Consider the following 1,153,433-nt stretch of genomic DNA (forward strand, 5'->3'; position numbering starts at 1 on the left):
GCTCTCTTCTATCCAAGCATCCCTGGCTGAGCCAACAGCATTCTGAGTTTCCTACCCTGGCCCATTATGTCCAAGTGTTTTCTCCACCTACCTCGTCTTCCATGAAGTGTGAATTTCTTCAATGGCTCATCTCAGTCTGTGTAGGGCCCTGGTGTCCAATGGGTATTGGTGTAGTGACCCTCTGGCCAACTCTTACATGGTCCCCTGGGAACCAGAGCAAGAAAAGGAGCAAAGCAAGGGAGCATCTTGGTGCTGTCATCTGATTTAGGATTTTTAGATTGTGAAACATCTTCTCTCATGAAAGGTGCCTTACCACAAGTTGTCTGGTTTAGGAAATGATGAGCCATAACTCTTCCCTTAAAGTACAAATTATTTTATAGTACCCTCAACTTTCTATCTCATTTCTTTAGGCTCTCATGGATCGAGACACCAAGTTGTCAGCAGAAACATAGATACTTTACTATGTGCTAGATACTTTACTCACCAATTTTTGGAGACTTATTTTTTTTTTTTCTTTTGGGGGGATGTGGCCGAGCATCAGGGGCACCTCAGAGAGTCAAGTAGGTAGTAACTTCTCTAAAAAGGATGGACCGTCTGATTATGGTCAGCAATGACAACGAGGAAGGGCAGTGATATGTGTGAGAAGGCTTTCATCTGCTTTCGTGACCCTAAAGTGAATCCTTTTTTTTTAGAAATGGAGGTGCTCTTGGTGTGCTGGAATTTTACTATGAAATTTGAGTACCGTTAGTAACTTTGGTATAGAGAACCAAAATGATCAATACTGTGGCAATTTATGGTTTACATTAGCATGACTTTACTATTCAGATGCTTCATTAATGTGACTTTATTCTTCCGTTTCAACTGTCTTCATCAACTTGACTTAACTATTTCAAAAAGTTCTTGCCCAGGAAGATATTTTATTGCTCATTTCAGAATATTCCTGAAAAGTCATTTAAATCTGTATTAGCTACTTAGAGTAGCATCAAACAACTGTTTACTCTTCAAGAACTGGTTTGAAATCCTTTCTTCAAAATTTTCTTCTCTTTGTGACTACCAACCCTAAACTATGAAATCAAAAATTTGCCCAATCACAAAAAAGCCCCCTTCTCACACCAAAAGATCCATCTTATTCTTACACGTATTCTATCTTTGACTTTACCTTTCTAAGTCACCTACTAGATTCTTGACATGGTGGTGACCTCTCTTACTGTAGGAAGCAATCAACTCTAGTTTGCTTTATCAACAGGCTATTTGGATGATATTTCTTATTTCACCTATTAATTAATGCTTTTTGCATAAGTGGTGACAAGTAGTTTGTAAGCAAATGTCTAAATTAACAGCCCAAGAATATCTCAGATAATTTACATACCTTTTTTCATTCTTTTAACCTGGCAATGACATTTACAACCAGAGAGACCTCAACTAATGCTATTTATACTTCAGTCAATTATCCTTTCTTAAAGGATAATTGGAAATGTATTATGGTTTTATGAAAAAGTAAATCAACTATGTGTCTCAGCCAATCAACCGACATCAACAAAGAAAGACTTCTGAAAAAAAAATGCTATATAGATTTTATGTAAATTTGGTATTTATGAGCACCAAACTTTTAGCACTGACATCTGCCTGAAAAGAAACTTCATTTACAGCAGTGGCAGAAATGAAGTTCACTGTGAAGTAGTTTTGGATACCATATGCTTTAACATGCTGAGGAGAGGGGAAGAGAGGAATTTTAAAAACAGATTTTTCTTGCTCTAACTGTGGATGATGTTGCATGACAACTTGTGACATCATAACTTACGCTATTTTATTTGCTGTTGCACTAGTATAGCATCAAGATGTGTTACAGCACCTTGAATGTATATAGTGCCTCCCTTCCATGGAGCTTAAGGCATTTCACAGGCATTTTCTTTCTAAACCTCACAACATCTCTCTAAGGTATTGCCAAACTGGAGACAAATTTCACAGTTTAATCATGTGGAACACATTGGTAAATATAGATGTGCCTTTTAGAAAGTTGCTTCAAAGTGTATTTTGCAGCTCACACAGCGTTCCTCAGGGTGTAAACCAGTGGTGTAATGTAAAGCTTTTGGCCCTCCCTCATGTGAGCAGGGAGGAATAGATGTGTTTGGCAGCACACAGTGGTGCAGGAGAAAAGGAGGGCTGTGCAGAAAAGGCAGGCTGACTATTTTGTTACATGTCCTCCCCTTTTCATCTATCTCCACACAGGGGTGCCTCCTTTTCCCCCATCTCAGTCTTTTCTTTTCAGCATCAAAAAAGAAAATTGAGTTGAGTTATGAAATTTAACTTGTAATTAAGAGTCTGGTTAGATTTTCAGGGCAGAACACAAAAGTCCATTTAACTCGCAAGACCTTTGATTATAATCCTGACAATCTAACCGGTACTTATAATGTACTTTTAATGGAAAATGAGTTCCTCCTATGAAATGGGAATGCGGGAACACTGCAGTCATGCCCTTTTCTTGCTTTAATCTCACCAAATTCTCTATGAAAGGAAATGGGCTCGTAGAATGTTTCTGCTTCACAAATTTCACCTCTTTTCTTCCTAGACCCCCTAGGACTCCCAATTTCTAGGAAAAGATCATCTGATATGGAGCAGAGACTTGAATTGGAGCCCCAGTTGTGTCCATCAAACCCTCCTGTGTTCACTTCCTCCTTTATAATGTATAGGTACCACCTCACTTACAGGGTTGTTGTGAAGATTAAATAAGATAATGTATATAGAAGAGCTTTGAAACTTCTCCAGTTCTACCCGATGCAATACTTTATTATGAGTGTGAAGAGATGTTCAGCAAAGAATAAGGCCAATTAAAAACATTTGGACTGTCCAGTTTTCTGGGGTGGGGGTGAAGGATTTGTTTCACTCTTTGCAAACCAGTGCATTTTTGAGAGTGAAAGTCCGAGCTCTAGGACAACAACAAACAGAAACTGGGACTGTTCCGATAGAATGGGTTGTATAATCAACCTATATACCAGGAACTTTCAGGTGGTAAGTGCTTATACCTAATTGTACGATATTGTAGATAGGGATGCCTACATTTTGAATAAGAACATCACTTATTGCCCACATACATATTGAATATGTACTAATTACCTCTTATTTTTGCAACTCTTCAAATAGCTTGTATTCCCAAAATGTGGTACATGGACAAAAGGTTATATATGAGACAATTTAAAACTGCATCGAGCAAATATTAATTTTTAAAAATTATGTCAAGTCTACAATATTGAAAGTAAAATTTTTTAAAAGATTTATTTTAAAAAACACTGGGTACAGTCAGAAGCGCGGGAGGGTGAGAGAATTCACCAGAGCCAGAGCAGAGAACAGAACAGAGAGACTGACGAAATACACTGCTGAGGGGAGCAGCGGGCGAGACAGGAGAGGTCTGTTGCGCCATGTGGGACCCTCGCCAGCAGCCAGGGATCAAACCGGCGCTGCAGAGGCTGCGCGCAGCTTTGCAGCCCAGCGCTCAATCGCTATGCCACCAGGGGAGGCCCTAAAATGTTTTATTTTGAAATAAATTTTTAATCAATTTAAAAAAACACAAGTAAATCATATAGGATAACAGGAAGGTAGCCCTGTAATGACTGTTAAATGGGACACCCTGTTTGATAGGACGCAATCATTAGGGTGAAAGAATTGGCTAATCAGTATTTGAATAAACAGCATTATAATATATCATCTTTTATTTCAGGAAGAGTGCTCTGCAAGGGATGGAGATTAGTACCTAAATGTGACCAAGGTGAGAAGACTAAAAATGGAGTGATTACAGCTGAAGATTAGTCTTGGATAAGTTTTCTGGTAAGTCCTGGTTTTCATCATCATTTTTGTGCATTATAAAGGTAAACTATGCATTAAGAATTGACAAAACGTGGCAAAATTTAATGCAGACACTGGTTTAAACTTCATGAGAATGTTTGACTGACGCTATTTTTTGGGAGATGTGATTTAGGATGGAGAATTAGTAGCTCTTGCCTTGAAATGTTGAGGAATAAAGGCTCCTCAAACTCTTTGGGTAGTTCATTTAATTCCTTGGTAATAAAAAAGGTCTTCTTGACATCTGATTTCAGTCCCTTCCAATGTAAGTGCAGTCTCTAAAGAGACAGAAAAATCCAGAAAGTATTGCCATTCTGTCTCTCTGTGGTTGACTATAGACACTGACACCACAGTGGACTCCCTAATCTTTACCTTACTTTGTTTACACTGAGTATTCTTTTTGTTTGCAATTTCTGTCAATGGAAAACATGAATGCTTCTTATTGTTTTTATTTGTTTGCTTAAATAGAGACAATTTAGATAGTGTCTCAAGACACTTGGGTATGCATGATTAACAGTCAGACATTACCAATTTTACTATTCCTTAAAACACATCAAAATATTTGAGAGATGGTCATTCACAGATATCTGTGTGCACTCAAGCTCAGGGTTTATAAAGGTTTACAAGTGTTTATGTATGATTTTATGTGTATTTTCAGAGTTTTCTTTTCTTGTGGAACTTTGAAAAATGAAGAGAATTAAGTTGTTTCTAAAAAGCCAAAGCAGCCTGCCATCTCTTTTTCTTTTCTGGGCTACGGTCCAATTTGCACAGCAGTTGCAAAGAAAAAGCAAACGCATCACTAGATTCAGCGAGAAATATTGTAACAGTATGTAATCTCTGTCAAGATAAAATTGCTTTGTGATTTACATTACAATAAATCCTGACCTTTAAGTGCTGCAGACTAAGCTAATCTGTGAAGTACTTTATTCCAACATTGAATCAGCGAGTGAAGCTCAACCAAATTGACTGTATTAGTCCCACCGTGGTGTGGTTAAAGAGCCTATATATATCGAAGCAGATTACAGAGCATTGTTCTATGTGTACTATAATAAGTAGAATAATTGAAATATTCAATCTGTTTCATCACTGTGAAATAATGGAATTATTTTAACCTCCCTTCTGTTTGCCTATTATGGGAATTACAAGTAGCTTCATTTAAATATCATTAGGGCCTGATTTAGATAGATGAGAACAAGGAAATTCAGAATTAAGGCTAAAATACCATGTGACACATCAACCTTAATTCACTTCTTATAGCTATTATTTATTTTCTTTTTCTTTATTTTTTGTAAAAGGGTTAAGATGTTATACTGAATTTCACAGTAACAGCTTTTAATTTTTGGCTCTTTGATCTGCCCAAGTCAAGGGCCCAAGTCAATCACTGGAGAGTGGAATTTTCTTAGAAATATTATGAATTTAAAAATGACTGGAATTTTCCAAGTTTGGGAGGCTTTTAGCCATTATACCTTCAAATATTTTCCTCTCCTCCCCTTTCTTGGTTCTGGATATTGATTACACATTCTAGACAAATTTCTATTATCCCAGAGGTCACTGATACTCCCTCCCACCTCAGTATTTTCCTTTCTCTCTATACCTCATTTTGGATATTGTCTATTGCATGTCTTCATATCCTCCCTTCCCCCCGTCTCTCCTGCAATGCCTAAATCTGCTGTTAATTACACCTATAATACATATTATTTTGGGTGCAAAATTTTTCATTTATAAAGTATCAATTAAAAGCATCTTTATTTCTCTCTTCATCATGTTTGCAAAACTCATGTTTGCCCCTCCTATCTTCTCTGTCATGTATGCCTCTTTTTTTTTCTGGTGATTATTGTATTTTTGTTTGGGCATTGTTGAGACTCAGGGCAGTTAATCCCATGATGTGCCAAAATGGCATATTGATTATTTGGAATGAAAAAAGACAGTTAATCAATGAATGATAGTCTACACCTCCCTTTCTCCTCAAAGCAGGAAATAAATTTTTTTTAAAGATTTATTTCTTTTTTATTTATACAAGCACTGGGTACAGTCAGAAGCGCGGAAGGGTGAGAGAATTCACCAGAGCCAGAGCGGGGAGCAGAGCAGGCAGAAGGTCTGAAGTACATTGCTGAGGGGAGCAGCGGGCGTCAGGAGAGGTCTGCGCGCCATGTGGGACCCTCCTCCGGCAGCTGGGGATGGAACCGGCGCTGCAGAAGCTGTGGGCAGCTTGGCAGCCCAGCGCTCAACCGCTGCGCCACCGGGGAGGCGCCCAATTTAATTATTAAGGCAGGCAAAAGAAACGAAGAGGTTAGGGGAAAAATTCTCCCTTCCTTGATAGGGTACTGAACTTTTTGATATTCCTTTAAATAGTACTGGATTTTGTCTTAGCATGCAGTTGAGTTCTTAGATATCAGATTATTTTGAGGTTGAGTTCTAAATTTTGTTAGGCATAACCAGAAAAACCGTTAGTGTAGGGCTAATTTGGCCCTGTAGTTGAAATGATACCCTCTGAAGACAATCCTTCATGCTTGGTGTATCAACAGGCTTTCCCACTCTGGTAGCATCATGCAGTATGTCTGCTCTTGTAAGAGCCGTGGGAAGCCATTGGCTATTCTTTCTGTTGCTTCTTTAATTGGTTAGAGGTACTGTCTTCTTTTGCGTGTATAGATCAGTATTCAGGCAAAGATCTCTGGGAAATCCTCCAGAGAGCTCTGAAAATCTGTGTACCTTCCTCTTCTTTAACACTTTCCCCCAGAAATATACTTTGATGCTGAGCAGCTTAGGCAAGCGCCTATCGCTCTATCAGTGCAGAGCTGTTTCTCCATCCCTTGCTTTCTCCACCACCCTGAGGTCTCTAGGGAAGGTCTAAGCAGTGGTTCTTACCCAGGGTTCATAGGACATATCCCCAGAGCATCTGACTCAAGTTTGAGATGGGGTCCAGGAATATATTCTGTCAATAGGTGGTGAAAATTTCAGGTGTGTCTGCGGCAGGTGGTCGCAGGTCACATCTACAGAAATACTATCGTGGAGATTACTTCTTGGCTACAGAGAGGGACACACTTGAATCTGAGCAATCCTTTGCCAGAGGTCAATTTGATTGGCTGAGTCCATCTTCTCTTTTTGAAAACCCAAAACAAACAAATATTTAACCGTTTGTTCAGCCATTCTTGCCTGCATTCATTTCTGAGAAGACAAAGTGTTAAAATGGTTTTTAGGAAAAATACTGGACACAATAAACTGTAACAGTTGTTAATGCTAATTCTCCAACTATGATACAATGTAATATCTGCAAAGCATGTGGACACCATACTCCTTCAGAAGTTCACAATCAGAAACTTTTTTTTTTTTTTTAAAAGATTTATTTATTTATTTATACAAGCACTGGGTACAGTCAGAAGCGCAGGAGGGTGAGAGAATTCACCAGAGCCAGAGCGGGGAGCAGAGCAGGCAGAAGGACCGAAGCACACTGCTGAGGGGAGCAGCGGGCGGCAGGAGAGGTCTGCGCGCCATGTGGGACCCTCCTCCGGTGGCCGGGGAGCAGCCGGGGATCGAACCGGCGCGGCAGAGGCTGCGGGCAGCTTCGCAACCCAGCGCTCAACCGCTGCGCCACCGGGGAGGCCCCCAGAAACTTTTTTTATTTCTTTCAGAGTTATGTACTAGAAAGTGTTTGGTAGAGTCCTAGAGGCTTCTCCCATTTTTTCTTCTGGTAACTGTTGCTCTGCTCTATTTTAAAGTTACACAGAGTTGAGGAAATCATTTTCATGTTATTAAGGCAAACTTTTTGTTATTATGTTTTTTTATTTTAGATTTTTATGATAAATTTATAGGGTGCCTGGAGGGCAGCCCTATTTGCATCATAGGGGCCACCTAAGAAACTCACCTGGGACAGACCACTATGTTCTGCCTTGGAGCACTGTTGCCTAGAACCAGAATTGTTCATGAGATACCCCACATTATAAATAGAGACATCCTCAGGGCACCATATCAATGTATACTGGAGGGTCTTCTCATGCATTTTGAGGGGGAAATAGCAGTTTTGATATCCTAAAGATGAGAGTAGATATTCCTGATGCTAAAAGGATACCTAAGTACTTAGCTGAGACTTCAGTACTTTTTAGGTCAATTTCATAATTCTGAACAATTTTAAAATTAATGTACAGTGATAGTCAACAATCATTTGCTTTAGTGCCAAAAAAGTGAACAAAACTAATAGTTTGATGGAAAGATTACACAAAAATATTGCTAGATTGACATAGATACAAACAAAAAGTCTTTTTAGGTTGACAATTTTTTTTAACAATTTTTATTTTTTATTTATTTTTTATTTAAATAATTGTCTACCAATTTTTAAAAACTGTCATCCAACAGATTATTATCTGGTGGCTTAACAATATTCTAATTTTCTGTGACAAATCGTCTGTACACTGGAGCATAGGAATAGTTCACCAATCTTTTTTTGATATTAATTCAACATAGCCTCCAAAACAGTGATTTTATCTTTATTAGCAATAAATCTTAAATCTTTGCCTATAAAACTTTACAGTGACTTGGGGATTTTGCTGTTCTGAGGTCTGTCAGCCGCCTACCCTCCAACTCCCTACATGGTGCTGTGAGTTGAGTAGCTGTTGCTATCTTCCCCTCATCTGTTTGACTTGGTGATTCGATGGAATATCTTGTCACTGATTTTATTTGAAATGTTCTTGTGAGTTTTGGTTTTGCTGTCATTAGCTAGTTCTTGATTTGTCAGTTAGAAGGTTATGTTTCAGCTCTCATATCCATTCAACATAGAAGTACTCTTTCTCACCTTTCTAATAAAATTAATCATTTTTATATAAGTCTTATTTGTTTATATTACTATGATTATATAAATATTTTTATGTAACATCAACATGACATTCCTTTGTGACTATAAGAGCTTCTATTCTAGTTGGGAGAGGCAGAACACTGTTGCTCTCTCCCATTTTTGTTGTCCTTCTGGCTTTATACTTAAAAGTTTTTTCTTGTTCTTTTTTTAAACTAGAGAGTTGGAGGATGGACCAGAAAACAGGTGTGTTTAATCCACCATACTTAACAGGAAGTTTTAGATGCTTTATATACACCACAACAAATTTCCACAGCAGATATATATATAATATAAAAATATATATAATATACAATATATAAATATATATAATATATGTAAAGAAATATATATATATAAAGAAAATGCTGAAGAAACATAGTAAGTGACAAAACTAGAATTGAAACAGCCTTTCACCAGAGCCCTCATTTTGGAAATGATTTTTTCTCCTTACTTTGAATTTTAGATTTCATTCCCAAGTAAGAAGAAATCCAGTCCTTCTCAAAATCAAGTAATTTATGAGAATTTTTGCAACATGCCATCACCTCTATTTATCAGTAAATTTTTTAAAAATATTGCATTTTATATAATTCTTACATCATTTTTCATTTTTGCACAATGTATGCATTTTCATTTTGGTTATATTCCCCATACAATTGCACCCCCCCCTTATTTTGACCCTAATCCTTCCTCCCCCCCCCCCCCCGTAGTGTGTGTCTCTGGTTTATAGTTGCTTGTTGATTTTGATTTTTACTTTGTATTAAATAATCTTTTTCCTGGTCCCTTATTTAGGTTTTCTAAATTCCTGCTATAAGTGAGACCATCCAGCATTTTTCTTTTTCTTTCTGGCTTATTTCGCTGAAGGGATCATGCTTAGCAGTAAATTTTTATATAACACTAAAATGAATTATAAATTTCCAAAATTCAATGTAATTTTACTTATATATTTCTCATTATATTTTATTTTGCACCTGAAATTACTAAAACTAAGCTTTGGAGAAATGTTCTCTACTTGAGACTTTTCTCAGTTCAAGATTAATCTTCTCAATAGATAATATTTATTTTCCTTCACAGAGAATAAAGCTTTTTGTTTAACTCTGTCACTTTGCTTAAAACCTGAAAAAGTCTTGGGTAGTCTCCTGTTCTGTTTCCTTTTGGACTATTCCAGAATTCCTTTTTGCTTCCTGTCAGTATATCTTTGATCCGGAGACCTGTGAGAAAAATTTCCCCACATATACACAGCGCAATTAGTGGTTTACTCTTTGGAAACAACTAAGACCTATGTGAAATAAGCAACACCTGATACAAAAGACAATTTATACATTTTGCCATGAATGGAACATGTAATGCTTTAGAAAGTTTTTTTTTTTTTTAAAGATTTTATTTATTTATACAAGCACTGGGTACAGTCAGAAGCGTGGGAGGCTGAGAGAATTCACCAGAGCCAGAGCGGGGAACAGAACAGGCAGACTGACGAAACACACTGCTAAGGGGAACAGAGGGTGTGGCAGGAGAGGTCCGTCGTGCCAAGTGGGACCCTCGCTGTGAGCTGGGGATTGAACTGGCGCTGCAGAGGCTGCGGGACAGCTTTACAGCCCAGGGCTCAACCGCTGCGCCAGTAGGGGAGGCCCGCTTTAGAAATTTTTGATGAGGAATCTCCACCTAAAATTTGTGTTATCTTACACTTTAACAATGCTATTAAAGCAGAAAAAGGGCCCAGCCAATAGGACAATTTCACATGGGGAAATGGTATGATGATGGACTATTGTCACTTCTGAAGGCTTTCCTTCTATGAGAGTTATAAATGATAATATTTTCTTTTTGAAGATGTCAATTACTTTCAACAAAACCTTTATCTCCATTTCCTTCCCTATCTTCAAGAGGTAGTGTCGTTGCATCTGCTCAATATTTGCAGGAAAAATATTCAGATAATCAGAGAACTGAAACCAGTGTGGAAACATCTGATGTTGTGTGTAATGTTTCAATGGAGAATAAATTGACTCTTAAACTACTTTCTTCTCCAAATCTCTTGTCACTCTGCAACTTCCACATCATTATGTGAATCAAAATTACTTTCTTTTTGATAATATCAATTGATGCTGAGAAAGCTTTCGACAAAGTGCAACACCCATTCATGATAAAAGCCCTTGAAATTCTTGGGATACAAGGAACATACCTCAACATCATAAAGGCCATCTATGACAAACCAACAGCCAGTATCATTCTCAGTGGTGAAAAGTTGAAAGCATTTCCATTAAGATCTGGAACAAGACAAGGATGTCCACTTTCACCACTGCTTTTCAATATAATACTAGAAGTCCTAGCCAGAGCAATAAGACAAGAGAAAGACATACAAGGAATCCAAATAGGAAAAGAAGAAGTCAAATTATCACTATTTGCAGATGATATGATAATATACATAGAGAACCCCAAAAACTCCACAGAAAAACTAATTCAACTCATCAATCAGTTCAGTAAAGTGGCAGGATACAAAATCAACACGCAAAAGTCAGTAGCCTTCCTATACACAAACAATAAATCTGAAGAAGAAGAAATCAAAAAAGCCATTCCTTTTATTATCGAAACAAAAAAAATCAAATATTTGGGAATAAATCTAACAAAAGAGGTAAAGGACCTATACAAAGAAAACTATAAAACACTGTTAAAAGAAATAGAAGACACAAAGAAATGGAGAGACATCCCCTGCTCATGGATTGGAAGAATAAACATTATTAAAATGGCCAACCTACCAAAAGCAATATACAGAGTCAATGCTATTCCAATAAAAATTTCAATGTCATTCTTCAAAGAAATAGAACAATTATTGTTGAAATTCATATGGAATCACCAAAACCCTCGAATAGCCAAAGCTTTCCTGAAAAAAAAAAGAAGGGAATGGAGGCATCACACTCCCAGACTTCAAACTATACTACAAAGCCATAATCATCAAAACTGCATGCTATTGGAACCAGAACAGACACACAGACCAATGGAATCGAATTGAAAATCCAGAAATAAACCCACAGATTTATGGTCAACTAATTTTTGACAAACGAGCAAAGACTATGCATTGGAGCAAAGAAATTTTGTTCAATAAATGGCTGGGAAAACTGGGTTGCTACATGCAAAAGAATGAAGCTTGACCACTACCTCACACCATACACAAAAATCAACTCAAAATGGATTAAAGAACTAGACATAAGACCTGAAACCATAAAATACATAGAAGGAAATATAGGCGAAACACTACATGATATGCACATCAAAAACATCTTTACAGACACATCACCCAAAGCAGTGATAGTGAAGGCAAAGATAAACAGCTGGGACTACATCAAATTAAACAGCTTCTGCACAGCAAAAGAGACAATAACAAAAACAAAGAGAAACCTCACCAACTGGGAGAACATTTTTGCACACAACACTAATGATAAAGGACTGATCACAAAAATCTACAAAGAGCTGATGAGACTCAGTACAAACAAAGAAAATAATCCAGTCAAAAAATGGGCAGAATAGCTAAAAAGAAACTTCTCCAAAGAGGAAATGCAAATGGCCAACAGGCATATGAAAAAATGTTCAACATCACTTGTAATCAGGGAAATGCAAATCAAAACTACCATGAGATACTATCTTACACCAGTGAGGATGGCACATATTAAAAAAACTAGCAACAACAAATGTTGGCGAGGATGTGGAGAAAAAGGAACTCTCCTGCACTGTTGGTGGGAGTGCATACTGGTCCAACCACTGTGGAGAGCTGTGTGGAGATTTCTTGACTTACTAAACATAGAACTTCCATATGATCCAGCCATTCCACTTGTAGGTATTTACCCAAAGGATACAGAAACATCAGTTCCAAAGAGCACCTGCACCCCTATGTTTATAGCAGCACTATTTACAATAGCTAAGCTTTGGAAACAACCCAAATGCCCAAAAATAGATGACTGGATCAAGAAGATGTGGTACATATATACCATGGAATATTACTCAGCATTCAAAAAAGATAAACACATGCAATTTGCAGCAACATGGATGGAGCTGGAAGGGATCATGCTCAGTGAAATAAGCCAGAAAGAAAAAGAAAAATACCGGATGTTCTCACTCATAGCAGGAATCTAGAAAACTTAAATAAGGGACCAGGAAAAAGAATAACTATAAGAAAGAAAATATCAAAATCAACAAACAACTATGAACAAGAGACACTCTATAGAGGGTGGGGGGTGGGGAGGGGAGGGATTGGGGTCAAAATAAGGGGATTGAAATTGTATGGGGAATATAAAAATAAAATTTATTAAAAAAATAATGTTGAGAAATAGAAAGCCCTCAAGGATATATTTTTTTAAAGGCCTTTAAAAAAAATTACTTTCTTTTGTTAGGTTGTTAATGGAGTTGTCCCTTTAAAATTTTCTCCTCTCTAGGAATTGAAATCTCTTAGAGTTCAATTCAAAAACACTGACTTGCTCTTTACTTCCTCTGAATGAATTATACATTCACTTTACCTGTTTTTCCTTCAAATTTGCACATCAATTTTGTGGGGATCCCAGTACCAATCCATCCATAGTGTTCTGCTTCTCCCAACTAGAATAGAAGCTCTTATAGTCACAAAGGAATGCCGTGTTGACATTACATAAAAATTTACTCAGTAAAATAAATAAATAAACAAACAAACAAATATATAAATAAAATTTGCTTAGTATGTGCTGTTTCCTTAGATGCAAAACAATGTACATATATTTTAATTCTGCCGTTTGTGTTTTTTTTTTCTGAGTATATTTATTTATTTATTAAAGATTTATTTATTTATTTATTTATACAAGCATTGGGTACAGTCAGAAGCGCCGGAGGGTGAGAGAATTCACCAGAGCCAGAGCAGGGAGGTGAGCAGACAGAAGGACTGAAGTACACTGCTGAGGGGAGCAGCGGGCTGCAGGAGAGGTCTGCGCGCCATGTGGGACCCTCCTGCCCTGGCAGGGGAGCAACTGGGGATGGAACCGGCGCCACGGAGGTTGCGGGCAGCTTTGCAACCCAGTGCTCAACCGCTGTGCCTCCGGGGATGCACCGTTTGTGTTCTTTAGTGAAGGGATTGATAAAAGATCTCCATTTCTACATGGGTCCACCATGAGCAAAGAGACAATAGATGGTTGGATATGGAAGGTTTTTAAAACTAGGATTATGATATTTAGGATATTCTTCTTAAATGACTTATTGGCATACCAGTAGAAGATAAAAGCTAAATAAAAGCTTCAAAATAATCGTATTCTAGCCAAGTAAGTGATCAATTGTTAGAGTAATACTGGAAAATTCTCTAAAACAAGTAAGCAAAGGGAGTTATAGAAACCTCAAAAGTTATAGAAACCTCAAAAAAAGGAGTTATAGAAACCTTTATTATAAATCATAATGACCTATGTAGCTAAAGCAGTTTCCAAATGCAACTCTGGGTAAGAATTTAAAAATGGGTGTTAAAATCAAGTTGAGAATAATAAAAATATAAGCAAGAATACTTTCAAAGTGTCTTCATTTCAAAGTCTTTTAATGGTTATAAAATAGTAACAAAAGGGATAAATATTGTAAGGAAGAAAAGCACAGGTGAGGATTAAAATTACACGTGCTAGGGGCCTCCCCGGTGGCGCAGCGGTTGAGCGCTGGGTTGCGAAGCTGCCCGCAGCCTCTGCAGCGCCGGCTCGATCCCCGGCTGCTCCCCGGCCACCGGAGGAGGGTCCCACATGGCGCGCAGACCTCTCCTGCCGCCCGCTGCTCCCCTCAGCAGTGTATTTCGGTCCTTCTGCCTGCTCTGCTCCCCGCTCTGGCTCTGGTGAATTCTCTCACCCTCCCGCTCTTCTGACTGTACCCAGGGCTTGTATAGATAAATAAATAAATCTTAAAAAAAAAAAAAAAAGCACTAAGATTTAAAAAAAAAAAATTACACGTGCTAGAAAAGCAGACTAAGAGATATAAATCATGTTGACATGTCGTCTCTCTCTGATGTAGAAATTACTTCTCTTTCAATACATATGTTTTGCAAAAACATACCTTCTTGGTTCAAACTTGAAACCTCCCTACTTTGTCTCATGTTTTTATTACTTATATCCTTTAAGTTTAGCCCATTGGAAAGAAAGTTTATATGGCTCTTGCTAACATGAATATGAAAATTTGTTGATAGTTTGGCCTAGACTGGTGAGTGAGGCATCAATAGCTATAGGAGGCATAGAAAAATTGAGGAATGGAAGCTAATTATTAAGATGATTAGAATAAGAGATAGATGAATCAGTTGATGGTGATCAGTACTTCCTATGTAGCAGGTTCCATTAAATATTTGACATAAGATGGCACAAAATGAGTTTACCACTTCTAATCCATCCTGCACACATAGCTGTAACACACAGTATTATTTACATGCTAATTTCTCTGAAATAGGGATACATCTTCTATAGATTTTGTATTTACAATTTAATTAGCAACATTTTAAAATAAGTCATGTGAAATGAAGGTACATTTTATAGTTCAGGGTATCTTAGAGTTTATGAAATATGATAATAGGAAAAATCATTATTCTGGATATGTTACTACCTTGCTTAGAAACGTCAATGATTTCCTACCGATCTTCGGATAAAATTCAATATTCTTCACATACCTGTGAGGCCTTGGAATTTTCACCTGAGTTCTCTGACTGAAGGAACTAATCTCCTAGTTATCTACTTTTCAGCCACATTCATCAAACAAATATTTATTGGTTGGTTACAATGTGCTAAGCAATTTATCAATGAACCAAAGAAATTAAATATGGCTGCCGCTCTAATGATGTTGACTGTGCATTCAAAGTCTCCTGGCCTATATTGAATTCACCATGTTATCTCTTGCCTCAGAAACCTTAAAATGCTAGGTTCTCACTCAGGAAGGGCCCTTTTGCAGTCTCGCATCTGCTTTGCTCTTCTACCTAGTTAAGTCCTACCTCCTACTTATCCGTTAGAATTAATTTTAAATGGAGCTCCCCGAAGCACGCTGCTCAATATTCTCATGTCTCCTGCACTTGTTTTCAGGGCACTTACTGTGCTTGCTTTCTTGGGATTTGTCTTCCCCTCTGGACTATCAGGTCTGTGAAAGCAGGGACTGCATTTATCCAACTCACAGCTTTCTCCCTAGCATTATGTCTAATTTCTGAGTCATATGAGGGTCTCTATTTTTTATTGAATGAATAGTAATGGAATTTGAAACATGAATTTAATTTTGAATTATCCCAAGATATTCTGAAATTGCTACCACTTGGATATATTCTTAAAACAATACAAAACAAATATCAGGATAGGACCATCAACATATTTGGCTGCATGAGAAGTTTTAGGTAGATAAGCAAGAAGACAAGAAAAATATCAATTTCTAACTGTGATGCACAAAATTAATATTAAATACCATAAATATTCCTTCCTTAATATAAGAGCAATAATACTCTAACATGATCACTTTCATTACAAATCAATCTGTGAATCAACATTTATACATATTTTTTGTGTGTTGACAAATCAGATTATGTTCCTCCGTTGCTTTTAAAAGTGTCCTCGTGATCTACCCTTTCTTTAAAAGATGAACTGCCTTTGTGCAATAATGGATTAGTAAGTGGTGACAGAGCCTAGTAGTCCAAGCATAGTCTGCTCCTCTGCAAATGTAGGTCCAGTTATATTCCCAAGGAAATAATTTAAATAAGAAGCTCACTAGTATAATCTTATTTTTAAATATAGCATGATTTCATTAGCATTCAAAGCAATCTTTAAATGCTTATCTTTTTTTTCTTTAAGTATAAATTTTTCTTCATTTGTATATAACCTAGTTCATTATGCAATTGTATGTTTCTTATAATTGCTACTATGTTTATATTAGCATAATCTTCCTCTGTGTTAGGAAAGAAAAAAATTCGAAAAATAGCCAAAGAATCTTACCTTTAAAATCCTCCACAATAAGTAGAGAAAGAAACACAACTTTAGGTTTTCTAGTTGTTGAATTTTAGCTTTCTTATTTTTAGTAACATCTTCCAAAAATTCTTGGATTAAAGGGCTATAAAATGTGAAGTAATATTACTACTACCTATAGAAACAAACTACCTCAACATAGGTATAATCGAAATAAAAATTCTTATAACTACATTTATATTCAAAGGTCTTGTGACATAAGCAAACCCCTGTGGGGGTATTATTTTCAAACATAACAGGTTGACATTATATAATTAGACACTGCTGGATATTGAAATATCAAAAAAAGAAAAACTGCTTATAGTAGTACTCACAGCATACTATTATGAGTATTCACATTTATCCACACATCTTTAGAGAATTATTTCTAGTTACATATTACAGACGTTAGCAAAGATTTAGTGATTTATTTAATATCAACATTAGGTTTTGACATTAATGTCTTAGCAAGCATAAGAAGGTACAGACCTAAGACTTACTTCCACTCAATCAAGAGCTCCTAAGTTGATCCTTTTCTCCATTGTTCTGTGTTCAGTTTGTTAAATAGATATTTCACATATGTATGTGTATGTAAGTATTCCTAATTGCATTTAATGTTTCTTATAATTTGTACTGCCAGTCTATTTGCTGCATTGTTTTTTTCTACTTTTGATGATGACAATGCTCTTTTCTAATATAAAATCCTTTTTTAAGGACTTACTTTATCAATCAGTTCTGCTTTATGGACATTTGTGTAAGTGATGGTGACTTTTCAAAATTTATGGTTTCTCAGATTTTTTTCGCTGTCCCTCCCCTTTAATTTCTGGATTCTTACAACTTCCGTCCTTCTAAATGTTAGCTTTCTATTCCTTTCATTTTCAGTCCTTTTGTAACAGGGTGGTCCACAGGTAAAGGGAGGTTCCAGGTTCCCTGCCCCACCCAAAGGAGGGGGGAGCTGAGCAGGCAGGAGAAGCAGGAGGGGAGACTGGGGAAGGAAGGGAGCAGGATGAAGAGCAAGAAGGAGAGCTGGAGGGGCCTTCCTGGTGGCACAAGGAGTTAAGTCTCAGCACTATGAAGCTATTGCCAGCCACTGCCGCAGGAATTAGATACAAGGCTGGGGAGCTAACCCATATGGCTCAGCAGAACTCTCCTGTCTTGCCTGCTGCTCCCCTCAACAGTGTATTTCAATAGATCTGCCTGTTCTGCTCCCCACTCTGTCTCTGGCGAATCCTCTCACCCCCCCCACTCCCTGCACCTCTGATCTATACCCCAGCTCTTGTATGCATAAATAAATAAAATAAATCCTAAAAAAATAAAAGGGAGACCTGAAGGAGCCATGTAGAGCAGAACGACATGTGAAGAAACTGTTTGCTTCTTGATCTTGGACTGGTTGGAACAGATGTGGGTGAGACACCTGTGGGGAGGTTAACAATGGCAACTTTTACCTTGATTTTTATTTTGTTCTTTTCTTTCCAGACTTGTCTTTTTATTTTGTTCTTTTCTTTCCAGACTTGTGTGACATTTTTCTATGGGTCCCAGAAAGTGCTTTAGACTTGTGGCAGGCTTTCGGACCTTGCTGTGGGCCAATCCCGTTTGGACTTTTATCCACTAGGAGATGGTAACTTTGGGTGCTTGATTTGGAAACTATATTCTTTGTCTTTTCTGTATTGCACACTAATTGTATTAAAGTCCTTTCCATTAAAGGTCTATATGTTTTGTCTTGTGGTGGTGGATGGCAAAACGTATTTAGAGCAGGCAAGATTGGGGGGGCTTGGGGTGACCCTCTCCCTGCCCTGTAACACCTTCATTTACCATGAGCTTTTTGGTCTGTTTGGTACACTATATATATAAATGTAATCACACTATAAATGGAATTTCCTAGATACTTAGGGCCTCAATACTGTCATTCTTGGATCCTTACTTCTCAATTTTGTCAATTTGATAATGTTAAATCTCTTATTCCTACTCTTATATAGATAAAAGCTATTGAGTGCTTTTGGATTTCTCTCCAAGTCTCTCAAGACTTTTTTTTTTTTTTTAAGATTTATTTTTTTATTTATTTATGCAAGCACTGGGTACAGTCAGAAGCGCGGGAGGGTGAGAGAATTCACCAGAGCCAGAGCGGGGAGCAGAGCAGACAGAAGGACCGAAGTACACTGCTGAGGGGAGCAGTGGGCAGCAGGAGAGGTCTGCGCGTCTTGTGGGACCCTCCTCCGGTGGCCGGGGAGCAGCCAGGGATTGAACAGGCCCTGCAGAGGCTGCGGGCAGCTTCGCAACCCAGCGCTCAACTGCTGCGCCCCCGGGGAGGCCCTCTCAAGACTTCTTTTCTAAAATAGGATGCAAATGTAATATCATATTTATTAATATTGGTAAGTTTTTTAAAAAGTAATTTACTTATGGAGGAGTGAGACTGGAGGAGAGGAAAGGGATAGGGAACTAGAGCATGAGACTAAGAGACAATGTAGTATATTTTGGGGTGAGCAAAATACAAGAGCAGTCATTTTTTAAAAGACAATACTAGTAAAGCAATAAACTGGTAGTACTGTAATAGTCTATTGAATAGGGGAACTACCCCTCTCCCCACAAACAAAAAAATCAACCAGTCAACCAAGCAAACAATCATCCAACAACAGAATAGCCTGACCCAACAAAGGCAGCTTGGGTTTAAGCAGGCACATGCTCAGAAAAAATGAAATAAGACACTTCAATGAAGTTATGAGAGGCTCAGTGAAGTTCTTGGTGTTTATTAAGCTAGCTTTGGTCACCCCAATCCTGTCATCTGTCCTTCTAGAGCTCTTGTTCTTTCTGCTGGCACAAGCAAGGACCCTCATGCTAGGATGCAATAAGAAAGTCTTTCACTACCACTTCCTCATCCCCTACCCTTAATCCATAACAGGGGTTAAGTAACAACACCATAGTTGTTTTTTTTTTTTAATATTATTTATTTATTTATTATTTAAATTTTATTTTTTTATTCCCCATACAATTGCAACCCCCTTATTTTGACCCCAATCCCTCCTTGCCTCACCCTCCACCCCCCATAGAGTGTCTCTGGTTCATAGTTGTTTGTTGAAACCATAAAATACATAGAAGGAAATATAGCCAAAGCACCACAGGTTTATTTATTTATTTATTTATTTATTTATTTTAATTTAAATTTTATTTTTTATATTCCCCATCCAATTACAACCCCCTTATTTTGACCCCAAGCCCTCCTTTCCCTGCCCCCGAACCTCCATAGAGTGTCTCTGGTTCATAGTTGTTTGTTGATTTTGATTTTTTCTTTCTTATAGTTATTCTTTTTCCTGGTCCCTTATTTAAGTTTTCTAGATTCCTGCTATGAGTGAGACCATCTGGTATTTTTCTTTTTCTTTCTGGCTTATTTCGCTGAGCATGATCCCTTCCAGCGCCATCCATGTTGCTGCAAATTGCATGTGTTTATCTTTTTTGAATGCTGAGTAATATTCCATGGTGTATATGTACCACATCTTCTTGATCCAGTCATCTATTTTTGGGCATTTGGGTTGTTTCCAAAACTTAGCTATTGTAAATAGTGCTGCTATAAACATAGGGGTGCAGGTGCTCTTTGGAATTGATGTTTCTGTGACCTTTGGGTAAATACCTACGAGTGGAATTGCTGGATCATATGGAAGCTCTATGTTTAGTAGGTCAAGAAATCTCCACACAGCTCTCCACAGTGGTTGGACCAGTTTGCACTCCCACCAACAGTGCAGAAGAGTTCCTTTTTCTCCACACCCTCGCCAACATTTGTTGTTGCTAGTTTTTTTAATATGTGCCATTCTCACTGGTGTAAGATAGTATCTCATGGTAGTTTTGATTTGCATTTCCCTGATTACAAGTGATGTTGAACATTTTTTCATATGCCTGTTGGCCATTTGCATTTCCTCTTTGGAGAAGTTTCTTTTTAGCTCTTCTGCCCATTTTTTGACTGGATTATTTTCTTTGTTTGTACTGAGTCTCATCAGCTCTTTGTAGATTTTTGTGATCAGTCCTTTATCATTAGTGTTGTGAAAACACCATAGGTTTTTAATAGACATTTATGGCTAAGAATGGTAGTTTGCAAAAGAAATTCAATTAACCTAATTTTCCTGTTTGCTTGATTTTAATAAATTATACCTGAAGAATTATCATTAGGGTCACCTTCACTAGCTTAAAAAACTTCTGTGAAATCTTGAGGTATGCAACTAAAATCATTATCTTTCAACAGAAATAAAATTAGAAAATCCCATTATCACCAGAAAACTAGAAATAAGTGAAAACAGGCATCGAATAAAAAACAAATGCAAATACCCTGGAGATTCAGTGTAATTATTTTGCTTTATCTCTCATAAAATCTGCTCTTCACACCCTTTATGGCCTCTTTGGGGTGTTGGTTTTCATGAATAAAAATATTTCTCTAAAAAACAAAACAAAGTTTCTTTGCTCTAATTAGGCAAAATGAAAGCCTTCTGTTATGATTTATATTATTAAAACTTTGACATTTTCTAATGGCATAAGACAAGTTCTATTTTTAATGAACTTCTATATTAGAAAAGTGCTTTGAGGAGATTTCCAAGTTCTAGTGAATCTTGAGTTTTTGTAATTATTATTTGATACCAAAAGTTATGATATAAAATAATTTTGGTAGTCCTTGGTTCCATTTTAAATAATCATTGACATCTGGAATGATAGATACCCAAAATAATATGGGTAGTGATTAAAATTTAAAGCTAATAATTATTGAAAACCACATACATAAAAGAAACTGTCAAAGCTGGGCAGTTAGTGTAAGATAGTCAAACAGTGTTTGCCTATTTAAAACTGGAGGGATTCATAACCTGGAGTATTGTGAACAATGCTGAGAATAGCCTTACACTTAGCAACAACAAACAATAAAGGTCATAGGATGAGGGCTTCTTTACATCCTCAGTTGTTGCTCATTAAAGAACTGGTGATAACTTTTAGATAATATAGCTAAGGCCACTGTCGCAGCTATAAGTTCAGATTTTTTTCACTCACAGTTTACATACTTAAAAAAATTTCTCTCTCTCTCTATATATATATATCATCTATCTAATATATCATCTATCCATCTTATAGTGTCTTTACTGGCATATTTATTTCTTGGATTGGAGTCTTTTTTTTTGTTTTTTAGATTTATCTTTATTTATTTATACAAGCACTGGGTACAGTTAGAAGCGTGGGAGGACGAGAGAATTCACCAGAGCCAGAGCAGGGAGCAGAGCAGGCAGAAGGACTGAAACATTGCTGAGGGGAGCAGTGGGCAGCAGGAGAGGTCTGAGCGCCATGTGGGACCCTCTTCTGGTGGCCGGGGAGCAGCCAGGGATTGAACCGGCGCTGCAGAGGCTGCGGGCAGCTTCGCAACCCAGCGCTCAACCGCTGCGCCACCAGAGCACTTACAAATGCTCAAAATTCACCTCAAAGAAAGTCTTTTTTGGGAATTTTGCCTTCTCCAAAATAATTCGTATTTAATTTTCTACAGGGGATAATTTTGCCTTCTCCAAAATAATTCCTATTTAATTTTCTACAGGGGATAATAATATTTAATGCTGCAACTCTGCCTTGTCCTGTTTAAAGCATTTGTGCCTGTGTTCATTCTGCAAGTAGTTATTGACTGCCCATGATGAACAGGGTAGAGTGTACTAGATACGATGGAGGCAACAGTGAATTAGATACAGTCTTAGTCACAAGGGAACTTAAATGCTAGTGGGGAATACAAGCAACAAAAGCATTAATTGCCATATAGTATAGTAAAATACCGGGCTGGAATAAATTGAGAATGCTATGGGAACATATCAGAAGGGAATCTAGTCTAGACTTCCCTGTTAAAAAGAGCCCCCCAGGAGAAGAAACAGTGAAATTGAGTGCTGAAGGGTGACTAGGACTGAACTATATCAGGTGGAGAGGAAGTGTGAAAAAAATTCTTCCAGGAGGGTGAAATAGCATGCAAACTCTTAAACTAAGTGGGTTTTCTATTAATCTTCTTTTGTACACTGCAGTGATGGCAATGCTGTTTTAAACTACTCCCAGCACGGGAGAGTCATTACTTGTTTTGTGTAAAGCCAAAACTGATATTTTCCTACATAGACTTACGAAACTCTCACACTGTTTACTGTCCTTTTAGTAACAGCAACTTGCTGGGCTGATCACTTGTACACAGTACAGTGAAGGCAAAACTACATGTATGAGTTTGCTTATACCTACCAAATAGGTCTACTCATTAATAAGCTGCACAAAAATAAAAGAACATTTAGAAGGAATATGGATATTGACAGTTATAATGCATTCGGCTGCAAGTAATAACAAAAATACCAACCTAAATTGGTTACACTATTATGAAATTTATTTCATACAATTAGTTAAGTCATAAGTAAGACAGATTTCTGGTCATATAATTGCCTGTGTGAAGTGACTGAGGTTCCAGGTTCTTTATGCCACTATGCCTTACCCCATTCCTGTTTCTCCTTTGTGGTTAACATTAGGGTCCACAGAGCTATGGGATTTGTTGTCACATTCAATAGGAAAAGGTAATATCATCTACCTCAAATATGGAATCAAGTCAGTCCCTTCAGTCATATTGTGCAAATCCTATCCTGGATCAAAAAAAGCTGTTGTGAGAGTTACACAATATTCTGTAACAGCAAAGTGATAGATTTCAAGAGGGTAAGTCAGGGTATCCTCCCCTGAGTCATAGAGGCAGTATGGAAACTGAGGAAGATTATCTTCTATTAGAAGGAGGAAGGATGCATGGATAAGGGATGGACACATAGCAGTTAATCCAAACAACATGTTCTCTGTTACTTCATATTTGTATAATTCAAATTCAGTCTTCTGACAGAGAAAAAATAATACATATCACTAAGGGAAAAAAAGCATAATTCTAATGAACTCAACTCTTTGAACTATGTGTGGATTGTTAACTGGAGAGAGATAAAAGTTTATGTTGAATTGTAGAGGCCACTGTTTTATCTTTCCTTCACTTCCTGAATTGTATCTCTGAATTTTTACATTGGTTTCTGTGGCCCACATTTACCATAGAGTGGAAAGAAATTTCAGGCATTTATTTTGCTGTAGAAGTATTTTTAGATGTTTTGTGGGTTGTATATTAATTACTATATAACATAGAGCTAGGAAGGAATGTGCAAAATATATTTAGCAACCTTTGATAATATTTTAAGAGCATTTGACTCTGACACATGCTATATAATTTATAGATGCAGGTTACATCATTATAAGGTTACATATTGGGAAATCTATAAAAAAAGAATTCTTAAAAATATCTTCTTGAAACACAGACTGAGAAATGTTCTTTCAAAGGGAAAATATGTGATGACTGCTTAGGCTTTTCTTCTTTTCCGTTTTTTATTGCACTTCCTATGCAAGTGTAGATTTTTTTTTTTAAGATTTATTTATTTATGCATACAAGAACCCGGGTACAGGTCAGAAGTGTGTGTGTGTGTGGGGGGGGGGGTGAAAGCTTTCATCAGAGACAGAGAGGGGAACAGAACAGGCAGATCAACCGAAATACACTGCTGAGGGGAGCAGCGGGCGGCAGGAGAGGTCTGAGCGCCATGTGGGACCCTCGTCCGGCGGCCAGGCATGGAACCGGTGCTGCAGAGGCTGCGGGCAGCTCCGCAGTCCAGGGCTCAACCGCTGCGCCACCAGGGAGTCCCTGCAAGTGTAGTTTTATGGTTTCTTCTCATAAAAAGAAGATGAGTAAACCTGAAGAGGTTTATATCAATTGAATGAATGACCCTTATTTTTTATTTGGAGCTATTCTTTCCCTCTGGCTACACAGGATGGAGTGAACACTTGGCCAGAGGCTGGAGAGAGATAAACAGTCTCCCATGGAGGTGGCAGAGTACACTACATAGGCAAATACAAAAGCTTTCTTTTTGCAAGTTGATTGGGGACCCTTTTGATAGACATCAGGAAGAATAAAATTAATAGTTTAAATATAAGAAATATAATGATTTCTACCTAATATTTGCACAGTTACATAATTTTCAGAGTATTTTGTGTACATTATTTTACACGATGTACATTATTTTCCCTATCCTGTGATAGGAAAAGAATGGTACTGTTACAGTCAATTTGCAGATTAAGAAATGAACAATGTAAAGGTTAACTGAATTGTCTATAATCTCAAGTGGAAGAACAAAGGTTCAAGAATTGAAACTTTTGTTTCTTTTTCTGTGTGTAAGGGGAGGGTATGTTTACTAATAAAATATTTTATCCTCCCTATTTTTTCCAAAGAAGGGAGAAGAAAATAAAATACCAAGAAAACAAACAACAAAAAAAAGAGTTGAACAAAAAACCCCTGCTATGTTAAACACGCATAATGCTCAAATTCTAAAGAATACACATTTACTGGATTATGAACTCTTGCAAGGTAACAATTGTGAATTTGTAGAAATTGAATAACTTAAAATAGTTTTAAAAATGCCCTTTGAAATTCAGTATTTTCATTTTTGCTGTTCATTTTCCTATCAGGCAGGAGTCTCAAATAGCCAGTTCAGTCTCCTTCACGTGCATTTTTTTATTCTTATGCTTTTTATCCACTTACTCCTCCTTCCTCAAAACAAAACTTGCTCTTTTCATGAGTGTGTTGGGGCCTCAAATTACTTATGAAAAACTCATTTAAGGATGGAGCCCACTAGTGGGCTGTCACCTAATTTAGAAAGCATCTGTTAGAAAAATACATGAATGAAAATGGCCATTGCTGGAAGTCTTTGGGACTTATACAGGTCCCATAGCAGTTACCCATTTAGATACAAACCTAGAATTTGATGATTGACACTTAGTTGACCCTTAATAAACAGCTTTGGGTAGTTGTTGGGTTTGCCCTTAGAGTGAATTTGTTGTGTGATTTCCTGCTTTTGCAACACAAAATAGATCTTTGAGTAAGGTATGCTTTTTTTGACAGCTGCTGTTAACATCTGAGAGACAATTTAATTTGTCTGCAACTAGAGCAGCAGAAAATTAAAAAAAAAAAAAGCAAACAGACTACATCACTACTTCTGCTCATTTGATGAATATCAATAAATATGGATGAAACACCTGAAGGAGCACACAAATGCCTAGTTAGCAAATTTGCCAAGTATGCAGACAATGGGTGTACTGCATGATTATGTTTGTTGAAAATATAAAAGAGAGACACATAAATAAGGCTAGTGAGAATGAAGATTCAGTGACAGCACTGCATAATACTCATAAAGTATCTTTCATCTTGGATGCTGAAAGCATTTTAAAAGTGTCCTCATGACACCCTTCTGGTGCTAGTAGTTGGTAACAAAATATCAACTCCATTTACATTAAAAAGGATGCTGAAATGGAAGTTGAAAAGTTAAGCGGACTGTTTAGTATCTTGGTCTCAAAGATGAAGGCTGTGTCTACCTGTGGCAAGTGTATTTTGTCATTTGCCCCCAAGCAATCTTTTTCTAACTCTGTATAAATTCTCTACCTGGCAAAAAGGAGACTGAAGCTGGAGCAAAAATATACTTCTGTGGGTGTAATTGTATTCGTGGCCAAATAGGATTTGGACTTCTTCCATTAACAGGAATGCCTGGTGGTAGTACTAACTTTAAAACCCTAAGTTGTCAACAAACAGAAGGAATTTAGTTGAACAAGATTAAAGGGGAAGAAATGGAGAGATGATGGGATAAATACACAGACATGTCCAGAGATTTCACCTGAGACTTTCTGGGGGAAAAGAATTTGTGGGACGGAGCCTTTCCTTGCCACTGGCTCATTTCCTTATCTATCCTCCCCCAACTACAACTTTTGTCCCCCTCTGTTCCCCACAAGTACAGGAAGACAGAACTGGAAACTGCCAGTCAGTAGAACTTGTAATTTGAAGGAATAGCTGCTCTTCTTTCTGAGCACAGCATGCCTTTCCCTGATGCATCTTGCTTGGTTATACTTTCTTTTTCCTTTGGTTTTCTTTTTTATTTTTATTGAGGTAGTATTGGTATACAGTTTCTTTATGTTTCAGAGGTATAGGATCACGCCTCTTCAGATGTATGTCACCACACCACACCCACCACCAGGCACCTGTACTCTTCAATCATAACCAAGCATTGCTTTCTCAAAAAGCTTAAACATAGAGATATGAACATTAACATTGATTGACTCTCACAATAATTGAACATCTTTGTGTTGACCCTTAAAATGTTCACATTATATGATAGAACCAACATGAGAAATATTTTAAGATGTTATTTTAGGATATGTTTATTCTTTTTTTGAGATTGTGTGCTCCGTATTACCTCACCACTTTTTTTTGATATTTGTTTCAGAAGTTGTGTTTTCTTATTTTAAAAGATGAAAATTTATCTTTTGTATCTATTTCCACACTGAACTTTACTCTCCAATCCTCCCATTTATAGTATTGTCACTATTTTTATCAAGTAATATTATGTGATTATATAATGATATAAATATTATCATTGATTTAATAGATAGGACACTAATACAATCCATTTCTTGAGACATTTTTGATTGAACAAAATTGCTTCATTTCATTTTTTCTTCATTTGACAACAGAATTCAAAATTTGCACCATACTCTCATTTATCTTCTAAATCCAGTCTACATCTGTTCCCCAGGAAGATTCCTTTTCTATAATCTGGTAATTCCTTTAAAATGAACTTTAACAAAGTGTGAACTTTATAGAAAAATAATGCAAAGACATAAATGTACATCTTGATGAATGATTACATATTGAAAAATCTTTCAGTACCAGATCAACCAACAGTACTTTCTGAACCCTTGGAAGTCTCCTCTTGTGCTTTGTATCAGTAACTTTCTCCCAGTATAAAAATCTGTCCTTGCTTTTAACACAATAGATTGGTTGTATATTTCTTATACTTTTCATACTTGAAAGAAGTTGGAGTCCATACATTTCATTATCTGATTCCATTCTTTAATTTTTTTTTTTGGTGTGGGATTATCTCTATCCTGTGGAATTATGACATGTACTCAGTACTGTAGAGTAGTGCACTAATTCCATGTATCATGTGGTACTGATCTGTTCCACTGCTGGACTTTGGGTAGCTTCCAAGTTTTGTTTCATTTTATGTATGTGGTCCTGATTAGATATTTTGTGTTAATGTTCTATTCTCTTTTATATTTTGGCATTGCTATTGAGAATTTATTGTCATCTGTATGTTCGGAAAATTCCAGTGATGTGGTTAGATGTGTATGTGTGTGCTTTATTTGTTGTATGCAGTACATAGGAAGTTATTTCAATCTCACCATTGATACCTTCAGTACTTAAAAATAATATGGTTCAATTTATTTCATAGTTTACAGTCATTCAATTTCTTCTTTCTCTTTCTATTTGTGAATTTGTTTGGATACTGAACTACTTGGAAGATTTCTCTAAATTGCTTATTCCTTTGCTGATATTTCATTGCTCTTTTATTTTCTTCAACTTCTTAGATTGCTTGGTTATACTTTCATCTCATTTTTTACTTCTCTCACATCTTGCTCACAGTAGCATCAACTGCATTGGTTCTTGCTCTCCCTCAAATCAGCCAGGCTGTTCCTCTTTGTACTTCCTCAGTCCTCTGCCAGGAATGTTCTTTTTACTCAAATTGTATCTTCATAGCTTATGCCTTCACTGCCCTTCAGTCTAGGTTTAGAGAGACCAGGTATCCAAGTATTCTGTTTTGCCCAAAACTGAGAAGTCATAGAACATGAAATTTCTAGTTTTAAAACTTGATCAGTTCTGGGCAAACTTGGCCACTGTATTTAAATTGCTTCTTTTTATGTGACTTTCACATTTACTGTTTTTCTCATTATTTTAGCACCATCTAGTATCATCTAATATACTATGCATTTTACCAACTTATTATGTGTAACTTTACTTCCTTCCCAACACCTATCTCAATGAGGGTGAAGATTGCTTTAAAAATTACTTGTTTTATTTACTGCTTTAGCCTCAGTGCCCATTGTGGCCAGCACTTTTACTCAATAGCTGTCTTTGAATGAATAAGTGAGTGAATGAATGAGAATTTTAGAAAGTGTTAATCAGCTATGAAGAAACTATGATGGGAATCTATTTCCTAGAAAGAGTTATCATGTTCATAAAGTCTTGGTCAAATTTAATTTGACCCTTAAAATAAATGTCTTATTTCCTAATGAGTGATAACTTTCTTAAAATTTAAATAATGTTTTATTTATTATTTAACATCAAAGTGCTATTTAATTCATTTTACAAAAGTTTTTATAAAACAGATTTATTATAATGTGCTATTACATTTTAGATATCATATTGGTGATCATCTGTGTAGATTTAGGTCAACTGATTTTAATCTATTGGAATGTACTTGTAAATGGAAATTCAGTTTGTTTTAACTCATGTAAGTCTCTTATTTGCTTCCATGAAAACTCAGGCATATGTATAACAACTATAACACTTCTTTTAACATTTAGTTGTTATTAGGTAGACAAATAGATAGATGACTTAAAAATGCAAATATTCAGAATTCCAAATGAATTATAATGTCTGTACTGGACAAAAAGTCAGAAGTCTTGAGCTGCATATACTTAGGGTGGCATTCTTGGATATCTAAATTTTACTGATCTTAGACCTAACCTGAAATGCTTAGATCTAACCACTTGTCACATTGCTCTATCATTTGCAAGAACATGGGTTGTCTATCACATGTCCATGTTTGTGAGGTGCTAGTATCAGAACACTGAATCTGGGGGCAGAAGCCCTGGGTACTCAACCCTTCTCCCATTAATTTTTCATGTGACCTCAATGATCTCTTAATCTTTCAGAACTTGCATCTCATAATCTGTGAAATGAGAATGATAAAGCCATTACCAGGTTGCTCAAAATAGGGCAAAGGTCTTTGGAATGATTTGGTGCTACAAAACTGTCAGGTGAGGTAAGATGAGGAGCACTGAGGTGTTACCCTGATGCCTGTGTTTCAGGCGATTTAGCTGCCAGTTGGTTATGAGCTTGTTCTTGCTTCTTACTATTCTTCATTTCACCAACGAAGGAAGAATTTTCTCTCTCTTTCACCAATGTTGTCCAGAGAGAAACAAGAGTGTAATCTGTGCTTTCCCCTTCAAAACCAGAGAGTCATTTTTAGTTCCCAAAGTTTGTAATAAGGGAGCTATTCTTTGAGTGACTTCTCACCAATTTTAATCATCACCTTTATAGAAATAGGTCACCCGCTGGGAGAAGACTTCATATTCTCCTTAAAACAGACATCAATTGCCCATTTTAAAACTATATTTCTTTTTTGGTAACTTGGTGAATAGTTTCAAAAATGCCAAATAATATAGTAGTTTAAACAGACTCTCCAACTAGCCTTCATGTGATTAGATCCCATCTGCAATTTACCAGGTATTAGGCTTTGAACAAGAGAATTATTCCATATGTATCTTAATCTCCCCTGCCTCATAGTGTGTATGAGAATTAAAAATGTTGCACTACCTCCATGGTGGTGCAAGGGGTTAAACACTGCACTATGAAGCAATCCGCAGCCTCTGCAGCACAAGTTTGATCCCCGGCCGGCCAGGGAGCAACCCACATGGCACAGTAGACCTCTCACAGTCTTGCCCACTGCTCCCCTCAGCAGTGTATTTCAGTCAGTCTGCCTGTTGTGTTCCCCACTGTTTCTGGCTAATCTTACTCCCCACACCTCTGGCCTGTACCCCAGCTCTTGTATGCAAAAATAAATAAATCTTTTTTTAAAAAAGAGTATTAAAAATGTTAATAGTACAAAGTGCTTAGAACAGCTCCTGAGGTGTAAGAGGTGCCATATAATAGTTACATTGCTATTATATTAGTCTAAGAAAACACTCACTCAAATGAGCTACCGTAGGTCCTACTGCAGGCCTCATTTCTGGTATTCTTTTTATAAGGACACACCAAGAGCACAATGATTGTCTTTCATTTCATTTCCTGAACTATATGCACTTAATGCAAAATAAGTATCTTTTCCAGTGAGTGGTACTCTCTCATTAGTCTCCCTCGACTCTCCCCCAAAACACCATAGACTTCAGTTGTATTTTTGGTTAATTAAGATCAACAACATACAGGACAAATCAATCACAGTTCTTACTAGTTATTGTAAGAACATATCTTGCTATGATGGCATGACCCACCTCATCTTTATGTCAAGCTGGTTTATCCGAGGAAGGAGAGTTGGCTAATTGCAGATAGTGTATAAGATGTGCAGTAAATGGCTTATCAGGTGACTTTGCATGAAACTTCTGTCATATGTGGATGAGCTGATTATTTAGGGCAATTCAAATACCCTATTTGGGATCAATTCACTGAAGATATTTAGGGAAAGCAAGAGTTATGTTATTAGCAACAGTAGGGCTGAGTGAACTGAAGTGTCGATGAGTAAGCAGTCATCACTTAGAGATTAAGTTGTGAGCAAGCAGAAATCATGCATAAGCAGCAAGCAGAAGACGTACAACACAGTTAACTATTTGGTAGTTGCTAGAGTAAGAAGCAGATGGGTAGATAACAGAGGCAAGTTGGCAGAGTCCTGCCAACTGTTGATGAAGTAACTGACCAGCACTTGTACATGCTTGAAGACTTTCAAATTTTTGGCCTGTTCCAAATTCTATAGACCCACCCTGTGGCTGTTTCTGGATTTTCTTTAGATTATGTCATTGTGCATGATTTCAATAATATATGTTTATTATTTGAGGTAATTTGAGTGAGGCTCTGTTCCTTACCTGACAAAGAATTTAAGGATCCCTCCAAATGATATAATCATTCCTTTTTTTTATAGAAGGGAAAAACAATGAACTTTAAGTATCTTGGTGGCAGGAAATATATTGCATTTATCATTGCAACATTAAATTTTTAAGTGAAATTATGTGGCAAATCTAAATATGTATTAACTACATATTATAATTGGATCTTTAGAGAAGATTTCTGTAGGACATGCAAGAGACTATTAATAGAATTATTTCTGAAAAATAATTTAAAAATAAACACTGGGAAGACAACATTTTCATTATTGCTATTATAAAAGAAATAAAAATGATTGAAATTTTTCTCAGAGAAAAAATAGATCAAATTTGTAATTATATTAACTTTACTCAAGAGACTTTTTAAATACATAAATACACAAGGACGATTGCTAACTTTACCCTTTTTCTTTAATGAAGTTCTCACCCAATAAAATGCACAGGTTTTAAGTGTTCAGATTGATAGTTTGATAATTGGTTCTCATGTATAAGTACTATTACAAACAAGATAAAAATCATTTCCCCAAAAGTTTCCTATATTCCTTTCTAGTCATTTTCCCTACTTTCAAGAAGTGATCACTTTCTGTTATCTGTCACCACAGACCACATATTCTTGTACTTTAAATAAGAGGAATTATACTATAGACACTTTATGTGTCCTCTTTCACTTATTCAACATAATGTTTTTGAGATTCACCCACATTATGTGTTTTGGGAGTCATTATTCATTATTGCTGAATAATATTCCTTTGTATGAAGACAATTTAATTTGTTTATTCTTTCTCTTGTCGCATATTTGGATTGTTTCCCAGTTTTTGGCTATAAATATTCTTGTATAATTTTTTTTAAAGTTTTATTTATTTTATTTATACCAGCACTGGGTACAGTCAGAAGCGCGGGAGGGTGAGAGAATTCACCAGAGCCAGAGCAGGGGACAGAACAGGCAGACAGACAGAGGACACTGCTGAGGGGAGCAGTGGGCATGGCAGGAGAGGTCTGCATGCCATGTGGGACCCTCATGGGTGCCCGGGGATAGAACCAGTGCTGCAGAGGCTGCAGACAGCTTCGCAGCCCAGCACTCAACCGCTGCGCCACCGGGGAGACCCTCTTGTATAATTCTTTTTGCAGACATATTTTAATTTCTCTTAAGTAAATATGTGGGAGTAAAATCATTGAATAGCTGTGTAGATCTGTCCTTACCTTCCTAAGAAACTGTCAACCCATTTCCAAGGTGGTTCTGGCTTTTGTACCCCTAGGGCCAAACTATGAAGGTTCCAGTTGCTCTACGTACTTGCCAACATTTGTTATTGTCATTTTTCCAAATTTCAATCACTTCAGTGTGTTTGAATGATATCTTATTATAGCTTTCATTTGCACTTCCCTCAAAATTAATCCTCATGAGCACTTTCAAAGAAATTTCTTTGTTGTATATTTCCAAATCTTCATGAGTTATTTATTTTTCATCCATATTTTATTAGGTTACTTGCTTTTTATTGTCTATAAGAGCTTTTATATATCCTGAGGTTTTTTGTTTTTTTTTTAAAAGATTTGTTTATTTATACAAGCGCTGAGTACAGTCGGAAGCCTGGTAGGGTGAGAGAATTCACCAGAGCCAGAGCGGGGAACAGAACAGGCAGACGACGAAATACACTGCTGAGGGGAGCAGTGGGCACGGCAGGAGAGGTCTGCGCGCCATGTGGGACCCTCATGGGCTGGCAGCGGATTGAACCAGCACTGCAGAGGCTGTGGGCAGCTTCGCAGCCCAGCGCTCAACCGGTGTGCCACTGGGGAGGCCCTATCCTGAGTTCTTTTTCAGATATGTTTATTGTAAGAATTTTCACTACAATTAACTTACTTATTCATTTAAAATTTATTTTTGATGAGAAGCTTTATATTTTGTGACTGTAATCTTCACAAAGTTTTTAGGATATTTTATTGCATGTGCTAGAATAACCATATTTTGGCATCACTGAGTTAATATTTCAGTATATCAAAAGAAATCAGCTTTCCTGAAAATACCTCATTTTCCCCCCCAGAAAGATAGAGCAGTAGTTTGGGAAGAATATGAATTATCTAAGCAGTGTCTATTTTCTCCAATGATTATGACTAATAAGTCAGTGGTTGTTGTTAAAAAGTTCTCCTATTTTAGCCATGGGACCATTTTTTTTTTTTATAAATTTTATTGTTATATTCCCCATACAATTGCAGCCCCCCATTCTGACCCCAATCCCTCCCCTCCCGCCCCCGCCCCCCTAAAAGTGTCTCTGTTTCATAGTTTTTTGTTGATTTTGATTTTCACTTTCTTATAGTTATTCATTTTCCTGGTCCCTTATTTAAGTTTTCTAGATTCCTGCTATGAGTGAGACCATCCGGTATTTTTCTTTTTCTTTTTGGCTTATTTCGCTGAGCATGATCCCTTCCAGCGCCATCCATGTTGCAGCAAACTGCATGTGTTTATCTTTTTTGAATGCTGAGTAATATTCCATGGTATATATGTACCACATCTTCTTGATCCAGTCATCTATTTTTGGGCATTTGGGTTGTTTCCAAAGCTTAGCTATTGTAAACAGTGCTGCTATAAACATAGGGGTGCAGGTGTTCTTTGGAATTGATGTTTCTGTGTCCTTTGGGTAAATACCTAGGAGTGGAATTGCTGGATCATATGGAAGCTCTATGTTTAGTAGGTCCAGAAATCTCCACACAGCTTTCCACAGTGGTGGGACCAGTTTGCACTCCCACCAACAGTGCAGAAGAGTTCCTTTTTCTCCACACCCTCGCCAACATTTGTTGTTGCTAGTTTTTTGAATATGTGCCATTCTCACTGGTGTAAGATGGTATGTCATGGTAGTTTTGATTTGCATTTCCCTGATGACAAGTGATGTTGAACATTTTTTCATATGCCTGTTGGCCATTTGCATTTCCTCTTCAGAGAAGTTTCTTTTTAGCTCTTCTGCCCATTTTTTGACTGGATTATTTTCTTTGTTGTTGTTGAGTCTCATCAGCTCTTTGCAGATTTTTGTGATCAGTCCTTTATCATTAGTGTTGGGTGCAAAAATGTTCTCCCAGTTGGTGGGGTTTCTCTTTGTTTTTGTTATTGTCTCTTTTGCTGTGCAAAAGCTCTTTAATTTGATGTAGTCCTAGCTGTTTATCTTTGCCTTCACTATCACTGCTTTGGGTGATGTGTCTGTAAAGATGTCTTTGATGTGCAAATCACGTAGTGTTTCGCCTATATTTCCTTCTATATATTTTATGGTTTCAGGTCTTATGTCTAGTTCTTTAATCCATTTTGAGTTGATTTTTGTGTATGGTGTGAGGTGGTGGTCAAGCTTCATTCTTTTGCATGTAGCGACCCAGTTTTCCCAGCACCATTTATTGAACAAACTTTCTTTGCTCCAATGCATATTCTTTGCTCCTTTGTCAAAGATTAGTTGACCATAAATCTGTGGGTTTATTTCTGGATTTTCTATTCGATTCCATTGGTCTGTATGTCTGTTCTTGTTCCAATAGCCATGGGACCATTTTTTAAAAAAGATTTATTTATTTACACATACAAGAGCTGGGGTACAGGCCAGAGGTGTGTGTGTGGGGGGGTGAGAGTATTCAACAGAGACAGAGTGGGGAGCAGAACAGGTAGATCGACTGAAATACACTGCTGAGGGGAGCAGCGAGCAAGCCAGGAGAGGCTGCTGCGCCATGTGGGCAGCTCCCTGGCCGGGGATTGAACTCGTGCTGCGGTGGCTGCGGATAGTTTCATAGGTTGTGTCTTAACCCCTTGTGCCACCAGGGAGGCCCCCTTAGGACCATTTTTTAAGGAAGCAAGATTTTATACTTTACATAGAACACAAATGAAAGTCATCACATTAGCAAACAGAGCAGGTATGGCTTTTAGCTTATAGAGATTTAATTTTTTTATATTAATTTGAATTTAAGATGAAGGAAAATTAATTGGGTATCCTATTTAAAGTGTGAGGCACATTAAATTATTGTGATCTTGAAATAAACCACTTTCTTACTTAAATGACTATCTTCCAGATTTTAATTTTTAGTCATTATGTTATAAAGTAGCAGAGAAGTCTTTATTCTTAACATATACGTGCAAAGCAAAATTCCCATGGCCAATTAATTAGCTGCGGCCAACATATATTAATTTAACTCTGCTGTTTGGTTATGATGGTTTTGGCTGTGTGGGCTGAGAAACTGAAGGAAGTAGAGTTCTTCTAATTTAGACACTTTAAAAGTCAGCTTTTCTGTGGATGCCTCATCAGTATATCTCATAGTGTTGTGAGAAAGAAAAGTATTGATCTTTGTAAAGCACTTAAGATGAGTGGCACATAGGAAGCATGTGCCAAATGTCATTACTACTACTACTAATATTATTACTGCTCTTCTCCACAAGTACTTATGGGGGTGCCTGAGGGTGTCTAATAGTTTCATAAATAACACATTGTTTTCAGTCATTTCTACACAGCAAATATATTCTGACTTTAGCTGGCTGACCGTCCTTAGGCTGCTCAGTGTTCTGCACCTTCTCTTTGATCCCATACCCAAGTACGGATGCTATATCTAGTTTTAAATTTCTATTATTAATTCTATTAAAATTAACTAATGGTTTCTGGACAACACTAGCTAAGGAAAAGAGATAATAACAAGTTTTATACTAGAGGAATTCTAGTTTACAGTAGAAACAACAAAAGGTAAGAACAAAAAGTACAACTCTCCCCACCCTACTCCTTTAGTAACACTAGAAGAGCAAGAAAAAAATCCACACTCTAAATAAAATGTAAGTTGGGGGAAGAACATATGAAATGTGAAGACTAGCATGATAGGTCAAATGGTATTGCAGGGTGATAGTTACTGTGGGGAAGAACTGGGAGATTTTCTAGGAGATACTGAATACACGAAAACGTGGCAAACATTCACCTGCCAAAGAAGAAGGCTTTGCCTGAATGAGAACTGCAGTGGATAGGACTGACAACAGTGGGCCAGGGCATGAGGGCTTAGGGAAGAAAGCAGCATGAACAACGGTGGAAAGTAGCAGCAGGAGATATTAAAGAAAATACCAGTCACCGTAGCAACACAGGCAGATTCCTTGAACTAAGAAACTAGGAAAGCAACCCTTACACTTTTCTACCTCCACCAGGTTCTCTTGATAATAGTATGCTGGGAAAAAGAAATTTGTTTTTAATCGTAAATAAAAAAGTAAAAATGCTGTATCTATATGCAAATGTTTGAAGAAAAGACAGAAAAATCTGTACTTGGCCATGAAAGAAAGCACCAGCACAATCAAAAGAAAAGTGTAAATTATGTTCCTATAAGGAACATACATATAGAAGAAATAAACAAACTGGCCTGTGCTAGCTCTTAAAATGTCATAATGGCCAGATGTTTTTTTATTCTATCTAAACTGTTTCAGTTTAATCAAGAAAACAGGAAAATGTCCAAAATCATTTATGAAGTGAGTGTAACCCTGATAAATTAAAGTTGCACAAGACAAAAACACCCAACAGATACCTAGGAGTGGAATTGTTGGGTCATATGGCAGATAATTTTTTTTTTTTTTTTTTTTTTTTTTAGTCTTTCAAGATATTGCCACACTTCTTTGCATAGGGGCTGGACCATTCTACAGTCCCACCAACAGTGTAAGAACATTCCTTTTTCTCCACATCTTCAGCAACACTTGTTTCTGTTTTTTAAAATAGGGGCCATTCTCATAGGTGTGAGGTGGTATCTCATAGTAGTTTTGATTTACATTTCCCTGGTGATAAGTGGATGGTAGACATTTTTTCATTTGCTTAGTGGCCAACTGCATGTCTTCTGTAGAGAAGTACGTATTTGGCTCTTTGATTCTTTTTTTTTTAATTTATTTATTTATGCATTTAAGAACTGGGGTACAGGCCAAAGGTGCGGGGAATGTGAGGATTCACCAGAGACAGAGTGGGGAACAGAACAGGCAGATCTACTGAAATACACTGCTGAGGGGAGCAGCGGGCGAAACAGGAGAGGTCTGCTGCACTGTGTGGGTAGCTCCCTGGCTGGAGATCGAACTTGTGCTGCAGAGGCTGCGGATAGCTTCATAGTGCTGTGCTTAACCCCTTGTGCCACCAGGGAGGCCCTCTTCTGCTCATTTTTTTGATTGGATTGTTTGTTTTCTTTTTGCCGAGTTATACGAGCTCTTTGTAGATCTTTAATATCAATCCCCCGTGGGATGTATGATGTGCAAATATTTTTTCCCATTCAGTAGGGAGTCTCTTCATTGGTTACTGTCTCTTGTTGCACAGAAGCTTTTTAGTTTGATGCAGTCCTTGTTGTTCATATTCTTTATTTCCTTCCTCCTAGTGATGAATCTGCAAAGGTGTTTCTGAAGTTTGTCATGGAGTGTTCGCTGATGTTTTCGTCTATGTATTTGTATGGTTCCAGGTCTTACATCCATGTCTTTTATCTGTTTTGAGTTGATTTTTGTGTATGGTATGAGATAGTGATCTAGTTTTGTTCTTCTACTTGTGGCAGTCCAGTTTTCCCCACACTATTTATTGAAGAGGCTTTCTTTGTTCCACTGTGTATACTTCACTCTTTTGTTGTAGATTAGTTTTCCACAAATGTGTTGTTTTTTTTTTTCCTGGACTCTCAACTCTATTGTTCTATGTATCTATTTTTGTTCTAGTACCATGTTGTCATTGTTATTATGACTTTATAGTATAAAGTCTGGAACTGGAAGAATGATTCCTCCATTCCCCCCCCTTTTTAGTCCATATGGTTGCATATGAATTTCAGTAATATTTGTTCTATTTCTTCAAAGAATACCACTGGGGTTTTTATTGGGATTACACTGAATCTGTAAATTGCTTTATGTAGCATGGCCGTTTTGACTATTAAACTGATTCTTCTTATCCATGAACAAGGCATATCTTTCCATTTCTTTGTGTCTTGCTCTATCTTGTTTCTTTTAACAGTGTGTTATAGTTTTACAGGCATAGGTCCTTTACCTCCTTTGTTAAAATACTTTATTGCCAAGTATTTCATTTGTTTTTCGGTGAGAATGTAAATGGGACCGCTTCCTTTATTTCTCCTAGCTTGTTGTTTGCGCATAATTAGGCTGCTGACGTTTATGTGTTGATTTTGTATCTTACTACTTTGCTGAACTGGTTTGTTTTAGTTTTTCTGTGGAGTCTTTGGGGTTCTCTATATTATCATGTCATCTGCAAATAATGATAGCTTTAATTCTTTTCCAATTTATATTCCTTTTAAAGCTGTCTCTTGCCTGATTGTTTTAGCTAGGAATTCTAATACTATGTTGAATAGTAGTGATGACAGTGGACATCCTTGTCTTACACCAAATCTTAGAGGAAAAGTGTTCAATTTTTCTTTTAACCATCGAAAATGGTACTAGCTGTGCATTTGTCATAGTAGATGTAGGTTTTATAATATGAAGATATGTCCCGTTTATCCCCAATTTTTGAAGAGTTTTCAATCATAAATGGATGCTGGATTTTATCAAATGTTTCCTCAGCATCAATTGATATGATCATATGGTTTTTACTTTCTTTTTCTGATGATGTGGTGAATTTTCAGGTTTTAGAACCATCCTTGTGTTTGTGGTATAAATCCCCCTTGGTCACAGTTACAATCTTTTTAATGCATTATTGGGTTATATTGCTAAGATTTATTTAGGATTTCTGCATGTGTTTTCATTAGGGAGATTGGTCTGTAGTTTTCTTTGTGTTGTCTTTGTTTGATTTTGGTATTAGCATGATAACCTCATAAAATTCTTTTGGAAGTATTTCTTGATTTTTTGAAAGAGTCTTAGCAGGATGGGTACTAGTTTATCTTTGAAAGTTTGGTAGAAGTTGTTTGTGAAGCCATCTGGTCCTGGACTTTTGTTTTTTGGGAGAATTTTGATTACTGTTTCAATTTCCTTGCTTGTGATTGGTTTGCTCAGGTTTTCTATTTCTTCCTTATTCGGTCTTGGATGATTGTATAATTCTAAGAATCTGTCCCTCTCATTGAATTTGTTTGCATATAAATGTTTATAGTAATCTCTTATTATGCTCTGAGTTTCTGTTGTAACTTCTCTTTCATTTTTGATCCTATTATTTGAGTTTTCCTCCTCTGTTTTTCTTAGTGAGCCTAGCTAGAAGTTTGTCTACATTGTTTATTTTTTCAAATAACGACCTTTTGGTTTATTTGATCTTTTGGACTGTATTTTTGATATCTACTTTTTCTCTAATTTTTATTATCCTTCCTGCTACTGACTTTTGTATTTTTTATACTTCTTTTTCTAGTTCCTTGAGGTGAGAGACAAGGTTGTTTATTTGGGCTCTTTCTAGTTTATCGATGCGGTCTTGTATTGCTATGGACATCTCTTAGTACTGCTTTCCCTGTGTCCCATTCATTCTGAAACGTTGTGTCCTCATTATCATTTGTTTCAGGTATTTGATTTCTTCTTTGATTTCCTTATTAATTAGTGGACATGCATTTCAATCTCCATGTATTAGAGTATTTCCTTATTTCTTTTTGTAATTTATTTCTAGTTTAGTGCTTTTATGTAAAGAGAAGATATTTGGTATTATTTCAGTCTTCATGAATTTGTTGATGCTTGTCTTGTGACCCAATATGTGGTGAATTCTGGAGAATGGCTCATGTGCATTTGAGAAAAATATGTGTATTTGACTTTTTTCTTTTGCAGTGCATTGTCCTATAAATATATGTTAAACCCATGTGGTCTAGTTCTTTGTTTAAGGTGATTGTGTATTTATTTTCTGTCTCATTGATCTGTCTATTGGTGAGAGAGGGGTGTTGAAGTCCCCAACCACATATGTATTTTATCCAATGTCATTTTCATATTTGATTGTAATTGTGTGATGTATTTTGGTGCTTCTTTGTTTGGTGAGATATGTTGATGTATATATGTCTTCTGTTGTATTGTTCCCTTAACCATTATATAGTTGTCATACCTGTCTCTACCTTTTTAAACTGAAAGTCTATTTTGTAGAATCGTTTTACATCCCTTTACTTTCAGTCTAGGCTTGTCCTTGTTACTTAAATATGTTTCCTGGAGACAGCAGAATGTTGGATTATGTTTCCTAACCCAACTAGGCTAGGTTCTCTGTCTTTTTATTGATGAGTTCATTCATTCCATTGACACTTAGAGCGATTATTGATATATGAAGGTCTGCCACTACCATTCCTCTCCCCCCTTGTTTTGTGGTTCTATTTAATTATTTGTTTAGATCTTTGTGTTTATCCCCATCTTTGATTTAAATACTAAAATTCTCTTTGTTATTTCTCATGGGTGGATTTATTGGTTGCAAACTCTATAAGATTCGGCTTTTCTGAGAAGACCTTTATTTCTTTATCCTATCTGAAGGAAAGTTTATAGGATAGAGTATTCTTTGCTGGAAGTTTTATTCTTGGAGTATTTTGAATATGTTGCTCCATTCTCTTCTTGCCTGCAGTGTTTCTTTAGAGAAATCTGATGTTAAATTAATTCAAACTCCTTTATATTTTATATGTTGAAAAACAGAGGAATTTTTCCTTATGAGTCTGCAGAAGTATAACACAATCTTTTCCATGATCTCAATGAACAGCTTAGCTCTTTGGAGTCACAACTTCCCAAATAGTGCTACTTTATGTTTATTTAATGTAAGGGCTTACAGTATTTTTCCAGGACAAAGGAAAAAGTGGTAAATAATTTTCACATCTTGGAGGACATAAAGTTACTCATAGTTTTGAAATAGCAGTTTTTCTAGCCTTGAGATTAGAACCAGTGTGGATGTAGATCTCCAAACACTTTTCCTTCTTCAAGCCTTCGTTGGATAAAGAAAATGTCATAACAAGGTAATATCTGAGAAAGAGATAGCCAAACAAACAAACAAATGCACACCTTTTTTTGGTTACACAATGAGCATCTTAAAATTTTTCCCAAAATTGTACAAAACATAAATAGGACCCAATTTTCAGAATGCTCGTAATCTTTAGTCAGAAGAAGTTGTAGTAATATATTGCCATTCAAATTTTTGGTTGGCTAAACAATGCAACTTAAAAAAAAAAAAGACTGTCTTAAATGTAAAAGGAAAAGATCCAAGAAAAAGACACACATTAATGAGAAATTTTATAGAATAAATTACTCAAAAAACGAGAATTTTCTTTCAAATATTTGGACTGCCCTATAACTTGAAATAGTAGAAATTTTAACAATGATCAGAGATATTTTGTGAAATCAAGTTTGTCTACATATCTGTCATGGTAAGCATTTTAGATCATTTACTCTGTCTCTAGTCTACATTTGCCACAATTAATATTTTCAGGTAGAATTCTATCAATTATTTTTTCAAGCTGTTTATTAATATCAAGTCTCTTTTGATCCTATAGAAAAATTGTTTTGAATTAAAAGCATCTTTTATTAAAATAATATTCTTGAAATAATTGAGGAAATAATTCATATAATTATTCATTTTTAACTAGGTTTTCTAACTGCTGCGTATAAATAGATCACCGTTTCTTAGCTAGCATGATATGTTTCTTTTTTGGTTCATGGACTGGATTTCAAGGGGATTATCTTTGCTGATTAAAAATTAAAAATTCTTTTGGAATAAGTTAGTCAATCTATACTAGAACTTGTGAGAAAGATTTGGTGGAGTAATTTGGGCCTCAAGTCATTAATGCTCCTGTTTCCTACTTCCTCTCTCCTTTGTTAATTTCCTTCTCCTCGATGATTCACTCAAGGAAGGTATTTCTATCCTAATAAAGAGATCCTAATAAATTTGTTAATAGACAAAATTTTTATCTTCCTCCCTGTTCTTCCCTCCATCTGCCTCTATTTATTAATTCATTCACTTGTTCACCAAAGATACTATCATAACTATGGAAGAATGCTTTGTTGCTAGACTCTTTCTCTATTTGCCAGGAAGGTAACAAATATTGATAGAAAGAGTATTTAAAAACAAATACACCTGCAACTTTGGGTAATATTAATAAGATACATGTTTAATAGAAGACTATCGTCTCCAGAATATTTTGTATCATCACTCCAACAGATAAAAAACTCATATAAGAAGATACTTAGATTCCACTGAAAATGAGCCAACATACTTCTCTCTTTGCACACTCTTAGTAATTTCAATAGTGTTTAAGCTTTTAAATTATTTCACTTATATAACAGTTGAATTCCAAATTCTAAGGTCCTATGTGTGGAGAAGTCTTTTTTTTTTTTTTGGTGAAGAAATAAATTGGTACATGATACACAGAAATGTGAAATATAATCTCTGGGTGGCAGCATGCATTTACCAGCAAAAAGTGCTTCTTAAGTAATGTGATTTTTATTTCTTCAATGGCTAGTTGAATTGGTGATCAGCAACACATCATGGTATAGAGTGGCTCGGTCACCCCTTTTCTGCTGGCCACATGGTGCAGCAAACCTCTTCTATCTCGCCCACTGCTCCCCTCAGCAGTGTATTTCAATCACTCCACCTGTTCTGCTCCCCACTCTGTCTCTGGTGACTCCTCTCACTGCCTCTCTGGCTTGTACCCCAGCTCTTGTATGCATAAATAAATAAATCTTTAAAAACAAATGTGATGTGGCTGTTAAGGCATACAATTACAGACTGCATTTGATGAAAAATGGTGTTATCCCCATCAAGAGACACATTTTTCCTGTGAGTATCTCCTGGTTAGACCAGACTTATGTTCCTTTCTAGATGTCATGCTCTAAGAGGGACATTGTCATATGAGAGTACAGAGAGAAACAGAAATGGAAGGTGGAGAGTCTGGAAAGTATGTTATAAGAAAACACTTGACTGATGTGGGGTTGTTTGGTTTGGAACTAAAAAGAACCTGAGTACATGGCAGCAGTGTGTGAATATTTGAAAGGCTGCCATGTTGAGAAAAGAGATTTCTTTTTTGTTTGCTTTGGAATAATTAGTCGAAAGTGTGGGGTCTAGGTGCTGGAACAAGGAAAACCTTTCTAGTAAGGTTTCGAACCATACAACAAGCAACTATTGGTTGTTAATTTCCCATCACTGAGAATACTCACCCAGTTATCCAGGGTGAGTAAGTGTCTGTCAGGATTGTTGCAGAAGAAATTCCCTACATTCCTAAAAACCTCCAAGAACTTTCCAGCTCTTAAGAATTTTTTACTTCTACGTTCAGATACTTAAGCATCTACAAATTATCAAGATGAGTGATTGCACTTTTACTTTTCCATTTATATATTTTTTTTTATTTTTTAGTCGCAGTGTATCATACCTAAATTGTTAAATAGAGTCTTTTGTGATTTTTTAGGTTTTAACAACTAATAGCTACTTGGGTATAAAATTTAATGATGTTAGACAGATGAAATAATGTCACCTATGATATCCTATGGTCTAGGAAGGATCACTGGTTTAAAAAAAATACTAAAAATCACATATAGAAATAAAACATCTTATAATGATGATTTGTTAAGACATATCTTCCCTTGTTTTTTTACCATAGTTTTTCATATACCTGATACCTTACAAGCACCAAGTTGAAATGACATGCAGATTATTAATTTATGTTTATGTCTTTGTGGGTTATTTGGAGAGGCTCCAAACTTCCCAAGTATATTTTCTCTGATTTTGAAAAGTGACTTCATTTTCAAATGAAATATTTTTATAGGAATCTTGATGTGGAATTATTTATTACTTTAAGAAAACATTATGCTTACATTATGTTGATTTACATTTATAATTAATAGCTATAAATTAAATAGCAAATATAATGTTAGCTGGGTTGTCATTTATGTTCACTGTGTTTTTTACCATAATATTGGCTTATTTCACATTTAATCCACATTAAAAGTAGTGGCCACTTTCTTTTATTACTTATAATAAAAAAAGAGTAAAATAAAGGCAACAATAGTACTTGAATTTTAACCTCTCTTGTCTTGACAGACAACCTAATGCAGCTTTTATTTCCCATACCCTAGGTACTTATTTTCATAATGATTGCAAAATAACATAAAATAAAGATAAGCAAAGATTTTTAGGAATTAGGTTAAAATTTTTAACAGAAGGCTTTAGGCATTCATTCTTTTACTGCAAGCTATCCTCAACAATTTATTTTCACCAGGAGCAATAGGAAGAGTTGCCCTTTATCCCACACTTTTACTTTCTATGGTAATAGGGCCTGTGGATGAGCCCATCTGTATATTCCATAAATATAACTGTTATTGACATAAATGGAGTAGAGTATATAAACTAGTATCCATTGTTGAAGATCTTATAATGTTTGTCATTCACCTAGACTTCTTGTTTACAGTCTCTGTGGACACAATTGAGGTTTTAGCATTGGTCTGACTATATGTATTTTTTTCCCTCTAAATTGTAGTTATTCCCTTGTGAATTCAGTTCTACCCCTGAGGTTACATCTTTCATTTTACATTAGCAACTCACCATTTCAAATATTTATATATTCAGGTTATCAGCTGTCTAGAGAAAAATAGTATATTGTACACTTACATCCTTTTTACCTCCTCCATTTATTTATTTATTTTTGAGGCAATCATGGCAGGCAGCATAGCCTTCTTTCTGCAACACTTAGAAAAATGTATTTAAAAAAATCATGCTAAAGATGGAATTTTGGCTTACTTAGTTGATTTTAAGTTTTAATAAAGGTTTATAATAAAGGACCCAATTGAAATATTTTTTAATAGTCACTAGATTCAAATTGAGAAACCGAAAAAATGCATAATGAAAATCAGTCCTCCAATTCTTATCTCACATGCTCAATTTCCCATTCCTCCTCAATAGGTAAGGTGAAGTTTTCAAATGTGTCATTATGAAGTTCCCTTGTACCTATATAATTGCTACATAGCTTTTCTTTTTATAAATCTGGGGTTATATACACTTTCTTTTCAAACTCAACAATCTATCACTCAGATCTTTCCATAACTATGTGGAATGTTTTCTCATACATTTTTTGTATCTATATAGTATTCCGTTGTATTGGTGTGCTATGAATGAATCAGCTGGTCCCCTGTTGATGGATATTGTTTTGTTCCCAATATTTTGCTACTGCAATGCAAAATGATGCTATTTTAATACCATTTCACACTTATGCAATGGTACATATATATGGTAAATTCTAAACAGGATTTAAATACATTTTGATTTTCTTTTTAAGAAACGTGTTACTATTACTTTTTAAATATTCTACAAGATTGACACCAATCCCTTCCCCCTTTTTAAACTTAGTCATGTGGAATAAAAAAACCGTTTCTTTCTCTTTTATAAAAGCCTGGCCTAATCTTGCGCTTTTCTTTCATATCCGTAGTAGATATGGTAGGCTCCCCAAGCAAACCCCTGGCTTCTACATTCTGAAACTATCTTTCTTGTTCAGAGAAATACTTTTATAAACTAGCTCTCTGCTGTTACATGTCTCCTTGAATTTTCATTTCATTGTTTAAAATCAGGTCTCTTCTAAGCATAAGAGGAAGAGTTCTTTATTCTTTTACTAAATTGGTCAGCCAAAGAACAGCTTTTGGTGAATAAAAGATATTCTCATTTTAGCAAATGAAGGGGAAGTTCTATTCCCTCCAGTCCAATGCAAAATGTTTTTATTCCTTAAAAATGTTCTAAGTGCTCAAAGTGCTGGAAACTGTTCAGAACATACCACAGAACCCAGTTCCTCCCTACATTCAAAATGTTTACATTCTAAAAATGACAAGAGAGGGAAGGTTGGGAAGGTAGCTAGATCCGGAACAGATGGGCACATATGCCCTCTCTCCTTACCAAATGCAGTCCTGTGGATGGCTCAACAGTTAATGTAGATTTCTCTCTACTAAGTTTTATAAGTAACTCTGCTGTGCACAGCCAAATGACTTGAAATGTGAAGATGTAATGCCTCTTTGCTGTGCCCTGCTGTTCAAATGTTCTCAGCTTTGACAATTTATCTTGCTGGAAAATGTCTTCAGAATGTCAGTCACTTCAGTTTCCATGCTTGCCATTTGCATGTTACACACCTGCTGGTATCTTTGGTTGTGATCTATTGTTATTTTTCTATGGGGGTGGGGAAGGTATAATATTGCATTTGCAGACTTGGAGTTCAGTTTGTGTGCTGTTTGGAAATTATTCTTGTAAGCCAAGTTATTTTTATTAATATCAATACCACCTATAAACAAGTGTTTACTAAGCTTGGTGAAATTTCTTTGTTACATTAGTTACTTGGAGAGGTAATTATAGGTTAATGAAAAGACAAATCTTTGTTTCCGAAGGATTAGGGCCTGCATGAATATATACAAAGACACATAGGCACAGAGACTCCCAAAGGAGTACTCACAAACGTTATCATCTGGGCAAACATAGGTGTAGATACTCTAATATATTTAAATAAAAATGTGTTAGTAGTGGTTGTCTCTGATAAGGAGATGGGAGGGACATGAAGGGGGAAAATAACCGCTCTATGTTCTTCTCTGTTGTTTTCTTTTTGTTCCCCCTCCCCAAACACATAATTGCTTGTTTAATTAAAAATAAGTAATTTAGAAAAAAAGCAATATCAGTTTCATAAAACACTGTGTCAAGTAGGATAATGTTGGCTGCAGGTAATAGAAAACCTATGTTAAAATAACTGAAATAATAAAGCGTTTGTTGCCTGACATAGTAAAATCAGTGAGTAAAACAGCTTCAGGAGTGGTTCATCTAGTGGCTTGCTGATGTCATCAACAAGTGAATTTATCTCTCCCTTTTCCCATCTCTGACATAAGAAGAGTAACTCGCCCCACATGATTGTAGTAATGTTCAGAGGTTGAAAGTGGGGGGGCCTCCCCAGTGGCACAGGGGTTAAAATCTCAGTGCTATCAAGCTATCACCAGCCACTGCAGCACAAATTCAATCTAGGCCAGCCAGGGAGCTACCCACATGGCGCAGCAGACCTCTCCTGTCTAGCTCACTGCTCCCCTCAGCAGTATACTTCAGTCAATCTGCCTGTTCTGCTCCCCACTCTGTCTCTGGTGAATCCTCTCACCCCCCTCACCTCTGGCCTGTACCCCAGTTCTTGTATGCACAAATAAATAAATCTTTAAAAAAAGTTGAAAGTGGGGTGAGGAGACATCCTTTTCTATGTCATATTTATTCCATATTTTTCCTTAAATATTTCAGTTTTGGAAAATTTCACGCATACATCCTTTACATAACTTCAATAATATCAACATTTTGCCAATCTGTTCATTTATTCCTTTCTTCCACTATTGTTGCTTGAATACATTTAAGCAAACAACAGATATATTGCTTACAAATATTTCAGCATGCATTGTTATAAATATGGATTTTTTTTTACTTACCACAACAACTTTACCACATATAAAATAATAATTCCTTAAAATCATTTACACACTAATATATATTCAATTTCCCCCAGCTATACAAAGAAAAAATAAGTGGCAGTCAATAGGCTACATTAGATTACATTTCTCTTAGTTTTTAAAATCTATGACAGTCTTTCTCCATTTATTTCATTAAAAAAAACTGTGTTATGTCCTGTAGACTATCCATATTCTGGATTTGGATTGATTGCTTCTTTATGAGACACTTAGCTGTAGATTTAATTACAGAAGCTTGAATAAATTCACATTCACTTTTGTTGTGCAAAAATATTTCCTGATACTGTGCACTTCTTAAATGCTCAAATAAGAGGGCAGATAATGTCTGATTGTTCTATTTTTAGGGATATTAAGATCCATCAGTGGATTTAGAATTCAGAAATTGTCAATAAGATCCATTCTTTATAAAGTTCCACACCATATGTGTATACTATTTTAGTAGCTATTGATGTTTTTTGCTTAGATTCATTATTTTCTTTTTTTTTTAAAGATTTATTTATGCATGCATGCAAGAACTGGTGTACAGGCCAGAAGTGCAGGTGGTGAGAGGATTTACCAGAGACAGAGTGGGGAACAGAATAGATGTTTTGACTGAAATACACTGCTGAGGGGAGCAGTGGGAGGGACAGGAGAGGTCTGCTGGGCCATGTGAGTAGCTCCCTGGCTGGGGATTGAATTGGTGCTGCAGTAGCTGTGAGTAGGTTCATAGTGCTGAGATTTAACCTTTGCAGCACCAGAAAGGCCCCAGATTCATTATTTTCTTAAGTGTTGCAGTTATTAGTTGGAATTTTTTAATAAAAAGCCAATTTTTCCTATATCTGGTGTCTAAAAATGTAGGAAAGAGAATAAATGCTTATACATCCCTTAATTTTTAATTCTCTCTTGGCCTTTTTGAAGAGTGACAAAACTTACCCCTTCTTTCATGTGGAGATGTTTCCCCTAAGTTCTTATTGGTCAGGTTTGTTACTCATGTCTGTCCCTAAATCAAACACTTTAAGTGAGATAAAATTATCATGACTGTCTTCAACCAAATAAACTTAATTTCTTGGGGTTGAGTAAAGCCATTTTTTGGAAAGAACATGGTCAACTTATGTTTGAATAAATTTGGATGCTCTTAGTAATGACAAGACAGAAATTTTAGTGGATTGGTAACTACAATGCAAAATAGTACATTATTTTTTTATGCTTGTGATTGTCACCTCCTTACTTTTGACCATTAACTAGTTAACAGAATGTACTAGAATAAATCTTATCCATTTATTTATAGTCTAAGTACTCTTTAGTTTCTTTTAAGTTTTTATTTATTTATTGAGATAACATTGGCTTATAAAACTGTACATGATTTGGAGTTATAGGATCACATCCTTCAGGTATCTGTTACATACTACACCCACCACAGAGGCACCCATATTCCTCCACCATAATTGATTGGGCACACTCCAATTTTTATCTGCTCCCTCCTTACTCCTTTGCTAGGCTCAATTCTACAGTCAGATTTTTAGGGTTTGTTGTTGCCTTGACTTTATCTGACCTATTTTTTAGTCTTTCTATATCCCTAATATAAGTAAAACCGTCCAGTATTTGTCCTTCTCTTTCTGACTTATTTTGCTTAGCATTATCCCTTCCATTTCCATCCATTGTTGTTGTAAATGTGAAGAGTTCATCTTTTTTTCTTAAATAGCTATGTAGCATTCGATTGAATAGATTCTTAATCTATTCATATGTCTTTACGTATTTCAGTTGGTTCCATAACTTGGCTGTTGTAAATAGTGCTTTAATGAACATAGGAGTGCACATGTCCCTTCAAATTAGGGATTTTGCTTTCTTCCAGTAGATACCTAGGAATAGAATTTCTGGATTGAATGGTAGAACTAATTTTAATATTTTGAGAAACATCCATACTGTTTCCCATAGGGGCTAAATCTGTTTGGTTTCTTTGAATCATTATTTTTACATCTTAGTCAAATCAATTGCAATTCTTAGTGGCAAAATTGCCTCAATGTGTTAGTTTTCTCTGCTTCATTGCTTTATGATTGTATGACCTGACACCTTACCTGGGGACCATTCTGAGTACCACTGAATATTTGTTGCCCAAGGCAACTTGTTCATATATGAGGACTCCAAGTGAGGTTTAAGCATTGAAGGATAAATGAAAGATAATTTTAGTATAGTATAGAATATACTACAGAATATAGGGTTTTATCCTGAGTTAGTTATATTCTAGCCACAAGGACTGGTGGTTTCACTATTAAATTGATATCCTTCTAATTATTGTGATATTCTTTCTATACAGCATGAGAGTGATATCTTGAATGCCTAGGGTCAGATTGGTTTGCTCACATATTTATTTATTTATTAACGATTTATTTATTTATTTATTTATTTATTTATTTATATGAGCACTGGGTACAGTCAGAAGCGCGGGAGGGTGGGAGAATTCACCAGAGCCAGAGTGGGGAACAGCACAGGCAGACTGACGAAATACACTGCTGAGGGGAGCAGTCGGCATGGCAGGAGAGGTCTGTCGCACATGTGGGACCCTCGCCTGTGGCTAGGGATTGAACCAGCACTGCAGAGGCTGTGGGCAGCTTCGCAGCCCAGCGCTCAACCACTGCGCCACCAGGGGAGGCCCTGCTCACATATTTAAAGTCATAGACATCAGACTGAGAATGACCATGGGACCAATATGTGGGCAGGGAGAAAATTAGTTTCCACTAAGAGTAGTGTCCTATGTTGGTTTTCTGAGAGATGAGGCAAAAATTATAGTTTGGAGAAAAACCAAGACCATAGTCCAAGCTGAAAGAGTTAGGTATAACAATAATGGTAGAATTAATAGTGGTTTTGCCTAGATAGTTGGGAGAGTAATAGCTAGATACTTTTTATTCTGCATTTTTCTATCCCAAATTATGTTCTAGGCACTCTATACTTATAACTTACACAGCAACTCAACTTGGTAAGGCGAAAATATTATTCCCATTTTGTTCAGATGACTTTTAGGTCAAATATTTTATAGTTCCAACTATATTACAGTCTAAGAAAGGCAAACTCTGGGGACAGTAAGAATATCAGTGGTTTCTAGGGATTAGGAAATAGATGAATGAATAGGCAGAGCACAAATTTTAGGGCAATGATATGTAGCTGCATGATATTACAATGACAAATCCAAGTCATTAAACATCTGTACATAGAATGTACACCAAGAGTGAACCCTGAATAAGCTTTGGACTCTGGGTAATAATGATGTGTCAGTGTAGGTTCATCAGTTATAACCAATGCACCACTTTGGTGGGGGGATACTTATGATGTGGAAGACTATGCATATGCAGGAGCAGGGGGACAGGGAACATTTCTGTACCTTTTGCTCAATTTTTCATGAACTTAAAACTACCTTAACACTAAAACTAAATTAAAGCCTCTAAATTTAATAAATGGAGTTTTGATATTGAGATCTTCCTAAGGATTCTAAACATTAATTCCAGCTCTTACGATGACCACACCTAAGGGAAGGAAGCTACATAATGAAAAAATGAACAAAGGATGTAAAATAATGGTGTGCCATTAAAACAAAATGTCTATATTAAAAAAAAAATATAATTCCAGCTCTTGCGATCTCATGGTTGGCCACATTTTATTTTCCCAATATCTAATTTTTCAGATTTTTAAAAATTTTATGAACTATCCCCTCTCTTTCATTAAAATACTTTTTATGCTGGGCCTCTCTGGTGGTGCAGGCAGTTGAGCACAGCACTGTGAAGCTGTCCACAGCCTCTGCAATGCAGGTTCGATCCCGGCTGGCCGGGGAGAGACCCACATGGCACGGCAGACCTCTCCTTTCTCGGCTACTGCTCCCCTCAGCACTGTATTTCAATCAGTCTGCCTGTTCTGTTCCCTGCTCTGTATCTGGTGAATCCTCTCACCCTCCTGTACATCTGGCCTGTACCCCGGTTCTTGTATAAATAAATAAATCTGGAAAAAAAAAAGATTAAAAAAATACTTTTTGTGCTTAGATATCAACATAGGTTTCTATTGCTTGCAACCAAAGAACTAACTGTGTATCCACACTCTCTCATTCATGTTTATGGCTCATTTTTGGAAAAAGCTTTTGGCTTACAAATTGCAGTCATATCTTGGCTAAGTGCAAGGAAGCTGTAGGTTATTCAAAACCAAATTGAAATTTCAACATGATTTCAGTGTTACTAAAGGGAATTTACCTTAACTTCTCATAAATTCCAAACAATAAAGCATTAGAAGCTATTTATAATATTTGTAGGTAGGCAAACTGTTATAAACATGCTCTGCATTTTGTGCATATGAATTTTATCTGCAAAATGACAATTTCACATGGTTCAGTTTGTTACATACATGAGAGAGGGTCAATAAATTTTATTTTCATCTGTCCATTCAATATATGTAGACAACAGAATGAATGAAAGTGAACTCATGAAAATATAGAACAAGAGGGAAGGGATAAGATAGGACTTGGAAGATTTCAAGAATACTGGAAGAAATAATCAAAAATGGGGGGAATGTATGAAATGCAAAAAGTAGAGAGAGGAAATATAGAAAGTCCAGTCTGTGCCAGGATCACTTGGCTTCTCTTTGTGCTACCAGCATGCTGTATTAGTCTCTGGCATAGATATCTCTGCTGATAGCATCCAGTTTTTAATGCTTGCCTATTAATTTCTAAGAAGAAACATTTTCAAATGGGAATAAGTTTCACTTCCTTCAAAATAATTAACAAAAATTTGAAGTCTGTTATTGACAATAATATGATTATATTTACTCTATTTGCTGAGAGTAAATGCTAGACTAAGAACTCAGTTAATCTTGGGCCTCCCCTGGTGGCGCAGTGGTTGAGCGCTTGGGCTGCGAAGCTTCCCGCAGCCTCTGCAGCGCCAGTTCCATCCCGGCCGCTGGCGAGGGTCCCACATGGTGCACAGACCTCTCCTGCCGCCCGCTGCTCCCCTCAGCAGTGTACTGCGGTCCCTCAGCCTGCTCTGCTCCCCGCTCTGGCTCTGGCGAATTCTCTCACCTTCCCGTGCTTTTGACTGTACCCAGTGCTTGTATAAATGAATAAATAAAATCTTTAAAAAAAAAAAGAACTCAGTTAATCTTTCTAATAACCCAATATCCTGGGTTCTGCTTCTTTGTTCCACAGCCTAGTGATCTATTGAGTAGATCTCAGATCTTCTGAGTAAATCTTAACTTAGCTGGGTTCTGCTTCTTTGTTCCACAGCCTAGATCTTTTGAATAGATCTCAGATCTTCTGAGTAAATCTTAACTTAGCAGTACAAGGGTGGGGGTGAGGGGGATGCCCAGGAAGCAATACTAGAATTTTTGGAGTAAGGTAAAGAGGCTGTTTAACCCTATTATGTTTGTGGATTGTCTTGTGTTTCTATTCTTTACTGTTTGAAGCTAATGTCTTAATCAAACATTTATCATTTATTATTTATATCTCAGTGTCTGTTTTCTGTATATTTTGATGACTTTTCATTTTCCACTTTAAAGAATTGAATAAATACATATTTCCATTCTGCATTTTACAACTTTTTAATAATCTCATGCAACCTTTTGGTAATTGGCCATTCTAGAACAAATCAAATTGTCAAGTATTTATTAAGTGAAAATAACCAAAAGCAAGGGATGTACAAGATGCTAAATTTTCATTTCTATAATAAGTGTTGTGAGGAAGTAAAAGTTATAGAATAATTGTTTCCTAATCTCAGGAAGCTTGCAAACTAGCTAGGATTATAACATTAACCAAGGAGAGACAATAGCAAGCCATATAGGACAATATTTGCTAAAGTGTGAGGTAAAAATGAGGAAAACAGTAAAAGTTTACAAAAGTGGGATATTAATGGTGTTTGGAGTTGCCAGCGCAAGTAGGATTTTAGTTGGGTCTTTAAAGAGAGTATCTCTTAAATGGATGAAGAGGAGACAAAACATTACAGACCAGAGGAACATGAGTAAAGGCAAAGAAACTGTGAATAAATGTGTAAAGGCAAAGAATACATAATCCCAGGGAGTAAGATTGGACTGATAGATGGAACCTTTTTGCTTCCATTCTTGTTGGTTTAATATTTGCTATGTGCCAACAATAGTCATTTTATGCCAAGCACGTTTGGGTATCTGTCAGCCACAGTTCTGTTGCTTTTCAATGCGATCTTTTAAAATTTGTAACTTGTTTTGATGCTGCATGGTAATGAAACAAGAATGCATTTTTTTTTGTTTCATAAATTGTTTCATGTTTATATCCCAGCATTTAGCACAATACCAGGTATATGATTGGTGCCCAGTTAATATTATTAGTGGGATGATTGATTGTATGTTATATGAGGATTAGCCAGGTTTTTAAAAAATTAATTCTTCTCTGAAGTCAACTCTTTTATTTATTTTTATTTATTTTTAAAGTTTATTTATTTATTTTTTAAAGATTTATTTATTTTTATTTATTTATTTATACAAGCACTGGGTACTGTCAGAAGCGCAGGAGGGTGAGAGAATTCACCAGAGCCAGAGCGGGGAGCAGAGCAGGCAGAAGGACCGAAGTACACTGCTGAGGGGAGCAGCGGGCAGCAGCAGAGGTCTGCGCGCCATGTGGGACCCTCCTCCGGAGGCTGGGGGATCCAACCGGCTCTGCAGGGGCTGCGGGCAGCTTCGCAACCCAGCGCTCAACCGCTGCGCCCCAGGGAGGCCCAAGTCAACTCTTTTATATAATCATAGTGATATGAGTACAGACAGGCTCAGGTATATGTCACCATTTCAGCAATTTGTAAGAGTGCGTTGAAATGTTTTTGTTTCTCCTGTGTCTGTGAAGAGAGGGTAAGTACGGGCAAGAAAACATTCTGTGACTTTAGAGAAAACACTGGTAAGGCTCTGAGGGTGAGAAGCTTTTCAAATGATAGGAGGGGGCATGACTTTGCTTCCCATTTGCTAACACTGTGGTGCTGTGACAAGATCCTAGATAGTAAGACAGACCTGCGAGTGACCTCACTTGCAAGCAACTGGGAGAGGTGCTGTCCTTGTACCAAGCTATGATATCAAATTTTGCTTGGAAATTTCTGGTTTATATGTCTTTTTGAAAGTAAACCTGTTGCAGATATTTATTTCTAGCACAACAGCTTCAGTGGCCATAATAAATTCTTTACACTGAAACCAACTTTACTAAGCACTGGCATGGGTAGGAAGTGCTCCTGGAGTGAAGACATTTCAAAGACATTTTAATACAGTGGCACCATGTGGAGGGCATTAATCTTTTTTGTGATTTCCTTATTGCAACAATGGAAAAGGCTTCTAATGTGCAAACCTCGTTAAATCAATCATCTTGGGAATTTAGATGCACAGTATGATAAAGGCAACAACTTTCTCTACCTTAAGGCAATTTCCATATGTTTTGGAAGTTGGGATTTAGGGAAAATAAGCCCTTTGATGGATTTATGATTCAGCTTTAAATGTAATATTTGAATTATTCACTTTATTAGCTAAAAAAATGGAAATTTCTAAATAACTAATAAAGTATGCTTCATTTTCAGATAATATTTATTGCTTACTTGACTGCTTTGGACATTCCCTTTATATCTTTTAAGCTGTAACTATACTGATGGAATATAATAAGAAATGTATTAATTTGGAGCAAAGAGCTATTTTTGCCATTTTCTTTCTTTATTTATAATTCTCTACTTTTGTTTAAGAATTTAACCTCTATTATTTGACAAAGCAGTTTTATGAGCATTAGAAAGTGTGAGGAAAATGCTTAAGACAAAATGTCCTGAGAGATACAGATTTTGTATAGACGTGACTTCTTCCTGTTTGTGTATAGAAAAGTACATTGGAAAGGAACACTAACTTCCAGAATATTTTAAATTTGGACCTAAATGCACATGGGTTATGCCTACACAACTACAACATTAGTAGTGGCAGGTGGGAGTGACAAAATTGTAGGAGGCACTGTTTTAATGCTAGAATGAGATCGGCCAGAGGAAATGCAGAATTAAAACATTTGCTTTAAATCTCTGGCACTATATTAGGGAAAGAAATTGATTCAGAATGTTATCTTTGATTTGCTTTTATTCAATGCCATTTGTTATTTATCTGACTGCTGGAGTATATCTGGACATTTCACAGCAAGATGGACATTGTGGGAAAGGCTGGTGTCTAATTTTGTACTGGTGACATTGTTTGTGGACCTGTATCTAAATCATTTTGGAATTAGTTTGGTTAAAGGTTATACTGCTAGATCTCTGGTGAATTCTGTCTGAACTATGGATATTGGTTCTAAGAGTGCCTAGATTGGATCTGTAGACTAAGTGGGGGAACTCTTGCTCTAACTCAAGAATTCCACAAATCAATATCATATTGAACCAGTTTTTTCACTGCTTTCCTATGTTCTCTGGTTTAGTATTTTTGGGAAGTTATATTAACTCTTTCAGTGACTTTAATATTATATCCCTATGAGACCAGTGCTTTCTAATTACATCATACTGCCTGATCTAGCTCTATTTCTGTTTAAATTTCACTTACGTGGCACTGAGTTGTTTAGAACAGAAACAAGAATTTACTGAAGAATAATTATTAAATTAATGAAAGAACTATGTTATATTAAAATTAATCCATACTTAGTATTTAAAATTATTAAGCATTAATATTTCAAAAGAGATATAGTGTATGTTTATGTATATACTATAAACACTTTGCAGAACTGAGATGATATTCTCTAGTCTCAGAAACAGGATTGTAAAATAATTTTAAAAATCATAATTGCATTACTTCCCATTGTGAAGTGCGCTGACACTGTAAGCTTTAACACTTGGTTAAAACTGGTTTTCCTTAGAAACCCAGGTTTGATTAAGTGCTATGGCCTTGAAAGAGGAGAACACTAAGTATTTCTACATGACTAAAAGCTTACATGGTGTTTAGGTAAACTTACACTATCTATTAGTTTACAACTTATATCACCGTGTTTAGGTAAACTTACACTATCTATTAGTTTACAACTTAGATCACCATGTCGCAGAGGAAAGTGACAGCTGTGGGAATGAAATAAGCCATCGAGGTATGTGGTTATCTAGGGATAACTAGGCAGTGGTCAGTTTCTAAACACACTTGTTTTGTAAAGGTGATTTACGTAATGGTGGTATCACATCATTTTCAAAGAAGTAATACTTTTTCTTTTTCCTTCCGTTCCTCTTTTGCCCCTTTCTGTACGTCACCATTTTTTTTTTTCCGTATACTCGTCTGTCTTTCACTGAATTTGAACCTGACAGTACCTCTGCAAGCTAGTTTTTTTGACTTTTTCATCAACCTTAATCAAAATTTCCTTCCTTTGTGATCTATTACCTAGGAACATAATTGAAGTTGCTTAAAATGCAACCTGCTTTTTGTTGTTAAAGCCCTCTGGGGAAGATAGAATGGGCAGGCCCCTTTCCTCTGTTTAATTGATTTTTGCATAGTTTTTGATAGCTGAAAATGTGAACTGAAGTTTACCTGGCCACATTCAGGAAACACTGCAATAGTACCTTGGTTGTATTAGAAAAGCTCTGGGAGAAGGTGAAATATGTGAGCAGGATGTTGTCATTGAACACTGATCCTCAGGTAATGATAGGGTGAGAGAAGCAAAAATCAGCAATACTATCAGTGGCAATAGGACTGTTTTTTTTATGCAATAGTGAAAAGAACAACCACAAAGGGAGACCTTTACTGGGTGGAAGGGAAAATACTTTTAATGATCCAATCAGAGACAGGAGGACTATAACTTAGGACCTAAGTTGTGAAAATTTGGAGACAAATATCATAATATAGTACTGAGTGTTATATTATACCATATATTATACAGTCCTCATTATTATAGTATTTATAGTATTTATAGTATTATAGTATTATAGTAATTATAAATCACTACATGTATACTATTCATTATCATACAACATGATAAAATATTTATCATTATTATTATTGTTATTATTATTATATGTACCATATGCCTTCCCCTGACTTATCACTGTGCCCAGGAAACTTTCATATATAATATGCAACATGCTTGATCCATGCATATAATTCCAATTTAAAATAAGATGAGAATGAGTTGTCTAAGAGCATTTGCCAATCTATAACAAAGGAATTCTAGTTTTATTTTAAAAGAGGAGTACTGATTGTTAATAATGTGTTTATATTTCCCTTCTTCCTCTCTGCTGTGGGAGAAGAGGCCTTGGTGTTCAGTTCCAGTCCCATCCATTCTACCCTTGTCATCCTACTGTGTAGCTGTTGTCCAGTTCTGAGCTCTATCTAAGAAGAGGTATGCCTTTGCTCCTACTATGCTCTATCAACCTGGACACCCTAGTACACAGGTTCTGCTCACTGCTGCTTATCTACTCTTATTAGCATTCAGACTGAGGGGTATCCTGAGACCCCTGAACTTGTATTCTCTATATGGGTTCTGCCATCCACCACATAGAGACAAAGCATACTCTTAAGTGTGAAAGAACTTTAATGGGATAGTGTGCATAGAGAAGAGAAGAAAGGATAATAGTTTCCCAATGAAACATCCAAAGTTACCCATCCCCTCATGGGTAAATGCCCAATCAAACAGGGTTGGCCCAAAACAGGGCTGCTGATGTCGAAAATCTTGCCACACGTTTAAGGCACCTTATGGCAGGAAACCATAGAAAAGGGGCAGAATGGACCAGGCAAGTACTGGATGAAAAGAGCAAAATGAAAATATAAATCAAGCTGACAGCTTCCATTGTCAGCCTCCCACGGGTCTCTCACCCATGTCTCTTCCAAGTGTCTCTACATGTCCTGACTCTGTGTGTCTCCTTCCATGTCCCCCAAATCCCTGGTACAAATCCAAAGCTAAGAAACAAGCAGGACTTCTTCACATGTCTCTCTGCTCTATGTGCCTCCTCCAAGTCTCCTCTTCCAAGTCACCCCTCTGTGTCTCCTTGCCTCTCAGCTTCATCCTTCCTGGGGCTGGAAACATGGAGCGTCCCCTTTTTATGGAGATTACACCCTAACACTCTGATGCTTTCCAAGGCTGGCTTTCACACTTTCTTTGATGAGCATTTAGAAATGTTTTCCAGAAGCCTCTTAAGCTCACTTTGATAGCAGTAACCTTTTATCTTCCTTTGTGTCTTTGATATTTCATACCACTTTCTTTATTAAGTTTTTCCACATAGCTTTATGATAAAACTAATGTAACTAGCAGATTTCCAGACGGGAGGCTTAGCTTTGCAGATCACCTAGTTTCTGCCGTATTTGCAAGGATCCTGAGTGGCCTCAAGAGTTATAAAACTACCGTTGAGTGTGAGTTTTGGCATTTTCAAACTCAGGTCTTGAGAAAGTGGTAGTTGGCCCTGGGATGTTCAAAAGAGTATTAATATTATTGAATGTCTTTGGACTAATGATAAAGTAGTCTGACAACTGCAAATGAGGGGGATGGAAGTGTTGATGCCTTTTTGGAGACTGCTAGGTGGTGGGAAGAACACAAAAGGAAACAAAATTAAATCAGGAATTGAAAATAAGATTATCAAACAGTGTGGAGATATGAGGAAGGTTGAAAAATGTTGAAAGCTGATCCCCATTTGGAAAGAACCAAGAAGGAGCACCTGGTGAGGCAGGAACTTTCGGTAGATGATAAAAGACAAAGTAAGTTTCCCTGGTTGCTATTGTATTTTTGTGTGTGGGAATGAAAGTGACTAAGACCTATCCTCAAGGAGTAAACAGAGTTTCATTTTGCACTGTGTGTCATCAAAAAACAAAACTGTGTACAAATAACTACAGTTCAATATACAGTTCATATCTAAGTGACCAGGCAAGAGAAGGAATCGCTAAGGTTATTACAAACAGAAATCATCACAATGAAGGCCGGGGGAGAGGTTATAAGCAGATGGGGTTGGAATGACTGCCAAGTGAACAAATGGGCACTGCTGTTGTTTATTCACTGATGGCAAACTTGGAAGTTAAAAACAATTGGGCAAAAGGCACATGGTAGGAGCTTGTAGAAGCCAGTCAATGTGTTACCTCACATCTTTTAGAAATGCTCTACAGTTTCAAGGCAGAAGAAATGGAGGAGAATAGTTAAGAATTTTAGGTTTTGGCACTGTCCTGGCAGATAATTGGAACTGTGTGAGATAGGGTGGTTAAAGTGATTAGTGAACTAGAAAGACCATGGTTAATAAAAAAATAAAGGCTTCCTAGGAGTGACCTATTGGTAGGAAATAATTGTTGTGAGGAGGGTAAATGATGCAAGCTGTCATAGTACAGATTCTTAAATAAGTTCTGACAAGATACTACCTTCTCATTTGGATTCAAACTCCCCAAAATCACTTTCAAAATAATTTGACCCTTCTCTCCTTTTTTTATTATTTCAAAATTTCCATAACACTATAACTGAAGTTTGCCCCATTAACATTTTATTTACCTTTGTAATTTAATATGGCTCTTGAGGGATTTAAAGATTTGGTATGTGTGAGAAATGTGCCGTCTACATTATTCATGTAATGATTATGTGCTAGAAGAAATCTTACATTCTTGATTCAAGAGCTGTATGACTACAGAAAGAGTGGTCATTTCAATTTGATGCCAGCTCAGAGACATCCCCAGGGAGTGCATGAATCAGAATCTGGAGCCCAAAATTTAACACCATTGTGGTATTAAAGTGATACATGGCAAATCATATTTTATGGTTTCATGTTCAATTAAGCCACACCATATGAACATGGATTATTTTAAATATAAATAAAGAAAATACATAAAAAATTCTAGTGTGTGTGCTTATTATTGCTAGCCCATCTCTATAATTCAGAAATGAGATTTTGAGTTGAACTAGCTAACCATTGGCATGTATCAACCGAGTAATTTCCTGATCCTTTCTCCACTTAGTCCCTATAGTTTGAACCACCAGTCTATACAAGTAGCATAATTATGTTTGGACCAGAAAACATGGTACTTTTCACTACAAACTTATGCAGTGAATTTTGGAGTAATGAAATTGTCTGTCTTGTTGCTCTCCAAACCAGTGTGAACCACAGACAAATAGACAAGTTGTGTATCCAATAAAGCTGTTATATAAATATGTTTTGAAATTTACTATTTGCAGCCTATATCTGAAAGACAAATATTGCTTGTGAAAATAATTATTGATTTTTAGAGGCCATTTTCAGTCTCTGTACATAGTAGGTAGAATTATGTTCCTTAGGTTACAAAGTGGTAAAGTTATCAACAGTTGAAGCTAGTCTGAAGTGGCGAAGGGCAAATTTGCCCTCTTCTCTGTTTTGTGACTATTAGAAAACCCTTAGGTTTTGTTCATAACCTACACAGGCACACGATAGAACTGCCGACGGAGAACCGGTCCTCTTGTGTAACCAGCTAAATTCCTCTGGCTCCCCGGCCTATATTTTCTGCCCGATGCAGATATCTGGTAATTCCTTCCCAGGTGCCTGTTCTTTGTGTTTTCTACAGACTTTTCATCCTCAGTGGCCACCTGGTTTGTATTCCTTTTGTTTGATTCTAGCTCCCATCTCCCTCAATTCTGAATAGTTTTGCAGAGATCAGCATATTCTATTTCTTGCTGAATGCCTCCCTTTCTCTGAGTTACATTTTGTTGTTTTTGTACTCTCATTTAATCTTTTTCTTGCCTGTATTCTAATTAACTCCATAGTTGCCTTCTTCATTATGCTTATAATGAGGTCACGGAGGTGTTCGGAAATTTCTTCTTTTCCCATCTGCTTCAGGGTTCCAATTAGTTTTCTTTGGAATTTTAAAGTTTTTCTGCTTAGTAGAAGCTTTCAATAAGGCTAACTCTAGGATGACCTCTTTTCCTTCATCAGTTAAAATGAAAACTTTCTAGTTTCTACAGGCTCTCAATGGCGTAAAAGGCATCATTTTCTCTAGCATAGAAATGGAGTTAGAGACAACAGTTGAGCTACACAGAAAATTTAAATATCTTTTGAAAGAGTGTGAAGTCTGTTCTTCCAGATTGCAAGTAGATGCAGGTGAGAAATTTCAGAAAGACACTTTTATCCACACTTGGACGTGAAGGGTATGTAGCTAACACAACAAAATGAATTTTAAAGGAAATTTGCAAATAATATATTTTAAGGAAAAAGTTTCTCAACTTTAGTGTCTTGTTCCTGGAGCTTTATTTTCATATAGAATTTTTCAATGGACTATTTTTTAGCTGTTGCCATGCACTGAATTGTGTACCTCCACCCCCAAATTCATATGTTGAAGATTTAACTCCCAAAGTGACTTTATTTGGAGGCAGAGTGTATAAAGAGGTAATAAAAGTTGAATGAGATCATAAGACTAGGGTTCTGATTTGATAGGTGTAGAAGATTTTTAAAAGAGGGGGAAAGAGACCATTTTTCTTTTTTTCTTTTTTGCACTTACTCTAAGGAAAGTCCATGTGAGAAGAGAGTAAAAAAACGTGGCCATTCACAAGGCAGGAAGAAACTGAATCCTGCCAGAACCTTGATCCCAGACTTTTCTGCTTCCAGAACTGTGATAAAATACATTTCTGTCATTCAAGTCATCCAATCCAATATTTTGCTATGATAGTCCAAGTGGACTAAACAGACATTAAAAGTAATTCTTTTAGAGAGAGAAATATGCATGGAGTTTGTAAAGTAGGGCATGAAACTAGGTTTACTAGGGTCTTGATTTAAAACATACAGAAGAAATGGAACCTTCATGTGTTGCTGTAGAGAATTTAAAATGGTACAGTGACTAAACACAGTTCAGCAATTACTCACAATGTTAAACATAGTGTTCTACTCCAAGAGAAATGAAAACAAAAACCCACACAAAACTTATACATAAATGTTCATAGCAGACTATTCTTAAGACATTGCCAAAAAGTGGAAACAGCACAAATGTCCATCAAATGATCAATAAAATATAGTGTACCCACACAATGAAATATTATTTGACTATAAAAAGAAATGAAATACAGACACATGGTACATCAATGGACTTTGAAAACATTATGCTGAGTAAGAAGCATGTCACAAAAACTACATGTCATGTAATTCCATTTATAAAAGATGCCCATAATAGGCAAATCAATAAAAACAGAATATAGATTAGTGGTTGCCTGGGGCTTGCAATTGAAGGAAATAGGGAGGAATGGCTAATTTAACTATACGGGGTTTCTTTGGGGAAGGAGAAACATGTCTAAGCTGAGATTGTGATGATGGTTACACTACCCTGTGAAAATACTAAAATAACATGAATTATATTCTTTAGCTGGGTGAATTGTATCATGTGTGAATTACAATTCAATAAAGCCATTAATAAAGTGAACATATTCATACATAGACACATATACCAAAACAGACTGTAAGAAATATCAGAATATTAATAAAGCTTTCATGTGTGGTTACAGCTGATTTCTACTTGCTTTTTAGTATTTTTTTTCCAAATTTTCTGTACTGAATATACTTTTCAATAACTAGAAAATAAGTATTATAAGCAAAGCAAATGGTCTCAACTGTCATGCTTTGGACAAGGTTGTTCTAGAAGTTTTCCAGTCAATTGTTCCCAGTTAATAAGAATGATTGCGCTTCACCTGGTTTTCTCTCCACCCATTTATTGAGTGTTCACCATGTGCTAATTATCAGCCATGTGTTGGAAAGAACTGCTAAATAAAGTATCTAAGCTTCTTGAGGAAAGGTGAAGAAAGCCTTCTACTATAAAAAAAGACTTCAATCTGGTGAATGACTAAATAAAGTATCATCACAACTAACCAGAGACAGAAATACTTTCATGTGGAAAGGGGGTGACTCAGTGTGGAGAATGGATTTGAAGGAGGCTACTGCAGTGAGGAACAATAACAGCCAAATCTCACCTGGTGTAGTAACAGGGTATAGGAAAATAATTAAAGCATGGGCAGTAAGCATAGTAATGCCAAAGGATGGTAATAGTAGCGGAGAACACTCACAAGTGCTCTTATATTGTGCAAGACACTGTACTATGAGCTTTCCTAGGATTTTCTCATTTAATTTCTTTAATCCTCACAATGGACCAGGTGATTTATAATTCCATTGATTCAGATACCCCTGACCTTGACTTGCTGTGTATTCCAGCTTACTTCTGAGCATTTTTGGTCATCATTATGGTAGCGTAAATGGAAAATGCCAGGGTCGGGCAGCTTGTTGCTGCCATAAGCCAATTGAACAGAGACAGGAATTTAATCTACAATGTATACTTTATTGTCAAAAAGACAACGATCTGAGAGAATGGGAATATTTTACCCCCAAACCCATTCTGACATTTCATCTCAAGCTGGCCTTTTTCTTGTGAACTAAAGAAAGACAGTTAATCATAAGCAAACCTCCCACAACAGCCAATCATGGTTGGTGCCTTGGTCTTCATCAGGTCCCCAGAGTTTATTGTTGCTTCCTTTGTCATCTTGACCCAGGTACATCCTATTTTTCTGGGTCATTGAAAACATTCTGTTTTTCTGATGAACTCAATGTCTAGCACTTTCTGATGGTGTCAAAGCCTGAAACTTTTTTTTTAAAGATTTATTTATTTTATTTATACAAGCGCTGGGTACAGTCAGAAGCGCGGGAGGGTGAGAGAATTCACCAGAGCCAGAGCGGGGAACAGGGCAGGCAGAAGGACCGAAGTACACTGCTGAGGGGAGCAGCGGGCGGCAGGAGAGGTCTGCGCGCCATGTGGGACCCTCCTCTGGTGGCCGGGGAGCAGCCGGGGATCGAACCGGTGCTGCAGAGGCTGCGGGTAGCTTCGCAACCCAGAGCTCAACTGCTGTGTCACCGGGGAGGCCCAAAGCCTGAAACTTCTTTAGGGGACGGACTCTCAGTTCAAAACAAGAGTTTTAGTTAAAAAAACCCCACATATTTGGCCTCCCTGGTGGCGCAGCGGTTGAGCACTGGGTTGCAAGGCTGCCCGCAGCCTCTGCAGCGCCGGTTTGATTCCCAGGCTGCTTCCCGGCCACCGGAGGAGGGTCCCACATGGCGCGCAGACCTCTCCTGCCGCCTGCTGCTTCCCTCAGCAGTGTACTTCGGTCCTTCTGCCTGCTCTGCTCCCCGCTCTGGCTCTGGTGAATTCTCTCACTCTCCCACGCTTCTGACTGTACCCAGTGCTTGTATAAATAAATAAATAAAAATAAATTAAAAAAAAAACCAAAAAAAAAAACCCCACATATTTAGTCACATAGTTTTTAATCACACAGTGTTTGCATGTAGCATATGCTGTGTGTAAGTGCAGATTTCTAAACTAGGTATGGTGCCCTTCGCTTTCTCACTAGCCCCTATCATCAGTTCACTGTCCATTCTGTCAATATACCTTGTTCCTCCTGTCACAGGATCTTTGAATATGCTATTGTGTTTGGAACATTCTGCACTTCCATTTCTTCCTACCCTGCAACTCAAAAGGAATTATCTAGTTAGCATTTACCTTTAGATCTGAGTTTATATGCACCATTTTCATAGAGCTCTTCCTTGATCCCAAGTCAGTTGACATCCAGTCATTTCATGATCTTGTAACATTATGAGCCTTAATTTTCAATAATAATCTTAGTTGTAAATTTGCTTGTGTTTGTGTGTTTATTTGGCTTATTGTTATTTCCTATACCACTTAGAAAATTATGGGGATATGAATCATGCCTAGGTTTCAATTTTATGTATTTATTTATTTTTGATCATTATATCTCCAGCATATGGTCTATAGCATGACAAATAATAGTGCTAACTAAAAAATAAAGTGTCGGAAGGGGCGGAGCAACATGGCGGCGAGGAGACGCTGCGAGTAAGATCTCCCATTAAAAAAAGTTAATAGGGAGGAAAAGCGGCAGGTCCCAGTGAGAACTGGGACACGGAAGATAAACGGACGACTCCAGCAAACTGCCCGAAGAAGAAAGTGGCCATAAAAGAGGACCAGAAGGGAGGGAAGCGCAGAACCCTGCTCCCCTCCCCCGCCCACAGAGGCGGCACTCTCCGACCGGCAGAGACCAGGGAAACAACAAACCAAAACGCCCAACAAGAAAAACGGATGCAGCAAGCGGGACTGTGAGTGGAAAGGAACTATTTCAGCCACCACACCCCGTGAACGGGAGCTGAGGCGAACCCTGCAGGATCCGCCGCGGAGGTGAGCTCCACGCGCCATTAAAAAGAGAGCCCCGCCCACCAGGAGGAGACCAGCACCAGCACACAGCCCCGGCCGCCCGGTAAGCTTGCGCGAAAGCGGCGCTCGGATTGCAGCTGCCCAGGCCCCTGTGCCTGCGACCTAGGCTTGCGGGGAGACGGCGGAGGCCCTCCCTGAGTGAGCAGGAACAAGGCGCCCAGGCAGGGGAGCGGGATTCAAAAGGCGCCATTCCCGCGCCACTGATCTGGGCTACAGCCCGCGTCCTGGAACTGAGGGCTTTGGAACTGAGACCCGGGCGGAGGCCCTCCCTGAGTGAGCAGGAACAAGGCGCCCAGGCAGGGGAGCGGGATTCAAAAGGCGCCATTCCCGCGCCACTGATCTGGGCTACAGCCCGCGTCCTGGAACTGAGGGCTTTGGAACTGAGACCCGGGGCACGAAATTAGGGGCGTGGGTTCCCCACGACGGTGGGGCACAAGGCAGACACAGCACCCCAAAGCTGTTGAGGTGTACCCTACCATCCCCGCTCTGCTCCCTGTCCCACGGGGTGGAAAATCAGCTCCCCAAGGGCTCTAGGAGAGATCTCTGGTGCCACCTAGCGACTTGACCCCAGCACAGGCTACTGAAGGAGCTAGTGGCCAGCTGGGGAGTTAGCCCACACCGGGCCCCTTCTGAACAAGTAGTCTGAGCCCACAGGGAGAGCGAGCACCCACAGCCGGGGCAGACCAGGCGCGCAGAAGAGTGTGCCTGAGACCAGAAGCGCAGGGAGTGTGTCCCACATCACCATTTTAGAACAGGGACATTTCTTCAGTAAAGACTACCTGCAGAAGGCTTCCTCAGGAGCCAGAGGTGAGCGGGGGAAGTTCGCCCACACCAGACCCCCTCTGGCCTGCAGTCCAAGCCCAGAGGGAAGCAGGAACCCACCGCCGGGGCAGACCAGGCGCACAGGGGAGTGTGTCCCCACATCGGCATTTTAGAACAGGGACCTTTCTCCAGTAAAGGCTGCTTGAAACTGACAGATGACTCCTGGAAGAACCAGAGGGGAACAGAGAAGCCCACCCAAGATGCCGGCAAGTCCCAACAACACAGTGTCCCAACGCATACGGCAAATTAGAAAACAGACAGTAGGGAGGAGAAGAACCACACGCAACCTAGCAACTCTCCAGAGAAAAAGCACACCACAAAAAGAAAGCCAGCCCCCAGATTGCAACGACAATAACTTGGAAGAATTTCTGAGCCTTCCAGAAAGAGAATTTAAAATTGCCGTGATTAAAAAACTGACAGAAGTCATAAAGGAAAACAATGATAAGGGAAAAATAATCAACGATCAGAAGAATGCAATTGAGTCCCTAGAGAGGGAAAACAATGGTCAGAAGAAAAAAATTGAGTCCCTAAAGAGGGAAGTAAAAGAAATGCAGGAGATCAAAGAATTAATGGAAGAACTAAAGAATTCTGGGAAAAGCAATGAAAGCAGAATAGATGAAATGGAAGAACGAATAAGTAATCTTGAAGACACAGAAATAAAAAGAACCAAAACAGAAAAGGAAAGAGAAGTACGAAGGAAAAAGAACGAAGAAAGACTTCGGGAACTATCTGACTCCATGAGGAAAGGAAATATAAGAGTTATAGGAATACCAGAAGGAGAGGAGAGAGATGTAGGAACAGAGAAAATATTCAAAGAGATAATTGAAGAGAACTTCCCAAATGTGAAGAAGGAGCTGAAAATTGATATACAAGAAGCAAGAAGAACACCAAACTTCCACGACGAAAGGAAAAATACAGCAAGACACATAATAGTAAAGCTCCCAAGAATCCAGGACAAGGAAAAAATAATGAAGCTGGCAAGAGGGAAGAAACAGATAACATTCAAAGGAAAACCAATCAGGCTGACATCAGACTTCTCCGAAGAAACACTACGGGCAAGGAGAGAGTGGAGGGACATAGTCAACAGACTCCAAGAAAACAGATGCCAACCAAGAATACTCTATCCCGCAAAGCTCTCCTTCCTCTTTGAAGAAAGAATATGGACCTTCCCAGACAAACAGAAACTCCGGAATTTCATTGCAACTAAACCCCCACTCCAAAAAATACTACAAGGAGTCCTAAAGCCAGAACCTCAGAGCGACGAATAACAATGAAAGAAGGCCAAAAAAAAAAAAAAGTTATTAAAAGAATAAATAAATAAAATCAAAGGAAAGACAAACACAATGGCAAATACAGATGTTAACATATCAATATTAACTCTAAATGTAAATGGACTAAACTCTTCAATAAAAACACACAGAGTTGCAGCCTGGATTAAGAAACAAAACCCAACCTTTTGCTGTCTCCAGGAAACACATTTAGCTACAAAAGATAAAAATAGGCTCAAAGTTAAAGGATGGAAAACAATCCTACAAGCAAATGGACCAAAAAAGAAAGCAGGAACAGCTATACTTATATCAGATAAAACAGATTTCAAACTCAAAAAGATAAAAAGAGACCCCAATGGTCACTACATTATGATCAAGGGGACAATACTTCAAGAAGAAATAACACTCATTAACATATACTCACCAAACGAAGGAGCACCAAAATATATCAGACAACTGTTGTCCTCTCTGAAAACAGACATCAGAGAAAACACATACGTAGTGGGAGACTTCAACACACCACTATCAACAATGGATAGATCAACAAGACAAAAAATAAGTAAAGAAACCAAAGCTCTAAATAAAGACCTAGAGCAATTGGGCTTAACAGACATCTATAGAACACTAAACCCCCAAAAAATGGAGTACACATTTTTCTCAAGCGCACACGGATCATTCTCCAGGATCGATCACATACTGGGGCACAAGACAAACATCAACAGATACACCAAGATTGAAATCATATCAACCATCTTTTCTGACCATGAAGGCATCAAACTAGAAATAAACCATAAAAAGAAGGCAAGGAACTTTCCTACCTCATGGAGATTAAAAACCACACTACTGGAAGACCATTGGACTAATGAGGAGATCAAAGAAGAAATTAAAAAATTTTTTGAATTGAACGACAAGGAGGACACCAATATCCTAAATGTATGGGATGCAGCAAAAGCAGTAATAAGAGGAAAATATATAGCAATAGAAGCTCACATCAAGAAACAAGAAAGAACGCAAAGAAACAACCTAATCTCGAAGCTCAAAGATCTAGAAAAAGAACAACAAAAAAACCCCAAAACCAGTAGAAGAAAAGAAATAATAAAAACCAAAGCAGAAATAAATGAAATTGAAACTAAAAAAACAATCCAAAAGATCAATGAAACCAAGAGCTGGTTCTTTGAAAAAATCAATAAAATAGACAAACCCCTAGCCAGGCTCACAAAGGAAAAAAGGGAGAAAGCACAAATAAACAGGATCATCAATGAAAGAGGAGAAATCACAACGGACACAGCAGAAATCAAAAGAATAATCAGTAACTACTATGAACAGTTATATGGAAACAAGTTTAACAATCTAGAGGAGATGGACAAATTCCTACAACTCTACAATCACCCAAAGCTAGATAAAGAAGAAATAGAACACCTAAACAGACCAATTACAATTAGCGAAATTGAAATGGTAATCAAAAACCTCCCCAAAAACAAAAGCCCAGGACCTGATGGATTTACAAATGAATTCTACCAAACATTCAGAGAAGAATTAGTGCCTATCCTTCACAAACTCTTCCAAAAAATTGAGAAGGAAGGGACAATACCAAACACGTTCTATGAAGCCAACATTACACTAATACCAAAACCGAACAAGGACAACACAAAAAAGGAAAACTACAGGCCAATCTCCCTAATGAACACTGATGCAAAAATCCTCAATAAAATTTTAGCTATCAGAATCCAACAATGTATCCATAAGATAATTCACCACGACCAAGTTGGATTCATTCCAGGGGCACAAGGATGGTTTAACATCCGAAAATCAATCAACGTTATCCAACACATCAACAAAAAGAAATATAAAAACCATATGATAATATCAATAGATGCTGAGAAAGCTTTCGACAACGTGCAACACCCATTCATGATAAAAGCCCTTGAAGTTCTTGGGATACAAGGAACATACCTCAACATCATAAAGGCCATCTATGACAAGCCAACAGCCAGTATCATTCTCAATGGTGAAAAGCTGAAAGCTATTCCATTAAGATCTGGAACAAGACAAGGATGTCCACTCTCACCATTGCTTTTCAATATAATACTGGAAGTCCTAGCCAGGGCAATAAGACAAGAGAAAGACATCCAAGGAATCCAAATAGGAAAAGAAGAAGTCAAACTATCACTATTTGCAGACGATATGATATTATACATAGAGAACCCCAAAAACTCCACAGAAAAGCTAATTCAACTCATCAATCAGTTCAGTAAAGTGGCAGGATACAAAATCAACACGCAAAAGTCAGTAGCCTTCCTATACACAAACAATAAATCTGAAGAAGAAGAAATCAAAAAGACCATCCCTTTTGTTATTGAAACAAAAAAAATCAAATATTTGGGAATAAATCTAACAAAAGAGGTAAAGGACCTATACAAAGAAAACTATAAAACACTGTTAAAAGAAATAGAAGAAGACACAAAGAAATGGAGAGACATCCCCTGCTCATGGATTGGAAGAATAAACATTATTAAAATGGCCATCCTTCCAAAAGCAATATACAGATTCAATGCTATTCCAATCAAAATTTCAATGTCATTCTTCAAAGAAATAGAACAATTATTGATGAAATTCATATGGAATCACAAAAAACCCCGAATAGCCAAAGCTCTCCTGAAAAAAAAAGAAGGGAATGGAGGCATCAGACTCCCAGACTTCAAACTATACTACAAAGCCATAATCATCAAAACCGCATGGTATTGGAACAAGAACAGACATACAGACCAATGGAATCGAATAGAAAATCCAGAAATAAACCCACAGGTTTATGGTCAACTAATCTTTGACAAAGGAGCAAAGACTATGCATTGGAGCAAAGAAAGTTTGTTCAATAAATGGTGCTGGGAAAACTGGGTCGCTACATGCAAAAGAATGAAGCTTGACCACCACCTCACACCATACACAAAAATCAACTCAAAATGGATTAAAGAACTAGACATAAGACCTGAAACCATAAAATATATAGAAGGAAATATAGGCGAAACACTACGTGATTTGCACATCAAAGACATCTTTACAGACACATCACCCAAAGCTGTGATAGTGAAGGCAAAGATAAACAGCTGGGACTATATCAAATTAAAGAGCTTTTGCACAGCAAAAGAGACAATAACAAAAACAAAGAGAAACCCCACCAACTGGGAGAACATTTTTGCACCCAACACTAATGATAAAGGACTGATCACAAAAATCTGCAAAGAGCTGATGAGACTCAACAACAACAAAGAAAATAATCCAGTCAAAAAATGGGCAGAAGAGCTTAAAAGAAACTTCTCTGAAGAGGAAATGCAAATGGCCAACAGGCATATGAAAAAATGTTCAACATCACTTGTCATCAGGGAAATGCAAATCAAAACTACCATGAGATACCATCTTACACCAGTGAGAATGGCACATATTAAAAAAACTAGCAACAACAAATGTTGGCGAGGGTGTGGAGAAAAAGGAACTCTTCTGCACTGTTGGTGGGAGTGCAAACTGGTCCAACCACTGTGGAAAGCTGTGTGGAGATTTCTGGACCTACTAAACATAGAGCTTCCATATGACCCAGCAATTCCACTCCTAGGTATTTACCCAAAGGACACAGAAACATCAATTCCAAAGAACACCTGCACCCCTATGTTTATAGCAGCACTGTTTACAATAGCTAAGCTTTGGAAACAACCCAAATGCCCAAAAATAGATGACTGGATCAAGAAGATGTGGTACATATATACCATGGAATATTACTCAGCATTCAAAAAAGATAAACACATGCAATTTGCTGCAACATGGATGGCGCTGGAAGGGATCATGCTCAGCGAAATAAGCCAAAAAGAAAAAGAAAAATACCGGATGGTCTCACTCATAGCAGGAATCTAGAAAACTTAAATAAGGGACCAGGAAAATGAATAACTATAAGAAAGTGAAAATCAAAATCAACAAAAAACTATGAACCAGAGACACTTTTAGGGGGGCGGGGGCGGGAGGGGAGGGATTGGGGTCAGAATGGGGGGCTGCAATTGTATGGGGAATATAACAATAAAATTTATAAAAAAAAAAAAATAAAAAATAAAAAATAAAGTGTCAACAATAGTTAAACAAAGAATATATTAGGTAATTAAGATGAGGATTTGAACTCAGAAAGCAGCACAACAGGTTTTACTGTGAGAACTGATCTGATAAACCTAAGTTCCAAATTAGTTTAGATAGCCAGAAACAGTGAGACATGAGACACCAAGAATGTAACTGTTGCTGGTAAGAGGGACTTCTAGCTCTCAATTGTCCTGATTTCAAAGCTATGCTTATGCTATCCAATAGCAATGCAGTCTCCAGTCTCCTCCCCTTGGAAGAAAAATGTCCTGCAGAGATGCAAAGGTTGAGCACCCATTGGTTGTTTGTTTGTTTGTTTATTTATTTATCTGAAAAGACGACTCACACTTCCAAGCAGTGAATTTTTACATACAAAGATTGAGGCTCTGGAGATGTTTTATTAGTTTGCCTTCCATACTGATGGAGGGGGACCCCCAGAATATTATTTTTTTTCTTTACAGTGAGCATTTAATTAATATTGCTTGGATAAATTGTGAACTGGGAGACTTTGACTTTTCCCTCTTTACCCTTGAGAATGCATCAGTTTACAATGTTATCATCATTCAACCTTGTGATCCCTTCATAGTACTTAGAATGACTATGAGCACCACAACTTATGGCACTTGAGGATTTTCCTGAGCAATAATAGTCATAATGCTCCTGTGACTTCCAACTTCTATCTGCCTCTAGGATTCACTTCTCTCTCTGCTACTAGAATTGCTCCAATGAGAACAAAGACTTTTTATTTTGTAGACTCAAGATCAAACAGAGATGTGTGCCTTTGAGTTGACCACTATTCAAGTCAAAACCAGGAGCAGTTATTTTGAGACAAAAGGATGGGAAATGATCAAAGGCGGGAATTTTTAGTGCAAATAAGGGTTGGTTCATGCATTTTAAAAGCATAGCATTCATAATATCAGAGTGCAAGATGAAATTGCTAATGTAGAGATTGCAGTTCAAGAAGGTAGTAAAACTTTCTACTTCAAAGGCAGAGAGACCAGCAACTTGATCTCATCTCTCTGAGGGAATTTAAAAGGGAGACAGGAAAGAAGATATCTCTGAATTGGTTTTCAAAAAGTCAAGAAATTATAAAATTGAGTCTACTTTAAGATTTTCATTATGTAAAAATATTCTATGTATATAAAATGAAAATGACAAGATGAAATTGTTTTTTGAGGTAACAAGATTATAGGTGAATTTTTTTCTTTATTTCATTTGGATTTATGTTTATATTGTCATATACAATATATAACATTTTTCAAGAACTTCAATTCTTTTGTAAAGTTTCAAGTTATAATTACTGTTTATTTACTTTATGTTGTATTCCTTATCACATCACTTTAATTAATCCTAATGAAAACATTGAGAGGAAGATGTTGAAGAGGCTAAAAAAAGGAAAAAGAAATTTGCTTTGTATTGTGCTTTGTCAGTGATAGAGCTGGGGTTTGGATGCTTCTCATAGTCCAACTATAGTTTTGATTCATTGTTCTACTCTCCTTTTTAAAAAGATTTATTTTTATTTATTTATGCATACAAATTCTGGGGTGTAGGGCCTCCCCCGTGGCGCAGCGGTTGAGTGCTGGGTTGCAAAGCTGCCTGCAGCCTCTGCAGGAACGGTTCGATTCCCAGCCACCAGGTGAGGGTCCCACATGATGCGCAGACCTCTCCTGCCACCCGCTGCTCCCCTCAGCAGTGTGTTTCGTCAGTCTGCCTGTTCTGCTCTCCGCTCTGGCTCTGGTGAATTCTCTCACCCTCCCGCACTTCTGACTTTACCCCAGTGCTTGTATAAATAAATAAATCTTATAAAAAAGAAACAAGTTCTGGGGTGTAGGCCAGAGGTGGGTGGGGTAAGAATATTCATCAGACACAGAGAGGGGAGTAGAACAGGCAGATTGACTGAAATACACTGCTGAGCGGAACAGTGGGCAAGACAGGAGATTTCTGCTGCACCACATGGGTTAGCTCTCTGGCCGGGGATGAAACTCATGCCTTAGTGGCTGGTGATAGCATCATAGAGCTGAGATTTACCCCCTTGTGCCACCAGGGATGCCCCTGTCCTACTCTCCTTTTATAGTCACTTGACAATCTTCCCCCAAACTTTCCAAATTCTCTGTTACTGTTGTGTTTCTTCCTCTGCTGCTTTGTTCTAATTAGTTAATTTAACAAATATTTATTAAACATTTTCTATATGCCAGTAATTGTTTTGGTTTCTGGATGAATACAATGGCTGGTGTCCTTATCCTCAGCCTATTCTGGTCGAGGAGAGATGCTAAGCTCTCAAATGAGCAAATAAGAAATCTAAGAGAACACAGTAAATGATAAGTAGAGAACGAATTTGTTATCCCTGTAAGCTGCTTATTAAATAAAACAATGGAAATATTTCTCCAGAGGAGGAAATATGGAAGCTTGGACCAAAATGACAAGAATGATTCTAGTAGAGGAGCTAACTTTGTATTACAAAGGGTCTATAGTAGAAACTAGCATGGTATGTTCTAGTAATGGAAAGAGAAGACCAGTGTGGTTAGAACATGAAAGATGTGGTTGGAGAAGTGGGATGTAGTCAGATTATGTAGGGATTTGTAAGCTAGTGTAAGAAAAATGAATTTTATTTTAAAGAACATAGGATGTCATTGGAGGATCTCAATTAAGAAAAATGTCATTGATGTAGCTAAGTGAAAAATCGATCATAGGAGAGCAAATGTAGAAACAGGGAGATGAGTCAGAAGCCTGTGATGATACTCTCATACACTGAGTCTAAGTGGTGAGACAGAGGTCTTGATGGAAGCAGTAGTCCTCAGACTGAAGTGTTCAACAGAATCACCCAGTGGAGCAGGGGAAGGGAAGGGGAAGGGTTGGTTAAGGGTTGGGATAGTCCTTTGTCTTTTCTCTTACATCCTGTGTCAGAGTTAGTACATCTCAGATAGGACCTGAGAACTGTCCAAAATTTCCTGTGTGAGGCTGATGCTGACTAGCCAATGGACAAAAGTGATAATAATGTAGACAAATGGGAAAATATTCAGAATGTATTTTAAAATTGAAGTGATAGAGTTTGCTAATGGATAGAATTTAAGGAGTTCAAAAAGAGGACTCAACATCTAGAATTTTGAGGTTTGGAGGTGGTTTTTCACCGAGATGTGTTCTCAGGAAGGGCCAGGTTTTGTTTGAGAGGAGTAAAAGAAGAATCAAGGCTTAATTAAACTAAGGAAAAATTATGAAGACTTTATATTTCATACATTTTTAATGGATTAAATTAAATTAATTTTTAAAAAGATTTATTTATTTATTTTTTTAAAAGATTTATTTATTTATGCATACAAGAGCTGGGGTACAGGCCAGATATATGGGGGATGAGAGAATTCACCAGAGACAGAGTAGGGAACAGAACAGGCAGATTGACCGAAGTACATTGCTGAGGGGAGCAGAAGGTGAGTCAGGAGAGATCTGCTGCACCATGTGGGTTGCTCCCTGGCCCATCAGGGATCGAACGTGTGCTGCAGAGACTGCGGATTGCTTCATAGGTTGCATCTTAACCCTTGTGCCATCAGGGAGGCCCCCAGATTTATTTATTTATGCATATAAGAACTAGGGCAGACCAGTGGTGCAGGGGGAGTGAGAAGATTCACCAGAGACCGATTGAGAAGCAGAACAGGCAAATCTACTGAAATACACTGCTGAGGAGAGCGAGAGCAGCAGACGAGACAAGAGAGTTCTAATGCACCATGTGGGTTGCTCTTTGGCTAACCGGGGATCAAACTTGTGCTGCAGTGGCTGGTGACAGCTTGATAGTGCTGTCTTTAATCCCTGCACTGCCTGGGAGGCCCTAAATTTAATGTTAGATGATTGATGAAGGTGATCCAAATCCATTCACTGAGATGGTGGCACTGATGTGTTTGTGTTGGGGCACAGCTAGTAAGAAAAGATCAAAACTAATAGTTAGGGCCAGACCTAAAGAGGGCACTTTGAGGCTATTAGGAGTAGAGATATGATTGAAATCAGATGGGGAAGTGACTGAATCAAAACAACCACAGAAATAAATATGGAGGATTCTATCAATACATGGTGGAACTGACTGGTGTTTTGACTAGGGCACTTGGGGTATGTAGTACCAGCATGCACAGGGCAGGTTTCCTATCAATTCGGGCAGAAGGATAAAGGTGAGTCCAGGATCCCTCAATGGATTATCTCAGGCTTTGATGCCCTTTCAGAGAACCAGGGGCACAGGCACACCAGGCAGGGAGGCTGGCATAAAAGGAGGCTGGCATGGGCTGGACAGGGGGTGCTGGGAGAGAGTCAGGTAGGCAAACCGAGCTTCCCCCCAACCCGCTACAAATCTTTGCTCTTTCTCTGGGCTCTCTCTGGTGTCTCTCATGGTCTCGCCTCTTCTGTAGGCATGCAGCTTGTCCTCTGACAACCATCTTCCTGTAGCCCTCCTCTGTCTCAGTTGACACCACCCTTATATCACTGACCTTTAGGCTCAGGTGTGCACACTTACACATGCCCACATCCATACTCCAGGTGTCCACAATCAGGCACGCACACCCCATGCCCCCACTCCCAAGTACTTCTGCATTAACACAGTCAAAGCTACAGGTGGTAGCCACAGAGGACAGTCACATAAAAAGCATGATTAAATCACTTCCTCTACAGGCTGCAAAGTATTTTTATCGCCCAGACCAACTTAAAGATTTGTGGCAACACAGGAACCTGTTTATTAATAAATACAAATGACAAGAATAATAATTAACCTTCTTGAAGTCCATAGTGTTTGATAAGCATTGTTGAGTGTTTTAAGATAGATTATCTAATTTAAATCTCATAATCCCCTGTGAATGTGAAACTCCACTACTCCTAAAATACTTTTGACACCAAATTTAGGTGGGTTTTTCCATACCAAAAGTTCTCCACTTCTTGGTGGCCACTGATTGGGTATCATAATTTCACCAATTTAGGTACTACATGGAGTTAGTGGAGACCTCACAGATTAGGGACTCGGTCCTAACAAGACTTCTTCCACTTCAGACTTTCAGAAACAGGTCCCAGATAGTCACTTGTAATTGACTGTTCCCATGTCTACCTCTTCAAGTTTGATAATTTGCTAGAATTACCTACAGAACTCAGGAAAGCATTATACTTACCATTAATGATTTATTGTAAATAAATGACACAACTCAGGAGGGGGTGCCTGTTCTGGCTCTGGTCGGGCCACCCTCCTAGCACCTCCATGAATTTGTCAACCTCTCTAAATGCCATGGTCAGGACTTTTATTAAGGGTTCATTACATAAGCACAACTGATGAAATCATTGGCCATTAATGAGTAACTCAACATCCATTCCTTCTCCTTCGTATGTTACAACTGGGGCAGAAAGTTCCAACCTTCTAATCACTGATCCTGTAGTGGTTGGCCTAGCAACCAATCCCTCCCCTCCCCCATCCTTAAGGCCTTTTCAGAAGTTACCTCATTAGCCTACACTCAGGTGTGGTTGAAAGTGGCTTGTTAATGAATAACAAAAGATGCTCCTTTCACATTTATCACTTCATAGCTGGTATTTCAGGGGCTATGCACAAAGATAAAATATAACACCTTTACAAAGGTTTTAGAAGCACTGGCCAGAAACCAGGGATGAAGACCAGTGCATATATGCATCTTATTATATCTCAATTCCATGCCCTATGAGAAAGGAAACATCCCAATTTTATAGATGAGGGAACTGAGTTTGAGAGAATAACTTACCTGAAATAACATAGTGTAGGGTAAAGAAAAAATGTCAGGCTTTTCTGCCCTCCCGCCATCAGGATAGATGATGGATCCTTGCGGTCCTGAATGCATGCCTGATGGCGGGCACCTGGAATAGAGTGTGGGCATAGGTAGATGGGATTCACCTGGGCTAAGACTGGGCTTTTAAGGGCGGCGTCACGGGGACACCAGTAGAAGCCAAGAAGCCAAGAAAGAAGTAGCAGAAGCCGAGAGAGAAGCAGAGAAGGCCGGAGAGGCCAGATAGAGTGAAGACTTGGGAGGCCTGCCAGCCTCCCGGCCCCCCAGCTCCCCTGCCAGCCATGTACCTGGTAATCCCAATAAAAGACCTGCAAAAAGCCACTGAGGACTCTGACTCCTCCTTTACCCGTTCTGCATGGGATCAGAAAACCTGCACTGTGGTCTTCCTGACCCTACACATAGCTAGAAAATGATAGAGATGATATTCAAACCTGGGTGCTATAGAAATTCAATATATTTTAGAAGGTGTTAATCTGTAAAAGTTTAAAACCAATATTTACTGTTGCTGCCTTGACTATAAAATGTTTAATATCAGTTTTTAGTCAGGGGCATACCTCCCCCAATCCTTTATGACATTTCTTCCATTGAAAAATCTAGATCCAGATATAGCATTTCAGTGATGCCTCCTCTTCCAGGAATGTCATTCATTATGGACTTGAGTTCTGTTTTCAAGGTCTCTGCCTGAAAACAGTATCTTCTGTGCAGAGTTAGCTAATGTTTAATTTACTGTTAATGATGTATGAAAGTAATACATTTCTTTGAGGAGTCATTTTATTTTCCTTCTCAGAAAAAGGGAAATCCCCCCATTCTGAGAGGCTGGGCTGTTTATCTATTCCTTTCCCTTCCCTTGTCAGATATCTTTCATCTGTCTCCTGTTTCTCACACCCTCACCTTCCAAGATGATGTTTCCTGGGAACACAGGAAGAGACTAAAAGATAGCCAAAACATGCAACTCTTTAAAGATAGGTGTGCCTTTATCTTCTGTATTGGCTCCTGGTGCCTCCCTCTCTTTTTCACACATCTCTGTTCTGAACCTTGGCTGCTGGCTAAGTCCCTGATTGCCCCAGACAGACAAGTAGGAGAATTCAAAAGGTTTACTTGGGGGACCAGAGAGATAAGAAAGATATTTTCTTGATGCTTTAAATTTCATGGGATTTTTTTCTGCCCAGAGAAGCGATTCAGGATTGTACATTTGCCATTTTCCCCAAGTTTTTGAAGGACTTATTCATTTGAAAACTTGAAAAACTGAGGAAGGATGGGGGTACTGAACAACTGTCAACTGAATATAGGTTCTTTGAGGGCAGGCCGATAACATTTATTAAAGAAACAGGTTATTTTGCAGAATTACATTATACTCAGCCATGACTTAGTAAACATTATCCATTTAAAAAAAAAAAAACCTCATAGAAACCTCTTTGGAGACTATACAGCAAAGACCATGCATATACAATATGCTTTACCCCATGCTGACTGGTCTTTATTTCTGTAACGGTAGACTTTCAAATTGCACCTTATGTTTCTAACTAAGAAAATAAATACTTTTAAACATCGACTTTTATTGCATGAATTTTGTGCTTTGAAACTGTTTTGAGAATATAAACATAACACATATTGTTTTGATTTGGTGTTCATTTGAATTAATAGAAAATAAAAAAAAATCCTGAGCTGGTCAAATAACTTGACAGAAATATGATCTGATGATTTGCTAGGGAGGTGTGTGGCAGAGGGTCTTGTTTCTAAATATTTCTCTAACAGTACATGTAAGTTTCCAATATGTTGCCATTAGCTGTGTGGAATAGATAATTTTCCCACACACTACCCAGGAGTAGATAATTTTAATGTAATTTCCTGGGAGCAACAATAAGTTGTTACTAACAATTGATGTTGGAAATGTCTGGTATCTAATTAATTTTGGATCCCACAAATGATTAGATTAATGGGAATGGGCGGTCCTGGATAGGTGGGAGCAGGAATGGCGTTAAAGCATTTTTAAGGAGTGAGATTTTCATGATGAATTGAAAGGAGTGAGTGGAAAATACAAGAGAAAAACTGCCTCAGCTGGACATACAGATGTGCTTCTTCTAAGGGAGTTCCCCTTGATTAAAACCCTTGCAGAAATTTGCAGCAACATGGATGGCGCTGGAAGGGATCATGCTCAGCGAAATAAGCCAGAAAGAAAAAGAAAAATACCGGATGGTCTCACTCATAGCAGGAATCTAGAAAACTTAAATAAGGGATCAGGAAAAAGAATAACTATAAGAAAGTGAAAATCAAAATCAACAAAAAAACTATGAACCAGAGACACTTTTTGGGGGGTGGGGGCCGGGAGGGGAGGGATTGGGGTCAGAATGGGGCATGTGCAGTTGTATGGGGGAATATAAAAATAAAATTTATTATTTAATAAAAAAAAATAAATAAAACCCTTGCAGAGAGAGAGAAAGAAAGGGGGTGGGGAGAGAAAGGTGGTGGGGATTTTTAACTGTACTAAAACACTTGGCCTTTTTTTCCCCCCTCTGACCAAAACAGTTTATCTTATTTGGGGGGATAGAAAGAGGGTGGTAAATCTGAAATGGGCAGCAACTCCACAAAGAAGTCAATGACCTTTGGCATGTCCTAAATCAACAAGATGAGTTGGTTCAATTAGATTTGGTTCCTTTATCATTATTTGAATTAAATTGGTGGAAAGAATAGGAGCTGGAGCTGAAAGGATGTCATGATGCAAAGTTGGTAAAATGGCGGGCCATAAGAAAGCCAAAGTTTCAGGATGCTCACACTTTGATTAAGCAAAAGAAGATAGTAATGAAGACTACCTAATCCAGGGAGAGACTGACACAGAGTTCCTGGATTTTTTAAGTCTGTGAATAATCACCCAATAAATTTCTCTTCTCTTATTACAGCCTAAGTGAGTCTCTGCTATAGTCAAATTATAATACTAAATGCTGCCTGAATAATATTTGTTTAGGATGACCTTGATGTCAAATATGGTGATATGTGACCATATGTCACTAAATTTCAGAGGTAAGAAATATAAGTTCTAGAAGTAATTTCTAGATGTAAGAAGCAGACACTGCTATTTAAGAGGAATATATTACATTTGATATGCTCAATGGCAATTTACTTTGAAAACCTCTCAACCATTTCAGTCTTCTCAGCTTGCTTACTTCTTTGATCTAATCTTACATGAAGATAGGTCTGAGACTATGCATAAGTCTTAAAGTAAAAGGGTAATTACTTAATTACTTATCTTTAGTGATGTTAGTACGAATAGGGAAATAACTATGAAATTACCCAGAGTTCTTGATCCCAGCAAATAGATGTTAACAAAATTTCATCCAGATTTAGCTCACCACCACCATTCAATAACACCAGGGTCTATACAAGTTGAGTTTGATAAGACATTTTTTCTGTGATTAGTCTTGGATTAATCCTTTTTTAAAAGTATATCCTATAGAAAAGTGTGCTGTGACATCATCTGACATGCCATCATTCCTAACATTTTGGATCCCACAAATGATTAGCTCTACTTTAAGAGAAGAAGAATAAATAAGAGCAAAAGATTATAAAATGAGACCTTGTGCCCAAACATGCCATGTATGCCTTGGCAAACAGAATACATATATTAAGACTAATCACATCTAACTTGCCAGAAATGGATCAAAGCTGGCACAAGAAAGTCTCCTGTTGGATAGATCAGCAGGGAACTTAACAGTGGTCTCCTTGAAGTGGGGAGACCATATAATTTATTATCCAGACTGGGACACTTTTGAGAGTGGCAGGAACACTAATAATAATTACACTAGGTCAATAAATGTAAACTAGAAATCTTCCAGGAAATTGAATGTATGGTTACCCTGTAAAGAAGCCAATTCACTATTTCCTCTGTAAAATTTCTTTTATCTGAAGGCCAAAATGCTAAAAGGTGGAAAGTCCTGCACTTGGAAAGAAGAATGTTCTAGAATTCAGGTTACTTGAAAATGCATACTGTTAAAATGACTAATAAAAGTCAGCATATTAGGCTTTTTATCTTTAGGGCTGTAACTGCCACTTTTTAAGAGAGTTAACTTAAACATCAAGGTACTGCTGAGGGAACTTTGCCCAATTTAAAAAAAAAGTATGCCTCTAGTACTGCTGCAAGCAATCTCAGCTGCTAGGTCCCACCTTGCTTTCACCATGTACACCAACGCTGAAGCCTGCCTGGGCCAGGTCACATATACTGCAATTAGTTTCTTTCTTTTCTTTTTCAATGAAGGTAAAATTAATATAACAAAAAAATGTTCATTTAGCCATTTAAAAGTATACAATTTAATGGCTATTAGTAAAAGCTATGCTGCAATTTTTGTACTATTAATACACAAATATGTTACAAATAGTGACCCATATCTAATTAGAGAACCTATTTAATACCCTAAAAGGAAAACTCATACCACTGAAGAATCAGCCTGCATTCCTCACTCTCCAATCTTCTTTCTATCTCTATTTTCTATCTTTACGAATTTGCCTATTCTGAATATTTCATATAAAAGAGATCAAACAATATATGGCTTCTATGTCTGACTTCCTTTACTTAGTATCCTGTTGCTTTATATATCAATACTTCTTTGCTTTCCCTGGGTTAATAAGATCACATTGTAGGCTAGACCCTATTTGGTTTATCCATCCATCTGTTGATGTACATTTGGGTTGTTTCCATCTTTTTGGTTATTTTGAATAGTGCAGTTATAAACATTCAGATACAAATTTTTGTTTGAATGCCTGTTGTCAATTTTGAGGGGTATATTACTAACAGTGAAAATTATGGGAATTCTAAGTTCAACTTTTTGAAGAAATGTGGAATTAGATTAATAGGTTGTGTTAGGGGGCAAGGATGTCCTGAGCAAACTCCATACAGGCTTCGTGAATGCCACCCCCACTCCAAGACACTGGGAATTACAAATCCATGATCCCCAAAGGGAAGTTGTGAGGACCTAAGGATGGAGTTAAGCAGCCATTTTCTCTGTTTATAAATAAAACCAGCCATGTTAGTGGGGTCTCGGGCACTTGGCTAGTGCTCTTGGCCAGGCAGGTTTGGTCTTGGTGGGTCATTTGGGATTCCAGGTCAGCGGAACAGGTAGGATGCATTTCAGAATTTATCTCCCTCTTTTCTCCCTGAGTTGTACATTTCCTCAATTCCCTTTCCCTTGTAAATAAACCTTTGTTAACCTTTAGCGTGTGCCTGCAGTTTAAGTCCCCTTTCAGCGCACGGGTAAGGACCCACAGTGTGGCAACCCATTTTATATCGGGGTTGGCGGGCCTCCCTGGTGGCGCAGCGGTTTAGCGCTGGGTTGCGAAGCTGCCCGCAGCCTCTGAAGCTCCGGTTCGCTCCCCCGCCGGGCGAGGGTCCCACATGGCGCGCAGACCTCTCCTGCCTCCCGCTGCTCCCCTCAGCAGTGTACTTCGGTCCTTCTGCCTGCTCTGCTCCCCGCTCTGGCTCTGGTGAATTCTCTCACCCTCCCGCGCTTCAGACTGTACCCAGTGCTTGTATATCGGGGTTGCCCTGTAACAGCTGGACAACTGTAGGTATTTTCTGCAAGAGGTTACTTGGGAGAGGGAGTTGGGGGCAGCCATCTCTTAGAGAACATTTCCTTAAAAGATTGAGACCCCAAAATGTTTATCATAGTCTAACACTTTTTAGTTATACCTAAACTAGGCAAACTCAATAAGGAAGGCTTTACCTTCAACCCTTTACACACCAGTGGATTTATTTATTCAACAAGTCTAATTAGAAAATTTGGAAGGAAGTTTTGGCTAAGAATTTTCTCTGAGACCTACAGTTCTTTTGGTGCCATTTAGTCCCTCATTTCTGAAATTTATCTTGAATTTACCAAACTTCAAAATTTACAAAAGGTGACATTACTGTATTTTTTGGTTGTTTGTTTGTCAAATAGCTATTTTTTGGTGCTCTTTTAATATCTTAAAACAGTTTATTTACTTGCTTTTGATAAAAAGTTGCTACCATTAAATAAATTATTTTAAAACATATAACAGAAGCTTTAGGAAGAATTATTCATTTTTTTATAAAGTTATTTTTATTTCCCCCCCCAAAACAGTTTATTTACTATAAATAAATTCCAATTTTGCATAGGAACGGAAGAATTATGGTATTCGGAAAGTTAATGCTTAGGTGTCTGTGATTCTTACTGCTTTGACAGTACTATTTCAGAAAATTAATCAAAGGGCTGACTAGCTTACAAAATAAAATTGGAAATGCCATAATTTTCTTTGGTTCCTTTTGGATGGAGGGACCAAAAACAAGTTTCATCCTGGGTTTCTTGTTTTTAACTAATGAAAAGACATGGTATACTTAGAGGAGTTACCCATGTAATCACTACCTGTTTTGATGGCAGTTTTAAATTGTTTCCTAACTTTACAAAAGGTCTAACTCACTGCATTGCAGAATGTTCACTCAACAGATTTAGTACATATTAACAGAAAATATATCACACAGATGTGAATACTTTTGAACTTGCTTGTGGTAATTTCTTCGCTTTTAAATAGCTTGTTTGGAGATGGATATATACAAAATATTGGAGCACATTAAAAAACACAAGTTTTTTTTCTGCTTTACTCTGTCTACTGTTTTATTTTTTAATCACTTTTTTACTTTTTATATTATTAAAAAATTTTTTTACATCATTGTTCATTTTTAAACAATATTTGCTTCCCCCTACCCCCTCAGGTGTAGTCCCCATAGAGTTTCCTTCACCAGTGCACCCATACACCATCACCTCAAGTCTCCTGTGCTCCTCCCTCCCCCCCTCTGATCCCTCTCCCTCCTCCTCCTCTGTAATATGTCTCTGATTTACTAGACCACTACCTTTCGCCATGCACAAAAATCAACTCAAAATGGATAAAAGAACTGGACATAAGACCTGAAACCATAAAATATATAGAAGAAAATATAGGTAAAACACTTTAAGACATACACTGCAGTAACATCTTTAAAGACTCATCACCCAAAGCAAAGAAAATCAAGGAAAAGATAAACTCCTAGGATTACATCAAACTGAAAGCTTCTGCACAGCAAAAGAGACATTATCCAAAACAGAGAGACACCCCACTAATTGGGAAAAAATCTTTGCACCCAGTCAAATGATAAGGGACTGATCACAAAGATATACAAAGAACTAACAACGCAACAAAACCAAAATAACAATCCAGTCAAGAAATGGGCAGAAGAAATTAAAAGTCATTTCTCCAAAGAAGAAATGCAAATGGCCAACAGGCATATGAAAAAATGTTCAACATCCCTTATCAGGGTAATGCAAATTAAAACCACATTGAGATACCACCGTCCACCAGTAAGAATGGCACATATCAAAAAAACAAGCAACAACAAACTTTGGTGAGGATGTGGTGAAAAGGAACTCTCCTACACTGCTGGTGGGAGTGCAAATTGATGCAACCATTATGGACAGCTGTCTGGAGGTTCCTCAGTCTACTGAAAATGGTGCTACCATACGACCCAGCAATTCCACTACTAGGGATCTACCCAAAGGACACAAAAACAGTGATTCAAAAGAACACCTGTACACCTATATTTATTGCAGCACTGTTTACAATAGGTGAAAACCTGGAAAATACCCAAATGCCCAAGAATAGATGACTGGGTCAAGAAGATGTGGCATACATACACAATGGAATATTATTCAGCAATCAAAAAAGATAATCTCATGCCATTCGCAGCAATGTGGATGGAACTAGAAGGAATTATGCTCAGTGAAATAAGCCAGAAGGAAAAAGAAAAATATCGGATGGTTTTACTTATAGCAGGAATATAGGGGAACCCAATAAGACATCCGTGTAAAAAAATAATAGCAGTACAAAACACAACAAAGCAAAAATGGACAAAATACCCCACAAGTTTTAATTGTGATTATACCTAGGGGTCAACAGGTTATAATTCCATTTTGTCTTTCCAATTGTTGTGCCATTTATTTTGCAGAAAAATGTCCTATTTATGCTTCCATGTAAAACATCTTTATTGATTAAATAAGACAATTGCAAGTTTATATTAAATTTCAAATGTTTCCTGTGTTATAAAACTAGCAGTCGATAAATAGCAATAAAAATTCAAGATCATAATTAATTAAATGATCAGAGGCAATGACAACGAGAATGAACTAATGAGCAAGACTAGTACAGAAAATGTTTCATGTAGAGAGAAAATGTCTATCACCCAATGAAAGCCTTGCAGAGATGTTGGAGGTCAACACTTTTGTCTTATAATTTAATTTTTATTATTTCAGAGGTCCAGGCTGGTCCTATTGTGTGTGTGTGTGTATTTTTAATTATATAGGATCAGCAATGGAATGCATATTATAATTTGACTTTTTCCAATTTTGTTCAAGTAATGTTATTGTAAAACTTGAGGTCTGAACATAATACTTCAATGTTTAATGTAGGAAAGAGGACGGTTAACAAAGGAGCATCACCCTGAAAGTAGCAGACTCTTGACTGAAAAGAAATAAAAATAACTGAGAAGACAGAACACCAGCAGAGGGACAGCATCTGTTTCACTTTTTTAGGAACCACATCCTATGGACCTGTTCATTAAAATTTCAATGTGCCTATGCTTGATTTCTGTGAAGTTGTAATTTTTTAAAGATTTATTTATTTATACATACAAGAACTGGGGTATAGGCCAGAGTTGTGGGGTGACAGGGTGAGAGGATTCACCAGAGACAAGAGTAGGGAACAGAACAGGTGGATCTACTGAAATACACTCCCGAGGGGAGCAGCGGGTGAAGCAGGAGAGGTCTGCTGTGCCATGTGGGTAGCTCCCTGGCTGGGGATTGAACTTGTGCTGCAGTGGCTGTGGATAGCCTCATAGGTTTTGTCTTAACCACCAGGGAGGCCCCTGTGAAGTTGTATTTTAACTCTTTTGTATTTGGACCTAGAAAAAGACAGAGTAAAGGAAAAGGGAGAGTGAGAGGGTGAGATTGAGGGAGAGTGTCCCCATTATGTGCTTTGGATCTACTACATTGGATAATATCTACTATAGGGATTGTAAACTTTTAGACACAGTGATGTATTTTTGAACATCTGAGATACTACACACTGAAAACACCATGAAATAAAAATAATCTCTTCACACTTCCCAACTGGCTGTTTGTCAACTTTTTCCTTTCCCACATTTATGCATGAAGTGTCCCTTCGCAGCCAGAAACCCTGTGGTGTTTTTGGCTCTGATTTGGACAGTAACTTGCTTATTTTCAGAGTTAACAGGAGAAAGCAAAGAAAAATGTAGTCCATTAGTGTATTACATTATGTAAAGAAAACAAGATTGCTAATTACTGCCATCCAGTATAGTTTTCAAGCATTTATTTAAAACTTTTCATTTCAAGCAAAATAGCCCCCAAATAATAGTTGAAAAAAGTAAAATTGTTGTATGTCTTAGAGCATTTGACCCACTTAATGAAATTTCCTGTAAACCCATCCTGTATCAATAACCTCCAAGGGGAAACATATACATACCTATATTGCATATTGACTTTCCTATTTTTCTCCACCTCCCCTCCCCCAAGGGAAGAACTTTGTAGAAGTTAATTCCCTCCTTAGCTCTGTGTGCTTATGTATGGTTTGCACATTTAACAAGAAATGACAATAAAGATGAGTAAAGTGGGTTGCCGGACCATATGTGTGTGTGAAACTTGCTTTGATGATCTTCAGGTAAAGATTTTAATGTGGATACTGAGTGTGAATGCTATTGCTAGTTTATGGATGCACCTGAAGCTAAAAGTGCTGTCAGTGGATTCAAAGAACAAGATAGGGCTAATAAAGCAGATTTTTCTTCTGCAGGCAGGAGATGTTCCTGCTAATATTTTTATTTCAGAAGCAGCAAAATCTCAATGCTAGCTGTGAATATCTAATAGTTATTAGCTGAAAGAATAGAAAATAAGCTAATAGTTCCAAGGAAATATTTTATTTTGTACACAACAATTAATCAAATTATGCAATCCTATAATTAAAAGATGTAATTTCTGTGTTCATGTAATATCAACCAAATAATATATTCCAAGGTACTAATTATATGTGTGTATGTGCATATATATATATATATATACCTACAAAGGCAATTATGCACACACTCTATATATCTTTATAAATAGTTAGGAAATAGTTTAGAAGAATGCACTTGTAACTGGTAATAGTACTTACCACTTAGACCTGATTTGAAATGGAATGATGATCAAGTGGTACTTAGAGTTCTTTGTAAAGTTTGCAGTTTAATGCAAATGCATAAATATGTCATTTCAGAAATTAGAAATTAAAATAATTTTAAAAGTTATCTTTTTCTTCTTAAAGTTGCTTCATAAGTGCTTTTACCCATAAACAGACTATTTAAGGTATTTAAACAGTCTGTTTTGTTCCACTCAAAAATTTTTATTAGTGGAAAGCTTCATTCCCAGTCCTTCCAGTGTTTTTAGAGCCCCAGGACTGAATTTTTTTCTTTATCTGTAAGCAAAAATAAGAGCATACATTTCCCTAAGCATATCCTTTATTTTAGTTGTAAAAAGTGAATGTAATTGAAGAATTCTGAGCAACATAATATGAAAAAACAGAGCATTGCTGAAAATTTTTAAGAAGTAATGGCAGCATTCAGGACAATTTGACCATCAATATCCCTAATAACATGGATTTATTTATGGAAAAAAGTATAAGAAAAAAGTATTAGATTTCGTGTATGAAACCTTAAATATCACATCCAAAAGACTAAGTGTGCAGGTGAAAAACAAATACAACATAGATCCAGAGTTTTGCAGTAGGTTTTTCACTTTCCTCTGTAATTGTAAGCAGTTACCTTCAGGAGTGGTGTTTTTAAAATAAGAGAGCAGAACAATGCAGTACTTATGTAACTGGGATAAACCAATCCTAGGCTTTTCTTATAAAGATAGTCATATAGCTTTCCCCCTGCTAGGTTAAATTAGGACTTTCTTCATATGCCAGAATGACCCTGCATACTTGCTGGGGGAGGGTGGAGTGGGTGGTAGGGGGCCAATCAATTTCTTGGATTGTCTAAGAATTTTAGGGATCATGCAAGTTAAAGGAAACCCTTCCCCAACAGCATTCCCTCAATAAATAAGTGCCCTTCACTGCCATAAGTTCTGTTGCTGGTGAGCTCTGGTCTTCCTCCATCTGCTAGTCCACACAGCAGCAAACGTTGCCAGGTCTCACCCTCAAGGAAGAGGACCCGGTTCCCTGCATAAATTGCTTTAATATAGCAATACCACAAATTTGTCCCTAATTCACAAATTCAGCTTCCAAATCTTATTCTCTCATATCTTTCCACCATAAATAATGGGAAATACTAATAAGCTGAATTAAAAAGAAATTAATCACTCAAAACCAAAATGTCAGTTGATTTATTTGGGCACAGGGCTCTCCCCTACAATAGAAATGAAAATGACAATACTAATTAGTAAGTTAAAAAAAAAGAAAAGAAACAGGTCTAGCCGTGAGTGTTCCTCAGAGGGTTCTCAGTGCCTCTACACACAACTCTTCTCCATTGAGGCCCAATTGTTGGACCCAACATTGTTTGTATCTGCACTTTAAAAATTCCACAATTACCTATCCACCTTTCCCTGCTATTAGATTAGGGTATTAACTTCTAATCCAGGAATTTACTATCTGGATTAGGCTGTGCTTCAGTAATTGTTAGGGTTCTTCTGTTTATTAGGCTATATGTGCTTCTCTTTGGGGACCATCTCTCATCTTTACTGACAATTCTAATTGCACTCCTAATTTCTGTTTATTTGCTTGCTGGTTTTGTTTACTGTCCAAGCTAAGCTCTGCAGGCCCACAAAGGTCCTTCTGCAATATTAACAAACACTTTTACAAGATCAAGGCAGACATCTTGAATCTCTAGTAATTGAGAATTCCAGGGGTTGTGTCATTGAAGCAATAATCACAAAGAATGACATGTGTTATTTCACTTGCATAGCAAAATTTATGAAGAGCTGATACATTTGGAAAGAACATATATAAACGCAAAATTTACTATCTTGAACTTTTTTTTTTGGCTTTAAATTTCTGATCATATTAGTAGGAAAAAAGTTGCAGCTTTGATTATACCACAAATATCATATGAGCAGATTGCCATTTTCTTTTTAGAAAAAATATATTTAAAAAGTATATTTTCTTCTTTAGAAAAAAAGTGTACTTAAAACTATGTAGGCAAACCATAGGTCATATTTTTGGTTTACATTTTATGGTAATAAATTGTAAATAAATTTGTTTATTTATTTAAAAGATTTATTTATTTATGCATACAAGAACAGGGGTACAGGCCAGAGGTGTGGGGGGTGAGAGGATTCACCAGAGACAGAGAAGGGAACATAACAGGCAGATCAACTGAAATACACTGCTGAGGGGAGCAACGGGCAAATCAGGAGAGGTCTGCTGCTCCATGTGGGTAGTTCCCTGGCTGGGGATTGAACTTGTGCTGCAGAGGCTGTGGATAGCTTCATAGGTTGCGTCTTAACCCCTTGCACCACCAGAGAGGCCTTTTATGGCAATTTTAATATTGAAATGTTCATATCATCTTAAAACCTCTAATATGATACCCTCACAATAATTTAACTTATTAAACAACTTTTATATATTTTATAAATGACTTCTTCTAAGATATACCAATATAGTCCTATTGAAAAGACATTAGCAGTAACTCAGACTTGACAAATTGCTTATTGTTTGCCTTTAACTCTGTTTAGCTGGCTGAGGTTTGCCTGGATAGCAATTAAGTCTCTTAGTTCAGAAAGCCTGATAAGATTGTCACCATCCTTACTAGCTATATTGTTTGAGCCATTGTTTTACCTCTTGTGAGGCTTAAAGATTAATCTAGTCTTCCTTTCATGTAGTTTCTAGTACATCTTTACTTGAATCTACATCCTTATATTTCTATTAATATTACAATACCCTGTGACCCACATCTCTCTTGGAAAAGCTGCTGCAACCAAGAAATAAAGGGAAATGGCAAATGTTAGTTGACCATGGCACATATTTTTTTCTTTTCAGATCTTTGAGTTAGGCTTTTTAAAGCAAATCTATGATAATTCAGGGCAGTGAGGCTTGCACAGCTGAGGTTTAACCTCAAGTACATTGTCAAATTTTGGTTTTTTTAATAAAATATATTTCACTTCTGACATTTAGAAGATTGCAGTTTTGAAGAATTCACATGGACATTCTGCAGGCATTTTATTTGCTAATGAACTACAATTGATCTCTGTAATTGAAAGATAATGATACTATTTGACTGTAATGACTAAATACTAAGTGAAATTCTGCAGGAGTGAAATTCTGTGCAATCCTGGATATACTATGACTGCTTTATCTTAATTGTGAAATCATATTGTATAGCTTCTTAATGTTGTTTAATTATTAAAGGAAAATAAATCAGACAAAAGATGCAATGAAAAGGAGGCTGAACTGGATATCTGTTGTCTTCAGTTTTAAGCTAGACTCTTTGCAAAACCTTGGGCAAATCACTTAATTTCCTTGGGACCTCAGTTTTTCATCTACAGACCTGATAGAATAAGGTTATTTAAGGTCTCTTCCAGCTCTTCCATCTCTAGAATCTGAATCCCACCAAATTGATTTTTCATAGTCACTGAAAAATCTGAACAAAGCTGAACTGTGAAATATTTGACAAGCATTAACAGGATTGAACATGTTTTAGACATTCGGTGTTGTGTAGGAGACAAGAACAGTTAAGAACTACCCCCACCTCTACCCACCCCCCACATAACTTGTGTTTCTTTAAATTTGAAACTGTGCGACTGCTTGTTACTTTAAACTGGCTTTATACTTCTCGTGGTAAATCTAAGAGAGAATGCTGCAACCTATAATTTCAGAGGGCATATTCTGCTTTAGAGACTCAGTAATGAACAGTGGGTGGGGCTGGAAATTTGGATCATCTGAGGTAGTGGATAGTCCAGACTATGCTAGATTTTTATCCTTGATAAACAGACTCATGAATATTATTGAGATTTTTTCCCCCCTTGGGGGTAGGAAAAAAGGAGAGAGACAGGAAAGCAAAACTGCCTGCAATAACAGAGCACCTGCTTTATTAAATCTTCCCCAGGGAGATTCATTATTAAGCGCTGAAATATAAGATCTTACTATAAATGGCAGATAGGAACCTGTACTCTCTTCATTTGTAATATGCATATTTTGCTGATTTCTTATTAAAATCAAATTAACTATTGACTTACACACAAAAATGTACTTTGTAGAAATTTATGGGTGGATACAGAATATTAAATTGTACAGAGAATGTTCACATATTCATTAGTAAAGATTCCTCCATGAGACAAAACGTAATCATTTTTATTGCCTTTTCATTCCTACAGTCTGTGTAAGATAGCTATCTTAAAAATATCACAGAGAAAATTTTAGAAACAGGTAAAACAGACTTACTTAATCCACCAGAAAATATCTAGCTTTATTTTTACTGAGGGATAAAAATAGCATATGCGCATATATTTTGAAACGAAAAGTATAAATAAAAATGCAGTTAAAGAGCAGATAATCTGAATTAATAGATATTATTTATCAGCCATAGTATTCACATGAGGTTAGCTTTTAGCTATTTAATTAGTGAACTTTTTGCCAAATAACCTCTGGGTTATAACACTTGATCTCATTTACTGCATGTTTTCAGGGATACATTTTTTTGAGGGCGAATAAATATTCTATTATCTTGTAAAGAAGAATAACATTCTCATACTTTCATTCTGAATAAAAAATTCCAAATTTGCCACTCATATTTTTTTATAATGATGTTTGAAACACTAAATAATTTGGTTTAAGCTGAACAGAGGAAAATACAACTTTTGTTACAGTTCAGAAATTTCAAAGCATTCAAGAATTGTAGTAGACGGAAGGTCTATTTTATCTAAACCTGAAGAAGAAATGAGAAAATATATGCCTAGGGTGGGAAAGGCTTTAGGATTAGGAGTTTACTAATGGGAGGACTTGGTAAAATGATGATGAATGTACAGTTTTGGTTTCAGCATGTAGAAAGCCTAGCAATACCCTGGATGTACCTGTTATCATGACAAAACCTATGTATTTTCTTTCTTTTTTTTTTTTTTTTTTTTTGGTTACTGGTTGATATACCTGAAAAAATGGGGACAATGGTAGAATAGTAAATATAAGGGAAAACAATGAAATCTGTTTGGAAGTCATTTATATTCTTTGAAATGAAAAGGTTATTATCTGTATAAAATTAAGTAATATATTAAAGTGGATTTTAATCTAGTAACTTATAAAGAAAATAAAAATGGAGATTTATTTTGGGGGAAGGATTCTTAATCTTCAGAAAACTTTATTTTTTTATTTATAGTGTGAATTTGGATCAAATTTATTCCATGAAATAATTTTTTTCTAGAAAACTGATAAAAGGCAGTTAATTTAAAAATTGTTTGAAGAAGAGGTAATTATACACCAATAAAAATGGGAGAGAAAACACAAAACAACAAGGTTTAAAAAAATTAAAATATTTTTATACTGTCAATCACTTTCATTTTCTAAACAAAAACTATTTTGAAAACAATTAAAAAATATATTTTTGTTTGTTGGTGCTAATCTTCATCACAGTCATTCTCTAAACCAGGAAAAAGGGAATGAATTACACTGTGAGATCATAGAGCTGAACAGTTTTGTAAAATTCTGTGCTGCAGGTTAAGGAACGAGCAAAAAAGGGATTGGGTGAAATATGAATATGTTCCTGTTTTTCTGAGCCCGATTTTCAAGCACAGGCGATTTCCACTTTACTTTTACAGGGCTCTTTTTTCCTCATTCTGATGACTTAAATTTGTTAATACTATAACAGGCAATGATGAGTTGCACTTTGATTCATTAGGTCTGTGAATACTGTTTTATTTTAGAGTCTGAAAAGAAAGTGAAATTTTTCATTAGTCTAAATATTGATAGGGAACAGAGAATAAGGCCATCTTTCCTATATTTGGTTTCTAAGTAGATTCTGTTATGATTTAAGAAAATTGCAGTTCAGAGCTATTTTACAGTCACAAGTTCACAAGTAAGATATAATGACAAAAAAAAAAAAAAAGCAGCTTGGAAATAACAGAAGTAGACCTGCCTTTATTAGGTCTTAATATTAACTGGGGAATGTTTAGGTGCTCAGGGTGTAAGTGATATGGACACTTTAATGAATGAGAGAGAGAGAGAGAGAGAGAGAGAGAGAGAGAGAGAGAGAGAGAGAGAGAGAGAGAGGTGCTTTATTTGACTCTTTGATACTGGATATGGTTTAAGGTTGTGTTTGACCCTGAGATTTAGATGGGTTTGGTTGGGATAGAAATTCACCTCAGCAGTCATAATCTTTTCAGTGTTTAGTGCACTTTAATGCCCTAATCTGATATTGAATAACTTGCTTTTTTGTTTGTTTGTTTCTGTAACTTCCCAGATTTTTCAGTCTGTAGGTATTACTTCAGCCCTCTACTAGAGAGAGGACAACAAAGTAATGTGGTGTTGGCTTAGTTTGTTTTGCTCGTCATGATTAGGAAAGTTATTAGAAATAAGATAACAGCAGTTTACAAAAACTGATCCAGAGACCTGTAGTTTTCAAAGTGTGGTCCCTGGACCACCAAAAGCAGAACATTGGGAACTAGCTAGAAATGCTTATCACTCCGCCCCCCTGCAACAAACAAACAACCCCCTCCCCCCAAAACACACACCAAAAAAAACTGAATCAGAAGCTCTGGAAGTGGGCTCAGCAATCTGTTTTAAGAAGCCAGCTTATGTGCTCAAGTATGAGGAATGTGTAGAGTTTTGCAACTTTCTAGCCCTCGGATCTTAGTAAATTTGCTGAACTTTTCTGAGCTCCTGGCTCTTGTGTTTGCAAAATGAAAAATAATTAACAGTGACTGTTCTAGCTCTAACATTCTGTGAGTTTGGAATTCTAATTCCTTGGTGTGAGAACATGTATTAGGGGAAAGCAATGCCTAGACATTTAGCTACAATGATGACTCTGGTATTACTCAGGTACATGCTCTTTCCACATGTCCAGTATAGCAATATATCTTTCCTGTAACTGCTAAATAACAAAACCAATTCAACTGCATGTAGAATATATTACAGTGATTTTACTTTTTGTTGTTGAAGATGGCACAAAGCATCAATGATATTATCAATTTAAAATGTACACAGCTTTAAGGGGAATGGCTTTCCCTCAATTCTCCATAAACCAAGTGCTCAAGGATTGCATAATTTAAGTTTAGAATCACTGATAGGGTGATATAACTACCCTTTTTATATTATTTAATTTACTCAAAGTTTAGAAAGTAAAAACATAATTTTTCGTAAGAATCTGCTTAAGCATACCTCTGGAAGCCTGATAGAGATTAGTTAATTCAAATGATCAAAGGGCAAAATTTTACTTGTGTAATTTCTATTCTCTAAAAGCAACTCCTAAACGTGGTAACTTGATTTTTAATTTATTCAGAAGCATGTTACATGGTTTGGAAAGCTATAGCTTATACTAAAAAATGCCAAATGTACGTCTTTATAAATATTAGATGTATATGTGAGCGTCTCTATCATATAAATGGGATAAGGGTGTGCTCCAAGAATGATAAACTCTGGGTTCTGAATAGTGTAGGTGTTGACATTTTGTGTATGTCAATACCGCAAACAAAGTTAACCTCCTTCATCCCATTGTTGTATTAATCTGAGTTGTTATTTATATATGTATATACATATATATATATATATGTGACATGCCAATTTTTAAAAGGCACACCTGTAATATATCTGCTTTGACTAATGAAATAATTGGACAGAAAATTCCTTATGTTAAAAAGAAACATTAACCTATTAAACACATGCGGTACAGATTTGATCTGACTTTCCTTGTCTGTGTCTTTTCATAATCTCATTCAACCGAAGTGAATATAGTATATACTTGGTTGCTTTGTTTAAAAGATCATCTATGTATATGCCAGCTTTTTACTTTATACAATTGAATAGTAGTCATTCTAAGCTTGTTTATGATATCATGGAAGAAAAATGTATATGATAATATCCTAGAACTGTTTTTGTTTATATTCTTATATATATATAAATTAGGCAATACTTTTTAAAAAGATACTTGTAACTGAAGTCTTACAGTAGCTTCACATAAAATTATACAAGAACACCTTTGATTAGGGTGACTTCTGCTTCTTTACATAAAGTTACCATATATTCTCATTTATAATAAATGATAGAAAATTAATTTCTTTTCACTTTAGGTAGACACTGAAATTTTTTGCATCAAAACCTGTTGTTAAAATATGAAAAAGAAGACAATAAATGGTGTTTTCTTTTAGAGTGGCAATGTCATTTGTCCAGAAGGGGGAGCTCTCAGCCCGCATGCAGCAGAGCAAAGCAGACAGTCTAGTATCTTATCTGCTGCTTGGAAATTGTCTGACAGGAAAATATCAACACAAACCATGCGATTTGCCGCTGGAGCACGCTGGACCTCATCTGCTTAAAAAGATGCACGAATATAGTCATCACAGTTCATAATTTAATAAACTGTTAAAAAAAACCACACATTTTCATTTTAGCGACTTTGGTCTCACAACTAAATTCACATTGCTACAGAGACATTTGAATTTTGCACTAATATGTCATGAGCACTGCACCCATTGCAAATTAATGAGTCTCTGAATAGCACTGTGCATTTGTCATTTGAATTTATGCTAATGCAATGAGGTCTCCTGGTGATGCTGATAGTCCATAGCAGCTGCTCGAACCACAGAATATACCGGCACTAACCTTCTACTTTTTATTGCTACCTCTTTCCTTGGCGTTTTTGGCCTGTCATTTAGGCTGCAGTCCTGTAGCTGGTTATTGAGAGGGCTGCTAATTACCTTTGACTTTACGCTATTGTCCTGACCCCAAACACTGAACAGAAGTAATGGATCAGTGTTGAGAGAATTATGTACATCACACAGGAACTGCCTGAGACTAGGAGGTCAGGGGGAGTTCATTGAGAACCAATGGTATTTACAAAGGATGTTGGTATGGAAATTGATAATATTTTCCAGTGATAGTCTGTAATTTATATCAATAGATCAATCTAAGAAAGTGACTGCAATTTTTATAACCATAATGAACAGTATTTGTTTGTGTGCGCAAAAAGAGACAGGGGTCCGTTCAGATATTTCTTTTTCTATTCAATTCTACTCCATTGCAATTTTAGTAAATGGTCACGGCAATACTTCTGGGCTATTATGGCATGAGTTTTTATTACACTTGTGTCAACTGCCTGTTGGTCAAAACGACATGTTGATACCATTGGATTAGTGGGGGGCTTGTTGACATGGATCATGTATGTGGGAGGGAGATGCGCAAATGACCTTTTTCATGGGGCACTAGGCAATGGCAAAAGGCTCCAGTGTCTGTTATTTTCTTTCCCCAAGTCTTAAGTAGGAAATTACAATTTTTTTCTTAGATTAGTGTTTCCATTTGACCTGCTTCTAGAATGAAAATGTAGAGCTGATTTTAATAGATTCAGGAAATTAGCTTTGGTGTTTAGAAGTGATGTGGAAAAATGAAACAGAAAATACAAAGCTAAAAACAAAAGTATTATTAAAAAAAAAGAAAACTTACATCTAGATTATGTACCTTTTAAAAATTGCCACTGAATTTAAGTAATGTTCTCCTTTTCCTTGGGCAAAGGAAAGCCAGCATACTTTTTATTTCAAACCAAAAAACATTTGTTTTCAAGGGACAAATACCCTGGTGAAAATGTAGCATTATTTTCATTCATTTCCTAGATTGTCAAAGAAGCAGAGACAAATAAGAATCAATTCCTGAATTATCTCTGGGGGGGGGGGGGAGAGCATTCCAAGGCAGATATGTATAATTATTTGTTAAGTGATGTCAGAAGTGTGGAGTATAGAAGTAATTGTAATTGTGATCTATTCATCTCAAATAGTGCCCAAGAACAAGGAGGTTCTTTTCATATGAAGCTCATAAAAGGAAGATAATTTTCATGCTGACTCCTCAGCCTCTTAGGCTGCTCAGAACATAAGCCTGGGGAGATGTTAACATTTCTCTTTCTCTCTACCTGTTGGCACCAGCCTTAGGGTTAAAGGGCCCCTCTAGAGAAAGAGACCTGAGATAGTAGCACAGAGATTACTAAACGCCGCCCTCTTCCATCAAGGCCGGGAGACGTTTTTCACTCTTCTTGGAAAAACTTTGAAATGTAAACTGTTTCGATTGATGGCTCCTTCTGGCCCTGGCAACTCTTTTTGGTAGCTGGTGCTCTTTCTGTAATACTTGTTAAAAACGTCTCCGTAGCAAAGATGTTGTTTTTTATGTGACTCTTTTTTTTTTTTTTTAGTCGGCGCATGTGTGAGTACAGACAGGCTCTCATCTTGCTCGGCGGAGACTGGCAGGTGAACACCTACTCCTGTTGCCCTTATTCATTTGCAATACTTTATAAGATTAGTCTCTTTGAAAGCTGTTTTCAGTCTAAACTGTCAATCCTCATCGAATGTGGTCCCTCTCACTAGGAGTGACTTCTTAGAACTCCTGAGAATCCTGTGGCCTGAAAGTCCTTTTCTTAACCCACAGAGGTTTTCGTGTGTCTGATAATCTGCTCCTAACATTCTACAACAAAGCTGTCTAGGGACAGCTTTAAACAACCAGATACACACCTAAGGTATTGTAGTTTAAGAGCAGTCTTTCAACTTCTACCACCATCCCCATAATTGTAATAGCTTTCATTTGTGTTGGAAATTCCATTTTTAGTTAATCATATATGAACTATGAGTTAATCAATTGTTTATGAAAAAATCACATGTGTGAATATGTTGTTTTACATACTTGTAACATTTCAAACCTTATCCTTATGGAAATAATTTAGGTGTCGAAATTGCTCAGTCTCTAAACTGATTGGTTTAGATAGTGAAATTGGTCGAACTGCATAAACCAGTGTGAAAAATACTCATATTAATCAAAATGTCGACTGATTACATTGATCTGACGAACTTATAGTAGCTAAATAAATTCTTTAACCTGTACTATATTGAGTTAAGTTCATGAATTACATATTCTTATGTGTTGGGACTTATTTTATTTCTCCAATTATATTGAATACATTATACTATTCTTCACTGTTTTGATGGCATGACTTTCCTGAAAGATTGTATTCCCTTGCACCACAAGAGGAAAACCCCGTGACTTGTTTCCAAGTGGAGCCACTCTCTTCCCAGTATTTGCACTCTGAGATCTCCCATTTGCCAGGGAGGCTGGGGAATAATAGCACATTTTGAGGAATCGAGGCTGCAAATCAATGGAGTTTTAACTTGTCAAGTGTTAAGGCAGCACTGATAAAGTGTATGATATAAAGACAGGAAGTCCTCTTCAGCCAAGTGGCTGGTCAGGTGCTCAGAAATGCTTCTATTTTTTTTTAAGTTTTATGATTTATTTTATTTTTCTAACTATAATGTTTTCATTACATCATTGTTCATTTTTAAACAATATTTGCTTCCCCCCACTCCCTCAGTTGTAGTCCCCATAGAGTTCCCTTCACCAATGCACCCGTGCACCATCACCTCAGTCCCCTGTGCTCCTCCCTCCCTCCCTCCCTCTGATCCCTTTCCCTTCTCCTCCCCTGCAGTATGTCCTCAGAAATGCTTCTTTCCTTCCTCTCTCTCTCATGGACACACACACACACACATACACACACACACACATACACACACACACACTCCCTCATATATATACACACATGCACATGTATACACACATATAATTGTATACACACATTATAACCTCACATACATATGGACACATTTAAACTGTAAGCATCATATTGTTTAATATTAATTTTTAAAAATTAAAGGTAAATAAAAAACACTTGTGTCTGCAGCAAGGGTTCAATTCCCAGCAGGCCAGGGAGATTCCCACATGGCGAGGCAGACCTCTCCTGTCTCGCACGCTGCTCCCCTCAGCAGTGCTTTCGGTCTGTCTGCCTGTTCTGCTCCTTACTCTGTCTCTGAGGAATGCTCTCACCCTTCTGCACCTCTGGCCTATACCCCAACTATTGTATAAATAAAAAAATAAATCTAAAAAAAATTCTCAAACATGTTTTTTAATTATTTACTGAACTATTAAATATAGGCATATTTAATCCCTCCTGAGAAGTGTGGAATATTTAGTTTCTTGCTTATGGCATTAAAATTTTAAGTAATGATTAATTCTGTTTCATCTCTGTATTAATTTACATGTGTATTTTGTGCACTATGATTCTTCAGCAGTATGTAAAAGTCCTGTGTCAAGGCCTCTGCCTTCAAGATACTTATAATTGAGTATGAAGACAAGATCAGAAACAATATAAATAATATAGATGTAAATAAAAAATATATAAAATCATTCTTTTACATTATAGTGAAAACTGCTGAGAACTCTTTACTTTTCAGAATAAGTTCTTGTATTTCTTACGTATAATTTTCATATTCTTTGTTTTCCAGAACATGTGAAAAATTGCAATTCAGAAACTAAATGATAGAATGGTTTATAAGGTCAACGATAGGCTTCTCTTTCCCAGCCCTCTCAATTTTCTTTCTCTTGGACCTATTAGGAACCTCACAGCTTTACTGGGACCATATCCTATTATCACAGCTAATATTTGAGCAAGGTAGAAACCAAATGATGAGGCTTCTGTGTGGAGCCAAGTGGAATTCCTGAGATCACTGCTCTTTTTGCAAAAAAGGATTCAGTTTTCAATAACTACCTTGTCTTACAAAACTTCCCTTCTTTTTTACAATAGGCTTAAATTTACTGGGGAGAATTAGAGCAATTCACTCCCAGGGGAGCCTTAATAGTCTCATTTGTTTATGAAGATAAACTCATAAAAATATGTAAACAATTAGACAATATCTAAGGAAGTTTCTAAGCAAAAAATTTATTTTTTATGTTTCCAAATGATAGTGTACAGAGTTCCAGCTGTGATTACTTTGATGTCCAGGAGACTGATGTATAATAATAAAAAAAAATCCACCAAAGTATTTAAATTGAAATATGCTTTGACTTTGATTAACAAACAGTGGAAAGAGAATATAAATTTAAACTGGTAAGATGCTTAAGATTTGAAGGTACACATAAGAATAATGAGAGCAAGAATTAATTATAAAATGTTATTATTGTGCTAAGAAAACTTAACAGGAGGTTACCCATTTAGCACATTTTTAAGTGTACAATACAGTATTACAAACTATAGACACAGTGTTGAATAGCAGATCTCTAGAACTTCTTTATCTTGCATAACTGAAAATGCACATCAGTTGCACAACACCTTCCCATTTCCCCCATCCCCAGCCTCTGGCAGCCACTATACTGTCTGCTTTTAACACCCCTAAAAAAGAAGGGACTTCTGCCACATGCTGCAATATGGATGAACCTGGAGTATGTTACATAAGTGAAATATGCCAGTCACAATACAAGTACTACATGATTCTACCTACATAAGGTATCTAAAGTAGTCAATTTCATAGAAGCAGAGAGTGAGTAATGTTTTAAGAAGTGAAGAAGAGTGGAAGTGGAAACAACAGTTGTGTATGTAAATCAATTCTCTTAAGTACCTCGATGAATCTCTGATATCTTCCAATTTTTTTAGCTAGGTATTTTTATACTGAATATTCCCATCTTTGTGTCTCTTTTTGCTGCAGACACAGGATGTAAAAATAAAAAGATTCTTGAACTCCAAAGGTAAAAAATTAATTGGTATAATCTCACTTATATATCCTATATAGGGACGGGGTAAAGGCATTTTGCAACTTACAGATTCACTGACGAGAGAAATGACTGAAGTGAGGAAAGCTGACACTATCATCTAGCATTTATTTTAACTTTGCTTGAAAGAACTTCTAAAGTCATAAATGAGAAAGGAAAGTTAAAATGCTGCATAATGTAATGATAGGATATTTGTGGGGCCTGGTCTAATTTATGTGTGGACTTAGAGTCACTTTTGACACTGAAAAAAAAAAAAAAAAACACCCCAGGAACAGTGTTATGTGTGAACCAAGGCCCTCTAAGGGGATGAAACTGAAAATACGATTATTGCCTTTAATTTTTGGTTAGGTCACTAGAACACTTGAAATTCACAAGCCAACAAAGCCTATGTCACATCCCTTGGCCTCTTTGTATTCCCTGGAGGGCCCAATTTAAGGGTCTGGTCTTCACAGGGCAGGCAGTAGAAAGTGTTTGGCAAGTGATTTATTTTGCTAAAATATGATAATCAGCTTAGCAGGACTTGGTAGCTTAAAAAATCATAAACGGTATTGAAAAGATGTCTACATTTCTGCATCTTTCAAGAAAAAAAGAGCCTTAAGAAATTTTATCTGGCACTATGAAAATAGACTCCACAGAAGATTCTTCCCCTTCCTCCTCCCACTCCCCAATTTAAATCAACTAATTAAGAAAGACTGTAACTAGAAGGGAATGATTAACTCATTAACTTAATCATTGTCATACTTGTGAATATGGACTTGTACCAGAGTTAAGAGGTTAATGAATTCAAATGTATTGTCAAAACTGCCTATGGTTTTCAAAGAGGAGGATTTTATATTCTATAGTTTATATGCTTAGAAGGCAGTACTCAACTGTGATAAAGTTTGACATCAAAATAAGCTATTGAAATTGTGCAGAAAATGGTGAGTAGGAAAAAATAAGAATTTCTCCTATTATTTTTGCTAGCAGCACTGCTACTGTTTACTGCTGTACCACCAGTATTATTATCATCTTCAATGGGCTTTTCTTTTCATTGCGAAAAACTGGGAATTGATTGCTTGGGTATAAGGTTGTCCACACATAGGGATATTTGTGGTCCCTAGAATTCAGTATTTTCTTCTTACTGTGAATGTTCTATAGCAATTTTATGTCTATTCTATGCTTAAAACTTCTAAAAATATATCTCTAATCCAGTTCTTTCTGAGTCCATTATCTACCCTGTAATCCATCAGGTATAGCAGATACTAAGCTAGATACAGAGTATTCAGTGGTCAACAGAACAGAAACGGTTCCATTCTAGCAGCATTTGCAACCTGGCAGATACAGGTTATGATTATGAGTTATGACTAGTATCAGTAAAGCACAGGGATGTGAGAGATTATCACCTCTCATGATGGGACTAGAATTAGATGAGGAAGTGTCTCCTTTAAGGAAGTAGTGCTTATGTTGGACCCCAAAGCATAAGCAAGAGTAACCCAGTGAAATATTGGAGGGAGAGAATTCCAGGCAAAGGTTATAAGGCAAGCAAATGTCCTGAGGCAGGAGAGAAGTTGGTACTCTGAAGAAATGGAAAAAAAGTCATGTGTGCCTGTGGGATAATGAGAGAAACTGGATGATAGGAGACCAGAGAGGAAGAGAGAAGATCATGCAGACTCTTTGCTAGCCATGGAATTTGAAGTTTCATTTTAAGCGAAATACAATACTTTTGATTAGTTTAAGGAAATATTGACATGATCAGAGTTTTGTTTAAACAAGATGACAATGGTTATTTGTGGAAAAAGTACTGGTGGAGGGAACATAGTAGAAATATGAGAACAGGGCCTCCCCTGGTGGTGCAGCAGTTGAGTACTGGTTTGATCCCCCACTGCTGGCGAGGGTCCCACATGGTGCGCAGACCTCTCCTGCCGTGCCTGCTGCCCCCCTCAGCAGTGTATTTCGTCGGTCTGTCTGTTCTGTTCCCCTCTCTGGCTCTGGTGGATTCTCTCACCCTCCTGTGCTTCTGACTGTACCCAGGGCTTGTATAAATAAATAAAAATAAATCTTTAAAAAAATTTCTAAAAAAAAAAAAGAAATATGAGAACAGTGGTCTGGCTTAGAGAAGGTATCTCAGAAAAGGCAGTAAAAGAAGGTAGAAATGGGGAGAAAGATGTGGATTCAAGATATATAGTTGAATTGATTATAGGTGCTGAATTGATAGGTAGAATTTATATATCAGCTGTCTGTGGAACAACATGTAGTAGGGAAGGGTTTGGGAGAAAGTCTCATTTGTCAAAGACTTTCCACCCCACTAACTACCCACAATATTATATGATAGTCCTATCCTTGAAGGAGAAATACTGAGTACTGTGCATGTGCAACAATATACCGGGCACTGTAACAACCTTTTCATGTACTTGATGTCCCTGGAATTTGGGATTGCAATGGCCCTGAGGTGGTAGAATATTAAATGTGCTGTGTAGCCTGCAAAGATTATTAAATAGGATGTTATTTGCATTGAGAGCCCCTGGTGTATTTATTCTAGCCTGAGAGTCTGGCTGGTGACTCTAAAATGTACCCTGACATGTAATTGTGGCAGTTCCTAGGGGGGGACCACCTTTTGCTAGTTGGTTTATCCGAAGCAGTGGGACATGAAGTATTCACTTTTCAAGGGGTTGCCATTATAGGAAATAAGTCAATATACAGAGAATAGACTAGAGTATTTGTCCCACTCCATCCTTTCCCCAATTCTCCAAGTCTACAGGGAATGCAAGTTTAGACACCCAAAGGCTGTTGTTTCAACTCTTAATTTCTGAGTTTGATTAGCCTCTGAGTTAAAAAGCTGAGGAAATCTTGATTAGATCTTTGAAATTCAAGGTAATTAAAATCTTCAACTTTAGGTTCCAACAATCCAAAGTGGAACCGAACCTTTATTTCACTTGATAGTTGCTTTAAGAACTCTCTTAATTATTTCAGCAAAGACACCACCATCAGCACACGTGACTAAGCCAAAACCTGGACATTTTCAGTTTCTCTCTCCTCCTTCCCACTGTCATCAAGTCCCAAAGACCTATCTTGAATCTATCTTCTTTTCTCTGTATTCACTACCCAATTAAAGTAGGTAGATTTTTTTTTCAAATGCATACTTGATCATTTTCTTCCCTTTCTTAAAATTCTTTAGTGACTTTCAATCTTCAAATAAAATTCACATTAATTGGCAATTCAGACATATTCTTTAATAGCAACTACAACTAAACTAATGCCTTGAAACTACCTGTTTGCTTATTTCCCCCCTCATTTTCATTTCAACTAGAATGAAGTGTAGATTTTCATGGATGCCTTTCTGTTTCCTAACTCTGACTTTTCAAATTCTCTTCCTGCTTTGTGATTCTCCTTTTCATCTTCAGTTTTCTAAATAACTCCAAATGATAGAGACAGGAACCAACTGTTACCTTTGATAAGCACTCAAACAACCCCTCTCCTTCACTCAGTCATTTCCTTCACTGAGGGAGGTGGGGGCTTTTTCTTTCTTTCAGTGCTTGCTTCTACAGTGTGATTTTACTATATTGTCTCTGTTGACTCACTTTTTGTTTGTTTAGCTCAAGTATACTACAGTGGCTAGGAAGTGTGGACTTTGGAGTTATGCAAACTTACTAACCAGATGTGTGACCAGGACAAACTTTTGTTTTTATATCTTTTGTAATGGATTATGAATTAAAAAGGATAATGAAAGTATGATGCATAAATTTGTTGAAGGTATACTACTGGTATAATAAATGTGTGTTGCTGTTATTATAGGTATCAATAGGAGTAGTAATTTTATTCTTCGTTTCTAATATGGTATCTGTCACTTAGTAGATACTCAGTGAATGTTGGTTGACTAAGCAAAAAAGCACATATTAAAAAAGTTGGGTTATAAAATCTTGATGATTACTTGAATTTCTTATAAGAAAACAATCTGAAATTCAAAGCAGTTTGGAAATCCAACTTTTTTTCACATTGTATTATGAAGGACCTGGGCATGGAATACTCCAGATTTTTTTAAAAGATTTATTTATTTATTTATTTACACAAGCACTGGGTACAGTCAGAAGCAAGGGTGGGTGAGAGAATTCACCAGAGCCAGAGCAGGGAACAGAGCAGGCAGACCGATGAAATACACTGCTGAGGGGAGCAACGGGTGAGACAGGAGAGGTCTGCCGCGCCATGTGGGACCCTCGCTGGCGCCTGGGGATCGAACCAGCGCTGCAGAGGCTGTGGGAAGCTTCACAGCCCAGTGCTCAACCGCTGCGCCACTAGGGGAGGCCCTGGAATACTCCAGATTTTATAACTGCCACTTCATTTGCAGGTCAGAAAACAAACACTAAGTGTTTATTTAATTTAAATTGTTAATATCATCTGGAAAAATTTTAATACACTATATACTTGTGAGTCATGTAAAGATGCCTGGTCTAAAACCACATTATGGTCTAAACATGTTTCCACTAGATTAGAAAGTTGGTACTGTAAATTCTCAAATACACAATTTCTATACAGAGCTTACTTTCCTATGTTAATTGGTTGATATGTGGATGGATATTTGAAGGCTATCTTTCTTTTTCTTTATATGTGTAGCCAATCATCATTAGCATATATAATATAACATTTTTAGATTATATTAGATTTTCTTGTTTATAGATATACATAACATACCTACATTTTGGTTATATACACCACTGAATCAGAAGTACGAGCAGTCCTTTAAGTGTTTCTATTATTGAAATTTATAAATGCTTAGATATTATCATTTGAATATTACATATAAATATTTGGACACAGAAGAGAGTTTGAATCAAACAATAAAGACACACAATTGCCGTTCTTTTAGGTAGGAATGCATATGCCATATTTGTCACTGAGATTAGGCAACTAGACTTCTGGAAACTTAAAAATTGTTGAGCTCCAGTTCCCACATAATGGATTATTTTCTCCAATCCCTTCCTCATGAGTCATTATCTGGTATCTTTTTTTCACATTTCCAGTTTTGAACACCTAAAGCTCATGGGACTTATAGCTCTAGTGAGTGGTTTAACAGTTCTTATGTCTATTCATTTACTTAATTGTTCTCTGTGATGTATTCTGAATATTGATTTTGCTTGATGAAAAGTCAAATAAAACAAAGATGGTTATTTTATAAAGTAGAATACTAGATATTCTGGAATTTCTAAGATAGAAGTCAAGACTTCTGTGAAAAATTAGGTCACTTTAAAAACTTTAATTGGGAGATTTTTTTTTTTCTTAGCAAAGCACATAACTGGACCATTTGAGTGTGAAAAGATAGGCCCCAGGATGTGGTCTGGAAGATGAGGACTCTCTGGCTCTACACTCTTCATTCAGTGCTTGCTTCTGCAATATGATTTTACTCTGTTGTCTCTTTTTTTTAAGGGCTTCCAAAGTAAGTAATGGGGAAATGATAGGCAAGAAACCAGTAGGGTAGAGGGTGACATGAGATGATCAGAGTCCAGGGCCCTAAAAGAAAATAAGGCCTGAGGGAAAAAATCAGTATGGGTTGGAAAAAGCACTTTAGGCATAGGGATGTCTGGAATACATTTTTAATTTTTTGGTTTACATAATGCTTTCATGCATTGTCTTTTGTCTTCAGACACATTACACTTAACCTTTAGTTAAAGTCTCCTTTATACATTGCCATTTGTTTCCTAGTACTCTTTATTGTTAGAAGAGAATCGAAGGCCTAAAGGAGTCATGTTTTTCAGTTGAGCCAGTTGGGTAAACAGGAGACTAATAATTGCTACAGAGATCCTTGAGACTATTTGAGGGTTAGGGTTGATAGTGGATTTTCTACTCATCACTCTGTGGCATGAGACTAATTAAAAAAACTATTAAGTATAAAGGAAATTGACTCAAGAAGGTTGAAAGCGTTGCGTACACCCAGGCTATTAGCATAGGACTTCATTTAAAAAACCTGAGATCAATGGTTACAATGAACTTCTCTGAATATGCCTGGTTATGTTGGATTATGTGACATTATTTTGCTAATGTTTTATGTTTTAAAGAACTGCTCCTATTCTGTCAATATACTCTGGAAAATTGGTCTCTAGAGCTAAACACAACACCCTGGGTTTATTTTAACAAAGACCAAGTGTAGATAATTTTCTCCCCTATTTTGGACTTCCAAAATTTAAGATCTAAATATTATACTTTTTCTTTATTTGCGACTTCATCTTTTGCATAGTTGCAAATCATTTGCCCAAGCTATGATCCGCCCTTGCTTGCTGTTCTGATTAAAAATATCCTGAGGTATAGTGGAGCCAGTCATAACTATATAAATGCTTACAACATCATACATTCTGAATCTGAATTTCCTTATCTATGAAATTTGAATTAAAAAATACTTTTCTATCTCCTTTACAGAATTTTGATTGTGAATTGCATGACATGAAAACCTCTTGTAAACCCAAATATCCCATACAAATATGAAATAAGATCATTTAAAAATGTTTTTAAAGAAATGGTGTGAGGTACAGAGGAGGGATGGGATAATAAAAGCACACTTGAGATGTTTTAGAAAACACTTAAAAAAATGACTACTTGGGGCTTCCCTAGTGGTGCAGGGGTTAGAGACACAGTGCTATCAAGCTATCGCCAGCCACTGGGACATGAGTTCTATCCCTGGCCAGGGAGCCCACCCACATGACACAGCAAACCTCTCTGGACATGTCGGCCTCTCCCCTCAGCAGTGTATTTCAGTACATCAGCCTGCTCTGCTCCCTACTCTGTTCAGTCCTCTCACCTCCCCTTCACCTCTGGCCTGTACCCAGTTCTTATATGCATAAATAAATAAATAAATCTTTAAAAAAATGACTACTTGGCAAAAAATGGAGATAATATCTTTGACTTGTCAATGAAATGATTTTTTGCCTCTCTAACTTGTAGCTCTCTCTGGTTGAGTGAACCAGCCAAATGATGAATTTTCTGTATGTTTGTTCACATCTTCAATCAACTAACTTATTCAGATAAATTGCATGTCCTTCTAAATACTTAATAACTACGCTATACAATTTACTACTTTAGCAAAGTAGCTACTCAAAATGGTGGGAATTTTATTCCATGAAAGGCCAAAAATCACAAGCCAAAAAAAAAAATCCAACCACCAAACTCAGCAGTTTAATCTATTTTCTAGTGAGAGACATGAACATAAATTTCACAAATCATATAATTTCATATCTATATAAAAATACAATTTTATATCAGGACAGTTAAGAAATAAGAGATACTTAGGGGAAAGAGAAAAAGTAAGAGTGCATGGACAGAATCTTTCATTCATTATATTCTTATATTTATTTGTCCTATTGCCAAACCCATACTTCTTTTCCAAAGGTATTCTATTCAGCAGCTATTGAAACTCATAATTGTTGTCTGTCTTATCTCTTTCTTAATCACTCTCTTATTGCTATGACCTTGCGTTTGACTCTCCCCCAGTCTACCTTTATCTGAAGACCAGGGTGGTAATATGGGATCCAGCACCTCCTTAAAGAATCTCTCTCATGGTGCTGTAAGTCCTGTTCTTTTTCTGTGTTCATGTTTGTTTCTCACATGCAGTCTTAGCTGCTGAAACCAACTGTATGGGGCATAATTGATCCTTTTCTGAGAATCTTAGAATGAAGTGTTACACATGATGTAGGGATCTCAATCATACAGTTAGAATTTTGTTTTGGATATTTGCATAACTGGATGAGCTTATCAGTAAAGAAAGAGATGTAGGATAGGATAATAAGGAAGCTTGCCAAGGGCCTAGTGTGATGAATTTCATCACTGCTTTCAGTTTATTGTCTGGTTCCCCCTTACTAGTCTAATGAAAGCACATAGTTGAGAACTAGGAGGGACAACTAGCTGGTAAGACCTTAAATGGATTCCTTACCTTCTCTGGTATTTGAAGTCCACAGTAATTTGGAATGCACAAAACAATTACCTAAATAGTGAACCATTTTTCCATGAGACTGAAGTTTAGAGAAATCCTAGTGACTTTTCATATCCTGTAATCTGGAGTAAACTTAAGATGGAGGGTTCACCCTGCCTTAACAGAGCCACAACTCCAATGAATGCCAAGGGCCAGCAGAGTAGTCACTTAGTGACTATTGTTGACTGCCTCACCCAGGCTGCTGGCATTGAAGATTTCATTTGGAAATAGGCCATGTTTTCTGTGTTTCCTGGGGGACGCAAGAATTTTATGATGTATGTTTATATTTGTATGAACAACACATTTTATAATGAAGTGGGAATTAATATGTTTTTATTAGATATAGTTAATATGATTACCTTTAAACACCAAGCTAGGCTGTAAAATATAAGTTTTAAAATTGTGTGTTAATAATAATTAAATAGTGCATGCTCTATGTAAGCACATACTGCTTAACCTATATTAGTTCATTTAATCTTCACAATTGAGATAAATTTTGTCTTATTTACCTCAATTTACCTATCAGGATACTAAGGCAAAAAAAGGTTAAGTAATTCTGCTTAAATTATGGGGAAAAAAACTCAAGGTTATACAAAACCTCCCACCTATTTTTTTTTCCTGCTAGAGGTTTCTGGCATGAAAAAAATGTAACAGAAATCTGTGTGGGTTGGCTTTTACAGATATTTGTACAGCAAGAGGTAAACATATCAAGAGCTTGTTTTAGAGACTCCTTGAGTTGAAATTTAGTGACCAGTAGAGAATATTGGAAGACTCCAATGACAGTGTAGAGTGTGGTAAAAGTGTGTAGTAAAATTCAAGATACAGGATATATTGTTATTGTTATATATTGATCTCTTGGAATTTTATGGAGATAATCAATAAATGAAGCAGTGAGCAAATACAGAAAATGAGATAAGGAAAAACAGGGAGGTAAGTTCAGGGAACATCTGTGGACAGAGTGTAGTCCACTGATTCATGCTTTCACTCTTAAGAGAAGATAGTTTTTGACAGAAGAATCGATTGAAACCCCAATTAATAATATTGGGCTACACTCGTGAGCAAAGAGGTCCTTTACAGGAGATTCCACCATGGTTTGGGGTGGGGAGGTTGTGTAGGAACAAACTGCCGAGGAATTTATTCAAGTTTTTGGACAGATGTACAGCAGTCCTTATAAAGGTATGCATTAAGACTGCATATGTTTTGGGCCTCCCCGGTGGCGCAGCGGTTGAGCGCTGGGTTGCGAAGATGCCCGCAGCCTCTGCAGCGCCGGTTCGATTCCCGGCTGCTCCCCGGCCACCCGAGGAGGGTCCCACATGGCGCGCAGACCTCTCCTGCCGCCCGCTGCTCCCCTCAGCAGTGTACTTCAGTCCTTCTGCCTGCTCTGCTCCCCGCTCTGGCTCTGGTGAATTCTCTCACCCTCCCGCGCTTCTGACTGTACCCAGTGCATGTATAAACAAAAACAAACGAACAAATAAATAAAAAAAAAAAAGACTGCATATGTTTTAATTTGTATCTCAGTCCAAAGGAATTGTCTAAGAATGAGGAAGTGATCAGTTGGATGTAAAGATAATGTATTTATTGAAGTAACATTTGTTTACAACATTGTATATGATGCAGAGGTATAGTATCACACCTCTTCAAATGTATGTTATCACACCACACCCTCACCCATAATCCTCTACCATAGCACATAAGCCCCTCCCTCTGCATCCTGCTGTTTACCCCTCCCCACCCTTGGTAGACTCGGTACTGCAGACATCTAGGATCTGCTGTTGGTTTGGTTCTATCCGACCTTTTGTTTTGTTTCTCTATATTCCACATATAAGTGAAACCATGATTTCAGTCCTCATGAGTTTTTTTGACACTTTTTGTGACTCAACATCTAGTTTATCCTGGACAATTTTCCAAGTGCACTTGTGAAGAATGTGTACTCAGCTTTTTTTTGTGTGTACAGTGCCCCATAACTATCTGTTAAGCCCAGGAGGTTTAATTACTCATTTAAAGCTATGGTTTCCTTTTTGAATTTCTGTCTGGTTGATATGCCTTTGATGTTGACATCCCTGACTACTGTTGTGTTGGTAGTCGTTTTTAGATTTGCTAATAGTTATTTTGTATATTATGATGTTCCTTTGTTTTTATGCATATGTATTGATGAGTGTTGTATCTTCCTGATGTATTGATCCTTTAATCATTATATAATGCCCATCCTTGTTTCTTGTTACATTTTTTTATCTGTAAGTCTGCTTTATTTGATGTAAGTATGGATGTCCTTGCTCTTTTGGGGTCCCATTTTCTTGTAGGTTTGTTTTCCCACTATTTACTTCGGGCTTATGTTTACTGTTGGAGCTCAAATGAGTTTCATGGAAACAGCAGAAAGTTGGGTTCACTCTGTGAATTTTTTTTGGTGAGTTCAGTCCATTTATATTTAGGGTGATCATTAATACATAAGTATTTGCTATTGCCATTTTGTCTTTAATTTTTTTTTTCTATCTATTCCTGGTTCGGTGTGTGTGTGTGTGAATTTTCTTTCCTTCAAATTAGATAGGAAAGCTCCTTCCACCATTTCTTGCCGGAGAGGTCCAGTGTTGCTAATCTCCTTCATTTTCTGTTTGGGAACACCTTGCTATCTCCTCTTGTATGAGAGAGATTCTTGCAGGATATAATGTTCTCGACTGTCAATTTTTATCTTTAAGTATTTTGATTATGCCATTGCATTTGTCCTTATCCATAGAATTTCTTCAGAGAAGTGTGATAAAAGTCTAATGGTAGTATTTTTGGAGGTTTCCTGCTTTTTTCCCCCTAAACACTTACATTCTCTAAACACTTATATTCCCCTAAACAAAATGTTCTCTTTGTCTTGAACTCTTAGAAGTTTCACACTATGTTTCTTTGTGTAGATCTTATTACATTTGGATAACCAGTTGTTCTTTTACCATCATGAACTTGTAGAAGTAGTTTCTTCTCCAATTAGAAAAGTTTGTGCCCATTATTTCTTTGAATAAGTTCTCTGTTCCCTCTTATCTATCTTCCCTTCCTGGCATACCCACTATCCTTATGGTGCCTTTTCTAATGGAGTCTGTAGTTCACAGTGTTTCCTTATTTTCTTTCTTTGTATTTCTTTTCTTCCACCTTAATACCTTGTGCATTTTCATCTTCAAGTTTGCTGATTGGAACCTCAGTTAAGTCTATCTGCTTCCATAACTTTCAGCAGATTTTTTTTTTATCTCATCTGTTGGTCTTTTTACTTCTTATAACTCCTTAATTTTCTTATTTAAATACTTAACTTCTATTTTCTGTTCATTAATTGTATTTCTCATCATTTTCTTTATGAATTTTGTTGTATTTCTTTGATAATCTTTCCAGAGTTCTACTGCATCACTTTTACTTGTTTTTCTGCATTTTCTTTTGTTTCTTTGGATTTATTTATCATGGTGTTTTTGAACTCTCTAGCTATAGGAAGATAAAATTTTCCATATCTTCATGGTTGGATTTTGGAGAATTATTCTCTCCTTGTGGTATCATATTCCCTTGAGGTCTAAAGGTGCCTTTTTTTTTTTTTTCCTGTCAGTCCATCTTGCAGTTTAGAATTTTACAGCAATTTTAAAATTACTTTTATTTTTCCATCAGGTAGGGCTGTTTTTTTTTTAAAAGATGATTTTGGATATTTGTCCTTCCTGAGCTTCTGTAGGTCTAAGACCTAATCATGAAGCTTCTGAATCAGGAGTTGGGAGAGGAGCTTGGAGAGTCATGCAGGTGGTGTGAATGTTCTATGGTTGGATGAGTAGAAGGGGGACAAGTTTGTTTGTTTTTGCACCATTGATGGTTCTCTCTGCTGTTCTGGACTCAAGACTATTGATTCAGCATGTTCTCAGTGAGCCTCACAAGGTCAGTATCAGACCTGAGGGGGTGCAAGAAGATAGCGCAGAATGGTGAAGTGTCTTTGTTCCATTTGCTGGGACATTTCACTCTTTTTAAAATATATATTTGATATTGCCACTCCCCTTTCATGTAATAAACTCTACAGTATTATATAATCAATAATACCGCAATTTTTGCATACAGGAAAAATAAATGAAAAATTAATATTAAAATAGTACTTATTTCCATATGCAAATGTTCTGGGAAAAAAGTGCTAAAACACATACATAATGAGGTTGTCAAATGTTTGCCTCTATTTGAAGAGTTTTATGGATTTGGGGGTACAAATGCAAGCCGATACAGTGTGTTGTATTAGCAGCCCCAAATATGTTAGGTTCATGACTAACATACTTTCATTCAACATTGTTTCATTATGGTGTTGATGAGGAAAAAAGGAATTCCAACTTACTTTGAAAAAACCTATTTTATGCATGGACCTGGTTTTGTTATATGTTATTTTACTTAAAGCCACAATTTCCAAGAATATATGAGACTGTTGAGTGTACCATGAGTGGTATTGGTGCCAGTGATGTGTTTTTCTAGAATGATGAGCAACTACAGGTATACTTTGAAGCAAAATAAAATATAATATTCTTTCACATTCTGTAGTAGTTACAGCCCTGAATTATTATGGATATCAAAAGATGTAGATATTATAAAGCCTGCTCTGTGTTTTTATGTAAAAGGAACTTAAGTTGCAGTCTCAGGCTTTTCTTCTAATTGAATATCTGTCAAAATATTCTCAAGTCAAAAGAAATACTGAATAATTTCTTGGTGCAAGTTGTCTAGCATTCTGGGTCCCATCTACTTAGTGCTAAAAGCACGTTCCATCATTGTGGCAACCAAACAATTAAATATCTCATCTAGTCTTGGGTACTAATAGTTTTTAGTGTGAAAAAAGCTTAAAAAATCAGGTTCTGATATCAGAGTGTCTCAGGATGATCAGAAAATCATTTTCAGCTCATCAGTATCTTACATAGACCATGCGAAAATTAGCCAATAAAACACTCCCAAGTGGATGGGTTAAAATAAAATGATATGTTATTTCTCATGATTAGGTTGGTTGGTTGGGTAATTAATTTCTGTGAATGCCAGTCAAACTCCTGCAGTCATGGTGACAATCAAAAATATCCCCAAGCATGTTCAAATTTCTACCTATAAACTTTCACTTAATCTTCAAATACCAATTTAGATATTATCTGTCAAAGATATGTTTGTTGATCCCACTGACCAGATTGAATTCCCTTTGTGGTAGATTCCTATAGCATTCACTAAATAACACTTAGCACATTTTTAATGCTTGGGTATGTTTTCATGGATATATTGTTATTTCTACAAGAGTTGGTCCTAAAACTTTTGTTCATCAAAGTATCCTGGTTTCTTTGTCCCAGATAGTTAACATGAATTGTTTTGCATTCAATTGCACTGAGTCTATTTGGAATTCATTTTGTGGCTCAATTGACAAAAAAAAGTGGCCTGATAGGCCCTTGAAATTCTCGGGATACAAGGAACATACCTCAGCATCATAAAGGCCATATATGACAAGCCCACAGCCAATATCATTCTCAATGGTGAAAAGCTGAAAGCATTCCCATTAAGATCTGGAACAAGACAAAGATGTCCACTCTCACCACTGCTTTTCAACATAATACTGAAAGTCCTAACCAGACCAATAAGACAAGAGAAAGACGTACAAGGAATCCAAATAGGCAAGGAAGAAGTAAAACTATCACTATTTGTGGATGATATGATAATATACATAGAGAACCCCAAAAACTCCACAGAAAAACTAATCAAACTAATCAATCAGTTTAGTAAAGTGGCAGGACACAAAATCAGCACACAAAAATCAGTAGCCTTCCTATACACAAACAATAAATCTGAAGAAGAAGAAATCAAGAAAACCATTCATTTTATTACTGAAACAAAAAAAAAATCAAATGCTTGGGAATAAACCTAACAAAAGAAATAAAGAACCTATACAAAGAAAACTATAAAACACTGTTAAAAGAAATAGAAGTAGACACAAAGAAATGGAAAGACATCCCCTGCTCATGGATTGGAATAATTAACTATCAAAATGGCCATCCTACCAAAATCAATCTACAGATTCAATGCTATTCCAAGTAAAATTTCAATGTCATTCTTCAAAGAAATAGAAAAAATATTGATGATATTCATATGGAGTCACCAAAAACCCTGAATAGCCAAAACCCTCCTGAAAAAAAAAAAAAAAAGGAAGGGAATGGAGGCATCACTCTCCCAGATTTCAAAATATTCTACAAAGCCGTAATAATCAAAAATGCATGGTATTGGAACAAGAATAGGCACATGGACCAATGGAACTGAATAGAAAATCCAGAAATAAACCCACAGATTTATGGTCAACTAATCTTTGACAAAGGAGCAAAGAATATGCACTGGAACAAAGAAAGTTTGTTCAATAAATGGTGCTGGGAAAACTGGGTTGCTACATGCAGAAGAATGAAACTTGACTACTACCTCACACCATGCACAAAAACCAACTCAAAATGGATTAAAGAACTAGACATAAGACCTGAAACCATAAAATGTATAGAAGGAAATATAGACGAAACACTACATGACATGCACCTCAAAGACATTTTTACAGACACATCACCCAAAGCAGTGACAGTGAAGGCAAAGATGAACAGCTGGGACTACATCAAATTAAAGAGCTTCTGCACAGCAAGAGAGACAATAACAAAAACAAAGAGAAACCCCACCAACTGGGAAAAAAATTTTTGCACTCAGCACATAATAAAGGATTGATCACAAAAATCTACAAAGAGCTGATGAGACTCAACACAAACAAAGAAAATAATCCAGTCAAAAAATGGGCAGAAGAGCTAAAAAGAAACTTCTCCAAAGAGGAAATGAAAATGGCCAATAGGCATATGAAAAAATGTTCAACATCACTTGTAATCAGGGAGATGCAAATCAAAACTACAATGAGATACCATCTTACACCAGTGAGAATGGCACATATTCAAAAAACTAGCAACAACAAATGTTGGCGAGGATATGGAGAAAAAAGGAACTCTCCTGCACTGCTGGTGGGAGTGCAAACTGGTCCAACCACTATGGAGAGCTGTGTGGAGATTCCTCAACCTACTAAAGATAGAGCTTCCATATAATCCAGCAATTCCACTCCTAGGTATTTACCCAAAGGACACAGAAACATTAATTCCAAAGAGCACCTGCACCCCTATGTGTATAGCAGCACTATTTACAATAGTTAAGCTTTGGAAACAACTCAAATGCCCAAAAATAGATGACTGGATCAAGAAGATGTGGTCCATATACATAATGGAATATTACTCAGCAATCAAAAAAGATAAACTCATGCAATTTCAGCAACATGGATGGAGCTGGAAGGGATCATGCTCAGCAAAATAAGCCAGAAAAAAAAAGAAAAATACCGGATGGTCTCACTCATAGCAGGAATCTAGAAAACCTAAATTAAGAGACCAAGAAAAAGAATAACTATAAGAAAGAAAAACATCAAAATCAACAAACAACTATGAACCAGAGACACACTGTGGGGTGGTGGGGAAAGGAGGAATTGGGGTCAAAATAAAGGGAGTGCAATTGTATGGGGAATATAAAAATAAAAAAAGAATTAAAAGTGGCCTTGTAGATTTAGAAATGTCATTGTATCAATTTAATTTAAAATTTTACCTAAATAAAATGAAATTTTTTGACTGTTCTAAATTGTTTACTAGGTAGGAAAGAATTTTACATATATTACTTATTTATGGTAACAGTGGAGCTGGAGTGTACTCTGCCTTCTCCAGGCTGCATGGCGAGAACTACCTATAGTGGTGGAACTTGTGGCCCTATTCCAAGACCATGGCTCATGCAGCCAGCAGATTTCAGTTCTTCCTGTCTTATTGATTGGTTTAGTGATCTATTGGCTGTCAGGATTCCTTCTACTAGATTTATGAAATGGCTTGATGAGGATAAACTAAAAAATTTTGTGTATGGAATCTACACGAACCCAGTAAGAATTCAGGACTGTCAGAGTCCCACAGTGGCATCCAGCTCTTTCTTTAGCAACAGATTGAAGACTTCTAGAAACTTGATTCACAGCTAATTCACACCATAATGGACAGGCTTGCCATAGGTTGTATCTTTTGGAATTTGGATGTTTGTGGCTACCATGGCACACAAGAATCTGATACATGACATACCCTTGCTTGACCTTATATCCCAGTCTGTGTGCTTTATCTGGCTGGGTGGGTGGGGTGGACTATTGAGGGTGGACAGCTTGTGCTGTCCAGAAGAAAATGCATCACAGCAGACTGTTTTTTCTTCCATAGCTCCTGGATGTGCTTGTAAGGACCCATTTTTCCTTATCTGATGACTGCTACCAGATGGAAAGGAAAGATGAAATTTTTGATCAACTGAAAAAATCCATACATTCATCCTTCAATGAAGCATACATCATTTGTAGTCTGCAATATTATGTTTGTTGATGTTTACAATCTTCTTTGGACATGCAAGCCCATCCTTCTGGATTTCTAATCACTGTCTATATTTCTTGGGTATATGCTGAATCTTTGATTTTGGTTTGAGTCTTTAAGCTATTTGTATTAAACCCCTAAATCTAGTTTCCTCTTAAGAATTGAATCTGCCTTAAATCACCTGTCAGTCTCATTACCTTATACTCTTCTTTAGAGGTTGATCCTTGGCTCTACTCGACTTGTCATTCAAAGTCTATACCTGGACTGCATCTATAATTTGTGAGTCTCAGTCTTCATTTGTGAATATCTCTGGGTTTTGTTTTGAGTGCTGGAAGAACTTGTCTTACTCACAAAATTGGTTAAAGGAATGAATTGAGAACATGACACTTTCTATTTTTACTTTTGAGTATAGGCTCTCCAGGCAAATGAGCTTGGCTTAGTCACGTAAATAATCCTTTAAAATATCTTCCGATCACCAATTGCTGAACCTTCTCTTGGTTCTGGAATTGCAGCTATAGAAAATTCTTACCTTAGTTAAATAAAGTCCACTTATGCTCAGTCTCCTAAGAAATCCCATGGAGATTTTATTGTAAAATGAAGTTAGCTTAAACTGAGTTAGATCTCTTCTGAGAAGCAGGGGCTAGATTAGATAATTTCTAGAGGCCTTTGTGAATACAATATAAAAAATTATGAAACTCTTCTCACATTATCTTTTTGTGTGTATGTACCCTATGAAAATTACTGGCTTTGCTCTTTCCCTACTTGGTACATTATCAATACTTTAATTAATTAATTAATTAGTCTATCTATCTATCTATCTATCTATCTATCTATCTATCTATTTATTTATACAAGCACTGGGTACAGTCAGAAGCACGGGAGGGTGAGAGAATTCACCAGAGTCAGAGCAGGCAGAAGGACCAAAGAACACTGCTGATGGGAGCAGCGGGCGGCAGGAGAGGTCTGTGCTCCATGTGGGACCCTCACCCATCGGCCGGGGATCGAACCCTGGTACATTATCAATTCTTAGATAAGAAACTGAAACCTGACAGAATAAGGTTGAATGTCAGTAGGTAATTTTTTTATTTGCATGCTTGCCTTACACATATGCTTAATCAGCCTTGTAGTTTGAATAAGTAGTAGAAGCAATGCTATGTATTTGAGCTATTTTGAGACATTGAAAACATTGTGTCTCTTTCAAAATTGGCCACATCTTTTTTGATTTTCTTCCCACTCTGAACATAAAACAGGTGCACCAGCAATAATTGGCACAAAGTGAAAAAGTTTTTGCATTGAAGACTGATCATTTCACTTTATCTTAGTCATCAGTGTTGATTTAGAGATATTAAGTATGGTAATAACTTGAAGCCAAATTAGTCGAGATTTGGCCAGCGCTAACCAGGGTTTGCTTTAACTGTGGGAGAAACTTGCAAAAGGCAATATTGATTATGTCTGGGATATGCCAATTATAATTTGACATTCGGATTTCTGCTTTTTGTTTAACTTAGAAGCAGATTCTGCTTTGCTCTGTTTGTGAAAGACAACTGGATGAGTGACTATTACTACTTGCAATGAGACGAGCAATTTATCTGAAATTAGAGGCAGAGAGAAAACAGTATCTACTTTTTGCTTATTCTGACTCAAAATGGACAAAGATGAGGCATATTACTGAATAACATTATTCAGATTAAAATATAAACATGAAAAATAGGAAAATCAGAAGTGATATTTCAGATAAAATTAAAATTTATAACTAAATACTTGAAGATTTTAAAATATGATTTCTCTGTTCTCTCTCTCTCTCTCTCTCTCTCTATATATATATATATATATATATATATATATACACACACGCATGAAGAAATTATCTCACTTTAAAAATAATTGGAGGGCCTCCCCGGTGGCGCAGTGGTTGAGCACTGGGTTGTGAAGCTGCCCGCAGCCTCTGCAGCACTGGTTTGATCCCCAGCCGAGGGTCCCACATGGCGCGCAGACCTCGCCTGCTGCCCGCTGCTCCCCTCAGCATTGTACTTCGTCGGTCTGCCTGTTCTGTTCCTCGCTCTGGCTCTGGTGAATTCTCTCACCTTCCTGCACTTCTGACTGTACCCAGTGCTTGTACAAATAAATAAATCTTAAAAAAAATTGGAAATTAAAAAGATTCATAGAGTTTTTACATATAAAATGGATATTTTCAATAAGTTGCTACATTGTGATTAATACAATCAGTCTACACCTGAGATGATATTCTCTCTTAAGTCATTGTACTTTAATAAATGTAACAGGATGATAAAAAAAAGGGCTCTTCCACTCTAAGTTTTGCTTGCGGCATCAAGATGTTGGGGGCTACCTTCAAGAATGAATTACCAGAGTGATCCATATCTGAAAACAGGAGGAATTATTCTGAAACCCATATTGAGGACCAAGAAAGTGGGGAGAGAGCAGGATTTTATAAGGAAAATTTTTGGAGAGGAATAGGAGCGCTGTGGTTATCACTGTTGCTTACCATAGTACTGACAGGAGTCTTGTGAAGAGGTTCAGCTCAGAGAACTTGATGTGTGTTCCTTACCATTGGGAGCAGATTTGACCATGGCTGATTCACACTTGGGTAGTAAAAACAGTCTTTAAGGGAAGAGAACCCCATCTGGAAAGTTTCTGTTTAACTGTTTGTTGGGGGCAAAGGTACATGAATTGTAACCATGGAGGAAATTCAGTAGGAATATTAACCTGGAGTCGTTCAAACCTGTGACTCTGCAAAAGAAAATGTTATCTCAGAGGGAAAAGGACTGTAGAGAAAGAGGTGAAGGGGTTATATCACAGAGGTTGGAAGCCACTGGAGGGTAGGACAGGCATTCATAGGTGACACATTTCTTTGATCAAGGCAATGGCATTTATAGGTGACCAGTGTGAAAGTTTCCATAGAATCTGCAAAAACAATCAGAGAATGAGTCTGCTAGACATGAAGAACATGGCAGTGTAGTCAAGTAAGAAATTTCCTATCTTGGGGCTTCCCTGGTGGTACAAGGGATTAAACACCGCACTATGCAGCAATCCTCAGCCTCTGCAGCATGAGTTTTATCCCCAGCCAGCCGGCGAGAATCCCACATGGCCCGGCAGACCTCTCCTGTCCCGCCCGCTGCTCCCCTCAGCAGTGTATTTCAGTCAGTCTACCTGTTCTGATCCCTGCTCTGTCTCTGGTGAATCCTCTCAACCCCCAACCCCCACAACTCTGGGCTGTACCCCAGGTCTTGTATGCATAAATAAATAAATCTTTTAAAAAGGAAAAAGAAATTTCCTATCTCTTTTACTTCTCTTTCCTTCCACCACAAAGTTGACCCAGGAAGGTGAAAAAAAGCAGTTGAGTAAGGGAGACACATTTAGAAAGTGAGTGAAAGAGAAGAAAAAGACCACATCCCATTCCTGAAAGCAGATGGCCCATTGTTGCCAGTCTTAGCTGGAGCGTAATAGGGAGAGTCTTACTTCTGAATGAAGTTTGGAGGGTTAATTAATATACTGGCTAAATATTATAATTTCTGGTGAAGAGTTAAAATGACTATAGGAATTTCTCTTACCACCAAGAGACTAGAAGATCAAAGGACCTGCCTGATTTTTAATCAAATGACAAGGGAACAACTTTCTGCTGTGATGAGGCTTAAAAGGACAGAGGGAGATAGAAATCATAAAGATAACTTTTGATGATGGACATGAATAACTTTTCAAAGTACTGTTTCTGAAGGAAAAAAAGCATAGGGCCTTTCTTGAAGGATATATATCTTTGAACTATAAGATCATGATCTTTGGAATTTTTGTTTTAATATCTCTACCTGCCATTTCTTAGCTATAACCGACAATACTGTACTCAACTCCTATGAATCTCATCTGTAAAATGGAACTAGTAACACTTAAAAAAAGAGATTTGTGTATTTATGCATACAAGAGCTGGGGTACAGCCCAGAGCTGTGGGGGGTGAGAGGACGCACTAGAGACAGAGTGGGGAACAGAACAGGCAGATCGACCGAAGTACACTATGAGGGGAGCAGCAGGTGAGACAGGGGAGGTCTGCTGCACCATGAGGGTAGCTCCCTGGCCAGTAATCAAACTCGTGCTGCACTGGCTGTGGCTAGCCTCATGGGTTGTGTCTCAAGCCACTGCACCACCAGGGAGGCCCGGAACTAGTAACACTTAACCTTGAAGGCTGTGAAGATCCAGAGTTATGCTCAAGAAAGAGGTTTTTTTTCCCACCTTTCCACTCCCTTTTCTATTTTAAAAATAAAATCTTATGTAAAATATGTTTGATAGATAAAATACAGTTTACAAAAAGATTCCCACAAGTCGTAGCTATTTTTTAGGTATATATAACTTGCCTAGAAAACAGTTAATTCCTTGAATGTGAGGAGCAGTTATTATGATGAACATCATAAAATATGATAGTAATGGGGACCATCAGTTATAGAAGAGGCGTGCATCACTGATATGAATTAGTAACAGTTGGGAGGCGATTCAGTTGAGCAGTATTAATTCCTTAAGACCACACATACATATTTTTATAAAATGTCAGAGAAAGATATCTATAATATAGATAAATGGTAAGAATTTCTATGCTTGAATTCTGAGATGATTCTTATAATCATTTAAGGAAGCACTAAATTGTTGGCTCTTTGATCCAAGTCTTAAATTGTTGATAAGGAACCACAATACCGGTTGCAACTTTTCCCAAACATCAGTAACCACCTTGCTCTGGTACCCAAGTTTCTGGAATCCAGTCAGTTACTGAACTCCACATTGAAAGTTAATATTTACAGACTTCCATTTCTCAAAATCAGCCAATCCCTGAACTCTGTGTTTTTCCAAATCCCAATGCAAGATTACAATTTTACTTTGCTGTAAAGTCTAGGTTTTATATTGTCTTATCCTGTAATAAATTTACCATTGTTTCAGTTGTAGTTGAGTGGTGGTCTCTTCTCTCACTCTTTCCTTTTTAACTAGGTGAGTGATGCCATCTTACTAATTTTGACTAAATGTGATTGGTAGGGACAGATGACCAAGAAATTATCCAAAAACCTGATGAGACATCTTTCTCTTCTTGTCTCCAAGTTCTCGTACCCTGATGAAGAGACACAAATGAGTATGTCAAAAGATGAATAGGGTAACTAATTACAACTAAGCTAATTGCAGGAATTCATTGTAGATTTGGTATATTAATATATGGTTTGCAAGTATTTCCTACCATTTTATGAAAGTTTCTTTACTCTGTTCATTGTTTCTTTTGCTCTATAGGTTTTTTTTGTTTTGTTTGATGCTGTCCTCAAAATTTAAAATAGAGCTACCATAAAATTCAGCAATCCCAATTCTGGGTATATATCCAAAAGAATTAAAATTAGCAATTCAAAAAGATATATGCTGTCCCATACTCATTGACCATCATTCATAATACTATGGAAAGAAACCATCAAGTGATGAGTAGATATATGGCATATACATACAATGGAATATTATTTATCCTTAAAAAGAAAGGAAATCCTACCATTGGTGACAGTATGGATAAGTCTGGGAGACACTAGGCTAAGTGAAATAAGTCAGTCACAGATGGACAAATATGTTATGATTCCATTTATATAAGGAACTTAAAATAGTAAAAGTTATAAAATCAGAGAGTAGAGGTATGGTTGCCAGGAGAAGAGGAAGTGGAGAATTTTTGTTTAATGGATGTAAAGTTAGTTATACAAGATGAGCAAGTCTAGGGAATGCTGTTAAACATAGTGCCTTTTCTTAAAAATATGATATAGTGCACCCCACAAAAATACTGAAAGGGACACAAGGAAACTTATGTGTGATAGAGAGGTTTATGAATTTGGTTGTGGTGATAGTATCACAGGTATATTTATATGGTCAAATTCATCAAATTGTATTCATTGTGTATTTACAGGGTTTTTGTATATAAAATATACTTAAATAATGCTATGAAAAAGAAAAAAAGAAATGAAATTTTAAAGACTACATTAACTTATTAACTCATTCTTTCCTGCTTGTCCTAGAATCTTATCATCACTAAAATGGGAAATTCTGTTCTTCAGCAAAAAAAGGATTCCATTACTTCAATTATGCAGAAAACAACACATTTTCAACAGCCCAAGTCTCTTCTTTTTGTAGGTTTATTTCCTAGGACGGGATCTAGAGCTGTCCCAGCATCATTGTTAAGTACGCAGGTAATTGTCTCCTTTGAGTCCTGTGCAATCTCTGACAATTTTGGAACCAGATCCAGTTCCATTACAGTGGAAATGAATGAAGAAAAAAGTTCCTTAGCTCTCTGTGTAAGGGGCTTTATAAGATTGTGATGGTGCTGAGGACGTGGGGAAGGGAAGGAATCAGCACACTTTGAAAGATTCACCTCAACAGAAATATGGTTATGTTGCTGATAAAGATTAAACAGTTAAATGAGCGTCAGATGACCAGGGTTAAATTTTGAAGGTCAGTTCCTTAACTTTTTGTTTTATTGCTGTATTCTGAGAAATTATCTGAATTAGATCTCATTTACCACTTTAGTTTTCCTGTTAATGTAGTACATTGATTCCTACCTCTGACTGCATATTAGCATTACCTATAGAACTTTAAAGACATGGACAACCATTGTTCTGGAAATACAAACTTTTATTGGGATCATGAAAACAAAAGGTGGCTTTAATTTTATATTGTTTCATTATTTAAGAGGTGAACTAATAATATCTCTTTTCCCCCTTAGATATCACTTTTACATATAGTTTTCTTAACTTTCTTTTTGTGTGTTATGAAATATTTTTGGTCAGATGACACCTCCTGGGTAAGCCTCTGTTTTGTCCAGGACATCAGTTTTGCAAGCTGTAAATCTGATAAGCAGTTGTATGTGCTTTGTTTTCCTTGATAGAAAAAAGTACCTACGGAAACTTCAGCACATGTGGGAGAAAACATGCTTTTAATATTTAGGTTGTTATTACTCAATTTGAAGAAAAAGCTATCAAACTTGACATGTATCTTTAAAAAAAAGAAATAAACCCATGTGGGTAATAATGAATTTGATTTTGAGAAAAAAGTCAACTAGATAGGAGACCTGAAGGAGTTTTCCTCATTGCCACTTTTATCCTCAGAAAGGACCTTTGAGGAAATTAAAATTTGACTATTGTCATTAACCTCATAAGAGATACAGCTCTTATTAAACAAAGTTGCTTTATTTTGAATTTGATTTTGCTGGTTTATGCAGCAATTTGTTGATAAAAAAAATCCTCAAGACATGAGGTAAAATGAATGCCATGTTCTGGTGACCGGTGTATACCAAACTAGAGGCAAATTCACATGAGAAAAGTGCTCAACAAAAATATTTCATCTAAGATATTTTCCAGCTGAGTTGCCTTCACATTCTGTTCCCACCACATTCTCTGAATTGCATGGTGGAAAAGCTGAGACATTTAACTTATGCTCTGAAAAGTACTGGGAACTTGGGCACAGAAACCAGTTCATTTTTTTTTTTTTTCATTGCTGTCTTTCTGCAAAAGTTTAAATTCTTTTTTATGTTGCTTATGTAAAGGGAATACTAATTTAGCAGGAATTTACTTTCTTTGCTATCTGTTAGTTACCCCAGTTATATAGTCCCATGTTCTATAACAATGTACATCACTATCACTGACAAATTAGAGCAAATGATAATAGCTTGGAGGCCCTAATTTGGGTTTATGAGTGTTGCAAATTTAACAATATAGGAAGTCTAATATTGTGTATAAGAAATGTTTATTAATAACATACGTGCCGGGGCCTCCCCGGTGGCACAGCGGTTGAGCGCTGGGTTGCGAAGCTGTCCATGGCCTCTGTGGCGCAGGTTGGATCCCCGGCTGCTCCCCGGCCAACGGAGGAGGGTCACATGGCGCGCAGACCTCTCCTGCCGCCCGCTGCTCCCCTCAGCAGTGTACTTCGGTCCTTCTGCCTGCTCTGCTCCCCGCTCTGGCTCTGGTGAATTCTCTCACCCTCCCGTGCTTCTGACTGTACCCAGTGCATGTATAAACAAACAAACAAACAAATAAATAAATAAAACATGCCTCTATAAAAAATAATTAAAAAAAAAGTTTAAATAACATACGTGCCAATCCAACATGAGGCCAATATATTTTATTGAAAACACATCGTCTAAATTTTGGTTGTTATCAAAATTGATTATTTCATGTGAACAATTTATGCAGTTCTGTACAGTAAATATAAGGTTTCTCCTTTAAGGGTTTAGTGTTAAAATTATTTTCAGTAAGTCTGTGCAGGCATGAAGTAGGCATCTTACGAGGTTTTTCTGTATTTATATGCTGTCTTCATTTAAAATTTAGATCATGGGGGCCTCCCTGGTGGCACAGAGGGTTAAGCATCAGCACTATGAAGCAATCCGCAGCTACTGCCGCATGGGTTTGAACCCTGGCTAGGGAGGTGACCCACATGGCACAGCAGACCTCTCTTGTCTGCCCCGCTGCTTCCCTCAGCAGTATATTTCAGTCAGTCTGCCTGTTCTGGCCCCCAACTCTGTCTCTGGTGAATCCTCTCACTCCCCCGCACCTCTGGCCTATACCCCAGCTCTTGTATGCATAAATAAATAAATCTTTAAAAAATTTTAAAAAATAAATAAAATTTAGATCGTGAACCATTTGGAAAGAACCATTTTTAATCCTGCCAGCACTTACAGAACAGTAAGTGAAATAGACCCCTGACATTTGATTGAAGAATTCCACTAGAAAAGAGAACAATTTTACCAAAGACTATGTGATTTGAAGAAATCTGGGGCATTTTGGAAAATGAAAAACCTGGAGGAAGTTATTCATTCATGAAATATTTATTGATCACCAGTTTTATGAAAGGCATATATATATATATATATATATAGCAGAAGTAATGAAATGAAGTAATGAAGTAATGAAATGAAATACAGAAGTAATGAAATGAATACAGAAGTAATGAAGTAATGAAATGAATACAAATAAATATAAGGCAAGATAGACTGTGAAAAATATTAGGCTAAGATTTACACTTACTCCTGGTTCTATTATTAACTAGTTATGGGATAGGAAGCAGATTTTTTAACCTTTCTGGGATTTAGTTTACACATCTGTAAAGTGAGAGTATAAACTATTTTTGTCTCCCAGATCACTTTTAGGCCTGAAGCAAACATTATTAAAAAGAATGCACATGAATTTGATGTAGATTTCAATGCACCGAGAAAATAGTAATTCTTTAGTAAGAAGTTAGTATAAAAAAGTGCATTAAAATTGAGTGCTGCAGTATGACCTAGAAAAGGCAAGCACATGACTCAGAAGATGTGGGTGATCCATGGAAAATCTCTACCATGGTTCTCCCTCATCTCCAAAGTCTTTGCAAACAGGTCACCTCTTCTGCGAAGCCTTCCCTTTCTAACCTCTTCACAAAAGTCTTCCCCTCTTCCCACAAGTCTTCCCCTCTTCCCACATTTCTCTATCCCACACCTTGCTTATTTTTTTTTTCATAGTTCTTGGTACTATATACGATTGTGGTACATATTGGTTTATGTAGTTATTAATTATTTGCTCTCACTAGGATATAAGCTCTAGTATACAGAAGTTTCTATTAATGTGGTTCATTGCTTTTTCACCAACACCTAAAACAGTGTCTGGCATGTTGAAAGCACTTTAAAAATATTTTTGACAAAGAAATGACTTCCTTATAATGACTCCAATTTTTGACACTAGCCTTTCCTCATTTTCCATAATGCCTACTTATTTTCAGTATTGCACTAAGCTTACTAATATAATAGCCTTTGCAAATAAGATTTTAGCATCATTTCTTTCCTTTTTTCCCTTTCCTTCACCTCTGCCTCTGTCCCTTCCTCCTTTCCTCCCTTTCTTTTGACAAGTGGGAAGGAATTTCAAGTTAAGTAGTAAAGAATGTGGAACCTTTACTTACTTTTCCTTAAATATCAAACCAGAAACCTTATGATACTGGATTTTCCTCATGAGATTCTTGTTATTTTCAAGCTTTACCAACACAGATATAAAAAACAATTTTTGAGGATTGTTTTCCATCTTATTTTTAGGACAAACTGAATGTACATGAAGACTAAATATGCATATCTCTGTTTATTTTTAATATTAAAATTAGTTTTTGAACTTCATAAATTATTTGTGTCTGTTTAGGTCAGAACAACAGATTGTACTTTTATTTTTGATTAATTCAAAATAAAGTGTCAGTACAGTGAAAAGCTGAACTGTAGCTAAATTTGGTTCCCATCATGAGTCATAAGAATACTTAGACAGTCACATTGTCACTGGCTACAAAGTCAATGGGAGAGTTGCATAGGAGGCATTAATTTTATAAGGAGAATCTCCATGGAATTCAGGAGTGAAAAATTTTTTGTTTTGTTATCCTGGGAAAAATGGAATAAAATTGCCTCCATAAAATTCCTCTTCCCTGTAAACAAAGATAATAGAAGTCCAAACAAAATAAAAGAAGTTGGTTGGTTGCTTATACTAATCTAAGTTGTAAATACATAGTCAAATCTTAAATTACTTGAATGAAGTAAGAACAAAAAGAAATCATCACATTCATTTCATAAAGCCTGTGTTTCCAGTGTAACTGACAATGACTTATAGTTTTTATTTTCGTTATCATTCATATTTATGAAGTCTTGTTTTTTATTAATCATGGATAGTATACTAAATTTAATTTCAACTACATAGATATAGTTATAGAAATAAAATTGGGCATTTGCATTTTGATTTCATGAATTAAATATAATTATGACAGAAAATACCTTAAATGGATTGGAATATCAGTTTTCACCTTTTGATAAAGATTTTTTCCTAAACTCTGATGTCTTACATATGTATTGCTGTATATGTATTGCTGGTCTTTGCTTAAAAAAGAAGTCATGGACAAAAGCCTTTCTGTATATTTCCTGCTTGATCCACTATTGTTAATGTGGCTCCTAGTAATGGACAGCTTTGATGGACTGTGTTCATATCGCAATTGTCTGCTATTTACATGAAAGAAATTAAAACATCCCAGTTTCAAATTAATATGGGCTCTTTAATTTCTAAAAGCCAGAAAAGTCGATCAAAGTATATTTGTTCACTATCAGTACTAAACTTGGATTTCTGTCCATTCCAAAGCTGAGCAAATTGAATTTAACTCTAGGTAGTTAGGTTTTTACAACCAAAGCAATTGTGTTTGTGCTGGGCAGTGATTGCATTTGTAGCTCCATTTAAAACCGATTCATGGCTGAATTATGAATGCGACATTGGCTAGAATTTATGAAAAGGAAATTTGGACCAGTGCATCCAAGGCAGAATTTATCAGTTTTTGGTAAGTTCAGTAGGATAAGAATTTTAAATAAACCCTTCATTTTACTAGGGTTTATTTTACTAGATAATGACATTGCGGATTTGTACTTAATGTGACTTAGGCCAGTATGGCTAGACTTTGCTGGGTATAGGCTAAGCATAGATTTTCATCTGACATGGCTATGGATTTCTCTGTTCCCATCCAGGTTTGATTCATAAATATCTCTTTTCAAGACACCCTGGCAACCTGTGCTATACACATCTTGAATTCTGTTTTTTTTTTTTTTTAAGATTTATTTATTTATACAAGACCCGGGGTACAGGTCAGATGTGCTGGAGGGTGGGTGAGAGGATTCACCAGAGACAGAGCAGTGAACCCAACAGGCAGACTGACGAAATACACTGCTGAGGGGAGCAGCAGGCGAGACAGGAGAGGTCTGCTGTGCCATGTGGGCATCTCCGCGGCCGGTGGGGATTGAACTGGCACTGCAGAGGCTGCGGACAGCTTCACAGTGCTGCACTCAACCACCTGCGCCACCAGGGAGGCCCATATCTTGAATTCTAAAACATCATACTTTTCAAAAATAAATACACAGTAATAGTTTGATATAAATCCAAATTATGAAAATGCATGCTTGGGGTCTGTGAATATATACCTGGTTTATTAAGGGTTTTTGACCAAGTGGATTATTAACATCTTAAAATCTGCCTGCAAGTATACTATTAAGAATCTTTCTCTCTGGGTTGGAGAAGCCTTAGAAACATCCTAAGCAAATTCCATAAGTCTGTGGGTCCATTCAGTCTAGTTCAGTTAAAATCTTCCATTCTTTGTTTTGTATTGTATTGCCTTCCAGTACAGGGTTGACCAGGAACTGAGTTCATTCTCACCCTCGGAAGGGAGCATTAGAAGGGAAGTTCTCACAATCTTGAATGTCTGGTCTTCCTTCACCTGTTGAGTCTAGCTCCTCTGGCATTGTGGGAGTCAGAGATAAGGACTAAGGAGAAAGGGAAGTGTCCTTTAACTGGTTCTCACTTAGCTATCACTGTTTCTCTGGCTTACACTTAAGTGACCCCAGCACGGCAGTTGTCTGAAGGTTAACTCCTCTCAAGGAACAGGTACAACTTCTTCAAAGAACTCTGGGGAGGGGGTTGCCCCACTTCTTCTTCCCTGTTGTGTGGGTTCAGGCTTGAACAGTGGTCTCCTTTTTGTGCAGAATTCAGGTTACATAGGTTAGGTGCATCTACTGTGTTCAGTGTTCACTTGAACACTGGTGTAAACTTGGCAGCTGTTTCCACCGCACTATTCATCTCCGTATTTCTCTCTTGCTCTTCTGAAACAGGCAATGAGGCAGATGAGCAACTCTGCTGACTCAGAAACTGTCATTCCAAGGAGTGACAGGCCTGTTTTCTCCTCCAATAGCCTCCTTTGAACTTTACAAGGGATGCTTTTGATTCCTCCTCATTGCCTGTTAGTAGACCAAGCTTTGAAAATGATTTTCTTTTCTTTTTTTTAAAGAATTATTCATTTACTATAAGATTTTTTTTTTTGTGTGTATAAGAACTGGGGTGTAGGCCAGAGGTGTGTGGGGTAAGAGGATTCACCAAAGACAGAATGGGGAGCAGAACAGGCGGCTCTACTGAAATGCATTGCTGAGGGTAGCAGTAGGAGACACGGGAGAGGTCTGCTGCATCATGTGGGTCAGCTCCCCGGCTAGGAATTGAACTCAGGCCATTGCAGTGGGCCTTCGCAGCAGTAACATTGAGACTTAATCTCTAGGCTACCAGGGAGACCCAAAAATGATTTTCTTTGTTTCCATCTAGAGGTGACACTTCAGCTTTCAATAGTACTACTCTCATTCTTGGTAATTTGTGAGTTATATGAGTGTTAAATTAGGCAAACTTTTCATTCATTCTTTATATAAAATATGGCTAATGAATATTTCTCAGGCATCATAAAAACTAGGGTACAATAGAGCAAGTTCCCAACAATATTTTCTACAGCTAGATTCTAATGAAGTGAGTATTGTAAATAGAGTAGCTCACAATTCGTATGACCCAAATGATTTTCTGACTCTAAATTAAAAATTAATGTTGTTACTGGTATGAATGACAGTTATTGTCTACATGCTTATTTGGATATTAATTTAGAACAGAATTTATTAGTTATACTTGTTTGTGTTTTAGTGTTTGTCCATGTCATTTTAGGGTTCTAATAAAAACAGAGAAGTAGTTTGACAAAGAAAATTAGTTATTTCTAAATAAGATTTACATGGGCAAAACACTATGGAGATTATTTTTCAACTCATGAATAGAATATTTAAAGAAAGTGGTAAAATACTGGTAAGTAAGGAGTCTAGGAAACTGGTTTTAGAGGGAAAAAGGTGAATCAGTAATATATTAGCTTGTGATAGGAGGAAGAAGGTAGGAAACAGAAAATGTAAGAACGTATAATTTGGGTGTGGGGAGAGGAGGGTAATAAAAAAGTGGTCACATGAATTGTGAGCATGTCAGGGAATATAGGTGTTGTTAAGAACTGAAGAACTGAGAACGACTTCATTGATAAGAATAACCATCACATACTGTGGTAAATCTAGTGCATCATCATTGTGTGTGTGTGTGTGTGTGTGTGTGTTACACACGTATAAATGCATACATATATATGCATTATACATCTATGTTTCTATATTTTATATTATTGTTCATATTATTATATAACAAGAATGGTATGATATGTGTGGTGTAGTCTCTTGTTTTGTCAGTGTGAAAATGTGGCTGCCTGTCTTAATCTCTGTATGAGAGAGAAGGAGGTCGGAGCATCACTAATTACCTGTTAATCAGATCTTTACTTATTTCTGTCTCCAAAAGCATTTTAGCTCCAAAAACATTCTACCTGAGCTTTCTTTGATGATAAAATTGAGTTGATTTGGAGGTCAGTAGCATTTCAACTGCCAGCCACTTCACCTTGATTCTTTCCTCACTTATGAAAAATCTGTTCTGGTTATAATTTCAGTTTCTGTCCATCTCACATCTATTCTGAACCTCAGAGATTCCTAGAGACTTTTGTTCTGTTCTATGTCCCTAAGGTTCATATCTGACATTTGTACCACTTGAACCTCTGAGACTATCCCAGAGGCATAGGGGATCTCTGGGGGTGGGGTGGTGTGGGGAGGGGTGTGTGAGGGACTGGGGCTCCAGTAGCCTAGCACCTGGCTGTAGTAAGGTGTGCAGGAGTCTGGTCATTGTCCAAGGGGCCATGCCTACTGGGCCTGATTTAGGTTGGTATCAATATTTCAAAGTAGGCACAATAATCTTTGTTACCTAGTGGGGTGTTGCTTCCAAAAAGATTTGACCAGGTTAAAGCAGGAGATTGTTCAGTACTCAGGAAAGAGACTGCTGAGGGAGACCATGCAGTGAGGGTAATAATCCAGTAGGGCTGAAACATGCCCAGGAAACCAAGTATCACCCTAGGCATGAGGAAAGGAAGAGGACATATGATCAGCACCGAGTGTCTATAGTTCAACGGAAACATGAGCATTTGGGACCTGTTCCAAGAACCCCACACCAAATTTGGGTCAGGAAAGCTAGTGTTTCTAGACTGATCTCATGGCTGAGGAAGTTACTTTAGTGTCATACCCTGAACGCTGCCACGCTTTTCTCTGAGAGTCATAGGACCTGTGAGTGTCGAAGGTCATCAGTATTTTGCCAGGCAAGGCTAGGGAAGGCAGACGTCAACTCTGCCTGTTGTCTGTGTTCATGTTCAAGCTGGAGACATACTTCGAGGATGCAGTCTTGTTGTGTTTGTTTATGTTCTCATTCTTAGCGTTAACTGCCTAGCAAAAATTTAAGGTTTCACATGGCTTTCTTTTTTTTCTTTTTTGATTTATTTATACAAGCACTGGGTACAGCCAGAAGAATGGGTGGGTGAGAGGATTCATCAGAGCCAGAGCAGGGAGCAGAACAGGCAGACCGATGAAATACACTGCTGAGGGGAGCAGTGGGCAGCAGAAGAGGTCTGCGCGCCCTGTGGGACCCTCGCCAGGCGGCCGGGGATCGAACTGGTGCTGCAGAGGCTGCAGGCAGCTTCGCAACCCAGCGCTCAACTGCTGCGCCACCGGAGAGGCCCTAACAACACATACAGCTTTCCAATAGGGATGTTGGGATCTGTGGGGAAGATCAATAGCACAGAATTTAGCAAAGAGATTTAACTCCATTAATATCGGGACTTTGTGTCTTTAACAAAAAGTGGGAGTAGATTCAGAGACATCCATTTGTGGTTTCTTTTTTCTTTTTTTTTAAGGATAGATTATTCCTGTTGGGGAAATTTTAAAAAATCTTCTAAAGGCTGGTATTTGTATTTTATTTATAAGCAATCTCTACACTTGTACTCTGAAATGCTCTGGCTCAGAATTTGAAAGGGAGAGGAATTGTAATAAAAATGTACAAAAATGAAAGCTATAAAGAAAACTCAAGACAAAGGCACAGACATTTGCATTTCATGTTTTAAATGACTTGCAAACCCTTTATGGTATTTCCCAAATGCAACTAAAGTCAAAGGCTTCAAATCAGGTCTATCCTTAACTGAATTCTCCAAAATTTCATAATTAATTTTTGGTTTTCTCTAAAACAGAGATGGGAGTATCTATTTGGATCAATTGTAACAGGCGGGAAAATTAGTTAATTCTCTCTATAGTGTGTGGAAATTGGAGGTTGCTATAAGGACAAATGCACAGGAGTGGCATGCCAGGACTGCTTGCAGAGAATCTCATATGCTTGGGTTCAGTGTTTGGCCTCAGGCCAAAGGCTGCAACTAACAGGAAAGTGTCAGCATCTCAATATAATTGCATGTCCCGGAGCCTATTATTGCACTAATAAAAATGCTTTTCAATAAATCTGAGAAAGGAAGAGGGGGGAAAAAAACACCAGGAAGAAAGGAATTGCCTGAAATATTTTATTATATTTAATAAAATTCTCATTAATGGAAAGAGTAGCTTTTTGCTAAATAGATGTGCTTTAATTTTATTTTCTGATTAATTTGATTTTGGGGAGAATACAAGTAATACTTTTTTTTTTCAGTGTACTTTCTTAAGAGAAGGGTAAAAGGCAAGTAGACATCATTTAGATGAATATTTTCTCAAGGAGAAGGAAGAGGGAGGAAGACCAGGGCATTGGAAGCTTAGGATTTAGCTAGTAATTATGTCACTGATATATTGAGTGACCTTGAACCAATGATTTAACCTCTCCATCCCGATATGTAAAATGTTAACATTTCATGCCTACAAAAATCTTTGAAATAATAAGAATGTCAAAGGTATTTGAAATGTGTACTGCTATTTATAACAGGCACAATAAAGAGCATACATGCCCTCTAACAATGATCTTAATCACACATAGTGGCATATCTGAGATATTTTTCTCTTTTGCCAATTTCTTATCAATAATAAATATTTGAAATACCCCTATGAAAAAAGCCACTGGAGTATATTTATAGGAACAAGCCTTAATAATGCTAATGTAGGGTTGTGATCTATAAAGATTTTTCTCCTGTGCTTCTTATAAAAAGAAGAAATACAAGTAAGAGGAATAATGATAGCTGAATTGTTTTGCTCATTTACTGTGGACAATCACATAAGGAAAACAAAGGAAAAGTTCTTTTATAATAAACTTCTACCTTGAGTCAGACATTTATATAGATCACCTTTTCTCTCGCTGTTAAGCAAAAATTCAAACACATAGGAGATGCTCAACAAATTATTTTTTAATGAACAATGGTTGATGTATCCTTTTTTAAATTCTCAAAATAATATTGTAAAACAAGCCTTATCTTTATTTTACAAAAGAGAGTAAGGTTATACATGTCTAAATATTTGATTAAGAGCACATCATTAGCAATGGTGGGGTGAAAATTTGAATACCAGTTTGACTCCAAAACTAATGCTATTTTTTTCTTATAACTTTTCAATTTTTTTTTTTATTTTTTAACATCGTTGTTCGTTTTTAAACCGTATTTGCTTCCTCCCACCCCCTCAGGTGTAGCCCCATAGAGTTTCCTTCACCAATGCACCTGTGCACCATCACTTCAGTCCCCTGTGCTCCTCCCTCCCTCCTTCTGATCCCTCTTCCTCCTCCTCCCCTGCAGGATGTCTCTGATTTATAATTGTCCATTTTTGCTTTGTTGTCAAAACTAATGCTTTTAATAACAGGTGTTGGTAGTATTTTTGTTAACAGAGGTGACACTCCAAAGTGTATCTCCTATTTTGATGTCTTTATTGAGTGAAAATGAAGTTGACATGATGAGATAGTTTATTCTGGACTCAAAGGATTTTGTTAACACCTTACCTACAAGAGCTATTTCTGAATGAAAATGTGAGAGATAGGAGGTGAGGAATGCCTCTCCCTGGTGGGAAAACTCATTGGCTCCATGACCTGTATGAGATTTTGTAGGCCAAAACTGAATCCCAAGAGCATTTCTCACACACAGTTATGGCTCAGCATAACTGAGGAGTGGGAGATGTCAGTTATGAAAGCAAATAAGGTTCAGGTACTATCCTGAGCTAGAAGACCATGAAGGATAAAAAGAAAGAATAGGAAATGAGTAGAACATGATTTGGAAAGATATTAAAGGAGGCCTCTGGCCATGGTTGAGCTTTTCTTCCCTGACCACTACTTGCTGTGGTAAATGGCCAGGGGGAGAGAATTCATTTTATGCATTATTGGTAAAATGCTCTCGTATCTGTGTGTGCTAGTTAGCACTTTTGGCCTCTAAGCTCCCAAACCACCCTTCTTTGACCTGCTTTCTGCTCCTGGAGCTGGAAATCGTGAGTATGTTTCTTTAGCCAGCTGGCATAATGCTAAACTTTGTTGATAGAAGGAATGGAAAGAACACCAAAGGAGGAAAGAGTTTCTCTGCATTTTTTTCCATGTGTTTGTTTCTTCTTGCCCCCAGTGGTGCTCACTAACCTGCTGGTATAGTTAATATTTCAGGGGGTGGTTTTCCAGAGTTTTACCAACACTCCAAACAGTGACTTCTGCCCTGTTTTGCCATTATCAGTGGTAGTTTCCTGGAGGGTCTCATGGTAATCTGATGCAGTTACAAATGACTGGTCTCTCAGATAAGCATTAACAAGTGTGTCTTCCTCCTATTGTAACAGGGTGGTCCCCAGGAAAGGGGGAGGTTCCCTGCCCCACCCAAGGGAGGGTGGAGCTGAGCAGGAAGAGGAGAAGCTGCAGAAGAGACTGAGGAAGGGAGCAGGATGGAGCGAGAAGGAGACCTGGAGGAGGCACATGGATCCTAGAGACACGTGAAGAAACTGCGCTTGTCTTTTGGTCGTGGACTGGGTGACACAGATGTGGGTGAGACCCATGGGGCGGTGACAATGGCAGCTTTTATCTTGATGTTGATTTTGCTCTTTTCCTTCCGGGCTTGTCTGATTGTTTGTGACCCTTTGCTGTGGGTCCCCACTGGAAGGTGCTTTAGACTCATGGCAGGCTTTGGGGCCTTGCTCTGGGCCAATCCCATTTGGATGGACTTTTACCCACGAGGGGACGGGTAACTTTGGGTGCTTCACTTAGAAACTAGACTCTTTGCCTTACCTGTATTGTTTCCTAGTTTTATTAAAGTTCCTTCCCATTAAAGTCTCTTATGTTTTGTGTTGATGCGGCGGATGGCAGAACCCATTTAGAATAGGCAGGTTTGCTGGGTTTGGGCTGCCCCTCTCCCTGTCCTATAACACTATCTCTTGCAATTTCCCCCCCTTGGTTAACAGGTTTGTTTTCTTGCATTCCAAAGAAAGGGGAATTAAACAGCAGTTGTTGAAAAAGTATGCATAAATAAATAAAAATCTTAAAAAAAAAGAAAAAGCAAGCTGGTGCCCACCATCTCCATGCTGACCCCTTCCCCCCTCTCCTTTGCAGACCCTTGCCCATCTGCCCATTTTTTTCCCCTTTGTTTATGTAATCCTGCATCCTGCCAAAGAGCAGGATGGTGGTCTTTCAGACACGAGTCTGCTGCCCTTCTCATTTATTGACAAATTAAACCACTTTCCTTTTCCTCAAGCTCTGTTTCCTTTTATTGGCTGAGGGAAACTGAGGCCAGAGTTTGGTATCAAATATATGGGGAGTTTCTCAAAGAGTCTTCCTTATACCCGGAACGATGACTTTCTCTTAGGTACTCTCGCCTGGCCAATGCCCAACTACTCCTCAGCTAGACAAGAGCTGCAGCCATGCACTCTGTCTTGGATACTTCCAAATCTATTCGGATACTTTTTCTTAGCCCTAGAAGTAGTGGCTGCTTCCATTATCTGGGTTTCTCATGTTCTTTATAATTTTTTGCCTCTGTAGTTACAAGTTAATAATTCTTTATATTACTTATTCCCTGTTTAAATTACTGGCCTTGTTCCTGTTTCCCAAAGGAACTGGATTCTGATCAACACACCAGCTTACCCTCAAAAACAAAGCCTGAGGCAGAGCCATTGTGAGTTGTTTATTTAGTGATGCAAATTCAGGGAGCTGAAGACAAAGACTGGAGAATAAAGCAGGAAGAATGAAGGGCCAATACAATGTGTTACTGTAACAGTGTGATAGCTATAGAAATGGCTCCAGGTGCCCTGCCCCACCCGGGGAAGGGTGGAGCGGACAGCACTGGAAGCTAGAAAAAACTGGGAGAAGAATGGATTTAGGAAAGAAGACAAAGGAGACTAAAGAAGGCAGGTGGAACAGAGTGAAGAAGAAGCTGTGTTTTCTTCTCTGCCTTGGACATGTGCCAGGGATTTGGGGGACTTGGAAGAGACCATTGAGGAGGCTGATAATGGCAGCCTTTGCATTGACTTGTATTTTGATTTTGCTTTTTCCAGCCAGACTTGCCCCTTCTGTCTCTTTCCTATGGTTTCCCACCAGAAGGTGCCTAAGACCTGTGTTAAGCTTTCAGGCCTCAGTGGCTCCACTTTGGGTGAACCCTGTTTGCCTGGGCATTTACCCACAGGGGAAAAAGTAACTTTGCATATTTCATGTGGAAACTATTTTTTTTCTTCTCTTAACTCTATTGCATGCTAATTGTATTGCAGTTCTTCTCTACTGAAGGTCTTATGAACTGAGAGTATGTTTTGTTTTGATGCAGTGGATGCACAACCCATTTAGAGTAGGCAGGTTTGGGGGGTTCTCTGGATGCCCCTCCTTCTGCAGCTAGCAGAACCAAGTTTCTCACACTAACGGGCAACTGGTTTTTCAATCCCACGAGAACTTTTGAGAAACCATATAAAGTGTAACTTAGAATCTATAGCGGGGATGAAGGAAGGAGAATTTATCTATCAACTTCCCTTTCCCATTGTTTAGAGTGAGAACCTGTCAGATTGCATCAGCTTGGAATTATTTGAAACTTGTGCTGACCTGGTTACAATAGCCATGGTTGGAATAAAAGGTGAAACCAGGGCCTCCCCGGTGGCTCAGCGATTGAGCGCTGGGTTGCGAAGCTGCCCACGGCCTCGGCGGCGCCGGTTCGATCCCCGGCTGCTCCCCGGCCACTGGAGGAGGATCCCACATGGTGCGCAGACCTCTCCTGCCACCCGCTGCTCCCCTCAGCAGTGTACTTCAGTCCTTCTGCCTGCTCTGCTCCCCACTCTGGCCTTCAGTCCTTCTGCCTGCTCTGCTCCCCACTCTGGCTCTGGTGAATTCTCTCACCCTCCCGCGCTTCTGACTGTACCCAGTGCATGTATAAACAAAACAAACAAACAAATATAATAAATAAAAACATGCCTCTATAAAAAAAATAAAGTAAAATAAAATAAAAGGTGAAACCAAGAGAATGTACAGGGCATAAGAGATGTTTGGTGCAATTACCAAAATTAGAAATAAATGTTTAAAAATCTTTTCTTGAAAGTCTTGTTATATCTAAAATTTTAGGGTCAGAAAGTAAAGTTAGTAGTTAAAAAATATATGAGATACAACTTGTTTCTTTCATGTAAGATGTCTAGACTGGGGGTGAATGTGAGTGTGGTATCAACTCTGTGTAAAATAGCCATTGAACAGATTAGTAGGAAATAGATGGCAAATTATGGATTATAGGAACTTACTGGAAAGAGATTGTATTTTACATGATGGAGAGACCCACTAGTTCAAGAATGGCATTATGGGTGCTGAAGTGAAGAAGTCATAGCTAACTATGTGAAGGAAGAGAAGGCTTTGTTAGAAACTCAGGAAATATCAAAAGTTAGGTCAAGGTGCTAACAATTTATGGAACAACTTAAGGCAAAGGCTGGACACTGAGTGTCCCAGAGTTTTGTTATATTCTAGGTCTAGGGGTTGGGTATGATTAGAGAGAGAAAACTGGGACTGTAAGGGAATTCTGATACTGAATGGGGAAAGTTATGGAGGAATATTGATGCCCTATATTCTATGGCCCTTTCCTATGGACACCTCCATCTCTCTGTCTCCTTCCACACACTTTCTACCTTCCATGTCAACTCATTGGGAGCGGCGGGGAAAGTCAGTGTCCTTACATTCCCTTCAGACCACTTCTTGACCTCATGCCTGCAATTTTCTCTCATCCTCATCATCTGAGGCCTATGGTATTTTTCTCTCTGACTGTTTTTAAATTAGTTTCATATTCTAATTTCTGAGCAAAAAATTACAAGATGATAGTACTTTAAAAAATATTTATGCTGTCTGATACAGAAATTTTCACAAATCTTTTTTAAAATTTTATTTTAGAGAAACATGTAAAAAATCAAACATTTTTGAATTCCAGGAAGTCAGAAATTAACAGAAATCCTGGAGAAAGGATATACAATTTTCTGCAAAATGGTTAATTTTTACAAATAATATAAAGAAAGAAAAGAAATTGGAAAACAATTTTTGTAGCAAACTTGATTGAGAGGTCAGGCTTTGTGCAAATGCCCTTTTATTTTCTCTGCATGTAAATGCTTTGAGAAAGGCATTATCTTAGATTTGAAACTGGAAAAACAGAGTGCAGCGGGCCATGAGTAATATGCTCTAGGTAATACAGATCAGCCTTTCTCAGATTCTACATTTGCTAACATTTCTTCATTGTCTGAAATTGCATAGTATATTTCTTCTATTATTTTTTAAAAAAATTAAAATTATTTTTTAATTTTTTACATCATTGTTCATTTTTAAACAATATTTGCTTTCCCCCACCCCCTCAGATGTAATCCCTATAGTTTCCTACACCAATGCACCCCTGTACCATCACCTCAGTTCCTTGTGCTCCTCCCTCCCTCCCTCTGATCCCTCTCCCACCTCCTCCCCTGCAGTATGTCTCTGATTTATAATTGTGAAATTGCATAGTTTATTTCATGTGTAGTATTCTTTTGGCCTTTCTGACATTCAGACCTACTCTGTCAAAATGATCTTAAGCTCAACCTCTTCAGTAAGATTAAAGACAGAATATTTTGTTACCATCACTGTTGTCTAGTTATATTTGAGTATGATGAGTTCTGTGTGATAGGGAGAAGAGGATAGATTTGGCAGACTGATGCCAATTCTGTCACTTACCAGCTGGTGACCATAGGGAAGTCATTTAAACTTTCTATTTCTCAGATTCATTATTTTGTAAGACAGACATAATACAATCTACCTGACAGGCTAATTAAACTAGATGCAGGATTATTAAATCAGATGCTGTAACTCAGTAGTTCCCATAGTATGATCCCAAAAGGTATTTCTCTACAAGAAAACTCATTTCTTAAATTATATTCTGACGTATAGTTTACTGAATGAACGTTTTTAATGAGTCACAATGCAAATTAGCACATTCAGAAATCTGGAAAGTTCAACATGCAAGAAGCTGTTTGCCTCTGTTAACCAAGTGTTCTCACCAACCATTCTGTCTGACCAACTCTTCTTTTACTTAACATATTGGATAGGCAGAAGATGCACTGACAGACATAAATAACACTTTATGCTCATAATATTTAAATTTTAGCAATTTGATCATTAGATTGAAAAGTTTGTATGGTCATTAGAATTAGATAGGAATTTTTCCAAATATTCCATTAAGTTAAAAAAGCAAAGTATAGAAAATGTTATTTATTTTAAAAACTAGATATATTGCATCGTATTGAAATTTTTGAAGGATGCAATAAACTATTAGTAATAGTTTTCTGTGATGATATATATGGTGGAAAGTCGTCATAATTATATACATAAATATGTGTGTGCATATATATACATATATCTACACACACACATACACACACAGTTTCAATTTTTTTTCAATAAGTGAGTGTTGCTTGACCAAAAATTTTGTTAGCGTAATAAAGATGATAAACTAAAAGTAAACTTTAATTTTTGATGATTTTCATCAAAATAGATTAAAAAATTAAGAAAACTTTCAATGTATTAATTAATTTTAAATTATTCTTTCCATAAAAAGGAAATTTGTGATCAGCAGATCAGTTTTTACATTTGTTATGTATGTTAGCCATTTTGGTAATGCTTGTATATCAAGTTTCTTACCTCATTATTTACAAGTTTCAACAAAGATGCTAATCTCCCAATTTATAAACCCACTTCCAGATCTCTTACACTACAGAAACCGCTACTAGAGATTTTTAGTAATATTAATCTGTAGAATTAATTCTGCAGTTCTTTAATCCAGAATCAAAATTTACTCTATAATGATATCTTTCAGAGCTCAAAACAAGTTGTGAAAAATCTACAGTTATATGAGATTTGGTATTTCCTGGCTTAAAAATTGAAACTACGTTTAGGCTAATAGATTTGTTCAGAAAAAAATCAGTGTGATTATCTTATGGTTTCAAATTCAAAGATCCAGAATGTTATGAAGTACATCCTATACATCAATTTCTTACAAGGCAGAAGAGTTGGATTTGAATATGCGATGATCGATAATATAAACAGGAAAGAAGAAAAAAGCTTCTGTTCCTACTCACAACATAAGGAAGGTAATTTGCAGTGTATTTCCAGTACATGAGGTACTTAAAGCACATTTGGCAACACTTAGCACTAAGTGGCAAATCATTGTTATGTCTCTAGGTACCCCACACACCCTCATCCTTCCGGTGTTGGGGCATCAGACCAGTTCTGTGGCTATAACTGCTTTGTAGGTTTTGCCAGTATTTTGATTTGAATTTTGCCTTAAATCAACTGGTCTATTTTTTGAAAGTTGTGCCTTAGGCATAAACAAAGTCTACAGGTTTCATCCCAAGTAAGGGGAAAAAAGAATGGAGAGGGCCTCTTTTTAAAAACAACAATGTTTTAAAAACTAGTATCCATCCATATTTCTTCTGCCAAGCCTCCTGGTCCATTCTCCATTACTGTTTTCCCAATGGGTTCCACCCTCCAATGTCTAGCTAGAAAATTCACCATTTCTTAGTGGAGTGGAATTTCCTGTCTGATATCCATCTAAAAATAAAGTCAGAGGGAAAGAAAGGAGAGGAAGTTAAGAAAGGTCAAAAGGAATGCCCTGGGGGATTTTTCTTATTCTCAGAAGTGGCAGATTAGCATTTAAACCAATAAAGGAGAAAGAATAGCAATTTCTCCAGGTACTTTCCTTTGATCCTTCTTGTTCTTTTCTCAATGCCAACAATTTGAGAACTTATAGGTAACTAAGAGTGTTTTTACCAACCCCAAACCATCACTACCCAAGAGATGCGTAAGAATATTAATCCGGTAGAGAATGCTTATAGTGCTGGAAGGAATCTGCTTTTTATTCATTACAGTTGTGAACATTTAGTCTTTACAGTGGAACAATTACACATCTCTACAATATTTGGATGAATTTTGATTAGTATTTAAACATTTTGAAAAATTATGAAGCAGAGATGTGATAAAGATAACTTTATTTTACCCTGTGTGAGGTACTGTTTGAAGTTCTCTACATATAATAACTTATTTAAATATCATGTCAAACCAGTAAGGTAGGTCCTATTGTAACAGGGTGGTCCCCAGGAAAAGGGGATGTTCCAGGTTCCCTGCCCCACCCAAGGGAGGAGGGGCTGAGCAGGGAGGAGTAGACACTGGAAAGGTCACTGGGGTAGGAAGGAAGAAGGATGGAGAGCAAGAAGGAGACCTGGAGGAGGCACATGGAGCAGAGATACACGTAAAGAAACTGCACTTGGTTCTCGGTCCTGAACTGGGTGAAACAAATGTGGGGGAGAGACCCCTGGGGAGGTTAACAATGGCAGCTTTTATCTTGATTTTGATTTTGCTCTTTTCCTCCCTGACTTGTCTATTTCTGACCCTTCTCTAGGGGTCCCCGCTGGAAAGTGCTTTAAACTTGTGTCAGGCTTTTGGGCCTTGCTTTGGGCCAACCCTGTTTGGCTGGTCATTAACCCACAAGGGGATGGGTAACTTTGGGTGCTTGATTTGGAAACTATATTCTTTGTCTTGTCTGTATTGTTCACTAATTGTATAAAAGTTCCTCTCCATTAAAGGTCTTATATATTTTGTCTTGATGTGGCAGATGGCAGAGCCTATTTATTTTATTTTATTGTTATTATTTTTTAAAGATTTATTTATTTATGTATACAAGAGCTAGGGTACAGGCCAGAGTTGTGGGGGATGAGAGGATTCACCAGAGACAGAGTAAGGAACAGAACAGGCAGACTTGTTACAGGGCAGGGAGAGGGGAACCCCAGATCCCGCAAACCTGCTTGTTCTAAATAGGTTCTGCCATCCGCCCACCACATCAACACAAAACATATGAGACTTTAATGAAAAGGAACTTTAAACTTTAATACTTTGGGGCCCAGAGCAAGGCCCTAAAACCTGCCACAGGTCTAAAGCATCTTCCAGTGGGGACCCACAGAAAAGGATCAAAAACAACCAGACAAGTCTGGGAAGAAAAGAGCAAAGTCAAAGTCAAGACAAAAACCTCCATTGTCACCTCCCCACGAGTCTCACCCACTTCTGTTTCAATCCATGATCAAAAGGCAAGCGCAGCTTCTTCATGTGTCTCTCGGCTCCATGTGCCTCCTCCAGGTCTCCTTCTGACTTTCCATCCTGCTTCCTCCCTTCCTCAGTCTCCTTTGCAGCTTCTCTCCCTACTCAGCTCCACCCTCCTTTTGGGTGGGGTAGGGAACCTGGAACCTCTCCCTTTCCTGGGGACTACCCTGTTACAGACTGACTGAAATACACTGCCGAGGGGAGCAGCGGGCAAGTCAGGAGTGGTCTGCTGTGCCATGTGGGTTGCTCCCTGGCCAGCCGGGGATCAAACTCATGCTGCAGAGGCTGTGGAGTGCTCCATAGTGCTGCAGAGGCTGCGGAGTACTCCATAGTGCGGTGCTTAATCCCTTGTGCCACCAGGGAGGCCCCAACAGAACCTATTTAGAGCAGACAGGTTGAGGGTTCTGGGGTGCCCCCTCTCTGTCCTGTAACACTATGATTATTATTTGCATCTTGGATAAGGAAAATTAGGCATAGAAATGTTAAATAACTTGCCCACACGCTCAGAACTAGCAAGGTATCAGGATTGGATCAAAGGCAGTCTATTTCTGGGACTAGTTCTCATAACCATTATATAATATAGCATGACCTCTTGATGGGTATAAAGAATAATAGAAGAAAGGAAATATGATTTAAAATGATACTTAGATATCTCATTTTCTATTTCTATGTATTGTATCCCCAAATCTTAGAGAAGGAAGAATTTAGTAGAGGAGTGGTGATGAGAAGTAATAATTGAATACCAGCTAAATGCCAGACCATTTACATGCATGGAAAAGTGAAGAATAATTTACTCTCCACATTCCTTTGGATGCTTTGGTTACCTTAGGAATTGACAAACTTTCTGCAATAAGGGCTAGATAGTATATATGTCAAGTTTTGTGGACCACGTAAGTCCCTTTTTCTTGTTCCTTGTTGCATTCTTTCTTCCTCTTATTCTTTTCCCTCCTTTACTTCACCTCCTACTCATGATGTTTTAAAATTTAAAGATCACCCTTAGTTTGGAGCATTAAAACCACATCTGTTGGTTAGATCATGAGTTTGCCCACTTAGCCTCAAAAAATGAACTGAATTTTCTTGTTTATGTGTTGGAAAGGTAGGATGAGCTTCAGAGGGGGCGCCAAACTGTTGTAGAGCAACCCCGATACAAAACGGGGTGCCTGACTGTGGGTCCTCACCCGCGCGCTTAAAAGGACTTATCAATGCTCTACTGCAGGCACACGCGAAAGGTTAATAAAGGGTTTATTTACAAGGGAAAGGGAAATGAGGAAATGTACAGCTCAGGGAGAAAAGTGGGAGACAAAGTTTTAAATGCGTCCTACCTGATCCACCGATCTGGAATCCCAAATGGCACTCTGAGAGCTGGCCGCGAGCCAGGAGCCCTGAAGCCAGGAGGCGAGCGACAGCCAGCCACCCCAAGGCCCACGTGTTTGGTTTTTATATCCAACTTGGCTGCCCAACTCCACCCTCAGGTCCCAGCCATCCTCCCTTTGGTGGTGATGGGATTTGTCTTTCCCAATGTCCTGATGGCTTTAGTCTGGAGTGGGGGTGGAGTCCACAAAGCCTGTATGGGATTAGCTCAGGATATTCTTTCCCCCTAACAAGTTCACCAACATTTTGGTTCCACATCACCAAGGCTCATTGAGACCCTATTTATATTTCATTTGTCCTTAGGATTCTCTATTCATTATTATAAGAATAACTAGGATTCCATGCTTCCTTATTCATATGTGAGGGAGGGTATGGTTAGGGAGAGACAGGGCATCTGTTGATAAACACAAAGCATAAATCTTGAGCATCACAGATTGGACAAATAGTATTGTCCACATCAAAACTGATTTCTGAGACCAGGAATTTATGACACTGATTGACTTAGGCTTGATTTGCATGATGTCTCAAGGGTTATTTGATAAGAAAGATAGTTTTATCTCTCATTCTACCTCATTAGTCTGGAATGGTCCCTAAGAGTTTGGATTTTTAACAAGTCCCTAGATGATGAAGATCATTTCTAATTTGTGGACAACATGTTGGGTCAGATTTATCTACACCTAAATAGCTTCACTACTAAATATGAGGGATCAATTGAGGAGATAATCCCAATACCTAGAATTTTCAAGAATTATATTTTCTCTAACTGTTGAAAAATAAATGTAGGGACAATGTGTGATCTGGGAGGTGCTCTCCCTAACATCAATATACAAATGATAGTTATTGCCAAGCTTTTACATTGAGAAAAGTTGTTTGTCATAATAGAGAGAGAGAAACGTAGAGTTCATAAGCCAAAAATGATGGGGAGCAAAGAAAGGTAGAGAAATGTATCGAAGAGTAAACAGTTAATGAGAAAAACATGAACCATCATATATGATCACACTGTTACTTGTGAAAAATAAAACAAGGAACTGATTTTCATGTAGCATGATGCAGAGGTCAAATTTGAGGATGCCAGAGATTCAAAGGCAAAGACCACCAAAGTATGAAATCACCTCAGTGGTTCTTGGAAATCTTGGAGGTACCATCTCAAAGTACTGGCAAGTTCTCATAGCTCAGAGCTCTCGCAATTTTTAATATCTCAGTTATATAATATTTCATTAATTATCCCAGCAACTTTGTGAGTTGGGTATTATTACCCTTGATTTTAAAATGAAATAGTAAAGAATATGCTCAGGGTCTCACAGAAAGTAGATCAGGAATTTTATTCCCATCTGGTCAAACCATGCAAACCATGTTCAATTGATAATGCTAGTAATTAAAAAAAATAGCAATTCCTTAAAAAAAAAAAAACTTTTAAATAATGAGATGGTAAGTGAGTTTTGTGGTAGCTTGAAAATTGCTGTCTGGTGCAGATTTGGGGCAACAACCCTTTGCAGGTATACTGTGGATCCAGGCTGGTTTGCTGTCTTCACTTAGGCTGCATATTTATTTGAGATGGGTTTTTTTTTTGGAGGCAGCTAAGTTCCGTCCAAACCACTTTTTCATGGTATCCCTGTGAGTTTCTTTCTTGCTCTCTGAAATATCTCTAAGAAAACTTTAAGTGAAAACTAGTAAAATATATGCTTCCCAAAATTCTAATTTTATAAATGAGAAAACTAAAATCCAGAGATTTAAAGGAATCATCCAGGATAACACAGCAAGTTAGAAGCAGAATGACTTTAAGGATTTTTAAACCCAAGTGCTTAGAGATCAATTTCTTTAATTTGTGTTTAGGGTATGAATAATAGTAATAATAATAATAATAATAAAAAACAGTTGCCTAAAATGTTGAAGTATTTTAAAGTTTGTAGAAAGTAGAATAATTTGGATTTAGAATTTACTTTCTCCATAGAAGCAGTATCAAGTAAGGCACAAACAGGTGTACTTTCAGAGATTATCTTACTTGGTTTTATTATTTATTTTGACTTCGTGTTATTTTTGTTTGTCATATCATAATTTTGAAGGCTTTGTTGATATTCAGAAGTTACTTTTCTTTTGAATATTTGACTTTATACAAATAACCAAATTTCTTAGTTATAATGAACACAACATACAGAAGTCAATTTTTTACCAGCAGAGTATATATCTAAATTTAGCTTAAAATCAATAACTGGTTAAAAGAAATGTACTTTACATAAGAATGTATTTTCTTCAAATGCATTACTTTAATTAAATGGCATGTGTATCTATGTTATTTTGATTTTATAGTCATCAAAGATACTGTTGTTAATTGCCAGTAGAGTCTTGTTACAAAAGTGTCATTTAAAAAATATTAAAGAATAAATTAATCTGAATTAAGCATTGACTTTGCCTTCTACTAGGCTTTAAGCCAAAATATGACTCAATAGGGTGAATAAAGTTGCTGGAGCAATATAATAGCTTCACCCTTGGAAATCCTTTGGAGTAAAATGGTAACTACAAGGGCAAAGGGGCATGCATTGACAACAGTGCCTTTCATTGGTGCAGACGGTCAACTAAAGGACAACACATAATGTTACACGCTAGATCTATAATTCAACTATTTGAACTATTTGGCAGGAAGCATATATATATATATATATATATATATATATATATATATATATAAGCATCATGTGTAAATAAAGACTAAAATAAAAAATATTCCTGTTACCTCAAGAGTTTAGTTCCCATATAGAAAAAAAAATTAGGACTGATTTCAGTGAGTGATAGGAAAATAGAGAAGATGAGAAGTGAGAAGAGGAGAAGAGGTTGGAAGTTGTACTGATTGGGCTTCTTTTGCTCAAAGTGACCTATCTTCCTCACATTTTAATTTGCATGCTTGAGATCTGTTGTTCCTCACTTCTTTCCTACACACGTCACAGGAGTAAGTATAGTACTAATTTTACTGGCATGAAGGAAAAATCATAATTCTTCTCCAATATTTCCTCTGAAAAGTATCACACTTTTTTTTTCTTTCTTGAATTAAGGATTCTTGTTTTTCCTTATTAGGAAAAAAAATGCTCATTCATTTGTTTTTCAGGCATATTAGAAACTGGAAGGCCACCTGGCCAGTAATAGGGCATTCATTTATAGAGCATAAGCATTTTTTATTTGAAGATTTCAGTTCCAAATATTCAGTTGAATAACTTCCCACTGAGGAAGATAAATATAGTAAGTTGGCCAGATATGCTATGGGTAGACAATTTAGTGATTATTTCTGATTTTTAATCTTTTGATTTACAGCTTCAACTCTTTTTTTTTGTAGAATCAAATATGACTCACATAATCATAGTCACACAAAGTGAAATAGTCATCACTTTAAAAGACCTTTTCCCTAGATCCAATGCTAGATCTTTTCATCTCCTGAATTCCTAATTCACATGACTTTTCTCCTCATTCCATTTTATGTTGAAAGGGATCAGAATATGCTACCCCCAAATATGTCAGCTTGGCAGTAGAATTATTTTGAATTAAAGGAAATTAAGAAATAGCAGACATAGGAGGAGCTACAATCTCCCTATTTCTATTTAAAAGCAGGGCATAAATTTCCCTTTGTTGAGGTATTCTCTTTTCCTCTATCCTATATCAGGATGAAGAGAACATCATTTATCACAGGAAACAGAAATTTGGCACCAATATGTATACACAAATCTTACTAGCATAACCATTATCTTCCAATAATTTCCCCTCTTATACTTAAGTTCCCACAATTTACTACCCCTAAAAGCCAAAATTATTTCTCTTTTGTCTTGTATCTTGCCCACAATTTATTTCTCTTTGTTAAGATGGTATGTAAGCCCTAATCTCTAACCATATAAAAAAATTATTGTGTTCACCAGCATGTATGCACATTGCACATGTAAAAAAAGAAGTTTTTTTGTTTGTTCAATAAATGGTGCTGGGAAAACTGGGTCGCTACATGCAAAAGAATGAAGCTTGACCACCACCTCACACCATACACAAAAATCAACTCAAAATGGATTAAAGAACTAGACATAAGACCTGAAACCATAAAATACATAGAAGGAAATATAGGCGAAACACTACGTGATTTGCACATCAAAGACATCTTTACAGACACATCACCCAAAGCAGTGATAGTGAAGGCAAAGATCAACAGCTGGGACTACATCAAATTAAAGAGCTTCTGCACAGCAAAAGAGACAATAACAAAAACAAAGAGAAACCCCACCAACTGGGAGAACATTTTTGCACCCAACACTAATGATAAAGGACTGATCACAAAAATCTGCAAAGAGCTGATGAGACTCAACAACAACAAAGAAAATAATCCAGTCAAAAAATGGGCAGAAGAGCTTAAAAGAAACTTCTCTGAAGAGGAAATGCAAATGGCCAACAGGCATATGAAAAAATGTTCAACATCACTTGTCATCAGGGAAATGCAAATCAAAACTACCATGAGATACCATCTTACACCAGTGAGAATGGCACATATTAAAAAAACTAGCAACAACAAATGTTGGCGAGGGTGTGGAGAAAAAGGAACTCTTCTGCACTGTTGGTGGGAGTGCAAACTGGTCCAACCACTGTGGAAAGCTGTGTGGAGATTTCTGGACCTACTAAACATAGAGCTTCCATATGATCCAGCAATTCCACTCCTAGGTATTTACCCAAAGGACACAGAAACATCAATTCCAAAGAACACCTGCACCCCTATGTTTATAGCAGCACTGTTTACAATAGCTAAGCTTTGGAAACAACCCAAATGCCCAAAAATAGATGACTGGATCAAGAAGATGTGGTACATATATACCATGGAATATTACTCAGCATTCAAAAAAGATAAACACATGCAATTTGCAGCAACATGGATGGCGCTGGAAGGGATCATGCTCAGCGAAATAAGCCAAAAAGAAAAAGAAAAATACCGGATGGTCTCACTCATAGCAGGAATCTAGAAAACCTAAATAAGGGACCAGGAAAATGAATAACTATAAGAAAGTGAAAATCAAAATCAACAAAAAACTATGAACCAGAGACACTTTTAGGGGGGCGGGGGTGGGAGGGGAGGGATTGGGGTCAGAATGGGGGGGCTGCAATTGTATGGGGAATATAACAATAAAATTTATAATAAATAAATAAATAAATAAATAAATAAATAAATAAATAAAAAATAAAAGCCTAGAATTTCAACATATATTTTTAATCTGTAGGAAGTAATAATTTTTAGCTCACTGGGTTTTATAACAGTGTTGTGATTAAAATATGTAATAAATGTAAACCCTTAGTTCAGTGTCTACCACATATGTTAATAAGGGTTTATGCACTTAAAAATTATTTGTGGAAATAAACACAGATGTGATGGTTAAAAAAAAAAAAAAAAAAAAAAGAAGTTTTTTTTTTCTACTGTTAATGTTTTACTTGCAGGCTCTGACACTGAACCCAAAAAGGTAGAGGAAAAGTTTTTTTCCCTGTCCTACAGTGCCTATTTGGAAAACTCAAATTTCTTTTACATTTCTATTATAAAAGAAAGTTTGTTACTTATTTGTACTCTTTATAACCAACTTGATAAATATAAAAACTCAATTTATAATAAATTGGTCACTATAGAACTTTTAATTAAAAACTAAAAAGTGGGCCTCTCTGGTGGTTCAAGGGGTTAAGATGCAACCTATGAAGCTGTCTGCAGTCTTTGCAGCATGAGTTTGATCCCTAGCTGGCCAGGGAGCTACCCACATGGCACAGCAGATCTCTCCTGTCTCACCTGCTGCTCCCGTCAGCAGTGTAGTTCAGTCAGTGTGCCTGTTCTGTTCCCCGCTCTGTCTCTGGTGAATCCTCTCACCCCCACCACATCTGGCCTGTACCCTAGTTCTTGTATGCGTAAATAAATAAATCTTTAAAAAAAAAAGCAACTAAAAAGTACAGGTAATATATTTGGTTAATTCAAAGACCAAACATAGGAAAATAAAACTCTTTTGCTATGTTAAACTCTGCATGTCCCCACTCCTACCCAGTTTAGGATTTGTGATTTTATTATTTTCAATAATATAAATGAGGGTATTTTCTGAAAAGATAGTGGTCAGTGAATCTAATACAAAGAATAACATGTAGATTAGTAGTTTGGAGATCTGGGTTCTCTGATTTCTGATGGATCATGGAACTAACTGAGCTGTATATGCATCAGGAAGTTAGGGATAGGATTCATATTTAAGGGTAGGATGGAAATGAGGTTGAAGTTCAAGAGGGGAGAAGTAGCCCACAATTCAGGACATCCATGCAAGAAAGTGAGATAGGTAGGGGAAGAGGGATTGGTTTGAGAAGCCAAATGTACTGAGAATGCAGAATAATGGAGTGGATGAGTGGGATACAGGTTGAAAATGACAGAGACAAAACATGGCCTCTGACTTAGACCAGTCTGCTCAGGTAATATAATGGGTTATAAGTAGGGAAGACACTTGTTTATCCTCATTGTAGGGTCTGAGTGATTTTGGCCACATTTGTCTTTTTTATGAACATATACTACTTTAATTCAGTTTTCATCTCTGTAAAAATCAGATTACTAAGTATCTTTATAACTTTATTCAGTGATCCAAGTTGATTTTTTATAGAACTTTTTTCTTTGTAGATGCAACTTGAGATACATTGGGAGGATAATGAAAACTTTGAGCAGACAAAAATATAACTCAAGAACACCGCATCTAATATTGCTTAAAGGAACACTCATGTCACTTTTTTTAGATTTATTTTTATTTATTTATGCATACAAGATCTGGGGTGTAGGTCAGAGGTGTGGGGGGTGAGCTAAGGTTGTTAAATTTTCTGAGTCTTCATTGGTTTGTAAAATGAACTGACTTAGTTTACATCTGGTTATTTTTCTATGTGTAGTACATGATTAAATAGACTACTACCTATATATACTTTTTCAGTTTTATTTTTTATTGAAGGAACATTGCATTATAATGTGTTTCAGGTTTGCATCATTGAGAATCAATATATTCGTATAATAAATTAATTTCACCACTATAAGTCCACTTCTATATTCTCTCCTTCATCATGCCATTGTACCTTTTCTCAGATTTACACACCCCCTTCTCCCTTCCTTTCTGGTAACACTAATTGGTCTCATAGGCCAAAAGTTTATTTTTTTTAATTTAGTTTTTTTGTTTGTTTTATCTACATACCACCTATAGTCATTTGTAGTTTGTCTTTCTATGTCTAACTTATTTCACTAAGAATAAATCCCTCTAAATAGTGCTATAATAAACACAAGTGTGACTATATGTCTTTGAATTAATGTTTTGTACTTTTTTTCAGTAAATACCCAAACATGAGATAACTGGATGGTATTGAATGTCTTTTTTTAATTTTTGAGAAATTTCCATAATGATTTTCATAATAGTTTTGGCAATTTTTAGTCCCTCCAATAGTGTATAGTGTTTGCTCCTCTCTGTATCTTCTCCAAAACATATTATTTTTTTTCTTTTAGATTATAGTCATTTTCATAGGTGTGTTTAAGTTGCATTTCTCTAATAATAAAGGTCTGCAGTGAGTTTTTTATGAGCATATTTTTGATATTAACCTCTTTTTGGATGTATGATGTCCATTTGGATGTCTCTGTCCATTCAGTAGGATGTCTTTTTTTTTTAATGTGTAGGAGCCTTTTAATTTAATGTAGTCATTTTTTAAAAATCTTTGCTTTTGTTTCCCTTGCCACTGGGATTGAGAACCGAAACACACCTTTAGGACTGGTATCAAGTCTTTCCCATCTTGAAGCTTAACAGAACGATTAATTCATGTTAATTTAATATGGGAATCTAGAGAGGATAAAGAATTTTCCAAATGATTTTTGTCTTCCCTTTTCCCAGATGATTATTTAGGTGAGAAAGCATTTGGAATATGATTCCAAATGTTCAGTGGCAAATTACCTTGACTTCTAATGAGTCTTCCTCGATTGCTCTTGGAGGAGAGATTATTCCATTTTGACTAGACATGGGTCGAATTTCAAAAACTTGCAACCAGAAAGCTCTTGAGAATTCCATGGTCCTCATATCTTTACCTCTTGGCATTCATTTATTTTCTTTAATTTTAGTTCAGTCACAGAACACACTGGAAATTAGTACTTTACTTCAATGATAGATTTCTTTTTCCATCCTACTTCACAAAAAGAGTCTTTGGATTTTTTTTTTTCTGATGGATTGAATGGTTTTGTAACCCAATGAGAGGCTGACACTAAAGCAGAAATGAAAAGTGAATAACTTTTCCTTAAGATTGGCGCTACTAATTTACTAACAAATTGTCTCTGCTTTGGTATTTCCTTAAGAAGAGTCAAGCCATTGTGAATCCCAAGTAAAATTTGTTTTGTGAAGTAACACTGTTAAGAAGCTCTTGAAAGGTTTTTTGTTTCTTTGCCCCCAGAACAATGAAGTAACACCTACTGACTGAATACAATTTTAGTATTTAAAATATAATAAAATAGATCCTATTTTATGTCAAATTTAATGGAGGTATGTATCTCATTTATTGGTAAAATAAATCTACAAATTATAAATGTGTTTATTGACATGTCCAAGGAAACATAATGACATACTACTTGAAAAAATTACATTTATTAGTGGGGAAGAAAGGGAATCTTCCCCCATTTCCTCATTCCTTTGAAAAAATAAAAAATGCCTTTAAAACTCTCTAACAGCTTTCCTTTTCTTAGTAGCTGAAAGAAATCTCAAGGAGAGGTGGATACTTTAAAAATAAAAGGAACAATATGAAAAGATGCTCATCTTTCTGAAACCTCTATTGTTCTGGAAAGCCTAATGTTAGACATTAAAGGTTTGCATGTTCATCATCATATTTTATTGAAGTTGGTAATAATTTACTTATTATCTGCAATGGGTTTCTGAAAAATATTTCTCTTTCCATTAAGGATTTCATTTTCAGCATTTGCTTGTCAGTTAAATCCTCACATCATTAATGTAACTTCTCATCATAGGCAAAATTGAATATTCATGCCTAGCTCAAATCACTGTTATTTTGGCCTCTTACTTTTTTTTTCACTGTGAAAGTGTAGATTGTTAACCCATCACTTTACAGCTAAGATTGTTAAATTTTCTGAGTCTGCATTGGTTTATCAAGTTAACAGTGTTAGTTTACATCTGGTCATTTTTCTATGGGTAGTAATTTCTGCTTTTAGCCTTGACCAGGTCTAGGTATGTCATTTAGCCTTTTGCTCTTTGTTAGCTATTTTATTAACTCTTTGGTAATATTCCAAGTCCCAGTGCCATGCTGTTTCAACACTCCATACATAGCGTTGCCTGATTTTGTTCATGGCAAATAAACCCCTTTAATGATGATAATCTTTTCAAATGCCTGATCTTTACCCAAGGAATTAATTCCTTGACTAATTGACACTTAAATGTATGTTTATGCTAAAACATACATTTGATGGTCAAATTTGTACTAAATGATTCTCAAACCTCTTCCTTAAGAGTCTAGGTTTCTCATTTTAGGTGAATTGACATTAATGGAACTGATCATCAAATATATTTTTTTGAGGTCAAGGGTCACATTTTCTTTAATCTGTAGGGAGGACAGTTTTTGTCCTCCTCTGCCCTTTCCATACTGATTCCCTGCACACCCATCTGCTTTCTGAAGCCAGGTTCAGTTTGAGTAAGGGTAAGAGTCATAGGTCTTTGTTAATGCACCACAACAGAAAAGAGACAAAAACTCTTTTTGCATAATTCACAGGAATTATGGTTTTCTGAGAACTAATAATCATTGGCATCCTAAAAATCTGTCTTGTAACTGCTTAATCACTGAATCATGATCAGTGAAAGTAGCTTTCTTTCATTTCCTTCAAAAGAAAATTACCCAATCCTAAGGGACAAACAAATAAGCAAAACTTTCTTAAATTGGATGAAACATTGGCAATTAGTTCAAAGTTAAATAGGAGATGTGAAAATAGACTGAGGGGTAGGGTGAGTGTTTGTAGGAAGCAAATGGAAGTTAGGGAAGGAAATGGATCTAGGGACATAAGAAGATTGAGAACATGTAATTAAGAAGACAGAACATGCCTGCTGTACCTGTTTAGGGAGGGTGTGACTACGATGAGATGAAAATGATTTAGAAGCATCTGAAGTCAACACTGGGTAGGTTGTAGTGTATGACTTGAGTCTGAAAATGTTTAGGGATTTTATATTTCTTATTGGTTAGTTCACAATAAGATACTGTTTTGATAATGGACTATAGAGTTTTGGCTTTCTCTAAGGGCATAATAAGGAAGTTACATGGTTAATATGCAACTCATATTCAAATAGGAAGTGTATATGCTAAAACATACATGGCGTTGATGATGAATGTCAAACTTCAGAATATAAGCTCCTAGAAAGTAATCATAGAGCATGCTCTATAGGTTGTTTATGAAACTCAACTAATCCAGTTCTCCCTTTCCATAACTCCCTGGTGGCACAAATATTGTTCCAGCTCATACTTTGTCATTTAAGGGTTGACTTACTACCAGAGAGTTATTTGGGGAAGCCACAGGGCAAGAGAGAGCCTAATTAATATTAAACATCAACAATAATTTGACTTTGTTTTCCTAAGTTGCCTGGTAAAGGAACATGCCAGCCCTGAGTTATCAGTATGAATTAATAGTGGCTTTCTGTGCTTCTGGCCAGAATCATTATACACTCCTTAGTATACAAATTATTATGAGTAATATTTTTGATATAGTAGAATTTGATTCATTTTACTAATCTGCAGATCCAATAATACTCAAACCAACCTTTGCTGTGTTTCATTGCTTTCAGCAAAGTTTATTAATAGTAGAGAGCTATCATGAAATTTCATATTACAATGAGTTCATTGCTTCTGCAAAAGATGCTAGGGTATATTTGTCGGTATGTTACCAAATAATTTATACATTTTTAAATAATATGACATCATAACAGCTTATTCTGTCTATATATTTAGAAAGTACTCACAGTGGCTAGTTGTTTTGTTCTTTAATTATGTTTTTCATTAGCATGATAGTAAGACATTAGGAGAATAGAAGAATTCTGTTATATTAATAGAAACATTCTGCATAAGTAAGAAGAATGGTAAGTTTTTCAGTGGGTGGAACAAACATAAGATTATTACTTACAAGTCTAATTTTTGTGTCCCCCCCAAAAAATCTAATATATTTCTTACCAATTTTATATTTCCTTAAAAAGACAGATTAAAAGAGGGTCTATAAATGGAAAACTATAGTAAATTTTCCACACAAATGATGGGTAAAATATCTGGGGGAAAAAAAGCAATAGGCCAGAATAACAGTGATTTGAGTTAGACATGAATATTCAATTTTGCCTATGATGAGAAGTAACATTAGTGATGTGCGGATTTTACTGACAAGTAAATGCTAAAAATGAAATCTTAATGGGAAAAGAAATATTTTTTCAGAAATCCATTGCAAATAATAAGTAAATTATCGCCAATTTCAATAATGCAAGATTACTCCATGCTTGGTAATTCATTATATGCTACACAAGCTTTGCTTTAGCAATAGTTTTTCTGTGTAATTGAAATAAGCTGTTCATAATTTAAGTCCCTACTATGTGTATTTTGTGTATGAATATCTTAGCTGAGATTGAGAAAGAATCCAATTCCTATTTAAGAGCCCTGTAGTTTGTCTTAATCAAATGAAGGAAGTGCTATATAAATTCAGTAATAACACATTTATTCAGCAAATATTTATGAAGCACCTGCTGAATTTGCCCTCATTGTAATTGTGTAACAAGATGTTAAATGGGAAATTTTGACTCAGATACCAAGAAATAATAATATCATAAGCCAGAAAGAAGTAGCGCATTATTATGCATATTTTCGATGAAATTAATAGAGAACTGGTTTTAAGATTTACCAGCTACTCCCTTATTTTGAGCATATAAAAAGGTGGAGGGTTGAATATTAGCTTTAGAAAAAAACTGAGTTATGATCCCTTCTCTCTCTTCTTTGCCACCACTTGCACCCCCACTGCTTATAGAAGTATAGAATAACTTTATAAATATCTCCTAAAATTGAAGAGGTGTGTGTGTGTGTGTGCGCGCGTGTGTGTGTGTGTGTGAGAGAGAGAGAGCAAGAGAGAGTGTGTGTGTTCTCTTCTGAACTTTAGAGGTCTCAGCTGTGAAAATGAAAAATTAATGTTAATTTAATTGATACATAAAATTGATTGTGACTTGGAGGACTTCTTTTTCCTTGATAGAGTAAATATTTATTCATAGTCTTCTTATTATGTTAAGCTAGCATTCCTAGACATTATAAATAAATCAAACATAACAGCACTGAAAAGTGGAGAGAAGGCAGACCAGCCAAGGAACTCAGGACTTAAGAAGCATACATGGGATGAATTACCTGGATTCTCTTATTAACTTGTAGATTTCAGATTGTTAGACAAATCACTCCAGAAGTACCAATAAGTACACTGAAAAAAAAAAAAAAAGCTGCAGTGATAACATACACAGAACAAATTCCTTCTCTTTCTCACCAAATGACCAGGCTAATAAGGCAGACAATTTTAATGCAATAACTTATTTACCTACCCAAATATGACAACAAACATGACAGAAAAAAATAAAGTGTCTCCACCACCTGCCTAATTAAACCAAGTAGAAAATCTTAAGGAATCTACCAAAAACTCCTGGAAGTTAAGAATGTATTTAGTAAGATCACAGGATGTAAAACAATCACAAAATCAACATATAAAAAATTATATTTCCACATGAAAACAGAAATTAATAATGCAATATAAACTAAAATCATTTTAACAAAAGTAAAATACTTGGTTATAAATTTATCAAAACATGTTCAAGACTTTTATGTTATAAACTGCAGCACACCTTTAAAACAAAGCCAAGAAAATCTGGACAAATCATGGGTATGCTGTGTTCATGGACTGAAAAATTAAACACACTAAAGATGTTAATTCTCCCCAAAATTATATATATATATATATATATATATAGAGAGAGAGAGAGAGAGAGAGAGAGAGATTTAAATTACAATTCTTATCAAAATCCCAGCAGGATTTTTTAAAATATAGAAAAAATTTATCTAAAATTTCTATGAAAATACAAAGTTAGTACTATAGCTAAAATAATTTTTAAAACATACTGTGAAAGAAAAAAATTTCCCCAATATCTAGTATTATTATATAGCTACAATATTCAAGACTATATGGCATTGGAGGAGGAACAGACTTTGGGATCAGTAGAACAGAATAGGAAACAAAATAACCCCACAAAAGTCCTAAGGTCAAGAGATATTTGACAATGATACAAAAACAATTCAATGGAGGAAGAATATTCAATTGACTAACTATGGCTTTTAAAAAAATGAACCTTTACTTAAATCTCACACCAGAGATGAACTCAGAATAGATTATTAAAAAATATAAACTATAGGTGATACAGATTTTAGATGATAAGCTAGAAGAAAATATTTAGGACCTGGGAATTGATATAAAGTTCCTAGTTTTTGTTTTCTGAAAAGCTCTGTTAAGAGAAGGAAAAGATAAAGTAGAAAGTAGTTAAATTATTTGTAAACCATCTATCTGACAAAGGGTTCACATCTGAAATATGTAAAGAACGCCTAAAATGCAACAGTAAAAAAAAAAAAATCAAATAATCCAATTAAACTATGAGCAAAAGACGTGAACAGACATTTCACTGAAGAGGATAAATAGATTACAAATAACTACATAAAAGGATATTGAGCATAACTAAGCATTAGGGAAATGCAAATTAAGACCATGATAAGGTATCATCACATACCTATTAGAACAATGTAAAGAAATCATAGTGACAGCACCAAGAAGTGCCTTAAGATTATGAGAAACTTGATTTTTCATACACTTCTGGTGGGATTATGAAATGGTACAGCCATTTGGAAAAATAGTTTGGTAGTTTCTAAAATAATAGACATACATTTTCTCTAAGACCCAGGAATTCCAGAGAAATGAAAACTTATGTCCCTGCAAAAGCTTCTGTTGGTAGATCATCATTAATAGAGGTTTTATTTGTGGTAGTCAGATACTAGAAACAACTGAAATATCTTTCAATAGGTGAATCATTCAAACATGTACATTCATACTGTGGAATATTATTCAGCAATATTTAGGCATAAACTATTGATGCACATAACTGCTTAAATGGGTCTCCAAGGACTATATGCCCAGTGAAATTTCTGGGGTGCAGGCCAGAGATGCGGGAGGTGAGAGGATTCAGCAGAGACAGAGTGGGGAACAAAACAGGGAGACTAACTGAAATACACTGCTGAGGGGAGCAGCATGCAAGACAGAAGAGGTCTGCTTCACCAGGTATCTTTCTGGCTGGCCGGGGATGGAACCCTCATGCATAGGCTGCAGATTGCCTCACAGTGCGGTGCTTAACCCCTTGCACCACCAGGGAGGCCCTATTTTTTTTTTTATTGATTTATTTGTTTTGTTTTGTTTTTTAAGATTTATTATTTATTTATTTATTTATTTATTTATTTATTTATTTATTTATACAAGCACTGGATACAGTCAGAAGCGCGGGAGGGTGAGAGAATTCACCAGAGCCAGAGCAGGGAGCAGAGCAGGCAGAAGGACTGAAGTACACTGCTGAGGGGAGCAGCGGGCGGCAGGAGAGGTCTGGGCGCCATGTGGGACCCTCCTCCGGTGGCCGGGGAGCAGCCGGGGATCGAACCGGCGCCGCAGAGGCCGCCGGCAGCTTCGCAAGCCAGCGCTCAACCGCTGTGCCACCAGGGAGGCCCCCCAGGGAGGCCCTATTATACATATTCTTGAATTTACAAAATGATGGAGATGGAAAGTAGATTAGTGGTTGCCAGGAGTAAAGGGTTATAGTTGGAGGTAAGGTGTAAGGGTGTAAGGTGTTGCAATAGCATAATAGGTGATTTCATTTATATATAGAATATAAAGAAACAAAACAAAGGAATAGGCAAGAGTTTAAACCAAACCAAACCCTAGAAATTTGACTATAAAATTGAGATTACCAGTGAGGAAGAATGGGGGATGGGTAGCATATTTGGGAGGGGGCCCAGAGCACTGTGGTAGAAAATTATAGGTGTTTTGGTGTTGAGTGTGGTGTGATCACACATATCTGAAGATGTGTGATTTTATACCTCTAAATCATACACTGTGTTGCAAATCAAAGTTACCTCAATAAAAAATAAGTAAAAATAGCAAAAAAGTCTTAAGAATTCTGAGTTTTTAACCCAATGGGGAAGAATTACTATGTTTCTGAATGAATTCAATGGGATAATCAGAGATGGAGATCAAGTGGCTTGTAGGGTTGCCTTCTACAGTGAGTGCTTGCTCAGTGTATTTATGACATATAGTACTCTCTTTTTTTAAAACCTTTATTCCCTTGGTTTTGATGACATGGCACTCCTCATTTTACCAGTTTCTTTTCATAAAACCTTCTGTTTTTAGTAATTTCACTCTCATTTGGTGGAGCCATTAACCAGCTAGTTACCCAAGTCATAAACCTTTGATTCATTAATCTTTATGTCTTTTTTTAAATACTCATTTATTAGTGCATACAAGAACAGGGGTACAGGCCAGAGGTGCAGGGGGTGAGAGGATTCACCAGAGACAGAGTGGGGAACAGAACAGGCAGATTGACTGAAATGTACTGCTGAGGGGCAAGTCAGGAGAGGTCTGCTGCACCATGTGGGCAGCTCCCTGGCTGGGTATTGAACTTGTGCTGCAGGGGCTGCAGTTAGCTTTATAGGTTGTGTCTCAGTCCCTTGCGCCACCAGGGAGGCCCAATCTTTATGTCTTTCCATCTTCACCACTCCAATTTCCCCTCTCTTCCAAATAACCACTCACCAACTTCTATTGACTTTAACTCTTTCCCTGCTGCCATTTTCCTTAATTTTACCTTCATTTTCCCTCACCTGAATCTTGTAGAATACTCAACATTTATTTATGTACCTGAAGGTCTGCTTTCTTTAAAGCTATGCTTGGACATCCAGCCACAGTGATCTTTTTAGAAGACATTTGATCCTGTCATCTCTAGGTTAAAGACCTTCAATGGTTACCCACTGCTTATGGGAAAATTTGAAGCCCCTTAACAGGCCCACCAAGGTTCCTGGAGGTGTGATCCCTACCAAACTCTGCAGACTAACTCTTCACTCACATTTGTTATACAGATTCACATCTCCATGCTCTGTCCTCTAACTTGTAAGTTATATCTGCTTGTAGTGTTCATGCTGACATGTGCATACTCTCTTAGAGTTTGAAAACTCAGTACAGGACTCAAGGCTTCCAGGATACCTTTTCTTATCCTTTTAGGCTCACTCAGATTTCCATCTCTTGCCCCCCAAATTGCTCTACAACTTAGACCATGCCTATTGTGTAAGTGCTCTTACTTTATAAATAAATAACTGAATTAAGTTAAGTTCTTTCAAGGTTTGTGTTTTATAAATCCATAAAGCACTTTGTGTCATCTGGCATCTTCATTCATCATTCATTCAAATTCAATAAACTTCAGTTAGTAGCTTCTATAGAGGAGTTGGGAGATGTAAATAAAAGTGTGCCATGGCTGTTGCCCTTACTTACCTCAAAGTATACAACATGCATTTGTGGTCAGATGGGGAAACTAAGGCAAGACTCTCCTGAGTAAATTAACAACCTGGTCATCCAGATGAGCTCATGCTGTGAGAGGTCTCACACTGTTGTAGAGCTTTCTTGTGCTCAATACATCCACACTACTTGTGTATTCTGTATATATGGAATCACAGACTCTGAGTAAGTTTGTGCCAGCTAGTTTATCTGAACGTATCACCAATAAGATCAGTTATGACATAAGGCATTTGCAGATTTCTCAATGCACTGTCCACAGCATAACAAAAGTGGTCTGCAGAGTGAGAAGGATTTATGATAGTAGTCACCTGGTAAAATCAGAATTAAGAATTTTTTTCTATCATTAGAGAATCATACTGCTAACTTCTTATTATTTCCCCTTCTCCCATTTTGATTTTGAACACTATTTTGTTTTTATTGTTATTTTGGTTGTAAAGGATTAAGAAATGTTATGGTAAAATGTTGTAGGGACTACAGAAAGCTGAAAGCGCTTAGTATAATGTCTAGTCCTTTGTAATATTAAACAATCAGTGTATAGAAGAAAAGGGAGTCTTTGCAATTTTGCAAGATATCAAAAGAACCCTTAGAAGACAAATTGGAGAAGCAATGCTGCCTTTCTTTTTATAAAATGACAAAGAGCTAATTCAGCTTCTTTAAAAGAAACTCAAATAAGCCCAGCCCTTTCAAAAAACCTTTATATTCAATGTAAAGGAAAATGTGTCTTCAAATCCTAAGAGTTCAGCTTCCACTAGTTCAATGGGAACTGTACATTTAGAGCCAAGGGCTAATTTTGGTCTATGTGTTTCCCCAATAAGTTCTCTTGGGTGATCATTTTAGCTTCAGCAAAGTGTTTCCTCTAGCTATAAGAGCCAGTGTTTAAAAGTTTAAAGCAATGCGAATAGGCCAAAATCTAAATCAATATTCTGTAGAACAAATAAAGAGAAAAGAGATTTGGGCGGCAGGCCCATGGTATGTGCTCCAATTCCCTGGTAAGCAGATCAAGGAGATTTCAACAATAACTTAAAAATAAAAGAGCCTAAAAAACAGATGTTAACAAAACTATTCTCTCCCTCTCGGTGAGAGATGACTGGTTAGGTTTTCAGATCAAGGCACTGGGGTCACAAAGGGAAATGCCATTGTGTAGTGTCAAGTGAGCACTGAAGGGCAAAAAGGACTCAGATCAATAGATGGCAGCTTATTTATCTTCTTCAATGCCAATTATTTTAACAGAGCTTGCGCTGACTTTGTTTAGCTTTTAGTTATGTTACTTTGCTTCATATAGTAGTTTATGTGGAAACCACATGGTATAGATGCTGTGTTTTCTCCTCACCTATGCCTCCCCTTCCTTCTTTCAACTCCCCCTTAGAAGTTCCCTCAAAAATAACATTGTGGGGAGGATGGCTGTCCTGTTCTCTCAGGTCATGAAAATTATTCATCTTTTGCCTTGTCAGACCCCTGAGTGATCCTGGCTTCAAACTGAGGACTGGGGAAGGAAATACTGTATCAAAAGAATATCCAAAAGCAAGTTCATCACAGGCCCAGTTTATCGTAACAATTTACTTCACTACAACAGCAATTTGAGATGTCATGGCAGGAAAAAGAAACCACAGACATGCATAGAATCTTCAGTAATCTTTAAAAGAGGATTTGGTTTATGATGGTTTAATTGCTGAGATGCTAAATACATTTTTATTATGAGGAAGATTTAAGAATAACGGTAGCAATCAATAGTAGTAAAAAAGAATCAATGGGATTTGAAGAGTGGCTTAAGTTTCAGAATATATTTTTTTACATCTATGATCCTAGCAGTTTATAAAAGGATTCCCCAGTTTTTTCCCCCCAAAATATAGTGCTAATAGATAAGTACAAAGGCCCAAAGAAATACTTTTAAAAATGCAGCAATTTGACTTAAAGTTACAGCTAACATATATGGCAATTTCTCAGGAGATGGCTCCTCCTTGAATAAACAGGGATTATCAAATCATTGAAAAGGTATATATGCACCCCACATTCTAATTTCTCTGCCCTTTCTGTTTTTTCTCCTGTGGAAGCTGAGAGTTTCCTGAATTTCTCAGCTCTATTTTGATATAATAATACTTAATGAGAAAATGCATGTGAAAGTACTTAAAAATGTGTGTTATTTTTCATTCTAGATGATATTTTGTCCCAATTTTGGAGGGTAATTCTAGTAATTCTAGAAACTTTTACCTTATTTCATTTTTTCACTTCTCAGATTTGTGTACTATCTTTGGAATTATGGAAGCTATACAAAAGTATAAAGTTCCATCTCTATGCTAGATGGGTGTATTGCCACATGAGGGAGAATCGGAACATACACACATTAATAGTGAAATTATAAGATAGCATATGTCTGGAAAAGTAAAAACTCTGTGAGGAAATTGGAGAAATTCTTCATGTGCGGCTGGGATGACTGTTGAAGTCTATATAGAGGTTTTGAGAAGATTTTGAGAGAGGATACGGAGAAAGCACTGATGCAGGGATGGAATGAGGGTGTTCAAGTGATAATAGAAAAAAAGGAAGAGGCAAACACCACCACTGAAGACATGAAAGAAATATTAGTGGATGTATGAGAGGCAGAGATTTGTTAACCTGACCGGTTAGCTTGACAGGAGAGGAAAACTTGTATTAAGAGGGCAGAGAAAACCATGGTTGAAAAGAAAGTTGGGGTCCTTCTCTGGAAAATAGCAGTATGTTATGGAGATTGAAAATTCATTCACAAGATGAGTAACTGAAGTTTATGAGAAGAGATGTGACTCACTGATTGTATTTTAGACAAGTAAAGCTGGTAAGAAATGGGGTAATGAGATTGGTATCAGAGGGAACAATTAAGAGACCACCTAGGAATCTAAAAATCAGGTAATCAAGGCCTACCTTATTCTAGCACTGTATAAAACCCAAATATTTCTGTGTTTTGGGAATATAAAATTCCGAAATGCTCCATGAGAGTATGTCAATTCAGTACTTTTAAAGCCAATGGGACACTTAAAAATTAACCATAGGTTGTGGAGATAGCCACATCAATAGCTAAAGAAAGAGGACTGTTATGGAGTTCAATTTAACTAAAAGGTGGAATTGCATAGAGTAGGAATAGCAGACAGTTTACATAAGCCTTGAAGAAAAGAAAAATATACAACCTCATACATCTAGGAAGGAGGGGATTTTTACTTCAGAGTTTTGGAGACTGACCAGACATGTCTCTGTGAGATCATCTTTACTTTTCCTCAGGCCTGGATTTCACAGATTAGTCCAGAGCTCATACTATCACCAGAATTCCTGCAGTGAACTCTTTTGTCAGTGAATGAAGACCTTAAGCCGCCTTTCTTGAGAAAGCAGAGGGGCAGCCAGTGAGAGTTCAAGCTTATGACTTGACTTGGTTAACTGGCAGCATGGGGCTTTTTATTTACTTTTCTGGAACTAGTTTTTTTTCAAGGAATTTTTACAGAGTTGAGGGGTTTAGCTATTAGGAACTGTGGCTTTTCTACATATTATCAAGGTCAGATTCTACTGAATTTCCAGATTCGTACCACTCTGGGTATGTTTTCCTTTTGATACTCTCTGCATCTCTATATTTGGAGTTACTTATTGTTCCTGAGTATTTCTTTAAGTTAGAATGTTGTTTAGGAGTTGGTAGAGTTGGCAGACTATGACATTACATGCTGTATTATTCATTGTTTGGTGACTAGACTTCATATTTGTGGTAAAAATAAACACGATGCATCTCAGTTTACATCAATCCATTCAGTACTCTCATGAATGACTTCCTGTAACTGTGTAATTCCCTTTAAAGAATGTATGAAGAAGAAAAAGAGAAGAGGAGGGAGAGGAGGAGCAGGAGAGAAGGAGCAATCAGTCTCAATCACAAACTACAAAGACAGTTTTTAAAAGCAGGCTGAATGGCAATTTCAGTTTACAGTGAAGTATGACAATAGCTTTTGTGTCACTCAAAAATAGTTATTTTTCTTCTACAACTATAATTTTCCTTCCCATTCTTTCCTTTGGGAGCAGTAATTTTTATATGTGGACATCACAGGTTAAAAAGTAGGCTGCAATTCTTCTTAATGAAGATGGAGGAACCAATTTCTGGCCATGTTGGTGTCAACTTCATAAAGGCACCAGTAGGTGTTGCTATATTAGCACTAATGTAGACTCCACAAAAAACTAACTGGTCACTTTGTGGTGAGTGGGTCCCTAAAGCAATTCTAATTTGTGTATTTCTTCTCCAAGTTCAAAGTACTGTTACCAAATATTGAAGTTCTAATGGGACTATTTGGGCTTGCAAAAAAAGTTTTTAAATGAAGATCTTGTGTCAGTTCACAAGACTAGGAAATAATTTCATTGACTTCTTCATAGTTAAGGTATTTTGGCCTTTAGGGAAGTAATCACTAGTCAATTTGTATAACTAGAAAAAGATCATTTTCCTACTTCATGCTTCCTCATTTCTGCACTTCATTTGCAATACATATTATTATCACCCTCATGGACCAAATCCATATTAAAAAAAAAAAAAGTAAAAGGGCGTCTCTCTGCCTGATAAAAGCTTTCAGGTAGAGATAAATTTTGAAACTTTCCCTTGTTTGTCAGACAAACACTTACACAAGACCCACAGTTTAATTCTTCACCATGTACCTCATCAGCTCAAGTGTATTTATATTGAAATGTGTTTTCTTCTTGCTACCTGTAGGCAGAAATGATTTCTTTATGTCTACTTATAACCCCTTATAGCCACCTGTGCTAATTACCAGGAAGAAACAACAGACTCTACTACTGCTGTTTTCAACTTAAATTTGCTGACCACAACCTCAAGGCAGAAGAGAGAAATATTTGGAATTCCTTTGCTCAAAGATGAAATTCTTAAAATTAAAAAAACAATTCTGATTAATTCATAGGCAATAATCAAACTACTTCAATGTGTGCTATGAAGAAAAAAAATACAGTTTGTGTACATAATCTTGCTTTTGCATTTGAAGTTTCCTCAATTGCATTGAGTATGTGAAATTAAGCAGTGAAAATCTGAGCCTAAGGGAGCTACTTTTTTTTTTTGTTTTTAAATACTAAACACAGCCAGAGACTAATCTATTTCAGATGAAAATTTGCGTTATCATCTGAAAATACTGTTTAAAGAATTTGTATACATATTCTGGTACACAGTGAGGGAAAGATACTAGGTGAAGGAAAGAGGAAAGAATAACACTTTAGAGAAGGGAAAATAGATGGCTGGGATAAATACAAAGAATGAATGGGAATGTGAAACTTATATATTTGTTTTCATAGTTGTAACTATTTAATAATATAAAGTAATAACAATTTATTGAGCCTTGAACAGGTTGGGTTGAATCACATGGGCCAAAGATTACATGGATTTTTCTATAAATTGCTCAGTGCTTACTTTAAAGTAATCTTTAATAAAACAGAGAAGTACTTCTGTTGTTGAAATCTCTTAGCTCCCTCTAAATAGCAAAACAATAAAGCATTTTGAAGAGTAGGGTTCAAAGCAAAGTATAAATCTAAACTTTTTCTGTGTTATTTTGTAATGAATTTTTATTGATTTTTTTAGTCATCTCATTTGTGATCTGTGATTTTTTTCCCCCCACTTACCTCCTTCTCTCTCACTTTGCTTTCATTCTCTCTCTTTGCCATCTTTCTCAATGGTGTCAATTGAGGGTAACTTCAATATACGTTGGATGGCTGAATGAGATTGCACAAGGTGAAGGAAAAACACTCAGTTTTTCTCCCTGTAGAGTTTCATTATTGAAATGCTCTGAAGTCATGGGTGGTGAATGTGAAAATGCAGAGATGTAGATTGGTTGGTAATCAACTCAACGTTTGTAGTAACTGGAGATGTAGCATTCTAATCATTCTCTGTACCATCCCATGGAAGCTGGGTTTAATTCAGCTAAATGGCCCATGATATGGACTTCACTCCCCCTCAGTTTGGTTTCTCCCCTCTAGTGCATTCTTAATCAGAATTTTCTACTATTTAGTAACTAAATTAAAATCTGTAAATTGTAAGCAACTTCATATAATGCAGTGATATCCACAATATATGAAATTACTTAAACAATTCCATGTAATGAACATTCTCTCATAATAACAGTTAAGCTTTGGCATGGAAAATAATCTAGTTATAAAGAATAATAAAGCATAAAGAAAGCCTCACCTTTTTATTTGTGAGGAAATGATTTAAAATGTAGATGCTCTTTTTCTCAAGAGAGTGCTGCTCTAAAAAGAGTCAGGTATGAGATTTTCTCTCAAATAATAACTAATTGTATTTATCACTTGGTTGCTTACTATAGTTCTGGATGTTTTGCTAAGCATGTTTCGTGTCTTATTTCATTTAATCTTGACAATTTAATGCAGTAGGTACTGCTATTACTTCTTCGTAAAAAGTGGAATCACCCGGAGGCCCCAGCAGTCAGTATGATAGGATGGGGTCTAAGATTTTGCTTTCTAACAACTTTCCAGGTAACATTAATGCTGCTACTCTGGGGACCACATTTTAAGATCTATCCCAGAATCTGCTTTGTGACGATGCCCGGAAATCATGCAGTTTTTTAAAAATGCGTCCCCACGTGATATTAATGAGACTGGTAGTGAGAACCACTGAACTTGAGGAACTCTGAATGTTAATTTGACTTTATATGGTACCAGTTTACAAGGGGGAAGAGTGCAATGATGATGGTGAAGTTTTATGATTTATGTATTATGATTGTGACAGTAAATTTAATGACAGACATACTGGACCAGAAGTGGTAGATTTGGGGAGATAATGAAAGTTGATCATGTCCTATTCTGGCACCTTGTACACTGCAGCAAATCATGTCTTCCTAAAACATTGCTGCTTTCCAGTGTTATTCAGGTATCACAAAAGCTCCCATCGCAATGCTGGCTTCAGTAAACTGGTCCTACCTATTCCTTTATTTTTTTTTTAATTGAAGATTTTTTTTAATTAATACAAGAATGGGGGTACAGGCCAGAGGCGTGGGAGGGTGAGAGGATTCACCAGAGACAGAGTGGGGAGTAGAACTGGCAGATGGACCGAAGACACTGCTGAGAGTAGCAGTGGGCAAGGTAGGAGATGTATGCCTCACCATGTAGGTATCTCCCTGGCCGGCTGGGAATTGAACCCGTGCTGCAGAGCCTGTGGACAGCTTCAAAGCACTATGCTCAACCCGCTGCACCACCGGGGAGGCCCCTCCCACTATTCCTTTAAAGCTGCATTTTAGGGTAACTAAAACTCTTATTAGCCAGGTTTTCCACCATTCCCAAGCCTGATATTGTGTTTTAACTTCAGTTCTCCTTGATTGTTTTCGGTGTGTAATCTTAAGTCCTCAGTTTTGCAAAATCCTACTTACCTTCCTAAAACTGCAATTAAAAAAACAAAAAACATAAAATGTGAAATTAATGCCCACATGGTAAAAAAAAAAAAAAAAAGAAATACTAAAAAAAAAAAGGAAACAACAAGGAAAGAATGTTCCCTAGATTCCCCGTATACGATTCCCCATCTACTCTCCAGAGGAAAGAATTTTTAAAGCTTGTAGTATCTAACTCTGTGCTATTTTGTGATGAGCACTTTTAGAAATGATTTACTTTCTGTCCTGGATATAGGGATATAGACTTTTTTTTTTAAAGATTTATTTATTTATGCATACAAGAGCTGGGGTACAGGTAGACATGCGGGGGTGAAAGGATTCAGAAGAGACAGAGTGGGGAACAGAATAGGCAGACTGACTGAAATACACTGCTGAGGGGAGCAGCAGGAGAGACAGGAGAAGTCTCTCGAGCCCTGTGGGTAGCTCCTTGGCCGCATGGAGATCAAACTCCTGCTGCAGAGGCTGCAGATAGCTTCATGGTGCTGTGCTTAACCCCTTGCGCCACCAGGGAGGCACAATAACCGAAATTCTTATTTTAAATTCTTCTATGGATTGTTGTTCTTTCTGAAGATTCAAATGCCTTCCTTTTTCCTACTTACCTAGTTTCTGTCTGAAAAGTCAACTTGTTTTCAAATCCTTTACATATCAGTCTTTTGAGTGTTAAATGATTTTCCTGGTGTTTTCATTTCTCAGTCTCCATCTTTTTTGTTCCTACTTGAGGTGGTTATTGCCAACTTGCTACAGGTTAGTAATTTTAGAACTTCCCTTAATATCTTCTTGGTTTGAGTCTGCTGTTTCTTTTGGAGGTTGCTTCCTTTAGGCAGTTTGCCTTACTCCTTCCTTTTGGTGGAGCACATTCCCAAATGACTTCCCAAGAAAGAGTGTGTTTTTGAAAAATTGTATGCCTTTAGCATGTCTGATAATGTCTTTGACATTTTATTTATAATTTCTTTAAATTACTAAATTCTACAGTAATTGATATTGAACATTAATTTCCTCAGCGATGTAAAGGTGTTGCTTCGTTTTCCCTCCCTTATGTTCAATGTAGTTGAGAAGTGACATTGTGAATTAAAAGTTCCTATAAGAGAACAGGATTATAGAGAGTTTAAAAAACAATCCTCTTTTTCACAGTTCTGAAATATCAACAGGTCATCTCTGATATGATAATTTTTATTTATTTATTAATGCTCATGTTCTTTTGGTGGTATTTGAAGTGGTAAATGGAGCTCATAAGCTTTGGAAATTTTATTTTTTACTTTGATAATTTTTTTAATAATTTTAATTTTTTATTATTCTTTGATAATTCCGTTCTCCATTAGTTTTACTGTCTCTATTATCAGAAGTTGAACCTCCTATGTCAAAGCTTCATATTTTATAGTTTCATTCAGACTTTCCATCTTTTTTCATTTTTGCTTAATCTTTTGAGAGATTTATATGTTTTGTCTTCCAGCTATCATTTATGTTTCTTTCATATTTATAATTTGCAAGAGCTCTTTATTGCTTTTTTCATAATACCTTGTTTATGTGTTATTGATACAGTATACTGATTGTATAATGGTACAGTGTTTTCAATATTTGTTTTCTCTGGGATCATATTTATGGGCTGACTTTTTACTTCTCTTGTACCTTGAATGATTTTCTCATGTGTGATAATGTCCACATTTAAAAGAAAAAACTAAAAATCTGAATAGGAAATCTATGTTTTTTGATATGGCTCATGGACTAGATGGGATTAATTTACTTATTATTTGGGAAGCTGATGTTAGTGGTAGGGAAGTGCTGTGAGTGAAGTTGTGGTGATCTTTCTCTAAAGCTCATTCAATTTTTCCAGAGGAAAACATTTATTCTTCCTCCAAGGGAATAGAGACATAGTTGCTCTCCGTCCAGAGTGGCCCATGAATCCAGAGTTTGTGGTGGACAACTGACTTCTTTGTTAACTCTATCCATCTGTGTAAGTTTTCAAATTGGCTGCTTTGTCCACATCAGTTATCCATCTTTTATCTGCTTAATGTTGTCTCTTATTTTGCTGCAATTTCTTATTGCCAGTGGATCTTCCTCAAATTCTATGCTGGATGGCCTGGAAAATGTAGGTGGATTTGCTGTGCATTCCCTCAATGTGTTTTGGATCTTGTTCCTTAGTGAGTGGTACTTGATATCGGTCCATAAATATCTGTTTCTTTGTTATTATTTCAGTGAGTCTTTGGAAGAGCACAAGTAAATTGCTTTATACAGTCCCCAAGTTCAGCTCAAACTTAAGGTCCAACTGAATACCAAATTCTTCTTTTGAACCTTCCTTTCTTGTCTTAATCCATGCACCTCAAAATTCATATGATAATAAAATCCCTTTTTTCACTATACTATTTGTAATTCTTTAATTTCTCCCTATACATTCATTCCACACTTTTTGCCTAATCATGGCTTCTACTCCTTTTGAATACCCATGCACCAATGCTTATGTTGTATAAGTAGTTGATGACATAAGATAATTGTTGATTGATTAGATCCAGGAAATGAAAAAGCAAAGGAAACACACATGACTGGAAGTGTGTGTTATTTGCTTATTTGATAGAATAACAGCAATATTGCAAAGATAGAGAAGATAGGGAGGAAGGCCAGTGAGTGAATGTAGTTAACATTTGTCAGACCTTTGTATTTTTTTTTTTTAAAGATTTATTTATTTATTTGTACAAGCAGTAGGTACAGTCAGAAGTGCGGGAGGGTAAGAGAATTCACCAGAAACAGAGTGGGGAACAGAATAGGCAGATTGATGAAACACACTGCTAAGGGGAGCAGCAGGCGCGGCAGGAGAGGTCTGTCGCATCATGTGGGACCCTTGCCGGAAGCCAGGATTGAACCGGCACTGCAGAGGCTGTGGGCAGCTTCGCAGCCCAGCGCTCAACCACTGCGTCACCAGGGGAGACCCAGACCTTTGAGTTGCATAGAATCATTCAACCCCTTTCTAGCTTAAGGATGATAACTTACCTAATTAGTTTCTCTCCAAAGCTGAGGGCAGTAATTCACTTTCCCAAGTTACCTTGCAGATATGTTATAATCATGTAACTGATGTAGTTCAGAAGTGAGCAATGGGAAAAAGAAACACAATGAGTAACTCATTTCAGGTGAGAGTGCTGGCAGTCATTGGTCTTTTAGGGCAACGGTAGAAGAATTTCTATTTCCTGTGTCTCTGGTCAGTATAGGTAGGGTCTTGGCTGAGCAGTCCCTGAGCTTGTTTTGAGTATTATTCCTGACTAAGTAATCAAGCCTGAACCTCAGGTGATCTTAGACTCTCTCCATAGATTCTTTAAGAGTGCTTGCATGTGAAATGAGATATGAAATGAGACAAAAGTATCTCTTACAGTTTTTTTCAAAACATTTAAACTACTTAAGTAGTAAATTAAGAGAAGCAGGTGTCTACCAAAAAGTGGATCCAAAAATATGAAGACAGTAGACACGATAGTTTAACATCAACTAAGTTCAAAGAAAGACATAGCTTCCCATTTTATGAGGCTATGAAAGAAGAAGGAACCAGGAGTACTTTTGTAATTTAGTTAGGGAGTTAAATGTTACTATAACTTTAGTTATCTAATGCCTAAATATTTGAAAACTCTTTGGGAATTGAGCCTATTTCTTGTCTCTTTAATTCTTATTATTGGTAGTAAATTATGAAACTGCTTGTTGATATTCCTTCTTTTTCCCAACTACTTGACACTATATGGAAGACCCCAAACTCTGAGAGAAGACAAATGCATTTTCTGCCATGAGTGAATGGACCTGATTTAAATCAGCCAAGGAAATATGTTGCTTTGATAGAAACTTCTGTCTACTATTGTCTGGGAAGGCTTGTCTGACCTAAAAAGAGAGAGAAAGATGAGGAAGTTAATGTACATGTGTGGAGGGGAATATATTAGGTAGAATATGGGGGTGGGGGTGTGTATAGGGAGAATAAATTTAGTTTAGCTTTGGACATGTTGGGATTTCAAGATAGTGTGATATAATTGGGAATATGAAACTGCAACTTGGGTGGAAATTTATTCCTAGACAGATGAGAATTGTTCACAAGAGATGATGATTGAAGCCAGGAGAGTTTATGCTGTTTCCAAAGGGAGAGAGTACAGAGCCAAAATGAAGGACCTTGTACAGAGCATGAGTGAAAGCCTCTATTGAGGAGTATTGGACGAGAAGGCACAGTCAAAAAAGAGAGTGGAGTAATCAGAGCAGTAGAATGAAAAGCAGAATAGTACGTTTACATGGAAATCGGGGCAAGTTCAAAGAGATTCTTTAAAACAGCTCAATCTTACAAAATGATGATATCTTCAATCCATTGTGCTATCTTAATCCCTTTATTGACACATGGTTCAACAACTGTTTTCTGGATGTATAAATAAATGATCCAGGAATCATTGGCAAAATAGAGTAGTCATCTTTTGAAAATTTATTATATTGGGAGGCGGGATATGCAGGTAGTGGGAATTTAGGAAAACAATGAGGATGTAGGTATAGACACTTGACCTAGACCATATATTGAGAAATTTGGGCAGAGAAAGTGATATCTAAAACAAGACACTTCTCAGAGGGGCAGCAGAATCCAGTGAAGGGATTTTATAAATTGAACTTAACATTTCTGTGACTGAGGGTTCAGGGAAGAAGTCAGTAAAGGAGAGAAATTAAACCTATTGCAAAGCTCTGTCATCCAATGTCGTTCTAGTTCTCACATTTCACACCCAGCAACAGGAGCACAAAGAGAATTCAAGACAGACTAGACAAGGGTCTCTCAGAAGTTGCATGCATACATTCCATTCACATCCAGTAGGCCTAAATTTAGTCATTTAGTCATATGACTACACTTACCTACGAGATACTGGGAAATACAGTGAGTAAGCTGGGCATCCACTGCTACTACTGCATTTAAAATTCTTCAGAGTCTCGGATAAACATTTCCTCATAGCTTTAGTTAGGTGCTTCGGATGGGAGAACTGAGGCAATGAAACAGACAAGTGAAATGAATACTTAATGAAACATCACAACATATTGAATAAATATGAGAGAGATTAAATACAAATTTACAGAGGCATCTATTTAAAACGACAATTCTATTTGGGTGCCTGTTTGAGTTTCTACCATGTGGCATTTTCAGCCAGTGTGTCTGTTGTCTCTGGGCAATTAAAATTATTCAACATCAAAATCTTAGCTCTGGGACCAGAAAAAAGAATCTAAGAAGCATTCACTGATAGTCTGATTCAGAACAACTGCTTTTCCCTTCGGTCTATTCATGCATATTTCAATTGGCATTAATGTAAAGTACCTCATGGGCTCTCTTCTACATGAAATCCTTGTTCTCAACTTGGCAGCAATCCTGGCACTAGGTTCTAAATAGTCATTCTGGGATGGTAAATCAGCAATCCTCAGCTGATGGGTCTAACAATGAGGAGATTGCGGGAGGCAGGTGGTGTTGTGGGGCCTAATTCTGTTGGCATTAAGTGACAATTCATATTTGCTACAGGAGCAGTAAATTGCACTGTTTTAAAACAGGAAGTCTGAGTTAAAAGCTGTGTAAAACCATTATACTGTAGCCAGCACTCCAGGCTTTTCTAATTAGGTCATTTGGAAAAAGATGACCTTTTAGTTTCTGTGCCTCTTTGCTGGGGACACATGTTTCTAATTATCATTTGTATTTTACTTCGCCAAAGCTGTTGACAAGCTGAGCTTTTCTTGTGTGCATGAATGAGTGTGTGTGTGCATGTGTGTGTGTGCGTATGCACACTCCGAATAACATTTTTGTCTTCTAGCATTGGGTCAAAGGAAGAAGATGGAAACAATGTGTCCAGTAATTTTAATATCAGAACAAACAAAAATCATATGGATTTCAGTGAAGACCACTTGGCTATAACGCTGGGGTCACTGTATTTCTTCTGACTTGGGGTGGGAAGAGTAAACACACTGTGCAAGATATAAAGGGAGAAATGAACTTTTGTCCACACTGTTACTGGAAACATAACTGCTAGTCATGCTTGAAATTCTGTCCAGGGCCAATATCAAAATACTCATAATGATCTTTTAAGTCTCACTTGTCCTTCTGCTCTCTGTTTTTGTAATTTTTACACATGCAAACAAAATATTGTCTTCTAATGACCTCTTCTTCCAAAAGAAGTTCCTAAATAAAGGGACAGGATTATCTATGGTTCAAAAATATATTCTGTATTTTAGGAGATAGCCCAAGAAGTAAGGCGTTCCCTAAGGCTGGCTTTTCCACTGACTTCCTTTCCTGCTGTGGTGAAAATCTCTCATGTGCTATCAGGTTCTTCATCTGAAATCATCAAATCATGTTCCTGGCAGGTCTTTGAGAAGTCTTCTACAATAGCTCACAGTCTGCCTTGAGGCCTTTCTGAACTTAAACTTTCCTGGAATATAATGGGCTGCTCTTTTACTTAACAATCTCTCATAAAGATGAATTGACAAGGAAGGATGGTACTATCTAAATGTTTAATACATAAATTACTCTGGCAGTTTGAGGAAAATGTATGGAAGATGATTTGAAGTTTATTATGAAATTGCTAATAATTTATTTAGCTCAATTTTCTCTCAGAAGTTCTATAGTGGGTAATGATGGGTCTTTAATGGAGCACTTTCAAGTCTGGAAAGGGAGCTGGCAGTCATTGTATCACAGAGTTGGCAACATATTAAATGCCCAGAGCTGGAGTTCTGGGCAGCATAACCTGTGTTGGTCCCAGGAGAAACTATCAGTTGATGAAGGGATTCATGATTTGGGTACTCTCTGAAGTCTGCTAGTTTTCTCCTACAGCTCTAGCAACCCTAGGGAATTTAGTCTTTCCTTATTCTTACTCTTAGGTAGTTGGCCACTATTTACCATTGGGATGTTTATTAATAATTAAAGCATAAATTGCAAGAGAATGAAAGGAGGGCCAGTGGTTGAGAGCTGAGAGAGGGTGGAGAGCTGGTGTCCAGGAGACATAATTCTTACCAAATAGCCAATTATGGTCATATTCATGAGATGGCTATGAGAATTACCTCGCCGTCTCCCAGTACAGTGACAGTAATTGACCAAAGTTCTCCAGATTTTGCATGCTGAGATCTATTCTATATTTGCACCAAGGTCACCCTTCCTAGCCAATAACTGAGCCAGGCAGTCTTAACAAGGCAAACTCATTCTTGAGAGATACAGGACTCTTCTGGCAGCCAACTTTGGCTCCTGGACTTCCTCACCTCTTTGCAGAACCTTCTCTTAGGCTGTTGAATGGCTAGGAAGCTTCCACCCAACCTTCTTCCCTCTTTCCTTCACTCAGAATAGTCTGTGTGTGGATCTCCACATTCTCTGTATCTGCACTTGCTCCCTCCCCATTTTCCCTTGTACTTGCCCTAATGAAATCCTTGACTGGGTGATTTTTATGATCTAAAGACAACAACAGGCTATGTTGCTTTACAAAACTTCCTTTTTTTTTTTTTTAAAGATTTATTTATTTATTTATACAAGCCCTGGGTACAGTCAGAAGCGCGGGAGGGTGAGAGAATTCACCAGAACCAGAGTGGAGAGCAGAGCAGGCAGACTGACGAAGTACACTGCTAAGGGGAGCAGCGGGCTCCAGGAGAGGTCTGCGCTCCATGTGGGACCCTCACCTGGCAGCGGGAATCGAACTGGCGCTGCAGAGGCTGCGGGCAGCTTCGCAACCCAGCGCTCAACCGCTGCGCCACTGGGGAGGGCCTACAAAACTTCTTTTGAGGGCTGAGTCATATCATAAGAGAATGACAATATTGAAAAGTAAAACTTACAACTGGCTTAAATCTAACAAATTCAGAATACCATGCTCATCACAGGGAGACTTTATTGACTGTCTCTGCTTAACCGCTTGCCTGCTGTATGTAACATTGCTAGGGTCATTTTATCTCTCTGAGCAGGGATCCTCTCCAGCACAACCTGGACATCTGGGGCATTTGTCTTTGCCTCCATCTTCATTTCTTAACCTATCCAGTGAATTTCAAAGAAAGTACCATGTTAGTTTCCACTAAGACACTATTTATAAAGCCATCATTAGACCTTGGCATCTAAAATTCCCTATTTCGGGCCTCCCCGGTGGCGCAGTGGTTGAGCACTGGGTTGCGAAGCTGCCCGCAGCCTCTGCAGCGCCGGTTCGATCCCCGGCTGCTCCCCGGCCACCGGAAGAGGATCCCACATGGCGCGCAGACCTCTCCTGCCGCCCGCTGCTCCCCTCAGCAGTGTACTTCGGTCCTTCTGCCTGCTCTGCTCCCCGCTCTGGCTCTGGTGAATTCTCTCACCCTCCCGCGCTTCTGACTGTACCCAGTGCATGTATAAACAAAACAAACAAACAAACAAACAAATAAATAAAACATGCTTCTATAAAAAAAAGAATAAAAAAAATAAAATTCCCTATTTCAAAACAAGAATTTGGCTTTTGTTTTGCATAAAGCAAAAGATCGTTAAAGCAATTTCCCCCAAACCTGAAGCTACTTTTTCTAAAATTATCTATTTCTTTTATCTCTAGAAGAGGGTTTCTCAAACTTGATATTTTGGATCCAATAATTTTGCACTGTGGGAAATTATCCTATGCATTGTAGGATGTTTAGCAGCACACTACTAGCACCACTACCTCAATCATGACAATCTAAAAATGTCTCCAGATATTGCCATTGTCTCTTGGGAGCAGAATGGCTCCTGGTTTGAGAACCACTACAATTGTAACAGGTACAAACTGAAGGCAACTTTTGAAATGACAATTTTGCCTCTGTATGGATGACCACCTGCAGTGCATGTTAACTATAATGTTAACAAAGTGAAGTGTGTGTGTGTGTGTGTGCGCCTGTGCGCACGTGTGCATGTGCACATAATAATCTACCTCTTTATGATGGGAAAAGTGAAAATATTTATCTGAAAAATATTATTAACTAATGCAAAACAAAACTTAAAAATACCACACTTGACTAAACCCACACAGTAAAATACTGAAATGTGCATGGAACTATATTGTCTTCCAAAGGTAATAGAAATATACCTCCATCTTTACTCTGATTTACAATGAGAAGTTTGCTTATATGACATTAATGTATGCCTTTTCAAGATCATATGTGCTAATAAGTCAAGGATACCTGTGTTCTGTGGCCATCTTCTTGATGCAGGCTATTTCTGGAGGTAGAACCTAGAGGGAATGGAGCAGGGCCTATAGCCAAGAGCAGGTAGGCCTTTATTTCCTTTTGTTAGGCATGACACATTACTACTGCCTGCTGCTTTTTAAAATTCTTACCACCTGGCCTTTGCTAATATTTCATGTTGCTGGCTATCGTAGGGGTTCCCTGGGGTTATCTGTGTGTTGACCTTCATTTTACTATTGCTCCAAAGGGTAGACAATTTGGGGGGTGATTATTATGGTGGTTGGATAAAGATAAAATTCTGTCTACCTCCTTGGGTCATTGAAGGTTAGATTTGAAAGTAAACAATCTAAGGATTGGGCAAGATAGGAAGATCTTATTTGCTATGTATGCCATGATATATTTCATTCTTTAGTTTACACATATTTCTTCTTCTCTATGATCTGTTGGTAAAATGAAAATCCAAGATGTACATAATGAAACAGTATAATGATACAAAGCAAAATAAGACTAAGTATCAGAAAGAATGATACACAGCAGATAATGTCAGGTTTCACATAATTGAGTTATTCTTGAGGGTAGATTTAATATGGAAAGTCTGTTCCAGGAGGCTTTGGAGATTGGATTAGGCCTTGAAGGATGGGCAGGATTTAGATGGACGGAGAGAGGAGGTTGAGCAACACACACATAGGGTAGGTGCATGTGTTAAGATAGTATGAGTGAAGTCTTGGAAATAGAGTCAGTGTATAATGCTGCTGGGGAAGTGGCCCTGATAGAGAAGATTTTGATTAGGACAAATAGAAGACATATTTGGACAGATAGGATGGAAACCATCCTGTGACATTTACTTTGGGAAATACAGAAATTTCTTACAAATTTTCCTCCTGCATCTTCAATGATAATATCACTGACATCTGAGTTGGGGTGATATGCTTCTAGAAGCATATCTGTTTACTAACAGGAGAAGAGAGGAACAAAATTTATTTCTGAGGAATTTATGTCCTAAAAATGAGCAGTGACTTGTGCAAAAGTAAAATAAAATCCTGTTTTGTGAGTGATATGCATAAAAAATGAGTGAGTACAAGCTCAACTCTATGACCATGGATATTGCATGGAATAGACTTTACCTGGCTCAGAGAATCTTATACTATCAAGCATCCAATAACATTATTAGTAGAAATTAGCCTCAATGACCAGAGGTAGAACTTGAATATTGACTATTATAAGTAATTGATTTTAAATTGTATTAGGTTGATTTTATAGATAAAAAGATTGTTGACTAGTCACTTCTAGTATTTCAAATCAATTTCTCTTAAATATGTATTAGATCCGAAATACTGGGAGTGAAAAGGGGTTGAGGCTTTTAATAACTTTATTTGCTCAAAATAGTTCTGGTGGAGAGTCTCTACCCACAGTACAACAGAACAGGGAGGCTTTAATAAACCTCTTCCCTTAGTACAACTAAGGAACAACTAAATTTTACTCACAGGAAATTTTACCAGTTTATCACCAGCAGCAAGGGACTGGCACATAGGCATTTTGCACTGAGGTTGGTGGTTCATTTCTTGGGGTAGAATAAGAAGAGGCAAGGGAAACAGTAATTCCAAAGGGCACCTGCACACCTATGTTTATAGCAGCACTATTTACAATAGCTAAGCTATGGAAACAACCCAAATGCCCAAAAATAGATGACTGGATCAAGAAGATGTGGTACATATACACAAGGGAATATTACTCAGCAATCAAAAAAGATTAACTCATGCAATTTGCAGCAACATGGATGGAGCTGGAAGGGATCATGCTCAGAGAAATAAGTCAGAAAGAAAAAGAAAAATACCGGATGGTCTCACTCATAGCAGGAATCTAGAAAACCTAAATAAGAGACCGGGAAAAAGACTAATCAATACAAAGTAATAATTAAAATCAACAAGCAACTATAAACCAGAGACACACTACGGGGTTGGGGGGTGAAATTAAGGAGGGGCGGGGAGAGGAAGAAACTAGAGTCAAAATTAGGGGGGGATGCAATTGTAAAGGGAATATAACCAAAATGAAAATGCATACATTGTACAAAGATGAAAAATGATGTAAGAATTATATAAAATAAAATATTAAAAAAAAAAGAAGAGGCAAGGGGAGTCGCAGCCAGATTGTGGTCATTCCAGTTTGTCAAACAAACTGGGGACAGGACACAGTTGTGTACAGTGTTTGATATATTGTATATTTCAGTCACGCCACATAACTACTAATTCTTTTTTGTGATGAGAGTAAGATCTACTATCTTAGCAACTTTCAAGTATAAAAATAACATTTAAAATTAAGGAGTGGGCTTCCCCTGGTGGCGCAGAGATTGAGCGCTGGGCTGTGAGGCTGCCTGCAGCCTCTGCAATGCCGGTTCGTTCCCCGGCCACCGGAGAGGGTCCCACAAAAAAAAAAAGAAAAGAAAAATGAAGGAGTTCAGTGGAAGCTTTGGTAATATTGGACTTTCTTAACCTGTGCCTTCACAATCCCTAGATAAAGCAGTGTAACCTAAGTATATTTCAGTTTGGGAGCCGGGGGATTAAACATTGTGTTTGCTCTTACCAATCAGGATAGAATAAATTACATTGTGTTAAGAAATGATCCCAAGATTTCAGGGGCTTAAAATAATAAAGGTTTGTTTCTTCCTTGTGGCAAATAGCCCCCACTGGCTAGCTGGGGAGCTTTGTTCTTACTCAGGGTCCTGACAGAGGAATGCTTCATCTCTGTGCTTCTATGATTCACGTTGAGCAAGGAAGGACAATGGCAATGTGGTGAATTTCTCACTGACTCTTATGTCACTCATATGTCTTTGGCTCAAACAAGTTATAAGGTCATTCCTAACTGCAAAGAAGAATGAGGGCATGCAATCCTATTAAGTTCCAGAAGACAGAACATCAGAAATATTTGGTGAACAGGACTAATGATTATTACATTTACTAAAATCAAGAATGGGTCAGAAAGAGGTGCTTTGGGGGTGACAGTTTGGGATTTATTATCAGATTATCAACTACCTTGGAGTCTTTTCACAAAATGAGCTCATAGCAATTTGTGTTTCCCTATTCTATTCCCACACTTTTCTTCACAACATGGTTCTCTAAAGGCTATGTGGGATTTTGAAGACCCTGATCACATTCTAATCATGCCTCCCTGAGATTACTTCCCATGGCTACTTGATTCGAGTTCTGAATCCTTTGGGCATGCATGGCATAGGTAATTTTCTGCATGGCTTTCTCTTACAACTGTTTGAACATAACCATTGTGTCTATATTTTACTAGCTTAAGTTTCGAAGGACTGCCTCATCTCCAAGGTTTTAGAGTATAGCTCATTATCAAAAAAAGAAAGTGTCTGACTTCTTTTACTACTAGTTTGCTCCCCACAGAGCTAGGGAGGACCCTGAAGACATGATCACTTTGGTGGTGGGCTCTAATCAGCTTAGCTAAGGTCCTTTTCAGGTGCTCCAGATATCTGACTTCTGGTTGGGTCTTGGCAAATACTGAGAAAGTTTTGCGCTCTTCCTTCCACCTACAAAAAGTCTATTGATAGAAACGTTTTTGGAGCAATAACCTCTGTAATAACCTCTGTGGTGCACCAGGCACCACAGAAAATCTGAGGTAAACTGAGTCACTTCTCTTTGTTTTTGAGGCTCTTTGGATTTTAAAACACTTAGTATTGCCAAAAGTGGATCATAGAAACTGAGGGATTGAGTTGTTAGGAAAGATGCTTCTTTGCCATTATGTCTATGAAAGTGCAGATATAATCTCACTTGGAGATGTCAAAATCTAAATTTGTGTTGTGTTTTGAAGATGTGGCTTATGCCAAATTGTTCTCTTGGATCCCCCTATTCCAGGACTGTGGTAAGTCCTGGAACTAAGTTTAAGACATTCTGTCTGCCCTTGAGATACTCAAAATCAATTTAGGGAGCCTATATTAAAAATATAACAGAGGCTAATACAGGTGGGTATGTGATAAAGTGCTTGGTTGGCAGCAGATATTACATGTGTTTTTAAGAGTTCAGAGAATGGAGGAATCATTGTAGGCTAGCGTGGCCAGGAGTGGTTTCATGGAACAGCTAGGCTTAAAGAATAAAGGGATTTTAAGAACAACAAACCAAAGATAATTGACTTCTTCCTATAAATTTTCATTCAAATAAAACTGGTTCTACTTTATCAGTTTCAACTGTTGGTCAATCCTCAGCCAAAATTTCCCTGGATCCTTGTTATGAAATCCTGTATAATTTAAGCTCTGTGTTGCTGTCCCTTTGAAGTAGGCTAATATGTGAGTCAGGAGCCATCAGGGATGCATATTTGAGAGCAACAATGGACCCTGTTCACTCTTCCCTTGAGTCCAGGAGGGAGCTAATAAGTTTCCTTTCTGGGCATGCAAAACCTAGCAGGGGATGAACAATATGGATGGTAGAATTGATGCAGGCCCTCCTTCTGGAGGGGCTTCTAAAGCTCTCCTGTCTTTGAAGTGAGTCAGGATACCTCATGTGGAGCTATCCCAAGCACTGTGAGATCCACCAAACATTCTCACTATAGCAGCGCTGTGAGCATCCCCTGCAGCCTCCCTTTTTGGATGACAGGCACCCAGGGAGCACACCCCGTGGAGTCATCAAGTCTGCAAGGGCTGGGGAGAGTTACCACCCATTGAATTTTACTCCCTGCTGTGGTGCTGACTGGCCCAGGGGGATGGGGGGAGCTGATGAGACTAAACTTTCTTCCTTTCTAAATTTTTTTTTCCATCTCTCTTAAAATCAAAGTTAAAATTTCTGTTTGAAAATGAATTCCTAGACTCTGGTTTTAGTTAGAAATTTCCATAGGGAACAATGGAAGCATAGTCTTTTTCTAATATAAAACTTTGCATTGTTGATGAAGTCTTGAAAATAACAAGACTAGGCAACTCAAACATCTGTTACTTTCAATATTTCCCCCCTCAACTTGTAGCAAGCTTGTGGCACTAGTCTTGGAATGTGGGCACTGTCTCTGATCAGTATTTTGGGGGTTTTGGAATGCACAAGAAAATATAGATAAGATTCTCTGCTCAGAATTTATAATGCATTGCAGATTGCACTGTGGGTTTCTGAAACAACGAAAAATCATGGTGGGTTTTACAGCAGTTTGGAGGAACAGTTGGCCCTTTGATGTAGGGTTATTTAAATTAATGTTAGTCACAACATAAAACTCAAGTTCAAAATTTGTGTCTCCCTCTGATTACCACACATCAAACTCCTTGAAATAGAGACAAAATTGCATTTCTCTGGGGGGAAAGGCAATGCTATTTTGATGATTAAATGTACTGGGAACAAAGGTTCTTGGTAGCCATGTTAGGTGTGGTGCCAGGACGTTTGAGCCAACTTGGCTGTGGACCAGTTGTAGTGGCTGAATAGGGTGGTTGTTACTATCAGCAGCCTTTGGTTGGGAAGCTGGGGTCTGGACCTCATGGAGGCGAGCTACCAAACTACCAGAACTCCTTGAACAGAGGCAAGGAATGTATTAGTTGCCCTGGTTATAATTCTCAGACACTGGGAACTGACAGCTTACTCTGCAGAGGCCCGGGAGGGCTGCAGAGATACAGCTTACCTTTGGTGTTGGTAAAGAATTCACTTCCTGAAACAAATCTCTATATGCCACAGCTGTTGTTATTTTCTTGCAGAGAATTTTTAAAATGAATGTGACATTGAGATGCAATATTTCCTTCTGAGAAGTCATCATTCTGCTCAAACAGTCAAGGCCATTTTTCTGCTCTTTTAAAATTTCCTTCTTATGTTCCTGAGTTGGTTGGGCAGCCTGCAGCCTGGTGGGGATGGGGTGGTGGTGGGAGGAGACTGTGTGTAGGGAAGGAAGGGTTTTCCTTCTACCCCATAGATGTGATGCTGAGCTGCAAAATAATGGGCAATAGGCAGATTGATAAGAGAAAATATATAAATTTACTATTTTAAAATATTATATGGAAGGGGGAGTCACAGGAAAAAAAGGACACCCCCAAATGGTGAGGTTTGAGAGCTTGCATGACATCTTAACAGGGAAAAGTGAGGAGGAATGTAGACTACTTAAGGGAGAGTAAATGACTTTTAGGAAAGATGATTGCACTCTTAGAAGAATCCAGGGGAGGTTTGATAGTTTGTGACACAGTTAATCTGGGTATGGTGTGGACTTTAAGTCTTCCCTGGTTGATGAAACTTCTTGGGAGGAGGTTTATGACAATTTCCTTTTGAAGACTCTGAATTTAGGTTGATAAGAGGAGTTCAGATAAAACTTCTCCATGCATTTGCTTTTTTTCAGGTGCTTTCTACCCCCAATAACCCATGTTTTGGGGTGGCGATTTCTGAACTCCTTCAACACCCAGAAAGTTGTCTTATCTGACCATCTGCCATGGGGTCTGTTCTGATCTACGTGGGAATGAAGAATGGCCAGGTGAGCAAGCTTGGTCTGGAACTCTCTCTCAAAGACAGGATGCAGAGATCTGAGTGTTTGAAGTCAGATGCTTCTGGAGTTAAGAGTGATAAGCAACTGCTTCCAAGCCAGTGTGTTCCTGCTGGGTGTTATTCTAGCCTGACCAAGTTTTCTTCTTTTCAGGACTCAATCCTTTGGGGCCACCTTTGGCTCCTATGTGGTTAGGTTGGCTTGGCTTCTTCAGCTTCTCAGCGAACCCTGTTTTTTCACAGTGGTCTATTTCATCCTGTTAGTGAGAGTTGGTCTCCCTAGAAGCACCAATGGAGGAAATGTTCCTGACTTTTTTTTCCTGCATTCTATAAGCTGCCTTTCTTGCTACTTTAAGTAATGAATATTTCTTCTTGATTCTTAAGACCCAGAGTTTTTTTCCTGATGAGATAATTTTTCTGATGAAATAATAAGCTTCTGCTATGTGAGCATTATGGTTAAGCCAGAGTTAAAAACTGGGTCTCTATTAGTTTGGAAATCTAGGGTCTGAGTTTGATAATGACTCATTGTTGTCCATTTCTGCAGAAAATATTGCTAGTATTTTATCATGTCCCATTTCCTCAATTATATTTTTATGACTCTATCCACTTGCTAACTCAAACAAACTCGATGGCTTGCAAGATAGATTATTGCTGTTTTAATATAACAAGACCATTCCTTACCTCGTGTCTATGAGACTTCTGTCCCATACAATCAGCTTCTTATATCAAGTACACTAATTAAAATACCCATTTCATGATATAAAAGTTATTTGAAATATAGGTTTGCCAGAGATTAAGAGAAAGAATGGCTGGTCAGTTCCTACTTTCCCTGTGAGATAGTGGTTTGGTTGAATTGCTAATTGTAACCAAAACAACCACAGATATTTTTATTTTTTCATTTTTAGAAAACTTTAATCAAGTAGCTTTGTTTCACATCCTTGTTAATATTTTGACAGTATAGGATTTCCCTCTCCTGGTGTGGTTACTGCAGCTTTCCCACCATCAAAACACCCTCATCCCTCTCCCATAGTCTATCGTGTGCTCCCCCTTTCACCATTACCACCCCTCTTCCCTTTCCCGCCTTCTCTCCTCATTGGTGCCTCAGATCTATGGTCAGCTTTTCAAGGTTGAATCGGAAGTTTGTCTTTGACCCTCTGTTCTGTTTCTCTGTATTATACATTTAAGTGAGATCATCTGCTATTTTTCTTTCCCCTTTTGGCTAACTTCATTTAGTATAAGCCCTCCCAGCTCCATCCATGTTGTTGCCAATGACATCTTTTCGATTGCTGAGTAGTATTCCATTGTGTATATATACTGCATTTTCTTGATCCACTCGTATATTTTGGGGCACTTAGGTTGTCTTCATATCTTGGCTACTGTAAATAGTGCTGATATAAACATGGGAGTATAGGTTTCCTGGCTTCCTGTTGAATAGATGTTTTTGTATTTTGGGGGTAGATAGCTAGGAGTGGGATTGCTGGGTTGTATGACAGATCCATTTTTGGTCATTTGAGAAACCTCCATGCTTCTTTACATAGGGATTGGACTAGTCTACATTTCCAATAAAAGGGTTCCTTTTACTTCACACCCTCACCAGCATTTGTTGTTTTTGATAGGCCATTCTGAATGGTGTGAGATGAACAACTGCAAATATGCATAGTAGCTTTACATTCAACTTCGGAATTATTTTGATTTTTCTAAAGATTTATTTATTTTATATAAGAACTGGGGTACAGGCCAGAGGCGCAGGAGGGTGAGAGGATTCACCAGAGACAGAGCGGGGAGCAAAACAGGCAGACGGATGGAAACTACTGCTGAGGGGAGCAGCGGACGAGATAGGAGAGGTCTGCTGCGCTATGTGGGTATCTACCTGGCTGGCCAGGAATTGAACCCGCGCTGCAGAAACTGCAGACAGCTTTACAGCACTGCGCTCAACCTGCTGCGCCAATTAGTATCACTTTAACATGTTAAATTGAGAGGGTTAGAGAAGAACTCCCAATTTTAGTGATTACCCTCAATCAGTAAGTTAGCATAGCTTGTCTTTTCTTTCATTCCCTTCATGTAGTTTTCCCAAGACCATGTGTCTCTCCATCTTTGCCTACCAATGGCAAACATTTCCTATTTTTTAGATTAAAATTCTGTTCTCACTTCCATTCTCACTATAATCTTGAGCATCAACATTTTCAGTATCTATTTATGCATGACCAGCTCCAGAGGATCACTTGGGTGGTTGGACATCCTTGGTGGCTGGATGTCATCTGAACTACATCTATCCTCTTTGTCCTTCAACATTCCTCCTAGCTTAGCTCTCACGGACATAATCACGCAGGCAAGGTTATAGACACATAACATATAAACCGTCATACACGCACATCATACACAAAGAAATGTACGTGGTGTGCAATAAAATTTTGTTGAATTATAAACATATGAGTATGCATGAGAGAGGAACAGGAAGGAAAAGGAGAAAGGAGCAGGAGAAAGAAAGGGGGAGAGGGAGGAGAAGAGAAAAAGAGAGAAAGAGAGCGAGGGGGGAATGTTTTGTTTTGCCTGTGCTTTATAGGTGCAGGCTCTGAAAAGAATTTTCTTCTGTGCCTGAAGTTTTCATTGTGTAGCTTCAGAGATTTTTCCTTTCTGGATAATTCCTTTTAAAAAACTTAGAAGAAAATTTGCACAGCAATTTTGACTTACCTGTAGGTGGAACAAAGGATAATTTTTATACTTTACAGCAATTTCAGATTTCTCACATGTGGATAATCCTATGAGTTCTCAAATGAAATACTTCAAAATTTCCTATTTTTAAGATTGAAATGGTTGAAAGTAATATGATAATGTTTGTATTTGCTTTTTATAATTGTAACTATACATACACATTTATATATTTATGTAATCAACATTACTATGAATTTCTAATTGATTAGTTGCTTACTTTGTTAGTGCATTTTTTTTTTAAATTTATTTTTATTTTTTTTATAGAGGCATGTTTTATTTATTTATTTGTTTGTTTGTTTCTTTGTTTTGTTTATACATGCACTGGGCACAGTCAGAAGCACGGGAGGGTGAGAGAATCCACCAGAGCCAGAGCGGGGAGCAGAGCAGGCAGAAGGACCGAAGTACACTGCTGAGGGAAGCAGCGGGCGGCAGGAGAGGTCTGCGCGCCATGTGGGATCCTCTTCCGGTGGCCGGGGAGCAGCCGGGGATCGAACCGGCGCCGCAGAGGCCGTGGGCAGCTTCGCAACCCGGCGCTCAACCGCTGCGCCACCGGGGAGGCCCTGTTAGCGCATTTTTTAATCTTTCTGAAATCTATATATATCTTAGGCACAAATGAAATATTATTTTTCTTTCTGAATCTCTGGAAATTCCCCTTACTTGCTTTTAGCACTGGAAAATTTTTATTTTTTGTTCAACTAGGCAAAAATGCACACTTTCTTCCTCAAAGTCTACCTTTATATCACCTTCAACAATGTGTAATAGTTGAAGTGTATATGTAATGGGGGCTGGGTCACTGTCATCCTCACCCACTGCACTTTACTCCAGGGGGGTTGGCATTTAGGCAGCACTGGTCCTTTATGTCACTGACAACATGTCCAGGAAATTTATGATAGTGTGAAGTTGTATGGAAGGGATTAGAAATTCTCTGCCTTTGAAAGTGGAATGTCCTCTATCCGGGTAAGAATAAGCCTTTTTTTTTTTTTTTTTTTTTCTTTTCCTTTTTGCATGTGGGAACGTCAGGAGGGATTCTGAAAATTAGGAAGACAAAATATCACATAGTCTGAGAATTCAGTGTCTAGGGACATTCTGTAACAGATTGAAAAAAAAAAAAAATCCCTGTTATAGGATTCTAAGCCTGGCATCTACTTCATCTACTTTAGAAGGGCTATTGAAATCTAGAATGGCCTTCTTTTATTTCTTAGATAAATAAATCAACTGTAAAAATGTAAGCCTTTGAAGCTGTAATAATAAAGACTGAATTGTAACTTATGAGGTCTTTCAGTAATACTACCCAACTCTAATTCAATATCGTTCCCAAACTGGGTATTAGGTATATTATATTAGAGTATAGGGAACAAAACATATAGTACTCAGGTGAAACATTGTTATTACATGAACCCCTGTATGACATTTCCATTTCTCAGTGTAGAATTTGTGACTACAATCTTACTACCTGCAGCAACTTTACATACCTGCACATGTGTGTCCCCAAATTATGTGAGATAGGGTTGGCAAAGTAGGACTATTGACCAACTCTGGCCCTGTTTTAAGTCACACTTGTTTTTGGAACTTAAGTCTTACTGGACAGCCACATCCACTTTTTTTAAACCTTATCGATGACTGCTCTCATGTTAAACAGCAGAGTTGATAGTCGTGACATCAACTATATGGTTGGCAAAGTGAAAAATATTCTGGTACTTAGAAAAAAAGTTTGTTGACCCCATTCTCATTTTTGTCTCTTTTGCTGATGGTATCGTGTCATTGATGGCATCACAAGAATCTTTGAATAATATACATATTTATTTACCTTTCTGTGACTAAATCACTCTTTTTGAAAGCAGAACTAAAAGCAAAACCAAAAATAACAAAATGCCTACAAAAAACCACCAATAACAAAAAATAAAAATGTCTTTACAAAATTTATGAAGTACTGATGTAAATGAAGCTCTAGAATTACAAAATAGGATCATTATACTATATACTGGTCTTAATTTAAAAAATTCTAAATAAATCCTTGAAATCTCACTGAGAATTGAAGCTGTAAGAAGGAGGGAGAATGGCAAAGAAAGGAGGGTGGGTGCCTGGTGGACTGTGTGGAGGACTGTTGGTGCTTTAGCTGTGGGGTGTTGTGAATACATGTGAATAGGTGTGAACTTATATCCCGAAGTCATATACAGTGTTGTAAACAATGTTAATAAAAGAATGATAAAATTAAAAACAATTTTCATCTCAGGCAGCATGATGAGGAAGAATAATGGTATATGACTCAGAAGACATGTTTTCATTTCAATTTTGTGATTCTTAAACTCAGGATTTGGCAAGTGTTTTTGTTAAAGTGCATGATAATAAATTTCTCAGGTTGATGGCCACATATATTTAAATTTATACAGAACAGGTGGTTCACTGAATTTGGTCTATGACCCCATCATTTGACCACCCTGTTTTAAACATACTGCTTCTGATAAAACACAACCTCTGTGGACTGTATTTCCTGGAGACTGAAATCAGCATCTTCTAGATTTAATATTTTCCTATCTTGTTCTGTGAATCAAAGTCAATGCTTACATTTGACTATAGCTTATATGGATCTTTTTATTACTTTCCATTGGAAAATGGAATGAGAACAAAACAGCTGAAATGACATGTAGTCAGAAATTCAATTTTCACATTTCTTAATATGTAAATTTCTATTGCTTTGTAAATTTTAAGCTTAGATGTATACTTAATCTAACTCCCAATTTTGTGGGTCAGAAGTTCAGGAAGGGCTGGGCTGGATAATTTTCGCATATTTTTTTTATTTCTCAAAAGGTAATATTAGATGTCAGTCAGGCCTATGACCATCAGAAGGCTCCACTGGGCTGGGCAACCACATAGTTCTCATCTGGGAACTTAACTAGGGCTGTTGACATGGCTTCATGATGAAGGTCTCAGAACTGAGTTTTTACATGGTGCTTCATATATCCCAGAGTGAGCATCTGCCAAGAGTGAAGTTAAAGCTAGATGAGATAATCAGATCGAGTTTGGAAAATTTGAACTCTATTAATTAAAGCAGCCACAAGCTTAGCCAGATTTAAGTAGAGGAGAGGGTGATTCTACCTCCCCATTTAAGGAATGTCAAAGAATTTGGGACCATATCTAGCTTTGGTGATTTTAAGTTTGTAACTCCAACACTGAATTTATAAAATGTTTGTACCAGCAATTATATATTTTATTACAGCTATTAAGGGCAAGATATCATAGCTAAGATCTCAGCTCTATAGTATAATTGATTATATATATGAGATTATATATATAACTAATATACATAATATATAAAACTGATATACACATTAATATATAACTGATTTTATTCCTATAAATACATTACTATATTTATATTTTATTTATATGTGTGTGTAAAATCTGAATGGACAAAGTACGGTTTTCTTTATTCATTCATTTGGGTTCTACACACACACGGGAATACTATATAGCCTTGATAATGAGGAAATCCTGTCATATGTGACAATATGGATAAACCTGTAGAACATTAAGTGAAATAAGTCAAACAGAAGGATAGATATTGCATGATTTCATTTAGATATGGAACCTATGAATGGCATGAGTTTATCTTTTTTGATTGCTAAATAATATTCCATTGTGTATATATGCCACATCTTCTTGATCTAGTCATCTATTTTTGGGCATTTGTGTTGTTTCCAGGCTTTACAAACTATTGTAAATAGTGGTGCAATAAACATAGATGTAGAGGTGTTCTTTTGAATCAATGTTTTTGTGTTCTTTGGGTAGATCCCTAGTGTTGGAATACTGGGTCATATGGTAGCTCCATTTTTAGCAGACTGCGGAACCTCCAGACAGCTTTCCATGGTGGTTGGACCAGTTTGCACTCTCACCAGCAATGTAAGAGAATTCCTTTTTCACCACATCCTCTCCAACATTTGTTGTCGCTTATTTTTTTGATATGTGCCATTCTTACTGGTGTAAGTTGGTATCTCAATGTCGTTTTAATTTGCATTTCCCTGATTATAAGGGATGTTGAACATTTTTTCATATGCCTGTTGGCCATTTGCATTTCCTCTTTGGAGAAACGTTTTTTTTTTTTTTTTTCCCTAAAGATTTATTTATTTATTTATACAAGCACTGGGTACAGTCAGAAGCGCAGGTGGGTGAGAGAATTCTCCAGAGCGGGGGCAGAACAGGCAGACCGAAAAAACACACTGCTGAGAAGAGCAGCAGGTGCGGCAGGAGAGGTCTGTCGTGCCATGTGGGACCCTCGCTGGTGGGCAGGGATCAAACCGGCGCTGCAGAGGCTGTAGGCAGCTTTGCAGCCCAGCGCTCAAGCGCTGAGCCACCAGGGGAGGCCCTGGAGAAATGTCTTCTAAGTTCTTCTGCCATTTCTTGACTGGACTGTTTACTTTGAAACTAGAAGGAATTATGCTCAGTGTAATAAACCAGAAGGAAAAAGAAAAATATCGGATGGTTTCACTTAGAGCAGGAATACAGGGGAACCAAATAGACATCAGTGTAAAAAAAAAAGTAACCGTATTAAATACAACAAAGCAAAAATGGACAATTATAAATCAGAGACATACTGCAGGGAAGGAAGAGGGAGAGGGATCAGAAGGAGAGAGGGAGGAACACAGGGGACTGAGGTGATGGTGCATGGGTACATTGGTGAAGGAAACTCTATGGGGACTACACCTGAGGGGGTGGGGGGAAGCAAATATTGTTTAAAAATGAACAAGGATGGGGGCCTCCCTGGTGGCGCAGGCTGTTGAGCGCTGCACCCTGAAGCTGTCCGCAGCCTCCGTAGTGATGGTTCGGTACCCGCTGGCCTCGGAGCAACCCACTTGGTGAGCAGACCTCTGCTGACTTGCCCGCTGCTCCCTTCAGCAGTGTATTTCATCGGTCTGCCTGTTCTGTTTCCCACTCTGTCTCTGGTGAATCCTCTCACCCTCCCGCACATCTGGCCTGTACCCTGGATCTTGTATAAATAAATAAATCTTAAAAAAAATGTAAAAAAAATAATATATTAAATAAATAAAAAATAAATAGATGTGGTACCTAAAGAAAAAGTGAAACAGGGTAAATTGGTGGTTATTAGGCTCTGGGAGTAGAGACAATTGGGAGATGTTGGTCAAAGGGTACAAACTTTCATGTTTAAGATGAGTAAGATCTGGAAACTTAATGAACAACATAGCGACTATAGTTAATAATATGTATACTCAAAATTTGCTGAAAGAGTAGTTCTTATGTGTTTCCATCACATGCACAAAAGATGAAAAAAGAACTTTATAAGGTGATAGATATTTTAAGCAGCTTCATTGTAGTAATCACTTCAAAATGTATACATATGTATAAACATCACATTGCATATCTTAAATATGTATAATTTTATTTGTCAAACATATCTCATTGAGGCTGGAATAAAGAAAGGAGGGTGAGGTTAGATAAAAAGTGGTGTTGGTGAGAAGCTTACATAGGCATTGTCGGCCTTGGGAAGGAGTTTGGATTTTTCTGAGTTGAGTGGGAAGTTATTGCAGAGTTTCAAGCAAAGGAGTGATATTTTCTGATTTAGGTTTTTCAAATTACTATGATCCCTGTGTAAATAATAGACTATATTTTCAGGGTGGGTGAACAAGAGTGAAGGAAAGGGGTTATCTTAGGAGGTTTTATATTACTTTATGCTTGAGCTGTTTGTGGATTGGAATCGTTTTAATAGCATATGTGATTCGAAAAAATGAAAGTAGATAAAAGACCATACTCCCACTTTATAGATGGGTAAACTGAGGCTTGGTAAAAATCACCATTTTTTCCTAAACTTTTCTAGAAGTTGTAAACTAATAATCAATTCCATATCTGATTTTACATTTCATCTTCAGCCTAAGGTTATGTAGATCTGTCACATTTAAAGTTAATGAAATGTTATTGTAGTTTATGTGGATTTGACTAAATTAAGAGGAGTTCACCATGACTTTTCCTTCCGACATTTTCTATAATTGTGCCTTTCCATTGTCTCCATGTAGAAAACATTTAAAGTATAATAATTTGGATGAAACATTGCCATTTTATATGAATTCTATGGAAAATGAGAAATGCTGCAGGTATAAACCCATAACTTCACCACATATTCTTCATAATCTTCATGAGCAGTGCCTAGAAGGCAAAATAAAATTGCTATTATTAGCTTGGGAATAAATGACCAAAGATCAATGATATATCAGAAGTTCTTTTTTTTTTTTTTTTCCTTCAGGTAAGTAAGGATGAAGAGTGTACTGATAGCTTTGTTAGGAGTAATTTGGAAGGAAATCTAAGGAGTACGTATTTTTTCATTGAAAGGTTGATGCTGCAACTATTCATTGTAATACCTCAATGAGCCTGGAGTCTCCCTTGATTAGATTTTTCTTCCTTTGGGCAAGGGGTGGGAGACTCTTCTGTTCCATTCTTGCTGCCGTCCTTAAGAACATATTTATTGAAGAAGAAATGAGGTTGTTTATCATCAAGTCCATGGAATCTTCTTTTGTATTTTCTCCGCAACGTTTAACTCCTCTGTTATCTCTCCGAGTTCCCAGCAAAGTGATTTACTTGTGGCTCTAAAATCTCTCTGTTCTTCAATTTATAGGTTACATCATGCTTTTTCTCTTCCACATGATAGAGATCTTCAAAGTAAGCATCTTTCAAAGGCGCGACAAGCAAAATACAGCTGCAGGATCAGTAACTCCCTGTAAGGCAGCTTTGCCTGCTGTCACTGTTGACTGCCGGAGGTGGTGATCCATGTCAGTCACAAAACGACACCTTGGCAAGTCTGCAGTCTGCTCCTGGGGCTTTTGTGCATGGGAACATTTTTAGATAATGAGATTTGCATATATTCCCAGCACCTCACACAGTGCCTGGAACATAGTAGGTACCCAGTAAATATTTATTATTATTAATTATAAGACCATATTTTTAAAGCCTTACTGACACAGGATAGGTAGTTTAGTTATAGAAATGAGCAATGCAAGAATTTCCTCATCAGTCTTGGAAAATGTTTATTAATAATAGAATAAATAACTCTTCAAGCAAGTAGTGACTTTTAGGAAGGCGCGATAGATTGATATAAACTTATATTTTTAAGCCATCAAACTAAGAAGAGGTTAAGACTAACGTTTACTTATTAAGATAATTTCCTAATCATTCTTATAAGAACTTAATGAGTGACAAACTGACGCTGGATATAAATTTATGATTTCCCAAAATAACATTTGATTGGTTTGAGTGATGTCTTACATCAAGTAATCATAGTTAATTTTTGCTTCTGGAGAGATTTGACTTTACCAGTCTATCATGTCATCAGATGTATTTCAAGAATGATTTCTTTGTCTGTTGATACAGAGTTAAAGAATTCCTATGGAGATTCTTAAATCTATAACTTGTATTTTTATCAGGGCAGATGGGACAAGTTCAAAATTGTGGCAAAAAGATTACATCTTCATCTAAAATATACTGCAAACATATGAAAAATGATTTCACATTGAAAAATATTTTTAGTCATGAAAATCAAGGACAAAGTTAGAATTTTCTCATCAGTTATGATACAAAAACTAATGGGTCACTAAATTTAAGTTTAAATACATTTAAGGTCAATAAATGCTATGACTGCAATTGTTTTGTAATTTGAACAGTTGCAATAATGAGGGAAAATTTATAAATTAAATCTACTGTTCAAACAAATATGAAAATTATATTTCATGTTATATTTCTTTTTTCTTTTTTTTATTTATTTTTTCTTATTTAACATTCAACATCTGTAATTAGGACTGCTGTTTGAATTTATCTTACAAAATAATCCAGGTCTAAAAGAAAATTCAAAGAGTAAATAAAAAGGATCTATATGATAGCAGGGATTACAGGTTTTCATTTCCAGATTATTTTCTGAGGAATTAAATTTGAATGACATACTTTTTTTTGGTCATAAACCAATAACTCTAACAAAACCCCAAAACTCTATCAATATTAACAACATAATTATTGAAGGCACAATGAAAATTAGGACTTGGGGTAATCAATACTGGGCAGATACAGCTCAGACAGTATATAGGAAAAAAGTTTAACCCTGTTGACGTAAAGAACATTTCTTCTATTACCTTAGCACTTGCTACCAGGACTGACATAAAGAGTCTGGATTTGGCTGCTCTTGAGTCAGAGCCCAGTTTTTCCACTGGGTTAGAGGCAACACAGTTCTTCACTGGTCTTGCCTCTACTCCACAACAGCCTTAAGTACTTAACTAAATGCTGCTGTGGTTCTCTAACATAGCCTGATCCTTTGTATGTGGCTGTTAGCCCAACACACTGGTTCTCAGACCCTGGCTGTCCATTGAATGCACCTGTGAGCTTTTACAAACCACCCATATCCTGGTCTCTTCCCCAGAGTTCTGATTTAATTGGCCTGGGTGAGGCTCAGACTTTGTGATTTCTGGAAACTTCCCCAGGTATTTGAAAGTTGCATCTAGAAGTGTGAACCACTCGTCTCATATAGCTTGGATAAAGGAAGAAAACAATCTGTGAGGTTCTGATTTTGTTCTCATCCTTAACATTGTTTCTTTGCAGGTCCCTGATCTCAGAAAATCTGAGAAAATCTCAGAAAACCCAGCGAAGCCAATCTCAGGTGAATCCAGTGATTGTGAGTCATGGTTCCTAGCTCTTTTCTAAATTATTGTCTAGATGCCTTTTGCCCACAATCTTTCCGAGGTGGGAAATGCAAAAGAGAACAAAAAAAAAAAAAAAAAAGAGATGTGATAATAGTTGGGATTGCATTGTGACACATGGTGAAATGGATTCTTTTGAAAATGTTCAGTAAGTGAACTGAGCAGAATTGGAGGATCATAACAATATATATATACAGCAAAATTTTTCAAAGCAAACATTCTCTTTTAATCAGCAATAAACAAGTATTCATATAGGAATAGAAAGGTCTTTGTAGGGTAAGTATCAGGCTTTTCTGCCTTCCCACCATTTGAATTGATGATGGATCTGCGGTCCTGAATGCATGCCTGATAGCGGGACCTGGAATAGGGTGTGGGCATATGTAAGTGGATACACCTGGGCTGAGAGCCTGGGATTATAAAGGCAGCATTACAAGGACGCCAGCAGAGCGAAAGAGGAGTAGAGACCGCAAGAGAACGCTGGAGAGCCCAGAAAGAATGAAGACTTGCTGGGTGCCGGGAGGCCTACCAGCCTCCTGGCCCCTCCGGCACCACTGCCTGCTGGGTACCTGGTAAATACAATAAAACCCTGAAAAAGCCACCGAGGGCTCCTAGAACTCTCCCCTTCACCCGTCTGCTCGAATCATAGAGCTCCTGCCCTGAGCCATTCTGCCGCTACAGTCTTAGATTCAAGTGCTAATTTCACTGTTATCAGGTATGTGATTTGTGCACGTTACCTGCCTCTATGAGTTTTAGATTCTTTCTAAGATAGAATCAGTATTGACTGTACTGTCCTTACAAGGTGATTGGGGGGATCAAATCAATTATAAAAGAGAAATAACATTTTATTTTATTCAGTGATATCCAAATGTTATTACTATGATTTGAGTGCTACTTTGGTATGTATTTTTGTGAAGACATTTTGTGGTTCACTTTTTCAATAAGGGAACAAGTCTGAGGAACAATAGTTATATAACTGCAATTAAATCAACATATCAGTCTTCAACTAATCTGCTTGGGTAGCAAGTTTATATAAAATGAAAAATGTGTTTTTTGTAAACCTCATGTTACAATTTTGTATAGGATGTACTTGTTTATTAGTTTTGAGAAACAGCATTCCATATCACTTTCTGATTATTTTTTTTTAATCCTGATAGCTATCGAGCCCATACTAGCCATTAAAAGGAAAACAACAACATCAACAACAACAAAAAACATCCTATAGGACTAGAAACATTTGTGATTCTGTTAGGTTGTGGATGGCGTCTTAATTTTGTCTAAAACTATGGTGTTTCAGCCACTTTGGACTGCTATAAGAAATTATCATAGATTGGGTGTTTTAAGAAACAAACATTAATTTCTTATAGCTCTGGATACTGGGATGTTGGAGATCAAGGTGTCTGAATGAGTTGGGTTCTACTGAAAGAATCTTTCAGGTTGTAGATTGTTAACTTGTGTCCTCACCTGGTAGAAAGAGGGCAAACTAGCTTTCTGGACTCTTATACTATCACTCATCCCATTCATCAGCACTCCATTCTCATATCCTAATTATTTCCCTAATATTAGGAGCCTCAAATCCTAACCCCATGACATTTGGGTATTAGATTGAAAAATTGTAATTTGGAGAGCACAAAAACATTTAGTTCGTAAGTCATGGCTACCAGGAGTGGAGTAATTAATAGCTATTGCCCATACCTACCATTCACAAAGGCAATGCTAAGTGGTAGGTGCGATGCTAAATGTTTCAGAATCTTCACTTATTTAGACCCTCCACATTTCTGTGAGAATTAATTTCTATTATTGTATGCTGAAAAACAAAACAGAATGAAGCTGAGTCACAGAGGGGCTATCACTCCCCCCTGAAACCTTAGCGATATGATTCAAACCCCTTGCTTTTAACCACCATTCAGTGTTGTCTTCTAGTAATCACTTCCATCAGGATTTATTGGCATGTTGATATGGGAGATATTGAAAGGAGCTTGGACAGGGATGGGGATGAAGGTAACCTTGAGTTTCTTTGAGAAATAGTGACTGTGGCTCAGTGCATGGATCTTTATTTGAATTGCAAGGGGACTGGGCTACACATACTAGCCGAAAACATTGTTCTCACAAGAAATTCTGGATATCTGATACTCAATTGCTGTGCTCCTGGTAATGGAGTGTGACATCACTGGGGCTTTGAAGAGCACCAGAAAACATATTCCATACTCAGATAGGAGCATTCCTTCCAGCAGCAGTGTAGGGTAAATAAGTATCGGGCTTTTCTGCCCTCCCACCATTTGGATTGATGATGGATCCCTGAGGTCCTGAATGCATGCCTGATGGCGGGCACATGGAGCAGGGTGTGGGCATACGTAGGTGGGTACACCTGGGCTGAGAGACTGGACTTATAAGAGCGGTGTCACGAAGCAGCATAGCAAAAGGAGCAGAGAAGCAAAGGACATAGGAGAATGCCGGAGATCCCAGAGAGAGTGAAGACTGGCCAGGGGCTGGGTGGCCTGCCAGCCTCCCGGCACCCCTGCCTGCCATGTACCTGGTAAATCCCAATAAAAAACCCTGAAAAAGCCACCGAGGGCTCCTAGAACTCTCTCCTTCATCTGTCTGCTAGAGTCATAGAGATCCTGCACTGGCCCTTCCTGCCACTACATGCAGTGACAGTGGTCTCCTGAAGTAATGGAACTTTGCATAACTCAGGACACCAATTAGGGGAATGTAGGGTGAACCATCTCAGACCAGGCAGGTTCATGGTTGATTTGGGCAGATGGAAGAGTACTGCAGCACTTGATAGATCTGACAAGCCTTTAAGTCCGAAGCAGTGGACTGGACACTGGTAGACTGTCAGGCAGGCAGGGTGGGAGTCTGGGGGGCTTCCAGCAGCTGAGCTTCCCAGCTCCCACAATCTCCACCATCTCTATTATCTCTCTCCTAATGATCTCTCCCCAACCTCTGTACTTACAGGTACACACCCCATGCTTGCTGGCTTTTCGGCCCAGGTGTCCATAATCATGGGCACTCATGCCCCATGCTCCCACTCCCAAGGGCTTTTTGCAATAAAATGTTACCGTGTATGGTCAACAAATCCTAGAAAGAAAACAAGGCCACAGGGGATGGCTGTAGAGACTGGCGATGGGAGGCAAAAGAGAGCCTGAGTTACTTCATTTTTCTCACAGAGAACATGACAAATACTACACTACAACAGACTACACTTGATGTTCAGGGTAAGCAACTTCCTTGGGACTTTCTAGAGGCAACCTGTGAGGACACTTTATATAGTTAAGGAGAGACACAGTCCAGTAAGACACAGATTATTCCCATGGTTGTGACCTCACAGTACCTGTAGGCTGGAGTGGTCTGAATAACAATAGCAGCAAGAACGCTAACAACTTAACCATGTGCTCTTCTAAATGCTTTACTTAAAATTATCTCCATCTCTAAAGCATTTTAATCAACTAGAGAGCTAGATACTATTAATTCTCCCAGAGATAAATAACTTGCACAAGTTTACACAAATTAATCAATGCAAAGTAAGATTAAATCAGATCTTTCTGACTCCAGAGCTCATACTGTGTATTACACTCTGCTTTCCTACAAAAAGCTATATGAAAAAGATGCTGAACACTTTTTTTTAATAGTGCAAAAATATTCCACTTTTTAATTTTGTTCCTTTTTCTCAAGTTGTATTTACTGAGGTAAGGTTTACATCTTTGTATCTGCTTTGGGGGTTGGTTATAGGTTCAAACCTCCACAAATGTATATTTTTACACCCTGCCCACTACTGGTGCCCTGATAATCCTCTGCCATGTTCTATTAGTACCCCTCCTTCCCCGACTCCCTCATCCCCCCACTCTGGTTGCCTGTGTCTTGCAGTCAGATGTTAAGAGTGTGTTATTGATTCAATTTTGACTGACTCTTTATGTTTCTCTATATTCCACATAGAAGTGAAACCATCCTGTATATATGTCTTTGTCTAAACTTATTTTGCTTAACATTATCCTTTCTGGCTCCACCCATATTGTTGCAAATGGCAGAAGTTCATTTTTTTTTATAACTTAGTAGTGTTTCTATCATCTTCACCTCCTCGACGTTGACATTCACTGTCATGAAGGGGTTGCTAGACTTTGAAGTGTTTCTTAAACCTCTGATTTCATTAGAATCATCTAGCAAATATTTAAAATTGAAGATTCTGGATTCCCCCAAGATTCTGATTCAATCAAACCAGGGTGAGGTCTAGAAATATGTACACTTTCAGTTCCCCCAGTGGGACTCTGCAGGTGGTTGGAGGGCCATATCTAGGTAGGGAAATGCTGCTCTGTTATCTGTTGCTACATCAGTGCTGGTCAGTATTAGACTTCTAGTAATGGATCACTTCCCCAAGGTGTTATCACTTTATTCTAGTCCAGTGGTCCTTTGGGTCTATGCTTAGATCTTTTGTCTCTCAAGACTGCCACATGCCTTTTTTTATCTACAATTTTGCAACCTGGCTTTATCCCTGCCTAGTACATATCTCACCATTTAGATTTCTCTCTCTACTTCTCTATAGCCCTCCTAGACTATGAACTCAGGAAGAGTTCACCTCTGAATTCTCACTGTCTAGTGTAATAGCAGACACAGAGGAGGACACAAATGGACTGGTCTAAATTGTTCTTTTTTTAAAAAGGTTTATTTATACAAGAATTGGGGTATAGGCCAGATGCGTGGGAGAGTGAGAGGATTCACCAGGGACAGAGCGGGGAACAGAACAGGCAGACTGATGAAACGTACTGCTGAGGGCAGCAGCGGGTGAGACAGGAGAGGTCTGCTGCACCATGTGGGACCCTCACCGGCCTGCTGGGATTGAACCAGCACTGCAGAGGCTGCAGACAACTTCACAGCGCTGTGGTCAACAACTTGCACCACCAGGGGAGGCCCCTAAATTGTTCTTGATGGTGGGTGGTCCTAGTTTCCTTTCCATGAGTTTACTGGACTACTTGAAGATGTGGATTTGAATTGCTGTAGAGATGTTGGTCTCTGGCTGGTAAGAGAACTGAGCTTAAGACACAATCTGTTGATTTTTTTTTTTTTTGGAGATTTATTTATGCATACAAGAGTTGGGGTACAGGTCAGAAGTGTGGAGGGTGAGAGGATTCACCAGAGACAGAGTGGGGAACAGAACAGGCAGATTGACTGAAGTACACTGCTGAGGGGAGCAGCGGGCGAGACAGGAGAGGTCTGCTGCGCCATGTGGGTCACATGGCTGGGGATCAAACCCATTTGCAGAGGCTGCGGACTGCTTCATAGGTAGCGTCTTAACCCCTTGCGCCACCAGAGAGGCCCACAATCTGTTGATTTGTAGACAATAGCTAGGCTTCCAAAACTGGTTCTCACATGAGAACTTACCTCCTAAGAAAACAAGCTCATGTGATTTCATAAAATGTAAATTCTGATTGTCAATGTGAGATTACACGTTTAGGAAACATAGAGAATTTAAACATGAGAAAAAGCTGAGAAGCACCCATTTTGATTCTGGGTTGGATCTAGTGTTTTGAGATAGTTAATGACAAATTTCAAAAAGCATCTGACTTCTCATTTTTTTCCACTTTTAAATTTACTTAGTCTTTGACCCCATGCTAGTGAAAGCTTCAGTCTTAGAATCACTGTATCCTCATCCTGGAAAGGACTTTTGAGGTGATCATTTTTACAGTTGAGGAAAATTGTGGCAAATATTTATTCAGTATCTACAGTGAACAAGAAAACAAAACAAAAACTCAGACTGGAGGCTACTACATGCTCGGGCTTATATGGCTGCTTTGTTTTGTATTTCAGTTAGAACCCTGATCTCCATGACAATCCTTGCACTGCCCAGAAATTTCCATGCTAAAGTGAAATCATGGAGATCACAGAACAGACTTATCTGATAAAGTCCTACCCTGCAGCCAGCTTGTTTCACTCTCCATTGGGTTTTCATGATTTTTTATAACGCATTATTTTTTTCTCAAGGTCTTGCATTATTTTAATAGTGGCCTGTTGAGTGTGTATACTTCAGGGCTAATTATCTTATTACTTATTTAAGACACGTATCTAGAATTGGCAGTAAGGGAACATTTAAGTGGCGCTTAAGAAGGAAATGGAGGGCAGTTGAGAATGGCCATACTTAGGCAGTTAGATGTTTTTTGGCTCATGTTTTATGAGCATAGATTTTATGTTTTTGTATATCTCCTAAAATATAATTAAGCTATTGCCAACTGCTGATGATTTTCTCTAATGGAAGACAGCTGAAGTTTGGGTAACATTAAATGGAGAATAGTTCAAAAATTAATATTTGACGTTCTAGTGTTCTACTCATTTTTCTCCCAGCAGAACTTTGCTAGGTGTCTTTGTATCAGGCACTGTTCTGGTACTAGTTCATTTGTATTCATCTGAATATAAACATGGAGGCCCTTTTTAGATAAAATCTTAGAGGTATCATTTTAAGCTGTATAGTAGTTATCAATAGTTTATTTTCACCCTGCCCAGAAGTCTACTTTTATTTTTTGGGCGGGGGTGGGGGGGGCTTGATTTTTTTTTATTCCCGAGGTAAATGTAAGATTTGCTTTCTCTCAAACTGTCCTTGGGAGGATCTTCCTGGATTAGCCAGTTTCTTTGTATATAAACTGGAATGTCAACAGAGCTGCCATTATGTAGATTAAATGTTGCCTGCTAGCATAATTTCTGAGATATAAGTAAGAATGTAAATAAAACAAGTATTGTCAGTACACAAGGAGGAAAGTTCTACTTTTGAGAAATCATATTGTCTGGTCAGGTGATTAAAAATTAAATTGTAACATTAAAGAGGAATCTTAACAAGTATGAAAGATTCATGTGCAATTAGTGCTCTTTTAGAATTAAAAGAAAGTGTACACAAACCAGTATAAGGTATTGGATAACTCTTTCACCTTTCAAAGTTAGGATTTTTCTAATAGTTTTAAATGATTATAATAAGGATTGAGTAATGTTTCTGATGTCTTTAATCATTCCAGAGTTGCTTTGGATTAGTCAGTTTTCTTAAAGATGTAAGCACAGTGCATCATATATCCTTCCACTAAATAATAAATCAGAATTTTAAAGTGCAGACTAATAGATAAAAACTAAAAGTAGAGAAAAATTAAGAGGACCTTTATATTGATGAATGTTAGACTGCAGAAGTAGAAACCTAGATAGTATATCTTAAACTAACAGGACACACACATATAAACCTATGTGTATGTATGCATAGATACATGTAGATAGTTATATAACAGATGATAAAGAAGGCTGAGAAGTAGTTAAGTTTCATTCCAATGTGCTCAGTTTACCTTCTTTACTGGAGAGACCCAATGACTAGGTAAAACCTATAGTGGTCTAATGTCATTTAAGGAATACTCACTAGATTCTCCTGCTTAAAGTTCTGTCTTTTCATCAGGTCTTTTTGGGGACATCATCCTTATAAGGTCTCTGTCAAAATACAAACAACAGGGTTCCAGTAGGACATGCTAACTTGATAACGCAGAGTTGTTTCTCCACTTACCTCAGTTTTGTTCAGCATACAGGCAAAGAAAGGAGATTTTAGAAAGATGAGCAAGTTTGGGTGGGGTTAAGGGCCAAGAGATCATGGAAAACTCTTACATATGGAATGCAGTCCTAAAGAGATAAATAAAGGTCTTGGGGGAGATGGGAACAGACAGCAGTCCTCAGGCAGGTGAATTTCATCAGGAAGCGCCTCCTCTTCCCTGTGTGGTGGCCTGTCCTATTGGGAGCTGGGTTGGGAGTGCTGTCACTGTGTGCTCTCCCACTCATTTCAAGGTGAGGGGGTTTTAAAATTGCAGGGCAAATATTCTGCCTGCCTTAGTAGCTGCTTTGAAGATTAATGAGGTAATGGTTAAAAAGTGCTGTAGATGAAAGGTTCAATAGAAATGTTTGTGTACTCTGCCAAGAAAGCTCTCTCTCAGAACTTGTGTTTTTTAAATAAATGTAAACACCTAGTGTTCCTGGTGCCTTCATCCTATTATTAGGGAGCTACCACTTTGGCAGCTGGACAAAGCATTGGTATTTGATCCTCTCTGATGTTTTTCTCACAGTTTCCCTGGAACCTCTCCACAGGGATAAGCCATGTCAGCTAGGGTCAGTCATTTCATGCACAAGTAAAGTTGTGATAACACCCAATCTAGGCAGGACTAGATTATACATCAACGTTTGAGATCCCACTGCTTAAGATCCAGCAAAGCAAACACAGGTGCATACATACATACATTAGTGGATCTAGCACAACCTAATTTTGTTTTTGCATGCATATGAATTTGATGTAATTTTGAAAACTATAAAACAATCATTCATAGTTTGACATTTGTTTCTAATTATGTGTTGTGTTTGGGAGCAAGGGACCTCTAGAGAGCTTAGGGCATCTAAGGGTCATAATCCTGCCCTTACCAGGAAAAACAGCAGCAGAGAGCCATGGAGTGAAGACTCTTGTGGCTGCAGGAAGAGGTCAGTGATTCTAGGAGAAGATTTTCTGAGTGTAATCTGTAATTTTGTTCCTGCCAATTTTCCTCCATGTCAGAGCCTATGCTTGATCTAAAAATGGTACCTAAAATGTGAAACCTTGAAGGAATACCCAACTTGCATCTTATTATGCCACTCAGCCTTATGGAGCAGCCATGGTATAATTGAGGGGTTGCAAAGCGAGTAGCAATTTACCAGGGAGAAAGTAACGGATGGGAAAGACCTGGGCTGTCCTTTTATTTTATTGGGCTATGTTGAGCAGAGAAGAGGAGATAAAGGAAAATTAGGGTGGGGAGTGATTATTTCTCCAAAACTGGAAACTAAAGGTGTAAAAATTATTTGACAAAGTAAACAGGATTCTAGTCCAAATGGCCAAAAGTTAGCCTATCTGTTTCTTTTCTCGTTAGGGTGGGATCTGTTTATCCCTTGCATTTTCCCTCCCAAATATTTGACTTTGGATTTTGGATACCTGTAAATAATATACCAGAAAATCCTCCATAAAGAAGTTCTTATGCCTGGCTTGCCAGTGCAGGATTCTAGATATAAATGCTTTAGTATGTTACTGATGATTGCAAGAATTTCAAGCACTTGGGTGGGTTTAAGAATGGAATAAGGAATTTTGTAGGGATGGCAGAAGTTAGAGGGAAAAGTTAAGAACAGGAAAGCTTTCTGTTATGGTATTCTTTGGAGGAGGGAAAGTGGTTTGGTCTTCCTGGAAACAAAACCAGGATGCCAGAACCACCTTTCCTTTTGTTCTTGCCAGTCTGCAAAAACCTCTGCTTGCCCACAGAAAGAAACTTGACAACACTTTGGCCTATAAACACCAGCATACCAACTGTACTAAATCTCTGCCCTGCTATTTTGGGTAAGCTAGAGGAAAAATAGCAGACTGCATAGGAGGGAGATTGGGGGCTTGCCAAGGCCATGACGTACAGGTTTCCAAGCAAAGCTATGGCTGAATCAGAAAAAGCATGTCTGAGTCAGGCTCGGCTACCAGGCCTCCTTTTTTGCAAATTTCTCTATGTAATTCACAGGAAGAAGAGGAAGGGATTCACAGTAAGTCTCCATCCTGGAGGTCATGCAACAGGTCATCAATCCATATTTTTGGAAGTTACTTGAAACCTAGAAGGGGATGCTTGTGGAGGTGGTTGCTGTATCATTTTCTTTTTATATTCCCATTTGGCCATCAAATAACTAACATGCCCTTTTCAATGAAGCTAAAGATTCCCAATGGAGAAATAATTAAAACCACTGATATTTTCCTAAAGCTGTTTGATGTTTCAACCGCCCCAGTGTGTAGCTGCACAGCAGTAGTTTTCACACTGCTGTTAGCATGGAAAATAAAGAAACTTTAACAAGGAGCATTTTTCTTGTATTAGGTTGTTCCTAGTTTCTGAACCTGATAGCCGGGTGAGTGGTTTATTTCTCTTTCATATGACGTGGATGGAATTGGTAGTGGGGGTCATCTACTGGATATTGAATAAAACAACTCAGGGGAAAAATGTTGCCAAATATCAGATCCACATGTAAATAAATCTATGGACATCTCTCTCCTGTCTTTCTGTTTTCATAGGAAGGATCCAGGTCACATCTGTCAAAATCTCTTAGCTTTTCAAAAATGGTTTTTATCCTTAATGACCAAGTAAATCTTGGACCTGACTAAAATGATGGATGTTTTAAAATATAAGCAGTTAAGGAACATGTTTTTTTCCTTTATCCAGGAAACAACCAGGGACAATCAGTTCAAAACTTTCAATAATATTGTATATGCCAAACTTGAAATCCTATTTGCTACATCTTATGGTTTGAAAATTTCACAGTCATATTTTTAAGACCAATGGCATTAGTGTGGTTGGACTATCATGACTGATACTATAGGCTAGGTAATGTAAACAGTGGAAATGTATTGCTCATTGTTCTGGAGATTGAGAAGTCCAAGGTCAAGGTGCCAACTGCCTCAGTTCCTGATGACAACTCTCATTCTGACTAGCAGATGGCTGCCTTCTCTGTGTGTCCTCACAGAGACAGATCTCTGGTTGCTCCTCCTTTTGTATAGGAACATCGGTTCGAGTGGATAAAGGCTCAATCTTTATGACCTCATGTAACCTTCATTACCTTTGAGAGGCCCTTTCTCCAATGCAGTCACATAGGTGTTACTTTTTTCAACATACAAATTTTGGGAAGAACACAATTAGTCCACAGCACTAACTATGGGTAATATGAAACCTTTTGACTTAGCAGTAAGGCTTGATTCAAGAAACAGACTATTTGGGGCTACATAGACATGAAAAGGAACTTAGTTTTAATAGTGTCTTTTGTGAAGGAAGATAAATAAATATATAAAAGAGGACCTCCTTCCATACTGCCAAGGTACTTTAAATAAGAACAGGGGATGTAAAATGGTAACCCCATTTTATTAAGTTATTTGAAAATTATTTCAAATTCATATTTAGTTTGAGGAGGGACAAATGTAGAGGGAGATGGACAATAAAGAGAAATGCTGAAAAAGAAGGGGAAATACTTGAAGACAAGTATTTCAGAGACAAAAATAGTTTCAGAGAAAAAGTCATTGAGGAGATAGAATTGGAAAACCACAAAGTAGATAATTTTCAGCTTCCTGGAAGCCTCAGTAAGTGAGGGGTGAGGTTGGTGGGCAAGGTTGGTGCAGGGGTTAGCACTGGTTAATAAACACTTGGCATCAAGTCCCTGGGTTGAAAACCTGCCTGTTCTCACCATTTCATTCCCTGTGTGACCATGGGCAAATTATTGCATCTCTCTGGGCTCAGTTTCCTGGCCTTAATATTTATCTCATAGTACTGGGGTAAGAATTAAATGAGATAGGGCCTCCCCTGGTGGCGCAGACGGCTGAGTGTAGCACTGTGAAGCTGTCGGCAGCCTCTGCAGTACTGGTTCGATCCCGGCCTTCCGGCGAGGGTCCCATATGGTGCAGCAGACCTCACCTGTCTTGCCCACTGCTCCTCTCAGCAGTGTATTTCAGTCAGTCGGCCTGTTCTGTTCCCCACTCTGTCTCTGGTGAATCCTCTCACCCTCCCGTGCCTCTGGCCTATACCCCGGTTCTTGTATAAATAAATCCTTAAAAAAAATTAAATGAGATATTATATAGTATCTGACAAATAGTAAGTTTTCAATAAATGTTAGCTATTATGTTACTACCACCTGTCCCTTTTTGACACATCTTCTCTAGCTATTGATGTTCTCTCCTTACCCAGTCATCTCAGTTTATTTCACTCTGTTGGGTGGAATCTGGATTATCTTGAATATGATATTTATAACAAGTTTAATATGCATCCTCACTTCCACAAACTCTCTTCCCCCATCCCAACCTAGGTTGTAGCTATTGAAGCTTGTATCATGATACTGAGAATGATAGTTGAAACTTAATAAAGATTTCTGAATGAATAAATACCATATTTTAGAGAGTGATTTGGCTATTGGACTTGAAAAACTTTGAATCTACTTGTGTTCAACATGATTTGGGCAAATCATAAATTTTCTTGATCTTAATTTTCCTCCTAAAAGATACTCAAGATGTTTAGGAAATCTGATTTACCGGATTTCCTTTAAAGAGGAAGCTCTAAATGTGTTCTTGTTTATTTCCCTTTCTTGCCCCTTTAAATCCTAGATTTGTGTGTTTTCAAGAAAGGCCTTTTCTTTTGGGACTTCATCTTGTGACCGGAAACAGAGTACACTGACCTGTTTTTGAGAAATTTGCAGTTCAGATGAGGCTGCTGGGAAGAGGGTCAGCTAGGAGATTTGAGAGTTGCCTGTTAATCAGCCTGTTGTTCCCATGTCTGCAGTCTTGACTAATGTGGCCTGAAGGTGTGTAGGGGACTGGAGGTGTGACAAGAAAACCCCAGTTCTTTTATTTCCTTTCATCCCCTCTTACTTCCTGCTCTCACTCCCCACCCTCCATTTCTCATTTCACCTCACCTTCTCTTTTTCACTTACTAACATGTTTCAAAGAACATGGCCAGTTTGGATTGCAACAGTCATTCTTCAGAATAGACTTGTAATGCAGGCAGTGGAAAGAGGGTATGCAGGAGAACAGAGCGATATAAAGAAGACAATTTGTCCATGAAACTGAAACTACGCCTCTGGTGCCTCTTTGTTTCTGTTGAGGATCTTTTGGCAGATATTCTGTGGTTTTATTTTGCAAAATGAGTTCCCTCTTTCTGTTTGACTTTTATTTATATTTTTTTCTCCCATCTCTGCTATTGGCTATAATAAAGACTGCTTTCTTATATACTTTCACCATGTCTGTATGGATAAATGTACACTAAACCTCTGTCATCTGATATATTATCTGGGAGTGGAGGTAGAGGACTTGAGGGATACACTTTGCAAAAGTGATGGGAGGGCAGGGAGGAAAGTTTGGATTGCAGAACATTATAGTTCCCTGGAGAACTATTTATCCCCATTATGACTCCTTGCATTCCGTGCAAAGCTTCCGTTTCTCTCTTTCTGCCTTTTTCATTTTCTCAGTCACTCTGCTCCTGGGGTTGGCCTGGCTGCAGATTTCTGGATTATAGTTCTGTGCCCATGTGCTTCTTGCATGGAGCGCCTCCCTAGACCAACTTGGCGGCTCTGCATTTAGGGATGTGGCTGGCACACTTTCTCTCCTATTAGTATCCTGTTCAATTAGTGTTGCATGACAGGCCGAGGGAATGTCTACAGCCTCACTGGGGAGTGACAGCAGAAACCTGCTTTTTGTCTGGTGACCCTACAGGGACTTCTCCATCAGGATTTGAATCTCTGGTGCACAACTCACTGCATCTCATTCCCTGCTAATTTGCATCTTAAGCGAAGCATCTTACTTTCGAGTCATCCATATTTATGATCTATCACAGTACATGGGTGACTCCTTTCAGTGTAATTTTCCAATGCCATTAGTTTCCTTCTTCCAAATTAGGGCCACCTTGATAAATAGGCAAATAGCTTAGCAGATTTCAAACAGGGATTAGATAAACAGGGGTAAATAAGAATACCATAAAATAACCCTTGTAACTAAGCCAACTTAAGGGGAAAAATGCATATTATATGTCAATATCTGATTACCTTCAATTATATATTAATAGTAGTAATAAAAAGTAGCTTAATATTTGTGTAGTATTTAAAATATACCATGTACTTTCACGTGCATTTTTTTTTCATGTGTTACCCTTAAAAGAAATCTGAAGTTGGCAAAATGGGAATACAAATGAGAGAACTATCAGAGATGACTTATCAAAAAGTTCGAGAGTAGATCTGAATCCCAAGCTTGTGTGTCATAGTTTTGTGCTCTTGCCACTGTGATATGTTGTGTGATACATAAATGTTTAGAAAATTGTGTTTATTTCAACAACCAATAATTGGAACTCCATGTTAGGTGTTATGTTACATTTCAGTTACCCAAAGATGAATAAGAAATGAACGTTTACATTTCTCTTGCTTACTAATTTTTACCACCAATTAGTCATGTTCAGAGTTTAGTCTATGGTTATGTCATCTGGATACATAATTTAACATCACTTCTTTTCAACAGTATTCCAAGACAGAGCTAGCTGTTTTGCTAGAATTGGAGTTTATATTCTCTGCTAAACCAAGAAGTATCTGCAGCCTAGTGCCCACTTTTTATTCTAGATAAAGAGGGACAGCCTTTTCCATATGTTCGTGAAGCTAACTCTTAACAAGGTCTGAATGGTAATTTGACCTTCTTGATTTCAGTGCAGATATGTCAATTATACACTTAACCTGGTAAAATTTGGCCTCCACCAGAAAAGCGTGGCTCTGGTAAAGGAAGAGTATGTGAGAGAGAGAGAGAGAGAGAGAGAGAGAGAGAGAGAGAGAGAGAGAGAGATAGGATGGAATAAGGGAGGTGAAGAATTGAAGAAATATATGATTTTAGATAGGTCTAAAAGATAATGTATGATTCTTTATCATGTCTTTTTGAAAGGCTTTTTGCTATTTGAAAAATGTATTTCTCTTGTTATCTATACTTCTACCTCCATTTTTAATCCTTGTTCCCTTCTTTTTAGCATAAAATACAGTTTTTCTCCTCTTTTTTTTTTTTTAAAGATTTATTTATTTATACAAGCACTGGGTACAGTCAGAAGCATGGGAGGGTGAGAGAATTCGTCAGAGTGGAGAGCAGAACAGGCAGACTGACAAGGTACACTGCTGAGGGGAGCAGCGGGCATGGCAGGAGAGGTCTGCGCGCCATGTGGGACCCTTGCCCAGTGGCCAAGGATCGAACCAGCGCTGCAGAGGCTGCGGGCAGCTTCACAACAAAGCGCTCAAATGCTACGCCACCGGGGAGGCCCTCTTTCCTCTTTTCTTATCTGCTCCAAGGAACAAATGACCTAACTGCTCAAACAAATGATTGTATAATTTCTGTTTTCCTCTTCTTTGGCATAAATAAAGTAACAGAAGTTAATAATTCTTTTTTCTTGAAACACTCTTTTTCTTTGAATTCACAAGTTTCCTATCCCACAATTCTTCTTTTTTCTTATTCCTGCTGTATACTCCTAAATGGCAACACCACTAAATTCAATTCTCTATACTGTCGGTACTCATAATGAGTATTTCATTCATAACTACTGATTGAATTAATGAAAATGGTTTACATATAAGTAAAGTCTACTAAGTCACTTTAGATAGATGGTCAGGGCAATTTCCTCCAAAATACCACATTTTAAAAGTTCCCTATATCCTTATATTAAAAAATAAAACCAAAACAGCTAAGTAAAAAAAAAAAGTTTTCTTTTTTTGACATAAACTTTTTCTTATTCCTTCTTTGTCAGTGTCGTCATCATCATCTAGAATGGAGTCAATACTGACTCCTGGGCCTCCCTGGTGGCGCAGCGGTTGAGCGCTGGGTTGCGAAGCTGCCCGCGGCCTCTGTGGCTCCGGTTTGATCCCCGGCTGCTCCCCGGCCACCGGAGGAGGGTCCCACATGGAGCGCAGGCCTCTCCTGCCGCCCGCTGCTCCCTCAGCAGTGTACTTCGGTCCTTCTGCCTGCTCTGCTCTCCGGTCTGGCTCTGGTGAATTCTCTCACCCTCCCGTGCTTCTGACTGTACCCAGTGCATGTATAAACAAAACAAACAAACAAACAAATAAATAAAGCATGCCTCTATTAAAAAAAAATTTAAAAAAAAAATTATAAAAAAAAAAATACTGACTCTCTTACTCCAAATGCAGTTATTACTAAGACTAATCTCATTTTCAGGTATCTCTCAAAGCATGTCATCATCCCCAGTTTACTATCTTACTCTAGACTTTCATTACTCTTTCCTTATTACTATTAACCTTCAATTGACTTATAATTTTTCCTATGGGTATGACTGCCCCCAAGTAGATAGAACTTTTGTAAAAAATCATATATTTCTTAAAATAGTTGGCATAATTCCTTCCTATACGTAGTGGGGACTTGTTAAATATTTGTAAATTATTTTAAAAATCACATTTGGGTTATTTCTGAGTTAAGAATGACCTGGGGACAAATTGGGTCTTTCTAGGAAGAATTCTGATTGAATTCTCCACTGTCTTTATACTGAAGAAACTTCTAGCAAACAAGACAACCCAAAATGATCTATTCAAGCTGCTTCGGTGGAATGGAATAAGATTTGTTTACTGGGCATTTCCAACAGCTGGCACTAACTTTTTGGACTGTGCTATAATATGAGGCAAATATTAAATTGTGGATAGGCTGTACTTTTATGTGACTTTTACTTTGAGATTTAAATATTTACATTTTTCAGGGTTAATGTTAACCCTTGGTTGTTAATCAAATTATGAGTATGCAATGCATTATGGGTAGGAGATGCTTGCATGTGAGATATCAATGTGCAAATATAATCTACTTTGCCCTGAGGTAAAATGTTTCTTGGCAGTACTGAGAGAACTAGTGTGACCATGTGATAATTGGTTGCTGCAGTGAATTTAAGTACAGTGGTAACTTCTTTTATATATATGTCAGTTGTTTTTTTTTTTTTAAGATTTATTTATTTATTATTTATACAAGCACTGGGTACAGTCAGCAGCGTGGGAGGGTGAGAGAATTCACCAGAGCCAGAGCGGGGAGCAGAACAGGCAGAAGGACCGAGGTACACTGCTGAGGGGAGCAGCGGGCGGCAGGAGAGGTCTGTGCGCCATGTGGGACCCTCCTCCAGTGGCCAGGGAGCAGCCGGGGATCGAACCGGTGCTGCAGAGGCTGCGGGTAGCTTCGCAACCCAGCACTCAACCCCGCTGTGCCAACAGGGAGGCCCATATGTCAGGTTCTTAAATGAACAAGTAGGGCAGAAGTTTATGGAGTCCCAATGACACAGAAATTCCTCTAGGAAGTTATTAGCTGGGAAATGGACATAAAATTGTCTTGTGGGTCCAAAATATCAATATTTTCCTCTCAGCATTAAAAAAATTGCCCTTTGCACTGTTTGAGAGACAGATAACTAATTCATTTTGTTTATAGGACACACAGAACTGAAAATGTGTACTGTTAAATCCCAGAATCATACTCAACATGATGGGATGCCCATATTATGAGAGCTGTACTTAAATTGTGATGACTGAGGGGACATGGAAACACATCTCCCATTTCTAGCATCCTATTATACCTTGTGTATTTAGTAGGTGGAAAATCATCCATGCTCTTTATTTTTTAAATTGAATGGAATAATTAATTTTGTGAAGGGTAAATGAGTTTAGAATACAATTTTACTGAACATCCCATCATCCATGCAATAGATGCTGGACATTTCCTGATAATTTTTAGATGATATAATTAAATGCTATCCAGTGCTACAGTTTTTGTTCAGAGCACTCAAACACCCCAAAACAACTTTTAACATTTCATCTTTAGCAATGAGTCTTAAAGATGAGGCATACAATTTAGATTGTCCCAGAAATTAGAGCTCTCGTGGTTATATATTATTAAACAAAGAACAAGGTGTTATACCAACTTGTCATAATGTTGCTTTACTCAAGTATTTTAACCTCATCAACTTTAGAAGTATAAAACTATTGAACATATTTTCATTGTGCTGTCCAATTTCTTCTGGATTCTTATAATTTACTATAAAATAATGGATACATTTTGCCTCAAACTTTCTGAATGTTTTTATCAGTTTGTGGGATTCCTAAGAATGCAAGAGATCAATACTAAGGAATTACTAGTGCAATATTAGTTATAGTTATCTTAGTAACTTTTTAACCTGGTCAAATTTTCTTAAAATAAGTATGTTTTAGGTTCGCTAGGATCAAAGGTAATTAATGTTTTCTAGCAGTAAGTGTGATAAATACTAGCTTGTTAAGTAAATTACATCAAGACAAAACTTGAATGTGAAGTAAGGGAGTACTATATAAGTAAATTGCAAATAACACTCATGTGGCAGATCTACTAATTTACCACTTGTTATTCCAGCAAGATTTGAAAAATTAGATCGCTGAAGTTGCTATAAGGAACACAGTTTCTACAGAGAAGTCCCAAGAGTAAACTTCAGACCTCAGCTGTCTGTTGATTTTTGCCAAGTAGTCACCTGGGGTCTGTTTTAAAATAATCTGTGATCATTCACACCAAAAAAAAAAAAAAAAAAAAAAAAAAAAAAAAAAAAAAAACCTAAAGAAATAGAAATGATTAAACCTACCGCTTCCTGGTAATATAATGCTATTTTCTTAAGGTTTGCAAGTACTTGCTGCAGAGTATCAGTGGTATTGGCCTAAAATACGAGTATAATAGGAAAATCTGAGGGAAGCAATGACAGCATTCCCCACTGAACTGAAATTTAATGAGGATGGTTGAGAGATGTAATTTTGTGTTCTACCTGACTTAACTTTTAATTTAACTGAATTTGTAATATGTGTTCTCTAGTTACTGGTACTTAGTAAAATAAGTTACAATTCTTACTTTTTCCCAAATGCTTGGGGTTTAGAAAGAACCGAAGTTGAAAAAAAATTGCTGCTTGGTTCATACTTCTACATTCCCATTGCCAAGATTTTTTCTAATGAGGAATCAATTTCTTTAAAAGTTAGTTATATTTGAGTTAATAATACCTAAATATAAATATTCAGATATTTATTATTTTATTGATTGTGGGTCGTCTCAACATTGTAATATACTATTGTTTAGCATTCGGATGCCATGGTTTTCCCAACTACTGGTGTTTTCAAACTTTGACATTTATTGATGAAAAAACTGAAAATGTCCATGGAAGATGAGAAAGTATCTCATGATTATAAATAGCTGAGTTTTAAGTTTGATCTCCTGTCTCATTACTATATATTGTACATGTCTATACACACATGCGTATATATGTACACATAACCATTTCTTTACATCTTATTTGTTTGCTTTTGTTGACTGGACTTAATCTTTGAAAGCTAACATAACTTCCTTTTTTGACTGGGATTATTTAGAGTAGATTCTGTGAAATACTGTCATAGAATCTCAGCATGAGTAGAAGCATTTTAAACAGTGAGCTTTCCAGGAAAATATTTTTAAAAGGGACTTAATATTAATGATAAAAACTGAAGAAGAATGGGTCTGTCTCTCTGTAATGAGAGAATACATGGAAAGTTATAGCTTCTCAGTTAAAAACAGTTTTTGCAAACCCCTTTTCTCTTTTGTTTTGGCCTGCTTCTCTCAAGCCCTTTCTTCAAAGTTCCCAATGTCACATTGGGTAAGAACCCAAACTAGTGCTAGGTTCTGGACCCGACAGTCCTCTACTAGTCAAGAGATTCTTAACAATATGTTCCACCTCTGCAGCACAAATACTTTAAAAAAATTCAGGTGATAACCATAGCACAGGGTTGCGGTGGGATTATAAGAGCTGATGTTTGTGAAATACTTAGCACAATGTTTGGTGCACACAATAATAGAATACTCATAATTCCTTCTAGGATCAAGATTGAGTGTCCTGTTTGTCCAGTGTCATCAGTTACAATCTTTGTCTGTATTCCAGTTAAGATTCAATTCCACTTTTTACCATTTGCTAAAAGTAGGCAAAGATAAATAAGCTATTCTACTTAAAATGTCCTTTCACCTCCCTCCTTGGTTTGTATTCTTTTTTTTTTAAATAATAAATTTTATTTTTATATTCCCCATACAACTGCACATGCCCCATTCTGACCCCAATCTCTCCCCTCCCGGCCCCCACCCCCCAAAAAGTGTCTCTGGTTCATAGTTTTTTGTTGATTTTGATTTTCACTTTCTTATAGTTATTCATTTTCCTGATCCCTTATTTAAGTTTTCTAGATTCCTGCTATGAGTGAGACCATCCGGTATTTTTCTTTTTCTTTTTGGCTTATTTCGCTGAGCATGATCCCTTCCAGTGCCATCCATGTCTCTCCTCATATCATATCTTTTACCTGGGTCCCATTTTGTCTTGCCAAATTGTTAGTGATGTTAACTTCAATGATTCTGATGTGATGTTGAGCAGAGCAACTCCATGTTGAGATATGTGTCAGGAACTATGTTAAGCATTTTACCTGCATGATACTTAATTCTCAAATATTCTTGGTCTATTCTATTTTGCTATACTTATTTTATAAATGAATTATATACTTAAAGAAGTGAATGAATAGTCTTCTAATTTTTATGAATAAACTAACAATATCAGATACTATATAACAATGAGTGGGTGTCTTTTTTTAATGTGCATTTTATTCAGTATAGATCCACAATAAGTACTACTATCATTCTCATTTTGCCTGGGGAAAAAACCTTAAGTATAAGTACCTTGCCAAAAGTTATGAAGCTGGTGTTGGAGGAAGCCAGAATGACCCTAACTAATCTCCCTAGCCTTACTAACATGCTGCCTTGACCAATAATACATGTATACATGTATGTGTGATGATGTGGATATAAAATGGATTGCATATGGGTTATATATATTATCCTAGCACTAAGCAAAATTTCAGCTACTCTCAGAAAATTTTTATTCCGTCCCTTCCCTTTGAGCTTTTGCAATTTACTTCTATGATCAGTATAATTCCATACTCATCTCTGCCAGACCACACCTCTCTCATTCTTCCCTGTGCAATTTGAATCTCGACTCCAAATAGTCTTTCTGGACAGACCAAAAAAATTGATACTACCTGAAACTAAAATTGTATGACCCATATCTCATTATCAATCACTCTTTGGCTAAATTCTTGAACTTAAGCTGGTGTGAAATTTTTGTATATTTTCTGTTTAATGTTGAGTGCATAGTTAGTTCTTTGCATGATGGTACAAGTTTTGTAAATTCTGAATTCAACAAGGGGTAGGGAACAGTATATTGTATTTTGTATGCAACAGAAGCTCAATAAATAGTTTTTGATGATTTTATAAGCCTAAGAGGCACATAAACAGAAATGGAAGTTGCCTTAATTGTTTAAAGCTGCATGAACCATCTGCATATTGTCTATGTACAATTCCGCATACTAAGTGTTAATTTTGAGATTCTCTCTTACTCTGGAGGCATAGTAGAAATGATTAGGTTGAGAATCACAACCCTGATAATTAGCTTAGAGATTCTGAATCAGGATGTGTGCTGCAAAAAAAGTGATTTTTTTGGAGCATTTGGTCCTGAGGGGTTGGATAACCAGCTGTCTCAGATTTTATACCTGCCAACATCTGGTTCGGTCAATAGGTACTAGGAAATGTAACAGAACAGAAGGGAGTACCTTTCCTAACTCTGTCTTGACCTCTGGAGAGTAGGACAAGGCCTTGATTCTCTTTTGGGAACAGTTGGAAAAATAGAGAATTATTTATATTGTATAACATTTGCAAAGTGCGTGGCAAGCATTTTTTAAAAGCTCTTGCTCTCAATCATATTTGAATTGAATTCGTATAATATCCCTATTAGTAAGGGACAGACAGATATAATCTCTTTGCTTTAGTACTCGAGTGAATTGAGAACATACCAGAACAAATACTTAGTAGTCCTTTCAAGGACTACTGTGTTGTTTTAGTTTCTCTGTTATCTAATTTCAAAGGCAGATAACCAAGATGGGGGGAAATGGGGGAGGGATAGGAAAATAAAAATATAGAAATAGGAAGAAAGATTAAAAAAAGGAGATTATTTATGTACTTCTTTAGCTTTGAATCTCAATTATGCATTGGTTCTGTAGTGGTTGAAAATTTTATTCAAAAAAGTTATTCCTACTCTATAAGTTTCCAAAGAAAACAACAGTTCTTTATTCTACAACTGGTATGACCTTGAACACTAATATGTTTCCCATCTGATCTCAACTATGCATAGAGTTTCTGATACTTTAGACTGGTCTTTTGATCACAGACCACTTTCTTTTTCACTCTTAGTTCCTAAGATTCTATTGGGTTCAGGAAAAATATTGATGATATCAGGTCATGAAATACAAAAAGGGGGAAACCTTGATCTTGTGTTGATCTTGACTGCAGGGTAATTGTGTTGCCCTTGAGTGAGGACACTGATCTCTGCTGAGGAGTGATTGGTTGGTTGTGTAACTGTCCTGGTTTTCTGCTGTTGTAGTTCACAACTTGTAAACCTCCTCATTTATTTTCATGGCCTGGCTTTCATGCTAATGAGGAATACTCAACCCTCTTTCTCCTGGGTCCCTTTTCAGCTCCAAATGACTAAGCAGAATGACTAAGGTCACCTTGGGATGACTCCCATTTACTGTCTGCTTTTCCCATGCTATCAATGTGTTCCCCAATGAACTCTCAGATACCTTCTATTTCTGCCTGAAGGCATAAGGAAGCTCCCAACTTCCTTCCACCCCACTTAGACAGAAAGACAGCTTGAGAGTATGATCTTAGGTTCTTCTCTGTCTGTTACTATTCTGCTTTAGTAACTCCTAAGTTAATGGTGGTAAAATTGCTGCAATTCATTCTTTCCTAGGGCCTTCAATGAGAATTAGGGCAAAGTCTTTTGCTTTTAGCTTTTTCTCCAAAATATCTAAATAATCTTCCTCCTCCTAGACTTGCACCTAGAGTCTCATTCTGTTCTTCACACAATTTAACACCTAACAGGGTCAGACTTTCTTCATTCTTCACCTAAAAGAATTGCCACCATACATATTATCCTTTCCTTTCTACCCCAGCCACAATAATTAATTGGCAAAGAGAAACTTAAATCTTGATGTATTATAAGAGCACATATTTACCATTGACACAAGGAAATAATAGCAAGAGAAAGGTATTTCATGATACATTCTTAAGGACTATGATTTGAAAATAAAGAGTAAGGAATAGGTCTGATTTTTCCAGCCCACTTGCAATTAATGTTGTATTTGAGAGGCTAACATATTGAGAAATCTTCCCATTGTTGGAAGTATTAATTCTTAGTGTATCTATGGAATAATATGGATTTACTCATGTGCAAAGTACACAGGAAATAAATCACTCTTTGATTCACTGGCCCTGGAAGGGCAAAATGAGAATTTGTGAACAAGAAGATTGAAAATAAACACTTCCTACCTCAAGAGAAGCCACTGACCAAGACTGGCAGACAGACAATAGCTACCTTATGTTAAAAATAATCCTGATCTGCTTGCAGAGATTCAGAAAACTCTAAGCACGAATTGTATTTTACTTTACATATCATATCATCACAAGTCTATTTTCAATCACCAATTTTCATTTATTGCTTTTTTTATTTCACTTGGTATTTTATTCTTCTTTGAATACATCAACTTTTTCTCAGTCTTTTATGAATTTTTTTTGCAAGAATACTTGTGAGCTTGCTCCAGAAAGTGAAAAATCTTAAACATCATTGCATGTATAAATTTGACAGATTGAATTAGAGAAATGTAAAGAGTTGCATGACTTGCTGTTAACAATGAAGAATGTACAGTCTTGTACATGGATCCTAGCTTTGATTCTGTAACTTTAAACAATTTCCATAACCAAATATAATCTTATTTTCTTCATCTCAAAAACAGAATAATTGCTCTTTGTATGTTGCATGGTGGTTGTGAAAATTAAAATACACAATATATCTGAAAATACTCTGGGAGAAAACAGCTTAGTGTGGGTGATGCATACACTAATGAGCACTTGGGTGAGCTCAAGGAGTAGAATTTAAGGTTTTTATCATTGTGATATTATGATTTATAATACAAAATATACACTTGGTCCCTTTTCTTTTTCTGGCACAGAGCTCCTAAAAAATCCTTGAATTTTTCTAGGTGATGAGAATCAGAAAGGAATCTTTTATAATGTGTGACTTTAAGGTCACACCAAAGAATGGGACTTGATTGTCATGAGAATCAATAGAGTCATTAGAAGGCTAGAGCTTTCTGTTTCACCTCTGGCACCTCTAGGCAGGGAGAAGGGCTAGAGGATGAATCAGTCACCATAGCCAATGATACAATCATCCTTGCCTATGTAGGGAAGCCTCCATAGAACTATCCAGAAGCATCGGTTTCAGAGAGTTTTGAGTTGGTGAACATATGGCAACTCTGAGAGAGCAAGGAATCTCTGTACCCTTTACCCATATCTCCGCTATGCATTTCTCCCATCTGGCTATTCCTGAATTACATTCTTTTATAATAATCTAGTAAATGAAATGTTTGAGTTCTGTGAGCCATTTTTACAAATAAATGGAACCCAAGAAGGGGTCATTGGAACCTCTAGTTTATAGCTGGTTGGTCAGAAGCACAGACATCTTAGAGGATTGAGCTCTTAACATGTGGGATCTGACACTGATAGCATCAGAAGTGAGTTGACTTGTCAAATACCTGACTGGTATTGCTTGGTATAGAAAAAAAAATGTACACATGGAATTGGTGTAACAATTATAGTTTGTATTATAAAGAATTTCTTGGTATGGGGAAACCCTATAGGTTTCAAGTGAAATAAGAATTTTGAGGATTAATGACAGGATTCTCTTTCTGTGAATTCATTTGAATTTATTCAAGGTTGTTTCTTCATGATTTTGTCATTTATTTGCATCTATAATTAATTTGTATTTCTGAATAGAAAGGTTACATATTTTAAATTTGTAATAAAAAATTTTATCCTATATATTCCCTAATGGACTTCAAAGATATTACAGAATGTTAGAACACACAATTTGATAATTATAACAGTTGTCAGTGTCATAAATGACTTAATGGGAAATATGCTATAAAAACTTTGATAGGTTTTAATGTGTGCATTATGAATGGAATATATAGCCATTAATTATATTTGTTTTTATTTAAAAATATTTTAACTATATATGTATACATGTATATAATTCATATATATTTTACCTTAATTCATATTTTATTCTTTAACTATATATGTATACATGTATATAATTCATATATATTTTACCTTAATTCATATTTTATTCATTATATAGAAAATATGCATATGATATAATATAGGAATATATTATATATACAACATATATTTTATACTATATATTATAATACTATATAATATAATGAAATATATACTATATAAAATACATAGAGCAAAGAAACACACATGCATATGTATATATAATTTAGAAAATCTGGTACAATATGAAAATCCAAACTCATAATTCCCTTAAATTGTGGGTCTTCATTCCTAAATAAATGAAGTAGATAAGCTATATACGTATATGTGTATATATATGTATACACACATTACATATATATATAAAATATATCTTTGGTATTTTCATTTTTTTTCTATGTTATTGAGGGTCTTCTCCATACTTATTCTAAGTCAGTTCTGATTTGGAGGTTTGCCAAAATGAAGTACCACTGGCCACAAAGAGACATTGTACTTAGCTGATCTCTGTAATACTAGCTTTTGGAGACTCTTAATTCCCAAACCAAAAGATTTTGTCTGACCTTATGCAGATATAATCACTTAGTTTGTGTAATGGAGGAAGGGAAATCAAAGAGAAATACTGTTAGAGCTAGATTACTATAATGCCCTATATGATGTGATGCAGAGCATTTTTCTTTTTAATGTTAATATCTGTTTCCACAAATCCCTGAAGATTATACCTTGGTCAAAAGTAATACTCTAGGAGAAATAATTTATTTAAATATTTGTTTTAAATACACAGTGTGCTTCTGAGTGGGCTTTTTTTTTTCAGTGAATAAAAATGGTATTAAAAATAAAAATTCCCTACAACATTTATGTACTCATTGATATGTATTTTAAAATGAAGCTTTTAATCTGCAATCATTTTAGAACTGTATCTAATAATATTGTGAGAAGTTAAGAAAAAGCAATAACAAAACAAGATGTTTTGCAAATAGTATATTGTATACATACACACATATATACACACATCTATCGATCTAATGTTGTAAAAAGAAAGAGAATTACAATCATAAACATTTAACTGAGAATTCTTGACATAGATCCTTTTGAATTTGTAGCAATTTGACATTATATTGTAAAGTGGGTTTGAAATGTCCTGAAGATCTCTTTATACCTGTCTTCCAAAGGTGGATATTTCTGAGCAGGAAAAGAGTTTCACTTCATTTTGTAAGCATCCTGGCAAACACAAAGATGACGCTATATCCAAAATAAATGGCCAGTTTTCAGATTTTCTTTTCGATATTGAATTCAAATGGATGTTACGTATTAGTTGCACGATTTTTACCTGGAAGACCCCTTTAAGATTTATTGCTTCCTTGAATGAGGATAATTGAAGACCTACTGAGATTAATAGTAAGCATAAATATTTACTGAGTGTCAGCAATGAGGGAAATGTTGAAATCTAGTATGTCTTAATATTTAGTTAAAAAGGGAATTCTTTTTCATCATAACTTAGACCTATTTTCTGTTACTGCGTGAGAAATATAGCATCCTCATGCTATATGGAAAAAATACCAGTTAAACACATATGTTCAACTACCTTTGGGCATCTTTACACATTTTACAATCCTTCCTGGTTTCTTTTGGGCAATCAACTTTCTCCATGATATTTGTTAATTGAAACTATATGGTTTTCTTATGCCTTTTATTCTCAAACTTTGGTCTAATTTCAAAGCTATGTGAGTCACTTAGCTTTATAACAGGATATTTCCTTTGGAAAAAATTGTTTTCTTTTGGGCCTCCCCGGTGGCGCAGCGGTTGAGCGCTGGGTTGTGAAGCTGCCCGCAGCCTCTGTAGCGCCAGTTCGATTCCCGGCCACCGGGCAAGGGTCCCGCATGGTGCGCAGACCTCTCCTGCCTCCCGCTGCTCCCCTCAGCAGTGTACTTCATTTGCCTGCCTGCTCTGTTCCCCACTCTGGCTCTGGTGAATTCTCCCACCCTCCTGCTCTTCTGACTGTACCCAGTGCTTGTATAAATAAATAAATAAATCTTTAAAAAATAAAATTGTTTTGTTTTCCTTTCTTCCTCCCTTTCTTCTTGCTTTTCTCTCCTTATTTATTGCTCCTTTTTCCCCAGCTAGAATGTCCTCATATTAAACCATATTAAAAGTAATACAATCTATTTTATTATTTAAACATTTATGAGTTTTGCAATTCAAAATTTGTCAAAAACACTTGAAAACCTTTTTTTCTATTAATAGATGGAAAATCAAATACCAAAAACACTGTTTTCCTATAAAAAGTGAAATACATTAAAAATAACTCCGTATATTTTTGAATACTTTTCAAATCATGCCCAAATACTGTTCTGTTCTGGGGCAGAAGTAGCTATTTCATTCAGAGCCTGGGATTTGTCAACTCAGAGCAGTTAGGTCAAATTGACACACTAGTTTATTTATAACAAAAATCTAAGTCTTTTACCTTAATGATTTCTGAAAGTAATATTTAGAAAAATATTGAGAATAAATTTGATTCAGTGTATTTTTAAAAGAAAATTTTATGGGTCAGTGGGCTCCCTGGTGGCGCAGGCGGTTGAGTGCTGCACTGTGAAGCTGTCCACAGCCTCTGCAGCATGGGTTCGATCCTGGCTGACTGGCGAGAATCCCACATGGTCAGCAGACCTTTCCTGTTTCTCCCGCTGCTCCCCTCAGCAGTGTGTTTCATCAGTCTGTCTGTTCTGTACCCTACTCTGTCTCTGGTGAATCCTCTCACCCTCCCACACATCTGGCCTGTACCCAGCACTTGTATAAATAAAATAAATCTTTAAAAAATTTTTTATAGGTTAGGTTGTATAAATAATTTCTATACTGAGGATCCCTGTCATCCTTCCCTGCTGTTCCCCACACCCACCCTGCCCTTTCATCTTTCATTTTAATATTATAGATAACTACATTGGATAATTGTTAACCTTGGAAAATCATGAAGTCAGTAAAGATTCTTTTCTTCCACCTTCTATCAAACTTTTCATGAAATGTTGATTTTCAAGGAAATACGACTTTTAAAGCAAAAGGTCTCAAGTTTGTCAAAATAAAATGGAATATATTATAGCAGGCATTTTGGAACTAGTTCCTAGTGTGCTTTAAAGAAGTGTAGGTTATGAGTGAGGGAGAGGAAATTACAGTGCCTGCAAGCAACATTTTCATAAATGCATTTTGTGCCACATGAAGGTGTTTGGACTGTCTTCTGAAAGCTATGGAGACAAAGTGGAGGATTTTATTTGGGGAGGGGCTAGGAGTTGTGATATAATTGGATTTGCATTTTAAGAAAGTACTTCTGGCTACAATTATGATTGTGGTAGGGAGATTTCTTTGCCATGGTAATAATCTAGATTGGAGGCAGTGATGACCCGATCCAAGGATTGGCTATAAGGAAGAAAAATGGGGAAGTTACAGTGAAACACATGCAGTGCTTGGACTTAGGGTCTAATACTCGGGAATTGAGAATCAAGTTAGTTTTGCTAATAGTTAAATTGTGGTTTTATTCTCCAGTCTGACACTGGATTTCTAACTTGTTTAAACTACTAAAAATGAAACTTCCATATGATCCAGCAATTCTACTCCAGGGACACAAACACATTAATTAAAAAGGACATCTGCACTCCTATGTTTATTGTAGCGCTATTTACAATAGGTAAGCTATGAAAACAACCCAAATGCCCAAAAATAGATGACTGGATCAAGAAGATGTCGTATATATTACTCAGTGATCAAAGGAATATTACTCAGCAATCAAAAAGGATAAACTCATGCCATTCATAGCAACATGGATGGAGCTGGAAGGGACTATGCTCAGTGAAATAAGCCAGAAAGGAAAACAAAAATATCAGATGGTTTCATTTATAGGAGGAATATAGAGGAACCAAATAAGGGTTTAGGGAAAAAAGTAACTATAATAAAATAAAAATAAAAATCAACAGGCAACCATAGACCACAGACATTCTGTAGGGGAGGAAGAGGGAGAAGGATCAGGACCGAGTGGGAAGAGCTCAAGAGATTATGGTGATGGCGCATGGGGGAGTTGGGAATTTCAGAGGGAAATCATACATTGTACAAAAATGAGAGATGATGTAATAAATACATATACATACATATATATAAAATGAAAAAAAAGATTTGCTCTTTTCAAGAATAAGTTAGTTTTAAGCAGACAGTAAGAGTATTACAGTCAAAGACTAGCTTTCTAGTTCTTAGAGGGCTTGTCACAAAAGCTAGCTTTGGGCTATACAGCATACTGGGCTGAGTGCTCAGTACAAACATATCAATGTCAAAAAAATAAATTTTCCTACATTATCAGTGATTATTGAGAAGTCAGCACCAATATTCTTTGCAAAACATAACTTTGACATTTTCTGTATTTATAACTTGAAAAAAATCTTGTTGCAGAGTTCTTCTCCAAAACAGATTTCTATGATTGAATTTGATTGGAAAGGGGCAGATTATTAAGGTACCTTATACTCCTTAGACTTGGCCTTAGTTTTTGAGTTATTTAGTAGCCTAAACCTATGCTAGGCATAAGGAAGTTGTGAGGCTCTTTGCTAGGATCCGCTGTGGGAAACATTGCTTTTTGCCTAGTATTGAAAAGGATCTGCAGAAGAACTGTGCTGAGCTGTGTTAGGAGTGACTTTCTTCCTCTAATTAAACAAACAGCAATCCTAGGACAGGACTTCATCTTACTCAGGTTTTTTTCTCTCAGATTTCTTCTGATAATGCCATAGAACTTACAGCAGTTTTCTAATATGAAAAGAAAAATTTCAAATCTTTTTTTGCCTGGCTCTTAGAGATAAGTAGTAAAAGCAAAAGTTACCAAAATGTTATCAGAATTGATTGATCAAGATAACTGCGGTAGCATTGGTGCTGTTTGGGATAGGGAACATTGACCAAAGTTGTATCAGGAAGTGGAATTCGTGAAGGTGACTGTGTCTGCAGAAACAAAAATAAATTTGGAGGAGCTTGAGTTCCCTGAGGTCGTGACAGCTTGTCTGTGGTGTTTGCTATAGAATGCATGTTTGTGTCCTCCAAGAATTCAGATGTTGAAACTAGCCCCTAAGGTGACAGTACTTTGAGGTAGAGCCTTTGGGAAGAGACAGCGTGAGGGTAGAGCCCTCATAAATAGGATCAATTCCCTGAACTCAGAATTCTCTTGCTCTACCTACCATGTGGGGGCACAGAGAAAAGACCACAGTCAATAACCAGGAAATGGGCCCTCAGCAGACACTGAATTTGCTGGCATCTTGATCTTGGACTTCTCAGTCTCTAAAACTGTGATAAATACATTTCTGTTATTTATAAGGCACTCAGTCAGTGATATTTTGTTCTAATAGCCTGAAGTAAGACAATGTGTAAGCAGCAGCTGAAATTGTGAGCCAACAAAAGAGTGTGGTAGGTGACTGGAAATATCTTCAAGTGGTACATTAAGATCTTGTCTTTCTTGAGCAATTGCAGGTAGTTGAACATCAAAAGGACCATGAGAGCAGGAAAGGGAGGTAACCACATGAATTAGTATATGAGCTCTAATTGCTCCAAGATTTTTTTTTACTACCATAATTTGTGAAACAGCTTTAAATCTAAATGCAAACATTGGGGCAGTGTTCATTGTCACAATTTTGTTAGATTTATGAAATATCCATAAAGTACTTAGGTCTGAGCTGGCTTTACATTATGTGTGTTGCATAGTAGGTAGAGTAGTTTTAAGCAAATCACTGGAAATTGCAGAAAATATTGTAATATGTCAAAGTGATTTAAGTTGTCAAGAAGGATCAGAGAGTAGTTGAGTTATTGAATTTCATGCTTAGTTTTCTATTTTTTTGTTAATACTGGAAAACAGAGGTTATCTTTTACTCTTTCACATTTCCCTACTAGATTGAAAATGACATTTTTATGTGGACCACAAAGTATATAAAATATTGCCAAATTTATTTTTCTGAAAAAATGGTAATGTCAAATAAACTTCTGACCATATACCTGTCTCCATTCTTTTACATTCTGATGCTGGCAATGAAGGTTCTGGTCTAATTTCTTCCTTCCTTCCTCCGTCCCCCCCTCCCTCCCCCTCCCTCCCCCCTCCCTCCCGAATTTATTTATTTATTTGTACAAGAACTGGGGTACAGGCCAGATGGACGGGAGGGTGAAAGAATTCACCAGAGACAGAGCGGGGAACAGAACAGGCAGACTGAGGAAGTACACTGCTGAGGGGAGCAGCGGGTGAGACAGGAGAGGTCTGGTGCACCCTGTGGGACCCTCGCTGGCCAGCCAGGAACGAACCAGCACCGCGGAGGCTGTGGACAGCTCACAGTGTGGCGCTCAACCACCTGCGCCACCAGGGGAGGCCCTGGTCTAATTTCTTATAGAAGATAGTTTTAGTAATGCTTCTTTATGCTGCTGGAATATATTCATTTAATAATTATCTTTGAGAGATCTACTACATGCCAGACACTGTCTTGGTGGTTGGGATGTATTACTGAATAAAAAAGACATGGATCTCTGCCCTAGGGTTTTCAGTGGGGGAAGGAAGACATTAAGTAGTCAAATAATAAATGAACTATAGTATATTGGGAAGTAATATAGGTTTTATGTGTTAAAGTAATATAGTCCTATTTAAAGTAATATAGTATTATAGTTCTATATTATAGAAGTATTTTGTTCTAATAGCCTGAACTAAGACAGTGTGAAAGTAGCAGCTGAAATTGTGAGCCAGCTAAAGAGTGTGGTAGGTAACTGGAATATCTTCAAGTAGTACGTTAAGAACTTGTCTTCCTTGAGCAATTGCAGGTAGTTGAACATCAAAAGGACTATATTGTAGAAGTTATATAGTTCTATGAATTAAAAAAAAGTAGAGCAAGGTCAATAGGATGGGGTTATAATTTTAAGTTCAGTCTGGTCCTCATTGTACTGACACTGGAACAAAAACTTGAAGACAAGACTCATGAAGATACTAGGATAAGAATGTCCCCAAAGATATAGGAGCCCATGCGAGTGTATATAAAAGGACTAGCAGGGGTCCTAGTATTTCCCGGTGTCCAGCATGCCTTGGCAGCCATTTGACTAGCAGACGTTAGGGCTCCTTCCTTATTCAATACACAGTAAATGTCTCCTCAATAGTGAGCCGTCAGGTAGGCTTTTGAGGAGAATCACATGTATCCTGACCGCTCAGATTTTATGTACAATCTGTTAGGGAAAGCATACTTTAAACACATAAAACCTTAATTATGTCTGTGAAAAAATTTCCAAAGTATAAGAATGCCTCTGAGGGATATAATAAAAAAGAATTTAACTTTACTTGGAACTCAGCATTGATTTTCCATAGGAAATAATGTTTTGGTAAGACATGAAGAATGAAGAGAGCGCAGGGCCAAGGAGTGAGTATCACTTTCTAGATAGAAGAATTAGCATGTGCTGAAAGGACTGGAGCAGGAAGGAGACTAGCAAGTTTATGGAATTAGAAAAAGGCCAGTATAATATCTGCACACAGTAGGAAAAATGGTTTCAGTTGAGGCTGTGGCTGAAATGATCCAGATCCTTAAACCATATTAGATTTTGGATTATATCCACAGGGACAAAGAAAGCAGGGACCAAATTGTATGGGAGTGCTGGCAATATACAAGGTGTGGCTAACTGGGAATCAGCAAACCTGGGATCTAGTACTGACTATAATACTAACTTCCTGTATGATTTGGGAAAATGAAAAAAAAAAAACAAAACTCTGGACCTTAATTATTTTACATATACATACCTATATATCTATATTTTCTATGCTCTTACCTGTATTCACAAGATTACTAGGTTATTGTAATAGGTTGAATTGTATCCCCCTGAAAGATATGTTGAAGTCATAACTCCTTATAGCTCAGAATGTGACTTTATGTAGAAATAAGATAATTGCAGATGCAATTAGTTAAATTAAGAATAGGTCATACTTTAATAGGTTGGATCCTTAGTCCAATATGATTGATGTTCTTATAAGGAGGAGATTTGGCGGCACACATAGAAAAGACAGCCCTGTGAAGATAGGGGCAAAGATTTGAGTGATGCAGCTACAGGCCAAAGTCAGAGATTGGCAATTCAACTAATTACACCTGCCAAGACCGTATTTTCAAATAATGAATATTCATATGTACCAGGACTGGGACTTGAATATATCTTTTTAGAAGACACCTGAATGATTGTCTATCCTCACTATTTTGGATTTCTTACTGTCCTAATTAATCCCAGATAATCCAGTTTCTATTTCCTTCACTATAAACTAGGTGCCCTGATAAAAATCACCAATGATTCCCTAATTGCCAAATCCTTTAGATAATTTTTAATAGTCACACTTGACCTCTAAGGGACATTGGAATCATTTGGGACATTTGAATCAGTTGGCCACATTTTTCCTTCTTAAAACTTTTTTCTTTCGGGGGGCCTCCCTTGTGGCGCAAGTGGTTAAGCACACTGCTGTGAAGCTGTCCGCAGCCTCTGCAGTGCCAATTTGATCCCACCGGCCTCGGAGAAATCCGCATAGCGAGCAGACCTCTCCTGTCTCACCCACTGCTCTCCTCAGTGGTGTATTTCATCAGTCTACCTGTTCTGTTCCCCGCTCTGTCTCTGGTGAATCCTCTCTCCCTCCCATGCATCTGACCTGTACCCTGGTTCTTGTATAAATAAAATAAATCTTAAAAAAAAATACAAAATGGTGAAGGGTGCAGTGGGCGAGACAGGAGAGGTCTACTGCACCATGTGGGATTCTCGCTGGCCGGCTGGGATTGAACTGGCACAGCAGAGGCTGCGGACAGCTTCATAGTGCTGCGCTCAACTGCCTGCGCCACCAGGGGAGGCCCTTAAAACTTTCACATCCTGTAGTTTTAACCCACATTTCTAATTTTCTTGTACTTCTCTAAATTTTAAAAATTTCTTCAGTTATTTTCTTCCTCTGCCTGCCCTTTGAGCACACATTTCCTGAAAGTCCTATTTACCACTTCTGGTTCATTCATCCATCCTTGTATCACCACTTCCTGAGTGTAAGTTAGTGATTCACAAATTCATATCTTCAGTCAACTCAATTTGAGCCCCAGATTACAATATTAAAATTCCTATCAGATATTGCTGCATAACACATCCAAAACTAATCTTGTCATATGTATCACATAACCTATTTTGTCTACTGTTTTTTATCTAGTAAGTTGCAATCATCTGAACCTGCAAGTATAATTAGATGCTTTTGCTGCTATCATTCCTCACAATCATTTAGTCTGCAGTTCTTACTCTTTTTTATCTCTGCTGCTGTGGCATTGGTTCATGGAACAGTGTGGTACTTCCATTCTCAGATTTGCATGTTCTCAGTGTGCTCTCCTTTTCACCATCAAAGCAACCTTCCTTAATAAGAACCTTAAGTTGTTAATTTGCCCAATTGCTTGAATTATCTTTTTTTTAAAGATTTATTTTATATTATTTATTTGTTTGTTTGTTTGTTTATTTATTTATACAAGCACTGGGTATAGTCAGAAGTGCGGGAGGGTGAGAGAATCCGCCAGAGCGAGGAGCAGAGCAGGCAGAAGGACCAAAGCACACTGCTGAGGGGAGCAGCGGGCGGCAGGAGAGGTCTGTGCACCATGTGGGACCCTCCTCCGGTGGCCAAGGAGCAGCCGGGGATCGAACAGGCGCCGCAGAGGCTGTGGGCAGCTTTGCAACCCAGAGCTCAACTGCTGCGCCACCGGGGCAGCCCTACTTGAATTATCTTTTACTGCTTAAAGAAAAAAATTCAGCTCCTAGCCATAAATCCATGATCCGTCTCCTATAGCCTCGCCTGATTTTGACCTCCTAGACCCTAGATGATTTTTCTTTTATGCTCAGATGCTGCAGCTCTCCAGTCATGCCAGGAGGTTTTCACATCACTCTGCTTTTACTCTTGTTCTCTATTAATAAAGCCCTTCTTCCCATCTGTCTTGATGAACATCCTTCTTCTTCCTTCAAACCTAACCTCTAGTTCTATATATTCTTGTTCTTTCTTTGATTGTCTCCATTCTCCACTCAATTAAGTTTTGCTCTCTTCTTTGGTATAGTCTATCATATAAACTAGGTGCTCTCTTCTTTGGTATAGTCTAACAAATCACTTTCTGGATTTGTTGTTTCTGTTCCCCATCTGCAATGCAAACACCTTGAGGCAGGAACTATCTATTGATGTTTTTTTTACTCACATTATCTTCTTACAACTTCCTATAACAACTGCTTAATGAAGCCTTTTTGAAGGCGTAGCATATACAGTTTTCAAATATTTCACTTTCAAAAGGAGCATGGTGGTTTTCAAATTTTGAGTTCTCTATAAAAGTATTTCTCTGAGCTATCTTGAAGAACATTTAGGGAAAAAGTCAACTAGGAAATCACTTCGTAGAGTAAAGGTAATAAAATACTATATATTCATTGAAATTATGCCAGGGTCTACAATTCAATATGTTTTGTAATTAAATCACTTTTGCTTTAAAAGTTCTAAATGAATGAAAATGTCATTACTCAACTCTCAGTAGATACCTCAGAGGAAGAGTATTTAAGTCTACAGTGGCTGGTGAATTAGTTCTGTTGTTGGAAAGAAATGAGTTAGCCAACTTTTCCATGTTATTGTCCTGGAGGGCAAAGGAGGGGGGCTAACTGTAAACGGTAAGTTCTGCTTAAAGAGGACATGTCAAGAAAGGGTTCCCCACAGTGAGGAAGCTGCTCCCAGCTCATTTTGAATGCTTAGTGCTTTATTATCTTGTTTCTGGATGGCTTTCCCCCTTTTTCTTCTTACTCCTTGGGCCCCTCCTCTAAGGTTCAGTAACACGGTAGAGATGCTTTTTGACAGACAAGAGATAATCTTACACTTGACTTCCAATATCAAGGCATTTTAACTGGCACACTTTATATTGAATAATTCATGGCTATTCAAGCTTTGCTTCACTCCACAAAGAAAGTGCTTTCTCTTAGCAGCCACAGTAGATATGAGCAGCTAATTCATTATTTAAAGAGATTAAGTATTAGCAACTGGTACTGGCTCTTCAGAGCCTTCTTTATTCCCTTTGCTCATGTTATCCCCAGCCTCTTAGCTGCCTAGAACAGTTTTAGATTGATTTTACCATATTTAAGTCTTTTTAAAAACAGATCTACCCCAAAACCTCACTATTTTCAGACTGCTTTGTCCTATTTTAAAATCGTAAAGCAATGTCTGTTAGAACTCTGTGAATCTCTGTGGGCTCAGGGGAATACATACAATTGCAACACTTTTTGCTTTCAGTTAGGAAATGTGGCAGGTAGGAGGAATGCAAGAAATCCGAGTTTGCTCAAATTTACAGACCACTTGCTGCAAGAGGCCAAGGAAGACTTGGGCATTTTAAACAGGTGGTGAAAGAGGATGAATCCTCAACTTTCAAGTATTGTTACTGTGAAAGGAAAAGTCCCCATGGAGAACTGTCCTCTTTATATTTTCAGAAAAAAGAGTGGAGGAAGGGTTTTGAAATCTCTATTTCTCTTTTGTAGACAGATCCTTGGGCTGGATCTCATTCAGTACAAATTTTCAATCTTTCATTTCCAGTTAAGAGAGAGAAAAAATTGTCAAAAGGTTATGTTATGAGGTTTCCCTTTTCCATAGACTTTGCCAGAGGGTAATAGAACAACGTAATCAGGTCTGAATGGTAAAACACTGAGAGAGAAAATTATATATTAACAGTGACTGATGCTAAGGAGAACTTGTATAGCTTTCTTTTCCCATTTAAATAATTAAAGGATATGGATTGTGAATTAACTCCTTATAATGCAGAATGCTTTTGAATTTTGGGTATCTTTTCTATGCTACATAGGGAATATATTATGTGTATAACTTCATCCATTCAAAAATTTCTTGAATGACAAACTCAGAAAAGCATATAGTAGATGATCAATAAAAATGTATTTCTTGAGTTATGCAACTGTAAATAAACTCAGATCTGGGCCATATTATGAAAACCTTTGCTTTGGAAGGTAGAAAATGAGTTTGTATCAATGATCAAATGACATTTTATGATATAAAAGTCTAGGTCCTGTGTGTTTATAAGTAGCAATGTGAAGCAAGACATTATCCTTACCCCACACAACTTAGTATCCACATTATTCTTAGTGCCCCATATAACTTAGTACCTATATTATAAGTAGAGCTGTCAGAAATAGAGAGGAAAATTGTGGAAGACTAGGGGAATATAATCAAGTTGCTTCTAAATCTGAGATTCTGTAAGTTCTTTCTTGCCTCACAAGCAGCAAGGAGTCCAAATTGAACATTTTATTGTGCAGGAGAGTAGATAATGGTTACTCTTCTGTCATTTGGGTTTTGAAGTTAAAATGAGATATGTCTAGGTGCCTCCCTGGTGGCAGAGGGATTAAATCTCAGCACTATCATACCATTGCTGCTGTGGTCTGAGTTTGATCCCCCACCAGGGTTAGATAACCCACATGGCTCAGCAGACCTCTCCTGTCTCTCCTGCTGCTCCCCTCAGCAGTGTATTTCAGTACATCCACCTGTTCTGCTCCCCACTCTGTCTCTAGCACACCCCCCTCACTGTTGGCCTGTACCCCAGTTCTTGTATGCATAAATAAATAAAATAAATCTTAAAAAAAATAAAATGACCTATGTCTAAAACTTTTACCATATAATAGCTGTGTAAAATGAGGTTTTTAATGGTATCTACTCATAAGTGTGAGAATGAATAATACCTGAAGATGGCATAACATAATGATGAGCACATAAGAAAATATTCATAAACTTTTCAGAAAGTGTGTTTGGAAAACTAACCTGGCACTGACCTAGATATTTAATTTGCAGTTGAGATTGTAGAAGTTTAGGATATTGCCACATTGTACAAAATTGGGAGCTTCATGAAATGCTTCTATGTTTTGTGCTAATTTAAATAGGCATTCCAGATTAGTCATGCCAAAAAAGGAGGGAAAACATTTTCAGACTACTCTTAGACATAATTATCTATAGCTATCGAAAGAGATATGCTCAATATGATCTACTACCTACTGCTTCTATTGGTGGTACTTACATATATCTTTATTAATATGCTTTAAAAAGGAAAAAAGTGGCTTTACTCATTTTCCAAAGTTCTGTAAACAATTTTAAGTTTCTTAAGTTTCATACAATGTATGATGTATTGGTTATTTTAGGCATTTAATTAAGATAGAAGTGGTATTTGAAAATTTTGATTATTAAATGGAAAAATAATCAGAGAATGAGGGTCCATCTATTATCATTACCCAATTTTAAAAACTTATTTAGGAATCTGAGTTGTGAGAAGTTCATACAGTCTGGTTGGTTACAGAATCTATTCCCCAATAATCATAATTTAAATGGCAAATCACAAGTTTTAAGATTTACCTATCATGTAGTCATCAAAAATATTCAATATTTTTCTGTTTTCTGGATTTCTTCCAGACTTTTTGAGGCAATGTTGCTTCTTTTTAACACATAAACATATATATGCACACATATTTAAAACCACAAAACTATCAAGTGTAGGCAGCCAACACCACTTCACTCTGCTTTGATGAAATCTCAATAAAGAGGAGACAAATGAGGAAGACTAAAATATATATTTATAAAAAATTTATAAATCATTCTGAAACTTTATAAAAGTAAGCTATCTTTTTCCTTTGTAAGCATGCTTACTTTAATATGGATTAAAAGTGCTGACAGCCAGTCTGGAGAAACAAATTGTATTTGGCAGTTCTTATTTGCAATTAGTGAAGGAAGACTATGCCTTGATGATAGGGTCATCGCACAGATGCTGACTTGAGTTCCCCCCACAATAACTGAATAATGACAAAGTGCCCCCTTTGTGTTATATGCTGGTGACCATGTAAGTCAGAACCAATGCTAGAAACTTGGGGAGCTAATAGTCCCATGAAGATGTTCTTCATTTTGGGTAAATACCAGTATATTTGTATTACTTTCAAATGTGTAGCCAGCATTCTTGCTAAAACAGTAAAAGATCTAAAGTTTGGGAAGGACATTTTTCATCTATGAGCATTTAATGGTATGTCTATGATGATGTCCCTTGCACTTATAGATATTCTGATATATGTATATATTAGAGAAAAGTGAGGAAAATTACAAGCAGGCCAGGGACTGCACAAATATAGCAACTCTAGTGTGCAGCCACTGATGCTCTAAAGCTACCAAGTGTTTCGTAAAACTTGTGAATTTTGATATTACAGTGATATTCATTCTTTAATTTTACCCACAAATACATTATTTTTTAATTTCAGTAACATTAGTTTATAATACTGCATAAATTTCAAATATACAACTTCACACCTTGACATCTGTATTTTCCACACCATGCCTGCCACCAAAGGTCAAGTTTCCATCTACTACCATCCCATTAACCCCTTTTACTCTCCCCTCATCCTCCTTCCCTTCTGGTAACATTCAGTCTGTTGTCAGAATATAAGGGTTTCTTTTTGTTTTGTTTTGTTTGTTTTCTTTGATCCTTTATCTTCAAATATGTGTGAAATTATACAATATTTGTATTTTCCCATCTGATTTATTCCACTAAGTGTAATCCCCTCACAGTCCATCTATGCTGTTGCATGGTAGAATTTTATCTGTTTTTATAGTTAAGTACATTGTAATTAAAAGGTGAAACTAGGTATTAAAAGGGTGCTAGCATTTTACACATTCCTTATTGAGAATGATGTTATTTATATAAAATTATGTTATACTACATAAGTATACAAATTAATTATATTTATGAATAGCCTTTAGTACTATATAGTTGCTTTGCTTATTAATATTTGTTGAGTAGAATTCTGGAAAGTTCAAAATTTATAAGAAATTCAGTTTAATATTAAAATATTACTAATATTTATTTTTCTTTATGAAAACCATTTTATGAGATCTTTACATGTATGATTTAATCATTTTGCTTTAAAATATTTTTTGAATGCTATGCTAATATGACATCACTACTAAATTGGTTTATTTTTCATGCTTTCTCTTTTTTTCTTTTATATTTTTCTTAACAAATCCAAATTTGCAGTACACATAGATCTTATAAACTTCATTTGACACCTGGAACACTATGGGAAAAAGACATAGTGACCTAGTGGATTTCACTTATAGCTTTTCTCTAAACGTGTGATTGTCCTACAAACATTATTGCAACCATGCTTAAGATTCATTCAACTTCCAATACTTAGTTGCACATCTTGCATTCAATCCTGTCAACCGGTCCATCTTTTAAACCTCGAATTTTCTGATTTCTGTCATATTTCTTTTTGGGTTTAGATTGTCCACTAAAACACTAACATTCAGGTTATCAACCAGTCTGTTTAAAGACAGCGTGAATGAGGACCCTTTGCAAACACTCTCTGGGATGAAAAGAGGTATTTTTTTTTTTTTTTTTTTTTAATAGAGGCATGCTTTATTTATTTGTTTGCTGGTTTGTTTGTTTGTCTTGTCCACACATGCACTGGATACAGTCAGAAGCGCGGGAGGGTGAGAGAATTCACCAGAGCCAGAGCGGGGAGCAGAGCAGGCAGAATGACTGAAGTACACTGCTGAGGGGAGCAGCGGGCGGCAGGAGCGGTCTGCACGCCATGTGGGACCCTCCTCCGTGGCCGGGGAGCAGCCGGGGATCGAACCGGCGCCGCAGAGGCCGCGGGCAGCTTCGCAACCCAGCGCTCAACCGCTGCGCCACCGGGGAGGCCCGAAAAGAGGTATTTTTAACAGCCTAAATTTTGATTTATTAATCTTATTTTGGTTGACTACCTTTTTACCTAAATTCCACATTTTAAGAAACTGAATTAACATAAACAAGGTGATGCAAAAGTAGTAAAATACTTCAAAAATTCTACCAAGAACAGCTGTGTTTTGAAATAATTTGAACCTAACAGGACTGAGGAAATGGAATGTATTTAGTAATAAAAAGATTCACAAAAATATATATCACTGGTTAACTTTGGTACCAAGATTGTTAGTTTTAAAAGTGCAAAGACAGATATGATAACATTATGTCAACCAAAAGAGAAGTGAGAGAAATAAATGAATCACATTCTTGAGATATTTTTAAAATATTAGACTAATTCCTTTTCTATAGATAAAAAATTAATGAGTAAATTCAAATAACAATTGATTTTAGGATATAGTGTCTTTAGGGTGACTCATCTTTATAATTATCTTCTAGCTTTGGCTGATTAATATTTAGAAGATCTGAGCTTGAAAAGTATCTATTTCCCTTTAACAACTTACAAATATTTGTCACCTCAAAACTGTAAACAATTTTTAGGATAAAAGGAAACCATTTTTGTTTATTATCATTTTTGCTCACATTGGCATCATCTTTTAATTAGAAGTTCAAACATGGATTCTAGAATACTTGGGTCAAAACAGGGCAGAGGATGATATAGTCTCCAAAGGTTATGCTAATGCCTGTTATTTCAAGTCGACTATATTTTACTTTTGCATTACAATATAAGGTTTATTTTTATTTTAAAAGTTTTATTTATTTTTGGGCTTCCCTGGTGTGACACAAGGGGTTAGGATGCAACCTATGAAGCTGTCTGCAGCCTCTGCAGCATATGAGCAATCCCCGAGCCGGCCAGGGAGCTACCCACATGGCGCAGCAGACCCCTCCTGACTTGCCCTCTGCTCCGCTCAGCAGTGTATTTCAGTCAGTCTGCCTGTTCCCCATTCTGTCTCTGGTGAATCCTCTCACCTGCCTACACCTCTGCCCTGTGCCCCAGCTCTTGTATGCATAAATAAATAAAGCTTAAAAATTATTTTGTCTAATTTGAGCTATGATTTATGTTCTAGTTCTTTTTTATTGAGGTAACTGTTCACAACACTCTGTTTTTGGAGTACAAGGTCACCCCTCTTCATATGTATTCACCACAACATGCCCAATATCAAAATTCCAATAACCTTACACCTAATCTATTTCACCCCCTTAACTCTTTCCTCCCACCCCCATCCCTATAGTAACCTCAGTTCTGGATTTAGAATCCAAGGATTTATTTCAGTTGGTTTTATCTGTTCCTTGTTTTCTCTTCATATTCCACATCTGAATGAAATGATCTTGTATTTTCCTTTCCCTTTATTGATTTTGCTTAGCAAAATCCCTTCAGTTCCATACATGTTGCAAATAGCAAGATTTCATATTGCTATTTTTTTTTAATATACCTGGGTAGTTTTCTCTTGTGTATATTTAATATTCTCATCATCCACTCATCCATTATTGGCAACTTATGTTTCCATTTTAGTTACTGTATGTAGTGCTGCAATGAACATAGGAGTGCAAATATCTTTTTCTTTCTTTTTTTTAAGGATTTATTTATGCATACAAGAACTGAGGTACAGGCCATAAGTGTGGGGATGAGAGAATTCACCAGAGACAGAGTGGTGAACAGAACAGGTAGATTGACTGAAATACACTGCTGAGGGGAGTGGTGGGTGAGCAGTAGAGGTCTGCTGTGCTATGTAGGTAGCTCCCTGGCTAGCTGGGGATTGAACTTGTGGCTGAAGTGGCTGTAGACGGCTTCAAAGGTTGCATCTTAACCCCTTGCGCCACCAGCGAGGCCCCTCTTTTTCAATATTTTTTATGTTTTTCAGTTAGGTGCTTAGAAGTGGAAGGGCTGGATCATAAAAGGTAGTTCTGTTTTTACTATTTTGGGGAACCTCCATACTGTTTAAATAGAGATTGGAGCAGTCACGTTACCACCAATGCTGAATGAGTGTTCCTTTTTTCTCAACATCCCAGTAACACTGTTGTTTTTGGTCATTTTGATACATCTCATTATGGTTTTGATTTGCATTTCACTCATAAGAAGTGATGAGCATTTTTTCATATACCTGTTGGCCATTTCTACATGTCTTTCTTAGAGAAGATTCTATTTAAAATCTTTTGCCTAGTTTTTGATTGGGTTATTTTTAAAAAGTTAAATGAACTCTGACTTGCCCTCTTGTGAGTACAAATAAAAGGTAATAAGAGGACATGTATGTGAATATAGTTATATAGAATATATTTTGTAAAACAAGAGGAAGATTTCTGTTTTTGATTATCTTGTCTGGCTATCACCTCTCATTGGTCTATAAATTTTCATTTGCATATGATTACCAGGTAAAAAGCAATAACAGACCAAAATTAAAGTCCGATTCTGTACAATCAGTGCTATAAATCATTTTATACATGAGAAATCCAAAGTGAATTCTAGTGTGAGTTTGAGATAAAACATGGAAGGGAGAATTTTGTCAGACTTTAGTCAGTCATACCACTAGAATCCCAGGACTCAACTTATAATAGAGGAAACACTGTGCCTTTCAGAAACACTTAAAATAGGGAATATGACAAATGAAGGCAGATGTAATGTATTATACAATTATAACACGTATAAGTGATTTCTATCTATATCTATAGATATATAAATGTGAAACATACATATATGTATGTTTCAGGTGTGAATCAATAAGAATGAATGTTTTTGTACTACCTTAAATTCAAAGATAAGATTTTAATACCCAAATTAATCTTTTTAGTTTATTCCAGTTCTTGAAAATAAATAAGTCTTAAAATTTGCCTACTTTCAAAAACCTATCTGTATCTTTTATTATCTACCATCCATCTCTATATATACACCAAAGAAGTTTTAAATGTATAAATACACATTCATTGGCATTGTCAGTACATAAATACAGAGTATTTCATATAAATAAATAAATGGTTTTCCACATAACTTAATCATAACCCTAAGAGAATTACACTTTAAAAAAAATCAACAATTTGAAAAAGCATGTCTTCAAAGTAGCAAATGCTTCTGTATCTTCCTAAGAAGAGTTACTTTTTTTTTTTTTTAAAGATTTATTTATGCACACAAGAGCTGGGGTACAGGCCAGAGGTGTGGAGGGTGAGAGGACTCACCAGAGACAGAGTGGGGAACAGAATAGGCAGATTGACTGAAATACACTGCTGAGGGGAGCAGCGGGTGAGTCAGGAGAGGTCTGCTGTGCCATGTGGGTTGCTCCTTGGCAGGCCAGGGATCGAAACTGTAGTGGCTGCGGACAGCTTCATAGGTTGTGTCTTAACCCCTTGCGCCACCAGGGAGGCCCAGAAGAGTTACTTTTCCTAAGAGTAATTATTTTCTGCTAACTCAGGTTTAGAAAATATTTGGGCTCCTAATCCATCAAAGCTTGTAAGAGTCTCAGGAGAGTTTGGCCTCCTCCCTCAGCAGTTTATAGGTCTATCCTTTGGGACACTGGTATTTCTACTTTTATGCTTTATTCTGTTCCAACCACCCTCTCCTATTTATGAACCTGCCTATCAAATGACTCTTCTATTGATGTCCTGTCAACTCCCTATGATAATTTATATATTATATACTACCTTGGGCTGAAAGCTCTATTTTGATAGACTTATCTTTAAATATTCCATGTTCCATGGAAACTCGTGAGTAAATATGACATGACCATCATACAGAGAATTGTATAGAAAGAATTGTTGGAGCAATATTAGTCTTTCCATTTCTTCCTTGTTTTTATCCTCTGGGAAGAACAATAATATAATTGATTAAAGCACAGGTTTTTTATTGGGTCACATTTACAAATGGGATTTTTATCATATCTCAAATTCTATGACCCATTCATTTGCATGTATGTCTCTAGCTCTTTTGACTTTCTTGTGCTAAACAGATCTAATAGGGTCTACTTCCAAGGGACAGACCAGGATTACATGTGCTAACTCGTGCACTTACTCTTTCTGTTTCAGCCCTTTTGCATGTATGACTGGGTCAACTATATTTGGTCTGTTTTCAGGGCCAGCTTACTTTTTTTGGAGAAGAGAGCAGGGATCCTCATTTAGATCTCTTATCTGAGCTTCACTTTTTTTTTTTTCATTTTTGTACAATGTATGCTTTATCATCTTGGGTATAGTCCCTGTGGAATTCCCACCACCAATTCTCCCTTGTGCTCTTCCCAACCCTGTTGGATCCAACTCCTTCCTCCCCTCCTCCCGGTAGAATGTCTCTGGTTTATAGTTGCCTGTTGATTTTGATTTTTACTTTATTATAATTACTTTTTTCCCCTGATCCCTTATTTGGATCCTCTACATTCTTCCTGTAAGTGAAACTATCCAGTATTTTTCTTTTTCTTTTTGGTTTATTTCACTGAGCATGATCCCGTCCAGCTCCAACCATGTTGCTGTGAATGGCGTTTTTCTTTTTTGATCTGAACTTCACTTTTAATGAAAGAATTTGTGTAAGGAGTGGACTGGGTTGGTGAAGAGAGAATAGAGGGGCCCTTTCCAAACTAATAAAATAATCATTTTCAATTCACTTATTGCTCCTTTCTTGCATGATTTCTTATCTAGAAAAACAAGAGGGGAAGAATGCAGACACCTCCCTCACCCTTTATCAATTAATTATGCATTTTGTTTGTATATTTTATGACAATTATCTTGGCTACTAGGAGACTTCTGACAACTTGTTTATATTCTTGATAGAGGAAGCTTCTTTGTAGCTAAGTACTGGACATATTCTAATTATTTTAAGGGAATAAATGATTTAAAATCTAGTGACTGGAGCTTTATGAAATTTGAGTCTGTGAAGGGAATGAGTGTTAAGCAGAATTAACTTTGTTACAGACCTAAGATTTTGAGTTAGAGAATCAGTTTCAGACTTTCCAGGAAAGTTTAAACCAAATAAATTTCAATAAAATTGCAGGCAAATAGCTATTAGTTCTTACATCTATAAAAAGGAAAAATACCTGAGGTCAAAGCTAAAACCTAATTCAGATCACTTGTATTAAATTCCATTTAAGAGTCTCATAATTTTTTCATTAAAGGAAAAGACTATTTTTTTCCATTTTATTCTACAAAATACTGTCTTTGTTATAGGGATTTTGGTCTTTGGTCTAATTTGTATAGTTAGTGCCAAATTGAATTGCAATTTTTGAGCCAAACTTGTCATTAACTGAATATGACCATTATTACTGGAAACAGCAAAGAATGTTTTGCTCAAGTCCTTGAAGTGTTGAAGACATAATGTCTGCAGGCCAAAAAAAAATCAAATTATTTTTATGTGTACTGATATGACTGGACACTTATTAAAACTAAACACAAATATAAATAAACACATGTAAGTGAAATTTGAGCCCTTCTATGATGAAATTGGCAAATAGATTATACTTTGCTTCGTTACTATTGCTGAGAAGACACTGCTAGGACTCTGGCCAGTAGGACAGGATTTAAACTGCTAAAACTATACAGATCTTCCACTTAGCCTAGCACACAGTCATGAGAAGCACAGAGGTTCTGTTTTGAATTACTAAACTATTACTTTTGAATTTTGTATAGTCAGGTATCCTAGGGTTTCCATTTAGCATTTACTAAACCACTTATAGGGTTTCTTTCTGGAACCAGCAGAACTTAGTTCTGGCAGGGACCTGATAAAGTTCTAGCCCTGGATGACAGTAAGAAATTAACTCTTAGAAATTCTGTCTTCCAGTGTGGATAGATAAACAAATGCCATTAAAAAAAAGTATGCCTATTGTATTACTCTCTTTCAAAGTTTGTTTTTCCCCACTATGATGCATTTTGAGGATCTAGTACTAGCTACTCAAAATATATCCTGTACTAAAAATATAAGACATTTTTTTAAAAAGTTTTATATAGCAGCAAAAGTTAATTTAAAATTGTGATCACATAAGTATCTAAAGAACTCTTGAATAATTGGATTGCCCTATTTCCATTAGACAGTACTCAACGTGTAAGAAGGCTATGTTTAGTTATTTCTATAAAATGACTTTGGCTTCAGATTATTACTCTATAGGCCCAATTTAAGTATCTAGTTGTAGAACTCAAGGTGCTAAAACATCTCTCCTGCTGGGATTTCACAAAATACACTCATTCATAATGTATTTAGAGCTAACCTCATATATAAGAGGTTCCAATTACACATTTAGTTCATTTTTAATAAATATGTAAGAATTTACAGAATTCTGATTTCTAAGAATTTTGAAATTCACCTGAAAATTTCTCTCTCCTATTTTAATTAAGTTATTTCAATCATTTGGGAAAATTGTCTGCATTTTTCTTAAATTCTCCTGAGAAATAGACTTTACGTAGTCTCCAGCCAACACAAGAAGTTCTAGTAGTTTCTATACATGAAATGGCTTGTAGTCATTACTCTTCCATAACTTGTCAGCAGAGGTTGGGAGTATGTTTGGGAGAATTGGGGATGCATTTAGGAGGGGATGCATTTCAGTCTTTTTTTTTTTTTTTTTTTGGTAATACCTTCCCTAGTCCAACTGATAAATCTTTAGAAATGAGAAATATTCCTTTCTTTAAAAAACAGAAAAATTGGGAGGACCCCTGCTCTATGTTAACCACTGGACAATTTCACTTTCTTACAATTTTTAGACTCTGAGATCCATTTTAAATTCTCTGTTCTCCAACTGAGCCCTTCTGGTCCTTAGAAGAAGCAGGAAAAGCTGATCAAGATTATAGATAGCGCAGTTCTCCATGCACTTGAGATTTTTGGCTCTTGGTTGATCTGCTGTGACAGGAGCAATGTGTGACTCATCAGGGGCTGCCCTAGCGTCAGTGGGTGATAAGACAACTGGCTGTATCTCTGAAAGACTCCTCCAGTCTGATGCTCACACTTACTGGCTTAAGAGCACAAAAATGAGCAACAAAGGATGCTCACAGGAAAGGACTTTTTTCCTCTGACTCTTCACATTATTTTCAATTTGACACCCAGACCTCAGGTTTCTAAAAATTTAACCCACTTGCTTCCTTGATATCTAAGGGTGACTTCTAAGTGGCACTTCATTTACTTAGGCAATGCTACATAATAAGCTACATGAGGGATGCTAAGAAGGTCCTTGCATCAATATAGAGTTCTCAGAAGAAGAAATTTGTTGGGAAGAAGCAGAATTAGTGAAGAGAGTTTTAGAAAGAGACAGCTTTGGACTTCTGCTTTTCTACTTGGTGTCTAGTGGGGAAGCAGAAGGAAATGATTAGAGATAAAAAGCTGAGGTGCTTAGAACTGAGTAAAGGAAGGTGGCAACATGCACCAGCCAGGAAAGCCTTGGGTATATATGTGTGCATGTTGGGGAAAATTGGATGGCAAGCAATCATAGAAAAGGAGAGGTAAGATAGCACCAAAGACAAAAACTGAATCCTTTCATAATGGTAACATAAAAAGGAAGATTTATTCATTGTATTTGTTATCTTTAATGTATACTGTTGCTGTTTTAGCCAGTGGGAATTTTGAGACAAATAAGTCATGGTCTTAGTACGTTAAGTTTACATACCCTTTTGTACCTTTCAGGATTTTTTTTTTAAAGATTTATACAAGAACTAGGGTACAGGTCAGAAGTATGGGAGGGTGAGAGAATTCACCAGAGCCAGAGCCGGGGAGCAGAACAGGAAGGTAGAGCGAAGACACCGCTGAGGGGAGCAGCGGGCGAGGCAGGAGAGGTCTGCTGCACCATGTGGAGTTCTCCCTGGCTGGCAGGGAATCGAACCAGCGCTGCAGAAGCTGCGGACAGCTTCACAGCGCGGTGCTCAACCGCTGCACCACCGGGGAGGCCCCTTTCAGGATATATTTTTGTATGAATTATCTCATTCTGAATCCTTCCCAAGTTCTGAGAAAGAAATATTTTGTCTTGCTAGGTAAGAATCTGCTGGGAATGTTCTAAGGGGTTGTATCCTATATCCTGGTCTGATACCTTTCCATGTGACTTTGGGAAGAGAGTACAACTATAAAGTCTAGAGAAATCATAAATACTACGGGTGAGGATAAGTAGATACTTGAAGGTATAACTCTCATAATCTTATGAGTGTTGGAGAAGTAAATGCTACCCTGCCTTTTCTGAAGTGCCCTGTGCCCTGAAAAAAGAATCTTACTTCCTTGAAGAAGTGTTAGAATACCTGTAAGTCCATTTGTGGCATCACATTAGCTGTGTAGGTCCCCAGCTGAGAATTGTATAGAGAAATCTTCAGAACAATTACATGAAAATAACCTGTCCAGATCCTAATTTGTCTTCCGGGTAGATCTTTTAAAGCATTTATATGGAATGACTATAATACAGGAGTTAGGGCCTTCCTGGTGGTGCAAGGGGTTAAAGCACAAAGCACAGCACTGTGAAGCTATCCACAACCTTTGCAGCAGGAGTTCAATCCCCAGCTGCTCAGGGAGCTACCCACATGGCGCAGCAGAACTCTCCTGCCTCGCCTTCTGTTCCCCTCAGCAGTGCATTTCAGTCAGTCTGCCTCTTCTGTTCCCCGCTCTGTCTCTGGCCTGTACCCCAGTTCCTATATGTATAAATAAATCTTTAAAAAAAAAGATAGGAGTTAAAGGGTGAACGCAAATTTGCATTCTTGAAACCAGTTATGTAGACAGACACTTAGAAGGCATTTTTCCAAATGAAGGGGAAATAGAGAAACAAATTTTTAAAAAATGTCATCAGAGATATTATCCATTATCATTAAATATAGATACACAATATAGAATGCAATTAATGTTATTTTTGATTCCTGGCAGAACTTGAGACGGTGGTTTGTCTGCCTGCTATAGGACATCAGTGAGTGCGACTGGGCCTCATTAGAGAGGTGAAAGGAAGAACAAAAACTGCCAACACAACAAATGGAGCCCTTTGCTGCAGACAGTTAATGCACTTTGTCATATTACAGTGGGAACTGTAGATCTCCGTGGTCATGAAAAAGATAGAAGAAAAACAGGGCTCCCAGCAAGGATGTTTAAGGTCCTAAGTGGTTGTGAGTTTTATGAGAATTCATTAAGGAGTGATCTTTGGAAGACAGCCATTAAAATTAAATTTAATGTTAGCCTTAACAGGTTCAAACAATAAAGGCTGGTGAAAACTTTATTTCAAATGCATTATGGAAAGTTTCAGAGCAAATCAAATTTGTCAGCTCTATTTATGTAATTTAATTTAGGAACTAAGAAAAACATATCACATGTAACTAAGCCATATAAATTCTCTCTGTGAACCCCATCAATGGATTCTCAATGGTCTTAGGAAAAAGCCTCACTCTTTATTATAACCTCTTTGCTACATTTTGACCATCCTGATCTTTCACTCCTTAACAGAGCATCCTCCTTCCCTGCTTCAGAAGACCATTGTTCACAATATCTCTCTTCAATATATAAGCTTCATCAATTTTCAAATTTTAGATTAAGTGTTAACCTCTTCCAGGAAGCTTTTCTTGACTAAATCAGATCCCACTTCATCTCTTCTGCCCTTTCTGTTGTTATTTCAATCCCACATATTTCCTCCTGTACTTTTTATAAAATTCCTTATTTTTGTTAATTTTGGGGCCTGTCTTCCATAGCAGAATATAAGACTCATGAAAGATTATGTGTTTGCTTTTCTTTCTACTGTATTTTTGGTGTCTGGTGTAGTAACAAATAAGAGGATCAATGAATCCACATTTCATAAGGAAAAGAATAATGCCTGTTATTCCCATTCAATATTGTATGCAGTATACCCAAGTTCTGAGATTTCTTTCATTAGATCTATTGAAAGTAAACATTGGTTTTGATTAGGCAGACTATTCCAAAAATAATGCTCCAGGTACATATTAGTGTGATGCTGGTGTGCTTGTTCAAATGTCTATTAAAGCTGTCATCACAAGAGGTTTGTGAGTTACTTTAGGGTTGTAGGATCTAGAACAGTAAATTATTTCAAATCCGTGAAGGAACTGTGTTTACATGCTTTGTTGTCATATTGCCGGTTTACTGGAACAGTGAGAAAATGAGAAGAGTAATGGTATACAGAAAATAACCTGTCCAGATCCTAATTTTGTCCTACTCAGTTTTCACTCCAAATGACTACACATTGGCAATACAGGGTTGGATAGAAACAGGAGTATAGGTCTCTTAGTGTTGTAGGTCTCACCTTTCATTAGGATTTCCTTTCATACCTGAATCATTTGCCCATGGACCTCTCCCTGTGACAAAATTTTCCATGAAAGCCAGTAGTCATTTCCTAGTGTCTTTAAATATATTTAAAACATGTCTAATCTGCTTTCCTTCCAGATTTTTCTTCAATATTTACCTTTGTCATCTTCTTCTAATCTTAATGTAAATCAGCATTTGGGAAACAAAACAAATTCTCGTTACCACATTTTTTTTTTTTTCAGTTGAAGAACTAGAATAACTAGTGTGATATTATATTCTGGGGGGAAAAGGATTCTACTACCATTTTCTTACATGAGTACAAAGCACTCAACATTGATGTAAAACACCCAAATTTTAAGCCACAGCAAAATAAAACAAGTCATTTTTTTTTGCATTCTAAAATGGAGTATATATCCTCTAAATTAAATCTGTTGACAATATAACATAGAAATAACTTTATTTTCAAACATATTCAAAGCACATTATAAGTATCAATTATTATGTTTTTAAATCCTTAATAGTTGCTAGGAATTTTGAGGGATAAAGGACTTTTTTTTTTAACTCTCCAACATTTTTTTGGAGAGTCTTTTGTGCCTGACATAGATAAACTCATGGGCTTTCTAACACCAATTTTGTTTCCCCAGAGATCTTCCATTTATACCCCTTTTCTGGTTAAGCTGTATTCTAGTTTTACCAGGAGCTAGACAGTTGAGTTCATTAGATAGACAAGTTCTATACAAGAGACACATAACCATGTTTTAGCTCTGTACTTCTCTTGGTTTGATTTTGTCTCCTACTTATTTGAATTCACTATTAACTCTCATACCTTTATATCTCTTGTGAATTATTCCAAATAATGTCAGAAAAAGTGGTTCATGAAACCAGGAATACATTCTGCAGAACAGTTCTCTAGACTAAGTAAATCACCCTTTCTTTGCATTGTTGAATGCATGAATAAAGAAAATAGTAAAAGAAATCAATCCCAGAACTATTCCAATAATGTGAATAAACTTAATACTACTTAACTAGGTACACAAAAATACTAAGCTGGTAAATTTTATCTTATGTGTGTTTTATTATGATTATTTTTTTAAGGGAAAGAAAATAGAGTAAAATAGAGAAAGAAGTAAATAAAATCACTTGAAAGTTGCAATGTTCTAATTCTAGGAAACAGCCAAAAAAGAACAAAAAAAAAAAAAACCACCCCAGCAAAAAAAAAACAAAAAACACCCAGCACATTCCAGAAATATGTCAGTATTGCCCAGGAAAGGAAAAAAATAAAGAAAAACAGAACTAATTATAAAAGTATCATGCAAGCAAGACAACTCTAATTATTTAATTACAGAATTTAGAATAATGCTTTAACTTATTATTCTGAGTAGTTATCAAGACAGTAGCAATTATTTAACCACAGTGTCCAGAATCACTTTATTATTTTATTCTAATTATGTTGTAATTCATAAGATCCTATTCAGTATATAAAATGTTAAAAAATAAACTATTCCTCATAAAATTTTGATGGTTGAATAATATAATTCAAATTTAAAAGGAAAGAAGAAAGACATTGGAAGATTTCATTGTATAAAAATTCTTGATTCTTCCTGCTGCTAATAGAGGCATTAATACTACAATAAGGAAAGTCTATAAAAAAATAAAATAACAATTGCATGTAGTACAAAGAAAATTATTTCTGAAAAGAATTGAAGTAACCAAAATAAAGTTTTGCCTGTAATACATTAACCCCCCCATTTTTTAATATTAGTTGTAAATTTTACAAAACTTAAAAAAAACCTGGCAAACATGGTACATATTTAGTCTTTTTCCTATTCCTTCATTTAATTTCTCTCTTTTCCACATATTCCATTTTTAGTCTTTTGAGGAACCTCCAAACTGCTTTACATAGGGGCTAAATCAGTCTACTTCCCACCAACAGTGTAGGGAACCCTAATAAATTAACCATCCATTTAAGTGTGGCTTGGTTTATTTCTGGGCACTGAAGTCTTTTCATTGATTTATGTGTCTGTTTTTATTCCAATACCATACTCTTTTGATTACTAAAACTTTGTAGTATAATTTGAAGTCTGGAATTGTGATACCTACATACTTCTTAATTGTCAGAATTGTTTAGGCTATTTGAGTTCTTTGATAGTTCCATATAAATTGCAGTAATGTTTGCTATATTTCTTTGAAAAATGACATTGAAACCTTAATAGGAATTGCGTGGAATCTGAATATTGCTTTGGGTGAAATGGCAATTTTCACAGTAGTCATTCTTCCAATCTATGAGCATTTCTTGCATCTTCTAAATCTTTTAATGTTGTTTTATAGTTTTTACTGTACAAATTTATCACCTCCTTTGTTAGGTTTATTCATGGGAACTTATTTTTTTTTTAAAGATTTATTTATTTATTTATGCAAGCACTGGGTACAGTCAGAAGCACAGGAGGTTGAGAGAATTCACCAGAGTCAGAGCGGAGAGCAGAGCAAGCAGACTGAGGAAGTACACTGCTGAGGGGAGCAGTGGGTGGCAGGAGAGGTCTGCACACCATGTGGGACCCTCACCCAGTGTCCGGGGATTGAACTGGCGCTGCAGATGCTGCGGGCAGCTTCGCAACCCAGCGCTCAACCGCTGAGCCACCAGGGAGGCCCAGGTACTTAATTCATTTTGGTGATTATAAATGGGACTGTTTCTTAATTTTTACCTCTTTTGGTTTATGTTTGATATGTAGAAAACAACAGATAATTGTATTTTGATTTTATAGTCTATCACTTCATTGTACTAATTTATGATTTCTCATAGTTCTTTTATAGAACTTTTATGTTTTTCTATGTATGTGATCAAGTTGTCTGGAAATAGTGATATTTATAGTTCTATTTCTTTTTTATAATTTAAATTCCTCTTGCATAAATGCTTTAGCTAAGACTTCTAACATGTTCTAACTCTTGCATAAATGCTTTAGCTAAGACTTCTAACATGTTTAGCTAAGACTTCTAACATGTTCAGTAGTAATGGTGAAGGTGGACATTCTTCTCTCTTACGTGTTCTTGGGAAAAAAAAGATTTCCAGTTTTCACCACTGTATGATGTTAGTGGTTGGTTTGGCCATGTGACCTTTGTTATATGTTCCTTCTATTCCCTTTTGATTGAGAATTTTTATTATAAAAGATACGGACTCATCAAATGCCTCTCTCTCTCTTGAGTTTTGTTGATGTAATGAATACATAGATTGATATGTGGATGTTGAAATATCCTTTCCTCCCTGGAATAAATTCCACTTGTCATGATCAGTGATCCTTTTAATGTATTATTGAATTCAATTTGCTAAAATTTTGTTGAGGAAATTTACATATGTTCATCAGGGATATTGGTCTTTGTTTTGGGGGGGAATGTCCTTGTCTGCTTTTGGATTCGTGGTAATTTTGGCCTTATAAAATGTGTTTGGAAGTATTCCTCAATTTTGGAAAAGTTTGAGAAGGATCAATGTTAGTTCATCCTTGAAATGTTAGTTCATCCTTGAAATGTTGTTATTTAGTGAAATAACCTGGTCCTGGGCTTTTGTTTTCTGAGAGACTTTTGATTAATGTTACAATTTCCTTGTGTGTAATTGGTCTGTTCAAGTTTCTAATTTTTCATGATTCAGTCTCAGAAGGTTGTTTGTTTCTAAGAATTTGTATTTCTTGTAGGTTATCCAATAAAGATGTTCAAACTAGCCTGTTATGAATTTTTGGATTCCTGAGATATCTGTTATAACTTCCTTTTCATTTCTGATTTCCCCCTTTTTTCCCTAATAAAATCCATTCTTTTTTTTTTCTTTTTTTTTTAAGATTTTGTACAACAACCAGGGTGCAGGCCAGATGCACAGGTGGGTGGAAGGATTCACCTGAGACAATGGGGAACAGAACAGGCAGACTGACGAAATACACTGCCGAGGGGAACAGCGGGCAAGACAGGAGAGGCCTGCCCGGCCATGTGGGACCCTTGTCTGCCCGCTGGGACAGAACGAGAGCTGCAGAGGCTGCGGACAGCTTCACTGCACGGCGCTCAACTGTCTGCGCCACCAGGGGAGGCCCAACCCTTTTTTTTTTCTTAATGAGTCTAGTTAGAGGTTTGTCTATTTTTTCAATGAACCAGCTTTAGGCTTCATTGACCTATGGAAATGTCGGTTGTATTTCCATTTTATTTCTGCTTTGTATTACTTCCTTAAAATGAATTTTGGTTTTGCTTGGTCTTTTTATGGTTCCTTAATGTGTCAGATTAGATAATTTGAGTACTTTATTATTATTATTATTTTTTAAAGATTTATTTTTATTTATTTATACAAGCACTGGGTACAGTCAGAAGCGCGGGAGGTTGAGAGAATTCACCAGAGCCAGAGCTGGGAGCAGAACAGGCAGAAGGACCCAAGTACACTGCTGAGGGGAGCAGCGGGCGGCAGGAGAGTCTGCGTGCCATGTGGGACCTTCCTCCTGTGGCTGGGGAGCAGCCGGGGATCAAACTGGCGCTGCAGAGGCTGTGAGAAGCTTTGCAACCCAGTGCTCAACCGCTGCGCCACCGGGGAGGCCCTACTTTATTATTTTTTGATATAGGCCTATATTGCCATATACTTATCTCTTAGTACTGTTTTTCCTGCTTCACACAGGTTCTGATATCATGTGTCTTCATTTTCCTATGTCTCTAGGTGGTTTTTTTTTTTTTTTTTTTAAGATTGTATTTATTCATTTGAGAGCTGGGGCACAGGCCAGAGATGCGGGGAGTGAGAGGATTCACCGGAGACAGAGTGGGGAGCAGAACAGGCAGACTGACTGAAATACACTGCTGAGGGGAGCAGTGGGCGAGTCAGGAGAGGTCTGCTTCACCATGTGGGTTGTTCCCTGGCTGGTCGAGGATAGAACTGATGCTGCAGAGGCTACGGATTGCTTCATAGTGTGGTGCTTAACCCCTTGCACCACCCAGGAGGCCCCTCCAGGTATTTCTTAATTTCTCTTTTGATTTCTTCATTAACTCAGTCATTTGTTAGTATGTTGCTCAGTCTCCATATCATAGAGGTTTTTCCCATTTATGTTTTGTCCTTCCTTTCAATCTTGCATATGCCAGAAGATCAAAAAATGCTGTAACATTTCAACAGGTAAGAAAGTTAGGAAAATGACTTGCAGAATTGAAATTAAAAATTCTGTTGAAATTTCTTCATACTTTTAATTGTAATGCACCCTCCCATTGCATGCATGAGATTCTCAAAAATCTTTTCAAAGATATACCTGTATTATATTGTGGTAGAGAGAACAAAGGCTCCCAATGACGTCCATTTTATAATTCTTGCAACACATGAAAATGCAACATTATGTATAAAGGGGAATTAACATTGCAGATGGAATTAAGGGCCCAATGTAATTGTAAGCATCCTTGAAAGTGCAAGAGTTATGCACAAGAGGAAGACAGAATGATATAATTTGAGGACTTAACATGCATTGCTAGTTTTGAAGATGGAGAAAGGGGCCGTGATCATGGAATACATATTGTTTTTAGCTCAGTGAGACCCATATCAGATGTCTGACCTCTATATATTGTTTTTTTTTTTTAGATTTATTTATTTTATTTATTTATACATGCACTGGGTACAGTCAGAAGTGTGGGAGGGTGAGAGGATTCACCAGAGCCAGAGCGGGGAGCGGAGCAGGCAGAAGGGCCAAAGCACACTGCTGAGGGGAGCAGCGGGTGGCAGGAGAGGTTGTGGGACCCTCCTCTTGTGGCCAGGGAGCAGCCGGGGTTGGAACCGGAGCTGCAGAGGCTGCGGGCAGCTTCACAACCCAGCGCTCAACTGCTGCGCCACCGGGTAGGCCCGATATTGTGTTGTTTTAACTCACTATCTGCAGAAATTTGCTACAGCAATAGTAGCAGTGAATATGTTGGCAAATGCCTTTTTATGTGATTTAGTAAGGGTCTGGAATACTAAAACCTTCCTTTATTCATAAAAATTTCCTTATTATCATTCAAATCTTCAATACTTTTTGCCAAAACACTAATTGTTGTATTTACTACAATTAGATTTTTTTTCTCAGCTGACCTTAATAATATAAAACAGATGTTTACTTATTAATATAACTTTACATTTTTCAAGCACATTATGATTTTTTATTTTTTGTACTAATCAAAATTCATTGCCTTTATTACTTCAGTTGCTATTTGTGAGATTGGCTTGCAGTTCCAGTGTAATTCCTATTATCTTTTACTGGGTAGAATTGAAAAGCAGTATTAAAAAATGTAGAAGTCATACTTCTCCAGTAATCTCTAAATTAATATTTCTTCTCAAATATATGTGATATTTAGACCTCTTCAGGGTCTCAATTTTTTGAAAACTGTTAGTGCATGTGCACTATGGTAGTGGACTATTGGTGACTCAGTGGTGAATGCACTATGGTGGTAATACCTGATGAGGGTATCCAAATATTACGTCAATGAGACATAAATTAATTTTTAAAATACTCTGTTAGTGGATTCATTTATCTAATAAGCATTTATTGAGTGCAATAATATTCCAAGTTTTTGTAAAATGTTGATACTGAAACAAGCAATCAGTTTCTCCTCTTAAAGAGGTTACACTTTTAGGTAATAGACAAATGCATGATAGCAGGATAATGGCAGGCTAGACTTATGGTCAGCTTGCAAAAGGAGTGCATAGGTAGATCTTATTCTTTCCTCTGAATTGATGTGAAATTTCAACTGGTCTCCTAGCTTTTCCACTGGTCTCACTATAGCTCATTCTTGACACAGAAACCAGAAAAATTCATTTAACTGTTAGATGATTTACAAACAAATGTAGTGTGACATAATCATTGCCTTAAAAAATATTTATCATTTAGCCAGAGGAGTAAAATAAATAACATCTTTCCCATTATCAAAGCCAGCATTTATTGAGGGCATACCACATCCAAGCACAATGATAAATAATTTTCATAGAGTAATTATTTAGTATTCATAGTAACCTAATGGTCTATTACTATTATGTTTATTTTACAGATGAGGAAAGTGATGCTTGGAGAGACTAACTAGCCCAAAGTTGCAAAATTAGAAAGGAGTAGAACCCTTACTTGAACCCAGATTTGCTGAATCCCAAATGCATACTAATACCACTTTTACCTGAAAACATAAAATTACATGTTAGAAGAAATGTATAAATAGCTTCATTGGGAATACAATTGTTCCTCTTTATTGCTGGATTCCATATCCTCTGTTTCAAACAACTGTGAATGGAAAATATGTACTACGTAGAGGCCTGTCCTGAACATGTACAGACTTTTTTTCTCATTATTTCCTAAAAAATATAGTATAGCAACTATTTATATAGCCTTTACCTTGTATTAGGTATTGCAAGTAATCTAAAGAGATGTGCAGAGCTTATTATAAATACTAAGTCATTTTATAGACTTATCATGAATTTTGTTATCCTTGGCAGTGCCTAGAACATCCACACAGATACTAAAGGATGACTGTATTATATATAAAATAATACAACATAATATTAAAAACATGTTAGTCTTTGCTCTACTGCACTTGGCTAAATCAATCACCAAATGCAAAAATTACCAGCATTCCTCTGTATTTAATTATATTTGCACCCATGGGAGTGGGTGCAATGTTTTAATGGTTCATCAGATATTTTTCCTGAGAAGTTCAAAATCTAGACTTTTTTCCCAAAGTATATTTACTTTTGTTATTTTTATACTGTTAAGTAATATATGTTATTAAGTACTCTAATGTCTATAGTACTCTTGGTTGACATCTATCTTTTTAAGTAAGCCACTTTGTAAAAATTTGGCATTTAGAGAGGTGCATTAACTTTTTCAGGCCCCCATTTAGTGCTCTGCTGGAATAGTAATTCATTGGTCTGTTGTACATCCTAGAGTACTTTACTGGCAAAATGAAGAATGTTCATCTGTTAAAGCTCCAGAGAATATGCTGGCTTCTGTAGAAGCATAATGATTTATTTAAACACACACACACACACACACACACACAATTCCAGAGATTCTGCTGAAGTTTTTGCAACTAATCCTCAATGCCTCTATAAAAGTTTCAATGTTTCCCAAATTCCTAAAATTTAGTAAAATCTCATTAACATGACATTGATATTTTAAAACCAACTGCAATTTAAAAAGTAACCCCCACATCAACTAAGTTACATTGTCTATACAAACACAAAAGTTGGAAATTAGATTCTTGAACAGTGCCCCCCTTGGCACAGTTAACATGAAGCAACTGTTTTTAAAATCCTGGAGAGTCAACTCACAATTTTTGTTTTTATGTTTAATATATTTTACATAATTCTTACATCATTTTTCATTTTCAACTCACAATTTGTAAAGCACGGAGCAAAAGGCAGAGAAGAGGATTAAAACACTGTTTACTTCTTTTCTTGTTGACTTTTTTTTTCTAATCCTTTGTCAAATAATAATTTGTGTAAGTAACAAGTGGTTTGCCTGAAGGAACAATCTCTATGTGCTTGCTGGGCTCACTTAAATAATGTTGAATGTCTGTATCTTTAAAGGTGTTTTTCCTTGATCTATTATTTTAGATCATTAGAACTTTATGTAGAATGTCCTTATTTTCCTAAGGTAGAAATTGCAGAAATGTTTTTATAGTGATAGAAACAAACTGCAGTTTTATGTCATAAAATTAATTAAAAAAAAAAAAAACATGTCTCCTTGAGGATACCACTTTTTCTTGATGATCCCTGAATGAGCCAAGGAACTCAGACTCAAAGTACTTCAGCTTTTGCCTCTTATCCTTGCTTTCTATTTCCATCTAATGAGTGGCCAAAATTAACTCTTATTTAAAAATATTTTTTAATGAATTTCCACATTGTAAACCCATTGCTGAAACCAAGTTCATACCCTTACTGTCCAATACTTGGAAATATTATAATGATGTTCCTGTTCACAAGCTCTATTTCAGTTTCTTTTGTACATCCCAATTCAGGACACTGATTAATTTAACCTCTTGTCAAAAGCCAATGGTGTTTCTCATTTAAAAAATCATATTTGAGTTTTTGGACTCAATCAAGTATCTTTTGAAACTGACCGTAAACCTACCTTTCTAAAATTATTTTTATTTCTTCAACTATAATATATATGTTCTAGGAAAACTCCCAATAATGTTCTTGTATGATCTGATTTTTCCAATCTGGTTATCTTAGTTTATGATATCTTATAAATGGTTCTTAGTACTTTCCTATACATCAGCTATATAACTTACCCCATATAAGTTTATATGAATCTGGATACAAGCCTATGAGTAGAGTTCTTGCTATTAAACACTATATTATGATCCATATTTATTTAATACTCAATGAGTAAATCTTGCCATATTTTCTGAATATTTCTCAGCACTGTAGCATCCTAGGAATAAATATTTTGGGTGAAATACATTTGAGAAAAAAGCTATCATATGCCTAATAAACCTTAGAGATAGTATATAGAGAGAATTTGAATATTAACTCTGGCCCCAGACCATTCAAATCCTGAATGCTATTTGGTAGCTCTATATCCTGAAGCATGTTATTGAGCCTCTCTTTTAACTTTTTCCTCTTTTATAAACCATATCTATCTCATAATTATAACAAGGATTAAATGACTTGCTACATGTAAAGCAATCAGAATAGTAACTAGAACTGCAAAGTAATAAAAAAAGCTATTAAAAAGGTATGCAGCAAATATTTTAGAATATCAAAATTGAGAAATCTAAAGTGCCGAGTTCTCTCTTGCTTTGTATCCACATTTATTTACTGGATACATTTCCTTTAATGAATCCTAATGCTTGGATATCATCAAATGAAAAGACTCTCTCTAAAACCAAAAGAAGAAAGAACTGTAGATACATGTGACTTGGGATAGACTGACCAGAGCTAAAATTGCTTTTGCTGATCTTAACATTCTTTTCACAATGCTGCCATGGTCTTAGAATATGCTGAAAATCAGAAGGACAGAGAAACCTTGAAAATAATTATAATTGCTAATTAAAATAGTAAAGATCATTGGTTAATACTGTCTGTCAGTCACTGTTCTAAATATTAATCATTTTATCTCATTTAAATCTTATAAGAAACTAATGAGGTAGACATCATTATAATAATTGTTTTTTTTTTAATGAGAAAACTGAGGTATGGAGAGAGCAAATAACTTGCTTATGATCATGCAATCAGAAAACAGTGGAACCAAACTTGTAGTGAGAATTCAAAAGCAGTCCATCTGATTCCATACCACACCCTAACCCATACATTTGCCTCTTCTATTACTTTGCTTGGACTGCCTAAAATACCACAGACTAGGTGACTAGAACTTCAGAAACATGTTCTTTATACAGCTCTCGAGACTAGAATTCCAAGATCAAGGTGCCTGCAGATTTGGTTTCTCCTGCAGCATCTCTCTTTGATTTGCAAATGGCCACCTTATCACTGTCATCATGTGGTGGCCTTTTCTCTGCTCATGAAATTCTGGTATGTTCTATGTGTTCAAATAGGGCCCACACTAAGGATCTGATTTTGACTTAATCACCTCTTGTGAGGCCCTATCGTCAATACAGTCACATTCTGAGGTACTGGAAGTTATGACTTAAATGTGTCAATTTTGATGAAAGGACACAATTTAACCCATGACACCTCTGTAATTTGTGCCTTCACAAGTCCATTCCTGGAATGTTCTGCAATTTTTTTGACTTTATGGAAGCAATTCCCATCCTCCCTACCTCCCTTCCTTCCCTTCCCTACCTATTTATTTAATAAAGATTTATTTATTTATACAAGCACTGGGTACAGTCAGAAGCATGGGAAGGTGAGAGAATTCACCAGAGCAGGAAACAGAACAAGCAGACTAACGAAATACACTGCTGAGGGGAGCAGTGGGCACAGCAGGAGAGGTCTGTCGCGCCATGTGGGAACCTCGCTGGGTGGCTGGAAATCGAACAGGCGCTGCAGAGGCTGCAGGCAGCTCCGCAGCCCAGCGCTCATCCGCTGCGCCACCAGGGGAGGCCCACCTACCTATTTATTTTAACTGAGGTAATAGTTGGGTTAAAAAATACTCCAGGGGGGCCTCCCAGGTGGCGCAGCGGTTGAGCGCTGGGTTGCGAAGCTGCCCGCAGCCTCTGCAGCGCCGGTTCGATCTCCGGCTGCTCCCCGGCCACCGGAGGAGGGTCCCGCATGGCGCGCAGACCTCTCCTGCCGCCCGCTGCTCCCCTCAGCAGTGTACTTCAGTCCTTCTGCCTGCTCTGCTCCCCGCTCTGGCTCTGGTGAATTCTCTCACCCTCCCGCGCTTCTGACTGTACCCAGTGCATGTATAAACAAAAAACAAACAAATAAATAAATAATAAAACATGCCTCTATTAAAAAAAAAAATACTCCAGGGAAAAAATTTCAATCTTTGTTCATATTTCTCTCAATAACTGTAAACCTAATAATTTTGTCAACACTAACACTTATCTTTTGTCCTTTTCTGTCTTCTAATTTCCCAATTCCTAGGGCTCTTTCACTCTCTTATCCCATTATGTCCTGGCCTCATCTGTCCACCTGTCTTTGCTATTTTACTCACTTTTCTCTCAGAGTGGAGGCTCATAGGAGAGAAGTTCTTTGCTAGATTTCTTGGTTTTCTTTTGAGAATTTGCATGTATTATTATTATTTTCTTTTGAGAATTTGCATGTATTATTGCATGTATTATTTTTCCATGTAGTTACTCACATGACTGGTGAAGAAAGACGTGGACTTTGGTACTGTTCATCGCCTGTGTCCTGCTGCATTCGCTTTTATTGAACACATTCTGAATCAAGCACCATGCAAAAATCTTTTGCATCTCTCCTAGTTGTTTCACTTGCATCATAGCTTTAAGCATTAGTTAAAATTATTTCTGTTAAGATAATAGAAGTGGAATGTGAAAAAATCATATTATTTTCTAAGTTTTACGGAGACAATAACCTCCAGAGCTGACATTTGTATTTCAAAGCTTGGGTTATAAATCCTGGTAATGCACAGTGGTCTGATTTTGATTATTGATAAATTTCTACCATGTATATAACATTGTGGAGCAATTTCTCTCCATTTATAGTGAAGAATTTGTAGAAACTCACACTAATGGGGTTTCACAATTATTAAGTGTAACATTTTGAGCCTTATGCTTGCTACATATTAAAGGGTATGAGATTACCCATACAAAATTATAAAATATCTCTATTGTTAAGAAATTTATATCTTCTTAGAGCCCCTGGATGCATGCAGGTGCTAAACATAAATAGAACCCAGATAGAATCTGAGAAAAGTTATCCCATGTTCTAAGTATAAGTAGGGAAGCCAAATATTGCACTGATTCTGGCTCTGGGAAAAGTACATACTGTTATTTTCCGGCACATCAGAATTTTCCAGGGATGTGCCTGGTGTCTTAGAGTAAAGCCAATGTGAATTTTCTGCCATCTAAGTCTTGCTTCTTTATAGGTCTCTTTGCCATGTTCGTTATGTAAATCATAGCTTCCTGTTCCTGAATTGTGAGGTTTTTTTTTCCTTTCTCTGTACAAATGGAAACACCCTCAGTATTTTCCAGAATCTTGCCGAGATAATCATCATTTGATCTTTATAGCTAGTTTTGACTTTATATAAATGTATTAAAGTCAGAATGGATACATCAAAATCAGTCAGCAGTTACTAGTACTTTTACTTTTGTTCTGATATTAATCTTCATATGCTAACCCTACTTTATTTTTGCCAGAGAGAGGAAGATATTTCTTTTCTGTTGTTCTGCTTGTGCTTGCAAACTTAGACCCAGGCTTTTTAAAGAACTATGATATTATGATATTTAATTTTAAATAAATTTTGCAGGTCCTTAATCTTGGTTTGGTCTGACAAACCCTTTTAGGATCTTTGGAGAGATATTGTAATTTTTCAATCATATAGAAAAATCAACAAACCTAACATCAACAACTCAGAAAAAATAGAAATTGATACCATTTAGAATCACTGAACACTACATACTCTATAATTTTGCAAATATCATTTAATTAGAATAAATTATCAGTACCAACTTATTTTCAGTGAGATTTGAGGATCAGGTTATAGTGTGAATGATTCTTTTAATTGTATCTAAGTAATGTATTAATGTCTAACATTTATGAATGAGAAGAGCAAATGGATTATCTAAGTTTCAAGAAGCATGTGTCCAGTTGAAAGAAAGCCATTCAGAAAAATCCCAATATTGTCTAAAGAGCACGATATGATGACTTATTATTAACTTTAAAGGGCGAGAATTTTTTTAAAAGTCAATGACAAGGTACAATATTAAAAATTATAATAAGAAATATTTTGGTGAGATTTATATCTTGGCCCCCAAATTAGCTCAAATCCCATTATTCTCTATTACCTTATTTGTAATTATGGCATCATTTTCTGAAGACACAAGTTTATTTCCATTGTTTTTAGTGAAAGACCATCCCTCAAACCAGCAAGTTAAGAATCCAGCTAAACCACAAAATGTGAAATATGGCAGAGATGGAAATATGGCCACAGCAGCAAACTTGGAAAGCTTTCAGAGAAGCCTGAGAAGTGACCGGGTAGGTCTCCAAATCCTGATTAGGAATCCCAGTGTAGATTAATGGGGATCTAACTGAAGTCAATGAATTTACTTCTTTGAAAAACTGGCATTAGGATTTTTGTCAGGAGTCCCAAGACCACCCTCAGACTTGAGGACTGAATGACTGTTAGGACTCAGAAAACTTCTCATATTCATGGTTATGGCTTATTCCTGTTATAGAATACAGGATTAATATCAGCAAAGTGAAAAATGCTTAAAGAGAAAAATCCTAGCAAAACTACTGGCAAACTTCCAAGTGTTCCTCTCCAGTGGAGTTAGTTGCATGAAGATTTGCAAAATTGCCCTGAAATGATAGATGACAGAATATGGGAAGTGGTGTCAACCAACACCCTGGGTTTGGTCAGCAGGTTTTCCATTAAGTGCAGATCATGCAAGCATCCCTATGACTGGCCTCAGTAACTCAGACTCTAGCTCCCTTCTCCTTTTGCTCTCCACCTCAAACTGATTGATACAGAATGGCCCAAGGCCTCAGGCATACGAGATATTCTTATTAGGCATGATATGCCCAAAGCTCAGAGATCACCTGCCAGGAACATACTTTACAGGTTCTGTTCTACAAAAATGGCTTGATTATTTAAATCTTAGCGATGGAGCTAACACCCTCCATTATTAATTCAGAAAACTATATATGTTATTTACTTATAGATATATACATACATATATATGCTAAATTGTTTATGTTTAATTCAAAAAACAGCTTGAGTAGACACAAAAGGATACAGTGGTTCTCACAATATTATAACAAGAAAGGTAAATGTGATAGGAATTTTGACAATGAGAAGAGCAGTAGCCTGTAAGGATATTACTAGATTCTATTTCATTATAGTATATAATGATGGGTAAGGGATTTCCACAATGCTCAGATTTCTCCAATAAAACTTTTATAAGATCAAAACTTGAGTCCAAGATGTCCTAAGGACAGAACTAGAGATTCAAGAATAAGACTTAAATGTTAGTTTCAGGGGAATAAATAAATCCAGGCATTAGAAGTGTCTTTCAGAACATTTTTAAGCATTCCATTTTCAAAACGCCATTTTAGTAACTGCCCTCATGGTTTTATTAGTATTCTTCTTTTGGCAGTTGTTTTTCTTATCAAACTTGACAATTCTAGATAGATGAATGACAACTTGATAGTCAGCTTGACATTGCTAGATAAACCAATTCATTTTTGGAATGAATTCAATGTCCAGTGGCACAAAGGGCTGCATGTTGAATATATCAGAAATTTGTTTTTATTTGCAATAAATGTTTCTATTTCTTTCATTAACAACAATCTTGAGAGCTAGAATTATTGAAAATGTTATAACTACTTGAGACTCTTTCCTAGAATTGGGTGTTTTTAAAATCCAGAAACCATGAAATCTCTCTGCCTTTGGAATGATTTTCACTGGAAGATTTCAAATTTGTCTTTTAAGGAATACAGGATTTCAAAAGTATAAATAGATCATGGACTGTAAACCTTTTGTGTGATCACCAAAATATGTCTATTTCCATTTAATTTTATTATTTACTTTTTATTGAGGTACCAATGGTTTGCAATACTGTATGTGATTTACGGGTATAGGTTCACATGTCTTTGAATATATGATACCAAACCATGCCAACTACCAAAGCACCCATAATCCTCGACCATAGTCCGATGGGCCTCCTCCTTCTTTTGTCCTCACCCCTGCTCTTGTCCTCTAGTAGCCTCAATTCTCCAGTCATATTTCTAGGGTTTGTTTTGTTTGCATTTTGTCTTCCTTTGTTTTGTTTCTTTATATTTCACATATGAGTGAAATCATCCCATATTTGTTTTTCTCTTCTTGACTTACTTCACTTAACATAATCTTTTCAAGTTCCATCCATGCTGTTAGAAGTAACTGAATAATACTCTTTTGTGTGTATACCCCACATATTTATCAATTCATTTGTCATTGAGTATGTAGGTTGTGTCCATAACATGGCTATTATAAATAGTGCTGCAATGTACAAAGGAATATATACATGTATATATACACATACACACACACACACATATATATATATATATACAATTTTATATGCATACATTTTAAGGGACAATTTTAAGGGATATACATAGATAGCCCTTAAAATTAGTATTTTTGATGCTTTTGTTAGATATCTAGGAGTGGAATTGCTGGCTCATATGAGAGAATATGAGAAACTCTTTTTAATATTTTGAGAAACTCCAGACTATTTTCTATAGGGACTGGACCAGTCTACATACATACATACCAGTCTGCACACCAAAAGTTTAAGTTTAGGGATCCCTTTTCTCCACACCTTCATCAGTGCTTTTTTTTTTTCTCTCTGATCTTTTTGCAATGGGCCATATTCATGGGTTAAAGATGGTATCTCATTTTAGTTTTGATTTACATGTCTCTAATGATAAGTAATGGCGAACATTTTTTTCATAGTTCTATGGACCATAGTTCTATTGTCTTCTTTGGTGAATTACCTATTTAGCTCTTCTGCCCATTTTTTGATTAGGTTATTTGTTTTCTCTTTATTGAGTTGGATGAGTTCCTTGTAGCACTTGTCCATCAGTACCTTGTCAGATATATAATCTACCAATTTTTTCTTTCACTGTGCAGAAACATTATCGTTTGATGTAGCTCCATTTATTTATTTTTGTTCAATAAACATATCTTGGATTTAAATTTTTATTTGTTTAAAAGATACACTTATTAGGTTTTAGCTAGGTGGAAAACATGTACTATTTTATTCTTTGAGAAATGTCAGAAAGACTAAAATAGGTGTTTTAATATAAAGGAGTTAATGATTTTATTATAGTAGATAAATATGACTATTGTTATAAGTAGAGGCAAGGATGTGTTCAAGATTTTTTCAGTCAGAAGAGAAAACTAGTATGAACTAAAAAAGTCCATAAAGGAGGTCGTAATGAATGAAGGATACATTTTTTTATATAGAGGGAAGGATGCAGGGAAATTTTTTTAGAAATTTATAAACAAAATGAAGAAATTATAATTAGTCAAGACTATAGAGATGTTTGTCAGTTTGGTCAATAGGGAACTCCCTAAAGCACAGTGTTTTTTTGTTTGTTTGCTTTTTCAGATGAAAAAACTTTTTTCTATTTTTTATATATATATATATACATATATATTACATAAATATTTTTCTCTCTATATATTTTACATCATTGTTCATTTTTGTGAACAATGTTTGATTTCTCCTCAGAAGTGTAGTCCCCATAAAATTCCCACCACCAATTCGCCTGTGAACCATCACCATAGTCTCTTGTGCTCTTCCCACCCTGTTTTGATCCCTCTCCCTCCCCTTCCACTGCAGAATGTCTTTGATTTATAGTTGCCTACTAGTTTTGTTTATTTATTATTATTATTTTCCTGATATTCCTGCTATAAGTGAAATCAGCCAATATTTTTCTTTTTCCTTCTGACTTATTTCACTGGGCATAATTCCTTCCAGCTCTATCTATGTTGCTGCAAATGGCATGAGTTTATCTTTTTTCATTGCTGAATAGTTCTCCATCAAAAGCACAGTGTTTTTATGCTTCTGATTTCCAAAGAAATTTTGAAGTTTGTGTTTATATTTCTCCTTTAGTTAGGCTTTCTAATCTCTCCTATTCAATGTACTTTCACCCTAAATATTTGACTACCTAGTGATAATTCTTGTCAGCAGAATGAATTAGGGAAGCCAAACTAGAAGGACATTAAAAAGAATTTCAAATACCTATTTTTGATGTAAACATCCTAGCATTTCTAGGAATGTTGCAAACATGAAAAGCATTGCAAGAAATTAAAAAGATTGTCTATTTAAGTTCCTTTCCCACTCCATTTCTGGAGACTTTCAGATGATTCAGTCTTTCTTTCCTGATGCCCCAACACAGCCATTTCTCAGTTCTTCTGCACTAATTTACTTTGCATCCTTGTAGCATTTGCAATGTCAAATCATATGGTTTTGGAGAATTCCCAAATGTTTCAAATAAATTGCATAGTATCCCTGCTTGGAAGTCATTTCCAGAATAGTATTAACGGATTTGAGATCACAGTCTGGAAGCACATTACAGTGTAGGGGAGAGTGCTTTAAATAAATGACTTGTTTCTTTTGCTGTTTGTCCAACTCTAAAACTTTGGTGACTACAGAAAGATGTGATGGATGGAAGTGGAAAAATAGATTGTTCTAGAATTCATTAAACTGAGATGGGAAAACAAAGGCGGGGAGAAGGAAATAAATCAAACCATAGGTTGGATGTGGTAAATTAAGTCACAGACAGTACTCCCAAGTCATTCTGGTAGTTGTCAAACTGCCACTTGAACTATTGAAACTGCATACAGTACAGTGGATAAAAGTCTCTGGGAAAAAAAAAAGTGTATGTCACATTTTGCTGTTACCATAATATAGCTTTAAGGCAACTTATATTAATCTCTTTATCTGTAAAGCTGGAAAAACTCTAGTAGCTAAATCAGAGGTAAGTAGATTGACAAATGTTGGGGGGAAATATGCTAAGGTCCCCCTCATAATCTGTAATTTAGATGACCTCTCTACCTTGTCGAAGAGTACTTTGTGGTTTCATAATTTTTAAAAGGAAACAACTCCACACCTAACACACTAAAATGTAGTGAACTAAATTACGTTAAAAAGCAAAATATAACCAAGGCCAGGAATTACAAAATACTTGTTGTTTAGTAAAGAAATTTTAGCTACTGGTACAAACTGAATGGTATAAGCTGTTGGTGTGGAATGAAATGTTGAACGAGAGAAGCAGAAAGTGTTTTGTTGACATCACCAAAATGTCTTCTCAAAATAGTCCATGTGTCTTCTGCCCAGTTGATGCTTAGTTACTTAGTTACTTCTATATTGTCATATGCTCTCTCCAGGAGATAAGCATATATTAACCAAGTAGATTTAGACTTCCTATTATGGTCAGTAACTATGGTGTAACAGATTTAATTTTTCAAATACAGTTGCACCAGTATATATTCCAGACCTCATGTTTTTCTTACAATATAACACTGATTCTCATCCATTGAGAGATGGATTCTTTTGTCCCTCCCATTTGACCAAACTATGTAACAACTGCCTTGATCAAGAGAGTATAGAAAAAGTAATGCAATGTCACAAAAGGCCATGTGCCTTCTCTCTATTTCCTTCTCTTGGGATACTTGATGAAGGAAGCCAGAGTTGCCTTGTGAGAAGTATAGCTGCCTTGAAGCTACCGTAGAGACAAAGAATCTCCCTCCATTTGTTCTAACCTCAGCTCTTCAAGTCTTGGGCGCCAGGTAATTCCAAGAGTTTGAGTCACACTGGTGACTAAGCAAAGGTATGACTACAGATTCATGATGAAAATAAATGTTAGCATAGTTTTATTTTATTCTATTTTTTAAAGATTTATTTATTTATGCATACAAGAGCTGGGGTACAGGTCAGAGATGTGCGGAGTGAGAGGATCTACCAGAGACAGAGTGGGGAACAGAACAGGCAGACTGAAATACACTGCTGAGGGGAGCAGCAAGTGAGACAGGAGAGGTCTGCTGCGCCATGTGGGTTTCTTCCTGGCTGGCCAGGGATCGAACTCGTGCTACAGAGGCTGTGGATTGCTTCATAGTGCTGTGCTTAACCCCTTGAGCCACCAGGGAGGCCCAGCGTAGTTTTAAAACAAGTTTTCTAAATTATTTTTATTGAGACATTTGACTGTATTAATTGTACTATTTTATATAATTCAAATTTCATAAATGTTACCATACAAACCACCATTTGGTGGTTTTTAGTATAGTCACAAACTTGTGTAATCATTACTGTAAAACATTTTTGTTATCAGAAAAATAAGTCCCAAATCCATTAACTATCATTCTCAATTATCCTTTTCCTGTCCTCTAACAATTGCTGACCTACTTTCTATCTCTATGGATTTGTCTCTTTGGAACATTAATATCAATGAAATCATATAATATGTAACCTTTCATGGTTGACTTCTTTTATTTACCATGGTGTTTGCAAGGTTTATCTGTTTGGGGTCAGCTATTGATATGTCATCTCATTTTTCTAGCTAAATAATACTCCATGCTATGGATATACCACATTTCATTTATTCATTTTATCAGTTGATAGACACTTGGATTATTTTCACTTTTTAGCTATTAAGTTTTGATTGTTGAGTAATACAAGTATTGTATACTCAATATTTTGAGAAGCTACCACACTGTTCTCCAAATAGTTTTACATTCCCATCAGCAATATATGAGAATTTCAGTGTATCTGCATTTCTGCCAATATTTGTTATTGTATGTTTTTGTGATAATAGTCATCTGAGCTTTAGGGTTGCTCCTTATATAGCTTACTAATTGAAGCATATGATTTGATGGACAAAACTGATTTGGTAATCAGAATGCATGAATTCAAGTATTATCATAATTTGTATTTTGACCTTTGACAAATCATTTGCTCTCTAGGTTTCACTTTCTCATTTATATGATGAAACTACTTGTTGCTTTTCTCATTATGATTTAGTACATTTTTTTCTTCTATGTACCATTGAAGTCAACTTATCTAAGTGTTCATTGAAATTTAAGTAACTTTATGATGACCTTTATTAATATCTTCAAGTTAACCATGCATTATTATTTTTTAAAATAGTTAATAGATATTGGTTCAATAATCAATGACTAGTTACATGTGTTTTTGATAGTAAAGAAGATTGATACCATGGTAAACCTGTCATATTGAAAACCAAGTTGAGTAAGAGTCCTTGGACTTATTGGTGCTGAGTGACTTAAGCATTATATGGTGATATAACATATAAGGTTGACTTATGGAAGGTAAACTCAGCTAGCTTACAATATCATTTTTCAATCCTCTCTCCCATAGAAAGGAGTTTATTTTTTTGAAAGGAAAGAACTCTATGGAATCATTTTATGCTCAGTGGCAAATATATTGATAGGACTGATTGGATGAAGGTAGGTTTCCTTTGAACCTTTTAAATGATGTCAAGAATTTGAGGTTGTAACACTGAATCATTTAGTGTTTTTCAATAACACTTTTATTGTGTAAAAGATATTCTTAAATGTATATCTAATATACATTTAAAAAATATATATTAGAAAGACTATCCATTTCATTCCAGTAAAGTCAACTCAGTTCAAATCCTTAAGCACCATTCTCTAGAATAATTTCCTTTTGATTTTTCATGATTTGAGACTTTAAATGATAACTTGGAATTTTTATCCAATTCAGTTAATGTGCTTTAGACACTGACTTTGCCTAAATAATCGTTCGACTGGAATGAATATACTTTAAAGAAAAACATGTCAGAAAGCACTATATTTTTTCTACATGATATTGAAATTTACTTTTCCTAATTTTTATGCATTAAATATGTATCATTTGTAACCTAAGTCACTAGGCAAGAACACATGAAAAGAGGTAAACTGTACAGGAAATATTCTTGAATTTTTATTTACTCCTTGTATAAGGAAGATGAATTTTTTTTGGATTTCTCCATAGTGCTTAAATGGTACTCTACATTGAATCATTACTTTGTAAATATTTTGTAATTAATAAATATTTAACTTAAAATATAAAAGATTTCCCTGCACTACCTGGGTTGTGATATAAAACATTTAATTATACATATAGGGTTTTGTCAACTTAAGGCAGTAAGTATACATTTGTTATTAATTATTGTTCAGACAACTATATATATTGTTGGAATGGTTAAAATAGGCATGGTAAACCTATAAATGTGACTTATGACAATGGAGTAGTTGTCAAAGTCAAACTTCTGCTTTCTGCTGGCAAGTTTCTTATTAGGTATCAATTCAGTGTCCTGGGACAGGTCAATTTGAATGAAATTCTAAATATAGACTCATAGTTAGTTTATGTGCATATAGAATGAATAAAATTAAACATGACAAAAGAACACAAGTAAATACCAGGGTTATTCCAGTAAGTTCCCTGTGACTCTTACAGCAGACTGTGTGTGGCTCTATTCATTTTTAGATTAGCTGAGTTACATGTACTCAGGGTGTTGGGTTTATTTTATTTTACTTTGGTCCAGGGTAGCTCAGGTAACATGGTGTGTTATATTGTACTTCAAAGTATAAAAGGAGACTTAAAAACTAACCATTGAGAATTTATCCTCTTTCAACTTTGGAGAGATCCAAAATAGAATACACCTGCAGGGGAATGTACTGAATTCCATTAAGCAATCACCTGCCAATATTTGAATTTTGAGAGATGATATTAAATGTCTTGTTAATTTGACTGTGCTTATAATGCCAAGTTTTGAGATTCTGTCAAAGTAATGTTAAAGTAAATATGAAATAACTAAAACTAGCAACAGAGACACTCTGGGACATAAATGAAAAACAGCACACAAATCTATGTAGCCTGTTTATATTGCCTCAGAGATTTAGATAAAGAAAAACAAACATAACCTTTTCGGCTGTTTCTCACAAGGGAAAAAGAAATGAAACATTTGATTATAATTGTTTTAACGAGCTATGATTCAAAATGATGAAGTTGTATTGGTTTGGTAAAAAATATTTTGTTAATGAGCTTTTATTTTCTTCAAAACTCAGAAGATAGAAAATTCTAACCTATAAAGTTTGGTGGCAAAGCAGTGTTTAGTTTCTGAAAATTAAAATCCCTAATATTTATCTACTTTATTTTCAACAGACATACTTACTAATTTTGCTGTTAGTATAGAAAGAGATGTGTTCAAATAATGAAAACAATGTTGTACAGTAGATATAGGAGATGCTTATATTACTAGTTTTCACATTAAACTTTAGCTATAAAGAATATTACTTTACCTGATTTTGGGGAGTTACTTTCCCCTCCTAATTTATGTCTTCTGTTTTTTTGGGTTTTTTTTAAAGATTTATTTATTTATACAAGCACTGGGTACAGTCAGAAGCGTGGGAGGGTGAGAGAATTCACGAGACCCAGAGCAGGGAGCAGAGCAGGCAGAAGGACCGAAGTACACTGCTGAGGGGAGCAGCGGGCAGCAGGAGAGGTCTGCGTGCCATGTGGGACCCACCTCCGGTGGCCGGGGAGCAGCCGGGGATTGAACCGGCGCTGCACAGGCTGCGGCCAGCTTCGCAACCCAGCGCTAAACCGCTGCGCCACCGGGAGGCCCTATGTCTTGTTTTAATTATGGGCACAAACAGAAGAGTTAAAAACAAAACAAAACATTTATTCCACATGAAACAGTAAAACCACCATGTCAATTTAAAATAGAACATTATAAACTATTGTTTGCTTTGGATTCTACTATCATTTCCTCACTAACAATGTTTCCAGATTGAACTCTCTACCTAGGGGAAAGTTGTATGTATAATGGATAGATGTCTACTCTTTTTTTTTTTTTAAAAGATTTATTTATTTATACAAGCACTGGGTACAGTCAGAAACGCAGGAGGGTGAGAGAATTCACCAGAGCCAGAGCAGGGAACAGAACAGGCAGAAGGACCGAAGTACACTGCTGAGGGGAGCAGCGGGCGGCAGGAGAGGTCTGCATGCCATGTGGGACCCTCGCCTGGTGGCCAGGGAGCCAACCAGCACTGCAGAGGCTGCGGGCAGCTTCGCAGCCCAGTGCACAACCGCTGCGCCACCAGGGGAGGCCCCAGATGTCTACTCTTGATTACAATCTTTTTTTTTAAAGCTTTATTTATTTATGCATACAAGTGCTGGAGTACAGGACAGAGATGTTGGGGTGAGAGGATTCACCAGAGACAGAGTGGGGAACAGATCAGGTCGATTAAAGTACACTGCTGCGGGAAGCAGCAGGCCAGTCAGGAAAGGTCGTCTGTGCCATGTGGGTTGCTCAGGGGATCAAACTCATGCTGCAGAGGCTGTGGACAGCTTCATAGGTTGTGTCTTAACCCCTTGCATCACCAGGGAGGCCCAATTGATTGTAATCTTTTAACATAATGTAAGACAATACAAAATGATGAAGGAATTAGCATTCAATCTTATTGTTACAAATTAAAAAAATCAAATTTAACCCATTTAATTTACGTGCATATTGCAATTTAAGTAATTATCAAGGAACAGAAAAGAGAAATTTAATTGTGAAGGGTTAGTAAGAGAGATACTATTTAGGTGATCAGAAGTTTGATAAAACTGTCATTGGAGGTCATTGACTTGTTGGGATATTTCAAGCTAAGGTTCATTCTTATCACGAGAGAAAATAGTTTTGCATTTTCAACTTCTTTACATAATCAATTCAATTTAACCTCAAAGTTTCAGCTGGCTAATTGGTAATATTCTACTTGGTATCACACACATTCTCTCATCTTATTTTAATCTGACTTCACAGTATGAAATAGAACAATTTGAGAAACTATAGAAGAAAGGAAGTCAATTCATCAGACCTTCTTTCCTTAACCCAGTTAGTACTTTTTCCTTTTGTATTTCAGCTTCACATACTATTGGACTCTTTTGTGATTTTAAGTGTTTAAATATCGAAACAGCTTATTTATATATCTAGCATATTGCCAAGAAGCTGGCAAATATGGGGAAATTTTGTTTGTTAATTCCTATGGGTATATACATCATGCTTCATTTGCAAAAAAAAATTAGAAATTACAACTGTATTTTTTAAAGGATGGATAAGAACTGCTACTACTACTATTACTACTGCTACTACTAATCATAGCAGCTAGTGATTATTGATTGCTTAATTTATGCTACTGTTGGTTCTGAACTTTGTATATATTATCTGATTTTATCTTCACAAGAATAATATGAATCAAATAATAATATGAATCAAATAATAATATGAATCAAATACTTGTTAATCCTCATCTCACTAGTAAGGAGACTGTGGCACTAGAGAAATAATGTCAATTGCAAATGTCAAGTGAGAATGTCTTAATAGAGGGAAAAATTAATTTTGGGGTTACAAGACAAGATAATCTCATAGTTACTTTATTGAACTGAAAATGAGTCAATAAAGTGTTTCCAGTATGTGTTTATACATAAATGAATCCATAGTTATTATATAGTGTGTATTATACATCCAAACTTTACAAAGTAATAATCATTCAGTATTCATTTAACAAACAGAATCATTAATATTGCCTACCAGGATGTTCTAAGTACTGTGAATCAGAGAGTCAATTTCCTGCCCTAATTGCGTTTATATTCTAGCATCATTATATCATTCAGCATCACAGTTCTCAAAATCATATTTTTAGAATTAATCAAAGTACACATGAATTAACTTTTTATGTTTTCAGTTTGTATACCACTATATGAATGTATCATAAGTAATTACCTCGTTTATATGTTTGAACATTTTTGTCTGGTGTATATATTTATTTATGTTCTAGTTTGGGTAAGATATTTGTGCTGCTAAAACAAGTTACCTCCAAATTTTTGTGACTTAAAAGATGATTCTTTCTAGTACACATAACAATAACATATCTTACAGATCCAGGTGCATCTCCAGAGTAGCACTCCTCAGGGTGTTTGGCTCAGTATTCCTCAGGCTGCCTGGATTTTATGTTTCCTACACATTAGCAATTCCAAGATAATCTTGGCAAGACAAGTGGGAACTTGAGGGTCTTATAGTCTCTTCCTAGCAACACATAATATTGGTCATATTTGTTTCCAAACCATTGGCCGGAAGTAGCCCCACCCAAAGACAAGGGGATTAGGGAGTATAACAATCCTTCTATATGACCAGAACCAGAAAAGAATAGCTTATTTTTAACAATCCAGCTATGGAATTGCCCTGTCATGGGTTAAACACATTCTACGTTTATAAGATTTTGGAAAGTTGCTCCTCACACTGATAATTTTATGTTTACAATCCTATCAAATGTATGAGAGGATCACTGTTTTTCCACAGTTAACCATGGCTTGATATTGTCACTTCATAACTTCTGGCCAATCTGTAAATTATTATAAAGTGTTTTTTTTAACTGTACTCCCATGGTTATTAGAGAGGTCAAATAGTTACTAAAGATTTCTGAAGTAGAAAATCCATCTGTAGGGTTTTCCTTTAGGGAGAGAAGAAGTAAGAAGGGAGTGGAGTATGAATATAGAGGACTTACAAGTCTATTTGTACAGCTTTATTTCTAGAAAATATAATTTGAAAATAATGCAAACACATGGGTAATTATTAAATTGTTAATAGAAGCCTTACCCATTTTTTGTTCCTATATTAACACAAATTTGACATTTTTTATTTTTTAACACTGACTCTCATCTCCATAGATAGTGTTAATGTTTTACTGCAACCCTGGTGACAGCACATGCCCAGATCCCCAATAAATGCCCTTGAGATTTGGTACCTCTGTCCACTTTCAGTTTGTTCAGTCTCTTGGGATTTGGCCATCAGAGGAAAGAACATATTTGCCTTAATTTCAGTGAAGGTGAAATTATACTTGAGACCTCCTAAGGCTATAGTGGGTCTTTCATAGGTCATGGCTGCAGAAGGAACAGGTAGGGAGAAAACAGGTTACTCTATTTGCCATCTTAAGTGGCAAATAAAAATACTTACAAAAGGATTTGAAATTGGGATAGTTTGTGTAAGTAATTATTTTAAATGTCCTTTAGATTTACACGTGTAGTTTTAGAAGGAAAATGTATCCTCTTCAATTTCGACATTACAGGTTAATTTAACTGATTGGGCTACCTCCTAGGTTAATATAGTTAGTTTTAATCCTTTCATCATTGAATTTGAAACCCAAATATATCTGCTTATTTTCCCCAGAAATTTTTGCTTTAGTAATAGATTTTTGTATATATGAAAAATACAGTCTGCATGATTTTGAGTGTCTTTTTCTTATTTTTCAGAAAACAATATGTTCTGAGTTGTGACTAAAGTTTATTTTTGTTCTCCTCTGGCTTTCTTTCTAGTGTTGCAATGTGGGTTGTCCACATAGGACCTGAAGAACAAATTTGGCCCCACATGTCAGAGTTTGAAATAATTAAATCCACTGTGTTTTGAAATTTAATTCTTTTTTTTCTTATCTGTGTACATTCCCAAAATTTAATTCTTGGCCATTTCTTTCTTTTTTTGTATGCTTTCCTTGGATCAACTGTGACTCATGGTTTTGACTTTCACTTCCATGTTGAGCGCCCTCCTCTTTACAGAACTTCTATTTATAATTTGGTTAAGTTCCAAAAGGTTGGTTTAAGTCTGTTTGCAAAGTGACACTTAAAATGAGTAACTGCTAACACCCTCTGATGGTACTAGGCAGAGTTGACTTTATCCCCCTCTTCTGGCTCATAGCTTTGTTGAGTCATGAACAAAACTTTTGTTTCATTTACCCTAGTTTCAGAACTGTGCATCTCAGCTGCTTAGGAAATTTGTTACCTCGGTGAACTATCTACTCACAAACATTTTAAAATTTGAGATCATTTTCTTTCCAAATAAACTGTGCCTTCCCCTTAAAAAAATGACACCATTGAAGTCTTTGGAACTCAACATCTATAAAATCTCTATACTTGGCTATCACTTTCATCACCCATGTTAATTTTCATCAAACACTGTTGCTTATTTTCTAAACTTTCTTACTTTGCTGTAATGGATAACTAGTTCCAAAATCATCATCATGCTCTTTGAAGACTGCAGTGGATTGCTCCCTGTTCACAGTCTTCCAGAGCTCCAGCTGCATATTGTCCCCACTCCCACTTACCCTCCTAGAAGGCCAGTCTTTAGTGCAATAGACTATATTGACCCATGGTTTATTACTACATAAAATTCTGACTCCTCCATGTGACATCAAATTGCACAGTAATTTGCTTTTTATCAGGACACTTCCTCCCAGATGCAGCCTGCATACTTCAAGCTTTTATTCCTGCTGTGGGCCCTGGTTTGCCTTTTCCTCATTCTTTATTTAAATCTCATTGATATTTCAAGTTTCAAGTTAAATCTCAATGTCTCTTGAAATCCTTCCTTATCATCTTAAGTTTTCAATGATCCCTGATTAAAAAAAAAATCATTGTATTAGAAACATGATATAAACTTAAAAACTGAAAGGCCAGGAAAGATTTTAAAAGTTGGAAAAAATAAGACACATTCTCATATACTCTTGTTTTGTGCATGTTGATGTTCATCATTATCTGTCTGATGGTTCGGTATCTGACCTTGCACACGGAAACTATCCAACCTAGATGGCTATAATCTCAAACGGCTATGACAAGATTTGCATATTTTCTTTGTCATTGTTAGGTGAAATTAACAGAATTTTTCATCACTGTATATATTTACAGCATATAAATTTACCTCATAATCCACTATATAATTTAAAATATTTGCTTCTATTATTGCAAATGATACCGAAATGTTTATTTTTAGATACAAATTGTCCAATTTCAGATCACATTTTTAGGTTTCATCTCCTAGAAATGGAAATAAATGAATAAATGATATGAAAGTTTTGCAGTTAAAAATATTCATATTGTCAAATTGCTTTCAAGGGAGGTTTTACTATTTTATAATCTCAAATCAAGATTATATAAGTGCCTGTATTTACTCTGACTAGTAACTAGTCTTTCTTTAATTGAGATTTTAAATGATTGCAAGTATATAAATTTCATGAAGTTATTTAATCCTTTAGTCACCAGAATCCTCTGTAAAATGAAGAAAATAATATCCTACTCATAGTTTTATCATGAGAATTTAATGTACATAATTTTTTATATACAGCCCAACACAAAATACAGAATCAACAATGGCAGTAATTAGGATTATAATTGCCTATATATTGCATAAATTATATACTATACCATTTATATTTTTAATTACATTTTCCCCCAGTTATATTTACTGAGGTAATTTTGGTTTATAACATTATTTGTTTTAGGGTTTCTGTTCAAACTCCTCCAAATATGTTTTCACCCCATTCATTCCTACCATCAAAGCCCTAATAATCCTTGACCATACTACATGGCCTCTTGCCTCTTGTCACCTCACCATTCTCCCTTTCTGGTAGCTTCAGTTTTGCTGTCAGATGTGAAAGGAATATTCTAGCCTATTAAAAAAGATGAACTCTTGCCATTTGTAACAACCTGGATAGACCTGGAGAAATTAATGCTGAACAAAATAAATCAGAAGGAGAAAGACAAATTATCAGAAGATTTCACTTATTTGTGGACTATAGAGAAATAAATCAAAGGTTCAGACAAAACATAACCAATACCATTTATATTCTTTTACTTTCAACTTCATACTTTTGCTTGGAAAAGAGTATTTCTCAAATGATTCTTCTAACATAATGCTGAGGAATTCCACATATTAAACGAATTTTAAATATAGATGGCTCGAGTAGTATCAGACACCCCTTTAAATCATTATATGCTTCACTACTATATTTCCCAGGCCACAATTCTTTCCCTTGAAAAGTCCCAAAACCTTCAGCAGCACTATTCATCGATTTCTCACTGATTTTTGCAATAGTAGTAGCACTGAATTGCAATAGCACCCCACAGGAAAATGCACAAGTCTCAAGACGCTTCCATGGAAACTTCGGGAGACACATCGAGTTTTGTTGAACCTAAAGTGTATACTATTTTAGAATAAATTTTAAAAGAAAATAAAATTTTGAATTAAAAAATTGTTAGCAACCTGTGGGTCCTTTCACGGAGTCATTTAAGGGAAGAAAGCTAAATTTACATTTGCTTCTTAGTGAATCAACTACTGCTTCTCTGTGTGCCCCACCCCACTTTCCAAAGTACCTTTCACACAGTAGATACTTAATACACATTTGTTGACTTGAATAGGAACTGATACTTGAATAGGAATTGGAGAGTTATCACAAATGCTTCAGTACATACATAAAAGTGTTTGCTGCATTCACAGTGATCCCCACATAACAGTGATAGAGAAGCAGCAATCTGCTGACTGCATGCTAAATATAAAGGGGGAAAAAATCTACCTTTGCTTTTTCTTACACTTCTAGTAGCCTCTTGATGTAGAGACTACAAAGATAACAGTTCCTTCAATCCTGCTAGTCTCACACCTTGAGATATTCACTCACCAGTTTCTCTTTTTATTCTCACTCCTTCAAATTCTTTTAGTAGCTGCCAGTTTCATTGATAGAATTAAAACTTCATTGCTTCCATAAGGGACCACTTTTCAAACTCCTTACCAGTTTGGGACAACTGATGATTAAGTGTCTATGAGATCATTCCCAGGCAGTTTAAGTCCTGTCACAGAAATGAAAAAAATGTTCCAATGTAATATGAAATCTAGAGAGTTTAAGTTTTGATTACTGAGAACAATAGCAACAAAAAATGTGAGGTGAAACATTACTTACTGGATTATGCTCAGTATGACTATTGTAAAGATCAAACTCCTTTAAATTTTGGAGAGTCTGTTTCTCTGCCTAGCTGGTGCTGCTCTCTGACCTTAAAAGGCTCTTGCTTTAGAAACTAAGGTTTCAGCAAGTTACACTGCCATAGTCATCATGCCTTTAATTATTGCCCCTTTATAAAGTCCACTTCTTGTTTATTTCTTAACAGAAAGACCTTTGAAGTATATGTCTATGTCTTTCACAGCTACTGAACCTCTTTTACACCTGAACACCTTGTTGAGAACTATTTAGGAGTCTGGCTTCATATTTCCTTTACAATAAAGAACAAAATGTTCCCGGTACGATAATTCTACTTAGGCATGGATAGATTCTCACATACTTAAATTCTGAAAGGTACAGGAGATGGTCTGCTCTAAACTACAGGTTGCTATGGTTACATTCTTCTGTGGCTCAGATGGGGATAGGGGCCAATTATCAAGTTTTGTTTGGTTGATTTTAAGTAGTTTGTTACCTGGATACTCAACAAATAAGAAAACTAGAGGGGAAAAAAAGACTTGTTTTCTTCTTCCCTAGAAAGGAAACAGTCATCGTGGAAAAATAAAATCCCTGCAAATTCCAAGCAAAGTGGTAAATTAAATAAATAATTTTTAAGCTGTTCATTTTATTTAGAGACCAGCACAAGGCCTGTGAACCAAGATAGCTTTAATACTGCGAATTGGAATTTTTGTCAACTCTGTTGATCCAATAATACCAGCTTTAAAAAATTCTCCACCTCCTTTTCAATTTGGTGCTTTTCAGATTTGTGTGTGTATATTTTAATAGTTACTCCTTTGTCAGTTTTGCTGCTTGGCCTTCTTCCTCACTCCTGTGGTAGAAGTGGATTGTTAATTAATGATATTCCAGAGGCAATTTCTGGAGTGACTATTGGAAAACCCTCCTTAATTAACAAAATGATAAATTCCCCACTGCAGCAGTGCTGCAGCGAAGTTCATCTCTGTCATTCAAAATCCATGATTCTAAAACATCTTCCAACATTTTTGTGAGGATGTTGGACACTTAAAATCTGAATCTTTTATCAAAGTTTCCAGGAGAAGGAGAAAAGAAGAGTGAAATGGAGAAAGAAGAACTGGACAAAATTAAAATGCTATTCTGTCATTGTAATAGTTCATATGGGCACTGACAGGAGAGCATTTTAATTTTGTCAAGTGTGTCTGCTACTCATTTATTCCATCTCCTGCTTGTTATCGAAATTTCAGATTAAATATAAAGATACGAATGTATTGCCATAATAAATTTATAAGTGGATATTTAAAGAGCAAAGATTTGAATGACACAAATGAACCTTGGTGTAGCAGTGAAGTGGATAGGATTTGCAGAAAGATGCCACAGAAGTCAAAAATGACTGCTGGAATCGCCTTAATTAAAAAAAAAAAGAAAGAAAAACTTGAGCTGCATTAGCCACTGCAGAAGGTATCTGATATGAAATTAGGCTTACTTTACATTATTTATGCCAGCTTAAAATAATCTAATAAAAGCTTTAGAAAATCTGATTAAACTGTATTATTCAAATGTAAGGCAAATACTTAGACAATGAAATACTGTTGAACTGTTAAGTTTTGGGGCAGAAGGTAAGATTTCAGACAAAGTTAAATGGCATGTTAAAAAATCTATAAAATACAATTCATTTTTGAAATTATACTTTGTTAAGTGACTAGTAATCCCAATGTAATAAGCTGTAGAAATTACATTTTTTAAAGATGCCTTATTTTATTCCTCACAGGAAGCTCAGTATTTGTTTAGACGTTACAACGAAACTACATAACCTGAGACACCCTTGATGTCTGCATAACATTGGTATTCATAATAAAAGAGCATGTGATGCAAAGGGGACACCAAGCTACCAGTACAAGATAAATGGGGAGGACCTAGTGTGCGGGACTGAGAAGCAGCAGTGGGGAGTTAGAGGACACAGGGCTAAATTATTTGACATGATCTTGAGCAGACCTGACTTTTGTAATGACACTCAAACAGCAGATAACCCTGAAGGCAATCTGAAAAAGAATAAGGTGGTCACACTAGCAGATATGAAAGGAGATGAGTCAGCTTTTCTGAAATGTCTGAAGCGCTGTTGAAAAGCATGTCTTTCGATTGTGACCACCACTTTTTACTTCCCATGCCTCTGCCTTCCGGCTAATAGACGGATTCACTTTTGCTTATCTGCTTCAACACAGAAGAAGCCCAGTGAGGATAAAGTTTCAAGCATTGTGAGGTAGAGAAAGAAAAACATACAAAAATAGCAATCAAAGTTTCATATAGCATGAGAAGGGCCTTGTTTAGGCTGGTTTTCTGATTTTATCTAAATAAATATTACTTCCAAAATAATATCTGACATGAGCTTACATGGAGAGGGAGGAGGCTTCACTTAGTGTCAGATCTGGTAGGCTTTTTTTTTTCTCAGTTGAATATAGACTGTAAATTTTAGGAGCACTTTACTTGGTTTGTTCAATACTTTAAAATTGACTCAGGAAAAATAAAGCTCATGTTTTTAGTAGACTCATTCAGTAAGTTGGGGTGAAGGAAGAATATTGGGCAATTTAGCAAATCATCAATGGCAGCAGATTTTTCTTAATAAGTAGGTAATATATAGTAGATGCTCTGTCAAGCTTTTAAGCAATTAAATTTGATTTTATTATAAAGTCAACTAATAATAACTGCCTTTTGAAGTAGACTTTATTGGTTGAATAACTGCTTATACAAAATAGTAAAACACATTTTAATGTATGGCACAGACCTCAGATAAATGATATATGAAACTGGATTTCCAAAAATGTGGGTATATAGCAGAGTCACAATTTATAAATTGCAACTGAAGTGTGCACTCTATAAATAACCACTCTTGCTTATAACATCCCTCATCACTGAGTATGCACGAGGATGACTGGTGGAAAGAAAACTTGATCCACAGTCTCCCAGCCTCTTCATGTTTAAGACAGTTTCTTTCACAAAATTGCTACTCCTTTGTGTTTCTTCTTCCACCCCAGAAAGCGTCTGGGTACACGCATGACAATAAGAGAGCAGGAACAGACCTATCTTGTCTCTGCTTGTCATGAAGGCAACTGCCACAAAAGTCCACTATCCCAGCTAATTGCAGGTGACAAACTAAAAGCCCTCTGAAACTTCTTGATCTTGATCCCAGGCCTCTCCCTTTACACCAGTCCCCTTAGTAACTCGATAACTCCTCGCTGACACATGCAGAAACTGCTGGGCCCCTCCACAAGTGGGCAACTAGGAGCACCAAATAACTAGGGAGCCACAGGTAACTAGGAGCACTGTCTTAGGCTCATATCTCTAACTACCTCTTTGTACCAGTGCTGCTGCACTCTCCTTCCCCTCACACAACACTGTTCATGGATGCTTGCAATTTCTCGTTGGCTTAGATGAAAGAGGTTCCTCACTACAGTGTTCCAAAATTTCCTCATAGAGGGCCTCCCTGGTGGTGCAGGCGATTAAGCACCACGTGGTTCAATCCCCGCTGGCCAGAGAGAAACCCACATGGCACAGCAGACCTCTCTCCTGTCTCACCTGCTGCTCCCCTCAGCAGTGTATTTCCCCCTCAGCAGTGTATTTCGTCAATCTGCCTGTTCTGCTCCCCACTCTGTCTCTGGTGAATCCTCTCACCCTCCTGTACATCTAGCTTGTACCCTGGTTCTTGCATAAATAAGTAAATCTTTTTTAAAAAAAAATCCTCATAGATCTTAAAGAGTTTCTATAACCCCTTCCTCAAGTTTGGCTCCATTTTGCTCTTCCTAGGGCTCTCATTTTGATCCTCACTTCACCCTCCCCACACCAGGGGAGGGTCTTCTGCTCCCCCTAGGTGGAAAGATCTCATGTAAGTCATTTTATTATGTAAGGTTTTTTTTTTTAAAAACATTGATTTATTTATGCATACAAGAACTGGGGTGTAGATCAGAGGAGTGGGGGGTGGTGAGAGGATTCACTAGCAACACAATGGGGAGCCGAACAGGCAGATCTACTGAACTATACTACTGAGGGGAGCAGCGGGAGAATATTGGGAGAGGTCTGCTGCACCATATGGATTATCTCCCTGCATGGGGATAGCTTGATAGCACTGTATCTTTAACCTCTGTGCCACCAGGGAGGCCCTTACTAGGTGAGGTTCTCTGTAGAAACAACATCAGTAGTATCTCTAACTTTATCTTCACTTCTGTTACCGTCTCTATATCTCTCTCTTTGTCTCATCATCACTCCCTCTATCCAATTATATATTTAAAGATATTCATTGCAAGAATTGGCTAACATGCTTGTGGAGGTTGAGAAGTCCCACACTCTTTCTTCCACAATATAGAGACCCATGGAAGTTGGTGATATAGTTCTAGTTTCAGTCTAAAGTTCTGAGAAATTGGTGAAATCATTGTTTAAGTTCTTCTCCAAGTTCAAAGATATGAGAGCCGGAGTCTGATGCTCTATAAGTCCTAGCTGAACTCAGGAGAAGACTGATTTTCCAGCTCTCTAGACAGAGTGAATTTAAAAATATCTTCCTATGCTTATTTGTTCTATTCCAGCTCTCAATGGATTGGATGCTGCCCATCCACATCTGGGGAGGATGATCTGCTTTAAAGTCTAACAGATTCAAATATTAATTTCTTTCAGAAATACTTTCCACCTAGAAATAATGTTTAACCAAATAGCTAAGCAACTTGTGATCCAGTCAAGTGGATACATAAATTTCACCATCATAGTTAGTATTCCTTCTCAATTTCACCAGTTTCTATTTTATTCAAAAATGGTACCCCCATCCCCCCAATCTGTACAATTCTCATCAATTTCCATGTAAACTCAGTACACTGATCTCATCGGCTACTGACTTTCCTCTTCCCTGTCCTGTTTCAGGCACATGGACTTCCATTCGTTCCTTGAAAATGTGAAGGGACTGCAACTTCAGCACCTTTTACTTGATTTTTTGTCATGAAAATTCAGATATACTGGACATCAACATTACTTGCACCATCATTTTTATTTAGGTCTCTGCTCAAATAGCATCTTGTCATAGACTCGTTTCCTTTCCACTTTGGGAAAAATTGGAAACCCTTCCTCCAAAATACCCAGCTCTTTTCTTTATACATCTTTGTTATTCCTATATAGTCCCATCCATTTGAATATTATGTTACTTGTATACATATTCCTATTATCAGTCTCTACCTAGTAGAATGTAAATGCTATGAAAGCAAAGATTTTATTTTATTAAATGTTATTTGCCTAATAGAGCAGTATTAGTTCTAATAGAACAGTATAAGTGCTAACAGTGTTAGCACTTAATTTCTGGGAACATTGATGATATTCAGGAAGACAAACTGCTTTATGTTTCTAAAATGTTTCTAGAAAGCAAATGTTTCTAAGAATACCATTTCCAATGCAGAAGTTACCTATATTTCATATGATTTTAGATTTTTTTACTCTGAAAGTTTTCTCAAAGCTTTTACATTATTTTAAAATTATTTGGATATTTAGTTCATGTATCAATCAATGCAGTAGGGACATCACCAGAAACATTCATTGTGTGTATAGATATAACTAACTCCTAGCTAGTTCAATAACTTTAAAATTTTGCTTCAAAATTAAAAAAAGAAGAAAAATTTCTAGGGTCATATGTTTATATATATATATATATATAAAAACATATATATATATAAAAATAACTAGGTTCATATCGGAAGTGTAATGTTCTAAGCAAAGAGCAGGAGTTAATTTGCCTTAATTGCTGGTAGCAATTATATTATATTGCAATGTCTTAGACTCTTGCAATACAAAATTAATATTGTAATCAATGGAGAATGATTTGTAAAAATAGTAGCTTTTATTGATTTTGTATATCACAGGACATTTTTATGTATGTTCCTGCTTTTCTTCTCACAGCTATATCTGTTGTTACCACTACTTTACAGAGATTTTAGAGGTTAAGAATCTTATTCAAGGCTTCGCAACTAGAAATAATGGAAGCAGAATTTAATTTAGGTTTTTTATGTGTCAAATGTAGGACACTTCCATCTTCCTTATGATTCACATTTTTAGGCAACTTCATGAACTAAAATTATGATTTATATGCATCATTTAATTTAACACCAAAAAAAAATCCCTGTAGCCACAATATGCAGACAAGTAAATTATACTTTTTTAAAAATCCCACAGACAAAGCGAAAGTGATATAACCCATTCATGGTAGAGATTGCATTGAATTCATGATTTTCAATTCAAAAATCAATGTTCATTTTTACATTGCCATTTGACATAAAAGATTGGAAGTATGACTGCTTTTGTGGAGTGTTTGCCTATGTTTTCTTCTGTGTGTTTTATGGTTTCAGGTATTGCATTCAAGTCTTTATTCTATTTTGAATTAATTTTTTGTGTATGGCATGAGGTAGTCTAGTTTCACTTTTATTTGTTTATAATGTGGCAACATTGGTTTACAATGCTGTGTATAATTAAGATCAAACTCGTGCTGCAGTGGCTGTGGATATCTTCACATGTTGCGTCTTAACCCCTTGCACCACCAGGAGGCCCGGTAATGTCCATTCTATAATCAGATTTCTAGAGTTTGTTGGTTTGGTTTTATCTGACTCTTTGTTTTGTTTCTGTATGTCTCATATGTAACTAAAACCATCCCGTATTTGTCTTTGTCATTTTGACTTATTTTCATCAGCTTAAACTCCAATTTCATCCATATTGTCACAAATGGCAAGAGTATTTTTTTTTAATAGCTGAAAAATTTTCCATTTTGTGTAGATACCTCATCTTCCTAATCATTGCTCTCTCATTCAGCACGTAATTGTTTCAATAGCTTGGCTATTGTAAATAGTGCTGCAATGAACAGAGGAGCCCATACATCAGTTCAAGTTAGTGATTTTATATCCCTTGTGTAGATAATGAGTGGAATGGCTGGGTCATATGGCAGATCTATTTTTAATATTTTGAGAAATATCCATACTGTTTTTCATGGAGTCTGGACCAACCTACATCCCCACCAACAGTGTATAAGTGTTCCCTTTTTTCTAAATTGATAATTCTTGTTTCTAGTTTTATATGTTTGTATGGGCCATTCTCATAGAGTGAGGTGGTATCTCGTTTTGATTTGCATTTCCCTGGGGATGAGTGATGCTGCACATTTTTTCATATATTCTGGATACTTTCTCTGGATTTCTTAAGCAGAATGCAGTTATCTTTTCCAGGCATGTGTTCTTAAAATTATATGAACATGTTTTTTAGTTAGGTTTATGGAATTTGTTTACAGAGCATAGTTTTAAACTTTAATAAAGTCAATTCATTCTTTTCCCCTTATTATGTTTGGTATTTACAACATATTCTTTTTTACTGTTGTCATAAAATAGTCTCAAAACTTTTCTTCTATTTGTATGCATGCCTTGAACCTAAAGGCAATAGCATTATGGCCAATGCCAGTTGATACATGTTAGACTCACCTAGATGTTGGACTGATAGCCATAAATGATAACTGAGGCGAGGAACAGGTAAGACTTTCTCATGGAAGTAAATTGTTCTGATTTAGGAGTGAACACAATATAATGATATAATGTGATGAACGATTTCACCATCTGTAGTATTTGATATAGAGAAGCATATCTAGAAGGAAAGGAAGACTATTATGGTTTGCTCCTTTGAAAAATTTGTTTGTGCATTTACATTTAAATTTTCAAAATAGAAATATTTATGGCTGGTGAATAAAAATCTTAAAAGCATAGAAAAATAAAAATAAAATAATTTCCTAGAAGTTTTCAAGTTTTATCCTTATAGAATAACTTCTTAAGCTATGTGGAAATGATTTTTGCATATGGTGTGTGGAGGAATCCAATATTTTATTCTATTTGACTTTCCTGTCCATAAAGAAAGGAGAAATTATTTTTCATAGAGATAGCAAAGTGACCTACCACTTTGCACTGAGTGACCTATTCTTTTCTTACCAAAGTGTAATTATTTAGCTGTATATAAAGCTGCCTTTACATGTAGATATATTTGTAGACGCTATGGTCCATTGTCCAGTAAGCCTTCTCAGTCCCTTGATTGTTCAAAAGTTATTTTTTGACTCTTTACTTGTAGATGCAAACTTTATTATTTTATTATATTTGATTAATTTATTTTTAGCTGAGATAATATTGGGGTGTCCCTATCAGGTATTACCACCATAGTGCATCCACCACCATAGAGCATTATGTCTCCTTCCCTCCCACCCCTCCCCACTTTGGCACACAGTTCTGTAGTCAGCTATTAAGGGTTACTTTCTCAGCTTGTCTTTATTTGACTTTAATTTAGTTACTTTATATTCCACGTGTTAGTGGTACCATCCAGTGTCTTTCTCCTTCTGACTTATTTCACTTAGCACTATCCTTTCAAGCTCCATCCATGTTGCTGCAAATGGCATGAGTTTATCTATGTTGATGACCAAGCCATATTCCATTGTGTATATATACACCAGATTTTCTTGATCCACTCGTCTGTTCTTGGGCATTTGGATTGTTTGCATAGTTTAGCTATAGTAAATAATGCTGCAATAAACACGGGAGAACATGTTTCCTTTCGCATTACTGTTTTTGAATTTTGGGGATAGTTACCTAGGAGTGGAATTACTGCATTGAATGACAATTCCGTGTTTATCATTTGTTTTTTTAAAAGATTTATTAATTTATGCATACAAGAGCTGGGGTACAGGCCAGAGGTGTGGGGGGTGAAAAGATTCACCAGAGACAGAGTGGGGAACAGAACAGGCAGATTGACCAAAGTACACTACTGAGGGGAGCAGCGGGCAAGTCAGGAGAGTTCTGCTGCGCCATGTGGGTTGCTCCTTGGTGTCCAGGAATCGAACTCGTGCTGCAGTGGCTGCAGATAGCTTCACAGGTTGCATCTTAACCCTTGTGCCACTAGGGAGGCCCCATGTTTATTGTTTTGAGACACCTCCATACTGCTTTCAGAATGGTTGTTTCAGTTCTGACAGCAGTATAGCAGGCTTCCCTTTTCTCCACACCCTTGCCAGCACTTGTTTTTTCTGGTCTTTTCAAAATGGGTCATTCTCACAGGTGTGAGTTGGTATTAGATACAAATTTTAAACCTATTTAAGTTTCATGAATAGCCTATTTAAGTTTCCTCTTGTCTGGGAATCATGGTTTTGCATGAGTTGTGTATCTTTTCTTGAATAGATTTCATCAGCTACTAATTATCTGTTCATTGAAGGGTCTTGTTGAATCATTTCTAAAATTGTCTCTGGACATGCTTTTTGGGGCAGAACTGATTTCAAATTTATGATTTGTATTTTGAATATTAATGACCCTTTTAGTTTTCAACTTATATTTTAGTAAGTTTTGATGTGCATTTTTTTTAGAAAGTAAATCTTCAAAAATTTTAAAATACTGACTTTTTTTTTGTTGAAAGCATTATGATTTTAAACATTTCTACTCCTTTAGTGGTTATATACATCCTTTTAACTTTTAAAACTTTTAATACACTTTCTCTTTTCTCTGTCTTACTTGAGTGGTGTTCCATTTTTCTACTAGTTTTTGTAATGTACCAACTTTATGTTTGCTATTTAGGGTACATTCTTCTATTGACAACTCTCATTGGTAATATCTTTTTTTGTATTTCATTAACTTTTACTCTCTTGATTATATCTTGCCTATTTCTTTGCTTGATTTTTAACTCTGGTCTTTTGCTAGTTTCTTGAGTTCTGTCATGATTATTTTGAATCATAGGTTTTTTTTAATATTTTTAAAAATATTTATTTATGCAAACAAGAGCTGGGGTACAGGCCAGAGATGCAGGGGGTGAGAGGACTCACCAGAGACAGAGTGGGGAGCAGAATAGGCAGATCCAGGGAAATACACTGCTGAGAGGAGCAGCGGGCGAGACAGGAGAGGTCTGCTGCGCCATGTGGGTATTGCACTCGCTGGCTGGGGATCGAACTTGTGCTGCAGAGGCTGCAGACAGCTTCATAGTGCAGGGCTTAACCCCTTGAGCCACCAGGGAGGCCCCCATAGGTGTTTTTTAATAAAGTCATTTCTGGTTAAAAATGTAACTCATAATTTTGTATCAAATGCAATCCATGAGTCTTCTTTCAAAAAAAAAATACAATTCTTTCATTGCTATACTATTTTAAATATAATATGCCCTTTAATCTTTAACCAATGTATTATTTAATTACTCTTCAGTCTATGCTTTCTTTAGTCATTTATTTTTAAACTTTATTTAGACATTTATTTTTAAGAGCTAGTTAGAAATGCATTTTCAGTTTCCAAACATACACTGTTCTGTATTTTATTATTCATTTGTTCTGTAACTGTGGTCAGAGAACATGGTCTGTGTGATAGTGATATTTTGTTATATTTGTGAAGATATCTTTGTAACTTAACACTAGATCAATGCATGTAAATGTTTCTGTGCTTAAAAAGAAAGTATGTTCTATATTTTGAGGAATGCAGTTTTCTAAATATATTATAAAAAGAGTCATTTAAATGTGTTCAAATTTTGTCAGTTTCAGAAGGAATAGTAATATATGCCATTTTTATAAACTGCAAATATTTTCTGCAAGGTTTTTCTTTTATCCACTCAACATTACCATTTTAGGATTATATAAGGTAAATTATAATATCCTATTGGTGGATTGTTTTAATATTATGTAGGTTCTCTTTCCGTCTTATTAATGCTATTCATACTTAATTTTATTCTTTCTATTATTGAACTTACTCTATAAGCTTGGTTTTATTTAATATTTACTGTGGATTAAAGTACATGTTCTCTCTGAGGTACTGGCACATTCTTAAATTTATATGGCCACTGTCTGGGGTCTTAATCCAAGCTAGCCGACTGCTTAGTATCATGACATTTCCAAGCACACAATTTCAAATATTGCCTCTTTCTGAGAATGTGAATGTGGATTTTCTTATTCAGAGTCAAATTCTATGTTTAGATCTGTTCCTTGATTTGTCACAGATTCTTTCCTGTTTCACTGTGGTGGCTCCTGGATGGCTTCTAGTTGAAGGATAAGATAAGATAGGATAAGATATGATAAGATAGGATAAGATACAAGATGTTTAAATATCCTGTAACTGATACCTACTATCTCAAAGTTTCAAATATACACTGTATTTTATTTTATTATTCATTATTCATTTAACTGTGATCAGTGAATCTGGTCTATGTGGTAGTGATTTTTTTTTTCTTCAATTTTTGTAGAGAAAGCTTTGTGGCCTAACACTACATCAATGTATATCAATGTTTCTGTCTGTGCTTAAAATTCATGTAGCTTACTAAGGAACTGAAGAATAATGTATAAGAAAATCTGCAGATTTATTGCATGTAGTTTAAGGTGAAGCCTCTTTCAAGAGCTTGGGAAAAAAATGTTTTTTTAAAAAAATGCTATCCTAAAAGTTACACTGTGAAAAGTTTTACATAACTATATTAATACTGGGAAATGTCAAGTTGCTGAAAAGATACATTATAGCAAACTACATCCTGAATAAAGGTATTAATGAAGGATTTGTCAAACAATAAGGGGTAAAGTCGGGTGGATAAGATAAAGGTACACAATATAATCTTTGTCCATGAGTAGAGAAGAAGGAAAGTCATAGAGATAAACTTCCAATATGTCCATGCATCTTTCCAAAGGAGGAGACTGACTTAACTAAAGGGTATTGACTGTGTGGTATGTTTTGCTAACCCATTACTTCTTGAGAAAAGCACTACAGTGGATTCTAGTCAACAACCTTGAAGTATTCTAGGCTTGATAAAAAGATTATATTTATTGTCTGAAAATGGATACACAAGATTCTCTTATCCTGATGACATGAAACATTGATGTAGTTAATTAAACTATCTTATTCGAATTCTGTAGTCATTGAGCAAGTTGTTGATTATTATTTGGTTTCTCATATTGGTCTGTTTTAAGAAGAAAATTGACTTGTTACCTAGAGTGTTTTGGTTGCTGAAGTAAATGTATTTCTCACTGTAAATTATAAGTTAGTATTCTCATTATGATTTACCTACCTGTGTGTCCTTTCTTTAAAAAAAAATATATGTAGTAAAAAAAAGAAAAAGAAACTGATTCAGAACACATAGAGTCATTTCTTAATGGTTATAGAATTTTCAATTTTATAATACTTTAACAAGCAAGCCACCGACTTAGATCTTTTTCTATACAAATAGTGTTATACTTATCTCTTTTATCTACTTTATGATCACATACAGATGTCAGTACAATAAATTTGAAAAGGAATTTTCACAACTTTTCTATTTCAAGAAAGAATGTTCCTATCATGTTCCAGTTAGTATTCTGGAACATGTGAAGATGTATTGCATTCTAGTTCATATCATACTGTGTCTATATATATTTATATTGTGTACCTTTATCTTATCTATACCCATATTCATATGTATGTGTTATATTGCATTAGAACTGCAGACTGATTTGGTGGGGGGATTAACATGTATCTACTTTAAAGAGTTTTTTTAGACCCTGAAAAATATAAGTACTTGTGTGTACAAGTCTAAGGAATAGGTTCTTGATTAAAGAAAATTCTCAGTGACAATGTATATGACCTTAAGCCTTCCTATGAGAATTTTCCCAGGTGACATTCTGCCATCACTATATACTATAAAATGTAAATGATTCCTTCCATTCTTTATTTAAGCAGCTGACAGGAAAATCTGTAAAATTGCCTTATCTTTCCTGTATTGTTTAACTCCTAGTGCTCTGATTAGAGTACAGCTTTCTCTTCAATCCAGAGGTTAGGAATTGGTCACACAGCTCCCTCATCACTTACCATGATTGCCCCCTGGCTGTCCTCACTCACATAATCTTTGAATCCTTCCTGGTATACAAGGACTGCAGTTGAATTAATTTCCTATTCCTTTTCTGAGGACTACAGTTAGCCTTCAATCTGCATAATAACAGCAGGGGCAACCATTTCCCTATAAGGTGCTACTGTTCATCTTGCCACAGTTCATGGGTCCAAAGTTAGATATCTTACCAAGGTCAGACAATCAGTGTGTTTACCTAAGAATATGTACTTGTATATAATACATTATAGCTTCACTCAGCTATTTTGTAAAATCAAGAATGTGAAGAACTTTTTAATTTCAAATGACTTAGGAGACAGAGAGAATTGGTCTAGACAGGGTTCTTGACATGAAAGAGCACTGGATAAAAAGACATGTAGGGAAAGAGAGATTAGGACCATAGATTTCCCAAATTGTCTGTGGTTTGAGCATATTTCTTCCTTTAACTTAATTGCATCTCTGTTCATGAGTTTCGTTATCCTCATTTTACATTTCTCCTTCTTTTCATCAAACTAGCTAAAAAGGTTTTCTGTTAGGTCTAGATGAGGAATCATGTGTTCCATTCCATTCTTTTTTATTATTTTGTCTTGAATACAAAGCTATAGCCCTGAGTCAAAATTTTCTTCCAAGCCATAGACCAAAACATCAAATTGAAGGTGGTTTATCAGATGTGCTATTGTGAAGCTACTTATTTCATGAACTAAAAGCTTAATCACTTTCCCTCGAAATTTGTTTTTCTGTAAAATATTTAGATGTGTTTTATACTCGTGGATTTTAAAAGTAAAAATTACACAATTGTTAGCTAACTTGGAATGTTACATATTTATCTACATTATAATATAAATGCATGTGTATACACACACATGCACATTTTCTTCTTCGAGGCTAGACTTTCAACCAATTTTGTGTGAATTATAATGTTCATAGCAAAAACTAAAACCTTTTTCCACTTAAGGAGTTACATTCTTACCTTTTAAATTTTCCCAATAGAGTTTCACAGAATAAAATGATTCTTTTATAGAAGAAAAAAGTCTCTTCTCCTTTCATTTTTATCTGTACTATAAACGTCTATTTAGTTCCCATGGAAATGCAAACTCAAGTTTAAAATATCTGTGTGCATGTGTTTGTATATGCGTATGAGGAAAAGTGTGCTATGCTTAAAACCTGCAGTCATGTGACTTAATAATCTGTTTCTGACAATGAGATTGAGTGAGTTTGGCAAGAAAACCCTTTCATTCTCTGTGGAATAAGCTCCAAGGCCATCGAGCTAAAGTGGGGTAACAGAAAGTTCTCTGGCAAACATTTGAATTATTCTAATGCATTATCTGAACTTTTCAATCTATGAAAAATTATATCTAATTTCCTTTACTGGAAGCTTCAATATAATGACATAAGGTAGAAAACAGGTAGAACCAAGCTGATATCTAGGTTTCGTTTCTAAACAGACTCAAGCCAAATATGGACACCACTTGGGCACCAGACCTGTCACATGAGGATGGTGTCCCAGCCTTTAGAGACTTACTGTGATTGTTCTATAATCCTTCAAAGTCACAGGGATTCCACACTTATCGAATCTGGATTTCCTCCCAGAACTCTGAGAGCTGAAGAGTCTTCCCAGAAAAAAGCTCTATTATTTCTTTAACTTCCTTCAGGGACAGGAAGCACAGCTAAATTCAGACATCAAACTCCAGTCAGGGTCAAAGAGCAATTTATGTCATCAAGTAAAAACACACCCTGTGTGTGTTGACAAGCATGTCTTCAATATAGATAAGGGTGTCACTTAGTATCTTGTTTTTGGCCCTTTACTACTACTATTCATTAAAATTCATTGGCATTAAGTTGGTAAAAAGTTTCAAGCATGAATGCATGTCAATTCTATGCCAATACTTGTACTTGCTCTTGATACTTTCTGTTTTATATTTAGGAGACTTACAGATATTGCTGACTTGAAAATTTTTGAAACTAAAAAGAAAATTTCTATAGTAATTCTTTTTATTTAAAACCATTGTATGTTTATGTATTCATAAAAATCTTAGAGATGGCAGATATACACTCCAAATAATCTTTCCAAAGTGGAGATATTTATCAACTTCCCTCATTAATATCCATTAAATTTGACTTTCTTCCAATATTAGGATATCAGAGAATTTAGCAAGATAGAAAGCAGTGTCTTCCATAGATGGCAAACTGTATCATAGTTTCTTCCGTACAGTGAGCTATTCTTATTTTCTGCATAATCAAGTGTGTTACTTTCATTTGACTATTATCACAAATTGTTAGCAACAACATTGATGAACCTAATCATCTCAGGTACTTAAAATCATGTAGATACTGTATTTTCAAGCAGAGTGATGAAGAAAAATCAGCTTCTTGCTCTTGGTTATAATCCTTCTAAGTTTATACTTTGAGCACCAATGCACCCAAGTAAAGAACAATGATAGGTAAAAATTGATTAGATAAAGTTGAGAAGATACTACCTTCCTCGGTGATTAACATCTTAAGAAGCAATGTAAGAAACTGCTGCTGAAACTATGAACTTATTCTCCATACAGATGGAAACAAACAAGCAAACAACATAAGATTAACTGTGATCAGGTGTAAAACAGGAACAGGAATCAAGCTCATCGGATAAAATTAGAGGCCGAAACTGATTCTCTCTTTACCCATCCTGCCCTAGCACATGGAAGACAAATAAGAAAAAAAACAAAACTCTCTAATCTCTAAAATCCATAAAAACTTAATCCTATCCCTTTTTATATATCTTTACTGTCTTTAGAGAACTTCTCACTCTCATGTCATGTCCTACTATACCCAGTAGAAACCCCAAGGCTGGCATGGATAAAGGATTGCCTCTACTGGCCGGCAGCTGGTATAGCAACCTCAACCAGGCTATAAGAGCTCCTTGATGGCAGACATCATGTCTTAATACAATCTAGAAAGACCAGAATCTATTTTAACTCACCGTGAAGTTTCTAGTTTCATATTATTGGAGGCAGGAAGGAAAGAAGGGCAAACTTTCTCTCATTCCTCTTTATGAACAGCAACTTTCTCCCAGACAGTAATTCACCTTGTTTGACTTGAATCCGCAGGTCTTTGTATCCCTCTATTGTTAAAATCTTGTCTCTCACAGTCCAAGCCATGAGAGAGTGAAATGTGAATTAGATTCAGCAATTAGATGGGGGCTGGAAGTAAGGAGATATGCTTCATTATGGCTTGTTTTATGACTCTGCTTTATTGTTCACAGTGGTAAGCAAGTGAAAAAAAATGATACAACACCATAGTATATAACCATTGCCCTAAAGCCACTTGAGTTGCTAGTTCTGTGAGTACACTGTCACTGATCTAATTTTTGTTAAATGTTAAGCAGGTTTCTGTGCTAAAAATATATTGAACTGAAACAGTGGTTTAAGAAAGAAAGATGTTGTTCTAAATCCCATCTTATGATTTTCATTTAATGGGTCTAAATTCCTTGAAGTCTCAGACTTTAAAATTGACTTGCTGATATCTTAAGTTATGAATCCCTTTGGAGGAGGTGCTTATGAATATTAACTGTACCTTAGGATGCACTGTGTTGGTACAAGACTCATTTGAGCATAGAATTAGTGAGAGGTGAATGACGAATAATGGGCTCAGTGTGTGCAGTTTAAATATTCGAAAGAACAGACTCTGTATGGTATTGTAAAATGTCTTGTAGCTTCATTTCTGATTTTGAAATGTTACAGTTCTTGCTTATTGTCACAGCGTGATCTTCAGCACAGTTGGGTAGTGCTTTTTTAAAGTAATGCAAATGCATGAATGTCAGAAATACCTTCAAATATTGGGGACTGCATCTTTAAGGAGTGCATTTGGCATTAAACAGCCTTTTGCAGCTAATGAATTTCTCAAGTTACAAGAATAATGGCCTTTTTAATCTTAGCAAGAGTAATTAAACAGACATTTGTTATTAATGATGTTGTTAATGGCAGAAGATATTGAATTCTCACTTTAGATATTATATTGCTTGAGAGTGATTATTTTGAATATCAGACATATGAGTGTATGATGGTTTTTAAAAGTAAAACATCTCCTTAAAAGCACTGTAAAGTACTAGTTATTTAAAATAGAGAAAACTGTCTTAACTTTTATTAATACCAAAAACCCCTAAATATTTCCAAACTGAGGCAGAACTCTTAGGGACAAAGAACATTTGTTTGATTTGTTCTACTCATCAGTTGAAAGGGTGTTTTTCTTCTGTTGAAATAGATTTGTGGCAGCCCACAGCTTGAGAAAGAATTACCTACTCAAAGTCTGCTTCAGAAAAGAAAGGCAAATGATATTGGTTGGCTACTCTATGTCCAATTTCCTTTCTAATAGTTCCTCAATTCTGTTCAGAAATATTTTCTATCCACAGTTTTGGAAGGGCACCCTAATTACGCCATTCATTCATTCATTCAGCAAATATTTACTGAGTGCCAATTATGACCAGACACTGTTCTCTTTCCTGGGAATAATTCATAAAGCTTTAAAAATAGAATAAAACAAATATATAAAAGATAAACAAAATCAAATATATAAAGAGGCAAGAATCCCTATCTACTATGAATGGGATTAATGAATTAATCAAGGTAGAGTCACTCAGGTCTCAACATACTCTCAGTGATTCTCATGGTCCAGTGCCAGTGACTGGCATGTGGGCCAAATGGATTCAATCAGACAGAGAATAGGGCTTTTTATCTCTGCTTGGGGGAAAGAATTTTTTTGTTCTCTCTCCCACTAGACATAAACAAAGCAACAGCCAGACCCAATTGCCACTGGCAGCCATTTTATGACCGCGAGGGAATCCAGATTTAGGATGAATCAGACCCTAAGGACAACTGCGTGGATTATTACTCAGAAGGATTTGAGCAGAGAGAAGCTTTTTTTTTCCCTTAATTAAAATTAAATAATTTCATGGCATAAATGAATGTGTCCTTTATTACTAAGCATACATGTGATAGCTTGATCTTATGCCATTGATGGCAAATAAAAAGTGCTTTGGGCATTTGAGAAAGATAAAGGACATATTTACAACATTCATTTGAGAAACCTGCAGGGATGAGCTAGTGTGTACTGGCAGAAGTCATGGGATTGGGTTTTGAGGGTGTTTGGTCAAGGGAACCCGGGCATAAAACTTAAGGATATTGTATTTTCACATGGGATTTAACACCTTGTCTAGGATCCCAGAAGAAGGGCTAGCCCATTGCTAGGGTAGCACTTTGAAGCTTGTGAAAAGTGATGGCCCACGCTGAGTAAAGTGAAATCCCAGAACTGCTGTGGCAGATGGTGGAGAAAGGGATTAAAGGCTCACAGAAGTGAGTTTGCTGGAAAGCATTTATTATTATGTGAGGTTAAAAGGGCTGCCAGAGGATTCCCTCGAAGGAAGACCCCAGGAGACACCACATTTGCCAGGACCATCAGAAAATGACTGGAAAAAGGTGTTTTAGTGACTCTGATCCTTGGTGGTAGCTGTTCTCTGAAGTCTAGAACTGAAGGCAGGAGTGGCAATCATTGAGGTGGAATCTTCATGAGCTCATGAGGATAATGGGGCCCTGAAGAAATGAAGCTGAGGTGGCAGTGCTTAGCCACTAAAGGACAGGGGAGACCATTATTTTAAGTTGACAAGTCAGAGGTATAGGCTAGGAGGCTCTCCTCAGGGAAGGGTGGAGGTTAAAAGAACATGTCATACCTATGTCAAAATGTGAGCTACTTAATATATACAACAAAAAGAAGACAAGAATGGATGAGCAGGTATCTAAGAGTCATTGCCCCAAAAGGAAACTACATTTTCTTGCCCAGTTTTGGGACTTGAGTCAGTTTTCAGTCACAGAATACAGTACCTGATGAGATGGCTGGATCACTTAGAACCCCTGTCTATAAAGTATCATGTAAATACTTGTATTGATTCCCTGGATCTTTCTCCAAGAGGGTCTCTGGATATTTACTTGTGTCCATGCACAAGGGAAAAGAGAATGCCAGATATTTCCAGCAAAGGACTGTTTAGCACAGGATCTGAATTGACATTGTACCTGGGACCTAAAGTATTGTCTTATGCCTGTTAGAATGTTGGGGGTGGGGGAACATATCCCCAATAATCAATGGAGCCCTTGCCAAAGTTCAGCTTAAAGCAGGACTACTAGTTGTTGTTGTTGTTTTGTCTTACTAGTTATCATTTACCCAATTCTTAAAATATAAAATTTAGAATCATGGTACTCAGCAGTTGAAACAGCACCAATTAAATCCTTGGCCTGTGATGTGAAAACTATTAGCACAGAGAATACCAAATTGAAATCTTTGGGATTGTCTTCTTCAACCAAGATAATGAATCAAAGCAGTTTTGCTTTTTGGGAGGGTAACAGGTTACAATCACCCTCTGGAGCTTAAGGAAGAAAGAAGTGGAGGTCTTTATCATATCTCTATGTAACTTATAAGTAAACTATTATGGGCTCAACCATGTACTAGCACCAGTGGCAGCTTCTGTGTTGGGTGGAATATCTTTGCTAGAGTAAATTAATAAATTCTTATGTGGCATGAATTTGAAGTGGAAAGCTCATTAATTTTTATTGGGATGAGAAAATAGTATCTGAAACAATTTGCTTTTTCATGGAAAGGACAATAATTTACATTTAAGTTTTGTTTCAGGCATAAGTTAACTCTCCCATCTTCTATAGTAATATAGCCAGAAGATATCTGGGACATCTAGACATCTCATGGAGCATCAGATTGGTCTATTACATTGCTAATATTAAGCTGATGAGGAAGAATGGGAAAAAGGAAATTAGTATCCTGGAGATCTCAATAAGTCATATGTACCAAAGGGACAGGAGATAAATCCATGAAGATTTAAAGACCTCATGCTTCTCTAGTTTAGAATTTCATCAGTCAAGCATATGCCAAGATATATCATATGACATAAAATAAATTGCCATTTGTACTCTCCACCACAAAGAAGGCATAACATTTGGTCAATTTCTTTGTTCTGGAGGTTACACATTCCAAACTTAGAAATATTGTTCCAGTGGATACACTCAATGATACAAAAGGCTATTAGCTTTGTACACAGCCTGGAGCAAGACAGAACTTTGTGGCAAATTCAGGCTATAATGCAAATAAATGTTTTCTTGGAGTATACTATCTAGTAGATTCTGTGAGACAGCAGGTGTCCGTGATAGAAAAAATGCAATATGGAATTATGACAAGCATTTTGGGAGAATCATATTGAAGGCCCCAGGGCTCCAGAATAAGACCATGCCATCTAAAATGGAGAACCATATTCCTGTTGAGAAGCAGCTCCTGACATGTTACTGGACCCTGCTAGAGACTCATACTAGCTGAGTCCTTTTGGATATTCCAAGACATTAATTTGGGTGGAGACTGAGTAGGCCAAAAAACATGAGAAAATTGCCTGAGGTTATACCTCCCCTACTTATGTCAACCACCAATGTTTACACCAGCACCCTTCCTTAGTTTATGTCCCTGGCCATGTGGGGATGTCTTTTATGATACTGAATAAGGAGGAAAATGTCCAAACATGGTTTATGGATGGGTTGGCTCATTATGTGGATCAAACTAAAAATGGATGTGGTTGCATTGTTGGCTGTACTCAGACATTGGCAACTAACAACTTTTCCATTGTCAGAGTTTCTAGTGGTGCTGCTAGTTACCTACTTTGTGTGAAAGAAGTAACCTGAGGTAGACTGTGTTTAGAATCATAAGCAACTCAAGTAGTCTGGATGACTTCTCAAGAGTTTGGAAGAATGAAGACAAGAAAATATGAGGAAAAAGCCTGTGGGTGGGCACAAGGGAGTGGCACAAAGTGGCAATACTGGTGTGGTTTGTGAATACCTTCCAGAAAGCGTCATTGTGGAATATTTGTGGAGCTATTGATATAAATTAGGTAAGAATGACTTAGTAGGTAGACAATAGTCTGCCATAGTTATCAGTGTAATGGGCATATGACTAGAGAAGATCCAACAGAAGATCCAACAGAATACAGGCTTCACCTGTATCTAACAGTATGACTTTATTTGCCAAAGCTAGTCTAGCTATCTCCAAGGCTGGATATATCTCTGTTCCTTGAAGAGACCAACCAGCTACTGTTAGCAAATAGACCACATTGGGTCTTTTCTATTCTGGAAGTTCTAATGGTTTGTTCTCACAGAGATATACTGTTATGAATATGATTCTTTGTGTCTTGCCTTCCACGATACCACCATCACTGCTTTATCTAAAGGCATATCCAAAAACATCACTGTGTTTTATCCAAAATGGATTCCTTCCAGTAAACCCACTTCATAGTTAAAGAGGCTCAGGAACAAGACCATGACCATGAGATCTGGGGGTTCTATAAAATACTACAACATCCAGAAATGACCACATGGAAATACTGTGTTAGAATGGCCAGTGAATGCATAGCTGAATTACCTGCACAGATGAAATACTCTAGGAGGATGTGGTGCTATGCTCCAGAATGGACCAGAGGCATCTAAATGGCATTTTATCTGATAGAGAAATTCATGGTTGTGGGAACCAAAGTTTGGAAGCAGGAGTACTTTCCATTATTCCTAATAATCTACTGGGGAACTTTATATTTCCTGTTTTTGCAGCCCTGGGCTTTCAGGGACACAAGATTCCAATTGAATTCCAATCTTGTGTGGGTGCTTGAAAAATGTGGACTCTTTGTTCAGGAAGCAATAAATATGAACAGCAGCCACCACCCTGTAGAAGTGATGGACTTGGGTAGCAGGAGCGGGTAGGGCTATTGGTACTTGATGAGAGCAGGCAGGAATACACTCAGTTGATCCATCTGAACACCTCTAGGTACACTCCTTTGCCTAATGTGGCTCTAAATGCAAAAGTAGAACAGCCCCAGCCAAAATAGGATGTGGTCAAAAGGGACTCAGATCTTTCATGATTAAGAGTTTGGGTAACAGCACCAGTTAATATACCAAGTCCAGATGCACAGATAAATGATGACAAGGGAGATTTGGAATGGACAGTGGAGAAAGGAGCCAATGAGTGCCACGTGTGACTCTAAGACAACTTTAGCAATGGGGAATATAGTTGCTTTCACTAACCTCAACTCTTTATTCTCTCAAAGGGGATCTACCAGAATCCTGGTATTAGCCTATAAGAATGAAGAAATGGATCCAGGGGGCACAAAGGGTGGACAATAGCAGTCATGGAGTGCTCAGATCATCCTTCAAAATGGAATTGTCAATCAGTTGCAAGGACAATACTTGAAGCTCTTTGAGAATTCCCTCAGTATCTGAGCCAAGGTCAGTCTTTAGCCAACGAACAGGCATGGTGGGGACATTAGGGCCTGCACATTTCTGCCCAAACTAGGATTTTTCTATAAATAATACTTGTACTAAGGGTCCCCTAGGCCTGGCTGAAGCTTTGTCAGAGCTGTACCATATCTTAGGCTGTTTGTATATAGCAGCCCTTCTGTCTTCTTTCTCCTTCCCTGGATACTAGAATGTGTCCTGGCTTGAAGGCTCTCCCTGCCTCCTCTTTTCACATCCCTTGCTTGTTCATAGATACTACTCCCAAGGAATCTCTCTTGGGAGCTCTTTCCTGGAGGGTTAACCAACACAGAAATGGAGGTAAAAAGTGGTGGGTCCTTTCTAACCATAAATGGAAAAGCCATCTATACTGTCATTTTTTTTTTTCCCCATTTGTGTGTCTAATTATATACAAAACCTCAAAACCTGCTTGGCCAATCATTTAGTCTTACAGAACTTCTCTCTCTGCTTGTGATACCCCGACTTCTCTTCCATGTGTTGATTTTCTGCACAAGTAGTAATGGGATTACAGTTAGATGTAAGGAATAGGGGGGCCAGTGTTGACTTAATTTTCCTTCTTTGCGCCATGTCATATCCCTGGACTGTCTTTGTGGCTGAGGGAAGGTGAAAGTCAGGAAGCCAATGGATCAGTACCTCTGTTAGTGTGTAGCAGTGGCCCAGTTCTGTGAGCAGAAGACTTGCTATTTATACTTTTGTAACTGAGAGAACAGTGCTAGGTATATAGAAGGGAGCACACATATACATGTTGTATTGACTGAACTAAGCTGGTGTTGGTAGGAAATGGAGATTGCCTTCAATGTCTCAATAAAAGACTCTGAACTGTTGTTTAGTCATTCTTATTACAAACATGAATTAAATCACAGAGTGATTTGGCATTCTTAATGAGAATATTTCTTTCAAGCCAGAGATTCAATGGGAAATTATTTTTCAGTGGGAAGGAAGCACTTTCCTCGTCAACTTTGGGGGCAGCTCCCGTAGTGACATGTGTTTCCTTTAACTTTTAAATCTTTATTTCTCCTGAGGGGGGAAAAAAAAAGAGTAAAGCTTTTAAAAAAAAAATCACCATTCTCTGGAGAAGAGAATTTACTGAATGCTGGATTATGAGACTTTTGAATCCATGAACTGTCCTGCCTCTGAGGCTTCTTCCAGCTGACACTTCCAAGAAGCACTGGTCTGCCCTGCGTTTTCACATCTGGAAATACAGCCATCTTAGTTTCGGGGTCATTTGAATCACATGTTTAACCTGATTCCTTTTTATTTTCCAAAATATCACAAATAGCGTTGTTTTTTTGTTTTTTTTAAGAAGGGCAAAAAAATTCTGGCTTCAGTTGTTAATTTCCTCTGTTCTGTCAAGATTAGGCTAGTAGTTCTGAGTAATTCTGGCTCATTTTCTCAAGGGACTAGGCTTGAAATAATCCAGTGTTTATTTTTATACAAATTCTCACAGTACTACAACATTTCAGTGACTTCCTGGGATGTTTCTAGTTTTTCACAGGCCATGAGGCCATTCTCAGAGGTAGCTCCTTCATGTAAACCTAAAAATGGCACTTTCCCACATTATAGTTTATCAGGAAGTTTAAAGTTCAATAGTCCTCCTCTCTTTTCTTTCTCGTCCCAGAGAAAGGAAAAAATAAGGGGCAGTTCCAACATTTAGCTCAGTCCTACATGGTCATTCCATTTCAGTATTTTGAAACCTGGGAAAAAGGCAGGAGATTGTAGTGTATCTTGGCTGAGAGATGGCTGGACTGGGAAACAGGACTCTCTGTCATTCCCTGTGTCACTCTCTGTGTGACCCTGACCTCTTCCCAGCATTCCTGACCCCACCTCTAAGTTGGGGAAATTGATGCTCCTCATGTAACCCTCCAAGCATTCCCCCAAAGCCATGAGACACTGTGCTGAAGAAATGAAAATAATATTTGGAAGGCTGACTCTATGTTTTGCACAATTGGGTTCTCAACATAACTTTCTGGATTTTCATTCCAGTACTAACTCTCAAGATTACCTTGCTTAACCTAAAAGGTGAACTGGCTCTCTTGTGTATGTAATGTATAATTCTCTACCTCTACAACTTTACTCAATGTTTGCTCCTAATTTGTCTATTTAAACTGAACTTAAACCCAACTCTTTGGTGGTAGGTGTGATGTGGAAACATACATCTGAAAAGATGTGAGTTCATACCCCTAAATCATAGCATTGTTAACCCATGTTACTGCAATAAAAAAAAAAATCCAGTTGATCAGTTCAACCCATTTTCCTTTTTCTCTAACTATATGACTCTTTTCACTTGATATTTCACTGGCATATAAATTTCTGGCTGTTGTATTTGTAGAATATTTTATAACATTTTGTTTTGTTTTCTTTATCTCTTCTAATACTAGGTGAATATCTGGACATATTCAAATAGCTGATTGATTGATTAAGCAGTCTGTACATCATCTACTTAGCTGCTCATGTTGGGTTTTAATAACATTATGAGCTTTCATAGCCCCACACATATTGTTGAAGTTGCACACCAAAATGTGATTATGGTATGTGCGCATTCAGGTGTACAAAATGGACAGTAGAAAAATCCATTTGAAATATTTAGCCTAGAGAGTTAAATTTGATCCTAGAAGGCATAATCACTTAGCTGTGTCAGGTCCAGAGCTATATTTAAGTTTATTGTTTCATAACAAGTCTGGTCTATTTCAGTGTATTGTTCTCTGTACAAGGTCTCCCTGTAACTGTGCATTATAATAGACTGTTGCCAGCATTCTCAAAGTTTCAGAGATGGATTCTTGATTACTTGCTTCCTGCCCCAGGGATTCTTGCTGTTAGGATTGTCATTAAACAAAGCAGCCTCCCTGGCATTGTATTCTGACAAACAATTTGCACCTTTGTAAACTGATTAATGGAATGAGTTTGTTTTGATAATTGATCCTTGACTTGTATTTTGTATAAAGGACAGCAAAATTCTAGAGGACTTCTATATTTGTTACAAATACTTTTCCTGGAATTTTAAAAATAATTGAGGTGCCCCATTTAAAAAAAGAACATCAAGAAACAAATTAAGACTGGAGACTATTATTTTAATTATTACGGATGTGAATTAACGTAGTAGTGACCAACCCAGTCCAGACTCTTCTCAGTCATTCCCTTACCCCCAAATCAAGTGTGAAATGGGATCTTTGGCACAGAGCAATGGCATCACAGCACACAGAGCAATTTTATCATATGAAGTATTACTGTGAACTAGTCTGTATGAAGACAAACATATGAATCTGTGTTGATTAACTGGGTTTAAAAATGCTCCATATTGACAACTGTTTTTCATTTCATGCTCCAAGTCAATAATTCTGTCAGTCATGCAGCCCTTGGCAAGTGAGAGGGAAAGTTTCTCCCAATAAATCTATTGTAATCATGGGATAATTTGACAGTCATTCCCCTGTTTTCTGGTATTTAATTACATTTTGTTTGTTAGTTTTTTTTTTAAGAGCTTAGGGGAAATTCATACAAATATCAACACATGTCAAAGAGTTCCAAGTAAAAAGAGAAGCTAAAAGTAAGAATAAAGATTAGGGATAGTCATAGATAATTAGCCCAGGTAGAGTATTTGAATAACTGGTCATTTGGTGGTCTAGCAAAATTGAGTGTATAGTTTTTAATTGGTAAATAATATTTTAAATATGTGTGTATATATATATACACACATACATATATTTGTATGTGTGTGTATATATTATATATAAACTCGTGTGTTTGCGTGTGTGTGTGTTTGTGTGTACTATAAAAATCAGGGAAATTTTTAAAGCCACAGAGAATTAAGAATGTGACAATATCCCTTATATGAAAAAAGACTACTGTTTTTGCTCTAAAATGTCTTTAGGATTGGAATCTTATTTAACAAGCAGTGGGAGTGAAACCATGACTAAACAAACATAGTTGTCAATAGATTTAAAATGACAAACATTGTACCACAGGAAAAATTTCATTTTTCGTATTTCTTGAGGTAAAAAAAGAAGAAAACAGATTTTTATTCTGCACAGTATAACAGTTTTATAAAGACTGAAATACATGATTCTGACATCTTGAACTCTTACAAATTCCCCTAGGAAATGGCCAGAGATAGATCTTGATAGAAACAAATTCCTATTTTAAACTCTTTGTAAGCATTTTTCTTATTATTCAGGTAGCAGCCCTTTGGGCATTACTAGAGGAAGCAGAGTGAAACAGTGTATGTTCTTAACTAGTTAATGAAAAATTGAGATAAACAAAAGAGTTGCTTAAATATAGATTTTTCTTCTCACGTAATTTGTCTCATTAAAATGCTTTTAATATTCTGTATTCTGATTTTCCTTGAAGGAAATATTGTTCTACAAAATTCCAATGAGACTTGCTAAAAATAATGTCTGTGACAGAAATGTTAATTTCCTATCTAAATAATTAAATTTAAAACTATTGCATTTTATATTTCAAAAAAAAAGGATTGTTAGATCTTGTCCCTTAAGGGAAAACTCAAGCCCGGAGAGCATAAAAAAACTTGCTCAAAGTCATAGAGCTGTGGATAGCCAAGGTTGTGTTGAACCCGTTACTAATCTTTACTCTAGCTCTTTTTCTGATATGCTGAGCCAGCACTGCTGATTTGAGAGTCAGCCTTCCTTCCCTCCATTGCAAGAGGGAAATCATGTTGAAATCAGCATACAGGATGCAAAGATACCATGTATATATAAATTATCTGGATGAATCCAGTAGGCCAAAGTGGAGATTTCGTTTTGGGGTTGATTATGAGTTTTATTTAGTAGAATTTTATTCTACATAGGTTATAATATTGTACATGGATTAGAAAATAAATCATTAGAATATTTTTTTTTTGTTATTGCTCTAGAGAATCTCAAAACATGACTGGCTTTTTGTCAAATTATGTTCTAAATAAAAGTTTTCTTTTGAACCTTCAATTTTTCCACTTAGTGTCATTCCTTTCAATAGCTCTATAATATCTTTCATTTGTGATTTACTACCTGTTATTTCCATTTGATCATGTCACTTCAAAACTTGGATAATATCAATCATTTTTAATATCGATTTGAATAAATATGCTACCACTCCTTAGAGTATTTGTGTTCTGACATTTTCATTATAGAATAAAGGCCATGTCTCCAATTATAAAAAAAATAAATTCAGACACTAATTATGTTGTGATTTTTTTTTTTTAAATTTGTAGATGGAAACTTATTCTGCTCCTTTGAAGATATATCACTAATGTAGCTGTTTATTTTCTCCTGAACTTAAGCCTTCTTTTTTGGCATTTGTTTCCTAGGACAATAACCATTTTCCCTCTCCTTGTATCAGAATTTATAAAAAAAGTCATTAATATGATTTTGTATTTGATTTAGTTAAATCAAGTGTAGCATACTCTGTGCAGGTACTGTGCTTAACATTGTGAGGAAGAGAAAGATCTGGAATATTCCACAGTGTATTCTTGATTACAATGTGACTTTTCTCATTTTCTAGTTTCATATCTCCAAAACATGAGTTACAGGTTTTTATCAATTCTATGCAGCCATTACCAACTAATATAAGTTTGTATTCCATTAGAAACCCATTAACTTCAATTGTGCAGTATAATGCAGTGGTTCTCAACCTTTCTCTCAACCTTTTTGGATTCGGACATTTTTGTTTTTATGATATTAATATATATATCATAGTAGAAATTTAAACTGAGCAAGTTTACAGTTATTCTAAAAGAATATTAAAGTCATCGCTTTATATAAATACAAAGTAATAGCATATTTCTAATGAAAAATACTTATATTTCTAACACACACATTTAATGAGAAGAATGGCATTATTTTTACATATTTGTAAATATCTTTAATGTCTAGTTTAATGGAAAACAGATGGATGCTGATACCTGTTTCTACATTCAATCTGTTGCTATATGTTGTTTTGGTTCAATAATATAAAAAAAAATCTAGGTTTTTTTTACACAAACATATTTAGAAAAGAGAAGATATTTTAATAGTATTTTCAGATAATTATGAGTATTCTTTGATACTACACCAAAACTTAACAAGTTGTACTAATTTCTTAAAGGTGATTTCTCATTTGAAACTGTGTTACCATGCATTATTTCATAACATCATTATTGATGATTTGGAAGATATTAGTTTAATATGTTGTGATTACCTACCAAAGGTTGACATTTCTCTCTACCATATCAATAATGCACTTTCATTATTGTCATCAGCAGTTCATCAGAAGTGTCTGTAAGTTTTGAGGAGCTGTCATGATAACAGGTACAAATTTTCCAAAACCTTAGATAGTGCTTGAAAGCTTAAATTTTTTTAAATGTTTTTTTTTTTTAATAGAGGCATGTTTTATTTATTTGTTTGTTTGTTTGTTTTGTTTATACATGCACTGGGTACAGTCAGAAGCGCGGGAGGGTGAGAGAATTCGCCAGAGCCAGAGCAGGGAGCAGAGCAGGCAGAAGGACCGAAGTACACTGCTGAGGGGAGCAGCGGGCGGCAGGAGAGGTCTGCGCGCCATGTGGGACCCTCCTCTGGTGGCCGGGGAGCAGCCGAGGATCGAACCGGCTCCGCAGAGGCTGCAGGCAGCTTCGCAACCCAGCACTCAACTGCTGCGCCACTGGGGAGGCCCAGAAAGCTTAAATTTTTACCTTCGGCAAAAATGACTATCCAGATAGTGTTCCTCAAAAATGACATAAACATTTTTTTTTCCTTTTCAGGAGACTATATGACAAATATGCAAATCTGAATAAACAAAGTTCATGTTTTTAAGTAAAACATATGTTGCATGAAGACAAGTGGCTAGTACAGTGGGAACTTGACAGTCATATAGCACTTTTCTTGGGGATGACCATAAATTTTGCTCCAATATGAGGGATAGTTGGTGTGTTTCCCATTTTGTTACACAGAATATTGGAAAGAAATGTACTGAACACTAGCAATTTAATGAAACTGGCTTTAAATTTTATTTATCTTACAAAGTGAGTGTGGAAGTGATAAATACAAAGACTACTGTGTAATTTGGTGTATTTTTTTTTTTTTGATTCACTTAAAGGTTCCAGTGGATTTACCCACATTTCTTTTATACCATTAGAGCAAATGTCAATAGGGTTAATTTTTAAAAATCTCAAGTTTGCTAGGAAATTAGCTGTGAAGTCTGGACCCTGAAAGAGAATTGAAGATACTCAGAGTTCCATAGTTTACATTTGGCAACTGTTGCTAATGTAGACAGAAGACTATATTAGATTAAGTCTAGTCTGATATTTATTAGTTTCGAATGATAACTGAAAAAAAAGAAAAGTTTGCCTTTCTGGGTCTGAGTTATATACAAAATGAGGGGAAATGGAAATATCTAGCTCTTTAATTCTATTCTTTCCTGTTCCTCTTTTGTTTGTATCTATATTGCCACCACATGGCTGGGCAAAGCAATTCTAAGTCCTGAAAATAGTCATTTGCCCTGCTAATCAAGCTGCAATTTGTGTCAAGAAAGGAACAAAGAAAGTTAAATTTGCATATTCTTTTACTGGTGTGCCATTCGGGGATAGAAATGTCACTTCTTTATGACATTCCATATTTCTCTTTTAAATTTGAAATAATGCTCAGACTTTTACTTTTGAATGATTATAATTTTGATACTTTGATATTTTTGTATTATTTAGATTTTTGTCAAAAATCTCAGGCCAGGAAACTAACAATAATCATAGCTACTATTTATTGAACAATGTGTTAGGCACTATATTAGCTGCTTTATGGTCCTTATTTTAAAATTCTGAACCAATAATGGAATTGAGTTACAAATAATTGGAAGAAATGTGATTTTTTTTGAAACTGTAAAACAAACATTTCATATGTATAATTCTAACATGCTGTAGGTGATATTATGTTCCAAGACTATTTTTCGTGTCTCTCTCATCTCTTGGATGTTTAGAAATATTTGCAATATATATAAATACATACATAACATATAAAAACACACTAATGTGCTTTATCACAGCAAAATATCAAGATTTTGCAAGGGGGCCTCCCCGGTGGCGCAGCGGTTGAGCGCTAGGTTGCGAAGCTGCCCGCGGCCTCTGCGGTGACGGTTCGATCCCCGGCTGGATCCCCGGCTGCTCCCCGGCCACCGGAGGAGGGTCCCACATGGCGCGCAGACCTCTTCTGCCGCCCAAAGCTCCCCTCAGCAGTGTACTTCGGTCCTTCTGCCTGCTCTGCTCCCCGCTCTGGCTCTGGTGAATTCTCTCACCCTCCCGCGCTTCTGACTGTACCCAGTGCATGTGTAAACAAAACAAACAAATAAACAAATAAATAAAATATGCCTCTATTTAAAAAAAAAAAGATTTTGCAAGGAAATCTACAGTGAGCAGAGAGTTCAGGTAGACAGAATCCAAGACACTGTTCGCAAAAGCATTGTTATGAACAAATTTGTATGTAATTTAAAAACCAAAAGTCTTTACTTCCAATGTATGCAGTTGTATTTATTACAGGGCATGATCTTTTGCTTAGTCCCTGAGGAAACTGACATCTGTATTCCATTTAATGAACTTCTGTTTGTTCATAAACCATGCAAAAGAAAAGATCCTAGTACATCTATGAGCATACCCAGCTTTTCAACTTTGGTTCCCAGAACTCAAAGCAGGCACTCTGGGAAAGAACTCATAAGTTTCTACATGTTTTGACAGACTGAGTCACTTAACGTTTGCTCCCTTTTAAAGCTCCATTTATCTTTAGATTAATGAAAATAAATTTTATTGTATTTTATTATTATTTTAAGCAAAGATCAAAAATCTTAGCATGATGTTGCATTAAATTATGTCATTCAAGCCTGCTAAGTCCTGCTTTCCTGTTTTTTGGGCTGAATTCTGAATAATGATTTAGAAAGAGCATAATAACTACAGTGGTGTGTCAGGGAATCAAATAAGGTGTGATTAGATCAAAATCAATCTCATGCAAATACCTGCTATTGAGTTTTCCCCTTCTACGTGTAAGGGATAGCTAATGCACTGTTAAAAAGCTCTTTAGTAGGTACATTTGAAAATGTAGTTTTTTTGCTGATGCTAAACTTTAATAATAACTAAGCCTTCTTTCCATGTTTTTTAAAAGCCTGACAATAATGGCTCAGTAATTACTGAACTAATGTTATCAATTCCAACAGATATCACATTTATTAAACAGAAAATGCTATGTTGCTGTTCATCAGTTAGAAATGTGTGTAATTGAAATATGAAAATGAAGTCTGTTGGAGTATGTGATTCATCATGAATTCTGCAAGCCCTACACTAACTCTCCTTTTCCTAATTAAACTGTCAAATTGAAATCTTATAATTAATGCAACCACATGCCTTACACTAGGCTTTCCACCCGCATGTAAAGCTCAATTCAGCAGAAAGTTTGCAAGAGACTTCTCTAGGAAGAATGCAATTCTGTGCTCTTTTAATCTCTTGAACAGAAATCCTGTCCTCCTCACTACTCTCCATCATCTTCCCCCCATACACATATATACCACAAAATCCTGTGTTTTGTGAGATTTCTGTTCTCTGCATGATTAGTAGTGGAGTGGGCTCATGGGTATTCAGGAGAGCTGGTAATCCAGGCTTTGAGATTTTCCCAGTGAGTCTAGTGGAGAGAAAGTTGAGCTCTGCAATGAGGTCTTCGTATTCCTTCTGATCTGTTTATTTCTACATCATGACTCGACTTTGTCTTTTGTTGTTGCTAAAATTTAAAGATTCAGGTGAATCGTTCCTGGTTAGAGCTTTGAGGATATGTAGATTCTCACCTCTCTCTTATAACAATTAAAGGCAGAGTATTATTTATTACTCAACATACCAACTGTATATGTATATAATAACCCTTACCCTGGCTGCTGTATATACACAGAATTCTGCTTTGGCAAGAAGCAATCTTGGAGATATCTTACTTTGAGCTTAGTTTTGCATATCTCTCCAATCACTTGGGTAGTTAAAAAAAAATTATCTCTTGTGTTAACTCAGATTGATTAGTCTGTACTGTTATTTTAAGGATTGCATATTTATGTCTGGCAAAATAGTGCTGGAATAAATTAGTAATGTCTGATATGATGAGGCAATGGCTAAGGGCAGCAAAATGACTTAACTTCTTCCTTAGAATTGTGAGGTCCTTATAGATGGTATGAAATATGCCTTAAATCATCTGTGATATCTCTAATGTCTTGGATTTTTATCAGGTTCTACCGCTGGTCAAACTGGAGCTTGTCTTAAGTTTTCCTAAGAAACAGCTCCTATACTTAATTTTCAAATTTATTAATCACATGCATCTGATCATCTGAGCTCTTCTTTTTTCAGTTTCTACAGAACAATCTTTTACTCACTGATCTGAACTTCTGCACAGATGTTATTCTCATTCTCTTGTTGGATTGGATCCATAAATCTAAACATAATTCAAAAATATGTATGTCTTAAATTTGTTCAACTAGCATGCACAATTATATTCACTTTAGTTATGTAAATGTAGATAATTAGTATGCCACTTTTTGGCATATCCAGAGCAGATAGAATTTGGGGCAGTTTCTGGAGAATCATAAAGCATCCACCTTAATAACAATAGTTCTGGTCTGTCTCTCTGTGTATCATGTGAATGTCTAGAACCCTGCAAAGTGCTACTGAATGGGACTGACTAGGGAAGAACCAATGAAAGTGGCTTTGATTTTTTTTTTTTTTAGTCTATGCATTTTTTATACCAGCACAATGATTGCTGTAAACATTATACCTTTACATTTATACACACATGTAACCTGCAGGCAGCAAGGACATATCTAGCCTTTCTGACCTAAACAAAGTATTCTACAACACCTGTCTCCAAGATTTCTGAGGATTAGTGATAGGCTAATATGTTCATGATTCTGTCTGCCCTATTTCTTTTGATTTTCTCCATTTCTTTATATTTTCTAGCTGTTTCTTCATTTCTGCCCTGGTGCCAAATCAAGTATGGAAGTTAAACCTTTCCATTCATTTCTTCATGCATGCACAGAGATTTATGTAGAGAAGACATTTCTGAAAATTGAGATCAAGTATCTGATACCACAGCAGCATGAGAAATTTCTGATGAAATTACTCATTATAGTTTGTGGGAGTCCCCTGACTATTTTACCAAGTTGCTCTGCATGTCTATTTTTTTTTCTCCCAACATGGAAAAGAATCCATTATTTTATTGTATAAAACAGTTTTATTTTCTCCAGTTCCTTCTCTCAAAAGAATTGAGTTTTTGCATGTGAAAAGATAAGTAATGTGCTTTGTTCTTCAGTTCTCTGCTCATAAATGGGTTTACTACTCTGGTTTTCATTCAGTCTTTTCCTCAGACAGTGTTAAGAGAGCGTGTTTACCTAGACCTAGATTTGTGGGAAATGGTGGTGATGATTGGTGTCTGGTGTGAAAGAATTCTTTAGAGACAGAGTAAAGGGCAGGATAAGGTGATTTCTTGAATACACTGCTGAGGGAAGAGATGGGCAAGATGGAAGATTTTGTTTGCATGGAGAAAGGGTTGTACACTGTTTTCTAGGGCTTTCTTACTCCCGGTGCCCCTTTGTGCCAGTTGTTATCTACTGGGATATCTAGTCTCCGGAGCTGGCCTTTGACATAGAATGTGTCCTGGCTCTGCTTCTGCATTCCTGAATTCGGGCTTATTTTTCTGGTCATGGTGGTTGGTCTTATGTCTCTGGTTCCCATGGTAACTTTTTTTGTTTCCCCTTATCTCTTTAAGCCTCTCAGCATTGCAGGCTAAACAGGGAGTAGGGCTAAGTTTTAAATCTGTTTCATGATACCTGGGCATTACATTTTGGTTCAGGGTTTTATATTTCTACTTATTAATGTCCATACATATATTTGTAAAACATACAAACACACATAGATCTGGATTTTTTTACTTGCTCAAAGGTGTATTTTCTTCAGCCATTTCAGTGGAGATAAACAGGTAGTTTTGTTGAGGGATGACAAGAATTGAGGTTCCTTAATATTTTATGAGAAAAAAAATTCAAGAAATACCAAAAAGAGAACAAGTAACAGAATATAGTAGAGCAAGATAACAAGATGCCATTCTGGGCAGGGAACATACTCAGAAGACAGGGAACCTGCCCTGATGCTCTAGAGCTGCCAGACTTTTATGTGTCCTTTATGTCCTGGTTGGGAGAGTCACTTAATTATGGGTACCTTGCTCCTATCATTCCTCCAGATTCCCAGAAGTTCACTTCCTCTTCCCTTCCTCTTTTTGAGTAGCTGGGGGAAGCTGCCATGATGGAGGTGGAGACAGCTGAATGTCCAATGTAGAAATCAAGAAATTTATTAATATCATACAGCTTTAGGTAAAGATTGTGAAAACTGTGATTATGCCAGACCATAATAGCCTAGACCTCCTGGATGGATAAGATCGCATAAGGCCCTTGAAACAAAGTGTTGGCCCCAGTTGAATCTTGGAATGCAGGAACATGGCTTTACTTGGGCGGGTTTTGGGCGGGTTTTGGGCGGGGGTGGGATGGGGAAGTTTGTTAAGGGGCTCTCTTTCTATCCCTGACTGTTTCATTAGTGGCACCGTGATATTTTTATTGTTTATTAACTGTGAGGTTTTCTAGGAGATAACTGTCTAGAAATGCAGTTAAAAAAAATTTTTTTTTAAAGATTTATTTATTTATTTATACAAGCACTGGGTACAGTCAGAAGTGCGGGAGGGTGAGAGAATTCACCAGAGCCAGAGCGGGGAACAGAACAGGCAGAGTGATGAAATACACTGCTGAGGGGAGCAGCGTGCGCAGCAGGAGAGATCTGCCTGCCATGTTGGACCCTCATTGGTGGCCAGGATTGAACCGGCGCTGCAGAGGCTGCGGGAAGCTTTGCAGCCCAGTGCTCAACCACTGCACCACCAGGGGAGGCCAAAATTTTAATAGACAATATTATTCTGATCTTCAAAACATGTTTCATATTATAATCCAGTGTACAAACATCTCCATTTCACCACAGCATTGCCCACCACCAATATTTTCAAATTAGAACAAGTTTTGTTAATCTACAGGAAAAATGGTGTATTGTTATTGTTTAATTTGCACTCACTCAGTTACTAGTGATGTTGGACTTTGTTTTCCATTCATGTATCGGCTGTTTTGTGTTACCTCTTGGAGTGTCTATTCCTAACCCTTGACCATGTTTCTGTGGATCCTTTCTATTTTTTCCACTGTTTGGTGGAAGCTTGATTATTCGCTAAGAATGTTGATGACTTTCATGCATTAACCATTTAAACATTTTCTCCAAACATGCCATATATATTGTTTAAAGTGTAATTTACATTCCTGAAATTTTTTATTATATTTTATCTTTCACTCTATCACTAATTTTCTTGGATAGGCACATATGACTTCAAAAGCCTCTTCTGCTTTCCACTGCTTTATTCTAATTCTTTTTTAAGTATTTTCATCCATGGGTTTTTCATCTTTACCAAATTTTACTTTTGTGGATTCCTACTTTAGAGGTAGGAATATAACTTCTTCCCCCCACCCCCATGAATAGTCAATTATCTAAATGCCATCTATTAAAGAGTCCAAAATTTAAAGCTAATTTAAAAAGCTGCTGTTTTCATATACTGTGTAACCACATATGCAATAATTAATTTCAGTATTCTGTAGTTTTTTAAAGTATTTTGATATTCCGCATGACTGGTGCCTCTTATTCTATTCCATTTTCAATTAATTTCTAGCTGTTTTCCAAGTTACTAACATATATTCAGTGATTTTTTTACTGGCCCCGTTGGCTGTCTTTCCTGTCCATTCTCTGCCACACAAGTATCTCTCACACTCTGGCCATGTCTACAAATATTAAATGTCTCATTTTCTTCCTGAGTTCTCTAAACTAATGAAACTTAAGGTTTTTTATTATTACTTTAAATGCATGGTGAATTTTCCTTTCTTCTTTTGAAGAAATGTCAAGTCCCTAGTTATATTTTCACTAAAATCATTTGAAATAAATCATAAGGTCATTAGCAAATAGGAAATTATACTCTTGTGCAAGGGCATTATGGTAGCCTGTTATATATTTTTTTTCAATTTTCTTACAACGAAACGAATGTGTCATTTTTAGAAAGCACATATATACAAAGAAAATTTATATACAATCCTTCATGTAGTGATAACTATTTTTAACTTTTTAAAATAACTTTTTTATACACATCTTATTATTTTGAAAAAATGAGTCCATTAGTTGCATACTTTTTTTTTTTTAAGATTATTTATTTATACAAGCACTGGGTACAGTCAGAAGCGCGGGAGGGTGAGAAGATTCACCAGACCCAGAGCAGGGAACAGGACAGGCAGAAGGACCGAAGTACACTGCTGAGGGGAGCAGCGGGCGGCAGGAGAGGTCTGCGTACCATGTGGGACCCTCCTTCAGTGGCCGGGGAGCAGCCGGGGATCGAACCGGCGTCGCAGAGGCCACGGGCAGCTTTGCAACCCGGCGCTCAACCGCTGCACCACCGGAGAGGCCCTAGTTGCATACTTTATTTACTGTTTTTACTTAATTTGTTGTAAACATTTTTTAATGACATGAACAATTTTTTCCCCAAATATCACATTTATTCCCTTGTGCCATGATTGATTTAACCAATCCATTTTGTAGGGATTTTTAATTTGTTTTCATTTATTTTGAATACTACAAAAATGTTGCAATGAACAACCTTTTAAGTAAACTTTGTGTGAATGTATGATTATGTCCTCTGTGAATTTACTAGCAAAATTGTTAGAGAAACCTTATGTATATTATAAAATTGTTTTTATATCTGCCATCTTACTTGTAAGAAATCGCAGCTAAGGTGACATTGATGTCTGCACAAAATAACAATGTTCTTAAGTCTTTGTGCATGTATGGGGTGAGACTTCATTTGACTGTAATCACAATTGGGCATCTCAGAGAGTACAGTGAGGGGATGATGAAAGCGGTGCTGGAGACTGTGGGCATTTCTCCAGTTCACACTCTTGGAACTGTTCTATCTCTGCATGGTAGTCTGTCCAATATTTAAATGGATTGACTTAAAAATACTTGCTGGCTGGTGGCCAGTTTTGGATAATGTTAGATGGGAAGTGATTCTCAAAGGAGAGATTAAGGGAGGAAAAAAGGAATAATCATTTTCTCATGGGACTCAGGATGATGCCAATGCTCACTGATAAATGAAAATGCTACTTGTGTGTAATGAATTATTGTTTGTTTCTCGTCTATTCCCACTTATTCTGGTGAGTAGTTCAGAATATAGCCAGTATAGTCAGAAAGGAAGGGTTCTAGCTTGGACTGACTCTGTATGTCAATTTGAACAAATGATTTCTACTTGTCTGAGTATCAGAATCCTCAACTGGTTATCAGATTTAAGTGAGGTAATTCATGTAAGCCTTTTGGAAAGTTCTTGACAAATAATAAATGTTTAATAACTGTTAATATTGTTAGCTAATGATGAAGTAGAATAACAGTTTTCCCGGTGTCATAAGGTAGATAGGAACAGGATCCCTTCTACCACTGGTAGTTTGAAGTTTGGCTAGACATTTATCTTCTATTTTTCCTTTGGAATCTGCTGAGTAAACCATGAGGAGAGGCGGGAAAAGGAGAAATCACTTATAACAATATTAGTATGTACTTGGTTTCTATTTAGAAGGTAAGTTGTCTATTTGAAAAGAGAGATAGGGATTATTAGCTGGATGCAGAGAATTAGAAAAGAGTGAAACTTTCATTTATGTACACTTGTATTACCTTGAACTATTTTATATGCACATTTATCAATTTGTAGTAACCTTATATTGCTCAACACATTTCTTAGCCAATGCAGCCCTCTGGGAATGTCAATGATGCCTCCCTCCCCCACTCTCCATATAAGCTATTGTGCATGAATTCAAAATAGATGTTTTCAGCTCTCTCCCACAAGAATTTTGGTCCCACTTTCCAAAGTCACATTTATTAACCTGCTTATTGTGGCCAAGAGTGTCTTAGTTTCACCTTAATTGTCTCCAGCTTTAATTTAAATCGGTTTCCTTTTCTTTCTCCTTCATAGACAGATAAAAGCTTGACATTTTCATGATAAAAATGTCTTCATATATGTGAAGACAATAATTAACTAATCTTTTAGGTTTCTATTTGGTAAGCTAAAAAACTCAATCCCTTTAACCTTTTCTTTCAGTTAATTTGTGAAAGAATTGCCTTAAAGTGCTTTTAGACTTGTAGTTTCCTCTTTACTTGAACTTTTACCTCTTAAACTTGGCATTTCAATAAAAAAAAAAGTGTGACTTTTTTTTCTCTGGGCCACAACATGATTTAATTATAATAATGTTTGACAATAATGTAATGATTGCAGACATCCACCAAGACCAAGGATATCTCCTTAACTCCAGTAGCTGTCTGTTCACTTAATATACATTTATTGTTTGCTGTGTGCCAATGCAGGTGCTAGGAAAGAAATATTAACTAAGACATACATAGTCTCTACCTTCATAAAGTTTACATACCAATGCTGGGGTGGGTGCAGGGAGGAAAGACAGTAAGCAGACAAGTAAAATAAATAATATGACTTCAGATAGTGATAAGTGACCTCAAAAAACAACAGATTATGGTGATAGTAGAGTAAGGAAGATCAGCGGCAAGCAGATAAGAAATAGTATTTTATAGAGAACAGAATTATGCTAAGGAAATGACATTGCAAAGATTTGGGGAAGAAAACTTCAGGCAGAAAAAAAGGGTGAAGTGATGTAAGATGTGGAAGAGGTTGGCATGTTGTAGCCCAATGATGTGGCTAAAGAGGCTGGGATGAGGGAGCCTGGTATCGGTGGAGTTCAGAGGTATAGTGGGGGCCAGTCATATAGCATCACAGACAGGGGATTTTACTAAGTTTGGATTTTATTTCAGGTGTGATTGTAAGTCATGATATATAAGCGCTGACTGAAGCTGTGATACAATGTTTTACAATATCTCTATGGCTTGGATGTGTAAATGGATAATTTGAGGAAATAGTATAAGCAGGGAAACTTAATTTACAACATAATTTCTCTCATATTTCAGGTATCTTTTATTTTTTCATTTATTATTATTATTAATTTTCATAGAAGACCTGGGTTGTAGGCCAGTGGTATGGGGTTGAGAGGATTCACCAGAGACAGAGTGGGGAGCAGAACAGGCAGATTTACTGAAATACACTGCTGAGGAGAGTAGCAGGTGAGACAGGAGAGGTCTGCTGTGTCATGTGGGTTAGCTCCCTGACAAAATAGAACTCAGGCTGTGGTGATAATTACACGGAGACTTAACCCCTAGGCCACCAGGGAGGCACATCTTTTAAATCCAGTATACTTTTTACTCCCCACTGCAGAACTTAAAGAGTCAGAAAGAGGTCACCTTGGGTGTGCTATGTTGTTGCAGGTATTTAACAAAAGTGATAAAAAGTATCTCAATGTAGAGCAGTCTCATTGGTCAGATGTAAGATTCCATGCATACTCTTGACAAGTTTAGCCTCAGGCATAAGCTTCAAGGTGGTCATAAAATTCAGTTATTTTGTCTGAGAGATAATTTCACTTATGTCAAAAAAGAGTTGAAAATTAAGTTAAGTATGGAGATCAGAATAAAGTAGTTGGAAGATACCATCTAACCTTGGTGAAAGATGAAAACACATGCAAAATAAGTACCTGTATTAATGATATAATTTGCAGGTGTGAGTTTATTACTTTTGTTCTTTGCCATATCAAGATCTAACCCTTAAATATAAGTCTCTTCTTACATAGAGGCAGATTTTTGGACTTATACCCCAATCTGTTGTTCTTTAATAGTTTTAATTTTCAACTTTCCACATTGAAAGAAAGTCAAAGCAACAGCTTAATTTTTTTAAGTTGGTGTTAGTATTTTAAGAATATTGGATTCAATAATTTTCATCACAGATATAAATGCTTACTTATTTTATACACCCCCCCCCACACACACATTTCAAAGTGAAATTAAGTACTACTGCATATTCTAAAAATCTAACCCACACTTAGGATATTTTCCCCTGATGGTAAGATGCATTCTGAATTCAAATACTGATTTGCAAATTTGCTTTTGGATTTCAAGTTATTTGCTAAGATGGGGATTGACTGTGTTGTGTGTGCTGCTTAGAAGAAACTTGAAGTACAGATAAAGAACTGAGTAGGGTGGATTGAGAGTAGTGAAGTCAGTCATGTGTGCTTTTAGTAAGAAATGGTTAATGTTTTCTCTGCTTTCACTTGAACCTGACTCATCTGCTGCTTGATATTTACTGGGACTAAGGGAACTTTTTTTTTTTTTTTAACCTTTTGAGCAAGTTGACTCTGTGTGCAATTATGCCCTAAAATGGGAACCCTTAAGCTGTGTTTTGAGGGGTAAAAATAATCACAGTAGAACAAAAGTGATTCACCTCTCACTTTGCCAGAGAAAAACAGAAGAGAGCAAGAGAGTGAAAACATATTTTGACCACTAAGAGACAGACTTGTTGGAAGCAACATTATTCAGTCTGAAGATTTTTTTTTTATGCCCCTTTCCTTCTTCATGAAAGCATCAATCTCCTTTGCATGTACCAGGGAATCCGCCTCACTATTTTCCCATGATGATTTACTTAACTTGTCATCTCTTAAGAAAAAGGAAGCACACATTTTTCTAAGTTCCAGCCACTGAGTGAGTTCACCTTCCTCAGCATCAGAAGCTTAGTAATCCACGGCACTGCTGTACCGGATTCCACAAGACTTTACCTCTCTAGACAGAGGAGGGTGTTGCTGACTAGGCCTTACTGGACATATTACTACAATTACACTGGATTAAATGGCAGTGTAATCGTGTAATAAGTTTACTAGGCTGAGGAGAAAAATGCAACTTGGAGAGAACTGTGATTTCCCAAAGGGCTAACAAAGCAGAGGAAGCGTTTGAGTGGTAAAAACAGAGATGAGGACTGTTCTATTCTGTAGTTCCTGTGAAAGTTATAGCTTGTCAATAAATAAGAGCATTTTGATTTATCCTCTTCATCAAGATGCTGCTACCCATTTTGAAGTTTGATTTAGGTTATTCTTTCATTTGTTAGTACATGGAAATCAACCAATTTCTTCTTCTTGTGGCTTTAAAAATTAGACATCCACTCACAGAACTCCCTCAGATTGTTTTCTCTTTCTTACATCGATCAAAATGCAGACACATTTTGAATAATTTTCAAAAAATAATGTTAGTGATTCCCTAAAGATAACAACTATCATTATATTCCCTTTGGGGTTATTATTTCGGAAGCCAGTTGTGCAGACACGCTCTATCTCTCATCCCTGTAGTGTGGGCAATAAGCAATGTGTTTAGTGCATGCAGCTCTCTGTTGCCAATTAGTAACACCAAAAGTACACACCCCAAAATTGAGGGCTACAGTGTGCCATCAGAACATGCCAAATATTTTTATCCAATGTGTACTTTGACTAAGTGGATAATTTCTCCCCAAAGAATTATCAGGAATAATATTTTAGAGGACAAGTCTTTTTATTTTTATGGTGTGTTGCCAAATCCAGGAACTACAGTGAGGAAGCTCTAAAGAAAGCCAGATGAGGTTTTATACATTGATTTCTGGCAATAGTTAACCCTGGACAAATGTTTCCACTTTAAATGGTCTTACCACTCTACTCTCTTTTCCTTGATTTAGGAAAATACAGATCTTATTTATTTAATATTAACTGCATTAATTCTGATTATCATCTGAAATCAATGTCTTTTGCTAAAATGAAAATTGCTCTTTCATAGGGAAATGTTTCTGCATTAGAATTATATTAACTTTAAATATGATCCCATAGAAACTTGAAAACTCTACTTACTATGGCAGGTTTTTTTCTGACAGCTATAGTTTGGTAAATTGTGTGCAAATATCCATTTTATCAGGAAGAAAGATTCTAAGGAAAGGGGCTGATACTTTCTCTTCAAAAGTTGTACAAGGTAATCAAAGAACTTTTACTTTCTTTGAAAATCTATGCTTTTACACAATTAACAGTTCAGAATTAATCTTTGTTTTTCCTTTTCAGTAAGTCAAAACACCATACGAGGTGTGCTTTTGCAGGAAAAGAGAATGAGAGGAAGGAAACAAAAAGACAATAATTTCCTCCTTCAGCACATTCTCCTTTTACTTAAACATTTGTGGAAGTGAGAATGTGTCTGTGTTTGGAGCATCAGACTTCAGTCATGATGGTTTTGTGCTGTAAGAACCTGCTCCAAAACCTGCTCTCTGTGTAGCAGCTCAGATGGAAAGACTGAAAGTGTGTAACTGCTGGCTTGGCTGCAGGACAACAGCGCTCAGCCACCCCAGACTGTGGAAGACTTCAAACTAGAGTTCTAATGCCAACCAGGGACCACCAGAGCTCCAAAGACCAATTGCTTTGATTCCATGCTAGGAATTTAAATATTTTGGATGTGTCACAAAATGTCTTTCCTCTATCTCCTTGTATTTTTTTTTCATTCTCTCAAACACGCACACTTCACATTTTGAATTATCATCCTTTGTAAAAAGGAAAATATTCAGTATACATCTAACAGTCTATGAACAGCACCTCTGATTTATATTAAAGGGTACTCAGAAATAATTCTAGTTTGCAAATACCCCACCCAATTCTAAATATTTGCAAAGCCTTGTTTATCCCCAAACATGAAATATACTGACTGTACTTTCTTTTCTCCTTCTTGGTTTCATTTTTTTCCCATTTTATATTTTATTAGCACATTTATTTGAGGAAAACATAACAAGTGCAAAGCTTAGTATAAGACCGTGTATGGTTAATTACTGATTGTTTTATAAATGTAAGATGGAGGGGATTAAAAGTAATGTCTAGGGTGAGTGTTTGGAGACACCAGATTTAATGATTTCATAACTGAGAGCTGACTGTGTGTAGTGCCATTTCAAAGGAAATTGCTGAAGAATTTTGTCTTTACATCTGATGTTGATTTGTTCCATCCTACCTAGTTATCCTGGATGCCGTTTCCAGAATTTCCTTCCTAATACACACTCAGTAATTTCCTCTGGATGCTTAAGTATTCAGATTGATTTGTTCTCTACTCAAATCTCCCATGTCTCATACCTTACTTACTGTTTCTGTAATTTATGGGTCAGGTCTAGACAATGGACCTTTAAAGATGTCTCTGGCTCTGTGCTTATAGAGGAATTTCAAGCAGCTAGGGTTCTCTTTCCTTGACATATAACAGGCAAAATTTTCCCCCAGGAAACATATTTGACACTAATTTAGGGAATTTCATGTAAGAGGGGCTTGCTGCCATTGTATCAGGTCAATCCAGGGCATTTTTGGCTAAATTAAGAATGACTTGTCAGGTATTGGTACAATGATAGCCTTAAGATTTACGTGAGTTGAGCCCTGAGTATATCCACATGTGTGTCTAGTGGTTCTCATATCTCTCCAAAAGGGAGCTCGTGATCCCCACTCCCATATCTCAATTAAACAGATATCTTCATTCCTCTCCATCTCAGCAAATGGTACCACCATATGACATCTTGATTCATTTTCACATGCATATACAATGCATCCATGGGTACCTTTGATTCTGCTTACTACAGGTCTTTCATCTTATTTCTTTATTCCCAGGTATTTAATTTTTTTTTGGTACAATTATAAATGGTATTTTTAAAAACATTTCTTCTTCAGGTTTATTATTTGCATATAAGAAGGCTGCTGATTTTTGTGTGTTGATTTTGTATTTTGCTACTATGCTAAAATGGTATATTTAGTTTTTCTGTAGAGTGGTGAAAAGCTGAAAACCTTTGATTTTTTTTTAAATATTTTATTTATGCACACAAGAAGGTGGGTACAGGCCAGAGGTGTGGAGGGTGAAAGGATTCACCCGAGACAAAGTGGGGAACAGAACAGGCAGACTGTCTGAAATACACTGCTGAGGGGAGCAGCGGGTGACAGGAGAGGTCTGCTGCGCCATGTGAGTAGCTCTCTCAATGGCTAGGGATAGCTCCCCTTGCGCCACCAGGGAAGCCCTGAAAACCTTTGATTCTAAAAGGGCATTTAAATATAATTGCCTCTTTCAATTTCCATTACTATCACCATGGTCCAAGCCTCTATTGTCTCTTACCTGGACCAGAAGAAGCTTCCTAACAAGTATCCCTGTTGTTGTTGTTGTTGTTATCATTATTATTTGCAGCATTCTTACGTTCTTCAAATACAAATCAGATCACTTCCCGTTCAATGGCCTCTTATTATAACTAAGACAAATCAGATCACTTCTCGTTCAATGGCCTCTTATTATTCCAAGTCCTGAATCATGCAGCTCTTTCCTACCCATATTCCTCAAACACACTGAGGTCATTTCCATATTGACAGCTGTTGCTTTCTCATCCAGGAATGCTCTTTCGTAATTCCTCATGCGTTTGGCTCCTTTCTCATTTGTGAGTCCTTTAAATTTTGCTCTTTAGAGATCATTTCATGTCCATCCAGCCAAAGGACTCCCCTCAAACCTTTTCTCGTATCAATCACTTTGTTCTATTTTCTTTCCTCTATAACCCTTATAGAAGCAGTTGTTGCAAATTATTTATTGTCTACCTTCTACAATGATATAAGCTTCATTATAAGAAGGATTCTTTCTTTTCAACATTGAATATCTAGTGCCTTGAACAGTTCCTGACATAAAGTAAATATTTAATAAATATCTATTGAACTAATATTTCTATAATGAGTAAACTTTCAGATTTTGGTATATAGCAATGAAATCCATGGAGACATTTGTGTTCTTATATTTTTGAAAAAAATCCCTCTGCACTGAAAATAAAAATAATAATAAAAACAAACAATAATTTCTATGTAAATATAGTAATACTTGCCTCTAAGTGCAAAGAAGATAGAATAATTCATTATACTTAGTCACTCATTTAATTATGGAATTTAAGAATGAAAAATTACAAGCTTATTAAGTTTCAAACACTCAAGAATTAAATCAATTATTAAAAACCTCAACAAAGACCAAACACTACATGTGATCCCAAAGTTCATTAATCATATTAGTGAGAGCAAATTCTCATTGACACTTGCTGTGTCAAATGTTTAACATCTATCATTTCGTTTGATTTTCACAACATTGCTATGCATTGTTTTTTAGTCCATTTAGTAGATGAGAAAGCTGAAACCCGGGTGTAATTGCTCTTAAGTAGTAGAAACTTGAAAACATTCAAACCCAACATTCTTGTAAAAGAGATTTAGCTCTTCATCATGCGTTCCTTTGATGTATGATTGTTTTTTGGTTTTTGGGGGGCACATCTTTTTGGTGTGAAAAACTTGATAAAACGATACCTCAAAATAAATTTTTAATAACAGTTTTAAAGTGTGCTTAACTTTAAACTTAAGATATGGGGAACAAAGTTAGCTACATATCAGAATGCAAACCTACCTCATAACTGAGCTAGACTTGTTCCATCTTTGAGGCTGGAAGTTTGATCATACTGGATGATAGGAAAAATATATACTCTTCAATAATTGGTCAGAATAATAAATGTCCAGAGCTGGCATAGGACTCTGGAGGAAACACCATAAATTTCATGCCAAATCAGCTTAAGAAGGCAAGCTGAGGCCAAAGAATCACAGCTGTCATTTGGCTGTGGGAAAGAGTTCAGAGGTCTCTTCTACTGTTCATTCCCATGAACTTGAGGTTCTCAGAGGGGCACTCCGGGAGGTGACGCTCCATTTTCTGTAGTAATGTGACCCAGAACATGACAGATTGCTAGTAGTTAATCAACAGGTTATGATAAAAGTCATTTATTTCTTTTGCCCAAGATTGGCTGTATTTTCACAGACATACAAACAAAAACATGCAGCTTAACGGATCTAACAGAAGCCAGTTCAAACTATCCTATTAACATTTAGTCTCCAGAAAATTCATAGAAACTATAAAACATAATTAAATATTTCGAGTTTCAAAACAGAAGTGACCTCAACCCACAAACGTAATTTTTATTTATGTGATATAAAATTTATAGTACAATTTGAAGTAGTAATTCAATTTAGGAAAAATTTCTTTGGTCATGGTAGAGTATGACTTAGTCCAAATGTGGGATAGTAAAGATGATCCTAGGAATGGAACTCTACCAGATGCAGGAATCTGGTACAACTGTCAAGATTCTTTTGGGCTCCATGGTCTTGAAAATTTTACTAGTTTAGAAATCTCATGATTGGCAGTTTGTGCTACAAACTTTATGTAGTGAAATTTGGGTGATGATGAAAGTAACAATGATAATATTTAAATAAAGCTAATAATTTTGAGTCATATTGTGTGCCAGGTAATAGTCTGAATGTTTACTTGTTAATTAAAAAAAAATTATTTTAACAACCTATAGCATAAGAACTATTATCTCCATTGCATACATGAGCATATTGAGGCACAGAAAGATTAAGTAATTTGCCGATGGTCAAACAACTAATATATTGCAGAGTCAGAATACAAACCCAACCAACCAGCTTCCTAATCCATAAAATATTCTTCTTATGTGCGTACATGTAGTTCATGCACGTATATGTAATTTACACAAATATGTGTATGTAATTCTAATATTGTCCTGTGCTTTAAAAATAGAAGCCAATAGGGCCTTCCTGGTGGTGCAGCGGGTTGAGTGCTGTGCTGTGAAGCTGTCCACGGCCTCTGCCATGCGGGTTTGATCCCAGCCAGCGAGAATCCCACATGGCACTGCAGACCTCTTCTGTCCCACCAGCTGCTCCCCTCAGCAGTGTATTTCTGTCGTCTGCCTGTTCTGCTCCCTGCTCTGTCTCTGTTGAATCCTCTCACCCTCCCGCGCCTCTGGCCTGTACCCCAGCTCTTGTATAAAAATAAATAAATCTTAAAAAAAACCTTCAACATAACATTAAAAAAAATAAATAAAAGTAGAAGCCAATAGTACTTGTATGATTAATTCAAATAAGATCATGGTGAACTAGTACTGAAATGCTGTTTTCAGAAATGTAGACAGGAAACTTATATGGTCACAAAAGTTATTTGGTGATAATTGTGATAAAATAAATAGGTTTTGCTATTCCTCCATGAGGAAGAGGGGTTGTAGAAAGGCACAGTTAACAAAGAAAATTAGGAATTCTAGGTTTGCTGCTAGACTTGCTGAATAGTTGATATCCTTTAAACCAGAAGATATAAGTTCCCACATAGTAAAAAAGTAATAAACACTTCTTCATTTTTTTATTTTTATATTCCCCATACAATTGCAACCCCCTGATTTTGACCCCAATCCATCTTTCCTCCCCCCAAAGTGTGTCTCTGGTTCATAGTTGTTTGTTGATTTTGATTTTTTCTTTCTTATAGTTATTTTTCCTGGTCCCTTATTTAGTTTTTCTAGATTCCTGTTATGAGTGAGGCCATCTGGTATTTTTCTTCTTCTTTCTGGCTTATTTTGCTGAGCATGATCCCTTCCAGCTCCATCCATGTTGCTGCAAATTGCATGTGTTTATCTTTTTGAATGCTGAGTAATATTCCATTGTGTATATGTACCACATCTTCTTGATCCAGTCATCTATTTTTGGGCATTTGGGTTGTTTCCAAAGCTTAGCTACTGTAAATTGTGCTGCTATAAACATAGGGGCGCAGGTGCTCTTTGGAATTAATGTTTCTGTGTCCTTTGGGTAAATACTGAGTAATAAAATTGCTGGATCATATGGAATTTCTATGGGGGAAAATTTTTGCACCCAATACTAATGATAAAGGACTGATCACAAAAATATACAAAGAGGTGATGAGACTCAACAAAAACAAAGAAAATAATCCAGTCAAAAAATGGGCAGAACAGCTAAAAAGAAACTTCTCCAAAGAGGAAATACAAATGGCCATCAGGCATATGAAAAAATGTTTAACGTCACTTGCAATCAGGAAAATGCAAATCAAAACTACAATGAGATACCATCTCACACCAGTGAGAATGGTACATATTAAAAAAAAAAAAACTAGCAACAACAAATGTTGGCAAGGATGTGGAGAGAAAGGAACTCTCCTGCACTGTTGGTGGGAGTGCAAACTGGTCCAACCACTATGGAAAGCTGTATGGAGATTCCTCAACCCATTTCTTCATATTTTCATTGTACTTCTGTTGAATTCTTTTGGTCTTGATATAACAGGTGATTTAAATATAACCTTAATTTGCATTTTGTTTTGTGGCCTTCTTTGGCATTTCCCTTACCAATTTAAAAATCCAGAGGTCTGGTAGAATCAAGAGCTTGTTGATTAGGGCCTCCCCTGGTGGCACAGTGGTTGAACGCTGGGCTGGAAAGCTGCCTGCGGCCTCTGCAGCACTGGTTTGATTCTCGGCTGCCATGAGGGCCGCCCGCATGGCACGACAGACCTCTCCTACCGCCCCACTGCTCCCCTTAGCAGTGTATTTCATCGTTCTCCCTGTTCTGTTCCCCGCTCTGGCTCAGGTGAATTCTCTCACCCTCCCACGCTTCTGACTGTACACAATGCTTGTATAAATCAATAAATAAATCTTTATAAAAAAAAAGAGCTTGTTGATTGGGAGGTGTGGGGGCGGGGGACAAAAATGAACAGCCAAGTTCTTCATGTCATTGGTTGAATTATTTTGACTGTTTTCTTCCTATCAGTATAGTTTTTAAAAATCATCTCAGAATTGGAGCTCCTGGAAAAGGTTGATTTTTAAATGCTACTCAAATAGAAGAACATGTAACAGCAGAAATTAGAGTGCATTTTTTAACAAATGGTTTGAAAATCTAATACAGTGTCAAATGAAAACAAACTTCTTGATCTTTAAATTAGAACAATAGTGAGAGAATCAGAAACAGCTATGGCACTTCAGGAACAAGAAAAATACTCAGCTGTAATGTGGAGAGTTGATACTTAACTGTAAAAAATTGTCATTGGGTTTTATTACATGCTAACTAATTAATGATAATGAATCTTATTTTTTCTTCGAACATATTTCAAGATAAACAGGCACAATACTTTGTGTGCATATCTATGCTAACCTTGGCATCTGAAATTGCTCTTTTTTTTTTTTTGTAAAACCCATGATAGGAGTATCTTTTCTCCTTAAGCCAGTAATAACTGGGTTGATTCTTAGATGGCTTTTATCATTATAATTTAATTCCTCTATCATACAAAACTTTCATTTTCCCTCATAATCATCAATAATGCCTGTGTTACTCTCAGTTTTGTGAAACCAAAATATTAAAGAAACTTCTCTACCTCGTGCCTAGATAATTATTTTAGAATTTAAATAAATGTTGGCTACATTGTTCAAACCACACATGGTGAACATGATTTCTCTCCATCTCTCCAAAGCTAAGAAACTACTTTCTGTGATTTATTTGTATGTTTATTTGTATTTTTATATTTATTTCTCTCAACAAACAGGTCTTAGAACAGCAGCCACTTGGTATTTTGTGTTCATTGAAATGTCATGGGGCTGTTTTCCCTCTATTTCCTTACCCTCGTTTTGTAGATTTGGGAATACATGTGGCTTACTAATGCCAAAAACCACTCATGTCGGGGTGGGTACCATGGTCAGAATTTGGGGGTTTAGGTGAGCAGACAGACACCCAAAAGTCAGTAATTCTGCAGTTTTCTCCAGGGAAGGGCGGTACACAAGTTTATGGTAGAGATGACATGACTGTATTTATTAAGACACAAAAAGCTTGTATTTTTCTGTTTCTACAACAAAGCCACAATGATACCTTAGAAGGAGACTCAGAAGCAGGCCCCTTGCCCTCACCTCAGCTGCTCTTTCATTCACCTCAGCCCTAGGGACGCTCTTGATTCCTTTTGCTCATTATGAAAAAGGTATAATTGTTCTTGTTTACTTATCTTTTGAAAAACATTAAAGAGCTTTTCTAAAATATCAAGCTCACAAACTCATCTGTAAAACACCTCAAAAACATTGCGGATCCTCTTGGTAAAATATTAAACCAGGACTTTATTTGGTCCTTAGACTGATACCACAACATAGAAAAAGAGACATTTTAGTAGTTTGAGGATGGTGTATAATTCAGGGTTAAAGGAGAGAAAGAAAGAGTTCCCAAAGTTAGGCAGAGATCAGAAAAAAGTGGCCTGGGCAGTAATTGTCAGGTAGTTCCTTCTTTTCTTTAAACTTGGGCCTTTAAAACTTCAAATGGGCCAAAAGCACTTTCATATTAGTCTGCCCCTTGGTTTCTAAAGTTGAACACTTCTAAATCTTTACAAGTCACAACTGCATTCAACTTTGTCGATTGGTCTCTGAAATATATATATGTTTGTGTGTGTGTATATATATATCACACATATATATATTTCACATATAATATTTGTTTATTAATGCTAATTTTTTACCCATGAAGATAAATCTCTACGAAACTTATAATTGGTAAAGATTTTTAAACAGAGAAAAACCATCATCAATTATTGACAAATACAGCACATGAAAGGGAATGACATATATATGTGTAGGCTAGAAATAATTTCAATGATATAATTAGAACTAAAAGAATAAATTTGAAAATAAAGGATATTTCCAAGAAAAGTAAATAGTGTAAAATGTAGCAGTAAAATTTATGTGATGGTGGTTTCAGAAATAGGCAATGATTAAAATCTACTAATTAGTTCCTGGAATTCATGATCAGTTGGGTGGGGACTAGTTGATCTCTATGTAAACTTAGCCAGAGGTAGTGTAAGCTAATAGTATTTACAAATTTGGGAGGTGGATATAATGTTCATATTGACTGAAATAAAGTGTTTTCAAGCATACTTATGTATTTAGTAGCATCTTTTAACATAAAAAGCATTTTGATGATGTTAATTATAACTTAGTCCTATCCATTTGTTAAGAAAAAATCTGCTAAGGAAGCTGAGTAGATATTTGTTAAAATGAGAAATGTGCATTCAGATTTAGATTTTATTTCACAGAGTAATCATTTAGTTGCTAGGGAAAGATTAGATGTTCATTAAAAAATACTTTTGATAATTCTGTAGAAAAGGTACTTATTAATAATCCAAATGCTGTGAATTTTAGATGAAAAGCCAACTGAAGAGCAAGTATTATAATAAATGCACAGACCAATACTTATAATGTTATCATCTTTTACAATGCTTATCTTAATATTTCATATTTAATTAACTCCTTTATTGCTTACATTGTAAAATTTCCCTCTGATTTAAAAGAATAATCTTCATTTTAGAGAAACTGAAAAATAAAGCAGAGAAAATAATTTTAAAATCACCTATTATCGTCATAGAAATATTTACCTTGTGAAAAATTTTGTGTTTTACCCTCTTTTATGTGTATATATATATGCCAATACATATATTTAAAAGTGTGTATGTATGTATTTTTACATAGACCAATTTTCATGAAATCACTTCTCTGGATATTCAAAAGCAATTCAAAAGCATATTCTCTGATGTTTCTTATATTTTAAGATAAAATATAGTAAGGAGAGCAGTTAAAAAATTATCTTTTTGCAAATAGAAGTCCATCCATTGCTTTTAGATAACCCAATCACATAGATAAGGAGGCAGTGAGGCTGAAAAGTCTTATCAGATTATTTTTGAAACCAACCAGTCCTCCAATTTATTGTGTTGGATCCTTTTGTCATCCTTGGACACCATTAACAGGGTGTTTCTTCTCTCTTTTCCTCCCTGTCATGTGGTGCTATTTACAAATTTGACTCTGATCATAGGAAACTCTGGATTATCAGAAGAGTAGGTTGCAGTGGCGCTAAGAACAAACAAGTGTAAAATTGATTCGACAAAGTACAAAGTTCCTGCTAACAGGTGTAGCCAGAACAGTAATTACAACTCGTTGTGACCCATTTACTATATTCTATCTTTGTCATGCTGTCATTGTAAACCATTACCTATGAAAATGCAGCTTCCTATCATCCCATATTAGTGCTACTTCATAACTTACAATGAAAAATGTGCTCAGAGTTTCTCAGTACTCTATTTATATAGGGATCTAAAAGAAAGTCAGGAATATATCCACTACATGGAACAAGAAGGCTATCCTGACATAATAAATACACTCTGAAAATGAAGTTAAGAAATCCAAGACTCAGTAAAAGGATTAGTTCTCATTCCAACAAAATCTGATGCAGTTCAAAGGACACTTATGTTCTGTACCTGGGGCCCAGGATGCTTCTGTCTGTGGCTTTGTCATCGTAACCCGTGACCTCGAAGGTTATTACTGAAAAAGAAGAGACAGAGGAGGCACATCAGCTTTTATTTTAGTTGTTTCAGCCTGCGGGTGACATACATCCATTCTCACCTCTTAGTATATTTGCCAAACTTGTCACATGGCTTCAAACTATCTGCAAGAGATTAAGAAATTTTGCAGGATACACCAGGATTCAATTAGAGGAGCAGAACCAGTAAAAGATATACATATTGTGACATTTATTATGAGGAATTGGTTTTCTCACTTGTTGCAGTTGGGCAGATAAATCTGAAATCCACAGAGGGGCCCACCAGCAAGGGGAGGTCACTAGCAGGGTGGAGCTGCCATCCACAGAAGTTTCTTTTCTGTTTCAGGAAGCTTCAGTTCTGCTTTTAAGGCTTTTCAACTGATTGAATTAAGTTTACCCATATTATCCAAGATAATCTTACTTAAATCAACTGTGGCTTTTTAATCACATCTGCAAGCTCCCTTCATAGCAACGCCTAGCTTAGTGTTGACTGAATTACTGTAGCTAGTCCAGTTGACACATTAAAAACAAAACAAAACAAAACATTGCAAGGGAACATGTAGAATAATAGGTGAGCTCTAACAGTTTCTACTAGGTTATGAGATCATCATACTAGGTCTCATGAGACCTTACTCATTAACGACTACAACAATGAAAAAGAAATGTGTTAGAAATGATCAGATCAGTGGCCCTGAGAATTGATAGGTGAGAAGGAAGAGAGAACCATTATTGAATTATATGTGTATTTCATCATTGAGACTGAATTTATAAATTATTGGAGACAGTAAATGTAGAATAATTTTATCTAATTCTTAGAAAGCTGCCAAGAACCAGCAAACACCTAATCATACTAATCTATCCTACCAGTTGTTGATATTTTGTGTAGCTGTGACATTAATTGTATTTTAATGTACATTGTTCTTGATTTTCCATCCCATCTATTTTGCTATGTTTTGCTATTATTGTTATTACCTAAGCACCCCATGCATATTTGTTAAATTGTTGTTAGTCAGTCTAGAATCGTCTGTGGCTGTAATGTTAATGCTCCAGAATTTAGATTTTACTTGAAGTTTAAATGCTGTCTTTTAATTATCTTTCCTCCTTTTCTTATGCCTCTTGGCATTGCGTTTATATTCCTCTTTTGCTTCTCATTAGCAGCCCACTGAGCTGCATCATCTTCTCACAGTGGCAGCTAGCAAGATAGCTTTCGCTGAGCAATTTCATATTACTACCCGTCAGTTGGTTTTCTCCATTGCCCAAGTCACAGCTTCTGTCACCGTTGTTGGTGTCACCTGATAATGGCTGATGGTGTTTCCTATGTCTCCCTGTGCTCTGAAATCATATTTGCCAAGAGTTGGCCAGACACCTAAAGTGGACTAAGTCAAGCAAGTGTTCCATATGCTACCTGCATTTGCTGTATGTATACACCCTGCCTATTACCTGAGCAGAAAAAAGAGACCTGCTTCCACCCCATCAAGTGAGGAGCCAAAATCAAGCCCTTTCTGGCCAAGTTGTGCTAAGGCTTTCTCTGTTGGAAGTTGTTCTTTGCCAATCAGACAATAAGTCAGAACTAAAAGCAGCAGGAGACAGACAAAGTGATGCAGAATTAATGAACTTCTTTGTGCCAGATACAAAAATAATATTTAGGCAGTAAACATTTTCGTTTTAAGGTCAAAGTTATTCCACCATGAGACCTCTATTAGATTAGCAAGTGATTTATCAGTCACAGACAGAGCTGCTTTAGGTTGTTTTAAAGTGGAGTGACTTGCACTCACTTGGCCAAAGTATATACTTTTATTATCTACTGGATGAGATCTCACTATATTGTAACATACCTGTGTAGGGATTATCATTGCAGAATATCATTAGTGCATGGTCTATTGAGTAAGCAATATGCATTTTAAAATTTGTCTAAACACTTCCTTACATGCCAACTCTGGTGATAATTACCAAATGTCTATATCCAGAAAAACAGGCAATTCAGAAATATCAATTTTTGCTATTATTTATGATACACATGTGCTAGTTTTTCCTAAATATAGACCTTTGGTAATTATCACTGGTACTATTTGTTACAACTCCAAAGTAGATACCAATGGAATAGAAATATAATTTATTTGGTAAAAATGTAAATGCTGAAAAATTCTCATTATCTTTTTGCAGAGTACAGTTAGTAGTTTCCTATTCATATTTCATGTAATAATTTTGGATTAGCCATCTGGTTTGTTGAGGGTTGAAAATCTGTTTAACACCAACGCAGAATTTTGTTAAAAAATAAAACAAGTCATACAGAAACCACAAATGTTTTTCAGGTATTTCACAAAGCTAATAATGAATAACTTTTAGGAGATGGCATGTAAATTAGCACTGATATCTTTAGTCCCTTCCTTTTTTTTTATTTGTGCAATTTAAATTCACCTGTAGCAGGATTTTGAAACCTATTTTTCAGGGATGTGTCAATCTGAATGAAGTATAACAATTCTTATGAAAAATTTATGTTGGCCCACCCACATTATTCTAGTACCACTCTTTCCTTTGTCCAAATGGTTAGCTCAGTGGCTTAAATAGACCTCAATTTCTCAGTGACACCTAGTCTACATCCCTGAGACTGAATTATCTCCTCGCTGCTTCCTGTCTGCAAATAGACTCCAACCCTCTGCTACTCATCCTAGTTACTGGTCCACATGGGGAGAGTGGGAAGCAGAGTGTGGATTTCTCAGAGCAGATCCATTGTTTCATGTGTGTAAAAGTCTTGAAGTGTGTGCTGCAGAAAAAAGTGAGTCTGCAATGTTGTTCTTATATTTGGTAGGCAAATGTTCTCACTACTGAGTTCCTTTCCTTCTGTAGCAGGAAACAGGTTGCTACCTATGGATGTGGGCATCTGTGACTGTATACAAAATCAATGACCCACATCCAGCAAAAAATGTGTGCTGCTATATCTTGTTGAATTATTAGTGTAGTTTGCATTGTGGCCAAGGCGTTAGAACATCTGGATGAAGCACTCCACCCATCCAGGTCTCAAGCAGGGTGGATGTGGGTTGACACATGGCTGGTATTAGGCTGGTATATGGCTGGTATATGGCTCCCACAGTTCATATGATTATGTTGTTAGGAAATATTCTTTGGAGGAGAAGACTATTTAGGTCCATTTAACACAGATGTGGAGTCTTAAGTATTCTTTCAAATACCACCTGTACAAAATGCAGCTTTAAGAGACACACATAATGGAATCAGAAAAGGATTTTCTGTTCCTGTTGGGACTGGGCTAATTCTGAGTAAGATAACCATAATAAACATGCTTCTAGAAATTGAGAGAAACAGTTGGAAGGAAGCTATAGATTGGATTTTCAGAAGATTTTGAAATAATGCTAATTTTTAAAAAAGATTTATTCATACATGCAAGAACCGGGGTACAGGCAAGATGCGGGAGAGGGAGAGAGGATTCACCAGAGACAGAGTGGCAAACAGAACAGGCAGACTGACTGAAATACACTGCTGAGGGGAGCAGCAGGAACAACAGGAGAGGTCTGCCGCGCCATGTGGGATTCTCGCCAGCGCAGGGATCGAACCTGCGCTTCAGAGGCTGCGGACAGCTTCACAGTACTATCCTCAACCTCCTGGCCACCAGGGGAGGCCCCTAATTTTTTTTTTTTGACAGGAAAAGGAATGATCATTTTTGCTACATGATGGTATTGGGCTTAATGGGTATCCCATTTAACCATTTAATCTCTGATGAGAAGGTCAGGGAGTTCTTTCTTCCATGATAATAATAGTAATACTGTAGGTTGTAAGGATGTAAGTTTTGAGAAGATGTATATGTAGGTACTCATTACATTGAAAAAGAGATTTAGAATACAGATCTAGGTACCTGTCTTCTGAAACTTTTTTTTTTTTTTGGTTCTCCTTAAAATTTTTTATCTGGAAAAGATTTAAAAAATAATTCCTGTATAACTTATAGGACAACACTTAACAGTCTTTTTAGTTATGATTTATTTTTATTGTTGTTGATGTTAAATTGACTAAGGTAGCAAATAAGAAAAGAATATAAATGAGTTAAACAACTAAGAAATGGAGATAACTATGTGAAGACTAAGTTTTCCAACCCAAATCTACACACAGGCAATAAGGTGTGTAGACAGCACTGCCTGATGACAATGCAACAACTGACACTTTTATCAGTGTAATTCCTTCCTATCACTGACTAGGGTTATGAAGATAAGAGTAATAATTAATAATTTGAACAGGACTTATAAGATTTTAGGTAGTGCTTAAAGACATCTAGCAATGGATTCGAAAAGGTTTTTCCCTTCATTCTTTATTTTTTCAAGGGATTTGGTGCCAGTAACATAAGTTTCTATATTTGCTTCTGGAAGATGATGGCATTCTCTTATCTAAATGATGGAAGGATGACAGTAGAAGACGATGGAAATGGCTGGGTAGGAAGCAGAGAGTGTGCATACTCTCAGACAAGATAATTGCAGTTTGGAGCAGTATAATATAACTTTCATGGGCCCAATAATTTATGAAAGTTGATTTCCAGTCTACATTCAAAGACCAGGCTTAAAGGAAGTGATTTTTTGATCATGTCTTCTGGATGTTCTCTTGCTTTTTATGTTTGTTTCCTACCCTCTCCTTTGGTAGACTGAAAATAAAAGGGTAGTGTTTTGCTCACAGTAGGTATTCTGTGTATACTGGTTGATATTGATGCATGAGGCAATTAAGAGTATTGTATTCAGATTTTAAGTTTAAATAACTTCGTGAGCAAGTCTAAAGTGCTTCATTGTACTTATTTCTTCCAGGCTGACTCTAATATTTGTCATTTTTTTTTTCTGGCTTATAATATCTACATTGTACTGGTTCTTTGGGGGCAGTAGACCCTCAGCAAGTAGCCATCCCTCCAGGTTCTCAAGGTGAAGTACAGGCTGTCAACAACTGAGAGTCTAGCAGGATAAAATCCTTAGAAGTATCTGTATGCCAAAATATATTTTAAAAACTGATTCTGTTTATAATCTATAATCCTTCATCTCAAGGCTGTTAGACACTGCCCTTCTTTGAAAGTTATTCTTTTGAGTTCTGATATTGGAACCAAAGTCTCCAAGCATCACAGAAACCAATCTTTTCCCTAACTGCAAGCTTTAGGGTTAGTTTTAATAACATGCCAATTGCAAAGTGCACTAGCTACTGCAGGCTATATAGCTAATTCAAAACACTAAATAGGATTAGGAATCCCATTTGATGTGATTCTATCATTAAGCCACAATTGTCTACTTTCATAAACTCCTGCACTTAGTATGGGTGTTGACAATAATAAAAATCATACTTTTCTTAAAACAGTAAATGCAAAGCTCTTTAAAATGTTCTCATTACTGCATCCTTGTGAAACATTCCTAGGAAATACCTTCATTTGGCTTTTCCCAGTTGAAGATACTTATCTTCAATGAATCAAACAAGAAACAAGTTCCCAGAAGTCAGAGATTTTTAAACTCTGGGGTAAGAGCTCACTGCACTTACAGTAACTGAAGGAAAACTAGATAAAAACACGAGTGTGTAGTTCTATTATTCTAATATTGTAAGAATTTTTATGTTGTTGGCAGCTTCCCTAAATCTATTTCAGTGTTAAAACTATTATGTATGCAATATTCTTGAAGCAATAGCAAAACCTAATTTAACCTTGGATAGTTCCGACGTATTGTTTTAATGCGATATAAATGCTCTTTAGCTTTATGCTACTCATCTCATCACAGAGATACAGTTCTACCTATTTATGATTGAAATGGCCAGTTCTCAGTGATGCTCAAGCAAGTTATAATATAAAAAGAAGACTCCTTTGAGGAGTGGCCATGTTCGGATGAAATGATCAGAATGTTCTTTATCCTCAATTGCATCTTTAAATTGAGTGCCATTATTGCCTGGAATTAGGAGCTTCAAGAGGCAGCCTGCACTAGACAGGGATTCTACTCCTTAGGTACCGCATGATTATGTTGTGAGATATTTGCAGAGAGGTTTATTTTGGGCTGGGTGAAATTAGCATCTTTGTTTACAAGAATACCATCTCACTGATCAAGTTAAAATACATGCCTAATAATCAGCATTTCTTAGGCTTTTATGCTGCCCTTAATTAGACTCTTCAAAGTTAATTAGGGGAACAAATGGTACTTTTTGTTCTTTTAAGTCCCCTTTAACAGCTTTCTCAACCTTAAAATGTTCCCACATTTTATAGGTAACTTAGCTTCTGTTTTAAACCTCCTGGTTAGTTGCTCATTGGTTAGCTCCTCCTTCATTCACAGAGTACAATCCACTCTACTTTTTGGGTGTCTTTGATCTTTTTTCCCCAATTTTCAACCATTAATATAGTTTATTTTTAGATACCAAATTATTCATTAATTTTTTTCGTTCCTGTTTGGGAACAGACTTTTGCTTCATTGCTTAAAAACTGGCAAAACTATGTTTGTGGAACACTGGCACATGCAGAGAGACTAGGGCAGCTTTTGCCTTAAAAAACTGCACAGAAAAAATTGAATTTCCACACCCCCACCACTGGGTGTGGGGTGATGGTGTTGGTGTAGGATATAGCACTGTTTTCCATCTGCATTAAAATAAAAATGATTGACCTCATTTGATATTTATTATGCATTTTAATATTTTCTTAATAAAAATATTTGTCTTTATTTTTCCTTTTAATAGAGGCCTTATTGCATACAGAAATTTGGCACTCAATATAATAAGCTAATCCCTAAGATGTGAGATTTTTCAGCCATGATGTCTGTCTGCTTTGTGCCACTAATGGTAATATAAGACTATTAGAAGTGAACCGAGTAGATGAGAAATAGTCTTTGCATTAGAGCAGGAGTCTGTCACTCTTCTGGCAACCCTGCCGAGAGCTACACATCAAAGCCACCACACTGTGCTAATAGTGTCACTTATCCCACAGCCTTTACACTGTCCCATATGCAGTTACTATGCAGGGGGTGAGCACATGAGGGTGAGAGGGGAGTTGACAATGTGCTAGAAGAAACCGTAGGAGATAAACTGAATGTGATTTATCACCTCTAATCCTTGCAATGGAAAACATTTAGGAAGAGCAAATAATTGAGGTCTTTCAGAAATATGTTTTTATTGGAATAAAAAAAAATCCTTGAATTAATTAGCAGCCTAAAAATGGAGAAATAAAAATAAATTTTTACAAAAGTCATGAGAAAACCCTTAATATGTATATATAATTGGAAGAAAGAAATTATGCTTTAAAAACAATCCCCTTAAAATTATTTAGTTTTGATTATACGCCTGAAAGAACGTTTTTAAAAAAGCCTTCATTATTGTTTTTGTATATGGCAATCACAATCACAGATATCTACATAACTCAAGTTGCTGAAACAAAAATATTTCTCTTAAACTGAAAGCAATCAGTGATAACATATCTATATTCCACTTATTGTCCTTACCAGGTTAATACTGTTTCTGTTGTATTTGATGTTTTGTCATCAGTGACTTGTATATTTAGTAGTCACTGATTGTAATAGATTAATAGGTTGGGAGAGAGAGAGGGACCAGCCAGCCCACGTTGGGTCAGAGAAGCCTCTGCCACAGCCCTGTCTCATGCCCACAAGGTGGACTCTGTGAGCATAACTGGTACCCGCTCCTGCTCCCTCCCAGGTCTCCAGGAAATATGCTCACCTTCTTTTCTAGGTCGTTCCATTCAATCATTCTCTGAGGAACTGAGCTCATTGTAAATATTTCTTCTGAAGTCTTAAAACTATCCAGTGGGCTTGGGAGGAATGGGAAGGAGAAATATAAATGGTCGAGTGGAGGTTTGCTTTAGGATTGCAAACATGCAAAGTTGATATCAAAGATCTTTCAACCACATTTTCATCGTCTAAGAGGTAAAAAAAAGACACATTTCAGGGGAGAAAAAGGCCAATAGAAGGTTTAAACAAAAATAAAACATCACATTGCATTCAAATATCTCTATTTTTTTTTTTTTTTTTTTTTTAGTTTTGCACAGTCATATCTCTTATTTGAGGTCAAATATGACACTTTTAGTTCATTGGGATAGATCCTTTAAGAGGTCAAGGAAAAAATCAGCAGGAATGTCCCAAAGTTCCTCACTTCAATCTAAATGAGACCCTGAATTCATCTTTCGGTCTTTGTTTAATCTTATAGTGGTGACATATAGGATGATTTGGTTTACTGTCCATTTAGGGGATTTGACTAAAGATGCAACTGGAAATCTCTGAACAAGGACAAAGACAGAGAAGTTTCACAACATTGCAAAATTTTGGAGGCCTGTGGGAGTCGGGGACCCTGTGGTCTGAGTGTGCTTCCATGCAAGACAGTAGTACAGAAATGAAGTGAATTTTGTCACTTCCCGAAAGATGTTCCTTTCCTCTCAGTTTCATCTCCCTTATCAGCATCACAGTTGACTGAAACTAGAAATTGTCAGGCCTGCCTTTGCCATTACCTTCCCTTCCTCACCTAGTTAAGCAAATCCTACTGGGTCTCCCTAAGTAGCTCTTCGTTTGTATCTTTGTCCTCTTTGCCGCTGCTCCCTTTCTGGAGTGACTATATATTTCAGGCCCTATTCTCCCTTCTTTGTATTCCTATCCAGTCCCATGAATTAGAAGAAAGAAATAATATTCATGTGTCTCTCACTCTTGATGTTGGGGACCTTGTGTTTCTGGGGCTGCCTATCGCTTGTTCTCCCCAGTTGTCATCTGTCCATGCTGTCAGATGTCCTGTCTGAAATCACAAGAATTGTACTGGAATGTGCTGTGCTATCATTGCATAACCTCCAGTGTCTTCTGGGGAGCAACATTCATAATGATCAAAGCCTTCCCAATCTCTCTCAACAAACCCCGCCACCTTCTTCTCTTCTCATCTCCCACACGCCCCCTACGCTTCAACTGCAAGGAACTTCTCACCATTCTCTGAATATGCCACTCCTTCAAACTCTGTGTTTTCCCATATGCTGTTTCTTTTCCTGGAATGCCCTTCCCTCCTTTCTCTGCATGGTAAACTCCCACTCATGCTGTAAGACCCAGCTCAAATGCCATCTTGTCTCGGAAAACTCCCCACTCCTGCAAGTAAGAACTGTGCTCTGCCATTCAAGAATCCACTGGCCTTTTATGGGCACCTTTTAAAAAGATAATTGTAGATAGTGTCACCCCCAAGTCAGGGTAAGAGGGGCCCCTGCTGGGAAGAGATTGATGTGGTTAAAGGTCTATACTAGCCAGATAGCTAGTCTTTTCCTTTCAAAATTATGCTCTGGATATCTGGTACCATAGAACTCTCTACCCAAAAGGACCCAGTCCCAGTCTAGAAACTGCCTAGGGTTCGTTCCCTCATTCTTTGCATCTAAGAGTAGTCTGTATAAAAATTTGGCAGAAGTCCCACTATGTCTGAGGGAGTTGAAGGTGAGGGGAACACTTTTGGAGTTTGGACTTGTTGTCTAGCAAGTCCACACCCAAGACCCCAAGACCCATCAGGGTAAAAGTCAGAACAGAGAATGAGGTAATGCAGAAGGAGAGTAAGGTCCAGAGCTTGGAGGACAGCTTCTTTGATGATATTGTTTTCCAGCCTAGAACTCAATGTAATCCAGGATTTCTAAAATTGAACTTGCTATTACATGTCTAGAAGGTATAGTTGTCAAGGTAGAAAATAAGGCATATTTTCTTCTTAATAATTTGTAGCCTAATTTAAAACTTAAATATTTAGACACCTGGTATGTGGCCCTTCATTTGTACTCATGTTCAGATCCAGCAAATGTTAGGAACAGACCTGTGGTAGTGTGATTATTTTTTGACATCCATCTCTCCCTAACTGGACTGTGAGTTGGGGGAAAGCTATTTTTATTTCAATAGTTCAGTATTTGTATTTACTGATTTAAGGAATTATAATACTTGGTTGATGAAGGCAGGAATGTGAATAACATATTACAAAGACTAGTGCCTAAATTGGATAAAGGGGAAAAAAATCAGACTATGGCTGAGAAACAGACTTAAGGGCCTTGGGTAACCATCTACCCTGAGCAGAATTATAAGATGGTGACATAAAAGGCTCCTGAGCATTCCTTCTTCCACAGACACACCAGATGTACAGCTCTACATGAGTAATTCCTCTTGAGAGAAATTGAAAAACTGGGTCAGTGACTCCTACTTATTGGACAAATGAGAAAACACCCACATTGAAATGGGTAGGAAAGGCTTAGATACAATCTGCTCATATACTACACTACCTGCCCTGTGCCATACTATCCAGGGGGGACCCCTAGCTCTCAGCTTCTACCTAGGGAGAGAAGGGTTTACACTACATTAGTGCCCCAACTTTTAAGGTTCCTATGTTAGTGAGGGGCCTCCCAAACACCTTTTTTACTGAAAGTCAATAGAGCTTTCCTCCATGAGAGTCACAGGCTATAAAATGCAAAGAAGCAGTTCTTAACTGGGGACGAGCATGCACCCTGAGGATCTGCCTGGGCTCTGGATAGGGGGAGCAGGAAACAATCCCCCTTATCTTTCCCTGGGAGGAAACCTGGTGCATACTTTATAAACTGCTGCCTGAGGGTTTGGCTTCCAATTTGCATCCTGGGGGAGCTGGTGGGTAGTTCCACCACCTTCTCCCACCACTGTGATTCAATGATAAAACAGGTTCCCGGCATCTCTCTGGAAGAAGGTTGTACACATGCCTGGAACCCCCACTCCTGTGGTTGCCAACAATAGGGCTTGCATTCACAAGTCCCACATGATGTAGCAAGCTATGAAGCAGTTCTTAATGTGTATATGTGTAAGTGTAATAGAAAATAAGTACCCCGCATCATACTTCTCTCTCACCCCTGCTCCAGAGCTCAGCACAGGAGCTGGCAAAAATACCTGTCTTAGTCTTTCTCTGCTAGGGATTTGATTGCATACTTTACAAGGTAGGGCTCAAAGGGCTGGCTTCTAATTTAGCATGATCCTCCCCAGAGATCAGAGAAGCCAATGGACGATGCCCCTGTTTTCTCCTTCTAGTCTACTCTACTAATAAAACCAGTACAAGCTTGTACTTACATTTAGTGCCCCCACTTTCATGGCCACTATACAAGGGATAGGTCTCCAAGTCACCTAACTCTGATAACTAAGGGAACTTTAATTCATGAGTTCCATGGTCTTGGTGGGCAGATTGAGGGGTTCACCAAGATCCCCAAACTTGCATGCTCTAAAGGAATCTATGAGCAAAGACAAAGCATACTTAGTGTGAAAGAATAGCATTAGTGTGCATAGAGAGAGAATGGAGAAGAGGACAATAGTTTCCCCCAAATCACCCAAAGTTATCCATCCCCTCATGGGTAAATGCCCAACCAAACAGGGTTGGCCTGAAGTAGGGTTTCTGAGACCTAAAAGGTTGTGACAGGCCTAAGACAACATCTGGCAGGGAAACAGGCAGGGAGTTTAAGGGGCCAGACAATTCTGGTATGAAAGAAGCAAAATCAAAGTACAAATCAAGATAAGAGCTGCCCATTGTAAGCCTCCCCATGCGTCTCTCACCTCATCTCTTCCAAGTGTCTCTACATGTCTCTACTCGTTTGTTCCCCCAAATCCCTGGTGCAAGCCCAAAGAAGAGAAACAAGTGTACTCTTCTCGATGTGTCTCTCTCAGAGCCCGTGTTATATAATTTCACCTGGCCACTTAGTTCCCATAGTTAAGTGGTATCTCCCCCTTTTGTGGAGATGTTTCTGTTAAATAGACTATATATATATATGTATACATAACACACATACATACATACACATATACATGTATACATGCACACGGATACACATACACATAAACATATATATATGTATATTTATGAAGCAGTCTTAAAATGGAAACCAAAGAACTTTCCCACCCTCCTGCAGCTATATTCCTGGGCTCAGCACAGAGGCAGCAGGCAAAATTTCCCATCTCCCAGTTTCTCCTTGGCAGAGGCTTAACTACAGATGCTGCCTGAGGGCTCAGCTTCTAATCAGCCTGCATCTATGTGCTGACTGAGATCCTCCCCTTTGGGACACTGATGGGACTTGGCACCAGTCTCAACTACTCATCAGCTTACAATTGATTGTTATAAATGTAAGATGTTTCATGTAAGCCTCCTGGTAGCCACAAGGCAAATACCTATGGTAGTGACACAGAAGGTGGTAGGATGGTATCTAAGCATATTACAAAGGAGAAAACAAAAGTGAAAAGGAACTACAGTAAAAAAAGACAGACAAAATAAAAAATAAAATGGCAATAATAAGTCTATACTTAATAAATAAGTATTAAAAGTACAAATGGACTAAATTTCCTAATCTGAAGACATAGAATGACTGAGTGGATAAAAATATTTAAGATGCAACCATATGCTTTCTTACAAGAGACTCACTTCAGCCTTAATGGGACACACAGAAATGAAAGTGAAGGAATAGTAAAAGCTATTTCATGTGAACAAAAACCAAAGAAACAGGGATAGCTATTATATTAGACAAAATAGACTTCAAGTCAAAGAACATTCACAAGAAACAAAGGAGGACATTATATAATGATAAAGTCGATAAAGTGGTCAATAAATCAAGGGGATATAATAGTTAAGAATGTGTGTGCACTCAACTTTAGAGCACTAAAAAAAATCACTTAGCAAACCTAAAGTAAGAAACAGATTAGAAAGATAATAGAAAAATTATCGAAGAAATCTCAAACTTCTTTTTTTAATGATCAAAAATTTGACAAGCTTTAAATAGATTTATCAAGACAAGTGTGTAAGGGGCATGAGTTAACAGAAACAGTAGTGTGAGAAATGAGAGATATCTGACCATTTATTCAATTTTTCAAAAATCTTGACCAAAGTGACAATTTTTATTGCGTGTGTGATTGGAAAATAAATCTAGCGTATATATGCCATTGGTCATGAGGGGGAAGGAGTATTTTCTGGATAGAGAATGTTTCAAGTGAGCCTCATGGTGGTTTAGGAGAGTTTCTTTGCTAAGCCCAATGCTTCTTACCTAATTTCTATCCATCCTTCACCAATACGATAGAAATTCTTTCTGTGCTCTTTTGGGTCCAAAGGGCATGTGTTGACTGGAAATGATATACAGTGGAGGAGCCTGTGATGTCTTCTCAACTTCTTATTGCCTTCTTCCTTATTTTCTTTAACATGAATTTTGTAAAGAATCTCCGTCTTCTCTCTCCTCCCCTCTCTCTCTTTCTCTCTCACACACACACTCACACACACGCGCGCGTGCACACACACATGCGTACGCACACACATACAAATCTCTAGGTTTAAATTCATATAATACATCACCTTTCTGATCGCATAGTTAATTGAACAATGTAACAATATGGCTTTCACAGTGGGTGTGTCCTAGTCAGCCCTTATCTGCTGTAACACAATACTGTAGACTGTGGCATAAATGGACATTTGTCATTTATTAAAGTTCTGGAGGCTGAGATGTTCAGGATAAAGTGGTCAGCAGTTCTTGGCTAGGTCTTTCTTCTTCACATGCAAAGAGCTGTCTTCTAGTATCCTCACATGATAGAGAGAAGGAACTCTGGTGTCTATTTTTCTGATAAGGGCACTAATTCTATTATGGGGGCTCCACCCTCATAACCTCATCTGATCCTAATTTCCTCCTAAAGGCTTCATTTCCTAATACCATCACACTGGGACTTAGGGACTTAGCATATTAATTTTTGAAGACCATAATAATTTAAACCATACTAGAGCAAAAATCCTGAATCCTTTTGACCATGGAATTAGTAATTTCCTGAGAAATGTGACTCACTTCACATTTTTCTGCTATTAATTATAGCATCTCTTTGTTTCCCAAGTATTGAACTACCTGAAGTTCTTTTCTTGTTTGACTCTCAGCATTGAAAAGGTAGTTTAGGTAACTTCAGAATTGTGCTACAGATTTTCTTTTAACTTCCTTTTTCTAGCTTTATTCTTTTCAAAATCTTTCCTCCTTTTGCTTTTCTTTTTCCATTTATTCTTACATTAAATCTGTTTCCCTGATGGAACAATTATCAGTTTTAACCAATATCCTGTGTAATACACTGTTATCAAAGATTTGCAAGATATAGGTATGCATTTATTACCTAAGAATCTATTTCAAATCTTTGAATTTACTAAAAGTTTTATGATAGATTTTAAAAGCTTATATAGTTCTTAAAAATCATCAATACAATATACTCACCTTGTATAAATGAGTATGCCTTGACTCAGAGACATAAAATAACTTTCCAATCATTATGTATCTCTACTAGTACTTAATTGTCTTGGTTATGGGAGAAAGTCTTTGCTCAGTCATTATTGCAGTATTTTGTGTTGAGAAAACTTTTTTCAATCCAGAATTGGCTCCCATTCCTATTAGGAAACATTGAATTAAGTCTGAGGTTTAGGTGTAATTCTGCCTGGGTAGATCACGTTGGACTACATTAGTGATGAAAATTAGCACTTGCATGTGCCTTGAGCTTAAAATAAGTCAAGGATAATGGAAATCATCTAATGGACCTAAAATCACTTTAGCATTCTTTTCTGTGTTTGCTTTGGTTTTAAAAAGAATCTGTGGGCCTCTCTGGTGGTGCAGGGGTTAAAGACAGCGCTGTCAGGCTGTCACCAGCCACTGCAACATAAGTTCAATTCCCTCGCAGGCCAGGGAGGTGACCAGGTGACCCTGTTTCGCCTTCTGCTCCCCTCAGCAGTGTATTTCAGTAGATCTGCCTATTCTGCTCCCCACTCTCTCTGGTGAATCCTCTCACCAATCCCTTGAACCTCTGGCCTACACCCCAGCTCTTAAATAAACAAACAAACAAACAAATAAATAAATAAATAAATCTTTTAAAAAAAGAATCTGTATATATGGGGAGTTCTGAAAGGACCTAAAACACACCGGTACTTATGTTTTTTTAAGGCACATTTTAAAAATCAAACATAAACGCATTTAGGCAATGGGGTAGGAGTGCAGAACACACACACCCAACTACACACATTTCTATTTATGTCTGTGTAGAGCAATATAATATCTTGTATGCATATATCTATAGTATATAATATATAAATATAATGATATGTAGATAGATAACATAGAAAGATAGATAGAAAGATAGATGATAGATAGATAGATAGATAGATAGATAGATAGATAGATAGACAGACAGATAGTCAGTCCTGGGCCATATTTGAATCAAGTTGATGTTAACCCTAAGGGACAAAACAGAAATAAGAGGTGGAGTAGATATGTGGCTTATGCAAATTCATTTAGTTTAGTTAAATAATTTTGGGTGCATGGTTATCAGTACTTAAGAACTAACAATCTAGATGTAGTTTTCAGTTATAACCACCTTATTATCCTTCATCCAGATTAGCCCTCATGTTTGAACGATGGCTCTGCAATAGAGTAGTGGTTTTAATTTTGTGATGTGAGAAGTGGTGAATTTGCAGCAGGAATCTAGAAAAGCATATTTCAGAATAAAATACTTAGGGAATTTCTGTACAGCAATTATTTAGAACCTGATAGATTTGGTAAATGTTATAGAATGCTTATACATATAGATAAATTTCCAATGGTAAGAGATAGATGTGAAAGTTGTTCAATTTTTTTTTCTTTTGTTGATTTTTTACCTCATTTTCTTGCTAACTGCCCTTTAAATATATCGGCTTCTTACTGCTGCATGTTCCCTTGCCTAGGATACTGCTTCCCCACAAGATTATATAGTTATAATTTCACTTTCTTTAGGTGTCTGCCCAAGAACCACTATCTCAGGGAAGCCTTTGTTGACCAGCTGCCTAAAGCAGCAACCCAATACTAGTAATTCTCTAGGCTTTCTGTTTTTTCATAGCAATTTTTCACTAGCAAGTTTTAATCCATTGGGTTGTTCATTTGTTTTAATCTGTCTTTCCAGCAAACTATAAATTCCACAAGAATGGGGGATTTGTTTTGTTCTCTGCTTGTCTCGAAGGCTCAGAATAGTATCTATACTAAGTCCTCCAAAAGATGTTTGTAAAGAGATGAGTGATTTCATACATTCATATTATCCATCTCACCTTCATAGAGCACCTGTCACGTGCAGGGAACGTGCCTTTGAGAGAGAGCTGATTATAAGTTGTGATGTCTTTTCTTTTTCCAAAACTTCTTTCTCTTTCAAAGAAGTTGAATCTGAAAAATTTTGTAACTTTGGATTCAGTTTTTTACTATCAAATTAAAGCTAAAAATGCTGCCAGGAAGGAGGGAAAGCCAGATTGGAGGGGGAGGAGGCGAGAGGTAGAAGAAGGGGAAGCAGAGAGTTGGGGGAGGAGAAGGCTGAAAGATCCAGGAAACCTGAGGAGAGGCAACAAAAACCAATTAAAGTTAATGAACTACAGCTAAGCTTTTTATTTTAGTTGTTTTTCTTTTTTTTCCCTTCACAGTATACCAGCCTCAACTTGGAACTATATTTCTTGGAGAGACACTTTGAAAAAAACGTAGATTATTTCCTCCCTACCCCCATGCTTCAGAAAAAAAAATAATACAACACTTTTAATCAACTAACGCATGAGGGTATGTTTTGTGCAGCTATTTAGTGGATTTGTCACTTGGCCTTCAGCCTTGGTCCTACCACCCACTAAATCCTGGCAAAATCCCAGAATGTCACAAATCTTGTTCTCTTCTATCTTCACATAAGCTGAGAGAAAGTCGACCCTACTGAGTAGTTATCTGGAGACAGGAGGCGGAGGTCCAATTGTAGTATCTAATATTAGAAATAGAGACGCCTCCAATGGTTTTTGGCAGACTGAGCCTAGAAAGAGTGGCGCTGGTTCTCCCACTCAAACGTCTTAAATAGTTTATATATCTGTTTGATTAATTTGGCTAGAAACATGATTGTAGTTAATGCCTTAGGTATGAAAGTTTAGAGGACGATTTTTGTTTCAATTATACCCATTCTCTAGAATAAGCGATTCTATCATGCTAGCTGTGTTTACATGATGAATAATAACAATGAGATAATATGTCATTTATTGAGGATTCATTATTATCTATAGCCCCCCCAAAATTTGAATATGAATGAAATGTGCGTCACTAACATTTTCTGTTTATTCGATGTTTTGGCCAAATATCAGTGAAATTTATAATTTCATTCTAAAATGTAAAAAAATGGCATAAACTGATCAAAATTACTTCAAAGACATTTAAAATCTGAACACTTGACAGTTCTGTTGCCCATATGAAGCATCATTTCAAATACTCTGCTTTATACAGTAATTCTATCCTCAACCTTTTGCCATCACTTCCTGCTTGAAATCAGATGCTTTGTCTATTTCTCAACTTTCATTTCATTCCATTCATTCTTTTTGAATTCCTCAGTGTTGTGTATTTTTTGTCTTAAGAATCATAAGAATGGCCTTACTGAATATCTGGCTGGATTCTAACTCATCTGTCACTCCTAATCCTCATCTGTCACTCCTGATTGAAAATCCTGGGATGCTCACTGTTACTTGCAGCAGCTCAACTTTTGTTGGAAAACTAATGATTAGAAAGGATAACATTTCCTTATGTTAACTAAAACCCTATTGGAACCTATATTCATTGATCTTGGCTCATTTGGTTACTCATTCATCCATTCATTCACTCATTTATACATGCCCTCTTAATTACTTAATTGTTCAGATTCTACCATGTGCAGAGGCAGTACTAACTTAAGGCCCAGGAACACCACAAATTTTGTCTGTTTGCTATATATCATCTCTTTTCTTTATAGTTGGGGAAAAAATTGCATTGTAAATGTACTCATGTCTGCTTTTTCTCATATGTATAATTTTAAATTCTTTTTGGTTAATGGTCACTCTCCTGAAAAGGATTTGTATGTCAATATCCTTAAAATCTACACTTAAACATCAGTTTAATTTTCCTATATCTCATTGGAGGCCATAATTTACTCACATTACCTGAACAGTTTAGATTTTGTATCAATGAAGGACAATCATGTGAGGAATTCATTGTGTGTGTGTGTGTGTATGTGCAGGTGTCAAAGGGAGGGAAGATAATAATTCAAGTTTCTTTTTTACATTTTTCCATATTAAAGTGTATCTTGTCTAGCACTTATTCTCCCAATCTGTAGAAAGAGTATTTGCAAGTAATGTAAACAGCATGATGATTCTGTTTACCAATAGAAAAAATACATAACAGACAATTCACAAAATTGAATTTTCTATGAAATAAACATAGAAAAAATTCAACCTTTATTCATAATAAAAACATAAATTGAAACTTCAAGAAAATTTGTTTTTAACACATCAAATTGCTAAATGTCGATTGGGTGGTTTTCAAATTTAACGTACTACTAATGGTATGGAAGATACATGCATTCACTTATTACTTGTTTGGTTATAAATACTTACAATCTTTGGAACTGATACTTACAATCTTTGGAATTGATACTTCCAAATACTTTGGAATTTGATAATTCCAAGTGATACTTCAATTGGAAGACATGGAGGAGCATTAATAACCTTTCCTGGATCATAGGATAAGGAAATAAATAAGAAGTGGGATTCATGATTTATGCACAGAACTATTCACTGTTACTTATGACAACAAATTTTAAACTTAGTTGGAAATCTAACAATAAGGAAATGGTTATGTGAATCATAACACAACCAATGAAATATTTCAGCTACTTACCACCATCTTCAAAAAATATTTAATGATTTAATGAATCTGTTTATGATAATTTAAAGTGAAGTAAATAAAGGAATGAATCATATCTATATAAACTTTCCTTAATTCAAGAAACTTTTCTGTTTTATTTACAGATGACTATCCCCAGTCCCTAGAATGGTTCCAGGCTCTAGCAGGCAGGCTGTATTATCTATTTGCTACATGAAGTAATGATGAATATGTAGTATATTTTCACTTAAAATACACATATTCACAATTAAAAAGGGATACTCTCATAATACTAGCAATGTCAATTTCCATGTATTCATCATGATAACACACTTTTTATTTTCTGTAGTCACCAAGTTTTCCATATTTCTCAATCAGACAAAATTTACTGAACTATTAGCCTTGTTATCTTCAACCTATAATTCCAACTTGAGGATATGTTCTTTTCTGCTTCTTTGGTATGGTTCTAAAGCCCAATAGGTTTTTCTTTCTACAAATTTCCACAATAGTATCTGAAAAGGATGAAATATTTTACATTATGATATCGTTACCTTCAATTTGAACATACTTTGAAATAATGACCTTTGAAATTATGATTTTTAACCTACCTTCTGTCATCTGTGTTAGAATGTGAAATAAGTCCATGCCCTTCTATTTTTATTAATGATGATTTGTCATAGAATGTGGCCAGTGGCTTCTTGGTAGTAAAATTAGATGTGTATAAATTCATCCAGACCGTCAAGTCTACTGAGCATCTCACCGAAAGAAAGGAAGTTAGAGTGGCTCTTGTGATCCTTGCAGTATTGTCTCTTTTTCTTAATTTCTCATGACCCAAATGTTTGAAAATCATCCAGTAATTTGTTTGTATAGTGTCAAACTTTCTCTACACTCCTGGATATACTTTTCTGCTTGTATTCTGTGTAGCACCCAAGTTCCTTTCCCTGATACTGTGATCTTTCTCAGTTCACCATGCATAGTTTGACTTGCACATCTGCACTTATTAAGTTAATGACTTAGAGATCCCTTTTAGTTTACAAAGATACTGTTTTCTTTAGACTTAGATGGTGAACTACACTAAAATGAAAAAATGTGATTTTTTCTTTTCTAATTCAATGCTTAGTTTGCAGTTCCCAGTAGAAGATCAAGATCCTTGACAGAGAGGGTTAAGGCACCTTTGTTCTTGTTTCCTTGTGGAAAGTAACAGTAACAGTAACACCATTGTCTCCTGAGATTATTCTTTAACTTTCCAACAAAATTTTCGGTACCATTTTCTAAATTTCTACCCCCTTGGAAGGGTGTGTGTTTTTAACTTTCTATTTTAAAATAATTTTTAAAAAAGTTGCAGGAAGCGCCGCGTTGTGAAGCTGTCTGCAACCTCTGCAGCATGGGTTCCATCCCATCCAACTGGCGAGAATCCCACATGGCGAGGCAGACCTCTCCTGTCTCGCCTGCTGCTCCCCTCAGCAGTGTATTTTGTCAGTCTGCCTGTTCTGTTCCCCGCTCTGTCTCTGGTGAATCCTCTCACCCCCACACCTCTGGCCTGTACCCTGGTATTTGTATAAATAAATAAATCTTAAAATAAAGTTGCAGGAGTATTAAAAAGATAGTACAAGTAATTAACCTTTATGGAGATTCCTGATGGGTCATTTTCCCTTATCCCTTTTTTAAAATAATTTTAAATTCAGGTTTGTTGCCCCTTTACATTCAAATGCTTCTCTGCATGTTTCAAAGAAAAGAAACCAAAACGAGAATACACTCTTATAAAACCAGAGCATGGTTATATATATTGGGAAATTGACATTGATATGGATGGCTTCAGGATACATGACTCCAAAATATGGTACCTTGATATATTGACTATCGTAAGCTGATGATTTTGAGAAAATGGGAGACCAAACAGTGCTGACCTAGACCTCTACAACCCCTTTTCTCCCCAACTACCACTTTTACTGTCTTCTCTAGAATCAGCAGATACATCTCTGATATCCCCCATGTGCAAAGTACTTTTATTGCACTAGGAGAAAGGAAAATAAGTATTCTTATAACCAAAGATAGGGAATTTGAAGTCAAGCAAATCTTGTTAAACTAACCCATATCCTCCTAGTTACTTCTTCCCAATTTACTACTCCTAGCTTAAACCCATTTGTTATGTTAATTTCTGACTTTATTGTTTCTCTGTCTCAAATGTATATAATTTTGCTACACTTATTCATGTCTTCATTCTCTTGTGAAGGTGCTCATGTAAACACAAATATTTGATAAAATTTGAATGTTTTTCTTCTGGTAATCTATCTTTGTCAATTGAATTTTCAGGGCCATCCAGAGTCCCCAAGAAAGTTAAGGCAAACTGATTTCTTCCCCTACAATGCAGTACTATATTATTGTGGTAAAAATATGTACAAGTAATAATAAAGAACTTACTCAAGTGTTGCCAGTTATTCTATTAATGTCCTTTATACTATTTTTTTTTTCTGAGCTGGAAACATGCTGGAGCTACCTGTAGGGGTGTTGTCAGAGGTGGGACTGTGAATCTGAGGTGCTGGGGGTGACTACCTCCAGGTCTGGCTTTCAGTACCACAATGTCTTTTCAGCCTACTGAATTCTTCTGTCAGCCAGGAAAGAACTCAATTTCGAGACCACAGTTATTTAGAAAAGCAAGACATTTATTGACAGATAAAGAAAAGAACAGGGAAGCTTTTGAGCAGAGAGGGGTCCAAATAGGTTGCCAATGAGGGGGCAAGAACCAGGTGTTTATGTGGGTATAATGGGCAATGATTGGGGATTTGGGTGTTTGGGGTCTGAGTGTTGTGCCTCCTGCTGATTGGGTTCTTGGAGTCTCCTAGGTTACTGAGGCCCACTGAGTTTCAACTTGCCTGGCCTGCTTTCTCTAAATCAGCTTTGGACATTACTGTAGCATTGTGTTATTGTTCTGAACATTCAATTTTACTGGTTGGGTGCACCCTGACTCCAATTGTTCATTATTCAGATTGATAAATGGGCTTGTGGCACTTGGGCTTGCCTCCCCCCACCCCCATTTTAACTACCTACCTATATCCATTTCCTGACTTCCTCACTCACTAACAGCTCAGAGAACTAGGAACAGCAGTTCACCTGGGTGGAATCCTTGTGCCTGATAAGCCTCTTTCTTACCAAGATCCCATTCTTTAGAGACACAATCTTGAACTCCTTTTTCTGTGAACACTGGTGGAAGAACCCGATATCCAGTCAGCAGGCAGGATTGAGGACCAGGCTGTCCAGATCCAGAAGGACATGAACAGAGAATTAGTGAACACTAACTGCCATCATAAGGATCCCAGAGCTGGATTTTGAAATTCCTGCCATCAATAGAAGGGAGTTCTGACCACTAACAAAGGATGGATCAACTCTGCTAGGGCAGGCTCAGGCACACATGTAGAGCAAACTGAGAAGCCACAGCTGAAAGGATTGATGAGTTCCTTGGCAAACTGAAAGACTTAAAGCTAGTGGCCTCCCCATTCTTTCTGATCATTGATGATTCCTCGGGGAACAGCTTTATGGAATACCCACCTGTTCCCTGGAAAGTTGATGACCTGGTTATCTATAACGGACCCTACTGCAGAAGACATGTTGGTGCTTGACAGAGACAGCAGAAGGGAAGCCAGAGAGGAAGATCTCAGAAATGAGTACAGGTCAGCATACACTATGTGGGGTACTTTGCTCCCCACATCCTTCCCGCCCCTCAAATCACTGTTTTCCTATCAAGTGTTTACCTTATCTCCACTTAACACTCTCTTTAGGTTTGGATCTCCGAAATTGGAGTAGAATACAGATTCCCTGATATTTGGGAGTTGGTTTTGAACAACAAAAAAATACTAATTTTCAATAGCAAAATAGTCTTTTGAGAGGAGGGAGTCCAGTACATGTGAAGATGTTGATGGCTTCCAGCAATTATTTTTTTTTTTCTGCTCTGGAATCCTAAATTGCATTTGATTGCTATGTCTCCTTAGTTCCAGCTCCTTTGTTATGGAACAGTTTCCAACTTTTACTTGCCTTTCATGACCTTGACATTTTTGAAGTGTACAGACTAGTTATTTTGTAGCTTGTCTCTCAATTTTGGTTAGTCTGATATTCATGATTAGGTTCAGGTTATGCATTTTTAGCAGGGATACCACAGAAGCGATGTTGTGTCTTTCTCAGGAGGCACATGATGTCCATTTGTCCCATTACTGGTGAATTAAGTTTGATCATTTGGTTAAGGTGGTGTCTGCCAGTTTTCTCCCATAAAGTTACTATTTCCCCTTCATAATTGATAAGTATCTTGTGGAGAGATACTTTAAGACTTTGTATATATCCTGTCTCATCAAATATTCACCCTCTAGTTTTAGTATCCACTGATGATTTGTGTCTGAATCAAATATTACAATGATTATTTCTACTGAGTAAATTTCTAGTCCATATTTATTTCTACATTCATCAGTTGGCATTTTTCTGTAAATGTGAGCTTTTCATTTCCCCCGTCATTATTTATTTACTTATTTATATTAGAATGGCTTCCTAGATCTTTATATTCATTTGATCCAATGAGTCACTACTATCATTATTTATTTGGATGCAGTTTTTCCTAACTTGCCCAGTGGAAGCCCATGTCCTCATTTTGGGAGTTGGGACAATCAGTTTCTTTCTGGATTACAGCATATTTCAAGAGTGTTTTATATTTTTCCATCCCCAAATCTGGCCGAATTTCCATAAACTCTCTTTCCTTTTAGTATGAAATGGTGTTTAAAATTTATGGAGGCTTGGTGTGGTCATTACTCCTGGAATATCATTGCTTTTAGGTTGTGTCAGTAAACATATACCACACAGACACAAATTTATTTGATTATCTACATACCTACCTACCTACCTACCTGACATCTATTGCCTTTCTTCATACCTACAAATTCATACTGATACTTAGAGTTGAAATTCCACATCAGAGTTCCTTTGTTTCTATAGCTGTGTGTCTTCTCAGACACTGAGAAATCTTTTTTTTTTCAAAAGATTTATTTATTTTTATGCAAGAGCTGGGGTACAGGCCAGAGGTGCGGGAGGATGAGAGGATTCACCAGAGACAGAGTGGGGACCAGAACAGGCAGACTGCCAAAATACACTGCTGAGGGGAGCAGCAGGCACTACAGGAGAGGTCTGCTGCTCCATGTGGGACTCTCCCTGGCCGGCCGGGAACCGAACCCGTGCTGCAGAGGCTGTGGACAGCTTCACAGCGCTGCGCTCAACCCGCTGCACCACTGGAGAGGCCCAGAGAAATCTTACTATCTATATTTTGATATCATAGAAGGACTACTTTTCTACTTACAAATGCTCCTGGGTTTTATGTCAGAATTAGGTTATGGAGGATAAGGCAATGTATAGAAATATGAGTAACTTGTAGAAAATACTGTATTCCTTGCATATTTTCTGACTTTCCTTTAATATATTACTCTCCTCCCTGCCATATTTCTTCACCTATAGGCTTTTTAGACATTAGCACACTAAAACTATCTCAAAGATTATCTTCAGATTGCAGATTTACTTTACAACTAAGATTCTTAGCCTATCTGGTGAATTTTCTCACCCTCCAGAGCTTCTGGCTGTACCCAGTACTTGTATAAATAAATAAATAAACCTTTAAAAAAAAAGAGAAAGATTCTTAGCCTGTTAAATAGCTGATTTTGAGTCTTTGCATTGCTTATATTGTGACGTTAGCAGCAATGTTCCCACATGCAGGTCAGTGGGAGCAGACTGGCCCAGGAACAGGTAGGTAATTAGAAGAGATTTGGACTGTAAAGAATTTTAAAATAATAATAAAACCAAAGAAAACAGGCTGATTTATATTATAACCATGCCTGGATAAACTTAAACACTTTTAGTGACAATGTACACTTTCCTGACAGCCTGCGGTGCTCCTATCTCAGTCCACTTGTGTATCACCCAGGGTTAGTCAAAAATGGTTCAGCCAATGCTGCATGAAAATATAGCCAGACTGTGCATTGTCACTATGTTCAGCTACATGCTTTCAAAAAAATATTTCCTATTCATTCAAACATCATGATGGAGAAGTTTTTTTTCTTTTTTCCAGATTGATGAGATTTTAGGCATTGGTTAAATTCCTGCAACTGTTTCTCAAATGTGAATGCAGAACAGACCCTTTAACACAAAATGAGATTATTATGATTTCATTGGACATATATCCTTGAACCCTAGTTTCAGAAGTAATGACATAAGAATCACAGATTCAATCTCTGAAAATAGTTTAATACAATTGTGAATGATCACTTCAAACCTTTTTATAACTGCTAAGGTTTCTGTATAAATTTGCCATTAAAATTTCAAATAACAGGGCCTCCCTGGTGGCACAAGAGGTTAAGACGCAGCCTATGAAGCTGGCTGCAATCACTGCAGCATGAGTTCTATCCCCGGCTGGCCAGGGAGATATCTACATGGTGCAGCAGACCTCTCCTAACTCACCTGCTGCTCCCCTCAGCAGTGTATTTCAGTCGATCTGCCTGTTCTGCTCTACACTCTGTCTCTGGTGAATCCTCTCACTTCCCATAACTCTGGCCTGTACCCCAGCTCTTGTATGCATAAATAATAAATCTTTAAAAAATTACAAATAATATAAAGGCAAACTCATTCTGTGGGCCTTCTAATCCTCCAGGATATATACTTAGATCCCTGTTTGAGAAAATCTGGGATAAATTTTTAAATTGTCCTTCTACGTCATTCAAAGAAACAGCTCACACATATTTTTTTTCTAGAGATGTTATTGGATCTGAAAACATCTGCAATAGTCTGAGACATGTTTTCCCAGTATTTTGTTTTTTTTTTTAATTTTTTTTTTTAATATAGGCATGCTTTATTTATTTATTTGTTCGTTCGTTTTTGTTTATACATGCACTGGGTACAGTCAGAAGCACGGGAGGGCGAGAGAATTCACCAGAGCCAGAGCGGGGAGCAGAGCAGGCAGAAGGACCAAAGTACACTGCTGAGGGGAGCAGCGGGTGGCAGGAGAGGTCTGCACGCCATGTGGGACCCTCCTCTGGTGGCCTGGTTGCAGCCGGGGATCGAACCGGCGCTGCAGAGGCTGCGGGCAGCTTCGCAACCCAGCGCTCAACCGCTGCGCCACCGGGGAGGCCCCTCCCAGTATTTTGTTTTAATATTTCTATAGATATCAGACATTCTCACAGATTCTGGGATATCTTAGTTTTACTGAACAAACACCATTTATGCCTATGTCTTGAGTAATGTCAATCTGAATTGAAAATGTGTCAACTTTGTTGACATCCTTTCAAAATTATAAAGAGTCCATAAAATGAGTTTGGGTCATGATAGAAACCATTTTAGAATACGTAATTGTGATCATCAAAATTTTGGAAGAGATTTCTCAGCTAATGCTAAGATGTGGTTCCCAGTTGTGTTTTCAATTTACTTTAGAATCTGAAGAATACCTAGAATCTGTCTTCCAGATAGGAAATAGGTAGAAGAATTTTTGCTTCCAATTATCATAAACTGGACAATTAATATTCAAAAGTGTTTGAATTAGCACAAACTTAAGTCTTTTTTCTCCTTATGAATTTATGAAAATAGAATTCTCTGAAGCCATCTGGGACCCTAGCTGTTTTTTGTGCAAGAAAAAAAATAAATAATTATTCCATTTATTAGTAAAAGCTTACTCACTGGGATTTTGTTAGTTTTAGAATTTATTTAACTTGATCTTGGTCAGAGGTAGAGCTTAATTTGAATATCTATTTAAAAGGAATGTGTACCATATAAACACTTCCTATGATTTTTAGCATTTTCAAATGCTACTTAAATAAACATTTTAAAAGTGCTTACAACATTGTTCGGATGCCAATGGGTATTGCTAAATAGAAAGTCTTTTCTAATTCTGGTCAAGGCTTTCTTAGTAGCAACATACATGTTTTATTGCCTGAAAATTTAGTTCTAATCTAATTCTCCTATTAACTAGCTTTTTGAATTTGAGGAGTTTACTTATTCTATCTCAAACACAGTTTAATCTGGTAAAATAAAAATGCTAGTGTTTCCTCAATTCATCTCACTATAATATTGAAAGATCAAGTGAGACTAAAGCATTTGAACGTGCTTTGTAATTTAAATAGCACAGTACAAATTTAAGTATTATTTTTATGATAGTATTTGCCAAGTATTTTGTGGTGCTGAATTATTGAATTCACTACAGCCTTTAAATGATTATCTAGAAAAATGTTTCTTGAACTTGAGTGTATATCAGAAATACCTGGAAGATTTGTTAAATAGTTTACTGGACCTACCCCAAAGTTTGATTCTATAGATCTGTGACTGTGTATATGAATTTACATTTCCAAAGTTTCCCAGAAGATGTTACAATTGCTGATCCAAGAACTACACTTCAAGAACTGCTGATCTAGAATTCAGAACTGTGTTTCCCCATATATGACAAATACCAAGCAAATAGTACCATTAGAAAAGCTGAATATAGGGCCTCCCCAGTGGCGCAGCGGTTAAGCGTTGGCTTGCGAAGCTGCCCGCAGCCTCTGTAGTTGCCGGTTCGATCCCTGGCTGCTCCCCGGCCACCACTGGAGGAGGGTCCCACATGGCACGCAGACCTCTCCTGCAACCCACTGCTCCCCTCAGCAGTGTACTTTGGTCCTTCTGCCTGCTCTGCCCCCCGCTCTGGCTTTGATGAATTCTCTCACCCTCCCACGCTTCTGACTGTACCCAGTGCTTGTATAAATAAATAAATAAATCTTAAAAAAAAAAAAAGAAAAGCTGAAAATAAATTTTCCCCCATAAGTAAGTTCCTTATGCTATTCTCCTCAAGTTTTATCTTCATTTCCAGTAAAATAATAGCCCACTGAATCAGACTCAGAAGCATTAATAATTTATGATAATCTGAATCTTATTTTATGCTGTTACTTCTTCAGATTCTGTGACCATTCTCAATGAGCTGATTCCATGACTGAGAATATTTGTCCCAATAGTTACTGCCAACAGATAGAGTAGTGAGTTTGTAAATATGTACTTTACTTCCCTTGGGTGGATGTGGATTTTTAAATTAAAAAGAAAATCATAAACATTCTGTGTTTTACTAAAATTTAAATGCTCTCTAAATGAGGTGATTTAAATCATAGTAGAGAATAGCAGATATTTGCTATTCAAAGTCAATTTCCTACCCATGTACAAGGGAAACATATGGTGTCTATTATACTATTTTCAGAATAGCTTGTCTTTTTACACTAGGGAGGCCATATACATCTTAATAAGTCTCTGGAAAACTTATAGTAGATCTCTGAAAAATAGACTTACCACTGGAGTAGAAATGATTAAGTACAAACAATTTTGATGACAAAATAAAATGATAAATACTTGAGGCTATGCAAAGTGTAATGAGTGAGTAAAGGGGTTTACTTAGAATGTATTTCATTGACTTTAATGTTGTTTATTGTATGTGTTTCCCATAAAGTCAGACTAAGTATATTGAAAGCAAAATGAGTTGGATAGTAACTTTCGTTTAAGTTTTCTATTTAAAAATCAGATTCTGAGATCAAGGCTTTAGGGAAGTTGGCTAAACTGGATGATTTCTTTTTTTCTTTTTTGTATGTATTGTTTTACCAGGGACAGATTCCTTCTTAAATTAGCTACTTCTTTTCATACAGTGTCTTCAGGAAGTATAGTTGGACCAAATGGTAAGAAATATCTGCCAGAGACTTTCTGCATGTTGAGAGGTATGGCTAAAAAAATAATTTTGGTTATTTTTATGGATCTGAAGGAAAATATCCTTTCCGGTGCCCAGCCCTTAACATGAATCATCAAAGGGAGCTAAAAAAAGTTGTGATTGGAAATATTACAACTGTTCACAGAGTATGTGATTGTCTCTTGAAGGTTATGTCAAGGCTGTCTGGCACTTTCAGAGTACATGACCACTCACGCAGACATTAAGTAAAACACCTGGAACATTAAAATAGTACATTTTTAAAAAGTAAAAATTGGAGGAATCTGAAGTGATTTTTTAACTTTACTTCAGCAATTGTATTTTTTAGACAAGAGACTTGCTTAGGTTGTTATAATATGGGCACAACAGGGGCCCTGCCTTGTTTTCAGAAAGATCTCACTACAATATTAAGATGTGGTATTTAACCTTTTTAAACCATTTTTTGAAATGATATCGACAAAATACGGTGACTATGCTACTTTGAGGTGAGGAGCGTTTGCTATATGTGACAGTACATTACGATTTGAATTGCAAAATGATAAAATTCATTCAACAATTTTCCCCCACCCATTTATGAAATAGAAGCTTAGTTATTATAGCACTAAACCCATAATATCCCTAGATTTCTCCTGCTGCTAAAACTACCCCCTTATTGTCAGGCCCTCACTTTAGTAAAGGGTCTGCAGGTGAAAGTCAAGAAATAAAGGTGTTGAAACCCAAAAGAATGAACCATATTTAGAATGCCAAGTAGAATTACAACAAAAGGTACAAACCACAGCATCCCTGCAGAGTTACAGAGGAGGAGAATCTGGCCTGTGGCTCAGGTTAGAAAGCAAAAAAATCAAACAGAAAAACAAATATCATCTGCTGGGTGATAATGAAGAAAGAAGTTATATAATGGCAGCTGAAGACTGTTTTTATTGTTCTCACTTAGACATTGGCTCCAAGATTCCCAATCTGTTCTTGAATATTTTGCAAAATCAGGTAATTGCTAGAATTTGTGACCCCTACTAACAAAGTGGCAGGATCTAACAGACATCAATCTTTCTTGGTGGATTCTTGTTTGAATAGTAAAATCAGACTTTCAGTTGAGTTTATATTCTATCACTTAATTTCTTTACATGACTTCATAAAACATTTGTGGTGTCTCTAGCACTAATCTGGTGCTTAAATATCTTTGGCTTTTCTTTTCCACAAAGAAATGGTTCCCTTTTATATGTGTGATTAGATATTATATCTTATGACATATCATTTGAAATCTCACAGTTTGAGCATATGTCTGCTATTCCTCTTCTTGGAGTCTCTTTCTTTTCCAAGTAATTTCTTTTTTAGTTTGGTTTAAATATACTATAGCCTGGTTGACAAACCAAATGACTTAGAAAGGCATCTTCTTTGATTACTACATAAAGATCAATAAGAGTGAATGATTCATGCATCTTGGATGTTACTTTTGATGACAAAGGTCAAAGGCCAAATTTTTGCTCTCTTCTCTTTGCACAAATGCCTGTATTTGGATTAACCTTCAAAGCTATTCATTTGAGGAATCAGAGCTACCCACTGAGGCTTTATTGATTATAACATAACCAAATCAGCTTAAGACCTTAAGTTCATTGACTTGATTGATAAAATTTTGGTTAAACTCCATCATTACCTGTATTTGTAATTTAAGAGATGCTTGTGAAAAACAAAGGAAGTTAAAAAGTTGGCAGTTACATACTCCAACTGTCAGTAGCCTCTCATTTTGCTGCATGGGTCATTAATATTCTAAACATCTATTACATCAAGTGTAAATGGGCTTCATTATGTCTTTTTTGAATTTGACTTTCATTTCCATTTCTGTCTATTTTTCTGTCTGCACTAAATTGGGTTGATATGTACACCTCTGTTCTCCCTCACATTTAAATGAAATCCCCTAATTGCAAAATTTAAAATTAGGCCTGTCCAATTTTTTATTTTAAATGTCAGATTCTAGGGAAGACACTGGTCTGATGGACCGTTAGTAATCACTCATTCACTCAATCAATACCAGCTCCCCCTTGTCTTTATTGTGTCTGTTAGTTCAGAGTATTACAACTTGTTCCCTTCTTTGGAGTTCAGAGCTCTTGCTGCATTGATCTGTGCTTTGGGCATCTTATTCTTGTAGCAGTTGAGAGGGACCACCAAGTCACCATTAGATCACGATCCCTCAGTCATAGTAAAATGGATTAAGTGTTTGCCAATTACTGTTCTGATGATAATTCTCAGAGGTTGGGGCTCATTTTGTGAGGTTTTCTCAGATCCTGCCAATCATTGTCAGGAGCTTTTAAATAGAAACACTTTTCAACGCTTCAGAAGCTCCTGAAAAAGACATATACATTTTTCTTTTGTTGTCTCTTTAGGGTTCTCACTGCTAATGACTACTGCCAAGATGTATAAATGGAGTGGCTCAGCTAAGAGAAGAATCTATCTGAGGATTGAAAAGTCTCCTGCCACATGACAGTTTTTCTCTCATTTTGCAATTGAGTTGGGACAGAAAATATAAGATAGGGAAAAAGAAGTTCTTTTTCAGCTAATGCAGTTGAACCACCAGAGAGCAGTTGATTCCTTAACACAGCTTCCCTGGCTGTCTTTCTGTTAGATACCCCAAAACGCCAACACTTTGGAAAAGAGGATTTAGGCCTGCTGAGGTTAAAAATGAATGTCTGGGATTCTTTTGAATATCGTATCTAGCTTCCATAATTTATGGAAATGAAAACCAAAATGAATGCTGGAATAAGTACCTACATTTTGGAATTTGCAAAGAACTGACATTATCATATTAATAACTGTGAAATGTACGGGAGCGAACTAGTTTGGAGTTTGGAGTGGCTATCCTGGTTTACAACTGAATGACCTCTATCTTGGAAGGCCCCTCAATCCATGGCAAACCAGAACTGTTAGCCAAGAAAGGGATATAAGAATAGCAGAGCCACTTTCATTTTCTTTTTTACATTAGATTCTGTTGGATTAAGCATTCAGATATGTGCATTAACATTTTCATTACTGTGTGAGTAGAGTATACACATGCATGTTCTATTCACTTTTTATTTAATCAATTTTAAAAGATGATTTGGTAGATAGATACACCCCTGGGGAGGAGAAAGGGGTACAGAATACTCAATAACCACCTTCATGTGTGAAAATGGAACATAGATTTTTATCTATAGTCATAGATTTTTTGAGTGTAGTTCAAACAAAGGGTCACTGAGGTTATAGATTTAAGTATAACCCCACCTAATGTTGAGACACATAGTCACTTCCTTAATATCGTGCTATAATCTGTCCTGGTAGCAAGCAAAGGCAGGTGTGAATTTGTCTGGAGAAATCCAGAAAAACGATCCACCTTGAGAGTTCATTTGATATCTCTATCAACATTGGATGATATGCAGCTATGTTTATAAAAGTTGGTACATATGCAGAAACCAAGATGGGAATTTTGAATCTCTCTGGACTTTTGCTGAGATCAATTTCATAAAATATTCATAAAGATACATTTTCTGTGCAGATCCTGATTGGGCTGAACTGAGTTGATGCAGTATTCTGTTATAATATCAGAGGAACTGAGCAATCAATAGTGGGGAAGTACTGGGACACTGATATTCAGAGTTCAAGTAGCTAGTAATCAGGGGTGAAAGTTGCCCAAGATGGTATCTTATGTGATGCTGTCAGGATAATAATGGTGAGGTGGTAGGCCTCAAAGTTCATGTGGATTGTGCTATTACAGAAAGGAGAAGTTTCAGATACCTCTGGTAAAGGTGAACTAGAAAGTAATGGAAAGAGTTGAAGCAAAAAGGATCCTTTGGTACAGAAAACTGATGAAGCTATTTTTATACACCAACACATTTCCTCTACCTAATTTTTATTCTGTTCTTGTTTTTCATATGAAACAACTTATTACAACTCATTAATTACTTTTTGCTATTAATTACTATTATTAAATTATGATTAATTTTAATAGTAACTAAAATAATGTAAAGGCACAGCAACAAAAAAGATTTTAACTGGCACCAGAGCAAAAAATATGAAAATTTGTTTAGTGTGATGAAAGGTGCTCTAATACCAGTTGATGGGATTAGGAGAGATTTTGTTGAAAATGTAACTGATGAGTTGGCTCTTGAAGGTTAGTTAGGTGGACTCTTAGAAGATGGAGAATGATGTGAACAAAAGCTCTGCTTTGGAAGAACACATGGAAGGATGAACAATCCAATTTTCTGAAATGCAGGAAAAAGGTAGAAGACAAATGTGACACAAAATTAGAAAGATAGAGTAGTTTATAGGAAGATTTTAAGATTTGTGTTTATGGTAAGAAGAGTTGTCACAGCTGGCAATAGGAGAAATCTGATAGATTTAGTCAGAAAATTGCAAGATTGGTGTTTTGATTTAAAAAAATTTGGGCAGTAGCCTCTCTGCCCACCTGTGCCTATGCTGATGCTCCCCTTTGCCATCCTTCTCAGCAGCTCTCCTGCCCACCTGTGACTATACAGTTGCTTCACTTCACGACCTTCTCCCTTTGCAAAGGGGCAGAGGCAGCTCTCCTCCCAGGGCTGCCCACTGTGACCATGCAGACCTCTCTTTTAACAAACCTGTCCCCTTTGGGGCATCTCTTTCTGCCCGCTTGTGTCTATGCAAGTCCTTTATTCTTCTCTCCCTTTTTAATAATAAGCCTGCCCTTTAGGATATTAAAAAAAATAATTTGGCAGAGGTATGAAGCACTGAAATAAGAAAAGACTGTAGGCAGAGAAATTAATTCATCTGCTCTAATGAGTACCTAAACAGCCATTGATGGAGGGGCTGCTAGAGCATGAAGGCAAGCAAATGGGGAAAAAAGATGAGGTCAGAGGGTTACCAGTTGGCTAGGTGACGGAGCATTTGGTACTTGTGGCTCATAGGGTGGAGGGAGAAGAGCTGTAAGATGATTCTGAATTTTTCACTTGGGTGAATGGGAGGAGGAATGCTGGTTCAGATAAGCAGAACTATCAGGAGAAAGATTCTTAGAGGGAAGTAAATGTTAAACATGTTGAAATTGAAACATTGGGCAACCATAAATAGCTATTTTAAAGGCAACTGGGAAGTGTTCTGTGCAATTTTTTTTTCTGAACAAAGACTAATTCATGAAAATAATAAAATGATTTTTATGCAGAAATTTATGTGTGCATTTACGTATATAAAAATATATTTTCAACTGAAGGATACTTAAATATTTTTATTCTGCTATTACTGGTGTGTTTTGTTTGTTTTTCACTATTTTTAAAAATTATTTAAATTAGTCCATATATTTTGTAGGTGATGAGAATAAGTATTGTAAGGAAAATGATTTGAAAAATTTAGAAGTGCTAAGGTTAATTTGGCATGAAAGGTTAGCCAAAATAACAGATCCATTGGAAGAGATGAAGTGCTGGTTAAAGAAAAGGCATTGCTGCCAGGGAAGAGGAGGGTTTGGTTCATTTCAGAAAATGGGACAGCACGGTTAGAGGTGGGAGGAGTTTGTAGATTCAAAATACTATGTAAAACTGAATTAACTTTTCAGCTGCTAATGATTATGTTATCAAGAGGAAGCATACTTACTGTATATTGCTTTTCAAAGACTTGAAAAAGTGTGTGGGGTTCTTGAAAGTGAGTCCATGGTCTGTTTCACTCTCATTTCTTTGCAGCATACTCTGTAATGATTTCTAAATGAACTTATGTATCAACTAACAGTCAGCTCTGTTTATAGCTAAGTAAATAGAGTGCCATATTTGTAGCTATAATGATGGTGGCGTGCTTTGTTTGAGAATTAGGACTGTATTAGGAAAGATAGGGTAGTCCAGGCTGCAGTAACAAATATACCCTGTAATTTCAGTGACTTAACACAGCAAAGCAGGGGGAGGGTGGCAGGGGTTTTGCCCAAGCAGTGACTCAGAGATCCAGGTTAACTGCACTCTGTGCTTCTAGCATCTCAAGACATGGCTTTCAAGGGGGCTGCCAAGGGGAAATTTATAGAAGGTACTGTATTCTAAACTGCCTCAACCTGGAAGTGATTCCTGTCACTTCTGCTTGTTACCCTCTGGAGATGGAATCTGCTAGTATAGTCTATTTAACTATAAAGAGAGACTGGGAAATATAGAAAACCAACGTTTCAGTCACAAAATATGCACTTGCTTCTGTCATCTTACTCATAGAACAAACTTCAAACCATCAAGGGAGACCATCTAAAATTTATTCAGACACTGAATTCAACTCGAAGCTCAGGAATATGGACTCATAACAACCTCTGAATTAGGTTCAATAGTGTGGTCATTTTTTCCAGAGTCCCCTGAACTTGAAAAAAATATAATCTATCCTTCTCCCCCAAAACATCAATAGAATATATTAATTAGGAAAAGGGATGGATTAGAAATAGTCCATTGTCCTCGGTTCATAGCAAATACAAGGGGGTGGAGGAGAGATGGGGAATGGGTGGTAGTCTCCTTAGGTCATGATTTTCTCTGTCTCTTTCTTGTTCTCCACAGTCTCATGTGAGGTGGATACTGAGGAATGTGCCCTCTTGCACTTATTATCAGGTTTCAAATCTATTTATTTACTGTGAGTTTCATGTCCCAGAAACCCACCCCAAATTCTTCTTTTAGATAGTGTCTTTTAATATTCTTTATGTCTTTGCTTCTATTACTTTATTTTTCTCAGTTTTATAATGTCTGCATCAGGACTATAAGGTTTGAATCAAAAGACTGTCTCCTAAATTTGATCTTTGCAATGAATCACTTCACTAAAACCTTAGCCATATCATTGAGACTGTACACATGTCCTGATACAGGCTTTAGATGAGGCATTTGGTTGGAATCAACTACAACGATAGTCCCAATGTCTTCCAGGGAAGAATGTCAATACCAGGACTCATTTTTGATTTCTGTGGGCCTCAGGGTGATGAGTGGTGCTAATGCTATTAGCATCTAGTGGGCAGAGCCAGGGGTGCTGTGGAACATTACAATGCACACAGCCACCCCACATAAAGGATTGTCTGACCCAAAATGGCAAGTGTGTCAGGTTGAGAACTCCACACACAAAACACACTCAAACCTATTCCAGAAATAATCTTCAAGAGTTTTTAGATAAATTGACAAAGTTATTCATTTCCTTCAACTTTTTTTTTGGTAATATACAGGATTTCTATTCTGGGAAACAAAGTCAGTACGCAGTGATAGTTTGCCATCTTGGAGGAAACCAGCCCCACTAAACTTATTTGATATATCAATATTTTGATATAGAGATATGCTGTGTGTAACACAATTCTAAAACTGATAAGCAGTTACCTAATAGTATTTTACAATAAATAATTATCATTATTACCTGCCATAAAGGGTGCATTTTTTAACATGTTAATAGTTAGTTTATTCTTTAGAATAATCAAGAAGTCTAAAAATTTGGTTACATATAATCTTCCTCAAGGATGAAATTCCTAATGGTAAAATCCTAGTTTTCGTAAGAGTGATATTAAAACTGAAAGTTAGTGACATTTTGACATATTTTTTTTTATCTCTATTCTGTAATGATTTAGAGCAACCAATAATTAGCATTTTCTGTAAGATCTAAAATTTTTGTGGAAGGTTAACTTCAATTTGGAGTATACTACTTAATGACAAAGACCACAAAAAGGCTACAAATGAACATTTTTCTGTCAATAAGTTATTGCTAAAAGTACCAGTCTAATTTGCAAAAACAAAACAAAATGCTTTTTGGTTTTTGTTTGTTTTTTTTTTTATATAGAGGCATGTTTTCTTTCTTTCTTTATTTGTTTGTTTTTGTTTATACATGCACTAGGTACAGTCAGAAGCGCGGGAGGGTGAGAGAATTCACCAGAGCCAGACCGGAGAGCAGAGCAGGCAGAAGGACCGAAGTACACCGCTGAGGGGAGCAGCGGGCGGCAGGAGAGGTCTGCGCGCCATGTGGGACCCTCCTCCAGTGGCCGGGGAGCAGCCGGGGATCGAACTAGCGCCGCAGAGGCCGCGGGCAGCTTCGCAACCCCAGCGCTCAACCGCTGCGCCACCAGGGAGGCCCAACAAAATGCTTTTTGAATTAGAGGACTTATATCATCTTGATCTTGTCATCCATTATAAATATTTTTTCCTTGTTTGTTGTTATGTGTGTTTCCTTCTAGTGTTCATCTTACCCAGGAAACGAATGCTTCAAGGAAATACCCTTGGAGAAATTTCTCTACTCCCCAAAGCAAATGTGTTCATAATAATTACAAATTTATGTCACTGGATAAATAAAAGAGAAATTTATTACAATCAGTTGTTTTTCTTACACTCACTATACCTTGTTTCCACTTTACCTGTTTTGACAGTTTTAGATTCGAGACACATGAATTATCACTTGCTTTAAATAACATGCTCACTTTTGCAGAGAAAGAAAAGCAGCCAAAAATTAGAGATACTGTCCAATTTCTTGTGAATATGAATATCACAAGTAGAATGCCAATTTGTTCACCTTGTCCTTTGCACTAACATCAAACTATTCTATTCTTTTTTGTAGTTATGACTAATACCCTAAATATTTTACAGCACAGTGATGAGTCACAAAGTAGAAGAACTATAAATACTTCTGTTCTTGAGAAACAATGAAGCTATCTATTTTTTTTTAGCATTCACCCATCTCATATGCTGTTTCATTTAAGGTTAAGCTTTTAAAAACAACCTTTTGCTGCTTTAAACATTTAATTTCCAGGGCAAGTTATGTTTTCTAGTAAACTGTTGCATCTTATCTGATGTTTCATAAATATATCTAAATCTAGCTCATCATCTACTATAGCTGCATCTAATCACACACACAGGTCTGAATTACTCCACTCCTATTTAAAGTAAAAGAATAAAAAGTAAGAATGGCAGATGTGTTCATAATTAATATCCTACTGGTTTAATCAGCAGATCTCTGGGAATGCTTTGAGACTTGATGTATTCAGAAACTGACTGATCTATAGACCTCTCTTTAAACACATACATAAAACTGTTAAGAGTTTTTTGGAGATGTGATTCTAGCAAATATGGCAGTAAATAACATTAAGTCACAAACTTGTCTTTTGAAGAACCTAATTCCATGCTTAACTTTGAATGTTTCTGTGAGGCATTTATGTCTAAAATTTATAGCCAATATTATATACAAGTGTTGTGATTTACTAACATTGCATTCAAAAATTTCTTGTTGGTGTTTCAAATAATTTAATATAGCTCCTCTAAAACTGAATATGAACACGATAGAGTTTTTTTTGGGGGGGGAAATGGATATTCTATAATTGTTGAGTACTTGTGTATGCAAGAGTATAAAAGGCAGAGTAATTTATTGAAGAAGTAGGGAAAAACTCAGCCTTTATAGTGAGATTATCCAGAGTTCAGAGCTCAGTCTCCCTGTGTGCAACTCTCCAATTTATCCAGGAACTCTGCTCTTATGTTACCGCATCTACAGATGCAAAATTATCATGCCTATCTTTGTTCTTGTAATATTAAATAAGAGGGGGTACTGCTTGAGACATTAAAGAAAAACAAAATTAAAAGTTCAGCTTTGGGGGAATATGGAATCCTCCTTCTATAATACTATACTGTATAAAAAGCTAAGATTCAATTATATTATGGTTTGCATTGCAGTTTGGGGTTAATGTATTTTGGTATGTGCCTAGCACAAAGTCGGCACTTAATAAATTTTAAATGAGAAAAGTCTGGCTCAAACAGAAATCTCAGAATTTAACTAGAAATTTAGTAAAAAGAGAAAAAAAAAAACAGAATGGGAGGGAGGTTCATCAGCTTTAGCTCGACTATATTTAAATCCAGGCTAAGTATTTCTTGTAAGCAGAACGATGAACTACTGATCATTTTAGGTTTATTATACCATGATAATGATGTTTCAAGTACTCTCATTTCGTGTTTGACTAGTCAAGGCATTCCCTTCTACACAACCTAGTTTTTCCTTTGAAAATGAGAATTTAACAGTTTTTCTGAATCAGAGAATTTACATCACCTCAGTGTCTGAGGCGGGTCATGGGTGTGGGGAGGAGATGGTGAGATGGGTTGGGACTCTGGGTATTCCCACATGCTTGCCTAACCAGTATCCCCATGCAGAGGGAGTGAGATTTAAATAGCAAGAAACAAGCAAACCCAATAAAATGAAACCATACAATTACCATGAACAATTAAGGAGAAAGGCAAAATGGTTTATATTTTGGTACTTTTAAACTGAGTTTTCCCATATTTTCACTTTGCATTGGGCCTTACAAACCATGGGATTGGTGCTGAGAGATGTGTTTAAATCTTCAGAGGCTTAGTGATTCCCTGAACTGCCTGAGCCTCATTCTTGGGCTCCAGCTGGTAGAACTCATCTTCCTTAGGGCCTCACAGACTTTCTCTGTTCCTTGAGCATCTTTCTGCTTCTTAGCTCTGGCGTCTTTTACTTGCTGATGTCTCCTCCCATCTGCCCTGACACTGATCCTTCATTTCTCAGTCCAAATCTCACTCTTTAGACAGTCCACTCTTCAGTCTTCCTAAAGGATCCCTGCTCCCACACCAATCAATTTCTTTTACTTTCTCTGCCTCTTTTATTTCCCTTATGAAATTTAACCTGCTTATTTATTGATCATTTTGCTCAATCACATGTAAAATTTCATGTCAAGACATCATGTTTGTATCATCGAAAGTGATGCACATACACCAGTGGGTAGAAAAGGCTCCAGTGCATAGTCAGTGCACAATAATCTACTGATAAATAAATTTATGTTGTTATATCACCTAAGAAATTACGCAAATTCTGTTCTCAACAAAAACACTAAGATTTCAATAGATATTAATATGGATTTTCTATAAGTCTTATATCTAGTGGAGAAGATGGAAACATATACTATTAGAAGTAGGGCAAAATAATGTTAATGGTAAAATTCATGTTACAAAATACCATATTACTTTTTGTTTGACAACAGAATAGAGTGATTTGGAATGGTTTAAGATACAAGATACAGGAAAATCAGCTTTTTATGGTTGTATTCAAGCACGGAGATCACATACTCAGAGAATAGCCTGTGAGAGCCTTTGATGAGGGTGTGAAGTGGGGAGACATACTAATCAGAAGTTTAAAGGGTCATGATAACAGAATGGTTAGGAAGGGCTTGGTTTTCAAAAATGTACTGTGGGAGTTAGAAGAATTAAATGGATCTCTAAGAAAGTGGGTAGGGTTTCAACCTTCGGGAATGTGAGAAATAGCTCAGGTGTAGAAGTCCACTAATCACCCCAGGACCAAGGATGTGCATGTTGTGTATCATTGCTTCCTGAAACGGCACCAAACTCTGTCTTGAATTCATCCTCCAGACCCATTGACTCATCTATTGATCCAATTGTAAATCCTTTCTTTGGAATTTATTTCTGCCTCTTGCAGTTAACGTATTTAAACTATCTTTCTGGTCACAAGCCTGCTTCTCATCAAAGATGCTCCATTCATTTACCCACAGATCCACAGCACCCATAGGTTTGATGCCCCAAATCTCCACCCTAGCAAGAGAAGCCAGTTTTGTTGTCATCAAGGAGAGAAGTGAGTGTAGCTAGAAGCTTGGCCAAGACATGTAGTGTGGACAGGCAGTTATTTTAAAATTATCAGACTAGAGTTCAACATTCATTTTAAATTCTGTATGTATATATTGACAGATTTTAGGAGGAAATTCCACAATCTAGAAGTTAGGAGTGATATAACCAACAAATTGGATTATGGCTACTAATTTCAGTTAAAAAGAAGTCACATTCTCTTTGTTTTGGTTTAAAACATTTTCTTAGATTACCTTTTCTAGAAACAGAGTCTAAACTAAGACAGTGTCTAAAATGCAAACAGAATACATGTTCAGAAGAAATCTCTACATTAGTGAGAGGAGAACAGAAAAAGGGGAAAAAACAAAGCAAGGAATTAGTTAGGTTCTCAACTTTAGTCTGATCTCACAGAGAAGCACGAGAACAAAACCTATACTAGAGGTTATGTCCCACTTTGGGGAATAAGCTTTATATGCTGCATTATGTAATGACTGGCTCAGGGTCACCTAAGATGTGCTCTTTCTCTCATGTACCTCCAGTCAGGTAAGTGTAACACCTTGTGGGGTTGAAGAAGTTCAAGATATGAGCTGTTAGCAGCAGCATTTGTACAGCAGGTTCAAGGGATCCTTTTTTTATCCAAGAGAGCCCAACAATGTCAGCAACAGGCAGCCAACTCGTCGAAGTAAATAGAGACAAGTAAATGATGAAACTAGAGAGCAGAGACTTCACAACCTCTGGTAATTTCAAGAGCCAAGAACAGGACAGAAATAGAGCAGGGACCATGTGCCTCTTCAATGTTTTGGAGACTTCAAGGAAAACAAGCTAATGCCTTTAGAGGTAGATATTGAAAACCTTAAAATCCAAAATGTATTACATCTATAGGCATTAATTGGAAAGGCTTTAGGAAAGAAAGGTTTTGAGAAATCAAAGCAAGGGAATAAGATATCCACAAGAATAGCCCCCAATTATCCAATCATGTATTTTCAACACAAATTTATAAAGTACAAATATAGTTTTGCTATGATCCCATGATATCACATGCCATATTACTATGAGCAATGTAGAAATTTAGATTTTATTTTGATTTTCCTCTTTCATGTATATTATGAACTTTCAATATTCCTTTAAATAGAAGAATTTGAGAAGACAAGCTCAGAGAAAATTTGCTCCTGAAAACAAGATCCAGAAAATGTTGACTCTGAATGAACTGTGTAAAACATGTACAAAAAAAAAAAAACAACACTCATTGGGTGGAGGAATCAGATGTTTCTTTGTGGCAGTTATTAAAACCAACAACTTGAGAATGGCTGCAATACACATTTCTGATAAAGAAGGTTAAATCATAAAGAGAGGGACAGATTTAAAGGATGGACTTATCATATATCTGCTGATCATTTGATAATAGCCGTGCCAGTATTTGTAACATGGACCACACTGAAGGCATAGTGCTTTACAAGGAGAGTATCAAAGGACACAGAAACATTAATTCAAAAGAGCACCTGCACCCCTATGTTTATTGCAGCAATACTTACAGTAGGTAAGCTACTGTACAACCCAAATGCCCCAAAATAGATGATCAAGAAGATGTGGTACATATACACAATGGAATATTACTCAGCAATCAAAAAAAGATAAACTCATGCAATTTGCAGCACCATGGGATGGAGCTGGAAGGAATCATGCTCAGTGAAATAAGCCAGAAAGAAAAAGAAAAATACCAGATGGTCTCACTCATAGCAGGAATTTAGAAAACCTAAATAAGGGACCAGGAAAAAGACTAATTATAATAAAGTAAAAATCAAAATCAACCAGCCACTATAAACCAGAGACACACTACCGGGTTGGGGAGGTGTGGAGAGAAGGGAGTAGGATCAAAACAAGGGTGGGGGGCCTCCCTGGTGGCACAGCAGGTTGAGCACTGCAGGTTGAGTGCAGCGCTGTGAAGCTGTTCGCAGCCTCTGCAGTGCGAGTTCGATTCCTGGCTGGCCAGGGAGATAGCCCACATGGCGAGGCAGACCTCTCCTGTCTCACCTGCTGCTTCCCTCAGCAGTGTACTTCGGTCCTTCTGCCTGTTCTGCTCCCCACTCTGTCTCTGGTGAATTCTGTCACCCTCCCGTGCCTCTGGCCTGTACCCCAGTGCTTGTATAAATAAATAAATCTTTAAAAAAAAAACAAGGCGGGTAAGAATTTATGGGCTCTATAACCAAGATGAAAATGCATACACTGCAAAAATGAAAAATGATGTGAAAATATATAAAATAAAAAAATAAATAAAAGGAGGGTATACTTTGGACTGAGACTCAGTTTAACATAGTTCAACTACTTGTGTATTTGTGTGACTGCTGGTGAGTTATATACTGTCTGAGTTCATCTTCCTCCTCTGTTGAATGGCCTTTGACAAATCTGCATTTAGACAAATAAAGTGATATGTACATAGTGCATAACATATAGCTGAAAATAGTTAGAACTCTTTCTCTTACCCTCCAATACTTGAGATATTGTTTCTTCATCCTACAAGGCACACTCTATTTTTGTTCTAGATTGGTCACCTGACCTCTGTTGGTGGCAAAATATGTACTGAAGTTCCACCTCAGAATCAATGGCTGTCAAGTGGAGGATCAGCAAGGCTAGATTCCTATCACCCTAGGATATGTGAGTGAGTGAGCAAATGAGGGAACAAGTGGATCAAAAATACCCAAAGGTTAAGAATATAGTAAAAATTACTATGATTTCCAATGAAAGAGCTCACCAATTATCCATTGATTCATATATAGTACATTTCCTTAAACACAGAATAGTCACAATATTAAAGTAAAAAATAATAGACTTACATGTTATAGTTTTCTTTTCCCCTTAAGATCTAAACTATATGAATAATCTCTAATTATACCTTGCCATTTACACACAGTCTTCAGCAATTTATTTCCAACATTTTCCAGGGTCTTTAATCTTAAATTTTTCCTTCATAATTGAACCACAGTTGACTGGGCTTATATCTAATAAGCACCTGATTGGGGTTAAAAATGTGCCATAATAGGAATGTTAATGATTTCATCTTTGTTTCAGCTGTATGAGACCTATGATTTTTATCATTATTATCAGCATTTTCAATGTTCATTTTCCACTCATTTTGGCAAAATAATAAGGGCAAAGAGCAAAAAATATTCAAATAATTACATAAAGCCTGTTCTTACAGACAAAGATGGCATGACTGCCCAAACAGAACTCTTGGCTGTCAGGCGGTGCCACCACACATTAGTGCAAAATGTTCGTTGATCTGCTGATGTACGAAAATCTGGATTTGGCATACAAAAGGCACTTTGGAGTGTCTATGTATAATGCATGAAAGTGTTGGCTGTTCAGCAACTGAAAATACGAAAGTCAGGGACAGCCTGTTTGTATATGAACCAAGAAAAGGAGACGGATATAGTAAGCAATGCTGACTTTGTCCTGCAGGTATTAAGATGACTCTTGAGTAGACATGGCTTTAAATGCCATCCTTAGAGGTGAGTGAACTTGAATCAGGGATTGGCCCACGATCTAAACATGCACACATCTTGGAACTCTGAAGAACATGGCATGTTCAGGAAGGATGAGTGCAGAGCAGGGAGTGTGAGAAAGACACGGGGAAGTTAGATCAGGAACAGAGTTTGAACAGCCCTACACACGATGCCAAGGAGTTTGTATTTTATTTTGCAGGCCAGTGGGTCTTTCTATAGTTCCAAAAATTAATTGAAAAGGTAGGTGATCTCAATTGAAAAATTAGATGTCATGCTTTTCTTAGGAAAGAACAATATTATCCCCCGTTCCTATGAGCAAAACTTGGCTGGATCAGATGAGCTGCTGTCTTTACATAGGGTTTTTCTCTGCATCTTTTTTCCTCCCATTGAAGACTACACTTCCCCAAATGACATTCCTGACCCTGAAAGCCATTCAAATTTAAGAGCCCTGAATGTGACAGGAACCATCAGCCGCTTGCAAGGAAATAATTTTGTTTAAATTGTTGGTAACGTTTACTATGTTAGGGCCTCCCTGGTGGTGCAGGGGTTAAAGTCTCAGTGCTATTAAGCTCTTGCTAGCCACTGTGGCATGGGTTTGATCCTCAGTCAGGGAGGTGACCCACATGGTGCAGCAGACCTCTCTTGTCTTGCCCACTGCTCCCCTCAGCAGTGTATTTTCAGTAGATCTCCCTTTTTGCTCCCCACTCTGTCTCTGGTGAATCTTATCACCCCCACCTACACCCCAGTTCTTGAATGCCTAAATAAATAATCAATCTTTTAAGTAAATATTTGCTGTGGTACAAAATGTTGTATCACTGATTCTTCTCTAGTTTTTTTTTTTTTTTAAAGATTTATTTATATAAGAACCATGGTACAGGCCAGATACGTGGGAGGGTGAGAGGATTCACAAAAGAGAGCAGGGAACAGAACAGGCAGACTGACAAAATACATTGCTGAGGGAGCAGCAGGTGAGGCAGGAGAGATCTGCTCACCTTGTGAGTTGCTCCGAGGCCAGTGGGGATTGAACCAGCACTGCAGAGGCTTGCGGACAGCTTCACAGCGCTGCACTCAACCGCCTGCGCCACCAGGGAGGCCCCAACTTCTTCAGTTTTTTAATTCTATGCTGACTTTGTATAACGTTGCATTCAAAGTTAATTTTATTGAATACATAAAGGTTACTTAGACTATTCACTTTATAGTAATACTGTGAATTGTTTTATAAACTATTCAGTAGATTTCAAAAGTTATAAACTGTAGGTAAGGTACAAATGATCATGATTCAAAGAACACTAATGTATGGATCACCAAATAAAAAATAGAATATTATCTTTATTTTGAAACATCCTGTGCTCTTATATCTGAATTCAATTCATTCCCATATAACTCAGAAAATCACTACTATAAATTTGTGGTTATAATTTCCTTGTTTTTCTTTATATTTTAAAACATATTCTAATATTAAATATTGCTTACTTTTGCATATTATCTTTAACTTTCTACAACTAGAATGATACTCTATTCAGTGATTTGATTTTTTCACTCATTATTAGATTTCCAAGGTGCAGCTATATTGATGAATGTAAATATAATTAATTGACTCTCATTTCTAACCCTAAACCTAAATTGTCTAGACATGGTGTTTTCAGGATAGGAGCTTTCAGTTACAGAACTTTTTTTTTTTCTTTTCTTTTTGCATTTTTATTTTATTGAGGTAACATTGAATTATAACACTGTATGCAATTTAGGGGTATTAGATTCACATCTCTTTAGATATATGTTACCACAACCTATCTACCACCAAAGTACCCATAATCCACCACCATTTCCTTTATTTTCCCCTTTTTCCTTTATCTTCCTCTGTAAGGTAATTGGTTTTCAGGCTTTTCTGCCCGGGGCAATTAGGATTGCCCTGCCTGATGGGGCACCTGCATTTTGTTACACTGTTATAAGTTTCATTTTTTTACTTCTGTGGGCCATGGCAGCAGTGTTGAGATATTTGCCAAGGAAGAGAGGCAGGAGAGAGGCAGAAAAGAGAAGGGGAGAACAAAGACCAGAGAAGCCCAGAGAAGCCCAGAGTGAAGATTTGCTGGGGGCTTGGAGGCCAGAGAAGCCCAGAGTGAAGACTTGCTGGGGGCTTGGAGGCCTCTCAGCCTCCTGGCCCCCCAGAACCCCTGCCTGCTATGTAGCTGGTTGCTGTACTACATGCAAAATCTCAATAAAAGGCTGAGAAAGCCACCAAGGGCCCCAGAACTCTCCTTTACCCATCCAGTCTGCTCCAATCATAGAAAACCTGCTCTGTGCCTTCCTGACCCTACATCCTCCCTCTGGTAGCCTCAATTTTGCTGTCATATTTCTAGAGATTTTTTTGTTTAGTTTGACTGTTTCTTTTCTTTTGTTCTTTGTATTCCACAAATGAATATCTCAGTTACAGAATTCTTAAGTATTCCATTTCATCTTTAAACAGTTCTATCAAGTCATATTTTGCAGGCATTTTCTCATTTACTTTTGGTTTTAAGATTTATTCATAAATAAAATTTATTCAAATAAAAACCATTTAAATTTTTGTAATGTTATAGTAGGGCAGTTTTCCTTCCTTTTCCTTCCTATTTTGTGGTATCTTAACTTTTTTGTTTATTTTTACCAGATGATTAACAGTTTTGTTTTGAAAAGTGAAACATTTTCTTTATTGATTCATTTTATTGTGTGTGTATTTAACAGAATTCTGTGTCTTTATAATGTTCATATGCTAAAATAATTTGATCAAAATATGGACATATTTTAATATTCTTTTAAAATAATGTTTAATTAAATTCCACAATGAATTGGAATATAGCTGCAAGGAATTAAAAAGCAAAAGTAAACAAATAGGGCTACATCAAACTTAAAAGCTTTTGTACAAAGAAACCATTGTTAAAAAAAAAAAGACAACCTAATCAGGAGAAGATATTTGTGCATCATACATCTGAAAAGATTAATGTTCAAAATATGTAAAGAACTCTTATAACTCAACCAGAAGAAAATAGAAACCTAATTAAATAATGAGAAGAATAATTTTCCAAGCAAGATATGCAGATGACCAATAGTCTTATTGAAAATACTCAGCCTTACCTATTAATAAGGAAATTGAAATCCATACCACAGTGGTATATCGCCACACACCTGTGAGAATGACCTCTGTTAAAAAAGACTGGAAATAATAAATGCTGGGAATAGTGTGGAGAAAAAGGAAGTCATGCATAATTCCTTTTGGTGCAGCCTTTGCTTAAAATGGTACTGGGATTCTGGGAAAAAAAAAAAAAAAACTGAAGACAGAAATGCCATATGATCCCACAATACCACTGTTAGTTATTTATCTAAAGAATATAAAAACACTAATTCAAAAAGATGTACACTATGTTTACAGTAACGTGATTAACAATACCCCAGACATGGAAACAACCTAACTGCCCTTCAGTGGATGACTGCAAAAGAAGTTATGGTAGATGTACTCAATGGAATACCAGTCAATTATTTTACAAGATGAAATCTTGGTGGTTGTTTTTTTTGTTTTTTTGACAACATGGGTGATACTTGAGGTGATTATGCTAAGTGAAATAAATCAAAAAGTGAAAGACAATTACCAGATGGTTTCTCTCAAATGTGGAATGTAAATAACCAAACAAATGAACTAACAAATCACGACAGAAAAACCTCAGATTCTGTGAAAAATATGGTAGTTATGGCTGGGGAGTGGAAGATGGGTGAAGGAAAGGCTAGAAGACAGAAACCTGATAATGAGAATGGCACTTGAACTTTGGTGGTGAGTGAGGTGAGGCTTGAAGCTGTATTCCTTAAAATTATAGTATTGTAAATCAATAAAATATTATTAGAAATATAAACAATGATACATGCAAATCAAAAACAAAGAGAAAAATAAGATGGTAAACTTCGTTAAGTGTATTTTACCACAATATAATTTTTTTAAAAAAGTGTAAAGGTATGAAAAAATTTAATTGTAACCCACAATAATGACCCATACCATTGATTTTCATTTGTACTTAGATATTTTTGTCTTTGTGTTTCCTTTTTCAAATCATGATCATTTAGAAGTGTGTTTTTTATTTTTTTAAAGATTTATTTTTATTTATACAAGAACCAGGGTACAGGCTGAGAAGATTCACCAGAGACAGAGTGGGGAAGAGAACAGGTAGAATGACTGAAATACACTACTGAGCGGGGCAGGGGACGAAATGATCCACATAATGACCAAAATACACTGCTGAGCAGGAGAGGTCTGCCGCGCCATGTGGGTTGCTCCAAAGCCAGCAGGGATCCAACCGGCACTGCAGAGGCTGCAGACAGCATCACAGTGTGTGCTCAACTGCCTGCGCCACCAGGGAGGCCCTAGAAGTGGGCTTTTTAAAAATTTAAATGAGGTTATTTTAATTGCCTGCTGTTAATAACTTCTAATTTAATTTTATTGTGATCAGAAATGTGGTCTATATACTTTAATTCACTGAATTTTTTAGTGAATACCCTAAATATTTTATCATAAATATTTAACATATAGTCATATAATATCATAAATATCTTTATGGTCTTTGAATAATTTGAGAAATTGGTACTCTTTAACTACAATATTTTTTATCCCAAGGCACATGATTTTAGGATTATGTTTTTGAGGTCTGTATTTTCTAATAAATTACTATTAAAATAATTATTAATTTAAATTAAATTAGAAATTATTGTAATAAACTATAGCATAAATTGTTACTATTATTTTTATAAAAATTGTAACATCAAGCACATAAAATGCATTGTTCACAATTGTTTTCCCCATCCTATTGAATATATATAATTCCTTTGAATTCTGGCTTTGATTAAGTTAACCATCAGCCTACCTTTTACTCCTTGGGAAATAATTTGACTTTTTAATTCTCGTAAGATTTTTCTCTGTGTCTTTGGTGTTCTGTTTCACTGTGGTGAGTCTAGGTGAGGATTTCTTTTCACTCATCTAACCAGTGAAATTTGTTTTTTTTTTACATGTGATTGGTACTTTTCATTTGTATCAGTTAACCCTCAGAAATTTTTTTTTACAAATATTGCCTATACCTTAATTTATCCTTTTTTCTTCTGTATGTTTCCGTAAACTCAAAAGTCAGCTTGAGTCTTTCAGAGCACATGAGTGTGAATTAAAGCTATAACTCACATGAATAGGACTTTTGTTATTCTATATTTTAGACTTGCCTTTAAGATATTTGGTGTTCATAAATCTCTCAGACATTTCTCTTAGGCTTTTCATCAGCTTATTAATGTATTCCTGATGTATTATTTTAATGTGTTCTTGATCCATATTAAATCTATTTTCTGAATTTTAAATTTAAGTTTTTATTTTCATTAATTCTCTTTGCTTCTTTTTCATACCGTCTTGGGCACTTCCTTTAATAATCTATTGACTTTTCTACTCATATTTTCATATTTTATTTTTAAAACATTAATTTATTTAACATTTTATATTGATAAATCTATTCCTGTTATTTTTTATGCCTATTTTCTCTGATGTATTTGGAGGAGCGAATAGGAGGTATTGGAATTGACTTGTGGAGACACTTGGAGGAGACGTGGTGAGAAGCTCCAAGTCTTCTTTTCCCAAGTCTCCTATAACTTTTCCTTCCTGTTCAGCTCAAATGACAAATCATTTTCCAAATAGACAACAGGTTAGTCCTTTCATGACCCCTTGTAGTTGAGACAGAATCTGAACTGGTGTTAGAAAACAGCAGTTCCCATTATACCAGTTGTATCAAGGGAAGTTTTCAACTCATTGAATTTTCACATGAACTGTATCTAGTTCTAAATGTGGGAATAGTAAAGCCACAGGGAAAGAATGACAGAGACAAGCTAAAATACTTTCCATATATGCTCACCTCTCTTTATTCCCTAAACTCCAGCCATCCAGATTACACTTACAAAAACAGATGGAAAGCCTTGCTGAAGAGGAGTAACTCTGGAGCTAGATGTTCTGTATTTTGTTGGACGTTAAAAATGTCCCCTTCCTCCTTTGGAAAACCTGTTCTTATTTTTTTTCCATGAGATGAGTATGTCATTCAAATTCTTAGGTGTTTAGAATGTTCAGGATGGTACAGTAGCATTACAAAAGTGTGAGTTCTGTATCACCTTATCATCCTGGAGCTTTTTTTAGCCGTAAGTGAATGCTTGTGAATTTTAAACTACCTATGGTAGTTCAGTATTGGTCACTGTTTCCCATTATTCTGAAATTATGCTTCATTTATTTTTCTTAGAATTGCCATGAAAATAAACAAAAATCAGGATATATATAAAAAGCAACAATTAAAAAAAATTTACTCTTTCCTCCTAATTCATCAAATGTCATTGCTTTTGCATGTGAATGGTTATATCTCATTAATGGTTTCTGTGGTATAACTCTGTAATTAATATTTATATATTAGCTACAGTATCTGTTCTTATGGAGAAAAGAATTATATGGTATAAAATTGAATGTTTTAAAGCATTCAAGTAAACCAAAAATATTTCCTCAAAAATGTGTTGAAAGGATGTAACAATCCAGCATGTGATTTTAATTAATGTCCAAGTAACTAAAAATGTATTTAGTTCATAAAGAAAACATATTGACATCTAATTATGGATCATAGAATTTGGTGCAGCGAAACTGTAGTGCATCTGTTCAGTGAAAACATAATCATGGAGAATACTAAATGGCACAATATATAATGAAAAATTGAAATAATGTACAAATAAGACCATTAAAAAATCACAGTGTGGAACCAAATAGAGTTGGAATTTAGCAAGAGAGTTCTGGATTTCTTGATAACAGAGATTGTCAAATTCATACAAAATTTACTATGCTGATTTTAATGTTAATGCAGAATAGTCTCTATTTTCTCCTTTAATGGAACTTAAATTTTAAAGTAGAAGGGGAAATTTAATGCCATTAGTCCGCTTTCATATTTTTGGACATAGCATAACATGTATAGATTGAATGAAGAGTTGTCTTTTTGATAAATCATTTTCTTCAATTAATGATGGCAAAGACTAACAGATATCAAGAATGTTGACTCTATTTTTTACAATACCATTGGCTCAGTCCCTTTTCTTTACTCCCGCTGATTTAGTTCAAGCCTTCATTGCCTCTCACCTGGGCTTTCAATAGCTTCCTTACTAGCTTACTAACTGGTCACTTAATTCTTGGTGAACCCCAGACATCCTGATCTCTTTCTCCTCCAATCTATTACATAATGCACAACAGAGTTTCTCAGATTGGAGCTTGCATTTGAATCGCCTCCCCAGGTGATTTGGGATTTGGGAATTTGCATTTCTCATGATTTTCAAGCGGTGCTGACCATATTTTGAGAACCACTGCTTTGTAGTCTTGCTAATGGCCTTCAAGACAGTCTCACCCCAGTACTTACACTTTCATAACCCTTTGTTATTTTTTTTTTTTCTGATCGTTCGAATTCAGCTTAAAAATGACAAGGTACTTAGGGATTTCTACCTGTGGGGTCCCTGCTCTTCCCATTCCATACTCATCTCTGATTTGTTTCTCTCTCGGTATTTGATGTTTAAGCACACAGGAAAGCTCAATTGTGGAGTAGCACACACGAATACTTTTCTACCTTCATACTTTTGTTATATTACTCCACTGTCATTTGAAAACTCGCTTCATCTCCACATTCAAGTCTCAGCATAAATGCATCCTCTGCCATGAAGCATCTCTGATTATTTCTCGTTTATGTAGCTTGTAAATAATGTCACATTTTCCGACCTCTTCCCACATTTCATTTCTCTTACATTAATTTCTGCTTTCTCTACTTTCATTTATTTTTGCTTGAATTCTATTAGCTTTTAACTCTTTTCAGGATAGAACTGAGTTTTGTCCTACTCTCTAGTAAAATGTCATAAAATAGAAGATACTAATAAATATTTGTGGATTATATCTATAAATTATGAAAATAGTGAAGATAAAGAAGATGATTTTAGAAAGATAAGACTGGTTAATATCCACCATACTCTTATTATGTGGCAGGAGTTTAACTTCACACATATTATTTAACCTCTTCATTATCCCTATGAGATATTTCTATTTCTATTTATAGAAATATTTCTATTTCTATTTCTGTTTCTATTTCTATTTGTAGTGAAGAAACTGAGGTACCAAGAAGTCAAGCAACCTGTCTATAGTCATACAGCTGTTAAGTGGGGTAGCTGGAACATTATCTCTGATAGTAAATCGCAAGAGCTCAGTCTCCTAACTCTACCTTCTTGTATGCTTCTTGTAGCATAAAAATGTGCACACTTAAAACTTGGGCAGAAAATGGTCATATAGTTCTATATAACTTATCATTTAATTGAAAAAATGATATATATAGGATATATATAAAATCAGGATATATATAAAAAGCAACAATTAAAAAAATTTATTCTTTCCTCCTAATTCATCAAATGTCATTGCTTTTGCATGTGAATGGTTATATCTCATTAATGGTTTCTGTGGTATAACTCTGTAATTAATATTTATATATTAGTAGATTATATATTAGATTATATATTATATATCATATATTAGTAGATTATATATTACATATTAGTCATCATTTAATATAATGACAACTAACTCAAATTCAGTAGCAGAGTTACCCTCAATATATTTCCAATTGCCACTCTCTACCTACTCCACCTACATAGTCTTTATTGTATATCACAATTGCCAGGAACCCCACATACCCAGTCTTGTTTCTACAACATGATAAATTTCTACAACTTTCTCTAAGAGTGGACCTGGGGCTCCCTGTATCAGTAATACTTTGGGTATTGGGAAAAAAATTTGGTCTCAAAATTAACCGAGATCAGGGACCTCCCCGTTGGTGCAGCGGGTTGAGCACCGCACTGTGAAGATGTCCGCGGCCTCTGAGTGTGGGTTCGATTCCCTGCCAGCTGAGGAGAGTCCCACATGGCTCAGCAGACCTCTCCTGTCTCACCTGCTGCTCCCCTCAGCAGTGTACTTGGGTCCTTCTGCCTGTTCTGCTCCCTGCTCTGTCTCTGGTGAATTCTCTTGCCCTCCCATGCCTCTGACCTGTACCCCAGTACTTGTATATATAAATAAATAAATCTTAAAAAATTCCAATTAAAAAAATAACCCAAATCAACTAAATCACAAACTCAGGGAAAAGTGCCTGAGACTCTGCATTCTCTCCAAGCACTCTGGTGGTTCTTATGTACTCTAAAGTTTCTGAAGCAAAAGTCTCATAAGATCAATGAATGTGATTTACTAGCAGCATTCTTTTACTGTGTATGAAACTCTGTGGGGGTGAGGGGCGGTGCAGGAAGTAGATTCAAGCTGCTGACAACTTCAACTTCACATAGGAGCTTGCAGAGACACAAAACATCAGAGAAGGTTTGTCTGAATGACCAGGCTTCCATAAAAGTAATGGTAACTATTTGGAGAATTAATGCAGTTTATTTTAATCAAGAAATCAAATCACTTCCCTTTGACATGTATAGGCTTCTGTTCAAGTGTTTCTTAATCTAAGATAATTTACCATCATGTTTTAAAAGGGAAAAAGCAGAGCAAAACAAAAAACACCTCTTTCACCTCTAATGTAGTTTAAAATCATATTCAAAATAAGGTTTGTTAAAGATTGTACACACGAAGTATTCATTTTCTATAACTATAAAATTAAACATAAGTATAAATTTCGTCCAAAAATAATTAAAAGATAAAATTCAATTTGCAGACATTAAAAAGGATAAAGAATTTTTATTGGGACAGTATTCCTTATATTTAAAAGTATCATGTGTACTTTTTGTTTACTATGTCACTTATTGTCAATGTAATTTTTATGCTTTTGAGCTCAAGAGACCATAATTTGATTCATCATCATTATAATTATGTCTCCTTTTAATATGGCTTTTGTTTTGTTTAAGATTTATTTATTTATTTATACAAGCACTGGGTACAATCAGAAGCGCGGGACGGTGAGAGAATTTACCAGAGCCAGAGCGGGGAGCAGAGCAGGCAGAAGGACCGAAGTACACTGCTGAGGGGAGCAGCGGGCGGCAGGAGAGGTCTGTGCGCCATGTGGGACCCTCCTCCGGTGGCCGGGGAGCAGCCGGGGATCGAACCGGTGCTGCAGAGGCTGTGGGCAGCTTCGCAACCCAGCACTCAACTGCTGCGCCACCGGGGATGCCCTAGGGCTTTTACTTTTAACCACTTCTCTGTTGTTTTCATGGTCCAATCAATTTAAGAATATGCATAAAATGTAAAATATAATAATGAAAATGATAATTAAATGAAAAAACTTACAGAGCACATTTATTATTATGTGCACTCATCATGAACTGTTGCAAGTTGCTTGGATGTCAGGCCTGTGTTGCCTGTGGGGAATGTGTTATTCTGGTCAGATGTTTCCACAACTACAAGCTTTTTGCTAACTCCACTACTGTGTAAGCTTCTTGCAAAAATCGCACTGGACTTCATTTGTTCTTTGGTCACTTAGAAATGTGAACACATGTAAACTAAGTACCTCATCACAAGAAGGCCCTATAAATTGAATGGACTATATCAGTGTTCTAAATATTTTTAGAAGAAAACATAACACTAGCAACAACAATGATAACATTTTCAGAACTTCAAAATGAGCAAATCCCCTTTCTTGCGGTCCTTGAGAACCTAGACCCTTCCTTTGGATTGGGAATATAGAGTATGAAGGGAAATTAGAACAAAATTTGCATCATGGGCCCCTCAGCAAATCGGAGCTTTGTAAGATAATGCCAATAATACATGATTTGATGAAAGGAAGACTGTTGTCTAGGTAAAACTTGAAATAAATAGTAGGATAAATCACTGGTACTTTTCTCTCTTACTTTGTGTCCTCTCCTGGTACTTTCTCTACAGACAACTGAAGCCAGTTTATATTATACAACAAGTGACATTTGATACAAATAAGTTGAATAAAAATGTACTCAGGGGCCTCCCTGGTGGCACAGAGGTTAAAGACAGCTCTGTGAAGCTATTGGGCAGCCACTGCAGCACAAGTTCAGTTCCCTGGCTCCCCCTCCACAGGGTATTTCAGTAGATCTGCCTGTTCTTCTCCCCTCTATGTCTCTGGTGAATCATCTCCCCACCACCTACCTACCCCCACACCTCTGGCCTACACCCCAGCTTTTGTATGCATAAATAAATTTTAAAAAATTTACTCAAGTTTTTTTAATCTCCATTCTGCTATAGCACACAGTGCTGTCTGTCATGCAGACTCCACCCTGGATTTGTAATTGTTCAAGATCTTTCCAATATCTTTATTTGCTCTATCAAATCAGGATTGCTCACAAGAGAAAAGAAATGGAGTCTTACTTTTCTGACTTTGGGAAAAATTCCTGAACTAGTTCTAGAGTTCCGTATTAAGAGAATTCTGAACTATTTTCCTTCAGAAATTATTCACTTTTCAGTGTAGGCATCCTTCCACAATCTAGTCTAAATCCTAAGCATTGCTTTCTATTCTTTTTCCCTTTGTCTGTCTTTAACTTTCTGAACAGATGGCTATCGTCTGAGAATACTTGAAGGCAGTGTTCAAGAAACCTTAAGTCTCCATCAAACTTCACTTATCAGGCAAAGTTCCTACTCAGGGAAGAAACAGGGATAATCTTTGAAGTCATCAGATATGACTTGAAGACTTATTACCCTCTTGCCTCATTTTCTGCCATTTAAAAGTTTCTGTTTTTTTTTTTCCCCCTTTCTTTACTCTTGGCATCCTTTATCTTAAGATACATAACTGTTAAGCTCATTCACATTGAGGTGTAAATGATTGTTGCAGTTTCCAATGTAAGGAAACATTTCCCCCCTTAAACTGAGGTTTAAATTGCAAGGTTACTGGGCCTCCCTGAGCACCACTCTGTGAATCTGCCCACAGCCTCTGCAGCGCCGGTTCAATCCCAGCCGGCTGGCGAGAATCCCACATGGTGCAGCAGACCTCTCCCGTCTCACTGCTGCTCCCCTCAGCAGTATATTTCAGTCAATCTGCCTGTTCTGTTCCCCACTCTGTCTCTGGTGAATCCTCTCACCCTCCTGTGCATCTGGCCTGTACCCTGGATCTTGTATAAATGAATAAATCTTTAAAAAAAATAAATTGCAAGGTTACTATATATGTAAGTATCTCACAAATAAAGGAGAGTGGGAGGGAGAGAGGTGGAGAATCACTGTCAACATCATTGAAATTATTCCATGCAGGGGATCAGTTAAAATACCCACATGTGAACAGTAGCATCTTACTCATGATTCATTCAACAGATATTCACTGAACACTTAGGCTTCTGGATCCCTGAGAATCCAGCAGTGTTTAGACAATGTCTTATGGAACGCTGATTTTTTTAGGGAGTAGAAAAAATTAACCAATATTAACAAGAAAACATGAGAGAAATGTTTTGAGAAATGTTAGGCTAAGAATTAGAACAGGGCAAGGTGAACAGGGAGAGATAGGATACTTCTGATTTGGGCATTTGGACTTCGGGAAAGGCATTTCCTGGGGGAGGAGATACCTAAATTGCCATTTTAAAAACTATAAGACAGGGCTAGCCCTAGGCAATGATGGAGAATAGTACTTCAGGAATAGGTAAGAGCAAGTCAAGGACTCTACAGACGGGGACAAACATAGCATGTTAATGTCTGACTCTCAAGCAAAAGAGTGAGGTTGGGGAGAGAGGGAAGGACCAGGTAATGAGGGCTTCGATATGCCCTAGAATAGACTTTATTCTAAGCAGAGTGGGAAGATATTGGAGCCAAATCTGATTTACATTTTTAAAAATATTACCAAGTCAGCTGTGTGTTATAGCAGGAATGGAGCAGGAAGACCAGTTAGGATATTGAGTATCTGGGTAAGGGAATAGAGTGACTCAGGACAGGGTGGTGACAGTGGGAACACAAAGACTTCTTTAAGAGAGTGTGCTTGCCAGCAGGTTCAACGTGGAGTATGTTAAAGAGTGGAGCCAAAAATAATGTCTTGCCTCAAAGCTTGACTAATTTAAGACTAATGGGTCCTTTATTAATAGGAGAAATATTGAGAAGAAACATGTTTAATGGTAACACCAAGATTTCGTAGTGTAATGTACTATAGTAGTTAGAGTTAGACACTTGGAGGTTAGTCCTACTTGAATCTAAATTCTGGTTTAGCTAATTTCCTGCTTTGTAATCTTGAGTATTATTGGAGATCGGTACAAGCATAGGACTGAGAAAAAGAATAGACAATTCACTGGGATCACTTAGGTACATAAATATTATTAAATTTGGATTTAGAAATTGAAATCTATATTTTCTGTTCAAATTATAATATGTTGAATAGTGACACCAATAGCACTCTATACGTTTAAAAGTTAACCATTATTATTGCCTAACCAACTCTTTAAATCCAAAGTTTCCATTTTTGTAAGCATACCACAGTGTTGTTTCTTTTTTTAAATTTTTTCTTTTTTTGTAAAAAAAGATTATTTATACAAGAACTGGGGTACAGGCCAGACGCACAGGATGGTGAGAGGATTCACCAGAGACAGAGCGGGGAACAGAACAGGCAGACTGATGAAACACACTGCTGAGGGAAGCAGCAGGTGAGACAAGAGAGGTCTGCTTTGCCATGTGGGACCCTCGCCAGCCAGCCGGGATAGAACCGATGCTGCAGAGGCTGCGGACAGCTTCACAGCGCTGGGCTCAACCACCTGCACCACCAGGGGAGGCCCCACAGTGTTGTTTCAACCATAGTGATATGTTACTTCCTAGTGGTGAGTTTGTCTAAGGCACATAGATATGCCATTGTCCAGTACAGACATTGGTCATTTTCATATTTTGCTTTATTCTATGTGGTTTTCTCTATAGCACTAGGAACTAGCAAGTATGTACTTTATTCATACACTTTCAACCTTTTATTTTTTTTAAAGCTGTACTATTCTTATAGCTTTCAACAAATGACTGTTTTGTATTTGGTGTCTTTATTCAATATAATTCATGAACATATCTTACATTTTTTCCAGGTTCTGATTAAAATGGATGTCTAAATTCTGGACTTACTATCAATGTCAATTTGTTTGAGGGGAAAATAGTAGAAAGGACTAGAAAGTGTAATTTTTTCCCAGTTATGAGGAGCTTACTATATTTCTCCGTTATTAGGTCTTTTCTTATGAGAAGTGGCATATCTAACAGTTGGGAGAAATGGCATGTAGAATAGCAGTTAGTTCATAATTACATAGTCACTTTTATAAAATCATTGCATAGAAGAAATCTATTTAGGTTTTCAACACTTAGATTGGCATAGGCTTTTGACTGGTCAATATGCTGTCGTCCAATATCAGCTCCCTTGACCTTTCTATACAGAAAAAGAAAAGTAGATTATTGCCATTGATGAGAAAGATGCAAGCCTTGGAGGACAAAGAGAAGATGGTTTGGTACTTTGTGTAAGTTTTTATTTTTAAGATTGTTAATAAAAATGCAATGAGAAAATAATCAAGACAGGAAAATAAATTGCATATACCTCTTCTCAAATAATTGTGCTTTTATACTTGGACCATTAATTTCTAGCCTAGTAGTAGTATTGATGATGTAATTGTCCTGAGAGAGTAGACTTTGCATTCAATGCATTTATTCATATACATTTATTCATTCACATTTAATTTATTCAATAAATTCAGTTTATCAATATGAATGAGAAAAACAAAGCTTATCATAAAAATATGCATACTTTGACACCTTGTGCCTCCTCATTAAAGTAGAAAATTATTTGGGTGGACTAACTCTAGAAATTCTAAGTGAAGATGCAAAATGAAAATTCCCTAAATAGCAAGAAGTACTGTTGGTTGAAAGCATTATTGGGTCCAAAATTCTGAGGAAAGACATAATTTTATATTTGCTTCAGAGAGACACTATTTATCTCTGTTGGCCAACATGCTTTGAAACAACTATTTGGTTTTAATGGATATATATCTTGCCACTCTGCCATCAGTAATTTGAGCAGCTTGAAATACTGTATGTCATCTTACATTGCTTTCTCTTTGAAGCAAACACAATCACTGGATTGTTTTTCATTGATTTAAAAACATTGACTTGCTGAAGTATGAGCCTGCATGCAGTCATAATTCTTGTCTTTCCTTCCTCGGCAGAGCCTGTGATAATTCTTTGAGTTTCAAGCAGGTGTCATGCATCAGATCCAAGTGCTTAATAAATGCACCAGAAGTATATTTTCCTTAAGGCCTTGTGTTTATCCCATTTCCATTTATCTTGTGAAATATCTTCAAATGCTTTTCTAAAATCCCAGGGAAGAGCAGGTTAGCATTTCCACTTGGCAAGCAGAGCTTGTAAGAGTAAGGCTCCCTTGTCTATTTTGACCTTAACCAACATTGGTGATTCCCAGTCTGTGTGCAAAGGACCTGTGAGGAATGACTGAGTTATTGGATGGGGCCCACCAATCCATATGCGCACTGAGAAATTTTTTTTTTAATCTGAATAAATATCTCTAACATGAAAAGTGTACTTTATAAAATGCATGTAAATGACGTGATCAATGAAATACATATAGTTACAAGCGATTCTGAATTCATGGTGTCTTTTTGTAATTTCATATTTTTATTTCCTTGGCTAATTGTTAGTATAACCAGGTTACTTGTATTTTTTTTACATTGTAGCTGACAATACATTAAATTTAAGAAAAAATGATATTATTGACCACAGGTACCACACTGACATGAAACTGAAGTGACATTTTGTATCATATCCATAGCATGAGCTGGTTATTAACAATTTCACATTCTTTGGACTCAACAGCATATATTAATAGTAATATAGTTAATAGCATAATTGCTATTATATTGGGTATAAGGAGTCATTTCACTTTAACAAAAATACTTGTGAAGTAATTATTATTACCATCTCCGTTTTGTTAAGAGAAAACTAAGACAAAGGGAATCCGAGGTATTACCTTAAGAGTGAGCAAACTAGTAAGGAATGCAGGCCCTAAATCCTAGTGTGGCGTCTCACTCCAAACTCCTTGCTCTTTTGATTCCATCACATTGTAGAGTACACTACTTGTGAGACACACATAGCAAAGTTGCATTTGATTCTAGAAGGCATAGATTCATGGAAGCAATGTGACTGGACCTGCCTTAAGTTATGTTGAATCTAATCAATTATGATTTTTTAAGAATATTTAATCTAGAAAGATTTTTTTGTAAAATCATAAAATCATGTATTCACTACTCAAACCTGGCAATTATAGCAACTTTACTACTATATCAACCACCTACTGGATATGCCTAACTTGCCCTACAATTTCAATTATCAAGAGAAATTAATGGGGGGGGGATAAGCAATTATGTGATTTTTTTTTATAAGAAAGAAAAGGAGGAAACAGTTACCTGTAGCTTATGGACTTTAAAAGATCTGGGGCATTATCAGTAGATTCCTGCAATTTCCAGCTCATTTTTTATTTCTCAATACCTTTGGTAAACTATGTATTAGCTTCACCTACCCCATTTCTCTTCCATCCTTCATCTCATTATTCTCTTTTCCACTGTGGAAAATCCTACTGTTTGTTTACAATCCAGAGTTTTAAGAGGCTGAACTAAAATTGGCTGCTTCTGGGACATCCCTGCCAATGGGTGGGATCCAAATTGGCTCTGCCATGAAGAGGCAGCTATGCCCACATAAGGATATTTTGGCTTCGTGCTTCTATCATCTTGTTGCCAGGAAGATAATCATCCAGGAGTGGGAAAATACAGCCAGGGCAAATGTTTATAGCTAGAGTGGTCAGCCAGTTGGAGCAGTAGTCTGAGGGAAAGGCTATCTGGATGTCACGTCGGACTCCTTCTGGGAAGCACTTAATAATGTTGGATAAGTCACTTAGCTTCTTAGTCCCCGATTTGGTGGCTAGAACCACAGTACCTTCTACCTGCCCAGATTATTTTTTGAAAGTATTTATTTCCTGCAATCTTGACTATGCATGGGATAACAACCTTCTTTTTAAACATGAAAACAAGGAAATAACTCTTTCCCTGTAACTTTCCTAGCATTCTTGTCAAAGTTTAGGAGAAAGAACAATTCTCCCCACCCCAGAAGAAAGGCTTCCCTGTAAGTATTTCTTATTGGCTAACATATTACCTGAAGATGGGAAGACAGGATTGTGTACAAAAATCGCATGTAGAAAGCATATGTGTAAAGCATGGATGTATATACTGTATTTATATAAAGATGTCCTTATCTCCACATTTCAGGATAGCTCCTAGTTAAGCCACGACTTTTATAAGGAGAAAGCAAATCAGATTTGATTGCATTGGTTGTTTAACTGAAGGAGCCACACAGATGGGAAAGAAGCACAGACAAATTGCTTTTGGCTCTGCTTTCTTCTATAACAACACCAGATATTTTTAGTTTTCTTTTTTGCGTTGTGCATGTATCTGCCTCATATAGAAAGTCATTGCATATTGTCTTCATCAGTTTTGCCATCCTCTACTAATAAGCCCACTTAGCACTTCATTCACATTTTAAAATTTCTGAAATCTGAAGTTCCCATGGAAAAGTCCATTTTTGAGGTATAGTGGACAGGCAGGTAGAAAAAAATTAATGCTATTGAAACAGCCCTTGTGAATAGAAAAGAGAATCTTAATTTTTGACCTCATGGTAAAAGCATATTTCTGGTTAGTGCAAAGTACATTTTCAAACTGAATGGGCCTATGTAATTCAAGAATTAGAACAATTTTGTTTTTTATGACAGATCCCACAGTATTGTGATGAACTGGTTCGTTAAAGATAATTAATCAGATAATGAACCTTTTACAAGTTGGCCACTTTGTTCTCAGTCTCTTGAACTTTCCCATCTGTAAGTGGTAATAGATGCTATTTTCATAATCATGTTCCTAGTGAGGTTACATTGGCAGGTTGGAATGAGATGAGTATGTTACAAATTCCATCAAGTATTCCAGTAAGATTTTCTCCGGAACTGGTCTATGAGCTAAGAATTAAAAACTTATCACTCAAACATCATGGTAATTTCTTTAAAAGTTAATCAGAGAATTAACATTTAGATAAGGAATTTCACTCCTGGGTATCTATCTCAAACTTGTGTTCATGTAAAGATTTTTTTAACAATGTGTATAGCCACATTATGTGTAACAATCCCAAACTGAAGGCAATTCAAATGGCCATAACCAGGTAAATGAACAGAGAAAATGTGATATAGCCATACATTAGAATATAATTCAGAATTAAAAAGTCACAAATTACTAATGATACACAAAATAACAGAGGAACCTCAAATATATTATGCTAAGTGAAAGAAACCCCATGAAAAGATTATATTCTATATAACTAAATTTGTATGAGATTTCTAGAAAAAGAATACAAAGAATGAAGACCACTAATTACCTGAAGCTGGGAATAGGAGTGGAGATTAACTGCAAAGGATACAACTTTTAGGAATGACAAAAAACTTGTAAACTGGTTGGCGGTAATGGTACAATTGCTTACATTGATGGGAAGTCATTGAACTGATCCTTATAATAGGTATTATTTATGGCATACACACTGCTTTAACAGGGCTGATTTTGAGTGCTTCTCAGTTTCTATAGCTCTATTTTGACTTCATTCCAATTTAACATCCAGTGTGTTTCAGGGAAATTCGTGTGTGTATATGTGACAGGGACTCCCCTCCTGAAATATGCTAGCCATGATAGAATTCTAACTTTTTCTTGAATATGCCAAATTCTACTCCACTGTAGAAAATTCCTCTGCACATCATCTACCTGCCATGTTCTTCCCCCCACTCTGTTCAAGGTTGGCTTTTCTTCTTTTGGGTTGTTGCTGATGATAATCCTCAGTGAAGACTTCCCTGGCTTTGTAAAGGAAATTCCCAATTTGTAAAGGAAATTCATATTTTTGGCCTCTTGTGAATTTCTTTCATAGTACTAAGCCCAATTTTCCATTAGTTTCATTTATGTTGTTTGTATGTATGTTTAGATGTAGTTATCTAATCTCTCCCCTAATATAAGACCTGTCTGTAAGTGTAAATACATCCCAGTACCTCTACAGTGTGGTTACTTATTATTTTGTGAGAAATTAATAGATTAATGAATAAGAGTATCCCCTGTACTATACCATGAAAATTAGGGGAAAAAATCCTAAATTTTTTAGGTGAGTCTGCATGCAGTTTCCTTCAAAGATTTCCATAGACATGAATGGACTTGCTTCATCTAGCAAAATCTGGTATTTCCTGGAATGTTCTGGAACTAACCTGAACAGTTAGTTGGATGCTTGTGTCCAACAAAATATGAGGGAGCATGGATATAAGTATTGATTAAGTGAAGGATTTCTGGCATCTGTGAGAGACCCTTTACTTCCCAGGTCTGTCTCTGAAAATCTCACATGATCCTGGAAGGCAGAGGAAGATTTATTAAGTGCTCTGACATTACCAGTTGCTAAATATTGTTTTTTGACATCACATCAAGCTTTTTTAAAAGCCTATTTTTACAATTGAATCAGACCTCCCAGTGCGTCAACCATCATGCAAAACTAATGTACATTTAACTGTGACCTAAATAATGAGGCTTCCCCAAAACCTAATCTTCCTCCAAGGAAGTAGCTTATATTCTAGAAAAATCTCACTTGTTAAATAATCTGACAAAATAATATAATAGAGTTTTAATAGCAACAGTTAACACATTAAACATGGTTTCTTCAATAAGCATTAATTTTTGCATTTCTCACTACTAATTACAGCATTAAATCGCTCACTTCTTATTTTAGTCTATCATAGGTTTTTATTTATTCCATACTGAATTGTTATAGAGTGGAGACTTTTGCACTTTACCCATGAGCTTAACATCATTGATATAAAGTTACTGTGTTTTGTAACGGTTTATTATTGTATTACTTTTGGTGACAATTTTTCTGTGAAGATCATCTTAATTTAGCCATTCCAGATGTACAACAGTTTCAAAGAATATTTTAAGAACTTATTATGACTGCTGATGTTTCCAGTTTTGTATGATTTTAATATTCTTCTGGTAATTGCTAGCTGTAATTGCCAACCCCCAGGGATACCACTTTATTACAGGATAACTTCACTACAACAGTGCTGGGCAGTCTCACCTGGCAGTGGACTTGAGAAGAGTCTGGAATGCTAGGAAATGCTTTTTGTACTGAAATGAGTAACTACTTGTTACTTTAATGTGTGTTTCTAAGTATTAGGTGTCTGTTTCTGTGTAAAGCCAGGGAGACTTTGTGAAAAGTGTGGGAGTAGATGTGCAGTAATCACACATTCGGAGGCTTTTGATAGACTGGTATTAGGGTGAGGTGAATGCACACTTGTGTCCAACAAAATATGAGGGAGTTTAAAAATTCAGTAATCAAGTTAAATCATATTTGAAAGCAATATTAAAAGGTCAGATTGGCTAATTGGTCTGTGAGCCAGTGCCTGATTTTATCAATAAAGTTTTACTGAAAGTAGTGCTGGGATTAGGGTGAGGGGAGTGCAGCAGGACCAAGCAAGTGGACGGGGCTAGCTTGTATCTTGTTCTTATTTAAAATTATACTTGGACCTCCCCGGTTGTGCAGCGATTGAGTGCTGGAGTGCGAGGCTGCCCGCATCCTCAGCAGCTCTGATTCTAACCCTGACAGCCAGGAGAGGGTCCCACATAGTGCACAGACCTGTCCTGCCACCCGCTGCTCCCCTCAGCAGTGTGTTTTGTCAGTCTGTCTGTTCTGTTCCCCACTCTGGCTCTGGTGAATTCTCTCACCCTCCTGTGCTTCTGACTGTGCCCAGTGCTTGTATAAATAAATAAAATAAATCTTTAAAACAAAATAAAATTATGATACTTTGTTCATAATGGATTTTTTGCTTTAACTTTGACTTTTAAACATTGTGATTCATAATTTCTTGGTTTCCTATGTTCTTCCCAAGAAATATTATTTTTGGAATGCTTATTAACCCACATTAATTTTGGGAGATATGTGTAGTTAATGCAATTTGGGGTTTATTTGGATCTCTGAAATCCCAATTTTATTTAAAATGCTTGTGTTAGAGGGATTGTTTGTAAAGACCAATGCAGTAACTGCATGTTCTTCTTCACTTAGAGGAACAAAGGCTTATAATATTGTAAAATATTTTTATTTTTGAACTCAGGTCACATTTGCACTGATAACAGTTATATTTCAGAGCAATCATATCTCGCAAATGAATGCCCTGTTCTTTAAATCTTGTCAAATATCTACGTTTTCTTTGAATGTGTGTAGATTTTTGCATTCAAAAACAAGCTATTCAAAGAATCTATGTGTACAAATATATTCCTATGGGTATTCCCTAACTAGAGAAAATAAAATCTTGAAATTTTTCTTGAGTTGTTGTTAAATCAATGTTAAAATTGGAAAGAATCAAGGAATTATAAAACTATATTTAAAAGCAAATAGCAACTCATATTTACTCCACCGTGACACTTGATTTTTAGATAGGTATTTAGATGACCACTCTGATTGGTTTTCTGAAGCTGCTATATTACCACATTATTTGCCTCGATGGTGGGTGTGGTGTGGATCCCATTATTACACGAGTTGATATTTTGTTTCCTCCAGAATCTCCCAAGGATGTGTAATGTAGAAGTGGAAGATAATGCAGAGTATTTTCCTACAATGTGGCATAATTGAGGGACTAGTTTAAGGGCTAAAAAGAAAATCTTTGAGTCTTAGGAAGCTACATGTTTCAGAAGTATACTGCATTCTATCAAATGGCAGCTTTTTTTATGCCACACCTATTGTCCTATAAAGTTTCCGGGTAAGGTAGTATCTTCCTGTTCTTTAGTCCTTACTTCTCCTTAAACTTTCCCTGCCTTTGAGGTTTCTGCTGTTACACTGTCTACATTTTGTACCTTTTTGCAGACATTACAGATCACTCACTCTCATTCCTAAGTATTGTAACTTCTGCTTCATTGTCATTCTTGCCAACATTACTCTGTCATACTTCTTAGTGATTTCAGTATCCCTCCAGATGTACTCATGGACTTTCACGTCCATGACCTCTTGCTCATTAAACTACTCCTCTACCTTACGTTAGGGATCTACTTCCTAGGTCATATATTCCTGCATTTCTACTGTAATTTCAGTTTTAAGCATTCTCCTTTCTCATCATCTTTTATCTTTCCAAGCAATAACCTGCCTCTAAAATAAACATTGAAACCTGATCTGATCACATTTTCCCATCTTCCCTTATCCCAGTTCATATTCTCACTTTCCTCTTTACCCAGCTTGGATTCCATGGCTTGTAATTATAAACATTATTTTGCATATGCCCTCATTTCCCTGTCCTTCTCCCTTTTACTAACACGGGAGTCAGGATTTAAACTCAATCAGACTAATTCCAGTGTTTGAGCTCTTAATCACTACAGTATACATATATTATCTCATTTGAGTCTTACAACACACCTGTAAAAATAAATCAGAAAATAGAAGCTTGGAGAAGTTAAGCAAGTCTTTTAGGATCATACAACTTATAAGTGGTGAAATGGTATTTAAACTTTGTCTATTTCATAACTATGTCCAACCAGCTGAAGTTATCTGGGAACAAAATTTGTACTGACTTTTCACTTTAAATTCATAACCCTTTCAATAGAACTTTTAGTGCTGTCATACAAACCTATGCTTCCTAAGTCTGTCTTATTTTTCCTGATACTTCTCCCTCTTTTTAAACCTCACTCTTGTCTTTTTAAATTCTTCTTAAAATCATGACTGTATTACACTGAGATCATAGGAGATTGTTCCCAGTGCCCTAATAACCCCTTGGTCATCTGACCTCCAGCGAGAACTATTTATTTGATAGTCGTTCTCCTCATTGTGGACCAACTGACTGTGCGTCTGTGCTACTCTGATAATTGCTAGATTCAAGTTCCTCAGCTAAGCAATTGACTGTTCTCTGTTATAGCACTAAGTTTTCCTTCTCCACTGGGTCATCTCTAGTGCTATAATGTCTCCTAGATAGAAAAAAATAAATGATGAGCTATAGTCCAATAGATAAATAAGACAGTGAGACAGAGCAGAAAACGTAAAATAGACCCACATAGACAAAGGAACAAAAGTAGTGCCATGGAGAAAAAATATTGTCAACAAATATTGGAAGACTGGCCATCCACATGCCTAAACCATCCACATGCTGCCTTACCTCTTTACAAAACATTAAGTCTAATTAGATCACAGACTTACATGTGAAACAAACTTATCAAGCTCCTAACAGAGGAGGAAAAAATACAGATAATTTTGAGTTTGGTGGTGACTGTTTAGATGAAACATTAAAGGTGCAAACCATAAAAGTAAGAAGTGGTCACCTGGACCTCACCAAATTTAAAACTTCTGCGCTGAGAAAGAGAGTTTTTAGAGAATGAAAAGCAAAGCCAAAGACTAGGGGAAATCTTTGTAAAAGACACATCTAATAAAGGACTGTTCTCCAAAATATACAAAAACTCTTAAAACCCAACAATAAGAGGCCAAAAATAAACCCGGCCCGGGGATCGAACTCATGCTGCAGAGGGTGCAGATAGCTTCACAGTGCTGTGCTTAACCCCTTGTGCCACCATGGAGGCCCATGGCTTTAAACAACTGTTATATTCATTAGATTCACTGACTTTCAGAAGATGTAAGGCTCTTTTATGACTTTAAAATTCATGTTAGTCTTTTTAGAAGTAGTATGATATATTGACAAGAACATAACATTTAGACTCAAAGGACATCAGTCTGGTTCTATGTTCCAAGATGTATCAATTACACAATATTGAACAACCCACTTAAGAATACTGAACCTCAGTTTAATTATGTGTGCTATGGGATTGTGCAAACCGCAAAAATACTCAACAGTTTTGAGTTATTATTATTTTGAGTTATTATTATTATACTATATTATAGTATACATGTTTACTGCTTGCCTTTTTCTATTTTTTCCTTATCTCATTCATTTTCTTTGCCAAATAGAGGTAACTTCACAGTACTTTCACGATTTGTTTTTTTCTGGTTCTTCATGAGCCTCTCTGGTGAATTGGTAATTTTACAGTTGGGTAGTTAGGACATAGTATGTCACCAGGAGACTGTTGAATTGCCTAGGGAATTTCACAAGATTGAGTTATTCATTATTTCAAGGGAATTTTCTATTTTTAAATTTTTTTTAAGATTTTATTTATACAAGAACCGGGGTACAGGCGAGATGTGTGGGAGGGTGAGAGGATTCACCAGAGACAGAGTGGGGAACAGAACAGGCAGACTGATGAAATACACTGCTGAGGGGAGCAGCCAGCGAGAAAGGAGAGATCTGCCGCGCCATGTGGGATTCTTGCTGGCTGGGATCGAACCCATGCTGCAGAGGCTGCAGACAGCTTCACAGTTCGGCACTCAACTGCCTGCGCCACCAGGGAGGCCCTGTTTTTTAAATCTTATGGGTGTTGTAAATGAGAAAGAAGGATCAGACTGATTATGATTTCCACAGAGGAATGGAGAAGGTGGGGAAGAAGGAGAAGATAACAGGGAAAAATAAAACATCTTCACACAGTGCAAAGAAAGTGTTTTCTGGGGAGAACTGAAATGATTGCCTATGTTGGTGATTCGATGACTTCACTTCCAGTGGCAACTGGAGCCACCTGCAAGACTGGCTCTCACACAGGACTGTCTCCAATCTAGGAGAGCTACTCCCAAAAAAAAAGGCTTGAAGAATTTGAGCTTCAGGTGGAGACTGGTAGTCATATGAGATGACTGTCCCTTCATTTCATAAATATTATTTAGCATCACATGTGACAGGAATAACAGTAGACAAAATGCACAAGTCCTGTCTTCAGGGAACTTATATTGCAAAGAAATAAAAGCCCTTGTTGGGAATAGAAATCTGAACAGTTGACTGGATTTTTACTTCCCACCTCTAGGTTGTTTGAATTATCAGTATAATATAATCCTAAGCATTTTCATTGCATTTCTAAGGATATAGGTTGCCATGTTGGAGGCACCTTGGTGTAATGATAATCAAACTAGATAGATACTGTTCCATCTGCCACTAGGTAGGCTCAGAGTCCACAGAGATGGGTTCTTTGATCCTTTATAGCCCCTCTCTTGTTCTTAGTCTATGTGATTTATGTTCGATCAGGCAAAGGGCAAGGGTGCTCTCCCAAATTAACTTCAGCATAAGATCCTACCTCCTTTTGTAGCTTTCTCTCATTCCATAGCATCCAGGTTCCCACGGCACCCTGAGTCTAGGACCTAATATGCGCTATCTGAGAATAGTCTGTCAGAAAATGGAACCGAGGCCTTTTTCAATGTCTCTCAAAATGGACTTCTCCACCATGTTTGGGATCATATGTTTTGACTAGAAGAAAAAAAGTATCTTCTGTTTCTTACAGTAACAGCAAGACTCACTTTGGTTCCAATACTAAAAAGTTTGAAATCTATCAGAAGCTTGTAGTGTCTCCAATATCTGTATCATCTGTTTCTTTAGAAATAGAACCTCCATATTATAATTAGGTACAGGGCTATGCAAAATCAAGGTGACATTTTTCAATCTCTCTTGTACTTTGGAGTGACTATGTGATCAAGTTTTGGCCAAAGGGAAGTAATGTGAATAATTTCTAAATAGTTCCTCTCAGGAAAGTTCATGCCTTTCTCATGCTAGAAACAACTTTCTTATCCTAGAACAAGAACACAGAGGACATGGCACTAGCAAGCGATGCTGCCATGGGTGCTGAAGAAGGAGTTGGGGTCTCTAAGTCCATGGGGCTGTCATGCTAGCTTTGAACTACCAACTTGGAGCTTGATTGTCTTTTTTCTTAAGCCATTGAAATTTATGGCCTCCTTGTTTCAATGGCCTAACCTATATCCCATTTAACACAAAATCAATGATTCAGGTAATAAATAGACACAATAACTCTACATTATTGAGAGTTTTTTTTTGACCTGTTTTTAAAAAAGTAACTAAACTAAGCTGGTGTTATAATTTCCTATGTGAATATATATATATATAGAGAGAGAGAGAGAGAATAGCATATTCTATTTTAATAGATGTATACACATAGATATGGGATTTATAGATACAGATATCTATTTACCAAGAGAATCAAGAACATCAAAGATGCCCAATGAGAGTGTATTTTTACAATTTTTATTCTTTTTGTTGCTTTTCTTTGGAGTGAAAGTTCTAAAAATGATAAAAAAAATGGTAGAACATTAAATTGATATGATTTATAGATTATAATTGTGGATTCTGTCATCAATAATTTAATAATTTTGTTGTAATCTGTGATCACTGAATGTAAGACTAAAATGCATAAGGTCTGAAAGTGCCTATAAAAGGTGAAATTATTGTGTTGTGGCCACACAAATATTAAATTTCCTATTTTTAGATATTCATTTTCTCAGAAACAATAATACTTGTGTTTGGTTGCCAAATTTGTTTGTAAAATGGTTGTTTATGAACAAACAAGAATAATTACACTCCTCAATATTAACTAAATAATATCTTGAAGATTTTAAAACAGTTTGGCTAGCATTTTTTCTGCTTAGAAGTGATGTCGCTGTGAAATGTGAGGATAACACTTCATGTGTTACTATTTGTTGTGAAGTGATTTAATAAATGTTTAAACAAGTCATTACCACGTTGACAGCATTTCTTATCATGGAGTTGCAATTTTGATATTGATTGTCATTCTAGGCTTCCCACCCCTTTCCTCTGCCCTGAAAATGTGAGGGCTCATAAGCATGACCCTCAGAGAGTGCTAACAGACTGCATTAGCTAGCTATGAATGTCTGTTCTTGAGTTTTCCACTCATCTGTGTCAAAGAAGAAAAGTCAATCAGCCTTCTTTCCACACTGCTTGGTAGCATACATGGAACAGACAAATCATGTTTAGTACACAGTGATCAGCTGGAAGAGTACCAGACTAGCATCCTTAAAGGATAACAGAATTGTTCACATACAAGTAACACAAAAGCAGCAGCAACCAAGGAGAAGCCCTTTTTAACTAGTGTAATAATTTTTAAACTTTAAGGAATAAGTATAGTTTGGTATCCTAAATCCCGTAAGTGAAAGCCACTATCTGCTACTAGTTTATCTTCATGAATAAGTTGAGGCCTCCCTGGTGGTGCAAGTAGTTAAGACACAGCCTATGAAGTGAGCCGTAGCCACTGCAGCATGAGTTTGATCCCTGGCCAAAAAGCTACCCACATGGCACAGCAGACCTCTTCTGACTCGCCTGCTGCTCCCCTCAGCACTGTATTTTAGTTGATCTGCCTGTTCTGTTCCCCACTCTGTCTCTGGTGAATACTTTCACCACCCCTCCCCAGAACTCTGGCCTGTGCCCCAGTTCTTGTATGTATGAATAAATAAATCTTAAAAAAAATTAGATCTGTGCTATTCATTCCTTCAGCAGTCATCACTAATCATAACTATGTGTCAGATTAATAATGGTTCTATTGCTGTCTTCTTGAAGCTTATAGTCCACTGGTAAATCTGTGTCCTTGATTTCAACTTCCTATGCTGCATGCTTTGCTGGGAACATTTCCATTCTTTTATGATCTTCAGGCTGTTCTATAAAGAACTCTTTTATCAATGAGAAGAGAGGTATGACTTGAATGTGGGAATGCACCCTCAATTACACAATTACACGGTTGTACAGTCTTAGTCAGGGAAGCTCCCTTAGTTGATTTGCTGCATAGTTTTCTTAAAGAAAGAGGTCCAGGTGGATGGTCATTTATTTTCTAACTCCAAAACATTTTAAGAGAGTATTGCAATAGATTTTATCAATTTTTTTGCACACAAATTCAGTTTTTCCAACATTTATACTATAATTAATCATAAAAGGAAATAAAGTCAGTATGTCATAATTTGTTCTTAATGAAGCCATGCATAATCCTAGCAATCACCTATTTCCTAATTTCTGACAACTTAAGGAAATATTTCGAAATATTTTTCAGGGACATGATTTTCAGGCACATATTTTTGGTATCCGCTATTGGATTTTTCCCTACTGGAATTAGTACACATCTCAAGTTTTCTGTCCTCTTTCCCATTCTTCCTGTAAGTATCAATCTGCACTTTAATTACTTTTTTCTATGTTGCAGATGTTGTACTTCCTATTAGAGTTGTCTATTATATCTTTACTTTTCTTCTCTATTCTCTTTGACTAGCAGACATTGGCAACTACTTGGCTTTTTCTTGCACAGCTCAAGCTCAAGAAAACTGTTTTACTGTAAAATAATCGTTTTGGGTTTTTTTTTAAAGATTTATTTATTTATTTATACAAGAACCAGGGTGCAGGCCAGATGCACGGGAGGGTGAGAGCATTTACCAGAGACAGAGCAGTGAACAGAACAGGCAGACTGATGAAATACACTGCTGGGGGGAGCAGTGGGCGCCACAGGAGAGGTCCGCTGCACCATGTGGGACCCTCGCCGGCCGGCCAGGATTAAACCAGCACTGCAGAGGCTGCGGACAGCCTCACAGGTGGTGTTCAACCGCCTGCGCCACCAGGGGAGGCCCTAAAATAATCATTCTTATTAACCAGGAATGATTTTTCTCCCCAGAAGTCAGATGGCATTGTCTAGAGAGATTCTGGGTGGAGAGAGAGGGTATGAATAGAGGCCAGAGATAGTTGCAATATTGTATCCTACAATGCACAGGGTATCACCCTACAGCAAATATTTATTTAACCCAAGATGTCAATAATGTTGAACTTGGAATAATTTCAAAGCAGTTCAAATATTTATTTTATTAAGATATTTTCCTAAGAATCTTTTTTTAATCCACCCTTTTAAATCCATTTATAGAACCCAATGTTTCTTGAAATGTTTTAGTGTATTTTCTTTCCTCGTTGCTCTATTTTTCCTTAATTGGAATATTTGCCTGTACTAGGCACTTTAGGTGGTACAAAGTTAAGTACTCCTTTGTCTCTCACCTTATAATAAGACACCAGTATTTGTGAATTGAAATAATTATAGTTAAAGATAAAACTGGTTAATCATGTCAGAGCAGATAGAAAATACCAGAGGAAGTTGGATTAATTATTTTTTTAAAGATTTATTTATGCATACAAGAACTGAGGTACAGCCCAGAGGTGTGGGGGTGAAAGGATTCACCAGAGAAGAGAGTAGTAAACAGAACAGGAAGATCTATAGAGATACACTGCTGAGGGGAGCAGCAGGTGAGACAGGAGAGGTCTTCTGCGCCATGTGGGTAGCTCCCTGGCTGGGGATGGGAGTCATACTACAGCCACTGCAAACAGCTTTATAGGCTTCGTCTTAACCCCTCGCACCACCAGGGAGGCCTGGATTAACTATTTCTGATTGGAGGGATGTAGAAGATGGAATGGAATAGGCAGCATTGATGCTGGGTCTCAAAGGATACTATGATTTGAGCATGTTAAGGTCAGGGAAGTGGGGTAGGGAGCAGGAAGAAAGTAAGTGGAGCCAGGGCAGACTCAAGTGACTGTCCTTGGTGGCCAAGCTCAGCTTGAGGCAGAAGGCATGGAGAGATGCAGTTGGGAAAGTTCTTCATTTCCTTATGCAGATGTTAATGGGACAGGCCAAATTACTGTTGTTTTGAAAATATGCACATCAGAGTCATTATAGTTCCTTTTAAACATTTCTTAGCAAAAATTACGTCAAATTTTCCTATTGTTTTTGAACAAACCAAAAATTTTCACTGCAATTTATGCTCGTTTGACATTGTCCTGAATTTCCATGAGTCTTTTTACTGCTTTTCCATCAGCTGATGTTCTTCACAATCAGCAGGCAGGAACTTTTTTAATGTATTTTTGAAAATGAAATGTCACCTTGAAAATGCAGTTTCCAGGGTCATGATACTCTGACAATGTGTAATTGAGAAGAGGGTTCAGTGAATACTCCTACAGTTTAGAGTGAAATTAAGTCCTATTCTGAGATAATGAAATCTGATCTAGAACACCTTTAGAAATATGTGTTAAAAAGCTGCATGACAATGTAGAGCACCCATAACTTTCTCCCAGTGGCCCAGGAGGGTGATTGAAATCTTCTGAGAGAATTAATTTAGACTGCTGATAATTTCAACTGCAGGGCCCTTCTCTATATTCCCTTTCTTACATCATAGTGACAAAGGACACAGAAGGAAATTTTCTTTTTTCTTGTTTCCTTCTTACAAGTGTCTTAGACGATTTGTGAAACTGAAGTTTAAAAGTTACTGTTCTATTAAGATGGAAGAATAGAAAACTCAGGCTATCTGTGGTTAAACATGCTATGGAATGTGATACTCAGAAGCATAAATAATAATGAACAGGAGTCCAGATATATTCTGTCTTTACATGAATGAGTGAGAGTGTAATTAAGAGTGAAAATTTAGGAGAACAGACCGAATTATGTGGAGATGGAAGAAACTATAGAGGGTAAAAGGAAAATATTTGTTAGTCTGTGTTCGCATTATTGAGAGATGAATCACTGTGTTTTTTTTTAAATGTACTTATTCTGCTATAAAAGTAAAGAATTGCATGAATAATTATTAATTACCAAATCAGTTTTTGGGATGCACCTGCATATCATGATAAAAATACATTGTTGTTTTAAGTTTCTCAGAACAATCAAATTTGGGAACATAAATGCCTCTCTATTCTCTTTTGTTGAGCTAATAAAAATATTGAGAAATCGTATTAGTTTTCATAGACATTCACCTACCTCTGTGTTCTTTTTTTTTTTTTTAAAGATTTATTTATTTATTTATACAAGCACTGGGTACAGTCAGAAGCACAGGAGGGTGAGAGAATTCACCAGAGCCAGAGGGGAGAGTAGAAGAGGCAGAGTGAGGAAGTACACTCCTGAGGGGAGCAGCGGGCGGCAAGAGAGGTCTGCGCCCCATGTGGCACCCTCGCCCGGTGGCTGGGGAGCTAACCGGTGTTGCAGAGGCTGCGGGCAGCTTCACAACCCAGCACTCAACCCCGCTGCGCGACCGGGAAGGCCCTACCTCTGTGTTCTAATGATACAGACTTTAAGGTGATGATAATTTGAATGAACTTTTTCTATTCTTATTCTTTATGCATAAAATTCACAAATGCTTAACTTGTTCTTTAAAGTGCAAATATTATCCTGTTGGCTCAGGTATTGTAGGGTCCAATTCACCTGCAATCTGGGATGGCACGGCCTTTAGCATTACCTTATCGCTCCTTGACATGGTTATTTGCTGCTTCTTTAAAATCAGGCTGCTGATGCTATCCCACCTGTGTTGAAACGATTCTGTGGAATTATTATTTAAAGCACGTTCTCTAGGTGATGCCCAAGAACTATCATCCTCCTTTCTTCCCTTTCCCATGTAATAAATTGATTGACACAATCACTGACCTCCCTCTACTTTGTATGAATTAAGAGTGGAGATTACTTTGACTTAATGTGGAAGATGGGAACACCCCGCTGTATTCAGTGCTCCTCCCTGTGGCACCTTCTCTCAAAGAGGCTTACACAGCCCTATACTTTTCAACTTTGGCACAGCTATATATTGATATGTGAGTGGTAGTGAAACCTAGCAGAGGTTTCAGAGTCAATGCATGACTCACAGAGTTTTGGTTTTTTTTCCCTCCCTTTGTACAAGAACAGGTAGTGCTTTCTATGGAGGCTACTCCATCAGCCTGAATACAGAAAAATGCTCTTAAACCTGGAGCAGAGATACAATTGACCCACAGGGAACCAAATCATGAAGAAGAAAATAAATTGTTGTTGTTGGAAACCACGGAGATTTTGTGGACACATGAATAACCTCCTCCAGAAGGGATTTTGTAGGAATAGATAATAAAGATACTTGATCAGGATGATTTGCAGTCACTTTGAACTTTCCCCAGCTATGTGAGAAGGTCACAGAAAATCTTTTGTCTCTAAAGCCTTGGCACCCTCTCATAACCAGCTCTAAGACATCAATTACTTGAGGGAATATGTACCCCTTTGTGAGCTGTTCAGAGAGGATATGCACCGAACAGCTTCTGTAAATAAAACTGTAGAATGATGAATAAATGTGTTTAACATTCAAATGCAAACCAAACTATAGTGGGTCAGTATGTCTTTGTAAAATAGACACTGTAGGGCATTAATTTGAACAGGAAATGAGGAAGTTGCACCTAATTTAAAGAGGCCTAAAAGTTTGGGGGGCGGGTGGAATGTTGTTCCCAGTTCCAAAAGTCATTCTGTTTGACTGTGATGCTATCAACAATGCCAGGTCTGGATTCTCTTTTACAGGAAAACTATTTTTATAGTTTTAATACTTTCTGAATTGTTTCTTTAGAGTCACAGTTCTTAAACTAAGTCATTTGGGCAACAGGGACAGAATTCTTCTGAGAATTTAAAGGAAATTCTAATGGATTTTAAGCCCACATCCTTATAAATAAGTTACCACCCACCCACCCTCCCCCACATTCTAACTACAAATATCAGTTTGATACAAAGAAGGTCACTAAAAATTATTTATTAGTCTCTTAAGCTGAGTTGCCTCTGTTATTTCTAGAACAAGTATAATAAAAATATTCAATATTCATAGAATTTCACTAGCCACTCAGCACAAGGAATGAGAGTGCTTCTGATCTTTTTTTTTTTTTCTTTTCCCCTTGAACAGTGGTTTCCTCTAGGCATCAATGCCTCTTAAATAGTTCTCTATATCATTAAGTCTAGAAGAACTGAAGGGCACTCAGAATTTTTTGTTAGATTTTTGTGAGCTAGTAGCCAGCTAGATGAATTTATATTATCTCATTTCACAGAAACTGATGGCTATTATGATAACTGGATATATTCTTGAAAATTTGTCTTATACTATTTACTTGTTCAGAAATATGGTTTGGATTCTGACTCTATGTCAAAAATGCCATGTACATTGAGTGTTACCATAGTGAAAGAATACCTCCTTTGGGGCATATATACACAAATTTTGTTTGTGATGAAATCTCTTGAACATTTTTTCAACTTGAAAAGCTTATTTTAATGTAGCAGCCTAGCAAAATAGCTATGAAAAATAAACCAAAACAAAAGCCATGTCTTTAACATTAAGCCATGTATTTAACATTTTCTGGCAGACCAGAAAATTTTGGTTCCATAAAGGTTCTAGTTATCTAATTTATTAAACTGATGTAAACTACATCAGTCAATGGCTATTGAAACCCCAAGTAAAGGCTAAAGTTGCAGCAATGTAAACAGAAGAAACTAGAATAAAATTTTTGATATGCTCTTATATTCTCAAATAGCAGAGTTATGAGCTATTTCGTCTGCATGAAGCTCTCCCTTTGATTTGTTGTAATTGGCATTTTATGATATCGTGAATACTATCCTATAACAATCTAATATAAGAATAACTATTTTATCCAGTAAGTCTTATTTCTCCTATAGATAGGATTTCAAACTAATTCATCTGACAAAAATTGTTAAAGACTTTCTGTATCTCATAGTGGTGGGAAAACTTCTGAGATCATGTTTGTTTTTTTAAAGATTTATTTATTTATACAAGCACTGGGGTACAGGCAGAGGCACGGGAGGGTAAGAGAATTCACAGAGAGAGTGGGGAGCAGAATAGGCAGAAGGACCGAAAACACTGCTAAGGGGAGCAGCAGGTGAGACAGGAGAGGTCTGCTATGCCATGTGGGTATCTCCCTGGCTGTCCGGGAATTGAACAGGCACTGCAGAGGCTGCAGACAGTTTCATAGCATGGCGCTCAAACCACAGTGCCACTGGGGAGGCCCTGAGATCATGTTTAGACCCATCAGGAAAAGTCCTGATAAATTCTTGGGAGTGGGGGAGAAGAGGATTGTTGTGACATACTGAAAGGGGTAAGTATCCCAAGTACCAAGTGCTTGTCATCTTAATCATAGAACATTTATAAATGGATAATCATTACATAGAATTTTTTATTTTCTCATATTCTCTAGGAAAGATTACCAGATGATTTCTTCTTTTATTCATTACTACAGTCATATTTAATGTTGCTAAAATCTCATTTAGTTTCAAAGATACTGGAATACCTCCATCTTGAGAGGATTTCAAGTGTTGGTTTACTGAGGAGGCATGTAAGACTATATGAAGACCCAAGGAAAGAAAGAAATCCTGAAAAACAAATACTAAAACCCATTTCTTTCTATTTCTTAATAATGTTGCTTAGTTCTCATTATGGATGTGGGTTGGGATAGTAATGGGAGTTGGAGGAGATTTGAAACAAGAGATTTTCAGTGATCTTAAAAGTTGAAATTCATTCCTGAGAAAATTATCTATGTATTATATTCCTACCCCAACAATGCCAGCATTATTGATGAGATCAGTAAGGGCTAACAAAATTCATAAGCAGATCTATATTACTTTATTCTGGTGACTCCAGGATTCAGCTTTTGGTGGAAAGATCTTAGGTATTACTAATTCTGCTGATATTTCGTTCTCAATGCATTTTTTTCTTCTCTCTCTCTCTCTCTCTCTCTCTCTCTCTCTCTCTTTTGCTGCTTTATAATTTCCCACTTTCACTGAAGGGAGCCTGAATTATGCTAGACATAATTTATCTTACTTTCCAGTTTTATGATAATTCATTTACATCTCATATGCATATTTTCATTTAACAAACATTTTATTGAAGTGTAACTGAGAGCAAAGTACAGAAATCAAAAGTATACAAATTGATGAATTTTCACTAAATGAACACATCATTGGAACCACTACACAGACCAGGGATAAAATATTGTCAGAATCTCATAAGTCCTTCCTAATCAGCAGTCCTCTCTTCTCTCCGAAGTAATTATCTATCTGGCTTCAAATATCAAAGATCTCTGTTTTGAATTTATGTGTCTAGTAAATTTTTAAAATGAGTTTAATGATTTTAGTTTTATTTATTTAAATTATTTTTGTTATCATTTGTATTAAGGTAATGTTGGTTTTAACACTTTATACATTTCAAAAATATGGAATCTCACCTCTTCAGGTATATGCTACCTCACCATACCCACCACCAAGGCATCCATAGTCCTCCATCATTGTCTACAGCTCCTCCTCCCCCGTTTAATCTCCACCCTGGTAGCCTTTTGAACAGTGATATGTTTTTGAAATTCATTCACACCATAGGATATAGTATCTGCTTATTCTTTTCATTGGTCTATAAATTTCCATATATGAATATTCTAATTTATTTATCCATGTTACTATTGATGAACAGTTGGGTTGTTTTTGCACTGGATTATTGTTAAAAGCTACTATAAACATACCCTCCAGTGCAGCAAGGTCTTCCTTCATTTAGAATATACATAAGAATGGCATTGATATGTTATAGAGTCTGCGTATGTTTAGTTTAAAGAAGAAAGTGCTAAACAGTTCTTCAAAATAAATCAAACTGACTTACACTTCCAGGAAGATACGTAAGAGTTCCAGTTATTACACATCCTTATGAACACTAGCTATTGCCAGTAATTTAAACTTCAGCTTTCTGGTAGTGCATGGTAGCATATCTTTGTGACTTCACTTTGCATTTACCCAAAGGTGGAGTGAGCAGCCTTTCCTATTTCCGTATCCTCTTCTGTGAAGTATATATTTCCCATTTTTAATGGAGTTGTTTGCTTTTTTATACTAATTTGTAAAAGATTTTATAAATTTTATATTCAAGTTCTTTGTCACTTATATTGTATTACAAATGTTTTCACTTGTTTTGTGCATTGCTTTTTCTCACTTCATGATACATTTTGATAAAAAAGAAGTTTGTAACTTTAATGTAGTTCAACTTCTTCTATGTGTCCTTTTTATGGCTTTGAATTTTTGAGTTCTTTTCAATAAATCTTTTTCCTATTCAAAGTGATGAAGATATTCTGTGATATTTTCTAGATTATTTATAGTTCATTGCCTTTTACATTTAGATCCATGAACTAGAAGTGATTTCTGTTCATAGAATAAGGTAGAAATCAAGAATTACTTTATTCTCCTAGAGCTACTCAATTAGATCTGTACTATTTATTGAAAATACTACAGACATATCTTGTTTGGTAGGTCACTTTATTATGCTTCACAATCATAATATTTTATATAAATTGAAAGTTTGCAGCAACCTTGCATCTAGCAAGCCTAATGGTGCCACTTTTTTTAAAAGATATGTATGCATACAAAAACAGGGGTACAGGCCAGAGTTGCAGGAGGTGAGTGGATTCATCAGAGACAGTGAGGAGCAGAACTGGCAAATCTACTGAAGTACACTGCTTGGGCCTCCCTGGTGGTGCAGGCAGTTGAGCGCAGCGCTGTGAAGGTGTCTGCAGCCTCTGCAGCGCGGGTTCGATCCCAGCCGGCCGGCGAGAATCCCACATGGTGTGAAAGACCTCTCCTGTATCACCCACTGTTCCCCTCAGCAGTGTATTTCTTCAGTCTGCCTGTTTTGTTTCCCACTCTGTCTCTGGTGAATCCTCTCACTCTCCCATGCATCTGGCCTATACCCCACTTCTTATATAAAAATAAATAAATCTTAAAAAGAAAATACACTGCTGAAGGGAGCAGCAGGAGAGACAGGGGAGATCTGCTGTGCTGGGCAGGGATGGACCTCTGGCTGCAGTGGCTGTTGATAGCTTGATAGAGCTGAGAATTAACCCCTTGGGCCACCAGGGAAGCCCATGATAGTGCCATTTTTTCTACAACGTGCTTACTTTATGTCTCCATGTCACATTTTGGTAATTCCCTCATAATATTTCAAACCTTTTCCCTATTGTTATATCTAATATGATGATCTGTGATCAGTGATCATTTATGTTACTATTGTAATTGCTTTGGTATGCCATGAACTGTACCCATACAAGGTTGCAAACTTAATAATTAATGTTACATGTTTTCTGACTGCCCCTCTGACCAATTGCTCCCCAGCTCTCTTTCTATCCATGGGTATCCCTATTCTCTAAGAGACAACAATATTGAAGTTAGAATAATTAATAACTTTAATTGATAATCAAATGCAAAAGAATGAAACTAGACCTCTACCTCACACCATAAACCAAAATCAGCTCAAAATGGATTAAAGAATTGGATGTAACACCCAAAATCATAAAATATATAGAAGAAAATATATACAAAACATTCTTCTACATTGGGTTCATTGATGTTTTTGAAGACTCAACTCTAACAGCAAGGAAAACAAAAGAAAAAGTAAACAAATAGGACTACCTCAAACTATAAAGAGTCTGCATGGTGGAAGAAATTATCATTAAAATGAAAAGACACCCTACTGTAGGGAAGAAAATATTGGCACAGTATACTTCTGAGAATGGGCTAATATCCAAGATCAACAAAGAAGTCATAGGATACAATAAAAAGAAAAATAACCCAGTCAAAAATGGGCAAAATAGCTAAATATGAAGTTCCCAAAGACATGTAGATGGCTATCAGATACATGAAAAAATACTCATCATCATTTATTGTTAGGGAAATGCAAATCAAAACCATGAGATGCTACCCCATACCTGTGATAAAGGCCCATATCAAAAATAACAAAAACAAGTGTTGGTCATGACGCAGAGAGAAAAGAACACTCATACACTGTTGGTAGGAATGTGGATTGGTCCAGCCCCAATGGAAAGCAATGGAAAGTATATTATATAGTATGCCACATCTTCTTCATCCACTTACGTGTTTTCGGGTACTTATTTCCATTATTTGGCTATTGAAAACAGTACTGCAATGAACATAAGAGCTCAATACAGACCCTTGAATTAGTGTTATTGCATTCTCAGGTAGACACCTAGAGGCTGAATTTCTGGATCAGATGGTGATCTATATTTAATATTTTGAGAAAACTCTATACTTCTTTCCATGGAGAGAAAAAGGGGGAGAGGTTCCAATGAACATTTGTAGAGGATTATGGGTGCTATGTGTATGACAAGTGTGGTATGGCAATATATATCTGAAGAGTTGTGTCCTATACCTCTATATCATACGGTTTTATAAACCTATGTTACCTCAATAAAACTTGGTTCAAATAAAAAAAGCAGCATCACATGCTACAAAGAATTTTTCATGAAAGGAAGATAAAACTGATATAAAAAAATGCCATTATTGTCCTATTTTTAGAAATCGCTACTTCTGCCCACTCTTCAGTACCTGCTGCCCTGTTCGGTCAGTAGCCATCAACATGGAGCAAAAGACTTTCACCACCAAAAAAAGCCTTTACCTCTAGCTAAAGGCTCAGATGGTGGTTAGCATATTTTAACAATCAAATATTTTTAAATGTTAATGTATATTATTTTTTCAGGCATAATGCTATTATTGTACTTTTAATACACTACCGTGTAGTGTAAAAATACTTTTATATACACTGGTAAACAAAAAGTTTGTGTGACTCATTTTAATGCAATATTCATTTAATTGGGGTGATCTGCAGTGGAATTCATATCATCTCCAACGTATGCTTATATTCTGTCCCCCTTCATCTATAGTGCCCTCTTTGTCTTGAGTTCAGTGTTTATGTTTGCGAGTAAGTCTGTTACAGACACTTTAATCTGTTCCAGTGGTCTGATTTTCTATCCTTACATAACATCACACTATCTTAATTAGTGTATTTTAATAAGTCTGGAGATCTGCTTGTAAGTCACGCTGGTATATTTTATACTCAAATAATTTCAGAATTTCTAGTGAAATTCTATAAAGTCAGAACTATATAACACTATGCTCATCTTTAAATTTCTCTGACATAATTTTTCTTACCTGCACATCAGAAAATGTCCGAGTTATAGTCATTTTATTAGGTTATTATGAGAAATATTCATTTTTATAAATACTTTTGCTATTCCTACTACTAGTAGTACAAATAATATCTGAAACAGGGCTTTGTGAACACTTTTAAAGTAAAATAATGCAAGAACTTCAGCCAAGTCCCTAAATGTGTCAATATATTTTTCATTCAAATAAGAACTAAAAATATCTACTGCATACTAGCCCATTTGAATATTTTCACTCCCACTTAATGTATATTCTATGAAAGTATGGTAAATCCATAAATGGTATGCAGGATTTATTTGTCAGCTTAATAGGTATATTACAACAGCATCTCAAGTTTGTGACCAAAATCTCAACTAGCTATTTTTGTTTAATCAAAATGTTGCAGAGAAAAAAATAGTTCATTATGTTCTTACTAGCTGTTAGAGAAAGTTCAGCCTTCCTTGTGCATGGTTTCTCTGTATAACACTTGGTGGAATTGTAATGCTTTTACTGTCACCTCTAAATATCATTACACCTTAGAGAATCTGCAGAGTTATATAACACTGTGATTAAACAGAATCACACCCCTTTCCTAGCACAGACTCTGAGTTTTGCTGATATAGAATATGCAGAATCCCAAGCTCTCCAGCTGTCTTACCTAAACTTTGCAGGAAGGAAGAAAGATGAACCAACAGTTGAAAAGAAATCAAGAAAACCCCCCTTACAGTACAAATAAAAGAGAATGGTCAAAAATAAATCAGGCTCCCCTAGCCTCACTTAGAATCCTTTCTAACCAATAATATTTTCTTTCATTCTTGACCTACTGCCACGAGGAATTCAGAAATTAAAACGCAAATTGGTTATTAAAAAGATACTCTGTTTGGAAATGATCAGGGTCATTAGGAAAGAACAAGAATATTTATAATTCCTGAGTTTCTCAGAGAAGTGAACTAACCCAGATTTGTAGCTCATATGGTTGTAGATCATATGGTGCCGCAATGAAAAATACACAGCAGAAAAATTATTCTTTGTTTCAAGGATAAAAATGTTATGTTTTTCATAGTTGACATTTCTGTCACACACGAGTTACTGAAGCAAACATCTATTTCTTCACTAACAATGAAAGGAGTTAGCATCAGAGTTCAGCTACTTAAGCAATGCAGCAGACACCATTACACAGGTCAATTACATTTTTAATAATTAAAAACAAGAAGGAAAAATGTTCATAGTCTCACATGACACTGTCTAATTTGGGGATTTTCACACATTTTAAAACTGAGACTTGAGGTTGAGCGCAGAGTGTGCAGTCCTGGCTGACACATCCAGAGTTCCTGTGAATACTGCTGGAGAAGTCACCAACCCTCATCCCGGAGTTGACACCCCACTTCTGGAGAGCAAACCTTACTGCTACCTGCGTTTCAGAAAACTTGCCTGTCATGACTATGTCTGTGTTCTTCAATGCCTGGTCTTATTTCATTTTGGAGAATGAAAAAGTATTTGATGAATAATTATTTGCCTGCTATTTTCTAAATTCCATTTTCTAACTTGCATTTTCAAGTTCTTATTTTTACTTCGTAAGCGGGGATTTACTTCCACAGTCCTCTGCTAATTATGTAGGTCATCAGATGCTCTAACAAGGCAGGCAGTGACAGGTCTGCTCCTAGTTTAGGTGAACTTTTCAAAAATATCCCTTAAGTACATGGAATAGCAGCAACTCAGTATTTAAGATTATGGACTCATAGGGAAATGTCATCAACTATTTCTATTTAAAATTGACCTACATTATTTTATTTTATTTATTCATCTGTGAATGTGTATGCATGTGTACACACATGCATTTTATGGCTCATAAAGTGATCTATTAGTTGATACATGTCCTGTAACCAGCACAACAGCGAGAGAGTAAAGGTGATTATTTCTGGATGTGCCCAAGTCCTACTATTTTATTTGAATACTTTATCAAATCTTGACTGAGAAATCACCTTGTGTTTTTGCTTTTTCATTTTCAAGAGATATTCTTGCCTTTTTCCTTCACCCAGACCCTACTTCTTTGAGAAGGTCACTTTAACTTCTCATGTACAATAATGCTGCTTTATTTTATTTTTTTTGGTACCTTCCTTCACTAGAAATCTAGAATGGCTATTCACTATCAGAAGTATAAGTATACACTTCACCAATGGGAATCATTTTTCTAGGATATAATTCCTTCCTATCCTGTGGGGAACATCTTACAAATTCCCTTAACTTTAATTTTTACTCCTATAATGGGAAAAGTGTTAATTCCTTATACTTGTAAGAAAAACCACAAATAAATATTTAGGTGACTACTGAATACTAGGTCCTTTTGTAACAGGGTGTTCCCCAAGAAAAGGGGGAGGTTCCAGATTTCCTGCCCCACCCAAGTGAAGATAGAGCTGAGCAGGGAAAAGAAGAAGCTGCAGAAGAGACTGAGGAAGGAAGGAAGCAGGATGGAGAGCCAGGAGACCTGTAGAAGGCACATGGAGCAGAGAGACATGTGAAGAAACTGTGCTTGCCCTTTGGTCGTGGACTGGGTGACACAGATGTGGATGAGAGACCCATGGGGAGATAACAATGGCAACTCTCATCTTGATTTTGATTTTGCTCTTTTCCTCCCAGACTGGTCTGGTTGTTTCTGATGCTTTTCTGTGGGTCCCCACTGGAAGATGCTTTATACTTGTGGCAGGCTTTGGGGCCTTTCTCTGGGCCAATCCTGCTTGGGTGGACTTTTACCCACGAGGGTATGGATAACTTTGGGTGCTTGATTTAGAAACTATATTCTTTGCTTTTCCTGTATTGTTTACTAATTGTATTAAAGTTCCTTTTCATTAAAGTCTCATGTTTTATTAATTCCAAAGGGCACCTGCACCCCTATGTTTATAGCAGCATGATTTACAATAGCTAACCTATGGAAACAACTCAAATGCCTCAAAATAGATGACTGGATCAAGAAGATGTGGTACATATACACCATGGAATATTACTCAGCAATCAAAAAAGATAAACACATGTAGTTTCCAGCAACATGGATGGAGCTAGAAAGGATCATGCTCAGCAAAATAAATCAGAAATAAAAAAAAAAATACCACATGGTCTCACTCATAGCAGGAATTTAGAAAACCTAAATAAGGGACCAGGAAAAAGACTAATTAATGCAAAGTAAAAATCAAAATCAACAAGCAACTATAAACCAGAGACCTACTACGGGGGGTGGGGAAGGGGTGGAGAGGAGTGGGGAGAGGAAGGACTAGGGTCAAAATAAGGGGGGGTACAATTGTATGGGGAATATAATCAAAATGAAAATGCATACATTGTGCAAAAATGAAAAATGATGTAAGAATTATATAAAATAAAATATTAAAAAAAAGTCTCATGTATTTTGTGTTGATGCCACAGATGGCCGAACCTATTTAGAGCAGGCAGGTTTGCGGGGTCTGGGGTGCCCCTCTCCCTACCCTGTAACACTTTCACATATGATATCTAGTGAACATCACCAAATTAAGTGCTTTTACATATTTTAATGCATTAGCTGTATCATTGAATAGCTTAGAAAACTGAAATTCAGAAAGGGAAAATTTTTTGTCCAAAGTCATACAATGAGTACTTGTTGATTACAGAATTATGACACCGCAGTCAGCATCCTTACCATTCCTTTTTCCCCATGGCAGAAAACTGACACAGGAGTGCTTACTATATTAAGCCCTGTCTTAAAAGCTTTACCTACATTATTTCATTCAGTCCTCAAAACAGTGTGAGAGTGTATGGTAATATATATACTAAAAAAACCAAACAAACAAAAAAAACGCCCAAATTCCTAACAACTTCATGTATCAAGAGCAGAAGAGACTTAGGCAAATGTGCTAGTAAGAGACATTGGGACATCAAACGTGGGCCACCCAGAGGCTGAAGCCAAAGTCTTTAGAACTGTGCTTGAGGATACTGCAATAGTCAACAGGACGTGAACCTAGGCTATGATTCTCAGCCTAGAATTCTTAGCCTTAAGAGTCACCTTGAGGGCCTCTGTAGGGACAGGAATGACACTGAGCAGATTTTCTGATCCCATGCAGACCGTGTAAAGGAGGAGTCAGAGTCCTCAGCGGTTTTTACAGGTCTTTTATTGGGGTTCACCAGGCATATGGCAGGCAGGGGTGCTGGGGGGCCGGGACGCTGGCAGGCCTCCCAGCCCCCAGCAAGTCTTCACTCTATCTGGGCTCTCCGGCATTCACTGCTTCTCTTCTCGGCTTCTGCTACTTCTTTCTTGGCTTCTCTTTCGGCTTCTACTGGCATCCCTGTGACGCCGCCCTAAAAAGCACAGTCTTAGCCCAGGTGTACCCACTTCAGGTGCCCGCCATCAGGCATACATTCAGGACCACAGGGTTCCCTCATCTATCCTGATGGCGGGAGGGCAGAAAAGTCTGACATTTTTCCTTACCCTACAGCCTCCCTGGTGGTGCAGGCGGTTGAGCTGTGTAGCTGTCCACAGCCTCTGCAGTGCGGGTTCGATCCCGGCCAGCCGGGCGAGAATCCCACATGGCGTGGCAGACCTCTCCTGTCTCGCCTGCTGCTCCCCTCAGCAGTGTATTTCGGTCATTCTGCCTGTTCTGTTCCCCACTCTGTCTCTGGTGAATCCTCTTACTCTCCCGCACCTCTGGCCTGTACCCCGGTTCTTGCATAAAAATAAATCTTTAAAAAAAAGTCATCTTGAGATGTGGGCACCACACTCATCAATTAAATTAGAATCTCATAGGAGAGGGCCTGGGGGTATTTTTAAAAGGTCAGCAGGTAAATGTGATAATTTGCAACCCAGCTGAGAACCATTGTTGTTGTAGGTAGGTCTTTCCTCATTTCCCTCCTCTTTTGTCATCAATTGGTGAATTTCATCTGCACACTCAGGTCTGTTCCATTTCTTCTTTCAGTCATAATACAAGCAAGAAACTCAACCTCAGTGAGGTGGCTTAGGTACATTTACAGATAAATTATGAGATAAGAAACCTGGCCCTCACTGACTTAAGCAAAATATCATTTATTGACTTTTGAAAGCTTTCTGGTATCAAATGTATCTTAAGTCAGGGTTTCATACCAAGTCACACAAACTCATCTCTGAGCTTCACATCCCCTACAGTGGCATATTCTTAGGATTAGAATCAATGCTTTCAGCCACTAAAACAGGTGCTCTGAGTACTTGATATCCAGGTCTTAGAATTGCTTGGCCAGACTAGAGTTCTGTGCCCATATCTGTAGCATCCACTGTAGGTTACTGGCTTTATCTTTGCAACTTATGGGATGAGTCAGCTTTAACCGGAGCAGATAGCTGGGGATAGGGAGGAGGATGGAATCTCCCAAGTCCAAATTAGCATACAATTGTTTTAAGAAAAGAAAAGAATCTCCTCAACCTGAACTTCAGTGTGTACATTATATTCACAGGACTTTTAAGATATGCCCAACTCCCTACCCCTTCCCTGCCCCTCCCTGCCCCAGAAGCTAGGTGTCCACTCACCCTTGAATGACACCAAGTTCTTTTTATGTTATCTTTTCTGGCCTGACCCCAAATAAAATTCAGCCTGCTTGTCTCAAAACTTAATTCATTGCTTAGATGCTGTTAGCTCTTTCTTATGAGAAAAAACAAACAAAACTAAAAAAATATTGCACTGAATTATCTTTTGAAGATAATTTGCCACAAGCAGAACTACCAAACCAAGTCACACTGGCCGGTGCATGTGCCAGGTTTAGACATTGATTTCTCCTTAAGAAATTCAGTTAGGGCCTCCCTGGTGGTGCAAGGGGTTACATCTCAGCACTATGAAGCTACAGCTACCAGCAGCCACTGCAGCACAAGTTTGATCCCTGGCCACAGCAGACCTCTCCTGTCTCGCCCCCTGCTCCTCTCAGCAGTGTATTTCAGTAGATCTGCCTATTCTGCTCCCCACTCGGTCTCTGGTGAATCCTCTTGAGACACAGGGCAAGCTAGGGTTATTAGGCAGTTTCAGGGACAGTGCAGGAGGGGACCTCTGAAGAATTTAGGGAGGCTTCAGAGATAAGGACAACCACGGGAATGTAACCAATTCCACTAGGAAAAACAGACATCTCAGGACCAAGGACAACATTGTTAATGCTGGTCCTGGTTTCCTTCAGGTGGTAAAGGGAGGCAGAGATTGGCTAAATGGAGAGTGGTTTAATTTATGGACAACTTAGAAGGGCAGCTGTTTAACTTCAATGCAGGGATGCCCATCCAGAGGACTGGGCCATGAAGATAAAGATGCAACAAATGGGGAAAGAGAAAGCTATTAGATAAGGAATGTGAAGATCCCCCACTCAGTAGCAAATTAGGTGAGACAGCCGAGAACTAACCAATCACAAAGAGACTGGTGGAGCTTTAGAATAATCAGGGAAAGAAGGTGTATATTCCCTGGGACACGACTCCACTTTGGCTTCCTTGCCTCTCCCAGGCCTGGTTTCCTGGCCTGAGAGTCCCACTTTATTTCTGTTCTTTTTCTCCTCAATAAACTTTTTCTTTCTCTAAACAAACCTGCCTCTTCTTGCTTGCTTACCTGAGCGTCTGCAAAGCTCCTGCTCCGGCTTCGTGAGACACCAACCCGTGGGGTCTAGTGGCTGGGGCTCAGCGCTGCCCTGCAGCCTGGGATCCGTTCCTGGCTGAGAGACTAGGCCTGACAATTCCGGTATCACTCTCACCTCCCGCACCTCTAGCCTGTACCCCAGCTTTTGTATGCATAATAAATAAAATAAATCTTAGGAAAAAAAAAGAATTTTATTTGAATCTTTTTCAACTTTCTGGGTCTCCAATTTCCTTCTTGTTAAATTATTAGCAGGTAGAATGAAGGCCAACCTGGAACCCCCAAACATGCATGCTGTAAATAGTAGATTCTGCCATTCATCACATAAAGACAAAACATACTCTTAGTGTGGAAAATGGCCAGTAGAAAGAACTTTAGTAGAATTAGTGTAAATGATCAGCCAAACAGGGTTGACCCAAAGCAGGGCCACTGAGGCCTGAAAGCTTGCCACAAGTCTAACACACCTTCTGGCAGTGACCCATAGGAAAGGAGCAGAAAGGGCCTGGAAGGAAAAGAGCAAAATCAAAATACAAGTCACAATAAAGGTTGACAATGTCAGCCTCTGCGTGGGTTGCTCACCCATGTTTCTTTCTGTTGGGGGAACAGAGTGAGAGCAATATAGAGAGATTAACTGGTCGATACATCCTACCCGTAATGCTTCCTGAAATGCCTCCTTGTATATCCCATAAGTCCTTGGTACAAGTCCCAGGCAGCTTCTTCTTCACATGTCCCCGTTCCATGTGCCTCACCCTTCAGCCTTCTCTCCCAAATCCTTTTTAGCTTCTCACTGCTTAGCTCTACCCTTCCTTGGGGCAGGGAACCTGGAACCTCCCCTTTCTATGAAGATTGCATTGTTAGAAAATGAAACTATATGTGCTAAATGCCTTTCAGCTATAGACTTCTAAAAATTTGATCATTTGTTTTTGAATAACTAAAATAGATAGTTAATGAGATTTAAATGTCAAGGATGATAATTATATATCCAGTTTTCCTGGGTCTATTTCTACCTTTGTCCCCATGAAATTATTAATTATGTCATGTTATTATTTTCAGAAGTTTACTGGTTTGGATGGTAAATGATATGGTCACTATAGGCATCATGCTATATGAAAAGATGCAGCATATTTCTTGACTACTAATAATTAATATTTATTCATCAGTAGCTGTGTGCCACACCTTATTATGATGCTTCAAATATTTTAATTCACTTAATCCTCATAACCCTGTAAGTCAGACACTATTATTAACCCCATTTTATAGATCAGAAGAATGAGTTTCAGAGACATTAAAACCTTGCCAAAGATCACAGAGCAAATAAATAATAGAACACCATCTTCTCCTACTTCTCATATTCAATATTTGTAAGTGGAATTAATTGATTATAATTAAGAAAAACAACAGGAATGGGTGATCAAAAACTATTTATCAAAGTATAGGAACTCAGATAATACATATGAGTACCAATTATAGCAATTCATTTTTCTTTATTTCTTGCTTATAGGGATAGGTATGAGTTTTCAATTGCCATAAAATTATGTTGTTATTTTTTGTTGTTGTTCTTTAAATTTATATATTTGTTTTCTCTTAGTTCTCATGTTAAAGTGCTAAAGAGTATTAGAATTATATACAAATAAAAGTCTTAGAAAACTATTTTCTCAATATGACAAACTTGTCTGATTCTAATTTTTGCCTGGGAAGCCCCATCCAAATCTACTGCTTTTACTTTGTAAGGTAGAGACCTAGTAATTGCTTAACAAGTACTAAGGAGAAATCTTATGATCAAGATCTTAAGAGCCAAGATATTGGAAAAGCATTGTTTAGACTTGGAACTGTTTTGTTGTATTGAATAAAAAAAATCTGAAAGAAAACTTATTTGTAAGGATATTATATAAATTTTAAATTATATATTTCAAAGTCAATCAAAAATATTATAAAACAAACTTATATACTGGTAAATATTTACCTTTGCACTCTGTCAGATTTATATTTGCCGGGACTGAGTTTACTAAAAAATGAACTTCAATGTCAGGTACATAGTAAATGCATTGAATTTCCCACAACACATTAGTTCTTTTTTTGATAGCCTGGATCTAGTGGCATTAATCCTCATGGTAAGAAATCATGCCAGATATATATGCTTTGCTGTAATGATTTACATGAGAATTACTAAAACTGTATTTACCTACTTTTCCAGTTTTTCTAATATTAAATATGAAAATATACATTCATCTTCATTAAACTTGTTAGAAAACAATTTGGAGCATCTTTGTATATTTTAACAACACAAATTATTTTGTTATTGATGTGATTCTCTCAAACTGTAAATTTTGTCGCTTTTGCCACAAAGTCACAAGTCTGTCACATTTCCTTGTGATTGACAGAGAGCCCTTGATTTAGGCCAGCTGTTGGAGTGCTGTGCACTTACTGCAAAAGCTTTCTGGAGGCCTTGGCTATCACATTTTCATCGAATGTGAATTCCTTTTTGTACGTGTACATATTGTACAGAGAACAGAAGAGCTCACAGCAGCCCCTAAACGGCATCTGTTCTTTATAGTGAGATGAAGAAGCTGCAGAAGGTTTGTGGAAACTTGCTGAAGCTTGTTGTCACTTAGCAGGAAGTGTTTAGAAGTTTGCGAAGAACAGAATTACAATTTGTCAAATGTTGCAAACTTCGCAGTGAGCACACAATGTTTGATTTCACCGGTGCTCTAAATAGGGTTGCATTTTAGATACTTTCAAAATGACCAACTTTCTTTTTTGGTAAAATACTAAAAATTCCAGCACAGGAATTCACAGTCACCAGGTGAGACTCATTCTTTTACTTTGTTTTTGGCCTGGGGGTTCAAGGTGGGGATGGAGGCTCCTGGCGCTGGAGGCTTTGGGGACAGCATATTCAAGTCACTGTCACAGCAGGCCAGGCCCCTGTCGACTGCTTGGGGAGAAGAAAGTTTTCTTTTTTCATTATACTTTCAGTCTTATTAAAAAAAAAAAATCCTTAAAGTAGCCAGTGAAGTCCTGGAGTAGATGCTTTAGCATGTGAATCCGCACATTAAGAGTCCTTTGTTTAAAACGCTCCACCCCTACTTAGAATTCATGCTTTGATTGTTACATAAGCCAAACTAACTCAAGTCAGTCAAGAATACATTGCATTCTGAAAGTTTTAAATATTTTTATTTTGGCAGCACTTCTTTTCCTTATCCATGTGTGAATTCTAAGTTCCTTATCTTCTTTTAATCTACCCTCCCTGCATTTTTTTTTTTTTTTAATTTTTGAAGGGGAAAGAAGTGCTCTTCCTTCTTTTCTGTGATTAATTTTGTTAGAGAAAGACTGTGATTTCTGTTAAAGAATTTGATACATACTTGGTGTGGATTAGAAATAAGTTATTACTATAATAACTTTAGAAAATATTATTTTATTTAATAATAATTGCCTCTCACCAGTGAATTAGGATTGTGCAGTATAAGAAAATTGGGTGATCAGCACTTTTTTCCAGGATTACAAAACTATTTGCATTTTCTGCATCCAAAGTTTATATTAAACAGAAACATATAATATTAAGATTAAAAACTATGATTATTTAAATAAATGCAGATGTCATAATGAACTGTTTAAGCCCTGAGTCTCTCTGCATTTCCAGGGTTAAGAGTATGTGCACATGGAATTTAGCAGCAACATTTGGAAAGTCATCTGCTGACGAAATAGACCTCTAAGTTTGGAAGGGGGTTCTATTCCTTTTTTCCTGTTGGTTCAGACTGATTCCTTCAAGAGAACCTGGATGATCTAATAAATTCTGGCTCTTTCTTAAAGTTTATGATTTCCTTTTTAAAACAACCAACGCTTTCTCCTGAGGTGGAAAAACAGTATTTTCTATTGTCTTCAGCTCTTCTCTGAACTATTGTTTCCTGATCTAGATGTTCTTACTTGTATTAACACAAGTGTAAGTCCCCAGAAGTTCATGCTTTCAAGTCTGAAGAGAGATCTGCTTGTCTTTCAGGAATGGAGTTTGAGCAAACTGGATGGAATGTGCTGGAGCTGGTCCTGCCTGCAACCTCCTGCCACCTTGGGCCTCCTTCCATACTGCAGGCCCTCTGAAATGGCACTGGCTCTTGTGAGATTTCAGGAACTAATTAAAGACTGTCAGACTGTTTGGGGAAAGGATGTTCTGAAACTACTCCACAAACAGGTTTTATGAACCCCACCCCCACCCCAGACCAAAGAGATCTACAACACCAAGAACTACAAATCCCATAATGTCATCACCACTGAAGGGAGGATTGCTGGGAACTGAGGGCGGAGTTAAGCAGCCAGGATTGGTAAATCACCAGACATGTGGGCCTTGGCGGTCCTTTGTTTTTTGCCAGCCATCAGCGTGCTATTGGGGGTGTCAGTTCAGCTTCGAATCTGGTAGGACACATTCACCAATTTATCTCTCTCTTTCTCCCTCAGCTATTCCTTTCTTCTTTACTTTTTTTTTTAAAGATTTATTTATGCATACAAGAACTGGGATACAGACCAGAAATGTGGGGGGAGGGTGAGAGGATTCACCAGAGACAGAGTGGGGTACAGTGACTCAAATACACTGCTGAGGAGAGCAGCGGGCGAGTCAGGAGAGGTCTGCTGTACCGTGTGTGTAGCTCCCTGGCCAGGGATTGAACTCGTAATGCAGTGGCTGTGGACAGCTTCATAGGTTGTGTCTTAACCCCTTGCGCTACCAGAGAGGCCCACTTCATTACCCTTTTTGTAAATAAACCTTTTATTGACCAGTTTGTGTATACCTGCAGCTGAGTCTCATTATAAGTTCCTTTTAAATGAGGATGAGGACTCACAGTCAGGCCAACCCATTTCACATTGGGGTAATTCTGTAACAATTCATTGAATATACTTACCATATTGAGAGAAGTTCTTCCTGGCAGGGTTTCTAACATGCAATGTTAAAACATATTTTTATATCCTTTCTTTAAAAGGGACCTTATCTGATTACTCTTAAGAAGAATTTTAAATCTGAAACTTGTTTGAAAAGCTCAATACTTTCAGGGTTAAACTAGGCCCACTTGGTTGTTTTACCCAGGGTAAATGGGGAGGGGATCATTTTGGCAGGTCTCTGGCATGCTTGTTCTAGAGTGAATACAAATGACCATTTGATGAGTTGTTTTGAGGGACCTTTATAAGCACCCCAAGAACTGATGAAGAAACTCATTAATTCTTCAGGAACATTACCTCCCTTAATGGAAAGAAAACAGCCTATTGGCTCTTTAATAGTAATCAAGTGAAATGCAGATGCTTCTAGGCTTTTATTTTCAATCACCATTTATAGGGGGCCTCACTTTTTACCATTAAGTTTAACCAGAAACTATAATAAAGCAGTTTAATTATAACATGGGTTCTCTTTTCCTATAAAGATTTCATATTAGCATGGGATTACCTAATCAAATAATTCTGAAATTTTACCAACAGTCTAAAATAAGAATAAACTTCCAAGCTACTAAATTGATGTCACTGGAAGAAGAATTGGGTAGAACACATAATTGTGTTATTTGTACATGCAAAGACAAAAGATGTAAATAACCTGAAGTGCATAGAAAATGGAAAAATGTAAAATAATTAGAAAGTAATTCATTTTGAGCACTTATTACTTTTGTTTATTGTTCAATTAATTACGTTTATATAATTTAATTGTTAACAAAAGCTGTTTCAACAACTTAGTTGCAAAATTTCTGAAAATTGAACAATTGCTTTCATGAGCCTATATAAACCAGTTCTAGCACACCAAGCCTGATGTTTCAAGCTACCGCTCACAATTTCAAGCACTTCCTTTATGATGAGATCCTTAACCTATGAATGGCCTTGTTCAGTATATAAATTCCTATTGTCTTCTGCATATCCCATTTGAAATTACAAATTCTCAGGGAATATGCTATATTTCTGTTACAAATAGTCTGTCAAATACTAGAACAGATTTATTTCTTCCTTTCCACATCTGCCTGCCCACCCTAATACTAGTTCTTTTTTTTCATTCTTCCCTGCATGTTAAAGGGCTTCACCTTTCTTCCCAGTCCAAAGTTCTTAGCTTTGCAAAATATAATTATATTAAAGTTGCAGCTTGCTTATTTTATCCAAAGGCCAAAAACCTGATAATCACTCTAAGAATCTTAAGGAATTATATATAGCTTTAATATAAATGTCCTTTTTAAAAATTTTGTGTAGAAGAACTGGGGGGTAGGCCAGAGGTGCAGGGGGTGAGAGGATTCACCAGAGACACTTTGGTGAGCAGAATAGGCAGATTTACTGAAACACACTGCTAAGGGGAACAGTGGGGAAGACAGGAGAGGTCTGCTATGCTGTATGTGGGTTAGCTCCCTTGGCAGGCATGGAACTCATGCCCGTGGTGATAGCTCTGAGAATTAACCTCTAACCACCAGGGAGGCCCTATTATAAGTGTTCTTAACCTGAAAAATAAGAGGAAAATATGTGTCCAATTGACCCTTTTTATGTATTTTTATGTCATTTTACCAAAAAAAAAATTACTAATAAATAGTAGAGAAAAAAATGACTTCATTAAAGATTTCAATAAGAATTCAAATAAAACCTCATTACGACACATAGATGTTGGCCTTCAAACAGCAGAATTGATGAAAGTATACAGACATATATCTTATCAGCTAAAGCCAATGATACAGATTTTTGTTGGGTTAACCGATGAAGTTCTTTCTATTGAATGACTAATTGGATGTGAATATCATATTTCCTCCTTGTCTTTAGAAATATATTTTTCACTGAGGAGATCGTCCTTTAAAGACCTCTATGCTGAGATCTCATTCTACCTTTGTTCTTTGGAAGGATAACTGACAGTCATGTATTTTTCTTTTAAAGATTTATTTATTTTTGCATACAAGTACTGGGAAACAGGCCAGAGGTACAAGGGTGGGGGTGTGCTAGAGGATTCACAGGAGACTGAGTGGGGAACAGAACAGGAAGACTGACTGAAATACACTGCTGAGGGGAGCAGCTGTTGAAACATGAGAGGTCTCCTTCAGCAAATGGGTCACCTCCTTGGCCCCAGGGGGTTGAACTCAAGCTGCAGTGGCTATGGATATCTTCACAGTGCTGCAACCTAACTGCTTGTGCTACCAGGGAGGCTCCAGTCATGTGTTTTTGATCATTTTAAACAAACTAGAAAACTAACTTGGTCTAATGGACTTCATGGTATGAGAAAGGATGAGCTTTTGTTAAAGTATAACAGAACAGAAACTTCACAGAGTTTTCCTGAAACTGCAACAGTGTGATATCCATAGAAAAGGGAGGTTTCAAATTCCCTGCCCCACCCAAGGAAGGGTGGAGCTCAGCAATGAGAAGCTAGAAAAGACTGGAAGAAGGACTTAGAAAAGGAGAAAAAAGAATACCTGGAGGAGGCACATGGAATAGGGAGACATGTGAAAAAGCCACACTTGCTTCTCAGTCTTGGACTTATACCAGGGAGTTGGGGGACATGGAAGGAGACATTTGAAAGAGAAATAGAATGAGAAAAGATGTGGGTGAGACAACTTTGGGGAGGCTGATAATGGCAGCCATTACCTTAATTTGTATTTTGATTTTGCTCTTTTCTTTCCAGTCTCGCCTGGCCCCTTCTGCCCCTTTCCTATGGGTCACTGCTAGAATGTGCCTTAGACTTGGGGCAAGCTTTTGGGCCTCAGCTACCTTGCTTTGGGCCACCCTGTTTGCCTGGGCATTTACCCACAAGGGGATGGGTAACTCTGGATATTTAATCGGAAACTATTTTAGCTATTTTTTTCCCTTCTCTCTATTGCACAATAATTGTATTAAAGGTCTTTCCTATTGCATAGCTTATGCACTTAGAGTATGTTTGTCTTTATGTGGCAGACAGCAGAACCCATTTAGAACAGGCAGGTTTGGGGGTCCTGAGGTGCCCCTCATTATGTCTGCTAATTAAACCTCATTTGGACAATTACCTCCCTATTATCTCATTCATGGCAACATTTAAAATCTTTGTCTCTTTTCATTTCTTTGAGTGCCCTGCTCAGTTCTTTCCTTGAATCTTTTTTTTTTTTTTTTGATTTATCTATTTATTCATACAAGAACCAGGGTACAAGCCAGATGTGCAGGAGGGTGAGAGGACTCACCAGAGACAGAGTGGGGAACAGAACAGGCAGACTGATGAAATACACTGCTGAGGGGAGCAGCAGGCGCGACAGGAGATGTCTGCCATGCCATGCCATGTGAGACCCTCGCCAGCAGGCCAGGATCAAACTGGCACTGCAAAGGCTGCAGACAGCCTCAGAGCGCTAGAACCAACCGCCTGCGGCACCAGGGGAGGCCCTCCTTGAATCTGTTTTTCTCCATGCTCCATCCAAAGTAATGTCAGTGAACCCTGAACGATCAATGATTATCACTGTTTTTCTTTGAAAAATTGTAACTCAACTTGTCCTACCTCCTCAATACACACAGCCACACACATATAATCCTACTTAGCCAAACTACTTCTCTCAAAATGTCTGTTTTATCAACCTAAATATTGAACCCAATCTCCATTTCTCCGAATTCACCCCGCCATTCCCATTCTCACAGTTCCCTTCTACGAGCTCTCAGATCTTTCTCTTGAGATTTCTGTAACTGTCCCTGGTGTAATTATTTGCTCTGTTCCAGTCTTCTTTGCCCAACCTTCCCCAGATTTATCATCCTGACTCCATTGTGGATTTATTTCATCAAGACATCACTTCTATCAAGTTACTGTACCCCTTGAACACGTGCAGAGGTTTTTTTGTGTTTTTTTTAAAGATTTATTTTTTTTATACAAGCGCCAGGATACAGGCTAGATGCGTGGGAGGATGAGAGGATTCACCAGAGATAGAGTGGGAAACAGAACAGGCAGACTGACGAAATACACTGCTGAGGGGAGCAGTGGGTGAGACAGGAGAGGTCTGCTCGCCATGTGGGTTGCTCCGAGGCTGGCGGGGATCGAACTGGCACTGCAGAAGCTGCGGACAGCTTCACAGCACTGGCCTCAACCTCCTGCGCCACCAGGGAGGCCCTGCAGAGGTTTTAATATGCACCACAGGCTTAGCATCTGGGGCAGGTTCACAGATGTGTGGTCACCGTGCTTATTTTAATGCATTGCTGTCACTACTGTGAAATTCTTAGAATTTTATAGTAAATGGCCTCATTGTTATTTTGTGAGTGTTCACCCCCAAACTGTGTGTCCCATCCTGGTTGGCACTGGAGTCTTCCTGGGTCCATGAATCTGAAGTAAGTTTCTTGCTAGATCACTTTTCCTCTTTCTTACAATAAAAGTTTATTCACATTATTCTTCCTCATTCACACATAATAAATGTCTGGCATTTGTATTTGTGAGGGGAATAAAATATCATTTGGATAACTTTTTTTTAAGAAAGCTGATTTTTTTTTAGATTTTTATTTATTTATTTATACAAGAACTGGGGTACAGGTTAAAAGTGCGGGAGGGTGAGAGAATTCACCAGAGCCAGACGGAGAGCAGAACAGGCAGACAGACCGAAGACACTGCTGAGGGGAGCAGCGGGCGAGACAGGAGAGGTCTGTTGCGCCATGTGGGGTTCTCCCTGTCCTGCGGGGAATCGAACCAGTGCTGCAGAGGTGGCAGACAGCTTCGCAGCGTGGCGCTCAACCAGTGCTCAACCATTGCGCCACCGGGGAGGCCCTCATTAGGATAATTTTGTATATATATTTTTAAAGGTCTATGGTAAGAATTTTTTTCTTCCACAATCTTCTGTGAAAAACTGCATTCCTATATCTTTCTCTTACTGGAATCGCCATACATATTCCTTATCTGTTGTCCTACCCATTTATATTAGTGGGTACATGAAATAACTACAAAATTGGGGTTTTGTCACTTAGACATCAAAGGTCTGTTCAGCTACTAGACCTGAATTTCCTTGCCAATTAATAAGGAGCATCCAGTGATAGCATTCTTTCTGTTATCATAGAAAACTTATCATATTTCTCTAGTGATTATATAGGCAGGATAGAATCTGAAGTTCATCTGAACATCTCAGAAGTAACCAAGAATCCAAGGTTAATTTAAATAGATATAGATCTATAGTATCTGTAGGCATGTTAACACAAAATGGCAAGAGTTCATGAAAAGAAAATATAAGTTACTCCCAGAATAAAGGCAATTGAATGTGGTAGCAAGCTGAGTTACCCTGCCTCTCCTCACTTCCCATACTCTTTGCTCATGAAGTGTGGGCATTACAAAGGCCTACACTGGTGAGTAGGTGGGGGCAGGGAGGGGAATGAGATCTGGAGAGGGATTTTTATTACAGTTTGAAGGAAAGAATTTTTTGGAAACATATTGCTTCAAAAAGAAAACTATTATTTTCACTGTGTCACCTTTTGTAGAAAGATAATGTTCCTTAATTTACTACCTACTTCATTGGCTTTTACTTTCTTTTTTAAATTTTTTTTTAAGATTTATTTATTTATTTATACAAGCACTAGGTTTAGTCAGAAGCGCGGGAGGGTGAGAGGATTCACCAGAGACCGAGTGGGGAACAGAACAGGCAGACTGACTGAAATACACTGCTGAGGGGAGCAGTGGGCGAGACAGGAGAGGTCTGCATGCCAGGTGGGACCCTCGCCGGCAGCGGCCGGGGATCGAACTGGTGCTGCAGAGGCTGCGGGCAGCTTCGCAGCCCAGTTCTCAACTGCTGCGCCACCAGAGGAGGCACTTGGCTTTTACTTTCTTATTGTGTTTCCTTTCTTATAGTATCATAATTGTACAGATTGATGCACAAATTAAGATGGAATTTTCAGAAAGTACTGAATGATGATTTTTCACAAATTAGACTATCTTTATAATCCAAATCCTGACTAGTATTGACTAGACTAGACTCCCCCTGATATGCTTCCTGGAATCACAGTTGCCTAGAGTTAGTGTTCTGATCGCTAACACAATAAGTTGTTTTTGCCCAACTTTGAACTGAAAGGCCATTACAAATAGACCTAATGTGAATATACTTGTACATGTCTTTGGTGAGCAGATGGACATATTTCTTTAGGGTAGACAACAAGGATAGAATTTGCTGGATCATAGAGGAGAATTACTGGGTCATTGGTTATAAATATGTTCTATTTTAGAAAATATGACCAGTCTGTGCTTTTACTCACTAGCAATGTCTGAACATAGACTTTTTATCTTCCCACAAGTTATTGCAAGATTTTAGAGAGCTATAGCTACTAAAGTGAAATTCTGGCACCAGAAACAATTGTCTATTGCCTCTACTTTGTCCCTTAATATTTTTATTTTTGTCTGCCTTGTCTTTCCAATTATATTTTGAGATATTTTAGGAAATCAAAATAATGTTGTCTTCTCTAATATATTACAAAGTGGTAGGCATTTATTAAGTTTGACTGATTCCAAAGTTGGCAATTTATTGGAATTTTGAGGTAACCTCAAATATTTAAACTCAAAAAATGTGTAAGCAAAAAGAAACACATTTCTCCCCATGAAAGTAGTAACTTTAAAAACATTTCACATTTGTCAATATATAATAATTATATTGAGTTTTACTACTCTGTTTTTGTTTTCATGGTTGTCTAAACCTTACTCTTCTAAATTTATCTTTGATCTGAATGACAAGGACATATTTATTTAAAAATCATAATTACCAATTATTCTACCACCTATAGGTATTGTTGACTTATGTTAAAATGCAGTCCACATATAGGAATTGCTTTGGTGTTCTCGGGTCATCTATCTGTGAATAAAATGACTTCATGTCAATCTGGGACTATATAATTCATTTTTGAAGCTGGTATGTTAGATTAGAGAAAGTTCCAAATAGTTGTCAGAAATATTTCTGACACTCAGGCAGCACTATGCCATAAGTTTTAAAAAATACACTGAAAAGGAAATGAGGAGACATGGTCCCTGGGTTTGAGCTAATCAACATAAAGTTGTCTTTAAGGTGGTTGTTTTGTAAGCTATACTCGGACACAAGCAATCTTATTTGCAGCCAATGCAAACCATTGTAAGTGATGAGAAACTTTGCTCAGTCATGAATGAAACTAGTGCATGGCATTTATATCAGGAAAGCAGAGTATTAATAAGGAATTGAGAGCCAAGTGGCAGGACTGCATTCTGGGACATTCTATAACTCATGACTTTTTTTCCTCCTTCTTATGCATGTTAACATTTCTTTAAAACTTCTGAGAACTTACTCATGCTTTTCCATGCAAGGTACAAGGTGCAGACAAAGAGTCTTATGATTTGTACAGCACAAGATGCACACAGTGTTTTGAAAATCCCAAGATAGCTTATGCACTTTTTTTTTTTCTTCACAGTTGGAGTAGAACTGGAAGTTCTGAATCAGGAGTGTAAATGCATTGCAGCGTAACAAAAATTTGAGAAATAGTAAAGGAAATACAGATGAATTACCTAGGATTCTATTATCACATCCCACTCAAGTTACCACTAACCATAGCACTGCAGGTAGATTATTTAGTCTAGATACCTGTTTATTTAGAAAACAGAAAGAGTAGAAACCATCTCATAATGTTATGTGGGACAGTATATCGAAGTACTATTTTTATGGAACTATTCCCAAAATTGAAATATATATATATATATATATATTTATTAATTCTCCTATATAGAGAGTAATTCTCATATATATATACACACACACACACACACACACACAAATGTAGTAGTATAATCCTCATCATTTTACAATGCTGGGAATAGAGGTCATTCATTTATTTAACAAACAAGTAATAAGTGTTTGCTCTTAAAACTCGATTCTGTAATAACAACATAGCACTTGCCTGGTGATCCTATCAAAGAGGAGACAATAAGTGTTGGACTTAGTGTCAGAATGAAATGTTTCAATGATCTTGGGGCAATAGCTTTTGTCACCAAAATCCTTCTTATATTCTATTCCTGCTCCACCATGTAGCCTATATTTTTGGATTAGAACATGTAAGTTGTAACCTATGGTTATTTGGTGTTCTTTATCAGAATAAAACAAGTTCATTAAGGGACGGTAGTTTAACCATAGTGTGCATCAATGAATTGGACTACTGTTCATTGAAGAATGTTTTGATATTCTCTTTTTCGATACAACTGAGTAAACAATGCTCTATTGGCATCATGTGATATCTACTGTAAGACATTCATAGGAAGCAAAAGGAGACCATGTCTATTCTTCTGTTATTTGAAATGTGTAAAGTTAAGGTCGATGAAATGCATTTTATTTTTTTTTTGAAAAGCATTTTAACTTACAAAATTAAAACACTAGTCTTTATATTTTTATTTATAGATTCTGCTTTATTTAAATCATCAAACAAAATCGCTTCAGCATATTTTTCCATTGACAGGGTGCTCCTAAAATGAAGTGTAAACATCATCAGTTTCAGACTTGGGCAAGTTGGTCATAGCCCTGTATTTCAGAAAGCCACACAGATAGCAGACACAGACATCTACATAATTTGTTAAGGAACAAGGGCACACCAGCTACTTGGGTTGGGTGCTCATTGCTGGCACAGATGTTTGTATGTTCCTGTCTGCTCTTATGATGAGTGTAGCTCAGGCACCAAACAAATGAATTTCCACAGGTTTTGTTCTTCTTTTTCAAAATAAATGATGTCAAATGATAGGAAAAGTCTTGAGAGCATCACTGCCCAAGAATGTGTAAGAATGTGAAAGGATTTGGGCCTCCCCGGTGGCGCAGCGGTTGAGTGCTGGGTTGCGAAGCTGCCTGCAGCCTCTGCAGCGCTGGTTCGATCCCCGGCTGCTACCCGGCCACCAGAGGAGGGTCCCACATGGCGTGCAGACCTCTCCTGCCGCCCGCTGCTCCCCTCAGCAGTGTACTTCGGTCCTTCTGCCTGCTCTGCTCCCCGCTCTGGCTCTGGTGAATTCTCTCACCCTCCCGCGCTTCTGACTGTACCCAGTGCATGTATAAATGAAACAAACGAACAAACAAACAAATAAATAAAACATGCCTCTATAAAAAAAGGAAAAAAAAATTAAAAAAAAAAAAAAAGAATGTGAAAGGATTTGAGTAGGATTGACCTCAGGAAAGAAAACAAATCTTATATAACAAAGTGTAGTTTCCCAGTTGGTTCAAACATCCATTTTCTTGCTGCTCTTTATGTTTCAATTTGTGATTTTGAATGGTTCAAGACTTAGCAAATATGGAAAACTTTGCAATATTGTATAAAAATTGAAAAGCTAGGGGACTAGATATACTACATTCAAGAGGCTTTTGTGGGTTCTGTGTGGGTCACCAATAGTCCACTAACCCTACCACTAATCCCTACTTGGTTTTTGGGTTTTTTTTGCTAATTGTAGGATAATTTCAAAAGTTAATTTAATTTTTTCACAATAAATATATTTTTTGAATTGAGGTAACGGTAAGGTCCCTCACAACAGGTATCACCATAGCGCACCCATCACCAAATCACCCCTGGTGCCACACCACAGTCCATTGTGCTTCCTTCCCTCTTTGTTTTTACCTCCCCACCCGTTGCTTCAGTTCTATAGTTAACTTTCAAGAGTTATTTTTTTAAAGATTTATTTATTTATGCATACAAGAACTGGGTACAGGCCAGAGATGCAGAGGGCGAGAGGATTCACCAGAGACAGAATGGGGAGCAGAACAGGCAGATCTACTGAAATACACGCTGAGGGGAGCAGTGGGCAAGTCAGGAGAGGTCTGCTGCACCATGTGGGTCACCTCCCTGGCCGGCCAGGGAATCAAACTCATGCTGCAGAGGCTGCACACAGCTTCATAGGTTGCGTCTTAACTCCTTGCGCCACCAGGGAGGTCCCTCAAGAATTACTTTTAAGTTTGTCTTATTTGACCCTTAGTTTGGTTCCTCTGTGTTCTACATCTTATGGATACCAACCAGTATTTATCTCTCTCTCCTGACTTACTTCACTTATACTTTACCAATGTGAGAAAGGTTGAATTCTCTCTTCCTCTTTAAAATTTTGCTACATAGAAGGTTATTAAGTGCTATGAGAAGTCTGCCATAAGCAAAACTGTTTTAATCAAGAGTTACATGAGCTAATGGGCATAGGAAATATTTTGTCATGTGTCATTGCGGGAGGGGTATTTTGAGAATCATAGAATTTTATGATTTATTTCTTGTTTTCCCAACAAATCATGCACTTCTTGCCTTTATGAATTAATTTCAGTTAGCCCCCCTCATCTGGAATACAATGTTCTTAGTAGAAGAAATGCTGTAGGAAGCTCTTCTATCTCACTTATAATATGTATCACAGATCGTAGGTTTCTTCATTTTTTTTGTTATCTATGTATGTATCAGTCCTTGTTTTTCTGCTTCCCCATATCACCCACAAATGTAAGATGGTAGTCTTCTGTATACAGTGTTTAGAGCTATGTAAGGAACAATTAGAGATAACTATTTAATAGTTAAATATTAAATAGGATTAAATATTGCATAAAGTTTTATACTGATTTTTTTACCCAAATTTTCATCTGGATATCTGGAAAAGGAAAATTTGAAGTTAATATTTTTACTCAGTATTTCCCAGGTCAAGAGGAAATATAATCAAACAGTGAATATCTTTAGAGGGTTATGTGCTTAACCAAGGTTGTAGTCTACTTCTGAAAAAGTTATAAACAGTGAACACAGGAAAATGGTACCAAGGAGTTCAGTATATAGGAAGGTTTGTCAGCAGCTTGGAGCACCCAAGTACATGTTGAGGTAAGAGTGACTTAAATAAATATTAGCCTTAAGATATAACTCTCCATTTAAATAAAAATCTAAAATGCTGTTATTTTCTTATTTTTTAAAGATTTATTTTATTTATGCATACAAGAATTGGGGGTATAGGCCAGAGGTGGAGGTGGGTGACAGGAGTCACCAGAGAGAGTGGGGAGCACAATATGCAGATGTATTGAAATATATTGCTGAGGGGAGCAGCGGGCAAGACAGGAGAGGTCTTCTGCCCCATATGGATTGCTCCCTGGCTGGCTGGGGATCGAACTCATGCTGCAGAGGCTGTGGATTGCTTCATAGCGCAGTGCTTAACCCCTTTGCCAACCAGGCAGGCCCAATGCTATTATTTTCAACAGAAAAAAAATCACATACAATTTGATGATCAAAGTTCATAAAAGGCAAAGATATTACAGGGTATACTGAAAACAGAGCATATAAAAATAAAATGTTCAGGAAAATTTGAACCATATTGCTAAAGAGGAATATTCTGCCTTCTAATCTTATTTTTAGTTAATTGATGTGAACTTCAGTAGTATCTGATGTTTTTTCTAAAGACTATGTGTGCCATAATCTGTAATTATTTGAGAAATGGGATGAGGAGTTAGAGGTGGTCTGAAGAGACATGCTTGCAAGACAGTACTGACTTGAAGGCTGTGGTGAGAACCCCGCTACCCCTCAGCCCAACCTCTGTAAGTGTTGATATACTTCACTTCTCTCTCTCTGAGGACCTCATCTACTCCTATGCCTTCACTATTACCTAGGCTCATGACCTCTGGATTTAAATTGCCAATCCTGAACTTACTCATGGGGACAAAACCAGTATGAATTTACAATTGTCACAAAGCTTTATGCTTTAGCTCTATCAAATTCAAGTTACTTAAACCAAGCACATTAACTTTTTGGATGCTGTTTTTACATGAACTTGGGTTTTTTTTTTTGTCATCTAAAGTTTCCCATGTTATAACTTATATCCTCTACTTCACACTCTTCATACTACTTAAACAGATGCTGCATATGTACTCCCTCTACCTGGTAAAACCACACTTACTTTTTAGGATTCAGATTAAAAATTTATTTTTCATATGAACACTTTCGAGACAATTCCATTATCATGGATCCCAAAACATTTTGTTTATACTTTAAATAGCACTTGATTCATATTAAAATGGGTTGCATACCCATCTTGATCTTATTCATCTTTCTATTATTAAAGTTTAGTAGATGCTCAAGAAAATTTCATTGAATTAAATTATTCAACTTAAATCAGGAAGATCTGATTAACTAGAATATACTTGCAGAGTTTTCTGAGTTTTAAAAATAGATGCGAGTGAAGTTTATATTTAGGCTAAGGAGTAACTCAGGTGATATCTAGTATTTATCCAGAGCCATGGAGTTTATTTGTTTGTTCCTATTGATGTCAAGTGAAATTCACACCTTAAATTCATCTCAGTTAATTTCAACAAGCATCCATTTGGTGGTTACAATTAACTCTGATTCTGGGATTCCCTGGTGGTATAGGTAGTTGAGCGCAGTGCTGTGAAGCTGTCTGCAGCCTCTGCAGCACGGGTTCGATCCCAGCTGGCTGGGGAGATGCCCACCTAGCGCAGCAGACCTCTCTTATCTCACTCGCTGCTCCCTTTAGCAGTGTGTTTCTGTCTGTCTGCCTTTTCTGTTCCCTGCTGTAGGGTAAAGAAAATGTCAGGCTTTTCTGCCCTCCCGCCATCAGGATAGATGATGGATCCTTGTCCTGAATGCATGCCTGATGGCGGGCACCTGGAATAGGGTGTGGGCATAGGTAGATGGGATTCACCTGGGCTAAGACTGGGCTTTTAAGGGCGGCGTCATGGGGACGCCAGCAGCAGCAGCAGAAGCCGAAGCAGAAGCCGAAAGAGAAGCCGAGAAGCAGCAGAACGAACGCTAGAGAGCCCAAATAGAGTAAAGACTTGCTGGGGGCTGGGAGGCTGGCAGGCCCCCAGCCAACACCCCTGCCTGCCATATGCCTGGTGAACCCCAATAAAAGAGCTGCAAAAAACCACTGAGAACTCTGACTCCTCCTTTACCCGGTCTGCATGGGATAAGAAAACCTGCACTTTGGTCTTCCTGCCCTCTACACCTGCTCTGTCTCTGGTTTACCCTTCTGCACATCTGGCCTGTACCCCGTTCTTATATGAATAAATAAAATCTTTAAAAACAAACAATTAACTCTGATTCTACCATCCATAAAATAAAAGTAAAACATCTGATCCAAAAAGAAAAATACCGGATGGTCTCACTCATAGGAATCTAGAAAACCTAAATAAGGGACCAGGAAAAAGAATAACTATAAGAAAGAAAAAAATCAAAATCAACAAACAACTATGACCCAGAGACACACTTTGGGGGGGGCGGGAAAAGGAGAGATTGGGGTCAAAATCAGGGGGTTGCAATTGCAATTGTATGGGGAACATAAAAATAAAAAAAACAAACAAACATCTGATCGACCATACGCCCTGACATTTGGTAGTGTCCTTGTTAGAAATTTGATTTCTGCAGGAAAAAAAAAAGTTTCCATGCTTTGTTAATATAGCGATCATCTAGAATGTCTTATATTTTTAAGCATAATTTGCAAATTCAGGGGGAAAAAAACTCAAGAAACTACCTAACCAAACAAAGACATTAACAGCCACGCCAGTAAAAATAATGCCTCTCTCATATACTGCTCTTACTTAAATCACACAACTATCAGAAGAAAAACAACTCAGTTTTCCCCTAATATTACAGCAACAGTCACATCCATCTACTTCACTCTGAAGTGTGAGTACTGGATCTTTAGGTGAAATAGTAGGGTCAAGCCTTTCACTACATTCACAAAACTGACACCATTCTTTTAGACAGGTTTTGACCCCAATGTAAAATCTCCCTATGATGTGACAATTGGCACTTTTCAACACAGAAGAAGTCAATTCCATCTGCCATGTGACTGCTCTGAGGAAAATGAGAATGCCTCGGACATGTGGGTTGCAAAGAAATGACTTTATCCCAAATAAAATAAATCTAAATAATACAAATGCAGTGGGAGTGTTGCTAAATATTTCTGGAAACTCTTGAGGTGCTTTGGGAGAAAATGAATCATGTTAGTAATCATTTTGGCTCCTCTTTCTCCTATGTTTGCCAATTTAAAAATATCATACAGGTGGGACCTATGTTTTAAACTCTACCTGTACTTCCAGGAGGGTGTCTGCAGGGCTTTGCCTGCAGGGAGGTCACCGGGAGTCAATGTAAATCAGGCCAGTTCCCTCACTGACAGCAGGTTACCTCCAGGACCCTCAAGGCACAGGCAGATTTTAGAACAGCAGAAACACTACCCATGTGTTGAAACCAAACAAAATAAGGTTGTTTATTATCTTGTTTAAAGAAGGGCAAGATTTTGCTCTAAGTCTTTAACCCTCTGCTCTTACGCAATAAATGTGATCGCAGACCTGGCAGGCTGTATCTATTCAGAGTTCCTGGCAGAAGACTGTAGGAGGTTGAGTTAAAGACAGGACAGAGTCTTTACTCTGAAGTTCTGCCTTCTGTCAGACCTTTTAATGTAATCTTAATATCCATTCTGTTTAATAATCTTTTGTCCAATAGACATAAATAAAGCATAAATATGTGTCTGACTGCAATGAATTAGTTTCCTAACAGAAGGAATCCTTGCCAAGATTCTGTAGTGATCTGGTCAATGTGAATATGTGGTGCATTAGAGCCAAAGCCAGCAGTTCGTTGTTCTATGAATAGATATAGATTTAGCATTTATGGGAGGCTTTGAATAGGACAAAACAAAGCAATGATTAGCTGACAGTCCTTCCTGGGTTTGATTGTACTTAGGAATTTCGTAAGATGTCAGTGAATCTTGTTACTATTAAGAAAATGTGTTCTCAAATATCAGAAGTAATACATATATTTTTGCAAGTGCACTTTCCTTTGAGGCATTACTAATCTTGTAATAAATAACTTAAAAATAATTGAAAACCCTATTTTCCCCTATGCCATAATTTTATGAATTCTTTTCTTTTTTGGTTACAGGAAAATGTTATTTTCCCTAGGAGAGAAAAACACTTAAGGTTATTGAAAAGGCATCAATATTGAGCCTAGGAGGCTTGGGTTCTGGTCTTAGCATGGTTATGAGCTTCCCATTTGACTTTGGACAAATGACTCTCAAGTTCACAGTTTCACCCTCTGTATTTGAAGATGTAGGATCCCATGATTACCAAAGTTCCTTTCAGGTCTAGAATTTTACAGAAAAACAGTAAATTATCCTGTATTTCACCTCTCCAGTTACTTATGGAAGGAATTCACACCTGCTTAAATAATCTTGTAGCTTACTTTTATTAATGATTTTTATAGTACTTGATTTTAATCAAGTTTTCAAAATTAGTTTGATTAAGGCTTATTTGTGTTTTCTTGTTGGAATTCAATAGCTGATTTAAATTATCCTTGTCTCCTAAATCATTGTTCACTTTTCTCTTTTATCTAGGTTTCTTTTCAAGGTCAAAACTTGAGTATCAGCAGTACAATTATCTCTACTAGCTCCTAAATTAGGGGCAGTCTCCACAGCTACCTGAACTACTTACTTTTTCCTTCTGCCCACTTTCTTTTTTCTTTACTGTTTCTTCATCCTCCCCATTCTCTTCTGTGTACCCCAAAGTCCAAAGTTTTTCCAATTCCAAGAAACTTTTACAAAACAATACTCAACAACAGAGCCAATGTGCAGGAGTAGGAATGTGCTATTGCCAGTTACCATGTGGAAAGTTCTGGAATGAACGCTCAGTCCAGTAGGCTCATGGAGTTGACAGTCAATAAATGGTGATTCTCTTTCCCCCACAGGAAGATAGTCTTGTTCTGTTGTTTTAAATTAAAAAAAAAAAAATGATATCGGCTTGCCCCTAGATTTACAACATGATTGTTGAGTCAGACCAAAAATGAGTGAAGTAAGTGGTTACACAGAGACACTCGAAATCTGTATTCCTTATCTATCTCCATTGTTTTGGCCACTTGTTTTTATGCCAGGCATGGCCGAGGGATCTGTTCTGCTCTGGGATCTGTTCTGACAGACTGTAAGCACCACAACTTGACCACTTCCTGTTATGATCAGCTTGAAGATTTCTCCTCCTGCCCTGGGACTTCCTTGTTGATACTGAGATATGTTTCTTATGGAGCTGCTTGCACTTATGCTAGTATAATCTGGAAGTACAAATGGGAGGAGGGAGGAACAGAAGTCTAGGAGATGAAAATTTCCATTCTGTAGAACAGTATTTGATCAATGGACCAGGCAATTATAAATCTGAGACATACAGCAGGACAGAGGGAGGCAGAGGGATTAAAACAGGGATGGAAAGAGATCAAGAGATTATGGCATGGTTCCTGGGTGACTTGGTGGTGGGAATTTTATGGGGATTACACCTGAGAGGAGAAATCAAACATTGTACAAAAACGAACAATGATGTAATATATTTATATATAATACATCTATTATATATAATATATAAAAACACAACTTCTTTCATTGACCTTTTCACTTCAAAAATTATCGATGTGGGATTCCCCAGACTCAGCAGCTAATTGTACTTGATACCAACTCCATAAAATGCCCAGTTATTAGCTCATTTATTCTTACCTGTCTCATTCTTCTCTTTCTCACTCGTGTTCCCACGATTTTCATTCTGTAATAAAGTAATAGGACATGAACTTTTGTTCCAGTCTCTGCTTTCTGGCAAAATCACACTAAGAAAGTTGTCAGTTTAGATAATACTTATGGACACATAGGACCATTCACAATTTGAGAATTGTGACAGACTGATAGGTTAGTGGAAGATTATGCAGCTCACATGCAGTGGCTAGATACCTATACCTCTTGTAAGTCCTCCATGACTTTCTGAAATTTAATGCTCTATGGTAATAGTGAGGGATAGTTTCCTACATGTAGGATGGGGAATATTGAAAATAACCTAAGTTAAAAATGCTGACTGAAAGCTGGAGCTCATTGCCACTGCCCAACATCAGGAGAGTGTATTTTAGTACAATTTCTGCAGAACTCATTTTGAGTTCACACCATCATTAAGTTGAAAAATCATAAGTTGGACCATCATAAGTGAGGGAATGTCTGTATTTCCCTATGCACTGTAAATAGAACTAGCATTACTATCAGCTACTGGCACTGTACACAGAGCAAGGAGAGATTTGATATCAATGGAATGCTAATCAAAGAAATAGCATTGCTTTCAGAAAACTAAAAAGAGCAGCAATATTACAGAATACATCAGCAGTGAGCATTTTTAACATTGCTACTAAGTTTAATCTGAAATTGTGGAGAAAGGACTGGAAAGAAAGTGTGTCAAGTGTGGACTTTCACAGCGCAGGTCTTGTGTATTTAAGTGATATTAAAGCATGTTCAATGATGGTTGGTAGGCTAAGCAATGTAGTCTGGTCACAAGCCCAAGAATACCTAGGCATAGTCCCAAGAGAAGTTTGTAATCAAATGCAGCTTGCAGAGTGAGTTTTAAATCTTACATGATTTTCATAATGAATGTTTTGGATTATCACAGTATGTTTTTCTATGCTCATTTTCATCTAGATGGAGGGGGGAATTCAAGATTCATGCCTTATACTTTTTATTTCAGTTCCTTAAGGTACCCAGAGTTTTCTCGCCAGAAGGATTCATGTAAAAATTAGAATCCATCTTGAAATTCAACTAAAGATTGCATCCCTAAGTTGTTTCAAAAAAAATGAGAGCTGAGCATATTGTAATCCTCAGAGCTGTCCCTAGACAGACAATATTGCAGGAGATTTTGCCCATGTGTCTTTGTTTTGCAAATGAATATGCAACATTACATTAGAGCAACAAAAAATTAATCTTGGAATCAAAGAATCTAACAAATGTTAAATTGAAAAACAAGTTAGTTAACCTTAGAAAAAGAGAAAAGAAATATCTAGTAAATTTCTTAATGCCTCAAATTTTATGGTGATTTTTCCATTGATAGTCAAAGGATAGGGAAAGGAAATAGAAACTATAGAAAATATGAACTGCTGTTTCAAATGAATATCTATTGTTCCTGTAAATACCATGTAATAAAGCTAAATTATTCAAATATTACTCAGAAATGTATTCCTATAAACGACACAAGGCACATAGCCAAAATTACTGCAAAATGAAGAAGAACCAAAAAATAAACTCACCATTTATGGAACTATGGCTTAGAACACTTTTCATGACTAGGATTGTTAGAATTGTGGTACAAAAACTTGAAGAATTATTTTTTGCATTCTCATGCAGATATCACAGTGAAAAATACCTTCTTAATTAACATAGAATTATGGATAATCTGTGGAAACATCTTTTATATCCTTCAGTGCATATATTTTTGGTTCTTTCAAGTTGTATTTTTAATAGTTTCTTGTCTTCCTGATCAATTAAAATACACTATGCACCATGATAAAGCCATGACTTTAAGTTTTCTATAAAGTTGAAGACAAACAATATCTGAAAAGAGACTTGAAAAATAAAAGCAAAAGCATATTTTTACTTCACAATTCAGTTTGAAATGTTCCAACCCAATGGTTCTCATTAAGGGACATTATTCCATACAGTTCGCAAAAGAGATCTTTTAATAAATAATTTACATCTAGGTAGATATCTAAATGGAAGATGATTAATTGATAGCTTCACCTTCATAATTTCAGAAAGAAAACCATTATCTTTTGCCTAGTTGTGTCAGGTAGCTGATGATAGCAGTGGTTGAACTGAGCAGAAATCTCTATTCTTTTACTCTCCCTATTAATTATGAGATCAGTTAGGTGTGAAATATGTCTCCTGTCTCTCCTCTTTATTTCTCCCTTGTCAACTGAAATTTTGTTTGCCCTATATTTTTTAGTATTACTACTACTGGTAATGATATTTTGGATAATGAAGTGTGCTATTGAAATTTATTCTTATTTATCAGAGGTTTCTTCTAGAAACCTCTTTTCTTGAAAGTTGGTTCTAGAAACCAACTTTTCAATGTGATTAAACTATATACCATTACCCATTACAGATGAGAAAACTGGCACACAGATAGGTTTCATGTTTTAGTTCCAGCATTAATGATCAAGATACAACCAGAATTCAGTTATCTCACCTTTTCACATGCTATTTTTCTGAGGTGGGGCCTAGACCTCAATTAAACAAAATAAATATGCTTTGTTGAAAACATATTTCCTGTCAGGGAAGGACCTTGAATTCAGCTCTATCTGCTGTCCAGCAAGGCCACTCATTTCACATCATTCTTAGCACTCTCTGAGGCAAAATAGCATTAACTGTTGACTGAGTTTGAGGCAGTTTTCCTAGGCCTACACAAAACCTCCCTGTCACTGGTCTAGACTTGCTGCGATCTTTTGCCCCTTTATCAATGACCTTTTTCTGAGTCAGCAAGTACAGAGATAAAGTTGACTGAGAATTCTAAAGAAGAGAAAATTGGCAGAAAATATTTAAAATATAATACACATTCTGATATATGCATAGCTGTGATTAAGAATTGTGTATCTCAGAATCATGTATACTGCTATTGCTTGGAATAGCATATAATGCAAATGAGGTTAGCAAAACTTTTTTGTATTCAAATTAGAAGCATTACATAAATTTTATTTCATTTGCATTTCATCAATTTTATTTGGAAATACATCTAAGTTGAGCTGAATGAATTCAAGATATATTTAATTCTTATTATTACTTCAAAGTTTAAAAATTCTTCAGCTAATACCTGTGAAGTCCTTGGGATTTACTGAGGTGTATTTGTCAGTGATTTCATATCTACTCTGCTTTTGACTCAACAAATAATCAAATAAAGAACAAGCTGCAAGAATGAGTTGGTATTAGCGGGCAAGAAGAACCATTCTCTGATTCTTCTGCAGATTTACTGGCTGTTTTTCTGTATTGTTTGGTGTTGTACTTTGAGTTTTGATTACTCAGCTTATTCAGTTTTTAAATTGTGTGTTATGAGTCTTTGTATCCTTAAGAATGATTTTTTAAGCTTTGTAGAGCTCAAATCAAAGTTTTTTTTTTAAACATTTATTTATTTATGCACACAAGAGCTGGGGTACAGGCCAAAGATGCAGGGGGTGAGAGGATTCACCAGAGACAGAGTGGGGTACAGAACAGGCAGACTGACTGAAATATACTGCTGAGGGGAGCAGCAGGTGAGACAGGAGAGGTCTGCTGCGCCATGTGGGTTGCTCCCTGGGGGGCCAGGGATTGAACTGGTGCTGCAGAGGCTATGGATTGCATTGTTGTGTGGTGCTTAACCCCTTGCACCATGAGGGAGGCCCCCTCAAATCAAAGTTTTAAAAATAGTTTTACCTAATTTTTCTTAAATAGATATTTCCACTAACTTATGCAAAAATTAAAAAAAAAATCATGAAAGTAGCAACTGATTTTTAGGAGTTAAACTTTGTTATGCTTGAGAACTTACTCTACCTGAAGGTCATTTGAAAATAATGATTTATAATATTTATATGACTAATTATTAGTTTTTTCCTTATTTTTCTTCTTAACTAATATTCTAGAGACTGTTGGTGAATTGCTTTTAGGAATAAAATCATGGATCTCTCTGTCTGTATAGCTACCTACTTACCTACCTACCTATCTCATAAAGAATTTGCAAATGTTAGTTATTAATTGACTCTAAATGTTAGTCATGAATGGTGCTTTCATCTTTCTAACATTAAATTCTTACAGAAAATGTGGAGAAATGTACATTTTTGGTCTAAAAACATTCAATGAGCCAAAATTTTCTTTTTGTAATAATTTTCCTTTAATTATCAAGAGGTTTATTTTTATCAACTTCTCTTTTTCTTCAGCTGAACTCTCAAATTTATCAGCATAAAAGTTATTTATAATACACATTTGCTATTTTTCTATTCCTTTTAATATTTAAATGGATTTAAATATCAGAAGACTTATGCTTCCTCTTTTTTAAAGATTTATTTATTTATGCAGACAAGAACTGGGGTACAGGCCAGAAGTGTGTGCGGAGGGAGAAGATTCACCAGAGACAGAGTGGGGAAATCTAGGAAAGCTTCCTCTTGAAGCTTCCTCTTGAAATTGATAGAATACCTGAACACTGGTGAACCTCTACAGAGCAGTTAGTAACTGAAGAGTTTAATTGATAATGAGTATAAAGACATCCAAGCAAATAAATAAAGAAATATGCATTAATTAAGAAAAACTATAGAAAGAGAAAACTGATCATAGACTCTTACAAGTCTATTACATGTCTCAATTTAGAGTAAAAATGTATTGTCATATATACTCTGGATATTAATCTAAACAAGTTACAATACAACTATTTGAGATGATGTGGGGCATGGTGGAATGGTTCTGGTTTTGGAAGATACAATTGGGAGGAATGAGCGCTAAATGCTCATCTTGTATAGTCTTAAGTAAATAAATGATACCTAAAACTCAAATAGTAGCAAAAATATCATGTTATATGGAGATATGATCAGTTATGCCAAAATAATCAGTTAAATAGTACAAATAAAAGCATATTGTTTAGCGATGTGGCGGTATATGCCAAAATAACTGGCTAAAAGAGATTAAAATTGTTGCCATGGGGAAGGGGAATGTGGAGTAAGGGTGGGGACTTACTACTTTCATAGGAAACTTTGGGCCTCCCTGGTGGTGCAAGGGGTTAAGATGCAACCTATGAAGCTGTCTGCAGCCTCTCCAACATGAGTTCGTGTCCCCTGCTGGTCAGGGAGAAGTTGTCCACATGGTGCAGCAGACCTCTCCTGACTTGCCTGCTGCTCCCCTCAGCAGTGTGCTTCAGTCAGTCTGCCTGTTCTGTTCCCCCCTCTGTCTCTGGTGAATCCTCTCACCCCCCACACCGCTATCTTAAACCCCAGCTCTTGTATGCATAAATAAATAATCTTCAAAAAAATAGGAAACTTTGTAGAATTATTTTACTCTTTGGGATTATAAATTTTACAAAAATATAAGCAAGAGAAAAATAAGAATATTCAAACAAAACAAAAAACTACTAAACAACATGTATTGGAAGATGTTTGTAAAGCTCACAACTGAAGTAAATAAGGGATATAAGATATATATGGTGCTCTCAATCCCTTGAAAAATTTAGCATGGTGCTTATTTGCTTAATGAAGAGCTTCATTTTGATGTCACCTTGGAAACATTTGAATTTTGGTAGCAGTTTTACTCTAATTTTTTTCTTCTTTACATTTCGTATGTATGGTAAGTTTAACATATATTCTTGTAAGCCCCCGGAAAATTTTCTGGGGACAAAGGAGAACATAAATAAATTATACGGACAGGTAAATTAAGGACTGGAAAATAACACATGTTTAAAAAAGGGGGGAATGAAATACCAGTACCAACAACTAAAATAAGGGTTTGGGAAGTATAAAAAATGACCAGACTCAGTAGAATATATCTAACATTATTTAACTAATGGTTTGAATGACCATATTGTGGTAACCTTAGTGTTTTGAGTTGTGTCAGGCACAAAACATGCACTTCTTTATTAAAATAATTGATTTTGTGCATGAGAGAATTTACTCCATTTAATAACCACAAAATAACACAAGGCAGAAACCAGATGATGAGTAGGGAAATATGGGTGAAATTCATCAAACTGAAATTGAAGGCACATACTGACTGATCATGGAAAATAAAATGGTGTAGGTAGGAAAAATGATGTAGGTGGGTCCAGATTATTGAAGATTGTAGATTTTAATATAGCATTACCAGGTACTATTATAGTTTCTGGAAATGGATGATGAAAGAGATTTTGGGGAAGATAAGCTTGACATACCAAGATTACCTTGGTATATGAAAAATTAGAGGGGAAGATTTTGGTGACAATAAGATCAGTTGGAAATTATATGTATGAGTTGATTAAATACTTCATTAATGTAGAATTGGAGAGATAGGTGTAATGAAAGATATTTGAGAATTTGTGATATTATTTATATTTTATATTTATGAAATACAGCCAGAGGGAAAAGATGGTTATCATTAATTAAAATGGTAATTTCAGATGGAGATACTAGTGAAAAGCACTTGAACACAAATTATAACCCTGTAGTCAGTTAATATGGACATATTTGTAGGATTCCTTCTCATGCTTTATATTTCTGGCATGCTATTCTTCTGACGAATTACTTTTTTTGAACATGTTTAGTTGGAATAGCTTTACAGACAGAGGCTGGGAAGTTACATGAAACTTCCAGTGTTAAGATAAAGAACTACAAAGTAGGGAACAGCTGTAACTATCCAAAATATATATATATATATATATATATATATATTTACTCACAAGCAAATGAAATCTCTAGTAGTTACAGCATTTCTTAAACTCTACTTGTACAGATAATGACTTTATTTTGTATGTCTGTGTAGTTCACATAGGCATGGCTAAATTTGCTGTTGGTGGGTGTTTGCAAACTACCTTTTGTTTAATGTCTGTGGATTTGCCATTGCAACGATACCTATACAAATAAATCCATTAACGTTCCTTTTATGCATATAATTACTTTGATTACCTTTATTTTTGTTGTTTAAAAATGTTAAAACTATGAATTCTTTATGACACAGAGGTTAATTAAGCAGGCAGTGACATTATCTCCATAACTGCAATTGTAGTGGCAGACATGGCAAAAATTCTGTTTAAGTTTTTAAATATTTATATGAAACCAATGAGGCTAAATAGTGTCTGTATTGAGCTACCTGTGTAGGAAAAAGGAGTTAGCAGATTGAAGAATGATGTGGAGTGTGGGAAGGTGTAGAATAGGGGGAGGAAAGTCACCTCTCTGCCAGGCATCTAACTATTATGTAAACTGCACCGAGTATAAGTGTTTTGAATATTTGGCTGGAAGGTAGAGACTTTTAACTTACAACATTGTGTTTCCTTTTATTTGGACAGTTTGTCTAAATTTGGTTTATTCAGTATAGCCCTAAAGTTTTAACTAGATGAAATAATTATAGCTTTATTTCCCCCCTGAACAATAACAAATCAAGCAGACCTGAAAGACTTGTGTTTTTCTATTTTTTCTTTTGTGCATTTCTGAGAAGTATGAAACCAACTGCTGCTCTCCTCTGGTGGTAGCAAATATTTGTAATTTTGTCAAAAGTGTTACTGAAGTTTGACTTATTTTACATCCCACAGTCCAGAGAAAGAGGACGTTTCCTCAGACCAATGATCAGGGTTGCTGTCTGTGGGGACTATGGGAAATTGCAGTAGTGCTCCTGGTGGCATATGATGGAATGGAGCTTACCTCATTTCATACATGTGCAGCATATACCCTAGTAAAGCACTACTCAGCTGCAAAATTTAAGAACTTCTACTTTGACATGCTTGTTAGTACCAGGTCTGGGTCAACTAATACCTCACTCCCTTTCTCTCCTCTCTCCCTCTGTCTAGCCTTCTTTCCTCTCTTCTTGTGCCCTGATGCTTGTAGGTGGATTTCTTTTTTTTTTTTTTAAGATTTATTTATTTATGCAAGCAAGAACTTGGGCACAGGCCAGAGATGTGGGGGGTGAGAGCATTCACCAGAAACAGAGTGGGGAACAGAACAGGCAGATTGACTGAAATACACTGCTGAGGGGAGCAGCAGGAGAGTCAGGAGAGATCTGCTGCTCCATGTGGATTGCTCCCGGGCTGGCTGAGGACAGCTTCATAGGTTGCGTCTTAACCCCTTGCACCATCAGAGAGGCCCACTTGGGGTGGATTTCTTGATGACACTGTGTCTCTGCCTTTTCTACCTGTTCTGATGTGGCACTTTGCCCCTCTTGTCCCTTGTGTGTGCATCTCAGATTTTTTTTTTCAGGGAAAATTATTCCATGTATAACTATATTTTGGTGTGTTTGTCAGAGAAGGTGAGCCCAGGGGCTTTTAATGCCATCTTAAATGGCTTCCTAAACACATACTCCAAGCCAGAGGGTCAGAGGGAGTACAATGGCATAGGAATGAAGAAACCAATATTTTTTCATAGCTGTAAACCTCGCTCCCGAGGAGTCAGAATAAGAGAAGAGATTATGCAGGTTATGACTGGCACAAGACGGCAGCAGGAGAACTAGTGACAAAATCTGTGGTGCCAGTTTGAGCTCCCATAAGTAAAAGGATAGTTTTTAGGAGAAAGTATTCTGAGGCCATGGAATTATGCACTTGCACAGTTTGCTCAATCATTCATAGCCAATGACAATTATTGAGCAATTATTGACAAATATTTTTAGATGTTCTATTTTGCCACTATAATCCCAGGTATTAAAGCTGAAAACTAGTATTTTACGACACCCAGCCTTTTGTGGTTAGAATATTTAGTTATACTAGTTTTCCATTAAGACACAATATTCCCCAAATTTCCCTACTATTATGTATTATTTCTCAAGTATTTTCTCTCTCTTATACATCTCTTGTATGTATTATCTCTGACAGGTTGAGCTTTCTGAAATATGCAGTAATAAACCTTTATAGCATATACCACTCTATTAAATTAATAAAAATTTGTATCCTGGCATTAACAACCTCACCATATGCTACCAACCTTGTCTCTCTAATGACAAAATATTCTTTTTTTCCCCAGGCACTTGGCCTATACTCATTCTTTAAATATTTAAAATTTTATATTCTAGTGATTGCTTGTACTGTCTCCATTTCCTTGCATAAACTCTAATTGAATCACCTAAAATTTTAGATTTTTCCAAATGGAAATTGTACCTCCTCTATAAAATCTCTTCTCTATAGTCAGCTATAAATGACTTCTAATCATTTGAACTCATGCCACATATTATCTCCAGAGCCAATATACATTGTGTTATCTACATTTGTGTGTTAGGAGAGATTTACCTATTGTTGACTTCCAATAATGTTAATTTCCTCCTACCTAAACACCTAATGTTGTCAATATCTAATATCTCTTTATTTCCTGTAGTACTCTAGGTAAGTAATCAGTAAGTATTTGTCAAATAAACAACTGGATGAGATTACTGTTTGGAACCTATTTAATTGGGTGCAAATAGTGGTCTATTCTAAGAACTAACATTTTCCCTTGGAATATGTACAATATTTCTTTATTAATCTCTGAAAGCCCCCCATACTCACAACGCATCAACCTCTTGCCTAGAGATGTTATTTTGGGCAAGAAGTCTGGTGATTTCATGAGATCCAAGAGGGCTTTCTGAGAGCTGTCTTTGAAGCCCCTGCAAAAGTTATCTTAACAAAATTTCCCACACCAATTAAATATGGCAAAGCTGGCTTAAATGGAGATTAACCTCAGGGCTTAAGGGTAAGTTGACATCCTCCTTTTATTTAAAATAAGTTACTTCTCAGTGGATTGGAAAGCCAAATAAGGTCAAAAAATTGAATTCACTGGAGGTTCTGTGTAAAGAAAGGTATGCAGCAGCAGCATCTATTCTCCAAAGACTTAAATTTAATCCAATGATAGACAGTCACTGAAAAAAAAAAAAAAAGCAAAATGAGTATTTACAAGAGAAATAAAGGGCAGGAATAAATTCTCAAGCACGGAGAATAAATCATGATGATTTTATGACAGATGTTTATCTTATTTAATATTTACATTTCATTAGTGGTTATATTAAAATGTTCTTGTTTTAAAAATATTTTTTATCCAGCAGGTACTCAGTGCTGAGGGAAGGAAGGTGTTTTCCAGTAATTACTTTGTTAGCTATCAATCAGTTGGAAGCATTTTATTATTTCTATGCATGGTGAAAATGATTTATCTTGTAAAATCTGATTTTGCAGACACAGTTCAGAAAAGCAAATGGTTCTTGTTAGACCATTTATTTATGTCTAAGACCAAAATCTGAGGTCTGAGTCCTGCTTAGAATTCATGAGAACCTGTATGTGCTATTCCAGTGTTTCATCAACAGCCCCATCAACACAGAGATTCAGGGAGAGGTGCCAACAAAGGGCCCCCAGCTTAAGTCCTGTTCCAGCTTCCATGGTTCTCTTGACAACAATCTTATTTATTATGCAGTAGAATCTGGCAGTTACAATAAAAATCTCCTTTTTTTTCTTTTAATTTTAATTTTATCTACCCTGGATATTTGATCTTTACATTCTCTGTCTTAAATCTTTTTTTTTTTAAGATTTATTTATTTATGCACATAAGAGCTGGGGTACAGGCCAGAGGTGGGGGGGGGTGAGAGGATTTACTAGAAACAGAGTAGGATACAGAAGAGGCCGATTAACTAAAATACACTACTGAGGGGAGCAGCGGGTGAGACAGGAGAGGTCTGTTGCGCCAGCCAGGATAGCTGTGCTGCAGTGGCTGGGGATGGCTCCATAGTGCTGCGACTTAACCCCTTGTGCCACCAGAGAGGCTCTCTATGTCTTAAATCTTAATGACCACTGCTCCTTCATGTATTCCTTTCTTCCCGTACTCATGAAATCTCTTACCTTGATGCCTCTCCATTGGAAAATCTCACACAAAATTCCCCCATATGTGCCCTGACCTTTGAGCTCTTCTCTAAGGAGCCACACAAATTAGTAAGGGGTAAAAGTGGGACTTGAATTCAGGCATATAAACCCTAATGCCAAAGCTCTTAATCATTTTATTCAAGACTAATATTGTAGCTTATACATCATTGCTGATATTTATTGGGTGCCTACTTTGTACCAGGTGCTGGGCTTAGATCTTTTATATCTGCTATTGTGTTCAACTTCAAGAGTGATTCTATTTCACAGTTGAAATTTTGTGGAAATGGTTAAAAAAGAATATAAGGACTAGTCACTCACATTTTGACATATGGGGTGTCATGATTTACTTTAATTAAACAGTGTCTCAAAGGTAGACTTAGTTCTGCAGCGTGTTAACATGCTGTTGTCTTCTTATAAGTTCCTTTAAAGCAGAACACACAAACCCAATGCCTATGCTAGCAGAACAGGTAACTTAAATGAGTAAATAAGACTTGAGATGCTACAAACTACTGAGGATTATGAAAAATTGAGCTTATGCCTCATGTGAAATCATGGGGGGTTTCATTTTAATGACACTGCAGAAAATGTGAGCATGCACCCACGTGTCATGAGCTAACAGTCCCTTAAACTATCATTTGCTTTCTTTCTTACGCAAACATTGTAAGGTAGAATAGGTAAATCAAAAAGTATCTATTTTCATTTGGTGATGAATGTGAAGTAATAGGCTTGCATGTATTCATATTTTTGCCCTTGAGACCCATCTGCAATGTGCATGATGATCATTTTCAAAGTCATGGCTTTGATTGAGTTGCATCTCATAGGTAGTAATAATTCATGGATACCTTAGTACTTTCTCACAGAAAAAAAATACACCTGAATCTCTTCCTTATTTTAGAGAATATCATGGTTGCCTTGACATCAGAGACTGCCCAAGGGTGGAGGCCACACCCTTGCTACAGAGATGGACAGCAGGCTGGGCAAAGTGCTCTCACCCTCACTGTAGAAAGTCCTAGGTGAATAACTTGCCACTTGGTCTTTCAGCGCTGGCAGATGGGACTTCATTGTTTGAAAGTTTCAGTTTGTAAAATGCAGACATTAAGGGTTAATCTACATTTTAAAATAGTTGTCTTTGGAGCAAATTGTGCTATATATGAGAAACCTGTGTGGAGTTCTGGGTTTTCTCTTTATGTTAGCTTTGGCAGGACCAGCAGCCTGTTTTGATGATAAAGCCAGCATTTGAAACCTGTATTTTATATCACAGAAAAACTAAGCAAATTTAAAACACTCCACATTTGCCTTTTGACACCCCATAACCAAGAGATGAACTTTAATTTCTGGGAGGCCTCCCAGTGATTAATGCCTTTCCATTTAGTACGTGAGAAGAATGAGCCGTATGTTACAGTTGGTCTTCTGTCCGTTTCCGAGAGAGCTGTGCCAGGACGTGATGTGCACTCGCGTTCTGGCACCAGGCTTCACACTTCTCACCCAGCACAGAGCCAGCTCACAGATCCTGTTCCGCACAGAGACTCCAGACACGCAGCCTGAATTTGAAGGTGGCCTCCTAAAATGTGGCAGGCACAGTCTTCCTCTTCTGAATTGGAGCCTGTGGTGTGGGGCTAGGACCTCTCTCAGCTGCTGGCAAAACAGTCTTGGGAGAGCTGTATTTGTTAGCTACTCTTATAAGCAATCTCTAAGAAGGTAAGGCTTAGTTAGCACCACGGGGCTGTTTCCCAAATGTTTTCTATTTCCTATAAGTACTGTTAAGAGGAAACTGTTATGTTTCTCTTTTCACATTTTCATTAAAGATCACATACTCTTAGAGGGGACAGTATTGAAACTAAAGACCTTTGAAGACTTACTTGTTTCCTGCATTGTCCATGGGAGAGAAGTGCCATTCACTGAGTTGTGACCACCCCTTTAAGGTACAAGGTAGGGTTGCAATTACTGCTCCCTGTGGCCATGCAACTTGTCCTGGTCAATAAAAATTGAGCAGAAGTGACGTGTTAAGAGTCAGTACATCACTTACCATTTTCTTCCTTTTGCACCTCCAAAGACTGAAGAAGGTCCAGAGAAGGATTTCTAAAACCTGGTAAATAGGAAAGCTCTGCTCATCAGTGTTAGACTGGTAGTATAAGTAAGAAAGGCATGTTGATGTGTTAACCATTGAGATTTGAGGATTGTTTGTTACCCTTTCATAATCTAGCCTATGCTGATTGGTGGCCCTTGTTAACTAGGGAGTAGAACCAAACAGTACAGAGACAGGTTCATCTCTTTCTTGTCTCACTTTCTTTTAGTTATTAAAACCAGGTTTTAATGCACGTTTTCTCTATGTGCATAAGAGACAGAGTCTGCTTTAGAAGGTCTACCATACGCCAACTTTTCTCCTTGTAAAAGACTTGAGGTATTAAAGCCTAAATTAAGAAGTGAGATGGGAGACTAACTAGTTTCACTATTCATCAGTGTTGTTTATTTTCTTTTCTCACATTGATTGGGAAGCCATAAGAGGGAGAAGTGAAGATGACACTTTCCCACTCCCAACATGTACAGTGCTTAGATGCTTCTATAGCACACCATGTAGTTATATGTGTAGATAACAAATGTGCACATTCTATTTTGTTGTTTCTTAGAAGTTCTGAAATGGTAGCAACCTAATGCTTTCTAGATGTGATAAGCAAGACATTAACATGGGCTCTAAGTTACTAAGCTCCGAGGGGTCTGCCTGCCCTAATTCCTTTCCCTTTGAAAGAAAATATCATGAGTATATGAATGAAATCTCACTCCCATGGTTAGGTTACATAATATATTGGCAAAAGTGAAGTGACTTTCCCAATGCAAATAACTTTTCTTCATTTATGTCAGTGGATGGATTTGTTATACTCTATGCAAAACTGTTTTAATAAAACGAGTTTGAAGCAGCCAAAAGGTGATCGATGTTTAGTAAAGAGAATTAGGTCTGTTGTAAAGAAAGATGAAAGACATCAAGAAATTCAATTTGTTATTCAGGAGAAACTTTGTAAATTTGATTTTCCTGAAGGAGAGAGTTTTGTGGACCACAGAAGTTATGAATAGCTCCGAAACTGGAAGTGATCTTTTCTCATAGGGTCAAGGCAGACTCCTGGTGACACTGGGCTTCCATGTTCCTTTCCCCTCTCTGTGAGTAGTACAAACCAGTGATGATGAAGGAACTTGACCTCTGTGACAGTGAGAGAATTTTTGAAAGATTGTTGAGTTTCAATGGTGGCCAAATCATACTTTGTTGGAAAATCTGAATTCTAGCATTAGTAGTATGGTAGGAACAAATATAATGGATCTCTTAGGCCAGAATAGAAAAAGCATTGGCTATCTTAAAATTTATCACTGAGTGATGTCTAGGAAAGAAGGTGCTTTTTTCTTCAGATAGATAAATTGTGAATTCAGTCAATCAACTATATACTATTTTGTTTATTAGTTATTACTTACAAATAACTAATAAATAGAATGCACTTGTAGAGTCTTTTAATGAAAGCTTTTTTCATTTATGCTTATTCACTTACTCACTTTAATATAGTCTTTTTGATAGTCTTTTAACAGTTGTGTTTTGGGAATTTCTATTCTTGCCCTTATCTGCATTTTTGCTTTGGGGAAGAGAATTAAGATTGCTCATCTCACCTTGATTGCACCCTCCTGCAGTGTTTGTGTTAAGGCTGAGTCTCAAAGAGCCTGGGTCATAAAGTGGAGTCATGGGCACAATGATTCTTTGTGTCTGATGCTATGTCCTACAGGCAGGAAAAATGTATTCATCTGGGAATGTCAATCAATTCATGATGAATTCAGAAGGTTCTACCCTTGACTTTTCTGCATTATCCAGGGAAGTCTTAGACTGCCTAATGGTGATGGTGGTAAAGAGGTGAACAGGGTTACCAATGTCCTCTGAGTGCTCAGAAGATAATATTTATTGTGAAAAAGGGAAAATGTGGCTAATGTTATTTTAATTACTCTCAAAAGCAATTCTTTTTCTTTAAAAAGAAAACCAACTTCCCATGAATTGTTGAGAAACTTGTGTTCTTTTATATTTAAATCAGTTGATGATACCTACATCTGCAGTGGTAAATTATTACCGATTATATACCACTGCAAATGACTGTGATATTCTAAACTAAGTCCATGTGGTTTTTTTTTTTTTTTTTTTTTTTGGTGGGACCCTCACTGGTGGCTGGAGAACAAACAGGCGCTGCAGAGGCTACAGGCAACCTCGCAGCCCAGTGTTCAACTGCTGTGCCAGCAAGGGAGGCCCGAAGTCCATGCGGTTTTAAGCAGATTTAATATGTGATCATGGAACAACTACAGTAGTTCCAAGTTTAACTTTTATAATTTACTAAAGGATTTTGTGCATCTTCATTTCTCATTTTTATAGAGGGATACAACAAAAAAGTTCCATAAAAATAAATTTAGGAATAGGAGGCTCCCTGGTGGTGCAAGGGGTTAAATCTCAGCACTATGAAGCTATCCACAGCCACTGCAGCAAGGAGCTAAACCACATGGCTCAGCAGACCTTGCCTGTCTCTCCTGCTGCTCCCCTCAGCTGTGTATTTCAGTCAATCCTCGTTCTGCTCCCCACTGTGTCTCTACTAAATCCTCTCACCTCCTGCACCTTTGGCCTGTACCCCAGTTCTTGTATGCATAAATAAATAAATGTTTAAAAAAAATAACAAATGTAGGAACAATACCTAGGAACAACTCATATGAAAATGGACCGGAAATAGTTCATTATATTATACTATCACAACAAACTTCTAACCCTACCACGTTTAATAGTTTCCTACATAAGGAAATGAAGGTTTTCATTTTGCATTGTTCTTTCTTAGTAACAACCTTTCATATCTGGATGATCATTAATACCAATTCTTTGCACATCTCTTCCCTCTCTCATTTTCTACGGATATTCAAAGTTAGGTTCTCGTAGGTTCTCGTAACCCCGTATGTGCCCTGTTGTATTGAACTTTGGATTTTCAATTGCTTTAGCACTGGACTTCACTTTCCATTAAGTCTTTCTCTGTAGCAGACACTGGAGTTCCTAGTCCTGGCATCCTACTGCAGCATCCTTATCCTAGGTAGTTGTTAATATGCAATATGTCATGGGAATTCTTCTAAACCTTGATGCTCAGCAGTCCCTTTTGGGTCCTTATTTCATAATCATATCAGGATTTGTGTCTTGACTGTGTGGGCATAGATAATTATAAGAAATAATAAATAAGAAAGGTGCAAATAACTTACATTATTTCTGACTGCCACCTGAGATAGTATCTGAACAGTATATTTGAATTTATTTCTTCACACTCCTTTCTGAAGATGGGGTTTGCAAATTCTACCTAAGTTTTCAGAATCTACCTTATTAAAAGGCAATATAAGGTTAGCTTTACATCCCAACTTTCTGGAAAAGTTTAGACAAAATTATAGGTATCTCTGGAAATAATGCTGAGAATTTATGTCTCTAAGAACATCTAAAATGGTTGAGGTTCAAATGCCTTTGTAATAGTCCCAAGTAAATCCTCTCAGAATTTTCTGTCTTAGTTTTCATCTTATCTTCCACTCTTCCTCTAAATCAGTGGATTTCAATCTGTTCTCTTTACAGATGAGAGCGTTGCAGAACCCCCACAGCTCTATAGCAGTAGAGGAGAAAGTGAAATGGTACAAAAGTAGGTGTAAATGTTTTAGAGTTGTCCCATTTACTCTTTCACAAAGTAGCATTGTTTTTGCTCATTTCATTTATTTTTTCTGTTTTGCATATTGGATTTGAATAGAGGGATGTGATTCTTGATTTCCTCAATCAATCATCCCAAATCTTTCCTTCCTTCTGCATCAAAATTTCTTGAAAAATATATTTATAATACTCTACTAAAATTGTCACTTTGTCATCTCAATTTTCTAATTATGTTGTCTTTATCTTTTACAATTAACTTTGACACCAATTACAAGTCTCCCCATCATTTAGACTCTGTCTCACACAATATCTGAATATAGCCCTATATTTCTAAAAGTTTTTTTTCCTGGATTTTATTCTCCCACTTATGTCAAGTATGAGTTGGAAGTTGTTTTTTTTTTTTTTTTTAAGATTTATTTGTTTATTTATACAAGAACTGAGTATAGTCAGAAGTGCGGGAGGGTGAAGAATTCACCAGAGCCAGAGCGGGGAACCCAGAACAGGCAGACTGATGAAATACAATGCTGAAGGGAGCAGCGGGCACAGCAGGAGAGGTCTGCGTGCCACGTGGGACCCTCGCTGGTGGCCCGGGATTGAACTGGTGCTACAGAGGCTGTGGGCAGCTTGGTAGCCCAGCGCTCAACCGCTGCGCCACCAGGGGAGGCCCATGAGTTGGAAGTTATTGATCAAGTGATTTATTAGAAAAGGAATAGAAGAGGAGGGAGACAAAGGATAAGGCAGGAGAGAAAAACAACTAAGCAATAATATGGCTTCTGTTGGAGAGCAACTTCAGTTGATCCTATAGAATGATATGGAATTCAAAATGCAACACAATTTTCTTTCTGAGGCAAAGACCTGGACTTTGTATCCATACTTTCAGTCAACAATTGGCAGTAGGGAGAAGGATGTTCCAGCTAGTTAAGAGAATCAGGATACCTTCTCATTGGCATCTACTATAACTTCTTTAGCTATGTTCTTTTCCCATTTGTCATGTTTCCCTTAAGGTGTTGTACTATACTATTACATTCTGTGTGTACACAACTGTCTGCCACATGCATATCAGTAGCATCTGATCCCAACTTCAGATCAGCAATTCATCATTTATTATACACTGCTATCCCTCAAGCTTCACAGTTCCAAAACTAAAATTGTTACTCATTTCCCCAAACTAACTTTACTGTGTTTGTAAATGGTGTCATTATTCTCCATTATTGGGGTCAAATGACTTTAAAATGTTAGACTTTCTTCCTCTGTCATCAAATGATCTGTTATGCTTTCTTCTTTATCGCCCATTATCAATTCCTTGCCAAGTACCAGTGATCTTTCTATCTTCACGTTTTTATTCTTCATTTGTAACATTTTCTTCATCTTTAATGCTTTTCTACTCATGTGTGCATTCAGACATGGAAGAATTGATGAAATGAGGGATTTGATGTTGCTGGGCTTCCTTTCTCAGGTCTGTTGTTATCAGCTATACATTCCTTTCATTAAATTTTGAACAAGTCAATGCTATGTTGACTTTTCCAAGTGAAACTTCTTTAACGTCTTGCCCCAGGCCAGTACTTTGTACCTTTCTAACTAAATAATCTGTGTAAATATACATATTAGAGAGGGACAAAAGTTACATTAATATTTTGAAGACAAAGCTTTTATGCCTTTTCCGCCTAACCTGTTGCCATAGTTAAGAAAATATGACCTATGGTATATCAGTAAAGAAAATATTTTGGGGGGAATTTTGTGGAATGTTTAAATTCATCAAAAGTTCTAACAAAGCCAGTTCTCATGTATACTTTATTAGTATCACTGCTGGATTGCTGCATTTTTGCCTGGTTAAAAATAGCCAGAGATTATAAAGATAGCAGTGATCATAAGGCAATATCCTCTTAAAATGAAGACAGCTCTACATTCTTAGTTGAATCTAATATTAAGTATTTACTTATAACTAAATAATATTTTTATATTTTGATTCCAATGATATTTTGTTATTTTCCTACTTCCTAAGGCTCTTGCCCATAGGCCAGTTCTGCCTTGTGTAGGAAAGAGATTTGGTTAATTCAGTGGAATAATTACACATTTTAGAACTGAGATAGAGAGTTAGGAATTAGAAATGAATGTTTGATTAATTCCAAATTGACAAAGCACAACTTCAGAGGGAAATTGCAGTGGACATTTTAGCAATTACTTTCAAATGATCAACAGGTATATGTAAAGGTGCTCAAGATCACTAACCATCAGAGAAATGCAAATCAAAGCCACAATGAGTTATCAACTCATACCTGTTAGAATGGCTATCATCAAGAAGACAAAAGATAACTAATTTTGTGGAAAAAAGATAAACTTTGTGCTCTGTTGGTGGGAATGTAATTTATTTAGTCACAACAGAAAACAGTATGGAGGTTTCTCAAAATACTAAAAATAGAACTACAATATGAACCAACATCACAATATACTGATATATCCAGAGAAAATAAAAACAGGATGTTGAAAAGATATCTGTACTCCTACATTTATTGCAGCATTATTCACAATAGCTAAGATATGGAAATTTCTTAAATTTATGCAATGTTTGATGTTAGTTAAGTCTCAATAAAATGATTCTCTATATAAATTAAACATTATTTTTATGCTATGTATTATCAGTCATGTAGTGACCCAGACATCAATGAAACTCTTTCCTTTTAAACTTTAACCAATTTGTTCAATTTTTCTGAAATAGGTGACTGGTTTGGAGCAGCTAGTCTGTTACTACTGCAAGTGAAATTCTCCAGTTGATATTATTTTTATATTGATCGGAGTGATCAATTTCATATGAATATTTTAACTAAGCTAATATCCCTTAATAAAATGCAAAAAGCCTATAAATAATGAGGAACAAATAAGTAAACTGTGGTTCACTCAAACAATGGACTATTATTCAGCACTAAAATTAAATGAGTTATCAAGCCAGGAATAAATATGAAGGCATTTTCAGTGCATTTTACTAAGTGAAAATATTGCATGATTTTCACTAGATGACATTCTGGAAATGGCATAACCATGGAGACAGTAAAAAAAAAAACAAAACTGTGATTGCCAGATGTTGGAAGAGGGGAGGGAAGGAATGAATAGGCAGAGCAGGAGGATTTTTAGGAAAGTGAAACTACCATGTGATGCTATAATGATGGACACATGTCTTTATACATTTATCTAAATCCATAGACTGTGCAAAACCACTCATGAACCCTAATATAATATAGGGTCTTTGGATAATTTTGCCGTCACTGTAGGCTCATCAATTGTGCCAAATATACCACTCAGGCAGGGGATGAAGGTAACAAAGGACGTGATGCATGTATGAAGTTAGAGGGTGCATCGGAAATCTCTGAACCTCCCCTGGCTTTGCTGTTTGAAATTTGAGGTCTTAATTTTATTTATTTATTTATTTGTTTGTTTATTTTTAAAGATTTATTTATTTATTTATACATACAAGCACTGGGTACCGTCAGAAGTACGGAAGAGTGAGAGAATTCACCAGAGCCAGAGCGGGGAGCAGAGCAGGCAGAAGGACCGAAGTACACTGCTGAGGGGAGCAGCGGGCGGCAGGAGAGGTCTGCGCTCCATGTGGGTCCCTCCTCCGGAGGCCGGGGAGCAGCCGGGGATCAAACCGGCGCTGCCGAGGCTGCGGGCAGCTTCGCAACCCAGTGCTCAACCACTGCGCCACCGGGGAGGCCCTGAGGTCTTAATTTTAAAAGTGACATAAGGGGCCTCCCTGGTGGCGCAGGGGTTAAAGCAGCATGAGTTGGATCCTGCCAGGGAGCTAACCCACATGGTGCAGCAGACCTCTCTTGTCTTGACTGCTGCTCCCCTCATCAGTATTTCAGTAGATCTACCTGTTCTGCTCCCCACTCTGTCTAGGGTGAATCCTCTGCCCTCCCCCCCATCCACCCCCAGCACAGCTCTAGCCTAAACCCCAGTTCTTGTATGCATAAATAAAAATAAATCTTAAATAAAAAAATAAAAAGTGACATAGGAAATTTAAAAAGTAAATAAAAATTATACAATGAAGACTATGGTACAATAATGAAGAAAACAGTTTGTAGATTTAAGAGAAAATTAGACATGGAAGAAATGAGTTACCTGAAAACAGATCTGAGGAAATGATTCAGAAAGAAACATAGAAGAACACATGAAGGATCAGAAATTTAGAAGATTCAGAGTAGAAATTTAATATCCAGATCCTTTAAATCTCAGAAGAGGAGAAAAAAGAGCCTGGGGTAGATGAAATATTCTACAAAGAAATAGCTGCAAATACTTCAATGAAAGATACACACCTTGATATTTTAAAAGCCCAACTGAATCATAAATGGGGACATTTTTAAAAATCTTTCTTAGGTACACAATAATAGCTCAGAAAAAACAAAGAGACAACTATAAAAGCAATTTAAGTATATTACCATTAAAGAAATAATGGTTACACAAGAGCTTTCTCCTTAAATGCAACAATGAAAACCCTAAGCTGAAAGGAATGATGTTTAAGATGTTTTAGGAAAAAAAAAAGAATTTCAAAACTGAAATTTGGTAGCCAATCATATAAACATCCTTCAAAAATGAACATAAAATATAAGTATTTTTATTGACCAACAACACAATAAAAAATATGATCACTGGTCCTCCCCAGTGGCGCAGCGGTTGAGTGCCAGGTTTCAAAGATGCCCGCAGCTTCTGCAGCGCAGGTTCGATCCCCAGCTGCTCCCCAGCCACCAGAGGAGGGTCCCACATGGCGTGCAGACCTCTCCTGCCGCCCGCTGCTCCCCTCAGCAGTGTATTTAGTTCTTCTGCCTGCTCTACTCCCGGCTCTGGCTCTGGTGAATTCTCTCACCCTTCCGTGCTTCTGATTGTACCCAGTGCTTGTAGAAATAAATAAATAAATCTTTAAAAAAATATATGATCACTATTAGGTTACACTACGGAAAATTCTACAGGATATGTTTTAGGAAGAAGGAATAAAATCCTAGAGAAAGACAAGAGATATGGGGTGGGTGTGGGTGGGGGAGATGCTGACTATAAATGTAACCCTAATGAGTATCAATTGATTAAAACATTAAAAATATTCTTTTATGGTGTTTAGTAAATTTTTGGTTTAATATCATTAAAATACCTGACAGCAGTAATTTATGAATTAGGTGCTGTTAAATGGATTTCAGATGCTCCGAAGTCTTTACATTTTTCTGCAGAAGTACTGAAATTATATTGAAAAAATGATTGGAAAGAACTGAAAAAAGTTAATTCTTAAGTTAAGTGTGAACGTTTAAACTTTGAGCATGAGCAATGCCACAGGTGCTATGTTTGTCCAAGGCCATAATCTCTACATATGGAGTAAATTACTGATGAGTGTGCATGCTGCCAGCTTAATATCACAAGTGCCTACATCTCTATTTCTCCCTTTCTGAAGGAATTCCATGACAGTGAAACTTACTCCACCACAATAGGCACGGTATACTTTATGCAAAGAAGCTAGCCACTACACTGGTATCTTGCAAGCAGTGAGGATAGAACTTGGTGGAAAATGTACTAGCCACTCAGAGCTCTAGCAAAATGACCCTGTGGTATGTTTGACAGAGTCCCAGAAGATTCACAATAGGATCAACCCAAAGTTTTCCTCTGCAATGCTGGCTCATCCATGCACACCCATAATGGCTTCTCTTCCTTCTGCGTTTTATAACTCATACATCCCCAGCTCTTCCAGGAATTTCTCCTATGTAAGCTTCTGGCACTTAACTCCTTATTGTAGGGTCTGGTTTTAAGGAAGCCCCAAAACAACTGCACCACACTTGGCTCTAAAAAACCCTGATTTTTAGGATCTGGTTCTGGTATCAGATTTCTTGGCCATCAGATGACAAAAACCCACTTTTTTATTGAAGTAATATTGCATTGCATCATTGCATAAATTTCTGTTGAATCATTGAAAAGCAACATGTATATATGGCGCATTAAGTTCACCTCTAAAAGTTCAATCCTTCATACCAATTGTTGATGGTAAAATGTGCTGTGAAAAATCTTTTGTGTATGAACTATCACAATGCCTTAGACTAGCACTGTGACAGAAAGGGATAAAATATTGGTTGGCAGAGGAAAGTACTGCTTTTGAATTAGCGCTAGCATCTAAGCATTAATGCTTGCAATTATAAGCAATGTAGAGCTAGATGGCTTTTATTTACTGATTTAGAGGCCTTGAAGAATGATACAGATAAGCTTACCTCAGCAAAGAAATCTGGAAGGCTGACATGGAAATACTGAAAGAAATCCTAATCTGCTTCCAAATGTCTGAACATGCCATAAATCAGACCCCCGAATTTTTATAAAGATGTTCCCTTTCCAGCAGGGATATTTAACATCAGTATCCTGATTGGGAAGTGAAACCAGGGCCCCACAATGTGTTCTACTGGGCGAGAATGGCTCTTGCCCACCCCTGGCTAAGCGGCGAGCACTGTTGGAAAAGTGCGCTTGCGCCACAAGTTACAGCCTGCAGGCAGCCCCTCCCCTGGGTGCCAGCAAGGCCAGAGCTCAAAGCCCATCCAGAGTATCTTGCTGGCGGCTAAAAGTGCTGCGTGGGCTACTGGAGGAACAGGGGTGGCAGGGCTTGATGGTGGCCCTGTGCTAGCCTTTTTATATTTGGCTCCTTGAACGTAGAATGGACTGATGAGAAGCAAGCAAGTTCATCAGCTCACTAATTATTCAGGTCTTTTTTTTTAAGATTTATTTATTTATTTATACATACAAGCACTGGGTACAGTCAGAAGCGCGGGAGGGTGAGAGAATTCACCAGAGCCAGAGCAGGGAGCAGAACAGGCAGAAGGACCGAAGTACACTGCTGAGGGGAGCAGCGGGCGGCAGGAGAGGTCTGTGTGCCATGTGGGACACTCGCCTGGAGGCCGGGGATCGAACCGGTGTTGCAGAGGCTGCGGGCAGCTTTGCAAGCCAGCGTTCAACTGCTGCGCCACCGGGGAGGCCCTTATTCAGGTCATTTTTGAGAGCTGTTAGCAGGTGTATCTGATGCCAGGAACTGCGTTTAAGTGCTGCTTCTTCTATTGCTGTCTGGTCCAGCATCTGGTGCTGTCCATCCCGACCTTCAGACTGTGGGTATGGGCTGCTGCAGCGTCACCTCAGCAGTCCTGAGTGTGAGCACCTCCAGCAGCAGTGAGTTGGATCCCTGCGGCTCCTTGCCGGCTGCCTGCGCTCCAGGCCCTACTGGTGGGACGTCGCCATTTTGAACCAGTGACCTTTTGTTTGGAGCTTCTGGTCAGTGGGCAGTCTCTACGGTGAGTTACCCAGACACTTGTGGTCCTAGAAACTTTTTGTTTTCCCTGTTTGTTAAATAAACCCCATTATTGTTCCTGAACCTTAGTGGTCTTGCACTTGTGCATGGGTGACCTATCTTCTACAGCGCACTGTCTTTGACCTGCTATAGCCCCCACATAGTCCTGTTTCAGAAGGCGCAGAACTTAGTATGTGGCAGGGGAGAATGTAGATTTTTGAAAACTTCCCAGGTGTTCCTAAATCCGCCAGGCCAGCAGATTCAGTCCTCTCGTTTACTAAAGGAGAGCAGTCTCCAGTGCACTCAACTATCAGAGGCTAGATGGCTGTAATTACCCTACTGAGCAGTGAGGCTAGAATGACTTAGTTTCTCAGAGATCCATGTCTAATAGACCATGAAGGTCCTAGAAGCTAGATAGAGAGGCAGCCAACAAAGGTATTTCCTAACTAATAAAACTGATCACGAGCAGGTGAGTAAAAGGCTAAAGCTAAGCTCCACAATTGAAGTCTTCTTAACAAATGCATTAAGTCTACTTTGCCATTTTCAATTTTCCTTAACTAGTTCTATAAGTTTCTTTCACATTCAGCACTTTTAATGCTGTAGATTTCCCTATCTATCATGTTTCTTTAAAATTATGTACTTAGCCCACTAGAATGTAAATTTCACAAGGCTATTGGAGGAGGCATCTATTTTATGTAGTGATGTATCCCAAAGACCAGAACAGTGACTGTCACATAGGAGGGACTCGAACTTTGGTTCATAAAGTAAGTCTTCTCACTGCCATAGAAATATTTTTTTCTGAATGCATAATGCTGTACAATGTAGTACAATTGGTCAGTTGCAAGGGATTATTGAGAATAAAGGTCCATGAATCTCGTGGCACTGTAGAGACACTGTCCATTCCTTTAATGTAGTGTGAGTATTGTCAGGAGGTATTCCTGGTAGGCTGGGTGTGCAAAGAATAGTTAAACTTTATTCCTAGGTAATTTGTGTACAATTGGTTTATGGACCCAGGCCTTGATTTGTGTTGTCTTGAAGAATTTCATTTTCTCTTTATTTTCATCCTCTTGGAGGTGATTGATTTTACCCTGTTTTATTTTAAATATCATTGTAATATTCAAAAATTCTTTAAGGAAAAAATGGGATGCACTTATAAGTATTAAATAATATCTTGCAAAATGAATCATTGGTAATGGACCTAGCATTGGAAGGGGTTAATGCACTATCCAAACAGGCTAACATACTATGAGAGAAAGATGTACTCCGAAGACCTGAGTAATCCCGCTGTTAACCTTTCCTAGCAAAGCTGTGTAAGGTACTTCACCATTGGTTCAAGTGACTCTTTTTCTTTTCATTGAAACTAGCTGGAATTTTTATTAAGTGTCATTAATCAAAGGTGAAAAATTCTATGAGCAGGAAAATTGTCAGTGAAACTGGCTGCTGTATGTGGGAAAAAATAAATAAAAGGGTTTGATAATTATATATTAACTCAAGCAGTAATAGTCTTTTCAAATCATCATAGGTTGAAGCTCCTCTTTGATTTTAGGGGTCTAATTTTGGGGAAGACCTATTAATCTTTTTTCCATTTCTTTGCCTTTCTTATTCAGTAATTGAACTGTTCAGGTGTTATTGATTAATGTAGCTTTCTTAAATGACAGGTTGGTATGGCAGCCACAGCTCTTCTCTATGCTGTTCTTACATCTGAAATGACTCATGAGATTTCTGGAATGTAGAGAAAGAATAAAGATTTTAAGTTTTCTTATATAAATGGGTAGACTTGGGCACCATTAAAAGGGGGAAATCTTGCTTTCGTGGGATCGCTGGCATTGTGGTATTGGGACTAATTGGAATGAACTTTGCATTGTATCAAGAGAAACAGCTAGTTTCTTATAAACAGCAGATTTGAGGAGAAAATGGACCTTAGGAAGGTTTTGATTAGTATGTTCCCATAAGCCTTTAACTGAAATCACTATGGGAAATAATTCTATTCCAGATGTAGCATATTGAGGCTTATGTTAACTGCAACAAGTAAGTAGGTAAAGATCTTCATATTTTTAATAGGTTCACATCATAGAGGAAAAAAGAGAACACAATCTTGAGAACTGGGGAAAACGATCAGTAGAAAGTAGGTATTTAGAAAGATAGACCCTATAGGATTATATCATAGCCCCAAACTGCCAATATCATTTATTTTGTGGAATAAACATCTGTGCTTTGCAATATAATTGGGGGATACAAGTACAATGTGAGTTCTGTTTAGTTTGCAACTCTGGTTGTTTCTTCCCCCACACTGTTTGTGTTAATTGCCCCTTGTGGATGGGCTCAGAGTCTCTAATCCTCATAGTGTGCAAGAGAATTTGTACTGTGCTTCTCTCAAACACACCTGCAAGAAATTTTAATAGCTTTAAAAACTGGAGATGTTTCCCTAACTCCCTGTTGCATAACAGTCTTGACTACCTGAGGTATCATCACAAAAGATAATTTAATAATAGCTATGATGATGTAGACACCTGAAATTCCATCTGGCAATATACACTGTTTATACACACACACACACACACACACACACAGAGATTTTTATATACTTGGCTATGTATACATTATACATGCTGCATGCTCTTGCTTGGACATCTAAAAGAATATTTCAGTAATAGTTATAACAGTGAATCCATTACAAGTTGGTGAATGCTTTGACAAATTATGTCCTATTTCATACCACCCCCTGAATTTTTCTTTAATGTTTAAATTTAGGTCAGAATAAAATTGTACAAATATAGAATGGGAAAAATTATCTGCTTCATAGCTATAGTCTTTTTGGAGCTATGGGTTCACAAAGGGAAAAAATGTTATTTTATTAAAATGTGCAACAGGGTTTAAAGATTTCCCAAGCTTTCGAAGTTATTTACTATATCTTAATATCTGGATGACCAGTGTTTAGGAAAGATAATAATTCTAAACAGAGTTAATTTTTTTTTGTACAGTCATCAGTAATTCTGTTGCATGAATAGAATAGCAATTTTATATGTATTGATAAATGAGTGAACTAAATGAATGTGTAAATTTATTAAAACTAAAATTACATTCAATTTATTTATATAGACTTTAAATTTGATCTAGCCTGGATGTAGATCAAATTTTCTTAGTGGGAAATATTTCTTGGTTCTTGGACCGCAATATGTAACTGTACCTCTTACTTCTCACCAAGCAGAGGTGCGAAATGTGGGTTCATGAAAAAGAAAGCAAAGTACATGCTATAGTTTCAAACTACCTGTTTCTATCTGCTCTCTCACCATATTACTCTTTCACTGCTACTGAATATATAATAGAGGACAATTTGGATTTTCCCTGTCATCGGTAATTACTTCTAGATTTAACTGGATCTGCTTATGTCTGGTAAGATTTCTTTACGTGTAGGAAAAGGATGACAGAAACAGAGGTGAAGTGTTGACTAGAGGAGAACCTGTTAGAGAATTATCTGTAGTTTGTACTTAGTTTTCTGTTTTGGATGCTCTCAGCTTACTGTTAGCTGATTAGCTTTCTCTCATGTTTGAAATGTATTATAATTACAGTGCATTCACCTGCAAGGAACAGAAAGCACTACTGACAGTGGTCTAAGCCAATGAAATTTAGTCATTGTACTTAAATAGAAGTGTGGTGGTAGGAACAAAGAAGCTTGTGCAGTGTCCTACCATGTCAAAATAAACTTCTGCTTCTTCTATAATTTCACTCTACCTTGTTTGTCACTGTATCAGGAAATGAGCTGGGAAGCTCCAATTGCAGTTAGACAGGATGAGGGATAGTGCTAGCAGAGTTTGTGACTTATTTTAGGAGAGCAAAGTTTTTCTAGATATACCCCATGAGACTTTTAATTAGATCTCATTTAATTAGATTTCTAGCATATGGCTACCTCTAGCTGCAAGGGAAGCTGGAATTCCACGCATTTAGCTTTTGCAAGACAACAGAAAGCAAGTATTTCCATTTTCAAGCTTTATGGTAGATGTCAGCAAGAGAATAAAGGGTGGTGAATTATGTCAGCAATGTTTATCATGATTTCTAAGCTTTATTTTATGTCCAATGGAATTCTTGCAATTTGAATATAAGTCAGATTGTGAGACAATAAAGGAGGAGACACATTGTTTGAACATTTATTGCAGAGATCTTACTGAGACATAAATGCCATTATCTAGTAAGGCTAATTTCTATTGAAATTTCACACACAAATAAACTATGCCACTGACTATTGGAGAAAAATGAACTTCAGTTTGATTATGTCTACCTCAAAAATTAGAATGAAAAGTCAGGTTTTTTTCTTTAATAAGCCATTTAATAAATCCCTTTTGAGTAAATTGGCAGATTGGTGTGATATTGATTAGATTTTTTATTTTTGGTGAGGATTTAGTTAAATGAGCACTAGTATCACTACTCAAATGAGTATTCATAACCACTCCTTGTTTTATTCTAGAGCAGCAACAAAATGGCAGAGACGACAGCTGCCACATCATATACATACACACACTCCTTCCTACACAAACTATGCTTTGTACATCAGATGCAGCATAAATACCATGGCATGTGGCAGTTGCTATGGTGACAAGTTTTTTCTTTTAATCAAGAGCAGATGGAATAGGCATGTAAAACTTGCATAAGTTGTTAGTAATCTGTGAGTTACTGCAGACTAGTTGCTGAAGGAAACTTTAAAATTCTAGCTTTTCTAATTCTTTCATATAATATATTCAACAACCACTTTTTTCTTTCTTCAGTCCATTTTAGAAGTGGAAAATTTGAATTGTTTATCCTGTATCATAGGGAAAATACATATATTTTTGTCATTGTTTTGATTAATTTCTGTTATAGAACTTTTAGCTCTCTTTTGATGAATATATATATATTCTTCCAATAACCCTATATTAAGTCCATTTCATTTATGTACAATTCATAACATATGCATTCTAATTTAGGGAGTGGTTGCAAGTATGAAATGGATACAACCAATGAAAAATAAACTTGCCATATAGTAAAAAGTGTTATGTAATTTAAAATTGTGTAGGGCATATAATTATTATTTTGGATTTGTTTTTGTTCTGTTTATTTAATCATCCAATTCAGCATAGTTCTAAAGTGTTGTAATCATCTCTATTTTCTAGTGACAACATAGAAATGGGAGGGGAAAAGAAAACCTTAAGAATGATTTGTATTCTGGGCCTCCCTGGTGGCACAATGGGTTGAAACAAAACTACATTCAATCTGCTTTAATTATTCCTTGGACTCTTTCTTAAGAATGTCTTCAAAGATGAGTCAAGTTTATTGCTAGTGTGTATATGTTCTGTTTTGTTTGAGGATAAAGAAGAGGAGAGCTATTCGTGATCGGCAGTTCTTTTATAAACATAGTTGGAGAAGATATCCCTTTGGAATACCCCACTAGTTGCCATTTTAGATGCTATGATAGTTGATAGCTTATTCTTTTATTTCAACCATTAGCAAGCTTCATGATATGATATCACTGTTCCAGGCAAATCCTGAATGTGTATTTAATAAGTGCTAGAGCCTTGCCCTTGTTGCCTGGGTACTCAAAGACATGCCTCATGGTAGAAACCGATCAGTAGAATTTCAGGGGAGCTGATCCTTATCTTCCTAGAGTACCCATTCGAGGCTCCGCTGTTGTTACTCCAGTAGACTGATCACAGATTGCAAATCCATATTCATTAATTCATTAGCTTATCCATTTAGCATCTCCTTATTAAAATGTTCTATACGGGCCTCCCCGGTGGCGCAGCGGTAGAGCGCTGGGTTGCGAAGCTGCCCGCGGCCTCTGCGGCCGCCGGTTCAATCCCCGGCTGCTCCCCGGCCACCGGAGGAGGGTCCCACATGGTGCGCAGACCTCTCCTGCCGCCCGCTGCTCCCCTCAGCAGTGTCCTTCGGTCCTTCTGCCTGCTCTGCTCCCCGCTCTGGCTCTGGTGAATTCTCTCACCCTCCCGCCCCTCTGACTGTACCCAGTGCATGTATAAACAAAACAAAAACAAGCAAACAAATAAAGAAAAACATGCCTCTATTAAAAAAAAAAAAAAAAAAAAATAAAAAAAAAATAAAATGTTCTATACACTAAACCCATAAGGGACACTGGAAATACTGAGGTTAATGTGACAGACTTCAGGTGCTAGAAAGGACATTAGGTAATGTACAAATGCATTTTTTTTAAAATAATGATTACAAATTTTATCTGCTATAAAGAGATAGTATGGGTTGATGTGACTGGGAAGGACAATTTATGTAGCATGGCCAAAAGCAGCTTCTCTATAAGAAACATTTGATATGAGAGCATACATATTCCTAAATTGAACTTCGAATTAAAATCATAGGAGTTTCCATTTTTGGCCCGAATTTCTGTGTTTTGTTTGTCCTACAGCACTTTCTATGTAGTCAGTAAGAAAAATCCAAGATTAAAAAATCATGTTTTTTGTTGTGTTATCAAGAGAGCTCCTATTGTGTTACCAAGCTTGGAAATAGATTAAGTACTCCATGTGCTGAAATAAGCACAGTAATCATAGCACTTTAAAAAAAAAATTGTGATTTCATTTTATTGTTAAATGTGTTTTAGTAAGTCTGAAATAATTATATAATTACAGAGAGGGAAAAATTCCTTTCTCAGGATTGATACTATGATTCCAAAATGCATTTATTGTGTTTTAGTGATAAATTCAGAGTACTTAATTTAATTTCTCAAAAAGTCCATTAGTTAAAGGTAAGTATATCCACAGTATTTTAGCACATACGAGATAAAGATATGCTTTCTAGTGTCCTAAGAGAATCACATAAAAATACTATCTATGCTGGATTTAAGACTCAAGAAAGTCTCATTTATCAAGAACCAATGCACAATATTTGCTGTAATCACACTGCATTCCTTAATAAATTAACCCTTCACTCAATAGGAAACTAAGGAGAATTATGCATGCTTTGACTTCCAGAGAGTTACATGTATTTTTATATTTCCAATTCATTACGAAAATAATTGTGGACTCTAATTTTGTTTAACTAGTGTGCTGCTTATAATTGCAAAATAGCTGTTAAACAATTGCTAAAAAGCCTTGACTATTTAAGACATTAATGATTGTTCAACCTCTAGTAAGACACTTAATGTGGAAGGACGTGAGAGATTTATAATTAAAACAATCTTCTCAATGAACTGTTTGCTCAGAAAACAAACAGCTCTCCTTTACATTGGCATTAGTAATTGACAATTAATTGACAACATTGTTGACAGTGCATTTAACTATGCTTTACCACTTATTAGAAATAGAATTTACTTTTGTAATATTATCATAGTACAGTACTTGTGATATTAACGATAACTCACTAGCAAAATATATTATTGAACACTCCATTCTTATCAGTGCTATTAGAGTGTGTTAATCAGCGCAGTGAAGAAGCTTGTATTGTTTCTAGTTGTGATTATTCTCTCTCTGTATTTCTACAAATGGTGTCAGTCGAACAGCCATGGAAAAATGGAATTCACATTTGAAAAAGGAAATTTAACTGTTAAAATAATAACAAAACTCTGGTAATTTTTTCCTAAGACAATTCTTAGCTAATGAAAGATTAATCTTCACAAATAAAAGTGGCCTAATGTGTTTATTATTTTATATGCAAATATGGATTCCAAAGCATCAGAAAATGCTTTTTCTCTTTATAGGCACAGCAGAATTTTTATTTAGGCACATAAATGTTTTTGGTATACTTGTTTTGTAGGCTGGCAATAACTGGGACTGATCCTTTGAGAACTAGAAGTAGGTGAGCTGTATGTTTGCTGTCTTTTTAACACTATTTCTGCATCTTCCTTCCCTGTCTGCCTTCCCCTGTATATCTGTCCTGCTTCAAAAACAAGCTCTATTGTTGTGGAGAAGATATGAGATTAAGATTGCATATTTTTACTCAGTGCTATGGCCAATGGAACTTAGGTATTACTCTTGGAACCTCAGTTCTCTTATCTGTAAAATTGGAAAACTAATATCTCCTCTGACTACTTCTATAGGATTCTCTTTACATGAGGACTTTTGCAGAGATGCTATACATATGTTAGTGGTGGGTTTCCAAAACCAATTTTTAATTCACATTAATGTAAACAGTAAGTAAATTTTTCCATTAGTATTTGTATTTTAATTTTGAAGGTTTAAAGAAATATCGTTATAGGCAATTTGGTACAGTGGAAAGATCAATGATTTGGAGTTTAAAAGATGGGTTTTGATTCTTGATTCTATTTATAACAACCTGTGTGCCTTCTTTCAGTAAATTAATAAATCCTCTAAAAACCACAGCTTTCTAACCTGAAAAAAAATGGGATTAAAAGGTGCATTGAGAGATAATGGGAAGATTCAATAAAATAATACACATATGCTTATTGGCACCTTGTAGATACTCAATATGCTAGTAATTACTAATGGCTACATTCAAGGACTCATAGATCTTTGGTGTATTCTTTTTTTTTCTGAAATCATACCCATTAGTCTATTAACTTCTATATCTCTTGTAGTACCATTTTGATGAAAAATAGGTAATAGACATTTCATTGTTTTCTTGCATAAAAACATCTTTTTAAAGTAAATTTTGTATTTCATGGTTTTGTTGTACATTGTTTCCCCAAATTACCATTAAGTAATAACAACAAATATGTCGTCTATTCTGTATCTGTGTGATGTGGCCTTAGCTACTGTGCTAGTTTTCTCTTGCTGCCATGACAAATTACTTAGCAGCTTAAACACATGTTAGTGTGTTCTATCAATTTTGTAAGTCAGAAGTCTGAGCATGGTGCAGTTGGCTTCTTTGCTCACGAGACTGAAGTCCCGGTAATGGTAAGAGCTGCAAGTATATTTCCGACTTAATGATCTTCATCCAAGCTCACTGTTACTGGAATAATTTACTTTCTTGGGGCTGTAGAATTGAAGTCACTCATTTCTTGCTAGCTGTAAGCTGGAGGTGTGGATGACTTAGCTTCTAGAGGTTACTTGACAATCCTTAGCATGAAGCCCTGTCCATAGCATAGCAGCTTGCATGCTCATTGATGGTGAGAGAATTCCACTCTTCAATTGACTGAGAGAGATAGTCATATAACCCATAAAGTCATAGAATTGATAATTACATTGCCTTAATCTAACTAAGAGAGTAACTACTCAGTCAAATTCATAGTCAAGTAGGGAGTATTATATAAGGCATGACACCAGAGGTGAGAACCTTGAGGGTCATGTAGAATTCTGTCCACCATAGCTACCAAAAATTGAGACATATATGAAAATCCTCCAGTCTTCTTAATTGGCAGCAACATTGCTCATCATTTTGCTATTTTTCAGAGCACCTTCCTCAACCTCCATTCAGGGCCACTGTTTTCAGCTGTTGGCTTGTGCAGAGAAGAACTGTAGGTGGCACCACTGTTGGCAGGAATGAAAGGCATTTTGTTGGCATTTTGGATTTTCATATTTGTATATTTACTGAAACACATTTTTGGTTGGATAGAAGAAAAGTCTTGAGGAAAGAGTGTCTTTTTCTATTTGGCAAAAAAATGCCTATGGCAGGTTCTGCCAATGTTGGCCTACACTCATGATTTTTTTCGATAAGGGTACACAACTGGATTCCATTTTCCTGGCTCTAAATAGGTAGATATTGTCATATGACTAAGCTCTGATCAAAGGAATACGTGTAAAATTGATGCTAACACCATATTAGTACTGGACCCCAGAAATAATGAGATTCATTCATTGTCTGTCTGTCTATCTGTCTGTCTCTCTCTCGCTCAGAGGTAAAAGAGACAGAAGTCTCTGAGTGACTGTGACTGTCTATTCTCTACTGTCATGCATTGAAGAAATATGCTTGCATTGTCTTCAGTCAATGAGCTTTCTAGGTATATCTCTCTAGCAACAACTATTATTTAGTTTACCTAATAAAAATAAGTACTTTGGCATGCTAATATAAAAATAACTTATGTGGCACTGACTTAATAGTAGATTGTCATTCTGTGAGAAGCCAGATTTTCTGAGATTGTAAGGTAGGAGCTTCTGTTTTCTTGTTGCAAAAATTTGGTAAAATTGTTACCCAAAATAACTTGAAAGATTAAACTCATACCTTCTAAGCCTATAAATTCAAAGGTCATGGCTGGAATCTGTCAGAGTGAAAATATTTATTTGATATTAGTGTCTTTTTAAGGAAGCTCAAACAATATTGTAAGCTCAAACAATAATTCTCGTATTAACTAGAAGGACTGAAAGGGAATAAAAAGGACCCAAAACTTTGGGACCATGAATTGTTGGAAAGCTGCAGAAAATACTGTCATATATTTATGGGAAACCTATGCAGAAAAGTATAACCCCCCAAATCCACGTTAGATGTAAGATAATGGAAAAAGGAAAGCAGGGTTAGAAGTGACAGAGAACAACACAGTTCATCCCAGAAAAGATATTAAATTTCAATCAAGAAACTTTTTTATAAAAAAAAAAGGAAACTTCTTTATTTTTAGGGTAAGCGACACAAAGTTTTGCTAAGGCAACACCAAATTCCATTGAGATGGACAAAATTACATTAATAGGCAACCTTAGCTATCATAACACAACTTCATAAATCATATTACTTTCAATTATTATTTTGCAATATAACTATCTGTTGTCATTAAATTCATTGTAGCAAATACCACCACCATATGTTTATGACTACTCTTGCAAACATAACACACATATGATACTCAATATTTATGTATTTCAATCTTTAACTTGTAGACAACAAAAACAACAAAACAAGAATCATGAGGTTAAAAATAAATTTAAAGTAATGAAAATGGTATCACCAGTGGTTCTTTTGCATTCTAACTCCCTCAACTAGATAAAACTCTTATGGGGGCACAGAATCAAATTTTTGTCATAAAATGTTATTGAGGAGAGCTTTCTGGACACAATATGAATCTGATGCAAGAGTGTCCTGTTGAGCTGCTCTACAGTAATAAATATGGTCTGGAATATTGTCGGGGCCTTTCTTTGGGGTTCCAGCTGAGTGCATTGAGAAGGCCTCACTGGCTATCTGAGAACCTGAGGGCCTAACAGCAATCTGATAGAATACAGAGTTTTGGACAGCAACATGTTAAGAAGCAAGGGATGTGGTGAACTGAGGGAGTGGATCCTGTTGTTGCCATGAAGAAAAAGAATAGATTATCTGAAACGTAGGAGAGGTCGTTGATAGCAAATATTAGACTGACTTCTGTTTTTTTTTTTTTTTTTAAACCAAGACAGTGTTTAACACAGTATAAGGATGAGAGATACACTATCAAACCCTTCAGGTGTGTCACAACACCACACCACCAACACACTTGTATTAAAGTATTAGAGCGCTAAAGCATTTAATTGAAATTAAAAATGGTCATATCTGTACTTTGAGTTGTTGAAGTAGATTTTATCATTTTCAAAGTGATTCACTTTAGTCATTAGGAAATATTACATGGGTATCAATTAAAATAATTTTTATTCCAACTTATGTTCTGTAACTGAATTTCCATTTTGCACTAAATAAATACTGCTGTTCTGCTCTAACCTACCAGTGATTTTTGTTCATTTTTATTTGTTACCTCTTCTGTTTTTATTTATCTTATTCATTTCTCCAGAAAGCAGAATTCTAACCCAAACTTATAGTACTATTTTTATGCCTAAGTTTAAAATTTTTGTGATTATCTTAATTGTTGCTGTTTGACCTTACAGCTGTTATTTTTATTTTGCTTTCCATTTTTCATGTTTGCCTGTTTTCCTTTTTTCTTAGATAATACTTTTTTTTGGCTTTTTCTAAAAGAATAATTTGAAATAAAAGAATCATTCTATCTCTCAAATTCTCATTTAACTAAAACAGAATCTTTAAAACTTTCCTCTGTTGGACACAGATTTACTATAATTTTACTTTTCCCAATTTACTACAACTCCAACCTCTACCTCTCATACTTGCTAATAGTTATCTGTATCTTCAACCAGTATTTTTGTTCTTAAATTGTTCAATTGCTTTTGTATAGGACATTTTCTTCTTCATGTTTTTAATGTTTCCATTCTATTGTTAACTACTTAAATATTTATATAAATTAAAGTTTACATATTTCAATTCTAAATGAGATATGTTATTATATTATTTCTCAGATTTTAATTATTTTTATTTTTTCTCATATTGACTGCATTATAACCTAGTCTACATTAGTTTTAACAGTGAACTATTTTAAGACAGTTTTAAATTTACAAAAAAAATTAGAACAGGGGCCTCCCTGGTGGTGCAGGGGTTAAGTCTCAGCACTATCAAGCTATCATCAGTGACTGAGGTATGAGTTGGATCCCCCGCTAGGGAGCTAACGCACATGGCACAGCAGACCTCTCCTATCTGGGCTGCTGCTTCCCTCAGCAGTATATTTCAGTAGATCTGCCCTTTCTGCTCCCCATTGTCTCTGGTGAATCCTCTTACCTCTTGTACCTCTGGCCTACACCCCTGTTCTTATATGCATGAATAAATAAATAAATCTTAAAAAAATATTAGAACATAATCACCGATAAAAATCCCATATATCTCATAACCACATTTCTCTATTTTTTTATGATTTATTTATGCATGCAAGAGCTGGGGTACAGGCCAGAGGTGTGAGGGTGAGAGAATTCACCAGAGACAGAGTGGGGGACAGAACAGGCAGATTGACCGAAGTACACTGCTGAGGGGAGTAGCAGGTGAGTCAGGAGAGGTCTGCTGCGCCATGTGGGTTGTTCTCTGGCTGGCTGGGTGATCAAACTCGGGCAGAGGCTGCGTACATCTTCACAGGTTGCCTCTTAACCCCTTGTGCCACCAGGGAGGCCGTAGTTCTCTGATTTGAACGTATTATGTTAGTAAGATACATTTGTTACAGTTAATGAGCCAATACTGATAGATCATTGTTAATTAAAACCTATACTTTATTCAGAGTTCCTTAGTTGAAACTACTGCTTTTCTTTGTTCCAAAATCCTATCCCGAATACCACATACACATAACATTTACTTATCATGTCCCCTTTGACACCTCCTGACTATGACAGTTTCTCAGACTTGACTTAATTTTATTTATTTATTTATTTTTTAATTTTTAGGATTTTTTTTTAAATAATAAATTTTATTTTTATATCCCCCCATACAATTGCAAACGCCCCATTCTGACCCCAATCCTTCCCCTCCCGCCACCCACCCCCCAAAAAGTGTCTATGGTTCATAGTTTTTTGTTGATTTTGATTTTCACTTTCTTATATTCATTTTCCTGGTCCCTTATTTAAGTTTTCTAGATTCCTGCTATGAGTGAGACCATCCGGTATTTTTCTTTTTCTTTTTGGCTTATTTCGCTGAGCATGATCCCTTCCAGCGCCATCCATGTTGCTGCAAATTGCATGTGTTTATCTTTTTTGAATGCTGAGTAATATTCCATGGTATATATGTACCACATCTTCTTGATCCAGTCATCTATTTTTGGGCATTTGGGTTGTTTCCAAAGCTTAGCTATTGTAAACAGTGCTGCTATAAACATAGGGGTGCAGGTGTTCTTTGGAATTGATGTTTCTGTGTCCTTTGGGTAAATACCTAGGAGTGGAATTGCTGGATCATATGGAAGCTCTATGTTTAGTAGGTCCAGAAATCTCCACACAGCTCTCCACAGTGGTTGGACCAGTTTGCACTCCCACCAACAGTGCAGAAGAGTTCCCTTTTCTCCACACCCTCGCCAACATTTATTGTTGCTAGTTTTTTTAATATGTGCCATTCTCACTGGTGTGAGATGGTATCTCATGGTAGTTTTGATTTGCATTTCCCTGATTACACGTGATGTTGAACATTTTTTCATATGTCTGTTGGCCATTTGCATTTCCTCTTCAGAGAAGTTTCTTTTTAGCTGTTCTGCCCATTTTTTGACTGGATAATTTTCTTTGTTGTTGTTGAGTCTCATCAGCTCTTTGCAGATTTTTGTGATCAGTCCTTTATCATTAGTGTTGGGTGCAAAAATGTTCTCCCAGTTGGTGGGGTTTCTCCTTGTTTTTGTTATTGTCTCTTTTGCTGTGCAGAAGCTCTTTAATTTGATGTAGTCCCAGCTGTTTATCTTTGTCTTCACTATCACTGCTTTGGGTGATGTGTCTCTAAAGATGTCTTTGATGTGCAAATACCGTAGTGTTTCGCCTATATTTCCTTCTATGTATTTTATGGTTTCAGGTCTTATGTCTAGTTCTTTAATCCATTTTGAGTTGATTTTTGTGTATGGTGTGAGGTAGTGGTCAAGCTTCATTCTTTTGCATGTAGCGACCCAGTTTTCCCAGCACCATTTATTGAACAAACTTCTTTGCTCCAATGCATAGTCTTTGCTCCTTTGTCAAAGATTAGTTGACCATAAATCTGTGCGTTTATTTCTGGATTTTCTATTCGATTCCATTGGTCTGTATGTCTGTTCTTGTTCCAAATACCATGCAGTTTTGATGATTATGGCTTTGTAGTATAGTTTGAAGTCTGGGAGTGTGATGCCTCCATTTCCTTCTTTTTTTTTCAGTAGATCTTTGGCTATTTGGGGTTTTGGTGATTCCATATGAATTTCATCAATTATTGTTCTATTTCTTTGAAGAATGCCATTGAGATTTTGATTGGAATAGCATTGAATCTGTATATTGCTTTTGGTAGGATGGCCATTTTAATAATGTTTATTCTTCCAATCCATGAGCAGGGGATGTCTTTCCATTTCTTTGTGTCTTCTTCTATTTCTTTTAACAGTGTTTTATAGTTTTCTTTGTATAGGTCCTTTACCTCTTTTGTTAGATTTATTCCCAAATATTTGATTTTTTTTGTTTCGATAATAAAAGGGATGGTTTTTTTGATTTCTTCTTCTTCAGATTTATTGTTTGTGTATAGGAAGGCTACTGACTTTTGCGTGTTGATTTTGTATCCTGCCACTTTACTGAATTGATTGATGAGTTGAATTAGTTTTTCTGTGGAGATTTTGGGGTTCTCTATGTATATTATCATATCATCTGCAAATAGTGATAGTTTGACTTCTTCTTTTTCTATTTGGATTTCTTGGATGTCTTTCTCTTGTCTTATTGCTCTGGCTAGGACTTCCAGTATTATATTGAAAAGCAGTGGTGAGAGTAGACATCCTTGTCTTGTTCCAGATCTTAATGGAATTGCTTTCAGCTTTTCACCATTGAGAATGATACTGGCTGTTGGCTTGTCATAGATGGCCTTTATGATGTTGAGGTATGTTCCTTGTATCCCAAGAATTTCAAGGGCTTTTATCATGAATGGGTGTTGCACTTTGTTCGAAAGCTTTCTCAGCATCTATTGATATTATCATATGGTTTTTATATTTCTTTTTGTTGATGTGTTGGATAACGTTGATTGATTTTCGGATGTTAAACCATCCTTGTGCCCCTGGAATGAATCCAACTTGGTCGTGGTGAATTATCTTATGGATACATTGTTGGATTCTGATAGCTAAAATTTTATTGAGGATTTTTGCATCAGTGTTCATTAGGGAGATTGGCCTATAGTTTTCCTTTTTTGTGTTGTCCTTGTTCGGTTTTGGTATTAGTGTAATATTGGCTTCATAGAACGTGTTTGGTATTGTCCCTTCCTTCTCAATTTTTTGGAAGAGTTTGTGAAGGATAGGCACTAATTCGTCTCTGAATGTTTGGTAGAATTCATTTGTAAATCCATCAGGTCCTGGGCTTTTGTTTTTGGGGAGGTTTTTGATTACCATTTCAATTTCGCTGCTTGTAATTGGTCTGTTTAGGTGTTCTATTTCTTCTTTATCTAGCTTTGGGTGATTGTAGAGTTGTAGGAATTTGTCCATCTCCTCTAGATTGTTCAACTTGTTTCCATATAACTGTTCATAGTAGTTACTGATTATTCTTTTGATTTCTGCTGTGTCCGTTGTGATTTCTCCTCTTTCATTTATGATCCTGTGTATTTGTGCTTTCTCCATTTTTTCCTTTGTGAGCCTGGCTAGGGGTTTGTCTATTTTGTTTATTTTTTCAAAGAACCAGCTCTTGGTTTCATTGATCTTTTGGATTGTTTTTTTAGTTTCAATTTCATTTATTTCTGCTTTGGTTTTTATTATTTCTTTTCTTCTACTGGTTTTGGGGTTTTTTTGTTGTTCTTTTTCTAGATCTTTGAGCTTCGAGATTAGGTTGTTTCTTTGAGTTCTTTCTTGTTTTTTGATGTGAGCTTCTATTGCTATATATTTTCCTCTTATTACTGCTTTTGCTGCATCCCATACATTTAGGATATTGGTGTCCTCCTTGTCATTCAATTCAAAGAATTTTTTAATTTCTTCTTTGATCTCCTCGTTAGTCCAGTGGTCTTCCAGTAGTGTGGCTTTTAATCTCCATGAGGTAGGATAGTTCCTTGCCTTCTTTTTATGATTTATTTCTAGTTTGATGCCTTCGTGGTCAGAAAAGATGGTTGGTATGATTTCAATCTTGGTGTATCTGTTGATGTTTGTCTTGTGCCCCAGTATGTGATCGATCCTGGAGAATGATCCGTGTGCGCTTGAGAAAAATGTGTACTCTGTTTTTTTTGGGCTTAGTGTTCTATAGATGTCTGTTAAGCCCAAATGCTCTAGGTCCTTATTTAGAGCTTTAGTTTCTTTACTTATTTTTTGTCTTGTTGATCTATCCATTGTTGATAGTGGTGTGTTGAAGTCTCCCACTACGTATGCGTTTTCTCTGATGTCTGTTTTCAGAGAGGACAACAGTTGTCTGATATATTTTGGTGCTCTTTCGTTTGGTGAGTATATGTTAATGAGTGTTATTTCTTCTTGAAGTATTGTCCCCTTGATCATAATGTAGTGACCATTGGGGTCTCTTTTTATCTTTTTGAGTTTGAAATCTGTTTTATCTGATACAAGTATAGCTGTTCCTGCTTTCTTTTTTGGTCCATTTGCTTGTCGGATTGTTTTCCATCCTTTAACTTTGAGCCTATTTTTATCTTTTGTAGCTAAATGTGTTTCCTAGAGACAGCAAAAGGTTGGGTTTTGTTTCTTAATCCAGGCTGCAACTCTGTGTCTTTTTATTGAAGAGTTTAGTCCATTTACATTTAGAGTTAATATTGATATGTTAGCATCTGTATTTGCCATTATGTTTGTCTTTCCTTTGATTTTATTTATTTATTCTTTTAATAACTTTTTTTTTTTTTTTGGTCTTCTTTCGTTGTTATTCGTCCCTCTGAGGTTCTGGCTTTAGGATTCCTTGTAGTATTTTTTGGAGTGGGGGTTTAGTCGTAATGAAATTCTGGAGTTTCTCTTTGTCTGGGAAGGTCCATATTCTTTCTTCATGGAGGAAAGAGAGCTTTGTGGGATAGAGTATTCTTGGTTGGCATCTGTTTTCTTGGAGTCTGTTGACTATGTCCCTCCACTCTCTCCTTGCCCGTAGTGTTTCTTCTGAGAAGTCTGATGTCAGCCTGATTGGTTTTCCTTTGAATGTTATCTGTTTCTTCCCTCTTGTTAGCTTCATTATTTTTTCTTTGTCCTGGATTCTTGGGAGCTTTACTATTATGTGTCTTGCTGTGTTTTTCCTTTCGTCGTGGAAGTTTGGTGTTCTTCTTGCTTCTTGTATATCAATTTTCAGCTCCTTCTTCGCATTTGGGAAGTTCTCTTCAATTATATCCATGAATATTTTCTCTGTTCCTACATCTCTCTCCTCTCCTTCTGGAATTCCTGTAACTCTTACATTTCCTTTCCTCATGGAGTCAGATAGTTCCCGAAGTCTTTCTTCATTCTTTTTCCTTTGTACTTCTCTTTCCTTTTCTGTTTTGGTTCTTTTTATTTCTGTGTCTTTGAGAGTACTTATTCGCTCTTCCATTTCACCTATTCTGCTTTCATTGCTTTTCCCAGAGTTCTTTAGTTCCTCCATTAATTCTTTGATCTCCTGCATTTCTTTTACTTCCCTCTTTAGGGACTCAATTTCCTTCTTCTGATCTATCACTTTTTTAATCATGGCAATTTTAAATTCTCTTTCTGGAAGGCTCAGAAGTTTTTCCAAGTTGCTGTCGTTGCAATCTGGGGAGTGGTTTTCTTTTTGTGGTGTGCTTCTTTCCTGAGGAGTTGTGAGGTTGCGTGTGGTTCTTCTATTCCCTACTGTCTGTTTTCTAATTTGTCGTATGCATTGGGACACTGTGTTGCTCAGACTGACTGGCATCTTGGGTGAACTTCTCCGCTCCCCTCTGGCTCTTCCAAGAGCCATCTCTGTTTTCTGGGGGAGCTTTCTGCTGGTTTTAGGCAGTTTTTACTGAAGAAATGTCCCTGTTCTAAAATGGCGAAGCGGGATGCAGTCCCTGCGCCTCCGGTTTCAGGCACACTCTTCTGCGCACCCGGTCTGCCCCGGACGTGGGTGCCTGCTCCCTATGTGGGCTCAGACTGCTGGTCGGAAGGGGCCTGGCGTGGGCTAACTTCCCGGCTGGCCACTGGGTCCTCCAGAAGCCTTCTGCCCTTTTCAAGCAGTCTTAAGAAATTTCCTGTTCTATGGGGTGTTAGTGACTTTTTTTTCCTGGTCGCTAGGTGGCGCCAGAGATCTCTCCTATTGTCCTTGGGGGGCTGTTTTTCGCCTCCCCCCACCCCGTGGGACAGGGAACAGAGCGGGAATGGTAGGGTACACCTCAACAGCTTTGGGGTGCTGTGTCTGCCTTGTGCCCCACTGTCGTGGAGAATCCACGCCCCGAATTTTCGTGCCCCGGGTCTCAGTTCAAAGTCCTCAGTTCCAGGACAAGGGCTGTAGCCCAGTTCAGTGGCGGGGGAATGGCGCCTTTTGCACAGCTCCCGTGCCTGGGCGCCTGGTTCCTGCTTACTCAGGGAGGGACCTTCACCTCAGTGAGGACCTCTGCGCGTCTCCCCGCGAGCCTAGGTCGCAGGCGCGGGTACCTGGGCAGCTGCGATCCAGGTCTGCATTTGCTTTTCAAGTGCGCCAAGCGCACCGCTTTTCCGCGCAAGCTTACCGGCAGCCTGGGCTGTGTGTGCTCTCCCGGGGTCTTTGTTCTTCTCTAATGGCGCCCGAAGCCGTTCGCTCACCGCCGCGGCGAATCCTGCAGGGTTCGCCTCAGCTCCCGTTCACGGGGTGTGGTGGCTGCAATAGTTCCTTTCCACTCACAGTCCCGCTTGCTGCGTCGTTTGTTCTTGTTGGGCGTTTTGGTTTGTTGTTTCCCTCGTCTCTGCGGGTCGGAGAGTCCGCCTCTGTGGGCGGGGAAGGGGAGCAGGGTTCTGCGCTTCCCTCCCTTCTAGTCCTCTTTTATGGCCACTTTCTTCTTCGGGTAGTTTGCTGGAGTCACCCGTTTATCTTCCGTGTCCCAGTTCTCACTGGGACCTGCCGCTTTTCCTCCCTATTAACTTTTTTTAATGGGAGATCTTACTCGCAGCGTCTCCTCGCCGCCATGTTGTTCCGCTTGACTTAATTTTAATGGCCTTGACAATTTTAAGGAGTTTTGGCCAAGTAATTTGTAGGATGTCCTTCTATTGGAATTTATTTTGTGTCTTTGTAATGATTCAAATGTATTCATGAGTTGTTGAGAGAAAAACCACAGGGATAAAGTGCCAATTTCATCATATTGTATTGAGGGTACTTAATCAGTAAGAGTTCTGCAGAGAAACAGAACCAACAGCATCTGCATAAAGAGTAACATTTTAAGAAATTCCTCACATAATTGTGAAATGCAAGAGTCAGTGCTGCAATACTGTGGCAGAATTTCTTCTTCTAGGAATAACCTCATGTTTTGCTCTTTAGGTCTTCAAATGATTGAATGAGATCCATGCATATTATGGAAGGTAGTCTCCTTTACTTAAAGCCAATAGATTGTAGGTGTTAACCTCATCTACAAAATACCCTCACAGCAATGATTAAATTAATATTTGATTAATAGAGGATTTATAGCCTAACAAATTTAACACATGAAACTAACCATCACAGGCACATATTGTCAACATGATTTATCGCTATTTAGGTTAATTTTGACCACCTGGCTGAAGTAGTATTTGTCAGGTTAATAATATTTTAAATTGTTTATTTTTTTATTATGTGTAGCACACAGTGAGGGGGGCAGTGCTTTGTGCTTTCCTCCTTTTCAATAAAATATCTACAAAAAATATTTGGAGTTTTACAAGCAAGATTCATCTTACCTCCTTCACATTTGTCTATTAAATTATATATTTATATAGAATGGACTCATGAATAGTTATTCCATTCTTGCAATTATGATCCAATGTTGCTTTATGTTGTTCTGTTGCTCAAATCCCAGATTTTGCCATTGAGAACATGATTCCTTTTATTGAAGAGTGGTTTTAGAAACCAAGATATTGTGTGCTCATTGTTCCTGGAGTGTGAGCTCTAGGTCCTCTCAGTTAACAAAGAAGGAGACTATGGGTAGATATAAATCTGTGCATATATACATATTTATAAACATTTTTATATGTAATCATATGTATGTACATTTAACTAATCATGAATTCATAGTGATGTTCTCAACTTCAATCCATCACCACATGGATCATTCTAGTTTTTTCCCTTTGCTTACTGTAAAGTTCTAATCCAACACTGATAAATCTGACTTCCACTAACAAATAGACATTTGCTTAATTGCTTAATTGCAATATATATCTATAGCACTATCAGAATGGTCAGCCAAGTCCAGTAGGGGGAAAAAGAAATACTAACGGGAGTGCTTATGCACAGTTCCTTTTTTTTTTTTTAAATGTATGTGCTTTGCTCATTTTCAATTACTTAAATCAAGACCTTTTACACTCACCCTCTTCATTGAGGTTGTTTCATTATTTGTAATATAGTTAGGTTTTCTCATTATAGTCTTCATTCCTTCCAGGGATCTCTCTAGCTCCTCAATTGTTGTATTTGTCTTGCAACATTATATGAGTTTTGACAAAAGCTTAACACATGTATCTACCACTACAATTATTATATAGACCAGTTGCATTGCCTTATACCATACACTATATTTTATTTAATCTTACCTATTCCACTCCCTTGATGACCATAGATCTTTGTACTACTTCTGTAACTTCGCCTTTTCCAAAGCTCTTGTAATTGGAATTCTACTGTATACAGCTGTTTCAGACTGGCTTCTTTCAGTTAATAATATGCATTTTAGGGGCCTCTCTGGTGGCGCAAGGGGTTAAGCACCACACTTTGAAGCACTCCATAGCCTCTGCAGCACGAGTTCTATCCCCAGCCAGCCAGGGAGTAACCCACATGGCGAGGCAGACCTCTCCTGTCTCGCCCGCTGCTCCTCAGCAGTGCCTTTCAGTCAGTCTGCCTGTTCTGTTCCCCACTCTGTCACTGGTGAGTCCTCTCACCCCCCAGATCTCTGGCCTGTACCCCAGCTCTTGTATGCATAAATAAATCTTTTAAAAAATAATATGCATTTTAGGTTCCTCATATCTTTACATGTGAATTGAATTCTTTCAGTGTTACATTGTACAATTGTACCACATTCTGTTTATCATAGATTAAAATATTTTAAGTAATCTATTTTATAAAAATATGTAGTTTGCATTTTGAGAATTTGCTCATCTGAGCATATTTTTTTGACGTTTTTCAAAAAATAAAAATTTGAATGGTATACGATTATTTAGAAACACGAATTTTTATCCTCAGTGATTTTAATAATACAAATTGATAGTATTTACTGAGTATGTTTCATCAATTCTACTAAATGTACTAAAATGTACATTTTTCACATTTTAATATTTCTGACATTGTGGTGAAACATAATTAAAAACCTCATGCAATCACTTTGGAGTGGCACTGGGGGGTGGCAATGACAGCTTTGTTAGGCATGCAAAAATTTGGTCACAATTCTTTATTTGTCATCACTTCAATTAAGTATATTCATTGATGTTACCATACATATTGAGTTTAAATGCCGTGTCAAATGTCTTCAAAAGAATTATACAATAATTCAGCAGTTAAATATAAAGTTATTGAATGTAAAGAAAGTCATAGATCACAGAAAAAGGGTATACATTTGATGTTAATACAGAAATATTTATTGTTGAAGAATAGTAATTATATTTTTGCGGACTAAGCAAAAATTATTTTCAAAGACAAAACCTTAAAGTAGAAAACTGAACTGTATTAATTACTTATTTATTACAGATTTTTGTGCACAAATATTGTCTATCACACTCAAAGAAATGCAAATGAAAGCATGAGAAACTGCCAAAAACCTTGGTGTAGCTGAAATTAATTTCAAAGCAAATGAGAGACTGGTATGATGGATTGTCACTTAGGATTATCATTAAGGCATTATGTCACAGTTTAATTGACAGTCTTTTGCTCCCATACTTAATAGTACATAAAATAATAGTGTGTCTTTCAATCCTTGAAATCTTATATTTAATAACATATGGTATTCATAATGTACTGTGCTATGTGGTTTATGTACTCAGTATCATTTAAGCTTTGCTATCTCACTATCAGTCTGGTATTATTGTTCTAATTTATAGATAATGCCACTTAGAATATGTGGCTCGCCTGAGGTCATAAAGCCAATCATTGGTAGAATCCGGACCTGAGTCTTTGCTAGTAGCCATGCTATCTTGCTTCAGTCTTTTCTTGCATTCAGTATTATTGAGAAATTTGAAGTCAGATGGTGTTTTGTTTTGTGAAGTCAAATATTTTAAACCAACTTTTGGATTACTTCTTAATCCTGTCTGCCTCCTCTTTTCATCCTTTTTTCTCATTATTGTGTTCACTGAAATAATGACTATAGTTTCAAATAGTGGAAGTGGGGGATAATGAAAAATATCATAAAAAATTTAGGGCAATAAAATAGAATTTGAGAGTTTTTTTTTTTTTAAAGGAAATATATGGGAGAGAGGACCTATCAGAGGTATCCCTCGGAGCTGATTCAAAATTTATTCCTGAAGTAGATAATAAAATGTAATGTACTCCATTATCACTGACAAAAGCAATATTTTAAAGCTGCAAAATTCTAGATTTGTATGGTAGGCTGCAGGAGCATTCTCTCAGGATAGAAAAACAGCCTGAGGACTTTGCAGAAATCACAACAATAATACAGGGAATATTTAGAAATGCTTTCACAATATGAAGATGAAAGGGATAACATTTTAGAAATAATAAAAGGACAAAGAGAGACATGGAAGACAGAAAACATTGTGTTCAGTGTTTTTTCCAATATATTTTTCAAGAAATTGTGTCCAATATACTTTTCAAGTAAAGGAAACATTTATTTTTCATGGGGAATAAATCATTGTTATGGAGAATATTTTGACCTATTGCATACTAATTACTTTTTTTTTCTTTATTGAGGTAGTGTTGGTTTACAACACTGTACATGATATAACTTCTCAGATGTATTTTACCACATCATTCCTAATAGCAAAACACCCAGAATTCTTTACCTTGGGCCAATGGGTTCCTTCCCTTTTTGTTCCTAACTATAGCCTCCTCTCCCTCTCCCAGCCATAATTGTGCAGACATATTTCTATGACCAGGGCCTAGAAATTAGAGATTGACATTACATTGCATTTAAAATCAGTAAGGATACTGGGCCTCTGGTGCAAGGGGTTAAGATGCAACCTATGAAGCTTGTGCAGCACGAGTTCAATTCCTAGCCGGCCAGGATGCTAACCACATGGCGCAGCAGATCTCTCCTGACTCGCCTGCTGCTCCCCTCAGCAGTGTATTTCAGTCAGTCTGCCTGTTCTGTTTCCCACTCTGTCTCTGGTGAGTCCTCTCACCCCCCCACACCTCTGGCCTATACCCCAGTTCTTATATGCATAAATAAATACATCTTTAAAAAAAGTAAAAAGAATAAAATAAAATCAGTAAGGATATAATTCAGTTAATGGTGATGGGACATTTATTTTAATAATAAGATGAACTCTTTTTATAATTATCAGAGTTCCAGATTGAAATGTTTAATGTCATAATGGAAATAATACAATAACTACAAATACTGTTGATGTTCATTAGATCTCTGAGAGAAGGAATGTCTTATATATAGGGATTAAGCCAAAGCAAACCCAAAACAGTTTATTTTCTAATTTCTATTTATACTACGCAGTAAGTAATATTTTGATTGTGAGTTCTTTCTTTGGTTTAATAACTGAGGCAAACAGTGGGCGAGGATGCTGGAGTGTGAGTGGGGGCAGGGTGTGAAAATATACATTTGGAAAGGTTTGACCCTGTAACCCCAGGAACAGATACAAAGATGTAAACCTACTTTACCTCAACAAACATAATTTGGAAAAAAGAGAGATAACTGTATAAATGCTGTAACCACATTTATATATGTTTATATATAAATATATGATATGAATATTTGCTTCTAAAAATATTCAAAGTCCAGTATAAAATATGTAAAACAATTTAAAAATTACCATGAAAACAAAAATTTTCAGTAAACTGAGAGCTATATTTCCAGTACATATAATAGATGACTGGTTACAACTATGAAAAAGATAAATCTCCTCTCATCTTCCCTTAAACTTCCATACACCATGCAAAAGAAACAGACTATGAGTAAATAATCTGTATTCCTCCAAAGAAAATAAAATGCCCTATTAAAATATTAAAATTTTCAACCTGTCCAAACAATTCTTATCCATGGAACTCACTCTTAGGAAATATCAGAATTTTATATGAGAGATGTGCAAGTAATTTTTACCATGGGTTCAGTTCTAACTTCTTTTCACTCACTACAGATGAGGTTAACATTAATTTGTGTATATTTAAAAAACAAAACAAAACAGGAAATAACAAATGTTGGTGAGGATGTTGACTTTCTCAGGAGAAACATCTTTTAGTAGAGGAATGGAAACCTAATTTTCAGGTTATAGTTCTTGTAGACTTCACAGTTAAGAACCAGGATGTGTGGGGCTTGGGGGGAGAAGGGTTTTCTACCCTTACGCAGCTTTCCTTTATCTTTAGCAACTAAGCCTACACAGTACACTGATGTTAATAAACTCTCTTTCCACCGTGGTTTTTTTTTTTTTGTTGTTGTTGTTAAAAAGATTTATGTATTTATATAAGAATTGGGGTATAGCCAGAGGCGCGGGAGGATGAGAGAATTCACCAGAGAAGGAGCGGAGAGCAGAAGAGGCAGAACGACCGAAGGCACTGCTTAGGGGAGCAGCGGGCGAGGCAGGAGAGGTCTGCCATGCCATGTGGGTATCTCCCTGGCTGGCCGGGAATTGAACCGGGTCTGCAGAGGCTGCGGACAGCTTCACAGTGCGGTGCTCAATCCCCTGTGCCATGGGGGAGGCCCTTCACCTGTTTTTAATGGAAATTCCTTCAAGAATTTTCTAATAGTTTGACTACAGGACTTCTTGTTGTGATTACCACTGTTTTAAAAGAAAAGCATATATTTTCATAGGTATTTTTTAATAATTTTGAGAGTTTGGAGAAGGTGAATCTAGAGGCGTTAAACCATTTTAAACCTTTAATACTAAGGTCATGAGTTTAAATAAGCTTTTAGCTCGTAAAAAGTCACAAAATAAGGGAATCAGAGGGAGCATTTTCTTTGAAATATAGGAACACTTATATTTCTTTCCTCTTTCCTTTGCCAATTAAGATATCACTTCCAACTTAGGTTTATTTTCTTCTTGAATTTTTGATGTTTGATATTTCTGTATTTATAACCATATAACCCCCCCCCCTTCCCTTTTATGTCATCTGATGATCCTTCTAGAAATCCGGTTGGACTTTTCTTGCTAATTTGTCACACAAATACTGATAGTTTCATTAAGGTCAGTAATAGTAGAAATCATCTGTTCTCAACAAATTTTGACAAAGTTTTAAACTGTTTTTCTCTACTCTTAGCCTCCTTTGAATCTTCTTCCCACCCTTCACTGTCCCCTATATCATTCTTTCCTGATCTGTGTGATAGCTTGTGTATCTAAGACTGCCATTTTAGAGTCAAAGGGTTTTTATCTATGTCATTTTAAAGAGACCTTTCCTAGTCATTGCATCTTTTGTTTGAAAAATGTCAGATATCTATCAATTGCAGGTTGGACCAAACATAAATGGGATAAGAACATTCTGAATATCCAGTAATCCCTTCTTCCCTTCATATACATGCACAACAACACTAATGAATTGAGACAAAGGAGACTCTGAGTGCTCACTCAAACTAGGAACAACTTTAATTATTCTGTTTATTTTCTGCTTTCATATCTTCTAGCCTTTAACTGCCTTAAGGAATTTTATCAGTCATCACTTGCTCACCTGACAGAGTATACCAACAGGACCAGTTCCAATTGCCATAATTTCCTATCACAGGTAAAATAAGTGCAGATAAGAGGGGTTATATTCATGAAGCACAGCAATTTCTAAGCACTTGATGAGTCAATAGACAGGCAAATCAAAGAAACATGACCAACATTTGCTTCCCTTAATATCTATCCTGTCATCCTTCCCTAAGTACTTGGGGGGAGGGGAAATTAATTGATACAGGGATCAATACAGGATTTACCTACCAGAGGATCATAGATCTTAGAAAACGTCAACAATATCAAACTCCCAGAGAATTATAACTGTGCAATTAAGAATTTCTCCATTTCTAACAGTTCAGCAATAATGTAACAAAAGAGGAGATGCCTATTTAATTTATTCTTATAATTTATTTTATATTCTGAAAGGAACTGCAGTTTTAAGCTCAGAGCTATGGAGAATTAATTAACTTGATACCTATAAATTTCATGTTTATGTTACAAATCTGGGAAGTGGAGTCACATTCATTCAATTGTATTTGTTGAGTGACAAAAAAGAGATCATATTCTATCCAAACTGTGGAACTCTTAGATCCATCAAGAACAACAATCATAGAAAATTAACTCTTTGAAACTCTTTGAAATAATGCTGTCCCTTATTTGGAGCCCATTTTCTCCTGAGTTTCCACATCTAAATATATTGATTCAAATCAGTTGACAACACAGCAAAATGCTGTGTGTATATTTTATATGAAATTGTGATTCAGAAATCATACTGTGTCTACACATTAACACAGATGCAGATGCATGCAAATACACAGACACACATGTGCAAACACATGCACATCCACACACTTAAATGTCCATTCACAGAAGGCCTAAAGTTCATGTAATCCAGCACTACCAAAAGTCAATTTCATTCCTGTTGAAATAACCTTAAGAATAAAATCAGTTCATTTCTTTAGTAAGGTCTAACAATCACATTTAAGCAATGCTTCTTGAACCTTATTTAATTCCTAGATAAATCTTTTTTTTTTTTTATAGAGGCATGTTTATTTATTTATTTCTTTGTTTGTTTTGTTTACACATGCACTGGGTACAGTCAAAAGCGCCGGAGGATGAGAGAATTCACCAGAGCCAGAGTGGGGAGCAGAGCAGGCAGAAGGACCGAAGCACACTGCTGAGGGGAGCAGCGGGCGACAGGAGAGGTCTGCGCGCCATGTGGGACCCTCCTCCGGTGGCCGGGGAGCAGCCGGATCGAACCGGTGCCGTAGAGGCCGCGGGCAGGTTCGCAACTCAGTGCTCAACCGCTGCGCCACCGGGGAGGCCCCTAGATAAATCTTTTAGATGTAGAGTCTAGGAAAAGGAATCAAACTGTCTTTGATTCCGTATACCTTTTCACTTTATGTCCTAGAATTTGAGGGATGCTGAAGGTATTGAAGTAAGAGTGATAATATAGTCCTTATTTTTCCTGATGGTTAGAAGAGAATTTTGAATCTTAAATGAATAGTATTTTTTTAACTGTTGAAAATTTATTTTAAGACAGTACTAATAGTTGATATGTGAGGGGAAACCTGTTCACCTTATCATTTTATTGTCCTAAATTTTATCCTGGAATCTTTGTACACTCCTCCTACATTGAGGGGAAAAATTTTTTTTTTTTTTTAATTTTCAGAACTCGAAAATTGATGTTGATAGATTTCCCTTCTTATATAGATCTTTTCTAGTCTATGTTTTTTGTTTCTTTTAGAAAGTGAAGAACCTTTTGGTGTTTTGCTCACTCTTTGGAAAGGGAAATTAGCAGCTGTAGAGTATTATTCAGATTCAGTCTGATTGTATATCTAGAAATGAGGTCCCACCTTAACTGTTTAATTAAAGATTGGAAGAAAATATTTAAGCAGGTGTTAATCAAGTCTTTAAAAAATATATTGCCTGTCCCAGTCTTCCCAGGTGCAGGCAAAGTTTTCTTCCCACCTACAAAATAAAGCAGTTACTAGATAGAAGGAAAAAGTCTATTCTGAGGCCTGGCAATTTCTTCCTGTTTTCTTTATCTTTTGATTTTATGTAGGTGGTCTTAGCATATAATGCTGAATAGATAACATGTTTATGTTTCCTCACCACATTCAGCACCAAAATCCATTCACTATCCATCCCCAGTGAAAGTACCCCTTCTGCCCATTCCCTCTCTCTTTCGAGAAGTTATTTCTTAAGGTGGAAGATCCTTATGATTAATATCCACATATAGTATTGGTTCTGTTTAAGAAAATAATACCTTTTAAATTTCTTTTCACAGTGTATAATTGATATTCTATTTATAATTAATATGTACATTAGCTGCATATACATAGAACTCATAACTTGATTAGCTTTGACATATATATATCCATGAAACCATCATTGCAATCAAGATAATAGTCTTTTTTAATGTAAATAAATATCAGAAGGTAAACATAAAAATTGTACAACTCAATGGTTTATCACAAAGTTAGCACTCAATGGTTTATCACAGCCACCGCTCCTGTCAAGAAATAGAACATTGCCAGAACAAAAGAACTTCTACATTTCACCAATAACAAACTATCTTACTCACAGCCTAACCTATTTTATTGCTAATTTCTTGCCTTCTTTACAGTTTTATTCATTTATAAACATTCTCTTATAATTTCACCTGGTTTTAATATTATATAAGTATAATATATAGTAAGTTCTCTTTAATTTTGCTCAATATTATGTTTATGAGAATTAAATTTTATCAGGTGAATTTTGTAGATATATGCCAATGATAATATGGTTTTTCTCAAATATTTGGTTAAATTGGTAAGTGACATAGATTTATATTTGAAAATCAAGCCAATCTTGGATTCTGGGAATAAACTTTACTAGATCAGGAAATGACAGATAGATAGGAAGATAGATAGATAGGCCATTTGTTAATATTTTGCGTAAATTTTTTTCTATGAATCAATATGATTTATAGCCTTCAGAAAATAAGAAAACAGAATATTCAGATTATTGGCCAAGTGGGGGAGGCTTACCGTCTGAAGGTATTTGAACACAATACCTACATAGTTATTGGCCAACTTCTAAGATATGAGGATCTATTTTTATTTTTTAAATTTTATATATTTATTTTTAAGCATCCTTGTTCATTTTTTCATAATATAGGATTCTTCCCCTCAGGTGAAGATCACTTTAGTTTTCCCAGTACCGAAGTGCCCACAGTTCTCTACCAGACTCCACCATGTTCTCCTCTCTGCCTCCCTCCTTTTTTACATTCTCCCTCCCTCTTACCCTTCCTCCCTCCCTCAGTATCTCAGATCTATGTTCTGCTTTTTTAAGGGATCAGTCTTACAGTTTGTCTTTGTCTGCTGCATTGTTTGGTTTCTCTAGATTCAATGTATAAATGTAACCATCCAGTATTTATCTTTCTCTTTCTGGCTCATGTCACTTAGAATAATCCCTTCAAGCTCCATCCATGTTGACACAGATGACATTTATCTTTTTTGATCACTGAGTAGAATTCCATTGTCTTTAGAAACCACATCTTCTTGATCCACTCCTCTGTTCTGGGGCATTTAGGTTGTTTCCATATCTTGGCTATTGTAAAGAGTGCTGCAGTAAATATAGGAGTGCAGGTTTCCTTTCAAATTAGTGTTTATGTGTTCCCTGGATTTATAATTGCAAGTGGAATTTCTGGGTCATATGGTACTTCATTTTCAGTTTTTTAAGGAATCTCCACACTTCTTTCCATAGTCTATTTTCCCACCAACAGGATAATAGGGACCCATTTCTCCACACCATCATCAGCAGTTGTTGTTTGTGTTTTTTCTTGATATGGACCATTCTCACAGATGTGAGGTAGTATCTCTTTGTGGTATATAATGGTAAGCAATGATGAGCATTTTTTCTTAAGTTGGTTGGTCATCTGCATGTCTTCTCTAGAGAAGTGCCTATTTAGCTCTTCTGCCTATTTTTTGATTGGGTTGTTTGTTTTCTTTTCTTTCTTTTTTTGTTTTTAAATGTTATCCCACATTTTTTTTTCCCAAGATTTATTTGTTTATTTATTTATACAAGCACTGGGCACAGTCAGAAGTGCGGGAGGGTGAGAGAATTCACCAGAGCCAGAGTGGGGAGCAGAACAGGCAGAAGGACCGAAGTACACTGCTGAGGGGAGCAGCGGGCGGCACGAGAGGTCTGTGCGCCATGCGGGACCCTCCTCCTGTGGCCGGGGAGCAGCCGGGGATCGAACCGGCACCACAGAGGCTGCGGGCAGCTTCTCAACCCAGCGCTCAACCGCTGCGCCACCGGGAGGCCCTGAGTTGTTTGTTTTCTTTTTATTTACAAGCACTTTATAGATCTTCAATATCAATCATTTATCAGATGTATGGTGTGCAATATTTCCTTCTGTTTAGTAGGCTCTCTCTGTGTTTTGGCCATTGCCTCTTTTGCTGTAGAGAAGCTTTTTACTTTGATACAGTTCCAATTGTTTCTTTTCTCCTTTGTTTTCCCTGCTGCTGAAGATGACTCCACAATGATATTTCCGAGGTTTATGTCAAGACTGTTTTGCCTATTTTTTTTCTATGCATTTTATGACTTCTGGTCTTACAGCCAATCCTTTATCTATTTTGAGTTGATTTTTGTTCATGGTGTGACATAATGGTGTAGTGTCATTTTTTTGCATGTGACCGTCCAATTTTCCCAGCACCATTAATTGAAGAGGCTTTCCTATTTCCAGTGTATATACTTTACTCCTTTGTCATATATTAGTTGTCCCTAATGTGTGGTTTTATTTCTCAGCTATCAATTCTATTTCATTGCTTTGTGTGTCTGTTTTTGTTCCCAGAAACATGCTATGTTTGTATGATATTATAATGTAGTTTGAAGTCCAGAATTGTGATACCTCCATTTTTCTCCTTTTTTAGTCAGTAATGCTTTAGCTTTTTTTTTTTCCTATTTTTTTCTATTTTTTTCCTATTTTTTTTTCTTTCTTTTTTTTTTTTAAGATTTATTTATTTTATTTATACAAGCACTGGGTACAGTCAGAAGCGTGGGAGGGTGAGAGAATTCACCAGAGCCAGAGCGGGTGAGCAGAGCAGGCAGAAGGACCCAAGTACACTGCTGAGGGGATCAGCGGGCGGCAGGAGAGGTCTGCGGGCCATGTGGGACCCTCCTCCGGTGTCCGGGAGCAGCCGGGGATCGAACTGGCGTTGCAGAGGCTGTGGGCAGCTTCGCAAACCCAGTGCTCAACCGCTGCGCCACCGGGGAGGCCCAGCTTTTTTTTTTTTTCCCCAATGGCTTCATATGAATTCTGGTGATCTTTGTTCTATTTCTTTGAAGAATGCCACTGAGATTTTAATTGGGATTGCACTGAATCTCTAAATTGCTTTGGGTAGCATGATCATTTTGATAATGTTGATCTTGTGAGCCATCTGCAGGGATTATCTTTCCATTTCTTTGGTCTTCTATTTCTTCTAACAATGTTTTAAAATTTTCCTTGTAATGGTCCTTCACCTGCTTGGTCAGGCTTATTCCCAGGTATATAATTTTTTTGGTGAGATTGTAAATGGGATCACTTTTTTAGTTTCTTCTTCTAGTTCATTGTTTGTGTATAGGAAGGCACTGAGTTTTTATGTGTTGATACTGTGTTCTGATACTCCACTGTACTGGTTTATTGCTTCAATTAGTTTTTGCATGGAGCTTTTGGGTTTCTCTATGTAAATTATCATATTATCTGCAAATAATAGCTTTACCTCTTCTTTCCCAGTTCCTTTTACTGCCCTCTTGCCTAATTGCTCTAGCTAGGACTTCTAATACCATGTTGAATAGTAGTGGTGAGGGTGGCCATCCTGTATTGGATGAGATCTTAGTGGAAAGGCTCTCAGTATTTCACTACTGTAATGCTACTAGCTGTGGGTTTGTCACATATGGCTTTGATTATGTTAAGATACATTCGCTTTACCCTCAGTGTTTCAAGAGTTTTTATCATAGATTATGAAACTTATAAAATGATTTCTCAGCATCTATTGATAGATATATGTAGTTTTTCCTTTTCTTTTTATTGATGTAATTTTCAGATGTTTATCCATACTTATGTTTCTAGTATAAGTCATGTTTGGTCATGGTGTATAATTTTTTTTTAAGATTTATTTATTTATGCATTCAAGAGCTGGGGTACAGGTCAGAGATGCGGGGGGTGAGAGGATTCACCAGAGACAGAGTGGGGAACAGAACAGGCAGACTGACTTAAATACACTGCTGAGGGGAGCAGCGGGCCAGACAGAAGAGGTCTGCTTTGCCATGTGGGTTTCTCTCTGGCTGGCCATGCTTTGCCATGTGGGTTTCTTTCTGGCTGGCCAGGGATCAAACTCGTGCTGCAGAGGTTGGGGATTGCTTCATAGCGCAGTGCTTAACCCCTTGTGCCACCAGGGAGGCCCAGTGTATAATATTTTTAATGCACTGTTGGATTGGGTTTGCTGAGTACTAATTGGGATGCACTTCCTGAGTATTGCTAAAAGTCTGAGGGGACAAGCTAGGCTCTGTCAGGCTCAGACTGGAACATGGGTCTGCTCCTGAGGTGCCAGTGCCTGAATACTGTGATATTAAGAGATGTTAACGTATAAATGACCCCTAAGACACTGAGATAAAAAAAAAATAAAAGCAATGATTTACAAAATCCTGAAGAATTCTCAGTGGTGCCATAACATGGCAGAGTAAAGCTTCCCAAAATTGCTCAGACAAGTCACTAAATAACAAAACACACACAAAACCCAAAAACATTAGCTTTCTAGAATGGGAATCAGAAACTAAGGTTTCTACAAAATATTATCTGAAATATGCAGTTTCAAAATATGTAATTGGCATTAAAAAAGGAGATTAAATTCCATACACCAGGAAAAAAAAGTCAATAGAAATGGCCTCTGGAAGATCAAATTGCTGAGGATTTAAAGAAATAAGAACTCTCATACACTGCCCATGAGATTGGAAACTGATGCGGTCACTCTGGAAAGCAGTTGGGATTAAAACATTAAACATAAATTTATGACATGACCCAGCAATTCTCTGTTACATAAAAACTTGAAAAATATGTTTATACAAAAAAATGTAAATGATTGTGCATCGCAGTATTTTTCATAATAGTCAAATAATTGAAATAGCTCAAATGTCTATCAATGGATGAATGGAAAAATAAATGTGGTGTATCTATCTTTATAATAATGGAATATTATTCAGCTCTAAAAATGAATAACCACTAGTGACATGTTATAGCATAGGTATGGATCTCAAAGAGATTATAAGGAAAGAAGCCAGATGCAAGAGATAGTATATTGTATGATATTCAGAAAGCACATAAGATTTTAATGGTTAACTGGGAAAGGTGAGATTATAGATTAACTGTAAATTAACAAGGAAGGGGGGGTGATGGAAATATAGTTGTGATTGCATAACTATATAAATTTACTAAATATGGTGGTATTCAATGGGTGAATTTTTAGGTGAATTTCTAGTATGTTATACCCTAGTAAATTTGTTAAAAAATCAAGCACTATAAAAATAATTCCTAACTAAATTCCAATATGCTTCATCTCAATAATTTCAAATTATTTATTTTTCCCCCAAAACTGAAATGGGTCACTGTGTCTAAATGAGAAATTATATGAAGTTATTGACTGGTGCTTGAATGATAGGCATTTTCAAACACTGAAACACATGAAATCAATACAGTGTGAAGCTTAAAGTAGCCAGGAATTATGAATTTGCCTCTCCCATATCATGCTTAATTCTGGTTAAATGCTCTCGGAAGGAATAACAAGTGAAGTCCCACAACTTAGCAAGCCAATATTTCTCTTCCTTTTCCCTTTCTTCCTTCTTTCTCTCATTCCTTTATTCCTTCTTTATCCCTTAACCTGTCACTCCTCTATTTTTTTTAAATAATAAATTTTATTTTTATATTCCCCATACAATTGCAACCCCCCCATTCTGACCCCAATCCCTCCCCTCCCGCCCCCCACCCCCCAAAAAGTGCCTCTGGTTCATAGTTTTTTGTTGATTTTGATTTTCACTCTCTTATAGTTTTTCATTTTCCTGGTCCCTTATTTACGTTTTCTAGATTCCTGCTATGAGTGAGACCAACCAGTATTTTTCTTTTTCTTTCTGGCTTATTTCGCTGAGCATGATCCCTTCCAGTGCCATCCATGTTGCTGCAAATTGCATGTGTTTATCTTTTTTGAATGCTGAGTAATATTCCATGGTGTATATGTACCACATCTTCTTGATCCAGTCATCCTATTTTTGGGCATTTGGGCTGTTTCCAAAGCTTAGCTATTGTAAACAGTGCTGCTATAAACATAGGGGTGCAGGTGTTCTTTGGAATTGATGTTTCTGTGTCCTTTGGGTAAATACCTAGGTCACTCCTCTATTTTTGATCTCTCTCTCTCTCTCTTTCTCTCTCTCTCTCCCTCCCTCCCTCCTTCGTCCCCTCCCCTAAGCACTTATAGAGGTACTCCTGTATGTTAAGACAATATGATGTAACTTCATGCTATTTATATTTTTGTCTGAATGACATATATTTGGTGTGAACACCAAATAGTTTTCATATTTATGTGTTAATGATTAGCTTTACCTAGATGGTGAGTAGTGGTATTGTCTTATGTTTCATCCTTTGAATGCCTCTTTGATTTTTAAAATTTTCTGCACCAAATATGCAGTCATTCCTTTAAACTTATTGATGGGTAGAACAATAAATGTCATTTATTAAATAATATACATAAGGTAGTTAAATTCAGGTATAACTATTCTTTGCTAGCTAAAATAAAATATATTTGGCTAATTGAAAAATGTAGCAGTTCAAATGCAGGAGAAGTACTGAGTTTAAAAAACTAATGTTTGCTAAATTTTGAGATTATTCTTGAGATATAAAAGAATTAAAATTATCATTTATTCAGTTTTGGTTATACCAACTATCAACTATATTTTAAAATATTGAACTACACTGATTCAATAATTTTCAAACATTTTGATGAGCTCAAACCAAATTTTATTATGCCAAGAACATTTTGCTTTAATTTTTAATATCATGTGTCAGTCAATGAAAGCTAATCCATATGTTTGTACATTGTTTAATTAAATTATCAAAATATTGATTTTAAGAGCCACTTGATGTCTATAGAGAATTTTTAGAATGTTAAAACAGGTTATTTTTTGTACTAATGGTAAGAAAATAAAAATTTTATGGAAGATTCAGCATTATTTTTAATGAACAAATCTTTTCTAGGTTATTAGAAAATATTTGCTCTAACTTAAGAAAATAAAGGTTTATGTCCGGCTGAATAAAGTTAGAATCTAATGATAATAATAAATAAATATGAATCAAAATTTTATCATATTTCTGTTATTAATTTTTGCAACTCTACAATATTTTTGTGAGAAAGAGTCTTTTCAGAACATTTTATGTAATGTTTTTCCAGTTTTGTACCTATCACATGACAAAACTCAATAACTCTAATTAATTTCCTGATGAATTTTGAAAATAAATCTTCAAATATTATTATCTAAATTCATTTTACTCATTTGTTTTTAATGATCTTAATGGTTTTAATTCTTCCCATTTCTTTCCTTTTAACTTATTGTGGGGATAAAGCTATAATAATTTACCCTGCCCCCACATAATTTGATTCTGAATATGAAAGTTGCACTATTTCTAACACATAAGCTTGTGTCTACAAACACTTTCATGTGCCTCATGAGTTTGAAAACATGCAAATCACATGGGGAAATATTTGTCACAACACTTTAAATCAATATATACCTATTCACATCTGGAAAAACTAAAGCCTATAGAGCCTGATTCTATTTCTGTGCAAATGAAGAAGTGTAACTTCATCAAAACTATGTGGACAAATCTTTGTAAAACTACATTTATTTTGAAAATGCCAACAACTTTTGTTTCGTTTCCCACTAGCCCATATCATGGCTTAGCACTGCAATATATGTCAATATGTGTCAAGTGATGTATTTTATATTTTCAATATAATCATTTAGACAAATGATGTATACAATTATATATTCTAGTATTTTATATTATTAATGTTTATATTTAACAATAATATTTGAATGTGATATAATTTAGTCTTTAAAATATATCAGATGTAGTGCTAAGAACTTATGTATTTCAATTAGCCTCATAGCAATGAAGAGATGCTTAATTATCTTTGTCTCTCCTCTATTTTCCATGTCCCAAAAAGTCACCCTCCCACAAATTAATTTCCTCCATAAGGATACCCCTATAAATCTTAGATTTCTTTATTCAGTAAATGAAGGCTAAAATTTGCAAACACATATAGACACACATAACACATATATATGTCATATGTACATATCTTTACAGCTATTATAGATGGCATCATATGAATTTCTTTGCATAGTTTTAGGATTATCAACAATGGAGTTCAGCAGTCTTGGGCAACTTTTTTTTTTAATTTTTTTTAAAGATTTATTTATTTATACAAGAACTGGGGTATAGGCCAGATGCACGGGAGGGTGAGAGGATTCACCAGAGACAGAGCAGGGAACAGAACAGGCAGAATGACTGAAATACACTGCTGAGGGGAGCAGCAGGCGAGACAGGAGAGGTCTGCCTCACCATGTGGGTTGCTTGGCAGATGGTGGGGATCGAACCGGCACTGCAGAGGCTGCGGACCGCTTCACAGTGCTCTGCTCAACTGCCTGTGCCACCAGGGAAGCCCTTGGGTAACTTTTTTAACTTCATCAAATCTCAGATGTATCAACTTGTGCAAAACTCCTTCAGCATTGTTTTCTTCATGAAAATAACATATGTTTGGGAGGGTTATTTCAAAGGTTAGAGATGTGCATTTTTTCTGGGGTCATATAGATAACTTTGATGACAATGAGTTCCTATTATACCACTTGTGTATTTTAATTTGCTTTTTTTTAAGATTTATTTATTTATAAAAGAACTGGGGTACAGGCCAGAGGTGCAGGAAGTTGAAAAGATACACCAGAGACAGAGTGGGGAGCAGAACAGGAAGATGACAGAAAACACTGCTGAGGGCAGCAGCTGGCGAGCCAGGAGAGGTCTGCTGTGCCATGTGGGTATCTCCCTGGGTGGCTGGGAATCGAATCTGAGCTGCAGTGGCTACGGACAGCTTCACAGTGCTGTGCTTAACCCGCTGCGCCACTGGGGAGGCCCTGTATTTTAATTTGGAGGTTTTCGTAAGTTGGACAGGTAGATAATATGTTAATTTCCCAGGGGGACATATCATCATCCTAGTGACTTATATAAACTATCTCTTCTCCCTTTCCTACCTACTTCTCCTTATGCAGCTGTAGATTAATTCTCTGAAAGGCAGTTTTCCAAATGTCAATTTGATAAAAATCTAACCATCCACATTTGCTTTTTCTTTTAACTATTTTGAAACAATTAAGCAAGTTTTATTGCATGAGAATTTTGCTAACTATTGGAGTTTCCTGCAAGTTTTGTTTGACAATTTTCCTTTTGTAACACCCCTCCATGTTAATTTGCCTCTCCATGATTTCTTGTTGCTATAACTGGAGGGAACTGAGATAATATGTAGAGTTTGTCCAGTGGGAGCTAGGAGTGCCATCATAGGACACATTTCATTATGACAATGACACAGACTGAGGACTTAAGGAGGAGAAGGATCATGTAAGATATATCCAAATTAGAATTCATTTGAAAGCAGACACTAAAATATTTTACAGATATAATCTTATCTACCATAAGTGAAAAACTAGGCTAGGACACCTTATTTAGGGAGAGACTGGTGGATTTAGAGGAGTTTTACAGAGGGGAAGATTGATTTATATTTAAAAAGGAGACAGAAAAAATGATATGCAACAAAGGAAGCAGAGCAGAGAGGGAAAATCTAAGGTATTTGAGTCTAAAGAAAATTATCAAACATAATTATTATTAGGAAATGAAATTCGTAGGAATAAAATTGGGGTTGCTTTAAATTTTTGGTCATTATGCATGATGGGAAAGGGAATATATTTGTATATGAAATGCTTGCATATCTCTTTTTCCATTGGCACTCCAATGGGAATCCTGTTGGGCAGAAGATAAGCAAAAATGTAGTCAAGAGGGTGGGTAGGAAGAAAATGTGAAATATGTGGGTGGAAGAAGTTAAAATTAGATTGGAATTCTCAATAAAGGCATAATAATCAGGTCCTTAACATAAGATTAGAGTTGTATTTTGTGTTTTGAATTGAAACAGTTAAAATATTCCTGGGGATGGAAATATTTTCATAACATAAAACACCGATGCAGGTATTGTGCAGTCAAGAAAAAATGCTGATGAACATCACAACTTCCTTCCAATGGCCTGATCTGGAGCCTGACTTTCAACCTGCCTCAATGACTTAAGCTTCTTATCACATTCAAGTAGAGATGGCCTCTTCTAATATGGTGACAAGACAATCTCAAAGTAACATGAAGAATCTTGGTTCAAAGACAGTGAGTGCTAAAATAATCTTCAAGGGGGGTAACTATGTTGGTGCAATAACAAGACATTTTTAAATGTCTAGTGTTCTCTGTACTCTGGACAGTAATGTTTTACATTCTATTCATCTCACTTCGTCTCCTTGGACTGCATTCTCCCTTTCAAGTTAAGAGGCAGCTGGCAGAGTGTATTCTCTGGCAGAGAGGGGGAAAGAAATTGTTTCTTTCCATGTTTTCAAAATTCAAAACTCTTGTGTTTATCCTAGATCATGATGATAAAAACTAGAAATGGCAAATTACTCAAGGTTTGTGATAAGTTCACTTTTGTGAAGAGGTTAGGATCCTTTTGACGATATTGCCTTAATAAATGCATATAAATGCATTTTTTACTTTCTTATATTCTCTCAGATACAAATGCATGATCTCTGAAAAAGGGCACCATTTTCTCCTGCTCATTGTGTAGTCAACATGGTAGCATCTGTACATGCCTTCTCATTTTCAAAGAAGAGAAATGAAATTATCTCTTATTCTGATCCATTTTACTTTTCCTTCCTAACTCCTGAATCTGCATTCATTCTTCTCCATTAGAATGCATGTTCCTAAGGATGGAATGATCATAAGAATCATCACCAGCATTCCTCTCATCAATGAGAACATATCCTATTGTCTAGGACATCTGCATTCAGGCTGACTTATTGATCTCTTCTGCCAATTCTAGCATTTTTGTTTTTGTTACTGACAGTGAGTGGAAAATTATTTTTAGATTTGCATTGCTTTGTCTTCTCACGCCACTTGGTTTCAGGCTCATTTTGAACAGTTTTCTCCTTTGGGGATATCATATGATTTATCCTGAGGTTGTGGCTTCCCAATATTTGAATGCAGAGGTAGGGGGAAAAGTTCAGAGAGCTAAGCAAATCAAATAAGACAGAAGTATATTTGCTTCTTTCAAAATGCATGTAATTCTGATTTGACTAAATGTATATGATAAAAACTAAAACATTGATTCTTAAAGAACGATGATTTGACAATGAAAATGAGAAATTTCAACTAAACTTTCTTTTGGGGGGTGATACTGATTTACCTTTAATAGCTATGAGGCTTTATATTAACTTTGTTTCACAATTACAATGGACTCAACAAGATCCCACCTGTCTAATCACATGACTGTTTATTAGTAAAAATCAAAGCTTTTAAAACCCTGCATAAATTTAAAGAATAGCTGTGTATTTTGTTCTCAAGAGAAAAATCAGTGTCTTCATATACAAATCAGTTTCCTAAAATACCAATCTGCCATGACATGTTTGTAAAAGTTAGAATTCTTTCAGAAACTATTTAATCAAGCTAGTTCTCCATGGAGTGCTATTATTCAAAAAGAACAAGCAAAGTATGCAGGGTGCACAATAAAAGGGAAAAAGATAGTAGATGGTAACAGTGGCTGGGTCAGGCTGGATCACCTCAGCAAATTAAAGCTTGCAGGGTTAAAGCTGAAAAAAACTAGTTAATCTTATGGGGACTTAAACTCCAGCATAATCTGTGGTAGAGGTCCTCAGGAAACCCTTTTTGTTGTTGGGGTGGGGGGGAGAACACAAACAATTATTCTGAACATGTGGCAAAGCAAAGAAATTAGAATTTGGCAGGCTCGATTGCATTAATTTTGCTCTGGGTGTAAAATATGTTAATTTACCACTGTCTGGAAGATATCATGATGAGTCATTCCCAAAACTACTTAGAATCTACTTCTAACATTTCTTAGTATTTTTTGCTTTCACCATTGCTTTTACTTTCTACAAATCTACTTTTTAATAGTTTGTAAAATTATGAAAAATCCTTTTTATTTTATTCCACTTGAAGCCAATCTCTAGTAGAAATTGTTGAGTTGAATAAACAGCTGGTCATATTTAATTTCCATTCTGAAATTATTTTGTATTTTCTGTTTGAAGAGGAAATAAGGGGTAAGAGCATCTTTTATTCTTTCTGATAACACAAATCATTTCTATCAGAATTATACTGTATCCATAAAATGAGCTCTTCCAATGTGGAAAGATTTTTTACCTCCACTTTTCAAGGATTCAGAATAATCTTGTGTAATCAGCTGTGTGAAGAGCAGTAGAGGATTTTATCAAAAGCAAAAAATACAAATCCAGTGGGTTGAAAAAAGAATTTTGTTTTATGATCTCAAAATATCTCCACACTTTGAAACATAACACCCTGACTACACAAATAACCCAACTTCGGCAGATGTCTCAAACCTTGTAACAAGAAGTTCCTTTGCTTTGTCTTCAGAATTACAGCATCCGACTTCCTTTTTTCCCAACCTTTTATCACATAATGAACAATAATCCTAAATTAAACAATTTGAAAATAAAATATAAAAATCTACCAGGATTTATACTCAGTTGTTAACAATTGCCAATGTGCCATTGATCTAAACAGAGCCAATGCTCTGTTTTATGAAGTACAAAATAACAGAATAAAATCAGTATTTGGAGAAATTGTTTAGTTTTCTCTATTTTGGGTAGAAAACATAGGTTCCCAAACTGCTGCTACCTTCCTACCTGTTTTCAACTAGCAATGAACATGGAATTTAAAAATTTACACATATACCACTTATCTCTTAAAATAGCACTAGACGTATGTGAAATCTCCAAATTAAAACTTCACCCTCCCCATAAACCCCAACTGCAGGACATGGTAACCACAAATGCCTTGAGATATTGCCTGAATCATCCCCCTTTCCAAAATTGTCCATCTGTCTTTGAGAGTAGTTGTGATCTGCAGGTTCAAGTTGACTTACTCACTGAGCTGCTTGCCAGCTTAGATGCACTTTGTAGGTGGAAAATTGTTGGTCTTTGTCCCTCCCAGCTTGCAAGTAAAGTGAAGCTGCCAAGAGATAAACACATTCTAAGTTTATCATGCTATTCTTGGCCTCAAACTACAAGCCATAAGGCAACTATTGCTCAAGGTACCGTGTTTACAAGTGTTCAGTCCTCCGCTGTTTCAGAGACCCAACAAGATGGAATTTCTTCCTGCCAGCCTATATTTTTTTTTTCTTAAGCTTTCACATTTCTCAATTTTTTTCTCAACAATTTTTTAAAAGTAAGGAAAGGGAGCAGTTTTTTGACAGCATCTTGAAGGTTTGAAATCTCGTGAAAATTTTGATTATTGTGTTTAGGGGTTTTCTCCCACCAAGGCATCCTACTTCCAAAAAGGACTAGAAGCTCCTTTCTATTATTAGCAGCATTATTGTACTGATAATTATTATTCTACCTAAAAGTGAACAAGATGTATGCTAATGCATCTTGATAGAGACCTTTTCAATTTTTGCTATCTACTCTCCCCCCCCCTTGTTTCTTAACTGCTTGACTTTTCGTTTACCACATTTATTGTTATGAAATCACTATTTCTTTTTAATTGATACAATTTTTCCTCTTGGTGGCTACATTAAAAATAGTTTAATCAGTTTGGGTATATTCTCAAAACCCAAAGAAAGTGATATTTTTGAGAAAGAGAAAGAGTACTGAGCTAACTTTCTTCACAAATGTCTTCCTGGCTGCATTGGGTAACAGGATGTATTGAGTTCATACATCTTAAATATAAAAGAGGAGTATAGCTATATCACATCCTATATTGGCACAGTATATTGACATGTATTATGTATGATGTTACACTGTTTAAATTATTAGAAATCACATTAAAAGAAATTATAATAAGATAGGGCTTTATACCAAATCTAGAATATTTGGCAAAGATATGATAATCAAGTTCAATCCTTGATTTACAAATAAGACTTTGAGCTCTCAGAATTTTATAAGTATATTCTATATCATGATTTCCTTGCATTTCATTAAAAGTAACTTTTTCTTCAGAGTTCAGCATAGCACAAAATTTACCTATAGAATCAAAGCTTAATTCTTTTCTTGGACATGGTAGATATTAATTCAAGCCCTGAAAAAAGTTTTGGACAAACTCCCATTAATATCTTCTCCTTCAATTATTTGCTGTTGCAAATTAAATTTGTTGATTACATGATGAATGGAAAGAAAATAGGAGAAATTTTACTTACTCTGTTTTAAGTTCTAAGTGTAAAGAAGAAATATTTGCAACAACCTACTCTGGAGGATTGCAAGGAAAATATATTGCTAATATGAATCATTGCTTATGGTTACTTTATAAAGATCAAAATAATTATGACATCTCTATGGGTAGAGAGAATTTTAATGACTGTTATGTCTGAGGATAGAGAAGAAATGTTTGTAATAATCTACTCTGCAAGATTGCAAGGAAAAATATATTGTCAATATGAATCATTACTTATGATTACTCACAGGGTCAAGATAATTTTGACCTCTCTATGGGTAGGAAGAATTTTAAGGACTGATGACTAAAGATTAGAATGGACTTTTCAACCACTCAGTAACCTCTGAAGATACACAGATCAGATAACAGGGAGTAATGGTTCAGTATTCTCTTTGAAAAATAATCTACTTGCTCAAATTGTTAGAATTTGCCTTTTTATTCCACTAGCAACAACAAAAAAAGAGTTACATTTTCATGAATGTCTGCAAAAATATTAACTATTTTTCACCCAAATAACGCAAAGTATGTGGCAAGACATCTATTCTGATGATCATCTATCTGAAAATATTTAAAGTCTTTGCTTTACAGATATCTTGCTCTTAATTTATTATTTCAATTGTGTTTTTTTCTTATCTAACACAGAGTGGCTAAATGCTATATAAAATTTGCTATAACACTTCAAAACTCATATTGTCAAAACTTACAAAAGGCTTCTACTTTGAATTCTAAGAAATGGCCTAGATTCTGAGGGAATTTAAAATGGACTGATCATTAGCGCTGAGCAGGGCTAGCATTCACAGTTGGTGAAGGGGACTCTGATAAAGCCTGTCAAAGGCACGAGATAGGTCACGAGTTGTATCTAGTATGTTAGGAGTCATAGTGCAGGGATACTTCCTGAGTTTTTATAATCTTTTGCACTTTGCACATTTATTTAATTTTTTTAGGTGTGATTATTCATCATAAGCTAAACCTAAGTAGGTCTCAGCATTAGAGGTGTGAGGTACGTAAATTTCTGCATTCAGTGTCACTAGAAAGAAACTTAAAAATTAAATAGCTTTCAGTACCAGGAACTCACAATGATAAAGCAATTAAAACACACTACCATCATTTGCAAGATTAAGAAAATTTTTATGTAGAAAATTTTCCCATTTCTGAAATACATTTGCATTATTTATTAAACCAAGATGTTCTTTTATTTGTCATTTAATCTTGCACTGGAATTTTTGTTGTTGATACAATTTCTTTCCATTTGTTTGATGGAGTCCTTGAGAGGGTGCGTATGAGGTAACATAATATGTATCTGTAGTTCAGAAAATGCTGTGATAAAAACAGCCCCTAAATCTTATATCTCAGTCATTTAAACAAATTAAGTTTATTTCTCACTTGTTCAATGGGATGAAGCAGCAGTTTTCAGGTTGGAAACTATTTATGAATTTCTTCAAGATATAACTGATGAAGGTTTTATCCTTCCACATACATTGGTGACTATTGAGGCAGGATAAGGCAAGGTGAATTACTATTACTGTGTGACCCTTAAAGCTTCTATCTAATGCATGTACAACTTCCTTTCACATTTCTTTAGTCAAAGCAAGCTGCATGATATTGCCTAGCCCTAAAACACAGTAGAGAAATGCTTTTATCTTGTGTCTTTAAGGAGGAGAATGGAAAATTCCTGAACAGAACTTTATGATTTGATTACATGGGGTAATGCTTATAATTGTAAACAAAAGTTACTTTTTCATAAGCTACCAAGAGTAGAAGGCATTTGATAGAGATTTGAATATCCCTGACTAACGGAAATTTAATACTTACATACTATTCTAGCAGATTTTTTTTTTTTTTTTGGCGTAGAAGAACTGGGGTGTAGGCCAGAGAAGATTCACCAGAGACAGAACGAGGATCAGAACATGTGGATTTACTGAAATACACTGCTGAGGGGAGCAGAGGGCAGACGGCAGAGGTCTGCTGTGCCATGTGGGTTAGCTCCCTGGCTGGAGATGGAACTCAGGCCGCAGAAGTGATAGTGCTGAGACTTAACCCCTAAGTTACTAGAGTCTCCTATTCTAACAGATTTTGAGATACCTCTCATTTACTTACATCTAATCTTCCTTTTTTGTCCCTGTCAAAATTATGCTGTGACAACCATTGTTGGTTGTGTGTCTCTGCCTGTGAACTGTAGTGTCTATCAGCAGCTGCTGAAACCTGGTTGGAAACAGTTGTGTTCTGTGAACATGAGGTAGAATGTGGGTAGAACAAGAGCTATAACAACTGGATAACATATAAATTAATGTACAGTTATGCAGCAAACATGACACATTTTATGAGGCATGCAGTTTCAGTGCATGTGGATCAAATCAAAGCGGACAATATGCCCATTTGTGTGGAATATGTAACATTACAGAGATTTGGATCTTGCATATTTAACAGTATGTTGGAAACATTAAGTATTAGCAATAATTTCATTTAAATGGATCAATGTATATTACACATAAATATACAGTTTCAATCAATAAAACATCCCGTTAAAGACTTTAAGGAAATCTTGATGCAGCTTACATATTATGGTGCCTTATTTTGGTCTATCACTTCCCTAAGATATAGTGATATGATGGTTGTCCCTGATAGTGCATTTTACATTTTTTTAAGTTAATATAGACACTAGATACCCAGGAAATGACCTAAAAAAATCTCCTTATAGACCAAGCAGATTTACATGTGTGGTTGTTGCCACCTATTCTTGTATAGTATTTTCTAATATATATTTCCTTTATATCCTTCACCAACCTAAAGCATATGGGTTTGAAAGAAGCCCTGGGTCATTGTTCTTAGAAAAACTCATGGAACAGTGTTATAATAAAATAAATAGCAAAGGACAAGAGGCTTTCAGTAAGCAGAGCAGGGAGAATAAAAGAGAATTCCTAAATAGACAATCTAAGAAGCCACAAGAATGAGAATATATGGAAAATCAGAGGAAGAGAGAGATGGAATATTATGAGCTGTCCTTTAAAGTTTTCTTGATTCCAACTTCCTTTTTCTCAAGGTGGTCAAAGTCAGTTTCTTTTCCTCATAATCAAAAGATTTTTCTGTAACAGTAGAGGTCTCTTAAATCTAGGTAGCAGTATCTAAGCAGAATCTTGCTATAAGAAAATCTGAAATTATAATTATTTTGACCAGTTTGAGGTAGTCATGTTCAGTAGGTCCATCAATATTCTATTTGTGAGTTTCTAGGCAGTTGCCTAAATCCTTATACAAAATATGAGGACTAGTTTTTATCCGAGAAGCTATTAAGCTATTCCAGAAATCAGAGAACTTACGCTTTCTATGTAACTGTTGAAAATATGCATGTTACTTGTTATTGACCTATTGTCTTTGGTGATTGAAAGTTTAAAAGATCCCTGAAATGTCCCCAGAGTGAGAATTATAATGGGCTGGTCATATAATTTAAAATTTTCAAATTAGAAATTTCAAAAAGCAACCATAGGTTGCTTTTCCTGAAGAATATGCCACATTACAATGGGGGCAGTGAGTGCCCAGTTTTCTTCTTTATTAATCCACATCAGATAAAAATGTATACCTTTGGGAATAAAGGAAAAACTTTTTTAAAAAAACATTATAGCATATGGGTGCTATTTGTTAAATGGTTTATGTGTTTGGAAATTTTAGACAACATCTCATAAAGCTTAAGGGGTCAATTCCCTTTGATACCAGTTAAAAATGATAGTGTTACTCTTATATCCCAGTTGTCATTAACGACTATAAGTCATTTGAAAAAAATATGTGATTTTCTATTTTTTTTTAAGATTTATTTATTTATTTATACAAGAACCAGGGTACAGGCCAGAGGCGCGGGAGAGTGAGAGGATTCACCAGAGACAGAGCGGGGAACAGAATAGGCAGACTGATGAAACACACTGCTGAGGGAAGCAGTGGGCGAGACAGGAGAGGTCTGCTGCATCATGTGGGACCCTCGCCGGCCGGCAGGGATCGAACCTGCACTGCAGAGGCTGTGGACAGCTTTACAGCGCTGCCCTCAATTACCTGCGCCACAAGGGGAGGCCTGTGATTCTCTTTTTAATTAACGTAGAATTTTGATGCTTTTTGTAAAAACTTAAGCAAAAAGAAATTACATTTATCTTCAAAATATTTATTTAATTGAGACAACATATCACTTTGGTTAAACTTTATAAGTTGGAATTCACAGTAGACATAGTGTAATTATCAAAGATGTATGAGGTCAAGATGAATATTATAAGAAATTGCTAATTCATATTGTCACTTTTTTTATTTCATGAAGTCAATTAGGTAGCAGTAGTTAATCTTTGTATCTATTGAACATAGTATTTGAAGGGTAGACATTGGAAGGCTTCAACATTTGTTCTTGGGGATTATCATAAATACAATACTCGGCGTAACAAATATAACAAGTAGAAAGAGCTTTGGATCTGGACTCAGAATGCCAGTTGCAGCAACATGAATGGCATAATGTTCAATGAAATAAGTCAGAAGGAGAAAGATATATACAAGATGGTGTCACTTATATGTGGAATATAAAGAAACCAAACTAAGGATCAGATAAAGACAAGCTTAAAAATTGAACACTGAAAACTAACTATAAAAATAAGCATAAAGAGGAGGAAGTGTAGGAGAAAAATGAGAGGGAAGAGGAAAGGAGCACAACAGACTATGATGGTGGATTATCCGTGATTTGGGGATGGGTGTACCATGGTGGCCATACATGAGGTAGGAATCCTGTACTTTCAAGATACCAACAATAATGTAAACCAAGGTTACCTCAGTAAACAAAACAGAGAGAGAGAGAGAGAGAGAGAGAGAGAGAGAGAGAGAGAGAAGAAAAGAAAAAAAAATAGTGGAGGTTTCTCAAAAGATTAAAAATAGATCTTCCATATAATCCAGCAATTTCACTCCTAGGTATCTACCTGAGAACCAGAAGAATGCAGAATCACTGATTTGAAGGGATATATACACTCCTATGTTGGTTGTACCAATATGCAATTGCTAAGTTATTGAAACAACCTATGTGCCCAAAGACAGAGGGTGAATTGGGAAAATGTGGTATGTATACACATGGAACACTACTCAGCTATCAAAGTAGATCAACTTTTGCCATTTGTGAAAACAAGAGTGGAACTAGAAAGGATAATGCTCAGCAAAATAAGTCAGGAGAAAGGCAAATACCAAATGGTTTCGCTTAATATGTGGTATATATAGAAACAAAACAAACACTCAGATAATCCAGACCAATAACAAAACCTAGAAAACAGGTTTTGGGTCTATAAGGGGTTCATGGGGGGATAACACAGTGGGGAGAGGATGCCATAGATTATACGGGAGGACTATGGGTATCTTGGTGGTGTGTTGTTAGAACAAGCAGCTGAGGAGGTGTGATCCTATGCTTCTGAATTGCATACAACATTGTATAGTTATGTTACCTCAATTAAAACAAAATCAAGGTTAACATCTATACTAAAGTTATGAAGACTAGAGGTATTTTCATTTGCATGTAATAAGTAATAGCAGATCTTACATAGATCAAAATTGATCATTTACATTTTTTAAAAATGAATTGACGTGGTGGGCCTCCCTGGTGGCACAGTGGTTCAGCTCTGGGTTGCGAAGCTGCCCGCAGCCTCTGCAGCGCTGGTTCGATCCCCAGCCGCTGGGAGAGGGTCCCACATGGCACGCAAACCTCTCCTGCTGTGCCCGCTGCCCCCCTCAGCAGTGTGCTTTGGTCCTTCTGCCTGTTCTGCTCCCTGCTCTGGCTCTGGTGAATTCTCTCATCCTCCCATGCTTCTGACTGTACCCAGTGCTTTCATAAATAAATAAATCTTAAAAAAAATGAATTGACATAGACTTTAACCATGAGACCTTTTAGTTCATTTCCTACTCGGGTGTAAAACTAAAGATATTCCTAAGAAATACATGGATTTGTAGTGGTACTTAAATTCCTTATAGACTATTCAAATAATCAATTTTTCTTTAATAATCAATTCTTAAAGACAAGAGAAATGCACAAATCAATGATGTGCATGGACTTGCCCTCCTTGACCTATTGTGGTCTTGATAACATTATTAGAATAAAAATGTCATCATCTAATAAGATCTTACAACCTACCACAAATTGTAGCCACCCCTGCTTATTTTCTATTCTAAAGATCTTTGTGACTTCACTTAAAGAAAGTGAAGTCTATTGTTTCTCCCTGAGGTTGTCATACCAACAACAATTATTTAGCTGTAATTGGTCTGTAGGAGGTCAGAATCAGTAGCCTAAAAATGTGCTTTCAGGATTTAAGATTTCAGCTCAGTAGTTAAATTATAGCAGTCTCTCTCTTTACAGTAACATTCTGAAAATTCCTATTTTAGGCTTGTTTGCTCCCCCTTTTCTTATCTGAAAGTTCAGTCCATTAACAAAGGTGCTCATGGCTTCAAAATGTGATTGTTTTGATTATTCTTAAATTTATCAGGTTCTAATTCTCTGCAGCTGAATGTGAAACAATGATTCTGTATTTTCAAAAGTATGTCATCTAGCTGTAGCATATTTGACTGCATCTGAAAAATGAAAATACTGAGAAAATTAGTCTACCTAAATCTGATTAATATTTTATAGCTATAAACTATAAACTCCTATATTCCTTCCTGCTTTCTTCCCCTTTTTTACACAAAGGTTATATTTTATTTACTCTGTATCTGCCTCATTATGCTCATATGCAATATATATGTCATAGCTAAGGGCCATGGTCACATGGTTAACAAGGACAATAAATTAGAAATGCACAAAATATGATTTGATGATACTCAGATCATCAGTGCTGGTCATTTGTTGATTTGGAATAAGGACTTCCTTGGCTTTTATGTAGCTTTGATGGTCATAAATATTTAGCAAATCTAGCATTTTGTAGAAAATATTGAGAAGACTTTTTTTTTAACATTTTGACACCTATAACATGGCATAGACTCTTCAAAAAGCTAGTCAGTATTTCCCTTGCAAAAGAATTATAAACAGATCATTCACTTATGACTATGCAAATGTTCCACATTCCAAAGGTGTGGAATAACTGTCCATCTTTAAATCACATATACAGTCATGTGACATAGCACCACTTTGTCAGTGAGTAAATACATATATGATGGTGGTCTCAATAGACACTAGCATATAGCTTGGAGGTAGTAGTGTAAACTATACCAAGGAGGTTTTTGTAACTACCCTCTATCCCATTCACACAACAATGAAATCACCTAACAGTACTTTCTCAGACTGTATTCCTGTTGTTAAGTAATGCATGATTGCATTTACATGTGTTTTATATGTGTGTGTATCCATGTCATCGAAGTATTGGCTTAGTGTACTTTCCTTAATTCTCCTCTGTTCCTCAACCATGACAACTTACTATTTGGGTAATTTTCTGTCCCTAATTATAATGTAATAGCATCATCTGTTTCTTCTAGCATATTTAACTCAAATAACTAGCAGTCTAGATATATTTATTCCTTTAAAGATAGCCCCTAATTATCCTAAAATCTTGGCAGAAAATATTAAATGATAACAAATCAAATAAAAATGTGAAACATTTACTCAACTTTTGAAACATTTGAATCCATTATTACTCCGATCTAGAAGTAATTAATTTTACTGAGTTCTGGGGAAGGTAGCTTTACACAGGCATAACAAACAAACTCAGAATAATTTCAGTAAAAAAAAAATGATGGGACTCAGCTTATCATTGCTAATAACTGTATAATGTTGTTAAGACTTATTGATATTTATGGGGATTAAGTACCAATTGACTTTGTTGCTTCTTAGCAACAAAAGAATAATTATTCAAAAAATAGAATTCATGTCATTTATTTATTTATTTTAAAAACTGATCTGTCAGTTTTTTATATAACTATATAATTTGGGTCTTACATTTTACACCTCCATATGTTCACATGCTTTATTCACTCTCTTCAAACTCCTATGCCAATACTTTATCCCCTGCCCTCCCTTATTCCTTCCTAAGTCTCCTCTTTTCCTCTGGTAGCCAGTACATTTTTTTTCCTAGAGGCTAAAACTTGTTTTTGCTATTGTTTGTGTATTTTCTAGTTATATATATTTCATAGATTAATGAAGCCATTCAGTATCTGACTTTCCCTTTCTGACTTATTTCACTTAGCACAATGACTTCAAGGTCCATTCATTTTGCCTCTAAAGTCACTAATTCATCCTTTCTAATAGCTGAGTAGTATTTCACTGAGTATATCTTTCACAATTTTTTTATCCAATCATCTGTTACTGGCCACTTAGGTTGGTTACAATTGTAGATAGTGCTGTCCTAAATTTAGGAGGCCATAAATCTTTTGGTATTACTATTTACATATTTTTTAGTTAAATATCTAGCAGTGGCATTGCTGGATCCTATGGAATTTTCATTTTTATTTATTTATTTATTTTTATTTATCTATTTATTTTAAAGATTTATTTATTTATTTATGCATACAAGAGCTGGGGTACAGGCCAGAGATCTGGGGGGTGAGAGGACTCACCAGAGACAGAGTAGGGAACAGAACAGGCAGACTGACTGAAATACACTGCTGATGGTAGCAGTGGGTGATACAGGAGAGGTCTGCCTTGCCATGTGGGTTTCTCCCTGGCTGGCCAGGGATCGAACTCTTGCTGCAGAGGCTGTGGATTGCTTCATAGTGTGGTGTTTAACCCTTTGCACCACCAGGGAAGCCCCGTTTTTATTTTTTAAGATATCTCCATTCTGATGTCCACAGACACTGTGCCAAGTTGTATCCCCACCAACAATGAGTGAGTGTGTTCCTTTTTCTCTGCATCCTCACCAGTGTTTGTTGTTTCCATTCTTTGGATGTAGGACACTTTCTAAATATCTTGGTGAATGTTCCAGGTGAGTTAGAGAAAAATGTGTATTCTGTGATTTCTGAATGAAGCAATTTATAGATGTCTGTTATATCCAGATAATGGATGGTGTTGTTGATGTCAACAATTTCTGTACTGATTTTCTGCCTACTGCATCTGTCCATTTCTGATAAAGAGCTGCTGAAGCCTCTGATTGTAATAATGGATTCATTTATTTCTCATTGCAGTTATATCAGTTTGTTCATCATGTCTTTTCATGCTCTGTCATTAGACTCAAACACATTAAAACTGTTGCTTCATTTTTTGGAGGCTTGACCTCTAATTTTATGTAATGTCCCTCTTTATCCCTGATCACTTTCATTGCTTGAAGTTAGCTCTGTATGAAATTAATATAACTATTCCCACTTCTTTTGATTGTTGTTAGCAAGATATACATTTTTCCATCATTCACTTTTAATCTGTATGTGTTTAGTTATTTAAAGTGAATTTCTTATGAGAAATATAAGGTTAGGTGTTGTGTGGTATCTGCTGTATTTTCTAAATGTTGCCTTTAGACCAATGAGGTTTAAAGTGATTGTTAATATAATGTGATTAGTGTTTACCATGTTTGGTTCTCTTTTCTATCTGATGCCCCTGTGCTTTGCTTCAGTTTTTATCTTCATTTTCTCTTTTGTGGTTATAAGTGAGCATTTGATATTAGTCATTTTCTTTCCTTTCTAGTGTATGTTATACTTTTTCTTTACATTTCCTTGTGGTTAGACAATAGTTTGCAGTATAAATGCACAGTATATCCAAGTCTACTCTCAAATAATAGCATACCTCTTCATCCATAGTACAAATACCTTAAAGCAAAATGACGCTTAATCCTTCAGTAGTCCCTTGTGTCACTGCTATCACTTATTTCACTTTTTCATAAGCATACATAATTAATATGTTATTGATATTATTTTGGAAAAACAATGTCTGTTAGACCAATTATGCATATGAAAAATAAAGGCTTTTATTTTAACTTTACTTATTTTTTGAACATCTTTTCTTTGCATAGATCTGACCTATATAATTACCCATCTCTGTAAAGAAACTTTTAACATTTACTGTAATTCAGGTCTACTGGCAACAAATTCCCAGAGTTTTAGTTTACCTTCAGTTTTTATTATTTTAAAAATATTTTATTTATTATGTGTACAAGAGCTGGGGTGTAGGCCGGGGTGCAGGGGGTGAGAGGAGTCACCAGAGACAGAGTGGGGAACAGAACAGGTGGATCTACTGAAATACACTGCTGAGGGGAGCAGCAGATGAGACAGGAGAGGTCTGCTGGGTCATGTGGATTAGCTCCCTGGCTGGTGGGGATTGAACTCATGCTGCCGTGGCTGCAGATAGCTTCATAGTGCTGAGACTTAACCCCTTACCCCACCAGGGAGGCCCCAGAAGTTTTTATTTCTTCTTGACTTTTGTGTGGTTCAGAATACCTGGATTAGTGGGTTTTTTTCTCTTAGTACTTTAAACATTTCACACTACTCTCCTGCTTGCATGATTTTCGAGAGGAGTAAGTTTTTCCTTCGTGTGTTTATACCGTTTAGTGTTCTCTCAGCTTTCTGGGTTTGTGATTGGGTATCCATCATTAATTTTGGGAAATTCTCAGTCATTATTACTTTAAATATTTGTTTTTTTTCTTTCTTCTTGTGCTGTTCCTATTAAGCCTGTATTATACCCTTTAGAGTTGCCACACATTTCTTGGATTGTCCGTTGTGTTTATTTTTTTTTTAATTCTCAGTTGTTTTTGTTTCAAATATTTCTTGTTTCTTTAATTCTTCTCCTTCCTTGTTGTATTCCCATTAAGAATACATTACAACATTTAGAGTTGCTACACATTTCCTGTTTAATCTGTTGTGGTTTTGCCTATCTTTATTCTCTTTTCTTTAGAGTTTCAGAAATTTTATTGAGATATAATTAAGGTTAGATATTCCTTCCTCATCTATGTCCAGCCTACTAATAAATTCATCAAAGACATTCTTCAATTCTGTAACTGTTTGTTAATCTAGTATTTATTTTTGGTTCTTTCTTTGAATTTCTATCTTTTTGCTTTCATTGTCCATCTGTTTCTACATGTTGTCTAGTTTATTCTTTAGCACATTATTCATAGTTGTTTTAGATTCCCAGTTTGCCATATCTGAGTCTGAGTCTGATGTTATGTCTTTTCAAACTTTTTTTTTTTTTTACTTTTAGTGTGTCTTTTGTATTTTCTTAATAGCTGAACATCTTGTGCTGGATAAAAGGAACTGTTGTAAATAAGCCTTTAGCAATGTGATGCTGAGGCATGGGGCGAGGGGATGCATCCTATAGTCATATGATTGTCTTAGTGAGTCTGTGCCTCTGATCTGTTAATTTCACAATTGTTTCTCATGTTTTTTTCTCCTTTTATAGGCAGGACAGAATGACTCCAGGGTGTTGGAATTGGATGTTTTCCTTTTCTTATATGGAAGACTGGAAGGGAAAATAACTGTTTCTTTTCTTCATGTGGAAAGCTATAGCTGCCTGAAATTATTTCCTTTCTCACAGTTTGGTTAGTCTCTGATAAAAGTCAGCGGGTTAGATTTTGGTTAAATAGTTTTTCCTGATGGAAGAATTTATTAAGAAGCATAGAATACATTGTCATATTTAAAAAACATTCTTTTTTCCCTCCACCTGCTGGAAGTATAGTGGTTTTTTTTTTCCCCTAATATTCACTGGGAAAACCAGGTTGAGATCCTGGAGGTAAGACTCAAAAAAGTATAACTGAGTCCCCCTGGGTTTTTTAACTCTCAGAATTGTTCACATTGAGCCTTCAGAAATGTGTCAATTACAGTTCAGTTTCCCTCCACTGTCCCACTTCCTTGCTTCTCCCCTCCCTCATGTTTCCTGTGGATATTTCTGCTCATGGGTTTCTACTCCCAGAATTTATGAATCTCTGTTTTTTGCTCATGTGTCTCTCCCAATTTTCAGGGTAGTGGTTTATCTTGTGACTGCACTTCTTTAATGACTCTAAAAAGAGTTGTTGACATTTTAGTTTGTTGAGTATTTTTCTTGCTAGGACAGTGTGTCAACTTCTAAGCATCTAGCATGCCAGATTGGAAACCAGAAGCCCTAAATCAATTTTTGATAAGTACTGAGATTATTTTATTACAGATATCTAAAATTAATTCAAAAATATGACTTTCATATTTAGTCCTCAAAACATTTTATCATTTTATCTTTATAATTAATGCACCATTTAAACAAATCTTTCTGTCAATGACTTGTTTTTCTTTCATTAAAGAATATTGAAAGTGTTGATAAGGTGACAAAATAAATCATATTCTTAAAGTTTACATTTATATTTTATGAATATACATTTTATTTTCCTAAGCAAAACACATTTTATAGATAAATATTCTAACATGTCATCAGATATTGTGTTGTGTGTGTGGTTTTTATGTTTGGGTGCACACATTCTCTCAGTCTTCACTTTTTTGTATGTATTTGTGTCTATCTTGAAGTTGGTTCAATTTCATAAAGGCATTTAACTTGATTAAGCACAAGATAATGTGAAAAAATGCAATCAGGGCCTTGGCAAAAAAAAAAAACAAACAATAAAAGATATGACTGCTGTATTATAGCTGAAGAGGAGAATACAATTTTTCAGGACTGTCCTCATAAACACCTAATATGGTCTGTGTTGCCATCACTGAAGTATATGTTTGAGGAAAAATGTTAACGTGAATTACGTAACCTTAAAATCATTTGGGGTGTGAAATATACAAAGAGTATTGGTGGTTGGAGCTCATACACTGGAAAATGGAAACAAGCCAAAACACTGGCACTAACACTCCGCTCTTGTTAAGAAAATGCCAAGGGATCTTTTCACAAGAGTAACTTGCAGAATTCAACACAGTTACCTTAGCTGGCTCCTGATGTGCAGTATCACACCACATTTAAATTTCCATCTGTGGTGTCTGAAGCTATTGTTCTCACTATAAACTTTTTTTCCCAAACTAAATCCAAGGATTTGAAAGTCCACAGGACATACTTCCTTTAGTGGGACAACCAACTAGATTTTAAAAATAATAAAATGAAGTTTATAATCTTTCTAGCAAGCTAGGCATAATTTCTTGTTTCAAAATAAGCAAATTGGCACAGAAATTACACATAAGAAATGCTGAATTTTGATATATCTGAAATCATTTCTTTTTCTTGGAATGTCGTCAGTGCTTTATTGTTATATTGTGCTTCTATAAGCAGGAAATGGGATGCTATATTCCTTGTCCTTTCTCTGAAAAACTTAGTCATCAATACCTTTAGCGTGAAATTCAAGTAATTAATGGTTATAAAAGAACTAAATTGCTAAATATAACTATTTAGCAAATTGATTTCAATGCAATTTTGACTATCAGTATTTCCTGTGCCCTAGTAGAGTGCGATGCTAAAATTTCACATACATACTTGCATACAAAACACCCAATTTGTAAGTGTAATAACTTAAAGGGAACATTAAACTAAAATTCATTAGCAAGTAATATGACTAATCTTTCAAATTTAAGAAGAGGCAATTACTATATGATTTTTATGCTTTCCCTTTTTACATTTTTTATTCCAGGGAAAGCATGCTTGTACTATAATTTAACTCTCCTAGAACTTGGAAAAGAAAGGTGAATTTAAGTGTTTTAAGATCTTTGAATGAAAAGTTTATGTAAAATTTCATGTTTTTAAGTAAAGAGGTACACATTGTCTATTATTCTTTGTAATTTGGATAAGTTTAATAACTATAAGTATATTTATTAATAATATTAATATATACTATATATTTCTTCTGAGTATATACAATCTATGCACAATAATTTCCATCCCTTGTCCATTGTCTACTTACAAATTACCAGATACAAACACTGAAAACATCTAACATAATCATATATCAATAAATAGTAATCACATCATGTTATTATAATTATAATGTTGGTATTGGAATGGCTTTCTATTCAGTATTTGAATAGCAAGATCATTTTTGATTTATGTCAGTATTTATGGAGAATTGCTGGTGTTAGAGATTGCATGATCTGCAAGAACCTTGAAATGATCAGCCCAAGAAAGAACTTAAAGCAAATTCTACCTCTTTGCTCAGCAGTCCTGTTGCTAAGTAACTAAGTTTGTTTATTCTCTCTGTTTTGGTCAGGACTGTGGTAATAAGCTGATGTTGCATGTCAAAGAAAAGAGTTAGTGGCTGACTGTGAACTTTAAACATCTTGGCTTTGTGATGTTTTCCCACTTGGTGACCTCCTGAGTAATTCTGAGCATAGTAGTCCACTTCTTTAGGGTCATTTCTTTATATCATTAATAATTTAATTATTATATATAGCATTGCCTAGCAAAGTGCCTGCATGCTGATATGTAGTCCAAATAACATTACAAAGCAATTGGAAATCAAAATAAATATTTGAACCTTTTAAACAGAAAGAAAAGAAATTTGTCCTTTGCCAAAGTGAAACTTTTTTTTTTTGCTGATTTGTTTTCTAGTTCCTTCAAGAAATAAATGACAGAAGTGATTGACAAGGCACTATATACATTTCCAAATCCAATTCTTATGACATAATATTATGCTACAAATAAAAGTGTCTATAAAGATGCATAAGTTATTTTTGTAGGAATAGAAGGGATGAGTTACATGCCATTCCATTTTGATGAACTTGAATCCAGTTTCTAATCAACAAGATTGCCCTATACAATAAACTACTGATTGTGACTGCTGGCGTTAACAGTAATAGGACAAGAAGATGTGGGGCACAATTTTCTCCATTCAGCTATTCATTTTCCTACTGCTTCGAAGAAGTCTTTATATCCTTGTGATCCTTCTCAAAGTTAGCCTGATCAATTGTGCTAAATCTGCCCAGTAGAGTCGATGAATGCAAGGACAACTCTGGTTGATTGCTAAGTAGCTTCAGTTTGGACTCCGTTCCTTATTTCTGTCAGAGTTCTCAAAATATGCATTTAGTTTCAGGATGTTTCTGTACACTTTTAAGTTAATGTTCTCTACTTGAAGTCCACTTAGTTTCAGGCAAACTATTAAATATGAGTTAGTTATACAGAAGCAGATATCCTCAGGCTATATCATCTCTGTTTAGTCTTTCGTAACTCTGCAAATTCATTTTTCTTTGCCAGTGCTGACTAGGGACCATATGATGTGTTGTATTCAGTTGGGACAAACGCCTTTTTAAGAATAGTAATAGGATAGAAAACAACAACAAAACCTCTACTCCTTTCAGTCTTTATAATTTCTAGCACTGACATTTGGACTTGAAGTTTGGAGAGATTCTATGAAGTCACAGTGAGAATTATTTATCAACTCCAAGATGCTTTCATTTGGAGGAATCCAAGTTCCCATTTTTATCGCAAGTTTATAACTCAACATAAATGTCAAGGTTTAAAGAACAGCAGGGATATTTATTTGAAAAAAATCACTTGATAAATTTCAGAACACACTGTTTTGTTTATTTTTAAAGAACCTGTCAAACTATATTGTTGGATTAACTAACTAAATAATACAGTTTCTCTGTGTTGATTGCTATGTTCACCACGGTTACACTGTGCCTTTCTTACCACTTTCATTTGGTATGTGTGGTAGCAGATGTTTGTGTGGCTGCTATTTGCTCAAAATTATTCTTACTGACGTGCTGTTGAGAATACAGTAAGAAAGGAAGCTCTTATAACGAATGCCCTCATACCTAATTTATTACACATTATCCATTTTTGTCAGCTTAGCTATGTCTCAATGCAACTGCACCATGATCCAAACTAGAGGGATTTGGTCAGATGCTACCTGCACTTCTTATTACTGATGACACCAATTGGAGAGGCATAATTAAAGGTTATTAAACATTTGCTATTGATTTAAATAAACATTTTCCCTTAAAAATTCTGTTAAAATTAAGAATTGGAGTAGATTTTTTTCTCCCTCACACTTTTTTCTACTTTTTGTTAGATTGGCAATATTTATAATACAAAATGCGGTATTCTTGGTCTAAACTCTGCTAAGAGCTTTATAGGTTTCATTTTATTTCATTCTCAAAACATCCCTACAATATAGGAAAGATGTTGTTTTATGCCCACATGACTATTAAGAAGCCTGCGGCATAGAGAAGCTAAGCAACTCAGTCATTCAGCTAGTGATTAGAGAACTAAGTTTCCAATCCAGGCAGTTATCATGCTGACTGCTGTACTAGACAGCAGTAGAACCACAGAAAAGGCATTATTACTAAAGGAAGTGATTGTTTTAAAGGGTTTTCTTTTTAGTTGTTTTACATTATTTGATGTTGCTTATAGCTAATATTATGTTAATATTTAAGAAAAATGGTTTTACATTAGGTTTTTAATATTGATTAGCCAAACTCTTAAACTTTACATGTCATAGACCCTTATGACTTGGAGGGGCTTTGCAGCCACTCAGTTCTACCCACTCATTATATGAATTGGGAATCTGAATTCTGTGAGGAAAAACTGTTTTCTTAGCTCATATACCTGGTTAAGTCAAAGCCTGGGTCAGGACTTTGAAATCCTGTCACAAGGTGTGTCAATTATTTATGTTTCTTTCTTAGTTATAAAGAATGCATTTCTAGAACAAATTCACTACCTTTTGCTTTCGGGGGCATATATCCTACCTGAGTACAATGGATTTAGCTGGTGTTCAGTACATACATACATACATACAAACATACATCTCTTATACCAGAGAATTGCAGCATATTTTTAATTACCTTTTTATTCACATGCAATCAGACTATATAGTCTAAAAAAACTTTTATAAATAAATTTTCTCCTCTCATAGTAAGTGAATTTGCATTTTATTTGTCAATTATTTTGAGAATGACTAAGAAATATTCTCGTGTTTCTATTACTACATTTTTAGGTTTTTTTTTTTGGTTGTTGTTTGGTATATGTATATATTTATACACACACACACACACATATATATATATATACACATGCATATATAAACGTGGGCAATATATGCTTACATATAAAGGTCTTCAATTTCATTCCAACTACTTCTAAAAATGTTTTGAAGTAGTTAGATCACAGTTGTGGGTATATGAGTAAAAATTTGCTGATAGCAAAAATCTAAAAGTCTTGCTGATCACTGAAAGATGATATTGATGAGCAATGAGCTTCTTATTAGATGGAGAGACTAGATGTTCCCTATCTCCATTGGAAAATACCAATGAAAATTTTTAAAAGGTGTTTTGAAGCTAGTATCTGGGAAATTGTATATGAATTTGATACAATTCATGTCTTGTGAAAAGAAATTTTTACACTCTCAAATGTTTCACACTTTTATCATCAGGTCAAATCCACTTTCAACAGTTTAGGCCAGATATATTAAGTAAAAAAAGTTTTCTGAGATATTCACCAGTGTACAAAGGAGCTACAGATATTTTCAACAAAGCGTTCAATTTCTTTGAGCTTTATATACAAGAAAAGAGAGCGATGTCAAATATCTTCACAGGATTCTCCAACAATCTCTTATACCAGAGAATTGTATCATATTTTTAATTGCCTTTTATTCACATGGAATCAGACTATATAGTCTCAAAAAAACTTTTATAAATAATTTTTTCTCCTCTTATAGTAAAATAATTTGCATTTTATTTGTCAATTATTTTAAGAATGTCTAAGAAATATTCTCATGTTTCTATTAGTACATTTTTAGGGGTTTTTTTTTTTTGGTTGTTGTTTGGTAATTGAGAACCATCCTGAGCCCATAAATTGTTATTTTCTCAAAGGGCAGGCACCATGGCTTTTCTCAGTGTTTACCTATTGGAATATTTCTCTTTCCATTTTGTAGTTTAAGTTATTTTTATTGCCCTTGTTATGTCAGATAATAATGTCTAGCCCATAGCAAATATTCACTATATACTGTGAACCTAGTGAGCTTTGTTGAATTCTTTTCATCTATCCAACTACTTACTTTATTCTTAGTGAAAATCAAGTACTTTGACTATATCAATACATTATATCTCTCCAGTTGTACATGTATTACCCTATACATTGTATTAGGAAATGGCCTTCATTATAATGCTTGTTTTAATATTCTCAACTATTATCATCAGACAAGTCACAACAACATTATTTAGAGATGTACACTAGAGGGTGTTGTTTTACCTGGACACTAGACCTAGCAATGCATTGGCTTTGAGGAAGAATGAAAATTTTTTCCAGGAAATGTTCTCCATGTTTAATGTTACATAATTCTCAGCACATATGCCCCATTAACAAAGTTGATAAACCCCAGGGAATAGAAGTAGAGACTGAGTCACTTGGTGGCCTCGCTATCCCATTTCTTCAACACATTCCTGTAGGTGTTTGGTTTTCCTGAGCTTCCCATGCAGGGTGTCACTTGAAAACCAACACTGATCACTAGGTGAGAATATATTTGACTCTTTCTAACTACAGGGAATAGGAAAGCAAGTGAGGCGAATGGCAAATATGGGTAAAGCTATTAGACTCAATACGTCATTCTTTAAATCATCTGAATTGTATATGGGTACTTCTATGACTAACTTGAGAACAGAAACAATCAACAGTGGCTGGAATATTTATTTCTGGAAGATCTCGTATTTCACTCTGTACCTTATCCCCTTTCTCTTTTACTTGCTTCAAAAAAAAAAAAAAGTCTCCACTATACTGCAGTTCAACTTCTATAATGTCTTGCATGGGAAGATCAAAATGTTATTATATATTTTTTGCTTCCCAATAAACATTTTAATGCTAATAACAGGTTACTGCTTCTAGCTATGGCTTTTGCTTTTGTTTTCCTGAATTGACTCTTCTGATATCAGTGCAATCTTTGTTGAAATCATAAATTCTATTGTGGATTCTCATGACACATATCCAGATGTTCATTGACTTTTACCTGAATGTGTGAATAAATACATGAAAGAAAAAGCCTTCAAAATTATTGCTGTCAAATTTCCCTCCTAGAGGAAATTATTATCCCCTCTGTTCAGTGGAAATTTCTCATAATGCAAGTAAGTCTTCCCCTGATGTTTCAAGTTTTCAGACTTATGTTTTTTTTATATATATATTATCTTTACCACTCTCTGATTCAAAAAGACTGTTAGAATCAAGAGCTCCTGGAATAAATTTAAAAAGTACAATTTCAAATGATCGAATTAAAGTTGAATCGACTGGTTCTTGTTAATGCTAAACCCTGTCCAACACATTCAGACTTTCTATTGAAGCTAGGTACATGCTTTCCTTCTAGCGTTCCTTAGCATTTGGCTCTGCTGATCCTATGTTCCCCTTTCTTCAGTGATAACGTTGCAATAATACTTCAATGCTGACACAACAGAAATGCTTGCCAGTTTGGCTTTCAACCTTGGCAAGCTTTTTGTTATAGTTGCAACCCAGCTTACTCCTTGAGTTGCACAAAACTTCCAGAGCTCCCCCACAGCATGTCTTATAAAGGGGAATAAAAGGAAAAGTAAGAGAGATACTAATTTTAGATAGAGAATAGTAAATAGGACAATAAATAAAAGCTCTGTTTTGGCACATTGGAACTTACTTTTTTCCCTTTTAAATGTGTGATTCCTTTTCCCAAATGTTGCACTAGATTTATTTTTAAAGGTGTCATCTATTTTCATTCCAGTGCTATGTCATCTATAATTTAAATTTATGAGATGAATCTTGAGGTTCACCAGTGGAGCAGCTGGAGAATTCTAGCCACTTTGCCATTGAAAATGCAGATTTGCTGCAGGTTTTTGTGTCTGACAAGGCCCACTGAAAGCTCCTCACTCTCTTTCCTGACAAGCATCCATCAACATGTAATATTTATTCTTCTGTTTTAGTTTCACTGCAAATAATTGGCGGTTCCTCAGTAAGAACACAGTTTCCTGCTGAGACAGCACCACCTGTATAGGTTCACTGAGCTGAGAACAAATGCTTTTGGAAAATAAAGTTTTCCTAGAACTGATGGATAAAATGAATGAGGGATATTTACTAAAAGGAGGGAAATTTGAATTTACTTCTTCACTTGCATCATAATTGTTAATTTTCCAGTCTTCTTTATGTCACCATTAGAAGAGCAATGGAATGTTCATACATTTACAAGTAAGAAGAAAAATATTCTTCTCCTTGATTGAGTGATTGATTGATAGGTTGATAGATAGACAGATAGATATATCTATAGAGCTGAACCTTTGTCTTCACAACAATTTGTAGTGATTTGTTTTTAACAACAGCCAACATAAAAATTTACACTCATCTGTAACTGTTTTAAGCATTAAATTGGCTACTGGCCTTCAATGGTTGTCATGACTTCCAGATTTCTTGTAACCCCCAGACCTAGAGTCCCCTTGTTAGGAAAGGAGTTGGTCTTACAAAATTATATTTCTGTAAGATAGACACAGTTTGCCTCTGAGGGAAAGAGAAAAATAGGACAGGTACAGGTAAACAAGTTGACATGCTAATTAACTTTAAATAAAGGACAAACTAGATGGACAATTAAGATTTATCTTAGTTTGTAATGCAGGCATTTTCAAACTCTGACCATCAAAATTAGCATACTATTGGCTGCTCATTGTACTTCATTAATGTAATTAAGCTGTAGTTATTTTCTTCCAGTTCCCAGAAAAATAATCAAATTGCTATCTTCTGCTTACCCTATTTTTAATGTTTACTGCATGATAATTTTTCAGTATTTTGTGTCTAACTTTACATATCTAGTGAGCAAAATGAACTAATAGAATAATGGTCAAAACATATAAACACACATATAAACATAACATATAAAAGCCTGTCATAAATACCGGCTTTTGATGATTGGACATCAGAACTCTTGTTGTTACATTGCACTCTAAACATTTAATTTAAACTGAATGCTAACAAGCAAAGCAAAATCTCAAATACTATAAACTAATATCTATCTTGAATTGCTGTGACTGAGATAGAACTGATTAATATTTGCTGGACTTTTATCAAGGACACCATAATTTCTGAGGATTGTATCATCAAAGGAAACTGAAAGCACACTGCCCTTCAGTGTGCTTCATTCCTACTTTTTATAATTTTTAAACCTAAGGAGAATAACTTAATTAAGTGAAGTAGATTTATAGAAAATCCAAGAAGCTGTTTTTTACAGCTTTACAGATTTATAGAAAATCCAAGAAGCTGTTTCATTATTTTATTGGCAATTACTTTTTGTTTTGCATTCAGATAATGTATTTACAATAAATATTTACTGTTTATCTTAGTGGTCATGTGACAAATGAGTAGTCAAACTAAGATTCAATCCTACGTGGTATGAGTTCTTAAAATGCAAGTGCTCTAACAAGGCAATAGGGACAAGTTAATACCCAGTATAAGACTTCCCTCAAGGAAATTTTAATCTATGTAAAAAAATATATCACCTGTAAATAATTTACATATCAAGTTAGATATAATGAAGCTCCTAGAACTCAGGGAGGAAAAAAAGACAAGAGGGATTATGTTAGAGAGAGCTGCTGAATCAGCATGTTTGTCTCATGAATGAATTCTTCTTGGACTAGTCTTGGAATCAGGAGTATTGAGTTTCCTGTTTGTTCATTCATGTTCTAGCAGGTATCCCCTGCTTGATTTGCTAATGTTTTCTGAGCCTTAACTCCTCCTTTCATCAAAGGTAGTTAGTAGTAACTGTCTCTAAGAATTTTATAAGGGTTAAATGGTCCATTGATTGCCTGGCAAACTAAGCTGTAAATTCTTATAAACATTTAAAATATCTTTATGGTTACTTCTTTGTTCTAGGAAGAGTAGGGAAAAATTTCATTGACCATCTAAGGGTGATAAAGATAAAATAGTTATACTGGTATTTGTAGATTGTTTATGTGCCAATTCTCAGTTCAAAACATATTAGCTCATTTAATTCTTATAATATCACTCATTCATAGGTCTAAAAGATAACAAAGCAAATATGTGTGTGTGTGTGTGTATGTGTGTGAATTCTAGCTGTCGGTTTACGTATCAATCATCTATGTATACCATATGTCATGCATCAATTTCATTAGAGGTTCCAAAAATGAAACTTGTGAATCCTGCGTAAAAAGAACTGTGGATATCAGGAAAGACTTCATGAGAGACCTTGAATATAATCTGAATTTTTAAAGATGAGCTGAACTTTGATCGCTGAGATGAAGGAAGAAAGCATATTAATTTAAGGGAATAGAAAGAAATACATGGTATGCAAGTATAGTGTGCAGAGATGGAAATGTCTCTCCAGACCCACGAAATATATCTGTGCCCTGGAGGTCATGTGTGTTAAAAGTGACTTTTAATTTGTGTTCTACAGGCAAGTCATACAGTTGCTAGTATGCTCTAGGCATCATCATTAACTCTCATTATTTAGCAACTTCACATTTTAGTACTATCTTCCTTTAAAGACATTTGAGTATGAGACCCTTTGCATCAAATAAGAGCAGGTATAAGATGGATACAACAGATAACCCTCCAATTTTACAGTCAAAGATTGGTGGCTTCAGATACAAAGGGTGCCGTGACTGATATTGTAATAGAAAACAAAAGTACTTTAAAATATAAATCCATGAGGCCATGAAGATGCATTGATCTTTTGGCAAATGAATAAGTAAATTTCAGGTCTTTAAGTTACTTGTGGTTAGTGGAATTCACCCCCATTTTATAGAAGAACAAATTGAGTTTAGAAGGCTGTGACTTGCCCAAAGTCATCCCGTTAATGAGAGGTGATTTGAGGATTAAAATGCTGCTTGTTTGTTTATAATGTGTCAGGCGCTAAGAAACATTTCCTATATATTTTCCCCTTAAATCTTCATAAGTATAGAGATAGCAATACTCCCACGGGCAAAAGATTTCTTATTACATATTTCAAACTGAGGCTGGGGATTCTTAATAGCCGGGTACACTCTAATCTCAAATATCAGACCCTGAGGAGACACTTTGCTCCTCTATATCAACAGCATCACAACCATAGAATCGAAGCGATTCAAGGTCACAAGAAACATACTAGCCCTTCGTCCTGATGTGGGTTTTTAACACCCCGCCAAAGCCAAGAGCATTCTCAACCCACTTTTAGCAGAAAAACCTCAGGTACAGCAGATACTAAGAAAAAAAATCTTCAGACTTCTCTGAACTCTTAATTATGTTGAATAATTTAAAGAATATCCTTGAAAGATATGTGGAGTCAAATTGCCTGTTTTACATAGGAGAAGTAGGCAGAGACTGTAATTCCATACCTGCTTCTGGCCAGTCGTGGCCTCTCAGGCGTTAGAAAAATGACTCAACTTTTCTCAGGTCTATTTTGGATCTGAGCAGCAGAAACCTTCTGAATGGAATATGTCTTGCGGTTGATATCCTACTTCAAATCTACTTGGTGCCTCAAACAGCAGGGTGTCTAGAAATACTAGTCTCTGCTACTAGAGCAGAAATCTTAAAGAGCCATGCAAATTGGATCCACCCGGTCTTTAACTTGGGCCAATTCTCCCACAGTATGTGCAGACACATTCTTCCTTGACTTGACTGCATAATAGAGATAATTATAAGCACTTACTTATCTCACAGGGGTCTACTGAAGATTAATTAGTTAATGTTGGCAGACCAAAGGTGCAATATATGTGCTAAGTATTATTATTATTACTGTGCCACTTATCTTTAAAGAATGTTGTTTCTGAAGTCATAGTGCCTGTGTGCCATCTGCTCACAGCAGCCTTTACCATCTCTCTACTCAGAGACTGAATCCGGTATCTGAATAAATAGATGTGCTCAAAAAAAAATCTATCACACCTCCATCTGTGCTTATGGAATTTGAATTCAGACATAGGCAGAAATGCAAATCAATCACAAGTGGAGAGGCTTCTCCAGTGCCCAAAGTCACATTTTGAGATGTTGCTCTAATATTCCTGCTTTTCATTTTAGAATCCGCTAACTCACGATGCAATGCTTCTGTGAAATTCTCTCTCTTCTGCATCTGAAATAGGGTGTCACATTAGAGCCCTGAACTGCCTTCTCTTTTGTTCCCAGAAAGTTGAAAGAGAAAACTTCCCCAGAACACGTTCGCTGCTGATTTTTTTGAAGAAATTAGCTCCATGATTTTAATGCTTTAGATATTAGTATAATTATCAGAAGCTAATGAGTTTTTAAAGGTTCCTATATGAAATGATGATTTTGAAACTTCCCTCCTGCCAGAATTATAACTAGGTTACAGACAACATGACATGATCTATGACCCATTTTTACTAATGACTAAAGAATAAAGCTACAGCTTGTGAATAAGCACTCCTTCCCGAACATGACAGGGCACTGCAACTACGAAAGCTCTGGAAATCAGAAAGATTAAAACCTTGAACTAAAATTAGCCCAATGTTTCATGGATGCCACTATAGTAATATAAATACCATTCCTTGCATTTGAAATAGTTATTGGTATCACAATTATCATAGATATTTAATATTCTTCCACAGTAGGTGGCTCAATGGAATTACTGTTGATCATCCTACGAGCTCTTCCTTGAGTCAGCTGTGGAAAGTAAATTTATCTTTTATCCAAAACTCACCTCACTTGAACCATACGCTCGTGATAATTCCACAAATCACTCTGTTTAGTTTTCCTTGTATCTAATTTGTTTGTAAATTTCCCACCTAATGCAAAGGTGTGCTAAGACTTCTTTTATGGTAGTCTTAAAATTAACCACATTGGAAATAAATTCTGGTTCATGAAAGCTTCTGTGACCTATTATATACATAATCTGATCTCATGGAAGATGCAAGTAATATGTGAATTCAATTCCTCTCATCTAAATTATGCATCTACCTTCTGAATTGATTAGTTTTAAGCATAGGGAGAGGAATAAAATACCATACCTGGCCTCAAATCAAGAAGATAAATCTATAACCAACTATATTAAAATGATAAGTTCCAGATGAGGCAATTTGAGGAAGTCTTGAGAGAGCTTAGAAGAGGGAATGATTCATTCTGTTAAGAGTAGGAAAGAGAGCTTCAGAACACTTCAGATGGATGATATTTGAGTTACGCTGTGAAGGATGGAAACAGCACCAGTAGGTGGAAAAGAGAGAGAAGGCACACTTAGCTGTCCTGACTCTACAATTTCAAATGACCGATGCTTTCTTGAACTACAATGCCCTATCTAGTTAAAAATGAACCTTGAACACCCTTCAAATTTTTGAAAATTTTCTTCTTAGGCTGTTGCATTTTTACTCTTCTCTCACACCCCTGCCCTCTTGACCTTGCTTTGTATTTTCTGGTCCTACGTTTGAAAATAGATGTGACTTTCCTAATGTCAACTTCCACTTGAATATAGCTTTCATCCTATTTACCAAAGCACCATGTCCCAGATATCACCCACCTGATGTTCCTGCAAGTTTGCATTATTCACCTAGAGGAAGTTTGGATATTTTTAGGCAGAAGAAACTACAGGAAAAAGACATAGGGAGCAAAGATCAAGACACATGCATGGCAAAAGGCAAGCTGTCTGGTAGGCCAAAGCTCTGTTCCCTCGAACATCAGGACATTTCACAGAATGATGTAGCCAGTCCCACAATAGCACTGACACTGTGAAATAGCAAAGTTATCCTAGCCCAGCAATGATTTAGCCCATCTTTCAGAAAATGCTAATTATAGACAAGGGGAAGCTCACAAATAGGCTTAACTCCCTAAACAACCATGACATCATTTCTTCTTAGCGAAGTTGGTCTAATCTGTCATCCTTGAACCTAGATTCTGCATGTTTAGAGGTCCACATTTCTTAAAATCATCTGGGAAAATTAAATAATTAATAACCTTCCTGATTACCCATTTATAATCATAGAGTGAGCACAAAGGTATTCAGTAGTTTGAATCTAAGGTATTTTAGAGCATGGTTGCCTTTGCCAACCTATTCTTTTAGTGATTTGATAATGTCCTATAAGATGGGGATTTAAGGTTTCGGCTAGATTTGCTGACCTTTAATGGTACTTACATTATTGGATAGACTAAGAGTCTGAAACCTTTGTGCCCCCTCAGGAATAAGGATGTGATGGAGTGGGGCTTGCTCGGAAGGTTTGCAGCATGGCAACTTATGCAATGCCTTCTCCATAGACTAAAAAATGGAGTCTGGACTCATGGCTGTAAATTTGGCACTGTCCAGGAGTTCTAAATTGACTTTAAAATGAATGAGGTAATGGAATACTCAGACAGAAGGCTCATCCATTATAAAAATACACCTCAAATTGGTTCTTCTTTTGGTAAAGGCTAAAGAGTACTTCTTGTTAAAACTTGGCAAGTTATTTTCTTATTACCAGGTCTTTCTGGGATTTGAATTAGCTGTCACAGAGATAAAATTTTTCCTAGAAATTAAATTTAAAAATCAACACAAACAAATGTTACAGAAAGCCTCAAAATTTTCAGAATTAACTGTTGCTCTAGTTAACACATCTAGTTGTGTTGGTATAGTCCATTTAAAACAGCTTTCTATAAGGAGATAAAGAGTGAAATTGAAGCAAATCACACATATGGCATGGGTCTATCTATTTATGTAATGGTATTTATGTAATGGAAGAAGAGGCATAAAACAGACAGAGGAAAGTGGAAGAAAAGAGATGGTACTAAAGAACAAATAAAATGCTCCTTTAGTACACCCTAAAAATTGTCAATCAGGTCATTAAAACAAACAACAAATTCTAGAGCATTTAAAAAGCATTCAAATGCATTCAGCTGAATATAACCCACATATTTTGCGAGGATTCCCACATTGGCCAGGAGTTGTTTAGTGAATTTTGAGACTCTATTAAATTGCATGTGCTTTCCATTCTCTTGTTTTTATAGGTTTTTGGAATTTACTTTGGATCTGTTGGATCTCTAACCATGTTCAAGACTGAAGATGCTTTTATGGACAATACCACAGAGATGAAATGTTTTGTATAGCCATCCCAAAAGTCCTGGACTCCTTATTCAATGTTAATGTGTCATAATTTAAACCTCACACTTCACTCACATGTTTTCCCTATCTATTTTGTCATTCAATTAATTGAGGCTTTTAAAGATTGAATGACTTGCCTGAGTAAATGGTACAGCCCACTTCAAACCCAGATTATCTGAATACAATCCCTGTACTCTATCCTCTAAATCAAAAACTTGCTATTAAATTCCTATGACTTCATTAATATGAATGAATTTTTTTGCAGATACATTATTAGGATTTTAAAATATCACATTAGTGATTGAATAACTCTTTGTCCTCCTCTGATCCTCAGGATTAGTATTGCCTTGAGGGGACAAATTATGAGAAATTATGACAGAAATAACTTTGTAATCAAACTTTTACTACCATTGTGAAATTTACTGGTCATTGTCAAATCGCGAAGATACATAGTTTATAAAGAAGCTTGTTAATGCAAAGATTAACTCCCAGGTTTATAATTTTTTTTTCATTTCATTAATTTTAAAAGTGATACGTGTATGTGAAAGAGTTTAAAAGAGTAAGGAAGTTATAATATGAAAAGCACCTCTTTGTCTTATCTTTGCTCACCTTTTCCAGTTTTCAGGTAAAAGTCTTTTGTTTGTATTTCCATTTTTTTAAAAATATAAACAAGCATATAAAAAATACTCCTCTGTCATTTTAACATTATATTCTGATGATATTTTCATTAACAGTTCTATAACTTCCCTTTTCACTGTTGTAGAATATTTTATTGTGGCTAGACTGGTATTGATTTAACCCATTATTACTGTTGGCCATTTAGTGATTTTGCAGACTTTTGTTCTAAATCTGCTATAGTGACCATCCTTGTGATAAAGGCTTGATAGCTCTATCATAGTAAAATATCATAATTATTTTTGTTTATTTTCTTGACTTTTTCTTCCATCCAAATGATCAATCTGCTAATTAAGAACCAGCACCAAGCAATTGAATTAGCATTAAAATATTCTATCTTACGGAGGTAGTATTCTCCTATACTACTTTTTATTTTTTCAGAAACTTGCTGCCAATTTTCCATGTTTATTTTTACATAAGAAATTTAGAATCAGCTAGCTCAATTTCCAAAAATAAGGTTGTTGGTATTTTATTTGGATCATGTGAAATCTGTAGATTAATTTAGTTTGAATTTAATTTTTACAATACTGAGGCTATGCAAGAATAAGTTTTGTATGTTTTTCTCTTGAGGGTCTTTAAAAAACATAGCCTTCAGTGGAATTTATTTTTTTTCTCATAAGTATCTTTCACTTTGATGATTAATTTTTACTTAGATCATTTTTCACATTTTAAAGATGAGATACCTATTTCTGTATACCTTATAGCTGGATATATTTGTGTCCAATAAAAAATTAACTTTATTATTTATTGATTTGTATTTGGTACAAATATTTCTTGGCAAATATTTCTATTGCTTTTAAACTTAATTATTTTGAATGTTTCAAATTATCTGAAAAAAGTGTTGTTTATCTCTTTTAGTATTTCATATCTTATTTTAAAAATTAAAATGTTTTTAAATATATAATTTGGTTCTGCTAGAACTATATAAAATATTCAAGTTACTGATAATAGTTAAGCCTCCTGTTTTATTGCTACTGAATTTATGAGGATTTTTGTAACATTTTACTAGTAATATAGATTTTGCTTTCAGATGTATCTGTCATGCAGATTATAAAGTTGTGTGAAATACCAATTATCATTTATTTAGAATTATAAAATTCAAGATTATATATTTTTCCCAAGTAACTTTTTGCTATGTATGAAGATAATCATATGCTTTTTGTTTTGCTTTCTAATATTTTAAAAGATATTGATAGTTTCTATATAAAGTTGGTTGTATTTATATTCCTGGGACAAGCTTATTTAATTGTCTTCCATCTTTTTAATATTCTGAGGATTTCCATCTTTTGTTTTGTTTTGTATACAAAAGTAGTATGGGTCTATGTTTTTCCTCCATTTTCCAAATCTGGACAGATAATTTTCCAGATTTAGAACATTAATTTTCTGTTGGCTTCGTAAAAGATGAGTTTGGATGCTATACATTTCTATGCTTTTAGAATATTTCAATTAGCTTTGTAATTATCTATTCCCTAGGCACTGATTAGAATTCATAACTTAAACTCTTTGGTTTAGAAAGGGTTTGGCTTATTTAGGAATAGGAATAAATATTTTTTCTTACTCCTCCCCAAAGAAAATTAGAAGATTTGCTTTCATTTAATTTAACATCTGTTGTCCTTTACTAACCAATTTTGTTATTTCTGTATCTGTTTAATTCAGACTTTCATATTTATCTTCAGCATGTGTTAATTTTTTTCTCATAATCAGTTTCATTTCCCTGCATCTGTATTTAATAACAAATTTTAATTTTTCCTATCTTATTTATGTGTAACACTTTATCTTATTTTTGTAACATCACTTTATATATTAGACACCTATATTTAATTATATATGATATATAATAAATGAATGTAATGCATAGTACACATATAGCTATTAGCACACTACATTATATGTACTTTCTCCCCAATATTATTTTTTGATTTTACTTACATATATATTTGTATTTATTATGTGCATATACATAATATATTCAGTTATATATGGTATATATTTATGTGCACACACATCAACCAATTAACGAATTACTCTTACTATTTTCCAGTTCATTATTTTTATTTTTTTCATTAACAATTCCTTCCTTTTACATACCTCAGTTTTATGTTTTGGGTTATTTTTCTAAATTCTTGATACAGTATTTGATTAATTAATTTCATTCTTTCTTGTTTAGAGAGGTAATTACTAAAACTATAAATTTTATTGTCATTGCAATCTAAGTCAGTGTTTAGATTCTAACCTATAATAAGAAATATTCTGGATATTTAACACGTTGTCTTTTACTTTTTTTTTAACCCATGAGTTTCTGAACAAAGAACATTTAAGTCTTTGAATATTTGATATTTTGGTTTTTCCATTTCTTTGTTATTTTAAAGCCACTTTAAGTGTTCGTTTTTATTCACTAGGAACTTTCTGGCTGTTTAAAATAAGAGAGTAATTTATTCTTTTTTTTTTTGTTAAAGATTTTATTTATTTTGGGGTAGAAGAGCTGGGATGTAGGCCATAGGTGTGGTGAGTGAGAGAATTCACCAGAGACAGAGTGGGGAGCAGAACAGGCAGATTGACTGAAATACACGGCTAAGGGGAGCAGCAGGCTAGACACGGGTGGTCTTCTGAGCCATATATGGGTTAGCTACCTGGCCAGTCATGGAAATCAGGCTGTCCTGGTGATAGCCTTGAGACTTGACTGCTAGGCCACAAATGAAGCCCGAGAATGGTTTATTCTTAATAAGTTATTTACCCTGTTTTTTTTTATTGATGTGAAAATATTACTGATCTTAATACTATGATCTTATTTGTATTTCATGTTTCCTGTCTTTAGTCTTTTCCTGAAGTCTGTATACTTCATTGTGTTTTCATTTTTTAGAGTGCTTCCTTTTTTTTCCTTCTTATGATTACTTGATATTGACTGTTAAATTTTTCTTGTAAAAGTTTAACTTTATTAAAAGCTGTTACTTAATTTATTAACTTTAGAAAATTCATTGACTCTTGACACCCAAAATAAGTTAGTTTACTTACACTATTTTTACTGTTACCTCCCAGTATATATAGTACATGACTTTTTGCTCTATTTTATAATTACTTTTCATTTTTATCCCTAAAATTGGACAGAATTAGATGGTATCTAATTGGACAAAATTAGATGGTATAAAAATCATTTTATCAAACTTCCTCTTCTCTCATGCCCTCTCCCAATTTTGTCGACTATTTCCACAGATAGCAGCCACGTTTCTTTATCATTAGTTCTTTTATATAAATGAAATCATGCTCACATCATTGTAATCTGTTTTAAGTTTCCATTCGTGGACTTTATTTTGATATATCTCTGTCATACTGGATTTTTTGAACAAGTAATTCTCAAAAGTGCCCATAGGGATTGTATTGCCTAGGTTTTATGCAATGTCTGTCTGTTGCCTTAATTATTAAAAGATAACTTGATGGGGAATAAAATATTTAGGTCATCGTTCCTTTTCCTCAGCATTCTACTCTGTGTTGTGTTTTCTAATTGGTTATTTTTTATTTTGTTGTCGAGGATTTTTTCTTTATATTTAAAGTCCAGTAATTCTTCCAGAATATCCCCTAGTACTAGTGATCCATTTCATTTTTCCCATAAGGTAGAATATACAATTTTAATATACAAATTCAGATCTTTATTATTTTAGTGTTTAAAATAATCAACCTTACGTTCTTCAAAAGTAAAGTGTGTGTGTGTGTGTGTGTGTGTGTGTATACATCTCACATATGGAGAATTTATCTTCCTTATTTCTTATTTGGTATCTAGATATGTTTGTTCTCATTTGTTCAAACTGGTCCTCCATGTGCCCAGTTGTACTTTCTATAGAATCTTTACTACTTTTTTCCTTTTAATATATCTTTTTATGTAAAATGGTTTATCTTCCGCTTATACATCTATTTTTACAATGCTGACTCACTTTTAATTTTTCTGTCATCTTTTACTTTCCTCCTGATTGCCTTCCTTGAACCCTTAAAAAAAAGAAAAAGAAAAACAGTTGTCTTTAAGCCATGGTGAAGTACTTATTCAAGACTCTCGACTCTTTTCAATACACTTGCATTATATGTGTAACCTTCTTGTGCCTAATCCTATACTGTATTTTTTTATTATTATTATTCCCTGTAAAATGGGTTTAGCACTCTATGGTTAGCTTATTAGTTATGAAGGAGGCATGGTGAACCCGAACATATACTGCTTCATTTTGGACATTTTATTATAAGTTATGTTGTGATATCTACCTTATTAAAATAACTACAGAGGGAGCCATTGTTTTCTGTTTTGTGTTTTGCAAAATATCTGCATGGGTCCTAATGATGCATTGTGTATAGCACTTGTGCAGTAACGTACCTTGTTCCTATATGAAAGGCAATGTTCCTGGGGCTGGAGATGGGGATACAAGTAGTAGTGGTTATAGACAAGGCTTTGGAACCAGATTATCTCTTGGGTGAAATATTAATATCACCGCCTACTACCTACATGCTATTGAAGTAGTGGTTTTCCTTTCTGAGATGCTTATCTGTATCAACATCATAGACTTAATTGTAAATATCAATGACATACTGTATTTAGAGCTCTCAGTACCTAATGGATAATCAGTCAGATTTTACTAACACTATTATTTGTTAGTAAAAGTAGTAAGGTTAACACCATAACCTTACCTCAGTGACAAGGACCATAGGTTCTGGAAAACCCAATCTTTCTAGGTTCAAATGCTAGTTTAGATACTTATTGTGTGACACTGTATAATTTACCTAACTTTCTGGCCCTCTGCTTCCTCATATTCAAGAATTCACCTTTTTCTCAGTGTTTTAGGGAGAATTTATAGTATCTGGGATACGGTAGGGTCTCAATGGATTTATTGTTAATCACAACACTTCAATTTACAGGATAGCTTGATCTGGCATAGACTCAAAGTATATTCAAATCTTGATCCATTCGTGAGCATTAAATAATGTCTGAATATATGTGTCTCAAGGTGTTTGTGGCTTGTGAACATTTACTCCTGTATTCAGTATAGTAATAACTTAGTAAGTGCTGATAGAGTGGCTATTGATAGGAGTGATATGATATTGGCTATAGTCTCCTCCCTATTTTTATTGTGGAAAGAATATTGAATTCAATTTTTCAAAGTTTTTTTTTTATTTGATGATTTGACCCATTTATCCTAGTTATATCTTCAGTGTCTTTATTTTTCTTTCTATTTTAACAGTTCCAAGTATCAACAGGAATATAGCATGGGTTGTCAGAAACTTGAAGATCTTTGAATTCCCCAATGGAGAGGTTATTATTATACCCTGAATCAGACCTCTAATTCAACTTTAATACTGCTCAGAATTGCATTAATTATAGTCCATTTTGATGGCCTAAATGGTTCACAATATTTATTTAAAATGTTAGGTTGATATGAAGAACTTTCTGCTTCATATTTTCCACCTAATTTATCTGATTCATCTTTATTTGTTTGCAGCCACTGGTGTATCCTTGGTTTAATAGAAAAGTGACTTCCCACTTCCAAACAGTAGTCATGCTTCACTTCCCCAGCTGCAATAGAATGGCCAGTCTCTGTGCGTAATTCTTGTTTAACCAGTTTACTGCTGTTATTATCTTTATTATTGTTGTCATTACTGTTCACTGAGTGCAGAAAACCTATTCAACACCTTTAAATACATATATCAAATGCAGTTTCTGCCCTGGCCTATCCTGGATGCTATAACTGATGCTGCAGTAAAAGATAAAATATATACTATGAGAACACAATAAATTTAGGTCAACCAGGTTAACTAATTTCTTTTCATTCCTGATTAATAAATTAATGTTATTTCTGAGTACTTCTCATGCTGCTTAAGTTCTTTGAGGAATGTAAAAAAAGTAAAGTGGAAAATTGTTGATTTAATTTGGAAGATCAAACATATGAATATAATATGAATAGACAAAAATTTACATACCCTATGTTAGTCAATAAATATGAGCCTCTACTGAATGCCAGGTATGAAGAGGTGGACTCAGGATACAATTATTAAGACATGATCTCTTTGACTTTAAAAAGTTTAAAGTTTTATGAGGGATAAAATATCACTTGCTAATACTATTACAATACTGTAGGATGAGGATTGTTGCAAAGTTGTTATATGTAATTGCTCTTTTATGTGCATTTCAGAGATTATCTCACATAATTCCTACAGTAACTCTAAAGTGTATGTATAATTGTCTTTCCCATTTTACAGATGGGAAAACTAAGATGTAATATTGAAACAACTTGTTTGAAATCATGAAGCTGGTAAGACAAACAGTACACACAGACTATTGAACTCAGAGTGTAGGTGAGACATAATGATATAAAAATTAGGGAAAAGTTTCTCAAAACAACTAATTTTGGATAAAATCTCAATGGAATAAGGTAACAACTTTCGGGGGGAGAAAAGTCAGAAGACAATATATAGTGATGAAATATTGACATCGAGAGGAAGAAAACAGCTGAGGTGTAAAGGGAGACAAGATTTATTCTGGTCAAGATAGAGGACTCATGAATGAATACCTCTGGAAGGTCAGAAAGAACTGTGGCATAAAATCAACGGACTAAGATAACTTCTTCTACCCACCATCAGTTTTCTTTGCTTGTTCTAAGGAAACTTGGACTAAATGCCCAGGTAGCATTTGAGAATTGATATGACAGAACTAAAAGCCCTATTGTTTCGCTAGTGTCTGATAGTGTGACAGAGTCAGTACTCAGAACTTGGATGTTCTTTTCACACCATCACTCTTAATATTTCAGATACCACAAGAAAGAGTACAGAACCCAGCTGTTATCTCCATTAACACTTAGTGCCCATTAACTCATTTGTGAGTTTATTGGTGTCACTTAAGTTATTAGATCAGTGATAGAATGCAAAGTAGAACAAGAGGGTTTAATGGAAGCGAGAACAAATTGAAGGATTGCTAAATCACAGGATATTGGCTAGTTGTTGGGAAGAGCGAAGTGAAGGAAAGCAAGGGAAATTGAAAGGAAAAGAAAATGTCTCTGAGGGATAGGAGACTTTATGCCTAGAGCTGGTCCTGAAAAAGTTCTAAGGGCAGATCTTTCAGTCATGCAAATAATTAATAGGAGAAAAAGTGAAAGGGGTACAATATTCTCAAAGTAGGATCTCATAACATGCAGGAGCTAAATGATAACAGTTTAAGAGAATCAATTGTTAATGTTTCAAAAAATGTAGGAGCCAGCTCATGAATTGTTGCTGGACTGATGTTTAACTTGATGGGAATCCTTGTTCCTTGGAAATTAGCAAATGTTATAAATTAGGACTCCCAACCACCCATCTTACCCGTCCTAACTCACTCACCCCCCACTCACCCCCCACCTCACTCCAACACATACATCTCCCTCATGGTGGAGTGAAAGCTAGTGAAAGGAAGTTTCAAGATATAAGATCTAACCAGTACTCTATAGGCTCTGAGGAACAACTCCTTTAATCTGTGGAAAGAGAAATTAGAGCTCGTATATGAAGGTGAAGGAAGCATGTACTCCTACTTCATCATTTCTTAGACTCATACAAGGAAACACAAACAGCTTGACTTGATATTTTTAGTGTTCTACTTTTCTGTGACCACAAAATATCATGGAGCATGTGATCACTTTGGTACCTCCACAAGAATGAAAAATTGTAGTGTCAAGGAAGGAGCAAGATTGATTGGTGGTACTTTGGGAGGCAGCAGGGAGGAATTTGGCAATTTAAAACATTGAGAAATGTAACCGATTCAAGGGTTTGTAAAACTACAGTGACTGAAGCAATCTAGACTATATTTCCATACAAAATGGTTGCTTCTGTATGCTCTACTTTAACCTCCATTCTTCTGGTTCCTTCTCTTTGTGAGTTTAGTTTTTTTTTTTTTGGATTTGTTTTTAGGGGAAAAGGAAAGGTTTATAAATAGCCCCTGAGAAGAACAAAAGCAGGCTGTTGGAGAGCAAGGTGACAGGGAAGAGGGGCACCAGCAACTTCTAGCATACTATTACTAAAGAGCCTTGATATTTTCACTGGAGAGGGATAAAGCCACTTAAGCAGATGGGGGAAAATAAAAGTTAGATGAAACTATAAAATATTCCAGTTACTAAACTGAGGAAACCATTAGTGGAGCTCCTCCTTTCATCTAAACAGCATGAATAAGACTCATTTAATAATAAATTCTCATCCTGCAAGCTGTTTGCAGAGTCAAGGAACCTATCTCATGCAGGTGTTCCATGTGTGAAATGCCAAAACAGATAATAGAAGCCCCAGACATACCATATTGTGGTTAGAGGGAACTCTAAACCCAAAGACACAATAAGAAGAATAAGGTGTTTTCAAAACAAAAATATGTTTGTGCTTAAATGCTATTTTAAAGTGATTCAGTTTGTTTTAATCACATACATTTTTGCCATAAATTCCATATGTATACTAATTATACCAGGAAAATTGGAGTTTCATATTGCAAGGGAGAGATTGTGAGTGCTATGAGAAGATATATAAGATATATTTTTTTCCTGAAGGATAGAAACACAACTTCAGGTCATTACAAATGAAATGTACTATAGAAATTATTTGCAGAATAGCTTACAGGCTTGATTTGGCATGCTCATGCATGCAGAGCTCCTGGAAAAGTTATGGAAACTTATACCTCTATAAATGCCAGCTGTTGAAGGCAAGCTGCTTGTGATCTGAGGAAGGAGGAAAGGACATGGAGATATGAAAGAGGAAAATAAATTGGAGCAAAGAGAAGCATCAGGATAAATACTTGGTTTACACAAAAGATAATGGCAAAAATAGGTTGGATAGTGCTTCTTTAGGGACAAAGGAATTAAAAGTGCAATTAAAATGACACAATTAAATTATACCATTGCTGCTGAAATAGGCTTGGAGGCCCAGGGTTTCATATGTATATCCATCAAGTCAACTGTACTCATTGGTACTTTGTAGCCACTGCTATGTATTTATTGCAGGCTATGTATGTATTACAGGCTAACTCCAGACATGTCACTCATGTCACTGCCTTAGAGCAGTTTCTTTTTATCTTCTTCTATGTGCTCTCATAGCACCTGAAAATTTACTTGCTTCAGTTCATTTTATTGTTCTAATTGAGTTTACTTATGTATCTTTACTACTGCATTTTGGGGCTCTTGGAAGGATATTTGTTATGTACCAGACATTTTGTCTTCATTTCAACAATATGGGACAAAATGTCTGGTACATAACAAATATCCAATGTAAAACAAATGCTGTGTTAATGACCAAATTTGAGACTAAATTGTTGTAAATCTTTGAGAGATTACATTTGGGTAAGGAAAATGAAACTTTCTTTCCCTCTCCAACAAAACCCCAGTGAACTAAACTCGTGAAAGAAATTAAAAGAGTTGGTGTGATCTGATGACAATGATCAGACCTTGGCTCTTCAGTCTTTGCTCCTCAATGATTAGGTTTTCAGGCTAGAAATCATTTCATGATCCAGGATAGTTATTGGTTTTCTGGCCTTCGTGCCTGAATTCTTTCCAAAAAAGAAGGCGGGAAGTAGATTCGGGGCAAACCATAGCAATGCCCAGCTGAGCCCAACCCCTTTAAAGAACTTCTCCCTGGTGGTGTAAGGGGTTAAAATGCAGCCTGTGAATCTATCCACAGCCACTGCAGCATGAGTTCCATCCCCGGCCAGGGAGCTACCCACATGGCGCAGCAGACCTCTCCTTGTCTTGTCTGCTGCTCCCCTCTGCAGTGTACTTCAGTCAGTCAGTCTGTTCTGTTCCCCACTCTGTCTCTGGTGAATCCTCTCACCTCCCACATCTCTGGCCTGTACCCCAGTACTTGTATGCATAAATAAATCTTTTAAAAAAAAGTTCTTCCCTGAAAGTCTCACTGTTGTCATTATATATCTGGGTGGCAGGTTAAGTAATGTAATTCTTCTGGGTCTGTTCCCTTTTGGAATAAAATTAGTATTTATTAGATTAGAAAGAATAGTTGATATTAAGTAGGCAAATTTTAATATTAACATGATTGTGAATATTAATTGTACCAATGTCCGATTCTGTGGGAGCTCTAAAAATAATCTGTTAGTTGCAGAAAAGAATAATGCCAAGATCTGTAAATGAACTCTGAGAGATGGGTAAGATTGCATAAGACTTAAGCATGACATAACATTTCAGAGCAGGAAAAAGTTATACAAAAAGCTTAGAATTAGATCAGAGATGGTACCTTTGGGAAATTGTTTGCTATTGTTTTTTTTTGTTTGTTTGTTTGTTTTTTTTTAATTTTTTTTTTATAGAGGCATGTTTATTTATTTATTTGTTTGCTTGTTTGTTTGTTTGTTTATACATGCACTGGGTACAGTCAGAAGCGTGGGAGGGTGAGAGAATTCACCAGAGCCAGAGCGGGAAGCAGAGCAGGCAGAAGGACCGAAGTACACTGCTGAGGGGAGCAGCGGGCGGCAGGAGAGGTCTGCGCGCCACGTGGGACCCTCCTCCAGTGGCCGGGGAGCAGCCAGGGATCGAACCGGCGCCACAGAGGCTGCGGGCAGCTTCGCAACCCAGCGCTCAACCGCTGCGCCACCGGGGAGGCCCTGTTTGCTATTGTTTTTTACCAGACACTGAATTCCTTGATGTAGAGACTGTATCCCTGTCATTGTATTTCTTCAGTGTATGTCACCTGACATCTAGGAGATATGCAAATTAATCCTATTCCAGAACTGATATGGATAGATGAGAAAACACATGTAGAAAAAATTTTTGAACATAAAATCAGCAAGTTAGACTTAATTCTATGACTAGAGGCATTAGAGAATTTTGAGAGGAATGATATGATGAAATGATACTTCCAAAGGACCAGTTTCAAGAAAAGTGTACTGAAGAGAATCTTGGGGAATATTTCAGAAGTTAAATTTCAGGAAGTGGGGAATTGAAGTGGAAGAAAAACACTAAATAAGCAAAAACATGAATGGAAAGGGATGCTCTGATAGCAAATGTTACCCTTATCTCCTGATACTACCTTTTCCCTTTGCCTGATTAATTTTTCTCTATCTCAATTATCACCTTCTAATCCAGTATATAATTTACTTAACTTTTTAAATAGTATGTTTGTAGGAACAATAGGGAGTACTGTAAATTGCTTGGTTGGATTTACAGTGTTGGTGCATCCATTAGATGTGGGATTGAGAAATAAATTCAGAGCTGGAGATACAGAAATAAGAATTGTTCCTGTGGATGGACCTCCCTGGTGGTGCAAGGGGTTAAGTCTCAGCACTGTCTAGCTATCACCAGCCATTGCAGCATGAGCTCTATTCCCAGTCAGGTTGCTAACCCACATGGCGCTGCAGACCTCTCCTGTCTTGCCTGCTGCTCCCCTTACCAGTGTGTTTCAGCAGATCCACCTGTTCTCCCCACTGTCTCTGGTGAATCCTCTTACCCCCAACTCCACACCTCTGGCCTACACCATAGTTCTTGTATGCATAAATAAATAAATCTTTAAAAAAAATGAATTGTTCCTGTCGAGTTGTTTGCAAAAACTTTGATGCAGAAGCAATTCTATAAGAAGGATAATGTAAGAGATGAAAACGAAGGTAAAAGAATAGGTAATAAAGTCATGATTTCAAGATGTTTGCAGCCAGAAGACATTCTATTTATGAAGAACTGTATCCTGAATAAAGCCTTATATTAGGCCTTCTTTTCTCTCCTTTCTTCTTTAACTGGGAAAAGCAGGTTTGGTTTAGCCAGGATAGACTTGAGGTCAGAGGTGGGAATTGGATGAGACTTTTATTTTTATTTTCATGGATTCAAATTGTTTTTATATTGTGTATGTATACTGCTTGTGTTAAAATGAATTAAATAGAAAAATAAAAAGAGGTTATTCTGAATACTTCCATTAGTTCTTCAGATGCCCGAAGCAATGGAATTATGAGCTATTGCTTTGCAGTAACCAGACTTCTAAGGGTGATCCCGTTTGAGTAAGAGATTATAGCTCTATAGAATCAGTTACTCTTGATTTTCTTATTCCCCTATTTGTTTTGGAAACTTTTTTTTTCTAACTTTTCCTATCAAGTGTATCCTAGTAAAGTGGGTGGTAGTGAAGGGGAGTTTCCAAGGTGATTCTAACTCAAGTGGAAGCATATAGATATATCACTTTAGGTTAGTTTTCTCTCAGATCCAGTGGACCAAAACATAACATAATGGCTTCACACACTTAGCTTTTCAACTGGTAAAATTCTATATGGTATGTATGTATGTATGTATGTATGTATGTATGTTTGTATGTATTTGTGTGTGTCTGTATGTTAGTATCACCTACTTTCTATCATCTACCCATGAATCATATTCTCAACAATGAAACTATCATTTTTTTAATTCGGAGGAGTTGCTTCAGGGACATTATTTACTAATTACTAGAAGGGCTATTTTGAACCTTCTGAAAATAAAATTTCTTATGAAGTTCTGGTATGCATGAGGAAAATTAAAGACAATGTTCTCATAAGACAGATTCAGAGCAAATGAGAGTCAAATGATCCTCATTGTGACTACATAAGTGATTATTCTATGATATGAAGGTGATCTGTGTTTTTTTTTCCTTATACCTGATAAAGACAAATTGAGGAAAGGGATATTGTTAAAATGTCTGATTGAGAATCACATTTAATAGTTATAGAGCTGAGAAGACTAGGGGAAAATACAGTAGGAAAGGAAAAAGGATATATATAAATATATAACAAATTCATCAACATTTAGTGAGAATTTGCTTTGTTCTAGCCTTGGTGAGCCAGACTGACATGTCTTCAAGATAAACTTGCACAATATAATCTTATATACAAAGTCTTTAAGACTATTTTGCTAAGGATTTTTGGTGTCTTCAGATAGAATTTGTTCTTGAAAGAGAATCCAAGGGACAGGTTTGGTGGTGGCATTAACTTGTGGGTTGTTATTTTACAATAAATGCCTTGCTAGTCTCACAGACTTTTTTCATAAATCCTGTTATAGTAATTCTTATATTCTCCCCAAATTTTATCCTATCATTTCTCAAATAAGGAGGAAAATGCAAGCTAAAAATTAAGCCATTAGTGGATGTCCCCCTGGCAGTGTGCCTATTAACTTTATTGATTTTACTTAGTAGATCAGGTAACTTGTCATTCATAAATTATTTATTCCTGATTACAGTAAATGTGTGAATCTTTTTTAATTAGAATTGAGTCATGTCAAAAATTACCTTAAACAAGGATCCCTTAAGTTGGATTTAGGAAATTTAATTCTACTCTAAAGTTTTCATAAGAAGAACATTTGAAATTCTGCATATCAGATTCTTATTTGTAATATTTACTAAGTAGTAGGTTTCTGAAAGTTAGCAAGTATAAAATCTACCCCAGACCCCTCTCTATATTTCCTTTCTAGCATTAGTACAGTTTATAAGTAATAAACCTATATTATTTAACAAAATGTAATTCTCTTATCATCCGGCAAAATAACCTGGCAGAGATTCTAGAAGTAAGTTTCAGAAAGAGCTTTATTTACTTTGCACCTTTGTTTACATTCTGACTCTAATTTATTTGCAAAAATTATTTGTAAAGCTCTTTTTTCTTCTTGCTTATGAAGCAACTCTTAGGTCTGTAAGTCATGGAGTAGTGTTCTCATCATGCATATATTTAGCACCCTAATCTCTGCAACCAGTTTTAGCTGCTTGTTATACTTTTCTTGACATTTTCTTGTATGCTTTTTGACATCTGCTTGCAAACTCCTGCAGCCTTTTCAATCCTGATATTCACTTGTTTCATCTGATGTTGTTATCATTCTCCTTAGATATGCAGATATGTTGCTTTCCTTTAAGTTCTGTCCCTTCACTTTTGCTAGAAAGACTATTCTGGAGCCCCACCCCCATTACTTGCTAAGTTGTTTGTTTCTTTGCTTATTTATTGTTAATCTGTTTTTCCTCTCACACCTCTAGAATCATACTCTTCCTTTGAGAAAGGAATGCCTACAGTTGACATTCTAACGCAAAACACTTGACACACACACATACAGACTGTGCAATGGCTAGTATTTCAAAGAAGGTGATGCTTAATATCAGCTTTTCAATGGCTCAGATAATAGTCATTCAAAACTCTATTTCTTGAGAGCATGAAAAGCCTCATAAGATGAACACTTGTCAGATGTGATTTTATAAATTTAAATAATTAGCAACCTAAGGTGCCGTCTCATCATATGGCATCTTTTTGTGTCAACAATCATCCTTTCTGATCATCAAAGCTGAATTAATCGGTTTTTTGCCTCCAATATCACATAGATCTATGACATTATCTGTGTTTGGTAATGAACCCTGAATATAGCTCTGTGCTTTCTTCAGATCTCTGAATATTTAAAAAAGCAGAATCTTTTGTCTCTCTGGAAATGTGCCATCGTTGTACTGCAATTTCTGTTTTTAGAATAGATGCTTTCAGGGATACAAGCACACAGCACCCAAAATTTCAGATTAGCCAAAACAGGTCTTGAGACCCTAAAATCATTCCTTGTAGTGGCCCATCAAATCCTGGGAGTTTAGATCCAATACTGTATTTCAATTTCTGAAACAAAGCTCTCTTTCTTCTATGTTCCAATTATCAGAAGACATTTGGGTAGTAGTTAATTGCTAAAAATCTGTCAGTGCTGAAGGTGAAGCAGTAAGGAGCTCAGTTTTCATCAATGCTGAATGGTGCGATGTCTCACACATAATATTTAAGTCAGTAGCTTAACCTCCCTTGTATATTTAATGCAAGATAAATTACCAACACAGCATTTTGAAGTACTTAGGTAACTATATTTAAATTGAGTTTGAATGAACAGCAACATATTTCTTCTAGTACTATTTATTTTTAAAAATTAACTTTACATGGCGCTGACCCTATTCAAGTCACAAACAAAAATTGGTACGTGGGATATTTGAGTTTTATGTTTGATATCAGATATTGGATATAGAGATGGTCAGAATTTATGAGATGTTCAAAAAATTATAAACAATCCATCTATTAAAAATATTTTTTTGTAACTGATAAAATCTTTAAGGGATGTTGCAGAATATTTCTCTTATTTGTCATCTTTTGGACATTTTTCTTTAGAAGAAATAAAGCAAAATAATGGCATAGTTTTCTGGAAAAAAATTGATGCTTCCTTGGCTCTTTAAACATTGAGCTAAGTACATGAGTTATTGAGGTGAAATAAGTTGCTTTCAACAGTTGTTAATATATCATTAATAATCATACATGCAATAAATAACAACACATGAGTTATTTCCTAAGAGATATATGACTGCAAATTGCAGTAACAAATCACAGCGTGTGTAAAGAATGCTCATTACTCTAGTGTGTACAGAAGCTGTTTTAACAACTGTATTCTTTATGGTGAAGCTCACCCTAATTAGCCTTGCAGATTCCTTAGGGAATGTGTGCAGAATGTTTGACATTGTGATGCTCCAGTAAAGTGGGGGAGGAAGATATGATTTCTGCACCAAGAAAGCACCAGGCCACAAGCCTGGCTTTCTATTCAGTCACTTGTTTTAATGTATGCATCGTAGTGAAAGTAAATAGCCTTTTCAAACAAGTAGATAATAAGGGTGTTTGGAATTAAATGACTAATTAAATCAATATTAAACATGTAAGCTAGACGGCAATGTGAACTAACATTTTTTTCTCAATGGTGCTCCTTCCAATATAAAAGGTGCATAAACAAACCGTGTGTCTGTATGTGCTTGAACACTAAGATTTGTAGCCACAAACAGAAGAGGAACACACTTCCTAGTTTCTATTGTATCTGAAAGCTAAGTGGACTATATATATATTTTACATTAAAAAAGAGAGAGGAAAAAAACAAGGTTGAAGCACACAAAAAAGCAGCATGTTTTTTCCCCTTTCAATGAAACGTTATATGCGAATTCTGCTGCTCTGTTAGCTTATAGCTTGTTACTAAATCAGACCTTTCCTGCAGTGAAAAAAATTGCATCTTTTCGTTGTAATCCTTGACAGCTTAAAGTTTAATGGAGGCAGTTTTTTTTTTAAAGGTATATAATGGGTTGACACCGTGGAAGGCTGCTGAGAGCTCACAAACTCAGAAATAGCATGAAATGCAATAAGAACAAGCTCTTGCTGATTTTTTTTAAATAATAATTTCCTATTCTTGATAAAGCAAGTGAAGGAAACAGCTTTTTGTTTTCTTAAAGTAGTTGTTTGTCTCATCCCAATCAAATGATTCTTGTATACCCTGGAAGAGTTGCAAGTGGGGATTTATTCAAAAGGTAAGAGAAAGTAAGTCTGGGCAGACATTAGTAGAGAACAGATAGCTGTCTAAGAGTTAGCAGAATAGGAAATGGCAAGATAAGACCTCAATGAATGGGACAGATTTCATGTCTTTTGAGAGAAGCAGGTAAAACTAAACCATCACTGGCTGACAGTATCATCTGTTGACACCCAAAGGTCATGTTTGGTTACATTTCAATTTACTGATTCCAGAATACTATCTCCAGATAGCAAGGAGTGTGGCTGAGGAGTGTTCAGAGATTATATGTATGGCAGGCTGGGAGGCAACGTTGACAGTTGGTACCAAGATTCCTGTTGGGGAAAGATACTATTTAGTTTTATCTTGGTTTGATTCTTCTTGTTCTAGGATGATTCTTTGATAAATGGTTAGATGATAGGGTGAGCTGGGATGATAAGTCAAACTTTGAGAGAAAGCATTGGTACAGATAAGAAAACAAAACAATAGGTAACCCTTTTATATGATATTGCATAGGATCAGGAAGAACTGATAAAAATTAGAAAGCAGAGGAAGGAGAGGTAAAAGGATATTTCAAAAATGCAACATGACACAAAGTTTTGTTTTTTTATATACCTTAGCAATTCTGTGTAATATTTAATTTTTATTTCTTTGGATAATTACTATATATAGCCAACTTCTCTACAATGTTCAGTAAAAACTGTCACATACACATGAACCACCTTACATGGTTAGACTTTGATTACCCACAATTTAAATTTTCAAATTTAAAACATATTTTTATTATCTCCTTCCAAAAAAAAAAATCTATGTAAATTTTGCTAATGTTAAAGTTTGGGTAAATTTTCCAATTTATTTTTTAAAATTGTACTAGTAGATGTAAATCAAATCCTAAATTAAATTTTGACTGAGAATTTATGCTTATCTATATCTCTTTTGAATATTGAAGTTTCATGGTTTTTTTGTTATTGCTGTGTTCTTTTTTGTTGTTTTAATTGCATTGCTTTTTATTGAGGTGAGCACTGTATTTGTCTGAAGGATACAAGTTCACATCTCTTCCACCCACCAACAAAGCACCCATTGACCTTTCCATACATCATTGATTCCCTCATGCCTTTGCTCCCCCCTCACCACCCTCCCATTTATGTGCTTTTAATTCTGGATTTCTCAGGCTTATTTTAGTTTAGTTTTGTATGTTCCTTTGTTTTGTTTCTTTATATTCTACATAGTAGTGAAGTCGTCTGGTATACTTTCATCTTTCTGAATAATATTCAGCATTTTAAAGTATAGTTTTTTAATCCCTGAAATCATCATAATAAAGTTTTTATCTCTTAAAATGGTCATAATACTAAAAGAAATTTTGAGTGCAAATTATGATATGCAAATGTAAAGTGATAGTATACAAAAATGTATACTAGAACTGAGTGCAGTGTTCAAAATACTAGTGTTGGGGATGATAGAATGTTGAAAAATATGTGAACTTTGAACTTTAACAATTTAAAGTTGGGCTGTAGAAAGCACTCATTAAGTGGATTGTATTGTAAGGTAGGAAGTAAGAAGTACTTCAGGTGAGTTAAGAGTATAGTGCTTTAGGCAAGGAAGATTATTTGATATTCTTGTGATGGTTTCCCAAAATTGTGATAGACACTAACTGATACTATGTGGATTTGGAGAGATATGATAAAAAGGAATTTAAAGGTGTCCAGAACACATGTAGAAAGAAATGCAAGTAGAATCATATGCATCTACAAGGAAAAGCAGACACCAAGTTTATAAAGATGTTGAATCCTTGATAGGAACTGATGGGCAAAAACATTAAGAAAATAGATCAAGATGTTCAGCTGATGAATTTGGTCTGTATTTGGTAGGAAATGGAGAGTCCTTGCAAATTCATGAGTAGAATAATCAATGTTAAAGCTACTCTTTAGAAAGATTAATTTGGCAGTAATGTTTAGGAAATTGCAATGAGGTGGTTTATTTATTTATGAAGAATTTTTAGTGGCACAGCCAGTGCAGAGATTACTCTCACTTTTGGTGTGCTTCTACAGTTAAGAATTAACCAAATATTCAACTGAATTTTTACTAGTTTTAAAAGTTCCATCATTTTGGGATGATGTTGTCTCCTACTGGTATAAGTGATAAGTCATCAGAAAGCAAACTCTTCTTTTAAAATTTGTTAATACTATTGAAAGCATAGTTAGTAAAGGATAAATAGGCATGATGTCTAAGTGTCTAAGTGTCAGTGTTGTGATAAACACATTGTATGAATTATCAAATTTAATTTTCAAAAATTACCAGATGAACAAATATTTTGTTTGGATTTAGAATTCGAAGACTTTGAAGAAAAGTAAGAGACCAGTTTACATCTATCATATCTATCTCAAAATAACATATTAGTAGAAGTCCACAGGTATACATTGAATAGAGACCACAAAAATAACTAGTTCAGGAAAAATTCTACAAATGTAAGTTACAGGTAATAATAACACCCATGATTTTTTAAGCACAAGATCTGCCAGTGCTCCAGATGGGTTACAAACTCTGGCTTGCTTAGTTAGTTACTAATTCATGGTCATTGCAGATGTGACAATGGAATTCAAGTCTAACTTCACATCTGCAATGGCCATGAATTAGTAATATTCATACTGAGATAGGGTTGCTTTTCAAGGGAAAAATGGACAAATGGGACCTACAATATTGTGATGTGCAAGCTCTAAATTGGAAACCTTTCATTTGGTATCATTTTAGTCAAATCTAGTTTGTCCTATTTTGAGAGCAAGAAAATAAGCAGAATATGGTGAAACCAGAGAGTTTAGAGAGGCGGAATCAATTGATTTAGATGGTAAATAGTGTTTCTTTTTTTTTTTAAAGGATTTATTTATTTATGCATACAGGAACTGGGGTACAGGCCAGAGGTGTGGGGGGTGAGAAGATTGACCATAGACAGAGTGGGGAACACAACAGGCAGATTGAATGAAATACACTGCTGAGGGGAGCAGCCCGTGAGACAGGAGAGGTCTGGTGCACCATGTGGGTAGCTCCCTGGCTGGGGATCGAACTTGTGATGCAGTGGCTGTTGACAGCTTCATAGGTTGTGTCTTAACCCCTTGCACCACCAGGGAGGCACTAAATACTGTTTCATATGAGAAGTAGCAGTGTTGTGAATCAGTATTAACATGTTTTAGTCTTTCTTTTATTACTTATTGGTCATGTGACTTTGGAGAACATTATTTGTCTTTTTGAAACCCAGTTACACATCTGTGAAATGAAGGCACCATTAAAGGGACCTTAGATTAAAAGTAAAAGTTAATGAAAAAGGTATTTCTGCAGGTATAATTGCAGAGGAAGGGGACTTTTTTGGTGCAGGGAAATAAAGAGATCAGAGGGAAGGACACCTATGAAATTCTCAGGGAGCCACAAGTACAAAATTCATTACCACTGGAGTGAGTGGTGAAAGTTGGCGAGTGTTGATCAGTGATGACAAAGGGTTAGCACTTATGAAACTTAGGCTATATGGAATTGTGGTTAAGAGCATGGACTCAGAAACCAGATTATCGGGATATAAATTCTCCTTCACTGTTTATTTGTTGAATGATGTTAGACAGGTTCCTGAAAGTCTCCTGAAATCCATTGCTGTGTTTGTGAAATGTGTACAATAATCTGACCTCTAGAATTACTGTGATTAAATAAGTGAGTCTCCTTTTTAAGATTTTTTATTTATTTATACAAGCACTGTGTACAGTCAGAAGCACAGGAGGGTGAGAGAGAATTCACCAGAGCCAGGACGGGGAGCAGATGAAGTACACTGCTGAGGAGAGCAACGGGTGTGGCAGGAGAGGTCTGTGTGCCATGTGGGACCCTCTCTGGTGGCCCGGGATTGTACCAGCACTGCAGAGGCTGCAGGCAGCTTCACAGCCCAGAGCTCAACCACTGCGCCACTGGGGAGGCCCATAAGTGAGTCTTCTTAAAAGAAGAGGACAAAACTCAATATCTAGAACAAAAAGCTAAATGTATTGCTTGATAAGCAAACAAAAATGGCTCTCATAAAACTTAGTCTCTGAGCAGATGATTTGGAATATGAGGAAGTACAGAGCTCTGGCAAACTTTCAGAATCTGGAATTTTTAATCAGGTTAATCCCAGAGAAATGGTACAGTGTTTTCTTACCTCATGGCTGACTCTTAGAAGCATGGTGGTTGGGATGAGGCCAGTAGAGGGCTGTCATTGATCAGCTGGCTTTCAGAAATTTCTGCTACTGATAGTTCATTATGTAATCTAAATTCTTGATAAATTAGGATAAATTTATAATTGGCTCTAGTTATTATTTACTACTATGACAAAAGAACTGTTAGTGTTTCCTTACTTGATTATTGAATGCAGGATCACTTTATTACCTACTCATTTTAAGTCCTTTAGTTGTGTAGCCACATGTTATTTATTAGTATTTCTATTTATTTATTATTTGACTGGATTCAGAACTTATTTTATTCACATAGTCATAAAGAGAATGTTTTTTATTGTTATTGTTTCCCTGAAAGTAATAGATAATGTCTACTAAAAGATTTCTAATGGTGAAATAGCACACTAAATTAATCTTTAAGAAACAAAAACATCTCTAGCAGTATGGAGGTTGATGAGAAAAATATACACATAAATTGTAGTTTATTTCTCTGGGTTTATATGTATCAGGAGTGTTGATTGCAGATATATTTTCTATTGAGTCATCATGGTAAAAAATGAGGAGAAGGAAAAGAATTAAAAGTTACTTTATATAGCCTTGTGGCAAAAACACCTCCCTCACCAATTTTTACCAATAAAAATAACTTACTTTGGAAGTTCCAAGGGATTTCACATTCATGGGGGTAAAAGGGAAATCAACTAATGCTCCAGTCTAAATTAAATGAAAATTCATTATACAAATTATTGTTCAATTTGAAACAGGTGTTCCTTTCCTACTTAGGAAGGTAAGATATGAAAAAATAACTGCTACAGGTTTATTATTGATTTACAGTGTTCTTAAAGTGAAGAAAAAAGTTAATTCTCAGTGTTATACTTTTAAGTTTTTTGTTGAGGAAGTACTTTTTAAGAAACAGAATTTACAGAACATCAGAAAAAAACAAAACAAAACAAGAAACACATCCTTTATATTCTTTGTATCTTCCAGTATGGTTAAGCCAAATAATCAGGGAATTATAATGCCATTGGTTCCAAAAGAAAATCTTGATTTATTAGTTGGCACCACCCAAAGAATGGTGCCTCTAGTGTCTGTGAAATTTTGGAAATGCCCAGTTTCACCCCTAAAAGGAATACAGTAATGAGAAATCCAGGACAGCTGCAGGGAGCCTTCTAAGAGGGCTTTAATTCTACTGCCTAAAAAAGGGAACACAAAAAGAAAAATATTACACATGAATCTGTTAGTAGGAATCTGTCTTCACAAAACTCAGTTATTTTCGTGCAACTGTAAGAGAACACTTGCGATTTGAATAGAAACAGACATTTCTCTTTTTCACTGGCCTCACTTAGAAGATATTCAAGGGATCGATGTATTCTTATAAATCTCAAGCTTACCACTTAAAATAACACAGTTTAAGATATTATTCTCTACAAAAAGATCACTTGCATGTACCTTTATTCCCTTGAAGTATTCTATTCCTATAAGCATGCTGTTAGATGATATTCCCCATGCTTTCATGATAGGATGAGGAAAGACTAGTCTGATAAAAGCATTGTATATGAACATAATTAATGTCCAAATCTGGCCGCAATAAATAGTCCTGGATCCAACAATACATTTTCAAGATCAAGTGACGTCTGTAGTTGTGTAGTTGCTACACAATTTTATCTCCCACTCATAAATCAAGCTTATTTAAATTCATGCAACCATTCTAAACTTACCATCTGTATTTCCCAACAGAAGGTAACCAGGCCGTAGCTACCTGCCAGGGAAAATGAAATTAAATAGAATAAAAGGAGCATTGATGGTTTGGTAAAATTTACATGGAAACATAACAAACTTTAGGCAGTACTGTGTCTTTGAACTAACGTATCCAATAGTCCCCTATGGGTGTATGCTGTAAGAACACACAACACTGAAATGAAAGAAAAACTGGGTGTGTCTCACTTTGAATCTGCCATAATCAATATCTTTTGGTATGGTCTAAGATAAAGGAGTCATCATATCTAATATTCCAATTGAGAGAATGGTTAATTTTAATATCAAATTATTGCTAAATGCACCATTCAACATACAGTGAATATTTATTTATTTATTTATTTTTAAAGATTTATTCATTTATACAAGCACTGGGTGCAGTCAGAAGCGCGGGAGAGTGAGAGAATTCACCAGAGCCAGAGCAGGGAGCAGAGCAGGCAGAAGGCCCCAAGTACACTGCTGAGGGGAGCAGCGGGCGGCAGGAGAGGTCTGCGCGCCATGTGGGACCCTCCTCCGGTGGCCGGGGAACAGCATCGAACTGGTGCAGCAGAGGCTGCAGATAACTTCGCAACCCAGCGCTCAACTGCTGCGCCACCGGGGAGGCCCCATACATTGAATATTTAACAAATGTCATGGAAGAATTCCTTAGTGTATGCAAGTAGACATCAAGGCAGAGAATAAAGTTCAAAGTTCTTAATATAGCTCCAGGACTGAGCCTTTTCTTCCCAACATCATGTATCACTAACATCCCACATTCAGACTTGAAATTCCGGCCATTCCCTGGCAGCATCTCTTTGGAATATTAGCCACTCCCTTCCATGGCATTGTCTTCTAACCATTCTCTTTTTAGTTACCTGGTGTAGTCACCCCTAATCCACCCTTACATGCCGATCCTGGAGTTAGATGCCTCTCCTGCAGATTATAACTATTCTGTATTTTATGATAAAGTTTATCCCACATTTAGCAATTTCTATGCTATAACCACTTTCCCATAAGTCTATAACTCTCTGAAGAAGAGGAACATTTACTTTCTTGTCCAGCATTGCATTAAAGATTTGGGTCCTATACCTGACAGGTGGTGCAGATCCTAAGCACTTAATTGAACTTAGGCCTTTCTTTTGAGTCATGTATAAGATGATCAGGACTTTATTAATAGAGATCATAAATAAATATTGTGTCATCCACTATCTCTATGTTTTGGTCTGGTTCTTACTGTAATGGTTCAAGAAGACCAAGAGTGGGGAGGCTCTATTTTTCTTCTGAACATTTCAATTAGATTATTTCAGAGACTCTTGAGGCAGTCACTCATCCTGTTCACTTTAAATGTTAGATTTCCAGGAGCAGTCAAATTTCATTACAATATGATTCATCATTACAAATACAAGATACAACAATATCTGTGGTCAAGACATGTCCACTGAAAACTATTATCACAAGCAAATAATGAGACAATTTTACAAGCCATATTAAAATATAAGCCTTGTTATGTCACAGTCATTGTAACACATGTAACACAGTCATTGTAACAGATATTTCCATCCTGAGCCTTTTACAGAGATAACATTTAATGAAGTTCCAAAATGTCCTATAGAAACTAGTAAAGCAAGTTTGGTTTTCTAATGATGTACAGCCAATTAAATTTGTTGACTCACTTTATGAATCCTATGTCATTCAGTAATCTCTCTGTATCTTAATGAAGTTTGAAAACCATAGTTTTAGACAAAAGCTTCCACTTTATTTTGATTTGAGGAAATATGACCTTGTCTGGAAATACATAATTTTGAAGAGTACAAATATGGAAATGCTTTATTCTTATTTTCTGGAAGGAATAATGATTTTTTTAAAGCATGTCCTTTTTTTTTTAAGTAGATGATAATGAATGTAAATCATTCTACTAAACAATGTGAGTTTATTTTCACATTTGTTTGGGATTAAACTGCATCCATAAACTGCTTCCACATGTATGCTAATTAGCTCTGCAGCCAAACCAACTATCCTACTTTGAGAATTATAGACAAAAGCTTATGAAATCCTACCTTTTCAGTTCTACATATATAGCCGTATTTCTGGTCACCAGGGCTTAGTTATAAGTAAGTCTATTTAGGGGTCTCTTGGCACAAGGAATTGGTAATAGCATATGGAATCTTTCCCTTGTAGATAGAAAGATTTGAAAACAAATAAGACTGATGTAAACCCATAGATATTATTATTTGTTAGCTGACAGAACTAAATGTAAAATGAATTAATAGTTTTCTAGTAAGTAATCTTAAGGAAAAAAAAAGTCACCCTTGTTTGGATATTAAGTGGCATCGTTGCTAGGGAGTTCAAGGGACCAGAGATTGAGTGGGCATGGACAGTTCTAGGATTGAAAATTTTAGGTTGCATATTAGCATTGTTATTTTAAAGGCTTTATGAGGCTGTAATATACATAAGCCCTTTTGGGAAGGACTTGATTATATTTTATTATTTGTTAGTTGTAGAAGAGTAAAATGAAAACAAATGAAAGTGTTATTTGTGAGTCTGTGTTTGTTGTGTGTTTGAGAGTGAGGGAGATCACTTTTTAAATATAGACCTTATTTATTTTTAATAATTGGCAGAAAAGTAGATTATAATATTTATAGGAAAAAATTGCCTTCATTTTCTCATTGTGTTAGTGCTTATTTTATTCTGTTTTGGAGTGTGTATGTAAATAAAAATTGACATAATTTGAGGAGTATTCAGTAGTTCTGCTTTGACTAAAATATAGGTTAGATCCATCAGACAGAATTTTTTTCATAGTTTCCATCATCTTTGATAATTTTTGTAATGACTGGGGTAATAACTATGAACAAATAATGCCAAATGATAACACTAACCGATAGCTTGCACATTTCTCAGACTGAAACTCATCCCAGAATTCTCACCATTGTTTCATCTTCTCATTAATATATGCATTCTCCCATCATTGTTTCATCTTGTCATTCATACATGCATTTAGCAAGAGATTCCTGAACAGCCAGTATGCACCAGATGCCATGCTAGGTACTGCTTTACATGGGCATGCATTATAAAGGTGATGTGCTCCTTTGTTTGACTGAGTTTTAATCATAATATATGTTTGTTTGTGAGTGTGTCTCTATAACTAAATATTGTGAGAATTGTAAAAGAAATTAAGAGAATGTATGAGACAATTAAGAGGAATTTAACTTGAGGAGCTGCCAATGCCTCTGAAGATTTGTCCCATTGAACTTGATTGCCTCACTATGTTAATGATATGTACTTGGATTAAATAATATTTGATCAATAATAGGGGAAAATATTTGTCCTCGACTGTGCACACTCAGAGTGGCTTTGGAATATATCTTTATGTAGTATAATGGCCACTGACTCAAAGTAACTCAGTCAGAAAATATTAAAATAGTGGAAGAAATGAAAGATGAATTGGCTAGAGTAGCTAACTCTTCATGATGTGTTCACTCCCTCAAACATTTCCTATATACTGCAATCACACCCTGATTTGCTTTCTCATATTTTTAGAGATAGGAGATATTGTTGTATAATCCTTAAGTGAACTTTCTTGGAACAGGGAAAAGTTTTTAAATGGAACTTATGATTCCATTGTATTCTGGCTTGTTTTTTTCATTTGTTTGCTTTGCCAAATGATATTATTTAATTATTGGGTTACTATTGACTCAGTTAATGTGTTGATCTAGCACATGCTTCCTTCTATCATTATTTTCCTTTACCTACAGAAATACTGCTTATCATGAAAATATTGTAGCATGTCAATTACATTGGTGGTAAAAAATAAACTGAAGGTTTGAATATTTATAAATTGAAATAACCTAAAAGAAAGTGAATTTTTCTTATTTTTATCATGAATATTTTTCACTTTAAGCAAATTTTCTTTTCTTGAGTGAAAAAATTTTCAGAGTTATCAGTCTATATACTACGCAAGATTGTGAGATAAATAAATATCTCTATCGTATTGTGTTTTATGAATACTTTGGATTGAGGTAGAGGACTCTTAGACCAAGTTTCAGTCCTTATGCATTTCTTTACTTCACAAAATTATATACACCTATGGAACTGATAAGATGAAGGGAAAAAGAATAGCTGGGCCATAATTGCTATCATTCACACCAGAAATAATAGACATTTATCTTATCGGACCATAAGGATCCACTGAAATAGGTCTGAAAGGGTCTGAAGCTGCTGACAAAACCACAAGACTGGTCCCAATTAACAATACCCATTTTTAATTAACAGTTGCTGACTCTTTGCCATTGAAATATTCACGCTCTAGGTGTGAAATGGCAACCCCCATTTGTCATATCTGTCAAAATTAATTTTGAAATCCCATGGTCTTCCTTCCATAGGATAAAAGTGAATAACTAGAGCACACATCTTACCTGCCAAAGTTTAGTTCCAGAACAAAGACTAGGAAAATAGAACCTAGAAAACTGGTTGGGTCAGCTTTAACAGTACTATTCACATAAATTATTTTCATGGCATTTCTAGTGCTACAAACTATGCCAATACTTATTCCATATTTGGAAGAGCACATGAATGGTCTTTCAAACTTCTTATTATTAAATTTTAATTGATTTTTCCCCAAAATGTGTTAAGCAGATAATACATGCTAGATACTAACTTAAGCATATGTTTTAAACCTGAGGCCACAAATATATTGAATAAGGTACAGTGTTATAGAGGACATTATGATCTAATTAAAAAGGAATACACTGCCAAACAACTGTAAATGCAAATATTAAGAATGAGAATATGACCTCACCATAAAGATATAAAAAGTTTAACACCACGGATGGTGGCATGGTTGGAAAAGCAGTTAAAATGAGGATGAAAAGCAAACAAGCTGCCCAAACCTTAACTGAGATTTTTTTTTTTTTGCAAATGGAATCTTTAATACATAAAATGCTGATTTTTAGCTATAAAGTTAAAATTGTAATTATTTGTGTGTACTGAATATTTAAGAAGATAATGTTTTGGGAACAAATAACTCAGCATGTTCTAAATTTTGATCCTCCAAAAACTCTTCTGAAGTAGATAGTGTTTTCATCAATAAAAATGAAAAACTTTAAATTCATCATAAGAATGAAAAACATAAAGAGACCTACTTTACCACCCTAAAGTTACAGAGCAGCAAGTGGCAGAGCCAACACTAGAATGATTGACACATTAATTCATGAATTCATTATTGAGTGATCTTTATATGTTCTGAGGTATTGGGGATTGAAAATATAAAGAGTAAATGTCCTGACCTCAAAGAATTTACTTCTGGCAGGGTAGGTATACAGAAAACTATGACAAAGAGAAAAAAAATACAATATACACTCTGACCCTGTACCAAGGTAATATAGATAAATGTGAATTTTAAATTCTTCTTGTGGAAGTAGGAAAACATACCAAAGAAAATTTTATTTTCTGATCCATTTTATGATTTTTTTTCCCTAAGTGTCTGCCTTTTTTTGCCTATTCTGTGTTAAACACAGTTATTAGAAGAGAAAAAAGATCTAAAAACATTGCATTGTTCCAGTGCTCAAGAAGCTTATATTCTAATTAAAGAACAAAATACCACCCTTGAAGCAACAGAAGAGCAGTGGAGTTTTAAAGGTTGTAATCATTGCCTAGGTCTCCAACTAAACAAAAGGGAGAATGAACAAGGGAACATGGAGAAGCTGCCTCAATCCTCTCTCGGGGGAATTTACTACTACTAAAAGAGAAATTAAACTGAAAGTATCAAGGGTAAAAGCAAATTGAAGAATGTTAAATTCAGCAAAAGGTACCAGGAAATATGCTGGTTTGTTTAAAGAACTGCACTACGTTTCAGGTGGACAAGAAGATATGAATAAGATAAACTTCCTCCAAGATTTAAATAAGATTAGATCTATTATTATACAGACTCTGACATGGAAGAACAAATGCACAGAAACACTACTTAGGATTTCAATGAAGAAGGCATATATTAATATATAATTTAACAATAACGTTACCCCCTCATTTTATATATTAATTGTTCTTTGTTGATAAATACAGGTAGTCAAGGGAGAAAAAAATTCGTATGCATGTTTCTTTGACTGCTAATGGGATGAACATGTGTACACATTTTAGTGAGATTGTGCTGTTCAATTTAACATGTGTTTTTCATGTTTTCGGCCACTAATATCAAGTTCTAATGACCACATTTTAAGTGGTTTACTGATATTTTTAATGTTGTAATAGCTGCTGATTATACATTTTAATGTTTTAATGGCTACTTTTTTTAATGGCTACTAATTATACATTAGATCTGTGTACCATACATTGTATAATCATGAGTTATTTTAAGTACCTCCAATAATTCCCAATTATGAATGAAAAATATTCTCATGGTGAAATCTTTCCTACTTTTATGATTTTTCCTTATGATAGATTTCTAGAGTTATAATTGTATATCAAATGGTTAGAAGTATTTTAATATATTTGAAATATGATCAATTCTCTCTTTGAAAAGGTACCAATTTGGGCCTCCCTGGTGGCACAGGGGTTAAAATTTCAGCATTATCAAGCTGTCACCAGCCAGTGTGTCATGAGTTTGATCCCCAACCAGTGAACTGACACACATGTCCCAGCAGACCTCTCCCATTTCCCTCGCTGCTCCGTTCAGCAGTGTATTTCAGTAGATCCGTCTGTTTCGCTCTTCACTTGATCTGGTGAATCCTCTCAACCCCAGCACCTCTAGTCTACACCCCAGTTCTTGTATGCAGAAATAAATTTAAAAAATAAAAGGTAACATTTTATACCCCCTTTCATATTATGAAAATGTTTTTTCCCTAATTCTGAACCTCATAAAATGTCATTTCCAGCTTGAAAGGCAGACAAATTGTATCTCATTTTTAAAAATTGTTACTGGTGATGTGTAATGATTTTTCTTTGTATTACCTCTTTTGCTAATACTTGGTTTTACTCTTTTGCCCAGGTTCTTACTAGTAATTTTTTTTTTGATTTGTGAAGATACTTACATATTAATTATGTAGATCCATTACTCTAAAATGTGCAAATTATGGTGGGCTTTTTACTTTGCATTTTTATATAGGGGATTCCAACAACCAACAATTTTCTTCTTGATTTTTTTCTATTTCGGTGGTGTCATATATAAAAGTTTTCAATTCCAACTTACATAGTAGACATCTATGTTCTAGTGTTTTTACATAGATCTCAAATTTATCTACAGTTTGATGTATGGTGTGACATGAGAAATCCAATTTTATTTTTTCCTAATGTTTAGTAATTTTCCTAATGCTACTGAATACATCTCCATTGATTTGGCATATAATATTTATTATATTCTCAAGTATGAGAATGCATACATTTTACCTGTGTTTATCTGTTTCTTGTCCTTATCATTTGATAAGTCTCTGCTATATCTTTGAATTTGTTTATCTTTACTTTGTATATTTTTTTAAGATTTATTTATTTATGCGTACAAGAACTGGGGTACAAGCCAGAGGTATGGAGGGGTGAGAGATTTACCAGAGACAGAGTGGGAAACAGAACAGGCAAATTGACTGAAATACACTGCTAAGGGGAACAGTGGGTGAGTGAGGAGAGGTCTGCTGTGCTATGTTGGTAGCTCCTTGGCCTGGAATCGAACTCATGCTGCAGTAGCTGTAGAAAGCTTCATAGATTGAGTCTTGAGAGGCCCTTTAATTTTTATGTGTTGAATGTCACTTCTCAAATCTTTAAAATATCTAGTGTCTCATATATAGACTCCAGAAAATACTTTTAACAGTTTGTCAGATATGAAAAATCAAACTTCTTGATGTTTTCTTTAAGACTGTGTCAAAATCATAGATTAATTTGTGGAGAATTTGACATCTTCACATGATTTAATCCTTTCATCTAGGTACATAGTTTCTCTTACCATTCATTCAAGATTTGCATTTTATATATTTGGACAAAAATGAACCACTGTTGGTCCCAGAAGAACTTCTATTAGAGAAATCCTAGAATGCTGATATGAAAGATTGCAAAAATTGCTATAATAGTGGATGAATTGGATGAATTGCAGACTAATTTAATCTTTAAAATGTTTACATATTTTCTTGCAAGAGAAAAAATTGTTAATATAGTCACAATTTAAACACTATCTAGACATAACATTCATTGTAACCAAATGATTTTTACCACTTGTGGTTTTGCTCAAACATCTTATTTTTTCTTTAAATAAATAAAATTTGAGGAAAATTTGCTGTGAAACAGTTTAATCATTAAACAAACAAACAAAAAAAACCAGAAAAAATGCTGGAAATTTAAGTAACATTTGATATAAAGAAATACAAAATGTCTTATAATATATAAATGATGAAGTGAGACATCTGAACTGGATGTATTTGTGTATGGATGAGCCATGCTCTATGGTCATTCTAACAGGCCAGAATTAGTGCCAAGGAAGAGAACCAAATTAGGTGTTTACCCCATAGTATAAAACTCAAGATCAAAAATATTTGGAACAATACATAAGGATTAAAAAAGGATGCATGGGTCCCAGAAAGAAGAACTGGTTATAAATATTAGTGTCTCTAGGAACATCCCAAATACTGATATTTCCATACTTGTCCATGCTACACAGAAAAAAACAAAATTAAAAGGAAAGAATTTTACAATTTTTTTCAGGTAAATTCCTAGGAGCAGTATTTATTTTGTGGTATTTGAAAGTACTATATGAAGAAATAACTACAGCATTTTGAGTTTTTTCTCTTTAATAAATGAAATTTTCTAAGCATATCAATTTGGTACTGTGTACATATGGCCAAAGGTGTGCATTAGCAATGTGAAGGAGTGAAATAAAAAGTTATGTGAAAGATGTAAAGAGGTAGGAAACACAAGTCATAGAAAGATCAACAAAAGTAGACAGTAGAATGAATTTTAAGATAGCCCACATGTTGGATTTAGCAGACTTAAAAGCAAATAGTAAAAAAAAAAAAAATAAAAATAACAGAAAGGAAATTATGTCCAAAAATAAAAATGTAGTGACAATGTCTCATGATGTAAAAAATACCAATTGAAAAACAAATTATTTTTTAAAAAATGCAAGTCTGGATTTGAAATGTACAACTCAAATTGAAATGAAATTACTGAAGAGAGCCAGCAGTTGAATTGATCAGGAACAAGAAGGAATCAAAAATTTAAAGATAGATCTATTTGGATTATGTACTATGAAGATGGAGATAAAATAGAAATGAGTATTCTCAGAAAATACTGTACACCAGTTAACATAACATTATAATGAGAAAACTGGAGGAGAGCAGGAAGAGAAAGGAGCAGAAAAAAACATTTAATGAAATAATAGCTAAAATTTTTCCAAATATGATAAGAAACATTAATTTGAGTAACTAAGTAGCTTCATGAACTACATTTAGTATGAACATATAGAGAGATCAATATGCAATTACATAATCCAGATGTTGATAGACAAGGAAAGAGAGAAACCCTTGAAAAAAAGAGAAATTATTCATCATATGTAAGGGAATCCCAATATTAAAAACTGATTAATTTTTAGAAATAATGGAGGAAAAAAGATGATTACAGGACATATTAAAAGTGATAAAGAGGAAAAAAAAACACAAACCAAAAATTTATATGCAGAAAAATTCTTTCAAAAAAGAGGCAAAATTAAGACATTTACAGATTTGAAACACACACACACACACACACCATTTAGCGGTTAGCAGACCCACCCTATAAGAAATACTGAAATGATTTCTTTTTTTTTTTAACAGTTTTTTTTTTAATAGAGGCATGTTTATTTATTTATTTGTTTGTTTGTTTGTTTGGTTTTTGTTTATACATGCACTGGGCACAGTCAGAAGCGCAGGAGGGTGAGAGAATTCACCAGAGCCAGAGCTGGGAGCAGAGCAGGCAGAAGGACCGAAGTACACTGCTGAGGGGAGCAGCGGGCGGCAGGAGAGGTCTGCGTGCCATGTGGGACCCTCCTCCGGTGGCCGGGGAGCAGCCGGGCATCGAACCGGTGCCGCAGAGGCTGCGGGCAGCTTCGCAACCCAGCGCTCAACCGCTGCGCCACCGGGGAGGCCCTGAAATGATTTCTTTAGGTTGAATGCAAGTGACACCTGATAGTAATTTAAAGCCACATGAACAATGACCTTCAGTTAAAGTAACTATGTAAGCAATTATAAAAGTCAGTATAATTGCATATATCTTTACTTTATCTTTTTGCATCTCTTAATTGATTTAATAATCTGTTGCTCAAAATTATATGCATGTATTTTCATTTTTGATCCTATAGTATATAGAAATATATTTAACAAGAGTTCTAATGAAATGAGTGGCAACAAATTTGTATTGGAGTAAGGAGAGGACACTATATGGTAACTTGAATCCATAGGTACAAAGGAAGAAATTGAAGATAAATTAAGAGAAACAGAAATGGCAAAAATGTTTAATAAGCTATGTTAATATATACTTGTTCTCTTCCATAGCCTCTTTAAGCACAATTATATGAAGTATTAATTTTAATAATACATTCTTGGATTGCATCTTAAATAGATACAATATACATAAATTAATGGAATACATATTGTATATCAATGGAATAACATCATTATCTAGTTTAAAGTTCTAGATCTCCTGAGCCTATACACCAGATTTTATTTTACTCATTAGTCTGCTGAGAATTACTTCTTGTCCTTATTTACAGAACAAACATTTACTGTTTCTTTAGAATTCAATTCAGCTATCACCTCTTCTGAAACTTACCACTCAGTTAGAATTAAGCACCCCTTATCAATTTTCTCCTTGAACCACATATATAAATCTCTTTGAACCATAACATTTGACCTATTGTATATAATGTATTGATATATATGTATCTCACCCATTAGTCCATAAGAACTTTGAGAATAGAAACTGAGGTTTGCCCATAGCTTTTTAAACAATACTTAATTATGCTTGATATATAATAGTTACTATATATTTATCAAAATAATTTTAATCATTTCTGTTCCAAAAATTGATCTTCAATAGAAATTTCAAAGCTTGGAAGTCTGTGGTATATCAGATTTAACCTGTTCCAAAAGTTAAAACTTAATGGGTCTCAAAATAAATGTTGTCAGACATTTTGGAAGATCACCTTGATTAAAGTTAAAATAGCAAGAAACATGGTTATTTAAAACTATAAAGTTATTCACTTTAATTTTTATCTCCCTTAATAGCTAAAAACAAAATTCCACTCTTTTTATTTCAAATTAAACTACTATTCACTCTTAACTAATAATACCTTTATGTGCCTGACACTTCAGGTGGAATGATTAAATTATGCACCTGTAGCAAGATCTCAGAATGCAATGACACATATTAAAAACCTACTATGTTCCTGGGTACTTAAACATCTGCATTTTAAATATAAGACATTGATTTAATTTTTTATTTCTCTTGTGTATGACACTCTTCTTTTTAATTCATGTATGAGGTACAAATTTTTCATGTCCTTAACTTTGCTTTGCTTTTCATGGAGCATTGTAGAGTTCAGCTTTGTTTGGTAGTCAAAAACGTTTGACACAAGAGAGTAGAAGTATAGAACCATTTTTCTTGCATATATGTGAGAGACTTCAAAAGACACTTTATTTTAAAAGATAAAACTAATGGTGGGCTATGCACAGAGATATTTAATCAGATAACAGTCTTTAAGGACAGCTTTTCCATTATGGATATCGATTATGTCATGCTATATTGAATGGGTTATGCTTTGCCCCACTGATATTTAGTGAAAGTATCAGAACAGAAATTTGGGTGAAGCAACCCAAATACCTTCTCATTTAGCTCTTGCAAACACTTTTATGCTTGCAGCACACTTGGATTCTTTTTATACCCTACTGTGGAATGTGTATAGCATCTAACTATAAAAACTGCTGAGTGTTGGTACTAAGAAGGAAGAAATAGTTAGTTTTGACCTTTTGAGGTTTATAATTTGTGGTTCAGTGAATGACCTCTATACCATTCTTTGAAATTACTTTCTACTCTCTCTTTCTAATTTAGGTGTGCTGCTTTTTATAGATGTCTAACTAGAAAGAACGTAACCTAAAACATGAATATTGTTTTCCTAAAACTGCTAGATATGCTTTTTTATATATATAAGAACACATAAAGCCTCTGGAACATAGATCTGACAAGCATGTCCTTGGATGAAGTTGTCCAGGTTTGGGGTGGTAGTAGAGATTTTTCATTTGTCTTTGCAATACTGACATACCTGTTCACAAAAGAGGTTTAAGTTCTTAATCCAATTTAATTCAGTTCCTAAATGGAATTGCTGCCTCAATGAAATCAGTTTTGTGACAGGAAAATATTGTATAGTGATGCATTTTCTGTTTTAGTCAGTATTTCCTTTTTTCCAAGGGCAGCAATAATAGCCATTGCAGTGACTTGCTTTCATACTTGAATCTGGAAATCATCTTCCATTTAAAATCATATGTAGGGCCTCCCTGGTGGCACAGCGGTTGAGTGCTGGGTTGCAAAGCTGCCCGCAGCCTCTGCAGCGCCGGTTCGATCCCCGGCCGCTGGGTGAGGGTCGCACATGGCGCGCAGACCTCTCCTGCTGGCGCTGCTCCCCTCAGCAGTGTATTTCGTCACTCTTCCTGTTCTGCTCTCTGTTCTGGCTCTGGTGAATTCTCTCACCCTCCTGCGCTTCTGACGGTACCCAGTGTTTGTATAAATAAATCTAAATAAATAAATAAAATCATATGTAAACTCACCACTTCATGATTAATTCTTACTTTGAGACTTTATAGCTAGAATATGAGCTATTTTGTGTTCTATTTGGTAACTGTCCATAACTACCTATACTACTTAGTAAGCTTTGGTTCTCACTAAGTGAATGATGATGATGATATATGATAATAGAGAAGGTAGGGGATAATTTCTACTCCCTTCCCCAGAACTTAAACTTCTTCTACATATCTGAAAATTATATATAAAGGAGAATAATATTATACCAATATATATGGGAATATATTTATATACATATACCCCAATGCTTATAGGTTCATAAATTTATACATTCATTTAATAATAAAATAGTTGTTCATTTTTATTTAGTGATAAAATCTGAAAATAATCTAGTTTTAAATATTTTAAGCTATATATAGTTAGGCAGGTCAATTAACATTTATGAGATTTAAGTTTTCAAGTGAAAAATTGGGCTGCTAAAAATCCTATAGGGTTGCAATTTGAAATAACTAATATATAAAATATCCAGCATTATTCCTAGCACATTGTAGGAATCCAAAAAGTGGTGGTTATTGTTATATTTACCTGACACTCCTATTACTAAGGGACTGGTTATTTATTGATACAGAATCAAAGAAAACAACCTCTCAAAGAGTTTAACTGTTTACTGAGCAAGACTGAAGCAAGATTCAGTAACCAAAATATGAATAAGTACTATTAAAATATTATATTGTTAGGTATACCTTCAAGTAAAGTGGAGCAAAATTAGGACTTGGTGGGCAGTTGTTGCAATCTGTTTCTTTATTGACTTAACTAAAGTTGGTTACCAAGATTATTTTGTCTTGCTATTATTTTTATTTTTAAACTGGGTTTTTAGTGTTTAATTTACTTTTTGTTTTTACTTAGAATTTATGTATTTTTATAAAGCTATGCATAGCGAATTGCTCTACCTTTGTATTTGAATATCAAATAATAGTGGACACCAGAGAACCCAGAAATATTGTTTTGCTCTGAATTTATTAGGAAAGCTTATACCAACAAAGGATCTCCTAGAAAATAGTAGCATGTGTTTCAACACAGATGTGAGTGGACATTTTGTACAGTAAATGTCAATTGGCTTTGTTGCTATGACTTTCAGATGATTAGCAATCATGATTTTCCTGTCATTACTCATATTGGGCAACTTTCTCAATTTCAGAGTTTTACTATATAATGGTTTAATATTAAATAAGATGCAGTATCTTTCCATTTCTTTGTGTCATCTTCTATTTCTTTTAATAATGTCCAATAGTTCTCATTGTACACATCCTTCACTTCCTTTGTTAAACTCATGGGTTGGTATTTAATACTTTTATATGTGATTGTAAAGTTGATGCAAAGAGAAATCTGATATTGTTCTTTTTCACCATTGAATGAAAGTGGGAATAACTGGACATGAATAGGAAATGATGTATTTAGAGATGAGCATAAAATAACAAGAAATCAAAGACAAATACAAATAATTCAAGCGAAAATAATAAGAATATTTAGGAATCACAAGTTAAGAGATGGAAGAAAGCAAAATTGAATTTATGAATTTGAGAAAAATTGACATTCAATACAACATTTTTAAAGAAACAAAACAGACTCTCATCTGGAATAATTTTATAAAGCTCCCTTCCTTGTTTTTTACTCTTAGTTTATAGAGCAGAAGAAAACACCGCAACTTTGCTCCTTATTTGCTTGCTGTTTTCTATAGCCGGAGCACCTGGGGGAGACAGGGATACAAATAGCCCAGGGTGAGACATGCAGCAGGGGTTAAGTCAGGATTCTGACCCAGATGTACCTGAGTCTGTCACACCACCTGTCTTCTCAGATTTTTAATTGTGTCTTCTTACAAATCTTAGGAAAATCTAGCAAATCATATGTACAGATTTCAAATGTTTCCTATCTCCAGTCTTTGTAAAGTGCAACCTCCTCTGTGGTCTGTCTTGTGCTAAATATGCATCTCACTTTGTTGGTTTCCTATGATGCTGAAGTTCACTTAAGGTTCAATTTTAGGAAGTTGGGTTTTTAATATGATTCCTTTAAATGGTTTCCATATTTAGCCAATCTTGCAATTTTCAAGAGTACATGGATGAGCAAATAAGGAGATTAAGAAAAATATTAGCTTCTCTAACTTCTAGATGAAACTGAAATTTGGAAGTAGTATTGGCCATCTAAATTTATCAATAGCCTAATGCAGTCCTCTTAAAAAAAGGCATCTTTATTCTCATGCTTTTTTATGTTTCCAAGAGTGGTCCTTTCCCTCTAAGTGTTTTCAGCTTGACAGATAGTTGTCTGAATTACATTAATTTGGGTCCCATGCCACTACCGCATATTTATATATTCATATATAGGAAGAAAGATGTCAAATATGGAAGAATTCATTTCTAATCCTATTTTAAAAAGACAAACAAATTTGGGTTTAGTTTTTAAAGCTATGCAAGTCTTGGCCACTTTACATCTAGAATGTTTTTCTCTAAAAAACATTTAAACAAAATTAAGGATTCATTGTTCTTTAGATTATTATTTAGCTTCTGTGAGATAGTCACCACTGAGTCCTGCAATTTCTGATGGCGTGGAGAGGAAGATGAACAGGAGGTAGAAGAAAACATTTTATGATATATGTCATTTGAATGAAAAATGTTCTCTTAACTTAGAGCACAATGCGACTGTTATTATCATTTTGTGGACCTGAGGCATGGGCCACACACATGATCTGCCTAAAATAATTCTACAGACTGTATGGGTATCATTATGGTGCTTGTTTCATAACAACTGCCTACTGAATCTCTATTAAAATTCAATTGGGTTGAGACTTTGCCCAACTGGGCCCATATACACTAGCCATACAATCAGTCCTTGGGAACGCTTTGAAAGATCACCATTGGGGGTTTCAAAGACCGGGCATATTATGATGTATCTCAGACCCAGAGACTCTGAATGGGAGAGGATGAGACCATTTGAAATCTCTTTCTCCCAAACATGGTATGTGGTATTAATTCATTCACAGAACCAGAGGGAATAGAGCTACTGAACTACACAACCTTGCTGGCAGCCCTCCCACCACACACCTTGCTGAGTGACTAGGGGCTGAAGTACTGAGCGCTCATATTATAGATATTTCCACAAGCACAAAGCTAATAGCACGGGACCTTAAATAGCTGTATTGCAAAATGATAGGGTTTAGATGGTGGTATAGCAATCATTATGCATGCATTCAGTCTTTTATAGACTGAAATACTACCTATGTTTAGGAAACAAAATCTCCAAAAAAATCTAGGGGATAACAAATGTAAAGATCACAGATTTCATTTCTAAATTAAACACCTATTATTATTCACAAGCATTTTTTTTCTAAATTAAAATAGTCCTTTAAAAAATTGAGGCATTATCCAGCTAATATATGCATGTTTAGAGATAATGTAGAGATACAGATAAGAGGCTTATTACTAGAAGGTTGCAGGGTTAGGTAAGAAGGGCCACCCACAGATGCTGGTCTCCTGGAAATCAGCTTATGCAGCAACTTACCTGGAGATCACACCTGGCCTAAACTTTATTCATTCTCTATTTCTCTTCTATTCATGGTCCAGCTGTGTGAAGCTAAAAGTACTTTAATGATAAGTCAGTAACTTTGCTTTCATAGTAGAATGTTAAAATTAAAAAAAAAGATAGACCTAATATATGTGTGTGGGTAAAGCAGTTTGAATCTTGTTTCAAAATCCTTGCTTACATTTTATTTAGTTTACCTGATGTGTAGAAAATGCTTTTATCTCACATAGAGGTTGGTAGCAAAAACAGCCATTTAAGTAAACAGTAGTATGTATTGAAAACAAAATACCCAATCTGCCCCAAGATGTCAATTTATTGGGAAGAAATGCTACATTTTTAAAAAAATGAAAATAAATGGAAAGTCACTTTTTTTTCCAATAAGGAATAAAGCCATAGAGAAAGTGAGTTCTCTCTTTTTTTCCTCTTCAATGTTGCATTCAAAGGAAACTAAGTGATAGAGGAATATTATGATTTCAATGACACCTTAGAGGAAAAAACACTTAAAATATGATGTTATACCAAATTAATGTGATAGATTAGACATTTATATAAAACACATGTTATAATAGCAACAAAACATGTGCTAGCATATAAATCAAAGTTGCAGAATATGCCCTTGCTTTTGGAATATCCACAAGAATTTTGAAAAAAGGGACTCTGAGCCAGGGGAACAGCACAACTCTAAGGGAAAATGATCTGCATTTTCTTTTTTCTTTTCTTCCATTTTTTATATATATATAAATAACATCTCCTTATTTGGTTGAGACCACTTTTCTCAATCTGACTATATAATAGCATTACCTAGGGGATTTAAAAAAAAATAATAACAATGCTCAGGCTCTCTTCCAGATCAATTAAATTAGAGTTGAACGTAATTTGAGAGGATGAGCAGTGATGCCATCATAGCAGTCACGATGGTATATTTTCGGAGTGTTCCCATATCCCAATGTAAATCAGTATATAAATAGCAGCATTGTAAAAACACATGGACAATATTTACTGTACAACTATCATACACTCAATCCATGAACCTCAAAAGACAAGTGGGTGGGAGAAATTTGCCAACAGCCTTACAATCTTCAGGTTATCAGTGTTAGTTCCCAAGGAAGCAGAGGGGAAGAAGCAGAGTAACATAATTCTTGATGGACTTGAAAATACAAACTGTGTATTTTTAGCAGAAATCTAAAATATACTCTCACGTATTCATTGCAGAGTAGGGAAGGGAGCTAATATGAGAGTAGGGTTAAGTTTTTCTAACATCAATAGTGGTCTAGTACAAAAGGCCCAGAACAATGTCTAAAATAGAGCAATCAAAAATCTTTAAAAACTTTGAATTGACCTACTAAGATCTTTCTTCTAGGACAGCATTTCAAATTGAAAAGAAACTTCGTGAGAGAAATTAAAAAATGAAGAGAATAAGAACAATTAATATTAATAAAAGAAAAAAATTCAAATGAAATGTAGAAAAAAATAAAGCAATCTGAGAAAGCAAGGTGACAGTTTTTCAATACTGTAAGAAAACCAGGAGGCAAAAATCTTGGTGAAGTTGGAAAAGTTATAACATTGTCTTCTGAAAAAATCCAGAATACAAATTTCAAATATATGTAACAAAAAGTTATTGCTGAAAAATTTTACTCAATGTTAGTATGAGAAAAAAGAATAATAGAAACATTACAGATAATAAAAGCATGTCAGCTTCCCAGGCCTAGATTCTGATAGGGGATAAGCTGTGGTCAGTCTTTACCCCTCTGTTCCCAATGGTGTTCTGTGCAATGGCCCAGTGCTAGCACTTTATATTTTATATTTTATTCTTGCTCTTGCTATTGCTGCTTTTGATCCCACCCGCTTGCTCCTGGAGCCCCTCATTCAATAAAAATCAATGAAGACCACAAAAAAAAATAAATAAAAGCATGCCAAAAAGATAATCATAAAACAGATCAAAACTATAACATATCATTTTAAAGTGAATGAGATACATGAAGAAAATGATACAAAAAATGAAAGAATGATATAACCCAAAGTTTAGAAAAGTGGATATTGGATTACAGAGCCTAGGAAATTATTGAAAATGAGAGAAAACATAATTTCTGATAAAAGACTGTAGTAGAAGTAACATAAAAGCAAATAAGCTCAAAACTCTATATCTTAAGATAGTTGGAAGTTTAATATGAAGAATGTTTAAAATGGAAATTGAATTGATGGACAGAGAGAAAACATATTTGAGAGAAAGTAAGATCAATGATTTAACAGTAGGCTATATAAGTTTCTGAAGAGGAAAATCTAAGTAAAGCAGTCACAAAAGCTTAAATATAATAATTCAAGGATACCTTACATAAATTTTTAAAAAAGGATTTTTTGAAAGAATGCTTTATAGCAGGAAAAAACTGGAGTAACACATTTAAGTAACTCTAAAGAAAAGATGAGGCAAAAATTTTATATGCAGCAAAATGGAAAATGTTGTCAACATGGAAGGAGTCAGGGAAAAATGTCTCTATGATTCTGTCCTGAAGAATCAATAGAGAATGCCCTTGATAACTAAAATGATGTTGAAGACATAACTTTGAACTAGTTGTAAGCAGGAAATACACAGCTGTATGATTAAGGTTACACAGAGGTTAAAATGACATATTTGGAATTTAATGGCTATATACTTTGTTGATAAAAATATAGAATATTAAAATTGTGGGAGAATTTAGATAACCTATGAACAAATAACTTTGCTGTAATTGTACTGGACTGCTATTATTTCACTGAGACTCTTGGCCTTATATGGTAAGATAACACAAATGAGTAATTAGGAAAATTCTACTTTTATCATAGATTGTATAAGGAAGAAAATATAATGATAATATAGAGGAAATAAGATTAAATCACTTATATTTGAATTAAAAGATCAATATGAATCACTATATTTTAAAATAGTATACATATATCTACTTATGAATGTCTTGCTACTACTATTAAAAATATAGAAGTTATAACAAATACAGGGCCTCCCCTGGTGGCGCAGCGGTTGAGCGCTGGGCTGTGAGGCTGCCTGCAGCCTCTGCAGCACTGGTTCATTCCCCGGCCACCAGCAAGGGTCCCACAAAAAAAAAAAAAAAAAAAAGAAAGAAAGAAAAAGACGTTATAACAAATACAATAACATCTTTCATTCCCAGATTTTGATCTCGTAATATAATTTCCTACTATGAGAAATCAAGATGACTTCAAGAAATAAATGATCCCGTATCTCTTACAGAAAATGCAATATCAGAAAAAGAAATCATGGCTAAAGCAATTGAATGGGAGAAAATACATCTGCCAAGGGATTGATATAAAAAATATGCAAAGAACTCATACAAGTCTACAAAAATGAAACAAATAACCAAATCAAAAAGTGGGCAGAGGAACTTAACAGACACTTCTTCAAAGAAGACTTACAGAGTGCAAACAGGCATGTGAAAAAATGTTCACCATCACTTATCATTAGGGAATTGAAAATCAAGACCATAGTAAGATATCATCTCACACTTGTGAGAATGACCCATATTGAAAAGACATGAAAGAACAAGAGCTGGTTAGGATGTGGAGAAAAGGGACCTCTCCTGCACTGCTAGGGAGACTGCAGACTAGTCCACTCCTGATGAAAGCAGTATGGAGGTACCTGAAAACATTAAAAATGGATCTAGTCAGTAACCCCAATCCTAGGCATCTACCTAAAAACTTCAAAAACACAAATTCAAAAGGAAACTTGCATGCTTGTATTTATTGCAGTTTTATTTACTATAGCTAAGTTAAAAAGACAACCTAATTGCCCCAAAAGAGTTGATGAATCAAGATGTAGTATATATACATGGTAGAATATTACTCAGTAATCATAAAAGATAAACTCATGCCATTTGTGCCAATATTGATGGAGCAGGAGGGGATAATGCTAAGTGAAAAAAGTCAGAAGGGCACAAAAAAAAAAAAAAAAAAACCCATGGTGTCACTAGTAAGTGGAATATAGAGCACTAAACTAAGAATGAGATAAAGACAAGCTTAAAAACTAACCTTTGTAAGCTGACTATGGAATTGTAGCATGGAGTAGGGGGAAAAGGTCAGAACAATAGAGGGAAGAAAGCACAATGGATTTGGGTGAACTATGGGAGATTTGGTGGTGGATGCACTGTGGTGACAATCTGATGGGGATATCCTCATATTACCTCAAATGAAAGTACATAAATAGACACAAAAAGTGAAAATGTGCATATGACTCTGCATCATCTTTTATCCTAGAAAGTATGAAAGCCACCAAAAAGTATTAGTTTTATCAAAGTAACACAGGAGCTAACATGAAGGGGTTTCCAGTTACCAAAGAGAGGACAATTTAACTCTATAGGAATGTTAAGTGCCACAGATTGAGACACAGCACATTTCTTTGAATACATAACTCAACAATATTTTACGTGAATAATTGTTTACTTCATGAAGAAACGTTTATCTTGAAAACAAGTAAATCAAACATCTGCTCTTCCAGGTATAGATAAGGACAAGTAACTCTTTATAAAACGTGTTCCAATGAATCAAAAATAAACAATAAAGTTATAATATTGCCAATTTGTTAGACTCAATAAATTAATAGTTCTATGCATTGAGTACTAGTGAATGAAACATCACAGAAAGGGATACAAATTTTAGACAAGATTGCATAACTCTTTAGATACTTGCCAGGGAGACCAAACTTGACTCCAACCAAGCTTCTGCAGTCAGCTTCAGATTTACAAAGTGAAATGAGAGCCATGCTTCACTCTACCATGAGCAAACAATTAACAAGATTCAAACTGTGCTAAACTCAGTAATTCAGATGATCTGAGTCTTGAATGAATCAATTAAAGGAGGTAATAGTTCAGAGGGGAAAATCTTAAAAAAGAAATTTTAAAATCACATCAAACATTGTAAAGTAGGAAGATTTTAAAAAAATCAGTATTTCTGGGGAACTAATATTTTAAAAATTCATTTGGTAATTCTATTACTGGTTGAAATTGGCAACTATGGGATTAGAGACCAGTGACCAGTTGGACATCAGGTCAGTTGACTGCATTGTGCTAAGAAAGTACTTTGACATCAGGGAACCAAAGACATGGAAGATCTTTTGTGTTTGGCTATACTTAATTAGTATGTTTTCCAAGTTCATCCATGTTGTAGTATGTATATAATTCATTTCTTTTACTGCCAAGTAATATTACACTATATATCTATATCATGTTGAATAACTGCTGGACTTTTGGGGAAGAAAAGGTGAAGTGTGTGACGGAACATTTCAGTAGTAGGACAGAAGCAGATGTTGATAAGCCATCAGACTGTAATAGAAGTGGGAAATTTCACAATGACCCCGGAGATAGCTAAAGAGATGATTAAGACCCTGCCTGGCTAAACACCCAGAGTTGCTTTGCTGCAAAACCATTTGAAATTTGATGATAAACTGGCTGGAAGGACACCAGTATAAGTAATTGCAGGATGGCATTGCATATTTTAAAGTTAATTTGTGGAAAAGTTACCAAATTTTAATTTAACATTTGCTTCTAAAATTGCTTTATTAGGTAAAAAGATAAGTGGTATAGTGTGGTATAAGAAGTTGTGTGACAGATTGATCTGGGTTCAAATCGTGACATCATTATTAATTTTAATTTTGCAGAACTCAGCTGTCCCAGCTTCAATTTCATTGCATCCAAAAAAGCAGTACCTTAGTGAATTAGGAAGAATAAATATACTTATGAAAGCAACTACCTGCATTTTTTGTTGTTTCAAATGTAATATTTCATTTCAGCATGAAACCTTTAAAACTTCAAAAATAACCTTAAAATATTGTAAAGAAATCTTAACATGTACGAAGGAAAGTATCACAGGTAAATCAAAAGTGTCAGCATCACTTTCTACTTCTTTTAATGAAGGTATGACTACAAAGTTATTACCCTGATATATTTTGAAATAATTTTATTAGTATATGACTCCCACATCATATGATATACCCATTTAATTGCTCAATTCAATGTTTTATAGTCTACTGTATAACCATCACCACAATCTAATTTTAAAATTTGTGTGACTTTCCCCAAAGGAACCTGTATCAATTTGTGGCACTGCCCAATACCATCAGCCTTAGACAATCAATAATCTATTTTCTGTATTCATAGATTTGCCTATATTGATCATTCATATCAATGAAATCATACATTATAAGATCTTTTGTGTTTGGCTATACTTAATTAGTATGTTTTCCAAGTTCATCCATGTTGTAGTATGTATATAATTCATTTCTTTTACTGCCAAGTAATATTACACTATATATCTATATCATGTTGAATAACTGCTGGACTTTTGGGTAATTTTTACTTTTTTGGCTACTTATGAATGCTGTTATGAACATATGTGTGAATATTTTATTGGACATATGTTTTTATTATTCTTGTATATATTCTAGGAGTAGAATTGTGGCATCATATGATAAATTTGTTTAATATTTTGAGTAATTGCCTGTTTTCCAAGGTGGCTGTGCCATTTTCATTCCCACCAACAATATATGACAATTCCAGTTTCTCCACATCCTATTGAATGTGAAATCAACTTCATGTTTTTAATTTGCCTTTCCCTGGTGACTAGTGATATTAAGCAACCTTTTATTGTTTGTTTTCAATTTGTGTATGTTCTTTGGATATGTGTCCATTGAAATCCATTATTCATTTTATATTGAATTTTTGTTGTTGTGTTATAAGTGTTCTTATGTATTCTGGATATGAATCACTCATCAAATCTTTGATTTGCAAAAATTTCTCACATTCTGATTCATATGCACTAAGGATTTTTATTACACACATATTTATATATTTACCATAAAGTATTTTCTATGTGTCTTTATATATGTATGCAAGACATTTGCACTCTATCATTTGATACTATGCTTGCCTTCATTGAAGATTATGTGTATTAACATATCTTAATTGATAATCTGGAGTAGTTCTTTCTTTAGTCAATTTATTGAAATCACTCTAATTCTACTATATGGATAAACCATAGATCAGCCATTTTATTTTGTTTCTCTATATTGCATCCAGTTGAATGTTTTTTAAGGCAAGATTAGATTTCTTGAACACACTGATGTTCCTATTATTCTTAATCATTAGGTTCCTTGTTAATTATGGTCAGGTAAAAACACCTCCCAAAATTTATGTCTTTATAATGTATAGACACTACTTCTTGATACACATTAGAATCTTGCCTTTAGTACTCATAATTTGTAAAGTAATGCCTCACCCTTGTGGACAATAAGGTATTTATTTTCATTCCACATAGTGATACAGAGTCGTAGGCTTAATAATAACATTTTTTTTCTGAAATTATAAAAGTAGGAATCAGAAAGATGTCTGGAAATTAAAAACTGAGGGTAATTCATAAAGACAAGCCACAAGAAGAGAGTTCAGAGTCAACTGCTCCCAAAAATTTCTCTGTAAAGTGAACCTTGGAAAATCAAGGTTTTGAGGACATTGAGGTATGATGCTGAATATCACAAGGTGTCAAAGACCTTAACAGTTCTCTCTGCTAAACACTGATTCAAAAGGGGGCAGATGCAGCTCCATCAGATATTCTGTGTCAGAAAGTCACTGTTCATGCTTCAAAGGGCAGCAGACATTCTATTCAGAATCAGAGGCTTTCCTTTTGCCTTTTGCCCAGAAAAGTCGAGGAATAGAAGCAGAGCTCTAAGAGATTTTCAGATATTATTGTTTTTAACTATCATGTTTTTACTTTCTACATTTCTCCTTTATGCAGCTTTGTCAGTTTGGCAATAATAAAGTTCTCTTCTCCACAGGAAAATTTATTCACTAATCACTTAGTACATAACCACACCATTATATGCTTACCCCATATTTCAGCTCTGGCTATTTGTTTATTCTGAGATAATTATTTATATTTCTATTACTGTTTTTTATTCCAATTTTCATTGATTAATACTATAAAGTTGCATTGCCCAATGAGATAGCCAATAGCTACATGAGGTAGTTTAAATGTACATTAATCAGAAATAAGCAATAAAAATTAGGTTTTTCAGTCCCACTAGAATATAGTATCTATAATCTTAGAATTCATATGAGTATGTATATACATTTATTCTCAATTTTGTTACCTGATATTATCGAGAAACTAAAAGTTGCTCCTAATAGCAAAAAGGAATGCCTTCCTCATTAATGAGTTAAAATTTGTAGTTTAGTTTATATAATTCTTTTCTTTACATTAAGATATTTATAGGGCCTCCCTGGTGGCTCAAGGAGTTAGGACACAGCCTATGAAGCAGTCTGCAGCCACTGCAGCGTGAGTTCGATATCCGACCAGGGAGCTACCCACATGGCGCAGCAGACCTCTCCTGACTTGCCTGCTGCTCCCCTCAGCAGTGTGTTTTGGTCAGTCTGCCTCTTCTGTTCCCAACTCTGTCTCTGGTGAATGCCCTTGTCCCCAATACCTCTGGCCTGTACCCCATTTCTTGTATGCATAAATATTTTTTTTTTAAAAAAAGATATTTGTAGAGTGAAATTCCTTCATTTAAAATTTTAGGAATTAATATTTCAACAATATTTGAACATTTCTAATGCCTAAAACATTTTTTTAAATATTTATTTATCTATACAAGAACCAGAGTACAGACCAGAAGTGTGGGAGGGTGAGAGGATTCACCAGAGACAGAGCGGGGACCAGAACAGGCAGACTGATGAAATACACTGTTGAGGGGAATAGCAGGCATGACAGGAGAGGTCTGCCGTGACATGTGGGACACTTGCCGGCTGGCTGAGATCAAACCGGCGCTGCAGAGGCTGCGGACAGCTTCACAGCACTGCCCTCAACCGCCTGAGCCACCGGAGGAGACCCTAAAACATGTTTTAAAAGCTAATTCTTGGGCCTCCCTGGTGGCGCAGCGGTTGAGCCCTGGGCTGCGAAGCTGCCCGCAGCCTCTGCAGCGCCGGTTCGATCCCCAGCCACCGGCGAGGGTCCCACATGGTGCGCAGACCTCTCCTGCTGCCCACTGCTCCCCTCAGCAGTGTACTTCATCCATCTGCCTGTTCTGCTCCCCGCTCTGGCTCTGGTGAATTCTCTCACCCTCCCGCGCTTCTGACTGTACCCAGTGCTTGTACAAATAAATAAATAAATCTTTAAAAAAAAAAAAAAGACTTTATCTCCAAAAAAAAAAAAAGCTAATTCTTAAATTGTTTACTTTTTCATAGTTATTTCTACAAAAGTCTGATGATCCTTTGCTTTATGAAGTAGACTAATTGAGTAACATATATTTTTATTTTTTAAAAATATTTATTTATTTATGCATACAATAGCTGGGGTACAGGCCAGAGGTGTTGGGGGGGGGGTAAGAGGATTCACCAGAGACAGAGTGGGGAGAATTACAGACAGATTGACTGAAATACACTGTTGAGGGGAGCAGTGGGCTCGTCAGGAGAGGTCTACTGTGCCTGTGGGTCACCTCCCTGGCTGGGGATCCAACTCGTGCTGCAGTAGCTGTGGATAGCTTCATAGTGCTGCATCTATAACCTCTTGAGCCACCAGGGAGGCCCTCTATGTGAGTAACATTTCTTCACTAGCTGAGCTCATGATTATGTCTATTAGCTTTAATACCATCTTTAGTCCATTGATTCTGCAAAGGCTGCTATGGTAGTTTTGCTTCTAAAGTGAGTGACTAAAGGTAAATTGTGATTCTGTTACTCAGAGATGGGAGGGAGGGTAAGAGAATTCACCAGAGACCGAGTGAGGAGAAGAGGCGGATCTAACAGTAGTTTTATTAACAGTAGTTTTATTAAGGTGATTATTATTAGAGAATAAGGTGATCTTTCTTAAAAGCAAAAATAAGAGTGAAGTATTCATCTCTAAGAACTTGATTTCTTATTACTTAGTACAGTATATTCATATGTTGACCTCAAGAAAGCACACCCAGAACATACTATAATGGACTGTCTCTTCAAGTAAAATGTTTTTTAAAATGCATTAAATCTAATATTTTACTCATCAGTTCAATGATTCTTATTTTGTTCCAACAAAGGTTTAGCTGAATGTTCTGTGATAGTCATATAATTTTTCAAATTCTGTACTTGCCTAGTAAAATATAAGGGTAAATTTAAGTTCTGGTCAATTTTGTGGGATGCAATAAATTTTTATCTTTAATACGTCTTAGATTTGTATTTTGAAATTAAGTCCCTTTGTATATTTTTGAAAAATAAAAGTAAACAATTTGCTTTTACGGATAGCTTTCTAAGTAAATATGAGTGAGCCAGAACTATAAACGAACTACAGAATTATGACAACTTCAAGGGGGGGAAATCCCATTGAGAGGAAATCATGTTTTTTCTTTAAAAATGGGTTTTAATTCTCAGCAAGGAGTCACAATCTCAATTAAAAATGGTTCTGAGCAGGGACTTAAGAGCTACTAGCTTATTTCACTTCTGTTTTAGCCATTAGGAGCATGTAAAGCAAATTGAAATTAAATTAATGGAAAATTAGTTTGAATTTTACTTAGTAATATTAAATAAGTGAAAAATTGTTTCTCAAATGCAGTGTTACATTTTTAACTTTGCATATAATATTTGAATCTCTTATTATAAGTTAAATAATCAAAAAATCAAAGACCCAAACTGTCTTTGAGACTGTATACCTGATGATCACGTGATGGCCATTTACTTACACACACACACACACATACACACACATGCACACACACAGGGAAAGATGATTTTAGGGTTTTTCTGCCCTCCTGCCCTTAGCATCTATGACCAACACCTGTGGTCTTACACGCGTGCCTGGTGGAGTCACCTGGAGTGTGGTGTGGGCATGTGTAAGTGGGCACACCTGAGCTGAGAGATGGCGCACATAAGGGCAACATCACAGAGGACAGGCAGCAGAGGACCATGCAGTGGAGTGCAGTACAGACCAGCAAAGACACCATGAAACAATGCCAGAGAGCCCAGAAAGAGTGAAGATTCACCAAGAGTCAGGAGGCCTGCCAGCCTCCTGGCCCCTCTGGTTCCCTGCCATGCCAGCCTGTGGGCTTACCCTACAATTGATGTAGAAAGATCATTAAAGCCTGAAAAAGCCACTGAGGGCTCCAGGACTCCTTTACCCATCTGCCTGAATCAATAGGAAACCTGCATTGTGTCTTGCTCGTGTTACAATGGTAAATAAAATTCTGGGAATGGAAATGGTATGAATATTTTCAGGAGAGGCTGGTTTTTAATAGGTGAGGAGAGTAAAGATTTCGGTTTTCATTTTTCTAATATAACTCAGTGTCTGAAATAGATCAACACACCCAAATTGGAGTAAACAGCATTTCAGGAGTCTTTCTTTATGAATGTGCACTATTTCAAGGAGATGCCTTTGTGCTCATGTTTGTAGTTCTCAATTATATTAAAACATAATCATCAGGCCTCTAAAAATATCAATTGCTACTTACATAGATCTGCTGTGCCTGCATACACCGGGCAGGTTCACTATTGATTCAGGCAGACAGATAAAGGAGAATCCTGGAACCCTCAGTGACTTTTTCAGGCTTTAATCTTTCTTCGCCAATTGTTGTGGATTAAGCCCGCAGGCTGGCATGGCAGATAGGCCAGAGGGGCAGGGGCCTGGGGGTTGGCAGGCCTCCCAGCCCAGCGAATCTTCACTCTTTCTCTTTGGGTTCTCTCTGGCGTTCTCTCGTCATCTCTTCCTCTCATAGCTCTTCCTTTCTCTGAGTGACGCCGCCCTTTTGCCTCAGCCATCAGGCCCAAGTGTGCCCACTCATGCATGCCCACACCACACTCCAGGTGTCCACCATCAGGCACACATCCCCTGCACCCACACTCCCAAGCACCTTCTGCCTACAAGACTGCAAGTAATAGCCACAGAGGCCAGCGGTGTAGAAGCCTGACCAATTCACATACTCTACAAGATCCTAGAAACTATGCTGTATTTTTAAGGAGAATCTATTTGCATACTTTTCATGTTGGTAATTTGGGTCACATGCCAGATAATCTTTTTATTCAATAATAGCTAAACCATGGAAGTTACCTTTAGTCCATCAACAGATGAATGGATTGGCAAACTGTGGTCCATCTGTCTCCAATGGAGCATTTTTTTTTTTTAAGATTTATTTTTTATTTATACAATAGCTGGGTGTAGGGTAAGGAAAAATGTCAGGCTTTTCTGCCCTTCCATCATCAGGACAGATGATGGATCCTTGAGATCCTGAATGCATGCCTGATGGCGGGCACCTAGAGTAGGGTGTGGGCATAGGTAGATGGGATTCACCTGGGCTAAGATTGGGCTTTTAAGGGTGGCATCATGAGGACGCCAGTAGAAGCTGAGAGAAGGCTGGAGAGAGAGAGTGAAGACTTGCTGGGGGCAGGGAGGCCTGCCAGCCTCCCGGCCCCCCAGCACCTCTGCCTGCCGTGTACCTGGTAATCCCAATAAAAGACCTGCAAAACCACTGAGGACTCTGACTCCTCCTTTACCTGGTCTGCTGGATCATAGAAAACCTGTTCTGTGTCCATTCCTTCCCTTTCAATTGGCATAAATTGGCAAGATGATCCATGCAGATGGGTATGGAGCCCTCTGAAGACCTGGAGGGACTAAGGAGTAACAGACAGTTTGCCTGTGACGACGCTGGAGGCACCATGGTGGCACAGGAGATGGACAAGGTCTGGGAGCTGCAGGACGAGACCTCACGTGGAGGAGACGCCCAAGAGGACCAGCCAACGACCCCTGAGGCAGCAGAATCGTCAGGGAGGAGAGGACCACGATTCGGAGCTCACCAGTGCTGATGCAGGGAGAGGCCAACGGACTTGTACTAATGGACTTGGACTGACAATCCTGCCAGAAGGCGGAGGACCTTGGCAGGTTATGTTTTTTTCTTTTAATCTGGGGATGGCCAGTGGGCCTTGATGGCCAAAAGCAGCCTATGTATGCCCAGCAGCTAGGTGGCGGAGAAAAGCCAACTGAGAAGGCAAAAAGCTGGTACTGATGCTAAGTTTGGGAGGCCCTGAGTGGCTGTTAAGCAGCCTGAGTATGCTGAAGGCCAGTGAGTCTCGTAAAATCACCTGTGGGTGATGCCCTGCTCATTCTTGAGTGAGGGTGAGGAGCTGAGGAACCCATCCTTGGGGGACGGGTGGGGAACGTGGCTTGGGGTGGAGCCCAAGCCAAAGAGGGGACCCGAGAGAGGCCACATGTAGAGTTTGGATCCCCAACCCATGTGCTTGTGCAGTGGGTTGGCCTGAGTGCAGGGGTCTGCGAGTCGCATGAGTGGCTATGAAAGCCGAATGTTGGAGCAACTGCAGACAGAAACCCTGAGGGTTGGCGATTACCCCCAACAGAATAGAATTGCCAATCCCAGAGCTAGTGCATCCTGGGGGTAGATGCTGTGTGTGGCTTGTAGCCGAGACTACAGCCAGAGAAGGACAGGAAGCCTGACAGCTCCTGGTGTGTTACAGTTGATGCCATGAGTGGTTCCCCTCCCTCGTATGAGCAGTGCCTTCAGCAGCAGATTTAGTGGCTCATCTGCTGGTACCAATAATTGTCTTTTGCCACTAGGTTGGGGCCCTGCCTGGACTTATTTGTGTTCTGTTTTATTTTGTTCTATTGTGATGTATTTGCTTTTGTGGGCCATGGCTGCATTGTTTATTTGCTAAGAAAAATGTATATATATAGACTGTATGGCAGAAAACCCTGAGGGGGTGGACTGTAAGATAAGGAAAAATGTCAGGCTTTTCTGCCCTCCCGCCATCAGGATAGATGATGGATCCTCGCGGTCCTGAATGCATGCCTGATGGCGGGCACCTGGAGTAGGGTGTGGGCATAGATAGATGGGATTCACCTGGGCTAAGACTGGGCTTTTAAGGACGGCATCATGAGGACGCCAGTAGAAGCTGAGAGAAGGCCGAAGAGATAGAGTGAAGTCTTGCTGGGGGCTGGGAGGCACCCCTGCCTGCCGTGTACCTGGTAATCCCAATAAAAGACCTGCAAAACCACTGAGGACTCTGACTCCTCCTTTACCCGTTCTGCATGGGATCCTAGAAAACCTGCCCTGTGTCCATTCCTGCCCTTACACTGGGGTACAGGCCAGAGGTGCGGGAGAATAAGAGGATTCACCAGAGACAGTGGAGAGCAGGACAGGCAGACTGGCCGAAAGCACTGCTGAAGGGAGCAGCAGGCGCCACAGGTGAGGTCTGCTGCATCTTGTGGGAATCTCCATGGCCAGCCAGGAATCGAACCCGTGCTGCAGAGGCTGCGGACAGCTTCACAGCGCTGTGTTCAACCCACTGCACCACGAGGGAGGCCCTGGAGCACTTTTTTTCGAGGTAACATTGGTTTACACCCTTGTTTATATATTAGAAGTACAGGATCTTCCTCTCAAGTGTTGTTACCACACTAGACCCAGCATGAAGACACCCATAGTCCCGACCATGGTTCCCGCCCCAGCTTGCTCTCTTCCCTTGCACACTTCCCCTTCCCATAGTCACAATTCTATTCTCAGCTTTCTAGGGTTAGTTTTTAGTTTGACTTTATCTGACCCTTTGGTTGGTGTAGGGTAAATAGAAATTGTCAGGTTTTTCCGCCCTCCCACCATTGGCATCAAAGAACCACACCTCTGTTCTTGCACGTGCCTGATGGCGGGCACCTGAAGTAGGGTGTGGACATGCATAAGTGGGCACCCCTGAGCTGAAAGGCTGGGCATAAAAGGGCAGCATCACGGGGATACCAGAAGTAGGAGAACCATAACAGCAAAGAATAGGGCATGGTAGAAGAAGCAGAGATAGCAGGGACACCACAAGAGAATGCCAGAGAGCCCAGAAAGAGTGAAGATTTGTGGAGGGTTGGGAGATCTGCTAGCCTCCTGGCGCCCCCTGGGTCCCCTACCTGCTGTTTACCTAGTTGCTGCACTACAAATGATGTAAAAAGCTCAATAAAAGCCTGAAAATGCCACCTAGGGCTCCAGGACTCTACCCTTCTGCCCCAGTCATAGAGAACCTGCTCTGTGCATTGCTGGCACTACAGTTGGCATTTCTTTTCCACATATAAGTGATACCACTGGGCATTTGTTTCTCCTTATGACTTAAAGATAATTATGGACCCAAATTTTGGAGTCTTGAAGTTAACATCTCTTTTGTCCAGACTCACCAAAACTACAGTGCACAACAGTGTCATTTTTATCTTGCAGAAAGCTAGGGTGTGCCTCTAACATTGTGTCCATCTGAATGGCGTCCCCCTATTGCGGTTTAATGCCAAACTACACAACCAAACATGTCAACCCTAAAGAGTATTAGCATTAAAATGAGCTGTAAACCAATGTTACCTCAAAATAAAAAAAAATATTGTTCATAAAATTTGTGAAACCACCTAGCTATTTAAAAATGTATTCCTTATTACTCAGCATTCAAAAAAGATAAACACATACAATTTGCAGCAACATGGATGGCGCTGGAAGGGATCATGCTCAGCGAAATAAGCCAAAAAGAAAAAGAAAAATACCGGATGGTCTCACTCATAGCAGGAATCTAGAAAACTTAAATAAGGGACCAGGAAAATGAATAACTATAAGAAAGTGAAAATCAAAATCAACAAAAACTATGAACCAGAGACACTTTTTGGGGGGTGGGGGGCGGGAGGAGAGGGATTGGGGTCAGAATGGGGGGATTGCAATTGTAAAAAAAAAAAAGAAAAGAAAGAAAATATTTGAAAAGAGAAAAAAAAAATCTTAAAAAAAATAAAAATGTATTCCTATATTTTGAAAATAAGTTAATTCATTCAGGTTTCAAGAGCTAAGAAAATGAAATCAAACTCAATGACACAAGGCTAGGTATTTTGTAGTATAAGGCATCTTATATTAGCCTGTCTCATTAAGATTTGCAAAGGTCATTAGCTGCAGTTTTTATAATGAAGACAATAAAATTCACCACAGTGAAGTGTACTTTTCTGAAAAGTGAGGATGAAGGAAGGTGGTACATCGTGGAGCATAAAAGGCCAATGAAAAGGTGAGGCGTAAATGAGAATTATCACGTTTTTTCCTCCCTCCTGCCATTAGCTTTAGTGAGGGACATCTGTGGTCTTACACGCATGCCTGATGGCGGCACCTGGAGTGTGGTGTGGGCATGCGTGAGTGGGCGCACCTGAGCCAGAGACTGAGCCTATAAGGGCGCCATCACAGAGGATCGGGCTGCACAGCGTGGCAGAAGACTATAGGGCAGAGTGCAATAGAAAGGGCTGGGGAGCATCAGAGAATGGCTAAGCGAGGAAAGAGCATGTAGGGATTCGCAGGGGCCCTAAGTTGCTGTCTCCCTGCTGGCTTGTTTTCCCCTAACCTGTGGGGATGATGCCAAGGGCTCCAAGGTTCTCTTTCAAGCTGCCTAAACGGATGATGAAGCTACCCAGCCTGGGATGGTTGCAGAACAAATGGTTACTATAATAGTTTGTCTGCAAGTCAGTGAGGACCGGGACAAAGTGGAAACCTAAGGGGAAAGATATTGGTAAGTGGGTTTAAAGAGAAGCAAATGAAATGAAAGCCTCTACGTTCATCTTCAAAACCATTGTTTATTATTAGGGGATACATATGAGGATAAGAAAAAGATTGCCACTGCTTGTCTATTTACAAACTCAAGTTTATATCTTGTTTCCTGAGGAATGAACTCTAACACATGAGATATAGACAGTAAGGTAAAGTCAGTTTCCTCACATTATTCTACTTCCTTTAAAAAATAATCAGTGATTATGTCTAATGCATTCTCGTTTGCATTTTTGAGTTGGTACTTCTTCAGTCAAGAGGCCACAAATTTCATTTTGCATAGGGTTTCAAAATTAGCTTACATAGAGAATAAAATAGTGACTCAACAAAACTACAATAAATTACTAGTGACTCAAATGATCTTTACTTGACAAACATATTGCTACTAACATCACAGATAAAATATAAGTTCGAGAGGAAAGTCTTGTTCTGTGTCCCTACAAAGTGGGCCCCAGCATCATTATCTGATAAACTTTTTCAAGGAAAGAGCTCATATATTTTGTACTAAGTAAAAATAAGTTATGTTTAGTTTTTTTGATTTATCATATTTAGCTCTTACACTTTTATGTTTATGTGATACCTGAGGAAATGTGACTTTTCATCACTCCAGAATATGTTCTGGACTTAAAATTCATTAAGATTTTCTTAAAATTTCCAAATAGGGGATTGGAAATAAATTTATGTATTGAAATATGTTTTTATGTATTATAGCTTCATTTTGAGAAGTAGGGTTAGTAATAATACCTTAAAAGGCTTAGTTTACAAAAAGCTTGGTAGAGTAATGGTAAAGAAAAAAAAATAGTAACAATAATGTTCTTGGTTTTCAGATCTGCTGAAAGGAGGCCAGAATACTCCTAAACATCAATTAATGGAAAGCTCTTTTAAATTCAATGAGGATGTCAGAATTCCATTAGTCTTTTGTTTACAAATGAACAGTGGAGTGTTTTCACCATTTCCTAGATTCACATCATCTATTATTGCAAATTGTCATGGAGAAATGATGGCAGTAATACCAAATGTGAAACTAGAGATATGTGTAGTATCTTGTACAAGTGTCTTGTACAAAGTATTTTTTGACATATATACTCTGATTTTGATCCGATCATCAGTTTTTCCCTTTCTGTTATTTCTTCTGAAAGATCGTGTGTATATGTGAGTCTGTGTATATGCTCACACACGATGGATAATATTTGAAAATGTTGGGTTCTTACTGCATTTTTGAGGTATAGTTTATGGGGGAATCCCTTTAAGAATAGATATAATTTATTGACCCTCTTTTCAGGGGAAGTCTAATGATATTAACACTGAATAGTTTCTCTCCAAATGAGGCCCAGCAGGGTGAATGGTACCACAAAATATACAAATGCTTATGCAATATATTATAAAGGACTAGGGTATGTTTGTACTTTAGGGGCTCAACTAGGAATCACAGGCTAGTTTTGAATATTTCTGTGAGCCTTTTCATCTCACCTTGGCTGACTCCATTCCGTAGCTGGGGAGGTATGGGGCAGATATTTGAACTAGAGTGCCCTTGGAGAGTATTCACCATTAAAATAGTCTCTATTGACTTAACCTATGAAACTCATACATTCCAGAAGCAAAGAGGCAAAAAAGGAAAGCATAAACTTTTTTTTTTCTGATATTGTTTATAACGGGGTTTATTGTTAGTAAGAGGGGTTTATAAAAATTTTTTTTTCTTTGAAGTAGAATAGAATAAATAGAATTTTATTGTACCTAGGGACGAATGTTCTGTGAATGCATTTCAAATGTGTTTTGCATACACCCAAGCCTAACGTGTTAGCTTTCCTTTGGCAGAAGACTATTCTGCTATACTCTTTCTTGCCCAGTCGACCTAGTAATTAGCTATTATTTCAATATACCAATCAATCACAATATACTGAAAATCTTCTGTGGACCAGGTTTACAGTGCAGCATGATGCCATCCAAGGGTAAGAATTACCTTGCATGGTGCCAGTTTTCTATCCCCTAAGATAGCAATAAAAAAAATAGAGAAAAAGTGTTTTCAAATATTGCATCCTTCCCTTAGTGCAGCAGTGACAGAATGGCAAAAAATCTACTCTGGTCCCCTTGTGTGTTTCACATTCAAAATATTTGCTTGGTCCCAAATTTATGGACAGATATGTTTCATGTGATTAAAAATGTTCAAAAGTGTCTCCTTTTAGCCTTGCATTTATTTGTCTGATCTATACTCTTTTCTGTGCAATAAGCTGATAAATATTCTAGCCAGGTTTTTTATTAATTCTTTTTGCTTTTCTTTTGTAGTTTTTGACTGACATCTATTCACTTCAAGGGTGATTTTCCTGTTGGCAAGAGGCAGAAGAGACACACCAAGCATCACCTTCAGGAACAAGCAATTTAAGTACTATAATGAGATGGGTCTTTTCAGAGTCTATAATTGGTGACAAGGTATGGCAGCTTCATATCAGACAAAGATGTACAACACAGAGCTTATTAATGAGGATGGGGCGTCATACTCAAGAAAGCTTCCTGTGACTATGAGACAGGAGAATATAACAGATAGTGTAGGTTGTTACTAAGTCCAATATCTCCAATTTGCATCATAAAACCTTTATGTAAGCCAATTCAAGCTAATCCAGTATGGGATATTTTTCCCCTTTAGAATTCACTAGGGTAGCCAGCAATCCATCACTTTGGATCCCAGCCCTCACAGACAACAGCAATAATCATCTAAACTTGCAGATACGCTCAATTTAATTGGGTTAGTTTAGTAACCTTCCTTGTATTAGAGCCAACTTGCAAAGAGATGTAATATTTTCACAGTTATGAAGACATAGCAGCTGGCCATAGTAAGATTTGATTGTGGATCAAGAAATCAGATTTTCATCAAGTTAAGAACTCTTCATGGAAATATATATGGAATAAATAATAAAGTAAAATGATTAACAAGGAGACCTACACAGATATTGGCAAGACATAAGAAAACTGCCTTACTGACAATGCTGAAATGTGTTTCTCAGCTTATTCTGATGTCTTTTTCTAATATTTTTTGGGAAAAACAGTATTTTTAAACAAAACTAAAAATTTAAAATGTTAAAATATTATTTTAATATTTAGAACCTAGAACTTCAAAAAGTTCAAATTATTTTGCAAATATTAATTCATTAAGCTCTATGCCACTTTCTATCAGAGATACCAGTGTCTTCTTTCTAACATTCTTATTATTTGAAATGTAAGTAACTTTTACTTAGTCAAATACAATTTCAAGGGAAGTCAAAGAGAGAAACCAGGTCTTGGGTTCCTGATGATTTGTTCTGAGAAATTATATTTTTTCTTTTATTGACAATAGGAAAGTAGTTAGAAAAAAAAATGCCCTGTCCTAAATATAGCCTAGGACCTATTTTAATGAAATAAGTGACCAAGACACAGAGAATAAAATACCCTGCAATCCCCTCACCATCTGCAGCATATTAACAAATCTCTTTGATGAACTATTTGTAGTGTATTTACAAAGAAAAATCAGGTTAAAACAGAACAGAACAAAAAGTAAAGGATTGTCTAGCATAAAATATCCCTTCCCTGCTTATCAAGCATTTATTTTCATAAAAAGTTGACTTCATTTCAGTATGCACTGCCTTGAAGGGGGTCTTTCTGTTTATAATTATGAAACCTTTATTCTATTAGGTTGTAGGATTCTCCCTCAGATTGTCACTCTATACTAATGTTTCTAGGGAGTGCATGAAGTTTCCAAGTCATTGAAATATTTATTGAAGTCCAAATTTGACTTTCTTTGATTATAAACTGAATTCATAGCTCAATAAAACTTTTAGAAACATTTAAAATTATAATTGTATATTGATGAAAATATCCAGAACCACATTTGAAACTTGCGGTGATTGCATGGATATTATCACTAATGGATCACATATGACACATTAAGAAAAACAATGCCTTCTGGGCATGAGGACCAAGGAGGAAGAGTCTCAGGGGTCAGAGATTGACTCTCCAGTTTGAGTAGGGGCAGGTCAAAGCTAGTAAATTAGACTTACAAATTCTAGAACAATGGAAAGGCCTGTCTGTTTCATTCCCTCCGAACTCTGTTTTTGCCCTCAATGCTGTGTATTTTGGTTCTAACCAAGACACTGATCAAAAAATTCCCTGCCTGGTTTATCATTTACAAAGTGAGGATATAAAAGGGATGGAAGGGATTTCTTGATTCATTAAGACCTTCTGGTATCTTAAGTGATGCATTAAAAATAAGTGCTATCACAAACTCTAATATGACATAGAAATTTCTAATTCAGTGAGTCATTTTATGTATTTAATTTATATTTCAATTGTCTATTGTACTTATTTCCCACTTTTCTCAGTAGTTGAGTAAATATTTTCAAGACTAAAGTTTTAATCCTTGGATTCCCTCCTTTTTTATCTACTCTCCCCAGAAACAACTTTGTAAGCAGCCAAAGATGCAACAGCACAGAATATGGGTCGAGTGTGGGCTTTGATATGAAACATTCCCGAGATCAAGTACAAGGTAAGCCTCACAGTTCAGTTATTTCTTAGGGTGAGAATCAGAGACAACCCTTTGCCTGTTTGCAATTCACTTTTTTCATTAGAGGCAAAATAATGATTTAATTTGTAGAATTGTTTTATGCTTACCATATATAAGAAGTATCTACCTTAGGAACTAACATTTAACAGATACACAGTGGGTATTTTTGCTATTACTTTCCACTGTTACTATATGGGAGAGAAGGTTGCTGGGGAAAGGATATTTGTCTGAGTGAGGGTTGGTTTGGGATCATATAATGGATGCCTCTTCTTTTTCAAATATCTTACACTGTGACAAGCTATGTTCGTGCCTTTCCTCCAAGTGATTCATTCGCATCTTGCCAGGCCACCTGCTTGTAACCTTGCCACTCTTTCACTTTCACTAAGTGTTCAGTAATAAAAATAAGATGACAGTTTGCCACATCCAAGTGTGGTGACTCAGCCTTCAGTGTTGTTTGTGAATCACTTACCTTTCCTGCATTTTTACAAATTAGCTCATCGGGAGTGGGGATATATATGATATGAACTGCTTATTGTTTTAGCCTGGAACTTAAATTTTTGAATATTGCTTTTCTATGTATCTTACCTTTTCTATGAATAATGCTTTGTTTACAGAAGTGAAAGGAGTTGTACAAATATCTGTCAATTATTTTAGTATCAAAATTCAAATATATTTTCTTTGTAATAAACAAATATCTTAATTTGTGACTGCTGATGATGCAGGCCTTATAACAGGTAAATCATAGTAAAAATATTTTTGTAATGAATCTTCATAGAAATGTAAAAAATTTGAACATATGAAGATATTTTTAAAATAGTCTAGAATTCAGAGAAAGAATAGATTAAGAAACTAACCAAGAAAGCCAAAAATGATTGTTTTCGGTTAGATAAAATCTCTTGTAAAATATGTCCTTTAAAATGAATGAAGACATATTTTATCCTGTTATTTTTTTTGACAGGTGTCATTTTTCCAGGGCAAATGTTTGAATATCTTAGTTACTTTTAGAAAGTAACAGCTGCCAATAATTTCTGAAGTTTGAAACTTTTGACCACAGTCCATCAGGTGTTGAGTTGAGCAGAAACTTCTTTCATAATTTTTGGTGATTTTTATTCTTTCTGTCCCTCTAAATGATTATTTTTGCAGAGATCCAAATAATGCTATCACAGACTGAAAACAATTTGAAATCAGCATTGCTGAAACCTACTTATCTATGAAGATATCCTACTTGCTTAACTTTCAAGAGAGAAAAGAAACTTTTAAATCTGTTTCAAACATTTAAATCTGCAGGCTTTATACTTTCCTCTTTCATGCAACTTATTTTCTCTGAGTAATTCTCCAAGTTATACATCTGCACTCATAAAAACATGTTTTAGCTCCTAAATCTACTATGTTGTACAACTTTTTTTTTTTTTTTAGGAACTCCTGGTCTTTTGTTTCCGTAAATCTGAAACATACTCCTTTTTTATCTGAGATGATAAAAAAAAAAGATAGTAAGTTCCTCACTTTACTTCTTAGTACATTCCTTCTATGAATTAATATTGTCTTCTTCCTGGGCATTTTCTCTTGTTAGTGAGAAGTAACATAGAAATGATGTTGTATTCTGCATCTTGTTTTCTAAAAGGGTTTAAACATGGCCAGGGTCATGAAGGAGGTGGCAGGTATACACCCAGAGAAAGAGTAGCTGACAGCTCTTTAGTGGCAATAGCAAGCAAATGTGTTGTCTTGATTTGTAAAGGGGTTTAATGTCATCAATAGTAATTCAGCAAAGAGAGGGTTGTAAAATGCAGCTCAAAATGTAGCAAATTGCATCATTGTTAGTGCTTTAGAATTTTAAAATATCTGCAGCAGATGGTAGAGTGCTAGGAGCAATGTCTTGCTTTAGTGTCTAGGAAAAGTTTATGTCATCATAAACCGTACCATGATTGTGGCTTTACTGGCCTGCTCAAAAAGTTATTTATTTTTCCTTCAAATAATAATTTGCTTTTAAAAATATTTAACAGGGTATCAAGTGGTCAGGTTTTCTCAGAGAAATGTTTCACTTTCCAAAGATAAAACAGAATATTACATGATATCCGTAGAAATGGGAAAATGTTTTGAAGCCACTTAACACCTTCTCAACAAAGGTGTTTGTTACATATTGTCCAGTTTGTTTTTATATGACTTGAGTAAGGAAGCTGTTTCTGCTAAAAAAAAAAAATCTAGTAATGTTCAAGTCCCCAAATTTTAATTCTGGAAATATCTTTAAATATTTGCTATTCTTTTCCATTATGGGCAATACACCTCTCAAGAGTTACCTGTGAATGTCCTTCTCAAATTAGGCTACCAGGATCTCTTCTCCTTTAACTTTGAATTTCATTACACCTTTTTTTTATAATACTCTAAGCTATAAAAATTAATAAATTTTATTTGAGAGAAATATAAGCCTTCTTAAATTGAAATTGATGATTGTTCAGAAATTCTAGCTACCAATCTACTGGAACCTTGAAGAAACTGAGCAATGGTTACCTTATTTTTGAGAGTGATACAAATATTAAAGTGTAAAATAGTATAGAATGACATTCTATTTTTTTAGAAGGAGTAAATATGACCCAAAAAGGAAAAAAAAAAAAAACATTTCAAAATAGAAAATTGCTTACTGGAAAATTTCATATACAAATAGATTTGGCTTATAAATAATAGGGGCTAATGGGCTAAGGTATGAAACCAGTGTACCTGGGTTAGTATCTCAGTTCTGCCACTTAATGCTACATGATTTAAGCATGTTATTTCAACTATGTCATGATTTCTCATTTGTAAAATGTAACTACCAATTTGAGATGATTGTTGCAAGGATTAAATGGATTAATGATGTAAAACACTTTAGATGGTCATTGGCAAATAGCAAGTTTATAACAAATCAGCAGTTCTTATTATTACACATTAATCTTCAAGCATTAGAGTAAATTTTTTTCAGGAAAACAGTGTGGCAGTGGCTGAGACTAGTTGAAATGCACAGGTTATTATAAAGAAAATAGCTAGTGTCAAAGAATTGGGAGAAAAACAGATTCCAAAGCAGTTTACTAGAGAGGTGCTCCAAAAATCATTGTGTACCTTATCTGTCCTGCTTTAGTATTCCCAAGGGACAGAATTAACTGTTCCTAGTTTCCCTGTCAACCTGTGTTTCAGTTCCCTTCATCCTTTTGTTTCTCAGTGTCATTATCTTTTTCTGGACATCTAAAACTATACATCTATATCTATAACTTTTTACTGAAACTAAGTTTGCTGGGGAAGCCTTAATTCCAACTGAGGGAACAAAGAAAAGATGCTCTGATAAGAATGATAACCATTCAACCTGATAACCATTCAACCTACTGCTATTTTGCTTTATTTTAAAGTTTTTTTTTATTTATGCATAGAAGAAATGGGGTGTAGGCCAGAGGTGCAGGGGGTGAGAGGATTCACTAGAGACAAGTGGGGAGAACAAGCAGATCTACTGAAATATACTGCTGAGGGGAGCAGCAGGTGAGACAGGAGAGGTCTGTTGTGCCTTGGGAATCAGCTCCCTGGCCTGGGATGGAACTCATGTCACAGTGGCTGACGATAGCTTGATAGTGCTGAAACTCTAACCCCTATGCCACCAGGGAGGCCCCTACTGTTATTTTTTTAATCTTATGCTCAGCCTCCTCAATACTACACAAGGGAAAAAAATAATCTTGTAGGACACAAAAGTATTTTTATTCTGCCCCATAGTATGGCCAAGGTAAAGTTGACTTTGGTTGTTTCTCATGGTTCAGCCTGTCTCCTGATACCAGGGTACCAGGTCAGCATTTTCACTGACTGGTAATTACATCCCACCACCATTTCCTGTCAGTCTCTTTTTTAAGGCCACATACTCCATATGCTCTTCTGTTCTTTGAAAGGTAAGGGAGAAAACAAACAATGAAGAGTCAAAACAAAGGCAGAACATGTTGCTAAGCATGCTAAGGGAATATTTCCAGAGATCTTTTATTCTGAGATTCAATGCTTGTTGCCTTAGTCACCAGTCTGTAGAGATTCTTTTCTTTTGATATAACATTTGACCTTTATTTTACACTCTCTTTAGTGTTATGTAAAGTTAGTTGTCCGGTTTCGGCATTCCTTAGTCTTTACCCTATGCTTGCTACTTTATGATCAAGGACAAAGGTATTGATGCCACTGGCTGATGTTCCTGCCCTGTATCTGTCACTCCTGACTTTCACCTTTCTGAAAAGGTGTTTTGCACCCTTGAAAAATAATGTATAATTTTCTAGGGTCAAATCCTTTCACAGATTCAGTCCTTAATGTATATTTTAAAAAGTCAATCTTTTCCACTACCTTCATCTATCAATTCAACATAATTCTCTAACCATAAGATAAAAAGAAATCTGTTAAAATTTTCTCCATGGGTTCACAAAGCTGCATATCAAATTAGAAAAAAGAAACAAAGCCAAACCAAAAAAACCCCAAAGTACAACAAAAAATGGAAAGTCACCCAAATAAGAGACATGTAGAGAACAGTTCCTCTATAAACAAGTATAAATTTTTGTCATTCTGTATTATTATACATGCCATTTCCTATGGCAAAGAAAAGTAGCAAGGTTAGAGATGGGTATTTGTGCTGGTGTAGAAGGGTTTCCACATAAAGCTCTCACTCCTAAGGCTCATCCATGGATTTCCTCCTCTGCAGTTTGACTGTAAGGGTATCTGAGAAAGAAGTATATTACAGGAGTCCTGGTTTGTAATCTCAGTGGGGACACTAAAAAGCAGCATGATCCAGAAGATAACGAATGATCACGACGTCTTCTTTCAGCTCTGAAACTTAATAATTCCATTTCATATTATCATACATTGGAAGATAAAAGGAATGAGACTAACCCTACTTAACTCCCCAAGCTATTTTTCAGAGGAAAGAATGATGAGTGCTGGTATTGTGTGTGGAGTATGCCTGAAAGCAGATTGTTGTTGGGTGAAAAACAAGAAAATGCTGAGACTCCTCACTACCGTGTTGTTATTTAAAGAAACTTTTTGCTTACTTTAAAACACAAAACAGATTTTTTACCTTCAACAGCCAACTTTGAAATACTGTACATATTTCTTATATAAGCTAAATATTGTTGTTATGACTCATTTAAAAAGAGAATACTAATGAAGTCAGCGTTGTCTTATATACTTATTTTCTTACTTCCCTCTTTCCTGAAGCTCTTTTTTTTTTTTTTTTTTTTAGTGGTGTGTTGTAGCTTATTAGTTGTAGCTTTTTAGTGGTGTGTTGTAGCTTATTATCAAGTGCCTGGGCTTCAGAAATTCATAAAGTAAATTAATATTTTAGGAGAAAGACATTGCTCATCTCCCCAAGACATTCAAATAAATTTGAGAAGTCCATTTTTGAAAAAGAGAATAGTGTAAATAGGGTTATAAATTCAGAAACACATTTTATTAAGGAAATCAAAATCACATATCTGACTCTGTGGATGGTAGGTATATTTCCATACATGACATCATTGAATCTTCGTGACATTGCAATGAACGTGATAGTATTATTTTTATTTAACAGAGAAAATACCTAATATTTAGAGAATTAAGTAGCAATTTCTAATTCAAATTCTAGTGCATGCTGTTCTTTTTACATTAGAAAGACTTCTCACTGAAGGCATATGGAAACAAGAAAAAAATGGACTATTGAAAGAAAAAAGGAAAAAGAGAGGAAGAAAAAACTGCTATAGAGGTCCAGTGAAAGGCTTGAGACACAGTCCTGTAGGCTGAATCTTTTTCCTCAAAAAAAGATTTTGAAGTTATAACCCCTAATATTTCAGAATGTCATCTTATTTAGAAAGTCACTGCAGATGTAATTAATTAAGGTCAAATTGGAGTAGGGCAGACCCCTAATCCAATATAAATGATGACTTTTAAATGTGAACATGGACACAAAGAAAGAAAACCAAGTAACAATGAAGGCAGAGATTGGAGTTCTGCAGCTCCAAGCCATGGAGCACTAAAGATTGTCAACAAACCACAGAAGCTATTCAAAGGTTTCAGAGAGTATGGTCCTGCTGACATATTGATTGCAAACTTATAACCTCCAAAACTATGAGATAATACATTTCTGTTATTTAAAATCATCCTATTCATGGTACTTTGTCATAGACAGGAACTGAGAGGAAGACATATAAACTACACTAAAAAAATGAACATTTATGCATGGGAAGTCAATAACTGCCAAAGGGGAATCAAACAGTATTCCAAAGTTTTGAACTCAGGAGAGCAGAGAGTGTAAATTTTGGAAATGAGAAATTTTTTGAATTGAGTGACAAATAGAAATAATGCAAAGAAAGGGAAAGAGTGTGGACAATCGCAATAGAACACATTATAGAAATAGAATAACTAATAAAACACTGTTATGCAGACTGAGAAGTGATCATAGAAGTTTGGAACTTCAGTTAAAAAGTTTTATGGTCAGATTGAGAAAAACTAGTAAATTGAATGCTTTCAGATTCGAAGAGCTTTATGAATAATATTACTAATGCTTGCAGTAATGCTGTAAAATGTGTTGACCATGAATAATTCTACCTTATCCATCCCCACTTCCAAAGAAGCTATAAAGTGGGTGATTATCAGGGACATTTCTTAGCCCTTCTTACAAGTAGAAAATACCTTTTGTGGTATTGACCTATTATTACTGGGAGAATGTGAGCAGAAAAATATGCACAATTTATAGGTTGAGCATTGAAAAAGCAGGGATAAATTCTCCTAAATGTCCCTCCTGATTTCTGTCTAAATGCAGATGGACTTCAAGCTCTAGGGTTGGGTTTAACAAATTGCCCCAAACACCAAATGTGCCCTATTGCCTATTTTGTAAAGAATCCTATTAAAATGCAGCCATATCCATTTATTTACTTATTGACTGTTGCTGATTTGAGCAGAGTTGAGTTGCAGCACTATCTCATCTTTATTAAGCCATTCATTTACATATTTAAAAAATTTACATGAGAAAGTTAGATAATTTAGCCCAAGATTACATTAGCAAGAGAAAAGGGCAGGGTTGGAATGCACTTCTGTGTGGTTCTAAAATCTTCCCTATTTCTCTAAGTTCAGAGTGATCTTGAGTTCATGGTAGCTTTTATCCTTTTTTGGGCATTTTTATGTATTTGTCTAATAGATCTATTAAAATACAATTTATAGATCAGCAGATTTATCCTTTTAAACTGTAAGATTCTATACTTTTGGGTGTATTTACAGAGTTGTACAATCATCGCCACTGATGAAATTAAGGGCAATTTCAGCAGTTCAAAACATGTCTATGAACAGTGGCTCCCTATTCCTTACTCTTCCTATCATCTTGAAACTATTAAGTTCTCAAGTCTATTCATAGTGAAGCAATGATAAATTCATCCTTCTAGACACTATAGAAGTGGAATAAGTCAACATTGTGGAGTTTTGTGACTCATTTATTTAACTTGACAAAATGTTTTCAAGGTTCTTCCATGGTATAACATATATCAATACCTCATGCCTTTTTATTGACAATAAATTTCTACCTATAGATAAGATTCTATTTCTCCATTAATCATTTCAGTTGTTTCTAGTTTTTACTTAAGAATAATGTTATGAACACTTGTGTAAACAGGTTTGAGTTCTTTTGGCTATCACCTAGGATTGGAATTCTTTGATCACATGGTAATTCTATGTTTAACATTGAAACAATGACTAAGCTGTTTTCCAAAATGACTGCAACATTTTATAATCCCAATAGCAATGTTGTAAAGATTGTACTTTCTCCACAACTTTTACAGCACTTGCTTTTGTCTGTCTTTTTTTTTTTTTATTTTGGCCATTATTATGTATGTGTAGTTGTATTTCATTTTGGCCTTGATTTGCCTTTTCCCAATTAAAGCTGATGTTGAATATGTTTTGTTTTGTAAATTATGTGTGTGTGTGTGTGTGAATGTTTTTATTATTGAGATGACATTTGTTTATTATACTGTGTATGATTTAGAGGAACAGGTGCACATCTCTTCAGATGTATGTCTTACCTATCAAAGTACCTTTTTAACTTTACCATAATTCATTGGGTTGCTTCATTCTTTACTTCCCACTCTCCCTACTTCTAGTTTTCTAGTAGCCTCACTTCTTCAGTCATGTCTCTAGAAGTTGTTTTGTTTTAGTTTCAGCAATTCCTTCATTTTGTTTCCTAATATTCTATATATGAATGAAATTGTTATAGAGCAGGGAGAGGTGCACCCCAGATCCCACCAAAACCTGCTGCTCTAAATGGGTTCTGCCATCTGCCACATCAACACAAAACATATGAGACTTTAATGGGAAGGAACTTTAATACAATTAGGAAACAATACAGGAAAGGCAAAGAATATAGTTTCTAAATCAAGCACCCAAAATTACCCGTCCCCTCGTGGGTAAAACTCCATCCAAATGGGATTGGCCCAGAGCAAGGCCCCGAAGCCTGCCACAAGTCCAAAGCATCTTCCAGTGGGGACCCACAGAAAAGGGTCAGAAATAACCAGACAAGCCCGGAAGGAAAAGAGCAAACTCAATATCAAGATAAAAGCTGCCATTGTCACCTCCCCACAGGTCTTACCCATATCTGTGTCACCCAGTTCACGACCAAAAGGCAAGCTCAGTTTCTTCACATGTCTCTTGGCCCCATGTGCCTCCTCCAGGTCTCCTTCTGGATCTCCATCCTGCTTCCTTCCTTCCTCAGTCTCCTCTGCAGCTTCTTCTCTCTTTGCTCAGCTCCACCCTCCATTTGGGTGGGGCAGGGAACCTGGAACCTCCCCCTTTCCTGGGGACCACCCTGTTACAAAATCATCGCATGTACCTTTCTCCTCCTGACTTATTTCACTGAGCATAATCCTTTCCAGTTCTATCCATGTTGTCATGAATGACAAGATTTTATCCTTTCGTGTAGCTAAGTAGTACCACATTATCCATATGTACCACATCATTGTAATCCACTCATTGTTATTGGGCACTTAGGTTGTTTCCATAAACCGGCTATCATAAATAGTGCTACAATGATTATAGGAGTGCATATGACCCTTTTTAATTAGTGTTTATCCACTTTTAGGATCAAGGAGTTGAATTGCTATATCAAATATTGAAAGAATATCTATCTTTAATGTTTTGAACAACCTCCATGTTATTTTCCATAGTGGCTATTTTCATTTGTTTAATGGCCATTTGCATATCTTTTTTTGCAAATGTATCTATTCAAATTCCTTGCCCATTTAAATTCATTGATTATAAATGTTCTTTATATAGTCTATATGCAAATCCCTTATTAGATATACAATTTGAAAATATTTTCTTGGCTACTGTGGGTTTTTCACTTTTTTCAATGTGCCCTTTGAATCACAAAGTTTTTAATTTTGGACAGATTCAATTTCTCAACTTTTTTCTTTTATCATTTTTGCTTTGGGCATCTTCCAAGGAACCATTATCTAATCCAAGTTCATGAAAATTCACATCTTGCTTTCTTCTAAAAAATTTATAGCTATAAACCTTATATTTAAGTCCATTATCAATTTTTATGTAATCTCTGTATATGGGAGGGGTGCAATTTCATTCTTTTGCATCTGGATGTTAAGTAGTCCCTGCAATATTTTGTTGAAGAAATTTCATATAGTTTTCAACTTTAATTAACATTTATTGACTTTATGATTGAAAATATTAAATGTCACTAAAATTGTACAAACTTTTAAGTTACATTTTAACATACGTAGGAGGATAATGGAGTGTTACAGAAATTGAAGGCAAGAAACTGATTCAAAATAAATTGGGAAGGTGAAGATGTCATATGCAAAATACAAGTCAAAGAACTTAGAAAGAAAAAAAGTTACAAACCTTTGGGAGAATATTTTCTAAGACTGGATTTTTTCTTTTAAAAAATTAGTGCATGAATGGCCAACAGGCATATGAAAAAAAAATGTTCAACATCTCTTGTAATCAGGGAAATGCAAATCAAAACTACCATGAGATACCATCTTACACCAGTGAGAATGGCACATATTAAAAAAACTAGCAACAACAAATGTTGGCGAGGATGTGGAGAAAAAGGAACTCTCCTGCACTGTTGGTGGGAGTGCAAACTGGTCTAACCACTATGGAGAGCTGTGTGGAGATTTCTGGACCTACTAAACATAGAGCTTCCATATGATCCAGCAATTCCACTCCTAGGTATTTACCCAAAGGACACAGAAACATCAATTCCAAAGCGCACCTGCACCCTATGTTTATAGCAGCACTGTTTACGATAGCTCAGCTTTGGAAACAACCCAAATGCCCAAAAATAGATGACTGGATCAAGAAGATGTGGTACACACACACCATGGAATATTACTCAGTATTCAAAAAAGATAAACACATGCAATTTGCAGCAACATGGATGGCGCTGGAAGGGATCATGCTCAGCGAAATAAGCCAGAAAGAAAAAGAAAAATACCGGATGTTCTCACTCATAGCAGGAATCTAGAGAACTTAAATAAGGGACCAGGAAAATGAATAACTATAAGAAAGTGAAAATCAAAATCAACAAATAACTATGAACCAGAGACACTCTATGGGAGGTGGGGCGTGGGGAGGGGAGGGATTGGGGTCAAAATAAGGGAGTTGCAATTGTATGGGGAATATAAAAATAAAATTTATTTAAAAAAATTAGTGCATGAGAAATATGGAGATAAAAGAAGTAAACATAAATTGTGCAATTAAGAAATTTGGTGATGAGAGAGAATTAGAGTTCAAAGGAAAATGAAAGATGGAAAAATATCTGGTAATGTAGAGAAACATGATTTTTTTTTTGAAAAATAGGAATTATTAGTTAGGCAAAGATGAAAGATTCAGGAAAAGAGGGAATTGATGAGAAAAAATATATGACAACCAAGACCCTAATAGAGCACAAGATATGGAGTAGAGCTATAGTCAGTATTTGTTTAATATATGAAAACAAAAGGAGGAAGATTGGTGATAGGCTGAGAAAATGAAAAAGGGAAGAAGGAAAGGTATGGGAAGAAACTGGGAGGGAAGGATCTAGGAAGGGAGGGAGTGAAAGATGGAGAAGGGATGAGTCAAGGGCAAAAGATAATGTGCTCTTTAATAGATAGAGAATTTTTTTTTCCCTGATATGGCATTCTGGTAGGATCATTTAATCCAAGTTTATAAATGTAATGGTCCTTGATTGATATGTACCTCTACACTCTGAGAGTAAAACAATGCTAACAGAAAAATATGACTTCTTTGAAAATTAAGGTATCTAGCAAACCTGAGCCTGCATTGAAGAACAGTGGCAGTCAGTGAGGTTTTCAGGTTAGTTGTCCCATTTAGAGAAAGAACCCACTTCATAGTTGGCCTCAGTCGTTACCACTCCCATATATTTGTTGAATAATAATCAGTGATTAAAAAATGAATAAGTGTGGAATTATAAACTGAGATTGTATATATGCAGAATTGTTTCTCTGCTTATTTATTAACTACTTTGTTTCACAAAGTTGAGGAGGAGGAGTGATATGTATCCTTTGTGAGATCCATAACACAAAATGCAGACTGAAAGGGGCATTGCTAATAAACAACCTAATAGGACTCTATTGTGCTTAGGCATTAAAGGACATTTTACCCAAGAATATAAACTGAATGGAAGTTGAAGGGGACCAACATATATACAATGTTAGAACAGGTGTACTTCTTTCTACCTCTTCTCTATGATAATGAACAAAGAATAAAATGCATTACATTCAAGATCCTCCAGTTACCAGCAGGCTAACAGGTACAAATGATTATTACCGTTTCACATTTCTGAGAAACCGACAATATAAGTACAATTTCAAATAATATTGCTTTTGAGTGTTTGTTTCAAAGCAAGCCTGTTAGAAGGTGACAGATTTTATCTTTTTAAACAATGCAGGTATAAATGATCCTGATATGAATAAATTTATAACTGTCTTTATAAAACTTTTGAACAATTGTCTACAACTGTTCCTCTATGAACCTGAATAAATCATGAGGCTCTCTCACTCTGGTTCAGAATGCTCACGGGTGAAGTACTGGGGTCGTCTCTCCCACCCTATCCCATTGCCAACATTCTAACCACTAGCAAGAATGGATTGGGATGTTCCTGTTTTTATTTATATAATGCTTATGAAATTATAAAAAAAGAGTGTTTGATACATTCGCACATTTAAATCTGCTCAGGCACAATGACTGCTGCCTACATAAGTTTTCTTTAGAAAAGTGCACATGCATGAGAAATGTGTCAGCTCCTGCTGCACCCCTGCCATAGAACTAGTTTCATAAACAGGATGGAAAATTGAGGAAGGGGAAATCAGAATACTGCCAGATTTCTCTCTCTGCTTCAGTATCACATTCTAACTTTTCTGTTTTGCGGTCTAGTTCTACTCTTTCACTCCACTCTACAACTCCCCACAAGATGTCTAGTTTTGTCTTTTGATCTCAACTATGTCTCCTTTTTATAATCTTCCACTTGATCATTTGGGGGGAAATGGAGAAGAAAAGCATTGGCTATCAGTCAGCAATCCTCATTTTCTGAGTATATTTTATTTACATTCTATGTAACATTGTTCACGGCAACAGGTATGTCTATATTTTTACAAGGCTTTTTAGCCACTTATCCCCATAAGAACAGATAGACTTAGATTTCCAACAAAGCCCTCCGAACATACGTAAATTGCAAGCTGTGCTTTCGCATGAATCTTTATAAAGCAGTATCAATAACAACAAGGAAAGAATAAAACCACTTCTATAATAAAGATAATTCTTACAATTTTTACTCTATATGATGTTAAAGATACATGTTAGAATGCAATTTAAATACATACATACACACATGCAAGCAAGCATAAATTTGGGTAGTGCCTTCTCCACCCATTATACCATATAATAGGGAGGGAGAAAAAAGATGATAAAACTACAGATTTGATAATATTTAGTGCTTGCTGCAGCTATTACTGTGAAACTGTCATCATTTCTGTTAATACTTTCTGTTGTTATGATGTTTATTTTTATGTTCACCCCAGAATATAATTGGATACTTGAACATATTCATGTTGTTACTGAGATTGTTTTGGGGGATGAGTGATATTATGTCACATAATTGTTTGATTTTAAAAATAGGGTTAGAGTTGTCCATCAAATTCATATCAGTAGATATCAATAAGATTCCAATCAGCTAGTGCTGATGTTTATGATAAATAAGGAGGAATGGTTAGAAATTTCTAAGAGACCATGTATAAAATTATAGCAAAATTTCATTTCTGAGAATATTGAAAATATTAAGCCTTAGAGTTTGGGAACTGGAGAGGGTAATATTAAACAGAATAAGGCAATAGGAGCAACATAAATACTACATGGTTTCACTTACATGGGGGAAATTGAGACAAAACAAAGATTCAGACAAAACCTAACCAATCATAAACCCTTTACATCTGACTACAAATCTGAGGCAATTTGAAAGGGAGGGTGGCAAGGTGGGAGCAGCGGGTGGTGGGAGGTCAGTGCCTTGTGTTGCCATTTGGTGGAGGTCAGGGTGTGAAAATATACATTTGTAGAGGTGTGAACCTGTAAGCCCTAAAACAAATACATTGTTGTAAACCAACATTACTTCCATAAACATAACTGTAAAATGAAAAAAATAAATATATACAATTAAAAAAATAACAATAGAAAAAAAGAATATAAGATTTAGTTCTAAAATAGTTTATTTCTTTACTACCCTCTTCCTCTTTCTTATGAACACGGATTAGTATCCATCTATCTTAGGCTAATAGAATCATTATTTAATAGAGTCTTACAAAATTAATGTAGAGTCCTCACCAATAATTTTTTAAATAACAGTTCAGATTTTTCTGGGATTTTAAAAGAAATCAAAAGATTATGAAACACTCCTCTTCTTATTTTTAGAGAGAAATAAAATCTGAAATCTGGACACATTTGTCACCTTCCAAATGATGTAATGAATTTTTTTTTTTTGGATTTTCAGTAGAAATACACCTTAATGTAGGGACTGCTTTTGCATGACTACATTCTATTGTCAGGTATTTCAACCACTGATCTTGACTTGGAATCTACTATATTAATAAAAGACATTAAATATTATTTAAATTATTAGAATTAGTTCCTGCTAAAGTGATCAGCATGATTTACTTCTAGTCACACAGCACGACAGAAAGGTACTATATTTTTGGTTCCCTTAGGCAGCAAGAAGACAATCAAAGGCATAATCCTAAACTGACTTTTACAGTGCAAGAAATTTACTGATCTAAAAATTTACTAAGAGGGAGACCAGCACATCTGCCCCTATAGGAAATGATTTTTGCATAGTAAGTGTTGATCTGCATAACCATATGATCATCGCAAGTGCTGATTACCAAATCTGAATCATCATTACTTAGCAAACTTCTATAAATACACATGGCACCATGTAATATATTCAGCTGTGCTAAATTAATGACAAAGTCCTTACCCCAAGGAGCTTGGGGGGGGTGTCTAAAAACAAAGAATGACACAAAAGACAAACATGTATAAAACACACTAAGTTGGGGGAAATTTTCAGTGAAATAAATTCAGTGAAGGATTTTATGGTTAGTGGCAAAGGAGGAATTAAGGATTCATATAGTTAGTTTGTCTTTCATTTTGGTCTTACAAGTTAAGAACTGACCTGTGAAATAACTCCAACATTTTAATCTCTACTCTCAGGAATTTCAGGTATTTGTCTCTAACTCTACTTTGAAAGGTTATCTTTTAGTTGCGATAAAATCAGAGTTTCCAAAACTGAACTCATTATCTCTTCTTTACTATTTTCTTATTCTTTAAATCAGCTCCTGCTTTGGTTAAGGACATTGTCTTCTCCCAATGATTACTGGAGAAATTTTTGTGGCTATTTTTCACCATTCTTCTCTATCTGCAACCAAATCTTAGAGTTTGCAGAATTGATGCTATATACTCAATTTACATATTTTTTGGTCCTAATTTAGGTCTTTGGTTTTATTTTAGATGATTATTAAGATCGCCAACCAGCTTCCTCCTTAACCTGTACCTTAAAATAACTCACCCAGCCACGTGGAAGTGGCTGAAATCTTCGCCACCCCTGGTCTAAATGTTGATGACTTTCACAGAACGCAACCCTGTCCCTTTACAACCCAAACCACACCATTCTCTCCATTCTTACTTCTTACTAAGCCCCCAATCACCACACCCTAAATGTATGGCCTCATTTAGGCTTCTTTGTACATAACTGTATCTCTTTCTCACTCCACCAACATTTCCAATAAGTTCTGATAGAAGCTTCTAAAGTAACCAGTAGGAATATGTGTCATCTCCTTCATGTATGTATGTATATAATATGATAGAATTAATTATTATCCAGTAGATACTGGTTGCCTAGATCCCTAACAATAAATCCTCCCTAACACTTTCATAGAGAACCTAGATTTTTCTTTTTCATTTGGCTGGTGCTGTCATGCCTGATCTTGGATTATGTGTGTTTTCTGCCATGTGGGCATAAAGTCTGTAGTTAAAGGCAGTCTTGAGTGAGGAGAGATGAAAGTTTCATTTTAGTGATACACTTTGAGTTCTTCTACCTCCCAAATTGGAGTCATCCACAGTCTATTCTTCTTTGCCAGCTAATTTCTTTGCCTTTTGTTTATGCCAGTCAAAGATGAATTTTTTGATTTATGCTTCCTGAGAGTCCTACTTCCATCAATTTGGATATTTTAATAAGTATTTTCTTACAAATGTTTTTTTTTCCAGTATAAATTATAAATTCTATGAGGACAGGAAAAGGTTTCTATTTCCTCTGTCTCTTAACCTACCCATCCTGGCGTAATGTGTCTTCAGCAAGGTAAACAGAATTCTATAACTATCTGTCAAGAATGTTGCCATAAGAAATACTTCAGGAATGGGAGATTAGACTACATGACCTGAAATGCCCCTTCTAGCCTTTTGTATCTTATTGACTATTAAAACTCCAAGAGTGCACCATTGCCTTCAAGTTTGTTATGATGCAAATACATTAAGAAAATAATGAGATTTGTTTCTTAGAGCAGTTGTTAATAAATTGCCACAAAACTTTGAGTTGAAATAACAAGAATGTTTTATCTTACAATTCTGGAGGAAAGCGTCTGCTGTCAATATGTCAGCAGGACCGTGTTCCCTCTGAAGTTTTTGACCCTGAGCCTTTGCTTAACCTTTGGTATTTGGAGGCCGATCTTCAGTATGACCCTTCAGGTCTTCAATCTTCTTGGCCTGAAGCTACAGTCTCCACATAGCTTCCCTCAGAACCTCCCCACCCCTATGTTTTCACATGCCTGTCTTCTTATAAGGACATCAGCTATGTTGGATTAGGAACCCATCTGATTCAGTATGGCCTCATTTCAACTTAATTACTCATACTGACAACAAACTGATTTTCCAAATAAATTTAAGGACATATTTTGTAGTAGTGGAAGTTAGGACTTTAGCATACCTTTTTTCAGGGGATACAGTTCAACTCATAAAAAAATAACAACAGCCAGTGCCTTCTAGAAGGAAGCTTTATTTGGAATCCTTGTTCTCTGACAAGAATAGGACAATTACAACACTGAAAGAAATCTAAATGATTGAGGAGAAACAAAGAAAATATGGGTATTACCCCCAAATAGAATTGACACCTGGTGACCAATGACCATTTTTTTTAGCAGATTATTTTTCCTCCATGATTGGCACTTGCATATGAAAGAAAACATAATCCTGAGAGACTCTATGCAGCTTTGTCAAGCAAAAAGCGATTCATATTAGCAATACGACCTTCCTGGGTGCTTTTATTCATTTTTGCTCATGAATAAATTAGCTCTTTAAAAAATTCATAGGAGAAAAACACCGTGTGAAGTTGTTTTCACTTTTATGGAGGTTATCTGTTTATGGAGATGAGGGCATTATGTAATTTTAATGAATTAAATGTAACAATATATTCTTTGGTTTCATAACAAGATTAAAATTGATTCTGAACATAATACAGATCTTCCCTGTGGAAAGGCAAACTCCAAAGCTTTTTCATCTACATCGAGGAATTGTCACAGAAGGAATCCACTTGTAACACATACATAGAGTATGGCATATTGTGGATCAAATCTCACCTTTGTCTATACAAATTGTCACATGCCTTGAGTAAGTTTGTTAACTTCTCCAAACCTCAGTTTCGTAAGCTATGATCTCAAAGGTTGTTGTGATGATTAAATTAAGTAAATGCTTATAGGGTACTTATTGTCTGGCATGTAGCACTAATAAAATTTGGTCATCCACCATCATCATTATTGTAATAGACCAGAAGACTTTCTATGTAGAAATGTCTCAGGCAGAAACAAAAGAGAGAGGAAAAATATATATTTATAATATATTAGAGGAAGATCAACTTTATAGAATTATTTTTGCAATTATTTGCATATTATGTAATTATAGGTAGAATTAGAATTCAGTTTCCTTCTGAAAAAAATTATTTAGCTTTCTAAGGCCATGAGAGGAAGAAATCATTTCTCTTTTCCTCTTTATCTCTGTTTCACTGTTTCTCTAATTCCTAATATTAACCTAATGTTAAATATGGATAGACTCTAGACATTTTATAGAGAAACAATATGCTTTTGCACCATAGTAACCGGGATTTACTGGAGAACCAAGCCCCCAGGAAATGACTAACATGCTGTGTGTCCAACATTCTCTTCTCTTCTTCCTCCTTCATTCCTAGCCACTTCACAGTATAGATGATCTATATTCTCCAATGGTGTCAAATATCACCTATCTATTGATGACCTCCAAACCTCTCTAGTGAATCACTTGCATCATAGGTCTTTCTACCTATTTATATAAATCAATAGAATGTGAACAACAACATTTATCTATATTGTTTCCCACTATAACTAGTGTTTACCACAATATCAAGCAAAGAGCAGGATTCAGCAGACTGTTTGAATAAATAATATTAAAATATATTTCCCATGTACCATTGGTCATTTTTTTTTCTCCAACCTGCTTCCTGCTCTTAGTTAATGGCATGATGATTCACAAGTTGCCTAATCCAAAACCCTGGGGATCATAATTAGTTCTTTGCAACATTTACTTTCATATCCAATCAGCAATTCTGTCAATATTATCACTTCAAAACATGTCATAGTTGTCTACTTTATATTTTCATCCTGGTACCATAATCTTAGGCTTACATTTCAACTGTCAGCCTTTATCTGGTCTTTCTGCTATATCTGTTTTTGCACAGTACAATCTGAGTAAATTGAAGTGAAGTCCAAACTTCATAGCATGCACACCCCCTTAAGAACTTTTCACCTTCATGCCTTAATTGCTTCCCACCTTTTTTTCCAGTCATGCAAAATGGCTTCCCATATTGGGCTTACTTTGACCTTCAGTAACTGAACATTCTTAGCCCTTGTCTCAGAAGGTTTTCCCTGCCAAATTCTTGTCTAACACTTTCTTGGCCCTTGATCTGTGTTTAGACGTCACCTTCTTTGTGAAACTTTGTGAAATTTACCCTGAGTTCCCTCAGCCAAGACAAGCATATTTTCTATCCACTTCTCCAGAATCTAAACATTCGGTGCTTGTCCCTTAGCAGTTAACACCCTGCATTACCTTGTTTCTTTCCACAGGAGATGCTATAGGCATACCGCATTCTGGGACTGTTTAATTCATTGATATATTCCCAGCACCTAAGACAGTATTTGGCAAATAATCAACACTTAATAAATATTTGTTGAATGAGTGTTATGTAGACATAGTGCAAAGTAGCCTTTGGCCAAAGCAATGATTACAGTATTAGCAAATCTGTGCTATTTTTTTTTTCTTCAGAACAGTTCACTTTGATTTATCTTGAACTGTTATGCAAGCTGTAACTAAAAACGACTGTGCTTGACACTGACTATAAAAATACCACTGTACAGACTGTGTTTTTAAAAACCAATATTGAAGCCCAAATCATTTATAGTGGTGTCCATATTAAATGCTCTCTACCTACGTTCACTAAGTGTTGAAAGATTTTTTTATGTCTTTCCTACAGATTTCTCCTCCAGCTGCTACCACAATAGCTTCCTTTACTTGAATCACACTGAAGCTAAATGCAAACAAATCAGTGTCATAGAATTACCTGATTCCCCCAGTAAGTAGTCCTATGACATCATCCATTGACTCATTCAGCAGGAGCAGCTATTAATTTCACTGGCATTTGTAGACACATGTGGAGGTTGGTTTGACCCATAGAATGCTGCCTACACTTTCCACACTTTAGAAACTTTCAAATTTGGAGACATTAGGGTATGCTAATATGTACCCCATCAAATACTCTTATTGTACTTGTTTGGAATGTTTTCTAAATTCCTGATATTTCTACATACTTGAAGTGAATTATGTCAGCTGAATCAGACTTTCCTCTCAGCTCACTGTTGTGCTCTCAATCTCAGATCTTGTTATGATATTACAGTGGACCAATTCCCAAGTGTCTATGTGTATGTGATTGAATTAAAAAAAAAAATCTTAATCAAACATTTGCTATTTATCTTTATAAATGTATCCATCATCACATTTTACAGATTTCTCTTGAGCTAAAATGGCAACAAAATTGTAATTTAGAGTACTCCTTTGTTGTTGGACTTCCAGACATCAGAACGAGGTGAAAATACATTTCTGGTGTTTAAGTCTCTCCAGCCAACATTTTGTTATAGTGGTCTTAGTAGGCCTAACACATCTAGGTTTTAGTCTTGGGTTTAACACTTACAGCCTTATGCTGATGGTGTAAACCTCTAATTCCTGAATTTTACTTATCTGTGAAAAAAGGGGTGGCTAAAAAAGCCACCTTTATGACATCTGTGAAGTAGTCACAATTTCTGCAATGGTGCTTTGTTTTTAAGTGTTACATAATTATCTTTATCAGATTGTTATTCACTATGATAGGATTTTCTGTTTATTTTTTTCTTTAAATTCAATGATTTTTATATTAATAACAATGTTTTATTTTATTTTGGGAGACTAGTTAGAAAAATGATGCCATGTATTGGAATATCACAAGACAAATCCTTGCTTAACTAGCTGCTACCCTTGTGTCTTATAGCGAATTTCTTCTCTGAATCTCATCTTTTTTCTCTGTGAAATGGGTCTGAAAGCAATTATGCTACGTGGGTTGTAGGACTAAATGAGAACATTTAGTCCCTGGCCAATGGCTACATCTCATAAAATCTATGTTGATAGAATGAGTGTGCTTCCCATAATACCGAGGTCCCTTTGTTCAGTATGTAGGAAACTAAATCCAAATATTCTTGAGCCACCTCCTTTATTTCTTAGAGAACAGGGTAACAACAGCAACACAACTGCTTTAGAATCACTGCAAACTCACCATGTATCAGGCTTCACCATGTATAGACGCTTCACCTGCATTATATTCTTGAATCTTTACTATGTCTCCATTATTATACTCATTGTACACTTAATACTGAGGCCTGGAGGACTGTTGCCAATTTTAAGGTGTCCAACTATGACATGGATATACTTGTACTAAAATATCCATTGTTAATTTGAAATTTACATTTAATTGTACATCATGTATTTTGTCTGAAATGGCAGCTCAGAGAGATTAATTAACATGCCTAAATTTACACAGGAGGCATGCTTCAAACCTTTGTTGTGGCTCACAAAGTCCCAAATCTTATCCTTTTCACTTCACTGATTACATGTGATTTTAAATAGAGACCAGTGGGTAGGAGAGAAGAAATTAAGCTGGGAATTATCCTAACTGGTAACTGAAATATTTTCATAGGTAGAGTTGATTGTAAACAAGGTCAAGGCAAAGGCTTCCGGAAAACTTAGGGCTCTAAACTGAGAACTTAGGGTCCTAATTAGTTGGGCAATCTGCTTTGACATCAGGAGCAGAACAAAGTTTAAAAGCAAGGTTTCTTTTTGCAGAGATGTTAAAAATATCTCTTTTTTTTTTCCTCTTGCATTGGAAAACATTTCCTGAATTGGAAATAATGCTGCAGCTGAAATAGCTGCAAGCAAGTTAGAAAATGGCTATTAAGTGTGCATCTTTGTAGGAGATGGTATTTTATGAGCCCTTTGCCAGTGAGTTGTAGTGAATTGAAGCCAGGGCTCTGCCCATGTGTGGACAGGTCATTAAGTGTCAAATGGGTTCCTTCAGTCCTTACAGTGAAACAGGAGACCTTTTGCTACAGAATAACCTAGAGATCTGTTAATTACACAAATTATTAGGTGTGCATATCATTTACATCTCTCTGCTCCCCTCCCAATCAGCAAAGAATGTAGCCAAAAAGTAGGCAGAAAATCTGGAAAAGGACATTTTGTAGGAGGAAAATATTGGATTTAATTAATTTATACAAATTTTTCCATCACATAAAAGCTCTTTATTTATTTATTTTTAGAAGACTAGGGGGAGGCTTGACAAATATAACCACCTGCCTGCTAAGCATACTGATATTTAAATAAATGGAAAGAGAACAAGGGAAGAACAAAATAAAACTTAAAGTAAAACATAAATAAAAACAATATGTGATTGAGATGTCCAAGCCAAAACTGGGATTGAAAACCTTTAATAACTGATTCTTTGGATTATAGAAAATTATAGGTCTAAAAATCCAAAAAAACACTTAAACTTCTCACATTTAACTACACAGATGAAAATATTGATATCAAGTGACTTAGTCTTAAAAAATGTTTAGAACTGCCAAGATGATCCCTGACTTTGTGAATTGTTTCTCTAAAGTTCTTTTTTTAATTTACATTTCAGAATGTATTTTACTAGAGAAACAATATCAGAAATTATGGTGGCTTCGCAAAGGTTATGTTACAAAAGCCTCCTTGATTCTTAATATGCCTGAACTGATGTTTTAATAAATCAAAACAGTATTTTCTGCATTCTGACTGGAATTTCAATAGGGCTATTCACACCCACCCTTGTCTTCTTTATATATGTGTTATTGAAAAGCAGCAAGTGCGATATAACTGTTGCTTTAGAATAAAATGCAAACTGCTTAACTGATGTAAGAAGCCACCAAGATCTGGCTCTTTCCTACTCTCTAGACTCATCTCATCTCTTTCAGGCTTCTGTTCTTCCTAGACTCATCAGTCTCTTTTCAGTTCATCATTAACATCAGGTTTTACCCTCCTCACTCTTTTGTTCTGTTTTTATTTCCTACTGTTTACATAGCTGGTCCCTTCTTCTGAGGTTTTTGCTCATTGCTCTTTTTTAAGAGACATCCCCATTATCCTTCATAGTACAGATGATACTTATCAATATACTTATTACTTGCCTATTTATCATCTCCTCCTATTAGACTGAAAGCTTTTGCAAGCAGGTCCTAACTGCATTATCTCTGGGTTCCCAAGGCCTCTGTCTTCTGCATTGCGTAGTAGGTGCAAAGCAGATATTTGTTGACTGAATGAATGAATTTGTGTGTGCTTCTTGCTAAACTAACCTCTAACAGCTGAAGCAGAACTCTGAATTTACCATGAGCCCAAGCATTGAAGACCTTTCGGCTTTCTTCAAGAGTAGGGGACAGCACTTCTGAATGGGTCTTCACACATGCCATGTGACAGAGAATTAATGAAATGATCCATTAAAATGAATATAGCTGAGACAATTTTCTATCCGAGTAATAAAAATGTGTTGGAAGAAGTGTTCATATTTGGAGACTACTATAGAGACCTGGCCAGGGATGGTAGCATTTTGACTAGGTAGGTGGCAGTAGAGATTGAGAGAAGTTAACAAATTCCAGAGTTGTTTAAAGGTTAAATCAATAGTTCTCAAATTTTAACATGATTTACAGATTGCTGGACCATAAAGTAAGTTTCTGATCAAGAAGATCTAGAGAGAGCCCTAGGAACTTTCATTTCTAACAAGTTTCCAGGTGAAGCTTATGCTGTAAGTCCAGGGTCTATACTTTAAGAACACTATTTTAAAATCACAGGATATTTAACAAATTTTATTTTGGGAATGATGGAATGAATAGTAAAAAGAATGATGTGTAGATTTCTGGCTTGAACCATATTGGTGTCATCTATGGGCAGAGAAGGAACAGAAATTTTAGAGCAGGCAGGTATGAGTCCTTGAATTATCTGATGAATTTGAGGTTTGTTTCAGACCTACAAGAGAAAATGTTGGTCAGGTGGAGGATATATATGTATGTGGATTCTGAAGAGTGTTCTGAAATAGAGATTAATTTTGGAGGTCTCTGTATATTGATGATAATTAACATTGTGAATGGGGATACTTGCTGAGTTAGGAGCAAGGGGATTTAGAACCTAGTCTGAGAGTCTCCAACACTAAGTGAATGTGTAAAAGAGAATTAATTCACAAAGAAAACTGGACAAGTATTAGAAAACCAAGAACGGTGATGGGTTTCGGAATCCCAGGGTGCACAGCAATGACAACACCTACTGTTACTTGAGCATGCACATGATGTTTAATTTCTAAGTGTTATCTGCAGTGTTACATGAAAGAGCAGTTTTCAGTTAACTACTATTTGGGGTTTTATTTCACTTTACTTCCATTTTCTGTTTCCTAAATTCCTTCTTTCCTGTGCACACACACACACACTCACACACACAGTCTTGTTCCAAATCATCTCTGCAAACACCCTGAACACCTCAAGATAAGCTTAATTCAAATGACTATTCCCTTTTTATAAGTGTTGGGAGCATCTCATCCTGAGATCTTACATGCAAAACATGTAAGATCTTTTTTTTCCCCAGACCATTTCTGGTTTATCTTTGGCTCCAAGAAAAATTGAATCTAGAACATCAAATACCATGGGCTTATCCCCTGTCTCTGTTTCACAATGGATATATCTCTGTTTCTCTCTGTCCTTGTCTCTTTCCAAGTTCAATGAAAAAAAAAAAATTAAGACCCCTGAGAGCTCTGAACTAACATCTTATCATGACCCAAGAGAGATAAGAAAGGTAAATTCCCTTCTCCACTATTAGTAAAGCAGAAGGCTGGTAATTGGATACTCTTGATTTGTGGAGCTAGTCCTGTGCCAATCACTGTGACTGGGAACTGGGCCTGTCCCAGTTAACCTAACTGATGTCATGTTCCCAATTCTGTCGGTAGGGAGGTCTTAAAAACCTTTCCAGAAATCCAGATTCAGAATGAGGAGACAGTACTCCCCAAAGAAAGAGGATCATGATTGCCAGAAGGCAGAAATGAATTTGGGAAAAATAAAGCAGATGTCCATCTTAACCGTGTTAGCTCTTATTTCTCATAGCACCCTGTGGTAAGTAATAGCAGTCATTACAGTTTACAGTTTTACAAGTGTTTTGGGGTTGATTAAATATGTGAAATCTACACCAGGTTTTGACAGAATAGGAATTAGATCTTAGTTCTCATTTGTGACCTCAGGGCTTGCAGAGTTAGTAACACATAGTAGGCCCTTGATTCATATATATTTAATGAATTAATTGCTAAAATACTTAGTACTTTCCCTTTCGATGAATGCTCTGTGGTATCTTTTCCTCTCAGTCAGGTATTGTGAGACCTTTTATTTACCCATATTTACTCAGTTTATGTTTGAGGATTAGCAAAGAGTTTTAAAGTCCATTTCACAACACTTCAGTGAATCTTAGGGGAGGAGTCAACAAATTTTTTCTGCAGGGACCAGAAATATTTTAGGCTTTGCAGCCACAGGTCGTGGGCAGAATGGCTTCACAATTTTGTAACATGAAAACAATCATAGACAATATGTAAATAAATGTGCACTGCTGTCTTCCAATAATATTTATTAAAGCAGCTTGGGTTTGGCCTGGTGTCTATTATTTGCAGCCCCCTGACCATCAGCCAATTTGTCTGCAAGTTGCTCCCTGGAGCAACTGAGTTCACCACTGCATACAGACTAGACATCTAATGTCATGAACTTTTTTTAGTGATATTATTTTCTTCTTCTCATAATCCTTAACAGATAGGTTTCTGATCTTTTCATTAAGTTTAGTAAAATGGGAAGTGCTCCTATGTAAGAATGTTATACCTGGAGTGAAAAAGAACTAAACATATTTCAATGTTTTTAAATAACCAGAGATTGAAGGAGGAAGAGTGTCTTTAATCTGGTGTTACATTTTCACTAAATAACCACATTAATAATAAATCAGAGTTGATTATCACAACTTCTAGAGAGCACATCAGATTGAGACATAAAGTTCACTATTACTCATTTTAGTTTGCGATGATTTAAAATTTTTGCCATTCTAGCTCTGTTAGAACTGCTTCCAAGAATGTCTTAGGTGCTTTGAGCTATGAATAGTTTGAATTTGATAGAGAAGCAAAGCATAGGGATAAGATAATAAGGAGGAAAAGGGATGAGATATACCCATCTTTCTGGCCTGTCTGTTAGTATGTTATTAGAAGCTCAAAGGCCAGGGATACCATCAATGAGAGCTTCCTAAGGACCACAAGCTACAAGGCTGATGATCCATTTTTATTATGGAAATTTGAATCATAAGGTGGTATGGAAAGTTTCACAGCTTGAGCTTGTTTTTCTCAAGCTAATGGGGAAAAACAGATGCCTGTGGTACTCGATCATGGTTGTGGAGAGCTTCTAATCACAGCCACGGTCATAGATTGATGTATGAGGAAATACCTGGAACCATCAAAGTATCTCATTACCAATGTCAGTGGGAACTGATGAGTAAGGAAGAAACAGCAGTATTACAAATAGTCCTGAGAGAAAGAAAATCCTCAAGTTATTCTCTGGTATTTTTTTTTCTTTTTTATTTTAATAGCTTATTTAGCCTTGAGAGTCATTGATCCAAAATTGAGGAAAACAAACTGACAGCTTAACCTTTAATGTTTCTGTGTGGTGAATCTTCTAAAGTCTTTAGATTTATAAATTTTAAAAGGTAAAAGGGTTACTATAGGCCACTCCCTTTTACTCCCTTCTAAGACAGGGATCTCTCAGCATTCTTAACATATGGTGTTTGCCTTCACTTGAAAATGTCAGGCAAGAAATTCATTCAGTAACAAAGCCCATTTTGGACTTTTCTCACTGTTAGAAATTTCCTTTTACTTGTAACCTAAATCTCCTTTTCTATAGGTTCCACTTGTTGGTTTTGTCACCCTCACTGCCAAGTTATATTCAATGTCTTATCTCTCTGCTCCACGAGAACCATAAATGAGCTGACAAGAGACATATACACTTTTTTTCATTTTATTTTTATATTCCTCATACAATTACAACCCCCTTATTTTGACCACAATCCCTCCTTTCTTTGCCCCCCACCACCCATAGAGTGTATCTGGTTCATAGTTGTTTGTTGATTTTGATATTTTCTTTCTTATAGTTATTCATTTTCCTGGTCCCTTATTTAAGTTTTCTAGATTCCTGCTATGAGTGAGACCATCCGGTATTTTTCTTTTTCTTTCTGGCTTATTTCGCTGAGCATGATCCCTTCTAGCTCCATCCATGTTGCTGCAAATTGCATGTGTTTATCTTTTTTGAATGCTGAGTAATATTCCATGGTGTATATGTACCACATCTTCTTGATCCAGTCATCTATTTTTGGGCATTTGGGTTGTTTCCAAAGCTTAGCTATTGTAAACAGTGCTGCTATAAACATAGGGGTGCAGGTGCGCTTTGGAATTGATGTTTCTGTGTCCTTTGGGTAAATACCTAGGAGTGGAATTGCTGGATCATATGGAAGCTCTATGTTTAGTAGGTCCAGAAATCTCCACACAGCTCTCCATAGTGGTTGGACCAGTTTGCACTCCCTCCAACAGTTCAGGAGAGTTCCTTTTTCTCCACAACCTCGCCAACGTTTTGTTGTTGCTAGTTTTTTTAATATGTGCCATTCTCACTGGTGTCAGATGGTATCTCATGGTAGTTTTGATTTGCATTTCCCTGATTACAAGTGAGACACATACACTTTTTATGCTTCCAAGTAAAATGATTCCATTTTACCTCCCTGTTCTCCATTTTAGGCGGTCTGTAGTCCTCTAACCTATCAAACTTTTAATCCATTCACCAAAGTTCTGCTTTCAGTGGGAATCTCGTATCTAGACTAAATATTTCCATTGAAGTCTGAGCTGTGAGAAACATCAGTACTTTTCTCTGACCAGACATCCTTTATAGGAAAAACTATCTGGTTCACAAAAATGCCATGTATTCATGGGGAGGAAGTTCTGTAATGATGCCATGATCATTTTAAAAATTTAAAAACTATAATTTTTAAAGTTACTTATATATAAAACAGCAGCATAGAATGACATATATCACATCTTCCAGTTCATAATACCTTTTCATCACTAGTCCATGCCGGTATGTAATCACTTTGTTGTATGCATGTTTGATGTGATATTGGACATGTGGTTTTTCCCCCTCCTTCTCTTGTTTTACCCAATACTTTTTTTTTAACCTCTAGGTGGTAGAGAGATATTTAGTCTGTTGCTCCTAACTATCAAATAGAAATTTGGGGTGTGCATTTGTCTGCTGCTTTCCAATGATGGACTTGCTGATTGTTTCCAGCCCTCTGACATAGCAACTAATAGTGTGATGAATTTCCTTAGCCCTCCATGAATATTTGGAATTGCTGGACCAGGGAGAGTAAATAAAGTAAATTTGCCTATTATTGCCAGATTGCCCCTCAGAATGACCATCACAGTTTATGTTTGCCTGCATGAGGGTCTCCATAGCCCCATATCCTCACCAACATTGATGTTTTCTACATTTATTTTTTTTTGACATTTTAAAGAGATAGCTTATTAAAATCTATTGTTTAATTTTCATTTTGTGATTACTAATGAATCTCTGCATCTTCCTATGTTTGCTGGTGTTTCTTTTTTTTTTAATGTCTTCTTCTATAAACTGTTCATTCATTTCTTTTGTACTTAGTTTTCCATCGGAGGTCCTATCGTTTTCTTTTTGGCTTAAGGGATTTCTTGAAATATTTTGAGCACTTACTATTGTCGAACATTACAAATACCTACCTCAATCTATCATGTGCCTTTTATTTTTTGTCCATCTATAATTATTTTGGTTATAGTTTGTATTTTTGAATTTTTGTTTAAATGTTTTTACCCATCTTTTTCAGAGTGATATTTTCCTACACTTTTTTTCCCTATTACTCAATAAATTTTAATCCACTCAGACCCAGGCTTTATAAGTATTGTTGTGGGTCAGTTTTGTTTTGGTCTACAAAGTGAACCACTATCCTCTACTTCACTTCTAAAAAAGCCATCCCTCACATTTTAGGTTAAATCATATCTTTACTTCTTAGGGGTGCATTTGTTTTGAACCATTAGTCCAATTAATTGTTCTTGTGCTGATACATAACTTTTATTGCTTTAAACTTAGTTTATCTTCATATCTAATCAGAAAAGTTTCCCCTCAATTTTTTTTCATAATTGTCTAGGAGATATTTGTTTGTTTCACTGTATATGTAAAATTTAAGTACATTTATTAAACATCTAGTTGAAATTAAGGGTGGATTTAAATTAAATTTATAGATTAATTAGGGAGAATTGACATTCTAATAAAATTAAATTACCCTATTCTTATCCCCTTTATTTAGACCATGTTTATATCCTAGGTTTAAAAGTTTTCTTCATATAATTACTACATACAAGTTTTAATCTAATTTCTAAATGTATGTATTCAAAGTTACAATTTTTAATCTATGCTCTCTTTAGGCTTCATTTCACAAATTTTGACTTGTACTCTTTATTATCATTTATAAATATTTATTTCCTTTATCATTTCTGTTGCACCCAAATAGCAATGTGAAACCATTACTAAATGCATAATCATATATTTCCAAGTATATACTATTTTAAAACTCAATTTATTACTTTATTGCATAAAGGTTGAAAATCATAACTGGCAAGATAATTAATGGCTGCAATTTATTTAGATAGTCTTTACAGTCTAAGGCATTTTTTTAAAATTATGTCTGTAATGGCTGGTACCTATATATGTGCAGTGTGTTTTTGTATCTATATATGCGCTGGTACCTATATATATGCATACATACAGTCTCTTTCTCTCTCTCTCTCTTTCTTTTTCTCTCTCTCACACACACAAACACACCTTGATATTCCCAGTGGTTATGTTGTATAAAGTCACCATTAACAGTGAATTAGTGAATACTGAAACACTGTTCCTTGGAGAAATAAATTGAGGTGACTGTTCGTCTTTACTCACAACATTTTCATCAGCCAATCAATACTTAACCTTGTTTTATGATTTTCATTTTATAGACATCTTGTTTAGCATATATTGCTAATTCGTTAACACTAAACTCAGAGCCAATAACTCAGGTGACTCATCCCTGAATAAAACTTTTTTAGAAGGTGCATCACAGCTTTTCTGCATTTAGGAACACTGGGTAGCACTTTGGAACTGTTCTTGGGGAACTTATTAAACTACAAGTTATCAACAAAAACCATAAAATTAAGAAAACCGTGGCACTAAGTGGACCAACAAAGGAGAATTGTGTGCAGTATAAGATTAAAACAAGACAGAGTGTCACCTTATCTGATCTCCATGCATCAGGTAACTCAAATTTTTCACACCTCTACACATGGTCACAAATGACTGTGACTGTGCTAATAATCAGTTGCTGAGTATCAATTTGGGGAATAAAAATGAAATTTGAGTAGGGAAAATTGCAAACACAGAATTTACATGGCATCAGGAGAAACTGTATATAAATTTTGGTTGTACAAAGTCAGCAAGACAGATTGCCCTGTTTTGCTGGGGAGGTGTTTAGGTGTGTGATAAGAGGGTGGCAGTGGTGGTTGAGGCAAGTAAGAATAAGAACAATAGGCTTAAAACTAGCCACTAGGTTACTGACATACAGCACAAGATTAGCCGTCAAATGGTGGAAACAATAATGACAGGAAGGAAGAAGAGAAAACTAGACAGCTAGGGATAGTCTACCAAAAGAAATTGGTATCATAGAGGGGGAGGAATTATAAACTCCTGTCATCACAACATCAACTCAGGAGATGTGGATGGAGAGACTGCATTTTGTCAGAGCTTACTTCTAGACCCTCAAAATTTATGTCTATGGCTTTCTTAATCATTTTTACTTATTGAATACCTCGCCGTGGTTATTGTTATTATTATCTATGAATTGGTTTTACGTAGTGGTGATTCTTCCTCTAGTCCAATTTAATTCTCTCCAGACCACAAAGTCAGCATTATTAGATTCTCTTAAGACTGAGACCTGTGTCAGAGAATCCTAGTGCCTGAGCTAGGAAGGGATAATCTCTACAAGGTGCTCCTCTCCTTTACCAGAATGCCTGTACCTACTGAATTGTCAATATACTTTCCCTTTCATTAAAAACAAATATGAATGTATCCACATGTAATGCTACTGTTTAATGTATTTCCCCCCCTCAGGTATCTAATGTCAAATTTAATAATTTTTGATAACTAGATCAAACATAGACTTGTATAAGTTAGTTTAATACCCACCATGCATATCACAACATTTTTCTTCAGTTAGCTTTTTCTCTTAAACTGTTGGCTTTCATGTAGCATAATTAAAATGTGCGTGGAACAAGAACTTCTGTTTTCAGTAATTTTTTGATTAGAGTTGCCTCCCCCCAATATTGCCAGTCAAAATATTACTACTGAGTTCTCTGCTACACTGAAAATACATACATATCATATATCACCATCCTTTATACAATTTAGTGGAACATAATCCCGGTCAGGGTGCAGTGGTGAAACTATGCCGTGTCATCTTTCCAATCCATCTTCAACTAACAAATGGAAGGACATTGTGATAATGACCATTGTCTTTAAAATTATGTAAACTTGTTGTACTCACAAAATTAGGTGACAATGGAATGATGAAAGGAAACTGCATACAGCAGTTTTTTCTGTGAAATATTTTTCATAGAGTCATTTTAATAAAGGCCATTTGTTGCTTAAGGCTTGGGTACATAAAGTTTGTATGAATTCCTGCAAGTTTTGTTTCTCTAGTATATTGCTTGCTCCATTTTCTGAGCCATTTTAAATGTCTGTGTGAAAAAAAGTTAACTTTATTTTTGCAGCCAAAAAACCCTGCTTTTTATCTCTGCAGCAAGTTGAGCTTTTGTATTTATTTTTCAGTGCAAGAAATCATGATAATTTGAATTCTGAATTCACAGAATTGGATTTAGAAAACAATTGAGTTTTGGAGTTTCTAGCAGTAGAATCAACTGGGAGGACCCAATTTCATCCAATTTGTAGCTTGATTTCATCCAGCAAGACATACTTAAGCATAAAGACCTAAAAGTGGTAGGTGTTGTATTGAAATAGCATCACACTTAGGATGCAATGAGGCATAAAGTAATGCTGAATGCTTTACATTCACTAACACGACATTATTCCAGCATGACACACAATCCAAAGCTTTTGCAATTACAGCTGTGACCCCAAATTAGATTTTAAAACATGTATATATGTATATGCATTTTAAATTTTTCCCTTCATTTTATCTCCTAATAGTTTAGAAATGCAAATGCTGGTGACTTCTTAAAATAACTCTGTTCACCCAGAATATCATCCTTCCCCTCAACTGACTTTTCCTTTGGACAAGATCTGGTCTTCTCAGGGTCAGATATAACTGAAGCTTGGGCTTTAAGGAATGAGTTAGGGGCTGAGGACACACTGCTTCTGTTACAGTGAAGTTCCACTATTTATCTGAAATGATTAGATTGTCTTCTCGTTGAGTTGCAAGAGTTTTTTCCCACATAAATTAAAAGCAAGACTCAAATAGGATTTTTAAAGCCTCAATGACAGTACCAGCTGGGCTGATTAAAAAAAGTCCCCCTTCCCCTCCTGTGTCAGGATTAAGTCACAGGGGTTCTTCATTGCCTCCAGGCTGTAATTCTGAACAACATGAGCTCAGAGTGGCATCTTAACATTTTCTGTGGGCTCGTGGAAACATTTTTTTCCCCCTCAGAAGGTGTTTCACATCACTGGGGTCCTTAGATGGGGGAGGAGCTCTCCACCTCCATTTGCTGCATCTCCACAGTTCTGGGCCACAAAAGGCTTGGGTTGACATGCATATTGTCTAAATATGCCCGATGTGTGAGCATTTCATTTGTGCCTTATGTCCCACAGCTTCCTGCCTCCCTTAGAAGATTATATAATCACTTATCTTTTCTATTTTTAAAGCAGATTAATTTGATTTAGTAGAAAGGAGACAAGGGAGAAAAGAAAGGAGTAATGGGAGAAAGCCAATATTATTTCTTTCAAAGCAGTTTGGTTTAGAGTCATTTTAATAGGTCTGGAAAATTAGAATTGGAAAAAGAAAATCAATTGTGATGCTATATTCTAGTTTGGAAGGAAACATAAATCCACACTGGCACTGACTTCCTAGTGCTAGATAATTAGTACTGCTTTGTTCTCAAGTGGGAGAGGCAGGGGATTCATCGTTTTCTTAAATATCTTATTATTATTAACAATGTCGTGAATACCAAGAATTCTCTTACAGATACAAGATGTTTACTGAACACATCTGTCACAGGAGAAAAGGCTAAGCAGCAGGTTTATCTCCTGTGTAGGAAAGGCAGCTGTCCTAGCCATGGACATCTCTCTCCCACTTGTTGAACATCAAATTAACTCCCTGTGTCTCCTTTTGCCATTAATATTTCTGAAAATTTTATCCTCAGAAATTATTCTGAAATAGTAAAATCAATGTAATTTATAACTTGATATGTAGTACAATGAAAAGCTTTAGAAAATTTTTGATTTCAAACAGCTTCTTTTTTGTTCCTTTTGTCTATTTTACTTTGATGATTTGAGAACAAAAAAAATTGGATCATGTACCTGTTGATATGAAAAATATATTTATGGAGCATGAGGAAATTTAATTGGTGGCCATGGGAAGAAAATTCTAGTAGGAAAAAAGTAGGAGAAACCATGACAAAGAGGACACTGGGCAATACTGCATTCAATGAACTTGGCCAAAGTGATTTTTTAAAAAATGAGAGAAAGAGGACTGGGGGTCACATATATAAACCCAATCCCCTCTTAAAATAGAGAAAAGCAGAAATTATGAGAAACAGATATATGTGTATATATATATATATATATATGTAATTTTTAGAGACATATAACTGTCAATGAGGCAAATTCTTAGTTATAAAAATAATGAGGAAAAGAGATTGTATAAAGTTGGGAAGCTGAAGATAAGTTTGAAAGTTTCAAAGGGAAATGATCCTATGCAGGGTTAAAAAGGAAGAAAACTTTATTCAAGACTATTGCAACAAGAGTCAAGACTATTGCAGTAGGGGAGAAAGATAAGACAACCTCTCTAAAACAAAAGATGGGAGAGTTTTTAAATGCTGCAATGAGCTAGTGGACAAAGTACATAGGATATTAGGAAGAAATTGCTAACTAGATTAGGCCTGTGTTTGTTAATTGTTGCTTATGAAGGTAAGCTCCTACCCTCTCACAGAGACTTGGGGATAGGAACTTTCTTTTTCAATGGTTTCATTTCAAAGGGATGGTTCCCAGGTTCTTGAGAAAAACTTACTTGTGTTGTAAAACTGACGAGGGGCTTTGGAGATTTATATGGGGCTAGAGAGAGTGACAGAGAAAGAACTTATAATTGCAAGTTTTCTAAGAAAATGGAGATCACTGGCCTAGAGTCAGGAAAATGAGGGTTTAGCTAGCTGAAGGGAACTTTAAGGCTACTTACTAAATTGGTGAGAAAATACCAAAATCTTGAATGTAAGGAGCTCTTCAAACTTAAAATATATTAATCTACTCACTGGATTATATGAAATAAAGAAATTTATAGGTATAAAACACTTAGAAAACTGCCTGGGCTGTTTAAGAACAAGATAGAAATAAAGGGTCAATGAAAGCTTTATTAGGGTGGCTTCAGTCATTCATTTGCAGGTAGATTGCATTACAGACAGAGCAATGTTCTGGGGCTGAAGTCTCTTTTCCAACGCCCATTTGTCAATTAATGAATATCTATTGTGTGCATAAAGATGAAACAGTCTAAAAAACAAGTCTCAGTTCTTGTTTTCAAGAAGGCCAAAGGAAAATAACATATAGAGAATAGTTACAAGCCAACGTTTTAAAGCAGTGATAGAAATACACACATACTATTATTCTAGTAGTCAGGAGGAAATGAATTATCCTGTAATTTTCGTAGGTGATGGACTCTACTCTATTTGGTAGTGCAGTTATACTGTGATGATCATATGCTCCTCAAGTAATCTGCAGAAGCTTGGAGGCTGGAATCATTCTGGGATCCCCTGGGTCCGACCTGGAATGCTATTTTGTATACCAACATTTGGTTAATGGCCTCTTTCCATCCCCACAGGGAACATGGTCAAGTTCTACCAGGGGAATTATCAGGACAGAAATAGTAAGTCCTCTAGTTCAGTGCAATGTTCCTCAATATTCCAATGAAATGGAAAAAAAGAAGAGATCTTTATTATCACATTGGGGCCAGACCCACAGGCAGCCACAGCACAAACCCTCTGAACATAAAAATGGTGGAAAGTCTAAAGGAATGAGAGAGAATAGGGCAGGGAATCAGAAGTGGATATTCCTTGTCTCAGTGGTGACACTAATAAATATTCCCTCTGACCTAACCAGTTTCCTAGGACTTGCACTGAACACATTTCCTGGATAAGAGCCACTTTTTTTTTTTTTAATTTCATGTTAGAACAAGGAAAGCCACTGACTGTTGACCATATTGGTATATTTTAGTTAGAAATATACCAGTGGGCCTCCCTGGTGGTGCAGTGGTTTGAGTGCTGCACTATGAAGCTGTCTGCAGCCTCTACAGCATGGGTTCGATTCCCGGCCGGCCAGGGAGAAACCCACAAGGTGTGGCAGACATTTCCTACCTTGCCTGCTGCTCCCCTCAGCAATATCTTTGGTCTGTCTGCCTTTTCTGCTCCCCGCTCTCTCTGGTGAATTCTCTCACCATCCCACGCCTCTGACCTGTACCCCAGTTCTTGTATAAATAAATCAATCTTTAAAAAAAAGAAAAGAAAAATACCAGTGCACACATCCTCTCAACTACATCTGGAATAGACTCATAGACTCTGGGCAACTTCTTGGCGTGAGCTACAGAAAGAATTGTGCTCATTCAGGAAAGGCATGTGCATGGCCAGGCATCTGATACAACTCAGTAGATAAAAGGCATATGGACCTCCCTGCCTGCATTGCCCTTGAATCTTTGCATCTCAGACACATAAAGAGAAAGGGGAGACTACCACATAATCCATAAGTGACATAAAATGTCTATACTTACCAGAGATTGTACATAGGAAGCAAATGGGCCATGCCCTATATTCCTGATTCCTCTGAATCTGAGCAAGCTTAGTGCCATCTAAGTTCAAATAGTTCAGGCTATCTAACAACAGTGGCCTTGCTGACTTCTTCATTTACCAGTTCCAGATTCCACCCTGATTGCCTCCATCACATTGACTGATAAGCAATCTATCAGTAAAACTAATCTATCAGTAACTCTATTAACAATCTATTAGCAAATATGACCAAAGGAATCTAGTAATCACACTAGATTAATAATCTAGTTAATAATCTTCTTATTGCAGTTGTTTGGATTAAGTCTTCTTTAACCAAGGAACTTTACCTGGGATTGCTATTATTTGCTGGAAATAGTTTAGACTCCCAAATCAGAGAACTTCTCAGACTAAATATCAAAATACTTTCATTTACTGATCCTTTGTGTGATTTTGGCATTGTCTACCTATCAAAGGCATCCAAAGGGGTGGGGGCAGGGGCTTGGAGAGTGGAAAGGAAAAGAACTAGTTGAAGGATCTATTTTCCTAAAATCTGCAGGTCTCTGAAGTCTATGCTTCAGCTTAACTTTTGGCTAATAAATACTCTCTCCACATCCAAGCTAGTACTGCCAAATCATTAATTGTAAAATATTGAACAAACCTGCAGCCATAAAAGGAGACTAAAGAATATCTTTGAAGAGAAAGTATAGGGGAGGGTTGACCTTATTCTTGCCAGAATACTCAACCCTTGCATTTTCCTTACATCAAAAGCCAAACCTGAAAGCTTACCCTAATGCACCAATATTTGATGCAGTGTGAATGGGTACTTATGTGTGGAAAATTCCAATTTCAAGGACCTAGGTCTCATTAGTTTCACAAACCCATAAGCTTGGATGCTATACACACAAGGAATAAAGTTTTCTTCCCTCACTTGTCCTTTCTTTAGCTTGTGCTGGTGTATATGATTGTGTATACACACACAGAAGACTAACATAGCCTCTGGAATGCTTGAAAGGCCAATCGGGACAGTATCCCAATTTTTCAAAGGTATCGTCTTGATTATTTTTTGCTTTTCATTAAAGTTGTCATGACAAATCTCCCAAATTCATCATAGTATTTAAACAGGATAGGCCCCGAAAAACAAATGAAATAAGTGTGGGGTTTGAAGCAGACATTCTGTGTTGAGCCTGGGGAATGTTACTCCCTGGTGTATTGGGGGTAATCAAGCTGATTAATTATGTATGCTTGAAGTTCTGCTTCATTCAAATAGGTTCTAGTTATCTTTTTTTTCTCTTTCCTTGAACATAGGCATTTGACGCTTACTCTTATCAGTGTTCAGAATATTTCCCAGGAAAGTATTGCAGGTTATCTTTAAATCAGCATATATAGATGGCATGATATTATTCTTCCCTGTTGAAAACAAGTAAGAACATCTATAATTAATTGCATAGCTCTTAAGGTAGTATTGTGTTAGTATATGAAGGAAATTATATCAGAAGTATTTGTTTAAAAGGGAAAGTAACTTTATGCAATAAGATGATCAGTTTGGATTAGTTGCTGTTATCTTTAGTATTAGCAGGACATCATTTAGTGAATGAATTTAGTTGTCCATCTTCATACTTAGTCTATAATTCAAATAATGTTAACATGATCATTATTGTAAGCTATTAGTACTTTTTTTTTTAACTGGAGGTAGTGAATTTAACCTTCTATTTTAACATGGTAAGAGATGAGAACAAAATAAAAGACTTCAAATTATAGGAGGTTGTAAATAAGAATTTATCACTATAGGCTACATAAAAATTTCATGGGACAAAGCCTACTCCAGAAGCAAAGATTAAGCAAAACAACTCATAATATTAGCCCCAAAGTTCTTCCTCTAGAGCAATAGTTTCCCACCTTTTAAAAGTTAGAGATACAGTCAGTCTATTTGTGTGCTTGTTTGTAAGTACGGCCTCTAATTACTATCTAACATGAAAGGTTGAGCCACCTCCTGCTGGATTGTACAGTGAGTCATAACAACCTCAGCAACTCTGTCTAAAGTAACAAGCTATGGTAGCAAATGTCCACAAGATTAATTAGGAATAGTAATACTAATAATGCAAGCAATAGATATATTAAGCCTCCTTTATGAGAGAAAAGGCGTCAAAATGAAATACACAGCTATTTTGACAAGTTCCCACAAAAAGTCATTAATAGTCATAGGAAAAGGCTAACATTGATGATAAGATTGCCTGTATCATGTTGTCTTTCAACACTTTCACTTGTGTAGGATGCTAAAGCATGAACAATTCCAGTATAAAAGAGGTCGTGAAATGGTGATGACGCAAATAGAATGATTTAGACTATTGTAAACCACCTAACTGCTACTTTTCAAGTTAGTGGATGTAACAAATGTGAGATTTGCTGGCATTGATACTACCTACATTTCCATCTGCCTTGCAAACAGTAGCAAAACAGCTTTTTTCTCCCAATAACTTCTCATCTTCCTATATGAATAATCCGTGAAAACAAGCTTTGGAACAAGGAACATACTTATTAACAACAGAAAAAGAGCAACTATATCCATTGAATATATTGTTTATCTGTGCTGTATCTTCATAATGACATTATTATTGTGGTAGCAGGTGTTGCTTTAACTCATGGGATGATTGTCAGTGTGAATGAATTTATCACAAGCATTTATGAAAGGTCAATCCAAAATCTCAGTTGTTTGCTTTGGATTAAATGGTGTCTTATGACAAGGATACATATTCAGAATCATTCGAGAACACTGACATTTTTGGGTGGAGTTTGATGAAAGAATACATAAAATACCATTATCACCTGACTATTAGACTAATAGGCCAATTGATTGATTGGTTATAGTGAAATAAAATAACTAGATCATTCTAAATTTAAAATATATTTATTTTGGATGTGATTTCAGATGGAAAGGATTTGATGATAATGGCTGTATTAGTTTTCTAGGGCTACCATTACAAAATGCCAAAAAATGGAGTTGTTTAAAGAGCAGATTTTTTTTAAAGATTTATTTATTTATGCATACAAGAATTGGGGTATAGGTCAGAGGTGCAGGAGGTGAGAGGATTCACCAGAGACAGAGTGGGGAACAAAACATGCAGATTGACTGAAGTACACTGCTGAGGGGAGCAGCGGGCAAGTCAGGAGAGGTCTGCTGTGCCATGTGCGTAGCAACCTGGTCGGGAATCAAACTTGTGCTGCAGTGGCTGCGGACAACTTCATAGGTTGTGTCTTATACCCCTTGCGCCACCAGGGAGGCCCATAAAGTAGAAATTTAATTATCACATCTGGAAGCTAGAATTCCAAGATCAAGGTGTTAGCAAGTTTATTTCTTCTGAGGATTCTCTCCTTAACTTACCACCTTTTCTATGTGTCTTCTTAGTGTGTTTTGTGTGTGTATGTGTTGCCTTATCTCTTCTTACAAGGACGCCTTAGGCTTAGGTCCACTTTTTCACTTAATTACATCTTGAATGACCACATTGAAATACAATGATATTCTGAGATACTAGGGTTTGAGGCTTAAACATATGGACTTTAGGAGGGAAACAATTCAGCCCACAACAGTGGTTTATGATTTTATTTTTTTAAATGTAATTCTTGAGTTTATTCAATTGTTGGTAGTTTGGACTTCATTATATATGCATTTGTCCATACACACACACACACACACACGTAAATATGCATACATGTACACACATGTATATGTACATATGTATTCACTTATATTAATTTTTTATAAATACAAAGCAGTTGGAATATGTATGAGAACATTTATCTAATACCTGGGGAAATTAGACTTTGAAATATTTACCTAGTCTCTTGGAGTTGGCATTACCAGCTAGCTAATTGCTTAATTCATTGTAAAAATATTTATTATAAAATTGAATTGCCTTAAATTGATTTTATTTTTTTTTAAGATTTCCTTCTATATTTCATCACTGTATTTGAGGTGATTAAAGGGCCTCTGGGGAATTTAAGGAAAATGTTTGGAAATGACTTTTTGATACATTAAGTAATGATCTGAATGAAGTCAATTTTTTTCTTCCTTTTTGAAATAAAAATGTATTATTAGCTGTATCATTAGTGGAATAATGTACCTGGAAAGTTCCAGATCATACATATACCAATCCATGCTCTTTGTGAAACTTGTAAAACACAACCAGTGGTTGTCTTTTTGAAATTGTTATATGTTTATTATTATAATTCTTCTGATACTTAACAGTTGCCAAACTCTTCTCCAGCTTCCCTAGCTTTCATCCATTACTAAAACACATCAAGCTGAGGGTAAAATCTAGTATCTATTTAATCCCATCTAAAGATGTAGAACAAATTAGTTAGGAAGTGAAAGTGATAGAAGTACAAGCACATTCATTATTCTATCTCAAATTGTATCTAGTTCATAGAGTAGCTTAAGTAGCTTAATGAAATAATGCTCAACTTAGACTGCTTGTTATTAAAAGAGAGGACAAGCTGTGGTTTCAGGCAAAACAATGAAGCCAGCAAAAGTATAGAGATCAACCACTGCAGTAACTACTCTGTAATTTTTGAGAAAGACTTTTTATGTCTTTATAGTCTTCATGAAGTAGAATCTTATTTCACTTTTGTCCTCCTAGTGAAGAGGGAGAAATGCCATTCATCAATTAAAGTCTTCTACAGTCCTTTTTGGAAATTGTTCATTTTTCAATCCTCCAAAACACATATTTAGTAGGATTATAGTATTATGGGTAGGGAGAGGGTTGGAGGTGAGGACTAATGGCTTTATGGCTTTGAGATCAGAGTCTAGCTTTAATCAAGATTGGGTTTTTTGAGGCTCATTGAAAATGTATATGTTTGCCTTAGTTTTGTTTTATCTTAGGCAAAATCTTTGATGTTTAGATATTCAAAGTTAAGAAGATATGAAACAGATGAAAGTCTGAGTAGATTATAGGAGAAAGTGGAGTTCTCTGGAACCAAAAGTATACGGACACACTTTCTGCAGGATGAAAGAGAAGAGGCATCTCTTACCTCTCTCAACTCTTATTCTACATGCTTCCATGGGAGGGTTTCAGCAGAAGGGTTTTATCTCTCAGGAGAAAACACACTTGAATGCATAATGAATTTCTCTCCTGATATGTTATCTTTCCTTCCTTTTTCTCTCTCTCTCTCTTTTTAAAGATTTATTCTTTTATGCATACAAGAACTGGGGTACAGGCCAGAGTTGTGGGTGGTGAGAGGATTCACCAGAGTGGGGAACAGAATAGGCAGACTGACTGAAATACACTGCTAAGGGGAGCAGCGTGTGAGTCAGGAGAGGTCTGCTGCACCATGGGGGTAGCTCCCTCACTGTGGATTGAACTCGTGCTGCAATGGCTGCAGACAGCCTCATAGGCCATGTCCCAAACTCCTCTTCTTGGCCAATCTCAACACAGGAACCCTAAGAGGAAAATAATTGAATTATCAGAATTAACTTCATAAAACTACAAATCAGGATTGAATGCTTGATTTGCTTGAAAATTGGTTATTTAGTGATTGCTTTTAATTGCCACCAAACTTTCTACATCACAAGAATAACAATAAATACTTTTATTTAAAATTTTGTTTTAGATAAAATATATCATGGTCATCAAATTGCTAATTTCAGTGTATAAAAGATACCCAAATATAGTCATTTTAACCAATTATCAGATACTATTCTATCAATGTGGATCATATTATTTAAGTGACTAAGTGTAATTGGTGTTCAGAAAATTGTGGAATTGAAAAAAGAATAGTTCACAACAGTGTCACTTTTCCTTTTGCATCAATTCCGTATACCTTAAGTTTAAATTTTATACATATCTGACAAAATATATTTTTTCAATTTTTGTGTAAAGACACATCTGACATTTTTAAGGTAATGTGTTACTATTATACAGGAATTGAGGGCTTCCCTGTGGTGCAGGGGTTAAAGTCTCTGTGCTATCAAGCTATCAGCAGCCACAGCAGCAGGAGTTTGATCCCCAGCTACACACATGGCACAGCAAACTTCTCCTGACTCGCCTGCTCTTTCCCTCAGCAGTGTATTTCAGTCATTCTGCCTGTTCTGCTCCCCTTTATCTCTGGTGAATCTCCTTACCCCTCCACACTTCTGGCCTATACCCCAGTTCTTGTATGCATAAATATATAAATAAATCTTTAAATAGGAATTCAGAAATGATAGAAAAATATGGTTTTGTTATTATAATGAGTGATTTGAAACTCAGCTTATCAGTTACCAGTTCAGTAATACTTTGGTGTTTCAGATTTTCCACAGACATATAATACAAACAATAACAGTGTTTAAAAATATGCATTAAAGACACTAATGGATGCAAAGCCATTAAAACATTGCCTGCCACATTGAAGATGTTAAATCTTATAAGCACTAGAGTAACTGGAAGGTAAACCTTCCTCTTGTATTTGTAATTCTCACTCTTACTTTCAACTATATGGTTTCTTGACTGCCTCTGTGAAAACTTTAGAGCTTTAACTGAAAAAGAAACAAGAACAAACATGATATTCATTTAAGTAATCTAAGGGCAAATTAATCTTACATACTGCTGAGATATACCTAATGATTGGTCCCTGGACTGATCCATCATCAGTAGATTTTAGCTAGTTTCTTTCTTACCCTAGAGTAAAACTGAAGGAGCTTATTTCTTTAACAAACTAGATATTAATTAAGGTAAACAGGGGATTTGAATGTATAATTGTAACATCTAAAGAATGTTACAAAGGGTTGTGAGTTTACTAATAAAAAATACAATTCATCCTATAAGATAAATATAACGTCTCTTTTTAAAGAAATACTTGTAATTGTAGTAAAAAAAATAGTGAAGTTCTATTATCCTTTTCAGATTATTTGATGCATAAGAACAGAGGAGACTTTGGGACAACCTTGGTCCTAGTCTCACAAATTGGACAGGATACCAGTCAGAGCTACCAAAACCGATAGCTTGATTTCTCTCCAAATTATATAGCGTTCCCATTGTATCTTCATGTTTTTTCCAAAGGCATCCAGAAATATTGCCCTCTTTTTAATTTTCCTGTTTTTTCAAGATCAGCTCATTTGCCTGTGCTCAAATTCTTGATCTCTTCTTTAATTCTGTATCCAATTGAGTGATGAGTCATCTCACTTTGCTGCTATAATAACTCTAAATGAGCTATTTCTGTACATATCCATTCACTATGGTATTATAGTTAAAAGTCTATCCTCTAATATTAAGTTATTTGCATCTAAACTCTTATTCTTTCATGTGATCTTAGGTCACTTCCTCATTTGTAAAATGAGGATGAAAACATGGATCTCAGTGAGATGTTACAAATATGAATACTATAGTCCCTGTCGGGACTTGACACAGTACCCCAGAGTCAAGGCCTGGATACTGAATGGCTGTTATTACTTTTCTTGTTAGTGTTGTTTCCTTGCTCACCACTCTAGTCAGGTCTGTACTGCTCATTTTCTGGGTCACAGCAAGAGCATTCCACCTTCAGTCTCTCTTATCACCAGTTATCATCTACAATGTTTTCAGATTAATCTTATGTCTCCAACTGCTTGTCAGATTACTCTCTGGCCCCAAATGAACAAATTGTCTTGGCATAAGACATGCTGCTTCACCCTCCCTAACCTGTTCTTCCTTTACTCCTCTGCACTTCTCTGATATTCTAGCGGGAGTCTCCATCATTCCTGAACATACTACATATCTTCCTGGTTTTGAATTTCCCTTAAACTCTACTGTTTGCTTGAGGCCTTTTAATCATTGACAACTGGTAATATTAATAATTGTTTAAATGCTACATCAAACAGCAGGGGAGAGAAGAGCACAAGGGGCTTTGGTGATGGTCCACAGGTGAATTGGTGGTGGGAAATTTATGGGGAATACATAATGATATAAAATATATAAATTAAAAATAATAATAAAAAATGCTACATCAAACAGCACATATTTGGGTCCAAGTCAGAAATGATCCTTGTACTCCCTTCAATTTATCTTCCATCACATATTCTATACTTCTCTCTAGTTGCTTACCTTGTTTCAGAGAAACATCACATATAGTAGTTGTGGTTGTACTGGTAATGTCCCCATGACTCCAGTGTAAACTTCAAAGGGGTTGGTCCTTTTCCTAAACATCTTTTGATTACCCAGATCTGTGATCCCCAGAGTCACATTCCTAAAAAGAAGTTACCACTGGGTGACATGAAAAATGGCTTTTGGTAGTGCATAATTAAATTTTAAATAGCATTGAATCACATAGGAAGAAATATATTACTCTTAAAGATGCTTACAATTACCTCAAGATATGTCTCCTGTTCAGTCTCTAAAACCTCATAACTACTAAAATTAAAAAAAATAAAATTGCATAGATTCAGACTGAGAACCTTCAGAAATCAACTATCTTCCCTAATGAGCTTAACAGTTTTATTTTCATGGCATATATGTGTCTAATTAAGAAACCATAGTTACTATGTAATAGTACCACTGGAATGGGGACTTGGCAAAAGTAAATGATACTCTAGCTATGCCCAAACCCTGTTTCTACCCACTCTGCTCATGGTAGAAACTGAGGAGTGCTGGGCAATTCTCCTATTCCATGTGCTTCAGAACATATTTGTAAAAGGGAGTCATTAATTCTTGTATTTAATTACCAGTGGAAATAGTACTTAGTTCCTATTAGTATATTTTTAATCAGTAAACATTTCCAGACCAGATTGTTTCCCTTTAGTTTCTTCTGTATAAAGTACCATGGGACCACATCTTAGGTAGGAAAATCTTCATTATTAAAAAAATGAACAATGATGTAAAATAAAAGTAGTTCAATAAAAAAAATAGTGTCCCCCCCAAAAAAAAGATAATGGGAGGAAAAATGACATCAGCAACATAGTTGAATAAGCCATCTCTGCATGTACTTCTCACCAACAATAATAATTTATCATCCATCGTCAGACAAACGTGCCTTCATGGGACTTCAAGGTCCAAATAAGATTGTGACATTATATATAGAACATCCTAAAGATTCCACTAAAAAAAAAAACTTAGAATTAATAAATGAACCCAATAAAGTTGTAGAAATCAAAATCAACATACATTATCAGTTGCATTTCTACATACTAATGCAAAATATCTGAAAATAAACAATTCCATTTAACAATAGCATAAAAATAAAAAATACCTAGGATAAACTTAGCCAAGATACTGAGAACTGGAAGACATTAATGACAGACACTGAAAACACAAGTAAATGGAAAGCTATCTCCTATGGGAGGATCAGATTAATATTGTTAAAAGATGAATAAGTTCTGGTGATCTAATAGTCAGTGTGGTTGCTATATTTAATATATTGTTTAATATATTGAAAGTTGCTAAGAGAGTAGACCTTAAATGTTCAGACCACAAAACAAAATTGAAACTGTGTGAGGTGATGGATGCATTAACTGACTTTGTTGTGGTATCCATTTCACAATACATCTGTGTATCAAATCATCGTGTTTGCACCTTAAACTTACAAAATTATTATGTTAATTATAGCTTAATAAAGGTGGAAAAATAGGGAAATGCTTTTTTGAGGTGTAGATTGTGTTCAAGAACTGTGGGTTTAGTCGTGCTTACGACACTGAACACTCTACTTTATTTCAGTTTTGCTCTCTCCCTGCTAAGAAATTTATTGATGTCTTCCCCTAACATTTTGAGGTCATATGATGTGATACAACAGATTAAAAGAAGAAAACCAAATTGAATTGTGTTTTTTTTTCTTTTTTATGAAGATTAAGGAGAATGGATTCATACCAAAAAAGCAGGCCACAACTGATAAACTCAGACTCCAAAAATCAATGAATAGAAAATAATGTTGATATTCAACAAATTAAAGATGTATTTCTAACTCAAAAAAGGAATTTCAGAGTAACTTGATTGTATGACTATATCAGATGAAAATAAGCTAATCTTTGTAGTTTCACAGACTTTTGGAAATATTTCTTTGATAAGCAATGCAGCCATGTTAATCTAAGTGAATACACTGTTTAATGGCAAATATCTCTCATAAGACCATAAATACAGTCTAAAATGACGTAGCAGGCGAGTCCAAGAGCAATAGAACATAGAATTGGGATTATTTACATATTATGCCTACGAACAACATTTTAAGATTTGGCAATTGATTTGTCAAGCCAACGTCGTTTTTTGTTTTTTTTTCTTTTTTTTACTCATTGGTAGATTTTTTTTTTTAAATAATAAATTTTATTTTTATATTCCCCATACAATTGCAGCCCCCCCCCATTCTGACCCCAATCCCTCCCCTCCAGCCCCCGCCCCCCTAAAAGTGTCTCTGGTTCATAGTTTTTTGTTGATTTTGATTTTCACTTTCTTATAGTTATTCATTTTCCTGGTCCCTTATTTAAGTTTTCTAGATTCCTGCTATGAGTGAGACCATCCGGTATTTTTCTTTTTCTTTCTGGCTTATTTCGCTGAGCATGATCCCTTCCAGCGCCATCCATGTTGCTGCAAATTGCATGTGTTTATCTTTTTTGAATGCTGAGTAATATTCCATGGTATACATGTACCACAACTTCTTGATCCAGTCATCTATTTTTGGGCATTTGGGTTGTTTCCAAAGCTTAGCTATTGTAAACAGTGCTGCTATAAACATAGGGGTGCAGGTGTTCTTTGGAATTGATGTTTCTGTGTCCTTTGGGTAAATACCTAGGAGTGGAATTGCTGGATCATATGGAAGCTCTATGTTTAGTAGGTCCAGAAATCTCCACACAGCTCTCCACAGTGGTTGGACCAGTTTGCACTCCCACCAACAGTGCAGAAGAGTTCCTTTTTCTCCACACCCTCGCCAACATTTGTTGTTGCTAGTTTTTTTAATATGTGCCATTCTCACTGGTGTAAGATGGTATCTCATGGTAGTTTTGATTTGCATTTCCCTGATGACAAGTGATGTTGAACATTTTTTCATATGCCTGTTGGCCATTTGCATTTCCTCTTCAGAGAAGTTTCTTTTTAGCTCTTCTGCCGATTTTTTGACTGGATAATTTTCTTTGTTGTTGTTGAGTCTCATCAGCTCTTTGCAGATTTTTGTGATCAGTCCTTTATCATTAGTGTTGGGTGTACAAATGTTCTCCCAGTTGGTGGGGTTTCTCTTTGTTTTGGTTATTGTCTCTTTTGCTGTGCAGAAGCTCTTTAATTTGATGTAGTCCCAGCTGTTTATCTTTGCCTTCACTATCACTGCTTTGGGTGATGTGTCTGTAAAGATGTCTTTGATGTGCAAATCACGTAGTGTTTCGCCTATATTTCCTTCTATATATTTTATGGTTTCAGGTCTTATGTCTAGTTCTTTAATCCATTTTGAGTTGATTATTGTGTATGGTGTGAAGTAGTGGTCAAGCTTCATTCTTTTGCATGTAGCAATCCAGTTTTCCCAGCACCATTTATTGAACAAACTTTCTTTGCTCCAATGCATAGTCTTTGCTCCTTTGTCAAAGATTAGTTGACCATAAATCTGTGGGTTTATTTCTGGATTTTCTATTCGATTCCATTGGTCTGTATGTCTGTTCTTGTTCCAATACCATGCAGTTTTGATGATTATGGCTTTGTAGTAGAGTTTGAAGTCTGGGAGTGTGATGCCTCCATTCCCTTCTCTTTTTTTCAGGAGAGCTTTGGCTATTCGGGGTTTTTTGTGATTCCATATGAATTTCATCAATAATTGTTCTATTTCTTTGAAGAATGACATTGAAATTTTGATTGGAATAGCATTGAATCTGTATATTGCTTTTGGAAGGATGGCCATTTTAATAATGTTTATTCTTCCAATCCATGAGCAGGTGATGTCTCTCCATTTCTTTGTGTCTTCTTCTATTTCTTTTAACAGTGTTTTATAGTTTTCTTTGTATAGGTCCTTTACCTCTTTTGTTAGATTTATTCCCAAATATTTGATTTTTTTTGTTTCGATAATAAAAGGGATGGTTTTTTTGATTTCTTCTTCTTCAGATTTATTGTTTGTGTATAGGAAGGCTACTGACTTTTGCGTGTTGATTTTGTATCCTGCTACTTTACTGAACTGATTGATGAGTTGAATTAGTTTTTCTGTGGAGTTTTTGGGGTTCTCTATATATATTATCATATCATCTGCAAATAGTGATAGCTTGACTTCTTCTTTTCCTATTTGGATTCCTTGGATGTCTTTCTCTTGTCTTATTGCTCTGGCTAGGACTTCCAGTATTATATTGAAAAGCAGTGGTGAGAGTGGACATCCTTGTCTTGTTCCAGATCTTAATGGAATTGCTTTCAGCTTTTCACCATTGAGAATGATACTGGCTGTTGGCTTGTCATAGATGGCCTTTATGATGTTGAGGTATGTTCTTTGTATCCCAAGAATTTCAAGGGCTTTTATCATGAATGGGTGTTGCACTCTGTCGAAAGCTTTCTCAGCATCTATTGATATTATCATATGGTTTTTATATTTCTTTTTGCTGATGTGTTGGATAACGTTGATTGATTTTCGGATGTTAAACCACCCTTGTGTCCCTGGAATGAATCCTACTTGGTCGTGGTGAATTATCTTATGGATACATTGTTGGATTCTGATAGCTAAAATTTTATTGAGGATTTTTGCATCAGTGTTCATTAGGGAGATTGGCCTGTAGTTTTCCTTTTTTGTGTTGTCCTTGTTCGGTTTTGGTATTAGTGTAATGTTGGCTTCATAGAACGTGTTTGGTATTGTCCCTTCCTTCTCAATTTTTTGGAAGAGTTTGTGAAGGATAGGCACTAATTCGTCTCTGAATGTTTGGTAGAATTCATTTGTAAATCCATCAGGTCCTGGGCTTTTGTTTTTGGGGAGGTTTTTGATTACCATTTCAATTTCGCTGCTTGTAATTGGTCTGTTTAGGTGTTCTATTTCTTCTTTATCTAGCTTTGGGTGATTGTAGAGTTGTAGGAATTTGTCCATCTCCTCTAGATTGTTGAACTTGTTTCCATATAACTGTTCATAGTAGTTACTAATTATTCTTTTGATTTCTGCTGTGTCCGTTGTGATTTCTCCTCTTTCATTGATGATCCTGTTTATTTGTGCTTTCTCCCTTTTTTCCTTTGTGAGCCTGGCTAGGGGTTTGTCTATTTTATTGATTTTTTCAAAGAATCAGCTCTTGGTTTCATTGATCTTTTGGATTGTTTTTTTAGTTTCAATTTCATTTATTTCTGCTTTGGTTTTTTTTATTATTATTATTTATTATTTACTTATTTATACAAGCACTGGGTAAGTCAGAAGCGCGGGAGGGTGAGAGAATTCACCAGGGCCAGAGCGGGGAGCAGAGCAGGCAGAAGGACCGAAGTACACTGCTGAGGGGAGCAGCGGGCGGCAGGAGAGGCCTGCGCGCCATGTGGGACCCTCCTCAGGTGGCCGGGGAGCAGCCGGGGATCGAACTGGCACTGCAGAGGTTGCTGGCAGCTTCGCAACCCAGCACTCAACCGCTGTGCCACAGGGGAGGCCCTCTGCTTTGGTTTTTATTATTTCTTTTCTTCTACTGGTTTTAGGGTTTTTTTGTTGTTCTTTTTCTAGATCTTTGAGCTTTGAGATTAGGTTGTTTCTTTGAGTTCTTTCTTGTTTCTTGATGTGAGCTTCTATTGCTATATATTTTCCTCTTATTACTGCTTTTGCTGCATCCCATACATTTAGGATATTGGTGTCCTCCTTGTCGTTCAATTCAAAGAATTTTTTAATTTCTTCTTTGATCTCCTCATTAGTCCAGTGGTCTTCCAGTAGTGTGGTTTTTAATCTCCATGAGTTAGGAAAGTTCCTTGCCTTCTTTTTATGGTTTATTTCTAGTTTGATGCCTTCATGGTCAGAAAAGATGGTTGATATGATTTCAATCTTGGTGTATCTGTTGATGTTTGTCTTGTGCCCCAGTATGTGATCGATCCTGGAGAATGATCCGTGTGCGCTTGAGAAAAATGTGTACTCCGTTTTTTTGGGGTTTAGTGTTCTATAGATGTCTGTTAAGCCCAATTGCTCTAGGTCCTTATTTAGAGCTTTGGTTTCTTTACTTATTTTTTGTCTTGTTGATCTATCCATTGTTGATAGTGGTGTGTTGAAGTCTCCCACTACGTATGTGTTTTCTCTGATGTCTGAGGAACAGAGAGGACAACAGTTGTCTGATATATTTTGGTGCTCCTTCGTTTGGTGAGTATATGTTAATGAGTGTTATTTCTTCTTGAAGTATTGTCCCCTTGATCATAATGTAATGACCATTGGGGTCTCTTTTTATCTTTTTGAGTTTGAAATCTGTTTTATCTGATATAAGTATAGCTGTTCCTGCTTTCTTTTTTGGTCCATTTGCTTGTAGGATTGTTTTCCATCCTTTAACTTTGAGCCTATTTTTATCTTTTGTAGCTAAATGTGTTTCCTGGAGACAGCAAAAGGTTGGGTTTTGTTTCTTAATCCAGGCTGCAACTCTGTGTCTTTTTATTAAAGAGTTTAGTCCATTTACATTTAGAGTTAATATTGATATGTTACCATCTGTATTTGCCATTGTGATTGTCTTTCCTTTGATTTTATTCATTTATTCTTTTAATAACTTTTTTTTTTTTTGGCCTTCTTTCATTGTTATTCGTCCCTCTGAGGTTATGGCTTTAGGACTCCTTGTAGTATTTTTTGGAGTGGGGGTTTAGTTGTAATGAAATTCTGGTGTTTCTGTTTGTCTGGGAAGGTCCATATTCTTTCTTCAAAGAGGAAGGAGAGCTTTGCGGGATAGAGTATTCTTGGTTGGCATCTGTTTTCTTGGAGTCTGTTGACTATGTCCCTCCACTCTCTCCTTGCCCGTAGTGTTTCTTTGGAGAAGTCTGATGTCAGCCTGATTGGCTTTCCTTTGAATGTTATCTGTTTCTTCCCTCTTGCCAGCTTCATTATTTTTTCCTTGTCCTGGATTCTTGGGAGCTTTACTATAATGTGTCTTGCTGTATTTTTCCTTTCGTCGTGGAAGTTTGGTGTTCTTCTTGCTTCTTGTATATCAATTTTCAGCTCCTTCTTCACATTTGGGAAGTTCTCTTCAATTATCTCTTTGAATATTTTCTCTGTTCCTACATCTCTCTCCTCTCCTTCTGGCATTCCTATAACTCTTATATTTCCTTTCCTCATGGAGTCAGATAGTTACTGAAGTCTTTCTTCGTTCTTTTTTCCTTTGTACTTCTCTTTCCTTTTCTGTTTTGGTTCTTTTTATTTCTGTGTCTTCAAGAGTATTTATTCGTTCTTCCATTTCATCTATTCTGCTTTCATTGCTTTTCCCAGAATTCTTTAGTTCTTCCATTAATTCTTTGATCTCCTGCATTTCTTTTACTTCCCTCTTTAGGGACTCAATTTCATTCTTCTGATTGTTGATTATTTTTCCCTTATCATTGTTTTCCGTTATGACTTCTGTCAGTTTTTTAATCACAGCAATTTTAAATTCTCTTTCTGGAAGGTTCAGAAGTTCTTCCAAGTTACTGTCATTGCAATCTGGGGGCTGGTTTTCTTTTTGTGGTGTGCTTTTTCCCTGGGGAGTTGCTAGGTTGCGTGTCGTTCTTCTACTCCCTACTGTCTGTTTTCTAATTTGCCGTATGCGTTGGGACACTTTGTTGTTGGGACTGGCCGGCATCTTGGGTGAGCTTCTCTGCTCCCCTCTGGTTCCTCCAGGAGCCATATGTTAGTTTCAAGCAGTCTTTACTGGAGAAAGGTCCCTGTTCTAAAATGCTGATGTGGGGACACACTCCCCTGTGCGCCTGGTCTGTCCCGGCGGTGGGTTCCTGCTCCCCCTCTGGGCTTGGACTGCAGGCCAGAGGGGGTCTGGCGTGGGCGAACTTCCCCCACTCACCTCTGGCTCCTGAGGAAGCCTTCTGTAGGTAGTCTTTACTGAAGAAATGTCCCTGTTCTAAAATGGTGATGTGGGACACATTCCCTGCGCATCCGGTCTCAGGCACACTCTTCTGCGCGCCTGGTCTGCCCTGGCTATGGGTGCTCGCTCCCCCTGTGGGCTCAGACTACTGGTCAGAAGGGGCCCGGCGTGGGCTAACTCCCCAGCTGGCCACTGGCTCCTCCAGGAGCCTCTGCTGGCTTCAAGTCGCTAGGTGGCGCCAGAGATCTCTCCTATAGCCCTTGGGGAGCTGATTTTCCACCCCGTGGGACAGGGAACAGAGCGGGAATGGTAGGGTAAACCTCAACGGCTTTGGGGTGCTGTGTCTGCCTTGTGCCCCACCGTCGTGGGGAACCCACGCCCCTAATTTCGTGCCCCGGGTCTCAGTTCCAAAGCCCTCAGCTCCAGGATGCGGGCTGTAGCCCAGTTCAGTGGCGCGGAAATGGCGCCTTTTGAATCCCGCTCCCGTGCCTGGGCTCCTGGTTCCTGCTCACTCAGTGAGGGCCTCCGCACGTCTCCTAGGTTGCAGGCGCGGGGACCTGGGCAGCTGCGATCCGGATCCGCGTTTGCTTTTCAACCGCACTGCTTTTCCGCGCGATCCAGATTCCAATCCACGCCGCTTTTCCGCGCAATCCCGTTCCCGATCCGCATCTGCTTTTCCAGCGCGCCGCTTTTCCATGCAAGCTTACAGGGCGGCCCGGGTCTGTGTGCTGGTCCTGGCCTCCTCCTGGGGGGCAGGGTCTCTCTTTAATGGCGCCTGGAGCTCACCTCCGCGGCGAATCCTGCAGGGTTCTCCACAGCTCCAGTTCACGGGGTGTGGTGGCTGAAATAGTTCCTTTCCACTCACAGTCCCGCTTGCTGCGTAGTTTGTTCTTGTTGGTCGTTTTAGTTTTTTTTTTTTTTTTTTTTCCTCCTCTCTGCTGGTCGGAGAGTGCCAACTTTGTGGGCGGGGGAGGGGAGCAGGTTTCTGCGCTTTCCTCCCTTCTGGTCCTCTTTTATGGCAACTTTCTTCTTTGGGCAGTTTGCTGGAGTCACCCGTTTATCTTCCGTGTCCCAGTTCTCACTGGGACCTGCCACTTTTCCTCCCTATTAACTTTTTTTTAATGGGAGATCTTACTCGCAGCGTCTCCTTGCCGCCATGTTGCTCCGCCCCCTTGTGCTCTTATTTGTAGATTTTGAACATTGAAATTATTGGTTTACTTTACTCCACATATTGATTTGGCTTAGAGTTTAGGGAGATAAATCTATTTCATTCTATTTTTACAATGCTTAATGTGTCACAAATAACAACAAAATATTGCATGTATTTTTGAGAGATATTCTACCAAAGTCAGTATTCAGCCAAAGCAGAAGTGATAGAAGCATATCACTACAGAAAATTCCCCAAGAGGCTAAATTATTAGGAGTCTATATCTAAAAGTACATTAGTGTTCTCAAACTACTGGAAACTTGCTAATAGTTACATTCATTAATTTTATCTTTTTTGGTTCATTAATTTTATGTTGTTGACTTCAAAAATGACAATGTGCTTCCAGCCTGAAGATTATCCTTAGCAATATTTTTCATTATCACAACTGGTCCAAATTAGATTAAACTACATTCATGTCATTATGAATAAAACTGAGTAAATAAAGTTTGTCTTTTATGAATGAACCAAAGGATTAGCAATTAAAAAGAACAAGGCACTGAAAATTCTTCTATGGGAAATACCCTCTTCTTAATGAGGCTAAGACCAGGGGCAACAAAACTTATATTTATAGCCCTCTTATTCAGATCAAATAAGCTTATGCAAACATGAAACAATAATAATTTGCTCATATTTTATGCACCAAGAATAGGGTTAGGGCAAGTTAGACAAATCATTAGTCAAGAGCGTATTTTGTGAAAGACAGATCTTTTGCGCACATAGTATCATTTTCTTCATGTCCTTTTCAAGTATGTATCTGTCTATGAAGGAAAAATGGATATCTCCCCCTTAAGACAATGACAGAAATAGGCTGTGGATATGTGTCTATGTCCAATCAGCAACAATATGCATAGTAATGTGTGGCACAGCTTGTGTAATGAAGTTCCCAGCATGCAGTCTGGAAAGGTATTCCCAGGGTGTAGGGTGATTTATTTCCTCTGTCAAGAGGCAGGACAGCCAGGCCTTGTCCTTCCCTACTATACCTGTGAAAATACTCTGTCATCTTGGGAAGTAGTAATGGGTTCTGCAACTGCTGTACAGGGGCATTGTTTTGAACCTTTCATTTAGCTGGGCTGTTTCCCACCCTGGCTCATTCTGTGACTGGAACATTAAGAGAAATTTCTTTGAAAACAAAGCAATCTCTACAGAAAGGATTATCATATCCACTCTTACCTTGAAAACAGTATTTAAATGATGAATGCTAACATTTACTGTAGTAAAATTATGTAGAAAACGAGAAGAAACTTTCATATATAGTTTAACCAGTTTTTTCTTGTTGGGGTAAATGAAAAATATGATTTGTGTTTGCTGTGTAAAATCATTAAAGTCTATACATTTGCAGTGGCCATTTCTAATGTTAAAATGTTGCAATTAACCATATTATAACTTAGCCATTTATTTTTTGACCTTTAATTATAACTTCCTTCTTATTTTTTTTAAATTTATGTTAAGTTTGTCAGCAATAGTTTCTCCAAACTCTAATTTTATTCATTTTTATATATTTTTAATTTTATTTAATGAAGAAATAAAACCAAGCTGAAGTTAAGAATTTAAAATCAAACAACTCATCCTATTTACCACCTATAATAGTCATTTAATTTTATAAAATAATGAAATCTTTTTAAAAGATTAGAAAAGAGAATAAAATTGAACTGTAACTCTGATAATAACAATGTAAATTACTTTCGTTACCAAGATTTTTGCCATTGTGCTTTTATAAATGCTTTATATTAGGTGTTTTCTCACAGAATTTATTATATAGAAAGTCATCATTATTTGTTTTTAGAAAATAAACCTACATTCTGTATCTCTAGCATATGAAAGTCTGCATTTTAACGTGTTAGTAAGAATCCTATTTGTCAGAATTGCAAGTGGAATAAAGTCTGATTTGTCTACTGATGAAAAACCTATCAGTACTGCAATACTAATGCAATAGACAAACCTCTAGCTAGACTCACTAATGAAAAAAGAGAGAAAACTATAATAAGTCGAATTAAAAGCCAAAGAGAATTTACAACAGACATTTCAGAAAAACAGATGATCATAAGTCATTAATATGACATCTGTTTGCCAATAAGTTGAATAGCATCAACGAAATGGACAAATGTTTAGAAATCAGTAACTTTCTAAGACTGAAACCAGGAAGAAATAGAAAGCAAGAACAAACCAATTGTAGGCAAGGAAATTGAAAGAATAATTGAATTTCCCATAAAATAAAGCACCGGCCTAAGCAGTTTCACTAGTGAGTTTTACCAAATCTTCAGAGATGAACTAATTTAACCTATCATTCTCAGATTCTTCAAAAAAATTGAGAGAGGGAATGCTGCCAAACATATTCTGTGAGGCCAATATCCTCTGATATCAAAATTTAACGAAGACCTCACAAAAAGAAAATCACAGACCAATATGCCTGGTGAACATAGATTGCAAAAAGCCTCAATAAAATATTAGTAAATCAAATTCAGTAACACATCAAAGGATCATACATCATGACCATGAAAAAGATACAAAAGTTATCTAAATCAGAAAAGAAAAAGTAAAACTTTTTGCTGATGTGGGCCCCCCTGGTAGTGCAAGGGGTTAAGATGCAACCTATGAAGCTGTCTGCAGTCACTGCAGCCAGGTTTCCATCCCTGGCCAGGGAGCTACCCACATGAGGCAGCAGCAGACCTCTCCTGTCTCTCCCACTGCTCCCACTGCTCCTCTCTGCAGGTACAAAAACACACAGACCAATGGAATAGAATTGAGAGTCCAGAAATAAATCCATAGTTATATGGTTATTCTATAACCATCTGAATGGTTATAGAGAATGGTTATAGAGAAGGTTATTCTACAACAAAGGAACACATTATTTGTTGTTATTCTACAACAAAGAGTGCACATTGGAGAAAGGAAGGACTCTTCAAGAAATGGTATTAGAAAAACTGGATAGTCACATGCAAAAGAATGTAACTAGAACATTATGTCACACCTTACATAGGAATGAACACACATCCATTAAAGACGTGGATATAATACTGGAAACCATAAAATACATTGCAGAAACCATCAAAACATTGATCTCAATGATGTCTTTTGAATTATCTCCAATAGCAACAAAGAAATGAATATAAAAAAATGAAACTAGATCAAACTAAAAAGTTTCTACATAGTGAGAACAACTATCACAAAAAAAAGACACCATACTGAATGGAAGAAAATATTTGCAAATTATGCATCTGATATCCAGATATGTAGATAATTCAACAATAACAGAAAAAAATACAATAAATGAACAGTTTTGTCATCTGCCCAGCTGTGCCCTGGGGATGATAGAGCATGGTTGTCTCTATCATATCTCATTCCATTTGCTAATCAATCAAAAAAGCTATGCAGAACCAAGGAACTATGATAATTGACTGTTATATATTTCAAATTTTATAGTCATTGTCATATATTATTTCTTCTTCTTTTCCTCATTTGTAATATTGACCAAAGACAAAAATGTAACAAACATGAGGATATAACCCTATGAATTTTTCTAAAGATGGCCTTCAGTTGCAGTTATATAATCATAATTATAAATAACCAATCAAGTTGTTTCTAATACTGCCAAATCCATTGCTAAAATAAAAAAATATATATGTAGTGATGAATTATCTGATTTTCTTTCTTTTTTTAAATATTTATTTTTATTTATTTAAGCAAACAAGAACTGGGACATAGGCCAGAGGTGCAGGGGGTGAAAGGATTCACAGAGACATAATGGGGAGCAGGACAGGCAGATCTACTGAGATACATTGCTGAGGAGAGCAACTGGCAAGATAGGAGAGGTCTGCTGGGCCATGTGGTTTAGCTCCCTGGCCAGGGATTGAACTCATGCTGCAGTGCTGGTAATAACTTGGTAGAGCTGAGACTTTAACCCTTCCCACCAGGAAGGCCCTCTGATTTTATTTTCACTACCTAGAGGAAAACTCTGTATCATATGTTTTCTGTTGCATGTATTTGCAAAATTCTAAATGCATTCAAAATCATCATTTAGAAGAAAAAGAACACAAATATTACATTCATAAATTTTTTAATGCTAAATATAATTAAAAATACTCAGTTAAGAATTTTTGTCCAGGGGCCTCCCTGGTGGCGCAGGGGGTTAATCACCACACTATGAAACAATCCGCAGCCTCTGCAGCACGAGTTCGATCCCCGGCCAGTCAGGGAGCAACCCACAATCGCGGCTGCTGCTGTCTTGCCCACTGCTTCTGTCTCGCCCGCTGCTCCCCTCAGCAGTGTGTTTCAGTCAGTCTGCCTGTTCTGTTCCCCACTCTGTCTCTGGTGAATCCTCTCACCACCACCCCTGCATCTCTGGTCTGTACCCCAGCTCATGTATGCATGGATAGATCTTTTAAAAAAAAAATTTTGCCCACTTTCATTTTTAAAGTTTTATTTTGACCTACTTGCTAATAGACTTTCAGTCTCCTAATTCTATTTGGGTTTGTTCAAAATTTTACAGCACATTAAAGTAAGTTAATTATCATGCAGCCTTATTAAGTGAAACCGATTGAGATTTGTCTTTACATACTATAAAATTTATCAGTATATGGAAATCTCTTTTACAATACAATCATCTAACATTATCAACATACTAAACAAATGTTTTTGTTACATTCCCTATATATAAAGAGTAAGGAAGACTATTAAAGTATAAGAAGGCTTCTCAAAATTACGTACTTCTGTGAAATTCCTGAGCTAAAGTTCAGAAAACACCTATGTAAATGAATACAAAATTTGAGGGTACATTAAGACCACAGTATGTTTGTGATCTGCTAACTATAGACACTTTCAATTAGATTATAAGAGAAGTCTTAATCACATCTTTATTGAAAATTTGAATAATACACAATGATGCCATATAGCATGACAGATGTAGTAAAGTGTGCTGGTGATTCTCTTAGGGGACTGCTTTAAGAAGGTTAGGACCGGGCCTCCCCTGGTGGTGCAGGTGGTTGAGCGCAGTGCTGTGAAGCTGTCCACAGCCTCTGCAGCGCCCGTTAGATCCCAGCCGGCCCGTGAGGGTCCCACATGGCGTGGCAGACCTCTCCTGTAGCACCCACTGCTCCCCTCAACAGCGTATTTCGTCAGTCTGCCTGTCCTGTTCCCTGCTCTGTCTCTGGTGAATCCTTTCACCTTCCTGCTCATCTGGCCTGTACCCTGGATCTTGTGTAAATAAATAAATAAAAATCTTTAAAGAAAAAAAAAAGAGAGAGAGAAGATTAGGACCCTCAGTGGGATCTCCATATCTATCTATCTATCTATCTATCTATCTATCTATCTATCTATCTATCTATCTATCTATCGACCTACATTTCTATCAATCATCTATCTATCCACATTTATACCTATACATTCAAATAAGTAGCCAAACTGGGCATTTGCATCTGTTCATCACATCTAAACTGCTTATATTTTTGGTAAACTTTAAAGGGAGGAATGTAATAATGTAGTTAATTACTATGAAATATTTATACCAAGTCACTGAAGGACACTGTGTTGTATCTTTCAATGTTACTTTAGTTTTGATTTCTGAGTATTCAAATAATAAAGAGAAAATTAGAAAATACCTATTCATTTTCTCTTTCCACCATATATCCCATGTATTGTCTAACTCTGGCCCAGTGTCCTACTAGCTCAGACTTTTCCTGAAAACACACACCCCTTGGGACTTGTGTCTTGTTAGACTTAATCCCTGTTAAATCCTATATTATTTCTTTATCCCTGCTATCTCCATCATTTATTAGAAAAGAGTGTTTTCACTTCTACCTGAAGGAAATCATAGTTTCTGCTTACCCAAGGAGGCTTGCTTATTCTGTTGCCAAACCAGGAAACAGCAGAAGTATAACTTTAGGCAGAAATGGAGTTTTTGGGGCACTTACGCAAGATGCTAATACATTGTTCAATTGGTTGAATATGATAATGAAGCCGAGAATAAATACTGGCTACATTACTTTCAAAATCTGCTTTGACCTTCTATTTTTCTCCTTTACTTTTTACCAAAGTATTTTTGGTAGAAGATTCCATATATTTCAAGTATATTTCATATATTTTCAATCAGGGACCCAAGTGGCTATATTATATTTATAAACATATTTATTCTAACCCATGATTAATAAGTGCAGTCCTTGTAGAAACTAAGTCAACCCAATTCATGACTGTATTAGGCTTACTTGGTGTTTCAGAAGATTTTCTAAAATCCACATGACTGTTGAGCAGACACAAAATTAAACAAACAAAAATTTGGCTGAATTTCAATCTAAATTATGTCTGATTTAAATCATTGCTTGGATGGTTCTTACTTTTCAATATTAGGTCTCTTATGCAGAAATGACACACCAACCCTTTCACTAACAGCGTGTGTTTCAATGGGAGAATTTCTATTTTCTTACAGCATGAATTCAATGCAGTCTGATCACCAAAGCAAGGTAATACTAGCCCAGCATGCATGTGATTTAAATACACAAGACTTGCATTTAAAGAACATTTAATATCCTCTTACTTGCCCTTAGGTAAAAGAAAGTTCCTAAATCCATTCTTTTGTGCTTCTGCAGGAAGAGAAAAATAGAAAATAAAGATGATTCCTCTGACTATGGACTTCAATCCTAGAGAGTTAGATGAGGAATGCAATATATTGACCCCTTTCTCTTTTTGTGCTCCTGTACAAAAAAGAGCTGAAAAGTGAAATGTGTGGAAAATAGCTAAGTGTTCATCCGTTAGCATTTTACCACTCAGGTACTACTAATACAAATTCAAAAAATGCTAATAAAGTCTGAAATTTCCCAGTAGGGGAGTAATGGAACACTTTTAAAAAAGGCACTTTCAGTTAATGACTAAGGCATTTTTTGCTAACAGCAATTTTGGCTTCTTATCCCAGGTGGAGAAAAATGCATTAAACAGGAGATTAAAATGTCCTTTCAACTGCTTGGTAATGCCAGCTGCTGCTGCAGGCTAAGGCATCCATGAAGTGGCATTTAGTTGATGGTGGGACTGTTCCAGGGATGGAGCAAGTATGAAAATCCCACTGGATGGGGGTCTCTTTAAATATGCTGTATATGCACAAATAGCAAGTGTAGGAGCTGGGCTAGGATGGTAAACTGTACAATCTGTTCATTGCATTTTGGTTGCTAATTAAGAGGTGACATACAGTATGAATGCACAGAACCTGTTGAAATTCTGTCAGGCTCTTTCTTTGCTTTCACATGTTTGAATGCTATTTAATAAGGCAGCTTAATTGAAAGCAGAGAAATATATAAAAGTGGAGGACAAATATGTTGGATTAGGATTCTGCAACGTGTGTGTGCGTGTGCGTGTGTGTGTGTTCATGATTTCTAACCCCTCAGTGCTTTGCTCTAAGACAGCTACTCTACTTCATAAGCACAATAGCAAATTCCATGATTTTCTTCTTGCTGTGGGGGATAGAACTGGAGTGGAAAGTTGGAAACAAAACTTGCAAACACAAATGTGAACTTAACAGTGTCTCTGACATAAAGGAAAAATGGTTTTTCTTGCCAAGAAATACCATTTTTATGAGGAGTGTTTAAGCAAAGAAGATGGAAAATAAGGGAGGGCACCCTAACAATGTATTGTGTGTGTATATATTTTTATAGTTAATGCATATTTTCTCTCAGCCTTCCCTTAGTGTGTGAAGCCAGATTAATACCAAACTTTATTTTCTGCAAATTGGCCCCATAGATTAAACATAACGAAAAATGAAAAAAGATACAGCAAGAGCCAAGACCATTGGTCTTTGTGAAGCTGGTAATGCTAGGTACAGAAACACATTGAAGGTGAACATGAGAGTCCCATGAATTTAGAGTTCTAGCTCTCTACTTTCCCCATTCGTATATAAGAGTTAATGGGTTAAGAGATATGAGGCACTATGAATTTGCTTGGCACTTAGCAAGTGCTCAAAAGCATTTGCTTCATCTGCTGTGGTTTTTATAACTCAGTCCTTGGAGGTGTCAACAGACTTTGGAAATCTGATCATAATAGATTTTCTCTTTGGAACTCCCATTGGCTATCCTTCTGTCTGGGTCTAACATTACTTGAATTGGTTTTACTTATTTTTTAAAAAGATTTATTTATTTATGCATACAAGAATGGGGCATAGGCCAGGGGTGTGGGGGGTAAGGAGATTTACCAGAGACAGAGTCGGGGAATAGAACAGGCAGATTGACTGAAATACACTGCTGAGGGGAGCAGCGGGAGAGTCAGGAGAGGTTTACTGAGCCACGTGGGTAGCTCCATGGCCAGCCAGGGATGCAACCCATGCTGCAGTGGTTGTGGACAGCTTCATAGGTTGTATCCTAACCCCCTGCGCCACCAGGAAGTCCCTGGTTTTACTCATTTTAATTATATACTCTTCTTATCTAACCCTCTAAATGACAGGTAAAAATGGGTAATATTTAAACAACTATATTATATACCCACTTTAACAGTCATTTAGTGATAACTTAAAAATATATGTCTTGAGTTTGAAGATTCTTTTCATTTCCCATTTCTGCTGCTCTTATCTTCCCAGTCTCCTGGTTTATCTTATTTGTGGAGTTTTGGATAGGAATTTTTGACTTTTAATTTGATGCTCATTCTATTGACACTTCTCAAATTTCCTCAATATCCTAGCCAGAAAGACATACAAACTACTACGCCCAAGCAGGGAATTAATCTGGAGCATTTGTCTTCATTTGAGATGCATAAACCATCTGTATTGTAGACATACTATAGTCTGAATTCATAGTCCACTGAAACTCTGAGCTAACAATAGGACTTTGGAAACAGACATCCTTTATTACATAAATAACTATGGGATCATTTGAATAAACAGCTTCAGCAAATGTGTTATACAAAATGTTTTTTGTTAATTGTCATATCCACAGTATTGGTATTAAATTGTACCTTCTTCTACATGACAAATTCAGAATTTAGATAGTAGGAAAAGTAAGTAATGGTATGCAATTACTTTGGTGAATCTAGAGAATGTGAGGGAAGGAGAGAAGTAGGATAGGGTTCTCTGATTTGATCCAGTCTTCAGAGACAGAATTCAGATATCTTTTTTTTTTAATTTTTAAAAGATTTATTTATTTATTTACATGCTTGTGTAAATACATTGGATACAGTCAGAAGTGTGGGAGAGTGAGAGAATTCACCAGAGCCAGAGCTGTTAACAGAACAGGCAGACTGACGAAATACACTGCTGAGGGGAGCAGCGGGCGCCGCAGGAGAGGTCTGTAGTGCCATGTGGGACCCTCACCAGTGGCCAGGGATTGAACCGGTGCTGCAGAGGCTGCGGGCAGCTTAGCAGCCCAGCACTCAACTGCTGCACCACCAGGGGAGGCCCAGAATTCAGATATCTTTATGTAAAGGTACAATGTTAAAAAACTATATATGTATTAAATTTTGAAATAATCATCAATACTGTTGCAGTGAGTCTCCATAGCTTTATCACTCTTTTGTCAATACCAGACAAAGAACTCTCAGGAAATACTGCTTCTGTGGCATTTAAGGTATAAAGTATTGCTCTTTGGGCAAAAATCTGGATGAGTTGAGGAGATCTCCCAGCTTGAAATGCCCTTGTTTCCCTACAACAGAGCAGAGTAGTTGTGCAAAAAGGTTGAGATGATCTGAAATTCTTCCACGTATTATAAGAATATAAATATGGGGCCTCTCCTGGTGGCGCAGCGGTTGAGCGCTGGGTTGCGAGGCTGCCTGCAGCCTCTGCAGCGCCAGTTCGATCCCCAGCCACCAGTGAGGGTCCCACACACACACAAAAAAAAAGAATATAAATATTATTAGACATTTCAGATTGCTGATCGCTAAGAAAATAAAAGCCATACTAATGTTCTCAATGACAAGTCACTTCACAATATTATTTACTGTATTTAGTTTTCCTTGGTAAACCCCAGGTAAAAACATAGCAATTACATGTTATTATGGATTACTTGGTGACTCTATTTCTAAAGTTTGTATGACTTGCCCTCTGATTTTATAACTAAAATAATCTGTCTACCCTATAATTACTTGCTATGCAAATACCCGTCAATAGATGATTGATTCCGGCCATTTCCATTTAATTAAATGGTCAACGCCGACACATAAATACTTTTTTATTTAACGATAATATTTGTGCCTATAACCACACAAGTTGCTTAGTTTCCAAGACAAATTTATTTTTACCATGCAAACAGAGATACACAACATGAATTTGATGTCACAGTCAAGTAAAATCAAACTCCTTGTTTGTAGAAAATAATAATAATAACAACAACTATCCACATAGAGATGTTTCATTAAAAACTATTAATCACATGGATATATTGAATCATTGCCTAGCTTAGGCAATAATAAGGAGTACAATGAAATAATTCCACAATTTTCTATTCAGTTACCAAAATGTCTATAACTTTGTTATTAAAATTCACTTTCTGTGGGCACAGCAGAGATAACAGCAAGCAGAGAATGATAGAACTTATAAAATTTATTTCTCTGTTATGAAGAGAGTCTATGAGGCTAGAGGGTGGAACGGAACAGAAAGACAGAGGAGAGCCAAAGGCTTATGTGCAAAAAGAGCAAGCAAATAGAATTTTCAAATGCTATGAAATTGGGAGTTGTTTGGAACAGAGGAGAAGGCAATGTGAGTGTTAGTAGATGAGTTACTTAAGTTTGAATAATTTGACATTCTAGTACCTTGAACATTTACACGTTGTATACTTTGGCTCCACTTTGCTAGTTTCCATAAGATTTATTAGTTGTCCTCAAAAATAGCCAATAACTATTCCATTGTCCATTCAACAAATATGTACCCTGATTATTCCAGTTCTCTTTTACTTCAAGGAAGGATACAGAGATTAAAATAATTATAATCATTTTTATAGTTTACCTGGCTTACTGACACACTTGCCCTAGAATTTAGGACACATAGCAATTGAGTAATTTGGAAGTTTCCTATCCCTTAATCTGATTTTTTTACAAAAATCAGTTCAAAATTTAATCTGAAGAATACACAGGACTAATTTTTCAGAGCAAAAACACCCTTTATATGGACTCTTCAAAAGAAATGGAAAAATAGCACTTTTGTTGAGTTGGTAGATAGAAACTATGCCATCCCTGTGACCATCACGTAGGATGGAGAAATAAATTTTATACCACAAAGGCGTTGGCTGGCCTTCAACATATATAAAATGTCTCATCTTGATTTAATTGAATATGGCTTCACTTTTGAGTGATGCAAGGTGCCTCACTGTCATACCTAGAAGGAGAAACCCCTTCCCTGAAATAGGTGGTGAATGAAAAGTGGCAAGAACATAGTCCTTCTCTGTCACCCTTGTTAACCTTCTCTTACTTCACCTCTTTTCCACACAGCTCTAGTAATACTCAGGAAAAAAAGAGCCCTAGGAATGAATATAGACCTCATAATATGATATGGAGAAATGTAGGTCATGAAAATTTCAAGCCTGATAGAAATAGATAATGCTCATTTATGCAATGACCTATGTTGTTTAATTTATTTATAACTTCTAAATGTTATAACATTCTTTTAAAACTTATCTCCTGTCAGTTTTCTTACAGTGCCCTGGGGAAAATTTTAAACTTGAAAGTTCCAACATTTTGGATTTATCAAAGTGAAAGAATTTTTCAGATTCTCTTTTCACTGGGTTTCATGGATTTTTACATTAGAGAGTTAATATAGCTAAAAAAATCTTTCCATAAAAAAATCACCTCTAGGCTGAGACCATATTTGGAGAGCTTCTGCTCCAAAGCAATTTTGAGGCTATTTACATAAGAGGAAGAAACTGGAATTTATAACTAAAATTATTTAAATGACAAAATTTGCTAAACTTAATGCTATGATAATGTCTGATGAATATACACATTTTCTAGAGAAAATCAGATAAAATCTCATCTGGTTAAAACTCTAGTTTATAGTGAAAAAGACTTAGTTTAAGGTGTTATTTTTAAAGGATTTTCAGAAAAATCTCAACTGTTTTTTAAAAGAAAGATGTTTATTCTTAATAACAGCATCTGACAAAAATGGTTAAGAGAAGTTATTTTATGGTTGACATGCCACTATCGTAACATTCAGAGCCAAGAGAAAATATTGGGGAGGGATCCTGTCCCAGTACTTAGAAAAACACTCTATATACTGAACCACCAGGATGTCTGTAGGCATAATGTGTGCCTTTGATAAATCTATACATAATTTAGAACTATAAATTCTTTCAAGTTCCACAGCAGGTCTAACTAAATATCTTATAACCTGGAAGTTATTGATGATATACATTCAGCGTTTAGCAAATAATTCTGTCATAATTTCTCATACACTTATACATGGGGGGGGTAATCTAAATTACCACTCACTGATTACTATATAATAAGAAAAGTTAAGTACAGGTAAATGGCTCCTGTAAGGATCTCACCTTAAAAGTTGTGGACATATTCAGTGTCTGACATTCAGTTAAACTACTCACAATGATTAGGTAGCTGTAGCATCTCTTTTAAAAACAAAGCGATACTTGGGGGGAGTAATTCTGTTTGTTATACATCTCTTTCTCTGTGTAATTGTGTGATTTAGTTATTTTGAGACAATACTTTGGTGTGAAAATTACACTATGAGGCAATTTTAGCCCACCTACTTTTTATTGTTCTTGTTTGGGTTTTTATTTTTTTCACATTGTTCATACTTGTATTTAAGGTATTTAATCCCACAAATAACTTGAAGTAGAGATTAGCTCAATAAAATTCTGTTCCCTGCCTTTCCTTTATCCCCTGCTCCTACTCACCTCCTTTGTGCTTCTGTCTTACACATAGGAGTTGCCCTTGCACTCTGTCCTCGTTCAAACAGGGTTCCAGCTCTGGGCCTACACTTTGAGACCTCAGCTATTCCTCTTCTCTAAAAGTGCCCTTCCAGTGCAAAGAATGTGCATTTGAGCTAATTCTGGGATAGCTCCAGTGGGAGCTCAGAAATCCCCAATTCAATGACATCTCAGGTACTTAGGACTCAACTTTTTCTGCCCATATATGCCTGAGATCACTCCCAGGACTTGTGTTGAAAGACCTTCCAGATCTCTTCTCCAAATATCAGTATGCTTGTTCAGAGAGGAAGAAAGATGTAGTTTGTATCAGCTAAGCATGGAGACCGGGCAGCGGGATGGGGAAAAAAGCGGCTCGTAACTGCTTCAGGGACCGTGGAGAACTTATGTCTGCTTACCAAATGTGTGGACCAGATGTTCTTTACTCAGAAAAGTCTTTCCTAATCTCTTTTAGATGGTCAAGTGCCTCAATGAAATTTACAGATGCTTATATCATTCATTATGTGGCAATTTTGTTTGTATGATTATTTGACATCCACCTTACTATATAACTCTGTGGCCTCAGTTAAGTGAAAAAAAAAAAAAAAAGGATTTGATTATGCTCACTACTGTGTCCTCCTGATAAATATATTGGCAGGCTCATAGCAGTGACTAATCAATATTTTGTAATGACTGAATTAGAGCTCTCTCACTTAGTTATAAAGTGAAAGACCAATGACCTTACGCTGCATGAGTACGTGAGCTGTGATGTATGGTTGGCAGACACAGGAAAAATGTGTTAGCTGAAGTTTGTTGTGATTATTTAATAATCAGTTTTAGACAACATTACCTGATTGGCAACATTACCTCATGTCATTTATTAGTTGTAACTATTTTATTTTACAAAGACTTTTTTCACCCTGACTTACTGATACATCAGTACAGTTAAAAGTTCAGGGAATTTTAAACTCATGTGGATCTCGATGTCCAAATGATAACATCAGTAAACTTTCTCTTTCTACCACAGGACACTGTGTTTCCTTTGTACTCTGGCAGGCTCTCTCTCCAACAATGGTGCTAAAAATTTTATGTCTGACTCTCATAAGCCATGTCTGGGCCATAAGTGCAACCCTGAACCATACAGACTAGTCCATCACAACATACAGATTGAAAAATGAAGTCTGTTCCCCAAAAGAAAATTAATGTGTTTTTAGTATACTAGATACTGAGTAGATAGCCATCCATGATAGTGTTCAACAGACTCTACAAATACAGATTCTTGATTCAAGGTAACTTGATTTAATGGCTTGCAATTAATAGCTACAGTTACCAATTTATCACACACAGAAAGAGAAGAGCAGTCTGCAAACTTGCCTACTCAGCCTGCTGTCTGAAGGAGTCTGCTCAAGCATCCTCAGACTCTGCTCTCAGAGGGGCCCCTCAGCACTTCCTCTAGGCATATTAGCAAGGATGGGGATTACGTGTCCCAAGATCTAGACTGTCATACTCTAGGGATTTTCTTTGACTGTTGGGCAAACACCCAAGTTAAGTTAAAAAAACATAGCCAAGGTGAGAAGAGGAGAAGTTAAAAAAGGGAATGAGTCCAGCATCTACAGATTATTGTGCTTATGAGAACCACAAACCACTTCTGCTAATGATTCCTATAGACCAACTCATTTAATGTTATGAGACAATGTAGAATCATTTGAATAAATGTTACCTCTCTAGGGGACTACTCTAAAAAGTATAATTAATTTTTGGTGTTTGTTTAGAATAGTGATTAAAAGCACATGCTTTGGAGTCTTGTTCTCTGAGTTCAAATTTGGATTGCCAGGAATTGACCTCATGACCTTGGGCAAGTTACTTAATCTCTTTGTCCTTCAGAGTCTATATCTATTAAATGGGAATATTAATAAAGTCTACATATTAGGCTTATTATAAGGAGTTAATGAGTTTATGCAAATAAACTACAGAATGACATATAGTAATCATTTAAGAGTTGGTTTAGATATTATCCTGTATTTGTAAAAAGAATATTTTGTAAAAGGAATATTAAGTGCTACGTTATTAAAATTGTTCTCGATATTTTTAGGCCTATGTTATAAACAATTCATAAAGCCTTTTAACATGACTAATAAAAGTAAGGGGAAGAATAAAAATTATTACTGACAGTGCTCTACATAGTGGGACCTTCTATGCTAATGATGAAACATTTCCTGCAAAAGGGAGTTAGTTCAATTTGTAACTTTAGGAGTTAGGCCAGCTCTGTGTATGTGATGATTCAACCACCATTCAGTATTAGTTTCAAAACTCTTGGACACTGAAATAACTAAGTGGTGTGGAATCAAAGGATAAAAATGCCAGTGCCAATAAAGATTGCTTCTTGGATTTTAAAGAGTTGTTATGATTGTGTAACAATTATAGAGCAGGAAACAGCCACAAATACTGACAAGATGGCAGCTGAAGAAGGCAGTTGTGTTCCAGTTGGACATCAGCAAAATGATCAAGGACATATACTCATTCTAAGTTTTACTAATATGCACTCATTCATTCATTCATTCATTCATTTAATACAAAGTTATTGAATACTTAAAATAATATACCAGTGTTGGGATAAAGAGGTTCCTAATCTCAAAGAGTTTCCAGACTCTTAGTATAGTCTATGATTGTATATATACACATACATGTATGCAATAGAACACTTTTGAATATATATTTTTCAACTTGATAGATAGAGGTTTTAAAAAAGATTTCACAGAGGTCATCACCAGGCAAAAAGCGGCATTGTAATTGGCCTGAAAGATAACACAGAACTATAAAATATCTCCCAGCATTTTGGGTGAGCAAGTTCCTTAATATGACTGGAGCCCAGAGTGTGAATCACAATTAGATGGTCAAGTGGAGAAACAGTCAATCACACCAAAAATCTAATTTACACTTACTTTATTACATATGTGTTAAAGAAGTTTTTAACCTGAAGGATGATTACACACTTTAGAAAGGTGACTTGCAGCAATATAGAACAGGTATAGCATTAGAGACTAGGAGTAGAGTGACTATTTCCAGGCAAGCTGGGCTCTAGTAAGGAAAATTATCTTTCATTGTGCCTGTGATTCCAATGTCAAGGCACATCTCCATGCTTCAGTGCAATTTAGTCCTTCTCTGGCATGTATTTGTAGAAAATCCAAAGAGTTTCCAGGGAATTTTTTGAATTCCTGGGGTATTTATTTTATCTGACTTGAAGCTTCTGCTGTATCATTTTAGGTTATGGACCATCTCATTATCTTTCCACACTGGTGTTATCTGTGGTTGTTTATTTCCACACCCAAAAATCATCTTTATGCATATTGTGGTCTGCTAAAGGTTTTGAGAGATGTGAGAAGTTTCATAAGGTTTCATCTTTTAATACTAGGAGTATCTATTTCTAGATGACGTTCTGAAATCTCAGGTTCAGAAAATGAATTTCCTGGTTGAAAGTCGCTAAGACAAAAAAGATTCTTAGGTCCCCTTCTCAAGGGAGAAGACAAATAAAAATAGTTGCTGAGGGGCTTAGGGATTTTGTCTTAGTGCTCGTACTGCTAATGCCTGAGTTCAATCCCCAGCCAGGAGCTAACCCACATATGGTGCATAGAACTCTCCTGTCTCATCACTGCTCCCCTTAGCAGTGTACCTCAGCAGTTCCGCCTGTTCTGCTCTCCACTCTGCCTCTGGTGAATTCTCTTACACCCCCCCCCCCCATAGCTCTGGCCTATACCCCAGTTCTTCTACGCAAAAAAAAAAAAAAAAAAAATTGGTTGCTGAGTGAGCAAGTCAACTGATAAGTTCCCCTAGGCACAGATATCACTACATCTTCACAGGAATTACATGTAACTATTATCCCTAATTTTACAAATGGAAAAATTGACACTTGTCTAGACTAACTGAAGCTAAAAGCAAGGAGGCAAAGTCCATTACTAAACCATACTTATTTCTTATTTTAAGTTTCATGAGTTGGCAGTAAGTCATATGTATGTCCTGATACCAGTCAGAGAAAGGCAGCAGATATTACACTGGGTTTGTGCTTCTTTCTCCTCAGCTGTTCCCTGAATCCACTCACACATTCTTGCTCATTCAGCATGTCTATCTTTTCTTTTTTATTTTAGACTTGCATCCTTTAAATTCCCATGGCATCTACAAAATTTTCCTGACATCCCAATTCTGGTAACTTCTCTCAAGTTTAAATATCCATAGCTTTTAAGTTGTAATAATTTATTTGATACTTGTTTCAAGTGATTCGAGTTGAATTGTTGGTTATAGTTCCCATTATTTATCAACTTTCTACTTAAATGTAAACTTTTTGAGAACAGAGAGGAACACTGTTAAGAATTATAGCCATCCTGCTCCTTATTCCTTCTGTCCTTTGTCCAAATTCTAACAACTGTATGTCATTTAAAAGATCAGTCTGTCTTACTCATGGTGATGTGCAAGTGGATTTGTAAATTTAAGCCATTTCTCCTAAGCACTGTCAGTGTAATAAATAAATGTTATGAAACTAAAAAGCATTGCCATTTTATGTTTGCTGTACTGTGGCACTAATCACTTAATCTTTTATAGGCAAAGCCTTATTAGACAAGATTAAAACTTTAAAATCCTTTGTTCTTAATGTATTATTTATTAAGCACCTAAAATATTCTTATATTTTGCTAATAATGAGATTGTAGGGGTGAATGTTATCACAATCCCTGTTCCTTTGTAGCTTATAGGTTAGTGGAAGATATAGAAAAGTAAACAGCCAATTAAATTACAGAGCAGTGTCTATCCCCAGTTTCCCCAGAACCTGATAATTGTCTCCATTTCAGCATTATTTTCTTGGGAGTTGAATTTATTCTTCCTCCCCTCCTTTATTCCATTTTAAACTTGTTTCCTGGATTGCAGCAGACTGAATTTTATTTATACGTTTTACCAGACAACTTCTAAATCATGGCTTCATCCTGTTCCCCAGTTTTCCTAGGCTGTGCATGGTAAAACTTGTACTTTATGGTAGGCTGCTTCTAACATGGCTTCCAATGATCACCACCTCTGGATAGTCATGCCCTTGTATACTCCCCTTTTCTGGTCATGGGCTGAAATTAGTGGCTTGTTTATAACAAATGGAATACAACAAAAATAATTATCTACACTGGGTTACAAAGGACTGGCTTTTACCTTACATAATTGCTCTCTGGCTTGCCTCATGCCATGGTGAAGGAAACTACCATGCTGACAGCCATTCCATGGAGTCATCCATGTGATCAGAACTGAAGGTAAATTTTACCAGCTGTCAGTATGGAGGCTCTCTGTCCAATGGCACAGGACAAAATATGACCAACAATCACATTCTTGACTCAGGGACTTTGAGAGAATAAATGCTATTTTGAGCCACTATCTTTTGGGGTAATTTGTGAAATAGCAATAGGCCACTTATATAGCCTCCAGGCTAGATGTATTATCCTAACACATGGACTTCAATTGTAATCTCCTGACTTCATTTTCCCCAGAGATCTTGTCATTAACATCTCTTTCACTTTAGCTTTGCCTCCCTTCACTTCCTACTTTCTAAATTGCCAACACTGCTTGGTGAAGATTACTAATTCCTTATCAGAAGCTAGATTTTGACCACCATGGTAATAAAATTAAGAGTAAGCTACAAATAAGACTAATGGGTGCTTCCTTCTCTATAAGATCATTCTTTTAATCTTGAACAATGTTCTTTAGGGCTTCCCTGGTGGTGCAGGCAGTTGAGCGCAGCACTGTGAAGCGGTCTACAGGCTCTGCAGTGCCGATTCCATCCCCACCGTCCTCGGAGCAACCCACATGGTGAGCAGACCTCTCCTGTCTCACCCACTGCTCCCCTCAGCAGTGTATTTTGGTCGGTCTGCCTGTTCTGCAACCCACTCTGTCTCTGGTGAATCCTCTCACCCTCCCGCACATCTGGCCTGTACCCTGGCTCTTGTATAAATAAAATAAATCTTTAAAAAAAAAATGTTCTTTAGTGCTTAAAGTGGGGGCACAAAGCTAGCTACCAGTCTCTCTTAGATGACATATGTGGTAGCTTCTTCGCTGACCTTCCTTACAACAAAGAGTGTTCTTTCTACTGCAGTCAGAAAAAAATCTTTCTGAAATGCAAGTGTTCCCATTGCAGTGATTCACCTCACCTCCCAACATACCATGGTTAACACTTCGAGATGTTCTCACTGATCTTAGGTAAATGAGAGAAGACCTCTTTAGAACACACCAGGACTTGTCAGTTCACACTTCTCCAGCCTGGTGCTTCTTAACCTTCTCACCCTTTCTGTCTGGTGACTTCAGTTCCTCGTCTGTGCTCCTTTTTGGCCACAGCACCTTTCCACATCCTGTTTCCTCTTCTGGGTGTATCCAATGACTAAGAAACATCTCTCAGATCACAGCTCATCACTCAGAACCTACTTCTTCACTGCATTTCCATGTGCTTTTCTTCTGTGTTTATTTTAAAAGTCTGCTTCATAGCTTGCATCCCAGTCACACTAGTTAGCTCCTTGGTGAGATAAGCATTCATATATCCAGCACTGCATTATTCTTTTTTCTCATCCATGTATCATAAGGCCCAACAATATGCATGATAAATATTTGTGAATAAATGAATGACCTAGATAGCACTCAATTATTAGCAAATTATACTGCTGATAAATAAAATTTCAGTAGAGTATTAATTATGTGTTTCATCAAATATGGCCACAGCTCAGAAAAAGATAAGACCCAAAGGGAGAGAGTAACTTTTGAAAGATTGTCATAAATGTATATTAATGTTTTTCTGAAACTATAAAGCAGATAGTAGTATCAATTTTATGTTGCATGGTATTTTCTATATGCAGAAGAAGATGTTAGTATTAATCTATAACTTTCTGAATTTCTGGGCTCTTTTGGCCAAATTTGATGAAGTATTGAATTAATCCATCCACATAGCAAATTAGTCACTTGGTTAATAATTGATTAGTAACTAATCTACTTTTTAAAACCAGATTTATCATGCAGTATAAAGTTTAAGAAGCCCCAACAACCCTAGGAACACAAAAGCCCACTCAGAAATCGAGAGTGCTTGGTTCTCTGTTCTGCATGGCCACATTCTTCCTCAACACTATTACTTTTCAGTGAAATTAGGTTTATAGTTTTCTTTAATCTTTGTTCCACTAATTAGAGTCTCCTCATAACTCATTTTTAAAATAATGCTCAAAGCTTTTGAAATATTGAGTTCTTCAAATTTAATTTTCTTCATTTTGTTTCTTATTTATACTCTGTAAATAAATATATATATTTCAAATTGAGACAGACCTTGAAACATAACGTGTCTTTATATAGCTGTGATCCACCCACTCAGAAGAAAACAATTCATGAACATGGAGTTTAAAATATATCATAAAATTCACGCTTCATGCTGTGCCAATTTAACACAAACATGCCACATCCCTTGCATTAATAACCATAGATGATGACTGATAGAAGTTCACAAGATTGCAACTTAAAATCAGTTTACAGATCAGAAAATAATTTGAGTAATGAAATATACATATACATAAGAATCCTATCTGCATGAATACAAAAAATAACCAGACTCTACAATGCAATCAATATATGATACTTTACATTTATACAACAATTAATACAGCAATTAGGCTATTATGCTATTTCAATTTTCCCTATCCTTCAAAGTGGGTGAGAATATCCCTTTTAAATATTTTTTTTTCTTCTAGATGTTCATTAAAGCAATAGTTGAGTGATATTCATGAGATGATAAAATCATTTTTTTTTTTTTAAATTCTGACTCCCTACAAAAGGTCTTTCATCTCCTACCAGTAATTTGTGGGATTGGTCAAGCTAATTTTATTTTTAAAAAATGACTTTAAAAAATTCATATGAATTATACAATTTAAAACATAATCACTTTGTAGATTATTAAATCTGGTAATGCTACTCATTGACCATGTTTAAAAAAGGAATCTGTGTATCGAAAAATAGATAACAGCATTTTGTGTGGGTGCTACAGATCTATCATCCATCCACCAAGATATGAAGAGAAACCAAATTACATTTATTTTTTTTATTTTCAACTTCTCTGAACACACACTAGTCTAAGTCACTAAATATGAAGAGACTCCCAATTTTCAACTATTTCTCAAAATTGAATCAAAAAACAAAATTTTCATTATCTTAACCCTGAGCTTAATTCAGGAAAGCATAAATATTTTTTGGAGAGGAAAAGTATAAGAAAACTAATACTGGACACATAGATCAAACCTCGTTTTAAAGTAATCTATATGAAATAAAAGTGATTTGTAAAGCTTTTCTTCAAGATGATCTTGGTTCCAGTGTACACTTCTCTATTTTGAATGTAAAGAGGTAAGGTGACATATTGGAAAAAATATTTGAATTGCAGCTCAGGAGAGAGGTAGAAGATTGCAAGAATTCTGAATAATGAAATCAGAGGAGAACACTTCATGTGTTTTGTTGATACATATTTAAAGTGACACATTATCCAAGCAGAAATATTCCACAAGAATTTATTATACAAAAATTAACAACTGCTCTTGTTATTGATTTACCTTGTCCTCTTTATTATTTTTGCTCTTTGATTATTAGAGCATTATATGTAGGATACAATTTATGCTTTGAATTTATCATAGGCTAATAAATAGACTGGTTTTCTTTTGACAAAATATTTTCCTTGTATTTTCTATACAAAACAGTGTTCTGATTTTACTATCTCCCTTTAATTAGCTGTAATTTTGGATTCAGTGCCAAACAAATGTGTTACATGCCACTTTCAGATCTGGCCCTCTGGTTCATGCCAACCCATGCTCTTGCTTTTGCCAATGTGAGGTAGACCAGCCTTTCTTTTTGCCAATGTGGGTCCATATATTGAAGAAAAGATAGGTATGAGACGGAAGGAGCTTGGTTCTCTTAATCACACTTGCAGGAAAACTGTCCACAGATTATACCCATCTATTTTCAACTTTTCTGAGAAAAAATAATATATTAAGACCCTGGGATTTTTATTCAACAATATTTTAATTTTCAAATCAATATTTTAATTGAAATATAAGTTATATACAGAAAACTTAACCCTTTTTGTGTGCAGTTTATATGTAGTCACCACTGCACAATCAAAATAATAGAACTCTCTACCACCCCCAAAATCACACATGTCCCTATATAATCAATATTTCTCATTATGAAATTCTTAACACCTCTGATTTGCTTCATTTCTCACTAAATTTGCCTTTTCTGAAATGTAAAATTAAAGACATCATACAATATGTAGACGTTTGAGTCATCTAGCATAAACATTTGATAATCTCATTGCATGTGTCAAGAGTTCATTCCTTTATATTGACAAGCAGTATTCCACTGTATGAATATATTACAGTTTAATTTGCCAATTGGAAGACATTTGAGTTGTTTTCAGTTTTTGGCATTTATGAATAAAGCCAGTGTAAGCATTCATCTACCTACACGTTTTTTGTATGAACATACATTTTCAAATCTCTTGAATAAGTACTCAGGCATGGGATTACTGAGTAATATGGTGAACATATGTGTAGCTTTATAAGAAACTAACAAATTGTTCTGTGACTTTTCATTCTCAACTGTAATGTATAAATTTCAATTACTCTGCATCATCACAAACAACTGCTAGTTCAGCATTCTTAAATTTGTTTGACCATGTTCATAAATATGTAGTGATATTTTATACTGACTTTCATTTCTAATGATCTGATTTTTTTAAGATTTATTTATTTATGCATACAAGAGCTGGGGTGCAGGCCAGAGATGCAGGGGGTGAGAGGATTCACCAGAGTTAGAGCGGGGAACAGAACAACCGGAATGACTGAAATACACTGCTGAGGGGAGCAGTGGGCAAGACAGGAGAGGTCTGCTGCGCCAGGTAGGTTAGCTCCCTGGCGGGGGATGGAACTCATGCTGCAGTCGTTGAGGATGGCTTCATGGTGTGGCGTCTTAACCCGTGCTGCGTCTTCACCCCTTGTGGCACTAGGGAGGCCGCTTGACTTTCCTTTCTACAAAACAAATTGCCACAATCTTGGCACCTTAAAGCAACACAATGTATCAAAGTCCCAGTAGGTCAGAGGCTAGGTGTGGAATATCTGGGTTCTATACTCGGGGTCTAGCCAGATTAAAATCAAGGTGTTAGTAGGATTCCAACTTCATCTGCGGCTCAGGGTTCCCTTCTAAGCTCATTCAGATCACTGGTAAATTCTGTCTTTTGCTCTGTGAGTCAAAGATTCTTGTTTTCTTGCTGACTGTTGGCCTAATGTCACACTCAGCTCCTGCTGGTCTCCCATTCTCAGGTCCTCTCACAACTTTGAAGTCCTCAGTAGCACGTTGGTTTGGCTTTCTCTGACCATTAAACTCTAAGAGTTCATCTGTAAAGATGTTACTGAGATGTGCGTTATGTATTGTTTTGCTTATTATATTTTCTTTTATATACTTTATGGTTTCGGTCTTATGTCCAATTCTTTTATCCATTTTGAGTTGGTTTTTGTGCATGGTTTGGGGTAGAAGTCTGGCTTCATTCCTTTGCATGTAGCTATATATATATAAATCATCATTCTATATAGATATAAAGCTCTCTCTATCTCCCTGTCTCTCTCTCTTTCTTTCTCTCTCTCTCTCTCTATATATATATATATATAAATAGTACATTAATATACTACTTACCTTTGCTATATAAAATAACATAATTAAAGGAATGATATCCTACCATTGTTCCAAGACCCACCCATATTCTTGGTGAGAAGGTATAATCAGGGCATGATCTCTGAGGTTGTAGTGTTATCTTAGAGTTCATTTAGTTTTTCCTTTGCATTTCCTAATGCAACATCTATTAATGTACTTGTTTGAACTTTATTTCTTCTTCAATGGTGTATCTGTAGAAATTTTGCCCATTTTTATTGTTTTGTTTTCTTATCATTGAGTTTTAAGAGTTCTTTATGCATTCTGGACATAAATCCTTAACAAGTAAGTGTTTTGCAAATATATTCTCTCATTCATGCTTTTTTAAAGATTGTCTTAACATTATCTTTTAAAGAGCAAAGTTTTTAGCACTAATAAAGTCCATTTTTATGGTTTATTTATGTAGTATTATATTTAAGAAATGTTCGCTTAACTCAAGTTCACAAGGATTTTCCCCTATGTTTTAGCTAGAATTTTTCTGGTCTTAGGTTTTATGTTAAGGTTAATTCCTTTTATTGTGTGCAAGTTATAATGAAGCTAATTATTCTGGTCATGGATTCAATAGTTCCAGCATTACTTGTTGAAATGCCCATTCATTCTCTATAGTCTTTGCAACTTTGCCAAATGTCAGTTCACCATATATGTGTGAGTCTGTTTCTTGACTCTATTCTTCATAATTGATTTATGTTCTCATCTTTTCAATAAAATAATTCTTGATAACTGTAGCTTTAAAGCAACTCTAAAGTCAGACATGATTCTTTTTCAGACTTAATGATCTTTGAATTAATGATATTTCAGTATTTAGTATGATGTCAACTGTGTTTAATTTTTAGGGGACATTTAATACATAATTATGTTCCTTTCTTCTTTATTATTTATTTTAATTTATTTATGCTTACAAGAGCCAGGGTGCAGGCCAGAGTTGTGTGTGGTGAGGGTGAGAGAATTCACCAGAGACAGAGTGAGAAGCAGAACAGGCTGATCGACTGAAATACACTGCTGAGGGGAGCAGCAGGCGAAACGGGAGAAGTCTGCTGCCCATGTGGGTTAGCTCCCTCACTGGGAATTGAACTCATGCCTCAGTGGTTGCCTATAGCTTCATAGTGCTGACACTTAAGCCCTTGCACCACCAGGGAGGCCCTCATCTTTCTTTTCTCTTGCTTAGTCTGACTTGGGATTTAACATTTCATTTACCCAATTTTTATTTTTTTATGCAGTTTTTTTCAAAGAAACAACTTGTAATTTTAATGATTTTCACTATTGCTTTTTCCACCACATCATAGTTTTATGCCTTTTCTTTTATTATTCCCTGTCTTCTGTTTACTTTTGTTGTTCTTTACTCTTCCTAATTATTAACGTGGAAACTTTGCTTTTAAATTTTTTATTTTCTACAGCAAGTATTTAAGATTTATTATAGATTTTCCTCAAAGTATCAAGTTAACTACATTCCAAGAATTTTGATTTGTTACATTTTCATTTCCATTCAATTAAGATTTAGAATATTTTCTAAATTGCTGACACTTTCTCTTTAGACCATGAGTTATGTATGCTATTTAATTTACAAATATTTGAACATTTTACATACTTTTTCTATTAATTTTAAAATTTTAATCTAAATTTTATGATGAAAAATATTTTTGTATAAATATTAACTATCATTTATGCCTTAATATAGGCCTGTGCTTTCTTCTTCTTGGCCATAGCTTGAGAATGGGAGTCAGTCTGGTCAGGATAGCTGGATTTGTCTTTTATCATTTCTTTTACCACCCTCAATACACTACTGACTTAACATTTTTTCTAGAACAACCTTGTTTTTCTGGTGGGACTGGTTTTCTCAAAATTTTCCAACAGTATTGGGCATTTCCTCTGTGCCTATATCTCTGAGACAATCTCTCTTTATGGTCTTGCCCTCCCTCAGGGGTGCACTGCTGTTTCTTACTCTGCACTTGCTAGTATAGTGTGGAAGACAATGGAGATTCTTTCTTTTCTTTACACAGGATCAACCTCTTAGTCCCTGGCATGGGACTCTACCTGTCCCTCAGTGTTAGAAGACCTCTAATGATCTTATTATCAGGCAGGGTGAGGGCTATCCTCCGACCCCCAAATCTGCCTTCCCTAAATAGGTTCTGTCATCTGCTTCATAAAAACAAAATATTCTCTAGTACATAAGAACTTTAATAGAAAACAACTTTAATATAATTTGTGTGCAATAAAGGAAGAGAAAGAATATCATTTCCAAATCATGCATCCAAAGTTATCCAACCCCTTCTCTGTAAATGCCCTACCAAACAGGGCTGGCCCAAAGCAGGGCCACTGAGGTTAGAAAGCTTGTCACAAGTCTAAGGCACCTTCTGGTGGGGACCCATAGGAAAGAGGCAGAAGGGGCTAGGCGAGACTGGAAGGAAAGAGCAAAATCCAAATCCAAGTGAAGATAAAAGTTGCCATTGTCAGTTTCCCCATGGGTCTCTCACCCATATCTCTGTCTCTTTCAACTGTCTCCTTCCATGTCCTTCAAATCCTGGTACAAGTCCAAGGTCAAGAAGCAAGTGCAGATCCTTCTTCACATGTCTTTCTGCTCCATGTGCCTCCTCCAAGTCTTCTTCTTGATCCCCATCTTTCTCTGCTTCTCCTGTGCCTTTCTATCAATAGCTTCTCCTCACTACTCATCTCCACCCTTCCCTGGGTGTTGTAGGAAACTTGGAATCTCCCCTTTCCTTAGATCACATTGGCCCTCTATAGTTTCCTGGCAGACCCTCAGTCACAGAGAGGCTCTATCTCCTCCTATCCCAGGAACAATGGAGTACCTTGTGGCCCTGAAATGACAGGGGGTGTTGTCTTTCTTACAAGGATAGGCTCTAGATGCAGTGTTTCTGGCTGTTCCTATAGTCACAGCCCTCTCCTTTTATCTGTACCATGCAGGAGGCTTTCTTTGTCTCTCTCCCTGTTTCCAATATTTTCCACGGGACCTGTGGAAATTCACTGAGAAGAACCCTTGAGTAGATGTAGAGTCGCCTGTGTAGATTCTGCACTGAGTTTTCTGTGTAGAGGAGCAGATGTAGAACCCTTGTGTTCTGGGCTCCCATGGTTCTATGTCATTTATCAATGCATTAAACATTTTAGCTGAATTGTCCTCATCTGCTCCATCGTCCTTCCTTACCCTGCTCCAGGTGATTCAATACTTGGGACCCATCTTTCCTTGCATGCATTTGTCTTTCTTTGGATTTCAGGCTGATGACCCATCCTACAAATATTTGGCTGCAATAAATTTATCCTCTAAGGGTATTTTTTTTAATGTTAAAAATCACATAGGTCTCATTAATAAATGTAATCTTTTCACATGCCCCTTCATGGAAAGTAATACTCTAAATCAGGACAGATGTTATTAAAGTTAGTATTTGTCAAATAGATCCCAGGTACTATTTTAATTGATCTCACTGGGATTTTTTCCATCTTATTAATAAGCTCAGAAAAAGATAATTATCCGTGTACCAAAAAATGAGAAAACTGAGGCAAAGAGAAGTTAAATTCTTAAGTTCACATAGTTCATTAAGTGGTAAATCCAGAATTTGGACCTACTTTAAGGTCCTCATTTGAATCTCTAATCTCCATGTGATCCAACATTATGAAGGCTCTTTATTTATAAATAAAAGGAAAAGAGACTTTTACTGAATGTGAATTTTATGCAACAGTAGATTCCTTACAAATGGAGATATATTTATTAAATTACATATTTTAGATTTATTTTTCTTTTACTGATATTTGTTTGTAAGCTTATAAATGGATATTCTCACCAATACTAATATCTAATATGTTAAATTGCCATGTTGCTGAAATATTATTTGTAAATAAGATTTTCATTGAATAAAGATCAAATATTATATACTATGTTACTCTCTAGTGGAAGGCCTCCACATTTACTTATCAATAAGAAAAATGTCTTAATTATAACTTAACAACTAGTATGCTTATGCATCGGTGAAATGTTGGCAGTGTCAACAGGTTTTTGGAGTTACGTGCTTTCATAATTCCAACAGCTCTCCAAGGTTAATCTCTCATGAAGCCAAAGAATATATTAAAGTCTTTGGGGTTAGTTTGATTTGCGGGCTCTCTGGCTCTTTGCAAGTTTTATAACCAGTAGCTAATCTCCTAGCTCCTTCATAGGGCCAAACTCCATCCTGGCAAATCCACCACTATTCCATCATTTCTATGGGAAAGTGTATTCTAATATTCAGTTAATTCATTTAAAAACAAATGTTGGTAATACAGCCATGAATATAGAAATTATGTGCATTATTTTGCATTACTTACTATTAAGTCTTAAGATATCTAATTGAGGTATGTTGCATAGAATATTGTGCCTCCTCTTTGAAATTAAGATCTGAAATTGGTCATTGTCTACCCTCTCTTCTTCTGCTGCCGTCTCTTCAACCAGGAATCTACTTTAGGCCAAGCACTTTGTTATACAAGATTTTACATACCCCAGCTATGATTCACATAGAAAATTTACATTTTTTTGATTTTCCAAGCTGAGGTTATTTTTTATGTTATACTGGTAACATAATAACCAAAGACATTTATAAATCTCATGAAGAAACAAATAAGTGACCATAGTATTTGAGATGTCATATTCATGAAGTAAAAAAAAAAACAAAAAACTTTTATTACATATTTAGTAAATTTAATTAATATCAACTGTAAACACAATATTTAGTCAATGAGTAATATCCCTATATCTGTTTACATTATTTATATATTTATTTTTAATTTGCTTTTAACCAAAGTGCACTCATAATTTTGCATACTGATTACTCTCATTACTTTGTAAGCATTTGCTATGTTGTATTCACTGCTATTATTGGTGGAGAATATTGAAAGCTCTATCTAGTAAATGTACCATAATTTATTTTCTTATTGTTAGGCATTTACTTATCTATTTTTGCATAGCAAACTAGGCTCCAAAATAGTATTTTAAAATGCAATTATTTTATTTTTCATCTCCTATAGATCAGGAATTCAGATAAGGTTTAGTTGAAATATCATCACCCTGCCCCATAATGTCTGGGGCCTCTGTTGGAATTGCTCGAATGGCTGCAGTTTGGCTGAGACCTTTGACTGGCCTGGGATAATGTGTCCAGTTGCTTGATTCTCCTCCTTGTGGATTATCCATCTAGCTACTTTGGGCCTTCTCACAACATAGTGGTCATAGGAACCAAATTTCTTACAACATGACTTTTTTCCAGAGAGATAGAAGGAGCTGCCATATATTTCTTAAGGCTTAAAACTGAAACTGGCACAATGTTATTTCCCCCACAGCCTATTGGTCAAAACAAGTCACTAGGCCGGTTCAGACTCAAAAAGAGGAGAAATAGAGTCCACTGCTGCATGGTTAAATAGCAGTTACATATTGAATTGATGACACCCATTTTTGGAGATAATCCGCCACATTGTATAATTCACATTCCACTTGTCTTACTTTTCTGCCTTAGGCAGTTGTGTTTTGAAACTTCCCTAGCCTATTTTAAAATTGAATTATTTCTATACTTCCCCCAAATCTGAACACTTTGTAGTTTGACTAAAGGTTTGTGTTGACATAAAGAAGTGACCAAGAACACAAGCTTTTATTTAAGCCATTCTTATTTTCTCTTCAGAATTTTGCCCTATGAAAGAATTTTTGTACCAACTGCTGAGATGATGACTTTCTCCCACATCATTTTATATGAACCTATCAGCTTCACTGCATGCTCTCTACAACTTAGAAGTGGGAGATTTTTTGTAAATGTTTTATTATGAAATGTTAGAACCACATATGAAGGTAAAGGGAGTGGTATAAGACATACTGTTTTAGCTATCATTAAATTCCAAGGATTATCAATTTATGACCAACATTGTTTCTTTCATACTTTGCCTACCTGCCAACTATCTTCTCCCACCTCTCTAAATATTTTTTTTAAGATTTTTTTTTATTATTTATACAAGATCCGGGGTACAGGCCAGATTCGCAGGAGCGTGAGAGGATTCACAAAGTGGGGAACAGAACAAGCAGACTGACGAAATACACTGCTGAGGGGAGCAGTGGGCACGACAGGAGAGGTCTGCCATGCCATGTGGGACCCTCCCTGGCCTGCCAGGATTGAACCGGGGCTACAGAAGCTGCAGACAGCTTCACAGTGTGGTGGCGCTCAACCACCTGCACCACCTGGGGAGGCCCTCTCTAAATATTTTAAAGCCAACTGAAGATACATAATTTTATCTGTAAATTATTCAGTATGTTGGTGCTAGACCCAAGAAAACAGTACTTCCCCAAAGTAGACAGTCATTACAAATTTCACCCTATTCAGGATGTCTCCAATTAATAGTGGTAAAAAAAAGAAATCCTCACCAGCCTGGAACTGACAGCAGAAACTATATTTTGTACACAGAGATAAGTGGGCTTAAATATAGACATACTCCCATTTAGTGGAAACTGTTTTGGGTAGAGGCCTAAAAGGAACAAAATTGAAAGAGCAGGTCTAATGAAGTCTGAGGGAGAGGTGTATGAATCAATCTGTGGAGCTGGGCCTATGAGGCACATCTTGTGCTTCGTGTTGGGGATTACGTGAGAGCATCCACTGCAGAGTGGCTCTCAAGGGACTAGAGGACATTTTAAGGCCAGTGCAATGAGCCCATGAAGAGTATCCCATGATGGCAGGGACAGAGGTCTGTGCATGGGTCCAACAGTATTATTATTTCATGTATTATTTCATGAATATGACATCTCAAATAATATGGACCTTCTCAGCAGGCCTCATCATGTTACTGGCACTGCTGATAGCTTAACTTGTCATCACCAGAAATGAATCCTGAACATTCAGTATGCCAACATTTCTTGAGCCAGCAACTCTGGAAGTTTTTTTGTTTCTGTTTTTTAACGTCAATCCTATTCATCCTACATGATCAATGATAAATCCATACTGGTAATTTCTTTCCTTAGACCAGTTATTGAAATGTCTCCATTCCTGAAATGCTGCTATCACCCCCCACCTCAGCATTTACCAGAATGTGTCATTTGTTAACATGGCACCCATATCATCTTGCTTAAGACCAAATAATCTATTTTTATGATGAAGGTGTTACAACAGGCCCTAGAACATGATATTATTCACTAGTCCTAAGAAACTCCTCACCCATAAGCAGCTGACTGAAAAGAACATTGGAAAAAGTTACCAAAGCCATCAGCTCTAGGATTTAAGCTTTGCAATCTATTGCTGGTGGGAATGCATATTTTTACAGAGATTACATCAGAGAGGAGAAGGCAAACATTGTACAAAAATGAACAATAATGTAAAATATATATTAATTATTTAAAAAAATAAACTTTGCAGTCTATGAGTTGGTTTACATACTGAATGAATGGTTATCAATAGGCGCTGCATCCTGGTGTTAGAAAAATGGGTATTGGAAAAGGGACTTGAAATATTAGTTCCTGTCATCATTTGAGCTTATGGCTCAATTATGAAATTAAAAAAAATTATATCTCTATACTCTTATCTCCTGCTAAATTCAAGATGCTATTTTCTATGAACGGGGAAAGGGACATTTTGCCAGGGCGCACATTTCACGGCACACTTAACTTGAAGTTGAAGTTTTGAGTACCATCTGGTTAGTTTGAGGTCTAAAAAGGCAAAAAGGATTTTCTATGCTGTCACAAGATAACTGACCCCGATGGATGTAGGGTTGCTGACGTGCACTAGAGGTAGACAAAAATTGTTTTAAGGACCTCGCCTGGTGGCGCAGCAGTTGAATGCTGGGCTGCAAAGCTGCCCGCAGCCTCTGCAGTGCCGGTTCAATCCCCGGCCCCCCACAAGGGTCCCACATGGCACGCAGACCTCTCCTGCAGTGCCCGCTGCTCCCCTCAACAGTGTATTTCGTCAGTCTGCCTGTTGTGTTCCCTGCTCTGGCTCTGGTGAATCCTCTCACCCTCCTGTGCTTCTGACTGTACCCAGTGCTTGTATAAATGAATAAACAAACAAACAAACAAACAAATAAATAAATCTTAAAAAAAAAAAAGAATTGTTTCAAACCTAATGGGCTCCTCAGGGTATCTCCTGATGCTTCTGTGTCCTATGCCTTGCAATCAGTCACTTCTCCACATGGGGAAATGGTATTTACTGGGGCTATAATACAGTAAATGCTCACTTAACATGGCAGATAAGTTCTTGGAAACTGCAACATTAAGCAAAACAACATACAATGAAAGCAAATCCTCCTCAAATAGTCATTTTATTCTGGAACTGCAGGGATTGCTTTTTTTTCTCATCAACATTATCAAGAAATAATGTTGAATTAAATGACATCACTCAAAGACCTGTGTGTGTGAGGGACGCTCACTACTGTGTACTGACTTATGTTTGCAGGTTTTTTTGATTAAAAAAAATCATGAGTTTATCTTGATACTTCCAATTCAAATTCACAATTACTTAGTTATTTTTATTAAGGTTTATTTTTGCATAGAAGAACTGGAGTGTAGGCCAGAGGTATGGGGCAAAGACAGAGTGGGGAGCAGAAAAGGCAGACTTACTGAAATACACTGATAAAGGGATGCACTGGGCTTAAGCAGGAAAGGTCTGCTGTGCCATGTGGGTTAGCTCCCTGGTTGAAAATCAAACTCAGGCTGTAGTAGAGGTGTTAGTACTGTGACTTAGCCCTTGGGGCAGAGGAGTCACTACTTTGGGAAGTAATGCTAATGATAGCTCCATGGGTATATTCTTACCTATGAACATTGCAGTTGATCACATTAAATATGTACAGCTTTTATCAATAAAGTAGTTTAAAAATACATGTTTAGTGAAAACTGTTTTATGTTTTTTTGTCCTCCTGAATACATCTTTTGTCTTCCGGATATATACTACCAAGGTTGTTTTGTCAAAATGACTATATAAAGTCACTTAAAACAATTTCTTCCTATAAGGTCATGTCACCACAGCAATATGCCATTTTCTTCATTTTCTTCATTTTGCTGTTGATTTTTAGATATTAGTTGTATTTATTTCAATTTAACATTGTTTTATAAATTCTGTTAAAAAACTCATATGAATTCAAAGTCCAATATTTAATATTAGGTATATTTTGAATAAGCCTTTCTTCTATCTCTATCCTTACTCGGCTGCTGCTCTCTCTTATAAGAAACAAGGCAAATAATGTGTGTGTGGGGGGGGGGGTGTCTAGGAATGGAAAATCATAGAAAAAATTTTGAAATTCTGAGATGTAATCATGTCCCCCCCATCTCTACCTAACTGCTTAGAAAAGAAAACTATTTTAAAATTTTAAATTAGGTGAAATGGATTCAATATAGAGGGAAGTGTAAAAAGTTCATAATCTCACTAACAAAGCTGTGATATCTAAATCACAATCCTGCTTTTCTTCACTGAATAAAATGTATCTTTTTTTCTTTAAGATAGATTATGAAACCAAGATAAAGTATAGTCTTGGGTATGATTTAACTAATAATGATGTTTCATTAAAATTGTTAAATCAGGCAGTTCTACACCACAAAGATAACTAGGAACAACATGCTGTAGATTTTCTTTCTGTACGTTAGTGTAATAGTCTACCTGTACACTGAGATTATATAGAATATAATTTATTTGTTCTATTTTTTATGGTTAACATAATTTGCAATGTTATGAAGTATTACTTAAAGTAAGAATCGGAGTAGTTTCATACTATTCCATATGCCTTTTTCATTTGCTTTTATTTTGTACCATTGCAGATAATGCTGATAATAATTAAATTATATGCAAATTTTTCATTTGATATCTCATACTTCAGGAAATTGCTAACAGTGGAATTACTAGGACAAATTTACAAGCAGTTTCTTTCCTCCCGTCTTCTCCCTTCCTCATTCCTATCTTTGTCCTTTTTAAGAGAAAAGATTTGTTGGAAGAATATTGTGTAGGTCACAAAGAAAAAAGTAAGAACATAGTTTTCTGGCTTTGATAGTCAGAGAAATCTCTACGATTCAGTATAGAGGGAAGTGTAATTCTCTTCACTGTAAATAAATGAATTTTTTCTATGTATTGGCTACTGACTCAGTGCCAACTGTTTTCAATTCCTGTTTGTTTCTGTTTAAAATTCATATTCCAAGAAAAAAGGATTATATTTTACTTTGCTGGGGTCACGCTGCCTCCAAAAGTTTACAGAACCTTTACCATAGATTAATGGACAGTTCTCAAAATAAATGATGCTGGCCAGACAAAAACAAAACAAAACAAAAACAAAATAGCACTGTCAATAAAAGTCAACAAGTAATATACTACAACCAAATTCTTGGCTGCCCCGAAGGGAATAACTTCTTTCTTTTGCCAGCATACAATTGAATTACCATAATTAACTATTTCATACTTTACCCCTCTCCCAATGGACAATAATCCAAAATCACTTTTACTAATATATCTATATACCATGGGGTTAATTTTCTCTGATTCTATCATCCATAATATTCATTTTTTCCTCTAATTTTGTTGCAATATCTGGTAGATTCTCTTCCATTAATTGGAAAGGAAGTCCTTAGAAAAGACAGTAACCACTGTAAATGAAAAGAGAGTGCTTTTATTTTGGATTCCTCCACTTCACATGACACTATCAAAGCTACACAAAATGACAACTAGTCTTCCAGAAAAATGGATCTGTTTTACAATTCAATAAGAAATAAGCAAGAGAGCATGTCGCACTATATCCTTTAAAACAATGAACATTAAAAAATTCTTGGCAGACAAAAATATTGTTGATTTAACCTAAAACAGTTAATATTAATATGATTTGGCAATTTTTATATGTTTAATGAACATTTCAAAATGTCCTTTCATGAGTAAATGTAATGCCATTTGACCAATCTTTCTATTGGGAGATTCTAAGGACACCTTCAATATAATGCAAATACTAACTTAGAGTACTCTGATTATCACTCAGAGAATGAAATACATATCACACATGTGTGGACACACACACACACACAATCACAGATGGTTAGTCGTTCCTGAAATATTACATAACTTATCTATATTTCATCTTTCATAAACAGTAGCTAATTGTTATGAAAGATTATTATATAATGTTATAATTATCTGACTGAAAGTATGGGGAATAGAAAATATACATACTATCTTATTAAAAGTAAAAGTAAGGTTGAAATGAACTATACAGCATATCAGTAAATTCAAAGGCACATAACATAAAATCAGAATACCCTAGTCTATGAACTATACCTTAGAGGTACCTTAGGTACATGAAGAATTTGAATCAAGGGTACCATGTATTATTTAATAAGTCTTGCTTGTGGATGGCCTAATAATACCTGAGTCCCCAAGTGACGTGAGAGCAGCAGCTTCCAAAAAGTGGAAGTTACAACTTCCATGTAGTTGTGGAAAAGTTACATCAGTAAATTTTAAATGATTTGCCATAGGCAGTTGGGCTCAGAGCAAATATTGTAAAGATGATCCAAGTCCCACTGCCTGGGAGCACAGCCTGAATTAAGCAATAATCAACAAATCTCAGAAGCTGATCTTCCTTTCAATGTTCCTGCAGGTTACCAGTCCTTAAAACCTGGAGCTGACAAATATTTAACTGAAATGACAAATATTTAACTTCCTTCCCTTCTTTGTATTCAGTGAAGAGAGTGTTAATGAGACTTGGAAACTAGGATAAATAATAATTGCTAGAACGTTAGTTAGCACTTTTGCAATTTCCAACAGAGGGTAGTGAAGTTACTGAAGAGCAAGATTTCACATGTGATCATATGTTAACTGAAAAGTCCTTTTTGGCTTTTTAAAATAACCAAAGGTAAATTAAAAGAGAGCTTAAATGAGGCAAATTTGAGAAATGTAATGGGTGCTAAAATTATTTAGACTTAAAATAACATTTAAAAAATATTTCCCCTTCCCTCTAACTCCAAAAACATGGTGTTTGTACCAGTGTTGTGGTATTTCCTTTACATTGCCATATACATTATTATTATCATCACTTGCCTATCTTGTCGTAAGAGCAGAGTCTCATGCCCATGAGATTCTTACCTTTATGGTCTACACATCATTTCAGATATATTTGGGCCAGGACTGAGTAAATGAATCCCATGTTAATTAATGCTTATGACATAAAAGACGTTTTGTTTCTTATCAATTTAACAACTTAGATGGACTTGTATAAAATGCTTATTTAAAAATAACAATAAGGGCCTCCCCGGTGGCGCGGCGGTTGAGTGCTGGGTTTTGGGGCTGCCCACGGCCTCTGTGGCGCCGGTTCGATCCCCGGCTGCTCCCCGACTTCTCCTGCTACCCGCTGCTCCCCTCAGCAGTGTACTTTGGTCCTTCTGCCTGCTCTGCTCCCCGCTCTGGCTCTGGTGAATTCTCTCGCCCTCCTGCGCTTCTGACTGTACCCAGTGCATGTATAAACAAACAAACAAATAAATAAATAAATAAAACATGCCTCTATTAAAAAAAAATAAAAATAACAATAAAATTGATTTTATATATTTAGCTTTTATTTAAATATTTAACAAAATGTTTTTTTTTGGTGGAGAAAACAAATGCTTTTACTCTCAAAAATCCTTGGGTTAACAAATGAATTAATATCACTCTTGACAGATTAACAAAATGTGTTTTAAATATTTTAAGATTAAAATAAAATTTAAAAAGCTGTAATTGCTTTGGAAATCATTGATCTTATCTTTAGACTTGAGGAATTTGTAAACTCATAAGAATCTGAATATAAGATGAACTTGGTATTTTTTTTGTTGTGAAAATTGTAAGAATGCCATCAAAAATATATTTTAATAAATAATGTTATCTTCACTTTTTATCAGAAATGTTTTACAATAAAATATAAATTTTAAGGGAATCTGAAAGTATTGTTTTGAAGACATTGTTTGATATTAACAAAGAATTGAATTGCAATCTTTACTGAGTGATAAAGTAAGACAGAATTTGGAGTGTGGGTTATGGATTAGGCGATAAAGTCTTCATAACACTAATTATAGGGTAGATTGCTTTGTGATCTTAATTTCAAAGCATGTGTTGCTTTTTTAATGCCTATGGCTTGGTAATATTTTCAAGGGGGTCAATAGACTAAATAGTGCAAAAATGCAGTCCTAGTTGTTTTACCAATGTATCAGCACTCAAGTTTTTCCTTTTTCCTTTTTTTTTAAGTTATCACCCTGTCAAAATTAAATGTGCAATTCACAGGAAAATTAAAAGCTAGTTAATGTATTTCAATATATTTAGCATTTCTTTGAATTTCTGGATATATTATTTCTTAGTAAACATAAAGTGCAAACATTAATTTAACATCTTTGTATTTTGCACTATTTGCTTATCTTGGATCCACCATTCTAAAACAGCATTTGCTACATTTTGGCCATTTTGTTAAATAAGAGCTTTTATTCATTTAAAATTTTTTAACATGGGATTTTTTTTTTCTGATTCAACAGAATGTCTGAATGCTTTGCCTATGATTTTTATCTTTTTTGGTCTGCCTGTGTTGGTGTTTGAAAGTAAAGGTCTATCCACATTACCTACGTTTAAATAGTCCAATGTAAGCGAAATAGGACTTTTTAACTTCAAAGAACAGTATAGGGAAGGATACAGAGAGGGGTAACAAAAATTCTAAAGGAAACAGATTGTTCTCCCTGAGGGAACAGTGAAAAAAAATTGCAAGGGAACTGGTCTCTTTTTTTAATTTCTGGGATGAAAATGGTAACCATAGAAATATCAACAAAACTTAGGCTTACTTGTCAAAGAACCTCTCATGGTGAATGACAATCCTCACACTATTTTTATGTCTTTGACCTGATTGCCCTTCCCAATATTTTATAATTTCTAGAAAGAATATACCTGTGCCATTCATGGAATAGCAATGTGGTCTGAAAATTGAAGCAAAACTGAAAATCTGTACTTCTCATAGAGACAGAATATAACATACAAAGCACAATAGCTTCTATAGAGTAAGGGAGAAGAAAAAAGAAAAGGTTGCAACTCATTCTTCACTCATACCTTTAACAGTTACATGGTTTTAGTTCTTAACACAAAAAAAAATTCTCAGTCTAGCTTGAAAGAATCTCAGTGTAAGTACAAAAAAAAAAATGTTTATGAAGCTTAAGCAAATGACTAAGTAACCTGGACTTATAACAAAAAGTCTAAACTACAACAGCGGGACTTCATGGATATTCTTTCTAGAGTGACATTCTTACTAAGAATTTTCTCCCATGACTCTTAGCCTTGGGGGTTTTAATCAATTTCAAGCTTCCTGAAAGAATCTATTTTGATCAAATTAAATCCCAGTGACCACTTCTGGATCATCCTAGATCGTCATCTATGACCAATGATAAATTCAGGAAAGATGAATATAACCAGTGAGAGGCGCTTACCTCCTCAGTCTGAGAGATGGTTTCCAGAGAAGGGGTGAGTGGTGCCATCATTTAAAAAGGTAGTGACCAAATATCCATATGATTAACCAATATTCAAAATGACTATATTCAGGTCATAAATTACTAAGCAGACTCGAGTATCACAAAACCAGTGATCCCACTGTTGAAAGGACTCATTTGTTTATCAACACATTAATGTTTATTACATGTTAATTGAGCATTTATTATGAAACATACTATGCTACATAATTAGGATGCAAAGATGAAAAAGGTTTTGAGTTTATGGTTTGCCAAAAGGGACAAAACATGCATGTATTAAAAATAATTAACCATAAATTCTTCAGTGGTAACAGCAATTAAAGATACTTTCATATTCTTCTAAATTCAGTGCTAACAGGATTCTCATAGGATCCATATTAAAGCAAGCACAGTAGCCCCTGTTTTTACATATGTGCCTGTGTTCATACACTTTGCGTTTCTTACCTCTTTCTAGTTCACTCATTTCCTTTTTCTTTTTTTTTTTAGAAACTTTTTTTTTTAAAGATTTATTTATTTATTTATACAAGCACTGGGTACAGTCAGAAGCGCGGGAGGGTGAGAGAATCCACCAGAGCCAGAGCGGGGAGCAGAACAGGCAGACTGATGAAATACACTGTGAGGGGAGCAGCGGACGCAGCAGGAGAGGTCTGCACAACATGTGGGACCCTCGCTGGTGGCCGGGGATCCAACTGGCGCTGCAGAGACTGCGGGCAGCATCGCAGCCCAGAGCTCAACTACTGTGCCACTAGGGGAGGCCCTCACTCATTTCTTTTTTGTATTTTAATGTAAGATTTTGGTTTTCATATTTGATTTCAACATTTCAATGTCCTGTGGAAGAATAGCATGGTAGCATTGGTAGCATGCTCGCTACCAATGTACAGGTCGTTTTAACTGTTGTTCCCAAAAAGAGAATAGAACGATCTAGTCTAGATCACAAAGGCAACCTTCACATTTTTTCCAGTCTTTTGCAAGGCTTTATTTTACATGGTTAAAAAAAAAAAAGTAAAATGCAAAAAAGTTTTTATGTTTCCTTTATTATGTCCAGGATGATATGAGGTCTATCAAGCGTTAATAGAAGTGCACCCTGAATGAAATTTTTCACAAATATTATGTTTTGATTAAAAAAATTATTAGACCTGTTTCCAGCTTCTGCAATTAGAGGTATGACTATAACAGTTTTGCATTTATGTGCAATCATTTAATTCTATTTAAAGAGGAGTGTTCTATATATTTGAAACCATGCAGTAAAGTACTTTCATATCCACACGCAAGCATATGTCCTTTATTCAGTAATAAGTTCATGACTACAAGACAACGTCTCTGTTTCTTATTAAAATATATAATTTTGTTTTAAAATTTGGGGGTTATATAAAATTATCTTATGTCAAAATACTTACCTATCTTGAATTGAAATGAATAAATAGCTCCAGACAAACCATATATAATTGATGAGTACACATAAGGGTTTTAATAAAAGAAATTGAAGGCATGACAGTTTTAACTTTCAAATCAAATTTGAGGTGAGGTTCAGATGAAGATTGGGAGCAGTCAACATTTAATATAGCATTTCCATCAGTGAGGTAAATAAGTTATTTAAATAATTTTCAGATCATCTTTATTTTTTACTTTATTCTTTTTCAATTGAGAGGTAATTTGACATATAATGTTATATTAGTTTCAGATTAGAGTATAATGATTTGATATTTCTATATACTGTAAAATGATCATCATAAGTTTCAAAACATCCATCACTACATATAATAGCAGAATTATTTTTCTTGTGACTAGAACATTTAAGATCTGCTCTCTCAGCAACTTTCAAATATATAGTGTCATTAACTTTAGTCACCACACTGCACATTTCTGGGATTGATTTTACTTATTTATTTACTTATCAGAAGTTTGTACTTTTTGACACCTTCACCCATTTTTCTAACTTTAATTTTAATACTAGTCATCAATTTTTACTTTGATGTTAATAATCATCTTTAATTTGGGGGATCACCTATGAATAAATATAATGAGTGATATGTGGAGGAAGACTTAAAAATACTGAACAAAGTAAGGATGTAGGTATTGGGGTCCTGATGTCAGGCTGCAGAGGATTGCTCAGCCTCTCAGTGTCTCCATTCCCTTATCCATAAACAAAAATAATAGTAGCTCCTCTTTCTATCCTTCTTGTGGACATTACATGGAGTAATACATATATACTGCTCACAATAGTACTTGGCATATAACGAAGGTGATGAATAAAAATTGTGACTATTATATTCTAGGAGGCAATCTGAATAATTTTTAGAAAGTTTATTTTTTTCATCAACCATACCACAAAGCCTTAGCTGTGACAATTTTAAATTCTTTCCTATAGATTCATTTATTAATTTAGCAAATATTAACCTAGTCTATACCTTATGATCAGTATCTTATTAGATCCTGGGAATAGAGGATAGTTGTTACATTCAAGGAACTTAAAGGTTTATTTCAGGAGGCAGTTTGTAACAAACAATTCAGCCCAACAATTCAGTATAGGAATAACAAAAGTATGTGTGAATGGCACGGGGTACTTGGAACCTGATAACACCTCAGTCTCCTTCGTATCATAGAGTAGCTGTGATTAGCTGATTCTTTAAATCATGCAGTTTGCTCAATCAGAAAAAAAATGGGAGAATGGCTAAAATCTAAGTGGGAGAAGCAGCATAGACAGGAGATATAAAACATTGTCATAAATTTTGGAAACTGTAAATAATTTCTTAGAAATGAAACCTAGCGCTCCAAAAGATGGGAAGGAATTAAGCTTTCTATTTCAGCAGAGTCAGGGCATGTACAATCTTAAATACTATGCTAAGAAATTTGAGCTTAGAGTTAAAACGTAGGTACCTGATACTGTGAGATTTATTTTAGAAAGTTAAATCCAGTGAAATAACAGATGATTGATAAAAATGATATGACTAGATAGCATTTATCATCTCTTAATACTAATGCAATTATGTATTTATTATATTTATTTTTATTTGCTGTCGCCTCCCAGTAGAATGTGAACTCAAAAAAGACAAGAATTTTCATCTGTATTCCCAGCATCAAGAGCAGTACCTGACACATGATTGATATGCAATAAAATTTTTTGAATAAATAATTTCAATAAATTGAAATTTCAGTGGTGTAGATAAAAGAAAATGGAGTCTGGATGAAAATAACATTATTAACACTGAAGAAATATATTTTAAGGAGTACAACTATTGGAAATTATGACTGATAAGAAAATAGTGAAGAGAATTTTAACAAGTACCCATTATATAAATTAAATGTTATATCAGTTCTTGGGAAGGTGATGTGTGTAAGAAGAGGAAGTGGAAGGTGGTCAGGGCATATGGAATTTAGTTTTTTTGCACATTGGTTTCAAGGGGACACTAATCGATATCCAAAAAGTAACTTACATATATAATCTTAGTTTCAGAGATATGGAAATGAACTTAAATGGATATATTTGGGAGTATTCAACATGTTAATATGGTTATATTTAATTAATTTGTGAATATATTAAATCCAACTTTTGAATATTGCTGGATGTCCAATATGTGTATTTTTTCCTATTTCCTCTATTCCTCTATCCACTTCCCTGATCTCACTTCATTCATTCTACTTATGTCTTTTAAAATTATCTATCTATCCACCTATCAATCTACTTTAATATATATGAATTTGTCTCCTAATAGCACGTTGTAACAGTATCTACATATGTAAGTAGAGGGCCTTTCTGGTGGTGCAGGGGTTAAAGGCAGTGGTATCAAGCTATTGCCAGCACAAGTTCAATCCCTGGCCCAGGTGGCCAGGGAGCTAACCCACATGGCACAGCAGACCTCTCCTGTCTTGCCCACTACTCCCCTCTGCAGTATATTTCAGTAGATCCTCCTGTTCTGCTCCAAACTCTGTCTCTGGTGAATCTTCTCACCCCCGACCCTGCACCTTTGGCTTACACCCCAGTTCTTGTATGCATAAATAAATAAATCTTAAAAAAAATATGTAGGTAGAATATACATTTGAGAGAATGAAGTGCCATGGTGCCTGGTGCCAAGTCTAAGAGAACAAATATCAATATCTAAAAAGAACAGAATTCAAATCCACTAGGATATCATATTGGAAGAAAAGTTATTTAATCTCTTATCTGCAAAACATGAATCCCCAATCCCCATAGGTTATTTTTGCACCGTATTTAGTATAGTGCTTGGATACAACTTGCTAATTAATTAATTAACTCTAGATATAACTTCAGTTGTTGTTAAAGCATTAAGACTGAATTGCATTTACTAGTAAATCAAAGATGAGAATATTAAAGGTTTTTAAAGAATTGGCTATTTTTAACTTGTTCTGATACAAATTTTAAAGCATTTTGGTAAAAGATTCTGTTAATAAAAATAGACCTTAGTTGAAAGTTTTTTTTATACAAAAATACAGGATTATCCATTCAGAATGATTATATTTGATTTTGCTCTAATAGATTCTAAAACATCCATTTCATGGATTATAGATGAACCATCTCCTTCTGGATCTAGATGTTTCTGCCATAATATACATTATACTCTGCAAAGAATAGTTTATGTTAGGACAGGAATTTTGATTGCATGATGCCTTTGTCACCCTATGAGACTGGACGGTCAGTGATTATATCGTCTGTGCTGTCAATGAAGAATGTAGGTTCAGACTGGTGGTAGGAGATTCCCTGATCAAATGACTGAAAAATAGATGTCAAAGCCATCATCATGTGGCTATCCAGTTCTCCCAATACCATTTATTGAAGAGGCTTTCCTTGCTTTAGTATCCAGTCTTGGCTGCTTTGTCTAAGATTAACTGTCCACTTAGATGTGGATTTAATTCTAGAATCTCAGTTCTGTTCCATTGGCCTGTGTGTCTGTTTTGTTCTAGCACAATGCTGTTTTAATCATTATAGCTTTATATCATATTCTGAAGTGTTGTGCCACCATATGTTTTCTTTTTTGTCAGGATTGCTTTGTCTATTGTGGGTCTTTTGTGACTCCATACAAACTTCATTAATGTTTGTTCTATTTTTTTTTTTTAAGAATGACGTTGAAATTTTGATAGGGTTTGTATTGAATCTATATATTGCTTACAAACAATGATGCAAACCAACATTATCTCAATTAAAAAAAAAAGTCAAGGTCAGTTGAATACTAGTTTACTAACTTTCCTTGACCTGCAACACAGAAAATGACTAGGCAGAATTTAATCACTAAGCAAAATGCCAGAACTCCTACACTTATACGATGTTATATTAACATTCCTCTATATTACAAAATGACTTGCTCACATTTTATACAAGAGTTATACCGAAACATTTCTAGTTTAGTAAAGTCTCCATCCCATCATCAGCCTAACTTCAAAACTCAGATGGAAGTCAAAGTCTACCACCATCAGCTTATTTGTACCCATATGTCCTTCACTTCTTTCCAATATCTCGCAGAAATATTCTCTCTTCCATCCAGTGCTAATGACATCCTGTATTCCCTGGATTCCATCAACTGACACCTATTCAGATACCCCATTATTTAAATGGCATTCTCTTCAGTTTATCCAATATTGAAACAAAGAACTGAGTAAACAAATAAATCATGGATAAAATTAAAATGCTTCTCTATAAATCTTTTATGCTTTATTTGCTTCTTAACTTCTTTCATGTTCTAGCCATGTCTATTAAAAGAAGTCTGTCCTTTACTTCTAACCTCTCTATTTTTTAGGCCGCTGACTGCACTATTCTGTTTTAGTGTGGTTGACCAATAACCACCTAATTGCTAAATCTGATACACTTTTATTTTCAATATATTTTTTTGCTCTCCTCAGCTTACCTAATTTTAATGTCACCTTTGACAGTGACTACATTCTCTTTAAAGTTCACTTTTCTCAGTACTTCCATAGGAGTTCCTATTTCTTACACTTTTGATAATTGTTATTCATATTATTTCTCTTTTGCTAATTGTTCTTTAATTGATGTTACACTTCATTGTACAATACTTAGCTCTCTTCTCATATCTGTCCCAACATGTAGTCTATCCGTGAGAATGCTGTATGTACACTACAGAGGAATGTGTACTTTTTTGATGGGGAAGCATATCCTATGAATATTCATCAAGTTTGTCCTATATTTTCTATCTTTTTCCATGGCTCCACCATCCATTCAGTCTTCTAAACCATACTCCAAGAATCACTGTTAGCTCTACCAATTCTTTTTTTCTATCTCTAAACCTGTAAGTCATGAAAGTCTTTCCAGTTTTTCTTAAATATCTGTCGGATGAATTTGTTTCTCCAGATCCAAATATACTTCCTTATCTTAGATCTGCATTGCCTCCCAAGTGGATTATTTTGGTGAGTCTTCAAACAGATTCTCCATGCTACAGACCCTTTCTTTCTTTCTTTTTTAAAGATTTATTTATTTATTTATACAAGAACCGGGGTACAGGCCAGATGTGCGGGAGGATGAGAGGACTCACCAGAGACAGAGTGGGGAACAGAACAGGCAGACTGATGAAATACACTGCTAAGGGGAGCAGCGGGTGAGAGGGAGAGGTCTGCCGCACCATGTGGGACCCTCGCTGGCCGGCCAGGATTGAACCTGCGCTGCGGAGGCTGCGGACAGCTTCACAGCGTGGTGCTGAACTGCCTATGCCACCGGCGTGGCCCTGCTACAGACCCTTTCTGAACTCACTCCTTTTATGTCATGCTCCTATAAACAACCTCCAGTCATTAAGATCAAAGTCCATTTTCTGAAAACTGAGCTTGTATGACTTTCAAAAACTTAATTCCCAACATGTTTTTTCAGTCATTTTTTTCAAGATTTATTTTATTTGTTTATGCATACAAGAGCTGGGGTGTAGGCCAGAGGTAGAGGGGTGTGGTGAGGGGGTGAGAGGATTCACCAGAGACAGAGTGGGGAGAAGAAAAGGCAAAATGACTGAAATACAGTGCAAAGGGGAGCAGTGGGTGAGACAGGAGAAGTCTGCGGCACCGTGTGGGTTAGCTCCCTGGCCAGAGATCGAACTTGTGCTCCAGTGGCTGCAGATAGCTTCATAGTACTGACACTTTTAACCCCTTGTGCCACCAGGAAGGCCCCTTCAGTCATTTTTCTCTTCTTCATTTGAACAATGTTTGTGTATCACTAAAATATTAGCTGAACATCACTCATTATGAGTAGTTGACCCTGATTCCTCGATGTTAGGCTAGATTTCTCTCCTATGTACCCCCACATCTTTCCATGTTCATACCTGTTAAGATGCCTCTATCATATACGATAACCATTTCTCTATTTACCTCCCTTAATAGGATTGTTAACTCTTATTACAAAAAGCTTGTACTCTGCTCCATGACTCTAATCTGGTATGATATTTAGAATATACTATGTACATATTAAACTTTTGTGAAATGCCTAAATGTAACAAATGTGGGAGGTCATGCTGCATGAAAGCACTGCCCTAGGCATTGTGTATACATCTATGAAAATTATAGATATGTAGCTACCTTCAGAGAGTTTATATTCCAAGGAGGCGGATAAATAAATTTGCATTCAAATATGGTTTAAAAAGTAGAGCTGTTTAAAAATCTTTAACCAGTTATTTTTTTGTAACAATCAGAAAGACAACTCTTCTTCAAAATGCAGATTTTATTCATACTGCCAAAATTTCTGGATAAATCATAAAAATTATACAAACTATAGAAGTTATACTAATTATAGAAATTTTATCTATAAACCTCATATCAAACTCCAGAATGTCTCCAAATGTGTATGATTGAATGTAAGTATGATGATCATCTGATAAAAGTCATAGAAAATACTGTAAACAATTCCAATTACATTGACTTAAAACATTTTAAATCAAACTTTGCATATAAGATTTATTTCAGAAATTTCAAGCCATAAACTATGCAAAGAAAATGGGCTATGAATGGATGAGAGTCTAAAAAAGTGTCTAATTTCTAATTCCAGCTGCAAGGAAAAGAATGTCAACTATGTTAGACTGTGGCTGTGTCTGCATCCACAAACTGATTTTAAAAATGATTGAATTCATTTAAATGGCCAGTTATTTTGACAAAACCAACAACCAAACGTGGCCAAATCTAGTCAATACCTGGTTGTTTCCATTCAGCTTACTTACCTCCTCAAATTGGTGTTTATGTGTAGATAGTCTGTGTATCAAAAATTCAGGGTGGGCCACTAATAATTATTTTGAGAAAACAACATGTTACCAAGTAAGAGTGTTTTCTGGCCATTTGCTCTTGGCCACCCACATGTCAAGAATGCAGTATGCTGTCTCAGTACCTTAGGACTTCACTTTTTCCCTCATCTTCTGAAGGTGTGGGAAAAATAGTGTGATTGGAATACAGTCAACCTGGTGGTTATGGAGACCATAGAGGCTTATTATCAATCCAAGGATCAACCAGCAGGGGCTGCTACCTAGGAGCCCAGCAATTCTTACTTTCCTTTAATTAACCTGACTGCTCCAGTGGATAGAAATGTTTTTTCTAGAACATCGACTTGCATAACATTTTTTAAGTGAATTGACTTTGCTTTTGAATTGCATTTGTTTCTATAACAATTCCCCAGCTTCAGTTTCTGTCAAATAAAAGACCAACTAGTATTTTTCTAAATACAAACACCAACAAATATGCTTGCTGCAATTACTATAGCTGCCTTTTTACTATTGTTAAAAGATATTGAAAGGCTTAATTGCTTGTATTTCTTGTAATACTGATTAAAAATAAGGAGAATGCACACATAAAATTCAATGAGGACTGTGAGAAAAACAATGTACAATTGAAACTACAGTGTCATGTTTCTGTTCATCATTTCCCAGGGCTATTACTGCATTAGGATACAAAGTTCAAAATTAATATTAAAGGTATGTATTTATATATGTGTGTGTAACATATGTATATAGCCATATATTTGTGTTTGTGTGTATATGTGTGCAACCATTTTACTTTCTTTTTAAAAATTCCTGTTCTTTACACCAGATCTGTATATCTGATTGCTCTTGTATGTCCAAAAGTATAAATCTATGCTGGAGTATACTTTTGATCCTATGCTGCCAATCTTTTTGGAAAAAAAAAAGAGATGGGTATTGTTAGGATTTATGTTGACTGATTATTCATTCCTTGTGGTTTTGAGATAGAAATAGTGAAGTGTAGTAAAACTGGACAAGGGAGTACTAATTCACTCACTTGCACTTAGACATTTACATTGAGAAGAAATGACTAGAAAAACAGGCAATGAATACTCTTTGACACCTGAGTCAGCAAAATCACCTGCATATGGTTGAGAGAGGGGTTCCTCGTAGTGTAGATTGTGTTTAATTTTAAAGAGAACTCAAAAGCCAGAATACAGTAGCTGTGGAAGGCATTTATATTTAGTAAGAGTGCAATATACTTGTTTGAAGTTGGGAGATGAGTATTTATTGAAACAGCTGGCAAATCAGCAGGAAAATGCTGATTTTGAAAAAACTATTCTTCTTCTGTGGAATCAGACCTACTGTATTTAGCAACACTATTATAATTGAACACAAAAACTGCATTAAAATACCATTAAGAAGGAGACAGAAACCCAGAAAAATAAGAGAATTCTAAGTTAAAAGCTGTCACAGCATTCCTGAGTCAGCTCTTTTAAGCACAAATGCACAAATGATCTCTCAAGTTTGACATGAGATGAACCGACTGGACTCTATTTCCCCTTCTCTTATGGCCTCTGCCTAATGAAAGTAGGATATTTTCCCAGGCTGACCTATCATAGCTCATCTATCTATAGAATAAGAAGCATAAATTCAACCCTCTCAAGGAAATAAAACAGCAGGAAATTAGGTGACATTTTTATTTCATCATGACACAGAAATAAGTTACTCTTCCCCTGAAAAATCATCTATGCATTAGTAAAAGATGTGTTAGAACCTTACCAGCCCTGTCTCACCACTTAGAAATACAGAACCACACTTTTGCACAGGCAAAAGGAAACAAAATTATCACCAGGTAATTTTTTTTTCAAATGAAAATACTTAGGGCAGTTTAATTCATTTGACTTAGTAAAGGTTGTAAACTGCTTTGTTGCTAAAACCAAATTTTAAAACTTCAATGAAGGGTCCATCATACACCTTCCCCTCCCTGATTTGTCAGTAATAGTTGTTACGTATATAAAATAAAAATGTATTTTGGCCAAACCTGACTGTTACAGGCAACCAGGAAAGCAGAAATGGATATAAACAGCAGAGCATTTTGTGAAGCACTTAACTGTTACAATTTTATTCTCCTGCATTTTATAATGGCAGCAGTCAAGTAGGGTTTGTCCACCTCCCATATAGGCCAGGGGAGTCCTGTGGCAGGCTGCTGTGCGGGTTTCCAGGGCAACAGGCCATTTGTGTATCTTCTGGTGCCCTGGAAAAATCAGAGAAATATAGGCCACGTTGAAAGGCAAGGTGCAGATATTTGAGAGCAATCCTGATGTAGCCCAGCTCTGGATTCGGGTCCGTCTTAAAGTCAAGGGTCATATGATCATTACTCAGAAACCTACTAATGTTTTTTCAGATGAAACTCACTGAATCAACTTGAGCATCACTTTTATTCACATAATCTAAAATAATCCATTAGCTCTTGGCCTGGTGTTGTCCAAAGTATACCTAGATCTAACTTTTAACTTTCTGCAGAATCTCAACTTTTTAGAGAAGAGTTGGCTTCCCAGCATGTACCCCTGGAAGTCCCCATGACTTGGGAGTCTGTCTGAACTTAATATCAGTCAAAACTCAGAAGAGAAGTCATGTGGTACATGTAAGGTTCTAGAGGAGACTACATTTTGTCCCTAGTCCTGCCCCTCAGAAGTGTAATCCTGCCCCCTCATTTCCCCTTAGACTAGAGATAGCTTATCTAGAGTATAGCTTCCAGCCCTCACCAAATCCAATCTTTTTTCACCTTTAGATCACCTTAAGTTTATTGGTTAAGATTCATTTCATGACTCTGGGAAGTTTGGCAGGCTAGGAAACTGTTCTGAATTGAGAGTCCAGTGAATGTTCTTGCGGTTGAAATTTTAAATTTAATTTAAGCTTTTGAATATTCAACTTCATACCTTCTTGGCAAAGCATGACCTTGCTTTTTTCACAGGGAAAAATTCTAAAAACTTCAAAAGTTACTTTTAATATCATTTTAATTGCAAATGAATTAGGAACATAAGGATGAAGCATCTCTGAAACTGCACATAGTTACTAATACTGAAAGGAAAAAAGATTAAAACAATTTGTTTTAAACTTCATAAAACCATCAATATACAAAATATTGTTTTGGAAAGTTTGGGGTGGAGACATACATGTTGAATGGTGTCTTATTTTTTAATAGAATTGAAGTGACATTTATCACGGATATTTGTAGTGACAACCTAAAATCTGATATTCTATTCCTGAGGGGTATTTTGCTTTGTTTTTTTTATTTTGCTTTATGCTAAAATAATTTTGTCTTCTAAATATATGTATTATCAAAAGAACCATTAATAAATCTTAGAGAACATGGCTTTGGGGATGCAGAATTCTGGGGATAAATCTGTGATGTTTAACATGGTTTGCCTATAAACTTTGTTGGATCAAGTTTGGTTAGAATTCTAAACAATCATGATCCAGTTCTGTATTACTTTTAATAGTCCCATATCAATTGTATTGGACATTTCCACACTTTGATATCAGGCAAATTGATTTACATGACAGACTTGGTATGACTTCTAATCTATCTTTTAGTAAATTTTGCCTACCTTTATTAGCTTGCATTTATTTTATTATTTCATTCTTCTCCTAGCAGTTCCTTTATGGGTTTTTCCCCCCAAAAATGAGCATTTTAGGACACTCTTGGTGATAGGTGTAATGTTGTTTTTATTAATTTTGTTGAGAAGCAATCAACATGCAAACATGTAAAATCCTTATAGTTGTTAAGCATTTGCATGGAAGAGATTTTTCACATGAAATTCTAAATTCAGTAATAACTCCTGTCCAAAGGCAAATGTACTATCCATTTTGTTATCCTCTTCCATTTCTTTAATCCCCATCCCACCACCCTGCCACACTTCACAAATTTCCTGCAACTGTTTTGATACATTGCAGCTAAAAGAAACATTGGACGTCAGGGAGAGATGTTTCTATGAGAAGCAATGCTTTCGTCACCTGCATATAAGTTCAAAAATGGTTACAGATAAGGACACCCAGGACATCTTTATTGATCCATTTGCCAGCTTACTCTGCTCCTCTTGTGTCTGAGAGTTTCATGAGACCAATTCTTTTAACTGTCTCCACGATCAATATCTGAATGATACAAGACTTGAAGGTTAAAGAACAATCTACATTTACTGTATATTCTTGCATACGTTGATTTACTAGACTTTGGGATAGATGTGAGAGAGTTTGAGTTTCTGATTCTTTGGGCTAAAATAAATATGAGAAATAGGTTGAGCATGGATGTGTTGATGCTAAAACGTCATTGTGACTCTGAGTTAGTTTCAGTATTCACTAGTTTTCAAGAAGTCTTGATTGCCTGATGGTCAGACATAAACCATGAATAGGGCAATGAGAAAACACACAATCTAACAAAATAAATATATTTTGGATAAAAAAATGATATTGAAAAAAGTAGCAGTGAACTTGTACCAGAAATATAATCCACTGCACAGGGTTTATCTATTCCTGTCTGGATGGTGAGGGACTTTTTACTAGAACATAACTTCTAGAATCATCTGTGTTAAAGTCCTTCAAAAAACACTGGATGGTGAGCTTGAATAAGTCTGTGAAGGTGGAAGGGGTCAGAACAGAAAAGGTAAAGATCTGCATTCCAAGGCCTCCCCTGGTGGCGCATCGGTTGAGCGCTGGGCTGCGAAGCTGCCCGCAGCCTCTGCAGTGCCGGTTCTATTCCCGGCCACTAGCGAGGGTCCCACATGGCACACAGACATCTTCTGCCGTGCCCGCTGCTCCCCTCAGCAGTGTATTTCATCAATCTGTCTGCTCTGTTCTCCACTCTGGCTCTGGTGAATTCTCTTACCCTCCCGCACTTCCGACTGTACCCAGTGCTTGTATAAATAAATAAATAAATCTAGAAAGAAAGAAAGAAAGAAAGAAAGAAAGAAAGAAAGAAAGAAAGAAAGAAAGAAAGAAAGAAAGAAAGAAAGAAAGAAAGAAAGAAAGAAAGAAAGAAAGAAAGAAAGAAAGAAAGAAAGAAAGAAAGAAAGAAAGAAAGAAAGAAAGAAAGAAAATATATGCATTCTGGCATAGCGCATGCCTGAAAATTTTTGAAAAGAAAATTGGATAGGAAACACTTCAGATTCATTATATTTCTAAGAAATTCTCAGGCTAATGAGAAGTTTATCAGCGAAGGTTGCTCAGTAGAGTTTGACACTGGGCATGAATGACCTGGTGTAGCACCCTATATGCTGAATCATACTTTGGAGGAAGGCACCATGGATCTATAAGGTTTCCATCCAGAAGCTGTCAATTCATTGTACCCAGAGTAGATTCTGCTGAAAAGAGCCCTTAGTGACAACCTTCCATGACAGCATGTCCTGGAATATGCTAAAATATGCATCCCTTTGTTGGGATTTGAGTTCAAGGAAGCCTCTTAAATTGAGTCTTTACTTGGAACACTTGTTGCTTACATGGTTAACTTAAACTCCATCTACCTTCTCTATGCAAATACCTTTGCCTTTAGGCCTCTCATGCCTACCTTGCTCTTTAACTTTCTTCTCTCTTGTAAAAGTTTATTTTGTTTTAGTTTCAAATCCTTCTCCAAGTCTTTTAAGAAAATAAAATAATGGTAAGTTTTAAGATAAGTTCCTTTGTAACACCTACCCTTAATAATGCTAGTCCGGGATCTTGATTCTTTATGCTGTTTATCTAGACAGATAGATAGCATATCTTTCAGGATTTCAACTCTTTATTATATATGTCTTTTGGAATAATCATATCTCTAAGTCCCATATCATATTGCTTTTTCTCTTCTGTTGGCATGGCAATTAAGAGCTATATAGCTGTTATTTTGGGAGAAGACTATGATCTCTGAAAAAACTGGAGTTAATTACAAATGTTAGAATAATTTAGGGGAGAGATATTTAACTCCCTTCTTGTTCTCCATGTGTGAGTAGTTAAGGTAATTAATGCTAGCTGCCACAACAAACTCCGAAGTCTTTTTTTTTTAAGATTTATTTATTTTTTTATACAAGAGCTGAGGTACAGGCCAGAGGCGTGGGAGGGTGAGATAATTCACCAGAGACAGAGCAGGGAGCAGAACAGGCAGACGACAGAAATACACTGCTGAGGGGAGCAGTGGACAAGGCAGGAGAGGTCTGCCCCACCATGTGGGATTCTCCCTGGCCGGCCAGGATCGAACCCTTACTGCAGAGGCTGTGGACAACTTCACAGTGCAGTGCTCAACCCGCTGCGCCACCAGGGAGGCCCAAACTCCGAAATCTTTTTAACATATAAAGCTAAAAGTCATCCAACATAGTTTAATGGAAGGTTCTTTTCCATTTGACAACTAAAATATCCAGGTTTCTTCCTTTTTGTCATGTTCACTTATTATCACATGACTTCAAAATTGGCTGTAACACAGGGAGAGAGTCAAAGGCACAGCAGCTCTTAAATGTTCTGAACAAGAAATGACACATACTTCCATTTATATCCTTATATGCCAGTACTCAGTCAGATGTCACCATCCCAACTGCAAAGGAGGCTGGGAAATGTGAATAAGATCAATAACCATGCTTAACATTGCTAGTTTTTGCATGCAGTACCAAGTTTGTTCTATCCTCACCGCAGGCTGGGTGACCAACCTTCCACTCTGTATTTTCCTTATTTATGTTTCATAGTATCTCTACAAGTATCTCTATTTAGATGTATTTTCTCCCTTGCTAGGAAAGAAAAAACGACTATTTGTAGAAAGGAGATATTTATAGAGATACCTTTAGCTTTAAATATCTAAATTTCATATGTTTCTTGGTGCTAGCATTATTCTTTATCTTTTCTAAATTTTTATTACTTCTCTTCTGTCAAGTGCCTTACTCAAAAGACTTGAATGAAGAGGAATAGTATAATATAGTAAAAAGTATATATACTTGTCTTGAAAACATTATACAACACTTCAAGTCACACAAACAAATAAGTAGATTATCTAAAAATAAATTATTGTCTTCTTTCTACTATAAAAGTTGAACAGAAGTCTAAAATTCTGGTCTGGTCATTAGAACAAAATTTTTTAATTTGTTTATAGCAGATGAAAAATCCATTTTGCTGGCTATATTTATTTCCTATTGTTACTTTAATAAACTACCACAAGTTTAGTGGCTTAAAGCAATACAAATTTATTTTCTTACATTTCTGGAAGAATTCTAAAATGAATCAAAAGGAGCTAGGATCAAGATATTGGTAGGACTGGCTCCTTTTAGAAGTTCCTGGAAAAAATCCATTTCTTTCCTTCCCAATTTCTAAATGCCTCCAGAATTGTTTGACTCATGGTTTAATCACATCAATCTGTGCTGCTTTCTTTATGTCACCTTCCCTGTTTCTGACCCTCAAACCTCCTTTTATGTAAACACCCTTGTGAACACATTATATTCAACCAGTCAGTTCTGGATTGTTCTCTATCCTTCTCCCCCCATTCTCAATATCCTTCATTTAATCATATCTGCAAAGTCCCTTTTGTCATGTAAGATCACATATTCGTAGTTTTCAGGGATCAGAATATGTACATCTTTGGAGGACCATTAGTCAGCTTACATTACAGAGCCATCTACCATGTTCCTTACATACTTTATATTGGTATTAAGAGCCCATACTTACCAATCAACTGGATAAACATAGGGTTATAATCTGTATTCATAATACAATAAATTTATCTTCATGAAACTAAATGATTGGTACAATAGCATAATCTTCAAATTAGCCAAATATGAATTAGTTAATGACTACCCTACATGATAAGTGGTATTGATCACATGGAAAGAGTTGAGTAAATTTGTAGAAAGTTCAAAGATCCTTGGGTACAAAGAGATCAAGATCGCTATCACTTCCCTACTGAGGTTCACTATTCAATCTTCTTTAATAGATTGTGGCAGCTAAACAACAGAGGTCCACAGGTAGAATTAATTCCCCAGAGGTACCATATTTTAGGTGGCAACATATTAGAGAGGATAAAAATAAATAAAGATTGAAGTTTTCATTTAAATCATAAATACCCACAGCCATGATGACAGATTAAATAATCCATAGGCAAAGAAGTTTTCATAAAATTATATAAACTCAATAAGGTAACACTTTTGTAATAGGCCTGATTCTTTCCTGGACATTAATATAATATTTCAAAACCTAACCCTGGTTTTTCCTTTTAAGTGTCATACACACTGATATTTTTTTATGAGCTAATTGTTACTATTGTAGTGGTGTTGCTGTAAAACTACTCTGAAATCCTTTAACCAATGTAATGGAATTATAATGGCATTATAATGGGCTCCCCATATTTTCTTCTTACTATTGTAACGCTGTCATAATAGCATTGTAAGGGGTTCTCCATAAACATATACTGAAATCATTTTGCCACCATCATGACAGTGAAATGAGTCCCCATAGAGTTTATTTGAAATTGTTTTGCTCTTATAATGGCATTATTAATGCAGTCCTCATAGACTTACAGGGAAATTGTTTGACCATCATAATGTGGTCTTCATAGACGTACAATAAAATCGCTTACCAGTATAATGCGGTTTCCATTAACTTGCACTAAAATCATTTTCCTAACATAATGGCACTATAATAGGGTGTCCATGAACTTGGACTACCAAAATTTGGTTTTCTTGATGGCCTGATAGCAGCATTACTACAAATATAGTTAAAGTAATGTTGATGCTCTGTTGTGTCATAAGCAAAGACTATAAGTAATGCACATCTACTTTTCACACTTAAGTATCATGTGGTTTTTCCTTTAAAAGAATGTTCTGACCACAATATACTTTATAAACCAGCAGCAATCACTTCTCAAATAACTAAATGAAAGAACTTTAGATTCTTTTTTATTATTTTATATAATTCTTACATCATTTTTCTTTTTTTTATAAATTTTATTTTTATATTCCCCATACAATTGCAACCCCCTTGTTTTGACCCCAATCCCTCTCCTCCCTGCCCTCCCCCATAGTTCATAGTTTTTTGTTCATGGTTCATAGTTTTTTGTTGATTTTGATTTTCACCTTCTTGTAGTTATTCTTTTTCCTGGTCCCTTATTTAAGTTTTCTAGATTCCTGCTATGAATGAGACCATCCGGTATTTTTCTTTTTCTTTCTGGATTATTTCGCTGAGCATGATCCCTTCCAGTGCCATCCATGTTGCTGCAAATTGCATGTGTTTATCTTTTTTGAATACCAAGTAATATTCCATGGCGTATGTGTACCACATCTTTTTGATCCAGTCATCTATTTTTGGGCATTTGGGTTGTTTCCAAAGCTGAGCTATTGTAAACAGTGCTGCTATAAACATAGGGGTGCAGGTGCTCTTTGGAATTGATGTTTCTGTGTCCTTTGGGTAGATACCTAGGAATGGAATTGCTGGATCATATGGAAGCTCTATGTTTAGTAGGTCAAGAAATCTCCACACAGCTCTCTATAGTGGTTGGACCAGCTTGCACTCCCACCAACAGTGCAGGAGAGTTCCTTTTGGCCCGGAAGTTTAGATTCTTGGGACAGAAAATCTTATCCCATGTATCTTCTATATACATTCTAAATGTTGTAGTAATTTAAATATTTTGTCTTCTCTCTTTTTTTTTATTTTTTTTTTATAGAGGCATGTTTTATTTATTTATTTTATTTGTTTGTTTGTTTTGTTTTTACATGCTCTGGGTACAGTCAGAAGCGCGGGAGGGTGAGAGAATTCACCAGAGCCAGAGTGGGGAGCAGAGCAGGCAGAAGGACCGAAGTACACTGCTGAGGGGAGCAGCGGGCGGCAGGAGAGGTCTGCGCGCCATGTGGGACCCTCCTCTGGTGGCCGGGGAGCAGCCGGGGATCGAACCGGCGCCGCAGAGGCCGCGGGCAGCTTCGCAACCCAGCGCTCAACCGCTGTGCCACCGGGGAGGCCCCTCTCTTTTTTTTTAAATAGTATGATACATCCTACTTTGATCCCTCAAAAAAAAAAACCCCAGAAATTCTATGATCATTAAACTTCTTTTATACTATAATTTATATTTTTTTTTATGATATTGGTATGGAGTATAGTCATTGTTCTCTGTCCCTGATATGAGCATGCTGAAGTGCATATTTATATAGTTTTTTTTAATACCTTTGACTCCTTTAATTAAAAAAAGGAAAATAAACAGAGAACTCACTGGCAGTGAATGGGCATAGTATAAAGTAGAATAAATGCACGTAACAAATAGTATGGATTACATATTTACTGGATGCAGAGAACCAGTTGTTAGTTACATTATTAGGATATTTACTGGAATAAAAGGTGTGATGTTCAGGAGGTTTTATGTTTGCATAGGGTGCAATTAGTTTACGAGTAATGCAGCTTTGCAAGTAGCTTTTGGGGACCTATCTACTACACACCTATTACCTGCCTAGATCATTTCAATCAATCCTTCTCTGAATTAGCAATAGAATAGTGGAGATATAAATATAAATATAAATAAATATATATAATTTCAGGAAGCATAACATGTTATGCTTGTATTATTATGGAATCTATTTCTATTGTTATTAAAATCCTACTGTGCTCTTGGTCTCCTTTCATTTTGGAATGCCCCTGAGTTTTCATATATATAAGGAAACACACCTATGTTATTATGTATGCAAAAGATGGGGACCATGGCATGTGTTTTAGTTAGAACTTAAATTACTAAAAAAAAATATATATATAAAGCAAGAGGTTGTTTTATAAAAGTCATCAGCCACATCTTTTTCTTGACTTAAAGAGAAAATTGCCTTAGAGGAGTTCCCTTTTTGTCTCTAGACTGTCTCTCTGAGGCCAACTCTTCAATTATAATTTAAAGGCAACTATGTATATTTCCCTTAAAAATATATAGCAAGATGTCCTTTTTAGGTAAGAATTGTCCCTCAGTATACCTATTTAATACCTAGTGTTGATCACTGAATAGGAGGTAGAAAATACCTATAAGGTTCACAAACCTTTTGAAAACAAAGGGATCAAGACCACCACCTTTCCCATTTGACGGTCAATTCTAGTACCTCTTATGGATTGAGGTGGTGAGACAACATGGGTCCACAGGTAAAAAAGATTTCCCAGAGACCTCTCAGTGTGTATATATATCACCTGAAGTGCTGAATGAGGTGACTGAGTTTGGTGTCAAGATCTATGTGGTTATGGGTTGGTGGACAAAGGCAGTGGGAGTTTTAAGTTAGTAGCTTATCTCAGTGTTGTGTGTGCTTTCAGACAATGATTATTTATTATTAAAGTGTACTAAAATAAAAATATCATTGTATCAGGGATTTTTCTGTGTGCCTTACGTAGACCATCTCCAAACAAGTTGAACAAAGACACACAGCTATAAGGTGTGAGCTATGGATTGCCTCAGACAGCTTGACTTTGGTGTGTACCTATTTTTGCACTACAGCATTCTGAGATAGCATGCTTAGTGCATCCTCTTTTACATGTTGGCACCGTGGTATCATACTGCCAGGGCTGAGATCCAAGATGGTAGGAAAGATTTGAAAACTGCAAATTATGATTACAGTGACATAAGGAAAGATTTGAGAAAAAATAAGAAATCTCCTGCCTTTTGGACCCTAAGAAAGTATTGTCAGGTCAGTGGTGACATCATCAGAGCAGCAGATGGGTCGAGCATCCTGTGAGTCCACAAGTGCTCTGCAATGACCAGTGTAACAGAAAAAAACTGATGGCAGCCGAAATTTGGAAACTTTTTTCCATTGTGTTGACTGGAATTTATAATACTTCCCCAAAGTATGAACCAGAACTGGTCCCCTTGGAGTGAGACTGTCTCCAGAGTTATTGAAATATTCAGGGATTTAGAAAAGTCCCAAGAGAGATACTTGAGTTCCTGCTAATGGGTATATGAAGGCTCTAGAGATTAATTTGAATACTAAAAATAGAAATAATCTCATTTATATGACAAGTTCACGAAACAGGTCATTTTGCATATTCTACAAAGACCTCTGGATTAACATAATATACCAGGCAGATTTCATAAAATAAAAATGCAACCAATGATTATCTCAGAATTACTTAATGAAAGCCACTGACTTACTGTTTCAGTTGGGTTACAGACTTATGAATAAAATAGAAAAATAAATCACAATGGCTAGAGCATGATAGCAAAAAGAAAAATCAGAATAAAGTTAAAAAATAACTGCCTAAATTATAATATGGGATCATATAATTGACATTTAAAATGGCAAGAACAAACATTTGTGATTCTTAGTATTCTATCATTCTGTGTCTGGAAAAAGATTGACATCAACATTAAAAGTATCATTTTTCAGGACTAACGAGAGGTTTTATAGGTCAGTAGAAAAAACAATCAATTAGTGATCAGACAGAGATATAATAGACTATACTTCATAGGTTTGTGGTGAGAATTAAATAACTTACCTGCAGCATTTAGCATAGCGTTTAACACAAGGTAAATAAACAACCGATGTACTAACTCACTTTTTATTGTTGTGTTATTCTTGATATTAGCCAATAAACTACTTTCTTTCAGACAAGTCACTTAATTTTTCTGGCTCTTAAGTGACTTATTTTCAAGAGAAAAGAGTCAAATTAGAAAATTTCTAAGGACTTGTTATATTCAAGTTGTTTGAATGAAAATATATGCTGGATGAAATGTGACAGCATTATTTTTTTTTAATTTCTCTAAAATAGCTCAAAATTATTTAAGCACAGACAGAACTGTTGTGAAATTTTTATGGACAGTTAGCTTTGAGTTATTTAGGTCAGTTGCAAAAGGGCACTTAGAGTGACCTGCAAGATGGCAGTCAGAGTTAAAGACTTAGTGATTAAAAGATTATTGTGAACCATAAGGCGAAGAAAAAGAAAACAAAATACAACCACTGGTATCTCAATAGCACTAATTACTGCCAAATACTGGTTGATCATGGAACAGGTTACTCAGTAACCTCTCTAAGAACCCAGAATAGCAATAATGTCAGCAGAATCCCCTTCAGATAAAGATGTATTTATGGCTTGTAGTGCCAGTTATATGAGGAGTTGTGGGACATCAGAACTCTTTATGAGGAAGTCTTTTGAGATATTTTGAAAACAAGAGGAAATAGTTTGTCAGCCAACAAGATTTACTGAGATTATTTGACAAAAGAGCTGTCGGAGTTGTATGAAAGAGCAAAAGCTAAACTTGGTAAAAATCAAATATCCAGACAGACAGTACGTAAGTTGAGTTCAATGGAAATTGAAAACTGGAACTATTTCTATGCCTATAGCAGACAGAACTAGAGACACAGTTAGTTATAGCACAGTTTTTGACTCTTTTGACTCTGACAACAACCAACGTTTTTCTGATTCATACAGTATTTTCCTAATTTAGTATAACCTCTGTGGGGGAGGGGAGGTTCCCCCCTTTTCCTCTGAGTTCTTCTAGAATCCCAAATAATCAAATTAACATTAGACATATAAAAAGGAGGGGGAAAAAACAAACAAATGTTTAGTAACATGTATACCTCCTATCTGCATGGCAGTCTGAGACTCAATAAAACCTGTGTAACTTGCTGTAATTGTTTCAGCTACCTCCTGGGATAACTTCTTCAGTTAAAGACAAAGGATGTAGATGGGGAAAGAAAAGTCAGCTATGGGAGGTATACAGGAAAGGCACAATAAACTAAGGTATAATAATTATGCAAATTTAAGTTGTTGTTTCTCAGTGTGGCCAGTTAGCTAACTTAGTTACAGCTCTCTGCTAGTAATAAGTTGCTCCCTTCTCCAGTGATAAGAATTAAAAAAAGATTGGGTCCCGTCCAGCCAGGGAAACCTCCCTACAGATGCAGGCTACCTTTAATACATGCAAATGTCCCTTAGCAAAGGACAACTCCATTGAATTTTCAGAGCCCATTCTATGAAATAGTTATTATGCCAAAGAAATATATATTGGGGTGCAACTTTTGTTCAGAAAGCCTTTGACAAAAGTGAAATGAGAAAACAATGTATTGGCTTTTTTGCAAAATTGAAAGGTTTGGCTTTGGTTATCAACTCTAAAAGATGACTCTAGACCTCTGGACATGTTCTTCTTCCTTTAGAGGTGCCTAAGAAAACTACGTGATAGGAAAAGAGGAGGGGAAAACAATAGTGAGGAAAAGTCTTTATCTCAACTCTTAAAATCCCTAGAGTTGCTCTTGTTAGATGAACAGTAAGAAGACACTGAATGACTTCCTGAAAGAATGTCACACCCGGATGTCTTTACGGCCTCCACCCCCATCTCCATGCTGACAAGATCTCATGGACAAAGGACTACAACTCCCACCATGTCATATGTCATAAACCTGATTTTCTGAACAGAGGGCTGCTGGGAACTAGGGGCAGAATTAAATACTTGGCTTAAAAACTAAACATGTGTGTTCTTTTGCTCTCTTGCTTTTCCTGCTTTGACTTGCACCCTGGTGTTGTTATTACAAATATAACTTTGTAAAGAGGTGGTGCCATTTTCCCAGGCCCCAACTGCATGTAACCACCTTGGATTACATGTCCCAGTGTGCCATCAACTGGACTTCCTGACTGGGGAGCTGCTGCGAACCAGGAATAGAGCTGAGTGGCCAGGTGAAGCTGGGATCTTGTTGTCTTGCTTCACAGTTTTGCAATGTGCCCAAGGACTTGCCAGAACTTGAAAGACACACATGGGTGAGAGAGATGACAAGGCTGTGCTCCTCTAACTTTGACAGAAATAATGACAGCCATTGTCCTGACTTCATGTTGTACTATGTGGTACGTTTTGAATTCTGAAGTTCTCCTTTTGTTCCAGCTTTCTAACACCTTCCTGACGCCTTTCTTGTAGTTCTCTGCTAGAAGGTGAAAACTTTCAGGCCTCAGGAGCCTGAAACTTCCAGGTCTTAGCACTGGTAGCAAACTTTCAGGCCTCAGGAGCCCTGCTTAGGGACATCCCTATAGGGCAAAGCATTTACCCATGAGGGCCTGGGTAACCTTGGGTATTTTATTGGGAAGGTTTTATTAGAAATATCCTTTCTTCTCCCCCTCTCCCTGTACTCATTGATTATGTTAGATACCTATTACACTAAGAGTCTGCTTCCTTTGCCTTTGTGTGGTGGATGGAAGAATCCCTTTTAGAGTGTGCACCCCTTAATAGTTTGGGGTCTGTGAGTATCTCTTAGTTTCAGCTTAGACAGCATTGCCAATAGGAAGTACCAAACAATCAGTCTTTGCTATCTCTCTCTCTCTCTGTTCCTTCTTTTCTCATTCCCCTTGTTAATAAACCCTTGTTAATTTACCTCTTTGTATCTGCTTTTGGGTCTTATCCCTAATTCACAACCTGGTCACCTCCATGTTACCCTGAGGTTGTCCTATAATATTATCCTACAGTTTTGGTTTTTTTTTTTTTCTTTACTATTGTTACAAGACAACCCAAAGGGGAAATGGAATGAAAAGAGTGTAAGTTCTTACCCATGCGCTTTAGAACTCAGGACATGATCAAGAGCAGGCACACAGAGAGAAGCTAGTGAAAGATTTATTTACAAGGGGAATGAGAAGAGAGAGAGAAATTAATTGTTCAATACTGATAGTGGTGTCCGAGCTGAGAACCCAGACCATGCTCAAAGCAGGAAATGCCAAGAGAATGCAAGCCCACATGTGTTAGGTTTTATGCCAAGCATGACTACTTAAGTCCACTCTTAGTTCCCAGCAACCTCCATTCAAGAAGTCAAGAGTCATGGCATGATAGGAGTTGTAGTCTACTTTGCCTAAGAACTCTTGGTGTGGGGGTGGAGGTGGAGTCCATAAAACATCAGTGGGTAGAGTTCATTCAGGACATACTGTTCCTCCAGCACTATTATTCATTGAGCCATCTCGGTTTCCTCTCTCCCTGCTAAAGCTGTGACTCAAAACAAAAATATACTAACAATGTATCACCCGCCCATATTGTCTTTTCTCTTACTCTTTGAGTGATCTCATCTCTTCCTTAATCACTTGCCTTATTCTTTTTAAATATTATTACTGATCTCAAGATTTAAGTTGTCTGAACAGAAGGAGCAATGATGAAAGATTATGGAATGTTTTAAGGAATGACTTTATAACCTTTCAATGGGTTTTGCAACCCAGTTTCATAGTATGAGCATTTTTTGCTTCTGTGGCATTAAAAAATAGTTATCTATTTAATATCTAATAAGTAACACTAATCAGTTAAGCTCTACTCTTTGATTAAAAAGATAATTTTACCCTTAAGAGAATGAGCAATTCATACTTTTAAATGTTTTTCAGAATAAATTCTGTTAACAAATAAAAACAGGGTCAAAATGGAATCCTTCATGCTGGACCCCACAAATATTTAATACCTAATCTGGTTGGAGTTTCAGCCTCTCCCCAAAATGCAATTTTATTTATTTATTTTTTTTTTCTTAATTTTCTAGAGGCATGTCTTATTTATTTATTTATTTATTATTTGTTTGTTTGTTTGGTTTATACATGCACTGGGTACAGTCAGAAGCGCGGGAGGGTGAGAGAATTCACCAGAGCCAGAGTGGGGAGCAGAGCAGGCAGAAGGACCGAAGTACACTGCTGAGGGGAGCAGCGGGCGGCAGGAGAGGTCTGCGCGCCATGTGGGACCCTCCTCCGGTGGCCGGGGAGCAGCCGGGGATCGAACCGGCGCTGCAGAGGCCGCGGGCAGCTTCGCAACCCAGCGCTCAACCGCTGCGCCACCGGGGAGGCCCCCAAAATGCAATTTTAAACCAATCAATTTGGAGTTTCCTGGTCAGCACTACTGAGATAATTAGCATAATAGATCCCCCTGCCTTTCCCTAAGGGAAGGTGACTTTGGCTAAAATAATCTTTCTTTTCTTTTGCTAATAACACCATCCCACATTCTTTCTCACTATAAAAACCTTCCATTTTGTTTAACTCCTTGTAGTACTACATGGGATGCTTCTGAGATTATGAATCATTTTAATAAAGAAAATTAGATCTCAATTTAATTGAATAAATTTTATTTTTAAATAATTTCACAGACAAAATATTAATGAGGTATAAATATATACAGTAACGGGGGTGTATATAGCTCAATTGATACCCATATTGTGTGTGTGTGTGTGTATCATAGTTATATGGAAACACATACCATGATACTGTGATTTAAAAGAAATATATGGGCCAATAGGCATATGAAAAAAATGTTCAACATCACTTGTAATCAGGGAACTTCAAATCAAAACTACAATGAGATACCATCTTCTACCAGTGAAAAATGGCATATATTAAAAAAACTAGCAACAACAAATGTTGGCGAGGATGTGGAGGAAAAGGAATTCTCCTGCACTGCTGGTGGGAATGCAAACTGGTCCAATCACTATGGAGAGCTGTGTGGAGATTCCTCAATCTGCTAAGATGGAGCTTCCATATGATCCAGCAATTCTTCTCCTGGGTATTTACCCAAAGGAGACAGAAACATTAATTCAAAAGGGCACCTGCGCCACTATGTTTATAGCAGCACTATTTACAATAGATAATCTATGGAAACAACCCAAATGCCCAAAAATAGATGACTGTTAACAAGAAGATGTGGCACATATGCACAATGGAATATTACTCAGCAATCAAAAAAAGATAAACTCATGTAATTTGCAGCAACATGGATGGGATCATGCTGGAAGGTATCATGCTCAGCAAAATAAGCCAGAAAGAAAAAGAAAAATACCAGATGGTCTCACTCATAGCAGGAATTTAGAAAACCTAAATAAGTGACCAGGAAAAAGACTAATTATAATAAAGTGAAAATCCAAATCAACAGGCAACAATAAACCAGAGACACACTATGGGAGTAGGGAGAAGGGAGTAGGATCAAAACAAGGGTGGTGGGAATTGTATGGGGACTATAACCAAAATGAAAATGCATGCATTGTGCAAAAATGAAAAATGATATGAAAAATATATAAAATATTAAAAAATTAAAACTTAATAAAGAAAAGAAAATATATGTATTTTGTCATTCAAGTGATCAAAATATGTTTTCAATAAATATTATCCATAGTTCCTGGCTCACAGCTACCAAAACTCTTGGAATTTCCTGAATGATAAGACAAATGGGAACATCTTTTGTCATAATATTTGCTCTTTTCTCCTCAGTTCCTGAAAATAGTGAAGAGCTATAAAGGTGAAATAGTTATCTTACTATTGATTCCAGTTGAATTTCCAAGACACATGATGCTAAATTAAAAAACTAATAATTAAATTTTGTGCTCACAGAGAATATGTTGCTATCTTCCTTGGGAAATAGGTTACTATCTTCCTTGGGAAATATGGTATAATCATTCACGAAACAGTACCAGCATTTTACCACATTGAATTAATTGGGAGTTAAGAAGTAGATTTTAATTCTTACTCTGCTAGCAACTAATAAGGTGATCTTTGACAATTCATTTTTCTTATCTGACTCTTGGGTGACTCACTAATAAATTAAGGGTTCAATTGTTTTGCTACAAGGTTGCTTCTAGTTCTAACATATATAGTATGATAAATATTTTATCCTCTGTCCTAGTCTGAGTGTCTAGTCAGGGAAGAATCTGAACTCTGTGGGGAGATGTAAAAAGACATTCATATCTCAAAAGTGCTGAGCCCACCTGGAGTGGGCGGTTTCACTTATGTTCAAATCAATAAAACAATATAACTCAAAGCATATAATCACAATATGATTTTATTGGGTGGGGGAGACCCGCATTACAACAATATAAGCATACAATTCACTTGGCAATAAAAGTGGGAAGTATGTGAACCACTTGACAAAGTTCAAGGCATCATCACAGTGAAGCAATAGCTGTTAGGGTCTAGAGCATCCCTGGTGTCATTAACTTGGGGAAAGGAATAATGCTATTTCCTCTGAGCAAAGCCTTTGGCTGCTTCCACCAAGATCTACAGAAGAAACGTCTGCAGATTCAAAGTGTTTCGGTGTGGCTTAATTTGGCTCAAATACTTATATTGTGTTTCAGAAGTATACTGTGAGAAACATCTGTTGATTTTAATTTGACCTTGGCCTCTGAACACAGGTTTTAATCTATCCTGGCCTCTCCTGCAACTGTTTATCAGAGTCTCAGTAAACAAGTGTTTTTTTTTTAATTGATAATTTAAATCACCCCATCTCAATTGTTCCCACATCTGTATCAGTGAGGGTTATTGCAATATCAATACATATAACAGGAGAAAGACATTTACACAAATAAGCATTGTATTCAAGCTCATTCAGATTTATGATTTCTTTGAATTCATTTAGATATTTTCCTTAGCAGAAGCTGAGAGTCTCATGATCTGAGTTACTATTTATCCTGGGCAGGATTTGTTTCCTATATGAATCCCAAAGAAGTTCTTTCTTAGTTCTCTTGGCAAAAAGGACTTTGCTCCAGGGCCACCAGCTTTCTCTCATTTGCGCTGACACAACTCTCCTGTCACATCTAAATCTTAAAAAAGGTTATGCTCTCACCAAAGTAAATGGCTTCCCATCTGCTTCAGGGAAATTCCATAGCTCAGAAGTGTTGGAGCATATCGTGTGGGCACAATAACAAAAATAATTTCTTACTACATGTAGGTAGGGCAATTGTGATGAAAATTAGTGCAAAGGTCTTCACTTACCTCTATATTTGACTGGAGCTACACAGAGAAATACTCTTTTTCCTTTTAGTCTAAACCCAAACCTTGCCAATTGATGGACTAAACCATGTATTTTGTTTTTCTGTTAAGATTTCCTCAATTATATAAAAATGATACCTTTGAAGACTACACATTATAGTGACAAAATTGCTCCAAGTGTAAAGTCAGACTCATATAAACTCTTAACTCTTCAAAACCACTAGATTTATAGTTAATATGATAATCAATATTTTCATGAAAATGAACCTAATGCATCATTGATCAGTGAACATTGCAAACAGCAAACACCTAGGCTAGGCAACTTGGATATTCCTGAGAATACAATAGTAAAAAGATCTTTCATTACTTTCATGGAGCTTAGAATATTTATGTGTTGTTGAATCACAAAGGAAATCACTGCAAACCTTTCTGGGTTCTTCTAGACTGGCAAACAATCAAAAACTACGACAAATTGATAAATAGAGGAAAAAAACATTAAAAAGTTTAACAATAACATGGATACCTACTCTATACATGGGAGAGACCAGGTGGATTTAGAGGTCATCTTAAATAGCTTAGTTAAGATAAGGGTGATTGAGGGAAATAAGAGGGAGTGCATTAGAATACTTATCTTGGAAAACAAAAATATGCAGACTTAAAGTCTGTGTTCTCCAAAGAAAATATATGAGATTAGGTTCTTCCAGGGCCTGGTAGAAGGGATTTTATATACTGAATATCAATAACCACTTCCCCCCAAACTTCAGAACACCTTTCATGAAATAAACCTCTTACCATAAAGACATATTTGGGGTGACAACTTTTTTCTCAGTGTAATTGTGTTAAGTTCTGAAATTTCAGGTTTTATACATTCAAGAACCTGAAGTAGGTGGCTTAATGGAGAAATCAAAGTTTCAAAAATAGCTAGACATTCATATGAGCCCTTGACTTACAGGTGGAAAAATCAGTTCCGAGCATCCATTTCATACATATATATGTATATACATATGTATGTGCTTGAAACTAATTACACACACTCACAGACACACACTCACAGACACACACACAAACACACAACTTCATTTGATTTCACTGGCACTTTTCTAGAGCCCTAGAAGTCAGAAATAAATAAGACAGACGTGTGTGTTTTCCTCTAGAGTTCTGATCCACTATTATCTTAGACTTTTAGAAAATTCTGTGCTTGAGAGCTAAAAGCCTAGGTCATCACAATTTTAATCTTCATTTAAATTCTCTTGCTCAGATGTATCCTCTTCCCAGTTTCTGCATTCCCTTTTAACTATAAATACTGTGTATGTCTATACTTGACAATTTTTGTTTTTTTAAGAGTGTATACACCTATAAAACTTTCATATTAGTTACAATCTACTCCTCCATATTCCATGCCAACGTATATGTGTTATGTTTAGACTACTGAATTTATAGTCAGAAAACTGTAGTTTGGCTTGTGGCTATGCCTCTTGATATCTAAGTGACCTTGGTCAATTTATTTCTAATCTCAAAGCTTGAAAAAATCTCATCTGTAAACTGGATAATAATTCCCTTCATCTGTGTAATCAAAATTTTTAAAAGGAAATAGAATTGCACAGAAAATACAGGACAATTATTTTAATTATGTAGATTGAGCCGCTTTCTACTGGATAAAAGGTGTTAGTACTACAGATACTGTTCATTATGGTGGCAATCGACAAAAGCAAGAATAACAATGAAAGAGGGCTGCCTGCTCACAACCCCTTGGATACCATAACCTACTTCAGTCTCTGCAAGTCATCATTTGTTCAAAACACTACTTGCCAGGCATCAAATCAAGTTTTGAATGTAAGCATAATATCTCGAAAGCTGGGCATATATGCATGCAGTAATACAGCTTCTTTCATAGAGGGAAAGCTTTCACAAAGCTCCCTTACCCATGCTTACCCATGCTTCACTCCAACATTACATATTCCCTTTCCCTGTGGGTCAGTTACCCCATTTCACATAGCCATTTAGCCTGGAGGAGCTAAATGATATCACTCAGGCACACATGACAATTAGATGACAGAACTGGAATTAAAACCCATTAAATGTCTTTACTTGCAGGTCTGTTCTCATGTCATTGAACAAGGTTCATATTCCATTTCAGCTCAGATTTCTTATTTACAGTTTTCTTGTTGTCTGAAATTTCACAGGTTAGAATTATGACCTCTTAAAACAAATTTAAATAATTGTAGTACTCTTATCTCAGTGCACTTTTATTTTTGCTTAATCAATTCATCAAGACCTTTGACTGCTAGCAGAAGAAAGGCAGAGACCAAGAACTTTCACAACAGCTCCAGACACTTGATTATTCATTGGAAGTGGTAGTGTTTCATGGAAGCAAAATAGAAAACCAGAATGATCATAATTTAATAAGTGGGCTTCTCTAGATCTGGTATATATATATATATATATATATATATTTCTTTAATATAGATACATGATACATATTTATATATAAAATAATCTGTTTTATACACACACATTCCTGGGCTACAAAAATACAAATGCAGAATCTATTTCATAAATCTGTATTTTTCCTATAAAAAATTTTCTCCATGCAGTAATCTCACTATATCATTCTATGTTAATTAGGACAAAATTAGTTTGCATACAGTAGCAAATTCAAAAATAGTTACAATCAAACACAACACAATATTCATTTTTTCAATAGGTAGGTGTTCCAGCTGTGATAACTGGCACCATGGAATCAAAAGATAATCTTTCTTTTTCTCTTCCTGTTCCATTATCCTTAATTTGTGACTTTCATCCTTTATGTTACCTCATGATCCAAAGTGGCTACTAAAGCTGAAGTCCTCATGCTGTTATTCCTGGAAACAGGAAAAAGTAAGATGGAAAGGGGTGTACACACACTGCCTGTCTTCTTTTTAAAGGAATTCTGAAAACTCCACACTATCTTTTGCATGTGTTGCTTTGGCTAGATTTTATTCTCAGGACCACCATTAGTTCTATGGAGATAACTCTTATTTGATTTGCTTTAGTTTCATTCTGTCCTGTTTTACAAAGTTTCATATAGAAAGCAAGGGGGAGAATAGTTACTGGATTGAACATTAATTGTGTCTGTTACCTTTTTTAAGCCATGTATAGTATAAGTATCAATTTAAGTATATTGTTTAAGCACTAAATGTGAATACATTTCCAAATAATTCACATAAAAGATTAGTTCACATGAATTAAAAATTTTAAATAAGAACTGTAAGGGTATGTTTAAATACATTTCTATATTATTATGTTTTTTGTTTTTAAACCAAGAGGGTTTTTTTAAAAAGATTTATTTATGCATGCATACAAGAATTGGAGTACAGGCCAGATGTGCGGGAGGATGAGAGGATTCACCAGACAGAGTGGGGAGCAGAACAGGAAGATCTAACAAAATACATTGCTGAGGAGAGCAGTGAGCAAGACAGGAGAGGTCTGCCTTGCCATGTGAGATTCCTGCCCGCCGGCAGGTATCGAACCCACGCTGCAGAGGCTGCGGACAGCTTCACAGCACTGCGCTCAACCACCTGCACCACCAGGGGAGGCCCCACATTTCTATATTATTATGTTAACAACAAAAGCTAGAAATATGAAGAAAAAGGTTAATAATCTTTGTCTCTTCCCACCTCTCAGAAACTCAAAACCAGAAGTTATGTGTATTTTTCTAACCTTGATCCAGGACTATAAAAATATATACATGTTGTTATTAGTAATCAAATTGGTTTATTCTATATCAATGATATTCTAACGTGACTTCACATTTAATCTGAGGTCTATATACATATATATATAGAGAGAGAGAGAGAGAAAGAGATGTCCTTATTCTTTTTAATAGTGACTTAAAAATTGGCCTCCATGGTGGCACAGCAGGTTGAGCGCAGCACTGTGGAGCTGTCTGCAGCCTTTGCAGCACCAGTTCGATTCCCAGCCGGCCAGGGAGATTCCCACATGTTGTGGCAGACCCCTCCTGTTGCGCCCACTGCTCCCCTCAGCAGTGTATTCTGGTCATCTGCCTGCTCTGCTCCCCACTCTGTCCCTAGTGAATCCTCTCACCCTCCCGCGCCTCTGGCCTGTAGCCCAGCTCTTGTATAAAAATAAATAAATCTTAAAAAAAAAAATAGAGACTTAAAAATCAAGACTATTGACATGCCATAGCTATTTAAAAAAAAAAAAACTTTACTGATTAACATATTCAAAAGGGCAGCAAAACCATCTTGATTAAGTACTGACAGCTACAAAACAACTAAGAGAGACTGAACGGCTGAGATAAAGTTAGAGGTTTTAGGGTCGTGCACATAAAGGGAGTTACTGTGGCTAACTAAGGACACAGAGCATGCTCAGAGTGTGACTGCAGCATTTTCAGGACAGAGGGGCACTTATTAGCATAGCGTCTTATCCCACAAAATCCCTAAAGATGCCATTTATGCCATCTGGCTTTGTTGTTCCTCTCAATCAGCAGCTTTAGACATTTCTACTATTCATTTTTTTTTTTCCCTTTTCAAAACATCTCTCCAATCAAATCACCATCTAATTTCTAAATTCTGGGGGAAAAAGTTTTAGAAAATTAAAAACTTTGCCCTTAAACCAGTGTTTCTGGTTATTAGTCCACCTGTTAATAGCAATTCTTTGTCTTGAGTTTGAGAATATTTTATTCTTTTCATCATTCACATTATTTAGTTTTTTTTCTGCCCTCTTGTCCCTTTCCCTCTTTTCCATAATCCCCATATCTCTGATGCTTTTTAGAAATTTATTTACTGAACTACATACATACCACCATATATGCCCCCATCTTGCATGGACAGACATATTTAAAACTTAAAATAGAAGGCAGTTGTGTTAGGCTTGGAAACTCTAGCTTTTCTATTCCTCCCAAAATTTGAGCTTCATGTCACAAATTACTCTCCTTCCCAACTTTGCCCACGTTGAGGCCTGAGTATCCATCCTGAACATGAACATAAAGAAAGTAAAAGGCAACTCTTTGAAGAGGCCAAAGGAACATTTGTTACAGAAAGACGAATATGATCCAAAAAGAACCACTATGTACTCAGGTTCTTTCAGCTAATACACAATGGAGGGAGTTTCTCTACCTTTTGTATTTTGTGGAGTGTGGGACTCGGTAAACAGGGAAGTGGTGAAGATATTCATTGAGGAGATTTATTTCCTTAATCTTTCTACTTCTGGATATCCTCATTTTACAACGAGGTTAATTAGGGACATTTGGAAATCAGAACTTGTTCTGAGAACATCTGACAGATATTAACTACAGGGTTTCCTTGGTCTTTTACATCATGTTTATTAAGAAACATGATCTATAGTTATACAACAGTCACAATGGTAATTAAACTGTAGATCTCAGAGAATTTCATATATGGGAAATTATGTGCAAGTGTTGTGCCAGCAAGGCATAGAGCAGGTTCTCTATGATCCAAGCAGATGGGTAAAGGAACATCCTGGAGCCCTCAGTGGCATTTCACTCTTTTATTGAGCTTTTTACACCATATATAGTGCGGCACCCAGGTATACAGCAAGCAGGGGTTTGGGGGGCTAGGAGGCTGGCAGGCCTCCCAGGCCCTGGTGAATCTTCAGTCTTTCTGGGCTCTCTAGCGTTCTCTCGTGGGCTCTTCTCTGCTGCTGCTTCTGCTGCCATTGCTATTCTACTCTCGTTCTGCAGCTCTGCTGGTGTCCCCGTGATGCCACCCTTATAAGCTCAGTCTCTCAGCCCAGGTGTGCCCTCCTATGCATGCCCACACCCTACACACCAACATGCATACATATAAGAGCGCAGGGATCTATCATTAATGCTAATGGTGGGAGGGTGGAAAATCCTGATAATTTTCACTTACCCTACAGCAAGGCAACCATGGAGATAAAATTTTTGCCCAAAGTTATGTTATTTTTGGCAAAGTCAGAGCCAAGTTCCCTGCCCACTGTGCAAGCTCCCTTCATTCTGCTTTTGGTAGCAGGCTGTTTGACATGTTGAACTGATAGAGTTAAACCCTCCATTTCCAAGAAAAAAATATTACCTAACATTTTATGGGCTACTGATCACCAACCAAACACCATGGTGCAAAATGTTATCATGCTTTCTTCTACTCCATGAACATTTGTCCAGGGACATTTTGACATTATGTCAGTCTCCTTGGTGGCACTGTGGACAAGTCAAAGAGGGTCTCTGTTCTCAGGGAACTTTATTTTTCGCATCTGTTGTGTGTGTATAAGGGCAGGAAGGCACAGAGCAGTATCTCTGTGATCCAGGCAGATGGTTAAAGGAGAGTCCTGGAGCCCTTGGTGTTTTTTCAGGCTTTTATTGAGCTTTTACTACGTACACAGCAGGCAGGGGTGCCAGGGGGCCGGGAGGCTGGCGAATCTTCATTCTTTCTGGACTCACTGGCGTTCTCTCGTGGTCTCATTCTCTTGGTCTTTCTCTCATTCTCTGCTTTCCACCACTGATACTCTTTCTTGCTCTTATCGTTCTCTTCTCTGCTGGCGTCCCTGGGATGCCACCCTTATAAGCCCCGTCTCAGCCCAGGTGCGCCCACCTATGCATGCCCACACCCCTCTCCATGTATCTGCCATCAGGCACTCATGGATCCATCATTAATGCTAATGGTGGGAGGGCAGAAAAACCTGATTAATTTTTCACTTACCCTACAGTATGTGTGTTTTGGCAGAGGGAAAAGATGGGGGAAAAATAAGTAAACATATATATATATATATATAAGATTGCATCCGATAATATTATAATATGTTGTCTAGCCCTAACATCAAATCTAAAAAAAAAAAAAAAAAACAAGCATTAATATTATCCCTAGTCCACAGTTAAAGAAATCAAGGTTCAGAGGAATATTTCCTCAAGTTCACACATCTTGGGTGAGTAGGAGCTGCCACAAAGGCAGATCTGCCTTATTCCAGAGTTATGCCCTGCTCAGTATGTTCACTATGTCCACTATGCCTCTAAATGAGAATAGCATGGAAAAAATCTTGATGGGGTGGAGGACTAGGGGTGCTTTGGTGTTGGGTGTGGTAATAGTCATCTGAAGAAGTGTGAACTTATACCTCTAAATTACATACAGTGTTGTAAATCAGTGTTACTCAATAAAAAATAATAAAAAAAATTTGCTTGATTTTGCATTCAAAGCATGGGTCATTAAATGAGAAAATACAATGGATAAGTACCGATAATTAAGGATCTGAACTGTTGAGCTGAGTTGTTTAATGAGGTTAAGGTTCATGGCATCAGAACTTGAGTTATTTCATCTTAAGTTTGGCGGAAAAGAGACCAAATAAAAATCCATTATTGGATTCATCTGGTTCCTATTTTCAAGGATCAAAGAATCAGCTAATAGGTACACAGTTCTTGAAGCCATACTGTTTAAAGCAAGGTCAGCAGCTAATAAAGACATCTACTATTTAATCATGGATCAGACCACTTGACTTTGCTTGTATCACTGATACCAGCCATTATTGGCTGAGAACCAGCAGAGTACTCAGTACAGCATGAAATAAGAGAGGTTTGGGGATCTGTTAATTGCATCTTGTCTCAGCTGTAGGAGGTATAGTACTCCAAAATCAGTCCCTTCCAATTATTTCAGGTTGCAGCTGGTATGGTGAACTCTGGGTTGTTTTCACCCAATGAAAGAGTCTAATTTTATCACAGAATCACAGGACTGGCAAGACCTTGAGAGGTCAGCGGAGGCTTTCAGGCAAGACTGCACTGAGTGAATATATCTAATCCTATTTTAAGCTGTCTCCAGAGGGGAGATTCCATGATTTCTCTTGAAAACCAATACCAGTATTAAGCAACCTTTTCTGTAGCCAGTCTAATATCCTTAGTGATTTATTTTAAGTTCATCTTTCACAAGGTTCATGATGCTAGTTTATACTATCTCTATTTTCCCTCCTCCTTTAAAAAAAAAAAGTATTGTTGAAATTCCTATGTTTGGATAGAGCATTAATGATTTATTATTGTGGTTTAATGAGATATTGTTGTTTAACGGGATAGTGGGATTATTAGTTTAATATGCCTGAATTGGACACCTTGTCTATGTCAGCTTTAAGAATTCCAAAGAAATAAATGCCTTTGAAGGACTTGCTACTCACTTGCCCCCTGGCACCCTTTTGCTCCAGGCACTCTGCCATTTTATAGCTCTTGAACAAATTTACCCAGCATGTTCCTTACTCACAGGTTTCTCATTTGCTGTTTGACCCTGTGCCTGTCAGGTCTGCTCTGTATTTTCTAGTATAGGGCTCCTCCTCCTCCTGACCAGAGCCTTATCTCATCCATCTGTTTAAAGTTTCCTCTGAGCATGTACTGGTCTCTCAAATTATCTTATTATTCTCTAATTGGTACATTTTTGCTTCCCTCCTTCCATAGTCCAATGTAAAAACTATGTGATTGCACATCTCATCTAGTATTTCCTTTCACCATGCAATCCCACTGTCTAAAATAGGCACATGGTAGGCATTGCATGAATACTTGCAAAACTACCCATGAAGACCTATCTGAGTAGCAATAGAACAGTGTAAAATATGTAATAAGTCTCTGTGTCCTCCTAGAATCTTCCAGGGTGTTATGTCCTGTGAAGGTATATGGTGTGCTTACATGAACTTGATGTCAAACTGTGGGACTTCAAATCCATGTTCATCATTTACCAACTGTGAAACTTTTGGAGAGTGATTTAAAATTTCTGAGTTTTAGTCCTGTAATGTGTGAGGTGATAACAACAGTAGTTATTAAGATGAATGGGTTATTTTGCAAAAATACATTATTTACATACAAAATATTTATTGTACATGTAGCACATAATGAACTTTTTTTTAAATATGCATCAAGCATCTACTAGGTGTCAGTCACTGATCTAGTTGCTGAACAAGCATACAGAAGTGATCAATTCATAAAAATGTCTCTGCCCTCAAACTTTGTACCTTAAAGCACATAAGTACATGTTTCATAATTATTCTAAAAAAATGTCCTTCTGAATTCAACCTACACGGGAATTAAATTTGAATTCCAGTGTGCTTGTATAGGCTGTCCAGTTAATAATCAATATATATCTAACAAGTGTCTATTATGTGTCCAAGCATAATTCTCCAGTTAATAATGCTGTATTAGGAATGTCATGGAGGCATCTATTTATAAGAGGAGATGACCAATCTCAACTACTATTGGATTGCTTAAATTTGAAACCGAGGTGCATAAAGAGATCTAAAAAGAGGTACAAAAGATCTGTGTGCTTAATATTGATGGTATATACCTCTGAAAAAATATCTACAAAAGTATTTCTTTGAACACTTGATGAAAAAAAAATTTTTCTCAAGAAATGAGTTTTGTTGTTTTAACTTTAATCAGTGAATCATGTGCATTAGTGAAAGGCTAAAGGTAGAGCCTCAATTTTTTTTTGAAAAAGTTATTTTTTTACTAGTAATCCGTTCTCATTAAAATGTCTTCAAAAATGAGATAAGCGGGCCTCCCTGGTGGCACAAGGAGTTAAGACGCAACCCGTGAAGCTGTCCACAGCCACTATAGCATGAGTTTGATCCCCGGCCAGGGAACTACGCAGATGGCGCAGCAGACCTCTCCTGACTCGCCCGCTGCTCCCCTTAGCAGTGTATTTCTGTCAATCCACCTGTTCTGTTCCCCACTCTGTCTCCGGTGAATTCTCTCACCCCGCACACCTCTGGCCTGTACCTCAGTTCTTGTATGCATAAATAATTAAATCTTTTAAAAAAATGAGACAAGCATTCAAAAGAAACCTTTATTAATAGTATTAATTATTATTAATAATTATTTAGAATTTATTAGTTATTTTAGGACAACATGTTTTCATGTATGTTTCTTGAACATAGATGACTTTATATTTTCTTAAGTATACCTTTTATTTACCAATATGCAATGGCTACCTTCTATGTCAACAGATAAACAAATTCTTTATCATTTTTAATAACTGCATACAATCTGTGTATGAATATATCATAATATATTTGTTCAATCTTCAGTTGTTGAACTTTCCAGTTGCTTCCTGTTACATTGCTATTCTAAACAATATTGACATAAACATAACTGACAAAACATCTTTGTGTGGCTGTTTGATTTCCTTAGGATATATTTAGAAAGGATTACTATACCTTCAAGAAGTTACAGGTCAGTGGATCTGATTATAAGAAACCTAATTTTTAACATGTAACAATGAACCAAGTGAAATACAAAATGTGGAGTTTCAGAAATATTTTGAAGACAAACATGGTGCAAAAGTGTGATTGCTCAAGTCAGTCTGTCAAAGTTCCACATTCTTCCTTAGCAGTTGTAAAAGCTAGGGGAAGTTAGTCTCTCTGTTTGCTCTGATTTCCTCATCTATAAAAACAGAGATAATAATAATACCCCTCTCTAAGGATAATTGTGAGAAGAAAATATAAAGTGGCCTCTGTGTATGACACTGAGACATGGTTATATAAAAGATTGTTAATAAACATGTCAGCATGGTTAACTTCCTTCATGTTCCAAAAGTTTAGGGGTTTCTGAGATTAACAACTAATAAATAAACTGAAGAATGTAACAGAGCAGTCACACAAGAAGTAATACAAAGAGTTAATTTAAAAATGTTTGATACATTTTAAATTCAACAACCTGGAAATTAAATTTACAAAACACATTTTGAGCTAATTAATAAATACTACATAATATGAGACTAACCGATACTAAGCTTCCCTGAACTCAGATAGCATTGTAAATTTGATTAGCACTTTTAAAAAATAATTTGGACAAATATAGTAAGAACTACAAAGTGGGTTCACCCTTGGTCTTTGTAGTTATATTTCTGAGAGTATATTTAAGAATATAATACAACATGTGCGCAAAAAGCCTGTATCACAGAAATATTAATCAGAATGGCACCAATAATATGCAGCCCATATAGGAGAGTGGTTAGCAGGTGAGGCTGGGGGTCCGATAAAACCTATCTTCAAGTCCTGCCTCCACATGACCTAGCAGTTAGTTTGAGACAAATGTTTAATCCCTTTTAATTAAACTCTTTCACCTGACATTCAAGATAATACCCAGCATGATGGATTTGTTCTATCGTACAGAGCCTGACACAGAGCAAACTCTCCATAAATGATTGCGATCACTACAATTAATAAGATCCCCAAATTTAAGGTAACCTAAATAATTGTAGAAACATAAATTATCATATATATCTTTCAGATATTTTAAATACATATAAATAATGCATCATCATTTACTGAAACAATAGTTTAAAATGTGATTCAAAAATGAATCTGTTCTATAACCTTAACTATGAAAAACTACACGTTAGAAGGAAAATAATGTCAAGGGGTCATTATATCTATATGGTAGAATTTGAATTTTATTGTTTTATTCTTCATCTCTATATGTACATATTTGTATATATGCATCATTTAAATTTCTGTAATTTCTAAGTTTCTATAGTAAGTATATGATACTCTTACATACAGAAAATAGTATTTGCATTAATAAAATAAGCTAATTCCCAGGTATTTTTTTTTTACAGTTAATATACAAATAAGAATGTAAGCATAATTTCTTTGGCTTAGAATCAGGTATAATTTCTTATTCTAACATTTTACGATCATCAAATATTTATTATATGTTCCAGGCACTTAGCAGTTGCTAGAGGCAAGCCTGAATAAGTCCCTGTCCATAAGGTACCAGCACGCAGGAGATCATCTCACCAGTAACATACTCATAGGTACAAGAAATGTACACATGTTCATAGTGACTTTAGAATAAATTCAGAATGACAGTAAATATTTCAGAGTTGATTTTTATGCCCATTGGTATATGTAGATGTAATTCATTAAAAGTTGGACATTTGAAAGTGTTAACATAGAGGCTAACATTTGCTCCAGAAAAACAAAAACTCAAACTTTTAAGTTACTAAAAAGTTTTAGTTGTGGAGTTCAGAAATGTACAAATTGTTTATAGGAGTTGTCAGTATGTAAACAATTAGCAGCCAATATTTTCCATGAAATGGAAAGAATTCGTTATTTTCACCTAAAGTATCAAAAAGCCTCCCTTCTTCACTTGACTCTATGTGTGTAGTATTGGACTGTGTGTGTGAAGTAAAGTTGAAAACAGTTGATCCTTCAATTCTTACTAGCTATTGACAAAATCTTTCCAGACAACCATTAGAGGAGGAGGTTTAACATGAAATTTTACCACCCTGAAGCAAAAAAGCTACTACTAATAAAAAGTCTGTTCTCTACCCCCAACCCCCAATCATACTGCTCCTGTTCAACATTCACATAGTGGGTTTTACTTCAGAAAATATGAATAGCAAAAAATGAGACTTATGATGAGGCCCTAATATATAAGTTAGTAATATTAGTTCTACCAACTTCCCAATGAAAATATTAGTGACTATGAAAGTTTATAGAAATGTGAGTGCCCTGACATTCCTTGCCACATTTGATAAAAATGATTCTGAAATTTTCATTTAGTCCTCATCACTGTAAGTATAGGATGGCTGGAGAGCTATAATCTCCTATAGTGAAAGACAAAAGTCACTCTTTGGAAGTAAGTGGATGAGGCATAGTTGTTTGTCATAGTGGTAGATATTTATGAAAGTAGGTTTCAATATGTAAAATTTTCAAATTAACATTTCAAACACATAACTAAGACATGCTAACTATAGAAAAATTGGAAAATATGGAAATCAGAAAAAAGAGAAATTCATTTCTAGCACCCATCAACAGCTACATGGACAATTTGGTGAATTCCCTCTCCAGGTTTCAGCATCCATTCCCCATATGCACACAATTAAACACAGCTCTAGCGGCTCTTTACAGTAAGTAGATCTAAGAAAACACCTATCTCTGTACTTCAGCTTCTTTGTTTCGGTTTCTTGCTTCATCTTCAGAGAATTTTGAAACATTTTATCCTTCTAATTCTTCTCCCCACCTCTCCTGAGATACACAAACTATACATCTCATTTGATTAGCATGTGAAAATTGTATTGAATGCCCCAAATGGACGTGATCATAGTGGACAAAATTTTTTCCCTGGTTTTGCCCCATTATCTTTTTTTTTAAGTCTTATTTTTTTTTAAAGATTTATTTATTTATACAAGCACTGGGTACAGACAGAAGCACGGGAAGGTGAGAGAATTCACCAGAGCCTAAGCAGGGAGCAGAACAGGCAGAAGGACCGAAGTACACTGCTGAGGGGAGCAGTGTGCGCAGCAGGAGAGGTCTGCGCGCCATGTGGGATTTTCGCCCGGTGGCTGGGGATCGAACCAGTGCCGCAGAGGCTGCAGGCAGCTTCACAACCCAGCGCTCAACCACTGCGCCACCCTGCAATGTTGTGTTATGAGAAGTAAATTGATAGATACGAAGGAATTACAATAATGGCAAATACATAATATAAGTTCAACAAGTACTAGTTATTATTGTTGTTGTTGCTGCTGCTCCTGCTGTTATCTTTCACAAGATCCCTGTGGTTTCGGGCCTCCCTGGTGGCACAGGGGGTTAAGACAACCTATGAAGCTATCCACAGCCACTTCAGCATGAGTTTGCTCCCCAGCCAGGGAGATACCCACATGGTGCAGCAGACCTCTCCTGACTCTCCTGCTGCTCCCTCAGCAGTGTATTTCAGTAGGTCTGCCTGTTCTGTTCCCCATTCTGTCTCTGGTGAATCCTCTCACCCCTGCATCTCTGGCCTGTACCCCAGTTGTTGCATCCATAAATAAATAAATCTTAAAAAAAAAAAAGATCCCTGTGGTTTCATAGAAAGGAAAAGAACACAGAGAGGAAGGAAAATGGGGGCCCCATGAATGCTGACTTAAGCAAAGATAACAAGGCAAAAGAGCTGTGATTTTTCCACTGTTATCATAATGTAAAGGAAAAATTATTTGCAAATAAGCATCAAGGAACAACCCTGTTTGTGAGTATGCATGGAAAGATTTGGGCTCCAAGATTAGAAAATATTTTAAAGTATTATGTAAATGCATTATAGCAAATTATGGTAATAAATATTGTGAGGCCTCTCAAGATAATTATTTCTCATGATCATTGTGAAACCAAAGCTAATATTTGTTATTCAACAGAAGAGTAAAATAAATAACTTCAAGGAATTTACAGTATCTTAATTAATCTAATTTCATCCATAAAATAAATGACTCAACTTGGCTAAGATCAAATGCAATTTTTTTAATCAATTTAAAATTTGAAAATCCAGTTTGGCTGTTTTTAAATTGCATAAAAGTAAAAAAGAAACAAAAAAAGAATTATTGCTTTCAAAGGCATCCTTTCTGCTTTCCTACTCAAAAATGGCTCTGATTAAAATTTTTAGCTTTGACAAGCAGTTATCCAAAAATATGATCAAATGATAAATGGATGAGAGATTCATGACTAAAACCCAGCTTTGTGCTGTACTTTCTAATATTTTCAACCAAATCTAAGTAATTATTTTTACAGTGCAGAGTGATGTTACTAATATTTGAGAGTCTATTAAAAACAAATTAGTAGGAAATTCTCATATTATAATATCTAATAGACAGAGAGAAATTCACCATTAAATTTCCTAACATCTCTTCTGTTTATCATGCTGTCACAGGTTGGGCTTCTCAGGAAAAAGACTGAGACAGAGGTACAGGATGTTTGTTGAGACAGGCTCTTGGGAACAACACATGTGAAAGGAGAAGGAAGGAAGCAGAGGAAGAAGTTGAATTATATCACAGGCCTCATGTAAGCCTTAGTTGTCTCTACTGGGAGCTCTGGAGCTACAATAAAATGGCCCTTCAGTCTTTCTTTATGTTGAGTCCAAAATGGCCTTTGACGAAGATGTGGGTATGACATTGAATAATGCAGTTCTGTCCAGGTGAGTCTATTTCTTGAAGGTCTGACAGCTTTAGATTATATGCCATGTGTGTGCCCACTTTCTGTACAAGTCTTTCTTTGAAGAATGAATTGGGCAAAACCGCATGATCTAAGCAACATGTCCACTGTATATTCTATCATGTTTATTTAGAGAAGTAGTATAAGTTTAAAGTAAACTTGCAAGGAAAGTGTTATGCACATTTTCCCCCATTCTTCTCTCCCACTTGATTAATTCATAGTTGTCCTCGAGAGACCAAATTTCTGCATCATCACCTTCAGGAATCCTTTGCCCCTCAAGCAGATGTGTACCCATTAATACTACTAAATTTTGTTTCAAAATTCAGAATTCTCAGTTTCCCTCAGGATAGAAGAGGTCCTTTATAGCATGGACTGTGTCTTTCAGCATCTTTCTATCTTAACTGTCTACAACAGAATCTACATTATAATAGTCACTCAATTATTTATTGAATGAATGAATTGTTCTTGTGTTTGTTTGCTCCATCATCTTTGATCCCACCTAATCCTTCCCATATATCAGGGTTAAACAAGTCATTCTTTTTTACCGCATTTTGTAAGCTCTGTTTTAAAAATAAAGAGACTGTCTTTATTACTAGTATATCATCAGGTTCAGGCTTAAAAGAGTTTACTATAGTCACTGAATGAATGGATATTAGTTTAATATCACTGGAGGTGAAAGTGATGTATGTAAGGAACTACATGGCTTGAAGATTTATGATACTGGTGGAGGTTTCAATAAAGCTCAGGAAAATTGGCACCAAAATTGCAATATTAAGTATTAAAAGGAATCACTTATTACTTTAAAACTTTTGTCAAAAATTTACCATACTTCTGTTGATATTTATGTGGAAATGTCTGTATTGCTATTTTTAAAGTCACATATAATACCTATATCCATATAGACAGCAAGTATTTTTGACAGCTTGAGGCTTGTATGGCTTAATCATAATAGATCATTTAATCCTAGTAATTGTATATAATACGTGTTATTTCCATCCCCACTGGGGATATTAAAAAAAAAATTGAGGCACAAGAGATTTCAGAAAATTACCTCATTCCCACACCTAATGAGTAGCAAAACTAAGATGCGAAATGGTTGATGAGACTTCAAAAGACTATACCTTAATGCCACAATCAATCAACCAACAGTACTTCAGAAACCTGCAAATTTTTATTTTTTATTATATTTATATGTGCATACTTTTTTAGCTTCAGAATTTGTGCATAGTGAAGCATGGCTTAACAACTACATGTTAGAAAAAACATGTTACTCGTTGCATTTCCCAAGATGACCACATCTGTAGTCTCCCATCTCACTTGTCCTTCTGTTGTGTGACCTTGTCACCCCTTCACATTGTGGACTTTCTTCCCTCCTTTTGAATCTGAGTTGGCCTTATGGACTCTTGAAACCAATAAATTATGGCAGGAAGGACAGCTGACTTCTGTGGTTGGGTCAGAGACGCTTTGATCTCCTGAATGTCTCAACCTCTGGCTATTCCAAATGCTCCTTTGGATCCTATATACTTTTTGACTGGTCACAGAAGGCATGCTCTTAATAGTCACAGCTGAGCTCAGACATGGAGTTATCCCATCCAGGAAACGTATTAGCTTGAAACAACCTCCAAATTATCACACCCATACCAATACTAGTCACCTATAGATATTTGAGTTTCCCAGTTGAGGATCCAGATATAATTGAGACTACATAAGCCATCTCCACTGTCCTTTTGTGAATATAATAAAATAATTGCCTTTTACTACTAATATTGAAATAGCATAAGACAGAGAGAACTCTAACACAAGAGTTTTCATATAAGAATTCCCGTTTTTGTTAAAGAGCAGGTATCAGATGTCTTAACAGTAGGGATTTCATTGTCTATTATTCATGTTTTATTTAGCTACCTGCTACTACTTGTCAAAGATCACCTGGTAAAAGTAACAGTTGTGAAATATTCCATCAATGTTATTCCCTAATGTGTACTTACTATGACATAAATCTAATTCTTGAATACAAAAATTCCAGGGTTATTTTAATTAATAATGGGAAAGATGACTCAATGATTAAATAACTTAAGTTATTTTATCTTATATTGGCAGTATTGAAAAATTCCTCTATTTCCCACCCCAACTCCACAAAATGGGAATGCTAACAACTTTAGAAATGAAATGCTTTATTTTTCTTTTCTAGTAACCTCATAACTGGCTAGTGATTGTTAATGATTTATAGATATGCTAAGACACAAAATGTATATATTTAAATCAGATTTATGATAATGTGAATAGTAATGCTTGCCATAAGTACTGCTGTTTAAATGCCAAGACACCAAATAATTCATTCTGAACTCAAAGAGATTTCTAACTAATTAACTATTGGGATGTATGATAGTTAAGGGGTAAGTGATAGTTAACTTTGTGTGTCCATTTGACTGGGCTAAGAGATCTCTAGATAGCCAGTAAGGCATTTCTGGTCATCTGTGGGAGTATCTGGAAGACATTGTCATTTGAATCCATGGAATAAGTAAAGTAAGTTGCCTTCACCAATGTTGTAGGCACCATCCAATCTACTGAGGTTACTGATAAAACAGAAAGTTGGACACAAGGACAGTTTTTTCCTTTGTCTTAAATAAGACATCCATCTTCTCCTGCCCTGGGTCATCAGTGCTTCTGGTCCTTGGATTCTTAGATGCAGAATAGGATTTACATGGCCTTTGGACTTGAACTTAAACCATCCACTTGTGTGGAACTCAGACCTTTCCACCTGGCCTGAATTACACACTGGCATTTCTGATTTCCCAGCTTCCAGACAGAAGATAAAGGGATTTCTCAGCATCCATAATCAATAAGCCAGTTACAGTAATATATGTATATACACACATATGCAAACACACACACACATATATATATATATGCCTTACTTGTTCTGCTTCTTTCTTTTTTTTTTTTAAAGATTTATTTATTTATTTATTTATGCAAGCACTGGGTACAGTCAGAAGCGCAGGAGAGTGAGAGAATTCACCAGAGCCAGAGCAGGGAGCAGAACAAGCAGATGGATGAAGTACACTGCTGAGGGGAGCAGCGGGTGTGGCAGGAGAGGTCTACGCACCATGTGGGACCCTCTCTCGGCAGCCGCGGATAGAACCGGCGCTGTAGAGGCTGCGGGCAGCTTCGCAACCCAGCGCCCAACCCCTATGCCACCGGGGAGGCCCCCACTGGTTCTGTTTCTCTGGAGAACTCTGAGTAGTACAGTTTTTATATAAGGCTTTTTTTAAAAGTTTTCCCTTACTTTGTTTAATATTTTAAATGGCCCCTAAACAAATCTAGTCATAAACAATATACATTCTAATATATCTAATAATATATAATAATAAAATATATCTATTGTATATAATACATATTTATAATATTTAAAACTATATATTATATAGCAAATGTATATTCCACATATTCTACTAATTCAGAAAATATGTTACGTATTTTGTGTATATATAGAATATGTATGTGTTCTCTATACATAAAGGTTGGTAAAGTGGGAAGTAGCTAAAAATCATAAAAGTAGCTTTTGATAATCCAACTCACCCTGATAATGTGTTTGGTCATAATTATTTTCATCAGTGTTATCAACATTTGTGAATTTATTGATTGCTAGATTTAGTTAGTCCTTGAATTCCATCTGTCTTTCCACATCTGGAACATGTTATATGCTTATTTACCTGGCATATGTGTGTCTGTGTGTGGTACATGTGTACATGAAAATATGTGTGTATGTTTATGCAAGTCATATAGTACTATAGGAATTTATCTTTATCTCTATCTCTTCAATGTGACAAAACACATCAAAATAAGTATTAAAAACTAGAAATAGTCAATGTAAATCCATTAAGATTCAGTTTCATTTTTATTTTTTTTGTAAAGGGAATTGAACATCTGTACTAACATTTTCTTTGTTATTATTTCATTGCCTAGTGCAAAGCAAAATAACTTTAAATATATATTTCTTCACATGGTAAAATCAATCATTAATTAAATGCCATTCATCTTTCTTTTATATGGCTTCTTGGTTCTGAAAGCATGCTAAAATGAAATTCTTAATGCATCTATTCCTATTTTTCTTTTACCACAAAGAAGTCAGGTTGATAAGAGCCTTAAGCTGATGGGAAGTAAGTCAAGCCCTGAATATAGTTAACATTCAAATTAAAAGAACAATTTGGCAATTGATCTGCCATTAGAAAGTAAAAAAACAGACAGGCAAAAACCCAGAGCGTGGAAACAAATTTGTCTTTCTTAAATGCTCACTTTCAAGTGTGTCTGGTTTCTAGCCCAGTTTGTATCAAAAGGGATCAATTCTTCCCCCCTTTTCCTTGTTCTACTTTTGCACTGGTATTGTCTGAATCCCAGAGTGAGCAGCAATACATCATCTTGCTTCAACATCTGCTAGAGCCCCCTCTCCTCCTAATCTGCCCATATCCCCAAAGCCTTTTCCACCTGCTATAGCGCCAAATGCTCATTATAGCATACAGCTACGCCCTTCGCTGTCCTTCCTCCCAGATCCTCAAGGTTAACGTGGAACAATGACTATTATTAAGTGGGGGCTTTAGGAATATAAAAGCAGACTGGGCAAGGAGAAAGGGGGAGGGGCAGTGGAAGCACTGGGTAGAATGCCAGGAGAGTTGGCAGAAAAGAGCTGCTAGAAAGCTGTGGCCAATTTTCCAGTCGAAACATTAGTCACTGAACAGAGATGCCCTAGAAATAAATAGCACCCCTGTTCATTGCCCATTACTAGCAGAGACCACACCCTCCAGTGGTTGTGTGTCAGGCCACTTTTGGGTAGGGCTTTGAGCAACTAGTGGAGAAAATGATATAAAAACGGCCAGTTTGAGAAGACTGGAAAGTCTAGAAGTTAGGTTTACTGCTTGGTCAACTGTAAATTGTAAACAATTAGAAGTTATTCTGCCTCCTCTTCTCTTTTCTTCAAACCACCAACCTGTTCCTTGGGCTTGCATCATGAGACCAACTACCAATGGAAAATTTGAGGCAAGTTGAATAAGACTACCCAGGAAACAGAACAATTCAGAAATTCCCATGACACTGCATGTATTTGAGATTGTCATGGGACGTGCAAAAATAAAAATTTCAAAGGAATCTAATGGAATGGGGGGGCAATCAGATTTAATTTAAATTTTATATATCTAACAGTTGTTACCTTGCTCCCAAATGCCAAACTTGGTGCCATTTCCTTTTAGTTTTGTAGGAGGTATTTTAAGAAAGTTAAATGCTGTTTCCTCAGTGATATTCATAGGGACGATCTTGATAAACCACATGAATGCCATGTCCTCTGGCAGAGTTGGCTTTGCCCTGGACTCACTCTCCTGTTAACCAACCAATGGGTAAGTTCTTAGGCAGGATTAAGTACCTCTTTGTTGCTCTTAAACTCCTGGAAGAAACCACAGATTCCCCCAAAAGGTCACCGAGTAAAATTTTACTTGCCTCCACCACCTTCAGTCCCAAAAAATGTGTCCCTGTCTTATACCCATACAACATGCTGGTCTAAATAAGGCACAGTTCACCTCACTCAGTCACTGCTCAAGCCGAAGACTAGAGGGGTAGAGTGAGCTCTCTTTAATAAAACAGCTAAGTGTAAAACTGCCTGGACTAGATAAAATAGGAGACTGCTACTTGCTTGATGAAATGACAGCATTCTTAAACTGTCTGACTTACATCTAGAAGGTTGTTCTGTTACTCTTTTCTTTTTGAAAAACCCAACTTAGAAAGTTACAACAATTTTGGATACACATATGTTTTAAAACTTGCCATTAAGAAATAAAAAGAGAAGCTTTGAGGGTTAAAAATTTTTCATTTTCACTTGGAATGATAATCATCCGGGGTCTTTGCTGTGGGTTTGTATAGAATAGAAAAGTAACTAGAGTTCAATTAAAGGATGCATAGTTTAGACATGATTTTTAAGAGCTTTATTGAGATATCATTGACATAAAATTGCATATATTTACAGTATATACTTTGTGATATGATCACCATACTCAAGTAATTAACATATCCATCACCTTTTGTGTGTATGGGAAATGTAAGTGTGGGTATAGTGAGATTATTCAATTAAAGATTTAGCTTCTTAGCAAATTTCAAGTATACAATAAAGCATTAATAACTACCACCACCATGCTATGCGTTAGATCCAGAAGTTTTTCATCTTATATATCTGAAACTTTGTACCCTTTGACTGCCCTCACCCTATTTGGACTCACACCCCTTTCCTTGACAATTACCATTTTCACTCTCTGCTTAGATGAGTTTGACTGTTTCAGATTCCACACTTAAGTGGAATCATGCGGTATTTGTCCTTCTATGACTAGCTTATTTCATTTATATCCTCTAGATTCATCCATGTTGTGACAAAAGCAAGATTTCTGTTTTTAAGACTAAAGAATATTCTGGTGTGTGTGTGTGAGTGTGTGTGTATGTATGTATGTATAAATATGCATGTAATTCACATTTTCTTTCCATTCATCCATCCAAGGACATTTAGACTGCAGAAATTTCATAAATCTACTAGCTGCTACCTAACTGCTTTACTATTTCTATTTTGAGATTAAAAAATAGTAAGGAATGTTAACATGGAGTATCTTATGTTCATATAGCTTTATATCTAAGTAAAAAAAATTAGGTAATACTAGTTTTATAAGCAGCAACTCTTATAAAACATACATCTGCTATGGAAAACATGATTCTAGCTCTTTCATTGACTTGAAGGGTAACATTGGGCAAGTTACTACCTCCTTGGACTTTACTTTCACCATGTGAAAAGAGAGTACTAATAACAATTTTTCTCCTTCTTCAGGTTATTGTGAGGATTAAATGAGATAGTTTGGGAACATGCCAGAAACAGGGTAAAAGAAAAAATACCTTCAGTTGTACTATTTTTAGTCTATTCTACTTGAAGTCATTCATAAGACTTTTTTTTTTTTTCCCAGTGACTCTCTTTGCTGCCTTCCCTTCTCTCACTTTTCTTGCTTTTTCATTACTCTATTTCTTTTCAGACCTTATAGGTAGAATTCTTTTTTATAAAACTTCATAGTCTTAAATAGGATATAATAATATACTATAAATTCTCCAAATCAGGGGGGATATAATCAGTGACTATGTCTTCTATAGTGCAAGCTGCCATAAAAAAAATACTATAGATTGAGTGGTTTTAGCAACAAAAATTTATTTTCCCTCATTTTTGGATGCTGGAAGTCTGAGATCAGTTTATCAATGTGGTCGAGTTCTGGCAAAGGCACTATTACTGGCTTGCAGATGGCCACCTTCTCATGGTGGCCTTCCCTGGCAGGATCAAAGTCAGAAAAATTCTGGTGGCTCTTCTTACAAGGACAGTGAAACCATTAAAAGAACTGCATCTCAATGACTCATCTATATCCAACTTTCTCTGAAAGGCCCCTTCTCCAAGTACTGTGACGTGAGTATTGGAGCTTTAAGGCATGAATATGGGGGGCGGGGGAGCAGGGGTGAACACAATTCAATCCATAGCATTATTTTTTCATCCTGATGGCAGGGTTTTCAGTAGAACCAATAAACTTTCATCATCAAGATGCCACACGGTAAGACATTTTGACATTATAACTGCGACTTTTACATTATTTTAACCCATTTCCTATTTAACCCTAAGAAATCCCTCCAGACTACTTCTTCATTTGAGTGTTATGCTCACTTACTGGTCTGACACAAATTCTGACCTTTTCTCGCCACTGTTTTATTTGATCTGTCGTCAGCCAGTTTTATCCTATCCACTCATCTCCTCACTACTGCTCACCTTTTCCTACTCAACTTCAGTCAATATTGTATCTGATTCTCCCTTTAGTCACTTGGAAAATCTTGCCTTTGATTTAAAACCTTTTGTTACAATATCTTTTCTCTGGTTGCTTTTTCTCAGAACTCTGTTTTAATCTCACCAAAGCATTTGGGATTTCTTGATTATTTCTCCTTTCTGCTTTCCAGGTATTTCTCTTCATACCACTGTCTCCCCTGATTTTCCTCCAATGTCCCTCATCAAGCCTTTTCTAATCTTTCTTGCTCCATCAGCAAACCTAAATCTAGGCATTTTCCTAAAATCTCTGCTTTCTTTTCCCTATTTCTTCTGCTTTTAGTGATACTACTACTTCCAGATGCTTTCTTTCACCTGTATGAAGATGACATCTGAATCTGTGTCTTTATTCTAACTTTACAACTCTAGACCATAAGACCCCGGTCATCATCAGGAAGGGATCAGGCCCGGGAAAGGGAGACACAGAATAGGGAGATACAGGGCAGGGAGGAGAGAGACAACTTTTACCTTTAAGTAATAAAGACAATTCTCTTCGACAATCTTTGCTGATTCATGATCTGGCCACTTCGTTTAATTTAATACTTTTAACTTATTCCATGAGAAGCTCAGGGCCCCCTATCCCCCCGGACCTCAGTGGCACCCCTGCAGTGAACTCATTTTTGCCATTAGGTGTCTCCAAAAGAGTATATATGTAGAATTTACTTTACCATGGTTGTCTTATTTTCTAACCACGTATATGTAGTAGTTATTGTTAGCAGTTTTATCTCTGTCAGTAACCAAAGCTCAACTCTCTTTATTGTCCATATTTTCTACATATTCATATACATATATATTTAATAGCCCTAGTGAGCTTTGATTCCCCTAGAATTTCTTTTGCATGGAATACCTCCATTTCATTTCTATGGTTTTCATTCTATTCAGACATTGATTTTACTTTCCCTACATTATTGAGTTTTCCTCTATAAATGATGCCTTTATTTCTGATCATCCCATCTAACCTGCCCATACTTGTCTGCAAGTTCATCATTATAAGTCACTTCTCCTACATCTTTATCTACTTGAGTGAATTCAACTAATCTCACATGGGTGCTACTGCGGCCTTCACATGGTCAAGAGGCTTCTGCATGTTACTCATTTGTTAAAATGTTTTTTTTCCTTCAAAGGGCAACACGGGTGTCAACCTCAGTTAAAGTCTTCCCTGTTTCTCCCTAAAAGCTTTCATAGTTAAAAACATGCACACACACACATACACACACAAACACACCCTACATGTTTTTAAATATATTCCTCACCACATTCTACCTTGCACTATAATTATTTTTATCCCTCCTTGTCTCCTCTAACTTTGTGTCTAGAACCAAATACTATTTATATCTTTCCCTCCTCATCAGCAAGCAAATTGTCTCCCATAAATATATGTTCAGATAATGTAAAATATTGATAAATATAGATTAAATAAATGAGCCAAATTACTACTAAGAAAAATTAGTAGAAAAAATTTGGAGTTTTAATACTAGATGTAATTTTTTAGGTGATTGACTATTTGAACTAATTCTGATACTGTTATTAGTTAGAGGAAGCAGACTTTAGTCGTCTAAATGCATTTTGTTGATGAGTGACATGACATGGACGGCTGCATCCTTCTGTTTTCTAAAAACCTCCATGTTTGCATGTAAAACGGGTAACTGTAATTTTGTTTGCATGACTATATATATCTACGCTAGGAGGAAATAAATTTTGAATAATAGCCTTTTTAAAAATAAGAAAGTATGGTTAAAAATTGCTTCTCTTTAATAAGTAATAGAATCCTAGTTTAGTTATTGAATGTTACAATATATCTGTGATGTATTGCTCTATTCTATGAGAACAATTCATTTCATGAAAACAATACAAATTAAAGAGCCTATGCTGAATAATTATTTTGGTAAGATGTAAGATTTCTTTAGAAGAGCAACAACTTGTAAGAGATTTCTGCTACTTATTTATAATTTAATAAGCTCTATGTAAGGCAAAGTTTTGTTTTCTATTTAGAGATAAGACATTAAATTACCATCAAAACTAATGTCCTTAATAGAGATTACAAAGTCTGTCTTTTCTCTCAATTCCACCAAAGTCCAGAAAGTATTAATTGATATGTAGAAAGTTTTGTAGTAAAACACGCATGAATATCTTGTAAGAAAAAGCCACTTACTTGAAGATATATGGAGATATCAGCAAACTACTCATCATAAAAATCTATATTTAGTAAGTTTTTTAAAAGAGAAAAGAGGAGCTTTGTGACATGATGGCAGCTGTGGGTGGCCATGCTTGGGGGATCCCAAGCAAGGCCCTAGTCTGTGGCAGGAGGTTTCAGTATGGTGACAGGATATTTCCATGTGTGCTTCCTTTCAGTTGCTAACTTCTGGTAATGCTTCCTGTGTGCTGCATGAGCACACACCTCCACCACCCACAGCTCAGCTTCTTGATTTGAATTAGGTTTCATGGAGTGTAGTTCGTAGGAGTTTGATTCAATACCCAAATATTCAAGAAGGTAGTGAGACCATGATTACTAAGTGCAAAGATTCTCAACACTGCCCCAAAATAATTTAACGAAAGGTGAATAAAATCCCTAAAACATAAATACATGACTTTTGGCCCTTCAACTGGAAGGGACAGTTATTTTAACTTTGTGATTTGGCATAAGAGGAAAGACTGAAAAAAAAATAATAATTTGCCCAAGGTAGAATCACAAGGTGATTAGAGTTCACCTTGTTCCTGACTTCAAGTCATTCAACATCATAGGCTGACTTCTCTAAAGAAAACTATTCCTTAATTTTAGGACCTGAATGTCACATTTAATATAGCTAGTGAAAATGATTTTTCCCCCTCAGATGCTTTTCCAAAGAGCAGGTTGAAAGAGCAAGAAAATGTTTATCATATTGAGATGGACCATAATTTTATCACATGTCACTTAGTTCTTAGAGCTCTGAAAGGAACTTGATAGAGAGATGATAGATAGATGGGTAGATAGATAGATCACATACTATACATATGTAGAATGAGATGACATTTATTTGAATTGCCATTGAATTTTACTGGGATAAACCTCATACAACCCATACAACCCATAAAAAGCCTTCTAAATAGTTGCAACTTGTTTTTCCTTATATTTATTTTCCCTAATGAATTCATGCAGGGTGAAAAAGTTAGTGGAAATTGTCTTTATCATACACTGGAAAAGACAGAAAGGCAAATCAGAAAAAGGATAGATTTTGATTATTATCTTTAAATCTGTCTCCTATGTGACTTTGCTTAAACATCCTCGGGCCAGCTGAACTCTACCTCAAAATAAATTCCTATCTTAATACAAGGAAGCAAATGATTTGAAACTTTAGTGCTACCTTAATTTGTGCATCAATATCCTTGAGTCAAAAGAAATTTTGAAAGACCAGTAAAATCTGTAATTGAAATGTATTCTAATAAGTAACTAAAAACACAATTGAACTTATTTTAGCTGTCTTATCAGTCATCAGCAATCGTGAAGAAATTGATAACCTTTTGAGTTATGACCATATTTGGTCACCATAAAAATTTGGGATCTAAGTCTCTGTACTATATGTAGATAGATATATAGACAGACAGACAGATTCATAACTATATCTATAATATAGGTTAAGGAAAATAATCCAGAGTTTCAAACATAAGCACAAGACATTTATGTAATGCTGCAATCAAATATCTTACTAGCCAAATTGCTGGCGTGGAAATTTCTGGAAGAGATATCCATTATGACTAAGTGGGCAAAAATTAGAAGGAGGAAACTATTATCATGATATGACATAAAAGCTTACGGATTGAGCCAGTGAAAAAAAAGGAGCAATATATCAATATGAGAGAGTGAAAAGTATGGAACAGTATGAGAAAAGAGCAATAAAAAACTTAGCAAGAGTAGGCCTGGAAACTAATAAAGGCAAAAAAGTGTTTATAATAAAACAGCTGGAAATGGTTATTCTATAGCATAGTTCTTACAGAATATTAAGGGATTATGTTTTGTTCTAAATATCATAGTATAAATGAAAAAAGAAGTTCCAGGAAAGGTTCAGAGATGTTCAGAATAAAAGTTTACAAGTTCTTATTCAACTAATTCATAAAACTCAGTCATCCTCACATACTTTCAGCTATATTCCCTCATCCCTGTTGCTTCACACCCACACACACACCTGGTGCCACTAATTTCCTCACAGGCATCCACAAGGGTAAATTAAATAACCAGAGCTTTTTGACATCTCAAGATGCTCTGTCAGACATGTGAAATGATACCTACATTGTAAAGCATCACAGTGTGGTTGGGAGGGAATACTTAACTGGGCCCCAAATTGAGCTAACTACATCAAATCAAATATATTTCAGTAATTTGAGGATGGATAGATAAAATATGACAACAGATACATAATAGATACATAAACTAGATACATGATTGATAGAAGACAGAAAGAGAGAGAGAATATTTCTTCAAATTTTCGCTTAGCCAATACTTATCTCTTACCAAGTAAAGTCCTGTATCTGGAGCAAGGCAAAATTTTTGCCCTAACTTCCTTTCAACCTAAGCAGTAGATCGGCCCATCAAAAATACTTTTCTGAAGAAAAACAATTCTCTAAATATAGTGTAATTGTAAAATTCATTGTGCTTTGGGATGACATTTGTTAAATTCAGAAGAAGAGGGGCGCTTGGCACTTGTGCCTTATTGGAAATTCCCCAAATACAGACAACAAAAGCTCAGTCAGTTTAATCAAATTATCAGCTTTTCCTCAGTCTGTGTTTAGTCTGTGTTTGTCTAATGTCCGGGTGCATATTTTCTACTTAAGAAAATCAATAAATCTGCTGCTTTAAAAAAAGGCACATTTCAAATGCAGTATACAGCGTATTGCACTATCTGATCCAGCAATCTGTCTGCCTCTGCCCTACAGAAGGAATGAACAAGAAATATGTCTGATGAGTTAAAGAGATGGTTTAGAAAATGATCCTTGAAGGGAAAAAAAAATGGTGCATTGAGCTATACACACCATTCACTTCTGATGTGGAAGTATGGCAGAATCTGCTAAGACTTCACTCTATAATTTGGAATGGTTTTAAGTATTACGGGCAGAACTAATGGAATCTTAACAATGAAGATACCAAATTAGGTTTCTCAGGTGGAATATCCTTGTAATGTTCTTTCATTGGCATAGTTATTACTTTTCTTTTTATATTGAGGTCTGACAGCATGTTTTCCTTTCGTATTTATTTTTGTTTTGTGAATTTATGAACTTTCCATTTACTGTATAATATTCAGTTTTTCCCCCTGTGAGAAATGATCATTTTGTGCCACGACTATTTCCTTATGTCCAAGTTGTTCTCAGATTCTCTGTTGTTGTCACTTTATTTGCAGTAATTCTTCATACACAAAGCACGGATGAGATGTTTATATAAATCATCATAAGTATTAATACTTGTAATGAATAAGTAGTTTATATGTGTTCTATAAAGATTATCTCACTAAAAATAACAAGCCCAAGTCTGATTTTTCCTTAGACCCAGACAGAATTCAGAATTTTGATGGTAAGAATATGGTTTATTTATTTCCATGGGTTATTCCCGACTGTATTATAAGCAGTGTATGTTTTCACTCAGAAGAGTTGAACTGTAATTAAATTAAATTAAATTGGAAAGGTTATAAAGAACACAGAAATTGGAGAATAAGGTAGATTTTCTCCTCTTGATTGATATATATATATATATATATAAACTTATCAGAAAATAGTGTCTACTTTTCATAATAACAATCAATAAATGGCAGACTGCTAGACATAGGTCATTATATTAGCACATTTTGACCTAAACGTTTATTCATTAATCCTTAGAAATGGGCCCTTCGTGACAAAAGTCTTTATCTCATCACTAGCACTGATGTCTCTAAATCAGTTGGTTTGAGCAATGACATTACACTGGGTTTGATTGCTAGAAAAAAAAAAATGTTATTTACTTCCTCCTTCTGTGCTTTTTTGGCAATGAGAAGATAGGAGGAAATAGTGAAATTCACATTCCCATGAATTTGTCAAATATTAAAAATCACTCAAGTAATTGAAGATACTTTCATTGATGTATGTGTTTATGCTCATAGGGGATAAGTGAGCAAGTCAGGGGAAGGAAGAGAATGATCACTTAGCACAACATCCTGCATTAGTTCTCAGTAAAGAGAAATTTTGATGAGCTAACTCTCTTTGCCCTACATCATATGAGAGCAAATGTTGGCTTTGTTCATTATAAAGATGCAAAAGTCACCATCATCAATTAGCTTCCTTACTTATTTCTTATGATTCTGGAGGGATATTTTCATTTTTGGTGCACACTCTCCCTAGATTTGGTTTTCTGTTTCCCCCCACTGTTGTTTATGTGAAGAATTTCTAGTCAGGGTAAAAAAAGGTGTTGCTTGTGCAGAGAATCCGTTTAGTGGAGCAGGCTAATAAGCTGACCAGTCATTAACTAAAACACAGCTGGGAAGAGGCTATAATCCCCCAATTTCCTTCACAAATGCAGTAAATAAATATTCAAATGAAGCAGTGCACACATTTGCATATGTGTTAAACAAAAGCCCAGCTGAAGATTTGCTTTAAAAGCTCTGCTAATGTTTCTCCCTTTGCTACCTATAATTCCTCTACCTGAAGAGTTTATATTTCACAAATGTCCCCATACTTCTCCCAAAATAGAAGTCTCTTTCGCTTCAAGAATTATAGGAGAAATCTTCTCTTTTGCTGACCCCCACCAGCTCCTTCATTAAACTCCATTTTTAATAGGCATAAAAGCCACCTATCAAATTAATTTCCCCTTCTTCAGTGTTTTGGATTTGAGTATCTTTAATGTTTAAGGTGCCATTGGCATTCTTTGTGTTCTGCTGGCTCATGAAGAGAACTCTATTTTTTGGACCCTGGAGCAGGAAATACTTAGGAAATAAAACTCTGAGGCTTAACTATTGATACAAGTAATTTGTTCACCCCATGGCTTTAGGAAGCAGATTCAGATCAGCTTCCTGAATTCCTTAGTCTGTCCTTTGAGATTTTAAGGAAGTGATATAACATAGGATGCGGTTCAGTTAATTATTCCTCAGAACGAGCCTTAATATCTTTACAAATTCCCCATTCTGCCTCTCCCTTCCCTCTCCTGCTCTTATTCCACGATTGTAATTTCTAGAGTTAGATTCTAGGGCACACCTGACCTTAGGCTCTTCTGGGTTGCTTATCCTGAAGCGGTGTGGGTCCCTCCCAAGGTGAAGAAATATAATTAGAAGAAAAAGAGATCATTCAGTGAGGAGCCTAAGGTAGGACGCAAGGGGTTACTTTCTAGGGGAGAAAATAGATTGCAAAAAAAAAAAATTAAGTGATTCTAAAAAGAAAAAGAAAAAAGAGAGTTCTGCAGTTAGAGAAAGAAGCATGTCAAAAATTAGCAAGGTAAATTGACTTTCACTTGTTTTCAACACTGCTTGTGATTCTAGTGGGTTTGCCCTACCCCTTCCTCTCCACCCCCACCCCCCGTGGAGAAAGAAAAATAGTGAGGCGTCAAAGACACAGGGAGCTTCTAGGTCCACTGAATTTGTGCACTTTTTTTTCTAATTGTAAGAAAGAAATGGGCTATGTTTATAACATATACAGATATACATTCAATGAGCTCTATATAAAATGTATTTATACATATAAATGTGTATACTCTGTAAACAGACGTTTGCATTCATTTAGAAAATGTTAATGACTCTCAGCAAAGTGAGGTGCATAGATTTGAAATCTGTGAATCTTATTAGGAAGTAGGTTAGTTATAGAAACACTAAATCAAAATTTGGGCCTTTATCATTGTATCTTTAAATAAGCAATAGAGGAATTATTTTTGCCAACCTGTACTTAAATGCATATGAGGAATCCCTATTAGTGCCTTGTTAGTTCTTTGCACTGCAACTTCCTGACGTGTTTTAATTCTGCTACACTTAGGAACAACTGTAGCTTAAACAATAAAGCTTTCAAGAGCTGAGATAATAAAGGACTTTTTTCCCTTCTCATTCAATCACATTTACAAAGCACACTTGTAGGGAGAAAGTCACTATCATATAAACGATACTGCTTTATATTTTAACAAAACCATGTCAGTATATTTCGTTACCCTTTTTTCACAAGTAAATTTTTTTCCTGAAGAAAATAAAAGCATTAATACTAGGAGGTTAGTTCAAACATATGCTCTAGCTGATATTATCAAAGTAAAAAAAAGTACTTTTAAGAATCAAGTTGTGTGAATTGTGTATAGCTATGCTCATTATTTTGAAGAGGCTTCAAAGCTTTCAAGATGCATAAAAATATGTCAAAATATCAATAGGTGTCTCTCTGGTTTTTATCTAAGTTTTATTTTTTGCTATTTCCTTAATGGGCTGTTAAAATATTTTCTTCTTGTCAAGCCACCACTGGACCAAGACACTGAGTTACTTTATTTGATCACACAAAAGCTTGACAAGATGAACACCTGTGCCCAGAGGAACACCTGTTGAATTTAACACAGATCTTTTTTGTTTATTTGCCTGTACTTCCACTTAAACTTTTCATGAAAAGTAGCACCTCCCCATTTTCCTCAAATAGTCTCAATGCTCCTGAAAGTTTCCCTAAAATGGCCTCAGGAAATCCAGTAGAAAATCTTTATCCACATAAAAAATCTATATCCACATATAACCACTATAGGGTAGTCCCTCCAAAAATTAATATTGGGAGTGCTCCCTGAAAAAAGAATCATAGTAGTATAAATTTCCATTAATATGGGAGGTAAACTACCTTTTTTGAATAACTGCAGCAAATTATGTTCTGATTTTCATACATTACTTTTTTGTTGTTGTTATTGGAGTCATTTGCTTTAAGCACAAGAAGTTATTTTATAGTTACCTTTTCCTTTCTTTATTGTAAAGGCTCCAGCACATGAAATAGTAGTGTTGTGTTTTAGGTTTGAGTTTCCTAATCAACTATATGTCAAACATCCTGAAATTCAATTCATACAAGTAATCATAAGCTATGAGGCGACTGAGCACTAGCAGCATGAAAAGGAGCACTTCTGTCATCGCTGTGGCAAAATTTTTATCAGCCATTCTGTCTGAGCAAAAGCAGCACGTCCAGCAGTCCAGCTTGAGGTCACCACTGACCCAGAATTTGAGTGGTTGGGGATATTTTGGGATGCTTTCATTAGAAGGTACAGAATACACTTAAGAAACAGGCTCGGGCGCCAGCGTATGATTATGGCAAGACAGGCAGACCACCAGGAAATTGCTGAGCCAACAGGCCAGGGAGTTGGGCTGACCTCCCCTGGGGCCAAGTCCACAGAGAGCCACCACCCAACACACCTTCAGAGGGGTAATCTGAATCACTCAGTGTTCCACATAGTCTTTGAGCAACAGACATTTCGTAAGACAAAAGTATTATACATTTTCAAAGGTTCTGCTTATGGATCTTCTTGCCTTTTTATTTTTAAAGGTGTTTGTATCCAAAAAAATATCCCTTCTATTTACTTTAACATGATCCAGTGTCCTTGCTGTCTCATTGGTAGTGGTGGCTGAGGGAGTGTGTGTGTTCGTGGTAGGGGGGTAGTGGGGAGGAGATCAGGAGAGTTCTAACCACAATGCTAGAGTCACACACTTAAAAGGCTGCATGTAACCCTGAGTCTGCTCAGAGACCCATTTTAAAATGCAGGTATTTCTTAGACTTCTTATGTTTAATGACATTTAATGCTTCTGCATAAATCTTTCCAATTTCAATTTGTGGTTAACAAAATATTTCTTTCTTTCTTGTGTTTCTTGTTTCTTATAGCACCCAAACTTGGTGTTTTTTCCCCTTGATTTTCAAGCAGCCTGTTTATACAAAGCATGGAAAAAGAGTTAAATTGAGACAGAATTTAGAGGAGGTGTCATTTGATAACCATGACAACTCAAGACGTAAGACGTAAGTAAGAAGAAATTTGGAATCTAATATTTGTCTTATGGATGATAGAAAACCTGGCAATTAAAGCAACACTCCTCTGTTACCTACCATAGACAGAGCATAGTTGAAACAGAATAAATCTGAAGAAAATAGGAAAATGTTAATTTAATAATTTGGGAAAAACACATAATAAAAAAAAACCCACAAATGTCACTTTTTATATCTCACATCTCAGTTTTTCTGTCTGAAAACACATGTTTAGCCACTGCAGACCCCTACCCACCCATTCTTCACATTCACCTTCTTGGTCATCCTGATATTCATGGAACGTTCCTTCACGAGGTTTCCATTGGCAATAGTGTGTATGTTTTCTTAAAATAACAGAGAAAACATGAAATGAAAGGTTCAGCATGATTAATTATGATAGACTCAAAAACAGTGTTACAGCATTGATTTTTAGGGTGTCAAGGATTTCAGATTAATTCAATTTGACTTAAGTAAGTCCCTGGTTCTCTTAGGAATCAAAGTTCATGTTTCAACTTTAGATGTCATAACACTCAAAAGGTAGATTCAGTATCAACCAGAGCAGACTAAGTTCAGAACAAAAGCATCTATATTGCCAGGTTTCTGCTAGGAAATAAACCGACAATAATGAAAATTAAAGTTTCTACAGAAAAAAAACAAATTTATAAAAAAATCAGGTCCTTGTCACCACGTTATAGTTTGTCTTCATTTGTGCATGTGTGTGTATGTGTGTGTGTGTGTCTGTGTATTTCTGTGTGCACGTACATTTGCTGGCCACACATTTGCCTCTTCTATAATTTATTTCCTCCCTTATTGTTTCTTTCCCTTCCCTCTTTTAAATATATCTTAAGGTCTTCTTCAGCAATTCCAGGCCATCTGTCCTCACCGTACTAAATAAGCATTCATGGACACATGGCCGCCTCCTCCAGACTGACAAAGGCTCTTTAGTATAGCTAAGAGAAATGACCCAACAGCAGTGGTGAAGAGGCCTAAAAATATTTAAAGTACAAAAAAATAGCAAGGCCCACTAACTTTCTCTTTACTCGACTCCCCCTTTTTTCTTAAGTTTATTTCATATTTTACCATTGGAATCTGCCCTTACAGAATGTATTTGCATAATTGCCTGCCAAATTGGATATAAATTTATTTTTAAAGGTGAAGAATCCTTATATCAGAAAAAAGAAATAGAAAAAATACAACCTTTAACTTTTTAAAGACATGCTCACATATATTCCTAGGTAGTATAATTGGTAAACATTTAAAAGACAAAGGTGGTTATGTGTATGAAAATCTCCTGAAATCTCACTTCTATAGGAGAGAGGTGTTTGATAGATATATACATATTTTTAGCAGTTTAATAAGAATGCACCCAATGAACAGATATGCTTTCAAATAACTTACATAAATTGTAAGGCATTAAGAACACACAATTTAAAAGGAAAGTAGTCAATGAATTAAGGTTTTACATAAAAGACTTTAACTCATTTCTTTCACAGTTAGCCAATGTCTGATTTTTTTTTTGCAAGCTGTATAAAAAAATAACTTTGTTTCATTCCCAGTGAATACTATATTCTTATATATAAGTTTGTTAGTTTATTAAGGCATTTAATCTAATGAAAAATATTTTAATTGGATGTAAATTATCACATTATTTTTTCACAACAGATGCTGTGTGAATTACATGAACTTATATGAATTTCTGAGCTACTCATAAGTATTCAGAAAACTGCTAAAACCTGTTAACTGAATAGAAGATAAGATATTCCTATCCTCTTTATGGACTAAAACTTGCTTATATAAAAAACGTTAGGCATTTTTCTCCCTGAAACTTAAGAAATTATGTATAAGCAAGCATTTCTTTATTCTTACATCTATACGTATATATTTACTCCTATACTAAGTTATAGCCAAAAGTGATGTCTTCCAGAACTTAAGTTAGACAATGGCTGAGCACTGCCTGTCCCACACTGTATGCTGAAAGAAAAAGCTTCCCTTAATATTGCTGTTATCTACAAACCATGATAAACCTCCCCTTGGCCGTGGTTTACTTTAACTCCAATGATTACTAGTTAATTTGATTAAAAAACAATGTTTCCTTCAAAAATCTACTTTTAAAAATGGTAGCAATTTGTATTTTTGTATTCGTGGAGGGAAAGAATAATTTTCAAACAGTCCTTAAATCCTGATGGCAGAAACAGAACAAGACATCTAGTTGATGCAACAAAAATGAAAGTCAGACATCAGAGAAATTATCATCTCATCTCTGAATCACAACCTAAGAGTTCCAGTTTTACAAACCCACGTTTTAAAATATGGATTATAGTGTATATGGTATTAAAACTGGTCTCATGAAGGTTTGTGCGTGTGGGGTAGAAGCGATGTGGTGGGAAAGAAGGAACTGAATTTAAGTGGTGATGAATTTCATCAAGCAGGAGGTGTTCATCAGTGTGTGTCTTACAGTGTTCAGTGTTTTTTATAGAATGTTTTCCCCCTTCAAAAAAAAAATCTAGTGGGTGTTCAGTGGGTTCTTTTGTTGTTCAATCTGTTAATTAGAATTTTGCAACAAATCTTAAAAGAGGAAAAAGTATGGTAGAAAGGTCTTACTTTAAAATTTAGAAAATGTGAATGCCAAAATCAAACTCAAAATTATAAACACAAGTGGAAAAATACTGAAAGATTTCAAACAAGTTTGAAAAGAAAAAGCACAGCACCCTCTGGGAAATAGCTAGAACTAGAGACACATTTGGGATCTGATTTGGGAAGAAGCAGGATCAAAGCAGCCGAACTCTGTGTAAATAGTAGATAAAATGCCTATGTATTTACCGCTCCATTTCGGCTGACAAGGAGAGAACAAATTATAGTTGTAACTCAGAATTTTCCAAATCCTGAATAAATGGGTAGGACTCAAGGAAGTGTTTCATCTCTAATAAACCAAACCAGTTTTCTAAAAAAAAATGGAAGAAGAGTGGTTGGGGAAAGAAACGGGGTGGAAACATGTGGCTCTCAGCATTAGTCCAGCCCTTTCTAAATGACACATGAGCTACAATCCACATGTGTAGGCATTTTCTCATACATTTTTTGTTCCCATTAATGGAGTTTTTTTTCAGTAATTCCTTTCAGTTTACTGTGTCAAGTTGTTGATGAATATCAATGGATGAGGATTTAAATCATACATCATCTGTATATTTTAATTTAATTTCATGGGAGAAAAGTAATTGGCCAACTGCTTATAGACAAACCATTTGAAAATAAACCCTAAATTAATGAAGCAGCAATTGCAATCTCTTGAAAGCAACATCACATGATGAAGTAATGTGGATATTAAAATCAAAAGACCTAATCATAAATTTTTACTCCATTTCTTACCAGGTAGATGGTCCTTGTCAAATTATCTACCTCCCTGAGCTTCAGCCTCCTCCTCCATAATCAGGGGATAATAATTGCTTCATCAGGTACTGATTATGAATACTAAACATGATAACATATAGAAACTGTACAAAAAAGGGTTAGGTCCATAGTGGGTACCAGCAAATGTGACATCCCATATCTCAGCCTCCCTTGCTTAGAATATTTAATGATACCAGATCAGTTGGATCACCAGAAAAATGATTGTTCAGGAATTTTCAGAACTATCAGAAATTACTTGGGATATTTTTAGTTATTAAAGTCAACAATTTTCTTAATAAAAACTATGATCAGTGCAAAGTGGATTTTCATACTTAAAGGATGTATGTGGGTAAATCTGGTAAGGGAGTTTTCTCTTAAAAATCCCCTGTTGAGAACCATAGCTATCATGAGTTCTACTAGGAAGGTATCAAAATTATTATTTCATCAATAATTTATGTATGCAGAATCCCAATCCATGAATTCACAGAGAGGACAGTATGGAAATGGAATATGATTCATGCACATGATACTTAAAGGTATGATATTGTCACTGTCAAAAATAAATTTTATAAATATACAGATATGGGTAAAGGGGGATTTTGCTATTTTATAAAATAAAATGATCACTGGCCTTTCTCCATATTTGACAATGTAAAATGAATTTTAATTATTTTAAATTGGGATATTTTGTTTTCCATTGTAATCAATAAATAGTAGACCATCTAGATAAAGCAATTTTGAAATTAAAACATGTTTTTGATTAGGGAAATATTAGCTATTTCTAGGTAACTATTTTAATCCTGTGAAATAAAACACACTACCTTCAAAATTTCTTATAGAAATTTTATAGCAGTATATATAGTACAGATGGAGCTGATAACTAGCAAATCTTGTGCAAAAACACTATATTACAGAAAAAAATGATATTCTACAAAGTCATTTTTAAAAAAAATACCAAACTATAATTCTTTATAAAATTTTTAAATTTCTTTTCAATCACTTGAGAAAATAAGTTTTGGTCAATAATATAAAAAAACACACTATGTCTATTTAGATTTTTTTCTGGAAATCTTTATGGCCTTCTGCCAAGTAAGTCTGTAAGTATGGAGTTTTCATGTGGTAGTTCTGGAGAAAGAAAATGAGCAAATAAAAACAAAGGCTGTGAACAAATAGTGATATTATTTGTCATAATTTAAAAATTGATTGTCAATTTTTTAGTGTCTCTATTTTATTACCTTCACGTGAGCATGCATGCACACATGTACACACTGTGCTTTTTTACATTTAACACAAACATGCTCACAGAAACATCACTCAAACTATTGTACTGAAATAATCTCAGAAATAAACAGAAAAACAGACTAGAGCTGCTTTAAAGTGACATGTGTCCTATTTTACCCCTATTACAAATGGCCAAAATATTTTTCAGACCTAGAAGTGCCTGCTGGAACTTAGCAAAGATTCCATAAGGCCAACATATATGTCTGCTTTCCATTTACAGCTGAAATGGTTTATTATTATTATTTTGCATGTCATGCATCCCAATATGTTCCAATTATTTTATATAATTTTAAAAAGTATCATTATTATTATCATTATTATTATTATTATCTTACAGCACTATTAATTTCGGGGTAGTATTTGATTTCTCCCCTCCACTGTAGTCCCCATAATGTCACAACCATAGTCACTTGTGCTCTTCCCTCCCATGTTTTGACCCCTCCCTCTCCCTCTCTTCTCCTGTATGCCTCAGATCTATGATCAGTTTGCAAGTTGAAATGGCCTAAACTGTTGTGTACAGAAGCATAAATACTTTGCCAAAATCTGTTGCAAAAAGTAGAAATAACCACTTTTTCTTGGTGTCAGTCAGGGAAATACCACATAAGTAGAGATAAAATGGCTGTAGGGAAAAAAAGGTAAGACTTGAATTACAGGAAAGAAACAAGTTGACCAAAAAAGAGAGGCAAGAGGTCTCACAAAGAATGTTATTTCCTTAAACTTTGGTTTGATTGACAAGTCAACAGATAAAGAAATGTGTCTCTATTAGTTTAAGCAGTAAAGCAACTGCACTTTAGTTTTGGTCTGAAAGACACAGTTTGACCATAAACTCATGATCCTGAAATTTATCTCTAGTCTGGACAAAACCAGCCTATATTAATTCTGGTGAAAAGGCTTGATGCATGATCTTCAATAGCCTCTTCTGATATTCTTTTCTTTTACATGTGTATGTGTGTATGTATGTGTGTATGTATGTTTTAATTGAAAATTAAATTTACAACATGTTATATGTCAAGTATATGACAATAAATATGGTATGCTTTAAATTTCTACAAACCACACTGTCATCAAGATAAGATAGGTTATACTGAGATTACAGCTCCAAAATTGCAGTAGATTTGTAAAATAAAAGTTCACCTTGCTCATGTTCCATATTCATCACAGGACTACTGGACACTCTTCGAGATCTTCCCACTCCAGACTGATGATTCTTCCATCATCTGGAATGTTACTGGTTCCCTTGGTAGTAGAAGGGAACAGAGTGAATTTAATTTTTCCTTGAATTATCCCATTTGAAGTGATACCTGTCACTTCTCACATTTCATTAACCAAGTCATGGGGACATAAAATGTTTCATGTCATTGGGACAGGGGAATGTAGTTTTACCATATAGCCAAAAGAAGAGGTATGAGCAGTCAGTCATAATAAACAAACCAGCCAGAACCAGGACTGTGCAATCAATTTTGTCTGTTTGCTTTGTTGTTTATAATCCTTTTCATCTTAATGATAATGTGGAAACCCACATTGATTAATGTGGTTAAAATTAATGAATAGCTTATCCTTCACAGTTTCCTTTTAAACAACAAAAAAAAAAGTCCCTGACTTGCATAGCTCTATTTCCCTGAAGTGTTTTTTCTACAAAATAAGTCACTAGAAAACTGTTAGACTGTCTATACAGAACTATTTTTTTTTAAGATTTATTTTTATTTATTTATTTATTTATTTATACAAGCACTGGGTACAGTCAGAAGTACGGGAGGGTGAGAGAATTCACCAGAGCCAGAGCGGGGAGCAGAGCAGGCAGAAGGACCGAAGTACACTGCTGAGAGGAGCAGCGGGCGGCAGGAGAGGTCTGCGCGCCATGTGGGACCCTCCTCCGGTGGCCGGGGAACAGCGGGGGATTGAACCAGCGCTGCAGAGGTTGAGGGCAGCTTCACAACCCAGCACTCAACCGCTGCGCCACCGGGGAGGCCCTATACAGAACTATTAACAATACATATCTTATGCCTCAATAGATGAGTTTTAATATACTCAGTATATACTCAGCTGCATTATGGACACTATCTTCTTGGTTTATTTTATATGTTCTCATCATTTCTTAATATGTTGAAAGTCATGGTTCCTGCCTCATCCAAAAATGTCCCTGGATTGACATCACCATTATAGCTCCAGTTGTTATTGTTGTACTGTTGCCAAGGCAGCCAAAATAGAGACCTAGGTTCAAAGTGGTAACTGGGTGTGTAAGAGGGTAGTCACTTCCACTCTCATGAATACAGCTGCTCTGAATGTGACAAATACCATTATCATCATGGGTCTTATTACCTTAAACCACAAGGTGCTATCTGAACAAATGTTAGGTTTTAACTGTCAAATTCTTGAATGTGTCACATTTTTTCCTTGTATCTTTGGGTTATTGTAACAGCTGTTTGTAAACATTGTAAAGCCCACATTAGGTTCAGAACGGGTAAGAATATATTGACCCAAATGTCTGCCCTCTGAACCATCACAAGGAATGCAGCATGTCTGCTGACACTTAAAGCAGTCGACTTAAATAGCAACCAGGATCAACTTCCCGCTGAATAAGTCAATAGGCATTTTCAGTTTCTGACTCCATTTAAGTCTTTCATCTGCTGCTCTGAGAATGTGCAAGAGTTTTTGGACCTAAAATGATAGAAGGGTAAATATTTCCAATAAGAGTTTGTCTGGGCAATATTTTCAGAGTGTGATCTATCCTCTTCAGTAGTTAAAGTTGCTAGTGCTTATTGAATAGCATTTATTTTCTTTAAAAACAGGGACACGAGCCGCTTTAGAATTTGTCATGCTCTGATCTCTTTCATTCTGAAAATACTCTATGCTATTTTATGTAGTGGTAATGAGTTAGATATTTCTAGTGCTTGCCTGGGTAAGCAGTCATGAGGGCTGTTGTAATAAATAAATAGTAAGGGTACATTGCTCTGATAATAGCAACTTTCATTGAAGGATGTGAATGTGCCTTGCAAAAGAGTGATACAGTATCCTTAGAGAGGCTTTTATTAGCAGAAATGTAATACAACTTTTTTTTTTTTTTAAATGAAACAGTAAAGCAGAGTGGAAAAGAATCTCTGACATTGTGTGTCTGGTATAAGCTGTAATCTTGGATACCCAGACTCTCAACCCAAGTAGTTTAAAAAAAAAAAAACAAACTATGAAAAATTCCCATAACAAAATACACTTACATCACATTGAATATCATGAGAAAACTTATCCCCTGGATGGCTACATTTTATAGACACCACATATTTGCCAACATATTGCATTAGACAATTACCTTTCATTCCCAAATATTTTATATCCAGGTGAATTTTTACTTAGGATTAAAAATAAGGTTCTTACATAGTCTTTTGTCTGCCCTTCATATAAAAATTGGGTATATTGGAGCTGTGACACCAAAAGTTAAGAAAGCTTTCCATCAAGCTTGCTTAAATACAGTAAATTATCATACGTATATATGTGTGTGTATACACCTATATATAAATGCACACACATATAAACTATTATATATATGCCTTCCAAGGTAAGGGAACTTAGGAGCATAGTGGATGATAGGACAAAGTCAGAGTGAGATTTAAATTAACTATGAATAATTGAGAATTGACTGAATACCCAATGTATAATTTTCATTTTGATAAATATAGATGAGATGTAGATATAGATGAGTCCTGTTAGTGTTTTCCATTCATGTCACATTCAGAAAAATTTAAGTTTGTTCTAGCTCCAACACACACACACAAACACAGACACACACTCACTCACTCTAAAGGAGAATCACAAATTGATGTAGGAAAAGTTGTGTTACCTTTTTTTATACCGTGATCATATTTGTGAGATTATTTTACTTCACATATTGCCTTGAAATAAAGATGTGGCACTTTCATTTGGGATCCTGACATCTTTTGTGAAAGTGAAATAGGAAACTAAGGCTAAAACTAGTACCTGAAATCTCTATCTTTTTTTTATCATAAAAGTTATTCCTTGTCAAGGCTGGCCCTGTAGAGTAGGAGAGAGGGAGTGTGTTTTTGCTCCATTGCTTTCTGCATCTCTTTGTATATATTCTAGTACATTCTTCCTAGATTTTCCTCCAACAAATCATGCAGGAACCCACAATTTAGAACCCCTGAGAATTTAGGATTTTTAGGAAGTGTCCGATCTATACATTTCATGCATCTCATCTATTGTGTGACATTTTCTATATTAGAGGTCTGAGTGTTGTAGACTACAATGCCATGAAGATATTGGTGTTTTACATGACCTATAGAACATACAAACAAACACTCATCCTACCAAGAGATTTTGTTTAGAGAATTTTCTGCAGAAATAATGTTACAAATGACTACTATGTTTCTAAGTTCAAAGAAAACAATTAAAAACATATCTTGATTTTGTATTTTACATTTAGTGTCCCTTCTCTCCTGGCTGCCCATTCTCCTAGTCAGAGTGTCACTCTCTTATAACAGCCCACCCTAACTTTTTTAATAGAAAACAATCTGAGAGTACTAATTCCCATTCACTCATGAAAGTGCAAATGACTTTTAATCCCTTTAATGCCCAGAGGTTGAGAGTGGTTAGAATAGTTGTTCTTCAAATAAATCAAGAATCTGAAGACCTTTAAGACAAACATAATCAACTAGAAAATGTTTAGTAACATGTAAGGATATCTTTTGTATCCAACATTTAGGCAAATCACACCAATCTGGATCATTTTATCTATAATGCTCATGATTTGGGCATCACTTTCATTTTTCACTTTGTGCATCATAGAATCTCTAAAAAGTCCCGTTCATCTTCATTGCAGTTCCCATTTCAGCAGCTGCAAGGCACTGGTGTGTGGGAAAAGTGTGGCAGGAAAGACGGTATAGTGTACATTGACGGGGTAAGTCAGAAACCGTGGGTATTTGCATTCAGTAGGGACTTTCTGGGGATAGTGCCTTAACTGGAACTGTGAGATGTTCAGACTCTGTGGAAGACTGTAGAAAAATTTTGAAGTCCCTCAAATCACACAATTTGTGAGGCCTTTTCTGCCTTTCTTGGTAACTTAAACATTCCTTTTGTTCATTTCTAAGTGAAACATTTGAAGTTTGTAAGTCATGAGCCTGATTTCCCAGCTGGAATTATGTCTCTAACCTATGTTCTTGAGAAAATCACTTCATTTCTTAGGGTTTTGGTTTTCTCATGAATCAAATAAGATTGTGATTCAAGCCATTTGTCTTGAAGTGGTGCTGGCAAAGCTTAAATTTTTAGATGTTAATGTGCTTAGGCAAATTTAGCCTGTTTTAGTTATCACATACTATTTGATACATACAAATCCAGTCTTAAGGTATTTTCTTTAGTTCTATGTTAGAATGAATTTATTATAGAAATTGAGTTAAGATTTAAAGAAGACAGAATGTCAGTCACTGCTTTCTTGAAACTGAAATTAAAATACATTTTCAGATTTTATAAAGTAATTGTTGGGATACCTAATACATTTGGCTGCTATCTGTCTGTTAGAAAGTCAGGAAACTCAATATACTTCTCAGGATCCTTTAATGCCTGAGACAAAGTCAATTTTTCTCCCTTTTATGGTCAGTGTCTTTTTTATTTTATACTTGGGGCACTAGTTATATTCATAGGTAATGATTCAAAGATAATTGAACATATGTATTAAATTAAACTAAAACTGAACTAAAATGAAAAATAGGTTTTAATTTTGTATCATTATCACACAAAAGATAACATTTATTAGAGTGAATGCTTTCATTTTGGAGCTAAGACGGTCTTTGGTCACTGTTTTGTAAGTAGTTGAGGAAATATTTTAGAGGAAATATTTTAGAGGAAATATTTTAGAGGAAATATTTTGTATCCAATAAATTGAATTGGATACAAGAAAGAGTGAAGCTTTCTATAGTATTGTGATTTATACCCACAGTTCATGAAACATTAGAAAATACAAACCACAATGTAATCTATTCAGTCAGACATTTTCCCTTCACCAAAAATATGTAGTATCTAAAACCAAACACTGCAATTTCTATAGATTGCTGTTGCACAGACTGAGTTTATGGCAAGTGTCTCATGATATGCCTGGGAAAAAAACTCCCTTTGATAAACAGATAAATTAATTACAACAAAATATTACAAACAAAATATTACAAACAAAATATTTTCACAATGGGTCTTATTCCTTCTAAAATGTAAAACATCATGTATTTGCACCAATTAGGAACAGATTATAAATATATAAATATAAGTAAATCATAAATATCTATATAATATATATCCATTGTATGTCATACATTGACATACGGATATAGATATAATAGTTTATGTATATATAACTAATAACTATTAAACCTGCTCAATATTATTCTAACACAAAATCAGTTTTTTTCTGTACATGTGTTCATATTGTGCTTTGAAATTATTTTTATCCTCTTTATCTATGAAGGGGTATGTTAGCACCACAAAATAGCCAAACACTTAATACAAACTGATCTACTAGACATAGTTACCTGACTGCCAAATCAGGATACTTGGAAATATAACAGACCAAGAATACCTGTAAATGTGTTTGCATTTTTCCTTTGTTCAGCAGACCGCAAATTGGACTAGGTAGGCTCTGTCATATTCCTTGCTAAATAGCTTGACCCAGAAAGTCAGAGAAGAATCCTCTAATCTCCAAATTGAAAATATCAATGGTGAAATATAAATCAAAATCTTGGTGTCACCTAATCCCTCACGCTTCTATTCATGAATTTCTTTAGCATACCAGTCACCAATCTCTTCTGGCTCACCAAAGCAGTTTCTTAAATAGTTTCTCAGGGGCTAACTCCTTGAAATTAATTTTCCATATTTTAGTAAATGTAATTATCCAAAATCCAAATAGCATATCTCTCCCTACTGAAGTCATATATATATATATATATATATATACACACACACACACACACACACACATATGTATGCATATATATGTATGTGTGTATAAATATATATATATATCTGTATATATATATAAAACATCGTTGTTCATTTTTGTGTAATGCACACTTGTATGCTTTTTCCTTTCAGGTATTGTTCCCATAAAATTCCCACCACCCATTCACCTGTGAACTATCATCATAGTTCTTTGTGCTCTTCTCTCCCTCATTTTGATTCCTCTACCTCCCCCTGCCCCTTGCAGAATGTCTCTGATTTATAGTCTCTGCTAATTTTTTTATTATTTTTGATATTATTTTTTTCCTAGCCCATTATTTGCTTCCCCTATATTCTTCCTATAAGTGAATATTCTTTTATACTACTTTCTTTAGCCCTAAGGACAAGTGGATCAGTTGGTTTTATTTGTTAATGTTACCCCTTGTCTTTTTTTAAGATTTATTTTATTTATACAAGAGCTGAGGTACAGGCCAGATGTGTGGAAGGGTGAGAGTATTTATCAGAGACAGAGCAGGGAGCAGAACAGGCAGACAGACGGAAAGCACTGCTGAGGGGAGCAGTGGGCGAGACACGAGAGGTCTGCTGCACCATGTGGGTATCTCCCTGTCTGGCTGGGAATCAAACTCGCTCTGCAGAGGCTGCGGACAGCTTCACAGCACTGCACTCAACCTGCTGTGCTGCTAGGGAGACCCACCCCTTGTCTTTTATATGATTGGTTTCCCTCAACTTTCTTGAGTCTTGGCTGTTTAGTCACACTAAGAAATACTATTAGAATAGTAAAGGGAGCAGGCATGTAGTTTGCTTTTGTTCAGGACTGTTTCCCATGAGGTCTCTCACTGAGTAAGAAGGCAGAATGAAGTTTCTGCATAGATGGGGAAGTCAAGATAATGTTTTGACAGCCAGTCTCTTTGAAGTACCCTTGGGAAAAAGCAGGTTATAGAGCAAGAACTTCCTACATACCTAGAATGTTCCTCTGCCAAAAGGAAGTGGTTTTCTGCCTTTTATGTTATTCATATTTTTTTTCTCTGCCCATGTGGTAGTCTTGACTTATATTAAGGTCTGTTTGACCTTATCATAACTTGACCTCTGAGATCTAGCATCTTCACAAGATAACTTTCTGAAGAACATTACCCACACTGCCCACTTGATTTTGAGAATAGTTCTTGTGATTTAACCATAGAGCAAAAACCTTTGCTGCCAAACAATAGTTCTATTTGCACCTGTGAGTTCAACTTTTCCAACTTTTGAAAATCAAGTTCCTAAATGTCTACCTGATTGCTTCCCTATCTTAGCCTATCCCTGGTTTCTATAATTATTGATGCACCTTAATTATCTATGGTGACTTTTGTTAAAGTCCATCTTCCATTTTCCTACCAATCATATTTCATTTGTTTGTTATCTTTCCAGAATATTTATAAAATTTTGATTCACTGATGATAAGTTTTTCTTATCTTCTAGAGTGCCATGACATTCATTTTAGTTTATTATTTCAGTTAATTCAAGAATACTTTGCATAAAGAAAATACACATAAAGTTGTGTTTTGTAGACCATTAAACTCTCAAATTAACTTTAGATAATTTTAAACTAAGATTATATTGTTTTGGAAAAAATATTTTGAGTAATTGAACAATTAGTCAGAGACAGTTTTAATGCCAATGTATACTCACTATTTTGAATATACTTTTTAAGGAATTTCAATATGTTAATAATAAAATATCAATAATCAGTTACATGGAGATCAGTCAAATTGATGAAAAGTGAATATGCCATTGCAGTTTTAAAATGTAATGAATGGTTTTTATGCTATTTGAAATTATTTAAACAAAATGTTATTTACTATGCTGATCCTCAGCCAATCTCTTTATTAATTCTTTTCATCACAGTATAATTTTCAATCATCACATTTTCTTAAAGTCAATTGAAGTTATAATAATTACTGGAGATTAACTAAATTATATACCTTTTTGAACCATCCTAACAACTAAGAGATTAATGATAAATGATTCAGTGAAGATTTGAGAACCATTACAATACACCCAGATAAACTACTTATTTTAAGAATTCATGGTCATGAGAAAAAAATGGAAAAAGAAAAGAATCAAATATATAAGGTGTTTTTCTCAAAATGGCTACACATATACACACACACTGACAGACATCACACATTTGATCCTTACTGAAATCTTGCCTTAGAAATTAGTCTACCGAGCGTACATACATTTCACACAGAAATTCCATTAAATCTGTCTGAATAGGTAGCCCATGGGACCAACAAAAAATGGCTCCATGGTAGAAAATGACTTTTAAGTAAAGGTTAAGTAAAACTGTACTGCCATTATTTTAAACTGATTGCACAAGACAGTGATTCCTTTGAAATGAACCCTTGTTCAATTGTTCTCTACTTCTTTCTGTTTTTGTTCTATCTTCAGGCCCCCTTTATTTTCCTGATGGTCATATTTTCACTTCTGTTTGCCTGTTTCTTCCACTCTCTTCAAACTTATATCCCCTCTATTCAGGACTTATCAGTGACTGTCCCACCCTTCCAGATATCTAAATATGTAAGAAATCCCCTTATTATACTCCCATCATGATTATACTCCCATCATCATATCACAATTTATTATTATGAGAGGCAATTACACACTTGGTTGGATGTTTCATTCATGGATCTTAGTACACTAAAATTCTGAATGGCAGATTACAAAAGTATGATTACACTTTAAATACTTCAACACTAAATTTTCTGTAATTATTTCTATTATTGATCGATTCAAAATATCTTACAAATTATACATATTATATAGGATCTGTATCTTTTATTTAAAGATTTTTTTCTCAAAGCATTATAAAACATGGCACATAATACAGCTATTTAAACATTTTATAGCCAATATATCTGTGCAAACATGTATTGTAAACAGACCATACACCTGATTATGCCTTTGTATTAATTATAATTTAAATACACACTGAACATTCAGTCATGAATATATTGATATTTAACTTTTCTTCATACTGGTATTAGTAATAACTGTTCTTATATATTTTTCAATTCCTGTAAGTTAAACTTATTTCCCAATTTGCAGTTATAGTGTGTTTTGGAATATCACTTCAGAACTTAAGTACTTAAAATGAGTACTTCAAACAAGGTAAAATGAATCTCTACAATATGCATACAAGTGTGTTTACATAAAAAGAAGAAAATCCACAAAATTAAACAAGGAAGGAAGGCCTCCCTGGTGGCACAAATGGTTAAGTTCAGCACTATGAAGTATATTTTGTACACTATGTATGTATTTATATATATCTCTGTCATACTTTGGGTTGGGTTGCAATCTAATAATCATTGTACCAGGTTGAATACTGTCCCCCAAAGATTCATGTCCACCAAGTTCTAAGAATGTGCCTTTATGTAGAAATAATCAAATTTAAATGAAGTCATGCTAGATTAAGATGGGTCCTCCATCTACTATCACTGGTGCCCTTTTGTGACAAACAGAAATTAGCACACTCATAAGGATGAACACCATGTCAGCAGCTGAGATTGGAATGATGTGTCTTACTAATCAACATACCAAAGAGTGCTGGCACCACCAGAAGTTAAGGAGAAGCAAAGAAAGATCCACCCTACAGTTTTCAGAGATAGCATTGTTCTACTAAAAACTTGATTTTTAATTGCTAGACTCCAGAACTTGTAGGGAAAGTGTTTCTGCTGTTTTAAGTCAACCAGTTTGTGGCAACTTGTTATATTAGCCTTAGGAAACTCATTATAATCATATTATTTATTTTGAAGCTCAAAATTTTGGATACTGGAATTTTATACTCACTTGCATTTCTTTTCCGCTGGACTTCTGCCTTTTAGGTATGTTTGTTTCCCTCCAGATACTATCTTTTTTTCTTTTTCATGCAACTAAAGAGCGAATTTTCCTCCATGTCTTTCCATTGTTTTTTTCTAGCTTTAACCAAGAGATTTCTCACATGGCCAAGTAAGTAAACTCCCCTATTAGAAAAAAAAATTAGAGGGGAGAGTGAGAAGATGCTATAGTTATATGACTTCCAGTGTAATATATCTATATAAAACACTTCCAGTTTGTATATAAACACTTCCAGGGATATATATATATATCTTTATGTAATCAATAAAAGCTGCATTTAACTGGTTAGCTTCCTGATTACTAAATATTTAATCCACATTACTGACTTTGTTCTTCAGTGCTTGATCACAAATTGAGTCTTGTTACTCCTTGGCATAGCACCATAAATATGATGAACCAGGGCAAGATTTGGAGTCCTACAGCTTAAAATGATTATATATCCTAAAGACAAAAAGTGAAAACCATGTTGCAAAATTACTATTAGAAATAAGGAGACATCAAATAAAATTGAATTTTTCACATGGCTGTTATCTCAGTCAAGAATTCCAATCAATGATTTATTATGAAATTTTATTAGCATAAATATTCTGTAGCAAAAAGGATATATGAAATATTTACTTCTTTATGTATTGTTGTCTAATTAACATCACAATAGATAGATTTAATTCACTCTGCAGGAAATAAGCACATTAAGCTCCAGGGGGATAATCCTCAAACTAGATAATAACAAAAATTGACTAAGAAGCTCACCATCTGAGATTCTTCTTGATAAATGGAAGTATAAAAAATTCTTTAAAATTCACCTCTCCAATACAGTAATTAAATATTATAATAGTTCATTTTATATTTCATGTATATGTCATCACTATTTTATAACTTCTAAGAAAATCAGCATAATAACGATAGGAAACTAAGAAAAAGGGGGAAAAATCTTATGAGAACCAAATTACAAATTAGAATAAGGGAAAAGTTTCATTTTTAATCATTCAGTGAAAGCCCTATATTCAGAAATTATCCTTCATATTTTTTGCTCAAATGGGTTCACAGCAGAATCTTATTCTAATCCAATCTGAGTTATATCATGTGTACAACAATACTGTCAGAAGCTTAGTAGTCCATTGTTTTGCTTAATTTCTTATATGTGAATGGCAAAACATGAAAGTGAATGCCAAATATTCATCAGTTTTCCATGAAACTTTATTGAGTTCTTCAGAATCATTAGCAGTTTTTCTAAGTATAATTGGCAATCCACTCTGAATCTCAAAGTATTATTTTTTATTTTGTGACTATGTATATGTATAATACCATTGCCTCAAATATGTGTATACTATTATTAAGGATAACTTAATATCTGAATAATGTTTATGTGGATCATATATATATATATATATATATATATATATGGCATTTATTTAACCTGGAAGCAAATGGAATTTTCCCAAATTTATATATACATCTAATATGTAGTGTGTTATATCTACCCAGTTACCCACTGGCGATTTTGCATACAGAGAACAAGGAATAGCTGGTGATATTTGAAGACACTTAAAAACTAGAAAATTGAGAAACATGTACCAAAACAGTTGCCAGAATGGAACACAAAAATAAAGTCTTATAAGTGGAATATAAATATCTAAAAAGATTAGTTTGGACTCCAGTGATCTAAATAAAGATAAAATAAATACACAAAAATAATTATTAAAAGTAACAACATATTACTTAAAAAGTATAATTCATTCTCTTATAGCTGATTACCTTATGTCATATATAATAAGCTCATAAGATACCAGATATTCAAATTACCACAAAACAAGGCTGACTATACATAATAACTTACTAACATGATGAATTCCAAGTGAGGATTAGGGAAGAATCATCACGGCATATTTGAAATCTATGGCATATTTTATTATTGTTTTCAGCTATATACTCCCTCTGCTGCAGGAGTATAATCCACGCCCATTCTTACTAGGTCTCTCTGAGGTAGATACTTTCCTACCCCATTGTCAGTATTGGCCAATGGATGTGATATATACCCTCTGGGGCAGAAGTTTTTAAATGCACTTGCATGATTTAGTGGGATTCTTAATTCTGTCCGTTTCCGGAAGAATGGTATATTACATGCAGAGGCCATTCCTTTAATCTGGATTCTGGAAGAAGACACGTGGAGTAAAGTAGAATAACTCATAAACCTACAAGCAAGAAATTAATATTTATCATTGCAAGTTACTAAGATTTTGGAGTTACTTGTTAAAAACAATACAGGTCTAACAATGCAAATGAAAGATAATTTCATACTTACTATTGTTCTCCTAGACATCTAAGACTTTCCATCAATTTACTATCCTTCTAAGTAAATATGAATTAATGAAGGTGGTTGATTACAAACTTAAGATGATAACATCCTTGATTTGCACCTGTGGATTTGCCTAGTAGCCTCTAATACCAAGTTACTATGTCTGAACCACTTAAGACTTTACATTGCCATTACATCCTCCCTCGGATTTGGAGACAGGTGAGGTTTCTAGGCTATTTGCTTGAGTTTTGAACTTCCTATTTTTCATCTGTCTTTATTTATAGGCCTTTCTGGAGGAACAATACCAGAGCTGACATTTAAATGTATTAAATCTCTATTCCTGCCAGATGTAAAGCCAGAATTCTACTTCATCCTGTGCTTTTCTTTAATAAAAAGTCCAATAGGGTAACTAAGGTGGTACACTATCTACCTAATCAAAGTGTGAGGCAGATTCAAAGACATTATATACATCAAACTATGGCAGTCTGATATACAGATGGAATTTAGTAAAAGTTTCTAAGGAAGGGGACAATATAATCACTTTTGTTTTTTATTTCTTTATTTTAAATTTGCTTACTTGTTTTTTAATTGAAGTAACATTGACTTACATTATTACTAGTATTTTGGAAGTATAGAATCTTTCCTTCCTTGGGTATCACCACTGTAGGGCACCCCCACCAAATCACCCACAGTCCCCCACCGTAACCCATTGTGCTTCCTTCCCTTTTTGTTCTCACCTCACCTCCCCTCCACCCACCCTCAGATGCTTCAGTTCTGTTGTCAGCTCTCAATGATTGGTTTTTACACTTGTTTTTGGCTGTCCCTGAGTTTGGTTTTGCTATATTCCATATATTAGGGACACCATCTGGTATTTATCTTTCTCCTTCTCACTTATTCTACTTCACTTTTGTTTTTTATATGGATAACTCTAGTAGCAAGATGGTGGAGGAAAGTGGTATACAAAGAAAATAGTGACAGGAAATTAGGTAGCTTCTGCAAATTCTGTAGTTCCGGCAAGCAAACGTTTCCAAAGGAATAGAGTAAGACATCTCCAGTGGAGACAGAAAAAAATAAACACAAATTTTGGAAATTTGTAAATGTAATCTCAACAAATGGAATTAATTCAATGTGTAGTGATCAGTGATCGTATTTTTTAATTAAATATTTTGCTCATTTGACAATGTAACAAATTACAAGGTTATTCAAAAGATACATGGTGGATGAGATGGAGTTATCAAACATTTGATATTGTGCAGGAAGTTTATCTCTATAAATTTCAATGTGATACTTTGACTAAATAAAATTGCTATTATCAATGTTTCATGACTGAGTGGTTAAACATTAACAAGTCAACCCAGCAATTCAACCAGCAGAGGTTAGTAGCATTTGGAAAGAATCTTTTTATTTCCCTCTGGAGACCCACAGGTCTGGAAGAAACTGGTATTTTAGGTTTGGGTCAAATCCTTTGGAGTCAACATTTGTGACATGAACCCTAGTAAACATCCATGTCTTAAGGATGTAAAAATAGAAGTCAGAATGTAGAGGTTTTCAGACTAATAATCACAGTCAGCAAAGTTTAACCCTGATTCTCTGCTTAAGGGAGATGATGACTCATTAATTATACAGAACAACTCAGAGTACAGTTTTCACACATTTCTTTATTCTAACTCATTTCCCTCTAAGTGAGAAATGAACACAAAATGTAGAGTTTTCACTTCTTTCTTACAAAAAGAGAGGAGGAAGGAAGAAAGGAGGGAAGGAAAGAAATAATTACATTGCAAATATACTAGTCCCAGTGTTAAATAATTTTATTCTGAAGGTGGCCTTTGGAACACATTTTTAGTTGAATTCTTTCCCCTCAAAATCAAAATGACAATATCAAGTTTAACTGGATAGGAAATGATAGAACTATGTTTTATACAAAATAAGAATGATATTCAAAATTATATTTCAAGTACTTTTTTAATTAACTCTTTGTTGATACTTCTGATGTAGGCCTTAAAGAAAAAAGGTAAAATTTACCACAGAAAGAGTTGTTTTGACTTTATAAAACCCATGTTGTTCTCGGAGGGGTTCTTACAGTAGCAACCTGCCTTGGTGCAGGAAAAGTTATTTTTTTGTATAATTGACTCAAAAAAGGTTCACATTTACCAAATTAAACTGGGGAAATCAAAAAGTGATAGTCTGTATTTTTCATGTAAAATTAAAATAGTGATAATAAGTCTGTATTTATAAATATGTTTAGAGTACAATTTCATTTTTAAAGAACCCTAGATATTAATTTATTTATTATCCTATAAATTCATTTATCTTTTTTATTTTTTTCATTATCTTTTTTTAAGTAACATAAGGTAACTATGTATGATTTGAAAGAATAGATTCATACCTAGGTTTATACGTCTTTATATGTTACCACACTACACCCACAACCCAACACCAGTAGTGCTCCACCTTAGTCCATTGGGCCACCTCCCCCTCTGCTCCCTACCCTCCTCCCTCCCCCTTTCACAGCCTCGATTTTAGTCATATATTTAGAGTTTGTTTTGGTTTATTTTTGTCTGTTCCTTTGTTTTATTTCGTTATATTCCATGTGTAAGTGAATCATTCAGTCTTTATCTTTCTCCTTCTGACTTATTTCTTTTTTTAATAAATAAATACTATAATATTATTGGAAGATACAAATACAATCTCATTTTTTAAATTGCTCCCTCACATATGCATAACAAAGTCCTAAGAGAAAAATAATCATTATTTTTTTTTTTTTTATAGAGGCATGCTTTATTTATTTGTTTGCTGGTTTGTTTGTTTGTTTTTGTTTATACATGCACTGGGTACAGTCAGAAGCGCGGGAGGGTGAGAGAATTCACCAGAGCCAGAGCGGGGAGCAGAGCAGGCAGAAGGACTGAAGTACACTGCTGAGGGGAGCAGCGGGCGGCAGGAGAGGTCTGCACGCCATGTGGGACCCTCCTCCGGTGGCCGGGGAGCAGCCGGCGATCGAACCGGCGCCGCAGAGGCCGTGCGCAGCTTCGCAACCCAGCGCTCAACCGCTGCGCCACCGGGGAGGCCCTAATCATTATATTTAAAAGAATGACAGGAGATAATCAAATTCCCAACTCTTACAAGAATTTCTACAAACTCTCAACTAGTGAGTTCAGACTTAAGAATGGCATCTTCTGTCAATCAGATCCTTAGTCTTCCTGGAGATGCATGCTTCTAGAAATCAGGATATGCCAAGAAGGGTGAAATGAACTGCAATTACTGCAGTTACAACTCGGTGTCACAGAATTTGGTCCAGTAAAATCAGTGTACTCTGTGCAGTATAGGAAATATCACATTGAGAATGGCCCCAGCAGCCCAGTTCCTACCATGACCAACAATGTCAGGGGTAAAAGAAGAAAAGATGCATAAAAGAGCCTGAATGCTTATAGATGACAATACAGTATTGTTAAAGGGTAAATCTTAGTTAAAACTTCTTACCACAAAAACAAAAGTGAAAAAACAAATGACACAAATTTTTGGAGGCAATGGATTTGTTTATTACCTTTACTATAGTGGCAGTATTACAGGTCTAGGTTCATATACTAACTCATTAAATTATGTATATGAAAAATGTGTAGTTTTTTGCATATAAATTATACCCACATAAAGGTGAAAAAAATTAACTGAAGTCTAAACCCAATTCTGAGGTTCTAGTAAAGAGCTGAGACATAATGTGCTCATCTCCACTTAACACACTTCTCATTTTCAGATACTGAAGATGCACTTTGCTATTAAGTAGAGTCTCCCTTTATTGTGCAAAATTTGAGAAGGAAAATGAAAACCTATCTTCAACAGAATGTGCTCCCCATCTCAAATCCATATGTTATACTAAACTGTTAATTCTGCTTTGAATATAAAGCCCACACATAAAAACAAAAGTTTCAACGTTAAAGACATTATTTTCATCATTGAAAATAATTAAGTAGACTGTTTATAAAACAGAAAAAAGAATTGAGAAATATGTGAAAGTGGAAGAGATCATTAATTTTCTGAGATTACAAAAATGATAGTGGAAAACTATCACCATTTTTAAAATGTATAATATCTGGACAATGATTCTCAGTGCCAATTTATGTCACAGATATCCAGAAACTGTACTAATCTACAACAATAGCTGTGGATAATTCTTGCCAAAAACTCAAACATGAATCTGATTGATTGAGACTCAAAAACTAATTTCCAACATTCAAAGTAAAGAGGAACATATGTCACAAGGATACAGTAAGAAAAATTTGGTTGCAGGAAATTCTATCAGAGTCATCTTTTGTAGATAAATTATAGAAAAGTAATCAATGTAAAGAGTAGATTAGAAAATACAGGAAATATAACAAGCAAATCTAAATCTAAATCTGGTATAAAATCAGTATCAGAATATAATGGAAGGCTAGCTTCAGAATGCTTAATGTAGAACAGTCATCAAAATATCATGCAAAACTTATTTGTCATTTTATTTTTTTAAAGATTTATTTATGTATATAAGATCTGGGGTGCAGGCCTGAGATGCGGGGGGCAAGTGAGAGGATTCACCAGAGACAGAGTGGGGAGCGGAACAGGCAGATTCACTAAAACACACTGCTGAGAGGAGCAGTGGGCAGGTCAGGAGAGGTCTGCTGCGCCATGTGGGTCACCTCCCTGGCCAGGGATTGAAAATGTGCTGCACTGTCTGCGGATAGCTTCATAGTGCTGCATCTTAATCCTTTGTGCCACCAGGGAGGCCCCTTAATTGTCATTTATATACAGCTGCAGTGAAGAGGGCAGCTGGGCAGTAGATAAATATTTTTTCTCTTCTGTAGGTCTGTATTCTATTAACTTAAAACTCCTAGCCTCTTTCTATTTTCAAGATCACAAAAAAGCAGGAACAACTAAAGCAAAGATTTAATTGGGGGGAGGGATTCAGGGTCACAGAGGATGAGCTGAATGAATATGAGAATAGGGTAAGAACAATATCATTCCTTTTAAATTGACAACAACTGAGCTTCATGGACTAGTGAGATTCTAATCTAAATTGTGATGTCCATCCCTAGACAGACAGTTCTAGATCAACCAATTCAAATCCATGCTATGTTCAGTACTAGGAAAGCAAAAGTGAAAAGAGTAATCTAAAATTAATGTCACTTTTCCATAAGACTCGAATTATTTTATATTATGAGATTACACAGTCATTTTGGATTGTTCATTATAGATGCAAAGGAAAACTTCCTTTATAGATGTATCTCCTATAGGCAATTCCATAAGAGGCAGACAAAATAGTTGCAGTGTCAGGGACCTGCTCAAAAAGAGAGTGTGGTCTGTGACTAGAAAGTCATCCAGTTCAGTTCTGCAATGCAAAAATACAGGACCAAAGGGAAAATGGAAAACCAAGTGTTCTGATTTTACTATGCAGGAAAGAAAGAAGTTTGTAAAAGACCTCACAATGTGGCTGCTACCAGGTCAAATTTATAAACATATGGAAGAGTCTAATGATGGCTCAAATGGAACTCTTCGAAAAAGGAAAAAATATGCAGAGGTGGATTCAGAATTCTGCCATATGCTAAATGCATAAATCTAAAATTAAACTTTTGTTGGGAGAGTTCTCCCAACTGAGATTCTTTAATTTCTCTGAACTTTAACTCATAAGGGCAATGCAATTTAATTAACTTTGTTTCTTGTTTCAGAATTGCTGGGTGGTTGACTAAGCCTACTACTGAGTTTCAGCATTAGGAATATTAGAATACAAACACAACCAAATTCTTCCATTAAGACTTCATATTAAGATGATATTTTGTCATCTATCTTCCTGCTTGTACTATTTTTCAATTGGTTTTAGAACGCAGCAGGTAATGCGCAGATGCTAATTATTGGTCTCCTCAAATACTAACCCATGTGAAGGCAAAAGATTTCCTCATTTAAGTACACTTTTAGATAATTGACAGCACTAAAATGAACTGTTCCTACAAGACTATTAAAAGCATTATTCATAATTTATTCTACAAAGGTAGTCTTAAAAGATAATTCTGTTCTAGAAAAAAAAAAACCCAGTAATTAATAATGAAAAAAAAAATCTCAGGTAAATAATAAAAAAGAATTAGGTGATATTTAGTTTATAGTAAAGTCTTATTGATTGAACAAATATTTACTGATAATATGTCATGCTAGGTAAAGACATGCAATGTTGAATATGGGTAACTACTCCAATAGTTTTAAATTCTAGCTAAACAGAAACACTAAAATAAAACAAAATAATCCAGAGAGAAGGATGTTATATTCTTCTATATACCTGAACTGAGAAACAGAAAAACTGTTAAATTATCTGCAACAAAAAAAGGGTAATGTGTTGAAAAATAGGGGAAAGATATTGTTCTTTGTCTTACTGAGGCTCCAGAGTATTTCAGCTCTGCAACTTTCTGCAGAGCAACTATAATTGTTTTCACTTTTCTGTCTCTACACCACTCCTATCTTGGTATGCATATAGTACATAATGATTGCCTCAGCTTTAATTCTTAGCTCCAGCGCCCAATGCCCAACATAGATTAGATTAGTTAGCTGTTCTCTTTGAAACAAATCCCAGTTGGCACACAAGCAAATCTGTTTGATCCAAAGTTGGGGCCCACAACACAAGCAACCAGCAGTGGTTGGGAGTGAGTAGGAGGGGAGCAGAATCACATGATACCAACCTGAGAGTCAGGTCCCCTGGGAGACCCTTATACTTGTCTACTCAATATCTGTTCTCTATTTTCATGATTATAATAGAATTCTCACTTTGCATGAGGCATGTTATTACCAGATAAAATACAACATGACATACGTAGCCTCACTCATGGATACAAATAGCCTTTTTTTTTTTTTTATTTACGCTTTTGGCACAATAAATTGTAATTAGAATTATCCAAGTGAGATTTTTTTTTAAAGATTTATTTATTTATTTATACAAGCACTGGGTACAGTCAGAAGCGCAGGAGGGTGAGAGAATTCACCAAAGCCAGAGCGGGGAACAGAACAGGCAGACTGACGAAGTACACTGCTGAGGGGAGCAGCGGGTGGCAGGAGAGGTCTGCGCTCCATGTGGGACCCTCACTGGCGGCCGGGGATCGAACCGGTGCTATAGAGGCTGCAGGCAGCTTCGCAGCCCAGCGCTCAACCACTGCGCCAGCAGGGGAGGCCCTATCCAAGTGAGATTTTGCAGAAAAAATTTTAAAGAGGGGAGTTTAGAAGGCACACGCCTTTTGTCTTTAACTTTAATGTTCTGCTTCCTTAGAACCCAGATACAATGCTGGTGGTGTCTAGCCACCTTAGAAGTGTGGGATGGATGATGAATTCATTGGCAAAGAATCATGTTAAACTCATCTAAGTGAAAAGCAGAAGGAAAATAAAATTTTAATACCATGGAAAAGCAACCATATGAGCCTCAGCCATCTCACCTTCAAAATATTATGTGGCAAAAATGAACTTTTTGTTTCGTTAAATCACTGTGAGTTGAAATTTCAGCCACACACAGTCAAATAATTTAATTTATGACTTAAATCACACACAGTCACATACACCCCTTCATGATCAGTTTTTGCTGCCTAGCTCTATCAGGGAAGTGGATTTTAACTGGCTAAAAAATCCAATCAGACTTATTTTCAACAACTAGTAGGGACAGCAACAGTAATTAAAATACATAAAGAAAATATTATCAATATACAGATAAAATCAATAAAAATTTATGAGAAGGGGGAATAGGTTATGCAAAAGCACAGTATTTGTAAAGTTTAGACCAATGTAATTGTGGAATAGAATGTTTGTGCAAAGACTTAGATGAGTCAACATAATGTAAACATCAAAACTACAGTAGAAAAGGATCAAGTATAAGTAATAAATTTGTGAAATAGATGATAAAAAGCAAACCTTATTTAAAGATGAATAGAAATAAGGAACAATAGCTAAAATAAAAGTGCCAGATTGAATTGAAAAAAAATGCTAGTTATATTTTAGATATGGACCCAGGGCTAAAAAAATCCAGAAAGTTAAAAAATAAAACAATGACAATTAATAAAAAGAAACTTTGTATAAATGCATCATAGGAGTGTTAATATTACCTAACAAGTTATAAGTTAATGCAAAAAACACAAAAAAATCTATAAGAACTAAAGTAGTATATCATTCATTATTTAAGTTTGAAAAATGATTAATACCAAACATTCACAAATATCCATGTACCAAGTAATATAGCACCCAAAAGTATGAGTCACTTTTAGAAATAAAATATTCTTCAAAAAATTCAGAAATCTTAAAAATTCCTATTTTTGAAATTAAAAAAGAAAAAGAATAGGAAAAAGAAATAGGAGGAATAGGAGCAGGACAGAAGGAAGGACAATGGGCAGAAGGGGAAAGTTGGGGAAGGATGAATAAAAGAGAGAGAGACATCTAATCCAGGTACTGTGTTATGGCTCTTATGTTCATTATCTCATTAAATCCTAAAATAAACATGTCCCACTTAATAGAAGAATGAATGCACTTCCATAGATAAGAATTTTCCCAAAATCCCAAAATATCTCCCAGAGATAAGTGTGTTTCCCAAAGATGAAGGTTTGTTTATTATGTTTTTATATTCTGATAATTGATGTTTTTTTTTTTTAGGCTACTTGATTAAAAAAATCAACAGAAGCAATTTTATATTTCAAAGAAAAAAATTATTGAATAAAGTGTCAAAATGTTACATTTTTGTTTAAAACTTACTGATATATATTAACAATTAATTTATGTTTTAATAGACATATTCTTGAATGTATTTGAGAAAAATTATTTTTAAGATTATTTATTCCTGTTTTACAACCTCAGAAGCATGAAATACTGAGGGAGAAATACCTTGAAATACAGCAAATTGGTTCAGTTTACATGAAAATTGTATGATCTAGGCTAAAATATATTTGAGATAAGAATCTTTTCACTTTCACAAAAGTAACTATTTCAAATCTTTTAAACCTTAATTCTCTTCAAACATTTTCAACAAAAAATTTGCCTTTTGATAGGAACTATGTGTTTTATTATAAAGATGGAACATGATGTTCTGGCTTACATATTCTCTGCAGAAGGAGGTCCTTTTTTGTACTGAATTTTTAGCATATAGTAAAGATCCAGATTGTAAAAAATTAATTTCAGGCATGACAGACTGGAAGTATATATTGAACAGATCTGGGAACAGAAATGATGCAAATGCCTTTCTTCCAGCTTCTGAAAATTATGTAATGGACCAGAATTTCAGGATAGATAGGCTTCAGTTTGAGTAAATTATGGACTCTTAATCAAAGGAGGGGACCAAAAGGAGGGTAGCAATGTGACTTGCAAAGCAACAGTAGAAGGCAGTTTTCCACAAATGGTAGTTCCATGGACACTGACTCTGGAGATTAACATCAAGATACAAATATTTTAATTATTAGTGATGGTAAAAGAACTAGGATAGAAAACATTTCTCTTGAACGAGCAAGAGCAATAAACAAAATTGATTCATGAAAGGAAGAAGACCGGTGATGCATTAAGAGCTGGAAATAAAAATCAATGAAATTGTTTTTAACTCTTCACTCTGTTGCTATTACATTTAAATGTGTTACACACCTTGTTGGGTCATGATGACGGTAGCATCTACATTGCTGTACATTTATTTATGTATCATTTAGTGCTTTTGCCCTAAAATGTAAAAAGATTACTGCTAAGTTGAGTGATAAAAAGTTCTTAAAAGATTTGTGACTTCTTACTATCACACTATTTAAAATATTATGGTTGCATAGAATGCAACTGAAATAGTGTTAGTTAACTGTTATTGACAGTTGTACATAATTTTAATGAATGGCATATCTGTACTCAGACAAAAATAATAAAAAAATTAGTAATTCTAGTATATGAAAGAATGAGTTTATTTCCATCTATGTCCATATAAGTAGAATTAGGAAGATAATACACAAATGCATGCTAAAGAGCAAATAGATGGGCTTTTTAAAATGTTCTGTTAAACCAATCAGCTTGCAAGTTTTTGGAAAATTCAATTTAATACACAGGTTTATCAAAAACCTATCATGTGCTAGTTTTTCCCTCAAAGAATTTTTAAGAGAAGGAAGTAATTACCTTCCTCAGTGTCCACCCCTCCCCCCCAAAAAAATAAAAGATACAAAGATCACATCAGTCGAGAAGTACAAAAAAATTGGAGAATTTCCAGTGATCTAAAATGTCATTGTATTCATGTTTGTTATAAAGAGTGTGAACTCAAAACAGAGCGCTAGTGGGGAGAGGGGTGGGGCTAATTCAAGGATGAAAGGCAGTATAAGTCTACATATAAAACTGCCTATACTAAAACTCAATAAAGTCATTAGCTCACTTTGGCTCAATAAGTAGTAGGCAAATGATCTATAAGGAAGAGGAAGTGATATTCAGTTACCCAAATACTGAGGAGAAACTAAGTAGCCAAGCTTATGGATGAGCAGCTCTTCTCAATGGATTTTCATTTCTATCTCTACCTCTAATCTATTATCTATTATATCCATCAATTTTTATTGAAACTATTTCTATATAAACTATTTCAGACACCATTCTCAGTTAGTATATATGTACAAAATATTTCCTACCTAATTTTGTGTATCATTGAGTATAGATAGCTACAGATAACTGTATGTTTGTGTGTGATGCAGAAGTCTGTTCTCAAAATGCCACTCCCAGATGTCATGTCCAAAGCATTTATAATCCTTCAGAGCTCATTCTGTGAATTAGCTCCATAGAAATTTTCCAGAGTGACCCTGCATGAACTCATGTCTTTAAGATATTGTATCAGTGAAATTCTATGTCACAGAACTCCCAATTTAAATATAAATTCTTATCTCTCTTAAATAAATCACCCCCAAAATAAGATTTATGTTATAGAAAAAACAAACTATTCAAAAGAAGAATAAATAAATGTGAGATATTAGTAGAGAGAGAATAATTAGCTAGCTAAATAGTGCCTACGATCTGCTTAAAACCAATATATTTGCAATATTCTTAATCACAGAAATGCATTTTTAAATTTGAAATTTATGATAATGCTTAAATTCCTATTGCTTTCTCATCAACAGTAGGCTTTCCTTAGTAGATGATGTGTTCCTTACTAATTATAATTTAATTTCTCTAGTATATTTCAAGTAGATCTAAGCCAACCTATTTATTTCACTGTAAATACTGAATTTTTTGGGAAAAAATCTTTTTGATTTTATAATTTTCTTTCATACCAGGTAGAATAATAAACTTCCATATACTATTTGGTGGTAAAAGGAGTTCATACCTGTTCCTGAATGACTTTCTCTTTCTCTACTTACAAAATGCTATTGATATAGTACTTTCTTTTTCTAATAGTATTATTTCTTTATATGCGCATCTTTCAGTTTCTTCTTATCTACTGCTTACTACATGAAATCTCCCAAAACAAAACAAAATAATAATTATAATAGCTATATTGGCAGGCATTAAGTTAAATAGTCTGCATCTACTATCATTTTTAATTTTTTATACATGTCAAATACCTTCAAGGGAAATAGTCTCAATGCATTTTGAAAATGAAGAAATTGAGGTGCAACATGGCTCAACTAACATCCAGGGATGTCAAATTTCAAAACAGCAGCATACTCTTTTTGATTTTTATCTCACCCTTTCACTTGTGTGTATGTGCAAATATGCATGGGTGGGAAAATACATACATATGCATGTATGAGTGTGTGTATATGTGTGCAAATATGTATGTACATCCATATATAAATGCATATGTATATATTCCAACTGAATTTTGAGGCAGATTAAAACTAGGCTTTTTATATCTGTCCACAGATTGGATCATGAATTAGATAAGAGTGAAAGAGTCTTATTCATAGTCTATGCAGAGTTCTCATTGAGTCTTTGCATTTCCTTCATTAACACAGTCCCTGGTACATAGTAGTTACTCGATAAAGTATTATAGATTGAATGAATAAAACCACTTCGTTTATCTGGAGAAGTATACTGAATACAGCTACAAACACCTTATAGTCTTACAACATTTTCATTCTCTAATGCCTTCATAACTGCTTTTCACTAGGAATATTTTCTATTCATTTCATTTTATTCCTCCATGTTTTAAAGTTTGTTTTAAGGGAAGTTGCCTGCTGCTAAAAATAATATATTCTGAAAGTGTCAAATTTGATTTTGAGTGGAAAAATGATTATAGATTAACAATTTTATCATAAATCACCTTTCCTATTAGGGAAAGTAAAGAAGAAATATCGTTAGGGATCTTCTTTTCCAGTTAATACTAATTAGATTTCTTTAAACCAAGTTTAAAGCGCACACTGTTCTGGCTTGATAGTGCCAAGTGATAATCCAATGTGACATACATTTCCTATAGCAATAACATTTTGGCAGATAAACTCCCCAATGAAAAACAACCATTTCTATGCTTAGATGAATTTTGTGATGGAACGAAAATGAAAAAAAAAAGTAACAGAATTAAAAAAATATATTACTCCGTAGTGTAATGAATCCCCTTTCCATTTTTACTTGAATGTGTCTAAGTCCATAGATGATAAAAACATTGAGTACATAATAAACAACACATCATAGATTCCTCATTGTCCCCGGAAGGTTGATAGAGTAACTGATAATTATTTACACTGAAATTCATTCCTAGAAATCTTGTATTCTTTCCCTTCATTATGCAATGCTGTCTTGGACCTGGGAATCTAGAAATGTGGAAATTATAACACTTTGACATACCATGTAAATGAGGTATCGCTGTAACATGCTATTTAAATAAAGTTTGGAACAAACATTGAGTGGGGAAGTTTGGAAAACTTATAACGAGATTACCTCCTAACTTTTTTTTTTATAAGAGTATTCTTGTATTCCCCCCCAGCCATCTTTTAATTCCAACAAGAAGGTACAGTGTGCCAATTTAGCTGTCTAGCAGCAAAGCCCACATTGTATTATTGTGGCAATTAGTTAGGAGCTGAGCTTGGCGTTTGAGCTTCTCCTTTTCTTTATGTAGATAATATTTGACTTGGAGGATATTTGTCTTTCTGATGAAAATTCGTGAATTGGATATTATCAGTCTCAATCAACAAGATATTTCCCATCATCAGTTCTGAAGCTGAGGCTAGAATAGCATAAGTAGCAAAAGTTTCCACTTTATTCTATGCACTTTATTCGTTATCTACATGTTATTTTGATGATTAATTTCCAGGCCTGGAAAAGAGGGTATCTATGGAAAGCTTGAGGAGAGACCCAATTTAAAAATTTCGTTTTAATGCAATGTTGCTTCAATAAAATTATAAAAATATAATTAATTCACTTTTAAAAATGTAAGCTTATTTATAAAAGATGATTATGGCAGTACAAATGACTGAATACAGCTCGGATGCTGCCTGTGGACCTCAAAAAAAAATAGGCAGGACAAAATAAAAATACTTCATCCTTGGAAATGAAGTCAAAATCTTTGGAGAATTTATTTGCTAATAAATTAGAAACAAAAACACTTTATAAATAAAAAAGATGTAGATTGTAAGTGCCACTAAAAATTCAGACTGCCTTATTTTAGATCTCACCCAAAATATTTATTCATTAAAATGTGTCTTCTTTCTATAATTCAAGGCTTCTAGCAAAAGCTGTCTGAGGAACTTTCTTTAGTGTCCATCTCAGTGCTGTGGGACCCTCAAGTACAGCTCCTATACTTTTCACACTTTCGTGTGTCAATCATATCTCCCATCCCTTCTCTTGTTTTGTGCTTTTACTTCTTTTTCTGAACTTTATTCCATAGATGTGTATTTAATGTGAAATCCTGATCTTTTAAAAAATTAGTTAAATTTAATCCACTAGGCTAAAGACCAGAGAGAGCAAAGAACTATCCACAGAAAAATCTGGAAGGGAGGTCCAGACAGTGCCTCCCTCAAGAAAAGCCAGTGCATCTCCTCATAAACTATTTCGGTCACCATGTGTTACCAAAATAGCCTTCTGAAGAATTTCCCAAGGAGATATCTTCCCAGGGAACTTGGGAAAGGTTCCTTCCATTAGGGTGGGCTTTTGGGAAGTAGTGGATGGAAGAGATCATTAGGTCAGGTTACTAAAGATAGCCTGCCATATACTTTAATACTGACAGGAAAAAAAAAAAAAGGCAATGAATCAGTGGAAAGCTTTCTGAATAATAGTAGGAAGTTTTCATTCACGTCAGGTTATCCCAATGTCAACCCATATTTACATCGGATTATAGAAAGTTAGAACTTAGAAATAGTCCACCTCCTAAGGATTTTATTCCTGAAACCATATCTCCAAATAGTGTCCTTTCTTTTTTGAAATTTGTGATCTTTCTTATTTGCATGAATATGAGTAAAAGGACAAATTATGATTTTCATAGCTTTTAGGTATCTTCAATATAGAAAGTCATTTTTCAGTTTTATTTGTCCAAGTATTTTAAATTGATGACTCACTTTTTAAGGAAAGCAATAAAACTGAAGTTTAGTGTCCATTTCTACTTTGTGTTAGTTTCTATGAGATTAGCTGAGAGAAAGCTGAAGGGCACTGATTTAAATCAAAGAGGATAGCTTAAGCATTTGCACTTTCTTAACAAAGAGTTTACCAAAAGCACATTCGAATTTCGTATATTTGTCACTTACTTAACAAGCTTAGACTTAACTGTGCCTGAGAGATTGCTTTGTTGAAAAGTATTGAAAATTTATCAGATATATTTCAATAAATATTCCGTATGGTAGTATCAACTAGTTTCTAACCTTTTTATATTTTGCTTTTATTATGCCTCTGGTCAAAGAGATAACATTAGATCCAGCAGTTTATATTTTCTTGTTTTGTGTGATGTCTTCAAATTTTTTGAATAATTTTGTTTAGATAAATTGTTCTTTTCAAAGGTAGCAATACATCCCTTATAGCTCTGTCTGCTGACTTCTGAGCATACATGAACATAGTTACTTCCCACTGAATACACTTTCTAATGAGAAATTTTAAAACTGTGACTTATTCTCTTAGGTCAACAAATGGTCACATTTTTGTATGCCTCTTGACAGCAGAGGGAAATCCTATTTCCACAAATATCCACAACAAATTATTGGTTTCTTTTCGCCTCTCTTTTGTGGTAGTTTGCGTCTAAGGAATACTCAAAAGAAGGTTGTTCCTCGATTTTTACACATTGATTAGATGTTATGCATTTAGTGGAAGTACTGACAAATTATGTAAATTTTTAAAAATTTACATAAAATTAAAAATAAAGGGTTTTTTTTAGTTTATTTTTAAGTCACAAGTGCTGAATACATTTCCTTTCTATACTCTCTTGCCTGTGAATACTAGGAAGCCATTTTACTAGAGCTTACATCCATTTGATTAAATTCATTTTTATTTTTCATGAAAATATCTTACCTTTAAACAATGTTGAATGAATTCTGAAACCTTTCCCTTAAAATCTGGCAAAACCATCATTGGAAGGCAAGTGGTTTATTTGTTTCCTCTTAATAACCTGGAAAAATGTGTTCTGTCAATATTACTTAAAATTTATGAATTTTGAATTATCTCTGGAATTTTTCTGTTGATAATTTTAATTAATGAAACTACTATGATTGCATCCTCTACTTTAAGTGACTATTGTAATAGGGGAAAATTAATAAAGAAGTAGGACCTTTACAGAGTTTAAGTTTTACAAATTTCACCTTAGATAATATCATGTTAACATAGATTTTAATAGCTGTTATCAATCTATATGAATGGTAGTTCATTCTAAAAAAACAGAGATTATAAATCAGAAAGTGCTAATAATTACTACCATGATGCTTTGCTAATAAACCAGACATATGAAGCAAAATCATGTAACTTTAATACTAATTCTATACAATACAAAAATAAGTTGAAATAGCTGATTTTCAAATAACTGTAATAAGTTAAAATTCAATTTAAAAACAAATATAATTAAAATGACTAACTGAAAAATCATGTAGAACAAATATACCAAGCAATAATTTAAAATTGTATTGCATGAATAAATCATTGATTACTATCAAAAATGTTAACACTCTAGAAAAACAAATAGATAACTTGATTTTAAAAAAAGTTACAAATACTAAATGTGTGTGCACGTGTATGGTATGCCACATAAAAATACAGAAGCTTAAACAAGAATTATGCACAGACCAGAAATACTCTTTTTTTAAAAAAAAAGATTTATTTATTTACTTATACAAGCACTGGGTACAGTCAGAAGCGTGGGAGGGTGAGAGAATTCACCAGAGCCAGAGTGGGGAGCAGAACAGGCAGACTGACGAAATACACTGCTGAGGGGAGCAGCAGGTGCAGCAAAAGAGATCTGCATGCCATGTGGGATCCTCACCGGTGGCCAGGGGGTTGAACTTGTGCTGCAGAGGCTGCGGGCAGCTTCACAGCCCAGCGCTCAACCTCTGCGCCACCGGGGAGGCCCCAGAAATACTCTTAAGGGGGGAAGGGAGAGAGAAAAAATAACTGAAGCCATTTCAAATATCACTATAGCCTTCTGATTTAAAAATAAATAAATCAATTAATAAAGCTAATATTGTAAAATTGTTAACCCTTGTCAAATTTTGCTGGTGATCACTGGAGGACTTACTATTTTCTGTATCTTTCTTACTATTTTCTGTACCTTTCTAATTTTTTGTTCCTTATGTTTAAAATAATTTGTAATTTGAAAATAGCCATCAGATAATTTACAAATAAAGATAAAATGGACAATAAAATAACTGTTAATGAGGGTTTCAACATTGTAAATAAACAAAAATGCTCTTAGGAAATGATAAAAATATGGCAAAAAAAATCAGGGATTTTTAAATGGAGGATACTTAATGTTAGCATGGGTAGGATGACAAAGTCACATTTATACAATTCTGTGGGAGTGTAAATTGGTGTAACCTTTCTGAAAATCCATTTGGCAGCAGGTATAAAGAGCATGAAAATGTTCAACTCATTTTGATCCAATAATTCCATTTCTGGGAATCTAGCCTAAAGATAAAAGACAAATGTGAAAAAAAATATATAGGCCGAATATATTGTTTATTTATCTATTTAATGAATATATCTAGGTTCCCTACTTTGTATGTGACATTGTATTTGCCACTGAGTCTGCAAGAGACATCAAGGCAGACTGGATTCCCAGAGTTTGTTTATTGAAACATTGTTTCCAGTAACCAGAAATTGAATACAATTTAGCTGTCCAATAATAAGGAAGATGTTATACATAGATAGGTAGATAGATAAATAGATATTGACATATATATGAATAAAATAATTATAACATCACCACAAATTATCACATTTATTGTGCAGTTACTATATGCTAAAACCTACTTTAATCAAAATTGCATCTATAATTTCATTTAATCCTCACAATAATGCCATGAGGTTGTATATCAATTTCCTATTTTGCTGTAACATAATTTTAGTGGCTTAAAACAGCACAAGTTTTTTTTCTCTTATATTTCTGGACTTTCAAAGTCAGGAAGGTCAGAGTAAGTCTTCCTCATACTACCATATTTCTGTACTCCCTTTTCTGCCTCTGCTATTTATAAGAATTCTTCTGGCTACCGTGGGTTCTCCTGAATAATTCAGGGTAATCTCGCCATCTCAAAGTCAGCTGACTAGCAAACTTAATTCCATCTTAATCTTTAGTTCCCTTTTATCATGAAATCTAATGTATCCACAAATTCTGATGATTAGGACTTGGACATTGTTAGAAAGTCATATCCTACTTATCACTGGCAGATACTATTTTTAATCCTCATTTTATAGATCATCAATAGCCATGATTTATGAAAAATCTTTTTGTATATTTTTACCACTGCCTTCCTTTGTGACTCCAGTTCGGCAGGTAGATGTTCATAGCTTCCAAATTTCATGGACGAACCAACTCATTGCCCTGTGTCAAATGCTAGCTAGTTACTTTCCTCTGGCATTACAATTCCTTTTTATTTTTATTTTATTTTTTAAAAATTTATTTATTTATTTATTTATTTATTTATACAAGCCCTGGGTACAGTCAGAAGCTTGGGAGGGTGAGAGAATTCACCAGAGCTAGAGAAGAGAACAGAACAGGCAGACTGACGAAGTACACTGCTGAGGGGAGCAGTGGGCAGCAGGAGACGTCTGTGCACCATGTGGGACCCTCCTCCGGTGCCCGGGGATCGAACTGGTGCTGCAGAGGCTGTGGGCAGCTTCGCAACCCAGCGCTCAATGGCTGTGCCACCGGGGAGGCCCTCCTTTTTATTTTGAAGGTTGGTGGGGAGTTTGGATTTTTATATTCCTAGCTTCTCTCACAACTTTGGAAGTTCTAATTCTTAGAGTAAATTTCTTTTTGCTAATGCACATAGTGCTTATGCCTCCCAATTGAATTGGATTCAGAGTTATTGAAAACAGAATTGCTTGTCTCTGACATTAAAAACAAACAAACAACAAGAACTAACAAAAATAACTAAAACGTGGCATTCAGTTTGAGAATGATATTGGAAAAAAAGCTGTCAGAATATTAAGGAGTCTATTAGTGAAGACTTGAAGGACTGTATAGAAATTATTATTGGAAACTGAAAGGCATAAGTTTCAAGTTATGTATTGGCAGAAACATATCAGCCTCACTCACGGTCACCTCACTCATGGCTACCTAAAGAACACATTGATCTGACAAAGAAGGTTAAAAGTGCTAACTAGGGCCTCCTTGGTGGTGCAGGAGGCTAAGTCTCAGCACTATGAAGCTATCACCAGCCATTGCAGCACAAGTTCGGTCCCCGGCCAGGAAGCTAACCCACATGGCACAGTAGACCTCTCCTGTCTTAATCGCTGCTCCCCTCAGCAGTGTATTTCAGTAGATCTGCCTGTTCTGCTCACTCTGTCTCTGGTGAAGCCTATCACCCCCCATACCTCTGGCCCGCACCCTGGCTCTTGTATGGATAAATAAATAAATCTTTTTTTTTTAAGTGCTAACTAGCTTCTTCTAACTACACATGAGAAAAGAGAAATAACCTTATTAAGGAAGCGTTTCATATTTTAGTAAAATTTCAAGGAACTCTAAAGAATGAAAGAGCATTGATCATCTAGAAAAAAAAAAGGCCTCAGAACAATGATAAAATCCAGGGACCTACTAGAAAAATATCATCTCTCAATTTAAAGATGGAGTAAGAATGAGCTTTAACCCGTTGTTGACATAACAGATTGATTTAATGGCAATTCTCACAGACTTTCTGTGAGGGGGAAAAAAAAAAACTATAAATTTTCCTCCTATACTGAAAGGTTCTATAGATTGTTACAGGCATTGTACCATCGCCCTTGACTCTTAGTCCAAGATAAAGAGTGACCTTGTCTCAAAGAAATGTGTGGGTGTGCCTTTCTCTAATTGGAATCATCTTCAGATATTCCTGAGAAAACCACAATGTTTTTATAATAATTATATTGATGGGAACACTGACAAATTGTATTCAATGGAAGAGGGTAAAGTCAATATAAAAATATTGCAGATTTCTTGAATATTGTATGGGAAAAGAATAGACTGAAAAAATTAAATAGCTGCAAACACAGGGATTTTCCTACCAAAGTAAAGGAGGATGAAACAATTTCCAGAAAGCATGTCTGGGCCCTAGAGAACTGATGTTGTTGCCTTGGCTATATTTCAGAAGAACTATTATTAAGGTTTTTCTGATACTACATATATCCTAAGACCTTCTTGTGTTGAGGATTTCTAAGCCAATTATGGGGAATGGCTGAGAGGAAAGAGAGCTGGTGAGCCCCAATCATGCCCTACCATGTCCAACCTAGTCCAGGTACTAGTGCTGCAAGAACAGTGTAGAGAAAAAGCACTGAATCCAATTGACAGGCAGCACCAAGGCGCCTGGCAAAATACCCAGCCACCTCCCGCTATTGAGGCAACACATTTGAGGTCCAGATACCAGGCAGAAAAGATAAGTCATTTTTGCTCTGCCTTGCCTAAATTGATGACCCACCAAATCACAAACAAAATAAAATTGGTGTTGTTCTATTCCCCTATGTTTCTAGATGGAATAAACATAACTGAAAATAATATGTACTACATAACTGAAACAAATATGTACTGATTTTATAATCTTATAAATATAGATTGTGAATATCTTTTCCCATTGGTTAATTTGGCAATTTAAATTTTAAAATTTAGATGACTAAATATGTTTATAGGACTAAATAAATATTATGAATCAAAGGATGTCATATACTTTATAAGCATTTTTATATGTGCTAAAGATGAAAATTGCATTCACCTCTTTTTTTCTAAATATCTTAACTATCTGCCCATGTATCAGGCATTCACTATAAACTACTTTGTGGTATGGGTAAAAAGGGATTTCATATATTACAAAAGCTAAAATAGTGAACATTTCAGAAGATACAAAGATATATAAGGGGTTGTTCCTGCCCTCAAAAAACCTAAAGTCTTAAAAATTATGCAAATGACATTCTATAAGTAAATAATATATATTATACAAAATTGAAAAATCTTTGTTTCAAAGGAATTCAAAGTATTAAAAGGCTTTTAAAGAGAGTGCCCATTTGCTAATAGATATATAGTGTATATGTAGGAGATAAAACTGAGATGAAACTGAGACTGTTGAGATTTTGATCAAAAGTAAACTCTAAACTCAGTAATACCATGATCTTCATCTGTGAATTCTTCATGCACCTATCAACGAGTTTTGAAAATCACAGATTCGTGATAATCATTTGTAGGTTTTGTGTATTCCCTATAGGAATGAAGCAGTTGAATATCTTGTGTTCTACAATAATAATTTGAAAGCATTGTTTTTTTACTGTGAGAGGCAAAGAAACTTGCACATTGTGACAGTTTTAGATAAAGTCACTCTAAAAGCATAGATTATTACTGGATTAAAAATAGGGCAAAATTCCCTAAAATTTCTTATGCAACAATGATTTTGTGATGAAGCTAGAGTAATATGGGCAAGTGGCTTCAACATGAAACTCCATGCAGTTTGTTCAAGTTATTTTTACTGGTTCTGCATTTTTATGATGTTATAAATTGTAATGTTTATAACCATCAGCATATGACCTGATTGAAGTAAATAGGGACAGAGGAGAGAGAAAGAAAGAAAATCTAATTCAGAACAGAGCTGTAAAAACAAAAGATTAGAATAAGGTCCTTTATGTCACTGAGATAAATTGTTACACCCTTTTATGTTCTACATCATGGACTTCTAACACATTCACAACTTGTATGTGTCATGTGGGCATGAGCTATTTCTCATCCTCCCACTCATACTTCCTTCCTAATAGCAAGTTGTTCCAAAATATCTTGTCAGCAAGCCTTTGCTGCTGCTTGAAGACAAACTTGATTCTGAAACCCTTTGCTCTTTGTGAAAGAAAAATAATCTTGTTTTATTTTCAGTCTTACAATATAAATCAGTATCATAGATAATTTCAGCATTTTATGAGGGTTTAAATTGAATGTATATAAAACAAAATACTGATTCTCGATAAGATTTAAACTGTGAAATGTATCCTACATGGAAACATTCCTCAAATTCTTGGTTTTTAAAATCCCTTTTCTTACAATCTATTTGTGTATTCCTACTCAAACAAAACCGTTAAAATTACGATTTCTTCCACACATTTTAGAGAAAAATCTCAATTAAGCTAGTTAATATAAGTAGATTATTTAAATCACAGATTGCTTTAAAAAATCACCAGTCCCAGCTCCAGCTCCCTTGAAAACTGCAAAAGGCTTGTGATAATACTTCGGCCCAGAAACAGAACATGGCTTATTATGACCAATGCTTAGGCCTCAGAGAAATCCACAATCCCACCCTAAAACTTCTGGAGTAGAGAGTAATTCTTGCCAAGTAGGCCTTCACTGCTTACATGTTAGTGTTCAAGCCCAGGGTCAAGCTTCTCTTAGGTGACCACAGAGTAAAGGGTGAGGCAATGAACCACCACCGTACTGCCAACCTCTGCCCACATTGTACTGCTGCAGTACAGGAGCTGAAAAGTCCAATGCAAGGTGATCAGCTGGAAATCAGATACATCTTTGTGGAGTCCAAAAAAAATCTCTGGCCTCCAAAGAAATGGTAGTCAAGGGCTAGCAAAGTCATTCATTCATTCATTCATTCATTCATTCACAAATTCATGCTTCTTAATACCTTTATTTATTTATTTTTATGTTGGTGGATCAAAAAAAAAGTCAATGGAAATATTGTGACTGAAGATGCAGACGAATCAAACAAAGTGTAGAAATTGATGGGGGGAACAGTGGTGATAGTGGACAAGTAAAGGTCCACTGAGAATATCATTTATCGTAGGCATGATGGAAGTTGATAAGGATGAATTAAAAAGATAGACTGACGACGTGGAGAGAATGAAAATCAAAAGCACTCACACAAGTTAACTCTGATCTCAATGAGGTCGTGATTCTGATTGGCTAGAACAAAGGGGAGACTTGGGGGCTGGAGGGTGTCAGATAACAAACCTCAGAGAAACCATGCAATGACAGTGTGAACAAGAGGATTTATACAAAGTCATATCAGAGGTTTTGCAAGCTCTGAAAAATAGGTTAAGGTATATATATCTATATATGTATTATAGGCATAGTTAATTTTAGATTCACTACTTTCTCTAGCAATGCTCAGGAACTTAAAAAGAAAGTTAGGGAAAACAGAATTTCATTCAAGACTAGTGATAAAAATGCTGGCATGGTAGAAGATATTGGGTAGTTGCTTAGAATAGAAAGGATTGAGGAGACCATTTTGAGATTATGGGCATTTCATGTTCAGAAAAAATAAATAAAATAAATGTTGATAGCTTTTGCATTAGTAACAAGTTCAAATTTTCTTTCAGGTGTTTACCCATCACTGAGCCTCAGCTCCTCCCTGATATTAACTCCATCTTTGAAATTGAATTCCAGCACTATTAGATAGCTGCACCACTGTCTAAATATGAGTCTCGGGGGCCTCCCTGGTGGGGAAGGGGCTTAAGACACAGCACTATGAAGCTATCTGCAGCCACTGCAACATGAGTTCAATCCTGGGCAGGCCAGGGAGCTACCACATGGCACAGTAGACCTCTCCTGTCTTGCCTGCTGCTCCCCTCAACAGTGTATTTCAGTCAGTCTGCTTGTTCTGCTCCCCATTCTGTCTCTGGTGAATCCTCTCACCTCCCCCACATCTCTGGCCTGTACCCCAGTTCTTTTTTAAAGATTTATTTATTTATTTATACAAGAATCAGGGTACAAGCCAGATGTGCGGGAGGGTGAGAGGATTCACCAGAAACAGAGCGGGGAACAGAACAGGCAGACTGACAAAATACACTGCTGAGGGGAGCAGCGGGTGAGACAGGAGAGTTCTGTCGCCATGTGAGACCCTCGCTGGCTGGCCGGAATCGAACCTGTGCCGCAGAGGCTGCGGACAGCTTCCCAGCACTGCACTCAACTGCCTGCGCCACCAGGGGAGGCCCTGTACCCCAGTTCTTGTATGCATAATAAATCTTTTTTTTTTAAAGTTAAAAAAAAATCTGAGTCTCACTCCAAGGAGAAGGTAACCATTAGAGACAAAGTGAACTGCAGGGTTAGAGGTTAGAGATGAATGCCAGCAATGAGATGTAGTGAGACAACAGACTGCATAACATGAGAGATATGATTACCTGTTGCATGTATAAAAGTTTATAAAAATTGTAAAAAAATCATAAAAATTATAGTTCATACTATAAATTTATTTCAGAAAGTGGAACACAGCCATTAAAGCATTTACATGATAAAATGGCTCAGTATATATTTCATGAATCTATGGGAATTTAACATGGTATTTGTAGTGTTCTACATGATTAGTTATTGGGTCTTGGATACAAAAGGAAGCAAGTGAAACCATACAGTGAATGATAAAAATAAGAGCCTCCCAGAAATGGTTTGTGGAAAAAGTACAGAATTGTCAATGAAAACAAAGGTGCACACTTGCTCCTTTCTTGCCCCTGTGAGGGGAGAATCATGAAGAACGTGATAAAGGCAGAATAAGGGGGAAGTTTCTATAAGGCAGAATAAGGGGGAAATGTTTGATGCTATAAAAAATTAATTCGTGAGATCTGGGGGAAAGATGAAAATATAAGCGCAATTAAGGTCAAAGTATGTCTAAAGAATGAGGGGGTGAGTTGGAAAGGAACCTTCATATCAGAGGTAAAGCAGAGATTATGTGACTTTCACCATCAGCATGGACTGGAGTAAGATGTTGGAAATGGGGAGTAAACTAAAAGGCATAGTAAAACAGAAAACAGGATATGTTGTCTTTGCTGCTGGCAGAATTTGTAACTATTTGAAACCACAAAGGCCTGACTAGGTACTGGGATGTTGGGGTGATCATGCAAACTTGCTTCCTCTTAGCGTGGTTCTGCTGCTAATAACAACTGCTTGTAGGAAGAGGGGTTACCAGCAGGCTGCCTCTTAGTACATTGCCTTCTCAACATGCTGAGCTCAGCAATGAAAGCAGAGGATGGTGCCTCCCATGCTAGACCTCCTTGTTCCAGGACTTACACTGAAATGACTTAAGTTACATCAAATTAAATAAATTGGCAGTTTATTGATAAAGTGAAGATTTGCAAACTGTAGCATTATATCAAGTGGTAGATATCAGGGCCTGAAATAGGACAATATTGCACAATTGCTGACTTAGGAAGGTCTCAACTATTTCCTTCCACTAAATAGAAAAAAAGCTTCTAGTTTTCATTCTTACACCAAAACATGCATTGTAGGAGTGCCTTCCATAATGAACATTATGACATAACTTAGATTCCTTATAGGACAGTAAGAGTCTTTATCCTCTCAATTTAATAAATCTCATCTTTCCTGGTTGCAATGACATTAGTAATGGGATGATCCCTACAACTCTTTGAGGATCAACATGATCAGATCTGCATTTCGGATGATTTTGACACCAGGATGGAGGATAACTTGGAAGGGGCTAAGGGAAGAACAAATTGGAAATAATTCAAGAAACTATTGTGAAAATCTAGTGAGAACAGATGGCATATAAAGAAATATGTTTATGGGTATTAAAGTTTGATGACTAATATGAGGGATGGCATGAACTGGAGAAAAGATAACTAGGAATAAAGCAGAATCTCTGGTTTGGGTGCACGTGCCCTTTCTGAGTTAAGGAGCATAAGAAGATGAGAGTGTATGAGTGAAAAGATGCCAACTTCACTTTTGAACAAGTTGATTTTGGAATTCATTTTAGATACATTGGAGGCAGAAGGTAATATGGATGACGATAATACAGTTCTAAGGCATGCACATAGTTGGTGAGATTGTGGATCACCCAGAGAGAAGATAGAGAAGCAGCTCAGGCAACATATTTTAATTTTGGCTTATTTGAAAAGTTAAACTATTGTTGCAGAAAAAGCAGGTCAAGGACTAGCTTTACAAAACACTTCATTTGAAAAAGAAATTATTGTACCCGAACAATTGGGACTTAATTGATTTATTTCCTCACAGTCATTTGTGCATTTAAATATTTACTTACCAGAGAAAGCAGAGCAATGTGTCCCCGTCTGTATGTGTATGTGCTTGTGTGTGCATGTGTCCATGTAAGAGTGTGTAACAAAAAATCCCATGATTATATGTATGTATATATCAAATTCTTGTGAATAAATACATAGTAGGAAATACTAAAAGCTTGTTAATCTGGGCTAAGAGGAATGCTTGTTTGAGGAGGATGAAGAAGGAAATGTTTGTTATGTGAGTATGATTACTTCATCTATAGTTCTGCTTCTAGTGGGGTATAAAGTTAAATTTTCAGCTACCCAAAGAGTCCCTATTAAATATTATAGAAGTTAGAAAGCATGCTTCTTCAGGGAAAAACCTCCTCAAGATCAAATTCTTAAATTATTGAAATGTAAATTCTACTTCACATTATGTATATCTGTGTATACACACATACATAAATACACAACTTACATACACACACATGCAATGTAACAGTGATAGAAAAAACTGCTTTCAAATATGTGGTAATACTGGTGAAACACTTTAAGAACCATACCAAAAACTGAAATAAATAAATTATAGTGAAGTAATCAATTAAAAACCTGGTTGTTTCATTGTAACAATTGACTTTTCAAAAATTTGATTATTTTTGCATAAGCTTAATGTGTCAATTCTTGATAAATTGCTAGGAAAATGATATTCAAATATCTATCATTCTTGTCCTCTATATCTGTGGCTCTTACATGTTCTTCATATTTGCATTAAACTCATGTATTTATAGAAGCACAGTTCTTTCTATCATCTTTTCCCTAAACCCAGGTCCATTTATTGAATTTGTGCTTGATTTTTCCTAAAATCTATTCAGAATTCTTATATAAAGAAAATGACTCTCTTAAGCACAACAAATTGATTATTTAAACAATGTGAGAGTTTTGGTGGTCTAATATGTAACATCCATATTTGTTCCTTCCTTCTGAGTGTTTAATTGGAAAATTGGAATTCAAAATATTTATTTCACTATTGATAAAGTTTTTTGGAGAGAATGACTTTGGATCTGTGTCCAAGTGAGCTAGTTAAATTAATTAATCAAATTTGAATGGATAAGAATATATGCCCCCACAAGAATGCAGGTTGGTCTTAGATGCTTAACTACAGTGTGGAGAGTATAAAAGAATTGATTGTATCCAAGAGATTGGCTCTGAAGGAGGCCACCGGGATCAACTTTTTCTCTCAAACCTCCCTCTCAAGTCAATCCACTTTCTTTTAGAGGGGAGAAGGAAAAGAAGGAAAGAAGTCAAAATTCTCCCTCATACTCATCCTTTCTGAGGAAGTAGAGCAGAAATTTTATTTCCTCTATGAAAAAGGGCTGTGTAAAATGTGTGCCTACATCACAGACAGTAAATAAGAACAATTACATTGCTTTCAGTGCATTCAGAGTTCCTTGTATTAACCAGATGATATAAATCAATGGGATGTTATGGAGAATCAGGTGAATATATAGTTATAAAGATGTTCAATTTCAGTTTCATTTTCTTTTCATTGATCTAGTTGATATAAGGAAATGAGTGATTCTCATCTTGTCTAAGAAAATCAGAAGTACCTATTTGTAGTTCTTATTTAAACTATATAATACTAATAAGTATTTTATGAACATATTTAGTTATCCAAATTCATTTTAAATGCATGTATAATATTTAATGAACTTTTATAATGTTCTGCTTTTAATCTTTTCTTTTTTTATTCTGTTTATTCTACTTAGAAAATCACTACAACCTTAAATTATTTAGATATAATTGGCATATAACATTTTAAAATTTTATATGTACAACTTAATGATTATATATGCAGTAAAATGATTGCTGCAATAAGGTTACATAACATCCATCACCATAAATATTTATTTTTTCTCACATGATAAGAACTTTTACTCTTTTAGCACCATTATTAAGTATGCATAGCCATTACATTCCTATCCTCTTATTTATCTTATGACTGGACGTTTGTGCCTTTTGATCATCTTCACCAATTTCTCTCACTGCTCGGTATCTCCTTGCTCCATTCTGACAACCACCAATCTATTCTCAGCATTTATGAGGTCCTTTTTTCAGATTCCACTATTAAGGGTGATAATACAGTCTGTGTCTTTTTCTGACTTACTTTACCCAGCATAATGCTCTTAAGGTTCATCCAGGTTGTTACAAATGGCAGCATTTCCTTTTTCATGGCTAAATAATATTCCATCACATATATAGTTGTGTGTAGATATAGCTATAGATACACATATACATATACAGATATAAATATCTTTATTTCTAGCTCTTTCACACCTTTTCTTACGCATTCATACATCCATAGAGACTTAGATTGCTTCCATGTCTTGAATACTGTAAATAATGCTGCAATAAAAAAAACATGGGATGCAGATATCTTTTCAAGATAGTGATTTTGTTTTCTTTGTTTAAATATCCAAGTTGAATTGATGGGTCATATTGAAGTTCTATTTTCAATTTTGTAAGGAATATCCATTCTGTTTTCCATAGTGATTACACCAATTTGCATTCCTACCAAAGTGCTTGAGGGTTCCTTTTACTCTACATTTTTGCCAATTCATATTTATTGACTTTTTGATGTTATTCCAACACATGTCAGGTGATACCTCACTGTGGTTTTGATTTGCATTTCCCCGATGGTGAGCATTTTTCATGTACCTGATGGCCATTTGTGTGTGTGTGTATATATATATATATATATATATATATATATATTAGTAAAATGACTATTCAGATCCTCTGCCCATTTTTAAATCAGATTATTTGGTATTTTGGACTTGTATAAATTCCATGCATTTTTTTTGTATGTGAAACACCTTTTCGATAAAAGATTTGCAAATATTCTCTCCCATTCCATATTCCCTTTTTACTTTTTTTTTTAATGGTTTCTTTTGTTGTATAGAAGCTTTTAGTTTTAGCCCCATTTGTTTATTTTTGCTTTTTTCTGCTTTTGATAGCAAATCCAAAATATCTTCACCAAGACTGATACCATGGAGCTTACTATGTTTGATTCTAGTAATATTATGGTTTCCGGTCTTAAGGTCAAGGTTTTAACCTATTTTGAATAGATTTTTGTATATGGTTTTATTTTTTTGCATGTGCCAGCTCAGTTTTCCCATAACCACTTATTAAAGAGACTATCTTTCCCCAGTGTATAGTCTCAGCTCCTTCATCAAATGAATTTTTATGAAGTCTTTTTTTTTTTTTTGAAGATTTATTTTATTTATGCTTTCAAGAGCTGGGGTACAGACCAGAGGTGGAGGGGTGGTGGTGTGTGTGAGAGGATTCACCAGAGACATAGTGGGGTGCAGAACAGGCACACTGACTGAAACACAGTGCTGAGGCGAGCAGCAGGTGAGCCAGGAGAGGTCCACTGCGCCATGTGGGTTGCTCCTTGGCCAGCCTCGGATTGAGCTCCTGCTGCAGAGGCTGCGGGTTGCTGCATAACGCGGTGCTTAACCCCTTGCGCTACCAGGGAGGACCCTTATAAAGTCTTTATAAATAGAGTTGACACTGATTTACAGTCACCAGATATATACATCGTTTTTGATTGTAGGAGTGAAAGATAGAGGTGCCTTAAAGTTACTATTTGAAAAGAAGGTATTTGTAAGGAGATAACATTGAAGTAGCTGGTTAAAAACTTTCTTGTAAACATACTAAATACTTAAAGATACCTAAAAATAAGCAATATTATATTTACCTTAGTTTGTAAAGGTTTAATTACAATTAGTAAGTTAAAGGTAGAAGTTTTACTATACAAGATGTCTAACAGTCATTCTTCCTGTAAAAGTTATTGGATTGAGTATTATTTTTAGCGGGGGTCTGCAGTGTGGACTGCAGGGCGGAACTAGTGTTTTCCCACTGACACCTAAGCAGCAGCAGCTGCTCGAATGCGTGGGTCTTCTCTGCTGCGCCAAAAGTTGCTGCTTGTGGGCAGCCCCTCCCTCAGGCGCCAATCAGGTTAAATGGTCCAATCAGGAGTTATAGAATAGGGCTGGTGACTCCGAAAGGGACTATAGGAGAGCAGAAGCGGCATCTTGGAATTCCCCAGATGCCACGACTCCTTGCGCTGTGTACCTGGCCTCCAAAAGAAGGAAAAAAGAAAGAACAAAGAAACTTTCAGCAGCCCGACCTGCTGCAAAAAAAAAAAAAAAAAAAAAGGCTGTAGAATTTTGCGTGACTCGGATGCAGAACCTGCCTCCATCCTGCTGCTGCCGTAACTTGAAAACAGCATCGAAGGCCCTAGGCCTGGTGTCACAAAGAGCCCTATCTGCTAGTGTGGCACCACCTCGGTGTTGCTGCCTTTGTTGTTGTTTGGTCCAGGGCCCAAAGCTGTTCATCCCAACCTTCAGACTATTGTTGTGGGCTGCTGCGACCACATCTCGGTGGCCCCCGCCTGTGAGCGCCTCCAGCAGCCATTATGAGTTGAATCCTGGCTGCTGCTTGCTGGCTGTTGTAAATTCCAGGCCCTAGAAGGTGGAATGGCACCATCTTGCATGAGCAGCCTTGTTTTGAGGACGTCTGAACACTCTGGACACTCCCTAGGGTAAGATAGTCCGCCACATGTGGCTTTAGTAACTCTTTGTTTCCCCCATTTGTTTAATAAATCCCTATTTTGTTCTCTGAACCGGGGTGGGCTTGCATTGTGTGCGTGGGTGAAAACCCGCAGTGACTTGCCTTCTATTGGCACTGCCCTTGGATGGCTATAGCGCCCCACCTCCTATCCCCTTAGCACTGTTTCATTGTTACTGTAATGTAGAATTTGAACCTCCACCCCAGAGAAAAGGAAAATACCATGAAAAACTTAATTTTGTCAGTGAATCAATATGACCTATAAATTTATGATGCTTTTTGACAGTATTATGGATCTACATTGTCTTATTAACATTTATTTAAATTAAATATGTGATAAGATTTCTTTGGCTTTTACATCACTACTATTGATGTTGAAACTTAAAAGAAACTGCTGATGATCACATGTTTTCAGATTTCATGAAAGTGGAGAGAACATCTCATCAGTTTTGTTCATCAGTGTGTTTTTTATGATGACCACAGTAAAAGTGCCATAAAAATTTTTGAATACATGAATAGATTTAGAAACTAGTGACAGGTAAAAATATAAAAAATATCAGCCTCAATCGGGGCATTGTTAATTTGTAATGGTGATGAAAATTATTGATCTTTTCAAGAAAAAGAGAAACATGCAGTTCTTTTTTATAGCTGTATTATGTGAAAGATGCCTGATTTTTAAGACGCATTTTGAAATCTTTTTTTTTCCTAAATAGAATAAATTTGGCTTTAATATATGAAATATCATCTTAGAAAGTTCTCTTTTAGACTATTCCTGGAGGATATTTTAAATAGATTAAAGAGTATAATGATAACCCTATTAAGCATTGGAATAAATGGACTGTTGACCTCCTTTTATGGGGAACAGAGAAATTTTCATCTGTACTTTAATTTGTCTACATTGGCAATGAGCAATAAGAGAAAAAGAACAAGAAAAGCAATACTGACTTCTCCAGGCCCTGAATTTAGGAACAGATAAAATGATTATTTAACATAAATTGGTGGATTTCTTACCTTTTAAAATAGAAAAGATGTTGGAAGTCTAATCATAATGACCCTAGAGTAATTTGCAATTTAAAGCAATTCAGAAAATGGTACAAATTATGTAGCAGAATAGTGAGAAATGAGATTCAAATCTCAGTTTATTTGCTTTTCAGCCATGCGGTTTTAAGAAGTGACTCAATTGCTATCTTAGTTACATCATTTATAAAATGAGAATGAAACTAGTCCTGTTTTACAAGGGTTATGGGCATTAAGTAAGATCATTTAAATAAGGAATAGTACTATGCTGGGCATATGATAGGTGCTCAATAAATACCAGCGCTCTTTGGTAGCCTCAGGAATGTGCAATAATTATAAGGGAAACCAACCTAAACCCTCTTACTAGAAAAAAAAACACCTAATAGAATATGAAACTAAATCTTTAGTATATTTTATCAAGATGCAAATGCAATCTTAGGAAAGTATTTGACCTAAGTAGAAATGTTAAGGCCAATGCACTGATCTATTACAATCTTGGCTTTTTAGTATCTGTTGAATTATGTTTGGGAAAAGTAAGAGATACAGAATTTCCTACAGACCTAGTTATTTCTAAGCCTCACACTATGGGGTTTAACTGTTATGGGGTGGATGCAGGGAAAAAAACCGAAAATCTCTGTTAAGGGACTATCTAAGTATAGGGACCATGACTTTGTCTTAACTAGTTCTAGTGGGTTATTATTATATACACTAAGGCTTGAGATGTGCTGGTCTCCAGAATAATTTTCCTGAGACTTGAAGCAATCATTCTTATTTTTGTGAAGAACAGAGAGAACTACTTGGTGGGTGGATCTTCATCATTAGAAAAGCAGCAGATAGATGTTTTATTGTCATTGCTGTTTTCCAATCAGAGCACAACATACCATAATTATAGATACAACTGGAGAGAAATTTTTTTTCCAGTGTTTGAACTATTGAAAGTCCCACACTATCTTTTTTTCTCCATTTCCTAAAGTGGCCCCGTGTGCAGGTTTGAAGGAAGAATTCCAACTTTAGACACACAAATGAGGCTCAGTTAAAATCAAAGTGAACTTGAGTTGAAGAGAGAGATGTTGAGTCAATGTAGGCTGATACTTAGTCCTTACTTCTAGTCAGATGTTACCTTTCTTGTATAATTAATCGGTGGCTAGATTTCATGACTGCACATTTACTTCTATTTTTTAACTGTTGTGGTCTACCTGTTACTATTTTACCAATTTCCAGATCCATTCTCATGCCTTTAGTAATGCCAGTTAGCAGCTGTGTTAAAACTGACCCTGTCGGGCTGCCCTAGTGGCACGAGGGGTTAAATCTTAGCACTATCAAGCTATCATCAGTTTGATCGCCAACCAAGGAGCTAACCCACAGGGCGCAGCAGACCTCTCCTGTTTTATCCGCTGCTCCCCTCAGCAGTGTATTTCAGTAGATCTACCTGTTCTGTTCCCCACTCTATCTCTGGTGAACCCGCTCATCCCCCACACCTCTGGTCTACACCCCAATTCTTATGTGCATAAATAAATAAAAATAAATCTTAAAAAGAAAAACGGAAGCTGTCTCCCAGCTTTACTGACCTTTGGAGTTCAAGGGGTGTCTTCTACTTTCTAAGTTTACTCTTTTTCCCCACCTGTTACATTCTTACGGCAGTTCCAACATCATTTGTTAATATAACCCTTCTCATTTATTTCTCTGTTCTTTCTGCTACTTTTCCAATGAATATTTCCATTCTTTTTTCTTTCTATAATTCATCTAACTTAACCTCTTTGATTAAAATTTCTTTCCTGGACAACATCACACACTTCCAACTATTATATGACTCTCATCTAATGATTCAACCCTTTAGCTGTTCCTGCCTTGTAAAGATCATCCCTGGAGGGCTCCTCTTAAATAACATCAACTCCTTCTCCAGCTGTTCCACTGTATTTCAGACTATGAATAAATTCCCCATTGTCAGTACTTTAAGATTTCCAAAGTTTTTTTTTTTTTTTTTTTTTTTTTTGGTCCTTCTTAGGGAAGAAATTAAGTAAGAAAAGAGCCAGGAACAAGAACACAGGAGAACAAACAAGTTCCTTTAATGTTGTGTCAAATATAGCAACCATGTAATGATCTTGTTATCATAAGTTTGATATCAATTGGAATATTTTGATGTTCTAAAAAGATGCGTCTAAGATCATACTTACTATGGAGATTTCAAAAAGAAGGGTGACCCTCAGTGAGTTCTCTATAGCATCAATGAAAAGCACATGAAAAAGAAAAGTATTTAAGAGGCCCAATTCAGATAATTTCTTTTCACTATAAATTTCTTTTCACTATAAAAAATTTCCAACATTATCAGATATTTTTGTTTGCTCATGTACTCCCTTAAGCATTATGGAGTTTTATTATTCATAATAATTTGCTTTTAATTTATTATTATTGTATGTCTCTAATATTATTTATTGTGAAAGTGATAAATTATAGCAGAGGTACAGAAAAAGTGAGCTAATTTTTCTAATTGAACTATATTTGGACTTTATTGCTTCTAATAATGGCGAGAATATCAATCATAGTAAGTTGAGCTTCACCCAGGAGTGCACTGCTATTGGTTGTTGGCTCTTACAAACTATGAATGCTTATCTTAGAAGAGAGATGCATAAGTTAGAGGTAAAAACATAAAAAAGATCAAAAAGAAACCTCAGAAGGAATAGATTGTTCCTTATGAGGGAATTGTATTATCCAAAAGTAGAATTTTATCATTCTTTACCCTTCCAGAAACATACGTTTCTGACTCAGTCATTTGACCCAAATAGAGATTTTCAACGTATATATATGTATGTGTGTGTATGTGTATGTTTGTATGGATGTGCATGTACATATACACACACATACAGATACATATATACTTTTGAGAAATGGTTCCACTTAATCATTAACTTCTCAGGAAAAAAAAAATCTCCCTAGAGAAATATACTTGTTATATTTTACTTTTTCACATAGACCTTGATGGGTATATACAGCTTGCATACACATATTTGTTTTTCTTTTTTTCTAATTGAGATAAAATTGACAAATGACACTCTCTTGGTTTCAAGTGCACAACATAATGATTCAAAATATTTGTGTATACTGCAAAGTGATCATTACAATAAATGTGGTTAATATATATCATCACACACAATCACAATTTTTTTTCTTGTAATGAGAAAATAAGAATGGTGTTCTAATGTATGCTTTCTTCAACAACCTGCCTTTTTTATTCAACAGAGGACCATGACATCTATCTATATTGTTCATGTAGGCATAGTTAACTTGAAATTTGTATAGCATAAAACTTTATAAATATGTAACTATATATCTACATAACAATGGTCACTAATGTTTTAAATTTATTGTTACATTGCTTCTATTTCAATTGTACATATCTTCAATTCACATGAGATGAAAAAGTGCCTTATTGAAAGTTATGCCTAGAGGTGAGATTTCTGGATTGGTAACATGCTTATTTTCAACTTTACTAGTTAATGTCAAGTTATTTTCCAGTATATAAAACTTTTAACTCAATCTTACAGTGTTTGAGAGTTCCTGCTGCTCCCCATCCTGATTGACACTTGATTTTTCAAGACATTCACTTTTGTCAATATGGTGGTTGCAAAATTGTGGGGTTTTTATGGCTTAATTTTTCATTTTTATGATTCTTAATGTAGGTAGACTATTTTTGGCTATTTGTCTTCTGTGAAATATATCTATATGTATTATTGTCCATTTTAATTTAGGTGTTTTGCCATTTCTTAGTGAATCTCATAGTAAAATTATTTACTATATGAATTGACATCATTTTTTCAGTAAAATGTGTGCAAATTGTATTCTCTTAGTTGGTGGCATTTTTGTAAACATTTGTATTTAACAGAAAAAAATTATTTCATTTGATCACAATTTTTTAAAGTTTATATTAAATAATATTTTTATACTAAGTGATTTTTGTCTCATGTAAGATACACTTTTGTTACCCAAAACTCATAAAGATTTTTTTAAATTCCTATACAAGTTTGAAATATTTTTTTAACATTTAAGATTTTAATCCATCTTGGATTATTTTGTATGATGTGATGCAAGGAACTCTTTTGTTTAACAATTGAACAGATAATTAAGTTATCACTTATAACACAATGTATCAGTTCTGCCAGTTTAGATTATGCGTCTATATAATTGTGGATCTATTTCTTGATTTTCTTTTGTTGGTATATATTCTATCTTATAGTCATATTGCTAAATTCTATAGCTTTATCATGGGTCTGGATATCTAGTGAAACCAATTTACCTACCTTGCTGTTCTTCAAGAATAGCTATAATATGCTCTTGATAACTTAAACTGCTCTCTCTCTTAATTCCTGTTTTAATAAGAACTACCACCATAATATTTGATTTTTCTATAAAAGTTTCTACTTACCTTTGTGGAGGAATTTATGTGCTTAGTAAATGCTAACTTAGCTTATTCTTCTAGCAATCTTATTCAAGCATCATTATCCTCATTTTATAGGGAGAAACAAAGAGTAAGTGATTTAACAAAAGTCACACAGCTTTCAATTGGTAGACTTGAGATTTCTTCCTATGTCTGACTTCTAAGATGCTTAAATTTCTGATCCTCTTATTGTTACTTTCTGATTTTTGTTCCTTTTCTTAAAATTCCATCTCTATCATGTCTTTTTCACAGGTTAGGCCTTACTTGACCAAGTACCCTTTTAAATATTCCTTTTGTCATAACATGCCTTTATCATAATATCTTGGTTTCTTAATTTCCTGCATTTTCTTTAGACTCTAAGTTATATGACAGCAGAAGCTAAATCTACTTTGTTCTTCTTTATTACCGTGATACATACTGTCTAAAAAAAAAAATCTCAAACTGTTTCCAAAAATTCTGATGTAATTTATGAAAAAAAAAATTTCATTTCATGGTAAAGCAAAGCATGGGCACTTTTTTTTTCACTTCAGGAGACCCAGTCAAAGAATTTCCAGGTCAAAGAGAGTGTTGATTTACTATTTTCAGTATAAATCCATATCCCATGCTCAAAATTTTATAAATATAAAAGTGGAAGTTATATTTTAAAAGCAAGTTCTTTGGTAAACCCATATGATGGTTATTTAATTACACATTGGGCAAGATTTAAACCTTTCCAATATTATAATGGAAATTTAAATTTATGTAAACATTATATTCCATTATTGACTTTCCATGGGATCTATCTACTTCTATTGCTTGATTAAAAATTCTCATAAGGGGGGGCCTCCCTCGGTGGCGTAGCAGTTGAGCGCTGGGTTGCAAGGCTGCCCAAGCCTCTGCAGCACCAGTTCGATCCCCGGCCACAGGTGAGGGCCCCACAAGGAAAAAAAAAAAAAAAAAAAGCAAGAGTATTATTTAAAAAAAAAAATTTCTCATAAAGGGCCAGGGAGGATGGATCCTGGGTGCTATGGTGCTGGGAGAACTGCGGAGAGAACACCTAAGGGGAAACATCAAATACTGTCCAAAAATTAACAAAGATGTAAGGAAATAAATATTTTTAAAAGGAATTCAGAAAAATTAATGCTTTGATGAATTTTTGCCAATTTTATGAGGAAAAAACTTGTATTTTCATCAGAAAAACATACAAATAATTTTAATCCCTTTAGGCATTAATACTTCTGCATTTTTAAAAAATTTTTTCAGACTGTTTTGTTTCCATGTGAAATGTGAAATACTTGATGGAACTTCAGAACTTAAGGTTATACATTTTTCAGACCCAGCAAGTCTCTTCTAATTACATACCCTAGAAGAAGGCAGTATGTTACAGTATATGTTAAAGTACAAACACAGACATATCATAGCATCCTTACTGACAATACTCCCAAGCTGTAAACAATAAAAATATTCATAAGAAATAGAATAGGAAAAATTTATATACCCACCCAATGAATTGTTTAAAAAAATTAAAATGAATGAACTATAGCTATACCTAGTAACAAGGGGGGGGTTACTAGGGAAGTAGTGGGGGAGTCTTAAAAACCTAACATTGAGTGAAAGAAATATATACTATTCATATAATATAAATGTAATCACTATTATTCAGTTTATATGTAAATGTCCTAATAGGCAAAACTGACATTTAGGATACATTTTCCAAGTGGTAAATCTATAAGGAAAATATTATTGGGAAGTTAGGACAAAAATTTCTTTGATTAGGAGGAATGTTGTTTTAATTGTAGGGACAGAGTTATGTTTTGTAACCTGTGGTAGTTAACATAGGTTAACTTCATCATCATTGAGTTGCATACTTAGGTTTGCCATAATTTCACTTTTAATTGTATATTGTACAGCGCAAGTAGAGTGGGATCACAGAAAAAAGTCATTCCTTTTTGAAGTCTAGATCACTATTGAAAGATGAACTCAACTTTCCAATGTCTATAAAGGTTATTCTATACTCACTGCTAAAGAATGAAATGACTATGGGCCTCCCCGGTGGCGCACCGGTTGAGCGCTGGGTTGTGAGGCTGCCCGCTGCCTCTGCGGCACCGGTTCGATTCCCGGCTGCTCCCCGGCCACCGGAGGAGGGTCCCACATGGTGCGCAGACCTCTCCTGCCGCCCGCTGCTCCCCTCAGCAGTGTGCTTCGGTCCTTCTGCCTGCTCTGCTCCCTGTTCTGGCTCTGGTGAATTCTCTCACCCTCCCGCACTTCTGGCTGTGCCCAGTGCATGTATAGACAGAACAAACGAACAAATAAATAAATAAATAAAACATGCCTCTATAAAAGAAAAAAAAAAAAAAAGAATGAAATGACTATATTGATGAAAAAGTAGATGAGGTTTGTTTTGATTAAAGAGAAATCCACTTTCTTCATTAATTTCCCATTTATGGTGCTATGTTAAGTTGAGCCAGTCATTTTATTTTTATTTCCTATGAATCGTGGTCAATTTTGCAAACTGAGGCTATACAATAAACCTTTGTTTATATACAAAGCTAACATAGCTAGTCACTTTAATGCCAATATATTTCTTTTAGCATCACATTCTAAACAAACCTGTAATTTCATCATATGTGACTAGGAACAGCTTTGGTATCCATATTTCATCAGCTATTCAGTATGTAAAATAAGTCATGGAAGAGTCATAACCATGTGTGTATGGATTGGTAAGAATCCTGTTTTGCTGCTTGCTTTTTTTTTTGTAACATTGAAAGATGAACCTATTCACTAAAAAGCATTAACAGTTCCTAGTGCTTAGAATTAGAAATAAAACATAAAGGTGGTATGCTTTTGGAACTTATTTCAATGGCTGATTTTTTATCATATGAGCTTTTGAAATTTAGTATTTTAGCCATGGCTTATTCATTTTAATTTAATTAAAAGAGGTATATTGTCAACTCCATTTAATTTAAATTGTATCCTACATCCAACTGAATTACAACTTAATAATAAATATCTTAAATGATTGGTTCCTTTAGTCTACATTAGCCTGGATAGAAATGTTTTTATAAAAGAAAAGGTAGAGTTATGAATTTGAGAAATATATAGCAAATTTGGAAGCAGGAGGGAAGAAAGTGAAGCATTTCAGGTGGCTGTGGGACATCTAAACAGACAAACTAAGCAGTTAAATTCTTTGTTAAATATAAAGGCCTGACTGAAGCTCATCAAAAGTCAGGAGAGGATATTTTCTACAGATTGGATTCTTCGATATGGAGATGATACATGAAACTATAGGTATATAGATGATAAAGTTACATATGATATTCTTTTAGAAAAATGTATAGAATGATAATTGTCAAGGCCCTAAAGTTAGCCCTTAAGACATAATATTTAGAAAAATGGCAATGGAAAAAGACAAGTTCACCAAAAAAAATCAGAGTACTATCATTAAACCAAGGAAATGTATTCAAAGAGGAGAAATTCCTACTAGTAAAGTAAGAGTAGATTTAGAAACAAGGTATTAGTTCATGACCTTAGCAAGATTGGTTTCAGGAAATTCTTAGGGTAATTTCCAGATTGCAATGGCAGAAGAATGCATATAAAGTGAGAAAATGGTAAAACAATGATTAGATGACTCAGGAAGTTTTTCCCTGAAAGGGAGAGAGGGGACAATGACTAAAGAGCAATTTGAAGACAAGGCTGTTGGTTTGTTTTTGAAATTGGTCATACTTAGGTACATTGAGACCATATTTTTTAAAAGATCACTTAAAAGCAAGAGAGTTGGAAAAAAGTGAAGGAAATAAGGAAATAAGGTCATTGAAAACCAAAGATGGGGAAGGGAGAATATAGAGAATTCAGAACATAGATGAAGGGATTGCCCTCAGGCAGGAGCAACACCTCTATAATTTGTGGTAGAAGAGTTGAAATCAGGGCTGCTGATGTCTGTTTGCTTGTACTGCTTGGATGAATGAAGGCTTCTGTTTTCTTTAAAAAGAAATAATAAGTTGAGGGTTAAAAGGGTTAAAGGGGAATAGAGAAAATAAACAATTTTTGAATAACTGGAAAGAGAACTAAGGAACTAGGAAGAATTAATCCCATCTTGAGACTTTCCTAGGAATATGTGACATGGAAGGAAATTTTGGCAAAGAATCTGAGGCAAAAAGAGAAGTTGAACTGTTGGGCCAAGAAATCTAAGTCAGTCAGGAATTAATCAAATTGGGGCTGATGGAGATATAATTTTGAGGATTAAGGGATTAAAAGTCTTGATCAGTTTGGAGAATGGAGAAGACTGAATGAAACCAGGAAAGCTAAGAAGTTTTTGTCAGAGAGATGAATTTAAGATTTTAGATTGGGACTAATTCTGGGTGATCACAAGTTTTTGTACATGGCAACTGATGACCAAAATGGAAAATGAACAGATCTACCAGATTGGTTTTACACATTTTTTTAAAGATTTATTTATTTATTTATTTATACAAGTACTGGGTACAGTCAGAAGCGCGGGAGGGTGAGAGCATTCACGAGAGCCAGAGCAGGGAGCAGAGCAGGCAGAAGGACCAAAGCACACTGCTGAGGGGAGCAGCGGGCGGCAGGAGAGGTCTGCGCGCCATGTGGGATCCTCCTCAGGTGGCTGGGGAGCAGCCGGGCATCAAACCAGTCCTGCAGAGGCTGCGGGCAGCTTCACAACCCAGCACTCAACCACTGCGCCACCGGGGAGGCCTGGTTTTACACATTTTTATCTACAAGTATTTGTAGGTACTTTTTAACTTAGATTACAATATCCAATCATTTCTTTATCTGCCTTTTCAAAATCTTGCCAAGCTTCATGAGCCAATTTTAAGCCAACTTCACTCAATCCTTTCCTCATTACCTCATTCCACTGGAATTACTCTTAGTTTGAAGACGTGATGTTCAAATGTGTTTCCCTTGGTAGCCCAAATGAGTTACCAGGCCGAGTAGCAAAAGCTGCATTTCCCTGGTAAGTTGTCCATATCAGTCCACGCCTGTGCCTATCTAAGAAGCCCATTATTTTTTTCCCTTCTCTGCAGTCCCAGAGAAGGGACTCAGTTTTCTGAGCCAAGTGCCGTCTCCTCTGTTCTGATCATTCCTTGTGCATACATCTATTTCATCACTTAGTATATATGTTCACACTGAACTTTTTATGTTTTACTCTTTACTAACCTGTACATTACTTAAAACATGTTGTTCGTTTTATTTATTCCAGTGCCAGCACTATGCCTGGTGCAGAACAGATGTTCAGTATATGTTTATGGAGGCGAAATGAAGTAAAGTTTTAATCAGTCACTTAGTGGCTATCAGATCTGGACAATTTGCAACCATCTTCCCAGACTCTCTCTACTTCTGGAAAGGAGGAGATGACATCTCATAGAATTGTTGAGGAATTAGGTAAGTACCCAATAGAGATGAAGTCTCAAGTCCCCTATGTGGTAGATAGAAACTGCAATGAATGTGTCCAACTTGATTTTAGTCTACGTTGTGCCATCTTTGCATTTTTAATTGATATCTAATATATGTATTGCTATTTCACATTTTTATAAGAATGTCTTAACTCATCAACTAGATATTAGAGATTCTTGAGGATAGGGATATTATAATTTAATGACTTGTATATTTCCTATTACCAAGCATCTATTATAAATATGTATAAATACTAGTGAACAATGAATATTAAACATTACCAAGCAATGAACTACTTTCATAGATTCTACTTGGTGTGTAGACTCTGAGAAAAATGAGGCAGGATAATTAAAAATTTTCTTCTTTGAAGAACAGTTACATATAAATGTATCTGTATTCAGTGAAGCTCTTCAACCACAAACAACCACTAACTGAATGGGGGTTGGAATCATGAATTGAAATTTGTATACCATAAACAGAATGCTGTTTTTATTCAATGACTACAAGCCAAACTGCATATAGTCTAGTCTGTATCATTTGCGGTGCAGGAAAATTCTAGTCTGGACCACTCGCCACACAAGCAGACAAAAACAACCACATGTATTGAATGACATCAGACATGCATATGCTTATATAACACCTGAATCATTAAATCCCTTTTCTCTGTGTTCATAAGTATGTTCTGGCATTATGCAGACATAGCATCCAGCTGCATATTATGTTGAAAATTAAAACAGACAGAAACCTTGATATGGATGATCTACATCAAAGAGTGTTTTTTCCTCATGTAAATGTATATGATTTTTATTAAAAATTGTATCCTCTGCTATTCAGTGATTGCTTAATCTTCATCAAGATAGCAAAGCCTGTCTCCTAGCACTATAGTGGAAAGATTTATAAACATCTTATTATACAGAAAGAAACTGAAGCAAGAAAACATTGTCAGAGAATAACTTGATGGTGAACATATAGATACATGCTGTTCCTCAGTTCTAGTCATTCAGAAAGAAGACAGGCACAACCCTCACCCATCAAGTCCATTCCTTTATTCTGGCAATTTAATATGGTTCTGATCAGGAAGTTTTGAATAATATGCATGTCACAACCTCAGAGTGGAGAGCTGATTTGACTTGTCTATTTGTTTGTACATATTTTGAATTTTTTTAAATGACACAATACAACTTGAAAAGGAAACATTTGATTTCAGGAGTTCATATGTACTCTTTAGATGTTTTCATAAACCTTCTTCATCTATATTTTCGGCAATTTTTCTTGGACGTCTAACAAATACTGGAACCAGTTTGCCTCTCCTCTTACCCTTTCATAATGTTCGTGACACAATCCTGTGTAGTTTGACACCTTGGAACTTTAAACAGACTCGGAATCTTTTGGACCTCCTAGCCATCATCAATTCACATAGTGTGCAGTAAATCCAGCTCAAAATAAACAACACAGATGGAATCGAAGCTTATAGTACAATGTCAGCAGTATCCACAGATTGACAGAGCTAGTTAGGCTGCCAGATGCACAGAATGTTGTTCTATCTACTTGTTCTTTATAACTGGACTTGATGGAGTACATCAGTGTCAAACTCCTTGCTGGTTTCCACACGCACACGCACAGAAACGCACCCGCATAAACACGCACATTCCTGCGCTCTACATCAACGGCGCCATCTGCTCTCAGTTTTACATGTGGTAGCTAACTAACTATCCTACTGTGCCTGGGTCTCACCGACTGCTTTCCCTGGAAACAAATGACAACAGTTTTTATCTTGTGCCCTCCTTGGCATTATAAAATAAGGCTCTTAACATTTCCATACGCATACATTTTACATGCATTTTTTAAATTCTGTTCTGCGTTTTATTTACTGATTCCCAAGAGAATGGCAATATCTCTTTTTATATCTCCCCCAAATTGAGATTTGTCTATGGAACTTCACATACTGAGATTGTTTCTTCTAACTAAGATTTACATAAAAGCAATATATATGAACGCCATGGGTCCTGGGATCATTTTGCTCTCTCGGCACTTTTTTTTTATAGGGCACTATATACTACTTGCAAGATGGGAATGTGAAAATGTGGGGGTTCAAGGAAGACAAGGCATTCATTCCTTTCCACGATCCTTCTATAAAATTGCACTGGTAATAACAGTCATGCTGGGAATGTTAAGATGGAGGAGTTATACAAACATGAAAAACATTTTCATATACAAGTATCTTCCCTACAGCAGAAATCTCCCCTGTTATTGCTGTTCCCAAATGCAGAATTTCTTGCCTTGACCTCTTTGCCATCTCATGTGAGATCTAGACATGCAGTAAGAACATAAAAAGGAATAATTACGTTTTTAGTGTAATAAATTCAACTATAGTCTTTTCAAAACAATACATCCATATTAACTAGGAGTAAGAGATGGCATTAGGTGTGTGGGATGAAACCAAAGAAAGACGACCCAGGTTTTGGCCGTGCCAAATATCATTCCTAACCCATTTCCATGTCTGGCACCTGTCTTTATGACAATCTTTCCAGAATGTCTACGGAAATTATACTTACCTTCTCGTAACTAGGTAACATAATCTCCTGGAGGCTAGCTAATTGCAGCCCACGATAACCTCACATACAATAACTGTTAAATTTTTCATTTCTTTCAAATTATTATGGATCAGTGGAGAGGGTATTGATTTGATTCATTAACGGATTCCCAGTCTGTTCCAAGGTTAATGATTACATGTATCTCAATTATATCCTTAACAGGTTATACTATATGATTTGTTTTAACTGCTTTGTACATTGTGTATCTTCCTCAGTAGAAAGACTTCTTAGCACTTCATGATTTAACAAATCTTTCTCCTCTTCCTAAAACAATGAACCTGCTTTGATAGAAAAAATCAAGGCAGGACAAAAATGAATTATAAGAGCTTTTTGCAGGATTCTCCAAGAAACATAGCATTAACAGTTTGAGTCAGGTAAATAGTTTGCAGTTCATTCATATTTAAAATATTTATAAGGATGGAGGAGGAGGCTGATCCTTTCACTTGGTATTTTACACCAACTTGCTCAGGTAGGAGGCACTTTTTTTAACTTTGATCTTTTGAATATACATATATTGCGATTTATCTTTGAAAAGTGAATGCAAAGTACATATTTTTAAGTCACCTGTAATTCTTCCGACAGAAACCAGACACATGTTAAGTGCTCTGAAGAACCAAAAAATATTAACAAATTCATAATATAATATTGATACGATGCTTTTAGGGTGACAGTAATTCAAGTGTTCACAGGTAAACTCTTTCCACTGGTCATGGCAAGGCGGGCAAGTGGATAGAGTCCCACCGCAGAGCTTTCAGGGCAGGGAACAATTAGCAGACAATGCAGTCACTGTGACAAGAAAGAAAACATTTAGTCTAATCCTTCTGTTTCCTTTTTATCCCTTGTGGCTGCCTCCACCTACTTGCGTCTGTATATATAAGCCAGGCAAACTTCTACTGTATCCTGAACTAGAATTGTTGAATCTAGGAACAGTTCAATCTTCTTTCTTTTCATGAGAAAGCTATGCTTTTTTACATAATACTGTAAACATCCATAGCAGGAGTTACATTTTAAAGGATGTTATCACTTTTACTACCCACTTGTTTTCTGAACAAGCAAAGCACCAGACTCCACTCTTTTCTGGAACCCCCAAGATTCTGACAGAGTTTGGGGACTCAGAAGCCAAATGGGAATCATCAGGAGGAGAGACTTCAGTTATACAATCCATTAAATAAAACAATAGAGCCTGCAGCTGAGCTATTAAAAAGAGTAGAGCAATTTTTATTTCAATGGCTACATTTTATTTCCTCTTCTGAGTGACTGTTAACAAAGGGCCGCTGAAAGGACTGGATAAAAAGCAGGCGTCAGATGCAGGATCCATGAGTTAAACAACATTATTAGATACAATTTCATAAAATCTAGTTGCTTTTTTGCTACTAGAAATCATGTCCTTTTGTCAACTTGTGGTCACATCAGCACTTCTGCTGATATAATTTGCTCCAGCTGCAGAGCATAGCTGGCCTGCAAATCAAGAACCAGAATGAGGACAGGCAGGAATAACTCAATGGCTTGGATAATGTGCAAATCACTACACTTCTCGCTATTAGTCTACTTTTTTTTTTTTCAGAATATTTGGAAGAGGAAAGATTTATCTTTAGCAAAGCAGCCAATCAGCCACCCTCTTAAGAACTGGTTTGTCTGGTTATCTTCTTCTGAAGCCTAACCCTCCCCGCAGTGATGCTCTGTAATCATGATATTATATATTAAAAACCAGCAACACAAAACTTCCTTTGGCTGCTATAAACTGGCAGTCTGAATGCCTGATGTCAAATAACCCCTGGTTTTGTTCACCTTTCCTAAAAAAATGTTCTACAGATTTAAAAATACTCCTGAGAACTTCTGTTTATCATTTTTGCATTTCAAGTGCTTCTCTCTGCCCTGGAATACACGCATTATTCAGATAATACACATAATTCTAATGTGAACAAACTGGTACAGATGCCTCGATTCCAGACACAAAGAGATCCACTAAGAAATGAAATGTAATACTTCTTATTGATTTAGGTATGAGTGAAAATGGTAGGGACTTAACTAGTCATTCAGCATTGAACTTGAGACAGCTCTATTTGCTTCATTAGCAACTCTATTGATTTACATTGAAATCAATTAAAATTGTATCTTAACCATTTCAAATTCAGCTATAATTGAATACTCAACAATCACACATACAAAAGAAAAGCAGTTTCTAAATAAAAGCAAAGCCCAAGTACTATTGCATATCTGAGGAAGTCATTGTATATGGTGAGCAAGTAAGAGAGAACAAACAATAGCATTTTACAGTTGGAACAGCTCAATCAGTGTTGCTAATTACAAGAACAGTTTATCAAGTGTGCAAAGGTGGCACTAACTTGTTGTTCACCAGTGCGAGTGATCTGATACTCTTTCCATGGTGTGGCAACCTTCCACGGCCAGGTGCACTCATAACAGCAAACTCATTATGTAACCTATTACTTTCTAAAATTCATTGCTGCAGCAAGTACCCTCATCCAAAACTATAGTTAGAATACTTTCCTTTTTTTTTTTTTTTTTTGTAAACTCACCTGGGTGATTTTATGATGACTAAACGTGTTTTTAGACACCATTGCTAAGATAAGAAAAGAAGCAGTAATATACCACGTACCTATGACACTGAGTCTGTTTTTCTTGTGGTAAAATTGCTCAGTGAGATGGAAATCAGTCCCATGCCTTTTTCTCTTTTTTTGTAACATATTGCAAAGGTGAACTGGTCAAAACCCGGGGCTCTGTTTACTGTTCACATGAGAATGGAAGTAATAATATTTTCTGAAATATAGGAGGGTGTTTTTCCCTTACCCTGAAAGTTTTAGAAGTTTGCCCTTGCTCGATTCAGGCTAGTGAAGTTCATGGGTTCTAGCCAACAAAAGCAACTTTTAATTTCCAATTGGAGTCAATGAGTGGGGTCCTTGGCATTTTTCAGCTGTATAACAGGCATACTTATTGTTACTTACTTCTGGCATTGTAGCAAAATTAAGCTTTACCAAGAATACAATCATGTTTTATTATGATATTAATGAGCAAACATGCCACCTTTAAATATTACATCAAGTAACTCTTTATTCGAATAAAGAGAAACAAAATGAATGAATTGTCACACTTATTAACCCCTTTGGGAAAATGGAAATACCCTGTTAATGGAAGAAAAAGCTTTTACAGAATGAATTTTTATATCACTAATCACACTCATTCAAACCAGCCCTTACCTGGCTGGCATCTTTAGAGATAAAGCAAGGTACAAAATGTAGGCAAAGGAGAGGAATCTGAAATATGTGAAGTGGCTCTTCAGTGGGTTCTTTTATGAATCTATGTTTGCTCATAGGCTTAAAGAAGCCCTGCTTTTGTCATCATTATGTGGAACCAAGCTTAGCTGAGGTTTCGCCATTTTGTATATCCTCCACCTTGGTATGTTAGTCCTTGTCCAGCCGCATTCCGGAGATAGTTTCAGCAGTCACAACCCTCACTCCACTTGGTGACGAAAAAGCAGACCACCCTAGCCGCCAATGAGGGCAGTCCTGTCCATAAATGGGACAGCATCTCTAACCGCCCAATCAGTTTGAAACTGTAGCCGGGCGCGCCAAAATGCCTTTGTAGTAGCCAGTGAGTAATTGCCAGCTTCTTTCAAAATTCGCGCCACTCGCGACCCTATAAGATACCCCAGCTTCCTCTGTTTGGGGCTCTCGACCTCTGCCATTGCATCGGTGCGTGTCGAGGGCCCGGTCTCGAGCCCGTAATAAACTCCTTTGTGCCCTTGCATCAGTTGTCTGTGTCCTGGGCTGCACTGGTCGACGTGGGCACAACAATTAAACCATAACCTGATAGCAGTAGTGAGTACAATGTGTGGGGCACTTTAAAAAAATAGTATGTACAGACATAAATTGTCACCTCTTTATTGCATCTTAGATGCTCATGTGGTATCCTAAATTTATTTCTCGATAGCAAGTTACTTTTTCTCTCATTTTTCAAAAAAGGAAGCAAAATTTACTCTTGACATTGAAGTTAGAATGAACCTGTACTTTCTAAAACTTCTTTTTCTATATAACTCAGGATTGCTTGTATTGTGGAAGTCACAAATCAAGCAGAATGTATGTGGCACTGAAAGTATACTATATCAATTTTAACAATGTTTTCACAATTATTGTACTTGAAGATTGTGTCATCCCACAGATAAATAATTTTTTTGAGCATGGCATGCACTGTCATTCAAGTTTATTTCATGAGGTGCAAGCATAGCATGAGGAAAATAAGTTGAAGTATTTCCATGCCACCAGATTCAAAGAATCATAGTTCAGATACTAATCTCCAACACCTTACCAGCTTGCATGCTATTTTGCCAGTTGCTATTGCTGGCAGTAGGCCTCCCTTGTAAAAAGATAAAGATTTTTACAACAACAAAATCTCTACATAAATTTCAATTTCATTGCATTTTCTCCCCAGCCCCTAAATGCTCTATTGTATTCTATATATCTATGGAACACCAGATGATGATGGAGGAGGGAAGGATATTTTGAAGGTTAACAGAGATGGTTAATCATAATGTATCACAAAACTAATGAGGCAAATTTCATTGCAAAAGTAAATCTGCAAAAGGCAAAAATCAAATAAGGAAGGAAAAAGGAAGGAAGGAATGGAGGATGGAAAGGAGGAAAGGAGGGAATTGGGGAGATAGGAAGGGAGCAAAGGAACGGAAAGGAAAAAAGGAGAGGGAAAACAAAAAACTTGGAACAATTTCTGTTCCTTTATCTAATGTTTTGTCTGCTTTAAACAGATTAGTGAGTCACTCTCTTTTCATTTTGTTTTATAAGAAATTCTGTTGACTTAAAACACTACTGCCAACATAGACAGCAATACTGCAAGTATAGTTTTATGACAAAAATATTGAAAGCAAGGAAAAAATATTTCGGAGCTGTTGATGTTATTGAGGATGGTAAATTTTCACAAAACATTTTTCAGGTCTCAGCAAGGTTCAGGAGTTGTTTCTCCAAGAGTTCAGGCCAGCCCAAGGCAACCATCCTACCAGATGCACAGGCACCTCAGCTTGGCCTTGACAGCTGGTAAGTGGAAGCAGTGACTATGATTATCTTCATATGCATCTTTTCTGGGTTTTCCTTAGAACAATGTATATTTGTAAATTGATAGAAAAGTCACATATGCAAAATTTATGAGTACTCTTTTCTGTTATTTCATTAACTATGCATTTAACAATTCTAATGCTTATACTTGGTTTGTCGTGGTAGTTATTGTCATTACTAGTATTGGTTTTGAATTGAAATTCAAGTTTCATAAAATGGGGAAAATTGAATTAATCCTCATTTTACTTGGAATATAGTATGTGTTCTATGAAGCAAGTATTTATGGAAAACTCTTGTTCCCCTGCTGGATTATGAAGCTGACTAAATCACAGAATGTGTTCTGCTTAGATATGCATGTCCTGGTGAACAGCAGAGTTCCTTGCACATAGCAGAATGAGTGAACATTTGCAGAGTTAAAGTAGAATCCAATTGAATTATAATGGTAGTAAGATAGCATTTATTTGACAATTCTCTAAAACAGGCATGGCTGATAAATGGACAACTTCTAGCATAAAATAGATGTAAAAAGATGAGCTCTATCTCATATCTTAATGTTAGAAGATCCTGATTTTTTTTAACCTTGGGTTTTCAACATCAGTGACCCCATTGGTCATATTTTCTGGTAACAATGGTAATTATTATTGATTGCATGTCAACCTTATCCTGAGCATTTTGGTAGTTGTTTTGTAGACATTACTTCTCATTACAGTAATGCCTTAATATAGTCATAATTAGTCCTATTTTCTCAGTGAGAAAACTGAAATCCAGAGAGATGTTGAATGAATGCTCACAGTATGTGGTAGGCTAAAATTGTCCTCTTCCCCATACCCCCCCCCCCCGCAAAAGATACCCTGGCCTGATCTCTGGACTATGTAAATATTACCTTACATAGCAAAAAAAAAAAAAAAAAAGATTTTTTTCAGATGTGATGTGACTAAGTTCAGTATCTTGAAATAGAAACTATTCAGGGTTATCCTGATAGGATTTAGATACAATGGCATACATCTTTACACACACGCATGCGCGTGCACACACATACAAATATGTAAGTGTGTGGAAGACAAGAGTTGCAGGAAGAAGGAGGAGTGATGCAGCCACAAGCCAAGGAATCGCAACAGCTACCAGAAGATATAAGAGGTAAGACACAGATGCCTCTAAAACCTCTGAAATGATCACACTGTGACTGACATCTTGATTTTGACTCAATGGTGCTAATTTTAGGTTTCATGCTTCCAAACCTGTGAGAAGTGAAATATCTGTCGCTTTAAGGCACTAAGTTTGTGGTGACTTTGTATTAAGACTTTGTAGTGCTGCCTTGGGAAATTGATCTATAGTTACAACATTTGGGCAGTAACACTGTTAGAATTTGAACATAGTATGATAGTTTTCTACTTCTGGGATTACAAATGAGTATAAATTTAACAGCTTAAAGCAACACTCATTTATTATCTCATAGTTCTGTAGGTCAGATGTTCAGATGAACTGGACTGCAATTTTTGCCTTGGATCTCACCAGCTGAAATCAGCATTATAGTCACGGTGAGATCTTAGCTGGTGGCTCTGAGAGGAATCATCTAGATAGGTTTGGCCCACCTGGATAATTTGTCCATTTTATGGTTATCTCATTAGTAATCTTACATCTGCAAAATCCCCTTTGCCATGTAACAAAATCACTGGGATGTAACACAAGGGTCAGAAGTCATAAGGTGTCTACTGTGTTAAGTATCATGACTCTGAAACCATGCTCTTTCATCTGCTATATCATAGTGCTTCCAGAGCACTTTGTCTCCAGGGGCCTTTAGAAGACACCACAATAGTTCATTAATGAACATAATGCTTGTGTGAGGAGGTTGTCTTTAGAGCCAGAATTCCTTTGCACCTGCTTCTGTTTATCCTTGTCACGTTAACCTTGCAACACTGGTTCATGTCATAATCTGTGAAGCCATCTTCACCTCCTAGCCTAAAATTCTACAAAATCAATAGGGTGACTCTTAGAGGTATAGGGGTAAGAGCTAAATGTTGCATGAGATAGGTGTGCATTAGCCTGGCGTCATACAGAAGTAACACATACCCCAGTTTATACCCTGGTCAGATCCCTGGATCCCTCCATCTTCTTGTTTTGCTTCTGACATCTCCCAGAGGGGAGCCCTAGGGCTATTAGAGCCACTGACTCTTGTGGAAAATTAGTTGGAAATACTCGGGAGTATATGTCTCCCTGAGGTGATTCACAGACTGTCTTGTAAAGAGATACAAAGCTCAGTTTCTTTGTCTTGAGACATGACAAACTTACTTGCAATTTATGTTCCACAGCTTTTTCTGGATCTGACTGAGCCTGGAATTTCACCTAAAAGTGCTCCTTTTCTTGATTCTTCTTCCCTATTCAGAACTCCCTTAAGGATTTCTCCTCTGAACACTGCCTTAATAAATCACTTGCACTTGAATCCTTGTCTCAGGTTTTCCTTCTGGGATATCCTGACCTAAGACATGGAATATACTTGGCCACTTTCTGGAGCCAGAAGCATTATGGGCTGGCCACTCTAAAAATCTCTTCCAGGCAGGATGGGATTTGTCCAGTCTGTTTTGTGCAGGTAGTGAATACAGCCAGGTTCTCTGCTGTCATCCAGATCCATCTCCTGAGACTGGGGATGTATACTCAACACATAAGCAATTTGGGCTTTCTTAACAAGTGCTACTGAAGATCTTTCCTTGAACAGTGTAATTCAGACTTTCCTTACACCTCTGGGGAAAAAAAAGCCTTGTCTTTGAATGGCCACTATTTGAAACTCATTGCCGAAAACTGTACATCCAGCTTTCCTCTGGTTCAGCCTTGCTATTTCCCAGTGTGAATACATGTAGTGAATGATTAATTTTAAGTGTCTGTAGAAAGCACAATGATGAGGACATAAATTCAAGACTGAGTGAGTTTGCAGAGAGTGTTTTAAACATTATCCTAGTTATTTCACATTTACAGTTGATACGTGAATGTGAATATAGAATACAAAATGATGATCCACAGATGGATCCACTGAGCAGTTTTAACTTCATGTTCAGGTGCACATGAATGATGCTACAAGCAGAATCAGGATTCAAGATGAGACTTAGCATAAAGGGAGAGCAGAATGTGAACAATTGTGCAAATGTTGCTTGCAGGAAACTACCAATAGGGAAGGGTTCAACATGATGGCATAGGAGGAACCTGAGTTTACGGCCACCCAGAGACACAACAAATCTATGACTACATATGGGATTGAACTGAGAGCCTAGAAGTAAACCCCCATATACATGGATAAATGATGTATGACAAAGGAGCCAAGAGTATTCAAAGGAACAAGGAAAGTTTTTCTATAAATGATATTGAGGAAACTGGATAACTACATGCAAAAGAAAGTGACTAATATTGTACACAAAAATTAACTCATAATGGATTAAAAACTTGGACAGGGCCTCCCTGGTGGCGCAAATGGTTAAGACGCAACCTATGAAGCGTTCAGCAGCCCCTGCAGCACGAGTTTGATCCCTGGCCAGGGAGCTACCCACATGTGCAGCAGACCTCTCCTGATTCGCCCGCTGCTCCCCTCAGCAGTGTATTTCAGTAGATCCGCCTGTTCTGTTCCCCACTCTGGTGAATCCTCTCACCCACCACACCTCTGGCCTGTGCCCTAGTTCTTGTGTGCATAAATAAATATATCTTAAAAAATAAAAAATTTGGACAGAAGGCCTGAAGTCATAAAACACACAACACCTAGGTAGTAATCTCTTTGACACTGGTCTTAGTGGTGCCTTTGTGCATTTATCTCCAACAGCAAGGGAAATAAAAGCAAAAATAAATAAATGGGGCCACATTAACCTTAAAAAAAAAAAAAGCCTCTGCACCATGAAAGAAACCATCATGAAAATGAAAGGGCAGGGCCTCCCTGGTGGTGCAAGGGGTTAAGACACAACCTATGCAGCTCTCTGCAGCTACTGCAGCATGAGTTCCATCCCTGGCCAGGGAGCAACCCACATGGTGCAGCAGACCTCTCCTGACTTGCCTGCTGCTCCCCTCAGCAGTGTACTTCAGTCATCTGCCTGTTCTGTTTCCCACTCTGTCTCTGGTGAATCCTCTCACCCTCCACACCTCTGGCCTGTACCCCATTATTGTATACATAAATAAATCTTAAAAAAAAGAAAATGAAAGGGCAGCCTAACGAATGAGGGAAGATACTTGCAAATCATGTCAAAGGGTCAATATATTATATACACATACACAAACACACATGCATATATATGCATATATTTGTACATTGCATAACTCAATAAAGAAACAAATAACCTGATTAAAAAAGGAATAAAGGATCTAAATAGACATTTCAACAAAGAATACATATAGCCAACAGACACACAAAAAAATGTTCTTTAGCACTAAACATTAGGGAAATTCAAATCAAATATACAATGAGATGTCTCCTCGCACATGTTAGAATGGCTATTATCAAAGAATTGACAAACAGTGTTAACTGGGATATAGAGAGAAGGGATCCTTCATATATTGTTAGTGAGAATGTAAGTGGTGCCGCCACTATGGAAACAGTATAGAGATTCCTCAAATATTAAAAATAGAACTTCCATATGATCCAGCAATTTTCATTTCCAGGTATTTGTCCATGTTCATAGATATAACCTATATAAACTATTTTTATTATAAGATGTATAGTACTAAAGTTATATTAAGAAATTCATCCATGTTCCTATGAAGGTATTCCTCCATAACTATTTTATGAACTTTATAGAAATATAACAATAGTTTTATGTCTTATATATCATCTTGTATCCATTATCTCAGTAAGCTACACCTAATGTAGAGTAAAATATATTTTATATAGGTTTATAGACTTTGTGATATATTAATTATCGCAAATAAAAGTCAAATAATCTATTATTTGTAGTAATAAACATTTAGAATATTTCTGCATTAGTTTTGTACTATTTTGTCAGCACAATTTATTCTGTGAGATTTAACAGTGATGTTTTTTCACATGTAATTCTCTTCTTCTCTATAACTGTCCCATTACTACATCCTAAATGTCATTCATCTCTTAGGAATTTGTAGCCTTATCTGCCTTATGTTTTCAACACTGTAAAAAATTCCTTATTGTTCACAAAGTCTCCACCTTTTTAGGTCTTTGATCACAACTTTACGGTTTTTAGCATATAAATTTTGTATACATTTTATTAGATTTATATATAAATACATAATTTGGGGGAGGAGCTATTATAAGCAGTCTTCACAAAATAATTTAGGTTTCCAATTATTCAGTAGTATAAAGAAATATAATTGAATTTTGATTTTGACCTTCAATTCTGTAACCTTAAAACTCATTATTATTTCTAGAGACTCTTTCATAGACTTCTTGGACAATCATGTCATCTGGGCTTATGGATAGTTTTTATTTCTTCCTCTCTATTTATATATCTTTTGTTTATGCTTCTGGCACTATTGCCTTGGATAGAAATTCTAATATAATGTAGAATAGTAACAGTAAACATGAACATCCGTACCTTGTTTGCAAACTTAAGCAGAAAGCATTCAATTTTTTACCACTGTGTATAGTGTTAGCTACAGGATTTGTGTCAATGTTCTTCATCAGATTGAAGAAATCACCTTCAATTCCTATTTGCTAGGAGTTTTTCTTCTATTTTTATGAATGGATGTCGAAGCTGGTCACGTGTGTTTTCTGCTATAATCACTTGTGTTTCTTAAGGTTATTAAGTGATGTATTATATAGACTGACATGTGACTGGGATGAAGCTTTCATTCTCATTATAAATCTCCATTTGATCATGGTGTATCCAATTTGCTAATAGTTCTTAAAGAAATTTCTTTTTTAAAAAAAAAGATTTATTTATTTATGCATACAAGAGCTGGGGTACAGGCCAGAGGTTTGGGGGTGAGAGGATTCACCAGACAGAGCAGAGAGCAGAACAGGCAGACTGACTGAAATACACGCTGAGGGGAGCAGTGGGCAAGTCAGGAAAGGTCTGCTGCCCTATGTGGGTCATCTCCCTGGCCAGGATCAAACTCGTGCTGCAATGGCTGCGGATAGCTTCATAGTGCTGAGACTTAACACCTTGCACCACCAGGGAGACCTAAGAAATTTGTTTCTTTATTCATGAAAAATATTTGTACATTTTAAATATTATGTTGTGATAATATGAGTCTCGGTTAAATCCTCAGGAGAATGTTATTTTGTTTAGACGAAAATCAGCTCTACAGGATTCAGGCCTCTTGTTCTGACCAGCCTTTTGAGGGTTGTGGTTTTAGTGTCAGTTCCATTTTTGAAGTCTTTGAAATGCTATTTATATTTGTCCTTTGTTTGCTGCACCCAGTGTCCGTTCTGAGATGGTGGTAGTCTATGTCTTTTTTCAGTTTTCAAAGTTCTTGGTATAATGTTTAGGATCCATGTGCACGAAACTCAGGAGTAAGCCCAGGAATTTGTAACAACTTAAGTTTCGTTCTTCCAAATGTCTCCTGCTGCATTGATCTACCAGTAGTTTCTGTCCAAGAAACTAGGTATTTAGGTATTTAGTTATCCTTCTCTGTAGGGCACTTTATATCCTCATTCATGGCCAAGGAGCATGAGAATAGAGAGGAAAAGGAAACCCTTATGGGACCACAGATTCCAATGACAGGAAAGAAATGTGATCCTGCTTCAGAGGGGATGTTGAATCATGAGGCCATTGCTGTGACACTGCTACTAAAAGGACATAGACATACCTTCTACCTCAAGTCTGAAATGGAAAGTTTTTTTTAGAACTTTCTCTGTTCATGTTGCTATCCACTCCCAAGTTTCAGAATGCGTTCAGTTCAGGTGTACAGTTAGTTGAGGATTAGAGAAAAAAAAGGTAAACTTACCTCTAGTTTGGTTTATTTCAATTCTGACCTTCTCCAATAGGTCTGTTGTTAACTCTTCACAGTCTGCAGACTGGTGATTTATGCATTTTCTCCAAGATTTATAGACACATGCTGTCACAGATGCTGTGTCTTAGCCAGCTTCAAAAACCATGGCTAAGTTCTGAAACATACGTTTCAGACCATGTTACAATTAATGAAATAATAATACAAAAAATATAATTTTATTTATTATTTATACATCTTGAGGAAAATGCACAGAGTAGCTATCAGAGGACTATGAAGAACAAATGGGAGACCTCTTGTATAACTTGAAGATGAGTTTACCCTTTTATATCCTCCACAAACTGGAGATGAGTTTACCCTTTTATATCCTCCACTACCTCCAGACTGGGACTCTACTCTTTTGCAGTGTCAGTTCAATTAAAAAAATTAAATAAAAAAAGAATAAATAAATATAAGAATAAAGCATGCTACTACATTAGAATACTATTTGAACTATGGTAGTTTGCCCTTTGTTTTAACATAGGGTCTTTTAATATAAACATATTTGTAAGTTATATCCATTCTAACTTCATCATTCAATTTAACAAATAGTTACGGAATAGCTACTTCAAGATAATTTATTAAGCAATATAAAGTGTATTACTATTTCACATGATGTCAGTGACAAAACCAGTTTCATGGCAGTGGAAAAGCCAAGGTACAATAGATTCCCATTGTAAGTATGAAAATAATTTTACTTGGGAAGAGCCAAGCATATTCTTCATTTTATCAAATTTTAGCCTTGTGTTCCAACTCAGCAGACAGTCATGTTTATAATATTTAGGAGAAATTATTATTTTGACAGATTGGTAAGCTATTTCTTCAAAACTCTGTTAGGCCTATTTTCTCATCAAATTGTTGAAAAGTATGTGTATTTTACCTCCTTGATCTATGTCTTTATTTTGGTATTCAATTACATAATTCAGCTGCTTTTTCTGAAGGAGTGGGTAGCTGAGTCACTCTTTTGCCATTTCACTAAAGATTATCTTCACCAACTATTGTGAATATTAATTGGCTTATGTACGATTTTTGTGAAAAACATTATCAAATTCAACAAGTGAACAGGCTTTATTAACCAAGTCTGCAAAAGCCAGACAATAGATAAACAAAACCTTATGAAAATGTCTTATTGGAAACAACAGAGATTTTCCTTCTTCTCAGCATATTTGAAAAGTAGAGCTAGTTTTTGGTTTATTAAATGAAAATGACTCATATTATTAGGAACTCAATAAATGGACAGCAAATGATAAATGGAGAACAATAATATTCAGTAATCTGGTTATTGAATAAATTTGTTATAAAAAGTTAGCCACAAAAGGTGAAGTTTTGCCCAAAGGAAGTACATCAGAGTGTGTTAATACAAAAATCTCTGCATGCTTTAGAAATAAAATGTTCATGTCTATAACTAAAGAGTTCATTAGAGCACCAAATGTCAATCTCTGAGGAGATAAAACTTCCCCAAACTCTGCTCCTCAGGTATGAAAAGACTGTTGAGTCAGATGATTCAGAATAAAATTCTTACTCTAACCCATTTTAATTTTGAAAATTTGGGCAAGTTACTTAGCATCTCTAAATCTATAAAATTAGGCGATGATGTAAATGACTACTGTCATTATCACTAAAGGTGTTAATCAGTAGAACTTTGGTTTTATCAAAAAGAAAGTAAGTCTTCACATGGTAGAAAACTCTGGAATATATGTAATATTTTTCTACTTTCTTAAAATTTCTCTCATCTTTATCAAGTAATGTGTATCTAGAAGTAAGGTTTCCATAATTCTCCTAATTAGAAAGGATACCAGTGACATTTTATTTTATTCTTTAAAGATTTATTTATGCATATGTACTGGGGTACAGGTAAGAGGTGCAGTGGGGTGAGAGGACTCAGAGACAGAGTGGGAAACAGAACAGGCAGATTGACTGAAATACACTGCTGAGGAGAGCAGAGGGCGAGTCAGGAGAAGTCTGCTGTGCTATGTAGGTCACCTCCCTGGCCGGGGATTGAACTCATGCTGTGTGGCTGCGGATAGCTTCATAGTGCTGCGCCTTAATCCCTTGCACCACCAGGGAGGCCCCTACCAGTGACATTTTAAGTATTTTTTTTTTCCAGCCATGTATTCAATTGCCCTTGAGTTTCCCAAATGCTAGGCATGGTGCAAGATACTGTAAATAAAAAAATAGTACACAGTCTGTCTCTTTGAAAAAAACTCAGTTGTTATGCCACCAGAATTCTATGGTTTGCTGGAGGCATTTTGTTTCTATACATGAGAACCAACTGCTCAAATTTCAGGAATTCCCAAAACTGGTTATTAGACATTGACTGACATTACTAAATATATATATATATATATATATATAAATTTACAATTAAACAAATCCTAATAAAATTCAGATAATAAATACTCTAAATTCTTACATTTGTCATTATTTCACTACATTTTGCTATTAACTATACATTTGAGTTTATTAACATCTACTATTTCTAAATACTGGAAATCTTAAATAAAATCTTATTTGCTGCAACACATAAAATCTCTTACAATTTTATGCATTGTGATTATCATGTTACTCACTTGAATCAGTCATGGTAGAGTTTTTACACCATGGAAATTGACAAATATTTCAAACTAGGACTTTTACTTCTAGATCTATGTTTGTTAAACAGTTACTAGAATAATAACATTATAGCATACTGTGATCGATTGATAGATAGCACTATGTACATATGATGTAGGAGTATAAATTAATTGATCCCTGAACCATTGGTTGGAAAATTTATATAAGGTTTTGCGGAAAAAGAAGATATGATTTGATTAATAAGTAATTTGATTAAATTACGGATTTTGCTCTTTAACAACTCCAAGAAATGGAGAGGATCTTTTGAAAACAGTGGTAGACTACATTATTGCTCTCAACTATTCACTCTGTTTTACATCATTACCCATTGTCCTTGATCTTCTGAATTAATTTGCTCAGTGATATACATGGACACAAAGTCACTTTGATCAAAAATTGCAAGACCACTTGCATGGTTTGTTCTTACCTTTGCCTGGAGGATATAATGATTTACATAAGAGCAATTCCTTCATCCTAGGAGTTAGAATGACAAGACATATTAAGCAGTGATTCAGCCAACTTTCACTAATTTCAGTTGGCCATAGATAGTAGCTGCTGGCATAATGACTTGAATTTAAGAAATGAATTGTTGTTCTAAGCTGTTGTTATTAGTCATTAACTACCATAGTATGATATTTTGAAAATTACAAGTTGGTATTTAACATCGGCACTTTCCTGCTGACTTGTCATCTCAAGGAAAACTTTCTTGTCAGCAAAATCAATCTATTGATATACCCAAAATGTTTCAAAACATGATACTAACTCAACAAACTTTTCCTAATAACATGAAATACCAATGAGACTTCAGTATAGTCACTTTTGAGAGTAAGAAACTATAGAAAATGTAGATAATAGAATCAAACTGAATATATTACAGTTTTTCTCAAAGGTAACACTACATGAAACACAAGTTTTCATATATCAGCAAAAAGTTAGATAGAACTAAAAGGAGTGTTTACCAGCCCCTTAGTTTCACAAACTGTGAATCAAAGTTTGTATAAGAAGTGAGTTTAGAAGTTGAGATATAATTCAGGCCTCCTGCTCCCACAGTAGGTTTATGTACATAATAGCAACAGCAATAACAATGCTAACACATTACCTATTTCCTGTGAACAACACTGTTTAAGTGCTTTATATGGTAAACATAAATGCACTTAATCATCATAAATAATAAAGAAAAAGCAACTGTGAGGGAAGTATTATTACCATTTCATTTTTACATACAGAAATCTTAAGTTAAATAACATAGCCAAGAACACACAGTATTAAAAAATCAGTAAGTTTTCACAACCTCACACTTCATCACAGACCTCCTCACTCATACAATTCCATGAAATGCCAAGACATACCAGCTCTAACAGGTCACTTTCCTTTCTGAGGTCAGTATTTTGTTTTTTGACATAAAAATAATGATTTTGTTTTCAACTGAATAAAGTTGTCTTTTACTTTGAGAGATGTATCACTTTTCAAATCACTATCTGCTCTATTCAAAACCATCTTCTCTGAAGATAACTTTTTGAAGGGGAGGAGTATTTTGTTTATAGCTGTTTTGTTCTGTCCCTTTTACTTAGTGTTCTCTTCAAAAGTGCTAGGAAATGAAGACTACCAACATGCTAATTATAATACTTATTAGGAAAGGATCAATTTTTTGAAAGAGGGATACCACCTTCAAGCCCATGTAAGTAAATAAAGGTGTAAATGTGCTAAATAGATAAAATGTTTCATTTTCTATTATATTAGTTAAGGCAACCAAAATTCCTCTCCTTTAATGTTCTGATATTTTTTAATAGTGAAAGATCTGTGGGGCCTCCCCGGTGGCATAGCGGTTGAGTGCTGGGTTGCGAGGCTGCCTGAGGCCTCTGCGGCGCCGGTTCGATCCCCGGCTGCTCCCCCGGCCACCGGAGGAGGGTCCCACATGGCGTGCAGACCTCTCCTGCCGCCCGCTGCTCCCCTCAGCAGTGTAATTCGGTCCTTCTGCCTGCTCTGCTCCCCGCTCTGGCTCTGGTGAATTCTCTCACCCTCCCGTGCTTCTGACTGACTGTACCCAGTGCATGTACAAACAAACAAATAAATAAATAAATGAATAAAATACATGCCTCTTTAAAAAAAAAAAGATCTAGTTATGATAATGTTTGAAGTTAACTAGATATGAGTTGCAGACATTTAGATATTGGAGAATACTAATGAAATTAGCCTAGTTGTTTCTTTACTTTCAGAAGGTGCTTCCTGAGAGCAGAGGGGGAAATTATCTTCTAATTCTTTTGAATTCCTGATTGCTATCTTTCTCCAAATTCACTTTGGTTCTGAAGATATGGGTTTGTAGCCAAACTCCACAATTTAGAAATTAGTCCTTAAACTTACGAAATTGCCTGATGGACTTATTCTCTGACACCAGTATACCTCCAGCCCATCTTTGGCTTCCAGTTTCAACACCACACTGCCAAGGATTCTCAACAAAACTGGCCATATTGAGCAGCAGTGTAGTAGTTTATGGAACTGGTGTATCTTTTCTGTCAATGTGTTCTCAAATATAGTAACCCATGTTATAATACCCAAATATTTCCCCCCAAAGATGAGAATTCATTTTTGTTTTTCATTTGTCTTCAGGAAACTAAAGAACTTAAGGGAATTGTTTCAGGAATCTGGAAAAGTATGACAGAAAAATTAGAACATATTGTACTTTCTTATCAAGAGAGTAAACTCTCTTGTTAACTTTTTTTTCACTTCTGCTTAATTTTTCTTAGCATCCTTTGCTTTCTTGCCCACCAAACATTCTGATCCCCCATATCACCTATATTTATATGAAGTAAAAATGCCTTGATTATTTGGTTTCAAACAATTGAAGAATGAACAAAAACAGAGCTTTCATTGAGTTTTCTAGAAAGATTTTTTTACTTAGATGAACATCCTTGTTATATAGGAATTATATCTACCTTTGAGATTTGATACCTAATAATGAATAAAGTTAGCTGAGAGTTTACATATATTAGTGCTAGAATTAATTCATTGAACTTTCTTTACTACAAAAAATATAGTTAGAAATTATATTAAAAAACAAGAATACCATAAATGATGGAGCAACTTGTCCTAATGATTAAACTTAATTCTGCGCTTTTGGTTTTAAAAACTGTTTTTAATATCTTTGCTTTAAAATTGTTCTAGTAGAATATGCTGTCTTCTTTTATTTCTTTATAAGCCTACATCTTTTTCAATCATTCATGTATATATGTATATATACATATATATGAGAAAGTACACTTTATTTTTTATTCAATTGTTACTTTAGCAGTGTCTGCAATTAAGAACCAGCTCACTAAATGAACTGTAATTATTGCAAATTGTGGTAAGCACCAGTAATTAAAATGTTGCAGTAATGCTAGCCAGCTTTGCTAGATGCCCTTTGAGAGTAGCATAAAATGATATTATGTCTTTAACTGGTGTTTGTATTACAGATGAGAAAACCTGGAAATGCAGGCCTTCAGAATCCTTTGGCTGAGTCTTTAGAGCATAATGTAAAGTGGGGATTAGCAGTTATCCAGTGAATTCAAACTGGGAAGATAGTCAATTTGGTTAATTCCACAGTGAAAGTGGCTTTTTCTTTAAAATGTGCACTCTTTAGGGCATAAACATACATGGCTTCCCCATAAGGGGAAAATGAACAATAAACTCTAATCTCTTCTTTGTGTTTGCAGGATGCTAATAGTGAGTCTTTTGGGTACAAAAAACAAGACAGAACTCCTTCAATACCCACCCATCTTTTGAGGATCCTTACCCAGCTGCTACCCCCAGTGAACTCTCCAGCTGTGTAGTCATTTGACAGAGTGCACTGTTATGCATAACTTAAGCTATGTGTCTGTGACTCCAATACAACTGGTGAATACAGATTGCCCACATGAAAACCCCCTAACTATTTGCAAGTGAAAAACAACAGAATTAATGATTTAGTGGTCATAAAAATGACCTAAATTTCAGTTTTAGGATTCACTGAATCTGTCCAGTAGCATATTTATTTATATCTTTCTTTCCTACCTTTGCTCAAGGTGAACATAATATGTATGAGATTAATCAAAGTTTGTGACTTAGAAAAAAATATGGTAATATGGGTGAAAATGTAAAGAACTGCATAAGTTTGTAGATACTATGTTCCATAAGATTTAAATACAGCGACCCTCCATTAGGTCTCAAGAAGTTGCAGAGGCTTCGGTTAAAGGAAAATGTAGTTATAATATCAGGTGAAAGACAGATAATTGCTACTCTATGCTGAAAGTATTAGAGTGTTAAAAGAACATTCCAGTTACAAAATTCAATGGACAAGCCTCCTTGTCCTAACTGAGATAGAATATCGGGTACTGAAATAATATTCCCACCACAAACAATTTTGAGTCTATGCAAACAATTAAAATCAACTGATTTCAGACTTTGCATGGTAGTGCACAGGGCTTGATGTTTGAGAAAAGGTAAACAAGTTAGCATTATATTGATCTCAGAATTCTGTCTAGTGATGTTTTTCAAATTGTAGCACAGGGAACTAGTGTCCAACTGACAGAATTGGTTTTTAGAGAGAGGCAGAACCAGAATTTGGATAGTATGATACCACAAAGTAGCGGGTAGAATAGAGAAGGCATCTCAGACATTTGTACAAGGGTCCTCTTTGTTCCTTGGTTAAATAATAAGATACATACATACATATATATATATAATATATATATATGTGTGTGTGTGTGTGTGTGTGTGTACACACACACTCACACACACACACACGGTAAAATTCCATGAGGCCTGGGAAACCATAGCTATTGCGGGGCTATGAGATGAACAGAGATTGTAGACAATACTCAGAAATAAAAGACACTGGAGTTCCAATAAGTCAGAGTGAAGACATTGCATTCATTTGGTTGAGACCACAGAAAAACCAAACCTTGAGAACAGGATAAGCACTCATTGCCTCAGCTCCCTCCCAACCCTCCTGTGCAATGGAAACAATCCAAGAGCCACAGCTCCCTAGTGGGGTGATGTCCTATAGACTCATCCCCTCAATCCAGCATCCTCCCAGGCCTCTTTGTCACAAGAACCAGTAATGGAAGTTCTCCAGGGGAAGCTCTAGGGCCACCCCCAATCTCACACGTATCCAGCAGCTGTGCTCACCATCAGGTGAATGCTCAGAATAGTGTGGGACAGAAGTATCCACACATAACAAAAGCCCCAACTACAGCAGAGCAAACCCAAAGCACACAATAGTAAAAAAGAAAAATACAAATGACCAAGCAAGTCCACAGAGGAAAAATACACCACAAAGAGAAAACAAAACCTCAGAACCAAACCACAAAGACCTGAAAAAGCTTTTTTATCCAGCAGACATAGAATTCAAAATTTCTATGATTAAGAAAATTAAAAAATTAGAACACAAAGAAACATAAGAAAAACAGCTCAGAGATATATATATATGAAAACTCAGAAAAGGAAACAAGTATTATGAGAAACACAATCAATGAAGAGAAGATTGAAATTGAAACTTTAAGCAAGAAAATAACAGAATTGCAAGATGTAAAAAGATCCAATGGATGAGGAAACAAAATTCTGAAAAAAGCCATGGAAGTAGAATAAACCTAATGGAAGAATGAATCAGTAATCTCAAAGACACAGATGAGGAAAGGATCAAAATAGAAATAGAGAGAGATGAAAACAAAAAAGATTGAAGAAACATGTCAAGAATTACCTGATATTATGAAGAAAGGAAATATAAGAATTGAAGGAATCCTGGAAGAAGAAGAGAGACAGAAGGGAACTGAAAAAATTAAAGAAATAATGGAAGAATACTTCACAAACTTGAAGAAGAACTGAAATTACAAATACAGAAGGAAAAAGAACTGTGACCTATTTAAATTTATGGAAACCTATAGCAATACACATAGTGATAAAACTTCCAAGAGTCCAAAACAAAGAAATTGATAACCTATAAAGAAATGCTGAGGCTAATATCAGCCTTCTCTAAAGCAACGCTGTAAGCAGGAAGATAATGAAGTGACATCAAATACTCCAAGACAAAAAAAAAAAAAAAGTCAGCCCAGGATACTTTGTCCTGCAAAGTGTCCCTTCCTGCATTAGAGAGAAATAAGGACTTTCTCCTTTCTCAAAGAAAATCTTAAGAACTTTGCATCTACTAACCACTCCCCCTCCAAGAAATATTAAAAGGAGCTTTAGTTAAAGTTTAAACCAAAAAGATGAATGAACACAAAGAAATGAACAAGGAATTAAATAGAACTACAAAACTAGACAACATGGCTTTAATAGATATTTATAGGGCATTGAACACCCAAAAAATGCTGAATACAGATTTTTCTCAAATGCAAATGGGTCATCCTTCAGGATTGACTGTATACTAGATCACAAGACATACATCAACAAATTAATGAAGACTGAACCATCTTTTCTGACAATAAAGGTACTAAAAATCACTACAAAAAGAAGAAAAGAAAATATTCTAGTATGTAGTAGATATTGAATAATAATCTACTGGACAACCACTGGATTAATGAGGAAATCAAAGAAGAAAAATATACCTTGAGACAAATGTCATTGAGGACATAACCTCTAAGAATGTATAGGACACAGGAAGAGCAGTACTAAGAGGGAAATATAAAAGAGAAGCATAGAGCAACATAAGTCCACATTAAGAAACTATAAAAAGTTCATATAAACAATGTTGTCTATAATCTCAAGAACTAGAAAAATAGGAAAAAAAATCCAAAGCCAGCATAAGGAAGAAAATATTAAAATTTAGAGCAGAAATAAATGAAATAAAAAATAGTGTTCAAAAGATCAGTGAAAGAAAAAGATGGTTGTTTGAAAAAAAATACACATAATGTACAAAACTTTAGCAAGGCTCACTAAGGAAAAAAATAGCAAAAACTCAAATAGAATCACAAATGAAAAAGGAAAAGTTACACCACTACAGAAATTCAGGGGATTAGTGATAAGAAGATAAGAGATTACTATGAACATATATATGCAAACAACTTAGGAAAGACAGAGTTGGAAAATTATTCAATCATACAACACTGAATAGAGAAGAAATAGAAAACCTGAACAAACCAATCACAAGCAATGAAATTGAAATAGTAATCAAAACTCTCTGAGAAAACAAAAGTCCAGGACCAGATGACTTCAAAAGTGAGTTCTACCAAAGATGAATTAATAATTATCCTGCCGCGATTCTTTAAAAAAAAAAAGATAAACGTGCAATTCCTTCCAACACAGTTCATATGTTTGAACCACATAAATTACACCAATACCAAAACCAATCTGAGACAACACAAAGAAAGAAAACTACAGACCAACCTCCTTAATGAACACAGGTACAACAATCCTCAATAAAATCTTAGCATACCAAATCCAACAATGCACTGAAGAGACAATACAATATGGGATTTATAACAGTAACTCAAGGATGGTTCAACATCTGAAAATTAATCAGTTTAACTCTTCACATCCACAAAAAGGAAAGAAAAACTACATGATCATATAAGTAGATGTTTTAAAAATCATTTAATAAGAATCAGCATCCATTTATGATGATAACACTTGAAAAATTGGGTATAAGTGGAACATACCTTAACATAATAAAAGCCATATATGACAAATCCACAGCTAGTATCATTCTCAGTGGCAAAAACCTAAAAACCTTACCAGTTTTGGGTATAAAACAAGGATGTCCACTCTTACCACTTCATTTAACATAATATTAGAAGTGCTAGCTAGAGCAATTAGGAAAGAGAAAGTCATTCCATTTACAATCTCTCAAAAAAAAATGCCTGGGAAAAGAGATAACAAAGGAACTATACAAGGACAAATATAAAGCATTGCTAAACTGCTCCTTTATAGGAAGAATCAGCATTGTGAAAATGGTCATGCTACCCAGCAATAACGAATTCAGTACAATCCCTATAAAAATCCCAGTGGCATTCTTCAAGGAAATAGAACAAAGATTACTGAAATTCATATGAAGTCATAAAAAATCTGAATAGCCACACCTCTCCTGACTAAAAAGGGGGACAAAAGAGGTATCATACTTCTAGACTTAATAATAATATAAATAATAAAATAAATAATAGTTAAAACAGCATGTTACTGGAGCAACAAGCAGGGACACAGACCAATGGGAATAAATTGAGAGCTCAAAAATAAAACTGCACATTTATGGACAATTAATCTATGACAAAGGAATAAAGTATATGCACTGGAACAAGAAAAGCCACTTTCAGTCAATAGTGCTGGAAAAACTGGACAGCCATATATAAAATGATATTTGACCACTATCTCACACCAAGTATGAAAATTAACTCAAAATGGACAAAAGACTTGGATGTAAGACCTAAAACCATAAAATACTCAGAAGAAAACATTAGCCAAACATTCCACAACATAAAGTTCAGAAACATTTTTAAGAACACATTTCCAGCAGCAAGGAAAACAAAGGAGAAAACAAATTGCTGGGACTAAATCAAACTAAAAAGCTTCTGTACAGTGAAAGAGACAGTAACCACAATGTAGAAACACACAACTGAATGGGAAAAAGTATTTGCACACCATATATCTAACAAGGGACTGAGATTGCAATAAACTCATACAACTCAACAAAAATAAAACAACCCAATCAAAAAGTGAGCAGAAGTGTTAAATAGGCCCTTCTTCAAAGAAGACATGCAGATGGTCAACAGACACATGAAAAATCTTCATCATCCCTCTCATCAGAGAAATGCAAATCAAAACCACAATGAGATACCACCTCATATCTGTGAGAATAGCCCATATCCAGAAAACCAAACAAAGTGAGGGTGTGAAGAAAAAGGAACCCTCCTATACTGTTGGTAGGAATGTAGACTGATCCAGCCCCTGTAGAAAGAAATGTGGAGATTGCTCAAAAGACTAAAAGTGGATCTACTTATGACCCAGCAATATTGCATGGATAAATAATCCTTTATATTTTTTAATTTCATAACTAGTCATTTTAATACCATTTATAATTACTTTCCAATTGTATGAAGTTCTTCTCTGCCTTTGATGAAATAGAATGGACTTCCTAAATATTTCAAAGCATTTTCTTAAGAAATGCTGTGGAATGCTGATCCAATATTTTAACAGATGCTGTATATGAGGATATAGTTTGTAGAAGCACAACCAACCTTCTCTCTCTAGAAGATTCACAATGTACATTAATATATTAAAGACTAAGAAATCCTGTGGAGGAAGAGGGTTGTTTTTACCTCATAATTCTTCAAATAGTGTAACAAACACTTTCTTCATGACAAATTAATGACCTTTGGTAGAGTGTTTTCTGAGGACAACAGTTTGAAAGACTTTTTCTAAAGAAGAATTGTCTGCTAGGAAATCGTAGAACAAAATATAGTGAAATTATGATAGATGTTGGAGTTAGAATTCATCGATTTAGACCAGCTAAACCCATTATGATTCTGTCATTCAGGGAAAGTTCTTTGACCTTTCTGAAGGCTATAAAAACTATCACATAGGTATAAGGTGCTTAACAAATAATGATTCTGCTTTTCTTACTTTATAATACTCCCTGTATTCTGGTGATGGATCAGAAGTACTGGACGGTAGGCCCAGCTGACTTGACTGAGCCTTAAACACGTGATAGGCCTTGTTGGGAGCACCTGTGCTTCTGGAGAACCAGGTGGGCTACAGTGATATTGAGACTAGACCAGAGATAAGTGGGGAAGTGGTTATTCCACCCACACATTTCAGATGTTGCAAAATGCAGCTGGTGATTATTCTCTCAAGAGGACCACTAGCATGCATACCAATGAAAATAAGTTCTCAGATCTTGTGAGGCACGTGTGCCTTACTTACTCAACCCTACTCTAGAGAGGTCACAAGGAAGAAGTTCTCACCTTCTTTGTTTTTGTGAAACTATTATAAAATCTCTCAGAAGTGTTAAGGTCCATTATTTTCAAATGAAATCATTCTTTACACTATAAGCACTATGTCATCTCTAAGTTCTTTTCTGTATAAAATTCACCAGTGCTTATTTCAAATAAACATGTTCAGTGAGTTCTACAACTTTTGAATTTCATAAAGCCATAAATAGAGATCTTCTTCTACAAATATTAAACAGATGAACCTTTTTAATATTTTAAGCCTAATAGCCTTTTGAGTCATTTTCCTTGGTTGCTTTGTCCTAAGAAATTATGAGGGAGTGTGTGCAAACACTGGTGAAAGGTATGATTAGAATGGAATTTAGCGTCTACCAGCACATTAGACCCTCTCCCCACTCCATCCCATCCTCCATGTTCCATTTTCAACCTATGGCAAACTCTGAGCTAAAGTACATCCATATAAGCTGTTTCTCTTTAGTAAAAAATCTCCCTGTCAGATTTCTTCATAGGTCAAAAATACCTTCATCAGGGTCACAGGACACTGAGAAACACAGTTAAATACCCACACAACACTAAAAATTTAATATTTAAAAATAAGATCACCTTTTTCTTTTGGAAATGTAGAGTATTGACACAGAATCCAAAATGCGCATATCTGCAGGGGGTAGTTCTGAGTCAACCCAATCTCAGTTAGATTGTGAGGAAGGGGGCGACCCCAGGTGGGACAGATTCCTGATTGGCAGGCACACAGCAAGGGCTGCAAAAGGCAAGGCGACAAGCACTACTGTTCATCTTTCTTTTTCCCTTTTTTTCCCCTTTCTTTTTTTAAATTTTTTTGGTAATGAGAAAATGAAGTAGTTCCAGATGGTGAGCAAGTGGCCAGACCCAAACAAGTTGCTAAGCTCGTTGGCATAAGAGAACCTGCTCAGTGGTGACATGAGAATCCCCACAGTCCTGCTTCTTGGTGAAACTGGCGAGAACAAACTAACAATAGAGAAATGAGTACTGTAATTTATCTTGGAGGCCTTTTAGGTTGTTTATCCAAAACTACATTTTGATTCCAGTTACAGTTTAATTATGAGTATTTGTTCTCTAACAGAGACTAAACAAAGGGTAACTATTTTCTTTTATCTTTTTCTTTGTTATGAAAATTTCAGTTTTATGTTTGCTTCTCTTCTCTCCTTAAATAGTGTCTTATGCTATGTAAACCCATTCAGCTCAATTTCTTCCCTTTCGGATGAAGTCTCTAAAACAATAAGAAAGCAGAAGTTTTTACATATAAGAAATGTGTGCCTTAATAATGCCTTATGTATTTCATCAAGCCTTAATTATGTCAATTTGGCACATCCCTTGGGTTATAAAGGAGACACCACCAGATCTCTCTGTGCTTTAAACCCTTAACATAAATTTTCAGAGTGAAAGTAACCCACAAAGGCCAGGGACTGCAGTGCAGCAATAACTGGCAAGGTGTTTTTGTTTTGGTGATGAAATGAGAAGTTTTAAAAGATATAGAAGGGCTGTGGGTTCTTCTCATTCTCTTTTATGCGCCTCACCGGGGTCAATCTCAAGTCAGTGTGGCTTGGGATCTGCATTGTTGGGGTCCGTATTCATTTATAGAGCATTTATATTAGGGTTCTGATTTTGTAACTATTCAAAGGTTACTTTCAGCACATAATATTTATTGAACATATTGTTAAGGAGATTTTCCTCCTTTGTAAAACACCCTCTCTCCCCTGCTATGTTTGCTACTACTTTTTATGATGGAAAATCACACTTCTGTTTTGCAGATGAACCCTTAAGACTTGCTCTATCATCTCTGGACTCTACCTAAATTGCAGTGATATATTTTGATAACCACTCCTTTTTTTAAAAAGATTTATTTATACATACAAGAATTGGGTGTAAGCTAGAGGTGCGGGGGGGAGGGGATGGGGAAGAGGATTCACCAGAGAGAGTGGGGAGCAGAACAGGCAGATCTACTGAAATACACTGCTGAGAGGAGCAAAGGGCAAGACAGGGGAGGTCTGCTGTGCCCTGTGGGTTAGCTCCCTTGCTGGGCAGGCCAGAGATGATATAATGGCTTGCAGTTGCTTGATAGTTTAAGTTGCAGTCTTTAACCCCTGTGCCACCAGCGAGGCCCCAATAACCACTCCTTTTTGGGCAAAGATAGTTCTAGATCAGATTGTACCTGAACCAACTCTACATTGCTTATACTCAAAAATAGTAGTAGTGTTATAGGACAGGGAGAGGGGCAGCCCAAACCCCGCAAACCTGCCTATTCTAAATGGGTTCTGCCATCCGCCGCATCAACACAAAACATAGGAGACTTTAATGGGAAGGAACTTTAATAAAACTAGGAAACAATACAGGAAAGGCAAAGAATCTAGTTTCTAAATCAAGCACTCAAAGTTACCCGTCCCCTCGTGGGTAAAAGTCCATCCATATGGGATCGGCCCAGAGCAAGACCCCAAAGCCTGCCACAAGTCTAAAGCATCTTCCAGTGGGGACCCACAGAAAAGGGTCAGAAACAACCAGACAAGCCCAGAAGGAAAAGAGCAAAATCAACATCAAGATAAAAGCTGCCATTGTCACCTCCCCATGGGTCTCACCCACATCTGTGTCACACAGTCCACAACCAAAAGACAAGCGCAGTTTCTAGGCTCCATGTGCCTCCTCCAGGTCTCCTGGCTCCATCCTGCTTCTTCCTTCCTCAGTCTCTTCTGGAGCTTCTCTTCTTCCTGCTCAGCTCCACCCTCCCTTGGGTGGGGCAGGGAACCTCCCCCTTTCCTGGGGACCACCCTGTTACAGTAGTTGTAGTAGTAGTAATAGTTAATTAAAAAATTTTAAATAATTATGCTAAAAACAAATTTCCTAGTAGAATATACTTTAATTTTAATATTAAGTCATTATTACTAGCACAAGAGTAATATATTTTAAATGTTTTCATCTATCATTTTTAAATGAAACTTCCTTTATTTTTAGGTTAATTCTTTGCTTTTTGATCACTTTTCTGACAAATATTATTTCCATTGTAGTAGTCTGTGTTTTGCACTGTCTTATTTTTTTATTTTGACATAATTTTTTTTCATATTTTTAGTGTAGATCAGTTGGAGTTGCCCAATGGTTTGCACAAAATGATCAAGTATTATTGATAGGAATTGAATTGAACAAGAAAGAAATTAGTACCACTTTATCAGTGATAAATTACATTTAATTTTATATATAGTAGTAAATGCATATTGTATTAAGTTGGTTTTATTTTTCAAAATTCATCTCTGAACTTTGAATAATGAGAGGCACTTTGAAAGACAGACATACTTAATGTTCAATTCTTATTGATCCAAATTCAAATTCTTCTATCCATATTCCACAGATGTCACATGACACTGCAGGTAATTAGATAAGGGGCTGAGAGCATTTGCTTTGGATTTGCAACATTCTAGATTCAAATCTCAATTTAATAATTTGCTCCCTATGAGATGTTCAAGTCACTTAAGTTTCTGAGTACCGCTTTTCTAACTCTAATACTATTTACCTCATAGGTTTGTCATGAGTGCAAGCTAAAAGTAGAAAATTTAGGATGGAGGTCTCACAAGACCAGAAACTGGAGGTGGGGGTAGAAATGATTAACATAGTGGTGAAGTTAGCTATTGAAATGAAAAATCCTTAGCCCCCAACAGCTGGAGGCACAGAATAGAAGTAGGGATATGGAGATTGAGGTCCAAGGTAGAAAATCACTGGTCCTTATAAATCAACCTAGTTACATCCTAGAATTAATTAATTTAACAGTAGATAACAATTCCACAAAGGAATGAACCAATCCCAAACAGAAAACTGTATCAGCACAATTTCTGCACTGGCAAGGTAATAGACAGCTCTCCTGTCCACCTATGTCTATGCAGGCATCTCTTAACAAACTTGTCCCTTTCAGAGGCAGATCTTTCTGCCTGCTTGTGACTGTGCAAGTGTCTTCATCTCCTTTCTTTTTCTTTTTTTTTTAATATAATAAATCTACCTTTTGGGATATAAGCAAAAGTCTCTGCCTTGTAGGGAAACTCGCCATGTGTCACTGAAAAGGGAGCTTAAGTGAAACTCCTCAGCAGTAACCAAAGGACCCCATGAATCCAACACCTCTCCAGAAAAAAAGACATAATAAATATTATAAAATATAAATGAGTAAATACAGGTCAGGGTGAAGACTACCCCGGGACTCCAAATCTGCCTGTTTTTTATAGGTTCTGTTATCCACTTTATCAAGACAATACATATTTTAGTGCGTAAGACCTTTAATGGAAAGGAACTTTAATACAATTAATGTGCAAGGAAGAGAAGGAAAAGAATAGATAAAATAGTTTTCTACATGAAACAACCAAAGTTTCCCATCCCCTCAAGGGTAAAGGCCCGCCAAACAGGGTTGGCCGAAAGCAGGACCACCAAGGCTTGCCTCAAGTCTAAGGCACCTTCTGGTGGGGACCCATAAGAAAAGGGCAGACAGGGCCAAACAAGTTAAAATCAAGATAAAACCTGCCATTGTCAATCTCCGCATGGGTTTCTCACCCACATCTGTTTCAAGTGGCTCTTTCCATATTCCCAAAATTCCTGGCCCAAGAATGAGAAGCAAGTACAGCTTCTTCACATGTCTCTCTGTTCCATGTGTTTCCTCCAGGTCCTCTTGCTCTCTTTCCTACCTTCTTCCTGTCTTTTCACCATCTTTTCCTTTCTGCTTAGCTTCAGCCTTTCTTGAGTGGGGCAGGGAACCTGGATCCTTCCCTTTCCTGAGTATCAACCTGTTAGAAACATATTTAATTTATGAATTAAGTATACATGGAAAATCTGTAAAACCTGATAACTGTGGCTATTATTCTTTCCATACAATTATCTGATACAGAAATCAAAAGAATATATTTGATAAACTTAAATATTTAAAACAGCAAATTCTCTACTGAAACAGATTTGTAATTTAGCAAAAGGTGTTATTCTAGCGTGAAAATGAGCATCATATTTAGACACTGACTTCTTGATAAATATACTTAAAGGGAAATTTTGTATTCCATGGTTATAATTACAAATGTAATGTCATCATGAAAAGAAAGAGATCTTTCATAATTTCTCAGCTTGAAACATTTAAAACAATATTTTGAAAAGAAGTATTTTCTAGATACTTGGGAATTCATACATATTAACCATTTGAAGAAAAAAAATAAGGGATAATTCCTTCCATAAGGTAATAAAGCTTTGAATTTGAATTATAATTAGATATTTTTCTTCAAGAAATTTCAGGATGAAAAACATAATCTATCTTGAGATTATAAAAAAGGTGAAAAGGAAGTACTGAATAATGTTCTCATAGCTTACGTTTTAATACATTTACTTCATGTAGGTACCTCCCCCACATGCGGGCACATGTAAGCACATATACCTCAGAATCTACCATTCTGCCATTTGATTCCCTATGGGACTCACCAGACAATCTTTCATGGTGCAGCAGCAAAGCCCCATTCTTACAATCAGTAAGTTACTTTATACTTTAGGTCAAAATGAAGAAAGAACTACCTTTGGAGACATTCCAAATATGATTATAATACAATTTTCCTCATAAGATAGCATTTATTTCCCAGAAATGAATTTCCTGGACAGAGTGCTCACACTGAGCCAGTTGGTTCAAACAAGGGTATTTGGTGATTCTAATTGCAACAAAATTAACCAAATGCCAACTAGGCAAGGCAACAGAGACTCCATGATGAGTATAATACAGAGAACTGACATTAATACATCACTGACTCTGGACACAGATACATAACAAATATTTGCAATGTATTGTTATTATAGAGAATGCGTATGGCCCATGGAGACACAGTGGAGATTTGTATCCCAGTCCATGTGGAAATTCCTGGAGGAGGTGGTAGTCAGTAGGGGCATATGGAACAAAGAAGGGACAAGCCTGATAACTGAAGGATCAAGGTTGCTTCAGTCAGAACTTGAATTTCTGTGAGAAGCAGGAATAAATATCGAAGCCACATTGACTTGAGTATGACAGGCCATTGATATATCTTATTTGGGCTTGGAAAAGAAGGAAAGGAGTGTCTCAAGTGGGAACTAGCTTAACTTGTGCTTTCCAGAGAGTACATTTGCTACACTCTACCACTGGTTTAAAAACAGATTTTTGCGCATTGTCTCAGTTTTTTTTATCTCTTGGTTATCCTTCTATTAGAATTAAGTTATTGTGAAAGGTTCATATGTTTCTGCTATTTCTAACTCTTTGCCTCTGCTTAGTGTATGTGAATCATTGCTTCCTTTTTACATGTAATAACTGAAATATAATTCTCATTTATGAATAACATTATTCCTGAAAAACTTTGTACGTCTTATTTATGGGGGAGAGATTTAAAGTATATTTTTACCCTCCCAATGAATTATAATGGTAGTAATTTTACTACATGCAGAACTCATTTTATGCTGCCAAACCCTTGCAGTCTCCTCAAATTGTCAACAGGAAGTGGGAGTTCCTTGACCACAAAACCCTTGGAATTGTTAGTATTTTGAAAATACAGTGAATGGGATTTCCTAACGGCTCTTCTCAGAGTTTGGCAACTAGGGTGGTGACCAGAGAATTCTTGATGCTGAGCCCTCAGGTCTGGAACATGTTTCCTGTTCATTATCCTGTTGCCTGATGCTGGTAGTTTTAAAGTTCCAATACAAAGAACATCTGTTTAAGACTTTTTTTAGCAGTCACAGGAATTTTCACTCACTATTGGGGTGGGCTTTGTTGATAAGATTAATTTTTGTCATTCTTTGTCTCATGTTAATTTGTTCTTATATTTGAATAATATAATGAAAACTACCATAATACTGGAAAAATATTTGAACAGTATCAAATAATTAGTGTTAGGTAGTATGGGAGTTTTATTTAAGGAAACTAGGTATGGAGTTTTGTATAATCTGTGATATTTAGAGTCTTCAGCTGTGTAACTTAGTGACACCATAATGCTTTGAAACAGAGTGAAGAAAAAAATAAGACCCGTGATGCACAATACACAAAGTATATATATACCAAGACACATTTTTTTTTAATTTTTTTTTTTTTTTTGTGGGACCCTCGCCGGCGGCCAGGGAACGAACCGGCACTGCAGAGGCTACGGGCAGTCTCACAGCCCAGCACTTAACTGCTGTGCCACCAGGGGAGGCCCCCAAGACAAATTTTAGAAGAAAATTTAGTTGCAGGAGGAGAAAATATTCAATACTATTATTAAAAAGAACAAACCAGTTAAAGACAGGTTGAAATGGTCCTTCTGATTACCAAGGTTATGCTCCAATATTTTAGCATTTATTCCAGGGTACTAGGATTCTATTTCTCCTTGTTTGGTATTTGTATCTGCAAATTTTCTGTAATAAAAATGTATTGTTCTTACAATTCTGAACAACAATATATATATAGCTGTTTAAAGTCTAAGGCGATTAAAAGCAGGCAAATTCGTGCACACACACATACATACATGCAGAAATGCTGCAATACAACATCAGCAATAAGTCACAGCACAGAAGAAATGCTTTTAAAATGCAGCTTCCTTGTAAGTTCTAATTGCATTGTATAGTCAAAACCAAAAGGTTGACATATATCTGTATATTCACTATTATAATGAAACTTTTGTCTAAAACTGTTAAGATCCTCAAACTTCCAAACTATGATTCAGAACAAAAATACCCAACTCCACCCAGTTCCAACAAATGGCATTGACTTTCATGTGGAGTTCTGTGGTTTCTTTCATCATTTTCTTAAATGTACATTGCATTTTCTTTGTTTGTGCTTATTTTTGACATGTAATTTGCCGTCTCCAAGATGTACAGAGAAATAATGTTAAAAGTACTAATAAAACAATATACAGGCTATATGATTATAATGGAAAAAAATGACAGAAAACTTTTTAGCTGATAGTAGGTAGATGATCACAAATTTATATATGAAATATTATTCAAGAGAAGATATGATTATGAAGGACAAAAAAGGAGCTGAATGTAACTACAAAGAGAGAAGGAAGAGTGAAACAAAAAGTATTTAAGAGTTTAGATAAACAGTCAACATCTCTTTTGGATATTCTGTTTAATATTATGTTAGGAATAATAGGAGTTGATTTAAGTTTATATGAAGGTCAGGCCTAATGAATGTACTTCTGATAACACTTTGGATGCCACTGGAATTTCCAGATGCTTTAAAATCTGAGAATCAAAGTGAGTGACCAGGTGTAGAGTAAGGGACTTATTTGATATTTGTGTCAAGATCATCAGGAAGTGGGAGTCTATGATTCAACAGATTTTCAAAGTAAGTGAAAGTAAATGACTTTGGAAAATGATGCTCAATAGAATTTTTGTCTCCAAAGGAAAAAGTAATACATCTAGTACTAAATGCACCCACACCCCTGCTGCCAATCACCACCAATTTAGGAATGTATAGAGTCTAAAGTTCTCTTTATAAGGAACATTATTTCCCCTATGTCTGAACAGTCATAATCTCCTTTGGAGAGTAAAGTAAAAAGAAAAGTAAAGTAAAAGTTCAGAAATGTAATAGTATTTATAAGTTCCATCTGTCTTATCTCATGTTATAACATGGATCCGTTATTAATGCAAATATATTCCAAGCCGTATATATAACAGTTAGTAAATTGAAATATTTTACATGGATAAACTTCTCAAAGTAAAGAATGAAAGAGCTATTTCCTTAAAGTGGTATAACCTAAACCAAATAGTAAGCTAAAAATATGATTTTTATAAAGATACGAATTTATGAATTTTATGAAAAGTGAAATGTTCTTTATTTCATATAACCTTTCTTTTTTTAAAGATTTATTTATTTATGCATACAAGAGCTGGGGTGTAGGCTAGAGGTGCAAAGGGTGAGAGGATTCACCAGTATAGAGTGGGGAGCAGAACAGGCAGATTGACTGAAATCCACTGCTAAGGGCAGCAGTGGGCGATACAGGAGAGGTCTGCTGCGCCATGTGGATTAGCTTCCTGGCCGGGAATCAAACTCTTGTTGCAGCGGCTGCAGATAGCTTTATAGTGCTGAGACTTAAACCCTTGTGCTACCAGGGTGGCCCTCATACCACCTTTCTAACTCAAAGTAACTGCTGTCATTATACCTATTTTGAAGCTACGTTAAAGACATGGAAACTATCAGAAGTAGTAAGTACTTCGGTTTGTCCCAGTTGAAATTTTCATTGTGTAGAGTCACAAAATGTTAGATTTGGCATTAGAAAATCTAGAAAATAAGTGTTTCTTCTTAAGGAAACTTTCTACAGTAATTCCTAGGTAATGAACTGGTCAAACCCTTTCAGTACTCTCCGTGCTGCCTGAGATCACTACTCCACCATCCACAGGAGAAAACCTCCTCCTTAGAAGATCATATTGAAGAATTATATCACAATTTTTTTCTCTCCATAATTTATCTCTGATTTTACTAACTTCTCAAACTTTTCTCTTCATTCATTGACTATCTCAACTCTCTATTCTCCATTTGTCTTGATCACAGCTCCTGACATGATCTGGGTAATTTCTGAGTTCATCTGGGCATCACAACCAATACATAAGTTTCCCCTTTTTTGTTAACTTCCTCCAGTTCAGATCTCTTCATCACCCAGCAGTTCAGTCATCTGTTACCACAGCTACACCTTTGACATAATCATCTTCAGAACTGCTGCACTTTTGAAATATTCATTTTTTATCTGTCACTTTCTCAGGACAGTCTCTAGGATTAGTAATAAAGAAGGCTTATAGAGAAATCATATTCATATATGTCTTAACAACCTTAAAAGCTATGAGAAAGAATAAATTACTTACAAAGAAATGACAATTAAACTGACAGCATCAATAGACACCAGAAACAAATGGAATAGTGTTTTCAGAGTGCTAGGAGAAAATGATTGTCAAATTAAACTTCTACGTTCAGAATTAATGAGTGAAGTGAAATAATGATACTTTGAGACATATAAAATCAGATTTATTCTGCTCATAGACACTAAAAGAATTACCGTATTACACTGGATTGAAGATGTCATCTGTATGATGCACTGATTAAAAAAAAGCTTTTAATTAAATGATGATACATCTTCAATTGTAAAGGATATACCAAGTACAGAGATTGTACAAACATGAAAAACATGTGTCTGACAATGAGTTAAATAAATATAAGAAATAGTTCATCGAGAAAGAAATGAGGGGCCTCCCTGGTTGCGCAGCAGTTGAGTGCTGGGTTGCGAAGCTGCCCACAGCCTCTGCAGCATTGGTTCGATCCCTGGCCACCAGGTGAGGGTCCCACATGGCGTGCAGACCTCTCATGCCACCCGCTGCTCCCCTCAGCAGTGTACTTCATCATTCTGCCTGCTCTGCTCTCCCCTCTGACTCTGGTGAATTCTCTCACCCTCCCACGCTTCTGACTGTACCCAGTGCTTGTGTAAATAAATAAATAAAATCCTTAAAAAAAAAAAAAAGAAAGAAAGAAAGAAATGAATCCAAAAGGTAGATGTAAGATGTAAGAAATGGTATAGAGTGAAGAAATGGGAATGCAAATCTGTAAATACCAGTAAAACCTGACAACAGCTAATAATAATAAGGAATTGTATTTTGTATTTCATGAAAATAAGATTGAGCTAAAATACCAGTCAACAATAATATCAAAGAGAAGGAAAGATTATGTTAATGATAGTGTGTGGCCCCTATATTATTTGCGGATAATATATGTTAAGCATCTACATGGTTGCCTACAAATAATAAGAAAAAATGTTTAATGTTCAAACAGGTAAAGTAAAAATATTGAAATCTTATTTCTATAACAGACCATAATAGAGCATTTAGAATGAATGTGTTAGACCTATTTCTATAAGTATACATAAACCTCAAAAAACTAATAAATAAAAACAGCAAGCTGTTGTATACACAGATAACATAAATCTAAATTTTAGACAAAGGAGTACTATAGGTTGTATATGTGTACCTGTATATGCATATATTAGTGTGAGTGTAACAAATGTAAAAAAAATGGAATGGAAATAGACTATCAAATCTATGAGAGTGATAGTTTTTGAAAAGGGAGGGAGAGTGATGGGAACAAAGAGGACTCAGCTTTATCTGAAATGTTCTGTTTCTTTTGTTTTAGAAAAATCTCATAAGTTTATAGAATAGTGGTGTTTCAGTACTGAGACTACAGTGCAGATGTCTGTTATGTTTTTTCTGTATTCTATAGTTTGAATTATTAAGCTTAAATATAACAAATTAAAAAAAATATCCTGTCCAAGGGCCTCCCTTGTGGTGCAAGGGGTTAAGCGTTAGCACTGTAAAGCAATCTGCAGCTACTGAATCATGAGTTCAATCCCAGGCCAGGGAAGTGACCCACATGGTGTAGCAGACCTCTCCTGTCTCACCTGCTGCTCCCTCAGCAGTGTATTTTAGTCAATCTGCCTGTTCTGTTCCTCACTCTGTCTCTGGTGAATCCTCTTACCCCCGGCACGTCTGGCCTATACCCCAGCTATTGTATGCATAAATAAATAAATCTTAAAAAAAAAAATATCTTGTCCGGATCTGATCATCCTGTGTATTTGCCCAATAAGAAAAATGAATAACCATTCTTTTTCATCCACTTAGTGACCAACCTGTCCAATCCTAACCTGTCCAGACTCTATTGATTTTATTTGACTTGACTGTACTTCCATTCTTGTTCTGCTCACCCACAAGCTATTTCCAAAATTGCAACAACAGTGACCTCTTTAAAGGGACAAACATCTCACATGTCACTTTCCTACCTAAATTTCTTCAATACTTTCCAAACTCCTTAGAAGAATATATAAGTTATTACCTAATTGTCTTGGAATACCTAGTTTGTACCATGTCTCTTCCCTTTGTACTCCAGACTTTGTGCTCCAACCTAGATGGCCACTGGCTCTTAGGAAGGTGTGAATGCTTCATATCTGCCTGGTGTGGTCTGTCCAGTCAGTCCTACTCCTGTCCTCACATCATCTGAGCTCCAGGCTGCATATGGCAATACATATTGGAAAGATTGGACTCATTCAGATATCACTTCCCAGAAAAACATCCTTGTTCCCCTCAAGGCATCTTTCTTGCCCTTTTTATGTATTCCCATTTCCTCTTACTAAGGGGTTTAAGCCCACAGTAACGGAATTGCATTATTTTCCAATTTTTCCAACTTTGAACTTCTCATTGAGGGAAGGAACTCCATAGTAATGATAACTACCCAAAGAGTTACCATATATTGATTGCTGAATATCAAGCCCTGAGCTAAATGTTTTTACTTAGTGTCTTTATTTAACTTACTCAGCAATTCTGAAAGAAACCCAGTCTCCATGTTAGTATGTACATACTCAGAGGTTAGGTATACAATAATGTCAGTTCACTCTTTTTATGTACTGTAGCATTTTCTGGGCCTCCCTGGTGGTCTAGGGGTCAAATCTCAGTGTTATCACCATGAAGGCTCACCACATGGCCCTGAGTTAGATCCCTGGCCAGGGAGCTAACCCACATAGCAAAGCAGATCCTCTCCTATTTCACCCGCTGCTCCCCTTAGCAGTGTGTTTAAGTAGATCTGCCTGTTCTGTTCCCCACTCTGTCTCTGGTGAATCCTCTCACCCCCACTACCACCTCTGGCTTATACCCCAGTTCTTCTATACAAAAATAAATAAAATCTTTAAAAAAGTTCTATAACATTTTCATATAAACACCATCTCTGACCATTAGTTACAGATTCTTATACAACACCACCTCATTCACAGCAGGGGAGAGGGGAATTGAGGGGTGAGAAGAGCTAAGGGGGAGATGGTGGGGGGCAGGGAGGAAGGAAAGGTTCAGTTATAATGCTAATTTAGAATATAGTACAAAACTATCACTTTTAAAGATTTATTTATTTATGCATACAACAACTGGGGTACAGGCCAGAGGTGAAGAGGGTGAGAGCATTCACCAGAGACAGAGTGGGGAGCAGAACAGGCAGACTAACTGAAATACAGCTGAGGGGAGCAGCAGGTGAGACAGGAGAGGTTTGCTGTGCCATGTGGGTAACTCCTTGGCCTGCAGGGGATCGAACTAGTATTACAGAGGCTATGGATAACTTCACAGTGCTGTGCTTAACTCCTTGCGCCACCAGGGAAGCCCCAAAACTATCTTTTCAAACATTATTGAAATTTTAAAGACTTGGAAATTTTGATGCATGCTTGCTCCTAATCAAGTAAATGTAACAAAATCATGATAAATAACAGTCACTTTATAAGTATATAAAGAGTTAAGGAATACCACATCCTTGCAGTCTTTGAAAAGATACACTAACGACCAGCTAAGATATTTGCCATCTCTAATCATTTATTTTGAAGGATGTAGTTTGTGCAGTTTTATTATGCATAAATTATCTGGAATATGTTCCATAGTTTCACCTGCTGGGAATATTGAGGTTTTCTAAAAGGTTTCAGTTTTATAAAAATGAACAAAGTATATGAGTAACTATGAAATAGAGTGGGTTGGTAACTTATGTTAGAATATGAAGATCCAAATATAAATTTCTAGTGATTTCCCGTTACAGAAACAGTAATTCCACTGAAATATGACTCAGTGAATTTGCCTAGATCATTGTATATACTAACTTATTTGATTGGTATGATTATTTTTATATGTGAGTTTTGACTATTTGCTGAGTCAGGTGAGAAAACGGTTTTTAAAATATTTTTAAGTTAGATAATCAGTGACAAACTCAAAATACACAGTAGTTTTTGTGCTCAGTGGAAAATTTGATATTAGTATTTGACTTTTAAAGAACAATAGTATATGGTTCTTTCTTACAGAATAATTTACCAATGGGTATCCTTGAGAATGAAGATACAAATAGTTCTCCTCCTAACTGTCTCTCCACTTTCAAATCTTTAGTATAGCAAGGATTTTCCTTTCCTTAATCTGGGCTTTTAAATGTAGATGGCATGACACTTGGACAAAAGAGTAAGCAGGGAAATGTGTAAGGATGTAACTAGAAGTACTAATAAATGCTTAGATTTATCTTGTGGGAATCACAACATTTCTGAGTGATGATAAAAGTTCTAATTAGAATGTTTTCCATTCATATACCACATATCATTTATAAACTTTCTTGGGAGAGGATGAGTTGAGAAATGGAATATACACACATACACATGCCCACAGACACACACAAACACACACACAGATACAGACAGTAACTGCAAATCCCAACATGCAAGCAAATATCCATATTTACTCCATATAATTATTTGAAAAATAATTAAATTAATTATTTTCATATACAAAATGATGTACATTTCAAGTTAGAATTCTGCTTCATAAGGGAAGCACTTAAATTGTAATTATTTTATATATCAGTAAATGAAACAATATATATCTTATTTGAGGTTGATAAGGGAATTTCATACAAACACTTGAATCTTTCCCAGATATGGGTATTTACCATTGGTGATCCAAGGTATGATTTGTAGTGGTACAGGAACATGAAATACAATTTGGACAACATTTTAAAAATTAAATTGTTTTATATTACCTATCATTAGGGTTTTTTTTTTTTTTTTTTGAACACAGAGTGAAGACCTAAGAACCAGAACCTTTGGTGCATAATAATACATTGCTAGATTAAACAATATTGTCTTGATATTCACTTTTATTTTCCTCCTAGTTATTTCAGTGATTATAAATTTTCATTTAGAATACTTACATAAATTTTCTTACAAACAAATATACTTATGTCAATTTACACAAAAGTATTGGCTAATTGTATAAGTTCTTTGATGATGAGACAGAAATAAGTTTGTTACTTGTCTGAAACCTGATACAAGTTATGGTGAGTGTTAAATGGCATAGCATTGATTGTATATTATTATTATTAGTATATTATTATTATTTCTGTATATTATTTCTGTATATCAGAAGATGGTTATAATCCTCCAAAGGATCCACTGAGTATCTGAGTCTCAATATTCTATGTTATTTCTAAGGCTGTGAGTGTATAGGTGTTTGTATATGATTGTATATTAGCTGCTAGTACTGAGCAGGTGCCTTACCTTTCCAGTTCTTTTGTTACCTATAGTACTCTCTTACCTGACAGTCATTCAGGAAAAAGTATTGCTATTATGTCTCACTAAGATGAGTGTAACACATTCAAAGAATATATGCAAAACCCATTGTCAGAATCAGAGTGTAAATAAGGTGCATAAAAGGAAACTTTGTGATGGAAGGAGGAATTCCCTTTTTTTCCTATTTGAAAAAGGACTCTGGTATGGAGTTTATGATTTCATTGCTTGCTGGTTCCATTTAAAGGGCCCATATGTTTTTGGAAACCGAAACTCAAAGGAAGGTCAAATGACATACTGTAATTATGGTGCTCATCTTTAGGAATGGAAAAGGATTTGTGTAAGTTTTGAAAAGCAATATGAATGATGATGGAACCACAGCCTGCTAAGTTTGTTGTTACTGTAACCTTTGGACTGAACAATTCATAACAGTCCTAGTTCAGAACCATAGCAAAATTCAGAATTATTCAGGCTTTCTACATAACAGGAACTTAGCTTGCTCCAATGATAAACAGACACATATGCAGGAAAATTCCACTGACCTTCTCTTCACCTCTGCCTCAGAGGCTTAATTGCCTTAAGAAGTAGTGTCAAAACAGAGCACATACCTTCAGTCTCTGCAGTTTGGAAAAACAGGGAGGTGAATATTTTGCTTTTAAGTTAACCAGAATATACTTAAAGTTAAACTATTGCATAATAATGAGCCAAATAATTGTAATGGTTTAAAAAGATGAATTAATATCTTTCTATGTGCAAAAAAATAAACATAAGTCTTGATGAACCAAAAAAAAAGTGGTTTTCATTTTTAGTGATGAGCAAGAGAATCATATCAATAGTGATAAAATGTGTGTGTGTGCGTGTGTGTGTAAAACTGATATAGTTTTACCTGGTGGGAGTATAGAAAAACAAAATTTTATTTGTTTAGGAAATATAGCAATATTTATCAAACTTTGAATTGCAGATACCTTCTAATTCAGTTATCTCACTTGTAGTAATTTACTTTTGTTGACCTACATACCATGGTTAGGTCAATGTGGTCAGTCCTGACTGGAGTATTACAGGCGAAGGTTTATGGTTTTGGGTAGCAGGGAATAATACAGATTCTAGATTCATTGGAGCTGCAAGACCACGGAACTTGAACTCTAACAGAGCATGATTATATAAGCAAAGGCGGCAGGGCTAGGGCTGCGTTTTGCAAATAAAGTTTCAGCCAGTGTTACTCTTATTGGTTGAATTTCAATTCAGAGTTTACTTATGAGTGTACTTATTTTACCTTTGTGTGCGCAGGTCTAACAGATTCCCCCAAATGCCAGGGTGCCTGGTGGTGCCTAAGACCTGGCCATCAACAGTCTCCTGGCCCTGTTTTTGATTTTGCCAATGCTCAGAATGGTTCCTTGTTCATTCTTATTTATTTTATTTACCATTTTATTTGTAGCAAATCAAATATAAAACAACAGAAGCACAAAGATGTTCATCAGAACGTTGTTTGTAATAATAACAACAAAAATATCTGGGGAATTATAGATATCCATCAATATCAGAAGAGAAAAATAAGCTATGGTATAGCTATGTTCTTGAATTCTATATAACTGTTAAAGCTAATAAAAGAAAAACAGTAAGGTAAATATATATATAAGCATATAGAAAAAATTCATGGTATACTGTATCTCAGTAAACAAGGTTCAAATGTGTTTTAAAATAAACAAGCAAACAAAATATATGTGTAGAAACATATTTTCTGCATTTCTAGGTACTACATGTATTTTATAAATATTAGATCATCTGGAATGTTATTTGTAAATTAAAATCAGTGAGAGACTATCATGACTTCATAAAAATACAATATATGGGATAGTGAGAGCAAAGTAGAAGAATATGACAAAATAGTTGTAACACTTGGAAGATATTTGTGTAAATTCCTGGACATAATTGGATAAGACCTAGATAGAGATTAGAAATCCTGTGTCAGCAAAGGAGGGACTTGAGGACAGATGCCCAAGATTTGGGAGTAGCTTAATGTGTGACAGCACACATTGTATAGATTCTAGGAAATGAGAATTACGATAATTTTTCATTTAGTTCTTTGAAATCAAATAACAGATTAAAGAATAACAGTACAGGAGTGAAGTTTGAGGAGGTATATTCAACCACAGGCCCCTTAAATGTTAAGGGCACTCAAATGTTAAAACTTATACTAATAGTAGGCAATTGTATAGAGGTTTTAGTGTTTCATATAATTTGCTCACAAGAATATGTTCTGCTCATAGTCTTGAAATTAAATAATGTATCTACTTCATATGTGGTCACTATGTTAGAAAATTTCAATTATGAATGGAAAATGTATGGAAAGGAAAGGAGAAATAGAGATTTAATAGTTTTGACTTTGTAATATTCAACTAGTTAACCAAAATACTGCATTATAGAAGAAGTGCTTTAGTCTTACAATAAGAAGTGCTTTAGTCTTACAATAAGATTTAAAATATAGGGCCTCCCTGGTGGCGCAAGGGGTTAAGCTCAGCACTATGAAGCTGTCAGCAGCTGTGCAGCACAAGTTCTATCCCTGGCCTGCACGGGAGCTACCCACATGGAGCAGGGACCTCTCTTGTCTCGCCCGCTGCTCCCCTCAGCAGTGTATTTCAGTCAGTCTGCCTGTTCTCCCCACTCTGTCTCTGGTGAATCCTCTCAACCCCTGCACCTCTGGCCAGTACCCCAGTTCTTGTATGCTTAAATAAATAAATCTTAAAAAGGAAAAGATTTAAAATAGAATATATAAATGTAAGAATGTAAGTCTCTTACACAAAAGTGATCCTGAAAAGTACAAAATATGGCGACACAAAAGTCCTCTGATGAAAATTACAACTTACCTTTTTTTCTTTCAAATATCCTAACTCCAGATCTTTACGCTTTTTCAGGATAAAAGCAAGTGTCATTCCGAATGTGAGTGAATATTTTTCTGGATTATTGGTTTTAATTCTACTTTATAGAGAGTGGCCTTTATTTTGAGAAAATAGTAAATGAAGACCAAGTGAAGTGTTTGAGTTAATTTTCATGTTTGAAAACAGAAGACCTAATAAAGGAGGAAGTGGAAGGAAAGAGGAAGAGGAAAATATGTGGGAGGTTGTTTTCAAGTATATCAAAGAACATTTCAATATCTATTGTAAATGTTTATTTCAGATTGAAAGTGGTATAGAGAGGAAGTTTATAAAAATTCAAGGGAAAAAACTGATTCAACCCATGAGCTTCCTTAATCTACCAAATAGACTTTTTCTTTTTGTTTTTTCTTTATTTTTGCATACAATGTTATTTTAGGAATTCTATTTCCTTTGTAAGAAAACAGGAATTAAAAGCAATACAATTTAGAAACTACTGATTTCTTAAGTTTCTTCTAGTCCTTGGAAATTCTGTTTGGAGGAGAGGATTCTTTATAATGAGTATTCATTCAATATTTGTTTCGTAAGGAAAAGAGCAGTAATAACAACAAAAGTAAAAGTGATTGTCAATTTTAGTAGAGTGCTTCCAGCAAAATGAGCTTTGTCCCCATCGAGGTAACATCAAAACAACTGACAATTTAAGTAAATTCTAGTAACAAAATGAAGTACTTGTTCCACCAAATAACCAGAATTGAAGTGAGAAAATAATTGCATTGGTAGAAATTTCACTCAAAATAATTGATCCAATAGCTTTATTTAGGTGACCTGGTAATCTTAGTTCACCCTATTAAGAAAGCATTTTACGATAGGCAGCATTAGAAAATGAAAGGTTAAAAAAAGATTTCCTAGGGGCCTCCCTGGTGGCACAAGGGGTTAAGAGGCAGCACTATGAAGCTATCTGCAGCCACTGCAGCAGGAGTTCTATCCCTGGCCAGGGAGGTGACTTGGCACAGCAGAACTCTCCTGTCTTGCCTATTCTGCTTCCCATTCAATCTCTGGTGAATCCTCTGGCCCTCCCCATCTCTAGCCTGCACCCCAGCTCTTATATACATAAATAAATAAATCTTAAAAAAATTTCCTGGAGGCAAGCAGTTTAAACTTAAATATTATAGTAAACTTCTGAGGGGTGTATAAATTATATTGTAGAGCAGTATTGAAAAAATATATTAAATATTATTCCAGGCCCTCAGTGATCGAAAATAGTTTTTCTATATAGAATATATGTAATAATTTCCTCATTAAAGAACTTTCACCAAAATCTAACTTTTATGATTCCATAAGATGTTGCTAATGAAGCTTTTTTCCCAGATAAGAATAGGGAGACTGAGGGAAGCCCTTGCAGTCACATGCATAGATATTTAATTGATTCACTGACAACTTGTTACATGATCAGAAATTCAGTTACCTTGCCTTCTAGGAATTTGTACCAAGGGAATCATTTTTGTTTCAGTCTCATTCAACATTTCAATGTCTTTCATTTAAATACAGAGTAATAATAAAATCTTTTTTCCTGTCCTTTCCTTGGTTTCACATAAAATAAGGATATTTTTAAATAGGCAAATACACTGACTGATTTGCACAGTAAATATACAAAGCAGCCTATCTGGGGTTCCTAGGACTTGAAACACTCTGTTGTAGAGCAACCCCGATACAAAACGGGGTGCCTGACTGTGGGTCCTCACCCGCGCGCTTAAAAGGACTTATCAATGCTCTACTGCAGGCACACGTGAAAGGTTCATAAAAGGTTTATTTACAAGGGAAGGGGAAATGAGGAAATGTACAGCTCTGGGAGAAAAGTGGGAGACAAAGTTTTAAATGAGTCCTACCCGATCCGCCGATCAGGAATCCCAAAATGGCGCTCTCAGAGTTGGCCGCCAGCCAGGAGCAGTGAAGCCAGGAGGCCAGCGATCGCGAGCCAGAGCGTGAGCAAGGCCCATGTGTTTGGTTTTTATATCCAATCTGGCTGTCCAACTCCACCCTCAGGTCCCAGCCACCCTCCCCTTGGTGGTGACGGGATTTGTCTTTCCCTATGTCTTGATGGCTTTAGTCTGGAGTGGGGGTGGAGTCCACAAAGCCTGCATGGGATTAACTCAGGACATCATTTCCCCCTAACAATTCCCCCCCTTTCACTTTTTGCCACCATTTCCATGGTGATGAAGATCAAACATATGGATGCTGGGATACAGTCTCAGATGAAAGTTTTCCAGGGTTCCAGTCTGAAAGAAAACGAATCCCTCCAGGTATTGTCCATTGTGGAAAGCAAAAGTCCTCCATTCCTGGAAAAACAGTTCATCAGTCCCAGCCGAAAGAAAACATCTGGAGGCATTAGCCAGAACAAGACAGCAGATATGTCAAAAATCACAGGAAAAAAAAATCTTAAAATGGTTCAACTTATGTAAAAACAAATTCTCTCAACCTTGATCCCAAATTTTTTTAAACAGCATAGCAAAAGTTTGCAAACCAAATCTACTTTTAAACCATATTGCCTATTTTTGCATAAAATCACAGGGCAGAATAACTAAGCAGCAATTTTTAGTTGGCTTCGTTGGAATACTCCATATAGGATTCAGAGCGAACTGTTGACATCCGGTCCGTGTAGGCTTCTGGAAGAAGTTGGTCTCATCAGACTCCACCTGGGCTTTCCTCTTCTCGAGGGTACCAGGGACTTTTCGTTGGCCAGGTTGTCCAGTCCTGCCAATGGAGGCAAGCTTCCTCACCTTCTTTGGAGGTCTCTGGAACCCTACAAACAAGGCAAACAGGTTCTCCTCTTCTTGGTTCAGCTCTGTTTCAACTTTCTGGAAGAGCTGCACACAAAGCCACACAACGAAACTTATGTCCAATTTTTTTCAGTTTAAACAAAATCCCTATGGAAGTTATGCAAAAACAGACTCTGAGATAAGTAGTAAAAGATTACTACCACTATTTTTATGCTGTGTTGGTATCAAGGGGAGAGAAAATGCAAACACAAGTTAGCTTTGTTGGAAAAAAAATTACAACCTTGCTGCAGATCCTGGTCACCAAAACAAGAAAACTTTGTGGATTTAGAGCAAAATGCAAAAAAATCATCAGTATTATTATGTCAAGGAAAACTTAGTAAATATGAGGTGTATTTCCAAGTCTATTCAGTCCTTAGTAGAAAAGTTTTACTCTCAACAGTTCCATCAATAGGAATCTGTTGAGACCTTTTCTCCCTATATTTTCAGAAACAATTCCTGTAGATATGAAACAATTGAATTATACAATATTACAAGGTGACAATCATCATTGACAATTTACATACATACCAGAAACTGAGAGGTTTTTTTTTTTATACACATTATAGAGAACCACTGTTAACATTTTGTACATACCAAAGTTTTACCATTTTCCCAAGTGACAATGCTTCCTTTCTAGTTTTACTCTACTAGGTGAGCCAAATAGAACAAATTCATCTAATGCCTTTCCCAGGAGGAAAGGGAGAAACTTTGTGGAGTGTCTCAGGAGCTCTACTGAGGTTCCACAAAATTTCCTTGCATCAGCCAAATGACAGGCTACCAAATTTGTACTTGAATTTAGATTTCTGGGAAGCTTTGCCATAAATATAAGAAAAATAACAGAAACAACAATGTTCAATCTCTATGAAGGCACCGGCTTAGTTCAGTAGCACAATGTTGTCAATCAAACCATAACCTTTAGTTTTTCTCATAACTGGAGACTCTTTTTTTTTTTTTTTCCAATGTCTATGGGCACCATGTATACCAATTTGTCAATCACTTGAGGTCAAGACAAGGACACAAGGAAAGGACATACAGACATACAACATATAGACACAAAGAGCTCTTTAGTTACCATTTATCACGCATGGGATATCTCATGCAACTGCAGTTTCACTCATTGGCCAAAGTAACAAAAAGAAAGCAGAGAAAAAAATCTCAAAGTTAAAAACAAAAGTTAAAAAGAAATACCAAGATCAAGATTGAACGCCTTTCTGTGTAAAAAAAAATACTGGCAGCATATGCATGATCCTAGATGTTATTTCACGTCTCCTAAACTTTGGAAGGAAGAAGATTAGTTAGAGCATGTTAGTTTTCTCAGGGTTTCTTCAGGAAAAAAAATGAGTCCTTGGGTATCCTGTAACAATAACTGGAAAAGAAGTCAGTAATATTCAAGTTTTTGTCTGTTTCTTAAACAAATATCTCAAGTCCTCAATGGGTTCACAAGACCAATGGGACTTCGTCTCTGGGTCAGTTCCTCCTGGGGCTTCTCTAGATCTAGTGGAGCCCCCGGGCACCCCTATTCTGCATCTGAACTTTCTCCATGAACTATCATCTGTCTCCTCTCCTCTGCACTTGGTTCTAGATTCCTTCTACTCTGTATTCCCTCCTATCTTCACCTGAGGCTCTACCCTATGCTGTCATTTGTCTCCTGTCCTCTGTACTGGGCTCTCGATTCCTTCTCTGTCTGTATTCCCTGTCATCATCTGAGCCTCCACTCTGTGCTAACATTTGTCTTCTTTCCTCTCTCCTTGGTTCCTGGTTCTGTGTGCTCCTTCTATATTCCCTCCTGTAACCCCTACGTGAATCATCATGTCTTGGGGTTCTCTGTCTTCTATCCTGCCTTCTATAATTATTGCGTCTGCCGCTTCCCTGTAACCTGGGACAACTGTACTTCCAATGTCCCTCTTCCCTACAGAAAGCACACTGATTTCTTCCTAGTGGTTCACGTCTCTGTCCATTATTGTTTCCCTGAAACCCTGTTCTGTGTTCTCTTTGTAAAAAAACAGTCGCAGGTTTTGGTCTCCTGTCCTCTCTATTATTATAAACCCTGAATGCCAGGTCCACTACCTGGGACGGACTCATCTCAGTGACGCCGTCCACCTTAGCTAACTTTTTCTTTATGTCTGGGGCACTATGGGTAATGAAAGCCATAGTGATCAGACGAGCATTTTCTGGGGCATCTGGGTTTATATCCGTGTGGTTAGTGTAAGTTTGAATAATCCTCTCAAGGAACTCTGACGGATCCTCATTAGCTCCTTGCTCGAGTTGCAATATTTTGTTAAAGTTTTTTTGTTTGGGGATCCCCTGCTGCAGTCCTACCAATAAGCATTTTTTATACAGATCCAACATCGCCGTTCCTCCATTGTTAGGGTCCCATCCAGGATCTCTCTCTGGGACAACAACCTCCGGCTCTGGGGACTGCCTATCCTGTTGGTGGAGACGGTCAGCCTCCTCCCTGGCTTTCCTGAATACCATCCTCTGCTCATCCAGCGTTAATAAAGTATGCAGCATGGACTGTATATCTGCCCAGTTAGGGCGGTGGGAGACAAAGATAGAGGCAAACAAGTTCGCCATCCTCTGAGGAGCCTGCCGGTACGAGGAAACAGAGCTCCTCCAATTTAGGAGGTCCGCAGTACTGAACGGATGATGCGACCAAAAGTACCCAGCAGGTCTCCCATGTTCATTTAAGCCACCCATTGGCATCTGGCGAAGGGGAAACTGCCCTGCCTCAGGTTGATCCTTCCTGCCAAAATGGGTGCCGAGTCTGGTGTGGGGTGGAGACGCCATTTTAGTGTCCTCCCCAGAGGGCAGTGGAGGCTGTGCAGCCTCAGGGGTCTGCATGGGAGTGGCTTTGTCACATGGAAGAGGATTTTGTCCTGATGTATTTAAAGTATTTAAAATATGATGCTCCTCCTCTTCTAACTCTGCTCGATGGCTGTCCTCATGGAAAGGGGAAGGTCTATCCTTTCTCTGCACCATTAGCCTAGCCTTCGCCTCTGCCTCCGCCATATCTAATTTATGGAGGGCAGCCTGCATCTGGTCCTGCATACCTTTAAAAGCTGACTCAAAAGTCCAATTTTGTTGTTGCACTTGATACAGCATGCTTTGATAAGCTGACTCAAAAACATTACGATTTTCATCCCTTATACTCTTAATAGTTAAATCAAAAGCCTGATTTTGTTGTTGTATGGCCACGTTAAAAGCCTGAATTTGTTGTTGCATGGCTATGTTAAGAGCCTGAATGTGTTGTTGCACATTCTCAGTATGTGAAGTAGAACTTCTACCTCTCACAGAAACAAGAATGTAGCAAATTGTGCTTACACATATTACCAAAAAACCACCCAGAAGCACAGTCTGTAAAGGGATGGCTTGTAAACCACCCATGTATGTATACAATAGTAAAATCACATGCCATACACCAGGCTTCATCAAATTATTTATATTAATGAAACTGGTGGTGATATTTAATGGAAGAAGGCTACTCAAATTCAAGGCCGGAAGGAAACTGAATGAACTCAGGCTAGGGATGAAACTGTATAGGCTCATGGTTGAGGCCATATTTGAGTCAAAACGCACCCACAAGGGCTGTACGCACAGGGAAAAAACAGACTTTTCAGGACTAGAGACAAATATTATACTGCTAGTCCTGCAGAACTAGTGAGCTTATGGTGACCAACGCAAGGAATGTTACTTTGGGCTGGTCAACCACGGGTGTAACTTGGAAACCACGCTGGGCGCCAAACTGTTGTAGAGCAACCCCAATACAAAACGGGGTGCCTGACTGTGGGTCCTCACCTGCGCGCTTAAAAGGACTTATCAATGCTCTACTGCAGGCACACGTGAAAGGTTCATAAAAGGTTTATTTACAAGGGAAGGGGAAATGAGGAAATGTATAGCTCTGGGAGAAAAGTGGGAGACAAAGTTTTAAATGAGTCCTACCCGATCCGCCGATCAGGAATCCCAAAATGGCGCTCTCAGAGTTGGCCGCCAGCCAGGAGCAGTGAAGCCAGGAGGCGAGCGATCGCGAGCCAGAGCGTGAGCAAGGCCCATGTGTTTGGTTTTTATATCCAATCTGGCTGTCCAACTCCACCCTCAGGTCCCAGCCACCCTCCCCTTGGTGGTGACAGGATTTGTCTTTCCCTATGTCTTGATGGCTTTAGTCTGGAGTGGGGGTGGAGTCCACAAAGCCTGCATGGGATTAACTCAGGACATCATTTCCCCCTAACAACTCTAGTATTTCTCTTTGATACCAGTGGGTGTGAGAAGCAAACTGTGTTTTGAATGACATTCTAAATGAACTTCACCCCCAGATGTTTTTTATACACTTCACACCCACCCCATTGCTGAAGAGATCTCAGACAGGAAGGATTACTACTCCTGGCATGCCAGGAATCTGACCACCTGAATGGGGGGATGGGGTTTTGGGGAACTAGGGATGGAGTTAAGCATCCTTGAGTATGGGCAGCTCTCTCTCTCTCATTATAGTAGAGGTTGCTAAAATTGTTAGGGGGAAAAGGATGTCCTAAAGCTAATTCCATACAGTCTTTGTGGACTCCACCCCCACCCCAGGCCAAAGCCTAAGACACTGGGAACTCCAAATCCCATCACCACCCAAGGGAAGGTGACTGGGACCTGAGGGTGGGGTTAAGCAGCCAGGTTGGTATAAAGCCAGACACATGGGCTTTGGAGGGGTCCCCCATTTTGACTCTCCACCAGCTCGCAGCGTCCGGCCAGCTCGGAGAGTGCATTTTGGGCTTCCAGGTCGGCAGATCGGGTAGGACGCATTAAAGACTTTATTTCCCTATTTTCTTCCTGAGTTGTACATTTTCCTTATTTCCTTTTCCCTTGTAAATAAACCTTTTATTAACCTTTTGTGTGTGCCTGTAGTGGAGTATTCATAAGTCCCTTGTAAGAGTGCGGGTGAGGACCCACAGCCAGGCAACCCGTTCAATATCGGGGCTGCCCTATAACAAAATGGAGATAAAAGATATGGTCTGTGTTCTCAAGGGACACACAGTCTAGGAGACACTGATATGTAGCATGCCATATAATATGTAATTGTGTAATACAATGAAGTTTAATGGCGATATGACAGAGAGATGAATAGGATATAATCTGTACCCAAAGCAGAAACCCTTAATCCTGGTGTGAGAAGTGAAAAATTATACAGTGAAAGGTTTTTTTTTAAAATAATATCTGAAATAAATCTTTAAGATGAAGTTGAGGAAAATCAAATGGACCAGGTAGAAAAGATGTTATTCATGATCTAGAGGTGTAAAACTATAGAACACACCCAGAAAATAACAAATCATTTCATGTTGTTGAGGAGTCCATACTTAGAAGCTACAGCAAGAAAGGCTAAATAGATAACAAAAGCCTTATTATAAGGATTTTTCTCTGTGGAGCTAAGGAAATCTTATGTTATCCTGAAAATTATAGATAAAGAAACTTCAAAGGGCATTAGGGGATAACATGAACAGATTTGCCTTTAAGGACACACATTCAGTACATTTTAGCCGCCTATCTCTGATATTCTTGCTTAATTCTGACTATTTGATCCATCTTAGTTCTCTTAGTTCTTTAAAACTGTGTGTCAATGAAAATTATTTTGCCTGGTGCATATATAAAGGGACAATATTTTTTTCCATAGAATATAATTTTTTATTAATTTTTTTGCCAAAATTGTCTTATACTTTATTATGCTATTTAGTATATGAAGGGATCAGTGCAGTAAAGAGAAGGAGAGCCAGGCCAAGTTTATCATAGGCAGGAAATTTTATTGCACCCCTGGGTGAGGTTCACGGACCCAAGGCGGGGGTTGGTGAAGTCGTGCATGTGGTGGGAGAGAGATGTCCTTTTATAGGGTGAGGAGAGGTCAGGTGGGAAACTGGGTTTACAGGGCGGGAAAAGGTTTGCAGGGAGGGGAAGGGTTTACAGGGCAGGAAAAGGATTATTGTCTAATTTTTTCTATGTGGGCTTCCTCATTCCTGCCCCCTGCATTGAACTTTCAGTATTTATTACCATATGTATGTTTATATATCTATATACATATATATAGAGAGAATTATCGCCTTAGCTCAAGTTGGTTAGGATATATAGTTTTATTATAGTAGAGGTTGCTAAAATCTCACAGTATCCATTCTATTCTTCTTTTCTTTCCTAATGGACGCTCCCTGTATTGTTACTCATATATTTTCTCCATTATCTAGCAATCCTTCCAGAACCTTGCATCTTATAATTGACTTGTTTCCAATGTTATATGAGTAGACATACGTACAACTTTCAGGTCTTATCCTTAAAAATATTTTGGCTTGGATACTTTTTCTTCTCCATTAGTGGCAAAAGTCAAGCACAATAATCTTTCTTGGATTTAGAAACTGAAATCACATGAGAAATAAAGCAATGACAGTCCACCAGCAGTTAGATCTGGGATCACCATGAAGAATTTCCACACTTACAATTTTCTCCTTCAGTGTTATATGAGAGAGAGACATCTGCCTTAATTAAGGAACTCTATTTTTTGGTTTCTCTGTTATAGTTTATTCTATATCCAGACTATAAACTATTATAGTATCAACAAGTTCTTTAATTTCAGTTTAAATCAGACAGTGATCTTCATCGAAGAGCACCTGTCTCAAATACATGTCATAAAAGTACAAGTTTTGCAAAGGAATTGTGCGAGGTTGGGGACAGAGGGATGGGGAAGGTAAAGACAAATCATAGGATGGAGATTACTAGAACTTGAACAACAATAATGAAATACATGAATTGTTCTTGTTCCCTTCATTTCCCTACCAGCATTCCCAAACTTTCATGAATTCCAAGCCCAGCATTTAGGAATTGAGTCTGTGGAAAATGCATCATCAAAACAGTATCCTAACTAGAATCTGAGACTGATTCAGGACTCAGTTACACTGGTAGTGACCCATAAGGTAACCACTCTCTGATAAACCATGAAGTGTGTATATCCAAAATTACACCGAATTGACATACCTTTCTTGTATTATGAGTCAAACCTACAAATGAGAATACAGCTCATTTTCAGTTTGCCTCCTACAAACTGCATTTGGATTTTACACCTTAGATTTGACATCTTATTTCTTAAAACTAAAATATAAAGGTTTGGGTGGTATTATTCATCAGTTCATTTAAAAATTCATTTGAATTTGTATTTATAGCATCATGCAAATATAAATATCATGAGGCAAGAATAAACACTGTGCCTTACAGTGTTTCATTCCAAGAGTCTGTGGAAACCTTTCGAAGTAGGAGTGGGCAGGCCACAAAATGTGTGCATTTCTTTAGAATTCAGTTTCAACTGGGAAGAGGACAAGGTGTGAAACTGAGAGTAAAGCCTCAAAGTAATGTGGTTGACAGTGGAATGTGAATTAGTGTAATTTAGATTATTTTTTCCTTAGTTCAGAGAGTCTTCAGAGCTACCAAAAAACTAATAAGAGTACCCTCCAAAAATAAAGGAGATATTCACTTCCTGACATTTCAGAGTTGATTATCTTTATTCATTATTCAGAGATGGTAAATGGGTTGTAAATGCCTACATTAGCCTTTCAATAGCAAACCGTGCAGGTTAACCCAGTAGAAGTTGAATGAGATTCTAAGAATTTAGACTCTGCTGTGGCCAGCATTTCAGGAAAACTTAATGGAAGTGTGCTTTGAGAAGTTAATGTTGACTTTAGCAAAGAATGTGCAGTTGAATATAATTGAGAGAAGGACACAAAGTAAATTATACTGCTTAATAGACAGAATGAATCAACACATCTGGGTAATTTATCACTGGTTTTACTAAGACTAAAAATAATAAGTCTGAGGAAAAGTATGACTACTTCAAGTTGGTAACTCTTTAAAGAGTCTGTTAGAAACTTATCTATCCCCCTATTTAATAGTAGCAGTTCTCAAGCTTGGCTGAACAGAAAAGTCACTTCCTTTGTTATAATTTTCCATTTCCTTCTGCCAAACAGTCTTCATTCTTCCATATTTTCTTCCTTGCCCCTAGAAAGGCACTGTCTGTGCTCTCTTGCACGTTGGCTTGTAGGATTCAACCAATGAGAAGCATTGACAGAAGACAGGTGGAAAAGATGAGAGAGGTCAGAGTATTGTTTTCCTTAGTCTGTTTGAGAATCACATCTTTAATAGTAATTTGTCCCTCCTGCCAGGAAGTCAAGTGGACCAGATATTAATAATTTCTGATTACCTTAATACTAGGTTTATTGCATTAAGTTTGCTCACACCTTTGCAAGTTGTCCTGAATTAAAATCTCTTCATCAGAATCTTTTTTTTTTTTTTTCGAGGAGGGGGAATCCTGATCAATATATGTGAAAAGATTTTTAAAAAAATACCTGTTAAGGGCCTCCCCTGGTGGCGCAGCGGTTTAGCACTGGACTGCGAGGCTGCCCACAGCCTCTGCAGCGCCGGTTTGATCCCCAGCCACCGGCGAGGGTCCCACGTGGTGCGCAGATCTCTCCTGCCGTGCCCGCTGCTCCCCTCAGCAGTGTATTTCATCAGTCTGCCTGTTCTGTTCCCCGCTCTGGCTCTGGTGAGTTCTCTCACCCTCCCACACTTTTGACTGTACCCAGTGCTTGTATGAATAAATAAATAAATCTTAAAAAAAAAAAGAAATTACTAGGAAATGTACTAAACATTAAAAAAAAAAAAATACCTGTTTAAAAAAAAAAATTCTATGCTCCGATCTCACTCCAGATCAATAGACTCAGAAACCACAGGTGGGGGGATCCAGGGAGAAGTACTTTATAAAAGCGCCTCTGTAGATTTTCGATACAATGCAAGCATTTTATATTCTCATGCAAAGCTATGAGTTACCTGATATCAACTAATCTCTCCACCCAAGCAAATATTGCGGTAAAAACTCTCACAACAGGGCCTCCCTGATGGCACAAGGGGTTAAGTCTCAGCACTATGAAGCAATCTGCAGCCCTGCAGCAAGAGTTTCATCCCCAGCCAGGAAACTGACCCACGTGGCACAGCAGACCTCTGCTGCTCCCCTCAGCAGTGTATTTCAGTGGATCTACCTGTTTTGCTCCCCACTCTGTCTGGTGACTCCTTTCACCCTCCTGTACTTCTGGCCTACACCCCAGCTCTTGTATGTATAAATAAATAAATCTTAAAAAAAAAAACCTCTCACAATAAAATTTGGCTATTTAATAAATTTTCCAAGAGGTTAATTTAAAGAAAGAAGGAAAAGAAATATAAATACAAGTAAATACAAAACAAATGTGAGCCCCTGCCCACCTGCTTAAAAGAAATGCTTCACAAATGGAGCAGTAACCAGAGTCAGTAGGAATTATGGAGATGAAAACTTTTAGAGAGAGGTAATTTTAGAATTTAAGTAATATGTTAGAAAGGGAGGATTTTCAAGATATCATTTGCCTCTTTGGTGTCTCTCATACCCTTCAAATGCAGTCTCAAAACATCATTTACACAAATTTCTAGTCAGTTATGATTCTCTTGTCATTTGATCGGTTATTAAAAAGTGTCACATTTGGCTTTCATATTTTTCACTTGCCTTGATTACCATTGTTTTAAATGCTAATAAGCAGAGGAATGGATCAATAAGGATGTTTTCAGGGTGAAAAGAAAAGATACCAGCACTGTAATTACACAGAAACTGGTGATGTTTGGGGTGAACACAAGGTGGTTCCTGCTATCAGTTATTTACAGATTCAAGTTTCTAATATGCTTTCAAGCGCTAATTGTTTGACAAATGACTTCTTCCACATATGCGTCTAACATAAAGCCCTGTTTCAGCTCCTCAAATCTGAGCTGAGAGGTCACTGTCAACTGCTGTTGGGAAGCAGTTTTAAATCAGCAGGTCAACCCAATCTTTGAAGATATAAACATTAATCAATAGTTAGAATGCCAGCCACAAGCTACCAGAGCCACTTACATAGCATGTCTAGAGCTGGTCATTAAAACAGGACTTTACTGGATGTGGTCTTTAGCTGATTCAGTAATATCACTGGTAAAATGAAATGATAAATGTGCATTCATAACAATTGTATAATTTATTTACTCAAGATCTCTATATACAGAAGAGCTACTTGAGAACTGAAGGTCTGATTGTAATTTGTTTTGGCACCATTGTCTCTATCTGCATTTGGTTTAGGAAGAGGCAGAGAATAGGACGGTGATGACAGTTATGAATAATTTACCTGGAACCCAGCAACTAATAGTATCATTGGTTTTTACTGTTCACAAGTAGAGTAAGTCTTGGCAAAAGAGATCTGTTACTTTAATTTCAGTGAGGCGAGGAAGAGGCTAACGGGTGTCGGTTTTAGGTATGTGTTTTGCCAAAACTAAATTATTCCAGTGAGTGAAATATTTCATAAGAATGTCCACTTTCATATAAAGGAGAAAAGTTGGTAATGCCTGATAAATAGGCCCCAAATTTTTAACCTTAACCAGTTTGGTCAAGTGTAAAAATGTAAAAGACTTCTAAGGAAAAGAATTATTTTGATTCATAAAGTATATTCCTTCCAACATAAGACCTATAGTTTTATATTTATCAGGACATAGTGACTGGTTGTCATTAGTGCCCAGTGGCGAGTTGGCTAATAACTTTGATATGATAAAACATTCTTTGATGCTTTGGTTCCTCTAGCTATAGCCAGATGTGGAAAAACAAAACAAAACTGTGATCTCTCTCCAATCAGTTCCACGGTCCAAACTATTTAGTGTTTAAGTAAGGGTGGGCACTGTGGAAAGATACTTCTTCATGCTAGACTTACTGTTTAATACACAGAGAGATTACCGATCTGTGTAAATGAGCAGTGAAAAAAAGTCTCCCTCAGTCAGTCAGAATATATGTTTATACTATAATCAAGACACTAGACTTGTGTTAGAATGAAACAAAATCTCGGCAGGTATTATGGGTCTTGGAAGGGATTGCATGACTATGTCATTAGAAAACCATATATTTTTTCACTCTTTAATTCTCTAACAAAAAAAAAAAATGACTTTTGGCAGAGAGAAGAATAGTATGTCTTCTAAACAGTAAAAAATTCTCTCAGAGGCCTTTCCAAGATGTTTTGGATGGCTCTCTGCCTCTCACTCTCTGGCAGCCACTCTCCCATCAGTGTTTGCAGAAGGTCAATAAAGCCTAAGCTGGCGGGTGCTGTGGAGTGCATGTGTGAGAAAACCTGCTGTTGTTGCGGTAAATGCAGTGTCCACAAATTCATTAGGAATGCATTTGTTCCTGGAAGTGCTAGCTATTCCAGTAACTGGCTGCCGCCTGTGTTTTTAACCATATTCTCCACTTTTATGCAGATGTTACAGGGCAGAAAACCAGTCTTCTGTTCTCACTGCCTGCATCAATTTGTAGTTTGTTACTTGATCGGTTCGTTTTACCTTTCGCCTGGTGTAAAGGGCAGTCTGGGACACTGTAGTTATGTCTGGGACCCTTCTTATTAGACTTTATGATGAAAAGGAGCTCTCTAGGGTAAGGAAAACTCTGAATCTACTTATTTAGCTCTAAAGAAAATGATGGATGTAAGGAAGAGCTGCAAAATTGTAGTCAGTGCAAAAACTAGAGAAAAATAACACCTTCTCCCTTCCGTATTTTCTCATACACAATGGGAAAAAAAAAGGTATATTTTGTGATTCCACTAACATGTTAATAATTATTTTATAAAGGATTCTTTCTCTGAGAAAATTAGAAAATGTCTCCATTGTTTTAAGCGGCACTTTGGTAAGCTAGCTCTTCTGAGTGTCAATAAAATGAATGCTACTTGGAATCTATAAGGAGAAAGTGTAAAAAGGTAAAGTGAAATTGTGGGTTTTATACCCAAGTGGACATTGTTACATTTAATCTACTCTGACTGTCAGGCTGAGAGGAGAAAATGCTAACTAAGGATGAAATCACTACCTTTTTCTCAGAAGACAACTCTGGTCTGTCTTTCTTGAAGTAATGTCACCTTAAGGGGGTGACAACATTGAACTTCCTGTGATAACAGTATCTAACACAACATGGTTTCTGCTTACTTGTCACTGGCATGTTAGAACTCGTGAGAAGTGTGAGGACCCTCTGTCACGAATGGAACACATCTGTCCAGGAAATACACTTCACCATGCCAAAATGCTTTTAGTGTATCTGCCCCCTGAGTGCCCTCTCAAGCTACGATTCCCTGTCAGCAAGTACCTTGTAATTCCTTTCCTTTTATGTTGATGAAAGTCTTGATCTATTATGCCAATATTGCATACTTTCCACAGTCTCCCAGAAACTATTACTCAGTAATGTACATAGGAGATCAAGCTCTGTTACTTAGACAACCAACCTCAGCTAAGAGCATCAGCTCTTACAGAAAAGCAGTAGCTATATGATCAGACTGCATAATGTACCTTAACTTTCATTTTGGGAAAGAAAAAAAAGAAGACCAATGGTGAGATTAGACACTAGAAAAGATAACACACTATTTCTAGAAGGAGCCAAAGGGTTTGAGTCAAGGAAGAATTGCTTCATCTTCCAACCTAGTTGGTTCTGACCATATCCAGAGTGTTGTGGTTAGGATGAGTCAGAACTGGTAGTCTTCCTGGGGTTCCACTTAGGTAAGCAATAACAACAGAGCCTCAGAAAGGAACCGGGGTAGTCCCATCCCCATTCTTGAGAAAATCATCAGTGCATAAGCTGTTTGCTGCAGTTTAAGTTGCTCAGTCATTTGGAAGCTCATCATGTTCACTGTCCCTCAGAAAAACAAACTAAACTGTTGAGGAGTTTTGGTCTAGCACTATCAGAAAAAGCCCACAGAAAGAGATGCAGGCTAGAGCAAGTCTCAGTTTGCAGTGATGTTCTCCAGACCAGAGGGCCAGACCAAATGAACTAGTCTGTAGTTCTAGTTCAGCACTGTAGTTACAGGAGAGTCAATTCACCCATTGAGTTAAGTCTTTTAATTTCTAGATGAATTGGGGTTTCATTAGTTGTTAAGAATTTATTGAATGCATACCATCTTCCAGTCAACCTATTTGGTGCAGAGATTACAGAGCAAGTAATAACTAACACATCCAGTATCACTGACTTTGTGTCAAACAGTGTCCCAAGTACTCTAAAAATATTAAGTTATTCAATTTGCACAACAACTTCAGAGGGAGATATTATTAATATACTAATTTCATAGGTTAGGAGACTGATGCAGAGAAGTTGGACATCTTTTTCTAGTTTATAAAACTATTTAATGGCAGAGCAGGGATTTCAGCCAGGCAGCCTGGCTCTGAGTCCTTGCTCAACCACTCTCTCACATTTCATGATTATTAAACAGAAACTGAAACACAATTAGCGGGATGACCATTGAGGTCACAATACCTTGATGATAAAGAAGATGACAGTCCACCCACTTCTAATCCATGACCACTTGTGGCTGGACCTCTAAACAGTCCAGTGAGATCTGAGAAATGTCCAGCAGTTCTTCAACAGCCCAAGCTCTCCTGGACAAAACCCAGCCCTTTGAATGTGGCTTTTAAAATGTTAATTATTTACTCTTTTGTGCTTGAATTATTTTATGAAAATAAACCTCTCATTCCGAATTCCCCAAATTGGTGCCTCAGATTCTGTATGTCATAACCGAGAACCTTTCAAAAGGAAGATGGTATCTTTTGATGGCAACACAAAAGTTTTGTTAGCATTTTTTTCTTTTCTGATAAGAAGATACATTGAAAAAACCTTCTTTATTATTGAAGTCCTCAACAGTTGCAAGAAGTTTCAAGTCATGATCCTCAGCGGATATTTCTCAATGAATAATACAGGAATTGAAATAGACCTTTTAGCCTCCATATCCCAGGCACCATGAGAGGAGGATAATAAATCCCATGGCATAGGTATAATTCAGATTTTCAGCTCCATATTCATATGATTGTTTAATATTTATTGACAAGTGCTGTTTGTTGGAGGCCCAAGTCGGCCAAACATTTAAAGGAATTTTCCCCAGTAGAAACTCCAGTATATAAAAATAACTTGGCAACTAATCTGTAGGTGATGTTCTTAAGTGATCAGCATGCCATCTAAAAAAATGTTGAAGTTGGTTTGCTATTGTAAAGAAGAAACACAAAATTTTCTTTTACCATTTGTTATGAGACAGTATCATTGATAACAAAAAATCCTTTATTCTTCAGGTAGATATAACAAATAGAAAATTGCTCCAATTGAAATGTCCTTACAGGAGTGACTTAATTTTTCATTTTGGCTTCTGAATCATATGCTCAAGTTTGGTAACTTTTTGCTTCCCAAAAAACCTGCCATTTACATTATAGATTTTGGTTTCCTTTCAATAGTTAGAAATAGGAGGCCAAGTGAAAATTAAGTTACTACCTTAAAGGAAAATTTGACCTGTTTTATTTTTGATGTGACTATTTTTTGTTTGTTTATTTAATTCAAATGTGTAAATATATATATATATATATATATATATATATATATATAGCTAGATATGTAACTATATAATCTGCAGCTAAACAGATAATATAGCCAGGGTACTATTCCAAGCATTGCCTGTTGAACAAAGCATAGTCCCAGACCTTAAGAAATTGATAACATCTTGTAAACATAAAAGATGTGTAAGAGTAACTCTCATGAAAGAAGATGTGATAATTAGTAGTTGATAATCTCAAGAAGAGTTTAGAAGTAGTGATGAGATCCATTTCAAGACATCAAAATGGTTTATGGAAAGAATGCATCTGAGAAGGGTGTTGAGTGATGTATGGGTAGCGTTAAACTTGGACAGAGGTCCCAGGAAGAGGAAAATATGCAAAGACATGAACATGAGAAAGAGACAACCCAAAAAGTTCAAAACAAAGAGTTCCATACATAGGAAAACTGTGAAGACACATTTTATAGGAGCATAGTGCCTTAAGAGATTAAGGTGAGAAAAGTGGATTAAACATAAAAATGAAGAGTTGGCTTGAATTTTATTTCATTTGGTAAAAGACAATTTGAAGAAGGTCATTAAGTAAATGGAGTTACCCTTTCTTTACACAATATGTCGGCAATGATTTGCAGGATGGATAAGAGAGAAAAAGGGCTATATAATTAGGATTGTGTGTGTGTGTGTGTATTTTTGTTTTATGCTAGATTAACATGATGAATTTATAGGATCTAGAAGGACAACAGAAGAATTTCTAAAATCTGTCATCTGATTAGATTTTCAAAACTTGGTTAATAACTTTAAATTCCTAAAACTATTTTTTAAGCCTTGATGAATAGGAAGAACATATTTAAGTGAGAAGTGTTAGTGCACAAAAAAAGTCTAATACTAAGCATCTATTTTTCAGAGGCTGCAATCAGTTTAACATGTGTGGGACTATTGAGAGCGCCTCTCAGACACCCACAGCATATTCACCAAAGTAGATTTGCAGCTTGAAATCACCAGAGCAGATGCATTTTCTATGACCAGGACTATTACTAAAAATATTCTCCAGGTTTTTTGTTCCAGATGAAAGTGCTAGTTGGGTAAATTTGAGCTTTCAAGTTGAAGGTGCCACTATTGTTACTTAGCTGTGTTCTTCTTATTTGAGACTGCTACTTCCTGTGGGGTGAGTGTTCCCTTGATAACACTAACATGTTCTGACAGTCCCTTGCATATATTAGAGGAAAAGGTCATAGCCAAGATGGACAAAGTTCATGGCTTTCTGAGTCAAGGTCAGAGAGTGCAGGATTTTGTAGTGCCGTTTTCCCCAAAAGTCTCAACAAGACAAATCAACACAGTCATTTACTACTGTCATTTCCTAGTGAAAATGACATCACTCAGTTCTGTGCTCTGATTCTAGCTTAGTGTAGTGCAAATGTAGGTGATTTTTTTTTTATCCCAGACTTGAACTCTTAATTCCTTTTTAGTAGTGTTGGTTACAAACTCATTTAGTCTAGGGTACAATGAAGACTAGTTTAGAAATCTAAGTTTCAGAGAAATACAAATATCAGATGCTTTCATTCACATGTACAATATGAAGAAAGAAAGCAAAGAAACACACCAAAATAAACCCTTGAAGTCTGACTGTAGAAATAAGGTGAACTGAAAGGGAGGCTGGGAGTGGGGGTGATGGGATCCAATGGACTATGGTAGAAGATCCTTGGGGGAGGATTCTTAGTGTCAGGCAAAGTGTGATACATACATTTGTTAAGGTGTGACTCTACACCCTTAAAACATATATAGTAAACTAATGTTACGTCTATTAACATAATTTAAAAATCAAATTTAAAAAATCTAAACTGTCAGTTCTACCGTTTGTAAGTATTTAGTTTTGTAAATTTGAGCTGCAGCTTGAAAGTTGTTACTTTTTTTGGCAACTAACAAAATGGTCATTCAGAAACAGATCTACATCCTAATCTTCCTTTCCTCTTGCTTTCCATCCTAGTTATTAATAACAGTTACTTTCCTCAATATACCACATGGCAATAGATTTGATGACTCCATTTATTAATTCAAAATACACTTGAGTAACTGCTGACTTTTAATGTAGCTATTCTGAGGACTCACAATAAATGTAAAGAATAGTTTTATCCTCAAGTTTATTGTCTACCAGAGAAACAAAGAAAAAATACCCTTTTTCCCCAAGCCTACAACCTTGGAAAGAGGACTTATCTATTAAATGTCCAATGAAGGCTTAAGACAATATAGGTTACCTTGTAGTATAACTCATGGATGAGTTTTCTAAATAGTATTTATCTGAACATTTTGACAGCCTTTAGCCAGACTTCTAAAGCTTCATTTATTTGCTGTCAGAAAGGCCCACAAAATTGAAAAATCAGTTCCTGGACAGTTATTTCTCACCTAGAGTTTTTACTTTCCTAATGAAACGTGGGTGAACAAATGTTAATAGAAGCAGAAGACAAAGCTGATCAGATATCACGTGTCTGAGAAAGATACTTTCTTTTGGTATGAAGTGAATTAGAAAGATGATCACAGTCTCCTATTATTTTATTAGAAGATGATAGACTCCTTCTTCAAGAGTAAAAACTTCCTATTCACAACTGATACTGTAATGACAAGGACTCAAAATAGCACAGGCAAAAGGATGGCCATTATGCCTTCTATGAGATCAAAACCAAAATGGACCTAGATATTTGTGTTAACAAAGAGTCTACTTTCTGGACCTTGTTTTTCTGGTACTTTTCTCCACACTCTGAAGTTATTGCACTTAAAGACCATATTTTAATTATTAGTTTTCTTTAATTGATTATCTTTTAATTAATGTGTTTAGTTTAAGTAATTATAAAACACTTTTTCCCTACTTATAAAAAATTAGAACAGAGGGTATTACGTGGTTTGGGGGTGAAATCAGAAACTGTTCTCCAGTCATTGCCTTTTAGTATACCATGATACATATATTTCTTGTATTCCTTGATAATAATTTGGGCTTATCTTAGATTTCCAATCACATTCAGTTATAAATGATAATGAAGAGGAGGAGAAGGGAGAGATGGTTGGATATTGATGGATGGATAACTAAACAGATAATGGACTTTTGAAAAGTCCATTCTGTACTAAATAAAAGCATCAAAATCACATTTAGTTCATGGTTCTTTTCCTCAATCTCATAAGAACTGGATTTTCTACAAAAATAATGAAGACTAAGCTTCAGGGCCCTGTATTTTCAAAACCCTTACAATCCTGTGATCAATGTTTTATTTATAATTATGTATCCTTCTTTTTGAAAAGGTTCCAAAAATAGTATAAGAAGACCTTCCAAAACCTAGATTCACCTATTCCAGCATTCTAGTCCTCATCAGTTGTCTGAAGGATATGTGGGAGTAATGGGGTGCTAGTCTACTCTTTGATTCCCCTCCTCTCCCTCACTCACTTTTATACCTCACTCCTGTAGAATTCGAGCAGAAGAGTGAGACTTAAAACAAAGGAGACTTTAACAGCAAAAATTTGTGATTCCTTCATGGTTGTGGATTTGCTGTCTTAGACATGCGTAAATACTATTTCTCCCTTGGGGAAGACTCACTTGATTCGGGTACTGATCTCTCCCCTGTTCCACATAACATAGCATCTTCCTTTCCTTTAAAGATTTATTTATTTATGCATACAAGAACTGGGGTGTAGGCCAGAGGTATGGGGATGTGGGCCAGGGGGATGAAAGGATTCACCTGAGACAGAGTGAGGAACAGAATAGGCAGATGTACTGAAATACACTGCTGAGGGGAGCAGCAGGCAAGACAGGAGAGGTCTGCTGCACCATGTGGGTAGCTCCCTGACCATGTATGGAGCGCATGCTGCAGTGGCTGCAGATAGCTTCATAGGCTGTGTCTTAACCCCTTATGCCACCAGAGAGGCCCCCACCACAGCATCTTATGCACAAGTATGAGACCAGCTTTCTGGGTGAAGGAACTTTAGATGATTCAAGTCCGATCACCTTTTCTGGCATCTGCCAGAACCTTGCACACCCTTACCTGATGATGTAGGTCTAGGATGAGTCACTGCTGCTCTCCCTTTCCTCGCCATTTCTCCAATAACATCAAGGGGCAAATATCCAACCAATACATGAAACACCTCTCTCTCTCTCTCTTTTTGTTTTTTTGATTTATTTTTTATGTATTTATATAAGAACCAGGGTACAGGCCAGATGCACAGGAGGGTGAAAGGATTCACCAGAGACAGAGCAGAGAACATAACAGGCAGACTGACGAAATACACTGCTGAGGGGAGCAGCGGGCACGACAGGAGAGGTCTGCCGTGCCATGTGGGATCCTTGGCGGCCGGCAGGCCAGGATTGAACCGCTGCTGCTGAGGCTGTGGACAGCCTCACACCGCAGCGCTCAACCACCTGTGCCACCAGGGGAGGCCCCCCCTTTCTCTCTTAAATTCCCCCAATCTCTAAGAATGATTTCTTTGGTGCCACTTTCACCTGCCTGAGAGAAGAGAGGGTACGCAGTTTCTCCCTGGATAAAAGCTAATTCTCACAAAGTATACTTCTTCAACTACTTGTTTTGAAATTTTAGTCTTAATTTTCTGAAATTTAGTTGGTGTAATGGCAGTGAATAGGAGAGACAAAGTTGGTCACTTCTTAGGGACTCGGAGGTAAGCCTTGGTAGACTATAGTGTTATTACTCATCAGACTTGAGGTTTAAACTGAATGCTAGGAAAACAAAGAGTTTCACTCAAATGTTCAATATAAAAGCTTTTTTAAAATATTTTTTTAAAGTTTATAAACTTTAAAAATAATGTGGCTTAGGAGAGAATTAGTTGGCAACAGGCATGAAGACTCTTAGCCACTCACTAAATCACCTTTTCACTGGACACAGATGATAGCTTCCCCTTTATCAGACCCACACATTTCTGTGCATATAGATTGTTCAAATTACTGCAATAATAAAAAGGAGAGGGTGGGACTTGCCTGATGGAAGATCATGCCTTCAGGAATGAAGTTGGATTACTTGCTAACTTCATACATAAAAATAAACTCCTAATAGATTAAAGATTTAGAAATAAAACCTGCAGCAATACAATACATAGGAGAAATACTGGTGATACATTGCATGACTTAGGAGACAAAGATAGCTGCCTCCAGGTAGATATAGCACAAAGGGGGCATGTCCTATCTACTTTGTACTTGTTGCAGATGAAATGCAATGCTTTGAGCAACCCAGTAGTGTCTTTGTTCTACTTTTGCTTCCATGTCCTTGCATAGCCTAGGACTGGGTGTGCTGGGTGGCAAGCAAGGCAGACACCCCATATCTTTTCTACCTGTGAGGCCCTTGCCTTCCTGAAGGCCTTGGACACCTCTTCATCAGCCACCTTAGAGGAGTTTGTACTGATAAAAATGAAATAAAACCAAAACCAAAATCTATTGAATATTCAAGCTGAAAATCTGGAATGTGTTTTAGGAATTAATTTTAACCTCAATGAAATTGCTGAATGTAATTCTCCATTTCACATAGCATATGCTAATTTAGGTAAAAGAGGGATATCTCAAGAGAGTTTTATAATAATAAGGTCAAGAAAATATATTAACTAAAAGAGGTCTTCTCTATGATGAAATTTAGTTACTTGCTACTTTAGTTACCTGTTAAAGGTTTCACCATAGGCCTAAGATATTATAAAGTTATAACTACAGGATAACATCCATTTTTGTAAATACACAATCTTGATGCACATTTTATTATAAATAAAATGTAGGTTGTGTTCTCTTTTTTCCAAGATTTATCTTTATTTATTTATGAATACAAGATCTGGGGTGTAGGCCAGAGGTGCAGGGGTGAGAGGATTCATGAGAGACAAAGTAGGGGGCAGATCAGGCCATCTACTGAAATGCACTGCTGAGGGGAGCAGCATGTGAGACAGGAGAGTTCCGCTATGCCATATGTTGGTTAGTTCCCTGACTGGAGATCGAACTCAGGTGGCAGTGGTGATAACCGGATAGCACTGAGTCAACCCTTATGCCACCAGGGAGGGCTCAAGGTTGTGTTCTTAAGACTTAATACATTTGAACTGACTCACACAGTTTGTTAGGGAGTAATACCCGAATCACTCTGTGTAGCTAACAAAACACAATACCCTCACTTCCTAATGGCATGAGTAGGACTTCCTTCATCCTGACAAGCATGATTTTGAAACCAAGCAACTTTAGCTTGTCCTTCAAGAAAGTGATTTATAGGAGATGGGGTGAGGAAAAAAGGGAACCCTATTTTACCCAAACAGGAGACATAAAACTTGCCCGAGGCAGTGTGACATTGCCAGTGTGAGAAGATTGTGAAATCCCAAGTGTATGTTTTTGTGGTGATGTCTGAAAGTACTGCTTACTGTACTGATGTCTCTTAATCATGCATCTGTATTTCCGGATCTACTTCCTTATAATTGCTAATGAAAACACGGTAATGAGCAGAGCAGTGTACCCGGCTCTGTTTCAGTTTTTCTGTTGTTTCCATTGATAGGTGGTTCCTTCTGCAAGCTTTAAGATCATTCTCTTCTATTTTGAAGAAAGAGAAGCATTCTCCTTTTTCCTAATTAAATAAAAGCACTATATTTGTGAAAGATATTTACTCTTTTGTCCACAAACTATCAATTTCTTTATTCCTTTAATTCTAAGCATTCATTAAAACCAATTTGGCACAGCAGACCTCTCTTGCCTTGCCTGCTGCTCCCCTCAGCAGTGTATTTCAGTCAGCCTGCCTGTTCTGCTCCCCGCTCTGTCTCTGGTGAATCCTGTCACCCCCCATATCTCTGGCCTGTACCCCAGCTCCTGTATGCATAAATAAATAAATCTTTAAAAAAATTCTCTGACTATTAATGTACATTTTGCAAATAATCAAAGGCCGCATCATAGTAACTGAAGAAAATCAGGACAAGCCAAATAGTAGCCTAGTCTAAATAGGACTTTCAAATAAAAATAGAACATGTGACTCAGAATACAGTACTCATTTTTCATCTTACAGATGTTCCCAGCCATCGGAGTCAGTGTGAGCTGTGACACTGGTAAATATGGATTAGATTCATAAAAATTTGGAGAGAATGATAGGCTTTTTTTTAAGACTCCCTTCCTATTACCTCATATTATTCCATGTTTTATAAAACGTGCCAAAAAACCCTTTGTCTATTCATTACTTTTTTACCTTCTTACCAAGCTTTCTTTCAGTCAGCCTTAAATTAGTGACAGGATAGTCTTGCTATTCTAATGGGATTTTAGGTTTACAAAACACATTGTAGAAACCAAGTGTCTGGTTTAGTTACTTGTTAAGGGACATCACCTCATGAAATGCTCTTCACCAATAACTTCTGTCGTGACACACCATCCACTAGGCCAAACAGACAGCAGAGACAGCCTCTCTGGCCATGGAAGGGACATGACAGAAATACCGTCATGATATTTATATCCCACCTACTCAGAAGACCAATTGAGAAACTCCATATGGACTCCAGTTTGCCACTAGCCCACAGAATTGAAATTTCTAAACTGGATTAAATTAAGAATTTTGGGATAAGTATAATACTTTGCAGATATTTATTTTCATAAGTCTAGGCAGTTTATTTTCACATATTTCTCATTCTACCCAATTATCTTTTTAGTTGACACATTAGGAAAAGAAATGCATTCTTAGAAAGCTTACAGAAGGGAGAACCAGGTATAATCAGAAGGGAAAAAAAATACTACCAAATAACTCTAAGGTAAATTAATGAGATAAAGGGTATCTGCATCTGGTTTAAGACAACAAGAAAAAGAAGTGTGTCTCCATGGAAGCAGTTTGGCTGTTTTGAATTATCTTAGGGGACTGAAACCCCTTCCTCTCAGTTCTCAACATTGACCAAATGGCAGATGGTGTAAGTCCATTTCCCCAGTAAGTTCCTGTAAACAAAACTACTTATTTATAGACAGCTTCTCAGTACTGTTTTCAGTAGCCCAGTCAGACTGCAACTCAGAGCTACCTAGCAACTGCAAAGAAAAATAAAGACATAAAATTCTGTCTTCAAATATCTGCTTTACAGTTGCAACCAGGTAATCTGACACTGTGTATTTGGAGAACCGTCAAAATCGTGATTGAAAAATGGTTTAAAGAAACCCATGAGCCTCTAGTTCAGAACCAAAAGTAGGTTGACATCATGGAAATATGCCAGCAGAGCTAAGCAAAATTTGGTGTATCTACTTCTCTTATCTATTCTCTAACTTTCTGTTGGGCCTTCATGGGAATCAGCCTTGAGGGAGGATTCACTGAGCTTCGGTTACAGATACATGATGAAGTGGAAAACTGAGATTACTGAATATTGATGACCCCCAAAAACATTCTGCCTTATTTATTTATATAAGTCAATGTAAAATAATAATATAAATAATAACTTTTGTGACAAAGCTTTCATATGTATTTTTCAAGATACTTTCATTTTTTCTCACAATTCTCCTTATGATATGTGTGGATATACACAGATTAACTCAGCAGATATTTCAGAAGGTATTTTCTTCAATTTTTTTTTTTTTTTTTTTAAAGATTTATTTATTTATTTAGACAAGCACTGGGTACAGTCAGAAGCGCGGGAGGGTGAGAGAATTCACCAGAGCCAGAGTGGGGAGCAGAGCAGGCAGAAGGACCGAAGTACACTGCTGAGGGGAGCAGTGGGCGGCAGGAGAGGTCTGCGCGCCACACGGGACCCTCCTCCGGTGGCCGGGGAGCAGCCGGGGATCGAACCAGCGCCGCGGAGGCTTCGGGCAGCTTCGCAACCCAGCGCTCAACCGCTGCGCCACTGGGGAGGCCCAATTTCTTCAATTTTTTAATCTATAATTGTGTTACATATAGAAAGTAGTAGGAAAAAAACTACAGCTACCTAGAACAATTAATAGCATGGCAGTTTGTAAAGCTAAATAACTTCATCTATTCCCCATTTTTAATTCATCAACTGTCAAATTCAAGTTGTCTCATTTGTTCTGAAGTGGATATAATTGCAAAGGTTTTAAACATAATCTTATTCTTCAGGAACTAAATTTTAGCAGACATAATATGCAAGTTCTGTTAAAACAGAACTTTATTTCCTCATTGTTGACACACAATAGACACTTATTACATATGTGTTGAATGAATGTATAAAACATAAAACCAGATTATTTCAATATAATGCAGGCTATATGCTCCCCAAAATATTAAATGCTGTGGGATTTTAGAGGGGAAAAATTACTTTTAGCTGAAGTATTAATGAAGAATTCATGGAGTAGTATGAATTGATAAGGATTTAAATTATTAGAGAACAGTTCAAAATGGGGAATCACTTGGAAGGCAGAAATAAGAGAGGAACTCTCAGGCAAGGAAAACAAAAAGAACAAGGCCATTTTGGGGGTGGAGTAAAATGCAGTATGCAAATAAGTGTCATTTAGATGAAGTCAATATGAGTTGATAGGAAACTAATGAAAGAAAATGAATTGGGGCCAGATTACAAAGGCCTTGATTGTTATACTAAAGACTTGGACTAGTAGACTTAGGTCTCCCACAGAGCTTAATTTTTAAGCACTGACCACAGTATATGCATTTTCATGTATTAGGATTTTATAAATTACACCCATTGTTATCTACTTATCTACTTACTATCTACTATCTATAATATACATACACACACCCACATATATAAAAACACATATTACAAGAAGACATTTTTGGTGCCCTATGGTTACTATACTTTCTAACAACACATTACAAATATAGTTAAATAATGATTTTTGTACATATTTGCTTAATACATGTCATCTGTGTCCCCATTAAAGTTCAATCACCATGAGAGCAGAAAACATGTCATCATTTTGCCTATATTGCAAGTCCTTACTACTGTATTGTAATGAGTACATACTCATTAGCTATTTGTTTCATGAAGGAATAAACTGAGTGGTTGGTTGATCAAATTTACTTTGAAGTGAGAATACATTGATCTGGAATCAAGCACCCTTCACATTTTCTACTAGAATTAACCATGTATCCATCATTGTATTACAAATATAAACCTTTGATCTTGAAATTATCAGTGACATACTTTCTATTTGATGAAAAGATGGAAGAAATAAGACTGCTCATCTTGAAGTATAACACTGAAATTTTATGCATTGTGTATTTCTGAAAAATGAAGCAGCAGCTGGTCTACCATGTCTATTTTTTCCCCACAGAAAATGGATTAACAAGGGAATATAAAATTCAATTTATAATTTCTTCATATAAAACTAAGTTTCTCAAAGTTGGTTCCTTGGAGCTTAAGCATTCCAGTGGAACATTAGTTTATATAATGTGAGAGATTCAAAAGTGAAGTCAGAGTACAGAGACTCCACTTACTTCAAGCAGTCTCTCTACATTTCTCTATTAATATATGTACATTTTATAAGACACTGTTTTGAAAAAAAATGGAGGGTTAGACAATTCAAATAATGCTTTAAAATTGCTGATTTAAAGTTGTTTATAGAAATCCAAAAGATCCAATCATTAATTGTGCAAAACCTTGAGTCTTAATATTAGTTTCACTATATTTACTTGTTTATATTATAGCATCTCAGTTTTTTCATCTATGGTATTGCTGCTGAATTCAGAGTAAAATTTAAAAAGTTTATGAATGAATATATGAATAAATAAATAAACCTATCACATGAATCAAAACTACTTCTACTATTTTGAGAGGTTGTTCTGTTTGCCTTCTCAGATCCATCTGCTCCTTTCTATTTTCTATGTATCACCTGAATCCCCTAGTTAGTTGTCTTCTTTTGGGGGTCAAAGAATGGAAAGCACTGGAGGAAGATCAAAAGTGTGGGAGGAGAAAGGGATCATGGTTTATTTTCCAATTCCTACTTGTGTTAGCAACACCTCTGGTAGTAGCTGTATCCCATCATGTCGCATATAGACAGAAAACTCCAGTTCTTACTGGGTGTAGGGTAAATGGTTTTGAGGCTTCCCTGCCCTCCTGCCATTAGGATTGCCTTACCTGATGGGGCGCCTGCAGTTGTTACATTGTTGTGTTGTTTACTTTTGTGGGCCATGGGGGGAGAATTGAGATAGTCACCAAGAGAAGCAGAAGCAGGAAAGAGGCAGGAGAGAGGAGAGAAAGAAGGCCAGAGAAGCCCAGAGTGAAGACTTGCCTGGGGCCTGAAGGCCTGCTGGCCTGCTGGCCCGCGGGCACCCCTGTGTGCTGTGTGCCTGGTTGCTGCAATGCATATAAAGCTCAATAAAAGCCCAAGAAAACCACCGAGGCTCCACGACTCTCCTTTACTGGGTCTGGTCTGCTAGGATCCTAGAAAACCTACTCAGTGGCCTTCCTGCCCCTACACTGGGCTTTAGTAATACTGTTTTCTTTTTTTCAGGTCCAGAAAGTAACTCTTTCCCACTGTTGTTAGTCTCTGGGTCTTTACTTGCCTTTGATAATCCCTTCCCCCTCTTATACCTCTGAAACTAAAAACTTGTTTCTTTGCTTGACTCACCTGTTGAGTTGTTTTCTACTATGATCATAACTGATAACAAAGGTTAAGCCTAAAAAGATGAAAAGATCTAAAATACTATCAAAAATTAAAATGCCGGTTATTAAAATATTTTAATATTGACTTTTCCTTGTTAGCCTTATTTCCAGTACATCATATCATACAATTTCATTTTGGCAAAAACAATAACCATCATATCCTTATGGACTAGGCAAATAAGAAACATAGAAAAAATTAATGTCATGTCAATTAATATCCAGAAAAATACTTAATATACAGAAAATCAAATTTCAGAACACCCTAAATTTTACCTACAGGCAAGCCAAAAGGTGACAAGGTCACACAACTCACTTCATAAAGCCAGAGAAAATTTGGAAAATACCCCTGAAAATATTAGAATAGCATTTATGCATGTGCATATATGCACATTTTCTACAAAAAGAAGAACATGTTAATGTCAGAGGCTTACGAGAGGAATCAATTACAAATAGCAAAATATTTTCATCCAGGTTATAAGTCAACTACCATCTATATTTCAGTGAGAAGCATAGCTGGAGAGTACCTTGATAACCATAACTAGCATATAGTATGGAAAGTGTTATCTACAGAAACACTGAGGGAAAAATGTGATAAAAATGAAAAAAATTATCAAGGCTAAACAAATAAAATTCATTACTGTATGTTTTGAACATACATATTCTTGAAAAGAGATCATAGAGAAAAAGTTTCCTTAGAGAGCTTTTTAAAACACTGACTGGTTATTTTTATACATCTGTAAAAAAAAAAAAATAGCATGCTGCCTTACAAAGGAATAAAAAGGAAATTCTTTTGATAAGTTTTTAAGAAAATTTTGTAAGAAACTTTCAACAATCTGTTCCATTACTTTAGGTATCTTAAAGATATTATTAAAGAAATATATACAAAGAAGAAAATGGATTTTTAAAAGCAAAGTGATACTTGACTATGTTATACTGGGAGTTAAATAATCATGACACATCTATCATTGAAAATAAGAAGGAGGTCAATTCTAGGTTTATCATTAGTGGATATACAGAACATCCTCTCAGATCAGAGTTGAAGAAAGCTAGATTTGTGGTTTCTGTTTGCATTAATTTATAGACTCTATAAATTCTAGTAAAGAATCTAAAACAAAGCAAAAAGTCTTCACTGGACAGTTTTAGGCAATTTTTGTCTATGTCAACTAAATCACAATATTGAAATAACAAAACATTCTTGTGTTTTTTTTAGTAATGCGCATGAAAGACAGCTGTGATTACAAGAAATTTATGAGAAATAGCATTATCTTGTCAACAATGCATCCATGCTAAAGAGATGGAACTAGGGACAGAGGTGAATTTGCTTCCCCTGAATTAGTATGGCAGAATGGTCAAGACCACCACACTATGGATAAAAAAGGATGGGAGACTACTTATCCTATAGTCACCACCACATTTAGAAAAGCAGCAGTGGGTAACAAATTGCATTATAAATCAGATTTGGGATCTAAGATAATGAATAGATTGATCAATAGACAAGGAGAATATATACATGGAAAAAAGAATCCTAAAACAGAATTATAAATAAAAACAAATCTCATGAGATATGGACACATGATGCCAATTTGTAATTTGACACAAGTTATGATCTTCTAATCCTAAAATCAGATTTTTTTCACTATTTGTTAAATTTGTTATTGCCATCCCTTTATGCTACTTCCTGATTATCACAAGATCCCTAAGTTTTCATTCTGGCTTTCACGAACAGCAATTAATTTAAAGTCCTCAAAAAAGAAGCCAAATTTTCTTTGCAAAATTCAGCTTGACTGACTACTACTTCCATCTTATGATTTTCCTCTATTGGGATTGATAAAACAGTATAGCCTTGCTTTTCCTCCTATCTCTCCAAACATGCTTTCTCTGGTAACTTTCCTTTGCTCGTCCCCCAGTGTCAATGCTCCTGCAGAACAGACTTTTAATTGGAGAGTTAAATACTTGCTTTAGGTCTTGATAAATGAGAACAAGCAGTTTGTTTCATGTTACCCAAACTTCATCATCAGCCAGCTCCTCAAGTTATCATTGCTATAGATTTGCTATCCTAGCAGAATATAACATTGCTTATAATATTCTTACTTCAGGGAAGTTTTGTTTGTTTTGTTGTGCAGTGTATATTTATGGTTGTGTATATGGTACAAAACCAGTTGTGTGCAGATTATCAGATACAACATTGAGTTTCTGAACTCAGAATATGTCTATGACACATAAATTCATTGTGAAATTATGTACTTCACATTAACATCGGGATTTGTTAATTATGATAGCAATAATATTTACTCTGTAAGAATTTTTAATTTCCTAGCAAAGAAATAGATAAGCACCAGTTCATGGTTAGTGAAATATTATGATTATCAGAAGAAAGTCAATGTATTACAGCAAATTATCATGGATAAGAAACTTCTTTCTCTTGAAAGTTTTGGTTTTGTAGTTTCCATGGGCAACTTAGTTATTGGTTCATGTAGCTTTCATTTTGCAAAATATTGTCTTAAATTATTTTTTCTGTGTTTTCTACTGCTGTCACCAGCTACAAAATTGTTTACATTCTTTGAAACTTGCCATGTAGGATGGTCCTGCTTCCCTACTCTTCACTTGGGAAGCTCCCTGGAGGTTCTCCTATATCCTTGGCATCTTCTGAATTCTAATTTCTGAGTTATACCACAGAGTATGTGCTAGTATGTGAAATGTTAGGTTGTTGCTAGAAGGAACCAACTGATCAAGAAGACACAAGTCCCTAAGGGGTTAGAGATTTGCTCAGCTCAGACAAGGAGTAAGAGCAAATGACAGGAGTGTCATTTGCTCACTGACATTGGGTGTAGAGTACTTAGCTATGGCGAAGTATTGAACCAAAACTAACTAGAACAAAATGTTTATGCTAAATAGGATATCTGTACTTTATTCTTATGTAGGCTAGTAGAAGCTACCAAAATTTTAAGAAAAAAAAAAAAACAAAGAAAATATTGAATATGGAAAAAAATATCTATTGGGAAAATATTAGCTTTAACAGAAGACAGCATTAACAGAGTCTGAGGAAAACTTTCTGGAAACTTGAAAACTTCTATGTTGTATTAAAGAATAAAAAAGTCAAAGAATATAAGAGATAGGACAGGGTTTATACATTATTTATTCAAACCCTTTAAATTTTCAAAAGTAAAAAATGAGGTTCAGATAGTTTTGGGTGAATTTCCAGATTATATAACCAGATAATAACAAACCAAGACTCAAAAAACACTGCTATTTTGTTTCCACATTCAGCCCAATTTTCCCTATCCAACAATCTCTTCTCTTCTACTTACATGGAAATTTTTTTTCTGAAAACATAAAAATGTATGAAAGGATTTTTCAGTTTTCATGATAAAAATGTGAAAGTTCTGAATTATCACTAATAGATTCTTGACTTACCACCTTTTTTCTGGCCTTCAGCCAGCTATTTCAATAAATTTTATTGAAAGGAAATAAAATGTTACTCAGTGAAGAAAGAGTTTCAAAATTCAGTGGTTTGAATTATATTAGGATTTCACTAAAAAATTACTAAAACAAAACTCTTTTAATAGCTTTCAAAGTCAACATTTGAACAAATAATTCATTGAACTATTATATGACCTACATGTTAACAGGTAAATATTTGGTATTCAAGAGGCAATAATTTAAGTCAGAATTATAAATGTATTTTAGAAAATCTGATTTCTTGAGATTTTGCTATCCATCAATTTTCACCATTTTTGTGTATTTCAAATACCCCTGAGTTTAATGGTGGTATTCACAAGGTTATTTACTTGCAGTTATGCCTTTCCTTGAGGCATTTCTAAGTGCCCAAAACTATTAATAAGGATGAATAAATAGACACAAATGAGCTTCTTTTCAGTCATTTACAATTTAGTCTACTATGTGCTAATCCTGTGTCCTCCGTTAATCAACCCCAAAACACAAGTCTTCCATTGTGCTCAGCAAAGATGAGGCATATGTGGTAGAATTCAGTCAAAATATTAATTTAGACATTTGGGAACCATCACTTCTTGAGAAAACTATCAGGTAAAATGCACTCATTTTCAGCCAAGCTAAATTCCCATGTCCATGGATTGCACAACCCTGTTAAAGTCAGTAAGTGTCAAAGTCTTGAGCTATGGACTAGACAACATTGCCCAATAACCACAATTAGGGTTTCTAGCATCTGCTCTTCCTCTTTTGCAAATCTGAATTCTTCTTCCTAAGCTATCTCCTATATACATTATTCATGTTGATGTTGAAATAGTGACAATTTATGAGGAGAGTTTAGTAGTTGGAAATCACTGTCCAAATAACAGAAGGAAAACTTACCCCAAGAAATTATCTCATAAATTTTCTTCAAACTCTATTTTATTATAGTGTCCTTTAAAAAACATATAGAATAGCTTTTGTTAAATCTTTGGTTTGTCCTGAACTCTAAAACTAGGTTTTGACCCTCAGTTTCAAGTTCCTTCATTGACTTGCCCTGATTTTACTTCTCCTTTTTCCTCCACTCCATATTTGCTCTTTAATCACTTAAATATACCTATATTGCAATTGTCTTTCTCTCTCACTCTTGGCCTTCATTCTTACTTACACTAGAAACATTTTAACAGTATTCAATATTATCTTTTCCCCTTAATTCACAAAGCTCTCACAATAAATCAATTTAACGTAATTGAGATTTAACTGCGATGATCCACTAATCCACTTTATTTTCTTCAGGGAATTTCATTCATTTTCCCCTTTGCTCTTTATAACACCAAATAAAAAAAAGAGAGAGAGATGAAAACTCACACAACATGTAAATCAGCCATAAAAATAGGTATTAGCCTTCAGGCCCTAAGTCTGAAAGAAATAAAAGAAGACCTAGTGAGAATCAAAAAGTGGAACTGAAACCAATATTTTAATATATTTTTCTTTATTAAAAGTGTTTGTTTGGTTTTTATGGAAATTTCAGTTTTTATGAAATACTGAATATTATTGTTTTGTGCATAACTGTATCTTTACTGACTTGGAAGGCAATCGAATTTGGGGGTTTCCTCATCAAGAAAACTTGAGAAGGACTGATTTTCCAGAAAGTTTGTAGCAAGATACATTTTTGAAAACTACAAAGATATAAAAAATATTATTTGCTTATATTATGCATTCAATTAATATTTAAGACCATGCAAAACTATTCAGAGAGGAGACTGGTAGTTCATGGACAGACCATGATATTTTGGTTGAGTATTGCATGTTCATCTTCCATCACAACTAATGAATGACAAATTATCTTAAGGTAACCCATGATCTATGACTGGAAAAAAAGAATCACCACAATGCATATTCTTGAGACTTAGAATTAATAAACTTTTGGCTTCAAATCAGTAAGTTGACTTGCTGATTTACTATTTATTACTAAAGGCAACTTGAAAAATATTTTACCATAAAGTTAGCAAAGTTTAGAAGGAATTCTAACATTTTTATCCACTCTTTCTGTGCAGACCACATTTGTTTTCTGTGTAATCCTTTTCCCCTCATAACAACAGCTGTACCACTACTGTTTAGCGCCCATTAGTCTAATGCTATTCTTAACTAAAAACTACTAAATTGTCTCTAAGAGAAGCACTAGAGGGGGCCAAAGAGTAAGTAAACATGGGGTGTTCCCTTGGCCTGCCCAACATTTTGTCTTTTCTGTATTTACTAAAATACACATACTTAAGGTAATCAATCAGGTGATCAACCAACCTAAAACCTCATTGATAATCTGCTACATATAAGGCATTGTAGTTGGCAACTTTTTTTTTAAGTACAAAGAAATATGTTACTGACATTGCTACTTTGACTACCCTCAAGCAATATCAAGGGTTCATGACATGGAGCAATTTGTAATTTTGCTGAGGCATGAAATTGAATTACATGTGGCAAGAGGTTGGTCTCCAGCAGGAATTCTTTAGCTAGCATGCTCTTAGATGACTGGCCTACACATCTTCTCATAGTGGTTTAGATATCCTCTATTTGTGGTCAAGTTACTATGTAGTAATTCTCATGACATGATTAAAAACCTATTTTCTTAGTGAATACTTTTCCTGAAAATAAAGTCAGCTGCAATTCTGATGATGAAATTAAAGTGGAAGCAAAACAATCCAAGAATTGATCGTCTAATCCAAAAAAATACAAGTTTTATGGAGATAATTACATGCTAAACTGATATTCATGAAGTTGACTGTGGTATATCTCATGAATATTATTAACTGAGTGTCCACCATATAAAACAAAGTTCTTATCACTGAGAAACATTTAGGAGAACATAGAATTCTTTGTCATAATGATCTTCCTACAACCTATGTTGGAGATATGAATGCCATTTTAACTACATTAAAGATGAGAGTATCCATATTATTTATTTATTTTTAAGTGTTATGTATAACATCACCATGTCTACTCTTCCACCACTCAGGATTTGGAGTGCTCACCAAAACTAAATTGTTACAGGAAGGTGGTTGTTTTTGTTTTTAGTTTTAGGTACTAGCCAAGAAAGCATACATTAAAATGAAGCAAAGAACCAGAAATATTTATTCCAAGTAATTGTGACAACATATAATGTAGACCTGGGCTAAAACAGTTCTATAGGGAAGAGGAATATGATATATTTTCTCAAGTTGATGTAAAGACTTTTTTCTAGGTAAAATAAGCCTAGAAACAGTTTTGGAAACCCAGAACATGGTTACAGTATACATGCCACGCAATGGGAAGTATATGGCATATCTTGGCCACCTGTCCCTTAGGAAGATCAAGACCCATCATTTGGCTTTGGCAGCTGTTGTTTTCCATCCTCCTAGCCTCCTGCTGCTGGTTGTACATCCATCCAGCTTTCAGGACCTCTTAACCTTAAGATATACTACTGTTTGTTTCTGTACTTGCTATTTACATTTGATGCAGGCTCTTTCTGTCCTTTTTCAAACTTGTAAAAATAATGATCCTAATAAGGAGAGAAATTCCAATATTTGACTCCTTGAATATAAAGCTCCCTGTATGCCTGGAAAAGCACACAACAAAGTAGGGGGAGAAGGCATGGGGATAAAGGAAGTAGGAAAGAAACAAGTCATTTATCTCTTAAAGTTTGCAAAGTACTTTTTGCAAATGAGAATTCTTTGTATTTTTAAAATCCTCTCCACCCATTAGCCTCAACACTACATTGCTGCTATACTTACACCTCACTCGTTATGTATTTACTTTTTATATAACTAAGCAGCACCCTGTCATAAATGAAATATTCATGCAAAAAAAAACCTGCTCAAAATTCATTTATAAAAAGAACATATAAAAGCTACCATCTGCTCCCACTCCCAGCAAGCCCTTAGATACCCAAGTGTAAGCCCTCTGATTCCACTGAGAGGTAAAGGCAATGTGTCCATGATGTATTCCTGAAAGACAAGACTTCAGACTTTGTATTAAGATGGATCTATGAGCCCTGGCCATCAAAATGCTTAGATCAACATTGATGGGCTTAGATATTGCACATAATGAATTCACGTGCTAGCATATTGTAATGGGTAGTCATACCCGGTCATGTTGTGCTGAAATGAGCTGAAACTTTTCTGGGAAGTTGTGAAAGCATTTTGTAGTCAATTGATACCATAATACTTTACAATATGCCTTCCTTTAAAGAAAGTTGTCCAGATATTCCAGGACTCCAAGCTGAAGTGTGGGTACTCGGAAACTTTTTGTTTTGTTTTTCATTCAGCTAAGACAGCTAAGATCCTTCTGATGTTCTCAGTATATTTATTTTACTGTTCACATTGGAGTAGCACCATTGTTACACATAATAAAATACACTTAATTTTCCCAGTAGTTAAATTTCTCTCTAGGGCTAAGTTGTATCCTAATGTTTTATGAACATTAAAAAAATAATTCCCCTTTCTGAACATTTCCTTTCCTGTCCAACACATTCCATTTTGCTCAGTGTTTAGTACTATTCACTCTGGAATCTGAATATGGAATTTTCATGTTTTCATTCTTAGTCAGTTAGAATTAAGTTTGCCTGCAAGTGACCAAAATCCAAAATAACAGTGATGTAAACTTTCGTGTTTTTTTAAACTTTTTTTTTTTTTGAGAATTTATTTTTCTTTCAAAGGAAAGATATCCAGAGGCAAGCAGTCTAGAACCACACATAGTGGCTCCATGGTCATCAAGGAACCACACCTTATTCTTGCTCCCCCATCGCCCTAAGCTTTTGGCTGATGGTTGGGTGTGGCTTCTTCAATTTCAGCCATTTCACTGAATTCCAGAGAACAGGAAGAAAGCTTGGCTCCCTTCTTTCTTGATAAGACCTAGGAAGTAATACATTTTGAACACACATCTTCGACCAGAATTTTTTCATACTACCAAAGCTTACTGTGCATTGCTCTGGGAAACATAGTCCTTTTGCTTGACACATTGTCACCCTAAATGCAATCACAGTTCTTACACTTAGGGGGATGGAGTATGGATGTTGGGATAGGTAACTTGCAGCCCTAGCTTCACTTCACCAGATCATATCAAACTTGTTCCTACAAATCATTTGTTCAGGTTTAGATTTCTAATTATCTTAATTAGTTAAATGATGCAGGAGTTGAACATTAAATCATCAGGCTATCGACAAAATAAAGTTAAGAGTGCATAGCCCACCTTGTTTTTTGTGTGAAGTTCTGAGACTGCTTTCAAAAAACTGATCACGATGAATATATGAATGAATGTAGAATTGGTCAAGACTCTTGATGTTTTCCTCATCAGTAGAATAACCATATATAATTTAGGGAAAAAGTGAGGCCACTTTTGAGCATATAAATGAGGAGGTTGTTAATAATTAGTTTAGAATATAAAGGATAAATCAGAATTGTCTACAATAAAATAGGACATGTGGTCACCCAACTAATACTGGATACCTTCACATTCCAGAATTCTGATAGTTATCAATTTACTTTTATGAATTTGCCAATTATTTCTTACTGAATGTAAGAAAACATGGCAGAATTGGACCATTATTATTATATACATATACCTCTAAATTGAATATAGAAGGGCAGAAACTTGGGTTAAATGATCCAGATCAACTGAAAGGTAACATTTATGACTATTTGAGCTACACATACTACTGTGAAACCAAAAATGTTCCAAGACATGGGTATAATAGATGAACATCCTAGTACTGGAAATCTTGTTATAAGAGATTCTGCTTAGAATTTGAGAGTTTTGTAGTATTTTTATTCATCACTCTGAGTAGTTTGTCACTTTAATCTATAACCTGTGACAGTTGACAACTGTCAGTTGGAATGATTTACTCCAGCTAAAATCAAACCATAAAGAACGAGGCTGGGAGGGAGAGCCCTGACTGACAAACTACTCTGACTTTCTGCATGGGGCACTAATATGTTAAGTCTGAAAATCTCCTCAGTGTATGGCAGAATCTAACATCACTTTTATTCTCATTCCCATGTATTTTGTATAGTTTTTTGTAAAGCTTATTCTTCTTTGAGAAAAACTGCTATCTATTAAATTGTACTGTATTGGTCTGGAAGCTTCCAAAAATGTTTAAAGCTCAAGGGACAAACAAAAGCACTGGGAAAAAAATGAATTAGTAGTGATTATTACAAGTAACAGCCACACTCTACACTATGATTTCTTTGTTGGTTTCTGAAGTCCTCTTTCCCTATGTGAGTTAACAAGAAGCAGAACATGTGATGCTAGTTGAAAACATGGATTTTGAGTCATACTTCCTTAGTTAAAATCCTTGCTCTGTCACTTCTCCACGGTGTAGCCTTCTGCATCTCAACTATTTGTAAGATGAAGAAAACATTAGTAAACTACCTCACAGTTGCTTGAATATTTATTGAGTTAATATGTTTAAAGTGCTTAGAGTAATGCCTGGCATAGAGTAAGAGCTTTTTAAGTGTTTGCTATTTACAAGCTAAAGATGGACACAAGATATAAAACGTGTCTCTGTATATAGATCCAGTCAAACTCGAGGAGTTCAAAACTGAACTTATTTTCTATTTAAAAAAAAAAAGTGTGCCTTTCATGGCATACTGATCCTTTTTTAGTATAGCACTTTCTTTTAAGCACCTAGATTCTAAATCTTCCTCTTACTTTATCTTTCCTTTCTGTTTGCCTTCACATCTTAAAGTATTCTCTTCTTCTCTCTCTTGCTCCTGTTACTGACCTAATATAGACTGAATTCTTCAATAAATAATTCCAATAGCTTTCCAATCATCTTTTACTTTCAGGTTACTCCCTTCAAAACCATTTTTTATATGGCTTATAGACTATCCATGTTAAAATCCTACTGTGGACAATCATTGTTGAGAATAATCTCTAACCTATCCATAATAACATTTTAAAATGCCAGTTTGGGCCACCCCGGTGGCACAGCAGTTGAGCACTGGGTTGCGAAGCTGCCCACAGCCTCTGCAGCACCGGTTCAATCCCCGGCCACCGGCGAGGGTCCCACATGGCACACAGACCTCTCGTGACGCCCGCTGCTCCCCTCAGCAGTGTATTTTGTCAGTCTGCCTCTTCTGTTCCCCTCTCTGGCTCTGGTGAATTCTCTCACCCTCCACCCTTCCCTGCTTCTGACTGTACCCCAGTGCTTGTATAAATAAATAAATCTTTAAAAAAATAAAATAAGAAATAAAATGCCAGTTTTTCTTTCCATTCTCATCTGTCTCCACCTCGATGCCCCAGATAAATCAGATAATCAATTGAGGCACCCCTAATATTTTCCCTCACCCACACTATTCCACCTAAATGGACTATTCTGTGTTCTGAATATCAAAGTCTTAGACCCAGAAACTTACTGTAGACCCAGAAACTTTCTACATAAAACTTTAACGGCATTATAACTAATCTTTTAGTCCTTGGACGTTCTATGACAGCTATTTGTCATAGTTTGTTTCCGTGTCCTCTGTGTTATAGTTCCTTATTAATTCCTATTTGAGGTCTTAATCCAGTTATCTTTGCATTTCCTATTAAAATCCTTCCTTTTATGCACTGGAAACTCTAAGGATATTATAAATGATTATGAAATTTTTGCAGTTGTCCACAGAGTGGGTCTATGGAAGATAAAATGTAGCTTATCCTCAGCATGTCTAACCATGTGACATCAGGTCACCATAAAAGTGAAATCTTTTTCTAATCAACTTATGCAGAGTCTATCAAATGGGGCTTCCTTTTTTTTTATTTCCTCGAATAAGCAAATAATGTAACATTTAGGAGAAGCAACAATTTTTTTAAAGATTTATTTTATTTATACAAGAAGTGGGGTACAGGCCAGATGCGCAGAAGGGTGAGAGGATTCACCAGAGACAGAGCAGGGAACAGAACAGGCAGACTGACAAAATACACTGCTGAGGGGAGCAGTGGACAAGATAGAAGAGGTCTGCCACACCATGTGGGATTGTCGCTGGCCTGCGGGAATCGAACCCGCACTGCAGAGGCTGCAGACAGTGCCGTGCTCAACCACCTGCACCACCAGGGAGGTCCAAGAAGAAGCAACATACTCTAATCTTACACAGATGCAATTAAGGCAACCAATGACTTAAGGAAAACACACACAAATGAAGATTGATAGAAAACTCAACCCACACAGATTTCTCTATTATGGAGGTGATATCCTCCTTCACCAAGTAAATTATAGGGACAGTAAATATTAAGAAGCACACATTATCATGTAAATAACTGGATCTCCTGGTTGTAAAGAGCATGAATTAATTTAGACAAAACAGGCAACAAGAGCCAATAGATTACAGACTAAACAAAGGCTCCAATATAAATAAAGTTGATCTCTTGTCCACATAATATTCCAAAGACAGTGTTCTTGGTGGGAAGTCAGCTTTCCTCTGAATGAAGAGGAATAGAACTTGAGATGCCTTCATCTCATCCTAAACTCCCTTAAGTCCCATAATCACTGACATTTAGAGTGAAAAAAATGTAGGAACAAAAAAATTGGAGGAGCATATTTCCTATCTAAAAGTCTTGACCCTGAAATGACACATATCATTTTTATTCATAATTTAATAGTGAGTACTATTAATATTGTTCCAATTCATTTGCAAATAAATAAGAAATTTAATCTGGCTACATGTAGAAGGAAAAAAATGGATTTGTGGTGAACGTATATGATTACAGCGTCATATAGTTTAGGAACTATATGTTATCTCTATACATTTTAAACATCTATTTATTTATTTATTTATTTATACAAGCACTGGGTACAGTCAGAAGCGCGGGAGGGTGAGAGAATTCACCAGAACCAGAGTGGGGAGCAGAACAGGCAGACCGATGAAATACACTGCTGAGGGGAACAGCGGGCGTCAGGAGAGGTCTGCGCGCCATGTGGGACCCTCTCCCGGGGAACCAGCACAGCAGAGACTGCAGACGTCCTTGCAACCCAGCGCTCAACTGCTGCACCACCAGGAAGGCCCTCTCTATGCATTTTAGTTTTTTACAGGTAGTAAATCTGAGATTCAGGGACTATAAGTGACATTGAATGTACCAGAGCTATTCCGTGAGGGCAAAAGTCACAAATCCAAATCTTCTGACTTCAACTTCTAGCATTTAACTGTTCTCATTGAAGCAGCTTCAAAAGAAAATAATTAATGGAAAATCTACAAAGTGCTATTTGGTGAATTGACTTAAAAATTGCATAAAGTTCAACTAGTAAATAGCATTTAAATATTTGGCTAGGAAAGAATATTTGTTGTTCTTGTTGTTTTGCTTGAGAAGTGGGGTATCTTTGGAGCAGACAAAGGTCACATCATTCATAGTAGTTTCTAAACTATGTAGAAGTAGAAACTTCTTGATAAAAAGTATTTATCAACTCTCAATATATGAGACAAGAAACAAAGGGGATGCCCTGACCAAGGCAGAGCTGGAGCCCAGATCATTGCTCCCTGAATCTCTCTACTTCATCGCCTGTAACCAAGAATACCCTAAACAAGTTTCATAGAATATGAAGGCCTTTAAGAACTCATTTGAAAACTGCTAGGTCAGAACAATCTCCATTTACCAGCAATAAGTGGAAAATGAATTCACTAGATAAGGATGTCCATACTATCACTAATTCTGCAAATTCTCATTGAGGCAGGTAACAGGTATTATGCCAGTTGCTAACGATGCAAAGAGAAATGTCAGAGACCATGCCTTTAAACACATTATAATAATGGGGGTGGTGTTGGGAGCATGTAAGTACATATGAAATACAATGAGACAAAATGACATAATAAGTGTGCAATGTGCTTGGGACACACAGAGCAGGGACCATTTAAGATCATCTGGGAGAAAAGGATTTACCAAGGGAAGTTTTATAGAAATATGACTTTTAAGCAGAAGATTAAAGGATGAATTTGCAAGTTAGATATGAGAGAAGGGCATATTTCTATAAAGACATAGAGGCATGAGAAAATAGAGCAGGTGTAGAAAATGGCAAATAACTGTCTGTCTAGTGCACTGGAAGCTTGAGGTAAGGTGACTAGCAAGACAGGTGGGGCTGAGAATGTGAATGTATTTGAAAGCCCAGTAAATTAACCAACTTTGCCCTTCAAGTATTAGGAAACCACTGGAGTTTGGTGTTGATTTTGTTGTTGTTTTCATTACTAATACTTTTTAAATCAGTGCATTTAATTTCATCGATAGGAACTTTAGAAAAATTGCACTGCTGCTACTATACAAGCTGATGGAGACTTCTGTGAACATACTAGCAAGGTCACCAACAAGAAGGCAAATGAAACATTCCAGAAAAGATAATGAGAGCTCAAAATAAGGCAGTGGAGTTAGAGATAGAGAGGAGAAGCAAAATAGCATTTTGGGATGCAGAATACAGGGGATATGGTGATTATTTAAATTCAGAAGATTAGAAAGGCAAAGTTGAGGATGTCCCAGATTTCTGCCTAAGTTGAAGTCTATGTCTGTACCCACAAAAGTCAAAATTACTTGTTTCTATCTTGGCACTGAATTTCATTGTGCTATCTAATATTATTTTATTCTGGTTATTAGTGAAAAAAATTGAGTAAAAACAATTGTCCCTTTTACTACTAATACTTTGGAGTCCTTATTGATAGGACCCTTCCAGATGGAGTTTAAGAATTCATCATATTGTCATAATAAAGTCTCAGGATCTAGTTGGCTAAGTAGGCAAATAACTTAAGAACTGACCGCAACCTTTCAGGAACAGTTGCCTCACCCAGGCATCACCAAAACAATACTGGCTAGAGCTTCAAAATAGAATCAGCTTTGCCTACTCTGAAGTTGCTGTTTTTTATTCCTTGTCTTACTTTGCTTTTAAAAGAATTAAAATCAGAAAATCTGCAGTCCTCAATAAAAATTAACATATATTAGAAGCTTGCTTGTTCTGTATGGCTACGGGGCATCATAAAGTTAGAAACAATCAGAGAATCTTGTGCTTGATGCTGTATTTTCCCAGGAATGTGAAAAAGGCAGAGAGGTCTCTTGAATCTATCTCCCAGGGATAAAAGGAAACTGGAAATGATATGACTCTTCACTGCTATAGGAGGCTGGCTGAGGATGGCACTATGAGTTGAATTGGCACAGCTCTGCAGCATTGGAATGGTATTTCTTGACAGGGTTGGATGGCATATGTAGTTTTGTGTGTTTTTCCGATGCTTCTTAAATAAAGTTGCCCAATTTAAGCCAAACAAATGTTCTATTCTCCACTGTCCCTTCAAATTACTCCTTTGCTTGGTCAAATCATACCTCCCTGACTGTGCTCTGCAAATTTCCCATGGTCTGAAAAAAAGACTTTCATTATAATAGATATTGATTTAAAAATACACTTATTTATGTCTTAATTGATTTCACATTTTTATTTATTTTAATTATATTGTTCCTTTAACAGATGATTTTACATTTTTAGTGAGGTGAAGGAACTGTACAATGAAAAAGATAAGAAACTTTTATTTATTTATTTTTTTTAAAAAAGGATTTATTTATTTATACAAGCACTGGGTACAGTCAGAAGCGCGGGAGGGTGAGAAAATTCACCAGAGCCAGAGCAGGGAGCAGAGCAGGCAGAAGGACCAAAGTACACTGCTGAGGGGAGCAACGGGCGGCAGGAGAGGTCTGTGGGCCATGTGGGACCCTCCTATGGTGGCCGGGGAGCAACCGGGTATTGAATTGGCACTGCAGAGGCTGCAGGCAGCTTCACAACCCAGCACTCAACCACTGCGCCACCGGGGAGGCCCAAGATAACAAACTTTTAAAAGAAATAGAAGAACATACAAAGAAATGAGAAAGATATTCCCTGCTCATGGATTGGAAGAATTAACCTTTTTTTTTTTTAAAGATTTATTTATTTATATAAGAACTGGGGTACAAGCCAGAGGTGTGGGAGGTTGAGAAGATTCACCAGAGACAGAGCGGGGAGCAGAACAGGCAGATGGACCGAAATACACTGCTGAGGGGAGCAGCGGGGGAGATAGGAGAGGTCTGCTGCACCATGTGGGTTTCTCCCTTGTCAGCTGGGAATTGAGGCCGCACTGCAGAGACTGAGGACAGCTTCACAGCGCTGTGCTCAACCCATTGCACCATGGGGAGGCCCGAATTAACATTGTTAAAATGACCATCTCACCCACCCAAATCAATATAGAGGCAATGCAATCTCTATCAAAGTTTCAGTGGCATTTTTCAAAGAAATGGAACCAACATTATTGTAATTCATATGCAACCACAAAGGTCCTGAATAAGCCAAAACAAGTCAGACCAAAAAAAAGACGAATCTGACAAAAAGAGTGTGACACCACCATATTACACTCTTCAAACTATGTCTCAGTGCTTTAATATGTAAAACATTATAGTATTGGAATAAAAACTGACAGGTCGAGTGATGGACTAGAATTAAAAACAAAGATATCCCTAAAAGGGAAGAGAGAAACAGGAACAAAGAGCCTATTCAAGGAAATAACAGAGGAAACTTTTCAACACCTGGGCAAGAAGTTTAATATAGCAATCCACAAAGCTACCTAAATGCAAAAAGACCTACAGCAAGACACAATAGTGACACCAGCAAGATTTCAAGACAAAGAATATCAAGGGCAGCTAGAGGCAGGTAACATATAAAGACTTTCAATAGTCTTCTGAGAAGAAACTTGGCAAGCATGGAGAAAATGGAAGGATGTATTCAAAATACTCAAAAATAAAAACTTTCAACCAAGAATACTGTATCATGAAAAAATTCCCTATTAGAAACAAGGAAGAAATAAAGGCCTTCCAGACAAAACTTGAGTTTGTAAAATTAGACCTCCCCTACAAGAACGGTTGAAAGCAGCACTCTTGTTTAAATCAAAATGTAGAAAATCAACAAAAAAAAATAAGTATAGAAATATGAAAAATTAGATACAGAAAACTGAAGACAAAATAGCAGCTTGACAAAACTGGATTCATGAGTGATAAGTCCCAGTGTATAGCACCACACGGAAAATTACTACATTTTGATAGTGGCATAGATTGACTTAGATAAGATATTGGCATCTCACGAATCATCCCAGCTGGGTGTCATCTAAGTGTGCCTGAAGTTATATGGTAAGTTAAGACACGATGTAAAGAATGCCTGGGTCTACAAGACATTTTAACTCTAATATTAGATTATCTTTAGAGTTTCAAAGTGGAGAGAATAAAGATGAAGGACTTGAAACTTAGTGAAATGACTAAATTTAGTGTTGTGGAATGAGTGTTTGTGTGCCCGCAATTCATATTTTGTTTTTTTTTTAAATAATAAATTTTATTTTTATATTCCCCATACAATTGCAACCCCCCCATTCTGATCCCAATCCCTTCCCTCCCGCCCCCCCCCAAAAGTGTCTCTGTTTCATAGTTTTTTGTTGATTCTGATTTTCACTTTCTTATAGTTATTCATTTTCCTGGTCCCTTATTTAAGTTTTCTAGATTGCTGCTATGACTGAGACCATCCGGTATTTTTCTTTTTCTTTTTGGCTTATTTCGCTGAGCATGATCCCTTCCAGCGCCATCCATGTTGCTGCAAATTGCATGTGTTTATCTTTTTTGAATGCTGAGTAATATTCCATGGTGTATATGTACCACATCTTCTTGATCCAGTCGTCTATTTTTGGGCATTTGGGTTGTTTCCAAAGCTTAGCTATTGTAAACAGTGCTGCTATAAACATAGGGGTGCAGGTGCTCTTTGGAATTGATGTTTCTGTGTCCTTTGGGTAAATACCTAGGAGTGGAATTGCTGGATCATATGGAAGCTCTATGTTTAGTAGGTCCAGAAATCTCCACACAGCTCTCCATAGTGGTTGGACCAGTTTGCACTCCCACCAACAGTGCAGAAGAGTTCCTTTTTCTCCACACCCTCGCCAACATTTGTTGTTGCTAGTTTTTTTAATATGTGCCATTCTCACTGGTGTAAGATGGTATCTCATGGTAGTTTTGATTTACATTTCCCTGATTACAATGATGTTGAACATTTTTTCATATGCCTGTTGGCCATTTGCATTTCCTCTTCAGAGAAGTTTCTTTTTAGCTCTTCTGCCCATTTTTTGACTGGATTATTTTCTTTGTTGTTGTTGAGTCTCATCAGCTCTTTGCAGATTTTTGTGATCAGTCCTTTATCATTAGTGTTGTGTGCAAAAATGTTCTCCCAGTTGGTGGGGTTTCTCTTTGTTTTCCGCAATTCATATTTTGAAATCCTAACCTCTGACGTGATGGTAGTTGGATCCCTGGGGAATGGGATTAGTGGCTTGTTAGAGACACAGAGAGCTTGCTCCTCTTCCTGCCTTGTGAGAACTTAGAAAAAAGCCTTCTATGAGGCTGGAAGAGGAAGCTGATCAGATGCCAGATCTGCTGGCACCTTGATCTTGAACTTCCCAGTCTTAGGAGTGGTAATAAATTTTTGTTGTTTAAGCCACCAGTCCATGTTATCTTTGTTGTTGTTTTTATAGCAACACAAAAGTACTAAGACGTTGGTGTTAAACCAGAGCACCCTTAAGGAATACTCTAGCTCAAGTTCCTTGGCCTGGAATTTCTATTATAGATTCCAGACTCCAGATTTTAAGACCTTGCTCCACCTTATGTTTCCTCGTGGGCACCCACTAGCACTGTACCATCACACCATTTCATATCCAGAAATTATTCTGTGCCAATTACTTAGGGAATCTCTATCTGAGGATATAGTATGTCTACAAGCCATTTTCATTAACAAAACTCCAGCTTCCCTTATCTTGATGCAATCTCCTACTTTCTAGTCTCCAGCAGTTTGCTTCAGAAAATTATTAGTGTCACTGTACTTAGACAGGTTTTCCTTTGTGCCCTGACCAGTGAACTGTTTGGAGAATTTTAGCCCCCTTCCAGCCTGTTTTAACATGTGCACTCTTTCTAGCCTTCCGGGTCATCCATTGCAGGTCTCAGATCTGGTCCCTTTGGAACCAAATGAGGATACTTCACAGTCATGAGTTAGCCTTCTGAGAAATAAGCCTTTTACTCTTTTTTTTTTTTTTTTTTTTGCCCTCCCTGCGGTCAGTGTTGTTTAGTTTCATTTTCTTCTTATTCCTGTCTCTGCCTTCATTTCTTTTCTGGAGCTCTGCTGCCAGCCCCTGCCAAGTTTCTTTATCATCTGTCCCTACAGCCAGCTTAACTTTCCAAGCCAATGGTATCAAAGCAGAACACATATGGGTACTGTCAATCTCACATGGTGCAACATGGAATTAATTTCTGATGCCTACCATATATTTAACCCACGAGAAGAAAACTTGGGTGTCCATTTAGTATCTAAATTAAAGTGTTCTCTCCCTAACACTGTAGCAAACCATTGTAGCTCAAACAAAAAGCGCCAGGGCCAGCCTTTAGGCAATACATGAGCTCTCCTTTTTCTGAGCCGCTCACCAAGCTATCTTCTAGGATTTGAGCAATACCTGCATTTCAGCTTCATTTGTGTATGGTTCTCCCGGCCCACCCAGAGTTTATTAAGCCCTTGCTTCCTATTGCCTCAATCACTGTCTTCTCTGGCCCTCCCTGTAGGAGAAATGAACTGCGACCCCAAAAGAAGTTGTGTCAGAAAACTCTGGCATTCCTCATGCACATCCATGAATGTCGTCACCACAACTACCCTCATATTTGCTGTAACCCCATGTAAACTTCTTCCTAGCCAGACAATAGAGTCAACCTGGCCAGTGTCCTTGCTGTAGTGCAAGAAGCTATGTGATTCAGGCTCTCCCTCTGTAGATGATCCTATCACATCATCACATTTAATCTGGATTGTATATGCATTCTCTCTGATGGATTCACTTTTATCTTGACACTAACTGACAACACTGACAACATGATTATTTCTTCTTTACTCTTAATCATGCTTTTAACTGCCGGGGAGAAACCTAACTTTTCTCAGGGCACTGAACACATTGAGGTGCAGATTCTCTTAAACTAGAGCAGCTACATCTACACCTGAATGCAGTTGGTTCTGAGTGGCTCTTACCCACTTAGTTAATTGATATGTCCCCAGGGATTAGTACAGTCACTGGCACTTACTAAGTGCTCAGAAAATCTGAGCCCACCCCCACCCCAGAAAGTTCCCTTATGTCTTCCTCGCCCACCCCCTCCTCTTCTTACATAGTCCAACTCCAGAAAGACATATTTAAGAAAACCATACTTCATTGTTGAGTAACCAGTTTAACAGAGTACACCTGCCACATGATGACTTTGGAAGAAGCTTTTTCCCTCTTTGTTTTACTTCCTCGGAACTCAAACCTGATTTAAGTAGAGTTACTATTTATTGAGTGCTCAGACTACTCACTATTTGCTAGTCACTGAACTAATAATTCAATACTTATTTAACCTTCAGAATGTCCATATGAGTGAGATACCATTTTAACCCCATTTTCTCTAAAAGAACAAGTGCATTAGAAGAGCATTAGACTTGGAGAGATTAAGTAATTTGCCTAGAGTCAGCCAGATGATAAGTGATAGAGTCAAGATTTGGACACTGAGTTCTTGCTCTTATCCATGGTTACACTCAGTACTGCCTACCCTGAAAGGAGTGTTCCTTATCCTTTACAGCCTTTTAAGTCCCATTTAGGTATCAGTTTCCCAGGAGATAATTATTTTACTCATTCACCAAAGATTTTCTGAGCACTTAGTAAGTGCCAGTGACTGTACTAAGCCCTGGGGACATATCAATTAACTAAGTGGGTAAGAGCCACTCAGAACCAACTGCACTCAGGTGTAGATGTAGCTGCTCTAGTTTAAGAGAATCTGCCCCCGAATGTGGTGTTCAGTGCCCTGAGAAAAGTTAGGTTTCTCCCCGCCAGATTCTATACACAGATGGGCCCATTGTCCTCCTCTGCCTGCGAGTGTCACCACTGTGTCTACCTTGTTGAGAATGGGGCAATTCAGGCTAATATACTAAGAAGCTATAATGCAGAATCATGAAATAAAAATTGAGGTCATCTGGTTGAACATCTCACTTTAGAAGTTAATTTTTCAAGATTATGTAGACATAGAGTAAAAGAATGACTTATTTTATTTTTTTAAAGATTTATTTATTTATGCAAGAAGCAGGGTACAGGCCAGATGTGTGGGAGGGTTAAAGGAGTCACCAGAGACAGAGCAGGGAACAGAACAGGCAGACTGACAAAATACACTGCTGAGGGGAGCAGCAGACATGACAGGAGAGGTCTGCCATGCCACGTAGGTTTCTCCCTGGCAGGCTGGGATTGAACCCTGCACTGCAGAGGCTGCAGACAGCTTAACAGTGCTTCATAGTGCAGCGCTCAACTGCCTGTGCCACCAGGGAGACCCAAAAGAATGACTTTTTAAAAGCAGTTGTCCCAACTCCTTATCCAGTGCTTCCACTCATCAGTAACTCTGTCTCCTGGGGAACAAATGGGGTACACGTTCAAACCCAATTTTTCCGTAGCTGTAGGCAAAAATCTCACATTCATGGATCAGTTTCACAGAAAAAGTGCCTTCATTTAAACCAATGCCTGTGAAGTATTTCTTATGGGATTTTTCAAAGTGGTATCTAACAGTTAGGAATGGGAACTATGTAGATTTATAGCACTAACATATACTGTTACTGATTGTATAATGTATATGGTGTGAGTACTGTCTCCCATTAGAAGGAAAAAACAGAAAATTTAGAGAACCACATCTTTTCTATTGAGCCTACTTATTAATCAATATCACCACAAGTTTCTGTCTCTCTTCCAGGCCCACTCGTCCATACTCATCAAGACATCATACTTGGGTTTTCTTTCCCACTCAGGATATTAGTTTAGAATGGCCCAGTTTCATAGACTCACCCTATTCTCCTTCTATCAGTTTACTGCTTTTCAGTTTGTCCTGGTGCTAAAGGGTATAATCATCTCCTTGACTTCCCCCACTGCGCCCCTTACAGTGTGAAGTTAGTTGCTTTGTTTTTCTTTTTCCTTCTGACATATTTGCTTTGTGCTATATTTAACTCCTGTACATTAGCATTAATATCCAGCCGCACAAGTGAAGTTGCTGCTGTGCATTACTTCCACCAGGTACGGTAGGGGTTTATTCCACTTATTCCTTTTGGGGATAGGGAAACAGATGCAAATATAATAAGAAAAGGGCTGAACCTTCTCTCCAAAGTATATTGAATATAAATCTTTATAAGGACTTTATGTCCATGATTTTATTGTTTTCCTTTTTACCTCCTTCATGCCTTTCGTTTTGGCTGGCACACAAAGCAACTTACAAAAAGGGAAACTGACAAAATAAAAAAGTGTTCCCCTGAAAAGGATGCTCTCAATATAAAAGGAAATGTAGATGATCTGCAACAGAAATTATTTCTAAAAGATAACCAGCTGCCTAAAACAATACCTAATATGTAGTGGGTCCTCAAAAAAATTGTTCAATGAATAAAATCAAATGTGATTTCTTCCCTTCTGGGTAGTCTTCCTTTGGTTGGAGAGGAGTGCCAACATTGTTTGGGAGAGAAGAACTCAACCAGAAAGGAGATAAAGTCATTCTAGGCATCATGTCCAATGTCTTCTTTCTTTTTAACATTTCATTTATGAAACTTTCTTTTCCTCCTCCATTTCCTTAATACGAGCCTTTCCTTTTATTTGCCTTTTTGATTTGTGTAAGCATTGAGAGCACACAGTAGGGATTTTTTTTTTTTTTACTTTCAATTGATCACTGCCCCATTAGAACAAAAAATATGTATATATAGATGAGTCCAAGCTAGGAAGCAACATTTTTTTGTCTTGGGTTAACTTTGCTTTTGTGAGGAAAAAAAAAATCACAAAAAGTATGATCTTAATTCTTAATAAAAATTTACTTAAATATGCTAAATATTTAAGACAAATTATATATATTTTTTTCAATTAAGGAAACAAAGCTTATGGAAGAGGAGAGAGAAGGAGGAAGAAGACTATAAAAAGCTCTGGGATGCCCCTTAGGTGTTATCACTACCCCACACTCACCAGCAAAGCATCCTCAGCCCATCCACAGAGTTCATTGCACTGTTTCCCCCTCTCTCTTTCCCTCACTCTTTCCCTCACCCTTTCCACCTCTCACCCTTTCTCCTATATATCTCTAGAGCACAGATAATAGTGTAAACAAATGTTAACTCAACAGCAGAAAAAAGAAACAACTTTGACCATAAAACGCATATATTTAAATATTAAAAAAAAAAGCTGGAGGGGGTAGAAATACTCATTTGTCACAGAATAAAAAGGTGAGAAAGACAAGAAGAATGGTGGAAAGAGAGCTTGAGACTAAAACAATCACGGAAAGTTAGTGATTCAAAAGGAGGAAAGATTTGCATGTACCCTTACAGGTCTTCCTGTGGGACTTTTGTAGGACAAGCAGGACAAATCTGGAGAGTGGGTCTTCTCTCTGAATCATAGCTGCTAGGGTCATCGGGGCTGTTGTCTTCTGACTGTCCCCAGATTCCACCTATCTATCTCTGGTCCCCTCTTGGTCCCTCTGCTACTTCAAAGAGGACATTGACCAGAGATAGAAGAGGTTTCTAGGGTGGTGTCCAAAGTCAGAGAATGTTGGACAGAAGCAGAATAAATGAGAGTACCTGAAACTTAGGGGGCTTTCAACAAGTAAAAGTCCTATCTAATAAAGATAAGCCAGCCAGGGTAGGTAGTGTGCATGCACAATGACACAGCCTGAATCTATTCTAAATGGGTAGATATGTCTACTTATAAGTATGTTTTATATCTTTGGCTACTTTGAGATAGTAACTGAAAAAACTAAAGCTATTTTTAGAATGCATGTATCTCTATTCTCTTACTTTTATTTATTAAACTGGGTTTTCATTACAAATGTTAACATTATTAATCTGTTCTTTTAAATACATTAGTTTAAGCAAGGTAGTTTCATCCGTTCATTTATCCAACAAATATTTATCAAGTGCTTACTATTGCCAGACAATGTACTAACTACACAATGTAAAATATGTTTGAGGTAAAACTAGTTACCCAGTCTAGGGGTACTTGTAAAATATTCTTAGAAAATTATATTTTGTTCTGTTGTCAATAGGGATTTAATAAAATGTTTATAAAAGGGGAGTAATGTACTCAGATTTCCACTCAGAAACATCACTTTGACTGCCAGATAGAGTGACAGACTAGACCTGCAACAAAGAGACTTGTTGGGAGATGCTTAAAACTGGAAACATGACATGTTAGGTTTTCAGAGTTGTGAGTTAGAGGAGTGACGGGGATAGCATGATTCTTGGGTTTCTGAATAGGGCACACAGAAAGTGTGGAATTGCTTCAGAAGCAGAAGGACTAGTGTTGTCAGGGTGGAGAGATCAGCAGGCGAGTAGCAGTAGAATGAGAAGAGTAGAGTGCCGAAAAGAGAAGTTTGAAGAAACAGGAAAAGTTGAAGGAAGGCTGAAGAAATAAGCAGCAGAAGAGGCTGAGAAGGTATCCTTAATGGGTTAGGAAGTCTGGGCAGTGCATTGAGTTGAGTGACCCAAAAGTAGAGACTGAAAGGTTGGACTTTGTTGAGACAATAAAGTAGTAGACAATGGGATATGATGGGAAAAGTGTAGGTTTGGAGTCTGACTGATAGGAAATTAAATAACAGTCACTTGTTTTAAGTTACTCAACAATCTCTAGATTTTTTTTTTAAATCTTCAAAGGAGATAATATAGCATTCATCAGAGTATTGTGGATATTGAAGGTTATCATATTAAGGGTCTAACACTTTGTTAGATGATTTCTTCAATCTTCTTTCCCCTTTTCTTTTATACTGTTCCAGGTCATGTATTTCTGAGTTCATTTTCAAAATCAAAAGTTAGGTTAAACCAGCACCTTCTTATCATCCTTCATGGTGTGGCCTTACCCACCGAAAGGTCACAGGTGGTTTTTTATGGTCTGATCCCTGCTTAATTCTTTTTAAAAAAGATTGATTTATTTATGCATACAAGAACTGGGGTACAGACCAGAGGTGCAGGGGGGTGAGAGGATTCACCAGAGCCAGAGTAGGGAGCAGAACAGGCAGACTGACTGAAATACACTGGACGGACAGAGGGTGAGGCAGGGGAGGGAGGTCTGCTGCACCATGTGGGTCACCTCCCTGGCCAGTCAGGGATTGGGGATCAAACTGGTGCTGCGGATAGCTTCATAGTGCTGAGACTTAACCCTGTGCACCATCAGGGAGGCCCTTCCCTGCTTAATTCTTCAGTCCCATCACATCATTGACATCTCACTCCAGTTATTCCATGTGTATCATACTCTTTCATAACTTTAAGTCTTTGAACAAACTACCTCCTATTCCTATGTTGTCCTCAGCTAATTCCCTGCCTGCAAAATTCCTTATCAACTTCTCAAGGCTTAAACTCAAGATCCTACTTCTTCATTAGATGCCCTTGACCTGACCTCTACCCTGCACTAACCCCCACCATCTACACATGAAAACCTTCTTCCTTGCTGCCATAATATTTTATAGATTCCACTAGCCATACTTAAGCAATATTTTAACTATTTGTTAATATGTTTGAATTTCCCCAAACCAATAGCAAAATGATTTCTCTTTGTTTTCTCAATAATTTTACATAGAAGATGCTATTTAATGAATGTATGGTTTCAGAATAAGGCCATGGGTTCCACAGGTTAAATATGCACCACATTAAAATTTTTAAAGCCACGCAAAGAAAGAATAAATTAGGACAGTACTTTCTTGGGAGACTTGTGGTCAGTTTCCTACCCCAAGGCTAGATTAGATTTGAGGTTCAACAGATCATTACTGTACTGGCAAGATCTAGACTCTAAAATCATATTACCTAAAGGCTTGTTTCCAGCCCTGATTTCTGATCCAATATGGAATTGATCAGTGGTTTGAGAGACAGGCAGCATAGTTTGGTAGTTAAGATGGATGCTGGAGTCGGAATGACGGGGTTCAGTTTCTTTCATTGGTCATTACTAACTGTATGATCAGGGCTCTATCTGCAGCTTCTTCATTTATACAGCAGTGTAAATAATAAAGGGATATACCTCCTGCAGATGTTATGATAACTGAGTGAATTAATACAAATGAAAGGATTAGAGCAGTACCTGGGACATGGTAAGTCTTAGCTTTTATGACTTATGATTTCTTTCAAAGATGTTAGCAGCCGATGTTCTACATCTCCACATGCCACTCTGTGCATGTACACAGCTGGGTAAGCACCCACCACATGCCTAAAGAAAACAGAATTTCATGAAGAAAAATTCGGGCCCTACGCTGGTTCTGAAATCAGTGAGAGTGCCCTATAATCTTTTGTTTAAACTTTTTCTCCTTATTAGAACAAGTTCTACAAGGAGGAATGAAGACAGGCCAGAGTACTCAGGAATGAAATTTTGTTTTTGAGACAGGAATTTGTGAAGAATAATATTAGTGGTAATCACCAATAAATATTCTTTACTATGGTCGAGACACTATTCTAGGTAAAGCAACCCCTTTTATTCAGGACTGTGTAAAAGACTTCTAAAATCTTGGAGATCTTCCATGATTTTTGACCTTAGAGAATCCTTGTACTAGAACAAGAAAGAATCTGAGTTGCTTTTTCCCCCTCTGCCTGAGCCTTCTTTTTTTTTTTTTTCTAAAATAGTGCTCTTATCAAAGGTGTGTAGGTACTATGGTGAGAGCTGCTGTATAAATACAGGAAGAGAGAACAAGAGAAGAGGGGGAGGTAATTAACTCAATTGTACAAAGCTTTCTATAAGAAGTATAAGAAAGTTTCTCCATAATTTCACTCCTATCTCCAAAGAGGCAGAAAAGGGTGTTACAAGAGATATCCTTACAATCAGCTTTAGAGTTCAATGCTCACTCCAAGTGGAATCTGCTCCATTATTCCACCTGACTGTGCAAAGCAATCAACTTTCCCTACTGCTTTGCCTTCATGTAAATAAGTTCTTTATAAATGGGAAAAGGAGAGCAAGCCTTTCAAACAGTTGTCATAAATTAGAATGAATTGCATTAATTCAAAATGTAAAACTAGGAGAGTTAGGAGAACATGCAACATATTTTCCCCAAATAACACTGCGAACAAGCACAAGTGTATACTTTGGGCATATGTATATCTTTCCTCTGACTGACAGCCTGAAGGATGGTCCATGTGATTTTTGTGTTGCTGAGGTGGAAACAATCTTTATTTGGATTGAATAGCAGAGTAAACAGGAATGAATAAGAGACACAGAAGTTTACAGTACAGATGGTTTTCCAATTCCTTTTAAAAAATCGTATGCCTTATCAATTAAAGGTGGATTTGTCTTTTATTCTCGTCAACCATATTGGAGTCTTTGGTTGCACTGAGAAAAATTAGAGGTGATACATAAATTGTGCCTTGGGTTTAATAATGCCACACAGGTTAAACACAGCAGTCAGAGGGTATCTTCTGTAGCTTTTCTCTGTAAATATTAAGATTTATCATGCAGTGCAGCTATGTAAGTCATCAAGGAAACTAAAAATCTTAGTGATAATGAGCCAAAATAACAAAATACATATTATATACAAATATATATTGTTTTGTATATACATATACATACCTGTTTGCATGCAACATTGCAGTGTGTGTATATATACACATATACCCATGTTTATGAGGGGAATGGGTAAAAGGTTTTGATGATTCAAGAAAAATTTATAATATTAAAGATTGTGCTATAAGTGGTCTCCAGAGACACAGAAGAATCTGATTAAACTATAAGTACGCCCACCCATAAGTAGCACACACCTGTATACCTAAGAGCCTTCTTCCTAGAATTGGAAGAAAGTCTTCCTACCCACACAGTCATCTGGCCCTGTCAACTGAACAAAGCACGCCGGGTAGCACAAGGAAGGGTAGCATAACCATCTGTCTTCTGCCAATGAGTCCCCCTTGTTCATTCAAGGAGGCAAAGGCTATTCTGAGCGAACTATCCATAACTTTATAACAGTAATATAAAAATGTAAAATAAAACAGCACTCCTAAATATTTGCCCAGCATTTTTTGTTTAATATGAATTTTGGCATGGAATCATGATTAAGCTTTTAATCTGGGGCAAATCGCGAGTTTTACCCCAACAGTTTTGCTGCAGTATTTAGGGCAGTTAAAAGGTCTAATTCAGGGGCTCTTGAGAGAGAAGTGGGCAGGTCTGACTTCCGGGCTCGTCCTTGATTCTGCAGGCTCTTCTGCCTGCCTTGAAAAGACCAGTTATGGCTCTCAAGGGTGCTCTAATCTGGAACAATTCCCACAGAACAATCAATGGCATATCATTTCTTTCCTTTTCCCAAAGAACAGGATGCACAGAAAATAATGCACATGTAGTAAAGAGCTGAAAGCCTAATGCACGTAGGAAACTTGCCGCCCTCCACTTCAGCACATCAGGCCACCAGATACCAGTCTCAGGCAGGAGTTAGTCATCATTTTCTTACACGAGCCACACTCTTCTCCCAGGATTGATGTGTCTTCTTCCCCTCTACATAAAGGATTAGCTGAATAAAGTAAAAATAAGAGGGCTCTTGGGCTGCAGATGGCTGACCAGCTGTTTCTGGGTGACTACCCATGAATCAGTGCCTCATCTGAGTTTTAGTGCTTCCATGTTTTGGGGGCAAAATATTCTGCATTTTGGAAAACTAGTTCATGGAAAATAATACAGCAAACTAACATTTATAGAAAACCACAGTAATCTTGTAACAAATGTCCTAAATTATGTACTCAAAAGCAGATCCAATTTTACCCAAGGTTCTCTGCCTGCAGTGCTTGTCAGACCCTTTTTGTTGTTGTTTATAACTGTAGTTCCCCCAGCCCCCAACATAAGTGCCTTTTTTAATTATTCTATGCCACTTTATATCATATACCACACAGAAAACAAAATTTCAGCCTGGAGAAGAGGTAAGAGAGTTGGGGTGCAGTTTTTAAAGGACCTCAATTTTCTGTCTCCTATGGAGATACGTCTTACACAATTTCATTTAGTTTGATGGTAAAATTAATGTACTTTTCAAGCCGTCCTGGTTGAACAATCTTCATTTCCAAGGCTGAATGGAAATATTGAAGGTATTCACAAACTAGAAGTAGAACTTTATATTCCAACCTCTCCCACTCTCCATCAAGGTGAAATTTCTGTCAAGGCAAGAGTTTCACAGAAACCTTTTCTTGGTTGTTCTCTTCAATTTTAGATGATTGTTTGATGTGAGTATTTCTAAGAGGATATATTTTAATACACAGAGGAGCAGAGACACTCTAAATGCCTATTATCAGGGAGAAAAAAAGCATTTGATGTGATAGGAGAGTAAGAAACTTTCTATGATCATTTTTTTCAATGAAAGCCATTCCTTTGGGTGGGAGAGTCAAATGCTAGAGCCCACACATGCCGCATGCATACCAGCACGAGCCAGAGGAATGCAGATTTCTGTATCTGAGAGCAGCTGCTAAGTGAAATGGAACATCCAACAGATGGCTGCATTGTCATTGTTGGGGGAGGAGAAGATAGGAGCTATTTTGTTTTTTTTCGTTGTGTGTGTGCATGTGTGTGCATGTGTGTGTGTGCGCGTGTGTGTGTGTGTTTAGGATGTATTCTCCACTACCTGGATCTCTCTGGTGTTAACAAGGTCTTTCATTCACTTTGAATCTTAGAACAAGTGTCTAAGGTCACCGCATTATTTGACATGTAATGGAAGAGAAAGATGAACAAGGATACCTTGTTATAGCCATGACCAGACCTCTTTCATTAGGCCTTACTAAGAAGTTATGCTTCTATTTCCTTGAGCATTGGTATTTAAAACCAACACCAAACCTCAAGGAAAGGAAACACTATAACAGTTGCAGTTTCATAGTCTGAATAGTATCCCGTGTATTGTTTTACTTTACAATCTTAGGGTGAAGTTGCCTTGTAATTTTCAAGTCAAAAGAAAAAAAACTAAAGACTCTTTTAAGGAACATCATATCAGATGTTTAGGACCATATCACCAAATTTAAATAAGATACTATACAGTATTAAGATCTATAGCAGTTTCATATTCCAGAAAATGGCAAGTTAAATACCCAAGTCAAAACTCAAAAGCCATGATTAAGAGACAGAAAAGTGTTGAAGTCTCATCTTGACCTGTCTGCAAAAGGTCTCCATCCCCCTTCTGATGGAGCTTTGGGACAGTTGTATGGTCACAGGGCTCACCCATTGGCTCATGTTTTTTTTTTCCTTCCAGAAATAGAATCAATAGAGAACAGACAAACCCACAGTTGCCAGTTTGTACAGTCTTGTGGTTTCTGTCAGGGGCTACAGACTCGAGCAGGTCTACCAGATAATGAAGGCAAACTATTTCAGTTCCTGTGGGTCCAGAGTGCCGCAGCAGAGTTCTGGTTTCAAACAAATGAATAACAAATTAAAAGGTACAGTAAAATAAGGGGGTGGTTAAAATATATTAACTAAAATCAATGTAGGAGAAACGTAGTTTAAAAACCCTGCATTCTCAGCAATAGTCTGTGATGTATTTTGTTAATCTCTTAAAATTTATGTTAAAAGCCTTTTAACAGAAAGTCAATATATTTGGGTGGTTGAACGAGTATATCATCCTATACCGGCAGTTGCATTAAAAATGATGCAGCGACTCCGCTGTCTGTAGGAAATGATCAGGGGTCCGGCCAACGGAAGTCCCACCTCAAGGAGACCAGACACTTTTCCCAAAACAGCCCAAGTAGCCAAGCTGAGTATTATGTTCTTCTACTCTGCCTAGGTTCCCCACTGACGTCAATGAGAGTCCTGGAAATGAAGCAGGATCAGAATACCAGAAACATAGCCTAATAATAGAGCAAAAATGGAGAGCAGATGGAAAATAAAGCTTCTCGATAAAGTGTGACCTCATGTTATAAATTTGTTCAGGGAAAGAAAACAACTACAGCAAAACAAAAGAGCTTATAAGCAAACTTCACTGGTGCTAAAATTCTCAAATATAACTGACTAGAAGAAACACCTAGATATGAAGAAACCTCCAGAAAAAGACTAAAAAAAGGAAACTGAAAAACAAGCAAAGTCAATTTTTGGATGAGTTTAAAATGCTGCTACTAAGGTGCCTAGGGGTAAAATTGACCAAAAAAATCAAAAGAAATAGGAAACTAGAAAGACAATATTAGCAGTTTTCCTTACCCATGATTTGTGCATAATTTTACCTATTTTATCTTCATCCCACTTTCCTCATGGTTAAGTGGTGCTGGGCTAACACTGGTATAACCTTGAATATGGTGTTGAAAATAGTTGAAATACTGGGCCCAAAGTAAAAGCTTTTGCAAAGAACTTTCGCTATGTCATACCAATGGTTTATAGACATGCTCTCACAACTTAGTCCTGCATCCCTCGCGTGTGTGTGTGCGTGCGTGTAATGCACGTGTATACCACCAACGGCAGGCCAGTTTTATCTCTTAATAAGAGTGACATATTCAAACAATCTGCTCACTTTTCTGATATCTTGATACAAACCTTTTCCTAATTTTTACAGGAGAGATTTTTAGATCTTCTTAACACTTGAACTTATAAACATATTATTTTATATGGAAAGAGAAGGTACAAAGATGCTGAAATTGATATATAAATAAGTTTCCATTTCTAATGTCCAAATATTTGTTCTTATGTCTGGAAATCATCATCGAGTGTTCTGTTTGGTCAGCACTCTACATTTTCTGAAGAAAGTGGGCTACTAGTTGGGAAAGCTGATGTGTTCAAGTTTTACAGCAGAGCTACATATTCTCTTAATTTTCTTCGCTCAGCCACTGCTGGGATTAAGAAAAAGAATCCAATTTTTAAAATTTTCTCCTTTTTGGCTTATCTAATGGTTCTTTGACTTTGCCTCTAGCATTCATAAAAAGAAATCCTGTTTCTTCATGTAACTCTCCTAGTTTCTGCCTCCTCAACCTCTTTACTCTTGTCTCGCCAACATTTTTCTTTGCGCCTGATTCTCATTCTGATTCTCTGAACTTGTTAATTCCCCTACGTTCAGGGACTCCCTCACCTTGGGCATCCAGTTTAATCTCCCTCCACTCCTCACACTCTGAATGAGGTGAGCCCAGTCCAGCCTTGCCAGGTGCATGGACTCCCAGCCTTCCAGAACCCCAACACTCTAGCCCCTACCCTCTTCCCTCAGGAGAAGATCCAAGCAACATTTCTGCGTGGAAGGACCTCAGACCGATGAACACATGGAACTATTCCAAAACAGTGGACTCAGGATAGAGTATGAATGCATAGATTGAGTGACCTAAGACTCACAGAATTTTAGACCAAGAAGAAACCTAGATATCATTCATTTCACACTGGTGAAACTGGTGCTTAAAGCTACTTTATAATCTAGAGTTCTTGTAACAAGAGAGAAACAATGTATATAAAGTGCTTTATAGATTCTATAGCACTCAACTGCATGCATAAAAAAAGCAATGTTTGTCTTCAAGGTACTATGTTTGAGAGCTATTCCAGAGATGCTGCCATTACTCAAAATGTTTTAAATCTCTTCTTTAAAATTGTCATTTGAAGCAGTTAAGATTGTCATTGTACAGTCACATCTTGTTCTTATCAGTGAAGGTATTATCCAGGGCTCAGACATTCATCTCAGATTTGATCTTAAATGTCTTGGAAGGCAGAAACCATGTCTGTCTAGCTCCTTGCTCCTGGTATACTGCCTGCCACTTAATAAGCACCTAATAATTATTTGTTCAGTGAATTTTTTTAGCAATCAAACCCACCCTCAGAGAATGATGATTGATAGGCAATGGCTCTGAAGACATTTTCAAAATAGAATTCCCCAAATAAAATTGTTTTTGAGCTGTAACACTACTGTTGGAATGTGTTCAAGGTTATTAATTAGAAGGGGACAGCATTCATTGTATTTACACATCTGTGTTCTGGCTGACCTGTTTACATTGTTGAATTTATTTATATCTCACCTTTCAAAAAAATTAGGTAGATTGAAACATCATCAACAAATAGAAGCCTGTAATAAAAATAATGTTAATAAAAACCACATTACTGTAATCATTTCTCAGATATTCACAGAAAAAAGCAGCCTGCAGGGTGGGTTCCTTATTTGTGGTAAGCTATGGAGTGACAGTAAGTAAAAGAAATGAGACTTAGCCAGTCTCAAGCACATGTCTGCATACCATCTGGCCCTTGTTCCCTATTGAGTAAAAGAGTTACTTACAGCTAGTAAGAATGCAGTCATAAGGAAACATTCTGGGGTGACTGGGTGACAAGATTCCCAGATTGATTATATGTGCCCAGGAGGAAGGCATCTGCAGGTGTCACAGTAACCCATCTTCACTGGTGTTAGACTAACAGGTAGAGTCCGTTTCAAGGATTCCATGTGACATAAAAGTTCCTCTCCAGTGGACTGATATTTTAATTTGTTTGAAGAGGAAAAAGTTGAGCAGAAGAACACTTAGGGGGAAAATCATATTAGTCCCAAGACATAATTGCCCACCTTTTCCACGTGTGAGTGCCTCTCACGTTTGTTTAAGAGTGGAGATTTTATAATTGTTTCAAAACACTTCAGGCAAACACACAAAAGTCCAATTCACACTACAAAAACATGAACTTTCTCCTATATTCAACTTCTTCCAATCTAAAGTATTTTGTTAGAGGAGGGTGAGATTTTATATTTTATGAATCCTGTGGGCTCAGGGCTGCATTAGTAATTGCTCCGTGAACAGGTTACCTTGTTCTGAAACATGAGAAAAGAAGTCAAGTAGGTTCAGCTAAGCACAGCAAAGTGTGGCACCTCATAAAAATGAAACCACAGTGTGTTCAGAAGAAGAAGTGGAGGAGGCAGAATGTCTCACCAGGTCACCAGCTTGCTCATTTCAGCACCCGTCTGGTGCAGTCCTAGGACATGGGTGTAGTGCTTGATGTATGGCATTCATGAGAACAGTAAGCAACTTTTTTTTTTCTAGAATAAGAGCTATTTCAGGGCTATAGTGAAGGGGAAAAATGGAAGGATTACTTGAGTTCTGAAGTGGATGACAATTTGAGTTGTGTCTTTATCTCAGGAGGTATTGTCAAAAGCAGTTTTCTTGGTGTATTTTTGTCATCTTTCCTAGAGAGTTTATGGTCCACCCTCACTCCTGAAAATCATACCCCAAACCCTAACCCCAAGATTGGGTAGTACAGTGCATCAAGAGTAAATTTACAGGGCCTCCCTGGTGGTGCAAGGGATTAAGATGAACCTATGAAGCTTTCTGCAGCCTCTGCAGCACCAGTTCTATCCCCAGCCAGGGAGCTACCCACATGGCGCAGCAGACCTCTCCTGTCTCACCTGCTGCTCCCCTCAGAAGTGTATTTCAGTTTATCTGCCTTTTCTGGTCCCCACTCTGTCTCTGGTGAACCCTCACCCCCCACATCTCTGGTCTCTATCCCAGCTCTTGTATGTATAAATAAATGAATCTTTTAAAAAAGAGAGAGTAAAGTTACAAACTACAGATCCGATTGTATAAATACACCAATTAAAAAAAAAGTTATATCATCCTTGTTACAGACTAATGTCCAATTTCAAAGATTTTTAAGGAACCAGCTCTTTCTATCTTTCCAAACTTATCATTCATAGCTCCTCCATAATGACTTGCTTGAGGTCGCTAGAGTCCAGGATTCCACCTATTCACTCAGACCACTGTTTTCTCTGAAGAGTATTCAATTTTTCCACTCTATTCCCTGAACAAAAATATTGATTCTCTAAGATTCATTCTCCAAGATGCAGACTCATCTTCTCTTGGGAGTTTTTCTGCCATCATTCTCACATTCATCCCCAAACTGTGCAGAACTGGGAACTGCTAGAATCAACTCTGAAATGTATAGTATGCTTTGAACCACTCTAATTTACCATTTTGCCTTTGAAAACACTTCAGTGCCTCTGGTTTGATAACCTAGAGATTCAATCCCAAAGGGATCCAATCCACCTGGATCTCCATTGTTGTTCTCTAGCTACCCTAGAGAAGAGTGAGCTTCTTGAAGATTTGGTTTCATCAGTGTTTTAGTATGCATGGGCTACCATATCAAAATACCTTAGACAGGATGGCTTAGACAACAGAAATTTTTAATCTCACACTTTCAGAGTCAGAAGTTCATGTTTAAAGTATATGGGCAATTTGGTCTTTGGCAAAACTTGGCTTATCAGTGGCTGCCTCCTGGCTGTGTCCTTGCTTAACCTTTCCTTAGTGCAATGACATGGTGAGACATATTCAGAGAAATAGGTCTCTGGTGTCTCTTCTTTTAAAGAAACTACTCCTACCAGATCAGGGTCTGACTGTTATGACTTTACTTAACCTTAATTACTTCCTTAAAGGCCCCCATCTCCAAATAAAGTCACACTGGGATTTGGAACTTCAATGTACGAATCTGGGGTGACATAACAACTCAGCCCGTAACAATCACCTTGTGAACCCTGTATCCAATATACCACCTTGTAATATCTGTACACAGTTACTCAGTGACTAAATGCCATACCACATAAAGGAAAAAATGAAGAAAAATGGTTACTCCTTTAATCAATCAAAATTACGTTTTCCATGTGCAAATTCCTGGTAAAATCCTGTCAGTATTTTTTTTTTAAATAATGTATTCAATTCTTTTCCCATTTATTTATTTATGCAAGCACTGGGTACAGTCAGAAGCGCAGGAGGGTGAGAGAATTCACCAGAGCCAGAACGGGTTGCAGAACAGGCAGACTGACGAAGAAGTACACTGCTGAGGGGAGCAGCAGGCGGCAGGAGAGGTCTGCACGCCATGTGGGACCCTCGCCAGCTTCGCAGCCCAGCACTCAACCGCTGAGCCACCAGGGGAGGCCCTCCTGTCAGTATTTTTAAAACATTTCTAATCAAATAATCTAATTGGGGGTTTAAACACAAATAAGTGGTCCTTATACTAAACAACCACAGGGTACAGCAAAGAGCACTGGATTTGGAGTCAGAAAACATGGGTTCCAAATCAAGCTCAGTCACTTACCATCTACATTTCCTTAAAGTGAGTTGATTGATTTATTTAGGCTTCAACACTTCTATCTATAACAGGGTGACAAAATATATAACTAAGAAGTTAAGTGAGAGAGTAACATAAATGCTCTTTTTGGAAATGCTAACAGCACATACACGAGGACACAGAGGAGTGTCCACCCCTCTCAGAAGGCTCCTTTGACAGGTCCTTATACCTTCCTCCTTCCAACTTGGGAAAGACAGCTTTTCTGCAGGATGTTGCCTTCCTCTAAGGCAGGATCTGCAGCATTAGCCGCTTCTGTGCATGCCTCCTTATCATCACTCTTAAAAGTCAGGATTTCTTGCTGGTACCCCATGAGGAAAACACAAGTTCTTGCTTATTTCCTATGTTTGCTTATTTTGCATGGAAGAGAAGCAGCATACTTCAATTCTGAATCATAGAGAAGTTGTGGTAAAGCAGAATGAGAAATGTTTCACAGGCAAATGCCACATGGGTTACTTCAAGGCTCCATGCACTCTCGCTGAAACACTCAAACACTGAAAATGTTAAGGGTAAGGCTGAAATGGCCAAGAGTGATTTAAACATGGAAGCTACCAGACAGTGAAAGTTCTCATTAAAGATCTACAAAATATGTCATCATGCACTATCAGCAGATAGAGAATTGTCTGACAACTGTAGTCAGCACCAGGAGGGGAGCTTGACCTTGACCAATTGTTAATTATTTCTTCACCTCCCAATCAGCGACTATCAGATCACATTCCTAAATCTTATATAAGTGTGTGATATTTGCAGTTTATGGCAGCAAATGGAGTCCAGGTGGAGCTGCATAGGAAAAACAAGAAAAATGGCTCCTCACCAGAAACAAGAGAGGAGCATGAGAGGACAGATTCAGACACCCCAGGCTCCCAAACCTCCTGTTGAGAAGTAGATTGTGGGAATGTGCGCGCGTGCACACACACACACACACACACACACCCCACAAGCACAAGTTATTTATTTATTTTTAAACAGCCTCACTTCCTACTGACACTGGCAATGCTCTTCATTTTCATTGCGTGCTAAAGAAAACAAAAATGAGGGTTAAAAAAAAAAAGAATTGTAAAACGATTGCTCTGATTCATTCAAAGCTAGACTCCAGAATTTGACTTTGTATTATTTAATACATGTATTTCAAAAAGCAATGCAGCACCACAGCTGAAGAAAGGCACTGGAAACTTAAATTGAAAATGTAACTGAATCATCATAAACTGACAAACAGTTTTTTAATATGTTACTGTTTTTCTTCCTGCTCCTTAGCAAATATAAAGGTGTCAAAGCATATAAAATAATGTTCACTTGACTTAGGAACAAAACACTAATGAGAAAGCATGCAGAGGTGGGGGTGCTCCCAGTTGCAAGAAACACAAGTCACCTGTCCAGTCACTGAGCGGTTAGGACATGCTTTACAAATCTCCTAAATATCTGCCTCCAAGCTCGTCACACAAGAGTTCACTCAGACAGAGACATATTTTTTTTCCTTCTTAATCACGCACCTTTTAAGATTCATAATTTGGGATGAGCAAAAGGCTCGGCAGGAGGTGGGGATGAATTAAAAACCATAAAATTGATGCTATCACTCTGATTGACATACCAGTAGTGCAGCATACATTTCCTGTTTGTCAGGAATGAAAGGTGTTCACATTCTGTAATAATACCTAATAATGTTTTGGAAAGACAAACTGCTGTCTGACTACATTTTAGCAAGATGGATTTTTTTTTCTTTCTGTCAGCACTGAAATCAGAAGCTCCAGTATATATTACAACCCTCTATAAAGGATGACCTAGATATTTAATAGCTGTAGCTATTCCAGTCCACTACCTGGACCTCCCCAGGTCTCTGATGCTATATTCTAGCATGCCCGAAATCACCATTCCACCTTAAGACTAATTCAAGAGAGTGTCCAGGGAGATGGCTGTCCAGGACAGTGAGAATAAATGTAAGGGTATATGTATCCGTTGCTACCTATAGCTGTCTCATCACAATATTGGTCAGTCCTCTACTTAAAGGTTTGTCTAATCTGACAATTAACATTTGTACAGGGTAGTAAAAAGAATTTAATACATAGGGGTCAGGAGATCTAAATCCCTCTATCTGTAGTATTTGTGTAACCATAGCCACATTTAATCTGTGCACACCTCAGTGCCATCACATTTAAAGCAGAGACACTTCTGCTTGACTTGACTACTTGCTGAGGTGGTGGTAGGCATTAAAGCCAAATGATGGCTCTGTAACTGGAATGTATGCTGTCATGTAAATCCTAAATTTGGTTTTACATTAGTTAAACAAAGGCCTTGGGAAATGTTGAAAGTCGTCTATTTCTAGAGTGATAATTTAGCTGAAGGAGGATGACGAATCAATGAGGTATGAGATCTTACATGACAGGACAACATCAGAAAAAAAAATCTAATATATAGGTGTAGCCATTTAAGAATTTTTCTAATGATGAACTTTGAGCCAAAGATGTGCTCTTCAGCATCCTGCCATGTGATCACCATTTATATTCCTATTGAGTATTAATTGTAGGAAATGACCACCGAGAGTTCAAAATGTTAAAAGTATTTTGAGTAAAGAAATAAAGGGAAAGAATGAAATAACTGGAAATTTCAAGAGGAATGTTTGCGTTAAATATTTAATGACACATTTTTGAATTTTAACCTCTGGTATTCTGTTATTTCCAAAGAAGATTTCAAGAAAATAGAAATGTGAAAACAGTGCTACACTCTAATAATACCAAGTTCCAAGTGTCAAGCTGGAGTCTGAATAATCTTTTGTCTCCAGAATTGCAAACACAGATTGGATACTTTGGGAAATCTACAAAAAACTGACCGAAGTGGAAAAAGGAGGCCATTATGTAGACCCTGCTCTTAGTAATAATAATACTGTTGCAACGGGATCAAAAGTGCTTTTGAATACAATTTATTGCTGTTGTTTTTGCTAAATCAAATAAAGCCTTTAAGCAAAAACAGGTTTCAAGCCTTCTGCTTATAATTGCACTTCATGTGACTTGACAATGCTGATTTCTGTGTAATTTTTTAAATCCATGTTTGGCAAAAGAAAAAAATTTTTTCTATTAGTTCTTCAAAGTTACTTCTAATAACATCAGTTCGTTGTTACATATGCTTACAGACACAGTGCAAATGAAGTTGTAGAAAAACGCTGCAAAGTCAGTTCTTTACACCCAATTGGTCCTCGCTCAAGCCTGTAGGGGTTTTGATGCAACTTTTTCAAGATGTGAGCATTTAAATCATGGTCTGAATTAATTTTATACTCACTAAAATTGAAGTTAAAAACTGAATGCATGGATCATGTGCTCATAACCTTCAAGTGGCAGCCCATAGACTGCTGTCTGTTTCTTGAGTTGGATTGACAAGAACTGGAAGGAAAGCATTAGCAAAAGGGATCTCAAGTGCTATCAGTTGAAATCTACCTAAATCCCCACGGTAAAATATAATCTGGAAGAAATAGGAGGTTCACCTTTCGGTTTAGTCAATGATAACTGGAAGGTTAGGTTAAGCAATAGCCATAATTCAACTGGCTAAATTCCTGAAATATGGTTATAAAAAATACTGTTAAGTATTCAGGCCAGAGATATTTATCAGAAGGATATGATTTACATGGCCATGTACCTCATGGCAAGCCTCACAGAAAAATATAGGTACAAATATGCATAAGTCATATTTAGATACTTTCTATAAAATTAGACTGGCATTAATTAAATGGCAGAAAAGGCAATGAGAGCATTGTTTGGTAGCCTGTTCCAAGTTCTGATTATAACTTGCTTCCCAAAGAAGGAGCCGCCCACAGCTTAGAAGACAGATGAGATGATCATCATGCAGATTTGCTGTGAACAGCTCTGTTCAGCTCTGTCCCTGCCAGACTCAGGGCCACACACACCCTTCCAACATGACTAGAGAAGTCTCACAAAGCAAGCACCACTTCTTGCTCCAGCATCAGCAAAAGCAGAGGGTACTTCTGTCTCTGGGTATGGTGAATTTGCCTGGAGCACTGAGAACTGTCCTCAACAGCAGAGTTGTCATCGTCAACATCATACCTAACATTTACTGAGCACTTACTATGTGATAAGCAAAAATATTTTGCATTATCTCATCTCACCTTCACAGTAATTCCTTAAAGTGAATATGATAAACACCCAAACTTCAAGGAAGAATAAACCAATCCCAAATTTGCCCATGATTACTGAAATGGTACAATCTCGCTTTTCTAAAATTTTCATTTCTTGGGCCTCCTCTGGTGGCGCAGCGGTTGAACGCTGGACTGCGAAGCTGCGTGCAGCCTCTGAAGCACTTGTTTGATCCCCGTCCACAGGTGAGGGTCCCACATGGCACGCAGACCTTTCCTGCCACGCCCGCTGCTCCCCCCAGCAGTGTATTTCGTCAGTCTGCCTGTTCTGTTCCCCACTCTGGCTCTGGTGAATTCTCTCACCCTCCCACGCTTCTGACTGTACCCAGTGCTTGTATAAATAAATAAATAAATAAATAAATAAATAAATAAATAAATAAATAAATAAATCTTTAAAAAAAAATAAAATAAAATTTTCATTTCTTGCAACCATTAGAGTTTGTTTAATCAGCTGCCAACAACCATGGATTTGGCTTTTTAAAATGCCATTCTATTTACAAATCTCTACTTACTCATTTTATGTGTGTATCCATATAATATATATATATTATATATATATATATATATCTGTGTTTACTTCTGCAGAGCACCAGGAAGGGGCTGTTTTAAGCCCTGGGAATTTAACAAAACAAATTCTCTGCCCATTGGGATTTATATTCTATATTCCACGTACTATAGCCTCACTTATACTTTATATTCTATATTCCACGTACTATAGCCTCACTTATATAAGAACTGGGGTACAGGTCAGATGTGCAGGAGGGTGAAAGGATTCACCAGAAAAAGAGCAGGGAACAGAACAGGCAGACTGACTGAAATACACTGCTGAGGGGAACAATGGGCTAGACCGGAGAGGTTTGCCATGTGAGTATCTCCCTGGCTGGCCAGGATCGAACCCGCACAGCAGAGGCTGCATACAGCTTCACAGTGCTGCGCTCAACCGCCTGTGCCACCAGGGAGGCCCACACCCAATTTTTAGATAGAGGAGCCATAGCTCAGAGAAGTGCAGTAACTTACCCACGGTCACAAAAATGATAAACAGGTCAGCTAGGAGTGACCCCTGACCTTCGGCTGCAACCTTATTTCTTTTGCGCTCTTGTTACCCAATTGTAGTGATTCCAGGATGACTTTCAATAATAACAGCGAATGTAAGATGTTCTGCCAGACCGGATATAAGATCTTATGCAAAGGGTTAAGCACAGCACTGTGAAGCAATCTGCAGCCTCTGCAGCATGAGTTTGATCCCTGGACGGCCGGGAACTACCTGGGGCACAGGTCAGAGGTGCTGGGTGGGTGAGAGGACTCACCAGAGACAGAGTGGGAACAGAACAGGCACACTGACTGAAATACACTGCTGAGGAGAACAGCAAGCGAGACAGGAGAGGTCTGCTGCTCCAGGTCGGTACTCCCTGGCCAGCGGAGGGGATCAAACTCGTGCAGCAGAGGCCTGCAGATAGCTTCACAGTGCTGTGCTTAACCCCTTGCACCACCAGGGATATAAAATCTTTCTCCTAATATCTTCTCTTTCCCATTTCTTGGCACTTGCTTCCGGTTGTCCATAGTCTCCTGCTTCTGTGTGCCCAGCCTCCACCAAGCCTGTGTCATCCACTACTTGGCTGTCTTATATATTCCCTTAATTCCTTCCCTCCTCCCACATCCAGACCTCAAGGTTAATCTTTTTCCCCACTTTTCACTTTAGAGAGCAGAACTGACATACTGTAGAAAGTGATCAAAGAGGAAACTCTTCTATTATTACACCATTTACTGTTCCTAATAAGTCATAAATTTCATTTTTCAGAATTTCTTGAGTTGAGCCAATGTTCCCAAAGAAACACTCTCCCATGTGGTAGTTATATTCGATAATATTTATTGCAGGTACATATGGGCTAAATATGTTCCTGTGTTCTGTCTAGGAAAGTTTAACACTGGGTAAAGTGCTTTGAATTCCAATCAACCAAAGTACAAGCGACCTCTAGCAGAGGTTACTCCTCAGGAATGCATTCCTGTCTTCACTATTACTCACAATAAAGAGTTGAAAGGAGTAAAAATTGTCAAAAATATATTGTTCCTTTGTTTCAGAGATATATGACAAATAATAATAAACACAATGTAATAAAATAAATAATTTAAATGTATGAGTGGCAATTGGGAAGGTTGTGGGAGACAAAAGACAAATTTTTCTGACTTGAGAGATTTTCAGGTTTACAGAGAAACTCTGAATGAAAATGACATTCAGGAACCTCTTCAGTCTGACCCTAATTTTTCAGTTAACTGTAAGCTCCATGAGAATGAAGAACTCATCTGATTTTGATCAACATCTTATCAGCAGCACTTTGCACAGGACCTGAGACTTAGTCAGCACTTAATAAAATGATTACCAAATAAACAGCTGTCATCATAGACTTATCTCCAGCTGTGTCCCACCATCCACTTCCCAACCAGGAGAGTCCACCCTCAACAACCATTCCCTGTTTTCACACACACAATGCTTTCCCCCCCAGGCAGCAGCCTCTGCCAGTACGGCCTTTTTCTCCTTTGAGGGCCTGTTGAAATGAGCTTCTTTTTAAGACCAATATAAAAAATCGTATTTGTTATGATTCTCCTCAGCCAGAGCCTGGCATGAATGCAGAGAGTCCTTCCTATATCCACCATGTCTTAGCTGGGGCAAGTGGCTTCCCCTGGCTGGCAGGACCCTGAGTTTTGGGGCAGGTATCAGGAGGGAGCTCAGCCCTCACCAGTTCCAGGTACTAAGTGTACCCAGTACAGAAATTGTAATCCTGTGTGGGTCATCCTCTTGCTGGTGGGAAGGAGAGATGGATTTCTATGTTCTGCCAGTCCCCAAATTATCATTTTTCTCTGTGACTTGGAAATTATTTAGTTAGTCCTGGACCTGTAGAGAAAACTATCATGTTTCCTTTTAAGCGCATAGTAGAGCTCTTCTCATAATTGCAGAACTTTCTAAAGCAAATGGGGTTAAACCAGTCATGTCAACCTCTAGCTTTGCACAAATGTTTGTTGGACTGACTTAGGAATGGGAGATCAGTTTATGTCACACAAGCATATAAAAAAATCCCTATTTCAAATTTACTTGGATGTATCAGGAATGGACTAAATATCACCAGTTGATTTTCTTCTTTTTTTTTTTTTTTCTGAGATTACCATTCATCTTGTTCAAGAGGAGACTTTTACAAATTTACTAAGCTACTCATAAATGCCTCCATGGCAGGCTAATAGACCTTTAGAATTTGGACTCATAAGCTCATTCTAGACTATGGTTTTCTGCAAAGGACTGGATACTCTTCAAACAAAATGATGATTAAACTATTCATAGCCATCATCTTCCAATGACTTGCTATGTGCAATATATAATAGCAGGTACTACTAAAAGTTGATCTCTCAATTTAGGTCTCAACTGGGCCCTGCCCAAGACCACAATGGACAGTTACTCACCTGAAAAGGAAAATGAGAGCTGAAATCTAGCCTTAACTCTATTTGCCAAACCGCATACCCTGGCATAGGATTAGCTGTGCCACCCAGGGGAAGTGGCACCTTTTTCCTAGTTCTCACAAAGCACTTTCTTGGTCTTGCCCCACACACTCCTTTTATGCAGCATTTGGCCCATCTGTGATTTTTCTCTCCCTTTCCAGAGTCACCACTGTTTAGCTGGACATACTTTAGTTGCAGGAAGATGCCAGAGTAGAGGAAAAAGCACACCATGTGATTTCCCAAGGGCCAACATTTCCCAAGGGGTGGGTCTGACTGAAAGGACACAGAAACAAACAGTCCAACACCAACAGATATCCTGTCCAAATTCTCTTTTTATAGCACAATGCAGCTATATTAAATACAAAACAAGTAGCATGAAAATTTAAGGTGAATTGTGGAGAAGTCTAGTGAAGATAGATTCCTTAAACAAGAAAAGAATCAGAGCCCCTGTCCATATTTTATTGGCAATAGTTTTACCAAATAGATGTTTCCTTTGGAGAGGTAGCACCGCTTTGAAATTAGTGCTCAGCTTCTCATAAAAGTTCAGATTGTTCCTACCTTCCTTAGTCAACTAATGGTGATTATTTTTATTGCTACAAGCCATGCAAGTTGGTTATTGAGAACATGCCATTAATCCTGATTAAATTGTGTAGGCTGAAAAATATCTAATACCTGCAAGAAAAACCAAAATCCAACACAGCTGTAAAAATGTTTACCAACCTGTAAAAACTTGTGTGGACTTACTATAAAACCAGCAATTGGAAAATAATAAAATTTGTATTTTTGTCCTTATGAGAATTCATTGGTTCACTTAAAAAGGAGAAATAGTCAACTGCATTATGATTTCAAATAGCTACTGCCTTTGAAAAATATTTAAACCATATTGAAAGTGTACACTTGAATTTTTTAATTGTGACAACTCTGAGACATTACTCAGTAAAGAAGATCATGCTGCTATGTTATCCCTCCAATCTGTTCTCAGATGGAATCATAGTAATGTTTCCAAGCAGAGAAAGCACCAGGAGGTGAACTTCTGTCAGCTCCTGCTCTGAACTGAATTGTGTCTCCCCTAAAGGAATAGGATCAAACCCTGACCCCTTTGTGACTGTATTTGTAAAGAGGGACTTTAAGGTTAAATGAGGTTATAGGGTGGGGCCTTGATCCAATAGAACTGGTGCCCATATAAGGAGAAGAAGAAACACTGTTGTCTGCAAATCAGGAAGGCAGCTTCACCAGAACTGGGTTATGCTGACACCCTGATACTGCACTTTGAGTCTCCAAAGTGAGAAAACAAATTTCTATTGTTCATGTCACCTAATCAATGGTATTTTGTTATTGCAGCCTGAGCTGCCCTTTTGGGAATATAACTAAAAATAATAATTATCATTAAGTTTTAGGCAAATAAGTAAAAAGAAAAAAATTAGAAGAGTTTTTAAATTGTTGTAATTTTTGTAAGTGTGAATAAAAGCATCTTTAAAAATTGAGTTCTCTTTACTGATTTGTAATAAATGTTCTAAGATAATTTGGTGTTTTTACTATGCAAATATAGCTTCAATAGAAATGAATTTCCCTATTAGATTGTGCACCAAATTCTTCTTTTTCAGATATCACAAAGACACCACTGTTCACATCCCAACGCAAATGCTGCTGATTCATTCCCATTCCCTGCTTTGTCTTCTCCCTCTGTATTACCATAGTGCTTAACTTTAAAATGTTTGGGTCATTTGTCATGTCCCATTTTGTTGTTTTTTTTTTTAAAGATTTATTTATTTATGCATACAAGAGTTGGAGTGCAGGCCAGAGATGTGGTGGGTGAGAGGATTCACCAGAGACAGTAGGGAGAAGAACAGGTAGACTGACTGAAATACACTGCTGAGGGGACAGCGGGCAAGTCAGGAGAGGTGTGCTGTACCATGTGGGTGCAGGGATCAACCTCATGTTGTGGTGTCTATGGATAGCTTCATAGTACTGTGTCTTAACCCCTTGCTCCACCAGGGAGGCCCCCCCCCACTTTGTAATTTTGTGACTTGTACACGTTTTTATCTCCTCCACTAAAGGACATACATCCAGAGAACAAGGTTAATGCTGTGCCTTTGGATTTCACCAATGTTTACTATGATGCTTCACCAGTAATTAGTATAGATTTGGTAAATGTGTAAAAGAATGAATAAAATATTGAGTTATAGATAAATGAATGAGAAAATGGAATCATAATTTCTTAATGCATATATAAGTGAAAAAATTAATGAGTTTACCATTTTACTTCACTAATTTCCCATGAAATCCAGGAGAATTATCTTTCCATGTTGCCTCCCATTCATACATTTATGAAAGAAAGAGAATGAATAAAATGAGAAAATGGAGCAGTCCCCAGTGGTAGTACCACCAATTTTTTTCCAACTTATTACCCCTATTCACTTCCTTAACGCTTACTATCCTGGAATTTAATTTTTACTATCCCCATTTTTCTGAGGAGAAAATTGCATCCTTACCCACATGCTCCAAAGAGCAAAGCTGCAATTTCAATTTAACACTAAAATCCAGGCTTAATTTGATATGTTTTAGTGCCTTTACTTTTCTATTACTTTCTCTTAACTTTTTCCTTCAATATTCTGGCAAAAGGAGAGATATTTTCTAGTATTTTTCCACTTGACGTGACTGTCTTACTGAGTGTAATTTGGAGGACAGATTCATTATTTCCCCGTGTTTTTTTTTTTTTACTTTCTTGTCACTGTGAGACAATATCAACCTCAAAGTTTCCTGTGCGAGGAATACCCTAACCACTTTCTGTACAGTACCTTCTAACCACCACTTATACCCAATCTTTGATGCCAGCAAGATTCTGATATCTCAGAGGATTCTAGCAATGCGAAACAAAGCAGAAGTTTCCTTCTATATCTAACTATATCCTTATACCACTTGCCAAAATATGAAATTTAGAGGGAGAACAGAATTTGAGATCCAGATAATTTTTGTTACATTTCAGTTCTGTCATTTATCATCTATGAATATTTAAATAATCTTTCTCAGTTCCCACATTATTAATGTTCAAGAACTCAGATGTAGCTGAACATATGACAAAGACTGGGGATAAAGACCACGAAGGATTAGTCTCTACTGGGGAGAAAAAGCCCTTTGGTCAGTATGGCAGAAATTGACTAAAAGAGTCTCGATGACACTTCTTTCACCCAGGCACTCAGGAAAACTACATTTCCCAGCACTCTGGGCAAAATGGTGCCATGGAATAATGTTCATCACTTTCCATCTTGGCCATAAAATGCATCACATGCTTTACTTTCTCTTGAAGATGATTGAGCAGTGGACTCTGAAGAAGCCCTAGAAGGTAATCCCACCAGAAGATGGAAGAGTTAGAATTCCAGAATCATGGAATGGGATGCTGTCTGACATTAACGAAAATAAAAATCTTACTGAGGAAATTAACTAAGATTCTAAGGTTGTTTGTTATATATAGCACAGGGTAATAATTGTCCTGACTGATACAATTTCTCAAAAGCCTGAGGATTCAAATCTAGGGCAAAAACAGTGAGTCATTAAAACAAAAAAGGATGGTGTCTGTTAGGCTTTGATTGGTGAGCATTGCTCAGAACATTCTCTGTTATGCCTCCTTCTCTTCCCCATGTCCACTATCTTACTTACACCCAGCTGGTACTTATGCCACAACTATCAGAGGGAGACTGTCATGAAAACTCTTCTCACAGTCTCCACAGGATACTGACAACACAAAGCGCTATTGCTTTGTGGTCTGCATAACAGGAAAAAGGTGGAGGATATTTTCCCATTTTAACAAGAAAATGCTTGGTGAGCAGAACAGAGGACAGTAACATGTCAGAAGTAGAGAATGGCATATGAGTTACGTGGCGTGCAAGCAGCCCAGTCAGAAGTGACAGGAGACCATAGCAAATGGAAACCTCAAGAGAGGTTCACCACCCACTAGACACCCCCATAATTAGATAGGGCTGAAATAAGCCAAAAGAGCTCAGGTTAAATCCCCATTTTCTACTCTTTCTTACTTCACTTTCATGTTGAATTTCCCTCATTAAAAGCATCCCAACTTTCTGGCTAATGCCTCTGAGTAGCACAGTTTTACACTTCCCTGTAAAGGAGAATATTGGCATTACACATGGACTGAGGGACATACTGAGCTTTGCTGTCCATCCTCCAGTGAACTGCATGATAATCCTGTTAACCTTTCTATCAGGAGGTCATTAAACAATTTTGAAAGCTATTTCCTCTCACATCAGGACTGCATGCAAAATCTGATCTTGTATTTTTAATATAAGCTGTTCAGCTGCACAGACTTAAATAACAGTCCCTCACATGTTTCATATGGTCTTTTCTTAGTTTCTCTTGGCTGCCGAGGGCCTTTTAGCCTTTCTCTCAGTCTAGGTATTCTCCTATCTTTTTTTCTTTTTTCTTGATTTCAACAGACAACACATTTTCTTTCAGGAGTATAACCTCCATGCACTAGTTCCTTTAGATACCTAGTTTATCACTCATGTCAACCAGTGTTTCTTTCATTTCAACATCTCACCTTTCTCTGCATTTGTCTCTATAACTTTGTTATACTTGGAGTGTCTTCTTATCACTACTTCGCTATTTTATGAAGCTGCCAATTTTTGTTAACCCTAATTGATTTCTGCATGTCACTCATCATCTTTTTTATTTCCAAAGACATTTGCTGTACCATTTTTCTCTTTTCCTTCCTTCCTTCCTCTCTTCCTTTCCTTTCCCCTTTTTTTCTTTTTAAAGTATGCCATCAGCTACGTGATGTCAGAACTCGTGCCTGAATACATTTTTAAGAATAATCAAGTTTTCCATTTTTATCTTCTTAATCATGTATTGTTTTCATTCAGCATGAAGATTCAACTTCCTTTTGGATCCTGAGAAGCACTAATTTTTACCTCCAATACAGAGAGAACTTACATTTTTAACCACGTTTGAGAAATTGGGTAAAATTGAAATGTCTTCTGGTGGCTTAACTTACACAAAATGGATTCCTGGTCTCTGGGGAAGACTCCATAATAAGACCCTATCACTGAATTAGCAATTCAAACGTCAAGAAAGTCAGTTTTCAGGAGTGTCAAGTTAAGGACTTGATGTTTTTGAGAAATATCTTTGCAAAACTGGGGCCTAGTCATCATTGGATGAAGGACACTGATTTAATCTCCAGGGGTGACTGAACCTAGTGTCTGGGGTTCTTCCAAACATTTAAAGTCATTTCCAAATGTTTTTGATGCAGCACAACCCAAAAAGGATTTTGGCAAACTGTGTTTTCCCTTCATTTTAAAACCCATGCGTATTTCAAGGGAAATGCAATCCATATGTCTTTGATTCATTTACACTTAAATCATCTAAATGCCATTGTGTAAGAGCTATTTGATGTACAAGAAGCCTGTGAGTCTGTTTTATAAGCCTTTTTAAGCCTTATTTCTTTGAATCAGAAAGTCATGTTTTGCCGGCCCTAAACAGAACTTGAACTGGGAAAGGCTCAAGTTCACTTCTAAACTGAAAACCAGCAAAGTTTTGCGTGGCTTCTGTACTTAGCAATATGTTTCCTTTTGCCTAAAGCTCACAAACACCCAGCATTTCTCTTCTCTGTCTCACATGTAGTGAGAACAGGGTAAATCAATTTTTGAATCACATTTTACTTGTAAAATTCACATTTTGAACCTCAGTTATCTCCCAGGCACTGCCAGAAGTTAAAATAGCAACACTTGAAAATTAGGCTTTTGCTCTAAAAGGGCAAAACAGTCTATAAAGTACATAAATTACTGCTTCTGTACATTTATTTGTTTGACAGGTTTAAGATATAAGTGTGGCTTACATATGGATTTTCAGGATGCCAGATTGGATGCTCCACGAGCTACAGTCACAAATGTAACCTCTTTTTTTAAGACTTATGTTTGGGAGAATAGAATTGGAACAATCTTGCTGTTCTGCACAAATCTAATTGCTGTGTCAAAACAGCAATGGAATATGATGAACATTTGCATTTTTCTCGTTTACTGGTCTTTTCTATGGCTTTAATCCTACTCGCATCAGTGGTCAAGAGGACAGTAATTTGGCCTGTCTGCTCTTGTCCTCCCTAACACCCTAAAAATGCCTGATGAATTAGGAAGTAATACTTTGGGGAGTAAAATGAGTTTAGAGATACCCAGATGATTAACACTGATTGCTGTGGACATATTCAATAGAAGCATGTCTTGAGAATGGATAAATCTTTCTCAAGCAGAAGCACTAATTATCTTCAAATGTGTGATTTCTTTGTTTTTATTTAGACACATCTTAGAGGTTGCATTTTAGTGAGAAAGAAGAAATAATGATGGTGTGATTGTCTGAGAAGAAGCAATATTTTAAATTTGCATTAGAAGCTTAGGGGGTGGAGATGAAGTTAAAAAGAAAGACATCCAGGTGAACCTAATTATTCCTTATGTGCTCTCGGTAGTTCACATATATGATAGACTATCATGTTTGTGTAATCAAAAGGATTATGAAATTTAAGTTTGAAAAAAGGGATTTGGGCGCTAAATCTAGCAAACAGTTAATTATGCTGAGATAATTAGATAGCAGAAAGTGTTGGATTTAGTTCTTTTTCATAGTTAGTTTTCATTAACTACCAAGTCTTCATATTTCTCTGCAGGCAGAAATTATTAGTATTCTATTCTTGGGAAAAATGGTGCATGACTGACAAAGAATTAAACTTTCAGAAAAGGTGACAGGAACTTTATCAATATGTTGACCACATATTTTCTTTAAAAAATAGGTTTTCTCTCTGTCTTTGGTAAATCCTCTCATCCCCCACACCTCTGGCCTGTACTCCAGCTCTTGTATGCATAAACAAATAAACCTTTAAAAAATAATAAAAATAAAAAAATAGGTTTTCATCCTATTAAAATTTTGCTCTAACAAAGTTTTAAAGTCTAAATTAAATTCTGGAAATTGTGTTAGTTTAGAATAGTTCAGGACACAATCATCACACAACCATATTTTTGAGCATCAATTTAAAATGCAAAGAACTTGAGTTTTTATGATTTTGCTCCAGGTAACTCAAATTGAAGCAAAAGTTATGATAAGACTGTGCAATAATAACATTAGGAAGTCTGATTTTGTTTGAAACATCTATTATGATCCTTTAGAATTCCTTGACTGGATTGATGAAACTTAGTTGAAGGACAGGCAGTCATTTTCAAACTTAAGCAAAACTCAGCAACACTTCCTGCCACTAACCTGTTCTCCCTACTCATCTCTTCTTGCCCCAGCTACATTCACCTACACCTGGTAAACACAAATACTTTGTCAGCCTTCATCTGACATCTCAGAATGAGTTACGAGCTTGAGGACCCACACAATGCAAGGCATTCTTTACCTCACCTATTGGATCAGATTGGTCAACTTTCTGTTAATACAATAAAAGTGTCAAACGTAAAAGAACATAGCCAACACAGACTGAAACGTAATTGGAGGCCTTATAGTTACAAAAGGACACTAATCATACTGCAAATCTCATGAGAGTAAATTCCAGCCCTGAGAAATGTTCATTTTTCCCATCTTAAATGAATCAGGAAATAGCTTTATAATTCTCCCTTGACACACATATTTACTCCCCACAAACACACACTTACATGAACACAATACACAACACATACACACATTTTAACCTGTATCTCCACAAGTAAGATTTTATAGATTTCATTTCTAAATGAAATTTTGAATCCCAAACGTACATAACTACATAGGCTGAAAATTATGGACCATGAGAATTAAAGAAACATTTTGTTGCCAAGGATCAAATTGGTTCTTATCTACATTCTTTTACCCACCCTTCTGTTAAGCAATAATACTATGTTCCATAATGAGTGAGAGTCAAATGTATAAAATTAAGTAGATATCCCTGGGCAGTGTTTTAAGATTTGAATAATCATCATAAAATCTTCAAGTCAAACTTAAATGTTTAGGCATGAAAACAATTTTAAAGTTTAACTTACTACTGCTTATATTTTCCCCAAAAGACTGATCTTCAAATGGACATTTGAATACTATCACAGAATCATTCCTTCCCAAACACATCCTAATCCCTGGAACCTATGAACATGAAAAAGGTTTTTGTAATGTTAGTAAGAATCTTGATACAGGGAGATTTTTCTGAATTATGCAGGTGAACCCAATGTAAACAGAAGTGCTCATACAGAGGGAGGCTGGAAGGTCAAAGTCATTGAGAGGTGTAAGAATGGAAGCAGAGGTTGAAGGGATGAACTGTTGAAGGGGACATAAACTGAAGCTGCAGATGTGCTAAGAAGCTGGAAAAGAGTTAGCAGTAAATTTGCCCCTAAAACTTCCAGTAGGAAAACAGTTCTGCCAACACCTTGATGTTAGCCAATGGGATCCCTTTTAAATTTCTGACTTAAAGAACTATAAGAGAATACATCAGTGTTTTAAGTAATTTAGTTTGTGGTAATTTATTACAACAGCAATAGAAAATTACTACAAATACTAAATTCTTTCTATTTGAATACACTTTCATAATCACTGTTTTAATACTTAATATCTGTGTATTAATTTACAACTTACCTATGTGCATTGCTTTAAACAAATAAAATACACAAGCTTCATTGTGCAAGAGGATACCTCACAGGATTCCCAAAACTATACAGCTTTTTCCAATGCATACAAAAATATAATTAATTTATTGTTCATAAAATATGATAGTTTATTATATATAATTTTTTGTGAAAGTTTTTAGGAACATATCAATTTAGTTGAAGGATATAGTGTTAATTATAATCTTCACCCCCCCCATAATTATATTTCTCTAGAGAGTATAATTAAGATATTTATTAGTTAGCATTATATTGTCCTTGGTTAAATTGATTTAAGGCTTATATTTTATACCACCTAGTACCACCTAAAGTTCTAAGCATAAGAAACACTGTTCTCAGAAGTTTGGATGCTTAGGGTCAGTCAATTCCATCCAAGTCATCCATCTCTGTAATTAACTACCATCACTCAGACTCTCTGTCCTCTGCAGTGGAAAGTCATGGATTTGCAGGTTGATCAAGAATGAGGCAGGACCACAAAAGGTAGATACACACAACACATTTCACTGGGTGGTTCTTGGACAGAGTTGTATGAGGGGGAAGTCTCCCACAAGGAGATAAGAGTCCACCATCCAGCAGGGGAATAGGACAAAGACTCTCTCAAATAGAAAGGTAAACCAGAAAAGGGGCTTGTCTGCCAAGGCGCTGTCACTCAACAATAAACTGTAGAGTCTCTGGGTCAGAGAGTTCCACAGGGCAACAACAGTTTTGATCCTTAGTAACAGCAGACATTGTCTTATTTATGGTTAGCAGACTTCGGGTGCAGTTTCACAGGCTATATAAAGTCTGTAGGTTCTAAACGGCCCAAAATATGTTTCGTTGAGTTATATTTAAAGCAATTTGATGTTTCAGAACTTGAGTTTGGTGCCAGCAGGCTCTGAGTTCATAGTCTCTTCTTGCTATAAAGAAGTAAACAACAGTGGGAGCCACAGGGACGACCTCGGCCATGTCTGACATCGGCTTTGTTCTTTCTTCCACTTTCCTGATTCCTTTTCTTTTTTTAACTAGTCTTAGAACCTAAAATACTTCATTCTCAACCTTTTTTACAGAACACTAAATGTTCTCACTACCTCCTTGCTCCAATTCTAAGTTGCTTTGTCCTCAAATCAGTACTTTCCTTACTTTACTCTTGAATAAACATCCTTCATGCTCTGACATCTCAGTGTCATGCGATCAGGAGTGATGAAGAGCTCCAAGGTTCCTCCTCATTTTGAATCTTTTTTTTAAAAAAAGATTTATTTATACATACAAGAGCTGGGGTACAGGCCATAGGTGCGGGGGGTGAGAGGATTCAGCAGAGATAGAGTGGAGAACAGAACAGGCAGACTGACTGAAATACACTGCTGAGGGGAGCAGCAGACGAGACAGGAGACGTCTGCCATGTCATCTGGGTTGCTCACTGGCCGGCCAGGGATAGAACTCGTGCTACAGAGGCTGTGAATTGCCCCACAACTCTGTGCTTAATCCCTTGTGCCACCAGGGAGGCCCTCATTTTGACTCTTCTGTTAAAGAAAGTTCAAGTTTAGGGCCTCCCCGGTGGCGCAGCGGTTGAGCGCTGAGTTGCGAAGCTGCACGCAGCCTCTGCAGCGCCGGTTCGATCCCCGGCTGCTCCCCAGCCCCTGGAGGAGGGTCCCACATGGCGCGCAGACTTCTCCTGCCGCCCGCTGCTCCCCTCAGCAGTGTACTTCGGTCCTTCTGCCTGCTCTGCTCCTCGCTCTGGCTCTGGTGAATTCTCTCACCCTCCAGCACTTCTGACTGTACCCAGTGCTTGTATGTATGTATGTATGTATAAATCAATAAAAATCAATCAATAAATCTTTAAAAAAAAAAAAAGTTCAAGTTTCTCCTAAGAGAACTTTTTTCTGTTTGTACTGTAGTCCAAAAAAAGTAATGTTTCCTACACGAAAGATCAGTTTATTTGTTCATAAAACGTACCCTCTTTGTATATGTCATCTGTTGACCCCAGATTATAGCTCCCATATTCATTGAGATTGTCATCTGAATCACAACTTCCTTTCATCTGAATGCTTCTTATTATCCTGAGCAGTTTTAATGCCTATAACAAAGAACTCTCCAACACTGTTTCATATCAACAATCCAGAGGGTTTGACCACCATGCTTCTCCCCTAGTTCATCTTCTTGGTTCCTCCTAGGCCTTCTCAGGAACTAAAACTTCTCCCCACCTTAGATATCAGGAAATCTGTTCTACTGTTCTTGACCACGCCCTAGCTCTCTCCACCTCCATTCAAAAATGACTTTGCTGCACCCGCCCTTCTACCTCTCAAAGTTCTTAGAAGTCTTGATTCCATATTATTCCTTAATTGAATAATTTTCTTCCCTCCCCATATTCTTGAACACCTTCAAATGCTTTGCAACTACATTCTCTTGTCACATCTCTTAAAACTGGATGAATCACATATATTGTCTACCCCTGTATTCTAAGACTGTGGTTGAAAAATTGATATGACTGTGTAGACTGGAGCTACAGAATGTTTTAACTTCAGCATGCCTCCTCCATTGCTCATAAAGAATTTTACTTGTCTTCTCTTAGTTTCTACTCCCATTTCCCTCAGTAGTAATTCAAAACATGTGTCACTCCACTCAAAACCCCTAACCAACTCCTGTTTTTATTCTCCACAGTAAATGCTAATCTATCCTTCAGAGAGAAAAATTGGGATTCCCAGTTTAACTAACTCAGTTTCAAAACCTCCATTCCCTCCTGCCCTGTCTATCGCCATTGCGGTCTTCAGTCACTCAGCTGTTGAATGAAAAAACTAAATGACAGCTTCCACTTCTCCCCTTCCCAGTAAAAGCAGACGATCACTATGTATCTTCTCCTTTTTTAAAAAAAAAAAAAAAAAAAAAAAGGTGAAGATTTTTCTTTCTTTTCTCCCAAATGTTTATTTTTTCTTCTGGAGTTTTTCCATGCTACTCTAAAATAACCCCATGTTACTTTAAAATTGAATTATCTCCTCTTAATATCTTTCTAAATACTTTCTAATAATTTTTGTGCCTTCATATCATTTGCCTTAAATTCATTCTCCAAGTGCTATTTCTAAAAAGTAAATCTGATGTTAATACTCTACTTCTTGTAGTCTTCATGAAGTTCTCCATAGTATGATGTGCAAGTTTTTTGGAATTGAGTTCCTATACCCACTCACCAGCCTCATTTTCTATACTATTATTTTTTATAATTTTAGCTTCAGCGACACTGGAATACTCATATGTTCTAATACTCAACAAACCGCTAGACATATTTGGATGAGCATGATTTCCTTCATTCTTGCTTCTTTTGCTGAACTATTCATTTTTTCAAACTTCTAAAAATCATCTTTATCAAACTTTCTCTGAGCAATTTCTTCAAAAATAATCAATTACTTCCTCTACTGTTCTATGAAGTGCTAGATGAAACTTGAAAAATCAAGGAAGGCTTTTTAAAGGATAAAGCACCTAAGCTTAGATTATAAATATGAGTGGATATTTGCCTGGTGTACACTTGGGGAAATATTGATTTCCAAGTCATTGATCAGAAAGAGGTTGTGTTGTCACATTTCCTTCTAGACTATAAGGCAAAGTCTGTGGCTGACCCAACTTTGAATCTTACCATGGAACTGTCTACAAAATAGATATCCACTAAATTCTTGTAAAGAAATACAGAACATAATTTTACTACTTTAACTTTCCTCCTGTCAGTTTTCTTTTATGGACATTGTTCTGTGGACCTTCCTCACTTCCAAAAGCATCTCTAAATATTCATCTTACTGCTCCCAAAGGGCAGTGGTCAAATATACCATTTATCAAAAAAAAAAAAAAAAGAAATGTGGAAAGTTATAACAGCAGTGCCAGCCAATTCAGAATGAAAAGAGTGAGAATAAGGCAGATTCATAATTAATTGACTCTATATTTATACCACAGTAGCTAGGAGCTGCTAACTATATGTATATATACATAAGATATATAAAAATACATACATCATACATGTAAATATACAATTATATACAATATCAAACCTCACATATAATAAAAGGAATAAATATTCCTCCATAAATAGATAATAAAAGAAGCCAGCCAAAAGAAATGTAACTCCAAGTGATTAAAATATACTCTACTTGGATTTATGTACTCATTGAAAAAAAATCATGTGTTCAGAGAGGAATACAACATGCATCCTGACCTCTATAATCTAAATGCACGACAATAGAGAACAATTATGTCAAAACAAAAGACCCTGGGAAATTCAGGTACAAGGAGAATGTATATGCCTGAAAGATTAAGAAATAATTCATTAAAGAAGTGAAAGCTGCTGTGGGAATTAAATATAAGCAGGATCTGAACAAGAGTAGAAGAGAATGAAAAATACTGTGGGTTTTCTAAGCAATGGTCCACAGGGAAAATGATGGAAATAGTTCTTGAGAACTATGGTGGTCATTAGTGCTATTTTTTTAATAAAGATTTATTTATACAAGAACTGGGGTACAGGCCAGATGTACAGGAGGGTGAGAGGATTCACCAGAGACAGAGCAGGGAACAGAATAGGCAGACTGATGAAATACACTGCTGAGGGGAGCAGCGGGCGAGACAGGAGAGGTCTGCCGTGCCATGTGGTTATCTCTCCAGCTAGCCAGGATAGAACTACAGAGGCTGCAGACAGCTTCATAGTGCTGCACTCAACCGCCTGTGCTACCAGGGAGGCCCCTCATTAGTGCTATTCACGAAAGTCTGATGTTTTTTCTCATGGTGTCATGTGGTAGTTTTGTATGGTCTAGTTCTCCTATAGCTAGATAGAGCCAAGTGACTAATTCTCATTTTCCAGTGGCTTGTGAGTTAAAGTAAAATTTGTCACTTCTGTGCTATAATATTGAATTGCTAATTTATGATCATCTAAAGTTTTTTCCTTCTTTCCCACAACATGGAGACCAGCAACATTCAGGACAATGGTATTCCCTTAGGCTAGGTTTTTGAGTAGCTGCACTGAATAGAAAATATCCCTGATGAGCTAAAATGACCAAATAACATGTATGAGTAATAAAGCTCTATTATTTTAAGACACTGAGATTTTGGAGTAGTTTTTTTCTACAGATTAGTATAGACTATACAAACAAGTACAGAAACAAGACCATTTTCCATTTTGATAGGCATATTTGGCATATTAAAAGGAGAAATGATCATATATTTGGAAGGATAAACAAGTCAATTTGTGGAGAAGCATGAATTACAGATTAAAAGAATTTGAACTCTATTTTGCAGGCAATGTAGAACTGTTAAAAGCTTTCAAACAGGGAAATATTATGAACAGAATTGTACTTTAGGAAAATCAATCAAGTTGGATAGAGGATGCCTAGGAAGCAGAGAGACACTTAGAAGCAGGGAAACAAGTTATGTTATTGTGAAAAGCATAGAAGTCATGGGGTTTAAACTAGGGTAGTGGCTGTAGGAACCAATTTGGCAGAATGAGTACAACAGTAATTTTCAGATCCTGGCAAGTGATGAGGCCCAAGAGACTTATACATCATTCCAAAATTTTGAGCCTTAATAATTGTTAAGATGGTGCCACTGCCACTTAAGTAGTAAGTAGAAAAAGGAAAAAATTTTAAAGGAAAAAGTACAAATTTAGGTAAAGCATATCACCCAGCTGGTGATGTCCAGCAGACAATTGGAAACAAACCAAATATAGACGTGGGAGTCATTTGAGACATGAGGCCTTGATACAAATGAGACTGTCAAAGGAGTGGGGAAAAAGAAAACCAATAATAGATCATTGGAGAACACTTACATTTAGGCAACAAAAAGGTGGGGGGATTTCAAGGAAAATGGAGTGAATAGCAAAACCAAATGTAAAGATCTGTTAAAAATAATGAACATTTTGGGCCTCCCCTGGTGGCGCAGTGGTTGAGTGCTGGGCTGCGAGGCTGCCTGCAGCCTCTGCAGCTCCGGCCCGTTACCGGGCTGCCAGCGAGGGTCCCACAAAAAAAATAAATTAACATTTTTTTAAAAGGGAAGAACACAAAGGATTATGGTGATGGTGCAAAGGTAAATTAGTGGTGGGAATTCTATGGGGACTATACCTGATGTAAAATACATATAAAGGAAGAAATTAATTTTTTTAAAAAAAATTTTTAAAAGCTTGATGTATTAAAGAAGTCTATTAGACTTAGTGACATTTTAAGGAACATTTTCAGGTGGTAACTAGAAGAAGAAGCCAATATTCAAAAGACTGAGAAGTGAGAAGTAAAAAACAAATTGAGGTTGTGGTTTCTTCATGTAGCAGAAAAATATTTTGCAGCTAAAATTAATAAACTAAATTATACATAAAAAACATGTTATAGCTACAAAAACCGAAAAAAATTTGTTATACCTATAAGCATAAAAATAATAAAGTCTTATATTGTTTTAGAATACACATCGGCTATTTAAATAACACGTACAAATGTGTAAAATTAAGGATTGTGATTACAACTGGAGGAAGAATGAATGAAGAACATTTAATTTTATATATATATATATATCTTCCTAAAAGAATAACAACAGAAGCAAAATAATAAGGATATGGAGAAAGAAAATATAGCCTCCTCTTTAAAATTGTTAAATAGAGAAAGAAAAGAAATAGGTAATAGTAGCTTGAGAGAGAAGAAAACATAATAGGAGTATATATATTTGTCTTCTCAAGATCCTGGAAACTAGACAATGTAAGATAATAATGTACATCTGACTGTGAAAACTATCATTGAAAATGGGACAAAGAAAGCAAAATTTCAAAATCCAGAAATGGGTATATAAGATGGTTAGTGTTAGAGAAGAAAAAGCAATGTTTTCTCATATAACCTCATTTGTCCATGTTTTATGCTCCAGCTAATACAAAACTTCTTCCTACATACTAAACCTGCTTTCCTTATCTCTTTACCTTCTCATGCCCATTTTTCAATATTCAACTCTGAGAGCAACTAGTTAAGCTACTACATTAATCCTGGGTATCTTATATTATGTGATTTTATATCATTTTGTATTTTTCTTTTAGCTCTTGCTTAATTGATTATGGCTTCATATTTTTTCTCTAATTCTCTATGTTTCTGAATTTGTTTATGGGTATAAACATCACAAAACACTTTACCAAAATTTAATGGAAATGAATTTTTTGAAGGCTAGCAGATGGTTCACAGGATCCAGAGAAAATCCAGAGACCTGTTTCAAAAAGGAACCAAGTACCTAGGGAAGCTAATCAACCCAAATCGTGGCCAAGGTTGAGAGATGGAAGCAATCTGTTTACAAGTATCAAAGTGACATGACTGGCCTTGGATTCCCAACTTCATTGCATCTTTTGGAATATTTTCTCAACCATTCTCTGATTTTAACATCACTTTCTCAATACCCTCATCCTGAGGACCAGCACTTTGACTATATCATTGACCTCCAAGAGCTAGTCATAAGGGCAAAACCCAGAATACTGTCAGAATTCATATGATAAGGGATTTTCCCCCCAAAATAATGGAATGATCAGAATTTAGGCTGTAAGGAATACAAAAAATATTTGCTAAATCCTCAGATTGAGTCTTTTGTATTTTGGGATTTCCTAATATACCATTATTATTGATATAAAATTACAAAATGAATGAAATAACTTTAATGAAGAAGATATGCATTTAATTTACATAAAATTTCAAAGGAAAATATCTTATAAACATTTTTGATATGGCATCACAGATTTCTAACTATATAACTATTGTGTGACCATAAGGAAATTATGATCTCTTCATCTTCAGTCTTTTACCAGTAGAAAATAATTCCCAACTCAAACCATTTTTTTGTAAGGACCAGAAATAACATGTACTTTATTTAATATGGTGCTGGGCTTATAGAAAGCACTCAGTATACAGTGGCTTTTATTTTCAATTTCCCCATAAGAGATAAAGAAGAGAAATATAGTTACATTGCACTTTTTGCATACTAGCCTGGGAACCAGAGAGGAAGTATAACATTGTGGTCCAATGCAAGGAAAGGAAGTCTGACTTACTGGATTCAATAATAACTATGCCACAAATCTACAAATTAGCTGCTTAATATTTGTACAACTTAACCTGTTGTAAATACATTTATTCATTTAGAAAATGCAGATGATAAAGATATTGATGAAAGTGATGATAATGATGGTGATATACTCAAATCTCCTTCAGGACTGTTGTAAAATTGCATTAATAAATGTAAACTATCTTTAGCACTGTTGGCCGATATTAAATAATTTATAAGTACTTTAGACTATATAAATACATTAGCTTTGTCACTAGTATTTTTTTTTTATTATAAAGTTTTTTTTTTCCCCAAGGTGGGCTCAGTCTTTCCCATGACAAGTCCCAAATTTGTATTTAACAGCCAACAGGATAGTTTAGAATAAACTATGTGATCATGCAATAACTCAAATTATACTTGCATTATATTTACCCAGATAATGAATAACTCTATTGCCTGAGGACCAGCACTTTGACTATATCATTGAGCTCCAAGAGCTTGGGCATGGGAAGGAAGAGCACTTCCTCCCCTCTAGTCAAAAGAGCAAAACCCAGAATACTGTCAGAATTCATATGCACAGTGATCAAACCACAAGGAATATTTATATTCTCTCATGCATTAAACAATAAGTAATTACTCTATGTTTAGAACTTTGGACATATTAAATGTTTAAGGTCTTTGGACGTAACAATGTCTTTGCTTTTATGGAGTTTCCTATTCTCATACAATGCTAAATTAACAAATTAAATGCTAAATTTTTGACTGAAATGAACATTTAATATTATATTCTTAACAAATTTATGATTTAGATATAAAATAAACTTATAATTCCCAATTATCAAAAGGCACATTTTACTGACACTATGTTGCCTGTAAGCTCTATTTCCAAGATGCAGCCATCTCACTGAGTTCACTAGCAGAGAGCAGAGACCTGGTTCCTGAATGATTATAAACCACCTAATACTGTTTAATATTTTCCTGTATGTATAGGACTCTCTTAACTCCTTTACATGTATCTATCTATTTTCATCACAACTCTACAAACCAAATTCTGAGTCACACTTTAAGAACAAAGAAATAAAGGCAAGAGTCATCATGGAGTAAGTGGCAGAGTTTGAAGATCAATCTCTGCCACATAGAATCATTTCTACAGGATTTAGAGAATGACCACCAACCGCCATATGCTTTTCCACCTATTTTACTCTCACTCCTACCCATGAATTTCATGGTTACCCTGGATTTAAGTTGAGCTTCTAATGTTCCATGGCTCTTTATTTAATCAGGCATTCCCTTGGCTCTTATGTGATCCTCAATTGAATTTAACAGAGATTTGTGCTTTATTAAGTTTACGTTATGATATACAACATAATATTAGCTTCCCATTGCCACCCCACAGCTATAACCACATTACCAGCCTGACAGACACTCTAAAAGATGGAGCCCAAAAAGAAAACTATAGTTATAAGTGATACTTACCTTCTACTAACAGATCATCTGGATAAATTTCACCATGACTTAAATTTTAACAAAAATTAGTTCCTGGATCATTTGTCAGCAACCAGAATCTCTTTTTCATGTGTCTCAAGTCTAACACAATCCACACCCCTTTCAACTCCATTCCTTGTTAATGTGCCTCTGAAAGTCATTAGTAGCCATCAGCAAAATTTCCTATGTTCTGAACATGAATTTTTGAACATTGCATTTATCATCTCACATTAACCAAAAGCTGATGTTCCCTTGAGAGCTATGCTTCCCCTGCATCTCTTTCAAGTGGAAGCTGTCTCCTTTCCACATCCCACAAAACCCAGAGCTTGAAAATGAAGTAGATTTTCCTTTTGCTTTGCTGCTTATAGAAAATTTCTACTTTGTTTTCCTCAAAAAACCCAATCCCTTTCAGTTCAGGCCATCAAGTATGTAACATTTCCATTTAGGAGTATACCAAAGTTTCACCCATCCCTCCTACCTATTGATGTAATAATAAAATAAAAGTGTAATTGGAATAGATTTAAGAGAGAAATAGAAGAGATTAGTTGAAAATAGTGAATATAGACAAATGTTTTGAAGAATTTTTTGTAAGGAGATTAGAGAAATGAGAAAGTATTTGGAAAGTTCTATGATAATAGCATGTTTCTATGTTTGTAAGATTTGTTTTATAGAAAATGGAGGTAGGAGATAAAGAGGAAATTTTCTAAAATTATATCTTCAAGCAGATGAAAGAGGAGAAATTTTGTGCATATGTGACAGATTTAGCCCTAGCTCTTAAATCACAGTCTTTTTGTATTCTTATGATCAATCTTAATTGTTTTCACATCCATATGAATGATCCATTCAGAACCCTGGCCACTGTGTACTTTCACCAATTATCTTCCATTATTTCTACCTCAGTCACCAACCCTCATGGTACTATCACACATATTATTATACAATCATAGTTATGAATCTCAACTTTAATGTCTCAATTTCAAGACACCTGACACCAAAAGTTCTTTGACCTCACTGAGATTCACAATCCTCACATTTTTTCAGTCAGTCCAATCTGACTCAGATTAGATTTCATTACTTTAGTGTGTAGTCATGTTTATAATTACTCCCATACCTACAAAGCTCCTCTTCCTTCCATTTTATAATCTTGGTGAGATTCTAAACCTGGTTAAATTCAGAATACTTGTGGGTTTTGTTTAAAAATCCAAATTTGAATCCAAATTGGAAAACAAATAATACATCACTATTAAAAAAAAAAGCTATACGATAATATTAAATAAATAGAAGACACAAAGAAATGGAAAGATATTCTCTACTTATGGATTGGAAGAATTAACATTGTTAAAACAGTCATCTTATACAAAGCAATAAACAGATTTAATAAAATCCCTATCAATTTTCAGTGGCTTTCTTCAAAGAAAGGGATCCTTCTTATATTTTCTTGAACACATTGAGGTTTATTCCTATTTCTGCATCTTATAAGTACCACGTGCTTAGCCAATTGAACCACTGGAGCTGCACCACTACCTCTTAATTTAAAATGCTTAAAGATGCTTAGCTTGTTTTTCACTTTGCATGGAGCAAATTTATGATCTTCTCATGACTTACTCTTTCACTGTATTCATGCTTTTGTTCACAGATAATCAACATAGAAACACTTTCCATGACCAACTAATCTTTATATCTCCATTTTCATTTGCAATTCCTTTACACCACTCCTTTTTTTAAATTTACAACCATTAGAAATTACATTAAATAATTTGTTAATTTGGGTATTTTTCTTGACTCTGCCACAGGTATAAAGCTCTAGTAAGGCAAGAATTCAGTGCCTAAGGCAGTTCATAGCACTTGGTAGGCATTCAATAGACTATTAAATTAATGAGTAAATGAATAATGTTATTTTTTTAAAGTGCTTTTTCATCTGGACACTTCAGATTCAAGGTTCTGCTCTCCCCTCTGGAGATGTTTTATTTTAATCCTATCTTCCTTTGTTTATTGTTTTTTTATTTTATATGACAGATGTTGACATAGTTAAAAAGTATTTTGTTTATAACTGATAATTTCTGCTTTAGAAACTTAAAGGTCATAATAAACACTGACAATCAAAGTTAGTACATGAATTGAAGCATCTAAGTAGAAATTTTCACTTTAATATAATCCTTGTATAACACAAAATTAACATGGTTATTCAATCTTGAAAATACTACTTAGAATTGCTGCTAAGTGTTAAATATAATTTCATTGAATTTAGCAAGAAAGAAACTTGAAATATCTGATACTGATGTCATGAGTCAACAGACTATTCAAGAATACCTATTGTATCCTAAAAATTCTGATGGGCATTCTGTGTTATTTGTGAAATACAGAAGAGATGAAATACAGTTCTTTGCAAGTAGAGTTTATAATTCAGTTGCTGTTATAAAACACATGAATAATCCTTAGAACTATGTCCAAACCACATGCAAATAAGAAAACACTTGTAAAGAAATATCAAAATCTGTTGGGAGAGGAGAGGAATAAAACTAACAAATTTTGTTAAAAGAGGAGTCAATTTAATCGTAGAGATGAATTCCTTTATTTTTCAGTTGTCAAATGAACACAGCAATGTAGAAAGTGGAAGCAGCAGGGATTCGTGTGATTTTTCCAAATGAGAAAATAGAAAAGTTGTGTAGAAACAAAAAAAAATCTGATCATCTAACTAAACGAAAATTCAGAAATTGTACTGGCTAAATGGCGAACAGAAATCTTGGCAAGACCTTCATATAGGAAAAGTAATTAGGATTTAAAGCCAATTTTCATTCAGTTTTCAAAATCAGTAAGAAGATTCCAAAGTCTGATATAGTATAACAAATTTAAGTGTCAAGGGAGATTCTTTATGGTTATAAGGATTTCCAGTAGATAGAGGTCAAGTCCTTATAATAGTAAACTAAGTAATTCAGATCTTCCTGCTGATGGCAATTAGAAAAGCTAGGGGGAGAGATTATTTTGATTTGAAAGGTAGTTTGCTTGAACTGAGTAGTGGAAAATTCCAGAGTCAGGATCTGGGAGAGGACAGCCTGAAGATAAACCCAGCATTCAGGGTTGATTTTCCACTGAAGACAGCTGCTATTCCTGGAGAGACTAGAGACATTTTTACACTCTCACATACAGTAAGATGTAAAAAGTACACTAATCCTAAACTCAACAGTTTTTACATATTCATATACCCACATAACTACCACTCAGATTAAGACAGTATTTCCTCACCCCACAAAATTTCTCTCATAACTCTCCTTTCACATATAACCATGATTGTATCTTCTATCATATTCAATTTGTTTTGCTTATTCTTGAACTTTATACAAATGGCATCTTTACAAAGGCAATCAAATTAAAATGAGGTCAGTAATAGGGCTCCTAATTCAATGTGAGTAGGTCCTCATAACAGAGGAAATTTGGACATAAAGAGAGAAACTTGGAGGGAAGATGAAATGAGGACATACAGGAACAAGGTGACCATATAACTGAACTGAAACACCTTCAAGACAAGAAAATTAAGGGTTGCCAGAAAATACCAGTCTAGATGAGGCATGGAAAGATTCTCCTCATAGAAATCAGAGTGTGACCTACCCTATACCTTTGTTTTGAAATTTTTTTTTAAAAAAAAGATATATTTATTTATGCATGCAAGTAGTGGGGTATAGGCCAGAGGGGTCGGGGGTGAAAGGATTCACCAGAGACAGAGTGGGGAACAGAGCAGGCAGACTGACTGAAATACACTGCTGAGGGGAGCAGCAGGGGAGGCAGGAGAGGTCTGCATCACCATGTGGGTAACTCCCTGGCCGGCTGTGGATCAAACTTGTGCTGCAGAGGCTGTGGATAGCTTCATAGTGCTGTGTTTAACCTCTTGCACCAGCAGGGAGGCCCCTGTTTTGAACTTCTAATGTTAAAAAATATGAAATAATAATTTTCTATTGTTTTAAACCACCCAGTTTTGGGTATTTTGTTATGGTACTAGAAAACTAATAAACTATATGACAAATTGATTTGAAGGCATTGGAAACTAGCCAAAGGTAGCAAACATTTAGGTGTTCCTGTCTTTATTTTTTTTAAGATTTATTTTTTTAAGAACTGTGGTGTAAGCCAGAGGTGTGGGGGATGAGAGGATTCACCAGAGAGAGTGGGGAGTAGAAGAGGCAGATCTACTGAAATATGCTACTGAGTGGATGAGAGGTCTGCCTACCCATGTGGGTTAGCTCCCTGGCTGACTGGGGATCAAACTCAGGCTGCAGTAACTCAGGCTTCAGTAGCTGGCAATAGCTTGATAGTGCTGTGTCTTTAACCCGTTGGTCACCAGGAAGGCCCCCTAGGTGTTCCTATCTTTAAAAGAGAGGTAAGTCGGTAGGGTTCATATGTACCTGATGCCTCCCCTGAAAGCATTTTTCAGTACATATAATAGAGCCCAAAAATAAAACAGGATTATTGGAAATTGATGAAACACACAGAACTGGAATTTAGCACTGAGTGACCAGAAATTGAGGGAAAATCCATGGAAATGGGAACTACAAGGAGAGACTCAAAATAGACATACAAACACCAATATCAGTCTTACCTGACTCTGAAGTGGCACATGCAGTCCAGAAGTAAGCAAAACCAGTGAAGCTAATCAGCTGAATGAAGGTGTCAACAGCTACCTTTCATGCCCAAAAAAGGAAACTATAAAAGAGCCATTGCCTAATGTTAGGGACCGTTTTAAATTAGATCTACCCTTACAAACTCAAAAACAATTCTCTATAGATTAAGGTAATCCACTGTTAATCAGAAGTTAGGGAGGTAGAGTTTGGAATTCAAGTCTCATCAACTTATGGGGGCTTGATAAATAATTCAGACTTTCATGAAAACTGTAGAAAAGCTGGGTCTCCCTAGTGGCACAAGGTGTTAAGCCTCAGCACTATGAATCTATCTGCAGCCATTGCAGCACCAGTTCCATCGTAGGCCAGGGAGCTGACCCACATGGCACAGCAGACTTCTCCTGTCTTTCCTTCTGCTCCCCTCAGCAGTGTATTTCAGTCAATCTGTCTCTTCTGCTCCCCACTCTGGTGAATCTTCTCGCCCCCTCCACACCTCTGGCCTATACCCCAGCTCTTATATGCATAAAATAAATAAAATAAATCATTTAAAAAAAAAAGGAAACTGTAAAAGACTCATCCCCTAATGTTTGGGACCATATTAAATTAGATCTACTCTTACAAACTCAAAAACAATCCTCTACAGATTAAGGTAATCCACTGTTAATCTATTTACCTCCCTTCTATTCCCCAAAATCACATGTCCTAGTAGGATAATAGATTCTAGAGTCTCTAAAATTCATCATTTACAATGGTGAGCACGCAGTCAAATTTATGAGGCATGGTAAAAATGTGATTATTGATTGAAAATCATTGAAACAACCAACAGGCAGAAGATATGACCTACAGATAATTCACAAACTGAAATCAGCAAAAAAGACATTTATATACCACTCATAAATTTGTTAAAGAAAATGGAGGGGAAATTACTATAATGGAATAAAATATGGAGAATTTCAAATAGAGAATTGAGATCTAATTTTTAAAAAAATCGATAGTCTAGAAATGAAAACACTATATGAAATTAATAACTTGTTTAATTGATACAACAGTGGGCAGAATAAGGCATAAGACAGAAATTGAAAGCTCAAAACCAGGTCAATAAAAAGTCCAAATTAAAACACACACAAGAAAAAAAGAACAAAAATAACAGAACAATGGAACATGATCAAATACCCTAACATATACATAACTGGTGTCAAAAGAATAAGGAGATAGAATATGGAGTACAAGAAATAGTTGAACAGATAATGGCTAGGAATTTCCCAAAATGGTTTCAAGATTCGTTTTGGAAGTTCGATGAAACTCAAACAGGTGTTACTAGAGAAAAGAATCTTCACCAATCTTGTTTCTTCAGTCATTTTGAAACTATGTGTTGAGTATTAACTGAACCAGGCACCAAGGGTAGGTCATTGAATGTGCAGTGTCTCTATCCTCATTAAATCTGTAATCTAAGAATCATTAAAGACTCTCATATTTTGCTTTTGATTGTTTGGAGTGATAAAGAATGAGAATCAAAGATAAATTCAATTTAAAATAAAAGATTGAAGACTATCATGGAAGTCCAGAAATGGGTTACACAAAGAGAAGGGATGAATGTGAGAGAGAATAAAGATATCCTTGAAAGCAATCTATTCAGATAAGTAGATATAAACAGTTAACCAATAGTTTAAGATTCACAAGAAAGCTACAATCACTTCTTTCTTCCTTCTACCACTAAAATACCTTACTTTATAATAGATATTCCTTAAAATTTTGGGCAACTGATCCTCAAATTTATATTTTCATGCCTAAGTCAACCAATTTCAGCCTTGCAGGAATGTACAACACTTTATACTCTGGAATAGTTAACAAATCCATGAATGATAAATATTAATAGACTAAAAATAAATATTATATTTTGTTATATAAAGTGTATTATAAAATTTGCTAAAACAGCATAATTTTGTTGGATAATAGTTATCAATATTTTATCTACTCTGAGAAATCAACTATTTGTCTACTGTGCTGCTACTGAGCTAACTGTGTGGGCTCAAATTGTTTAACCTAGAGGAAACAAAGGAGGGAAGGAGAGAGAAAATGAGTCACCTTTCATGCCAAGAATGAATTATATTCCACTCCCCCTAACTAACAAAGGCACCAAGTTTGAGGTATTTTCTTCAAGTGCCATCTCCCAAAAAGACTTCAATCACCTTTTAAAATTTACTTATTTTTCCATTTCTTCCCACAATAGGAAATCAGCTTTGAAATCTCATAAAATAAAGAACAATTTAATTAAGATAACAAATCCACCCATAATTCCACATCCAAATATAATTGCAATTAGCTTTTTGTGTATTTTCTGCAACCCTTTAATAAATATATTTATCATATTAAGTCATTACATGATGTTTGGCCTATATTTTTTTACATCAATTATATGTTTAAAAAACCATTCTCCAATGCCATAAATCACACTTTAATGAGTTATATTGCATCATATAGACATGCCATAATTCATTTTCCATTTTTCTAGTTTGTTCCCAATTTTTCACTATTGCATTACTTGGAACTGGAATTCGGTATAATTATTCACTTGGGAGCCATAAATTTAATATTTTATGTTTTCTTTCTACTATTCGTGGAGATAAATTAAAAGAGTTGTTTCTGCCTTGAACTTTATGTTTAAACAATCTGTTTCTTAAAAGATGGCTTTTATGTCAAAAGCCTTTCAAAAGTAGACCTACTACTCTATACTCTGTTTTGCAACATTTTCTTAATGTATACCTCTCAGAATATTTTTGATTCAGCATTTCAGTACACAGAACGTTTTCTCTACCTTTGTTTTCATATAAATGCAGGTGTTGCATTGTATGGATGTACCACAATATAGTTTGCTTGTGCGTTTTTGATGGAAATTTTTTTCTGGTCCTTTGTTAAGGCAATCAATGCTGCAATTAATATCCTGCTAAAACTTCATGTTGATATGCACAAATACAACTATAGGACAGATTTCCAGAAATGTGACTGTTGAGTAAAAGTACAATTATCTTTACAATGTGTATTCACATCGTAAATTCGTACTAAACTTGCACACAAATACACCTGAGAATATATGCAAGAACTATAAATGTAAGTGATTAACTTGTGTGGAGAGAAGGCACAGGCAAGGTGGGTGAGAAACAGCATGGGACTGACATTTTTCATATCTTATATTGTTATAATTTGTATTTTTGTTGTGATCTTTACCTACCACCTATTCAAAAAGCATATTTTCAGTGCTAGTCTGTTAATATCACCTGTTAGTACCAACCCTTTATTGTAGCAGGATAGAGGTCTAAAGACTTCTACAAACCCAACTTTAGATATGAAAAAAGGCATTACCACATGGCAGAGTAGGAATTTTGTGATAACCTCTACCCTAAATATAGCTATAAAAAACCAAATTTTACTCTCAGAAAGTTTTACCAGTTCATTGCCTGCAATGGGGAACTGACACAGGGATATCTTGTTCTAAGCTTGGAGTTTCGCTTTTCGGGGAGAACAGAGAGAGGCTGAAGGAGCTTTGACCAAGAGAGTGGTCATACTAGTCAGAGAAGCTGGGGACCAGGTGCTTAGTTGTGGTTACACAGAACTTGCATGGGGAATTTTATCCAATGAGTGAAGAGTTTATCCATGTGGATGCAGGGAATGTTCTGTTTAGTTGTAGAATATTTGCCCATTACATGGCAGGCAGGGGAGCCCCCACCCATTTCCCTAAAAGGAGATCTGAGACAGACAACAGCTGCAAATTGTACACCTCAAACCCTAAATATACTTCCCTTGTGCTTGGCACAAGCATCTTGTAAAGCATCTTATGCCACACACCTCAGAGAGGAGCAGCAAGGAGGTGGGGTCATGCCATGTGAGCTCGGTGAAGCATAGAAGAGTATTTGCTTTCAGAGCAAGGATAGAAGAAGCAAGGCAGATATCGCTGATTGGCTCAGTGCTCCCTCTCCACCAGACTGACACTAAGTCTTTGGGCTCCCTCGTACCATCCCTCTCTTATACCAGTCTCAAATTAAACAAAGAAAACCAAGAAACAAAATAAAAAAGAGACTGTCCAAACAAAACAAGGCAAAACAAAACAAATATAGCAGCATGCTTGCATAGGAGACAAAGGGCATCTGAACACAAGATGGACACACTGAAAGTGAAGAAAACAAGTCCAGGAACATACATAAGAGACACAGATAAATATTTTATTTATTTATTTATTTATTTATTTTTTTATAGAGGCATTTTTTTTATTTATTTATTATATTTGTTTGTTTGTTTTTGTTTATACATGCACTGGGTACAGTCAGAAGCGCGGGAGGGTGAGAGAATTCACCAGAGCCAGAGTGGGGAGCAGAGCAGGCAGAAGGACCAAGGTACACTGCTGAGGGGAGCAGCGGGCGGCAGGAGAGGTCTGCGCACCATGTGGGATCCTCCTCCGGTGGCCGGGGAGCAACCGGGGATCGAACCGGTGCCGCAGAGGCCGCGGGCAGCTTTGCAACCCAGCGCTCAACCGCTGCGCCACCGGGGAGGCCCCTAAATATTTTATTTTTTAAAGATTTATTTATGCATGCAAGAACTGGGGTATAGAGCAGAGGTATGGGGGGTGAGAGGATTCACCAGAGAGAGTGGGGAGCAGAACAGGCAGATCCACTGAAACACACTGGTGAGAGGAGCAGCAGGCGAGACAGGAGAGGTCTGTTGCTCCATGTGGGTAATTTCCAGGCCAAGGATCAAACTTATGCTGCAGTGGCTGGCAGTCGCTTGATAGTGCTCTTTTACCCCTGCGCCACCAGGGAGGCCCCAGATAAATATTTTAGAATAATAACTTTATTCTAGAATAATAAAAATATATATTTTTTTAGAATAATAAAAAAATGAAGTCCTAGAAGGGCAAGCAAGCACAGAAAGGATGGTACAGACTCATAGAAAAGTGATTCAGGAACAAAAGGAAATTGAAGGTATTTTTTAAAATGCAGAGACACTGAACAAAATGAGGACAAAGAGAATCAGAAGCAGAGACCCTATTCAAAGAAATAATAGCTGAGAACTTACCAAACCTCAGGAAAGAACTAAACAATGGAGGCCCAGGAAACCAACAGAAAATCCAGATTTCTAAATACAAAACAAACAGCCTTCACCAAGACCCATCGTTGTTAAATTATCGACATAGGGAGGAGGAGGTGGGGAGGGAAGGTGATAGGGCCAAGGCACTGGAGATTTGATGGAGGGTGCGTGAGGCATGTGCATGTACTGGGGGTGTGGCTATTCAATAAAACATGAGGGAAAAGAAATTTTAAATATAAAAATCTACTTTCAAATATAAAAATATAATACATAGATGTTATCACTTCAAACAGAATGTTGAAATGGTTAGCATGGACTAGAAAAGGATCTGGACCACAAATTTCAAGGCTTAGCCCACAAAAACAAACTACTCACAAGTTCCCAGTTGTTACAACATAATCCTAAAAAGAAATCACCACTGACAGCATTTTGTCTAATAGTTTCTATCACTAGCGAAGTGTGGGGGCAGTAGGGGGTGCGGTGTGTGCGTGAGAGGATTCACCAGAGAGAGTGGGGAGCAGAACGGGTGGATTGACTCAAATACACTGCTGAGGGGAGCAGTGGGCAAGACAGGAGAGGTCTGCTGGGCTATTGTGGGTTAGCTCCCTGGCCAGGGATCAAACTCATGATGCAGCAGCTGCTATAGCTTCATAGTTCTGTGACTTACCCCCTTGTGCCACCAGGGCGGCCCGAATATAACCATTTTTAAGCAGCTCTTTGTTTTACACTTTAGGACATTCTAAGTAAAGCCAAGTGTTTCCCACAGTGAAAACAGTGACCTTTCTAAGAAGAATGTCCTCTTTACATGGTGATTCATTTTCATGAATATTAGATCTTTTTGTCATAAATTTAAAAACAAGGGCAGGGTGTGGTTGATAGAAGATAATTTTAATGCCCTGGGATGAAGCTTCTCTATCTCCCCTTGCCTCTTGCTTGGGTCAGACATGCGAAAACCATCATTTTAACTCCGCAATATCACAATCTAATGACTTCTAAATCTGCTTTCCTTTTTTCCTTTCTTTTTCCCGTTTTGAACTGTGTGGCCACATATTAGATCCGGCAGGAGTAGAACAAAGCTACACACTGACTTAAGAAAAATGCATGGGGAGGAAAAACCTTTTGTTGTAGAATATGTAAAAGGAACATTATTAAATTGAAATTAAATGTTGCCCACATATAGCATATGTTTTCAAACAAGTGACTGGCATCTCTCAAAGATAAAGGTCCCTGGATGACAGCTCAGAAGACTCAGAGAATTCTGATAAAAAGATTTTAGTACATTGTTTCAAAGCACTCTCTCATCAAAACTGCACTCATGGGGGAGCCTGAAAGGCAATGCCAGTGACCTGTTGGTACATCAACTTTTAGAAACATGAATACTATGTCTTGACAAAAAAGAGTTTCATTGCTACTTTAGAAAAAGTGGGCAGCATCTGGCAGCTCGATAAAGTTGTTGATTCACAGAGCCAATGAGTTCTGTCATGAAAAGTTCTTTTTCCTACTAAATCTCAAGGCAATTATTATAGTACCACTATAGAATTAGTCAAATGTAGTTGCACTTTTATGGTTTCTCATATATCCTAGAGACATGATGATAGGTGTTTTATAACTGTATGTAAGGGGTAGGGGAGGGATGCACCCTCATGTACTTAAGTACACCATTTTTTAAAATAAAATTTGCCAATATTATTGTTGCATAGCACACAATTTACAAATTATGAGCAGCCAAACTGATACAATCAAAAAATGTCAAAACATCATTCATTTGTCATTGATTTAGGTGTGCAACTTCTCTAAATCAGAAAGTTTTCAGATATTAGAAAAATTTTCATCAATTTTTGTGTTTTTTACAATGTAATGAACACATATAAGGCAATAAATTTAAAGTCACATTGTTTACATTTTCTCCATCACTTTCCTAAACTTGTTCAATCAGAAAAACTATAATTCAATCCTTGATTATTACCATTTGGTGATTTCCATAGTGTAAACACTACCATTATGGCCACTTTCAAGCTACCAATGTGACATCAATGAACAGGTAGGTGGGAAGAAATGCTTAGTAACACACCATTGTAGAGTATTTCCACTATATGATACAGTAGACATAAGAAACCTCAAGACCATTGATAATAGGACAAAAAAAGTAAAATAAGAAATGGTTTTCAATATTATTATCTTCTAATTACTTATTGTAAGCCTGCATATTTTAATTCCTCACAAAGATCTGTTTAACAACCAGCTTGCAATTTAACAATTGGCTCTCACAAGCTGGTAAATCTGGCTCCAGTACATCTTTGAATATTCCTGCAGGCTTTTCCAACAAACAAAAGTTTATTTTCTAAAATGTTCATTCTGCTTGGACTTTCTAACCTCTGTTAACTATATTAAAAGTGTTATAGTTCCTTATTAGGTAGAAATAGGCTCCAAGTAAAAGTCTGTGTTTGTTATGATAACACCAATAAATAACTATAACAAATCCAGATAGTGATGGCATTTTTACTTAACATTTTAACAAAACATTTAAACGTAAAATTCGTTTATTTGGGAAAGTATAAAAGTGAAGACAAACATTTGTAGTGATTTCCAAGGTGACCTCTGAGTATATCCCGAAGCTTTTGATACTGATATCACTGCTCCTTTATTCAATCTAATTATACTGGAGGCATGGGAATGAGATAGGGAAAGGGGAAGGTATGTTTGAGAAGACATATGTGTGTCACCTCAACTTGGAGAAGTAGATTTAGTATTTGTTCAACTGTCATTAGCTCCTCTAAGATGATCAACATCTATGAGAAAGATCCTTCTCTGTTATGCTACTTTAAAGCAGAAATGATCTCACATTGATCTGTCATATGCATATTGATAAGTGGTTTTTCATATCCATGCTAATTGACCTCCTAGAGCAAATACGATCATTTTCTGAACAGAGGTCGAAATTTTAATATTCTTTACTAAATAGATTTTTTTAATACTAATACCCAGCCAAGTCAAAAGACAAATAATGTGAAATAGCTTTTAATGTTCATCTAAGTTGAGTTCTTAATCATAAAGCTTTAGCTCAGCATGAGCTTTTAGTTTACATTGAAGGAGGAAAGAAGGTTTTAGTTTTTGCAGCATATATATTTCTAGTACTACTTTCTGATTTTATGGGCAATTCTGTCTTCATGCTTCCTTAATCTTGAAGCTCTTTCAAAGACAACATACTGTGCCAAATGTACAGTGATTATGTAATGTGGACAAAAATCCAGTGGGAAATGTGTAGAGCAGATCAAAATCATTCCACTTAAGACCTTTTACAGTCATTTGATCTAATGATGTTCACTAGGATTTGATGTACTAAAAGGCAGCCACTGTGCGAACATAAGGATTGCATCAACATGCGACTTTTCAGTGTTACTGGGTTCATTGTGCTCTTTTGAAGATGGTTTTACATACAAAATAATATCTATATAAACACAAATCCCATGACAAACTTTCCGAATCATTGAATTTTATGTCATTTTCCTATGAAAAATCTCTTTCTCTTGTCAAATTGACTTCAAAGCAACATCTTAGGTGAATAGCAAGTGATATAGAGAAATCCACTGATTACCCACATGGGAAGTATGGCTCATCTGAACTTTTGGGCAAAGTAAATTTTCATCTGCTTTGCTACTTCCAATTACACTTGCAGTCACAGATGAAATTATTACATGCACTTTCACATTTAAGCTAGAAAAGAGTTCCTCATTTCCTTTAAATTACAATCTTATGTTACTTTTTTCAACTTTAACCAGTATTGTATCTTTCAAGATTGAAAAATATGTGTGTAGTTTGAAGTTTCAAATCAGACTTGTAAAGAGCTTAGGAATCATTGCTCATATCCTTACAACAATTAAAAGCTGAATCAATTGAAAAGCAATGACTTCTTGGACCACAGACTATTAAAGTGGCAGGTGAAACTGCCACCTAGAAATCAGGGTTGACAGGGAAACCTGGTCATCGCCAAGATCTGCTTCCCTGGAGCAGAAACCACTAGAGCAATAACTGGAAGAAACTTAAATGGTAATTTTGATAATTTCCTGGAGGCTAGATGGATTAGTGTAAAAATGAGAAACTCCAAGAGGTCATACACTTAGGACCTCCACAGTTCAATGGGTTTTACCTTCAAGAGCCATGCCAGATTCTCAATGAAGGTCAAAGAAAGATCTCTACCTACTCTGGCCAATAATAATTGTGAAACACTTCTGGACTCTTCTCCACAATAAAGAACTAAAATGCAAAGGAAAAGACTTTACCTGAAGCTTATCCACCTGAAGAAGGGAATTGCTCTAAATGCTGCACCTTCCAGCTTTCCTATTCTACTAGGAGAGAAAAAAATAAACATTAGAAACAAGAGTCAGCTACTCAAGAAAATGGAATAGGCATGGTAAACCAAAAAATTCATAAAACCATTTTCAAGGCAAATGATGTCTATTGTGGAGCTATACCCCAAAGTGGGATAAAAGTTGGGAGTTTTTTAGGAAGGAAAATAAGGTGATGGTAAAGAAAAAAGTCTTAACAAGCTTAGACCGTTTTTGCTATTACATGATGATTATTAATTCTATCCCCTGAGTCCATAACTACAGTCTTTCTAATATGGATGGCTGCTTAAGCAAATTATTTGCTTGGTGATTTCTTAAAACAATTAGGTTCAAAGGTCTTTGAGGCAATACCAACAAGACAGCAAAGCAGTTTTTCTGTGGTAGAATCTCCAGCCTCATCTAAAAAGGGTTGCATTTATGCCATCTTTCCATAGGATGCTGCAGTCATAAAAGGGGATGGGAAAAAAAGGAGAGAAAGCTATGCCACTGGACAGCAAGTGTAAAAGTCATAGCCCTATTATACAGGCTTACTAAAAGCCTCAGATTTAATTATAAAATCATTAAATTTTTCCACTCCTCCTTATTTTACCACATCAACAGAGCTCCAGTGGATAACAACAGTGGATTATAGTTGAAAGAACTAGGAGACATTGACTCCCTCTGAGAGTACTTAGAGAAACCCAAAGTCAACAGATAATACAAGAGCTCAAGAGAAATTTTAAACTATTTATGCCTACAGCTACAACAAACATAAACACACACCAACTCTTAGCCAGATTAACATAAATCCTCACACTATGGGCCTATTTATCTCAGTTCATATTGCCCAATAATCATATCTGATTTTCAGTAAACAAATGTTGCAAAAATGCACAATCTAGGGGCCTCCCTGGTGCTGCAAGTGTTAAGGTCTCAGCACTATTATCAAGCTATCACCAGCCACTACAGCATGAGTTCGATCCCCTGCCAGGGAGCTAACCCACATGGCACAGCAGAGCTCTCCTGTCTTGCCTGCTGCTCTGCTCAGCAGTGTTTTTCAGTAGATCCACCTGTCTACTCCCCACTCTGTCTCTGGTGAATCCCCTCACCCTCCACACCTTTGATGGATACCCCAGTTCTTGTATGCATAAATAAAAATGTCTTTAAAAAGAAATAATCTAAACAGACAGAACAAGCTTTAGTACCAGACTCAGATATGACACACATGTTGGAATTTTTAGATAGAAAAAATTAAAGGAAACTATCAGAAATTAAAAATAACAAGAATGAAGCCTGTCTTTGATAGGCTCATCCATAAACTACATATGGCAAATATCAATAAGCTTAAAGATAGGTCAATAGAAACTTCCTAACTGAAATGAAAAGACATAAAGAACAACAAAAACAAAATTACAGAATATTCAATATTTGTGGCACACTTTAAAAAGATATCATGTAGGCGGCCCTTGAACAACTAGTGTTGAATTGCATGGGCCCAGTTACGCATTGACATTTTTTTTATCTGTGACTCCACATTCATGGATTCAACAAACTACAGATGTTGGTTAGTTGAATCCATGGTTGCAGAACCTGGTAATATAGAGAACCAAATATAAGGGGCTTTAGAAACTGTGGATTTTGGGTCCTGAAATCAATCCCATCAAGGGGGGACTGCAGTAAGTTTGGGAGTGGTCAAAAGCAATTTTTGGCTACATGGAGGTTGGGTCCTTTAATCCCTGCATTGTTCAAGGGTCAACTATATATGGATTATTTCAGTAGAAGAAGAAAAAGAATGACAGAATAATGCAGAATAGATATTTGAAGGACTGGTGGCCAAGATTTTTCTAAAACTAATGACAGATAACAAAACACAGATCTAGCAAGCTTTAATGAACACCAAGCTAAATGAGTAAAAAAAAAAAAAAAAAAAAAATCAGTGTGCAGGAATGTCATATTCAGAAACCATGAGCAAAGAGAAAATCTTGAAAGATAAAAACATACCTTACTAATAGGAAAAAGGATTGAACTTATAGTGAACTTTTCATCAAAAACCATGAAAACAAGGAAAGGATCTATGGGAACAGTGTCTGACATTTGTGTGTTGTTTTTGAATTAATCGAAAACAAACTGTTTTTAAAAATAATGGTCTGTGGTGATGGAGTATGGGTGAGTTGGTAGTAGATGCACTATGGTGGTAATAGCTGTCTGGGATACCCCAGTGTTACCCGAATCAAAAATAATTTAATTCATTTTAAAAAATAGATTACTTTAAAATAATGTGAAACACTAGGCGTGTGACATTGAACTAGCTCAGAGGTTATTTCCTTCAATTCATAGTGGTTTATTAATTCTCAGTGTATTCAGACATTATGTTGTTCTTTATCATCAGGGAAGGATAATGAAAGTACTGAAAAATTCTAAGTGCTCATCATCCACTACAAGGAGTTTCTTTGCAGATGCATATCCACACATTTTTGAGAGGCAGTGTCATAAAAAGGTTAAAAACATTGACGTTTGAGCTATTCTGTTGATTTCAAGTCCTGGTTCTACTTCTTTTCAGTCATGTCACCTTGTATTCAAATTTCCTGTGTGAATTTGTAAAATGGGAATCAACCCCGTACCAACCTTACAAAATTATAAGGATATAATGTTTATATACTCAAAGTACAAATACTAGTACTCAATTCATGTATTATTGGTCTAAGTTGAGGATTGAAGGCTTTTTGAAAAACCTCTTTTCCAGTCTAACCTATTGAAAATATTAAATGTGCATACTGTAAGGAAAAACACCATATCTAAATTTAGTTCATTATACCAAATAATTCCTTCCATGCTTTTAACATAGCATTGGACATAAACAGGCTCAGCAACATTGTAAGATTTAAGATCAGAGTGTGAAATACAAAATATAGAATATAAAAATCTATTGTAGTTCTATACAATAATGAACAACCTAAGAAATAATTCCATTTACAATAGGATAAAGAGTAAAATCCCTAAGAATAAATTTAATCAAAGACGTCCAATAATAGCATAATGAAAACTACAAAGCACTGTTCAAATAAATTAATAAAATAGCTAAATGGAAAGATATCTTATGTTCATAGATTAGATGATGGCACTGTCAGATATTGGGGCAGTATAACCTAAATCTATAGATTCAATCTATCAAGCCCTATCAAAATTTTGATTGCATTTTTTACAGAAATGGGCAATCTGACCCTAAAATTTATATGGACTTGCAGGGTACCCAAAATAGTTGAGAAAGTCTTAAAAGTAATGTTGAAGGAGTTATAATTTTTTATTTCAAAACTAATAAGCTACAGTAATCAAGATGATTGTGGTACTGGCATAAAGCTAACCACACAGATCAATGGAATATAATTCAGAGTATCGAAATAAATACATGCTTCCATAGTCAGTTGTTTTTTGGCACTGGTTCTTAGAGCATTCAGTGATGAAAAAATAATCTTTTCAACAAAGCCTGCTAGGTGACCCAAGTCTAAACATTACTTCACACATATAAAAAATTAGCTCAAAGTGGATCAAAGCCCTATATGTAAGAGAACTATAAAACTTTTAACAGAAAATCCAGTTGTAAACCTTTATCACATTACATTAGGCAATGATTTCCTTTTTTTTTTCCAAGAGAACAAATCCATTTTTATTCATTACCTTTCAATAAGTTTTAATCCTTGCAGGGTGCAGCCAGAGAATTGGCTTGCCTTGCCCATCCAAGTTTATCCAGTGAGCAAATGACACAGAATCTAGGTTTGTCTATTGGTAGGCTGATGTGCTTTCAGTCATATTTCATTAACAACAAGACTTCCAACTAAAATGCATCTTATTTCAGCAAACTAATTATTATAAAGGTGTTCCCAACCGTGACAGTATTCTTTCAGTCTTTAATGTGGCTATACTGGAAAAGAAAGCACACTGTTTAAAGTTAGATCCATAGTGAAAGGATTTCCAAAATAATATTAGTAGCATAACTTAGTGGTTAAGAATAATGTTTTTAGGTGTCATTTTCAGAAGCAATATATTTGTTTTCACCCAAGTATGATTCAGCATGTCAGATTGTATTAGTCATGTAGCTTTACCTTCTGATATCACAGTTCTAGCTCAATATAGTAAGTACAGACTTCTGTAGGGAAAAGGCAGCTTTTGATTTGGCTTTGCTTTCACATATGGAATGCACATTGTGGTATCAGTGCAGTAGAAAGAGTTGAGAAATTGCTGAAACCTCCTGTGAAATGTGAAGCTGTGTGTGTGTGTGTGTATTTGTGGTCAGAATTGAAAGTGCCACCTTAAAATGTCTCTTAAGAGATTGCCATATTTGTGACTGTCATCATGACTTCACTTATCTCAGCTGGTGAAATGTATCTTGAAAGCCCAAGATCATGCCCAAGAAGGGGCCAAGTACAGAATTACCTCTTGACCTCATTCCATATTTGTAGCATTTAGTTCTAAGTGATTCGTAAAATTTATGGGTTTTTTATTTTCTTTTGTGGCACCCAAGAATATACATCAATGATCAGGATGGTCAAAGGCACAAAAGGGTGTTGAAGATCCCAGTAAAAGAAAATTTTCAGTTCCCTCTCTATATAAAAAAAATTTCAATCACTCCAAATCAGACTGTTCTGACAATCCCAAATCATTATATCCTAAAAAGGAAATTCTACTCAGGCCATTGGATGTGATCCATTTGCCCAGCCTCCCTCCTGGAAACAGAGTGGTCTGGGTTCAGCCCCACAATGACCCCACAGATATAAGTCCCAGAGCTAATCAGTTTCAGGTTGACCAAGGTCTAATAGGTTTTAAGAATACCAAAATTAGTTAAACAGGGAGAGAGCCCATGCATGTTCCATGTTGAACTTGAGTCTGGGAAGGTGCTCAATATCAAAGGGAACTTAGTAAATTTCAAGGATGGCATTCCAAAGGGAGCACCTTCTGAGGTCACAATCATGACAGGGCCTTGCTTGCCAGGGTGGAAAGGAAGTTCAGAGAATAGATATAAGCTCAGTGCCAAGGACTTTATCATGTCCCAGACCTTGGAAAAGTTGACATTACCCTACATGCAAAGTGAGATTATTGTTATTTAAGTTGGCATTGATGTGTTTTGGTAATCCCTAGCCTGGGGAATGAATGTTTTTCCTGATGAAAAGTTGGTTAGATTAAGATGCAAGTGTGGGCATGAACTAGGTGCTAAGTGGGGACATAGTGAGTGTGTTTTTCTCTAAAAGCATGTGTGAATACCCTGAGAAGGGGCACTGGGAGGTTTCCCAAGAACTGAAATGATTCCAAATGATTTTAGAAGCAGGGAGGATGACCACAGTTGAGCAAGAACCAAATTAAGGCAATTCTTCCTACTTGCTCATCATTTTTGTTGGCCTTGTTACTCAATGTGCAAAACAATGGAGCAGAAACTTTAATATCACCTGGAATTTTGCTAGAAATGCAGAATCTCAAGTATCCAATCCAGACTTACTGAGTCAGAATTTGCTTTTGAACAAGTTCTCCCAGTGATCCATGTAGATAAAAGTTTGGAAAACACTAAGCTATGATCTCTATTCCCTAATGCACGGTAACATAAGTAGGAAGTTACTCATGAAACCATCTTTGCTATACTTGACCTACATAGGAAGAAGTCACCATAGTTTTAATGTGATTTAAAAACTAACTGAAAAATATGATTCTGAGGCATAATTTATGAATCCATATATATGTATATCTCAAGTAAGAATGAAAAAATGCAATTCCCCCAAAAGAAAAGGTCTTCTTTAGCTTTTACTGGGACAGTAGTAGTGCAGGTATGAAACTGATCTTCTTTCCTTCCCAAATAATGTCTGGAAACTTGGAAAACAGCATTGCATTCATGTTTACCTGACATTCAGAATCATACATGTATTTTTAAAAATTGTTACTCTCTTAAGGTTATTACATCACTTCACAATCATATTAAAAGGAACCAGAATCTTTCTAAAAAATAGATTAGTTCACTAATCTAATTTATATAACTCTGTTTATGAAGCAGAAAAAAGGTGTCTGTACAAAAAAGCCACAAAAATATAATTTTTACTAATTTCAGGAGAAAAATCTATGAAGGATGCAGCACCAGAAAATAAAAGGAATTTCAAAGCTCCAATATGAGAATTTTTAAAAGAAAGGCAATATGTGATATATGGAAACTCCAGACATTTTACTTTTCTTCATGAGACAAAAATGCCAATCTAAGATTTCATTTAGCAAAATCATGTAACTATTTTTTCTATAAATTCATCTAGGAAGCATCAAAAATCAATACTTTTTTTTAAAGTAATAAGAGTCTATGTGGAGTCAAAAAATAGCTGTAAAACTCATGTAAGATTTCTCTCAATGATGCAATAGCATTGGTGTTATTATTTCTTTTATAGAGTTGTGTTTCCTTAAAACTCCCACATTTACTCTGTAAGACCCACATAAAAGAAAAGAAGCCTAATTAACAGAGTCATTGAGCTAGAGCAAGGAATTTTTAGGTGTTTAGGATAATCTAGGATTATATTTAAGTGAGAGCCAACAGTCTGAAGTTTCTGAATATCTTTTTTAAAAAGATTTAATTATGGGGCCTCCCCTGGTGGTGCAGAGGTTGAGCCCTGGGCTGCGAGGCTGCCCGCAGCCTCTGCAGTGCCAGTTAGATCCCTAGCCACCGGCGAGGGTCCCACAAAAAAATAAATAAATAAATAAAAAAGATTTAATTATACATTGAAGAACTGGGGTCTAGGCCAGAGGTGCAGGGAGTAAGCAGATTACCAGAGACAGAATGGGGAGCAGAACAGGCAGAGACACTGAAATATACTGCTGAGGGGAGCAGTGGGTGAGACAGGAGAGGTCTGCTGCTGTAGGTTAACTCCCTGGCTGGACAGGAATCGAACTCAGGCCAGCTGTGGTAGTAGTGTGATAGCACTGAGACTTAACTCCCACACCACCAGGGAGGCCCTTAAATATGTTTATTTTTTTTTTTTTTTAAATAAATTTTATTGTTATATTCCCCATACAATTGCAGCCCCCCCATTCTGACCCCAATCCCTCCCCTCCCGCCCCCCTAAAAGTGTCTCTGGTTCATAGTTTTTTGTTGATTTTGATTTTCACTATCTTATAGTTATTCATTTTCCTGGTCCCTTATTTAAGTTTTCTAGATTCCTGCTATGAGTGAGACCATCCGGTATTTTTCTTTTTCTTTTTGGCTTATTTCGCTGAGCATGATCCCTTCCAGCGCCATCCATGTTGCTGCAAATTGCATGTGTTTATCTTTTTTGAATGCTGAGTAATATTCCATGGTATATATGTACCACATCTTCTTGATCCAGTCATCTATTTTTGGGCATTTGGGTTGTTTCCAAAGCTTAGCTATTGTAAACAGTGCTGCTATAAACATAGGGGTGCAGGTGTTCTTTGGAATTGATGTTTCTGTGTCCTTTGGGTAAATACCTAGGAGTGGAATTGCTGGATCATATGGAAGCTCTATGTTTAGTAGGTCCAGAAATCTCCACACAGCTTTCCACAGTGGTTGGACCAGTTTGCACTCCCACCAACAGTGCAGAAGAGTTCCTTTTTCTCCACACCCTCGCCAACATTTGTTGTTGCTAGTTTTTTTAATATGTGCCATTCTCACTGGTGTAAGATGGTATCTCATGGTAGTTTTGATTTGCATTTCCCTGATGACAAGTGATGTTGAACATTTTTTCATATGCCTGTTGGCCATTTGCATTTCCTCTTCAGAGAAGTTTCTTTTAAGCTCTTCTGCCCATTTTTTGACTGGATTATTTTCTTTGTTGTTGTTGAGTCTCATCAGCTCTTTGCAGATTTTTGTGATCAGTCCTTTATCATTAGTGTTGGGTGCAAAAATGTTCTCCCAGTTGGTGGGGTTTCTCTTTGTTTTTGTTATTGTCTCTTTTGCTGTGCAAAAGCTCTTTAATTTGATGTAGTCCCAGCTGTTTATCTTTGCCTTCACTATCACTGCTTTGGGTGATGTGTCTGTAAAGATGTCTTTGATGTGCAAATCACGTAGTGTTTCGCCTATATTTCCTTCTATATATTTTATGGTTTCAGGTCTTATGTCTAGTTCTTTAATCCATTTTGAGTTGATTTTTGTGTATGGTGTGAGGTGGTGGTCAAGCTTCATTCTTTTGCATGTAGCGACCCAGTTTTCCCAGCACCATTTATTGAACAAACTTTCTTTGCTCCAATGCATATTCTTTGCTCCTTTGTCAAAGATTAGTTGACCATAAATCTGTGGGTTTATTTCTGGATTTTCTATTCGATTCCATTGGTCTGTATGTCTGTTCTTGTTCCAATACCATGCAGTTTTGATGATTATGGCTTTGTAGTATAGTTTGAAGTCTGGGAGTCTGATGCCTCCATTCCCTTCTTTTTTTTTCAGGAGAGCTTTGGCTATTCGGGGTTTTTTGTGATTCCATATGAATTTCATCAATAATTGTTCTATTTCTTTGAAGAATGACATTGAAATTTTGATTGGAATAGCATTGAATCTGTATATTGCTTTTGGAAGGATGGCCATTTTAATAATGTTTATTCTTCCAATCCATGAGCAGGGGATGTCTCTCCATTTCTTTGTGTCTTCTTCTATTTCTTTTAACAGTGTTTTATAGTTTTCTTTGTATAGGTCCTTTACCTCTTTTGTTAGATTTATTCCCAAATATTTGATTTTTTTTGTTTCAATAACAAAAGGGATGGTCTTTTTGATTTCTTCTTCTTCAGATTTATTGTTTGTGTATAGGAAGGCTACTGACTTTTGCGTGTTGATTTTGTATCCTGCCACTTTACTGAACTGATTGATGAGTTGAATTAGCTTTTCTGTGGAGTTTTTGGGGTTCTCTATATATAATATCATATCGTCTGCAAATAGTGATAGTTTGACTTCTTCTTTTCCTATTTGGATTCCTTGGATGTCTTTCTCTTGTCTTATTGCCCTGGCTAGGACTTCCAGTATTATATTGAAAAGCAATGGTGAGAGTGGACATCCTTGTCTTGTTCCAGATCTTAATGGAATTGCTTTCAGCTTTTCACCATTGAGAATGATACTGGCTGTTGGCTTGTCATAGATGGCCTTTATGATGTTGAGGTATGTTCCTTGTATCCCAAGAATTTCAAGGGCTTTTATCATGAATGGGTGTTGCACTTTGTCGAAAGCTTTCTCAGCATCTATTGATATTATCATATGGTTTTTATATTTCTTTTTGTTGATGTGTTGGATAACGTTGATTGATTTTCGGATGTTAAACCATCCTTGTGCCCCTGGAATGAATCCAACTTGGTCGTGGTAAATTATCTTATGGATACATTGTTGGATTCTGATAGCTAAAATTTTATTGAGGATTTTTGCATCAGTGTTCATTAGGGAGATTGGCCTGTAGTTTTCCTTTTTTGTGTTGTCCTTGTTCGGTTTTGGTATTAGTGTAATGTTGGCTTCATAAAACGTGTTTGGTATTGTCCCTTCCTTCTCAATTTTTTGGAAGAGTTTGTGAAGGATAGGCACTAATTCGTCTCTGAATGTTTGGTAGAATTCATTTGTAAATCCATCAGGTCCTGGGCTTTTGTTTTTGGGGAGGTTTTTTATTACCATTTCAATTTCGCTAATTGTAATTGGTCTGTTTAGGTGTTCTATTTCTTCTTTATCTAGCTTTGGGTGATTGTAGAGTTGTAGGAATTTGTCCATCTCCTCTAGATTGTTGAACTTGTTTCCATATAACTGTTCATAGTAGTTACTGATTATTCTTTTGATTTCTGCTGTGTCCGTTGTGATTTCTCCTCTTTCATTGATGATCCTGTTTATTTGTGCTTTCTCCCTTTTTTCCTTTGTGAGCCTGGCTAGGGGTTTGTCTATTTTATTGATTTTTTCAAAGAACCAGCTCTTGGTTTCATTGATCTTTTGGATTGTTTTTTTAGTTTCAATTTCATTTATTTCTGCTTTGGTTTTTATTATTTCTTTTCTTCTACTGGTTTTGGGGTTTTTTTGTTGTTCTTTTTCTAGATCTTTGAGCTTCGAGATTAGGTTGTTTCTTTGCGTTCTTTCTTGTTTCTTGATGTGAGCTTCTATTGCTATATATTTTCCTCTTATTACTGCTTTTGCTGCATCCCATACATTTAGGATATTGGTGTCCTCCTTGTCGTTCAATTCAAAAAATTTTTTAATTTCTTCTTTGATCTCCTCATTAGTCCAATGGTCTTCCAGTAGTGTGGTTTTTAATCTCCATGAGGTAGGAAAGTTCCTTGCCTTCTTTTTATGGTTTATTTCTAGTTTGATGCCTTCATGGTCAGAAAAGATGGTTGATATGATTTCAATCTTGGTGTATCTGTTGATGTTTGTCTTGTGCCCCAGTATGTGATCGATCCTGGAGAATGATCCGTGTGCGCTTGAGAAAAATGTGTACTCCGTTTTTTTGGGGTTTAGTGTTCTATAGATGTCTGTTAAGCCCAATTGCTCTAGGTCCTTATTTAGAGCTTTAGTTTCTTTACTTATTTTTTGTCTTGTTGATCTATCCATTGTTGATAGTGGTGTGTTGAAGTCTCCCACTACGTATGTGTTTTCTCTGATGTCTGTTTTCAGAGAGGACAACAGTTGTCTGATATATTTTGGTGCTCCTTCGTTTGGTGAGTATATGTTAATGAGTGTTATTTCTTCTTGAAGTATTGTCCCCTTGATCATAATGTAGTGACCCTTGGGGTCTCTTTTTATCTTTTTGAGTTTGAAATCTGTTTTATCTGATATAAGTATAGCTGTTCCTGCTTTCTTTTTTGGTCCATTTGCTTGTAGGATTGTTTTCCATCCTTTAACTTTGAGCCTATTTTTATCTTTTGTAGCTAAATGTGTTTCCTGGAGACAGCAAAAGGTTGGGTTTTGTTTCTTAATCCAGGCTGCAACTCTGTGTCTTTTTATTGAAGAGTTTAGTCCATTTACATTCAGAGTTATTATTGATATGTTAACATCTGTATTTGCCATTGTGTTTGTCTTTCCTTTGATTTTATTTATTTATTCTTTTAATAACTTTTTTTTTTTTGGCCTTCTTTCATTGTTATTCGTCCCTCTGAGGTTCTGGCTTTAGGACTCCTTGTAGTATTTTTTGGAGTGGGGGTTTAGTTGCAATGAAATTCCGGAGTTTCTGTTTGTCTGGAAAGGTCCATATTCTTTCTTCAAAGAGGAAGGAGAGCTTTGCGGGATAGAGTATTCTTGGTTGGCATCTGTTTTCTTGGAGTCTGTTGACTATGTCCCTCCACTCTCTCCTTGCCCGTAGTGTTTCTTCGGAGAAGTCTGATGTCAGCCTGATTGGTTTTCCTTTGAATGTTATCTGTTTCTTCCCTCTTGCCAGCTTCATTATTTTTTCCTTGTCCTGGATTCTTGGGAGCTTTACTATTATGTGTCTTGCTGTATTTTTCCTTTCGTCGTGGAAGTTTGGTGTTCTTCTTGCTTCTTGTATATCAATTTTCAGCTCCTTCTTCACATTTGGGAAGTTCTCTTCAATTATCTCTTTGAATATTTTCTCTGTTCCTACATCTCTCTCCTCTCCTTCTGGTATTCCTATAACTCTTATATTTCCTTTCCTCATGGAGTCAGATAGTTCCCGAAGTCTTTCTTCGTTCTTTTTCCTTCGTACTTCTCTTTCCTTTTCTGTTTTGGTTCTTTTTATTTCTATGTCTTCAAGATTACTTATTCGTTCTTCCATTTCATCTGTTCTGCTTTCATTGCTTTTCCCAGAATTCTTTAGTTCTTCCATTAATTCTTTGATCTCCTGCATTTCTTTTACTTCCCTCTTTAGGGACTCAATTTCTTTCTTCTGACCATTGTTTTCCCTCTCTAGGGACTCAATTGCATTCTTCTGATCGTTGATTATTTTTCCCTTATCATTGTTTTCCTTTATGACTTCTGTTAGTTTTTTAATCACGGCAATTTTAAATTCTCTTTCTGGAAGGCTCAGAAATTCTTCCAAGTTATTGTCTTTGCAATCTGGGGGCTGGCTTTCTTTTTGTGGTGTGCTTTTTCTCTGGAGAGTTGCTAGGTTGCGTGTGGTTCTTCTCTTCCCTACTGTCTGTTTTCTAATTTGCCGTATGCGTTGGGACACTGTGTAGTTGGGACTGGCCGGCATCTTGGGTGGGCTTCTCTGTTCCCCTCTGGTTCTTCCAGGAGTCATCTGTCAGTTTCAAGCAGTCTTTACTGGAGAAAGGTCCCTGTTCTAAAATGCCGATGTAGGGACACACTCCCCTGTGCGCCTGGTCTGCCCCGGCGGTGGGTTCCTGCTCCCCTCTGGGCTTGGACTGCAGGCCAGAGGGGGTCTGGCGTGGGCGAACTTCCCCCGCTCACCTCTGGCTCCTGAGGAAGCCTTCTGCAGGTAGTCTTTACTGAAGAAATGTCCCTGTTCTAAAATGGTGATGTGGGACACACTCCCTGCGTGTCTGGTCTCAGGCACACTCTTCTGTGCACCTGGTCTGCCCCGGCTGTGGGTGCTCGCTCTCCCTGTGGGCTCAGACTACTTGTTCGGAAGGGGCCCGGTGTGGGCAAACTCCCCAGCTGGCCACTAGCTCCTTCAGGAGCCTCTGCTGGCTTCAAGTCGCTAGGTGGTGCCAGAGATCTCTCCTAGAGCCCTTGGGGAGCTGATTTTCCACCCCGTGGGACAGGGAGCACAGCGGGGATGGTAGGGTACACCTCAACGGCTTTGGGGTGCTGTGTCTGCCTTGTGCCCCACCGTCGTGGGGAACCCACGCCCCTAATTTCGTGCCCCGGGTCTCTGTTCCAAAGCCCTCAGTTCCAGGACGCGGGCTGTAGCCCAGATCAGTGGGGCGGGAATGGCGCCTTTTGAATCCTGCTCCCCTGCCTGGGCGCCTTGTTCCTGCTCACTCAGGATGGGCCTCCGTCGTCTCCCCCTAATTTCGTGCCCGGGTCTCAGTTCCAAAGCCCTCAGTTCCAGGATGCGGGCTGTAGCCCAGATCAGTGGCGCGGGAATGGCGCCTTTTGAGTCCAGCTCCCTTGCCTGGGCACCTTGTTCCTGCTCACTCAGGGAGGGCCTCCGCAGTCTTCCCCTAATTTCGTGCCCCGGGTCTCAGTTCCAAAGCCCTCAGTTCCAGGACGCAGGCTGTAGCCCAGATCAGTGGCGCGGGAATGGCGCCTTTTGAATCCAGCTCCCTTGCCTGGGCGCCTTGTTCCTGCTCACTCAGGGAGGGCCTCCGCAGTCTCCCCCTAATTTCGTGCCCCGGGTCTCAGTTCCAAAGCCCTCAGTTCCAGGACGCGGGCTGTAGCCCAGATCAGTGGCGCGGGAATGGCGCCTTTTGAATCCTGCTCCCCTGCCTGGGCGCCTTGTTCCTGCTCACTCAGGGAGGGCCTCCGCCGTCTCCCCCTAATTTCGTGCCCCGGGTCTCAGTTCCAAAGCCCTCAGTTCCAGGACGCGGGCTGTAGCCCAGATCAGTGGCGCGGGAATGGCGCCTTTTGAATCCAGCTCCCTTGCCTGGGCGCCTTGTTCCTGCTCACTCAGGGAGGGCCTCCGCAGTCTCCCCCTAATTTCGTGCCCCGGGTCTCAGTTCCAAAGCCCTCAGTTCCAGGATGCAGGCTGTAGCCCAGATCAGTGGCGCGGGAATGGCGCCTTTTGAATCCTGCTCCCCTGCCTGGGCGCCTTGTTCCTGCTCACTCAGGGAGGGCCTCCGCCGTCTCCCCGCAAGCCTAGGTCGCAGGCGCGGGGACCTGGGCAGCTGCGATCCGGTCCGGATCCGCGCCGCTTTCCGCACGCAACCTTACCGGGCGGCCGGGGCTGTGTGCTGGTGCTGGTCTCCTCCTGGGGGGCGTGGCTCTCTTTAATGGCGCCTGGAGCTCACCTCCGCGGCGGATCCTGCAGGGTTCGCCTCTCCCGTTCACGGGGTGTGGTGGCTGCAATAGTTCCTTTCCACTCACAGTCCCACTTGCTGCGTCCGTTTTTCTTGTTGGCCGTTTTGGTTTGTTGTTTCCCTCCTTTCTGCAGGTCGGAGAGTGCCGCCTCTGTGGGCGGGGGAGGGGAGCAGGGTTCTGCGCTTCCCTCCCTTCTCGTCCTCTTTTATGGCAACTTTCTTCTTCGGGCAGTTTGCTGGAGTCGTCCGTTTATCTTCCGTGTCCCAGTTCTCACTGGGACCTGCCGCTTTTCCTCCCTATTAACTTTTTTTAATGGGAGATCTTACTCGCAGCGTCTCCTCGCCGCCATGTTGCTCCGCCCACCAAATATGTTTATTTTTAATAAAATTTAACAATTTCTCCACAATAAATTGATTCTTGCTTGAGTCTATGAGATACTAAGTAAAATGCATGTGCAACAAACAGTGCCTGACATGTAATAAACACTCAATAAATACTATTATCCATCATCATCATCCCACTTTGTTAATGTAACAAATGCTACCTAAAAGACATTTATGTTCTCTCTCCTAGGCGGTCTGTGAATATCTTCACATGATCCCACCATATTCAAGAATTTTCTGATATCATGGTTCAAGAATATAAAAATTCAAAATCCAGGCAATAATTAGACATATATATTAAACCTAGCAATGTTCTTGTCAAAGCACATCTTGCTGGGTAAGCTTTCAGATTTTCTATCTTATCCTCTCACCTTCTCCCCACCAAGTGACTAATTTTTAATTTGTGAAATATAACTTTTACTATAGTTTTAATAATGATAATAGTGGCAGCCTATGTCCTTGTCAAATGGCATATGAGCCTTTAAATCGTGTTCAGGTTAGTCACCTTGTCAAAATTTTACACAGGTCTATGCCTCTGAAAAAATGCAACTTAATTGTGCTTCCTATCTTGCTGTAACTGGTCCTGGGTTACCAATGTTATACAGACTTATGTTACAAAATGCAGATCACATTTGAGTGCTTCTTCTTAAATGCTTAATGGGAAACAGAAAACCTCTGTAATGCTACACTAACTTATAAGGGCTGTGGCTCCACTCAGAGAAATCAGGCAAGCTTCTAGCTGGCACAGAGCCTACAGCTCAAACTCAGTCCCAAATAGAGAAACCCCTGAGAGGCATAAAAAATCTGACAGAGGAGTTCAAATAGTTTTTCTTTAATCTATTGAACTGCATGAAGTATGGCATGATTAAGGATTCTCGAAGAAAAGAGCCTATGAAACATTATCATTAAATAATAGTGATGGCAATCATAAAGACCTGAGTGACCCTAAAGCATAATATTTAAAGACAATGGAATAATTATGATACCACTTGAGGAGAAAATTTATGTAATGAAATGATCTGATTGCCAAGAAATGAGTGCAGTATTATGATAACTTTTCATTGCTGTGGGTCTGAGAAACTTCTGACACAACCAATCTTAGTTGAGGATTTGTACTTCTCAGTCTTCTTTCTACCACCCTCAAAAAGGCTACGTTTCTATGATTCCATAAAGCACATAGATAGCGAAAAAGTATTAGTTCAATTGCCAAGTTTAATGAATTGGAAAGTCTAACAGAAGCATAGTGTTGAGGAGAATGCCAAGGTCATCTCTGTGGGAAAAGGAGGACTATGATTCATTAGTGTTCATTATCACAGAGGACAGCAAAATGGCCCTGAAGAGAATGCTTTCTAGTGCCCAGCACTGTCCAATATGGAGCACTGTTGAAACTATGAGTGGTTGTATGGGTATTAATCAATTTGAAATTTTACAGACAAGAATTTTTATTTCAAAATTAACAATTTATTTCAAAATTATGCATTCAGTGTTTTTCAGACCAATACATACTTAGGCATTTCTACCTTAGCCCACTGCAGTCTGTTTTCTACCTTTATTATTTCATTGATGCTAGCATTTCAAAGATCCCTTCTAGTCTCTAGGCCATCAAATTCATTGGCCTTTTAAAATCCTTTGGTTTCTTGGCATCACTAAAATTCTTGGTAACTTTGAAATCCATTACAAGGATCTCTCTTCTCCTTTGTCCTTGTGTGGCTTGATCTCTCTGGTTGTCTTTTGTCTGGGCTTTTAGAATAATTGCCTTCTCTAGCAACTCAGGTTACACTCTCTCCCTGCTTCTACCTGTCCTGTGCCTTCTGTCACATTGATCTTATTAAAACATTTATTTTATCCTGCTGACTTTTTACTCAAAAGCCTTGTTCTTTCATGAGCTAAAAGTCAAACCCTTTAGCCTGGACCATTAGATTCTAGCTCTTCTAATAATTCATTCATTGGCTTACCCAAATAGCAATATATATCACACTTATGTAATTTCAGTTGAACGTAGGGAAGGGTCTCTACTCCATGAAATCATTCAGGAACACAGATGACAAAAGCTCTGTGATTTTCTCTTTGGATATGAAATCAAATCAGCAAATGGGAAAGAGAAGAAAAGGAGGATTACACAGGAGGTTTTAATGAGTCAGTCTTCCCATCCACACACCATTGGCCAGGGTCAGTCATATGCCCAAGATATATGCAAAGGACTTTGGAAAATGTGTTCAGGAGTCAAAAAAAAAAAAAAAAAAAAACAGGATTTATCAAATAGCTATGCAGTCTTGTGCATTATCTGCGAGAACGCCCAAACAATTTTCAAATCTTCATAAAATAAAGCCCGCCTTATCTACTCATGTTTTCACAGGAAGGCCTTTCTTATTTACACAGCTTTTCAGCAGCTACACTGTCTTTCACTATAACTGGTCCCCCCCCTTCTTTGCACATTAAATTCTACATTCCTTCAGTTTGGTTTATTTTCACATTCCCCACAAAGGCTCCCAAACATCACAGTGACCTCTACTTCCTCAAAATAGATAACATTATTTTCTACATTATTTATTGGCAGATGCCGATCCAAATGCTAAAGACCAGGTGTGCCTGTTCAAGTCATGGGCTGTACTGCAGGAGCACCGAGGCCCAGAGGTAGCTGCACGTTACATCATGCCTGGGGAAGAAGAAAATTAGGTTGTTCCAAACTAAGAACCAAATACACACATTTTTGCATAATTTGTGAGTTCACACCATAATAAACAGCCCACCCGAGCCTTTGCAGTGTCCGCCTGCTCCTTAATATAACAGTTTCCTCTTTTCTGAAAGCCCTTATTAGTGACTGCAGTGTACCCCAACTCTCACATTAGTACTAGGGGACTCCCGCCTTCCTTTTCCATAGCTATTAGATTCTTAGCTATTTTAAATGGGTTGGATGATGGAAAAAGGACAGATTTCTGCCATGTGGCAAAACAGAGAAAGCCAGTCAGCAGAAAGAAAAAAAGAAAGCATCTGTTCAGGGGGAAGTGACACAACAAAGAGAAAGCTAAGAAAAGCCTGACATAGTTCTAATTCCTGCCACTTCTTTTCCTTTGGCCTAATTGCATCTCCTTTCCTTGGTTCTGAGGGGCATCCCTATATCCACCTCATCATTTTTTCCCTTTCTTTCAGATACCAGCAATGTAGCAGAGTGGTCAAGGGCAGGGACCTTAGAATCAGAGAGACCCAGATTTGAATCTTAGCTCTGCCACTTACTAAACTTGTGACTCATAGACAAGTCATTTACTTCTCGGCATATCTGCTTTCTCACTGTTAACATCTCAGATGGTTACATAATATACTCTGTGTAAAAAGCATAAAACTGGACCTTGGACATAGTACATGCTTGATAAATGGTATTTGTTACTTTAAAATAAAATGCAATTGATTATAAAAGGCATCCTTATTACATCAGTGTTAAAGAAAATGTAGGAAAGTGTGTGATTGGGGGATTGATGGATTATGATGTTACTGTTATTATTAGACCTCAGCAAGAGTTCCAGGATGATTACCAGGCCTCTTTCATAGATCATGTCAACTGAAGGCTAGTGGTTACCAGGACAGGCAGACCCAGAAGTCTTGTGACTGTTTACTCAGAAACATAGAAATTATAAGTATTATTAACCTCCAGGTGAGTTTCTGATCATAAGAATTCCAAAAGCAAAAGTGTCAATTATAAATTTTTATCTTTGGAAATGTAACACTTCTCCACTTAGCTCAATGTTACTCAGATTGGGATGACAAGCAATAATTATTTGAAAATGAAAACTTTTTTAATCCTGTTTTCCAATTTAGTGTGATAATTAATATGTGAAGAAAGAAAAAAAGGACATCTCCATTTTCATATGTTAGTTGGAAATGGCAATATTGACAAGATCAAGTAACTGTTTTGATCATTAAATAATTACAGATGCTATAGAATTTTGCAATGGAATAAAATACAGCAAATGCCAAAATTCTGCGTTAGTAAGTCACTGCCTTAAACATATGGAAATTTAATTTAAGACAAATGCCTGAGAAACATCTAATCATAGAAACAATGCTAGTATCTAATGCAAAAACAGTAGTAGGCAGTAAAAAGACAAAAATATCCATAATGCTTAACTTGTATTACATGAATAAAAATAGATGTTTCGACTTTTAAATAATTTTGCATTGTCTCAGAACTTTGCTGAAGTGCCAATAACTAGTTCAAAGAGGGAAATAGTTGTTTATCATTCTGTGGAAAAATTGAAGTTGTTAAGTACTTATATATTCTCTGGGGATATAATAAAACATACCTCAGGCAATTTGCCTCTACCTCTCTGGCTGGAAGGACAAAAAGTGCAGTGAGCAAGCTGAAGATTTTTTTTTTTTTAAGTGGAATGTCATGGGGACTATAACCCTGATGAGAAAGCATACATTGTACAAAAATGAAGAATGATGTAAAAAATATATAAAATAAAATTTTTTAAAAGTGGAATTCATGGCTATTGTCATGATACTGTATCACTAGTAGGTTAGAGGCAAGGGCAAACCTCCATGGCCTTTCATAATAAGCCACTGTTTGTTCTTACAACAAACATTTGTTGAGGACCTGTTTTGGGTCACATGTAGGAAACTGGCTATTCTAAGGCAAATTACAGAATCTCAGAAAGGAATGGAAAGTCAACTGTGTTTTATTATCATTATTGAGGACCTCTGTCCAAGAGAACAATGAAGAAGATGATAACAACAAGTGATAATAATAAAGAATCCAAAGCAGGGGCCTCCCTGCTTGCGCAGGGGTCAAAGGCAACGCTATCAAGCTACTGCAAGCCACTGCAGCACCCAGTTCAATTACTGGCCAGCAAGGGAGCTAACCCACATGGCACAGCAGACCTCTCCTGTCTCACCTGCTGCTCCCCTCAGCTGTGTATTTCAGTAGATCTACCTGTTCTGCTCCCCACTTTCTCTGGTGAATCCTCTCACCCCCTGAACCTCTGGCTTATACCCCAGTTCATGTATGCATAAATACATAAATCTTCAAAAAAAAAAAAAGAATCCTAAGCATACCAATTTAAAACCTACTTTTAGTCTCTAAATATCTTGTAGAACACAACTTCTTGATTACAGAATTATGTAGGTAGAAAGAAAATCCAACCTACACATGAATAGTATGCTTTATCACTGTAACACCATCTTTGCTTACTTTGTTATGTTCAAATTTTCCAAAGAACTGATCAGGTACCATTTTACTTTCTCAAGATCTACCTAGGGCTAAATCCATACATGAGAACATATATAATAGATCATTTCTAAAAAGCTATATCATTGGAAAAATAGATGTATTTTAGGAACAAACGCAGAAATTGGAGACTTTCTCATGGGAAAACAAAGGTAGTTTTTAGAATATTTGAAAATTACACACCAACTCTGTTAATGGAAATATAGATTAGTCCAGCTTCTATGGAAAACAATTTGAAGTTTCTCAAAACACCAAAAATAGATCTACCATATCATCCAGCAATTTCACTCCTAGATCTCTTATCCAAAGAAAACAGCACAACAATTTGAAGGGATATATGCACTCTTATGCTCTTTGCAACACTATTTACACTATTCAAATTGTGGAAACAATATAAGCACCCAAGGGCAATTGAGTGGATAGGAAAGATGGGATATATGCAGGGGAATACTACTCAGCTATTAACAAAAAAAAAATAAATGAAATCTTGCCATTTGTGGCAACAGGGATAGGACTGAAGGGGAAGAGGCTAAACAATGTAAATTAGGAGAAAGACAAATACTAGATGATTTCACTCATGTCGAATAGAAGGAAATAAAGCAAAGGAATGGAAAAAACAAATCTTTGAAATCTGATTTTAAGAACTGAGGCTACCAAAAGAGATTGGGGGATGGGGAAAAAGGGGGTAGAGGCCCAATGGACTGTGGTGGAGTATGAGAGGTGCATTGACAGTGGGCCTCATGTGATACCACATATTTGTGGAAGTGTAAACTTTAACCTCTAAAACATAGGTAGTGTTGTTAACTAACATTGCCTCAATAAGCATGCACACATACACACATGCACATTTACATACTGTTGTGACTATCACATACAGAACAAATATCTTCTCAATATATTTTCATAAATACATTACAATAGGGAGATAACATAAGTGTTCCCTTATAAAAGGAGTTAGCAAACTATGACCCAAAGGTCAACTCCAGCCCTTTGCTTCCCATATATTTTATAAATAATGTTTTATTAGAAGACAGTTGTGCTCATTTGTTTACATAATCTATTGCTGCATTGAGTTGTTACTACAGAATCCAAATGAGCAACAAACAGAAAATAGTATCAGGGCCATCATTGACAAAACTGTTAACCTTTAAAGTAAGTGCTAGAAACTCTCTTGCCCTCATCCCCAAAGTAGCAGTGTTTCCTCCCACTCCATTTTTTTCCCTTCACTATTGCCCAAACAGAATCCACAAAAGCCCATTTATTATACGCTCTTGAATAAATTGATGAAATTGCTGCTTTCTTCTCAAGGAGAAATGTGTATTAAATCAATTTCTTAGAAAAATCAATGTGGAATCAGTAGATGTGATGGTACACTATAGGTATGGTGAAGTAAGACATGTGACATTACCCACCATCGCTAGGTCTTTGATGAAACTGAATGAAAGGGAAGGAACATGCATATACATGTATACTGAAAATTTATAACAAATGAAAGACACTCATGAATCATTAAGACTCAGATCTATGCTTGAGATGTCATGAAAATCATTAATAAATTTATAAATAAATCTGCTTCATATCCAATTGTTAATAATTTCACAGACATCAAACTAGGAAGGAAATTTCTTTTAATTGAAGTAATATCACTTTATAACATTATGTAAATTTCTGGTACTCCCTGGTGGCTCAGGGGTTAAAGTCTCAGCACTATCAAACTATCACCAGCCAGTGTGGTATGAGTTTGATCCCCGGTAAGGGAGCTAACCCACATGGCACAGCAGACCTTTCCTGTCTTGCCTGCTGCTCCCCTCAGCAGTGTATTTCAGTAGATTCACCTGTTCTGCTCCCTGCTGTGACTCTGGTAAATCCTTTTACCCTCTGCACCCCTGGCCTATACCCCAGTTCTTGTATGCCTAAATAAATAAAAAATAAATCTTTAAGAATTTATTTTATAATAAATCTTTATAAATTTTATACAATTATATAAATTATAAAATTTATATATAAATTATATATAATTATATATATTTTATATATATAAATTTCAAGTGTCTGTGATTGAAAATCAACAGGTATAGATACTACATTAAGTTTATCACTGCATGTTTGCTAAAGGCAGCACATTTGTAAGAAGATAAAGCATGATTATGTAAAAATAACTGTTTTCAGGAGCCACACATTTCAGCCAGTATAATAATTTTCAAATATCTAATTATAAGGCTCTTTAATAGTTATTTTGCCACTATAAAAGAGATTAATTAAACAAGGTAGGGTATACTTGCTTCTCAAATATTTACTAAATATAAACCACATTCATGAATATCTAGTAATTGTTAAAATAAAAACTCAGTGTCTACTTTTAGGAAGTTAGAATCTACTAGAATCTACTAAAGAGACTGAATAACTGTTCTCCTCCTCCCCACCCCTGCAATTTCATCTTATAATAGAGACCAAAGTCTGATTATTTGTTTCTCCTAAGCACACATCCAATATTTCCTTCTTGTAGACTCAACCATAAGCAAAATGTTCTGTCAAGTACATTATATGATAATTGATGTTCATAATCAGGCACTGTGCTAGTGTTTTATTTCCATTGACTCACTTAATCCTCAAGAAATCCTATAAGGGAGTGAGGATGATCATTCTTTATCACAATTTCAGTGGTTAGACATGTTATGCACCACCAAGGGAAAAAATGTGTTACAACTTAAATCATAACACCCTATCAATTACAAGACTTAACCTGACTTCAGAGTAGTTAATTGTGAAAATTGTGGTTTAACCCCATTGTTCAGGTTAAAACACCAAACTGTAAGGTTTTATTTTTTTTTTTTTCTTGCAAAATATATTTATTTATTTATTTATTTATTTTTTTTATAAATTTTATTGTTATATTCCCCATACAATTGCAGGCCCCCATTCTGACCCCAATCCCTCCCCTCCCGCCCCCGCCCCCCTAAAAGTGTCTCTGGTTCATAGTTTTTTGTTGATTTTGATTTTCACTTTCTTATAGTTATTCATTTTCCTGGTCCCTTATTTAAGTTTTCTAGATTCCTGCTATGAGTGAGACCATCCGGTATTTTTCTTTTTCTTTTTGGCTTATTTCGCTGAGCATGATCCCTTCCAGCGCCATCCATGTTGCAGCAAATTGCATGTGTTTATCTTTTTTGAATGCTGAGTAATATTCCATGGTATATATGTACCACATCTTCTTGATCCAGTCATCTATTTTTGGGCATTTGGGTTGTTTCCAAAGCTTAGCTATTGTAAACAGTGCTGCTATAAACATAGGGGTGCAGGTGTTCTTTGGAATTGATGTTTCTGTGTCCTTTGGGTAAATACCTAGGAGTGGAATTGCTGGGTCATATGGAAGCTCTATGTTTAGTAAGTCCAGAAATCTCCACACAGCTTTCCACAGTGGTTGGACCAGTTTGCACTCCCACCAACAGTGCAGAAGAGTTCCTTTTTCTCCACACCCTCGCCAACATTTGTTGTTGCTAGTTTTTTTATGTGCCATTCTCACTGGTGTAAGATGGTATCTCATGGTAGTTTTGATTTGCATTTCCCTGATGACAAGTGATGTTGAACATTTTTTCATATGCCTGTTGGCCATTTGCATTTCCTCTTCAGAGAAGTTTCTTTTAAGCTCTTCTGCCCATTTTTTGACTGGATTATTTTCTTTGTTGTTGTTGAGTCTCATCAGCTCTTTGCAGATTTTTGTGATCAGTCCTTTATCATTAGTGTTGGGTGCAAAAATGTTCTCCCAGTTGGTGGGGTTTCTCTTTGTTTTTGTTATTGTCTCTTTTGCTGTGCAAAAGCTCTTTAATTTGATATAGTCCCAGCTGTTTATCTTTGCCTTCACTATCACTGCTTTGGGTGATGTGTCTGTAAAGATGTCTTTGATGTGCAAATCACGTAGTGTTTCGCCTATATTTCCTTCTATATATTTTATGGTTTCAGGTCTTATGTCTAGTTCTTTAATCCATTTTGAGTTGATTTTTGTGTATGGTGTGAGGTGGTGGTCAAGCTTCATTCTTTTGCATGTAGCGACCCAGTTTTCCCAGCACCATTTATTGAACAAACTTTCTTTGCTCCAATGCATAGTCTTTGCTCCTTTGTCAAAGATTAGTTGACCATAAATCTGTGGGTTTATTTCTGGATTTTCTATTCGATTCCATTAGTCTGTATGTCTGTTCTTGTTCCAATACCATGCAGTTTTGATGATTATGGCTTTGTAGTATAGTTTGAAGTCTGGGAGTCTGATGCCTCCATTCCCTTCTTTTTTTTTCAGGAGAGCTTTGGCTATTCGGGGTTTTTTGTGATTCCATATGAATTTCATCAATAATTGTTCTATTTCTTTGAAGAATGACATTGAAATTTTGATTGGAATAGCATTGAATCTGTATATTGCTTTTGGAAGGATGGCCATTTTAATAATCAAACTGTAAGGTTTTAGACGTAGCAAAATAATCTGACTTCGGAGTCCACAATCTTAAACATTGAATGTCACTGTAAGTGATAGAAAATTGTGATTCAGTTTCTCAAGAAACACAAAGGTGTTGGTTGCAGGCGCAAAAGCAGGAAACAAAGTCGCAGGAAAACAGTAACTGCCACAAAGAAGTTATTCTCTTTCTGTGCCTTGTGAATTCTTTCTGCATAAGTTCCTGATCTTTAAATGGTATTTGGGGTTTTCAATCCACCCTTTTATTTCATTATAATCATGACTTGAGACAGATCAGATTAGAGGAAGCGGCTATGGCCAGTACCAAGTGTGTCTATTTAGAAGATACTGGGAAAACATTAAATCCCATAAAGCATGGCAAATGCATGCTCGGATATATGTGACTAAATTTTATAATATAGACTTAGGAATAACATACTTTAATACAACTTAGATTCTGTTCGCAAAAGTTCCTTCAGAATATGACATTAGGATGGGGAGCACCTGTATGTGTTCCGGTGGCTTAGATCCATACCCAAAGTGAATAATAAAGTTGCAAAGTTATGAATTGCCTAATGACAAAGACTGTATGTCTAACACTTAGCATAGTATCTTCTACAATAGTCAGCAAGGATTTTTTAAAGTAAATTCATGACTTTATATTTTCATCATAAAAGCAAACTCTTTGTTCATTTGGCAAGTTCTTTGTTTTAGTAAAAGATGTTTTATGTATATGTATATCACGTATATTGTTTTGGCTGAGATTACTTCTCCATATGAAGTGCAAAAATTTAGGATTTCTGGTATCACTGTGAAATTGAAGTAAATTTTCAGTTATTTTTTACTCCAATAAACCAGAAAAAGAGAAGCTTTATACATTGCACACAGCTTTGGCCATGGGTCAAAGTCTAACTAGACCCATGGTTTGCAAACTGCTTTTTTAGAGAGTAGAGCAAGAGATAGAACTTTGTAATTTATGATATTTGCTGCTATCCCTCACTTGTTCATTAGTAACCATGTGTCTTGCACTGAGGTTTAAAGTTATTTTTCAAGATCTACTTTGGATGAGAATTAAGGCCACCCTAGATCATATGTTTTGGCTTACCCAGTCCCAAAGAATTTGAACCCAAAATGAAACCTCATTGCCTTGCATCATATTCAAACTGAATTTTCCTTTCTAAAGCCAGAGTCTATTTCATTCTAATTGCAGTTATTTTGTCCTATCTCATCCCCTATAATCAAAGTATCATTTTAAAATGTTAAGAAACTATAGATGTCAAGAGTAATTGGAAATGAAACAAAATGTAACAATTTGATCTTTCATGAGTTAGTCTTCATATCAAAATATAAACTAAAAAGGGATTTTATATCTGGCATGCTCTGGATATAATGCAGCAAAGAATTGGAATGAAAGGAGAAAAGTGGCAAAGGGCAGAAGGGGAAAAATTAAAAGTCTGTGTAGAACAATGATTGTTTACTTTAAATGCATGGGATATTCTTTTGAAGTGAATATTGTGCTAAGTGTTAAGCCAAAACCAAAATTATATGAATGGAAAGAAAGTAAAGGCTTTGAGTCCCCGATGGATTTTTTAAATTCCTGTGGAAAGTTTGATGGACTGTCTTTTTTCTTATAAATAAACTATTGTGGTTTTAAGACATGTGTTGTGTCTTGGTTTATTTAATTCTGAATAGCAGAGAGAAGGAGTCACTTGGTGGGTAATACACAATATATTGGCATTCAAAGTAAATATAACAGATCATGTTTAAATTAAAAAGAATCTGCCTCAGAATAAAAGCCAAAAGGCAAATTAAAAAAAAAAAAAGTATTGTGGTTGTGAAGAAAATCCAGGCTCCATAAAAAATAATTTAAACTATATTATGCAAGGGAAATGTTCCTCATTGAGCAAAGAACTCAGCCTAGTCAATATTATTAAACATTTTCACTGTATTTGAAAGGGCTGAATGGAAAGCCTGATTTTTTAAATCATTAAAAAAGAGATAATCCTTGGATATGTATTACCTAGAACCTCATCCTATTCAAGGCATTGACCAAAAAATAGTCATAGTGTTTGAAATATTCTATTACAAAAAATTTTGGTTTTTATAACCTCCCTGATGGCCTAGGGTTAAGTCTCAGTGCTATCACTGTGTCCTGAGTTCCATCCCTGGCCAAGGAGCTACCCACAGTAGACTTTTCCTGTCTGCCTGCTGCTCTCCATTCTGTCCTCGTGAATCCTCTCACCCCCAGCACCTCTGGCCGATACCCCAGTTCTTCTATGCAAAAATAAATAAATTTAAAAATATTTTGGTTTTCATAGTTCCAGAATCTTTGACCTTATTTTATTTCTAAATGTATGTTAATGCCAGTGGTCTTAGGAAACAAATATTTCAGAAGAATTTTGGTGATCTTAATTGACCTCACCTAAGCCCTAAGCATCCTCTCTCTCTCTCTCTCTCTCAATCTCTCTCTCTCTCTCTCTCTCTCTCTCTCTTTCTCTTTCTCTCTCTCTCTCTTTCTCTCTCTCTCTCACACACACAGATATATATATATATAAAATATATAGATTTTTGTTATATGGACATTTATGGTTTTCATATTAAGATTGAAGATGTTTAAAACTATTAACATTTCCTTAATTTTCATTATATCTTGAAACATTTTGTTGGATCTTGTCATAAGCACTGTTCATTTTATAAAGCACATTTTTCTGTTTTATTTGTAAGGATTTGAACACGAATTTATAAACTTTAGTTTTTATTACAGAAGTTTACTGCCTGCATCATGATCAGGTGATAGTTTAAACATATTACATGAAATAAGAAAGCATTCCCTTGATATTCCTGATCTGAAGATAGAATAGTTAGACATCTTTCACTGAATAATGATCACCATTTAGTATTCTTAAGATTCATATAGAATGTTAGTTAGTAATGAAACTTCACCATTAACTTTGAACATATTTAACCAACAAATAACTTTATAATTTCATTCAAAAATTATTATATATTCAAACTATGTATGAAAATTACTTTTCTTAAAGCAATATATATTTAAGTGCACTTGCCATGTTATGTGTTCAAAAAAGGTATTCAGATTAATGGGTTAAATGAATGGTTAGGAACCTCATATACCAATCCATGCAAATTTAACCTTTACCATTTAGGAGAAGTAAAAGTCATTAAGAATTTTAGTAATTTCATGTTAAAAAGGAGATATTCTAATGTTCTCCTTTAAATTTATGCCTTCATTTACCTAGTCTTCAGTCACTTCATGGAAACTATTTAAAATTGTGTGACAATTTTCTACTACTTGTCCTTGTGTCAAGATTATTAATACTCTACACCAGTGAGAATGCACCCCTGTGTTTATAGCAGCACTATTTACAATAGTTAAGCTTTGGAAACAACCCAAATGCCCCCAAATAGATGATTGGATCAAGAAGATGTGGTCCACATACACAATGGAATATTACTCAGCAATCAAAAAAGATAAACCCATGTAATTTGTAGCAACATGGATGGAGCTAGAAGGGATCATGCTCAGCAAAATAAGCCTGAAAGAAAAAGAAAAATACCAGATGGTCTCACTCATATCAGGAATTTAGAAAACCTAAATAAGGGACCAGGAAAAAGACTAATTATAATAAAGTAAAAATCAAAATCAACAAACAACTATAAACCAGAGATACACTATGGGGGTTGGGAATCAAAACAAGGGGGGTGGGAATTGTATGGGGACTATAACCAAGATGAAAATGCATACATTGTGCAAAAATGAAAAAATGATGTAAAAAGTATATAAAATAAAAAAAATAAAAATAAAAAGGAAAAAAGATTATTAGTACTCTGAATATAAATCAAAAAACATGGTGGGGTCCTAAATACAATAGATTTTAGGGGCACACTGTCTGGGTTTGAATCCTGACTCACCATTTTTCTGTGTGATCTAGAGAAATGAGTTTTCTTGTGTAGACCCCATTGTCTTTTTTTGTAAATAGGAAAGATGGTGGTAAGAGTAACTGCCTCTTAAGATTGAATGGAGATATAAAAAATAATTTATCCCTGGTTTATAGCATTTCTCTAATTACTATTTGCTATGATTTTTATTTTTTCTAATGCTTATTTTCATCATACGAGCTCACTTAGCTTGTTTTTCTCAGTTTGTATTCAAAATAATTTAAATTCAAATTACAAAACATTACTTATTATAGCAATGTACTGTTCTTAAGTGAAGATAGATTATGATGATGATGATGATGATGATGATGATGATGGTGAAGAATAGACCTGTGGTATTACATACACACACATACACACTTACACACTGCAATATACCACAACATAGGTAGTCTTTTTATAATAAGGACTAGCTGCTAAATAAGATTTGAAAGTTAGCATAATATCATTCACCATAATTAAGAATTCAAAGACTATCTAATCATATACTACATCATTGAGTATGTCTTATCATAGTTCTATAAATTATGCATTATTATTTTTATTCCTATTTTACAGGTGAGGTATAGTTGTCCACACTCACAGAACCAAAAAGAGCAGAGCCAAGATTAAATACATTTATATTCCAACACCTTTGGGTTTTATATAATATATAATTTTACATCAGTGCAGGGTTCTTTTGCAGGTAAACCATATAATCAATGTTGATTTAGGAAACTACCTTTAGACGAACCAGAATGGTGAAGGATATTAAGGAAAACCAGCAGAGAGGACAGAATCAACTAAAGCGGTTGAATGGCTGGGATCTGCCTATTCTGACCAAGCTGACCCTTTACTCTAGATTACATTTTAAGTCAGTTTTGCCATGGTGTCCGTTTCCTTAAATGACTGCTGTCTGCAGCTTCTTAATTCCAAGCAGTAGCCATGCTGGAGAGGAATGCCTGAAATGAAACAGCTGCAAAGGTTCAGATGCCTCCGTCAATCTCATTTGTCATTTTCCAGCAAAGCCATCTTAGTCGACAGGCAGTTCTGTGGTATTCTTAGTTCAGGCCTACTTAGTTGGCTGAATCACTGTGACCTTTCTTTTTATGGCAACCTATCCAAATGGCTTCACTTGCCCTGTACCTGCCATTCACACTGTTCTACAATGCCTTATTTCAGACATCTCCTCAGGAGATACGTTTTCTGAATTGTGTCCCACAAACAAATACAGTTTTCTCTTATTTTGAAAAATGAACTATGAAGATGTATCTCAGTGATAGTAGTTTCTGATGGGAAGCTATTTTCAAGGCTCATCCAGAAAGAAATTTAAGTTACTGTGGCCGATGCCTTGTGCATGTAAGGGTTAGGTTGTGTTGCTTATGAGAACACAGTCAGCTCTAGCATAGAAAGCTTTGAAACTCCCTTTACTTGGTTTAGTGTATTTCTACCATTTCTGATTTAGTTTTTTTTTTTTTTTTTTTTTTTTACTGCCTACCACAGGAAGCTAAAATTGCAGCAATTTCCAGGGTCAGATGGGGAGAGAAACCCTGGATGAAATTTAGACAGAACCACACACTTCCCTTCCCCAAACCCCCCAAGATGTGGCCCCTGGAAAAGGCCTTTCATAAAGAGGACCTATCAGTTAAACGTCTCCTTTGTGGGCAGATCTGGCTCCGGCTAAGTCTAAAGGTGTATAAAGAGGGTGGAAGTTTTTACAGCAATTGCCCAAAATTGTGTTTTAATTTCCATACACACATTTGGAACCTCGTGTTATTTTTAGTTCTTGCCATCACTGTTCAAACAAAACAGCAGGTTACAACTTTTTTCTCAAATCATATGAAAACCTCATATAACAAAAGTCCAGTACCATTTTAGACCAAGTAAATACAGACAAGGAGACCTTAGACCTCCTCTGTCTCTTGGCTTTGCTTCAGTTTGAACTAAGAGCAGTCTTTCTGGAAAAAAAAATTGAAAATTATAATTTTTAAAATGAGTCTAAATTTAGGAGACGAACAAACAATATTTCTATATACAGTTGTTTTAAAGTCCATGAGGAACAACCTATAAAATATGAGACATTAGATACCCTGTGCTTCTGAATTGCTTTCATTTTTGGGACAGTTCATGTGGATGTGTATTCTGACAATATGTTTTGAAATAATGACCATGGAGACTAATTTGGTACTTTATTCACATAATCAGAGAACATTTATTAAATGTGTACTATGTGTTAGAGCCTTAGGCTGAGTTGGGAGGAAAACAATGTCTTCGTCCAGACCTGGCCCCAAATGAGTCATAGTCTAGAAGGGAGATCAAACTATAAACAAACAATTACAACACAATGTGCAAAGTGTTGATGCGTGTGCGTATAAAGTGCCATAAGAACACTGAAGAACAAGCAACTAGCCAAGCAGGAAGTAAAATAAAAGCAGTCAGAAAACTCTTTAACAAAGTGTTGGTATTTTAGCTGAGTTGTCCGATCAAAATGAGTTCGAGTATTCCAGATGATAAATAGGCAAAGACCTAACTTGAATAAAATATGTTACATTCACACAGAGAATTTATGTTAGGTTTCTTTTTTCTTTTTTTTAATTTTTGTGTAGAACTGGGGTGCAGGCCAGAGATGTGGGGGGTGAGAGAACTCACCAGAGACACAGTAGGAAGCAGAACAGGCAGGTTTACTGAAATACACAGCTAAAGGGGGTAGAGGGAGAGACAGGAAAGGTCTGTTGCCCTATATGTGGATTAGCTCCCTGGCTGGGGATGGAACTCAGGCCACAGTGATGATAGCACTGAGACTTAACCCCTAGGTCACCAGAGAGGCAGGCCCCAATTTGTGTTAGATTTCAAGATAAATTTTATGTGTAGATGGCCAAAGTTTTCTTATGATTTCTGAGGAATTTTGCATTATCATATCCTAGAAGTAATAAGGCAAGTAAGGTGCTTCAGAAAAGCTTTAAGTTGTGAAGTAAAGCAGAATTAGTGGGACCTTGTAGCAAGTTGGTGAGCAGCATAAATAAGAAAAGAGAAGGATCCAATTATCAGTAGGCTGTTGAGCAAACTCCACACTTCTTCCCATAGAAGCTGGGCTAGTCTATATTCCCATTAATAATGTAAGAGGGTTGCTTTCCATAAGACCTAGCAATGCCACTCCTAGGTATATACCCAAAGAACACAAGAACACTTATTCAAAAAGAAACTTGCATGCCTATGTTTATTGCAGCACTATTTACATTAGCCCAGGTACAGAAAAAACCTAAATACCCCAAAATAGATGATTGGATCAAGAAGATGTGGTATCTATACACAATGGAATACTACTCAGTGATCAAAAAAGATAAACACATGCCATCTGAGGCAACTTGGATGGATTTGGAAGTGATTTTCCTAAGTGAAACAAACTAGCAGGAGAAAGATAAATACAGGATGGTTTCATTTATATGTGAAATATAGAGAAATCAAGCAAAAGATTACACAGGCAAACTTTAAAAGTAACCCTTGAAAGCTGACTATAGATCTATGGCATCTAGGAGGGTACAGGGGATGGGAGAGAGCACATCAGCTATGGTGGAGATGATGGGTGCGTTGGTTATGGGAGAACTACGGTGACCACAGCTGAGGGGAGAAATCTTGTGAAAAAGTTTACAAGGATCTAAATAATGGTACTTCATTAATATATATTATAAAATAAAATAAAATAAAATGGGCCTGGGGAAGGAGAAAAGTTACCATGTAAATCCACTTGGAAACAAAAACAAAAAGCAACAAAAAAATCGACTGGAATTTTCTGTCAACATAAAATAAAATTTAAAATGTTACTCAGATCATTGTTAATTTTATGAACTCTTTTTCAGTGGTCTAAGTTTTTATTCCAAGTTTTGGTAATTTGTTAAACTTTATTTTCTTACAAAGTTTTTAAAATAGCTTTGGAAGAGAGAAAGCATTCTACTATCCCTATAGTCATGCAAGTTGTCAAAAATAAAAATGTTTTTGATGGTTAGCATATTTTTAGCAATAAGCTAATTTTTAATTAAGGTACATACATTGTTTCTTTATTTCTAAAATCCCTTTTTTTCTTTCCACAATATAGGATTGCTCCCCTCAAATGCATCACCATAGTTTTCCCACCACCAAAGTGCCCACAGTCTTCCACCACACACAAAATAATCAGTAGGAATGGAGAGGAGACAAAGCTGGGAGTATTGAGGAGAAAGAATCAGAAGGTTAGGGCCTATTTAATTGAGGAAGCTGATGAGGGAAATAGATTCAAAAATACTTTCAAGAACTGCCTAGGAGGTTTTTAGTTTCCAGTGATGGAATACCCAGCTCAAAATAGCCGAAGTAATGTCTCACACAAGCAGAGTGTGCAAATGTTGGAAGAGCCACAGAGAATTTCATTAGGGCAGAGCTGCTGCTTTGCAACCTTTTTAAGTGCTCACTTCTACTTCTCTGAATTTTTACTAGACTAATTCTTCAAGTGGCAAGGAACTGGTTGTCATCCTAACCTGGGCCACATACTTGCTGGTTAACAGGAGAAAGAGAGATAGCATCTGCTACAACAGAGCCTTGTTATCATTGCACTAGCTTAGGTGTTTGCTCACTTTGAATCAGTATTTGTAGCAGTGGGCATGTCATCTGCTAATTGGCTAAGGCCAAGATTTCCAGAAGAACCGCTATGTCGAGGGAGACAAAAGTATCCTAATTTAGACCTGGCTGGTCCCATCCATGGGGCAGGGAATCAGATTAATGCCATTAAAACACAAGTCTACAACACAATCAAGAACAGAATGCATGTAAGGAAGACACTGAAATGCCCACTAACATGTTTATATATATATTACTGTATAAGCAAGTGATCAAGACTGATTTCTATAAGCAAGGTCCCAGCCGAAGAATTGAACTGCTTTATTTCCTCCCTATCCCTACAGAAGGACACAATTAGGTAACTGGCAGGCTCCTACCTGAGTTAGACAAAAACTGGTATTCAGATTTATAATATCTTTCTTGAAATCATGGTATTTAGAAATATTGGTTAGCAAATTCTGTAATTTGGGTAAAGTCTGTTCCCTCCTATTATCCCTGGCTATTTAGAAGCAAATCTATTCATGATCTTGATTTTCAACAGTGCCCTAATATATGTTCCTAATGTAGTGACCAGGGAGGTCATACTTTTAACTATTTCATATTTTTTGTAGATTTCTAACTTAGAAATTACTATTGGAATTACATTTATCAAGGGTTTATAGTAATGAATTTGTCATTGCAAAAATCACATAGTGGGCCTCCCCTGGTGGCACAGTGGTTGAGCACTGGGCTGCGAAACTGCCCACAGCCTCTGTAGCGCCGGTTCAATTCCCGGCCACCAGTGAGGGTCCCACATGGTGAGCAGATCTCTCCTGCTGCCCACTCCTCCCTTCAGCAGTGTACTTCGTTAGTCTGCCTGTTCTGTTCCCCACTCTGGCTCTGGTGAATTCTCTCACACTCCCGTGCTTCTCTGACTGTCCCCAGTGCCTGTATAAATAAATAAATAAATCTTTTAAAAAAATCACATAGAATGCTTAACATTCTTATATGTGTGGACTTACTTAGCACAAGTCAAAATACAAAGATAAGACATTGTGATAATTTTTAAAGATAGCTCCATGGCAATTTATCAGTAAGGTATCATTAAGTGAAATTCACTGCTTAACAAGACTCAAGCTTGTTTGTTTATTTGGTACTTTGTAAATTAGTATTTGCAAAATTCAATAAGGAAAGATATATGGAGTTCATTAACGGGTTATGTAATTTACTATGTGGCCTTAAGAATAGGATGTTACTTTTATCTCTGAATATCAGTGTTGCCTGTAAAATAGAATCAATAATACACAACTCATGAAAAAAGGAAGATTACAGGAGATTACAGTAAACATAATGGGGCTGTGAGCATCGGAGATAACTATATAACAAACCCAAGTATATTTGAAGCACGGTAACAAAGTAAAAGTTTCATAAACACCTTTTTGTATTTTGTAACATAACAAATACAATAAGGTGTTTTTAAAATATATCTTATATGGCTTAATAAAATAATTATAAATGTAAAACTAGATAAATTACTAGTATGCTTAATCTGCTTAATTATGGGGACAGAACTCTTTTTTTTTTAGATTTATTTATTTATTTATACAAGGACTGGGTACAGTCAGAAGTGCAGAAGGGTGAGAGAATTCACCAGAGCCAGAGTGGGAAACAGAACAGGCAGACCGATGAAATACACTGCTGAGGGGAGCAGCAGGCACGGCAGGAGAGGTCTGCGCACCATGTGGGACCCTCTGCTGGGGATTGAACCGGCGCTGTAGAGGCTGCGGGTAGCTTCGCAGGCCAGTGCTAAACTGCTGCGCCACCAGGGGAGTCCCAGGGGGACAGATCTCTTTTATTGATTTGTTTACTCAAAAAGATATAAGCACCCAGGATGTATTAGATATTATATTAAGTCCTGGATTGAATAAGATAAATTTCCTACCCTCTTGAAGTTTTCTGTTTTGGTATAACTAATAAGCAAGGAAATAAACAATTTTGTATCTTTAACGTGTTAAATATTAATGAAGATTGAGGAAGGGGTGAGAGCAGAGAGTGATAAGCAAGGCATGAAGTCAGCATGCATTGTTCTAGATGTGTGGTGATAGAAACCTCCTTGCTGATTCTCTAGTTAAGTCTACCATGGTTTCATAGGTCAGACTACTTTGTCTCATTTTCATATCTAATAAGCAGAAATACCAACATAGCTTCTTTTTCCACAATTTTTATGAATAAATATTAAGAAGGCTCCAGTCTGATTTTCAGCTTTAGATTAATCTGCTGTTTATTATTTAAAAAACTATATGAAACTGTTTTTTAGATTTCATGTTTTCAAAAATCAGTCCAGTACCATTATACTATGGTCAAATGTATTTCAGAGTCAGAGATAGTTTAGTGAGACATAAAACACTCAGACTTGAAGTGTGAAGAGATTCAAATCTTAATTCATTAACTTCCTTGTCCATAACACTGGATAATATTCCCGTATCACAGGTTTGTTATTAAGCACATTTATTTCACATACACATACACACACACATACAGGACTGATTTTTGGATCTGAGATGCAGAGAATAATGGGATGCAGGATAAAGAAAATAAAAAAAAGCATTCCTTCTTCTAGCTCTTCATATAAAATTTCAAAGTGACAAATGTCATCTTTACTTGCTCCCAACCTCTCTAAGCCTGTCTGTGCACAGCACCAGTGCCTAAGCATCATCCTACCTAATCTATCCCACTCTATTCTATTACTCGACAATTTTTTTTATCTTTCTCCTCTAGACTCCATCAAAACTGAGTCTACTCCTTCCTCTACTGTAACTGACTTCAATAGATCACATTAATTTCTATAAAACATTTGTTTTTTAAAAAGATGTATTTATGCATATAAGAACTGGAGTGTAGGCAAGAAGTGCAGGAGATGGGAGGTAAGAGGATTCACCAGAGACAGAGTGAGGAGCAGAACAGGCGGATCTACTGAAATACACTGCTGAGGGGAGTAGAGGTGAGACAGGAGAAGTCTGCTACGCCATGTGGGTTAGCTCCCTGGCAGCCAGGGGATCGAACTTGTGCTGCAGTGAATGGCAATAGCTTGATAGTGATGTGTCTTTAACCCCTGAGTCACCAGGGAGGCCAAACATTTGTGTTTTAAGAGAGGATGACAATGAGATTTGCCACCCAGACTAGTGAGAAAAATGTGAGGGAAACTTGTGGGAGCTTGTTATAGAGTCCTCAGGTCTATATTTCACTATTTCTTGCCAATGGGATGCCTTTGGGCAAGTCAAGTGCTCTCCCAGGGCTTGTTCTGCCATCTGTTGAATGAAGAGATTGAGATAAATATTGATATCAGTGACTGAGATAAATACAGATAATGAAATACATATAAAAATTACATATAAATTAAAAATTCTAGAAGGATATACAACGAAACAATGGACCTAATAGGGTTTCTTTCTTGGGTAGCAGGAAGGATGTGGTACTTTTGTACTTTTCACATGCTTCTAAAATGTGTGGAAATTTCTGATAAGCTTATGTTATTTTATTATGTTAAAAGCATGAAAGTAATTTTAAAATTTAAGAGAAGGAAAATTAAAGGAATTAATCTGTAAAATCTCTTCTAGTATTCACGTCTCATCATCTATATATCAGAGCTTACATCATAAATATTTAATAAATTACAGGTGCTATTCTGCCAGAGTTTATAGTACTTTAATCTTATTACCAAAAATATACAAATATTTGGGCTTTTAGAACACTATGGATTTTTACAATGGTCACATCTTCATATTTTAGAGCAGAGATTAAAGTTGAAAGTATCATCTTTTTAGAAATCATATTTTCAATGAAACTTCCCCCCATACACTCTTGATTTGAAAAGAGAACATAAATTATTATTTTGTTGCTAATTGCTTTTGGTTTTACTTACATTTATTGAGGCTTTGATATGATATACCTTACAAACAATACATATATGCCCTTAAATGATGATAATAAGAAAAATATTAAACAGTGGATCACTAACAAAATACTATCATATGATTATACCATATTAAGATCTCTTAACCTTGTAGATAGATATTGACAGTTTGGTCCATATAAGTGTTGGGTTTTCCCAGTGATTCCAGTAGTCATATACTTCCTCCCAGTCTTCACAATTAAAAATGTGTCAACACATTGCTAAATATCTCCAGGAAGCAAAATTACCTCACATTGAGAATCACTGTCCTGTATACCTTAAGTAATACCGTAAAAAGTCTAAATGCCTAAATCAGTTTTACTGATGAAAAATTTGTACTGACAAAGTAACAGAGGCATTTAAACCCATACAAACAACTTGAAAATGTAGCATTTCAAAAAAATCCTTTCTTGCTCCTTAATCCAGAACAACAACAACAAAAAAAAAAAAAAAAAAAAAAAACAGCAGAAGTTAAAGCAAAACATCCTGATTAGATTAGCACCAGCTTCACTGGTGGCCAGCAATTGACTCCCTAACAGGGTGGGGTAAGAAAAGAAAGTCACTTGTTCTCTTTAGAGGCTGACTGCCTGCAACAGTGGCTGTTTGGGCAATAGCCTGAAGCAGCCCATCCTTTATTGGAACCATGATTGATGCAAGTTTATTGTTTTCCTTTGTGGAACCCCAAAGGACACACTGTTTATTGTTCATTTCCTCTACACAGCATTTTTCTATCCAGTCTAAGTAATACAGTGTCCAAACTCGGGTTTGGCACCCTTTAGCCTCCAGGCTAAATCCCATTGGGACAGTTCTGGTGAATGCCAGGCTTGGCTTAATGTGTAGGATTCCTCTGGCCAAGTCTCCTAACGTACATGGTTTAACCAGCTGTTGGGAGTTAGTCCTAGAGACCCAATCCTTCTGTAGACGGGAGAAAAAGCACAACCACAGTTCTCCTCTCCCCAGTGTCCTTGAAGGCCCTGCCTTCAACATGTGGCCACCTATTGAAAATTCTATACTTGGGAGGCTTGCAAATAGTTTACTACCCAAGACAAAGATTTTGTCTTGCCTAGACCAGGTACTCTAGAGGCATCCAGTGGCTTCACTTTTGTAGCAAATCGATACTACACAATCAGTGTCCTACTAGCACATGTCATCTCCATTTTTTTTTTAGTCTCCTCATATCATGTATTATTCAATATTTTGAGAAAATAAAGTCGCTACCCACATCATAACTTCTCCCGCTAGTTTTACATTCTGTATAAATTGGTAAAAATCCCATCAGTTGCATAACTGTGTGCCATAAGGATCCACGATAAGGAAATGCAAGACAAGACCATGTAAACTTCGCTAACTCTAAAATTCCAAAACATTTCTCTTACCTATCTACCCACTTCTAGTCCCTTCTAACTGTAGTCCAACTCTAAAGTCATCCAATTCAGGCAACAGAAATGAGATAGTGAGGTCACGAACGTGCTCTCTGTTTGTGCCAAGGTTTCAGAACAACCCCACAGGCCATGCTAAAGAATGTGAGTTCCTAGTACCACCTCATGTGTCTGGCTCCAGGCCCTAAAATACCATCAGCGAAAAGCATCCAGTTGGCAATTATATCTTTCAGACTTGCTCATAAATACACACCTATATATATATACACCCACATATCATGTTTCCCTGTCCAATGAGGTAAGGATGCCTTTTTTGACTGGAGTTTCTAGTAATAACTTAAACTATGGTGGGCTAAAATGTCATCCAGCTTATGGTCATGTCCACAAGTGCTTTCTTAAGAGGTTTCCTGACACCATGGCTTCCAATTTCAACATTTTTAAATCCTCTTGCACATTAAAATCCCCATACCTCTGGTATTCAAAGCAAGTGTACAGATAAAACAGAAACACACTCTGCTCATGAACAAGGAGATTGTTAAGCTTGTTTCAGTGTCAAAATGTCATCTGTACTGGTATATATTTCTCTAATTCTCTGAAAAAAAAGATGTTTCCCTTCATCTGTTAAAAATTTAAAGTGAATTGAAAACTCTTTGGGAATGCAATCCCTTTGTGATTGACAGTGACAAGCACACATACCTTGAAAGCTCCACTGTAATGTTTGTACTTAATAAAAACAAATACTGTGGCATCTAAGAGTAGCCTAGTCAGCCATACAGCTTTCTACCTGGCATCTTGTAAATTAATCTGGGTGTTTATGCTGTAGATCATTCATGATGAACATATTGCTATAGCAACATGCATTTCTTCCATTTTATTCCTGCTAATTACACTAACATCACCATCAGCTACTAAATCTTTGAATTACTAATGAATGTATGTAAAAAGCAATGTCTTGATAACATTCTTTCAATATGTCCTCATCCACAAAGTAAGGAAAGAAAAGATGCATGCATCTGATTCTTTTCAATTTATTGGTAAAACTTATCAATGTTCGGTTAATTCATACTCAAATTTGAATATGTTGAAGGATTTAAGAGGTGTCTGTATAGAACAGATACAACTGAAAAAGAGAGAGCCTGGTGTCAGATAGCAGTCTCTCATCTAATAGCCATTTCCCCACCATCTTCATCATCTGTATCTACCTTAAATTATATTTGACTACATAGAAGTATTATTTTAACTTATGAATTGCTCACACATCTAAGTTTCTGTTGCTCAACTAACAGTACTATAAACATTCAAACTTATTTAGGTTAAATTCTTGGTAGACCTCTAATAAAAGACTGCAAAGGTTTTAGTAGTTATGTAGTCTGAAGGTAAGGCACTTCTGGAAAATTGGTATATCTCAACACTGTAATGATAGCAAAAGACTCATCCAAAGTAATTCCTCAAACCATCACATCTTGAAAAGATTCTGTTAGTATTTGTCTCATTTGCACATTGACTATGTTGGGGAAAGATTTTATTCTTTCAGGTTATCAAAGTTGTTTATAGGTCATAGAAATAGATGTTTTCTAGCTATCTACTAATGTAAATTAATACTTATCCCAAATATGTTTAAACACAGCCAACTTGTATAGGCCCAAAATCCTGAATCAGATCACTAATACAACTGAAAATTTCTGGGATGATCCAAGTAGTGTGAAACATAAAGGTTTTCACTTACTCCATACTTATTTAAATGTCAAAGAAAAACAACTGAGGAACAAAAGTGGTAAGAAATACAGCTGGATAGTTTATTAAATAAAATACTTAAATAAAACATGATGGTCACTTGGTAGCTGCTTCAGGCAGATTGACCCTGCATAATTTCCTTTCCTAATTTAATGTATTCTAAGTTAATTAGAAGAGAAATGAAAACCATCAAAAAGTTAAGGAAGGAATTGATCCATCTGGGGCTTTAGTGTGCTATCCAATATCCTAATTTCAAATTTGTTTTCCCCAAGCTTGAGAATTTTGATGTACTATTGCCTATTTTTTATGAGAATCATTTGTAAAACAATTTCCATGTCTTTCAATGTTCATATGTAGGTATAAGTATGTTAGGTTAAGTAAGAAAATGGAGATTATAGTGATGATAATAACAGCAGTAGCTACTATAAGAAGTGTTTTATCCACTTGCTCTAAAATAATCTTGTGACACAGGTATTAATGCTTTGAGCATCTGATGAGGAAATGAACTTAGGTTATGTAATAATAACCCAGCTTATATAGTTTCAAGTTGTCACATGATTCATAAATAGCACAGGTGAAATTCAAACTCAGGTTTGTCTTTTGCCAACAGTCCAGGCTCATTGAAAGACTGTGGGATGAGACAAAGCTAAGTCTTTGGAAGTTTTCAAACCTGGTAACTGCTGAGGGAGACAGAAGCCAAGTTCTCTCCAACCCCCTGAGGTTGTTCTAAGCAAGACATCCTCTCCCTCTTTGTTCACTGCTGAGCACTTGCACTTTAAACTATTTAGATTCTTGAAGCTGTTCTTCAAACTGTGTAATGTGCTGAAGTGCCTTATTTAAAATTTAATTTTAATTTATTATAAATTGCATTACATGTATTTTAAATTTAAGTGACATTACAAAATATTGTTTATTAAAAAACAATATATATATGTCGTAATGTATGAAAGCACACATAATAATAAAAAATAGAACATTACCAGTAGTTTTTAAGCATCAGTATTCTTCTCTTCACTCTTCTTAACCTCTCTCTTGTCTAAATTTTGACTTACAATTCCTTTGCTTTTCTTTCTTTTTCAATCAAGTGTTTATGCATCAATAATTGAATGTATTGAGTCTTCTATGGTTTTGAATTTTATGAAATATTTTGCACAATGAATATTTTCTTATATAATTGTTCACCCTACATACATATAATTGTTCCACATACATACATATCAGTGAGAATTGTCCATATTGAAATAAACCATTCATTTTCACTTTGGTATGATTCCATCATTGCTTCAATCCAAGTTTTAGTATATGAACCAAAGGTATCATAAACTTTTTAAAGGAGGATTTTCCCTGGGATATATATCTACATATATATATATGTATGTAGATGCTAAAATTTCTTCTTCAACCTTGGTGAATAATAACATTTTCACTTTTTCCAAACTGGTTGAATCAATTAATATTCCTACAGGCAGTGTCTATTTAGAACATCCTATTGAACAAGCTACCTTTATTTCAGTGGGCAATGTATATTGAAATATCTAGCAGAGGAATCGGGACAGAGCAATAAACACTGAAATATTGAATTAAAAAGATTTCTCTCACTTTGACACCCTATGTGGATCTCACTGAGGCTAGCATGCTCCAATAACTGGGGTTCCTAGAGATAGACTCAAGTCAGAAATGTTCAAGTACATAAGGATTATTTTTCTTTAGGAGACAAAGACCTATAGAATTCATTTAAAAAATAAAAAGTAAAATCGTGTCTTATGCTGAATATACTATTCAATAGGAAATTATGTTTCAGTGGCAATTTCCAAAGTGACAGCTAAGTCAGAATTCTAATGTATTAATTTAATTAATAAAATATGCCAACCAATACATCTACATGTACATAAAGGTGTTAAAACCAACTCAGATGACTCTAATGATGCACGGCCTTATAAAATCCCTCACCCTTGAGTATGGATGGAGCCTGCAACTTGCTTTAAAGCAACAGAATATGGCAAAGATGATGGGATGTCACTCCCATGATTTTGTTACATTATACAAGACTCTGACTAAGCAGATGAGAAAAAGAGAGAGAGAGAGAGAGAGTCAGAGAGAGAGAGGGAGAGGAGAGAGAGACTCTTGCTACCCTTGAAGGGGCTAAATACCATGAGAAGGCTGTGTAATCAGGAACTAAAAAGCCATGGTTTTCAGTAATATCTTCGCAAAGGACTGAATTCTACCAACAACCTTGAGCCTCAGATGAAATACAGCTCTGGCTGACATCTACATTGCAGCCGAGAGACCCCAAATAAAGGACCCAGGTAATTATGCCAGGACCCCTTACACATGGAAACTGAGGGATGGTGATTGAGTATTGTTTCAAGTTTTAATTTTGTCACACAGCAATACAAAGTTAACACAGTAACTATCAAAGTACTGAGTCATAATGATCATCGAACAATTACCATTCATTTTTGAGGTAAGTACTATCGTTTTCTTGCCTGTTAAGCCAGCAACACTATATAAAATATTGAAAAAATGGAAATGATGTCTCACCAAATGTGTGTCATTCCTCTACCTGTGCTAACCTGGGGCTGAGCATCACTTGGTAGTGACACCTCCTTCCCACTTAGCAGTAGGGAGAGGAACCCAGAAAAGATTTCCATCTTGTGACCAAAACATTCATGAGTATTATTTTGGGGATGTGAAGTTGTAGAAACCACTGGACCTAGAATGGAATGAATAGTGAGTTCCAGCTGTTCCTCTTCAGGAGAGTGGGGTGGGCAGAATTGGTGTGTCGCTAACCGGATTGCTGTGCTTCTGTCACAGACCGCAAGGCCTTCAGGACCTCTCTGCAAGGCCATGAAGGAGTCAGTGTGTGTGTGCAAGGCTTTGTTATTTGAGCACACACAATTCGATAAAACAGTCCATTATTTTTAAAATTATTTTTACTATTTAACAATGATAAATTCATGATGTATGTATATGTAAGCAATTTATGAAAGGAAAGGCTAGAAGACTATATACCGCTTGGCCCATCTATTGCTCTTGACACAAAAATAATCTGGCTTCAGAACTGGAATGGAGTTAGAAGAATAAAGTATTATTTGATTTTTTTAAGTAGGGTGAAAAAAATGTATGTTTTATCTAAGTATATTGAAATGTGAAATGTTTAGTAAAACATATAATAAAAATAGGTATCAGGAAGGTGGGGTTAAGAAAAAAAGGGACAGGTTTTTTTTTTTTATATTTTTGTGTACATCTTTGCTATTTAACCTCTTAAAACAAGCATGACTTTCGCTTTTAATAAAAAAAATGCCAATATATGTTAAAGGAGTCCTCTATATGATAAGAAAGGACATTAGATATAGAAATGAACTGTTTCCCTTGATTTCTTGTATATCAGGAATTTTCCTCTTCAGCAGGGAACCCATGGCTGAAACTTTTTATTAAAGGAAAATCAGTTAGAAAGATTTACAGAGGAAGACTTTTTTTATTTGTAAAAAGAAAATTGCTTCCTAGCTGAGGCCGTGAATGGCAAGTTGTAGCTGAGAGTGAATTTTTAATACTTAGTTAAAAGTCTTTGATAATAGACATTTATTATACACACGTTAACAAATCCTTAATTATATCAGTGTTTGCAACACGTCCAACTGCATTATCTCAGTGGTTCAGCACCTTATGTATATATTATGTCTATCTGATTCAATTAGACCTCCAACATAATCAATACAGAAAAGACTAAAACAATTAGCTTCCCTTTCATACGCTCAAAGTTCGTCAGAGAATAGCTTAGAAATAAATCTTTATTCTCAATAATTTGGTTTGTATGGGCTGCCAGTACCCAGGAGGTTTCCAACATGGTCCATACAATAGTTATCATGGTGTAATTTAAGTTCATTCATACTCATCTGGTGGTTTAGGGAGTAGAAACCTAATCCAAAGTGCTCATTTAAGAATACTAAGTAAGAAAACTCAAATTTCCAACTTTTTGAGGCAACAAGAACTATTTTAAATATTAGAACATGATTAAAATATCTCTTCTCTGGAAAATCAGATACAAGACACCAATGTTTGTTAAATCTAACTATGGTTTGGTGGAACCAGGATTTTTTTTATTGTTCCATTTTTGGACAAAAAGCCTCATGCCTGAAATTTGCTTGTAAAATGTAAGAAAAGATAACCATTTAAATATTTAAATATGAATAAAGGCTCATTATGTCTCTGTACAGAAAACCATAGCCCCTTTTTAATGAAAAAGAAAATAACCAAGAATGCCTTATTTAGAGATGCATGAAATGTGACTTGAATTCACATCAGAGAAAGTTCATAACAGGCTAACTTTTGTCAACTAATACTCTTTATACCAACTATATATCAATGAAGGAAGCAAGTAATTTGAGGCCATAATATTAGCTCGTGATTTGGGTCAGTGCTTCAGAGAACAGGGCATGTCAACTGAGAAATCAGAAGACCCTAGCTATGCCAACAAGGGCCTATTAGACCTCTGCCCTTCACCAGTCAAGAGGTATTGCCTCATCTATTGGATGCAGATAGCAATGTTTTCCTTACTTACCTCAAGTAATTTTAAGAGGGCTCAGATAATATAACAAAGTCAGTAGCATCCTCATCTTTCCTAATTAGAATTATTTAGTAGAATTTATCTTGTGTGGTTCTCCCTGGTGGCACAGCAGTTGAGTGCTGGGTTGCGAAGCTGCCTGCAGCCTCTGCAGCACCGGTTCAATACCTGGCCGCCAAGTGAGGGTCCCACATGGTGTGCAGACCTCTCCTGCCACCCGCTGCTCCCCTCAGCAGTGTACTTCAGTCTGCCTGCTCTGCTCCCTGCTCTGGCTCTGGTGAAATCTCTCACCCTCCCGCGCTTCTGACTATACCCAGTGTTTGTACAAATAAGTAAAAATCTTAAAAAAAAAAAAGAATTTATCTTGTGGCATTGTATTTTAACCTACTTATTGCTCTATCTTCCCTGATAGGTGAAAATATAAATTCTTCTGTTAATCCTGTGCCTTTTTTTATTTATTCCCCAATTGCTGTTGAATGACAGACAGGTTTGCAAAATGTAATATTGCTTTTTAAAAGTAAAATGCCACAACAGTACAAGGTGCTGGGTATAGTTTTGGATTGTGTTGATAAGAATCATTCTAAAGGTGAAAATTATTCTATGAGGTAGATCTTCTGAATTATAAGGGCCACAATTCTTTCTGATTTCAGTGCTATGACCAAGGCCATTAATTACTAAGCATTATCTTCTTCATGAACAAGTTCCTTATAAAACAACTGATATTTTTAGTTTCTATTTCTCATCCCACATTGAAAGAAATGCATTGCATGGTGGAAGAGTATGTCAAGTGGAATGCAAATAAACCAAATGAAATTATTCTTAATTGTAGACTTTCTAAATAGTTACTGAAAACACCCACAAGATCATATCATTTTACAGACAATACACAAATATGGGTTCTTTATTCTTTTTTTTTTTATAGAGGCATGTTTTATTTATTTATTTATTTGTTTGTTTGTTTTGTTGTTGTTTGTTTGCTTATACATGCACTGGGTACAGTCAGAAGCGCGGGAGGGTGAGAGAATTCACCAGAGCCAGAGCAGGGAGCAGAGCAGGCAGAAAGACTGAAGTACACTGCTGAGGGGAGCAGCGGGTGGCAGGAGAGGTCTGCGCGCCATGTGGGACCCTCCTCCGGTGGCCGGGGAGCAGCCGGGGATCGAACCGGTGCCGCAGAGGCCGCGGGCAGCTTTGCAACCCAGCGCTCAACCGCTGCGCCACCAGGGAGGCCCATGGGTTCTTTATTCTTAAAATTAAAAAAAAAGAAATAATTTCCAGCAAGCATTGTAACAAAAAAAAAAAACAAAACAGAAAATTGTCTGTTTTTCCCTTTCATGTGGAAAAAGAAATCTACTTCAAAGATATCATGGCATTTGAGTATTCCATATACATTAATAAGGATTTATTTGTATTTCTTGTACTGTTAAAAGATTATCATTTTTACCTGGTCACAAATTCTAAAAACTATTGACTGGGACCTGTCTACTTTGGAATCACTCAAATGATATATAAAAGAATATTGTGGTAGCACAGTGAACAAATATGACCCAAAACACCCTGAATTAATGTGGATAAAGTTATTCCATTTCAGGAATAAAGAAAATTCCTTCAGCAAAATCAAATATGTATTGAATAAAAACGAGAAATTTAAATCATTTTCATATTTGGTTTATTTGCATGTTTTCGTATTTTCTGTACCTGGCACATAGTAAGTAGTGACAAGTGTTAAAAAAAAAGATTAAAAATCAATATTGTGATTGAAAAATATGTTAAAATACAAACCTTTGTTTCCAATTCTACTTTTTCACCTTTAAAGTCCTAATTTAGCATTTCTAGTTATCCATTTTCCTTTTTATCTTTTTTGTGTGATACAATATTTGTCACATTTCATCAAGACTTTTTTACTACAACACTTAGCAAGTGTGAAATTGAAGAAAGATAATTCAAGTGACTTGAATAGGATCAAATAGCTACCTCATGACAGAGTTGCCAATGCACTAGAATTCAGTGTCAGAATCTTCATAACCACCCAAGACCACCGTATTGTTCTATTCAGTACTCTTAATTCTCAACCCATATATCTATATATATATAAACATGTATATATGTATATATATGTGTATATATACATGTATATATGTATATATACATATATACCCATGTATATAAATACATTTATGTGTGTGTGTGTGTGTGTGTGTGTGGTGTCTATTGGGAAGACTAAAGCTATATACTAATTTTAATGGAGAAAAAAATCTGTTCAATTATACTTCATAAAATCATACTGCTTGTCCATTGAATGGTCAACTTTTAAATGAAACATTAATGTTGAAAATGGGGAAGTTGGAATATGGATTATTAAATATTATTTTATAAAAGCTACTTATTTTGAATTTTTCAAAACCTACATGTGCCTAATTTAGGGTCATTGGTATTCCTTGTTACTATAGACAAACGTCAGCAGGGTAAAGAACAACTAGCAAGTGAATCAGATGAGTAGGGAAGAGGGGGGGCAGCTCACGTAACTCAGGAAAGTAATCAAAAACTATTGATAAGTGGACTATTCAAAACCTTTCACCTCCAAGTTCTTCCATCTTTAAATATTCTCCACCAAGGGACTTGTTTTTAAAGATCTATTTTATGACACAAATTACAATTCATAGGTTTTTTTTTTTATAAAGACAAACCTTGCAATCCTGAATTGATATAATTCCAGGCAAAAGTAGAGACCTTAATTATTCTCCATAGTTTTATCAAGGGTAAAGTTATGCTTCCTTGTAGATGTATTGAAGCAATATAAAGGCTTCCATCACTGCCACACTAAGGTCTCCAAGGATTCATACTGTGAAGTATTGTGATAGGGAATTCAATCTTTGCTCCATACCCAAATATCCCTAACTCCTATTTTGAATACTCATTGCATACAGGAACATTGATGAATTTGTCTGTTACTCTTTTTATGGCATTCAGTTCATACAGATGTTCTGTTGACTCTGCCTCCAGAGAATAACTTTAATTTTCCCATTTCTGTGTTTCCTCTCCTAGCTTTCATGTTCAAGTCACCATCATCATGTACATGGGTCACTGTAATAGTCACCAATCAGGATTCCTGGCATCTACCTACCTTTCTCTAAAATTCATTCTCCATCCAGGAATTTGGAATTTTCTTTTTTAAAAAAAATTCTTTTTATTTATTTATGCATACAACAAGAACTGGGGTGTAGACCAGAGATGCAGGGGATGAGAGGATTCGCCAGAGACAGAGTGGGGAGCAGATCAGGTGGATCTACTGAAATACACAGCTGAGGGGAGCAGCAGGTGAGACAGGAGAGGTCTGCTGTGCCATGTGGGTTAACTCCCTGGCCGGGGATGGAACTCATGCCACAGTGGCTGTCCATAGCTTGATAGTGCTGAGACTTAACCCCTGTGCCAGCAGGGAATTTTCTTTTTAATGTGTCAATCATATTGTGCTGTCACCTAGTTAAAGTTTGTCAGTGATTTCTCATTGCATTTAAAGTTAAACCCAGTGACAGGACATTTGGTGGTGGGTGTGGTGTGACATAGACTGTAGCTGAGGTGAGAAACTGTACACCTGGAACCTACACACTGCCGTAAACTAATGGTGCCTCAATAAAAGAAAAAAGAATAAAAATAAAATAAAATCCAGACTCCTTACCATTACCTACAATATGTTATAACCATTTAGCACTTTTCTTCTTCAACTTTACTTTCAAACCACTTCTTCCCTAGACACTGGGCATCAACCACACTACACACATTTATTCCCCTCAGTTCGGTCAGCTGCCTCATTTGCATTTGCTGTCACTGTCACCCAAAGTCCCCTTCTCTCTGACCTTCCCATGACTGGCTTCTTTTTATCACTCAATCTCACTTCAAATGGCACCTATTCATTGAGGTCACAAACCTGTCACAATCCTTTCACAGTCTTCTACCACAGTATATCATTTTATGTTTTTGTTAACACTTCTACCATTATCTGAAATCAATATTTGAATTTACTTGTTTACTCGTCAAAAATCCCCCAATGAGAATATAAGCTCTATGACAATTCTGATGGGTCATAGGAAGCATTAGATCAGCAATTGTTGAATAGTAGAAAGGATATTGGTTAATTACTTTATTAAACCTATTTGGGAATATATCTGATCTCCTCTATTAAAGGTGCTTGTTTATGATGGATAGTCTTTTTAGTTCTCTTTTTTTCCTGTACATGGTAGGTAATTAATGAATGATTTGGGTGATTGAATGAAAAAAAAAAAAAACATGAATTATTTTAGTTCCATCAGAGACTTCGGTGCTAGACACAATGTTACACTCAGGGTTATTACGGGATGCAGAGTTTCAAGTGGAATGCTGAGAAGGAAAGTAAGAAACAAGCTTTGCCTTCTAGCTAGAGAAATACACAGAAACAACAAACTATAACACAAAAGAAACATGCTGGAGCATAAGAATTAAGATTAGGGAAGGAGACTGATAGTGAAGGTGGGTGAGAGTCTAAGGCATGTGTAGAGAACAATAAAAAATAAAACTGAAGATGGGGGAGATTTGAATAGCATTTTTTTTAATAGAGGCATGTTTTATTTATTTATTTGTTTGTTTGTTTGTTTGTTTTGTTTATATATGCACTGGGTACAGTTAGAAGCATGGGAGAGTGAGAGAATTCACCAGAGCCAGAGCGGGGAGCAGAGCAGGCAGAAGGACCAAAGTACACTGCTGAGGGGAGCAGCGGGCGGCAGGAGAGGTCTGCGCGCCATGTGGGACCCTCCTCTGGTGGCCAGGGAGCAGCCAGGGATCGAACCGGTGCTGCAGAGGCTGTGGGCAGCTTCGCAACCAGCGCTCAACCACTGCGCCACCAGGGAGGCCCTTGAATAGCATATTAATTTCACAGAAATGAAAAACAAATATTTAAAGAAGAAGAGTAAATGATAAATTAATCCTCTCCTCCAAGAGATTTTTCTCTTTCCCTCAAAGAATCAGTTAGGGAACCCTATATCACCCCTGAATTCCCTATTAGAAAACCTATTACAGTGAATTATAATATTGATTTCCCTACTTTTTGTAGGCTCCAGAAAGGCAATACTGTGGTTATCTGACTTGCCATTTTATGCCCAGGTTCTGGCAATTTTACTTAATCATCGAAGAGCTCAATAAATGTTTTTGTTTTTGTTTTTTTTTAAGATTTATTTATTTATGCATACAAGAACTGGGGTACAGGCCAGAGATGTGGAGGATGAGAGGGTTCACCAGAGACAGAATGGGGAGCAGAACAGGCAGATTGACTGAAATACACTGTTGAGGGCAGCAGCAGGCAAGACAGGAGAGGTCTGCTGCACCATGTGGGTAGCTCCCGGGAATCGAACTTGTGCTGCAGTGGCTGCAGATAGCTTCATAGGTTGTGTCTTAACCCCTTGCGCCACCAGGGAGGCCCCAATAAATGGTTTTAGAAAGAAAGATGCTAACAAAGGAAGGAAGACAAGAGGAAGAAAAGGAGAATGGGTGAGAGTGGAGGAGAGAATGCAAGCCAGCCCCTGACTGCAGCAGCCCTCCCCCTACGGCAGTGGGGCGAGCAGCATCCACACTCCTGCCCACCATTTGAAAATCTGGATATGGTTCATCAAATGAATGTATTTGGCAGAATAAACTATTAACAGCACATCAAATACATCATATTCATAGTAACAAAAATAAAGCCAGTTCCAACAATTGTATTTATAGGTTATATCTTTTGCAGGCTCTAATTGAAGAAACATTTTAAACATTTATCCAGATTTCAAAACCATGTATTAGTCATTGATTTAATATATTCTCATACATGTGTTCAATATTTAGGCAATTTACTATTTTTATCTAAATTAAAACTTGTCTTTTTTAACTTGCAGCAAGCTAAGACCATGTATTGTCATAGTCAAAACTCTAAATTTCAAACTCCATTCGTTTGACGGGGTGTGTCCTTACCCATTCTGCAGTGAGGGCATTTGAAAGCACAAATGTTTATGTTGCTTTTTTCCAAATTACCCATATATTTAATGCTTGAAATGGAATGAGAGACGTGTCAGTTATCTCTCGTAGGTATATCAGTCTTAGGTTTTACACTGGAGACAAGGTGACTTAGAAAAATTTAGAATGTATACATGAAAGAGCCTGTCTTGTCCTTTTTTTAATAAGGAGACTCGCCTGACCTCCTGTATCACTATTTGTTTTGGAGGAACATGCTTTGTGCAGCTAAAATGATACCTTGAACAACATAAGAATAGGTAACTACAATGTTAAACCCAGATCTACAAAAGTCTTCCTATTCAGCAATTCAATAGTATCAGTAACATCACTTTTTTCAGTTATAAAATGAACCTCCTCAGTGAAAATAATAAATAATTGATGTAAGTAAATATGTAAAAAGTCTACCTTTTGTCACTAGTATATTTACTTTTAAGTGATAATTTGGAGTGATATGCACTGTATTGATCATGTGTCTGCCAATTTAATGTGTTTGTGGCACAAAATTTATCACAAGCCACTTCAGAATTTTTTTTTCACAAAAGTTAGGTATTCTCTGCCCCTGGAATCAGAATATCACTTCCAAAGGGGTCTCAGAATATATCCAAATATACTGGAGTGTGTCTAGACATTTTAGGTGTTTTTTTTTTTTTTAAGATTTATTTATTTATGCGTGAAAGAACTGGGGTATAGGCCAGAGATGTAAAGGATGAGAGGATGAGAGGATTCACCCTTTGGAGTGGGGAGCAGTACAAGCAGATCTACTGAAATACACTGCTAAGGGGAGAAGCGGGCAAACTAGTAGAGGTCTGCTACACCCTTTCGGTTAGCTCCCTGGCCAGGAATCAAACTTAGGCCATGGCAGTGATAGCTCTAATTCTAACCCTTATGCCTCCAGAGAGGCCTTAGACCTTTCAGTTTTAAAATCCTAAAAATATAGACAGAATTTTCTAAGACCTATACAATAATTTTAATTTCTTGATAAAATAAGTTACTCTTGGGAAAGGTTGTTTATGCACTCAGTGTCTTTGCCTTACTGTCTTGGGAAGGAAAGGCAGCAGTATGGGAAATACTGAGCACAGAATTTTGAATCAAAACTCCTGGCTTGAATCCTGAATCCATCCTTTACTATCTATGCAGTCTTAGCAAACTCACTTCCTCTCTCTGAGGGTCTTGGAAACCTTCACTTTTTTTTATGCACACAGGAATGAGAATGTGCATACTGGTGTAATTTATCTCAACTGACTGCAGTGACAATATTAGCTAAGAAGCTATGTGTAGAGTACTACATAAATTCACATTATTATATTTCAATAATCTTTACATTTATTCTTTATCATGGAAAATATTTTAAAACTTCCAGATTCAAACAAAATAAATGTTTTTGACAAGCTTTCCCCTCCAGTGTTAGGTGATCTGCATTGAATTGGATACTCCCAGATCTAAACAGAGTCATATTGTACAGATTCCTCCTAGTGAATATTTTTTTGACATTGACAAATTCCTGGTTGCCAAAGTATACAGAAGATGAATGCACTTGGACAAAATAAGAGCAGAAAAAAGCACCTCATTGTGGATAGTTCCTGGCAAGCCCTCAATACAATGGCTGAACAAAACTTCTCTATGGGCAAGATGAAGGTTTTGTTGGCCAAATCTTTGGTCAAGACTTTCACAGGAAGACAAATCTACCAGTCAATTTCTTCCATTAAAATAATCCAATTTTCCTGACTATATACCAATAAATAAGGAAGGCTTTACATGAGTATTTCTGCAGTCTCATCTGAAACCAGGATTTGTAATACAATCAGCAATAATGGGCAAAATTTCCTCTTAAAAGTCAGTTTGTGTGTGTGTGCGTGTGTATATATACACACACGTATCCACTAGTAAACACCTGCTTTAGTAACTTTGCTAACCAACTCAAATATGAAGGGTCTTTTATGTATACTTATTCTCCTTCTTTGTAACAACATGAAAAAAATTGTGTTTGTGAGATAAATGAGCATGTTTTCTCCAAGCAGATTTTAGAATTCTCCTAAAATAAAGACATGAAGAACCATAGAAGATGATTGGGATAGCTAACAGACCAGAATTGGCACTACTGAATGCCAACTAATACAATTTTTGTGGAGCAAATATATTCTTTTGCTGTTTGTGAAAATGAATAGCAGAAACTGAAAGCTACTTCCTTTTTAGGCAATATTTGCAACTTTAATGGAGTTAGAAAAGACATTTAGAAAAGTACACCAAAAGATAGAGCTCTCTGACATCTGGGACTTTTCTTACTGCATTATCAATTCTAGGGTCTGTTGCTCTGCCTTTATTGACCATGTGCCCTCGTTGATCATATGATTGATTTACTCTGATGTCTGAATGCTGTTTTTTTATTCTGAGAAATGAAGTCAGCTACCCTGTTAGAATGGCGTCTGTCCCACCATTATTCTCTGCCTTACCCAGCTCTGTCTTAGTATGGTTATGAAAATGGTGTGTGCTTCTTTCTCAGAAATTGTTAAAAGGGACTGGAGGTTTAGAAGACTGTGGCATTGGGAAGAAACTCGCCTAAAAATTACAGTGGCAAAAGTTGAATAACACTGTATGTTATTTGTATGAAAATAGAAATTGTAAGAACAATTTATAAAATGCAGCTACATCTTAAATAGAGAAGTCCTAACATCGTAATCTTAAATTTTGGCAGTTATGTTCATTATTACTTTAATATTCAGTTTTATTAATAGCAAATGATTTCCTTATTCATTAGATTATATATGTAGTCTGAAAGATCTGTACATATGGAAAAAGAAATAACTCTTCCAAGCTACTGTCAAGAAATAGACAGTGTTGCTATTGTGTTGCTGTTGTTGTCCTTGTTAGTGGTGATGGGGAGGTCATTTTAATTTTGTTTTTTCATTAGACATGAATGTGCAGCAGAACTAGATGTCAAAATGATTCCAACATACTCTCTTTTTACACATTTAAATGAGTTCTTGGTTATCTTTCTAGATGTATACTTATATAAACATACCATAGATAATTTAAATAATCTAAATCCATCTTTATTCTTAGAATAAAAAAAAAGATTACTTGAGGAATGAATGAATAAATAAATAAGTGTAGAAAAGTCAATGTGAGGCAAATCATACAAGAAATTTTTAAAAATCTTTATGTATCTAATTACAGATTAATCATAGAAACAACATGATCATCATTTAATAACATATATTTCATGGTGGTTCTGACACCAACATCTACAAACCTGTAAGTTTCAGACTTATCTTTTATCCCCCCAAAATAATTGTTTTAGTGAATGAATGAAAAGCTACCCGACTGTATGACTCTTAATATAGAAATTGAAGATCAGATAGGTTAAGTGATTCACCAGAGATGGCGCACTAATAAATTTTAAAATCCTCTCTTTAAACACATATATTGTGACTCTAGTTTCATTGTGCTTTTGACTTTTTTATAATTATCTTTCCAACAATTGTCACTGACTTTCATCTATTTTTTTTCTTTTGTTGTGGATCTAAGATACCCCGATAAGTAAATTCCAATGTAATTTGCAAGTTTATCAACCAGATGTAGCCACTAACTCCTAGCATTTGCTCTTTGATCTCTGGAGATGTGGATTGTGGGAGACATACTGTGGAAAACCTACATAAAGAGCTGTGCTATCTAGTCAGGAGAGAAAAAAAAATAGAGCACTTTCTGGTTTAAGAACAGAATCAAAAAATCACCTTCAATTTATATGGAGATTTCCCTAAAAGCAATTGTAGCATTAGTAGTCCTGGTTTTGCCCGTGAGAGATCAGAAAAGTTTGGACCTTTTCTGGACCCAGAGCTCTCAACCAGTAAAACTTTAGCAATTAAAGAGTGGGGAGAAAATAACTTATTTTAAATTACATTCAATTATTATTAAATATTATAAACTGAAGTTTGCAAATGATTTGGCTTAAGCAAAAGTTAGAATTGATTCAAGCTTATATCGATAGTAAAGCCACTTTCATGTGTGTTTCAATATTGCTTCTCAATACTTAAAGATCAAGTGAAATAACATTTGAGACTGTGAATTACTCAGAATCCAAAGCTTACCTATGTGAATGGAGGGTGGGGAGGTTGGAGACTTGAAAACTCTCTCCTGAACAGATGGGTCTAGCCTGCTGACACATTTTGTACATATTTCCCAAAACCTGTGCAAAAAGTGAGTAGGCATTCACCAGAGTGACTTATCTCCCGAAGGATGAGGAAATGGGAAAGAAGCAACATTTACAAGAACTTCGCTGCTCTGGACAATTAACCCTATGGACCAGGAGGGATTATTTTTGTATAATGATCCTGCCAGCTTTTCGGCTGGAATTTAAAAGTAAACACGAGAAACTGAGAAATGCTATACTGCATATGAGGCCAAATATATTTAGTTCTATCTTTGTCGATGTTCCTCAGGTACCTTTGGAGAATGATGACATTTTCTTTCTAGTCAAGTAATGAAAGATTTTTCTTAGACAGAAATTCCATCATTTCTGAACTTTTACAACTGTGTGCTCTACCTATCATTTTCATACGCTTCCTTAACCAGCAAATGATGTGGTAAAATTGTGGGTAGCGGCAGCATGAAGTACAGAACCATTTTAATTTCTCCCATCTGGCATATTAGCATTAATAAAAGATGTTTAAAAAGAGAAGCCTTGAAAGGCTTTCACCTCTTGATTTAACAAGATAATAAGGAAAGCTTGCAATCTGCCACTAAATATAACTGATAAGAATAAGAGTGAGTATAATGTGATGATCACCAAGATTAACCTTTGAGACAATTTTTAAAACTCTGCTGATTACAATACAATCATGTTAAGACTGCCACTGAAATTGTTGTTGTTACTTTTAAGCACAAACACAATAAGAAAAGTTCCACACAGGTTAATAGAACCAAGATTTAGACGATGTCTACAGCTCCTTCATCTATAAAAATTGACCACAATGACACTCCCTCTCTAGGGAATAGTTGCCTCATTATTACTTCTGAATCGTTATATTCTGGGGTTAGAGTAATACAGCATAATACTGATTTACATTTCTGTATTTGTCTGTTTCACCTAGTTTTGTTGATTTTACACCACCAGTCCTCTCACTAACACTTCATTAATATTTTCCCATTTATCCTGGGTTTTTGATGGGACAAGTGGGAAGATTTTACTTACCTTGGCTGTTTCTCGATTAAAATGGGACTTGGGGATCATATTCTCCTTAATTGGAAAGTTACCTGAGTGGTTTGTCCAAGTTTTTCATAGCTTTGTTTTTTGCTCTTTCTGACCATGACTACAGTTCAGTAGAACACCTGGCTGACAACTACATAGAGTAATAAAATGAACAGCTCACAGGAGATTTTAACATGAATGTAATCTATGTTCATTTCTTCAGGTTACCCTCTGTTGTGCGTCAGATTTGATATTTCAGGTGGATATCTTAGAGGTTGAAAAACAAGACTGGGAGTATAATTTTGCTCACAAATATGTTTGTTTCTGCTAGAGCATATTTATAATAGAGTCAACTAGGTCATCTGCTGATGTTGTTATCAGAAAACCTGGTTACATAAACCATATCCATGTTAATCACTACTTTAAGTGAAGACAGTTGTGTTTTATTTGTCTTGTTTTATTTACTCAAGGCAAAATTTGGACTTGACTGAGTAATAGATAATGTTCCCAAGAAATTCTTAATGCAAATTTTAGTACCTGTAGGGCAGGAAATTTCCTTATGAATCAATAAGTTAATTTAGCTTTGCACATATGGAATCCAGCCCCAAGGTCACTTTCATGTTACAAAGGCACAAAACTGTAGCAATCACAATGTATATATACATTTGTGTAATCACCCCACTATATATCTTGTTTAATTTTTCAGTTAAAAGTAACTGTTTATATTTAAAATTTCCAATGAAAAATGTGGTGCAGACTGAGGAATAATAATAATTCTGTGCACAGAATTCTGTGCTGAATATGGTCCATAGGAAGAATGATAAACTCATGGTAACCATGGCAGATTTTTATTTTTAGACAGTCTCAATTAATCAAAGTCACTTGGCTAGAATTTTTTTTTTTTTCAGAATTGAAGAACCCAACTATTTAGGGCTATAAGAAAATATAATATACTTAAATCACTGAAAATTAGGGAAACAGTCTAAGTCTTCAGACATTCTTCATGGAGAAAGCAGGGTAGCATATAGGTGGTATCTAGTATCTTGTATATTATCTAGGAAGAATCATAATTTCTCATCTATTATGTTCAGTATTATTTCCAGTAATTTCAAAACAAGTACATCTCTTGTTTCTTTTAAAAATCTAAGAATCATTTAAGACTGGGTTGCAAATGTACACAGAAAGGATCTCATATACTAACAGTAATGAGTGCTATACTTTAGATGAAAAGATTTACATATATCATAAAATCTTTTTCTTTTATTTCATTGTTTTTATTAATAAAGATTGCTAAATTTTCATTGAAAAGAAAAATAATTGTGTTTTTTGATAACATGGAATTAAATTGGGTAAGAAACATTGGTTAATTTTTCTAAAGCTAAAGGACATGAACAAACTGTCTACCACCTTCTGTAATTCAAATAATTTTTAAATTATAATTAAGCTGCAACCTTTTGCAAAGTACAGAATACTTGATTCAATGTTTTTTAACCAAAAGAAGTGAAAAATGTCTCCAATGAATAATTTTCTCTGTGGGTCTGTCCTCACTGACAAGTGTTCCTGGGTACTTTGCATTTCCCTTGATGGTGAATTTTCTAAGAACTATGCATCACTTTTTAAACAGTTTCTACAATGTGGATGAATGATAAGGGTAAACTCGTTGTTTAAGAAAACCACTGAACATGTATGTTTTGATCACCCAACATGAAAGGCTTTGGTTAAACTGAGAAAGTGACCTGATGAACTCAAGGCTTTTTACTTCTATTTCTGTAGCCAAAGTGTATCTGATGAATCATTAACAATTCATCCCCATTAGTGGAAAAGTAATACAAAGCTGATTCTATGTTAATTCCACATTGGTATGATACAAATAACTCCCTTTTTTTTTTAAAAGATCTATTTATTTATGCATACAAGAGCTAGGGTGTAGGCCAGAGGTGCAGAGGACAGTGGGTGAGACAGGAGAGGTCTGCGTGCCATGTGGGTCAGCTTCCCAGCAAGGAATCGAACTTGTGCTGCAGTGAGTGTGGATTGCTTCATAGTGCTGACACTTAACCCCTTATGCCACCAGGGAGGCCCCCAAATAACTCCCTTTAAATGAAATAAATTCTAGGGCCTTCCAGTGTTGCAATGGGTTAAGACGTAACCTATGAAGCTGTCTGCAGCCACTGAAGCATGAGTTCAATCCCCCCTCAGCGAGCTACCCACATGGCACAGCAGACCTTTCCTGTCTCACCCACTGCTCCCCTCAGTAGTGTATTTCAATCAATCCTCCTGTCTCTTCTTCACTGTCTCTGGTGAATCCTCTCACCCCGCCCCCATACCTCTGGCCTCTACCCCAGTTCTTGTATGCATAAATTAATAAATATGAAATAAATTCTAATTTTCAATTACCAAATAACAACCGTATCAAAAAGGAAACGCACCACAAGTCATATTGAAATAAAAGGCATTATATGTGAAAGGTCGATGCAGGAGGCCAAATGAAAACATGGAATGCAGCCCACCTGGGGACAGGAATGTGGAAGCCTGCTTAGAGAATTCAGACAATAAACCCCACCCCCACATATCTTTTCTCAGACAAAGAAACTCCCCCCACCCTACAAATCTTTTCGTGCCCTACAGATTTTTCCCACCCTGCGAACCCAGTTTCCCACCTGACCTCTCCTCACCCTATTAAAAAACCTGCCTCCCCATGACAATGTGCGCAGCTTCACTGACCCCCACCTTGGGTCCGTGAAGTCCGCCTGGGAGACAATAAATTTTCCCTTCCTTTGAGAAAGCTTAGCCTGACTCTCCTTTTCTTTACCTCGCGGAAACTTTCAATAGGGCATTGAAAAATTAATTTGTGTGTTAGATCTTAGGTTTTAAACGCCATTCTCAAAAAGAAAAAAAATCGGGTGGTTGATTCTAAGTAAGAAAATGCAAGATGAGCCTGGAGCATCTTGTAGATTAGAAAAAAACAAAGGCTTGAAAGATACATCCAAAGGATATAGAAGCCAACCTGACAAAGCCCCAAAGGCCAAAGCTGAAACAATTTGGTCAGCAAAATAAATAATGAAGTATTGCATTACAGCCCAAAGTATAAAATATATATCCATGTGTTCATGCTGATATAAATAATTGAATGCATTTATTTCTGGGAAGAGATAAATCCTTTAAGAAGAATTCCAAATAATATATTGTCCCCTCCAGGAGGTGGAGTTTAATTCTCCTCCTCTCAAATATGGACTGGAATTAGTGGTCATTTTGAATGCATAAAGTATGGGGTTTTTAAAAGTAAACTTACAGTGGAGATGCCTAGCAAGCTCCACTTTAATAAACAGTGGACAGTTACATTGATGGAGGATAAGAATAGAAAAACTGGAAAGGAAGCACCACAAGACCAGAAACCAGGCTCAAACAAGGAGGTGGGGGTAGAGGGGATTAACATAGCCATTGACCCAGCTATAGAAGAAACCAAGATCCTTGGGCGCCAATGCCTAGATCACAAAGCCTAAAATCCAAGCAGGTATCAGACTGCTATAGGTGGTGTCAGAAGCATAGACCCAAAGGTAAAGATATGGAGATTAAGCCCATTGTTGAATCTCAGGTCCCTTTCAAATTCTGCATAGTCAATTCAAAGTCGACAGCAAACACATTACTCTGCATTACTCTGCAGAGTGAGGACCTCCCCAAGAGAAAACTTTACCAGTGCAAACTGTGCACTGGCACAGGGCAGCAGTCCTTCTGCCCACCTGTGCCTAAGCAGGTGCTTTTTTTTTTTTTTACCAACTCTCTCCCTCTGAAGGGCAGTAGACTTCTGGCCTGCCCGTGACCTGTACCATGCCGGGACTTCTCTTCGCTGACCTCCCTCAGCAGAGGCAGCTCTCCTCAAGGGCACCCACCCGCCTGCAATCATGCAGGCCTCTCTCAGCAAACCTGTCCCTTCTAGGGCAGCTCATCCTGCCTGCTTGTGTCTATGCAAGTGTCTTTTACTCTTCTGTCCCTTTCCCTAATAAACCTGCTCTTTTAAATATAACTAACATCTCTATCTCATTGAAACTCGCCTCAGAAACTCACCACGTGCTGCTGAAAGGGGAGCTCTGGTGAAACTCTTCCCAGAGTGAACCCACATTCCAAACCCACTGACTCCAAAAAATGACATCAACATCATCAAGGATGTCATGTGGGAATAATATACCCTCTGATATGATGTGATGAGTATTTCACCTCTACAGTATTCTTTAGAAAACTCATTAACTCCAATCTAATGATTTTAAAAATCCAACAAACCCAGATTAAGGAACATTCAATCGACTATCCAACCATTATTCCTCAAAACTCAAGAACATGAATAACAAGGAGAGACTGAGAAACTATTCACAGAGCAAAGCACACTGGGGAAATGAGTGACAAGATACAATGTATTTTACTCTGTATTTCTTCTTGTATATGGAACCAAGTATAAGTATTCTTAGCCATTGCTTTGTGTAACTGCCATTTTAGAATTTTAGGTTTTGCTGGGGAAAGACTGAATTCCAGAGATAGTTTCGACTCTCACTCCACCCTCACCCTCTGGTCACCAATGAGGGCGAACTTGCTGTAATTGGAGCTGCAGGTTGGAGCTGCATGTCAGCCAGGCCAGTCAGCTTAGAATGATAGCCGGGCAAAGTTGGAGAATACATCCTTGTAGCCAATGAGTAACCGCCAGCATAATTTAACCTTATTAAAAGACCCCTGCTTCCTTTGTTTGGGGCTTTCTCGGTATCTGCCACTATGTTGGTAAGTGCCGTGAGCCCGGACTCGAGTCTGTAATAAACTCCCTTTTGGGTTTGCACTGGCTGTCTTTGGGTCTTGGAGGCTATGCTCGCCGAGTCTGCTGACCTTGGGCACAACTATATATACATATATATATATATATATATATATATATATATATATATATATATATAAATATTATGCAGCCTTAAAAGGGAGGGCAATTCTGATACATGTTATAACATGGATGACACATGTTATAACATGGATGAACCTTGAGGACATTATGTTAAGTGAAATGACTAGTCACAATAGAACAAATGCTATAGGGTTCTACTCCCAAATACATAGAAATAGAAAATAGAATGTTGGTTGTCAAGGGCTGGGAATGAGAGGAATGAGGAGTTGGTGCTCAGTGGGTATAAATTTTCAGTGAAGAAGATGAAAAAAGTCCTAGAGATGGATAATGGTTGCACAATGCCACAGAACTGTGATTTTAAAAACATTAAAATGGCAATTTTTATATATATATTACCACAATGAAAAAAATTACAAAAACAACTGTTACAATAGTGCCATTTAAACCTTGTCTCCCCAATTCCATCCTCTTCATTGTTTTTCTAATCTGTCAATTAATAAGAGGCAGAGATTTTGTCAATCAAGTTTGTCATAGTATGCTTTTAGAACATGCAAATTGAGAGAAAAGTTATTCACTCATTCACTCCTCATTTAGTACATACTTATTAAGGTTCTAATTATGTAAAAGTTTGTTCTTGATACTGTCATCTAGTCAAATACTTTTTTCTAATCTTAATTTGCTGTATGTCTCCTCTTTGCTATTTTCAGTTTCGCTTTTCTCTCTCTCTCCCCCTTTTCCAACCACAGCCTCCAAAATTTGTTTTGATGTGTTACTTGTTCATAAAGAACCTGAATATGCATACCAATGTCAAAGCATATAGTAGTTACTCAATGAACACATGCCGAATGGATATTTTGAATGAATGAAAAAAAGTGAATCTTGTGATAAACTTTGCCATCAATATATGTAAGTTTGCACCACTATGTTAGCTTATAAAAACTTTAAACAACCAGTTAATTACTTTTGAAACATTTATAAAGGTTAAGGTGAATATTTAATAGAAAATGAAGTTCATTTTTTACAAAAATCTGCTCCCATGTGTTCTTCAAACTCTTTAGAGCATAAGTAATTTCTTCTTAAAAACCCAAAAGCAAATACAGTGTTTGAAACACACTGTGCTTGTGTTTGATTATTAAGTTATTGATTAATGCTGAAGGCATTCAGTATTCAACAACACTGTTTAAATTTCATGAAAGTCTAGAAAAGGGAAAAGTAAGAAGTATACATCTGGTTAATTCTCTGAGTTATAAATTTACAATTAAAATTTGACCAAGCTTTAGATACTTAAGAGCTTAATTGACCATGTAATTCTGAAACATACTACATGGTTTCTATTATAGAAAATGCATGGTTATAGGTGCATAGCTTAATGATGACAAATTCTACACATCAAATTCTACTTTTATTTAAATTTCTTTTTTTTAAAAAAAGCTTACCCTTAAATCAGAGACATAATCTCTTAAAAATTACCATATGCCTTTTCTTTTGTAGCACATGTTTAAAAGCAGCCTTAATTAGAGTCAATGCATTGTTTGGTTTCTTCACTACCACTTCCTTTATCCTGTTGAATAATATAACAAAGTTAGCCCCTTGCACCTCCCTGAAGTTTGGAGATCAAGTTAGTGGAGACAAGACTCTAGACAGCACAGTGACTATGTAAGTGGCTGCCATATGGCAGTGACCAGAGTTGACTCCAGGTATTTTAATATTCTGTTAAGGAAACAACAGAATAGATCATTGTATCAAATATTTGTAAGCTATAAATGCTCATCTAGTTTAGTGAATTTAAGGGACCATATTAAACATCAAGAAAGCAAAATAAAAAATAAAATAATGTTTGACTTGTGATCTCTTTCTTATTTTGGTCTAGAGATCAATAGTAAATGGTCATATAATTACAGAATTCTGAGAAGGATACAAGTCTGAGTGTATCTTGAAATTACAAAGCTCTTTTTGGTCTGAAGAATTGCATGGCTGGTTCAATTTCATTCATTTTATTTATTTTTATTTTTTTAAAGACTTATTTATTTATGCATACAAGAGTGTAGGCCAGATGTGCAGGGAGTGAGAGGGTTCACCAGAGACAGAGTGGGGAGCAGAACAGGCAGATCTACTGAAATACACTGCTGAGGGGAGCAGCAGGTGAGACAGGAAAGGTCTGCCGCATCATATGGCTTAGCTCCCTGGCCAGGTTTCGAACTCATGCTGCAGTGGCTACAGATATAATTTAATATAAAATAAATTCCTTTTGCAGTGGAAGAATATTTGCAACCTGATTTCTTACATAATGTATTCATTTACACAAAACCTGTAGTTTCAGCTATGGCTGAATTTTTTTCTTCTTCTCCCTTCTTTGCCTTTATAGACAATCTTCTGGGCTCCAGATAAATATTTTGTCTATAACCATCCAGCAGGGTCATCAGTTTCCTGTGAACCCATCACTACCAACTATGTTTGTGGGAAAAAGAAATAAATTAAAATGTAAATACATAACAGAGAACCTTATTTTCATTGTTTCTTCTTATAGTATAACTAGATAACAGGAATTGTTTTGGGATATCATCTGTTTGAAAAACAATTGATATTTACACACAACTCTTCTAGACACTATAATAGAAAGAAAATATCAGGCCTCCACCCACCAGAATAAACAAACAACAAATCAGTGATTAATAGAAGCAATAAAGTTTCTCGCCCCAAAATTTGAAGAATATTTAACTAGTCACTTTCATTCTGATATTTTTAATTTATTAGCCTTCTAAACTCATTATTTCCTCACTTCCCTACCAAAACCTTTATATTTGTTACCCATTGTCCTTTGCTCATAGTCCACATGAAAACCTCTCCTTACTCTCCTCTTCAACAAAAATTTGTAATCCTTTCAAAAAAATTACATACCATACACGGACAACCAGGCAAGGCAGATTAGAGACATCACACATTTACACTTTCCAAACAGAGATGTTTTAACAGACATTTTATGTGTTGCTAACAAAGTCCCATTCTTACCCACAAAGTAATTATTCAAAAACATCATCAGGGGCCCTCCCTGGTGGCACAAGGGTTAAGACGCAACCTCTGAAGCAATCCGCAGCCATTGCAGCACGAGTTCGATCCCTGGTTAGGGAGCTACCCACATGGTGCAGCAGACCTCTCCTGACTGGCCTGCTGTTCCCCTCAGCAGTGTATTTTGTCAATCTGCCTATTCTGTTTCCCACTTTGTCTCTAGTGAATCCTCTCAACCCCCATACCTCTGGCCTGTACCCCAGCTCTTGTATGCATAAATAAATTAATTAAAAAAAAAAACTAAAACATCATCAGTCTCACCATTATCAGACAACTTCCTAGGCCTCCCTCCGTATTGCCTGCCTTCAACTAAACCAGAACTGCAGGCTATTAAGGCTAAATTCTCTCTATTCAGTTTCCATTTTGCTTCATAGTCCCCTCCTACCTCAAGCATGCATCTTTAAATTTAGCTATGTTGCTAACATCCTCTCTTCTTTCTTCCTTCCACTATCCTTCCTCCTTTTTTCCTTCATTCCTCCCTCCTTGCCTCCTCTCCTTCCTTCCTTCTTTCTCTTATTTCATCTAATCTCTCATTATCGGCCCCTTGAAACTTAAAGCATTACATTTCCCTTTGGCATTGCTTCATATGCTCTCACTTACCCCTAATCAGATTTCACTTCTACTTCTCAGGGCAGGTCTTCTAAACATTTACCCGTAGTGTTTACTTCTACCTACCATCCATCACCTTAATTAATAATTTTACTAATTCAAACTTCAATGATGAAATGGCAACCATCTGAAATGAAATGTATAGTTTCTTCAGTATGTTTCCCAAAATATAAACACACATAAACTTACCTTTTTTAGCACCTGTGTTTTACTAAACATTTTAGTTCCAGAAGGAAAGATGTGTTTCCTTCTCCTCTCTCAGAGCAGTAGTCCCATGTCCTTCTAATTTATAAAATCATCACCCTTTCTTCTGTTAACTTAAATAGCGCCCCTGTACTAGATATTTCCTCCCACCTTAATTAATGCACCCTCCACCCCAACCCCTGCAAAAAACAAAAACAACCCAAACAAAAAGAACTTCATCTTGATCCTAATTTTTTTTCAAACTGTTACTGCATTTTTCCTTCTTGTTTTCATGGCAATATGTATTGAATAGCATTTTATACATATTTCTTGCCTTCATTTATCAGTCTTTTATCCTTACACTTTTGCCCCCCAACTTTATCTTTCCTGATATGACCAAGACTAGTACTAGGCCCTAAATGCTGGTTCCTCATCGGTTGAGTCTCTTCTTCTTCCTTACACCTCCCTTAACTTTCACTAGACCACCTTCTCCTGACTCTCCTTTTATGTTCCTGATTCTAGTTTCTGTCTGTCTCTTTTTTGCTATTTCTAACTTGCCTGCTTCCTAAATGCTTAGATTCCAAGACTTTATCTTCTTCTTACTCTTGCACTCTTTAAAGGACAATATATGTTGACATACATATTTTAGAGTAGTCCTTTGAAACTTCTTCAACTCTGTGGTTGTGAAATTATGGATATTTAATAATCCCTCAAAAACAATTTGTTAATATTAGCTTATTTTAATTACCAATAATAATCATTTGTGTGCCAAATGGATTCATCCAAATGACTTCATTCCACTGATCTATGGAAGGAAAATGGAACCAGCAAATTAATCAAGTCAAAATATTTTTTTTAAAGATTTATTTATTCATGCATACAAGAACTGTGGTACAGGCCAGATGTGCGGGAAGTTGAAAGGATTCACCAGAGACAGAGCAGGAAACAGAACAGGCAGACTGAGTGAAATACACTGCTGAGGGGAGCAGTGAGTGAGACAGGAGAGGTCTGCCACACCATGTGGGTACCTCTGCGGCTGGGCAGGATTGAACCTGTACTGCAGAGGCTGTGGACATCTTCCCAGCACTATGCTCAACTTCCTACACCACCAGGGAGGCCCTCAAGTCAACAGATTTTATTAACACCATTGGAAATCTGCTCTTAATAAACATTACCTATGTAGGATGGTGAATTACAATCTGTTTCCCAGACTTCATTTGTCTTGGATTTTTACATTTATAGCCTTAACAGTTGATTGGTCTTGTATATGAAGATGCACAACTGGTTCCTTTAAATGAAGGAATCCAAACAGAATTCATTTTCATCTTTCCCCAAGATGATCATTCTCCCCACCCTCCTTGTAATCCTTTCTTGGTTAACAGCACCAAAATAAGACCAGCCACTCCAATCAGAAACTGAAAAGTCATCACTGACTTCTCTTTTTTTCTCCTCTCCCACATTCAAGCTCATTAAATTCATTCAGTTATGGTTCCTTAAAAAAATCTGTCAAAGGCGTGCAGACCTCTCCTGGCGCCCGCTGCTCCCCTCAGCAGTGTACTTCGGTTCTTCTGCCTGTTCTGCTCCCCGCTCTGGCTCTGGTGAATTCTCTCACCCTCCCGCGCTTCTGACTGTACCCAGTGCATGTATAAATAAAACAAACGAACAAATAAATAAAACATGCCTCTATTAAAAAAAAAAACCTTAAAAAAAAACAAAAAAAATCTGTCAAACATGCCTCAACTTTCTGTCCTTAGTGCAAGGTTGGAGTTCAAAACCCTCTTCATCCTTGGGTGCAGTATACTCCTGATATCTTAATCCAATTTGACCATCCTTTAACTCATGTTCCAGGCCAGAGGTATCTTTCCAGGAATAAATCTTATTTTATTCCTTCTTTCCTTAACACTGCACAGTTTCCTACTGGTTATAAGAATATGCTGTGTTTGTATATTCAGTCATCATTTGTCACACACTCATATGCACTCTGAAATCTTAGCAAATCTAACCATGCACAATTCTTTTTAACAAGTGCAATTTTAATGGCTCCTTGTTTTTGCAGAAACATTTATTTCTTCCTGCCTGTATTTATCTAATGAGTGCCTAATTACTTCAGTATTCCCATTGCACAGTAAATACTCTTCCAGGACTGCTCTCCTATCCTAGAGCAATCTTTTTTTTTCCCTTCTGTATTTTTTTTTTTTTTAAGGCATGCTTTGTTGTCTTTGATATCAAGTGCACAGCGGAGTGTTAATGTTTGGTACTCAGGAAATTTTGGTATGAAAATAAAGTCAATCATTATACATACTTAGATAGTAGGAAATTTTCTGATTATATTCCTTTGAGAAAATACCACCTATGGAGGAGAAAGGTGACTGAATTTGAATCAAGAGCTAAACTTGTAACAGTACAGGATTGTTGGCATTCAAGAAACAAGTTATTTCAATCAGGTTCTTCTTTTGTTACTATATTTAATTAGGATTAACCTCACCTTGTTTTCTAATATTTCCTCTGCAATGTCACTCACTGGAAATTTAACTTCCTTTTTAAGATTCTCTTTTAAAAGCCCATTGACTGGTTCTAAGCAACACAATCATAATAAGGAAAATGTAGACAAAGGAATAATCTGATTGTTTAAAAATAAGCATGACAAAGAGTTTTCAATGTGGTTATTAACTTATCCAATAGATAGTTGACTAATTTGAGATTTTTTAAAGTTATGAAGAGTAAGAATAAACCTTGCTTTACCAAGATTTTGCAAGTATTTAATTTTTCAATGCTACAAAATAGACTTGATCAAATGTTTTTCCCCCATAAGGTTCTACTTTAAGACCTCCATATGCTCAGTTTTAATAATCTGCTTCCAAAACCAGGAACCATTCCAACTATGAGTTATGGAAATATTGTGCTTCTTATTAAAAACAACATGAAAAGAAATATCTGAAGCCCAGGTATCAGTCTGTAAAACACATAATGGCAGATCCATGTGAAAGGTTTGTATGAAGAATTACTGCTTAAAATCACTTTTTATTGAGGCAGTTTAATTCGTTTCACTAGAAGTGAAAATTGCTATGACAAATATGTCACTATGGAGGTCAAATGGTAATTTGCACATGCTAAACATCTCAGCAGGAAATTACATGTGATCCTCACAATCACTAGCGTTCCCACCAGAAATCATTTTAGAAGACATGGAGGTCACATGGATTGTGTTAGGTCTATAACTCTTTCAAGCACATGTTCTTCCCTCCCCCTTGGGAGGAAGAAATTGAAAGGTATGGATAGAGGTATGATCAAGGTATTTTAGTTGAAGAAAAGTTGTAATTTAGTGTAGTTATAGAAGAGGGAACTAGAGAAAAGTGTCATCTGAGACCAATAAAAAAAAAATCTGCTTAACTCACTTGAATCTTTTGATACTATTTTATCACTTGATATTTAGTAAAATACAGTTATGCTTACATATTTTGTCATCAAGAAAAACATGTCATGATAAAAGAGAAAATATTACTGAAGATAATTTAAATGTCACCTCAAAAGGAGATGCTGTGATATTTTAGTGGATTTACTTCACCTGCATATAACTCCTACAAATGGAAGATTTGAGTTAGAGTCTGGTATACTCTTACATGGGTGGGTGTGCAATGGAAAGGGAAAGACATTCAGAAGGATTATTATATTTACATTTTGAAGGATATGGTATCTTATTAATAATTTTAAATTAAGAGAAGATTCTTAACACTATAATAAGATTGTCTTAAAATATTAGTGTGGTTCCTTTATTCTAATGGTAGAGTCCTATGAAAAAGCCCTCAGGGTAAAAAGCTCGGGAAAGACTACATTTTCTCTTTTGACAAAGACTGTATATATAACTAGCCCATCTGAAAAAGCTTTTACTTCTCATGTCTTTGTGCCAGTCTTGAATAAGCCTTCCACATATGGATATACACTCATTCACTGATATATCATAACTGAGGTCATATTCTGTCCCAGGGACTATGCCACAGGGTGGTCACTCTTCACAAGGTGCCTGTGGTTTAAAGGGAATATAAAATACTAAAGGTAATAAGTACTAAAAGAAGGCAACTAGAAGTTGCTATGGGAGCATATAACATAATTATCTAGCTCTGTATGAGTCATCAGGACCACTGCCTAGAGAAAGTAACTAATACTAAGACCTACAGAATGGGGCCTCCCAGTTGGCACAGGGGTTAAGTCTCAGCACTATCAAGTTATTGCCAGCTACTGCAGCAAGAGTTCACTCCCCAGCCAGGGAGCTAACTCACATGGCACAACAGACCTCTCCTTTCTTGCCCACTGCTCCCCTCAGCAGTGTATTTCAGTAGACCTGCCTGTTCTGCTCCCCACTCTGTCTCTGGTGAATCCTCTCACCTCCCCACCTGTGCCTCTGACCTACATCCCAGCTCTTGTATGAATAAACAAATAAAAAATAAATCTTTTTTAAAAAAGACCTACAGAGCGTAGGAGTGAATATGAAGTAGGAAAAATACCCCTGGCCAACAAAAGAGACCATGGTACAGAAGTGACATACAGCCTCATTCAATCAAGAAGATTAAATATGTTTTATATGGTTGAAACATGGAATTCGTGAAAACTTCTTTGTAGTTAGCCTGGGCTGGGTTGAAATCATTAAGGACCTTGTGAGATTAAGTCCATTACCTTGAGTGCTATTGGATGCCTCTGGAAGTTTTTTACTATGGCTTGGAGATCAGCTTAGCATTTTAAACACATCATCTTTACTGGAGTGTAGATGAAGGGTAGTCTAAGCCTAGACACTGAGAAGTCCTTAAGTGATTATTTTAGTAATCTAGGTGAGACAGGACTATGACTTGGAAAATAACTGGTTATAGCTATGGCAGCCGATAGCTATAACCAAGGGAGTATTGCGTAAAAGGAAACTGGTTATACAGGACTGGACTTAAAACAGGAATAAAGAAAGAAGATGTGAGTTGAGAGTAATCAGAACATAAACTTCACAGAAACTGCAGCTTAAAGGAATGTATAAATATGAAAAGGCAAAGTCCAGTAACTGAGACTGGAGAAAAAACAAATTTTACTGTCAGAGGGGGGGCTAACAGACCATGAGGGAGGATGATTGGAGCTGTGGTTGTGGGCATGTTGTGAAAACCTGCATTTGTAGAGGTGTAAACCTTTAACCCCTAAAATAAATGCAGTAACATAAACCAATATTACTTCAATAAATATAATTGGAAGAAAAAAATAAAAGATCCTGCTGAAGATAATTCTAAAATTAGTAGACTAGCAAGAAGATGAAGTTTAAAACCATGAAAACAGAAATTTTCACAGTAGCTTATTGTCCATAATTTTCAATATCCTGAAAAATCAAGTGTAGATTAAGAACTGTTCCTTGGATTTAATAATAGACATAAATTGGTGAACTTGGCAAGAACAAATTGTAGCAGAAGTCAAGTATTGAGGTTCAAGAGTAAGTAGAGGTGAACCATAAAGGCAGTCAAGTGTACAGCTCATTAAAAAAACTTAAACCATGAAGCAGAGATAATATATATGTCAAGGTGGAGAGGCTGTATATGTGTGTGTATGTGTGTGTGAGAGAGAGAGAGAGAAAGGGGGGTATTTATAAATTGGGGTTTTTCAATATGAAAAATATTTGAACTGTGAAAAGTGAACAATAAAGAGAATGAAATGTAAAGAGAAATGAGACACTTAAGAAGAGGATAAAATGTTCTGGACCATAGGTAAAAGCATTAATCATATACAGAAAAAAGTATCATTACAGTTGAAAGATGGTACATAGTTGTCATAGATTATTTATGATGGCATACATTTTCTCTTTGAGTTTAGAGGAAAAAAATATCTGTTGAGAGTAAGGGAGGAGAAAGGAGGAAGATCAGAGGCTCAAGGAACATGCAGGAGTGTTGAAAGTACCAGTAAGGAAATCAACTAAGGCAATTAATGTTAGTGGTGCTGATGAGGGTCAAGTTAATTTTGGAGATCATCAATATACAGTGGCATGCAACTTCATGTTTATTTGATTTTCAAAAGCTGAGAGACTGCATTGACCTATGATTGGTCAATGTTTTATCCAGCCTTAAGACTTTTCAGAAAAGTTATGAGAGAAGGACAAGAGTGTAAAATAGCTGAAGATATCGACAGTATATCTAAGTTGGGTTGGGAAAGATATGAAGACAAAGGCAAGCTCATTGGATATATAGGTGGAAGAGATAGGAGATAAGGTTTCACATGTACCCAAAATTATATGGTATAAAAAAGTAAATGGAAGAATAGGAGGTATAAAGCTCAAACATTGTGGAGTCGGATGGTTGAGTTTGATAACCTGGAAAACTTTGGGGTTCTAGATCTGATGTGCAAGAATGGAATAGCATAGCTGACATGGTTTTTAGATAAATGTCACACTGACATTGAAGACAAGGAATTGAAAGGCTGTGTTGTTGGATGGGCAAGTCATCTAAGTGGATATTAAAGTCTCCTTAGAAAGACAGCAGAATCTGATGTTGAGAGACCCAGAAATTATATGCCATTGAAACAGGTAATTCCATAGTCATACAGGTAAAAATCATTTCAGATGGACATCATTTGATCATTTCACTTGAAATTTCACCTCTTCCAGAATGCTATTATAGGAATGGCTCAATCACCTATCACTCTGACAAAATCCTTTAGCTCAGCATTTCCTGTTTCACACACATATTGATGCTATTTGAAACTTTTTAAACGCTAAATTAAAAATGAAATTTTTTTAAAGATTTATTTATTTATGCATACAAGAACTGGAGCATAGGCCAGAGGTGCAGGGGGTGAGAGGATTCATCAGAGACAGAGTGGGGAGCAGAACAGGCAGATCTACTGAAATATACTGCTGAGGGGAGCAGTGGGTGAGACAGGAGAGGTCTGCTGTGCCTTGTTACCAGATCTAACCGCCGGTGGCGTGGGTTAGATCCCTCGCCGCTGGGAATTGAACTGATGCCACAGTGGCTGCCTATAGCTTCATAGTGCTGACACTTAACCCCTCGAGCCACCAGGGAGGTCCTAAAAATGGAATTCTAAATCCCTCTAGATCACGAATTTTTTAAATCTAACTAGTCATATCTAACCACTAAATACCCACAAGGATCTAAAAATACAATAATAATGATAATAATAATAATAATATATTTCCTTGTAAGGCACTTGTCCTTTATTTGATGATGATAGTCCTGAAGAATGCTATCTTTAAGAATTCAGTTTTATTCCAAATTATGTCATTCACAATTCCTACCAGTTATTCTCATTGAGGATGGCTGTTCACTACATCTCAGCAAGCAATTTCTCAGGAATGAACAGACACAGAGAAAATCATTTTAAACCTCTGAAATTAGCCCTGTAAGTATCCCACTATTAATAGAAATATTGAAATAATATGGTCAAACTATATTTTAATCATTTAAACAAAGAAAAATGTATATGGTTTGACCTTTTTTTAATGTCTTCAGACTATCATTTGTATGTCAATTATTGAAATTATTGAATTCTTTATGAATCTATATAAGAGGCAATATTTCCTGTATTATTTGCTATAAATAATACAGACACAAATTGTAGCAACAGTATTGCTACAAATAACACTTCTTCCTTTCCTAGACACTGAATCAAAATCTCTAAGAGAATAATAGAGAAGCTGAGTTTTTAACAAATCCCCCATGTAATTCTTATTAGGGGGGTATTTGGGAAATAAACTCATGGTATTTTATTTATTACATATTAAATAGATCCAGGTTATAATGTCTGTTGGGTTTTTCTCTCTCCCTCCTTTCCTTCCTTCCTTCCTTGCAAAAGAATGAAACTATGCCACTACCTCAGATCATCAAGTAGTATTTCTTCTAATCACATGTATAAATTAATGCAAAGTAGGAACTGAAATAGCTAAGTTTGTTAGAATTCAAGTGAATTAAGAATATGTAGGCTGTGGTTGATGATCAGGGACCATGTGCATGATTAAAACTAAACATTTTTAATTAAAAAACTATAGTATCTATCCAGATTTTATTCACTTCTAGATTTGTTGGGAATTATCCAGATATTTTTAAGATAAATTATGCTAAAATAAGCAGAAATTTAGAGTTGAACAAAGCACCAACATTTCATTTAGTTTGATTTTTGCATTTTACCAAATACTCTAATACCCTTCCTGTATACTGGCATCACATGGATAGTGCTTAAAGTCTTGTTTTTTTAAGCATAACAGAAAAAATTACATTTGATGCTGGATTTAATTTACTTGACAGAGAAGAAAAGGTTAAGCAACTTATTTTATATATGCAAATTTCCCAAAGACAAAACAATTAAATATAGTTTCCTCATCTAATTAATGAATATCACAATTAGGCTATTTTTTTTTCTGTTTGGGTATTGGTCTTCTGTCTGGGTTCCTTAATCTAGGTGACCTAGTGAAAATAGAAGAATAAAGTTGCTTAAAGTTTAGGAGATGGACCTGTTTCATTGTCTATAAACCCAGAATTCCAGATTCTTTGGAGAAGCAGACAAACATTCAGCAGTTGGTGACTAAGTGAGCATTTACTAATGGTATAAAACTGCAATTAATTTGTAGTGACTTCACTGAAAATCGAAACTGACTTTACTTTAATTCTTGGTATTGCCCAGTCTGAAAACTTTGGACTCCATTTCAGCCAGGAATGTTGTCCTCTTGGAGACTTATTTAAAGACTCCTTGTCAGTCCTTTTGCTCGAAAAGAGAAGCTGAAAAGTAGTTGTGAACTGTAATTAATGTCTCAAAGCAGTGGGCTTTCTCAAAACGCTGAGGCTTACCCTCCTCCAAGTTGTTTGTGTTAGCTTAACAGGGCCACTGCAACCTGTACCCCTCTTCCTTGCTGTGCTATTGAAACACAGTAAGAAGACCCTTTGAGCCAACCATCTGCTCCTCAATTAAACTAGCAAGCATTTTCTTTTCAATAATTTATTGTGGGCGTCTTTTTGTTTCCAAGTAACTGTTGGTAAAAATTCATGAATTAATTGGGAAAATGAGCTAACAAAGACACAATTTCACTTGCAGGATGGAAAAATTAGGGAAGCAAGGTATGACAAGACCAGCACAGCATTCATTGCCATGAGAGTTGGCCCCAAATTTCCCTAAACCCTACACTTTAGCCACTTTCCGATGAGAGTCTAAGAACAATTGCAATGGTTGTGGCTATAAGTGAGCATGATGCAAGATTTACTAATAAATTGGATGCTTTATAATTACCCGTGAAATAACAACACTTGACCCTGATTTATTTTGTGGGCTGCCTTTTTCTCTCCAAACATGTTGAAGTTGATTTTTTTTCTTAAAACCAGATGTTTTAACATTTCAAAGAAGATGAATGGAATGCAAACTCAAGACCAAAACTGTTTTAGGTTTGCATTTGTTATTATTGTTATTAAAGAAAGGGCTAGAGCTCTACCCAAACTGGAAAAAAGCCAGAATTCTAATTGAGATGACAGTGGCCATCTTGAAATTTTCTAAATATACAAATAGCTTTGCTTCCATTTTCTGCAAACACAGAAGCAAGGAAATAGGAAAACAAGATCAGACTCTAAAAAAATAATTCAACTTTGAAGTACAATGTGATATAATGACAGTCCATTTTACTTCATATGTGCCTATTGGAGTAAGAAGGTTCCTATTGCTTAGAATATAGAATTAAAGAGGCTAAGTTTGACTTAGCAACAAAATCAATCAGCCCATGTTTATTTTTCAAATATTTTGACAATTTTGTCTCTGTGTCAATGATTATCCCTCCCCCTCCCTTTTAAAGATTTACTCATTTATGCATGCTAAAGCTGGGGTACACGCCAGAGGTACAGGGTGGGGTGGGTGAGAGGGTTCACCAGAGACAGAGTGGGGAGCACAACAGGCAGATTAACTGAAATACACTGCTGAGGAGAGCAGCAGGTGAGAGAGGAGAGGTCTGCTGTGCCATGTGGGTAGCTCCCTGGCCGGGGATCGAGCTCATGCTGCAGTGGCTGTGGATAGCTTCATAGTGCTGCGTCTTAAACCTTGTGCCACCAGGGAGGCCCTGATTGGCCCCTTTGACAACAAAAGGAATTTACAATAACTTGGGAAATGGGAGTTGAGTCTTTCCAAGAGCCTTTTCCAAAGTGAGAAAGGCAAAGGGCTCCTGTTCTGTTCTCTTGATTATATCCAGCTGGTTTCAGAAAAGCAGCTCCTCAGTCCATGCCAGAGTCAAAAGTTCCTAGGTAGTGGTTCCAAATGGATAAGCACAGGGAGAGGGAGGTAAGAGATAAGATAGAAATGCTTGGGCCACGCTGATAACGCTGATAACTGCAGTGACAATAATAAGGAAGGCTGACAGAGTGACATGTGGAAATGCAAGTCCATTCTAAGCCTGAACAGAAGGAGCCCTTTCCCAAATAATGATTACTTAGGTAATCTCTCTTCACTAGATTAGATCACAACATTAGTGCTTCATTTCACTTTATTTATTTATTTTAAATAGATGGCCTTTGCTAATTAACCAAGGTAAGTACTTAGGAGAAGTGGATTGACAGAACTTTTCTGATAGCGTTTGTATAGCATCAGGTTATAATCACTGGCTTCTAGCTGGCAGACAGCCCCTTGAGGCACTCAGGATTCAGTGCAATATAACTGCCTGGAGAAATGAAGGCAAGACTCCGACAACAAGAGCTTTCCCGTTGCTATAGAATCATTGCTTGCCAAATTACCTTGAGAGGAAATGGCCTTCAGAGGGGATTGTTTATGATTATTTTATACAAAATGGTATGTTGAAGTAGAGTAGAAAAGATTGGATTTTTGTATACCACTTTTCTTAGATACGGCAAGTCATAAGGTATTATAAGTCAGTAATATATTGTTCTTACAGGTCTTGGGTAGACAAATACAATGGCTAGTTCACAGCCAGCAATAACTTGTTGTGTGAAGCAAGCAATAACTTGTCTTTGTTGTAAGGAAGAGGAAAGTTAACCAGAAAAAAATGAGGTCTTTTTTATTCAATTTATTGAATATAGGGTAATACAAGTTCTTCTCTTAGTCATTCAACAAATATTTCAGTGCCTACTACGTTCCCGTCATACTGTTGGTATATTCCATGGTGATCAAAAAAAGTTTCCCTACTTTCATAAACTCACAGTTGTTTGGAAAAGACCTATAGCAACCAAATATTACAAATGTAACAACTTTTTTAAAAAAAGGGGTTACAGGATGAAATGAAGACAGTATAATGAGGGTCTAAGCTAGGAAGGGAGGAGAAGGCCTAGGAGAGGCAGATTGAAGCTGAGTGGCAGTAGAGGAGGCACCAAGGTCTGCAGACAGTAAGGCACAGCCTGTGCGCTGTGGGAGGTAGTTCTGGCAGAAATGAGGCACCCAGAAAGCCGGTGTGGGTGGTGGGTAAAGATCAGGCAGAGAACCCTGGGACTTGAGTGAAGGGAGGTGGGAAGGGGCCAGATCCTCCCAGGTTCAAGCTTGGACAAAACCTCAAAAGCAACAGAAAGCCACTTACAAGTTGCAACTGTAATCAGAAAATATGTGTCAGTGTTGCTGTCCCTGTCTACAATTCAAAACCATCTTTTTTTTTTTTCTGGAATCATGGCATTATACATATTTTCAGATCCCCCTTGCTCTCTTGCAAGTTAGCATCTCAATTAAATAAATTCAACAGAAGCCTACTTATAGTCCAGTAGGCCTCAGCAGAGCTTAATTTGCCTTTTGCCCAGCACATTAAGTAAGGGTCTAAAGAAGATTCTTAAGAATTATTTAATTATATTTATTTATGCATACAAGAGCTGTGGAGCAGGTCAAAGGTGTGGTGGGGGGGCTATGAGAGGATTCACCAGAGACAAAGTGGGGAGCAGAACAGGCAGATCTACTGAAATATACTACTGAGGGGAGCAGCTGGCAAGACAGGAAAGGTCTGCTGCGCCATGTGGGTTAGCTCCCTCGCTGGGGATCCAGCTCATGCTGGGGATCCTCGCTGGGGATCCTCGCTGGGGATCCAGTGGCTGCCTATAGCTTCATAGTGCTGACACTTAACCCCTTGCACTACCAGGGAGGCCAAGAAGAATCTTTTAATGCCAACTGTAGTGAATTTTTCAATATTTCTTCATGACAATAACCAAAGAAATCAAAAGTCATTTTTTATGAGACCCTGTATAATTATTTTACAATTTCTCCAAAGCCATTTCTAAATTGTAGAGAGAGGCTAGTGCTTTCCTCTCTTATGCTGATGGTAAAAGCAAATATTTACAAGACAGCCTATCCAGGAAAGAAATAGAATCCACATATAATCTGTTTTTATTGCACTGTCTCCTGCTCAATTTTATAAACAGCTGCTGGCCAAATGTAATTCGAACCCAAACCCAAAATCTTTTGCCTTTTTGTTGAAGGGAACAGAATATTTTTGCTTAAATATATTAAAAAACAAAACAAAACAAACAAACAAAAAAAAAACCCTGTTGAGAGTCAGTAAGGGTTTCTGGTTAGGTGGTTTGTTTTTTTGGTAATTTGGAATCTCATTTTGAAACAGCCAACAGAACCGTGTAGAAAAAAAAAAAATCATGTTGTTATAAAAGCCCAGCACAAGCCTGAATGAGAGACAGTATATGCACTTTCAATCATGAGTAGGTGGCACAAATGTGAATCCTATTGAGAAATAATGAGATGTGTGTACATATGAACCTCCTGTGTATCTTTTTGAAAGCATACCCCCGAGAGAAAATGACATAAAACAACTTGCAATTAAACTTTATTTGATGCCAGATGAGAAACAAATGTTTTAGAAACTGTAATTTTTAATATAATAATTTTCCCTTTGCATGTGCAGACCAGCAGCTTCTTATAATGCACCAGTTTGTAGCCAACTTTTATTTCTAGAGTAATTCAATAGAAACTGAGATTTTAATTGCATTTCCCCTTTATTTGTGTATTAACTTTGTAAAAAATTTTAATGAATTATTTCAACTTGACTTTAGAGGTCATGGGACATATACATTACAATGAAACTAAATGCTAGGCACTCAATAACCAAAAGATTAAAGATTTTTCAATCTAATAGATGCAAATAGTTCATAAATTTTCCAATGCTAAAGACTGATTCCTTTTGGTTTTCTGAATAGTATAGCTGTTATTCCCAAGTGTTTCAAATACCAGGACCTCATTTTAATGGCAATTTTTAAAGATATTTGCCCAGGGCCTCCCTGGTGGTGTAGGGGTTAAGTCTCAGTGCTATAATGCAATTACTACTGCAGTGTGAGTTCAATCCCCTGCCAGGGAGCTGACTCACAAGGCACAGCAGACCTCTCCTGTCTCGCCCATTGCTCCCCTTAGCAATGTGTTTGAGTAAATGTGCCTGTTCTGCACCCCATTCTGTCTCTGGTGATTCCTCTCCCACATCCCGCCCCCCGCACCTCTGGCCTACACCCTTGTTCTTGTATACATAAATAAATAAATCTTTTTAAAAAAGGAGAGAAAGAGATTTCTGCCCACAAGATAATAGTCCTTGATAATGTGTTATTATCAATTAGAAAAAAGCACAATGGTGAGAAAACTATAATTAATCCACTAAAATTTTCAGTAGAATATATGTTTTGTAATATAAGCACTTATGCACACATTTGAAAAACTGCATTTCAACTATTTCAGGATATAAAAATATTCATACTAATGGTAAGGCCTGCTTTATGTGTGAGCCCCTACAGTCTTTATCATAACATTTTGGAAAAGTTCCAATGCTAAATTTAATTTGAAATACATATATAATTATATAGATGCAATGTCTATAAATCTATAAAATTAGTGTAAATAGCAAAGATAATGAAAAATAAACTCCATTGAAATAACCCAGAAGATTCAAATTTGTGAATTTTTTTTTAAAATTACATTTTGCATGGAAAATCTCAGAGTAAAAGAGATAAGAAGCTAGAAGCAGTTCCTGCAATACATCACTTGACAGGAAGTTAAGTTATCAGAAAGAAGTCTTATAAGTAACAATCTCATAACCAGACTTGGTGTATGTCCTAGTTACCATACAGATATGAAAGGTCCATTAAGGTTCCTTATCAGTTGTATATTGGTGTAATTTAGAGAATTTGATAACATGAACCTGAACTGTACAAGTCTCCACACAATGCCTATTATCAGTCATCTAAGCTTAGAGGGTAAACAGGAACATTAAATAGACTCTCCCTTGCGTCTACCAAGGACGTTGTCTTCCTAAACCTTGTGACTGAAGCTACTAATTTCATTACCTTCTGGTATTTTTTTCTTAACCAAAACACCTAAAACACATATCAGGTTCCTAGGGTTAAAACAATATAGTGAAATATTATTGGTCAGTAATTAAACACAACATGCATACCTTGTTTCAATGGACAACGATTGTGTCATATAATGAGCAGTTTCTATGGTTATTTCCCAGATTTTTGAATTGGTCACATATAATATTTAGCCCCATTATAGAGACTCTCACAAATGGGCACATTATCATGTGTTTAGTGTCCACCATTGTGATGACATTAGATGGTGCTGAGTAAAATAGTGTATGATTTTTAACTCCCTACTCCAGTCTACAGGGCTGAAGGCTCACCATCTGGATGCTCACTAGGTGGCCAGGGATCAGGGCTAGCTGCTGAGAAACTCTGATCATACCGGATCAGGAGAGGGGAGAGAGCCAAATGGGAAAGGCAACTTTTAAAAATTCTGGAGGAAGAATTCAAAAGGCTTTTTAAACAGTGATATCAGAGAGCAAAAGTACAGCACTCAGTTTGACGAGTCCTCAGACATTTGAAATGTCTAATGTCTCAGGACTGTGGTAAGGCAAGTGGGAGCCCCCAGTTCTTGCTTATATTAGCTATTCTTTTTTTTTAAAGATTTATTTCTGTATGCATATAAGAAGTGGGGCACAGGTCACCAGAGACAGAGTGGGGAACAGAACAGGCGGATGGAATGAAGTACACTGCTGAGGGCAGCAGCGGGTGAGTCAGGAGAGGTCAGCTGAGCCATATGGGTTAGCTCCCTAGCAGGGGATTGAACTCATGCTGCAGAGGCTGCGGACAGCTTCACAGTGCTGTGCTTAACCCCTCGTGCCACCAGGGAGGCCCCGTATTAGCTAATTCTTTAAAAAAAAATTATTTATTTATACAAGCACTGGGTATAGTCAGAAGCGCGGGAGGGTGAGAGAATTCACCAGAGTCAGAGTGGGAAGCAGAGCAGGCAGACTGACTGGGTGCACTGCTGGGGGGAGCAGCGGGGGCGGCAGGAGAGGTCTGCGCGCCATGTGGGACCCTCACCCGATGGCTGGGATCGAACTGGTGCTGCAGAGGCTGCAGGCAGCTTTGCAACCCAGCGCGCAACCCCTGTGCCACCAGGGAGGCCCCTTATTAGCTATTCTTATGAACAACAGGACTTGTGCCCAGGTGGGCTCCCTAGAGCCAGGAAGTTATAAGAAGAATCACCTAATAACTTTAATTTATACATTGATGCAGTCTTTACCACTTAACCATCAGGTTGACATGTATTGTCAATTTAATGATCATTGATCTTGTAATTAAAAATATACTACTACATATTATTAAATATTTGTCATACTAAAATTTTATACTTCATGATCCCATTTGCTTTAAGGGATAATTAAAAAGGAAGAGTACTAAACAAAAGAAATCATGTGGTTTTCAAATTGTGTCTAAATAAAACAAGAAAACAAGTAAAATATCAGAATATTTCAACATGAAGATGATGAATCTCAATTTTTCCTTTCTTTGGATACACAAATAATTAGTGATTCTTGGAACAGTTAATCTAAAAAGTACCCAAATATTGCAAAATATGCAATTCTAATTCTTTTTCTGTTGCTACATAGTATTAATGCAAAATAATATTTTCATATTGTATAGCAATATTAAGCAAATATGCTACAAAAGATTTTTAATGTGCTGATATAAAATACATGTTATATTTTACTTATACTTGGAATGGATGAGTTCTTATTTATGAAATAAGATAAATGATCTGATATGTTTTACATACCACAAAATTAAAATGCACATATAAATAAAAGTTTTGGTTATTTTTGTGCTGTCAGACATGAGACCATTTTTGAGATCTCTTTGATGAAACACGCAATAGATCTTCTGACTTACGTTAGTTTTTATTTTTTTAACTCATTATAACTTAAATATGTTGCAACAATAAAGTTTGGGATATTTGGTCCTAACAAGTTTCTCAAAGTTTGAGGCTCCCTAGAAACTAATTCTTTAATAAATAGCATAGTTTAAAAATAACAGTTTTACTAGCAAGCTAATTTACTCAAACCTGTTAAAGCCTCATAGGGCAAGTATGCACTTTTTCCCACTCCCTGCAGTAGGGTTCAAGTCCCATCTTTCCTTGTCCTATTAGTAAAATATTCTCTATGTTGACTTTCTCCTGCTGCCTGAGTAGATATGTTTCCTTATATAACCTGAAGTCCAGAATTTAGGAGACTTAAAAGTCCATTCATATTTCACATTATTTCTGCAAATAAAATCCTGGGGACTTTAGAGTCCTAGATTTCCCCAAACATCTATGCATTTAAATTCTAATAAAAATCATTAAATAATTCACTTTATAGCTGTTTCCTAGAACAATGATTTTTGGACACGTATCTTTCAGTGTTTAAAAAATATTTCCTATATAAAGAGTAGTTTTATTTCAGTTGTTGTTCATTTTTTCTCTCTATTTTCCCTTTTAATATTTAATGACTTTGAGGGTCCATGTAGTGGGACGTGTGTGTGTGTTCTTTTTATTTTATTTCTATAAATTTGATATTATGTTTATAGCTTTGGTTGAAACATCTTGCTTTCTTGTGAAACGCTATAATCAGCAAATAGTAGTTGTGTTTTCTGGAGCATTCGTCCTGGCTTTCTTTTCTTTCCATTTCCTCTGCCTTTCTTAGACCTACAAGATTATAGATTCCTTCCCCCCTTCCCTAGACCTATCATTATTTGAGATTTAGATTCATACATTCCAAAAAAGTTTTCATCAGTAGACTTCATGTGAACATTTTTCCTTTATCTAAAACGCCACTCTTTAGTCTCTGTAGTGCACAAGGTGTTACCCAGGAATAGGATTTTGCTCAAATTATCTAAACCCATGCTCATGTATCAAACCACAATCCACATTTCACAAAATGAATGACAAATTGCCATCATTCATTTTGAACTGATAACTTGGACTCAAAGTCATTGACTCAATGCTAAAAGGCATGGAAAATTCCCACACTCTACCACCAAACCCTGACCTGTGAGATTTGTTCTAATATTCACAGAAGCCATAAATTATAGAATACATTCTGCCCTGTTGACTCATAATTTGTAATGGAATAATATAAGGTTTACACAACTCTCTCCTCCCCAAAGCATCTTAAGGATGAATAAGGCATCTAAAATCTTTAACTTAGAAAACATAGCACTAATTATTGGTAGCTGTATCAGAGAGAAAGAGAGAAGGAGAGAGAGAGGATTTGTGGATTTAAGAAAGATGATCAACTACAGGGTAGTTGCAATAGCGTGCCTGTAATTTTTTTTTAATCTTGACAACTGTCTTCCAAATACAAACCAGAGTAAAATTCTCTAAGAATACATACTGCCCTAGAATATTTTTATACACACATCTTAGTCACCATTGCCCATACAATTCTGTTGCTAAAAACCTTTATCTCTACTCTCAACTCAGTCCTTTAAGTGATAGTGAAATCTTTGTGTCTACCACCATAATTTCACTCTTTTCATTTATTTCCAACTCCTCTCCATCATGCCTGGTAAACATATTCATGTCTTTCATAACCTCCTAATAGAATTTGCTCTTCCTAGCCTCCACTCATCCTCTACACTGCTGCAAGAGTGGCTTTTCTAAAATTAAATTCTGATTGTGTCACTTAACATTAAAATTCTCTGATAATTTCCACCTGCCACTACAGCCAATTAAACTTCCATGGAAATGAAGACCATCACCCTCAGTAATCCAGTATTTCTATCTTTACAAACTCACTTCTCACCGGACTTCTCTACAATTGCTCCTCCTCTGTCCTTTGCCTTTCTCCTTCTGGAATGTGCCTGCTACACTATTCTACTTTATCATCTGAAATACACCCAGCTCCCTCAAACTGCTCTATTCAATAATCACTTTGCTCATACCCCTACACTTATTTTTTTCAGATTTATCTGTTTATATATACAAGAAGTGGGGTGAAGGCCAGAGGTGCAGGGAGTGAGAAGAATCACCAGAAACAGAGTGGGGAACAGACAAGCTGACTGACTAAAATGCACTGCTGAGGGGAGCAGCAGATGAGACAGGAGAAGTCTGCTGCACCATGTGGGTAGCTCCCTGACTGGCCAGGGATTAAACTCATTTTGCAGAGGCTGCGGATATCTCACAATGCTGTGCTTAACCCCTTACACCACCATGCCCCCCCTCTTATTTTTATTAAAGTGCATATAACTGCTTATTCCCCTCAAAAGGAAGAGTTCGTAAAAGTCACAAAATTGTTCCACATCATCATTGAATTATATTGTTCATTAATCTCTTGGTACATAGTAAGTGTTAAATACAACTTGATGGACTAATAGAGACTAAACTTCATGTTTGAGAATTATAATGCTTTTGTACATAAGAAATCTAAATTTTGAAATTCTTACCCTCATTGCCTCTGTCATCCCACCACTCTCTGCCTTCCCTAGATCATAGCCCCTAAAATCCTGCAATTGCTAGCTAAATGTTACACTCAGGGTCTTGAAAGATATCCCTCATTTCCTTTATTTTGTCCTAAGTTTCCTTTCTCTATATAAGCTGAATATTAATCAAATATTTTGGCATTTAAAAATTCCATCTAAATAAAGAAATATGACTGTATTCTCCCCATTGAAATGGATCTATAAGCCAAAGAATAGTCATTTGTAGACAAGGAGCTCATTATAGGGAAAATGATAAGATACTTACAAAAAAGAGCTATTTGGCAAATTTGTGATTAAAATAAGCTGGCTAAACAAAACAATGAAGTATTAGACAGTATATACCCACATAGTAACCAGATTCTGAGATGATTTTATATATATATATAATTTTTACAGTTGGAAAGGAAGCCAAAGTGACTTTGACTTTGACTTTGATAGTCTCACCTATTCTAATAATCAGAAATTATATCTGCTAATACCCTAATGCAATAGTTTGGATTATTTTCATTTTTTAAAATTTTATAATTGCAATACTTTTTTTCAGATAATAGGTTTGCAATACTATGTCTGACTTAGGGACATAAGGTCATACCAGTTCATAGGTCTGTTACCACATTAAACCACATCCAAAGCACATATAATCCTCCAATATAGTTCACTGGAACCCCCTCCCCCTCTGCTTCCCACCAACACCTCACCCTCTGGTATCCTCAATTTTATAGTCAGATTTCTAAGATTTATCTCGGTTTGGTTTTATCTGTTTCTTTGTTCCATCAGTTATTGTTCTTCTCCTTCTGTCTCATTTTGTTTAGTGTAATCTCCTCCAGTTTCAGCCATTTATCCATGTTCTCACAAATGGCAATATTTCATTTCCTTATTGTTTCCTGCCTGGTTGATCTATCCAGTGTTGTAAGGAGGGTGCATATTACTATTGTGTTCCCAAAAATGTCTGTTTTTAAGTTTGGTACTAGTTGCTTTATGTATTTTGATACTCTTAATTTGATATATGTGGATGAGTGTTTTGACTTCTTAATGTATCTCTTAATCATTATATAATATTCATCCCTGTCTCTTGTTACTGTTTTTAGTTGGAAGTTTATTTTATCTAATATAAACATTGCTGTGACTATCTTTTTAGGCTACCATTTGCTTAAGTGTTGCTTTCCAGCCTTTTACTTTGAGCCTGTGTTTATCATTGGAGCTCAATTTGGTCTCTTGGAGACAACAGAGAGATTTGGATTGTACTTTCTCATCCAACCAGTCATTCTGTACCTTTTGATTATGAGTCGATTACAATTAGGATGATTATTGCTATATAAGAATTTGCTCCTGTCATTTTGTCTTTTGTTTTCTTGTTCCATCTGTTTATTTCCTTGTCCAATTATTTCTGAATTTGCTTCTCTTTGATTTAGCTAGGAGGACCCTTTCATCAATTCTTGTAGGGAAGGTCTAATGTTAGCAAATTCTTTCAGCTTCTTTTTGATTTGGAAGACCTTTATTTCCCCCCTCATCTCCAAAAGAGGGTCTTACAGGATAGAGTATTATTGGCTTGAAGATTTTATCTTTGAGTATTTTGAATTTTCCATTTCATTCTCTCTTGACCTGCAGAGATTTTGAGAAGTGATCAAAGCCTGCGAAGAGTACCTTTAAATGCTCCCTTCTCTTTTTCTCCAACTACCTTCAATATTCTTTCTTTGTCTTGAACTCTTGATACATTCACTGGTATGTATCTTGTAGATCTCATTGCATTTAGATAAATTAAAGTAGCCATTTTGCTACTTTAAATTTCCCTAATTTTTCTTTTATTATCTGAAATAATAACTTAGAGAGTTGAACTGATTTTAAATTTCCTACAGGTGGCACTGTGGTTTGATTTGGTTTGATTATTTTGGCCTTTCGGCTTCCATAGTGACAGCTCTTTTGTAGTTGTTGAGTCAACAGGGTAGAGGGGAGGGGTCTGGAAGTGTTTGGCTGTTGTTACAAATATGTATGGTGGTGAAGTTAGCTCAGGTTTGTGGCATCATCGATATTCTTTCTCAGTTCTATATCTGAGACCTGTAGTCTGTGTTCTCATTGATGTTCATACCAGTCTAAGGGGTAGGGGGGTGAAATGCAGTCTAGATTACTGTCTCCATTCTTGTCCTTACATCAGAGATGTCATATCAGCAAATCTATTTCATTTAAAATCTTGTCATAGTGAAGAAGGCAGAATTACAAATACATACAGCTGTACAACAACCATTGAAAAAGTAAAAAGTTTCACTCTTATGAATTCACACTTTTTCCAATTTTATGTGACTCAAAAGAAAAAATAATAATAATAAAAAGGAAAGCCTCATGGTAATTTCAGTTTGCTGATCTCACAACCTGTGAGAACACCCCAGCTCTTCCAGATGGGTTTCTCTTCTTTCAAATGTGTCTGCCTCCATACTCTTCTATTCTTCCCTCCTCAAAATCTCTGGCTGAGCTGGGATCCCTGCAATCTCTATCCCCCAATCCAGGACTCAGCCTCCAGGTGTCTGTCTCCACCCACTTCCTGTCCAATGAAGCATGGATCTCTTTTATGTTCTTTCTGGTGCAGTTTGTGATGATCTCTGATATCTAAGCGGTGTTTCAGTCTCAACCTGAGCCACGAGACTCTTGATTTAGTGTCTCTCTGGTTAATTGTTAGAAATAACCTCTTGGATGAAAAGCAAGGAAGCTCCTCTGTTCTCTCTCTGATATTATCTAAATTCCTTCAATTTTTCTTTCCAATCAGCCCATCTATATAGAGACCATTTCCACTTAGAGGTGCTAATACATACAAAGATAACTACTACCATGCAATTCTTTCCATTTCAGGCATTAAATCAACTCTGCATTTTAAACAGTAACACCATCACCCTTTTCTGCCAGGTGAGCTTGTTTTCAATTCTGGAAGACCATTTATCAATGATGAACAGGAATATCAGTCATAATGATGACTCTATCTCATTTATCTATGTAAGAGATTTGTAAGAAGTTCTATAATTCTGTGTATTTCAAAATCATGCAAATTCATTTCCTTTCTTATGAGATAATATCTACTCAATCTGGTGAGTGTCAGAGGTTAAATTCTTTCATTTCTCGTTTTGGTCATTTTAAACTATGCATACGTTGGTTTTTGCTATGTATTAAAATTTTGCTAATACCACATTATCAATTTTTATAAAATGTCCACCTTTCATAGGGGTTTCAAAATAGGGTTGCAGTGCCTATAAATGTAAATGTTTCAGGAAGATTGGAAAACTGCAAAAGATTTTAGTTTGAAGTTTTCATTTCCTCAGAAATTTAAAGCACATTGTACCTCACAAATTCAAAAACATAGTCATTCAAGTTAATTAATGGCCGTGACTGGCTAGCTTCCAGTGTCTATGTACCATCCTGCCCTCCTCCATTCCTGACCCCTAAGTTGTCTGTGGTAAGAGCAACCACAGATGCTATCCACCCCCAGGACCCACACCCTTCTACCACTCTACAGTGAAAACTATGATCAGCAAACTGAAATTACCATGAGGCTTTCCTTTTTATTATTTTTTTTCTTTTGAGTCACATAAAATGGGTAAAAATGTAAATTCATAAGAGTGAAACTTTTTACTTTTTCAGTGGTGATTGTACAGCTATATGCATTTGTAATTCTGCCTTCTTTACTATGACAAGATTTTAAATGAAATTGATTTGCTGATATGACATCTCTGATGTAAATGCTGTGCTAAATTATTGAAATTATACATAATAGTCATAAATACAAGTAAGATTTTTTAATCCATAATAATTTCATACTAGATTTTGTTTTCTATACCTATAAATAAATAGGATATCTTGTAAGAATAGATCCTAAAATTTTCTGCAAGAGTTACAACTGTGATGTTAATGTTCTTTTTCCTTCACGTTTTGTATAATGTGCTTAGTTGAACTGTAAATTGAGTTGAATGCCATGATTAAATTGTTTTACAAAACAAAGCTTACAAATGAATTTGTTATTGGAGAACATCCAAAACAAAATACGAAATAACTTTAGTTAAAAATCAATGGAAGATGATTTAGTGATCTATTAATTAAGAGAGATAAATATTTCAGTGACTTATAAATTAGACATGTAACTGAAGCAAATAACTTACAGCTTAATTCTGTTTTATAAAAGATGAATTATAGTATATTTTTCTATGAATAATAGTTTAGGAGAGGTAGATTATTTCTTTATGTGAATAAATGTGAATAGCACAATGAAAATATTGAGTAATAAACTGAGATGAATATATTGTGTAAGTGTTGTGTCCCTACAAAAAAATAACATGTAGCTAGGCCAACATGTGACAATGCAATTTGATTCTTTCCCCCTTTCATTTCACCTCAATTTTTTTTAGTAGCTAGATCCCACTACACATAGAAAAATTAAGTTGTAAGTAATCATTATTGTTAATGAGTAATTTGCTACAAATCCTTATTATTCACACCTATACTACAGATAATCAATCACAAAGAATAATATATTTTGGTCCAAGAAGTAAAGAAAAATTTTGGTTTAAAAGTATTTGTCTCTTTTTTATTTTAATTGTGAAAGAATTATGTCTTGTATCATGATTATACATTGAGCCATAGATTATACATTTTCCATTTGCCCAGTATGAATTAGTGATAGTTATATCCATACTGATCAATTTCAAATTGTTATATCAATGTTACTTCAGAGTCAAATATCATATTGAACATTTTATTAGAAGATTAAAAAGATAAGTCATGAATCCTCCTGAAATCCTAACATACATTCTAGTGTGAATGTCACCTAACTCAGGTACAAACAATTCAAGCAAATTAAATCATAAATGGGTGTTGAATATTATCAAATGCTTTCTCAGTATGTATTGTTATAATCATAATTTTTACCTATTCTTTTTATACCATGGCGAATTATGTTGATTTTTGGATGGTTGACTATCCTTGTGCTGTGTGTATGAGTATAAATCCCACTTGGTCCTAGCTTATATCCTTGTAGTGCATGGTTAGATAAAGTATTCTAAGATATTGTTGACAATTTAAACTGAAATTTTGCTATATGGCAGTATATTCAATATTGACTAATAGTCAGAAGTTAAAAATAATATTTCTAAGAAACATGATCTCATCTAAAGCTTTAGTATGTAGGGCAGATGGTAACTAATTTTTTCCATTGCTATTCCATTGCACATTGATTTCAGATCCAACTGCATCTTATTTATCCATCAAATCATAACACTGCCAATGAGAATATAATTCCCAAATCCTCAGAAAACAGTGTTCAAGGATCATTATCTCAGGAAAACCCATTAATATATTGTCTACTTGATCAATCCTTTGTGAAACAATCAATTTTTTCATGCCCAATGTTCCATATTTTATATAGTTAAGCTTAAAGCTACTTTCTTATGGCAAGAACAAAAATTAAAATTCAGTTTACCCCTAACAATGTCTCTTAACAATTGTTTGTATAAAAGACCAATTTAACCTTTTTGCAATCTCTGAAAGAACTCATATCATCTAGCCTCTGGGTTGAATTAAAATATTAAATCCAATCATGGTGTGATTGTGGAAAATTTGCAAAGTTTGTATAATAAGACAAAGAAGTTTTTGTTGGACCAAAAGATCTTCCAATACAACTTTATAATACAAATTAAAAGTATGTATAATTCAGACTTTATTGTGCTGCATTAATATTAGTGTGGTTCATAAATATTCTAAAGTTTTTAAATAACATTTAGAAAACTTCATTATCATATAATATCTGAATTGTATATTTCAAAAATATATTTAAAATGTAAAGAATAAGAAAAGAAATAAAACAAACTCACCATAAGACAGTGACAACTTGTATGTGTGTGTAAATAAATATATATGTATTTATTTATTATAACACTCAAGATTCAAATTACTGGGGCCCTCCCTGGTGGCACAAGGGGTTTAGCACAGCATTGTGAAGCTATCCACTGCCTCTGTAGCACGAGTTTGATACCCAGCCAGCCATGGAACTACCCACATGGCGCAGCAGACCTCTCCTGTCTCGCCCACTGCTCACCTCAGCAGTATATTTCAGTAAGTCTGCCTGTTCTGTTCCCCACTCTATCTCTGGTGAATCCTCTCATGCTCCGCGCACCTCTGGCCTGTACCCCAGTTCTTGTATGCATAAATAAATAAATCTTTAAAAAGAAAGATTCAAATTACTGTCTTAAATGAGGTTTTATTTTTCCTTTCAGAAAAATTCAAGTTTTTTCTTGAAAAAAATGCTAATAACAGAAGAACTGACAATAAAAACAAGTTTAGAACTTTTGTAATTGAATATTATGTGTGAATTAATAGTCACAATCTTAAAAATATAAGCCCAAGTCAAGTAATAAACTAGCAAAAAATTCTTTGCTTTGGAGAAGTTCTCATACCTCTCATTTCATCCACTTCAACTACAATAGATATAATTATTCTAAAGAAATATATGCATACATGTGTTGTATATATATTTATTAGGTACTTCTTGTGCTTAAACATTATTAGACTAGGAGCTAAAGCTACCTGAAGATATGTTACTAAATTATCCCAAAATTAAGTAAAGATAAGAGCAAAATATCATTTAATAATAGAATCCCTTTCTGTTCACTTGCATTTTTCTAGATTGTAAACAATAAAAATATCTGAATGCTTTGACAGTCTCCAAATATTAAATATTACTATCCCTGTTGCTTTCCTTTTTATTTTTTTTAAAGATTGATTTATTTATGCATGCAAGAGCAGGGGTACAGGCCAGAGGCATGGGATGGGGGCTGAGAGGATTCACCAGAGACAGAGTGGGAAACAGAACAGGCAGATCCATGGAAGTACACTGCTGAGGGGAGCAGCGGGTGAGTCAGGAGAGGTCTGCTGCACCTTGTGGGCTGCTCCTGGGATAGCAGGGGATCAAACTCATGCTGCAGAGGCTGTGAACAGCTTCACAGGCTGTGTCTTAATCCCTTCACTACCAGGGAGGCCCTGGTTTCCTTTTTTAGAAGACAAACAAAAATATCATTTTAATCAAAAGGCAAAATGGGCTCTATTTTTGGTGATTCTTGCCTTAGTGTTAAATTTGTCAATACAAAATTCTTAGGAAGTAAATGTGGTCTCTTTCATGAGAAAATAAATATATAAATAAATGTTATAGATAATATGTGTCCACTTAAAGAATTTTGTTGAAGAGGTATAATAAAAAGCATTTCAAAATTCATTGGTATAAGGTATTCCATACAGAATGCAACAAATAAACAGAAGTCTGTTTCTTCAACAGTGTGAACACACAAGTGCTATTAACACTGAAAAAAACTGTCTACCCAGCCTTGAGAATTCAATGGGTCTGCTTTGTCAATAAATACTTTCCTTTTAATGTCATTTATATCCAGAAATTACTAATGTACCTTGGTACAAGGACTCATTTGTTTGCAACCTGGTATTATATGAAATTGTTCCCAGACAGCCTATCTTTTAATATTTTGTACATATTTTTAACAAGGTGCATGTACTTATGTGGAAGGAACATAGCAAGACATTGAGTTCTTGGAATGAACTTAAGAGTCCTATGAGACAAAACTTTAAAATTATATAGTCCAGAATAAATAAATATGTAACAAAATGTAAAATAATCACAGAAAAATCTTAATCAGTGAATACATTTCATTTAAGAAATTTATGATTCATCATTACCATTTGTGGTAATGTTTCTAGACAGAGGGAAAGAAAGCATACCTATATTCAAAAATTAAATTTTATAAAAGAGAAATATGAATGAATCCTTTTGTACTCCATACTATCAATTGCATATTTAAGTACTTAACATATAAATAATTTAAGTGTAAATTGGTCTTGGACATTTTATTTCCTAGAACATTGAGATATATAGCCAAGGGAAGTCTGACCCTTGAGTTAAACCATTTCTCTAAAAATCCGTGCACTAGAACTGGTTCACATCTAGAAATGGTCAGTTTATAACCTGTGTGAGTTTAAAGTCTATATCTGAATAGAGGTACTCAATTAGAGAATTCTCTAGGAGATATTGAGTCCTTTACATGTCCTCAAATTTGGGCTAATCTTCAACCAGTTACTCAAAACAAAACATTAAGTATATTTTTAGAAAAGTAGCAACTATGACATAGAATAACTAGAAATATTTTCATTTATTTCCTATTACATCTCCCGTAAGACATTAGGATTTAGTTATAGCTCCCTTGTCAACTTTCATTTCCTATGACTGCAGCAGTCATTGTACTATTCAGAGATATGTTCATTTGGTCAGAGAAACAATGACCTGAAAGAGTTTTAATAAACATGCCATACTCACTCTGGTGAGAATGACACATACCCCCCCAAAAAAAACCAGAAACAAAATAATATTGGTAAGGGTGTGGAGAAAAAGAGGCCCTATACACTGTTTGTGGAAATATAGGCTGGTCTAGCCCCTATAGAAAACATTATAGAGGTTCCTCAAAATTTTAAAAATAGATATACCACATGATCCAGAAATTTCACTCCTTGGTATTTATAAAAAAATAAATAAATAGGGCCTCCCCAGTGGCGCAGCGGTTGAGCGCTGGGTTGCGAAACTGCGCGCGGCCTCTGCGGTGCCGGTTCGATCCCCGGCTGCTCCCCGGCCACTGGAGGAGGGTCCCACATGGCGCGCAGACCTCTCCTGCCGCCTGCTGCTCCCCTCAGCAGTGTATTTCGGTCCTTCTGCCTGCTCTGCTCCCCGCTCTGGCTCTGGTGAATTCTCTCACCCTCCCGCACTTCTGACTGTACCCAGTGCATGTATAAACAAAACAAACAAAACCAGCAAAACAATAAATAAAGCATGCCTCTATAAAAAAAATAAATAAATAAATAAATAAATAAATAAATAAATAAATAAATAATGGAGTACTATTTACAATAGCCAAGTTATGGAAACACCTTAGGTGCCCAATGACAGATGACTGAATTAAGAAGATATGGTTCATATACACGATGAAATACTATTCACCCATAAAAAATATGAACTCCTGCTATTTGCAACAACATGGATGGAATTAGAGGCAGTTATGCTAAGTGAAATAACTCAGAAGGAGAAAGACAAATACTGGGCGACTTCACTTGTATAGACTATAAAGACACAAAACAAAGGACTGACAGAACTAAACCAAAGCAAACTCTAGAAATGACTGAAAATTGAGGTCACTAGAGTGGTAAGGGTGGTGGAAACTCCTCCCTCTGTGGTGGGAGGAGTATGGTGATGCACATCTGAGATGGGTGAACTTATTTCCCTGAATAACATACAGTGATATAAACCAATGTTACCTCACATAAATAAAAATAAATGAAGACATGATAGACACTTAAAGGTTTACCAAAGGTGCAGGAAATAAATGAATTAAAGTATCACCTAACCAAAAATGGCACATAGAAGGACACATGTTAATAGTTTCCTCCACTTTCTTCCTATATCCCTTTTTGATAGAAGGAAATGAAAGGCAAGCTTTGAACAAATATTTTTTGTTGAGTTGAGAGTGGCAACAGGTATTCTTGATTTTCTTAGTAATGACTTGATTCAGTGGTTCAGAGATGGTCATTTATAGCTTGACTGATTCTCCAAACCAGGCCTGCTTTGAGAGGAGAAATGCAGTCGCTGAACAAGCTTTTTCAACATTTTCTTTATAAATAGATCATTTCTAGATTTTGGTCTTTTTTTATGTTAGTTAGATTTCTTCTTTTTTTCACTCCCAAATCATTATAAGCATACTATAGTCATCAGAGTTAAAGATGGCCTGCAAGGAACTTGCTGTAATGTCTACTAGCAACATATATTAGGTCAAAGAATGGGCCTGTATCTACACCACCTAAATTAGAATTGCTGTGACTCTGGCGAAGTTATATAAACTTTAGTTTGATCAGTAAATTGGGAATAACACAAATCTGGAGAAGATAAAATGGACCATACAAATAAGACATTCAAAATAGTTGTAATCATCATCATCATCAAATAATTTTCTCAAAAGCTTTTGGAAAATCACAGAACAGTGGGTTCCTGTTAGACTAGCTTTGACATTGTTTGAAATTGTCAATACTTAAATAGCATTCAGGAGTTTGTTTAGAGATGTCACTCTAGGAAGACACAAACTAGGAAGATGTAAAATATATGATAAAGGTCATCTGGGAGGGAAATAGGAGGTCATATAAATCCTGGTGAGGGATACTGAACAAGAACTGTGCCCAGTCATGCTCCAAATTCCCTAAAAGTCTCCAAGAAGAGACAATTTAAGTATTCTCTTGTTGGTGTCATTTTTAATTTTCTTGTGCTCTCTTTTATATGATATGCAAATGAATTACAATTTTTTCCAGCTCTGACTCAAATGAGTTTCAAAACTGAAACAGAACATGGTATGGGAAAGGGACTAGTGAAAAGAATTATTTGCTTGAAAACATTTTTCCAGGCTGCTCAGCTTCAGAAGTGGCATGGCAGTAGTGACAGGAGGTATGCAGTATACAATTATGTCTTTAAATGAATTCTCCTGCCCCTTCCATCTTTTGCTCCTTTTCCTTTACAAATTGTTAAAAAATAAAAGAAAAACAGGAAATTTTATTTACCTTCCACTAAGGTCTAGACGATTTACTGTCTTTTTGCATTTTCAAAGAGTAGAGAAATTTGGTAGGTTTTATTTTAGAAATATTTTTAAAGTATTTTTAAGGTATTTTTTTAACTGACATTAGTTTGTATCTCTCCCTTTCATAAATGCCATTTACTTAAAAGCTATGGATGATCAATAAATCATCAGGTCCTTTCAAAATTTAAATCTTAACATACTGTATATCTTATAAAACCCATGGTATTGCTTAAACAAACCCCTGTATGAACACAGATAATAGAAATCACCTGTCCAAGGACACTTGCAGGATTTGGTTGTTCCTGTTCTAAGGCAGTGCCATCCTAGTTTTCATAGTATATGAAAATTTAACTTAAATTTAAATCTGAATATACAAGCCATTAATAAGTAAGAATCAGTAAGTTCCATTGAGCTGGAAGACTACCAGTCATCCATTTTAGATTCCTCATGTCTTCAAAGAAAAAAGAAAAAGCGTGTACTGTGCTGTTGATTGATACTGATGTGCAAGGAGAAATTAAACTGCTACTCCACAATGGAGATAAGGAAGAATAGTCTAAAATACAGGAGATCTCTTAAGACTTCTCTCCCTACCCTATGATTAACATCAATGGAAAACTACAATCCAATTCAGACGTACGTCATTACCAGTGGCCTAGATCCATTGGTAATAGTAAAATACTCTGACCAGCTGACATGCTTACTAAGGCAAGGAAATACTAATCAGTAATGATAGAAGGTAGTTATCAATATCAGCTGGAATCCTCCACAACAATAATGCTGTAATTGTCACTAATAGTTCCTTCTTTTTTGTGTATATATATGTATGCAAATATATGTACGTATGTGTAACATACCATAAGATATCAAGGAGAAGAGTAAACATCACTTTAAGGACTTTGTGTCCTTTTCTGGGGAATTGTTTTTAGGTTGTACTTGGGTAGTTATATCATGTTAAGTATAAGTATGACTTCGTTGTTGTCTCTATTTGTCTATATGGTTTAAGGAAAAGTATATGAGTACCTATTTGAAAAGGGATGTACTTCTGATGGTGAATTTTATTTATTAACTTGAGTGGGCCCTGAGATGTGCAGATATTTTGTCCAACATTAGTCTGTGAGGGTATTTTAGATGAAATTCAACATTTAAATTGGTGGACTTTGAGTAAAGCAGATGTCCTCCATAATGTAGGTGAGCCTCATCCAATCAGTTGAAGCCTGGCTATAATAAAAAGACCAGACACCCAAGCACCAGACACCAGCAGACTTCTTTCAGGCTTTGTATTAACATTACCCCTTCCCACTTATCCATCAAATAGCCTGATGGAGAACTGGAACTTGGAACTAGAACATTGCCTATTCTGAGTCTCAGTTTGTTGGCCTATTCTACAGATTTTGGACTTGTTAGCCTAAATTATAATCATATAGACCAATTTATTATAATAAATATCTTTGTATAAACATACATACATTCCATTGGTTTGGTTTCTATGGAAAATCCTGACCACTATAATGGGTAAATTTATCTTGTTATTCATTCTCATTCTCTCTTCCAACCCCCTCTCGCCTCACCCCCCATCCCACCCCCCGCCAGCCTTTTTGGAATATCTGCTAATACCTTGGGATGCTCCTCTCTAATTGATCCTGAGAAGGGCATTGCCCATGAGAATTATTTGGTGTATATCCTTGTTATGTATCCTCACTACAGGTTCTTGAAAGCAAAGATGATCTTGTCATAGCAATATCTTACACAGCTCCTGAATGTTTAAAAAAAAAAAAAATTACCTTTATCTTGGTGACAAAACAAAACAAAAAAATCCTTTAGCCTAACATGTGGGTTTTCTGTAATCTAATTCCAGGGTACAGCTTCAAATAGTTCTCACCATAGATTCTTGGCTCCAGCCAAACTTAACCGGTGTTTTGAGCACAAAGTTCGGATTTCTGGCCTTTATACTAGTGCTCTTCCCAGGGACCAAAATTCTTTTTCTCACTTCCCTATATGTCTAAATCATGCTTAACCTTCATGTACTATCTTAAATGCCATTTCCTCCATGAAATTTCACACCTCAGTCAGAAGTAATATCTCTCACACTCTCTCCCTTCCTCCTACCTTCCTTTCCTCCCTCCCTCCCTTTTCTTTGCATGCAAATCCAAGGTAAAAAAGAATCTTTCATAAAAGCTTTTACAATTTCTCCTTTACAGTATGGATGCTTTTATACTTCATACCTTGTGACTTTTCTGTAGGTACCTTGACAATTTCTATCTCTGTCACCTGGATATGCCTCCCCTACAATTGCTGTTTTTGTGTACAATAAATGTCTATTAAATTAATTTCAGTAACACTTTTTCAAGTTTTTTAATTCTATGGTTTATATAAATATGTTTGATCATCTAGTACATCATCAGCAAATATAAATTTTAGCAAAGGAAATAATCTTTCCTCTATTTTATCATTGAATATATTTTTGCCATTGCTTTCTAAGACCCCAATCAGATATGACACTGCCATACAGTATCTGGGAAATCGTAATAAAGATAGATGTACATTTAGATGAGAACAATGTCTGTTGCAAATACATTGCACCTATAATGTTTCAGACAGTGATCTTTATATATGCATTTATTCATTTAACTTTTTTAAAGATTTATTTTTATTTATTTATGCAAGAACTGGGGTGTAGGCCAAAGGTGTGGGGTGGGGGCACTGATAAGAGGGATTCACCAGAGACAAAGTGGTGAGCAGAACAGGTGGATCTACTAAAATACACTGATGAGGGAAGCAGCGGGTGAGACAGGAAAGGTCTGCTGTGCCATGTGGGTCAGCTCCCTGGCCAGGGATCAAACTCAGGCCGTGATTGTGACAGCACTGAGACTAACCCCTAGGCCACCAGGGAGGCCCTGATTCATTTAATTCCTATCACACACTTGTATGTTACTAAAAAGATGAAAGTCAGTTCTGAAGAACTTAGGGAATTTTCCCTAATTTACACAGATAGTAAGTGGTAAAGTTGGAATTCAACACCAAGCAGTTAGAACCCAAAGTCCATTCCCTTAATACCAGTCAATATATACAGTCCTATTAATATTCTTGCTACCACTCAAAAAAAAGGCCCAAGGGGAAGTGATGATCCCTTAAGTTAGAAGGGCACATCATCTTTCTCTAACTGCAGAGGGTGACCCTTAAACCCCTCTCAAGGGTAATGTAAAGCAATCTAGAACAAAGGGCACATACACGATCAAGGACTCCATTGAGTATTTTTAAAATGGCGTTTGTGCGATGAAAATTCTTGTAATGTATCTCCAGTATCATTATATAAGGTTTTTGGTACAGGGTGATATAGAAAATGACGTGTTTTAAGGGTGTTGCCTTTGTAATAGCCTCAGAACCAAATTTTCTGAAAAGTAAAGTAGAATATATGTGAAGACTGGAATCGCAAATACCCTTACTGCACACACCCTGCTGTGAGTTACTCTTTGAACAGAATTGCTGCTTAGACTTCAAACCACCACTGTGACCTCAAGAGGTTAGCAGAAAAGAGAAATTCTTTGGTTCAGAAACCATAACATGGGTATAATGCCACTTAAAGGCACAAGATTTAGAACTCAATGTGGCTTTTGGGAAAAGTCAGTCTATCCTCTTCTGAAAAAGAAGAAAACTCAATAAATGTTTTTAAATTCCAGATTAATATACAGATCTGTTAGCAGTCCATTATGATTTTTTCCATAAAAATAGATGCTAATTCTTAAATATTGTTAAAAAAATTGTGATCTTCAATGTTCAGTAACAAACACATTTTTTAATTTGTGACAGTCTTTTCAATGTGAAATGGCAGATACAGGAACTTTACCTGGTACAAGTAATGAACTTAAACCACACATCTATATATTTGATTGATCAGAGACAGAATCCTCTTAAGGGAGTCCTAGAATATAGGCTAGAAGTATCTCTATTAGCTTGTGATTGAGCTAGAACACCAACAAGCAAAAAAACAAAACAAAAAAACACCTCTCAGGTTTTAATGCCAAGAAAACATTTAAGCCATACCTCATAGGATCCTAATTTCATGATGATCTTCTTGCCATCCTCCCCTGAATTCAGTATAATTATCTTTGAACATCTAATCAAAAAAGGGGCTCTTTCTTCTTTTCCTGAAATCAGGACACAGAATAGTAATAGTAGTAGTTTCTTATCATTGTTACACAGATAACAAAATGAAAGGCAGGAGAACAGAAGAAAAAAATAGTTTGAGTTTATGTCATTTCTTGTAAAATATATCAGGATTCATCCTCCCTTCTTCAGAGAAACTTATAAAAATAACACCTGCTAGTTTTCTCTAATGCTGTCATTCTGACCATGTTCATTTATATTAATACATTTTCTTACTAAAATATCTAATAGGTAATGACTGAATATCCAATGCCCATATTAAACATTTGCTCAGTAAAACAGATGCTCTTAGATTTCCTTTAATGGGTTGATTAATACAAGAATAGCTATTGATAGAACAATAACAAAAATTAGTTACTTTTGGTGAAAAAAAACTATTACTCTAAGACTTACATGATGTTCACAGCCTCAAGTGAGTGATTTTATCATTCCAAGCTGTTTAAAATAATCAGCCTCATAAAACTTTAATGACCACCACTTTCTCACTCTGTATTTATAGCAAAGCCTCCTCATTCATTTACAAAGAGACAGACTAAATTCCCAAATACTTGCATTATTCAATTCTTATATGGTATGAGCTTCCTCTGTTCCAACTCTCAAATGTGTCCAAATAATTGGTTTTAACCTCATGATAAAAATGGTATGGATATGTAGACATTTATACTCCAATTTCGTGAATTTTTTCAGATCCTAAAAATTCAGAACATTTAAATATTGTTGTTGGGTTTTTTTGTTTGTTTGTTTTTTAAAGATTTATTTATTTATTTATTTATTTATACAAGCACTGGGTTCAGTCAGAAGCGTGGGAAGGTGAAAGAATTCACCAGAGCCACAGCGGGGAGCAGAGCAGGCAGAAGGACCGAAGTACACTGCTGAGGGGAGCAGAGGGACCCTCCTCCGGTGGCCGGGGAGCAGCCAGGGATCGAACAAGCGCTGCAGAGGCTGCGGGCAGCTTCGCAACCCAGCGCTCAACCTCTGAGCTACCGGGGAGGCCCTATTGTTGTTGGTTTTTATCTAATTTAACTAGCTTACTGTGTTGAATCTACTGCATATAGCTTTATTATTCTCAGTGCAAGAGATTACTATGTAACTTATTAAGACAAAGCCAAAAGCATATGATGAATAGATCATCCATAATAAGCAAAGTGAAAAGACATATTCCCTTGACAAAGGTACATAATAGCATTTGTGCCAAATAATATAGCATTTCTCCTCCTACTTAGTATTTTAAACATGCATTTTGTTGTCAGGCTCCTTGCCAATAGACTGCATGGGTCGCCATGGTGCCTAACTGATCATTCAGAGGTGAGTTAATTAGGGGTTGCAGTTTGGAATGTTATCAAGCTGCTGCTTAGACATCTATCTGCTTTCCATACAGGTGTGAAATATTGACAGCAAATTTTAGAAGTGTGATGACATTTTTACCTTTCACTTACTTGATTAAATCTTGATATGACTCATACTTTAAGAGGAGTAGAAACTGCTTTGTTCAAGTAGTTACCATGAAAAAGCACTTGGGGTATTCAGAAGAAATCAGCATTAGATCTGTTATGAAAAGATTTTTGGGAACTCAGACATTCTTCCATTATAACATGAAGATCAATTTTTGAAGCCTATTGGTCAAAATTAACCATTTATACATGAATACCTTTCTTTCAGTTTCAAAAACTAGTAATAGACCAAAGCAGATACCAATGAAGCTTTGTTAACTTTTTATTATATTCATATGTGAGCATATTTCCTAGGCTAATAATAGAGCACAATAGAGAAAGAATTCCAATGCCAGGGTTGTTTTTTATTGATATTATATCAGGAGAAACAAAGACTTGTCTGGGTAAGAATTAGGTGAAAAAATTAGCCATAGCATAAAGGGAGAAAGTTTTATACATTTTACCATCACAGTCCTAGATAAAGTTCAATTTTTTAATGAGTTTATTGTGATTAGGGAGCTTTAAATAATGAGTTTTTAAATATCCTTTAGAATTATCCTATTTTTTCCCAAGATAGTAGGAAAATACTTATAGTCAGCAGATAAAGCAATTAATAAGGAACATGGGGTTGATATAAATGATGCTTTCCTTTTTCTCATTGCTCCCAATCAAAATCAGACATCAACTTCAATCTCATGTTCCAATGCCATTCTTTCATTTCTTAATTTCCTCAAAATAAAAAGTAAATTTGCTAACCCCCCAAAGTCTTATATTTGTTGACTTCTATGAAGTTTCATATAATCTTTAAATGTTTGCATATTTTATTTACTTTACTATGAATGTTAGATATGAGGATGATAAAAATGATAGCAGCACGACTGAGGATGGAATTGTTTTAAAAATTGTATCTAAAGAAAATTGCCTAATCTTGTTTCTTTTATGTATTTGTGGAAAAGGAGTATCTTAATTTGGTTCCACTGAAAGTGGAGACTCAGACACGGATGTGAGAATATGTAGTTTAATTGGGAGGTCAGCTGGTAAGCAGAAATGAGAGAGTAGGAAAAGGCAGGGGAAAAAATTGCAAATGCAAGAGCTTGTTACTGAGTTTGTTGGGGTTCAATTCTGCCGGGCCACTGAGAAATTCACAAAATGTCTCCCAAAATTGTCCATCTGAAGAAGAGGAGATGGCAGCTCTTCCCATGATTTTTTTTTTTTTGGTAAAGATTTATTTATTTATACAAGAACTGGGGAATAGGCCAGAGGCGTGGGAGGGTGAGAAAATCCACCAGAGACAGAACGAGGAGCAGAACAGGCAGACAGACCAAAAGTACTGCTGAGGGGAGCAGCGGGTGAGACAGGAGAGGTCTGCCACGCCATGTGGCTATCTCCCTGGCTGGCCGGGAATCAAACCCACACCTCAGAGGCTGCAGACAGCTTCACATCACTACACTCAACCCACTGCACCACTGAGGAGGCCCAGCTCTTCCCATTGTTAAAGGAAAATTTATACCTCTCCCTTAAGAATGCCCACATTTCTCAGCAGTGCTCATTTGGGTATTAACTCAGAGAAAAGTTCAGAGAATAATAGTTGAAAGACACAAATCATCTGCTTGAGATAGGACACCACCATTCAGAGACTAGAAACAGGTTCACCAAGGAACCGTGCAATGGAACTGTATCCCTGACGGCTAACGCTATGTGACAATAGAGGCAAGCATGAATAAGAATGCAGGTATTTTTTAAACAACCGCTTTTCCAAAAGCTTTATTGTTAAAATTTTTAATTCTATCTCATCATATGTCATTAAGCAATGACATTTTTTACTATATTTATTTATTTTAAAGATGTATTTATTTATGCATACAAGAACTGGGGTACAGGCTAGAGGTGTGGGGGGTGAGAGGATTCACCAGAGACAGAGTGGGGAACAGAACAGGCATACTGACTGAAATGCACTGCTGAGGGGAGCAGCGGGCAAGTCAGGAGAGGTTTGCTGTGCCATGTGGGTAGCTCCCTGCCCGGGGATCGAACTGGTGCCGCAGTGGCTCTGAATAGCTTCATAGGTTGCGTCTTAACACCTTGAGCCACCAGGGAGGCCCTTACTATATTTATATAGGAGAGGAAAGGATTAACTAAGACTTCTTGCCTTATTTTATTTTTATAAAATTTTAGTCTCATTTGATAAGGTAACCATATCTCAGTTCCAGCAAAAATGGTATTAGGCAGCAAAATGGTCAAAATAGAAGAAACTAGAAAAAAACTGCAAAGTCACTTATAAATTGTGGTAAATGAGATCATTGATTGGCAAATCCCCCCCTTCTCTCTCACACCTATGGTAGACTTAAATTGCAAGTGCCAATGAATTGTAACTCCAGATTCAACACTCTTGTGAAATGATTCTGTAACTTGTTTTGAACAATGGAACATTACTAACTATGAAGGAAGCAGAAGTTTGATAAATATTTGTATATCAGAGCAATTTCTTTTTCAGCTCTAAGCCATGAAGGATAGCTACCAAACAAACACCAGGCCATAAAGAAACTTAGGCTAAACTACTAACTGAGGAACCCTGGAATCCATTTCAGATTTTCTGACAATAAAATGAGCTCTCATCTTTAAGCAAATGGTTAATTAACTGTTATACCATGTGAAATAAAAGAATGATCCATAAAATAAGAAAGCATTATTTAAGCTACTAAATTCAAGTTTGCTTGCAGTAATGAATAGATAACAGAGAAACTGTAGCCATTCCAACAAAAACCTAAAATATATGGATGGCATTGACCTTAGGTACAAGAAGTGAGTGGAGACATGAACGGTAGCAAGAAGACAGGAAAGTTTTAGACCTTGAGATCTTGTTTGAAGGTTCTAGCAGGGGAGTGTAGCTGCTCGTATACCCTTAATGGAAGAACGGTCCATCTCCACTCAGATAAGGCTGTCCTCTTCCACCTATTTCGCAGCTTCAGGAGGGACCCACAAGGAGTGGTGAGGGAGGACATGACACTGGCCTAGTCAGCCAGGTCAGCCGAATCAATCCTGGTGATCAGTGGGGTGACATAATGTCGCAGCCAGATCGCCCTCATATCCGGGAAAGTTTTAGAAAACAATAAGAAAAGTGCAGGAATCTAGAAAACTTAAATAAGGGACCAGGAAAATGTATATAAGAAAGTGAAAATCAAAATCAACAAAAAACTACGAACCAGAGACACTTTTTTGGGGGTGGGGGGCGGGAGGGGAAGGATTGGGGTCAGAATGGGGCGTTTGCAATTGTATGGGGGAATATAAAAATAAAATTTATTATTTAAAAAATTAAAAAAAAAAAAGAAAAGTGCTGCTGAAGTCTGGAGAAAGGAGAACCTTTCATTAGTGGAAAAGTAAATGAGACAGTTACTTGTGATAACTTTAAAGACAAAAATGTACTTAAGGGACTGGTGGATATTTCTTCGGAGAACGTTGAACATGTCAATTGACCTCTTTTACCCTCTTATCATAAGATATTGAGAGACATACTAGAGAGAGAGTTGATCAATTCCCAAGCAGAGTTTAGAGAAGATATTTCCAATCCAGAACTTGATTGTTGGGAAAATGAAGCTCTTTCTTATGTTCAGCCTCTTCAAATAGCAAAAAATTCTCAAGTAAGAAATTATCTCAAGGCAAAGATAAAATCCAGAGTGCTAGCTTAAAACATGACTTTGGGGTCAGTATAAAATCAAAGATGAAGGTACAATACACTTTGTTAAATCTTTAAAAGATTTGAGGAAATGCTTTATAGACCCTGTCTGCCAGATAAAATGACTTCTAAAATTCTCAGTGCATAGTTCCACAGCAGGCATCTTCACACAGAAAGTGGCTGGTCTTGAAATTTATGTGTGCAGCCATTATCTAATGGAGTAAATTACAATTTGATAAATATAAATCCCATAAGTTGCTTTAAAAAATTGAATCAACTTAGGTCAAAACAATTCAAAATTTAAGGAAGTCCCTGTGGCCCCAAATCTGCTCGCAAGAAATAGACTGGGGAATTTACTTAGCTGCAAACATATGCCATTTTGTATAGGAAAAGAAAGACGGAGTTCAGAAAGAAAAGTCATGTGCTGAGATTGTAAATCTAAGAGTCAAGTATGTTCATTCAGGATCAATGGATTAGAAAACTATTCTGAAAAAGCATAATAGGACGCTAGTCAAGGAAGTCCCTGAGTTCAAAACAAGAGGAGCTGAGCATATATGTTCAACAGGATTACAGAATCTCTGTGCAATAATTTTTATATGCCTTCAGTTCCACCTCTTTTCAAAGGAGACCTTCTATTGTGCTTATCCTATCCTGGTTTCATCATTGTGTACTGGGCGTACATGGACTAGATAGCTTGTCTTTAGTTTACAAGCCTTTGCTACCCAAGAGCCGTGCCTGAGGAATACCATCTAAGGAGCTAAATAAGAGGAACCACAGCCAAGACATCCCATTGTACCTGTGCATTTAAATGACGATGTTGAGAGTTCAAGCCTGAATTCAATGCCATAATAGAATTAGGCTTTTAAGTCTTGTAAGGGATGTATTTTGCAAGTAGAGAGAAAGTGAATCATTAAGAGCTAAAGGGTAACCTATGGTATGCCATTACATTAGTGATCCCCAATAAACCACAACACCATTTCTTCATGTCACTTTACAATATCGCATCTTGGCCATTTGACTTATGATGACTAAAGGGACATTATCAAGTGTGATACAAGCCAAACCTTGATAAGCATTTACACTTTGACAGCTGTCTTCTTGGAATAGTTCTTCTTGAAAGCCTGTTGCTTTATTGAATAATAGTTCAGATTAAATTACTAAATTATGAGAACCATGTAGTGAGATGTTCTATAAGATAAGAGACCATCTTAACTGATCTAGAATATACATGACTGCAATTAAAGTGCATGGAGCAGGGCCTCCCCTGTGGCGCAGCAGGTTGGGCATTGCACTATGAAGCTGTCTTCAGCCTCTGTAGCACAGGTTCGATTCCCGGCCAGCCTAGGAGAAACCCACATGGCGTGGCAGACCTCTCCTGTCAGCCCTGCTCCCCTCAGCAATGTCTTCGGTCTGTCTGCCAGTTCTGCTCCCTGCACTCTCTGGTGAATTCTCTCACCCTCCTGCGCCTCTGACCTGTATCCCAGTTCTTCTATAAACAAATAAATCTTTAAAAATAAATAAAGTACATAGAGCAGCAAACTGCCTAATGAAGCCCAGTACACACAGGATTGTTAGCAATAATAAATTACCCTGGTTTGCTGCATGCAAATGGAAAATTGAAACATCTCCAAAGGAATTCCTTGCTTCCCCATCTCATCTGTCTTGGGTCTGGACCTGTGTCTGGCATCTTTGTATTTCCCATACCTAACATGGTGTGATTTTGATCAACTTAACTGTGCACAAAAGGACACTGACAGTTCTAGCCTGTTTTAAGAGCTTTTGTGTATTTCCATTCACTCTTTTACAGCTTCTGACTTATGCATTGAGAAGAACATTTTACATATAAGTATGGCCTCTCCAACTTAGATTTCAGACCAGCTCTAGGACTATGTTGAGTTGAATAAAATGCCTAGATTTCAAAATATAATGACACAACACTCCATCTGAGAGTGATCAAATGCCATCTCTGTACTTGAATGATGCTGAGAGTAAGTTCCTTTTTAAATGATGTGGCCAGGTACCTTTCTTGCCTCACTATATCCCTGCTCCTGTTCCAGAATGAAATAAGTGAAGCTGACCTGCCCCAACTGACCTGTAGACATGTTAGATAGAAGTCAATTGTTTACTGTATGTTACTAATGTTTATTAATAAATATTTATTATATGTTTGTGGTTGTTTTGTTTCTCAGCAAAGTGACAATACAAACTTTGATTGTCAAGCCTTGGAATTCAGGTACATGACTTCTGTATCTTTATATCCCCAACTGTAATGGGCTGAATTGTGTCCCTCCCCAAATTCATATGTTGAAGCACTAACCTACCAATGAGAGTGTATTTGAAGATGGCATCCTTAAGGACATAATGAGGTTAAATGAGGTCATAAGTGTGAGGTCCTAATCAGATAGAACTGGTGTCCTTATTCTTACACACACAGAGGAAAGGCCATGTGAGGACACAGAAAGAAGGGAAAGAAAGTAGCTGTCTGGGAGACAGAAAGAGAGTTCTCACCAGAAACCAAAATTTCCTGTACCTTGATATTGAATGTCTTGTCTCCAGATCCAAAACTGTGAAAAAAATAAATTTCTGCTTTTTTTGTTTTTTATTTTATTTTTAAAATTATTATTTTTATTTTTTACATCATTGTTCATTTTTAAACAATATTTGTTTCCCCCACCCCCTCAGGTGTAGTCCCCATAAAGTTTCCTTCACCAATGCACCCGTGCACCATCACCTCAGTCCCCTGTGCTCCTCTCTCCCTCCCTCTGATCCTTCTCCTTCCTCCTCCCCTGCAGGATGTCTCTGATTTATAATTGTCTGTCTATTGTTTAAGTCACTCAGACTGTGGTATTTTGTTATGCTAACTCTAGCCAACTAATACATTTACCTAGTATCACATTTAACACATTTTTAAAGTTTGTTGCATAAGTAAAAACTTGCTATCTCTCCTCTTACCATGAAGTTTGCTCTATCTTCAAGTAATATTTATCAAGCTCCAAAATCCTGCATGCAAAAAAGGAAACTGCATGCCCACAAGTCATGTAATTTAAATTATTTCCTTCAAAGAACTCATTTATACTTGGATTTTGAATTAGAAGTCAGGAGTCAGAGAAATTGTCTCTAACCAAACTTCTAGGGCTCCAACCTGTATTCACATTATCTTTCTGAGAGCTACATCACTTACCAATTCACTCCATCATATTTGTCCTTGTGATTTATCTAGTAGCTCCAAATACAGGAAGTTAACTTTCAAGATACTCCTAAGATTTTACTTATTACCTTGGGAAGGAACATGATTCACATGGCAGAGTCAACATGGCATAGAAAAAAATGGCTTGGATTAGGAACTCAATCACCATCGTTAGGATCCTTTCTCTTCACTCTCCTGTAAGGCAATGAAATTCTATGTGCATGATTTTCTCAGTGGTCAAAGTGACACGTTCCATGAGTGATTCCTGAAGTTACTTCTTGCTCTAAGATTTTATGACTTTATAACTCTAATTCCTAGGCTATATAGTTGATTATTTCATTTATGTCACACACTGTGATGCTATCTGTTAATACCTTGATGTAATCCCAGAGTGTAGCCCATGATTTTTTTTACTGTAAATATCTTATGTTCATGTAAAGTAAATCCACAAATTAAGTGTAATTTTTCTTAGAATTTTTGAACATGAGAAAATGTACATCAGTGCTACATAATTAAGTACCATTTATTTTTTGCACTGTTTAAGCAAGCTACAGATATTCAATTGCCATTGAAATATTTTTGTAAACCATGCAACCTTTTACACAAAAGATAATTATGAAATAGCTAACATTCATTTGACCACAACCAATAAATAATTTATGAACTGGGTGTTTGAAATTATGCAAATATTCTAAATACTTTTTGTTGCCTGTACATCTGAGTAAGTATGATTCAGAAGAAAGTGTGCAATGGATTAATAGATTCAACATTGAAGAGATTTGCATTTCTACAGAGTTCTTTTCTTTGCTGGCTCCTACTATCTTTAGTATCATGGCTCAGAAAACAAGCTTGACAATACTGTCTCTAAATGTATTTGAATATCCTGGCATCCCTATTCATCAGCCTCTTTGATGCTTTAAATGTCTTTTGCTTTCTTTCCAGAACTCTTTATGAAGGCAGAAAGATATGCTTTTAGTAGAGTATCCAACTATCTTATAATACACACTAAATGGAGGGGGAAATGGGTGTCCTTAAATATTTGATATAACTGGTAGCCCATAGCAGAGTTCTGTTAGAGTAAGTTCCAGAATGGGCTCATTGCTGTGAGCTCAGTGCATACCAGGTGCTGCATACAATATCAGTAATGACCAGGAACTGCCGATTTCATAAACTCCTTTTACAAAATGAAAAGTTTATTAACAATTTTAAATTGATGGGCAAACTCTTTTAGCAGTTATATGCATGTTGCATTTGGTATGTAATATCAGGTAGGAAATACATTTGATTTTGAAATATTATCGAGTATAGAAAGTTTTTATATAACATTTAACAGTGGATCATCAAACAATATTTCTTATAATCTACTAAGAAGTTTGGAGGTCATTTATTTTCATTTCATTCCACATCCAGGATGGGGAGTAGATAGCATTTCTGATAAAAATATATTTAGAAGTTTTATGTTTCATGACTCCAATTGATATACTATGAGTCAATATTTATATTGCTAGCAAATGTGCTATTGTTTCATCTAGTAGCTTCCTTTACCCAGATACATCTTGATCTCTGACCAAATTTCATCACACAAGGAAATATATGTATTTGTAGATGGGTAACTTCCATTGTTTTGTCAATTCAAAGTACACAAAGAATAAAAGAAGTAGTTGCACTGCACAAAAACTATGGATTAGTCCAGATACTTTAGTATCATTCCTCTTAAAAACCTTTTTCCTGTAATATCCAATTGCTTAATAGCTAGCTAACATTTTGCATATATCCAAAAGTGAAAATTTATATTATATGAGTTTATATCTTCACTGATACTGATGCTTGTCTTCTCTGCAGCAGTTTCCCATAATCCTACACAGTCTTTCATAATCACAAAAGTCCCAAAAGCAGCCAGTAGATTTAACCATGAATCCAAACTCAAAGTTTTTCTTTAGGATCTCACTCCTATTTGTCTTGTTCACATGCACATTAAACCAAATTAAATGTGTTTTTTAACCCCATCAATATATTTTTTTGAGTGTTTACTTGTGTATTTTCCTATTCTGAAAATCCACAAACTGAGACTGGAATAAAGAACACGCTTTTCTAGGCACTGTAGTAGGAATAAAACTTGCTTCTTTGATTTTTATTTAAATGTGAGATGTCTTTGGCCCTTTGGATGCACAGCACCGAATGCCCACTACTCCTCTTTCCCCAAAAGGGAAGGTAGCGTTGTTTTCTTAAATTATCCATAAATAGTGAAGCAAGAAGACACATCAAAAGCTATGCACCCTGGGGACTGCTTATCCTGTTGTACATAGAATTCAGCTGAGTTAACTTTAAAACATTCCTGTTCATTTTAGTACTCACTTAACAGCATCAAGGCTAGCACACCGAATAAGCTGCTTACAATTTCCACTGCACATTTGATCAGGAAGGCTATCTCTCCCAGATTTCTTCTCTTCAGAAAAATTTTAATGATCTGAGGTCACACCTCTTAAAAAGAATGAGGTCTAGTTTTACATAAGAAGGTCCAACTTGTAGGGTTTTATTTTCTTTTTATGCACAGACCTCACAAACCGAGGACCACAGTCTTCAAATAGCATTCCTTGTTAAAATTGAACTCAGGAAAGAAGGTTATCCTACCTCAGAATTTTAAATGAACCTTTATAACAAAGTTCAGTGCTCCAAAGCATCGAGTCAATCTGAATTAAAGCAGCACTTCAGTACTTCAAATCAGGTTGTTAATCCCCTCACTCTTGAAACACGGCCTTATGTTTTGGGGGGAGAGCAGTGTAGACTGAGATTGCTTCTCAACATGGGAACCTCAGAACATTTGCATCATAATCACCTGAGTGCTTTCTGGAAACAGATTCCTGAACCCCTCTCTCTCAGTCTCTGCAGGCTGCCCCAAACCTGCATGAGTGACACATTCTCCTGGCTTGACAGTTTGAGAACCACTGTGGCGATCAGTCATGGCCAAAGTAGTCCAGTTGGCAGCAACTCTTAACCCGTTAAATTCTTCAATCTGGAGACTCTCTATTGGAGACTTTTAAGCTGAACCTCCCAGCCATCACTGTAAAGCCAGGATTAGGCTAGAAAGGAAGATTAAGGTCCCTTCCGATATTCAGAACTTTTGTCTCCCTGCTGTCAGCAATCCATGAAGCTGGCAAACGCTGGTCTCTCACAGTAACATTTAGTGCCGGTCAACACACCGTATGGGCTAACATCTGAGCCCAGAAATAGGAAAGGCGAGTATAAATAGATTTGAATTGGGGTTGGACAAGGATTTGGCAGGCAAAAAATGACTGTGTGTTGATGGGGTGGGAAGGGATAGCTGCCAATTCAGGGATCCGTGGTCAAGGAGCTTCCTGACCCCCATCCACCCCAGAAGTTCCTGTGAGCTCTCTGGACTGCAAGCCTTTGGCTATAATTAGGGGGTGCTGCCTTCCCTGGCTTCTTCCATATGCATGTTAGTTGTGTTTGGCATTCAGCAACAGTGTTTGAAGAGTGTCTGGCCCCCACCAGCATTTAGTTGAGCCAGTCAGTGGAAAAAATGACAATGGTATCTGGCATAGAATTCAGGTGTTAAAATACCTTTATTAAAATAGAGGAAATAGCACCTATTAGGAAGTGACCCCGAGCTACCAGATTTTATTAGACTGGAAAGAGGTGTTTTCCCCCCTTTAAAGCATACTGTAAATTCCCGTATGTCTTTCATGATATTTAACTACAGAAATGGGTGCATTCAGTAATTTCAGATTTTCAGCGCAATGTTTATTGCAATTCGCTTTGTGTAGTATCAGGGAATACTGAGCTGGGACTCGGCACGTTTGAACAAAACTTTTTGTACATACTTAATTTTAAAAGAAAGTGTAATGAGGTGGGAGAGAGAAACAACACTACTGGCAATTTCCCATTAGCAGTGCAGTAGGTAGAAGTCAAAACTAAAGCCTGTGGGAGAAGTCTGAACATGGCTTCCTAGCTTAAAAGAAATGCCATTTCTCTTTTTCATCCTGAGGTGGGAGAGGAGGCTTGACAGAAGTGAGTGAAACCTCACTCTAGAATATGCCTCTGAAGCCAGCCCTGATGTCAGCAGTGAGTACGTTGAACTGTGGATGAAGTAGGCCATGCCTGCCCTCCACAACTCTACAAAACCGCTTTAAAGTCAGCACGAGGTGCCGGCTCTCCCCCTCTCTCAATGAAAAGCATACTTCTTGATTAAAAATGTATGTTTCTACTTTATGCCAAAACAAGAGAGCATTATTTTCAGGATGATCATAGAAACCAAGTTAAATGTGTTTCTTATTTCAAGAGATAAAAAAGCATCACAACTCCGTGAAGAAATGTTTCAGTGCAGGATGTTGGTTTAATGTAGCACTACTATGCACGTAATTTATTTTGAAATACAGTGATGTATGAAAATCTTCAGCATTTTTGACAGAATGAGATTACACATTCATCCCCCTGTATGCTTTAAAGAAAGAAATCCTTGACTTCGCCTGCCAATGTTATAGATAATATCTGTGTGTGTCTGCATTGTAATACACCTCCTGTTATTTCCACTTGCAGAGATAGTAATTCCTGGGATAATTTCATTCATAAAGGGGTCCCATAGGAGTAAGGTGGTTGGTCAGGGAAAGATATTACAGATAATTTGTTGCCCTGTCAGACAACTTCTCCAGTCAGTATAATTCTCCCTCTCCAGTGAGGCGACTCAGGAATTTGAATGTGGCCGAGGGGTGAGAATGTGTAGGGGATACAGGCACCTCCTCTTCCAAAGGGTGAGCTATTTTTGAGGGTGGTCAGACTCAATGGTGATGTTTATGTTTACACAGAGGCTCTTTCTAGTCTTGAGAAGAGAGCAGCCACTGTCTCAGTTTCCCTGGAAACTAAGTTGCCGGATAACGTCTTTCCACGCCTTACCTTCTCTTCTCGGGCATGAAGCAGAGATTATAGGTGTATGATGTGATGTGCTGCACTGAGGGAAATGCAAGGAGAAAGTAAAAAAAGAAAGTCAAATGTCCCCAATAGAATGGGGCCGAAATTTTTACTGGTCCACTCTAGAATATTATGAAAGATGACTATCGAGCTGATACCTTGACCACAGAAAGACTTTTTTTGAATAAATTTATCCATAAACATAATTATACAGCCATATTCCTATGGCGTTTTCTCCTCTGTGTAACTTCATGGCTTTTAGAAGCATACTTTCAGATATCACTATTAGCAGATATTTCTTGTTGTTGTTGTTTTTAATTTGGTTCACCTAGACCCTTCTGATTCACTAAAGTGTAGTATTGTTTAACTTAGGTTTAGCATTAAAATACATGTCATAACAGGAAAATTTCTCAAAAAGTATTAATCTGTGAATTATATTCAAAATAAATATTTATTAGTCAGAATACTTGATTAAACAAAAATTCAATACATTTTTCTGTTACAATGTATTAAATGCCAGATGATAATACCAGAATGTATATCAAGAATATCTAAATTGTAAAGTCATTGTAATCATTAATTTGTACGACCTTAGAAATTTGGGGAATTTGTTCATTTGTTTAGTATTTATTTAGTAACTACTATGTGCCTCATAATGTACCGGGTACTAAAGAGTAGCCAAGCAACACATGGCATTCATTGTTCCTTTCTTCAAGTTATTTATAATATAGATCAGATTTTCATATGAATGACTAGAGGAAAACACTACAGAGAATAAATCTTGACACTTAGACAAAATAAACAGCAAGAGATCAGCAGATAAACATCAACCCAGGACCAGACGAAGAGAAAAAAAATAATAATTTTATTATTTCAAAATTAGCATCATTATTGTTTCCAAAGCAACACTTTACATTAAATTGTGGCAACTCAAAAATTGTATCAAAATGCATGCATCTCAGGTCTGTATATTTTGAAACTTTGCAAATTTCAGCACAAAACTACAGGGCTTCTGACATTAGATAGAAAAGATCCTTAAAGTTTTACATCCTGAAAAATCATAGATGTGAAAACCTTACACTTCTTGCTCACCAGAACAGTCATCCTATTTCTCAGATTGAGTACCCTGGGCATGGAAAATCGCTAGACTATTGGTTTGGAGTATTTCTGAGACGGATGCTGTGCTGCCACTACTACTACCCAGGCATAATTTGCACTGCTAGTTCTTTAGTTATTGTTACAGCTGCTAGGGGCCTTTTAATAGGTTATTTAGAAAAAAGAAAAGAGGACAATTGACCCTGGGTGGTTCTCAAATTGTGCTATTACTGGTTTGTTTTCATAGATTGGCAGTACCCTACAACAGGCAATGTTCAAGAAATAAAATTACAGTTGTATTAACAGCTTCAAATTAGGGGTATTTTTTCAAATCGTTGTGTGGGGTTTTAGTGGTGCAAGAATGAGTGGTTTTAATTGGGCCTTCTTCCTCAGAAGGCTTGAGGAAAACTTTTGAGTGCAACCACAGAAGGAAAGGGGAACCAGGACAAGAGCCACATTATCACTTTACAGAATTTTGGGTCAGGATCTGACAAAATACTATCATGATTTATGCAGAGAGCTAAAATGCTGAGACCTGGTCCTTTACAGTAGAACATATTATAAAATTAACAGATCCCATTTTGGGGGAAACTCTTCAGAAGCTGAACTGCCCCAGGTTCCTACATAATAAAATGATCTTCTGAAAAGTTGACTAGCATATTTTGGCTGTGAGCACCAGAAAATACCACAAACAAAATATTTGTATAGCTTATAAAACACTCAAGCTGAATATTAAAAGCATCTGTTTTCAAGGAATATAATTATAAAGTACTTGAAGTGAATCAGGAGGCAGGATTCACAAAACATTAAACATGTCGTAAACAAGCCATTTGACTCATCCAAATACTATGGATAATAGATGGACTGCTGATTTATGAAGAAAGACTTTCATTGAAGATTCTGACATATCAGGAATCATGACAGCAAGGGTCAAACGCTTCCTGATGTCACTCTGGGATGAATAATTCTGGGCCATTTACTGAAGCAGTTTGATATTCTTTTTTTCAAAGAAGCATGGGGACAAAAATAGATATGTGTTGATGGTGATCATTATAATGAATTATACACTCATAAGTTCTGGATACTCTTAAAATATCAGTAAAAGGGCATTAATTATCATGCAGGAGTACAAAATTCAAATGTGCTAATATGCAAAGCATATCTTTGGTTTTTATTTGGGCATATCAAAAGCGAGAAACTTCACTGTGGACATTATGAAGTCAAATATAATTCATAATGGTACTGCTGTTTTTTGAAAAGCGAACAGACAGAATCTACTTTCTAAGATTAAATTGAAACTTCCTTCCCCAAATGTTAAGCTAAAATTATGGGCAAAATTCTTTTCTCACATTTGCATCATGGGACTTAAGCCTGTTATTCTTTCCTCCTACAAGACAGGCTCCTGGGAGTCCTACATACTTATCAGGAGCAAACTATTGGATTTGACATCTGCAACAGACATTTTTGTTGAATTTTGTCCCACATCAAAATAAAAGCCTGTTTTATATTGTCCTCCTGAGGTCTCAGGAAAGAGTTTGTCTTTATACAGTCTCAAAAATGATATGAATGTTTAGAAAGATAGTCTCTGAAAGCATGAATTGTGTAGGAATATGTCAATAAAGTTCACTTTGCCCCACACATACATGCACACACTTTGTATGACTAGCAAAAAAAAATGAGGAAGAAGAGGGAAGATGAAGAAGACTAAAATATTTTGAAAAGAGGTCACTGGGTGTAAAAACTGTATGTTTCTCAAAGCAATGGGATTCTGAGCTTAGCATATCCTGATGTACTCATCAGAAAGTTCATGGGGAGCAGTTGCTAAAATTGTAAGATTCTGTATTGAACTTTTATGTGCTGTTTTATAAAACTCTCACTCTCTTTTTGGCTCATTCAATGTGCTTTATTTGACTGCTGATTGGAATATTCGACCCTGACAGTTCTCTTCACAGACTGAATGTTAAGCCTGAGAACCTTTAGAAGCCACCTAGGACCAGCCTGGGGTCCCAATGACATCTTTGAACTGTAGCTCTTTCCTCCAGCTTGATTAGAGATTTAATCCTGACTGCCAAAGGGAATGGAAACCTTTAATGAGAAATGGTGTTTCATGCAGGAGCCATTGACACAGGGAGGAGAGGAACTCTACAAATTAGAGGCTAGCTTGGATGAAAATAAGGTTGAAAAATCACTTTAAAAAACTGCAGCATTATGAATCACCATATCATTAAGCAAGCAATATATAAAATGAGCATAAAGCATATGGAAAACAATCATTGTAGATATTAATATGAATCTCAAATGTCACCATAAATGTTTTGCTACCTCAAATGCACAGTAACATAAGAGCATAAATCAATGAAAATTCTACCATTTGTAAAGGGAGTATATATGTACTGCATCTTAAGTTATTTGATGTGCTTTTCACTGAAAATATATATATATATATATATATTTGGTTTTGATAAGCAAGGTTTCTGTAAAATGTATTTCCATCAGTACAATTTTACCCGCACTATTTTCTTTATGTTATGACTATATGAAATAAGTAAAAATGAATTTTTTCAAAGAAAAGGTGCAAATGCTTTCTGTAAAGCACCACCTTCTGAGTTCTGGTAGGTATGCCATGAACTTACCTTGCTTAGATTCTATTCTTTCATCCTGAAAAAGGACAAGCTTGAAATGAAAATTTGAACTAGAAAACCAGAGACTCAACTAATATTAAAATTGTCAGTGGGATTGGTTATTAAATTTTATAATATTTTCAATACAGAAGATCATTAAATTATCCTATAGATCTCCATTAAGTTATTACAAGTTATTCTCTATGTCTCTTGGATATAATTAAATAGATTTTCTGTATACATTGTGGTATCTAAGTCACATTCAGAATTGCCAAAGGGATCAGCAGGTCACCGAGGGGGGAGAAGTACTCTTGGGTTCTAAAGCTTTCTTTGAATGGTTGCTAATACATAAAATGAACTTAGAACCACATAACTTTTATCTCTGTCAGGATTTCAGTGTTTTGATCTATTCAGGAAAACAAATTTTAAAGTTTCCTATAAAATTAGGCATATATTATAGGACCTGCAACATGACAATCCCTTAGTAGACAGCACGACTCTTTCTACCCAGACCACTGTTATAGCAAATTGATTACCCCACTGCTGCATGGAAGGCAAATTTGTACAGTGATCTCTACCACTTCCCTAGTTTTCCCCTCTTATTCCCTTTCTCCATGTTGCTCTTTAGCCATTCCATGTAAAGTACCGTGCAGACACTCTTACCTTTCTTACAAGTTGTCTTTGTTCAGTAAGTACAGATATTTTCCCCAATATTAGATGTTTTCAGTAGTTGTTCATGCAGAACTAAGACCAAAAACCCTGATGTTTTTAACAGCTCTCTATTTTAACTCAATCCACCTCCAGTGCTACCAAATGCAATACAAAAAAAAAATGTTTATTTTAAATATTTAGCAGTTACCACTTGAACTAAAAATTTAGGCTCAAAAATAAAAGATATACTTGGTAGTATATTGGACCAATATAGTTAATTTTAACTTTCAATTTAAGTTCACTATGGAAGTCTTTCATAGCTGTAATGCTTAATATTATAATATGTTTTCAATATTTTACATGTCTGATCTCATTCATTCTGATTGTTAGTAGCACTAAGCTTTAGTGTTTGCTTGTCACCAAGCATCTGTGTATCTCTCCTAGCATTTTGTCATATGCAAATTTCACCAGCATTACAAGTTTTTTTATTTTTTATTAATTTTTTAAATTTTTACATCATTTTTAAAATATTTTAAACAATATTTGCTTTTTTAAATATTTTAAACAATATTTGCTTCCCCCCACCCCCTCAGGTGCAGTCCCCATAGAGTTTCCTTCACCAATGCACCTGTGCACCATCACATCAGTCCCCTGTGCTCCTCCTTCCCTCCCTCTGATCCCTCTCCCTCCTCCTCCCTTGCAGGATGTCTCTGATATATAATTGTCCATTTTTGCTTTGTTGTGTTTTGTACTATTACTATTTTTTTACACTGATGTCTTATTTGGTCCCCCTCTATTCCTGCTATAAGTGAAACTATCTGATATTTTTTTTTCCCCTCTGGCTTATTTCACTGAGCATAATTCCTTCTAGCTCCATCCACGTTGCTGCAAATGGCATGAGTTAACTTTTTTGATTGCTGAATAATATTCCATTGTATATATATATGCCACATCTCTTGATCCAGTCATCTATTTTGGGGCATTTGGGTTGAATCCAGGTTTTACCTATTGTAAATAGTGCTGCAATAAACATAGGGGTACAGGCGGTCTTTTGAATCAATATTTTTATGTCCTTTGGGTAGATCCCTAGGAGTGGAATTGCTGGGTCATTTGGTAGCTCCATTTTCAGTAGACTGAGGAATCTCCAGACAGCTTTCCATAGTGGTTGGACCAGTTTGCACTCCCACCAACAATGTAGGAGAGTTCCTTTTTCACCACATCCTTGCCAACATTTGTTGTTGCTTACAACAAGTTTTTTTAAAAAAAAATTTATGAAAGTAACATTGGTTTTAAACATTATATGTGTTTTAGGGTGTGTAGCATTATAATTAAATATCTGTACATATTGTACTACAAATACCACCAAAGCCTAGTTTCCATTCTGAATGATTGATGCTCTTACCAAATTTATCCACCCTTTATCCCTATACTCAGAGGATAACCACCATTTTTTTCCTCATAATTTGAATTTGTTTTTATTTTGTTTTGTTTTATTTGTTCATTTTTCCTTTCCCTGATGAATATGAATGAAATTATACAGTATTTTTCTTTCTCTGTCTGAGAATCCTGTTCATCAAAGCATTCTTTTCAATAGCCAGCTAGGACTCAACTTAAATGCACAAACACATGAATGGATAAAGAAATGTGGTATGCACCTAACTCCCATGAGAATAGCCCATATCAGGAAAAACAAAAACAGAACCAAAAAATGTTGGTAAAGGGATGGATAAAACAGAACTTTATACACTGTGTAAGTAGACTGGTCATCTCCTATGAAAACAATATAGAGGTTTCTCAAAGTTTTAGATATATATCTACCATATAACCCAGAAATTCCACTCCTTGGTGTCTACTTGAAGAATAAAAAACCCCACTAATTCAAAAGAATATAGGCAGTCCTATGTTCATTGCTGCACTATTTATAATAGACAAGTATGAAAACTACCTAAGTACCCAACAAGAGAGGAGTGGAATAGGAAGACATAGCACATAGACAAAATGGAATGCTACTCAGCTATTTAAAAGAAGTGAACTATTGGCATTTTAACAACATGCATGAAACTGGAAGGGATTACATTAAGTGAAATAAAACAGAGGGAGAAAGACAAATACAAGATTATTTCACTAATGTAGAATATGGAAAAACCAAAGGGTCAGGTAAAACCAATCTAACAACAAACTCTAGAAATCTGACTGCAGAATTGAGGCTACTGGAGTGGGGAATGTGGGGGTGGGAACAAAGGGGCCAAGAGTTCCAATGGTATGTGGTGAAGAGAAACAGGTGTTCTGGTGTGGTGGGTGTGGTGTGGTGGTATACATTTGAGGAAGTGTGAACTTATTTCCCTGAATCATATGCAGTATTGTAAAACAATGTCACCTAAAATAAATAATAATAATAATATAAAATGAAACGTGATATATACACAAAAGGAATACTACTCAGCTGTAAAAAAGATGAAATTTTGCTCTCTTTGATAACATAAATGGATGCAAAGGGCATTATATTTAGTGAAATAAGTCAGACAGAGAAAAAAATACCCTATCATTTCACAGAAACATTTTTTCATGAATGCTTTGAAAGAAAAATACAGCCAAATGGTTTTGTCATGTCTGTATGTTTACACACATATATATGCATTCATTTTGAGAGTCACTAGTTTTTTTTTTAAGTATTTTTGAGCATGTTGCTTAGAATGGATGGGAATTTTTTTTTCTTTTGCTTTAAAAAATATTTAATCGTTGTTATTTCAAGAGAATATAAGTGGACCTGAAATTAAGAAGTGAGACAATCCCTTTTACAGCCAGCACAAACATTTATGTAGGTGAGTCTAAAGAGTCAATAAAGGAAAAAATACTGGAACTAACAAGTGAATTTAGCAAATTGCAGAGGGGGAAGTCAATATATATGTTTTGCATTTCTACAAATGAGCAGCAAACAATTGGAAATTAGTAATAAAAGTGTTTTATTTGCAATAGTATAAAATACTTAGAATTTTATTTCATACATGCATACAAAAGATGTTTAAAAAGCCTTTATCCTGAAAAATCACAAGTTACTTTGAGGGAAATTAAAGAAGGCATAAGTAAACAGAAGCTATAATACATTCATGGTTTAGAAAAACCAATATATTAAGATGAAATTTCCTCAAAATTACTTAGAAATTTAACCTTAGTCCATTCAAAAACCAGATAGTTTTTACATCAATATATAAGCTTATTTTAATAACTATATAAAAATTCATATGGCTACAAATAGCCTAAATAACTTGAGAAAGAAGGAAAGAAATTATGTTAGTATAATGAGTACAAATAGCTTGATGGAACAGAATATCCCAAAAGTAGGCACAATTTTATAAAGATAATTGATTTTCAACAAAGGTATCAAAGCAATCCAATAGGGGAAAGACATGTCTTTTTAATGAATGATGCTTGAATTTTATATCCACGTGGAGAAAAAAAATGAGCTTTGATTCCAACCTCACACCATACAAAAAATTATTTTGAAAAGGATCATACATTTAAATGAATATTAAAATTACTAAGCTTTTAAAAGAGCCTAGGCATATATCTTTGTTACCTGAGTGTTAAAAAAAAAAGTCTTAGGAACAACCATAAAAAATAAAGACATTCATAAACTAGATTTTATCAACAAAATGAATAAACAATCATAAGCCAGTAGAAAATAGTCACAAAAACAAATCTCTTTCAAAGTGTTTGTATCTAGAAAATACAAAGAATATCATGCAACACCTCAGTAATTAAAAGACAATCCACATTTACCATATAGACAAAAGATTAGAATAAACACTTCACAAAGGAAGATATACAAATGACCAAGATACACATGACAAGTATGTCATTGTAGAAAATGCAAATTAAAATCACAACTGTACATACACTTACAATGGTTAAACTTTATAAGACTGACCATAAAAAGTATTACTATGGAGGTAAAGAAACTGCTGATAGGTAGGTAAAACTGTACAATCAGTTTTAAATGTTGTTTGATAGTTTCTTATAAAATTAAACAAATTTTTGCCTTTAGTTCCAGCAATTTTACTGCCAGGTATTTATTTAAAAGAAAGGAATATATGTCAACAAAGACACTTGGAGAAACAAACAGCCAAAACTAATAACAACAGAAAAATCTAGCAAGAAAATGGATAAATACAACTGTGGCATATTGTTTAGACAATGGAACACTACTTGGTAATATAAACAAATAAATTACTGACAACCACAACAACATGAATGAATGTCACAGACATCATACCAAAAGAAAAATGCCACACAAATGGAGCACAGATTGTATGATTCTATTTATATTCTAAAACGGGATGGGGAGATAATTCTCCATTGCTAGAAGTAATAGAGAATAATCAAGATGACCACTTGCTAAGGACACCAAAAACTAATTTATTCTAGATGACCCTAAAGGATTTTTTTAACATTGAACTTCTATAATAGTTGCTTGAAAGTACTTTAGTCTCCTAAACTTTAAAAATTAGATGCCAGGAAATGAATGTCTGTAATTAGTCTGGCAGCAGTTATTACTGATATCTTGACAAATACCTGATCTATGATTTGGAGAAATCAACAGGATGTTGTTTTACCAAAAAAGACAATTAACAGATTAAAGGGTGTTGCCTATAAACATCGTGGCTTGCATCTTGTAATAATAACATTAACATACCCATTAGTTAAAGATCAAACCAATTCTTAGTATGGACTGAAAAGTAGGAGCATAATGCTGCCTCATACCTTCTAGGGAGAACAAATTTTTTTGTCTGTTTGTTTGAACACTTGGCTTCTTCTTTTTTTTTAATAAATTATTTTATTTTATATAATTCTTAAATCATTTTTCATTTTTGCATAATGTATGCATTTTCATTTTGGTTATATTCCCCATACAATTCCCACACCCCTTATTCTGACCCTAATCCCTCTTCTCCTCCCCCCGCCCCCCACTGTAGTGTGTCTCTGGTCTATAGTTGCTTGTTTTTTGTTTGTTTGTTTATTTTAACAATGTACACATTCTTTTTTTTTTAATATAGTTGCTTGTTGATTTTGATTTTTACTTTATTGCAATTAATCTTTTTCCTGGTCCCTTATTTAAGTTTTCTAGATTCCTGCTATGAGTGATACCATCCGGTATTTTTCTTTTCCTTTCTGGCTTATTTCGCTGAGCATGATCCCTCCAGCTCCATCCATGTTGCTGCAAATTGCATGAGTTTATCTTTTTTGAATGCTGAGTAATATTCCATGGTGTATATGTACCACATCTTCTTGATCCAGTCATCTATTTTTGGGCATTTGGGTTGTTTCCAAAGCTTACCTATTGTAAATAATGCTGCTATAAACATAGGGGTGCAGATGCCCTTTTGAATTAATGTTTCTGTATCATTTGGATAAATACCTAGGAGTAGAGTTGCTGGATCATATGGAAGCTCTATCTTTAGTAGGTTAAGAAATCTCCACACAGCTTTCCATAGTGGTTGGACTATTTTGCACTCCCACCAGCAGTGCAGAAGAGTTTAGGGAGAACAAATTTGTCTGGCTTAGTGAGACACAAATCTTATTTTGCATGCAAACTGTTGTGATATGTTGTTGTGGTTGATGATATTAAAAAATATCTAGTTTCACACTGGTATGTCTCTAACTATAGATATGTTAGTTGGAAAGGGGAACAATATTTTAATGATATTTGCAGATGAAGGCCATATTCTTTGATACTACACCCAAATTTACAAGTGGTAATTTCTTGTTAAAGATTAGTTGCAATGTGAAATCTTAATTGATATCAAAGAACTTTTTATGCAGTTTCATTGAAATCAATTTATCTATGTTGAAATTTAGATGAATCTCTTAACCATTAATGATTTTGTAATACCCTATTGGTCATTTGGAAAATCTTGGTCTACTGAGTTATTCATATCTTCCAAATATTAACATTTTTCATTACAAAATATAAATGAATCAATCATGTCTACATAGAAAACACCATCTTCTAAATGATAGCCTAGAAGTTACCTGCCAGTAAGGCTTCTGTCAACTTTAAGTGATATTCTAAGGACTTTCTAAGGAAATACTATGGATTTTCAGGTGATCTGGCCTCTGAAGTAGTACTGAAAAAATAAAAACAATAAGATATAGTATCTAAAGAAATGCTTAATATCCATTATTATCCATTCTTATTACCCATTCTTAATATCCATTATAATCTATTTTATACAGTCCTGATGACATCAGAAAAACCTTTAAGAATTTAGAAACATTCAAGTTCATGATAATAATCACAGATTTTTCAAAATTCTAATTTTTACTTGAAACTCAAACGTTATCATTGACAAAAAATGGTTTCCCTGAATGCACAACCATTTATTTATGAGAAAATATCTGCCAGATACCCAAGTCTAAATAGTCACTCTGTGTTCAGCAGTCATCTTTCAAATTAACAAAGGTGTTCCATTCACTTCCAACTCAAACAACAGCACAAGAAGGTTTCCATAAGACAAGCATGTACCTGAGCATGGAACAAGTACTTTATGTGTTCTCCCCATTTTATCACACAAAATATTAAAAACATGTACTCAGGGGTGGAAATATAATAAAATGAATAATGGGAGGTGTTTCATCAAGGGCACTATTAAAAAGAAATTGATTCATTTTTCCTGCAAATGTATGGCAGGACGCAGATACAATATCTACTATTACAGTTTGGTGCTACTGCCTTTCTGCTAATTTTCAGCAGTTTTTCCATTGTTGCATCAGAAGGTGCAAATGTCAACACTATGAAAAAAGCAATAACATCTTACTATTATTGTGAAAATAGCTTTGACTTTACAGTCTGCCTGGAAGGGTCAGAGGGACTCCCAGGGAGACACAGACCACAAGTTCAGCACTAAAGGAGGGAAGAAGATTAATTAAATATCATTCATTCAGCATGCTAAAGGAGCTATTTTTTTTTAAAAAGCTATTTCTATGTATCCAATGTCTTAGAAACAAGACAAAATGCTCACCCACTCTCACCCTGACTTTTTTTTATAGAAGACCAAGACTATAATTTTTAATATTCTAATTCAGTTCGAAGGCAAACAGATTTTCAAAATACAATACACGTATATTTTCACATGGACAGATAGACACAAACAGACACAACTACATGATAAACAGAAATCTTGAGCTCGCTTCGTCAAGTTTGGAACACTATAGATTATAAAAAGGTCTTGAACTGAACCCTTTCGTTGATTTTCCACTCTAAGGAGAGGGAGATGCAGCTTTAGTCATCAAAACTAGTCAAGACCTAGTTTCTAACTGTGCAGAGGCCAATTTCCACCCACCCCAAACTTTATGACCTTATCACTGAGCCCTTACACTGTCATACCTAGCAGTGCTAAACTATATTATTCAGGGAAGACAAGACGATGATATTTAACTCTTCGATCTCTTAAGTGCATTATTTTGTGGGACAGATGCTAACGGGGAGGGAAATTTGCCAAGAAAGGCTTTAAAAAGACACAGTAATTAAGTAGAGACATCCCTCCTCCCCCAGGACTAAGGAATGGCACGCCTGGTGTGCTCCGTGAAGAAAAAGAAAAGTGCCCTTTGAAGATACACGGTGGTTCTCTGCACTTTTTAGTTCTCATCTGCCAGACAACATAATAACATTCCTTCACACACATGTCCCCATTAGGTCAAATATCGATTTTGGAGCTGGATGAATAAAATAAAACATTTGTGAAAGAGCAAAATATCAATCACATCCAGCCAGCCAGATATTATCAAATATCAAGCAGCCAACATTTAGAGTGTTTCATGTTCAGACTGTCAGTAATAGGACCTCTATGCATTTAAACTCAGACTCTGCTCCTACTTTGTTTTATATTTGAGGGAATTTATCTGAAATAAAACAAACCCTGTTGCTCTTGATTTTCTGTGTGGTCCTCTCTCCCTCTCTTCTTCTCTTCTTCCTTCCCTCTTTTCTGTCCTTCCACAAATGTTTCAAGTACCAACAATGTGCCAGAGACTGAGTACTGTGTACTTCATAGCATGGTATTATGCCTCAATATGTTTTACTATTTTAATCTATAGAAGTGATTAGAGAAACCTAGGGAACCATGCGCCAGAAACTGTACCTATAATGCATAATTATCTAAGACAACACCAGCTTATTCCCTGTAATTAGTTTTTCCCCAGACTCAGCTATCTTTTCTTCTTTTGTGTTCCAGTTGGTGTACTGATGATGTGTGCTGTATTTTTTATCTCCTGTAGTGTCTGTTATTTTTGTATTATGCAATTTCCTAACTTTTACTCAATTCCACTAATTTAACAACATTACTATTCATTTTGCAAATTGTCTACTCTTTCTGCTTTGTTTTTTTAATTAGTCTCACTGAAATTTTGACTTACCTTCTGTTACATTTATAATCTATACATAGATCTGTGAAGACACTTGATCATGATGTTTAAGTAAGATTTGGGGCTCTAAAATATTACTTTAGGGCCTCCCTGGTGGCACAAGGGGTTAAGACACAATCTATGAAGCTGTCCACAGCCGCTGCAGCACAAGTTCAATCCCCAGCCAGGGGGCTACCCACATGGTGCAGCAGACCTCTCCTGACTCGCCTGCTGCTCCCCTCAGCAGTGTATTTCAGTCAATCTGCCTGTTCTGTTCCCCACTCTGTCTCTGATGAATCCTCTCACCCCCGCCCCACGCCTCTGGCCTGTGCCCCAGCTATTGTATGCACAAATAAATGGATCTTTAATAAAGTAAAATATTACTTGAGTTTGTATTCCAACTCAATCCTGTACTAGCTTTACAATCCAAGCAAATCAACTAAACTCTCCAAGCTTCTACTTTCTCAATAGCAAAATCAGATTTATGATAGCTTATTCAAAGATAGCTTTGAGATTAAATGAGATAGCATGCAAAATTCTTAAAATGCTAACTAGTTTGTAGTAAGAAACAACAAATCTAAGTTCAATGAACTCAATATGGTTAATGGTTTATGTTCTTTTTAAATTCACTATCTTGATTGTTGCATTTTAATTATTGCACCTCCCACTTTTACTCAGACCATTGCCTTACACAAGGAATTACAAATAATTTTCACATTCTTTGGTACAACTTGAATACCCATATAAAAGTTAAATAGCAATATAAAACACTAGATGATGAAAATGTAGCAAAAATGATTCATTTGGGAATCATTTGAGATTTTCAAGAAAGGATGGCCATAGGTAAGTTTATATAATAGAAAGTTAAAACATACAGAGAAACATAAGAGTATGTATTCACACACATATGAATATACATGTGAAAATACACACTTGATTTGTCTTTTTTTTTAAGAATCTTGATTAATATAGGAATACAGGTGTGAAGGAAGGCAGACTATAGAGCACATAATGCCTTGCTTGAGCTAATGGCATCCATTTGACAACAGGGACCGAATGCTTCCAGATCATTTCTGTCAAGAGAATTAAAAAATCTGAGATTTTTACTTTGTCAATTTTTAAGTATTGACAACAAAGTTTAAATACATATATAAATATATATATTTTTTATATACATATATATATATAAGCACATCTCATCAGCCAAGCAAAATGTGTCTAAAGGTCATATTCGCCAAAGGCCTCTAATACCTTACCTCAGCTCTCAACAATTAAGAGTCAGAAGAGGCTTTCTGGGCAGGATAGTCTAAGTACATCATGAGAATTAGAAAAGTGGAATATGAAAGGCTCAGAAGCCAGTTAAAGGCTTTGACTACAATCAAAATTCAAATGATGAAAGTCTGTTACAAACTCATAATAGACTAGAAAGGAAGGAACGCTTGAGAGAAGTGGTGAGGAAAGACAAAGATGAAGAACAGAACTTGCCATTCCAAGTTGGATGGTAGTTGACCGAAGTGGTCCTTCTCCCTCTGCTGTCGTAGTTACTTATATATCACCGATTTCAACCTCCATGACCAAAACCAAAGAAGAAAAAGATAACTTTAAAGATAAACTTTAAAACACCAATAGCCTAAGAAATAAGTTTACTGCTCACACATATAACAGGCCTCTCTTAGCTGTGAGGTCATCGCCTGCCTTGGGGGCAATTTGGATATCTAAGCTTCCTTCTCTTGATATTATACCAAACAGAGGCTTTCCGGTCCCTCACTCTGGGACAGCAGACAGGTAAGGGGCTTGGAGAAACACAGGAAGATTTTGAAGGACCTTGTCTGGGAGTAAAGAACATCACACCTACCCACATTTTATTAAATAGAACATCATCATAAGACCATAACTAATTACAAGGGTGAAAGAAGAAAGTAATTTGAAAGATAACTAGCCAGGTGTCACAGTAAAGAAATGGATCTTTATTATCTTTGAGATGATTTTCTCAACTATAAAATGAAAGGTTTTAATTTGGTACTTTCTGATAAACTCCCAGTTTATTAAATTGTTTGTTATTTGAGTGTAGAAAAAAACTTACCATAGAATATTTCTACTTTTAATTCATAATAGGACACATGCAGAAAATTTCATGGCCTTTATTAAGACAACACCTTATAACATTATTTTAACTAACGAAAACCAATATCCAAAGTACATATTTCATTGGCAATTATCATAATACTGATCATACACTCTGCATGATACCACACAATTGTTCCTGTGTTTCTAGATAACGTTACACAGATCTTTCTGTAGTAATGACAATGAGCACATACAAAAAGATAATGTGCTTCTTTAGATTTTTATTTAATTAACACTGAATGGAATTATGCTTCAAATAAATAAAAGATGAACAACTCATTTTTTTTTTAAATCTTATTGTCTCTTGTCCCTGACAAAAATAATTTATAATTTCAAGTTTTCCTGCTGCTCCTACAAATTCCCTGTTTTAAACCCAATCAAAAGATGCCGGCATATTCCAAATTGAGAGAACACTTTGGATTCTGTACTCCTCCTGTCTTCTTTATCTTTAAGAAGAGATTTTAAGTCTTTTCTTTCCCAAGCTGCCACTTACACTGAATTGTTCTGAAATGTGAATGATTTTTTTGTGTAAATATGAGCTACCATCGACTAGCGCAACAATAAGAACTTCACACTTGTCATTTACTAAAACCTGCCTTTTGAGCCCTGTCAGTCATGTGCCCCCACATGTGTGTTTCTTGGTTGGAGCAGCGTTGCTTTATGGCAGCTTCTGTTTAGGAATTCATGCCGCTACTTGGCATTTATGTAGTTCAGCTGTTAGAGTCAGGGTAAAAGGAAAGAAAACACACAGGAGCAAAGGTTTTAGGAGCAAAGAGTGAAATAAGACAGGGCTTTGGGTTATGAAATAACAATGCCAGCCATGTGGCAGCAGTAAACTCCAGGCACACACCTCCTTGGTTTAGACGCTGTGACAGAAGAACAGATGTAGCTCACACTCATGCTGCTGATCTGGGTGGCCAAGTGTCATTGCAAAGGGCAAGTATTACATGAAATATTAGCAGTGACATTCACCTTTCAATTATTCCATTCCTTCCAACAAAGAACCTGATTGCATTGTGTGCCACGCAGCTTAGATGTGCTTAACGCAAAGACAAAGAAATTTTGGAAAAGACAGGCATATGGATGAAAAGTTAAATACTTTTGGTTCCTAACCAGAGTTGACAGAACTGTGCATGATTCACAATGTGGGTTCAGATATGCCCAGAAGTTCAGATATTTATCCAACATTTATCTGCATAAAACCACATCCCTAGGGGCTCTTGCGTTCTCAAACACTTTGAGCTTCTTAATAAGCTCAGATCACTAGGAACCTTTTGTTTAGAGATCTGAAGATCAGAGAACAAGCTTTTTTAGAGTATATAAACAAAGAACAATGCAAATTAAATTTCACCCCTTTTCCAAATAATTGCTGGAAAGATAAAATAGGTTCTTACTCTTTTTTAACTGACATATTTATGTTTTCCAAGAAGAAATTGTCGATTGTCAGGGGTTCTTTGGAAGGTGTTGCTTATAAATAGAGAGAAGTATATAGGCACAGATAGAATTTTAAATGTATAAAAGTTAAAAGCATATTTTCTTTAAAAATCATTGCTTCTACTCTTTAGCTGTTCTACATCTTTAACTAAATAACTTGAGTCTTCCAAATGATGCATTTGTTGTGAAGTCATATCATGCATATTGTAAACAATTTTTAATATTCATGTATTAACATCTTCATATTATCTTTGTAGAAAACCTTTTAAAACAATCAAATGCAAGTGACTGTGAATAACCAAATGATATCATCAGACATTAAGATATGAATGCAACATAATCTTTATGGCAGATTATCATTCATTTCCAACTTCTCTGGGCACATGTATGTATTCCAGCTTCATTTATACTCACCCACCTTTAGTTTTAAAGAGAGTTCAATCTAATAACTAAAATGTTATATCCATTATGGCTAAAATTATCACATGGTGTATGTGTACCGATAGTGCCCAATAATAGAGATGCTTTGTATTTACACACAAAGAACAATGTTCTTACACTTAATAACTCTTCACATATAATGGGGGAAAATTGCCAGCCAAAGGTATATAAAGCAATTTTCATGCACTTATCATTTCCTCTTTTTTAGTCATTTGCCAAGCAGAAGAGTAAATGAAATTGCCTTAAGTCTCCCTTCCACCCTTAAAAACTGTACTTCAACAAGACTGAATCTTAGAATGTTATTATTATTTTAATATAACAAAGTGTTTGAGCACATAAAGTCAGCCAATTTTTTTGTTGCAAATGCTTGTCAAAGTATTCTTAAGGTAACAAAATACAGGATGACAAGGAAAGCTAATTATTGATTAACACTTCAGTGTTCACTAAAAAGGTACAAACTGGCCATGAGACTTGGATGGGCCTCAAACATTGTGTTATGATGTGCATGGCACAAAACTGGGGAATTTCAGACTTTCCTTTTCCAACACAGCTGACAGTGTATTTCTAATCCACTGTAGAAATTAAAGGAGACTAATGAATAAATTCGGTGAAAAGTTTACAAACTAGTGTGCAGTCATCTGGCCATTCTGGAAACTAAGAGCTCGTTTTAGCAGCACACAAACTACAATGGGAACAATTTTCTGAACAGCATAACCCTGCACACAGCCCACACATCAATTTTTGAAGGGATCTGTATTTTTCAGTGACAGCAAGAGACCAGGGGCTGTAAGAAGGGTAGTGACTACACAGAGACCCAATGAAACTTTTGAGTGGCAATAGAAATAGTGGCAGTAGAAATGTTCTGTGACTGTAATAGTGGTGATGTGACTGCATGCATTTCACAAACTCTTAAAATTGCTGCCTTTAATTGGTGAATTTTATTGTAAGTGACATCTCAGTTAAATCTGACTTAAAAAGTTATCAAATATTACAGAAATCTTTGTAAGAATCTGATTTTTTTTCTTTCAGTGTACTAGTTGGGATAATAAAATTTCATGAAAAACACAGGGATTTTACCCCTATAGTCTTCTTTGCTTGAGGAATTCAGGGGTGACAGAAACTGCAAGTGTCATAACCATTTATCAATCTCTTGCAACCAAATAAAAATTCACAATAATTAGATACTGAAAAAAATAATATTGTAACAGGATGACTAACCAGGCAAGTATTGAGGAAACATGGAAAGTGGAATGATCAACAACTAACTGTTACTTTTTTAAAAAAAAAGAAAACCCTCAAAAACACTTTAAGGACAGTGTGTTTCTTCAAGATGAAGATCACTATTCAACTTCTGATCACAAAAATCTTTTTTCTTTCTCTAACCATTTATTAGATTAAGACACTTATCGTGCACAGAAAATGGGTGTGTTTATCTGTTTCCAGTATACACACTCAGGAGGACAGAGGCTTATTTAATGACATCAATAATGTGGAAAAGCATTACTTTTGGTCATTTCTCCCTCTAGAATTTCATGGAGGGAGGTGAGGGGCACACATCAATCTGATGAGGTGGGAAAAATGAAGATATAACAGAGAACAAAATTGAAGCTAAAAACAGTAAGGAAGATTGATTAGCTCCTTGTTATCTAGTAAATGTCAATAACAAGGAGCTACTGGGTTTCTGCACTGTTATCCTCTAAACTTTTGGCCTTATGTCCGTCAAACCTCAAGATAACTATCCATCATGGAGTCAAAGTGGCGAACAACTGTGTGGTCCTTTGATAAGGGACGGTGTCACAATTTGTCTCCTTCTCTTCCCACAGATTGCCTCTAATGGGGTAAGGCCAGGCCACAACAGCTGCAAATAACCCAAGGACATTCTTTAGTGCAAAAGAAATTCCTAGAAAATATGTAGGACAGGAATCTAAGAACCTTCAAAAAAAAAATCTAAATGCAATGATTATTTGCTTTCATGTTTTATGTCCATTGCACTTTTTCTTCTTTCTAAACATGAGTGTTGATTAGTTAATTTTTAATTATAATTAAATGAAAGCATTGTGATACATTTAAAAGTGTGATGTGTCAACAACATCCTAAGAGCAATGTGGTATCTATCTATCCTTAATAACATTTAAAAATCTGCACTAGGACTATATTGGAATTTATGCAATGCTTACACAGAAATAATTTGTCCATTTAGATGTACAAAAGAACATCATCTATGCCATTCAAAATGTATAGTCCCATTAATATATTTGTTCTCTATGTATTTGAAAACTTAATCAGTTTACATTAAGGTCCCTTAACATTTCATGTTAACAAAGAAAAGCTTTAAAAGAAGGCGTTCTTTATCATCACCAGCAAGGAAGATGTCATTTCAAACCAACCTGTAACGATCCTATTTTGGATCAGTAGATGCCAGTCTCTGGAGCAGGAGGCAGCTCTGTGCAAGGGTAGTCTTGTCTTGCTATTCTGCCTTTCCCGTGGACAACAATAAAGTGGAAATGGGGAAAAAAGTCTAAGGTTAATATAACCAGTTCATAACCTCATAGAACAAGGCAAACAGTGTCATCAAGTCAAGCAGTTCTTCATCTCTGTCTGGCCACATTTCTCCCCTCAGCTATAGTTTCTCACCTCTTTTGTCTTCAGATCTTCTCTTGGGATTCACTTTAGTCTAATTTTATGTGTGTAAAAATATGTAAAGGAGGAACACAGTTTCCTGAGCTCCAAGCACCTTTCTGAGTAGACAGCTCTTTAGCCCATATGTCTCCCAACACCCTCCAACTGTCATGGTGTCTGAAGAACTCTTTTTTAATTCTAAAGACATTTTAGTGTGTGGTTTTTACCAAACACAAGCACCAGTGAGAGTAGCTAGTATCATCTTCAGTTAACATTTATATTGAGAGTGGACAGGAATATGGGTAAAGGAAGACTTGTAACAATGGCCCTGTGATAGGAAAAGGAACCACCAAAAGGCAGCAGAAGTTTACTGAAGGGGAAGGGAGGATTCCCCGCCAATGAAACTTTTCATCATTTACCATCTGGTCTGGGTGGATCCTATTACTCTTGATTGAATTAAAAAAGTAAACTCTGTGAATCAGACCAACTTGGGTTCAAATCATATCTTTTCTACTTAGTAATTACAAGGTCATGACAAGTATCCTAAACAGCCTCAGTAGTGTACATCCTTTATTATCCAGTAGGGAAAGGAATATGTACTTCTTGAAAATATTTTAAGTAATAAATAAGTTAAATGTGAACTTAACCATATTTAAAAGTTTCACGTGTGTTAATTATTATTTCCTTTATTTTCCTTTTTATTTTCTGCTGCAAGTTATGATACCATGTGCTCCCTTAGTCCATATTTGTAATGAATCTTGAAATTCTATTAATGACAGTTAACTAACATCATCATCCTTATGGTGGTCAAGACTGGCTCCTCAGGATTTTACTTTCGGTCTCAAGGGGAAGATCCAGGTCTTTGAGCAAATGCCTTGAAAACTCCACTTGTATGTTTCTTGAATGAGGAATTCAAACTGCCTGTTCCATACTAATCTTTTGCAGAATGTAATGAGCTACCCAGATGTGGGTTGTGTGAGTGGAGCCACATGCAAAGAAAAGTAGAGAAATGACTCTCATCATAAGCCTCCAGATGAGGCCTCTTTAAACTCAGAAGACACAGCAAAGAGTCATGAGGACTCCAGTTATGAGCAGGCACTGTCAGGTGACTTTCCTGAACCTGAAGCTTTAGTCAACCTGAAAAACTGCCAGAAATGTTGATTTTTAGTTTGCTGAATAGCTGGTCTCTTAAAATGGAATAGCAAAGAGGTCCTAATTCAGTGTCTTTAGGTTGCTCTATAAAAACTATTTGGAGCCTCAAATTCTAAGACATAAAAACTATCTTCCAAGGGTATAGGGCAAAACACAGAGTACAAGCAAGTTGGGGTATTTTTTTTTTACCAATTTTTTTTTTACCTTTAAAAAAGCTCTACACAACAATCTGTGGACTATTAATTACTTTGTATCTCATCTTTTCATGAAGTCAGCAGGGGTTTTGCCCACTGAAGAACCCTCAGAAAGAGGCCTTTGCCTGGATCAAAAAATGCTACCAGTGATTCCAACTTTATGGGAAGAGTAAGTCCGCATTAAGTGTAATAATACCCACGAGCATGCTCTAACAGCATTGAACACGCAGGCATTATTCCTGAGAGTATTTTCAAATAATAATATACGTGATTCAACTTTTAAACATGGATAATTACAAAAAATTGCATCTATTAGAAGCAAATAGAATGAAATTCCTAATATAAAAAATGAGGAAAACTTTGGGTCTTACTTTTCTTTACACTAAAGAGGGAAAGCTAAAGAGGGAAAAAGAAATGTTTTAATGAAGATTTCCTATCCATAAGTATCTACTTCACACACACACACACAAAACCACAACCACACAACCACAACCACACAACACACACACAACCTAATACATGAATGTGTACAACAATATCTTACAGAGTGCTAGGCATGTGATATACATCAGAAAGAACTGCTATATCCAGAAATATGGCTCTAAAATAATCATATGTAACTATTCAATGAGGAGAGTGTTTAGGATAACCCAATTTGAGAAAGCTGTTACAAGATCAGATTCTATTTTTAGGCTGGATTTTTCTAGACAGATGTTGAAAACCCATAAAGAAGATTTTTAAAGTGTTATTACTGGTAAGTTATTGCACCCTTAATGTGGTCCGTACTGTGGCAATAGAAGCTTCAGGAAAACATCTTTTCTTTCTGTCTCTTTCTCTCTTTAAACTTTATTTATAGCCTTGCAAAAGACTAGCATTCACATAACCCGCCTTTGCAGGCGTGCCAGAAGATTAATGATATCGCAGTGTTCTTGAGAACAAAAATGTGTCTACCACTGTGTTGAATAATCTCTCCTTTCACACATTAAAAGTGAGATGAGGCCTACTTTAGAAAGCAAGGACAATGTGTCACAAAGAGTTAGTTGGCTTAAAGACATACCCGTATTGCTATCCTGAATCACAAATTGTTTTCATGCATGTTATCTTGAGAATGAGAAAGCTTTTATCACTATCACTTTTTTAAATTTACATAGAGCCTCAAAATCTGACTTATTCCAGCATTTTTCTTACAATCTGTTGCTTGTAAGAATTGAGAATTTAGAAAAAGTTGTACATTGTGACCTCTTTTATCTCTTCTCTACACTCCTTAAATTTGGCTGACAAGACTGAAAGATATTTAAAGATTTAAATATTATAGATGCAGTCATATATGTTAAAGTTAACTTTGCCTAGTCTGTAGCAGTAATAATAATTCAACTTTTACTGGAACATTTTCTCATGCCATGTTCCATTCTAAGTCTTCAACATACTTTATCTCATTAATATTCATGACAATCCTAAGAAGGATTTACTACTATTAACCCCATAGATGGAGGAGAGAATTTTTTAGAAAGATACATGACTCACCTTAAATCACCCCTCTAAAAAAGTAACAGAAACACATCTCACTCCAGGTTTATGGGGAATTCACTGTCACATACTTAATCATTAGAATGCATTGCATCCAAGACTATATTCATTTAATATAGACTTTTATTCAGTCAGGTATTACTTACAGATTTTTTTATAACTTCCAAAAATTTCATCAATATTTGGCATCAACATACCTGACATATGCCAGTCACAGCTACTGGCTTGGGGAATTATAAATTGAATAAAGCACAATTCTTGGTCTCAAAATAGAATGAGACCATAGAATCAACTGAAAAACTTCTGAGGCTCTGGCCATTCAGAGTTTTCTAGCTCACCAAACAGCATATAAAACAGTAAAGTGCACTCACATCTCACATTCCATATTACTCACATAACTACATACAAACTGAGTTACACATGCTTGAAATTATTTTATAGGCATTTTAATATTTCTTTGATATAGTTTTTTTCATAATTTAGAACAAATATGCATATTTTTCAGAGTCTCAGTCTTTTTTACCCAGGTTCTCGGCTATTATTCCCATTAGTCCTAGTGGGAAGACAGAAAAGTAAACTGGGGAAGTGGCACAATATGATAAGGGAATAATAGAAATATCTAAGTATTATGGGGACAATGAATATCTCTTTGCAGAGCAAAGAAATATTAAGGAAAATCTTGGGATTATGAGTAGGAGCTCACCAGGTAACATAACCCTCATTTACAAAGTTATTGAGCTACCAAGAGATATGATATGTCCAAGAAATACCATGTAACGTTATTTGATTTAAGAAGCATATTTAGGCGACACAATAAAGACATTGAAATTCAATGTCTTTTCATTGTAGATGTGTTATCTAAAGAAGATTTTAATATACATTATACTGAGAAGTCTGTCTTGATTATACTGAACACAGAACATTAATTATAATTCATATTCTTTTGTAGACATTGTTTTACTGTCCATTTCCCTAAAGTAAATAACTATTATATTGTTTAATTCAGAATTTTGGTTTATTCACATGTATTTATAAATTATTTGGAGAAATATATATGTATATAGAAAATGGTATTTATATCACTTATATGTATATGATACCAACAGTAATTATATAATCTATGTATGGGACATAGTCTATAAATATAGTAAATACAGTTATATCTGTATATGCATGTATTATATATGTATATCTCTAGGTGGATATGTATGTAAGCAAGCAGAAATTATTTATAGATGCTTTAAACCAACAACCTTAAAATTTCGTCTAAATTTACAGAAGGTATCCACTGAAATTAACCAAATCCTAAATTTCCAATTAAAAAGTTAGGACAAAAAATTGACAAAAAAATTCCTTTGAGATTAAATGAAAAACATTGAGGGTGAAATCCTCTGTACAGTGAGGAAAATTTTACCTTGAAATTGTTTTTATGTACTTAACTTCAAAATATTTTACAGATTAAAAAAATCTTTTTCCTTTAATAACTCAGTTTGATAAAAGTGGAAGTTAAAACAAGTAGAAATGTATGAGTCTTTGAATCAACTTCCCTTTTAAATGTAGGAGTAAAGTTGTTATTCTGTATCAGTTAATGGTTAGAAATGGGGATAATGAGAAGAAATCCAATTGAAATAGTAAACCAACCAAAGAGGTTAACACTAGTTCAAAGCTGGATCTTCTGAGAACTTTTACACTAAATAGAAATGAAAGATTATGGAATTGGGAGTTTTTCATATAAATGAGTTTTCCCCATGTGAAGCAATAAAAAAAAAAAGAATGAACAGCTGCGTTAAACATAGGTTGCAAAAAGATTAAATGCAAAAATGATTAATATGAAAAAGACACTGGAAACTGAGAAAAATTCTTTTCAAACTATAATGATTTGAAGTCCTCAGATGCTTACTAAAATAAATTAACTCAATATAACATGCTGACTGTGGGCAAAGAAGACTTGAGTTGCTTCCCAATACCTATATATTTGTGCTAAGGGTGACACCAGGATTAAGTAATGCTATGATGTCATTAAATGGGGTATCAACCAAAGGTCGATACCTGATACATGATTCTGTGCTTAAAGTCTTATTCCTAGAAGTGTACTCTCAGTTTATTTGTAGTGATGCTTTGATGAATTCTGTAGAAACAGAAACTTAAAAGCCCTCAGTTTAAAAACTTTACAATAATTCATAGTGCCTATCCTTCACAAACTCTTCCAAAAAATTGAGAAGGAAGGGACAATACCAAACACGTTCTATGAAGCCAACATTACACTAATACCAAAACCGAACAAGGACAACACAAAAAAGGAAAACTACAGGCCAATCTCCCTAATGAACACTGATGCAAAAATCCTCAATAAAATTTTAGCTATCAGAATCCAACAATGTATCCATAAGATAATTCACCACGACCAAGTTGGATTCATTCCAGGGGCACAAGGATGGTTTAACATCCAAAAAATCAATCAACGTTATCCAACACATCAACAAAAAGAAATATAAAAACCATATGATAATATCAATAGATGCTGAGAAAGCTTTCAACAAAGTGCAACACCCATTCATGATAAAAGCCCTTGAAATTCTTGGGATACAAGGAACATACCTCAACATCATAAAGGCCATCTATGACAAGCCAACAGCCAGTATCATTCTCAATGGTGAAAAGCTGAAAGCAATTCCATTAAGATCTGGAACAAGACAAGGATGTCCACTCTCACCATTGCTTTTCAATATAATACTGGAAGTCCTAGCCAGGGCAATAAGACAAGAGAAAGACATCCAAGGAATCCAAATAGGAAAAGAAGAAGTCAAACTATCACTATTTGCAGACGATATGATATTATACATAGAGAACCCCAAAAACTCAACAGAAAAGCTAATTCAACTCATCAATCAGTTCAGTAAAGTGGCAGGATACAAAATCAACACGCAAAAGTCAGTAGCCTTCCTATACACAAACTATAAATCTGAAGAAGAAGAAATCAAAAAGACCATCCCTTTTGTTATTGAAACAAAAAAAATCAAATATTTGGGAATAAATCTAACAAAAGAGGTAAAGGACCTATACAAAGAAAACTATAAAACACTGTTAAAAGAAATAGAAGAAGACACAAAGAAATGGAGAGACATCCCCTGCTCATGGATTGGAAGAATAAACATTATTAAAATGGCCATCCTTCCAAAAGCAATATACAGATTCAATGCTATTCCAATCAAAATTTCAATGTCATTCTTCAAAGAAATAGAACAATTATTGATGAAATTCATATGGAATCACAAAAAACCCCGAATAGCCAAAGCTCTCCTGAAAAAAAAAGAAGGGAATGGAGGCATCAGACTCCCAGACTTCAAACTATACTACAAAGCCATAATCATCAAAACTGCATGGTATTGGAACAAGAACAGACATACAGACCAATGGAATCGAATAGAAAATCCAGAAATAAACCCACAGATTTATGGTCAACTAATCTTTGACAAAGGAGCAAAGACTATGCATTGGAGCAAAGAAAGTTTGTTCAATAAATGGTGCTGGGAAAACTGGGTCGCTACATGCAAAAGAATGAAGCTTGACCACCACCTCACACCATACACAAAAATCAACTCAAAATGGATTAAAGAACTAGACATAAGACCTGAAACCATAAAATATATAGAAGGAAATATAGGCGAAACACTACGTGATTTGCACATCAAAGACATCTTTACAGACACATCACCCAAAGCAGTGATAGTGAAGGCAAAGATAAACAGCTGGGACTATATCAAATTAAAGAGCTTTTGCACAGCAAAAGAGACAATAACAAAAACAAAGAGAAACCCCACCAACTGGGAGAACATTTTTGCACCCAACACTAATGATAAAGGACTGATCACAAAAATCTGCAAAGAGCTGATGAGACTCAACAACAACAAAGAAAATAATCCAGTCAAAAAATGGGCAGAAGAGATTAAAAGAAACTTCTCTGAAGAGGAAATGCAAATGGCCAACAGGCATATGAAAAAATGTTCAACATCACTTGTCATCAGGGAAATGCAAATCAAAACTACCATGAGATACCATCTTACACCAGTGAGAATGGCACATATTAAAAAAACTAGCAACAACAAATGTTGGCGAGGGTGTGGAGAAAAAGGAACTCTTCTGCACTGTTGGTGGGAGTGCAAACTGGTCCAACCACTGTGGAAAGCTGTGTGGAGATTTCTGGACCTACTAAACATAGAGCTTCCATATGACCCAGCAATTCCACTCCTAGGTATTTACCCAAAGGACACAGAAACATCAATTCCAAAGAGCACCTGCACCCCTATGTTTATAGCAGCACTGTTTACAATAGCTAAGCTTTGGAAACAACCCAAATGCCCAAAAATAGATGACTGGATCAAGAAGATGTGGTACATATATACCATGGAATATTACTCAGCATTCAAAAAAGATAAACACATGCAATTTGCTGCAACATGGATGGCGCTGGAAGGGATCATGCTCAGCGAAATAAGCCAAAAAGAAAAAGAAAAATACCGGATGGTCTCACTCATAGCAGGAATCTAGAAAACTTAAATAAGGGACCAGGAAAATGAATAACTATAAGAAAGTGAAAATCAAAATCAACAAAAAACTATGAACCAGAGACACTTTTAGGGGGGCGGGGGCGGGAGGGGAGGGATTGGGGTCAGAATGGGGGGCTGCAATTGTATGGGGAATATAACAATAAAATTTATAAAAAAATAAAAAAAATAAAAAAAAAAAACTTTACAATAATTCAGATCAAAACCAAATGAGATTGACCAAGGAAAATGGGTACAGCAAGGAAAGCAAAGCCAAGTGCCAAAGGTTGAGTTCAGATAAATCCTAATATTTAAGTAATAAAAGGAGAGGGCACCCCAAAAAAGACTGTGAAAGACATGGCAGAGAAAATTTGATGAAAATAAGAAGACTGAGAAGAGTGTCAGAAAGAAAGAATATTCAACAATGTCCAATGCTAAGAAGAAGTCAAACAATACAAGGACTAAGAGATGTCTCTCTCCTTGTACAGGATAGTTGGTGACATGGAAGTTTGGCTGTGTCTATTAGCATGTATGTCAATACTTACATATATATGTAGGTATATGTGTCTTCACATACATACACATATACATCCAATCATCATGACAACATTATGATGTAGGTACTATTCTTATTATTTTTTCAAGGTAACAAAATTGAGACACAAAGAAGAGATAATTTGTCCAAAGTCACAGAGCTAGTTAGGATAAAATCAGAAATTAAAATAGGTTAAGGACTGAATAGGAGAAGAAGGAGTGAAAATTTGGAGTGAAAATAACTTTTCCCAATGATATCACTGTGATTTTCTCGGATGTCTTTGCCTGGGGAGATTATCTGCTTATCAGCTCTAAGCTATCTGATGAATAAAATCCAAAAATGCAGGCTGATTTTCAAGGGGTAGCAAATGGCTTTTGGAGAAATCCTTGTAAATTTACAATGTGTTTGAGTAACAATATCAACAACATGGAAAATTTTGTTTTCCCAATGTACCATCTTCTTGAGTTTTTCAAATAATATAGTACTGGGATCCTTAACTCTATATACAATTCTAGCATAACCCTGACTAGAGCTACTTCAAGAAGTATTCCAACAAAATTCTCCCAATGGCTATACCAAAGTAACTAGATTCTTGAACACCGAGTTTTAAGTTCAGAGTTTGTCTTTATGAAGTAAATATTGTGTGCAAGCATTGTCTGTTTAAAGTACTCTCCTTCCACAAACATCTCTATAATGCTTTGAAATACATTAGCTTAACCATTCAATCTACTCCACCATAAGAAATTAGTTAACTGATAAATTGACAAGCAAGCCGAGGTTTCTTAGTATGGGTGAAAACCATTAATGTGTGTAAGAGAAGAAGAAATTCTTCCACAAGTTTTTCATTTCCAGATATTTGGGGAATATTGTTAGCCACATTCATTATCTACTAGTATCTTATTATAAACCATTGTTGAATAAGAAACACATTAAAGTATTTGCTATTTGCATGATTTACTGTTCTAGCATATGTAAGATTTAATTGTATGAGTGAAAGTATAATTGTAATTAGAAAATCTATTTTTAAATCAAATTTAGAAGCAGTGATCTCTGAAATAAAAAAATGTTAAAAAAAGACAAGTAAAATTGTTTAAATTATGATATATCAGCAATTTTGGGAAAGTTTAGGAAACTATCACTTAATTATATTTATAATTCCAATATTCATTTAGGTGGTCTGCTTTGTGTCTCTCATTTTAAAAAAGCTTCATATCCAAAAAGGAAAAACAAATAATGTTTGCAGTTGCCTTAAGATTTTTCTTTAGCCACAACTGGCTATTTTCTATAACTGAATTTCCCAATGACAGTCCCCTGAACTTTATCGTCAGTTGACTAGCCAAAGACTCTATTCTCTCCTAGAGATGAAGCATTTAAGGGATACTGAACACAACTAACATGAAATTGGGAAAGACAATGACTTGTTTTTAACCACAAAAGGCATAATAATACTTAGATGAGCCAGAACTTTGAAAAAAAATAAGTTTGCTTCCAATATTCTCATATGTTACATTGGCCATGTCAAAATGAGGTTTTATTGTCCCTAGGACAACCCCAAAATTCCTGAGGGGCAGGACTGCAAACCTTGCCATTCTACCAAACATGAAGTCTATCATGTCATTTCAGAGAGAGGTTATGGTGCCCTCCTACACTGACAGGAAGCATATTCAGGGATAGAGCTCTGTGCTTGGCTGCAGACCTTATTTTAGCATTGGACACATGATTTTCAAAGGTTATCTTTCCCAAATTAAAGGAAGCGAGAGACAGATAATGGGAGGGTTCCCTGCGCTGACTGAAGTTTGTTTATATAAGATCTTTAAGTTTCTCCATCAGAAACCATGCTTCCAGGTGATAAATGGGTCAAATTCACAGAATATTGAAAGTGTATGGGGGGGAGGGTAGGAGAGAAGCAGGCTTTCCTTCTTTCTATTTCCAGAATGTGGTGTAACTGGGATACTCACAAGATTCTGGTCTAAAGGAAGAAATAAAACCCAGAAGTATTTAGAGAAGTGCTAATATAATAACTGGGAAGTACCTCTGTGATTTCCTTTTTTTCCCCCTACTACTAAGTATTTTTTTTTGTACTTTTTTCATGGTTTTTAACCACCTCTCCCCTTCTTATTTGTCATAACCTGTCTCCTCTTAAATCATCACTGTGGGTATGTGATCAATGACAGCCATGCATAAAGCCTTTAAGCATCAGATTCGAGTATAACGTCCCAGTGAACATCTACCTTACATGACCTTTCACTGCGTAGGACTCCTATAAAATATACTTGAACCACGCTTGCCTAATTTCAAAGGATTAGTACTAGAACTAGATAAAAATGACCTCTTATGCCATTTTCATTCTCGAGTCATAAATCCTCACAGAACACTCTGTTCCCATTCTCTTTCTATCTTGTTGATAAAAGACAGATGTTCTGGGTCTCAGGTCAACCTACAGAGAGATGCAAATGAATAAAATGATCAAGAGAACAGAAAAAAGGAGGAAAAAAGAGTGTTCAATATATTAGTTTATAATAAATGAATGATTGTCCCTAGTCTCATCTGGCTTTCCTTGTTAGTAAAGGACCGGTCTCCTGTTTGCCTTCTCAGTAATAACTATCAATCTTACCTTTCAGAATCCTAAAGTATCTTTAGTTTTTAAAATAAAAGTTGACATGGAAACTTTTTTCCATAAACAATATATGCAACTAGAAATCAGTTACCCTGAAGTCTACATTCTTCACTCATTAAAGACAATGAAAAACCATTTTGGCTCATAGCAGCTAAATGCTCCATCATCAATATCTTGTTTCATCTTCTAATCAGAGACTCTCAGAGATACTTGGTGAACACACTAAGATTCCAGAATCAGCTGATACTAACTCTATCATAATGGGTATTCTTTGAAGATTCATTACTTGCTACTCTTTTTTTTTCCCTAGGATGCATTGTCAATTTATATGAAACACTTGTTCTTCGGCAATTACTCTATATTGTTAACTACCGTAGCAAGATGGCTGTCCAGACAGTCAGATTTTTGGTGCTTTGGTTCTGTATCTTGACACAGACGTGATATTTTTTCTTCTTTATCATTCTATAAACATACTTTTAAAGCTTATAGAAACTAAATTACCCATCCCCCTATCACCACACTGCTATAGGATTATTTTTCATATTTTACATTTGAGGTAACTGAGGATCAAAAAGGTTGAGGGACTTGCATGAATGACCATTTGTTAATAATAAAAGGCAACTAAGTCCACATCCCCATATGCTCTTATGTATGGAACTGGATGTTGTGTGTTGTGCTCAGGAAAGAGAAAGTAAAAAAGGTCTGTTTCATGGTGTCTGTAAGTTTACAATCTAGAAAAAATCCATTTATACATAAAATCCAAAATATTATAGTCCATTAATCAAGTCTACCAAATAGATTAACTGTAATAAATTGTACCAATTTCTCTAAACCTCAAACTCCATTTTCATCAAATGAAAAAATATAACTATTTGCATAGTTTTTTAAGGATTAAACGAGTTAACATATAGAAAACCCCTAAACAATGCCTCAAATATTTAGGCATTCAATAAGTAGTAGCTGTTAATAGTCACTAAATCCAAGTGATTTATACATTAAAATAATTTCCTTACAGCTTGAATGAAATGTATTCAGGAATAAAGAAAATATTGCTTTAAACGGCAGGTAGTAAAGATGAAATATTAACTACGGGCCTATAGCGACTAGGTACTAAAAGCAGCTTCATAAAGGGATTATATAAATATGGCATTAACAACAATGGATTTGGACAGAAAGGAAAGAATGTTATGTGAGGTGCCTGGTTTTTGAGGTTGACAGGAAGATATCAAAACTTTGCTCTCTCACTAATGTCCTTGGCAGGTACTATCAGCTAGAGCTTAAGGAGACCCCATTAGGTACCAATGTGATTTCTCTTACATTAACTGGAGGCAGTCTATCCAAAATCTCTGACTTTTTGAACAAATGTGTAGAATTGGACACAACTTAGAGGGTGAGAGGTATGTGGCGTTGGAGGGGTAGAACATAGCTAGCTGCATCTTGCCTGTCCAATTATACATGTTTTAAGACATGGCTGATGGGTAGCAAAGGTGATAAGAACGATGAAATCCTGTGGTGTGTTAATCATTTTTATTTATAGCCATTCTCACTAACCTGTTATGACTGTTCAGAGGTTGGGCAAATATATCCAACCTCTTTCCTTTGAACCTCTAAAGAACAGTTCCAGCCAATGACAGTTTTTCAATTTGTGGATAAATGAAGTTCCTTTTATTGGTAAAGTCTAGATATTTCTATTTTCTATTAATGCCAAGACTGAATTATGACCACAGTAATTACCTAAGAATTAACAAGACTGCTTCTTTACAAAGAGATCATTAACATTAGACATTAGCATTTGTTTTTTTTAAGAATGACAAAACAGATTGGAACAGTCACCCCTCTGCTGGCTAAGTGTACTGGCCAGAGCAGTAAACTGGCACATTGTGAACATGACTATTGCCATCATTCAGAGTTCTCACAACCTTTTTCTTTTCATATCACCTCTTCTGCATATAGAAGAACAATTCAAACACTTGCTAAAGCCAGAAAAGTGAAGCATCCAGAGACATTGCTTTCCAATAAAGTAATAATGCTCCATTAGCTGTTTTGCTGTTACACGTTTTACCACAGACGAATCTTCTTTAAGCTGCTTTCCCGTATGTGGCCCTGTGATAAATTTTATCAGTGGTCAGCGGGACAGGGTTGCAGGCTGGGCAGCAGCACAGTGGCTTTTTATCTAGCTAAGTTCCCTCTGCCATGCCCCCCACCCAAAGCGGCATTTCTTGGTGTAATTTATGTTGTGGCATTTCTGTCAGTAGATGTGGTGTCAGCAATTTGTGTTCCTTATGGAAGTTTGCATGGAAATGAGATACTTAGCCACAGAATAAAATTAGGACGAGATAAAATTAATAAAATTGTAATACAAAGGTGTTTGTGTCTGGGCGTCACTTGAAATTTTTATTTTTCAATAAGAATTGTCTCTTGATGGGAAAGCTTGTTTTCCAAGACATAAATATGGGCACAAGTAATATTTGTAAAGCGTTCCCATTCACAGTTACAACTTAAATTGTGTCAGCATTTGTATTAGAAGCTACTCTGTCCCAGAGGCCTGATAGCACTGGCAAAATATTTTAAATTAAAATGGTGTTTAAAGTTTTAGAGTCCAGAATGTTTAATCATAATTTTTGGTGCTTGTACCTTGGGGGGAAAAATAAGATGTATATTTTTGAGAAGTTAAAAACCTCAGCCTAGTGAAATTCTTATTGGAGAAATCATTTCACTGAATAAATACTTTGTCCCCAAATGGTTTTCCATAATAAGATTTTCAATTATCCCATTGCAGGAGATTGAGAGCATTTAGAAATAGCTGCACACTGTGTTAGAAAAGAAATGGAAGCATTGTTTAGACTTCTTAGCCAAAGGCTCCTGTGATAACCCAAGCTCTAGAGTTATTTAGACTCTCAATTTCTCTAGTTTAAAAAGGGCTTTTACACAAATGGGATCCTTATTAACTCTGAGGTACAGCAGACAGCAGCAGCAGAGTTGTAATTCTTTCATGCATCTACAACCTCTCTGCTCCTATCTAATTCTTTTCCTCGTTGAGAACACATTTCCCCAAAAACGAAGCTATACGTGGACATCTTGAATTCTCTAGACAGTTTCACTACCTTATCGTGGGCAGCTTCCTGCCATTGAATTAACAACAGATTTTATCACTTACATTTCACTGTGTTTTGAAAGTATTTGTAAAGTATCTTAATAGTGTTATTTTCCTTAACAAAAATTTCCCAGTTGATCCATTCCTGATATGGACTGTCTTTGAGTGCTCTTTTTGGTAATATTCTGAATATGAAATGATGGTTATTTTATGCACAAAGATATCCAGGCAGGAGATTTACCTCTGTGAATGATGCCTGCATTTCTGAAGCAATTTTCCTCAAGTCAAACTGGCAAGAAAGATTTGAACTTCATTAGTTGAAAATTTTCACCCTTTTCAAAAGATTTAAGGGCCTGTCCTTAGTAATTTTGATTAAAGATGAATGTTTTGAAACTCAGTCCTGCATTCAAGGTGTATCTACCAGAGCCCAACTAGGATTCTGAATAGACAGCAGAGCAGCATACATAGCTTACACATACCAAGATCCCAATATATGTATTCAGCTTTGTAAATATGCCTTTAAAAATACCTCGCCATATTTAGCCACTCCTAAATATGTATTTACACAAGTCTACACACTGTAAGTGTTTACCTGGGAGACAGGAAAGGTCTCTCTGGTAAATAATATGGGTTTTATAGCCTTTCATGAAGGAATTTTTTGTTTGCTATGTAAAAAAGTCAGCTCCTCTCAGTTATAATTTAATAAATTTTTTTCTTTCCCTATAAATTTACTGCATAGCACTTGAGGTAAAACCCTGCAATGTTTAAAAAAAAAAAAAAGACAACGCTGGTGTTAGCTTTGGGTACAGAGTGGCTTTGATTCATTTTGCTAAAAATTACAGAGGGTAGAAAGTATGGATATGATTTCTGAAAACCAAACAAATAAAAACAACCTGTCAGGTATATTTTAGAACTAAAGCTATCGAGTAACTACCTACTCTCTCAGATTCAAAAGAATCAGAATCTCTAGAAAGAGCCAAATGATTTAAACTACATTGTCCTAAATTTTCTAGCGCATTGACTTAATTTGGCTCTTTATATTATATAAGTGGTTGTATGTTAAACATTTCAAATGATAAAATTGTGTTCAATCCAAGATATGAACATATTCTTATAGAAAAGAAGCATTGCCCACCCAGAGCACAGTCCAAAAACAGGAAATTTTCAGTGCATATTCTAACTTGCAAATGCATGGCCTCAAGCAATTGACTTGATCTGACCTATGCATTTTAATTTGTAAATTAGGTTGTGAGTTACCCTAGACCTAATGAGTGATGGATAAGTACTCGATTATTAAGTAGAATATTAGTAGAAAGAAATACATTTTTTAAAAAAGACATTTTCCCTTTTTTCTAATTGAAAGATACAAAGTAAAATACAACATGCTTGAATTTCGAGATAACATGGTCTCACAATTTTTTCACCATCCTCCTCCTCACCTTTGCTCCCGCCTTAGAATCTTAAGACTTAAGAAATCACTAACATTTAGCAAGTAGGCCCTGGCTTTTGTGGGTCACTTTCGTGATTCCTGGAATGGATATGGCTTAATTTCTAGTTCTTTAAAGTTGTTTGGGAGAATGTCTCTGAAGGATCACGCACCTCATTAGCTAACTTCCTCCTGGAAGATGTATGCACAGAATTTCCAGCAGCTTGTTTGTGGAACCACTGAAGGTTTTCCTGTGATCGGGGAACTTAGAGCCCTACAAGACAAGAACAAAAAGAGAAAGGCTCCTCACGAGAATTCTAAAAACACTCCATAAATTACAGTTTTACATTGAAAGGATTCCTCTGTGTTGTATTCTACATCTTCTAAGAATTTTCCCTTTCAGAGTCTTTCTGTGCCTGGGTGCTTGTGCAGAGAATGTGTGAGTGTGATTTATGTTGATGAATGGGAAATATGGGCATTTTTAGCAAGTCCAGATAGGAAAACATTGCAGGCGTTTTTGAGGATAAAAACTTATCAGTTTCCTTAATGAGTCCATTATTTTACCCCCACACAAAGTGCCTGTTGAAATTTGTCAATGCAAAAATTGATGCTTCTTTGCCTTCGTATCTCATCTCTAAATGCAGCTTGCAAGAGTTTATCTGTTATGCAATAAATGTGAAAATATTTATATCTAAAAATAAAATAGTTTAATGTACTGTACTTTTAAGTCTTTTTCTTCCTTTTGTTTTCAAAGATGCATCCTACTATAACATATTTGAACAACCTTTCAAAGTAAAAAAAAAAATGGCTTGTTTTACTTTTAAATGTGCTAGAAATTGAAATACAATGATAAGCTTGATGAACATGGAATGGGGGTTTTGCAACTAGGTCACTATATCTGATCTAGGGAGTATCCTCAGAGCTGTCTATTATGAGTATCTAAAATGAATGCAACAAATAAATATCTGATTATATTTCCATACAAATTTTATACCTTCTCTGCTAATTGAAATGGCATATAATGTACTATTTGTGTATTCAATTTGCACTTTTGAAAATTATTCTATATTAGCTTACATTTACACAAAAGGAAGAATAAATTCATTGTCATGACAATAATACCCACACATGTGCTCCACAGGACACAAATAATATATTCCTCACCTTCTGAATTTGGACCAGCAGGATGTAATTCTTTCAGCCACATTCTCACATAGCTATGGAGATGCCAGGGTAGGAGGGTCACCCCTATGTCCAGCAAATCCATCTTGGCCATAATATATTGTATCTTAAGATACCAAAGAACTAGCATACGAGCAAGATCACTGACCCTCACACTTCAACAGTCTGTTAAACGAAACCCCACCTTCTGTATCTTAATCTATCTCAGACCTTTGAGAAAATATCATTATCTCTACACATTAACTTCTGAACAGTCACTCCGCCTCACCCCTACTAAGATGCAGGCATGTTCAGAGCACTAGAGTAAGTGGTGAACACCTCTTTTTGTTGCAGATTCCCCCTCCATCTCTTTGCCAATTTTCCTGGAAACAAACAAGTGCACTTTGACTCTCTTCCTTGAGGATTCTTCCTCAAGCTATGGCCAGATTTCAGAATTCTTGTGTTTGGGTAGAACTTGAGAGCTGCATTTATTGAGGTGAGGAATAGTGTGAAGAGGGCTCAGCAAGACTTAGACCATAAAACAGGCCACCAAATATAATGTTAGATGTCCATTCTGTAAAATTCCTAGGGGAAAGTTCCAGTCTATACTGGTTAAATCAGTCCCAGAGGTATTGTGTTTAGATCTTAATACTCCATTGAAGGACTGTGCAGCTTTCAAGGAAAAAAATATAGCATCATTGGGGAAATGAATTCATAGTCTATAGAATGCAATGAAAGCCCTGGAACAGCTTAGAACAAATTGGAAGTATTATGAATTCCCTCCATATAGTCAAAGAACTGTTATGCCAAGGTGGATCAGGTTTATACTGTAAGGAAGCATCTGGCTGAGTTAGAGAACTTTCTGTCAGTCATGTTGTGCCAAGAAAAGATAGACTGTGCCTCAAGAGACTCTAAGCAGCAGCCAGGTACAAGTTAGATGCCCCCTAGAAGTTGCCCGTGTGACCTTTAAAACTTTCCCAATACAGAAGTTGTATGGATCTACTAAGCCAGCCCAATCTGGGGAGTTACAAGGGTACATACACAGTAGTTTCAGGATACTATCAGAGTCACCCCCAATAAAGCACCGTCCTGTCTAAGCCCAGGACTTCTTTGAAGAAAGCTGAATACTCTGCAGTAAATGTCATCATTCAAATAATACTAAAAATGATGATAATAATAATGATAATGATAATAATAAACAACTACGGGTCCTACACTCTGAATACTCTGCTTGAAAGTCTGATTCTTCTACTTTGCCGGCTATGTAAATTTGAGAAAGTCAAACTTAAGAATCTCATTCGCAAAACTGAGGACTATTATTCCATCTCACAGGGTAGTTGCAAGCTTATGAAATCATCTGCATGCTCCCCAGTGTATGTAGTCAGTACTGATTCTTGCAGTGTGTGGTGTAGATAAGATGGCCTGGAAAGCTCACTACTGGACACTACAGGGAAGAGCGGTCATGTTGCAGGAAGTTCTGAATGCCAAGAACTAGGCTAATGTATGTCAATTCCCTACTCCTAAAAAAGCTCCCTTTTCCATCAAGTATACACACACACTTATGTTAATCTGAAAAAGGAAAAAGATCCTACTGTGGAAATGGTGCTATAAACATATAAAATGTGCTAAATGAAATAATAATCACAGTGATGAACTTTATAAAAATTTACATGCGATGAATAATGCAAAGGCAGAGAAAATTATTCTCTACTAGCAGCAGAAATCCTACGCATAGCTCCCACTTAATTTCAAGATCTTCTAGTAATGCAGAATCTATCTGATTATCATTACTCTTTTATCTTTTTAAAATCAAATCAGGGTGGACACATTGGTCACAAGGATGATGAGAATTGCCTGACTTCTTTACTACAGAAATATTTTTCGTTCTTGGCATGATTCTTAAATTGCCAAACTAAAAGTTTTGATTTTTTTTTTCAGTCAGGAGGGTGGTTATTTCCACATATAAATAGTTGGTGGGGAAAAAAAATAAAACTTGGTGAGTTTGATCCAGTGAAACTGCTGAGTTTATTAACTAGTTATTCTGTATAATCTAACCCTCTGCTATAATTATTATGTATAATTATATCTGATTTAATCTACTTTCAGGTATTAAGCCTATATTTAACATGGCTACTCCTTTGAAATTAAAATCAAAGATGTTTGATCTGGTCAGTCTTTCCCACATGTATGGGGTATTTCTGACATGAATTTGGACTTTTACCATCCCTTGAAGGACACTAACAGCAGCTTCTGGGTTCTTTTCAGTTTGAACAGGAACATGCAATTCAGACTGAATCAGTAGTATTCAGTACAGTTTCTACAAAAATTTTTCATATATTCAAGAGGGAATGACTACATTTGAGAGAAACATTTACCACCACCATAGACCACCATGCTTCCTTCCCGCTTTGTTTTTTCTCCCTGCCCCACCCTCCTGCCCCCTGGGTGCTTCTGTTCTGTAGTCACCTATCAAGGGTTAAATTGGTAATCTTAAATGCACAGCTACTTAAGCAACCTTTTCAATGGCTGAATTCCTTCAGGCAATCTGGTTATAACACGTGACCAAACGTGGCATCCGCAGATGCCTGACTTTCAACTTGTGAGTAGTTGGCCTTCAGGAGCTCGGGTTACAGGAACACAATTCTCTCACTCTAGCACAAGTGCTCTTGCACACAGGAGAGGGGGCAAATTATTCAAAGGCTTTGGGACAGTCCCTGGCTTCCTGCCCTACCTTCATGTGGCAGCAATTTCCCTGTACAAGAGGCAGAGGGCCTCAAATCGACACACAGTGTCTGCCTTGCCTCCCACACACAAACCCACAAGAAAGTCTGACCCAGCAAGTATTAAGAAAAAAGCCCTGACCTGACCACACAGCAATTCTGGAGCATGAGCAGTAGCCACTGCTGTGCTCCTGGAAGGGGTTCATCGCATCCAGTTGAAAGCAGGCATAATAAGATTCCTTTGTTGGAGTCCCGGTGGGGTACTGGCAATCGCGCACACATTCTTCCCTTGGTAGGAATGACTATGGAGCAGCATGAAATCGCTGCTTTGGCAGCAAGCGAATTTGGTGCTTGCATTTTTCTAAACTAAAACAAGACATGATTTGGCCTGATACTTACAAGTTATCTGATATGCTGAATCACCTCTAAAAATAAAAACAAAAGATTTGAAGAAAGTTGTGAATCTCACAAAAGGAAAAGGTTAGATAAGCTCTCTTCCTTAGGAAGAATGATTTTAAAACATGTTGAGAAGCATGGATAGAGGAAATGAAGATAGAGAATGGTGAACACTTAGGATGTTGTAGCTTGAATTCAAGGACTGAGAGGTGTGGACAGATTTCCACAATAGTTCAGAGTATTTATTTGTATTCAGTCAAAAAGTTGTTATCTAGTAAATTATTAAATTATTAGAGTATTCATGAACACCAAGCACCAAACTGAATAACACAAAAATAGGGCCTCCCTGGTGGCACAAGGGGTCATGACGCAAGCTATGAAGCTATCTGCAGCTGCTGCAGCACAAGGTCCATCCCTGGCCAGGGAGCTACCCACATGGTGCAGCAGACCTCTCCTGATTTGTCCACTGCCCCCTCAGCAGTGTATTTCAGTCAGTCTGCCTGTTCTGTTCCCTGCTCTGTCACTGGTGAATCCTCTCACACTCCCCACACCTCTGGCCTGTACCCCAGCTCTTGTATGCATAAATAAATAATTTTTTAAATAAATTAAAATAAACACAAAAATAAATCGATCCTGTTGTCACTAAGACCTATTTAGAGACATAAGGTATAAACTGCCTAGGGCCTCCCTGGTGACCTAAGGGTTAAGTCTCACCACTGTCACCCTGAGTTCCATCCCTGAGTTCCATCCTGAGTTCCATCCCTGGCCAAGGAGCTAACCTACACAGGGCGTAGCAGACCTCTGCTGTCTCACCCACTGCTCCCCTTAGCAGTGTATTTTAGTAAATCTTCCTGTTAGGTCCCCACTCTGTCTCTGGTCAATCGTCTCACCCCCTATACATCTGGGCTATACCCCAGTTCTTCTACACAAAAATAAATAAAATTTTTTTAAAAGTATAAGCCATGTAGATACAAAGGGTAAGTAGTAAAAAATAGAAAAATATGGCTAAGGGCAAAGAAAGAAAAATAAATATTCTACAGAGATATTCAAAAATCTTTTAATTTTTTTCAGATTTCTCAGTGTGGTACTGGTCTTCACTTCATCTTCCCTCCCCACCCTGTTAGAGTGCTTCTTCGGTCAGAGATACTGTCTCGGTTTTCAGAAAGGCCAAGATCATTGCTACTTCTCTTTCTCCTAACTAGCTTTTGATCAACTGACCCATCAAAGACACATAGGTCCCTAGAACAGGTTCATGTTCTAAGTAACATAAACATAAAATGTTTCTTCCCTAAGGAAGATACTGGAATTTCTTTCATCAGAATTTGTGCTTTCTCAAAGAGCCCAAAGGACTGCAGAAGGCAGCTTTGCTCTCAGCCACCGGTGACCTCAAGAATCACAGATCTTGGGAACTGAAAGAAGAAGAGGGGCAAGACATCTGTTCATTGAGTTCCTGGTACAGTGTGATCAGGCCACTCCATTATTTTTTATCTAATTCAGTCTCAAATTGTTTTTGATTTGAAATACACAATACTTAGATTAAAACCCTAAAGACACTCCACAGAAGACTAGAGAGAGTATGTAAAAGCCATGCAAAATGACAAAAAATAGAGCACACCAAAAAATGTGTAAATCTTTTCCCTAATGTGCTTGAGATTTTAAAAATAAAATGAAGAACCTGTCAATGGGGATGAAATTTTCGAACCACTCAAACCAAACTCAGTGTTTATAAATGAAGAAGAGCCAAACCAATAATAATATTGTGGCATTAATTCTTTATGGTCTCAGTCACACCCACCTCATCAGTTAATATATTTTTTCTCCTAATATGTGTTCAATCCTTTTTGACGGCCTGGCTCAAAGCTTAGATAATGAAGCCAAACCATATCCCTTTGGTTGGTCTCGAGCTTGGCTGGACTTTGAATGACTTCTCCATATTAAAAGCTACTCTTACAAAAGGCTTAATATAATAATAAAGCCACCAACCTAATGAGTAAGAATCAGCATTTCTTGATTACTTCTATAAACTAACCACTGTGCTTAGAATTTTACACAGTACATCATTAAATCCCCCCAAGAAATGCAGAGTTGGTTCGCATTAGTCACATTTCACAGATAAGGGAATTGAGGCAGGGTGTTAGAACTTTCCCAAGGTCACTGTTAGCAAATGGTGGAACCTTGAGCTGTCAATTACATTTAAATTGCTGCAGGTTCATAGGATATTAGTCAGCCACACTTTGAGGCTTAACATACTGGGTTGTTCACTTTTGGAATTTAGAAAGCTTCATATTGCTGCATTGGGTAAAGGCCTGTCAGCATTTCCTGAGGGGTCTGACTGGGAAATAAATTGCTCACCTTCAGATGGAAGCAGAGGTCTGATACTTGCAAACATACACCTGATTACTTCCCCCACACCCTTTGCCACCATCAGCTCTGTCAGCAGCAAGAAAAAAATAGGATTGTTGCACACCTACCCTGCAGATTACCTTCTGCAATCTGTGATTTTTGATTTCTTTTTCGAATGTGGTCCACATAGTTGGATGTCTCCTGTATGCAAATATTAGGGGAGGGGTTACATAAAGTGTGAGTTATCTCAGGTCAAACCCAGAATAGCCTTGGTCCGCTGGTCCCTGAACTTCAAAGCTAGCCCATTCTCCCTGCTGTTTCTGTGGTGAATGCAGTGGTCACTGGCCCAGCAGTCTGGGTGGTCCCTATACCCAAGCATTCTCTGAACCAGAGAACAACCACATGCCCCCCTTCTATGGTAGGAAGGCAGGGGAGAAATAGATAAAGCTGATAAGTACACCCTGGCTTCCCTGAACTCCCCCTTGGGGAAAGTTAACTCTATATGAGCTAACTGTGCTTACACAAGGCAAAGATTTTCAACAGTACAGCATTGTCCCTATTTGCCTAGGGCTTTTCCTTCCTGACTACCTCTTAGCAACACAGGAGGCTTGGTGACACACTGGAAATGGTAAGAAGGTCATGAAACTGAAAGCAAAGAGACCCAAGATCTGCTCTAGTTTTATCGCTCACAAGTCCAAATTCCAAGCTTAGAGGCCTATCCAAGTTTCCCATCGTATATTTCCCTGGGCTATGTGCTAGGGCTGATTTGTTTGTTTCCTGAAAATGGAAAAAATATAAAATATTTCTCCCAAATTTCCTCAGCTCCTGATTCTATTAAAAAGCATTGATTTGCATCAAGCTAGTTTCAGTCTCGAAGAAAATTCAACATAGAAATCAACTTCTACATCATCTAGAAAGCAAGCAGGGATCTCAGGGAGGGCCTAGACTCACTTCAGGCTTGTCTCTTCTGTGGGGAAGGAACACACGATTTTCACATTCAAGATAACGTTTCACTGGAATCAGGAACTGTGCAGTAATATTATCCCATTGTGCACTGGAGAATCTCAGAATCTCTTTCTCCGCCTATCGTGGGATTTTAATCTGAGGGATGTTATCTGGAGAGGCCTGGTGGAATCAGAGAATCACCAGACTATGCAGCTCTGGTGGAAGTTGCTTTTCTTTATGAAACCCATAAAGGAATCAGTCCTAGTATCTGAAAACATACAAAGGTTCCCCAAATTTAAAATCAAAGGTGTCCGGATGTTCTAAGACCATGGGTTGCAGGTAGAAAGGGAGAACTGGCTTTTCTTTGATACTAGAAAAATCCATTCAGTGCTTTTGTCGAACAGACACAAGGAGCAGATCCTGCGGTCACAAGTTTTTTTATGTCATTTTTTTTCCTCCTGGTTTCCTTTGTTGTGAGTACCAGGCTAGCTTTGCACCCTTCCATCCTTTACAACTATTGAATTTCTTCTACAGATCTGTAAAAATAAACAAACCATTTCCCAGATTACCAGCCAGCGACACCACATCCTGTGTCAGAGCTGATGATAAATAAGAGGGAGGCAGGTAGCCCCCCAGACACATCTGGGGGGCATCCTTTTCTCTGAACAGGAGCACACAGCATTCAATTCTAGCCAAAGCTTGTTTGGCCTTGTGGTCTGCTGAGTTGAAATGGTTATGCCATTTTTTCCCCTAAATCTAAAGATCATGTTTTCCCTCTGACATTTTTTCTTTTTAAAATTTTGGTATATAAAAAAATAACCCCTGGGGGAAAACTCCATTGGCTTTTGCTTTGAGTCCCAGGTGTACCCTAATTAGCTTTAAAACTTATTAAAAAAAAAAAAAAAAAACTTCAAGTTGAAGACAGTTAAAGGAACTAGCAGCCACAGTTTGGGCTAATTAACAATTCTGGTAACACCTAGTGACTGGAAACTGTGGTCTCGAAGATTCTATGATCTTATCTGCTCTTTTAACTTCTTTTAAATTAATCAGCTTTATAATGATGAACAACCTGAAATTATTTTTAGCTCCAGTTCTTATATATATATTCTTTTCTCCCTCCACATATGTATCCTTTGCTCTCTCCCTGCTAAACCTTCTACTCTCTGCTTGAAATGGAATTTCATGGAAACAATACCAATCTCTCTCCGCTCCCCAGAACTGCACAAACATACAGTGACGGGTAACTGTAGAGTGTAATCTTTCCTGTGCTTGAATTTAGCATTTTAAGAAGCAAGGGATGAGAGGAAAATGAGAAAAGAAAAGATATTGCCAGATGCCACTGTTCCAGAGAATTCTCATTTTGCTCCCCAGAATCTTAAGATGTCTTCTCCTATCTTTCTCAGCTCCACAAGGGAATATTATTCCCACTCCAAGCAGTCTCTTTGCCTGATGTGCAATATAAGGAAAATTACACCTGTGGTTATATGTAGGAGACCCCAGGAGGAACCGGCTATATAAATGCTTTCACTATGTATAGCTGCCCGTTCTGCTGAGTTAGTCTGTGACAGCCACCAAGAGGAACTGGCGAGGTGGCTACAAAAATGCACTCAATCCTACTGACCTTTCTCTGCCACCTGTAAGGAAAGGTTTCCTTTCAAAACAATCTATATTTTATCCAGCTTGCAGTTCACATGGCCTGAGAAAGCTAGTCAGAAAACTTAGACAAAAATTAGTTTCTGATTTTCTATTGAGAAAAGAATATCTGAGCAGAAATCAAAAAAGTTGGCCTCTAATTCCTTCGCTGCCATTTACTAGTTTGGTGACTTTTGAGAAAACAGTTTCTTCACATAAACATTAAACCAGAGGATTTCTAAAATCCTTCCACCAATAAAACTTCTGGAAAGGGGTGTTTGCTAACACTTGCTCCTTTGAAGACCAGTTGCCAACTTCAGAGCAGAGCAACCAGGCTCAGCGAAACCCAGATTTACATTTCAGGAAACTTTAAGGGAATTTTCAAAGACCCTGTTTACCAATCTCTTCTGAAATCAGGAGTGCTCTTGTAGATCAATACTGGCTATCAGACTGCCATGAAACCCAAAGCCATTTTCTGATACATTGATCACCATCTGAAGGTAAGATTAAGCCATAAAGCACCTATAAAAGTTGAACTAAAATTAAGAAAAAAATTACAACAATAGGGCCTCCCCTGGTGGCGCCATGGTTGAGCACTGGGCTGCGAAACTACCCGCAGCCTCTGCAGTGCCGGTTCGATCCCCTGCCACCGGCGAGGGTCCCACATGGCACGACAGACCTCTCCTGCCACACCTGCTGCTCCCCTCAGCAGTATAATTCATTAGTCTACCTGTTCTATTCCCCGCTCTGGCTCTGGTGAATTCTCTTACCCTCCCATGCTTCTGACTGTACCCAGTTCTTGTATAAATAAATAAATAAATCTTAAAAAAAAAAAATAAAGATGAGGACACCAATTTAAAAAAATAAAATTACAACAATAGCAACACCAAGAGAACATTTGGGTCCTTACTATGTTCCAGACACGAGTTAGGGATTTGTGACTGTGTCATCTCATCTGGGCTACCCATTATAATCATGTTCTGTCCTCTCATTCTGTTCTCCATCAGCCTCCTGGGCCAGGCTACCTAATGCCTGCCTCCTGTAAAGAGATATTACTGGAAATGAGACCTTTTTGCACCCAGCCATTTCAAACCCATCCTAAGGACCTCCACAGTCCTCCGCTCAACATGTTACAACCAGGTGAAAAAAAAAAAGGTCCACTTTTGTTAAAAGGGAAAAAAGTCTTGGTGTACACCTTTTCCTGATGCATTTCCTTCAGTTCTCTAGAGGAGGGACACTCTAGTGTCTCCATCCACAACTACAAAAGCTTTTCAGTTATAAGAACTGCTATATAATAACATGGATCTCCAGGGCTCAACATGTTCTGATAAGACCAAACTGTCAGTCAAGTGAAATGAATAAAAGACTAGGTAGGAGTCTTAAATCCACTCCTTGGATATTAGATCTTTCAGTAGAAAAGTCCATAATCATTAAGCCCAACACAAGGGGACAGGAGGTATCAGTGATACAACTTTAATTTCCTACAAGTCCAACCAGCACAAACCTCATTGCTATCTTGTAGTGTTGTTACCTAATGAGTTGAATTTTGGCAGCCCATTAATCTTAATTTTGTAAGCATTGATTTCCCCCCTACACCAAATTTTGAATGGAGCTAAAATTAGCAAGCTTTATTGTTTGTTTGTTTTGGGTGATTTTTTTTTTTAACATAACCTCCATTTCAACTTCCTGCTACTGGGATATTTTATTACAACAAACAGCTCTATCCTTGACCAGGGTCTAAAAAGAAGTCAGGAGAGTTCTGGGAATAACCGTCCCACCTCTCATCTTGTTTCACACACTTCCCCTCTCCCTTCTGGGATGTGGAGTCACCACTGACTTCTAAGGAAATTCACTGGAGGCTCAATTAAAACTACCTGGCACAGAGAAAAGGCCTGTCCTTACCCCTTCCTCCCCCTGGTAAGAGCTGTTTCTAGGGTCAGTCCTGTATGGGAAGCCTCTAGTGGGCTTGCAAAACCAGGAGGTTGAACCAGCTGGCTCATTTGACAGCTGCTGGTTCATTTCAATTCTCTCACATGTGCCAGTGCCTAAAGATTACACCAGAAAAGACCTCACCCACTAAAAGCAGTGCTCGTGGATTTCAGTCCCTCCCCAGCTCTCTCAGTTTTCTTAACAATTGCCACTCAGCAAACACAATTCAAGGAACGGCAGTTTTTTGGTGTGTGAAAACCTGAGGTATGAACTACATACACTACAGTTAAGCTATCTCAGAAGGATCTTTCACATCACCCATTTTCTCATGATGCTATCTTTTTTAGAACGTTCTCACTTAAAACAGATACATCGATGCCATCCTTTTTTGCTTTCTGAGATAGCCTGTTCTAGACTTTGACATCTTTCTTCTTATTGTCTCAGAACTACCCCGATGCCATCTCTGAAATCCTTTCTTCCTCTCTCTACTACACCCGCTCTGGTGTGTAGTCATTACCTCATATTTCTACTAATAAAATACCAATCCACTCTCTGATCATCACATGCTCACTATGACCAACTAAGCAATCACATTTCTTCTGTTGAAGCATCCTGACATTTATCACTTCCCTTCAAGATTTCATGTTACTCACCAAAATTCTAAGAGCAGTCACCAAATCAGTCTTTGGAGGGGGGAAAGCCTCTCCAGGCAAAAGGCTGTGTTTGAAGCAATAAAGAATAAAAAGGCCCAAAACAGCAGACAGAGAGTAGAAACTCAGTTCTGCTACATTACATTCGTACCCTGTGCCTCCCTTTTTCCCATATGCTAACTGAAGGTATGGTCATCTCTACTTCACAGGGTTCTTATGAAGATTAAATGAGATCCTGTGTGTAAACCCTTAACACAGTGCCTGGTGCACAGTAGAGTCTTACTAAATATTAGATATGGAACAAAAAAAATAGAAAACTGTTTTAACTAAGTTATTTCCCCAGCTCCCAATTGTTACCCTGCTGTAGCTTTCTACTTTCAAGAACATTTTATTCTGTAGTATGAAGAACATAGAAATGTATGAATGTGTGTGTGTGTGTGTCTATGTATTAATTTCTCTTTTACTGATCTGCTACTATGTCCAAGATCAAACAATAAATACCTGTATTTCATCAGACACTGGCCATCATCACTAGGAAAGATAGGAAGTGTAGGAATCATAGTCCTATCCTCTGAAATCTAGCTAGACAAATGGATACACAATCAAAAAAAAAAATAGCCACACAAGAACTATCTCAGAAACTTCTATTACTCTTTGTTCAAAGAGTAAAGCAAAAAGTGATGCAAACACTTTTGTGAGATAGTTAAGACAACTCCTGCCTGACATGGTCTAGAAAGATCCAGAGTACAAGGAAAATTAAAGCTGAGCCTCAAACCATGTGCCTATTTGGACCCCAATAAGGGAAGTAAGGTGAATTAACATTACTAGTAGGGAAATTTCAGAAACACTGTTTCAGAATTTGGACATAATAGAGTATGTTCAGCTGATGGTTAGGCTCTGAGTTTTGCTAGAGCAGAGCAGGAACACTGCATACCACCTCCAGTGGAAATCACCAGGGTCAGCCCATGTTGAGTTCACTGAATGTGAGTTTTCACTTTGAATTTCTTCTTATGGCCCAATGTGACAAAGATGTTTCAATTGAAACAGTGCCTCCTTGCCACTGACAGTGACTCATTATAACTCTGTGTTGAGGAGTCTGAGGTCACTGGCTCTTAGAGAGAAAAAAAAAAAGCATGATTGATTTTTAATGTCTTCCATGACTAAGGAGAAAGAGGTATTCTAGGGACTTAATGTCTGCCACCCAAGCAATGTAAACAATGGAGGTCAAGGAGGGTGATTTTAACCAAAGAGTGACACCATGAAAGGGATATTTTAAAAAGATTAATTTGGCAACAGATCATAGGATACATTGCTGAGAGAGGAGGCAAAAAAAAAAAAAAAAAAAAACCACTTTGAAGGATTTTGCTGAAACCTGGACAGCAACCAAACAAACATAAAGGAAGGAATAAATTTAAGAGATTATAAGAACAAATCGATATACTTAACATGACTTCTAAAGAACTGTTAAACTGAGTTCAGGCATTTTTAATAGAATCTTTTTTAGTAATTTTTAATATTTAATTATTTTTATAGCAGTTTTAAGTTCACAGCAATACTGCAAACAAGGTGAAGAAATGTCCCATAGATGACCTGTCCCGACATGCTTGCATGTCCATCAGAACGGTGCCTACATTGATACACTACAATCACCCAAAGTCTGTAGTTTACATTAGGATTCACTCTTGAAATTGTACATTCCATGTACTCTGACAGTGTATATTGCATGTTTTCACCATGAAATCATAATGCAGACTAGCTTCAATGCCCAAAAGCCCTCTATTACCTTCCTTCAAACCCCTGGCAACCAATGATCTTTTACTTTCTCCATAATTTTGCCTCTTCTAGACACATAGGGTATCAGATTATCTGATCGCTTCTTTCACTTAGTAATATGCATTTAATTTTTATCCATTGGAATGAACTTGGTAGTTTGTTTCTCTTTAGTACTAAACAAATACAGGGTTTAGAATGGATTACATTCCATTATCTGAATGTACCAATCACATTTTATCTACTAACTAACCTAATGAAAGACATCTCACTTGATTCCAGGTTTTGCCAATTATCAATAAAGTTCCCATAAATTTCCATGTGCAGGTCTTTGTGTAGGCATGAGTTTTTTAACTCATTTGGGTAAATTACCTGGGAGAATGATTGTTGGATCTTGTAATAAGAGTATGTTTGGTTTTGTAAGAAATTGACAAACCATCTTCCAAAGTGGCTGGACCATTTTGCATTCCCACCGGCAATGAATCACAGCCCCTTTTGTTCCACATATTTACCAGCATTTCTCACTGTTCTGGATTTTGATCATTGTAATAAGCTTGTAGTATTTAAATGTGCATTTCCCTGATGTCGCATATGATGGATCATTGTTAAGACACTTTGACCCTTGAGAAAAGTATCATATTGGCTAGTTTTAAGATAAACAATTTTTTTTAATTCATCTATTACCAAGCATTGTCACTTAGTAGCCATCAAGGTAAAAGCAGGTAAACAAGTTCTAAAAGATGATAGATAAAAAAAAAATCTGGATGAGCTACATTCCTAACTCAGTGAGTATATTAGTAAACATGACAAAAAAATTATGGTAAAATAAGGCAAGAAGCACCTAGAGAGAGTGAATAACCTTGCACAGGGGTGACAGAAGAAAACAAACATAAATTTTGTCTTCTTCATAATTTCAACCTACAAACCTTATTTCATCTACTATCGTCCCTTTGCTTGGTGAAAAGGTGACTTTGTGAACACAGGGCAACATGACAGGTATGTTAGATATAAAGTCACAAAGTTGAAACCATATCTCATTTCAAAGACAAGTCAGTCAATAGGCCTCCTAAAGTACAGGGCTGAGGTAAAGGGGAACATTCTAAGTATAATCATCTGCATTATTTGCTCATTTATTGAGAGACCACGATTATAAAGTTCTGAATTTAAAAAATTTCAAAATTATACGAATAATGTACTCCGTCCAGAAATATGCATTCTATTTGGGAGGGGAAAAAATATGTTGTTAGAATTAAAGAATTTTATAGAGATGATACAGGCCTCATATAGCCAAAGTCCCAGTCAGTAATACTCTAAGATATGCTGCAAGTTGAGTGAAGAAAATTATCATTTGAGGGTCAAGAATAAGCATTCACGGAAGTGCTGAATCACAGAGATTTCCCAAAGCTGGGTGAATGTTAGGCAAAAGGAATAACAAATGAGGAGAAGCTGCTTGGGGAAAGACTGGCCCTGACTGGGGCTCCCCACTCACTGCACAAATGTGTTGATTATGTGAATCCAACTAAGCTGAGGGAAAGATGGTTGGAACATTTCCTCAGACAATAACCCGATTGAAAGGTCACTTCCTGCCACTTTCCATATCCCTGAGGGGGAATCCCATGCTGCTCCTAGGACACAGTGATGGCTATGTTGAAAGCAGGGCTTCCGAACAAATGCCTGACTGCAAGAGTCAGAGGACTCTACTTCAGGGCTTAGAGATGAATTAAAGATAAGTATTCATGTCTAAATGTCCACTTAAATATAATACAATTCCTATGATTTTTCATGCACAATCTTTGCAAAGAAACATGAGTGTTTTTCTAGACTTCGTTAACTTTATGATTTTTTCATATCATCTGAGAAACAGAAATTCTTCACTCCCAAATGAGCAACATTTTGAACTCAACCCTGACCTTAACATGATAAAAATCTGTGCCGTTGAAAAGAAACATAAAGTGTTTTGTTGTTTTGTTCTGTCTCTTCCCCTGAAAGCCATCCAAGGGCAGAATCCTCTCGCCTGTGTTCACAATGAATACGACATAGAAAGAACATGGCATTTTAGACAGAGCTTTCAGAAAAATCCATATAAGGACAAAAAGAAACATTTGATGCTGAATTCTTTCCTAATTTAAGACATTTTGAGTCCAGTTTTTATTTTTTTTTTTTAAAGAAAAAGAATTCCAGGGCAAATGCTCCTGGGATTTCTTGTGTGAGCTGAATGCAGTGATGAGCAGACACTGAACAAATCATAGAAGAACCCCAGATAACCTAAATGTCCTCTCTCTGTGCCTAGCTGGAGGAAACCTGCACAAAACATCTCATTGCTTTCCCTGCCTGCATATTCAGTCCCTGAATCCCCACATAATCTAACACTCTAGCATTTTAAGCATATCGGTATGTTGTTTTGAAATTGCTCTGGTAACTTTGTGAGAACATTGCAAAATCTAATACAGTGTTGATCAAAGCCAATGATTGGCATCAGGGTCACCTGGGGTTTTATTAACATGCAGATTCCTGAACCCAAGCCTAAAACTGTGGACTGTGGGATATATCTATGGGAGTTTTCTGAGTGTCTGCATTGGTAGATAACTCCCGCGGTTCTGATCCATCATGTGGGAAATTGTGGACTTTGAACTCTGTTCTTGTTTCCACTATGAACTTTCATTGGAAACTTTCAGCCAGTTGTTCAATCTCTGCAATTCAGTTTTTCAACACTCACATAGGATGATTGTGAAGTAAAATATGCAGAAGTACTCGCACATGTGAAAAAAAGTCACTCGTGACCTAAAAGCAAACATTTTAGACTTAAATGCTGATTATTCTTTTAAGGCAAATTATTTTATTTGATTTCATTGAAGTTGAAAGAATATAAACTGTATTTTCACATATAAACTATATCTTCATAATATAAACTATATCTTCACATATGTGCTTGTGAATTCACCAGATAGATGATAGCTTTTGAGATATAATAATTTACTATATTTCCCTTAATAGTAATGTCAAATATATTCTGGGATCTTAGTAAGTAGTTGTTTAATGTATCAGATAGCACAAGAGCTGGAAGATTTGTACCACGATACTTACAAAAAGTCAAGTGGACACCAGTAGTTTATATCAGTGTAGAATTCTCCCTGGATGATCTTCCATTAGTCAGGGTTTTCCCTAGGATTTGAAGGTTAAACAACTATCAGAGTTGATTAAACTTAATGAAGCTGTTTCTTGCTACCTAACAAAACTTATAAGGTGGACATATAAGCTCTTTTTGCCAACATATTTAATTTTCCAGAGGAAAATAACCCAGGTGGTCTATATGAGTCCTGTTAACCTACACAACTAGAATTAGAATAAGAGTAAAGAGATTATTTAATTTAAAAAATATTATTGAAGACATTGCTTTAATGCTTTCTCATATCAATGTATTGAGTGCTACATTATATCTCTATTTTACTAAGGAAGAAACTGAGCCATAGGAAATTTAAATGACGTTCTCTGACAGTCTGGTATGTCTGTTTCCATAAAAGGGACAGACAACCATGGTCAGACTGATCGCTTGACCAGGCAGGGCATCTGGACCCAGACAGTGCCCAGGATGCTGGCTGGCATTCACCATGGTGACTCACTTCTACTCTGATCCTTGGCTGACCAACTCCCTCTTTTTGACTGACATATTTATTTCTTTAAATATCATAGTCTTCACTCAGATTTAGGTCAGTTTTATAGGCTTTGGAGTCATTTTGTCTTGTAAAGTCATTTTTTCCACAAGTTTGTTTTATGTGGTAAAAGGATAAGTACTTTTTTATATGGATAGCTATGATCATGTTTACTAGAAATGTTATATAACAGTATATCAAATCCTATTTCAAAAATAGTGTTAAAGGTTAAGTTCAATGATTTAAAATAGTGAGTTGATATAAAGTTATTCTGATGAAAATCAATGAGTAATAGTTTAGGTGTTCTGCAGATATCACCAACATTGGGGAAAAGTGATAGGGCATTTTGTAAAGATTGCATAAGTTGACTTTGCATACCTCTCATTTTGAGTTGCCTTTAGAGTTTATCTTTAAGAAAAAATATTTATTTCTCTGTTCTCAAATTCTTTGGGAACTGCTACAGAATGGTCACTTTTGAGCCAACAATGTGTACATACTTAGTTTGAAACTTCATTTTAACAACTGATTTATGTGACTCCAAATCTCTCTAAATATGAAAACTGTAGTAATAACTTTATTTATGGACTATTAGCATGAATATACACTGTTTTACTCATTGTACATACATTATTATTACTTATCAGAACTCCTATGGGGTAGCTATCATTTTTCAAAATTTATAGGTGTGCAAACTGAGACTGTGAGGATAGAATAATTACCTACAGCCTCCTAACTTACTAAATGTGGAGACCAAAAATAGCATCCATAGTCGTTCTTCTTTATTCCCTAAAGTCCTTGTTCTTTCCCTAATACAAGATGTCTCTCTGAACTAAATACTTCTATGTGTCTTTCATTGCAAAGTGCTGTCAATGTATCATAGTTGTAGAAAACTATAGGTGATAATTGTATGATCTACAATGAATTCAATTAATTGCATTTTTAAGTAGGTTATGTTTGAGAAGTCTGCCAACTGATAGTATCTCCTTTTCTCTGAAGTAAACACTCTCCTCATTCCCAGGAGCTGAAAACCTGGCAACTATATTTGTATATGAGATCCCACCTTGCCCTGATCAGCTAGGAATCCACATCTCTCCTAAACCAAAGTCAATCTGATTGATTTTCTCTCCTGCAAATGTGGACTAAAGATGACTTTGATAAGCAGAAGACACGTAACTTTGAGAACTGTGGAACAGTAGAAGGTAATAAGAAACAGGAGGAAAAGACTGAAGCAGGGGTATACCTAGAACCAAGAACCAAAACTTGATATGGAATAGGCAAACAGACAGATTATATTACACAACAAAAATTTAACACTTGTTCTCTGGCTAGAAAAATGTGAATAAAGACATTTTCAAGAAGTGTGAGCTCCTCACAAGCTCGTGTGCTCTATGAAATCTCTTTACAATAAATTCTGACATTTTAATTAAGCTGGTCTGAAATGGAAATCTGCTATTATAACCAAAAAGGTATTAGTAATCGAGTCACAAATTTGGAAAGAAATTTCTCCTTAAAAATACTTTCCATTGAGTGACCCTGAACCATTTGTGTTTTGATCATTTACCAGTAGTAACCAGAAGCTATGTGACTTCAGTTATTTCTAGAAGGCAGTCCTTTGACTGCATTAAAATATATACAATTAATATGCAGATGAATGACATATTCCTTGATGGGCTTGATTAAATTGTTCAAATATTTTTGCATCATAAAGACATTTAAATGAGAAAATATTGTCTTCTCCCAAAACCTGCAGAATCTTAAAAGATGGTGTTTATGAAATACACCCATGTTCATCTCATTTAGTTGCTTCTACTATTCATCCTGTCTTAATCATTCTTACTAGAAACTCCAGAATAATTTTTGGTCCAGACAAAAGTAAATGCAGATTTAGCAACTATAGCTTGTATATTTAAAAACTGCCCCTTACTTAACATGTGTTAATATGATGGTGCATACCAGAGGAACAAAATAAAATCATCACAAGAAATGAATGCAAAACACAAGCACTCTGAATAATTCAAACTAAGCCTTTTAGCTGGTTCAAGCAATTTGGTTTTGATTTCATACATCACCAAAGCAGACATTAAAGAAGAATCTACAGAGAGTACTTTTTTTTTGTTCTTCATCCATGTTTTCCATTGGGTTTAAGAAAGAAAAGAGAAAAAAACAATAGAATATCATAGCTCTTTTTATTGAATTGATTTTTAAAAATGAGTCTGGCAATTAAAATCACATTTTTTAAGTAAGAAAAAAATACATCTGAGTACAGCATTTGTACTACAAGTTTTAGCAGAATGTGGATTATATTATTGGGTTTTTAACCACCCTTTAAAAATGGCATTGATTCTGCACTAAAAGAAAAAAAATCAGTAAATCCAAAGTAGAACATTTTGACACTAGTAAAACTGAAAGCTAAATTAAAACTTTGTGTAAATTGTTTGCAAATTTAATAATCTGAGGAAAACTCTGAATATAACATCTTCCTAGCTGAAATTGATCTTTTCTTAAGTGTTTGCTTTTACTGGATGTTTCTAGTTTATTACAAAAATTCTCTAGGCTATAGCTATTGAAATCTGTAGTATGATCTTCCAAGTCAATTTCGGATAGCTAATCCACATGAACATGAGTATCTAATCTCCTGACCTTGATTTTTATTTTTGGCTTAAAAATTGCCCTTTTCAATATTTCTGCCTAAAAAAAGAAAAGCAAATCTAGAGGTGTGGGAGGTGGCCTTGTTTTGTGAGCTGTCATCAAAGTTGGCAGGTACTAAAAGAGTGGAGTGCTAGGAGACCATGGCAGAAGTTATAAATACATGTTTTTAAAGAAAAAATATCTGGCTAGTCATACATTAATATTATTTTATATCATGCCATAAATGAGTTTACTTCTGCAAAGTGAACACCTTGCTGAAAAAAGAGACAGCAGAGGTTGTTTCTAGAGGGAGAATTAATACATAACACTTAAATATTTTTGTTTGAGAACTAAAAGCTCCATGTGCGTGATTCATTGAATTTATCAGACTGCTAACAGTAATTATCAGTCACTGTTTATATATTAGTATATAACAGAGTAATGGGCCAGGCTGACCCTACTCTGAAGAATAAACAACTTTCTATAAAGAGTCTGTTACAGACAATCTCCCTAAATTCACACAAATAGTGCTTGAATTGCTAATGCCAAGGGAAAACTATAGCTATTAAAACCCAAACACCTTTGAGCTTCCATGCAAGCTCTTTATGCTGCTTACATGATCCTTTCCCTTAGACTCAGTTTAAAGGTTATCCCTTATTGAAGACTTTTCCCCTTCAACTCCTTTTTGCCCAACCCCCATAGCAGCAGATTTAATAAATTGATCATAGACCCCTCTGTGTTACCATAGCATTGAGTTCTTACCTGTAACACAACACTTACCATGTGACATTATAATTAGCTTTATGTGCATAAATCTATCACCACAACCCTGGAAACTTTTAAAAGTGGGGAGAATGTGTAATTCATTCAGTGCTTTGTTTACAATAGGTCCTCAGAAGCATTCATCAGAAAAAGAGAATAAAATCCTTTTAATAGAATTATGCTCATACATTCACTCTCCCATATATCTATTCAACAAGTACTGCTACTTGGCATTTATTTTGTGTCTTACTGCAAACTATTTTATCAGATCCAATTCCTGAGATTAGAGGGTGGAGATCTAAAGGTCACTAGAAATCTTTCAAGCGCGTGACATCATGTAGTGGACAAGAGCAGAGAAAAAGAGACAAGAAAATAACTTCTGCTTAAAAATTTTGCCTATGGCTATCTCTGATGTTAAGCATATAGCGTGTGCTTGATGAAAACTCATTCAATGATTGATTGATTGACTATAGCTGAAGTTCAACTGTTTTCTGTCAAAGGAGGTATTAAAAATATCTGCTAAAAATTTCATCATCCTCTTCAAAAACTTTTCTTATAAAATCAAATTTTGCCCTAATAACTAACCCACATAAGACTGATACCTTTCCTCTCTAAAAACTTCAAAACTGAAAAAAAAAAAAAGATGTGGTACATATACACAATGGAGTATTACTGAGCCATCAAAAAGATAAACACATGCAATTTGCAGCAACATGGATGGAGCTGGAAGGGATCATGCTCAGCGAAATAATCCAGAAAGAAAAAGAAAAATACCAGATGGTCTCACTCATAGCAGGAATCTAGAAAACCTAAATAAAGGACCAGGAAAAAGAATAACTATAAGAAAGAAAAAAATAAAAATCAACAAACAACTATGAACCAGAGACACACTATTGGGGGGGCAAGGAAAGGAGGAATTGGGGTCAAAATAAGGGGGTTGCAATTGTATAGGGAATATAAAAATTAAAAATTAAAATTAAAATAAACTTAAAAACTTCTTGTATACATGTCTTTATATTATAAATAAATACCCACCGACGATTATATATATATGTACATTAGCTCATATATTATGTCCCTTTCTTTATATGCTGACTTTCTCAAAATGAGAGAAAAACATTTTCTCTTTGAACTAAAAGCTAGGATATTTGTGCTCCCATAAGCCAGGGAATTTGGTCGATTAGTTCTTCATTAGGATAGCGATCAATTATATTAACAATAATCACCCAAATGTAGTACAAACTTAAAGCTTCTTCTAAAGTCTCATCAAATAACAAGATTAGCTTTAGTGGCATGCCAGTACTCATAAGTAACCTATTTCAAGTTTTCAATCATGTAAGAATCCTTTTACCCCATTCCTTACAGGTAAAATCTGTCTGGATACACCAGAGACAGAAATTGTCTTCCTCGCAGAGAACCTATTCCATTTTGGAAGAAGTCTGATTCTTAGAATGCACTTCCATTTACTGAGCCAAAATCAGATTCCCTGAACTTCAAACATTGATCCTGGCTCTAGCCTCTAGTGTTTCAAAGATTTAATCTAATCCCTCTTCAAATATTGAAAGGCAGCCATGGTTCCCTCTAGGTATTTTCCAGTGCAACCTATAAACCTGACTAAATCTGTATCATCCAGCACACATGTGTCTATTAACCACAAGGACAGCATGAGAGATCACTTCAAAGGCCTTGCTTATGTACTAATGCCAGTGTTTCTTCAACCACCAATTAAATAAGCAAAGTGAATTTGTCATGAGTGCTCTTTAAGAAACTCATGTTGGCTCTTGGTGATCACTGCCTACTTTTGGCTGCACATGAGCAATCTGCTTAATAATTTATTTGGAACTTTGATTGTTTTTGTTTCCAGAATCTACATTTTATTCTGTATCAGTCACAAATCAACTGGTGTGTGTTTGTGTGGGGGGGGGGGGTGAGTGCCAGCGGGTGGGGAGGGGATGGTAAAAAGGCTCTAAGTATTACAAATACTTGGGAAAGGAGGTGGATTTAACATAGAAATTGGTGACACAGAAACAGAAAGCTTTACTGAATGGGGGTGGTGAGGAAACCCAGAGATTAAAATATCAGGAAGTCATTAGGACTTCTAGGCTAGAGAGAAAAAGAGGAGCTGGTGATACCAAGGCCAAAAGTAAGGGTTACCCAGTGAAAGATAAAATGTTATGTAACAGAATGCAGAACAGGAGTTGCAGCTACAGAGGAGACATTTCCAGAGATAGGACTTGAGGCACAAAGAGATCGGGGATGTAACCTGGTTTTCCCCTCCTTCCAGCTGTTCACTCTCCCATAGTAGGGGTGAGGGATATTCCCGTTGGCTGAACCTATTGGAAAGTTAGCAGATATAGAAGACTGCAAAATGCAGTCAGCTAGAGGAGGAAAGAGCAGAGCAGGGACAGAAATGAGTGCTTTTTCACACTTTTCCATGGTTCTTTCATGATTACACACCTATAGAATATTTCAGTACTTTTAATAATACCTTTATTAGAGCACTTATATTTATTATAGTTTGTTTTAGAGGTGGCTCTTCACACAAATGTCTTCCCCAAATTGAACAAGTTTGACAAGTATGTGTTGTCATTGTTCTTGTCATTTACCTCCACAGTATTGTGTTGTGCACAAGAGATACTACATTAATGCAACTTGTCAGATTCTAGAAAAATCTATAATTCCCCCAAAATAGCTTCTTTTAACATCTCCTCCCTTGTTTGATGTTCAATTTCGATTCAACCATGTTTGCATCATATTTTTTTTAGTTTACTGTTGTATTAATAAATAATTAACAGGAGTCAAGTAGATGTAATTTTCCTTCTTGGAGGGTACACGTCACAATCTATGCACTCACTGATTGTTTTCCTAATAATGTGCACCCCACTTTCATTATTCTCAAGAATATAATATACATCATGGAAATGTTCACCTGGCAGTTAAATAACGCATATGAAAAGAACTTCCATATTATGTTTTTATTTTAAAATTATTCCTTTTTTTCTTTTGAGATTTCACTAAAAGAATATTTCTATAACATCCCTGGCACAAACATTTTAGCATTTAGCATTTAGCTACCTAGCTTTATAATACCATTAGTCAGCTGGCTGCATTTATGAGTTTTACTAATCTTCCCCAACAAAATGGCAGGTTTTAACTGTCATTGGCAGCACTGAGCCACAATTGCGTCATTGTGTTGATTCAGGCTGCATATCCAGCTTTTCCCGACTATCAAAAGTAAACATTTTAATCTCAGACACTAGACTGTTCCTCAAATGGTGACGCATACAGTTGTGCTGTCAGTAGACACTGGCTATGGAAACCAACCAAAATCTTGAGATGTGGCTCTTCTAAATTGCATAAGTTGTGACATAAAATACACACCAAATTTTAAGACTTAATATGAAGAAAAAATGCAAAGTTAGCTTATTCACATTTTATATTGATTACATATTGAGATGTTAATAGTTTTGATATATAGCCAATAAAACACTTTTCAAATTAAAAGTTAACTTCATCTATTTCTTTTTACTATTTCAGTTTCGTTCCTAGAAATTTTAAGTATATTAAGGTGGCTAGCATTTGTGTTTTTCTTTGTATTTCTATTGGGTGGTGCTGCTCTAAAGCGAATGAAGAAGTGACTGCTGAGATAGGACGCAGCAACTAAAGGAGAAGTCATCTCTCCTTTTAATTAGTTTTGTAATAGCGGCAAGATTCAATGTCAGACATTTAAAAGAGACAAGACTATTCTCTTCAGCCAAGCAAAACTCCCAGTGTGGTTCCTAAGAGTTCTGCCTGAGTGAAACAAATGAGATTAGGCCCATGATGTTTACTTCATACTGAAACATTTTCTCTTTTCTGAAACTTTCTTGGTATCCTGTTGGCTACCAGGCTGCAGAAGTGCAGAACAGAGAAAGGATGAAAGAACAATAAAGGAACAATTGGGAAGTGTTGTTTTGAAACATGTAACCGGTGCTGTCAGCTGCTGGTTCTTTCCATTTTCTACATTTACATTTCCTGACTGTAGTTTAAGAACATTTCACTGCGTGTTACTATCAATCATTCTTAACCTAGAAGTGCACTGTACATTAGTAACAGTTAATTGGCATATTTAAAGTAAATAGCTACTTAGTTTTGTTGTGAAGGTTTTGCATACAAATCTATAACACCACACACTTTGTTTGTTTCAATAACAAATATCCCTGTCTGTAACATTGCCACTTCTGTCAGTAGATGAATAGAGATGTAATCCCATTGAAATACCCTGCACATTAGGTGACAGCCCAAATGACGGGCAATGTGTAAGCAGGCACTCTTTGCCCATCAAAGGATGCCCATACAGAGGGAAGACTATAAAGACATGAGAAAAGGAGGCATTAAATACTTTTGGGAGTCTGGTTAAGAAAGGAAAAATGAAACAAAAAGGAAAAATAAAAAAGAAATTATAAGTGTGTCATACATTTTATTTGTTAATGAGCTAAAAGGGAGATTCTTTTTTTGCCATGGCCTCTGACATTTGCTCCATGTCAAGTTCACACACAACAAGTACCTTTCATCCCAAAGCTCAGGGAGAATTATCACTCTACTTCCCATTCCCTTCAATGTCCAGTATCAAGTGAAACTGTGTCTATTCTTTAGACAGTAGAACTAAAATGGAAATGGGTTAGGTATTTAATAAAAGAAGACTTTTTTCCCAACTGTGAAGTCACTACACCTATGATTTATACCTTAAAAAAAATCCTCATTGCATTTGGGTGAACCCCACTGTCTCCTGGACTTAGAGGTGCCTGCATCAAGGAGTCGAAAGATAACATCTGGTAGGGTGTGTTTGTGTGTTTGTTGAATTAAATGAAATTCTATCCATTCACCAACTCACTATGAAATTGGATGTTCATAAAAGTCAAAATATAAGCAGTTGTCCATATACATCATTATCACCATCCATAAGGACCCTCTGAACTGACAAAAAGTTTAAAATGAAATTAACAGTATCACTAGTAATACTACAGTTGGAGATCAGAAATTATAGTGATACTATCATTACTAAAAAGCTTTTTCTGGAAATAACCGGAAGACAGTTAAACAATACTCATTTCTAATATTATTTCTCTGACAAAATTCAAATCTTAGGTACCAAAATATGTTGTACTTAGGATAGCATTTAACGACATCATCATTAAGCAGGCTTTGACACTTTTCTGGTGCATTAGCTAGCAGTGGCATTTTGTCATTGCTAGGAATATGCCAGCGCATTCTGCAAAGGTAGGAGTGATCTGAGCATGCGTTCTTCAGCCACTCCCGTGTATTTTATCTACTCAGAAGGAAACAGAAGCGAAGTTGCCAGGAGTGTTATCTCAACATGAGAAAATATGAAGAGGGGAACTACTCTTTCTCAGTAAAACCATCAGGAAGAATTTCCCATCTGTTCTGAATTTCTAATATTGAACTCTTCAGTTAAGGTCCACAGTCTTTCATGGTTCACTGAGAAGTTCTAAAAAGATGTTTTGCCATTGTTAATTCAACAATAAAAATCAGCATTTTTAGTATTTGTGAGGCTCTTTTTCCAATGAAACTTTTCTGTGTTCATTGGTAGCGGCACCATCCAGGCTGGTGGTGAGGCAACAAGTGTTTCCTTGTCACCCCGTCTGTTTAGCAAAAGAATCTATCCTATTTCACGCCCTGTGTAACATGCCGAGATGTGTTCCTTTTCTTTTCAGCTACTGTTAGAGATCCTGGGTTAGGTCACAACTAGATGGTTGGTTTAATGTCCTTTCAGGGATGAATCCATTGTGTCTATTTCAACACATCTTACATAAAATGATAAAATTATGACTCTAAAGTGGTACTTCTTAAACTGTCGTAGTGAACATGATTTTAATTTCCTCCTATTCACTGAGACAATACTTCATTAAACCAAACTTAAATGAACTTCTGGAAATGTGATCGTGTACTTGGAATCACAGTTATGTCAAACTACTCTTGAAGGTTCTAAATTCTCACTCCCAGTTTCTTTATTTGACTCAGCATTGAAATTTACCAGGTTGCTGATCAGAATCAGTTGGCAGATTAAGTGTTTAATAGCAACAATGAGCTACCTTCAGTCAAATCTCTGTTTTCTAAGCTCATTACATCATCCAGTCCAAGCACAAAAAGTAAACATTAAACTAAATTGTCTCTTCACATGGTTTCTATCTAGAATGAGCTGGGACCTTCCCAGGTCTTTTTTCCCCCTATTAAATACCCTCTGGTGATAAGGTGCTTTAGAATTATCCAGGTATTAAATGATCTTGTCAAAGGTCTTATGGCAGAGTTACCAAATCCTTAATTAAAGTATGAGAGGAAGATACTTGAAAATATTTTGGCCTCAAAGTGTTTGGAAGAGGAGAGAAATGACCGGAGAAAAACCCCATCCTAGATCATTAAAGAAAAATTTAAGAATATTCAGCAAAAGGGGCATAAAACCGTATCCAAGTTTTTATACCAAGAGGGCCAAATTCAGTACTGAAAGGCCATACAGAAAAACATATTAAACACTATAGTGTTTCTGGGCACTATCCCTTTATAAGTAGTAGTTTTTTTCGAAGTCGTCAAGCTGTTTATTTTGTATTATATGAACAAAAATATCCAGATGAATTCCTGAAATTTCCACCACATTAACTGATGTCAATATGTTGCAGAGATACAAAGAGACATTCAGTGAGATACTCACCTTCCAGCTGTGCCTGGTATACCATTTCTTTTATGAACTAAAATACAGGGGTAACAGTATTCTCATCCACATGTTCAAGAGCCATAATAACCCTCCTCTTTCTGGGTTCCATTGCTTGAGTCAAATTACTTTTCATACTGTTTCTTCATGTACTTTGCAACACGATCACATCCCATTTTTCTTCAAAACTCTGGCAGATTGTTTGGGCTAGAGATAGATGGAGACAAGAGGCACCATCTGGTGCAAGATCTTTATTCCTTGTTAACACTAGAGGAGTTCTGGTATTTTACATGGTTCAGGCAGTAGAAAAGATTTTTTTTTTTAAATGCATAGATTGAGAAGGTGTAAGATGGTCAAATGGCCCTTGACACAGTCTGATCACATTACTGGTTTCATTGGTATAGAGTTAGGTTTTTTTGTTTTTGTTTTTGTTTCTTCAATTCAGATAACCAGTGGCATATGGTTTCATGATTCACAAAGATGGTCCTTGACTATAGATTTGACAATCTCAACATAACTTCCAGGCTTGCCAGAGCTGTGTTATAGCAGAGAGAGCAAATAGCTCATGATATTTCTTCTCTGATGAGTAAGCTCCAAAATCACAGGTTTAAATTTGATCTGGTATTGGAAGAAAAGAGGCCATGTCCTCTCATCCATGCATGTCTTTGTCACAGGTGTCTATTTCTGTATCATTGATCTGTGATGTCAGAGACCAGAGACCCAAATAATGCCAAGTTAATTCTATTGACCCAGATTGAATATATTCTTTTCCACATCTTTCTATTCTTTGAAACTCCTAGTCCTTCCTGAAAGTTAGCTATAATTCTAAAACTCTGGTGACTGTTTAATAGAAATTTTGTTCACCTTTCACACACAATTAAAGTCAGTATTTTCTAATGAAACTAGCTAAGATTTGGGAGCCAGATTTGCCTGATAGTGCTGAGGCACTTACTCACAGCTACCTTATGGGGATAAGTGGGAAAAAAGAGCTGGAATAGTGCTTTGAAAACAAACTAACATGAAAAAAAAATAGGGCTTGTACAAGTAAATCTTAACTGCAATTCAAGAATTAAGTTAAAGGAAGCCCTCACCTGTTTGTCCCTGAATCCAGAATGCTGCTTGGAGTTACTGTGTTTGGAATGTGTTGCCAAAATATGAACTATCTTTAGTAAGATCACATTACATTAATGCCATTTTAATCTCTGTGAACCATTTTGCCATTAGCCTACACAAGCTTGGTCATCATGCTCCCCTTGCCTCTTGGCCATTTCCTTTGATTCTTGTGTTAATACTAATTAAATCCTCACTTCTCTATCACACAGATTCCATATACTTTCTTAACTCAGGCCTCCCCTTTTTACACAAATTGCAGGGTTTATGAATTATGACTTTTGCCCTCAGTCCTTTGACCTCCCATCCCTTCCATTCACCACCCCTTCACTGAAAACCCCCTTTTTTGATATAAGGAAATGTGCAGATGTCAGTGGGGATAACTTGAAATGAAGAAGGAAAAGAAGAAATAACAGTGCATGCTTAAGATAAATAGGGTGCTATGTTGAAGAAAGCAGATGTCAGTATGACAGCAGATGGTGCAGATAAACTCAATGTGAATATGGGCAACCATTGCATTTGCCACATGGTTGAGAATGTAAACCAGACACACAACTCAGAATTATAGCAAGTATTCCAAGTGGTTATTCATTAATGCCCCTTAGTCAAGAGTTATGCCACAGTCGATTCTTTTAATACTTGTCCAAGTATCAGAATACAATATAATGCTTAGGTCATTCTTTTTGAAAGCTAATAATTTGTGAGGTGCCTTATTTTTATATTAACAGCAAATAAGCTTTATCAATGTTCAAAAGATTAATATCTGTATATTCCTCATACACTTCAGATTCAATTTTGTAATGAACTCAGCTTCCTTTCAGACTACATGCTCCAAAAGAAAAAGTAAAGTTACATCACTCTGTCTTGATCAAGTAGGAGAAGCAAGCCTCCTGTGGCAGCTCAAGTCTTCTCTGCTCTGTAGATTGGAGATGACACAGGAGGTAAAGTCCAAAGAGTGACCAATATCAGTGTGTTTTAAATTATAGTAACTGGTTTGGTAAATCCTGGTTTGGGATATCAATCTAAAGCTAGCGACAAATTTAGGATCCAAGTCGTTACCTATAACTTGATCATCTCAAAATCGCCAAAGGTTCCCCAGTGAATAGAAAACAGAAGTCATGCTTATCAAAATTGACATTGAGAGCTCTTCACAATCTGATAGCAACTTATCTTTCCAACATTTAACTTGTTATTTTCATATAGTAATCTTCAGTTCTCTGTAGAAAAATCTATTCACTGTTATTTAACATTATATGGATGAACTCCAAGTTCTACAACTTTGTTTATATGTCTATTTTTTTGAGACATCTACTTCCTTACTTCTCAACTTAGCTAGACAACATCCTCCCTTAAGATCTACTCTATAGACTCATGACATCTATGTTTCCTTCCCATTTGCCCCAGACCATGTTGATTTCTCTCTCTCTCCTCTGACCACCTAAAGAACTGATCTCCCACAAGACCCACTGGGTGATCTTTGGTTGATAATTAACATTTTTTACATATGCCCAACCCTCTCTGAAATGCTGCTTTCATGCCAGGTGCTGAGATTAAAGTCCCTGAGAGAAGTTCCTCAGAGACAATCACTCGTTTCTACGTGCAGCCTTTCCGGTGTTTAGAAAAGGCATTCATTATATTTGCCAATGCATCATTTTATTGAATTCTGCATTTTAATAGAATAGTATAATCAATGTTCAACTCCAAATTTCTCTAACTGTAGTGACTTTTGCCAACTTGAGACTGGTTTTATGAAAGCATATTGCTAGGCACTAATGTAAGTCTGAGATAACACCCTAAAATCTATGTTAGAAAAATACAGATTGAAGTCTCTGAAACAAAGTAGAGATAAAATTTCGATTTCCTTTAAAAAATATGCAACAATGTGCTTTGGTTTTTAAGACATAGTTTCTTTTTTAAAAAGACTTATTTCCAATATAGCTAATAGTCTACCATCCACAGAGTAATACAAGAAATGATTTAAAAATATATATGTCTGTATGATTATAGGATTTTTGTAAAATAAGATGACTGTAAACTTAACCTCATCAGGCTTTGACAGCAAAAATAAAACATGTAAACTAGATTGTTCTGAAATGATGCTGGGACAAACCTGGTCTGTATACTCTCAGCTAAGCTCTGAAAGACACAGTTTTCTCACGAATGTAGAATGATGGAGAATTCTGAAAAGAATTTGAAGAAGTAAATGAGGGAAGGTAATAGTGCATAGAAAAGTAAATTTAGTGACAAAGGCACATTTTATACCAGTGGCAATGTGATTGTATCTGTGTAGGATTATTGCACAAACTTTATGCCAACATAATATTAGTTTCTGTCAAACGATCATAAATTCAGTCAAGCAACCAAGTGGATTAACTTTACTCAGTTAAATGGTCAGTTGAGCTGACTAAATGATTAGGCATTACAAATCTTTGCTTATAATTTAAAGTGGTCTTAGAATTTGAAGATGCTATAACTATAAAAAGTATTTTCTAATACTTGAAATAACTTACAAATGTGCCACAGACTACCAGCTTGGCTCTCCACCAAAAATTATGCTCCCTTCATTGTGTCGCATTATTGCTGGAAGGTGATTTTCCAGTCAGGACTGTTACCCGGCCCCTTGCATTTAGGAGAGGTCACATGACTAGCTCTTGTCATAAGAAAAATAGGCCTAAGTGGTGTGAGCCTCATTTGGAGATGAAAAGGTTAAAAATCATCTGTGCCTTTACCACAATTTCTTTTTCCCTTTTTGCCCAGGCAATTCTCCTTTGCATGCTTTTATCATTGCTACATTCTGCTCCTTGTGGCTTTAAGAGATTTTTGTCATAAGCTAAATGTATTAGTCAGCTTGGTGCTATTATAGCAAAATACTATGCACGGGTGACATAAGCAAGACATTTATTTATCACAATTCTAGAGCTTAGGAAGTCCAAGATCAAGATGCCCACAGATTCGACTATTGGTGCAGACCCTCTTCCTGGTTTCAGAAATGTCACGGTTGTGTTGTGTCCTCATTTGGCAGAAAGAGGAAGCTTATGTGTCTCTTCCTCTTCTTATAATCTCATCATAGATGCCTCACCCTTGTGATGTCATCTAAACCAAATTGTCTCCCAAAGGCCCACCTCCTCATACCAACACATGGAGTGAGGGCTTCAACATATTAATTTGGAGGATACATAAATATTTAGTCCGTGAAAGTACAATTTCCTTTTCAAAATGTAGTATTTATTATTCATGTATATCCAAAACTTGAGAGGCTCAGGGAAGAGTGCAATTATCCAGGAAAGCTGAGACTAGTATCATGCCTAAGAATTCAACATACGATTATAATTAGATAATGATGATGGGAATGATGATAAAATAAATGAATGACTTGTGCTTGTTTTTTTTTTGGTGGGACCCTTGCTGGCGGCCAGGGAACGAACCAGCGCTGCAGAGGCTGCGGGCAGCCTCGCAGCCCAGCTCTCAACCGCTGCGCCACCAGGGGAGGCCCGACTTGTGTTTGTTTTTAAAAAAGAGATTGTTTTTTAAAATTTTGTTAGAATAAACGTCATATTCCAAAGGGTTATTTTTAGTATTTCAAAAGGAAAAAAATAATAATTTCAATTAAAGCTCAGCTAGATGGAGCTTAAACAATCTCTATAATTATAAGAAATGAAAGATGATTTAAACCTATTACAATGTGTTCCCCCAAGGCATTCATTGGTCAATTCCTTCAGGGCATTACTGTAGCCTAATATGAAAGTTACTTCTTGAAACCACTTTCTGTCCAAGTAAGCGTCCTGCACAACCCTTACTACCACTCATTACAAAGAGCTGCATTATCTGCTAAACATCTAATTTAGAATGAACTTCTGTTAGCTTTTCTCTGCACAGGTGTCTCGTGGAGCCAGCAATATTACCCAGAAACTGGGCCAGGAAATAATATCAAGTTCAGCTGAACTGCAAAAGGGTGAAATGAACCTGCTATGTCTATGAGACCCTAAAAATGAAACACACTGTAACTAATTGTTATATAATTTCTTTAACTGTTATCTAATATAAGCATTTACCAGGGAAAATAGCAAGTAGTTTAAGCAAAAATTCCACTTTTAAAAAATATGTATATAAGAATATCTTTTCCCTGGTTTAATATAATTTTCCCTTTTGCCCCAACTTGTGCTGTTTTGGGGGTTTCCAAGTGTAATAGTGCATCTGACCCTTCTTAATTGCACTGTAATGGGTGTTAAGCACAGGAGTGTGTGCAAACAGACGAGACTTTTCTAGTCTTTGACTGTTCCTTGCCTCTGGCCTCTGTCAGAGAGGCTTGCTAACTGCATCTCAGGGGAGCAATCACACAGCTTGGCTCAGCCTGTGGCTCTGACTACTGGGACTTCCTGAAGTCACAACCACTTTGGCGTCCAGAACTGGGGCACGGTGTGTCTACTCTTCATAAAATCTAGAGATTGCAAGGAAAGTGTGAGACGTGAGAGCTGATTAGGGATGCACCTTAAATGGTATCAAGGGAGCCTGTTAGCAATGCAAAATATGAGATAATATAAACATAACATTCACTGCCAGTTGATCACTTATATGAACACCACGAGAAGCAAAATACAACAGAAAATAAAATGGAGATAAGCAAGAAATATGAGATTTCCTCAAAGATAATTTTGCATAAAAGTTAAATTTCATGGAGGAAAACACATATTAAAATGACGTAGAATGATGTGCCAGAAAAATTTGATATGTCTATTTGTCTTTCTGAAACTTGCTTGGAATTAATCATTTCTAAGGGGTATATCTAGTCCTTTTCGTAAGTACACCCTTTCTCGGATGTTATTGATTGTGATTGAAGTCAGAAGATGCAATTATTTTGACTGTATTTAACCTTCTTCTGTGACTACAATAAAATGATTCCCATTTTCACTCTTAAGAATCAAAAAAAGTAATTTTATCTCAGGAATTTCCTTTTTAATTATTAGATTTTAAGGAGCAGAGCATCGTGCTTAGCAGAGGGTCCCTTTCTTCCTCAGTAAATCGGTGTAGCTACTCTGCTGTCAGCCTAGGCTTTCAGAGAGAGGAGCAAAAATCTTCATAAAAGCCTTGGCCTAATTAACAAGAATGAACTAGATTTTATGATGAACAATTTATAGGCAGTTAATAGAGCTCACACACGGTAGCCAGGAGCTAGATAATTTATCATAAAAGGAATCTCACTTACACTCTTAATCTCCATTCTCTTGATATTGCAACCAACTGCATTCACAATTGCCACTTTTATAAGCTTTAATTTACTGACAAATGATGCTAAATTTTATAGAATTACAATGAAACTTATAAATGTAATAAATACTTGTATCTCTGCCCATATATTTCAAATTTTTGCTTATCAATTTGCTCTTCTACCTTATTATCTATAGATAAAAATAATTCAAACATCTCTTTAAGGGTTCTTCATACTAGTTCAAATAATAATAAAAATAGTAGCAAATTCTTTATTAACCATCCTAGGTATTTTTTGAAAAGAAAATGATTAAGTCTTAAAAGAACAATGGCAACTGTTGTACTAAATGATGACTGACAAATACTTTACAAATCAAATAGTAAATATCCAAATGTGATTTTTTTAAAAGAGCATAATTTAAAGTAGGTGAGACCTAGGAGATCATATTTTCTCTTATCATTTGGTGTCTTACGTTTTTTTCTGTTTTGAAGTTAAAACAAAAGACAGCAGATATTGTGTAGGCAGAATTGGGTGACTGATATAGCAATGTTATCCATTGATCTCTCAAAGGATTCTTAATATCCTCAATAGATAATACTTCCTCCAGGAAGTCTCCCCAGACTGCTGGTATCCCTTCTATATGCCTCCTTACCATCCTAGTCATTCTCCTAACACAAAAGCAAACAACTGTACTGTCACTGCCTAGCTAGCATTCACATCACCCCTGTCGGTGAACTTCAGGACATTAAGTATCACTGTATTCCCAGTGCAGAGTCAAACACAGCACCTGGGATATAATGTATTTGTGAATGAATGGTATTCTCAGCTTCCAATGTCTGTAACCGTGAGCATAAATCATCTTGGTTATATGATCAAGAATTAAATTGCATCACTAAAATGGACAGTGATTTCATCTATATTTTAAAAAGTAGGACATTCAAAAGTCATGACTTTCTCTACTCTTTTCTCATGACCAACACTGTAAATACTTTCAAACATTATGTTCTATTTAGAGATTCCACATATTTAAAAATGACATGTTACAATTGAAAAAAACTGATAAAGAAAATAATATATATAAAAAGAAATGACTAGAATAGAAATCCAGAGGAGATGGAGAAATATGATTATTTAACCTGAAGCAGATGGCTAAATATTATAATCATCATGGTCTCTAGGGATACAAAGAAAGTGTTGCCTGATCTTTAAAGAGTTAGGGCCATTGGAAAGTTGTTTAAGCCCCATCAGAAACAACTTCCTAACCTAACTTGCTATGAGATAGGAGATTATGTATATGGGTCCACTCAACAGACCGTTTTTTATGAATTAGGCATTTAGTGCTGCCTGCTAGACAACCAGTTTTTGTGTGACTGATCGAATTATAGGCCTGTGGTCGATTCTATTTTATCAACTATTTCTAAATATCAAATGTGCTTCTCTTTCATCCAGGATCATGCATCTCCTATCTAGAAGTTATGAAGCTAGGTTCGATTTTTTTAAAGATTTATTTATTTATGCATACAAGAACTGGGGTACAGGCCAGAGGTACAGAGGTGAGAGGATTCACCAGAGACAGAGCGGGGAACAGAACAGGCAGACTGACTGAAATACACTGCTGAGGGGAGAAGTGGGCAAGACAGGAGAGGTCTACTACGCCATGTGGGTAGCTCCCTGGCCAGCTGGGGATCAAATTCGTGCTGCAGAGGCTGCGGATAGCTTCACAATGCTGTACTTTATCCCTTGCGCCACCAGGGAGGCACAGTTTGAATTTTTTATATAGCAATATAATTTTCTAGTAAAATGGGAAAATATCCTTTTCCTATTCAGATTCACCCCATTACCAGAAAGAAGCTGGGGCACAAACAGCTGTGTCAGAATGCTGGTCCATGATGGCCACCTCACACACAGGATGATAATGTCCCTGCACACTAAGGATGGCCAGCAGGAGAATGTGACTGAAAATTTGCTAGTTTCCTGGCACTTTTTCAGTTTATTTGCCAACCTAGAAGTGCAGAGACCCAATGCAGAATATGCCACTAGCAATGTGTACTGAGGATGCCAGTCCAACAAGGGCCTTACCATTCCATGACACCACTGATAGATGAAACCAACAAATATTCTATCCTGCGTCCAAATAAAGCTTAAAAATGCTATCCTTTATGATTCCTAATGTCAACTAAAAATAGCAGAGGTGGTTAGTTCAGACCTGAGATTCACCTTGGAGATTTTGCCTAATTGTACATATCCCAAAAACTGTCTTTTTTCCAAATAGAATTGGTCATTGACATGTGGATGTGCTCCTAATAGCAAAATAAAAATATTCCCTGCCTGAAGCATTATAATAAAGTTGTCTTTTTCCATTTCATTGTCTCAGAACATTTAATCAATTGACATGACATCTGGGGCAGGTCAAAAAGAGCCACCTCTATTAATTTATAATTGCAATAGTCATTAACTTATTGATGGAACACTATCATTACTTTAACTTATTTTTAACAGTTTTAGTTTTCATTTTGAAATGTTTTTAAACTGCAAACCCTCTTGGGAGTCAAGGGTAGACTCCAATACACTCTTTAATCCTCTAGTTCCCATTTTGAAAAAAATCTAGCCTCCAAGAAAAATGCTTAAGTGGACACATTTTTGTCTGTAACAAACCTGCCCCCCTCCATATAGGAGAGCTGCCTATTGTCTACTTAATGTCAAGAACTTTAGATCTTCCTTCTATCAAACTTTCATCTAAGATTTATGTTAGATGAAATTTTGAAAGTACCTCATTCTAAGACAGAAATGAGTACATAGAAGAAACACACAAAAAATGTAGCTCATTTCTTTTTTTGATCTCAGGAAAGGATCTATTATCAGGTATTTCCAAATCCATGGGAACATCAATACTTTTCTTCTACCTACAGTATTATCACTTCCCTAATTATAAAATAAAAGGTTTGTCTCCCTTTTAAAGGAGATGTGTATGTGTTTGTGTGTGTTTGTGTGTGTGTATGAGAGAGAGAGAGAGATGTGAATGTGGGGTGTGTGTGGTGTGTGAGTGTGTGTGTTTGTGTGTGTCTATTTCGATGAGCAGCGGGGAAAGAAGAAATGAAATGAAAGAAATACGAATACTTGCTAGGACACTGAATGGCACAAAGTAAGCAGTTGCTTCCCTCTGCCTACATGGAAAACCAAACATGCCCCATCTCTTCTCCCTCCTTCACCCCATCCCCCACTCCTGGACAGGGGCCATTTTCTCTGTCTTATCTTCCTGAGTTTACAACAGGATTCTGATGACCCTATCTTAATTCTGGCAGCAGCAAGCTAAGTACTTTACTGACAGGACAAGGCTTGTCCCAGGCAGACAATGGGAAGTAGATAACTGTTAAAAATGCTTAATTCCAAACATGGAAATGAATTAGCTAAACCCCTTTGGTTATGATTTTCCTCAGTAACAAATACCATGAGGAAAGGCATTCCTTAGCACAATGGTGTGTACATGACAAGTGGTTGGATTCATTTATTTAACATGTTTTACATAAGCTGTGATTAATAGTCTACATTTTTCTGATATTGTCTCCATCTTATTGTGAATTTTAGGTCTTAAAATATGGCTGTGTTTCAAATATTTGAGAACATACCAGACAGGCATCCTCCACCCTATTACCAAAAATATTGTCAGTGCTAACTAACACTTGGGGAATCTGCAGCCCATATTTCTTCCTCATCAAGCTTATAAAATGTCTGTGCCTACAAGTATTTGCATGCACATTTACTTGTTGAACATAAGTATACTCAACAAACCGTAGTCACTCTCTGTGCAGGCAAATAGTCTATTAGAACAAGGACTAAATTGCTCATACCATTCAGGGCATCTTTGAACGACACACCCTCTCTATAGAACATGGGCCACTCATCTACACATCCTAGTATTTTGACATAAGCCCTGTCAGAGAGAAGATTCTGTGTTACCAGATACACTTCTTTTGAAAATGTCATCCAGGGTAGAAATTGATTTTCTGCCTCAAATGCAGCTGCTACTCTGAGAAACCTCCTATCCTATTAAAAGCATCCCTATTCCACCTCCATCTAGACATAGACCACATGATGAAATTGATGTATTTGTAGGGATGCAAAATTCTCACTGATTGAGTTATTCATTGAACAATTGTGTACAAATTAGTGTTCTAGATATTGGGGATATAGGAGTGACCAATATGTTGAAGGTCTCTGTCCCTATGAAACTACTTTTAGTGATTTCATATAGTAGATTTTTTTATACACACAACACACACACACGTGTAATTTGTTAGAGAAAGATTATTTTGAATTGGACCAAACAAACCTGTTCCAATGTTGTGAAAGCTGAGCAAATCACGTGTATTGTATATATTAAATGACCTAGTGGAAACAACATCATATTTGCGAAGAGAAGACTAAGGTTTTAATTTTAAAGATAGTTAGGAAAATTCCTAAAACTCTTTACATTTTAGTATTGACTTAGTAGCCTATTCTGGACATTTCTTTTTTCTCTAAAAGGATTCACACTGGTTGAACTTAGTGAACTTCTCCATTTTAATGTTTATATCATGACTAAAACCCACAACATCTGTATTTTTAAATCTGAAGACACAAAATCAATGGTTTTCTACCCAAGGTGCACAGTAACTTTGGATCTTAGCCTTGTTAACATTGCTTTAATTGTTGAAGTAAGAATTATAGGATATGAATTAGTAGGAGGGAGTTAGAGGTACAATCCACAGGCACTTAAGAAAAGGGGTTAGGGTGAGGTCATAGCGGACTGCTGAGTCTGTTATCGTGGTTGCTCCACTGACTTATAGAAATCATCTGATATAAGTAATATATAAGTGAAATTTTTGAAGCAATTCAACACCTTTCATAGGAGATTTATTCCAGGTGAGTTAGCACAAGATATCTGTATCAGGGGATAGGAAAAAAAAAAGTGGTGATAATACCATCAAGCAAAATTCAGATTGGAGGTGATGTATGTATGTTTGTGGTGTTACCACATTTGTTACCACATTTTTTTTCAAGTTATGCAACAGAAATCACACTTTCTTGAGGTTAAATACTGCCCTACTCTCTTCAAAAGATTTTAAATTTCACACCTCCACCCACACTTTAAATTAGTAGTCCAAACCAGATGGAGGTTAGATTCTTAGGTTAGAAAGACTGTCTGGCGAAAGTCTTTCCTTGCATTGCCCATAGCTATTGTTTTTACCTTTAGGTCTATTAGTGTTTTGCTTGCTTTCTGACATTAGATGCATTTAAGCTCTTCTAAGTCTACCCTGAGCTATACAACTTTCCATACCATGATCACATAGAGTAGTTCAAACAGCTTTCTGATAGAACATTAGGAAGAAACAAGAATGAATCAAAGATGAGTCAGAGGCATTTTAGTAAATGAAAATGTTCACAAGCCAGCATCTTTCCTCATGGTGCTTTTATGCCCCACAGTATTTTCAAGATTCAACTTTATTATCACCCTTCTCCCTCAACCAGTCTTCTACAGTACATAATTTTGTTTTTTTTTGGGGGGGGGGGTTTGGTTTTGGGGTTTTTTTTTTTAAAGATTTATTTATTTTATTTATACATGCACTGGGTACAGTCAGAAGCATGGGAGGGTGAGAGAAATCACCAGAGTCAGAGCGGGGGCCAGAGCAGGCAGAAGGACTAGAAGTACACTGATGAGGGGAGCAGCGGGCGGCAGGAGAGGTCTGCGCGCCATGTGGGACCCTCCTCCGGTGGCCGGGGAGCAGCCGGGGATTGAACCGGCGCTGCAGAGGCTGCGGGCAGCTTCGCAACCCGGCGCTCAACCGCTGCGCCACTGGGGAGGCCCTACAGTACATAGTTTTGAATTGCATAATTATATATAAGTACGTGTGTGTGTACACATTCACAGAGAGAGGAGGGTGGGGGAGGGAGTACTCTTCCCTCTGTTTTGGTTTCATTTAACTGAAGTGTACATTCCCACATGATAAAAAGTTTATCTTACACTACTGTCACTCAGTAGCTCCTTTGTAGTTAGGCAAAACTCGGGAGCACCATGGGAACTTGGAAGATGGGCAGTGAATGGAACTGCCTTTGGGTAAGTCTCCTTTTCTAGGATTAGAGCTTGACCTGAATCATGTATTGAGAAGAAAGCAGCTAAAAACACATAGTTCTTGGTGGGACATCCATATTCCTCGCTAGAAACTAGAAATTTGGGAGTTAGGAGAAAAGTACTTAGTTTGAAGGCAAATTAGGTTTGAATATTCCGTTACTCTCCTATAAAATGCACTCTCAGAGTTGCAAAAGGAAGAAGCAGAATGTGTGTAAAGCAGAATGTGTATAAAGTGACTCTTATATAGTAGGTTCTTGACAAATGACAATTATTATAATGGACCCATTATCATGTTTTTAAAAACAGTCTTTCAATATATTTTTGTCTAGAAATCCAGATGAGATAAGACATGAAAAAAATTTAGGTAAAATTTACTCTATGGAAAAGTTTAACAGGGTTACTCTGAAAATTGGGTCCTAGTGAAATTAGGATTTAGTAGGAAGAGGGGCTACTCTGACTTCTCTCTTACTATCCCAGAAATGTACTTTATTTTTTCCCTTTTAGTTGATCTTTAAAATGTTAAAACCTGTGTGTTCTATAAGCTGCAGCAATGTGATACAAAGGAAAGAGTCCAGAATTTGAAATCAGCATGTGTGTGTTCTGCTCTCATTGGAAAAAATTGAGCCAATATCTTAGTCTCTGTACTCTGTCTTGATCAGTTGTGAAGTGACACATACTCTACTATGCTCTTGAGAATATTAAAATTATGAATAAAACTTATTGATACCTTGGAATTGAGGTGAGAAAAATAATTCTTCAATCAAATAAAACAGTACTTAATTGTGACTTCCTTCTATATGTGAAGAACCATGAAAGAGTCTAAAGAAATGGGACTCAGAAGAGCCACCTAAAAGCTAGTTGCCTTAAAAAGACACAAAATAAAACTGACATAGTGCTAACTGAAACCACGGAACATTGCAAATAAAGTGATGGCACGCACAGCCAGATCACTAACCTCCCAGGCCCGTCACTCATACCATCTCTCAAAGGTTCCTGGGTCATACTTGAAAATGCTTGCAGCCAAGTTGGAGCACATGCTGTCTCCAAACATGCCTAAACTCTCCCTCTGTCTGTCTGCTCATGTTCCTTCTTTGCACATCTAACTGCTCAGCTACCCAGAACCTTTCCTCATCTTAAATCCTTCCCACTCATTACCACACATCTTAAATGCCACTTTAGAATGAACTTTCCTAACTCTTCAACCTAAGCATTCAACTCCTATCTTTGAAAGTCCCTCTTCATTTTGCTAGTGCCTCTCTGGGGCAATTTGTACTGTTGAAAAAGGCTTATAGGCATCCTCTAGCCATGCAAGGATAGTGCCAAATAGAGGAGAGGTCACTATCTGTGGGTTTACACCCACAGATACCACTGCAAAACCACTTAGGCTCAGGGAACAACAATAATGGAGCTTATTACACAAACGGGAAACAAAGAGCTTCTAAGGCCACAGATGACTGGCTATCCCACCCCAGATAGTGTCCACAGTGTTCAGAAACCCCAAACAAAAGGTCATTTACTCAAGATGGTGCCATCCTGGCAACCATGTAAGCAGCAGGCCAGGATCCAACTCAGCGCAGCTGGAGGTGCTCACAGGCAGGGCCACTGAGTCAGAGCCACTGAGGTATGCTGCAGCAGCCTGCAGCAACAGGCTGAAGTTAAGGATAGACAGCACTGGATGCTGGGCTGGACAGCAATGGAGACAGCAGCAGCGCTGGAAGGCAGTGCTAGACGATACCCCATGTTAGCACTGGGCAGTTGAACTGATCACCCAGTCATCAGAGATGGTGCTAGAAAAACCAGTGTTTCAGCTCTTTGTGAGCAGTTGGCACACACCAACAACAAATATCCTCCGCAAGACACCAGGCCCAGGGCCTTTGGTGCTCTTTTCAGTGGGTAGCAGCGGTAGGACCAGAGGCAGAAGTAGGCGCCTGGTCACTTTGAAGCTCTTCATCTTCTCTTTCAGAGGTTGGCTGCTGGATGCTTCTTTTTTTCTTACCTTGGAGGTTAGAAACAGTCTGGGAGTCTGGGAGTCTGTAATCCCAATCCGGCTCCTGCCCTGCCTTATATCCTCTTTTAGGGTCCCCAAACTAGTTGATACCTGCCTGATTGTACCATTTTCAACTCTAAGTGACTGGGCCATTTTAGGACCAATTGGCCCATCTAGTGCCAAATAATTAACTAATGAACATGACTGGGTCACTTGCACCTTATTGGTCCATTCTACAATCCAATAGAACACTTAACCTCCTCTACCTCATGTGATACTCCACCCCCAAACACTTGCTGAGAGTGAGTAGTATTTACTAACCTTTTAAATTCACTAATAGTATCTGACTGAGATGCTTATAAATCACATGATCTTATCTTGATTTGGACAAAACAACTCTTATTACCTCACCCATTTATACCTTAAATAGTCATTGGTGTCTCTGATGTGTAAATTTATGGAACAAATGCACATAAACAGTTGCTTGCAGAAGCAGGTGATGAAACTTTGATTGTAAAAAAAAAGGACAGGATATTGGGGTATGAGCTACTCATTCCTGAATTTGATCTAAAGGACCCTTGATGACTAAGAGAATAATTTTCTCAGTAGGTGACCCATGAATCAGAAAGTTGACTTTGACTTCAAATCTCTCTGCAAAAGGGCAGGAGTAAAATGATTCAAGTTGAGCCAGAGTGGAGATATAGAGACAAGGTAGAGAAGGCCTCTCCCCTTAATATATTGAACTTGTAGTCCTCTCTCAGAGAAACATATTGGGCATATGTTTCATTTTCATCTCCTCGGTAAAATTTCGTGTTCCATGTTGTGTATTATCAGATATTGTAGTTACAATTACTTCACTTTTTTTCACTGATTCAGAGCAGTTGCATCATAGAAATGGTAATGTTGAGTATGACAAACATCCTAGTTCCAACAGCAATAAACTTAAGCCTGGAACATAATGCTTTCTTGTATATTCCTTCTCTATTTTTCCTTTTGGGTTATAGATTATGAGAGAGGGATTTTATGCAGCAGTTGGTGACAAAATATATTTCTTATTAATGTGCAATATTTGCTACATTAATAATTTTATGGCTTTAATTATTGATGCAAACTTAATTGTGCCCCATGTCCCTTTTCCTTGCAGCTGAATAAAAACTATATATTTCTTTAATTAGGCTTTATTTGAAGACTAGAAGACAATACAGGAGTGGTTTCTAGTAATTCACCTAACTACAGTCAGGAGAGAAATGGAATTAGTGTCTTCTATGTGGTTTAGTGAGAAAAAATATCTAGGTGTTCTGAAAGTGTGACTGTCCTTTGCACTGTTAACCTCATCCAGAGACAAGGGAGATAGAGCCAATGAACTCTTACACTCCAACAGGGGAGAGTTTTCTCCCCTTCTTGGCTCTGGGGAGAAATCTCATTGATTTAGTAGAGATGGAAAGGGAAAACTGGGTCACCTCCATGGTTATCAAACTGTCTTCCCTCTTTGTATTCTCTGCCTTACTAGAAATATAATCTTAGTCTTCCCTGCTTGATTTCAATATTTTGTTGTGGTACTCCACTTACAATTCCTGGGAATGTTGTAACCACTTTATTCTTTGTCCAAATGTTTTTAAACAACTCCAAGGAAGCTACTTGATGGAAACTAACATTTGCTAAGCATCTGGTCCAGGTTAGACTAGGTATAACTTCCAATCGATTATCTCTTTACTCTCCAGGGGTCACAATCACAGGAGCCAACAAGATCAGAAATGAAGAAAGTAGATCAGGCTTGAGAAACAAGGAGCCCTCTGAGCTCCATCTTCCATTTTCCACTTTTGACAGAAAAATTTGTCGAGAAAAATGTTTAAGAATAACATTTGAGGGCCTCCCTCGTGGCACAAGGGGTTAAGCACAACACTGTGAAGCTATCCGCAGCCTCTGCAGCATGAGTTTGATCCAGGCCAGGGAGGTGACCCACATGGTGCAGCAGACCTCTCCTGCCTCAACCACTGCTCCCCCCAGCAGTGTATTTTCAGTTGGTCAGCCTGTTCTGTTCCCCACTCTGTCTCTGGTGAATCCTCTCACCACCACCACCACCACCACACACACACACACACACACACTCACACACACACAGCTCTGGCCTACACCCCAGTTCTTGTATACATGAATAAATATTTTTTTAAAAAAGAATAACATTTGATTATATAAGAATAACAACAGAGGGAGTCTCTTGGTGAATTGCAATTGATACAGGCTCAGAGTCAGGGAGACCATGGGAAGTGACGGGACTGTGGCAAACCGTGAGGCATGAGTCCCCTCCAAGTGAGATTCTCACTCCAGCCAGTTGGTGCTGTGTTGATAGTGCTTACACATTTTCAAATGATGCTTAAAAGCCCCCTTCTTATTTATCTTAGTTTTCTATTGTTATGTAAAATATATCCACAAATTTATTAAAATTTCATTGTATTATATCACAGTTTTCTTGCTCAAGGGTTTGTACACAGGTTAGTTGGAGTCTGTGCTCAGGTGTCACGCGGCTGAAGTGGAGGTGTTGGGAGGGCCTATCATTACATTTGTGACCCCAAGATCTTCTTCTAAACTCACTGGTTGATGGTAGAATTCATTTCCTTGAAACTGTATGACCTATAATCCTATTTTATTGTTCACTAGGGACTACACTTAGCTTCTAGAAGCTGTCCTGGCTCCTAGCCTTGTAGCCTTCTCCATCACCTCTCTCACCACATAGGAGCTTACTTCTCCAGGGCTAACAAAATCTCTAATGCTTCAAATCTCTCTGACCTCTTTTAAGAGCTCACCTGAGCAGATCAGGTTCATTCAGGATTATCTCCCTTTTGATTAAATCAAAGTGAACTGTTTCAAGGCCTTATCTACTTCTGCAAAATCCCTTCAGCCATATAATGTAACATACTTACCAGAGTGATACCCCATAATATTCACAAGTCTAATGCCTATGCAACGGGAGGAGATTATACACCAAGGAAAGGGAATTTTGTTGCAATTTGGAATTCTCTGTACTAAAGCATGATTTCTCAGGCATCCTACAGAAGAACAGCTCTAAAAAAATGCACTGCTAAAAAGCCCGGATTGCTTTAGCTTGCCTTTGTTTTCTACAACTGCTCTGGCCTCTTAGCATATCTGATCACACTATCTGATTGGTTCAATGCCATCTACATTCAGTGCCTGTCACTATTTTAAAAACTTCAGCGTTGGAGCCTTTTTTTCTGCCATTTGATAAGTATAATAAATAGTTGTCACATATGAAATTTGCACAAAAGCTGACTGTGATGTCAATAACAGGTATAGTTTTTGTAACTGTAATGTAGGTTGATTCTTGAAATCCTAAATTTATCATTAGTACGCTCTATTCAGAGGGACTCTCTTGATGTACATGGAAAATTCAAACTTCAAAGCATTTTAGAAAATGACAGGCATCTGAAAGTCCCATTTTATTCCAATGAAAATACCTTTTACCAAGAAGTTAAAATTTACTGCAAAATGTAAAGGGATTTAAAAAATAAGAGTAATACAAAGTGCTATTATTCTCAGTAAGACAACTCATAACCATATTGATTTAGGAAAATCTTCAAGCATTTACTCAGGCAATTGCAAGGTAAAGTCAGTTCCCACAATGAAAGGAAAATGCTTTGAGGAGTTTTCTGGGGTTTCTTTTCAGCTTGTTTGCTTCTTTGCCTATAACAATCTTTTATATCATTTTTAAGGGCAAACTACTAGAAATATTTACGTTTAGAGAGAAAAAAATCAATCTACAGGATTTCAGTTTTTAATTTAAAAACAAGTAAATCCTATCAACAAAATCAATGATGTCCCCAGATTCTGCTAGAAAGTAAATAAAAACAAATCAGTCCCGGTTGTCTCATTTCTTGCTTGACACTAAAAAGCAATGCATCACAATTTTAAAAAGTAATCATATTATTTTAGAGTTTACAAATCATAATACAATATTCATGATTTAAGAAAAAAGTATTATGCTGCTTAACTACTCTTTTAGCAGTAAAAGTTCAAACTGTTAGCATGTGACCCAGAGGTACCCTAGGCCCCCAAATTTATATGCTCTAAAGAAGTCAAGGCCATCTGTGTGCACGAGTAAAAAGAAAACTCTCAGTGTGAAAAAACTTTAATAGAATTAATGTTCATAGGGACAGAAGAGAAGAAAGGATATTAGTGTCCCAATAAAACACCCCAAATTTCCCACTCACTTTGGGGTAAATGCCCAGCCAAACAATGTTGACCTGAAGTGGAACTGCTGAGGCCTGAAAGTTTGCTTTGGTACCTTCTGGTGAGGGACTGTAAGGGGTGGGACAGGACACAGTGCAGGTTTTCTGATCCCATGCAGACCACGTAAAGGAGGAATCAGAGTCCTTAGTGGGTTTTTGCAGGTCTTTTATTGGGGTTCACCAGGCATATGGCAGGCAGGGGTACTGGGGGGCCAGAAGGCTGGCAGGCCTCCCATCCCCCAGCAAATCCTCACTCTATCTGGGCTCTCTGGCATTCTCTGCTTCTGCTTCTTCTCGGCTTCTCTCTCGGCTTCTCGTTCGGCTTCTCCTGCTGCTCTTTTGGCTTCTACTGGCATCTCCGTGACGCCGTCCTTACAAGCACAGTCTTAGCGCAGGTGTACCCACTTCAGGTGCCCGCCATCAGGCATGCATTCAGGATCATAGGGTTCCCATATCTATCCTGATGGCGGGAGGGCAGAAAAGCCTGATATTTTTTCCTTACCCTACAGGGACCATAAGAAAGGGGTTCTGAGGCAGGTCCCCAAAACCTGGGACAAAAAGAGCAAAATCAAAGTGCAACTCAAAGTAAAGGCCTGTCATTTTCAGCCTCCCCACCTATTTCTCACCCATGTGTCTCTCCCAAGTGTCTCAATGTGTCTCTCCCCCACATATCTCCTCCAAGTCCCTCAAGTCTCTGGTGCAAGGCCAAAGCCAAGAAGCAAGTCATAGCACAAGCTGAGAAGCAAGCTATAGATCCCACCTGCTTCCATGTTGCATAGCTTCACCTGGCCACTGAGTGCTGCGCCCTGGTTGGGATTAGCTAATACAAGTCTGCATGTAAATGAGGGCAGGGAATATGGTGCTTTCCCCTTTGATGTAAATACCTCTATTACAAAATATCTGCTTGCTTCATTGTAGGGTAAGGAAAAATGTCAGGCTTTTCTGCCCTCCCGCCATCATGATAGATGATGGATCCTTGCGGTCCTGAATACATGCCTGATGGCGGGCACCTGGAGTAGGGTGTGGGCATAGGTAGATGGGATTCACCTGGGCTAACACTGTGCTTTTAAGGGCAGCATCATGGGGATGCCAGTAGAAGCCAGGAGAGAAGCAAGAGAAGCAGAAGCCAAGAGAAGGCCAGAGAGCCCAGAGTGAGGACCTGCTGGGGGCTGGGAGGCCTGCCAGCCTACCGGCCCCCCAACGCCCCAGCCTACTGTGTACCTGGTAATCCCAATAAAGACCTGCAAAACCACTGAGGACTCTGATTCCTCCTTTACCCGGTCTGCTGGATCATAGAAAACCTGCGCTGTGCCATTCCTGTCTTTACATTCATGCATGGAAAAGAATTTTCCAAAATATTCTCCTTAATCAAATCTTCAATCAGATGAATGAAAACTTTGCTTAGAATTATTTTGTACTTTTCTAGTTCTTATTGATGGATCACTCATTTCCATTTTAAAAATTAGAACAAAATGGCTACAGGTGAATTGATATACTCTTTAATAGTACGTAGATTTATTAGAGCCATTCAACCAAATGCCAACATTTTACCCCATCTCATTTTCAACACAACAAATTAATAAGTACTTATAGAAAAATTTTTCTGATTTTAAAGACCTATATAGCTATATTTTGTTCTTATTGTGTTTAGGAAAAAACCTCACTGGCCAAGTTAAATGAAACTAGACAAAATTTTCAAATGATTTTTACTATAATTATTTGATAAAATTAGAGTGAAAGTAGGGAAAGACTTGTTTCCATAATCTCGCTCTTTTTTTTTTTTTCTTTGGACATTAGATTTTGGTCTGCTTAATCATTTTTGAGGCTTTGGAGTTTTTTACCTGTTAACTGATGTGAATTCTGAATTTTTCTAATAACTGCCTCTTTCCAAATTAATATTTCCAGTTTTCCCTCCCAATATTTTTTGCTTGGATTGTTTCACAACTAAAAATGGAAACTTTGTGAATGTCAGAGAGATCACCACATAGCTGTGCCTAAATGTGACTGTTGCTGTTTTCCTAAACCCCTCATGACATCAAACTGCAAAAGAGGAAACCACAGCCTGCCCTAGTCCCATCTGAGGAGGCCTTAAGCCCCAATATCTAGAAATCTTCTTCTCAGCTGGTTTCCCTCAGGACTCCCAACTGGACTTGTGGTTTACTATGATATTTAAACTCTTTTTCTTTTGTGTCCAGAGAAATACAATATAGGACATGACTATTTAATTGGTTCTATGCTCAGGTCTGAGAGACTGGTTCTATGAAATAACTGAACAACTCAACTACTCAATTGTAGGACTTTGTGAGAAATTCCAAAGATGGAACCAAAGTGGGGTAAAAATCTGTCACCCCATAACACGTCTTTGGCAAGAGGTTTATTTCAAGGGAGGGGTTCTGACAATTGAGTGGAAATTGTTGTTGATATTTATATCTAATCATGTCTCTGTAAATGTTCATTCCAGGAAGACCTAAGTTCCTTATTTCTATGCAAAGGAGAAAGCAAAAATATCTTTGCTTTCCCCAGCAAACACCCTCACTGAATTTTCCCTTTCTTCTCCATAACCTCCCTTCTCCTAGCGAAGCAATATAAGATGGCATCTAAAGCTATGTGAAAGAGTTAATCATGCTGGGTCTCTCCCACATATATAGGAGGTATACATGCTACAATTAACCTTCTACATGACTTTTTCTCTTATCCAAAAGAAAAGAGAAATGTTCCCATAGATATTATTTGCAACTTGGGAAGATTGACAATGATAGAGGAACAATCCACTCCGTGACATTATACAGACTCCACCCTCATCTCCATGCTGAAATGATTTCAGAGGTTGAAAAACACAACTCCCAGCATACCAGGAACCTAACTTCCTGAATGGGGGCTGCTGAGAACTAGGGACAGAGTTAAGTAGCCATACTTGGCTTATAACTGAACACATGCATGCTTGGGCTCTGGCTTTTCCAGCTTTGACTTATACCCTGCTACTTGGATGAGAGAGAGTTGGAAAAGATATGTGGGTAAGGGACATGTGGGAAGACTGTCCCTGGCCTTCAGCAGAGAAAATGGCAGCTGTCATCTTGATATGGTATAATTTGAATGTTGAGACTCTCCCTCTGCCCCATCTTTTTGGGACCAGCCTAACCACTTTCTTGTGGTTCCCTACCAGAAGGTGACTCAGACTTGTGGTAAGCTTTTGGGTCCTAGCAATCTTGCGTTGGACCAAGCCTGTTTGGCTAGGCATTTGCCCATGAGGGATGAGGAGTTTGGGGAATTTCACTGAGAAACTGTTGTCTGAAATCCTTTGTCTCTCTCTCTATGCACACCTATTCTATTAAAAGTCCATCACACCTGTAGTGTGTTTCTTTTGTGTTTATGCCCATAGATGGCCAAATTCCTTTTTATAGCATGCACCCTTAAAATTTAGTTTACCTTGGTACCCCTCAATCTTGTTCTAATAATAGTTTTACACAACAGTAATCCTAACTTGGGAACTTAATGTAATAAAAAATGTATTTCTGGGCACTTTTTGATTGTGACAATGGGATTTTTTACATGAATGTATGACAACTTTATTATGACCATTTGACTAAAACAAATTTCAAAGACTAGACAGAAATTGGAATTAGTAATCACAAAAAAGAAAGCTCATCTTTAAAAGCATTCTTGCTTGGTCTTTATTACATTTAAAAATAAAAACAAACCTAACTTTAGCTACTGATCTAATTCTTCATTCCTATTGGGTGAATAAAGAAATCTCTACTTGGTATAATTTGAGTAGCACTGAGCAACTTCAACTGGCCTTGCCTTGATCTTGGTGACTAAGACTTCAAGACTTCAGTTTAAAAGCATTGGCAACCACCATTTAAAGGTAGAAGTTATCTGGCAGAGGTAATACGTAAAGTCATTATCATGTAAGATTAGTTCTGAAAGATAAATTGTGGTCTTCTAATGAGTACCTAGTAGAATAGGAGCCAGAACACTTAGATTTGAAGAGGATAGGGAAAAGAAAAGTCATCTACTAAAATACCCCAGCCATAATAATCATCCAGTGAGTATCTGTTGAATTGAATCAACTTGAACAGAGCACCAGACTTTACCTCTGGGACCCTGTCAGAGGGTAATGCTTTATGTAGCTAGATCACAAGGGAAAGTTTTAGGCTCAAGGGAAAGAAAATGAACAGTTAGAGAGCAGAAATTGGAAAAAAGAGTAGCCACATTCATGCCTGAGTTAAAAAAAAAAAAAAAGGTGAGGAAATAGATGTTGTGTGACTACTACCCAGAGATATGCCTTTCTTCCCACAATACAAAATTTAATCTCTTCCTATTTAGCTGATAATTCATTTTAGAAGCCCATAAGAGAGAAACTGACCTCTGGAATTCAAACAAAATTTTACAGAAGATATTTCATATATCTAGGGAGCTTGCAAGTATAATTTTCATATCATTTGAGAAAAAAATAATAAAACTTTCCCAGTTTGTATCTTAAATCCACAGGACAATTTACCTGTGATAAAAATGAGAGCTTTTGGTTAGTAGCTGGATCAATCATCACCATGTATTAAAGTAAGTCAATTTTGCACTTTTCAGATTTATAATATTACTTCCAAATTGGCCAGAGCTTGAATTCAAATCTATCATAAAGTCTTCAAAGGCGAATGCATCATTATTTCACTATCTGACCATGTTATCCAAGATGATATCCAAGATCCAAGTTTAATTTTGCACTTACAAATATTATCATTTAATTTTCCAGAACAATGTATCTGCCAGTGAATTGGCAAAATGATGATTTTTCATAATTTATTTTTTGCCTCTCAATAACTTTTCAATCCTACTCTGTTTCTAAAAGCTCTGTTTTTATTTCTTGTGGGAGAGAAGAAGCTTGTTTGTATAATACAAGAAGATCTGGGGATTTATATCATGGGAAACTGAACAATTGTTTCAATATTTCCTCCAGCAGTTTTCAGAGGGTAGGATCATACAACTGCATTTAATCAGAGGAACTTATCACAGAAGCTCAGGTTATTAAGGCTGAGACATTGCCTATGATGCAGAGCTGCTGGTTGGTATCCCAGATATGCAGAGTTCAAAGGGAAGATCCACTATAAAGAGCTTCCCAGAAAAGTCAGCAACTTCTGGATAACATTTCAAATATGCCTACTCCTTACTGAATAACTGATCAAACATCCTTGATTCAAGATACCCATTTTTCACAATTATGGTTTCCAAAATCAGGAAGCAACATCTAATCAACATACACATTTAATATGGTAATCTTTCTTTTTTGCAAACTTCTTGTTTAATCTTAAGTGATGAATGGTTTCTTTAGACTTGAGAAAATAACGTATCCCAACAAATAAATACAGGGTCAAATGTAAGATGAATAAAACCTTATGAGAAGAACAGTATTCACCCTGATATTATAAAATCTTACCAAATGAGGGAGAACAGTAAAGAAAAAATTCTGTACCACCGTAGTGATCTTAGTTATTAGACACTACATCTATGTTTAAAAGCATGTGGAATGCTTCTCCAGACTAAATTTAGTATCCTTGTGGGGGAGAGAATTTACTTGTTATTTATAATAACATAGTGTGTGTGTGTGTGTGTGTGTGTGTTTTCCAAGTAATTCAAAGCACATTAGAGACCTTAAGACCATATCTACAATATGACAATTACTGTTTTCATGAAAGAGAAATGATAACATGTGGTTAAGAGTGATGTTAACAAATGGATTTTTTTTCATTGAAAAGATGTAATTTGACCTGTTTTGACACATTAAGGGAAATCTTCCAACCTAAACCTTTCTCTTAACTCATGAGTCAATCAAACTGGGGTTGTAATTGAGCATTCTAGCAATGCAAGGAGATTTAAAGATTATCTAGAACATCTGGCTCATTTTAAAAACAAGAAAAATGAGGTCCAAAGGAGAGAGTCATTTACTCTGCCCAAGTTTGCCTTATCAGTGACAGAATCATGGGTAGAACCCAGTACTCCTGTAATGCTGTTTCAGTGGAGAAGAAGAGACTATGCCCTCCTTACATGTGATATAATACTGTGGTTTTGGCAGCTTTGCCAGTACCTGCAAATTGAGCTCACTTCTCAGAGATTTTTTGAGAGCAGAGTTCCACCACAATATTTCAAGCTGGTCTCTGTGCTCCTCGAGCCACTGTGCAGAGATACAACATCTGGATAGCTTTTTATAACAGACCTGGGAATGGTTGCATCATAACACAGTATTTGGGGCAGTCAAGGAAGTCTTTAATAAATTAGAATCATATATCATTTTGGAACTGCAAGAGTCTTGTGCAATACATTTCATTTCATTCTCTAAATTTATAGAGCTGGAAGATAATATCTATCTGGGAAAGTAAAAATGCCCTGTGATGCTGGTCAGTGCAGGGTCAGGTCTGGAACACAAATTTTCTAACTTCCTGTCCCTGTTTTAGTATGACACCATCATGATTTATAGCCAGGAAATGGAAAGATGCAAAGGTGAAATAACCTATGACAGCTTTCCTATGAGAGATTTCTGGGACCACACAATGATACAGATTATACTTGTCCTCAGACCTGTCCACGTCCACTAACCTTGCCTTTCTCAGTGGTCAGTACCCTCCCTCATGGGCTCCCCTCTCTCTATTAAAATATGCTCTCAGGCCTCCTTGGTGGCGCAAGGGGTTAAGACGCAACCTATAAAGCTATCCGCAGCCTCTGCAGCACGAGTTTGATCCCCAGCCAGGGAGGTGACCCACATGGCATGGCAGACCTCTCCTGTCTCACCCACTGTTCCCCTCAGCAGTGTATTTCAGTCCATTTGCCTGTTCTGCTACCCACTCTGTCGTGAATCCTCTCATCCCCCACCCCTGCCTCTGTGGCTTGCACCCCAGCTTTTGTATGCATAAATAAATACAATAAATCTTAAAAAAAGAAAAATGAATGTTTCATATTCTTTCCACATACTTTATACATACACACAGATTTTACACATACATATTTAATTTAAAGGTAATAAATGCTACATAGATTGCAAGGTACCAGCAAGAAGTTACTTCAGTGGTTATTGTTCAGCTTTTTAGAAAACAGAATACAAAGGAAAGAGACAGGATTCTTTTAATATTTCAGAAAGTACACCATAGCACTAATGGGTGGATAAGAAGCAAATAGTTTAAAATTAGACATCTCATTTTAAGTATTGTTGTTTTAAGTTTTTCCTATAAAAGTCAATTATTTAAATAAAGTCAATTATTGCATGCATGTATAACAAAAGGAGAGAGAAGTTTAAGCATCTAAATAGTATAACTATTAACTAAAGGTGACATAGATGTACACATACATCTTGTTGGGAAATAGACATCATTTCTAACTGATAATTTTGTCTCATCTTTGTGTCTTTTCCATCTCAGCACAACACTCTACAATATTTCCTACAGAAAAAAACAAATGGCACCACTTTCTCACTCCATTCCTCTCAAGGAACAAAACTAATGGACAAACTCTGTGGGACACCTTGACTGAGAAATTACATCAAGTTGTTAATGGTCTAGAGTCTGACAGAACCCAGGTTACCTATCAGCAAGACCAGAGGAAAAGAAGAAAAGTTTTAAGGGAAGGGGATTGTTTCAAAAAGATCAACAAAATGGCAATGGGTTTCAATATGAAGAAGATAAAAATATAAGATCACCAGCTGGAAGGATGAAGACCACAAGAGGTAATATGGATTCAAGCCCAGAAAAGGGAGAGTCACCATCATTGCTTATGCCGGTGCTGGCGTGAAGATCCTCATGACTTGAAGGAACTGGAGACTTACCCGCATCCTTCTTCCTGTCTGATACACTATGGGGCTTATTAGGTCATTTTTAACAGTGCAGCCAGCAAGACAATTGAGGCATCTTAGACATCATTGGTTAACTTTATATTCGTGCTACTGCTAATTTGTGTCCAAACTCAATTTTTGAAAAATTTAACAATTATTTGTTAGGAGAAGCATTGAGGTTTCTAAAATTTTAAAATGAAAATCAAGGGATTATACTGCATTTCCCTCTTAAAATCCCCAGTAACTAATTTAGCAATGGCTTCCATATCATTTCCAGTTTGGCATTTTGTTCACCTCAAGAAAGACAGACAGAACTATTACATTTTTCTCCTAATAATATCAGGAAGTTTCTGCTGTTGCCCAAAATGAAATATTTTGCCAGAATGTTATCTCTTCATTATACAGCAGAAAAAATAATCATTTTCTTTATGATTTCATTCTTCCTATTTCATAAAAGAAAGCAAGTAGGACAGAACTACTCGGCAATCCCAAACCAGTTTGCTTCTGGATTTCACATATTCAGGCAACTAAAAGTAGGCTGTTTTACTGGTTTGAACAACCTAACTAAGGTATAAGAAAATCTAACTTCTGTGTTAGAATCCACATCTGCTTATGCTAGAATGAAAACCCATCTGAGAATCAATGAAGCACATGGAGAGGGGCTAATTAAATCCCTATGCCATTTCCTTTAAAACTGTCAAATTGAAATTGTAATCGTGTATTCATTCACCCCCAGTGGTGTAGTGGTAATTTTAGAAGTGGGAATATTTAAGCAATAAGACCCAACAGGGTGTGTTTTGCTAAGATATCAACAAGAGTGGATAGTTCTTAGGTAAGCAGCCAAAAGTCTGAAAACAAAACCTTTCCTAAGTAGTAGGTGAATCATGAGACTCTTCTACAAGTGTAGAACCATGATAATGACAAAGATTTAATTTGTATTGGAAATGAGAACTTGTAGTAGATGTATTCATTAAATTATACCATTTAACCATGCTAAACTACCCAATGAAAATAGTACAAAGCATTGGCACATTAAATCAATGTGATAATGTGTTCAAGAAATTTAAAATCAAACTTCCAAGATTTCTGGCTTTTGAAGTCACCATAAAATTTCAAACACTTGTTCTAACTACAGTGCTCTTTCTTCTTCTGCCTAATTCTGCTGTTGCCTTAAGTGATTCCCAACTAAAATGTAATTAAATAAGTATGAAAGAAATATATGTTTTACAACTTGTTTGGGTACATTTTTGCCTTATTTTAGAGAACAATGATACTTTGAAGATGACTTTGTTTGGAGCATTGAAATATCTATATGTTTTTCACATAAACTATTATAACACACATATTAGGTTATTATATTTATATATATATATACACACACATACACACACACAACATAACTTTGCATACTATGTTTAAATAACAAATAGTGAAGAAAGGCAACCAAATTAAATATTTAATCCATTAGCTTTACGTAGGTACAATTCTAAGCTGTAACTTTGAAAGTATTTCCAAACCTCAATAGAAGTACTAAGCTTTTCCTTCCATGTTATAGTGTAGTTTACTCAATCCAGAGGCAATGAAAAAAAAAATACTTGTAGTGATGAAATTGCTACATTATTTTCCCTGATGTACTTGCTAACTGGAAAGTTCAGTAAAGCCAAGAAAGCCAGCATGCTAACATTCCAACAATCTACATGTAAAAAAAAAAAATCCTCATTTTACACACAGCTCTCATATGTTCATATACTCCTCCATCTCCCTCTACAACAAACCCCCAACAGAAACACATCTGTAGGGGGCTGGTGTCTGGCTGTTGTGCAGATATAACCCAGGCAGGAGAGATTGTCAAGATGGAGTAACAACAGCGAGAAGAAAAAAATAGGGAGTTTGATTCTGCTTTAGCTCTCCCCACTCTTTATCCCATTCTTCTGTCTACATAAAACCTCTTAGAAAGTTTTCCTCAGTTGAGCTAGGCCATCCCCCAAGGCCACTGGTACAAACATAACTATAGAAAAAATGAAAGGAGATTCCATTGTTCTGTGTGTCTTGGGTGTCCTTCAGGGAAGAATTAAAATAAGCAATGCTGACAATAAAAAATATGTAATAAAACAAAACTGGGTATGACTTCTCTATAGCTATGGAAAACTGAGTAGAACTAGAAGTCATACAACATAGAGAAATAACTGAATAATCAGAGGGCTCCTGTCACCTTCCTCTCCACAATGCTTAAGCCCATTCAGCTTCCTATGACTGGAGATAAAGAATAGGATGGGGGGGGGTACACCCTTGGGGGTTTGTTTAGGGGAAATAAATTCACCTTTTCTTATCAGTCTTTGCTAAAATATGAAACCTACTTATAGTATTAGCACAGAAAACCATAATGTTAATAAGTCATATCTATCTACACTAGCAACATAGCTATACAGAGAGTAAGAGTTCAAAGATAAGTAAAATATAGGTGAAATTTACAAGCAATCAGTAAGAATTAAAAATCATCAGAATACCAATAGAATCAAAAAATTGCATCTTTCCACAATAGCAACAGTCAGATCCCCAACATCAATCAGTGGCAAGAAGAATATGACAAAATTCCAACATTGAATTAGTGTAAAAAGAAACAAATTATAAAAAAAGAGGAAAGAAAAGAAAACAACAGCCTAAAACTTATATGGTACAGGTTTTTTCAAGTGAATGTCATCATTTGAGTTTTAGAGAACTGATTGCTCTTTGGGCTCTTATTCTACCTGATTCATTTTTTTCCACACTTAAAAGAGCACATAATTCCACTGTTCTGGACTGGTGACAAATTTCTAACACTTCCGGAGGAAAACCAAAATTAAATTATTTATTTTCAATGCTGATTAGATAGTGTATTT

This window comes from Talpa europaea, assembly GCF_964194135.1.
Source record: "Talpa europaea genome assembly, chromosome: 5".
Lineage (NCBI taxonomy): Eukaryota > Metazoa > Chordata > Mammalia > Eulipotyphla > Talpidae > Talpa > Talpa europaea.